At 46.0% G+C, this 1,066,885-nt stretch overlaps 429 protein-coding genes across 429 annotated transcripts; 218 read left to right on the forward strand and 211 right to left on the reverse strand.

The window, feature by feature from the left end:
- Nucleotides 1–9,477: 9,477 nt before the first annotated feature.
- FSST1_007710 (uncharacterized protein) lies at nt 9,478–10,179 on the forward strand (the record flags this gene model as incomplete). The annotated part of the gene is made up of 1 exon (XM_083224520.1): nt 9,478–10,179. One exon carries the CDS (start codon nt 9,478–9,480, stop codon nt 10,177–10,179), a length of 702 nt encoding a protein of 233 aa, XP_083083671.1.
- Nucleotides 10,180–10,444: 265 nt separating this feature from the next.
- On the forward strand, nt 10,445–11,861 carry FSST1_007711 (amidase; the record flags this gene model as incomplete). The annotated part of the gene is made up of 3 exons (XM_083224521.1): nt 10,445–10,700; nt 10,755–11,653; nt 11,712–11,861. 3 exons carry the CDS (start codon nt 10,445–10,447, stop codon nt 11,859–11,861), a joined length of 1,305 nt encoding a protein of 434 aa, XP_083083672.1.
- Nucleotides 11,862–11,961: 100 nt separating this feature from the next.
- Nucleotides 11,962–13,618, reverse strand: FSST1_007712 (NAD-dependent succinate-semialdehyde dehydrogenase; the record flags this gene model as incomplete). The annotated part of the gene is made up of 4 exons (XM_083224522.1): nt 11,962–12,098; nt 12,159–13,412; nt 13,457–13,544; nt 13,595–13,618. The coding sequence occupies 4 exons, from the start codon at nt 13,616–13,618 to the stop codon at nt 11,962–11,964; spliced, it is 1,503 nt and encodes a 500-aa protein (XP_083083673.1).
- Nucleotides 13,619–14,048: 430 nt separating this feature from the next.
- On the forward strand, nt 14,049–15,010 carry FSST1_007713 (uncharacterized protein; the record flags this gene model as incomplete). Its single annotated transcript, XM_083224524.1, has 4 exons — nt 14,049–14,085; nt 14,140–14,384; nt 14,444–14,647; nt 14,747–15,010. 4 exons carry the CDS (start codon nt 14,049–14,051, stop codon nt 15,008–15,010), a joined length of 750 nt encoding a protein of 249 aa, XP_083083674.1.
- Nucleotides 15,011–15,661: 651 nt separating this feature from the next.
- On the reverse strand, nt 15,662–17,476 carry FSST1_007714 (general substrate transporter; the record flags this gene model as incomplete). Its single annotated transcript, XM_083224525.1, has 5 exons — nt 15,662–15,987; nt 16,041–16,428; nt 16,476–17,019; nt 17,073–17,347; nt 17,405–17,476. 5 exons carry the CDS (start codon nt 17,474–17,476, stop codon nt 15,662–15,664), a joined length of 1,605 nt encoding a protein of 534 aa, XP_083083675.1.
- A 591-nt stretch (nt 17,477–18,067) lies between these two features.
- Nucleotides 18,068–19,248, forward strand: FSST1_007715 (uncharacterized protein; the record flags this gene model as incomplete). The annotated part of the gene is made up of 5 exons (XM_083224526.1): nt 18,068–18,356; nt 18,406–18,564; nt 18,617–18,939; nt 18,999–19,068; nt 19,115–19,248. The coding sequence occupies 5 exons, from the start codon at nt 18,068–18,070 to the stop codon at nt 19,246–19,248; spliced, it is 975 nt and encodes a 324-aa protein (XP_083083676.1).
- Nucleotides 19,249–20,464: 1,216 nt separating this feature from the next.
- Nucleotides 20,465–21,886, forward strand: FSST1_007716 (uncharacterized protein; the record flags this gene model as incomplete). The annotated part of the gene is made up of 6 exons (XM_083224527.1): nt 20,465–20,645; nt 20,697–20,716; nt 20,772–20,808; nt 20,859–20,926; nt 20,983–21,455; nt 21,505–21,886. 6 exons carry the CDS (start codon nt 20,465–20,467, stop codon nt 21,884–21,886), a joined length of 1,161 nt encoding a protein of 386 aa, XP_083083677.1.
- A 220-nt stretch (nt 21,887–22,106) lies between these two features.
- On the reverse strand, nt 22,107–23,674 carry FSST1_007717 (major facilitator superfamily domain-containing protein; the record flags this gene model as incomplete). The annotated part of the gene is made up of 2 exons (XM_083224528.1): nt 22,107–23,382; nt 23,439–23,674. 2 exons carry the CDS (start codon nt 23,672–23,674, stop codon nt 22,107–22,109), a joined length of 1,512 nt encoding a protein of 503 aa, XP_083083678.1.
- A 1,524-nt stretch (nt 23,675–25,198) lies between these two features.
- On the reverse strand, nt 25,199–26,232 carry FSST1_007718 (mitochondrial carrier domain-containing protein; the record flags this gene model as incomplete). The annotated part of the gene is made up of 3 exons (XM_083224529.1): nt 25,199–25,655; nt 25,710–25,882; nt 25,936–26,232. 3 exons carry the CDS (start codon nt 26,230–26,232, stop codon nt 25,199–25,201), a joined length of 927 nt encoding a protein of 308 aa, XP_083083679.1.
- A 525-nt stretch (nt 26,233–26,757) lies between these two features.
- On the forward strand, nt 26,758–29,706 carry FSST1_007719 (transcription factor domain-containing protein; the record flags this gene model as incomplete). Its single annotated transcript, XM_083224530.1, has 5 exons — nt 26,758–26,832; nt 26,985–27,582; nt 27,647–28,168; nt 28,222–28,618; nt 28,671–29,706. 5 exons carry the CDS (start codon nt 26,758–26,760, stop codon nt 29,704–29,706), a joined length of 2,628 nt encoding a protein of 875 aa, XP_083083680.1.
- Nucleotides 29,707–30,116: 410 nt separating this feature from the next.
- Nucleotides 30,117–31,355, forward strand: FSST1_007720 (PrpF protein-domain-containing protein; the record flags this gene model as incomplete). Its single annotated transcript, XM_083224531.1, has 1 exon — nt 30,117–31,355. The coding sequence occupies one exon, from the start codon at nt 30,117–30,119 to the stop codon at nt 31,353–31,355; it is 1,239 nt and encodes a 412-aa protein (XP_083083681.1).
- Nucleotides 31,356–31,974: 619 nt separating this feature from the next.
- Nucleotides 31,975–33,651, forward strand: FSST1_007721 (uncharacterized protein; the record flags this gene model as incomplete). Its single annotated transcript, XM_083224532.1, has 6 exons — nt 31,975–32,154; nt 32,215–32,282; nt 32,333–32,517; nt 32,592–33,193; nt 33,260–33,391; nt 33,448–33,651. 6 exons carry the CDS (start codon nt 31,975–31,977, stop codon nt 33,649–33,651), a joined length of 1,371 nt encoding a protein of 456 aa, XP_083083682.1.
- Nucleotides 33,652–33,715: 64 nt separating this feature from the next.
- FSST1_007722 (uncharacterized protein) lies at nt 33,716–34,585 on the reverse strand (the record flags this gene model as incomplete). The annotated part of the gene is made up of 1 exon (XM_083224533.1): nt 33,716–34,585. One exon carries the CDS (start codon nt 34,583–34,585, stop codon nt 33,716–33,718), a length of 870 nt encoding a protein of 289 aa, XP_083083683.1.
- Nucleotides 34,586–35,462: 877 nt separating this feature from the next.
- Nucleotides 35,463–36,524, forward strand: FSST1_007723 (uncharacterized protein; the record flags this gene model as incomplete). Its single annotated transcript, XM_083224535.1, has 4 exons — nt 35,463–35,558; nt 35,640–36,125; nt 36,172–36,201; nt 36,252–36,524. The coding sequence occupies 4 exons, from the start codon at nt 35,463–35,465 to the stop codon at nt 36,522–36,524; spliced, it is 885 nt and encodes a 294-aa protein (XP_083083684.1).
- Nucleotides 36,525–36,717: 193 nt separating this feature from the next.
- Nucleotides 36,718–37,692, reverse strand: FSST1_007724 (Alpha/Beta hydrolase protein; the record flags this gene model as incomplete). Its single annotated transcript, XM_083224536.1, has 1 exon — nt 36,718–37,692. The coding sequence occupies one exon, from the start codon at nt 37,690–37,692 to the stop codon at nt 36,718–36,720; it is 975 nt and encodes a 324-aa protein (XP_083083685.1).
- A 548-nt stretch (nt 37,693–38,240) lies between these two features.
- On the reverse strand, nt 38,241–40,121 carry FSST1_007725 (fungal specific transcription factor domain-containing protein; the record flags this gene model as incomplete). The annotated part of the gene is made up of 5 exons (XM_083224537.1): nt 38,241–38,487; nt 38,555–39,291; nt 39,356–39,888; nt 39,957–40,039; nt 40,105–40,121. 5 exons carry the CDS (start codon nt 40,119–40,121, stop codon nt 38,241–38,243), a joined length of 1,617 nt encoding a protein of 538 aa, XP_083083686.1.
- A 1,119-nt stretch (nt 40,122–41,240) lies between these two features.
- Nucleotides 41,241–42,439, forward strand: FSST1_007726 (NmrA/HSCARG family protein; the record flags this gene model as incomplete). The annotated part of the gene is made up of 5 exons (XM_083224538.1): nt 41,241–41,300; nt 41,367–41,849; nt 41,903–42,092; nt 42,142–42,308; nt 42,362–42,439. 5 exons carry the CDS (start codon nt 41,241–41,243, stop codon nt 42,437–42,439), a joined length of 978 nt encoding a protein of 325 aa, XP_083083687.1.
- Nucleotides 42,440–43,076: 637 nt separating this feature from the next.
- On the forward strand, nt 43,077–44,708 carry FSST1_007727 (glycoside hydrolase; the record flags this gene model as incomplete). The annotated part of the gene is made up of 1 exon (XM_083224539.1): nt 43,077–44,708. One exon carries the CDS (start codon nt 43,077–43,079, stop codon nt 44,706–44,708), a length of 1,632 nt encoding a protein of 543 aa, XP_083083688.1.
- Nucleotides 44,709–45,290: 582 nt separating this feature from the next.
- On the forward strand, nt 45,291–47,453 carry FSST1_007728 (uncharacterized protein; the record flags this gene model as incomplete). Its single annotated transcript, XM_083224540.1, has 3 exons — nt 45,291–45,450; nt 45,547–46,606; nt 46,661–47,453. The coding sequence occupies 3 exons, from the start codon at nt 45,291–45,293 to the stop codon at nt 47,451–47,453; spliced, it is 2,013 nt and encodes a 670-aa protein (XP_083083689.1).
- Nucleotides 47,454–47,728: 275 nt separating this feature from the next.
- FSST1_007729 (general substrate transporter) lies at nt 47,729–49,401 on the reverse strand (the record flags this gene model as incomplete). The annotated part of the gene is made up of 3 exons (XM_083224541.1): nt 47,729–49,031; nt 49,080–49,142; nt 49,196–49,401. The coding sequence occupies 3 exons, from the start codon at nt 49,399–49,401 to the stop codon at nt 47,729–47,731; spliced, it is 1,572 nt and encodes a 523-aa protein (XP_083083690.1).
- Nucleotides 49,402–49,889: 488 nt separating this feature from the next.
- On the forward strand, nt 49,890–51,737 carry FSST1_007730 (Zn(II)2Cys6 transcription factor; the record flags this gene model as incomplete). The annotated part of the gene is made up of 1 exon (XM_083224542.1): nt 49,890–51,737. The coding sequence occupies one exon, from the start codon at nt 49,890–49,892 to the stop codon at nt 51,735–51,737; it is 1,848 nt and encodes a 615-aa protein (XP_083083691.1).
- Nucleotides 51,738–52,189: 452 nt separating this feature from the next.
- Nucleotides 52,190–53,701, forward strand: FSST1_007731 (glycoside hydrolase superfamily; the record flags this gene model as incomplete). Its single annotated transcript, XM_083224543.1, has 1 exon — nt 52,190–53,701. One exon carries the CDS (start codon nt 52,190–52,192, stop codon nt 53,699–53,701), a length of 1,512 nt encoding a protein of 503 aa, XP_083083692.1.
- Nucleotides 53,702–53,827: 126 nt separating this feature from the next.
- On the reverse strand, nt 53,828–54,723 carry FSST1_007732 (pyrroline-5-carboxylate reductase dimerization-domain-containing protein; the record flags this gene model as incomplete). Its single annotated transcript, XM_083224544.1, has 2 exons — nt 53,828–54,120; nt 54,171–54,723. 2 exons carry the CDS (start codon nt 54,721–54,723, stop codon nt 53,828–53,830), a joined length of 846 nt encoding a protein of 281 aa, XP_083083693.1.
- A 1,108-nt stretch (nt 54,724–55,831) lies between these two features.
- On the reverse strand, nt 55,832–56,562 carry FSST1_007733 (uncharacterized protein; the record flags this gene model as incomplete). The annotated part of the gene is made up of 2 exons (XM_083224546.1): nt 55,832–56,164; nt 56,227–56,562. The coding sequence occupies 2 exons, from the start codon at nt 56,560–56,562 to the stop codon at nt 55,832–55,834; spliced, it is 669 nt and encodes a 222-aa protein (XP_083083694.1).
- Nucleotides 56,563–57,809: 1,247 nt separating this feature from the next.
- Nucleotides 57,810–59,210, forward strand: FSST1_007734 (ferritin-like domain-containing protein; the record flags this gene model as incomplete). The annotated part of the gene is made up of 1 exon (XM_083224547.1): nt 57,810–59,210. One exon carries the CDS (start codon nt 57,810–57,812, stop codon nt 59,208–59,210), a length of 1,401 nt encoding a protein of 466 aa, XP_083083695.1.
- Nucleotides 59,211–59,465: 255 nt separating this feature from the next.
- Nucleotides 59,466–61,425, reverse strand: FSST1_007735 (uncharacterized protein; the record flags this gene model as incomplete). Its single annotated transcript, XM_083224548.1, has 2 exons — nt 59,466–60,712; nt 60,762–61,425. The coding sequence occupies 2 exons, from the start codon at nt 61,423–61,425 to the stop codon at nt 59,466–59,468; spliced, it is 1,911 nt and encodes a 636-aa protein (XP_083083696.1).
- Nucleotides 61,426–63,831: 2,406 nt separating this feature from the next.
- On the forward strand, nt 63,832–64,659 carry FSST1_007736 (Isochorismatase-like protein; the record flags this gene model as incomplete). Its single annotated transcript, XM_083224549.1, has 3 exons — nt 63,832–63,930; nt 63,979–64,126; nt 64,175–64,659. The coding sequence occupies 3 exons, from the start codon at nt 63,832–63,834 to the stop codon at nt 64,657–64,659; spliced, it is 732 nt and encodes a 243-aa protein (XP_083083697.1).
- Nucleotides 64,660–65,293: 634 nt separating this feature from the next.
- On the forward strand, nt 65,294–66,340 carry FSST1_007737 (NAD(P)-dependent alcohol dehydrogenase; the record flags this gene model as incomplete). The annotated part of the gene is made up of 1 exon (XM_083224550.1): nt 65,294–66,340. The coding sequence occupies one exon, from the start codon at nt 65,294–65,296 to the stop codon at nt 66,338–66,340; it is 1,047 nt and encodes a 348-aa protein (XP_083083698.1).
- A 199-nt stretch (nt 66,341–66,539) lies between these two features.
- On the reverse strand, nt 66,540–67,970 carry FSST1_007738 (transcription factor domain-containing protein; the record flags this gene model as incomplete). The annotated part of the gene is made up of 1 exon (XM_083224551.1): nt 66,540–67,970. The coding sequence occupies one exon, from the start codon at nt 67,968–67,970 to the stop codon at nt 66,540–66,542; it is 1,431 nt and encodes a 476-aa protein (XP_083083699.1).
- A 1,562-nt stretch (nt 67,971–69,532) lies between these two features.
- FSST1_007739 (prokaryotic phospholipase A2-domain-containing protein) lies at nt 69,533–70,138 on the reverse strand (the record flags this gene model as incomplete). Its single annotated transcript, XM_083224552.1, has 2 exons — nt 69,533–69,746; nt 69,801–70,138. 2 exons carry the CDS (start codon nt 70,136–70,138, stop codon nt 69,533–69,535), a joined length of 552 nt encoding a protein of 183 aa, XP_083083700.1.
- A 705-nt stretch (nt 70,139–70,843) lies between these two features.
- FSST1_007740 (phosphatidylethanolamine-binding protein) lies at nt 70,844–71,619 on the reverse strand (the record flags this gene model as incomplete). Its single annotated transcript, XM_083224553.1, has 3 exons — nt 70,844–70,881; nt 70,937–71,460; nt 71,510–71,619. The coding sequence occupies 3 exons, from the start codon at nt 71,617–71,619 to the stop codon at nt 70,844–70,846; spliced, it is 672 nt and encodes a 223-aa protein (XP_083083701.1).
- A 371-nt stretch (nt 71,620–71,990) lies between these two features.
- FSST1_007741 (pectin lyase fold/virulence factor) lies at nt 71,991–73,065 on the reverse strand (the record flags this gene model as incomplete). The annotated part of the gene is made up of 4 exons (XM_083224554.1): nt 71,991–72,248; nt 72,303–72,464; nt 72,511–72,608; nt 72,663–73,065. 4 exons carry the CDS (start codon nt 73,063–73,065, stop codon nt 71,991–71,993), a joined length of 921 nt encoding a protein of 306 aa, XP_083083702.1.
- A 2,556-nt stretch (nt 73,066–75,621) lies between these two features.
- FSST1_007742 (pectin lyase fold/virulence factor) lies at nt 75,622–76,700 on the forward strand (the record flags this gene model as incomplete). The annotated part of the gene is made up of 3 exons (XM_083224555.1): nt 75,622–75,925; nt 75,975–76,219; nt 76,275–76,700. The coding sequence occupies 3 exons, from the start codon at nt 75,622–75,624 to the stop codon at nt 76,698–76,700; spliced, it is 975 nt and encodes a 324-aa protein (XP_083083703.1).
- Nucleotides 76,701–77,043: 343 nt separating this feature from the next.
- Nucleotides 77,044–77,920, reverse strand: FSST1_007743 (uncharacterized protein; the record flags this gene model as incomplete). Its single annotated transcript, XM_083224557.1, has 2 exons — nt 77,044–77,422; nt 77,478–77,920. The coding sequence occupies 2 exons, from the start codon at nt 77,918–77,920 to the stop codon at nt 77,044–77,046; spliced, it is 822 nt and encodes a 273-aa protein (XP_083083704.1).
- A 631-nt stretch (nt 77,921–78,551) lies between these two features.
- Nucleotides 78,552–80,347, forward strand: FSST1_007744 (glycoside hydrolase; the record flags this gene model as incomplete). Its single annotated transcript, XM_083224558.1, has 4 exons — nt 78,552–78,829; nt 78,877–79,058; nt 79,115–79,705; nt 79,755–80,347. 4 exons carry the CDS (start codon nt 78,552–78,554, stop codon nt 80,345–80,347), a joined length of 1,644 nt encoding a protein of 547 aa, XP_083083705.1.
- Nucleotides 80,348–81,152: 805 nt separating this feature from the next.
- FSST1_007745 (glycosyl hydrolase) lies at nt 81,153–82,424 on the forward strand (the record flags this gene model as incomplete). Its single annotated transcript, XM_083224559.1, has 1 exon — nt 81,153–82,424. One exon carries the CDS (start codon nt 81,153–81,155, stop codon nt 82,422–82,424), a length of 1,272 nt encoding a protein of 423 aa, XP_083083706.1.
- Nucleotides 82,425–83,099: 675 nt separating this feature from the next.
- FSST1_007746 (glycoside hydrolase superfamily) lies at nt 83,100–86,460 on the forward strand (the record flags this gene model as incomplete). Its single annotated transcript, XM_083224560.1, has 8 exons — nt 83,100–83,611; nt 83,659–83,905; nt 83,951–83,983; nt 84,031–84,126; nt 84,175–84,309; nt 84,361–84,429; nt 84,483–85,074; nt 85,121–86,460. The coding sequence occupies 8 exons, from the start codon at nt 83,100–83,102 to the stop codon at nt 86,458–86,460; spliced, it is 3,024 nt and encodes a 1,007-aa protein (XP_083083707.1).
- Nucleotides 86,461–87,354: 894 nt separating this feature from the next.
- On the forward strand, nt 87,355–88,659 carry FSST1_007747 (uncharacterized protein; the record flags this gene model as incomplete). Its single annotated transcript, XM_083224561.1, has 1 exon — nt 87,355–88,659. The coding sequence occupies one exon, from the start codon at nt 87,355–87,357 to the stop codon at nt 88,657–88,659; it is 1,305 nt and encodes a 434-aa protein (XP_083083708.1).
- Nucleotides 88,660–88,725: 66 nt separating this feature from the next.
- FSST1_007748 (uncharacterized protein) lies at nt 88,726–89,901 on the reverse strand (the record flags this gene model as incomplete). Its single annotated transcript, XM_083224562.1, has 1 exon — nt 88,726–89,901. The coding sequence occupies one exon, from the start codon at nt 89,899–89,901 to the stop codon at nt 88,726–88,728; it is 1,176 nt and encodes a 391-aa protein (XP_083083709.1).
- Nucleotides 89,902–91,363: 1,462 nt separating this feature from the next.
- On the forward strand, nt 91,364–92,455 carry FSST1_007749 (Alpha/Beta hydrolase protein; the record flags this gene model as incomplete). Its single annotated transcript, XM_083224563.1, has 1 exon — nt 91,364–92,455. The coding sequence occupies one exon, from the start codon at nt 91,364–91,366 to the stop codon at nt 92,453–92,455; it is 1,092 nt and encodes a 363-aa protein (XP_083083710.1).
- Nucleotides 92,456–92,838: 383 nt separating this feature from the next.
- On the forward strand, nt 92,839–93,253 carry FSST1_007750 (uncharacterized protein; the record flags this gene model as incomplete). Its single annotated transcript, XM_083224564.1, has 2 exons — nt 92,839–92,896; nt 92,958–93,253. 2 exons carry the CDS (start codon nt 92,839–92,841, stop codon nt 93,251–93,253), a joined length of 354 nt encoding a protein of 117 aa, XP_083083711.1.
- Nucleotides 93,254–93,401: 148 nt separating this feature from the next.
- FSST1_007751 (S-adenosyl-L-methionine-dependent methyltransferase) lies at nt 93,402–94,262 on the reverse strand (the record flags this gene model as incomplete). The annotated part of the gene is made up of 1 exon (XM_083224565.1): nt 93,402–94,262. The coding sequence occupies one exon, from the start codon at nt 94,260–94,262 to the stop codon at nt 93,402–93,404; it is 861 nt and encodes a 286-aa protein (XP_083083712.1).
- Nucleotides 94,263–94,846: 584 nt separating this feature from the next.
- On the reverse strand, nt 94,847–96,496 carry FSST1_007752 (FAD-binding oxidoreductase; the record flags this gene model as incomplete). Its single annotated transcript, XM_083224566.1, has 2 exons — nt 94,847–96,345; nt 96,397–96,496. The coding sequence occupies 2 exons, from the start codon at nt 96,494–96,496 to the stop codon at nt 94,847–94,849; spliced, it is 1,599 nt and encodes a 532-aa protein (XP_083083713.1).
- Nucleotides 96,497–99,431: 2,935 nt separating this feature from the next.
- On the reverse strand, nt 99,432–101,059 carry FSST1_007753 (CFEM domain-containing protein; the record flags this gene model as incomplete). Its single annotated transcript, XM_083224569.1, has 7 exons — nt 99,432–99,760; nt 99,819–99,886; nt 99,938–100,320; nt 100,375–100,442; nt 100,498–100,719; nt 100,773–100,905; nt 100,961–101,059. 7 exons carry the CDS (start codon nt 101,057–101,059, stop codon nt 99,432–99,434), a joined length of 1,302 nt encoding a protein of 433 aa, XP_083083714.1.
- Nucleotides 101,060–104,187: 3,128 nt separating this feature from the next.
- FSST1_007754 (uncharacterized protein) lies at nt 104,188–105,666 on the reverse strand (the record flags this gene model as incomplete). The annotated part of the gene is made up of 2 exons (XM_083224570.1): nt 104,188–105,314; nt 105,372–105,666. The coding sequence occupies 2 exons, from the start codon at nt 105,664–105,666 to the stop codon at nt 104,188–104,190; spliced, it is 1,422 nt and encodes a 473-aa protein (XP_083083715.1).
- Nucleotides 105,667–107,116: 1,450 nt separating this feature from the next.
- Nucleotides 107,117–108,606, reverse strand: FSST1_007755 (major facilitator superfamily domain-containing protein; the record flags this gene model as incomplete). Its single annotated transcript, XM_083224571.1, has 4 exons — nt 107,117–107,287; nt 107,337–107,778; nt 107,835–108,079; nt 108,133–108,606. The coding sequence occupies 4 exons, from the start codon at nt 108,604–108,606 to the stop codon at nt 107,117–107,119; spliced, it is 1,332 nt and encodes a 443-aa protein (XP_083083716.1).
- A 418-nt stretch (nt 108,607–109,024) lies between these two features.
- FSST1_007756 (pyridoxal phosphate-dependent transferase) lies at nt 109,025–110,443 on the forward strand (the record flags this gene model as incomplete). The annotated part of the gene is made up of 1 exon (XM_083224572.1): nt 109,025–110,443. One exon carries the CDS (start codon nt 109,025–109,027, stop codon nt 110,441–110,443), a length of 1,419 nt encoding a protein of 472 aa, XP_083083717.1.
- A 193-nt stretch (nt 110,444–110,636) lies between these two features.
- FSST1_007757 (uncharacterized protein) lies at nt 110,637–112,268 on the reverse strand (the record flags this gene model as incomplete). Its single annotated transcript, XM_083224573.1, has 4 exons — nt 110,637–111,066; nt 111,117–111,501; nt 111,564–111,748; nt 111,796–112,268. The coding sequence occupies 4 exons, from the start codon at nt 112,266–112,268 to the stop codon at nt 110,637–110,639; spliced, it is 1,473 nt and encodes a 490-aa protein (XP_083083718.1).
- An 841-nt stretch (nt 112,269–113,109) lies between these two features.
- On the reverse strand, nt 113,110–114,846 carry FSST1_007758 (glycoside hydrolase superfamily; the record flags this gene model as incomplete). The annotated part of the gene is made up of 1 exon (XM_083224574.1): nt 113,110–114,846. The coding sequence occupies one exon, from the start codon at nt 114,844–114,846 to the stop codon at nt 113,110–113,112; it is 1,737 nt and encodes a 578-aa protein (XP_083083719.1).
- A 682-nt stretch (nt 114,847–115,528) lies between these two features.
- FSST1_007759 (general substrate transporter) lies at nt 115,529–117,192 on the forward strand (the record flags this gene model as incomplete). Its single annotated transcript, XM_083224575.1, has 2 exons — nt 115,529–116,522; nt 116,573–117,192. 2 exons carry the CDS (start codon nt 115,529–115,531, stop codon nt 117,190–117,192), a joined length of 1,614 nt encoding a protein of 537 aa, XP_083083720.1.
- A 467-nt stretch (nt 117,193–117,659) lies between these two features.
- Nucleotides 117,660–119,207, forward strand: FSST1_007760 (Zn(II)2Cys6 transcription factor; the record flags this gene model as incomplete). The annotated part of the gene is made up of 1 exon (XM_083224576.1): nt 117,660–119,207. The coding sequence occupies one exon, from the start codon at nt 117,660–117,662 to the stop codon at nt 119,205–119,207; it is 1,548 nt and encodes a 515-aa protein (XP_083083721.1).
- A 1,248-nt stretch (nt 119,208–120,455) lies between these two features.
- FSST1_007761 (amidohydrolase) lies at nt 120,456–121,961 on the forward strand (the record flags this gene model as incomplete). Its single annotated transcript, XM_083224577.1, has 1 exon — nt 120,456–121,961. One exon carries the CDS (start codon nt 120,456–120,458, stop codon nt 121,959–121,961), a length of 1,506 nt encoding a protein of 501 aa, XP_083083722.1.
- Nucleotides 121,962–122,462: 501 nt separating this feature from the next.
- On the reverse strand, nt 122,463–123,112 carry FSST1_007762 (uncharacterized protein; the record flags this gene model as incomplete). Its single annotated transcript, XM_083224578.1, has 4 exons — nt 122,463–122,634; nt 122,687–122,699; nt 122,756–122,840; nt 122,918–123,112. The coding sequence occupies 4 exons, from the start codon at nt 123,110–123,112 to the stop codon at nt 122,463–122,465; spliced, it is 465 nt and encodes a 154-aa protein (XP_083083723.1).
- A 1,501-nt stretch (nt 123,113–124,613) lies between these two features.
- FSST1_007763 (uncharacterized protein) lies at nt 124,614–125,543 on the reverse strand (the record flags this gene model as incomplete). Its single annotated transcript, XM_083224580.1, has 1 exon — nt 124,614–125,543. The coding sequence occupies one exon, from the start codon at nt 125,541–125,543 to the stop codon at nt 124,614–124,616; it is 930 nt and encodes a 309-aa protein (XP_083083724.1).
- Nucleotides 125,544–126,311: 768 nt separating this feature from the next.
- Nucleotides 126,312–127,241, forward strand: FSST1_007764 (uncharacterized protein; the record flags this gene model as incomplete). The annotated part of the gene is made up of 1 exon (XM_083224581.1): nt 126,312–127,241. The coding sequence occupies one exon, from the start codon at nt 126,312–126,314 to the stop codon at nt 127,239–127,241; it is 930 nt and encodes a 309-aa protein (XP_083083725.1).
- A 1,639-nt stretch (nt 127,242–128,880) lies between these two features.
- FSST1_007765 (uncharacterized protein) lies at nt 128,881–132,238 on the reverse strand (the record flags this gene model as incomplete). The annotated part of the gene is made up of 4 exons (XM_083224582.1): nt 128,881–130,049; nt 130,100–131,406; nt 131,453–131,886; nt 131,933–132,238. 4 exons carry the CDS (start codon nt 132,236–132,238, stop codon nt 128,881–128,883), a joined length of 3,216 nt encoding a protein of 1,071 aa, XP_083083726.1.
- Nucleotides 132,239–133,463: 1,225 nt separating this feature from the next.
- On the reverse strand, nt 133,464–135,065 carry FSST1_007766 (WSC domain-containing protein; the record flags this gene model as incomplete). Its single annotated transcript, XM_083224583.1, has 1 exon — nt 133,464–135,065. The coding sequence occupies one exon, from the start codon at nt 135,063–135,065 to the stop codon at nt 133,464–133,466; it is 1,602 nt and encodes a 533-aa protein (XP_083083727.1).
- A 680-nt stretch (nt 135,066–135,745) lies between these two features.
- FSST1_007767 (glutathione S-transferase family protein) lies at nt 135,746–138,755 on the reverse strand (the record flags this gene model as incomplete). Its single annotated transcript, XM_083224584.1, has 2 exons — nt 135,746–137,677; nt 137,961–138,755. 2 exons carry the CDS (start codon nt 138,753–138,755, stop codon nt 135,746–135,748), a joined length of 2,727 nt encoding a protein of 908 aa, XP_083083728.1.
- A 648-nt stretch (nt 138,756–139,403) lies between these two features.
- On the forward strand, nt 139,404–141,287 carry FSST1_007768 (PLC-like phosphodiesterase; the record flags this gene model as incomplete). Its single annotated transcript, XM_083224585.1, has 1 exon — nt 139,404–141,287. The coding sequence occupies one exon, from the start codon at nt 139,404–139,406 to the stop codon at nt 141,285–141,287; it is 1,884 nt and encodes a 627-aa protein (XP_083083729.1).
- A 1,655-nt stretch (nt 141,288–142,942) lies between these two features.
- FSST1_007769 (ABC-2 type transporter-domain-containing protein) lies at nt 142,943–147,633 on the forward strand (the record flags this gene model as incomplete). The annotated part of the gene is made up of 6 exons (XM_083224586.1): nt 142,943–143,647; nt 143,711–144,444; nt 144,499–145,128; nt 145,176–145,882; nt 145,932–146,833; nt 146,881–147,633. 6 exons carry the CDS (start codon nt 142,943–142,945, stop codon nt 147,631–147,633), a joined length of 4,431 nt encoding a protein of 1,476 aa, XP_083083730.1.
- Nucleotides 147,634–148,060: 427 nt separating this feature from the next.
- On the forward strand, nt 148,061–149,092 carry FSST1_007770 (C2H2 type zinc-finger-domain-containing protein; the record flags this gene model as incomplete). The annotated part of the gene is made up of 2 exons (XM_083224587.1): nt 148,061–148,149; nt 148,201–149,092. 2 exons carry the CDS (start codon nt 148,061–148,063, stop codon nt 149,090–149,092), a joined length of 981 nt encoding a protein of 326 aa, XP_083083731.1.
- A 578-nt stretch (nt 149,093–149,670) lies between these two features.
- FSST1_007771 (shikimate dehydrogenase family protein) lies at nt 149,671–150,588 on the forward strand (the record flags this gene model as incomplete). The annotated part of the gene is made up of 1 exon (XM_083224588.1): nt 149,671–150,588. The coding sequence occupies one exon, from the start codon at nt 149,671–149,673 to the stop codon at nt 150,586–150,588; it is 918 nt and encodes a 305-aa protein (XP_083083732.1).
- A 100-nt stretch (nt 150,589–150,688) lies between these two features.
- On the reverse strand, nt 150,689–151,711 carry FSST1_007772 (xylose isomerase-like protein; the record flags this gene model as incomplete). The annotated part of the gene is made up of 1 exon (XM_083224589.1): nt 150,689–151,711. The coding sequence occupies one exon, from the start codon at nt 151,709–151,711 to the stop codon at nt 150,689–150,691; it is 1,023 nt and encodes a 340-aa protein (XP_083083733.1).
- A 416-nt stretch (nt 151,712–152,127) lies between these two features.
- FSST1_007773 (uncharacterized protein) lies at nt 152,128–154,513 on the reverse strand (the record flags this gene model as incomplete). The annotated part of the gene is made up of 2 exons (XM_083224591.1): nt 152,128–152,218; nt 152,268–154,513. The coding sequence occupies 2 exons, from the start codon at nt 154,511–154,513 to the stop codon at nt 152,128–152,130; spliced, it is 2,337 nt and encodes a 778-aa protein (XP_083083734.1).
- Nucleotides 154,514–154,897: 384 nt separating this feature from the next.
- On the forward strand, nt 154,898–157,492 carry FSST1_007774 (type I 3-dehydroquinase-domain-containing protein; the record flags this gene model as incomplete). Its single annotated transcript, XM_083224592.1, has 2 exons — nt 154,898–157,237; nt 157,292–157,492. The coding sequence occupies 2 exons, from the start codon at nt 154,898–154,900 to the stop codon at nt 157,490–157,492; spliced, it is 2,541 nt and encodes an 846-aa protein (XP_083083735.1).
- Nucleotides 157,493–157,859: 367 nt separating this feature from the next.
- FSST1_007775 (shikimate dehydrogenase family protein) lies at nt 157,860–158,813 on the forward strand (the record flags this gene model as incomplete). The annotated part of the gene is made up of 1 exon (XM_083224593.1): nt 157,860–158,813. One exon carries the CDS (start codon nt 157,860–157,862, stop codon nt 158,811–158,813), a length of 954 nt encoding a protein of 317 aa, XP_083083736.1.
- A 1,046-nt stretch (nt 158,814–159,859) lies between these two features.
- Nucleotides 159,860–160,777, forward strand: FSST1_007776 (shikimate dehydrogenase family protein; the record flags this gene model as incomplete). The annotated part of the gene is made up of 1 exon (XM_083224594.1): nt 159,860–160,777. The coding sequence occupies one exon, from the start codon at nt 159,860–159,862 to the stop codon at nt 160,775–160,777; it is 918 nt and encodes a 305-aa protein (XP_083083737.1).
- A 569-nt stretch (nt 160,778–161,346) lies between these two features.
- FSST1_007777 (sugar porter family MFS transporter) lies at nt 161,347–163,077 on the forward strand (the record flags this gene model as incomplete). Its single annotated transcript, XM_083224595.1, has 3 exons — nt 161,347–161,755; nt 161,819–162,674; nt 162,726–163,077. The coding sequence occupies 3 exons, from the start codon at nt 161,347–161,349 to the stop codon at nt 163,075–163,077; spliced, it is 1,617 nt and encodes a 538-aa protein (XP_083083738.1).
- Nucleotides 163,078–163,704: 627 nt separating this feature from the next.
- On the forward strand, nt 163,705–165,666 carry FSST1_007778 (lysophospholipase catalytic domain-containing protein; the record flags this gene model as incomplete). Its single annotated transcript, XM_083224596.1, has 1 exon — nt 163,705–165,666. One exon carries the CDS (start codon nt 163,705–163,707, stop codon nt 165,664–165,666), a length of 1,962 nt encoding a protein of 653 aa, XP_083083739.1.
- A 2,937-nt stretch (nt 165,667–168,603) lies between these two features.
- Nucleotides 168,604–170,409, reverse strand: FSST1_007779 (FAD-binding oxidoreductase; the record flags this gene model as incomplete). The annotated part of the gene is made up of 3 exons (XM_083224597.1): nt 168,604–168,672; nt 168,726–170,203; nt 170,262–170,409. The coding sequence occupies 3 exons, from the start codon at nt 170,407–170,409 to the stop codon at nt 168,604–168,606; spliced, it is 1,695 nt and encodes a 564-aa protein (XP_083083740.1).
- Nucleotides 170,410–170,887: 478 nt separating this feature from the next.
- On the reverse strand, nt 170,888–173,258 carry FSST1_007780 (uncharacterized protein; the record flags this gene model as incomplete). The annotated part of the gene is made up of 6 exons (XM_083224598.1): nt 170,888–171,470; nt 171,517–171,666; nt 171,716–171,899; nt 171,947–172,100; nt 172,144–172,996; nt 173,047–173,258. 6 exons carry the CDS (start codon nt 173,256–173,258, stop codon nt 170,888–170,890), a joined length of 2,136 nt encoding a protein of 711 aa, XP_083083741.1.
- Nucleotides 173,259–173,674: 416 nt separating this feature from the next.
- FSST1_007781 (major facilitator superfamily domain-containing protein) lies at nt 173,675–175,267 on the forward strand (the record flags this gene model as incomplete). Its single annotated transcript, XM_083224599.1, has 4 exons — nt 173,675–174,137; nt 174,191–174,341; nt 174,392–175,047; nt 175,095–175,267. The coding sequence occupies 4 exons, from the start codon at nt 173,675–173,677 to the stop codon at nt 175,265–175,267; spliced, it is 1,443 nt and encodes a 480-aa protein (XP_083083742.1).
- A 584-nt stretch (nt 175,268–175,851) lies between these two features.
- Nucleotides 175,852–176,624, reverse strand: FSST1_007782 (uncharacterized protein; the record flags this gene model as incomplete). Its single annotated transcript, XM_083224600.1, has 3 exons — nt 175,852–176,049; nt 176,174–176,397; nt 176,453–176,624. 3 exons carry the CDS (start codon nt 176,622–176,624, stop codon nt 175,852–175,854), a joined length of 594 nt encoding a protein of 197 aa, XP_083083743.1.
- A 4,582-nt stretch (nt 176,625–181,206) lies between these two features.
- Nucleotides 181,207–183,751, reverse strand: FSST1_007783 (peroxidase/catalase; the record flags this gene model as incomplete). The annotated part of the gene is made up of 5 exons (XM_083224602.1): nt 181,207–182,467; nt 182,519–182,654; nt 182,709–183,140; nt 183,188–183,415; nt 183,466–183,751. The coding sequence occupies 5 exons, from the start codon at nt 183,749–183,751 to the stop codon at nt 181,207–181,209; spliced, it is 2,343 nt and encodes a 780-aa protein (XP_083083744.1).
- Nucleotides 183,752–186,991: 3,240 nt separating this feature from the next.
- Nucleotides 186,992–188,403, reverse strand: FSST1_007784 (TLC domain-containing protein; the record flags this gene model as incomplete). Its single annotated transcript, XM_083224603.1, has 3 exons — nt 186,992–187,876; nt 187,931–188,238; nt 188,307–188,403. 3 exons carry the CDS (start codon nt 188,401–188,403, stop codon nt 186,992–186,994), a joined length of 1,290 nt encoding a protein of 429 aa, XP_083083745.1.
- Nucleotides 188,404–188,934: 531 nt separating this feature from the next.
- Nucleotides 188,935–190,115, reverse strand: FSST1_007785 (chaperonin 10-like protein; the record flags this gene model as incomplete). The annotated part of the gene is made up of 4 exons (XM_083224604.1): nt 188,935–189,408; nt 189,460–189,643; nt 189,692–189,791; nt 189,845–190,115. 4 exons carry the CDS (start codon nt 190,113–190,115, stop codon nt 188,935–188,937), a joined length of 1,029 nt encoding a protein of 342 aa, XP_083083746.1.
- A 34-nt stretch (nt 190,116–190,149) lies between these two features.
- On the reverse strand, nt 190,150–190,890 carry FSST1_007786 (uncharacterized protein; the record flags this gene model as incomplete). The annotated part of the gene is made up of 2 exons (XM_083224605.1): nt 190,150–190,257; nt 190,399–190,890. The coding sequence occupies 2 exons, from the start codon at nt 190,888–190,890 to the stop codon at nt 190,150–190,152; spliced, it is 600 nt and encodes a 199-aa protein (XP_083083747.1).
- A 796-nt stretch (nt 190,891–191,686) lies between these two features.
- On the forward strand, nt 191,687–192,433 carry FSST1_007787 (SDR family oxidoreductase; the record flags this gene model as incomplete). The annotated part of the gene is made up of 1 exon (XM_083224606.1): nt 191,687–192,433. The coding sequence occupies one exon, from the start codon at nt 191,687–191,689 to the stop codon at nt 192,431–192,433; it is 747 nt and encodes a 248-aa protein (XP_083083748.1).
- A 1,997-nt stretch (nt 192,434–194,430) lies between these two features.
- FSST1_007788 (CHAT domain-containing protein) lies at nt 194,431–197,922 on the forward strand (the record flags this gene model as incomplete). Its single annotated transcript, XM_083224607.1, has 1 exon — nt 194,431–197,922. The coding sequence occupies one exon, from the start codon at nt 194,431–194,433 to the stop codon at nt 197,920–197,922; it is 3,492 nt and encodes a 1,163-aa protein (XP_083083749.1).
- Nucleotides 197,923–198,969: 1,047 nt separating this feature from the next.
- Nucleotides 198,970–200,396, reverse strand: FSST1_007789 (major facilitator superfamily domain-containing protein; the record flags this gene model as incomplete). Its single annotated transcript, XM_083224608.1, has 2 exons — nt 198,970–200,130; nt 200,184–200,396. 2 exons carry the CDS (start codon nt 200,394–200,396, stop codon nt 198,970–198,972), a joined length of 1,374 nt encoding a protein of 457 aa, XP_083083750.1.
- Nucleotides 200,397–203,171: 2,775 nt separating this feature from the next.
- Nucleotides 203,172–204,799, forward strand: FSST1_007790 (uncharacterized protein; the record flags this gene model as incomplete). Its single annotated transcript, XM_083224609.1, has 3 exons — nt 203,172–203,442; nt 203,491–203,940; nt 204,000–204,799. The coding sequence occupies 3 exons, from the start codon at nt 203,172–203,174 to the stop codon at nt 204,797–204,799; spliced, it is 1,521 nt and encodes a 506-aa protein (XP_083083751.1).
- A 321-nt stretch (nt 204,800–205,120) lies between these two features.
- Nucleotides 205,121–206,362, forward strand: FSST1_007791 (iron-containing alcohol dehydrogenase; the record flags this gene model as incomplete). Its single annotated transcript, XM_083224610.1, has 1 exon — nt 205,121–206,362. The coding sequence occupies one exon, from the start codon at nt 205,121–205,123 to the stop codon at nt 206,360–206,362; it is 1,242 nt and encodes a 413-aa protein (XP_083083752.1).
- A 1,573-nt stretch (nt 206,363–207,935) lies between these two features.
- On the forward strand, nt 207,936–209,782 carry FSST1_007792 (uncharacterized protein; the record flags this gene model as incomplete). Its single annotated transcript, XM_083224611.1, has 5 exons — nt 207,936–208,139; nt 208,193–208,278; nt 208,327–208,356; nt 208,402–209,237; nt 209,286–209,782. The coding sequence occupies 5 exons, from the start codon at nt 207,936–207,938 to the stop codon at nt 209,780–209,782; spliced, it is 1,653 nt and encodes a 550-aa protein (XP_083083753.1).
- A 337-nt stretch (nt 209,783–210,119) lies between these two features.
- Nucleotides 210,120–212,179, forward strand: FSST1_007793 (Zn(II)2Cys6 transcription factor domain-containing protein; the record flags this gene model as incomplete). The annotated part of the gene is made up of 6 exons (XM_083224613.1): nt 210,120–210,260; nt 210,313–210,777; nt 210,852–211,596; nt 211,647–211,758; nt 211,814–212,030; nt 212,081–212,179. The coding sequence occupies 6 exons, from the start codon at nt 210,120–210,122 to the stop codon at nt 212,177–212,179; spliced, it is 1,779 nt and encodes a 592-aa protein (XP_083083754.1).
- A 262-nt stretch (nt 212,180–212,441) lies between these two features.
- Nucleotides 212,442–214,236, reverse strand: FSST1_007794 (cytochrome P450; the record flags this gene model as incomplete). The annotated part of the gene is made up of 2 exons (XM_083224614.1): nt 212,442–213,161; nt 213,208–214,236. 2 exons carry the CDS (start codon nt 214,234–214,236, stop codon nt 212,442–212,444), a joined length of 1,749 nt encoding a protein of 582 aa, XP_083083755.1.
- Nucleotides 214,237–216,217: 1,981 nt separating this feature from the next.
- Nucleotides 216,218–218,749, forward strand: FSST1_007795 (beta-glucosidase; the record flags this gene model as incomplete). The annotated part of the gene is made up of 6 exons (XM_083224615.1): nt 216,218–216,308; nt 216,374–216,685; nt 216,736–216,893; nt 216,941–217,335; nt 217,383–217,785; nt 217,835–218,749. 6 exons carry the CDS (start codon nt 216,218–216,220, stop codon nt 218,747–218,749), a joined length of 2,274 nt encoding a protein of 757 aa, XP_083083756.1.
- Nucleotides 218,750–218,808: 59 nt separating this feature from the next.
- Nucleotides 218,809–220,569, reverse strand: FSST1_007796 (Zn(II)2Cys6 transcription factor domain-containing protein; the record flags this gene model as incomplete). Its single annotated transcript, XM_083224616.1, has 4 exons — nt 218,809–219,198; nt 219,243–219,564; nt 219,613–220,444; nt 220,518–220,569. 4 exons carry the CDS (start codon nt 220,567–220,569, stop codon nt 218,809–218,811), a joined length of 1,596 nt encoding a protein of 531 aa, XP_083083757.1.
- An 894-nt stretch (nt 220,570–221,463) lies between these two features.
- On the forward strand, nt 221,464–222,861 carry FSST1_007797 (M20 family metallopeptidase; the record flags this gene model as incomplete). Its single annotated transcript, XM_083224617.1, has 4 exons — nt 221,464–221,550; nt 221,605–222,386; nt 222,435–222,565; nt 222,614–222,861. 4 exons carry the CDS (start codon nt 221,464–221,466, stop codon nt 222,859–222,861), a joined length of 1,248 nt encoding a protein of 415 aa, XP_083083758.1.
- Nucleotides 222,862–223,611: 750 nt separating this feature from the next.
- FSST1_007798 (major facilitator superfamily domain-containing protein) lies at nt 223,612–225,414 on the forward strand (the record flags this gene model as incomplete). The annotated part of the gene is made up of 7 exons (XM_083224618.1): nt 223,612–223,769; nt 223,821–223,914; nt 223,960–224,343; nt 224,392–224,655; nt 224,702–224,868; nt 224,920–225,154; nt 225,214–225,414. The coding sequence occupies 7 exons, from the start codon at nt 223,612–223,614 to the stop codon at nt 225,412–225,414; spliced, it is 1,503 nt and encodes a 500-aa protein (XP_083083759.1).
- Nucleotides 225,415–225,588: 174 nt separating this feature from the next.
- Nucleotides 225,589–226,176, reverse strand: FSST1_007799 (uncharacterized protein; the record flags this gene model as incomplete). Its single annotated transcript, XM_083224619.1, has 1 exon — nt 225,589–226,176. The coding sequence occupies one exon, from the start codon at nt 226,174–226,176 to the stop codon at nt 225,589–225,591; it is 588 nt and encodes a 195-aa protein (XP_083083760.1).
- A 1,553-nt stretch (nt 226,177–227,729) lies between these two features.
- On the forward strand, nt 227,730–229,312 carry FSST1_007800 (alcohol acetyltransferase-domain-containing protein; the record flags this gene model as incomplete). The annotated part of the gene is made up of 2 exons (XM_083224620.1): nt 227,730–227,794; nt 227,857–229,312. The coding sequence occupies 2 exons, from the start codon at nt 227,730–227,732 to the stop codon at nt 229,310–229,312; spliced, it is 1,521 nt and encodes a 506-aa protein (XP_083083761.1).
- Nucleotides 229,313–231,317: 2,005 nt separating this feature from the next.
- Nucleotides 231,318–232,151, reverse strand: FSST1_007801 (BTB/POZ domain-containing protein; the record flags this gene model as incomplete). Its single annotated transcript, XM_083224621.1, has 3 exons — nt 231,318–231,887; nt 231,937–232,063; nt 232,117–232,151. The coding sequence occupies 3 exons, from the start codon at nt 232,149–232,151 to the stop codon at nt 231,318–231,320; spliced, it is 732 nt and encodes a 243-aa protein (XP_083083762.1).
- A 650-nt stretch (nt 232,152–232,801) lies between these two features.
- FSST1_007802 (uncharacterized protein) lies at nt 232,802–233,260 on the forward strand (the record flags this gene model as incomplete). The annotated part of the gene is made up of 1 exon (XM_083224622.1): nt 232,802–233,260. One exon carries the CDS (start codon nt 232,802–232,804, stop codon nt 233,258–233,260), a length of 459 nt encoding a protein of 152 aa, XP_083083763.1.
- Nucleotides 233,261–233,705: 445 nt separating this feature from the next.
- Nucleotides 233,706–235,172, forward strand: FSST1_007803 (uncharacterized protein; the record flags this gene model as incomplete). Its single annotated transcript, XM_083224624.1, has 1 exon — nt 233,706–235,172. The coding sequence occupies one exon, from the start codon at nt 233,706–233,708 to the stop codon at nt 235,170–235,172; it is 1,467 nt and encodes a 488-aa protein (XP_083083764.1).
- Nucleotides 235,173–235,512: 340 nt separating this feature from the next.
- On the forward strand, nt 235,513–237,457 carry FSST1_007804 (cytochrome P450; the record flags this gene model as incomplete). Its single annotated transcript, XM_083224625.1, has 4 exons — nt 235,513–235,585; nt 235,660–235,852; nt 235,904–236,674; nt 236,725–237,457. The coding sequence occupies 4 exons, from the start codon at nt 235,513–235,515 to the stop codon at nt 237,455–237,457; spliced, it is 1,770 nt and encodes a 589-aa protein (XP_083083765.1).
- Nucleotides 237,458–238,480: 1,023 nt separating this feature from the next.
- Nucleotides 238,481–238,978, forward strand: FSST1_007805 (zinc-binding domain-containing protein; the record flags this gene model as incomplete). The annotated part of the gene is made up of 1 exon (XM_083224626.1): nt 238,481–238,978. The coding sequence occupies one exon, from the start codon at nt 238,481–238,483 to the stop codon at nt 238,976–238,978; it is 498 nt and encodes a 165-aa protein (XP_083083766.1).
- A 124-nt stretch (nt 238,979–239,102) lies between these two features.
- Nucleotides 239,103–240,003, forward strand: FSST1_007806 (ADP-ribosylation factor 1-like protein; the record flags this gene model as incomplete). The annotated part of the gene is made up of 4 exons (XM_083224627.1): nt 239,297–239,432; nt 239,484–239,728; nt 239,781–239,852; nt 239,911–240,003. 4 exons carry the CDS (start codon nt 239,297–239,299, stop codon nt 240,001–240,003), a joined length of 546 nt encoding a protein of 181 aa, XP_083083767.1.
- Nucleotides 240,004–240,218: 215 nt separating this feature from the next.
- Nucleotides 240,219–240,658, forward strand: FSST1_007807 (transmembrane proteins 14C-domain-containing protein; the record flags this gene model as incomplete). The annotated part of the gene is made up of 3 exons (XM_083224628.1): nt 240,219–240,255; nt 240,317–240,409; nt 240,462–240,658. 3 exons carry the CDS (start codon nt 240,219–240,221, stop codon nt 240,656–240,658), a joined length of 327 nt encoding a protein of 108 aa, XP_083083768.1.
- A 1,384-nt stretch (nt 240,659–242,042) lies between these two features.
- On the forward strand, nt 242,043–243,383 carry FSST1_007808 (secretory lipase-domain-containing protein; the record flags this gene model as incomplete). Its single annotated transcript, XM_083224629.1, has 1 exon — nt 242,043–243,383. One exon carries the CDS (start codon nt 242,043–242,045, stop codon nt 243,381–243,383), a length of 1,341 nt encoding a protein of 446 aa, XP_083083769.1.
- Nucleotides 243,384–243,735: 352 nt separating this feature from the next.
- On the reverse strand, nt 243,736–244,593 carry FSST1_007809 (sulfotransferase family protein; the record flags this gene model as incomplete). The annotated part of the gene is made up of 1 exon (XM_083224630.1): nt 243,736–244,593. The coding sequence occupies one exon, from the start codon at nt 244,591–244,593 to the stop codon at nt 243,736–243,738; it is 858 nt and encodes a 285-aa protein (XP_083083770.1).
- Nucleotides 244,594–245,044: 451 nt separating this feature from the next.
- Nucleotides 245,045–246,571, reverse strand: FSST1_007810 (MFS transporter; the record flags this gene model as incomplete). The annotated part of the gene is made up of 2 exons (XM_083224631.1): nt 245,045–245,949; nt 246,004–246,571. 2 exons carry the CDS (start codon nt 246,569–246,571, stop codon nt 245,045–245,047), a joined length of 1,473 nt encoding a protein of 490 aa, XP_083083771.1.
- A 539-nt stretch (nt 246,572–247,110) lies between these two features.
- FSST1_007811 (NAD(P)/FAD-dependent oxidoreductase) lies at nt 247,111–248,454 on the reverse strand (the record flags this gene model as incomplete). Its single annotated transcript, XM_083224632.1, has 2 exons — nt 247,111–248,187; nt 248,242–248,454. 2 exons carry the CDS (start codon nt 248,452–248,454, stop codon nt 247,111–247,113), a joined length of 1,290 nt encoding a protein of 429 aa, XP_083083772.1.
- Nucleotides 248,455–250,776: 2,322 nt separating this feature from the next.
- Nucleotides 250,777–252,838, forward strand: FSST1_007812 (amino acid permease-domain-containing protein; the record flags this gene model as incomplete). Its single annotated transcript, XM_083224633.1, has 6 exons — nt 250,777–251,044; nt 251,144–251,383; nt 251,432–251,603; nt 251,654–252,249; nt 252,297–252,549; nt 252,604–252,838. The coding sequence occupies 6 exons, from the start codon at nt 250,777–250,779 to the stop codon at nt 252,836–252,838; spliced, it is 1,764 nt and encodes a 587-aa protein (XP_083083773.1).
- Nucleotides 252,839–254,001: 1,163 nt separating this feature from the next.
- FSST1_007813 (uncharacterized protein) lies at nt 254,002–254,568 on the forward strand (the record flags this gene model as incomplete). Its single annotated transcript, XM_083224635.1, has 1 exon — nt 254,002–254,568. The coding sequence occupies one exon, from the start codon at nt 254,002–254,004 to the stop codon at nt 254,566–254,568; it is 567 nt and encodes a 188-aa protein (XP_083083774.1).
- A 252-nt stretch (nt 254,569–254,820) lies between these two features.
- On the reverse strand, nt 254,821–256,427 carry FSST1_007814 (chromate transporter-domain-containing protein; the record flags this gene model as incomplete). The annotated part of the gene is made up of 4 exons (XM_083224636.1): nt 254,821–255,970; nt 256,028–256,149; nt 256,198–256,245; nt 256,305–256,427. The coding sequence occupies 4 exons, from the start codon at nt 256,425–256,427 to the stop codon at nt 254,821–254,823; spliced, it is 1,443 nt and encodes a 480-aa protein (XP_083083775.1).
- A 791-nt stretch (nt 256,428–257,218) lies between these two features.
- Nucleotides 257,219–258,771, reverse strand: FSST1_007815 (glycoside hydrolase superfamily; the record flags this gene model as incomplete). Its single annotated transcript, XM_083224637.1, has 4 exons — nt 257,219–257,727; nt 257,780–258,284; nt 258,351–258,460; nt 258,513–258,771. 4 exons carry the CDS (start codon nt 258,769–258,771, stop codon nt 257,219–257,221), a joined length of 1,383 nt encoding a protein of 460 aa, XP_083083776.1.
- A 2,708-nt stretch (nt 258,772–261,479) lies between these two features.
- On the forward strand, nt 261,480–262,046 carry FSST1_007816 (uncharacterized protein; the record flags this gene model as incomplete). Its single annotated transcript, XM_083224638.1, has 1 exon — nt 261,480–262,046. The coding sequence occupies one exon, from the start codon at nt 261,480–261,482 to the stop codon at nt 262,044–262,046; it is 567 nt and encodes a 188-aa protein (XP_083083777.1).
- A 215-nt stretch (nt 262,047–262,261) lies between these two features.
- Nucleotides 262,262–263,110, reverse strand: FSST1_007817 (SDR family NAD(P)-dependent oxidoreductase; the record flags this gene model as incomplete). Its single annotated transcript, XM_083224639.1, has 1 exon — nt 262,262–263,110. The coding sequence occupies one exon, from the start codon at nt 263,108–263,110 to the stop codon at nt 262,262–262,264; it is 849 nt and encodes a 282-aa protein (XP_083083778.1).
- Nucleotides 263,111–263,901: 791 nt separating this feature from the next.
- On the forward strand, nt 263,902–266,892 carry FSST1_007818 (uncharacterized protein; the record flags this gene model as incomplete). Its single annotated transcript, XM_083224640.1, has 1 exon — nt 263,902–266,892. The coding sequence occupies one exon, from the start codon at nt 263,902–263,904 to the stop codon at nt 266,890–266,892; it is 2,991 nt and encodes a 996-aa protein (XP_083083779.1).
- A 1,625-nt stretch (nt 266,893–268,517) lies between these two features.
- FSST1_007819 (uncharacterized protein) lies at nt 268,518–269,603 on the forward strand (the record flags this gene model as incomplete). The annotated part of the gene is made up of 2 exons (XM_083224641.1): nt 268,518–269,254; nt 269,309–269,603. 2 exons carry the CDS (start codon nt 268,518–268,520, stop codon nt 269,601–269,603), a joined length of 1,032 nt encoding a protein of 343 aa, XP_083083780.1.
- A 464-nt stretch (nt 269,604–270,067) lies between these two features.
- Nucleotides 270,068–271,364, forward strand: FSST1_007820 (class I SAM-dependent methyltransferase; the record flags this gene model as incomplete). Its single annotated transcript, XM_083224642.1, has 7 exons — nt 270,068–270,232; nt 270,283–270,305; nt 270,352–270,426; nt 270,471–270,556; nt 270,603–270,804; nt 270,860–271,100; nt 271,161–271,364. The coding sequence occupies 7 exons, from the start codon at nt 270,068–270,070 to the stop codon at nt 271,362–271,364; spliced, it is 996 nt and encodes a 331-aa protein (XP_083083781.1).
- Nucleotides 271,365–272,047: 683 nt separating this feature from the next.
- Nucleotides 272,048–273,596, forward strand: FSST1_007821 (S-adenosyl-L-methionine-dependent methyltransferase; the record flags this gene model as incomplete). The annotated part of the gene is made up of 10 exons (XM_083224643.1): nt 272,048–272,161; nt 272,237–272,280; nt 272,333–272,470; nt 272,517–272,583; nt 272,635–272,662; nt 272,710–272,722; nt 272,769–272,834; nt 272,884–273,250; nt 273,301–273,385; nt 273,436–273,596. The coding sequence occupies 10 exons, from the start codon at nt 272,048–272,050 to the stop codon at nt 273,594–273,596; spliced, it is 1,083 nt and encodes a 360-aa protein (XP_083083782.1).
- A 942-nt stretch (nt 273,597–274,538) lies between these two features.
- Nucleotides 274,539–276,506, forward strand: FSST1_007822 (uncharacterized protein; the record flags this gene model as incomplete). The annotated part of the gene is made up of 1 exon (XM_083224644.1): nt 274,539–276,506. The coding sequence occupies one exon, from the start codon at nt 274,539–274,541 to the stop codon at nt 276,504–276,506; it is 1,968 nt and encodes a 655-aa protein (XP_083083783.1).
- Nucleotides 276,507–277,410: 904 nt separating this feature from the next.
- FSST1_007823 (ankyrin repeat-containing domain protein) lies at nt 277,411–278,838 on the forward strand (the record flags this gene model as incomplete). Its single annotated transcript, XM_083224646.1, has 1 exon — nt 277,411–278,838. The coding sequence occupies one exon, from the start codon at nt 277,411–277,413 to the stop codon at nt 278,836–278,838; it is 1,428 nt and encodes a 475-aa protein (XP_083083784.1).
- A 132-nt stretch (nt 278,839–278,970) lies between these two features.
- FSST1_007824 (FAD dependent oxidoreductase-domain-containing protein) lies at nt 278,971–280,665 on the reverse strand (the record flags this gene model as incomplete). Its single annotated transcript, XM_083224647.1, has 1 exon — nt 278,971–280,665. One exon carries the CDS (start codon nt 280,663–280,665, stop codon nt 278,971–278,973), a length of 1,695 nt encoding a protein of 564 aa, XP_083083785.1.
- Nucleotides 280,666–281,084: 419 nt separating this feature from the next.
- Nucleotides 281,085–283,122, forward strand: FSST1_007825 (Zn(II)2Cys6 transcription factor; the record flags this gene model as incomplete). Its single annotated transcript, XM_083224648.1, has 6 exons — nt 281,085–281,293; nt 281,351–281,915; nt 281,963–282,401; nt 282,453–282,680; nt 282,730–282,918; nt 282,968–283,122. 6 exons carry the CDS (start codon nt 281,085–281,087, stop codon nt 283,120–283,122), a joined length of 1,785 nt encoding a protein of 594 aa, XP_083083786.1.
- Nucleotides 283,123–283,799: 677 nt separating this feature from the next.
- Nucleotides 283,800–285,840, forward strand: FSST1_007826 (sugar porter family MFS transporter; the record flags this gene model as incomplete). Its single annotated transcript, XM_083224649.1, has 10 exons — nt 283,800–283,901; nt 283,954–284,030; nt 284,079–284,303; nt 284,356–284,866; nt 284,915–284,944; nt 284,998–285,051; nt 285,102–285,230; nt 285,276–285,393; nt 285,438–285,646; nt 285,697–285,840. The coding sequence occupies 10 exons, from the start codon at nt 283,800–283,802 to the stop codon at nt 285,838–285,840; spliced, it is 1,599 nt and encodes a 532-aa protein (XP_083083787.1).
- A 931-nt stretch (nt 285,841–286,771) lies between these two features.
- FSST1_007827 (uncharacterized protein) lies at nt 286,772–288,307 on the reverse strand (the record flags this gene model as incomplete). Its single annotated transcript, XM_083224650.1, has 1 exon — nt 286,772–288,307. One exon carries the CDS (start codon nt 288,305–288,307, stop codon nt 286,772–286,774), a length of 1,536 nt encoding a protein of 511 aa, XP_083083788.1.
- Nucleotides 288,308–291,325: 3,018 nt separating this feature from the next.
- On the reverse strand, nt 291,326–291,749 carry FSST1_007828 (bulb-type lectin domain-containing protein; the record flags this gene model as incomplete). The annotated part of the gene is made up of 2 exons (XM_083224651.1): nt 291,326–291,497; nt 291,550–291,749. The coding sequence occupies 2 exons, from the start codon at nt 291,747–291,749 to the stop codon at nt 291,326–291,328; spliced, it is 372 nt and encodes a 123-aa protein (XP_083083789.1).
- Nucleotides 291,750–292,722: 973 nt separating this feature from the next.
- FSST1_007829 (concanavalin A-like lectin/glucanase domain-containing protein) lies at nt 292,723–295,056 on the reverse strand (the record flags this gene model as incomplete). Its single annotated transcript, XM_083224652.1, has 1 exon — nt 292,723–295,056. The coding sequence occupies one exon, from the start codon at nt 295,054–295,056 to the stop codon at nt 292,723–292,725; it is 2,334 nt and encodes a 777-aa protein (XP_083083790.1).
- A 689-nt stretch (nt 295,057–295,745) lies between these two features.
- FSST1_007830 (HAD family hydrolase) lies at nt 295,746–296,441 on the reverse strand (the record flags this gene model as incomplete). Its single annotated transcript, XM_083224653.1, has 1 exon — nt 295,746–296,441. One exon carries the CDS (start codon nt 296,439–296,441, stop codon nt 295,746–295,748), a length of 696 nt encoding a protein of 231 aa, XP_083083791.1.
- A 499-nt stretch (nt 296,442–296,940) lies between these two features.
- Nucleotides 296,941–299,355, reverse strand: FSST1_007831 (uncharacterized protein; the record flags this gene model as incomplete). Its single annotated transcript, XM_083224654.1, has 4 exons — nt 296,941–297,191; nt 297,242–297,508; nt 297,560–298,783; nt 298,830–299,355. The coding sequence occupies 4 exons, from the start codon at nt 299,353–299,355 to the stop codon at nt 296,941–296,943; spliced, it is 2,268 nt and encodes a 755-aa protein (XP_083083792.1).
- Nucleotides 299,356–300,662: 1,307 nt separating this feature from the next.
- Nucleotides 300,663–301,940, forward strand: FSST1_007832 (uncharacterized protein; the record flags this gene model as incomplete). Its single annotated transcript, XM_083224655.1, has 1 exon — nt 300,663–301,940. One exon carries the CDS (start codon nt 300,663–300,665, stop codon nt 301,938–301,940), a length of 1,278 nt encoding a protein of 425 aa, XP_083083793.1.
- A 265-nt stretch (nt 301,941–302,205) lies between these two features.
- On the reverse strand, nt 302,206–303,586 carry FSST1_007833 (uncharacterized protein; the record flags this gene model as incomplete). Its single annotated transcript, XM_083224657.1, has 5 exons — nt 302,206–302,552; nt 302,599–302,729; nt 302,782–303,241; nt 303,315–303,351; nt 303,446–303,586. 5 exons carry the CDS (start codon nt 303,584–303,586, stop codon nt 302,206–302,208), a joined length of 1,116 nt encoding a protein of 371 aa, XP_083083794.1.
- Nucleotides 303,587–305,585: 1,999 nt separating this feature from the next.
- Nucleotides 305,586–306,608, forward strand: FSST1_007834 (uncharacterized protein; the record flags this gene model as incomplete). The annotated part of the gene is made up of 2 exons (XM_083224658.1): nt 305,586–305,639; nt 305,691–306,608. The coding sequence occupies 2 exons, from the start codon at nt 305,586–305,588 to the stop codon at nt 306,606–306,608; spliced, it is 972 nt and encodes a 323-aa protein (XP_083083795.1).
- A 753-nt stretch (nt 306,609–307,361) lies between these two features.
- FSST1_007835 (class I SAM-dependent methyltransferase) lies at nt 307,362–308,667 on the forward strand (the record flags this gene model as incomplete). The annotated part of the gene is made up of 8 exons (XM_083224659.1): nt 307,362–307,387; nt 307,490–307,548; nt 307,595–307,636; nt 307,684–307,838; nt 307,887–307,924; nt 307,970–308,107; nt 308,160–308,579; nt 308,631–308,667. The coding sequence occupies 8 exons, from the start codon at nt 307,362–307,364 to the stop codon at nt 308,665–308,667; spliced, it is 915 nt and encodes a 304-aa protein (XP_083083796.1).
- Nucleotides 308,668–313,073: 4,406 nt separating this feature from the next.
- FSST1_007836 (uncharacterized protein) lies at nt 313,074–314,200 on the forward strand (the record flags this gene model as incomplete). Its single annotated transcript, XM_083224660.1, has 4 exons — nt 313,074–313,155; nt 313,204–313,445; nt 313,495–313,742; nt 313,795–314,200. The coding sequence occupies 4 exons, from the start codon at nt 313,074–313,076 to the stop codon at nt 314,198–314,200; spliced, it is 978 nt and encodes a 325-aa protein (XP_083083797.1).
- A 142-nt stretch (nt 314,201–314,342) lies between these two features.
- FSST1_007837 (uncharacterized protein) lies at nt 314,343–315,350 on the reverse strand (the record flags this gene model as incomplete). The annotated part of the gene is made up of 1 exon (XM_083224661.1): nt 314,343–315,350. The coding sequence occupies one exon, from the start codon at nt 315,348–315,350 to the stop codon at nt 314,343–314,345; it is 1,008 nt and encodes a 335-aa protein (XP_083083798.1).
- Nucleotides 315,351–316,135: 785 nt separating this feature from the next.
- Nucleotides 316,136–317,224, reverse strand: FSST1_007838 (uncharacterized protein; the record flags this gene model as incomplete). Its single annotated transcript, XM_083224662.1, has 1 exon — nt 316,136–317,224. One exon carries the CDS (start codon nt 317,222–317,224, stop codon nt 316,136–316,138), a length of 1,089 nt encoding a protein of 362 aa, XP_083083799.1.
- Nucleotides 317,225–318,831: 1,607 nt separating this feature from the next.
- On the forward strand, nt 318,832–320,286 carry FSST1_007839 (SMP-30/gluconolactonase/LRE family protein; the record flags this gene model as incomplete). Its single annotated transcript, XM_083224663.1, has 6 exons — nt 318,832–318,975; nt 319,024–319,375; nt 319,435–319,542; nt 319,592–319,801; nt 319,850–320,026; nt 320,075–320,286. The coding sequence occupies 6 exons, from the start codon at nt 318,832–318,834 to the stop codon at nt 320,284–320,286; spliced, it is 1,203 nt and encodes a 400-aa protein (XP_083083800.1).
- Nucleotides 320,287–320,535: 249 nt separating this feature from the next.
- Nucleotides 320,536–321,410, reverse strand: FSST1_007840 (uncharacterized protein; the record flags this gene model as incomplete). Its single annotated transcript, XM_083224664.1, has 3 exons — nt 320,536–321,100; nt 321,267–321,342; nt 321,386–321,410. 3 exons carry the CDS (start codon nt 321,408–321,410, stop codon nt 320,536–320,538), a joined length of 666 nt encoding a protein of 221 aa, XP_083083801.1.
- Nucleotides 321,411–322,308: 898 nt separating this feature from the next.
- Nucleotides 322,309–323,970, forward strand: FSST1_007841 (major facilitator superfamily domain-containing protein; the record flags this gene model as incomplete). Its single annotated transcript, XM_083223865.1, has 2 exons — nt 322,309–322,465; nt 322,514–323,970. The coding sequence occupies 2 exons, from the start codon at nt 322,309–322,311 to the stop codon at nt 323,968–323,970; spliced, it is 1,614 nt and encodes a 537-aa protein (XP_083083802.1).
- Nucleotides 323,971–324,112: 142 nt separating this feature from the next.
- On the reverse strand, nt 324,113–325,612 carry FSST1_007842 (alpha-L-arabinofuranosidase B, catalytic-domain-containing protein; the record flags this gene model as incomplete). The annotated part of the gene is made up of 1 exon (XM_083224665.1): nt 324,113–325,612. One exon carries the CDS (start codon nt 325,610–325,612, stop codon nt 324,113–324,115), a length of 1,500 nt encoding a protein of 499 aa, XP_083083803.1.
- Nucleotides 325,613–326,775: 1,163 nt separating this feature from the next.
- FSST1_007843 (Alpha/Beta hydrolase protein) lies at nt 326,776–328,060 on the reverse strand (the record flags this gene model as incomplete). The annotated part of the gene is made up of 2 exons (XM_083224667.1): nt 326,776–327,775; nt 327,831–328,060. 2 exons carry the CDS (start codon nt 328,058–328,060, stop codon nt 326,776–326,778), a joined length of 1,230 nt encoding a protein of 409 aa, XP_083083804.1.
- A 354-nt stretch (nt 328,061–328,414) lies between these two features.
- FSST1_007844 (uncharacterized protein) lies at nt 328,415–329,130 on the reverse strand (the record flags this gene model as incomplete). Its single annotated transcript, XM_083224668.1, has 3 exons — nt 328,415–328,691; nt 328,745–328,865; nt 328,920–329,130. 3 exons carry the CDS (start codon nt 329,128–329,130, stop codon nt 328,415–328,417), a joined length of 609 nt encoding a protein of 202 aa, XP_083083805.1.
- Nucleotides 329,131–329,846: 716 nt separating this feature from the next.
- FSST1_007845 (uncharacterized protein) lies at nt 329,847–330,984 on the reverse strand (the record flags this gene model as incomplete). The annotated part of the gene is made up of 3 exons (XM_083224669.1): nt 329,847–330,447; nt 330,504–330,782; nt 330,833–330,984. 3 exons carry the CDS (start codon nt 330,982–330,984, stop codon nt 329,847–329,849), a joined length of 1,032 nt encoding a protein of 343 aa, XP_083083806.1.
- Nucleotides 330,985–331,999: 1,015 nt separating this feature from the next.
- On the reverse strand, nt 332,000–332,410 carry FSST1_007846 (uncharacterized protein; the record flags this gene model as incomplete). The annotated part of the gene is made up of 1 exon (XM_083224670.1): nt 332,000–332,410. One exon carries the CDS (start codon nt 332,408–332,410, stop codon nt 332,000–332,002), a length of 411 nt encoding a protein of 136 aa, XP_083083807.1.
- Nucleotides 332,411–335,510: 3,100 nt separating this feature from the next.
- Nucleotides 335,511–337,476, forward strand: FSST1_007847 (uncharacterized protein; the record flags this gene model as incomplete). The annotated part of the gene is made up of 4 exons (XM_083224671.1): nt 335,511–336,043; nt 336,092–336,301; nt 336,349–336,377; nt 336,440–337,476. The coding sequence occupies 4 exons, from the start codon at nt 335,511–335,513 to the stop codon at nt 337,474–337,476; spliced, it is 1,809 nt and encodes a 602-aa protein (XP_083083808.1).
- A 213-nt stretch (nt 337,477–337,689) lies between these two features.
- On the forward strand, nt 337,690–338,679 carry FSST1_007848 (uncharacterized protein; the record flags this gene model as incomplete). The annotated part of the gene is made up of 1 exon (XM_083224672.1): nt 337,690–338,679. The coding sequence occupies one exon, from the start codon at nt 337,690–337,692 to the stop codon at nt 338,677–338,679; it is 990 nt and encodes a 329-aa protein (XP_083083809.1).
- Nucleotides 338,680–339,010: 331 nt separating this feature from the next.
- On the forward strand, nt 339,011–340,019 carry FSST1_007849 (BTB/POZ domain-containing protein; the record flags this gene model as incomplete). Its single annotated transcript, XM_083224673.1, has 3 exons — nt 339,011–339,066; nt 339,117–339,243; nt 339,297–340,019. The coding sequence occupies 3 exons, from the start codon at nt 339,011–339,013 to the stop codon at nt 340,017–340,019; spliced, it is 906 nt and encodes a 301-aa protein (XP_083083810.1).
- Nucleotides 340,020–340,512: 493 nt separating this feature from the next.
- FSST1_007850 (uncharacterized protein) lies at nt 340,513–341,402 on the reverse strand (the record flags this gene model as incomplete). Its single annotated transcript, XM_083224674.1, has 2 exons — nt 340,513–341,269; nt 341,317–341,402. The coding sequence occupies 2 exons, from the start codon at nt 341,400–341,402 to the stop codon at nt 340,513–340,515; spliced, it is 843 nt and encodes a 280-aa protein (XP_083083811.1).
- Nucleotides 341,403–342,294: 892 nt separating this feature from the next.
- Nucleotides 342,295–344,974, forward strand: FSST1_007851 (uncharacterized protein; the record flags this gene model as incomplete). The annotated part of the gene is made up of 4 exons (XM_083224675.1): nt 342,295–343,974; nt 344,023–344,529; nt 344,577–344,719; nt 344,770–344,974. The coding sequence occupies 4 exons, from the start codon at nt 342,295–342,297 to the stop codon at nt 344,972–344,974; spliced, it is 2,535 nt and encodes an 844-aa protein (XP_083083812.1).
- Nucleotides 344,975–345,717: 743 nt separating this feature from the next.
- Nucleotides 345,718–346,173, forward strand: FSST1_007852 (uncharacterized protein; the record flags this gene model as incomplete). Its single annotated transcript, XM_083224676.1, has 1 exon — nt 345,718–346,173. One exon carries the CDS (start codon nt 345,718–345,720, stop codon nt 346,171–346,173), a length of 456 nt encoding a protein of 151 aa, XP_083083813.1.
- A 1,611-nt stretch (nt 346,174–347,784) lies between these two features.
- FSST1_007853 (PAP2 superfamily-domain-containing protein) lies at nt 347,785–349,145 on the reverse strand (the record flags this gene model as incomplete). Its single annotated transcript, XM_083224679.1, has 3 exons — nt 347,785–348,352; nt 348,413–348,984; nt 349,071–349,145. The coding sequence occupies 3 exons, from the start codon at nt 349,143–349,145 to the stop codon at nt 347,785–347,787; spliced, it is 1,215 nt and encodes a 404-aa protein (XP_083083814.1).
- A 1,079-nt stretch (nt 349,146–350,224) lies between these two features.
- Nucleotides 350,225–351,366, forward strand: FSST1_007854 (nucleotide-diphospho-sugar transferase; the record flags this gene model as incomplete). The annotated part of the gene is made up of 2 exons (XM_083224680.1): nt 350,225–350,620; nt 350,671–351,366. The coding sequence occupies 2 exons, from the start codon at nt 350,225–350,227 to the stop codon at nt 351,364–351,366; spliced, it is 1,092 nt and encodes a 363-aa protein (XP_083083815.1).
- Nucleotides 351,367–352,447: 1,081 nt separating this feature from the next.
- On the reverse strand, nt 352,448–353,305 carry FSST1_007855 (glutathione S-transferase; the record flags this gene model as incomplete). The annotated part of the gene is made up of 5 exons (XM_083224681.1): nt 352,448–352,531; nt 352,591–352,782; nt 352,832–352,942; nt 352,994–353,147; nt 353,235–353,305. 5 exons carry the CDS (start codon nt 353,303–353,305, stop codon nt 352,448–352,450), a joined length of 612 nt encoding a protein of 203 aa, XP_083083816.1.
- Nucleotides 353,306–353,714: 409 nt separating this feature from the next.
- Nucleotides 353,715–354,924, reverse strand: FSST1_007856 (tyrosinase family protein; the record flags this gene model as incomplete). The annotated part of the gene is made up of 4 exons (XM_083224682.1): nt 353,715–353,974; nt 354,027–354,558; nt 354,615–354,777; nt 354,827–354,924. The coding sequence occupies 4 exons, from the start codon at nt 354,922–354,924 to the stop codon at nt 353,715–353,717; spliced, it is 1,053 nt and encodes a 350-aa protein (XP_083083817.1).
- Nucleotides 354,925–355,777: 853 nt separating this feature from the next.
- FSST1_007857 (uncharacterized protein) lies at nt 355,778–357,054 on the reverse strand (the record flags this gene model as incomplete). The annotated part of the gene is made up of 2 exons (XM_083224683.1): nt 355,778–356,791; nt 356,851–357,054. 2 exons carry the CDS (start codon nt 357,052–357,054, stop codon nt 355,778–355,780), a joined length of 1,218 nt encoding a protein of 405 aa, XP_083083818.1.
- Nucleotides 357,055–359,100: 2,046 nt separating this feature from the next.
- FSST1_007858 (amino acid permease-domain-containing protein) lies at nt 359,101–361,144 on the reverse strand (the record flags this gene model as incomplete). Its single annotated transcript, XM_083224684.1, has 4 exons — nt 359,101–360,163; nt 360,226–360,435; nt 360,491–360,698; nt 360,748–361,144. 4 exons carry the CDS (start codon nt 361,142–361,144, stop codon nt 359,101–359,103), a joined length of 1,878 nt encoding a protein of 625 aa, XP_083083819.1.
- A 1,097-nt stretch (nt 361,145–362,241) lies between these two features.
- FSST1_007859 (peroxisomal biogenesis factor 11) lies at nt 362,242–362,983 on the reverse strand (the record flags this gene model as incomplete). Its single annotated transcript, XM_083224685.1, has 2 exons — nt 362,242–362,413; nt 362,475–362,983. 2 exons carry the CDS (start codon nt 362,981–362,983, stop codon nt 362,242–362,244), a joined length of 681 nt encoding a protein of 226 aa, XP_083083820.1.
- A 1,566-nt stretch (nt 362,984–364,549) lies between these two features.
- Nucleotides 364,550–365,605, forward strand: FSST1_007860 (uncharacterized protein; the record flags this gene model as incomplete). Its single annotated transcript, XM_083224686.1, has 3 exons — nt 364,550–364,717; nt 364,769–365,125; nt 365,174–365,605. The coding sequence occupies 3 exons, from the start codon at nt 364,550–364,552 to the stop codon at nt 365,603–365,605; spliced, it is 957 nt and encodes a 318-aa protein (XP_083083821.1).
- A 594-nt stretch (nt 365,606–366,199) lies between these two features.
- FSST1_007861 (cytochrome P450) lies at nt 366,200–367,874 on the forward strand (the record flags this gene model as incomplete). Its single annotated transcript, XM_083224687.1, has 3 exons — nt 366,200–366,441; nt 366,491–366,922; nt 366,971–367,874. The coding sequence occupies 3 exons, from the start codon at nt 366,200–366,202 to the stop codon at nt 367,872–367,874; spliced, it is 1,578 nt and encodes a 525-aa protein (XP_083083822.1).
- Nucleotides 367,875–368,236: 362 nt separating this feature from the next.
- On the reverse strand, nt 368,237–369,432 carry FSST1_007862 (glycoside hydrolase superfamily; the record flags this gene model as incomplete). Its single annotated transcript, XM_083224688.1, has 2 exons — nt 368,237–369,037; nt 369,085–369,432. The coding sequence occupies 2 exons, from the start codon at nt 369,430–369,432 to the stop codon at nt 368,237–368,239; spliced, it is 1,149 nt and encodes a 382-aa protein (XP_083083823.1).
- Nucleotides 369,433–370,133: 701 nt separating this feature from the next.
- Nucleotides 370,134–370,943, reverse strand: FSST1_007863 (uncharacterized protein; the record flags this gene model as incomplete). The annotated part of the gene is made up of 3 exons (XM_083224690.1): nt 370,134–370,639; nt 370,694–370,759; nt 370,817–370,943. The coding sequence occupies 3 exons, from the start codon at nt 370,941–370,943 to the stop codon at nt 370,134–370,136; spliced, it is 699 nt and encodes a 232-aa protein (XP_083083824.1).
- Nucleotides 370,944–372,486: 1,543 nt separating this feature from the next.
- Nucleotides 372,487–373,320, forward strand: FSST1_007864 (uncharacterized protein; the record flags this gene model as incomplete). The annotated part of the gene is made up of 2 exons (XM_083224691.1): nt 372,487–372,598; nt 372,656–373,320. The coding sequence occupies 2 exons, from the start codon at nt 372,487–372,489 to the stop codon at nt 373,318–373,320; spliced, it is 777 nt and encodes a 258-aa protein (XP_083083825.1).
- Nucleotides 373,321–373,793: 473 nt separating this feature from the next.
- On the reverse strand, nt 373,794–374,399 carry FSST1_007865 (uncharacterized protein; the record flags this gene model as incomplete). Its single annotated transcript, XM_083224692.1, has 1 exon — nt 373,794–374,399. The coding sequence occupies one exon, from the start codon at nt 374,397–374,399 to the stop codon at nt 373,794–373,796; it is 606 nt and encodes a 201-aa protein (XP_083083826.1).
- A 626-nt stretch (nt 374,400–375,025) lies between these two features.
- Nucleotides 375,026–375,961, reverse strand: FSST1_007866 (SDR family oxidoreductase; the record flags this gene model as incomplete). Its single annotated transcript, XM_083224693.1, has 3 exons — nt 375,026–375,405; nt 375,451–375,632; nt 375,678–375,961. 3 exons carry the CDS (start codon nt 375,959–375,961, stop codon nt 375,026–375,028), a joined length of 846 nt encoding a protein of 281 aa, XP_083083827.1.
- Nucleotides 375,962–376,327: 366 nt separating this feature from the next.
- Nucleotides 376,328–377,142, reverse strand: FSST1_007867 (uncharacterized protein; the record flags this gene model as incomplete). Its single annotated transcript, XM_083224694.1, has 2 exons — nt 376,328–377,052; nt 377,109–377,142. The coding sequence occupies 2 exons, from the start codon at nt 377,140–377,142 to the stop codon at nt 376,328–376,330; spliced, it is 759 nt and encodes a 252-aa protein (XP_083083828.1).
- A 1,429-nt stretch (nt 377,143–378,571) lies between these two features.
- Nucleotides 378,572–379,252, forward strand: FSST1_007868 (uncharacterized protein; the record flags this gene model as incomplete). Its single annotated transcript, XM_083224695.1, has 1 exon — nt 378,572–379,252. The coding sequence occupies one exon, from the start codon at nt 378,572–378,574 to the stop codon at nt 379,250–379,252; it is 681 nt and encodes a 226-aa protein (XP_083083829.1).
- Nucleotides 379,253–383,299: 4,047 nt separating this feature from the next.
- On the forward strand, nt 383,300–384,140 carry FSST1_007869 (concanavalin A-like lectin/glucanase domain-containing protein; the record flags this gene model as incomplete). The annotated part of the gene is made up of 2 exons (XM_083224696.1): nt 383,300–383,699; nt 383,749–384,140. 2 exons carry the CDS (start codon nt 383,300–383,302, stop codon nt 384,138–384,140), a joined length of 792 nt encoding a protein of 263 aa, XP_083083830.1.
- A 268-nt stretch (nt 384,141–384,408) lies between these two features.
- On the reverse strand, nt 384,409–385,788 carry FSST1_007870 (S-adenosyl-L-methionine-dependent methyltransferase; the record flags this gene model as incomplete). Its single annotated transcript, XM_083224697.1, has 9 exons — nt 384,409–384,442; nt 384,494–384,832; nt 384,884–385,183; nt 385,230–385,270; nt 385,326–385,392; nt 385,442–385,483; nt 385,531–385,626; nt 385,677–385,723; nt 385,768–385,788. The coding sequence occupies 9 exons, from the start codon at nt 385,786–385,788 to the stop codon at nt 384,409–384,411; spliced, it is 987 nt and encodes a 328-aa protein (XP_083083831.1).
- A 752-nt stretch (nt 385,789–386,540) lies between these two features.
- FSST1_007871 (Zn(II)2Cys6 transcription factor) lies at nt 386,541–388,515 on the reverse strand (the record flags this gene model as incomplete). Its single annotated transcript, XM_083224698.1, has 3 exons — nt 386,541–388,067; nt 388,114–388,141; nt 388,202–388,515. The coding sequence occupies 3 exons, from the start codon at nt 388,513–388,515 to the stop codon at nt 386,541–386,543; spliced, it is 1,869 nt and encodes a 622-aa protein (XP_083083832.1).
- A 400-nt stretch (nt 388,516–388,915) lies between these two features.
- Nucleotides 388,916–390,204, forward strand: FSST1_007872 (Alpha/Beta hydrolase protein; the record flags this gene model as incomplete). Its single annotated transcript, XM_083224699.1, has 2 exons — nt 388,916–389,217; nt 389,274–390,204. The coding sequence occupies 2 exons, from the start codon at nt 388,916–388,918 to the stop codon at nt 390,202–390,204; spliced, it is 1,233 nt and encodes a 410-aa protein (XP_083083833.1).
- Nucleotides 390,205–390,788: 584 nt separating this feature from the next.
- Nucleotides 390,789–393,182, reverse strand: FSST1_007873 (Zn(II)2Cys6 transcription factor; the record flags this gene model as incomplete). The annotated part of the gene is made up of 7 exons (XM_083224701.1): nt 390,789–390,857; nt 390,912–391,009; nt 391,055–392,318; nt 392,368–392,399; nt 392,450–392,682; nt 392,727–393,077; nt 393,127–393,182. The coding sequence occupies 7 exons, from the start codon at nt 393,180–393,182 to the stop codon at nt 390,789–390,791; spliced, it is 2,103 nt and encodes a 700-aa protein (XP_083083834.1).
- A 446-nt stretch (nt 393,183–393,628) lies between these two features.
- Nucleotides 393,629–395,269, reverse strand: FSST1_007874 (FAD-binding oxidoreductase; the record flags this gene model as incomplete). The annotated part of the gene is made up of 4 exons (XM_083224702.1): nt 393,629–394,261; nt 394,309–394,700; nt 394,747–394,963; nt 395,009–395,269. The coding sequence occupies 4 exons, from the start codon at nt 395,267–395,269 to the stop codon at nt 393,629–393,631; spliced, it is 1,503 nt and encodes a 500-aa protein (XP_083083835.1).
- A 533-nt stretch (nt 395,270–395,802) lies between these two features.
- Nucleotides 395,803–396,516, reverse strand: FSST1_007875 (AhpC/TSA antioxidant enzyme-domain-containing protein; the record flags this gene model as incomplete). Its single annotated transcript, XM_083224703.1, has 2 exons — nt 395,803–396,261; nt 396,307–396,516. The coding sequence occupies 2 exons, from the start codon at nt 396,514–396,516 to the stop codon at nt 395,803–395,805; spliced, it is 669 nt and encodes a 222-aa protein (XP_083083836.1).
- An 881-nt stretch (nt 396,517–397,397) lies between these two features.
- Nucleotides 397,398–399,044, forward strand: FSST1_007876 (aquaporin-like protein; the record flags this gene model as incomplete). Its single annotated transcript, XM_083224704.1, has 1 exon — nt 397,398–399,044. One exon carries the CDS (start codon nt 397,398–397,400, stop codon nt 399,042–399,044), a length of 1,647 nt encoding a protein of 548 aa, XP_083083837.1.
- A 655-nt stretch (nt 399,045–399,699) lies between these two features.
- On the reverse strand, nt 399,700–400,345 carry FSST1_007877 (P-loop containing nucleoside triphosphate hydrolase protein; the record flags this gene model as incomplete). Its single annotated transcript, XM_083224705.1, has 2 exons — nt 399,700–400,140; nt 400,193–400,345. 2 exons carry the CDS (start codon nt 400,343–400,345, stop codon nt 399,700–399,702), a joined length of 594 nt encoding a protein of 197 aa, XP_083083838.1.
- Nucleotides 400,346–403,780: 3,435 nt separating this feature from the next.
- Nucleotides 403,781–405,339, forward strand: FSST1_007878 (transmembrane amino acid transporter protein-domain-containing protein; the record flags this gene model as incomplete). Its single annotated transcript, XM_083224706.1, has 4 exons — nt 403,781–403,906; nt 403,962–404,415; nt 404,465–404,856; nt 404,911–405,339. The coding sequence occupies 4 exons, from the start codon at nt 403,781–403,783 to the stop codon at nt 405,337–405,339; spliced, it is 1,401 nt and encodes a 466-aa protein (XP_083083839.1).
- A 172-nt stretch (nt 405,340–405,511) lies between these two features.
- FSST1_007879 (dihydroorotate dehydrogenase) lies at nt 405,512–406,522 on the reverse strand (the record flags this gene model as incomplete). Its single annotated transcript, XM_083224707.1, has 1 exon — nt 405,512–406,522. The coding sequence occupies one exon, from the start codon at nt 406,520–406,522 to the stop codon at nt 405,512–405,514; it is 1,011 nt and encodes a 336-aa protein (XP_083083840.1).
- Nucleotides 406,523–408,790: 2,268 nt separating this feature from the next.
- On the forward strand, nt 408,791–410,168 carry FSST1_007880 (FAD-dependent oxidoreductase; the record flags this gene model as incomplete). The annotated part of the gene is made up of 2 exons (XM_083224708.1): nt 408,791–409,086; nt 409,136–410,168. 2 exons carry the CDS (start codon nt 408,791–408,793, stop codon nt 410,166–410,168), a joined length of 1,329 nt encoding a protein of 442 aa, XP_083083841.1.
- Nucleotides 410,169–410,779: 611 nt separating this feature from the next.
- On the forward strand, nt 410,780–411,685 carry FSST1_007881 (uncharacterized protein; the record flags this gene model as incomplete). The annotated part of the gene is made up of 1 exon (XM_083224709.1): nt 410,780–411,685. The coding sequence occupies one exon, from the start codon at nt 410,780–410,782 to the stop codon at nt 411,683–411,685; it is 906 nt and encodes a 301-aa protein (XP_083083842.1).
- Nucleotides 411,686–411,799: 114 nt separating this feature from the next.
- FSST1_007882 (uncharacterized protein) lies at nt 411,800–412,021 on the forward strand (the record flags this gene model as incomplete). The annotated part of the gene is made up of 1 exon (XM_083224710.1): nt 411,800–412,021. The coding sequence occupies one exon, from the start codon at nt 411,800–411,802 to the stop codon at nt 412,019–412,021; it is 222 nt and encodes a 73-aa protein (XP_083083843.1).
- Nucleotides 412,022–412,218: 197 nt separating this feature from the next.
- FSST1_007883 (uncharacterized protein) lies at nt 412,219–413,652 on the forward strand (the record flags this gene model as incomplete). The annotated part of the gene is made up of 1 exon (XM_083224712.1): nt 412,219–413,652. One exon carries the CDS (start codon nt 412,219–412,221, stop codon nt 413,650–413,652), a length of 1,434 nt encoding a protein of 477 aa, XP_083083844.1.
- A 477-nt stretch (nt 413,653–414,129) lies between these two features.
- FSST1_007884 (major facilitator superfamily domain-containing protein) lies at nt 414,130–415,701 on the reverse strand (the record flags this gene model as incomplete). Its single annotated transcript, XM_083224713.1, has 1 exon — nt 414,130–415,701. The coding sequence occupies one exon, from the start codon at nt 415,699–415,701 to the stop codon at nt 414,130–414,132; it is 1,572 nt and encodes a 523-aa protein (XP_083083845.1).
- A 909-nt stretch (nt 415,702–416,610) lies between these two features.
- Nucleotides 416,611–418,143, forward strand: FSST1_007885 (prolyl hydroxylase family protein; the record flags this gene model as incomplete). The annotated part of the gene is made up of 2 exons (XM_083224714.1): nt 416,611–417,725; nt 417,777–418,143. The coding sequence occupies 2 exons, from the start codon at nt 416,611–416,613 to the stop codon at nt 418,141–418,143; spliced, it is 1,482 nt and encodes a 493-aa protein (XP_083083846.1).
- A 131-nt stretch (nt 418,144–418,274) lies between these two features.
- Nucleotides 418,275–419,463, reverse strand: FSST1_007886 (S-adenosyl-L-methionine-dependent methyltransferase; the record flags this gene model as incomplete). The annotated part of the gene is made up of 3 exons (XM_083224715.1): nt 418,275–418,902; nt 418,953–419,326; nt 419,383–419,463. 3 exons carry the CDS (start codon nt 419,461–419,463, stop codon nt 418,275–418,277), a joined length of 1,083 nt encoding a protein of 360 aa, XP_083083847.1.
- A 2,253-nt stretch (nt 419,464–421,716) lies between these two features.
- FSST1_007887 (Alpha/Beta hydrolase protein) lies at nt 421,717–423,297 on the forward strand (the record flags this gene model as incomplete). The annotated part of the gene is made up of 3 exons (XM_083224716.1): nt 421,717–422,307; nt 422,354–423,172; nt 423,223–423,297. 3 exons carry the CDS (start codon nt 421,717–421,719, stop codon nt 423,295–423,297), a joined length of 1,485 nt encoding a protein of 494 aa, XP_083083848.1.
- Nucleotides 423,298–423,892: 595 nt separating this feature from the next.
- Nucleotides 423,893–424,689, reverse strand: FSST1_007888 (uncharacterized protein; the record flags this gene model as incomplete). The annotated part of the gene is made up of 3 exons (XM_083224717.1): nt 423,893–424,337; nt 424,390–424,555; nt 424,602–424,689. The coding sequence occupies 3 exons, from the start codon at nt 424,687–424,689 to the stop codon at nt 423,893–423,895; spliced, it is 699 nt and encodes a 232-aa protein (XP_083083849.1).
- A 2,466-nt stretch (nt 424,690–427,155) lies between these two features.
- FSST1_007889 (HAD-like domain-containing protein) lies at nt 427,156–427,920 on the reverse strand (the record flags this gene model as incomplete). The annotated part of the gene is made up of 1 exon (XM_083224718.1): nt 427,156–427,920. The coding sequence occupies one exon, from the start codon at nt 427,918–427,920 to the stop codon at nt 427,156–427,158; it is 765 nt and encodes a 254-aa protein (XP_083083850.1).
- A 666-nt stretch (nt 427,921–428,586) lies between these two features.
- FSST1_007890 (uncharacterized protein) lies at nt 428,587–430,038 on the forward strand (the record flags this gene model as incomplete). Its single annotated transcript, XM_083224719.1, has 1 exon — nt 428,587–430,038. The coding sequence occupies one exon, from the start codon at nt 428,587–428,589 to the stop codon at nt 430,036–430,038; it is 1,452 nt and encodes a 483-aa protein (XP_083083851.1).
- Nucleotides 430,039–430,875: 837 nt separating this feature from the next.
- FSST1_007891 (uncharacterized protein) lies at nt 430,876–431,203 on the reverse strand (the record flags this gene model as incomplete). Its single annotated transcript, XM_083224720.1, has 2 exons — nt 430,876–430,885; nt 430,938–431,203. 2 exons carry the CDS (start codon nt 431,201–431,203, stop codon nt 430,876–430,878), a joined length of 276 nt encoding a protein of 91 aa, XP_083083852.1.
- A 357-nt stretch (nt 431,204–431,560) lies between these two features.
- On the forward strand, nt 431,561–432,959 carry FSST1_007892 (uncharacterized protein; the record flags this gene model as incomplete). The annotated part of the gene is made up of 2 exons (XM_083224721.1): nt 431,561–432,272; nt 432,322–432,959. 2 exons carry the CDS (start codon nt 431,561–431,563, stop codon nt 432,957–432,959), a joined length of 1,350 nt encoding a protein of 449 aa, XP_083083853.1.
- A 36-nt stretch (nt 432,960–432,995) lies between these two features.
- On the reverse strand, nt 432,996–433,490 carry FSST1_007893 (putative quinol monooxygenase; the record flags this gene model as incomplete). The annotated part of the gene is made up of 3 exons (XM_083224723.1): nt 432,996–433,152; nt 433,207–433,316; nt 433,380–433,490. 3 exons carry the CDS (start codon nt 433,488–433,490, stop codon nt 432,996–432,998), a joined length of 378 nt encoding a protein of 125 aa, XP_083083854.1.
- A 528-nt stretch (nt 433,491–434,018) lies between these two features.
- Nucleotides 434,019–436,476, reverse strand: FSST1_007894 (uncharacterized protein; the record flags this gene model as incomplete). The annotated part of the gene is made up of 5 exons (XM_083224724.1): nt 434,019–434,670; nt 434,720–435,013; nt 435,066–435,379; nt 435,433–436,197; nt 436,282–436,476. The coding sequence occupies 5 exons, from the start codon at nt 436,474–436,476 to the stop codon at nt 434,019–434,021; spliced, it is 2,220 nt and encodes a 739-aa protein (XP_083083855.1).
- An 864-nt stretch (nt 436,477–437,340) lies between these two features.
- Nucleotides 437,341–437,871, reverse strand: FSST1_007895 (uncharacterized protein; the record flags this gene model as incomplete). The annotated part of the gene is made up of 1 exon (XM_083224725.1): nt 437,341–437,871. One exon carries the CDS (start codon nt 437,869–437,871, stop codon nt 437,341–437,343), a length of 531 nt encoding a protein of 176 aa, XP_083083856.1.
- Nucleotides 437,872–438,676: 805 nt separating this feature from the next.
- Nucleotides 438,677–440,044, reverse strand: FSST1_007896 (Metallo-dependent phosphatase-like protein; the record flags this gene model as incomplete). Its single annotated transcript, XM_083224726.1, has 2 exons — nt 438,677–439,830; nt 439,885–440,044. The coding sequence occupies 2 exons, from the start codon at nt 440,042–440,044 to the stop codon at nt 438,677–438,679; spliced, it is 1,314 nt and encodes a 437-aa protein (XP_083083857.1).
- A 1,239-nt stretch (nt 440,045–441,283) lies between these two features.
- Nucleotides 441,284–442,927, reverse strand: FSST1_007897 (amine oxidase; the record flags this gene model as incomplete). The annotated part of the gene is made up of 2 exons (XM_083224727.1): nt 441,284–441,599; nt 441,651–442,927. The coding sequence occupies 2 exons, from the start codon at nt 442,925–442,927 to the stop codon at nt 441,284–441,286; spliced, it is 1,593 nt and encodes a 530-aa protein (XP_083083858.1).
- Nucleotides 442,928–444,299: 1,372 nt separating this feature from the next.
- Nucleotides 444,300–444,854, reverse strand: FSST1_007898 (uncharacterized protein; the record flags this gene model as incomplete). The annotated part of the gene is made up of 4 exons (XM_083224728.1): nt 444,300–444,332; nt 444,383–444,427; nt 444,478–444,560; nt 444,617–444,854. 4 exons carry the CDS (start codon nt 444,852–444,854, stop codon nt 444,300–444,302), a joined length of 399 nt encoding a protein of 132 aa, XP_083083859.1.
- Nucleotides 444,855–445,157: 303 nt separating this feature from the next.
- FSST1_007899 (RTA1 like protein-domain-containing protein) lies at nt 445,158–446,087 on the reverse strand (the record flags this gene model as incomplete). The annotated part of the gene is made up of 2 exons (XM_083224729.1): nt 445,158–445,852; nt 445,901–446,087. 2 exons carry the CDS (start codon nt 446,085–446,087, stop codon nt 445,158–445,160), a joined length of 882 nt encoding a protein of 293 aa, XP_083083860.1.
- A 1,103-nt stretch (nt 446,088–447,190) lies between these two features.
- Nucleotides 447,191–448,626, reverse strand: FSST1_007900 (uncharacterized protein; the record flags this gene model as incomplete). Its single annotated transcript, XM_083224730.1, has 2 exons — nt 447,191–448,498; nt 448,552–448,626. The coding sequence occupies 2 exons, from the start codon at nt 448,624–448,626 to the stop codon at nt 447,191–447,193; spliced, it is 1,383 nt and encodes a 460-aa protein (XP_083083861.1).
- A 1,121-nt stretch (nt 448,627–449,747) lies between these two features.
- FSST1_007901 (uncharacterized protein) lies at nt 449,748–450,146 on the forward strand (the record flags this gene model as incomplete). The annotated part of the gene is made up of 1 exon (XM_083224731.1): nt 449,748–450,146. One exon carries the CDS (start codon nt 449,748–449,750, stop codon nt 450,144–450,146), a length of 399 nt encoding a protein of 132 aa, XP_083083862.1.
- Nucleotides 450,147–450,695: 549 nt separating this feature from the next.
- Nucleotides 450,696–450,935, forward strand: FSST1_007902 (uncharacterized protein; the record flags this gene model as incomplete). The annotated part of the gene is made up of 1 exon (XM_083224732.1): nt 450,696–450,935. One exon carries the CDS (start codon nt 450,696–450,698, stop codon nt 450,933–450,935), a length of 240 nt encoding a protein of 79 aa, XP_083083863.1.
- Nucleotides 450,936–451,425: 490 nt separating this feature from the next.
- On the forward strand, nt 451,426–453,204 carry FSST1_007903 (acyltransferase 3; the record flags this gene model as incomplete). Its single annotated transcript, XM_083224734.1, has 1 exon — nt 451,426–453,204. One exon carries the CDS (start codon nt 451,426–451,428, stop codon nt 453,202–453,204), a length of 1,779 nt encoding a protein of 592 aa, XP_083083864.1.
- Nucleotides 453,205–453,566: 362 nt separating this feature from the next.
- Nucleotides 453,567–454,630, forward strand: FSST1_007904 (NADP-dependent oxidoreductase domain-containing protein; the record flags this gene model as incomplete). Its single annotated transcript, XM_083224735.1, has 5 exons — nt 453,567–453,605; nt 453,651–454,088; nt 454,137–454,357; nt 454,407–454,553; nt 454,609–454,630. The coding sequence occupies 5 exons, from the start codon at nt 453,567–453,569 to the stop codon at nt 454,628–454,630; spliced, it is 867 nt and encodes a 288-aa protein (XP_083083865.1).
- Nucleotides 454,631–454,712: 82 nt separating this feature from the next.
- FSST1_007905 (major facilitator superfamily domain-containing protein) lies at nt 454,713–456,126 on the reverse strand (the record flags this gene model as incomplete). The annotated part of the gene is made up of 2 exons (XM_083224736.1): nt 454,713–456,004; nt 456,054–456,126. The coding sequence occupies 2 exons, from the start codon at nt 456,124–456,126 to the stop codon at nt 454,713–454,715; spliced, it is 1,365 nt and encodes a 454-aa protein (XP_083083866.1).
- Nucleotides 456,127–456,533: 407 nt separating this feature from the next.
- Nucleotides 456,534–457,091, reverse strand: FSST1_007906 (uncharacterized protein; the record flags this gene model as incomplete). Its single annotated transcript, XM_083224737.1, has 1 exon — nt 456,534–457,091. The coding sequence occupies one exon, from the start codon at nt 457,089–457,091 to the stop codon at nt 456,534–456,536; it is 558 nt and encodes a 185-aa protein (XP_083083867.1).
- Nucleotides 457,092–459,324: 2,233 nt separating this feature from the next.
- FSST1_007907 (transmembrane amino acid transporter protein-domain-containing protein) lies at nt 459,325–461,114 on the forward strand (the record flags this gene model as incomplete). The annotated part of the gene is made up of 3 exons (XM_083224738.1): nt 459,325–459,349; nt 459,597–460,999; nt 461,058–461,114. The coding sequence occupies 3 exons, from the start codon at nt 459,325–459,327 to the stop codon at nt 461,112–461,114; spliced, it is 1,485 nt and encodes a 494-aa protein (XP_083083868.1).
- A 634-nt stretch (nt 461,115–461,748) lies between these two features.
- FSST1_007908 (uncharacterized protein) lies at nt 461,749–462,064 on the reverse strand (the record flags this gene model as incomplete). The annotated part of the gene is made up of 2 exons (XM_083224739.1): nt 461,749–461,921; nt 461,983–462,064. The coding sequence occupies 2 exons, from the start codon at nt 462,062–462,064 to the stop codon at nt 461,749–461,751; spliced, it is 255 nt and encodes an 84-aa protein (XP_083083869.1).
- Nucleotides 462,065–463,096: 1,032 nt separating this feature from the next.
- Nucleotides 463,097–464,152, forward strand: FSST1_007909 (uncharacterized protein; the record flags this gene model as incomplete). The annotated part of the gene is made up of 1 exon (XM_083224740.1): nt 463,097–464,152. The coding sequence occupies one exon, from the start codon at nt 463,097–463,099 to the stop codon at nt 464,150–464,152; it is 1,056 nt and encodes a 351-aa protein (XP_083083870.1).
- A 231-nt stretch (nt 464,153–464,383) lies between these two features.
- FSST1_007910 (uncharacterized protein) lies at nt 464,384–465,802 on the forward strand (the record flags this gene model as incomplete). Its single annotated transcript, XM_083224741.1, has 1 exon — nt 464,384–465,802. The coding sequence occupies one exon, from the start codon at nt 464,384–464,386 to the stop codon at nt 465,800–465,802; it is 1,419 nt and encodes a 472-aa protein (XP_083083871.1).
- Nucleotides 465,803–466,136: 334 nt separating this feature from the next.
- On the reverse strand, nt 466,137–468,049 carry FSST1_007911 (major facilitator superfamily domain-containing protein; the record flags this gene model as incomplete). Its single annotated transcript, XM_083224742.1, has 3 exons — nt 466,137–466,446; nt 466,502–467,741; nt 467,794–468,049. The coding sequence occupies 3 exons, from the start codon at nt 468,047–468,049 to the stop codon at nt 466,137–466,139; spliced, it is 1,806 nt and encodes a 601-aa protein (XP_083083872.1).
- A 1,130-nt stretch (nt 468,050–469,179) lies between these two features.
- On the forward strand, nt 469,180–470,308 carry FSST1_007912 (SET domain-containing protein; the record flags this gene model as incomplete). The annotated part of the gene is made up of 2 exons (XM_083224743.1): nt 469,180–470,022; nt 470,075–470,308. 2 exons carry the CDS (start codon nt 469,180–469,182, stop codon nt 470,306–470,308), a joined length of 1,077 nt encoding a protein of 358 aa, XP_083083873.1.
- Nucleotides 470,309–470,475: 167 nt separating this feature from the next.
- FSST1_007913 (chaperonin 10-like protein) lies at nt 470,476–471,615 on the reverse strand (the record flags this gene model as incomplete). Its single annotated transcript, XM_083224745.1, has 1 exon — nt 470,476–471,615. The coding sequence occupies one exon, from the start codon at nt 471,613–471,615 to the stop codon at nt 470,476–470,478; it is 1,140 nt and encodes a 379-aa protein (XP_083083874.1).
- Nucleotides 471,616–472,359: 744 nt separating this feature from the next.
- FSST1_007914 (pectin lyase fold/virulence factor) lies at nt 472,360–474,095 on the reverse strand (the record flags this gene model as incomplete). The annotated part of the gene is made up of 2 exons (XM_083224746.1): nt 472,360–472,408; nt 472,498–474,095. The coding sequence occupies 2 exons, from the start codon at nt 474,093–474,095 to the stop codon at nt 472,360–472,362; spliced, it is 1,647 nt and encodes a 548-aa protein (XP_083083875.1).
- A 761-nt stretch (nt 474,096–474,856) lies between these two features.
- FSST1_007915 (BRcat and Rcat domain-containing protein) lies at nt 474,857–476,189 on the forward strand (the record flags this gene model as incomplete). Its single annotated transcript, XM_083224747.1, has 4 exons — nt 474,857–475,658; nt 475,731–475,850; nt 476,025–476,110; nt 476,166–476,189. The coding sequence occupies 4 exons, from the start codon at nt 474,857–474,859 to the stop codon at nt 476,187–476,189; spliced, it is 1,032 nt and encodes a 343-aa protein (XP_083083876.1).
- A 1,587-nt stretch (nt 476,190–477,776) lies between these two features.
- FSST1_007916 (TNT domain-containing protein) lies at nt 477,777–478,591 on the forward strand (the record flags this gene model as incomplete). Its single annotated transcript, XM_083224748.1, has 2 exons — nt 477,777–478,215; nt 478,266–478,591. The coding sequence occupies 2 exons, from the start codon at nt 477,777–477,779 to the stop codon at nt 478,589–478,591; spliced, it is 765 nt and encodes a 254-aa protein (XP_083083877.1).
- Nucleotides 478,592–478,716: 125 nt separating this feature from the next.
- On the reverse strand, nt 478,717–484,984 carry FSST1_007917 (uncharacterized protein; the record flags this gene model as incomplete). The annotated part of the gene is made up of 2 exons (XM_083224749.1): nt 478,717–484,503; nt 484,562–484,984. 2 exons carry the CDS (start codon nt 484,982–484,984, stop codon nt 478,717–478,719), a joined length of 6,210 nt encoding a protein of 2,069 aa, XP_083083878.1.
- A 1,344-nt stretch (nt 484,985–486,328) lies between these two features.
- On the reverse strand, nt 486,329–487,201 carry FSST1_007918 (ClpP/crotonase-like domain-containing protein; the record flags this gene model as incomplete). Its single annotated transcript, XM_083224750.1, has 1 exon — nt 486,329–487,201. One exon carries the CDS (start codon nt 487,199–487,201, stop codon nt 486,329–486,331), a length of 873 nt encoding a protein of 290 aa, XP_083083879.1.
- A 2,422-nt stretch (nt 487,202–489,623) lies between these two features.
- Nucleotides 489,624–490,910, forward strand: FSST1_007919 (acyl-CoA N-acyltransferase; the record flags this gene model as incomplete). Its single annotated transcript, XM_083224751.1, has 1 exon — nt 489,624–490,910. One exon carries the CDS (start codon nt 489,624–489,626, stop codon nt 490,908–490,910), a length of 1,287 nt encoding a protein of 428 aa, XP_083083880.1.
- A 2,043-nt stretch (nt 490,911–492,953) lies between these two features.
- On the forward strand, nt 492,954–494,900 carry FSST1_007920 (major facilitator superfamily domain-containing protein; the record flags this gene model as incomplete). The annotated part of the gene is made up of 4 exons (XM_083224752.1): nt 492,954–493,192; nt 493,249–493,519; nt 493,572–493,917; nt 493,969–494,900. 4 exons carry the CDS (start codon nt 492,954–492,956, stop codon nt 494,898–494,900), a joined length of 1,788 nt encoding a protein of 595 aa, XP_083083881.1.
- A 429-nt stretch (nt 494,901–495,329) lies between these two features.
- FSST1_007921 (Alpha/Beta hydrolase protein) lies at nt 495,330–496,387 on the reverse strand (the record flags this gene model as incomplete). Its single annotated transcript, XM_083224753.1, has 2 exons — nt 495,330–496,083; nt 496,140–496,387. The coding sequence occupies 2 exons, from the start codon at nt 496,385–496,387 to the stop codon at nt 495,330–495,332; spliced, it is 1,002 nt and encodes a 333-aa protein (XP_083083882.1).
- Nucleotides 496,388–497,628: 1,241 nt separating this feature from the next.
- FSST1_007922 (uncharacterized protein) lies at nt 497,629–500,058 on the reverse strand (the record flags this gene model as incomplete). Its single annotated transcript, XM_083224754.1, has 1 exon — nt 497,629–500,058. The coding sequence occupies one exon, from the start codon at nt 500,056–500,058 to the stop codon at nt 497,629–497,631; it is 2,430 nt and encodes an 809-aa protein (XP_083083883.1).
- Nucleotides 500,059–501,463: 1,405 nt separating this feature from the next.
- FSST1_007923 (cytochrome P450) lies at nt 501,464–503,276 on the reverse strand (the record flags this gene model as incomplete). The annotated part of the gene is made up of 5 exons (XM_083224756.1): nt 501,464–501,838; nt 501,939–502,025; nt 502,092–502,327; nt 502,376–503,009; nt 503,058–503,276. 5 exons carry the CDS (start codon nt 503,274–503,276, stop codon nt 501,464–501,466), a joined length of 1,551 nt encoding a protein of 516 aa, XP_083083884.1.
- A 734-nt stretch (nt 503,277–504,010) lies between these two features.
- On the forward strand, nt 504,011–504,472 carry FSST1_007924 (uncharacterized protein; the record flags this gene model as incomplete). Its single annotated transcript, XM_083224757.1, has 3 exons — nt 504,011–504,185; nt 504,252–504,277; nt 504,332–504,472. 3 exons carry the CDS (start codon nt 504,011–504,013, stop codon nt 504,470–504,472), a joined length of 342 nt encoding a protein of 113 aa, XP_083083885.1.
- Nucleotides 504,473–504,566: 94 nt separating this feature from the next.
- Nucleotides 504,567–505,976, reverse strand: FSST1_007925 (uncharacterized protein; the record flags this gene model as incomplete). The annotated part of the gene is made up of 1 exon (XM_083224758.1): nt 504,567–505,976. One exon carries the CDS (start codon nt 505,974–505,976, stop codon nt 504,567–504,569), a length of 1,410 nt encoding a protein of 469 aa, XP_083083886.1.
- A 595-nt stretch (nt 505,977–506,571) lies between these two features.
- Nucleotides 506,572–508,865, reverse strand: FSST1_007926 (GMC family oxidoreductase; the record flags this gene model as incomplete). The annotated part of the gene is made up of 8 exons (XM_083224759.1): nt 506,572–506,598; nt 506,649–507,400; nt 507,449–507,662; nt 507,713–507,957; nt 508,110–508,236; nt 508,289–508,550; nt 508,602–508,635; nt 508,694–508,865. The coding sequence occupies 8 exons, from the start codon at nt 508,863–508,865 to the stop codon at nt 506,572–506,574; spliced, it is 1,833 nt and encodes a 610-aa protein (XP_083083887.1).
- A 964-nt stretch (nt 508,866–509,829) lies between these two features.
- Nucleotides 509,830–511,278, reverse strand: FSST1_007927 (uncharacterized protein; the record flags this gene model as incomplete). Its single annotated transcript, XM_083224760.1, has 2 exons — nt 509,830–511,187; nt 511,242–511,278. The coding sequence occupies 2 exons, from the start codon at nt 511,276–511,278 to the stop codon at nt 509,830–509,832; spliced, it is 1,395 nt and encodes a 464-aa protein (XP_083083888.1).
- A 746-nt stretch (nt 511,279–512,024) lies between these two features.
- Nucleotides 512,025–513,098, forward strand: FSST1_007928 (Alpha/Beta hydrolase protein; the record flags this gene model as incomplete). Its single annotated transcript, XM_083224761.1, has 1 exon — nt 512,025–513,098. One exon carries the CDS (start codon nt 512,025–512,027, stop codon nt 513,096–513,098), a length of 1,074 nt encoding a protein of 357 aa, XP_083083889.1.
- Nucleotides 513,099–513,535: 437 nt separating this feature from the next.
- On the reverse strand, nt 513,536–515,287 carry FSST1_007929 (uncharacterized protein; the record flags this gene model as incomplete). Its single annotated transcript, XM_083224762.1, has 1 exon — nt 513,536–515,287. One exon carries the CDS (start codon nt 515,285–515,287, stop codon nt 513,536–513,538), a length of 1,752 nt encoding a protein of 583 aa, XP_083083890.1.
- A 1,055-nt stretch (nt 515,288–516,342) lies between these two features.
- Nucleotides 516,343–520,280, reverse strand: FSST1_007930 (uncharacterized protein; the record flags this gene model as incomplete). The annotated part of the gene is made up of 5 exons (XM_083224763.1): nt 516,343–518,978; nt 519,153–519,375; nt 519,431–519,853; nt 519,904–519,956; nt 520,007–520,280. 5 exons carry the CDS (start codon nt 520,278–520,280, stop codon nt 516,343–516,345), a joined length of 3,609 nt encoding a protein of 1,202 aa, XP_083083891.1.
- Nucleotides 520,281–522,312: 2,032 nt separating this feature from the next.
- Nucleotides 522,313–529,123, forward strand: FSST1_007931 (uncharacterized protein; the record flags this gene model as incomplete). The annotated part of the gene is made up of 22 exons (XM_083224764.1): nt 522,313–522,760; nt 522,811–523,196; nt 523,257–524,032; nt 524,087–524,291; nt 524,339–524,374; nt 524,446–524,514; nt 524,567–524,631; nt 524,682–524,841; nt 524,890–525,233; nt 525,330–525,469; nt 525,524–525,627; nt 525,675–525,756; nt 525,806–525,996; nt 526,049–526,156; nt 526,210–526,248; nt 526,302–526,477; nt 526,527–526,878; nt 527,054–527,366; nt 527,423–527,515; nt 527,563–528,092; nt 528,143–528,606; nt 528,655–529,123. 22 exons carry the CDS (start codon nt 522,313–522,315, stop codon nt 529,121–529,123), a joined length of 5,550 nt encoding a protein of 1,849 aa, XP_083083892.1.
- Nucleotides 529,124–529,364: 241 nt separating this feature from the next.
- FSST1_007932 (class I glutamine amidotransferase-like protein) lies at nt 529,365–530,047 on the forward strand (the record flags this gene model as incomplete). Its single annotated transcript, XM_083224765.1, has 2 exons — nt 529,365–529,784; nt 529,835–530,047. The coding sequence occupies 2 exons, from the start codon at nt 529,365–529,367 to the stop codon at nt 530,045–530,047; spliced, it is 633 nt and encodes a 210-aa protein (XP_083083893.1).
- Nucleotides 530,048–530,346: 299 nt separating this feature from the next.
- Nucleotides 530,347–532,354, reverse strand: FSST1_007933 (major facilitator superfamily domain-containing protein; the record flags this gene model as incomplete). The annotated part of the gene is made up of 7 exons (XM_083224767.1): nt 530,347–530,621; nt 530,699–531,083; nt 531,135–531,509; nt 531,558–531,756; nt 531,812–531,941; nt 532,000–532,056; nt 532,108–532,354. 7 exons carry the CDS (start codon nt 532,352–532,354, stop codon nt 530,347–530,349), a joined length of 1,668 nt encoding a protein of 555 aa, XP_083083894.1.
- A 734-nt stretch (nt 532,355–533,088) lies between these two features.
- On the reverse strand, nt 533,089–534,183 carry FSST1_007934 (uncharacterized protein; the record flags this gene model as incomplete). Its single annotated transcript, XM_083224768.1, has 2 exons — nt 533,089–533,224; nt 533,279–534,183. 2 exons carry the CDS (start codon nt 534,181–534,183, stop codon nt 533,089–533,091), a joined length of 1,041 nt encoding a protein of 346 aa, XP_083083895.1.
- An 894-nt stretch (nt 534,184–535,077) lies between these two features.
- FSST1_007935 (Alpha/Beta hydrolase protein) lies at nt 535,078–536,960 on the forward strand (the record flags this gene model as incomplete). Its single annotated transcript, XM_083224769.1, has 3 exons — nt 535,078–535,785; nt 535,856–536,116; nt 536,169–536,960. 3 exons carry the CDS (start codon nt 535,078–535,080, stop codon nt 536,958–536,960), a joined length of 1,761 nt encoding a protein of 586 aa, XP_083083896.1.
- Nucleotides 536,961–537,348: 388 nt separating this feature from the next.
- On the reverse strand, nt 537,349–538,643 carry FSST1_007936 (FAD-dependent oxidoreductase; the record flags this gene model as incomplete). The annotated part of the gene is made up of 2 exons (XM_083224770.1): nt 537,349–538,524; nt 538,581–538,643. 2 exons carry the CDS (start codon nt 538,641–538,643, stop codon nt 537,349–537,351), a joined length of 1,239 nt encoding a protein of 412 aa, XP_083083897.1.
- Nucleotides 538,644–539,410: 767 nt separating this feature from the next.
- FSST1_007937 (uncharacterized protein) lies at nt 539,411–540,507 on the reverse strand (the record flags this gene model as incomplete). Its single annotated transcript, XM_083224771.1, has 2 exons — nt 539,411–540,239; nt 540,290–540,507. 2 exons carry the CDS (start codon nt 540,505–540,507, stop codon nt 539,411–539,413), a joined length of 1,047 nt encoding a protein of 348 aa, XP_083083898.1.
- A 1,052-nt stretch (nt 540,508–541,559) lies between these two features.
- FSST1_007938 (transcription factor domain-containing protein) lies at nt 541,560–543,831 on the reverse strand (the record flags this gene model as incomplete). Its single annotated transcript, XM_083224772.1, has 4 exons — nt 541,560–542,189; nt 542,243–542,727; nt 542,780–543,284; nt 543,337–543,831. The coding sequence occupies 4 exons, from the start codon at nt 543,829–543,831 to the stop codon at nt 541,560–541,562; spliced, it is 2,115 nt and encodes a 704-aa protein (XP_083083899.1).
- A 910-nt stretch (nt 543,832–544,741) lies between these two features.
- FSST1_007939 (major facilitator superfamily domain-containing protein) lies at nt 544,742–546,427 on the forward strand (the record flags this gene model as incomplete). Its single annotated transcript, XM_083224773.1, has 2 exons — nt 544,742–545,366; nt 545,421–546,427. 2 exons carry the CDS (start codon nt 544,742–544,744, stop codon nt 546,425–546,427), a joined length of 1,632 nt encoding a protein of 543 aa, XP_083083900.1.
- Nucleotides 546,428–548,243: 1,816 nt separating this feature from the next.
- On the forward strand, nt 548,244–550,061 carry FSST1_007940 (major facilitator superfamily domain-containing protein; the record flags this gene model as incomplete). The annotated part of the gene is made up of 1 exon (XM_083224774.1): nt 548,244–550,061. The coding sequence occupies one exon, from the start codon at nt 548,244–548,246 to the stop codon at nt 550,059–550,061; it is 1,818 nt and encodes a 605-aa protein (XP_083083901.1).
- Nucleotides 550,062–550,944: 883 nt separating this feature from the next.
- FSST1_007941 (uncharacterized protein) lies at nt 550,945–552,835 on the reverse strand (the record flags this gene model as incomplete). Its single annotated transcript, XM_083224775.1, has 6 exons — nt 550,945–551,067; nt 551,125–551,185; nt 551,238–551,322; nt 551,394–552,443; nt 552,499–552,673; nt 552,740–552,835. 6 exons carry the CDS (start codon nt 552,833–552,835, stop codon nt 550,945–550,947), a joined length of 1,590 nt encoding a protein of 529 aa, XP_083083902.1.
- Nucleotides 552,836–553,348: 513 nt separating this feature from the next.
- FSST1_007942 (Zn(II)2Cys6 transcription factor domain-containing protein) lies at nt 553,349–555,077 on the forward strand (the record flags this gene model as incomplete). The annotated part of the gene is made up of 2 exons (XM_083224776.1): nt 553,349–553,449; nt 553,517–555,077. 2 exons carry the CDS (start codon nt 553,349–553,351, stop codon nt 555,075–555,077), a joined length of 1,662 nt encoding a protein of 553 aa, XP_083083903.1.
- A 982-nt stretch (nt 555,078–556,059) lies between these two features.
- FSST1_007943 (uncharacterized protein) lies at nt 556,060–556,506 on the reverse strand (the record flags this gene model as incomplete). Its single annotated transcript, XM_083224778.1, has 1 exon — nt 556,060–556,506. The coding sequence occupies one exon, from the start codon at nt 556,504–556,506 to the stop codon at nt 556,060–556,062; it is 447 nt and encodes a 148-aa protein (XP_083083904.1).
- Nucleotides 556,507–557,276: 770 nt separating this feature from the next.
- FSST1_007944 (S-adenosyl-L-methionine-dependent methyltransferase) lies at nt 557,277–558,423 on the forward strand (the record flags this gene model as incomplete). Its single annotated transcript, XM_083224779.1, has 3 exons — nt 557,277–558,138; nt 558,190–558,346; nt 558,393–558,423. The coding sequence occupies 3 exons, from the start codon at nt 557,277–557,279 to the stop codon at nt 558,421–558,423; spliced, it is 1,050 nt and encodes a 349-aa protein (XP_083083905.1).
- Nucleotides 558,424–558,937: 514 nt separating this feature from the next.
- On the forward strand, nt 558,938–559,855 carry FSST1_007945 (uncharacterized protein; the record flags this gene model as incomplete). Its single annotated transcript, XM_083224780.1, has 1 exon — nt 558,938–559,855. The coding sequence occupies one exon, from the start codon at nt 558,938–558,940 to the stop codon at nt 559,853–559,855; it is 918 nt and encodes a 305-aa protein (XP_083083906.1).
- Nucleotides 559,856–560,513: 658 nt separating this feature from the next.
- On the forward strand, nt 560,514–560,873 carry FSST1_007946 (uncharacterized protein; the record flags this gene model as incomplete). Its single annotated transcript, XM_083224781.1, has 1 exon — nt 560,514–560,873. One exon carries the CDS (start codon nt 560,514–560,516, stop codon nt 560,871–560,873), a length of 360 nt encoding a protein of 119 aa, XP_083083907.1.
- A 746-nt stretch (nt 560,874–561,619) lies between these two features.
- Nucleotides 561,620–562,048, reverse strand: FSST1_007947 (uncharacterized protein; the record flags this gene model as incomplete). Its single annotated transcript, XM_083224782.1, has 1 exon — nt 561,620–562,048. The coding sequence occupies one exon, from the start codon at nt 562,046–562,048 to the stop codon at nt 561,620–561,622; it is 429 nt and encodes a 142-aa protein (XP_083083908.1).
- Nucleotides 562,049–562,464: 416 nt separating this feature from the next.
- Nucleotides 562,465–563,900, reverse strand: FSST1_007948 (F-box protein; the record flags this gene model as incomplete). The annotated part of the gene is made up of 2 exons (XM_083224783.1): nt 562,465–563,093; nt 563,177–563,900. 2 exons carry the CDS (start codon nt 563,898–563,900, stop codon nt 562,465–562,467), a joined length of 1,353 nt encoding a protein of 450 aa, XP_083083909.1.
- A 636-nt stretch (nt 563,901–564,536) lies between these two features.
- FSST1_007949 (DUF427 domain-containing protein) lies at nt 564,537–565,390 on the forward strand (the record flags this gene model as incomplete). Its single annotated transcript, XM_083224784.1, has 2 exons — nt 564,537–564,915; nt 564,966–565,390. 2 exons carry the CDS (start codon nt 564,537–564,539, stop codon nt 565,388–565,390), a joined length of 804 nt encoding a protein of 267 aa, XP_083083910.1.
- Nucleotides 565,391–568,103: 2,713 nt separating this feature from the next.
- FSST1_007950 (major facilitator superfamily domain-containing protein) lies at nt 568,104–569,975 on the forward strand (the record flags this gene model as incomplete). Its single annotated transcript, XM_083224785.1, has 3 exons — nt 568,104–568,176; nt 568,289–568,651; nt 568,708–569,975. 3 exons carry the CDS (start codon nt 568,104–568,106, stop codon nt 569,973–569,975), a joined length of 1,704 nt encoding a protein of 567 aa, XP_083083911.1.
- A 1,539-nt stretch (nt 569,976–571,514) lies between these two features.
- FSST1_007951 (uncharacterized protein) lies at nt 571,515–571,838 on the forward strand (the record flags this gene model as incomplete). The annotated part of the gene is made up of 1 exon (XM_083224786.1): nt 571,515–571,838. One exon carries the CDS (start codon nt 571,515–571,517, stop codon nt 571,836–571,838), a length of 324 nt encoding a protein of 107 aa, XP_083083912.1.
- Nucleotides 571,839–572,612: 774 nt separating this feature from the next.
- FSST1_007952 (glycosyl hydrolase family 76-domain-containing protein) lies at nt 572,613–574,075 on the reverse strand (the record flags this gene model as incomplete). The annotated part of the gene is made up of 3 exons (XM_083224787.1): nt 572,613–573,149; nt 573,203–573,447; nt 573,499–574,075. 3 exons carry the CDS (start codon nt 574,073–574,075, stop codon nt 572,613–572,615), a joined length of 1,359 nt encoding a protein of 452 aa, XP_083083913.1.
- Nucleotides 574,076–574,950: 875 nt separating this feature from the next.
- Nucleotides 574,951–576,052, reverse strand: FSST1_007953 (pectate lyase; the record flags this gene model as incomplete). Its single annotated transcript, XM_083224790.1, has 2 exons — nt 574,951–575,717; nt 575,773–576,052. 2 exons carry the CDS (start codon nt 576,050–576,052, stop codon nt 574,951–574,953), a joined length of 1,047 nt encoding a protein of 348 aa, XP_083083914.1.
- A 1,310-nt stretch (nt 576,053–577,362) lies between these two features.
- On the reverse strand, nt 577,363–578,938 carry FSST1_007954 (uncharacterized protein; the record flags this gene model as incomplete). Its single annotated transcript, XM_083224791.1, has 2 exons — nt 577,363–578,579; nt 578,638–578,938. 2 exons carry the CDS (start codon nt 578,936–578,938, stop codon nt 577,363–577,365), a joined length of 1,518 nt encoding a protein of 505 aa, XP_083083915.1.
- A 2,327-nt stretch (nt 578,939–581,265) lies between these two features.
- Nucleotides 581,266–583,024, forward strand: FSST1_007955 (general substrate transporter; the record flags this gene model as incomplete). The annotated part of the gene is made up of 4 exons (XM_083224792.1): nt 581,266–581,802; nt 581,854–582,255; nt 582,306–582,614; nt 582,668–583,024. The coding sequence occupies 4 exons, from the start codon at nt 581,266–581,268 to the stop codon at nt 583,022–583,024; spliced, it is 1,605 nt and encodes a 534-aa protein (XP_083083916.1).
- A 249-nt stretch (nt 583,025–583,273) lies between these two features.
- On the reverse strand, nt 583,274–584,730 carry FSST1_007956 (NADH:flavin oxidoreductase/NADH oxidase family protein; the record flags this gene model as incomplete). The annotated part of the gene is made up of 3 exons (XM_083224793.1): nt 583,274–583,463; nt 583,516–584,085; nt 584,138–584,730. The coding sequence occupies 3 exons, from the start codon at nt 584,728–584,730 to the stop codon at nt 583,274–583,276; spliced, it is 1,353 nt and encodes a 450-aa protein (XP_083083917.1).
- Nucleotides 584,731–585,808: 1,078 nt separating this feature from the next.
- Nucleotides 585,809–587,414, forward strand: FSST1_007957 (FMN-dependent dehydrogenase; the record flags this gene model as incomplete). The annotated part of the gene is made up of 5 exons (XM_083224794.1): nt 585,809–585,874; nt 585,922–585,955; nt 586,009–586,046; nt 586,096–586,368; nt 586,425–587,414. The coding sequence occupies 5 exons, from the start codon at nt 585,809–585,811 to the stop codon at nt 587,412–587,414; spliced, it is 1,401 nt and encodes a 466-aa protein (XP_083083918.1).
- A 201-nt stretch (nt 587,415–587,615) lies between these two features.
- Nucleotides 587,616–589,075, reverse strand: FSST1_007958 (uncharacterized protein; the record flags this gene model as incomplete). Its single annotated transcript, XM_083224795.1, has 3 exons — nt 587,616–588,614; nt 588,666–588,784; nt 588,835–589,075. The coding sequence occupies 3 exons, from the start codon at nt 589,073–589,075 to the stop codon at nt 587,616–587,618; spliced, it is 1,359 nt and encodes a 452-aa protein (XP_083083919.1).
- Nucleotides 589,076–590,588: 1,513 nt separating this feature from the next.
- On the forward strand, nt 590,589–592,148 carry FSST1_007959 (CFEM domain-containing protein; the record flags this gene model as incomplete). Its single annotated transcript, XM_083224796.1, has 6 exons — nt 590,589–590,690; nt 590,744–590,879; nt 590,929–591,110; nt 591,162–591,652; nt 591,704–591,771; nt 591,823–592,148. The coding sequence occupies 6 exons, from the start codon at nt 590,589–590,591 to the stop codon at nt 592,146–592,148; spliced, it is 1,305 nt and encodes a 434-aa protein (XP_083083920.1).
- Nucleotides 592,149–594,424: 2,276 nt separating this feature from the next.
- Nucleotides 594,425–595,759, forward strand: FSST1_007960 (uncharacterized protein; the record flags this gene model as incomplete). The annotated part of the gene is made up of 1 exon (XM_083224797.1): nt 594,425–595,759. The coding sequence occupies one exon, from the start codon at nt 594,425–594,427 to the stop codon at nt 595,757–595,759; it is 1,335 nt and encodes a 444-aa protein (XP_083083921.1).
- A 1,181-nt stretch (nt 595,760–596,940) lies between these two features.
- On the forward strand, nt 596,941–598,048 carry FSST1_007961 (UbiA family prenyltransferase; the record flags this gene model as incomplete). Its single annotated transcript, XM_083224798.1, has 2 exons — nt 596,941–597,046; nt 597,102–598,048. 2 exons carry the CDS (start codon nt 596,941–596,943, stop codon nt 598,046–598,048), a joined length of 1,053 nt encoding a protein of 350 aa, XP_083083922.1.
- A 2,221-nt stretch (nt 598,049–600,269) lies between these two features.
- Nucleotides 600,270–602,340, forward strand: FSST1_007962 (glycoside hydrolase superfamily; the record flags this gene model as incomplete). The annotated part of the gene is made up of 7 exons (XM_083224799.1): nt 600,270–600,623; nt 600,674–600,803; nt 600,856–601,009; nt 601,067–601,330; nt 601,389–601,730; nt 601,784–601,880; nt 601,930–602,340. 7 exons carry the CDS (start codon nt 600,270–600,272, stop codon nt 602,338–602,340), a joined length of 1,752 nt encoding a protein of 583 aa, XP_083083923.1.
- Nucleotides 602,341–602,456: 116 nt separating this feature from the next.
- FSST1_007963 (Zn(II)2Cys6 transcription factor) lies at nt 602,457–604,108 on the reverse strand (the record flags this gene model as incomplete). Its single annotated transcript, XM_083224801.1, has 3 exons — nt 602,457–602,741; nt 602,795–603,230; nt 603,288–604,108. The coding sequence occupies 3 exons, from the start codon at nt 604,106–604,108 to the stop codon at nt 602,457–602,459; spliced, it is 1,542 nt and encodes a 513-aa protein (XP_083083924.1).
- A 1,072-nt stretch (nt 604,109–605,180) lies between these two features.
- FSST1_007964 (uncharacterized protein) lies at nt 605,181–605,907 on the forward strand (the record flags this gene model as incomplete). The annotated part of the gene is made up of 2 exons (XM_083224802.1): nt 605,181–605,490; nt 605,537–605,907. 2 exons carry the CDS (start codon nt 605,181–605,183, stop codon nt 605,905–605,907), a joined length of 681 nt encoding a protein of 226 aa, XP_083083925.1.
- Nucleotides 605,908–608,601: 2,694 nt separating this feature from the next.
- On the forward strand, nt 608,602–610,260 carry FSST1_007965 (cytochrome P450; the record flags this gene model as incomplete). Its single annotated transcript, XM_083224803.1, has 2 exons — nt 608,602–609,119; nt 609,180–610,260. The coding sequence occupies 2 exons, from the start codon at nt 608,602–608,604 to the stop codon at nt 610,258–610,260; spliced, it is 1,599 nt and encodes a 532-aa protein (XP_083083926.1).
- Nucleotides 610,261–611,268: 1,008 nt separating this feature from the next.
- Nucleotides 611,269–613,014, reverse strand: FSST1_007966 (uncharacterized protein; the record flags this gene model as incomplete). Its single annotated transcript, XM_083224804.1, has 4 exons — nt 611,269–612,005; nt 612,057–612,399; nt 612,457–612,558; nt 612,619–613,014. The coding sequence occupies 4 exons, from the start codon at nt 613,012–613,014 to the stop codon at nt 611,269–611,271; spliced, it is 1,578 nt and encodes a 525-aa protein (XP_083083927.1).
- Nucleotides 613,015–614,364: 1,350 nt separating this feature from the next.
- FSST1_007967 (uncharacterized protein) lies at nt 614,365–614,754 on the reverse strand (the record flags this gene model as incomplete). The annotated part of the gene is made up of 1 exon (XM_083224805.1): nt 614,365–614,754. The coding sequence occupies one exon, from the start codon at nt 614,752–614,754 to the stop codon at nt 614,365–614,367; it is 390 nt and encodes a 129-aa protein (XP_083083928.1).
- Nucleotides 614,755–616,477: 1,723 nt separating this feature from the next.
- Nucleotides 616,478–618,292, reverse strand: FSST1_007968 (general substrate transporter; the record flags this gene model as incomplete). Its single annotated transcript, XM_083224806.1, has 6 exons — nt 616,478–616,597; nt 616,659–616,928; nt 616,981–617,249; nt 617,302–617,683; nt 617,739–618,092; nt 618,152–618,292. The coding sequence occupies 6 exons, from the start codon at nt 618,290–618,292 to the stop codon at nt 616,478–616,480; spliced, it is 1,536 nt and encodes a 511-aa protein (XP_083083929.1).
- A 966-nt stretch (nt 618,293–619,258) lies between these two features.
- FSST1_007969 (uncharacterized protein) lies at nt 619,259–620,737 on the forward strand (the record flags this gene model as incomplete). The annotated part of the gene is made up of 3 exons (XM_083224807.1): nt 619,259–619,729; nt 619,779–620,428; nt 620,482–620,737. The coding sequence occupies 3 exons, from the start codon at nt 619,259–619,261 to the stop codon at nt 620,735–620,737; spliced, it is 1,377 nt and encodes a 458-aa protein (XP_083083930.1).
- Nucleotides 620,738–623,831: 3,094 nt separating this feature from the next.
- On the forward strand, nt 623,832–624,563 carry FSST1_007970 (glycoside hydrolase; the record flags this gene model as incomplete). Its single annotated transcript, XM_083224808.1, has 1 exon — nt 623,832–624,563. One exon carries the CDS (start codon nt 623,832–623,834, stop codon nt 624,561–624,563), a length of 732 nt encoding a protein of 243 aa, XP_083083931.1.
- A 589-nt stretch (nt 624,564–625,152) lies between these two features.
- FSST1_007971 (Ctr copper transporter family-domain-containing protein) lies at nt 625,153–625,724 on the reverse strand (the record flags this gene model as incomplete). The annotated part of the gene is made up of 2 exons (XM_083224809.1): nt 625,153–625,264; nt 625,330–625,724. 2 exons carry the CDS (start codon nt 625,722–625,724, stop codon nt 625,153–625,155), a joined length of 507 nt encoding a protein of 168 aa, XP_083083932.1.
- A 611-nt stretch (nt 625,725–626,335) lies between these two features.
- Nucleotides 626,336–628,447, forward strand: FSST1_007972 (ferric reductase like transmembrane component-domain-containing protein; the record flags this gene model as incomplete). Its single annotated transcript, XM_083224810.1, has 6 exons — nt 626,336–626,451; nt 626,515–626,777; nt 626,828–626,939; nt 626,988–627,248; nt 627,300–627,401; nt 627,460–628,447. 6 exons carry the CDS (start codon nt 626,336–626,338, stop codon nt 628,445–628,447), a joined length of 1,842 nt encoding a protein of 613 aa, XP_083083933.1.
- Nucleotides 628,448–629,068: 621 nt separating this feature from the next.
- On the forward strand, nt 629,069–629,488 carry FSST1_007973 (bulb-type lectin domain-containing protein; the record flags this gene model as incomplete). The annotated part of the gene is made up of 2 exons (XM_083224811.1): nt 629,069–629,274; nt 629,338–629,488. 2 exons carry the CDS (start codon nt 629,069–629,071, stop codon nt 629,486–629,488), a joined length of 357 nt encoding a protein of 118 aa, XP_083083934.1.
- Nucleotides 629,489–629,806: 318 nt separating this feature from the next.
- Nucleotides 629,807–630,052, reverse strand: FSST1_007974 (uncharacterized protein; the record flags this gene model as incomplete). The annotated part of the gene is made up of 1 exon (XM_083224812.1): nt 629,807–630,052. One exon carries the CDS (start codon nt 630,050–630,052, stop codon nt 629,807–629,809), a length of 246 nt encoding a protein of 81 aa, XP_083083935.1.
- Nucleotides 630,053–630,853: 801 nt separating this feature from the next.
- On the reverse strand, nt 630,854–632,273 carry FSST1_007975 (uncharacterized protein; the record flags this gene model as incomplete). The annotated part of the gene is made up of 5 exons (XM_083224813.1): nt 630,854–631,250; nt 631,308–631,448; nt 631,505–631,622; nt 631,679–632,048; nt 632,127–632,273. The coding sequence occupies 5 exons, from the start codon at nt 632,271–632,273 to the stop codon at nt 630,854–630,856; spliced, it is 1,173 nt and encodes a 390-aa protein (XP_083083936.1).
- A 2,377-nt stretch (nt 632,274–634,650) lies between these two features.
- On the forward strand, nt 634,651–636,533 carry FSST1_007976 (Alpha/Beta hydrolase protein; the record flags this gene model as incomplete). The annotated part of the gene is made up of 2 exons (XM_083224814.1): nt 634,651–635,202; nt 635,259–636,533. The coding sequence occupies 2 exons, from the start codon at nt 634,651–634,653 to the stop codon at nt 636,531–636,533; spliced, it is 1,827 nt and encodes a 608-aa protein (XP_083083937.1).
- A 665-nt stretch (nt 636,534–637,198) lies between these two features.
- On the reverse strand, nt 637,199–638,907 carry FSST1_007977 (cytochrome P450; the record flags this gene model as incomplete). The annotated part of the gene is made up of 3 exons (XM_083224815.1): nt 637,199–637,234; nt 637,287–638,535; nt 638,588–638,907. 3 exons carry the CDS (start codon nt 638,905–638,907, stop codon nt 637,199–637,201), a joined length of 1,605 nt encoding a protein of 534 aa, XP_083083938.1.
- A 946-nt stretch (nt 638,908–639,853) lies between these two features.
- FSST1_007978 (uncharacterized protein) lies at nt 639,854–640,980 on the reverse strand (the record flags this gene model as incomplete). The annotated part of the gene is made up of 3 exons (XM_083224816.1): nt 639,854–640,511; nt 640,564–640,688; nt 640,741–640,980. 3 exons carry the CDS (start codon nt 640,978–640,980, stop codon nt 639,854–639,856), a joined length of 1,023 nt encoding a protein of 340 aa, XP_083083939.1.
- A 1,612-nt stretch (nt 640,981–642,592) lies between these two features.
- On the reverse strand, nt 642,593–644,280 carry FSST1_007979 (Zn(II)2Cys6 transcription factor domain-containing protein; the record flags this gene model as incomplete). Its single annotated transcript, XM_083224817.1, has 4 exons — nt 642,593–643,351; nt 643,404–643,538; nt 643,594–644,142; nt 644,221–644,280. The coding sequence occupies 4 exons, from the start codon at nt 644,278–644,280 to the stop codon at nt 642,593–642,595; spliced, it is 1,503 nt and encodes a 500-aa protein (XP_083083940.1).
- Nucleotides 644,281–645,816: 1,536 nt separating this feature from the next.
- On the forward strand, nt 645,817–647,383 carry FSST1_007980 (uncharacterized protein; the record flags this gene model as incomplete). The annotated part of the gene is made up of 7 exons (XM_083224818.1): nt 645,817–645,851; nt 645,901–645,933; nt 646,000–646,041; nt 646,093–646,428; nt 646,480–646,707; nt 646,753–646,789; nt 646,841–647,383. The coding sequence occupies 7 exons, from the start codon at nt 645,817–645,819 to the stop codon at nt 647,381–647,383; spliced, it is 1,254 nt and encodes a 417-aa protein (XP_083083941.1).
- An 18,890-nt stretch (nt 647,384–666,273) lies between these two features.
- Nucleotides 666,274–666,701, forward strand: FSST1_007981 (uncharacterized protein; the record flags this gene model as incomplete). The annotated part of the gene is made up of 2 exons (XM_083224819.1): nt 666,274–666,400; nt 666,466–666,701. 2 exons carry the CDS (start codon nt 666,274–666,276, stop codon nt 666,699–666,701), a joined length of 363 nt encoding a protein of 120 aa, XP_083083942.1.
- A 1,204-nt stretch (nt 666,702–667,905) lies between these two features.
- FSST1_007982 (uncharacterized protein) lies at nt 667,906–669,810 on the forward strand (the record flags this gene model as incomplete). Its single annotated transcript, XM_083224820.1, has 4 exons — nt 667,906–667,993; nt 668,052–668,752; nt 668,795–669,172; nt 669,217–669,810. 4 exons carry the CDS (start codon nt 667,906–667,908, stop codon nt 669,808–669,810), a joined length of 1,761 nt encoding a protein of 586 aa, XP_083083943.1.
- Nucleotides 669,811–670,921: 1,111 nt separating this feature from the next.
- Nucleotides 670,922–671,910, forward strand: FSST1_007983 (aquaporin-like protein; the record flags this gene model as incomplete). Its single annotated transcript, XM_083224822.1, has 3 exons — nt 670,922–671,293; nt 671,347–671,650; nt 671,708–671,910. 3 exons carry the CDS (start codon nt 670,922–670,924, stop codon nt 671,908–671,910), a joined length of 879 nt encoding a protein of 292 aa, XP_083083944.1.
- A 501-nt stretch (nt 671,911–672,411) lies between these two features.
- Nucleotides 672,412–674,356, reverse strand: FSST1_007984 (glycosyltransferase domain-containing protein; the record flags this gene model as incomplete). Its single annotated transcript, XM_083224823.1, has 2 exons — nt 672,412–674,094; nt 674,144–674,356. 2 exons carry the CDS (start codon nt 674,354–674,356, stop codon nt 672,412–672,414), a joined length of 1,896 nt encoding a protein of 631 aa, XP_083083945.1.
- A 1,503-nt stretch (nt 674,357–675,859) lies between these two features.
- FSST1_007985 (SRR1 family protein) lies at nt 675,860–676,755 on the reverse strand (the record flags this gene model as incomplete). Its single annotated transcript, XM_083224824.1, has 2 exons — nt 675,860–676,662; nt 676,716–676,755. The coding sequence occupies 2 exons, from the start codon at nt 676,753–676,755 to the stop codon at nt 675,860–675,862; spliced, it is 843 nt and encodes a 280-aa protein (XP_083083946.1).
- Nucleotides 676,756–677,844: 1,089 nt separating this feature from the next.
- Nucleotides 677,845–683,249, reverse strand: FSST1_007986 (uncharacterized protein; the record flags this gene model as incomplete). Its single annotated transcript, XM_083224825.1, has 5 exons — nt 677,845–679,270; nt 679,328–682,674; nt 682,724–682,789; nt 682,838–683,063; nt 683,110–683,249. 5 exons carry the CDS (start codon nt 683,247–683,249, stop codon nt 677,845–677,847), a joined length of 5,205 nt encoding a protein of 1,734 aa, XP_083083947.1.
- An 857-nt stretch (nt 683,250–684,106) lies between these two features.
- FSST1_007987 (uncharacterized protein) lies at nt 684,107–685,096 on the forward strand (the record flags this gene model as incomplete). The annotated part of the gene is made up of 1 exon (XM_083224826.1): nt 684,107–685,096. One exon carries the CDS (start codon nt 684,107–684,109, stop codon nt 685,094–685,096), a length of 990 nt encoding a protein of 329 aa, XP_083083948.1.
- Nucleotides 685,097–685,922: 826 nt separating this feature from the next.
- Nucleotides 685,923–687,512, reverse strand: FSST1_007988 (autophagy-related protein 22-like protein; the record flags this gene model as incomplete). The annotated part of the gene is made up of 1 exon (XM_083224827.1): nt 685,923–687,512. The coding sequence occupies one exon, from the start codon at nt 687,510–687,512 to the stop codon at nt 685,923–685,925; it is 1,590 nt and encodes a 529-aa protein (XP_083083949.1).
- Nucleotides 687,513–688,169: 657 nt separating this feature from the next.
- Nucleotides 688,170–688,944, reverse strand: FSST1_007989 (TNT domain-containing protein; the record flags this gene model as incomplete). The annotated part of the gene is made up of 3 exons (XM_083224828.1): nt 688,170–688,459; nt 688,512–688,602; nt 688,651–688,944. 3 exons carry the CDS (start codon nt 688,942–688,944, stop codon nt 688,170–688,172), a joined length of 675 nt encoding a protein of 224 aa, XP_083083950.1.
- Nucleotides 688,945–690,202: 1,258 nt separating this feature from the next.
- On the reverse strand, nt 690,203–691,642 carry FSST1_007990 (M14 family metallopeptidase; the record flags this gene model as incomplete). The annotated part of the gene is made up of 4 exons (XM_083224829.1): nt 690,203–690,813; nt 690,869–690,983; nt 691,040–691,302; nt 691,351–691,642. The coding sequence occupies 4 exons, from the start codon at nt 691,640–691,642 to the stop codon at nt 690,203–690,205; spliced, it is 1,281 nt and encodes a 426-aa protein (XP_083083951.1).
- Nucleotides 691,643–692,287: 645 nt separating this feature from the next.
- Nucleotides 692,288–693,251, reverse strand: FSST1_007991 (Alpha/Beta hydrolase protein; the record flags this gene model as incomplete). Its single annotated transcript, XM_083224830.1, has 2 exons — nt 692,288–693,080; nt 693,124–693,251. 2 exons carry the CDS (start codon nt 693,249–693,251, stop codon nt 692,288–692,290), a joined length of 921 nt encoding a protein of 306 aa, XP_083083952.1.
- A 1,198-nt stretch (nt 693,252–694,449) lies between these two features.
- On the forward strand, nt 694,450–695,349 carry FSST1_007992 (class I SAM-dependent methyltransferase; the record flags this gene model as incomplete). Its single annotated transcript, XM_083224831.1, has 2 exons — nt 694,450–694,764; nt 694,816–695,349. The coding sequence occupies 2 exons, from the start codon at nt 694,450–694,452 to the stop codon at nt 695,347–695,349; spliced, it is 849 nt and encodes a 282-aa protein (XP_083083953.1).
- Nucleotides 695,350–696,875: 1,526 nt separating this feature from the next.
- Nucleotides 696,876–698,568, forward strand: FSST1_007993 (major facilitator superfamily domain-containing protein; the record flags this gene model as incomplete). The annotated part of the gene is made up of 5 exons (XM_083224833.1): nt 696,876–697,043; nt 697,093–697,381; nt 697,434–697,568; nt 697,616–697,842; nt 697,891–698,568. 5 exons carry the CDS (start codon nt 696,876–696,878, stop codon nt 698,566–698,568), a joined length of 1,497 nt encoding a protein of 498 aa, XP_083083954.1.
- Nucleotides 698,569–699,184: 616 nt separating this feature from the next.
- Nucleotides 699,185–704,164, reverse strand: FSST1_007994 (uncharacterized protein; the record flags this gene model as incomplete). Its single annotated transcript, XM_083224834.1, has 2 exons — nt 699,185–703,921; nt 703,988–704,164. The coding sequence occupies 2 exons, from the start codon at nt 704,162–704,164 to the stop codon at nt 699,185–699,187; spliced, it is 4,914 nt and encodes a 1,637-aa protein (XP_083083955.1).
- Nucleotides 704,165–706,090: 1,926 nt separating this feature from the next.
- Nucleotides 706,091–708,340, reverse strand: FSST1_007995 (HET domain-containing protein; the record flags this gene model as incomplete). The annotated part of the gene is made up of 3 exons (XM_083224835.1): nt 706,091–707,796; nt 707,844–708,037; nt 708,105–708,340. 3 exons carry the CDS (start codon nt 708,338–708,340, stop codon nt 706,091–706,093), a joined length of 2,136 nt encoding a protein of 711 aa, XP_083083956.1.
- A 172-nt stretch (nt 708,341–708,512) lies between these two features.
- On the reverse strand, nt 708,513–710,642 carry FSST1_007996 (uncharacterized protein; the record flags this gene model as incomplete). The annotated part of the gene is made up of 1 exon (XM_083224836.1): nt 708,513–710,642. The coding sequence occupies one exon, from the start codon at nt 710,640–710,642 to the stop codon at nt 708,513–708,515; it is 2,130 nt and encodes a 709-aa protein (XP_083083957.1).
- A 1,368-nt stretch (nt 710,643–712,010) lies between these two features.
- On the reverse strand, nt 712,011–713,123 carry FSST1_007997 (Intradiol ring-cleavage dioxygenase; the record flags this gene model as incomplete). The annotated part of the gene is made up of 5 exons (XM_083224837.1): nt 712,011–712,190; nt 712,241–712,321; nt 712,380–712,492; nt 712,541–712,779; nt 712,831–713,123. The coding sequence occupies 5 exons, from the start codon at nt 713,121–713,123 to the stop codon at nt 712,011–712,013; spliced, it is 906 nt and encodes a 301-aa protein (XP_083083958.1).
- A 717-nt stretch (nt 713,124–713,840) lies between these two features.
- Nucleotides 713,841–715,706, reverse strand: FSST1_007998 (CoA-transferase family III domain-containing protein; the record flags this gene model as incomplete). The annotated part of the gene is made up of 4 exons (XM_083224838.1): nt 713,841–714,365; nt 714,416–714,916; nt 714,972–715,270; nt 715,334–715,706. The coding sequence occupies 4 exons, from the start codon at nt 715,704–715,706 to the stop codon at nt 713,841–713,843; spliced, it is 1,698 nt and encodes a 565-aa protein (XP_083083959.1).
- A 445-nt stretch (nt 715,707–716,151) lies between these two features.
- FSST1_007999 (alpha/beta fold hydrolase) lies at nt 716,152–717,139 on the forward strand (the record flags this gene model as incomplete). Its single annotated transcript, XM_083224839.1, has 4 exons — nt 716,152–716,338; nt 716,392–716,649; nt 716,708–716,954; nt 717,016–717,139. The coding sequence occupies 4 exons, from the start codon at nt 716,152–716,154 to the stop codon at nt 717,137–717,139; spliced, it is 816 nt and encodes a 271-aa protein (XP_083083960.1).
- A 368-nt stretch (nt 717,140–717,507) lies between these two features.
- FSST1_008000 (uncharacterized protein) lies at nt 717,508–719,649 on the forward strand (the record flags this gene model as incomplete). Its single annotated transcript, XM_083224840.1, has 1 exon — nt 717,508–719,649. The coding sequence occupies one exon, from the start codon at nt 717,508–717,510 to the stop codon at nt 719,647–719,649; it is 2,142 nt and encodes a 713-aa protein (XP_083083961.1).
- Nucleotides 719,650–720,073: 424 nt separating this feature from the next.
- FSST1_008001 (peptidase family S66) lies at nt 720,074–721,153 on the forward strand (the record flags this gene model as incomplete). Its single annotated transcript, XM_083224841.1, has 1 exon — nt 720,074–721,153. The coding sequence occupies one exon, from the start codon at nt 720,074–720,076 to the stop codon at nt 721,151–721,153; it is 1,080 nt and encodes a 359-aa protein (XP_083083962.1).
- A 3,431-nt stretch (nt 721,154–724,584) lies between these two features.
- Nucleotides 724,585–726,677, forward strand: FSST1_008002 (Zn(II)2Cys6 transcription factor domain-containing protein; the record flags this gene model as incomplete). The annotated part of the gene is made up of 4 exons (XM_083224842.1): nt 724,585–724,766; nt 724,823–725,533; nt 725,588–725,871; nt 725,929–726,677. The coding sequence occupies 4 exons, from the start codon at nt 724,585–724,587 to the stop codon at nt 726,675–726,677; spliced, it is 1,926 nt and encodes a 641-aa protein (XP_083083963.1).
- A 213-nt stretch (nt 726,678–726,890) lies between these two features.
- Nucleotides 726,891–727,478, reverse strand: FSST1_008003 (uncharacterized protein; the record flags this gene model as incomplete). The annotated part of the gene is made up of 1 exon (XM_083224844.1): nt 726,891–727,478. The coding sequence occupies one exon, from the start codon at nt 727,476–727,478 to the stop codon at nt 726,891–726,893; it is 588 nt and encodes a 195-aa protein (XP_083083964.1).
- Nucleotides 727,479–728,835: 1,357 nt separating this feature from the next.
- FSST1_008004 (SDR family NAD(P)-dependent oxidoreductase) lies at nt 728,836–729,848 on the forward strand (the record flags this gene model as incomplete). Its single annotated transcript, XM_083224845.1, has 3 exons — nt 728,836–728,878; nt 728,929–729,621; nt 729,676–729,848. 3 exons carry the CDS (start codon nt 728,836–728,838, stop codon nt 729,846–729,848), a joined length of 909 nt encoding a protein of 302 aa, XP_083083965.1.
- A 432-nt stretch (nt 729,849–730,280) lies between these two features.
- Nucleotides 730,281–731,612, reverse strand: FSST1_008005 (SNG1 family protein; the record flags this gene model as incomplete). The annotated part of the gene is made up of 1 exon (XM_083224846.1): nt 730,281–731,612. The coding sequence occupies one exon, from the start codon at nt 731,610–731,612 to the stop codon at nt 730,281–730,283; it is 1,332 nt and encodes a 443-aa protein (XP_083083966.1).
- Nucleotides 731,613–733,821: 2,209 nt separating this feature from the next.
- FSST1_008006 (uncharacterized protein) lies at nt 733,822–734,150 on the forward strand (the record flags this gene model as incomplete). The annotated part of the gene is made up of 2 exons (XM_083224847.1): nt 733,822–734,024; nt 734,084–734,150. 2 exons carry the CDS (start codon nt 733,822–733,824, stop codon nt 734,148–734,150), a joined length of 270 nt encoding a protein of 89 aa, XP_083083967.1.
- A 244-nt stretch (nt 734,151–734,394) lies between these two features.
- FSST1_008007 (Alpha/beta hydrolase fold-1) lies at nt 734,395–735,209 on the reverse strand (the record flags this gene model as incomplete). Its single annotated transcript, XM_083224848.1, has 2 exons — nt 734,395–734,742; nt 734,796–735,209. The coding sequence occupies 2 exons, from the start codon at nt 735,207–735,209 to the stop codon at nt 734,395–734,397; spliced, it is 762 nt and encodes a 253-aa protein (XP_083083968.1).
- A 673-nt stretch (nt 735,210–735,882) lies between these two features.
- Nucleotides 735,883–737,257, forward strand: FSST1_008008 (uncharacterized protein; the record flags this gene model as incomplete). The annotated part of the gene is made up of 3 exons (XM_083224849.1): nt 735,883–736,545; nt 736,594–736,800; nt 736,844–737,257. The coding sequence occupies 3 exons, from the start codon at nt 735,883–735,885 to the stop codon at nt 737,255–737,257; spliced, it is 1,284 nt and encodes a 427-aa protein (XP_083083969.1).
- A 413-nt stretch (nt 737,258–737,670) lies between these two features.
- FSST1_008009 (uncharacterized protein) lies at nt 737,671–738,926 on the reverse strand (the record flags this gene model as incomplete). The annotated part of the gene is made up of 4 exons (XM_083224850.1): nt 737,671–737,976; nt 738,026–738,576; nt 738,639–738,856; nt 738,910–738,926. The coding sequence occupies 4 exons, from the start codon at nt 738,924–738,926 to the stop codon at nt 737,671–737,673; spliced, it is 1,092 nt and encodes a 363-aa protein (XP_083083970.1).
- Nucleotides 738,927–739,742: 816 nt separating this feature from the next.
- Nucleotides 739,743–741,105, forward strand: FSST1_008010 (Gfo/Idh/MocA family protein; the record flags this gene model as incomplete). The annotated part of the gene is made up of 2 exons (XM_083224851.1): nt 739,743–740,238; nt 740,294–741,105. 2 exons carry the CDS (start codon nt 739,743–739,745, stop codon nt 741,103–741,105), a joined length of 1,308 nt encoding a protein of 435 aa, XP_083083971.1.
- Nucleotides 741,106–741,175: 70 nt separating this feature from the next.
- Nucleotides 741,176–742,141, reverse strand: FSST1_008011 (uncharacterized protein; the record flags this gene model as incomplete). The annotated part of the gene is made up of 1 exon (XM_083223867.1): nt 741,176–742,141. One exon carries the CDS (start codon nt 742,139–742,141, stop codon nt 741,176–741,178), a length of 966 nt encoding a protein of 321 aa, XP_083083972.1.
- Nucleotides 742,142–743,005: 864 nt separating this feature from the next.
- Nucleotides 743,006–743,623, forward strand: FSST1_008012 (uncharacterized protein; the record flags this gene model as incomplete). Its single annotated transcript, XM_083224852.1, has 1 exon — nt 743,006–743,623. The coding sequence occupies one exon, from the start codon at nt 743,006–743,008 to the stop codon at nt 743,621–743,623; it is 618 nt and encodes a 205-aa protein (XP_083083973.1).
- Nucleotides 743,624–743,762: 139 nt separating this feature from the next.
- FSST1_008013 (GPR1/FUN34/yaaH family-domain-containing protein) lies at nt 743,763–744,658 on the reverse strand (the record flags this gene model as incomplete). The annotated part of the gene is made up of 5 exons (XM_083224854.1): nt 743,763–744,018; nt 744,069–744,114; nt 744,169–744,279; nt 744,331–744,526; nt 744,581–744,658. The coding sequence occupies 5 exons, from the start codon at nt 744,656–744,658 to the stop codon at nt 743,763–743,765; spliced, it is 687 nt and encodes a 228-aa protein (XP_083083974.1).
- Nucleotides 744,659–745,871: 1,213 nt separating this feature from the next.
- Nucleotides 745,872–746,153, forward strand: FSST1_008014 (uncharacterized protein; the record flags this gene model as incomplete). Its single annotated transcript, XM_083224855.1, has 1 exon — nt 745,872–746,153. One exon carries the CDS (start codon nt 745,872–745,874, stop codon nt 746,151–746,153), a length of 282 nt encoding a protein of 93 aa, XP_083083975.1.
- Nucleotides 746,154–746,306: 153 nt separating this feature from the next.
- On the reverse strand, nt 746,307–747,362 carry FSST1_008015 (uncharacterized protein; the record flags this gene model as incomplete). Its single annotated transcript, XM_083224856.1, has 1 exon — nt 746,307–747,362. The coding sequence occupies one exon, from the start codon at nt 747,360–747,362 to the stop codon at nt 746,307–746,309; it is 1,056 nt and encodes a 351-aa protein (XP_083083976.1).
- Nucleotides 747,363–747,915: 553 nt separating this feature from the next.
- FSST1_008016 (ADP-ribosylation/Crystallin J1) lies at nt 747,916–748,926 on the forward strand (the record flags this gene model as incomplete). The annotated part of the gene is made up of 1 exon (XM_083224857.1): nt 747,916–748,926. One exon carries the CDS (start codon nt 747,916–747,918, stop codon nt 748,924–748,926), a length of 1,011 nt encoding a protein of 336 aa, XP_083083977.1.
- Nucleotides 748,927–749,368: 442 nt separating this feature from the next.
- On the forward strand, nt 749,369–751,757 carry FSST1_008017 (transcription factor domain-containing protein; the record flags this gene model as incomplete). The annotated part of the gene is made up of 5 exons (XM_083224858.1): nt 749,369–749,496; nt 749,549–750,298; nt 750,349–750,783; nt 750,836–751,241; nt 751,290–751,757. 5 exons carry the CDS (start codon nt 749,369–749,371, stop codon nt 751,755–751,757), a joined length of 2,187 nt encoding a protein of 728 aa, XP_083083978.1.
- Nucleotides 751,758–752,159: 402 nt separating this feature from the next.
- Nucleotides 752,160–753,077, forward strand: FSST1_008018 (uncharacterized protein; the record flags this gene model as incomplete). The annotated part of the gene is made up of 3 exons (XM_083224859.1): nt 752,160–752,464; nt 752,515–752,883; nt 752,936–753,077. 3 exons carry the CDS (start codon nt 752,160–752,162, stop codon nt 753,075–753,077), a joined length of 816 nt encoding a protein of 271 aa, XP_083083979.1.
- An 860-nt stretch (nt 753,078–753,937) lies between these two features.
- FSST1_008019 (dihydrodipicolinate synthase family protein) lies at nt 753,938–754,975 on the forward strand (the record flags this gene model as incomplete). Its single annotated transcript, XM_083224860.1, has 1 exon — nt 753,938–754,975. One exon carries the CDS (start codon nt 753,938–753,940, stop codon nt 754,973–754,975), a length of 1,038 nt encoding a protein of 345 aa, XP_083083980.1.
- A 503-nt stretch (nt 754,976–755,478) lies between these two features.
- Nucleotides 755,479–757,185, reverse strand: FSST1_008020 (major facilitator superfamily domain-containing protein; the record flags this gene model as incomplete). The annotated part of the gene is made up of 4 exons (XM_083224861.1): nt 755,479–756,092; nt 756,142–756,578; nt 756,629–756,806; nt 756,858–757,185. 4 exons carry the CDS (start codon nt 757,183–757,185, stop codon nt 755,479–755,481), a joined length of 1,557 nt encoding a protein of 518 aa, XP_083083981.1.
- A 688-nt stretch (nt 757,186–757,873) lies between these two features.
- On the forward strand, nt 757,874–759,145 carry FSST1_008021 (enolase C-terminal domain-like protein; the record flags this gene model as incomplete). Its single annotated transcript, XM_083224862.1, has 1 exon — nt 757,874–759,145. The coding sequence occupies one exon, from the start codon at nt 757,874–757,876 to the stop codon at nt 759,143–759,145; it is 1,272 nt and encodes a 423-aa protein (XP_083083982.1).
- Nucleotides 759,146–760,351: 1,206 nt separating this feature from the next.
- Nucleotides 760,352–760,900, forward strand: FSST1_008022 (uncharacterized protein; the record flags this gene model as incomplete). Its single annotated transcript, XM_083224863.1, has 1 exon — nt 760,352–760,900. One exon carries the CDS (start codon nt 760,352–760,354, stop codon nt 760,898–760,900), a length of 549 nt encoding a protein of 182 aa, XP_083083983.1.
- A 1,522-nt stretch (nt 760,901–762,422) lies between these two features.
- On the forward strand, nt 762,423–763,748 carry FSST1_008023 (voltage-dependent anion channel-domain-containing protein; the record flags this gene model as incomplete). Its single annotated transcript, XM_083224865.1, has 1 exon — nt 762,423–763,748. The coding sequence occupies one exon, from the start codon at nt 762,423–762,425 to the stop codon at nt 763,746–763,748; it is 1,326 nt and encodes a 441-aa protein (XP_083083984.1).
- A 703-nt stretch (nt 763,749–764,451) lies between these two features.
- Nucleotides 764,452–765,566, forward strand: FSST1_008024 (kinase-like domain-containing protein; the record flags this gene model as incomplete). The annotated part of the gene is made up of 2 exons (XM_083224866.1): nt 764,452–764,947; nt 764,995–765,566. The coding sequence occupies 2 exons, from the start codon at nt 764,452–764,454 to the stop codon at nt 765,564–765,566; spliced, it is 1,068 nt and encodes a 355-aa protein (XP_083083985.1).
- Nucleotides 765,567–766,258: 692 nt separating this feature from the next.
- Nucleotides 766,259–766,687, forward strand: FSST1_008025 (uncharacterized protein; the record flags this gene model as incomplete). Its single annotated transcript, XM_083224867.1, has 2 exons — nt 766,259–766,459; nt 766,508–766,687. The coding sequence occupies 2 exons, from the start codon at nt 766,259–766,261 to the stop codon at nt 766,685–766,687; spliced, it is 381 nt and encodes a 126-aa protein (XP_083083986.1).
- Nucleotides 766,688–766,901: 214 nt separating this feature from the next.
- Nucleotides 766,902–768,554, reverse strand: FSST1_008026 (uncharacterized protein; the record flags this gene model as incomplete). The annotated part of the gene is made up of 1 exon (XM_083224868.1): nt 766,902–768,554. One exon carries the CDS (start codon nt 768,552–768,554, stop codon nt 766,902–766,904), a length of 1,653 nt encoding a protein of 550 aa, XP_083083987.1.
- A 954-nt stretch (nt 768,555–769,508) lies between these two features.
- FSST1_008027 (uncharacterized protein) lies at nt 769,509–770,544 on the forward strand (the record flags this gene model as incomplete). Its single annotated transcript, XM_083224869.1, has 3 exons — nt 769,509–769,612; nt 769,677–769,839; nt 769,930–770,544. 3 exons carry the CDS (start codon nt 769,509–769,511, stop codon nt 770,542–770,544), a joined length of 882 nt encoding a protein of 293 aa, XP_083083988.1.
- A 725-nt stretch (nt 770,545–771,269) lies between these two features.
- On the reverse strand, nt 771,270–771,800 carry FSST1_008028 (uncharacterized protein; the record flags this gene model as incomplete). Its single annotated transcript, XM_083224870.1, has 1 exon — nt 771,270–771,800. One exon carries the CDS (start codon nt 771,798–771,800, stop codon nt 771,270–771,272), a length of 531 nt encoding a protein of 176 aa, XP_083083989.1.
- A 6,504-nt stretch (nt 771,801–778,304) lies between these two features.
- FSST1_008029 (uncharacterized protein) lies at nt 778,305–779,566 on the forward strand (the record flags this gene model as incomplete). The annotated part of the gene is made up of 4 exons (XM_083224871.1): nt 778,305–778,564; nt 778,632–778,654; nt 778,712–779,117; nt 779,167–779,566. 4 exons carry the CDS (start codon nt 778,305–778,307, stop codon nt 779,564–779,566), a joined length of 1,089 nt encoding a protein of 362 aa, XP_083083990.1.
- A 1,426-nt stretch (nt 779,567–780,992) lies between these two features.
- Nucleotides 780,993–783,010, forward strand: FSST1_008030 (GMC oxidoreductase-domain-containing protein; the record flags this gene model as incomplete). Its single annotated transcript, XM_083224872.1, has 4 exons — nt 780,993–781,053; nt 781,125–781,468; nt 781,527–782,347; nt 782,401–783,010. 4 exons carry the CDS (start codon nt 780,993–780,995, stop codon nt 783,008–783,010), a joined length of 1,836 nt encoding a protein of 611 aa, XP_083083991.1.
- A 1,285-nt stretch (nt 783,011–784,295) lies between these two features.
- Nucleotides 784,296–785,751, forward strand: FSST1_008031 (S-adenosyl-L-methionine-dependent methyltransferase; the record flags this gene model as incomplete). The annotated part of the gene is made up of 9 exons (XM_083224873.1): nt 784,296–784,364; nt 784,415–784,452; nt 784,511–784,564; nt 784,627–784,633; nt 784,681–784,725; nt 784,785–784,942; nt 785,000–785,056; nt 785,109–785,463; nt 785,521–785,751. The coding sequence occupies 9 exons, from the start codon at nt 784,296–784,298 to the stop codon at nt 785,749–785,751; spliced, it is 1,014 nt and encodes a 337-aa protein (XP_083083992.1).
- A 982-nt stretch (nt 785,752–786,733) lies between these two features.
- On the forward strand, nt 786,734–787,630 carry FSST1_008032 (uncharacterized protein; the record flags this gene model as incomplete). Its single annotated transcript, XM_083224874.1, has 3 exons — nt 786,734–786,840; nt 786,882–786,951; nt 787,013–787,630. 3 exons carry the CDS (start codon nt 786,734–786,736, stop codon nt 787,628–787,630), a joined length of 795 nt encoding a protein of 264 aa, XP_083083993.1.
- A 142-nt stretch (nt 787,631–787,772) lies between these two features.
- On the reverse strand, nt 787,773–790,007 carry FSST1_008033 (uncharacterized protein; the record flags this gene model as incomplete). Its single annotated transcript, XM_083224876.1, has 1 exon — nt 787,773–790,007. The coding sequence occupies one exon, from the start codon at nt 790,005–790,007 to the stop codon at nt 787,773–787,775; it is 2,235 nt and encodes a 744-aa protein (XP_083083994.1).
- Nucleotides 790,008–795,373: 5,366 nt separating this feature from the next.
- Nucleotides 795,374–796,348, forward strand: FSST1_008034 (glycosyl hydrolase family 61-domain-containing protein; the record flags this gene model as incomplete). Its single annotated transcript, XM_083224877.1, has 1 exon — nt 795,374–796,348. The coding sequence occupies one exon, from the start codon at nt 795,374–795,376 to the stop codon at nt 796,346–796,348; it is 975 nt and encodes a 324-aa protein (XP_083083995.1).
- A 667-nt stretch (nt 796,349–797,015) lies between these two features.
- Nucleotides 797,016–798,431, forward strand: FSST1_008035 (SMI1/KNR4 family protein; the record flags this gene model as incomplete). The annotated part of the gene is made up of 1 exon (XM_083224878.1): nt 797,016–798,431. The coding sequence occupies one exon, from the start codon at nt 797,016–797,018 to the stop codon at nt 798,429–798,431; it is 1,416 nt and encodes a 471-aa protein (XP_083083996.1).
- Nucleotides 798,432–798,738: 307 nt separating this feature from the next.
- On the reverse strand, nt 798,739–799,546 carry FSST1_008036 (uncharacterized protein; the record flags this gene model as incomplete). The annotated part of the gene is made up of 2 exons (XM_083224879.1): nt 798,739–799,190; nt 799,246–799,546. The coding sequence occupies 2 exons, from the start codon at nt 799,544–799,546 to the stop codon at nt 798,739–798,741; spliced, it is 753 nt and encodes a 250-aa protein (XP_083083997.1).
- Nucleotides 799,547–801,391: 1,845 nt separating this feature from the next.
- On the forward strand, nt 801,392–804,010 carry FSST1_008037 (glycoside hydrolase superfamily; the record flags this gene model as incomplete). Its single annotated transcript, XM_083224880.1, has 2 exons — nt 801,392–802,343; nt 802,431–804,010. 2 exons carry the CDS (start codon nt 801,392–801,394, stop codon nt 804,008–804,010), a joined length of 2,532 nt encoding a protein of 843 aa, XP_083083998.1.
- Nucleotides 804,011–804,502: 492 nt separating this feature from the next.
- Nucleotides 804,503–806,086, reverse strand: FSST1_008038 (1, 4-beta cellobiohydrolase; the record flags this gene model as incomplete). Its single annotated transcript, XM_083224881.1, has 5 exons — nt 804,503–804,581; nt 804,636–805,245; nt 805,297–805,544; nt 805,595–805,939; nt 805,992–806,086. 5 exons carry the CDS (start codon nt 806,084–806,086, stop codon nt 804,503–804,505), a joined length of 1,377 nt encoding a protein of 458 aa, XP_083083999.1.
- A 1,656-nt stretch (nt 806,087–807,742) lies between these two features.
- On the reverse strand, nt 807,743–808,993 carry FSST1_008039 (uncharacterized protein; the record flags this gene model as incomplete). The annotated part of the gene is made up of 4 exons (XM_083224882.1): nt 807,743–808,107; nt 808,167–808,228; nt 808,284–808,401; nt 808,453–808,993. The coding sequence occupies 4 exons, from the start codon at nt 808,991–808,993 to the stop codon at nt 807,743–807,745; spliced, it is 1,086 nt and encodes a 361-aa protein (XP_083084000.1).
- Nucleotides 808,994–810,056: 1,063 nt separating this feature from the next.
- FSST1_008040 (GMC family oxidoreductase) lies at nt 810,057–811,940 on the forward strand (the record flags this gene model as incomplete). The annotated part of the gene is made up of 2 exons (XM_083224883.1): nt 810,057–810,134; nt 810,222–811,940. 2 exons carry the CDS (start codon nt 810,057–810,059, stop codon nt 811,938–811,940), a joined length of 1,797 nt encoding a protein of 598 aa, XP_083084001.1.
- Nucleotides 811,941–812,490: 550 nt separating this feature from the next.
- On the forward strand, nt 812,491–813,114 carry FSST1_008041 (flavo protein-like protein; the record flags this gene model as incomplete). Its single annotated transcript, XM_083224884.1, has 1 exon — nt 812,491–813,114. One exon carries the CDS (start codon nt 812,491–812,493, stop codon nt 813,112–813,114), a length of 624 nt encoding a protein of 207 aa, XP_083084002.1.
- A 617-nt stretch (nt 813,115–813,731) lies between these two features.
- FSST1_008042 (uncharacterized protein) lies at nt 813,732–814,971 on the forward strand (the record flags this gene model as incomplete). The annotated part of the gene is made up of 6 exons (XM_083224885.1): nt 813,732–813,764; nt 813,818–814,063; nt 814,116–814,318; nt 814,370–814,458; nt 814,517–814,687; nt 814,745–814,971. 6 exons carry the CDS (start codon nt 813,732–813,734, stop codon nt 814,969–814,971), a joined length of 969 nt encoding a protein of 322 aa, XP_083084003.1.
- Nucleotides 814,972–820,819: 5,848 nt separating this feature from the next.
- Nucleotides 820,820–821,559, reverse strand: FSST1_008043 (glycosyl hydrolases family 11-domain-containing protein; the record flags this gene model as incomplete). Its single annotated transcript, XM_083224887.1, has 2 exons — nt 820,820–821,225; nt 821,279–821,559. 2 exons carry the CDS (start codon nt 821,557–821,559, stop codon nt 820,820–820,822), a joined length of 687 nt encoding a protein of 228 aa, XP_083084004.1.
- A 1,998-nt stretch (nt 821,560–823,557) lies between these two features.
- On the reverse strand, nt 823,558–825,101 carry FSST1_008044 (L-Aspartase-like protein; the record flags this gene model as incomplete). Its single annotated transcript, XM_083224888.1, has 3 exons — nt 823,558–824,187; nt 824,243–824,751; nt 824,804–825,101. 3 exons carry the CDS (start codon nt 825,099–825,101, stop codon nt 823,558–823,560), a joined length of 1,437 nt encoding a protein of 478 aa, XP_083084005.1.
- A 599-nt stretch (nt 825,102–825,700) lies between these two features.
- Nucleotides 825,701–827,457, forward strand: FSST1_008045 (major facilitator superfamily domain-containing protein; the record flags this gene model as incomplete). The annotated part of the gene is made up of 6 exons (XM_083224889.1): nt 825,701–825,898; nt 825,952–826,105; nt 826,161–826,312; nt 826,369–826,544; nt 826,605–826,844; nt 826,899–827,457. 6 exons carry the CDS (start codon nt 825,701–825,703, stop codon nt 827,455–827,457), a joined length of 1,479 nt encoding a protein of 492 aa, XP_083084006.1.
- A 194-nt stretch (nt 827,458–827,651) lies between these two features.
- Nucleotides 827,652–830,131, forward strand: FSST1_008046 (transcription factor domain-containing protein; the record flags this gene model as incomplete). Its single annotated transcript, XM_083224890.1, has 6 exons — nt 827,652–827,809; nt 827,868–827,882; nt 827,978–828,011; nt 828,059–828,132; nt 828,184–829,158; nt 829,213–830,131. The coding sequence occupies 6 exons, from the start codon at nt 827,652–827,654 to the stop codon at nt 830,129–830,131; spliced, it is 2,175 nt and encodes a 724-aa protein (XP_083084007.1).
- Nucleotides 830,132–832,549: 2,418 nt separating this feature from the next.
- FSST1_008047 (uncharacterized protein) lies at nt 832,550–834,111 on the reverse strand (the record flags this gene model as incomplete). The annotated part of the gene is made up of 2 exons (XM_083224891.1): nt 832,550–833,458; nt 833,521–834,111. The coding sequence occupies 2 exons, from the start codon at nt 834,109–834,111 to the stop codon at nt 832,550–832,552; spliced, it is 1,500 nt and encodes a 499-aa protein (XP_083084008.1).
- A 928-nt stretch (nt 834,112–835,039) lies between these two features.
- FSST1_008048 (SGNH/GDSL hydrolase family protein) lies at nt 835,040–836,007 on the forward strand (the record flags this gene model as incomplete). Its single annotated transcript, XM_083224892.1, has 3 exons — nt 835,040–835,137; nt 835,186–835,628; nt 835,679–836,007. 3 exons carry the CDS (start codon nt 835,040–835,042, stop codon nt 836,005–836,007), a joined length of 870 nt encoding a protein of 289 aa, XP_083084009.1.
- Nucleotides 836,008–836,361: 354 nt separating this feature from the next.
- Nucleotides 836,362–837,288, reverse strand: FSST1_008049 (uncharacterized protein; the record flags this gene model as incomplete). The annotated part of the gene is made up of 1 exon (XM_083224893.1): nt 836,362–837,288. One exon carries the CDS (start codon nt 837,286–837,288, stop codon nt 836,362–836,364), a length of 927 nt encoding a protein of 308 aa, XP_083084010.1.
- Nucleotides 837,289–838,178: 890 nt separating this feature from the next.
- FSST1_008050 (chaperonin 10-like protein) lies at nt 838,179–839,207 on the forward strand (the record flags this gene model as incomplete). Its single annotated transcript, XM_083224894.1, has 1 exon — nt 838,179–839,207. The coding sequence occupies one exon, from the start codon at nt 838,179–838,181 to the stop codon at nt 839,205–839,207; it is 1,029 nt and encodes a 342-aa protein (XP_083084011.1).
- Nucleotides 839,208–839,578: 371 nt separating this feature from the next.
- Nucleotides 839,579–841,177, forward strand: FSST1_008051 (glycosyl hydrolase; the record flags this gene model as incomplete). Its single annotated transcript, XM_083224895.1, has 1 exon — nt 839,579–841,177. One exon carries the CDS (start codon nt 839,579–839,581, stop codon nt 841,175–841,177), a length of 1,599 nt encoding a protein of 532 aa, XP_083084012.1.
- Nucleotides 841,178–842,999: 1,822 nt separating this feature from the next.
- FSST1_008052 (uncharacterized protein) lies at nt 843,000–843,497 on the reverse strand (the record flags this gene model as incomplete). Its single annotated transcript, XM_083224896.1, has 4 exons — nt 843,000–843,038; nt 843,094–843,108; nt 843,162–843,276; nt 843,373–843,497. The coding sequence occupies 4 exons, from the start codon at nt 843,495–843,497 to the stop codon at nt 843,000–843,002; spliced, it is 294 nt and encodes a 97-aa protein (XP_083084013.1).
- Nucleotides 843,498–844,183: 686 nt separating this feature from the next.
- Nucleotides 844,184–845,890, reverse strand: FSST1_008053 (general substrate transporter; the record flags this gene model as incomplete). The annotated part of the gene is made up of 3 exons (XM_083224899.1): nt 844,184–844,844; nt 844,901–845,766; nt 845,831–845,890. 3 exons carry the CDS (start codon nt 845,888–845,890, stop codon nt 844,184–844,186), a joined length of 1,587 nt encoding a protein of 528 aa, XP_083084014.1.
- A 767-nt stretch (nt 845,891–846,657) lies between these two features.
- FSST1_008054 (beta-glucosidase) lies at nt 846,658–849,268 on the forward strand (the record flags this gene model as incomplete). The annotated part of the gene is made up of 3 exons (XM_083224900.1): nt 846,658–846,714; nt 846,762–846,833; nt 846,881–849,268. 3 exons carry the CDS (start codon nt 846,658–846,660, stop codon nt 849,266–849,268), a joined length of 2,517 nt encoding a protein of 838 aa, XP_083084015.1.
- A 1,468-nt stretch (nt 849,269–850,736) lies between these two features.
- FSST1_008055 (fungal specific transcription factor domain-containing protein) lies at nt 850,737–852,782 on the forward strand (the record flags this gene model as incomplete). The annotated part of the gene is made up of 3 exons (XM_083224901.1): nt 850,737–851,602; nt 851,654–852,049; nt 852,113–852,782. The coding sequence occupies 3 exons, from the start codon at nt 850,737–850,739 to the stop codon at nt 852,780–852,782; spliced, it is 1,932 nt and encodes a 643-aa protein (XP_083084016.1).
- Nucleotides 852,783–852,849: 67 nt separating this feature from the next.
- Nucleotides 852,850–853,835, reverse strand: FSST1_008056 (fumarylacetoacetate hydrolase family protein; the record flags this gene model as incomplete). Its single annotated transcript, XM_083224902.1, has 3 exons — nt 852,850–853,326; nt 853,378–853,514; nt 853,571–853,835. 3 exons carry the CDS (start codon nt 853,833–853,835, stop codon nt 852,850–852,852), a joined length of 879 nt encoding a protein of 292 aa, XP_083084017.1.
- Nucleotides 853,836–854,245: 410 nt separating this feature from the next.
- On the forward strand, nt 854,246–855,325 carry FSST1_008057 (RmlC-like cupin domain-containing protein; the record flags this gene model as incomplete). Its single annotated transcript, XM_083224903.1, has 3 exons — nt 854,246–854,504; nt 854,555–854,867; nt 854,920–855,325. 3 exons carry the CDS (start codon nt 854,246–854,248, stop codon nt 855,323–855,325), a joined length of 978 nt encoding a protein of 325 aa, XP_083084018.1.
- Nucleotides 855,326–856,492: 1,167 nt separating this feature from the next.
- On the forward strand, nt 856,493–859,909 carry FSST1_008058 (uncharacterized protein; the record flags this gene model as incomplete). The annotated part of the gene is made up of 1 exon (XM_083224904.1): nt 856,493–859,909. One exon carries the CDS (start codon nt 856,493–856,495, stop codon nt 859,907–859,909), a length of 3,417 nt encoding a protein of 1,138 aa, XP_083084019.1.
- A 188-nt stretch (nt 859,910–860,097) lies between these two features.
- FSST1_008059 (uncharacterized protein) lies at nt 860,098–860,693 on the reverse strand (the record flags this gene model as incomplete). Its single annotated transcript, XM_083224905.1, has 2 exons — nt 860,098–860,142; nt 860,322–860,693. The coding sequence occupies 2 exons, from the start codon at nt 860,691–860,693 to the stop codon at nt 860,098–860,100; spliced, it is 417 nt and encodes a 138-aa protein (XP_083084020.1).
- An 875-nt stretch (nt 860,694–861,568) lies between these two features.
- FSST1_008060 (uncharacterized protein) lies at nt 861,569–863,041 on the reverse strand (the record flags this gene model as incomplete). Its single annotated transcript, XM_083224906.1, has 2 exons — nt 861,569–862,264; nt 862,319–863,041. 2 exons carry the CDS (start codon nt 863,039–863,041, stop codon nt 861,569–861,571), a joined length of 1,419 nt encoding a protein of 472 aa, XP_083084021.1.
- A 228-nt stretch (nt 863,042–863,269) lies between these two features.
- Nucleotides 863,270–865,979, reverse strand: FSST1_008061 (uncharacterized protein; the record flags this gene model as incomplete). Its single annotated transcript, XM_083224907.1, has 2 exons — nt 863,270–865,618; nt 865,671–865,979. The coding sequence occupies 2 exons, from the start codon at nt 865,977–865,979 to the stop codon at nt 863,270–863,272; spliced, it is 2,658 nt and encodes an 885-aa protein (XP_083084022.1).
- Nucleotides 865,980–867,143: 1,164 nt separating this feature from the next.
- FSST1_008062 (Alpha/Beta hydrolase protein) lies at nt 867,144–868,811 on the forward strand (the record flags this gene model as incomplete). The annotated part of the gene is made up of 2 exons (XM_083224908.1): nt 867,144–867,368; nt 867,423–868,811. The coding sequence occupies 2 exons, from the start codon at nt 867,144–867,146 to the stop codon at nt 868,809–868,811; spliced, it is 1,614 nt and encodes a 537-aa protein (XP_083084023.1).
- A 1,676-nt stretch (nt 868,812–870,487) lies between these two features.
- Nucleotides 870,488–870,828, forward strand: FSST1_008063 (uncharacterized protein; the record flags this gene model as incomplete). Its single annotated transcript, XM_083224910.1, has 2 exons — nt 870,488–870,598; nt 870,652–870,828. The coding sequence occupies 2 exons, from the start codon at nt 870,488–870,490 to the stop codon at nt 870,826–870,828; spliced, it is 288 nt and encodes a 95-aa protein (XP_083084024.1).
- A 1,491-nt stretch (nt 870,829–872,319) lies between these two features.
- FSST1_008064 (sialidase family protein) lies at nt 872,320–873,492 on the reverse strand (the record flags this gene model as incomplete). The annotated part of the gene is made up of 1 exon (XM_083224911.1): nt 872,320–873,492. The coding sequence occupies one exon, from the start codon at nt 873,490–873,492 to the stop codon at nt 872,320–872,322; it is 1,173 nt and encodes a 390-aa protein (XP_083084025.1).
- A 4,956-nt stretch (nt 873,493–878,448) lies between these two features.
- On the forward strand, nt 878,449–880,006 carry FSST1_008065 (regulator of G protein signaling domain-containing protein; the record flags this gene model as incomplete). Its single annotated transcript, XM_083224912.1, has 3 exons — nt 878,449–878,523; nt 878,598–879,878; nt 879,938–880,006. The coding sequence occupies 3 exons, from the start codon at nt 878,449–878,451 to the stop codon at nt 880,004–880,006; spliced, it is 1,425 nt and encodes a 474-aa protein (XP_083084026.1).
- A 641-nt stretch (nt 880,007–880,647) lies between these two features.
- Nucleotides 880,648–880,863, reverse strand: FSST1_008066 (uncharacterized protein; the record flags this gene model as incomplete). Its single annotated transcript, XM_083224913.1, has 1 exon — nt 880,648–880,863. One exon carries the CDS (start codon nt 880,861–880,863, stop codon nt 880,648–880,650), a length of 216 nt encoding a protein of 71 aa, XP_083084027.1.
- A 967-nt stretch (nt 880,864–881,830) lies between these two features.
- On the reverse strand, nt 881,831–882,462 carry FSST1_008067 (ADP-ribosylation factor family-domain-containing protein; the record flags this gene model as incomplete). The annotated part of the gene is made up of 3 exons (XM_083224914.1): nt 881,831–881,929; nt 882,073–882,147; nt 882,196–882,462. The coding sequence occupies 3 exons, from the start codon at nt 882,460–882,462 to the stop codon at nt 881,831–881,833; spliced, it is 441 nt and encodes a 146-aa protein (XP_083084028.1).
- Nucleotides 882,463–883,145: 683 nt separating this feature from the next.
- Nucleotides 883,146–885,023, forward strand: FSST1_008068 (uncharacterized protein; the record flags this gene model as incomplete). Its single annotated transcript, XM_083224915.1, has 1 exon — nt 883,146–885,023. The coding sequence occupies one exon, from the start codon at nt 883,146–883,148 to the stop codon at nt 885,021–885,023; it is 1,878 nt and encodes a 625-aa protein (XP_083084029.1).
- A 592-nt stretch (nt 885,024–885,615) lies between these two features.
- On the reverse strand, nt 885,616–887,334 carry FSST1_008069 (FAD-binding oxidoreductase; the record flags this gene model as incomplete). The annotated part of the gene is made up of 1 exon (XM_083224916.1): nt 885,616–887,334. One exon carries the CDS (start codon nt 887,332–887,334, stop codon nt 885,616–885,618), a length of 1,719 nt encoding a protein of 572 aa, XP_083084030.1.
- A 1,868-nt stretch (nt 887,335–889,202) lies between these two features.
- On the forward strand, nt 889,203–890,474 carry FSST1_008070 (uncharacterized protein; the record flags this gene model as incomplete). Its single annotated transcript, XM_083224917.1, has 1 exon — nt 889,203–890,474. The coding sequence occupies one exon, from the start codon at nt 889,203–889,205 to the stop codon at nt 890,472–890,474; it is 1,272 nt and encodes a 423-aa protein (XP_083084031.1).
- A 597-nt stretch (nt 890,475–891,071) lies between these two features.
- FSST1_008071 (uncharacterized protein) lies at nt 891,072–891,444 on the forward strand (the record flags this gene model as incomplete). The annotated part of the gene is made up of 2 exons (XM_083224918.1): nt 891,072–891,310; nt 891,357–891,444. The coding sequence occupies 2 exons, from the start codon at nt 891,072–891,074 to the stop codon at nt 891,442–891,444; spliced, it is 327 nt and encodes a 108-aa protein (XP_083084032.1).
- Nucleotides 891,445–892,680: 1,236 nt separating this feature from the next.
- On the forward strand, nt 892,681–894,086 carry FSST1_008072 (glycoside hydrolase superfamily; the record flags this gene model as incomplete). Its single annotated transcript, XM_083224919.1, has 4 exons — nt 892,681–892,802; nt 892,854–892,952; nt 893,002–893,051; nt 893,104–894,086. The coding sequence occupies 4 exons, from the start codon at nt 892,681–892,683 to the stop codon at nt 894,084–894,086; spliced, it is 1,254 nt and encodes a 417-aa protein (XP_083084033.1).
- A 440-nt stretch (nt 894,087–894,526) lies between these two features.
- On the reverse strand, nt 894,527–895,970 carry FSST1_008073 (uncharacterized protein; the record flags this gene model as incomplete). The annotated part of the gene is made up of 3 exons (XM_083224921.1): nt 894,527–895,104; nt 895,157–895,600; nt 895,655–895,970. 3 exons carry the CDS (start codon nt 895,968–895,970, stop codon nt 894,527–894,529), a joined length of 1,338 nt encoding a protein of 445 aa, XP_083084034.1.
- An 831-nt stretch (nt 895,971–896,801) lies between these two features.
- On the reverse strand, nt 896,802–898,588 carry FSST1_008074 (acyl--CoA ligase; the record flags this gene model as incomplete). Its single annotated transcript, XM_083224922.1, has 2 exons — nt 896,802–896,885; nt 896,945–898,588. The coding sequence occupies 2 exons, from the start codon at nt 898,586–898,588 to the stop codon at nt 896,802–896,804; spliced, it is 1,728 nt and encodes a 575-aa protein (XP_083084035.1).
- Nucleotides 898,589–899,730: 1,142 nt separating this feature from the next.
- FSST1_008075 (uncharacterized protein) lies at nt 899,731–900,451 on the reverse strand (the record flags this gene model as incomplete). The annotated part of the gene is made up of 3 exons (XM_083223868.1): nt 899,731–900,101; nt 900,153–900,220; nt 900,270–900,451. 3 exons carry the CDS (start codon nt 900,449–900,451, stop codon nt 899,731–899,733), a joined length of 621 nt encoding a protein of 206 aa, XP_083084036.1.
- A 541-nt stretch (nt 900,452–900,992) lies between these two features.
- On the forward strand, nt 900,993–902,048 carry FSST1_008076 (uncharacterized protein; the record flags this gene model as incomplete). The annotated part of the gene is made up of 1 exon (XM_083224923.1): nt 900,993–902,048. One exon carries the CDS (start codon nt 900,993–900,995, stop codon nt 902,046–902,048), a length of 1,056 nt encoding a protein of 351 aa, XP_083084037.1.
- A 1,146-nt stretch (nt 902,049–903,194) lies between these two features.
- Nucleotides 903,195–903,607, forward strand: FSST1_008077 (uncharacterized protein; the record flags this gene model as incomplete). The annotated part of the gene is made up of 2 exons (XM_083224924.1): nt 903,195–903,447; nt 903,498–903,607. The coding sequence occupies 2 exons, from the start codon at nt 903,195–903,197 to the stop codon at nt 903,605–903,607; spliced, it is 363 nt and encodes a 120-aa protein (XP_083084038.1).
- A 181-nt stretch (nt 903,608–903,788) lies between these two features.
- FSST1_008078 (uncharacterized protein) lies at nt 903,789–904,593 on the reverse strand (the record flags this gene model as incomplete). The annotated part of the gene is made up of 2 exons (XM_083224925.1): nt 903,789–904,255; nt 904,311–904,593. The coding sequence occupies 2 exons, from the start codon at nt 904,591–904,593 to the stop codon at nt 903,789–903,791; spliced, it is 750 nt and encodes a 249-aa protein (XP_083084039.1).
- A 1,640-nt stretch (nt 904,594–906,233) lies between these two features.
- On the reverse strand, nt 906,234–906,764 carry FSST1_008079 (uncharacterized protein; the record flags this gene model as incomplete). Its single annotated transcript, XM_083224926.1, has 1 exon — nt 906,234–906,764. The coding sequence occupies one exon, from the start codon at nt 906,762–906,764 to the stop codon at nt 906,234–906,236; it is 531 nt and encodes a 176-aa protein (XP_083084040.1).
- Nucleotides 906,765–907,413: 649 nt separating this feature from the next.
- FSST1_008080 (Alpha/Beta hydrolase protein) lies at nt 907,414–909,021 on the reverse strand (the record flags this gene model as incomplete). The annotated part of the gene is made up of 1 exon (XM_083224927.1): nt 907,414–909,021. One exon carries the CDS (start codon nt 909,019–909,021, stop codon nt 907,414–907,416), a length of 1,608 nt encoding a protein of 535 aa, XP_083084041.1.
- Nucleotides 909,022–909,851: 830 nt separating this feature from the next.
- FSST1_008081 (fatty acid desaturase) lies at nt 909,852–911,297 on the reverse strand (the record flags this gene model as incomplete). Its single annotated transcript, XM_083224928.1, has 3 exons — nt 909,852–910,169; nt 910,226–911,049; nt 911,120–911,297. 3 exons carry the CDS (start codon nt 911,295–911,297, stop codon nt 909,852–909,854), a joined length of 1,320 nt encoding a protein of 439 aa, XP_083084042.1.
- A 1,099-nt stretch (nt 911,298–912,396) lies between these two features.
- Nucleotides 912,397–912,993, reverse strand: FSST1_008082 (uncharacterized protein; the record flags this gene model as incomplete). The annotated part of the gene is made up of 1 exon (XM_083224929.1): nt 912,397–912,993. The coding sequence occupies one exon, from the start codon at nt 912,991–912,993 to the stop codon at nt 912,397–912,399; it is 597 nt and encodes a 198-aa protein (XP_083084043.1).
- Nucleotides 912,994–914,995: 2,002 nt separating this feature from the next.
- FSST1_008083 (2'-5' RNA ligase family protein) lies at nt 914,996–915,670 on the reverse strand (the record flags this gene model as incomplete). Its single annotated transcript, XM_083224931.1, has 1 exon — nt 914,996–915,670. The coding sequence occupies one exon, from the start codon at nt 915,668–915,670 to the stop codon at nt 914,996–914,998; it is 675 nt and encodes a 224-aa protein (XP_083084044.1).
- Nucleotides 915,671–916,508: 838 nt separating this feature from the next.
- On the forward strand, nt 916,509–917,483 carry FSST1_008084 (SDR family oxidoreductase; the record flags this gene model as incomplete). The annotated part of the gene is made up of 2 exons (XM_083224932.1): nt 916,509–916,795; nt 916,850–917,483. 2 exons carry the CDS (start codon nt 916,509–916,511, stop codon nt 917,481–917,483), a joined length of 921 nt encoding a protein of 306 aa, XP_083084045.1.
- Nucleotides 917,484–917,584: 101 nt separating this feature from the next.
- FSST1_008085 (uncharacterized protein) lies at nt 917,585–919,371 on the reverse strand (the record flags this gene model as incomplete). The annotated part of the gene is made up of 5 exons (XM_083224933.1): nt 917,585–918,081; nt 918,135–918,657; nt 918,707–919,165; nt 919,235–919,252; nt 919,315–919,371. 5 exons carry the CDS (start codon nt 919,369–919,371, stop codon nt 917,585–917,587), a joined length of 1,554 nt encoding a protein of 517 aa, XP_083084046.1.
- A 3,580-nt stretch (nt 919,372–922,951) lies between these two features.
- Nucleotides 922,952–924,649, forward strand: FSST1_008086 (FAD dependent oxidoreductase-domain-containing protein; the record flags this gene model as incomplete). The annotated part of the gene is made up of 1 exon (XM_083224934.1): nt 922,952–924,649. The coding sequence occupies one exon, from the start codon at nt 922,952–922,954 to the stop codon at nt 924,647–924,649; it is 1,698 nt and encodes a 565-aa protein (XP_083084047.1).
- A 2,670-nt stretch (nt 924,650–927,319) lies between these two features.
- FSST1_008087 (uncharacterized protein) lies at nt 927,320–927,755 on the forward strand (the record flags this gene model as incomplete). Its single annotated transcript, XM_083224935.1, has 2 exons — nt 927,320–927,663; nt 927,728–927,755. 2 exons carry the CDS (start codon nt 927,320–927,322, stop codon nt 927,753–927,755), a joined length of 372 nt encoding a protein of 123 aa, XP_083084048.1.
- Nucleotides 927,756–928,174: 419 nt separating this feature from the next.
- On the reverse strand, nt 928,175–930,283 carry FSST1_008088 (HET domain-containing protein; the record flags this gene model as incomplete). Its single annotated transcript, XM_083224936.1, has 3 exons — nt 928,175–929,436; nt 929,488–929,919; nt 929,965–930,283. 3 exons carry the CDS (start codon nt 930,281–930,283, stop codon nt 928,175–928,177), a joined length of 2,013 nt encoding a protein of 670 aa, XP_083084049.1.
- A 1,905-nt stretch (nt 930,284–932,188) lies between these two features.
- FSST1_008089 (Alpha/Beta hydrolase protein) lies at nt 932,189–933,969 on the forward strand (the record flags this gene model as incomplete). Its single annotated transcript, XM_083224937.1, has 4 exons — nt 932,189–932,568; nt 932,619–932,660; nt 932,708–933,776; nt 933,832–933,969. 4 exons carry the CDS (start codon nt 932,189–932,191, stop codon nt 933,967–933,969), a joined length of 1,629 nt encoding a protein of 542 aa, XP_083084050.1.
- Nucleotides 933,970–934,488: 519 nt separating this feature from the next.
- FSST1_008090 (WSC domain-containing protein) lies at nt 934,489–935,202 on the reverse strand (the record flags this gene model as incomplete). The annotated part of the gene is made up of 1 exon (XM_083224938.1): nt 934,489–935,202. The coding sequence occupies one exon, from the start codon at nt 935,200–935,202 to the stop codon at nt 934,489–934,491; it is 714 nt and encodes a 237-aa protein (XP_083084051.1).
- Nucleotides 935,203–936,600: 1,398 nt separating this feature from the next.
- FSST1_008091 (CFEM domain-containing protein) lies at nt 936,601–937,544 on the forward strand (the record flags this gene model as incomplete). The annotated part of the gene is made up of 4 exons (XM_083224939.1): nt 936,601–936,714; nt 936,765–936,897; nt 936,949–937,142; nt 937,191–937,544. 4 exons carry the CDS (start codon nt 936,601–936,603, stop codon nt 937,542–937,544), a joined length of 795 nt encoding a protein of 264 aa, XP_083084052.1.
- A 526-nt stretch (nt 937,545–938,070) lies between these two features.
- On the reverse strand, nt 938,071–939,338 carry FSST1_008092 (uncharacterized protein; the record flags this gene model as incomplete). The annotated part of the gene is made up of 7 exons (XM_083224940.1): nt 938,071–938,227; nt 938,284–938,464; nt 938,519–938,584; nt 938,643–938,767; nt 938,814–938,856; nt 938,913–939,116; nt 939,173–939,338. The coding sequence occupies 7 exons, from the start codon at nt 939,336–939,338 to the stop codon at nt 938,071–938,073; spliced, it is 942 nt and encodes a 313-aa protein (XP_083084053.1).
- A 1,558-nt stretch (nt 939,339–940,896) lies between these two features.
- On the forward strand, nt 940,897–942,865 carry FSST1_008093 (MDR family MFS transporter; the record flags this gene model as incomplete). The annotated part of the gene is made up of 6 exons (XM_083224941.1): nt 940,897–940,919; nt 940,972–941,195; nt 941,243–941,293; nt 941,348–941,725; nt 941,776–942,049; nt 942,100–942,865. The coding sequence occupies 6 exons, from the start codon at nt 940,897–940,899 to the stop codon at nt 942,863–942,865; spliced, it is 1,716 nt and encodes a 571-aa protein (XP_083084054.1).
- Nucleotides 942,866–943,398: 533 nt separating this feature from the next.
- Nucleotides 943,399–946,224, forward strand: FSST1_008094 (beta-glucosidase; the record flags this gene model as incomplete). Its single annotated transcript, XM_083224942.1, has 4 exons — nt 943,399–943,631; nt 943,720–944,153; nt 944,202–944,290; nt 944,341–946,224. 4 exons carry the CDS (start codon nt 943,399–943,401, stop codon nt 946,222–946,224), a joined length of 2,640 nt encoding a protein of 879 aa, XP_083084055.1.
- A 2,380-nt stretch (nt 946,225–948,604) lies between these two features.
- On the forward strand, nt 948,605–950,644 carry FSST1_008095 (galactose oxidase family protein; the record flags this gene model as incomplete). Its single annotated transcript, XM_083224943.1, has 1 exon — nt 948,605–950,644. The coding sequence occupies one exon, from the start codon at nt 948,605–948,607 to the stop codon at nt 950,642–950,644; it is 2,040 nt and encodes a 679-aa protein (XP_083084056.1).
- Nucleotides 950,645–951,656: 1,012 nt separating this feature from the next.
- On the reverse strand, nt 951,657–952,935 carry FSST1_008096 (S-adenosyl-L-methionine-dependent methyltransferase; the record flags this gene model as incomplete). Its single annotated transcript, XM_083224944.1, has 2 exons — nt 951,657–951,982; nt 952,050–952,935. 2 exons carry the CDS (start codon nt 952,933–952,935, stop codon nt 951,657–951,659), a joined length of 1,212 nt encoding a protein of 403 aa, XP_083084057.1.
- Nucleotides 952,936–953,467: 532 nt separating this feature from the next.
- Nucleotides 953,468–954,956, forward strand: FSST1_008097 (S-adenosyl-L-methionine-dependent methyltransferase; the record flags this gene model as incomplete). The annotated part of the gene is made up of 9 exons (XM_083224945.1): nt 953,468–953,515; nt 953,579–953,605; nt 953,676–953,781; nt 953,831–953,971; nt 954,022–954,065; nt 954,130–954,167; nt 954,219–954,359; nt 954,415–954,834; nt 954,902–954,956. 9 exons carry the CDS (start codon nt 953,468–953,470, stop codon nt 954,954–954,956), a joined length of 1,020 nt encoding a protein of 339 aa, XP_083084058.1.
- A 1,061-nt stretch (nt 954,957–956,017) lies between these two features.
- FSST1_008098 (major facilitator superfamily domain-containing protein) lies at nt 956,018–957,759 on the forward strand (the record flags this gene model as incomplete). Its single annotated transcript, XM_083224946.1, has 7 exons — nt 956,018–956,068; nt 956,125–956,539; nt 956,590–956,981; nt 957,034–957,105; nt 957,155–957,252; nt 957,305–957,389; nt 957,436–957,759. 7 exons carry the CDS (start codon nt 956,018–956,020, stop codon nt 957,757–957,759), a joined length of 1,437 nt encoding a protein of 478 aa, XP_083084059.1.
- Nucleotides 957,760–961,020: 3,261 nt separating this feature from the next.
- FSST1_008099 (Zn(II)2Cys6 transcription factor domain-containing protein) lies at nt 961,021–961,653 on the forward strand (the record flags this gene model as incomplete). Its single annotated transcript, XM_083224947.1, has 2 exons — nt 961,021–961,242; nt 961,297–961,653. The coding sequence occupies 2 exons, from the start codon at nt 961,021–961,023 to the stop codon at nt 961,651–961,653; spliced, it is 579 nt and encodes a 192-aa protein (XP_083084060.1).
- A 767-nt stretch (nt 961,654–962,420) lies between these two features.
- Nucleotides 962,421–963,209, reverse strand: FSST1_008100 (uncharacterized protein; the record flags this gene model as incomplete). The annotated part of the gene is made up of 2 exons (XM_083224948.1): nt 962,421–963,026; nt 963,087–963,209. 2 exons carry the CDS (start codon nt 963,207–963,209, stop codon nt 962,421–962,423), a joined length of 729 nt encoding a protein of 242 aa, XP_083084061.1.
- Nucleotides 963,210–964,237: 1,028 nt separating this feature from the next.
- Nucleotides 964,238–964,753, reverse strand: FSST1_008101 (acyl-CoA N-acyltransferase; the record flags this gene model as incomplete). Its single annotated transcript, XM_083224949.1, has 1 exon — nt 964,238–964,753. One exon carries the CDS (start codon nt 964,751–964,753, stop codon nt 964,238–964,240), a length of 516 nt encoding a protein of 171 aa, XP_083084062.1.
- Nucleotides 964,754–965,170: 417 nt separating this feature from the next.
- Nucleotides 965,171–966,638, reverse strand: FSST1_008102 (lipid-binding SYLF domain-containing protein; the record flags this gene model as incomplete). Its single annotated transcript, XM_083224950.1, has 2 exons — nt 965,171–966,372; nt 966,434–966,638. 2 exons carry the CDS (start codon nt 966,636–966,638, stop codon nt 965,171–965,173), a joined length of 1,407 nt encoding a protein of 468 aa, XP_083084063.1.
- An 836-nt stretch (nt 966,639–967,474) lies between these two features.
- On the forward strand, nt 967,475–968,635 carry FSST1_008103 (peptidase family S58-domain-containing protein; the record flags this gene model as incomplete). Its single annotated transcript, XM_083224952.1, has 1 exon — nt 967,475–968,635. One exon carries the CDS (start codon nt 967,475–967,477, stop codon nt 968,633–968,635), a length of 1,161 nt encoding a protein of 386 aa, XP_083084064.1.
- Nucleotides 968,636–969,182: 547 nt separating this feature from the next.
- Nucleotides 969,183–970,662, reverse strand: FSST1_008104 (uncharacterized protein; the record flags this gene model as incomplete). The annotated part of the gene is made up of 6 exons (XM_083224953.1): nt 969,183–969,613; nt 969,669–969,839; nt 969,891–969,985; nt 970,039–970,241; nt 970,310–970,555; nt 970,615–970,662. 6 exons carry the CDS (start codon nt 970,660–970,662, stop codon nt 969,183–969,185), a joined length of 1,194 nt encoding a protein of 397 aa, XP_083084065.1.
- Nucleotides 970,663–971,753: 1,091 nt separating this feature from the next.
- On the reverse strand, nt 971,754–973,188 carry FSST1_008105 (uncharacterized protein; the record flags this gene model as incomplete). The annotated part of the gene is made up of 8 exons (XM_083224954.1): nt 971,754–971,919; nt 971,967–972,244; nt 972,300–972,403; nt 972,461–972,533; nt 972,593–972,709; nt 972,757–972,875; nt 972,917–973,098; nt 973,148–973,188. 8 exons carry the CDS (start codon nt 973,186–973,188, stop codon nt 971,754–971,756), a joined length of 1,080 nt encoding a protein of 359 aa, XP_083084066.1.
- A 306-nt stretch (nt 973,189–973,494) lies between these two features.
- FSST1_008106 (uncharacterized protein) lies at nt 973,495–975,870 on the forward strand (the record flags this gene model as incomplete). Its single annotated transcript, XM_083224955.1, has 8 exons — nt 973,495–973,566; nt 973,627–973,650; nt 973,717–973,838; nt 973,892–974,331; nt 974,379–974,668; nt 974,717–975,115; nt 975,166–975,410; nt 975,465–975,870. The coding sequence occupies 8 exons, from the start codon at nt 973,495–973,497 to the stop codon at nt 975,868–975,870; spliced, it is 1,998 nt and encodes a 665-aa protein (XP_083084067.1).
- Nucleotides 975,871–976,365: 495 nt separating this feature from the next.
- Nucleotides 976,366–977,892, forward strand: FSST1_008107 (arrestin family protein; the record flags this gene model as incomplete). Its single annotated transcript, XM_083224956.1, has 4 exons — nt 976,366–976,397; nt 976,455–976,598; nt 976,671–977,403; nt 977,452–977,892. The coding sequence occupies 4 exons, from the start codon at nt 976,366–976,368 to the stop codon at nt 977,890–977,892; spliced, it is 1,350 nt and encodes a 449-aa protein (XP_083084068.1).
- A 1,839-nt stretch (nt 977,893–979,731) lies between these two features.
- FSST1_008108 (uncharacterized protein) lies at nt 979,732–980,766 on the reverse strand (the record flags this gene model as incomplete). Its single annotated transcript, XM_083224957.1, has 1 exon — nt 979,732–980,766. The coding sequence occupies one exon, from the start codon at nt 980,764–980,766 to the stop codon at nt 979,732–979,734; it is 1,035 nt and encodes a 344-aa protein (XP_083084069.1).
- An 807-nt stretch (nt 980,767–981,573) lies between these two features.
- Nucleotides 981,574–983,059, reverse strand: FSST1_008109 (WD40-repeat-containing domain protein; the record flags this gene model as incomplete). Its single annotated transcript, XM_083224958.1, has 2 exons — nt 981,574–981,928; nt 981,978–983,059. 2 exons carry the CDS (start codon nt 983,057–983,059, stop codon nt 981,574–981,576), a joined length of 1,437 nt encoding a protein of 478 aa, XP_083084070.1.
- Nucleotides 983,060–984,242: 1,183 nt separating this feature from the next.
- On the forward strand, nt 984,243–985,637 carry FSST1_008110 (uncharacterized protein; the record flags this gene model as incomplete). The annotated part of the gene is made up of 2 exons (XM_083224959.1): nt 984,243–984,448; nt 984,500–985,637. The coding sequence occupies 2 exons, from the start codon at nt 984,243–984,245 to the stop codon at nt 985,635–985,637; spliced, it is 1,344 nt and encodes a 447-aa protein (XP_083084071.1).
- Nucleotides 985,638–986,687: 1,050 nt separating this feature from the next.
- FSST1_008111 (CVNH domain-containing protein) lies at nt 986,688–987,908 on the forward strand (the record flags this gene model as incomplete). Its single annotated transcript, XM_083224960.1, has 1 exon — nt 986,688–987,908. One exon carries the CDS (start codon nt 986,688–986,690, stop codon nt 987,906–987,908), a length of 1,221 nt encoding a protein of 406 aa, XP_083084072.1.
- Nucleotides 987,909–989,082: 1,174 nt separating this feature from the next.
- On the forward strand, nt 989,083–991,116 carry FSST1_008112 (transient receptor potential ion channel family protein; the record flags this gene model as incomplete). The annotated part of the gene is made up of 1 exon (XM_083224961.1): nt 989,083–991,116. One exon carries the CDS (start codon nt 989,083–989,085, stop codon nt 991,114–991,116), a length of 2,034 nt encoding a protein of 677 aa, XP_083084073.1.
- A 432-nt stretch (nt 991,117–991,548) lies between these two features.
- Nucleotides 991,549–993,588, reverse strand: FSST1_008113 (uncharacterized protein; the record flags this gene model as incomplete). The annotated part of the gene is made up of 1 exon (XM_083224963.1): nt 991,549–993,588. The coding sequence occupies one exon, from the start codon at nt 993,586–993,588 to the stop codon at nt 991,549–991,551; it is 2,040 nt and encodes a 679-aa protein (XP_083084074.1).
- Nucleotides 993,589–994,462: 874 nt separating this feature from the next.
- On the forward strand, nt 994,463–996,996 carry FSST1_008114 (transcription factor domain-containing protein; the record flags this gene model as incomplete). The annotated part of the gene is made up of 2 exons (XM_083224964.1): nt 994,463–995,011; nt 995,065–996,996. 2 exons carry the CDS (start codon nt 994,463–994,465, stop codon nt 996,994–996,996), a joined length of 2,481 nt encoding a protein of 826 aa, XP_083084075.1.
- A 693-nt stretch (nt 996,997–997,689) lies between these two features.
- Nucleotides 997,690–999,213, reverse strand: FSST1_008115 (uncharacterized protein; the record flags this gene model as incomplete). The annotated part of the gene is made up of 1 exon (XM_083224965.1): nt 997,690–999,213. One exon carries the CDS (start codon nt 999,211–999,213, stop codon nt 997,690–997,692), a length of 1,524 nt encoding a protein of 507 aa, XP_083084076.1.
- A 3,647-nt stretch (nt 999,214–1,002,860) lies between these two features.
- On the reverse strand, nt 1,002,861–1,003,625 carry FSST1_008116 (uncharacterized protein; the record flags this gene model as incomplete). The annotated part of the gene is made up of 1 exon (XM_083224966.1): nt 1,002,861–1,003,625. One exon carries the CDS (start codon nt 1,003,623–1,003,625, stop codon nt 1,002,861–1,002,863), a length of 765 nt encoding a protein of 254 aa, XP_083084077.1.
- A 264-nt stretch (nt 1,003,626–1,003,889) lies between these two features.
- Nucleotides 1,003,890–1,005,644, reverse strand: FSST1_008117 (cytochrome P450; the record flags this gene model as incomplete). The annotated part of the gene is made up of 3 exons (XM_083224967.1): nt 1,003,890–1,004,575; nt 1,004,626–1,005,459; nt 1,005,512–1,005,644. 3 exons carry the CDS (start codon nt 1,005,642–1,005,644, stop codon nt 1,003,890–1,003,892), a joined length of 1,653 nt encoding a protein of 550 aa, XP_083084078.1.
- Nucleotides 1,005,645–1,006,478: 834 nt separating this feature from the next.
- FSST1_008118 (uncharacterized protein) lies at nt 1,006,479–1,007,899 on the forward strand (the record flags this gene model as incomplete). Its single annotated transcript, XM_083224968.1, has 2 exons — nt 1,006,479–1,006,554; nt 1,006,617–1,007,899. The coding sequence occupies 2 exons, from the start codon at nt 1,006,479–1,006,481 to the stop codon at nt 1,007,897–1,007,899; spliced, it is 1,359 nt and encodes a 452-aa protein (XP_083084079.1).
- Nucleotides 1,007,900–1,008,865: 966 nt separating this feature from the next.
- On the forward strand, nt 1,008,866–1,009,723 carry FSST1_008119 (uncharacterized protein; the record flags this gene model as incomplete). The annotated part of the gene is made up of 1 exon (XM_083224969.1): nt 1,008,866–1,009,723. The coding sequence occupies one exon, from the start codon at nt 1,008,866–1,008,868 to the stop codon at nt 1,009,721–1,009,723; it is 858 nt and encodes a 285-aa protein (XP_083084080.1).
- A 525-nt stretch (nt 1,009,724–1,010,248) lies between these two features.
- FSST1_008120 (uncharacterized protein) lies at nt 1,010,249–1,012,098 on the reverse strand (the record flags this gene model as incomplete). Its single annotated transcript, XM_083224970.1, has 5 exons — nt 1,010,249–1,010,578; nt 1,010,632–1,010,952; nt 1,011,009–1,011,407; nt 1,011,463–1,011,730; nt 1,011,782–1,012,098. 5 exons carry the CDS (start codon nt 1,012,096–1,012,098, stop codon nt 1,010,249–1,010,251), a joined length of 1,635 nt encoding a protein of 544 aa, XP_083084081.1.
- A 2,152-nt stretch (nt 1,012,099–1,014,250) lies between these two features.
- Nucleotides 1,014,251–1,015,199, forward strand: FSST1_008121 (chitin deacetylase; the record flags this gene model as incomplete). The annotated part of the gene is made up of 3 exons (XM_083224971.1): nt 1,014,251–1,014,555; nt 1,014,621–1,014,985; nt 1,015,033–1,015,199. 3 exons carry the CDS (start codon nt 1,014,251–1,014,253, stop codon nt 1,015,197–1,015,199), a joined length of 837 nt encoding a protein of 278 aa, XP_083084082.1.
- A 787-nt stretch (nt 1,015,200–1,015,986) lies between these two features.
- On the reverse strand, nt 1,015,987–1,017,162 carry FSST1_008122 (uncharacterized protein; the record flags this gene model as incomplete). The annotated part of the gene is made up of 2 exons (XM_083224972.1): nt 1,015,987–1,016,914; nt 1,016,969–1,017,162. 2 exons carry the CDS (start codon nt 1,017,160–1,017,162, stop codon nt 1,015,987–1,015,989), a joined length of 1,122 nt encoding a protein of 373 aa, XP_083084083.1.
- An 824-nt stretch (nt 1,017,163–1,017,986) lies between these two features.
- Nucleotides 1,017,987–1,019,811, forward strand: FSST1_008123 (cytochrome P450; the record flags this gene model as incomplete). Its single annotated transcript, XM_083224974.1, has 2 exons — nt 1,017,987–1,019,000; nt 1,019,062–1,019,811. 2 exons carry the CDS (start codon nt 1,017,987–1,017,989, stop codon nt 1,019,809–1,019,811), a joined length of 1,764 nt encoding a protein of 587 aa, XP_083084084.1.
- Nucleotides 1,019,812–1,020,550: 739 nt separating this feature from the next.
- FSST1_008124 (uncharacterized protein) lies at nt 1,020,551–1,022,472 on the forward strand (the record flags this gene model as incomplete). The annotated part of the gene is made up of 3 exons (XM_083224975.1): nt 1,020,551–1,021,166; nt 1,021,222–1,021,932; nt 1,021,982–1,022,472. 3 exons carry the CDS (start codon nt 1,020,551–1,020,553, stop codon nt 1,022,470–1,022,472), a joined length of 1,818 nt encoding a protein of 605 aa, XP_083084085.1.
- A 554-nt stretch (nt 1,022,473–1,023,026) lies between these two features.
- Nucleotides 1,023,027–1,024,751, forward strand: FSST1_008125 (cytochrome P450; the record flags this gene model as incomplete). The annotated part of the gene is made up of 5 exons (XM_083224976.1): nt 1,023,027–1,023,074; nt 1,023,125–1,023,916; nt 1,023,971–1,024,288; nt 1,024,368–1,024,534; nt 1,024,598–1,024,751. The coding sequence occupies 5 exons, from the start codon at nt 1,023,027–1,023,029 to the stop codon at nt 1,024,749–1,024,751; spliced, it is 1,479 nt and encodes a 492-aa protein (XP_083084086.1).
- Nucleotides 1,024,752–1,026,575: 1,824 nt separating this feature from the next.
- On the reverse strand, nt 1,026,576–1,027,915 carry FSST1_008126 (fungal specific transcription factor domain-containing protein; the record flags this gene model as incomplete). The annotated part of the gene is made up of 2 exons (XM_083224977.1): nt 1,026,576–1,027,460; nt 1,027,538–1,027,915. 2 exons carry the CDS (start codon nt 1,027,913–1,027,915, stop codon nt 1,026,576–1,026,578), a joined length of 1,263 nt encoding a protein of 420 aa, XP_083084087.1.
- A 650-nt stretch (nt 1,027,916–1,028,565) lies between these two features.
- On the reverse strand, nt 1,028,566–1,029,777 carry FSST1_008127 (uncharacterized protein; the record flags this gene model as incomplete). The annotated part of the gene is made up of 2 exons (XM_083224978.1): nt 1,028,566–1,029,248; nt 1,029,309–1,029,777. The coding sequence occupies 2 exons, from the start codon at nt 1,029,775–1,029,777 to the stop codon at nt 1,028,566–1,028,568; spliced, it is 1,152 nt and encodes a 383-aa protein (XP_083084088.1).
- Nucleotides 1,029,778–1,032,646: 2,869 nt separating this feature from the next.
- Nucleotides 1,032,647–1,033,333, reverse strand: FSST1_008128 (uncharacterized protein; the record flags this gene model as incomplete). The annotated part of the gene is made up of 1 exon (XM_083224979.1): nt 1,032,647–1,033,333. The coding sequence occupies one exon, from the start codon at nt 1,033,331–1,033,333 to the stop codon at nt 1,032,647–1,032,649; it is 687 nt and encodes a 228-aa protein (XP_083084089.1).
- A 1,114-nt stretch (nt 1,033,334–1,034,447) lies between these two features.
- FSST1_008129 (cytochrome P450) lies at nt 1,034,448–1,036,188 on the forward strand (the record flags this gene model as incomplete). The annotated part of the gene is made up of 4 exons (XM_083224980.1): nt 1,034,448–1,034,691; nt 1,034,750–1,035,714; nt 1,035,765–1,035,931; nt 1,036,002–1,036,188. 4 exons carry the CDS (start codon nt 1,034,448–1,034,450, stop codon nt 1,036,186–1,036,188), a joined length of 1,563 nt encoding a protein of 520 aa, XP_083084090.1.
- An 870-nt stretch (nt 1,036,189–1,037,058) lies between these two features.
- FSST1_008130 (uncharacterized protein) lies at nt 1,037,059–1,038,838 on the reverse strand (the record flags this gene model as incomplete). The annotated part of the gene is made up of 5 exons (XM_083224981.1): nt 1,037,059–1,037,191; nt 1,037,239–1,037,363; nt 1,037,421–1,037,454; nt 1,037,515–1,037,993; nt 1,038,050–1,038,838. The coding sequence occupies 5 exons, from the start codon at nt 1,038,836–1,038,838 to the stop codon at nt 1,037,059–1,037,061; spliced, it is 1,560 nt and encodes a 519-aa protein (XP_083084091.1).
- An 862-nt stretch (nt 1,038,839–1,039,700) lies between these two features.
- On the reverse strand, nt 1,039,701–1,041,082 carry FSST1_008131 (wax synthase family protein; the record flags this gene model as incomplete). The annotated part of the gene is made up of 2 exons (XM_083224982.1): nt 1,039,701–1,040,226; nt 1,040,277–1,041,082. 2 exons carry the CDS (start codon nt 1,041,080–1,041,082, stop codon nt 1,039,701–1,039,703), a joined length of 1,332 nt encoding a protein of 443 aa, XP_083084092.1.
- A 691-nt stretch (nt 1,041,083–1,041,773) lies between these two features.
- Nucleotides 1,041,774–1,043,117, forward strand: FSST1_008132 (uncharacterized protein; the record flags this gene model as incomplete). The annotated part of the gene is made up of 1 exon (XM_083224983.1): nt 1,041,774–1,043,117. The coding sequence occupies one exon, from the start codon at nt 1,041,774–1,041,776 to the stop codon at nt 1,043,115–1,043,117; it is 1,344 nt and encodes a 447-aa protein (XP_083084093.1).
- Nucleotides 1,043,118–1,045,072: 1,955 nt separating this feature from the next.
- FSST1_008133 (tyrosinase family protein) lies at nt 1,045,073–1,046,193 on the forward strand (the record flags this gene model as incomplete). The annotated part of the gene is made up of 3 exons (XM_083224985.1): nt 1,045,073–1,045,805; nt 1,045,855–1,045,952; nt 1,046,011–1,046,193. The coding sequence occupies 3 exons, from the start codon at nt 1,045,073–1,045,075 to the stop codon at nt 1,046,191–1,046,193; spliced, it is 1,014 nt and encodes a 337-aa protein (XP_083084094.1).
- Nucleotides 1,046,194–1,046,505: 312 nt separating this feature from the next.
- On the reverse strand, nt 1,046,506–1,047,279 carry FSST1_008134 (SGNH hydrolase-type esterase domain-containing protein; the record flags this gene model as incomplete). The annotated part of the gene is made up of 2 exons (XM_083224986.1): nt 1,046,506–1,046,859; nt 1,046,905–1,047,279. 2 exons carry the CDS (start codon nt 1,047,277–1,047,279, stop codon nt 1,046,506–1,046,508), a joined length of 729 nt encoding a protein of 242 aa, XP_083084095.1.
- A 1,445-nt stretch (nt 1,047,280–1,048,724) lies between these two features.
- Nucleotides 1,048,725–1,049,686, forward strand: FSST1_008135 (glycoside hydrolase superfamily; the record flags this gene model as incomplete). Its single annotated transcript, XM_083224987.1, has 2 exons — nt 1,048,725–1,048,938; nt 1,048,995–1,049,686. 2 exons carry the CDS (start codon nt 1,048,725–1,048,727, stop codon nt 1,049,684–1,049,686), a joined length of 906 nt encoding a protein of 301 aa, XP_083084096.1.
- A 175-nt stretch (nt 1,049,687–1,049,861) lies between these two features.
- FSST1_008136 (uncharacterized protein) lies at nt 1,049,862–1,053,022 on the reverse strand (the record flags this gene model as incomplete). The annotated part of the gene is made up of 6 exons (XM_083224988.1): nt 1,049,862–1,051,511; nt 1,051,565–1,051,630; nt 1,051,678–1,051,832; nt 1,051,880–1,052,273; nt 1,052,325–1,052,535; nt 1,052,586–1,053,022. 6 exons carry the CDS (start codon nt 1,053,020–1,053,022, stop codon nt 1,049,862–1,049,864), a joined length of 2,913 nt encoding a protein of 970 aa, XP_083084097.1.
- A 202-nt stretch (nt 1,053,023–1,053,224) lies between these two features.
- Nucleotides 1,053,225–1,054,773, reverse strand: FSST1_008137 (HAD-like domain-containing protein; the record flags this gene model as incomplete). The annotated part of the gene is made up of 3 exons (XM_083224989.1): nt 1,053,225–1,053,749; nt 1,053,797–1,053,998; nt 1,054,052–1,054,773. 3 exons carry the CDS (start codon nt 1,054,771–1,054,773, stop codon nt 1,053,225–1,053,227), a joined length of 1,449 nt encoding a protein of 482 aa, XP_083084098.1.
- A 1,342-nt stretch (nt 1,054,774–1,056,115) lies between these two features.
- Nucleotides 1,056,116–1,057,183, forward strand: FSST1_008138 (uncharacterized protein; the record flags this gene model as incomplete). Its single annotated transcript, XM_083224990.1, has 1 exon — nt 1,056,116–1,057,183. One exon carries the CDS (start codon nt 1,056,116–1,056,118, stop codon nt 1,057,181–1,057,183), a length of 1,068 nt encoding a protein of 355 aa, XP_083084099.1.
- Between the last annotated feature and the right edge of the window lie 9,702 nt (nt 1,057,184–1,066,885).

Consider the following 1,066,885-nt stretch of genomic DNA (forward strand, 5'->3'; position numbering starts at 1 on the left):
ATACCTAGTTAAAGGATAATTAAGGAAATTAAAGACCTTTAAATATAATCTTATATAAAGATTAATAGTTAATTATAATAGCTTAATAAATATATATTAAACTAGGATAAAAACTTAATTTTAAGAGATAAATATAATTATAAATAGTTTTTTACTTATAATCTTTGCTTTTTTAAATTTATAGTTATTTATTAATATATAAGTTAATAGTAGCTATAATTACTATAAAGCTATAAATAAATAATTAATATAATACTTTAAATTAAACTTAATTAGACTTATATACCCTTATAAAGTTAAAATAGCTATAGAAATATAATTATAAGGTTACTTAATGTAAATAATAATATTATAAATTATATATATTATATAAATTATAATAGACTTAAATAGCTAGTAATTCTCTATAGCTTTTTATATTATTTTAAATCTATCCTAGAAAATAATATTAAGATTCCTATAGTTAATATATTATAATATTATAATTTATATTAAAAAGTATAAAATTATAATTAATATTATAAATAATATAGTAATTTAAAGTATTAAAATAAAAATAATATTAAAACTAATTATATTTATTATAAGGTTTATTTTTATAGTATTTATAAAATAATAAATAAAAGGTATATAATAATTAAAAACCCTTATTATTATTAGCCTTAATAAAATAATTAAAATCCTTTATCTTATAATGCCTATAGAATATATACTAAGGCCTTACTTAAAGAAAGATTAAACCTAATTACTCCTAGAATTATTAAACTATAAGGATTTATTTAATCTTAAAAAAATATTTACTTTATTATTATCTTAAGGTATATAAAATTACTATATTTAACTTAAGCCTAGATTAAATAGGAAGCCTTTAAATCTATTATAAAGACTATTATATAATATATTAAGAGACTATTTACTTAAATTCTATAAATAAGTTATAGACCTTATAAATAAAAAATAAATTAAGGCTAGCTTATTATTAGCTATAATATTTATTCTATTAATAAAGAAACTAAAGGAAAGATAATAATTTTATATAAACTATAGAGTATTTAATAAGATTATATAATAAAACTAATACCCTTTATCCCTTATTAAAGAAATACTATAATTATTATTAAAAGTAAAATAGCTTATAAAGCTAGATATTTATATAGTATTCTATAAAATATAAATTACCCTAGGCTAAAAATACCTTATAATATTTTAAATATACTTTAGGCTTTTTAAATAATTAATAATTTTATTTAATTTAATAAGTGCCTTAGCTATATTCTAGAGATATATTAATAATACCTTAAGTTTATCCCTATATATTTTTATTATAGTATATCTTAATAATATCTTTATTTATAATAAAGGGTTATAAAAAGACTATATATAGAAAGTTTATAAAATACTAAAATACTTATAATAAATAAAGCTTAATTTAAATCTATAGAAATATAATTTTATAATAAATATAATTAAATACCTGGGATATATTATTTAAATAGGAATTAAGATTTAATTTAACTTAAAAAAGGTTATTACTATTTAAGATTAAAAGCCCTTAATATATTTATAAGGATTATAAAGTTTCCTAGGATTTATTAATTTTTATTATAACTTTATTAATAATTTTATTATTATTATAGCGCTATTAAATTACTTAATAAAAAAGAATATAAAGTTTAAATAAATAAAGGCTACTTAAGATATATTTTAATAGCTTAAGAAAGTATTTATTATAAGCTTTATCTTAATATAATAAAGGCTAGATAAGGATATAATTATAAAAGTAAATTATTTTAATATAGCCTTAAGTAAATATTTATCCTAGAAGAATAGCTAAAGAATCTTATATTTAATAGCCTACTATTTAATAATACTTAATTTAATATAATATAATTATATAATCTATAATAAAGAATTATTAGTTATTATTTTATATTTAATAGCCTAATTTATAAAGCTCTATAAACTTTATTATCCTTTTATAATTTATATAAATTATAAGAACTTTAAATACTTTATAAAAGCTTATAAAATCTTAAAATAATAAATATATTAAGTTAACTTATTATTTTAATTTAACTTTTACCTTTAATATTAATTAAGGAAACTAGCTTTTAAACTTAATATACTTTCTTAAAAAGATTAAAACTATTTAAATATAGTATTATATAAAAGCTAAGTCTTATAACTAATTAATATCTTAATAATTATAATTAATTTACTAAGAATTAATAAAAAAAGAATACCTATATAGGATAGGCTAGCTATAAATAGAGATAATATTAATATTACTTAGGCAAGGCTATTATAAAGATTTATAATCTTTATTAATATATACTTATAATCTCTATAGAATTAAGGAGTAATAATATTATATATATATAAGGCTTAACTATAAGCTATTAAAAATAAAAAATAGAAGTTTTTAAAGACTATAGAAATAGCTAAATAAATCTAAGACTATTTTATTAACCTATAAGAAATACTTTTATATTAAGGATAAATATAGCTACCTTTATATAAGCAACTTATAATAATAATTATTTATAATATTTATAATAGCCTTATTATAAAATACCTAGGAAAAAATATAACTTTTAAGATAATTACTTATAATTACTATTAAGATAATATATTATAAGCTATTAAGTAATTCTATAAGAACTATTACTATATTAAAGTATATAAAAATAAATAAAAATAATAAGGCCTATTATATCTATTACTTATTACTAATAAATACTTTATATAAATCTTAATTAACTTTATAATAAAATTACTAGGCTAAATAGAGGCTAATTTAATATATTATATAATTATAATAAATAAATTATTAAAATATATTTAATTAAAAGTATTATTAAATATCTTAGTAAAAGCTTATACTATATAATTTAAATACTACTAGTAAAGATTTTATAGCTTCTTAAAATAAATTATAATTAATAGAGAATTAAATTAATTAAGTAAGTTTTAAAGAGAACTCTATTAATTAATAGGAATAAAGTAGCTCCTATTTACTTCCTATTACCTTTAAACTAATAATAAAACTAAATAAATTAATTAAGAAATCTAAGCTATTTTATATATAATAATATCCTTTAAATAGTTTAATTAGCTAAAATATCTTCTAGTAATATAATAAGCCTTAAATAATAAACTATCTATAGTAATAAGCTATAGCTTAAATAGACTACTATATAGATTTAACTTTAATACTATATAGTAAGCTAAATAACTCTAACTATTAGCTATAAACCTTAAAGAATAAGCTGCCTTTTTTATTACTTAACTCTATAAAGGGTTAAAGATAATATAGGCTATTATTATATACTATTAATAATAAATATAAAACTCTTATAATTAATATTAATATTTAATTAAAAGATTTTAAATTAAAAACTAAGTTTAGCTTAATTTATATAATATTAAAATAAATTAATTAAATAAGAAACTTAATTAAATAATAGCTAAATATAATATAATTAAAGTCTTAAATAAACTTAATATTTACTTTAATATTTTACTAAGGATTTATTTAAACTTTTATATTAATTTAGTAAAATAAATAGCCTTAAATCCCTTATCCTTATAAATATAAGTAAATATAAGATTATTACTATAGTTAATTCTCTAAGAAAAGGAATTAAAACTTTAAAAAGAATATAAGGTTAAAGCTATCTTAATAGCTAAGAATATATTAAGATAAGAATAATACTATAATATATTAATTAAATAAAAAGGCTATATTAAACTATAATAATAGCTATTAAAAAATATATTAAATATATAAATATTAAATAAATATAAAGTAAAATATAAGAATATATTTTATTTAAATAGCTTTAAATAGGCTAAAATATTACTTAAAATAATAAAAGACTATAATAATATACTAGCTATAATAATAATATAAATAATAAAAATTAAAAATAAACTATATAAAACTAGGAATAAAATAACCTAGGTATAATTTAAATATAATATAGACTTAATTAATATAGTAATAGCTAAACCTAAGTTACTTCAAAGGATATAATAATAAATATTATTAATTAAAAACTAGTTATTATTATAAGAGAAGTAAAAATAATTAAATTTATTTAATTTAATAAGTTTATTATATTAATAATAATAAAAATAAAATTAATAGTAAAACCTATAAAAAGTATAAATAACTTTAATAAAAATAATAATATTAATAATAAAAGTAAAAGTAATTTAAGTATTTTAATTATATTACTTATAAATAAAAGTATAGCTTATTTAGGCTAAGGCCTAGAAATTAGCCTAGGTTTATTATTAAAAAGTAATAATATTACTATAGGTAAAAGAGATAATTAAACTAAAGTTAAAGGGCAATAGAATAATAGCTTAAAAGCTAGAGATAAATAAGGTTAAATTAGACCTAGGGATTTAATAGGTATTAGAAAAAGAGTAAATAGGCTAAGCAGAGGTCTAATTAATATAAATAATAATAAATAAATCTTTAAATTAGTTAATATAATAATAAAATTCCTTAATAACCTAAAAGCACTTTTTCTTTATATTAAAGATAATAATATATATATTATTCTTAGTAAAAGACTATAAATAGTATAATTAGGCTTATAAAGTAAGATTAAAAGTATAAAGTAAATCCTTTTAGGAATATATCCCTTTTACCTTTAAGTATTACTTATAGATATAACTATTGTTTAATAAATAAGGTTTAAAGATCCTAGATTTATATAATTTAATAATATATTAAATGCAGAATATAATAAAGGCTATAAAGACTTAAAACTCTTTATTATTACTATCTCTATTAATAATATATATATTAATAGTATAATGCCTAATAAGGCTATCCTTTGTATTATTAAAGGAAATAAAGGGATTATTAAAAGGACTAATAGTAATAGCTATAGTAATAATAAGATTTAAGATAAATTAATAAAGGTTTATATTAATATAATATAAATACCTTACTTAAAGTAATACTAAAGGGTATAAAAGGGAAATATATTATAGGCTTAGGCTATACTTATACCTTTGTTTAATAAGAAATCTAAGTAGCTTATTTTATCTCTATAAAAAGAGAAAAGAGGGGTAATTATCTAGAAATCCCTTTTTCTCTTTAAGCTAAATAATATTATCTATTAATGCCTATAAGTAGCCGCTTAAGTCTAGTTTATTATAATTAGCTATAAAGAGGGTTTTATTTTTATAGTTTAATTAAATAAGTAAAAGTATAATACTTTATTTTTTAAGTATTTAAAGATATTAATTAAGTATACTATATAATATATTAGCTAATATATTAATATAAAGCTCTATAATATAATATAAGTAAATATTAATTAATATATATATTTTAATACTTTAAGCCTTTAATTTATTATAAGTATTAATTAATTATATATAATTAAGGCTAAGTATTATTTATTTAGTTTAGTAATTTTATAATATATTTTATTATTTAATTATATTTTATAGTAAAAAGCTTTAAAAGGCTTTATAAATCTTATTTTAATTAAAAAAAATATTATTTTAATATATATAAATATAAAGATATATATAATTAAATATTTAAAGCCTAGTATTAAATAGGGTATTATTTTTAAAGAATTTATATAATTTAGCTAATTATATTACTTTTTACTTAGTAATTTAATATTATAAGATATTAAGTTTTTATTATATTTATTATACACCTATAAGTATATTTATAAAGCCTTCTTTTTATAGTTAATATAAAATATTTTTATTTTAAAGAATAGTATTAAAGTAAAGTTCTTTTATTTAAATATATAAAGCTTTTATATTTTCTATATATACTTAATTAATACTTAATAATAATTAATTTAATTACTAAGTCTTCAGGTATTAATATAATATTACTTAAGATATAGAGATATTAAATTCTATAGAAATATATATTAAAAGCTTATTTATAGCTATTTAATTAATATCTCTTTATTATTTAATTTAAATATAAAATATTATTAAATCTTTAAAAAGGTAATTAATATTATTTATTATAAAGGCTAATAAAGGCTTATAAGGTATTATAGAGGTTTATAAAGAATAAAAAAAGAAAATTTTAAAGTATATATAGCTATTTAAGGGATTTTGTTAATACTATAAGGTTATATAATATCTTTATAATTTATTTCCTTAAAAATAAAATAAAATAAAATAAATATTTCTATTAGGCTATATATAATATACTATAATATTATATATATTACTATAGATATTATTATATATTAAAAATATATATATTAATCTTATTATAAATTATAAAATTATAGTTTAAAGTCCTTTAAAAGAGATTATATAAAGTAATTTTATTACTTATATTTTTACTTTTTACTTTTTTTATCTTTAAAGTTCTTTTTTAATTTATTAATAGCTTTTTTAAAGAATTAAGTAATTATAAGGTATAAAGTATAATTAAAGGCTTTAATTAGCTTTATAATAATATCCTCTATAGAATTATTTAATTTTAAAGAGATTAAAATAATATTATTACTATTATTATTAGATTTAATATTATATTTATACTTATTTTTCTTAGGTATAAATTTTATATAATAGTTAATATTAAAATTAAGTAAATAGTAAATAATATATACTATTAAAGAAAAAATATAATAAGCTTAAATAGTTTTAATTATAATTTAAATATCTATTAAGCTTAAGTAAATAAATAAAGCAGTTTATAATTATATTATTTCTAGCTTTATATTTCTTATAGCTTTTTAAATTATTATAAAGGGTTTTATATAAATAATAAAGTAAAGTATTAATATTTTATTAAGAAAATTAAATAATATAGAATTCTATATTACTTTATTTATACTTATTAAAGTGAAATTTATTAAGCTTAATAGTATACTATAGAAATTAATATAATATAATAAATATATAAATTATATAATATATATTAAATTTTTATCTTTTTAAATAGCTTTAATATCTTTATAAAAGTAAGCCTTTAAAGTATAATAAAAACCTTAAATTATAAGGTTTAAATGTAAATAGGGTTATAAGGCCTTAAAGTTAAATATAATAATAAGAATATTAAATATTACCTTAAGGAAATATATAAAATAATCCTATAAGTTTTCCTATAAAGCCTTTTTTATAGCTATAGAGTTTAAATTTTTTTTATAAACTAATATATAAGGCTTTACTTTAAGTATTTTATTAAGGCTATACTTTTTATTAAAATAATACTTTTCATCTTTAAGTTATTACTTATTTAAAAATATAGATTTTTATAAAGCTATTTTCTTTATATTCTCCCTTACCTTATAAACTATATTATAGTATTTCTAGAGAGTAATAAGTTTATTATTAAATATATATTTTTTAAATTTCTTATTTTAAGCTTTCTTAATTAAATTAGCTTTCTTTATAGCCTTTTTAATTTTTTTATAGCCTCTTTAGCTTTCTTTATAGCCTTTTTAATTTCTTTTATAATAGCCTCTTTAGCTTCCTTTATAATAGCCTCTTTAGCTTTTTTTATAATAGCCTTTTTAGCTTTTTTTATAAGTTTTTTAATTTTCTTTATAGCTTTAGCTTTTATTATAGCTATAATTTATATCTTTAAGACTTTTAATTATTTTATAAAGAAATAAGATAGCTTAAATAGTAAATATCTAATAATTTAATAATATTATAAGGCTATAAGGCTATACTTTTAAATAAGCTTTTAATAAAACTCTATATTAAAATAAAGCTATATAAAATAATAAGATAATAATAAATACTTTCTTTTTCCTTATATAATAAAACTACTAGTAAAGAAAAGCAAGAATAATAATAAAAAAGTAAATTATTTTACCTTTAATATTTAATATATTAAGCTAACCTAAATTATAGTTATAATATTAATATTATATTACTATATTATTTAACCCTATAACTATAGCCTTATAGATAGGCAATATATAAATTAATTTTACTATATATATAATAAGATTATTAAAGCATTATATATTAGCCTAGCCTTATTTTAAGATCTATATAATCTTATAATAATAGAGCTAAGATATATCTTTATAGGCTAAATACCTTTAATTAAAGATTGTATAGTATTAGCTATATTTAGCTATAAGGTCTTATAATTTCTTAGTATTTTTATCCCTTAAAGGGATTTATAGTAAATTTAATAAAAAAGGTAATAGCTTTATATATTATATTATAAAATTAGGGAAAAAAATACCTTTATAATAAAAAAGACTATATTCTATAATATAACAAGTTAATATAAGCTATAGTTAATAAAACTAAGAGTACTTATTTAAACTATTAAAGATAAGTATAAGTATTCTAAGTAATAACTTTTCTATATATCTAGCTATAGTAGCTTAAATAAGAAACTCTATTTAAATTAAAGTATACTAGAGGAAGAAATTTATATATATAGTTAAGAGTTTAATATAAAGTTAAAATACTAAAGTAAAATAAATTTACTTAATATTATAATTAATTAAACTAAGTTATATAATTAAATCTCTTACTATATTATATAATTATTTTAATCTTTATATAATTATACTATTAATAATTTTAATAAAGATTATAGCTATAATAATAATATCTTTAGCTTTATTTATAATAATCTCTTTAGCCTTCTTTATAGCTATATTATTAGTAATTTTTTTCTTTTTAATAATAATAATAGCTATTATATAGTCTTTTTACTATATAATAGTCTTTTTTTTATTAATATAATAAATATATAAAGGTATATATATATTTATATAAATAAAATTAATATAATAAATATTATTAATATTAAGAAAATAAAAAGGTAATAAATATATATATAAGAGGATAAAAAATATATAAAAATAAAGTATTTAATTATATAAAAGTAATAAAAATAATATAAAATTAATTAGAAATATATAAAAAAAGTAAAATAGGTTTATATAAAGTAAAAAAAGCCTATATAAAGCCTATAGCTAAAGTATAAAGTTTAATAAAAAAAAGTATTTATAAAAAGAAAAAAATAATATTAAATAAAAGATTTAAGCTATATAATTTTAAATAAATTAATATTAAGCTATTTAAGGCTATTATAAATATATAAATATAATAAAAAAAGAGGAATTTTTACTTTATAAAGTATATTAATTTTAAAGATAAAAAATAAAGCTAAAGCTATAATATAAGGATATTATTAATATATTAATATATAACCTTTTTAACCTTTACTTTTTCTATATAATTTACTTATATAATTAATTAAATTAATATATAGAAAATTAAAAAATTAGAAATATAATTAATAAAGCCTTATAGGAGAGGTTAGCCTACTATAAATTAACTTTTAAAACAGTAAGCCTTATTGTCTTCTGTACTCTCCGCGAATTCCCTGGGGTGGCGCGTATTAATGAACGCGACTTCAACGCCGAATCAGAATACGAATACGGGTCTCGGGTTGGTTTCTGGAGACTGTTCAAGCTCTTCAACAAAAACAATATGAAGTTCACGCTTTATGCCGTCGTGCAAGCGCTTGAGAAACAACCTGAAGTAGCTGCCCGTTGTGTGCAAGAAGGCCATGATGTAGCGTCGCATGGCTACCGATGGGTGGATCATCATGGCTGGTTTCATGACAAGGAGAAAGAGTACATAAGAAAAGCACTGAAAAGCTTGAAGAGTCTCACAGGGTACGCACCAAAAGGCTGGTATTATGGTCGTCCATCACCTCGCAGCCGAACTCTTGTTCCACAAGTCTACCAAGAAATGGGCGAAGAACTAATATGGGTGAGCGACACATACGCCGACGATGTACCGTACTGGATCGATCTTCCCAGTGAGCATAACGAACCAAACTCAAGGGGATGTCTCATGATTCCATATAGTTACGACTGTAATGACTTCAAGTTTCACACTGTCACTGGTTTCAACGACCCAGACGGCTTCTACACTCACTTGAAGAATGCCTTTGATGTGCTCTACGATGAGGGAGAAGACAGAGAACCCAAGATGATGACTGTCGGTTTGCATTGTCGCATCATTGGAAGGCCTGGGCGGTTCAAGGCCTTGAAAGACTTTGTAGATTACATAGCACAGAAGGATGGAGTTTGGGTGGCTACGAGAACAGAGATCGCTGAGGTATTCAAGGCCCAGTTCCCTTATAAAAGGGGTCAACTGGTGGAAGGTGAAGATAGCGAAACCTAGTATTCTTCAATTCATCTGTGGTATTCTGGATTCAACACGTTGAGAGTTGGTGATCTGTATGCCTGCCAAGAGATGGTGTTGAAGAGAGCCTAGCGCTGCCGGCTCATCTCAGGTGACGACTGTGGAGAAGCAATTATGTCAGCCTCACCACAACAGTTCAAAAGACGCAGATCTTCGAATAGGACAGATTGCTGATCATCTAAATAACAAATCGTGCCGTTCTTACACAGATTCGTTACTTAATCACTCACGCCAGTTGTACACGATGCTGAACGAAGCATACAAACTCACGGCGACGGAAGTCATCGCCAAATTCCGGGACGACCAACTGACAGTGGAACAATATGCGGAGTCACTACTGGCACGCATCAAAGAACGCGATCCGATTGTCAGGGGATGGGTTTATCTAAATCCGGATCAAGTGCTCTATCAAGCTAGAAAACTCGATGAAATACCCAAGGAGAACCGAGGGCCACTTCATGGAGTCGCTGTGGCAGTGAAGGACGTCATCTACACGAAAGGTGAGTCGGCAAGTAATGCAGCAGTCTGAATGTCACCCAATGTTGACAAAATAGATATGCCTACTCAGTTCAACTCTCCCATTTACGAGGGTGACGCCCCCCAGGTGGATGCAGCCAGTGTTATCATCCTGCGTAAAGCTGGTGCTCTGATCTTTGGCAAAACTACCACGACAGAGTTTGCAGCTACCACCGAGGGACCAGCTACGACAAACCCGCACGACAGCTCTCGAACGCCTGGAGGCTCATCATCGGGATCAGGTGCAGTGGTTGGGGACTTTCAAGTGCCCATTGCCCTTGGCACACAGACCGGAGGAAGCACTATCCGCCCGGCATCTTTCAACGGCATCTACGGTTTCAAGCCAACTTGGAACTCCATATCAAGGGAAGGCCAAAAGATGTTTTCGATCATCAACGATACTCTAGGGCTCTATGCCCGCAGTGTGGCTGACTTGAACCTGCTGGCCGATGTCTTCGCTTTGGAAGATGACCAGCCTCCCAACCCAGACGTTTTGCTTCAAGGGCTTAGGATAGGTATCTGCAAGACAATGGTATGGCCCAAGGCAGGCTATGGTCTGGTGGATGCGATGATCAAAGCTATTGAGCTCCTTCGTTCGAACGGCGCTACAGTAACTGAAATCGAGTTCCCAGATCATCTTCAAGATTTGCCTGACTGGTACTCCACCATCTTCAATTCTGACGGAAGAACGGCATTTCTACCCGAATACAGACTGGATAAGAGCCGTATCGCCGATCAGATTGTCGGCCACGTTGAGAATCGCAAGAAAATCTCTAGAGCTGCGCAGCTCAAGGCTTTTGATGCCATTGCGGCGGCGAGACCTGTGGTAGATGAAATGCTCAGTCAATACGATGCTGTCTTGACACCTAGTGTACCAGATGAAGCGCCGGAAGGTTTAGAGTCTACTGGTAGCGCAGAATTCTGCCAGATATGGACGGTGAGTATTGCCCTGGTTCGAGTTTGTGTGAGTAAACGAAACTGATGCGACACTGTAGGTCCTGCACAATCCAGTCATTAACGTTCCCGGATTTCGTGGTTACAATGGATTGCCGATTGGATTATCACTAGTTGCACCTAGATATCATGACAGGAAGCTTCTTGCGGTGAGCCAAGTTGTGGGGAGATTATTCGAGCCTTCTATTTGATGCGCCCTTATCCGAGACACATGGAACCTGCCTTTAATGACTTGGAAGTTTCTCCAATATTGCAATCTATTTGTCGTTCCGCGCAGTATGTATGGTCTCTCTAAACCAAGCCATCGACCGTGATGGTGCCCGTCTTGTGTATCATGTACTCATTTACAGCCACATCCTTTCCAGCCTCCTTACCGTAGCCAGACATTTTAATGCCCCCAAAAGGCGACTCAGCTGCAGAAGAGTTTCCTATTTAATCGGTTAGCAAATATACAAAGCCTATCCTAAGAAGTATGAAAAACATCTTACCGGTATTAAGTGCAATCATGCCAGCTTCAAGATTCTCAAAGAGTCTCCAAATGCGATCGGCATTCTTGGTGAAAGCATAGCTGGCCAAACCCATCGGCGTATCATTAGCAACCCGGACGGCTTCCTCTTCTGTATCGAACTTATAGAATGCAGCGATGGGCGCAAAGCACTCTTCGCAAGAAATGAGAGTATCATGAGTCATGTCTGCCAAGATGGTTGGTTCAAAAAAGTACCCTTCTTCGCCGCCCTTGGGAGAAAGACGATTCCCACCCGTCACGATGCGGGCACCTTTTGAAACGGCGTCTTTGATGAGGCGTTCAGCCCGGTCCAGGCTATCGGCCTTTGTTACTGGTCCGAGAGTGGTTCCTTCAGAAGCACCATGGCCGACGACATACTTTGCTGTTTCTTCCACAAAGCGTTGCAGAAACTTGTCGTACACGGCTGATTGGACAAGGAAGCGGTTTACTGTAACACAAGCTTGACCAGCATGACGCCACTTGAGGCCCACGATTTCACGTAGGGCTGCTTCTATGTCGGCGTCGTCGAAGATCAGACAGGGACAGTTGCCTCCAAGCTCAAGCACCACTTTCTTCAGACCCAAACTGCAGAGATTCGCAACCAAAGTCCCGACACGTGTTGATCCAGTGAAAGTGACCTTTTTTACAAGGTCATGCTTGCAAAGCGTCTCGCTAAGTGACGGTGTATTATCCAAGCTAGTAGGCAAAATGTTTAAAACACCATCTGGAAATCCAGCCTCGGTAGCTAACTTTGCCAGGGCCATAGCAGTCACTGGTGTTTCTGGCGACGGCTTCACCACCATAGTACACCCCGCCGCCAACGCTGCTCCAGCCTTTCGCAAAACCATTGCAACAGGGAAATTCCAAGGAACAAGGGCCACAGCGACACCAAGTGGTTGTTTGATAGTCAAAACCCGTCTATTAGGTGCAGATGGAGCGAAGCATGTTCCCTGGATACGCTCTGCTTCACCAGCAAACCAGGCAGTGAAGGTTAAAGAATAGTCCATCTCTCCGATAGCTTCAGCATACGGTTTGCCTGTTTCATAGACAAGCAGTGTGGCTAAATCAGCCTTGTGCTCGCGGATAAGGGCGTCCCATTTCAAAAGCCACTGTGCGCGTGCTCTTGGGGATGTCTTCTTGAAAGTTTGAAAGGCATCGTACGCGACCTGCACGGCGTGGTCTACGTCGTCTGCCGAGTTGTTTGTTACTTTCGCCCACGGCTTGTTCGTTCCGGGATCTGGGATTGTTAGCGTGGTAAAAGTATAGGCAGAGAGAGATTACCAAGGACGTCAAAGGTTGCGCCTGAATGTGCGCTTTTTGTTTGACCTGCGATGTAGGAGTCCGTAATCAACAGATCAGGGCGACTAAGCTAATTGACTTGTGAGCGCTGGTACCCTTTAGCAATGATAGGCCATGTACCTTGAAAGGTAGTTCGTACGCCATTTTGCCTGTTCGTATAGTTTCTTCCTGTATTCTAGGTCTGCACGTATCGAGTTAACATAAACAATGCGCTCCAGCTGGAAGTTGATAATAGACCAGAATAGGATTCCAATAGAATTCAATAGTTTAGTAAAATGTCGTCTTTTCCGCCACGGCCTTGTCTATATGATATCCACGTAAGATGTTGTTTAGTAATGGTCATTGAGAGTTTCCCCGCTTGCTGATCACCAACCAAATGTGTCGTGCCGGCTCATAGCTGCAGCCATCCGAGTTCAAGCCACCTTCCACAGACAGACAAGATCTGCATCTATATGAGGGTGAAGCAACCAACATATCTCAGCATTGTGAACACCCATCAACAAGGTCGATACTGAGTCGGCTATAATTATCACAGAACATCAATTATCATCCTACAATATTCCATTCAGCAATAATGGGACGCTTAGACGGAAAAGTCGCGATTGTTACAGGTCAGTCTCCACGCCTCATCGTGTTCCCCATACTGTAGCTGACACAAACTAAAGGCGCTGCGTCTGGCTTTGGCCGAGGTATCGCAGAGCATTTCGCTGAAGAGGGGGCCAAAGTGCTCATCTGCGACATCAATCAAGAAGCCGGCAACAAGGTCGCTACAACGTCCGAGTCCTTTACGTTCCAGACCATGAACGTCACAAAAGCAGAAGATTGGCAGAGTGCAGTTGAGAAGGCAGTCCAGCTCTGGGGACACATTGATATCTTGGTCAATAATGCAGGAACCAGTTATGAGAACAAGGTAAACTTCATGCGACATACGAATGATGAGAGGCTACTGATTAACGTTGCGGTTTGTAGAGCACCAATCTAGTCACCGAGGACGAGTTTGATAAGGTCATGAGCGTCAACGTTAAGAGTGTCTTTCTCGGAAGCAACGCCTTCACGACGCAGGTCAAAAAGCAAGGCACAAAGGGTTCCATGATCAACATTGCCTCTGTGGGTGCGCATCGCCCAAGACCCGGACTGGTGTGGTACAACGCCTCCAAGGGAGCCATCACAAACGTAAGTCAACTCTACGTGGCCACGAGGTGGTATGCAGTGGAAGCACGATGAATCCTTCTGTCCCCATGGAAGAGACAAGAGACAACTGACAATCGAAAGGCAACAATGGGTCTCGCTGCAGAATACGGCCCAGATGGCATACGTGTCAATTCAATTTGTCCTCTCGCCACAATGACAGGTCTTCTTCCAAAATTTATTGGCAAAGAAATCACCCCAGAGGTGCAGAAGGCTCTGGGCAACGTACCACTTGGCCGTATGGGAGAGATCCGAGATGTTACCAAAGCTGCGGTATTTCTTGCGAGTGAGGAATCTTCATTCATTACTGGCGTAAACCTGGATGTTGATGGAGGCCGTGCAATTTGAGATATCAGGCGAAACCCTTGTATGTTATGCATGTTGGTCGCACTTGTATGACATACAACATGGAAGTCCACAGGTAGCCCCTCATTAATAGCAAAAAAACAATGCAATGCCAAGTTCTGTATCAACAAGGGTCTCTTCGTCGCGGGGATTGGAAACAAGGGCCGGAAGATCCCGCACCTATAAGAATTAAAAAAAGGACTCAGACCCTGGCAAGCGGAATGTTCTCCCCTATGCAGTTTGTCGATCCAACGAACGTGGATTGGACTCGTGACACAACGTGTTGGTCGACATGTGAAACTATGCAGGGTTGATCCTCTACCGTAAACAGCCTGTCACAAATCACAGAGTTGGTTGTTGTCTCTGCGCCTTCGGTGGGATGAGAAAAGAAGCCAAAAGATCTTGTTTGCAGACCCAGTGGTGGGGAAAGGGTTGCCAACACCGTTTGGATCGCGATGAGATGAGTACGATGAGATCCGGGTGTGGTAGGTGTTCTAGTCTAATTAAGAATGGAATGCTCACATGCTCACGAGAATCGGTCAGATTATAGCAACAAAGACGTTGTGGATTTCTACTGTTAACTAAATATCTCACCATGAGATTTATTATGACCCTTTGAACATCATCATAGTCGACTGCGGCTGTGTGCACTATCTACCTCTCAGAGGAAACATTCTGACTACTATTGCTAGAAGGGACATCATTTACGCCAGTCGCTGGACCCTTGTCTCTGGCATGGGCTTCTGAGATCAATTTCCTGTCAATGGCAGCTCGCTCTTCATCCGTGGCATCGTTTATATGCACAGCAACTTCATCTCCGAATTGTTTGCCAATCTCTTCAAGAGATAATCGCGCTGTCTCGGGCCAGAAGAAGTAGATGGCTGGGATGAAGAGAACACTCCAGCAAATGACGAGAAGAAAGTACTTCCATCCCACGGCGTTGAAACCAATAGGGGCGGATTGGAGAAGAATGATGGTGGCTAGTTGGGTCAGTTTGGTTATATATATAGACAGAGATGCTGTTGATACTTACCAGCGAATTGCCCAAACAGTGACCAACCGATACCGATAGACCTGATCTCGGTAGGGAAGATCTCTGAGACATAGAGATACATGGTTGTGTTGCAAAATGTTCCTTGGAAAGCAAGGTACAAAAACATGAACAAGACGCCCATAGCATTACCTGCTTTGTTGTCCGTACCAGCATACAACGAGATCATGGCACAATATACAGAAGTGGTAATGACGATGCCCACAAAACCAGTCATGTACATCTTACGACGAGAATTGACCTTATCATGGAGCCAAGCACCACCAGGGTTGTAGATGAGTCCAGCGGTGGTTAACCACAAGGCAGAGAGTAGTAGAGGCATGTAGCCCGTCTGCCCCAAGCTGGTATACAGGATGACAGCGTAGTTGTTCTTGCAACGGTGAGTAAAGGCACTTCCAGGAACAAATGGGCTCTTACAATGATGAGAGGACCTCCAAACTCGGCACCCCATTGCGTCATGAATCCAATGATCATGCGAGTGCGATAACTCTTCTTCTTCAGCACGGCTTTCCAAGGGTTCCCGCCATAAGCCTCCAGCTTTTTAGCATCAAGCTCAAGCTGCTTGTCAATCTGGTAAAACTCCTCTTTCGCAATCAGATCTTCAGGGTCATTGGGCGACTTGCGAAGACGCACGAGCACAGACCATGCTTCGTCGCGATGGCCCTTTGACATGAGCCATCGGGGCGAGCGCGGGATCCATGGAGAACCGGCAAGAAGCACAACTGGTGGGAGGATTTGGAACGCCAATGGGAAGCGCCATCCAAACTCGAGATTGGAAGAGAAGTAGACAGCGAAACCGATCCAGGAGGATAGCATGTAACCGAAGACAAGAAAGATCGCATGATGGCCTACAAGCCAGCCTCGGGCTAGAGGGCTGGACATCTCGGAGAGGTACATGGGCGTTACGGTAGCCATGAGACCGACGCACATTCCCATGATCCATCTACCAGCCTGGAACATACTTCACACATGTTAGCCTTGAGTGTATCACTCGGAGCCTAGGAAAGAGCTTACGCAAGATTCTGAGCGGCGCATTGAAGTACACCACCGAGAATACCCAATACACAACCAAATTGAATACTCCTCAAACGCCCGTAGTAGTCGCAAGCCCACATGAGTATCAGGCAAGCGACGGCGCCACCAGCAGAGAAGAGGCCATTGGCGGTTGCAATCGCTGGTGTGGTAATAGTATCGTAGCCCGGTTCGCCATTTTGAGGGAGATTGAAGAATTGATACCAGCCCGGTTGTCCGATCGTGCTTCCTATGATTGAGGCGGCATATCCATAAGTCTAAGCGCAAAATTAGCAACCCGTCTTGAGGAGCAATAATGGAGAGGGTCAACGCACGGTACCGCCAATGGCAACAAAAGTGATGACAAGCTTGTTGTACAAGCTCGTCTGATTCCCTGTCTGTGGCATTGTAACCCAGCGACAATACTTGACGGCAATTTCGATCAAACACGAGAATCAGGGAAAAAAGCAAAGAGAAGAGAGAAAATACAGATCAAGAATTAATCAGAAACCAAAGTTCTGATCGGCAATTTTACTTTTTGTCAAAGAGGGTCGTCTTGGGTCTTTTTGACGGTACAACCTACTGTACTCCCAACCAGAAACTCGGTTGCCGATCACCGGAAGCTTGCTCTACCTGCCGAGAGTCAGATCAGTTCTTGTACTGCAGGGATATGTACACAAGTGATAGGCGCTGTGGGTTTCCTATTGTAACTGTAAAGAGGTCCACCTGGATTGCACGCAGTGGCAGGGTATCAACAACATGCATTCCACACAACAAACTTTTAACGAGCGGTGGGTATATCAAGGATCTTGCGAAAACTCGAACCATTTTGACTCTTTTTGGACTGGGCTCCGGCACGGCAAGCGGCTCGTTGACGCAAGTAGACGGGGATCACGATTGCTGTGCGTATAAACAAGGGCCAGATCAAGTGCAACATCTTACTGTTCCTGCATCTCCTAGCTGAACTCATTAATATTTTTATACTCATTTCCAGCACAATGGATCCTTCTATTATGGAACGAAGCTGGGAAAAACTTCCCGACCCCAAACGTGTCTGGATTGGAGAACCAGGTAGTCGAGAAGAAGGTCTGGGCCGTCTTGTACTCCTTACGCCCGAGCGTGTCGCAAGTGCAGCACAGAGCCAGATCAAGACAGGCATACGAGTTAACTTGGGTTGGGATCTGAATAAGCTTGAGTATGCTTGTTTTAACCGACAGCCATGTGAACTTAAGATGGTGCCTTTGCTGGACGGTGTGGCATTTGATGATATCTACGTTATGAACCCACGTCAGTACTCTCAGATTTGTTGAGATACTTTGTGCTAATGGCTTTGAAGAGCAAAGCAGCCAATGGGATGGTCTGCGACACTTCTCCATGCCTTGCGAGAAGGGTAGTATGGAGCGTGTGTTTTATGGCGGGACTACTAAAGAAGAGATTCTGGACCGTTCCAACGACAGAATTGGTATTCATCATTGGGCTCAAGAAGGAATTACAGGTCAGTTCTCAATTTCGGACTCAGCTGCTTCAACGAGATATTCACGAACCAGGCCGAGGCGTTCTAATCGACTATGCAACATGGGCCGAGAAAAGAGGAATCAAATACACAACATTCTCTCAACACACCATCAAGCTTGCCGAGATCTTGGAAATTGCCAAGGAATGCAATATCATTTTCCAGCGTGGCGATATTCTTCTCGTTCGCATTGGCGTCATCAAAGAATGGGAGCATGAAATGGACGTAGCAGCTAAGCAGGCCTACGCTGCCAGCACAAGTCCAAAGCACGCAGGCGTCGAAGGAACAATGGACGTACTCAAGTGGGTATGGAATACAGGGTTTGCGGCTGTGGCTGGCGATGCGATTAGTTGGGAGGTAAGTCGCTACCGTCTGGACATGCTTGGCTTTGGATGATTAATGGTTCTTGGCTACAGGTATATCCGCCTCCCGAGGGGACAATCTTGATGCACGAGTATATGCTAGCTGGATGGGGGATGCCGATTGGTAGGTTCTCTAATGCCTGTTGATATCGCTTTCACTAACTCTAAAGGCGAATTGTTTGATCTTGAGAGATTGGCTGAGACGTGCAAACAGCTGAACCGTTGGACGTTTTTCATGGTTTCATCGCCGTTTAACATGAAGGGTGGTATTTCTTCTCCACCAAATGCACAGGCTATCTTTTAGTCTAGCCGAGGGTCCACGGCTCCCAATTAGCTTATCCGTCGCCAACAGTCAGATTTATAAGGCCATAATTGCTTTTTGTCACTCCTCGTTTGCATCTTACCTGAAACTAATGACCTTGGCTGAGATAACAATAGCTCAGTCATATCTGACAATACAAGCGACCCTCCATGCCAAGATCATATCATCAACTTTCTTTCCTCGTCTCTTTCCTCGAGGCTCCGCAATTGAGACGTCAACGGGCCGCTTCCGAAGCCGCGGTGGGGATTATGTGTCGATCATTGACGAGTCTGGGCGTCATGTAACCTCGAGCCAACCAACAGGACATTTTTCTGCTTTTTTGTTTTCTCTTTACGTGCTTGAGTACCGTGGCTGGGAAATAGGATTCAGCATTTAATCTCGGTAGTTTCTACCTTCTACATATGTATGGTGAGCATGAAGATCTTTATGCAAGAATCTTTTACATGTTAGGGTATGTACACCATATCTTCAGTGTATTGACGGACATTAGAGCCATGTAGGCTATCCGACCGCAAAGTGATATACGTTTGATGTGCATGTCGGCTACAACAGGCCTAGAAGCCGTTATTCCAAGCGTCTTAGCATGAAACTTTGACATGTCATCAAATATGCGAATGCTCATCCAACAAGGTCCAGTCTTTTCTGCCGCGTCCCATGCCATCCTTCAGCCCACACAAACTCGCTTAGCCAATCGAATCCTACAACCCCAAATTCCTGATGTCAGTATTCAAAGAAATGCGACAAGAGGAATCTTCAACTCATAATCGATATTTTGTGTGCACGTGAATAGACTAATGCAGCCCACTCAGGGGCAAATATCTTGCCTCGAAGCCGAGACTGTTCTGTGACTCGCCCAAATCCTTGTAGAATCGGAACGCAGTCACCCGGTTGTCTGTCATCTTTCATTACAGATTGTCTGTAGCATCTTCCCACTATGACATACATTACCCAAATATCCCAGCTTAATAATCTTGTAACAGCCCGCTGATGTCCGTTCATCGAGCAGACTTGCCACTTCAGTATTAGCTTCTTGCCCCTGGAGCAGATCAGGGGATGCTTTGTTGATATACTTTATATCACTCCTCTCAGTTAAAACGATTGTCGTAGAATACTTTAAAAGAGAACTCTAGTCCGCCGAAGTATCGCTTAGAACTTTTCCGAGTGTTTGGACACAACGATACCCGTCTTGAGAGCCAACATGGTCAAACCAGGCATGGAGCCCCCACCGGGGAAAGAGTCAAACTTTGAAAACCCTGATCGTGAAATGTATTACATATGCATTGTGTCGAATGCGATTGCCATGTCGGTTTGCTCCATTTTCATGTTTCTTCGGCTGTGGGCCCGTTACAGGCTCTCCATGAGACTTCGGATAGATGACAGTATGATCAAAACCATTCTTCTCATTTAAAGCATGCTAACCTGAGATACAGTTGCTTGTATCATCGGATATGTAGGTCATCTCTCTACAGCGTCCATGCTACTTATCCACTAACATGTCTGTCAAGATTGGGTTCATGGGGTATTGTGTGATATGCTTATTGAGTGAGTACATCGTACCACGCCCTGAATAGAGCAAGGCTAACAGCATGTAGTGTTGAGATATGGAGGAGGTTTACATCAATGGGATGTTCCTGAGCATCTTGTACCCAAGTACAGCCAGGTAGGTTGACTGAACTCAGGTTCAATGCGAGATGATATATGCTAACTCTACCTCAGACAGTCTATGCCACCATGGTCAACTATGGTCCAACGGTCTTCGCTATCAAAGCTGCCATCCTGCTCTTCCTAGCCAGTGTTTTTGCCCCATACAAAACCTATGTAAAATGGATATACGCCTTCCTAATCGTCATGGGTATTTACTATGTCGTCATGCTATTTCTCAAAATGTTCATCTGTCGCCCCATACCCATGTTCTGGGGAGCCACAACCGATGGTGAATGCTTCAATCAACGCGTTCTCATTCTGGTGGACAATATCATCAGTCTTCTCAGCGACATTGTGGTGCTTCTTTTACCCTGTCCTCTTACCAAGAAGCTCCAAGTAGGGCTGATGGCTAAACTCAAGATCGTCGCTATCTTTGGGGTTGGTGGTATCGCTTGCATTTTTAGTCTGGTTAGGCTTGTCTTCATCATCCAGAATGGGGAAAGTCAGGATCAGACCTACGTCTTTCTCCAAATCAATCTCACGGGGTGAGTCACTAGCACTTCTCCAAGTCATTTCGCAGCTAACCAGAACTAGAATCGCCGAGTGTGGCATCGGCCTTGTCTGTGCTTGCTTCCCATTTATGCCAATGCTTTGGAAGTCAATTCTCCACAAAGACAAACCTGGCTACTCATCTAACTATTCTCGGTCGCAGTTTGAGATGATGAGCGGATCAAACAAGAGGTCGCGGAGCGCAACAAACAATGCAGAGAGTGCTCACTATAAGGAGACCATGGGCAGTGATGAGAACATCCTCATACCCAACGGCAAATCGTATGTCACTACTAAAATCAGAGCTGGAGATGATGGCACTGTAGGCAGTAGTGTTGGCGATGAGAACGGGGGGCATGGGGCAAATCTTGATGACTCTCACATTTTACGGACGGTGGAGGTTGTTCGACAGTACGAAGAGCGTTGATAATTTCTACTTGTTGCATCTTGATATCCTAATCGAGACAATTCCATACACTCATTCTCTTCAGGATGGGATATCAGTTGATCAAAACATAATTTCATTACTCGTAAATATGATACGTAACAATACTGAAGTGTCTACTCAAAGCTTCACACATTCTAGATGTCGCCATATTAAACCCTTCCCGACCATAATCGCCCACGAGTCTTGCTTGATACAAGACTTAGTACTTGTAACGCCAGCCGCGCTCGACACCAGAGTTCTCGGTCCATCCCTCTTGCTCGTCGAGCTTCTTGTTGAGCTTGATCGCCCTCCATCGGACGAGGAAAACAGAAAGAACAGTCAGGGCGCATCCAAGAAGGAGGAGACCACCAGCCATGCGGTAGAAAGGCTCCTGGCTTGTAGGGTAGAAGTATGGGCTGAACCAATGGCTAACCTGGCTGATACAGTTGGCGATGGCGATGAGGGCGGCCTTCTTCGCACGGGGAGCAGGCACGACAGTGGTTTCCCAAGAGAGCTGCAAGTTGAGACCGTTGTAGGTACCGCAGACAAGGAGGATGATACCGATGTAGCGAGCGGCGACGTTGATGGTACCGATGAGGATACCGCAACCGGCAGCGGAGAGGATGATAGGAATGACAATGTGGTAAGTAGACTCCATGAAGTGGCCACAAGACCAAGCGATAAGACAGGCAGCAATGTAGGCAAGGGCGTAAGGAGGAGCTTGGATGAGATAGGTGGTCATTTTATTGAAGCCAAAGGTCTTCATGATGGAAGGGAGGAAATCCTTGAAGCTCTGAGCAGTGACGAGAGCGAAGTGCATGAGGCAGAAGTACCAGGTGAAGGGATCGCGAACAGCTTCCTTGACACCATCCCAGGTACCACCAACCTTCTCATCGATACCACCGTTGGAGACGAGGATACGATATTGAGCCATCTCGCGCTCCTGCTCGGTAAGAAACTTGGTGTCGTTGGGCCAAGAAGGGAGAACGAAGAAGGCGACAATAGCAATGAGAACGGAGACGATACCCTCAATGAGGAAGAACCATTGCCAAGCGTGCATGCCAGCAACGCCGTCCATATTTTCTAGGACAGCAGCAGCTAGAAAGCCAGAGATGATGTTGGAGATTGTGTTACCAGCGTGCCAGATAGCCATTCGAAAGGGGCTCTCCTCTTTTGTGTACCAAGAAGAAGTCATGAGAGTCAGACCGGGGAAGAAAGGAGCTTCCATCAAACCGATAAAGAAACGAACGAGACAGAATCCGACACCATTGGTCATAGCGGGCATGCAGATGGTTCCCGCACTCCACATGAGCATGACAGTGGGGAGGAAGACCTTGGGGTTCGTCTTGGCCATGATGAGGTTACCGGGGAGCTGGCCGATGAGATAGCCGACGTAGAATGTAGAGATACCAGTGTTCCAGATTGTATCGGTCATGTTGAGATCTTCCTGAAGACCGGCGAGACGAGCGTTGGAAACGTTGATTCGGTCGAGGTAGCTGAGTAAAGTTTGTTAGCCATTGAGTTTCATAGGGCCTAGTACGTATTGACTTACTTCATGAGGAACATGAGAGTGACACAAGGCATCATGTGCCAATCAACCTTTCTGAGAACGCTCTTGTTCAGAGCGGTCATCTGAGTCTCGGACAGATCCCTCAGAAGAGGGAATCGAGCCTGGATCTCAATAGGAGGAATGTTACCGCGAGTATGCTCGGCCACCTCGACCTCAGCAAGCTCGAGCTTTTCGTCGCGGACGTCATGGTCGCTGTTGGTGTTTGTGGCAGCAGTCATAGTGGCGACTTGCGTTAAGCAACCAATTAGAGAGAAGAGTTGTAAAGATAAGAGTGTATGTAGAGACCAGGAAGATGCTGCTTGAGTGTCTGGAGAGTGAGATCTGCTGTTTCAAATTCTGGGGTAGAAGGATGCTCAGCTTATATACACGGCTTGGCGCAAACTTGGAGAGTAGAGTCTTTCCTTGGCTGAACATTTCCGAGAAGAAGCAAAGGAAAAATTCCGTCAGAGCGTCCAGGTTCTCGCCCTTCCTCCCACCCATCGTTAAGGTTCGAACTAGCTTGGTTAAGCTTAACTGCCAAGACACGGAGAACCCAGCTTTCGAAGGCCTCGAATCGTGCGGTTAGACTGTCTTTGCGGGGAAGACCTCTCAAAGCTGGGGAGACTAGACCAAACTATTGTCACCTTTGCATCGTGGGGATTCCCGCGGGACTAGAATGCCAAGGCCTTCCCGGTTTTTGAGGGGCATTTATCTCACTTTTGGGGAGGATAAACGAAAGATGTGGTAAGCGATGTCGTACGGGAAGCGCGGGAGGTGAAGATTAAGCTTAAACAGGGAATTGGAGTCAAATGTTTTGCTGTATCTGGTATCTGAAGGTAACTCTGCAATACCAAGATGAATGCCAAGGGCAAGAGAAGAACAAAGCTTTTGCCAATGCTGAGAGAATGCCGATCAATTCATGGCATCGACGATATTGTGGGGGAAGGTATTGGCATAGAAGCTTAATTACAAGGTTATATCCCTATTTTACCGTTTTTTATGGGTAACGCCGATCGTAAACGCACTGTAACCACGCGTGAAGTAAACTCCATTTTGAATGCAGGGTAATTTGACACTAAATTAGACAACGCACATTTAATTTTGAAGCTTAATTACAAGGAGATCCCGACATATAAGTCATATCAGGATCAAAGAAGTACTTTGAGACGTTTTTTAGTTTTTTATCATTATTATTGTTATTGTTATGCCTTTTACTTTTCAACGATGACTAAACCGCGACGTCACGAGCTTAATGTCAACTCAAGCAACAAATCCCCTGTTTCAAAATTGATTATCAAAAGTATAATTATCGAGTAGATTTTTTGGTGTTATAAATTGTTCAATCTGAAAAAGTCGATACTATCATAAATACTACTAAGACAATTCATTTTACTAAGTATTAAAAAAGATGGCATCTTAGGCTTAGGATACAAAAATAAACAACCTAAACTCATGGCCTAAACAGCATAAAATAACCTACTAATTTTGTCTCCTATCCCTCAAGCAGCCAACTTTTCTTATGCCCTGGAGTTGCTGAAGGTCCACCAATAAGTTGCACGTCATATACCTAATTGATCATGTAAAGATACCAATTATACGGCGAATTTTCGATATATGCGTAAATTCATTCTATCCAATATAAACAAACTAATGCAATGCCATTTTTGGGAAATGAAACTAACACCTGGAACACCCTAAAATGCTGTGATATCATCCAATGCTACCCTTTGTTTTCCCTCCCTCATCATATACGTTTGTATCATTTATTTGCCACCCATCAAGAGTGCAGCGATGTTCTCATAAGCTGTGAAAACAATACCACCGCTCAGAATCAATCTCCCCAATCGCATGGTGCTTCCACTCCAGAAAGCCCTCACGCCTCCATCGCGGATCACAGCCTGGAAGGCCTCGCCCATAGAGACACCTTTGGCAGATTGAGATCTTGTCTTGATGGTGTCAAAAGGTTGTGTCGCGTAAACAGTGATGACACCAGCCACGGCGCCAATTCCGAAAGTGATGAAAGGATTCTTGGCATCAGGGCCAACAAACTCCTTGAGGATGTTGTAAGAACCCATTCGCACACCAGATGTGGCAGATTGCTTGAGGGTTGTGGAGGTGAGACCACGGTAGATCTCGCGGATACCTCGCTCAGCAGCGATTGTGCGAAGAGCATGGAAACCACCATTGAGACGCTTGGCTCCTGATCGCGCATCATCAATTCTGAAATTTATTAGTATTTGTTTCGCCACGGACAGTATCACGAGGGCTTCTTACAGGGCAGTCTTGATACGCTCAGTAGGTGTAACAACAGTTACACTCTCGACAGCACCGGCAATCATACCACCGAGAATGTTCTTTCCTGGGGTGAGCTTTCCATTTGAGTCGGCCAATTGAGCCTTGACTGTGTCAAAAGTCAAGAAACGAACACCAGCCTTGGCAGCAGTTCCCTGTTCAACAGATTAGACATAATTGGACAGCAGGTAGATATTGCGATACATACAGCAATCAATGAAGAGCATCCGGTGTAGATGGCGCGAACTCCATCAGAACGAATAGTGGTTCCAATGACAGCAAAAGGTGATGCAGCTGTCTTGACACCAGGTTGCTTTGCGCCTAATTGAGCGACAGTCTTTGCCCACTCAAAGGGGTATGTAATGGTGGCTTCAATACCACCAGCGACAGCACCAGCAGCTAGAGAGATACCGGGTGTGATCTTCTTCTTTTGTTGGGGCGTAACCTTGGGTTCAGTCAATTGTTTGGGCGATTGCTGAGCAATGGGTTGTTGTACGGTGTCCATCTTGGCTGTCTCTTGTTTTGTTGGTGGATGAATTCCTGTGAGGCTGAAATGAAGGTGGTGAGGGGAATATACAATGTACAATAATAGATCCTGGCCAAAAAAAGATTACGGTCACAGGAAAAAAACGGGAACTAATAAAAAATAGGCGGGGGAATAGACGAGGTAAATAAGCCGGTTATTCAATGAAGCGCCTCGTTCATGCAACGCCCGAGTGTAGTTTGAGCCTCAAAAGATAACGAAAGCAAGATCCACTAATTTGCTATTAGTTGAATTAATTACTGGTTTCATCCCATGGGGAAGGGAATGAACGGAAGCTTACAGACGGGTAGTGAAGAAGTTGTAGCAGTAACGAAATAGTTGGAGAGAGAGGATTGTCTCGCGCTTAACCGTAAACAGAGCCGCGGATCAATAGTGGAACCGATGAAATGGGCGAAAAATAGGTCTTCCCGTCTCTTCCCGTGGCTGCTTTCTTCCCTCTTTTCTTCCCTCTTCCCACCAAGCAAAGGACCCAAGATCAACCAGACTATGCCAGACCCTCAGCCTTCTACCCGCATCCGTAGGCGTGCAACTGAAGCATGCACCTTTTGTCGCAAAAGAAAGGTATATGACTAATCATTCATTACCCCATCTTTCCCTTTCAATTCTCCTCTTCTTCCCCATGCCTGTCAAGGCCACACCTATCTATATCATCCCCTCACATGCACAATGTCCCATGATGAATCTTCCCGCGGGACTAACTCAACCAACCATAGATCAAATGCAACGGCCAACGCCCGTCATGCATCAATTGTCAGACATACGAAAAAGACTGCGTCTATGAACCTGTTCCCGACGCCAATAAAGCGGAAGGACGGCAGAGACATCAGCGTCTTAAGACCAAAAACCGTAGTGTCAGTGTCAAGGCTCGGACTGTGTCTCCATGTGCCAGCGCTAGCGGGTTAGTCCGGCAGTTCAACGAGGTGGCAGCACCAGCGTCAGCCTCGTCCGTGACAGGTGAAAGTGAAGCAGCCGCAGTGCCAGATGAATGTAGTAGTCAGCAAGCAAGAAGAAAGAGCCATGATGGTACCCGCGGTAAGGGTAGTAGCAGTAGTGGTGGCACAAAGCCTGCAACTGCTCCTCGACAACAATCCTGGAATGAACCTGCCCCAGACTCTTCCTCACGACCCATGGATCCAGGTGTTGCCCGTCTTCTTGTCCTAGCCAATGGCGAATCGAGTTATCATGGCCGTACCAGCGCGCTGTTTGAAGATAATGCTCAAGACCAAGAGCGGCCTGTAGAGCAGGAGAGCAATCCGCGAATGCCGGACCACTGGGTAGAACGTGGTCTTATCGCAGAGGCGGCCAAGCAACGTGGGTACCTCCCTTTATACTCGAGATAGTTAAGAGATAAACTAACGTGCGATAATTGACTCAGGCCAATTGGAGGACATTCACTACAGCAAGGGCCAGCTCGACTTTGACGGCGTCGATCCTGACTTGGGAATGCATCTCCTCTCGCTCCACTGGAACCGACAACACCACTCGTTCTTGATTACCTATCGGCCAGCCTTTATGCGGGACATGGCCAGTGGTGGACCCTACTTTTCCAAGCTTTTACTCAACGCCATCTACTTTGGTTCATCAAAGTTCAGCCCGCGCCTCGAGGTTCGTAAGGACAGAAACGATGTGCGCACCGCGGGATGGAGGTATCGCGAGAGGGTGCGTGAGCTGTTGGGCGGTTCGCTCGACAGGAGCGATATCACTACTATCCAGGCGCTGCTTGTTATGACCAATTCGTTGTTTGCACTTGGTGATGAGAGAAGTGCTGCGTGGTTGTATGCTGGACTCGCGTTTCGCATGCTGATCGATCTCGGCCTTCATGTCGACTTGACAAATTCGCATATCTTTTCAGATGAAGACCTCGAAATTCGTCGTCGAGTATTTTGGGGGGCTTTCGGTATGTCGTCTCCATTCTCCTCCATTGAGCCCATCAATGCTAACTCATCACAGTGGTCGACAAGATCCAAAGTCTGTACCAAGGGCGTCCTGTCACTCTCAAAGAAGCAGACGCCATGGTCCCCATTAAGTTCGTCGACACATACTCGGAGCTAGAATTCTGGCAACCCTTTGCGTACTCGACATCCAAGAACGAGTACTCAGGTTCACCGGCCTACAGCATCTCGACCTTCACTGCCTTGTGCAAGTTGTCCATCGTAATGAGCGACATCATGAGCTGCATCTACACTGTGCGGACAACAGATCAGAACCCAGGTGAGCTTTCCACCATGCTGGACAAGCTGCAGCGCAAGCTACGTGAATGGCAAGATGGGCTGCCTGATCATCTCAAGCCTGAAGCAGCGAGCCAGCCTGGCGCTGAAGTGCCCCCGCCTCATGTCTTGAGTCTTCAGTAAGTTTACTTCCCACGGCTGATGTTTGACCATGTCTGACTGATTATCTAGTGCCATGTATTATGTCCTTGTAATACTTCTTCATCGACCCTTTGTTGCCGATGGTCATTTGTACAACACTTTCCGTTCTATCTCGGTTGATTCGGTTATGAAATGCTCCGCCGCGGCATCCAGCATATGCACTCTTCTACGCGCCTATCACCGCGCCTTTTCAGTTCGCCGCGCACCGTACCTCATCTCTTACGCGACATATGTGGCTGCTACAATCCACTGTCGTATCGCCGCGAAAAACGGAAAGGGCTCCACAGCCTATGCCAATCTCATGACATGTCTGGCTGTCTTTAAAGAAAACCAAGAGACCAATTCGGCGGTACAAAAGGCTGCGGTTATTATCCACAGGCTTATGAGCAAGTATGGTGTTGTGGTAGAAGACATTCCAGATGACGCATTAGATGCTGAACCAGTCACACGAACGCGGGATCAACAGCCACAGCAACAACAACAGCGTATCTCCAACCAACCCAACAATAACTATGAAGGTCTACCGAATAACGCCAATCCTCGGAACAACAACAGTACACCTTCCAGTCAGGAAATGCACACTGTCGAATTAAGTCCCAACAGTGCTGTGCCTTCACCCGGATCAGACTGGATCAACATCGACGGTATCATCCAGAGCTTCCTCCGAGACAATCAACAAAGCGACTTCAATAACGAACCAACCGCATACGGAGCGAACTCGAACCAAGTTGGACCGTATCCGCACTCCCATGCCCAATTCCAGCATCAACAGCAGCAGCAACCTCCAAAAATGGCGCAGCAGGCTGATGGGGAGCATTATCTCCACCAGCAACAACATCAACCTGTCTATTTCCCCGCAAATAACTTTCCCACGGGAATGAATCCTGGCCTAATGACTCCAAATGTGTCGGTCCCGGCAACAGCTGCCGAGATGGAGAATGGGAATTCATGGCAACAACAACAGCAGACATATTGGCCATCCAATCAAGATGCTGCCTTTTTGGAAGACCCGATTTTCGGATTCAACGGCTCCAATTCTGGAGAGTTTCAATACATGGGTCGATAAACTAACCGCTTTTCATCCGTTCCCGTCTTTCTGCTCTTCCCGCGGGACTGCGACTCCGTAACAACAGTGTAGCATCAGCAAAATAACGGGAACTTGGCACCGGATTTCTTCCACGGCATTGCATGGCATATCCACAGATTCTCGTCCCTTCCCGGGGAATGACACTCCGGGAGTAAGAACCATGTAATTCATCCACTGCCAATGCCCGTTGACAATACCAAGCCCGAGAAATGGCGAATTTGTTCCCCGAAGCAAGATTTATTTAAGTCTTGTTTTCTTTCAGTCATTCGTATCTTTCTCGATTGATGTATATGGTGTTTATTTGTTTTACTTATATAATTATACATCAACACTCAACAACACTATACTGTAACTACTTGGATACCCAACTACACTATACTACAATCACGATGGCTATCCAGGTTCAACCCCAGGTTGAGGAGCCCTGTCCCACTCGACATGCCCTCTCATGCGTGCTCATGCGCGCAGGTACATCAAAGGGTCTCTTCATCCACCGCAAAGACCTTCCCGAGAAGGAATCTGAGTGGGCTCCACACCTGATCTCAGCTCTTGGATCAAGAAACAACGACGTCAAGCAGGTCGACGGTGTTGGCGGTGGTTCATCAACGACTTCGAAGGTTGCTGTAATTGCTCTTTCAGAACGCGAGGATGCTGATGTCGACTTTACCTTTGTCCAAGTCGCTGTCGGCAAAGAGTCCGTCGACTTTTCCGGCAACTGTGGAAACATGAGCTCCGGTGTTGGCCCCTTTGCTGTTCAAGAGCGTCTTGTTACTCCTCAGCCAGGACAAACAAAGGTTGATGTCAGAATCTTCAACACAAACACCAGCCGAATCATTGTCGAGGCTGTCGAGTTAGATCGAAATGGCGACTTTAAGGAGGATGGTGACTTCTTCATTCCCGGTGTTAAGACCTCCGGTAGTGAAGTCAAGTGCGCTTTCGTCGATCCCGCTGGTAGCATGGTCGGCTGCTTGTTCCCTACAGGCAAGAAGCAAGACTGGCTCGAGGTTGACCCCTCAGCTCTGTTGCCCAATATCGCACCCTTCAAGATTCGCGCCACATTGATTGACGCTGCCAACCCCTTCGTCATGGTCAACGCTGCATCTGTTTCTGAGCTTCTCAAGTCCGATGATTCCCCCGAGACAAAGCATGCTCTCGTTGAGACCATCCGATGCCAAGCTGCCGTGGCAATGGGACTTGCGACAAGTACAAAGGCCGCTGGTCTAACACGCGGTACTCCTAAGATCGCTATCCTCTCTCCACCAAAGCGATCCCCCGACGGCAAGACCCCCGATATCTTCGTCCTGTCTTACTCCATGGGTCTTCCCCACCCCAGTTTCCAACTCACAGGCGCCGTCTGCCTTGGCTCAGCAGTGAGCATCCAGGGTACCATCGCCGCAGAGCTATCAGCCATGGTTGAAGGACCCCCTACACCTGAGCGAACACCATCGCCCGTGTCGCAAGAGGACCAGCGAGAGAATATGTTAAACAAGAGACAAGTACTGATTGAGCACGGCAAGGGAACTATCCCCGTGCTTGTGGAGAAGAAGGGCAATGACGAGATTGCCAGCTGTGCTGTTTCGCGAACAGCCAGAAGGCTGTTTGAGGGTCGTGTCATTTACTATCTGTAGATATTTGTTGTTTGTTTTAGACTAGCACAGCACATCATTGTTACGGCGTTATGATATCACATGAATTGGTTCAATCTCTTATATCCGTATTATTTCTCGTTTATATGGCATATGCTCTCTTCTGTGTGACCTCAAAACATGATGTTTGATTGATGTACTGCAATGTGGGGGAGAAGAAACTGACTGGCATCAATCGCCCATTGACAGGGTGGTATCCAACGTCCCAATAAATAAACAAGCAATTAGCAAACCGCTTTTGGTAATGATTGTTGTTTCTTTATACATGAAAATGGAGTCTTATTGCGCTGCGCCTTTCCAGCCGCAAGACCCGATATGCAACCACTGCATAAATTGTATCAGCTGCTGTAGTAAACCACCAATCAATCCACTAATCGTTAGTCCCCCCACGTTAGTAGGTGCTTAAAAACACGGCTGTGTTGGCACGGCATGCGGATTTATTGTAAAATGACTCAGCCTTTGCTTTCCTCAAGGTTGTAAAATACTTGCTTTCGCTCACTCTCATTAAACCCTTTTTTTTCTCTCTCCCTCTTCGCAACGGGCCTTCACGAATCGCAACCATCATCGTCATAGGAACCTTTCAACGCTATCTGCATTTGTAATGTCGTTCCAACTAGAACAGCTTTATCGCAGAGAGATGCACCCAGTGAATGAGGTAAAAATACAAAATGGTATCTTTACTACCGAAAACACTGCCGCTCAGATATGGGACATGAATGTATTAGGCTTCCAAGACGAAGTATATGATGATGCCACTCTCAAACCCCGACTTGCTACCCTGGTGGGTAATTCGCCTAGTTGGTCTGCAAACTGTGTCTAAATATCTGGAATCTTCATGTAGGAAACTTTCTGGGACATACCTGAGAAGACAAAGGAATCGGGGTTTGAATGCCGCAAATTCGTTCTTGTGTAAGGAATTTTATACCGAGTTGCATCTCCGCTTATTGACATCTAGGTAGAACTACCTTTGGAGACCCTACCACTGCTCGGCGCGCTTTACAACTTCGCAGGACTAGCCTGAACCGCATTGTTGATGTAGCCAAGTTCAATAGATCTCAATCAGACAGGCTCTTCACTACCTGGCTACCATTCATCTCAACCTACGTTCAGTACGATGAGGATGATATAACCCCTACGCATCTAAGTAAGCATATCAAACCCAAGGCTTCCCAAAGAATGCGCAATGTCCTAGTGAATGACCCATTGATCCCTTGATAGATATCATCTTTCGATGTCCAAAGAACAGCAATTCGCTCATTTGCTCCATGAGGATACACCTTGCATCTCTAAACTGCTTTGTGTTCATGAGCGCAACCCAACCGAGTGATGCCACAGATATTCGGTCACGATGTATAGCTAATATTGACCTGTTGAGGGTCCATCCTCTTCACTTTCTATCAATTGTCTACGAGAATCGATACGAGCGATGGACTACATGGATTGCCAAGATTTGGAACCAAGTCGCCTTAATAGAGACAGTGACAAACATGACGCACCCAGATTGGAGAGCAGGTTCCATTCAGTCGCATGAAGTAAAGTTAATGTCGACTGTCGAGAGTTTTCTCCATCAACTCCATGCGACTAATCTTGAGCTATGTCACAGCAGCACGGTCTTAGCATATGCATTCAGATTCGGAGATAGTTGCTTGGAGATCATTAATGAGACAGATGGCCTACGGAAAGGTCTTGTAATGACTTCCCCATCCCCGCGTCGAAGATCGGAACTGAATAGCAGTTTCAAAGCCATTTTGGAGCGGTTGACTCCTTTGTCAGATCGCGTATCTGAACTGAAGCAAAGGCTTTCCAGTCAGATCGCTGCGGTAAGAAACCTCCCTGGAGCCGATTTTGTCGAGAGCTTCTGAGCTGATATTATTGATTATCTGCAGTCGTCGAGTTTAATAGCCCAGAAAGACAGTAGAGTTAATTTAGCTATTGCTGGACTGCAGGCCAATGATAGCAGAACGCTGAAAGGTATTGCGATATTGACATTGCTATTTTTGCCTTCAACCTTAGTCGCTGTAAGTAATGATTCTTGACCTTTTGTTCCAAAGTTTCACATTCTAATAAATGCCAGACTTTATGGACCACAAACCTCTTTGAGTTCCAAGGAGACAACAACTGGAAAGTTTATATCACTATAACGGCTGTCCTCACGTTTCTTGTTATCACCTGCTCATGGCTCTACACTCGTATCTTTCGACGACGAGACAATGTCCGTTGGGCACGCTTTGCGGCACATGATCTTGGCTTTAATTCGAACAGTAGGCCTCATATATAGAACAGGGGTAAATTGAAGTAGATCTATAGTAGATAAATGTGACAAGCTTTGTACCAATGTTTACTCAGTGGTCGGTTATGGCCCGTTTCCAAGTGCTGTCAATCGCCTCCCAGTATTTCCCTGGACTCTTTCTCATGTGATCCACATGGCCACTTTCGAAAATCTGACTCTCGGTTTTATACCCGAGCCTTTTTCCATTGGCAATGTGCTCTTCTATATGCTCTGCCGGGATCAGAATATCTTCTTTCCCATATAGGAACAACCTTGTACTGTCCTTAGTCTCCCACTTTTCATCAAAGAACAGTCTTTCACAAAATTTGGGAGATGATTCTCGACCGGCTATGAAGTCGAATAGATGTATGAGTATGAAGAAACCAATACAGAAAGATTGCGTGATAACGAAAGGCCAGGGGAGTTTGGCTGCTGGGCCCATGGCCATGGCATTCGACCATCGTTTGAGGTTGGACCAGTTGGGCTTGGTCTGCCCAGGAGCCGAGTCGTAGACTGTCAATACATGGGGCATCGGCGCATTGTGAAGCTCTTTGTACGCATTCAATGTAGATGAATAGTTCCCAACGCCTGAGTTCGACAAACAATGGAGTAGAATCAAGTCAGATGAATTGGCTCTCTCTTTTTGGAACAGCTCGTTGACGACAGGCATCATGTCTTGTGTTCTTTTGGAAACATGATCAAAAAAGCCTTGGCTGATTGGTGAGAGGATGGCAATTTGCTTTGCATTCGGGTAGAGTTTACGATATCCGTCCGTGAATTTGGCGACGTGTTTTGGAGGTGCATCACCCCAACCGTACACGACAACCGTATGGGGATGTCCTGGGGTTGGTTGCTTTCTTCCGAGATCTTCACCATCGCGGATGAAAACTCGTTTTGATAGGGAGGAGAAACCTGGGAAGCTAGGTTGCTTGGTCTTACTCATGATGGTTTAAAATGACAGAAGCTGGATCTTGGAAAGACATAAAAGGACGGAGACAGCTAAACCGCGTCGACGGCAGCAGCATTGCTCGCTCTTAAGAACCCAGGTCTGAATAAGCTTATCTAGCTACCCCGCTCCAAGGACGTGATACCCTGGCGATAGGACCTGTTTCCTCACTGTTGGCATCTCTGTCTTATGTCAGATATTGGCCCGAGCCTCCTGATTGCTTGGAGCCTGCGGCGAAGTTGCCATGCTCGCCTAACTGACCATTTGAAGTAAGAAGTGTGTTAATATCACACTTAGCTTTTGTTAGGAACCGACTGGCATTGCGTGTCAACGACGGAGATTCCAAGCATAAACCAGATGCGACCGATAAAGATCGGCGATGCACTTGGACAATGGGTCAGCATACTGGACGATCCATCGGTGTTCGTAATACATAATACGCCGACGGAAAATTGAATTGGTCAGAGTAATCAAGTGGAATAGCTCCTAGTCCCATCGCGAAATTCCTTCGCTCTTTCGGTCTTTCAATGTTTATAGTCCGACGTCACTCGATCTCGTGGAGGCGACTCCGACTCCCCACATCCGTACAGGCCTCGATTTCCCGCTGAGTAATAATTCCCGAAACTCAAAGTGACAGAACAAAAGAAGGATTGGTAGATCGAAAAGCCACGATTGGTTTGAAATCATTGCAAATGTATTGAAAATGAAAAACAGAGGATCTTTTGGATCTAAGGTTAATTATGTCATGGGAATGGGTCGTTGAACATAAAAAGGGAACAAATCCCCGTGCAAGTATTTCGTTCCATATCCTATCATTAACACACCTTCAACTGGTAAAATCTGCCTGTCATCATCAATCAAGACAACTTTCATCATGGCTACATCTAAAGACTTGTCTCTTTGTGTGACTTGCGGAACGCAGTTTGACATCCCTTTTGACGAAAGACCACCAACATGCCGCATGTGTAATGTGTGTATTCCTACTCTCCTATGATCTATGTAGACTTGAAATATAATAGCACAAATGGCAACGTTGGCTGATACAAAACAGGAGCCCCGGCAATTTGTCCCACCATCAGGGCAATCTTGGACCACCCTTGAAAAGCTCCAAACCAACCACAGAAACGAGTTCAAACAGGACGAGCACGACGGTCGCATCTGGTCAATCTTCTCGAAGCCTCAAATTGCTATTGGCCAACGTGCCGTTTTCATCCAGACCGAACATGGTAATGTTCTTTGGGACTGCATCAGCCTTCTGGATGAAGAGACTATCCAGTTCATCAAGTCTCATGGTGGCCTCAAGGCTATTGCAATTTCTCATCCTCACTTCTACAGCTCTCATCTGGAATGGGCTAAGGAGTTTGATTGTCCTGTATATCTTGCTGCTGAGGACCAGGAGTGGCTGAACCGTGAGGATACTGAGCATCGAAGAGTGTTCTTTGATGGTGACACTCAGAATATCCTTCCTGGCGTAACTATGGTCAAGCTTGGGGGACATTTCCCTGGAAGTTCGATCCTGCATTGGAACAACAATATTGTGAGTACCCTCAAAGATCTACAGGCCAAATCACTGACCGGATTAGTTCACTGGGGATACTATCGGTATTTCACTAGTAAGTAAACCTTTTATAAGCATTAAAAATCAAGTATTAACTACTCGCAGTCCGGTCTCAACCGCGCCCACCACAATGAGAATCACCAGGTCTTCTTCTTTCATTACGCATTCCCAAATTTCATCCCGTTGGGTCCTACTGCCATGCGTCTTATGTGGAAGAGACTTCGTCCTTGGGATTTTACAGCGGTGTACTCCTTATTCTTTACCACTACGGTGCATGAGTCAAATGTGAAGGAGATCATCTTGGATAGTATGAAACGCCAGGCTATGCATCAAGAGAACGATACACATCCTCTTATGCAGGAGCAACTGGAGGCGTGACGAATAGGTCTTGACAGGAGAGAAAGCCGAATCAGAGATTTTTGACAGTGCTTTTGTTCATAGTTTAGTGTAATGTACAATATGTTTTTGCTCCTCGATAGTCAACATAGCGTTTGATGAGACTGTCAATTAACCAGAGTTCAATATTACTATATATGTAACCGAATGACCATTGATATCAAATTGTTATCCACTACTTCTCTTCAATCTTTCCAATATCTGCGTGCTGTCCAATAGCCTTCTTTGCATTCTCCCAAGAATCATCGCCAGGGTACAGCTGGCTTCGGAAAAATGCCCAACTGACCCTCTGAACAGTGGCAAGCCTCTCAGCACTCTCATCCTGGCACTCCAACGCATCCCAGCCGCTCACACCACCGAAACCATGCTTCCCACCCTTGATCTCAAAGGAGGCTTTGGGGCTGGGTGACCCTGTGTATGGGTCGGCGTGCCAGTCTGCGCCACGAGATGTCAAGTGAGGGCTCACATCTGAGTCGCCCCATGCTACAAGGCACGGTTTCTTCATGCTGGAGAAATCGATGTTGTAGAATGGCATCATGGTAGAACCAGCTTCGGACATATCGGTTGTTCCGTTGCCAAGGGCGCCCATGATGAAACCAGCTTTGATGCGAGAATCCGCGAGATTCATCTTTTCGCCGTCACGAGGGTCGGTGTTGACAGCACCAAGAAGGATGTTGGCTGTCAAAGAGCCAAGGGAGTGACCAGCAACAACGATATTCTCTCTATCAAGACGGCCCTTGATGAAAGACACAGTTTCTTCGATAGTGTCAATACTGTCAAGAATACGATGCATATCCTTCACTCGCTCATCCATAAAAAGCTCCCTGATGTTCTCACCGGAGAGTTGATAGCCTAGCTGTCTGGAGCTCAGGTGGGTTGGCTGGATTACCACAAAACCGTGGCTAGCCCACCAATCGACGACGGGTCCGTACCCTTTGAGCGAGGAGAGGTAGTTGCTTGGGCCATGGCCGTGAGAGAGGAGGATGATGGGTAGATTAGAACATGTGGCGGGAGCCGTGATCTTAATATCGAGAGGAACTCTGCGGTCTTGAGCTGGGAGAGTAACAGGCGTGAAGGACACGATAGGGGAAGGGGAGTTGACGGGGATATCAGCTGCGCCGCCAATGAAGGGAGTGTTGGGAAATTCCATGGTAAAGATATGGTGGTGTTGATTAGAGTCGAAGTAGTCTTGATTCAGAAGCTTGATATCTCAATTGAGCTAGTTGTAGAGTGCAGGAACAGATGATGATGTGAGGTATTCATATTGTTTTTTGATGGGAAACCACTCAAACTTATATTGCAAGAGACAATTACAGAAGTTCCAACCAAATCGAATTGATGCTATGCACAAAGTAAGCCATTCAACTCAATATGATCAACACGATCCTTTGAAATGCTGACAGTGCATATTTAACCAATTAAAGTTAGATTGTGATGGAGAGTCTGGCTCTTGATTGGCTTCTTTACATGGTTGCATCCCGGACAATTGTACTTGTCCGCTGCGAGGGACTTAACACGGACTTCCTGACGGATATAGTTTGAGATTTCTCAGCTCAACAGTAATTATCATTATCAGGTTTCGGATATAGCTAAACACCGTAAAAACATCCTGAATGCTATCGGAGTTTAGTTTGAGGCCCTCAACAGTCTGTATTGTTTGTCTTCTCAATCTGATGTTGGTGGTACTTGTTCTCAAGATCACAGTGGGTACCCCTCTTTCTGACCTGCAGCAACCATCAATCTGCTCATCTCTGCTACAAGGTCTTCAATAAACGCCAAGTGAGAAACCTCTGCCACGGTCAGTCTCCGAATAGGAATCTGTCGAATCACTCTTGTGAAATCTTGTAGAAGTGACAAGTTGCTGTAAACCGAATTTGTTTGGGTATTGACAACTGCGATGGAAAATACTGTAAAGATGGCTGTCATGGGATAGAAAAGGATTATCCTTGATCATGGTCAGCATTTAGAGAATAACAGAGTGTGAAGTGCTAAATAATTGAAGATGAACTTACCAAAAGCATTCGTGAGCTACAACTGGCAAAGCCTTCTCCAGGTACGTCAAGATTGACTTGGAAGCATCAACCAATAATTGCAAGTTCGCCTCGTGGCCGTCTCCGATCAGACCAGAGGCAGGACTGAATATCCTGCATCGAGCTTTGTGAATTGAGATGACACAGTGATGATACGAGAGACGAAGCATTATCGCCTGTGTATTTGTGTGCGCATCCACAGGAGTCTTGTCCAAGAAGGATAGCGTCGGCCGATGATCAAGAGGTAAAGTAAGGCGCCAAACCTCCAATTCCTCATCCAAATACCGAATGCGTCTCAGAATCTCAGCTTCGGGCTGCCTTAGCGCGCTCATCGAATAGAGATCGTCGTGTATTCGAGACTTTATGATGGACAACCGGATATCCCACGGGTACAGCGGTACAGTTGTAGGATTGTATGGAGAAAATTCGCCAAGGCTGAGGATGTTGGAGTTTTGCTTCTCGGCATAATTTGGGGGGGGAGATAGGTCGCAATGGGCATCATTGATGGCAGGTGGCTGGGCGATCCTGTGGCATAGATCTTTGTCCATGCAATAGCAGACCCAGAAAAGGTCGCGTTTGTGATGGCTGGTGTTTCCTTTGTCGTATGGTTCTGTCATTGAAGGTGCGATGTGAGCGCCGAGCTTAAAGATCATCCTGGCTGCGATTGAGAGCAAGAATGACGCTGATTGAAGATCTCCGACGAAGTATTTATATATAGTCTTCTCCGAGGTTAGTATGACAGTCGTCTTCATATTGTTCAGGGTTGTTTATGAATTTGCTCACCAGCATCGTCAAAGCTTCGAAACCATCTATCGTCATCTCTCGTAATATCACCGGCAACGACGCTTCAATGTCCCTCACATAGTCTCTTGGAACAAGCGCGCCAGCCTCTGCAACATCGGGACCGAAGATATCGCTAGTCAACAGCATGGCCCGCACGCAAGCTCTAGCACTAGTTATACCACCGTATCTGACTGCGGTGTTGAAAGTATCTTTGTATGCAAGAGGTAATGTCGTGGAGACGAAACGATGGAGACTAAAGGTTGGAAAGACAAGGAACTGTGCAGATGAAGTAAATTCGATAGCAAAGTCCTTTATTCCATTGAAGGTCACAGGGTGCAAGTTGTCTGAAGATGAAGATCGAGGACTACAAGGCGAGGTCTGTTGATAACTTGGGAGGAATCTGTTCGTAAGGGTCGATCCAGTAGCAAGCTGAATCCAGTTTTGGCCAACGTCGCTGAAGAATGGTAGACCATTCAAGAGTTGAAGGCCTTCTAGATAGGAATGATGACATGGTGCATCGGAAGAGTCTGGGGCTACAAGGAAATGGGCGTGAGTTCAAGAACTGGTCTCGTTACAACGTAGGAGCAGTATTGGAACTTACAATCTGAATTGGAATCGCCCAACGCTTCTTTATAACGTCCCGGTCCAGACACCTGAGTACTTGGCGGTGAAACATTCGAAGATCTATCAATTCGGTTACTCCTCAACGATCAACAATGGGCAAAATTCACTCCAATACTGCCACCAACGACCTGCAAAGCTGCATTGTAAATGGCTGCTTGAGATAATGTCTTCCGCAGGCAGGATTCATGACGAAATTATTTACCTTGACGCAGAATCTCTTGCCTTGGCCGCTTGTTCGTAAGAGCAAGACAAATTGTGATGCTTGCAGTAGTCGCATCGAGGTACAGCTCTATCACAATGGATCTAACAGATTTAAATAAGTCATGCACATATAAAAACACCAAATTCATATGATAAAAACGTCCCAAGATGAAGAATGGGCACTTTGTTTCCAGGAAATGATGATGGCGTTGGACGGTAACTTTACCTTCTTCTTGCGGCAAGAGTCACATGATTTCGGCTTTCGACCTCTCACAGATTCCGGCATTATTGCTGTATAGGTATGTATGATCCGTAGAAACTTGTATAGCGGCTGTTTTTGCGGGTTCGTTGCAGGATTCAGCTGAAGCCTAGCATATTTTTCTCTGAATTTTCCGCTTATTAATACAAGTTGGTCGGGGTCGAGTTAGTATTTATCGTGACGTAGGTGGAAGCGCAGCAGTTGAACGTAGACTGTTCTCAATTTAAGCTTAGCTAAGAAGATTGCGTGCGGTAACAATTCATTTTCGGAGAATTGAATGGTATTCGGAAGTTTTCTTTGCCTGCCCGGTTGTGATCTAGTCTTCGCTCTACGGTACTTTAGAAAGACCGGGCTATCAGGATGCCCAAAATGTTACCCTGCAGAAGCATGATAGACGAAATTAGTAGGTCACTTTATGCTTCTTAGACCATACTCCCTAGTCTATTTATTTCTATACCCTAAAGCACAAAGGTCAACTTTTCTGCTACCCACTAGCGGGTTTCGGTACTTGTGGATCTTAGAGGATACGTGTATATACGAGCAAAGTGGTGATCTATATACCCGCTGAATCAGCGGCAAATGTTTCTATTATGACATGTAGATATACATACATGATAGGAACGAATCTGCGATCTTTAACAAGGCCCACAGAATGAGGAATCGTAGATTGAGCAAGATTTTATTGTTATATAAATATTCAACAAAGCGTCTTCATTTGTCATTTATCATCAATCACCTTTTTCATACTTCAAAATATCCATCCAAACTCTACAACCTTCATCGCACTGCCGAAATTCCACAATGGCTCAAGAAACTACACAGAAAAAGAGGGTTGTTATCATTGGTGCAACCGGTCTACAGGTAAGCCCTTCGACTCATATTCACTTATACTCGATCACGAAACTAAATCACTGTCTTTCATGACAGGGAGGTTCTGTCGCAAGACTCCTTGCCCAATCTCCAGATCGTTACATCGTTCGTGGCTTGACTCGTAACACCTCTTCTCCAAAGGCTCAAGAGCTCTCCAAACTTGGCATCGAAGTCCAACAGGCTGATGTCGATGACCCAAAAAGTCTCCAGGACGCCTTTCACGATGCTCATGTTATCTTCGCCATGACAGACTTTTGGCAGCACATGTCTGGTGCTAGAGAAGAAGCCCAGGGCAAAGCTATCATGGACATTGCTGCTGAACTACCGCACCTTGAACAGCTCATTTGGGCAGATCTTCCCGATGCTAACAAGATCTCGGAAGGATTTTATCCACATGTCTATCACTGGCAGAGCAAAGCTGCTGTCTCCAAGTACATTCGTGAGGAGAAGCCTGAGTTGTGGAAGAAGACTACTTCTGTGCTTTTCCCCAACTACTTCGAGAACTGTCTTACTCAGCCAGGCACTTATCTTCCTGTCAAGGTACGCAAGATTTCTGAAGTATACGGAGCGAAATTTCTAATCAAGCTAAATAGCAAACGGATGGAACCTATTTGAGGTCTTTTGTCTTGCCCGAGACTACTCATCTCCCCAATGTTGCCATCTCCGACACGGGAAAGTTGGTACAGTACATTCTCGACCATCCCAACAAATGTCTCGAAAAGACCATCGCCTTTTACTCCGAAGCAATTTCGGAAGGAGAAAAGATTCGTTCTATGGCTAAAGGTAGGTAACACAGAGATTGTTGAAGCAATTATTGACTGACGATTTGCAGCATATAATATCGACATTCGTTACAACGAGATGTCCTCGGATGAATTTCAAGGCATCCTCAAGAAACACATGGACGATGTGACTGCCTTAGACTTTACCGAGCAGCTACTTATATTCCGAGAGTTTGGAATGATTTATGAAAGGCCCGAGTTTGTCCAAGCCAACCAGGTAAAAGTTTTCCAGAGTTTATGAGTTAACCAATTCTAATATGTCTATGACAGCTACCCGGACTCAAATTGACGACCTGGAAGGAGTTCATGGAAGCGAACGACTTGCATTCTTACATGACTAGTGTTTAAGTATCTTAGTACTTAGAGAGGTTCTATATCTACTCTGTACACTGCGATGGGATAAATAGAGATAGAATACAGACCAAACCATAGTCTGTTTTGCCTTCAAACATACCATCTCCGGCCATTCCGTTTATTGAAGTCTGCCATTGAACTAACGCCAATATTTGCATTGATCCAACCAATTGTTGTGGTCCCTAGTTTCTTCTTCTTAGAACATTCGTAACAAGCTTCCGACGTACCGAAATACCGAAATTGCAGGCGTTTTAGTCAAAGCTTGATTGGTTTCTCAACTACCGACGTTGCAAGATCTACACAATTTCTGAGCAGAGCACTGACCTTTTGTAATATCTCCTGTCGATCTAGCTAGCTCTTGGACATTTCTGTGCATAAACTCATCAAACTTTACCTTCATCGTTTACACCCCGCGGAAACTTAATTCTTGATTAACCGTACCATACAGAGTACTCTGTACGTTCAAATGTAAAATGACAGGGAATTTTGCTGTCTAAGTCATTCATGTGTCTTATAAAATTGTTGTTTAGATCCGCCGTTCACAGCGATACATATATCATAATGCGCATTCCATCTGCTTTGAGTAGTCTTGGTCATTATTTATTTTATCGCTCCATTCATCGTAGCCACCATGCTGTTGACTTCTTTCTTTTATAGCCTCGCGCTACCAGTCTTTGTATCAGCCTCTCAGAAAAAATTAAAGTCTGACAGAAACCTTCGTTACCCGGAACAACGTGGGCGCGATTATGACTACACCGGCTTTGAGCCAGATCAGAATAAGCGCGCAGATGAGATTGTTGACATGTTCCGCTTTGCATGGAACGGCTACTATACACATGCCTTCCCTCATGACTCTCTGCGACCCAAGTACAGCAACTACACAGACGACCGCAATGGATGGGGCGTCACAGCTGTTGACGGTCTTGACACTGCCATCCTGATGGAGCAGACTGATATCGTTGACACAATTCTCGATTTTATCCCCACTATCAATTTTACCAAGACAAATACCCCGAAGCCTAGTTCTGTCAGTCTTTTCGAGACTAATATCCGCTACCTTGGTGGTTTGCTGAGCGCATACGATTTGCTCAAGGGACCGTTCCGCCATCTCAAGATCGAAGAGAGGAAGATTGATACGCTGCTTGCGCAAGCCACGACACTAGCCGACAGTCTCAAGTTTGCCTTTGACACGCCTACTGGCATTCCGATGAATGACGTTTTTATTGAGAATAGAACTTCCAGCGATGACAGTTTGACGGAAGATGGAATGCGAACCACAAGCTTGGCTGTTATGGGTTCCCTTGTTCTCGAATGGCAGCATCTCTCAGATCTGACTGGAGACCCCCAATATGGAGAACTTGCCAATCGCGCTGAAGAGTACTGGCTTTCACCATCCTCAGAAGTGTGGCCTGGGCTCACAGGTGGAAACTTCAGCATTGAGACGGGAGAAATTCTAGACAACTACGGAGGATGGACATCAGGCAATGACTCAGCTTATGAGTATCTTATCAAGATGTTCGTCTATGATCCCGAGCGCTTCGGTCACTACGGTGAGCGATTTACTAAAGCCGCTGACTCAACCATCAAACATTTGATCTCGCATCCATCCTCGCGACCAGACTTGACCATGGTGACGACATTTGCAGGCAAAGAGCAGGTCAAATACACAGAATTCCTCGCTTGCTTCATCGGAGGTTCATTCATTTTGGGAAGCTCAGCCATGGATCGCCCTGACTGGCTAGACTACGGCCTCTCTTTCAGCGAATATTGCGCTAACGGCTACCGATACACCGCATCAGGCATTGGCCCGACACTGTACAATTGGGATACAGATCTCCTGTCGCAGCCTGAAAATAACAACCAAACAGAGTTGTATTCACGCTCAGGCTTTTTTATTCCCGATGGTATCTTCTCAGGCGGCCAAGCCCCAGAGGCGGTGGAGAGCTGGTATTATGCCTACCAGCATACCAAGTCTCAGTACTGGCGCGACGTGGCCTGGGCGTACACTTTAGCCCAGAACAGGACCATGCGTGTCGGTGATGGATTTGCGAGCGTGAATAACGTGCTCTCTCCGTCTGGCGACGGACCTCGAGGGGGCATCATGGCTAGCTTCATGCTTGCTGAGACACTCAAGTACCAATGGTTGATCCAGACAGAAAGCAAGGGCGAATGGCATGTTTTGGGTGGAGATGACGGAATTAATCTGTTTGTTTACAATACTGAGGCTCATCCGCTAAAGGTTGCTGCCAGGAGGCCTGTTTAACCTTGTATTTAGAGATTCAGTCTATTGATTACGTGGCTTGCTCTAAGCTTCTTTAGGGCACCACCCAGCCCCCCCTCAGCGTCGGCAGAAGAGATTTCCGGGTATGATCAAGCCCATTTCTGTTCAATGTCAAACATAATTTTAAAACAATAGAAATGTCTAATTGCGGCGATTGACCTCAGCCCCGATCCCTGGCGAACTGTGGTGAAAGAATGCCTTGCGGACGGAGAAACATGCTGGATGGCGTCGTTTCCTCGCTAAAACTCTCCCAAATCCGTCTGGTTTGCTCGAACTAAGCTTTACCAGAAGCTCCATAAGGCTGATATGCATCAGAATGTATTGGGTAAGGGGAATGGTTATTTTTCAGCTCCGACCACTAGTGCTGGGTCGTGGCTGAATGGCTGAATGTCTGCGCATGAAAATATCCACCAAAGAAGGCCTAGATGCAAAGAGACAAACAGCTAGTTGCGATGTATAAGAGGGAAGAGCAATGTCAGTATTATTATCTTGTGTAGTATACATCCAACTCACCTTGCTCATTATTCATTACCTTTACAAACAACCTTTTCTCTGCTTGTCACTATGCGTTTATTGAAAGGCCTTGTCATAGGTCTCCTGGTTGAGAGAGGTCTAGGCCAAACCGATGCGCCTTCGGCGGGTGACGATGCTGTAGCTACTATAGCAGATCCTCCTACCGAAACAGGCGGAGCAGATGTCCCAGTTCCTGAGCCATCAGGCGGAGGTAAGTTAGTATACTCATCACTATATTTGGGTTTGAAGAAGCCGACCCTATCTTTTGTTCTGTATAATAAAAGCGCTTGCTAACATTTGTCGACAGGCGGTGGAGATGGCGGTGGAGACGAAGAACCAACATCCGATCCCATTCCTGATCCAGAGCCAGAGCCAGAGCCCTCTTCCGGTGACGACGCCCGAGCCCCTGCCGACGAATCCGCTCCGGTCGAGCCCCCTACAGAGCCTTCAGAACCTTCCGATGATGAACAGCCCAGCGCCACCAACGACCCTGAGCCTACAGATTCCGGTGCCGATGCCGATCCTTCTCCCACAGATGCAGAGCCTACAGATGTTGATGTCGAACCATCTCCCACAGACGGCCCAGAACCTACAGATACAAACGGTGAGGAACCTATCGCAACCAATAGTGAACCCGATATCGTTCCAAGTGATGCTCTGAACCCTGCGCCGGAAGAGGCTAAACCCGGACCAACAGAAACTGGCCAAGATGACCCAGTATCTACTCCTGAGGCCTCTGATCCACCACCGGCTCTTTTGCCTACCGTGACACCTGTTGATTCAGTGACTGAAACTGCAGATGAGCCTACAGCTGACTCAGGATCAGAAGATCAACCATCAAATACCAGAGCTGAACTTATAGGACCAACCTTGACTGGAGGCGATGACGAACCAACTGCTACCGACGCAGAGCCCACAAGCGCTGCTTCAGATGTTTCAGACAACGACGAAGATAGAAATTCAGGTACGGACAGTCCAATAGCTTCGCCCACTACACCTTTGGAAACGGAAGGCGATCAAAACCAACCTGAGACCCCCTCTGAGACTGGCATCGACTCCCCTACCGAGACCGATGGTGATGAACCATCGGCGGATAGCGATAGTCCCAAGACGACAGACCTTCTAGATGAGCCCCAAAAGACCCAGGATACAGACTCTGACCCAGATACCATCTCAACAGGATCCGATAATAAACCCCCCAAGGCGTCTGCCCCTGCTGCCACTGGTAAAGATGGTTTCACCACGGTTACCGGTGCCAAACCTGCCCCAACAGGAGAGGCATATGAGGTTCCCGTTGATTTGGAAGAAGACACCAAGCTTGGTGACTATGCCGAGTTCAAGGAAGCTTCCAATGGCGAACAGGCCGTGTAAGTATTCTCATCTATAGCTCTCGACACACATCTTATACTGACCCCATTTAGACTACTCAAGCCCCCACCAAACGGCAAAGCAAACTGCGAGATCGCACCCACCAGCGGTGAGGTTGATAAGATCCCTGCCGGAGAATACATCCGCGTTCTTCTTTCCGTCAAGGTAGACAGAATCGGCTCTGTTAACTCCAAGGATGGCAAGACTGGATCTCGTCTCAAGATGTTGGTCGATGAGAACACGGTCTACGACAAGGAGCTTATTTCCAAGGGTGATGGTGATGATTCACAGGACATCGAAAGTGATCCCTTCGAGTCTGCCAAAAACCAGAAGATCCGCATGATTCAAGAGTGTGGAGAGGAGCCAGTTGAGCTCACGATTGAGGATGCGAATATTAGGGTTGCTAGGGCTGACAAGAGTGGTGGAGGTGGAGGCGGAGGAGGAGGAGGAGGAAAGGATGATGGTGGTAGTGGCTCCGGGTCTGGGTCCGGTGACAAAGATGGGGATGGTGATTCTGGTAGTGGTGGAGACTCAAGTGATGATAGTGGAAGCGGCAGCGGCAGCGGCAGTGGTAGTGATTCTGGAGGTGGTTCAGGCGGAGGGGACAAGGGCAGTGGCGGTGGCGGTGGAAATGGTGGAAGTGATTCTGACTCTGGGTCAGGCTCTGGTTCTGGTTCTGGTTCCGGTTCAGGCTCAGATTCTGGATCTGGGTCTGGGACTGGGGACGCAGCATCGCCATCGGCGACCACTGTCGGCGAGGGTCAGACCAACATCGCTGGAAAGACTCAAACCGTACGTGAGCTACTGATGTATGCTCTACCACTGCTCGCAGCTTTCCTGGGGTAAGCCCCCGGAATTACTGGGCTTGGAAAGGGAAGAGCGATGCCTATTCTTAGTTTATACCAGTACCTCGTTATGCGGACATATGTACTTGGTTAGATGATAGAATCACAATTAATCGGGGTTGAAATCTTATTCGGTCATTTAACTTCCCGGTAATTTCGCTGCGACAATAATTACTATGTGCTCTATAGATCCGCTATTTAAATACACAACACAACTTTACAAAACCAACTTTAAATGCCACGGTCTGTTTCCTCCAACAAGCATAGTAACTAGCCTTACATCTTATACTCTCCCATCTTTCGAGGGCTGACCTTGTTGTGGAACATGTGGTCGATCTCGTCATATCGTCGGCCCTTAAGCTCAGGAACATAGACCCAACTCCAGATAAAGCCAATGAGACCAAGTCCACCAAAGATGAAGCCAACCTTGCCCTTTAGATTACCCTCGTCAGGGTTGACCATGTAAGGGATGGCAAAGTTCATAGCGACGCCCATAACAGACTGGGTAGCGGTAGCTAGCGCCATGGTCTTGGCCTTCAAAGCCAAGGAGGCTGTCTCACCCAGGACAGCAAAAGCCATAGCTCCGACGGTGGCAAAGTAGACGTATGCGTAGATGACAGTACAGGCAGCCTGAACCCATTTGGCAGCAGCGGTTGGGACCACGTCCATGATACCAATGAGGAACAAGAGAACTGTGAGGCCGCCCATTCCAGAGAGGAAGATCTTGCGACGACCGAAAGAGTTGACGACGAACCAACTGCAGATGTTTCCAAGGACACCACATGCTGTGACTCCAACACCGAGATCAAAACTGCGAGAATCCTCAAGGCCAGCCAGTTGGAAGAAGTATGTCGAGTAGCCCAGGACGAAGATGATGCCCACAAAGTGTTGACAGACGAAAACACCCATACTAGTCGTGGTTCGAACAAGGTTGGTTCCCTTGAAGCATTGTGCCCATGATGGTGCTTCGGCTGACATGGCTTGTTCCTCAGCAATTGTGTCCTGGATAGTGGCAAGCTTGGCGTCAACATCGACCGATGAGCCGTAGAGTGAGATGATGGACTTTCTGGCCTCGTCAATCTTCCCCTTTCGAACCAGATACCATGGTGTTTCAGGAGCAAAAGGCAGACCAGCAGCCAAAAAGACAATGAAGATACCCTGAGTGGCAAAGGCACCTCGCCAAGCCCAATGGTCAGTCCTCTCGCCGAAGGCCTTGATCACACCGTTGGAAACCAATTGACCAATGGCGATACCAAGGTTAACGCCTGCTGTCGCGATACCACGGAGCACAACAGGCGAGATCTCGGATGTTGCGAGTGGTGCAAGAGTAAGGAAGAAGCCCAGTGCAAAACCAAGGATCAGCTTGGACATGAGGAAGGAAACGTTGTTGTGTGACATGCACTCTCCGATGGTACCGCCAGTACCTAACAAAAGAGCCATGGCAAGGGAATTCTTTCGACCGACTTTGTCGCAAATCCAGGAGCAGATGAAACCGCCGAAGAAGCCTCCGACGGAGCTGATGGTGTTGAAGGCTGTTTGCCAATCGGCAGGAAGGATGGCTTCGCCGTCCTCGATATATCTAAGACTGTGTTAGGCGGGTATATGAATCGATCGAGGGTGGGCATACCCGAAGTCACGTCGGAAGGAGGCGACCGAGATCATTGCGCCATTGATCTGGGCATCGAAACCCCTATACAAAAACTGTCAGTGATATGATTTGCAAAGACAATCGATTGTTCTTACCATCCTATAGCAGCAATTGACCAGTAGAAACACCAGAGTATCACTTTGGGATGCTGCTTGAAACATTGCTTGAGAGTGAGATCATGCTCAGCTTGGCGATCCGTGTTGACAGCGTGGGACTTCTCATCGACATATTCTGTTCCTGAGGCTTTGGCCTGGAGTTCGAGGTCTGATTTGATAGCAGACTGCTTATTTAAAGCCTCCATGGTGAATTAATACCACGATGTAAGTGATGAAGAATGGACTGCGGTTGTTGGTGTTTTGAAACATGGGATAGAGGGCCAGCTGCCGTACCTTATATACAACGACCCATGCCACTTCCCGATGTTGGTATTATCGCATCGGATGTACCATGGCCAACAGCACAGAATGGTGTGACAAGGAAGCTTCACCCACTGTCATGCGAAGAAAAAAACGATCCAACCCAATACTCACTACTAGTTCGGTCTAGACCAGTCTGGGGTTTGTGGGGAGATCGTCTGTCGGCCAACCTGGGGATCGCGGGGATAGACTTATTCCTCATTTGGCAGATACGAGCGACATTCCCCGATGAAATCTCCACTCCAGGTTTCTCAAAGTGGTGTCACGACTCGAGTTGTAAAAGGAGCGACATTCCCCGAGCTGAGAACCTCCACTCCACGTCCTTCACCTCCACCTCAACCTGTCCTTCGGTAACAAACGACGGTACGATAAAATGACTCCGCAAGCATCAGCCGATCAACTCCAAGACCAGGAACCGGAACGTCGCCCAGGCAAGAGACCAGCACCACGCGGAACCGCCTTCTACCCGCGAAAACGAGCCAATACGGCCTGTCAAGTGTGTCGGAGCAGAAAGACTAAATGCGACAATCTCAAACCGACATGCTCATACTGTCTCAGCGTCGGGGCGAACTGCATCCAGTCCCCAGTCGATCTGTCGGCATTTGACCCCGCAAGTCTCAAGATTCTAGAGCGATTGGATGAGTTGGAAAAGATACTTCGCGATACGCGAGACAATGCCTCCCATTCGGAATCAGCTGTCAGTGTTATACACGCAAATGGCCATGTTCAGGAATTGCCTACTGTTGAAGAGTCTCCCGTGGATGAACTAGACCCTTCGCCCATAGGCGATTTGCCCTTGAGGAGTATCCTGCCAGAGAAAATGGAAAGCCTTCTCCTCTGGTCCGTTCTCTCACGAGACATGTCGGCCCATGCAACCCTTCAGAACGATGCCCCCCAACCATCACCGTCCTATTCACCCGGTTGCAACTCGCTAGCGGATATAGCGGATTTAGATACCCAGGGTGTGAAAGCGCTCTTGGATAACTTCTTTGCGCACGTACACTGCAAGAACCCCATCTTGGAAGAAGCATCTGCAAGGAGGGTTGTCCTCAATGTCGTTATTGAGGGGATTGATTGGTCACCAGGGTCATGTTTAACATTGATCATTTGCGCTTTGGGGAAGATAGCTACATCCCTCGACGCCACTTCCCATCTGCGGCCTGACTCAACGCAGTATCTCGAGGCTCAAGCGTTGTTCCAAGCAGCGCAGAAGAGAATCGGAACCCTTATGGCTCGATCCGATATCATTTCCGCGCAATGTTTCTTTCTGTCTGGAGTCTATCTCATGAGCACTTTCAGGCCATTCGAAGCCTGGCGATATTTCTCACAGGCACTAGCAACGTGTCAAACACTGCCCTTTCTGCAGAAAGCACAATTCTTAAGCGCCTCTGACGGGCCAGAGTTTTCAAGACCAGAATTGGGTGAAACACAACAAGAAGCTGTGTACTGGTCTGCTTGGAAGTCTGAGATGGAATTGAGAGGAGAATTGTCTCTTCCCGATTATAGCATGCCTTATTCTTCGAGCGTGCTATATCCACCTTTCTTCCCTACACCTCCACATCCTCTGGAGTCAACCAAGACTACAGCTTCCAGCAGACAACATACAGCCTGGTTGTTTTATCTATCCGAGATATCTCTTAGGCGGCTCTCCAATCGTACATGCAAGGACATCCTCGAGTTACATCGCGCATCAGCCTCGAATGTGGAGTTTCTGGAGCAACTCGCACTTATTGTACCATCTTACGAGGCTCAAGCAAATGAATGGTCTGATAGTCTCCCACCAGAGCTCTCAATCACAACGAGCCCCGAAGAAGACAACGTATGTCGATTTGTCCTCCGCGGCCATCTGGTAAACTTCCTCGAACGACTCTACTGGCCCTTTGTGATGGCCCATCTCGCCGCTCTAGATGGAGGTATCACGACACCCATACCAGGCCTTCACCTTGTCACCAAGGGTTTGGAGTATCACGTGTTGAACGTCGATGTCAACCAAGCTGGCTTCCTACATCGTCATCACGGAACATGGTTCATGATCCGAGCCCTCGTCCGATCCGCGACGGTATTGCTTGCAGCTCGGCTATTAGGTTCGGCAATGCCGAACGGTTGGCGAGAAGCGTGTGAGAGAATTATGCAAGTTTTGAGAGCATGGGAGGATGATGTAACAGGGTTGTCACACCATCGGATATTCTTGGAGGAAGTGTTGCATAAACTCGGCGATTAACGTGGTAAATTAGTTGTATTGGGCCCGGGTATAACCAGTCTGTTGTGTACGGGATAGCAGAAAGCTTAATTTCTGTTTAGGCGCGAACAAATAAATTAGTTTTAATCAAAGCTGAATAGCTAATATCCTTTTGTTTCTAATCGCATCATTGCCATACCACATGCGTGTTTTGCTCGCTTTCCCCGTGTTTTGGCGAGTCATGCAGAATATCCACCGTAGTTGCGGAGATCCTCGCCCTCCATGATATGAGATGGTGTGGAGATTTGAGCCGTCGGGGAGTATCGCTCGTAAGAAACCACCTGATACACTCCACTTAGAGGATGAACAAAGTATTTAGGTGAAAGGAGATGCGTTCTCTGGTACTAGCAAACATCTCACAGTCTTCATTCTTCTTCCTAACAAGCTTCCTGCTTATCCATTTCACTTCTTCATCGCACCAATAATCCTTTGCCATGGTCGCAGCAGCTGACAACTCCAGCTCTTACGAGGGCGTTTCAAATGGCCTCCCTCAGAGAGCAACATGCAAGATGCTGCACACAGAGGGTAGCAAGATTGTTGACTCCTCAGGAAACCAAGTCATCCTAAAGGGCGCAGCCATTGGTGGTATGCTCAACATGGAGAACTTTATCACTGGCTATTCCGGCCACGAATTCCAACACAGAGAGCAAATGGCCGAGGTTCTAGGCGAAGAGAAGGCCAACTTTTTCTTTGACAGACTCTGTCACCACTTCTTCACAGACTCTGATGCTGCCTACTTTGCATCACTAGGGCTTAACTGCATCCGCATCCCATTCAACTACCGTCACTTCATCAATAATATGGATCCTGACAACCTCAAGCAATCCGGTTTCGATTGGCTTGATCGATGTGTAGAGATTTGTGCTAAGCAGAACCTTTACGCCGTCTTGGATCTACACGCTGTTCCCGGAGGTCAGAACCAAGATTGGCACAGTGACTCCGGCCTTTCCCGAGCAGCATTCTGGGACTTCAAGGACCACCAAGACCGGGCTATCCAATTGTGGAAGGCCTTGGCGACTCACTACAAGGGCAACCCTGTCATCGCTGGTTACAACCTCCTCAACGAACCTGCTGACGAGTCCAAAACTCCTTCAGGTCATTACGGCGACAGATTGATCAAGTGGTACGAGAGAGCCGAGAAGGAAGTCCGAGCTATTGACCCCGACCACATGGTATTTGTCGATGGAAACACATACGCTATGGACTTCCGAGCTTTCCCAGAGAAGCCACTTCCCAACGCTGTCTATGCCTGCCACGACTACAGTTTCCTCGGCTTCCCCATTGGCGAGCAATACGAAGGCACAGAGGAGCAAAACTCCAAGTTGCGCAGCAGTTTTGAGCGCAAGGTTGAATTCATGAGAGAGAAGAACGTCCCTATCTGGAACGGCGAATTTGGACCAGTCTATCAGAATGAGCATAAGGAGGGCCAAGAAGGTGTCAAGACCAACAACAAACGTTTCAACCTACTACAAGAGCAGCTTGCGATTTACAGAGAGACAGACGTCAACTGGTCGATCTGGCTGTACAAGGATATCGGCTACCAAGGCATGGTCTATGTTGATCCTGAATCACCTTACATGCGTCTTATTGCTCCTTTCGTCGCCAAGAAGCAACGTCTCGGCCTCGACTTTTGGGGTGTAGTCAACAAGGACGGCGTCAAGCACCTATACGAGCCCTTCATCCAAGGACACAAGGACGAAGTGCTGGAGAAGTATAGAGATACCAAGTACCCCAAGGTCTGGACATTTGAGCGACAGTTTGAGCGTGCCATCAGGGAGTGCTTGATGAGCGAGTATGTTGGATGGGAGCTTGCAGAGCTATTCAGGGATAAGAGCAAGGATGAGTTGGAGGAGCTTGCCAGCAGCTTTTCATTTGAGAATTGCATTAAGCGAGATAGGCTGGTCGGTATCCTAAGTTACGACTCAAAGTTGTCATCGGGGAAGTAATAGTGGAACTACATAACTCATAGCATCTCATTTTAACAAATTGGCGATAGGCACATTCCAATGTAGGATGTATTAGATTGCTTTTTTTTTATTCGTCATGTCCTTGCGACGCATCTATGTCATAACTTAGTTCTTTCCGAGCTCTTGGGCACGGTCAGCGGCAGCCTTGACAGCCTTGTTGACAATCTCCTTCAATCCCGAGTTCTCGAAGCTGACAAGTGCAGCATGGGTAGTGCCGTTAGGGCTGGTAACGTTCTTTCGTAATTGAGCAGGCTCATCGGATGACTCGACGAGCATCTTTCCAGCGCCAAGACAAGTTTGAGTGGCGAGACGAGTGGCTTGCTCCTGGGAAAGTCCCAGGCTGACGCCGCTGGAGATGAGGTGCTCGACGAAAGCGAAGAAGTAAGCAGGACCAGAACCTGATTGATGAATTAGCCTGTGTTGTAATTTATGATGATGATAAACTTACCAGAGATACCGGTGACAACGTCGAGAAGCTCCTCCTTGTCAACCCACTCAGTAGCCTTGCTGACACTGCCCAGGAGAGCAGAGGTCAACTCCTTCTCAGCACCAGTAACATCCTCAGCAGCATACAGGCCTGAAGCACCCTCTCCGACTAGGGCAGGTGTGTTGGGCATGACACGGACGATATGAGGGGCCTTTGCACTGTCGCCCTTGAACCATTGTGCAATGCTAGCAAGAGTGATACCAGCAGCGATGGAGATAACAACAGGCAGGCTATCGCGTCCAGACCAAGCTGAGCTGAGCTCCTCGCAAACACCCTTGGCTACCTGAGGCTTGACAGCGAGGATGACAACATCAGCGTCAGCAGCGGCCTCCTTGTTGTCGGCGGTGGTGCGGACGCCGAGTTCGGCCATCTTGTTGCGGTTGACGTCCCAGGGTTCAGAGACATAAATGTTTTGCTTGTCGGTGTTCTTGGCGAGGAGACCACCAATGATGGCGGCGGCCATATTGCCACCACCGAGGAAGGTGATCTTTGCGTCTTGTAGTGAGGGAGTCATTTTGAATGTGGGTGATGTTGTGAGTGAGAGTTGCGATGAGACAGTGGTTTTTAACTTGGTGTGACTGATAAGTTATAACATAAAAGTTTGGAGATGAGGATGCGTAACCCCGCATCGGATTAACCCTGCAATACCCTTTTTAGTTCTACTTGAGCCATGAGCGATAACGGCATGGCTTGTGATCTTTGTGACTACTGTCTGATAATGACTACCAGCATACATGCAGATTGTCTTTGTTTCGTTTCATTTTACGATGTAATGAGGGAACAGTTTTCTACATGAGAAAGCTCACGCAACTCATCATTTAAATGATATCGATGTCTCATTTTACACATCATGAGTGACATGCTTATGTAGTAACTCGACCATAACAAATCTAATTCTGCAGACTGCCATAATCACAGTTCTGCCTTTCTCATCAGCCGGTTTCGACGTTGTATGCGATATTTTCCAGCATCTTTTCTTTTCTTTGACAAATGGAAATAGCCTTCGGTTAGAGTCGGCGTTCAATTATCTGCAGATAAGATAAACGATATCATGGGTGATAAGATAAATGATAAGATAGAAGATGTAATTTTACTTGCTCAAAGTTCCACGCGGAATAAGTGCAACATCAAATTGGGCTTTACTCGATGTATGATATACATTGCTAAATGTCAAGTATAACCAGTTTTCATTTTCCCCAAAGAACTGATAGATAAATGGATGGCCATTTGATGAATAGCGTTCGGTCATTGGCGTTTGTTTATCTTTTTAACAAACAACACAGCGTGATAAAGAATCAATTCCCAATGTCCTTAGGCAGGACATTAATACAAGAAAATAGAAGTTAGGGCTTATAGTTATTCTAGCAAATAGCCCGGAACGGGAAATGTATAGAAAGCGATACCGCAGATGACATGAAAGGACTATACCAAGCAATAGAATTCAGAAAGTCCGAGTTGTAGGGTAAGACATCTTATCGCCAATGATGTCACTGATAAGAGGCTTGCATAATAATGCAACTGTCAATCTGAATTATATAGTTTACATTCAATCGAATTATGAAACCGTGCATATACATATACTGTCATTGCTCCTTGCACAATTCACAACACTATCCCTGTACTTACAGCTCCCTCTTATCAGGGAATTTACGGAACATATCCATGAGCTTATCGATAGGGGCGGCCATGAGTCCCATCACTGTCTCAAAAGGTGGGTTCTCACCAGCACTGGGATGACTTCGCGTAGGGACAAACTGCTTTGTCCTGGAGAATTGATTCGCCAGAGACTCAGTTTCCTGCGCGTGAGATTTGAGGGCTTCTTCGAGAGCGGGGAGGTCGCGGTTCTCTTCCTCATCGATATGCTTCTCCAACAAACTCCAGATTACTTTGATCTTGGGTAAGTACTCTGAGTCTGTGGAACTGAGATTCTGGAACACTTTGAGATGCTCCTTGACCTTTTCCCTAATGTGTTAGCTGTTCTGAACTGGGATGTGAAAGAGTGTTAGGGTCTGTATACCTCGTGATGTTCCTGACGATCTTCATCGGCCAAGCGCTTTCCCTTTGTCCCCATGTACTTTTCCATGGCAGGATATACAACAAGTTCCTCTCCAATTGAATGTCTGGCCAGCTCCCAAACAAATTGATTGCCGAATTTTTGCTGATGATCGTGGTCACGCGAATTGACTACCTCGTCGTAGTAATCCTTCAGCTCGCGGTGATCTTTGACAATAGCGTCGGAAATAGCGGACATGGCTGCGACTTGCAAACGAATAGGACTTTGCTGGAGACGAAACGTTCGAGGTTTGATAGCTGCTCGAAGTTGAGGCGTAATGATTGCACGAATGGAAGACATTTTCTATTCAGTATAAAATGTTGCTTAATTATTCAGGGAGATATGGATGTGTTTGATGCATTTATGAACTTTGAGACCTTGGTCTACGAATGCTGTCTACACAACTATGAATCTATCATGACGACGAAATGATAGCCAAGCCTCAGTATTCACGACCTGTTGTATACAACTTTTGACGTACAACAGCGTAAGAAGTGACAGACTTCACTAATGATGCTGCTCACGATGCATGTGCGATTGACCAGTCACAAATCATCAATTATACTGCATTGTAATTCCGGGCATCTGATTCGTCTTGTTTCTGAGTTTGTCTCGCCCCGGGACCTAAGCTCCGGTACGGACAGGCCCGGTGTTGATGATAGGTCAGAGCCTGTCAAACAGTTGTCGATGCGAAAGGGTGACACACAAATTACCCCGACATTCTTCGCCCTCGTATATGCAGATCGACAAAGAAGAACAGTGTAAAGTGTAAATGAAATCGGAGATCGGCATCGGAAACTAGGCAATCGGGATAAACTTGACTCGTCAACCGTTTCTACCTGTCTACGTTGTAATTGGTGTTTCTGATGACAGCGGGTGAAAGACTCCGGTGAAAGTCAATCAAGAATGAGCAAATATGAACCAGCATTATCATTACAGGGGGTGTTTTCTCTCTTCTGTCTCTTGCAGGGAATGTCCTACTTGTCGGTGCTCAGAGATCATGTTTCCCGGTCTTTAATGCTCAACTGCCGTCCGACCTAAAGAATTGGACAAAAATTACGCCATGATCAAGTCATAAGTACGACAACGACGGTCCTTGCCGTTCGGATCAAACCGTCACAAGTGGACTAGTTCAAGCCTCTTCTCTCCATTCCCCATCGGCGATACCACATTGCAATTTTTTATTCCCTGCGAAACAATCAAGTCATAATGTCATTGACTTTGGAATCAATTGAGTTTCAGTGAAGTATCTGAGATTATTGTCTTGACTTTTGCAGTTGTTGACGGCATCATTACGACCTCTACTACGTGTTAATCACTCTTTTTGTATGACGCGACATGATTTATAATATTCTTTAGTACGCATCATAGTGGATCTTGTCAATGCAGGCACTGTAGGTTGTAAGTCCGATCAGATCTGTCTCATCCAGTTATCCAACAAGCATGTCTTCGAAAGGAAATAAAATGCTCGTGTTGGTCCTGCATGATATTGTTTTTTTGTGTGCAGTAGACAGGCATTCTTCAAGATCTATCACATCTTACAAGCCATGTCGACAAAATCCTTCTTGCGAAGCGTAGCTCTGCTCGCTATCGCAGGCACTTCCCACGCTGCTCCCTTTGTCTCAGAGGCACAGACAACTGTCTCTTCATCTGGTGTCGCAGCACCCATTAGGCCTTACAGCGATGTGACTTCTCACGGTCCATACACCGGAACACCAACTACCACAGGTGCTTTGTCGACTACCATTTTAGCATCCGCTGTTCCTGAGAGACCACCTCCTCCGGGATCTTACGACTACCCTGCTGATGGCAAGCTTCACGCTCCTCAACCTGCTCCCTACACTCCCGATGGCGGTGTTGGCACCAATGGTTCTGCGCCCGTGTACCGTGTCCAGAGCGACTTTGACTACCAGTCTCTTGCACTTGCGCTGTACCAGGAGTGGATCGAGCTTGATCTCTTCCGCTGGGGTCTAGCTACTTTCTCCAAGGAGGAGTGGGAATCCTACGGCATCGGAGCTGAGGATCGATTCTTAATTGAGTACATGGCTGAGCAGGAGATTGGCCATGCTACTGTCATCAGCAACATGCTTGGCCCCGAGGCCCCCAAGCAGTGTACCTACAACTACCCCGTTTCTAACGTCCCCGAGTTCATCGACTTCAACCAGAAGCTCACCCGCTGGGGTGAGTCTGGTGTCTATGGATTTTTGCCCCATCTCAACTCTGGTCCTGCGGCACAGCTGCTGCTTCAGAGTATCACTATCGAGGCGCGTCAGCAGTTGATTTTCCGACAGTTCGGCGGCAACTTCCCCATGCCCGAGTGGCACACACCTGGCATTCCCCAAAGCTGGGCTTGGACTCTTCTTGCTCCTTACATCTCTAGCTGCCCTGCCGATCAGACCCGTCTTGTTTGGCAGAACTTCCCATCTCTGAACATCCTCAACCAGCCCAATCCTGCTCGTATCAACGGCTCCAACGTCTGGAACGAGACTACTGGTGGTTACGCCAACACTCTGTCGACTGCCGACGTCAAGGACGATGAACTCTGCGTCAACGCTACAGACAAGACTCTTGATTGTCCCGCCGCCATCACCAACAACCGTAGTATTCCTCTCTCTTACCCTGGTCGCCAGGTTTTCCTGAACTGGGACGCCCCAGGCCAAGCTGTTGGTCCCAACAACAGCTACATCACCTCGACCAATGTCAAGGCTCCCAAGTTTGCCGCTTGGGTGTCCCAGCTCAACGTGACCTACTCTCCCCTGCAGAACGTCAGTCTCGAGGATAGAACTGCGTATACCATCCAACCCAACGTTTCTACGTGGCAGGGTGACCCTGCTATTAACAGCACCATGTTCCTCGCTCTAACCGATACTGATCTTTATGTTACGCCTTACAACCTCACTATGATCAACCCCCATGTTGCTGCTCTCGCTGTCTACCAGGCTGGCTAAATATGATGAAAGGAATACTTCATGGCGATCCAGCACTTTGTAACCAATCAGGTGCTTGAGCTTTGTCTAATGATGCATATGGCGTAACACTTAATTATATAATTCTATTCTATGTATCTATATCACGAGTTAATGATATTTGCAATCACACATTGGGCACTATTTTCCCACCAACTTGCATTTTAATGTACTGATTCATTCTGATACTACTTGTTTAGGCTTAGAAAACTAAAAACAATGTCGTGCTGTAGAAACTCAAATATCATCATAAGTATACAATCCTGCTTCCAATCCCTTAATCTGCAAAGCCAACAGCTTGGAGTAATACCGACACATAGCCAAGTTGCCACCATGGAACCAGAATCCAGGAAGTCCACTCTTCTGCCAGATAGTTCTCATCTCACCCTCCTCGTTGAAACCCCAAACATCGTTGACCTTATCGGCAACAGCATCGCCAAACATGGTCCTTGACTGCGTTCGCATATTTTGATATCCCGTGGCGAATACAATCTCATCAGCCTCGAGCTCAGTGCCATCAGCAAATCTAAGACCGCGGGGAAGAACAGTCTCGATTTCTTGTCCGTGCTTCACCTTGATCTTGCCATCGGCGATGAGCTGCGATGCGCCGACATCGATGTAGTAACCTCCTCCGCGCTGGAAGTACTTCATCAAGAGTCCTGCACCGTCTGGGCCGCGGTCAACCTTGAAGCCGGCGCGGTCGAGGCCGTCCAGGATGTCTTTGTCACATTCGGCTTGCTTCTTGGTGGTTTCAACAGCAAGTGCTTTGAAGACTGGGATGGGGAGTCCGTGAATCAGGAGATCGGCATCGTCGACGGGAGGACCATCTTCGCTGTAGACACCCTTGAGGCCAATGTCCGTGATTGCCTTTGAAGAAACAACGTGGGTGGTGGATCGTTGGACCATTGTTACGTCGTAGCCCTTCTCGAGGAAATCCTGAGCAATGTCGTGTCCTGAGTTGCAAGAGCCCACAACGATGGCCTTCTTACCCTGACTGTTCTCCTTTGCACCAGAAAACTCGGAGGAATGGCAAAGACGATCGCCCTTGAAGTCGGAGATGCCGTTCATATCAGGCATGTTCTTCTTTCCAGAGTGGCCAGTAGCCTGGATGATATGGCGAGGGTGAAACGTTCGCTTCTCAGTGGTACCATCATCCTTCTTCCTCTCAACAGTGACAGTCCAAGTCTTGGAAGCCTCATCCCACTTGGTGTCGATGAGAGATGTCTTCATCCAGATGTTGAGTTCAAGAAGGGTAGCATATGCCTCAAAGAACTGAGCCAATTTGTCCTTTGGCGTGAAGATAGGCCATTGAGGTGGGAATTGAAGGTAAGGCATATGGTCATACCAGACCGGGTCGTGAAGAACGAGTTGGTGATATCTCTTTCGCCAATTGTCACCTACACGGTCGTTCTGATCGATTGCTAAGGCTTCTACGCCTAGCATCTTAAGTCGGGCAGCAGCTGTGAGACCAGCCTGGCCAGCACCTGGCATTGTTAGTAAGAAAAATCGACTGCTTGAATGATAATAGCTTACCAACGATCAGGACAGCTGGGTCATCTTTGGTAAACTCGGAAGTTTCAGCTCTTCGCTGAGCCCAGTTCTTTCGGCCAGGCATACCGCCATGCTCAACGCCACGAGGTCGATGGCCGTTGACAGTTTCTTCATGACCTTTGAGATCATTGATGCGTGTGTAGAATGTAAAAATCTTCCACTGGCCATTGACTTCTACCAATCGCGCAAGACCCAATCCTGTACCTAAAACAGTATCGAGAGTGAAGAAGAATTGAACACCTTGTACTTCACCCTTGCCATCGATGGGGATGGATTGGGGCTTTCGCACTGCGGAGTTGGTATCGAGACCGATTTCGGCCAAGCGAAAACCATTCTTGGATTGAGAAGATTGCTTCAAAAATGATAAAATATTGTCTGGTCCTTGGACTGTTCTAAAGGACCAAGTGAGCGCAAGATGATCTCGCCAGAAACCGTCCTCGGTGAAGAGTTGCGATAGAGCGGGGTAGTCTTTGCTCTGTAGGGCCTTGTTGAACGCGTTGACTACACCGGTGGCAATTTGTTGCGGGTCGGAACTTGTGGGCTTTGGTGAGGCAGAGGGGAATTTGGCTGGGATGATGTTGGTTGAGCCTGGGACTGCCCACGCCCGAGAAGCACGAGGAATGGATTGAGGAATGATATCGCCCATGATGAAGTCTGTGAGTAGAAGAAGATGTTGATGAAGAAGGATAGAGTTTATTGATTGAACTGAGGGGAAGACCTGTCCTTAAGTATTGAGTTGGCTGTGCATGCAGTGGGTTGTGAAACATAACCTATCAATGATGTAGAGTGTAGAACCCTTGGCCTCAACCCTTTCGGCACTTTTACCAGTTATCCTCACAGAAGTGGCATATGTCAGTCATCCTATTGGACTCTTCAATGAGGCTGTTGAACCGTTTCGTCAACTTGCTTTGACCTTTCCCCACGTTTCGAAGTAAATCTGGTACTAAATTGGGTCTCTCAAGGATCCTCCCCGCTTACGCTAGCTGTAACCATCACTAACGCAAACCACCCCGCACTTGAACAGTGAGTTGGTTGACAGACTGCGGTTCCGAAGGGACCTGCTTTGCGGAGACGGGTCCGGATGGCTATTGCGGAGGCGGTTGCGAACGTGGAGGACTAGAGAGACATCAATGGTATTTATTTCGGAGAAAGTGATCATTTGGAGATACTGACTATTTGATCAGAGGTGAGCATTGTAGTTTGGGCATATTTTTCTCTCATTATTCCAGTGCCCGACTCACGGCGTGCAAATCCCGCTTGCGTGAGATTCCGAGACCAGACTCATCATTTTGGTTGACTTGCATGTCTTCTATCCATGCCTTAATAAGTCGCAACCTCACCGAAAACCTTCCATAAGTATTGATGAGGTTAATATGAGGCTCTGCATATCCTGAACATCGTCATGTAAGCAAGTTGCCGACCTTTGAACCAATGGACAAAGATGACTTGTAATCTCAAGCTGACAACCGCTTGGCAATTCCCCAACCACGGCCCGCCGCGATATATTTCCGTTGTGAAAATCTGACATGTAAAGATGCGATAAAAATTGTTAGAAGCTGGAATTGACCTCTGATAGCGAATATCGTGCCGAAACAGGAAAGAAAGAAAAACTCTTTATCATTATTGCCGTGTTCGCGAAGCAATCTTCACCTTACTGCGACATTTGGAATGATCCGAAAGATAGACTTCGATCCGTAAAAACTATGAACCAAAGTAAGAAAAAGCTTTGGGAGTAGATAGAGGTTTTTTAATCGCTTGTCTATATTAGGGGAGTTATAAAATTTGGTATTGACTGACAGTGAAGCATAGTATATATATAACTCAGAGACCTGTGAACTCTCAGTATTTCAACACCCCCAACATCGTTCTTTGCATGGCTTCTAAGGAGATGAAATGTCTAGCTTGCTAGGTAATCGATAAATCTCTAGCAATACTAACAAATCTTTGTCGAAAAGGATGTTGCCTTGGTTTGGCGGAATGCCCTATCCGTGTCTTGCTCATGCGATTTTGAGCACCACAAATGATGTTGAAGGAAAACAACAAGTATAGAAAAATCTCGCGTTTTGTAGCTTGGAGGCTTGCACAGAAGAAAGAGATGTATGAGTGTTAGAAGGTCCCCAGAGTCAAAGCGGTCCAAGGCACGCAGGAAATTGACAGGGCCACACAACCAATTGTCAACCTTCGGTCAGCCTGACTTTTTGTCTTTGTTTCCCATTTGTTCTGACCTCATGCAGTATTACACTATCTCGATGGTTACAATTTCACATGTAACTCCACCAATCAATATTATGCAAGCATGCATAAGTAAATACGATATTCGGGCAATTTGTTCCGCTAATCACTACCGGTACTCTGGTGAGGCAGGGTCCTTTAGATGCATCACAAATAATGTCTCCTTGTCGACCCGCCATGACAAACAATCAAGATCCACTCTGATCTCAGGGTCCAAATCGGCATAACAGGAACCTAAGCTATTACTCCGATGCAACTAATCGTTGGTAAATATTATAAAGGAACGCCTTCCCTTCATGTTGTATTCGGAATGGATCTAATTGCTGAGAAAGCTATTAACTACAGCTTACTAACCCTTGTGCAGAGTGGGGAGAAGGGTTCAAGAGGGTATAGACTTGATGACAAACCGTTCTAAACAGCTTACAAGCGTATGACAATACACCCACTTGCAAGCGGGTCGCATATTATGCATATTCGTATATTTTACTGTGGCTGCGGGACTGTTGCAAGTGGCTTTATGCAATGGCATATCAGATCCCCAGAGTGTTTGGCCAATATGCATCGTTAAAGGTTCGGCCGCTGAGTCGGATTTCGAGCCCGACTGTGCATGGAACCCTCGGCACAGTCAGTGGAATCAATGGAAATTGGGACCAGGGACGTGGCCGTGGGAAAAATGCAGAGTCGGAGGCTTGCATGGAAGGAATTTGAGTATATATAGCTGTGTTCCTGCCCAGATCTAAAAAGTTCTCGACAGGTTCGAATAACCATCTCAGCAGATTCAGTACTTCCAGAAAGCCTATTACTCTCAAAAATAGACAAGATGAAGTTCACTTCCATCATCACCGCAGGCCTTCTCTCTGCTTCTGCCCTTGCAAAGCAAGCCGCTTACAAGTATGAGCGCCTTGACAAGGACGATGCTGTAAGTAGCCTCTGAATATGATTATCTACAGTATGCTGATATGCGCAGCTTCTCCTCGTTGTCGATATCCAGGAGGGTCTTTACCAATTGACCCGCGATTGGGATCCTACTTTGTACCACCATCAGTCTATGGCCCATGCTGCCATTGGAAAGGCTTTCGAAATGCCTGTCATTCTCACCACTTCCGCTGACCAGGGTAAGTCTTCAAAATGTTGGAGAGGCTACAGTTACTAATGACCTCTAGGTCCTAACGGCCCCCTCATGCGTGAGATCCGCCAGATGTACCCCAAGGCTCCCCTCGTCCAACGTCAAGGCCAAGTCAACGCTTGGGACAGTGAAGAGTTCCGAGATGCTGTCAAGGCCACCAACAAGTCTCAAATCATCCTTGCAGGTATCACCACTGATGTGTGTACTACCTTCCTCGCTCTGTCTCTTCGCGACGCAGGCTACTCCGTCTGGGCCAACATCGAGGCTTCCGGTACCACAACTCCTCTCATCCGCGATGTTTCCAACGATCGCATGCGCGACGCTGGTGTCCAGGTTGTCAGCCTGTTCTCCATCATCTGCGAGTTGATGCGAGACTGGAGAAACACTCCTGGTTCCAAGGAGATCTACCCTTGGCTTGGACAGTACTTCCCTATTGCTGGCTACATGGCACGCGGACATGCTGCAGCTATCTCCAATGGTACTATCCAGCCTGGTGAGGAGGGTTACACTTCTTACCCTTAAGCCTTTAAAGCATTATTATGATAAAGGCTGTTGGAAAAACAATAGCGGCAGATCACTTTTGAAATGCCGTGTGCAGCACAGGTAGACAGAAAGTTGTCGATTGTGCAGGCGGAGTGCCCGCTCGAACATGACCTGGGCAACTCTCAAATTACATAGACTTTACTTGTTTCTTCGTCATTAATTGGCTCCTATTTTACAATATTTTGAATAAACATCGGATTGAGTTCATTTAAGACCCATATGGTGAGAAGTGTAAACCTTGATGCAAAAAACTGTTAGGCCTGGACATCATCTAATAAACTTAAATCGACCACAAAGACCAGTCGGATTGCAAAATGTGGAGGCAGTAAGCTCCAGTGGCACTAACTTGATGAATGTGTAATACGACCAAGATGCAATGTGAAGGGCTCAAGCCCGACTGGCCATATTCAGCCACCGTCGACTTGGATTGGTTCATCAGAGCTCAGCTCATCCCAGCCAAGACTACATCACTCCATGATCTGATCAAACACGTTATCGCCTGTTAATGTTATTTTATAAGGGAATGTCACCCCAGAATACTTTGCCAATACTTTGCAGTCCCTTTTCGTGATAACTAGTGCTTTCGGAAAGAAACTGACAAATGTCCGGCAACATGGCGTCAAATACTAAAATCCCACGTACAATGCGGGCCGTTCAATGGCGCACTATCAAAAATGGCATTGAAACAAACCTGAAGTTCATCGCCCATGCCAAATTGCCTAAAGGCTCTGACACTCTGCCGAAGGGCCACTCGCTAGTCAAAGTCGCCTACGCATCCGTCAACCATCTGGATTACAAAGTTGCTGAGATGCCACTCGCAAGCATGATCTTTACCAAACCCGTCACACCAGGTCTCGACTACTCTGGAACAATTGTGTCTACTGCACTAGGAGATTTCGCGATTGGTCAACGTGTCTTTGGGAGAACCGAGTTGCCGACAGGTGGGACTTTGGCGGAATATGTTGTGGTTGGGGAGCAGGGTTTGGCGGCATTGCCAAATGGTATGTCTTTGAGGGATGCGGCATGTGTCGGAATTTGCGGAACTACCAATGTTCAATACCTCGCATCCTTGATCAAGTCGGGAGACAAGGTATTCATCAACGGCGGCAGTGGTGGTGTCGGTATGTTTGCGATTCAAGTTGCAAAAGCATTGGGGTGCTCGCAAATCACAACTACTTGTTCAGCCTCGAATGCCGAGTTCTGTCGCGCTCTTGGGGCTAATGAGACCATCGATTACAAGTCTGAAGGTATTTTAGAGATACTGAAGGATAGGGAGGATCAGTTTGATCTGATCTACGATACAATCTTCAGCAACCCTAATCTGTACTGGCAGTCGCACCATTACCTCAAACCGCAAGGATCGTACATCTGCGTTGGCTTTCCACCCACCTTTCAGTACTTCAAGACTCTGATCAGTATCAAATTGCTACCTAGATGGTTTGGTGGCGGACAGAGAACGTTCAAGTTTCAGTCAGTCGTGGCAAATCGACAGGACTTTGAACAGATGGCTGAATGGATCAGAGAAGGGAATGTGAAGGTGGTTGTCGAGGAGGAATTCGACTTGGAGAATGCAAGTAGGGCTTACGCGAAGTTGAAAGAGGGTAAGACTAGAGGGAAGTTGGTGGTTCGTGTTGGCGGAGAACCTGTTGGAGAGCAGTAAACCATTGAAGATCGTGTTATTATTGTGGAGGAATATTTAGGATTAATGAGTAATTACATAGTCTGAGAACTATGATTCAAGTGACCTTTAACTAGAAAGAAGTACATCTCATTCCCCGTTACCATACTGACGCCCAATGTAAAATAAAAGTCCAAACTCCATCCAGTTCATTAACAATATGCATACACGCAACCAAATCTCATAGCACAAGTGCCTGGTCATTCAAGTTCACAAACATCTCATTCCAAGTCATCTCCTCATTAGGCGCTCGCTTCCAAATATCTTCCAACACGGCGATGACCGCATGAACGGACGCAAACCGAATCTCGTCATATATAAACCCTGCCAAGGCACGAATAGATTTTTGTTCTTTAGGGCATTGTGAGTGTGCGCCTGCTATACAGATTGGCAGAACCGCGCAGTTGAGGATCTTGGATGGTTTCCGGATGTTGAAAATACAGTCGAGACAAGATTGCGTGTGTTGTTGCACGAGAGGATGGTTCGCTGGAAGACCACAGACAGCGCGGTAAAGGTAGATTAGTGCTGCATGCTGAAAGATGCGCACCAGGCTATATGCTTGGGCTGACTCTTTATCGCACTGAATGGGTGGTTGTTCGATGGGCGGTTGATCGACGGGCGAAGCGCGTGGGGATGATACATCCTCCACGGCGAGAGGAGCATAGGTCGGTCGAAGAGCGGCCTCAAAAACACGAATCCTTTCGATGGAAAATTCTTCAGCCATGCGTGTCGTTGACTGGATATAGAAAGCCATGCTTGAGACTTCTTGGAACACTGTTGATAGCGAACAGTATCCCTGCGTGTCTCGTCCCCACCAGACTGGTCCTCTATCAACCACTTCCCAGATTGTTGGTGGAAAAGATGGTGACTGGCCTGTTAATATCGCTCTCGTAAGATCTGTACTCGCAAATTCGGATAGCATCATGTGGAGAGGATCCTGGCCTGTTCCTAACACCGCCGTCATACCACCCAACTGGTTAATGATAGCTAGCACTCCATCTCGATGACTTGATGTTGATGACGATGTTTGGGCACACTCGAGGAACCCGTCGTGAAAATAAAGTAGTAGTACTGCAAACAGCAAGGTCTGCAAGGATCCGGCTGACTTGGAACAACACCCGTCAACTTCTGCCCTCAGTGCAGCTAAACACTCAGCCCTCTTGACGTTCAGTATGCTCTTGCTGTTTCTGCCATCTTGCAACCACCGATGGGAGTCTGCGAGAACGCACGTCGCGAGAAGTACAACACGATGTTGGAGTGCAACCATAGTTGGTGGGGCACATGGTTTTGTCGACGTTGTGAGTAAGGGCCAGAATCGACCGTGGAAGTAATCCAGGGAACGCTTTTCATAGACAGCGAGTGACGCGACAAGCTGCTCATCTGCTGTAGAGATCTGATAGATGGACGGCACCGTGACAGCCGGTCGAGTGCTCCAGCGGATAAGGCGCTGGTTGTAGTCGCACGTTGCACCAACTTTGGCGCAACGTGAGCAGGTTGGCTTAGCGAGGTCGCACTTGATACGGCGCTTTTTGCAGGGCCAGCATGATCCTTCCACGACGCGGACGCGCGCTTTGGGTGCCTTTGAAGTTGCGAGTTGCGTTTCGGATCCCATTGCTGATGTTGAACTAATCCAAAGTGTGGAAAAGGGGATAACAGAACTGAGTTTGGACAGGGTAAAAACTCGTCGTGATCTGTCTTGGCTTTGTCGCGTTTTGTTATCTTAGCTGCATCCTAGGGGCGATCATAGCCCGGATGTATGTAAGGCACAGCAGAATAAGGTAGGGCAAAAGTGACAGGATCCACTGAAAAGCAGAGCCCCCTTTTATTCCAAAAGTAAGACCCAAGTGAGTGAGTGATAAGGCGACAAAAGGGTTCGTTTTCTTACCAGTCACAATCTGTTGACTGCCGTGTGTTACGCGGGGAAGCGACACATAAATTCAACAAGGTCCAGGCCCAGCCAAATGGCTCCTCCGCAATTTACGCCCCGCTCAAGAATGGGCAATCTAATTGCCATCTTGGGTATAGATCCACGATACCATGACTCGTCATGACTGGCTGAGAGTCTGTCTCAAGCGGAGATTCCGGGTATAATTCCCGGAGGAATGACCGGCTTTAGACCGGTCGAGTTATTGGTCGGAAACTCAAGCCACTCATCATGGTCGACTCGACCAGCAAATTTAGACTGAGACTGAAAGACAATATGTATCATAGGATGCAGGGTTTCCCCGTATTCTGAATGATCTTGTGGCATCATGGTCCGCGAGTCAACAAACACGGAACTCAAGGGAATTGAGCTATGTCTCAGTTGAGATCTCGATCTCTGGATAGGTATGTGTATTTGTAATCCGGTCGGCTAGTCAGGTGACGGTTTCAGGAAAACATTAACCTTAATGCTAATTGTCATGGAAATCGTTCGGTACCTAGTTAGAGTGACATCTGAAATCTCATTCCAATCAATTTAATCAGGCTTGATGGTATTTCAGCTCTGGTGACTGAAAACTACTATCTAGATGTATGGTTACAATTCAAGTGAATTCCCATCTTGTAATCCTCCCATGGACGCTTTTTCTGGGCAAATTGTAGCATAATGATCATGCTGATCTGAGTTTATTGTGAAAGAATCCTTGAAGGTTGTAATAACTATTGTTGCAAATCTCCGTCTTTCATTACTGATACATCGACATTTAAACTCATGAAATAAGGTAACGACCGTCGATGCCACTAGCAACACCCCGCGACTGTAGCCTTAAATGGCTACCGACTCTAAAACAGCCTCGCATTTTTGCTAAAGCAGCTCTTGACCGAATTCATCATTTCAATAGAGATCTACACGTACTAGAAAATAATTCATGAATCGACATAGGGTAGTTAGTTCCCAACACAATGCTTTATCATCCTAGTTAACTCATTGGATTTACCAGCAAAATGGATCCATATCAGTATTGCCCCGTGTCTGGAGTCGTGTAAAATGACTTGGGCTGTATTATTCAAAAACAGTTGTATTTAACTGCGTAAACTAGGAGGTGCGTAGATATCACTTTAGGGTCTATCGATCTAGACCAACGACAACAAAAACGCAAACACAGCTTGTCTCCGGCCATTTAAGATTTATCATAACTCATGTATCGTAAGGATTTATGTACAATGAACCCAAAGAATGTTTTTTAAACCATTCTAGTCAAGACGAGGAAGATCACCCTTCTCCTGAGCCTCTTCAACAAGCTTGTTGTAAACTTCCACCTTTTCTTCGTACTCCTTTACAAGGGCCTCATCTCTCTTGCCAGGAGTAGCGTCGTCTCCGCCAAAAGCTCTAACCGCGGCGTAGTAGACATCAGCAAGTCCTCTGCAGACACCGGAAACACTGGAGGATTGACATTGGAAGTACAAACTATTAAGGTCGTTAGAAATCTATGGGTTGATTAAGGATTTTCAGGTTACTTACTCGGTCTTGAAGTTGCTGTCGATGCGGGCCTTGGCGCTCACAGTGAAGCGGCTCTGGGCGCGGTAGTTGTGGTAGCCAAAGTCGTGACGGTTGCAAGCAGGGATGAAAGGGAAACCGAAAGGGTTATCAGGCGAGGAAGTGCAACCGTCAGAGGTCCAGTCGACAGTGGGAGGATTACGGGCGTTGCGACGAGCGGTGAATTGTGGGAGTGTGACGCTGAAGAGGAGCTGATCTGTCACAGTGTTCAAGCTCTGGCGCTTTGAAACAGATGCATCTTCGCCTGTGGGTAGGGCGATAACGGCTGGGAGGAGTGAAAGAATGGTGGCGCTAAACTTCATCTTGAAGATAATAGAATTGGTAGATGATGAAGGAAAGGGCCAAAACTATTTACTGCTGTTGCGGGGTTGAGCAGAAAGGTTTAGTTTGAACAGCTGGAGAAAGTGCTTTGTTGAAGAAGTTCCTTCCGTGACGTTATGAAGAACTATTTATATGTATTTTGGACACTTGCTACAGAAGCTAATCTGCAACTGTAGCATCAATGCATTACTACCTACTCTGTATAGTCTACAACGGCGGATTGTTGCCAGCCATGGTGCCAAGGCTATAATTCGAATTGACTACCTGCCTAATGGAGTAATGATCTCTACTGGCAGGACTATTTCCAAGGTCACGCACCGGTCTTGAGTCAAATGATTTGCTAGACATCGCCAAGTCGCGGCAGTACCTTAATTCTCAGTTGCCGACCTGCTTGTTTAAGCTCACAAGAATACATGGATGTCATCTTGTTCGTGGTGCCCATCGTGAACATTATTGGGTAGCTTAGAGGCTTGGTCGATGCGGGGTTGATCAAATTGCCGCTCCATTTCTGAAATAGGAATATTGTCCGATGAGCGAGTGGAAATGGACAAATGACATGTTGTAACGCGAAGCACTTGTTATGTCTTGGCTGAGAATCAAGGAATCGGCACGAAATATACAATTTAGCTTCCAATTCCATGTTCGTACATAGTGACTAGTAGCAGACATGTGAACATGACTGTAAACTACTGCTCTTCGTTTTCTGCATATATAAAATTCGCAGCTGTATACTATGGTTAGCCTGGCGCATTTGAACCTTTGTACGTAAGAAAACCTACCAACAGGAGCAAGACCATTTCGTTGCGCCCATTCACGGACTCCATGTCCGGCATCCTCGGAACCCCAATGCTTCCTCTCTTTCGGTTTGGTCAGATGGAGTTTCTCAGTCGTTCCGTTGGCTGCAGCGAATGCGAGGAAAACATAACGGTGCTTTCCTGTTTTTGGTGGCGGAGCGGGAGCCTTGTACTTGACGAGGTCTTTCAGATGATGTTTAGATGTTGTTGATGAAGAGATAGAAGTTACCGTTGCAATCCAGTGGCAGAACTCGGACCATTTAGGGTCGTCTCTGGATGGCGCGTCCGGGTCAGTGAGAACAACCACATATGTCGCGTGCTTCTTCAAGATTGCTTCAAGAGAATCATCTGAATCGATCCTGTCGAGATGAACCTTTGGGGCCTTTATGAGGTGTTTTGGTTTGAGGGTATTGCCAAGATCAGCTGAGTCGCGTTTCCATGATGCGCTGAGCCCAAGAGCGGGAGGGAAATCGTCGATAACCGTCGGAATAATCTCAGCTTCTACGAGTCTAGAAATGTCAGTCAATATTATCTGTAAGAGGTCCTTGATTGTTGTACTTCTCGCGAATTTGATTCAGGCCATCCCCATTGGATCCAAGCATATGCTGCTCTTCGCAAATGACGCTGCCAACCTGTGCGGCAAGTAGCAATGAAAGTCCCCAGAGCATGTTGGAAAGAGTTTCAATGTTCGATTATATTGTTAGAAACAATTTGTTCAATAATGCCTTGGACTCAATTGATATGATGATGAAAGAGTTTCGCCTTGACATTCCCCGCAGTCAACCATGTTTGTTATATCTTGCCTTTGAAACGCTTCATGATGTCACAAATACCTGCCACTGACGTGAGTGGAAAGTGCGACCCTAAAAGTCGACAACAGCTTCTGGAACCATTATGAATGCTTTAATATAAAATCCATTTATCGTCAAAATATGTACAGTTGAATTATTTATATATATAAACACTATCGTAATTGGGTAACTTCAACCCCTCAACACCCAATACTTGTCGTCATTAATTCATTAAACCAGTGTCAAATTTAGTTGAAACCCTCGGGCCAAAACTCCTCAAGCCACTCATAGGGGTCCTCAGGCTCATACGCCAACTTGACCTCGCCCTTGTACTTGGTGATGTTATCCCTCGTCTCATTGTACAAGGCGTACTTCTCATCTGGTCCGTTTCCAACGTAGTAAGGAACAGTTTGCACGTTGTTGCCGATCTCCTTGTCACATATGCTTGTGACGTTGTCAATCTGAGCGTTCTTCAGACGGAACTCATCACCAAAGTTGGGGTTGATCTGGGACGAGGTCAGCACGAGTCATATGGAAAGTCGGGTATATAGTTAACTCACGATTCCCATTCGAAGACCATCTCTGGCAACGACGTTCTGGATGGTGGCGTTGCGCTTGGCTTGGTTGAGGCAGTTGCCGCAGGACTGATAGAATGTCCCGAAGCCCTCAGCGTAGAAGCCGGTGATGTTGTACTTGCCGCCTAGAGAGTTGTCTTGGAAGATCTAAACATATTAGTATTATTCTTTCCAAGATGCAGCAAAGACATACCTTGTCCGTGGCACTTCGGGCTCCACCACCGATGACTCTCAATTGCGTGTTGAGACCCTTGGATGTTAGGGCATCCTCGCAAACATCCTCCCACCAAACTAACAAAATTAGCACAATCCTCAGATCAAGATATTAACCAGAACGGGATATACCATTCTCGACCCAAGCATCTCCCAACGCATGGATACCCTCAGCCTGATGTTTTCCAATGATGACATTTCGGATAGTCGCGCCGGGCATCAAGTTGAAAACGGTATCGGCATCCGTACCCTCTGCCTGTTCGTTGCAACTTCCCTCTGGACGCTCATATCGCTTCATCTTGCCGTCAAAGACCTCGCCGGGCAAGATGTACTTGGCATTCTTGAAAACAACTGTCTCTTTGGCAACGGGAAACTTGGTGATGGGGAAAGGGAATCTTGGTGGTGGTCTTTGACTGAGATCACCTTGTGTAGCGTCTGTGTCGCCCTGCTTGCCATCACCAGTCTTGGATTGGCGGGTGTCGATGGCAGCACCGTGGGCGAGGGGTAGAAGTGATAGGAGGAGTGATGCCTTCATATTGGATGCCTGAGGGTAGTTTTCGTTGAGAGGATGAGGTTGAGAAGATGTCGTGATTCTTGAATGAGGGAGTATTGGAGGATGGATGTTCCTTTTATATATTTATCTCTTCTCTGTGGTTATCCATCACTTCCCCCCATTATGTGTGATCCTAGGCACATATCACCAAGAACCCTACCATCTATGCATGGACGAGCGATATAGGCTCTACTAAATTTCGTAACTAAATTGCTCGTAAATGCTTGCGGATTTAGTGTTGCGTTCCCATTAATCCCCGTATCAGATGCACTAAGTCATTAGTGACATATCGGAGGAATCCTCTCCATGAATCATGTTCGAGGGAAATGTACTCGGTTCCTTCTCCAATGCTTGGCATCTCGTTTGTTTGACAAAGAATCTGGGGTTGGTTATGTTGACTCTCTTCTAGGAGTTGAACAATTGAACATTTTGTGGGGGAAGTTGAAAAGGCGGGGTGCATGGGATTCTGAAAATACAGAAGATTGATTCGTGGAATCGTGATTATCCGCTGCTCAGAGTGTCTTCCATCAATCAGCTCTCATATATACGACAAGGGTATGCTTCCCCAGACCAGGCGGATTGACCAAATTGAAATAAGCTCACCGATTAACTCATTAACGTAGCCGGCATAAACCCATACGCTCATGTGAGTCTAGAATATCGTTATTGACTACCCCGAGGTGCTGTTGCATCAGACGTTTGTGGGGTTCGTTTATCCGTTGACGGGGGGTTATTTGGGGGCGTTGCATCACCCCCAAACCTTGACAAAGAACTCATCCTGCACTGCACTTGTGCGTCCCAAAAGGTATCTTTGTAGGCCTCCGCTCCGGTGTTGAGCGAGTCAGATCAATATGCATCGTACGTTGTTTGGTGAAAACAACAATGGAGACTGGGACACAGCTGCAATTTCATCTTGCTGGGAAGGTATAAGACATATCGAAAATCACATATAGCCAGGCGTCAAGATCCACGATGTCTTCCATTTTCTGCACGATCCGATAGATTGGATGCCCAATTAGAAATATCTATCATGCATGAACTAGATATAATGGAGACGATACTTCATCTCATGGCGATCATTACACGCCTTTCCACGTGTCGTTGAAGCATCGAGAGAACGTCGAGGGTGTGTAATCAAAATCACTGCCAGCCTAAGTCCGGCAATGGAATCCCAAACCACTTTCAACGTTCTCAATCAAAATTACACTGGGTTCAACGTCGCTGTGCCATGTATGTAGAGTTTATTGCCGACGGCTGTGATCGAGGAGATCATGCTGGAGCTATAGCATGACTGCCATCCATTAATGAATTTCTTACATCATAACCGGGGTAATGCTTGTGATGTGCAACTAGTGTCGTGTTTGTTCTCAACTTTATCTTCTTGTTATTCTTAAATATTAGTGGTATTTCCCTAAGTATCTCTAAAACAAGCATGCGTATAAGGATGAATGTGTCACTCACAAAATCGGAAAGTCCTTCGTACTTGACGGGCATTCAACTGGGATATCTTGGTTTCTACCTCTTATCTGAAGTTGCTTAAGTAAATTCCCAGCAAAGGGCAACTTCATAAACATGAATTGAAAACTCTGAAAACCAGGGCAGATTCGGGTGCAACCCCCAAACGTTCTAATATGGTTATATGAAGGACTATCCACCCTGCCTAGATCACATCTCATATCCGTGTTTGAGCTGAAACTGTTTAGTATTGGACAGAAGGAAGATGGGATGACGCGCCCCCCACTGTCTTCCCCAGACTTTGGGGTTTGCCGCTTCACTGTCACAGTATGGAATAGGTCGAGATCTATTTTCATAGCTATACACTGGGGCATGACCAGTTTGGAAGAGAATTGAGAAACCCGTCGTTTGGAATAACGCTTTAAGCTTCACATATAGATAATTTTGAAGTATTCGACACAAGGACTACTGTTCGGCATTTACTGAGTTCTCGAGGTTCGGTTTTGGAAATCACAGGCTCTAGCCACACCATTTATTACCCCAGAATGAACCCTTGTGTCTGTCCACACGAGCTGATGCCGAAGTCCCTGTAGTATGACAGAAGATCGTCATTACCCCAGAAATCATCCACCAACCATCGCAGATTCTTTCCTCAAACTCCACCAATAACTGGTCACAATACTATAGTTTTGGTATGAAGGGTAGCATTCACTTTGAACCTTCAATTTTGTTGTTTCACAAATGTAGCGTTGTAGATAGAATAACACGTTAATGTTGCAATAGAATATTGTGACGATCCAAGGGCATGGCCTGAAAGGGGAATTTAGACAACATCTCCTGGGTCCGTGGCTCGATCTGGAAGCGCTGCTTTACCGTAAAGAATGTCGACATCCGAGTTCATGCGATTCAGATTTCTATAAGAAGTCGCCAAGTTTCGTGATATCTTGGCTTGGATATCCAGCAGATTAAGGATCTCAGCTCTCGATCATCATATACACAAGCTCACCGAACTGAACTTGACAAACCAGATTCTTACTCCTGACAACACTCTGAACTTCGCACGCCAGCCAGCATCACATCATCATGAAGCTGACCTCTGTTTTCACGGCCGTCTTTGCCACCTTGGCAGTCGGTTCACCTCTCGAGACTCGCGATGCGCACATCAAGCGCCAGGCCGCTGAGGCCTGCAGCGTTGGGTACTGTACTCAAAACGGAGGAACTACTGGTGGTGTCAAGGGTCAAACTGTCACGGTGACCACTCTCGCCGCTCTCCAGGAAGCCGCCGCGCGAACTGGACCTCTCACCATCATTGTGTCTGGCAAGTTTACTGGCAGTGATCGCGTACGTCCTGCGTCTGACAAGACTATCATCGGTGCGGCCGGCAGCTGTAAGTGCTTCATAACCAGATAAAATATGCTTAAACTGACTCGCTCCAGCTCTTACGGGCATTGGATTCTACGTTCGTCGCCAGAAGAACGTTATTCTCCGAAACCTCAAGATTTCCAAAGTTGATGCTTCCAACGGCGATGCTATCGGTATCGATGAGTCGACCAATGTCTGGGTTGACCACTGTGACCTGTCCGGTGATTTGAGCGCTGGCAAGGATGACCTTGACGGTCTTCTTGACATCTCACACGGTGCTGATTGGGTCACCGTATCCAACACTTACTTCCACGACCACGTAGGTTCATATTCAAGCCTAAATGTGACAGATTTGCTAATGAAACTCCTGACAGTGGAAGGGCTCGCTCATCGGCCATTCTGATAACAATGCTTCCGAGGATAAGGGCAAGCTCCGCATCACCTACGCCAACAACTACTGGAAGAACGTTAGTAGCCGTCAGCCTCTGATCCGCTTCGCTACTGTTCACATCGTCAACAACTACTGGGACCAGATTCTCCTCTCTGGTGTTAACACTCGCATGGGTGCTCAAGTCCTGGTTCAGAGCTCTGCCTTCGCCAACTCTGTCGAGCGAGCCATCTTCTTCGCTGATTCCAAGGAGACTGGCTATGCTGTTGTTGACGATGTTGATTTTGGTAGCTCAGTCAACTCTGCTCCCAAGGGTACACTTACTGCTGCTTCTTTGCCCTACAAGGTTACTCTTCTTGGGTCTAAGAAGGTTGCTTCTGTTATTCCCGGCACTGCTGGCCAGAAGCTGTAAACAAAGGTGCTGTTTAGTGACGGCAGTTGCACGAATCCTATATGGTTTACTTGGATACGACATCCGGCATGATGCAGTATTGAGCTTGTCCAACATAGCATATAGTGATTAATCAAGAGATTCCGGATTTTCTCCATGTATCAAGTGCGCCACGCATAACATGACTGTAAATGTATTAATTCAACATGAGTATTTACACCAGTATCTCCTCTGGTTAAGGTTGCTAAAGTAGTAGTCAGATTCGTGAGCCGTCTCACATTACATACAAAGGCTGTCAATCTGAGACTTAAAACATCGGTGATTAAAGAAGTGAAGTATATATGTGCACCGTGATTTCATTGACTTAATCAGTCAGAACTGGAGGGGGCGCCGGACCAACGTCGTAGAGAGAAACATCATCGATACCAAGAAACAAGGTAACCGCATCGGGACCATCGCAACGAAGTCGGAAAGAGAACCTGATATCCTCATCAAATGGCTTGAAAGTCGTCTCAAAAGGTTTGTACTGGTTGAGCGCCGTGTAGTTAGGTGTCCAGTCTTCAATTAATCTTTCGTTTTGCAGTGCTTCAATGACACAGTTGGTTCTGCCTAATACTGGCTCGGGGTCGTCGAAAACTGCAGCAGAGAAGGAGAGGCGGTAGAGGCGTTCTGTTTCGAGGTCGTTGATGGTCTGGTTGAGGGTGTTTCCTCCGACACCTTGGGCGTTCACGAGCTTGAAAGTACTGCGCTAGGTTAAGTGGATGCCTTTGCACGATGTGGGCAAGAAGATGAACTTACCCGTACTTATCGCCTGAGTTAGCCTTCCCAGGTTCACTTTCGATACCTCCAGTTCTGGAATCCCAGTCTGCATTGTTCTTGTCCTCAAAATCGCCGTTCTTGATGAAGTTGGTGGGCTCGGGAATCTCAGTGATGGTAGTGGTGAAGTCCTCGATGGATGTTGCACCGGTCGTCGCAGAGTATTCGGTGGTGTAGTCAGAGGCGAAGGAGGTGGTCTCAGACCAAGTAGCAGTTTCTGTGATGGTAGTCTCGAGAACGCTGGTGACATCACTGGTGACAGTAGAATGGGAGTCGGTCTCGGTGGTGGTCCCAGTCGTGAGTGCCTCAGAATCAACGGTGGTAGTCGCAGAGAGCACTGAAGTAGGGTTTTCGGGCTTGCATGGCGCAGCAATGGCCATAGGGAACAGGACAGCACCGATGGTGCAGAAAGAAACGAAACGCATCCTGAATATCAACGAGAGTAATGGACGTAGCGTCTGTAGTAAGAGAGTGTATGAACGACAACGTTGGAAGGAAGAAAAGAAGAAAGACTTAGTATTTAGGAACAGACTACTTTTTAAGCTATTACAACTAGATAGCCCAATCCGCTGTCAATGCCGTGAAATCGTTTACAGTGGAGTGTAAAGAGGCACAGCTGTTGGCCAAGTCAATATTGAAGATAATTAAAGATTGAACGTACCTTGCAGCTAAAACGATAGCCCAAGACCTAGCCTGGATTCGTTCTAGACATCTAGATTGATTTTTGCTTAGCGCATGATCTAGGCTTACGAGTGGTGCATTTCAGGGCGTTTTTCAGCTCGAGTCAATAGTTTATGGCAAAGTCCAGGGGAACTTGGGCCGCTAAAGGTCAAGCGAGCGGTGCACTAACCTTGAAAGACAAGAGCTATCAATCGTGGCTTGATATGGATCAACGCAATAAACCCTAAAAAGTAATTATCAGCTTCGAGAAAATACTCAGGGGGAACTGATTTTTTTTTGTAAAGAACCTGTAAAGCTTCTCCTATTCTCTCCTGAAGAGACATTGTCTGAGTTCAAATTTCAATCATCTCTAACGTGGAGTACAAGTACGAGGGAATGAAGGCAAGAAACAAACAAACCTTGCAAAGAGTTGTTCTCTGGCTTGGAGCTTTGTTCATATTATGGCACGCGATGTCGTTCCTCTTCTCAGGCAGATCGCCAGAACCTAACCAGTCAAAGCTCGAGGAGTCCGCAAACTTGGTCAAGACACCTGGAGATACACAACGAGCCGCAGCAATTATCGACGCTTTTCGCTTCTCGTGGGACAAATACGAAGAGTATGCAGCGCCTCATGATACGCTGTTGCCAGTCAGCAAGACTTATGAGGATGATCGGTGCGTTTTATATTGCAATTGAAAAGGTGGTAAACTGACCCTTTTAGAAATGGATGGGGCGCAACAGCTGTGGATGGTCTAAGCACAGCCATCCTCATGGAAGAGGCTATCATTGTGAATAAGATCCTGGAACAGATCGCAGCGACTGATTTTACTGCTACTGCGGTGCCTAACCAGCCCATCTCGCTGTTTGAAACTACAATTCGCTACCTTGGAGGGTTATTGTCAGGTAAGATCTTCTTGACCTGACTTTCCAGTCTCATTTACTCATGCAGAGTCCACTAGCATACGATCTGCTCTTGAGCTCCCACAAACATCTTGTGAAAAATTCTCATCACATAAAAACACTATTGGAAGTAGCTGTGACTCTTGCAGACAGACTCAGTATTGCCTTTGACACACCCAGTGGTATTCCCGATGATGAAGTCATCTTCAACCCGACACCTCGCCGGTATGGCAACACGGACAACTCCATCACCGCATTCGGCACGCTCGTTCTTGAATGGACTCGACTAAGTGACCTCACGGGTAACAAAACATATGCTGCTATTGCCCAAAGAGCTCAAGATCATTTGATTCACCCCAAGACCAACGAACCTTCTACACTTCCTGGTCTCATCGGCACGTACGTCAGACTCAAAGATGGTTGGTTTGGTGACTATCAGGCTGGCTGGGGCGGCGGCTCTGATAGCTATTATGAGTATCTCATTAAGATGTACGCGTATGATCCTGTTCAGTTCGAGGAGTATGGTGATAGCTGGATCCAGGCCGCTGAGTCGTCAATGAAGTATTTGGCTTCTTCACCTTCCACACGTCCCGATTTGACTTTTCTGGGAGAAATGCGCGGAAGCATTCTTATTCCTATGTCGAGTCACTGTAAGTTCCCAACTGAAGATAACTCTTGAACATGGGCTAACAGCAACAGTGGCCAGTGTTTGCGGTGGTTCTTTGATCCTAGGCGGCCTCCTTCTCCAGAATCAAACCTTTGTTGACTTTGGTCTGAAACTATCTGAGTCGTACTTTGAAACCTACCGTCAAACTCCCGCTGGCATAGCCCCCGAAACCTTTCGCTGGATGGACAACGGCAATAACCCTTTAGTCCAAGATAACGCCAATCGCTCGCCTCCCCGAAAATGGCAATCCTTCTACGAGAAGAGCGGCTTTTTCCACACCAATCCAGAGTATATCCTCCGTCCTGAGACCATAGAAAGCTTGTACTATGCCTATCGAGCTACTGGAGACAAGAGATGGCAGGACATGGCGTGGGAGGCCTTTGAGTCGCTGAATAAGATGAGCAAGGTCGAGGGTGGATACACAGGATTGAGAAGTGTGATGAAGAGTGCAGAAGATAAGACCAGGGGTTTCGTGGATAAGATGGAGAGCTTTTGGCTGGCAGAGACGTTGAAGTATTTGTACTTGATGTTTGCTGAAGACTCGGAAATCCAGGTGAGAAGCGACGGCAAGATGCGGTGGGTGTTAAACACAGAGGCACATCCACTCTTAGTAAGGGGTCGATAGTATCTGTCAATCGCTTTGTAATATATTCAAGGATATCTAAAGCAATTCGACGACACTAATGCCACTATCAGAAACTCTCTCTCGCTGTTGTGTATATCGCAAATAATCCATAGGGTAGGTATATTTAACGACACTATCCTGTAGGCAATACGGTCAGGCGATATTTAGCTCACATGCTTCTTCCGTGAATAACTCTATCAGTAAGGGCTCATTTTATTATGAGTACCATTCCACGCGGAATTTGCTTTGTAGAATAACCCCAACTCCCGAGGTTCATAGATCTACCAAACTGTAACGTAACAATACCTTACAGAGAAAGTAATGATCAACATGCGCACATGACTCTAAATATCCATCCACCCCAAATTAGGCACGGAACGAGACATTTAGAAACCCAAGATCCAATATTGTGTAATTCATCCTTTTTTATTTTTGCGCACGAATAAGCATTCAGGAATTATGCGGAGAAGATCAAGGTTTAAGATCGACAGGGGGCGGGTGCATTTCCCAGAGTAGATACAAGATGACGATCCGGGGTATTAACTGCCGAATGACGTCGCGTGCAAAAGGGAATAACCTTGTTAAAAAGGTTTGCCAAGAGGTTATTCTAGAGTAAAGCAGGAATGGTCAAAGTTGCGGAATGGATATATGAATACGAAGATGGTGGGACTGGAGGTTAGTCAAGCTTATGTTAACTAGTGGGATTAGTATAAGAAGCTTCCATTTCTGCAATCTTGTCTGAAGCGAACAATCACGGGTATTAAGTCTATAGGGATATCCTCTCAGGATATATCGCCTTTTCATCATGCTTCCGCACTTCAAATCTCTGTCCCTGGCCTTTCTTTCACTGGCTACAGGTGTCAGCTCCCAACCTCAAGTCCACGAAGCTTTGTCAGCTCTCTCCCTCCGCAACGCTGATAATATCCGCAGCCACTTGCACCTCCCTTCGACTTCAAACGGCCACTCCATCACTTGGCGAAGCAGTGATCCAAACATCATCAACGGAGATGGTCTAGTTAAACGTCAACCGAGTGACACTGACGTTCTCCTTGTCGCATCCATTGAGTTGGACGGTGAGATCCACGAGCGTGAATTTAACGCCTCTGTTCGTCAGGCACCCACTGTTGAGCCTTTGGAAGCATATGCATTTTCGTATTTCACAGGCAACTCCCTTGAAGGCGAAAAGATCTACTTTGCCGCCAGTAAGGGCAACAATGCACTGGATTGGCAGGAACTCAACGGCGGGAAGCCTGTTTTGAGTTCAACAAAGGGCACCAAGGGCTTGCGAGACCCCTTCGTCATTCGCTCTGTCGAAGGCGACACCTTCTTCCTCATCGCCACCGACCTTTCTATCGGTAGCGGTACATCCTGGGGCGACGCTGTCCGAAAGGGCAGTCTTTACCTTGAGATCTGGGAGTCGAATGATCTCATCAACTGGTCTGAACAACGACATGTCAAGGTGTCCCCTGACAATGCCGGAAACACCTGGGCTCCTGAAGCCTTCTGGGACGACGAGAAAAACTCATATGTTGTGTTCTGGGCGTCATCCCTGTACAACACGGCCGATCACTCTGACAACTCTTACCATCGCATGATGTATTCTCTCACTCGAGATTTCGTCACTTTCTCTGAGCCTGAGATCTGGCAGGATAGCAAGACATCGCGCATTGACACTACTGTCCTCAATTCAGGCAATTCCTTCTACCGCTTTACCAAAGACGAAGGATCTGTCAGTGGCTGCACCGATATCATCCAAGAAAAGTCATCGACTCTGCTCGCCGACGTTGACGGATGGACTGTTCAAGCGACCTGTATCGGCAAGAACGCTGGATTGCAAGCTGTTGAGGGACCTACGGCTTTCAAATCTAATGCTGATGATGCACACGGTGAGAAGTTCTACCTGTTTGTGGATGAGTATGGTGGTCGAGGTTATGTGCCTCTCGAGACAGCAGATTTGGATAAGCCTGCCTGGAAGGTTTCGGCCAACTATAAACTCCCTACTAGCCCCCGACATGGAACTGTCATTCCTGTTACCAAGGCAGAGCACGAGAAGCTTATGAGTGCTTATGGTGCATAGATACCCATGTCTGTACAGATCCATCTTCAGTTGAATTGATAGTTTAAACACTTATTTATGCAATCTAAAATATCAATATGGATGTTTTATTGAATATTAGAGTTGTTGAGAGGCTTGGACTTGCATTTACTTGCATTTGATAGTAAAGTACAGAAATCAACTAGTACTGTGCCTCATTGTGAATAGACAAGAAGAATATTCCCTTGTCTTTTTATTATAATCAATACATAATGCCTGCATGAGCATCGTATGCAGGCCATGATTTTCCTCCAACCCCATTGCTCCTCTTTGCTTATTGAGACATGCGATCTATCATCCCACCTCATCTCAACCCCTCACTTCGTCATGATCTGCATGTTGTGATAATAGCAGCTCCAATCAAAACTTGGCAATTCTTCCGCACAAACCCCTCATCATGCAACTCTTTTATATACTGGATAAATTGAGCACAGAAAAACTCTTTTTACTTGAATGCTTGGAAGTTCAAGGATTCATGACGCCATGGGGAGAACGGACTTGAATTTCACCACCAATGCGAGGTGCACCTAGCGGCAAATCCGGGTTACGAGCCGGTGCAGGCGTCTTGAACTTAACTGAGATTCATATATAATACATATCGCTACCGTATAAATTCACGACTGATACGCCATCTGCTATGAGCGTTGAAATATACAGATGAAGCTGTCCAATCTCTTCCTTACGGCCCTTGCGGCCGGTAGCTGCCATGCTACCAACATCATGCCCCGTGGTGGGCGGCCGTCCTCCATCATCAACAATGCTCACAAGAGAGAACTTTTGCAAGACATTATCACCTTTGACGAACACTCCCTTTTCATTAATGGTGAGCGTGTGACTATGTTCTCTGCAGAAATCCACCCTTTCCGTCTACCTGTGCCATCGCTGTATCTCGATCTATTCCATAAAGTCAAAGCAATGGGCTTCAACATGGTCTCTTTCTACGTCGACTGGGCTCTTCTGGAAGGCAAACCGGGCGAGTTCCGATCCGAGGGGGCGTTGGATCTACAACCCTTCATAGACGCTGCCCAGGAAGCAGGTATCTACCTTCTTGCTAGACCAGGGCCATATATCAATGCTGAAGTATCTGGCGGTGGATTTCCGGGCTGGTTGCAGAGAGTCAAGGGGTTCTTGAGGACCAATGCTACTGACTATCTCGCTTCAACTGATAAGTATGCTATACCGTTCCCTTGGTGGATATGTATCTAATGTGTGTCAGCTATGTTGCAAAGGTGGGAGCAATCGTCGCAAAGGCCCAAATCACCAACGGTGGGCCCGTGATCCTTTATCAGCCAGAGAACGAGTATAGTGCCGCTCAAGGAACACCTTTTCCAAACCACGACTACTTGGAGTATGTCAACGACCAGGTCCGCAAGGCTGGTATTGTTGTGCCTCTTATCAACAACGATGCGTGGCAAGGTGGTACCGGTGCTCCCGGAACTGGACCTGGAGCTGTTGACATATATGTATGTGATCTAGAAACACACAGTCAGCGTTGCTAATGTTAATAGGGACATGATGGATACCCTGTCGGGTTTGATTGCGTAGGTTCATTGCGAGTAAAGGTTAGAATCGTTACTCACTCTTTTAGACGAATCCTTACAAGTGGCCCAAGGATGGCTTACCAACGACTTGGCATGCCGAACATCTGGACAAGAGCCCCAACACTCCGTACTCGATCATTGAGGTATGTCTTTATACTTGTTGTCGAGTTATTTCTTCTGACTCTCTGTAGTTCCAAGGCGGAGCTTTTGATCCTCCCGGAGGTACCGGGTTTGACAAATGCTATGAACTTACCAACCACGAGTTTGCTCGTATCTTCTATAAGAACAACCTTGCTGCAGGTGTGACAATCTTCAACATTTACATGGTACGTTCACCTCCTACCTCGTAAGATTTAACAACATCGCTCACGGCTCAGACATGGGGAGGCACCAACTGGGGAAACCTTGGCCACTCTGATGGATACACCTCATACGATTACGGAGCGGTAAGTTCTCACACTCCAAAATCCTGTGTGAGAGGCCCCTAACATCTTGTCAGGCTATCAAAGAGGACAGAACAATCACCCGCGAGAAATATTCAGAGATCAAACTCCAAGGCCAGTTCCTCGCAGTTTCACCAAACTATGCCGTAGCGACAGCAAGCAACTTCACGACGACGAAGTACACCAACAACGATAAGGTAGCTGTTACAGCACTGACTACGAAGAAAGACGATGCCTTCTACGTTGTGCGACACGCAGATTATCGAACAACAACCACCGAATCGTACAAGCTCAAAGTAAAAACCTCTGCGGGACAATTGACAATTCCTCAACTCGGTGGATTGCTTTCATTGCATGGCAGAGATTCGAAGATCCATGTCGTGGATTACCCTGTTGGGAAGTACAAAGTTGTGTATTCCACTGCCGAAGTCTTCACATGGAAAGACCTTGGTGACAAGACTGTTCTTGTGATTTATGGTGGACCTAAAGAGTTGCATGAAGTTGCTGTCAAGAGTGACTCCAAACTCAATGTCGTCGAGGGTGATGGTATCAAGACGGAGAGAAAAAAGGGAGCGACTGTCTTTCAGTTCACGACCAGCTCTAAGCGTCGGGTTGTTCAGATCGGATCTCTCCACGTCTACGTTTTGGGTAAGTCCTTTCTGATCAAATTATCTTTCAAGACTAATGTCGCCAGACCGCAATGCTGCGTATAACTACTGGGTTCCTACACTACCAGAAAAGGGTGACCGCGCTGCGTTTGGATCTTCTGTCATGAACCCAAAGGCAGTTATTCTCAATGGTGCTTACTTGATTCGTTCTGTTGCCATCAAAGGATCGAAACTTTCCGTACAAGCTGACTTTAACGCCACTTCACCGTTGGAAATCATTGGTGCGCCAAAAGGAACTTCGCGACTTGTCATCAACGGCAAAGACACACCATTCAAGAGGTCCAAGCTTGGGAACTGGCTCGTAAACCCAGCTGTCCAACTTCCTGATGTCAAGATAACTGATCTGAAGTCTCTGGATTGGAAATACGTGGATTCGCTTCCCGAGGTGAAGAAAGATTATGATGACGCCAAGTGGCCCGATGCTGATCTAAAGAAAACCTTCAACTCTAAATGGCCGCTTAACAACTCTGTTTCTCTCTACGGAGGTGACTACGGCTTCCATTCTGGCGCGATCCTGTTTCGGGGGCATTTTACTGCTGATGGGGCGGAGTCCAAGTTCAAAGTCTGGACTTTTGGAGGTCTTTCATACGGAAGTTCAGTATGGTTAGATGACAAGTTTCTTGGTTCAGTTGTCGGTACCGGACCTGGCAATAATGACACGTCAACTTATTCCCTTCCCAAAACGCAAAAGGGCAAGAAACATGTTGTCACTGTTATCGTGGATAATATGGGATTGAACGGCAATTGGGTGCCTGGTTTGGACGAAGGGAAACAGCCGCGAGGTATCATTGACTGGTCTCTGGAATCTAGCTCTGGTAAGGAGACTAAGATTTCCAAGTGGAAGATCACGGGCAATCTTGGCGGAGAGAACTACATCGACAAATTCCGCGGTCCGCGCAACGAGGGAGGTTTCTTTTTCGAGCGCCAAGGATATCACTTGCCGTCCCCTCCTCTCAGCAACTTCAAGTCTGGCTCACCCTTCAAGGGTATATCAAAGCCAGGTGTGGCGTTTTACACCGCTAACCTGAAATTGAACCTCCCATGCGACAAATTCGACATCCCGCTATCCTTCGAATTCAAGAACAACACTGTAAGCACCGGCTCTTACCGTGTGCTTCTTTACGTCAACGGCTTTCAATACGGTAGATACGTGAGTCACGTAGGCCCACAGTCAGTATTTCCCGTTCCAGAAGGTGTTTTCAATTATCAAGGCGACAATTGGATCGGCCTTGGTCTTTGGGCGTTAGACAAGGGCGCCAATGTTGAGGGGTTGAGCTTAAAGGCTGGCGTTCCTGTGCAGACTGGTCGAGAACCTGTCAAGTATGTCAAGGGGCCCAAGTACGATCATCGTCGTGGGGCGTACTAGTCAACATGACATTACTGAGCCGAGAAAAAGGTGAAGATATTCACTCTTGGCGTGCCGGGGTTGTTGATTGGTTGAGTCGTACTTGAACGCGGGTTGATGACTGTCTATATTTAGCCTGTAACAAAGTTTTAGGACAACAGACGCCACTTTTTGACTCTGGCCTATAGCATTGCCCGTCCTGAATGGCAATATTACATTGTTTTACGACAGAAAGTGAGTAATATGCTGAGTTGGTGTAGGCTTAACAAGTTTTGGCCAAGGCTTGCGTGGCCCTTCGGCTGCGAGGTGCCGTGTTCTCCACTGTGCCAAGCAGCAGATCTTGTCTTAGCAGGTTCGTTGTTATCAAGAGTTGTGTCTTTTGTTCAGCGAATTTTCTGTAGTTTTTTTCCGTTAAAATCTCGTTTGTCTTGAGGCATTCTGAGTGACTGAATGTGTTTCTATCAATGGTTGACATATCTGCACGTCATTTTGATAGAAGACAGGGTGCTGCGCCTCGCGGGATCTGGGTACGCCAAGGTCCGGTTGCAACGGCCCCGGTTGTGGAGATAGTCTCGGAACGACCGAGCAAATGCCACCGCTCCTCTACGTCTCGCTGCCAAGATATTCCCCTTTTTCATCTATTTCTCATTTTATCACAAGCTTTCATCTTTTACGATGGAATCTTGGCAGTGACTATATACTCCAATCAGCATAATCGCGTGACTTGTGATTGTTGTCATCTTTCTTGGCAGTCTGATAGATAAAGCTAACCAGCCCTACTTCAAGGCACTGGTTCCGCATTTCCTTCGCCGTTTGAATCCCCAAGTTCTATTCGTTCTTTATCAGATGTAAGGATACCGGGCTACTCCTGCAAGTTGGCGATTCTACCAAGTCTTCCCAGCGGTAATCCACACCATGAAGGACCTCACAGCGACCCCGTCTGCGACGACAGAACCTCAATCCTCTGAGAATGTCCTCTCTATTCCCGGTCCTTCAACTGTTACCCTTTCGAAATCTCGACCTAGCTGGAGCTGCATTGATGACAACCGCTTACGGAACAACCTCTTCGCCGCCGTCGGTTTTCTCGAGCTCGCAAACGCAGGCGATTTCGCCGCCAACGTATGGAACGACGTACCTGTACCCATCTACGCCATTGTCTTCATGGCCATCGGAGGAACTTCAGCATTCGTCTTATCAATATGTGCTTTCTTTGACTCGAGGAAAGCCTGGAGGAACGTCAAGTTTCTGAAACAACAAAAGAAACTTCTAAAAGCCGAAGAGGCGTCCTTGAGTCGGGATGTTTTCATCGAGATCACAACACGCGAATTGAGAATAGAAGTTATCAACCGTTGGCTCATGGATCTGCTTATGGGCGGAGGCGCTATGCTGATCAGTACCGGCACATTCATGGCCATCGGCGGAGCTAATCCCAAAGTTTGGCTTGCCAGTAACATCCTTTCCGGTTATCTTGGAAACGCGCCTATCGCTCTCTTCGGTTTGTTGAGTGCTATCTGGGCTGTCATGGTGGTATCCAAGATGACGTCCCACCGTGCCGCCGCACGAAAAGAACTCCAGGGCTCAACGACGCTGCGCGTTCTCAAGGAGAGATGTTTCAACGTACAAGTATTCTTCATACTTAATGGAGCCTCCAATGTTCTCGGTGGCGTCGGCTCCATGTTGACGGCTGAGAGGTGGTGGGGATATGTCATCCTTATTCCTGTTATTATATCCTCCATCTTCTGCAACATTTGGTGGCGACACCGCGTTGGCTACGATCGCCCATACATCTCAACACTTCCTACCACTAATCTCGAAATAATTACTGAGACTATCGAGGCAACGTCACAACTACGACACGGTATCCAAGATGGCGCAGGCGTCAACCTTGAGCATATCTTCGGTGATTCTGTCACCCTTCAGGAAGTTTTGGAACTTTTTGTCAAGCACGATTTATTTGAGCAATTTTCTCTTCGTCTGATTACGAACAAGCATGTCAGACACCTTTTTATCGATGCTGAAGTCACTAGCGTACAAGTCAGCGTTGATGGTATCTTGACTGTAGCAGAGGAATACCACACTACAATTATGGGTATTGCGATGACATTTATGAAGAAGCATGGTCCTAGGCACCTGCTGCATCGCGAACGGTTTTTGTTAGAAGTCCTGGGGACTTATCTGGTGGAACACAAGAAGAAGGAGGAGGTGACAGCTGAGAAATAAATTAAGAAGCACCTTAATCAAATAATATCAATTCATTTACACAACAATTTAAAAAGAATATGCCGTCTAGCCGAAAACGAACTCCGTGTAATTCTTTGCCATTTGCGCGACGCCATGTTCAAGTGTCCATCCTTTGAAAACGCAAATCGCTCGATACATCTCCTCGAGCTCATTATCCATCCTTTCGCCTGCTGTATGAAGGTCACTCTCCACCAAGATTCGATTGTCTGGTACCGCCTTTACAGCATCTTGCGTCTTTTCCGTCGCCCCATCTGTGCTCAGATTATTCGCCTTTGAAAACGAGAAGAATATCTTTGCGGGGATCGATGGCTTAAGATACTGCTTCACCGCGTCGCCTTTGCCACTGAATGAGTGGAGACAGATACGCGGAGGATATGGCTTTGGGACTTCTTCTTCGTTATTGGCTGTTTGGGTGCTTTCCTTCCTTTCTTTATCCCTTGCACGACGGCCTTTTATTTCATGTCCTTTCCAGCTCTCTGTCAAGGCGTCGTACAAAAGTCCATGTACTTGAACACCGTGGACACTGACAGCTCTTCCAAACTCACCAGCAAGCTTGAGATGTGCCATAAACACAACCTTCTGGTGTGGAATCTGTATACGGTGCTGGCTGAGTGGTCGTCTCTCGCGTCCCCCTTCCGTACGTTCGGCATCTCGGGGCGGTCTTGAATCGGGCCACTGCATTGGCAATCTGAAGGGCTTGTCGAGACCAATTTCACCAACCATGGCAACTGGATCTTGTATAAGCCGAGCTCTGGTTTCAGCGATGAACTTTGAGAGAGCGATTGGCACTGGCTGATCGTGCCACCAGGCCGGGTCTTCTGGGGCTGGTGTAAGTACCGCCTTGTAATGTCGCGCTTTGGCGGCCTCGACATCATCGGACGGTACATAAGTGGGATTCTCAAGCGAGTCGTCAAAAAGCTCATGCGAAAACCACGGATGCCTCCCGTATCCTGCGACAACAGTAGTTTTATCTTGCGAGAAACATTCGGGGCCTTTCGCACCGTGCTGTTCGACGATGGTTTCAATGAATGGTTGATCCTGTGTTCTGGTTGCCATAATTGCTACCGCTCTAGATTTCATTGTTGGTAGGCTGGAAACAGAGTAAACTCGTTCGCCAATGTGATTGTGGGCATCGAAAACTCCCAGATGCCAAGGAAATAGTTCTGAAGTGTTGAGCAGCGGGTTCATCCCCGCGCTCTCTCGATGATCGTGCATACACATAGTTGCGGTATTGGTGTAGTTCTTTATAATATGCACTTTGTTGGCTCACGGTTGGAGGAGGGAGGTACGGTTTGATAAAGGAACTAGATATGAGTCATCTTGGGACTGGTAGAGGCTGGCCTCAGGGTATTAGAAAACTTGATTGCTGGAAGCATAGGAGACGAAATTAGTAGGTCAACTTACGCCCCTTAGACTATAGTTTTTAGACTACTTATTTTTATACCCTAAGACTTAGGCTACCCACTAGGCTAAGTCATGCATGTCAGCAAGGAATGGGGGATTCGGGATAGTGGATCAGGCTTACATCAAACAGCTGCTGGTACATTTAATCCGGGGCTTCTTCGACATCAATTGCGAAACGTCAGGATCTAAGGCTACAGTAGCACTGGCAAGGAAGCGTCCTATTCCTGTCACAATTCAGAACTGATTTATAAAAATAATCAACAGAGAGATGCTTGACAGGTGTTTCCATGTCGTCGAATGATTACGGAAGTCATGTTCTTTTCGATGAGTCCTCCCATAACAGGACAGACCTTGGACGCGATACGTCAATCTTCCTTCGAGAATCCAATCAAGGATTAAGTTGGGTAGATGGCTATAGTAATGCGCAATGTGCTGCTAACAAAATTTAACTCGGAAACCGGGGAGTCGCTAATCTTATTCGTCAAAAGTTTGCAGCCCTATATTATTATTTAGCAATAAAAGAAAAATGTTTCGAATAGAATATACTGATAGTTTCGAGTATCGGGAGTTAATATATTAAAAGAGGTAGGATGTTCACTCATCTCTTCAAAGTGTGGAGCGTCTGGGATATGTTCAGGCCCAGATCTTAGTGTCAGAGTCAATTGGCGGTTGGATATCCTTATGGTCCATGGTGATGCTTGAGGCCAGTAGTTCGTCAGAAAATTACGGCAACAAATGACAGCCAAGGACAATACACACATATTGACCCGAGTACTCAAGTTATCATGTAAACATGTATCCGTAGCCAATGTTGCAATATCGAATCTTTGCCAGCACTTGATAGCTGAGAACCAGGAGACGGAAAGTGTAATCGTCATATGTTTAACCATAGATCTAAGCCTACTTGTCTTCGCCGCTGAACTGCCTTGGCTGGTTTTACCTACTCGGTGTCGCAATTCACTGATAGCCCTACGGACTTCAAGATGACAAGGCCCACTCTTTGCTGATGTTCTCATCACTTGCATGCTCGTGATTGGCTTGCTCGATTTCCGAAAACGACGCCACGCCGCACTCGCTTAACTATGCGCATTATGTATGTGAGCAGATTGCATACACCAATCGCAAGATACTAGGCACCACGATATAGAGAGGTTCAGTCTCGGAGACATCTGTACTCAAAATCTGTATATAAACCAACTTCATTTCTTCTCGAAATGGATATCTCAAACTATCAATCACTCATCACTCAAAACACTTACTTCGCCTCCTAGAAATCATCATGAAGTCCTCAATTGCCACTCTCCTCTCCTTTTTCCTCTTAAACCCATTGGTTGATGCCGCAAAAGAAAAGAATCCCTGGCCCGAACCAGAACATGGCTTCTTTAACATAGCCAACTTCACCTTTGATACAGGCGAGGTTCTTGACGACCTCGAGATCCACTACCAGACTCTTGGCAAGCTCAAAGTCAACAAAGATGGTTCCAACAATGCTGTGGTTCTCCTTCATTCTACTACTTTATCCGGCGAGCAGTTTCTCAGCGAAGACTTTGGCGCTGTGCTGTCCAACAAGGGTCAACTGCTCGACGCCAATGATTACTTCATCATCATGCGTGATGCTATTGGACATGGAAATTCGAGTAAACCTAGCAACACTGGCTTACGCGCTTCGTTTCCCAAGTACCAATATCCTGATATCATCCGCGCCGACCATCTCCTACTGACTGATCATTTTCAACTGAACCGAACGCGCTTGACGCTTGGTGTTTCCATGGGTGGAATGCATATTTGGATGATGGGAGCTGAATATCCTGGGTTTTCAGATGCTTTGATGCCCATTTCCTCGTCCCCTGTCGAAGTCGCCGGACACAATCGTCTGTTCAGAAAGTTCATCACTGAACTCATCACTCTTGACCCAGCATGGAAAGGTGGCGACTATAAAGAACAGCCTGTTGCTGGCCTTGGCGGTTCACTTATGATCCAATTGACCATGCTCTCGTCTCCCTCTTATTGGCAGCGTGGCTTCCCCACACGCAAAGCCATGGATGAGTACGTGGACCAAGGTATCATCCCTCGCTTGGGAGAGTTCGATGCCAACGATCAGCTTTACGCTTGGAATTCGTCCCAGACATACAATCCCAAGGCTGGACTCAAGAAGATCAAGGTTCCTTTGACGGCTGTCAATACTGCTGATGACTGGATGAACCCTGTCGAGTTGGGCTTTCTCGAGGATGGTGTTGTCAACGACATGACACCTGGGTATGGCCGAGCCATTGTTCTACCTGCTAGCAAGAAGACAACTGGCCATGATAGTTATATCAAGGCGGAGCTTTGGAAAGACGAGCTTGAGAAGCTACTCGCCAGGTCAAGCTGATGGGGTTCCCGGCCATGATGCCACACGCTTCGGTTGGTTGCACCACACAGCAGCATGACAAGACAAGACATACACAGCCAGTCCATAACTGGATTAAATTCATTTACCTTTTTATCATTCAGATAGTTTTGCAATTAGACAACTTTCATCGCGACCGTGATAAGTGGATTCCTCAATATCGATGCGTCAGTGACGGGTATTTTTGACGTCACTACCAAGCCTTTAACTATAGCACCGACAACGAAACTCATGACATCATGCAAGGGCCTGGATGGATTTATAGATATAAATAATTCCCCTACATCATCTCAGAAGCCAGGTCCGTTCTCTCTCTATACTCAATCCGATAACATATTTTTACACTTCAAAACACATAATCCATCATGTCCGGTGCTAAACAAGGCGGAGACCTCTTTGATATGGCCAAGGATGGCACATCCAGTATGACACTTCCAATCCCATGCCCTCCTACCTTCCAAGCCTTTTTCTAACAGATGTTTAGTTCCTGGTGACGCAGGCAAGATGAACACAATCAAGTCTGTTCCTAACCCTGCGCAGCGAGATGGCGAGGCCGCGGGCGGTCTTGGCGCAACTTCGCTGGCCAACGCAGCAGACAACGCTCTAAACGAGCATGAGGGCCGAGAATCAGGCACTGGCGAGGTCATCAGCGCTACAGGACATGATATTCCCAACTCAGTCACTGGAAAGCCCGGTGGTCGTGGCGGTACCCAGGGTAAGGAGGAGGTTCGCGCTGATACTGGTGGCTTCACCAAAGACCGATCAGCGGACAAGTTTTAATGATGTAACGAGCTCGACTGTAACGACTGTATAATCTATATCATAATGAAAGGACAGAGTGGCTGAGAATGTATTTATCTTGTGACAAAAATGCGTTGTTCGGATTAGTCGCTGCATCGACCACACTGATAGTACAACTATTCGTCCGTTACTTCCTCGCAATCACAATATTAGCCTTGAACATAATTTTATTCTTCCCATTCTCGAGTTTTTCGAATCCCTCACTCCTCTTGAGTGCCTCAGCGACTGTATCAACTGCAACATCCCAATTCTCCTCATCTGACTCCAACCAACCCGCACTAGACGTTCCTCCAATGAAACTCCAAAGCATAGTCGAGAAGTGCTGCAGGTCACCAATGGTGATAAACACATCAATCTTTTCCAGCTTTACCCTTTCAGTTTGGAAACCGCCATTGACAACGATACTTCGTAAAAAGTCTTCGCTTTCCCACTTCTCAAGACCTTGACGAGGAAGCGGTGTTCCAGCTGGCCGTGTCTTTTCGCAGGCGGAGACAATGGCGGGCAGAGTTGGTACGTATGCCCACGAGTTGACGATTGCGACTCCATTTGGCTTGAGAGTACGATGCATCTCTTTCATTGCGTCGATACCATCATTCGGTAGAACAAACAATAACGCGTTGCCAATGGCATGAGTGAAGCTTTCGTCCCCAAATGTAAGGGCAGTAGCGTCTGCCTTGACAGCTTCAGCTGGCCAGTTATTCTCGGAAATCTGCTCACGATAGAGGTTGAGCACGTTGTCGTCAATATCGCTTCCAGTTATCTTTGTGCTGACGGCATTAGATGCAGCTACAACAGCGGCAGTCGCTGCGCCCAGACCGCAACCGACGTCATGGACGATAGCCTCTGAGGATGAGGAGAAATTGATGAACGAGATGGATGCACTGGCAAGTCGCTCCATGCCATCACCTACGAGCTCGCCATAGAGCTCTGGGGTGGGCTTTAAAGCCTGCTTGGGAGCGTATGGGTTATCCGACTCTGGAGCGTTCATGTTGAGATATTAGGTGGTGAATTTATGTTTTGTTTGTATCCGTTGTTATTTATCACGAACCTGTGGTCTCAGTCAAAGTCTTATACCAGATTTGTCTCCGAAATGTGTCCGCAAGGATTATGTGATGGTCGAATGAGGTCTGAATATAAGCACCAGTCTGAGTAAGCTGCCAGAGAGGCAAAGCCTCATTTGTCTAGATCAAGTTGCGTGTAAGCCGAGGCTTATCTTCGTTGCATCTCATCCCATGTAATCTCATTCAAGCAATCTGATATCATTTGCGAATAATAATTATACTGTGGGTTAGGGAACGCCTATGTGTTTCCACCTCATGTTGAGCATGTGAGTGATGGTAGCGGTAAGGAGTTCCCGGTGACTTAACTTGGGACGAAACACAGTCAGCAACTGAAAGAAGTTAAACATAAAGCCTATCACTGTCACAATTTTATGAGAATAGGTTCACTGTTGTATAATACGGCATTTATTCGTATCAAGTTCACTGATTAATATCCGGACACTAAACGTCGTTTGTAAAAAGTCTGAGCAAAGGAGCATGCATGCTCAACTACAATCGACACCCGTTGTGCTCAGCATCTCGCAAGTACAACGACTGGTCCGCCTTGGATATGCCAAGCTGCTCCCGCGATATTAAACACGCTATCCTCCCACCAAACCTCCTGTTGGGGCTCAGTCTTGTCTAAAACTTCCTTACTGGATGAGGTCGTGAGGGTGCCATGACTAACTGGCCTGATAGACTGCTGGTGATTGAAAAAGTTGTCAGGGTCCCATTCTGCCTTGACCCTTTGTAGACGAGGGTAGTTCTCTCCATAATACGCTTCCTGCCAGTTCTGGACTGTGGCGTCGATGTAGTTTACATATGCAGCCTTTTGTTCAATTGCAAATGGTGACAGCTTGGCTTGGCACCTGGTCATAAAGTTCATGACGTCTTGACGCTTTATCTTGTCTGTCCACTGTGCCTTGAAGGTAGCGACGTAGTGACCATCGCGCCAGTAAAATGCTGTATCTTCGGCATGAATCTCCTCCGTCTTGGCACCAATGTGGCTCCACGAAAAGTGGCATTTCGGCTGGTTGGACTTGTTCTCTTCTGTGATGCCGACGACACTGGTGGCTTCTTTTACAAGGCCCGCAACGGTAGAGGTGAGCTTCGGGGTGATGGCTCCTTCAGCAAATATGAATGATGCATGGTGGTGATAGACCTTGCTTTCAGCATCCCAGCCCTCAGATTGCTCGACACAATCGGTCCAAGACATCTCTTGAAGGGTGTTTTCAATGGGCCTGTGATCAAGGATTGGCTTGAGGGCTTCCTGTGCCTTCTCCATACAGCCGTTGTAGATGACTGTCATCCCACCAGTGAGCTGCTTGTTCGGTCCGTGCGACCAAAAAGCGTCGATTGTCAACTCAGAAGGCCACTTGTTGGAGTTGAAAGTCTGCATGGCCTCATTGAAAGACTCCTGCTGCTGTGGAAGATTCCATGTGAGCTGACCAGAAACGACCGTGCCGACTTGGTCTCTCAACTTGTGCAACTTGGACTTCATCGAGACTGTGACACCAAGGTTTCCACCGCCTCCACCACAAAGAGCCCAGAAGAGATCGCGTTTCTTTTGATCTTTATCGTCTCTTGACACCGTGACTACGTCGCCACTAGCAGTGACGACTGTCATCTCGAGCAAATTGTCACACCCGAGCCCATAGCTACGCGAGAAAGGGCTGATACCCCCACCCAGCGTGAAGCCGCTCACGCCAATAGAGGCACACTGTCCACCTATGACAATGTCGCGCTTATCCTGCAAGTGCTTGTTGTAAACATCGTCCCAGAGAAGTCCACCTTGCATATCAATGGTCATATTCTCGGAGTCAACATGACATCCCTTCATCTGACTCGTGTCAAGGACGATTCCACCTTCGTTGAGACAATATCCCATGAAGGAATGGCCACCACTCTTGGCAGTGAGCTTGATCTCATTTTGCTTGGCGAATGTGACGGTAGATCTGACATCTTCAACAGACCTAACTTGGACAACGACAGCTGGATTGGTGTAGCGGTAGTTCAAGTTGCCAACGAAGACTGTGCAAACCTGTCAGTAGATTACGCGGAAGTGAAGTTGGGTACCCTTACTAGCTTTCGTATATGCTTCTGTTCCCGGCAGGAGGACTTGTCCTTCGGGCAGGATGTCTGCCAGGCAGCTCCAAGTACGCTCGCTTACAAGACCTGGCATGATGTGATGGGTGAGATAATGTGACAAAATGTATGGTGATTTTGAGTACAATGACAGTAGTAACTGGGCTTGATAATATGAGGGATGAGATTGAAAGACCGACCTTTTTATACTGATTTCGAAGCCACTGATTACATCTGTCTTTGCCCATCAAAGACAAACGTCAAAGCTGAAATACCTATCCAAAGACATTCCGTCCAATGAAGGGGGTTTTCCCTGTGGGCGGCCAGATGGTGTTAAGTCCAACTATGGTTATCTTGCACGACGCCATATGCAGCCACTGCAGATCTATGAACTATCTCCTTCGTGCCGTGTCTGAGACAGAGCTGAAAAGACAACAAAAGATAAGAGATCCGGTATCGTCACTGGTGGATTTCGGTCGATCTTGGACAATTGACTTTCATCGTCAGCGCTTTGGTATTGATCTGCTGAATTTCTGTAGGAAAACAGGTTTTATCAAAGAAACTTTTGAGTTGACTTGCTCTTTTGGTGTCTCAGCCATCTTTACCCCGCCTTCGCGAAGTTGACGCGTCTCACCAGAAATGAAGTCATAATGGTCAGCGCAACTACTCTCGTGAGCCGAGCATCGTGGGACATAATATGCAGCACGTTGTATGCGAACTCTCGGGCTTAGGGTTTTACAAATATCCCATTCTCTCAACGCGCCAAATTCTGTTGTAATTACGCACTTCCTACCCAAAGATTCACGTGTGGAAAATACATCAATCAGACATGCATTGACTACCTGAAAACAATCATCGATAGAGCTACAAACTGGTTTAAACAGTACGATACTCTGAAAAATTAGCTCAGATCAGTTGCTTGGATTTGTTTACTGTATGCATGCTTGTGTGGTACATCTGCAGTCAGATCTTGAATGTTAATCATGGACGTCTGATGTCACATGACCAAAGATTACTTATCGTATTGCCCGGCATGTAGATAAGTTGATAACCCATGTTACTCATACCCCTTCTTGGTAGCAATCTAGAGGTGATGAGTCTAGTGGAAATGTACAGTGCAATAGTGGACTACGTGGCTTGTGTTCGTTCCCTGGCAATGCAACCACAACATACCCTATACTTGTTACAATTTTGTTGAGAATGCATTACCCAAAGTTGTGTTTAGTCGGTGGTTTTCTGAATCCAGGCGAAGTAGTTGCATAGGTCGTTTATACACGGCTCCAGTTGGAAGTTTAATCTAATAATGCTATCAAGTAGTTATTGTCTTGATATTTAGAGGTATGCCTGGGTTAACCACCAAGTTTATTGGTCTCACAATACGCACAACATATCATAATGTTTCGCCGTGGAAGAATAAAAAAAAAGAACCAGTCTACCCATTTTCAATAAGTCTAAACACCATCATATGCCAAGGATGGGATCACTGGCACACATGCTTCTATCGTACAATAATAATCGACCCCAGGGTAACGTTATGCACCCTTCTTGGTGAACAATAAACTTAAATGGCTTGAGAGGAAATGCCGAAGTAGCTCGGCAATGAAATTACTAGAGTAGCATGGTGCGTGGTATCCGGTGGAGAAAGTAGCAGCCCACAAGCGTCGGGTGAAAATGTTATATATGGTGATGTTTAAACATTATCTATTCCCTAATAAGAATTGCTAGAAATAACTTATGCCTAGAGGTAAACAGTAACATGAGAGAGTTTATAGTAATTGCTTTTATTTAGTCGGGATTACTTTTGGATGTATTTAGCTGTTCAGCTTGCCTTCGGCAATGTTCTTTTAACTGTTTCTACTACGTATACGAATCTTACATTGGGGACTTATGTTTGTGAAGATCATTTACTGGGGTAGGGACCGCGTGGCCCATATAAACTCCGATCCGCACCCACCTAGCTGAGTGTCGGCGGCCGTATTACCCCTGTTGGTTGATATGGAGGGATCGAGTCAGTCAAGCTGCCAATATCTGCTATAGTGCCACGGCATCTGTCATAATAGTAACTCGTATCACTGAAACTGAAGAACCATCGTGCTTAGGCTTGACTGTTGCCGGATAACTAATTCCTGTCATTGTAAGATCTCAGCAACGACTAGGTATGCTCTTATATCCGTATACCCGTTTCTCATCCAGGCAAACCAGCAGTTCCATGTTGTTTCGCTGGATTGAGTTTACAGAGCTTGCTTGATTTCATGCGTTCCTTGCGATATGCGAGATCGTTTAAAAACATTGCATGTCACTAATAACCCATAGAGGTAAATATGCCCACGTCTAAAACAATTGGTTAAAAGTTCGTTAACTTTGAACAGGTATACAGGGAAGCTAGTGTAAATCTTTAATGTTTTTTATTCCCGAATTACGACGAAATTCTGCCCAGCGTAAGAGGCGATTAGTAACGATTCTGCTATGCGAATTCATCTCTCAAACCGAATGTAGTCTGTTCTGGCCAATGGCCCATCTGTTCTTCAAACTCTGTGGATGGAATCCCAAGCATGCGTGACGCTAGGTTGGACCTTTTGTGATTCTCGTGACGTCAAGACTTAAATTCTGGCCGAGTGGCTACGCTAGGTACTATAGACCTACGGCCAATTTAAAATCACTTGGGTCCTCTATGCAAATCTTAGACGCCACTGTGTTGCAGGTACCCATGATTATGTTTAAGTGCATTCAATAGCCTACTGTTTTAACTGCACGTAGTGTGACCTTGATGAAATCCAAGGGGAGATTGCCGCTCAAGGGACATCCCAACCTTGCCGCGGCATTGTTTGTGCCTAACTGAAAGAGGAAAGAATTTACATAGGAAAGGATGGCCATGCAAGCCACAAGCTAGCCTGATATGTTTTTACACGAGACCTTCAAAATTGTTCAACATGTACTTGAGTAGGATCTTAACAAACAGAGTGTTCGATAGAACTGGAGCATCGCTAACGTAGGAAAGGAAAAGGAAAAGTCTATTCTATATGGGTATCTCTCTATGCTACATTATGGTTGGGACTTTCATTAAAAAATCGTGTCATCTCAACAAGCTCAGCTGTGCTGGATGACGCATCTGGTTGAAGTTCTGGACGCGAACTCCCCTTATATATGGCGTGCTCGGTCTGGTGAGAACTAATATGCGGCGATACCCCGTGTTTTCTCGACGAGCTCCCACTCTTGTTGTGGTATGATGGTCTGGAATCGTTCCTGCTGTTGAGTCTTGGGAATGCCTTCACTAGCAGGAGCCGTAGATCGGGCATGCAGGCACACCAGATTCCGACATTAATCTCGATTACTGACCAATAACAGGTGTCGAAAAAGTCCCCTTGAATATTTTTAGTACCTATTATAGCTAGGGTCATGCATGCAAAGGGCGAACTTACATGTGGGGTTGGTGGATTTGCCAAAAGCAACGAGAAATTGCAGACGGATGATGCTGACGACACTGACACTGAGTAATAGTTAGTGGCAAAGCTTGTTCTACGAATGCATTATCACTTACAAAGTACCGACAACGAACATCATTGTGACGGCCAGTTTCCTCTGCCACTTCATCTGGAGTCGCAGGAGCTGGAACACTGGGATTGCGAGCACCCAAAAGTCCATGGCGATGGAGACAGCTGCAATTGACCAAGCCAATGGATTGATGCCAATACAGTGTCCTTCATGAAGTTTATCCCACCCATTCCAAAAGAAACTGATTGGTTGACATTGCGCGATTGCCAGTACGAGAAACACGACCATGCTGAGAGCGGCGACTCCAATTGTCGTCCATAGAATTACTTGTACCGATCGGACGGGGAAGATTCGGAGGAAGAAGAGTAGGACGCAGATTTTGGTCAGGAAGACGTCGGCCGCGTAGAAGGTTTGACCGATGTAGACATACTAGAAACTGTTAACAAATAGACAACAAACTAAGGAACGAGGGAAGCAACTAACACGAAGAAATTCGCTGATGGTGTATGGGGTATTCGTCCAAGCATCCCTTCCAAAGCCATTGCCAGATACTGTTATTGTTGGTAAGTATCTGTGTTATATCTGAATAAGTGATTAAGTACTTACGACCGTGGACACAATTGACAGTGTTGCCGATGCAGGTGATCAAACAAACGATGATCACCCAATCATCTGCCCGTAATAGTCTCTCGAACTTCAACTTCTGGTAAATCCGTGCAACGACGATAATTATGGTGACTACACCCATGGCGATACCTAATATATCGAACTGTTGATGTCGGTCGCGTATGGGATAGTCGCAGGCCACTGAGGTAACGTTGAGCGTATCTACATCTTAGTTAGCGTATAGTGGGCAGTAGGACAGCTTCGGCCAAACTCACAGAGAGCCTCCCGGGGCAGGCATTTGCTCTGAACGCAACTTGCTGCGACGGTCTGCAGCTGGGGATCGGCACAGAGACATTCGACATCGATTCCGCATGTTGAGTTTGCTGCCAGGTCCAGCAGACAGCTCCCCTGATTCCAATGTTAGCTATACCTGCCTATCACCAAGCCACCAAATATTCCTTACCGCACACTCAGGGATCTGGGCTAGAAAAGAAGCGACATCGATACTCAGCCCCCGGCCGACAAGACATGCCCATGCGACCAACAGCCACGACAAATGCATTATTGTCAGATGGCGATTGACATGTTGACAGGGCTTGGGTCGGGGAAGATGAGTTTAAAATATGACAGATCGTGACATGTTATTTATCTGCTCGATCGAGTTGTTAGGCGGGTCCGGCCACATAATTGTATCCCGATTTCCCCTTGGTAAGCTCCTGTAATCATCCACGTCTCGAACCGCGAACGGTCCCCTGCCCCCGCTGAAGATCATGCAACTTTGCAAGCCTCCGAGGTACTACCCAATCAAGCCGATAGATCACCCATTAGTTTCGGTCTAGCCGCAAGATCGGCACATGGGCTCAAGTTTGGGTTGAGGGTTCTTTAGTGAGTCTGCTGACTTGCTGTTGAGCGAGGCCCGATAGTTGCAAAAACACAGCATTCCAAATGTCCCAACTGCCGAAGGTTGACCAGTGAAAGCACTCACAGCATCTTCTTAGTACCAATCTGGAGTACCATGTGGAGATCTGTCATAGCGCACTCTGTTAGCTTGAAGAATTGAGTCATGACCAGAACGACTCCACTGACTTCACCCTCTGGACTGGGACTGACAGATAAATAGACAGAAACGCCAAGTTGTCATTAAAATCGGTAGACCCAGTCAGTTGGGACCGTCAAGGAGAAAAAAGAAGAAGAAGAAAAAGCAAAAAGACCCGACTCGTGAGCCGAAAAGCGGCTCTAGTTCCCGTTACCTCATTCCAGTGAGTCTAGATTCGACTAGAACCAGTCATGACGTCTACGCGGTAGCATAGACGTTCGGGATATATTATGTCACTACAATAACAGAGTTTTCTTCCCTGAGAATTTCCCGAATCTGATCCCTGGTGCTGTTTGAGGATCCTGTGCTTGAAACATGTTTGTCCTGAGCAATGCCACTTGTACATGTTGAAAGAACAACTGTTGATCCGTGCAGAGCTGAAAACACTTGAACCAAGAGCTTGTCTTTTTTCAGTCGCACTGCCGATAATGTTTCACATTACTATCTATTCTAGATTGCAAACACAATGCCGGCCCCATGTTTCAATGGATCCTTGTAGGCCTACTGCGGCTAACAGGGGATGATAAACGCATCGGTTGCAAATCCATAATTCCAGGCACCTTCAATAGTCCTATGTAGACATGACTAGATACTACCAACTCTGTCGGATATTTGACAGAACTGGCCAAGTTATAACCGAGTTGCCGCGAACAGACCACGCGTTTGGCGGGTAGATAATTCACGATATATCCAGGTGACCCTGTGGTCGATCAAGTATAAACACTATCAATCGCCCAAGTGGACATTAATTTACTATTTCGTCTCAACAAAGCGGGAACGTTTCCCAGAGTAGTTGATGGGCCGTTTTTGGACCTATCTATCTGCCAGATCACCGCTCTTCTGTTGTTACTAAGAGCTACTAGTCTTTGTTTCCTGTTCCGCAGGTGGCCGTGCTTCGAAACGACGAACCTTTTTGCCCGAGGACACTTTACTAAGACTTATCTAGCGGAGAAAACGCCATCTTAGTATCTCGGGGAATAATTTAGTAACAGCACGAATGGCTGGCACAGGAGACTTTGCTCCTGCAATGATGTGTTGTCGGTTCTATCTACAGAATAGTCAGCTACATAAAATTTCTTCCTATCATAGAAACCAGCTATTTCCAGGGTAGCAGTATTGATCTTAAGCCGTGTACTGCCAGCTCATGACTGCCAATTGAGGGCAACTACTTGTACGCCAGCCCGCCAGAATGTGACGGGATCGTAGTTGGATGAATCGAAGCGCTTACCAAGCGGCGTAAACGTGTCGTGCTCTTGGATGCCTTGACCTTTTTTAAATTAATCTCGTGTGAAAGTCAATTGGGGACTCAGTCTGCATGCAAGTTTAATTTTAATGGTGTTGTTCTACACCAAAATCTGAACTTTATGATATGCTTTTTCAACACTCTGGATTTGTTAGCGTTTTCGGATTTATTCACCCTAGGTACCACTTGCTTTACGAATTTACCACCAAAATCAGCTGCCCCACCATTTGAGGGGCATCTATGTTCAGTATTGTGAATTAACTTGGTTACTCAAGCATTGCAAAATCTTACCTTGGCTGCCTTCGCAATTCACTAATGGCCTAGCATTGATAAAACATTAGCTTAGTTCTTATTACAATATTCAGCTTGCGAATTATTTACTATCAGCTTGTTCTAAGTCCCAGTAACCAGCAATTGACTTCCCATGCCTCTCATTTAACATTTGCAGTCTGCTCAGCATATCAACTCCATCATCAACGATTAATATAATCACCACCTATCTCACTTGACATTTCCAACTCGCTCAGTGAGACTGCGATGTTAATACTCTGCGGACGTTCACCCAACTTGCATATTATTTCCACACCAAGAGATCAAAGAACATACTACCTATAGAATTTCGCAGACAATATCTAAATTAGTATGCAGAGTCTAGAAAGCAAGAACAACCTACTATAAAGACCTTACAGTATATATTTCGCAATTAAGGAGGATATACAAGACAATACGAGACACTTGTCAGCAAATGCGGCACCCTGATTGGTGGAGCAGGGTCACGTGCTCGACCCTGACGAAGGACCTGCGGGTTCGAACCCCGTTACACCTAGAATAGCATTTAGGGTATTTTATCTTAGTATCTCAAGTCTTATCAGCACCACCACTGCCACGAGCATTTCAGAGTACCTTCGCCGGCTTATTCTTTTCGCATCAGCTTTTGACAACGTCAACCTCTACCATTCACACCAGCCAGTGTGTTCTTGTAGTGGTAATCATATCTTATTTCATTGCATACAACTGCTGGCACTCGCCTCTCGTCATATCAGCATCAAACAGATCACTCCAGATGCTGCCGCTCATCTGTGGGAGACTGTAGAGCCCTTGGTGACACGTTCTAGTGGACATTGATCCTCAACTGGCTGCTGAGATGAATGAGGTACTCCAGAGACGCAGGACAGCATACACAGCGCAGACTTCAGAAATCTTGACAAGCAAACACGGTATTGACCTAGATACCTAACTAAGGATGATACCTTCTCATTCAAAGGGGACCTTGAAGTATCGACAACCAAGATACAAGAAGATCGAGACAAGAGAGAACCAAGATTCGCAATACTTATGACCCAAGGAAAGGTCACTTCTCAGATGGCTGTTTACCTCCGGCCGACCCAGCCTTGTCTGAGTTGGACCCTTTACCTTTACTCTTGTCTGATGATGTGGTACCAGTGGTAGTTGATTGACCCGTCTTTGAAAAGACGCTTGCTGCCCCTTCTGACCGATCCCCCATACTGCTGAGTGACCTGGGCGCTATAGGCAGCCCCATATCGAAATCCCGAGCGACCTCCTCTGCGTATTCTTCGTCCCTGGGCTGCAAGGAACCGTCGCCCTGATTCATACCAGTCATGAAATGAGCAAGCCCAACACCACCGCAAAGAGCCGTGTATAGTATACAAGCCCAGTGAACCTTGGCCGCAGACTTGAACTTTGGCGCTTCTTCTCTTGTTCTTAGCAGTTGGACACGATCGCCTGATCTCGGTGTCGTAATAGTTTTAGAAAAGCGATCTGGTGGGGGATATCCTTTGGCAATAAAAGCATTAAACTCTGTTGCAATAGCGTTCATGTCTGCCACATTGATTTCTTGGTTGAACCGTGCTGTCAACTGAGGTATCCAGTAGAACCGCAAAACCACATAAACGTTTTCGTCACTGTGATCATCATCGCGATCATCATCGCGATCATCATCGTGTGTGGTGGGTTTCTGAATCTCCTCAATCGCCTCAAACTTGAATGCACAGAAACCATGGACGAGATATTCATAAAGCTCTGGATCAACGAGCATCATGTTCCATGCTTTATGACTTTTACCAAGTTCGGTCGCGCTAATGATATCATCCAGAATGTCGACGTCAGCTACGTCCAGGCATGATCCCTCCAGGTTGCCTGTGGCATCGTTGTGGTCCTTGGTATCGTTCCAGGTGCGCGGGATAAACCAGAAGACTACAGGGTCACGGTTCCCTGTTACTGCACAGACGTTCTTATCGCGATTCCGACACTTGTCGCTCTCCTCCTCAGGGTAAGAGAGGTCTTGGAGATCTGGTTCGGTCTCGAATCGTATTTCGTAGTACATTGATAGCTTGATTGTCTCCCAGTCTGCTTGTTTGATGAGTTCATCAGTAAGCTCTGGCTGCTTGAGCGGCGCTTGATACAGGGCGTGCCGCCAGGAGTAACTTTCGAGATTATCCGGGTTAAGGTGGAGCATGTCTGTATCCGTGGTTAGCTAATAGTTCCCGACACCAGTTAAGGTTCAGATGCTCTTACAATGCTTGCAAAACGGGGAGGCATTCAGCAATCGGTCTTTCAGGTCTGGAGGTGTCCAATTCTCTGTTAACAGTAGACCGTCGTCGGGGTTGAACTCTTTCATATCGACAACCAAAATCAGAGCCACCTGTTCAACGCGCATGATGAACTCGGGATAAAAGGTCTGCATTTCAGTCGAAAGCTCGGTCGTAACAGTTAATCGGGGGCCGAGCTCATGCTCAGTCAGACTAGGGAGTGGATGGGGAATGTCTGAGTCCTTGGGGCGGAGCGACAGGGGCTGCTCGGAAGACGCCATCTTGCCGTGAGTAGAAACAAAAGAGATATGAGATGCCCGGTTTGAGAAGATGCCAAAAGTAGAATGGGGTGTGTTGTTGGGGTTGCTCAGTGCTCTTGTGTGGACTTGGGATTTAAATGAAAATTTAGGAGTGGCGGGAAGAAATGCGCCTTTGAGAGTATGATGAAAGGGTTTGCATGTGGTAAAGTTATTCTGGTGAAGCACCCTAAATCTGGGTTGCCAACAAGAGTGAACAAAAGGCTGATTCGGTTGAGTGAAAACAAGAACAAAGTTTGATGCGACGTGGTTTGGCTTAAACACTGTTCAGCGTTGCCTCAGCCTCTGGTTACACAAATTGTCAGCAAGAACTCGGTCCGGTGTGTTGGTCTGATGAACAAGGAAAGAAGAATGAAACGACATCACATTTGCCCATTGTGTTATTACCTATGGAAAACTGTACTAACGCATAATCGGGTTTGTCACCATCATAAAGTTGCATTGCATCTTGATTGACTCATCTTTTATGCTTTTAGTGGCTAATTCAAAAGTGCACTTGGAAGGGCCTGTTATCTCACAAAACCAGTTTCGTCATCCATTCGGTGACATGTGGTAAAGTTACTTGGATATATTACTGTAAGCGACATGTTGGCAACTAACAAGAGTGAACGAAAGTTTTGAATGGGTGAAACATAAACAGAGTTCTATCTGACGTGATTTTGCTCAAGTAGGCACCTCAGATCCCGATTCACGATTACACAAATCTGTAGGTCAAACGTCGGCTCGGTTTGTTTACCTGATAATCGAGGAGAGAAGAACAGAGAAGAACAGAACTAACTTGAAAACAGTGTACAAGCATAATCCGTCTTGTCATCGCAAAGTGATTGTTGCCCCACACGGCAGAAGCAATCAAAATGCAATCTTCAGTGCGATCGGGCATGGTGATCACATTCGGTGAGATGAGAGTCGAGATCAGCCGGAGCAACAGCTTTACCTTTCTACATCTTCATCCTTCAACACCTATAACACGCATCACCTTCTCCGATTAACTTCAAAACAACACGCGACCAACACCGCAACATTACCTGAAACATCTTCAGATTCAAAGACCTATTTCTCTTTGTATACATTTAAATTATGCGCGCTTTTTTTTACCTCTTTCTAACATTCGAAGTCTTCTCCCATACCCCCCATTTTGAGTCACCTAAGATCACACAGCATCTTCCAGTGAAGCCTAAGGTCTTCTCGCTAGGTAGATTGCTGGTCAGTATGCTCATAGGTCTTCCAGTTAAAATCATGAGCTTCTGGGCTACTGGGTAGCAGAAACGTTATCCTAAGTCTTAGGGTATAGAAATAAGTAGCCTAAGAAGTATAGCCTAAGTAGCATAAAGTAACCTACTGATTTCGTCTCTTATGCTTCCAGCTGCCACCTTTTCTAGTTTTCTAATACTCTGGCTAGTTCATGCTCAATCAATTATACACAGACGAGCAGTCGCTTGGAAATACTCAGACGGATAAGAATGATGAACAACAGCCCTACCATAGACATGCAGCCAGCATAATAGGCAGCCGGCCTAAAGGTTGAGACATCCTCATTACCATCGCTTCCCGCTAGTGAATAGATACCTGAGGCTATCGGAGTACCCTATTAAAATCAGCATGGAGTTATATGAGCTTGGAAGTTCTGTACTTACGAAGAAGAAGCCACAAAACCAAGTAGTCCAAACAATAGGCAGGATACCAAGCGTATTCTCAGGACCCATTGTCGCACCCAGCATTGGTGGTACAAGACTAAAGAAGGCGCCACATCCAATGCCGTTAAAGATCAGGAAAACGGAGAAGATACCAACGCTCGATGCGAGAGGCCAGACGACCAATGAGCTGAGGCCGATGCAAAGCAGACAGACAATCAGACTGTTAAGTGGACCAAGGAGATGGTCGGCTGTGTAGCCACCCAAGACTCTCCCAACAGTCGAAGCAAGGTTCCAGGCTGCAAGTATGACGATGGCTATCTGGTTGGAGTAGCCCATTGATCGCGAAAAGATTGGGATGAAGTATGGTGGGATGAACAGTGGAAAGCACGACAACGCTGTGCCACCGATGATAAGAAGGAACCGAGGTTCTTTGAAGCGATACCTACGCAAGATGTGAGTTGAAAGACAGATGAACAAGGATTATGCCTAGTAACTAACCATTGTAACTTCAATCCCGCGTTCACGGATCCAATTGGTTGCTGGATGAAATAAGATGCTGGTATACAAACCCCCCAAAGCATGAAGGCAAGAATACGGAATGTCCATGCAACATCCACTTGCTTCACAAGAAGATTGGTTGCTATGCTCATGATAGCGGCACCAAGACTTCCTCCTCCGAACACGATGCCCATGGCAAGGCCTCGGTGTCTCTTGAACCATCTCAGAGGGGCGGTTGAGCACGCCTGAGAATGTGTGAGATGGGGTTCAAAAGCGTTATAGATTGCTTGGAACTTACAAAGATAGATAGACCTCCGCCGATCCCGAATATCACACCATGGAAGACAAACAGAGCTCCGATATGCTTCGTTGTCCAGCTAGCAAGGAACTCGCCCAATCCCATCAACAGCCCGCCCGCAAAGGCTGTCTTTTGGTATCCAAGCTTACGGACTGCCATCCCAGAGAGGATGCTGAGTGAAATCATGAACGAGGTTGCTAATGATCCGACGAATGTCAAGGTTGTAAGACTAGTTCCAGTCACTTCGACAAGTCTCACTTGCATGATGCCCCAGGAATAGATAACCCCTAGGTAAACAAATAGAGAGCAAGCCGCTGCTGCCACAGCGATCCATCCTTTTGGGTCATCAAACTCAAAGGGAGGCGGTGTTGTAGCGCCGGCGGCTTGTGAGTGGTCGGTTTCGCTACCCTTTTCATTGTCCGACGAGGTTGAAGATTCGGGCCATATGTTAACTGAACTTGTGGCTTGAGTCATCATGATATTACATCAATCTGAATGATTGTGAGAGTAGGGCCAGTTTCCCAAGAAAGGAAGTCTTGCTAGAAAACCTCTAGAAGGAGCCAGGTTAAATATACGATCGCGCATCGGTCATCGGATTAGAATAATTCAGTAAAGCCGGCGCCCGTGACATAACAATCCCAGCTCAGTGGATCATAAAGCACAATGCTGTTTGTCATGGAAATGTTGCAACTGAGCGATGGCCCGGTATTAGTCGGCTGGTCGGTGTTCGGCTGAAAATTCATCATTCCCGAGTTCCGACGAGTTCCATCGGATTTCGGTTTTGGGCTCTTATAAGAACGTCGAGGCTTCAACCTGATATTAAGCAAGACAAGACACTACACATCAGATTGCTATTATCTCTACAATTTCATATTACTCTTTTATTCCAATCATGGCACCTTCAACAATTGGGGACTTCGCTGATGTCCCCTGCAACCAACTCTCCACACCAATCAAGCCTATCCATCGTGAAGGCGCTTTAATGCATAGATCCCTCGTGCAGCATCCTTACATGGTTGAGTCTGCGCAAGGAATCGAACTAAAGTTGTCCAGCGGCCAAACCATCATCGACGGCTGTGGCGGTGCAGCGGTCGCGCTCATCGGACATGGATGTGAGGAAGTCATCCAAGCCATTACCGACCAAGCCCGCAAAGTCAGCTACGTTCATACACAATCTTATACCACTGCACCTGCAGAAGAACTTGCCGATGTTCTTTTGCAAGGCAACCCGTACGGCCTGGAAAAGGCATTCTTCGTCGGCAGTGGCAGCGAAGCTGTCGAGTCAGCACTGAAGCTTGCTCGTCAATACCATTACGAAAAGGGTGATCTGGACAAAGTACATATCATCTCTAGACGACAATGCTATCACGGAAACACAATGGCTACCATGTCTATCTCTACAAACCTTGCTCGCCGGGCCCCCTACCATGGATTCCTTTATCCCAATATCTCTCATGTCTCGCCTGCCTTTGCCTATCATTACAAGGACAGCTCCGAGAGTGAGGATCAATTTACTGCTAGATTACTGGTCGAACTTGAAGAAGAGTTCCTACGTGTAGGACCTCGAAGGGTCGCTGCATTTATCGCCGAGACAGTAGTTGGGGCAACATCTGGATGTGTGGCTGCGCCTGCTGGCTACTTCAAAGGTGTCAGAGCGCTATGCGACAAGTACGATATCGTCCTGATTCTTGACGAGATCATGTGCGGTATTGGCCGTACAGGCACTTTCTTTGCTTTCGAGCAAGAAGGGGTGGTGCCCGATATCATGACGGTCGCCAAAGGTCTCGGGGGCGGTTACGCTGCCATTGCCGGCGTTCTCATCCATAAACGAGTGGTTGACGTTTTGAGACAAGGTTCAGCCGCTTTCAATCACGGACACACCTACCAAGCACATCCAATCTCTTGTGCCGCTGCATTGGCCGTGCAAAAGATTATCCGACGCGATAACCTTGTTGGGCGGTGTGTCAAGATGGGATTGGTCCTTGAAAGAATGCTAAGAGAAGATCTCAGCGGGTGTAGGTCAGTTGGAGATATCAGAGGTCGGGGCTTATTCTGGGGAGTTGAGTTTGTGAAGGATCAAAAATCGAAGCAACCATTTGAACCTACAGCCAAGTTTGGCTTGTTGGTACAACAACTGGCCTTCGAGAAGGGTGTTGCTCTGTACCCAGGTGGTGCAACTATCGATGGAGTCAACGGAGACCACATTCTGCTTGCGCCTCCATTTACAGTAACCGAGGATCAGCTGCAGGTCATCTCTCGGACGTTGAAACAAGCAGTGGAGGCAGCAGAAAGAACGGTGTTCTTTGACTAATATCCAGACACAAGAAAGACTTGGATCAACTGTCAAATAGTTTTATAAATTATAAATCAATACAACCTTTTAGGAATTGCGATATGAGAGAACTATAGTTGCATCACATTCCTTCCTGTATCTGTATAAACAATTATTAACTAGATTCAGAATAGGTGACTGCCAAATTCATTCCCTTATTTGGCGGACTGTCTCAGATTGTATAACGAAAGAATGTCGCGTTGTCACCCTTCTCGCGCTCAGCATGCTTCTCTGCCTCAGTATACAAGCTAGGGTCTTTGTGCACCGCATCCCGACGAGCATTCTCGCGACGCAATTGAATGGTCATCCAGATAGACAAGATCAGTGACATAATCTGGAGGCCTAAGAGAGTGCCAAAGCCTGGGAAATATCTTGGAGCATCCTTTGCCAGGAACAGATAGGCCGCAATCACACCACCAATGTTACCGCAGCTCACGTTCATTGCGATACCGACACCCCGCTTGAGGGATCCCCCAATATTGTTGCTGTTCCAGGCAATCCCCTGGGGAACACACGGGAATGCGCCTGAGGCGAGGAGAAAGCAGCCGAAGTACCTAACACCCGCCTTCTCAACAGCCATGAGAAGAACTAGCCCAATTGCACTGGTGGGTGGTCAGCAATCATCAACAAGGGAACCTGTAAGAATACTCACGACATGGAGATGAAGGTGATCATAAAGATCCCTCTCTGCTGCACTTTATCAGCCCACCACCCAGCTGCAACACAAACAACACAGGCCACCAGATAAGGAGGAGTGCTCATGAGCTGCGCGGTCGTACTGGAATAGCCCAGATCGCGGATGATGGTAGGAAGAAACAGGGAGTATGCGTAGACTGCAGTAAACGTGCCAGCTGCGATAAACATATGCACCCAAATCTTCAAGTCACGAAAAGCATCCCGCGCGTATCTCATCTCGAACTCTTCTGCCAATCCAGACCGATCGAGCATCAGACGCTCTTGAATGTGCTTTCGCTCTTGTTCGGTTATAAATTTCGCTCGTTCGGGGTAATCAGACATGAGCTTGAATGATGCGAGCGCTGAAAAGATGTTGGTTAATATTTTTTGTAATATAGGTCCATTAGCTTTGGTGGATACTTACCGACTACGACAGTAAGAAGACCTTCAATGATAAAGATCCATTGCCAACCAGCCAGTCCTGCCTTGCCGCGTAGCTCCATGATGCCACGAGCGAGAAAACCGCCAAATACACCTGCGGCAGTAGCGGCGGAAAAGAATATGGCCATGCGAAAACCGCATTCGTGGCGACGATACCACATGGTGATACTGCGAATGTAAGCCAGCTGTAGGGTCAGGAGATCAGGATGACATACTAGTAGGCAATTCCAGGAAACAGGCCACCCTCGGTGAGACCAAGGAAGCCTCGTGCAACCATTAGACCAGCATAGTTGTGGACGATGCCCATTAATACGCAACAGATGCCCCAACTTAACATCATCGAAGGAATCCAGATCCAGGGTCTGAACCTCTTCATGGCCATGTTTGAAGGGATTTCTGCCACGATGTAGAAGGGGAAGAAGATGACAAGTGCATGATTGTACATAAGGCCTGACATGCCGAGGTCCAGCTCTAGGGTATCAAGACGAGCATTACCAATATTGGTTCGATCAAGGAAGGATAGTAGGTAGAGGAGAGAGACGAACGGAATAATGGCCCAATCAATCTTGCGTATAAGCCTATTTGTATCTGCTTCACTCCAAGCTGCACTTTCGACAGACTGGAGCTTGTCGACATGTTCAGACATGTTGACACTTGCCTTGTCATTGTCCTTGATGGCTTCATTCATGATGGTTATAGGAAAAAGAGTTAGGAGATGGACAAATGCAATGGGCAATTAGTGAAAAGCCGTCAGACCGTCGGCACAAGGATTCAGTTGCTAAATTGACTTTGGGAGTCTGTTACATTCTACTTATAGTGCATATGGTCACAGCTTTACACGTGGCCATGGTCGTTATACCTAACCAAAGTGCCCAGATCTACAAGGAAGTGACCCTGTTTTCATAACTAGCTGACTAGTAGTCTGGGGAAGTCTGGGGAAACAAGGATTTTGATTCGATGTCAAATTCAATTACCATGTTAACAGTTAAGCTTAACTAGACTTGTATGTTCCCCGCCAATCAAGACCTAAAGGGAGTCCTTTGACCACGGCCCGAACCCGGCCCGAGGCCCGAGTACATAACCGTGTCTAATATTGGTATAGCGATTCATGGCTACAGAGTCATGGCGGCAATGCCAAGAACAGGTATCTTACTTGTGTTGGCTTACGGCGTTTTCATTGCTTGGTTATCCTTTCTTCTTACAGTCAATAGAAAGAAGTGCCGCCAGCGGTATTCCGAGTGCTGAATCCGATTCGGATTTGGTACTACATTCATGGGTGTTATATCTACAAGAATAAACTGAGGTCAACTTATATCTTATATTATCTCGATAATATATTATTATCTGTCTAGTAACAGCAAGTAACGACATTTGTAGTTGAAGGTTCACCAACGTTCGGAGTCGTTTTATGTCATCATCGCAATTTCTTTTACTGTCGTGATCTCATAGTTGAATGCAATGTCATGACAATTTTGTGCCCCACGACAGTTCTTGGGCTCCAATACACTCGCTTTTGTCTTTTTAAATCATCACCATCCTGCAAATACTGCGCCTTCGTAAGCCTTGAGAATCACGCCTTCCTTACTGAACTCGTCTGAGTTCTTCCCAAGTAGCCTCTTTCCCCAAGGTCCATTCTTCAACACGACCTTCTGTTCCTTGTTCGAGAAGTTGAGGAGAACAAGAGCTACTTTCCCATCAAACCCAGTCATGGTATATGCAAAAATATCTTCGCTATTCTCGTACTCAGGCAGGTTGGTGAATCGTCCGTAGACAAAGACGTCTTTCTCCTTTTGGCGAAGCTGTAGGACCTGCCTCCAGAAAGCCAGCACACTGTCGTCGTCATTCTCCTGGTTGGCAACATTCCACTCCTTAAAGTCGTCATTCACGCGCATCCATGGCTTGTCGCCCTCAGAGAAGCCAGCGTTCTTGTCGGCAGTCCACTGCATAGGTAGTCTGCCATTATCGCGTGCCTTGAGTCTCATCTCCCTCATGACATCAGACATATCAGCGCCTGGGCCTCTTTTCTCCAACTGGCTCTTGTAATAATTTAGTCCTTCAACATCGATATAATCCTCGATCTTCCAAGACTCTGGAGCGTTGGCCATACCAATTTCTTGGCCTTGTAGAAGGAATAATGTTCCACTCAGGGTACCAAGATAGATGGCCAACATCTTGGCTGCCTCCTTACGATACTGGGGAAGATCTGATCCATATCGTGACAGAGAGCGACCTGAATCGTGGTTGTCCATGTAGACGGTGTTCCAGCCATCGAACTTGGGCATAGCTCCTTGCCAACGACTAGTGATTGCCTTGAGCTTCGATAAACGAAAGTCATCTCTTTCGTACTTGTGGTTAGCACCGAAATCCATGTCGACGATGTCTCCCGTGAACAGCATGTTCAGCTCATGTCGGTCCTTTGCCACATAACTGGCCACGCTCGCCTCATCTTTCGTGAAGCCAAGCTCTCCAACAGTCATGCAGTCATACTTGTCAATGACCTCCTCCCGCATTTCCTGGATATACTCGTGCATGCGGGGTCCACTGGCAAAGTACTTGTCTCCGGGTTGGAATTCTGAACCAGGCCGTGTGATGGGTGCGTCCGGGAGGTCAGGGTGCTTGGACATGAGGTTCATCGAGTCGATGCGAAAGCCATCAGCGCCCTTATCGAGCCAGAACTTCATGTCGGCATATGTTGCTTGACGCATATCGTCGTTGGCCCAGTTCAGGTCAGGCTGTTCAGGTAGAAAGAGCGACAAGTAGTATTGGCCCGTGGGCTCGTCAAACGTCCAAGCACTGCCGCCAAAGATGGATGACCAGTTGTTTGGTGGTTTGCGGTTTCCATCTGAATCAAACTTGGGATCACGCCAGAAATACCAATCTCTCTTAGGGGATGCTCTTGATGAACGTGATTCTCGAAACCATTGGTGCTCATGGCTGGTGTGATTGACCACGAGATCGAGTAGTAACTTGATACCTCGCTCATGGCATCCCTTGATGAGAACTTCAACATCTCGAAGTGATCCATAAGGGCTATGGATGTCGCGGTAGTCTGAAACGTCGTAGCCCATATCATGTTGAGGACTCTTGAAGATGGGGGATAGCCATATGGCAGTTGCTCCGACTGAGCGGATGTAATCAAGCTTTGAGATGATGCCAGGCAGGTCACCAAGCCCATCAGCATTCGAGTCGAGGAAGCTTGCTGGGTAGATCTGGTAGACAACGGCTTCCTTCCACCATTGTCGGTCCGGAGGGTTGTGATCTGACATGATGATTTGTGTGATAATGGGATGATATGGGATGAATAATGCTGGTCATAATGAAAGTATGATTCTATGTTTCTTATACCCTTCCCCGGTCCGACAAATGTGCTTATGGCCGTTGCAGATGCGGGGAATGGACTTGTCGGCCGATATTGTGATGGACGATCCAACCCATGTTATGTAATCCCGGGCGAATATTGGGTACGGAGCTCGGCCGGCTGAACTTGGAAGGGTGAATTATGATTCGTCAATGAACAACCATGGACATCACCCCAGAGGCGATCAATATCGGTCCGACAATGGCATCCAGTTTGTCTGTTCTGGGTCGATTCTTCAGGGATCTGTCAACCAGTAGAAATTCAGCCATCCAATCCTTGGCCCCATTCTGTTTTCTCTTCCATCTGACTCTAGAGTCTAGGGTGATGATGATCGTGACATGCTCAACTTTTAGAACATGGCAGAACAGACTGTCAGGTCCGACAAAGGGGTCAACTTTTCTACTGAGATCCCCATGGGGCTTTTCTTAGTACCAAAATCGATGACTAGTTTCTGGGGAAAGATACTCAATACTGTGTTTCTCCAATTGATATAAATCTCAACATGAATCCCTTCAAAATTATTTTCCCAAGCTTCATCTCCAACATCGTTTCAACTTCGCCACATTCATCATCATATCCTCTTTTACGAAATGGCAACCAAGATTGAGGCTCTGGCTACTGTCTCTGACCATGTCGAAAAGGCAGCAGTCATAGATCCAGTTGGAGTTCAGAAAGCTATTGATGCCCAAGACCTCACCCCCAAGCAACAATACCAACGTCTCTGGACAAACTTGAAGAAGGACAAACGCTATGTCTTTTGGTCCCTCTACATCATGTCCCTTGTCTTCGGATGGGGCTATGATCAAGGTCTCTCAGGTGTAGCGATCGCCTTTCCAGAGTTTCGCAAAGTCTATGGTGAATACTATGAAGTCGGCGACCAATACGTTATCCCAGCGCTCTGGCAATCTCTCTGGAACGCAGCTAGCACTATTGGCCAGGTCTTTGGAGCTTTCCTTGCGGGACAATTCGCAGACTATGTCGGTCGAAAAGCTGTCCTTTGGACTGCTGTCGTTTTGTCCCTGGCTGCCTCTTTCGCCCTCGTCTTTGCACCTAGCCTGCCCATTCTTTTCGTGTCTAAGCTCTTGCTCGGTCTCTCGGTTGGCCTTTCAACTGTCACTCCCCCCCTCTACGTCACAGAGAACGCACCAGCTGCTCTCCGAAGCTCTCTCAGCTCTCTCACAAACGTCGTCATTGTGCTGGGATTCTTCCTCTCGTCCATCACTGGTTGGGGATCCTCAAAGATTCAGGGCGAGTGGAGCTTCAGACTTGCCTTTGTGATGACATTCCTTGTGCCGACACTGTTTGCTATCGGCCTCCCCTTCCTACCCGAATCCCCTATCTGGTACGTCAAGAAGGGTCGAGACGACGACGCCCGAAAGGCCATTGTTAAGCTGTATGGTGATTCAATCGATGCGGATGAGAGACTCAACTTCATCAAGTCAGAATTGGAAGTTGCCGCTGGCGAGGCCTCGATGGCGAAGCAGACAAGCTGGAGGGCCATTTTCTCCAAGGAGCATCGAACCAGAACTCTGGTTGCAGTTATGGGGTTACAATCACAAAACTTCTCTGGCGGTTACTTTGCAAGTAAGATATAGTATCCATATAAGCACCAAATCAGACACTAACACCAACAGACACATACCAAACCTACTACTTCGAGCTCATCGGTCAAGCCGATCCCTTCGGCCTCACTGCGATTTCTTCGACACTACAATTCCTCTCGAACTGCTTTGCCGTCACCGTTTCCGATGTCCTTCCTCGACGAAAGTCTCTAGTTGGAGGCGGTACACTTCTATGCTGTTGGTCCATTATCATCGCTGGAGCCTCGCTTGCTAGTACATCCAACCGCGCTGCTAATACTGCTCTCCTTACGTTCATGATCACATGGTCTATGCTGTACACCGCCACTGTCGGTTGCTTTGGCTGGGCTGTCGCTCAGGAGACTGCTTCTCAGGCCACCCGTCCCAAGACGATTGCTTTCAGTCTAGTGTGTCAGCAACTGACAGCCCTTATGCTTTCCTCTGTGTTTCCATACTTTATCAATCCTGATCAGCTGAATTGGGGTGGAAAGGTCATGTTTTTGTTCGTTGGAGCTGAAGTTTTCATTCTCGCTGCTTTGTTTTGGTTCCAACCTGAGACCAAGAACAGGACATATCATGATATTGATTGCTTGTATGCTGGTGGTGTTCCTCCTAGGAAGTTCTCCGAATTTGTGGTCAACGACGGCGCCGTCGTTCAAAGGCCGAAGGCTTAAGAGTGGAATTGAGCCCCGATCTCTAGGTCGAGGCAAGTGGGAACGGGGGATGTTAGTATACGAAGAACAACAAAATTGCTTTGCATGTTTTTAGCAATCGATTAGCATTAGGAGTGGAATGAAGAAATTGCATGACTATAATGAAACAACATTTCCTTCTCATGTCCCGTGAACGATGGAGTGGATCAGTGGCGTTATATCTGCAGCACTAACACGTTTCCACCTATAGTGGGTAGCAGAAAAAAAGGCCTCCTGAACCTTGGGGTATGAAAATAAATAGTCTAAGAACCATGGTCTAAGAAGCATAAAGTGACCTACTAATTTCATCTCTTTTGCTCCCAGCAGTCGGTTTTTCTGATACCCTGGGGGCGCCCATAACTCAATTTCTCTTCTCCGCATTATATAAAGGCAATTCCCCACAAACTTCAAACCTTGTTTGACCAATTTTAATCCTGTTTCATTCAATCATGTCCACTTCCTCAATTCCCAGTCCATCTCAAAAGCCTTTCAAGGTCCGACAAGCTTGCGATCCTTGTCATCGACGGAAAATACGATGCGATGGCTGTAATCCGTGTCTCAATTGTCGAACTTCTGAGTTAGGCTGTACGTACCTGGCTGTGCACAAGAAGACCGGACCTCAAGGGCCGCGAAAAGGTCGAAGGGCCAAAAGACCTGGAGAGTCGATTCTACAAGTTTCAAGTCCTCTTCCAGTTCCAGTCGAAAACAATGAATTGGTATTGGTACCAGTAGAGAGTCCTACCCTGGCACCAGATACTGAAGACTTCTCTCCATCACCACAAATCACTGAAGCGGTTGTCAAATGGTCTTTGGATGCCTACTTCAAGCACAAATACCCGCTCACGCCTATTCTAGACCGCCAGCAACTCGAAGAAAGTACGATTTCACCTGAGAAGTACAGTCTGATATCAGCCTGCTGTGCTATAATTGCATTATCCCCGGAGATTTTACCGCCATCGCATACACAGGATGATATCACCCTTCCATCTGCCGACTTTCTGATATCAGAAACTCTTCGCTCAAGGGCACATTGCAAAGCTGTAGAGCATCCATCACTAAGTCATGTCCAAACTTCATTCTTTCTATATGCCGCCTTCTTCTCTATGGACAAGGATAATTCGGCATGGTACTACCTGCAAGAGGCTATTACCATGTTACAGACACTGCGGCTACACGAAGAAGTCACCTATGATGAGTTTATTGACCCGATTCTTTCCATTTATGCTCGGCGCACATTCTGGGTTTTGTTCATCACCGAGAGAGCATATGGACTACAAAGAAATCGTCCTATCCGGTTACAAGAAACCCTGGAACTCCCAGCCATTGATTCTTTATCACAAGATGCAGAAATACTTCTTGGTTTCCACGACCTGATCTCTTTATTTCGTCCCTTCGATTCGGACTTCATTGCGAACTGGAACCAGATGACACCTTCGACATCAGCTGATTCTACCCGCCTGTCGCATCTTCAGTGCCTTCTAAAGTACTCACTACCAAATTTATCAAATCACTCCCAGGTTCAACAAGCAGATCTTCTCATCTCGCGCCAGTGGCTGAAAACAGTTGTGTGGAAACTTTGTGCTTCAAAACAGGTGTTATCTACCGATAGCAGCGACAATGTCATGTCGATCCATTACCCCGCCAGTGTTGCGCGTGATATTGTTCTCATATCACAGCTGGTGCCGACCCAAGCTTTCGAGGCCAATGGTATCGGAATTCTTGAGAAGGTATTCGATGTGGGATGTTCCCTGGCAGACCTTATGTTACTGGTGCCGCTGGACTTCCAAGCGTCGGCTATGGACGTTGGTGCAATTGACACTCTAGTGGAGATGGTGAGAATAGTAGGGTCGAGATTCGGGGGGACTTATCGACATTTGAACATACTTGTCGACAAGGCCAGCGGCTGTTTCCTACGGAACATAGATAGAAGCTTGCCCTTGCCATCAGGCGACGATGATGGGGAGGGCCAGACTACCAGGTCTACCACATCTCTTTGAAGATGCATGAATTTGACGTAAATGACCTACAACATCGAACACCTTGGCATGTTGATTGTTTGACCAATATCATGATGGAGGTAATAAATCAGTAGGATCCAACTTTCATAATTGATGTGGTTTAAAGCATGGTAGTGTGAAGCCGATATATACTTTAAACTCAAGTTCACTGGCATCGAAATAAGCGCCCTTGTAGCTCAGTGGTAGAGCGTTGCACTTGTAATGCAAAGGTCCATTGTTCAATCCAGTGCGGGGGCAGCGCAACTTGTTCTTTTTGCATTTTCCAGGCGGGGAGGATCCCGCATAGAGATCCTAACTTTTTTTCTTTTCAAGCGGGACTACTAGTCTAACTTTAAGAAAATTTGTAGGTTTACAAGAGCATTAAACAATTGTTGCCTGCGTTGACCAAGCACCTCTCTTCTATCTCGCTATTAACATGGCCTAAATGGTCGATGATAAATCTACCCTAAAGCCCAAACCAAAGAGGAGTAAGATTCTCCATTGCCTTCCAGAGCAAGACCTTAAGGACCGAAAACTTCACCTCGGTATGAAATGTCAGAAGCCGAGAGTCAGCCCACCGTAAAAAATAGCTTGGTAGGCTAATTTGCTGATGGTAATTACACGGAGTGTTATCCATAAATCTTTTTCTAAATATTGCCTAGACTTACAGCTTTCTTGCTCCTTACGTATGATAGATTCCCAGGGGCCACTCCTATCTCTGATCGTCATCTAAAATCACAGTGTCCACTGCATACATGTTATATCTTATAAAACACTATGGCTGAATAGGAGTAAGAAGTCGGTGTAATATATTGTGAGCTGGAAATACGGCAGTCTAGAGCTACTAACCCACCTTTTCTGTATATCCGGTCGTCAAACCGTACATCCGTACTTCCGGCACATCTTGTGCGTCATCATTTGCATGAACAACCAAGACAACGTAGCAACGAACCACTGTGACCTCCTCTCTGGCTATGAGCTTGTGGGGTTAAGGGCTCATCGAATCATAAAATCGGGTAGTGATACCCATACTTACTTGCCGATTGGTTTATCGGTACTTTCTAGAAACCGCCAAGAACGCTTATAGAGACAAATTATCTAAAGTCCTTGTAAAGTCCTTTCGATTATATAGTATATCCGGAGTTCCGTGATCACGATCTCATCTGCCATGACCTATATAAAGACGTAGTCAAGAGTGTTTTCACTGGCATCAGGCTCGACCACAATACTCATCATACCGGGGAAACAATGAGACATACCTCTGCAATCTTTGCTATTGGAGCTTTGGCAAGCCAGGTTCAAGCTGCCACTACCAGGCTCTTGTCTGGTGCAACAATCATTGGCTGGGATGACTCCAACAGCGAGCCCAAAATCATTCGTGATGGCCACATTTTGATCGGCGGTGATCGAATCAAGACTGTCAGCACATCCAAGCCCTCAAACCTACCAGACGACACAGAGAGAATCGATGTTACTGGCCAGATTATCACACCCGGTTTTATCGATACCCACCGTCATGGCTGGCAGACTGCCTTCAAGACGATAGGCTCAAATACTACACTGGCAGAGTACTTCGGTCGCTATGGCGAGTTTGCAGCTGCCCCCCACTTCACATCTGATGATGTCTACTGGGGCCAGCTAGCTGGACTGCTTGAGGCATTGAACGCCGGTGTCACTACTTCACTTGATCACGCACACCACACCTGGTCCAACAAGACTGCTTACGCTGGCCTCAACGCCTCCATCGCTAGTGGTGCTCGAGTGTTTTGGTCTTATGCCTTCCACGATGTCCCAGCACTGAACTATACTGTGCGCGATCAGATCCCCAACTTTGTCGAGATCGCTGAGAGCGATATTTTCAATGACAGCAACGTTGAGCTTGGAATTTCGTACGATTCTTTTGGACCCAATCCTCCTGACGTAGCAAAGGAGGTGGCCGACCTGGCCAAGGACTATAACGTCTCTGTTGTCACGACACACGCCCTTGCTGGGCCATTCGGCGTCAACAATCTCCCTGAAGATGTCCATGCTCTCGGCCTTCTCAACACTTCCATTCCCGTTGTCTTTTCTCATGGCAGTTTCATGACAGCAACGGGTGCCAACCTCCTCCGCCAGACAGACCAATACTTGTCTATCACACCTGAGTCCGAGATGCACTATGGCCACACTCACCCACACTCATACTACATCCAAGACCAAGCTGCCCTCGGAGTCGATACCCACTTTACCTTCTCCACCGACATTCTCACACAAGCGAGAATATGGCTGCAAAGTGCACGCTACTACTTCTTCGACAAGGTGCTTGACAACTTGGAAGTTCCTAACAAGAACCCTATGAGCGTTAGTCAAGCCTTTTACCTCGCCACTCGTGCTGGAGGTATGGCTTTGCGACGCCCTGATCTCGGTATCATTGAGGAGGGAGCCAAGGCTGATCTTATCGTTTGGAACGCGGCAGACTCACCCGCTCTTCTGGGCTGGGTTGACCCCGTGGCAGCTGTTATGCTTCACGCCAGTGTCGCTGATGTCCTGCATGTCATGGTTGATGGAGAGTTTGTGAAGAAGGATGGAAAGTTAACTGCATCCAACTATAAGGAGACAAAGAAGAGCTTCTTGAAGAGCGCAGCCAGAATCCAGAAGATCTACAAGGAGTTCGACTATCCTGAGCTTGAAGGGGAGTTTAACGGAGGGGATTTCTATTATGCTTCTCCAAGAATCGTCAGTACCGAGACTGGCCTTGTTGAAGAGAGTAACTAGGGGAGATTAAATCACATTAGAGAGTGGTGAAAATGAATTTCACCCCACTTGTATTAGCAATAACTGTATATAGGCATGTGTAAGAATCTTTCACTTTAATGCATAAAAAGATAAAACTTAATAATAGGTAAAAAAAAAGAGGGAAGAGAAACTCAAGTACAATAGGTCGTGTGAAGTAAGTTCGATAATATAACCTGTGTTATTAATTAGCCTTGAATACCTATTAAATTACTTGAGCCGATGTTTTACCTCATGCTGCTGGAATAGTGTCCTCAGCTGACAGCCCAGCATCATCATCATCGAAATGTAATACCTAACATCCTATAACAATCGATTGTTTTCACTATTAATATGTGAGAGTGATGATTGAATGAATTGATTGAAGATCTAAGTTGAAGGACTGCAGACAAGAGAAGATGTATGCAGATCAGGTGATGTTCCCACGTGACACCCTTCACGCCCAACCTCCACCATAATAGTCCGATATTCGCTGTTCGCAACCTACTTTGCGCAAATTGTAGCAGTGACGGTGGTAGGGCTTGGACATCCAAATACTTTCTTCATTGATTTCGTACTGTAGCAACCAGCCTGTCCAGCACGGCAGTCAAACTGCTTGCAACCCGAACCAGGGCTGAGGATGTTGTGCTTGTTGGCAAAAGGGTTTCCCCATTCACTGAATAGTTAGTAAAATGTTAGGTGAAAGGAACACGAGCATCTATACTTACGTGCTAAACTCATCTAGACAATACAGTTAGTAAGAGCCTTGGTCAGGGTGCGAGCTGTGATGGACTTACAGTAGACATAGTTGGGCTTAGAGGTCGAAGAGTAACCGAAAAAGAGGGGCTTAGTGAGAGTCCTGCTGGTGGCAATCTTGACAGTCTATACCGTGCCGTGTACACTGGTGTTAGTCATGGTCACCTTTCTAAGTGAGAAATGCACGCAGGGAAGTTACTAACCGAGCCTGATGCACGCATGTTCTCGGCGAACTTCTGCCCTGGCTTGAGGGCAGTCAGAGCGCCTGGAGCCGCGCCATTATAAGGGAAAGATTGAACATAGATCGTGGTGGGACAGTTGTTGATGACAACAGCCTGGTTGGCAGCAGCAGCGCTGCTGACAAGAGCAGTAAAGGTAGCGAGGATGCTGAACTTCATGTTGATAGATGAAAGGTGTGTGATGATTGCGAGTAGAGAAAATTAAAGATAGTCTTGTTGGTTTTTGTTGACATACGGAACATGGCCACTGTTTTATATGCGGCTGGATAGGCGCATGTGGTCAAGACAGCATTCATTGATCGATACGAGCCCCTCCTCATCCGTGGCGTCGAACTAACACGTACACGAGCAATTAACTCTTCGTATTTTGAAATGGATCAGCGAGCTGTCAGGATTATCGGATGATGGCTCACAAAGTGCCTAGTACTAATCCCGATGCGTCAATGGAGTCCACGTGCCGCTATGCATCGTGCCTTGGAGTAGGCAAAAATAACCTTCCCGCCCCGTGCCGAAATACCGGCTAGCCATGAGGACTTCCCAATCCGGGTGTAAATAACATTTCCATTTGGATTGGAATGCCATCAGACATGTTGAACTGCCAAACGACCACTTCGGCCATCCAATTTCGGCTCATATCTACCTTGCATTACACACAGGTAACTACCGCTTATAGCTTCCCGGTGCTTTTACATTGTATAGAATTGTATTAGTGCTTATCCAGATGGGAGCGCTGATATCATGAATACATGCCAAGACATTGAGCTGAGCTTTGCATTCCATTGACAATTAACTTTTGCCAAGCTGTTTAGTCGTTGTAGCTATACCATAGACTTTGTAGATCAATTCACATTCCCGCTATATTTAGAATCCGTCAATTCGTCTCGAAAAATCTATGATGAATTGCAAGTATAGATAGGCGAACTACTGTTACCCTATATCTACTGTTAAGCGTGCGGCTCCTTTCGGAGTGTCAGCTGCTACAAAGGAAATAGATAGGAACTAAATTTCACCTCCCCTGTGAACAATGAAGGTATACGGTTACGACAATGCATGTTGACATATCGTGTATAACGAACACAGTACGGTGTTAATTCAACAGTCGAGCGACTAAAAGCAATTACTCATGTGATAGTCAGCCACCATTCAGCCTTAGGGTGTCTAGGCCTAATAACGGAACACAACGTGGATATTTGCTCAAGCATTAGCTTTATGCCACCAATTTCCCCTGCATTTAGAATAATCGTCTGGCTTGATTAGACTGGAATCGGACCCGCCGACTAGCAGATATACACGAACAATGCTCTTCACATTCCGTGAACCAACAGTATATTCCCTCCATTATTGTCGTTAACTCGGTTATGGAAATCGTTTGCGTCGCAATCCGCAGTAAATCAAATCTACATTAACCTGGGGTAACTATATGTTTATGTTCTCTTGGCGGATCATGACCGAAGGATGTTTGTTACCGTGCATTAGTTTCAAGTTCAAAACAGAAGTGTATCACTCATACGTTGTCAAGAATCGGTCGGAAGTGTCTTCGCGTACACAGTTAGGAACCGGGGAAGAGAAAACCGTTCTTTGCATGGTACCAATACTTCAGAATGGAAACTATAACTGTATATTGAGACTCAGTTTACTGCCTAACGTATTTGCCCACGGCTTATAGATCTGCCTCATCCTCATTGGCAATTGTGGCAGCGCCTCCACCTTCAGCCTCAGCAACAATCTTTGTCCGCAAGACCTTTCCAGCGGGGTCGGTGTAGATGTTACAATAGGCGCTGAGGCCGTGATAAGGAGAGTATGTGTACTGCAGCTCATACTCGACTCCTTCATCCACGGTGATAGTTCTGTTGTGTCCGGTGAACTTCATTTCCTTGGTGTAGTAACCGATTTCTTTGCGGTTCTTCTCACGACCCTGGTTGTCGAGGTAGATGTTGTAAAGGAAACCGTCCTGTGTCAGAACGCGGTTTGTGTGTGCTGAACCGGAAAAATCGTTCATGGAATAGAGGATGTTGTTCTCGAGACGGATGGTAAGATCTCTCTTTTCTACAGCTTCGGGATCTTCCCCAGAGCTGTCGTCTCCGCTGCCTCCACTTCCACCGCCGATGACATCGCCGACATCACCAACGACGTCCTTGACGGTATCGCCTAGAGTAGCGATGATGGGGTTCAGGTCAATGCTCTCAAGCACATCGTCGACCATACGAAGAATGTTACCCAGGCGAGCCTCGAGTTCGACCTTTGCAGTGACGTTGTAGATACCAAGCTTTACTCGGTCAATGCCGAGATCAACACCGGCGTTGAAGTTGAGCAAGTTGAGAACTTTTGCGTCGAGGTTGATTTTGGCTGTAATATTCTTTACTTCCACTGAGATCTCGCCAACAGAGACATTAGCGTTGAGGTAGACGTCGGGTTCCTCGTTCAGAGGGGCTATGCCACTATTCGTGTTCGAGCTTTCATAGATTGCTGACTCGTCGTCACCGCGACGATTCAGTTTGTATCCGTAGTAGCCATCACCTTTGGCCTTTGCAACAGCAAAACCTGCAAATGAAGCAAGGGCCAGGGCACCGAATGCTGTGTGATGTCTCATCTTGAACTTTGTTTACGGTGTTTTACTCAATGAAAGGAGTGTAGGGTCGAAGGAAAAGAGCGAAATTGAAGATGAAGATGAGATGTCTGTACGGAGGGCACACTGGCTAGAATAGAGAAAAGAAAACCCCAGTTCCAGCTTGAAAGTATTAACTCACCTTGCTTGCCATGGGATGTGATGTTGGCTGATTTAGTACAGGCGAGTACCACCCTATCGCCCGGAAAAGAACTTGAAACGGTAGTAATGCCCGGTTACTAAGATCCGGACGCGATTCACCTCAGCCCAGTTTCATGCTACTCCATGTTTAATGCAGGGGAAGACACGATTGTGGACCTTTGCTGGCGTATCAGAGATGGTAGAAGGGTTGCATTTCTAACAAGCCCTTGTTCCTACGTCAATGCATTAGCGAAAATCTCGATCTTCTTCTCCCATTTAACCATCAGTAATTTGTTTACAATAAGAATCCGGTTTTTTTCGTCTCGTCTAACTCAATGTAACAATATTTCCGGCAATATAGCCCAGCCAGAATAAGCTCATAAAGCCGACAGACAACTCTACGCGGAGATTACTATAGTTCCAAGGAAATAGCGCCAAGGTCCCACTTATGCCTTACGGTTAAACTGATCAAAGACCCAGGGTTGACTGAAAGCAAAAGCAAGAGCAGAGTCTTGAGTCCCCAAACAAATTTCGTGGTTACTGTCGCTATCCCGTTGAACCTCCCCTAACACCATCGTTCGTTGTTTTACAGTCAATCAATCAATCGTCAACATGCGCGTTTCTCTTCTTCAGCCTTTAGTACTGGCTCAGCTATTTAGCTTCGGCCTTGCACAAGCACAAACACCTGATTCTACAGAGCCAGCAACAACCGCCGAGAGCATCTCAATCGCTCCAACTTCGTCGCCAGTTGGCGATGATAACGCCGGTGGCTCAACCGAGACAGGATCCGGTGGAGGAGGAGGATCATCAACAAGATACAACTCATCACAAGGTCCTCCAGATGTTCATCTCAAGGTTCCCGAGCTCTCTGTTGGCCGCATTGAGCTCGATGTCGACAATCTGCACGCAGATATCAACCTCAATGCAGACATTGCCAAGCTCGTTCAGCTCAATGCAGGTATCCAAATCGGCATTGAAAAGGTCAATATTACCATTGTCGACGTTGAGGCAGAGCTTGAGCTCGTTGTCAGACTGGGCCACCTGGTTGAGATTGTCAACCGAACTCTTGCCTCACTCGACCTCAACCCAGCCCTCATCAACCTCCTGGACTCAGTCGGTGATATTGTTGAAGGTGTTATTGGTGTAGTGGACGGTCTCCTCGGATCTATCACTCAAGGCGATACAAAGCTTAATTTCATTATTGACAACCTTGGCAACATTGTTCAGCAGGTCACCAAGGCTGGTGGCGATGCTGTCAGCTCCATCATCGGCGACTACAAGCAAAACATGACCTTCACAGGCGAGGAGAAAACACTATCAAATGGACTCGTTCAGAAGACGTACGAGTACTCGGAACTGAGCGCTTTGGTCAACATAGTCTTTAATAAGGCTGGTCAAATTGTGCAAGCCATGGTAGTCAAGGGCGGTGGCTCAGGCGGCGGTGGTGGTTCTCAGCCCAGTGGCACCGGTACTGCATCGCAAACAGCGTCAGCTACTGGAACATCTGCTGCCGGAGAAGCGACGACCGCTTCTGCCACCTAGGATCCATATATGTAAAGCAGGAAATTATATCACGTATAGAACTAAGTGTTCTTACCACCAATTCATGATAACTTCATTCTTATCATCTCGCCTAGTGAGACGTGTCAATTGAGTAAGGTCAGCGAGGAATTATCTATAGTCAATGCTGCGTGCATAAGAGATTGGCGACATTAGAAGTTCAAGCTGGCCAGGTTTCGGTGCCGCGTTCGCAATGAATTGTCCATAAATTTAAACCAGCCCCAGGTAACAATCGATCGAGAACTCACAAAGATACATTTTGGTGTCTCCAACATCGTCCCACATCTGCCACTGTTTGAAGCTGAAGATTGTGACGTATGTATTCGTTGTTTCGCACCATTAGTTATTGAATATTGACATGAAGGTAAATGGCATTATAGGTGAGGTTTGGCAACTATAAATCTTTCGAATATCTGGGGTTGATTATCACTGCCCGCCCACCGTGCTGTGAATAGCATACTCTCTTTAGGTTTAGGCCCAACTTGGTATACCTAGAATCCCTATCTTGTAATCGTTGGCGAGCTCACTTTTATTTGTCCAGCAATACTCCCATGGTTATCAAACAGTGACTATAATAAAGCTAACAAAATGTCGATACGGAGGGAGGTTTCTACTCATAGATAGGTGGTCCAGTGTGACACTAATCGAAACCATCACCAGTGCAATGAAGACAGATAATACAAGACTTGCCCCAACACGGAGACCAAGTTCTAAAACAATTTTGCCCTATATATGCACATCTTGTTATAGTCTCAGCTTTTCAAAACTTGCGCTATTACCGGTCCACATGATGCGAAGTGGTAAATCGAGCTGGAGGCTGGAGGCTGGACTAACATTTAGTCTAGAAACTAAGAAAAAGGGAGACCTAGGTATACCGAACCTATCTATCTTTAGCCGGCCCTCGGGATATCAGAAACATTGACCGCTGGAAGCACAAGAGACGAAACTAGTAGGTCACTTTATGCCCCTTAGGCTATGGTCTTAGACTACTTATTTTTATCTCCTAAGACGTAGGAGGCCATTTTCTCTTCTATCCAGTAGCCGGCCTGGGTCTCCGTGGACCGTTTACCAATAAAACACCTAGTATCGGGACTAGCTACGGTTCATACTGAGTCTCGTTGAATGTTAACCATAGCCACCCTACAGAGTGCCGTACTCGATATTCCCCGTTATGAGAAAGTCCGTTGCTCTAGTGTCATGGGTATTATCTTAACGTGTTTTACGTTTTGCTCTGTTGGCTTTGCGAAATTATACCCCCTCCTTTAACGATTTAACCGCCGTATTCAAAGTTGAAAAGTGAGAATCCATCAGAAGAAAACAAATAGACGGGTTTTTAGGGCAGCGTCTAGATTAGCTGCAATATCTAGCTCTAGACATCCAGTGACTGGATTACTCCGAAAAAACATGTTATAAAATCCAGATTTTGGTTTAGAACAACCCCATTAAATTCAACTTATGGACATTGTCTCACAATCCAGACCTCGATGATGCATAAAGCTAAATATCAATGGAATAGGGCATGCAGTCATTTCACATCATGCCAGTCTCAGAAACAAGACTCAGTAGTATAAGAATAGTATTACTATAAAGCTGAGGTCGTTGCATCATATCTTTGCCTTATTCACGAGGACTTATCATATGTCCCTCCCAAGATGCCTGGTGTGCTTGCGAATGAAGTACCATTGTACTTTCCTTGCTCGTCTCGACCAAGGAGGAAGCTCTCTGGGGGTCCGAGGTAAGACTGTCGCACACCACCAAGGTCGACCACAATCTTTTGAATCAAGATGTTGGGCAACAATGCCCAAATACGAAGAGTATAGGCTCCCTCCTTGGGAACCTCGAATGACGACGTAGTGTAGTTACCATATAGACCCCAAACAGCGTTTCCAACAGCGTAACCCCATCCATCGGGCATATTGGTACCCATGTTGGGGCCGATCGGTCGGACAAGAGTTGGATCAGGCTGCTCCTCGTTGGATGGGTATAGTACAATGGCATACTCGAGCGGATTTCGATCTCCAAGGTAGTTGGCACCGGGAGACATGTAAATGGTGACGTTGGCCGCAGAATGGTTGGTGTAGAGGTACATATTGTACTCCAACGCAGGTCCCTCGCCGACATCCAATTTCTCAGTATCAAGAGGATACAAGCCAACACCAGCGAGAGTTCGACCGTAGTTTTTGATAGTGTGATAATCGAGCGATGAGTTATCAGAGTCTCCCTCAAGAATCTTTTGGTAGTGTGAGGCTTCGATCGAAACATGTCCATCCGATTCGACAAAACCCTCTTCAAAGCTGTCAGGTAGCTCTCGGTTGATGACCGTCGCCATAATCTTGGGATCCTGACCGCTGTATCTCTCAAACCCCTGGCAGTCACTAGTAACGTTGATGAAAACCTCGGTTGTGTTGGGCGCCTTGGGAGCCTTATCCCAGTCGATTGTGACATATACGCGGCTGTCAGTACCGTTGTTACCACCGACTGTACCGTTGTACTGTGAAAGCTGAACATAGTCTTCCCATGGTGCTGCAAACCAGTTACATGACTTGGGACCTCGGTGGAAGACGTCTATGTATCGAGATTGAGCTCCGAAAGGCTCAAGCGGAGGAAGTCCGAGAACATTGGAGGACAAGGAGTGCCATCGACTGTCACCCATGATGGTGGCATTTGAACCCTCAACGCCAACACCATATTCACCACCGAGTGATGGCCAGACGTCTTGAACGAATCGAAGATCTGGGAGTGTGTTTCTCATGGGCTGTTGCCAGTAACCATCATAGCCCAAGTGGGTTTCTGTGTACAGTTAGATGTGATAGGTCACGATATTGAAGATAACCACTTACGATCCAAGATATGTGCCCACTTGCCATCAAGAACCTCGTTCCATCTCTGTGTCAGGTTGGAATCCTTGTACATGAGATCTAGAGACTCCCAGATGACATCGTTGGCTGAGTTTCGCTTCTGCCCAGCGTAAAGCTGGTTCTTGGCGCCGTAGATTTGGATCTTGTTGACTATCTCGCCACCAAGAACTGGGTGAAGGAGCATCTCGAAAAAGGCAGGCTGGTATTGAGAGTCAAGCTTGTCATAGACAGCCTGGGTATCCTTCCTCAGAGTCGCCCACTGCTCCAGAATAGCTTCAGCTTCATGGTAGTTGATGACCGAGTAGACCCAGGGCTCCAGCAACTCGAATTTGCGACGAGCAGCATACATGCCGTAGCGTGTCATGATACCTGTGATGGCTTCAACATGCTCACTTCCGAACTCTCGCGCGACCCATGCTTCAACCCACTTGGTGGTACCGTCAGCCTCCCATCGCTCAGTGTCGTAAGCGAGATCCATGAAATGGCTGATGGGAATCTCCTTTGGCTTGAGATCACCAACGTTGACGATCCAGATGCGGCGGGCGTTCCTGTGGTAGGCTAGAGTCATTTGCTCAGTGGTCTTCTCGAGTTGAATTGTGTTGATCCATTTGTAATTTCGTGGATCACCAACATAGTCAAAGTGATAGTAGACACCAGCACCGCCAGAACGCTCAGTCTCGTTTGCGAGAGGCAATCGTCGAATGTTTCCCCAGTTATCATCTGCCCACAGGAGGGTGATGTCATCCGGAACCTCGAGGCCGCGCTCCTGGTAGCCCTGGACCTCCTTGTATAAACACCACAAAGAGGGAACATCAGTGAGGTTGTCGACCTTCAGACCCTTTCGAAGAATTTCGCGCTGGTTGTCAACAAGTGTCTCGAGCATGTCAACGATACCATCAACTCCCAGATTGCCTTCAATGGCTGTGTCACCGGTTCCTCTCATTGCCATAGTCCACAGGCTGTTTCGAGCATAGGGCTTGGCTCTCTCGACACCATAGCGGAAGTACTCATCAATGGTCTCGTTGTTGGTGTGGTACTGCCATTCACCCTCATAGAATGTGCGAAATTCGTTCTGTGCTCGCATCATAGGCTCGGTGTGAGATCCACCAAGAACAATTTCGTAGGCATCAAGCAGTGGCTGGTTAAGCGGGTCATCAATGTAGACCATGCTACCCCAGACGGTTGGCCAGAGGTAGTTGGCTCGTAGACGAAGCAGTAACTCCGAAACAAGAGCGTAAAACTCATGGTTATAGGGAGCAGCATTGTTCCAAGTTGGCTTCCAGCGAGATCTATAAGAGTTAGCGCGTGTTTTGTAAAACATGACTCCGAACTTACCCAACCCAGCTAGATAGTCCTGGCTGCTCGTCGTTGAGGAAGATACCTCGATACTTGACTGAAGGTGACTTTTGAACCTTTGGCTTGGTTGTAATATAGATCTCGTCCCGTTTGCGAACAGGGACGTCGGCCCACCAGTACCATGGACTGACACCAATCTGTTCGCTGACATCGTAGATACCGTATATGGTTCCTCTGGGATCGCTTCCCGCAATAACCAGTGCCTGGGCTGTACCGTTGACAGGGTTCTTGACCAATTGGCTCACAAAAGACTCCCATTTGCCTTCAATCTTAGTGACATCGATCAGGCCATCGTCGATAAGAGAGTCAATAAGCTTGGAATGACCAATTGTACCAACAATGATGGCCGTGTTGGCTTCATCTGGGTCTGAGTATTCAGGACCAGAAAAGCTCTGCCCCTCGAGAGTACGGTACTGCAGATTGTTAGTCTTGTGCAGTCATGTGACAGAAAGTACTTACATATGTGTTGTTTTTTACATCTACGGGGTCAAAGGTGTACTTGGCCGCAGAAGCATCTTTCTTGCCATTGCTTAGCGTGAAGTTTGTGCCAGTGACACGTCCAAAGTCAACGGCAAGGTCTCCAGCAGCACGAATGACTCCCCAGTATTCGTCCTCGGATACACGAATTTGACCTTTACCTGCATCACCACCAACGATCTGGAAGGCATCGTCTGAGCTGTTGAAAGAGACAATAGCCTGCTGGCCTAGACCTGACACCACTGGCACCAGGCCCAGTAACGTTAGCGATACTCGTGAGAGCTTCATCGCCTAAAAAGAAAAGAGGTCCTGGGTGAGGGACTTGAAGCAATTGGCCATAGCTATAGGAGGTCTCTACCAGCTATAGTTTTCTTATATACAACTGCCGGATAAATACAACAAGCGTCTTTCGAGGAATTTAGTTTAGGCATTATGGCATGGTTGATTTAAGTGGAAATTGTCCTTGAATAAGTTGGGGTATGATCATCACAGTGTTGCATTAGCCCCACTGAGCCGGGTTCCTTATTAGCCACGAGACCGGTTGTTTTCAAGCTTGAGTGATTAATCCGGGGCATTGACCAACCGGAAGCTCTGTCAGTATTTACCCACGATGATCAGGCCAGGCGGTAGATGACGGTCAACATCCAGTTTATTCGTCTCGACCACTACTACGGACGAGTCCCCGCTCCTGGGCAAAGGTGCTTGATTCGTGGAACTGCAATAATGTGCCATGGCGATGCTGTGGCCGAGGGAAAATCGTTTGTCAGTCATGGTGTTGTACCAACCATGCCAAATAGAGTACCCGTCTGAGTTTATCCACTCACAAGCTTTTACTTGGCTAAGAGGGGAATTGATTTGTGGTTATAGAGGCACGAGAAACATTGACTGCTAGAAGTATATAAGACGAAATTAGTAGGGTACTTTATGCTCCTTAGACTACGGTTCTTAGACTAGTTATTTTTGTATCCTAAGACTTACGAGGCTGATTCTTCTGCTACACACTAGATCGTTGACTTATAACCTCGCATCAATGCTGAACTTGACGGAAGTCGCATTCTTTAATTGGAACCTTACCTTTGTTTGTGACAAAATTTGGATTAGATTTACAGCGACATCGTTGACTATCTGTATGTACCTTAACTAATATTAACACTTTCAGGTGTCTAGTTGTCAATCTAATTGCATGTGGACAAAGTCCCCAATCAATCTGCACGAGACATTAGCTACATCAATTAGAAGTCAGTAAAAAAAAAGCGAGTGAACGATGATAGTAAGATGAACTTTGAAGTGTATTAAATAATCTCTATCCCCTAATAATCCGCCACTGAAGAAAGAACAAGCAACTCTAGTCCGGCAAATATGGCCCTGATACTAAAGAACTGAAGAATGTACGTGAATGCTAATACTGGACAAGAGTCCTAGAATAGGAACCCAAACGATCAATGCTAAGAACAGTTATGCTCCAAAATGCAATGCCAAGGTACCATGAAACTCTAACACAAGAAGGAAGATTCTACAGGACGAAAGCGAAACCAGCGATGGCAGCGGCCAAGCCGGCGAAGGACTTGGCAGCACCAGCGGTGACAACAGGAACCTCAGGCTTTCCGGTCTCAGGGTGCTCAGTCTCGGGCTGCTCAGTCTTAGGAGCCTCAGGCTGCTTGGCAGGAGGAGCAGGATGCTCAGGTTCCTTAGCAGGAGGAGCAGGGTGCTCGGGCTGCTTAGCGGGAGGAGCAGGGTGCTCAGGCTCGACAGGCTTGCCAGGCTTGGGGGCCTCAGGCTTGACGGGGTGCTCGGGCTTGACGGGGTGCTCAGGAGCAATAGGGTGCTCGGGCTTGACGGGGTGCTCGGGCTTGACGGGGTGCTCAGGCTTGACGGGGTGCTCAGGCTTGACGGGGTGCTCAGGCTTGACGGGGTGCTCAGGCTTGACGGGGTGTTCAGGCTTGACGGGGTGCTCAGGCTTGACAGGGTGCTCAGGCTTGACGGGGTGCTCAGGCTTAGGCTCAGGGACAACAACAACAGGAGGCTTGCCAGGGGTGATAGGCTTAGGAGGGTAGACGGGCTTGGGAGAGCTGACAGGAGGGTAAACGGGCTCGCACTCTCCGTGAGAGCACTTCTCGTAGCTGTAGCAGTCGTCCTTGCACTGGTCGAAGTAGTAGCGATCCTCCTCAACGTCACAGACAAACTTGCGGGCGTGGTCAACAGAATAGTCAATCTTGCAGCTGGATCCGTGGCAGGTGATCTTCTGGTTACACTCCTCGTTCTTGTAGTCAGAGTAGTAGCAGCTTCCGTTCTTGCAGATCTTGAGCTTGTTCCATGTGTCATCGTAACATTCGCGAGGCGCACAAAGGTCGTCCTCACAAACTACCTGCCACTTGGTGCAGGTAGGGCAGTGGACTTGAGGAGCACAGTAGTTGCCGTAGCAGATAATGATGACACTGGTAGGGATGACAGGCAGAACAGTTGTAACGGTCTTGGTAGCAACCTCGCCACTCTCGGTGAAGGTAACTGTAGCGGTGGTGGTGGAAGCAGGCAGAGTCTCAGTGATGAAGTCGGTGTTGACAACGGTCTCGGTCTCACCGGGGTTGACACCGATGGCGATGTAGATGGAGAGGAGAATGTCGATGTCAATGCTCTGGCGGCGCATAATTCGAGAGTTGGAGGTGCGGCCACCACAGTTGACTGAGTCATCGCCTGGGCAGATAATGTCACACTGATCGCTGCTGACAGCGGTGGCTGACGCAAAGTCAAACTCGCTACTGCAGTAACAGCTCTCATCGTTCAAACCGAAGTAGTTGGAGCCAGCACATGCCTCAGCACATTCGTCGGCATCGTTATCCTCGCTGGAGTAGGCCAGAGAGAATCCGGGGAAACCATTGTCAGAGAAGCAGCCAAGGAAGTTGAAGCCATCTGGGTTTCCGATGCCTCCAGCAGCAGTGCTGGTGGAAGCAGCGGTGGTCTCAGTGCCAGTGGTCTCGGTACCAATGGTAACGGTACCAGAAGTGGCAGTCTCAGTCTCGAAACCTGCAGTGGTGGTGTTGGCGAAGCGAGTGGTTGTGAATCCCTGAGCGGCGACCACATTGCCCATGGCCAGGGCGAGGATATCGGTGTAACGCATCTTGAAAATTGCAGTAGAACGAATGCTTGAATTAACGATTGTATTAAACTCTTAAGAGAGTAGAGGAGTGAGTGAATGAAGAGTGTGAGAGTTGTTTGATGATGAGAATAATTTGAATTGGGGGGAACCAAGTCCTCCTTATATGCGATTCGATCACTCACCTTTTGGTATGGGATCCAAGTTTGCCCCTATCGTTCATTTGCGACAATTCCAAACATCTCACTGAATTAGACAGTTTGTTACAGTTCGTGATGTTCGGAAGGTCAAGACTATGACAATTGAGACATGAAGTTCCAGCGAGGCAAACCAAGAATGTAGATGCTGACTCGACTTGTCTCACCCCACAGTTAACAAGGGGTGGCCCCTGAGTCTACCCGAATTTTCCAACGTCTGGGAGATTGATCTGCTTTTCATCTTCTAATGTGAGATTAATCCGAATTCCAAGCATTTCGAGACTGGAAGAATGCTAGCTTTGTTCACCGAGTCTCGGCATTCTGGAGTAATTTGTATTCGAGACAACGCAAATGACAATACCTTAGTCTTCGATTTATTTTTAAATTACGAAGTAATTACATACCAGAAAAAGAGTCAATTTGAATGTAAACAATCTGTTTGTAAACATGCTGCATCGAATCGTTTCCGCCGAGACGCAAAGTCTCATACCTGCGATGGAAAATCCCTCATGAAGAGTCGGTCCGGCGTACTTGAACAGGCGTAGTCGAAATGACTTCCTCGTCATGATCAAAATATTCGCCTGACACAGTACATGGAAAATCCTCAGTGGTCCCCTTCCAATCTCCTGAACCTTGAATCTCATACAGCAGTCTCATTTGCTGCAATGTACCATCTCTCTCCCATCTCCTTGCTCTCAATACCCCTCGACCTAACCACGTCTGTATCCAGGCCATTAGGAATTCAAGAATGAAGGAGAGCACTATGATATACAACCCAATACCGAATAGCAAGCCGAGACCTAGAATGGAAAAGTTTAGAGTTCCCTGAGTCTCCTTTGTTCTCTGATTGTAACACATATTCTTGTAGGCAATATGCCATGCAGTGTTCGTCGATGAGTTATCCCACGGCTTTGTCAGGTTGATTAGCGTAGGCGCTGAAGAGCCAGCTGCATATTCCATCATATGGTACTGTAGATTTGCAAGCGTGTCGTCGAACAGAGCGCCCATCTCTATCTCCCACTGGTTCGATGGCAGTTGTTGGCCAGTGATACCGGCCACTTTTTCCTGGGCACGAAGAAAGCTTTGGGTCCGGGTCCAGATTGTGTGGTAAAATGGACTCGATTCACCTAGCACATGCTTGAGTAGTTGTGCAGTGACAATTTGTGCGACATTTAATGCCATAGAGTCTTCCATGGCACTCTCGACAAGGCGATGGCGATTCAGTAACGGGGTGCACTTCTCGTTGTTGGGATTGCATATCTGATGTTGGTCGACACAAGCAATTGGGCTCACCCAGCGATAAGGAAGGTAGCCAGTCACCCCCTGGGCACTTGTTCTAATCGAAGCAGCGAATACCGGGTCATCGTTGGGTCTTAGATAAATGACTGAGTTAGGTGCGATGAACATTATTGTCAAGTCTGTACTGGGTACTAAAAGATCGTCTATGGGCTGCCAGACCCTGTTGTCAGGGTAGAAGTATGTCCAAGTCGAGTACCCAACATTGATATTCCGTCCAAATGTGTTGTATGTGTATGTGTGATTAATGTCGCCGTTCATGTTTTTACCATAAAAGTATCTGATCAACACGTTGTCTGGCCAGCCCAGCGATTCCGCTTCTGAACCATTTACGTATTGGGTAAAGTTGCCAGTATCTAGAGGAGAGCAAGTTGTCTGCCTCTTGTATTTCAGCCTGTTCTTCTGGGGGTTGTTGAGTCCCAAATCGTGGTGCGTGTCAATCATGCCACTCTCCATTTTGAAAGCAGACACATCGAGGCAGACCCTTCCCCCAAATGGGCACTCAGTTGATGAATTGGCCCAATCCAACCTTCTTGTAGGTAGAGTATCGCAAATTGGAGAAGACGTATTGCCGTAACATTCCTTGGAATAGAGGGCAGCTCTCTGATTGTCAAGCGTTGCCTTTTGATACACGTCGTCAGGCATCTGGAAGCCGCAGTTCGGACTTTGTAAAAGCCGATAAACAGAAGCTGAGTCTGATATCTGAGAGGAGAAGACAGCGAGAATGGCGAAGCCCGCAGAGTAGATAATACAAAACAATGCCAACGGGAGTGTCCTAGCGAAGGCAGACCCAGCAATTCCGCGCCAGTGCCACGCTTGTTGGAGAAACAACCATGCAGCTGCTGGCGCGGATTTGATGTTGCGAAGAATGACTTGCCGCTGATAATAAAGTCCATCATGCTTTCCGCCAGCGGCAGAGAACTGGTGAGTGGTAAAAGCAACAATGAGCCAGAGCCTAATTGCAACGACTGTCACGAAGGCTGCGATGAAGGCGAGGAGAAGGCTGGCGTCCCTCGATGATAGGGTGAGAGTTGCGCCTAGAACTTTACCTCGTGACCAGTCGGTCCAAGCACCTGTATAAATCTCGAAAGACATGGTTGAATTGCTGTGCTTATCTTGATATAAGAAATCAAAATTGCATACCTACTGAGTTGTCTACAGAGCCCTGCAAGGGGTATAAATAAGTTGAGAAGAGGTGGTCTAGAAGACAAAGGGAACCTGTCTTGTAGGCCATTTGAGCCCTGTGAGCCTCGCGTCGAATTAAGCATTAACAATACAATTCCCTTACATAAAAGACACGACTGAATGCAATGTGATTGGATTGGCGTCAGAAGCTGAAAGAGGTGTACGCCATGTTCTGTAACTATCGGTCTTGGCATATTGTTGGTGGTTGTGCATACACTAGCTATTCTACATCTGCGAATACTTTCAGTGCATCATGCAGTTTACCAAAAACGCCTTGATGACAAGTCACAACTTGCTTCCAGTCCTCCTCCGGAAAAGTGATACTCATCATGCGCAACCAAGCGCCAACGATCATATCGGCGTAACTGACTTGTTGCCCAAGAAGGAAGGGTCCGTTGGTGTCCCTTGAAAAAAGCACTGCCAGATCGCCTAACATCTTCTCGAGAGACTCTAGTAACTTGGCTCGCGCTTCATCACTGAGCACGAAGTCGTCCCACCCTGAAACTCCAGCACGTCTCACAAACTCAGCCTTGCTCTCCTCTTCCGTAGCGGGTTCAAATGGCATGCCCTGGACACCAAGCTGAAGGTGGGCAGTGAATGCTGCGTCAATGTTCATGTTGAACTTTGCATAGTCAGGGAATTCTTTATCGTTGCATTCTGACAAAGGTATGAGAATGTAAGGATGCTCAAAGTCGAAGTCGAGCTTTTGAGGCGGGAACAGATCACCCCCGCCCGAGTATGTTTTATTGAGGTATAGCGCAATGTCGAACGAGTCCCCCACCAAAGCACCAGTGGTAGAGTCTTGGATGATGGGCAAAGTATGAAAGTCTTTACCGTCGGCGAATTGACGACCTGCTGGCACGTTGAGGCTGGTGCGCGTTTTCGCTACGTCCGGGAGAGCCACCCATATCGTTGAGTACGGAGCGCCCTTGAAGTTGAGTGCAAACCTAGCTTTCCAAGGGTTTGGGGCATATGCGTTCTTCTCCACGGGAGAGCGAGGTGTAATGTCATAGAACGTGATCTTGTTTGACTCCATGGTGGATTGAGAATGTCAAAAATGGATGATGAGGAGAAAGGATGTTTTCTTGAGGCGCAGTCTGTAGACTAATGTGTGCATGTCTTGGAACCACGGAAAAGTTTTAGACTATCGGCAGACAGGCAAAATAAGTTGGTCACTTTTTCCAACGGTCAACCAGTGTCTGGTCTGTTTATTTTCTGCTTCCCCTCTAGTGTTCAGAGATTTAGATACGTGGCCAATTGGGGAAGCAGGTTTGAGTTAGTGGGGATTTTAGGTAGTTGGTGACAGTAATGTGTACTCCGAAATGATATTTGAATTGTCAACAGATATTGAAAGCCTCTAATAATCTCAAAATGAGAACAAATCATGCATTCATTAGACTGAAAAGCCAAGATGGAAACAACATGCCGTTTGCCAAGGGCTCTACTAAAGACTATTAGATCCACAGTCATGATTGAACAGCTTTCATTCGTCTTCCCGTATTAACATCTCTGACCCGCAACGCAGGGTCCATGAGATGGCCATGACTCTATCTAAATGGCAGGCTATTGATTCTGATTATATATCTTGGCGCATAGCATGAAATTCAAGTTTTCAGTTCAACACTTTCCTTCTCCGACTCTTCTTTCTTTTCCTCAACATCTCAAACACAATCATCTTTTCAAAATGGCAACTGAATTCCCATTGAGTCGTTATAGAGCTGGTGGCGGCCACCCAAGTGGTCAACGCAATGGCATCGAAGAGATTCTTGAGGAATCATTCCTGACTTACTTTACTCAGATATTCAACAGATACGCTGGAGCTGATGGAAAATGGCGTCGTGACCAGATCGGCCTTTTCATGCATCACGTTCAGGCTGAAAACCCCAATGGTCTGGCTGCCTACCTTGCCGACCAGGAAGAACTAAATCTGCATGAACTGATCAAATATCTCACATCACCATGTGGTAACATCTTAGAGATGGCGGCCACTCAAGACTTCTCCTGGCCATTGAACAACTACTTCATCAGCTCAAGCCACAACACTTACCTGACCGGCAACCAGCTTTCCAGCGACTCGAGCGCCGAAGCATACAAGGATGCATTGTTGCGAGGCTGTAGGTGCATTGAGATTGATGTTTGGGACGGTGAGGAGAAGTGGAAACCCGGATTTGAAGATGACGATGAGAATCAAGACGGAATCAGTACCGAGCACAAAAAGATTGGTTTCAGGGAGAAAGCATTCATCAAGTTTGGCCGATGGGCAATGAACAAGTTCGATCCCGTCGACCCCGATGGTAAAACCTTTGATGACAGACTTGGAGATTGTATCCATGCAGAGCCGCGAGTTCTTCACGGGTTTACCATGACCAAACAGGTTTCCTTCCGCGATGTCTGCGAAACTGTCCGAGAGTATGCATTCACTACCTCTGAACTGCCACTCATTGTCAGCCTGGAAGTGCATTGCAGTCCCCTACAGCAAAACAAAATGGTGGACATCATGAAGGAAACGTGGGACGACTATCTTCTCGAGGAACCCGAATGCGATCCCGAGCACTTACCTTCGCCTCATGAACTAAGAAACAAGATCCTCATCAAGGTCAAGTACGTCCCTGAGGACAAGGCTGAGAGTGAGGCCTCAGATGACGGGAGTATGCTCGAAGTTGTCACAGAAGGAAACGAGAAGAAGACCAAAAAGGTCAAGGCACCCAAGATCACAACACGTTTAAGCCGTTTGGGTATTCATACACGTGGAATCAGCTTCAAGTCGCTCGATGAACCGGAGGCTGCGATGCCAAACCACATATTTTCACTCTCTGAGGACGCAGCATTCGCAATCCAGCGAAGGCTACCCAAGGCCCTGTTCTCGCACAACAGACGATACCTCATGCGCACCTACCCACATGGTATGCGCTTCGATTCATCCAATTACGATCCAGTCGCATTTTGGCGGGCAGGCGTACAAGTAGTTGCGCTCAATTGGCAGTCCTGGGATCTGGGCATGATACTTAACGAGGGCATGTTCATGGGCTCGGACGGCTATGTCCTGAAGCCACGAGGATACTGTCATGACGGCCTTTCAAACGACGATGATGTCTCAATCCCGAGCAAGACGTTGGAGAGGCTAGCCATCACAGTGGTAGCGGCTCAGAACCTGCCACTCTTGAAGAGCACCGATGATCCCGCCAAATTCATTCCTTATGTCAAAATCGGTTTCCACACGGAATCTAATGCCTTCTCAGCTATGACTGAGGAAGACCAGAGTCCGGAAAAGACGAAGCAAGTTGGCTACAGTGGACAGACATGTAAGAGCAAGGGAACGAGCCCGAATTTCAACGAAGAAACAATCGAGTTTCTCAACGTTGATGGTGTAGTGACTGAGCTATCCTTCCTCTCGTTTCGAGTCATGAATGATGTTCCTGGTCCAGACGTTATGGCTGCATGGGCATGTGTGCGTCTGGATCGACTGAGGCTTGGGTATCGGTTCCTTAGGCTACTGGATAAGGATGGCATGCCGAGCAAAGGAATTCTCTTGGTGAAGGTTACATTGAGGGAAGCTTCTACAAGCTAGAACCAGCTACTGGTTTGTCACTAATATACATTGTTATCTGTAATACTGCCAGTCTATAAACATACCCTCTCACCAATGTCGTGTTCATCACTAATATACATTGTTATCTGTAATACTGCCAGTCTATAAACATACCCTCTCACCAATGTCGTGTTCATAGCTTTCTTTGCACTATTTGGTTTAATATCTGAATTATACTATGCAAAACAAACATGACACCGAATCTTAATAAAACCTTCCAAGCATTTGTATAAATATTACACCCAATATTATTATCAGGAGTTTTTAAGCAGGGTGACTTTTGAAGGGACGCAGTGCAAACAGTTCTAATGGCAAATTGCTCCCTAGGATTCCTTACTAAGTATGGACAATTAGTCTAGACACGGCATAGACGACGCAGGCAACCAGATGGTATGTGTGGGAATTATCCGGGTGATAAGTCAATAACAAATTATTAGAAGACAAAAAAAAACCTAGCCGAGAAATTCCGGGTAGGGCATCGCCGATCAATGGTCAGTTTACAGAAATTTAGCGACATTTTATTCCCGTTGCCGGCTACTTCGTAGTCGAGCCAATAGAATCGTAGTGTGTCACGGCCTAGCATTCCTCATCTCATGTATCATGATTCAAATCCAGAGATGTTACCCTACAGCTAACCCAAGGAAGCCTGACGAAGCACTGATTTCAGCGATGCGAAGCCACAGTCTGATAACACCTTTTCATTTTGTCATCAAGAAGGTAAAGCATATTCTCCAAGACCATTGATCAATTTTGAGACGCCTCTGCTGTTGTTGTTGTGCGGTTTAACGTCTAGAGCTTAATTCACTTTGAGTGACGGTTGGAGATCGACACTAACGGGAACAAAAAAATTTAATTCACGATCAGATTGTTGGTGTGGGTCGACTTTGACACATCTCAAACTCAGGATACCTTAAATGACACTGTCTGATTGGAATATCTTGCCGTTGTGAGTTTATCCAAAACACTGTCAGGGAGACTCTATCAGGGAGCTCAAACATAGCATCTGATACAGGATCGCAATCATTTCTGACGATCAGCTGCAAGCATGCATTGTACCCTGTCAATATCTTTCACATGCTGTTTTCTGATCCGAATGAATACGACAAAGACGAAAGATACCATGATGTGACTTTTCAACGGATCCGCGAATAGTGCCCGGCTCGCTCGGTTCTTCCCACGCTTCCGACAAGCCGTTTTCGCACTAACTAAGCCCACTGAAACTAGTGTTAAATTTGAGTAATGATGCCCTCGCAGCCACAGTAGGTAGAACCAACACCCGACAAAAACGTCAGAGTCTCCCCAGCCGAGCAAAGCATGTGAGCAAACCCAACATCCGATCCAGAAATGTACCAATGGCAGCCCCCGGGGGATTGAACCCGTCTGCATCACAAGTTTTAAACCTTGGGTCTCGGGTTAGCTGGTAGGCTTGTGAAGATGTTGTTATCATTCCTGCTGACAGGCTTAAAGTCAAACTGCTTTCAGCTGAAAATGAGTTTACTTAAATTGCTTGGCAACCAACACGCTCCCATGCCATAATAATAATAATAACACCCATCGCACCAGAGATTGTCAATTGTACTCGTTGCATCCTGGTATCAAAATATTTTCAATCAATTGCTATACACTCCATCAGTATGGCTTCTCAACAGTCCACGGAAAGCCTGCCAGACTCAGGCCACGAAAATGGATCAACATCTAATCACTCGAGCCATGATCCCCAATACTCCACTGGTAGCACCTACGGCCGGCCCTCAAACATCTCGCGAGCCAATACAATCATCATGGATGAGCAAGATCGTCTTGAACTTCACAGGCTTGCTACCGGAATTTCACAACAACGCAGACAAAGCACATCCAGTTTCACACCGACGGAGCCAGACATCGAAGAACGAGACCCTGCACTGGACCCGACAAACAAAGCTTTTGACCTCTCAAAATGGTTGCCATCCTTTATGCACCGATTGCAAGAAGCCGGCGTAGGACCAAAGAGTGCAGGCGTTGCTTTCAAAGACCTCAGTGTTTCCGGCACTGGAGCGGCTTTGCAGCTACAAAAGACTCTCAGTGATGTGTTACTGGGACCGTTGCGTATTGTACAGTACCTCAAGTCGGGCAAGAAGGAGCCAAAAACGATACTTCACCGATTTGATGGCCTTCTCCAGGGAGGTGAGACTCTTATCGTCCTCGGTCGCCCAGGTTCCGGATGCTCGACACTACTCAAGACCATGACCGGAGAGCTTGAAGGCCTCAGCATCGGTCAGCAGTCCATCATTACCTACAATGGCATCTCCCAAAAAGACATGATAAAAGAATTCAAGGGCGAAACAGAGTACAACCAAGAGGTAAGAGACTAGGACATATCCGATCATGTCAATCGAAGCTTTACTGACACATCTCCTTGATAGGTTGACAAGCATTTCCCATATCTGACCGTCGGCCAAACGCTCGAATTCGCAGCGGCATGTCGCATGCCCTCGAACTCCAAGACAGTTATTGGGTTGACTCGCAATGAAGCTTGCAAGAGTGCCACTAAGATTGTCATGGCGGTTTGTGGCCTGACTCACACATACAATACAATGGTCGGCAACGATTTCATTCGTGGTGTCTCGGGAGGAGAACGCAAACGTGTCAGTATCGCCGAAATGATGCTGGCGCAATCTCCCATGGCTGCTTGGGATAACAGCACTCGTGGTTTGGACTCGGCTACTGCCTTGAAGTTTGCCGCATCCATTCGTTTGGCGTCCGATTACACCGGATCTGCCAACGCGCTGGCCATCTATCAAGCCAGTCAAGCCATTTACGACCTGTTCGACAAGGCCGTGGTCCTCTACGAGGGTCGACAAATTTATTTCGGCCCAGCGAACAAGGCAAAGACCTATTTCGAGAAGATGGGCTGGCAATGCCCTCAACGCCAGACCGTGGGTGACTTTCTGACCTCTGCCACCAATCCTCAAGAGAGACAGCCCCGACCAGGAATGGAGAAGATTGTTCCCCGTACTGCGGAAGAGTTCGAGAGGTATTGGCACAATTCACCAGAGTACAAGACACTGCGAGAAGAGATTGAACAGTATCAGGGCAAGTATCAAGTCAATGACCGGTCCGCGGCCATGGCTCCGATGCGAGAGCGCAAGAACCTCATGTAAGTGCCACCCAGATGACATCCACGACAAGCATGCTGACGATATGTGTCCAGTCAAGAGAAGCGCGTCCCACGCAAGTCGCCATATATCATCAACCTCTCAACACAAATTCGCCTGACCACCAAACGAGCTTACCAGCGAATCTGGAACGATATCGCCGCAACCGCCACACACACTATAACGCAGATGATCATGGCCCTTATTATAGGTTCCGTATACTATGGCACAAACGATGATACTGACAGCTTCTACTCCAAGGGAGCAGTGCTCTTTATGGGTATTCTGATCAACGGCTTTGCAGCCATTTCCGAAATCAACAATCTGTACTCGCAACGCCCTATCGTTGAGAAACATGCATCTTACGCCTTCTACCATCCTGCAACTGAAGCCATCTCTGGTATCGTGGCTGATATACCTATCAAGTTTGTTACCGCAACTGTCTTCAATATCATCCTCTACTTCCTCTCGGGACTCCGTCGAGAACCTGGCCCCTTCTTCCTCTACTTCCTCATCTCGTTCATCTCCACATTTGTCATGTCAGCCATCTTCCGTACCTTGGCAGCTATCACCAAGACGGTTTCGCAAGCCATGACGCTGGCAGGCATCATGATTCTGGCTCTTGTGATTTACACAGGTTTCATGATTCATGTACCACAAATGGTTGATTGGTTTGGCTGGATCAGGTAAGCACACAAGCAGTCTCTTTACTATTGTTATTAACATTTGTTAGATGGATTAACCCCATTTACTACGCCTTCGAGATCCTGGTATCTAACGAGTTCCATGGCCGAGACTTTGAGTGCTCATCTTTCATCCCTGCATATCCTCAACTGATCGGTGATTCATGGATCTGTTCAACAGTTGGAGCTGTGGCCGGCCAACGGACAGTAAGTGGTGATAGCTTCATCGAGACGAACTACGAATACTATTACTCTCATGTCTGGCGCAACTTTGGTATCCTGCTGGCGTTCCTTGTCTTCTTCATGGCACTGTACTTTACAGCCACTGAGATAAACTCAAAGACATCCAGCAAGGCTGAAGTACTCGTCTTCCAGCGTGGCCACGTTCCCGCCCACCTGCAATCTGGAGCGGATCGAAGTGCCATGAACGAGGAGCTTGCTGTGCCTGAGAAGAATGCGCAAGGAACTGACACCACTACCGCTCTTGAGCCTCAAACCGATGTTTTCACTTGGAAGGATGTCGTGTATGACATTGATATCAAGGGAGAGCCACGTCGACTTTTGGATCATGTCACTGGCTGGGTCAAGCCTGGTACTCTTACAGCTCTGATGGGTGTCAGTGGCGCTGGAAAGACGACCCTTCTCGACGTTCTGGCTCAAAGAACTAGTATGGGTGTTATTACAGGAGACATGTTTGTCAATGGTAAGCCACTGGACGCAAGTTTCCAAAGGAAAACAGGTTACGTTCAACAACAAGGTCAGTCTTACATCCATCTTTTACCTAGTTCATCGTTAACATCAAACAGATCTTCATCTTGAGACATCCACTGTTCGCGAAAGTTTGCGATTCAGCGCTATGCTCCGCCAGCCAAGCACTGTTAGCACTAAGGAGAAGCAAGAGTGGGTTGAGAAAGTCATCGACATGCTCAACATGAGGGACTTCGCCAGCGCCGTTGTGGGTGTCCCTGGTGAAGGCCTTAATGTTGAACAGCGCAAGCTTCTCACGATTGGAGTCGAGCTCGCTGCTAAGCCAAAGCTTCTTCTTTTCCTCGACGAGCCAACAAGTGGTTTGGACTCCCAGAGTTCTTGGGCCATCGTTGCCTTCCTTCGCAAGTTGACAGACGCGGGGCAGGCTATTCTTTGTACTGTCCATCAACCCAGTGCTATCTTGTTCCAAGAGTTTGATCGACTCCTCTTCCTTGCACAAGGAGGCAGAACTGTCTATTTTGGCGATGTTGGCAGAAACTCACGTACTCTTCTGGACTACTTTGAGAGACAGGGAGCCCGAATCTGTGGCGATGATGAAAACCCAGCTGAATGGATGCTTGAGATAGTCAACAACGCTAAAAGCTCCAAAGGAGAAGACTGGCATACTGCTTGGAAGGCAAGCCAAGAGCGAGTAGACGTTGAGGCTGAAATCGACAGGATCCATTCAGCCATGTCATCAAAGGCAGTCGCGAACGATGCCGCCAGTCAATCGGAATTCGCAATGCCTTTTATGGCTCAGCTCCGCGAAGTCACCATCAGAGTCTTCCAACAATACTGGAGAATGCCAAACTACATCATGGCAAAGATGGTCCTCTGCACAGTCTCCGGTCTCTTTATCGGCTTCTCGTTCTTTAACGCCAACTCCACGTTTGCCGGCATGCAGAATATCTTGTTCTCTGTCTTTATGATTGTCACTGTCTTCACTGCTGTGGTTCAACAAGTAAGTCTCAGACAAGCATTGTTATATGCCTTACTAATATTGTGTAGATCCACCCTCATTTCATCACTCAGCGTGAGCTATACGAAGTCCGAGAGCGCCCCAGCAAGGCATACTCTTGGAAGGCCTTTATGATCGCCAACGTTGTTGTTGAGGTTCCTTACCAGATTGTCACTGGTATTCTCATGTTTGGCGCATTTTACTACCCTGTTATTGGTATACAAGGGTCGGCCCGTCAAGGTCTCGTACTCTTGTTCATGATCCAGCTCATGCTGTACGCAAGCTCGTTTGCGCAGATGACAATTGCGGCGCTTCCCAACGCACTTACCGCGGCTTCTATCGGCACGCTCTTGGTTCTCATGAGTTTGACTTTCTGTGGTATTCTTCAACCTCCTTCGTCTCTTCCTGGCTTCTGGATGTTCATGTATCGTGTCAGTCCCTTCACGTACTGGCTCGGTGGTATTGCGGCCACCGTATTGGCTGGTCGTCCCATTGAGTGTTCGGAAGACGAGACGGCAACGTTTAACCCACCTTCTGGTCAGACATGTGGTGAGTACATGGAGGCATACTTGACACAGGCACCAGGAAAGCTACAGAATCCTGGCGCTACGCAGGATTGCCAGTACTGCTCGCTTGTTAATGCGGATCAGTTCTTGGCTGGAAGCAAGATCTACTGGGGTGAGAGATGGCGTAATTATGGTCTTGTTTGGGCGTACATCGCATTCAACATCTTTATTGCTGTTTTGTCTTATTATGCTTTCCGGGTTAAGAAGTGGAATTTGGGAAAGAAGAAGAAGGCTTGATGCATGGGTATCAGTTAATCGTGTAGTTGGTATAATTTAAACTAATGTCATCTCTTATTCTGTCGTCGTCGAAGCCAATTGATATGATATCACCTGACTTATAAGAATAATGACTATCAGCAATGTTGATGCAAAATGCCTGACTATGGGATGTGCATGGTAGTTTGCCACTGATTACTCACTGATTGATCCCCGCCCGCATGCATGATAATGATGAATACAGCTTCCTTCCCAATCAGACCAAACCCCCGCCCGGCAAATGAGTCACGCAGTTTCCTTGCAATCTCCAGGTACCTAGATAGTTGTGGAAGCTTCAATACGTCAGCCAGATAAGGCCTGAAAAGTGCATATAAGTCTAAACCCCCTTTCAAAGCGAGACCTTCTATTATCATCCACATTTTCTTTGAACAATACTGAACGAATAACTATGACATCCACAAAACCGACCTGTTCACTCTGCGATGTGTCGTTTGACAATAGTTCAGAGCACAGACTACACGCGAAAAGTGAATCGCAGTAAGTGTCTATTCTACCATCATTGTCGACGGAATACTAATTCTACCCAAGTATAGCAGCTTTGAGACAGCGCGCGGTCGCTTCAGGATTGATCGACGAAACAATTGACGACGACGACACCTACACCAGCCAGACACAGGTCACGGACGGTTCACATGAACAACCATCAGGTAGCGATACTGAAACGTCAGATGAAGTCCCCGACGATGAACTACTAGAGTTCGAGCCCGAAAAATGCGTTATCTGCACCCAAAATAACGAAAGCTTCGATGACAACATCCAGCACATGAAGACGGCACACAGTCTTCGGATCCCGTATGAGGATCACTTGAGTGTGGACTTGGAGACATTAATCTGGTACCTCCACTTCGTCATCAATACCTACCGCGAGTGCATCTATTGTGGAACGAGAAGCCGTACCGTTCAAGGCATCCAGCAACATATGGTGGGTAAAGGCCATTGCAGAATCGAAATGTCAGACGAGATGTTGGAATTCTACGATCTCGAGGGACTGAAGAAATACGAAACGGAAAACGGCGTTGCCATCGACGGCGAGACCCTTAGACTGTCATCTGGAAAACTACTATCGCATCGTACAGCCCCAGCACCTAAGCAACCGCATCGACAAAAGACCGAGGACGATGCACAGAACGAAGATAGCCAAGCTACTCTACCCGAAAATGTGTCGTCGGATGCTCTCACAACAAAGGATAGGAAGGATGCAGCCTTGGCGTCTCAACTTGCCAGACTAAGCGTCAGAGACCAGCAAAGCTTGATACATCTGGCATCTTCAGAACAGCGTAGCTTCTTGCTACAGAGAAAGAAGGAGATGGACACGGCGCGACGGTCAGAAAGAAAGATGCGACTCAAGACAGAGAGGGTCAATAACAAGACCATGATGAAGACCTTCCAGAATGATGTCCCAGGTCCAAAGAATGGCTGAAGGACTTTCGACGCAGAAAGAGCCCAGTGTAACATTTTCGTAGCTGCAACTAAGCCCGATCAGATGATGAAAGCATTGAAAGACGCAAAAGGGTTATGCGCAAATTATCGCTATGCAAAAACAAGCCTGATGCTTATTAGACAGTAGCAAGGGTGGATGTCAATCAGACATGCCTATACCCTTCTAGCTCAATAAATGTTCATTGTTGACAAACTGTATAACGCGTTGAGGGATTGGCTAATCTCTTCCATGGTATTGCCGCTGTGATGGATGTATTACCTGTAGTTGTCACTTATTATGTTGACTTGACACTCAATTTACCAGTTGTCGTGACTGCTTCCAGTGTATGGGTGCGATGGCTCAGGCAGTTCAGGCGCTCCAGGCGGGTCCGTCGCTAAAAAATGAGGGGGAATAGTGTTTGACCACTAAATTGCGGGGTTGTCTCCAGTTAGTGGTGAGGCCGGCAGAAGAATTGCCCGCGTAGAAAGTGAGATAAACACATGATATGGCACAGACTACCAACTCTTTGTACAGAAACTTGAACAACTAATCGAAATAACTCATATTATCCATAAAAAATGGCCGCCGAAAACCAAGAAAGTCGCACCCTACACCTTGTAGGCATTGGTGTTGGCCATTCCATCGCTCCGCCCATGCACAACCACATCGCACAGTCTCTTGGCCTTCCATGGACCTTTTACGCCACTGAGTGTGCCACTCTCGATGATCTGATGGAACTCTCGAGAAAGGATACTACGGCGGGTCTGGTTGTCACAATGCCCTATAAGAACACCATCCTCCCTCGTCTTGACGTCTTAGATGACCTTTCCACCACCATTGGTGCTTGCAATAACGTCTATCGTGATTGGGAAGATCCTAAGACACTGCATGGAACCAATACAGACTGGCGCGGAATCAAAGGTTGCTTACTTGAGAAGGGAGATCAGGCTGGTGTACCTGTTCTGAACAAGCCAGCTCTGATAGTTGGTGCAGGAGGTGCGAGTCGAGCTGCTGTCTATGCGTTGAACTCTTACTTCAAATCATCGGTTATCTATGTGCTGAACCGCGATGTCCAGGAAGTGGAAGATCTTGTGAAAGATTCACAGAAGCTTTCGCCCATCCCCAAAATCGTTCATGTCAAAGAGGGCGATGCTCAAAATCTTGAGACTCCATACTACGTCGTTGGCACGGTTCCTGATCTCGAACCCAAGACTCCCGAAGAACTCGCTGTCAAGGCCTCTCTCGAGGAGTTCCTTTCCCGTCCGGAAAAGGGCGTCCTACTTGATATGTGCTTCAAGCCCAGACGTACCAGAATGATCAAGCTCGCAGAGGAAAAAGGATGGCCAACTGTTGAAGGAACTCACGTTATCGGGTATCAGATTGAGGAACAGTGGAGGCTTTGGGCCGGGCCTGAGAAGGCTAAGAAACTTGATAAGGAAGGAGCATGGAAGGTTCTCATGGCGGGAGCAGAGAGTAGTGCTGGCATTAATTTCTAGTCTTTGAAGTACCCACCAAGCCAAGGTTTCTATCATCCTCGATACTATATTGTGCTCTATATATCCTTGAACACTTCTTTAACTCTGTATAGTAAGTCTTTCAGTTCAATTGGAGTCGCTCAACAAGCTTGTTCCAAGACTTGATGCCTCTCTCGGCATGCTTCTGTGGCACATCTTTCCCTTCCTCGGACATTGTTCTTGAGAAGAGCTCCATAGAGACATATCCCTTGTATTTCATATCGTGAATCAATACCTTGGCAATCTTCTCTACAGGAAGATAAGCACCACGGTCTTCCTCGTACATAAAGGCTCGGGCATTCCGAGACCAATTCATCCTTGCAGGGTTTCCATCCACGTGGAATGGGTGGCCCTTGACCAGAGGCGACTCCATTCTCTCCGCATCAACAACCTGGATGTAGAACACCTTGTCCAAATTGTCATCTCGAACAAGTCTTTTGAGAGACTCTTCCATGTCTTGGTCCGCATTAGGTGTCATGCCTGTTGGTGAGGCAGGGTCACCCCAAACACGCCCAGCAATATTGAAGGTGTCGAGACACAGGCCAAAGTTGGACCTGTTGACCTTCTGGGCTACTTCCCATGACTTCTCCCAGGTGTCAACATGCGTACTCCAGCACAAAGCTTCATATGCGAAACGGATTGGAGGGTCTTGGTTGAGTCCCAGATCGGCCAGCTCCACCAAATCGCCGACAATGGCATCCATGTCCCCGGTAAGTTGATCAGCCGGGAGGAAGTTGGCTGGGATTTGGATCGTGTTGGTCCCCAGACGTGCAGCAATTTTGAACCAGAATTTAATCTTTTCGATCAGTCGGGCGTGTTGCTCACGATCCAACAGGCCCTCGTAAAATAGGAAGGGCTGGAGACCAATGACTGTGAGATTCAACTCGCCCAGTAGCTGTCGAATACTGGATGCTGCCGACAGTATCTGATCGTTACTTGGAGACTCAACATTGTGTAGTCTCTTTGCCTCATATTCGAGATCTTCGTAAAAGACTTCGATACCTTGGAATCCTTGGGTTGAAGCCTGCTTTGCTTTCTCAGCAAACTCATGTACCCATGCTCGACCAAGTGAAACTGATAAGATAGCGGGACGGTATGTAGCCATTTTTGTTAGATGTTGGAATGATGTTAATTCTTAATACTTGAGCTTTGACAACTTTTCGTAACGGCCGGTATTGTGTTATTGGAGAGGTGATATCATGACGAGGGCGGCTGAATGCTGTTCCGGCAAAATTGGGCCTCGGATATGTCTGTCTAGTTAAGTATCAGCTACTAATTTTGATCCGCCATCTCGCCTTATAATACATGTTTTAGAGACTTCTGGTCCAGGCCCACATTAAGTTCACTTTCGTCAACATACCGGAACTCTGATAATCATTTTACCCAATTCCTCCGTTTATGAGAAGTTCATTCTTCAACGCTTATCTATATAACCAATGTCTCCTTATGATCGAAAGTGGTAACATTTTTCGCCGTCATAGTAGTACAACATGCAGCACTGTCATCTGCTATGCCTATTTCTCAAAACTCCATATCAAAAATATTCTCTATGCTTTTCGATGGGTTATCAAGTAGACCGAGGTGTTGCATGAATTCAGGAGGGTTGGCCAACCTGTATAATAGTCAATATTTGTTACTTGTGTATCAATGGGGAAGCGTACCAGTCGGTTGAATCCAATGTGGCAAGGCTATCAAACAGGCCGTCGTCCTCCAAATCTTCCCCCAAAGAAGATCTTGATGCATCAAAAGTCGCGTTGTCTTCTAGGCCCAAGGTCTGGGGTAGAATAGTCGTCGACGTATCATCCTGGACCATTGAGGAATGTATTAGTTCTATCTGTGTACCAAGGGTCAAGGTCGTAGCCGACATATCGGAGATTGTATCGGTTCGCGGTTCTATAGAGCCATTTGTAAATGTAGGGTGCATTCGCTTTGGAACATAAGTTGGTGCTTGATCCATTGAACCCACGTCCGTATGGGGCTCTTTATTAAAGACGGTCTGCAATGAGCCCATAGATGCGGCAATGTTCTGCTGGAGAAGATCAAAATCATCCTGGGCGTCAGTGCCGGCATACTGTTGTTGGTGACGAGCGATCGTCTTTTGCAAGAGATCTAAACAACTTTGGATCACGGGAGATACAGAACAACGTCCCATGGAGTGAGTTCGGGTCTTTATTAGGTCCACGAATGATGCAGTACTCCTCCAGTAACCATCGGGACGCCACGAGTTTGTACCATGTAAGGCAAGACGTTCTGCTGCTGCAATCTCGAGTGTCGCAATAGAGGCCATCCAAAGGCAAAGTTTTTGAGGAGGTATATCAGCAGTGTTTGTAGTGTCGTCAACGAGATTTTGCTGACACGCAAGCATCATTTCGTGTAGAGCTTTATCTGATACAGGTCGCTTTTCTGCATGTATCAAGTCATTCAACTGAGCCATGACCTGGAGTAATCTGTTGAAGGTGCTTATCACATATCCAGGCACATGGCGGGTTGAGACCTGCTGACTTGCAATGGCTTTCGTGTCTACCAGAATCCTAGGTTGCCATGGTTCCCATTCTTCTATGCCGTCAGTCGTAAGAAGGGTTTTGGGCGAGATATCCGAGGATTGTAAATATGTTGCAGTGCCAAGTTGCGATGCAATAATGGTTTCCAGTGCTAGACAGCCCAAAACTGTCCTTTTAACGTCATCGCCCTGTAGCAACTCTTCTGTTGTTGAGTTCCGCGATATAAATCCGAGTGAAGTTGCTGTATACAATGCACAACCGATAGTGATCCAAGCATCAATCCAGTTCTTGCGATCCATCTCAAGCAAGGATAGTATGAGGAAAGCTTTAACATGGCCCAGATCGTAAGCGGTGGGGTCGGCAAACAAGGAAGACTGAGCCAACGTTTGCGGCGATTCGACTCCATGGCTATGGTCGAATGACGATTTCGATGTCTTTTCTATTGTACTGGCTTGATGGGAGGCGTATATGAGCACAGCATGCAAGCAGGCCAATTCTCCGGGAGAAGGTGTGGTGGCAGATTTTGATGAGATGTTTGCTATTGTGTACGCTGTACGTAGAAGCTCGTGTTTCTGAGAAATGGGTAACCAGCTATGCGTGGTTTCAAAGTAGACGTCCATGAGGTATGGCCAGTTCGTGGGGAGTTGAGGTATGGGTGAAAGAGATGGCCCAGGAATGTTTTGTTTGGGGGTAGTGGATGTTTGTAACACTGTCTCTGCAGAATGGTGGGAGGTATGAGCCGAGACGACACTCGTAGGAGGTGAGTCAAAGAGTACCACTCCTTGTGGTGTGGTATCCGTGTTCATTGGCGTCAAGAGGGCGTTTGCATCATCATCTTTCGATGACTGAGACAGTACAAAAGCTTCGACTACTTTTGTATCGAAGAACCGAGTTGAGTCAGTGCCATCTTCATCAGTCTCGAGACCCTCTTGCGCCAGGAGCTTTCCTGCGTGTTTGGCCAAACTGCATTTACGCCATGTTTCAAGTAAGAAATCGACAGATATATCAGAGTCCTGAACTTTCAGCAAGGCTGGTCGGAATGAGATATGTCCTGTCTCTCCTTGGAGTAGCCCGCATATCCAAGCTTCGCTACCCTCGATTGTAGTGATAATTAATCCTAGCAAGACTTCGATGGCCCTGACGTAACCAGGGCGAAGCCCGCGTTTCTTTGATGGACCATAGCTGCAAACACGATCATTCTCGGCGCAAGATCTACAAGACGGTTTTTGACCACCGCAGCGGTCCTTACGTCTGCGACATTCATTGCAGGCCCTTGTGACACGATGTCTGTTCCGTCCATTCGATCCTTCGTCAGACTCATCAACCTCTGCCCTTGCTCGCTTTGGACCTCTCGGGAGTGTCTTCGATGGGATCTCGGTATCCAGTTGACTTTTTGTTGTTGACATGTTGTGCCTAGGACCAATTGATGACTTTGCTGTGCTGTTCTGTCTTACGCCATAAGACTGATCTTTCTGCTGGGTCGTCCATGGATCACTGTACCAGGGTCAACTGTCATATCCAATCAAACTATCGACCTTAAGACCAACCACATGAGGCAAAGCGATGCGGGGTACGAAGGCTCCATGTTTACAAGCGTGATATCGCCGGCAAAGACTTCTGCCGCCTGTCTTCGATTGGTTCAGACTAGTTGCCAGGATCTTTAGCCACCATTACAGCGGAAGGGCTACTAAATTACGACAAAGCTGGGCTACAACACGCTAGGGTCCTTTTCTAGGACTTCCATGATACTGTAACCAGTTTTACTACTTGAATCTATTGGCATACTCAAGATGACTACAACGCCACGGTTAGATAATGAAACTACTCGTTCGACCATATCACCTTATACTCCCTCTACACAGGCTGGTACACCAAGAGTTCTTTCAGAGTACTCAAACGCGCCTACTCCCAAAACACCAAAGTCTAGAACGTACAGCCCAGACACAGCACGGCGAATAACAGAGTATGCGCCTGATGCATCAATCGCACTCATTGGTATGCGCGGGAGTGGCCTCTCCACGTTGGCCGTGTTAGCTTCAAGTACCTTGGGCTTTCGAGTTCTGGATGCCGACCAATATTTCTACAAAGTCACTGGCCTCTCGAGAGCAGCTTACAAATCTGCCAATGGTATCTCTCAGTATCGACAGGAGGAACTGCAACTGATGAGATCCATGCTCTTCGAAAATCTGACTGGAGCTATCATTGTCTGCGGGCCTGGTGCTGTGGAAGGGAAGGGAAAAGAATGGCTTGCGGAGTTCGCCAAAGAACATCTTATTATCTACGTCTTACGCGACGCCGATGATATCCAAAGGCACTTACGCGTGTTTGATCTAGACACAATCCGAGATCTCATTCGTCGAGCCACGCCAGCTTACAGAAGGCTATCAAGCTTTGAGTACTACAACATTTCTGACACATCAATACGCAAATCCACCTCGCCTTCACGTGGGGACCTATCTCCTTCGGCCCTCGCTCTCAAAAATGTCGAGAAAGACTTCATCAACCTAATACATGGGATAGTTAAGCGAGATGATTCTTATGGAAAATACAAAGCTCGACATAGCCTTTCATCTCTACCTTTAGTTTCACGAAGCTTCACTTATGCGTTATCGATACCACTCACAACACTTACTACCTTGATGTCGGAGCTCAGGGACTTTGACATTGAGGCCGACGCAGTTGAACTTACCATACCAATGTCAACTGTATGCAAGGACGGACATGAACTCGACGACACGACAGCAGATCATATTAGCAGGCAAGTGTCTGTCATCAGGAAAAATATCTGTCTTCCTATCATCTACCAGGTGAGCTCCTACGACAGACATCAAGTCAGCACAGATGAATATTTCCGTCTACTAAACCATGGGCTGAGACTTGGACCTGAATATCTCTGCGTGAATCTCGAATTCGACACAGCCAAGATCCAAGCCCTGGTATCTTCAAAAGGCCAGACAAAGATTATTGGTCACTACTCTGCATCCGACGATGGAGATGATGGATGGGATTCACCGAAACAGTGGGATATGGTTCAGCGGGCCCAAACCCTTGGCTGCGATATCCTTCGTGTATGCAAGAAGGCGACATGTTTGGCGGATAATTTCTCAGTACAACACTTTGTCCACCGTGTAAAGTCCTCCCAGCAATACACAATTCCGATCATTGCTTACAACACTGGCCTTCTTGGACGCATGTCCTGTTACACAAATTCAATCCTAAGTCCAGTCACTCATCCACATGTCCGCAAGTTAGCACCCGGATGCCCGTCAAGTTCTCTCCTGACTGTCCAAGAGGCTCAAAGAGCAGCCTTTGCATCATTTTTACTCGACGACCAGTTCTTCGGTATATATGGAAACAACACCTCACAGAGTCTATCACCGGCTATGCACGAAGCTGCCTTCAATTTACTAGGCATGCCCCACCATTACAACATCTATACAAAAGACTCAATGGACGAACTTTTTGAGATGGTCAAGGACGTCAAGTTTGGGGGAGCCAGTATTACTGCCCCTTTTAAAACTGCAGTGATTCCAAAAATGGACTTTCTCAGTGAGGAAGCCAAAGCCATTGGAGCTGTCAACACCATGATATGCCTAAAATCCCCAACGGTGGGTTCATTACTCGACAGAAACACAGCCGGGCCAACTGTAGCGCTCTTCGGTGAAAACACTGATTGGATCGGTATACATACCTGTGTCCAGCGTAATCTGTCTCCTATCAATGCTGTTAGACGGCGAACAACGGGCCTGATAGTGGGTGCTGGCGGAATGGCTCGAGCAGCCGCCTACGCCTTTATACGCCTGGGAATCAAAAACATCGTTGTTCATAACCGTACACGGTCAAAAGCCGAAGAGCTCATCGCGCAATTCAAGAGTCAAAGAAATAATACTAACCTGCAAAATAAGACTAATCCGTCGGCCTCTCAAAGGAATAGTGAGAGTCCAGATCGTATGACAGAGCCAGTGTTTAAGATACTTGATTCAAAAAATGATACATGGCCAGAGGAATTTAGTTTACCGACCATTATTGTGTCCTGTATCGCTACCAAAGACATCGACGGGAAATGTTCCGTGGACACGAGTCTTCCTGAAGACTGGCTGTCGAGCCCAACTGGTGGCGTTGTAGTCGAGGTAAGTACCATACCGATATGATATTATGGAGTTAAATCTCACAAATAAACGCAGCTTTCATACACGGCACTTGAAACTCCATTATTACAGCAAACTAAGCATTTTGCTGACAGGGGGTGGATCACAGTAGCTGGTCTCGAGGTTCTACCAGAGCAGGGAATGATGCAATTCGAGCTTTTTACAACTCGAAGAGCGCCAGCTAATATTATGAGGCAAGAGGTCTTCGAAGCATATAATAGAAGAGTGGGAAGGTGACCCAATATTGAGCGAGGAATATAATAATTACATGTTTAGTACCTGACGCGATAACTATAAATAGAAAAAGTGTGTAGCTATTGTACTTGTGTTCTTATCATCAGATACATACATTCCTTATTTCTAGAAGCACGAGAATGAGGTAAATGCCTAAAGATCCACATATTTGAGATGTTCGCCCTGCCCGGGAAAGATCTTTGCCACCCAGATCACTATCTATCCTTCATGTTTTAATCGATTTAGACATTCTTAATATCCTCACCGTGAATCTTCCATCATCAGGCAGAGACAGATTATCACAATCATACCCCAAGTTCCAGTCAAATATTTTTCTACTACTCTACTTCCAATCAACTATCTACTCGTCATGGTTGCGAACAACAACTCTCCGCAGGGTCAACGACACGAAGGCTGTCAAATTTCCACGACCAAGGTCATGAGCGATAAGTCAACCAACTTGCCACAAATTGTGGACAGAAAGCAGTTTTTCATCTTTGGTCACAATATTTCTCATTCCCTATCACCAACCCTGCACAATGCTGGTTTCCGGGAACTTGGCTTTCCGCATCACTACCAGATTCACGAGAGTGAAAATGTCGATCAAACAGTGGAACAAATCATTAATCGCCCAGATTTCGGCGGTGCATCGGTCACATTCCCTCACAAATTACAAATTGGCAAGCTCTTGGATTCTGTCTCCGAACAAGGACAGAACATCGGTGCTATAAACACTGTTGTTGTGAAAGAGGCAGATGGGCGACGGGTCCTTCATGGCGATAATACGGACTGGATTGGCATCAGGGGGTGTATCCTAAAGTCTGGAAGTCGGGACTTTACATCATCGTCGGCACTAGTGCTTGGAGCTGGAGGTGCTGCTAGAGCGGCTTGCTACGCTATCCAAACACTTAGGTTTCGCGAACTCATCGTCGTCAACAGGACCTTATCCAAGGCCGAAGAGTTAGCATCAAGGTTCTCGGAACTAAAAACACGTGTCTTCACTTCATTGGAGGAAGCCGAGGAAGCTGAGGATGACGAAATTGGCCTCATCGTGGCGTGTATACCTGCTGATGATTTGGGAGAAGACAAGATTCCTGTTGGCTTATTCTCAAAACCCGGACGAGGAGTGTTAGTGGAGATGGCGTACAGGCCCCAAGTAACAGGAATGATGACAGTAGCTCAACTACACTCACAGTGGGATGTGTATAGGGGTGTTGACATCCTCGAAGAGCAGGCGTATGCACAATTCGAACTGTGGACAGGAAAACAGGCTCCGGTAGAGGTAATGCGGAGTGCTATGCAGGCAAGGGTAGCAGGTGCTTAGAAGTACAAGACGCCGTTGATATGTTAGACAATTGCCGCTTACTTCCACTGTTTTCTCTATCAGAGCAAATCCATGGCCTGACTTTACTTCATCGTGTTAAATACAGGGTTGATAATACTGATGAATTATTTACAAATCACTGTTAAGAATTCCATGTAGAGAAGTCACCTATAGCAACTAAACTATGACTAAGATGGCTGAGTATAATCTCACAGTACTTATCTAATCCTGTACTAGAGTTTTGGATCTCGGCCGTAAAGAGACCCTCTATCACCATCGATTACTCGGCTGTCGTCCAGTTGAGAGTCTGGTCTGATGTACAGATCTTGGCAAGCTTATCATATGCTTACTACAGGTTTTTGCCTTGCTCCATACAGCCATCAGCCGAGCGGTAGAAGCTTTACCCGCCCGATATCAGGTCTAGTGGCAGGAGGGTGGCTTTTAATCTACTAAAGCATCACACGTGTTAGATGGAGTGACATCGGTTTCATGAACTAAGAAAAAGCAGTTTTCCGGACCTCCGCATCCTTACTGCTGGGTCGGGAACCGGTTCCAACGGGATAGCTGTCCCGAAAGTTTGGTCGAATGTGAGTATTGACTGTGACAAAACTTTGAGGACTGAGGGTGCAACCGTAGAAGAGATCATTTATGCGGACGTCTTCCTTTTTATACCATGATCAGGTTACATAACATACACATATGGACAACATCGCTACTGCACCCGGATTCACAAATGACCCTGCATGAAATCTCAATAGTAAAGAAGAACCATGCATCGATGGCATACAAATACCGGACTGTCTTGAGATTCTAGCGGTCTGCTACCCCGCGGCGAATCCACTTCTAGTCAAGTGTGACCAGGGAAGAATTATCAACAGCGCCCAATCGAGAGAAGGGTATGGATCCAGAAAAGACGCTATTGTCGTAAAGACTAGCCCTAAGAACCCAAAGTACTTTTAACTCCTCCGGTACCCAAAGAATTACTCTCAGTAACGACAAACAAAGTATCACATACGCGTGTCGTGCATAGCCTATACATTCCCATCATGGACGAAAGCGATCTTCAGCAGCCTCGCTGTACCTACCTATTCGGCTACCCATTACAACATTCATTGGCACCTCTTCTCCACTCAACCATCTTCGAAAGCCTCAAGGTGCCATGGACGTACGAGCTGGTCGAATCTGTCGACAAGGGTGATTTTATACCCAGACTCAAGGCCAGCAACTGTATAGGAGCTGCCGTCACTATGCCACACAAGGTTGCTTGGATCAACGAGTGCGACGAAGTAACAGACGAAGGTCGGGCAATAGGCGCCATCAACACTGTCTACATCCGTAATGATGAAGTTACGGGTGAAAGAAAGTATATCGGTACCAACACAGACTGCGTCGGATGTCGCGAGTCCTTCCTACAAAATTGTCCTGGAATCACTGAAAGGAGCAAGGGAAAGCCGGCACTGGTTATCGGTGGCGGAGGTGCCTGCAGGAGCGCTGTCTACGCTTTGCACAAGTGGCTGGGCGCCAGCGAGATATATCTTGTGAACCGTCTGAAGGAAGAGGCGGACGCAGTGATAGAATCATTTTCAGCGCTGGAAGACGGCCCAAAGATGACCTATATCTCCTCTCTGGAGCAGGCAAAGGATCTAAAGACGCCGGCTCTTTTTGTTGGCACAATCCCCGACTTTCCTCCTAGCACGGAAGGCGAGATTTTGGCTCGAGACATTGTTGTTGAGTTCGTTCAGAGGGAGGAAAAGGGTGTCTTACTCGAGATGTGCTATCATCCCAGGATAGTCACGAGCTTGTACCGTCTTGCTGAAGATAACGGATGGAAGGTGATTCCTGGAACAGAGGCCATGATCTACCAGGGTATCGCGCAGGAGGTTCTCTGGATGCAGAAACCATTGAGTGATATGCCCCTTGAAGCTGCCAAAGCGGCGATAGCAAAGGCTCTCGGGTCACAATAAATAGTAGCTTAACAAGCAGTATCTAGATAAGAATTAGGTTCCGGATTCCCAGTCCCTGCATGTAATGTCAAGACTTAATCATGTGCCCATAGACAATATGCATTATTTGTGCGACCTCTCTAAGACCTTAAGTCGCTGCCACATCCATTACAGAGGGAGAACGAAGCGATAATACTGATGTGATGCTTCTGGTCATCCAACAAATTATTCCACATTACCTCTTTCGGGTAATGTACCAGGGTGAGTGCATGCGCCAGATCTAGGGGTCTGCCTTATCGGGAAGAGTCCGTCCTATCTGACCCTTGAACAACACCCTTGGTATTGCAGCTTGGCGAATTGGAGGCGGCAATTGTCTTTTCCGCCCATCACCTGGTCGAGATAATGCTCAGATTACCTGGGGTAAGGATCCGGGGTAACAAATCTGGGGTAGTGCCCCTTTCTCCGCATTGCTTAATTGAGGCCGATCCCAGAAATGCATATCTACCATCATAACCGCCTCTCTTCCTGTGCCTCATATTTCCATCTTCACCCTGCAACCACACATTCCTCCTGCCATTAGCAACGTCAAAATGGTTAAGAACATATTTGCCAGGCCAAAGGATGACTCGGCCAACCCAGCGCCTCCAGAAGTTTACAACTGGAGGATCTACGCTCTCGCCGCTTCTGCAGCACTAGGATCTTCTATGTTTGGCTATGATTCAGCTTTCATCGGAGGTACTCTGTCACTCCCATCTTTCCAAGAACGCTTCAATCTTGCCTCTGAGACTGGCACTGCATTGGCATCACTGAAGGCAAATATTGTCAGCACGTTCCAGGGCGGTTGCTTCTTTGGTGTGTTGCTCTGTTATTACATGACCGAGAAGTTTGGCCGTCGCTGGGTTCTTATCCTATGTGGTATCGTCTTCAACCTCGGTGCTATCATCCAACTTGTTGCTGATGGCAAACTGTCCTTCATCTATGCTGGTCGGGTCCTTACTGGTATGTCTTCCCTTTAGAATCCCAATAATGATTGAGGCAACAGCTAACCTCTGTCTAACACAGGCCTCGCTGTCGGTGCATCGTCCATGATCATTCCTGTCTACATTTCCGAATCCGGTCCACCTGCCATTCGAGGACGTCTTATCGGCATATTCGAGATCTTCTTACAGTTCTCGCAGATCATAGGCTTCTGGGTTAATTACGGTGTCAGCATCCACATTTCTCCTACATCTGATGCACAATGGCATATACCATTTGGACTGCAGCTTGCTCCTGGAACATTGCTTGTTATCTGCATGTTCTTCCAGCCCGAGTCCCCTCGTTGGCTGCTGAACGCTGGGCGAACCGACCAGGCTCGCAAGGTCCTACTGCGCCTTCGACAACTACCCGCCGACCACGCTTACCTCAACTGGGAGATTGACACTGTTCTGAACCAGATAGAAGAAGACAGGGCTATGGGGGCTGATAAAAGCTTCTTTGCCAAACTACGTGAGGTGGTGGGGCCTACCAACAGACCTCGTCTCCTCCTCGGTATCGCTCTCATGTTCATCCAGAATATGTCAGGTATCAATGCGCTCAATTATTATTCTCCCTCGATTTTCAAGTCTATCGGTTTTACTGGAACAAGCGTTGGACTCCTCGCAACTGGTATTTTTGGCATTGTCAAGGCGAGCGCCACAGGACTTTACATGATCTGGGGTGTTGACGCTCTTGGTCGTCGCCAGTCATTGATGATTGGGTCAGCCGGGGCAGCGATCGCTCTCTTCTATCTAGGGATCTATTCTAAGCTTTCTGGATCTTTTGATGCTGGAATGGTCCCTGCAGAAAAGACCCCTGGCGCTTACGTGGCTATTGTCATGATTTATATCTTTGCTGTCTTTTATGCAATTTCATGGAATGGAATACCTTGGATCTTTTGGTACGTCTGCCTGTTTTATATCCATGGAGGCCTCGTTACTAATGTCCCCAGTGCTGAAATCTTCCCCATGGCTATTCGTTCAATCTGTTTAGTCTTTACAACATGTGCCCAGTGGCTTGGTCAATTCATCATTGTGTACTCTACTCCTTACATGATGGCGGACATCACGTACGGGACATTTCTTCTATTCGCATGTTCTGTCGTATTTGGTCTGTTCTTTGCCTTCTTCCTCATTCCAGAGACAAAAGGTATCTCTCTCGAGGACATGGATATACTATTCAGTCGCAAGGGTATGCCCCGTACATGGCGTCGTCAAACAAATGATGTTATTGCGGAACGACGGGCTGCAGAGGAAGTTTATGGCAAGCAGGGTGAGAGTGTTGTGCACGAGGAGAAGGCGTAACGTTGACTTGACACATTCCTCAGGTAATTTCGGCAGCAAACCTTAATAAGACCGCGGCTGTGTTTTTTCTTCACCACTGGATCCAGTGGATGGTAGCCGGTATTTCCGGTGTCACAACAATTGTCAGGCCAACGACAGCCACTCATTACATGTTCCACTGATTGCTGTCCAACATGATTCGTTTCACCGTATCCGTTTGACTATTACGCTACGTCATTTGCCAATGCGGATGGGGCTTAGCTGATTGCCGATCGATCCGAGATTCGACGGCTCATCCGCCGAGGGATCCAAAAAAAGATTAGGTATTTACTGCCACAGTAGATCGGGATTGGTTCAGATGCTTTCTACTGCAATCTGACCTGAGCCAGCCTGGCAGACGCGTCACGCTAGCCATTCACTTTAGGTCTCTATGTGACGTTTAACATGTGCTCAGGCCTCCTGTATGGAGTAACATCAGGGGATCTACCGCTTAATTCTCCTGTCACCCACTTCGTATTTCTTACAACGTCCATCAGCCCCGAGGCTGTGCAGATTTTTTATACCTACTTGAATAGCTATATCCCCAGACATTTTATCTACAATATTTGAGACATTCATATTAGACATTGGCTTGTCACAACAAGCAACATGCTTGGCTCTCTCGTCCTTACACTATGGCTTACCAGCTCGGCCATTGCTGCCCCGGATGACGCGGGTTTGGTCGCAGCACCAGTAGTTGGCAAATCCCTCAGTATCCGGGCTCTTCCAGACTCTCCAAGCGGTGGCTATGCGCCAAAAGTGGTTGACTGCCCCTCGACGCGCCCGAAGATCCGACTTGCCGATGGACTTTCAGACCAGGAAGAAGCCTGGGTTCGTCGCCGAAGAAACAACACGATAGATCCAATGAAGGACTTGTTATCCCGAGTGAACATCTCAGGTTTCGATGCCGAAAAGTGGATCGAGAAGAACAAAAACAATGCGACTGCGCTACCTAACATCGCCATCGCAGCTTCTGGTGGTGGATACCGAGCCCTCATGAACGGAGCAGGCTTCATCTCTGCTGCTGACTCACGCAACAACGAATCCGGTCCCATCAGTGGTCTTTTACAATCTTCTACTTATTTGGCTGGTCTGTCAGGAGGTGGTTGGCTTGTTGGATCCATCTTTGCCAACAACTTCACCACAATCCCCGAACTACAAAAGGGTGACAAGGGTTCAGATATCTGGGCTTTTGACCGTTCAATTTTCAAGGGACCCGAAAAGTCAGGCTTCAACATTTTGAACACGGCTAAATACTGGGATGACATAAAAGACGCCGTTGACGACAAGGCCGATGGGTGGAATACTACACTCACTGACTGGTGGGGTCGTGCTCTGTCTTACCAGCTGATCGATGCCTCTCAGGGTGGTCCTGCGTATACTTTCTCCTCCATCGCTGATACTTCCAACTTCAAAGACGCAGATACTCCATTTCCTATCCTCGTTGCTGATGGCCGTGCTCCTGGTCAGCGTATCGTTTCTCTCAACGCAACTGTGTACGAGTTCAACCCGTTCGAGTTCGGAACATGGGATCCCACTAGTTACGGGTTTGCTCCTGTGGAGTACATTGGCTCTAACTTTACGAATGGAACTATCGTAAAGGGCGGCGAATGTGTACGTGGCTTTGATCAGTTCGGCTTTGTTATGGGCACATCCTCCTCGTTGTTCAACCAGTTCCTGCTCAACAACATCACCAAGATTGGAGAAGAAAATGACATTCCTTCACTTGTCGTCAAGGCTATCCAGGGAGTCCTGGTAGCTTTGGATACCAATGATGAGGACATTGCGGATTATTCTCCCAATCCATTCTATCAGTGGAACGTGACAGGAAAAAGCTACAATGCCAAGGACCATCAATTAACTCTTGTCGATGGAGGAGAGGATCTGCAGAATATCCCACTCCATCCCTTGATCCAGCCTGTTCGTGGTGTCGACATCATCTTTGCCATCGATTCTTCAGCGGACACGGACAACAGTTGGCCCAATGGTACCGCTCTTCGTGCGACATACGATCGTGTCGATTCCAGCTTAGGAAACGGAACTCAATTTCCCTCTATTCCATCAGCTGAGACTTTCATTAATGAGAAGTTGAATCAACGCCCAACACTCTTTGGTTGTGATGCAGACAATTTCACGCTTTCAGACGGCAAAGCTCCCCCTCCTCTTGTCTTTTACATTCCCAACGCGCCCTACACATTCTTGAGCAATGTCTCTACCTTCGATCTCTCATACAGCATCCCTGAGCGTGACAGTATCATTCTCAATGCTCTGAACGGTGCCACTCAGGGCAATGGTACTATTGATAAGGAATGGCCCACATGTGTCGTGTGTGCCATCATGAGCCGAAGTTGGTGGAAGGCCAATGAGACTGTTCCCAAGGAGTGCGGCACATGTTTTGACAGATACTGCTGGGACGGAAAGTTGAATAACACAGCTATTAAGACTTACGAGCCTGGATTTATAATTGCTAACGAGACTGCGGCGGCGGAAGACAATGCAGCTGTTGCCGGTTTCACACCGAGTTGGTATATGTCTGTGTTTGTTGGAGCGGCTTTATTCTTGGCTATCTAGTAATCGGCAGGTAGTTTCTGGGTTTGGATATATCTACATCATGCCAATGATGTAATTAATCATATTTATTTCACTATTGAAGCCCAAATCCATGCCATCATTATCTAGCAGTTCATCTGCATCTAATGTATCTTTAACGTACCAGTCTAGCCCCTGTAGCAGAAAATTGGCCCCTTAAGTCTTGGAGTACATCAACAAGTGGTCTGAGAACTCTGATCTAAGGAGCATAAGCTGACCTACTGATTTCATCTCTTATGCTTCCAGCGGTCAATTCGTCTGATAACCTAAGACCCCATGTACCACAGCCTTTTACTGACTAGCAGGCAATGTTACCAGGTTCATGGAACTTAGCAGTTTTGTAAGTTGAGGCACGTCAGCAGGGATATCATCCCAAGACAGCAACCTATTCGCTTTTGCAGTAATCATGTTTGCGTAAACATCGGCAACCTTTTTGCTATCCCAAACTCCCTCTCTTCTGCCAAGAGAGCGTAGAAGCCGCACGCCTTCCCACTGTATTCTCTCATCCTGGCACGATATAATAACGTAGGCTATGGGTGGTATTAGATTCGCCTGGAAGTTGAATATGTGGCCTGTCTGGCTCTTTGAAAGATCCATGATTGACTCGGCCTTATTCAAGATCTCCATACAATCTGATGTCGCAAGATTACCCTTGATGGATTTCAGCTTGAACCTAGCACGCCATGTTGTCTCTTCAAGTTCGAGGACTTTTTGACGGGACATCTCGGACACCGAGGCTTTCGTAGGGTCGAAATTGAGGTTGGATGGGCTATAACGTGCGCTCCAATACCGGAAGAATGATGCGGTATCTAACCCACACTGAGATTTCCTGCAGGCTGAGGCGTCCATGCCACAGGAATAGCCCAAACTTGAGCACATGTGACACTCGTTATACACGTCTGTTTCATGCATCGTTTCCATTTGTGTTCGCCACGATGCTGCGGCCTGTACTGAGAAGAATGGGGCCCCCGGTTCCTGTAGGTATATTGGGTCTTGTCGGTGAAGCCATTTCTGCAATTCGGAAACAAGCTTTGACGACTGACTATCTCCCATGAAGAAAAAGAGATCAGAAGTAAGACCACAAATCGCAGGGCCCATATCTTCCATGAATTTCTCTAAATCGTCTTCACCGCTTTTCAGTCTGATTCCAACGCCATTGTTGGAGGTGTGATGATGATTCAAAAGGGAAAATGCAGCCTCGAGGTGCCTAGTCACGTTCATGTAGCGACCATACAAACTCTCGATGCAGATAAATATGAAACAACATGTCAAGATCTCCTGTAGATTCCTTGCTGGCAATTCCATATACTTCTGCATAATATGAATAGCGTTGTTGTACTGTTTAATTGATGCCACTTCATAAGATTGTGCAAGAGACTGGGTCAAAGAGTCGGTTTGGGTCTGAAGTTTAAAGGCTTTGTGTGCGCCACCCAACGCGCCTATCGCGACTCTGATAGATTCGAATTCATGGCTGAGTGGTAAGACGTAGGTCTGCCAGATACTCGTTGCATTCAGGGAACTTTTCAGCTCTGGAACTGTGCATATTCGGAAATGGTGACAGAGATCCAGCTCTATCGATGAGCCAAACGTTGCTGATGACAGTCCTGCCGGGACGAGCAGTCTTGAGGAAACTGTGGTTCGGTGGACAACAGTGTCTTGATTTCGTTTCTTCCTAGGCTTGTAACGTTTTGGCGCTTCGTAGCCATCACATGTCCGCTTGTCCTTCAGACACCGAAGACACTCTGGTTTTGTCTCATCACACTTCAAGTGGCGGATTCTGGATAATAGTTTAGGTTATCGCTAGTTTTATTATTTGAAGGGTTACAAACTTGCTGTGTTCGTTAGCCTCGGACGTGTGACGTGATGAAGTCATCTTACCAAGTAGTACAGCCAGATCTGACCTTGGGACCGCGCGCTCTCTTCCACTTTGATGACTCGGCCTCTTCTGTCATGCTTGCCACCGTGGTATGTCGTAATGATATAGCTAGGGGCAGAAAGTGTAATATGTTAGGTTCTTAATATAGGTCTTCTTCAAGAGACGCAGGGTCCTTTGTCAGGCAGCAGATGTCATGATTTAGATTGTCTGGAGGACAGAATGGTAATATCGTGGATACAAGTGTATAAGAAAAAAAGTCCCATGCTTGAATGGGCGGAACAAAGGTTGGTTTCAAGGTGGGGTTTGGAAACTCGTAGCTCAAGCCTCATTTCTTGGCATATTATGTAACCACGATTTTCGGAATTGGGCAGACAACAACAAGTAACTACTAGTGTGCTCGAAATGATTCCTCGACAGTTATAATATTGCTAAATAAATACTGGAACTACAACATCACTTAGGTTGTCGTGGTTAATTATTCCTTCATACAGCAACGGATTATACCGTTTCCGTTGTCACACGCCGGTCTAACATTCTTCCGCCTGATATCAAGTCTCGTGATCCCTTATCGCGGTTCCGCAGATAGTCTCGAAACATTCGTCGCCAGAAACATAAGCGACAAAATTAGTAGCTTAGCTTGGACCATTTAGATCAGACTTTTTAGGCTGCTTACTCTTATATCCTAAGATTTAGGAGGTCAGCTTTTCTGTCACCCACTAAGCACTACCCTATAACGAGAATGATAATAACAGAGTGTAAAAAGGGAGATTACTGGCAGCATTGGAAATTAACTAGACAGATTGATTTGACATTTTCTTGTTGGACATTTAATAAACTGTTTCGTGATAATACTCAGGATGTTAACGCTTCCCCCCTTTTTATTAGGACATTACAATTTGGCAATGTTCTGACGATTTGCTCGTCAATTCTGAGCGTTACCAATTTTACTGTCACTCTGTTCACTATAATCCTTGTAAAAACTATTTGGGAAATCTACCTCTGGCCCAAAAACGATGCGTCAATAAGAATAATTATGTTATTCATCATGCAGCTTGCATGCGAATCACCTTGTCGCAGTTTAATATGCACATTGGGTCAAACGCATTCTTCATCTACGATCCAAACGTTAGTCACATGACGTCAGTAATAAAGGGGGAAAACTTACCGAACGCATCATATCCACAGTTTCTTTGCCCAGTTCCTTTTCCAGGTAATCTCGCTTAACAAGCCCGACGCCATGCTCACCCGTAGCTGTCCCCTTCATCTCTATCGCCTTGTCAACCATTCGGTGAACGATATCTTCAGCCACTTGTCGCTTGTCTTCAGGAAATAATAGCAGTGTGTGAAAGTTGCCATCACCAACATGCCCGACGATGGACCCGAGCAACCCCGACTTCTCAATGTCGTCCTTAGCAAAGTCGATAATGTCTGGGAGTCTACTCATCGGAACTGCCACATCGGTCGTCCAGACCTTATCTGTTGGCGATTTTCTCATTGCAAGCATACTCCACAACGCGTTCTTCCTCGCTGACCACAACTCGTTTCGCTCTGTTTCGTCTGACGCGAAGGTATATGCTGTGCTGCGATTCTTTTTTGTGATAACTCCAACCTTTTTGGCGAGATGTTGGACGATGAAGTCATCGCTGCCGGTAAACTTGAAGAACAGAGTTGGCTCTTCTTTCCATTTAATGCTGGTCAAAGCAGATTCGTTGATGCTTTTCATCTGAACATCGTCCAGGATTTCAACAGCAGCGACATGAATCCCTGCAGATAAAACATCTCGCACTGCAGACGCGGCATCGCGTAGCGATGGAAATGTGCATACGGCCACCGCTTCACAAGGAGGTTTGACTGCGAGCTTGAGCGTCGCCTCAGTAACCAGACCTAATGTTCCCTCGCTTCCGATAAATGTCCTTGTCAAATCGTAGCCTGCACTTGACTTTCTTGCTCTTTGGCGAGTTTTGATGATCGTACCGTCGGCGAGGACCACGGTTAATGATAAGACCCAGTCCTTCATAGTACCATACGCCGCGGCGTTAGTACCAGAACAACCTGTTCCGACCATCCCTCCGATCATGGCACCTGGGCCTGGATCTGGTGGGAAGAAGAGTCCATGCGTTGCAAGCTCTTCGTTCAAGTCCATCCAGCCAATACCTGGCTGCACAACACAATCTAAATCATCCTTGTTGAGCTCCACGATGCTACTCATTCGACCAAAGTCAACACAAATCCCCTGAAAATGGGGAATGTATTGGCCTTCGATTGAAGTGCCACCAGAGTAAGGTGTCACAGGCAGCCGGCGTCGGGAGCAAATCTTCATCAACTCTGAGACTTGCTCAGTTGTTTCTGGATAGACAATGACATTTGAACAAATAGCTTGTTCTTCAGTCCAAGCATAAGACTGGTAGTCTGATCCGGAATGGGTGATGAGGTCTGCTTGGTCTGTGGATACGTTTTCAGCACCTAGCAACGCTGCAAACTCTTCAGTTGCAGCTCTAATGTTAGCTGCCGTGATGTCGTGTTGTATCTTGGGCATGCTGGCGAGTGGCTGTGTAGACAATGTCCGTGTTTTCTCTGACCAGTCAATGGTGGTAGATGCGCAAGCAGCAGCACCAATTACTGCAAGTCCGGCGATGTACGCCCCTGTTGCAGATAAGTAAGCAACTTGATAAACATTCAAGAAAAAATGTTATACGCCTACCCGTTCGGTTACCTGAACCATTTCTATATGATGGAACTGGTGAAGCTGACGTATCTGACCGTGATCTGAACTGGTGATATGGTAGGCGTGTTGCTGCAGATGAACGTCCTGCCCTTGCGCTACGTAAGGCTTTTAATGCAACAGACATGATCAGTGGTAAAGAAGATATCTGACAAAACTGAGTAGTAGCCTAGAGCAAAGGAGAATGGATATATATGGGCAGATATGTCTTGCGTCTGTTTCTCATTGTATCACGATTCACTTTTTGTATATCTGAATCCCATAGTTGATGAAGTTTATGTGGAGCTGATTACATCGGCTATGGTGTCTACGAATTTCCTCTTACGGCGATAAACTATGAGCCTTCGGCTATGGACGACGGCCTGGACGGGCTTGGCATTAGAAAATTACCAAGTAACTATTTAGTTACTGGTCATATCTACCCCGCGTTATGGTGTGAGCATCAAACATTTGCCCCGGACAATCAAGAAAACCGAGGCTCTAAAACCGCAGTTCGATTATGGTTCTCTACAGGAAGTCACATCAAACGCTAAACCATGTTTATACGATTGATTGTTGATTGAGGTCCTATGACTACAATGCCTTAGCCGTATGTGTCTGGCATGTCATCCCTCATAGACAGGCTCAGAACCAACATTGGCTATTCCTAGATCGGCCAGGAAGTACATGGCTTGATACTGAGTCGAGTCTGGCTGTGGAAAGTCTATGGCATCTCCAGAAACTGTGTTAGGAAAGACTCCGTTGGCCAAATAAGTTGGCCAGAAACCTCCCCCGTCCACGCTGGCATCATTGGAGTCTTGTCCAAGCATGAATGTGGCGTCTTCAAGAGTCAGGTCGGACGTGACGAATGTGGGCTGACCCGCCTGTGATATCGTGCCTGTCAGCATATTGGCTGGCTCCTGGTTGTCAAGATGCCTTGTCGATTCTTCTGGCACTTGCATATCAGTTGTATTCCCATTTCTGCGAGGGCTGCCTGCTTGTCCTTTATCATGACCTCCTCCTGTCTCAGATCGATTCAAGATATCCATGAAGAAATTCCTAATCCAACGTGCAAGATTATAGACTTGTTCGAATTGCTTGAGAGCAAGTAGGCCGCGGCGAATCTTGACAAACATTTGGTCACTTCTGGGTGCCGTGCTACTTCCGTCCACCGCAAGAGCCATCATGGCTGAGAACAGAGCGGATACACTACGAATGAGTTAGCAATAGAATACCAAGATTTAAGCAGACTTACTAAATCATGGGGAAATGTTCTGGAGTCCAGTATAATAAGGAGTTCTCCACTAGGTTGAATACTTGTGTTGCGGCGTCAACGACGAGTTTTGTCTCTCTAGATTTGCTGCACTGTCTTTGTAGCCTCTGATAGAGGTTTATGGCGTAGTAACTGGAAGGTGGATTAAGTAGGATGCCATTCGAAAAGACGGAATACCTACTGGTAACAGACTTGAAGCGTTAAGCTTAAATGATGATTCCCGTTGGAGAAGTTTAGTGCTGGACACTCATCGAACCATGATTGTAAGGTAGCCTGAATGTCCTGAATGGCCTCTTGGCAAACTGCCAAGTCCTTACTTAGAGGAAGCCGTGATGGTGAGCAATGGGCGAAGTACATTTGGGCCACTATAAAGTCAGCAAGATGTTAACACTGGAGGTACGGGGCAGCTTGCCTGCTTTGTTCAGTTTGACCTGCGCGACGATGTACTGAGCTGTCTCCGCGCTCTCATCGGCCAGATCTTCCACAACAAGTTCTTCAACGTCGTAATCCATGTCGTTGATCACCATGGGTGTGCCAGTTGATATCGCGATTTGACGGTCACGAACCTGCTTGGTCAGCTGAAGCTACTTGTCCTGGTTAAGGACTTACATATAGACACCACCATATTCGCTTCCATCGAGATCGTTGCTCAGGACATAATTGGCTGTTGCTTGTACTTCTATGATAGCCTGTGCACTGCGCAGATCGAATAGCAGCAGCAATCCACCAGTGGCAGTCTCGGTAGGCTGTAGGATTTCCGAACCAGTAGTGCAAGAGGTAGGACGCCAGTATCATGTCGAGTCTCGTAGAGTCTCTATCCATGTCAAAGGAAGTACTCGCATTGGTAAACAAATCATGGTTGGCATCCAAGCGAGTGCTATGCCCCATACGATGCAGAACCTCTAGATCGCAGTGCAAGGACGCAACAAAAAGAATGCTTCTTAATAGTGTTCCAGATACGCTCCCTTCATGTATAGATGTAAAGAACAACCTCTTGCTGAGAATCGGGCAAAAAGTATGAAACCGATCAAAGTAAGCTTTAATCAGAACGTCGACTATATCTGGCCGTGGAAGATCAGACAAGCCAGGCCTGTCTTGAGGCTGTGATAAGTTACTGGAGACCTCATTCGTTTTCGTCGCGAAGGTGACATCTTGGACTGTCTCATTGCAGTCACCGATTGGTCGATGAACACTGTTATGGCCGGGAGTATAACCTCTCATAACGTAGGACGCATACCAGCTTTCACCAACAACACTCGGCTGTATGGTCAGCTGTGACGATGGGCTTACAGCTTGGGCTGAGGAAGATGCCCTTTCAGATCCACTTCTTGCTTCCTGCCCACGTCTCTGAGGTAGAGAGGGCATACTGCTATCCATCGCGTTGTCGACGGTGATATCAGCTGAACGTCGAAGTGATTCAGAACCGGATGGAGGCTCCAATGTGTAGCGTCCATCAGGCCCTCTACCAAGCCAATGTCAGATCAATGCTATTGCGGGTTGGTAGTAACGTACCTTTTACGTTTAGACTGTATGAGGGCGCACTGGTCGTGATTGTTGCTTTTTTTGCAGGCAGAGCAGGGGACGCCAATGATGGACCCATCACATTTCGTCCTTCGTTTATTGCAACGTTGACATGCGGTACTTCTTTTCCTGCCAGAGTTGGGTGCCCGGTTCGTGCCTGTAATCATGACCCTTGGCTGCAGGCGTATGCGTGACAGCTCCATTGTGTGTAACAGTGAGGTCCGATTGTACTGACTCTGGCAAGATCTGGGGTATTACCGGCCGCCGTAAAGTCTCGACATCCAACCCTTACTAGACTGGGAATAGCAACCAGCCAACCCCGCATTCTTTCACCGGAACAGTGCATGGCGGCCAAGTTCCTATTTGTCCATTTTGGTGGAGATGTCTCAAGCAATATTGTCGTCCATCGGCTATGGTCCATAGCCGATGGCCAGTCCCGATATCGCGTTCATCTTCGCAGAGTGCAGAGTGTAGTAACCTTTGTTACCCCGGATTTTCGAATCATGCAACCTCGATTACTTTAGTAGAAGTTGGCAATATATAAGAATTCCCCGAATTCTTTGCTAGAATTGTCTATTTGACATCAGCACTATCTACATCATCTACATTCACATCCACCATGACCCACGAACATGACATCGACATGTTGAAGGAAGACAGCCAGCAGATAGAACGAGCAGACTCCAAAGACAACGCCGAAGCCACACAAGATGCCAAGTTTGAGAAGAGAGTTCTTCGGAAGATCGATTTTCGACTCTTACCAATCTTAGGATGCCTTTACACCATCGCTCTTGTTGATCGATCCAACGTTGCAGTCGCCCGCATCTCAGGAATGGACGAGGACCTCGGTCTTGCACAAGGCAACCGTGTTTCTATCGCCCTGATGGTATTCTTCATCGGTTACATTATCTTCGAAATTCCCAGTAATGCTTTCATTCATAAACTTGGTGCTGCCAATTGGCTTGCGTTTCTTGCTGTAGCTTGGGGCTTGGTGTCTTTGGGCATTGGTTTTCTACACAATTGGATCGGTCTTGCTATTCTCAGGGCGCTACTTGGAGTCTTTGAGGCCGGATTCTTCCCAGGTAAGTCGTCTGTCGTTAAGAGCAATCATGCCTGTCTAAATTATAACATCTAGGCTGCGTGTATCTGGTCTCTTCTTGGTACAAGCGTTACGAGGTGCAGAAACGTATGGCCGTTTTCTTCCTCACAGCCTCCGCATTGTCGGCATTCGCCAACATCCTTGCATATGGTCTGATTCAAATATCCAAACATCATCATTACAAAGGGTCAGTACACACAGGTTTGATTTGAGAGGGCCTGCAGCTAATTAGTATAGATGGCGCTGGATTTTCATCGTCGAAGGTACCATCACAGTCATCGCTGGTATCGGCTCGTGGTTTATCATCGTCGATTTTCCCGACTCGGACAGAAACACATTCCTTACGGCTGAGGAACGCACATTCGTCAAGGCCCGCTTGGCCGAGGACCGTGGCCCCGAGGAACACGAGAAGGTAACGATGAAGATTCTGGCAACAACTGCCGCTGATTGGAAGCCATGGGCGTACTCTCTTATGTACATGGCTGGTGCTGTCGGAGTATACGCCTTCCTGTTTTTCCTTCCCATCATCCTTCGGGGCGGTCTTGGGTATTCTCTCGAGCTTTCATTTATCCTTAGCACGCCTCCAGCCCTCTTTGCCGTTGTAGAGGCCATGACTATCTCATGGCTTGCTGATAAGTTCCAATTGCGTGGACCTTTCGTTATCTTTCAAGGTCTTGTTGGCATTATTGGACTTTGTATGACTGGATTCCTCAGCTCTCCCACACCCAGATATATTGGTACTTTCCTCGGAGTTGCTGGTGCGAATGGTCTCGTTGTGACAACATTGGCATGGCAGGCTAACAATATTGTTGGTGATGCACGACGTGCGGTATCAACTGGTATCCTGATTAGTGTCAGTGGTGTTGGTGGCATCTACTCGAGCATGGTTTTTCGTAAGTTCTATCCAAGCTTATCCCTTCCATGATTCTAACAGAATCAGGTCAACAAGATGCACCCAACTACCTCCCGGGAATTATCGCCGTCATGGCAATTAATGTTGCAGCCGTTCTCGTTGCTGCTTTGACTATGCTTGTCCTCCGCCGCAATAACAAGCAGGCTGATGAAGGCAAGTACCTGTGCGAGGGTCGGGAAGGGTTTAGATATACTTTGTGAGACGGCCTAAGTTGGGACAGGATTTCAACTGTAGCATCTATATCTAGGTATATCAGTATGTCTCAAACGAACCTGGATGGCTCGAAAGAAGAAGACAGCAATAAACTGATGTCATGTAAATTGTTTTCAGGGTCGACATAATAGCATATATACACCATCAGAAAAACATCAGGGATAGAAGGCTCGGCAATGTTTGGTTGTGGTTTGTTGAGATGGTAAAAACTGATTGAAGATTTGGTGTAGTAAAGTTCTACAAAGAAATTGCTGTTTCGGCCGCTCCTATCTTGAACTCATCTGCCAGCACTGATCGAAAAAAAAATCAGAAGCCACGCTTACAATTATAGGCTTGTCTAACGCCTGTACTTCTTGTTTGTGAAAAAATAATAATTTCGCAACGCTTCCTGGAAATTTTATGCTTAGGTACTATGAGCTCTTGCGAAATTTTCATTACCATTCTCATGATAACACTTGGTATATTCTTGCATTAATCCGTATTTTCGCCATCCACTCTAGTCCTCAGATCTTCCTTAGTTCTCATTCCCATACTAACTACATATTCATTCCATCAGCCTTATCTTAATTTCTCATTCTTCATCCGCATCTGAGTCTGGCACCTCCAACCAAAATGGGTACTTGAATACCATTGACAACTCCAAAGCTTCATCACTTGGCTTGAGAGGCAATTCCAGATCATGACCAACAAGTTCAGAGCTCTTAACAGTATGTTCAAGTCGTTGCTTCTTGGTAGATGTCGGCGGCGACAAACAATCAGCTGCCTTTGTCTTTTTCCGAGTTTATTGATGGGGCTGAGGACGGTAGGGTTGGTTTTTTAGGTTTCGCCAAGGATGCTTCATAATTCTAAAGCACTGTTAGTAGAGACATGAAGTAGACAGGCAAGCGACTTACGGTATGTGGCTTATTGCGCAGGTGAGCCCCAAGGTTCTGGTTGGATTTGTAGTCTTGACCGAAACAAGACAGGCCGACGACACGACAGGCTGAAGACGGGCCATCAAACTCCCAGTCGATTTGGGAGTGAGGCAAATGCGAATACAGGTGCTCAGTTAGACGTCTCATGGACATCCTTCTAATCTCTGGCATCCGCGCAACTTGCTCTTCCACGAGATCGGTCCCTAAGACAGAAGTTAGCATTGGTAACTAGCAGACATGCGAAGTGATTGGACTGACAGCTGCGATTGTCCTCCTCGATTGAAGTGGCCGCTCCCTCGGTGGTCTCTAGCTCCTCCTCAAGTTCAGGAGGTTCGGGCATATTTTCGGGCCAAATGATCTCCGTAGTCTCATCAATAGGGAATAGGGACTGTTCGGTCGCAGGCGCCATCGGTTCCGAAATGTAAGCCATTATTGCGAATTGCTGGACTCCCTTGGACGGCAGGTGAGCGATGGATTACTGAGGTCGGGGTGGCTTCGGTGGCCCGTGCGGCTGATATGGCGGACGGTGGACGGCGGACAAATTGGGAAGGAGCGATGATGGCACTGCAGATCGAGAAACACCGTAATGAAAGGTGCAAAAAGAATCTTCACTATCTTCTTGGTTATAGTAAAGAAAGAAGTTGTAGTTGTAAGAAAAGAAAATTATTATTGTTATAAGATGAGTTAGTGTTGTATTGGTTGTCTGTGGCTGTCTGTGATTCACTGCACGCAAATGCACCATTCTCCATATCTCATTAATTCATACACCTCTCTCACTCCTCTGAACACTCCTCTCATTTCTTCATACACCTTGGCTTCTCCTGTAAACACCAAAGAGGTTTAATGGTCCCCCTCCCCTTCGCAAGTCAAGATGTCGCATCTCCTCCTACCGACGTTCCCTCCGCTTCCCCAAGGCTCAGAGACGCCAAAAGCTGTGGTATTGCGACGCGACTATGCGTATGATGGCTTTGCTTCATCTGTCCATCAGAATTTGCAGAATCGTTTCCCAAATGCCATGAAGCAATATGGGAAGCTACACCTTTATAGGAGCGAAGAAGAAGAAGAGCTAAGTATAAGAGGTGTTGTGACGTTTCTGGTGTCATCGAGAAGCCACTTTATGAAATTTAGGCTATAAATCTTGGGCTATTTATTTTTATCCTAAAACTTAGTCAACTCTTATGGTAGGTAGACCTGACAGAAGGGACGGTGCACTTTTATTTCAAAGCAAGGATACCTTATTTTCAAGATCATGGATGATCATCATCTCCACTGGAATGCTTGGCCTCGAGCTCTAGATGTTAGACGTTTCCAAAACTTCGAGCTTGCTTCTTGTTTCGCAATTCCCGCAGAGTGAGTTGATGAGCATTCAGGGGAATGGCGAAGCCTCCCAATGACGTCTCTCAAAAAGCAGGTCAGAACTATGGAATGTCTTCCCGACAGCTGGAGAAACGTGGTCTCGACTGTTCAGCTTCTTGAAGGGATAACGTGGATAGAGCCTCTGAACGGATTTGGGACGCTATCGCTTGGTACAAAGGAAGTGAGCGAGCTCAATATTGACCACATGCAACAAACGTGTCGTTGGGTCCCAGGAAAGCGAAAGGTCTTCAGCGTTCTCCAGTACTAGCCTCTTGAGATGTGAACGTCAAGTTAATGTCGGAGCAATTTGGAAACGGTTTAACAATCGTTGGATGCGATCCACCTGACGTCAGAGACAAGTTCTGGTCTGCTTCGGGTTCAGACCTTCAATGGCAAGCCATGAACCAGGACATGAACGATATCCAATGCGATTTTTGCAAGTACTCCCTTTCTACCAAGAAGATTTTCTGCACGAGAGATCCAAATCGCAATGATACCTCGGTATGCACACGCTGTTCAGAAATGAATCGACCCTGCACATATACCCCGAGAAGCGTATCACTAGAGCTTTGGGGAGACGAACCACCGTATCTAAGACAAGCTTCCGGCACGCTTTCGCAGTATCCGACTGGGCCGCACCGCAAGCTCGCCTTTCACAATACAATGTCTCCGAAACAAATCAAAACGCCAGTTCGCATTCCAGCGCCGTTCGCTCTGCAGCCACTTGAGATCCTAGACTTGGCGGAAGAAACCGATCTCTTAACAGTTGATAATCAGACTGATGATGAAAATGGACAAGATGAGTGAATGTAGGTGATCATGAAGATGGAGATGACGACAAAGACGATTGATAACAGTTTGCAGTAAGGTTATGTTGAGCTGTGGAGAGAAGATGAACGAAAGGATATGATTGCTAAACACATTTGTTAGTATGGGCTAGCTTCGTGATCAGTTGCTAAACAGGAGCAAGGGAGATAGAAAATAAAATACAATTGCTAAACATATTTATTTACACGGGTAAGCTTTTTAATTAATAGGTAAAAGGAGTGAGGAAGATGAAAAATAAGGTGTAATTGCGAAAGGCATTAGCTATGTATGGATCGGCTCTATGGTTAATGGCTAAAGGGAGTGAGGAGGATGAAAAACAAGGTGTAGTTGCGAAAGGCATTAGTTAGTATGGGTTAACTGTCTGATTAGAGAGTAAGGAAGATGAAAAACAAGATGCAATTGCGAAAAATAGTGGTGTATTAGCTTTATAAGTAGTAAGGATTAATGGCAGCAGCGCAAGTTGCGAAAACAGCTTTGTAGGCTTGTGCTGTCAAGATGTGGAGACTCCGTTACCCACCACGCGTCTACCTTAGAGCGGTTAAACCTCGGCAAGCTCAGTCTGTATAACATCAGTAAATCACATTCACCTCAACTCACTGTGACCAACAGGGTAGAAGCGCGTCCACATGACATTGTCGTTTCTTCAACAAGTAGAGCAGCGCTTCTCTATGACATCGTCATCTCAGCAAAGGTGAGATTATATGGAATCTATTAAACACAAGCAATTATAGTTGCGAAATACAGGCTAACATAGATGGTAGGTAGTACTCAAAGCTAACTGTGAAAACTACAGATTATTATAATCTTTCCAAAAAGTACTGCTGCTAGCGTCGGGATATCAGACAACATCTTGACAGCTCGTGGGAGTGTCAAACAACAGCTTGCAAGCTCATAGGAGTATTGGACAACAGTTTGCAAGCTCTCAAGACTTGGAGATATGGCCACTTGGAAGAACTGCTAAAGATCATAGAGCAAGATTCTATTCAAAGACAGTGCAACATGGGGCATTAACTTGATGGGGAATTGTGTCTCTTAGAATTTGCTGCATGATGGTACATGAGAAATGACTGCAGGATTTCAATGTAGATTTCGCAATCTTCTCAATTGGAGCCTGAAACTACGTCGCCGCGCAAGTGCTGGATAATGGCATAAGCAATAATTCCGAAATATCAGTGTGTGGGCCTCGCAACTTCAAAAAATGCATCAGTTAACTTCTTAGCTGCAGCCACAGAGATGGAGCGGGCTATGTGGCAGCGCGTGCACTCTGCAATGTTTCAATTGGCACTGATTCTTTTGCTAACTATTCGCAAAACCCTATATGCACTTACAATATGACAAGGTGGGTAACTGGCTGAGAGAGATTGAATGCACTTTTGGGCTGGTAAGAGAAACGGGTACTAAAGGGCAACAGTGGAGTATTCGCAAAACGCTATATGCACTTCCAAGGTGTCAAGGTGGAAATTTAACTAAAGTAGACTGAATGCACTTTTGGCCTGGTAAGAGAAACTGGTACCTGAAGGACAGTAGTGGAGTATTCGCAAGCTGCTATGTTCACTTCCAAACCCTAGTTGATAACATCACGAATCTCTCACGATAGAAGCAGCGTTATTTGGTCAATTGACTAGATAATCCGCACCGAGCCTTTGGCTTCGGGCTTCTTCGTCTAGCCTTCTTCCAGCTAGCTATGACTTAAAGGCCCCGATCGCCGTTGTGACATGCCTTTCCAACTGGTCGAACCAGTTGTCGTACGAGATCGTCACGTCAAAGAGTCACGCCGTGGAAGAAACCTTGTCTTGAGAGAACCTTAGATTTGATCATTGTTGAAAATTTGATCTGCGCGGACAGATTAACCTTTGTTGAAAACCTAGAGGAAATTGAGAAGGCCTGGGCAAAAGCTTAAGGATCATAAAAAAATAATGTTCACTTCCAATATGCCAAGGTGGGTAACTGGCTGACAGAGGATAAATGCACTTTTGGCCTGGTAGGAGAAACTGGTACTTAAATGATAGTGGTATAGTATTCGCAATATCCATTTAGTGAAAAACAATGTAAGCGAGATATTGAATTTTAACCCGGTAAGCCTCCTTTACTTTCTAATCGTAAAACTGCGAAATTGCAAAATATATTAAACAGATAAGATGAGAAAATAAAAAAGTGAACAGTGAAAATAGCAGTGGCAAGGAAGAAAATTTATCTTAGTTTATTGCAAAAATTTTAAGTGTATCTGAATAGTGATTTAATCTCAGTGATTTCTATGTACTGAATGATATGCAAATCGTAATATCTTACTGTTACTTAAAGCAAGTTAAAGCAAGCGATATAAATATATATGATTAGTGAAGGATAATTATACAGTATTGCGAAGAATGAGCGTGGTAAGTTCTGTTTGCAAATTCACATAAGTGTGCCCCTCTAGTGGGTAGCAGAAACGTTAGCCCCCTAAGTCTTAGGTCATAAAAATAAATAGCCTAAGGACTATAGTCTTAAGGAGCATAAACAGACCCGCTAATTGCGTCTCTTATGCTTCCAGCGGGTAGTTTTCCTGACACTATGAGGCCCTAAGAATTCAAAACTCTTCTCCGCCAAGTGTAGTCCATCCGAAGCACGTTGTCATCTTATTCAACGAGTTCGAATATGCGAAACTGATAGATAGCCTTTGCATGCTAAACACGTAAGTTTAGGACGTGAATGTTTTTAATGTGTTCTATTGTACGGAAATAGTATAAACAAAAATAAACGCTAAGCGCAATATGTAAAAAGAAGAGGGAAAAGATTTAAGTCTAGAACAGAAAAGGGGCAAGTGCCTTCCCAACCATTAACGCACATCTCTACTTGCTCTCCTTCTTGACCTTGACGTCGAAGCGATCGAGGTTCATGACCTTGGTCCAGGCAGCAACAAAGTCCTTGGCAAACTTCTCCTTGGCATCAGCGCTGCCGTAGACTTCAGAAATAGCACGGAGCTCAGCGTGAGATCCAAAGACGAGATCAGCACGCGTGGCAGTCCACTTGGTGGACTTGGTAGCAAGGTCAGTGGCAGTCCAGAGCTCGCCGCGCTGGTCCTTCTTGGACCACTTGAAAGCAGGGGACAGCAGGTTGACGAAGAAATCGTTGGTCAATTGACCCTTCTTCTCAGTCAAGACACCGTTGGATGAACCGTCAAAGTTGGCGTTGAGAGCGCGGAGACCACCGACAAGGACAGTCATTTCGGGAGGGGTAAGATTGAGGAGAGCGGCCTTGTCAACGAGAATCTCCTCTGCCCGAGCACGAGCAGTTCCGTGTCCGTAGTTGCGGAAGCCATCGGCGAGAGGCTCAAGGTAGTTGAACTGAGTGATATCGGTCTGCTCCTGAGTAGCATCGACACGGCCGGGGGTAAAGGGAACCTCGATGTCCTTGAAACCGGCGTCCTTGGCAGCCTTTTCAACAGCGGCAACACCACCGAGAACAATCAGATCAGCAAGAGAAACCTGCTTAGACTCGGACTTGCCGTTGAACTCCTTCTGGACGCTCTTGAGGGCGGACAGGACCTGCTTCAGCTGCTTGGGGTTGTTGCTGGCCCAGCTGACCTGAGGCTCAAGAGCAATGCGAGCACCGTTGGCACCACCACGCTTGTCGGTTCCACGGAAGGTAGAAGCAGAAGCCCAGGCAGTAGAAACCAGCTTGGAGATATCCAGACCCTCGGCCTCGAGAATAGCAGCCTTGAGGCTAGAAACATCCTCGTCGGTGATAACATCTCCCTTTCGCTCAGGGAGGGGATCTTGCCAGATGAACTTCTCCTTAGGGACATCAGGTCCAAGGTATCGAGAGGTGGGTCCGAGATCACGGTGAAGAAGCTTGAACCATGCCTTTGCGAAAGCCTCGTTCATCTCCTCGGGGTTCTTGAGCCAGCGCTTGCAGATCTTGAGGTAAGATTCGTCGTTGATGAGGGCGAGATCAGAGGTGAGCATAGTAGCGCGGCGGAACTTGGTGCTGTCGAATGGGTCAGGGTAGTCGACTGTACCGTTGACTGCTTCCCACTGGTGGGCGCCTGCTGGGGACTCGACGAGGGTCCATTTGTTCCCGAGGAGACTCTCGAGGAAGTGGTTGCTCCACCTGGTATTCGTTAGTGAGAGTGGAGAGGAAGTAGTAGGTGGTGAGACTCACTTGGTAGGGGTCTTGGACCAGATAACTTCTAGACCACTGGTCTGCTGGTTGGGGCCGTTGCCCTCACCAACGCTGTTGTGCCATCCGAGACCCATCTCTCCAAGGTCAGCAGCCTCGGGCTCAGGACCAATGTTTTCTGCGCAACAGTTAGTTAATACCCAGTCTATCTTTGAAGATCATGGTCACTTACTTCCAGGGACAGCACCGTGGGTCTTTCCAAGGGTGTGTCCACCGATGATTAGCGCAGCAGTCTCCTCATCATCCATACCCATACGGCTGAAGGCCTCACGAATGTCCAGGGCCGAAGCCTTGGGGTCAGAGCTGCCATCAGGACCTTCAGGGTTGACGTAGATCAAGCCAAAGTGAGTGGCACCAAGAGGCTTCTCGAGCTTGTTGGCGCGCTCATAGATGTCAGTGCTACCGTTGTAGCGGACATCGTTACCCTTGGGGACGAAAGTGGTCTCGGCACCCCAGTAGATGGACTCGTCGGCTTGCCAGGTATCGGGACGGCCACCGGCGAAACCAAGAGTTGTGAAGTTTGAGCTCTCGAGGGCGATGTTGCCAGCGAGGAGCATAAGATCGGCCCAAGAGATCTTGTTGCCGTACTTCTGCTTGATAGGCCCTGAGTTTGTTAGAATGCGAGTTCTCAGAGGTAGTAGTAATACATACAGATTAGACGACGGGCTTTGTCAAGGTTCTGGTTATCAGGCCAGCTGTTGAGAGGAGCGAATCGCTGTTGACCCATTCCACCACCACCGCGACCGTCCATGGCACGGTAAGTACCAGCGCTGTGCCAGGCCATACGGATGAAGAGACCACCGTAGTGACCAAAGTCAGCAGGCCACCAGTCCTGAGAATCGGTAAGAAGCTTGTGGATGTCCTTCTTAAGAGCCTCGACTGAAGGTTGTTAGCAACTTGATCATTAAATTGGTAGTACGGATACTCACAATCCAAAGACTGGAACGCTTCGGTGTAGTCAAACTCCTCGCCTAGTGGGTTGATCTGGGGCGAGAATTGTCGAAGAACATCGAGTCGTAGCTGGCAAGGCCAGAAGTCCTTGGTTCTTGAACCGCCACCAGCTTGGTTACTGGCAACGCGGCATCGTCCAAAGTCTTCAGAGATTTCTCTTGGGGGCAACAAGTTCTGTTGGGTATCACGCTTGGCGGCGAAAGGGCAGTCGCCAGCTACAAGTGGCACAAGGCCAGCAGCCAGCAAGAGAGATTTGGCATGCATAACGAATAGGTCTCTTGTCTTGTCAGATCTGTATGTGTGGCGATACTGACAGAGCGAGTAGATGAATGGGTAAGTAGACCTGTGTTGTGTGACGAATTTAAGGTGGATTTATGTTTAGTTTTGTAGGCGGCGGGAGTGAAACTAGGCCGTTTAGATCTACAGGGGCTGCAACGACCGAGCCGGTACTGTTAGTGGAATATGGCATCCTGCAACAAGTCAAATGCTGGGATAAGCCATTACGATCAAGAAAGGTACAAGACAAGTCCCTCACTTTCATGCGGGTAGCTATTTGCGATGGGGCAAAGCCAAAAGCAAGGAGGCTGTTTACAAGGAAATGACAGGGTCAAGGTTAAGGTTGGTGGTGGGCTGTAGCACGTGTGCAAAGCCAGAAAGTGCATCCTTCTCTTCTAAGCAACAACATCAACGTCATGCTGGGGCCTCTGCAGTGTTAGGCTACGAAGCCGGGCTCCCCTTGTGGTGTTTCTTACTCCAAACAGATGGTGATAGGCGGTGACAATACCTTGTCTAGTTGTCTCTTCCGTAGGTGTGGAGACGGAGAAATCAAGTGCTGATTCTGATGGGACCCTGATAAGCTGTACCAAGCCCAAGTCCAAGCCTTCTTTCTCCAAGCCTGCAGTTAGTACCCCAACTGCCGACAGGGATTTAGGTATGCTTACAGAAGGTCAAATCAGTGGCTTGGTATTACGGCTTCTGCATTACTATTCGTTTACGTGAGATGTCAGGCAAAGAAGGTGGTAATTTTTAGCTCGATATAAACTTTCGGCCAGGGAATCATTCGATTTGAGACTAATTAAGCTTTATTCAAGGGATCTTCATTTAACAAAGTTTGTAACGGTCGCGTTCTTTGTCGGTTTCTAGACTGGCTCAATAATTTGGGAATCATTCAGTGGACTGCAACGCCAAGTGTGTCTCGTCCATCCCACTAATGTCCCCGAAACCCCCACCGCTTGTGCCTGTTGGTGGTCCAATCGGGCTTTAGTGAAACAGATTAATCAATGTAATGCCGTGGCGGCGGCCCGGAGGAAATGGCCCTAAGCAAGGCCAAGTGCCGTGTCACTTTTCCGAGTTGATGTGCATCAATCGGTTGGTTTGATCGAGTTCATCATCAATGGACAGTCATTTTGTACAAGTTGGGAAGACACTGTAAAACTGAGACAATGGCAATTGTTACGGTGGCCTCGAATGCTGTGTCACTCCGTATCAAAACGCGGCGCACGTAGCAACCTGTACTCTGCTGTGGATGGATCTTAGCGTCTTTAGGGCTTGAGCATTATCTGACCGCAGTCAATGTCTTGGGTACAGCAGATTAAATGCACAAAAGCCAAGAACAACCTGTGCGAATCAGATCTCAAGTATTGGATGCTGACGTTGACAGCAAGCAACCTCGTGACAAGGGTAAGATGCTGTCTCTGGTCTTGGCTCGTAGCTGAGCTTATTATTGTAAGCACAAAAATTGCACTTCGGGGTCAGATGCATGCATGGCCCATTACGCGACCTTGTCCGATCCATCAATTCTCACTCAGTCAACTGGGGCTCATCCTTCTCAACAAACAAGAAAACAAATATCTGATAACCCCAGGACAAAATGCATGTTCCTTCGCTGAGCTTTGTTTCTAATAATAGCCATGAAAAATACCGACTTCTGCACGCGCATTCTTGGCTCTGCGAGGAATGTCCTCTATCACAATCACACAAAAATGGTCTGATTTGCTCCTCTCTGTTGGCTACTTGGTGAAAGCCAAGCATCAAAGCGCTCAATCAAAACGATTCCATCACCTCGGTTATCCTGCAGCGCTAGAACGGCAACTCTATCGACGATGTCACCGCATAAGGCCCCCAACTATTGCCTTTCCTGTCAAGGGTGGCAACAATCATCCGGTCTTGTCTGTCTATCCCTGCGACGAGGATCTTATCGCTCAACGGTATTGCTCGACTAAAACAGAAGCTCTCTAACTCTTCAAGATTGCCCCTCTGCAGGTTCATGGCGCAGTTGATGGCTTCGCAAGAGCCGTGGATACCCTGCATGAGTAACCCATCACTTTTCAAGCCACACACAAACACATTTTCTCTCAATCACCGTCTTGTGATTCGCGCGCGTTCGCTCAGTGTCACACAACAACTCTATTATTAGTTTTATTTTACCATACTCGGCTCTGGTGCGATGTACCTGCATTTGTTAGCAAGCCACTTTATAGGTAGGTGTTACAGTCCATTGTTCAAGAACAATGCGAGCATGCGGCATAGCACAGCAAACCTAATCCCCAAAGGACTAATAGAACTTCCCGAATCATCGGCCTACAGTCTTCTTCCTTCCTAGACTCGTCTGGACAAAATTCTGATTTGGAATCAATGCACTGATGATCGTTTATTGCGTGCGGGGTAGGGTAATGAATATCATGCGAAGATTGACAAGAGCGCGCAGGGATGAGGCCTTCGCTTCGGGTCTTCGCCACTCTTCACCTTGGAAGACCTCTTGGCGCTAGGCTTCATCTAGCTAGATAGCTAACGAGGAGAGCTTCGTGGTTAGATCTTTTGTGAGAGAGGAAGCATCGGCAATGTGGGATAGTCTTGTTTCTGGGTACGATATAGTTTTGACTAAAGTATCATCGGTGTTGAATGGGATGATGGAATGATGGCCAAGAGCAGTCAAAACTCTAATGATTTCCAATCATTAGAAATCCAGCAACGAACAGGAGATACCTTACCGTTGCCAATACTCATCAGTTACTGGTATAGCATGGGCAGTACATGCTTTGAGACCGGATTCAATATGTCAAGAAATCCGAGATTATCGATGAATCTATGCCAAGCCAAAGGTTCCAGACATTTCGTTGTCTAGTGGGTAGTAATAGAAAAGAATCCCTCAAAGCTATAGGGTACGAAGATAAATAAGTTAATATCATAACCTAATAAACAGCATAAAGTGGCCTGCTAATTTCGCCCCTTATGCCTCCAGTGTCCAACTCTTATGATTCCCTGAGGGTTGTTGATATCAATGTGGTTATAATCTTGGCAACTGCTCGGTATTGAACGTGCCGTCTTGACAGCCGATAAAAAGACTTGCATATTCATCAGTTAAATCTGAAACAAACACGCAGGAAATGACATCGGTCATGATACTTGTTGTGGAAAGCCAGTTCTTGTAGCCATTAAACATTACGTACTCTAATATAGGACTATTGAAACAGAAGGCATATCTGACCCGCGTTGCAACCATCTTCAACGTGATATCCTCTGCTCGCAGCCGATTCGACCTAAATAGTTTTTCTTTTCCTGCCCAATCGTCAAACCACTTGTTGTCTGGAAAACACACGATGTACCTCTTCCACTGGATGAAAGACGCAATGGACAATCAAGCTTCTCCGTATCAACCACAACTTGTATAGGTGCCATAATCTCTTGTTCCTCGACCTCTCCTTCATCGTCGCTGCGCGTATCCTCTGCATTTCCACCGCGGAGAACTCTGACAACCAGCTTGATAATCATAACAAGCCAGAAAATCATCAAACCCTCCAAGAATAATAGACCGCTAAGGAAGAGTGACTTAATGGTGTAGTCGAAGCAGATCCGCCCAGAGTCGTATATCAGAGGCTCAAACATGTAAAAGTATCCTTGTGGCACAAGCGCAGGACCAACAATAGTTTTTCCTGAGCCAATGTAACACGTTGAACCTGAAATGGCCAAGCTATGAGCGTAGACAGACCAGCAAACCATAACAAAGGCAACGTGCCGGCAAAGCACCCAGCTGAAAACAAACACACCAAACATGATATCGCACAAGGTTTGAAGTCCCATGTACTTTAGGCACTTGGCCACTGAGAAAATCAGATCGTTGAGATCCATCAATATCAACACCACATTGCCAACCCGGGTGAGGCCGTAACGGTACGAGCTGTACACCAGAGCGATGGTGACAATGTGGTGAGAGATCATCTGCCAGTAATCCTTGCGACGTTTCTCAATGTTAACGACGATTATCTGTTGCAGCCAGAAAGCGAGCTGAGCTAGCATATAAGATTTCATAAGGCCCGAGACCTCGCGATTTGGCCAATTCGTCCACATAGCCTTGAGATCCAGCCAATATGGAGATGTGGCGTAAATGTACTAGGGATGGGATATTAGCAGAAACCGGGTAGATGGAGGTATAAACAAACATACAGTGCCCACAGACCAACATGTGGAATAGTAGATAAATAACCACGCCTGCTCTTTAAACCTCATTGACTTGTCTTTACCCAAACCCCATGCTGAGGCAATCGGCCCCAGAACGAAGCGCATCGTCCCATCGCGAAGACCAGTTAGGAGAACGATGAGGACTACCACCAAATAATTGTCGCCAAAACCGACGCCATACTCCCCCGTTTCGGGGTTCAAATAAGACAGCGACGTGAATTTTTCCGTAAAAGTACGCGTGACGGCGTTACATTGGGCAAGCAGTAACGGGGCGAGCACAGTGAGGCATATGCCTACCAAAGTCAGTATTGTGGGAACATATGTCGGTGAGGGTAATGACGATGGAAATAATTTTACTTACCCATTTGATTATCGATAAGCCATTTCTTCAGTGAGAAGTGGTCTGGTCGCTTGTGTTGATATCCGTGATGTCTTGATGAGTGAAGTTTGGTAGCCATGATGAGTATCAGCAATACAGAACATGGAACCCAAGATATTCTGCAGATCGACTGTTATATAAGCCCGAGAATAAAATGGATCTACGTCGGAGATTTAAAACAAATCTCTCCTTTTTTATGAAGGAAATAAGATCACCATCAGGTTATTGTGGGATGATCTCGCTTGGCGTTCCGCGGGAACCCGCGGCGTCAATCTAATTTGCGAAGGAAAAGAAAGGGTTGACCACAAAATAAATGCGAAAAAGTATAATGATTGGTATTGAAACCGAAAAATAAACGTGTTCGTGTTCGGGGATCAGTTTAGCATGTCAATCGGTCGATGTTAGTGGTTAGATGAAGTGAGCTTATCTCGTTATGAGATCAGGGCATTCAAACTGCATCACGCTAGGAGCATAAGGGACGAAATTAGTGAGTCAGTTTATACTACTTAGGCTATATTTCTTAGGCAATTTATTTTTATACCCTAAGACTGGGGAGGATGTTTCCCTCACCCGCCACTGTGGACTGATCCCAATTCACCAACAGCGTAAACTAGAATACGATTACGTTCTTACCGCTGTTTTTGCCTGTCAAGTATTCTTGCCTCATTTTCTCAGCATCTTCAATCTTCCACTCCTTGATCTCGACCTGGACATCATGCTTCACAACCAGCTCCAAGAGCTCTTCCAACACAGGGCGATCTGCGAGGAGAGATCCTACCAGCTTTATATCTCGGAAAATAATATTTTGATAAGATAGCGTTATGCCCTTTTCGGGCTGGCCTAGAAGGACCATCGTGCCGTGTTTGCGCGTGAGTTGGGCGGCGAGATCGAATGCTGCGGGCGCGTCTGTCGCAATGACTGTCGCGTCAAGACCTGGATAATCGCTTTTAACGACGTCTGTGATTTTCTTCATGGAAGATTCGGGAGGGTCAGACGCAAGAACGCAAACATCGGGCTTGAGGGCGTAGGATGAGACGAGATCTAAGGTGTCTTTCTTGGCGTCGATAGCCGCGACTTGATAACCCTGCATGTATGTACATTAGACATTGTTTCATCGGAAAGAGGCTGCACGTACCATTGCTTTTGCTAATTGGGTTCCGATATGCCCTAGACCACCAATACCGACTATGCCAATCGAACCTCCAGCTGGAACCTTGGCGTTCTTGATTCCTCCGTATATGGTTGCACCTGCGCACATCATGCAGGCCGCGGTCGGAAATTCGAGTGCATCAGGTAGCTTGACTGCAAAACGAGCATCGCTGGGAACAGTTAGCAGGTTCCGGAAGGCCAAGATAGAGCATACTCACGCTACCATGTACTCTGCCCAAGCTCCATCCGCAGTGATTCCCTTCATGAGAGGAGCGTCGCAGTATATGGGCTTTCCAGCCTTGCAGTCGGGGCACTTTCCTGTATTATTTATCAGAACAGCTGGCAATACTCCTCCAGTAACCAATACTTACCGCAACAGCTGTCAAAGTTGAGACATCCTACACGATCATCTTCCGCAAAACCTTGAACTTCAGAACCAACTTCCACAACAACGCCGGTTGGTTCGTGGGATCCAATAAATGGTAGCTTTGAGTTGAATTCCCCTCCGAGAGCCATGCAATCAGTGTGACAAAACCCGCCCGCCTTGATTTGAACCAAAAGTTGGTGAGGTTTGGGTTTGGGCTTGTCTACTTCTGACACAGAGTAGGGTGCGTTGTACTCTTTGATCTGGATCGCCTTCATCATGAAATTTGTTCAGTTAGACGTGTGTGTTGGATTATTGGATACGACAAGAGCGAGACTTGAGGGATGATTTGTGATGTTCTGATGAGTGCACAACGTCATAGAAGATGCTGAATAATGAGACTTCAGATACTCCACTTGCCTAACTGATGTTAGCAGCGTGTCAGAAGTTTTGGTTTCTTGAGGCATAAGAGACGAAAATTCTTAGTTAATTTATGTTCTGTAAGTTATACTTAGGCTATATTTATGCCCTAAACCTCGGATACTTCTTTCGGAAACTAACCAGACCAGCAGACATTTTTCCCGATTTCATGTTGGTATACCCTGAAGCGATTTCTGAGAGTTGGCTGCTGAGGTTGGCATTCCCTGAATGCTGGACGGGCGGAGCGACACTGTTCGCAGCGGCAATATCCACAGAACCGCTGGGATAATCAGGGTTGCTGATTATCAACTTCTTGTTGGTACGCTTGAACTGGTCATCCTTGGTCAGGTTGACCTTGAATCCTTTGCCGTCTGAAGTCTGAAAGCCATGAACGGAGCGACGCAAACACATTGTTGCTTCGGGGAATGTGTTGGTAAAATTTGTCCACTGCTCGGGAAGCTTGGCCTCATCCCTGTTTGGAAGACCCATGAGCGCGCCAGCCAGCAGTCCAACGGTAGGGCCAAAGGCTGCGCTGCCCTTGCTATTCGCTTCCTTGCATGTCGTCAGAAAGGCGCGGTACATGCCATCGTGGGCCGTGAAGTTGTTGTTGTAGGTAGATTTCTTGGGAGCCATCTAAACGACAGTGTTAGATACAAGACCCTGATGCTGACTCCGTCATCCTAGGCACAGGTCTTCTTCTTCCTTTGCCTCTTCCTTCTAGGCCTCTTGCTTGGTCTTGGTCTTTTGCATTTTTCGATAGAGGGAATTGAATTTATACCCTCCGGAGGCCCTGCCTGGGGCTGCTTAATGCGTTGCCTATGGCTCCGGACTGTAGGTTACAACACCTTCAATTAAAGGTCAATTTGAAGGAAATGGTAGAAAGAAAGTGCACACAAGTAAACTACGTATTTGAAGGAATAACTCTTAATGTCTGAATTGATATGAGATGTTGTTGCTGTACTAGTAAGAACTGGACCTATTATCACTTTATTCAAGTGCGTGGATCGTATGGCAATGTTTTGTCAATACCGGCCAAAACAACTAATGAGGTCGTATAGAACTAGATAAGTCACTTCCACCAAGAGGTTCTAATCTCTAGCAAAGTCATAGTACGAGATCCGCCCCCATCATGTTTGACCGGTAAGGGTGCCAAGGAACCCTGCTCCTGTAGGTCCCTGTATGCAACTTGCGTCTCCTAATTGTTGGTTCACTTACTTACACCCGCCAAGGCTGAGAAGACGGATGATCAATAATCCATTCCACGCAGCGCTTCATTGGCCGCGTGTTAACCATGGTAAATCACGCTGGTCGTCACTTATAAGACGCAGCCCTTCTTTTCGTGCGTCAGTACGAATCTTGCTTTCTTAAATAACTTGCCCCTTTTGAAAGCACTGCCCTTTTCATTTACCCCTGCCTTGCTTAGATTGTCATGACGTCCAACAACACAAACACCGTCTATGTCGTTACCGGAGGTAACAGAGGCATAGGCCTTGGACTTGTCAGAGCTCTTGTCGCTCGTGCCCATTCCACTGTCTTTGCGACTGTCCGCAATGACAAGTCGCAGTCATCTCTTGAAGCAGCTCTTCAAGACGCCCCAAGAGGGGATGGCAGTACTATCTCCATCGTCCAGTTGGATTTTTCCAATGCCCTCTCTCCTGAGTACATCAGGGGTGCCTTTGACGTTGATCACGTCGACGTACTGATCAATAACGCTGCCTTCAGCCCCCCAAGTCACCCAGTACTTGAGATACCCACCAGTGATCTTCGATCGTCTTTTGAGATCAACACTATCGGTCCCCTTACCGTCACTCAGGGCCTTTGGCCATACTTGCAGATGTCTCCTGCCCCCAAAGTTGTCAATGTGTCTTCATCAGTTGGATGTATTACCTTCCAGGAGGTTGTCGCTGGCGCATATGGGCCTAGCAAAGCCGCTTTAAACTGGCTTACACAGGCTTTGCACATACAAAATGAGGGTTTGGTTGCTTTTGCGCTTCATCCGGGCTTTGTGAGCACAGAGATGGGTGATGCGGCTGCGACGGAGTGGGGGTTCCCTTTGGCCATGCTCGAGAGTGTTGAGAGATCTGTCAAGGGCATGCTCGAGATAATTGATGGTGCTACTCGAGAGAAGACTTCGGGCAAGTTCGTCACGAACAAGGGCCAAGAGCTCCCTTGGTAAATTTGTGTCAGAGGTCCGCACCCCAGTTCTATGATCCAGTGGACAAACTACACGGATTCTTGCCGGACAAGCAAGGGAATAACCTAAAATCCTATAGTTAGTCAGATGTGGCGAGTAAATAGAAGGTGTATCAGTTTATATCTTGCCGCCTTTGCTCCTAAGATAACATGTTCCGCGCGTAGAGGCTACCTGAACTACTGGATTCTACGTAAGTTGTAGATATTTGGCGTTTACTCATTCAGGGAGATTGAGGCCGAATTCATGCTGTTTGATGTTAATCAGAGCTACTTGAGTTTTTCCAAGTCAAAGTGAGAGCAAGAAATTCTTAAATCACACGTAGCATTTGCTTGCGCTACTGGCTCATGTGCCGAACTGGAGAAGTCTATTTGATGTCGCGAATCTTAAAATTAATCATCAGGGTACGCCCTTATCAGATACCACCGTATTCCCTACCCCTTCAAGGCATTGATAATTGCCACTCGGATCAAAGTTGTGAACCTTGAGTACCTAAGATACCAAATATAACCTCGTGACTCCCCGAAAAGATTCCTTTGCTTTCTGTGTTCTTCTTTGGTCGGACAGACAGATTCCACAATGTGTATTGGCGGACCACTTGAGAAGGGTAGATCTCCTAGTCGATATCCATAATAGATGTTGTTGAGAAATGGTTGTTATGTCGCCGATATTCGTCGTTATCTGCTCCGCAACATTCGTCATAACGACTCCAGGTGGATGATGGCTTTTCGTTCATTATCCATCTTCGGTTTTGGGTGCTTTTTTGGAGCGGTGACGACCCCGTTTGTGATAAGTACAGAAACGATGCACGATCAATAGGCAGGCGAGAGCCGTCAGGGCAATACCGATACGTATGCAACTGATTTCGAAAGTTTTGTTATTGAATTTGCTGAATGTGGTACCCATAGTTTCGACTTGGACCTGTTGACGTTGAGCAAAGTCCAAGAAGAAAGAAATGACGGTTGTGGGAAGACGATATGCCAAAAATGACAGGAAGTTGAGTTTCGTAGTCGTTGTCTAACTTGACTACTCTGGATGGCACGTCCTCCTTTTATAACCGCGTAGCCTTGTTACTTGTCCTCCTGCTGTGATACTTTTGTTAATTGTGTGCCTTTTTTAGAAACTTTATTATCAGAATACGTACCTTTTCGTGCTCCGTTGAAGCATAGTCGAACTCATAGACTCGTGACTGGAAATGGGCATCTGGTTGAGGGTTCGGTTGACTGGCCATCTCACAGCCATTTCTCATATCTTCATGCCCGCTTTCAGCCTGTTTGTCCATTTCCGCAACCAATAGTACCCTATAATCGCCAGGGTAACAAAAGCACAGATGAGCATGATGCATTGTGGTGTTACTTCCTTTTTCCAATACGCCATGACTGGTATTCTTCTGATCGGTGAATGTGGTAGGTGAAGGAAAGTAGGTGTTTGTGGCCGGAAATTTGATTGAAGACGTGGACACAATCGGGGGTCATTCTGCTTTATATCTTATGTGTTCCGTACTTCAGCTTTCAGTGGCTGAGGCTTCTTTCTTTCTTTCCACAGTATTTGTCTCTAGTCTACCTTATCAAAGTTGCATCATCTTTACAGTTTGGATCCATATTGTTTTGACCAATCAAGTAATCACGGTTATTGACTTTTGACGCCACTTCTTGGTCCCCTAGACACCCAAAACCAGATATCAATCACGTTGTTGACCGACTCTCATTTAAACGCGTATTTCCTGAGGGTAAACATCTCAACAGATTTAGCCCTTTCCCTCTTATTCAATCCAGCCAGTTATCTTCTTTGGTGAAGGTTATTTGTCAGCAACGTCAGCATACCCCCATGCAACGTAACGCGGCATACCTAGGTACGAAAAGCCGCATCAACCTCTTAATAACTCCATCATTACAAAACTTCCATGGGCCTACCTTTGTCCCGTCTCGTCTTGACTTGAGGAGAAATAAAGACACTAAGCCCTTGGGTCTACTATCGTGATGATGAACCAACAATCAACAAACACATCGTGCGAATTAAAGGCGCAGTCACCTGATGTCGAGACCAACCACGACGTGTTTACAGAAGCTGAATATGCTTTGGAAGAAATGGTTTCCTATTATCAAGAGTCAGATGACCCAAGTAAAATTCCAGATATAATTTATCTGGCAAGACAAACGCTTGCAATCGCTGTTACAGGCACTGAAAAGCATGCATTATGGCTGCATGCTCTTGCATGGTCTCTCTATCAAAGATACAAGCACATTGAACCTGACCAGAAATATGTCCAAGAGGCATCCTCTCTCGAACGCGAAGCTATAGATGCATCACCCGTCGGCTCCGCAGATTTTGATAAGTACTCGTACTGGCTGGGACTACAATTAGGCGATCTCTTTTTTCACACTGAAGATATGTCTGACCTGAATGAATCAATTGTCTTGACAGAGTCTTCATTGCATAAGATGCGAGATGGAACCCCTAGCAAGGCTATACAACAGTTTAATCTTGGGGTACTACTGAAAGAGAAGTATGATCGACTAGGGAGTGAACAAGACTTCATCAATGCTTCAACGCATATAGAGCAAGCACTTGCCCTTGCCTCGGATGAACACCATGACCGCGCAATGTGGTATGAGATTTTCGCCCAGCTGTACGATCTAAGACACTTAAATCTTGGAATGTTGGATGATCTACAGAAGGTAGTACAACTGCGACGCGAGTCCTTGTCTGTAATCGAGAACAGCAATGAGTCAGCCATATCACCTGCTATCAAACGAGATCAGGAGGCAGCAAAGCCAGTCAATCAGTTCACTCTGGCATTGTCTCTTGATGAGCTTTATGTTGAAAGACGAACTCTGGCGGATCTGCAGGAATCGATTTTGATGGTCAGAGAAGCAATAGCTCCCATTTCGGAGGATGACCCCGACTGGCTGATTCGCATACGATTTCTTTACCTCCGGCTACACTCGCTATATCTTGAAACGGGCATGCTCAAGGACCTTGAGGAGTGCGTCAGTCTCAATAGAAAGTTTATTGAGAAAGGCGGAGAATCTCATCCTGACTGGCCTACACAACTCAATAATATTTCAGTCAACCTAATGGCTCTCTACGAGAGAACTGGGGACCCCACTGAAGTTGACGAGTCTGTCCGGTATGGCCTAGAAAGCCTGAGAGTGATGTCAGAGGATGAACCAGGTCTCCAATTAGTGCTGAACAACCTGGCAACAGTACTCTCTGTTCGGTCTCGTATAACTGGTTCGCTGGTGGATCTCGATGATGCTATATTTTACGGGAGATCTGCCCTAGACGCAACATCGGAGGAAGACCCTGATCGGCATGTTCAACTCCATAACCTGGCTTCAGCGTTACTGAAGAAGTACAATCGGAGCTACGGGGATATCAGTCTTCTGGATGAGGCAATCACAATGTCAAGAAAAGCACTCAGTTGTGTTTCAGATGATCATCCGGACATAGAGACATATCAGAATCGGCTTGCTTCAGCTCTCAGTTGCCGATATGATGCACTGAAGTCAGCGCAAGATCTCGAAGTCAGCATACGTCTTAGCAGAAAGGTCGCTTACGCAATGACTGACAAATATACTGGACGATCAACTGCTAGGAGTACTTTCGCCATTCTACTACAGAAGCAGGTGAAAAGCGGTGGAGGCTCCCTAGATGATGTGAACGAAGCCATCGCAATCTCAAAAAAGGCTCTGGATCTCACACCTGAGGACTCTCCATCCAGAACAGAGCACTGGACTACACTAGGTGGTTTACATGTCAGCAAGTTTACCTTATCGAAACTGCATAGTGATATGGAGAAAGCAGTCAAGTACTATCGAGCAGCAGTCACACATCCTACTGGAGATCCCTTGCGTCGCGTCATTGCTGCAGCAGCTATAGTGGAGATATGTCCTGAGTTTGAGCAGTCATATGAAATAGGGCGTTCAGCCCTAGAAATGGTCCCTATGCTTGCTTCAGTGCGCTCGCTTGAAACAGCTGATAGGCAGTACTTGTTGGGTCACGCAGCAGGTCTCGCAGCCAATACAGCAGGAGCAGCTCTCAGGATCGAAAAGAAGCCTTCGGAAGCTCTTTCTATACTGGAACAGGGGCGTGGACTGCTCGCTGCATCGTTGGATGAGATACGCACGGATATCCAGGACCTCCAGAAAGGATTCCCTGAGTTGGCAGATGAGTTCGTGAGGCTTCGAAGCGAGCTTGATTCTTCCAACAACTCATTATCGAACGAGAAGGATTTGCTGAATGGACGCCGTCGTCGTGATGCGGGCAAGGCTTTCGATGACCTACTTACCAATATTCGTCTGAAACCGGGATTTGAAGATTTTCTAGGGCCTTTAACAACCGATCAGATGTTTTTCGCTGCAATCCATGGTCCTGTAGTGGTGATCAACAGCAGTTGGATGGGTATCGAAGTTATTATCATACAAGAAGAGAGACTAACATCACTAGTTTTTACGAATTTGAAGGATTACACTGCGATTTTTGACGTAGCCGAAAATGATTATGGGAGTCCTGAGACACTCGAGTTACTTTGGAACTCATTTATGGATGAAATATTGAAGGCGTTGGGCTTTATAGAAACACCGTCGGACGGACAGGAATGGCCCCATGTCTGGTGGATTCCCACTGGACACTTGAGTAGATTCCCCATACATGCTGCTGGACTTCATCTACAGAGATCTGGGGAGACGGTGATGGATCGGGTGATATCGTCCTACAGCCCATCTGTCAAGGCCTTGGTACATGGCCGTCGTCGTCATAGAGCACCCACAGGTCCAGCGAAGGCTCTTCTCGTCGCCATGGAGAAGACACAAAATCAGGCTCCCCTGCCAAAGGCCATGGAAGAAGTTGAGCTGGTCAGCAAAATTTGCGATAGTATGGGAGTGAAATGTGTGATTGCTGGTTCGGACAAGCAAAATGCATTGGATCACTTGCGAAGTAGCAAGATCTTCCATTTTGCAGGGCACGGCTACACAGATAGCACCAATCCGTCAAAGAGTCATCTGTGCTTCGGCGATGTGAACGATCCCCTGACGGTAGCAAACCTGTTGGAGTTGGACCTTCATGAAGAGTCACCGTTTCTCGCATATCTTTCGGCATGCAGCACAGGGCGTGTTCAGGATGAGCAGTTTATTGACGAAAGTATCCATCTCATCAGTGCCTGCCAATTGGCAGGATTTAGACACATTGTTGGGACATTGTGGAGGGTACAGGATGAGCATTGTGTTGACGTTGCGCGTATCACATATGAAACCATTAAAGAAGAAGGGATGACTGATGATGCGGTATGCCGAGGGCTACACAGGGCCATGAGAGTGATGAGGGATGCTTGGCTGGAGAGTATGGACGAGGATGACGGTTCAATGTCGAGAAGTGTTCGGGGAGGTGAGAGAAAAGCTAGGGATATTGTTTCTTGCGAAGACGATAGTACGGCTCCCGCTTACTGGGTGCCATATGTCCATTTTGGTGTATAAATGTTCTGTTATCATACAAAGGAGGTCATTGCAACATTGGCAGGGTGGGCTAAGGATGACAGGTTTGCTTCCAAATGCACCACGACTGAGCTACAAACCTGCATGACTCCGATACTACGTTCGTCACCAACAAATGCGGTGTGGTGAACTGTTGGGCTTCACACTGAGCTACGGCACGATAATCGCATCAGATCTGCTGATGGTATTGAAATCGTACGAGTCTTTAAATGCTACATTACAATCGATCTAGACCTCAATCTATCTGTAGTATTCGTGGGGGTATTCGGTTATCGACGTCTAGTGGTTGTTAGTACAAGGAGAATGACTCTTTTAGGTTAAGCTCAACATAACTAACGGCATCGCTTTGCCGAAGAACAACTAGATAGGACATGGGCATTTGATAATACACGTTAAGCTTTCACTAAGAATCAGCAGATTGCTTTCAATTTGGGGTTCCAGTGTCTTGGCCTCGGGATATTAAAAGATTGACCGTTATAAGCATAAGAGACGAAATCAGTTAGTCACTTTATACTCCTTAGACTATGGTTCTTAGACTACTTATGTTTATACCCTAAGACTTAGGAGGCTATTTTTTCTGCTACCCACTCACTAGCTTGAATACAAAGTGCATAATCCCAGTGGTCTTGAGATTGGGTGACGAAAGACTTGGCTGTGCACTGGGAATGGCGTTAAGGGGCGGCGGGGGTTCGGTAGTTGGCGGTCAGCACCAACACCACACGGCATTGCTTGACTGAAAGGTTTTATTAATTTGGGAATGACGAGAGAATTAGTTGAGTGAAGGTCCAAGTTGAAGAACTGCAGAGGTGAGGTGTCGTGCAGTCATGTGATCACGCACGTGATATCCTTTGCGTTCAACAACAACGACAGTTGACTCTACCAAATGCAACAGGGACAAGGAAGTAATCATGTAGAAATCATAAACATTATATTCTGTATCTCATAGTGCGTTTTTGCACCATCTATCGTGAAGTTAAAGCTCTAAAATGCTTCTAATTAAACCTGTGGTGTTTGTTCCATTTCAATCATCTAAGCCATGTCGCCAGCCTTCTTCTCGTACTGCTCAACAACTACGCCATTCTTCTCGTTATCAGTGATTTCATCGACATGAGACTCGGGAGCCTTGTCAACGAGGATCTTCATGCCACTACGGACCCAGCACACAGCGACGTAGCCGAGAACGTAGACGAGGCCAATAGTAGGGACAACATAGCTGATACGAGTGCCCTTGGCATCAGCAATGGCTCCTTGGATAGGGGGGAAGACAGCTCCGCCCGATACACCCATGACGAGGATACCAGCAGCACGTCGAGTGTGTCGGCCAAGGTTGGCGGTACCGAGGGCGAAGATGGTGGGGTACATGGGAGCCTCAAAGAAGAAGATGGCAATCAGAACACCAATGGAGGCAGCACCGGAACCAGCACTGCAGTAGGCAGTAAGGGCGATGGCGATACAAGAGTAGACGACCATGATGAACTCGGCCCGGAGGAAGACAGCCAAGCCGGTGGCAAAGAAGCGGCCAACGGTGAAGGTGATGAGAGCGTAGCTAAGCATGTTGCTGGCAGAGGCAGTAGAGACACCACCGTTCTCGTGAGCGTAGTTGATGAAGAAGGTAGCGATGGTAACCTGGGCACCAACGTAGCAGAACTGAGCACCGAAGGCGAACCACATGTTGTACTGCTTCCAGATGGAACCCTCGTTGCTGTGTCCAGCCTCATCCTCGATAACAGCCTCGGAGATCTCAGGAAGCTTGGCAAAGAAGAAGAGAACAGCAACAGCGGCACCAGCACAGGAGACAGCGAGGTAGACAAACTGGACATTGGTAAGGCTGTTCTGGTTCTCGCCAGTGAAGAAGAACTTGGAGGCGATCAAGGGACCAATGAACGAGGCAACACCGTTCCAAGACTGGCAGAACTGGAGACGAGCGTTGGCACTTGCTGGGTCACCGATGACGACTGCATAAGAGTTGGCAGAAGTCTCTAGAGTAGCCAGTCCGCAAGCGATAACCAAAGTGCAAGCGCAGAAGCCGCCGAATACTGCTCGTCCGTTGGCATTGGAGTCGGCCGACTTGGCAACGGGCCAGAACAGGATGGCACCAAGAGAGTAGAGAGAAAGACCCATCAGAATGGTTTGCTTGTAGCCTCTTCGCTTAAGGACCTCAGCAGCAATGGGAGAGAATAGCAGATAACCCTGTATGATGATTAGCATGTTGCACAAGGTGACCTCTGTGATCAGTCACTTACACCACCAAAGTACATGACCTGGAGGCCAGTGGACTCGAGACGGCTAATGCCGAGAACGGTTTGGAAATGCTTGTTGAGGACATCGAGAAGACCGTAGGAGAAACCCCAGAGAAAGAAGAGAGAGATGACGAGGGAGAGGGGGAAGATGAGGGCGCGACCCTTGAGGTAGCCGCCGGCCAATTGAGGCGCCGCAACAGGAATACCACCAGCCATTGTGATATAGAGATAAAAAGACAAAGAAGTCTAAATGATCTATCAGATTAAAGCTGATGAGATTGAATTGATTGATGAGGAGATGAGTGCTGATGAGCAAGAATTGTTTAGAGGTGTTGCAAGCACATCTTTATACAAATCTCTCCCCCCAGACTTCACACCAAAAAAAAGCCCAGATTTTATCGCCCCGACACTAAAATCAAGAGTCGAATCCACTTTCCCCAACACTCCTCATTCTAAAAATCCCCAGACTCCAGACTTGGGGTTGGAGTCGGGTCAGTGTGGAGGATGAGCAGCTACTAGCGGAGTAAACAAGCTTCTCCATAGCTCCACGACCCCAACTTGCGAAAAAAATCTTGTTGGCCAACAGTCCAGTGACACTGGCGGCGTCGCCTAACCCGGGTCCATGAATCGAGACCAGTCTGGGGAAGAACCATAAAACAAGCTACGAGTGGGGGAGGAACAAGCTCAACCAGTCGCCATCTTGGACTCAGACGCCAAGGAGACCATGTCCCCAACTTAGACTACATCAGGCAAAGGCTCTGTGGAGAGCTGTTGCAGGTCGGACCGACAATACGGCCGTTGATGGCTTCACTAAATAAGCTTAGCAGGCCAAGGCGCCGCTTTGTAGATCTTCCGGGGCCACATTCAATTCGCTGTTCAGCGACAAAACGGGTTCTCAAAGCTTTGAACTATTCGGGCCTTTACACACGGTCCAAGACACGCTATTGACCGGCATCGGCAGTATCTCCCTAGTTGAGGGCGAGAGTGAGCTACAAGGCTAGATGGGTGAGCTGTTGATTCGACGCGTTACCTCTTGCTTTGTGCTTGCATCATGCCATTGGACCATCAGGCTCCAAAGTTGCACGCCAGATGGAGGTAATTTGTGAGATGGTTGCACAGTTGATAGCCCCAACTAGTGAATCAAGCTTCAAAGCAAGTCTGTTGTTGAGCTTCTCCTCAGGGTATCAGAAATATTGACCGCTGGTAGCATAAGAGACGAAATTAGTGGCTCACTTTATGTTCCTTAGACTATGGTTCTTAGACTACTTATTTTCATACCCTAAGACTTGGGAAGCTATCTTTTCTGCTGCCTACTAACTTCTATGAGGTTTTTACTCTCTGAATGCGTGCCATATGCTGCACACGATCAAGGATAGCTCCCCTGGCTCACTTTTGGAGTACATCTTGGCACTCATCATCCTTGATAGATTGGGTACGCATCACTCACTAGACTGGCCCGAAAGCCACAGATCTGTCGCATCCGGCCCGTATATGATGCCACTGAGCCAACAATCGGGGTCAATCTTTACCCAAAACACGCGGTCATCCAAAACGCGTTAATTAATATCGCGCAATTGCCAACATAAAGGGGTCGATGATCCAGTATGACTGACAGTCCAAGGACGAAGGGAACAAATCCTTCCTTGATTCTGGCCTGGCCTGAGCTTTGTCGCAGCGAGAACTATCCTGGCTCATTGAGGGGAAGGCAATCTGGCCTTGGCAAAATGAAACAAGAGAATTGGGGAAATCCTCCGGAATGCGTCTGCACGAAATCCCATTCTCGTCAAGTTACCCGTAGTCGTGGACGTAATCTCAAATCTGGGTCTAACCCCTTTGTGGCCCGGCTACGACAATGCTTCCAGAGATTCAATTCCTTCTAGTGGCCACGTGAGGTCCGAAAATTAAACTCTTTAACGTTAGTCACAGCAAAGACTGCAGCGATAGCTTGTGTGGCCGGGCGTAACCGATTCATGAGGGTTGCAGAAATAGTGACCAAGCCGTTTTTATCATGGCTGTAGGACGGTTTGGCCCGACAAGCCACTTTAGATCCCATGCAAACTTTTGCATACGCATCGGATTTTACAACCTTGTCTTTTGACATTCGATGGTCTGTCTAGTCCTTTACACATGCGGTTACCTTGGGCGGCTTTACCTAGATCAAGATTTCAGATGTCGCCACTATCGATGCTGATGTGTTTGATGGGCACCCGAGAAACTGAAGATACAGTTGATTAATCCTGGCGTGAAAGTGAGAGAAAATAATAAAGGAAAAATCATTTTCAACTCAAGAAAATTCAATTTGGTGAATTGGTTGTTTCTGCTCTCTTCAATGAACTGTCTCCACCGGCCTGGAATCACATTAACAGTCTGAGTTTGAAGCTAATGCATACACTTTGCCTTATTGTTGCCGTGACTGCCCCAGTTTACAATGAACAGGCATGGACAAGCACATGATGTATTAACGGGACTGTTAACTGTTCCTGAACATGCTTGTCATCAAAGTCGATACGTGAGTTCAAGGTTGCGGTAGTGAAATATCTCGCCGTATAATAATATAAACTGAAGAACAAAACAATGAAAAGTATCCTCAACTATCTAATAATGATGTTGGTCTTCCTATGGTCTTGATTTTTGAATGCCACGTTAAATAAAAGAAGCAATAGGTCTAGGGTAATTTCGATATAGGATGCGCTGCAGATGACGCGATTAGATTTGGACATCGACAAATGTCCGATATCTAATCTTATCTGTGCGGGTCGGACGGTCAAACCGTCGAACCGGCCCAGCCACAGCCACATGCCGTTTTTTGTAACCGTTTCCTGAACGGTGAGATAAACGGGGTTAGTCCCCGCTTGTGGAATGACCGAACTTGTGGATGAATTTACCGAGTCCGAGCTTTGACGTAAGATATCCCGATAACACAAAGACGGGTATAAGTAGATAGCGGACATTGAGTGAACCACTTGGTAGTTTTCTTCAAAGTCAGACAAAATGAGTGACCAAATACTGCTCAAGAACAGCACTGTGCTTCAGCATGACGAGAAAGACAATGTTATTGTTCTGAGAAATACCGACATCCTGATCTCGGATGGCCACATCGCTGAAATTAGTGAGGGTATCGACAAACCTGAACATGCTTCAGTCATCGATTGTGAAAGCAAGATAGTTTCACCAGGATTCATTAATGCTCACCATCATATGTGGCAAAGTCAACTCAAGGGGTTGCTTGGGGACAGCACTATGCTAGACTATATGCTTGAAGGTACGTGACTTCATGGCCTGCTAAGAGAGGAGCCTAACAGGTTTCAAGCCAACCTTCAAAGCTTCAATTTTACCTCACGAGACATATTCTGGGGCCAGCTAGCTGGATGCCTTGAAGCTCTCGATTCTGGAACAACTTGCGTCGTCGATAATGCACACATGGCTTCTCAGCCTGAAGATGGATTAGCCGCTCTGAGTGCTACGATTGCGTCGGGTATACGGTCTATATTCTGCTATGGAGTTATGCCGCTCCGCGCCACAGAGTGGACAGAGTCTTCTTTTGAACTTGACCGTTCTCCTCAGCCCGATTGGCTACTGCCGCAGATTGATGATCTTGCTGCAAAATCGCCATTTGGAGATGACGAGCGAGTACAACTGGGCTTCTTCTTTGACTCTTATTTCCTACCCGAAGATGTCATCTTCAAGACTCTAAATCACGTTAAGAAGGCGGGAGTGAAGTTGATTGCAAGCCACTACCGACATTGGCCAATCTCGAAAGGTATGTAAGGACAATCTCCTAAAGAACTTTGAGCGTTGACCAGTTAACTTTATTGGAAGGCCAATCCAAGGTCCCAGAGCAGCTAAGCGCCTGCGGCTTGCTCGGTCCTGATATCCTTCTTACACATGGTAACGGAACGACACCTGAACAGGCATCCCTTCTCACGTCGTCAGGGACATACATTGTCTCGACTCCAGACGCCGAAATATTCATGGCCTCCGGCGCAGACCCTGTGGCCTTCAGAGCGGACCTTCCCCTGACATGTCTCGGTGCAGATTGCCACTCTTGTGGACCTGTCAACATGATGCACCAGATGCAAATGGCTCTAGCAAGCGATCGCGCAATGCAAAACACCAAGACGTTTTCTTCAGGGCACTACCCTAGAAAGCCACGAGCTAGCATACAGGAGGCCTTCAACTTGGCGACGATCAAGGCAGCTCGTGCGACAAATATGGACCAAGACATTGGGTCTATCGCTGTTGGCAAGTTGGCGGATCTGGTCATTTTCGACACGACATCTACCTCCATTGGCTGTGCAGCCGAAAACGATCCCTTGACAGCCATTGTTCGTCAAGCAGGGCCCAAAGAAGTTGAGACTGTCATCATCGGTGGTAAAGTGCGGAAGCATAATGGGGTATTGCAGGATGTACACTTGGATGAGGGTTCTCTTGAAGGTGGCTTCGAATTGAAGCAAGAGGGAGTTGATCTAAAAGATGGGTATTCATGGAGACGAGTAGCCGAGGAGTTGTCATTGAGTAGAAGGGATATTGAGGAGAGGATGGGAAAGACCAATAGGGGCTTGGCCAAGTCCAAGTTACTTGGAATGTTGGGAGGTTTAGACGATGTCCTGGTAGATTGAGCGAATGATCACTGACTCCAGAACCAGAGCCCTCTTCAATTCATAATATCGTCCTCTATTATTCTCTTGTATAAATGAATTCGTCTATCGATCAATCTCAACACAATCAGCCAAGTTATAGGAATGGCGTCCGGAAGTCGGCATAGCGTCATAGTCTAGACGTCACGAACCCACTTTGGCCCGAACCAGACAGAGGGAACGCCAATTGAGTCCTTATAAGAGAAGACTATTGTGTCTGCCTGACTTTGGGACCTCATCCGATAGATCCAGTGTTTACAGTAACCATAACCGATCCTGATTGTGCATTTGACAACTGCCAACATGACGATCCCACTCAAGCGATATCGCACACCCCAGCTCGAAGGCGGACACCGTTCAGGCTCCGACGCAATCTTCAACTCGCGCAGCAAAGACGATATTCTCACAACTCTTCAAGAATGGAAATCGAAGCGCATTCTGCTCGTTCACAGCAAAGCTCTTGCCAAGAATACGTCCATCATAAAAGACCTCAAAGAAGCACTGGGTGATAGACTCATCACCGCCAAGGAGGGTGTCGGCTCACACTCTCCATACGAAGATGTCATCGACATTGCCCATAGAATCACTGGGGAAAACATAGACTGTGTTATTTGCGTCGGCAGCGGTTCCTATTCTGACGCCTGTAAAGTCGCACGTCTAATGTCAGCGACCCTACCTCAAGGCTTCGAGGAGAAAGACATGGAGGCTCTTCTCGACCAAGAAAAAGGCGTCGCACCCCAAGATAAGATGAAGAAAGCAGAAGGAGTAAAACTCATCCTGGTACCTACAAGTTTGTCCGCCGGAGAGTGGAACCATACGGCAAGCTGCACCAACAGCGCTGGTAAGAAGCAGCATTTCTCTCTCAAAGACGGCGGTGCACCGGACTTGATCTTGATGGATCCATGGATTGCGAGGACCGCGCCCGAGAGACTGTGGTTGAGCTCTGGTATACGTGCCGTGGACCACTGCATCGAGACACTTTGCAATCCAGAGTGTGCAAAGTACCCCGATGTACAAGAGTGGTGCGAGCAAGCACTACGCGATTTATCCAAGGGCTTGGTCGAGTACAAGGAGGGTGTCAATCGTGGAGAAGAAGGCGAAGATGAGCTCGTTCATGGCATCAGTAAGTGTCAAGCAGGAAGTCGAATGGCCCTCATGGGTTTTATCATCTACAGCGTCAACATGGGTGCCAGCCACGCAATCGGTCATCAGTTGGGCAGCGTAGGAAAGGTCATGCATGGCATCACGAGCTGCATCATGCTCCCTCCTGTGCTACGCTATACCAAAGACAAAAACCCAGAAGCGCAAGCAAGGATCGTCAAGATCTTCAATGAGACACTGGAATGGGACGAGGCCGAGGCTGGAGACTGTGTTGAGCGGTTGGTCAAGATTGTTGACTTGCCGTGTAGCTTGAAGGAGGTTGGAGTTACGCGGGACGAGCAGATTGAACAGATCATTGACAAGACCATGACAGATGTTATGTTTTCGTTTGGTAAGGTTCTGACGAGAGACGAGGTCTCTCAGATAGTGTACTCGGCCAAATAGACATGCGATAGCGACGGGATGCATTATTGGCCTTGTGTGGGTGAAAACCCAGGCCGAATAGCTCCTGGATGGAGGAAGCTTTCAGCGTATTTTCTACTCTCATCTTTCGCCCACCCAGTGTATTTCGTTTCTCGTTCGATGGCGTCGAGGAAGGGTTGCGATGCGACAGTATGAACATGCCCTTTCAGAGACCGGCAAGACTAATACCAACTGCTGAATTGTATGGTACCATACCGAGGAGGGTTGTTCAATCGTCGAGATCTCCCGAATTTGTTCTGACTGAACGCACTTTCGGAAATGTTGTTTCGCAAGTTATCGGGAGGATCGCTGTTCGAGGTCGGTCGCGTGTCAGTCTGGCGTAGACTGAGAAGGAGATTCGTCAGGTATTGGGCAGTTGACTCAGAGATCGGATACTGAGCGGACTGGATGGAAGATCAGTAAATAGCAAGGGAATTGAACGAAATGCGTACAAACCTCAGTCTCGAGTCAATGTGTCAGCTACGCGCATGATCATATTGCATCTCGAAGCAACTGAGAAGGACTGATGGATCCTCCACGCTCAATTCATTCCGTATCGCGCCCTTGCTCTAAGCTGTGCGTTATACAGGTGTTGATGGTTGAATAGTAATCTCGAGCTTGATCATAGCGAGCGTAGCCCTCAGTTCTGCCTGAGCCTGTACCTTACGGCGTTGCGACAGGGAAGAAATCAGATCGCTTCTTTGTATGACCTTGTATGTCTTGGGGAATCATAGTGCCAATGTATCAGCTACGCGTGAGCCGTTGAAGAATGGAAGGATGAGTTGGCGCAGAGCTTCAGAAGCTCAAGGGATGGAACGTCGATGGCGCTACGTTTTGAGGACCTCGTTACCCATCATCGGGACCCATTGAGGCGCAAAAGTATTATATATCCTTTGGTAAAACGAGTAAATATTTCGATCGAGTGATAATCTCTCGGTCGGGGGCCATGGTTTGTCGTTGACTGTTGTCGCTGGTTTGTCTTGATCTTGCCGTTTCTTGACCTTGAAGCTGACTGAACGCGTCAGTGGTTGCGCTGTCGGGTCAGCGTATGTCCGGTCCATCATTGCGGGGTAATTTACTGGTTCGTAACAGTGGACAACTGGTACCTAAAAAAATACTCTGATATACCTACCCTGGGTTTATAGATGTCTACACGAGCAGGCTACATTGGCAGTGATGGAAACAGACAGAGATAATTGTAACTACCAGTGGCCGACTCCTTCTTGTTCCAATTTATGTCGGTCGGTTCTAACTCAACAGCTTGCGTTGACCTTTGTAGCCACCTCAGCAGACGCGTGCTGCCACATTGAACACACACAGCGTGATGCGTTTACTTGATCTATTAGCGGCAGATCCCCTAAAGACTTGATTAATTCCTTCAATTACAGCACTCGGCGCCCCTCCACCAACACGTAATTCAACCATTTAGCCATTGAACCTGTCAGCAATGCCTTCATCAAGAGTCAGACGGAATCAAGATAAATACTTGGCTTACACCCAACATGTTTCAAATCATTGATCAAACTTGTAGTCTTTTATCCTATCATACGTAGCAATGGCTTCCGAAACATTAACCCAGACCCCCATTGACACCGTGACGGTGCAATCTAATATAGATTCACCTGGTGAATCCAGGCCGATTGAAGCACTGCAAATCGAAGAACCTGGCAATGAAGAGGACAATATTGTCTTTCCCACTGGCCCAAAGCTTTGGTCAACCATGTTGTCAATGTCCATCGCCTTGTTCCTTAGTGGACTTGTAAGTCGTCGCCCTCACAAATATCGCCGACTTGACTTATCAACTGCCTACAGGATATCACGATTGTTGCAGTTGCCGTACCAAGTATAACCGATGAATTCCAGACTATAGCAGATATCGGATGGTATTCCGCTGCATAGTAAGTCCCAAGGTCTTGGATCCAACACTTGCATTAATGCTCCTACAGTGGCATGTCCCTCAGCGCCTTTGTCTTCTTGTAAGTGCACAATTCCGAGTTGCCAACATCAATTGACCGTCCCAGCTTTGGCCAAATTTACACCTTATTTTCCACCAAAGCCGTTTTTCTCATCGGCATCGCAACTTTTGAGATAGGCGCTCTAATTTGTACCCTCGCGCCCTCATCCGCAGTCTTCATTCTCGGCCGTGCAATTAGCGGCCTTGGCCGAGGAGCCATCAATGGAGGTCTATTCAAGCTTCTGAAGCAATGTTTTCCCCTCTCCAAACAAGCAATGGTCAACAGTTTGCTCAGTGGGGTTGGAAGTCTCGGCCTCATCACCGCACCTACCATTGGCGGTGTTTTAGTCGATGCTTTCTCGTGGAGAGCGTGCTTTGGTGTCAATATTCCCCTTGGTGTCTTGTGCTTGATCTTGACGTGGTACGGTGTCCATGAGTCTTCCCATCATCGAGAGAACGCACCCGTGCTCACGTTAAAGGAAAAGATTAACAAGATAGACTTTCTTGGGACGTTAATTGCTGTTCCGGCTGTCACATGTCTTCTCATGGCCTTGCAATGGGGAGGCACAAAGTTTGGCTGGGGCAGCTGGCAGATTATCTTGCCTCTTGTATTCTGCGTGCTGCTGTTTACTGCATTCGGGTACCTACAGTACCACCAAGGTGACAAGGCCCTGCTGCCCCCGAGAATTCTGAAGCAGAGGAGTATCATCGCGGGCATGTGGTTTGGAGCGTGTTGCGAGGGGGTTCTTGCGGTTACAGAATACTACATGTCCATCTACTTTCAAGGAGTGCGAGGATATACACCTACGAAAGCTGGGTTGCTTGCTCTTCCTATGGTAGGCGGCTTGTCTATCGCCTTTGTTATTTCCGGCCTTGGCACGACATGGCTTGGATACTATTACCGTGAGTTTGGTGGGTAATCTTCTGACCAGAAACTAACCAGATCCATAGCATTCATGCTGGCCACGAGTATCTTGACGCCCATCATATCAGGCCTTCTCACAACTATCGACTTTGAGGAAGAGGTAACCAAAGCAGTTATTCTTTTGTCCTTTTTAGGGCTGGCAGTCGGTCTTGGTCTCAATAGTCCAATGATAGCACTTCAAGCTGTTCTTCCCATGGAAGACGTTTCTCTTGGTGGAGCAGTTTTGACCTTTGGTGCCGGGATGGGTTCCGCATTGTGGATTTGCGCATCAGCGACATTGTTCCAAGACCGTCTTGCCAACGAGATTAAATCAACCTCACCTGATACAGATGTTGATGCACTTCAGAAGGCGGGGTTGTCAAAAATGAGGGAATCAATTGGACCAGAGAGGCTGAAAAGTGTGCTGAATGGCTACGAGAATGCTGTGATACAGACCTTGTACATTCCATTGGCTTTGGCTGTGCTTACTATTGTTGGCTCTGTGGCTATGGAGCGCAAGTCTATCAAGAAAAAGCAATCCTAGACATTGGGGGTGGAGGAATGCAACGCTGAACTGTCGTAACCGAGACATGCTCTCTTCTCTCTTTTCGCTCAAGATTCTGTCACTTTTAGGCGTCGTAATAAGCAACAAGCTAGTGGTGATTATGACGAAATTACGGCTGACATGTTGGCCAATCATGCGCCACAAAAAATACTAGAAGACGCGAGGAGTAGCGCTGCCATGATATCATATCATGCATACTTGCAGCCTGAACTCTTGCTTTAACCATCTGCAAAATTTTTATGTCTATCAAACCATTTCCTGCCATGAAATATCGATAATATTTGCGCTTTCCACTTAATTAGCCAATTGGCTAACGATGTCGACGTCATATAGGCCTATCAAACCCGCCCTTTCCAACGATGGGACCTTTCGAAAGGCACCGCAAGATCGGGCCGCGTCAAAGAGGAATGGCATAATCAAATCAGCTTGCTGGGAGTGTCGTAAGCGAAAATCAAAGGTAACAAAAGCTGACTTTGAGGTCAAGGTTGACTGGCTGACACTACATGTAGTGCAATGGACTCAAGCCTGCATGTGCAAACTGTACCAAATGGGGTGCTGAATGTATATACGACTCGGACGTTCGCGATGCAAAAGTCAGGAATCTAAAGAGTGTCAATGAGCAGCTCGAATTAGAATTGGAGGCCGCAAAGACGCTCCTGATACAAGTAGCTTCTGGGCCGGATCGAATCAGAAGTATCGTGTTGGAGCTTTTGCAGAGTGCCAAGGAACCGTTGGAGATACTAGAAGTACTAAGCAACACCGGAGGCATTGATTCTACCATGGCAAACTCACAAGTTCCTGACCAGACCAACATTCCGCATTTTTTGACAGAAGGTGTTTTACCTGATGCAGAGCCCTTCGCTGCATCCAACTCTGGGTTAGCAGATGATGGTTTCGGGTATTCTTCAACGACACAAGCACCTTCCTATCAATCGCATCTAGATACAGCCAGAAACATCCCGGTATATCCTACGGTAAGCCACTATTCCGAGAGTCATGATACAGAGTTTGGCTGGTGCTAATAACGTAATTTTATTCGCAAGTAAAGGACGATTCGCCGAGTCTCCAACCACCACAAGTTCTCCAGTCTCAGTCTCAGTCTCAGTCTCAGGCAACGATACCATTCCACAGCAAGGTAGAAGACTCGCCTGACTCAATCCAACTGGCAAACAGTTTCAGTGCGATCTCGCGTCAGACAGGGAAACAAAGTCTATTCTTCCAACCGTTGTTCAACCACGATGACTTCTTACTCACAACAGCTGATGTACCAGGACGAAGCCCTCATAATAGCCAACACGGGACAGTAGACCATATCAACGAACAGTCTCCACTGATGCATAAAGGGTCAACTCATTCAATGTCAACCGCTGTATCGGACGTGGGCAACTACATATCGTCCCAGTCGAATCTTCAAGCAAATAGCGAAGAATCTTTATCCTCATCGCTTGACATCCAACCAAACTTTCGGAATCACTTCAACAATCTGTCGCTCTCAAGCAGTATACGAGCGAATGGGTACCCTCGAAACATTCAAGACGCGCAGATACGCAACATCTTCGTCCCTGATTGGGCTGCCGCCTCGCTTAATACCATACCAGACCCAGGACATCTCGATGATGCGTTTGGAGACATTTACAGACGAGCGACCAGCCTCCTGGAAAGTGGGGAGCCAGTGAATCGCATCGCTGGCCACCATCCCAATGTTGCAGCACTTTACGACCAGCAAGAGTTTGACAGATCGTGTCTTTTGTCACAGTGGGCGGCGAGAATGGTGCATAGCGTCAAGCGTCAAGGTAGTTAGCCCATTTTGGGGTTTGGGGACGTAGTTGATTGATGTTTTTAGGATACGATTTCACATGTTTTGCGTCCATGAACGTATTCTGGTATATGATGAGATGGATGGTCGACCCTACGCCAGAGTCATATGCTGCCATGCCAGAATGGATCAGACCAACGTGGGCTACCTCCTACCTGCCTTGCTTTTGGATAACCCATATTAATGTTGGAAAGATCGAATCAGCTGTTTACACCTCACATCAGCATGGCGGACTTTGTGCTCTGGCCAGGATTCCGCGACCTCGTTGTGCAACTACCGCAGCTTCAAGAACGTATGGAATGGCTCGCGGATATGTCGTTGTTCATTAAATGTGACTGGCCTTATCCCCTCGAACAGGCGTTGCATAGAAATCCTGTCTCTGGGGATGTAGATCTTGTGGATTTAGCCAAGGTAACCATATTAATTTCTAGTCGTGAATAGAGATACTGACTATCTGACAGCAGCATGTTTGGACACTAGGATGCTGGTCTGTAGGACCTTCCTTTAGAGGATTTTTACACGATGCGGACTCATATCTCTTGGTAAGGACGGAAGCGTAACCTATATAAGTATTTGTGGGAAAATGTTTAGATATAAAGGTAATGGGATAGTAAGGTTGGAGTTTCATTAGAGGGTCTTTCTTGACCGACTGCATTTAGAAGGGCGGAAAACAACGAATCCTTCCACAAAGCAGACTTATGATGAAGACAAGGGAGGAAGTGTCAGTTATACGACAAACGGACTTGGTTGCATGTAATGGAGTGGCTGGCTGGTCTCCTTAATTCCTCTTAAGAATGATATGGCCAGTTCAATACAAGAGTTCTATCCACAACATTCAACCTTTGTCAACTTGACATAAACATTCTTCGGCGCTCTCGTTAACGCAACCATCTCCTCGTCCGTTGCCAACTCGGCCTTTACTGGCTCCAACTTGAAATCCCAGAACACAAACGTAAAGAAGGCCTTGATCTCCATGTATGCCAGTTTTTTCCCAAAGCACGCACGAGGCCCCAAGCCAAACGCTTGCTGAGGACCGTTGTTGGGATCAAAAACGGTGACTTTTTCTCCCTTCTCATTAGTCTGTGTAGTGAGCCATCTTTCTGGAACAAACTGGGAGATGTTTGATTCGTCAAAAAGTTCCATTTTGTTCACATGAGCTTGAGAAGCTTCAGATCTCTTCTTGGGATCAACAGGGATACTCGGCATCATGACGCCAGGGCCATTTCCTAGAAAGCCGATGGTCGTTCCCTTCGGGATGTGGTAACCGAGAATCTGTGTATCTGTAACGGCTTCTCTAAGAGTGATGGGAGCAACCCGTGCGTGGCGGAGTATCTCTTCGATAACAGCGTCAAGGTATGGGATGTGAGCTTTCAGAACCTCGTCCATGGTTGGAACGCGTTTCTGTTCGAGTGCTTCAGCGTAGCCTTTGCGGAATGCCTCACGGAGAGTCGACTGAACACGCTGATCTGTCGTCAAGTACTTCATTCCCCATCTTAAAACACCTGAAGTCGTCTCATGACCAGCGACGAGGTACCCAAGTAGCTTTAAAGGTTAGATTAGCCCCTAAGTATAGATATTCATGACGTACCTCGCTGAGAATCGCTTGGCTTCTGTAATCGGGTTTACGCCCCTCCTTCTCAGCAATCGCATCTTCGCGAGCCATCATGTTGTCCAAAGCACAGCGTTGTGGTTGACCCTTTTCCCTTCTCTCGATGCTCTTGGCGATCTCTCGGTCTTGTAGTTTAGCACGCATTGCATTGGCCTCTCTCATCTTTGCTGACAGGTTACGATAGATGAAGTGGCTGACAAGTGGGTAGGGCGATCTCATCGAAACGTTGAAACTTTCGATCAAAACATCGAAACAGCCAAGCTCTTCATCATAGAATGGGACATGCCCAAATTCGAAAGCGTCATCATCTCCTCCAGTCATGGTCTTACTTCTGAGCTCGTCAAGCTCTTTTCCGATCTGTCCCTGCCCAGAATCGACACCAAATGAGGCTCCCAGGATTATATCGAACGCCGCATTGTGAATATCGTGCGAGATGTCAAATGGCCGTCCTCCAGATGATTGTCTTTTGCGATCCCAAAGGGTCATCAGAGTCGAGAACTTGTGGTGAATTTGAGGAGCTGTGGCCTGTTGGAGGAAACTAGTTGACATCAGATCACGAACAAGTTCTCTGTTCCTCTTGAACTGTGGATCTGATGTTTTGAGCGTGATTTGATGATGTGGTGTCAGCCCGCCAAACTGCTGTCTTGTGATGTCCGCTCGATCAAAGTCTTTGAGTCGTCGCATGCAGATATCCGATGCTTCAAAATGATCCGCTACAAAAACCCAGGGAAGTCCAAACGGCTTCATGAAAACTTGGACCAAGGGAGATTGATGTTTTACAGCTTGCAGTGCCCACCACTCACGACGGTTCTTGGCTGCTCTGAATTCGGGGATGTCGCCCATGATGGAATTGATTGCATTTTTGTTGTATGGGATGCCCGGGATAGGCTTAGGGAGGAGGGCACGTCGTATAAGATAGAGAGTACTGACAATGGAGAGGACAAGCGTCAAGATGAAGCTCGTAGGTGCTTGTCCGTCTAGCTCGACAAGGTGAGACAGCATGGCCATTGATGATGAAGGATTGTTTATTGGCGTAAGCATGAGATTTGATGCGACGTCTGTTCTTTATACGCCGCCAAATGCTACATGGTAACTGCCGAATGCTTGTAGTACTATAGTGACTAATGTGCACTAACTGCAAGTTGAACCTTTCCACTGGCTGTGCTATTGCGGCATCAAACCACTTTAGTGCTAGCGGGATTGTCAGCGGGGATCTATTACGCCGTAGGGTCTGAAAGTGTGTGCGATGAGACTTGTCCAAATGACAATATATCTTCGCAAGACTGGAATGTGGGTAGAAGTCAAAGAGATAGCAATCAATGTTCTCGGCTCTTGTACTGCCAGTACCGATTACATCTGATATCATTTTCGTATTCTCTTGCAGGATCCAAGATGCAGCCTGTTGGAATGATCCGCGGTGCTCATGGCTTATCCCGTCTGAGGTAAGCTGACTCTGCGTTTCCGGACATCTCAGTCGCCGAGAGAGTTATCGCTTAATAATACACACAAGCATAGATTTAAATTGTTGTCATTCTGTGATCCAGATACTACTCAATCTGTTGCTGCTCATTAACTACCATCTAACACATCCAAAACTGTGATAGCTATACAGAAATATTGAAAATTGGTAGTTAGCCACGGAGGTTTATCGCGATTCGTCGGAAACAACTGCCTGTCCACTTGGGTTGACAAAGCTGGGGCCGCACCACTGTTGGTGGCTAAAAGTCTCCGAAGTTGCTCTTTACTAAGTGTCTGTAGAATCTAGCACTAGAAGAGCCTTCCCCCCGTCTTCCTCGCTCTCTTGGCGGTCCACTTGTGGTTCGTTTGGCTGATGTCCTGGATCTTTCTCTTCTTCGTGTTTTGATACCTCACCATTGTCTTGAATGGCTGCATGGCTGATAGTTTCTGCTTCCCAATCCGTAAAAGTGACGGGGTTTCCTTCTGTTATAGTACTGATAGTTTGAACTTCCGCCTCGGTTTGCGTTGATGCCTGTGTCTGTGACACTTTCTGTTTGGCCGACTCAGGTTTGCATTCTTCCAGTTGTTTCACAAGACTGGCCTTTTCTTTATTGAGCTCGACTTTCTCTTGTTTCAAGATAAAGTCCTCTCTCTTGTATCGTTTTAACTTCTTTTCAACCTTTTCTAGATCCCATGTCCGTCTTAAGGCATCAAACTTGGCAGCTTTAAGATGTTCGGCTCGCGACTCGGTTTTCCGACAAGTTTGGTAATCCAGCGATGGAGCATGTCAGCTTCTTGCTTATTGGAACCCTCACTTGCCGCTTTATTCGAGTCGTAAGAATACAACGAGTGGTTCAAAATGGCGGTGTCACAATGTTTGTTCTACATATGATGATACTATGTGATCCCAGGCTTCGCAATTGAACTATGCAGGTGAGTTGCTTCTTGGACACTCTTCTGTATTACACTTACAAGGCATTGTTTGACGATATCGGATTTGACTTGGAGGGACGTGTTGAAGTGAATCACTTACTGAAGTCAATTCTTCGACGTTTCTTCTCGGCCTTCCCTGTCATGTATGAGTCAGTCCACAAATCATGTGAATGAGCTGCGATGCCTCAGGAACTTTCCAAACTGGGATTTGACAACATGAACCAGAACAATTGCATGGAAACATCTCATCAGTCGTTTGATTGCGGGGAAGCTCGTTCGTTCCTTCAAGACTCCGGCAGCCCGGGTTGCAACTTGGAGAGGATCATCAATTGATGAGTACTACCTTGTACCATCGGAGAGCCCTCCGATTTGCCAATTTACTTGGCGGTGAGTTCAGAGACTGGGATAAAGACCTGTTGGAGTTGACGGAGCTTCCACAATCCCTGTTTGTGACGTTACGTTAGTGGATCAACGGTTAACCTTCGGCTATCTTGTTGAGCGTGAGACAAAGCACTGAAGCAAGTGCACTGATAAATAACAAGCACGTACTCAGCATCATCAATACACACGTTATGAGAGTTTGACAAAGACACTCATCATGTGGCCTTCTCAATTATTGTGTCTTGCCTTGCAAGCGACAGGAGTCTTATCGCGCCCTGCTGAGCCTACCCACCAAGAGTACCCATCGCGTAAGTCAATTAGCTTAACCCACCAAAATACCCCTGACTGCCGCCAAGCTAACCTCCAAATACAGCACAAGGCGAAGGTAGAGGCATCTGGAAGAGCGCCTACTCCAAAGCCCAAGAATTTGTCGCTCATTTGACGCTTGAAGAAAAAGTCAATGTGACGCGTGGTTTTGCTGCCGACAATGTCTGCGCTGGTAACACTGGAACGATACCGCGTTTAGGATGGCCGGGATTATGCCTCCACGATGCTGGTAATGGCGTTAGAGCAACCGACCTTGTAAATTCGTACCCATCTGCCCTGCATGTTGGTGCAAGTTGGGATAAGAACTTGACGTACCAGAGGGGCTACTATATGGGAAAGGAGTTCAAGGCCAAAGGAGGTGAGTCGTCAGCAGGAAACGACTGCTGTAGGATGCTGACAGCCTTCAAGTAAATGTCCTGCTTGGCCCCAATGTTGGACCTTTGGGAAGAACACCACTTGGTGGACGCAATTGGGAAGGTTTCTCAGTCGATCCCTACCTCACAGGAAAACTCAGTGCGGAATCCATCATCGGACACCAGGACGCTGGAGTCATCGCCAATGTCAAGGTCAGCAGGTCCCCCAATAAGAGAAACTTCAAGATTGACACCCACAGCACTTCATCGCAAACGAACAAGAGACCTATCGTCGCCCATATCACGGCATCGAGGCAGTCTCCTCCAACATTGATGACAAGACTCTTCACGAGTATTATCTCTGGCCTTTCGTCGATTCCGTCAAAGCAGGTGTTGCATCAGTCATGTGCGCGTATAACCGCGTGAATGGCACCTATGCTTGTGAGAACAGCAAGTTGATGAATGGAATTCTCAAGTCTGAACTTGAATTCGACGGGTTTGTACTGTTGGATTGGAATGCCCAGCACAACCTTGAAAGCGCAAATGCAGGACTCGACATGGTCATGCCCATGGGGGGATTCTGGGGAGAGAACTTGACCATGGCGGTCGGGAATGGTAGTGTCAAAGAGGACAGAGTTACTGATATGGCTACCAGGTTTGTATCGCTCACAATTCAGCTTACTCTTGCTGACAGTTTTCCAGGATCCTCGCTGCTTGGTATCTCGTTGGCCAAGACAACGCCTTTCCAACTCCCGGCATCGGAATGAAGAACCTCTCCCTTCCTCACGAACAGGTAGAAGCTCGAATTCCTGAATCACGACCAACGTTACTCGAAGGCGCCATCGCAGGACATGTACTTGTCAAGAATGAGAACAACGCGCTTCCTTTCAAGGAGGACCCCAAGATGATTTCTGTCTTTGGATATGATGCCACGGTTGCAGAGACCAAGAACACCGGCAAATTGTTCGAACTTGGATATGCGTCTTCGCCAGAGATGGGACAAGCTGTTCTTGGCGATGAACATCACTTCGATCAAGCTGCCAGAGGAGGAACCATTGTCTCTGGTGGAAGAGCTGCTGCCAATTCACCTCCATACATCAGCGATGTGAGTCTATCCTTTCAAAGTTTCTTAACCATTGTCTAACATGAACCAGCCCCTCAGTGCTATTCAACAAAGAGCCTCCAAAGACGGAGGTTGGGTCAACTGGGATCTCTCTTCCCCTGATCCGGATGTTAACGGCGCAAGTGACGTCTGCCTTGTCTTTATCAACGCCATGGCGACAGAAGGTTGGGATCGAGATGGTCTCCATGACGACTTCAGTGATGGTCTGATTCTCAACGTCGCATCCAAGTGCGCAAACACTATCGTAGCCATTCATGCGGCTGGTGTTCGTTTGGTCGACCAGTGGATCGAGCATCCCAATATCACGGCTACCATCATCGCTCATCTTCCGGGCCAAGATAGTGGTGAAGCACTGGTGAAACTGCTCTATGGCGAAGCCGACTTTTCGGGAAAGCTACCTTACACTATTGCGAAGAACGAGAGCGACTACACACCATACGAGCCCTGTGAGCGAGAAGGAGATAGTACTGATCCTCAGTGCGATTTTACGGAGGGTGTCTATCTTGATTACCGCTCTTTTGATGATCGGGATATCGCACCGAGATACGAGTTTGGCTTTGGCTTGAGTTACACCAAATTCGACTACTCTTCACTATCCGTCAAGGTTGGTCAGACAGCCTCTTCTGCCGCCACTGGCGATCTCTGGGAAACATATGCCACTGTTCAAGCAACGGTTTCCAACATCGGTGAGAGAAGTGGCGAAGAGGTTGCCCAACTCTACGTTGCTATACCCAACAGCCCACCCAAGCAACTCCGTGGCTTTGAAAAGGTGAGATTGGACAAGGGCGACTCCGTTGAGGTTCCATTCGAGATCACGAGACGAGATCTCAGCGTTTGGGATGTCGTCAAGCAGGACTGGGTACTGCAGTCTGGCAACTACACCATCTTTGTCGGCGGAAGCAGTCGCAATCTCCCATTGACGGAATCCTTTACCATCAATGGTTAAGTCGATAACTTTCAAGAATAGAACTAGAATAAATACACTTTTACACAACCGAGGTTCTGTTATCCCTCGTTACTTATCTGAAGTCCGCTGCATTGCTCCAGAACTAACCCCGGAACGCCAAATCGTGGCAACAAAACCCGCGCCCTTGCAAGCTGTGTAGATAACCAAGCCTGGCTACTATGCCCCTGTGCTTTCCCCAATGCTACAGAAAGTGACCACATGAAACGATAAATTTGGCGTGGATCTTCGGTTAATGCTTTGGTCGCCACAGTGAAGATATATGAGAGACAAGTTTCGGGCTTGAAAGATGTTTCATGGTATGTGTCTAGGCTTGAACATAGGATTTGAAGGGCGTGGAAGTCGAGGGCTGCAGCATAGACTGTCCACATGAGACGTTTACCACCCGAACTGGGGGTTTTCTTAGCAAGGAGTAAGATATCTACAAATTCCTATAACCGTCAGTCAAAGTCTTCGTTTTCAGGCATTACCATACATCACCGAAGTGCTCAACATGTCGCCAGAGTTTTTCCAGACTGCCTTCCTCCGATCCATCATGTGTCGTTGATCTCGCAAGCCTGAGAAGCTCCAACTTGGCTCCTTGGCACAGATGATAGAGACGTAGCGGGCGGTAGTTTTCTAGATCATCGAGAAGTTCGGATACAGGATATTGCTCACCCCACATCTTAGGAAGAGCTGATCTCACGCTAAGAAAGAGGTGTTCATGGGAAATGTACTCATGAGCATCACGGGAGAGAAAGTCGAGACAGAATTGGCCGCTGTTGGCATTCCCTGTAGCCGAATCTGCATCAAGGTACCTGGAATTTGTCAGTATGCGCGAAAGTAAGCTTTGGTCACTGACTTACAGAGTGTATAGCAGCATTGCCTGTGCTACACAAGGGAGTTTCTTCTGTCTATCTCCTTGTAGATATGGTCTTAAGAAAGACCTAATTCCTTCGAGATGCAATAAAGATGATCCAATGGTTTCTGAATCGTAAGCCTCGTACCTCAGAATAAGGAACCACATAGTGAACAGGGCGTCGACATCACAACTCTGTTCTGCTGTCTGACAGATATGATCTAGTAAAGACGACAAATCTTGCAGAGCCTGGGCATAATGAATGGTTGCAGAAGACCCTAGTCGACTTGCCCTTTCCAAAGCCCCAGCTGGGTCGATAGCGTCCTGTGCAGTGAGAAGATCCTTTGCTCTGAGCTCCATGTTTGCGACTGCAATAAAGCTTCTCATTACCCCGGGGTATTGACTCGCGATGTGCGTGTAGATATATGAGAAGTTACTCCATGGCCACAGTTTCCCATAGCTCAAGACTAATATTGAGCCAGGAATATACGCAAACGCTGCACGATCCTCGGAGCTCAAATGAAGCGAGTTGGTAAGGGCAATATGGGCTGCTGATAGAGAGGGTCGTGGTGATTCACGACTACTCCCTTGTGAGTGGAAGTCGGCTGGGCTTGCCGAGTCGGTCGGGGTCAGATTTGTATTTGGCGATTCACTCGACGCAATGAGTCTGGGACTTCCATAGCCAACAGGACTCGAAAAACTCTTAGTGGGCTGTCCCCTTGCACTCAACGATTGTCCCGGCTCAAGCCATTCACATTTGTTGGGGCTGTTCTCGCATCTTTTGCAGACTGGCCTGCTTTCGTCGCACTTGACCTTTCTGATGCGACACGTCAAGCAGCCTAGAAAGCAAAATTAGCAGTGATATCGGAAATAAGACGGACCATTGGACAACAACAATGCCACGGCACGCACCATTCTTGGACCTCGCTTTTCGCCGATCGGCGACAGGGGAGCTTGAGCTCATACCAACTACTTTGAGTCGTGGAAGTATGGGGAGGACGAGGCGCCTGACTCGATGACTGTTTCATTTGGTGGCATTGAAGAGATGGGATGGTAAGCTTCGATATTTGCTTATTTTACTTGCGGGCGTTCGAGTCTCGGCTTGCAGATTTTCTGCAGGCTTGTTTAGTAAGATTGGATAACGGAAAATCGGAGTAAGGAAAATCTTGGCTTAGGATACAGGGGAATACACACGAAGCATAGAGTTTGAGTTTAGTACGGGGATAGTTTAGCTTACTCCGTCATATCCGGGTTTTCCGTTGCGTATGGGGTTGAAAAGGAGAAGAAACGTTGGTAAGAATTTCTCTTTCTGGAACGATTGCAATATGGTCAGTTCAAAGATGGCCCAGAATGTCATCGTGGATCTCTGGTGATTTGCTTGGGATAAAGATACTCCCTTCTGAGTCGAATTTGCCGACTCATGAAATTTACAGCCCAAAACGCAACAGTTCAGTTCAGCCTCAAGCCAAGTAACCTCAGACTCCCAGCCTGTCATTGGTTCGCTCGGCTGTTTTGGCACAGACCCCCCTCTCCTTGAACCGTCTGTCCCTCGCTTCTTCCACTAGCTTGGCGAGAAGTTTTATCCAAAAGAAGTAACAAGTTAGCAGTATTTCCTTCTCTCGGAGTTTCCTGATTCTGACAGAGGATCGCACGGGATGAGCGTTTAACGAGGTAGCACCTGTGATGTAACGATAGTCCACGCATGGGGGATTGTCTTATGCGAGGTTATGAACCGTGGGGAAGAGAGCTAAAAGAAGGGAGTTATTAATGTTCATATAAGGGGAAAGCCAAGCCCGTTCTTATTCCCAAAATGAACTATCGCCGGTAATTTATTGACTACCGATTTTATCATTACAAAATGTCTCTTTCCACTCAAGAGCTTCATGAGAGAATCTCGCAATCCGTCTCACATCATGAGCACGATCTAGCTGAGATTTGTAAAAAGGTACATTACCACAATCCCTGTAGTCTTTAGACTACGTCTCTGACACCGAGACAGATCCACGAAAACCCAGAATATAATTACAAAGAGTTCAAAGCCCACGACAATATCTGCAATCTCATGCAACAACTCGGCTATAATGTGAAGCGACATGCATACGACATCCAAACCTCCTTTCAAGTAGAATGCGGCAGAGGCGGGAAGCTCATCGTCTTCAATGCTGAATATGATGCACTTCCTGGTCTCGGCCATGCTTGCGGACACAACCTCATTGCTACGAGCTCAATCGCTGCTTTCTTAGCGACAGCCGAAGTGATGCGCGAGAGCAACATTCCAGGAAGAGTGCGACTTCTCGGAACTCCTGCCGAAGAGGGCGGCGGCGGAAAGGTGCATCTTATCAAGGCTGGTGCGTACGAGGGTGTTGACGCCTGTTTGATGGCTCACCCCACGGGAAGACTTTCGCCTCCAGATTCAGATACCGTTGATGGTGTTTCTGCTGCCAAAACGAGCGCAAGAAGACAACTCAAGATATCATTTACAGGGCAAAGTGCCCATGCCGGAAGTGCGCCTTGGGATGGAAAGAATGCTCTTGACGCTGTGGTATCGTCCTACGTCAACATATCTCTCCTAAGGCAACAAATACAGCCCACAGAAAGGATACATGGCGTCATCCGAAGCGGTGGCTCGGAGCCAAATATCATCCCTGACTCGACTGATCTGGAGTATTATTTGAGAGCCGCGGGCGTCGAGCAAGTCAAGGATATTTCTAAAAAGGTCGAGGCGTGTTTTGAGGCAGGGGCTATGGCAACAGGATGCGATGTGAAGTGCACATGTGACAGGTGAGTTCTTTTGTAATTGTTACCAAGGCGGTACTAACTCCCATACAGTGATCAAGATTACATGGAACTTCGACCGAACATCTCCATGTCAACAGAATTCACCAAGCACATGAAGGCTTTTGGGAGGGACTTTATCGACGATGCGAATCAGCCACCAATGGGCGCATCAACAGATATGGGTAAGCCTACTATCAACATTACTTGACCATTATGATCTAACAGTTTAGGCAACGTATCATATTGTCTACCAGGAATCCACCCCATGTTCTCCATCGGAACTGAAGACCCCACGGTCCAACCTCACACACCTAGATTTGCTGATGCCGCAGGAACAAAGGAAGCCCTAATTAGAGCTTTGGATTGTGGAAAGGGATTGGCAGCCACAGCTTGCGAGTTGCTTCTACAGCCTGAGCTATTGGAGAAGGCAAGGGATGAGTTTAAGCAAGATGTTGAACCTATTGGATATAGACTTTGATGCTCTCGCAATGTATTCATAAATAAAAGCGTATTTCTTTACGACTCTGAACTTTGAATGTTGTCATAGGATTTGTGGCCTCTTCTACATCTACCATTCAAGAGTGCTTTTTAGCAACTGCCGTCGTCAATCTTAACCCTGGCAAATACGTTGTCACAAGTCATGACGTTGCAACTCAATTGAGCCATCGTCATCATACAAAACCAAAAGCACGCCGAGGAACAGAAATCATACTGGGCTAAACTAGATGCCGCTCCCCGCATCACGGACCACATTCCCAATGAGTCGGGTCCGGTAGACAGGCTTTACTGCAAAGCGACTCCCCGAGCCTCATCATCGGGGAACCTCCAGATTGCTTCTGATTAGCCGAGTTGACCAATCGGCGTCCCCAGCGACACAATCTATGTGTAAACAATCTTCCCTTGCCGAGCTGCCCAATCATACTATCATGATATCCGAGCTGGAGGAACGGCTCTTCCAGACGGGTAGAGATTTTATGTTTTGATCGCAATGCTTCAAGCGATATCTGGAGTGACGAGGCGTGATTAACCCCAGACTCTTCCAAGGGCGACAGATACACTATCTTTGCGGGGGTGGAGATGTCTTGATCAATTGAGGAGAGATAACAACGCCATCTGGTCTAGATCATCGACCTGGTACATGCCGTCGTCTACTTAACAGCCTTCAATCCCCAGCTTTAGGCATACAACGCCTCTTTAACCACAACTACATCCATTATATATCTACAATATGACAGCAGACAAAGCAGACAAGACCAATCTCCCCAATCAAGATCTTGATGCCAAGATGGGCGAGACTTTGAGTCTCCAGGGCTCGATACAAGTTGCCGAAGAAGGCGTCGACAATAGAGCACGAGGTCGAAAGGTATTAAGAAGAATTGACATATGGTAAGTAATCAGCTATTTTATGGGTGAAAAGAACCTAACAAGTCATTCCAGTCTTATGCCACTACTCCTTGTTTCCTATACACTACAATTTCTTGACAAGCAGTCACTGAACTTCTCTTCGATCATGGGAATAATCGACGACTTGGTTAGTGCCCTTACCAACTTTCAAGTCTTCTACTGACACTATCAGGATCTCGTCGGATCGAGATACAGCTGGTGTAGCAGTGCTTTCTACTTCGGTTACCTTGCTTTCAGCTACCCAGCCTCCTTTCTGATGGTCCGCCTGCCACTCGGAAGATATCTGGCTGGCTCGAGTCTGGCCTGGGCTATCGTGCTGTGCTGTCACGCTGCAGTCCAGAATTTCCAAGGGCTTCTCGTAGCACGCTTCTTCCTTGGTGTAGCAGAAGCTTCGATTTCACCGGGGTTTTCTCTTATCACTGGAATGTGGTATACTCGAGAAGAACAGCCTTTCAGGCATGGAATTTGGTTCTTGGGCAACGCCATTGCTACGATGATGGGTGGCCTATTGGCTTATGGGATCGCACAAATCGGAGGTCCCATAGCTGCTTGGAGAGTACGTGTATTGGCTTATCCATCTATAACATGACTAACACTCTTCCAGTGGCTCTTCATTATCTTCGGTCTCATTACTCTCGTCTGGGCCATCGTACTGGCCATCTTTCTGCCCGACACTCCCAGTACTGCGCGCTTCCTCACTGAACAGCAGCGCATTGATGCGGTCGATCGAATCCGAAGCAACCAAACTGGCATGAAGAATAATAACTTTAAGTGGGATCAGGTTCGAGAGGTCATCACAGATCCCAATGTTCTCCTCTTGATGCTGTTCCAACTTACCTTTAGCATTCCCAATGGTGCCCATACTACTGTGAGTAAACACCCTCGAGACCAAGATGATACTGACTTCTTCAAAGTTCAGCAGTCTTGTCATGGCTGGCTTTGGCTTCAGTAGACTCGAGGTGTATCTCCTCAACATGCCTATGGGTGCCATTCTTGCATTCTTTGCACTTGGATCAACATATCTCTGCAGTCGCTTTGATGGCTATAGAACTATCATCGGCGCATGTCTCAGCTTGATCAGGTAGAAAATATCGCCGATCTCTGTGTTATCATTGCCAGCTAACTGTTGTAGTCTTACTGGTTCCCTCCTTGTTCGTTACGGACCCAACCAAGGCAGCCAATTGTTTGGTCTCTGGGTCTTCGTGGCCTTCGCAGCTGGCTTTCCCATCGCACTATCTATGGTGGCTTCAAACGTCGCTGGCTTCACTAAAAAGAGTGTCGCGTCTGCTATGATGTTCATGGCTTATACAGCAGGCAACATCATTGGGCCCTTTCTCTTCTTTCCATCAGAGGCTCCAGATTACCCCGTAAGTCAATCTACCTATACTGAACTCTCTCGTGTGGAATACGACTGATATCAATATAGAGCGGCTTCCTGGCGACCACGATTTGCTTTGGCGTCTCGACGCTGACGATGCTCCTACTGCGATTCACGATCATCCGTGAGAATAAGCGACGTGATAAGCTACAACAGAATAGCATTGATCTGCAGGAGGGTAGGATGGATCATCTTGAGCTTTCGGACATTACTGACAGGAAGAATCTCAACTTCCGCTACGTGTATTAAATCGCGCAGGCGCTGTGGCGAGATATATCTGGCCACCAAGATTAGGCACAGTTGTATATAAATTGGCGATATAGTAGTTATTGTTGGGCCTTGATTCACCCTTTGAAGACAGGGTTTTCATATTTGAGATGTACAAGCTCGCTTTCGTGATACTTCATCTCGCCACTACCATGGTCATGATATTACTCCTGACGATTCGGCACTATGCTTTGAACAGACATCGTCCACTATTCCTTGTCCGATTGCCTCCTGGTAGAGGCGTGTACTTCCCTTACACCAAGGTATCAACATTCGATGGGCTTCGAGCGTCACAATTCCATACAGTTCCCACTCTTCGTCCCCGCTGCTCGACGGTGTCGATGTACTAGGGGTACCGATACTGGTAACTTCCTGTTCATTCTGTCGCACTCTCACATACCACTGAGTCCAGCTGATGACCTTTGCAGGCGCATCGGTCCTTGACACGATTCCATTAGGTACTCTCTGGAAAATGATAGGCCATCTGCAATCCCTTTCCACCCCCGGACCAAGCCTAACGATCTCATAGGCTTCGTAGGAGCGAAGGCTCTGGTTGGGGTCCGAAGCGTCGAAAAAGGTGTCATGAATGACAGTTTCATAGTTTAAGGTGGATGGCGACCATGATACCATGCCAGGGTTGTGCCGAAGGATGGGTTCATATGTCTGTATGTAGTCGAGGACAACCTGGGGTGGAATATGGCGCGGAATGGGGATTGTGACGGTAGAATGGTGCTGCGAGCGCATGCTCGCCTATATCACTAATGATACGTCAACCAAATGATCAACCAGAACCTCGGGTCTCTCTTGACGAGACCTAGAGCTGAGGCGGCCGACTGTGGAATCCTTTCGTCTGACGTACGTACCGGATCGGCTGCCGAGAGGAGAGGCCAGGGTTTATTGGTCCCAGTGCATGTGTCGCATATCCACAGTCAGTGACTTCAAAGAGGGACCAAAACACCAAAAAAGACAGACGCTTAGTAGCTTGTTGGTAAGCATCAGCTGTTGTGATAACAAAGACTGACGGGGGAATATCTCGAAAGATGTGATGTAATCGAGACAAAGGGAATTCCGTCAGATTGAGTGCCAAATGCATCAGTTTAATTTGACAGCGGCTGTGGGGTATTAAGACTGAAGACAGCCATCTCCGCGCCAATGACTCGTGGCCAGCGAAGTGGGATGGCCGACATGTCAGGATCTAACATAAAATATCCAGCCTAAGAGTAGGTCAGAACTCAACTTATTTTGTCTAACTTATTTTGTCTCTCGTACTAGTACTACCATCCCTCAAGGCCCGGGAGGAAAAGGTAAGTTCCGTCAAGGATTAAGCCAATGTTATTTTTAGTTCCTGAGCTTGATCCTTCAGGAAGGTCAATCCGAATGGCTGGTTTGGTTGGTCAATGAGCGCGAGGCGCAGTTGCTGTCAGCCTCTTATCAATTATCACAGTGAGATATGAGATGTCGGGACAAAACCTGACTCTTTATTGTCAAGCCGGAAGCGATTTGTTGAGCCAACGGTAAGATGATCTTGCGACAACTATATCTACGTATATAATATCGGCTGTTTTCGCTCTCGTATTCAACGCATCAAGCATGTCAGGCTCCTCGTTTCGTGCTGATGGCTCCCGACTAGACTGTATTGTGGACATGAAAACCCATGTTCCCATCGGTCACCATCACAAGAACCACGTGGTTCCGAAACTATAAATCATACAATAGGTACTACTCTATACTATTGTCTGTCATAACCACCAGCAGATGATCTTGGCTACGAGGTGGAATACATCATGTCGTTCAATTGTCCTCTTTAGGGTACCGGTTCAAAGCCCAGACTCACCACTTCTGCCCAAGAACTTAGCGTACGGCGCAGCGCCTTGACCCCTGTAATGGAGGTGCCAATCGCTTGAACCTGGTCATCTTTCGTTTACTCGACGCCAGGGCAGTCGAGGTTTTAGGTCGACCACTCGTAGCTAAACTTACGGAATTTTAAACAGTAAATACATGAAATTGAGATAAACACCATCCATGGGTAGGGACAACGAAACGTTTTTATTGACGATGAGGTGACTTTGATCAATAGCATAAAACTTGTACCAGCACCCTAAGAATTTTGGCTCCTAAAATTCATCACCAAACAAACAGGCATTAATTCCGCCTAAATTTGACCTGGGCAGGGATTAATCGTAAGACGGGTCAATTCCTCCATTTCGTTAAGATTGCATCTTGTGTCCTAGAGAAGAATAAATGATTGAGAGCTTGGCTCTATTCCTTACCTGAGATCAAAATAACACCTATTCAAGATGAACCGCTTTCGTAAAAACCAAACCCAAAAGAATAGCAAAGTGCTAAGGAAACTAAGCCCAATGTTCGTATCAATGACGCATGCTTGATCCAAACCTAAAACTGACGAGTCAACGCCAACTATAGCGAAGGCTTCCAAGCTGCTGGGCATTCACTACGCATCTATGTTGGATGCGTGCTAGCTTGCCGCTACCATGTAGCAGAGAGCTTCCAAGGTTCTACTGCTGAAACAAAACTTGAGCATAAACTCGAGCACGCAATTGCGTGTGCTATTGTTCAGCATCCTCTTTTTACCGTTGGTCGAATTAATGAGGCCTCAACGAAGCAATACTGGGTTCGACTGGACCATATTGACTTCAACAACCACATCACGTGGCAGACAATCTCCGAGGGAGAGGACTACAACACAGTACTTGATGCTGCTCTAGACTGGCAGGTCAATGAACGGTATACTGAATTGGAGACAAGACCCCAGTGGAGAGCAACAATTTTGAAATCAGAAAAAGGGGATTTTGTCGATGTCGTCTTTGCTTGGGATCATACAGTAGGAGATGGGAAAAGTGGGAGATTCTTTCATGACAGTCTCCTCGCTTGCCTCAACAAAGAGGCAGACGGTGATGCCATCACCTTGAAAGACAGATCTTTCAAAGTGCCAGTTACTGACTTTACGCCTCCACTGCATCATCTACTCAAGCTCCCAGTTTCGCTGAACTTCATCTTCTCTACCTTCAGCCAAGATTTAATATCGCAGTCGAAAACCGCCAAACCTGAAACCGCGGACTGGGCACCAATTACAATGGAGCCATTCAAGACTCGTCTCAAATTGACCACTCTTTCGAATGATGTTTTGAAGCCTGTACTAGACGCCTGTCGCAAACAGGAAACGACATTGACTGGGCTTTTGCATAGCCTCATCTCAGTATCAATGGCAACCCGCCTCGCGAAAGATAAAGCTCGCGCGTTTTCATGCGGGACACCTGTTTGCTTGAGACAGTTCCAACCACCAGGAATGGCAAAGGTGGACTTGAAAAAGACAGCTATCAATAGTGTAGTATATTGGCCTTATATCTTTGAGCCAGGTCTTGTTGCGACAATCAGGCAACAGGTTGACGATGCTCAAGCGAATAGTGAGCTAAACAAGAAGATCGAGGACACAGTTTGGTCTGTATCAAAGTCGATAAGAGAAGGATTGACCGCCAAGTTGAAGCTTGGCCCTAAGAATGATACAATCGGACTTGCCAAGTTTATCACTGACTGGAAGTCGTATCTCAAGGAAAATTCCAAGACACGTACGCACTCCTGGGAGGTCAGCAACCTGGGAGTCATACAAGGAGAGTTGCCAGGTGATACTGGCACTAGGGACTGCTGGAAGTTGGAGGACGCTACATTTACCCAAAGTGTATCTGTGACTGGACCGGCCTTGACTTTCAGCGTGATTTCAGTCAAAGGTAGAGGCCTCACTCTTTCATGTAGCTGGCAGATTGGAGTAGTTGATGATGGGTTGGTTGAAGGTGTTTCCAATGATCTCGAAACGTGGTTAAATGGTTTGGGTCGGGATGGTTGTATCAATTTCACCGTGTGAACTGGATAGCGGGAGAGATACGCGAGGCTAGCCTTCCCACTGTTTGTTCCATCGGGGATGGCAGTGAAAGTAGATAGACCTAATTGTTGAAGGTTGGATTGGTAATGTATATATGTAAGTGTAGGACAATCACCATTGTAGGGGACGCACCATAGATATCAGACGTCTGAAAACATGTTCCATTCCATAATGTGAATTATACGTCCGCCAGTGACAACTATCTCGATACATTTGACAATGAATTTGATGTTTCACACCAGGGCCTTCCGTATCTCTTCCATAGACAAACAAAATTATCCACTCGTGTAACACCCATCATTTGTACGAACGCCCGACCAGAAGAAGTAAGAAGAACGAGACAAGACTGAGGAATAAAGTCATTGCGAACTCCCCGGAGGTTCCAAAAAGGTTTCAGTGACGCATCTCTGCACACATCGAGTTAGTATAACCACGAGTGCAGCCGTATAGAAGCGGCAAACCTGTCTAAACGTGTTGAAATCTCTGGGCTGTCTCCAAATTGGAATATCCTTAGAGATACGGTACAAATCATTTAGTGTTGAAGTGGGAAATTATTGAAGCCTTCGAAGATGTATGAAGTTGTTAATAGCTGACGTGTAGAACCTGAGCTTTGTTGTAGTATAGATGACGTTGCACCAGTAGTGCTAATGGTATATTGGAGTCACTCCGATAGCTGAAGTGGCACATAGCTCGATGTTGTCAATGGCCAAGTGTATGCCAGTTGGAGGAGACGTTCCCAAGTCCGATCTTCATGGTATGAGGTGTGGAACTTTTCGATGTCGATAGAGGTCGATGATGAGGAGTTGATTTACGATTTGGTAAAGTAGTAAAGAAAATAGCAAGGACCGAGGAGGGAAAGAAGAAAGGTGATGGAAAAACTGATATGCAGCAGACTCGAGTATCAGGGAGATTGTTGTGGTATAGCTTCTGCAATCGGAGTTGGCCCATCTGTTCGTGTAGCTGCTTCTAAAGTCGACTCGCTTGGCATAGCTCTCTTACTCTTCGTGCAGTATAATGGAAAGCCCAAATATAACCCACAGCGTATGCAACGCCGACGGCAGTAAGGATAATCGTCCACATCATGATGAAGTTATCTGGTCTGAAGCAGAAGAAAGGTCAATGGTAGAAAGCAAGAGGGGTAAGGGGAAGTGAGGAATGAGTTGGAGAGGCGAGGAATGAATCGGTCGTTATATACATATCTGGGGATTATCAGAAACTTCTTTTATGATTCAAATACATCATAAAGTTAAGTTAATGTTGTCTTAACCTAGGTCGCTGCTCTGTCACGTATATATTGGGAAATTGAGTTATTCCAAGAGAACTTTATTAAATAACTTTCTAGACAATCTGCACAACTTGAACTTGTTATGTACAAAACCTAGAAAATTAAACAGATTTAGGCACGGTTGAAGGTTAGAATGTGCACGTATATACATTCTTTCCTCTGTAAGCTCTTGCGTTCTGGCATTGCGGTGTCGTAACTAGGATTGGTATCGGCAACTGGGATTACAGCGTGCGGCAAGCTGGGGAAATTGACTGACGGCTTGATACTTCAGTATTCAAGCTTAACTGTCGATTTTAGAGTGGCGTTTTCTTTGGTTGTGCCAAAGAAAGAAGTAGTAAACTGATTAACAGGTCTCACAGTGCTCTTATAGTTTGACAATAAGGTTACTTCAGCCTACGTTTTGTGACTTAAAGCTTGAGAGCGAGGAAAAAGTCGGTATTAGACTTTAGAAGTCGTGCACAACCACCAAGTATTGGTGTGAGAATAAGGTTGCTCTGCCTTTCTTGACACTCCTGTAAGCTTGAAAATTCGTCATTAGACTTTGGAAGCCAAAACCATCAACCAAGTACGTCCTCTGTTCTGGCAATGCATGTGTAAGAATATTTGTGTTTCCGAAGTGTTATGTATAGAAAGGGGAAGAAAGAAGACCCCATCCTTCGCAGTTCTACGTATCTATGCAAGCATGTAAAATTCCACTTTCCCCTACGGTCGTCTCAGACTTGCACCGCTTTTACCACATTTCCTACAATGGCATTCTCTTGCTTCAATAGACACCATGTCTCTTGTCCCAGTACAAGGGCAATAACCCATCAAGGGAGATTGTAGTAAAGAATACAAAAGCTCTTTCACGAATTCCGGACATTCAATGAACAACTCGTCCATCGCTTCTTGGACAAAGCCCAAGGTTGTTGGCCCTTCACCACCCAACAGGTTCCGGGCGAACGACAAGACCGGGTCTCGAAGATCTCTAGAGTTTTCGGGTGTCAAAGCGTAGACATATGGGATTGACGAGAAAAAGTCGTTGGTGCTCAGGCTACCATGCAATTCTGAGCAGTACTTCTTAGTCGATAGACTTCTGAGTCCTTCGATGTCATATTTGTCACCTAGTGAGTACATTATTGCATGTGTTGAAAGAGCGGAAGAGGTGCAGGTTGCGTCTTCGTTGTCTACGTCCATATGAACCGAGTAATCGCCTGTATAGAGATAGTCGACCATGAGCTGAACCATGTCGGGATGATCAGACATCAGGTCATATGTTCCAGACAGAGCTTCCTAAGAACTTGTTAACTAATGATCAGCCTCTTTAGCAAGGTTTTTGTACCTTGAACTGACCAGCACATGCTGCGCGAAAAACCGGAGACTGACTGCATACGATGATTTTGTGAACCTGTATGTCTCCGCCCTCACAAATGAATGTAAAGTCCGTAAATTCGCCCTTTTTACGAGCCCTGTTTCGTAAGTCAACTCTCGTTCTCACTTATAGTGAAAGTTAATCTCATACTCGACTATGCGTGCTCTTGTCTTGTGACAGTCCATGGTGGTGAGAGTGCAAAACGAAGAGACACAACTACTCCCGTTTAGAATCAAGAGAGGTCGGACAAGAGGATAAACTAAGAGGTTGCAATTTTTTCATTGTTCTTAAGTACCCATCATTGACATGGTACCTGATTCATGAATTGGACGCGTGATTCGGTTAATTGTCCGATTAGCGGTGAACTGTTAACGCCACTGGCAATAGAGTTTGAGACCATTCCGCTGGGTGACATGTCGTGTTCTATGCCGTCATCCTTTTCTGTTTCAAGTCATTTGGTAACCGACAGGCTGGTAATATGGGCGAATGTTAGCTATTCCCGCAACGACTACTTCAAAGATAGATACCAATGGAATGAAACGCTATCTAAAAAGCGACCAACCCATTTCTACATACTAACCCTGTGAAACGTATGTGGAAAAAGTCGTCTCAAAGACATGAGTGCTGTCTTTATGTTATCAAGCTTACTGTGCTTGCCCAACTCGGCCATGAAGGCGCCGAAGGATTGCAGAATCTGGAGACCTTTGTCAGCTGACGTTATGTGAGCCGAAGATGAGAGATATAAAATCAACAGAACGTCAGCATGTTTTTTCACATAGTTCAAATCCTCACTCAACTTTCCTCGCTACACAATCTCAACATCACAAGATCCAGAATGTCTTCCGTCAAAGAACTCAGAATGGCCATTGAACAAACAACAAGACAATTCTTGGGCGCTTACAAGGACTGCGGCGAAGCAAATGACCCATCCATCATCAACCGCGACGTCACTGAAGGCTGCAAACGCCAATTCCTTCCAACCGGTGTCATGGCGCTTGTCGGAGCTCCCGAAGTGATCACATTGAACAATGAGGCCTACGAAGCGGCAGTGGCTCAAGACATGAAAAAAAGCCTGGTCACAGGGACTCGAATCGCAAACCTTGTTATAGATACCGAGGCTTATAAAGCAGCAGCAACTACTGTAACGGATGTAAAATTTCACGACGGAGAGGTGGTTGCGATGGAACATTCCTGGGTGTTGGATTTCAATGAGGACGGCTCCAAGGTCAGCAACGTTGTTGAGTTTTGTGATATGGATGGAGTGCGCAGGATGGTGGAAAAGTCTTGGCTTTGAGCTGTATTAGACCACTTCCAAAAACAAAACGATCATGACATTAAACCTATTCACTAGATTATTTATAAAATAAAGAGATATGAAGTTTTTGATTCGCTATACTTATAACAATTTTGCTGTTGAGTCGTTATGCTATTCCAGAAAATACCCGTTCTAGTGGGTAGCAGAAAAGTTGAACTTGGAACTTGAGACTATGATAACAACTAGCCTATGTCTAAGTATCATAAACTTGCCGACCGATTTCGTTTCTTATGCTTCTAGCGGCCAACGTTTCCGATACCCTGATGATTTTATGTTGCGATATAAGCGACTAGCATTATTTTAGAAAGGTTTAGCTTACCACGTGATAACACACTGTTGCCTAGTTATATAATTAGCAGTTGATAAAACCTGCATTCCTCCTCCGTTATGGGACTATGCTTAGGCCGCAATTCACTACATCACCATGGCCAGTATCACAAGTATACCAAATGAGATCTTGGAATACATCTTTATTTATGTGGCTGATCATTACTACATTGACATATTCGACGTCCGCCTTGTCAACAAACGGTTCTGCGAGATTGCAACACCTCTTCGAGTCCGCCATTGGAGCGATTGTGGCTTATTCAGCATCCACGGTGCATCCCCTTCACTTACGTCGATCAGCCGATTCGCGCTAGAGCTTCTAAGGTGGCCTGAACTTCGTTTGCAAGTCAGGAGCTTGAACTTTGACTGGATCCGATGCGACGCGGGCAAAGAAACTCCTCGTCGTTTGATACGACCGGAAAACCTCGAATTGTTGGCCAAGGCAGCCAAGGAGACCTTACCGGACTTCTCTAGCTCTACAGATCTGTGTGAAAAGATTCGCCAGGGGTGGGACGATGGCATAGCTGTCCTCGTGCTGGCTTGGGCAACGAACTTGACTAGCCTTGGCTTGACAATCCCATCATATCCCCAAAGAAGAGGCGATAAGGACTATCGGCTACTTATCTTGGTTTTTGCCAAACAACTGGCTCTGCGTTTTGCCTCTTTTGATCCCAAGGCAGCTTCGTCTTGGCCTTTGGAGAAACTAGATACGTTGGCGTTTTGGTATTGGGATGTCGAGGGCGAAATACATGTGAAACATCTCTCACCCTTTCTAAATTTCCCAAATTTGAAGAGACTGAATACCTCGTGGATCGGCGACGATCAGGGGCGAGATCTCAGTTATATGGTTTTGTCCACAGAGAACAATTATTCGATGCCATTTTCAGAACGAACTTCATCACTGGAATCAATTCATATGTTGGAGCCAAAGCTGTCGAACTCAGGGATAAGGAGCTTCCTACACGTTTGCAAAAATCTCAAAGTCTTCAACCTGGAGTGTTCTGAAATAGGCACACGGAGCAGCACTATGCTTGCTAGGTCTCTTGTCGAGCACGCGTCCACCCTTGAAGAAGTAAGTCTATTTATACAAGACGACGACAACAGCCAGTGGATTCCGGATTCGGATATAGACGAATTGCCTGAATGTTACAGGGCGTTCAAAAGACTAAAACGTGCCGGCATTCCCATGCAACACTTGTTGCAGAGAGAAGACGAAGATGATCCCACGACAGCAAAGTTCAACCCTGGCCGACTTCCTGAGTCGCTTGAGCATCTCACAATTTACCACCAAGAGCTACACTCTGCACGGATACAGTTGGAATATGTGGTAGAGGAATTGTCGGGCGATATTCTGAAGAGATTTGAATTTGACCGCGACCAAGCACTGGTTTGTATGCGAACGCTACTTGAGGAGACCGGGCCAGAGCGACGATTGAAGAAGCTCAAGACTATCGATTTTTCCGATGGATTATTGGACGATGCTATGGTAGGGGATATCAGGAAAGTAAAAGACTTAGCCAGGGAGCGAGGAGTTGAGTTTATATTTGGCAAGATTCAGCGCTGAGGTTGTTTGATCCTTACAGGCCATCTCTTTGGATTAATCAAATTCATTAGATACATCAAGGTGATTTCGCTTGCGGCAAACGAGTAGTCTTGAGGCTGCTGAGACCTTGGCCTATTGATAGAGGAACAGCGACCATAATCTCGGATCACGCTTAGTGGGCAGCAGCTACTTGAGCCTTTGGGTAAAACAATACGCAGTCTAATAACTATGGTGTACATAAGAGGCATAAAATGACCTGCTAATATCGTCTTCCATACTTCTAGGCGCCAACTCTTGAGATCTTGGAGCACGCTTAGCCCTTCCTAGCATACATCCCTGACTGCCCCAAATATAGCCAATTATGTCTTCCTCTGCTTACGCTCAATCAAAATTGCCAATTCCGACATTGTCAGCTTCGTCGTCGCTTTACCTTTGTTCAACCGTCGTCGTTACACAATGAACGCCACCACATTGGTCTCGGTTGAGCGAGACTTATACTTCAATACAGCCTCATACGGCATGTACATTTTACTCTTCATTCTGCCTTTTATCGTAACCTATGTCTTCACTGTGATCGGAAATACAGGCTATCGCGATGGGACAGTAGCGAGAGAGCCACCGAAAGTTCCCTATTGGATTCCATTCGTCGGAAACACGATTGGCTTTGCTTATGATACAGAACGATTTTTATTCTCCATTTTGTAGGTTACGATCTCTTCAAAAAGCATTCTTTTATTTCTCATACATGATAGGCGCAAGTTTGGTAAAGTCCCTCTTCGAATATTCGTGGGCGCAGAGCAAATGTACTTTATTCCCCATGGACAAACAATTGTCGAACTCTTCAAGTCCTCTCGCTACCTCACTACCAAGACTTTCGGTATCATGACTGTTCGAGATGCATTCGGTCTTCCTCAGCCTGATGTCGACATCTACGCGGGCGACGATTCTGGCGTTGACGTAAAGCCTGCGCCTGGTTGGGAACATGTTGAGCAAACGAGGCGCTTTCACTTTGTGCAACATCGCCAGTTGAACACTTTTCTGTCGGGGAGTGCTCTCAACACTATGACAGGAAAGTTCTTGGAGGTTTATTCAGATCATATTGCTCAAGACACAACTTTTCGAGATCGTGAATGGGTTGAGGTCGATGATCTTTACGCCTGGTTCAAGAATCACCTTCTTCACGCCGCGGTGGTAGCCTTGTGCGGTGAGCGATTCCTCGAGCTTTCTCCGCACTTTCTCGAAGAATTCTGGTCTTTTGACTATCACCTCCCCAATCTTTTCAAAAGATTACCCCGATGGGTCGTTCCCAGGAGCTACCAAGCCAGAGACCGTCTTCTGGAATGTCTCTTCCGTTATCACCAATACGGGCAGCAAACTCTTGATTTTACAGACGAAAAGCTTCTTCAGAAGGATTGGACCCCGGAATTCGGTGCCAGGCTTATGAGTACGAGACAAGAGATGTTCAAGAATATTGGGATTTCACAAAGAGGTGGCGCTGCTCTTGACTTGGGCTTGGTGTGGGCGTGAGTACCTTTAGTCCACAGAGTGATGACGTTCTTCTAATGATATCTAGGGTCAATGCTAATGCCATTCCGGCTGCCATGTGGATGCTCCTGAGCATACTCCTCGACAAGGATCTTACTGATAGAGTCAGGGCTGAGATGGAACCTTCTTTCCATGAGAAGTCTCTGTCTTTTGATTTCGACAGACTTTACTCTGCACCCCTTCTCAACTCGATCTATCTTGAGATCCTTCGCGTTCGCGTTGCAGCACCGGTGGGCCGGTCGTCACTCATACCCAATCTCAAATTCGGAAAATGGCAGATGAAGCAAGGCGTCGGCATGCTTTCAACATCCTGGGTCGGTGGCCACGATCCTGACTTTTGGAACACTGGGAGTACACTCCCAGATGGGTCCGACGAGCACCCTGTAAACAAATTCTGGGCCGAGCGGTTCCTCAAATACGAAGACGATCCAACTAGTGGTCCAGTTCGAAGCGCCGACGTCAAGCCTTCGCCAGAAACTTCCAGGCGCACACCAGAAGATGATCGCAAAGCACGTGTCGTTACAGAGGGGACACAAGGATATTTTTATCCCTATGGTGGCGGTACAAAAATGTGCCCAGGTCGCTTCTTCGCTAAGCAACAACTCATGGCAAGTGTTGCAGTGGCCCTGCGAGCTTACGAGATCGAACTCATCGACCCTGAAGCAGCGGCCAAGATTGGACCGAATATGGATTATTTCCCGTTCGGTACAATTCCTCCGAAGGGCAAGGTCCCTGCTCGAATTAGAAGGCGACAACTATGATAGAAGTTGGGTCAGATCAAACTCCCACTCAACGTGTTCTATAGACGAAAGAAAGCCTGTCCATATGTTTCTCTACGTCTCTTTCGCAAGTTATCAAGTGGTATACATAGCTGAAATAGTATGGAGTATCACCGGATACCTTAGTTGCAGGTTTACGTACGTGGCATTGTGAGTTAGATGAGGAATATGATATTTTATTTGCTTTGTTTTAATTTGGGTATCTTGCGTGTAGAAGGGGGAATTGTGAAATGCTTCCTTTATACCAATCTTTCCCCGTAATGCCAGCAAGGTAAGAACCTCAAAACCATTTGGACAACAACGCTCCCACAGCTAAGCTTGCCTAGCCCACTGGAAATAATAAACTTAACCCCATAGCTCTCATCAGTTTGTTAAAGGCCGTTCCAGACGTCATATGATTTCTGCTGAACACTCACTGATGCTCTAGCGTCTCATAGGTTTGGGGCAACGAGGACGGATGGCTTTTATTTATAAAGTTAAGGTTGAAGATCCGGGCTGCTGAGTGGGGCATTAATCGCTGCTACACTCGCGGTCTAGAAATGGCGACGTACTGTTGGAAGAGTGAAATGCGGGAGGCCGGCCTAATACTTGTTGAGTCGACCAAGGTTGGATGTTGACAAGCATGTTGCTGCCGTGACAGCTCATGGCAAGGTACGAGTGGGGAATGGCTGATGTAGGAGGCCGACCACCACAAATGCCCTACCAATGAGCAGCATTAACTGTAAGCACAAGCATTTTGTCTAAAACCCTTCCTCGAGTCGCTCTTGTTCACAATACGTTGAACTATGAGCAAAAATGTTAGGCAGCCATGCGTCCTGGGGTTGGGTGTGCCAGTTGAGCTGTTGGCCCGTCTCCTATATGAATGTCTTGTCCATCTCACAGGTGACTTTGTGTTTTCTTTCCACATTCGCGTACCTACACAAGATATACATTCGTGCCAGATATAGGATACTACAAACCCCTCTTTTTCTCAACCAAAACAATCTTGCCTATTGTATCGCAACAATGCCCCGACCGAGAAGACGACGCCCTACATGGTCCATGTTCCCCGACCTACATGATCAAGTGGCAGACAAACTTGACGAAGTCCAAATCGACTATACCTTCAATACCAACGACGACGATCTTTCAAAAATCAAAGAATACGACACCCACATAATGGGCCGTTTCACGTGCAACAACGAAAAGTGCAGTATAAATGGCTGGTCAAGCATGAAAGTCGCCATCACCATTCGCGAATACTCTCGGGATCGGTATAACGCCCGCGTATATCACCAGCGCTGCAAACGATGCAAAAGCTTGGGTGAACCGACTCTCAACGAAGAGTCGTACGTTGACAGGGTCACGTATCGTATCAAGAAGTGGAATGGCGTCGAGATGGAAAGACCGATTTGGGGAGGAGGCGATTCCAAGGGGCCGCACGAGAGAGCTTTATGTGAGGGGTGTAAGAATGGGCATTGTCGAGAGGGGCTTACTGGTATTACTGATATTGCTTGGGCTTGAGAATGTTTTGTATAGTAGGTGATGGTCACTATAAAGCTAAATATTCTAATCTACATTAAGTTTTATAAACCATCCTACTAATTTCATCTCTGGTATTTCCTAGGACTACTAACACCTTAAGGACATGCTACTCAGCCCCTCAGGTCCCCGCTGCCGTAAGACCTAGTATCCTCAACCATGATTAAGGGTGGCGGAGTATTCTTTGCAGCGTGTACATGTTGCCTAAATAAGGGACAAGGCGTCGCAATTGCAATAACATCGAAACACAATCCTTCAAATCAACACGAAACAGTCAACCTTTTCGCATCGTATCACATCATGGGCGCTGTTATATCTCAATTGTGGACTCCTCCTCTCATCAACATTGGTGTCGTTGGACTGCCCTCGGCTGGCAAGACTGCTATAATCCACAAACTCAGTCGAGGCCAGAAACCGACACCACCACTAACGGACAGTCTGTCTTTCTCTTTTATTGGATCCACTTGATATACTAACGTCAGATTAGCTGTCAATACCACATGCTTCTTTCAAGGTTCTCAAAAGTACCTCATCTTTGACTACTCTGGAAACGAAAAACTGAGAGCAATATGGAGAAAACTTCTATTCAGATTGCAGGCAATTGTCTTTGTCATCGATAGCACAGATAGAGTGAACATGGAGGAGACTAGGGAGGCGTTGTGGCAAGTACTACGAGAGGAAATGCTTGATCCTCAGCCTGTTCTAATTCTTGCAAATAAGCAAGACAATCCTGTGAGTATAAGGAAACACTATGGCGCCCTAAAGAAGCATTGACGTTAAATAGAAAGCCATAAGTGTACTTGAACTCATTGAGTGCCTCGAGATAGAGGGGGATCTTGAGAAAACTAGAAAATGCGTTCGTGTTCTCTTCTGTCAGTTCCTAGAAGAGTTGCCAGCTGACAGGCATTTAATAGCGCATTATCGCAACGAGTTCCATTACCGGCGAGGGTTTAGTCGAGGGACTTGAGTGGATGCGACGAATTGTGCGTACAAACCCGTCGCAATGAGAAGGTTCAAGGAGAGAGGAGCATAGGAGACGAAATTAGTAGGGTATTTATTTTTGTACCCTGAGCTAAGAGGCATAACGTTATTCCGCATCATTTCCCGATTAATCAGCGGAATAGATCCACTAATTCTCGGCCTCGGTCAGCGAGGTTGAGATCTCGTCACCACCAAAAGAATCACCCCATTCCTGTCATTATTTCCAATCACCACATTCAAAATGGCTGAGCACCCTTCCTTCACTCTCGCCGCCCTCTGTAAGTGCTCACTTGACCCTCAAGATTCGCTTGTGTCCTAATTGGCCCTCCTCTGTTACAGTGGCTGCTGGTGGCACTGCGGGTTACATGCGCACGCGCTCTACTCCTTCTCTCGTGGCTGGTGTTGGACTGGGTGTTTCTTATGCCTATGCTGGTAAGTTTTGCAGTAGTCAGTTCTCGTTCTGTCATTGACATGTGTTTGACAGGATACCTTCTCAAGAACAACAAGGACTACGGTTCTGAGCTTGCGTTGGCAAACAGTGTTCTCTTGACTGGATCCGCTGTTCCCAGAATCATCAAGACTGGTGGCCGAGCACCTGTTCCTATTCTTCTCGGTGCAGTTGGTGGACTTGCCACGTATTACTATCAGAAGAAGTTCCGCGAGTTCCGATACGGTGTTTGAGCAAGCATTGTATCTTTACTTTTGACAAAAAGCATAATCTACATGGAAGGAGCCTGACTTACTATACTGTATAATAGAATGAGAACAATTCATCTCAGTTTAGCGGATTGCCAAGTACGTGTTTGACAGCTTTGTGAATCGCAGTTGAGATAGAGGTACAGGGTAATTAGTCACTGGGGTTTTAGATGCCGCAAAATGAAAGGTATGTAATGTTAAGATGAATGAAGATACGCTACAAAGGTAGAGGGAAATTAATGTACTTGCTGTATTGTTTGGAATCTCAAATATCTTGCATGGGCTTGCTGTCAATGTCGGGTCAGATCTCAGGATTGATATCGTAGTTCATTGAGAAAAATAACTCGACAACCACTAGCATGGATTCATTCTACTGATTCGTCATATTTGGTTCGGCTTATCGACGTATCACCACGTGACTTGAGTTGCCATTCAATGCGGCGTCGGAGCAACAGGTCAGTTTGATGCGATTATCCGACCAACAATTAGCCAACTACGACAAGTACCTCTCCCAAGAAGCGCGAATATCCTCCCGTCGTTGTACATGGTGCTATAATAGTTCCCGAGAGTCCGTTCGCACGTCCGTCGGCCTCGCTAATCGAACCGTTCTTCAGCCCTCGACAAGCCTCTTTCCAGTCCAGCTGACGGCCTGACGCGTCCGATCCAACGAGTCGACTACGAAACAATACAATCAGCGGCGCTTTACTTGTGAATATTGGAGTTGATAGACCTCGTGAATCTGTTCACCACCCTCTCGATATTAACTTTCCACATCTTCGCGATCCGCTGTGCCGCGTCAACCCAGTTCCCTCTCCCATTGTGTCACCACGTGTCGCAACTCAATCTTGGTATCATAAGAATATGCTCATGTGTCCAACGTGAGATTTAACCATTCTCCGCCTCCTAAAAGCTGACTGTGCATTCCTTTCCCCTCTCAACTCCGCCTACCTGTGGCATTACTTCGCCCAGACCTTAGACCCAAGACTGATCAAGGCACAGTTAAGCCCGGCCTCTCGGTCCCAGATTTCACCGTCCTTCTCCGTTCCCCTCATGCGTAAGACGAGGCTGCGGAGCTATGATTCGCTACCGACCATCTTAGCTCCAGAACTAACCCGTCATCATCCAGTTGGCAAAGGCTGAGCATGGATCCTTTCAGGATTTTCCATTAATGTAGCTGAGCCTTGGTTCAAACGGATGTGTCGGCTTATGCGCCATCAATTGTGCGCTGTCGTCATGACTTTAACTACCTGTATTAATAAAAACTCCACACTACAGTTATAACGTCGACGGTAAAGGTTAAAAAGAATTAGATCCCCGCTGTTGAATGCATGCTTTCGTAGTTCTCTTATTTATACCATTGTTACCTGAAATGGCCATTCATCGTATTCTGGCTCTTTTGAGCCTTTGGTTGGGCCTCGCTGCAGCTATCCCTTCATCCCACATCTACAAAAGAGCTGTGTCTTCTCAACCCCTGCCACCGAGTGAAGATCCGTGGTATTCTGCTCCCGACGGTTACGAAGATGAAGAACCCGGCACTGTGCTTCGTCTCCGCCCTGCACCTGGAAACCTGACCGCCATCGTCGGCAACAGCTCTGCCATCTACAACGTTCTTTACCGTACAACCGACAGCCAGTACAAACCCACTTGGGCTGTCACAACACTCTATGCTCCCAAGCTAGGAGCGAACAGCACTGCTGCTCGTGTGTTCAACCAGAGTGCTGTTATTTCGTACCAGGTACCTTACGACTCGGCTGATGTCGACGCTAGTCCCAGCTACACTGCCTATTCTTCTGGTGGCACTGACTTGTTCAATCTTGCTTTGGGTCTGGGCGTCTTTCTCAACGTGCCTGACTACGAAGGCCCCTTGGCTTCCTTCACAGCTGGTGTCATCTCTGGACACGCAACTCTTGATTCCATACGCGCCGTTCTTTCTCTAGGCCTTGGTCTCAACACTACCTCCTCTCGTGTTGCGCTTTGGGGATACTCTGGAGGCGCATTGGCCAGCGAATGGGCTTCTGAGCTTGCAGTGCAATACGCACCAGACCTGCAGGAAACTGTTGTTGGCGCTGCTATTGGCGGTATCACACCCAACATCACTGCTGTGGTGGAGAGCATCTCCGGAAAAGACGCTGCAGGCTTAGCACCTAGTGGCATTCTTGGAATCACAAGCCAGTACCCCGAAGTGCAGAAGTATGTCATCTCGAAGCTCAAGACGGAGGGGCCTCAGAACAAGACTGGTTTCCTGGCTGTAGAGAACTTCACCGTTGAGGAAGCCGGTGCTGCATACGCTGGGGTCGACATCTTTGACTTCTTTGATTACGGCATGGATTTGTTCCGCGATCCCAAGGTCTTGAAGGTCATCAACCGCGATGGCATAATGGGTTATCACGGCGTCCCTCAATGGCCCATCTTTGCCTACCAAGCTGTCCATGATGAGATCAGCCCCATTGCCAACACGGACAAGTTGATTGAGCGATACTGCGCCGTTGGAGCCAATATCTTGTACCAGCGTAACTCCGTTGGAACACACGCTCAGGAATTTCTTCTTAGCGCTGCTCCTGCTATTCAGTGGCTGGCAACTGTTCTGACAGGTCAGTACGCAAGTGTGTATAAGACTGAGGGGTGTACTATTCAGAACGTAACAAGGAATAGTACTGCGATCCCTCTAAAGAAGAGGAATGTTCCCAACGGTGTGTTTAGCTTGTGGTAGTTAGTTATAGCTCAGCCACTGATGATTTGGGGTGGATTGAGGACTTTGGATGTCTAGCTTTCTAGACGTTTATAGGATGAAGCATCGATGATCATGTAATATGCTACATAATTTAATTGACTTGAATAAGATAGAGTAGTTTTTATAATATTTTAAGAATCACGTGGTGTTACCAAGACGTAGAGAAGGACAGGGACATACCTACTAGAAGAAGGGATTCAATGCGAATACAAGAGATGTAGCGTCATGGCCAAGTTGGAGAATATTAACCTCAAGACAGTCTTAATGATATGAACTTTCCTAGTAATCCTGTTCCTTATGCTTTCAGCGGCCAAACGAAATCCTGAAGCCATCACCTCCAGTAGTAGAAAACAACACCGACCGCAGCTGCAACGATGGGTCCAATGACCTTCAGCGCATCCATCATCATCTTCCGATTATTCCTCTTCACCATTGCACTATGATCAGCGCGATCATTTACTTTCGGAAACGGCACATCTGGAACGTCCTTTCCAAGGAACTCACATAGTGGTTCCCACCCATCTCCAAGATTGTAATCCAGCCGTCTTCCACTCTCCAAGGGCACAGCCTCGCGAACTTTGCGGTAATATTCCTCGTATGCATCTCTTGCTCTGAGTTCGACAGCTTCGAGTGAGTACTCGTTGGCACCAAAGAAACCTGCATGGATTTTCATCATGGCTTGTGGTGCACGAAAGCGCAGGATGTGCCATGCAACAAAGCGTTGAAAAGCGGTGGTGTTGTAGAGAGTCTGCAACAACTCCGATTTATACGATGGCCACCAACTCTCAAACTTCCTCTGGACAACGACGACTTTGGCGTCAGGATATGCTTTGATAAGTTCCGGCACAAAGGTGGACGCGACATCGGTAGCAACGTCGTACTGACCCCAAATACTCTGCCAGTCGTCTCTGTTGAATGGGGGCCGAGGTGTTGCACATCCATCTGGTCTCTTGTAGGTATATTCTGGGAGCTCAGCTAGGTGAGGCCATGTCGCTTCAGCTGCCTGCTCGAGACTTGACCAAGGGACTGCCCAGACGTTGTCGAGAGCATGATGGGCGTTGTAGCCTAGAATACGGTATGCCTCTGTCATAGACTTGGTGGCTGTGCGGTATAGACCCGCGTGAATGATTTTGAGGCCATCGTCGCCGGTGCTGGATGGTGTGGTATTCGGTTGTTGTGTCGATGCCATTGTCTTGATTGTCGATGATGATTTTGCAGGACAGTCTGGTGAACAGATGACTTTGGGATCTGGCGGTACTTATCTATACCTGCTACGCCCTACAGCCTGACATAAGCACTGTAAGCACTATAACAAGATGATAACCCACTAATTCTGGATTGGTCGTAATTGTGAGACGGAAGTGTCAGCATAAAAATGGCGTAGTCACGTTTCACACACTCTGGGATCAAGGAAAACAACATCTGAAGTTGACAACAATAATGCTGGGTTTAGCCTTTCTATTAAGTGACATGAAAACCCACAATTATGTTCTACGGCATAACAATATGTGATTACCTTGGGCTCCGGTCTCAATAGCATAGAGTGACTTTTATCTCGTTCTCGACCGGCAGTTCATCACGTCGTGTAACTCCGGAATCATGGGAATACGAATGTCGCTGCTCCGATGCTGCCCAAAACATCAAAGACTCGAGGTCGCCCGTGCTCTCAACCTGGCACCATACTTCAACAGCATGATGGGTGCAGCTATTGCTAGAGTCAATTCGACGAAAGCCAAAGCACTATTTCCCCATCCATACCCCAGCGCAGAGTACATCTGGGGTGTAAAAAGCGGGAACAGAAAAGCTGCCAAACTGCGTGGAAACTGCTGTGCTGCGATGGCACTGGAGGTATGATCTGGATACGAATCCATAAGATATGCCTGCAACGGCATCCCCGCGAGTTGCATACCGAACATTGTGATACACATGGCCACGTCAACCCAAGCCCAGTGAACTCGGTACTCAGCGCACCATCCGTAGACAACGAACCCGATTGGTGCCACAAAAGCAAACATGAGCATCAAGGGGACTCTATGCTCTGGAACATGCTGGCCTCCTGTGCGACGTTCCATTTTGCGAAACCAATAGTCCATAAGCGGTGCACCAAGTTGTGATCCGAGAAGTTCTCCAAGGGCGCACGCGATGTAATGTAAGCCACTGATTTCGACAGACTGCCCGTAATGCTGGGCCCAGAGCTCTGCAAAGCTAGACAGTACAATGTATAGAAGGCCATAGCTAAGGGCTGAGATAGCAGCTGCGACCTGGATGATTGGATGAAATACGAGTAGGCGCAGAGGGCGACTCATAGCTTGACCAAGAATCTTTGTCAACGACATCTCCTCTTGAGTGCGCTCCGCATATGTGTAGTATGGCTCGCCAGTTTCTTTGCGTAACCTCTGAGCTCGTTGCTTTAGAATTGCCGGTGCATACGTCTCTTGGAAAGTAGTGAATGAAAGAGCGGCCATGGCTACTTGGAACAAAGAGGTTGACCAGAACATCCATCTCCATGTGACTCTGTAGGTCATGAATCCTCCAATGATGGGACCTTTTTGAAGAATCAGTGATTTGCCGCTACAAAGACAGGAGTAGTGATATTTACCGACTGCAGCACCCACTAGAGGAATAACCATGTACCAACCAAGTGACTTCCCACGCTGGTCTGGGCGCCAGATATCACCCAAAACGCCTCCTCCAAGGGCGTAGACAGCACTCGCTCCAAACCCAGCAAGGAATCTCGCACCGATCAGCAACTCTTTGGTGTTTGCAAAGCCGCATGCGACGTTCCATATAAGAAACCAGATGTTAGAGACGTGTAGGATGGTCTTGCGCCCATAAACTTCGGACAAGGGCCCGATGACAAGAGGCCCGAAGGCAGTTGCCAAGAGGTAGATACTCAATGCCATCACTGACTGTGTCGGTGTCATGTCCAGGTCCTTCGCGATGATGGACAGTGCAGGAGCCATGACTGTTGATACAAGGATGCGGTTAAACCCAGTTACTGAAAGGACATTCGTGACAGCCCATTTGCGTCGCTCTGGCCAATTCTTGGGGTTGTCGCTGTCGAGATCATTGAAGGCGACTAGATATGGGTCTGGATGAGTCGCTCTGATGACAGCGAGCTCAGTATCGAACACGGGCTCGAGAGGGTTCTGCTTTACGTCGACCATTTTGTTGCAGACTGATTGATAAGATCATCTAGAAAATAGTCAGATCTCCAGTCTGCCATACCGTATATATACTCGCAGATAACAGGCAGCAACCGGAGACCGTCGCTTCTGCGGTCAAGTAGCGCGGAGTTATCGGTCACGATATGTGGCTGCTTATCAGATCAAATCTAACTTATCAGATCGGCAAACTAGAATGGCAGGTAAATCATGCTGGGCGCGTAAGCTGACGAATGGGATGGCCCTTGTATGATGCACGAATGACTCACTGATCAATCAGGTTTAAGACGAAGGATCGGGTAAGTCAAAAGGACCCGAACTATCCGAGCCAAGACCGTATTGTACGCATGAGACAGTGAATTTCACCGCTTTGTTGTATCTCAATATACAGCGATCGAGCTTTACTAGATCGAAAGCATGATAGACTGCGAAGATTGATGTCCGGATCGGCATTGGTCGAGAGGGGAAATAATCGTAATTAATGTTATTGCACTAGCAAAGACGAGAGCTTGTAGTAAAATCCAACGCCTATTATAGCAGGCTCACAACTTGGCTCGAGGAACACTGGCGAGCTCTTGACTATCGCTACTCCTCCAAACAGCTGCTGCCTTCGGCTTGCTGCCTTTCCACTGCCACTTTCGTTGATCCTGTCTCTCATCAACAAGCAACTTATGCACAAACTGCCCGAAGATAGGCATCATCTTGAATCCGTGTCCACTATCTCCACTCAAAACTACCAGGGTACCGTTCGTATCAGGGACGTAGTCGATGATGAAGTCAGAGTCATCCGTATCCGCGAACCAGCAAAGATGCTGGTCGATCAAGGGTCGGTCTGCAAGCTGGGGAAACACCTCTCTCAGAAGTTGGCGGATATGCGTCTCGTCTTCGAGGGGCATGAACTGTGAATCAGACAATTCGGGGAAAGGAACCGAAAGACCATCTTTGGTGAAGGAGTAGTTTGTAAAAGCACCTCCCATATGGCAGAACTTGAGTTTCTTGGTCTTCATATCAGGCTCAAAGAAGAATGCCAAATCTCGCACGTTTGTGACGGGGATTCCCTTGAGGTCGGCTGCTTCTTCGTCTGTAAGTTGGATGTGTGCGACACCCCAAGCCCGACCTGTCATTTGCTTGCCGACTCGAGGAAGGAGGTTGGCAGCATCAGCACCCAGAGCGACGATAGTCGTATCAGCGGTGTGAATGCTTCCTCCACGAGTCCGAGCACCGATACACTTTGTACCCTCGCGACTTGACGCATACAGTAAAGAGTCAACTTCACCGTCATTCTTGCCCAGATGGAACTTGACACCAAGTTTAACACACTGCTCATAAACAGCTCTCGAAGCATTAGCAGAGTGGCCATAACCTGCAAGCTTGTTGTGATAGCCTTTGAAGCCCGTGAGGGGACCTGTGAATTTGGGGACGAGCTTCTTAATCTCTTGGCTGCTGCCAACACGCGTGGTTTGGCCATTGAAAGCTGGATTCTTTTGGAGAGACTGAAAGTAGCTCTCTACTGCACCCTTTGTGTTTTGAGCAGCTTTGCCGGATGTCACGTTGAGGAAACCTGTTTGGTGGTAATGAGGTGCGTAAAGAGGATCTGATTGCCATTTGCGAATGGCGTCCTGCCGGGAATGTTAACCTCAGGTCTCCACATACAGAGTGAATAGGTTACATACCAGAGCCAGCTGGGTATAAAAGTCATCGGCATACTCGGCGCGGATGACCTTGTTGAGGTCGTAAGCTGCTGAGAACCGACTCGGCACATCCACGTCCTTTTCGAGTATTGTGATGTCCTTGTAACCCTGTTGCGCAAGCTCAAAGGCCGTGGCCAAGCCGAAGCAGCCGCCACCGAGAATGAGGATCGATTGGTGTGTTTGGTCTTTAGACATGGTGCTTGAGATGGCTGGGATAGTCCAGAGGTTTCAAGACGACAGTGATGAAGATGAAGAGAAGAACAGAATAATGGAATAGAGGCGAGGCCGTGTTAAAAATACCTGCATGCTGACTCTCAGGTTGCTTTGGCTGGTTGGAGATAATAGCCACCTCGGATCCCGATCCGATATCGCGATACCAGATGATACGATGGCCATTTTCTGGTTGGACAAGATGGAAAAGGTTCATAGAGTCTCTCCATAAGGACCGCAGAATCAGTTAGCGTAGCCGATGGAAGCTTTCAGTGGCTGTGGACATGAACAACCTCCACCAATTCCGTACTGTTCCCCGCTTCGTCGGTCTCTACCCCGGATTTGGCCATGATCAGGTGGACAATTCTTGGGAAACACAAAAGCTGCAGACCCAATTAAGGCGGTGAATATTATTGAGGCCGGGCGGTCATGACAGGAGGATATACTTTGAACATGGGGCACGTGTAAAGTGAGTAATTTCGCGAAAAGAAGACCTCTTCAACAACGGTCCCGGTGCCGATAACCGGACATAGCAACTGCCGTTGCCAACGGATGCCGTCCCGAACAGTGTATGAACCGGCGCCACACATCGGACCATATGGCGATATCGTACCATTTATCTCTCTTTATAGATAAATTATTTTAATAATATATTTACTATGTAATTTATAGTAAGGACTAGATTGAACAGAGGGAATGTAAACTTCTTCTATGTAGCTCGACTATATGCTACAGGATCGTGAAACATTTAGCCGTAGCGCAGCGCAAGTGACTAAACAAATATTAGAACAAGAGCGTTTTTCATTCGCCTAGACTTCGCCACCCGTTCTACAGATAGATAATCCCAAGTCCAATGTGATGCTATGGGATCTCATGAGAAACAGATGTGATGGCACTCTTTACATGTAGCTTAATTGTCCACGATATATAAGCACCTAGTAGCAAGGGTCGGATTAGGCCGCTCATCTCTAATAACAAATAAGACGCCTCCTCTACGACCCACTGTACGACCTGATAGGCATTCAGGCCAGACATGCGACGAGGGCCACCGGTCAAATTACCCTCGAGATACCAAAACTTATCCTTGGCATGTAAATCTTGTCGCCAGCGCAAAACAAGGTGTGATGGCTCGTAACCTACCTGCGGCGCTTATGTAAAACATTGTTAAGTCCGTCAATACAGAAACAAGAGGGAAGACGTTGGTTTATATCAAGAGTCGGATCAAGGATGGGCGTCTTCTCATGCAGCCCGGTGGCAGGGTATACACGTGGTCGCCGGTATGAGTTCCCGTATCTATCAGATCTCCCCGTCCGTCTTTCCATGTATTGTAGTTATAAACCATATCAAGATCTATGTCTTGTAACTGACACCTACCCTACTCTTCGAGTTCAGCAGATTGCGCAAGCCTCTATATATAGCCCAGAAGGTCATGGGTCGGCACTACTGTCCCGGGACCCGGTTACTCATCCGTCCGCGAGACTAGTCCCAATCCAGACACATCTCAGAGATTCGTTATAACAGGAAGCAATGTCGTTATCCCATCAACCCACTTCTATCGTTTCGTAGATAGAAGAATCGCATCCCATTATTGCGTAACTGCTAGCTTCCAATCTTATTGAGTGGAACAAGGGAGGTGTTCCTTGATTGAGACAATTATGTGTCCAGAACGTGAAGAACCCATGTAATGAATATGAGTGAACTGTTCCTTCAGCTTCATTCGTTGAAAAGAGCTGTAGGGGATCTTGGGTAATAGTTCAAGGCTATTGATTCTAGTTGTTTAGCGAGCTTACACTTGCAGCTGCAGAGACCTAACCCGTTGGCAATCCAACCACATCAACTCTGGAGCAAGTCCAGAGCAGTTTATACATATCTCATTACTCGATACAACAGATATGAACTTGCTGAGACTGTTTCCCATAATGGTGTGGTAGTATCAAAATCTCGGCGTTTCATTATTCGCCACCAACCATGTTATCTCTCAAGTACAACTCCCAGCCGCATATGGATACCCAATGTGGATTAACTCTACGATACTGTTACAATGCCATAGCGGAGGCGTTTCCAAAAGAGCTACAACCGTCGGTAATAACGAGTCGAACCTTGGAAAAAGCAGAGAAAATAACTCATCTAGACTGTTGGTTGACTTATATCAAGATGAGCTAAAATGGTATCATTCATACTGTGGTCGCTACATACTTCTGATATATATCCCAGTATTCCATTACATCCCCTTCTCCCACAAAACTAGAGAGTCCCAGTCAAGCTGTCTCCCAACCAAACATCGCGTTCATAGTATTTCCCGTTCGAATGGGCTTCTCCAACATTTTCGGGAGTCAGAAGACGGCCCCCGACTTATCAGCTGATCCTGAAGCAAGCGACTCCGAACGCTCTGTCATTCACGATGGCGACCTTGCATACACACGAGTCAAAGGTGGCAATGGCTCCAAACCTTCATACCAAGAAGCCGTCGGTGCCCCTGTTGAGGCGAAATCCCCCCTCGGATACAATGTTGGATGGCTTACGGTTATCTTCCTCAATGTCAACATGATGGTTGGAACGGGTATCTTTTCTACACGTACGTACTTACCTTCTTTTTGCTGTCTTCCCCAAGGTCTTTTATCAAAGTACTTTTCTTGATGGTAATAGGGAGTCGTTCACTTACACAGCATTTTAGCCGCCAGTATCCTCAATCGTGCGGGCTCTGTTGGCCTGGCACTTATCATTTGGGTCATCGGATTTATCATGGCTGCTTCAGGTTTCAGTGTCTATCTAGAACTTGCCAGTTATTTCCCCAACCGCAGTGGCTCGGAGGTTGTCTACCTTGAACAGGCCTACCCTCGACCCAAGCATTTCTTCCCTGTTACCTTTGCTGTTCAGTCAGTCATTCTATCCTTCAGTAGCAGTAACGCCGTCGGTAAGTTCTATTTTTATCTTTTTACTTCTCATATCTGATCCATGACAGTTCTCTCAAAGTACCTTTGGCGAATGACTGGCGAGACTCCAACCGAGTGGCAGATGCGCGGTGTTGCTATAGCGGCTTATACCCTGGCTGTCATCTTTGTTATCGCTCACAACAAATATTCCTTGTGGCTGGTTAACTTTATCGGTGCTCTCAAGATACTCACCCTTATCTTGTAAGTTCCTTCACCTGTAATGTGTACTTCACATCTGACATTCTCTGTAGCATCAGTATTGCCGGTCTCGTTGTTCTTGGTGGCAACATCGACAGTATTCCCGATCCAGGCCATAACTTTAGAAATGCTTTTGAAGGTGCCACCCCTAATGGAAATGACCTTGCCAGTGCCTTGGTCAGTATAGTGTTCTCTTACGCCGGATACTATAACGCCTTCAACGTCGTCAACGAAATCCAAAACCCAATTCCCACTCTCAAACGAAACGGCACCGTCTCTCTTACAGTCGTTGCTGTTTTGTACATGCTATGCAATATTGCCTACTTTGCCGTCGTACCAAAAGAGGAATTCGCCGAAGCAAGTGAGACTGCCGCCTCTATCTTCTTCTCGAAACTCTTTGGAGGTAGTGAGGCAGCTGCTAATGTACTCAACTTCCTTGTTTTGCTGAGTGCTTTTGGCAATCTTCTCGCTGTCTTGGTTGGTTCCGCACGGATGCTTCGCGAGATTGGACGGCAGGGTGTTCTACCCTTTACCAATTTTTGGGTCTCTACTAAACCCTTTGGAACACCGCTTGGTCCTTATTTCCTCAAGTGGGTATTGACCTTTATCATGATTGTCGCACCCCCCGCTGGTGATGCATTTACATTTGGTATGGCCAACCTTATTCGTCCTTGTATCATCCCTAATACTTAGTAGTTGTCAGTTTGGGAACATACCCCGACGCCATGTTCCGGTTTGCTATGGCCGTTGGTGTTTATGTGCTTCGCCGAAGACGGACCAAGGCAGGCATTGGACGATCCGACTTCAAGGCCTGGCATCCCGCTGTTTTATTTTACACTCTTATCCAGCTTTTTGTTCTTGTCATGCCATGGTACCCTCCAAAGGGTGGCCCGTATGCTGGTGATGTCAGCTTCTGGTATGCCACATACTGTGTTGTTGGAATTGCAATGTAAGTAGTGCTTGTTCCATTATTAGCCGTCCACATATACTAACCTCAGTCCAGTGTTCTTGTGTGTGCAATTTACTATGCCTTCTGGATGTATCTATGGCCCAGGTGGAAAGGTTACAGTATTCGCACCGAAATCACCGAGGTCGATGACAACGGAGCCAACAGTCATCGTTTGGTCCGAGTTCCCAATGCCGATCTTGTCCAATGGGATGAAGAGCACGATGAGGCTGGGAACCTTCGACAGAGGCCAATCCTGGTTACCTCTTCTGAAGCCTCACTTAAAAGTTAAGCGATGCAGTTTGTGGATGGAATTCAATCTCGTTGATAAGCCTGTCGTCAAATTTGAAGCCATAGAGTCTGTCCAATTGAATTACAGTCTTTTACTTCACAAGAATAATCTTCTGGGTCTTCGTCTAGACTCTATTTGATATATTTCTGCTTAAGTTCTCAATATGGAATCACAAAGTTGAGCTAACTATGATGACAATATGATTGTTGTATATATATGCATTACATTATCTTGGCTGTTTTTTTTTTGTTTTGCTTTTCAATTCCGGAGCTGGCCGTCCATGATTATTTCAACTGGTCACTGCGTCCCAAAGATGCGGTCAAACATTGTTGTATGATGGAGGTATGTGCGTGTAATCATGCTTTACCAGACTCCAGTTATACGTTGTGGCACAAAATAAATCGTCTTAGTCAATGTAAACATACTTACATGTACATACGATTAATATTTGCGGTTAGGTAATTGCCGAAAGTGTTTAGTGATATGTCTTAGCCGGCAATAAATCCTGAACGTTCTTGCTATCTGTGGTTTTCAACGCATATGAAACACCATACAAAATCTAACTTTTCCAGCCTTAGTCTGGCGGAATGTCTTTCAGCTGTCAACTACTCCAATGTTTATCACATAGTTGACGGAATAGGAGGGCTTCCATATTCATTGTAGTGGGTTGAGTGCAAAGGGTTGACTATTTTTGAAGGACACCGTGGTCCCGGGTTGTCGGTGCACAAATAAAAATTGAACAAATAGGTACATATTTACGGATGGAAGTGGTCATAAACTGTCGGTGTGTAGCTATAAGCAATACCTTGTTGAAATCTTGCAAGGTTGTCTAAGATTTCCATAAAATATACTATGCAGATCTGCATTTCTTCTGGAGACACGTTGAGTTCTAGACTAAGCTGGGGTTCCTTGGTCCTTACACGAGCTAAGTGCTGGAGTCCCAGCCAGGCCCATCAGACCATCTCGTATTCTCTGATCAGATGGTAAGTAACAATTCGGCTACATCGGCACTTATATAAAGATCGACATGAAGACGAATACATCTAAAGACTATATCCATAAGACTTTGGGATTTTAAACATACAACTTCCACACACTTTCAACAATTAACATCAACTAAACCAACTATCTATTACTCGTCGTGTTACTACTACACTATCAATATGCATTTCGCCACCCTTTTCACCACCATTGTCGCCGCTGGCATGGCTTCTGCCGCCGAAGTGACAGAATATAACGCTGTTGCACTTCGCCAGGGCAACAAGGAAATCGACCACGCTGCCCTACAAGCTTCCAACGGTCACTTTGCCCTCAAGCTTAAGAACCAGGGCGCCGCTTGTGACCGAGGCCTCACCGAAAACAAAGTCACATTCAACATCAACAAATCTGGGGAACTCAACCTCTACATCTTTGGCAGGAACCCTCAGGTGGCCTACGTCGACCGCTCAGGCATGGGCCAGGGCGTCCTCGGTTACGCCACGTTCGGAGACAAGGGCCTCAACTTTCCCAAGAACGCCGAGACAAAGGGCTGGAAGGTTGCTAAGAACGGAGACCTCACTTTCGGCGGCAAGGGCTTCATTGCGTGCCCCAACAGCAAGAAGGCTGGCGGCTCCTACAGTATCTGGGCTGATGTTGGAAACAAGAACCCTGGTGGCAACCAGAACTGTCAGGCTATTACTGTCCGTGCTACTGAGAACAAGAACCCTGTTGCCTGTGTCTACTCTGCTTAAGTCTGTATAACGGGGTAATTCTCATGTATAGACTACTTGTCTTCCTGTATATAGAACCTTGACTTTAAGATATTATTTTATTCTCTTGTTTACAGGTATATATATTTCTAGTGATTCTATAGACAGCTAGGCGTTAAAGAGAGTGAAGTTGCTATAGTGTATATAGCTTGATAACAGCTTCCGTCATGCCAAGGGTTTTATATATAATACAGTTATATCAAAAACCGAACCCAACTATTTTCTCTATTCCCTCTAAGCAGTCACAATCCCATACCTCAAAAGTCCCATACAAGCACCGAGAAGAATTGCCAGAGGCACCGGAACCTTGAAGTACCGCGCTCCCACAAAAGAAGTCGCTGTGACAACAACCCACCATGGATCATCGGCCAGACCCTTCCCCGCTTCGAAGCCCTCATCGATATACCCAACTTGCCAGATTCTATACACAGCTGCATATATAAGTCCTACAGCGCCTGCATTTACACCTCGTAGGGCAGACTTGACCCACGGTTTGCTTCTCAGAACCTCCCAGATGCCCATCGTGCCGTGAACGAGAACCATTCCTGGAACGAAGATGCCAAGGTATGCTATCAGCGCACCCACAATGGCAGGATAACCTCCTTGAACAGCTGTAAGACCACCGAGAAATACGGCAAAGTTAAAGTTTGGTCCGGGAAAAGCTTGCGCGATGGCGAGGCCGATTAGAAAGTCGCGAGGGCTGACCCATCCTTCGGCCACCACGTATTCTCGAAGAAGTGGAATTACCACGGGACCACCGCCAAAGATAATTGTACCAGCAAGGTAGAGATTGGCAAAGAGCTTGTATAGAAGAGGAGCATGAGACAGGGTGCCTCGAAGGGAAACGATGACGACGAAAGTGATGAGAAATGCGACGATGATCGCTGCTCCAGACTTCCATGAGAAGCCAAGGCGATATTCCTGCGGAACGACGCGGGTTTCAGGTTCTCTTTCATCGACTGTGTCATTCTCGCGGAGGTTTATACCATCGTCGTTGCCAGTTCCATTCTCAGCGCCCTGGACATTCTCCGTTTCAGCAACCCTTCCTCTCCTGGCCCGGAGGTAGATATTTCTGATACCTCGTGCAGGACGGTGAAGCCACTTGTAGTCGTAAATTATTGTACCACAGCCGCCTGCAACGATCAGCGCAGGGAAATACCACAGCGCGTTGTACAACATTCCGGCCATGGCAGTCAGAGAAAGAACAAGTCTGGTTGTTTGATCCGTGATGGCTTTGTGGGAAAGCTCAACGGCTGCCAGAGCAATGATTCCAACAGTTGCGGCGTTCAAACCGGAGAGGAGAGCGTATACTGCACGAGGGAGAGTGTCGCCAATATTGGACACACCAACTGAGAGTCCAAACATGCCGAAGCAACCAGGCACACTGTTGAGGTCAATTGTTAGACTTGATGGCTTACAGTTAGTTGTTGAGTATACCTACCTCCAGATCAAAAATGCCAGGACAGCTTGCAAAAACCCACCGTGGATGAGATTAATGCAATACAACATCTTGGTGCTTCCAGGACCAGAGAGAGCTTGCGAGACGCTGAAGAGCTCTTGATACTGAACGATATTAGCAATGGCTATGTCGACTTTTCAACGAGTGCTTACTATTTGCTCGTCTATCCATTTTAACCTGTTGACGAATTTGTCATGAAACTTGTGGTCGTTAGTTCTGCTAGTTGAGTAGATGAAGAGAAGAAAATGATTTAGCTAACAATTTTAAAGTGAACAGGTGGTCCGCCAAATGAAGTGAAGCCAAGATGCCAATTGACTTTGAGAGTCTGCAGACTATCATCTGCAGCTCTGCGCATAGCGTGCTCCCACCCTCCGATTGCCATAGCGCGTACGTCTGTCCAGTATCGAGGTCTTGATGAGAAAATGAAGGATTGAGAAGAGTTGATTGACAGGAACTTCCTTTTATTAAGCATCATTTTTGACTGCGCACGCCATTTCGTCTATTCCTTTTTGGTCGCTTGGCCAAAAGGATAATTGACCAATCATGATGAGGGGATGTCAGGTACAGCACGGAATAATAGCAGTACGGTAGAACAATTACTAGCGGAGATATTATCCCTGAAGGTCAATCTGAACGGTAAAGATGATCTGTACGTAAATCGCCAAGTAGATAGTTTGGTAGCCAATGTCGAGCGAGGCACTAACCTGACACGTGCGAAACTGACAGGTACCTATGCAATCCCGACCGCGTTTCCTCACGTTTCACTATCCGCGGTGTTGGAAACCAGACAGATAAATTACAGCTTCGATGCGGCGTGACTCACCCCAACCCCTGTTGATCTGCCATGTTGTTGTATCCCGAGGCCAAGGACGATCAATGCGACGACAAAGACATGGGGAAAAGGGAAGACTCAGTGCATACCCCACAACGTGCAGCTCATGTCACCAGAACCAGTATCAAACAATTTATACAGCCTGGCTGTTAGTAGCCCTTATTATCTCATCAGTGAAATTATATCTTACACAGAGCTATTTGCATATTGCAAGACTGGACTTGAATAGATGTCTGAAAGAAAATAATTGCTGAGCTCAAACTATGTTTCGTAAGATAAGAAGTAGAATACAACACAAAAGACTGTAATCAGTACTAGTCACGTTCAAACTCGACCACCCATTAGTTTGCCGCAACGAGAACCTCAGGTTCGCCGTTAGTATAGCTGACACAAAGCTGGCCGTTACCGTCAGACTTGACAGTTCCTTGGCCTAGCACTCTGTCCCAGGTCTTGTTGTTCTTGCCAGTATTGAAGCAGTACTGTCCAGAATATCCCTTTCCTCGGTTCAGAGTCACAACGATCAGATCGCTGTCAGCACGGCTCCAGATAAGCGCGCTGTCATTGGACTTGAGGAACTTCTGGTCGTTTCCTGCGAGACCACCAACAGCGGAGCGGGCCTTTCCGAGCTTGGAGATAGTCTGGTAAAGGTCTGAGTCTGTCTTGAAGTTGCTACGCCAGAGATCCTCGCGGTTCGCGGGGTCATTGCCTCCAGCGTAACCCTGCTCGGTGCCATAGTACACAATGGGAATACCACGAGAGAGGATAACATAGGCAAGGGCGTTCTTGAGGAGGGCCTGGTCATTCTTCTGGCTCAACCATCGAGGATTATCGTGGTTGTCGATGAAGGTTCCTGTGTAACGACTTAGTTAATGTAATTGTAGCTCATCTTCATAATTACTTACCCAGGACAGTTGGGTCATCAAACTTTTGGCTGATCTCGTTGTACATATCAACCACTGCGGATGGGTCACCCTTCTGTTGGTAGAAGCGGTTCATGGGGTAGTAGATGGCGTAGTTCAATAGACCAGGCATGACCTTTGAGTACCCGGCAAGGTAATCAGGGTTTCCATCCCAGACTTCACCGATAGAGAAGACTCCAGCGGCCTTCTGGAAATCCGGCCAGAAGCCCTTTTCGACGTGCTTGACGGTGTCAATACGGATACCATCGAAGCTGTATTCGGAGACGAGCCATGAGATCCAGTCGTTGAGAACTTTCTTGACTGTTGCGCTACCAGTGTTGAGATCGGGGAGGCCGGCGATCTCACACTGCTCGATGCTGTTCTGGTTGTTGTAGTCGATTGCGCAGGAAGAGTGGTAGGAACTTTGTTGGTTCAGAGGTTCAGGTCTGTGATTTTGGATGCCTGGACCCATGTGGTTTGCTACCACGTCGGCCATGACGTACATGTTCTGGGGCGGTCAGTAAATTCCCTCAGAGATAAAGGTTGAAGTGTAGGTGGGATCATATCTCCGTACCTTGCTGTGAGCAGTGCTGACCAGACTCTTCAGATCGGCTTTGGTTCCATACTTGGCATTAACCTCGTATAGATCCTTGGCCCAATATCCGTGGTATCCGCCATCCGTGTCTGTCACAAAAATTAGACATGGTCCAAACAGATATACGACCAAGATACTTACTATCAACAACAGGAGTGATCCAGATGGCGTCGAATCCCATGCCCTTGATGTAGTCAAGCTTAGCCTCAAGACCCTTAAAGGTTCCACCGCAATAATTTCCGAGGTTGCCGCAGGCATTGCCGCCGCTATCACTACCGCTACGCGCAACACGATCTGTTAGAGCAAAGTAGATGTTTCGCGACTTCCAGGCGTTTGCGTCTGCTGCGCTGGCGAATGGGCTGATGGAAGCCACCAGGGCGGCAAGTTGAAGAAGCTTCATGGTCAACAGAAGAGATGAAGAGATGATGTGTGAATGAAAGTGTGAGATTGACGGATGATGATTTTGTGACTAGAAAACGGCGGGACAAAGCTCTTTTTATGTCGGGTTGTGATCTGTCTCTGTCCAAGACAATACTATCTGGAACGTTTCGAGTACGCTGCGAAGGATTTGATTGCAGTGTCGAGCATTGTTCAGAGGATGAGGGTGAAGGATTCAGACTAGTTCTACAACTCGGACACCCACTGATGGAAAGCCCCGATTCGCATGATCGATGCCCTGTTTTGCGGGGTCATTTTCATTGAAAGTCTGGGGCACGAGCGTACCACGTTTCAGTGGGTGATCACGAACAGGGATCAGCCAGATGACCTCAGCCCACTCAATGCTGCTCTGCTGCATCGGCCCGAAACACATCTGGTCTAGTATCACTTGTCAGCGGAGTTTCCGCACGAGCGTGTTTCCTTTTCATCTCGGTTCACGATCAGATCGTGGAGCGTACAATGCCTAGGAAATACCATGGAATTGAGACTGGAGCCATTGTTTCACTGACTCTCTGGTCCTACAACCTACCTTTTCGGGCGACGGAGGTCTTGAACAATAAAGTCTAATCCGGGACCGAACGGGCAACTCCTTACACAATCCCATAGTTAGTATGCTTAGATTTGACACTATTCGCAGGTACCCAGAATGAATAGGCAGAATGTAGTCACTTTTGAATTCGGGCCGCCCCCGCACGTGTGAGTGGACTGCTGTCGCATTTGGGACGCGATATATTGCATAGCGTTTCGATCGGTAATACAACGCCTTTGACTGTTATATGTGTAATGAAGTTTCTTTAGGTCATGCCTTCTGTCAAATTTGACAATATCCTGATGTTGTTCGGTCCTATTATCTTGACATCTGCAAGCCAAGATTAAATCTCCGTGGTGGAAGATTCTTTTAGGAAGCTGCCATCTTATTCAGTCTAGCCTTACATCGACTGCGAGGCTCGAATTGGTGTGGAAAAATGACAACCCTCGACCACGATGGCCTCATGAGTTGGCATCATCGCCGGCGAAGGGCCGAGCAATACTCTAACCAAGGTTCCAAGTCATATTAACAATCTATGAGGCCAAGTGCCGTGGAATTCCGTATAGTGTTCACGGACTTATAAGCTCTATCGGGCCATGATCGACCATTGCCGAGGCAATAGGTCAGTCAAGTCAGTCAAGGCGCCGAATATACGAGACATGTGAATTACATGATAACAACTACGTATCCAATTCAACTCCTTGACGACTGTGTGAAAATCACGATTTAACATTCACGGATTGAGATAGCAGTCATAAGTGAAGGATGTATTAGCTGCCCTATAGAAGCCCACCGACTAGCAAGGCTAAGGACAGCTGTCTAGACCAGCGTAAACTGCTAATAAGTAAACGTCTCTTCGTCGGTATGTAGCCAATCGTTTCGATACATCCCCGCATCAATACAGATCCCAATTCGCCGAAAGGTATTTGGTCTTTTATCAACTTTCTGTAGCAAGAACCTCAACGTCTCAGCTTCTCCACCAAGGGGCCACGCAGGGCTTCCATGGCCTCCTGTAGGTTTTGGTACTCTTGGAAAGTGCAGTGTATCAAATGTATAAATGTCTGGGCCATCTCCTATATCGTGGTCCAGATAGACCCTTGGCTGGAACATTTCCGGAGTAAAAAGGCTTTTCCAATCCTTAGATGTGAATCATTGAGGTGCTGGTTTTTATAAAGGGTTCTCCTGAAAGTAATGGACAAGCCCGCGGCTTCAGTGTTGATTGAAACAAAGTTAACACCTAAAGAAGTTTGGATGTTGCCCCTTCCGGCTCGGCTCGTCAATTCGAATGAGATCTCCCCAGTAGCAGCCAGCCAAGTCCAAGATGGTATATCAGGAGGATCTACTGGGGCAGGAACACAGTTCTTAGTGTTCCAGCAAAGACTGTGAAACAGCTTATCCCTATCCCAGATCCCACATATAGGTTTGCACCCATCAGCTCTCGCCAGGCTTTTAGAAATAGCGTCGAAAGCGGACAGTCTATCACTAGTTCTTGTGGAACTTCGCCGCGTGAACTCTTCAACCTGATGTTTCCATAACCAATATGCTTTCACCTCACCATCCTTGCAGGACCCAGACTCTCTAGTTCTGGCACTTCTGATTGCTCATCATCCTGCACAATGCATAGTACTCTGGTATTTAATTTCTTTCCAGACCATGTAGGAACGCAACAAACGGACAAAACACCATAGCTGAGAGAAGGTGCTTGGTTTGTATTAACATCAAAGTGGCGTGTTCCCATCCAACACTATCGGCAACAAAGAACAATGAATATAATTTTTAGCGTTCCTTCAATTCAATTGAACAATAGTCTTATTGTTTAAATGCTTAATTCATTCTGAAAATGGAGGGTGTTCTTCTTATTGATACCATGCTCAAGCACTGGTTATGTCTGACGAGCATGATACTTGTTCGTGCTTAAACACGTCGATGGAAGGTGAACATGATGCATGATAAAGATTCAAAGGCATGTTCTTAGGTAGTCCTCCACTATATATTCCTCACATCATAGCGGTAAGTTCAATAAATCCACTTCTCTTCCTATCACCAAACACTAGAGCCAGAAAGTACACGCGACCAAGTACACTACCAACATTGACGCAGCAAGCTTTCTTTCTAAGCACGCTATTCAAACTCTCGACGAAATGCCTCCTCCTATCCTCTCTTCTCCTTGGAGACAGGCGGTCTCTGCAGCAAAGACAATCGCCTCAAGTGTAAACTCTTTCATTGCTCGCGATACTAACACAATAGAGATCCAAGTCGAAGACCAAGCCGGGGCTCAACTCTTTGTGGTATTGAGCCTCATTGGGTGTGATAGGTGCCCTCTTTGGAGCTTTTGCATCTATAATCCCAACAACCATACCTGGAAGACATACGAATCTTGGAAGGGATGCGACCAAGGTAAGGCGTATCTCATTGTTTCGAGCATGTATCCAGGAATCGCTCATGCGGAAGCCAAGTACTTCAAAATCGCAAGCATCTCTCTCAGTTCTCTGAATGCAGTCAAGTACAGTGTTCTCACTGCCCATGTGCCGCATACTGCCAGAAAGGGGGACTGCAGTCAGCAGTATGTGAGGAATGTCGTCCGCAACTTGGTCAAGGCGCGCTTTCTGAAAATGCGCCAGGCCAAAGAAGTCTTTAACAAGATTGACAATTGCTTTGGTGGCGATGAGCTGCCACCTCATGTTGGCCAGAAACCCTGCGTCAACTAAGACAAAAGAGGTGTGTAAGCTTACACAGGCTTGTCTGAAACAAAGGCAGTTCCCATTGGAACCATGTCTTTCCTTTTGTAAACAAATTGAAGTGTCAACGATGGTCTGCGTCGTGCGCACTGGCACTTCTCTGGTGTCTAGCAGATCCCCTTGTAGAGAATACATGATGAGTCAATAAATAAATGTTCATACCATAGTTCTACTTCTTTGTGATATCACCCAATCTTGATACAGCCTCCACTGGCACTAATAACGGACCCTGTGATCCATCTTCCGTCATGTCCACAGAGCATTCCTACAACATCCGCGACATCATCGGGTTGTCCAAATTGAGGCATACTCTGTAAAGGGAAGAACTCGTCCTGAAATCTCTTAACCGCCTCCGGTCCACAATCCATGACAGCATCCGTCTGCGTCAAGCCAGCTGTAACAGCATTGGCCGTCGTACCGGACATGAAGGAATATCTCTCGTCCTTTCCACCAAACGCTTGGGACCAAGTTCTGCATAATGATTCGCCGGCAGATTTGCCAGCAGCGTACATGAGTTGGTCAGCCCATGGAAGACGCGATCGAATGGAAGATATGTAGATGATGCGGCTGTTGGGCTGAAAGTATTTCCTTCGCACAAGCTCTTCAACTATCGAAACTGGTGTTTGGATGTTTCCCATAAGGCTTCGTTGTATCTCATCAGTGCCCATGCTGCCTATAGTACCAGGCATTGGGTCACCGGCGGAGTTAACGAAGATGTCCACCCGACCGTTGAAGTCGTCTTTGAGTGCATCCGCAATGGTTTTTGCGCATTGATCCGAGAAGACATCGGAAATGATTCCTCTTATCTTTTGACTATCTGGTCGATCTCGTGATGATGCCTTGTAAACGCTCTGTGTAATCTCTTCGTTGAGACCAGTTGATAAAGATTTGACACTCTCATCGTTGGTACATGTTCCAAGAATAGAACATCCTCGAGATGCGAGGTTGAAAGCAATGGCGCGGCCGATGCCTCGAGATGCGCCACTAATGACAGCCACCTTTCCTGAGAGATCTAGTTCTCGAAGAGGTGACATCTTGCTTGCTGGATACGTGTTGTAGCGATTGGGAAAAGATGATTTCTGGGAAACAATGCCAAGAACTGATGTTTGGAAGAGTCCTTGGTTGGAGTATCAACTGGCAGACTTGCAGGACTACCATGCTTTTATCTCATTCTTGTACTCTGTGAAAGTCACTGTGACTCACATTTTGCTGGTAGTGTAAGGCGGGGGATTCCTGCTCCCAGCCCATGGCACGCATTACCTTTCCCTATTGGATGGACTCTACTGTTTATACAGAAGATTGTACAGCACGATGCAGATCGTCAGGGCGGGGTATCGAGGTAACGCTTAACTAGGTATACTGGGGTATGCAGGTCCCTAAGCTTTCACGTGCAAGGCACGCGATTATCGATTGCATGGGTCCTAGCTTACCGTTGTCTAAGTATTTCATTGTTCATTCCAGACCGTGAAAAGCGTTGCTTCGTACCCATGAACACAACAACTGAACATTCCAACACGTTGTCCCAGATACTCACAAGTTTTGAACAAAAGAAGAAGAGAGTGTCAATTGAATTCTCGTCGGCGGCTGATATTGCAATGTCACTATCCAGCAATAACTGGCCCCATCGTCTGCAGCTTCGGCAAGACTCAAGCACTAATGACAGGCTAGTGTCAAATTCTCTTTCATCAACCCCATATACACGTCATAGCTGAGCGAAACTAATTTCTTGCCTCGGACTCTTCGGTCATCATCAGCAAAAGGTAATTCTCTCAGAAGATCAATCATCCACGTGAGCGACGAGGTGACGATTGATCAATTGGGAACGATGGCTTCATCAAATGAGTCTTCAGAGACTCATAACGAAACACCAGGACCACCCCAGAAACATAAGCTCCCACCATGGCTGGACCACTTCAACGCACACGATCTCAAAATCTTCTTACGATGCTGGATCGCAATCTGGGCCATGATGCTTCTCATCTTCATCCATCCAGCGCTCACAAATCTCGGCCAAGCCACTTTCCTCGGAGCAATTCTGCTCTTCGCTGTCCCACCTACGAGTATCGTCTTCATCTACCTCCTTGCTGCATTGTCGCTTCTTCTAGGCATGTGTTTAGCCTGGTGCTGGGGTCTTTTGACAATGAAGGCGGCGCTTGCGGCGAGGCCGGACGCTGAAACGCAGGCTTTACTGAGGCAATTGCAGAGACGAGCAGTGCGGAGTGCAATGCGGACAGGACAGCCGGCAGCTTGGGAGGCACAGATTTTGATCCATGATGGGTTCATGCTCGATGCGAGAGTGACGGCTGTTTTCTTCTCTATGAGCTGCTTCTTTATTTACGTGTTGGCACGGTTGCGGTGCGCGAATCCGAAAACAGTCGTGCTGCAGATCTTTGGTACGATTGTCACGGACATATTCCTTCTCTTTGGTCCTTCCATCCCGACTTTCAAGGGTGACATCGCATCAGTACTGGTCAAACCTGGTGCTATTGGCATTGGAATTGGATTAGTGTGTTGCCTCTTCTTATTCCCTCACTCGACGTCCCATGTGGTGCTTAGCGGGCTCGAAAGGTTGATCCGCATGTCAAGCAAAGGAATTGTTGTAACAAGAAGGGGCCTTCAGGGTGATAGTAGTCCACTTCCTGAACTTCATGCAAGCAGAACAGGTATGATATCGGCCTTCAAAGCCGGACAGCCAGCCCTCGCATTTCTTCCTCTTGACTTTTCACGTGGATTATGGGGTACAGACGACATAAAAGGTCTACATGAACGAGTCAGGAGAGTCATGTATACTAGCTTGTATCTTATCGACTTTCAGATCGGTCGAGTTCGTGGACGGGAGAAAGAAGAGGAGCACAGAAAGGCTGAAGCTGAGGGTCATCTCGAACCAGTGGGCGAGCAGGAGAAATATCGGATCGGCCGTCGACAGAGACAGGAAACTGTGACGCTTCTCAGTGCTTTTGAAAGACCCGAGGCGGCAGAGTTACGTTCCAAGACAAGAAATACACTGTTGGAGACAACAGCTGAAGTCATGGAGATTGGGCAGCAGGCGATTAAACTTGCGGCTGATTACGTTCAGGCTGTGAATTCGTGTCGCTGGTTTAGAAAGACGTCGCCTGAACTCTTTCAAGAGTTGAACAGGAGTCTTCACGATCTTCTCGGTCGATCGAGGATAGCCAGAGAAGCATGTGTTGTCAACACGACCAAAGGTGTTCTCGAAGCCCACGCAGAGGTGTTCGACGCCAATGGCAAGCTGAGGCCCATACAAGGAACTGATAGGCCGTTCCTTCCTAGCATGGTTATCGCAATGGTTGTCGAGGAACGTATCCTCAGTTGGGCGACTTCCGTCGAAAGACTGCTGGAGTACATTCTTAACCTTTCGGAGAAGCGCACCAGTGGTCGCATATGGGTTCCGACTCGGATACAATACGCTGTCTCGTGGCTGTTTCATGGGCAGATCACCTACCCTGGCCACGATATCGCAGCAGAAGAAGATCCAGACAAACTAATGGAGGCCGATACATTTGACGAGGAAACAAAAGAAGCCAAGCGACGACTTGAGGTTGGTAGAGGTTACAAAGGATCTTCAGCAAGGCGGAATAAATTTAGCAAGATCCTCATCGCAACATACAACTGGCTCGTCAATCCAGCTGGTATGTATGCCTTGAGAATGGTAGTTGTCACAGTGGCAACAGGAATCCCAGCTGTCATCCCAAGCAGCTCGGGGTTTTTCTACCGAGAGAAGGGCATCTGGGCGGTTATCAGTGCTCAGACGGTGCTTCTCGTATATTTAGCTGACTTCACCTTCTCCCTTGTTTCACGAACAGCTGGAACTATTGTTGGAGGTCTCATCGGTATGGTGACTTGGTACATCGGTGCAGGCAGCGGCATCGGCAATCCATACGGCATGGCAGCGGCCACAGGTGTTGCAATTATTCCTCTTCTTTGGTGGCGCCTCTATCTTCCGCCGTCATTTCAATTTGCTACCATCATGGCTGGTGCAACATTCGCCCTTGTGATTGGGTTCAGCTGGGATCATGATCACATTGTGCAGTATGGTCTTCCAGGAAAAGGTTACGAAGCATTCTGGAAGCGCGTCGTTACTGTTTTGATTGGCTTTGCGGCAGCGTTCATTGTGCAGCTCTTCCCAAGCCCACCATCTGGGACGACACACGTTTGCAATACACTAGCGAATTCGGTTCGCAGCTTATCAGACCATTACGCCCTGTTGATATCACATTGGGGACGGACTGAAAAGAACAGAGCTTTGGCTTCTGTCGCCGAGAACATCTCTATTGAAGTCGCAGAAGTTCTACTGGCTTTGAGTCCATCTATCGCCCTATTGAAAGGCGAGCTAAGCTTCGGACCATTTGATCAACACGTTCTTCAGCGCACCAAGGAACAATGTCAATATATCAACCAAGCTCTAGGGGGTCTCTTGAACCTCGCATCGACATTACCAAAGGAGCTTCAAGACCGTCTCATCCGCGTTGCAGGGATCCTAGATGACCGGTCCATTGGGGACATTATGGCTGTTCTCGCTGTTATCGAACAGGCATTACGAACAGGTTCTCCTCTCCCAGAGCGTTTACCAGCACCATTAACGCGACGAGCAATGGATCTGGTAGAATCTCAGAGTGACGATGTCATTTTGACCGCGACGCTGGTACAGGATGAGGATCATAGACGTTATTGCGTGGCTGTGACGTTATATCTCAAGTTTTTGGGCAGTATTGATGATTTGCTGATTGTCTTGAAAGAGGCCTTGGGTGAGAGACACATCATATATCAGTGGGGTGATGTTAAGGACATTGCATAAGGTGGATAGGGAATGAATATCTGCAGGAATTACCATTGTTGCCTACTAACTGGTATCTAATTTGCATGAGAAGCAGGCAACTGGAGTTATGTAATTATTCGTAACTCGTTTTCAAGCACACTCTAAGTGCCTCTCAGGTCTAGGGTATTGTATAAATACCATAACCTGACTTGGAGATTTCACCTCTTATGCATGAGTTGGTCGAATTTGCCATGAATTCATTTCCAGCATCTAATTATATTTCCACTTCGATGTAGCGCGATTTGTAGTAGCTGGAGGGTTCAAACTTGTCAAGCCTCTATCTAGCATTTTTTACAAACCAGGCCCTGTCGATCTATGCTAAAAACGGCGACAACTTCTATTAAAAGAAGACAGTTTGACATCTTCCAAATCCAATCCGAAGAGCCAATAAACTTGGGCCAGATTGCTTATCTTGTGACACGCGGTCAGACAGACATCTAGAACCATTGCCAACACGGGAAAGGCCGAAAACATCGATGATCATACCTGTGACTCCTGAAGCATTCCAGCCATTTGCGCAATTTTTTCTGCCCAGCCACACAAAAACTCCGATCTTTTCTAGAACCGGGATTTGAGGAACGCGATTGTCAGGAACAGACTCCTTGCATATGGCTCTCTCTCTAACGTGTGGCGTTGTCCTAAACCTGGGACACAAAGAGAATTGGGAGTGGGCTCAACGGTTAATGGTGACAGGGAAACCATGGTGCAATCAATCGGCCTCAACTCTTTCAGTAATTTATCCAGATCTTCAGTGAAGACCAGAGTTTTAATCATTCACCTGTCACTAATTTTCTTGTTTTGACTATACTATGCCAATATTGCTAGTATACAGTGAAGGCATCGTTAATGATGACCATGACCAAGATAATGCACTATATTACCCTGTAACGAGATTCTAGGGTCCCTAGGACACATCTCTCAACCGTTCTTGGAACAATTGCAGGGTCCACGGTCATACCCGATGTGCCCAACCTTACCATTGTTGCTAAGCAATGTCTCAGACCCAGCCAGCTGGGTGAATGCAGTCTCAGCTCACAAGACACCAAGAAACAAGGCACACTTTGACACAATGTCCTTGTGAACATCGAGCTGCCAAGTCTTGAACCCTTTGACCCCTATTTCCAGCCTTCTTGATATCATCCCGTGCGTCTAGATCTCAATTCTGCCTCTCCATCATGAAACTCAGCCATCGTTATGAACGGGATGTCTCAACGACCAAGACTCGTGATCACTCTGTAACAAGGTTTTGTGATTTTTTGTATACATTATGTGACGGACAATTGAGACAGTTGCGTCTTTCCCGGGCGCTGGTGAGGCTGACTACCGTTTCTAAACTCTGTTCGTCCCAAGTGCACGGTCTGGCCTGGCCAATAGACCGCTCCACAATCCTGTCTAAGTCGAGATGCACCTTATTCCCTTGGCACGTCGGACTCAATATCAGGGTCCTTGAAAAATGTATAAAATATATCGGAAGCCTCGCCGTTAGTTGTCTCTGTCTCATCACTTCTCTTCCTCACATCACACAGAGCCTACCAGGCTTTCCTTTGTCTCTTCACTCTTTCAACAACCACCTGTTCATACGCAACGTTTTCTTAACATCCAACATGAAGCTCTTCGCTACCTTCGCTACAGTTCTCGGTCTAGCTGGTCTAGTCCAGGCTCACATGGAGATGACTTATCCTCCGCCTTACAAGAGCAAGAAGAATCCTTACGCCAACGGGGACATCGACTACAGCATGACGTCTCCCCTTTCACCCAGCGGAGCCAACTTCCCCTGCAAGGGATACAACTCTCTTTTCGGTACCGCAGCTGGTGCATCTACCGCTACCTGGACCGCTGGCAAATCTTACAGTATTGAGATCCAAGGCGGCGCAGACCACGCCGGCGGAAGTTGTCAAGCCTCACTCTCTTTCAATGGCGGACGCAACTGGGTCGCCATCCAGTCCTGGATCGGCAACTGTCCTGTTGCACCTTTATCCACGTTTAAATTCACTCTTCCTATTGATACGCCCGCAGGCAACGCTATTTTCGCATGGACGTGGTTTAATAAGATCGGTAACCGCGAAATGTACATGAACTGCGCAACTATCACCGTTAAAGCTCGCAGCGGCACCCCGAAGACACTTATGAGTAAGCGCCCTGCCATGTTCGTCGCCAACGTCGGGAACGGATGCGGCACAAGGGAGGGCGTCGACCTCATGTTTCCCAACCCTGGCCCCGACGTCTCTGTGGGCTCGAGCAACACTGGTCCGCCGGTCGGTCAGTGCCCAGCTGGTTCTGGAGTCGTTGTCCCACCTAAGCAGACTACTACTACCAAGGCCCCTACCAAGACCACCAAAGCGTATGTTTAACCCATTTCTTTGTTTAGAACTGTTTCAGACTAACACTCTTTTAGGCCTGGTGGCGTATTTATCACTATCCCTACTCCTACTACTACCAAGAAGACCACTCTGCAGTCAACAACTCGAACAACAAAGACGACAGTCATCCCTCCTGCACCAACCAAGCCTGCGCGCGGTTTGATCACTCCTGGAACCCCGTGTACACCTGAGGGGTATTGGAACTGCGTCAAAGCCGGTGACGCCTTCCAGCGATGTGCTTCTGGTGTATGGTCTGTCAGTATGGCTGTCGCACCTGGTACAAGATGTGTTCCGGGACAGAGTATGGAATTCACGATTGAATACGCATGATTATGAGTTGGTTTCTTTTTTACGTGTCAACGTTTCCTTTTTTGCGATACCTAGATCGTCTAGAGTAGAGGATGGATAATGTGGTTTGAGATCACGACGATAATGAGTTTAACAATACTTTCATTAATATACCAAAGTTTTTCACAATGATGGATAATCACATGCTTCGGACCGACACAGTTGCCATTCGGTACTCGGAATATTAACCGCCAGGGTAATGACAGACGAAATTAATCAGTCAGTTTATGCTGTCTGGACTGGACTCTTATCTCATTTAATTTGTCTGGTACCTCTTAGAGACCCACTAGAGCATGTTTGGTGGAAAATACCCGTAGCGGTCAACTGTAACCATGTCATTAATAAATCTGAGTTATTTTTGTCCGATGTGGGGGATCAAGTCAGTCCACCTTCTTTTCAACACCATCACCAAAAGCAATCTAGCTGTTGAACTACATACATCAAAGATGGCTACCGCGATACAGGACCCCATTGAGCCTATCACTGTTGATCATCATTCTGAGGATGAAAATGAGTTTGAGACATCCGATTTTGACTCGGCGACGTTGTCCTCCAGCTCAACAAGTTTGAACACGAGCATTTATCAGCATGCTTTTGAGAATGGACGACGGGTAGGTCGGGTTATATATTATGGTTTAATGACGGGCTAACCGATTTGTAGTACCATCAGTACCGTCATGGGACGTATGTTACCATCGTTCTGTTGCTAGTAACTCATCTGACTTGGCAGATATCCAATCCCAAATGACGATGCAGAGCAGAATCGAGACGATATGAAGCATGCCATGATGCTAGAACTTACTAAGTAAGCAATCAAATCCAGTATTGATTACATTCTGACGGTCTCAGTGGAAACCTTTTCTTCTCGCCGATCAAGGATAATCCTCAAAAGATCATCGACCTCGCCACTGGAACTGGTATCTGGGCTATTGATAGTAAGTCATCATCGTTTATCAATGAGAGCACAACCTGATTTAAAAGTTGCCGACAAATTCCCCAGCGCTTCAGTTGTGGGGGTTGATCTTAGCCCAATTCAACCATCCTGGGTCCCTCCAAACCTGAAGTTCCTTGTCGACGATATCGAAGATGAGTGGATGCACGGTGGCGACTTTGACTTTGTGCACATGCGCTGCATTAGTCCCTGGTTAAAAGACGAGGTCAAGGTTCTCCGTCAAGCTCATGAGTATGATTCACTTTCTTCTTAACCCTGGAGTAATTATTTATTGACATTAATGTAGCCACATGAAGCCAGGAGCTTGGATCGAAATCCAAGAACTCGACGCTCGCGCAAACTGTGACGACGATTCCCTCCCTAAAGACGCACCACTGGTAAAATTCTTTGACACGGCAGCTACAGCAGTTGCAAGCTTCGGTATGAAATTCCGTGCGGGAGAGAATCTCCGTGAGCCACTTGAAAAGGCCGGCTTTGTCAATGTGAGCTGCAAGGTTCTCAAAGTCCCGATTGGAACATGGGCAAAGGTAATCAACGACATAAATCCATGTAAAGGCCTTTGGCTAACTTTGACGATGTGAAATTAGGACAAAAAGCTTCGTCTTGTTGGGCTTTATCTGAAGACCGCAGTCAGTGACATGTTTGGAGCCATGGCTGCCAAGCCGCTACGTAAGGTCATGGAGCCAGAGGAGATTGAAATTTTCCTGATTGATGCGCGAAAGGATCTGAACAATGTGAACTATCATGCTTATGAGAATTACTATTTCTGGATGGGACAGAAGCCTGAATGAGATGTCAACTTTAGAAGAGTGCCTGGTCTTGTGAATACAGGTCAACTATTAGGCAGCTCAGAAAGGATACCAAGATTCTGAAAGATTATTATATACATATTCCAAGTGATAGTGCAACTATTGGTTATATAAAATACTGTACAAATCTATGAATTTGGGTGATTTGCAGAACATTGATTGCTCGGTCGAATGGAAGAGAAGATACCACGACATTAGATGAAATGTCACACCAAGAATCAGTGTCTGCCTCAGAAGTCACAAGGTTGATATATTAGATAAGCTAGAAGTGGTCCCCAATCTCCAGAACAACGTGGTCTGTATAAGAATAATAACCACGACCATCTAAGCCTTCGGGGATACGGACTTCTCAGTCGAGAGTCTAGGCCCATTCTCTCCACGCTATTCCTTGTTCATCGTTGACACGTTAAGCGACTGCAACTCTACCTCGTCAATCATTGGTTCGTACACTCTCCAGCCAAACCGAATTCGTTCTAATACCCCCCCACAAACACTCTTCTTTGTTGTACCGTCCCAAGCCTCTTGGTTCCCCTCATCAAAAATCCCTTCCCCAGTGTTGGTTTGAGCCCATTTTCGACTCTTGTCACCAACAAACTTGAGCTGATCCTCCCGATTACAGTTCGTGCTTACTGTGACAGACGGATTTTGTCATCCATACCAAGACAATGTCCGACCAGCCTGCGACTGTCGCTGCTCCCACGGCCCGGTCCGACCTAGCGTCGGCCGTTGAGTCGGCTCCGGCGCCGCAGCCAGAGTTAGTTCCCGCTGCTGATCCACAGGTGAGCCAAAAGCCAATATCCATTTCGTTACGACATGAAACGTACCCATGAATAGGCGCTGACAGCTGTCGCCAGGATGGTGACGAGAGTGAAACTGATTCTGCTGTTGGTGACGATGCGTGAGACATGCCGATACTCCTCTTGGCTGCATCTGCTTACTCTTGTTTAAAGCGCCAGCTCCACTGCTTCCATCACGTCGAGCATTCTTGAATACCGCACTATTCAGGGCCGAACGTTTCACAGCGATAGACACCCTACTGAGTACTTTACTCCCAACGATGAGCAACAGTCTGCCTCGATTGACATCAAGTAAGTGACTATTCTAGACAGGTGAAACCTTGCTTATGCTGGACAGCCACCAAGCTTTGACACAGCTTTTGGGCGGGAAGCTCTTCCTTGCACCTGTCAAGTCTAACGTGCAGGTATGTGCATGCATTGTTGGTCATATGACTTGACTTACTTACAGCGAGTAGAAAGTACTTGACGTCGGCACCGGAACTGGTAAGTCTTGCAGTGGATGTCAACTTAACACAGCTAATGTCTCATAGGCATCTGGGCCATGTAAGCTTTTCGCTTTCTTTATCCCGCACATACTGACCTTTCACAGCGACTTTGCAGACGAGTATCCTGAAGCTGAAGTCATTGGCTCTGATTTGTCACCAATCCAGCCTACGTAAGATGTTCCTCCTCCCTGTTGGTTGACCTTCACTTACAATTCTTAGTTGGGTCCCTCCCAATGTAAAGTTTGAGATCGACGACGCCACGCTCCGCTGGACGTGGGATGACAACACTTTTGACTTCATCCATATCCGCTACCTCTTTGGCGCCATTAAGGACTGGGCCTCTCTCTTTAAAGAGGCCTACCGCTGCTGTGCCGTAGATGGTTGGATTCAATCCGGCGAGGCTGATGTGCGAATTCGCAGCGACGACGGCACTACTGATGATATTGACTGTCTAAAGATCTGGGCAAAATTGTTTACTGAGGGAGGTAAATTGCTGGGGAACTCGTTCTTTGTTCAAGATGGAGAACTGCAGGAAAGGGGAATTCACGAGGCCGGGTTCACTGATATCAAGAGTATTGAGTACAAGGTGGGTATCAAGCTGATGGTTTCAAAATACCTTGCTGACTTGTGGTTTAGTTCCCTATCGGTGGGTGGCCGAAGGACCCTGAGTTGAGGGAAGTCGGAAACTTTGTCCGAGCCACACTCGAGAATGACCTTGAAGGTAAGATACTCTTATCCGAGATTCCAATGCATCTTCTAACAATATTTCAGGCTACACGCTCCTCCTTTGGAAGACCATCCTCCAATGGCCTGACGACGAGTACCAAGTCTTCCTCATGGAGATGCGCAAGTTCCTCCGTAACCGCAAGGTTCATCCCTACATGACTGTTCGATACGTCTATGCTCGAAAGGGAGAGGAGTCTCAGGCTTAGTCACAGCGACAGAAATGCCAAAGATATACGGATAAAATACAAACAGTGGGTGGTTCAGGTTTGACGTGGATTGAGTGCATATCGTACACATGCATCGTTGTTCATTCTTTTAGACATTGGCTATATATTAGCTCACACCGGTGGCCTTTTGTTGCATCATTTACTGGAGGTATACTATTTGATGTCATTTATTATATGACGCTCGTGTTCAAAACTCGGGATTACGGACAAATGCACGTGTTAATCCCCTAAAGAAACTATTCTCATCCAAAATGTACTCACTCACCTGAGAGACTGAGGTCCTTGGTGCCTTGATAACCAGATATAGTGACAACCTTGAATGTCAAGGAAACGTTTTGTATTGTTTTCTTTCTTCCCCTGTAGTATGTACGATAGTATGTAGATGATGCGTCACAACGCCGTCTCCCTTCGATTGGTTAGCTCGGAAAGGAAGCCTCTTAATTGGCTGTCATCGACCACTGAGTCAAATCCTTCCAGGACGTTTGCAGGTGTTTTAGAGGTAACACTAACCCTAGAAGCTGGTTCAGGACGCTGTGAGTGGCTGGGTCGGATTCTAAATTACTTGATTTGTCGCTATTATCGTTTAACGACGAGAATCGAGTTGCAAAACTACAGCAGAATTCGTAAATGGAGATAGACCATGAGATGCGATCTATGAGTCAACTGCGTTCCCTGCGCCGCTATGCTCTTATACCGTAACACTCATCGGTCTGACAGTCTTTGATCTCGATTGAAGTGGTGTCTTTGCCTTCATGATTGAGTATAGTTTCTCGTCAAGGATTAGTCAATGTGGTCAAACAGTAAGCATCAATCTATATATATGATCCCTCATCCTTCTTTGACATTTATTTCTTCAGTTCATACTACATTTGTCTCTTATTGTATAATCATCCATAACATCAAGAGTCAGATCCATCAGCAATGACTTCAAACACTCTGTTCATGTCACCCGAGGAATCAGCCCGTATACAGACAACCGTCTGTAATAGACTGAAACATCGGAAAGAACGAATGGGGCGAGCAAGAGAACACAAAGACGCCAAAGACTTGATTGAACAAGCAGTATCGACATCCTTGATGCAAGACATATCTTCTACAGCATTTGGACTTGGTGCGTCAAGGAAAACCAAGGAAACAATGCCAGCGTATGGCATTGGTGAGCCGTACCTACCTTGCATGAAGAATCTCAATGATCTTGAACCAATGCACCTAAATGACCTACGCATGGAGTCACACCACAGAGGTTTTTTTCTCTCCTTGCGCCGTGTTTCTCCAGCAGCTATCCTCGAAGCATCGTCGTGGGCCGTTGTGCAAGACAGGTCTTCTAGTGATGTCGAGCGTATTGAGTTGTCGATACACAAATCTCAATATACTCACGACATTTTGGATACAGCCTCCGAGCTTGTTGTCAAAGAGCCTTACTACACACTCAATACCCAGGGAGAGTCTATTATACAAGTGGACCATCCTTCAGATCTGATCGTCACGGAAATAAATTACAATCCTGAGTCATGGCGACAAGAACCAAACGATGCATCTTCACAGGAATGCCTTCCACCCGAAGCATATAAAGAGAAAGGCAACCATGCTCTCTTGAAGAAGAAGGATCTCTCACTCGCCCACTTCTACTACACCCAAGGATTAAAGCTACTCTCTGATAGCAAGTCAGACGAGACCCTACAAAACGATATATACAGGAACAGATCCTACGTCAACTTACAACTCCAGAGGTTTGACGAAGCAAAGTATGATGCCTTGTCTTCTATTACACACAATCAGAGGGGTACCCTTAAGAGTCTCAACGCAAAAGCCTATAATCGAGCAGGTCTAGCCGCTTACGGTCAGAGCGAATTCATACAGGCCAAGTCGTACTTTGAACAACAAGCGAGGCTCCAGCCTGATGACCAACATGTGAAACTGCATGTGAAAAGAACCGATATCAGACTTCGAGAAGCTGCAGACGGTGTCTATAACATGAGCAAAATTGTCAGCTCACTCACGAAAACTGGAGGAAGACCTGACGCTGCGTCGTTCAATGGGCCTACCGAGATCAAGCCTAGTCCTGGCGCTGGCCGTGGCCTCTTCGCTACAAGGGATATAAGTCCAAATGAAGTTATTTTGTGTGAGAAGGCTTTTTCTGTGGCCTGGAGCCACGAGCCTGAGACTTTCAGCGCTTTAGTATGCGATACTCGAAAAGACGCTGCTATTAAAGTCTTCCCAGCAGGTTTACACAAAGCTGTTGTTCAAAAGCTACTCAACAACCCTTCCCAAGTTGAAAAGATACTAGGTTTACATGGGAACTACGATGGTACTGGGCAGAAACTAATCCAAGTCGATGACGTCCCTGTCATTGATACCTTTCAAATTCACGATATTGTCCAGCACAACGCATTTGGGTTAGGGCAGCAAACAGAAGACGAAGACATCAGCAATGCAAGCACAGGTCTATGGGTCCGAGCATCGTACATCAACCACTCATGCATACCCAACGCAAAGAAAGACTTTATTGGCGATCTTATACTCTTTCGTGCTGCGAGAGGGATAGCTGCCGGCGAGGAGATCACCCATGCCTATGACGAGTCAACCAGTTGCGAAGTGAGACAGGCTGCTTTTCGCAAGACGTGGAACTTTGAGTGTCGGTGTCGGCTCTGTCTTGTACAAAAGGAAGAGAGCGATATCTTACAACGGTTGAGGAGCCAGGCTGAGGATAAAGCGAATAGTTTTGTGAAAAGCAATGACCCAGCCTGTGCAAGCAGGGTACTGGTCAGAAAGGGGAAAATGTTGCGAAAGGCATTGGAGGAGACGTATGATGAACAACGATATAGAGACTTGCCACGCCCGTCACTTGCGGCGATAGATGAGTGGCTCCATGTTTCCAGTTATAGGTAGATATTATTCAAGAGCTGGTTCGATTCAAATATGTTCCGATTCATTTCGTTATTGCAATACATGCTATGTTGGATCACCCGTTGTGTTGCAGCTGCGCCGCTACCAGACTTTCTAGGCCAATCCATGCACAGAGATACTCACCATAAGCTTTTTTCACATGCGAAATCAACTCGGAGTTACTGAAAGTTTCTCTGCGCCGTCTTACTGTCTTCATTAGCCAATGAATCAATGAAATAGGTACTGACGAGTGATGAACCATGTCGGTCATTACTTAATTGGGATTCTTGAATATCTTCTGCGGCCCTAATATGCCCATTTTGACGTTATTCGAAAGGGTTACTGTATCGGGATGGACATTATGCAGTTGTAAAAGGTACCTCGAAAGGACTGCCATAAACGTAGTGGTGGAAGGATTTGCGCAACCATTTCGATTCCAGAGAGGCTAGCGTTGATCAGCCCTCCTATGGACACTTGGCAGTGCATCTCGGAAAAGAGTCATTCGAACTACGTATTCTTAGGTCATCTAAGCCACTTATTAATTGACAGCCTATAGACTGTATCAAGTTCTGGGATGGGAGGCCTGTGGGTGCCTTTGTCTCTTCTGATATCCCCAGGTGCACTGACATTTCCTATTTCCTGTTCGTTTAAGCGCTGGGGTTGGCCGGCAGGGCTGTTAGCGCTATTTAAGCCACTAGGACTTTGTCCCTGGCTACTAATCTACGTCACCATATATGCACAGTGGTGTAGTAATACCATCGCTCGATCGTTTTTCGACCTTATATCACAACTGTTAGGCTCCCTCCTAGAAAGGCCGTGTCCCCGTGGTCTTTTATCAATCTTTCCTCATTCCTTCAAATCTATTGAAACATCTTCTCATACTTTGACTACAATTAGTGAGGAAAGCATGGGAAATCTACAGCAGGATACCAATGCCGGGCAACAGGCCACGAACGGCTTCGACGTACCTCCACCATACACATCCCCAACCAGTCCAGCACAATCCAATCGATTCTCTTTCTTCAAAACTTTAAAATCCGGCTTTCGTTCGAAACCTGATCCCCTGGTTTCAGCGTTGTGCCACGCGGCTATGCGTGGTGACGAACAACAGGTCTCGGGTCTCGTCTCACAAGGCGCCAACGTCCACGGCCGCAATGAGGATGGCAACACACCTATCAAGTGCGCCATTCTACATGACCAAGCGGGAACTAGTCACCTACTTCTTTCCATGGGAGCAACTACAAATAAGCTACCTCCTCTCTTCAAAGCTGCGGCCGTGGGAAGTTTGAATGTCTGTAAAATGCTGCTTGACTCTGGTGAGGACGTGAATGAAGCGTCTAAATCTGGTGAGCCGTGTTTTATCGAGGTTCTAAACAAGGGGAACCTGGCAGGTGTGAGGTTCCTCCTGGAGAACGGTGCCAACCCGGATGCATCTACAGTGGCCGGTGGTAGTGTTCTCGCACAGGCTGTCAAGAAGGACCAAGTTGACATTGTTTATGCATTGCTCGAGCATGGCGCAGATGTAAACAGTCACGATGTCCAAAGAAATTCGGTTCTCAACATTGCTATTCAGACCGGAAATGCGAAACTAGTGAAGCTACTTCTAGAAAAGGGAGCCCAAACCAACCCAGCCACTATCCTTTGCACGACGATCCTCGAGTACACCATCAACAAAAAGCGCTTAGATATTCTCAGACAGCTTGTGGCTGCCGGTGTTGATCTAGGACTTACAGATGCCCAAAACCAACCCGTCCTCATAAAAGTCATCAGGAACCCTTTTCTAAAGAAGGATGACAAGCTGGAAGTCCTGCGAATGCTCATGGACAACGGCGCTGACCATGACGCCACGGATATAACGTTCGGACTGCCTGCGATCTGCCATGCTGTGGAAACAGCCAGTCCAGAAGTTGTCGAAGAACTGCTCATCCGCGGTGCAGGGACCAAGGTACGCATGTTGGGAGGTCAAACTATGATAACATACTCGATTGACGTGAACCACCGCAATCACGTCAAAAGTCTCTTATCTCACGGTGTTGATATCAACGAAGTGGACGGCTTGAACAGAACGCCGCTGATGCTGGCAATTTTGAGGCTTGACTTCAACATGGCCAAGTTGTTCATGGATCATGGAGCTAACCCGATGGCGGATGTGAACGAGAGTGCGATCAAGTTTATCAAGGCTTTGAAGAGAAGAGACTTTCTCGAGATCCTTGGTCTCACGGGAGAGCCGCGAATACCGCATGCCAGGAATTCACCCGCAGGTCCTTCTACAACTGAAGTTCATGCACCTGATGTTCCACCGCCATCTTACGAGGTCGCTGCCGGGAAGGCTTGAAAATCTTTCAATGCCGTGACTGTTGGTATTGTTTCGAGGATCGGCGATCAACTCTGGTCATACAAATCTTCTTATCTTGTATTTAGATCGCTATGCTCTAATCTTATTTGATGACAATGACGTTGACCCATCTCAGTATCCAGAAACATCAGGCCATTCCGTCTCAAGACCCTCCTTGATAATCATGCCTTGGAACACTCTAAATAGCTCTTTGTTCCTCTGCACATTATGCGGTGATAAATCCTGATCGAGGCAATGTGCCGCTAATAGGCCCGCAGCCTCGCCAATGTTCCACTCCACAGGGTGTAACCTATAACATCCATTGGTGATGTGTGTCGTGCCAATATTCTTGGATGCAGCCAGAAGATTTGGTCTCTCCAGAGGGATCAAAGCTCCGAGGGGGATCTCAAATGGGCAGCATGCCACGTCGATATAGTTGTCTCCACCAGTGGATGGATGAAGATCGATGCGGTACATGCCTACTCCTACACTATCAGGGTAGTGTACTGCACCCTTGGAGCCGCGGACATCAAGGGACAAATCTTGCTCGACGACCGTTGTGACAGCTTTGATGCGGCGCGATTCCCGGACGTAGGGTGCCATGGCCAGACCGTGTTCTGTACCAGTGATGTCGCCTCTCAACCGAAGGCCAGGATAGCCTGTACCTTTACCATCTGCGCGGGGACAGTCTGTCTGTAGATAATACAGCATGCTGTAGGACAAAGACGCTGCTTCAGCAAGACGCTCTTGTAGTTCGTCTTCGGAAACATCGATGATGGGTTTCTCGAAGTAGTCAATCATGGGCCAGTTCACAAGGCAGATATCAGACTGATAAGCCCCAGGCGTAAAGTTGTCCTTGGCCGCAATACGTCGGAATGTCCAGAGATTCATGTCTCCTCCAGACTTGCGCTGATCAGAGATGACCGAAGCTGGATCATCATTAGGATTCGGCGTAAACTCTCGTTCAACGATCTCAAGGGTTCGAGGGTGAGGTGCTTTGAGGCCAAGCAGTGGCGCGCCCCAGAAGTCGGGGTGACATTTTCGCCAGTGATCGTATTTCTCCGGCTTGGGAATTGTATTGTCTTGTCCTTCGACATGATCCACGGCGAAACAGATAGAAACCGCCTGTGAGTTTTGAGGCTGTGCTTCTTCGGGTGCACTTGGTTCTCCCGTGTCCTTTCGCGATTCGAAGCCGGTAACATAGGGAGTGTTTGTCATGGGCAGCAAATCCCCAAGTTCTGTCGCGTCAATGACATATTTCGCATCGACGGTAAAAGTGTCCTGTATATCCAGCTTCCGGAATGTTATAGATTGAACGACCTGTCCCAACATATCACAAGAAACAGCCTTGACTCGCTTCTTAACAACCAGTAAGCCGCTGCCAATAAACGGCATCAGCATGGCTTCAATAACGGCCACTGCAACTCTTGGCTCATGACAAAGCTTGCTGACATGTCCAGCACCTGGGTTCAGCTGAGGTCTCCGCCTTGCATCTTCTGTCAGGGGGTAATTGTCGCGGTAATATTGTCTGACGCCATCTCTCAGAGCGCGGTACGAGCGCGTAACGCCGAATTGCTCAACCCAGGTATGTTCATCTGGTGGCACCGCTTGACTCGTCAATTGACCGCCTAGCCATTCGTATTCTTCTGTTAATAAAACGCGACGACCTCTGCGAAGAGCACCGAGAGCTGCAGCGACACCTCCTAGACCGCCGCCGACAATGAGGATGTCTGTTGAAAAAGACTTGGGGCGCGTGTGGATATGAGCTGTCTGCCAGGATGAGACAGGGTTTGAGGCTTGTGGCTGATCAAGGTCAAGGTCACCCATGATGAGTGAAATGTGAGTGTGAAAATAAAGCACTAAAGATCAATCTGTAAACTGGAAATGTTTATTTTCTGGGAAAATGTCTCTTTTGTAACATCACTCGGATCTTATGCTTATGATCAACTTCGTGTTCCCGGGACTATCTCTTTTACTGCCATCTACCATTACATTTCCACGCCCGACAATCCCCGTGAGGGGTTACACACCAATATCTCAGCACTTAATATGCACGAGGCCCAATAGCCGTCACAAGACGCCCTGGAACCAACAGTTGCCAAGACAAATTGTCTGACACGACATGCAGTCATTGCAAATCCCCCGCCCCGTCTTTGTTTCCTCGTTTTCGGGTACTTTGATCAAATCTCCCCGATCCTTGATCTCTTTGTCGCCTTTCATACCCGCAATAAAAACACAAAGAGACAATGCCAGACGTGGCAAAGACAAAGAATGGTCCAAAGCGGGCTCGTCTACCGACGTCAGACAAGAGGTACCCTCGTAAAAGAGGTTTGACGGCGTGTCATGTATGTCGCGCCAGGAAGACAAAGTGCGACAACGTGCAGCCTACGTGTGGGTTTTGTGCAGCGTTGAGCATTCCTTGTTCTTACGATAACGCTGAGAGGAATCTATCGCAGTGCGTTGCTTCCATAACTGATTTGTCCTCAGTGTCCTATTAATGCCAACTGCATAGGTTTGATCCAGCTACTTTGGAAATCCTTCGCCAATTGGGGCAGATCATCAGCACCCAAGATGAACTCACACACACAGTTCGGTCTATTGCTGCGTCCCAATCTCATGTAGCATTGGGGCCAGGTGCATCTCGAGATCAACTACACTTCGACGGTAGTCTAAACACAGATACAACAGTACAACCGCAGCATGAGCTTCACCCAACAGACTGGTTTGCAGAACGGTCAGATTCAGCTTCAACGACGCCAGCCTCATCTGCAAGTGCAGCTGCAGTTCAATGGTTCGGAATTCTAACCAATGACGCCCCAAACGAAGAAGTCCTAGAACCAGATGCGTTGCAGGGCGATCTTCTTGATACAACTCCAGATGGTCAAGTCGAAAGCGAAATCACACCATTACAGAGAGCAACAAGGGCCATTGACACACAGCCAGAGATATCCAACAGACGAACCAGTCGCAATTCGAAAATCTCAGAGGAAAGCCTATGGCAGGCTTCCGAGGGCATATCACTACTCGATCAAGAGCAGGGCCTGTTTCGGAACTTTTTGCATAGAATATGCTCATGGGTAGGTTGATTGACTCTCTGATTGGGGCCTAGTATTAACACTTCCAGCTCGACTTGTTCGATCCAGCCAGAACCTTCTCCACAAGAGTGCCACATCTCGCTGTGCGAAATGCAGGTCTTCTTAACGCCATCCTTGCATTATCAAGCTACCATCAGTCTCTCGACGAAGGCATTCCACCGAATCAACGTCCTGACCAAAATATAGCCTTGCACTATTACTACCAAACGTTACACTATGTTCAAAAGGCTATGCGGTACTCGACGTATCAGAACAGCCAGGAACTAATGGCTACGACGCTCATGGTGTCAACGTATGAAATGTTACGCGGATCACGACAAGACTGGCAGAAGCACCTCCAAGGTGTGTTTCGGATACTAAGATCAAGACAGATTGAAGTAGAAACGTCAAGTCTTGAAAGTACAACGTGGTGGGCCTGGCTACGACAAGATATTTGGGTTGCTTTTCGCGAGAAGAGGAGAACGTATAGTACGTGGGTGCCCAAAAAAGGATATGCGGAGCTAGATACTCATGAACTAGCTTCAAGAGCTGTCTGGATCATGGCGCAGGTCATTAATTTCTGTGCCGTCGACTCGTCGGTTGAGATGGAAGGTGGCATGGTGGAGAGGATAAGCTGGGCAAAGGCTCTGAAGAACATGTTGATCGAATGGCAGTCTCATTTGACAGTTGAGTTCTCGGCATTGCCTACCATGGGCCATTATGGGACCGATGTCTTCAAACCGCATCTCATACATCCACAATGCTTTGGTATGTAACGTCGTCTTCATTTGACATCTATACAACTGACTGAAGATAGGACTTGCGGTGCAGCTTCATCATTGCTCCCGAATTCTCATTGCAGCTCACGAGCCACAACTTGACGGCATACAAGGTCTGCTAAAGCTTCAAAAAGAAACGCAACAGAGTATCGATATAGTCTGTGGGATTGGCATGACTCTCAACGAAGACGCGTCAAGCATGTTGTCCTCACAATGTCTCTTCATCGGTAGGTTCGTATCGTACACATCTAGTGTTTTTACTAATTCAGGATATAGCTGGTATGTTTACGCAAGATCCTCGTCAGAAGGAGGCTGTCTTGGAGATGTTGGATTCTTGTCAGAAAAGATGCGGATGGCCCACGCCTTCACTCAGGTCGGAGCTGGAAGAGATTTGGAAGAATCCTGATGCTCTTTGGGATAGTCAAACTTGATAGAATAGCTAAAATTGGGAGATCATTGAAAGAATAGCGTATATAGCATCTCGAGTCCGCTCGTAATCTATTGAGTTCCTATGCTTCAGAACTTGGAGGTGAGACTTTCTAACCCTTGCAAGCACATAACTACGCCATTATTCGAGATACTCCCCACTCATAAATGTTCCTCGTGAGCCAATGTTTCATTCGAACCCTGGGCGTCAGCTAACCTGCATGTTGGCTGCAGCCCCCTCTGCTAAGTCCGAAAGGTTGCAGCAATACGACAGAGCACTAAAGTCATTGATCCCCAACAATAGGCATTCATGAACCCACTGAACTCCAAAAATCACCTCAGCGGCTGGCTTTTCCCCTTTTGCTATCCAACCAACACTTGTTGATCTGTAACCGACACTCCCCGAAGCAAATCACTACCTGATCAGCAAGCGATACTCCCCGATCTGTAACTCCCCCAGAATGATCTACAGAGACAAACAATCATGCCTCTATCTCAACCCCGCATTGATATCACACCTTATCCCGGGCATTAAGACAAATAAGGCTCGCACTTATGCAATCGAGCCGTGACTCCACTACTTAAATCGGGATGCTCTCGTAAGCTTTTATTTCCGTCTCTTCAATATCCTCTTCAACTGTGCATTTTTTCCTCCGCGGAGAAGAGTGTGTCAAGAGTAAAGATGACGATACATGGAATGTTCAAGCGCATCGTGCGCAACGATGCTATTCGCGTTGATCCTCCAGAGATTTACAACTGGCGAGTAATCGCTTTGACTGCTTCGGTAAGCCAATAACCTATCAGACTTTGGCATACTCATTTGCTGACAATGCAAGGCATGTTTCGCCGGAGCCCTTTTCGGTGTTGACGCTGGTATCATTGGTGGTGTTCTCGCTATGCCAGACTTTCAGCGGTTCGTCACATGTTTCAGCGGTAAACTTCCATACTGACGTCTTTCTAGAGAGTTTGGTATGAACGGTCGTTCTGATCAAGCACGCGCTGACCTTGCTGGTAATCTCGTCACTACAATGCAAGCCGGTGCCATTGGTGGAGCTCTCCTTTCAAGTCCCTTTGCAGATCGCAAGGGCCGTAAGCCCGCTCTACTTCTTGTTGCCATCACTGGTTTCATCGGTGGAATCATGCAAGCGTTTTCCTATGGTCATCTCTCTGCATTCTACATTGGCCGGTATATATCTTCTGCTTATCATGTCAGTGTGCATATTTCTGACGAGATACAGCTTCATCGAAGGTCTTGGCCTCGGCGCAGGAACAATGCTCGCACCAACTTATGTCTCTGAAAACTCACCCCGTGCCATCCGTGGTTTTCTCGTTGGTTTCTTTCAGCTCCTGCTGGTTCTCGGAGGTATGACAGCCTACTTCATTAACTATGGCTCCCTACTTCACCTACCCGGCAAAGCAACTTGGATGGTTCCTCTCGCCTGTCAATCAATCTGTCCAGCTCTTCTCTTCTTCAGCATGATATTCTGCCCGGAATCGCCACGATGGCTTGCTTCCAGGGATCAGTGGGAAAAGGCTGGCGCTGTTCTGTCCGACGTGAGGAAGTTACCTGTTGATCATCCGTATATCCAGCAGGAGTTATTGGAGCTCAAGACGCAGATTGACCAGGAGAATGCGGTCATGCAGGATACAGGGTTTTGGGCCCTTCAAAAAGAGTGCTGGACGCTACCTTGGAACAGGAAGAGGGCATTGTTGACGGTCGGTATAGTCACGCTTGGGCAGTGGACAGGTGTAAGTGTTGACAAAGGCTTTTGCTAATGAGTTGCTAACAACGTCTAGACTGGTGCTATCAACTATTACGCCCCGACTGTAAGTCTTTTATGAGGCGGTATTTCTCATCATGGATCATACTGACCATTCAGATCTTCAAAGGTCTAGGACTCTCAAGTACTACGACAGCGTTATTCGCACAAGGTGTAAGTACAGTCATCCACACCTCACAATATACATGTATTGACACCACCAGATCTACGGTGTAGTCAAGGTCGTGACATGCTTGATCTTCATCTTCTTCCTGGCTGATTCCCTTGGTCGGCGTAAATCATTTATGATTGGCGGTGCTATCCAAGCATTTTGCATGTTCTTCATCGGTTTTGTAGGTATCATTGACATGCATCTCGACTCAAGCTGACATGCCTAGTACCTCCGCTTCGGTCCTGAGCCTGGAGAAAACGACCATCCTCCTCCAGCAGGCATTGCTGCACTGGCGATGGTGTACATCTTCGCTGCAGCTTTCAACATGAGTTGGGGACCTGTTTGTGAGTACTGGACGTCGAAATAAAGTGTTTTGCTAATGGTGTAGCCTGGATCTATGTGTCCGAAATACCTACGAACCGCCTACGTGCATACAACGTCGCCCTGGCCTCCTTTACTCACTGGGTCCACAATCTGGCAGTATCAAAGTCAACCCCCGTCATGCTCCTTCATGATCCATACCGAGCATACTTTATCTTTGGATCCTTCAACTTGTTCATGGCCATTGCTGCGTATTGGATCCCTGAGACCAAGGGAGTAAGTAGTCCCTGTCCGTTGAGGTACATGCGGAGACTAATTACCCACAGATCTCGCTTGAACGTATGGACGAAGTCTTTGGTATTGCAGATTTCTCCAAAGTCGAGGATGTGGGTATCGCTGCGAGCCGTGCGAAGAGAATCGACGATGAGAATGTGGAGGATGTTCAAGCTGATAGGCTGGAGAAGTCGTGATCTACGGTACTGAGCGCAATTGGGTTATAAGCTCCAGAATACATAGGATAATCCACATGAGATCAACATGTGTTGACGTGTATCAGAGCCATTCTTGTAAACACTTTTCAATTTCCTTCCAATGCCTTGCAAATTTAATGCATGTCCACCCACGGATGTATTGTCGGCTTTTCGAGTCCTCTTCATTTCATTCTCGTATCAGTCATTAACTCATCTCCCGATAATAAATAGACCCTTTATGGTGGACCTGAAACCCGGAAAAAAGACCCCATTCGCAGTGGTTCCCTCGCGTGGACGTGGAGTCGTACAACCAAATTTGCTTGGTTAGGCCGTACAATGTAGCCGACACTGTTTGCCGTGCGATCCGTGTGTCGATCATATTATTCGAGATTAATGCAAGGTCTCGAGGGAAGTAACCCCCTGGAGAAATGTTTGTCGATACTCTCATTTTTTGGTTGCGATTCTATTTGTGTTTGGCAGTACTGTATCACCAATGAACCCAAGACTCGAACACCATCTAAAGCCACCATCAGACAATCAACGGCTACCAGTGACCTAAAATTATAGTGCTTCAATTGTAAGCATAACCCAGCCACTGGAAAGCATGCCTTGTCATATCATCCATCACAAGGCTGTCCGCTGTCGTGTGGACTGCCGCTCGTATCGATCGGCTCATACCTAAACTAACCTTTTCCGGTAGAAACCTGACAATCACGGTAAACCTGGCAGTGGCACTCAATTAATCCCATGACGTGATAATTTTAATTGATTCGTTCAATTATCTCGTGTTCGAAATATGTATCTTGAAGAAGAAAATAAGAAATGCTGATGCTGATGCTGACGCTAACGCTATTCTATCCCAACCTTCAACGCCGTCAAAATGCAATGGAATGCTTTGCCCAGATCCGTCCGTCATTATGGTTCGCTTAGGTTATGCTGAAATGCCCTGTCTAGAACCCTTGTAGCCCTCTGAAGCACCCTGACACAGGTAATGATCAGCCACCAAATCCCTTGCCCGTACATCCAACCACCCGGCAGCTGAATCTTTGATGCCAAAGCTCAACCACACCTCATCATCCAAAAATCCATGATTTGATGGTGGGAATCGTGTTTGGTTCGTATAGTATACCATGGAACCTGTCCAGACGTAGCGTCCATCTGACTCTCCATGGTATGTCAGCTTCTTGCTCACGCTGATCATTCGATACGGAGGCGCAGACTCGTATACCGCTACCCGTCGGTCGTACCACGTAAACGGCGACATGGGCGGGTCCAGGCGTCGCTGTACAATTCCCACCATGACTGTGTTCTGCTCATTGGGCTCGCATGTTCCTCTGTTGCAGAGAGTGACGCTCAGCATCGGCGAGCTCTGGTGGACGTGCCTATCGTCCAGCATCACATCGTGCATACACGTCTGTCTGCGCTGAGCGTGCCATGTAGCTCCAGCCTCGGCGTTTGGTGGGTAAGGCTCTTGGACGGCAGATAGCTGGTCTTTGGCACTGACAACGGGCTCGACGGGGTCTTCGTTTGATGTGTAGCGGTAGAGTTGGCCTGGCTCAACCATGAGAAGAAGCTCGTCGTCGCTGCTGAAGGGAGATTGAGTGGGCGCCCAATTCTTTTCGCGCTGGTATCGAGGATGTGATTCTTGGCCTTCTGGGGCTTCGCGGCGAAGACCAGTTGGTTCACTGAAGCGAATTGGTGGGAGGAGAGCTGTTGTCTCGGGTCCAAGAGCTTGTTCGAGCTCAGGCATGGCAGCGCGCACGTCAATAATGAACTGACCCTGACACATAACTTCATCGTCAACCTGATGCGTAAAGATAAGAAGCGGTTCACCAGTGCGAGTCCAAAAGAGCTTCATGTCTTCGGGGCCAACATAACGATCCATGTCGGGTTGCTTCTGGCAATGATGTTCCGGGCCACCAAAGTCATTGACCAAGAGTCTCGACCACTTGCCCGTCGTCAGCACTGGACGGCCGAGGTTGTTGTATGTAAGGTTCGCAAACGTCGCAACCTGTCGAGCGAGTTTATATCGTTTGTCCTTGATCTTTTTTGCTACGTGAGGTGCGCGCGCGATGACAAGAAAGTCGTGAGTACTGTTCCCATTGCGAGGGAGTTCAAGCAGCGTCGGGTTCATAAGTTGGTGCCCTGTCAACTTCGCATCGATCTTGTTATAAAAGCCCATGTTATTCCTCAAGCTTGTAAGAAGACGGTAATCATGATCCTGGTGTTGTTCACTCTGCTCGAGGTATGCTTCGGTATCGTCGTCTTCGTGGGAGGGTTCTTTTGTGTCTTTTGTCGGCGATTGGCTGTTTGGTTGTTGCTCGTAGAAGAAGGGTCGTTCTTGGACTGGTATAATAGATAGACCGTCTGCTAGTTTGATATGAAAGACTGTCAGGAGGATAACCAGACAAGATGCGATGGCTACAAGCGTGAGCACGCCACGCAACAAGGTACTGTGAGAACGCATGGTATCACGAGCCTTTGAGGAAGAAAAGCGAGTGTAAGAGGTCCAAGAAGTCCATACGCCAAGATGTGTCAAAAAGAGCGGCTCCGGCTCGACTTATACGAGACTGACCCAACTTAATACTGGCACTGACAGCAGGGCACAGATCTAAAATGTGAATCCACAATGGGACGGCTCTCAACTCGTTTCGTCATAGGCGCCGCCTCGTAGTCAAGCTTTCGCCAAGTGTGCAGGTCCTTGCCTCCCAAATGTGCCATCCGATCTAGCCGTAGGTACATGCAGCACTGTACTCTGTGGAGCGAGGGTAAGTGGTGATCTTGACGTTTGACTGGATGTACCGGAAACCTGAAACCGTATATCTGGGACAATCAATCACCACGTAAACAGCTTATGAGTGAATTTGCTCTGAAACATGTTTATACCAAATTACTGCTATCTTTTCGCGGCTGTACGGCATCCTTGCGCTGATCACTGAATAAAACTGACTGACTTGGTGATTGAGCGTTGTGTTCAGAGTACATAGGCGCTGAGGCTTGTCTGGAGTTAGCGCGGGCATCATGCTGCGTTAGGGGACGCCGAGCCCTGAAATAGAACATCCTCAGGGACTGTACTGCCAGGCTGCTCAGACTGCTTGCGCCCATGTAACGTGGCTGCTGTTCTGCCAGGCCATCGGAGTTTTCCATAAACAGTGGAGGTGACATTCAAGCACGCCACAGATCTCAAAGCAGAGACAAGCCTCGTCAAGAAGCAGCTGAAAAGTCTGAAAGCAATTCAAGGTTGCCAGCCACGCTCATAACTACGTAGTGTTTTCGTTTGTTCCCAAAACCTTGAATCTGCCAGAGCCATTCAACATGCCGCGCAAGCAACATGACTGAAACAAGCCAATCGGCATGTTGATCCGATTGCGAATGTCACTTCTGTACTCTGTACAGAGTACCTAGAGGGATTTCCCCTCCTTTGATGGCACAGTACTTTATTACCAGCGTCTCTCTAGACTCTCCCTCTTCCCAACTGCCGGTTTGCCGTGGTGATCATGATTTTGTTTTTCGTGTTTGACATGGCACGGGCCCTTTTTTTTCCCTTTCTCTCCTTTTCTAACGGCGGGCTTAGATGAGAACGATGTCGTCGCACAACATGGCTGGTGCGACGATCTCGACTTGATTCTTGAAACCCTCCACAGAAAAGTCATCAAAATTTACGGCACTTGATTGGCTTATTGGAGGATACATGCAATGCAATGCGCCTATTCTTCTGGCGTACACGATAGGGCCTGACACGTTGAACGAGGTTCACTGTTGGTCCGTTGCTATTAATTCTGCAATAACTCACTGGCACGCAAACGAGAAGACCACTTTTCGTAGTTCAAACCCTGTTCAATATTTGTTGTTTTTTTGTTGGCGCAACACAACGATGTTTGTCTACTAGCATGATCCATATTGACGATAGCCTCATCTGCTTCAGCTCACGGACCAGAACTAACTGGCCTGTCGATTCATGGCACATCTCACCGCTAACCTCAATCAAGCAACAAAGCGCGTGACACATTTCTTCTTTTTTTGCCTATCCACTATCTAGACATCCCCTCTGTAGGCTATTAACAGGGTTGAGAATGTGGAAAATCTCACCACCATGAACCCCATTTTAGAGGTCTGGGCTGGTCTGTCCCGGTGGGGGATTTAAAGATTTAGGGGACTTGGCTTTCGCTTAAAGTAAGCTGAAGGTTTTATTTAGAAGGGATAATTGGCAAACGCGGAATACGAGAATCGGAACGTCGGGACCCCTTACAAACGGGGTATTTATTGGTCATGGAACGTGAGATATCCATTGAACGCTTGGACTTGGTAATGGCAAAAATGGAGAGTGCCAAGAGAAGGTCTCCATGCCGAGGGAAAATAATAAAATGAAGTGAGCAACAACAGCAATGGGCAATAGATATAGTACAGAGTAGAAATACCATCGACAAAAAGAAGCGGATAACAGTGGAATTAAACCACCTGTGTTGGACGAACAGGGAATCGAACCCTGGACCACTCCCAATGACGATTCCAGAGGAGGAAAACATGCTAAGGGAGTATTATACCACTAAACCATTCGCCCGCAACGACTTGTGATTGGTTAGGAGGGCTGGTACAATCTAGGACCATGAGGGTCACATCTTGGAGTCATGGCACAGCAGTTTCAACAATCACCTACGATTCTACCACTACATAGTTAGAACAGTAATTCACTGTTCCGTGCAACTACTGCATACTTTTATCACTTCTGCAAGCTATCTAATTGTCTTGGCTAGTTGTTCATGTACGTCGAGGTTAAATATCTGTTTCGGTCCAGGGTAGCCCCATTGACATCAAGACTCAGCTACCATCTTCACATTATTAAAAGCCAGATTGGACAGTGACTTCTACATCTTTCCATTTCGTCAATAGTGTAGGACTGCACGTATATACCAGTCTAATTAGAAACGAAATTGTTTAATGTTTGCAAAGCCACTGTCTATTCCTATGTGTTGCATCTTTGATGTTAGCATCAACAGAGCATTAATATTAGTTAAACTTTAAAATGCAAGGCCTTACAATTAGAATAAAACCAAAGGCCATAACGCGTCGTCATTGGAACCTCATGTCCAAGTCCTTGCTATCCGTCGCCTCTCTTCTTATCTCACAGAGAACCGCAGGTGAATGATGTAAAAATTGCCAAAAAATAAATGCCTCGCTTGTTTGCAATCGTTTATATAGGAACAGCCCGATGCGGGGGTCGAACCCGCAACCTTGAGATCGCGTACTCGTAAGAGTCTCACGCTCTACCGATTGAGCTAACCGGGCGTGGCTCTTGATGTTGACGAGGGTGTCAAAATTAGGGTACATACAGTCAACATGACGAGACACTCAAACATACACTACTACGACATCTCATGAGATTGTCACTCAGACAGCAATGGCACAGATTTATGAATTCGATTTTGTTTCTTGTTTATTTTGTTTGCCTCAGTCAAGTCGATTAACTGTATGAGTATTCTCTATTCTACTCATCCTCCTCCTCATGCTCACGGACAGTGTTGCTAGCCCACACAGCCTCAGCGTCATCATCCTCTCCCTTATACAAGACGATGTTTCCATCATCCTGTACACGCAGGTATACACCGTCGCCGTGGTCCTCAGTGTTTGAAGCCCAGACGGCTTCATCGTCGTGGGTGCTGTGATATGTGTCAGTCTCGCAGCACTCTTGAGTCTGTTCGGGGTACTTACTATAGGACCAAGTTACCATCATCTTGCAGATGAATGCCCTTTATGTCTTCACGCCCCTCGTCTGTGTTTTGCCACACACATTCTCCATCCCAGTAGATGGACATTCTGCCGTCGTCCTCAATCTTGAACTCGGCGCTGCCGTTCTCACTTGTGAGACCGTCTCCTGGGTAGAGCCAGTTGTCGTTGTCGAGTTGTCCCATTGTGAGGAATGTTTAGTGGGTATTTGAAAGAGGGAGATGTGTTTGTGTTGTTGAGATAAGTTGGTGGACTGTTGACGAAGCAAGCGAGGTGAGAGTCCAACTCTTTATATGTTGTCAATCTGTTCAACTATAACCCCTCAATTTGCTTTCTACTGTTAACCATAGAGGCTGTGTATTGTCCTGCAGGACACTGCATATGTGCCAAGGTTCTCATGGGGAAGTGAATCAACAGTGATTAAGTGAGAGGCCTCACAGAGAAAAGCACACAACAGTAAACAACCGGTTTCAAGCTGCATGTATGTAATACTCAAGTGCATATCCCCGAGTTTCGTCACATAGGTTATTACTGTCTATCCACGGAACAGTCAGGAAACTAGCTAGCCAAGATCGGAAACGGCAAACGGCATCTTTATGTGCTCCACGATATGCAAGTCTCACTCCATAATAGGGCTGGGCACCCCAGAAAGCAATTATTATTGAGATTATACTGGACCACGTTTCTTGCATATTCAGGATCATCGACATGATGATGAGCATTTTTCAAGTCATTGGCAGTTGGCAATCTCGGCACTGACGTATAATTGGGCCAAAGAGAAATGCTTGCGCGTAAGACAACATATCCGCTGCCAAGATAGCTTGGCACGCATGAGAAGTTACGCACCTGTAAGAACACGGCTGGCGGAATACAGCTAACGTGGCTCATTTTGATCAATCTCGTTCAATTGACATCTAACAAATACTATCAATTCCAAACTACCTATTCGATGAGGCTAAGTCGAGGGTATATAACCCTGCCGGAGCGAAGTTGCACCATGCACAGATGACCACCAAAGAATACAAGACTAAAAACGGGAAGAAAAGAGCAAAAGAAGAAGAGAAAACAAAGAAATAGAAAATAGAAGCTTTATGCTATGCTTCCACCACTTGATAATCCAGAGTCAATTTTTGCGAACCATCCAAAGTCTGCGTGAATCTAATAGAGAATGAGGAATGCAACAACCGCAAAGACCATTGCCATCATCGAACCTTCCATGGAAACGCCATACCTAGGCGTGCCTTGACCAGAGACAGGAGTAGTTCCATTGACCCCCCTTGGATCAGGATACTTGCCCTTATCCTTAGCTTGAACGCCACCAAACTCGTCGGGCGCAACGGTAGGTGGTGCGACGGCATCTGGTGCAGGAAGAGGTGGGAAACCAGGAGTCTTGAATCGAGGAGGCATGTCCCGAGCCTCGTTCTTGCGATCAAGGCATCCACCACCAACCCCAGGCTGAACATCACCAAACTCAAACTCGCCAGGGGGAGAAGGCATGTCCCGAGCCTCGTGCTTGCGATCAAGACATCCGCCACCAACCCCAGGCCGAACATCACTGACCTCGCCAGGGGTAACAGTAGGTGGTGTAATAGCATCTGGTGCAGGAGCAGGAGAAGGCATGTCCCGAGCGGCATGATCAAGATACTTGCTCTTGTCTTTAGCCTGAACACCACCAAACTCATCGTGGGAAACCGTGGGTGGCGCAATAGCATCTGGTCCAGGAGCAGGTGGGTAGCCAGGAGTTTTGAAGCGATATGGCATGCGTGGTTTCGAAGATTCGTAGTCAATGTCTGATTCTATTTCCTCCTTATTTTCAGGAGAAGAAATGTGACGAGCCTTCAGCTTGTGGGGTGCAACGCCGGGTTGTTGAGATGGCCCATATCCACCACGAGTAGGATACATCGGCGATGGGTGATTCTGCCTATCAGCATCGGTCATACGTCCAGGAACAGGTGCTGGCCTATGCTCGGGCCGAGGACGAGAGGGGAATGGAGATGTTTCATAATCTGGTCCCTGATATGGTCGCTCAAGTGCTGGTCTAGAGTCGGGTCGAGGGCGAGAGGGGAATGGAGATGTTTCATAATCCGGTCCCTGATATGGTCGCTCAGGTGCTGGGGGATTGTGGTAAGTAGGTCGTTCAGGATAACCTGGATAACTGGGACTGTTGTGAGAAATTCCATACAAGTCAGTAGTACCAGGAATCTTGCGAAGACCAGGAAGTTCAGGAATGTTATAAGTCATGCCATCCGCTTCATAAACACCAGGACGAACTTCACGCAAGAAAGAAACACCAGGGATCGAATAGACACCAGGGTGGGCAACAACGTCGTAAATGGGAAGGCTTCCACCATGAGGAGAGGATGGCGGGGGAGAGTCAGAGTAATCCGGCGACGGGTGCGGCCTCGTTGACTCAGGAATCCTTGGAGGTGACTGGGGGAACTCGGGCTCAGGAATCCTTGGAGGTGACTGAGGAAACTCGGGCTCAGGAATCCTTGGAGGTGACTGAGGAAACTCGGGCTCAGGAATCCTTGGAGGTGACTGAGGAAACTTGGGCTCAGAGACATGGCCATACCCATAATCGCTGGGACTACTCTCTGTATCCTGGTACTTGGGAACACGTCCTGAGCCAGTCGACTCATAGTGAGCAACATATCTGACCTCCATGGCATTATCCAATCCGTCCAGTGTTGATTCATTTGGGTCACCAGGCCATTCTCCGCCAACAGCGACGTTCAAAATGAAATGGATCAAGTTGTGGGCGATCTTGCCCCAAACTTGTTCATCTCCGATCCTGTCACCTGTGACTTGATGGTACTGGGTACCGTCGAGATAGAAAGAGACACTCTCTTCCTTCCAGTTTCCTGGTGTTCGATCGATGACAGCGGTGTAGGTGTGGAAACCCTCACCGGCATCAGGAAGCCCGGTAGCACCGGCGATACCATTCTTCTCATTGCAGATGCCACCAGGGTTCTTGTCACAATGGATAACGCCTTGGGTCTTGGTCTCACCGTTGACGTTTTCCATGATATCGATCTCGCCACAAGTTGGCCAGATAAGAGTTCCCTTGCGATGACTGTCGCCGAGGAGCCAGAAAGCAGGCCAGATGCCTTGCTTACCGGATGCAGGAGCACTACCCAGCCGAAGAGATGCTTCAGCAATGGTGCGTGCTCCTGGAGCAGGGGTGAAAGTGTATGCACTTTCAAGACGGCCGGAAGTCCAACCCTTGGTAGCAGATGAATCCCTCCGGGGGATGATGAGGAGAGAGCCATCACCAGTGAGCTGTTGGTTCGCAGGACTGGTCGTGTACGTTTGCCAGTCGCCGTTAAGATTCTTGTACCAATCCTGCATGATCCACTTGGATGTATCAGGAAGAGAGCCAGCAGAACCCTCGAAAGAGTCCTCCCAGACGACGTCAAAACCGTCATAGGTAGGTGCGCTGGCAGTGGCTACCCAAGATAGGGCGAGGGTGGGGATGATGTTGAAAGTCCTCATTTTCAAAATTCGTAGTGAGGACGAGGGAAAAGCGAGGAGAGAAAAGTGGACGAGGAGAAAAAGAAGAGGATCTCTGCAATCGAGGGCAATCGGTGGTATATATAGTAGAAAGGTTAGTTTCCAAGAGGCTCAGAACTTACCATGAGAAGCTCGGGGCCCGGCATATCTGTGAACTGCAGATGGTTTTAGCTCGACAACTACAACTTAGATAGAACACTGTTGTATCTCATGAGACATCCCCATTAATTAGTATTCAGGGTTGCTAGGCCAAGATAAAGCCCCGCGTGTTCTGGTAAGATCCAAGCAAGCGTCTTAGATCACAAGCTTGATCGTTACAACTACCAAGTCGATCCAAGTTGCGATGCTGTGGTGAAGAATAAAATTTTGGCAGCCTTGCGTGTGACACGCGTTTCCGAGACAGTTGTTGAGATTGTAACACTTCCTAGACTGGGTGAGCTTGATTTCAGCTTCATTGTAGACCTTGAGATGTTTCAGCCTTGTTAAGCTTTGTCTTTCTGTGTAGATGGATCATATGCCGTGTTGGTTAATGTTTTAAATTCCACCCAACAAACTTAGTACAGAAGTAAATAATATTAAAAAACCTAGTCTATGTGGGCTGGGTAACAAGACCATCTTATCATCAATATAATCACAACCCACATGGTCATCGGACATACCGAAACCTTAGGTTACAAAGCATTAACAATTCCCTCGACTTCCTCCAGCCCATCGACCCTAAAGTCTGGTCCCAGTTCTTCACACTTTTCCTTATCTCCGTACCCAAATCTACACCAGACAGACTTTGCGCCAATGTTAAAGGCGAACTTCAAATCAGCTTCTGTGTCGCCCACAACCAACACTTTGGAAACGTCCAAATCTGGGGAGAAACCACGTGCTGATAGGGCTGGCTTCAGAACGTTTACAAAGCTTCCGGGGTCGGGCTTTCTTGTCGCTCCGGGGGTGTTGTCTCCGATGATCAAGTCTCTTGGGATGATGTTTTCCAGAGAGTTGCTCTTGAGAGTTGCTTCGATTGCTGTTACGCCTTTGTTGCTGACGATAGCAATAGGAATTCCTCGGTCATTGAGGTTGTTCAATAGTTCTTTTGCGCCGGCAAATGGAGAGGTGAGTCTCTGGCCATCGTCGTTGTAGATGCGTCGGTATGTAGACACCCATTCATCCTGGTCTAAGGAATCAAAAGAGGGGTGCAACGTTTTGAGAACATCAAGGAGGCCCTTTCCACCGCCAATGAGCTTCTGGGTCTCAGATTCCAACGGTGTAGATTCAGGGAGGAGAGTATCGAATGTAAGTTTGATACTGTGAAAGATGGCTTGATGAGTGTCGAAGAGGGTCCCATCAAAGTCAAAGATAACAAACTGGGCGGACATTTTATCGTCTCTCGGGTGTTTGAAATGGTTCTTTATGGTCTTGAAGTATGTAGATAGATTCTTCTCTGGCTGAACAGGTTTATGGGGGTTCAAGGATGCAGGTGTTTGGTGCAAAATTCTGCTAGCCACTCAAACCCCGCTTGTGATGCTTGGTGTGTAAGCAGGCATCGACCCATCTCTTAGTTAACGATCACAGGCCGGTAAAAGCAACACATAGAGATTACATTCATATTGTTGCGAAGGTACTTTTATATATTTTTTAGATGAGAAAACAACGTGATATCCACGGATCGGGTTTGTCGATGTTATAGAAATATGGACACTAAAGTGGAAATTAGTCATGGATGTTCATCTTTCAACGTCAACATAATAGGAGTTATCACTAGATATAACGCTCTCTCAACTATCGTAACGCAAGAATAGGACTAAACATAAAAACAATATCACTAGACAGCACAGGAAGCCTTGATAGGAACCCCAATATCGTCGAAGATCCTTCTTAGGAGCCACCACCACCACCACACCCTCCTCCGCCTCCACCACCGCCGCATCCTCCTCCTCCTCCTCCACAACCTCCTCCACCTGCACAACCTCCACCACCACCAGCACAATCTCCACCGCCATCACCTGTACCTGCACTACATGCTCCCGCAGCGACGCCTCCTCCACAGCTTCCACCCGCACAGGCCGGTGCAGCTCCATAGGCATAGATGGGAACAAACACTACAGGTGCCATGAACGGCCCGTACACTGAGTATACTTGTCAGTCAATGCTCACCCTGGATTCATAGAGTACTTACTCATATAGGAATACCCCCAATGATCATAGTACTGATCTTTCGGTGGGAGTTTACGACCCTTCTTCTCGGCACGTTTGCAAGCCTTTTGGTAGTTTTCTTCCAGGCGCTTGTTGTGCACTGCACGCATTCTGTTCTGAACCTTTTCGATTTGATTGGTTGCAAGAAGAGCTTCATCGCTGGTTCGGACGGCGTTGTGGGAAGAAATGTGTGCTGAGTTATCGGGCGGGCACATATCTGCCTTTCCCGACTCGTAGAACTTGTCTGTAACTGTAAAGCCATTAGCCATTAACCCCATGGAGTGAGAAAAGCATGACTTACTCTTCTCGCTATGAGATAACTTCAGAATCCTTCCTGCAGAAGAAACATGCGCCGCCCGCGTGGCCTCACAATACCAACAAGTACACTCCGAGTAAACCTCATCATACGTGTCCTGGTACATCTTACTCGTCCACTCGAACCCTTCATTCAGCTTGTCATCTTCAATCTTATCATCATGTCTAATAAACTTGAACGTCTTGCGTGTAGTATAGTGATAGTACGCCAAAGGGCTAAGCTGGTGTGTGTGCCATGCCAAATCAACGTCCAGAGTCGGCACAGCGACGCTCCGCGGGTTCTTGGCAATGAGTCTTATGAACCGCTTGTACTTAACACAGCAACGCTCCATAGTTTCGCGCGCCGTGGGTGAATGCAACCAATCGAGCTTACACATCTTTTCCGAGAAGATGCCCTGTCGCATGACACAGCCTGTGAGATCAAGAGCGAAGGGGCTGAAATTTTCCCAGTATCTGGACATCATCTTCCGAGTCGTACGTTTTGAAAAAGCAGGGACCGTCCTGGTTGGCTTGCCGTATATGGTCGTGAGTGCGCTTTGTTTCATGAGAGCTTCAGTCTCGACTAGCTTACGCACAGTTTCCATCGTAGGTGGGTTCTCAGGGTCAGGAGAGTCCAAAAGACCCTGGATCTGAGTGCGTAGAACATGTTGGATCATGCGGTTGGGAAACATGCGTTGGTCAAAGTTGTTTCCTGTGCGGTCCATAATCACTACTGGAACGCCACTTGGTGGCCACAGGAGTGTTCCTGGCATGGGTTTGCTCATTAAGACGAGATCATCAGCATCTTTACAGAACTTGGCCACACTCAGGGTTTCTTTGGTGATTTTTGTGTTGCACTTTGGACAGCGGGTTTCGAACTTGGCGTCGCCATAACCTGTGCCAACGAGACCTGGTCTCTCGGAGGTCTTTGGTGTTTCCTCAAGAGCACAGGTCGTCCAAGGAACTTTGAACTTTGAACCACAATTCTTGTTAGGGCAGTTGATGAGTTTGAAGTTCGAGTCTTGGACGTTTTCCCAGCCGCGGTTGGTTTGATCCAACCATGTGGCTTTGTTTTGGTCCAAAACGTTGTAGTTGAATGAACCGTCTATGGCAGCGTTGACACGAGCCCACGGCATGCCAGACTGCCAAAATTGGCGGAGACCTCTTCGTAAACAATCTTCAAGGAAGTTATGAGGGTTCAGGAGATGGGAGTGATACACCATCAACACATCTAGAAACCATTAGCTTTATCCGCAATAATGATAAACTAAACATACCAAGAGGTGGAAGAGCCTCGTGTTGCCACCAATCCGTATTCGTCCCCAAAACGAATTGCCCAAAAGAAAGGGAATCCTTGTCCTTCATCTTATCCTCGGTCAAAGACGATATACTCGTAAACAAAGAATACCACCAGTCTTGGTAGCGATCAACAGCTCTTGCAACGAAAAGACTCCATCGCTTTTCCCGCAGCTTGCTAAGAGCCTTCTTCTTATCCTCGAGGTCGAGAGTATTTCCCCCCTCAGTAGGAAGTTCTTCTACATCGCCATTCTCTCTAACCCTGATGTTTCCATCGGCACGAGAGTCCCATATGCCAAACAGGCCATCGTGGTAGCCGATGTCCTCTTTGAGGGCTTCAAAGGCGAAGAGAAGTCTGAGATGAGCGAGGCAGACGTTGGGTTCTGGATCATGAGGTGTTGGGTCAATTTTGAGGTCTGCGAAGGGGGCTTCAATGCCAAGGTCTTTGTCTGGAAAAGTTGGTGTTTTGCTGTCAGGCTGTGCCTGATATGCTGGAGGTGCATCCATTTTTCAGAATGATAATGATGGAATTCAATATTACGTTCTAGAAGATCTAGAGTTTTGTGTCTTCAAGATTTAAAAGTGTTGGCATTTGGCGCAGTTTATATCCCGGAACTGTGCCGTGAGTATTGCCTCATTTCCGCATCTATCATCAATAGTGTGTGGTACAATGAGGCAGTGCATTGGCTCGTTGAGCCACCAAGACTGATCACATGGAGTGCCGAAGATCCGTAGGCGTCAAATGAGCGTAGAATAATGAACTAACAGATTGAATGCTTATCGCTGATTAAAATCGGCTTATCTGTTAGCTGTGCAGCAAAATCGATGTTGATCACTTTAGGCTGAGTGGGACAGGACCACAGCCACCGCCCGACCACTAGAGGAATGAAGGAGCCTGATAACAATACGCTAATCCAAGCCTCCATCTGCATCTATGCAAGGATTATCTTGGTCCAACAATCGCAACATCGCACCCAAACTGGGCGACTTGATCGCAGAAGGAAGGCTGAATGATCATCGTATTATGTCATTCCCCAGAGAGGCTCTACTGGGTAGCAGAAAAAATGGCTTCCCAAGTCTTAGGGTTTAAAAATAAGTAGTCTAAGAACTATGGCCTAAGAAGCATAAGGTGTCTCATTATTTTCGTCTCTTATGCTTCCACCGGTCAATTTTCCTGATACCCTGAGGAGGCTGTCTACTGCTTCTGGAATACTTTACATGTGTAATTTCAGCCTGCGTCGAATTCACAATTAATGCCGGGGGATCTCCAGTTATATGTGTCAGCAAGATGTGGTACGATTAAATCAAGCTCAAAAGGCCAAGTACATGAGTTAATCCGTATGACTGTCATATCAGTATTGCTTTTTTTGAAAAGATCAGTCACCAATCACTGTTTTAAACTGATAATGCAGTATCATTAGCGAACACAGAACAATAATGGACCTCCGCGTCTCATATCATTTGACAAGAGCGTAGCATGATCTCATATAGATACAAGGAAGATTTGCCAAAGCTTGAAGCTACAGGTAGAAATTCGCTTAAATTGATAAGAACAGCTGATTGATAAAAAGCTATTCGGTTGATAAGATATTCCACAATTTCAATGCAACCTCTATCTTACGACGTAGTAAGCACGCGTCATGGCACAGCGGGAAATTGTCCGGTGAATTTATCTCGGCCTCGGATTTCGGTCGTTTCGCACCAGTATGTCGGTCATTCAACTTTAGCGAGTCAGTATATATATTTAATTCATCTATCTCCAGCCGTCCTTGTACCTGAGAACAAATCTACTCAACTCATCTGCTCTTTACATAATGGAACCACTCAAAGTCCTCGTTGTTGGCGGCGGCATCGCTGGCCCATCGTTTTCGTCTTGGCTTTCAAAAACAGGTGCAGATATTACCCTCATCGAGCGATCACCGCATCTCAGAACGAATGGCCAACAGCTCGATGTACGCGCTCAGGGCATACCCGTCATGAAAAAGATGGGCATCGAAGCGGCCATACGTGCCAAAACAGTTCGAGAACCGGGAACCAGGCTTATCGACACCAAAGGCCAGACAAAAGTATTGTTTCCAGTGACGGAACACGGCGGTATGAAGCAAGGCTTCACCACAGAATACGAAATCATGCGTGGTGATCTTGCGAGTATCTTGATGGGTCTTACTGAGAAGAGCAAGAACGTGAAGCATCGCTTCGGTACAACTGTCACCAGTCTGACTCAAGACGACGAGGGCGATCCCAAGGGGAAAGTTCATGTAAGTTTTGACGACGGTCAAAAAGATGACTTTGATCTTGTCGTCGCAGCAGATGGGACCGGATCAAGAACACGACGGCTCATGCTTGGCCCTGATGCCCCCGATCCTCGCCATTTCCTTGGAGGATACATCGGCTTCTTCAGCACGCTCCCACAGCCACATGACTCAAAGTGTTTCACCTTTTGCCATCTCCCGGGAGGGCGCTACCTCGGGACAAGAAAGGACAAGGAGGAAACGACTCGCGTTTACATGCAAGTATCGGGCCGAAATGAGGCTCTCGATGCAGCGCATAAGTCGGGGAATCTGACAGACCTCAAGAAAGCGTGGGCGAATATGTTTTCCGACGGCAAATGGGAGTCCGAACGGTTCATGACGGCATTGAAGACGTCTCCAGAAGCAGATGATTTATACTCAACACCTCGTGAAGAAGTCCGACTCCCAGTAGGATCTTGGTCCAAGGGGCGAGTCGTGGCTATCGGTGACGCAGCGCATGCCCAAACAGCAAACGGTTACGGGACAACATGGGCTCTCGTAGGCTCGTATATCCTCGCTGGCGAGATCGCGGCACATCAAAAGCAAGACCCAAGCACCGCAGTGGTCAAGGCTGTAAAGCGATACGAGGAAGTGTTCCGGCCGATGGCGACCTCTGGGCACGGCGGAGGGAACGAAAGTCGCGAAGCATTGTTCATGCCAAAGACACAATTTGGAATCTGGATGCTCCACTCGATAGCGCGAGCGGTATCGTATCTCCGTCTCGATGGAGGTTTTGGGCTAGGGCACGATGATAAATGGAAGGTTCCAGAGTATTCGGCCCTCCTGGAAGCCCAGAAGTGAAGGGCGCATCAGCAGAGTATTGACTGTAGTACCGCAGTTAGATATTGGATTTCAGGTTTTCGCGTCTCGGATTTTACAGCAACTCACCTCATTTGGAGATGAGTTAGATATCAGGTTTTCGCTTCTCAAATTTAAGAATGAAATTAGATCTTGACACTGACATATCATCACAAGTGCAATGCCGTGTGCAGTTTCGTTTCCACACCAAGGCGTCACTAGGAAAAACAGAACACAACATCCCTTTCACGCATCACACAGGTCATCATCACACACTAGACAAAGAGCCTCTTCCCGGTGACATTCCCGGCGACACATCAGTATCTGTCATGCTCTCCTCGCGCTGCCGCATGAATCCCTGCCTTGAGATTGAATTGCCCTCTTTTGTTGCACCTGGTAAGCTGATCGCATCATAGTCCGGATAGGAGAACGCACGTTGGCCCTCGATAACATAGTGCTCCATGTCGCGGGGGCTGCGGGATTGCCGCAGGGCGATGCTGTTTCGGTTGTTTGTGTTGCTTAGGTGGCTGAGGCCGTTTGTGGGATATGTTGTGTTGCCCGACGAAAGACCAGGGATGAATTTGCGGAAGATGGGACGAAGAAGTGCGAGACAGCCTGGCCATGTTAGCATTGAGTGGTGAGAAGCGAGATTGAGACGTACTGGTAAAGACGGCAAGATGGGTTTCCACATTGGCCCAAACCATAGCAAGCGAGAACTCAAAAGGGAATTCGCGAGAGGCAGCAGTGTATTTCTGTGCTTCGGCGATCTGAAAGACCGAGGCGACTCCGACCCTAGGCAGTGTAAGTTGCCATGTTGATACACTATCTGGATGGGGAAACATACAAGGAACCAAGACTGAAAATACCAATGACAGCAATCTTCTGTCCAAAGACCAACTTCATTCTCACGACCTCAAAGAGTGGTAGTGCAAGAATGATGAAATCCATAAGACAATGCGTCAAGTCAGTGCCGAGGTAGTACTGTCCAATATTATTGAGACACTTTCCATCGATGGACTTGTCCCAGTACGCTTGAACAGGCATGCAGTGGAAGATGGTCATGAATGTTCTCACTGTAATCCAAATTCCGCTGCACACCATGAGGATGATGATTGGCACGCGTATGGATGAGAACTGAAAGAGGCGGCGGTAGAATGTCAGGATGGACATTTTGCTAAGGAAAATAGACCACGAGTAGAGGATCTCGCTTGCGAAAAGAATCTCGTGCGACTTTACGAGAATGTAATCTACCTCGGCGTCTGGTAGGTGCCCGATCTTGCGGCCCATGTGGTAACATGTCGTCCCTTGAAGAATGATGTGTCAATTGAGTTTTGGGGGAGGAATGACGAGTAAGAAGGAAATGATTGGGTGGCTTACAGACGATGAGAAGAATTGAATAACCAAGCGCCACTAACTAAAAAACATCAAAAAGGATCAAGTAAGTATTTATTCATTTATTTAATTGAGATATGGGACGAGACGAGGTAAATGGTGGGGTTTGTGCGTACCCAAGCAGCAATGGACAAACCATCGTCATAGCCAACACCCATTTTTGTCATGCGCCTTGCCTTGATGCGCAGAACCAAAGCGAGGGCACTCGCGGGCACGGGAATGATGATGGCGGCCCAGACATTGGGTATCCGGCTCATGGTAACCGTGGAAGAGGCAACAAGTAGGTGCTACTGCTGCTGCTGCTGCTGCTGCTGCTACGACGGGGAGGCATTTGGGGCCTCCTTGATGGAGATTGAATGGCGAGAAGAATGAATGAAGTGAGACTTTGATCAAAGATGGGCAAAGCAAGAGGCAGAGAAGAGAGGAAGAGGAAAAAAGAGGGGCGAGTGGAGTGAGATTTATGTCGACGGGGGACAGAACAGGATAAGACAAGTGAACAAGATATCTGCAATCAGTGGACGGTACCAACTGACTGGCGCCAAGATTAGCAGTCAGCCATTGCCACCGTTGGCCAAACGTTGACAGCAAGAAGCCAAGCCTAGACCTGGTCTGGTCTGGCCTGACCTGTCCTGTCCTGTCCTGTCCAACTGTACCGTATCACTCAACGGGACATGACAACCCGCCCAATCAGCCTGGTGTAACCCCAAAAGCCACAGCCCAGTTCAAGTCAAATCCAATATTATGCCAACAAGCAAAGACAGAGAGGCTGCAGAGCTGAAAAGACACATGCGATAAGGGTTAGGTCACATCCATCCCTACATATTACGCCCAGCTACAGTACATATGCCCCCGGTTCAAAGGAATCCCCGCTCACAAAGTCGCGCACCCACCCATCACACCCTCTTGTTTATCTTCCCCAGACTCCAACTTTGCACCAATCCATATCAAGGCAAGCCAAGCGGGCAGTAAAGCCCAGCCCAGCCATGTTGGGGTCCAGTCCAGGAAAGAAAGAAATACTCACGCGACAAGGCCAAGCTTTTCTTTCTGTCCACTTGATACCAGCGCTGATCATTTGACCCGTTGCTATTGGACTGTAAAGATAAGAATCACAATCAATGTCCAAGCTGAAATATGCGGTTGATAGGCTTTTAAAACGGCCGGCCGCCCATTTCTTTAATCTCACAATTAATGCCACCTTCTTATTACAGCTTAGTCGCAGTTCCAGCCTGTATGCAGGATTTCCTTCTTTTTATTCTCTGGAAGGTTTTCTGTTTCTCACAAGGATTCACACCAGGTCATCCACGTCATTGCATTGATGTGAGTGGACTTGAAGAACAGGCTCTGGTCTTGGCTAGACCCCCAGAACCGGGTGGTGGATTCAACGCTTTTAGGTGGCTTTTGATCTTTTACCCCAGATTTTATTCCACCACGTGAACTATGATTGAATCCACTAAATCTACTAAATCTACCGAGTCTAGCCGTTGAATAGACATATGGAGAAACATGAAGATTGATGGGCTGGTATGTCAGGATGTGTTGGTCGGCAGGTCAAAATTGGATGGACGAGGTTATTTGGCAGCCTGCTGTGCTTATCACTGATCGACCTTGTACGATAATTCTGTAGTGGTGTGCACCTCGTTTCTGACAGGCAGGCTGTCGGCTGTGTAGACAATTGAGGGTTACATTGTTTGTTTAAAATTACTCATTTCAATTGTAATCAATTAACGAGATGATAAACATCAAACACGAGAACGAGTCGGTCACTGTCTTTTGTAGAGATAGCCCCCAAAAATACAGTGACGACAGCCTACTCCATTGTCCAACTTGGAGTATTGCTATCAATTCGTCGTGATAGGCCAGTACCATGTTGGATGTGTCTCAAATAAGCTTGTTTTCGGTGGGAGCGACAGCCTTATTATCGATCGAGATTGTATTTCCTTCTCTTTGGTGCGCAGGAACAATCGCCAAATCCAATGCTTGGCCTACAGTTCCTGTTGATGAGTGATGAACTCTGATACAAGGTACTTGATCTCGCTTATATGACCACCCATGAGAGAAGTACATTCTATCTAGACAGAACAGCACTATGATTGGTGAACAAAGGTCAGTATAGCCAATCAACTCCACAATTCCAGAACGCGACATGAGAACATGGTGACGCATGCTTCCGCGTTGACGTGATATTCTCAACTCAGTCAACTACCGGCTAAGGTACTTGCGCATACTCATTCTATTCAACCAATAAATACTGTAAAAATGGCAGAACCTCTCACCGATACAAATCCATCGGTGACGAATGCCATCAACGCGGTACAGACCCTTAATCGCCATCAACTCAAGCCCAGCTAATCCCGTGCACAGCTTACAGAGAGCATCATACGTGACAAACAACTTGAAGCAATAACTCGAGCCTCAGCCAAAGAGAATGCTCCCTCAAACCCCATTCACAAAACCACTCCCATCTCGGGAAAGAAGCGCAAGGCAGAAATGTCGCTAGATGATGAAATTGCCGAGTACAAGGCAGATCTCGACGATGTTATCTGCACAGACGATTTCGAAAACGACCCGCTTCCTAGTTGTGGTTCTATTCGCGCAAAGTTGAAAAAGCTCTTTGATGGGGGCGTCATGACCAAAGCAGAATTCTGCAGAGCCACAAGCACAAACTCGAATTCGCTTAACAACTTCCTCAAGCAAAAGGGTCCCTACGGCGGCTCTGGTAGTTGTGTCTGGCGTACTGCATACGATTGGTTCAAGCAGCGTGAAGTCATGGGTCTCAAGATGCCTGATCCCAAGAAACGTCGCATCGCAGAGGCAAAGAAGAGTGGCGCAGATGGAAAGACTTCCAAGGGAGAATCATTGGCCAAGAGTCCAACGACGGGTCTTCCCGACATAAGTGACATCCATCTCCCCCATGAGGAAGAAGACGATGTACCCATCTACGACGACTGTGACGAAATCCGCCGCAAGATCAATGCCCACTTGAGGACCACCAATGTCACTCAAGCGCAGTTTTGCCGGGACCTTTACGCCCAGTTCAAAGTACCCACGTGCAAGGGAATTCAGTCAAAGCAGTTATCTGACTTTCGTTCAACCAAGGGGTCGAATTGTGGTGCGAAGAGCTCTGTATATTACGCAGCATATGTGTATTTTGAGAAGCTGAGGATCGCGCAGGGGAAGCCCATGACCCAGCATCGTGCATTGATTATGGACTTGAATCCCGGGGGCATGCCGAGGGATGTCGATGGTAGAGCTATTGTTTGGTATCTCGGAGCTGCATAGGGGAACAGGTTTACGTGTCGAGAAGGGTTGGGCGTCATGGTTGTGTTTGTATTTGTATCCGCCGATTCTCTCCGACTTTCGTTTGGTTCTGCTGGCCGGTAACTTGAACAGTCGATGTCTTTCATTCGCAAACTTTCCTTCTGTTTTGGGTGTTGATATTTCAACTTTCCTTCATATCAAAATTAGATGCAGTTATGGATCGTCACTCCAGATGATATATTTTGCGATCCCATGTAGCAACAGTGTTTCAATTGACCTATCAATTGGATCTATTTATGTTTAGAAATGTTTCTTCTCTCCATCTGGTCATGATCTGATGTAACTACGGCCGCGGGGTAAAAACGACTACCGAGCGAATTCGTGACAAATCATTTATCTAGCCCGAGTATCCATGCTACAATTCACACACAATAGGAGAGAAAAGGTCTTCGCCTACGAACAAACGTATCATTGAGAGCGGAGCAAGGCCTGCTGGCCCCAAACATTGACGTGTCTGGGAGGGTTACAGGGCACCCTGGCTGCGCAGCATTATGATAAAGTTGAAGCACATGCCGTGCCCTCGGCAGTTGTCATTTCTTCATCGCTTTTTCCCTCAAGCTCTATTTCAAAAACAATTAACCACGTTGAACCCAAAGTTGTTGGATAACAATGTCAACTCAGAATACTCAGCCGCTCGTAGCTGATGAGACAGTGGGCCATTACTGATCCACTGTTATGCTCTGTATCTGACCCAACTGCAACCATAGATCCTCAATGACCGCGATTCCATATACACCGAGGTACAATGCTCTAAGAACCATTCGTGTTTCGTAGTCTGTTGATCTAACCTTATTAATTCTCCCCTCTTAGGAAGCCGAATCATCAACTCAAAGCATAAGCAGCAGCATTCTCCAATATCGACAGGAAAATGGAAGAACTTATCACGGCTACAAAGATGGGAGTTAGTACAAGGCTACAAACTGTATCAACCAATGCTAATAGCGTAGAATACAACGTCCCCAACGATGAGCAAGAGAATGAGAGGCTCGGTATGAGGTTCAAACGTTGATGGCGAGTTCATGGCTTATAAAAACAGACTTGCAGCATGCTCTCTTCCTTCGAACATTCGATCATAATCTTGGTTTTGCCCCACCAAATGATCCGGACGCCGATGTGAAGCACGTCCTTGATGTAGGCACCGGGACGGGAATTTGGGCCTTGGACTACGCCGATGAGCATCCGGCTGCTCAGGTTCGCCGAGTTCCCTTGCCTTGTAACTTACAATTCTAACATATACAGGTCATCGGTGTCGATCTGTCACCAATCCAACCCAGCTTGTAGGTACAGTTGACTCTTCTCTCAGAACAATCTAACGATTTTAGTGTACCCACGAATTTGCGATTTATTATTGACGACATCGAAGAGGAGTGGCAATACTCTGACCTTTTTGACTACATCCATAGCCGAATGATGAATTCCAGCGTGGCAGACTGGGCAAGCTATGCTGCTAAGATCTATGAGTGAGCTCTGTTTATGAGCGTCAACAACGCCAACGATGCTGACTCTGTATAGTAATCTAGCGCCCGGTGGCTACGCCGAACTGCATGAGATCGATATCTTTGTGGCATCGGATGATAATACGCTAACTAAAAGTCACAAACTCTATCGATGGGCCGAGCTCCTCCAAGAAGCATCTGACAAACTTGGTCGCCCATACTTCAACCCAAGCGGCCTTAAAGAGGTCCTTAAGAAGGCAGGCTTTGAGGATGTCCACGAGACCAGGTTCAAATGGCCTTCTAATCAGTGGGCGAAAGACCCCAAGCATAAAGAGCTTGGGTTGTGGAATAATGAGAATGCGAATTACTTCTTAGAGGGAGTAGCCATCGCACCGCTGACCAGAGCTCTGGGGTGGTCGAGAGAGGAAGTTACGGTCTTTATTGCACAGGCGAGGAAAGAGGTCAACGATACGAGAATTCATGCTTATTGGCCTATGTAAGTTGCATCCATTTTGGTGTTGTCTACGATGACCTAACCATTTATCAGTATCTCAGTCTACGGACGAAAGCCCAAGGCAGCTTGAGCAAGGAAACTGCAACCATTAGAGAATACGAGAATGAAACACAGCATATTCATATAGCTAGTTGATTATAAGGGATTTTCCAACATACATGCACGCATTCCGTGTTTGCCTTATCGATCGTAGTGTATGTGAACATTGAGCACAGTAATTGAACTCACAGATATGATATCGATTCTAATAAGCAACACGCAAAAGTCCATTGAGTATTATATCACTGAGCACGGGAATGCAAAGCAAAAAGGTTCAAAGGAACCGTAACAAATGCGGTCACCCGTCATCGCACCAATGCTGGTTGATAAATGGAGCCATATAGGGCAAAAAGGCAAAAAACATACAACAGCGGGGATTCGCTGGTCGTCACCGACCCAACTACTAATCCGCCGGTTAGTGGCTTGACTATGGGAGAGCGGACGGGATCCCGTATTTTCCACTACCTTTGGTCGTATGTACCAGAAGAAGTGAAATCATTGGATATAACCTCAAGTTTTTCAAAATTAATCAGGTCTAACTCTCGGATCACGAGGGCAATGTTCTCACCCTGTACTACGGATAAAAAGTCCGTATTAGATTTAGAAATCATGTAGAACCATCAAGTACTTCTCAATTTATATATTTATTTTCACGTTTTATTTAAAGACGTAGATCATTACAGGAGGGTCTGACTTAGGTGGTTTCAATTGTAATGCTATGTTGGATAGACACTTCTCTATCCTGTGTAGTTTTGTCTTTCTACCGTCAAAGCTAACGCTGTGCAAATTGTAACCTTTATAGCCCAGCTGACGATAATATATCTTGCTATATTGTCAGCTTAACGACTGGATAAAATTGCATCAATAGATAATTTACTAAGAATAGTTTGCATCTTCCCATAAATCCATTTTAACTCTTTGAGGTTCATTTATTTGATGCTTCTTATATTGATTGTCTATTTTACCGTCATGTCCATACATACCCTATGCATCAGGGCACAAGGGACTAAATTCGTAGGCCACTTTATGCTACTTAGACTACACTTCTTAGCCTATTTATTTTTGTCGCCTAAAGCGTAGAGGTCAATTCTTCTGCTACCCACTAGCCTATGCCAGCTTGGTGTTGCTCACTGAACAGCAATCAACTGCCAAGGACAAAGACATGCCGCTTGATGCGTAAAAACTCAGTCTTGGTCCGTCCTTTGTAATGTTTCCGTAGTGACAAGAGAATTCTCCAGTAACCAGCCTCATCTATGAAGAAAAGTCTTTCCTCAGTGCCATGTCGATTCATCCAATTCGTCACAAGTCGATTGCATTCTCCGGTGCTATCCACAGTGATCCAGCAACCGAAATTAGTGGACAAAAAAGAGTGGCTGGGCCCGAGATCAGAGTTTTCACAGAAGCCTCAGGCTGAAAGAAACAGACTCCCAGTGACCCACAGCAAAGCTCTATAAAACTCTGGTTTCCCGCCGGCCATTTGGACTTTTCTTCTTTTCTTCTTCATGTCGACAATACTTCAGAGAATCATTTCTATAGTATTCGACCTTCTCTTGGTTCCCTAAAAGAGCCACAGATCCCACCCTGGTTGATGAGTGTATATCCTCGACACCCTAGAGTGAATACCTTGGTCCTCTCGCTCTGTCCGCAAGGATGGCGGTAACTGTCTTGTGCAGCTGCTGTATAGAGAGTTTGTTTCCTCTTGATGATCTCGACCCCAGCCGTGGTCTGCCTTCGGGCGCATGGCTGGGGTGGGTGTTGATGGACGTCTGACAGGCGTGTTTCTTTTTTCTCTTTTTCATTGCTTTCTAGGGCTTGCCTTGGGAGTGAGGAAGACGATAGAGAGCTGCGATGAATAGAGTATCGCATCTTGATGTCCCAACACAAGTGAATGCACCCTTGACTCACTCTGAGATCTGCCATCTTACTCCGTGGCTTATTTCTATTTTTGTTCAAGGAAGAGGAATGAAGCCCAATACTCACCGCGTATACTAGCTTTAAGCTCCTGTGGATATAGCGGTCCATCATCACCGGCTACATACTTTGTTCTCGAATTGAAGTCTTGTGAAGAAGACCTTGCAAGTGAAATCCCTTCTGGTTGAAATGACCCGTTGTCAAATGTCAATCTGCATGGGGTGCCTTGTCCCTCTGCAAAGTCGTCAACAGACAGTAAAACGTGATACAGAGGATCACCTCCACTGGCACCCACTGTAAATATTGATGTCAACCCATGGAATATTAGCGAAGTGTTGTAGCGCTCGCAGGGCCTTGTGCTACGGCGTTAATTTGGCTCCAAGCCATTGTCGCAGGTAGAATATGGATGGCTAAATGGTCTATGTTCAACATATTTGCACGTTCCAGGCGGGTCTTTTCAGGTACACTGTAGGTACTGCACTTGTTCGCAACAGTGCTTGTCCGTGCGTGTAAACAGGCCACCGTGAGTAACAGTGAACGGGCAACTTGCACTTGCGCATAACTACTGCATCGCATCAATCTCTAATCCAATTAATAAAGTCATTTCCATCCACATTTAATTACACTCACATCCAACTGTCACTAACTCGACAGACACAAGAAGGTTGAACTATGCGTGGCCTGTGGCTTTGACGCGAAGGTCAATGTCCCAAGTGCAGGGACGCCCCCAAAGACATCCACAAAGAATTTCGTGGAGGATCTCGTCCAAGGGAACAATCATTGCAAGTCTTGCGCTGACCATATTCCTGGCGAGATTCCACGTTGGGCCCGATTCTAAGACTTTTATCTAGTAGGTCTAGAAGGCGTCCCAAGAAGGGTTCCTCTCATAGATAGAGCCAGTTATTAGACTGGACAGTAGATCATGTTAATTCACTAGAATTTTTGCATACTCATTTCCTACAGTCATGTTTCATCGTGGACCGGCCTGACTTCTCACTGAAATCACTCATATTGTGAGAGATCATTGATAATACCGGGATTATAGTCAATATCTTTTGATTTAGTGTAAGGCGTGGTCCTGATGGTAAATTTCGAGGTTCGATTGATACACACACAAAGACATTCTAACTGGAACAAAGAGAAAAGCAATGTTGATGGATGTCATCTACCTCGTAATGCACGGCTGAACAACTCGAATATCCTAATCGAACATTGTCTTTCTTCTTGAACACTTCTGCCGTTTCTTTACTGATTTCTGCCCGTGCGGCTACCAACTTGTTATTGCAAGAAACAAAGAAAACAGCATGAGCGCCAAAGCAGACAAGAATAGTAACATGAGGAAATACATATATATATTTCATAATAGCATCCATTATACTATGCTCTCTTCATCAACTCGCTACCATCTTCGCATACAAGAAAACGCAAACACCATGTGCACCATCCCTGACGTTACAGATACGTGTGGTTTCTGCGACTTCACAGTCGAGTACCCACTAGGACACTTCCTACCAAACGACAAAGACAGATGCAAGAACTTTCACCGAGGAGAGGATTGCGAGACCAAAGGCGTCCGAGAGGTCGAGCGTCGTAACTGGCTCTGTCACAAATGCAGCAGAGATCCCAGCAAAAACATTCTCCCACATAGGGCCTATTCAAAGAGGTAATCTATTCTTTGTAGAGGCGGACCTAGATAATGATCGACTGAGATATTTGTCAAATAAAGATGAATTATTATCGTCATTTCCCAACTCTGCGGAACCAATCATTGGCCTATACACTATATCTGTTCATGAATAGAGTTACCCATAAGCACTGCTAGTTCAAGTCCAATAGTATTTTTGACACTGAATAAACTATACTTAAGCTTATCGTCAGATGGTATCCCGCTTTGCCTGCTTCTCGGCCTTGCCCATGCATATCTCTGGTCCCTGCGGGACGATGATAGGGCTGGGCCGTGTCGATGATAGGCGCCACTCGGGACCCTGAATTATCGTTAGAATCCATCAATTGAGTTTAGTGCAACCAGTGAAACAAACGAACCGTATGAGCTAATCTAGTGCTGACTTATGCGATCCAGGTCCTCATATCAGACAAAACTGTGTAGCGATATCATCAACCTATCAAGTCAACTTTGGTGGACAAGTTCCCTCTAATGCATCGTCTAAATCGACATGAAATGCAAGGTGAGACCCGTTCCTGATAGAACAATAGTTGTGTTCAGCCCAGTCGTTACTGATGAATCTGACAGGTGGTAATTGTGTTGGCCTCTACGCCGCGAGCTAAGCACTCAGCCCTGCCCCACCACTATGGAGATGTCCGCGGACGAGTCCGTCAATGTCAGCAACTTGATCTCCGATTGGCTGTAGATGCCCCAGATTCAAGGAGTAATATTGGTATAAGATGACAGAATCACAAGAACAAGGCTCGATATCTTCAACAACATCTTTAATACCATACACTCTGCTCAGACGCCTCTAAAGACAACTCAACTATTTAATTACCTTACCAACATCTCTATACACCATGCCTTGCCATCCTGCTGAACCCGCGTTCGAGGTCCGCGATATTCCCAGTCTTCGTGGTTATATCGCAATCGTCACTGGCGGTAAGTCACTATTCCTCTTCTGACAACAAACAGAAACTGACTGTCCAGGAAACTCTGGAATCGGCTACGAAACCACTCTCCAGCTCGCCCTCAAGGGTGCCCGTGTCTACATTGCCAGTCGCTCAAGTGACCGCGTCAACAAGGCCATCTCAGAGATGCACAAGAACAGCCCCGATCTAGATCTCCACTTCCTCAAGCTAGATCTTCAAGATCTTCAAAGTATCAAGGCTACCGTTGCCGACTTTATGAGCAGAGAAAATCGCCTTGACATACTCATCAACAACGCTGGTGTAAGTTCAGTCCTATCGACGATAGTTGCAACGCTAACATGTCTTCCAGATCATGTCTAGTCCCTGGGAGTTGACCAAAGACGGACACGAGATCCAGTGGCAAACTTGCTTCCTTTCGCACCACGCCCTTACTATGTCGTTGATGCCTCTTCTCGTATCAGCCGCTCAAGTCAGCGAACGAATGGACCGCGTGAGAATCATCAACGTTGCTAGTGACATGGCCCTCAGAATGGGACCAGAGGTTATTAACTACAATGATCCCAACCTCACTGATGAGACCGGAAGGCTGACTCCATGGTATGTCGCATCCTTTCACCATTTCTACAGCCTGATTACTAACCCTCTACAGGAAGAGATATGGCCACTGCAAGGAAGCCAGCATCATCGCTGCCAAAGCTATCACAGATCGCTACCAATCCCTAGGTGTCACAGCATACTCTATCCACCCTGGACTTGTCAAGTCCAACCTTCAGTCCCATAACCCCACCATGCTGGGTGCCATGTCCCGCATGATGTTCAAGGTCGGGCCATCCTCTACCCCTCTCGAGGGAGCCATGAACTCGCTCTTCTGCGCCACGAGCCCCAAGGTCTACGAACACGCTGGTAGATACTACGTTCCAGTTCAGAAGCTTGACGACAGGGCAAACAAGTGGCTTGATGATTCTCAGGCTGTTAACAAGTTGTGGGACCTGGCTACAAGACAATGCAGGGACCACGGGTTTATTATTGAGGATTTGCCAGGTCACTATAATTAGTCTGCATATGAAGTGAGAGAGGAGATTAGACAAATTGGTGAAATTTATTAGCATAAGCGATAGTATTGAACGGGAGTTTGGGTTGAGTCTTGTTGTCGATATCCCTTGGAGGTACCTAGTTAGTCTAAAATGTTTCGACTTTCTACTCGACCCCCACGAGCTTGAGAGACTCCTCCCATAATCTGCCTTCTGCCTCTTGATTATAGATCCAAGATGCGTATCCCGGTTCAATAGATAAAGCAACATCAGAGCCTGTCTTCGATGGCGGTTCCTCATCGCAATCTGATAGATACATGCCACCTCGACCCTCGAAGTCCTTGCTCAACGCTGCGTACACCGTCGTCGCAGCTCCTTGCCCGACGTTCTTTAAGTAACGGCCCATCTCTCCTTTCAAATCGAACTGACTCATATCAATATGACGACCCAGATTAGTCATAATTGAGCCAGGGTGAACAGAGAGGCCATGAACACCTTGACTTCCGTATCGTCTTTCCAGCTCGGTAGCGAAGTAGATGTTTGCTGTCTTGGATTGGGCGTAGGCCAGCCAAGGTTCGTAAGACCCCTTCTCGAAGTTAAAGTCGTCGAAGCGAACACCTCCCAGGCGATGGGCCTTGGAAGAAAGAGCGACGACGCGTGACTGGAAAGATGGGGTGGAAGAGGCCACAAGAGCATCTTTCAGTAGTTGGAAGAACAGAAAATGGCCAAGATGGTTTGTGCCAAACTGGGTTTCGAATCCATCCTCAGTTCGCCCTTCTGGGGTTGCCATTACTCCAGCATTAAGAATGAGAACATTCAGCTTCTCATTCTTATCCAAAAAGGCTTTAGCAGCAGCTCGCACAGATTTGAAAGAGTCAAGCTGTAACTCGATGCCATATACAGGCGCTGCAGACTCCGTCTCAGGCCACGATTTGATGTCGTTGATGGCCTTCTCTAGTTTTTCCGAATCCCTGGCCGTGATGTAGACGGTAGCTCCAGTCGCGTGAAGAACTTTGGCAGTCTCGAGACCAATACCCGAGTTACCGCCAGTGATGAGTATGACCTTGTCGGTGTGCTTTCCTACCGCCTCCTCGTCTTTGACGATCTGTAACGCTGTGGGCCGGGCATCCCCGGGTCCTTGGGGGTTGGCGTGGACTGCTGCGTATCGAGACATTTTATCTTTTGAAATGATTTGGTATGGTTTGGTTTGTTGCGATATAGTTCGATGTGAAAGAGTTCCTATATTTTGAAAAGAGGAAGCGATTTATGCTTTATATTATACTAACCAGCTCAAAAGTCGGTATATGACTTCAGAAATCGTGGAGAATTACCAGATGTGTAATACTCTCCAAGCAAGGACGGACACGGCGTTAATCCTAACTCCGCACAAACTCTCCAGTATTTCACTCCTAGATTCTGCAACCCACTGAAATATAGTAATTAGCTTTCTATGAGGTTGTATTCATCATGAGTCGAGCTCCATTCTTAACTCCGAATTGGCTTAGGTCCGCGCCATCTGCATGAAGCCATGAACGTCCAAAACCCGGTACCTCGAATTCGTCATGGGCTAGAGTGCGGAGCGGAGCGGACAAAGTGGATGATGTGAGCCATTGCACTCGCGACAACATAAGCCACAAAGACACTCAAGACGCTTCGGATAGAGAAGCTGTGGTTTGCACTAATACCATGCATGATGTGCACCCCAGACATGCCACTACTTAATGCAGATAAGCCACGGTACTGAAACTATAATCTCGGCAGTCACAGAGTGGGAAGTCTACGCTGTTTCAAGCTATGCAAGGTTATTTAGGCTATTTTGATTACAGGAACAAGATCGGGCTCTACACCCTCAACTATAGTGCTGGAGTTTCATGGCTGCAAGACATCACACCATTGTTGATAATGCGCATATGTTACATAACATCAGAAGTGCCGATGACATTTATTACAGAGTGTTTTTTAAATGCCATATTTCGCAAATTGAACTTCCGAAGACGCTGACGACGCGCTACCCCTTGGCATATGCTGTCTACCCTCAGGCGACTCACCCTCCGAACTCTCCCTGTTATGTATATGATATCTCTCACTGTGAACAGTAATCTCAGTTGTCTTGATGAGATCTGTCTCATTGTTAAAGACACGATTACTATCATCACCCTTCCCAACACGAACTTCGTAATCACCCGTAATCGTTCCCTGAGCACCGGTGAAGTGCTTCCGCTTGTCACGATTAATGGTCTCCAAGCCTATCTCATCAGCATGCTGAGTAGCTCCGTGACTGGGTCCGTATGAACTCTCGTTTCGGCCTCTTGTAAGTTCGACGAGACGATTGAGTATGCTGAACTCGAGCTTAAGCTTGACGCTGTAGACAAGAGGCTTCCATGCGGTTTGGATGTCGAAGAGATTTGCAAACTCAAGTGCCAGAATAGAGACGTCAAGGAGGATGACGAGGATATTGACGATGATTAAATGGTTGAGCACTATCTTTGTCTTGGTATTGCCAATGCTTTTCTCTAGCCTTAGACGTTTTGTAGTTTCCCAGACGTAAAGACTCGAGATGATAAGCTCTTGAACAAAGAAAACGCTAAGTTGGATCTTTTCAAAGACTTCATATGGCTTCTGGAAAGGCGTTGGGTTGGAAGAACCTATGCCATAGACCAGAATGATAACGGGGAGATGCAACCAAAGGGCATTGGCGATGATCATTATCAAGACCATCTTCAACCAACGCTGGTTATGCATCACAATGTGCAAACGCGAGTACAAGACAACAGACTGTCCAGTGATCATCGTGCACCACCCGATAAGAATGAGTGTAGAGTATAGGTACTTCTGCTCCGACAGCGACAGATGCAAGATAAGGTATCCGGTGCCATTGAACGCTATGCCCCATGTCGCAACGACAAAACTCCAAAAGTATAGACCGCTGCGCTTCTTGAAGCTGCCAAAGATGTAGGCGTTGAGCTCGAGGACATTGTAGAAGGCGATGCTGATAAAGACGGCGATTATGATGGCGACAGTGCCGCTCTTGGTATTGACTTCGGCCATGTTTGAGGGTCGTGTTGCATTTTAGGGCCGGGTTATGGGAAGTGATCGACGGTACAAGGAAATGGGGTTGAAAGGAGCGACAAAATGTGAGCACAGGCTGTTAGGCCTGGTAAGTGTTTGTGACCTTATGACAAAGGACCAAGTATATGCAACGGAAAAATGCGAAAAGGAAATTCTTCGACATTGTCTGTCTTTATGTAAAGCTTTGCATACGGCACTTTCCTTTTCCCTCAACGCCTCACACCACTTCACTTCACTTCATCTTCTGGGTGGCGGTCTCACTATTGCTGTCAAGTTTCCTCTGCTACTCACGCAACGGGTAGGTAGTTGGGACCTCTTCTACCGGGTTCTTCAGTGCTGAAGAAAAGGAGGGGGCTACCTAATCAAACTTAAACTCTAATTATCCTGCATACAAAGAATCCCTGCATCAGACTCATTGTCCATACAAACTGCATTATGGTGTCATAACCGGGGGCTTGACAGCATGCAGGAATGGAATCGCTACCGAGGCTGTGGAAAGAGGTAATTCTGAATTATTACAAGATCTTCAGTTTCATGAAGGATTATCGCGAGTAGGTGGATGGATCTGCAAGATCGGATGCGTGTACCGAGTTCAACGTCTCGGCAACTTCCTTTTGTCAAACACAAACACAAACACTGCCAATGTCAGGCCAACATTCTTTCAGCTTCGGTACTCATCTGGCAGGTGCCAACAACAGCCGACGCCAGGAGCCTTTCCGCGCCGCAAGCCACAACTTCTAAAGCGTTGCTAGTTTCGCCGCGGATGCCAAGTTCAGTTCTCTCCCGTGGTCTTATTCTGTTAGGTATCTCGCTTGACTAATAAAAGTGATGCTCCTGGGATTAAAGTTAGCAATCATGCATTCATCAGAGCCCCGAGTCACCGTTGTCACTAGCCTAGAGGCGCAGCCAAGCTGCAGCATTCAGGAGTTGTCCTGGTTCCTTCGCGTTGGTTCACAAAGCTGAGGCAAGGATACCTCTCTCGCTTGCTCGTACAACATCCATACCCATCAGCTAGAACTTCTGCATTGACCTGGTTCTCGGAAGTCTTGTCTTACGATCCGCCCGATAGTCTAGAACCCTATCAATCGTAAGTTGTTCAAGGGTAGGAACTCCGGCTTGCAAAACTCTAAATCGTGCCCTTCTCCCCACAACCTTCAAGGTGCATCCTGCTGCCAAAGAGGTGATTGATTCGGGTAATCTTGTGTCCCGCTAGCTTAAGCTTAACCTTGTAGATCTTATACGGTCTGGGCACACAAACCGGTAGATCCCTGCACTCCTCACTTACTCCATCTTTAATGCCTCAACAGAAGACTTGAGCAAAGAGACGAAATAAATTCGTCAATCAACCGAGGTTTAGGCCAAGACATAGCCTGTTTATTTTCTACTGCCGAAACCTCGGAACAAGGCTTTTGGTTGATGCCCGGCTGCTTCCCCATGCCCTGCCCAGTTGTGATCCCTGACACAGCGGAGATGATCAATCGTGGATAAGGTTCTTCCAAGGCACATATTTAGTACAGCCTGACCATCCTTCTTCGTTCTGCAGCTTGGCTCCCACACCACTCAGTTTCACTTCTACCTCATTCGCCATGCCTTCCACCATTGCTGCACTTGTTGTCGGGATTTGTGGTGTTGCAGCTGCCAAACTTCCCTCCACGGCTCAGCTCATTGATCAGAAGTCTTTCAATGTTTTGAAGGATGTCCCACCACCTTCCGTGGCTAATGACACACTGGTAAGCCCTCCGTTTCTAATGTTCTAGAAAGTTGCTGATCTATCTCAGGTCTTTACATGGCCTGGAGTGACAGAGGAATCTCTCGTCGAGAAACCCTTCCATGTTTATGATGATGAATTCCTCGATGTCATTGGAAAGGATCCTTCTCTGACACTTGTTGCTACGTCAGAAAGCGACCCCATCTTTCACGAGGCTGTAGTTTGGTACCCACCTACAGATGAGGTCTTTTTCGTGCAAAATGCGGGTGCTCCTGCGGCGGGCACTGGTCTGAACAAATCTTCCATCATCCAGAAGATTTCTCTCAAAGAGGCAGAGGCCTTGCGCAAGGGAACCCTAGGCAAGGATGAAGTGAAGGTGACAGTCGTTGACACAGCTAACCCTCAAGTCATTAACCCTAATGGTATGTCTGTTTAAAAGTACTTTGGTTCGTCGAATAAATACTAATTAGATGTAATTTAGGTGGCATTTACTACAAGGGCGAAATCATCTTTGCCGGTGAAGGCCAAGGTGACGAAGTTCCCTCGGCTCTTTACCGCATGAACCCTTTGCCTCCATACAACACAAGCAGTAAGTTGCACTACTTCCCAGTAAGAGAGACTCTGCTAATCGTTATCAGCCCTCCTCAACAACTACTTTGGCCGCCAGTTCAACTCCTTGAACGACGTTGGCATCAACCCCAGGAATGGTGACTTGTACTTCACCGACACCCTTTACGGCTATCTCCAAGACTTCCGCCCTGTTCCTGGTCTGCGAAACCAGGTGTACCGATACAACTTCGACACTGGTGCTGTAACTGTTGTCGCTGATGACTTTACTCTTCCCAACGGTAAGCTTTCTTCCGGGTATGATGTTCTCTGATGCTGATTAATGTCAGGTATTGGTTTTGCTCCTGATGGAAAGCGTGTCTATGTCACCGATACTGGCATCGCCCTTGGCTTCTACGGCCGTAACCATTCCTCCCCTGCTTCTGTTTACTCTTTCGACGTGAACAAGGATGGTACCCTCGAGAACCGCAAGACCTTTGCCTACGTAGCTTCTTTCATCCCAGACGGTAAGTTTAAACTATCTCCCTTGTGTGTTCTTTGACTAATATCTCTAGGTGTGCATACTGATTCCAAGGGTCGCGTCTATGGTGGCTGTGGTGACGGTGTCCATGTTTGGAACCCCTCTGGCAAGCTCATTGGCAAGATCTACACCGGAACCACTGCTGCCAACTTCCAGTTTGCTGGAAAAGGTAGATTGATCATCACTGGCCAGACTAAATTGTTTTATGTTACTCTGGCTGCTTCGGGACCTAAGCTATACGACTAAACTTCTTTTATGGTAGCATAGGAATGGATACCTGTCCTAGCGATAGAAAATAACTATTAATTATTAATTGATCCTCGAGTAAATGGGCTGCTTAGCAGGTATTGCTTTTGTATTGTGTGAGAATAAGGTTGCTCTTGGAGCCCTATGTTTCGTGATATGCCGCCCTCACCGCATCGATTAGACTTTGAGAAGCCCCCCCATCAAATTGATCCTCGAGTTTGCAAGCTCTGTACCATACCCCCACATTGCTCATGGCAGCTCCTGTCTAGCGGTAGTTCCATCAAGCTCAACCGGAGCATACTGGGGAGGAGGCGACAGCGGTGTTCCCCCTAATTCACCTGGAGGCTTTACTTCTCTCGAATCCAACTGTGATGATTCTAACGTAGACTTCGGTGGCGCTTTTGACCCTTTCGTTCTTCGCCGGAGGTAAAACGCTGCGCCGATAAGTCCAAGGTCAACGGCGCCAACTTCGACTCCGATGCCAGCTCGCGCTCCCGTCGATAGCCCCCCTCCGGTGTACGACCCCATATTAGATTGAGAGGCTTCTGCCGACATCGGTGCCAAAGTCGCTGATTCAGTATTCGTCGCCGGTGCCGTCTCGAATTGCCTTGGTCCGGTCAGCTGGAACATGGGCGCATGCATTGTGATACTTTTGATGCTAATGTAACCCGCCTCTACACTCCATTTCGTCGGTACCTTCAATTCACTCAGAACAGCACTACCCGAGTCGCATGAGGTTACTTGTGTCCAATCCCCTTCCGAAAAGATACTCCTGTATGTTTGTGCTTGTCCATATTTGGCACATTCGTATTGGCTGTGTCAATGTCAGTTCCGATTCTACCTGGGGGCTGCCAAGTTATATTTACAATGGGATCAGACACATTCGGCAGCGTCACCGGAGGCCAGCATAGTGTATTATCACGGCTCTTGACCTCTAAGATTTAGTCTCAAGGTCGCTGTGTAGATAAAAAGAGACTTACTGTGGTGTGAAAAGCAGTATTGCACCTCTGAGTTTGCGCTGCCACGGTGCAAGTGGAGCAGTTGGCCAGATATAGCCTTTCACAATCTCTCGGATATGTCCATTAGTCTGTCAGCGAACCCAAGATTGTTCTCTTATCCGGCATTTAAAATAATTTTAACGAGAGATGTTTATGACAACTTCAACAATTTGTTTTGTTTTGAGGCGACCTGATGATTGTATGAAGAAAAAGGAAAGGAATGGGTATTTGATATCTGTTTCCTCTTAGCCCCCAATCTGTCTCATCACCGCCACCTTTTGCAAAACTGTTAAATAACAATGAACGTTCTCGGTCCCATCACATTGCATATCAATTAAGCATGAAAACAAGTTCAGAGATCTCCTGAATAGGAGATGAGCAGCATCCCAGCCATGAACACGAGTTGTTGATTGGACAAGCAGCCTCAGGTTTAGATACGACAGCTGAAAGAAAGCAATCAACCGGAAGCAATAAGCATAGAGTTACATGGGGCGGGAATATATAGTTGCCGGCCAACTGGGTAGCAGAAACAATAGCCTCCTAAGTCTTAGGGTGTAAAAATAAGTAGTCTAAGAACCATACCAAGAAGCATAAAGTGTCTTACTATTTTCGTCTCTTATGATTCCATCGCTCAATTTTTTTGATACCCTGAGGCCGGCCAACGCCCGAGGTTACAAGCATTAAAACTGTTCAACGGAATATTACAGAGCGGAGTCGGAGCAATGCTAAGCCAGATGATAGACGTTGAAGTCAATGTCCTGCTTTGATAAGCCACAGTTGAACGTATGAAGTCCATTACAGATAAACCGCTATCCCGATTGAGCATTCTACCACGATGTTCCCCACGTTCGGCTTCCTTGCACGCTTTAGGGAATAGCGTAATGTAGCCGAAAATCCGCCATTGGCTCAAGACAATAAAATGAGGTAATGAATTTGGCTTGATAGGTTCGGAAATAGCAAAAAAATCCGGTATTATGGATCTTGACGACTCGCAACATTGGACGAAGATGAAGTCACTAGAAAAATGGGCTCCATATTCTTCTTGGCTGCTTCCAACTTGGACTTGGCATCATCAAACAGAAACTCGTTTGATCTTCAGCCAAGAGATCTAGCCAAGACTATCATGATTGCAGAGCCAATGCCTATAATGGCCGATAAAGCGGCCGATGATGCCTCGCTAGGTTTGTTACACTCAGAACTGGCAACACGAACACACTGACCGACTATAGGTCAACCTACTGTTGTGCAATGGTCAGGCCCAAATGATCCCGAGAACCCATACAACTGGTCTGTCAAAAAGAAATGGTTCGCAGTAGGCCTAGGCCTCTTTGCAACGTTCATCTCAATGATGAACGGCACAATCATCACAACAGCTCACGAAGCCATCGGCGCAGACTTCAACATCAGCGATGAGAACTTTCCACATTCTTACTGGCCCGTTGCATCCTGGGGTCTAGGCGGCGCCATTTTCTCTCTGGTATTACTCCCGATCATGGAGGATTTTGGCATGAGGATCGTGTTTCTCTTGGTTTACACAGTGTTCTTGTGCTTTCTGATACCGGTTGGAGTGGCACCCAATTATGAGACGCTTATCATCACGAGGTTCTTCAGTGGTGGTTGCTGTACTATTCTCGCAAATGCCGTGGCTGGGATTATCGGGAATGTCTTTGCCACTGATAGGGCGCGGACAATACCTACTGGGCTGTATATCATGATCTATCTGAACTCGAGCAGCCTTGGACCTGTCGTGGGAGCTGCCATTTTCCAATTCCTCCCTTGGCGATGGATTGGATATATCGAACTTATATGGACAGGAGTCTTCTTTCCTATCTTTATTCTGGCTATGCCTGAAACGAGAGGATCTGCAATCCTAACTGCGAGAGCAAAGAAGCTACGCAAACAAGGACAAAACGCATACAGTCAGAAAGAACTCGACTCCAAGTCCATTATACACGACATATGGATTAGCATCCAAAGACCTTTATATATGCTCTGCACCGAAAGCGTAGTCTTCATCAGCACGATCTGGACAGCCTTCAGTCTCGGCGTCATCTATGTGTTCACCCAATCTGTCGAACAAGTCTTCAGCGAACTCTATGGATGGAACGCCGTCGAGGCAGGTTATGTACAGGCCTCTATCGTTATTGGAGAGATTCTCGGCTTCGGACTTTGTGTCTTGACGAATAATTGGTATTACGCTTCAGCGTCGCGCAACAAGGAAGAACCCGGCATGCCTATACCCGAAGCTCGACTTTACGTCGCTGTCGTTGGAGGTTTCATTGGAGTGACCGGAGGAATGTTCGTGTACGCTTGGACGAGCTTTTCATGGGTGACCTGGGTAGGACCTGCATTTGGCCTAATGCTGGTAGGGCTTGGAACCGAAGCTGTTGTCGTTAGTATCGCGAATTACTTGATCGATGCTTATAGCAACTATGCTGGAAGTGCAATTGGGGCTACTGTACTTGGAGAGAATCTTGGTGTTGCTTTTCTCCCGCTTGCTTCGAGTAGCATGTATACCAACTTGGGTTTCCATTGGGCTAGTTCCCTTCTGGGATTTATCTCGTTGGTTTTGGCAGCGGCACCAATTGCCGTTTTTATCTGGGGCAAGGAGATTAGGGCTCGAAGTCCGTTTATGAAGTCGGCTATGTCAAAACCCTTGGAGTTTGCCATGGCACCATCAGGATAGACAATGTGTTGCGCGTCGATAAGATCACAACAGAACAGCAATATTCTTCGTACTTGCAATAACGAATGTATTGATATATCTTAATCAGAATTTCCAGACAAGTATCCATTTTACAATCTTAATTTGACTAGTGACTCTCCATCTAAGCAAGACCCTTTGCAACAACAAAGCTGACATCATCCGTAAAACTCTTATCAGCATCGAAAGTGTGAACACCACCATTCGATGCAATATAACCCTTGTTGTCATAGTGTCGGAAGTATCGAGTTGGGTAACTCCAAGATCGGATCGAATTTCCCTGGCTGTTCATACCCTTCTGAGGACAAAACGTAGCGTCTTCGTTAAATGCTTTGCTCCCATCGTTCTTGTTAAGAACGAGAGCGAACGAGTAATGCCTGATATAACTTCCAGGTGTATCAACAGACTCAAACGATACACAACCACTGTTGGCAAGACCGGTTCGGACAGTCCAGCTGGCTTGCTTCTTGAGTGCGGTGGTGCTGGAGGAATCAACAACCTGTGTATTGACGTCCGAGTTGGTATGTGCGAGGTAGCGATTTGTATATCCTGACGTCGTGACCTTCAATGATACAGACGACCCTACCGAGAGGGCAGTGCCACTAGTCAGTGACGTCGTAGCATATTTGGCAGCCACGATATCAGCCTGCACAGCATTCTCAGTGGCATCGGAAGGATATCCAGAAGTCATAACGCCTTCGTAAAAGGTACCTTGAGCACCAACACTATTGTCACCTCCAATACCCAAGATGATGGCGCCTTCCTTCTTCATCGGGCTGTATCCTCCGTCGGGATATGCGCCGCTGTAGAATGTTGACAGAGAGCCAGAAGCAGCATTTCCTCCCCGGATGGACCAGGTACCAGGTTTACCCTTCACAACCGCACTGAGGAATCTGTGGCTGACGGAAGGATCTGCAGCATTATTCTTTGGGTTCTTGCCAGAAAATAGGCCATTCTCAAGATCTGCCATGATCCAGGGTCCGCTACCGGCACCGGAACCCCAGACAGTGTTGTCACCAAAGTAGATGGCTTCCATGTGACCGTTTCCTGTGTCTTTGCTGTTGGTCTCGGCATTGCCATAGTCGAAGCAGCAACCGCCATTGTAGTGTGTACCATCGAGAACAGCGTACATGCCCTCTGGCTGATCACCTGTAGCGGAACCGCTGACGTGATTGTTACGGTAGCCAGTTCCAGGGGATATGAAAACGCCATACGCTTTTTTCCCATTGAGAGTCACTGGTGCACCATCGGCACTTGCGAGATTGTCGTACCCATTTGCCTCCGGACCTTGGAATCCACCAGGTGGTGCTTGGGTCAAGTGATTACTTCGACCAGATTGGTCATAGATGATGGTGATGAGGCATGTTGTACCGCTGCAGAATGTGTCTTGTGCAGAGGCATCAGCAACGCCACCCTTTGCTAGAGGTTTGATGTCTGTAGTTGACCCATCAGATGCACGCTTGATCTGGTAGAGTCCACCATTATAGTTGGTGTACAGGGCTCGGGTGGTGCTGTGTGCAGCGATGCAGGGCGTGCCGCCGCTGTTATAGATATCACATGGCCCAGCAATGGCAAGGCGTGCTGTGGTGACGAGACCGAGAGCCAGAATGCTTTGTAGCTGCATTATGACATGAGAAGTCTGTCGGACTTGAGAACACAATATAAGTGACTTTGAGAAGTATTTGCTCTGGTACAGTGGTGTGATGGCAAGATGAGCTTTGATGGATAGGGTATGACTAGAATAAAGGGTTATTATATAGAGAATTCCGGAGTAATCAACCAACCGACCGGATCCTGATGTCGTCTCGTATCAATTCTCCGTAGGGCAGCCACCTTCCAATTGTGAAATAGGACGATCCACGTGAACCTTTTCAGAGACTACATCACAGCCCATCTTCAACAACGATGCCGAGCGATACGATTAACGAACCTCATTTGGTCGCTTCTTTCACTTCGCGGGGAACATCGATCGCGGTCCGGGGGATCGTCCGAAAAAGGATCATGGCTCGGGCCTTGATGCAACCCCACAACGGCAAGGAAGTGCCGACTCTGATGCGATCGAACCAGAGCTCAAGAGTGACCAGACGAGCTAGGCAAAACGTCAATCAACGCGTTTTCATTTGGACTATTTGGGAATGTTTCGGAACGAACTACATTGTTGCTTGTTATGAAAAGATGTCTTACTGGGTAACGACCAATACGAATGTCAGTGTTTCTAGCCGAAAGGAACCGCAGCTTTGGCTATGGGCATCCCCAAGCTTGACCTTCTATTAACCAGCAAGAACGACAACCAAAACCTGCCGGATAAAAAATGAAAAACCTGAGTAAAGTCTAAACAGCATGATGTAACTAAACGGTTTCGTCCATCATGATTCGACCGGCTGATCGTCTGATGTCATGACGATTCTAAACATTATCAGTGCAAGAGAGACGAATAGCCTGAGAATCGACAGTCTCAAATCGAATAGACGGAACCAATAATTTCGCTTATGATCTGTGTTTCTCATTATGACAACCGTACAGCTGTGTAGCTGAGTTCAAGTATCTCGAGGTTACTGCTTGTTCATACAAACACATTCACCAGCCCATTCATCCTTGCGCAATCTTTCGGAGAGCATCAACAGTTCTATCCAGTCTGTATTTCTGTAAACTTGCATATTTAAAACAATCCCGATAAACGTCAAGTTATTCTTCATCTTGTAACTCCCAGAGCTTGTGACTATATATCTCGAACTTCACATCTTTACCCCTTGATAATGCACCAATATAAGGCATCACACAGCGATATCAATCGTACTTGTCCCAAAATTCCCCAATGAAATCTTGTACATCTTTCCAGAGAGCATCAGGCTCCTCAAGTGCAGGGAAGTGTCCACCAGTTTCATGCATACGATACCATTTGATCTGCTCAGTTTGTTGGATCCACCTCTGAGGAGCGGTGACAAGGTCCTTCTTGAAACAAGAGTAGCCCAAGGGCGCTTTGATGTTCTTCCAGCCAGCCATGAGAAGCTCTGGATTCTCAAAGGCCATGCGATGGACGTAAATCGAGGTTGGGTAGCTGCGAGTGAACCAGTATAGCGCCACGTTTGTCAAGATCAAGTCTCGGTCGGGAGCTCTGTCAGACCATTGAATCATCTTGTCTCCTACCCAGGCAAGAAGTGCGACAGGGTTGGTTCCGACAAGATACCCTGCTGAAGCTGGTCTCGTGCCGTCTAGCTGGATGAAAGCAGTGCCTGTTTTGCTAAACTCAGCGAGCCGACCAAAAGCTGCTACTTCATCGGGACTATAAAGTCCTTCTTTGATACCAGCTTCAACATCCTCTCCAGCTGGAGGCATAATGTTCAGCATGTTCATGTGGACGAGCTTGCAAGCTGGGTCAATGTTGGCAATGACAGGCGCTGTCCAGCCGCCGAAGTCACCACCTTGTGCAACATAACCGGTCTTGTCAAAGCCCAAAGATTGCATCATCTTGGAAATGAGGCGCGCATTGTCGGAATGTGCGAACTCTTTGTCAAGAGGCGGTGCGTCTGAGAAGGGATATCCAATGTGGTGAGGGACGATAATGTGATAAGGCAGAGTTTCGGGGTCATAATCGCTTTGGAGCTTTTGAAGAATGGGAAGATATTCGACAATGGACCCTGGCCAGCCGTGTAGGAACAGGATAGGAACCGCAGATGGGTTTTTGGAGAACAAGGCAAAGAAGTTGATCTTGTACGATTTTGAGTCATCGTCGACGACGGTAATATTATACTGAGGTACGGAGTTCAATGTTGCCTCCCACTTTTTCCTAGAGGCTATCAGTTAGTATAAAAATCCAGTTGGATAATAAGATGGACACCTACCAGTCATAGTCTTTCTCCCAATAATTCACCAAGTCCAAAAGCTCATTTCGTGGGATTCCAAAGGAGCCATCATCGCGGCTGTTCCACACATTGGGTTCAGGTACAGGTGATAGCTTGAGAAGTGTCTTGAGTCGGTCAATCTCACTGTCGGGAATGGAAATAGTGGAGGCTGTCAGATTTGCTGACGCGGGGACAGAGTGAGGAAGGGCGCCAAAGGCAAGAGTGCTCATGATGAATAGCTCGACCTGAACGTGATAAGAGTATTGCAAATGGTAATAAAGAGTGTTAAATTGAATGGATGGGAAAAGAAGAGCTGGTGATTCCTGTTGCGAATTCCAAATCTTTGGGCGACTCTTTATAAGGGATGTTTTGCCCAATGTGCCGGCGTCATACCTAGTTAGATGCTTGGGTGTCAGATTTTCTAGAATGTTCGCGAAACCACTTTTCTTCTAGAGGATTCTATACTTAATATGAGACATTTGCCCAAGGGCGTTTGGACTGGGAAGTTCATTATGTTTGTAATTCGCCTTTAACAATATTCATACTTTAACGTCCTTCGCAAACAACGACACCAGCCAATAAAATTACAAACAAAAAACAAGAAAAACTGCTATTAACAACAATTTAAACTCTGGTCTGACTGTTCCTGCTGCAGAATCCGTCGTCGAAGCTGTTGTTGTCTCAGCAGCGGTCGTCATGGTCGAAGCATCGCCAGTAGTCGGCTCTGCAGCATCTCCAATGGGTGTCTTGAGGAGGGTCATGCTTCCATCATAAGTCCCTGGAAAATTACACGCAATAAATCGAGTTGATGATGATTTGTCGTTGTAGTCAAAGATCTTGTGCGTCAGACACGTCCCCATGCTAAGGAGTGGATGTTAGTCTGTATGTATTGCAGCTTGCTGTGAGCAACTTACCAAGACACTGTGGAACTACGGGCGAATGCAGTTGCGCCGACACAGCGAGTGAAAATGAGATCACCGCAGCCAGCCCAGATGCCGCTCAAAGCAAATTGACCGTCAACACAAGCGGCAGTATCTATCAAAATGTTAGTATTACGCACAGCCATTGCATTTCTACGACAGTTCATACAAAAGCCATCCTTTCCTTCAATCTTGCCGTATCCTATTGACCACCGGCCCTGAGGGAATGAAGTGCTGACAATTGTGTGAAAAGATGTGACGGCACGATCTTCAAGGCTGGGAGGTTCTGTTATTAGTGGGTAGGCGGCTGTTTGTGTTGGAGTCGCAGTCGCATGCGACACTTCAAGTATAAGGAACGCCAGTAATGTTTGCAGCAGCATTGTTGTTTGCACGTACGCACCGAAGGGATTGTTCTTCTAAATGGATAGGAAAACTGTCCATATTTATGCACAAGCCTTTTTCGTGGCTTGAGCCAGATCATGGTCCAAAGTCTTGGCTGGCTTGAGAGAGAAGACCTGGTTGGCCTATAATTTTCAGCTGAGGTTGGTCTAAGACGTGGCAACAGACTTTCTAGCAGAGCAATCAGGGGTAACCTAGTAACTTCTCAAGTGTTCAATATTAAACATCAACTGGGTCGAACGGTATATAAATACAACATTTAATTCTAGATGTAACGCTTTGGCATCCAACCATTTGGCTCTGCATTTTCATTGAGCGGAAGAACCTGCATCTTTCCTCCATGGGATACCTGGTGGTAGCAGAAAAAATGGCCTCCTAAGCTTTAGGGTATAAAAATAAGTAGTTTAAGAACCATAGTCTAAAGAGCATAAAGTGACCTACTAATTTCATCCCTTCTGCTTCCAGCGGTCAATTTTTCTGATACCCTGAGGGATACGTAGACTGGTATGAGTGACTGCAGGGATTGCTGCAAGGGTATCCAGTTCAAGAGTTCAGCTGCATGCGCCACCACTGTTCTGGAGCGTCCTCATCATTTTATTGCAGATCTTGTAGGCTTCACAAGTAGCTCCTTGTACAGGGATAAAGGACGATACATTAAAGTGGCGATAGAAAACACGATTATATGCTATATGCTATTCTAGAAAAGTACCATAGTGACAGATACAACAGCTATGAATGTCAAAATGGAACCGGAAACCATCTTGCCCACACTGCCATCACTCTGCCCGTATCCAATGTTTGACGGATTACTCTCGAACCCAACAGTGCGCTCCCACGAGGGCGTACTCTGATTGAGACTCAGAGCATCAGAGTGGTACTCGTCCACAACTCCAGCGAAACGGACTGAGACATAACCAATAACTTCGGGACTGCCACCCACAGGTTGGCCAGTCATATTGGGTTGTCGATATGGCTTCGCATAGAAGATAGCATCCAAAGTCAGATTGGCTGTCTTGTCGTCAAACTGCATGCTGACTTCGGGGAACTTGTAGTCGTCCCAGTCCTCTGCAAAATACGACCTAAATCTGGTCATGTGGAATCTATAGTCATTGGTCCATTCAGTGGAATTGCATGTTGGCATAGTGACGTTGCCCCAAGCCGACGCGGTTCCGGTATTTGGACCATTTAATATTGTTGTGGTTAGATTGTAGGCTTTGCTTGGAACCTGAGTGGTTGTGAAGTTGAATTCGTCGGGGAAAACTCTGTTACGTGGGCGCCAGTAACCACCTGGGGTCGGGCTGGATACAAGTCAGCACAAGAACAACCGATGTGTCGAAGATATGAAAAGACTTACTTGGCCGAATAGATGGGAATTGAGATATTGTAATTTTCACGCACAAAGTTCTGGGGCAAAGAAGACACATCGAATGGCGACGAAGTTTGTGGTATGAGTGTCAGCCAGAAGTTGACCGAATTGTTGCCACCGTTCCATGTACCACGATCAAGAACACTGAGAATAGCGTCATACTTGAAAGTGCTTGTAAAGTTTCTGAGCTCTGGGCATACTTCGTCGGAAGGGGTGAGATATTGATAAGCAAACTCAATATCAACCTCTGCAGTGGCATTGTAGTATCTATCAACGTCAGCCAAGTTTCCGACGATATCTGAGGATGTGAGACCCACGATCCGACCCAGGTATAGAATTCGCCCAGGCCTGTCACATTGCTTGGACGAAAGTTATTAGCAGGATCATACTCTTCTTTCTCCTTAGCTAGACCCAGTGCCAAAGGACAGCATAGGAGTGCATGCAGGGCTAGACGTTTGACAGCCAACATTGTATTGTTTGTGGCTTGTAAGGCTGAAGCAGCTAGTAAAAAGTTACCTGAGAAGGAAAGTGGAATGTCACTACTTTTATGTACGTTCCCAAGGCACAGCACAATTTAATCTCGCTAACGGGCCTCTAGTTCTGCCCGTTCTTACTGTTTTATCAGTGTGGGCCGGGGTTTCTAGTGCTACAATAGGGGTCTATGTCACTATTGGTCTACTGATGGCTGAAGGATCAAACTCCACCAACAGAATGGCGCCGATAACCGACTTGGCTGCTTGGCTTTCAAGGCCCGAGAGCAAATGATGTTTTGAGAAACTGTCACTTTTCGATAACAAGGGCCTTTATCGTCATTAGACTCAAGAGACAACTTGCATTGATAAAAGTTTCACCTCTTGATGTGCTGATCAGTATTCATTTGTCTCTTTGTTGCTTTTGAGACAATGTCTTGGTATATGCTGTGCCTCATTAGTAGCGCACGCTGTAATTAACCAAGTGTAGTAACTCTTGGTAAAATGAGTGCTGTAAGAGTTATTCATCGCCCCGGCTGTGGCCATCTAAACCTCTTTCAGCACCACGACGATAACACAGGCCTCGTTGCTCAAGCAGATGACACAACGGGCTATGAGTACTGAAGAATCCCGGTAACGAAATGGAACATGGAATATGTAGTTGATGTACTACTAATAGAATATTCAGAAGAAATGAATGGATTACAATCTCCAAATTTAGCATTCTTAAATATAACTTCCCCCCTGTCTGTTAAGTCAGTCTCAATACTTGCTCTTGAACTTGTAGTCCCTGTCGCTCCATATAGCCGTCAAGGTACAGCTCACCAACAAAATTAAAGTCTTCTCCCGTCTTTCTGATAACATACAAAACTCCGCTGCCATGAATAATTGAAGCACAGTCGCCCACTTGTGTATCAGAGGGACCTATGCCAATATGCCCCGTAAAAGTGACGATGAAACATCTGTTAAAGCAACATGTTCCTGTCAAGACCCTATACTCTTCAGCGCTTCCACCTAATGCAAGATGTTGTAGATGAGCCACAGCTTGTTTTTGTCGTTCCCAGCAAAGTTGGCCTTGTCGAGACGGCACAGTATGTAGGTTAATCCATCCTTGAGGTTTTGTTCCCACGTTCGTCCAGTGAGTCCGTGTTGGTCGGCGGTAGTGACCTTGATTAAACATGTAGCCAAACACTCCAAGCCGTCTGTGTCGGTTGGCTTCAAGACTGCAAACGCCAAATCCCATATCAATTCAAGTTTGGAGTCGAGGAAAGACCCGAAATCTTCTTTGGTCTGTTCGTTAGAAACCTTGCGCACAATATCTCCAACTATCGCGCCTCCGACAGTCAGGGCTGGGTCGTCTTGGTCATCAAAGAGTTTCAGTCGTTGATTAAGAGACGCATTGTATTGCTTAGGGAAGCCAAACATGATAGGCTCATCGGGATTCGTATAATGTATCCAGGAAAGACTTGTCCGAATACCGCTATTGGATACCCGGCAGTCACTCCAGTCAGTGGCCCATGATGGCAGCTACGTGAGGTCATGCAATCTCTGTTTCCTCGATAGACTACCAGCTGTACCACGCGCACGGGTCAGGATAGCAAGGGAGCCGTTGCGTTCTAACAAGAATCGAGCAAATTTCCGATACACTTCTTCAGTCTGCAGACTGTAGTCTGGACGCAGAGATTCTGGAACCTCGGCCGAATTCTCACATTCTGCCGCTATCATAAGCAGCGCATAGACTTTATCCCTTTGATTCGTGGCATGAAACTCGATTTGTGTACAAGATAGCAATGCATATAATGGCTAAATACTCTGAGATCACCGGATATTGCTAATTGTGTTGACATTGAACGAACGAGACAATGGCAAAGCTTTTAAAATCGAGTGGGCCTCACTCAAGTTTACCCAGAGCTTGGCTCTAAATACAACAATGAAGATCTAAAAAACGAGTATGATTCTTGATCCATTCATAAAGACCTTTTTTTAATTAAAGTGGTATCGTTCCTTTGCATGGCCTCGATGCAACGTCTCCAAAGACATGTGTTGCGTGGGTGGTTGATGGAGATGCGGAGTCTGGGGATGTTAACTGGCTCCAAGACACAAACATGCTGCCTCACTTTATGCCCAACTCTCGCATTCTTACATACCAATGGAATGCAAACTATGAAGTTTCTGCGTCTAGTGATAGATTTTCTGGCCATGCGAAGACGCTGCTTCAGGATCTGCACGCCAACCGATCTGATGCGGTAACGCTACTTCTTCTTTCAACAGTGCCAAATTCAGCTAACGCCAACAGGATCGAAGGAACTTCCCAATCATCTTCATTGCTTCTTGTTTCGGCGGTTTTTTATTAGCTCAGGTGTGTACAATTTCTCAGTTGCAAGGAACATTAGTTGATGTGGTGATTATTGGTTCTTTGTACTGCTGCTCATCACACTGTAGGCTCTTGTCACCGCATCTCATCCTAGTGAGCCTAGGATCTCTTATAAGGGCCATGTTACAAGCGAATCCTTACCTTGACGTTGATAGCGGGGTTCCAGGCTCACCTGTTCGGAAAGCGTTGGTCGAGAGATACTATGATGCAAGGAATGGTCTTCTATCTCTAACAGTTTCTAATAGTGCCGAAAGTATCGACAGATGTTGTCCGACTCAACCCGAAATTGACCAGCTGATTCGAGCTTACCTCCTTTCCAGTAACAGAATGCATGGTTCGTCCATACTGGAATTTATCTTCCAGTGGGGGGGACGAGATAGGCGTCTTGACCCTACTTCGATCAGGGAGATTCAGCATGGATGGTAACATTTTAACGGCAATGCGTTGCAGTCCATTGCCCGCGGCCGTTGAAAGGGGATATGCAAGCCTTGTCCAGTTCCTTCTACGCCAAGAGGGTCTAGACGTCAATCTTCGAGACGAGATAAGGGACTGTCTCCATTATGCAGAGCTGCCAGAAACGGGCGGCTTGGGATTATACAACGTTTAGTGCAAAACGCAAGAAGAAATGTCAGCCTAGGATGCAAAGAATTCGGAAAGTCCCCATTATCCTATACAGCAGAGGGAGGGTTCTTAAATGTGGTCCAGCTGCTTCTACGTCAAACGGATGTAGAGGTCAACATGCTCGACAAGGATGAGCGGTCGCCAATGTTTCATGCTGCAAAGAAAGGACATGGTGACATTGTGCAAATTCTCCTGCACACTGCTGGCAATGATCCAATCGCGGAGGATAAACATGGTTACACAGCCCTTGCCACTTAATACCATATTAGTCCATAGTATTGAACAATAGTGACATTATCCTGAGATGGATATATCTTTACATAATGGGACGGACTATAAGGCCCGCCAGTTTCCAACGGTCAATACTCTGAGCCCTGCTGATATCTTGTGGGGTCGAATGGGACAGAGATCTTCGATATCCCTGTTGTGCGACAACAGAGACGGCAAGCAACTCTATTTTAACGGGAAGCTGAGGGTCAGGCGGTCAACATCAATTTTCATGTCAACCAGAAAGCCAAAATCCAGAGTAGAAAAGGATACGGAATTATATGCATCAATTGTATGAAGTGTAGAGACTGGAGACGTGGCCCGTCCCAAGAATATCGCAATAAAATAGTCGCAACAGCTGGAGGTTAGTGAGGTGAGAATGGTTGATGTCAAAGTACTAACTAAAATGACGAACACGTGGCTATCAAATACATCATGATTATTCATCTTCCACAGGTCAAAGATGGGCGTCTGGGGGAGGCGTTTACATGACTCGCAATTGGAATTCGATGAACAACGCTGAGAGGCGGATTGAACTCCGAGGTAAAGTCAATATTTAACCGATCAACTGCTTTATTTATCAGCTGTCGTTGTCCGAGCTAAAAGCTCGGACCAGCAGAGACGGAGCCGGTGCGTAACAAGTCCGCTCCCGCTCTCGATGGCCAGAGCGGATTCGATCTAGACTGTATTTATCGGAATTAGAATTGGGATAGCAAAGAAAAAGGTAACGGAAATAGGAAATAAATACCTAACCGGAGATGAGGGAATTGATTAGAGTTTACGGGTGATACGCGGTCGACTAGAGCATGAATCATGAATGGTGCAACGTCAACTGTCAGCAATCCGTCATGCGAGTTTCCTTGTTCTCACACGTACATGGTCAGAGAGGAACACGGCTAATTTGCTGCTTTTGCCCCTGATCTAACTCGAGAAAAGACAAAAAGACAAAAAAACAAAAAAACAAGACAATAAACAATTCCCTGTCCCGCAAACGGACTTGCCGTCAAGTGCGGAACTGCAATGATTCGTCGGTAGCCTCGCTTACCCCTGTGTCCCATCACCGATCTAGTACGGCATGAGTTTAGCTGGTATGTGGCAAAGCGGCACGTGCATCAGATCAGAACAAGCCTGGGGAAAAGAAAGGGACGAAAATCTCACCCTTGATCAGGAAGTCTTAAGCTCTTCAGCTCACCTCGCCCCGTCTCACATCCCAGCCCCAGCTATCTCTCAGGTGTTGTGGAAGAGAAGAGAGGCAGAATCAACATGGCTTATCAGAGGGAATTCGAGATGCAGGCCATTCCTCCGCCATCGCCAAAGACATTACCAGCATCAGAACCTTCATCAAATAATCTCAGCCCAGACTCATCTTCTCCGAGCGCGTTGCACCGACTTCTAACAAGCTTCACGCGCGCCCCGCCGCCGAGCCGGTCTGAAGATGAGTACTCACTCAGCAGCTACAACACGTCGTACGCGACAAATGGAAGGCTTTTCAATATGAGTAAAGCCAACTACAATTCTGCCAACACCGCCCTCGCCCGTGAGCTCAAAAATCGACACTTGCAGATGATCGCCTTCGGAGGGTCTATCGGAACCGGTCTTTTTGTCGCCAGCGGCGTGGCGTTATTTCGGGGAGGACCGGCTTCGCTACTCATTGCCTTTGTGACAATGGGCACAATGCAGTTCTTTACCATGCAAGCCCTTGGAGAATTAAGTGTCGCGTTTCCGGTTGGAGGATCCTTTTCGAATTACTCAACAAGATTTCTAGATCCATCCTGGGGGTTTGCCATGGGGTGGAAGTCAGTCAATCAATCTCACTCTCATCAACATCAACTAACATTCCTCAGTTACACATTGCAATATCTCATAGTTTTACCACTTGAGATTATCGCCGGTGCATTTACGACAAATTACTGGAACCCAGACGCCAGCAAGTCAATGTTTATCATCCTTTTCTTTTTTCTCATTCTCGGCATCAATCTACTCGGCGTCAAAGGCTATGGAGAAGCCGAGTTTATCTTTTCAGCCGTCAAGATCACCGCCGTCATGGGCTTCATGTAGGTTGCCTGGTCTCTCACAAAGTCAATATCTCTGACAGCCTTAGTCTCCTCGGTATAATTATCAACATAGCAGGTGAGTCCAGCCAACCTTGCGAAGCAGCCAGACACAATTTATACTGACCTCTACTCTAAAAGGTGAGCCAGAAGGCGGCTACATTGGCTTCAGTCACTGGCATAACCCGGGCGCCTTCCACAATGGCTTCAAAGGTTTCGCAAGTGTTCTCGTTACTGCGACTTTCTCTTTTGCCGGCACAGAAATGGTCGGTCTCGCCGCCGCGGAAACAAGCAACCCGAAAAAGTCTCTCCCAGCAGCCGTAAAGCAGGTCTTTTGGCGCATATCCCTCTTCTACATCCTCTCGATCCTTCTTATCGGTCTGCTCGTCCCATATAATGAACCGCGACTGTTGGGTGCCAAATACGGATCTGATGCGGCAGCCAGTCCCTTCGTCATCGCCATCGAGATGAGCGGCTCGGATATTTTACCGGATATCATGAATGCTGTTATTCTCATTAGTTTGATATCGGTTGGAAACACGGCTGTGTATGCTTCGTCACGCACAATCGCAGCGTTGGCAGAGCAGTCGTTAGCACCCAAGATATTCGCCTATATCGACCGGACCGGACGACCTCTCATTGCGATTATTTGCTGCGGAACGGTAGGTCTGCTTGCATTCGTCGCGAATTCCGAAATCCACAACGAAATCTTCAACTGGCTTCTCGCCATCAGTGGGTTAAGTACTTTGTTCACCTGGGCATCTATATGTGTCTGCCACATCCGCTTCCGAAAAGCATGGCAACTCTCAGGCTACAAGCTATCCCAGCTAGCATTCAAATCACAAGTCGGCGTTTGGGGCTCATGGGTAGCTCTGTTTGCCTACACCACTGTATTATTACTCCAATTCTGGGTGGCCATATCACCCATCCAACCTACGGACCAAGCACCATTCACAACGCCTGAACGCATCAAGAATTTCTTCTTGCAGATTCTGACGGTGCCTGTTATTATTGTCTTTTACTTTGTACATAAAATCTGGGTGGGGACAAAAATTGTTCGAGATAAAGATATAGATATTCATACAGGTCGTAGATACCTGCAGGTATGGAATGAAGAGGAGGAACAGGCACGAAAAGCATGGCCTCTGTGGAAACGGCTTTACAATCATATGTGTTAACTTGGTTAAATAGATGTAGACTTAAAATGACATGATAATGTTTCTTCACCACCATGAATACGCGGCGTATTGGAGCGTATTGAACACTGATGGAACGCTATTCGGTAGATGACTCACGGCCGATAAGCGAGTGGGGATGATCGACAGACGTATTCGAAGGAACTGATAGGTTGATGTAAGATGTGTGATATAAAAGAACATCGCCCCGTCGTCATGTCTTTGGCACAGCTACATGAGAAGCATGTTGGCAACCCAACCTCAATATACGACCATCACAACACTGTTAAAATGGTCACCCACACATTCTGGCAATACGTTCGCCTCAAAATCATCGTCACACTCCTCCGTCTTATAAATCAAGTCGCTACAAGACCTCACTTCAAACCCTCGCCAACCTGCAACCGCAAGCTCGTGCGCATTCCATCACGCGATTTGAACCGCTTCATAGATGCATGGATCTATTATCCCCCAGATTACACCGACAGTGACAAGCGTGGCCTGGTCATCAATTGGCATGGAGGCGGATGCATGTTGCCCAACTTGGGCATGGACCATGAGTTTTGTGAGAGGATAGCTGTGGGGCGGAACATTCTTGTTCTTGACGCAGATTATCGTAAAACACCAGAAGATCCCTTCCCTGCCGCTATTGAAGACGCCGAGGATATTTTGCGATGGGTTGAGAGTCAGTCGCATCTATTTGACCTTGACCGCGTTGCTTTATCGGGCTTCAGCTCAGGCGGAAACTTGGCATTGGTAGCCTCCTCCGAACTCAGACGCGAGTTTAAGAACATCAACATTCGAGCGGTGTACTCTTTCTATCCAGGTGTAGACTTCTCCATTCCGCCCGAACAGAAGATTGTGGCAAACCCCATCCGACCATTGCCGTTTTGGTTTCAACATCTCATCACCGAAGCATATCTTCCCAGAGCTGAAGACCGCAAATCACCCAGAGCCTCACCAATGTACGCTGACACGATGTCCTTTCCTGCACATGTTGTGCTATTTGCCTGTTTTGGTGATGTATTCGCGCCAGAGATTGAAGCATTTGGGGAGAAACTGGTGCGAGGTGGCATTAATGGTAAAGTTGTCAGGGTTCAAGGGGCTCACGCGTTTGACAAAACAACTAGCCGTGACTTTTTCAATTCTGATGCGAGAGACATGGCGTACTCAAAGGTTTTGAAGAGCTTGAAGGATGTTTTGTAGAGCATGAAGGTAGTCAGGGAACGCGATAATTAGGTAAACACTCAGCAGGGGAACAGACTCTTACCTCTCGAAAGTTAATCTTCCAGGGCTGATATGGAACAGAAATCAGTTTTATTTATTACTCAATTGAGCTGTTTCGGTATATTTGCTCCGGGGGGCTTCCAGGCGACAGTTTTCTTGCAGTGCATTGTCACTGGCAGTGAAGTGACGGTGCTTGTCGTGCAGGCTGCCCTGCACCTTCCCACTTTTCTTCTCCTCCCCCCACTGGTGATCAAATGCCTTCTTCATCACAAACCATCCTTCACTCTCACTCCAGCGTCTTGCCTTTACCATGGCGCTCTCTAATTCTGTTCCTTTGACGAGTGAGCTTGGTCAGTCTCTCTCAAAGTACGTTTTTCTTCCTGAGTCTGTAACCAAGATTCTCACGGTAGTTACAGGTTGCTTGAGACAGGCGCATATTCTGATCTCACAATCACCTGTGGCACAGATGAATACGACGTTCACAAATCGATCGTCTGTACCCGATCCCCCGTCTTCGCTGCTGAGTGCGATAGCGAGTCCAAGGCACGCTTGTTTTCTCCAAGATTGTTCATAAGAAGCGCTAACCAGTGACATAGGGGGCAAGTACAGGCAAGATCGACCTGTCTGGTCATGATCCTGTAGCTGTCAAAATGATGATCCGATATTTATACCTTCAAAACTATACCCCTCCAGAGACGCCTGCTACAACCAAGGCTAAGAATCATTCCATCAAAACGCCCAAGCTGGTGTCCGACTCGGCGAAAAGACGATGTGTGGAACAAGCTAGTCCTCCAATTTTTTCTTCAAGTGCAGGCTTCGATGCATCACCAAATTCTGCCGACACTCCGGTCAGATATCAAGGTTCTGGTAGCCAGCATGGCGGTCTTGTTGGGTTCCGACACGAGCTGCAGAACTCTCCCAGACCCGTTTCCCCTGCCGCTGCAACGCCAACTCGGAATCCTTTCGCTGTAACACGAGAACCGGGTTTCGCTCTGCACGTAAAGGTCTACGCGCTGGGTGAGAAGTATGGAATCAAAGACCTCAAGGCTCTATCTCTCGACAAGTTCAAGGACGAGGCTCGGATCCACCACCACAGTGAGTCGTTCCTACTTGCTGTGGAGCATTTCTACACCTCGGCTATCAAGGAGGATTGGGGAATGCGCAGCGTCATTCTTAGTGTGCTGCAAGCGAAGGTCTATTGGCTCGAGAACGAACGGTTGCAAAATGTCATCAGGAACACTGAGTTGGGGTTAGATCTTATCATGAGGCTCACTCGGGTTCGACGTACGGAGTACAAACAAGCGGCATCCTCCTCGTGAAGCCAACGCTGTGTATTTTTCTATGGACGTTGACAAACAAACATAGTCATGTATCTATCACGACTGTAGGTCTATGGTCCCAAGGAATTTGGGCCTAGATCGTGGCAAAATGGCTTTATTCTTTGGCCAAGATGAGCCAAAATCTGAAGCAAATAGAGAGCATTATGTACTTAGTTCACTGCCCGAATCTTCTATGACGAGATTTTCAAATTATTCTCCTTTCATGATGAACATGCCAACTATCTCTCCATCTCAACAATTCTTCAAAGCCTTTTTACGAACTCGGTCCCAAATATCAGCTGTTCAGTCATCCTGCTAGGGTGCAACATTGTTACCCAAAAGTCCACCATGATAGGTTTTGAATTCCTCTTTTGTCGCCATTCTACCGTACCAACTCATGAAATTCGGTAGCGCGTTTTGGCTGCATAGAGTTAGCGTAAGCATCCACCGTATATAACACAAGAGATTCTCATTCCTGATTAAGCTAGCGGGCTCAAAACGCGCTACCGAATCTCATGAGTTGATACGGTATACCCGAAACCTTTCCTATGACTCGACCCACGCGATTGTTGGTTTCTGCTGATTGTGATGGGTGATGAGCATCATCTGGTTCAAGTTCCTTTATTTGTAAACGGAGTTCATCGGCTTTTACAAATGAGATGTAATTGCCAAATACGTTGGGATCCAGTATTAAGTTGATTTTGTGAGGTGGCGCATTTGCGTCTCCGGGGTCTCTTACCCATCCTCCTTCAATCGATGATCCGATATCTATATACCGATCACTCGTAGGAGTCTGAGTCACCTCTGGCGCGTGGGCTATCTGGGTCATATGAGGTGTCCGAGGCGTCGGTCGCAACAGTGGAGACTGTGATATCGGCCGTTCCTGATATCTATGAGACACACGAAATGCAGTGAATATAGGCGTTGTCTGAACTGAAGAACAATCGATGGAACTAGCAGTCTGCTGTGATGATCCGGATGTTACTGTTGAGAGAGAATCACTACTACCCGTGGACGATTGATCCGATGTGTGCCTACGTCGTCTTCTCCGTTCACCATGCTTCCGTGACCTTTTGTCGCTGGGAACAGTTCCAGTACGGCGCATGCTTTCTGACAGACCGACGAGTAGCGTTGCACAATCTTCGAATTCTGGAATGGAATCTTTCCCATGGTTCTTCTGCAATTGCTTGCTACGGACAGATTTCTTAACAGTCCTCTCTGTTTGTTCAAGCTGATCTCGTAGGGAATGTCTGGTTGGCGTTAGTCATCAAGAAGCCATACCCACATTCTCACTTACATCTGCACTGCCAACAATTGAGCTATCTCGCCTTCTGCTCGATCCATGAGATATGTTGTGATCTCCAGTTCTAGTATAGGACCCATGATGGAAAGTTACATGACGACCCTGTCCAACGTGGCAAAAGTCGTAGTCATTTCCATGTTCGTCCAAAGGTACCATTTCATCCCGTTCACAATCCGGAAGTTGCTTGACCTAGAATTTATCAAGCTTTTCTCTGCCTTCGCTAACTGCCACTCGAAATATTCTGTGAGTTTCCGAATTGAGACGGCGGACATTACAGCCTATTTGTGCCCTCTCCATTTGCACACACTTTGTGCCTTTTCATGCGTGTTCATTTGGACATTGAAGTGTGCCTCACAGCCTGTTTCTCAATTGACATAAGCGATGCAAGAGATTATGGGTGTGTGTGCTCGGTTTTCTCTTTCCGGTCAAAGATGAGAGCCTGATTATCACTCAGCGGCTGACACGTCGAGCTGCACCTTTATCACAGTATTGGAACCAACAACATAGCCTGATATTCAAGTACTCCGCCTCAATTTGAGTTGCCTTGATAAATTCATTCCCGAATGAGTTCTGACTGGAAGTAGGCAACCATTTTCATTGCATATACTGAGTAAGAAGAGGCTCATTGGTGAACACAATATCTTGCTTCAGACCTGGAAACGGCATGCAGAGCGACAGGGTTGCTTTGGAGAATGCAGCTAACCATCGGACAAACCGGAAACAGTGAAAACAGCTAGTGTTGACAGGTACAAAACAAAGAAGGCAATACGAATCCACGAACAAGATAAAGAAGGCAGACAACTTGTCTGAAATGATTGCCGTGAAACAAAAAGAAGAATCTCGCCATTATTCAAGCTGATAAATCAGATGACTAATCTCTCTTCGCCTCCTCGGAACATTAAAACCCCGGCAACCTTGACATCATCTCGCAACACCGAAACTCTCCTGTAAACACCATCACTGCCTCTCGTCATGGCCAAGGAAGAGCTTGGGTTGAAGATAGGCTTCTACGCCTATCCATGCGCCCTTTTCGTCACGCTTCTGGGTGTCCAATCTGCTCAGTTCTACCTCACTCGCCATGGCGATCCGAAAGCGCGTCAGAACGCGTTAGACAACGAGCTTAAGTCAAAGACTGAGAAAATCCAACGGATCTACGCGAGATTAATATGGGGTTTTCAGCTCGTTCTTTCAGGATTAATTACTGCGAGTATCGTTCTTACTACGAGGGAGGTTTTTGCGGATCAGAAGGAGATCAAGGGAAAGATTCTGTTTTCATTCAGCGCATACTTAGCATCCTTTGTCGGTGTTTTACTCTATTTCCTCGCCGGTCTCCTCCCCGATCCTGAAGGACCTTGGAATCCGAATGGCGCTCACCTTGCAGCGTGGTGTGTTGCCGCGCTTGCAGAAATCGTCATCGCAGCAGTCTTGTCCGCGGTGGAGCCTCAACTTCGTGTCTCGCCTGATTTCGTCGACACCACCAACATTCTCGGCTCGGCGAGGGTCTTTGTTCTTGCTCTCATGATCGGCTCATTTACGTTGAGAGAGTACAAATTGAAATCCCTCCAACCAAAATCTCTGCCCGAGGAACGACAGGGCTTGCTGGAGAATGGAAATGGCAACGCCGAAGGTTATGGGAGCGTTCCCCCTTCCACAGCTGAACCGAGACGTACACAAGTCTCCGGAACGGGCTGGCTGGATTATTTCGCTGGTTTCAAAGTTCTATTTCCATACCTCTGGCCCAAGGATTCGCCTCTCTACCAAGCCATCGTCCTTGTCTGTATCGTCATCCTAGTCTGCCAACGTCTCGTCAACGTCCTTGGTCCGCTCCAACTGGGAGTTCTTGTCGACAATCTTGGCGAAGGAAAACTGCCTTATAAGCAGATTCTCCTTTACGTAGTCTACCGTGCCCTACAAGGCAACCAAGGTGCTCTTGGAGCAGCGCGTTCCGTCCTTTGGATCCCAGTATCACAATCTTTATTCAGACGACTGTCATCCGCTGCATTTGAACATGTCTTGGGTCTTTCTCTGGAGTTTCATCTTAACAAGAAGGTTGGTGAGGTCACCAGTGCGCTGAGCAGAGGCGCCTCAATCAACACCTTCCTCGAGAGCTTCTGTTTCCAGGTTTTCCCTATGGTATTTGACATCTTCGTTGCCGGCGTGGTGTTCTTTTACATGTTTGATCCGTTCTACTTAATCATTGTTTTCTTCATCATGTGGTCCTACATCTTCCTTACTATCTACGTGGCCAAGTACCGTGGCAAGCAGAGGAGAGACATGGCGATGAAGACACGAGAAATGGAGGCTATCAAGACAGATGCCATTGTGGCGTATGAAACGGTTCAGCACAATTGTGCTGTCGTTCGTGAGACAGCGCGGTTTAGAGAACATGTTACTGTCTTTCAACGTGCTGAGCGACTTGTGCAGTGGTCTCTTGCAGCTCTCAACCTTACCCAGAGCTCCATCTTCACTCTGGGCACTGCCCTACTCGTTGTTGTCTCGGCATACAAGATCTCTATCGGAGAGCAGACTGTTGGCGAGTTTGTGAGTCTCATCAACTACTTTGTTCAGCTTCAGGGACCTTTGAACTTCTTCGGTACATACTATACCATGCTACAGAATAATCTTATTGAAGCAGAGCGACTTCTTGATCTGGTAAGTTTTCTCGTGGCCCGGCTTTGGAAAAATTGCTAATTTGAACAGTTCAAAGAAACCGCTGGCGTAGTCGAAAAGCCAGACGCTATCGTTCTTCCTCCCATCAAGGGCGAAGTTTCCTTCAACGACGTCAAATTCGCTTACCAGACTAAGAAGGGCGGCCTTGTCCTCGACGGCATCAACTTCACTGTTGCACCCGGCACAAAGACAGCCATCGTTGGCGAATCCGGCAGTGGAAAGTCCACCTCGCTCAAACTTCTCTTCCGCTTCTACGACGTCACAGACGGTTCTGTTACCATTGATGGCCATGATCTGAGAGATCTCAAGCTCGACAGCCTGCGCAGAAACATTGGTGTCGTGCCACAGGACACCGTGCTGTTCAACGCGACAATCATGTACAATCTGCTGTATGCGAGACCTGATGCGACAGAGGAGGATGTGTATGAGGCATGCAAGGCTGCGAACATTCACGAGAGGATCTTGAACTTCCCTGATGGGTACGAGACCAAGGTTGGAGAGCGCGGTTTGAAACTGTCTGGAGGTGAACGACAGAGGGTAAGTTCTTGCGCATCGAGGAGTCTGGATTTAGCTAACCTCGACAGATCGCTATCGCACGCGCTATTCTCAAAGATGCGCGAATCCTTCTTCTTGACGAAGCCACCGCTTCTCTAGACTCGCACACTGAGCGACAGATTCAGGATGCTCTTGAGCGCGTAACAGCCGGACGCACAACCATCACCATCGCGTAAGTTGAACACCGTTGCCATTCCCAAGCATGAACTAACAATTTCTTAGACACCGATTGTCTACAATCACAACCTCGGACCAGATCATCGTTCTTCACAAGGGCGAGATTGCAGAGCGAGGTACACATAATGAGCTCTTGGCTCGTGGGGGAAGATACCATGCTATGTGGGAGAAGCAGACGACAATTGAGAAGAAGGAGAAGGAGAAGAAGGAACTTGAAGGGGAGGCATCTGAAACTGCATCTCAAGAATGAGTATGATGGGTAATAAAAGCATGTATAGAGCATTAATAGGTTATTATAGAAGTACCGAAGTCAATTGGATCTGAGCCAAGATGTTGGTCCTCTGGACTGTGTTAGAGGCCAGCAGTAATTGTGTTGCGCGACGACCTCGAGTAGTGGGTTACAGTAGTTGGCGTATAAAAAGGACCAGCCTAAGTCTGGTACAAGTAGCATAAAGTGTCCTACTAATTTCATCTCTTGTACTCCCAGCTACCTATTACTTGATCAATTGCTGGAGTGGGTATCGTAATAAATGAATCTCAATTGAAGGCTCTTCTTTGGATAATTCGTGTTATCGTGAGTTCCACCCAACCCGTATCACCCCACCCAAGAAAAAAAAAAAGAGAGAAAAAAAATATTATCGCGAGGACCCTTAGTTACGATGGGTCAAGTGTGTCGACTGATGATAGTGAATGTTTGTCGCAAAGACGCATAAAGATGGTGTAGATTGAATTGAGTTGGAAGCTGCAATAGTGACGACATCGACGGCTGAAGTCATGACATTCCTTAAAGTGGCAGCGGCAGAGCAGCTCTTTCTGTTTGTAGAGCTCTGAGCTGCCTATGACGACACTAACAAGCCCTCCCACCACTTGAACTTGACCCCTCTATTTACTGTGCCTCTACTACTTTTTCCTCCCTCCCATCACCACTTCTTGAACTCTTCCATCACTGTCAAAGACACAAATAAACAAACAAAAACTTCACTCTCATCCAAAATGTCTGCCATCCCTACCTCCACCTCAGTCATCGAGTCCGCCGTCATTGAGGCCTCTTTCAGCGACGTCTGGCACCTCATCAAGCTCCAGGACTTCTCCAAGTTCTACTCTGCCCTCGAGTCTTCCGAATGGGTCAAGGGCTCTTCTCCCGACACCGACATCGTCAAGTGGACCTTCAAGGACGGCACCGTCCTCGAGGTTAAGCAGGAGGAGCACTCCAGCATCGACCACTACATCACCTACAGCGTCATCTCTTCCCAGCCCGCCCTGAGCTACACCTCCGTTGTCAGCACCATCCGCGCCTACCCCATCACCTCCGGCCAGCACGAGGGTCAGACCTTTGTCACCTGGAGCGGAAACTTCTCCAGCGACGCCGACGCCGGTGTTATCGCTGACGCCAAGTTCAAGCGCCGTGAGGCCCTCGCCGACCTCGCCAAGGTTGCTTCCAAGAAGTAAAAAATTGGAGTTGATGGAAAAGTATGAAATGGGTTTTTGGGAGATGGAATGATATTACCACAACGCAATACGATGCGATGGATGATGGATGGGCAGATTACGGTTGTCACATATGTAACTTATCGCCCAGCCTCTGATGAATTCACAGTCAATGTCTGATTGCGCCTACTGTCTTAAATGAATTGTGTCAGTAATTGTAGGGACCATTTAACTGATCCTAGTGCTGTGCCATTGTTCAATGCATGACAGTGGTATGATACGAACAGGGTAGAAGCACCACTGAAGAGCTGACGCGAAGCAACCTGGGCAAATCGCTACATCGCGTGCGCAATCTTTGTCACATCAAAAGGCCGTTGATTGACTGTCGCAATAGAACATCCTTAATAACTACTACCAGACCCGGAACGCACAAAACAGAAGTTTGCGCTTATCAGGGTCTACGGAAGGATCCGACTTAGTGGGGGAGCTTCAGGGTAAATGCGACGATTTTGAACCCGATCTTTTTTCATCGTCGATTGACGATCAACTGAGCGTGTACCGAGATTCTAGAATACCATAGGAACCCTGGAAAGAAGATGGATGACAATATTTATGTAAAGCTCAGCGAACGTTAGAGTTCTTGTTGGCGCGACACGATAAGCTTCTATAGCAATTCTGATAACATCTTCATCGTGGGTTGACTCTGTAAAGCCCCTGAGAATTCGCCTAAGGATTGCGATTGACGAGAAGGATCAATGTCTTGCAGCATAACAATTCTGAACAGTATCCTTGTCGTTATGATAGTGGTTGTCTTTAATACTGTCATCTTTAGACTCTATGGGAGGCCATTCGCGATGAATGGTCCCTCGGGTCGCAAACGAGGACAGGAATGCAACTCAAGACATCTGCGACAGAATTCAACAACCGTCAACAAAAGCTTATTTCTCAAAAGCTTATCCTATCTCTTCTTCTAAACCACAAACGAGCATTTCAATAACTTTTTTCACGTTGAGATGCAACCCTTTGGATGGGTGGCTTGTTCTAACTTGACCATTATTATCTAAACGCGTATTATCTCGGTCTCATTGCCGCGCGTTCGTTCATTACAGGCGTAAACGTCACCTTAATCTCAGCCCCAGTACAGTCAGCTCATCATTGCAACGCACTGCTTATTTTTCTTTTAACCTTCTCCCCTTGTCCATGAAGGATCGGTATTCCGATACGCTGGAAACTCCGTGCCTTTAAAACTCGGATCACAATCTTCCCCCGGGTCCGATGTTTTTTATGCCCACGATCCATATTTAATTCCGCGAAAGGGCGTGTGGAAGTAAAGAAGGGGGAGACTTTGCTCCACCACAATTTTACACACCCCGCTATACAAACCTAACGATGAGGTCCGAGGGCTTGTGAAAATCGATGTTTTGGACGGAGTCGCGGGTTGTGGGATCACCGATCAATGCGTGAAGTGGGGGACAATTGGATCATCATTTGTGGATTGGCATTATTCTAGATTAACATTATGGTGGTGGACTCGTTACACACTACACCGCTTGTATGCTGTTTCGTAATGTAGGTATAGAGAGCAAAATATGCATATTGATTGTGTGCATAGGACAAGACATTGACATTCGTTTACTTGCCTCCTCTGTTTCCGGTGGTTGGGAATGGCTTCTCCAGCTTGACACAATAGAGGAAGAGATCCTCCAAGGGTAGCAGTCCTAACAAGATGCGGTTGGACAACCACGCAGCCAAAACAACAAATGTAGCGGCCATAGCATCAAGCCAGTAGTGGTTCGCCGTAGCGACAATAATAGTCAGAACAAAGGCAGGGTACAAAATACTGAGAGCAACGAAAAACACCTGCCACATCTTGCTGAGGCGCTTCTCGCGGGGTGCGAGACGGCGGCGAAATAGACCAGAGTGGTACAGGAGCACAGTACCAATACAGAAAGAGTAGCCAAAGTGCAGCGATGGGAAAGCTGCCAGCTGATTAAAGAACTTGTTGGTGGCGTAGATGGACTCGGCGTCCTCGCGACGGACAGTGTCGAAGAAGCCATACTCTTCGGGCAGAAGGCGAGGTGGCATGCATGGGTAGGTGGTGAAGACGACAAAGCTGAAAAGGTTGGTCAAAGTCATCATGCGACGAGCTTCAGCAAATTGGGCATGCGTTGGTGCAGCGTAGTAGTACCATGCGAGAAAGCTACGATAAATTCCGTTAGACAAGTTCAACATCGAGACGTCATCACTAAAAAAAACATACCTGACTGTAACGGGGATATGAATAAGGGAGTAAGCGCGGTTGAGGATGGTCAGCATCGTCTGGTGATCATTTCTGAAGAATGACTGCACATCGATCTCACGCAGAGGGAACATCCAGCTGAATGGCCCCTCATGCTCAAACCACAACACCGCCTTTCCATGGTTCTCAGCCGTCTCCCAAACACCGTCGGTCGCGGCGACAAGCTCGCTCGCATTCTTGACACCGACGTAGAAGACCAAGTTGACAGCCCAGTAGAACATCTCGACAAGGAAAGGAAACTTTTGTATGAATCGTGAATGCCAGTACTTTGCGTAGCGAGATGAGTTGGGCGTGCGGATGGCGGCGCCGCAGCAGCTACGCTGTTTGGAAGGGTGGACTTCTGTCAGAGACGAGGCTGGCGAAGAGGCAGCGGCGAGGTTGGCTCGCTCCGTTTCGTCGTGGACGTCGTCTTCATCCCATGGCTCGAGTTTCGATTGACCCAACAGTCCCTGATCTTGCTTCGACGAAGGGATGATTGAGAAGTTGCGTAGGCGATTGAAGTAGCAAGATGCTACCATGACACCGACGATAAACTATTGCAGACACTTGAGGTTAGTCTTTGGTCATCGTTGGGGAGAATCGCAACTGAAGAAATCGACAGGGAATTGAATATACGTACGATTGGTTCGACGACGGCATGATAGGCAAATTGAGGTGCGCCCAAGTCTTGATCTTTCTGTTCTGTTTGAGCCATTATGTTCGTTGAAGCGGCATGTCCAGATGCAAAATAAAATAAAATAAAAAATACCAAGAGGAGGGAATGAATAGAGAAGCGCAAGGTTAAGGTTAAAGGTAAAAAGAGAGGTCAAAAGATAAAGTAAAGGTCAGGTAAAGCCAAGGTTTACTTCGGAAGACACGGAGAATAAACCTGGTAAACTTGCCCTTGCCTAGTTTGTACAGGACTTGAGCAGCTGTTCGGTCGTGGGAAAAAGATTTGCTCCGACAACCAGGCAAAGGACAAGGATAAAAGGGAACCTAAAGGGAGATGCACCAGCGATCAGGATTTACCGGTACCATCGCTCGCGTGCCGCTGTACCAAAAGCCGTTCGCGCGACAGAACAAGACTGGTAGACTGCCTAGGGGGCGGTGGGCATTGAGCCAGGGAGATGAAGAGGTGACTATGCGCCTTGCTGGAATTGGTTGGATAGGGCGCGTGCTCGCAATTTGTGCGGGCATCTTCAGTGCCGTGCAGCAGCTAATGGATTGAAATTGAAATTGTGCATGCATAGCATAGCCCCTGAGCAATGTCAGCTGTGACGTAGGATATCCATTTCCTACAATTCAATTCGGTAAAGTCGGAGCTTGGCTTTTTATCAAGAGCTAAATTAGTTCAAGGGGCGTTTCATTTCATGGATGACAGAAAAGGTGTTCCCGAATTGTATGCTCTTTAGTGACCGCCTTTTATGTCGTCCCATACTAACAGACAGTCAGTGGAGTGATTATCAGCCAATGACCCCCAAAAGTTGAAAGATTTTTAGGCGATAAAGGGTCAAAACCCCTTCTATTCAAGATGGAACTCAACCCTGGACTGTAGACTAAGCGACCCTCCGCTCTCCACTTTCCTTCATCCTCATCCTGTCAGATTAATTCGAAGCCAAGCTTTGCTCTTTTAAACCTCTCACTCCTTAATACCACCAAACAAAACAAATCCATCGCGACTTGGCACAAGGTCAACTTCAACACCGCTTGGTGGTTCCTTTTTTTGTCAATTCTGGAAAGCTTATTCCTTCTTCTTTTTGCTTATATCTTCTAATAATACAACTTCCTTTCCAAATGTCCTCCTCTCCAATCCTCGGCCCTTCGCGCGCCGACTGTCAATCCCCTTACGATGAAGAGCACATGGATTGGGCCTCTTCAGTGCCTAAAAAGTACCATCGATTGCCAAGATTTCGTCGCTCCAATGTGATTTTGGTCCTTATCGATATCTTCATCGTTTCTGTCCTCGTCAACGCCTTTTGGCCGCTCATCACTTTGCTCCGCCGCAACGAGGAACTTTTCGGCGCACGACTTACCTTTTCGCTCAACGATACTTCTTTCCCACCTACTTTACCTGAGAAACAGACGATACCGAGAATCTTCCACCAGACGAGTGCGAACGAGACGATCCCTGAAGCATGGACCGACTTGGTGCAGAGTTGCAAAACTACTTACTCCGACTATGAGTACATGGTATGTTGATTGGGATTTAGGGTCGAGGGAACAAGACTAATTTTTGACAGCACTGGACCGACGACAAAGCCCGCGACTTCATCTCCGAAGAGTACCCTTGGTTCATCGACACCTGGGATAACTTCCCATTCAACATCCAGCGCGCCGATGCCATCCGCTACTTCGTTCTTCACCACTACGGTGGTATGTATCTCGACATGGACACACTTTGCAACGCTTCCATTCCTCTCGAGCAGATCGAAGCCACCGGCGGCAAGCACCACGCTGTCTTCAAGTCTACAACTCCTACTGGCGTCTCCAACGACATGATGATCACATCAGCTCGTCACCCCGCCTTCACAAAGGCGCTCTCGCGCATCCAACTCTACAACGACATCACAAAACCCTGGAGGCACATCGTCCCTCACGTCGCAGTCATGGTCTCAGCAGGACCACTCTTCCTCACCATGGCCCTCAAGAACTACCTCCTCGAGCAGCCTTCTCTGCCCGAACAGACTGTGCAGGTCATCAACGCGACATCTCTGGAACCGTACCTTACGGATTACGAGGGTGCGTCGTGGCACCACGGTGATACCAAGGCTCTGATGTGGGTTGGCGATCGACCCTGGGTTTGGTACGCCCTTGGCGCCGTTGGACTCTGCGCAGGACTGTACCTGCTCAACATGCTTATGATGAAGTGCTGGACGAGATTCTTCGAGAAGACACCTTCGAATGATGAGTACAAGGAGAGCATTAAGCTCACGTAGACGGATTTTAATGGGTAATTATATACGACTATAATACGGTAATGCCAGCGAATTTTATTCTATGAATGCTTCAAGAAGTTATTATCCACAAGCCTGCCGTCTATGATTGTTGCGCCGAGTAGTATCTTTGCGAATGTTATCATCAGCACTGTTTAATCGTATCGCGGCATGTCGGCATGTAATCACCACCCGCGCATGGTGCATCGCCTGCGACACGTAAGTGTACACCAAATCGATGCGCCCAAACCCAGTTAACATTAGCCTCCAACGGTACTTGACTGGCCAACCACCATCATGCTGTGACTGTCCCAGCCCAGTCAATGTGGAAGTCTTCTTACACTTCTTTTGCGTACAGGCTCGACTAAGAGGTACTTGAGGGCAGTAGCAAATATGACCTCTAAACTTTAGGGTTCAAAAATAAATGACCTAAGACTATAGTCTAAACAGCATTAAGTGACCAATTAATTTTGTCTCTATGTCTCAAACGGTCAGCTTTTCTGGCACCCTAAGGGCAGTTTGGTTGACTATCAAGTAAACCGTTTGACAGACTGCGTCGCAAGTGGGCTTGAGTATACTACAGCATTTTTTAAAACAATGTCTGTTGAAAGACACGAAACTCGGATCTGAGCTACTTCATGCCAATGCCCTCTTAACTCAACCCACTGTATAGCTTCTATCTGATCCCGCAATGTTCTGTTGGCCCTTGCTCAACTGCACAACGATCCAGGGTCGAAATCGCACATCACATCTTGGCAAGGGTCCTTTTAATTCCAGTTCTTGGCATCCAAGCATGCCAAGTTCGAGCAAAGACATCCAGTCAATTTCCTCAACTCTTGTTGGATCATGAACGAGGGATGCAAATGGCTGGATCAAGGGTAGTGCTCGAGACACCAGCACCGAGGATAACAAGAGAGACATTGAGAAGTTTGTGAATGAAACGTTGACAAGAGATACTGCACTTTTGTGAAAGAGCCAGGCTGAGCAACTGGCAAAAGACGCACTTGTTATTCACATATATCTAATTTATGAACATGAATTCACTTGTCCCTCAGGACCATCTGTAGCCCATTGCAACTCCGGCTTATTCTTGCTTGATGTATTCGGCAATGTTAGGCCGGTTCTCAAATGCTTCCTTCAACTTGAGAAGGACATCTGGAATCTTGGACTAGTAGTCGAATAATATTAGTTAAAGCTCTCTGATAAATCTTGGAATAATAAACATACTGGGATAGTCTTGGTCCTGGTGTCGTTGTCAATCGACATATAGACGGCAAAGTCTGCATAACTGACTTCATCTCCAAGGAGATAAGGACCCTCACGTTCAGAATAGTACTTCTCGAGAAGATCGTAGTATTTGGGGACAGTCTTGTTCTTGTAGTCCTCTGATGCGTTGCTCAGATTAGACGCCCAACCAGACTGGATTATAGTCAGTATCCGACATAAATGATAGAAAATTTCGACGTACTCTCCACTCGATGTAGATATCTGCCATGGCATCTACCAGATACTTATCTTGGCTCGTCTGGCCGTCGTATCTGCCGAGCTCACGAGACAGGAACCTGAGGATTGGAATATGCTTTAGATCTGCGTTAGCTTGGTATACGTGAAAGAAACTTTAGAGACATACCTGGTTCAGCACAAGGCCCTTGTACTCGACAGCTGGAAGTTGCCCAGTTCGGGTGATACCCTGGCTCTTGAGCTTCTCGCTGGTCTCCTTCCATGTGTCGTCAAAGGGATATCTCTTCTCGTCGAAAGGGATGCCGGCATCCTTCAAAAACAGTCTGTTGTGGAAAGTAAGCTCAGTCAAGTCACTGATATGTGTATTGAAGCTGTCTCATAACAAAGTTCATTTCGCATGGATCACTTACTTGACGACTTCACCACGGCCGAGCTTGCCAATGGCAAGATAGTGGTAGACGACTGAGGAATCAGAAGACATTGTAACAGAAGATATATCGTGCAGGATATTGTTGAATTATTGGTGTATATGATTGTTCCTGTAACTGCAGTATCCCCAGACTTATTTATACCGCTCTCTACATGTCAACGCCCTTTGGACTACAAGTGTACAACCCCCCATTCTGAGTCAGCAACGTTGAAGTTGGTCATTACGTGAGAAATGATTCCAGGTTTTTCGGAACAACGGCTCAATTAATTACGTATTACATCCGACGGGTCAATCAATTTCCTTTTTCATTGTGTAAAAGAGCCTTCGTTGCGTTACGTTGTTGAATGATGCAAGATGTTACTCCAATGAGAAGATGGTGTGTAATTAAATACCGTAAGATATACGAAAAAGGGAACTATGTACAATTATTACAAAGCATAACAACTCATTCGCTCGTCTTTCAGTAAGTGTCCTCGTAGTCGTAGCAGAGAAGTCCCTTGCGAATATGCATGACGTCCTTGACCTTAGCCTTCAACTGACGAGTCTCGAAGATGGTAATGGAATGGTTCAGAGTGATGTTGCCAGCGATTTGGTTGGCGTAGTCAAAGTTGACGAGAGGCCCAGAGACATCTTTCTCGCGCTTCTTGATGTCGCGAACTTGCCATGACCACCAAGCGCGGTCAACGTTGGCATGGTGCACCCAGAAGAGAGGGTCAGCAGCTAACAGAGTCAGTATAAGTCATCTATATCGAGGAGTAGAGGAGTGACTTACGACTTTGCCACTTGTCAGTCATAGTACCATACAGACCACCAACTCCCCAGTGACCACCAGAGTGAAAAGTGCTCTCCGTGACACGGTCAAAGAATCCAAAGTCCTTCTGTCCCATGCCCTCCTTGATAGCATCAGGACCAGACATATCTCTAAAAGAGAGCGGCGCAAAGTCACGACGGATACAGTTAGGATTGTAAGCAGTACCGTTTCCTGGTCCAAGGTTTGACTTGAGTCCAGCAAAGGGACCCTTCTTGATGCAGCCTCCACCAGAACGATCGGGCACGTCCCAGGGAGGGTTGATAGGAAGGCCTGGCTCGGGGTTGGAAAAGTTACCTGGGACCCAACCTCCATTTCCACCAAAGCCATGCTTGTTGTCGAAGATGGGAGAGTCAAAGAAGACCGATGTGTCATTGTCTGGCCCTGCGGCATCAAGAGTCCAGTCCCAGTAGGGAACGCCACCCTTCCAGCCACATGTTTGAAGCTCTTGCTCATAGGCATGCATCAGAAGGCGATGGTAGGGGTAGAAGACGCCCTGTGATTGTTAGAGGGGTGAAACAACCGAGGAGTTGTGAGATTATCGGGACGTACCACAAAGTGAACATCGTCAGCGTTGATGATATGTGTCCCTAGAAAATCATCCCATCGATTCCTGGCACCAGGGATATCAGATGATGATGACTGAGAGGGCTTGTTCATCAGACACTTCTGCGCCTTGATATACCGATCCCTTTCACCCAAATTGAGCGAGCGCCTGTTGAAAGTCAGCCAATATTCATGAAGGGTACATCAGAGATTCATACCATTCTCTTCTGATAAGAGGCTTCTTGCATGCCTTGGAATCGACAAGAGCCACACCAGCGAGGAGGACAGCGGTCCACAAAGTCTTGATGGCAACCATGCTGTACGACCAAAGAGAGAAGGTGGACTGATCAAGGAAGGTAATGCAGAAAGACAAGTCTCAGAACTGCAGGTGATCGCTCAAGTGTTTGAGATGAGGTGATCTGCATAGGAGAAAGTAACGGAACACACTGGACGACTTCAGCCTCTTGTATGTCAAAGGATTCGCCCGTACCTGAACAGGGTATCACAAAAGAGTACTGTAATACCGAGGAGCCAAGATATGCATGATCTATTGTTCCTGTAATGTGGTACTATTTGGAGGGTAAAGCGAGTTACTGGCTAGGTCTGATGCGGTGGCTCCGTGGCTTTGGGAATGAGGAATGGGACTGCGACGTTGGACTGCGGCAAAGCACAGATGCAGGGGAAGAGTCCCTTGTTGAAGAGGATCCGGGGATTCGGCTGACTAGGCTCCCCTGCTTTGAGAAGACCGACTGGTTAATGGTAGGTTTTGAGGGAAATCGACAATGCAGATTCCTAGAAGACATCCATTACCAGGCCACACAGTCTTAGCTACAAGTGGAGAAAGGATCGTTGGCAGTTGTGAACAATGGAGGACTTGCAAGACTGGCAGCTAGACTAAGCCTTAGGGTGCAAAAGCTAAGTGACCCGAGACCAGCTCAGAGTGCCCTAAATTAACTTGCTAATTTTGTCTTTTCTGTTGTCAGAGGGCCTGTTTTCAGATTTCAGAAGGATGAGTTCCTGATCATCCGATTCTCCCAGCCGACAGGCATTCTCAACTCCACATACTTGATCCGTCAAGGATCATCCCTCGCGTATGCAAACTCCGACGTTGGTTCTGGATAAATTGAAAACGGAGAATCAGTCAATTTTAGTAAGTACAGGAGCAAATCCTACACGGCATGGCTCGGCGTATATTCCCTGTCCATGCTGCCCCTCTCGTCCCTCGACTCCCAAGACCTGGTCGTCAGAGAACCCTGCGTCGTTCTCATTGTCGCAATATCCCTCTCCTCTGTTACTTTCCCTGCTTCGAAAGCTTTTACCTCTAGCGGAATGGCATCGGCGCTTTCTCCTACTGCGAACGGGTCCTCATCTCCGCCGTAGATATCTCTGCGAGAAGTCATAGACTTGTTGGTAACGACCCTTGACTGACGCGCGCTTTGCCCGTTCATATCGCGATAATGATTGCCGTAGCCTGAGCGAGCAGCTGAAGTGCCTGATAATGTCCATCCCATGCGATGTAAAGCATTTTGCACGAGAGGTTTTAAGAAGGGAGCTGAAGAGGCGATCATGATAAGGATCTGCTCGAGGGCTGTCCACGTTGCGATTGCGTTTGTGAGGGCCCATGGATCTTTTGTCGATCCGCCGAATTCTTTTACCAGGGTGGCTTTGACGATCGAGGCGATACTTGCAAACATTCCCAGGCCCATCAGCGCACCGACCAGTATCTTCTCCTTCAACGGTCGCTTCAGCTTCCATAGGAACAACGTCGGTGCCAAAGATAGTAAAATATCTGTTGCGATGTTGATGCCGGATCCGAGATTTGACATGATAAGAATGCCAGTTATTGGAAGACAGCTGGCTCCATCGATTGTTTGCAAAACGGAAGCATCCCATGATGCCTCCAGAGGTCGGCATTGTAAGAGAATGAAGAAAGTGTTTGCAACGCCGTAGGCTACCAAGACGGACATTATAACAAAACAGAAGATGCGCCACCAAAGGAGGTTTGGCTGGATTCGAAGCATCATCATTGCGATGCTGATTTTGATGAACATCATGGCGATGCCCCATACCGGGATCGCGAGGAAGGAGTATTTCCGTGTCCATATTCGTTGCTCTTCGGTAATGAGTGTGGGTTGTGTGAACATCTGAGGAATCAAGAAACCGAAATCTACACAAGCAGCGGCCTAGAGTGATCTTAATTAGTGATCATGAGCCATGTAGCCTATGATGGTCGGCAACTTACCACTCCAATCGTCATACTATAATCTTCCCAACTAATCCTCCAAGTTGGTCTCACCCTCAACCATATCCTCGCCACGAACATGACCAACGCAATGGCGATTAGAGGTGAGGTGACACCCAGATGTACTCTCGCAAGGCTGGCGGATCGCTCTGTGATGGGGAAGTAAGGACTCCCATCGGCGGGAGGTGTTAAAGGACCTGACATGCCTGATGGATATCTCAACTACAATCGAATTCCAAGAGTCAAGGTTCAGGGAAAACACAAAGCGAAACAACAGACAAAGAAGGAAAGAATGCAACAATTATTGGCATCTCGATTTAGAAAGAGACATGTTATACATATTTGTATCTGATCCCAATTACCGGGATTTTCGGGTCTGAGACCTTTGTGTTACAGATCTCTAATTTCCATTTTATTCACTGTTGCACATGTGCTTCACATATTGTATCTGTACAGTAACTATGCGAAGTGCTGTGATGAGGCCTGCTTGTACCACAAGTGACCTGCATGCAGGCTTTCATTAGGAGGACAACGCCAAGCAACTACTGAAGTCCGTAGGATTCGCTGCAAGGGCCGAGCGGCACAGTAAGAAGAAATGTCCCGTAGGGGGGACTAGGATCTTGACTAAACAGCATAAGAGACTGCGGCTTCTCCTCAGTGGCTGGAGAAGTTCTGCACTCAGTGTTTCTTAACATCTGGATCAGGAAGTTGGCTTGACTGTTTTCTCCAAAAGCCCGAACTCATGAAACCTTTTTCATTGCTGCGAGATAGACAATAGGTTCCCCGATAAGGTGGCAACGCTAATAAGCGAAGTAAAACCATGGCTCGAGCCGAGAGTCCTTCTTTTATTCAAGCCTAAATTCTGGCGGAAGATCCGGTAAATCACCCGCAGACTGCCTGAGACGATCCGGGTGGGATTCGACTCGGAGCCGTCTCCATATTTAGAGGAGACTCCGTGAAGTGTCGGTGCTCTCTTCCTGCGTCTATACAGAAAATACCGCCATAATTGCCATAGAGGTCATTGTTTGGGCGAGAGTTCGTATTGGTGTTCAGCAGGAACCTCAACCCAGATCGTACTATGATATCGCTCTGATGATATAATATCAAGATATCAATGTTGGCCCTAGAGCTCCGAACAAGAACGGCGAATGGGTTTTGTGGCGTCCCTGCATCCATATCGATTGGATCACAGATGCTTGTTGAACTGTTTCAGCCAAGGAATCCCAAGGTTGCATTGCGGAAGCGGGAGGAAGGGAATGTCCAAGTGGGACAGATTTTGTGGTTCCTGGGAAAGACAACAAGGCTCAAGCACGGCTCAAGCACTCAATTGCTGGGTAAAAAGAGATCCAGATACTCGGTTAAAGTATTTGCTCCCGTCTTACTCGGGCTTTTAAGATTGGTCCCAGGGTGACAGAGAACATGGCTGCAGAGCTAACAAATGAGATTGATAAGTGGCTTGTTATCACTTCAAAGCAGGATCTCAGGTCGCTAATGTTTGTGCGGTAGGTAATGAGCTGGAATGGAAGGTCCTCTAGAAGGCTCAGAGATCCCTTAACAGTGGCGAGTAAAGTTTAGTACGCTGGGCTATATGATGCAGCAGGATATTGCAGTTTTGGACAACAACTCCAATCTCACCAGTAGAAACCCATACATTGCGTTTCCAGTCTTGTTCACATTTGTTTTTGCTTTTTGTTTTCAGCCAATCTCGGTGGTTCTCTTTACAGAGTTATAAACCTTGCGATCATACAAAAGGTTGTGTTAACCCCCACCACGTTTGAATCAACAGCAGAGTCCCATTAAACGTAAAAGAATCGTTTCATTGGGATGCAGACTCCGCAATGTTGCATATTGATGTTAATGCGTATGTCTTGCACGAACTTTTGAACAGACCAGGGGCCCCTTCTGATTGGGCTTGCAACGGTTTGTGCCGGGACTTCGGGGGCTCCCTGTAGAGAGGGACCTGAATCAATGGGCCATAAAGTGTCGTCTGTCTCTCTTTCTTAGTGACAATTGACCTTGTATCTTCCAACTTGGAGTCAATCTTCATGTGACAACAGAACAGCAAGCAATGCTTTGAAACCCATCCACTACAAAACCGGACTACACTCACCACATACAAAAAGCACATCACAGCAGAAGAACGAGAAAAGTAGTGATCATATCGCTTAAAATTGTGGTTTGCAGAACGCTGGCTCATGGCACTAATATAAGTGAGATGCAGAATGCTAAAGTAACAAAAAAGTCAAATATTTAGCAGAGTGAGTTATAAATCTTCTTCCACAATGGCCATGTCCCTCTCGCTTCCCTGTCTTCGTCATTCATCAAATGCACACGGTAGTACCTTCGTCCAGTCTGGATATCTATATCATCCAGTTTCACAAAGCTCGTTCGGTACCAGAGCTTATGACCCAGGTACATGACCAGAACGATGGGCACAGCCATCAATCGAAGGAACACATTCTGTACAATATCTCCTGTTGTTGCGTTCTCCTTGGTCTCGACGGGTGCAACAGCTGTCCAGACTTGACTCAGCAGGATGAGTGTGTATCCGCAGAGAGCGAACCATGATCCAATAGTACCAGATCGTGCGCGGAAGGGTAATTGCTCGAGAGTATGCGATGCATGAGCCCAGGCGTTTCGAAAACGGATATGCGTAAGGCAAATGCTTCCCCAGGTAAACAGCGTCGCTAGAGAACTGACAGACAGCAGCCAGTCAAAGATGACATCATGGGCCTTCAAATCAACAATGAAAGCTAATAATCCGACACAGGAGGCAAAGATAATGGCCACCAACGGACGACCTTGCTTATCAACGTAAGAGAAGATAGCTGGCGCCATGGACTGATCTGCAAGAGCAGCAAGCGTTCGTGAAGAACCGAAAACAGAAGAGTTGCCGACGCTAATAACAGCAATAAGAATAACCGCGTTCATAACACTTGGCAAGACTGTCGTTCCCATCGTTTCAATGGCGACGACGAAAGGTGAGGCGGCAGAGTTGGAGGAGCTGGCGTCGAGGATGCGAGGGTCGTCGTGAGGAACCAAAAGGCTGACGAGCATGAGAGAGACGATATAGAAGAGCGTAATACGCCAGAAGACCTGCTTGATGGCGCTGGGAAGGGACTTGCGAGGGTTAGCTGTCTCTGCTGCTGCTAAGCCGATAAGTTCTGTTCCGGTGAAGGAGAAGCATGATGTGACAAGCACAGAACAGAAGCCTTTGAAGCCATTGTTGAAGAAGCCTGGGTCGATCCAATATCGGCCTCCGATGTAGCTTCCTGTGGGCTCGCCTCCAATGTTAATGACGATTCCAAGAAGGCTGAACAGGTTTGTTAGTCAAATGGGTTCATAAAAAGGCAAGTAGAGGATGGGAGCACGCACATGAAGGCGACGATAGCAGTGACTTTGATGGTTGAGAAGACGAATTCCGCTTCACCATAGGCTTTGACGCCAAATAGGTTGATGACGAAAATAGCCGCGAGGAAGATCACCACAAATATGGACTTGGCGATGCCCTCATTCCAGTAAGTAATGGTAAAAGCGCCAGCGATAATCTCGAGAGGTAGAGTGAAGAGCCATTGAAGACAGTAACTGGTCTAGTCAGCACTCCACTATTCAGTATGGCTTCAATGATGTAATGGCTTACTTCCATCCCATAGCAAAGCCCCATGAGGGGTCGAGGAAACGTGTCGAAAAGGCAGAGAATGAACCAGCGATAGGAAAGATGACGGCGAGTTCGGCGAGCGATTGCATGGTGCAGTATTGTAAAGCACCAATGACCATGTATGAGATCAGAACACTACCAGGGCCACCTTCGTGAAGAGCGGTACCGGATGTAACAAAGAGACCAGTACCTTTGATCCATTAGCAAGACCCTTCCTCTGCGATAATGAGGTGACATACCAATAGCTCCACCAAAAGCAATCATTTGTAAATGCCTTCCCTTCAATTCCCTTGCCAGCGCTGACGTCGCAGTCTTTGCGTTGGCAGCTCTTATGTCAAAGTATCGGTTGTCTCCTGGTATTTGGGGTCTCTCCTCAGATTGGTACTGCTTATCCCAGCCCTTCTTCATCTTTCGTCGATCGGCCCTTCGAAAGCCATCCAGCCAGTCATTTTGCTCCTTGGATTGTTCCTCTGAACTGGGCACCGAGACAGCCCAGGCTTTGGTGGTGTTGTTGTTGGTGTCATCCTTGTATTGCGACGACGATGCGCTCATGTCGTTCATCTCGATGGCCTCGACATCGCGGGCGAGAGCGACTTCGACTTTGATGTCGGTCGTCTTCTTGATGTCATGTGACATTGTGAAGAGGTCGTTTCACGATGCGATAAAGTTTAAAGATTGGAGAAAAGAGAGAAGAGTAGACAAGAGAAAGAAAAGACAAAAAGATCGTGAGGGTCCGCCAAGGTTTAAGGCTGTGGAGTCTTGGGACTTTGAGACAATGCACGTAATTAAATGTCAACGGGGATATTGGTTGATGGTCCGTGAGTCCACATGGCAAATCGTACATAAAGCAAAAGAAAAGAGAGATGAAGCAAAAAAAGAGGGAAGAGATCGGCAGAGATTCGATGGGGAAATACGCTGATGATAACGAGACAAAACGAGGGGAATAGTTGGTAGAACGGACTCGGCCTCATCGGCTTCAATATGGGGACTGGTGCTACTTCTGGGGGTCTGGCCCGTTAGAAGCTCAGCGCCTGAAGACCAATCTAGTTCCCCTGCATGAGAGAGCTTCCTTCGCTAGACTGCTCTAGGGGTATTTCTCCTTCAGTGGCGTGCTGTTTATCTACAAGGCCAAGCCATGTCAAATTCTCTTGGCAGGAGTAGATTGGCCTGTCAAGTTTCTAGTGTGTGTGAATGCTCATGCCAGAGAAAAAGGGCTTTAAACGTATTGGGACAAACAATGAAGAGGTTGCCCAGACAAGGAAGGTCGTTGGATGTTGTCGCGTGCTGTGGTTGCGTAGATTTCAGGGGTTCGTGGTCCAGACCCTGATCAGTAATTCCACTGTATCTAATCTATCTGTAGGTGCAGTGGCGATAATCACGCATCAATTGATCCTTTTACCATGTGATTGGTTACTGATAAATGTCCAAGGATGAAATGGATTCCGTCCATATACCAGCCTGTCATATAACCATTCAAAATCACTGAGTTTGCAATTCATCGTGGAGGATAAAAGGGTAAAAAAAAGACATTACAGACCCAACCTAGATCAAACTATTGCTGCTAGCCTCCGAAGTCGGCAATAGACTTTTTTGATGGTGCCATCGCGCTGGAGCTAAGGCCTCAGTGTAGAACAAGTTCCTCTTGAGGAATGACACCCGAGTATCGCCAAGAACTCTAATTCCGCCTCATTACCATCTAATCACGGCAGATGATAATTATTTCACGAGATTAGTCATCGCTTCAGCAGAAATGGTTTGCACTGCGTGTAGACGGCAATCAAACTACTCAGCATCCCACTGGCACAAACGACACCTTCATCCCACTGAACAAGCCCTGCAGCCGCTGATGAGACGGTGATATCACACAGGCTAGAAACTAATTGGAGCTTGCTGGCTGTTTTTCGACTGCGTCGTTGTAAATCACGTCAGCTTTCATGTGGCGTAGGGAATGGAGGGCGATGCTTACAACAGAGACCGCCTATCATCTTCATCATTGGCTTTCCATGTCTTCAATTGGTACAAGCAATACACTTGCGCAACAAATCCGCAAACACCTGCGGCAAACCATACTCGAAAAGCTCTCCTTTCCAACATCTTGGCTCCCTTCCAGGGGACGAAACCGATACTGTTCAGCACTGTAGCGTTATCGCATGTCATGTATACAGCCGTTAACAGTTGACGAATCACGGTTATGTACCCCAGGAAAAGATCTTGGTGTCTACCCGTTAGGCCCCGCGCGGCAAAGCGGAACTGCTGCGTGAATTTCCCAACGCGAAGGAGCTTAGCCGTGAGCGAGAGCTGTCTCATCAGAAGCTGCCATCGCTGCACCGTGGACGGTGAAGCATTCTTTTGACTGAGGAGCCAAGCGGTAAGACGAGACGAGAATACGAGGAAGCGAATGAGGACATCGCGTTCTGTGGTTGTGAAGTGAATGTCGCTGATTTGTGAAACGATGAATGCTACATTCTTGTTCATCCTGGACGCCAAAATCCCAAGGTTGGAGGTGATAAATGTCTGTTAATTTCCCTCATCAACATGTGAGATTGATGAAGCTCCAAACAAACCAGAGACAAGGCGGTGTGTCCCACCAAAGTCGCGATAAGCGAACAGGGGTCTCTGGAGATGTCATTGAAGTCGATAAGCGGACAATGTTCATATTGAGCTGCGTTATCCGAAAAGATGCCTCGGCTTGATGATGCTATGTTTGGAGATCTGGGGAAGACTGGATATGTTATTCCCGTTTGAGGTTTGTTTGAGCCGTGATATTTCCACAATTGATATGCGTCCGCTATTCAACGGGCGCTGCCGCGGAATTGATTCCTGGTTGAGGATATTGCGATATCACCTTGGTTTTATACGTGCTTGCCCGACTGGAGTAATTGACCCGTCCGGATATGAGTTTCATAATATAGCGTGAGGCATTGACTGTCAAGGATAATCAGTATCATCGCTTGTCTTTGCGTCCGGTCTCGGACACGACAACGATGCTATTACTTCAATAGGGTATCGTTGAAACAAGCATGTCTACATTAAGGCACACGTATCCGGTCATCCTTTTTGATATAGACTTATTGAGGCTGCTCGATTTCATTTGGTCATACCTACCCTGGACCCACGCAGAACGTAAGTGCATCATGACTTGAACAAGCATATCCATGGTTGACCAGAGAGTACCTACCCACCGGATTTATTAGCGTGTCCAGTACCACCTGTAGCCCTACCGACACGAAGTTCCATCCCGTCGACCTTGACCCGGCCTGGGTCGCATTGTCGATCCAACATGTCTCCGAGGAGGGAGTTGCAATTAAGCTTATAACTTAGTCTGTTGTACCAAGTCCTTCTTCGCCCTGGTCACTCATGGCCCCCAAAATCCCAAATTATACCTTCAAGATCTGATACGTTAATGACATCAGCTGACATTCCCCTGGTGAGTCGGGTATTAATGAAGCCATTGATCCTGTCTGACATGCATCCAGCCACATTATTTTGATTGGATGGGCCCCTCTTGAAGGGCAGGACCGTTTTCAATCGAGTACGATCTGTATCGGACAACAGCCACCAAAGTTAAAGTGAACCAGGGAGCGATTTAACAACGCATTGATCATCAACTCCATGACACGGAGCTCGAACACGGATAGATTGCTTGTTTATAGGTCAGCATCGACGTCGCTGCGCCTTTGAATGTGGGACAAAAATAAAAGGGACAAGGCTGACAGCGTGATTTCCCACTCTCAACTCAACATCAAACACTTGGCAATCCATTCATTATCCAATCTTTGAACAAGATTGCCGCTCAGCGTTGCAAAGACAAGCCAATCAACCTGGTATATGCCCATAAATAATCTTGCTAAGTGGATTCTCTAGTGAGATTGCTACTGTAATTCAGCCCTACTACCCTGTTAGTCTAGCTATAGTTATTGTCCGTGTTCAATATCCACCTGTCGGTCAACTCTTTCGCTCCCCTTTCATCCATTCTACTTTTGCTCTTGCTTCAATCCATTTCGAGCTTCTCCAATCGCGATAAACCCACCTGTTTCCAAAATGTCTACCCTGGAACCCGCGACAGATCTGGACCCCAATGTCTGGTACCAGCTCTCCGAGCTCGCTGTTGATACCGCCGATAAAGATTTGAATAGCATGCTTCAGCCTACTGCTGCGGGAGGTGATCTGCGAGTATGGCCAGCAAACAAAAATTCCTACTGGCAATTTGTACGTTCCCAATCGCATTCCACCTAGTCGTCAACTGTTGACAACTTGTAGCAAAAAATAGATGACAAGCCCGGCCGATACCAATTGCGATGCTCCGACACGACAGTCAAGAAACAGCTCTCAGTATGCTACCGACCGGACGTTATAGACGAAAAGCGCCGCACAAGACCATGCTTGATGGCAACCGATGATACCGACAAGCAAAAATGGGATGTGTCGCTATGGGGCGAGGACGATACATACAGAATAACGAACGTGCAGAATGGTACCAAGTGGAATCTAGATTGTATTCCCGACGGTCCAGTGTTTATGAGCTCCAATTTCGAGGGGAAACAACCACGCCAACACTGGATATTACAGAGCGTTGGAGAGGTGAATAACGAGATGTACTCAACCACATACAGCGCGGTAAGTCGTTTGACAAATACACGAGGGGTTATCTGCTAAGGCATACAGCCACCCGAGTCGACAGGCGATAGTACCACCACAGTCGGCACAACAGCCTCCAACTCCGAAGCGACCGCCACATCCGACCCTCCAAGCAACGAAACGAGCAATAAGGATAGTAGTAGCAATAGTGACAGTAATGGGAACGATGGTTTGTCCTCTGGTGCGGTCGCTGGCATATCAGTGGCCATCACCCTTGCAGTTGTCGCCCTAGCGCTAGCAGGATTATTCTTCTGGCGGCGCAACAAGCGCAAGCATAGCCCCGTTGCATCTTCGGATCCTTCAGACGACAAGTACAACAACTCGCCTATTGTGGTGTCACCGGAAGATGGCAACCATTCTTACTATTCACCTGACAAAATGCCTGGTACGGTCGAGATGTCGCAAGACCAGAGGCCTGCCGAGCTGTCAAATGGTTATCAACGGCATGAGTTGGCATAGACGAGACGCAATGAACAACTGCACGAGGAAAACAAGGGCATGGGTATGCATACATTTTTGAAGCTGTTATCAAAAGCACATCAGCGAAGCGTAATTTCCAACACTTATACCATTTTATACCATATAGTCAATGCATTCCAGCCTACATATCTAAAATGCAGTTCATGTCAACCTAAATTTTCATCTTGTCCCCGCATATCAACTCGACCAGATGAACCCAAAGATTATACACATACACCTTGTCCGTCGACGGCACAGCATGAAGTATAAGAACTGGCCAGAAATACTATTGTATGACTACAAGAAGTATTAGTACGGAAGCTCTTTCATTTGGAACGGATAAAATGTGGCAGAAAAGCCAAATGAAATCCATTGATTTCAGAGTCTGGGACAGAGGCTGGGACAGAATCTTACTGCCACGCTAAGATTTAGATCCCTTTTGATAACACTATCTAGATGTGACAAAGGTCGTTCCTTCGTAAGCACTAGTTTTCCTTGCTTTGGGTATAAATATGTCGACCTCCACTTGATGCACACTGAAAGTTTGGATAGTTGCGGAACTGTCTAAGGACTCGCGGAACGAACACTTGAAACATGGCCGCTAATTCACTCGCTAGCCTAGATGGCATCCTCAGCTTTGTAGCTGAAGACTTCAAACAGTCACCAGGCAACTACATAACGCTACTGGCTGTACTGCTCGTCAGTATCTTGCTGCATAAACTATCAGCGCCATCCCTTGAGGCGGGCGAGCCTCCATTACTTAAACCCACATTCCCCATCATTGGGCATTTCTATGGCTTAATGAAACACCAAAACATCTACTTGAAACAACTATAGTACGTATGGACACGACTGCATCGATGGCAAGAATCTAACATGATGTAGTGACAGGTCTCACAGGCAAATCGCGACTCTACCTATCCTTGGCGGCAAACTCTACGTCATATTCGACCCAGCCATCATTCAATCTGCATACCGAAAAAAGACACTCTCGTTCGAACCTTTTGCTGCAGAGTTTGCGCAGAGAGAACTGCTATTGTCCGATCGAGTTCAAGACAAGCTCAAGAATACCAACCTTGTGCCAGAATTCTTCGCTGCTATCCATCCTGCTATGACAGGCGATCATATTCATCGAATGAATGCAAATGCATTAAACTACATCTCGAATGATATCAACAAGATTAGTGGATACGGCAAATTGGAGCATGCGAATCTCTGGCTTTGGTTGAGAGATCTTGTGACTATGGCAACCGCTGAAGCACTATATGGATCAAAGAACCCATTGAGACATGATAATAGCTTACTGGACGACGTTTGGTGGGTTGCAAAGAATATTTAGTGTCAACGTCGACTAACAACTCGCAGGACTTTCGAAGCCGGTCTCAACATACTATTGGTCAACATCCTCCCCGCCATGACGGCTCCCAAAGCTCATCAAGCTAGAGCGCGACTCCAAGCCGCGCTGGGAAAGTACTATGGCGCGAGAAGTTACGAGGATGAAGACGCATCGGAGATAGTGAGAGCAAGAGCGGGTGCGTTTTTGAGATATGGTGTTCCAAACGAGGAGGTCGGCCACATCGAACTGGCGCTTCTGCATGTGGGCACGGCCAATACCATTCCTACTCTCTACTGGTTCTTCATCAACGTCTTTAATCGACCTGAACTTGTACAACAGCTGAGGGAGGAAGTTCTTCCAGTTATACAGAAGAATGGAGAGGACAAGGCTGTTGTCGACGTGACAATCTTGGATGAGAAGTGTCCCTTACTTGTCAGTTGTTACCGAGAGGCTATTCGACTTAGCAATCAGGCCGTAGGTAACCGCCGTGTTCTCGAAGACACAACGGTCACGGACAGTAGAGGCAACTCGTACCTTCTCAAGAAAGGCGAGAATGTTCAAATGTCCGCTGCAGTCAGTCACAGCCTCGACACCTGGGGCGAAGACGTATCAGCCTACAAACCAGACCGTTTCATCGAGAATAAGGCCAACACTGAGAACGAAAAGGCGAAGCGTTCAGCTTTCATCGCCTTTGGCGGTGGGCGCAACCTCTGCCCTGGGCGAAATTTTGCGTTTGCTGAAAACCTGGGTCTGATAACTTGTCTGCTGACAGGCTTCCATGTCACATTTCCGGATGGGCCTGGATTTCCGCCTAGCGTGGATTGCAGCTTCTCACAAGCTGCTAAGAAACCTTTGAATGACGGGGAAGGGTTTGGAGTGAGAATAGAGAGGAGAGTGGGGTGGCGGGAGACCCAGTGGTCGTTCAAATCTTAAAGTTCAGGGACTGATTTAATATCGAGGTTAACTTAAATGTAAAACACAGCAATTGCCAAATAGCAACTTTAATCGACGAGTTAATTGTGTACGAGGCCTCTTGACTCGGGCGAACGACTCCACTTTCGAATGGACAAGATACGATTCGATCATGATAAATTGTACTGTTGAAAATATATACAGAAAATGGCCAAGTGCCTATGTACTGGAATAAAGGGGATAGTGTTCAAGCAAAACCGACTAATGCAACAGCCTCCAAGACGCTTTGGTGCGTCCTTTTTGCTTGACATCTCTGTTTTTGAAACTGTTCAACATTGTCGAATTCTCCAACTGTCCCACTCGTTGCTGAACACCACCTCCTCTTAGACGTAAGACTTGAGAAGGGAGTTGTAGTACTGGTATGCAGAACCACTGGGAGGCTCGAAGCTGTACATGTAGTCACCCCACCAAGGACCAGCAGACCACCAAGCAAAGCCCTTCCAGACATCAGTGTTGGCCTTCAAAAAGTCAAGCATGTTCTTGACAGCAGTTTTGCAGGTCTCGTTGGGACCACCAGCAAACTCGCCGATCATGCCGATCTTCTTGTTGTCACGGAGCCACTTGGTAGCAGCCTGGAGACGTTCAACACCGATGGATGTGGAAACACAGTTGGGAGAGGTACCAGAGCTGTCAGAGTCCAGGTACTGGTGCATCTCGTAGATGAGCTTGTTCTCGGGGTCAGTCAGAGCCTTCATGTTGTCATTAACATCGGGCCACGACCAGGCACCAGACCACTGGTTGCCCTCAACGAAGATGTACTGAGTGGCACCTGCAGCGCGGATACCGTTGATGGCGGCTTGGTTGAGGTTGAGGACAAGGGTTTGGTCCATGGTGTGGTACTCGTTGTTGGTGTCGAACATGACACGGCTGTTGCTCTTGAACTGAGTAGCAAAGTTCTTCCACCAGGTTTGGAAGTCTGAGGTGGAAGTGATGATCTTGTCAAAGTAGCGGCCGTAGTTGTGAGGGTCAAGAAGAACAGTGGCTCCCTTGCCAGTGATGTGGTTGACGATGGAGGTGAGGTTCTTCAGGTACGCCTGGTCGTAGGCGCCAGTCAAGCCGCTGGGGTTAGCACGCTCCATCTTGAGCTGCACACGGAAAGTGTTGTAGCCTTGAGAAATGAGGGTCTAGAAATATGTCAGAAGCTGCTATAGTATGAAGTACATGAACTTACGTCGACAGCAGCAGGCTCAGGGAAGATGAAGTCCTTGCCCCAAGTGCCAGGAAGGTTCTTCTCTCCGAATTCACCACCAGATTCGTTGACACCAGCCCAGAGGAACTTTCCATCGCCAGGTGTTCCAGTGGGAGTAGAGCCACCGCCGGTGGTAGTCTTGAGGGTAGTAGAGGGAGGCTCTGCAGTACCGGGCTGGCACTGACTGTACCACTGGTTGACGACAGTGCACTTGTAGCCTGAGACGCAGGATGTGGAACCAGAGAAGCCTTCACCACCGCATTGAGCCCAAGCTCCGCTTTGAGCGGCGGAAAGACCGGTGAAGAGACCGAGGGCGAGAAGGGACTTCATGATGACTGATACGGGGTTGATCTCGAGGGTGTGGTACTCAACTGAGGAGTTTGATTTAATGAGGAATGCACTGGTCTTTATATTCTTCTAACATCCTATATAGGCTTCTACCCTGGCACGCTCCCCATGTCGCGATGGACTGTCAATGATTTGGGCTACGGAATTCACAGTATAGCATCCGTCGTCCCATCATTCGATTGATCCAAGACAAGTTAATGAGTAGATGATATTATAAACAACCGAGACCCGGCCCGGAATCCGCAATAGTATCCAGAAGCCTGATACGCTATGCCTAGGGGAATAGAATTTCCAAGAACCGGAGGGCACCTCCATCTGGGAAATTTCGCTCTCAAGGCCGAGCCGTAACCGACAACGGAAGAGCAGATTCCGTAGTAATATGTAGTAGAGGGGAATTATAAAGCACATGATCAATTTAATCACGGTGTAGAAAGTAGAACCATAACTTTGCACGCCGACTAAGTGAGTCAAGGTGGATACCGGAACTTGAGGCTCCGTGAATACACATTGAGACGTACAAAGACATTGGCAACTTCGGAGAAGAGGGCCATGATTCCGTCTTGATTACTGGACTTGGTTAATTTTACAAGAGTGAATAGTCGTAGCATTAAACAAAGATTTATTAAATACTGGGTATAAAAATTTACATGGTAAACAAAAATCAAGTCTACAGACCACGTGAACTACTCAGGAAACATGGCTCCACCCTCGCCCATGCCGGCGCCATTGTAGGGATTGCACCCCCAACAATGGGGGGCAACATACATGCCCTGCCCTCCGGCTTCTTGCTGCTGCCCCAACCCAGCCAAATTTAAATTGTTCCAGGGAGTCATCTGCACCTGGTGGTTGACCATGGGTTGGACAACAGCGCCCCAGTTGTTGGCACCATGCATTGGGGGCTGAGCAACCATTCCAGGTGCAGGCTGACCAATGTACAACGGATTCTGGATGTACATGTTATTTCCTGCAGCCTCAGGATAAGCATGATGCACTTGAGGCTCTGCCTCAAGTGCAACCTGCTGCAGAAACATCCCAGCTAGGACGGGCTGATGAGCAGCAGCAGCCTGAGAGTTGGGGGCAGACTGCTCTTGCGCCATGTCCTCCAGCTGGGCCATCAGCTGAGGAGATACCTGGGCTTGGTTGCCGTTTTGAGGACGACTGGGCTTCATGACCTTGTGTTTGGCCTGCTCTGTGAAATAGTTAGCGCCAATACAAATTAGAGACATCAAGGGAAAGTACGTACGATTACCCTTGGGGCGGTTCTTGCTCCCCTTCTTTCGTCCAACACCATCAATTACTCTGACATCCTCTTTAAAACTGTTAGTCTCGATTGGGGAAAGTACAGGCAGAAAAAAGGGTTACTTACCATTGTGTGAAGGCAGACAATTTGAGGATCGATGGTTGTTAACGCAGCGTCTGCAGGCGATCTTTTGCCCGTTGGCATTCCTTCGGCAGATGGTTGTACCATTTGCGTATTTCTTTACGTTTGCCATCGTCTGTATATTGGTTTGTAGATAATGGTCAAGTTGAGTGATGGTCAAGTTGAGTGATGGTCAAGTTGAGTGATGGTCAAGTTGAGTGATGGTCAAGTTGAGTGATGGGAAGATGGGAAAGTAGGAAATATCATTTGGTTATATAGGCAGTCAAGGGGAGATGATTAACTTCAATAATCATGTACTCATGGCCTGCCTAGGCTCAGAGGAAAACTTTGTCAGGAAACTTCATGTTGATTCATGACTGCGAGCAATCAATTTCCAAAGTTACATACTAGCATACAAGCCCTTATACCAACTTTCTCTCTATATACCGTGAAGGGCCGTACCATTAAAGTTCAAGCACTTAAACGTTTACTTCTAGAGGCTCAAGTTCCCGCAACTTAAGCCTACTTTCTCCACTCTAACTAGGCTGTCCCCGAAAGTCAAGTCAAACCTTGGGAGACACCACACTATAGGCATGCTGGGACGCTTCTCTTAAGTCGCTATTTTTCAGGTTACTTATCACCTTGTTGTTGCTAGCTTATGCTTCGTCATTCCAAGTAGTTGCGTTCCAAATAAGCAAAAATGAGGTAGATGGCCAAGCCACTTGCCGTAACATTACCACCGCCTTGCACCGAAGAGTAAAATGGAAAGTGGCTGGGAACCCTTAAGATTCTACATTATAATAGATTTGTCTTGCGTGAAATCTTCCAGAACCTATTCTACTTTCACTTCCACCCAAGTAACTCTCCTAAAGCACTGACTCTGCCTAACACTTTCCTATGTGACCTGCAGAGTTCTACCAAGTTTGAAATTATTTACTCAGCCCCTAACAACAAGAAAGATACTTTAACAAGGTGGCAATCCAGCCTTCCCAATGAGTACCTCACTGCTGGTTTCGCCGAGTATGTACAGCATTCACGCGTGGAAAGCTCTTGTACGCCGAACATAAGTCTTCTACTAGTAAACGTAAACCCGAAAGACAGTTTTGAGAAGAATTGAAGTGAAGTCTATGATAAGATACCTTCTTTGAAGATGTGTGATGAGGCCTCGGGCACAATCGAGGCATGTCATGTCAGTGGTCTCCGTCGTCTATTCAGCCAATACAAACCCCTGAGTATAGAGAATTCGAAGAACAATCCTGCCAGAGATAAAACTAAGTAGGGAAGTACAGTGAGCTTGTAGTCAAAGTGTCAGAGATCTTGTTGCGGTGTACTTATTTCACCGGCAGTGGTAGGCAACCACTCGATAAACTTGCTCATCACGGGGAGATATCCACAACCATTGTTTCTTTCGGCTTCTGCAGCAACATGCACAAAGTTTCCCATCTTCAAAAACTTCGAACTTTCTATTTCTACCACTATATAATGCGAATCCTTTCTCCCTCTGTCCAGTTTCTGCAGTTCATTCTGCATCATTTTACACAACCATAGCTACCACGACACGCCTAATTATCTCTACCAACCCACACACTTATCTTCCATAAGTACAATCTAAACAATTGTGAGTTATCCTTCCTCTTCATTGCTTACAATCTAATATTGACCAATAGCTACCAACCATGTCTAATCAGGGTGACTGGACTGGTCGCATGCACGGGCAGCACAGGGTCTGCTGTGAGCGATGCTATGACAACCATAGATCCAGATCAGCGTGCAAGCTCACACACGAAGGTAAGCCAGCCAGTATTCCTCTTCCTGTCGTAGGCAACTTACTAACTCTCTTCTAAGGGTTACTGATCGTTCTCGGGAATGGTTCGGGTCGTCCCAAGGGGGCCAAGAAGGGAACAGCAGCTGTCCCCGCCCTCATCCTCCAAGGCAATACCTTCTTACCAGAGGTGCGGATGGAGTTTGAGGGAGACAGGCCCACAGACAAGATGCTGCGCCAAGAGCGAATAGCCATCCATTTCCGAGGGGTAGCACAACAGCAACAACAGCAGCAGCAACAACAGCAAGCAACGCAGTGGCAAGCACTTCAAGGCCAAGGCTTAGCCATGCAGCAGAGCAATTGGTTACCCTGCCAAAACCCAAGCATGTTCCCAAACCAGACACAGGGTTTCCAACAACCAGGGCCCGTGTCCGGGGGTATGGGTAACTCCCAGGGTTATGCCATGCCAACGTCCGCCGATGCTATGGGCTATAACATGGCCCATAGCATCGGCGTACAGAATCAACAGACGTTGGCTCCTGTTGATCAAGGTGTCCCCTTGGCCGCACTCGGGCCTACGCCCGTTCTGGCACCTACCGCTGGCACTGGTAACGATCCCGCAGTTCCCTCTCTCCCCCAGGAATTTACTGCTCAGGGCGTCGACTTTACCAACATAGACTGGTTGGGTGGCCTTGGCTTTCACGAGTCCCTCATGATGGCTTTGTTTATTTTGGCTTCGGCGAGGTAACTCAGAATGTCGCCCCATCCATCCTTCTGGGCCGAGCCCTGAATATGGCCTCTGTGTTTGTCTAGAACATGGCTCCGGGTGCCGGTTCAGAGGATCTGTATGGGATGCGCTAATGTGGGAGGTAAATGAATAGAGTCAAGCTGGTAATCTTTTGCGGTTGGATTTGTTTTTAGTTCTGTCTTTATTTAAATATACCCTGTATTACTAGCTGTTTATACCTACTTTGTATGTATATCAATTTTGAGGGATCGCAAGTTTCATATGTCGTTCACATAAAGTTGAAAAGATTTATTCTTAGTAATGCGAAATTGTTCGGGGACGCGACGTTACAATCTTGGAATGCGTTGTAGAAAAGTCAATTTCGGTGTGCAGTTTGGATTTGGGGTGTGTCTTTACTAAGTCAATTGGGTAGATGAAGAATGAACAAGAGGAATAAACTACAAAATGAGACCGTTCCCAACTTAATATCCCATCTAAGACGAGAGCAAAGAAGCAGCAATCCCAGCAACAGATATGGCTCCAGATATATGTGCAAAGTATGTCGAGGCGCCAGAAGTACTTGTAGGTGTAGTGGTTTCCTTTTCAGAACTCTCGGTGGTGGTTGCGCTGGCTTCTGGAACACCAGTATGTTTGGCGCTGAGAAGATCCATACCAGCGGTAATGACGACAGGTGCATAAGTAAGGTCGTACTCTTCCAACTCATCAGTATCGGAGATGGTGGAAGTGGGAGATCCATCATCGTTTCCGCCCAGATTGATGGTGGTACAACCCTTAGCAACGGTATGGGACATTTTGCAGTGGACAGACATCCTCCAATCATCCTCCTTGTCTTCAGATGGCATCGTGATGAAGATATCAAGGTTTCCTGTGCTGGCAGCGCCGGCTGGAATGGTTTGGCTTGCCCAGGGTCCAACTGTAAGTGTGTTGTTGTACGTGCCACACTCGTTACCGTCGGTGCCAGGGGGGCAGTTCAAGAGGTATGTAGTCGCTGTGGCGTCGGCGCCAAGGACTTCGGCGACAAGGGATTGGGTGCCATAATATGGAAGAGGCAGCGACGTGGAGAAACGAGTGGTAGTCATGTTGGATAGTGTAATGGTCTGGTAAAGAGTGATCCAGACAAGGTTGATGCCGCGAGGAGATATTAAAGAGCGAAAGCACGGGATAAATGAGTGTTTGTAGAAGAGAAACGGGGAATGGGAAGGAAATGAGAAAGGAGACAAGCCATTCTCCAGTGGGTTAGCCTTGAATCGTGGTGTTGGTCCATGGGTAGTTCAGCCAGGCACCTGCCCGTTAATGGAGGATAAGCGACAGCAGAGATTTAAAGAGTATATTTGCCTAAGTTTGGTAGACTTTTATTAAACAATATTCACCGGTCTGGTGGTCTAGTGGTATGATTCTCGCTTAGGGAAAACCCTATAGCATTGCTTGCGAGAGGTCCCGGGTTCAATCCCCGGCCAGACCCTTTCTTTTGCCATTCGTGGCTCTCCTATCCAACATCATTTTCTTTTTAGCCAGTCGAGGAAGGCATGTGTGTGACTCTAAATCTTTACTTTTCGATGATTCTTTGCGCTCAGCTGCTTCTGGATCTGCTCAGTATGAGAGGGAGGGGGGATAGATCACTAACAGAAGAACATCCTCGAGTTATCTATTATACTATCTTCCAATTATTCGGGCCTCTCTTGTAGCTTCAAGTCTATACCTCTGTCTAATAGTCAGTACTTCTCGCTATATCCTCCCATTCACTGCAGACGTCCAACGTCTCCTCACACTTTGCTTTAACTCTCCCCCAACAGTCTGAACCTAGCGGTACACGTAGAGGCACTGTCTTTCCCTCCGCAAAGCCGGTCCCCTTCACCAACTCAATCATTCGAGCGACAGCCATCTCTGGATTCCCTGGTGAAGTTGCCGACAACGTCGCCACACCACTTCGAACCGCTTCGTTGAATTGAGAGTATTCAGGCACACCTCCCGTAACATACTGCACTTTGTCAAAGACAGGGGTACGGCAGTATCCTGGTTCAACGATGAGGATTCTCAAGGTTGGTGCTACAATTGCAAGTTCTTTTGCAAGACATTCCACAGCACCTGATATGTTAGCTATGAAGGGATGTGTGGTGCAGTGGAGTTTACCTTCTAAGGCGAATTTGCTGGCGCAATAACTGGATGCGCCAGGATCAGAGTGCCACGCGGCTTGAGAACTGACATAAAACAATGTTCCAGACGTTCTCTCTTTGAAATGCGGCAGTATCGCACGAGTGATGTTTAAGGGGCCATGTAGATTGACCTGCAATGACCTTTCCAGATCCTCTTGGCTATTATTGTGTCAGTCATGTCAAACACAAGGCTTAGGGGCTAACCTCTGTTCTTCAAACGGTCCACTGAGAATAAAACCGGCGTTATTCACAACCACGTCGATTCCGTCATAGATACCCCAAGCCTCGTCAATTTTGGCCTTGATGACGTTGGGAGGTGCTGCGACATCAAGATCAAGAATTGCTGCACCAGTGCCATTCAAATGAAACAGCTTTGTCTGGGCATCTCGCCCCGTCGCTATAACATTGTCACCTGCAGCGCGAAGCTGGCGAACGAAGGACTCGCCAAAGCCACTGGAGCAGCCGGTTATGAACCACGTTAGAACCATGTTCTGATATATACAATATGGACAAGTGTCAGACAATAAGCAGGGAGGGGCTTCTGTCAGTTAAGTACAGTAAATAAGGGACCCGTTTTAAGATCTCCAGACTCTGGTGAGAGCGAGGTTGGCTTATTCTTCGACCCGCAAAACACCCAAGAACTACCTAGCTCGCCTTGGATCGACAGTAAGCAGTTGAAGGAGACTGTCAGCAATTGTGGATATTATCTAACAGTGCATGTTTAGCATGAATGCAGGCCTTTTGGGCATGGATATGAAAATGGGAGTTCTTCAACACTGATCTCTTGAGATAATGGAAATTCATTCCGTTAAGTGGCCCAAAGTAGTAGGACTGGTCCGAAAAGTGTATGCAACCTACCACGGGACGACACCATGCACTCCTACCACGTTTCCAACAGCTTCATCTTTTTCACCCCTAATAACACAAGCTACTCGTTCTCCCCCATCCCCTGGTTCAGCTGCCCCACGCTGTCTAAGAGATTCAGCGTCATGCGTAAAGTTAGTCGCGCATAGCCCTGGATCCGCACCAAAAACCAAAAAGCCCTCTGGCTTGAGTCGAGCATAATACATTGCCATGAGCATATTCAGACCAGCTTTGCTAGTTCGGTACTCAGTAGCATGCCCACTGTAGTATGGTGATTCCGAGTTGGCAGCATGAGTGATGGAACCTGTGCTTGATGTGACAAATATGAGGCGGGGAGGCATATGTTCTGCTTTTCTAAGAAGGGGAAGAAATGCTTCAGTGACGCTGAGTGCTCCTATGAGGTTGGTTTCGAGAACAGAGCGGAATGCTTCGCGGGTTGGGGGGCTGGCCATAGAGATGATACCAGCGTTGTTGACTAGAATATCCAATCGGCCCCATTCCGAAGTGATATGAAGGGCTGCAGCATCGACAGATCTATCGTCCGTCACATCAATTTGTATGCTAGAGACCGTTCCCCTGATGTATTCCAGCGACCGAAGTTCACTCGCTGCCGCTTCCCCTTTGGTTTCGTCTCGACTACCAATAATGACATGGTAGTCAACAGATGATAGAAGTAAGTTCTTGGCCGTTTCGTAGCCGACGCCCTGATTGGCGCCTATGGTTCAAACTCAATGATGTAACTCGGTGATGTTGTGGACATGCTCTACTCACCAGTGATTAGAACGAACTTCTTGTACTTGGACATTTCAAGGGGACGAGGCGTAATAGTGTACTAACATAGCTAGATAATTACGACATTACTTGTCGTAGTATAAGTAGTGCTTGCTGCATGTTCCCTGCCTTGTTGATGCTGGCGGAGTTAACGGGAAGTTGTGGTTAAAATCCGTTGGCGGAACTCAGTACTATGCTTCAACGGTGGTGTTAAACGGAGTTACGCCACGTTTCATTTAACTGCAGAGGATCTGTTATAACTAGTCTTTAGGCTAGAGTATGTAACACTCGTTGAAATTGTCTCGGTGGAATAATCCCAAGAACACCTCTTGATATTGCTTTGATGAATGACTACTGTCACAGAAGAAAAGGATATTTACAATGTCATCATCAGACAGCTGACATCTTTCGATTTGGATCACGTTATCTATCTCTGAAGTCTACAGTTAAAGCACGGTGGTTACAGGGCAAAAAAGAAAAAAAGAGAAGAAGAACAACATACAACAGCGGGGATTCGCTGGTCGTCACCGACCCAACTACTGATCCGCCCCTTATCAGCTTGTCTATGGGAGAGCGGACGGGATCCCGAGTTCTCTGATAGGTATGGTCGTATGTAACTGAAAGCTCTGCAGTTGAAGTTTATTACCTACTTACTCTTTTCAGGACAGTCGTCAGTAGATCGTAGATGACAGTAGCTAGGTAAACTAGTCGACTGGTTTGCTAATTGTTATCATCTGTAATACTAATCTAGTTTCAGTGGTATGTGGAGTTATAGGGAATGCTTTCTTGCATTCTTGGAAAATTATCTATAGATCCTGTTAAGTTTTAGCACAGGGTGGACTTTCACAAAAGGCAGGACAGGATCATCAAATTTAAGGATCACCAGATAATATTATTAGAGCTGAAACACATGCAAAGCACTAGGACTTAAGAAATCCAGTTAGTCATGGTTGGATTAATAAAAAAATGGTAATCAGATTAACAGTATCGGTAAAGTACACTCTATGCTGTTGGATAATATCTCGAAGCAGCAGTTTACCCTAGGACTGTCAGTTCTCTGAGAACTGTGGCGGCACACGACATAGAGACTACACTGACCACTTCCTCTATCCAATAGCGGGTTTAGCTCAGTTGGGAGAGCGTCAGACTGAAGTCAAACTTCAATCATTCGATATCTGAAGGTCATGTGTTCGATCCACATAAACCGCAAACAATTCTTTTTGCATATAGTTCGTTCAGCCTGATGGGGTATAAACCTTGGCGGGCTACCATCCGTTTTCTCCGTCAGTTTTAGTTACCCTGAACCATTAAAGAATGACTTAAGCCAAGACCTTGGCTGATGAAATGTGGACCAGAACTGTGAACCCCTGCATCGATAAGTTCCCCTTGTAACTAAACCTCCTGAACTTCAACCTACTCCCATCCATCATTGCATTTCTATCTTGCTTCTATCCGCATTCAACATGACCTCACACACAACGACGTCGCTTCTTCTCCCTGCCTACACAGGCAATTTTGTCGCTAATATCATTGGCGCCGATGCCACTGCCACGACTTTTGTCCTTGACTGCGACGTCAAGAAAGATAAACAAGATTGCGGCTTGACTAAAGATACTATCATCGTCGGGCCATGGGCCGATAAGACTCCTGTGCCTGGTGCGGCAACAACCGGCCTTTACAAAGAGTATATGGCAATCAAAGACGAAGATGAAGACTACACGTTTTCTGTCCAGTGTGACATGAGCAAAACATACGCCAAGACATGCACCACTATCAACATCGGCGGCAACGACAATGGAAGCCCTACTGCGACTTTCACTCGCACTGCTAGTGATACTTCTTTATACGAATACTTCGGCTACGGAAGCTTCACCTGGGTTCCTGTCACTATTACATCCGGCCAGGAGTATCTTTCAACTACTGTTTCTGGAACCGCGAAAGCTACAGAGGCAACAACGAACACCGATGACGGCGACTTGGTGACGATAACGGGCGAAGCTGACCCTTCAAAGACCGAAGAAAACGTGGTAACCATAACTGGTGAGGCCGAGCCTTCGAAAACCTCCGAGAACAGTGCACATACATTGCACGGACTAGGTCTTTTCGCCTTCTTTGGCCTGGCCACTATTGCAATCCTAGTATAAAGCATTACAGATGAAGAATCTATGTTTTTTAGTAATATCGAAAGAGCTTATGTGAAGAATTAGATCAGGCTTATCAGACCAAAACTACTCATGACAGAAGTAACGGGATTTCTCAAAGATACATAGATATTAGACTAGGAGTCATTCACCATGTCCAGAATTGCCATGAGCTCTGCCTCCAGTTCATCCGCCTTGGTAAACTGACCTTGGAGCCGATAAGTGACAATCAGGCAGCCCATGGCATTTCTAGTGTCTGAATGAGCCGTATTTAAAACCTTTTGCCTAAGCCTCACGAGCTTTACCTCTAACTGTTCTGCGCCCAGAACCCGTTCGCTTACCGTCTTTGCCTGTGTGTCCATATCCTCTGCCTCGCGAAAGCGATGTAGTGACATGTATGTTGTTGCCAAGTTAGCGATGGCTGAGATTGTCTCTGGGTGTTCTGCCCCTAGTACCCTTTCTCGAAGCGTAACCACTTCAACCTCAAGAGTGGTCCCCAATAGTCTTTTTGACGGCATCAATTTCTCGAAGAATGACTTGCTCTGCTTCTTGGAGAAGGCTGTGCTCTCGATAATAACCAGCCATGTCGGAAAAAGCGATATGGCACTTCTAGTCCATTTGGTCGTTGGGCTCGTAAAAGACGACAATTCTGGATGCACGTCGCTTTCTTGCTTGCCACTGAATTTCATCATCGCCTTTGCCTCCTCTTCACTCCTTGTAGTGCCATATCCTACTAAATAGCAGATAGCCAGCTGAAAGGCGGTTTCTTTGTAATCAGATGCTTTACGAGAGTGTAAGCCGTAATCGAGGCGATTATTCAAGCACTTAGTGATATAGGGCGAACCAGAAAATCTACTCCATACAAGGGCCTCATGGCATAGGTTATCTGTCTTGATTAGCTGCAAGAATGTCTGCTAGATCCTAAAACTTACACTAAACATATGATTACTACAGCTTGGGTATGGTACTTCTAGAGATTGGAATATGGCTACCCTTGAAGGACATGATTCAGAAACATCTCAATTTGGATCCATACCAGGTTCGGGAAAAGGTCCTGCTGGACAAAGTACCACTATTGGGACACTCAATGGGAGAAACGTATCAAAGTATTGTCGAGACATGCTTGGGAGACAGATTAGCGGCTCTTGGAGACGAAGGAACAGAACTGAGGACTTGCAGCTCTCAGCTCTCAGCTCCATTTTCAAGCTAATATTTTAAATCATCTATTAAGACTAATTAGATTGGATATCTAAAACTGTTCTAGGACTTGCGTGCCCATGATACTAGCTATGAGCCACGAATGATCATGATATCGTGCAAGTCAAGCGGCACGTCAGTGTATAGAACGTGATAAATGTCATGATCGGTACAATCTATGCTGAATCAAATGCGAGCAGTACTTTTTATCGTCGGAACGCGTGTCATTGGAATTGGTATCATGGTATTTTGCTAATTAGTTGTTGAAGTGTACTAGTCCAACAAAAAGCCATTGTTGATGCTTCACAAAATACACTCGGAGTATCTGGAGCTCGCTCCCCGGTCTGAGTCACCGGGGGAAAGATTTGGTCAGAAGAAATCTCGAAGCAAAGTAAAAATTACCTGCGGGTGGGTAGGGTCTGGGCGAATGTTCGTCATACCGGGAAAGTTTGTAAACGTTAGACCTTTAAAACCATCAGTTACTGGGTAACCCAGAGCAAAAAGTCGGGGACAGTGAACCTTATCGCCAAATTTAATTATAAAAAGAAGACCTCAGCGGCACTTGACTCTGTAAATTTCCTAAACTATTCTACTTAAGTAGGACAGAACACACCACGCTCCGAGCCCGCAATGAATCCATCAACTAGCTCTACGGCAAGTGATGACTCGAAAACGTTTACTACCTTCGCCGATCTACCACCGGAGATCAGACTACAGATATGGGGTTTGGTAGCGCCTCAAGAACGAAACGCGGTTATGAACAAAGTTGGCGTGAAATCCACTGGCTCCACCGAACTCGACTTGGGAATAAGCCTGGATGGTCTATCATTGTCGTCACATGGCATGATAGAGACATGCTCAGAGAGTCTGAAAGTGATTCATGATATACCCATCGACATTATGTTCATGCCCTTACGACGACCGGCACTTGTTAGTCTTGCATCCTTGCATAAGAGGGTAGACGCAATTGCTACATTGTGGCCGGAACCGAGACATTTGGAAGATCTCCACAAGTTCCTCATGAAGAGAAAAGTGGCGTATAACAACCACCAGATCAAGACAATCTACATTGGCATCTCGGGGGTAATATGGAATGCCAAACCTAAACTTGGTGGCACCGGTTTCAGGGTCCACAACCTTAACGATACCTCGCTCTTACCATTGCTAGCTGAAGTTACAACCTCCGGCCATGACTATGGACGTTATGATCGATTACATTCCTCCGATGAATGTTATATCGAGAACCTTGAAGCTTATTGGGAACAAAAAGAACTTCCCAGGGAATTGCGAGAGACGTGGGGAATACTTATATCAGGCAGCGAGAAAATCATGCCCGTGTTGAAGCCCGCTGTCATTTTTGCCGATGCTAGACATCGACTGCATCTCGGAAGTTGCAGTCCTTGTCAAGACCATCGGCTTATGGAAGGCCTGATCTTTGCAGGCAATTCTCTTCTTCCGCATGGGCCTGCACATTTGTTCCTTCATCCGACAAGAAAAGTGTGGGTAGGGCATTGCGACGAAACATGCCGGACGAGGAGTATGTGCCGTATAAATTATTGAGTCGACTTCGATGAATACCACTCCCTCGTCCACTACACTAGGATAAACCCTGGCTTCACAATGTACTATTGCGCTTAAAATGGGATCATGGCCGTGAGTGAATATCGCCATGGTTAGGTGAAAACGACAAAGTTGACATAAAGTAAATCTGCTCTTGAATTGCTGACAGAGAAAGATCCTGCGAGGATTCTCTACATTCAATGCTCAGTGCAATCTTGTGATTAGTCGGAAGAGATGGTGTATCGAGAAGCACGGCCCGTCTCCAAGGATCGAGGCTGAGTATGATGGATTGCTTGAGATATATGAAAGGAATCAGTTGAAGCAGGGCTTACGTACTGGAATTCACACAGATTTGGCAGCCTCTGTAGCCAAAGAATTGTAATTGTAAGGAAAAGGACGCTTGCAGTCTGTTTTAATACAAAAACCTAGGGCTCGACTTGACGGTCATTTGCTGGGCGCTATAGGCTAAAGCCGCCTGGAATGGCCCTTCACAGGTAAAGTGATGCAGGTTCAACAGGCGCAGCAGGTCGATTACTCTAGCAAGGATACTTAGATGAGACAATAAGCTACTCACAAAAGAGATGATCAATTGGACAGACTATGCAGCCATCATGCGTACCAGACTCAGTTATTGACCAAGGATCCCACAGCTTGGACCAGACTTACGATGTTTCTGAACCATGCGCCTGTCTCGTTTCAATCAGAAAGGCTACATTTCTCCCTTTCCCCATGATTTGCCATCTTGGACTCGTGAGATTCCACTTTGCGACCGCAGTTTTTCATGCTCGCAAAAAGACCAATGACATGTCTACAACAAGGAAATTAAAGACCCGCTGACGCTCCGTTTCAACCTTGATCTAGTGCTTATAAGTGATGTAAACAGGAGATGACTTGGACATTGTGCCTGCAAAGACGTGTCCAACAAAAGAGTAGACAGAAAACAACGAGGAGAGACAAGATGCCAAGAGGAAAGCCACAGAGGTTCGGCCCGTGAGAAATGAGCGGTGTCTTTGTCCGGTTTGTCTAGAGTCTAGATAGACAATGACCAATTGTCTCTGGCATGTTCCTTAAACTTAGGCCCATGGACCCCTGGAATGCTCAGCCCGAATACCCACCGCTAAGCCAGACCCGACATTAGCATCATTCCTTCAGCACGGTCTAGATGTCAATCCGTCCGCAAATCCTACAATCCTTCCAGCAAAGCAATTTACAATATATATAAACACCCAGCCCGCCAAGTCAAAATGGATACCTCAAGTTCAAGACCATCACTATCTGTACATCTATATCATCATGCATCTGACTTCTTACCTCTCCGTCGCCGTGACACTCCTGGGCCTTACAACCGCCGCACCCAAGGAGTGTTCTACTAAGCGCTCACCTGTTCCCAAGCTTGAAGGGGGTCATTACATTCTTGACCGCTCTACCAAGTTTGCCAACAAGCAGGTCTGGACGTTCAACGGCAAAACTCTCCCTGAGGGCCTTTACGCCAGCGATTATCCTGTTGGCAAGACTCACGTCTTTACATCGTCCAACGTCAAGCTTAGCAATGGCTACCTAGAGCTTACAGTGCCAGGTGGCCAAAAGGCTAAGCCTTACAAGTCCGCCGAAATTGCTACCGAGATGGAGAACATTATGTATGCGTCTGTCCGAACGACAGCCATTCTGAGCGAACCTGCAGGTGTTTGCAACGGTAAGTCCCAACAACCCAATTGAACTGGGCCCTTACTAATAATTTCCAGGAATGTTCTTCTACGAATCCGACAGCCAGGAGACCGACATTGAGTGGCTCTCGGACCCCAACTCCGAGTCTAACTACGGTGGAATCCGTCGCTTGTGGTTCACAAACCAGGACCGAGACGGTGACGGCGAGCCCAGCCACAAGGCTGTACTCCCTCCCTCCAACCCTACTACCACCGAGCATGAGTACCGAATTGACTGGACTAAGGACCTTGTCCAGTTCTACGTTGACGGCGCCAAGATGTGGTCTACCAAGAAGGATGTCCCCAACGTGCCTGGCCCCTGGATCTGGAACAACTGGTCCAACGGTGACAAGGGCTGGAGCGCTGGACCTCCCAAGCAGACCGCTGTTTTCAAGATCAAGAAGATCGAGATGTACTACAACACTGCCTAAGTCGTGTGTGGCAAAGAGTGTTTGGATTTCGTTGCATATAATTTATCGGGTTATATATTTGTATACCTAGTGAGAGTTATCTAAACTTGAGAAAAATGTAATTGAGTTTTAATATCATGCATTTGCGTTAAGTCAATGCACATGTTGAAGTAGACTGCTTTGTTTGTCAAAACATTAATCAAGAAAGTAAATCAGTTCGTTCAAACATCATCGTCGTCGTCATGAGTCGATATCTACTTTAGGCGAGCCATGCCACATCAGATTCTCTTTAAATCTCCGGTTTCTGTCCATACACACTGAACCTGCCACGCTGTTAGCATTCCTCTTGGATATAGCAGCAAAAGGAAACTTACACTTGACCTATAGTCTGTGTCTTGAGATCCATGATGGACTTTCTCATTTCAACCGCAAAAAGCTGCATCTCTTCAGGACTCCACGCGAGAATCTCACAAAGCGGCAACTTTATGAATCCATCCAGCGCTTGACTAAACGCCAACCCCACGAAAGTTCCAAGCTCTTTCTTCTTCTTATCCCTAGGCCACCGGCCGACGGGAATCTTGTGTGTTTGTTGGGTCACATTGGTGAAATTGGCTGATTTGGCGAGCTTCTCCAGCTTGTGGTCGGCAAAATCAAAGGTACGGCCTGTTTTTTCGCCCACCTTCTTGAACACATCTGCCCAGCGAGTATAGATACTATGAGTTTAGTCAGTAGTTGTTAATTAGAAGAAAGTATGGGGTGTTTACTGGGCGTCGTCAACATTGACCACGGAGTTTTGTGAATACATCTGCAGATCAGGCTCGATGTGCTGGAACCAACCACCTGGCTTGAGAAACTTGTACACTTGACCATAGAACTTGTCCCAGTCGTCAATAGTACCCTGTAAAAAGCGAATGTGGATAAAGTCAAACGACTCAGGTTCGAAAGTCCATTCCATCGTTGCATCGTCGATCTGGAATTCGACGTTTGGCGGGACAAAACTGGGTTGGCTTGGTGTGATATCTGTAGCTATCACCGTGGCAGAAGGGAATTCATCCGCCACATTACTACGGCATGTTAACTTGCTTTATTGATAGAGCTTGCTTGACTCACATGGCCCATATTCCTGTGCCCGTGCCAACATCCAGGATTTTCTATAAAATATCAGAACATGTCCTAGTTGAAATGAGTTTCACTACCGTAACTTACTTGCGGATTTTCGCCAATCGGTGGGAGGTAAAGCTTATCGTCAAGCATCAACGTCAACCAGTGGTGTCTGTGAAAATTAGTGACTATCTATTTAGACGTTACAACGGTTGACATACATAAGATCAAGTGCATCGAGTTGTTCTTCATCATTCGGCGCCCTGATTCATTAGCATTTTTTGTTTATTTTGAGTCACGAATATCTTACCAATGCTTTCCATACTTGGGGTTCGCATAAGTCCTGCCCTGAAAGTAGTGATTCTCAAAGATACTCGACGTAATCGACGCCGTAGACTCAATCTCACTAAATCCAATTAGCAAGTAGACCAGTCTCAAGGACAACTAGATATGTACCTCTCTGCACTGATGTCGGTCTCGTTATCGAGATCCAGAGCAGGATCCTGCCTTGATCAGCAACCTCTTGTACTAAAATGGACAAACTTACCGATTCAATTTGAGCCGTCATGTTTATGCATACAAACAGAAAGTATCGGGAACGAACCAGTCGCCGAGGCGGGGCTGCATGACACATTTATGTACATAGTATGCCGGCTTCCTTTTTGGTCTTGAGGAGGGGAAGTGACACGTCAGATCAAGTCTGTTGGTGGCTTGTCCATTGACACCTAGGTGCATTGACAGGTGGGGTGGCATTTTGAGTTTTGCAGGTGAAGTAGACAGGGGTCGTTCTCACGATGTAGGTACATTATTTGTTGGATATGACATGAATGGGATGGTGATAGATCTAAGCCAGTTCAACCTGCCATCTAAACATGCTATTCCTAGTCCTGTTTCTGAAACTTTCCCAAACACCAATAGGAACGTCCATCCATTTCTCCCTTCTCTCGTCCTATCTTGTCTCTTCTTTTTTTCGCGGGGTGAACTACGCTAACGCGAGGGCGGTAAAAGAGACCCTTGCTCTTCAAGGTTTATTCAGGTTTTTCAAGCCCAACACTTTATTCTTGGTCGTGATTTGTTGGAACTTGAACGACGGTTATTGACACTACATTTAAGCGAAACCTTCTCATCCTTTTCCCCTCAAATCGGGCATGTCGGTAATTGGATGGGGTTCTTCTCAAAGTCTAATAGATCTGATCAGGCGGCTTCGTCACGAAAGGGGCATGTCGGTAAAGACGTACAGATGTTCACGTTCTCGTATCGGTCGATTCTGCACTATCCTGGATCTGTTATCTGTCTGACGAGAGCTATTTTTAAACGCGTCTAAAAACGCATAAAGTTGTTCCAATAACTCCAATCAAAGTCGTCCACATTGAACTCCCATCCTTCAAGACCATTAACTGCAGCAGCTTGTACCTCGGCACTTGCATTTGCAACCCGTCGTTTGGCCCAAAGTAACTCGATACAAGACGGGATAACGTCCGCCTCAGTCAATACTTTTCTTCGTGTTTCCCAAGCTTCTAGAACCAAGTTACCCAGAGCGACGAACAATGGACTCTCAGTATTATCGATCAGCTCGTGGTGGTCAGTATACAAACCATTCACCAACTTCCACGCCAGATCAATTCTAGAACCCGAATCTCGATTGCGCAGCTCGCTCACAACGTAGATGTATGCGTCGATGTGGTAGGTAGAAGTCAAATGGGTAAATATATGAGATGAGAACCTGCTCTTGAAACCCATATCGACGTATTGGATGAATGAAACGGCTGCGTTGAAGAGAAAGTCACTTTCTTGTCGTGTAATGTACACATCTTCTCCGGACACTGATCGACCTCGTGGATGGTGCAGCATAAATCTCATGCGAGCAAGGGCTAGATTCGCCATGGTGTAGGTCAAATCATGGAACGGAACACATCTATCCAATTTCGACAGATACTTTTCCGTATATATAGCCTCTAGCTCATTGACAGCTTCGTATTCGATCTTGGTCGATGTCCTAGGTTTTGTAAAGCCGGGAGCCATACCCTCGAAAACTTTTGCCGCCCGGGGTGATGATTGGATCCAGCTTGTGACCTCGTACTTCATAAGCACGCAGGTCATCTCTGTTGGACCAGTGTATTCTGTAGTAGGCTCCAGCATGTCTGGATGCAAATCGGCGTCATTCATACTGAGAGGAGGCCGCAAGTCTCCAAAGTCGCTTTTGGAAGGTTTAATTCCCGGCGTTGAAACAGCGCGGACTCTAGAGTCGAGGCCTTTTATCTGCCACCAAAGCCTTATCCGCATCTCTTTCTCAAAGAAGGATAACCTCGTGTCGGACTCAGTTTTGTGAATACCCATCATCTGCCCTACCCTAATAGCAACTGTCATCATGGTACTTGCTACTTCAGATTCCGGGTTGGAAAAGATGAAAAGTGTCATCGCTTGCAGCACCTCCAGTGTCTTGGTTTCCATATAATCAGCCTCAGCAAGAGCTCTTAGGGTTGCAATTCGATAGTGCGTGAGTAAAGCCCCTCTGTCCTGCTTCAAGGAAGATAGACATTTCTCTGACGTTAATGAGGTGATGGAGAGGATGTAGATAGAAAACATGAGGGCCGAAAGTGACTTGTCCATGCGCGAAGGATCCCAACTAGCTTCAAGGATGCGCTTTTGCAAACTTGGGACATGGATGATCTTGATAAGCGGGTTGACAGTCTCGACAAACGTTTGCCAGAGGAAGTAAATGTGCTTTGCTTCTGGATGAAACCCGTATGTATGTTCCGATGTATTCAGCATTGACCTGAAAGGTGGTGATGGGTGAAGGAAGGGGTCTTCCTTGTGTCGCAAAGTCATCATGAGAGGGTATTTTAGCTGGTCAAGTTAGTTAAAACTATGCGACAGGGTAGAAATATCTCACTTCTGGACACAAGGTTGACCAAAGACACCTAAAGGTAACCTTCATCAGCTTCCAAAAGTTGAGTCACATAGAAACATATGTCACTTACAGTTCAGTTGGAGAAGGAGAATCAGCATCCGTTGAAGTGTCCCTTCCAAGCTTTGTTCCCAAACTAGGAGATACCCAGACATTGGTATGCTCAGTAAAATCTATACCATTCTTTCGCATCAGGTCTTCATATTTAGCCAATCTGGTCAACAATTCTTCATCGGCAGCCCTTTTGCGCGGTTTAGGCGGTGGTGGTGCTTCGTAGGAACATTGTGTTTGTGCTTTTTGACAATTGGAACAAGGATCTAGTCTATCGCATTTGACCTTGCGACGAGCACAGATTGTGCAAGCATGTTTTCGTAATTCGTTTGACATAGCCGTATTTGACTGCGAGTAAGTAATAAGCAGAAGGAGAAGAATGGCTGCTGAATAAAGGAGTCTCGGGAGGTGAGATGAAGGCTCGGGCGCTTCGGACTCTAAATAGGTCTAGTCCCGGGTTAGCATGACCGATCCAATGAGCAGAGCATATTAAGTTCGCTAAGTCGATCAGGTAGACAAAGACATCTGACGGCTTCATTGACACTGGTCCTAGGTCGATACCAAGGGGTCCCCTGTGCAAAAATGTAGTGCCGTGTTTCCCTTGGAACTAAATATGTCTCGATTTTAATGCCGTCAACGATTCTCCTCAGTTGATAATAGCATGAACTCAAAATTCCTCCGAACCGAGGCATAAGGTGATGAAGCGACTTATTTGCGGGGCTTTCAGAATGTACTTATGTATCGTCTGGGTTCCGCTCAATTCTTCATATTGCTCGCTCTTGACCGCAAAATACAGCTTTCACTTAAATTTATTTCCATCATGACAGAGGAAAACATCTCGCTGGAAGCAGCCACACGGCGGTACAAAGAGTCAATCTCGAGATTTGCTGCTATCCGATATGCAGCGGGATACTATATATTGCACTATTTCAATCTTATCGCCAATAATGTACTTGCTCTCAAAGAGAGGTTCATATCGTCCGCACATCCGCCCACAGTTGTCAAAAAATATGCTTTTCTACCAGAACTACACATAAGGTGCGTCTACGCTTGACGTCTCGTTTAGCCTCACAATGTTTACTGACTCTTTTAAGGATTTTCTATCCAAAAGGATTCAACGCACAATCTCAGAGGAAACTCCCTACCATTCTCAGTATCCATGGCGGCGGTTTCGTTATGGGCAATCCGCGCGACGATGATCTGTTCAACTATAACTTTGCAAACATGCATTCAGTTCTGGTCGTTGCACTCAACTACAGAAAAGCCCCTCGCGTTCGTTTCCCAACACCAATTTATGATTTGGAGCAGCTTATCTTCGCCGTCCTATCTGACTCTTCTCTGCCCATCGACAAGGATCGTGTTGCTCTGATGGGCTCTTCTGCCGGTGGAAACTTGGCGCTCTCCGTATCTACACTACCCAGCATGTGTGGCAGTGGAGACGGCGTCAGGCGGATCAAGACCGTGATCCCAATGTATCCTGTGGTTGATATGTCTGTAACACAAAAGTACAAAATGCAGACGAGGCAGTATAAACCATCGCTTGGGGGCTTCCGCGCGAAACCTGTTGACTTTCTTGCTAGACTTTCCCCAGTCTTTGATGCAGCTTACAAACTGGCTGGACAAGACTTGCAAGATCCTCTTCTCAGTCCCATTTACACACCCAAAGAACAACTGCCGCCAAATATATTTGTACTTGCTGATGAGCTTGACATGCTCGCCAATGAAGCCTGGAGAATGATTTGCGGTCTGTCAGGCCATCGAACCGAGGAGCAGGCTGTTGGTCGGAGTCATGTTGGCCCTCCAGGGAAGCTAATTCTTGACGATGAGAAGTTCTCATTTGAAGTGAAGAAACATGATGGAAACTACAGATGGCTGTTGATCCCAGATCAAATTCATGGGTACGACCACTACGATTCGTTGCAGTTGTTACATGGAGATAAGGAGCTGTCAAAAGATGCGGAGCTCAAGACCAGAGAAGCCCAAAAGTTGATTGGAAAGTGGCTTTTTGAGGGTCCATTTGCATGATCTTGACTACGTCTTATCAAAGTCGATCATGAGCAAGGTCAATAGATGGTGACAATGGGTAGCAGAAACGTTGGCCTCACAAGTCTCAAGGTATAGAAATAAGTAGTCTGAGAAGGTTTCTTTCAAATTGGCTTCTCCATACATCATGTACTGTTTTTATGTTTCTATTTTATCACCACCACCATGTTACTTAATTCGGAGCATTTATAGGTATATTCCACCTATCAAACCGTTGAGTTTCGGGCGCATAAATGCTTCACATTGTTGTAGACCTTCCTCGAGCAGTGAAGATCCTTGATATGCCGGTCTTCCGGTTAATCGTGTTGCTCTAGGATCATTTTTTGCTATGAATGCATTGAAGACAATATGGGCAGGTCACATTACGCGAGTAGCCATAAGAGATGAACGTTTAGATCCTATCGAATCACATTCGCTCATAACTAGGGTGGCATTTCTGTTCTCTTTGATTATTTAACGGTCAAATCTCGCTATAGCCATGGTCGTGTATTCCCATGTTTCCCCCAATCACAGTGTCCTGCATATGTATCCATAACTCGCTCATGTGACTCCAAACTTCATTCGCTTCAAGGCTCCTCGGACATTTCATAGTTCGAAAAGTCGTCAGGCATATGAACAAGAGACTCCCACATGTCCTGCAGAGTCGTTAGTATTCGTGACAATGAAAATAAAAGTCTAGACGAATTTACCCAGTCTACAGCATCTGAGCTGTTCAACATAGCCTCTATGCCCTGGAACTCGCTCGAGAACGGCATGTCATTCGAATCATTATGGCCATTCGCGTTTCCTAGACTCATCAGTTCATGTTCTTCCAGGAAAGAAATCAACGTACCGTTTCCATTTTGGATATGAGCTTTCTCGGCGCTCATCATATCAGGAAGGGATTCCTTCGCCTTATTATTGACGGATATAGCTTTCAACATCACCGTTAGCATATCATGAGCTTGTCGAGCCTCAGCAGAAACTACCTTGAGCGCTGCCCAGAAGGCTTGCGAGGTCTGAAGCGCTTGAATCATGTTCTCTCGAGTATAGCCAACAAGATCCTTGTTCTCGTACTGAGGTTGTTTGCTCAACTCAAGACAGACAACCATGGATGCAAGCGAAAAGTCATGACGCTCGAGGGATGTGAGGAACCACCTATCCTTGTATAAAAGTCCACCGACTTGGACTTCTCTCAGGATGGAAGCCTGGTGGCCCAGCACTGACATAGCTGAGTCGACACACGCCTTTCGTGAGTAATTGTACTTGGTATCCTGGTAGGCCTTAGTCATGCGGTGACGGTGCAATGTACACCTTGCCTTTTGGAAAAGAAGTTCCAGGTTGTACCGCCGAATGAGAATGTATGGCGGTACCATGATGCAATCTTCCAACTTGGCTATCTGAAAGCAAGGCGGCATAGACTTGTGCAGCTGGTGAAGTTTCTCATCAAGAGCCATGATCTCCTCGTAATTCTCAGTCTTGCCAAGAGAGACCTGGTTGAAAATGGTTCGATAGACTGTCATCATGCGGACTTTGACTCTGGTGTACAGTACAGGCGTCAATTGGGTGTCAGGTCTAGGCGGAGGAAGTCGAGTGGATTCAGGCCCAAAGTCATCGTCGGTGATATTTCGCGGCAGTTTCGTATCACACTGCGATTCCTGGATGAGTGACGGAAGACCGAGTTGGCAAGACGTCAAGATATCGAGTTGCTGAATGACACCCCACACACGGCGACGCATTTCGCCATGAAAGGGAGAGATACGCGGGTAACTGTCTGGATCACGATGGTAACCCATTCTCATAGCCAGCCGGATGACGATACCAGTGAGAATCCAGACACCGAGGTGGGCATCGCGACGGCGAACGAATTCTCCGTGGATATTGAACAGCATAGTTTCGAGTGTATATCTACCAGGCGCTGTGGAATACTTGGACAGGAGAAGACAGTCTGTGCAGCGTCTATGGAAACCTTCTGCAACTTCCATTGGGGCACCTAGACCTTCGGGAAGCTCGTCCTGCGAGCGGATATATAAGAATGTTCCGGTGGCCAGAATGCCGAACAACATGCCGATCCATTGAATGGAGACTGAGTTTGGGTCATCCCAGAAGCGTTTGTACTAGGTATGTGGTTAGTGGTATATAAATATTGAGAGGTTGCATGTGTACCTCGATTTGAAACTCCCCAGTGTGGGTGATCACTTCCTAGTATTAGCAAGTGCCGTCCTGTCTCGTCAGTCTGTTAACGTACTGATGGATGGCTCGGTGGCGTTAAAGTATCGCGACACAATCCTATCTGTGATGTGTTTGGGAGGAACATCCGCCAAAACTTCTTCCAGGCTCGGTGACAATCTTCCAGGCCCCAGAAGCATGGGTACCTGACTCTGGGCTTGTTCTGTTATGCCTAGATCAGTAGACTCGTTGGTCTCATCAAGATGCTCGCGAATGTATTCAACCTGGAGATTCTCTGTTAACCTTGTTCTCCTTGGAAGGTCAATTGCGTACCTCATGACAAATGGCAGACAGACCAATGACTGCTAGAGACATAGATTGTCTCATTCGGATTCGCCATTAACCGACCAGGCTTGACCTCCGTGCTGTCTCTACTGGAGGAAGATTGTAGAGATCCTTGATTCGTGATATACGTACTCGCAGGACTCTTGATACTGGGTGAGCCAGATGAGGAGCCCTGCTGAGAGGGAAGCTGGGAAACAATGGACCCGAGCAGTGTCTCAAGATGGCGCACTCGGTCGTTTAGGTCTGTCTGCTTGTTGTCCCTCCTCTGGGCAGCCGCGCGACTACGAGGCCATGGGGCATATTGGCAGGACACGTTTCTGGCGACGCAATTGCTGCAGGGCTCATCGCGATCGCATTTCAATCTGTCTCATTAGTGTTGTTCTTTGGAAGCAGGGTATATGGAGGACGTACTTTCGTTGACGACAAGAACTACACGAGAGTGTCGCTCGTACAGGCTGTTGCTGCATTTTTATGTATCTTGGCTGAGTAAAAGGATGGATTGAAGAGATGAGAAAGGATGAAGCTTGTTCTACAATTCTGCTTATTATTTATTAGTGGTGAGCCGGAGAATTTAAGCTTAGATTGCGTAGTCTAGTGTTAGCATTTGCCTCGGAACAAATTGATATGTGAGCTTACGTCACGTGGGATATTTGACGATTGAACTACGCTTTTAGACCATTTATCCCTCTGTCTTGTTCGGCCGAAACCTTGGCAGTTTAACTACCCATCTTGTTATCGACTATGGTCAATCTGTTCTGGTTGGCTTGTCGGAGCAACCGAAGCAACATGGGTGGAGTGCAGCAAATTACAAGGGCTCTAGGTGCATAGGGCTGACTGCTTTGCTCACCCGTAAGCGATGTTTTAGGGCTGAGTTCAGTCTGCCTGACCATCCATGACACCCATGATGTGCTGTCTAAATAATTGGTGCATAGAATCTCATTCGGTTCTCAGAATCCCACTTCTTCTTCAGTGCTTTGAGCTTGTTGACCCTCCAAGGTTCATACCCATACATACTCTCCAGCGATTCAATGCCATGCGCATAATTGACGTATGATCGTAGCTGTTCCGGCTCATCGCTTGCCTCTAAAAGGAGGCCCCTCAATTTCTCCCCATGCTCTTGAGCCAAACTGTCCAGCGTAGCGTTGGGTTTATACAAGATATATGACGTTATGAGAATCTCATCGTCACGGTGAGGAAACGCAGATTTATTTGCGTCCACTGCTTTCACGCCGTGCGTAGAGTACCCCTCAAGAAGGAAAAATGACCCCGCCAATTCGGGAACACGGTGAGATATTTCGGCAATAGAGTCAAAAACTTGGCGGACGGCTGGCGGATTGTACTTCTTGAGACCTATAGGATAGCGAAGACCGGTGAAGCCTTTTGTACAACCGACAGTGTCTTCACTCATGAGGGTAATGTGAGCGAGTTCGGGCATGGGAACTGCACCCGCGTTGACATTGATAGGCCCAATGTCATGAAGTGGCTTGGCGTATTCTCGAGCTTCATCGGCCGGACCATCTGAAATAATTGCATACCATATAATCGGCTATAGACCGTTAGTTGAGATAAACTGCTAAGACTCCGTACTCATACCTTGTCAGGATCAATCTCTGGGATATTTACAATATACATCCAGTGGATTATTTCTGGCGGCTGAGTCTTCATCATCTTGTTTGTTAACTCGAGGACTTCTTCCAGCTTGTCGCCCAAGAAGATGAGAATCTCATAGGACCAATTTGGATTCTTGACATCGTAGATACGATACTCCCACTCTGTAACAATGCCAAAGTTGTGTCCAGCTCCACGCAAGGCCCAAAAGAGATCCGGGTTTAAATCTTCGGAGGCTGTCACAGCTTCTCCGTTAGGGAGGACGACACGTGCAGAGATAACCTGATCCGATGCAAGACCAAATTGGCCCTGAAGCCATCCATGGCCTCCTCCGAGGACGGGTGCTGAGATGCCAACGCATTCGCAAATACCGGTAACTTTCCCTTGTCAGCTTGAATATAGACTGTTCCAAGGAAAACTAACCCGTTTGTTTCTTTGCAGCCCATAGCTCGCTAACAACTTTCTTAACACTGGCTCCTGCACTAATGGTTGCATGATGTCCATCTTGAGCGATCTTGATATTGTTCATGCCTCGTATGTCAACGATAAGAACATCTTTTGCCAGCTGCAACGCCTCAGTCGCCCCATGGCCACCAGATCTGGCCAAAAATGGTATCCCGTTTTGGTTTGCGTACCAGACCTATGTCAGGTCAGAATTGATCATTTTCTTTACTATCATGCATACCGCTTCTTGCACATCACTCTCCGTGAAAGCTGTCACAACTGCACGCACCTGCGGTGCGTGCCAATCTCGCCATCGACTAACGAGACCACCAAAATCGGAGTCGTGTGGAAACACTATCGACGCGTTGGACGAGAGCTTTGAAGACAAGCTTGGCCATGTTTGTGGTGTGACGAGAGACGCGAGTCCGATTCGACTGAGAATCTTTTGTGGTGAAGGCGCTTTGTTCAGCGCCCAAGCTGTGCCAGCTGCGATGAACTCCATAGCGACGACTATCGAATCTACGTCAGTAGATCCGTACTGATACAGGGTTCTGTGAGCTTTACAACAGCTTCGTAGAAGGCAGTTACAGACAATATGCCTATGAAACTGGCCGTGGGAACATTGAGACTTTAGGCTGAAAGTCTTATATAGACGTAGCTGACGTGAGATTTCAAGCGACAGCTATTGATGACAAACACGAGATGCACTTTTCAAACTTAGTTATGATTATTGGTCGCTAAGGATACTACTACGGAACTCGGCATAAGTAGAAGTATGGGGCACATCATGGCTAGGTTCCGTTTGTTCATTATTACTGAATCATCGAGGCGTGTTTCATGCAAGTATGGCAATCCTCCAACCTTCCACGTCGGCCTCCGCTATCTGTAACTAAACATTCTCTCCTGATGACATCGTTATCCCCTTGTATTGAGTGTAGCCTTCATAAACGGAAGATCGAGGTTAGACTGGATGTTCATTCATTTATAGATCGTAGCCGTGGATATCCCCATCTCTTTAACCAAAGGCATGACTATTCAGACCTTGTTCAGTCCAAGTACCTCAGTAATCTCATCAGTATCTGTGTGGCCTCTTGATTGTCTCATGCGATGGCACCAAGTCACTTTCTTATCCTCTCCTTCTCCCTCAAACAAGAACTCTCCACCCTGTAAGTTGGGTGCTCCAGACGAAAATACAGGATATCCCTGCATGAACCTCCAAATCGCAGTCTTGATGGACCAGTATACGGCCCAGGTGGTAGTCCAAGGCATATACTTATTCGGCGGTCCTTCTTTCCACGTTTTAATCATTCCCAGTGTACTGTATAACTTCTCTGAAGGGTCTGTGTAGATGGGGTACTGCCAGCCCGTGTCTAGGCGGTACATTTCAACTTGTTTGACATCGCCATGGCCCACGATTACAATAGCCGTGTCAAGCTTCTTCAGCTTTTCGGGTGTCGCATTCTCAGCAAGGAAGCTAATATAGTTCACGCACGACTAGAAAGTTAGCTGGAGACGCAAATTTTGGAACTGAATACCTACGCAACAGTAGAAGTGGCGAACAAAAACAACAAGAACTTTTCGAGGTAGGTCTGGTCTGCTATAGATGCTTCTGAAGGTGTGCTTCTTGCCCTCGCCATCATAGACTTCCATGGCGTCAGCGGCCTTCAGGGCTTCGGAAGTAGGCGGATCGTCGTTGACATATCTATTGGAAAATTCCCTGCCTTGGGAGATATCGCATGAATCACTCATGGTTGGTAGAACGGATTTGATGCTTTCGGGTCCTTTGTTGCATAAAGATGAGCAAGACAAATGCGGAGGTGATGAGACGAGGCTGATGTGACATCAGATCCGAAATAAGAAAATATGCTGACGTAATCATTAAATTCACTCTACAGGTTATTCACTTCTTCAAAGAGATTTTTGGTACATCTGATTGAGTCTTTCATTGATGTTGTAATACTAGAGCTCATTATATTCAACATGACTCTATCCTTCAACGTTCCTGATGAACCAAGGTTTGGCATTCCCTTGTAGTTTCCGAAATATCCAACAACGGAAAACTGCCAATGAGAAAAAGTAATTGAAGTTTGAAACAAGAAAATTATAGATGACCTCGGCCAAGTATCAAATGGCCCACCGCATAATTATCCACGTTACGTTCGGGGAGTTTGTTCATCTCGATACCGGTTAGATCATCCAGGAGCTAATGGCCCGAGATCTATAGCACTTTTTTCTTTCTTTTTGCCATGAGGAAGAGTCATTAAAGTTGTGGCTCAATTGGGTTTGGGCAGCAGATTAGGCGTGATATGTTGCTGAAAAAGTAGATTCGACGTACATCATATTCTCGATCTTAGGGATGATGACCCAATTTCTGGTAGGTGACAGGTTCCACTGTCAGAGATTTTGGCCGCCACTAAACCCTGGAATTGCGACTCAAGTGTCCACCGAGGGAGAGAAACCTCCGGCTTCAGATATAAATGTGGAGGTTCACAAGGCGAATTAACGTCATGGTGATAACGGTAGTTGTATACGTATTGATGATTCGAAACATATAAAACATATTGATCCCAGATTTAATAGTACGACCATGAAGAAATCTCAGTAGTCCTCTTAATCTACTTCAATTCAGCATGGCGGGACCTCAAGACCAGAACCACGACTACTTCTCAAAACCAACTGCTCCATCAACACCAGGTCAAGCTCATCTTGGCAATGTCGCAAATCGTATTCCTAGCACTATCCCGGATAGAGAATCAGGTACAGACTATGCAAAATCGACACACTCAAGACATCGTGTACTCCACGGTCTACCTTCAACATTCATGTCGCACTTGAGTCGACGGCCAGCTACCTCCTCAAGAGGTTTTTCCCGTATGCCTAGCGAGGGGACCATATCTCGTCCCGCAGCACCTCAACATTCTTCCCATTATCACCACTATGCCCCTGCTGAAGATGGATACTATCAAGAGAATCCATGGTTTGGTGAGGCGGATAAGAAGCCTATTTTCAGTCTTGGAAAACCCTTGCCTCACAAAGTTCGTCGCAAAGCTTTGAAGCCTATCAGACCAGATGGAAGGGTCGATGAGGAAATGGCCATCGAAAAGGAGGAATCTACCAATGAGCCTCATCCTGGTTATGCCTCACGAACAACTTCTGGGCACCCTTACCTAATGGAGACTCAGAGTAGCCTTCCCTCGCGAGATATACAACGCCAGCAGACTCGAACTACAGCAGCTGGTGCTGCTCATAATGATCGACGAAACGACGCAGGTCAGCCAGTCTTTGAATACGTTCCTGGTGAGGGGGCACCAACACCTGGGCACCGAGATCCTGCTTCTAGGGTGCAATCAAAGCAGGACAACGGCCATTCTCCCCCAGATTTCAAGGTCGACGGTGAGCCTTTGGGACACCAAGAGAAGCCTTGTGTGGAATCTGGCGAGGCGGACGCAAATGAGATGAGAAACTGGTGGGCAAGAATACGCGCGAAGCATCCTGAACCACTCGCTGAGTTTCTTGCTACTGCCGTGGCCATCTTTCTCGGTCTCACTGGTACTCTATCTGTGAACTTGTCAGCCAAACAGTCACAACCATACGGGACATATGAAACCTCGTGCTGGGCATGGGGCTTTGCTTGGATGTTTGGTATCTATCTCGGCGGTGGTGTCTCGGGTGCTCACATGAACCCTGCCATCTCCGTCTCGCTATCCATATTTCGTGGATTTCCTTGGAAGCAATGCGCCATCTACGTGGTCGCCCAATTCATCGCTAGTATCGTTGCCGGGGCGTTAGCTTATGCCATCTACGCCGACTCGATCAACTACGTGGACCCGGACATGACGAAAATGTCCATGACATTCTTTTCCACGCCTCGAGAATGGGTCACACTAAAGTCAGCATTCTTCAACCAAGTCGTCGGCAGTGCAATCATGATGATCGCTGTCTTCGCCCTTGGAGACGATCAAAACAACCCGCCTGGTGCTGGAATGCACGCTTTAGTCTTGGGCTTCCTTGTCACTACTCTCAAATTCACTTTGGGGTACAACATTGGATCTGCTCTGAACCCTGCTTCTGATTTTGGGCCGCGAGTTGTTGCGTATGCCGTTGGATTTCGAGGAGACAATGTATTTCAGAGTGGGTGGTGGTTTTATGGGCCATGGGCTGCGACTTTGATAGGATCGATATTGGGCTGCACTCTGTACGATGGTTTTGTTTTTGTTGGAAGTGAGAGTCCAGTCAACTTTAGACTGGACAAGAGGGTAAAAAAGTTGTTAAATTAGTTATCTACCAACCATGCATCGCTTGTTTCTGTTATAAAGTCTCTGCCTTGAATGTGATCTCCCGACATCTGTCTATCTACTATTGTAAAGCCACAGCCAACTTCAGTCAAGTAAGTTTACCATATAACTCGTTCTGCATCCTAACTCAATCACGTACGACCATACCTACCAGAAAATACGGGATCCCGTCCGCTCTCCCATAGTCAAGCTGGTAAGGGGCGGATTAGTAGTTGGGTCGGTGACGACCAGCGAATCCCCGCTGTTGTATGTTTTTGCCGACTGGCTACTGGCCTTGGCATCTTTTTGCTTAACAATACAGCTCAGTCATAGAAAGTAGATTATAACTCTAGTTTTGTCCTTCTGCCTAGTGAAAACAAACCTCGTATGGTAATCCAATAACAGTCTAGATTGACCGACTTGTAGGCCGGCGGGTTGGTACTTTCCACCTGTAGTGAATTCAGCAATTCTGGATGACAAGTTAGACCGCTGATTGTCTATTATATTGAATGGATCTAGGCTGCTCTATCTTGAATATGGACTCAAATCCGTTTCTCGGTGATTCAGTAATCTGCCTCCCTAAGGACGAGGCGCCACGCTGCAAACCGCTCACAGTACCATTCTTTTGCCACCTAACTATTGAACCAAGACTCTTTTATTACTCAGTATCCTCATCCAACAGCTCTGTAGCTCTCCCCAACGCTTCCTTCTGCACCTCCTCAACTGTCTGATCTACGCTGACAGTCAAAACATCCTTCTCATCCTTCCCCGGCCTCTCGAGAGCCTCAAACTGGCTGTGCACTAGCGCAGATCCTGCAAAATGCCCCTTCCTTGCCGCAGCACGCTGCGTGAGAACCTCCTCTGGCGCATCTAGATGCAAGAAATGCACACGCAGGTCACCTGCGTCCTCGGATCCTTGTCGAAGAAGGTCGCGGTACTGACGCTTTAGAGCTGAGCAGGTCACCACGAGATGTTCAGTGCCTGGGCCTTTGGGATGGTGAATTGCGTGTTCTCTTAGAGCTTCAAGCCATCCATATCGGTCTTCGTCGGTTAGAGGCTCACCACGACTCATCTTGTCGACGTTCGATTTGGGATGGAACTGTTTCCTAGTGGTTATTATGTTTTTCTTCAAGATTGTTTATGAGACTTACATCGTCACCTTCCACAAACTTGAGGTTGAGCTCATCTGCTAGATATCTGGCGACTGAAGATTTGCCCGATGCCGTCGGACCAGAAACGAAAAGGATCCATCGATGGCCTTTTGGCACTGGCTTAGCAGTTGGGTTCTTCAATTCTTCGGTCATTACTATTGTATACGTTTCTAAAAAGATGGTGGTAAATGGCGAAATGTTTTGCTGTCGAAAATGGTTGAGGATTTGTGTAACAGTTCTTAGCAGGTTTAGCCATTTGCACAAATGCTTGACGTCATAGTGACAACAAACTCTATAAGAATGCCACCAAAAGAATGTCATATCTGCCCCATTTTCCACGGAAATATCTCTAGATTCCTACCATTAAATGCAGCTAGAACCTGACTGTCTTCTATATATGCCAAGTGTTGATAATCTTTCCTAGTGACGAGGTTCAGGGTAGGACAACAGAAATCGATTTCCAACAACATGGTAGGGTTAAGATAAGTAGACTAAAAAAGATAGTCTAAGGAGTATAAATTGACCCAGTAAAGTCGTCTCTCATGCTTCCAGTGGTCGATTAATAGCCTGAGGATCCTCAATCAAATATTCTCCATCATGCCGAGTAGCTGATCCCGCTGCCATAAGCACGGGATACTCCCCACCGTTGTCACGTAACGGATATTCACGTTCATCAACCTTACAGTCACGATATAGTCTTCTCCATCGCTAGAATAGCTACTGGATTCATTATTTTACTGTTCAAAAGGTTGCAATCTTCATCCATTTTAAACGCCAAGGGACAAGCGTAGGTGGAGAAGATGAAATCGGCCCATTCACTTTAGCATATCTCAAAGATGGACACAAAAACTACCAACTGTGGTCTAGATTCCAATTCGCTTCGATACCTTTTCCTCGTGATTACCAATGCTGGTCTTTGCTTTCTGCTTTCCATCCCCACAGTCTGTGTGTTGGGGTGCTGCATGTCTTGGCCGTCACTGCACAGCCTCTAAGGAATAGACGAGTGGACAGTTCTGGGCAATTACGGATACTCTTTTGGACTACAATGCAGTTCTAACTAAGGACTTAGCTGTATCAGCCTTGTGGTCAGTGTGCTGTCTTACTGGTGGGTATTATGATAGGGGTCATTTTGAGCTACGGGTACATCTTTGGATTTTATCTCCGTTGGCCCGTTGAAAGAAATGCCTATCTCGATGTTGCATCACGATAGAAGAACTACGTAGCAAAGCATTCCAGAGTGAAATGAAGACGGTATCTGCCAGGGTCTCGCTAAAGCCGACGCGTAGCGAAAGTCAAGTCACAATAGCAATAACAATAGTACCAGCCAAAGAGGGGAATGTTAGATGCTGATCTTTCCACGTGTAATGGCACTCATCCCCGATGACATTGCGGGCGCCCTTGCATAGGCAGATGAATGACGCGGAGGAGCAGGAATAATAATTGTTGCCTTTTTTTCTTTGCCCGTCATTCCCGTTAACATACGGCATCTTCCCAAAGAAAGTAAGAATGAAAACCAGTCTGGCCAATGACAATACGTTCCAGACCTTCTAGAAGAATTTGCGCTGCATAACTAGCGTGTTGATTAAAAATTCTTGGAAAATTTGATGCCGCTAAGAGGTTTGCATACAGTGAGGATACGTACAGGGATGACATTATGTGTGTGGTAGTCGCGGACCCGATGTTGCAGACACGATGTGGCGCGTGCATACACCGGTAAGACCGATTGTGGTGAGTAAGTATCAGGCGATAGTATGAGTGAGTAAGATTTGGTAGTGTTGGTTTGTTCCTTTACTTCATGTCTGTTGCGTGAGTGATTATTTCCCCCTTGACTTTGTTGGGCAGGTCGTAGCGGCTGAGAGTAATAAAACCCCCGAAATTGGAGTCCCGGCACTGTAGTCTACTGTGTTGTACTTGTACCGTAGGTAGCAAGGCCAGCTAAGTCTTGCTTCGGCTTCGGGTGAGCAGATCCTTTTAGCTTCTTTGACTTTTGACTCGCCGTTTCCCCTTTTCTTATTTACAAGCTTATTCTGTACACGGTTAGTAGCTTTTGAATTGAACAAGGAAACATCTTGAGCTTCTTGTCGTCATTCGCACCGCGACATGTCACAAGCAAAGCTATGGAGACTCGCTCCATATTCCCCATGGGGGCCCTTTATCGTGATACTTTGCCAAGAAAAACAGATGGTCAACGTTATTATGTTTCTCGAGGTTTCTTTTACGTACAAAGTCTCAAGGTTCAGAGGTCCCTGGTCTGGCCTCAAGGAGGGCCGTCGAGTCTAGAAGTGCGTGCACCGATATTTCCACTCTGACCTACTCCACCAGCAAGGAAGGGACCGAGCAGACATGTGGTATGTAGAGGCATGTTCAAAGCTTTTGTGGAAAAGAATCAGGGATCGGGAGATAAACAAGCTGTGAGCTTGTCCGGTGGGTTTTACTGCATTGATTGTGCAGAGATAAACATTGTGATATCTGTTGTTGATGAGACTGATAATGATGATAATCCTTTTCGCTCTTCACTATCAATAATCCTCATAGACTCGGGCCGACCGCAGCATCGAGTGGAGACGGTGTAAAGTGCCGTTGCTGTACCATGTCTGGTCCTGTACCTCCTCCGAGCCGAGCTGCAACACGCGCGCAAATAACCCAGCCCCAGAGCGGATATGGCGTCAAGTTGGAGTAAACTGGTAATTTCTCCGCACTCTCAAAAGTTGGGGAAAAGTTACCAGATGTTACCGACTTACCAACTCTCCGGACTTTGCTTCAACATGACACGACGCCCCTTGTCTATTTTACGTACTGAAAACTCCCTTGATACCCGGGGCCCCGAGATTCTGATATCGTTGCCCCAGGAGGAATCGGTCCTGAGAATCTCTGGCAAGTTTAAACTAAGCTTTAGCATCGCCAAGAAAGTTGGAGTCGAGAGCGTCTTGAAGTTTTGGAGCGAGAATAGCCGCCAGCTGAGTTGGAGTAGATCCGCCGAGGGAACGCTTCTAGGCTCGAAGGGGGAACTGTGCCAAGCCTGATTAAGTAAAGTGTCGACAAACTCTGCAGAAAATTTTTGATTGCTTGCGGCATTCCACGGCTCATCCTCATGGTGAACTAACAAGTCGAACCACGATAAGACCCGTTTTACTATACAGACAAACATGGTCAAGGTCAAGGGGAACGCCGTCTAAGATAAGCTGTAGACTCGGCCCGCCCAGTATTCAATGCTTCTGTTTCTGAGAATGCGAGCTTTCCCCCCCACGGGGCCCTGTACCGAACCGAACTTCTCGACTCTGGGCCCTATCTCTTGCACATTGTACCCACTCCCTCATTCTCGAGGATCCATAAACGGAGATGCGAGTCAGTTTGGGGTATGGGGGCAAAGATCGTCAAACCAAACTCTTTTACGTATGTAGTATCTGTACTATCATCAAGTGGGAAAAAAAGAGACAGCAGACACAGCACTAACACTAGGCTACCCCAGATGCGAATGGGCTAGATCTCGGTGTTTACGTATATATAACCATGCCCCAGGAATGAGATTCATTACTCCAGTCTTCTTCTCCTTGTCTCTGCATCTCATCTTCAACACCTTTGCACAACATGAGCCACTACGACTCGGAAAACCAGGCCCCTGAGCCTACCAAGCACCACTCTGGCGAGGACAACACTGTTACCAACGATGCTGTCTTTGGAACCATCACCGAAGATGGCCCCAACTACCGTAACGTATGTTACCACAACACTTCCATGTCACATACATGCAGCAAACTAACATGCACAGGTTGGCTGGCTCGGAACATCAGTCCTCATGATGAAGTCTCAGATTGGTCTGGGCGTTCTGTCCATCCCTGCCTCCTTCGACGCCCTTGGTCTCATTCCCGGTATCATCTGCATGTTGGTCATCGCCGTTATTACCACCTGGTCCGATCTCGTCGTCGGCAAGTTCAAGCAACGTCACCCTGAAGTCTACGGTATCGATGATGCTGCTGGTCTCGTCTTTGGCCGCATCGGCAAGGAGTTCTACGGTATCTCCTACTCGCTCCTCACCATCTGTATCGCCGGTTCTGCTATGCTGGGTATCTCCATCGCGCTCAACAGTCTGTCCATGCACGGAACTTGCACTGCTGTCTTCGTCGCTGTTGCCATGATTGTCGCCTTCCTCACTGCTTCTATCCGAACTCTGGACCGTGTTTCTTGGCTCGCCTGGGTCGGTCTCGTTACTCTTGTCACTTCCAGTAAGTTATTCACTGTATACCATCAACAAGCACATCTAACACCGCTCAGTCTTCGTCGTCACCATTGCTGTTGGTATCCAGGACCGCCCCGATCTCGCCCCTCAGGATGGTGTCTGGAAGTCCGACTACAAGCTGTTCAACACCCCCTCCTTCGCCCGGGCCATGTCTGCTATCGCCGCATTCATCTTCGCATACTGCGGTACCCCCGTCTTCTTCCCTATCGCTGCAGAGATGCGTGAGCCCAAGCACTACAAGAAGTCTCTTATCCTGTGCCAGTCGGTTGTCACTGTTGTCTACATTGTTGTTGGCATCGTTGTCTACTACTACTGCGGTACCTATGTCGCTTCCCCCGCTCTGGGTTCTGCGGGTAAGACCATCAAGAAGGTCAGCTACGGTCTGGCTCTTCCCGGTCTGATCGTCTCTGCTACTCTCTACACTCACGTAAGTTGAATCATCGAAATTCGCCATTGATTCGTATCTAACGAACTGGTATAGGTTCCTGCCAAATACGCTTTCGTCCGCATCCTCCGTGGCTCCAAGCACCTTAGCGCCAACACATTTACCCACTGGGCTGTCTGGCTGAGCTGCACCTTCGGCATGGCCGTTGTCGCCTACGTCATTGCCAGTGGTATCCCCGTCTTCGGTGGCCTCGTCTCCCTCGTCGGCGCCCTTCTCGGAACGCTGCAGTGCATGCAGCTCTTCGCCTGCCTCTGGATCTACGACCACTGGGCTGAGGGCAAGGACAAGTCTCAACGTACTACCCGCTGGACCTTGATGGTTGGCTGGTGTGGTTTTGTTATCGTTCTCGGTACCTTCCTTATGATCGGTGGTACATACGGATCTATCAAGGAGATTATTGACTCTTACGCAGTCAGTGGTGGATCTGCCGCTTGGTCTTGCGCCGATAACTCCAACTCTACTTAAGAGCTTTTTAGAGAGGGATATGCATAGATGTCGAGATTTTAGATTTAGATTTGTATAATGCAAGCGTTGATATAGTTCAAACCTTTGAAAGCACTCCCTTATTAGTGTCAACTCGTGAAATAACATGCAACGTCGATCTCTCCTTGATCTGGAGGCGTCGGAAAGCCACCAGTCACAGCTTCGATGCAGTGACATCCCATTTTCCCTCAAGATCACCCTCGATCTTCTCAAAGACTCCTGGTCCCTGCTTCCCCAGACCCGTACCCACCGCCACAGCACATGCCCCAACAGTTCTCATCCTTCGGTAACCGTCTCCATCGCGTACCCCACCAACACCGATGATCTGTACATGACTCAACTTGGGTGCTTGATCTAGCATCTTTCGCAAAGTGGATACATTGCCAAGCGCAAGAGGATGAAGAGACGGTCCTGCCATACCACCAACGCCTGTTCCAGGTAGTTGAGGGCTCATATCAACATCCTCATTGTTTTGTAGAATTAGACAGGAACCGAGTGTGTTTGTTGCAGTGATAAAGCTGATAGACGATGCCGCCTTCTGTAGGGTTTCGATCAGAGTTGCAAACTGTCCATAGTGTGTATACGGAGGTGTTTTGATTCCTACAGGTAGCGAAGGACGACTAGGAAGTAGGGAGAGATACTTTTGGAGGGAGGGTCCATCGTAAGCTGGGGGTGGTGCACCAGGAATATTGGGGCAGCTCAAGTTCACTTCCATCGCCAAAGGAAAGGGAAGATTCTTTGCGGCAGATTCAATTCTATTGTAGCTTTCTTGGATATCCTCAGGTGATCCAGTAACACTGACAATAAACGTCTTTTGTAAGTGGGGAAGCCGCCGAGATATCTCAATCAGAAACCCAAGATATCCATCAAGTGGAATAGGACTATAGCCCAAGTTGTTCAAGCTGGACGTAGCCTCAACTTTATGATCTTTGGGTGGTATTTGATTAGATGAGTTGCCTTCACTTGGAGTCACTGAAGACGGATTGAAGAATAAGTATTGGTGCTGCTCATGTTGATGGTTGAAGCCATTGATAAGGGATGTCCGGGTCGTGATAGCACCTGTTGATGGGGATGAGACGATTGCTAAGAGGTCATCAAGGTCGGTTGCCCAAGGCGTTGCTGAGTTGAGTAATGGAGGAGAGATAATCAATTGTGGAGGAGGCATCTTGATATGCCTTTGCCACAGATTAGTGGTTGAAGAGAAATACGGTATATCTGAATGAAGACGAAAAATGAGGGGCTGGAGATTGGAGTCGCGATGATAAGAAATGTATTACTAAGCACGACTGAATCTCTGCCACTCTGGTCAACCAATATCTTATATACTCACCTTTTTGTTAAATATTTGAACGTGATGAAATATTGCATTAGAGATTTCATTCTCATAAACACCACTGACGAGCCGCGTGCGAATGCGGATACGAGTTGTGAAATATATTATGCTCCGCTCGGTATTCCCCAAGCGTAACTCTACGTGCAGGTGTAGATAGACATATCTATTTTTCCTGATTGAATGAGCTCACTCTCAGTCTTTTGCTAGAAATATCGAAACGGAATTACGCAGGTCTTGGCTCAGTACGGCTTTAACTCCTAATCCTTATGGACTGCAGATAAGCCAAGTCTTGGTCCGTAGGAGTTACTCGGCACAGCCACGCAGATTGCGCAACTTGGTACGAATCCACTAAATGAGAAAATCAGGAAAAGCCTTTCATATTTTCTACATAAGATACCTAGCCTGAGCAAGGATTTTACGATGTAGGTGAATTAGTCAATTCACTATCTCTTAAGCGTCATCCCTATATTCCTCCTTGCAACTCCGTACGAGAATGGACGACAGAACATTAGACGAACCAGCATTTTCGAGTACCAGGGTTCTTATTCTTGGAATTTCGGTAGATTTCCCAAGATTCATTCTCGGATGGACCATTCGTTGGAATTCCAAGGCGAGCTTAGTTACAGCAGACAATTTACACAGTTCTAGCGATCTGACGACTAGTATTATTACGCTCTTGGTCATTTTGACGACACAACATCTATACAAGACCGGTACAGCTTCATGGAAGCTTGAATCTTTTGAAAACATCTTGTCTTTGTTTATTGCGACATCGCGAATAGGGTTGGCTCTTCATATAGCATGTGAGAGCATGATATCCCTCAAGTTTCGAAGTCAGAGAGAAGCAGACGGCCAAATCCTCAGAAACACGCACTCTGAGACTATCTGGATAGCTATTTTAACAATATTTGTGAAGGAATGGATACATCGCAAAGGTGTGTACAACTGATCGACTCTATAGAGTAAGCTAAATGGAATGTGCAGCTCTACAGGCTGCAGAAGCGACAGATTCGGCATTACTCACTACAGTAGCTAGACACCACTGCATTGATGCTATCATAGGTATGACCACTGTTACGAGTGTGTTCATAGGCTTTTTTGTGATTGATACGGCATGGGTGAACTCTGCTGGTGGCCTGATCATGTCGTTGTTACTCCTCCAGTCAGGGATTCACGATGTTGTCGCGGCGTGCCAAGTACTGCATGACCATTTGAGCAAACGAATCAGAGATGATTGAGTGGAAATGAGGATTTGGGAATATCAGTAAATGCAATTCTTAACAAACTGACCTTGGACTCGCTTCTGTTCACCGGCATCCTTTCAGTGGATGACCCCTGAAGATGCAGGGAGGTTAGTGCATAATGGTGTCGTCATAGGGCTGGATAGTTTCCGAGTGCGAAGCAGATGTCAAATTGCGAACCAATCAAAAATTATCTCGATCTAGAGCTGTTGATGGTTGCAAAAGTCATCGGCACTAGAAGGATACTGGATCAGAGTGCGAATTCGATTGCCAAAGGTATAATCTAATCTAATCTAATCTACCTACCTCTGCACAGACATTCATTCATTCCATGGTATACCCAAATGTGTCACTGAAGCCAGTTGGCGCACTGCTGGACATTGTCGATAAACCCCTAGCTCTGATTGAAGTATTACAGTTCAGATATGGCCTAACAGCAATAGAGCAATAACCGCTAACATAAGAATAATGCGCAACCAATTATTTCTGAGTAAATCCATTGTTATCAATCTACTACCAACTAATCACAATCTCCCCTGATCATGAGATAAAGCAAAGGAATGCCTGGAACAGTTCAACGCTTGACCCAATTGGGCATCCTACTCGGATGCGAGTCCGATGACACTGACGCTATCATCGCTTGCTAGCGTTGAATGAGCGAGACAAGCCCCAGCAATACAATGCAACGCAATGAAAGCAAATGCGAGAGCGATCAAAAAAAAACCATATTCGTATCACTGGCTTCTAATGCTCTTCACTGTCAAGAAATATCTATATCAACACCCAAACTCCCACTCATATTTGCTTCCATATCTACATCCACTCTTCACCTTCACGATCCAACATCAATTCTTACAACATGCCTACCCAAAGCTTCAAAGCGATCGTCGTCGGAGGCGGCCCTGTTGGGCTTTCAGCTGCCCACGCCCTTTCACGCGCCAACATCGATTTCGTCCTCCTTGAACGCCGATCAAGTCCTGTCGTCGACGCTGGCTCCAATCTCGTGCTCAATCCTATGGGTATTCGTGCACTCGACCAGCTTGGCCTCGGAGATTCTCTTGAGAAAGTCAGCTCTACTCTTGGCCTTGTCAAGCGTCAAGATCATCAAGGCCGCGATATCGGTGATGCATACTGGTTCATCCTTTTCAACAAGCTGTAAGCCACCTCCTTCCTACCTTGCCTTGTGCTCTACTAACCTTTCCAGCTTGGGGACCTTCCCTCGTGTAGTCAGCCGCCATGACCTCACCAAGGTTCTATACGAATCGCTACCACCGTCGACAAAGGAAAAGATTCTCACCAACAAGAAGGTCTCCGACATCATCCCCAACGCCACTGGTGTCCAAGTCTCGTGCGTCGATGGGACATCATATGAAGGCTCCATTGTCATCGGAACAGACGGTGCCCACAGCTACGTCCGCGAAAAGATGCGCGATCTCGCCCTAAACGACAACTCGGACCAGGTCAACGATGAGAAGCCCTTCCTCACCAACTTCCGAGCTCTGTGGCTACGCATGCCAACTAAGTTTGCGGGTCTCAACGCTGGGGTCACTTGCGAGACTCATGGACCTGATGCTGCGACACAGCTCTTTGCTGGTGAAGATTCTGCTGTCATGGGGCTGTATGAGAAGTTGGATACGCCCACCCGGGATCGTGTGAGATACACCGAGGCTGACCAGGTTGCTCTGGTTGAGAGATGGGGACACATTCCTCTTGCACCTGGAGGCAAGCTCACCCTCAAAGATGCCTTCAACGCCCGCACACAATCCGGACTCGTCAGTCTCGAAGAAGGTGTCGTGAATCACTGGAGCTGGGGTGGTCGCGTTGTTCTTGCAGGCGACTCAGCGCACAAGTTCACGCCTAGTCTCGGCGCAGGTTGTAATAACGGGCTGATTGACGTCGTCGCACTGGTCAACCAACTCTACGCTCTTCGCCAGGAGACGCCCTCTCCCACGCAAGCGCAACTCGCCTCTGCTTTTCAAACATACCAAGATTCACGAATGGCGCCTGTAGTGGAGGCATGCCGCAGTTCGGGTAACGCAACCGCCAATGCTACCTGGCAGTCCGGTGTGTTCAAGTTCATTGACAAGTATGTCATGGGTATTGAGAAGGTGCAGAACCTTCTGATTGGAATGGGCGCACCAAAGATGGCCCAGTCGCCTAGGCTTACGTGCATTGAAGGACCTGAGAGGGTCAGTGGTGCTATCCCCTGGGCAAAGACTGAGATCAAGGTTTATTGATCTATGGTGGCATCTGCGATCATGTTAGCGATTATACCTATGAGGAGGAGCAAGGTCTTTTTTGGAATGTAAAAATAATTTTCACAGCCAGCGATGCGTGCAGGTCGAGTTCTCTGACTTGAGAGAGCAATTCTTATGTAATTAATGAACCAATTCTTACACATTCAATTCTATCGCAAATGATCATGATGATTACAGAGACACAACGTTGAAAGAATGATGCCATCAGACAGTGTTGATTACTACAATATTATCAGCTTTGTTATCGTGGTACTTGAAGAGTCTTATCTGTTAGTGCAGTAACGGGCTTCTTCTGCCCCGCAGACGTCATTGCCACAATTCAGAGCTGACAAATTGTGGGCTTCTGACAAATGAATGATGGTGGGATAAATGAAGTCGCACGGCATTGTTACGCAACAAGCCGAATACATAAATACGTGATTGTAGGCAGTCGAACACAATAAGAAGCTAGACCCATCCTACCTTTCTTTGGCTTCCAATTTCTACTCCAAGATTTATATTGCATGTCCCGATTCGTTAGATCAAGACCACTTCTCAAACCACTCTTCAACCCCGCCCAGTCTCGACCTTTCCACTTTACAGCTACCAAAATGACTACCGGAGTCTTTCACTACATCGACCCGACATCAAGCGTCGATTCTACCGGCAACAGAGTCAAGCCTTGGGCAAAGGTCGACGTCGACCAGACTTCATTCCAGCGCAAGCTTATCAAGCGCGAAGTAGTCGACATTCGCAGCGCAGCTAGTCTCAAGGCCTTCGACGTCGACCTCTCTGGCTTTGACGTGTTTAAATCTCCCGCCAAGGAAACCGAGTTCACTGATGAATCAGCCGTCAGAAACGGTTACTACAGCGAGGTCGACGCGCTTCTGAAGGAGAGGATCCCGGCTATCAAGAAAATCGTTATCTTTGATCACACCATTCGCAGGCGTGAAAAGAGCAGCCCCAGACAGCCGGTGCAACAGGTCCACGTTGATCAAACCCCCAGCGCGGCTGAAGCCCGTGTCCGACGTCACACCGACCCATCCGAAGCAGAGGAGCTTCTCAAGGGCCGCTACCAAATCATCAACGTCTGGCGACCCATCGGCCACCCTGCTACGGACTTTCCTCTTGCTGTGATTGACTACCGAAGCACCAAGCCAGAGGACATGATCAAGGTCGATCTTTTGTACCCCAACCGCAACGATAACGATGATGATGATCGTGGAAAGGAAGTTCTGCCTGACGAGGCGACTTTGAGGTCCACAGAGGGATACACCGTCAAGGGCGAGACATATTCGGTTGCCGCGAACGATGAGCACAAGCTCTACTACGCCAAGGATATGACACCTGAAGAGGTTATGCTGATCAAGTGCTTCGACTCCAAGAGTGAGGTTCATGAGGGTGGCCAGCATGGCATTGCTGGTTATACGCCCCATACCGCATTTGTGGATCCCAACACGCCGGAAGATGCTCCCGGACGACAGAGCATTGAGGTACGATGCTTGGTGTTCTACTAGAAGCACGAGTGGGCGAGCGATGAGGTGTTGGAATAGATTGTTAGCGTTATGAATAATGAAGTATTGTTACAGTGACCGAGATTATTTGATCATGTCATCCAAGCATCTGTTTCAATGTGTGTCAACAGTCATCTTAAATCTACCGTCCTTGGCTTCTGCAAGTCCTTAGACAGTGTTCTTTCCGCAACGATGGTCAATAACGGCGATGACGACCTTACTGCCACGGTAACACCTTCCAACACAACTCTGAACAAGGCCTTTGGAAAGGCTGTGAACAACATGTCGGAATCGCAAACCGGTCAAAGTCTACCAGGAATACTAGAACATGATCTCTGAAAGAAAGACGAGGTGACGAACAACAACATCAACTCACGAACATTCTTATCTATACTATTGATGGAATACTGCACACATTACTATAAAACACGCATGTTTCAATACCGACCAAAATCAGCTCAGCACCGACTTCTACACTTTTATTTGAGCAGACACAGAAATCAACTTTAAGAAATCACCAATCCAGTCTCGCAATCATGGATCCCTCTTACAATCAACCCCTTTCCGAAGACCAGATGAACATCGCGATTTATCGCGCCGACAGGAGTTTCCTCATAGACTTTCTATGTCGCGTTTCTGATGAGACTCACGATCACCACCCGAGCTCCAACTATCCGAGTAGTCCGCCCGTCATTGTCGATGTGCCTCGAACAGGAACAGACGTTGTTAAACTCATCATGTCCAGCAAGTTCGGTTGTGCCAAGCTTATAAACGGCTATTTAAAGCTTGGCTTTGAACCCAGCCATGTCATGGTCCCTTTGGAGAACCGTGATACCGATGATGGTCAACAGACTGGTTTCGTTAGATTCCTCGAAGCGCTATATGAGGGAAAATCTCTCATCCACGACCAGGCCAGAATTGTGCCCATCTTTGACTGGTTCATCCAACTTAAAGACAATATACGCCACCCCTCGGCCTCGGATCTCGCATCAATGACAAGAAGTCATATGACTGCACCTGGGCGACCCCGAATCCCAATCGACCATCTGACAGAGATGCTGAAATGGCAAACAGCAGGCCCTACTGTCCATACCCATCGGGTCAGCCTCACCTGTATGATGATCAAGAAGCTATGCGCCAAAGGTGCTGTCATCGACCTTTACCAGGATCGCTTTCTCACAAACCAACAGACTGGTAAAGTGAAGAGACCTAAAAATGCGGTTGAGATTGCCATGATGCCACAATGTCCAATGTCTTTCCTTCAAGTCTTCCTTTCCAGTCGCACACAGGAGGATCAGCGGTTCGTGGCTATAGGTCCGGTCTGGAAATCCTCTGGCGCCGACCTTCCTCGAGGGATGCATTATGCTGTGACCAACATGGAATGGATCATCACACGTATTCACCGGGACATCTTTGAAGAAACCAGACATGTCAGTGGCCACTTACGTATCGACCGCGAGTACCTGGGAAAGCTGTCTCTTCTGGATAACCTTTCCTGTACTGATGACGTGGAGTTGCGAGCATTGAGGAAACTTGTTGAAGCAGTCGAAGGAATTCTTCACGAGATTGACGAGTCAGATTCCCAGCTAGGAGAGGCATTTAAAGACCAGAGCTGGTTCAGACTCTGTCGTGCTGTCTCCGGTCTGGCCGATGAGTCCTACCGGGTGAATTCTGAGGAGTATTCCAAGTACTTCGGTAACAGACGGCATCAGTTTATCATTGATCGCTCATGGGACCCTCGATTTGAGTGGATGGAAGCCGAGCTTGACAAGCAGATCCTGAAGTCCGACTCGCACATCTCTTGGACTTCGCGTGATGAAGTGGCCAGTGTCTGGCGAAAGATGATCCTTGAGCAAGGCGGGCATCAATGGCGGGATGTCGAAGAACGTAACTTCTACGTCATGGCCTGCGAGGTTGAGCAGGTCCTTGAGGATAACGCTCGCCGTGAGAATGATACCCTGTGCTTGTAAATTTCTTTTGTTCTAGTGGAGTTATGGTGGTTTGTATGGGTCAGATGGCATGGCAGAGATGGGTTAAGGGTAGACAGAACAGAGCCAAGGAAGGCTGGAATACATCAAAATCAGGATAGGTCAGTAGTAATTATTAAAGCGATTCGGACAGTTCGTGGCCGTAGTAGCCTCTCCATCCATTTGATAAAGAGCTCACTCCAAGGCACTCGATGCGAAGTCCCGTGGGCTTGCTTCAGTTGGGCGTTTCTCTATGAATGTACAAGACTACCCCATAATGCTGTACTAAATAACTGGCATTGGGTATCGTCAAGTTCCTCAAGTATGTGTGGCCTTGTCTTGTCACCAGCCTTCCTCTGCAGTTTCTTGAATGTAACACGTTTCTTGATAATCGGTGTTTATCATTGGGTATCATTATAAGATAGACTTTCATTCATGCTAAATAAACAAATCATAAAACTAGGTTTTCCCTCCGTTACATTACTGCGGAGCCTTCTTCTGCCTCCATATGCTCTTAACAAAGTAAACAATGCTAATAGCGAATCCTAGTCCAGCAAATCCAACAGCCATGTAGAATGCCGCACGGTATCCCTTTAGCAAGTCTGCCTGGGACTCACCGCCCTTGTTGATGTTGACCTCGACCGTGGCTGCAAACCCCAGGCCAAGACTGATACTGTAGTTGACAATGGTGCTAACAAGACTTGCTGCGATACCCTGGTGCTCTCTGGAGACAGAGTTGGAAAGAATCAATGTCGCAGCAGGGAAGGACATGTCCATGCCGAATGTCATGACAATGAGGCCGAAGAAAGATTGGTACCAGTAGGATTGCTCAATGGGAGCAGTCATCATAAGAATGGTACCTGTAGTGAAGGCGCCAAGAGCAAGTAGCATGACCAACGCAGGGTGCGAAACGTGTAAAAGCCAGGCTGTCGTCAACGAGGCGCAAGCTCCGGAGATAGCCACAGGGCTCATCCAAGCACTTGTAAGGAGAGGAGAAGCTCCCCGAACTAGCTGGAAGAATTGCCATGTGTAGTAAACCCAGATGCCAAATGTGGCCCAACCACAGACAATGCAAGCCAAGATATAGGCAACATCGCTTGTCAAAGCGTCAAAGGGGATAAGAGGATGCGAGGCCACGCGTAGCTCGACGTAAAAGAAGACGGGAACCATCAGAACTCCCAGAATTAGGGTAACGATAACCCAGGGCTTGTCCCAACCATCGATAGGAGCTTGATTCCAGGCAAAGTTGAAGAGAACGAGGGCAGTAATGCCAGTCACGGCACCTGGGAGATCCAGTTGACCGATGATCTCTCCCCATGTTAGGTCGGCCGATGAAAGCTTGTGTGGTGGGTCAGGAATGATAAAGTAGGCCATAACGGCAATCAAGGCCAGGCCAAGAGCGAAAGAATAAAAGGCCCAAGGCCACCAGCTAGGATGGCCCAGGACGAAGAGTCCAGCAAACGCGGCAGAGAAAACACAACCGCCAGGGGCACAAGCGCCAAACAGGGCAAAAGCGATGGCCTTTTTAGCACCGGGGTTGTATGATGCACCCAGAATAGCAAGACCGTTTGGCATAACCAGTGCTGGTCCGATACCTTGGAAGACTCTTGCAAATATGAAGAGGACATGGTTGGAGTAGCTGGCAAGACCGCAGATCATTGACCACACGGCGAACCAAACGAATCCGATGAGGAACATGCGCTTGTAGCCAAAGATGTCTCCAAGACGACCAGCAAAGAGAATAAAAGTTCCGACTGTGAGACTGTACCCAGCAATGAGCCAGCTTAGCTCGGCTGGGTTGCTGAGGCCAAATGAGTCGCCGATGATGTGGATGAGATTTAGACAGTTTCCGAGAGCGCCTTGTGTCATGAACTGAGCCATACATATGATGGACACGAATAGAATTTCCCGTGACAGTGAGAAAGAATCTGCTATTGAGGCTGATGTCTTTACGCGGGAGATTTCCTCCTCATCGCGGCCTGTCAAGGTATTGTTATCTGAGGTATCTCTATCAGATCCAGGCATAAAGCCTTGTTCTACAGCAGTTAGCATCTTTGGCCAGGATACAAAGAGTTGTGGTGTTTCTTTACCCTTTTCAGGTTCCATGACCATAATGAAAAGCTATATCAAAAATCGATTATGTTCTGACAAGCAATGACGAAAGGGATGACAGCTAAGCTTTGTACTATATAAGAAATGGATGCGACTCGATGGATATGATATACATCCGAATATCCGTACTTCCGAGCCGAGCCAATGAGTAGAAGCTCCCTCGACTTTATGTCCACAACGGCATTTCTAAGCGAGTTTCGGGATTAGAAATCTAGATGGAGATCTGATAAAAGGGAGACTTATTAGTTCGGATGAGAATTGAACTTGTAGACTATCCGTTCTGACCGCTGTCTTGGGGCCGAGCGGGATGTAACGGGCTGTCGAGCTTATTTTCTGGTGGAACTTCACTACAAAATTGGTGAAGCTAGTAGAGAATGACTGTGCACGTCATCAATCTTGGTAAGAATTATGAATGCTTAAATTATTTGCACGAGTAATTATGGATAACGGTACTTTATTGTTGCTAGACAATTAGCTAAATAAGCAAAGGAAAGACATGTGGTGTTTATCATCCTATTGTGTTGGTGAGAGGAGTTCAACATGTCAGACCAAAAAGTAAAGTCAAACAATTAATTAACAAAGACACCATGATAGACCCTAATAATTGATCCAATTTGACGACAGCCAGAGTATTTATACAATGATCATCTCTATAAATGCGTGCTTAATTGATCTTGAACGTTTCAATTCTACAGAAGCTACCCTGTAGTGGCAAACCAGTAGATTCTGCCATATTTGACCGTTTTCGCCACTGAACATGGTCAAGTCAATTGGAATCCAACCCCACGTATATTAATTTACCATCCCCACCATCTCGACTCTTATCAGACCATCTTTAAATCGTTCAAAATGTCAAAGACAAAGTCCAAGAAGCGCAAGCAAAACGCTCAAGCGCAAGCTCAATCAGAAAACCCTCGAAAGATTGCAAAGACAACATCTCCTTTGATACCGACACCTCCTCCCGATGGCAGCACCACACCCTTCGAGCCAAAGAACCTCCACACTGTCGTTTCCGAGGAAGAACTCGACATTACTATAGACACTCTCACATCGCTCGCCCAATATCCTGGCTTGATCAAGTCAAAGCTCTGTAAGGACCTCCGAGTTGCCGTATACGACTTTCGACAAGCCTGCACGACCGGTGTCAACAATGCTGCTGGCGCGAACCTCACGGCGCAGGTCACTGCTGCTCTGGCCGATCGGAAATACACTGAAGCAAGAATTTTTCTTGCTGAGATGAAGATTCGGGGTGAACAGCCCAAGCTTGGTGCGTTGTGCCGATGGGTGCGAGATCTCGATGTCATCAGCGGCCTGTCGACTGTGCCAGACCAGCAGGGTCTCGTGAAGCGCTCTGAAAGGGAAGAGACCCTGATCAAGGTCATCGATTCCGTCTTAAGAGTCTGTGGCCACGAGGACCGAAGCCCCAATGCCGTGATACAACCATCCTCAATTGCTCTGCAGGAGATTTGGGACCTCCGGCCAGACACACCCACCGAACAGGTATACGCTACGGTTCTAGACGGCAGTCTCGTTTCTTCAGCGCCCGAGTCTCTCAAGAAGAACCTACGCATCATCGAGACAACGCCCGGTCCCGAACGCAAGCCTCCCAACCACCACGATGCCATCCTATACGCCTCTACACCCGACGCCGTCCCACTGTCCACAACGCCACCGTCAACTACCTGTACTCCACACCCTGTTGTGGCCGGCCTCAGCGTTGCTACGCATGTTCTTTATCCCGAGGAATGTAAGGCTATCATTGCTGCTGGCGAAACTGTCAACTTTGTTCCTGATGCGCCGCTGCGCGAGGACGGAGATGTTAGCATTCTGGCGCACAACTTTTACTGGGTCGTCGATGAGACGTTCCACGATACACTTTGGTCACGCATTCGACCTTTTGTACCGGCGTCTATGAATGGTCGCTTGGCCAGGGGAGTCAATCGCCGGTTCCGAGTTTATCGCTAGTGAGTTCAATGTTGACAGCTAAATATCCTTATACAACTAACACCCCACAGTGTACCAGGAGCAGAGTACCGAGCACACATCGACGGCGCATGGCCCCCGAGCGGTATAACAAAGGACGATACATACGTATATGATAACTCGCCCGCCGAGAAGAAGCAGAGCTCGCTGTTCACTTTCTTGATCTACCTGAACCAAGATTTCGAGGGCGGCGAAACTACATACTTCCTGCCAGCTGCGCGCGAGGGAGTTTTGAACGCATACCCAGTCCGTCCGATCATGGGTGGCGCTGCCATTTTCCCACATGGCGAGATCAACGCTACGCTACACGAGGGTACCGGTGTCAGAAATGGAGCCAAATATGTCATTCGAACAGAGATTGAGTACGATATTGAACCATCGGATGAGGTCAAGGTCTGAGGTACAAATAAATTGGATATTTTGAACAAAATTTTGAACAGGAACGGCTGGACCGGAGAAAAGTATTGATACGCTTTTATGTCTAATGAACAAACCATATATTTAAATATCATCATCATATCGTCATTTATCTATGCTTCAGTTGTGACCTCTCCCCCAGCAGGCTTACGTCCCCAGACAATTCGTTGGAGGTAATAAGCATGCGCCTGCTTCTTAGACTTCAACTCCTTTCGCAACTGGGCGCAGTAGAGCACAACCTGCTCTTTCGTCCAGCCCTCAAGCAGAGTAGCCATGAAAGCAATGTGTCCCTCCACATCAGATAGAATGCTCAGTGTGGTAAATCGGCCAATCTCCTTGAGGCGTTCCTCCTTGGGCCAGTCTCCCACAGGGACCTTAATGGTCTTGGACTGAATGTCTACGAAACCAGCAGCTTTCATGCCCTTCTCTTGCAGGTTATCAGGGAGAGGCGTGAAGACACGACCGAGCTTCTTGCCACCCTCGTGGAAGAACTTGCCCCACTCGGCAATGGCACTGCCAGACTTGACACTGTCGTCGTCGCTAAGACCCATGGGGTCACCCTCGTGGGATTCGACCCAACCGCCGGGCTTGGTCGCTTGAAATGCGCGCTCGTACAGGGCGTACCAGTCGGGGACGCTGCCGTAGAGGAAGCGCATGTGGATGAAGTCGACCGAGTTATGTGGGAATGTCCAGTCAAGGGTGAAGTCTTCGATCTCGAACTTGACATTCGGGGGGACCCAGCTGGAGCATGTTAGTTTAGGGAATGCTGCCGCAGTGGTGAATTATCTTGCCCTGGCTGAATGGGGGAGATATCCGTTCCGATAACTTCGGCTTCAGGAAACTCGTCGCCAAAGTCCATAGCCCAAATTCCCGTACCAGTACCGATGTCAAGCACCTTCTTGGGAGCCTCGAGAGGCGCAAAGTTGAGCTTGCCATCCATGATCAGGCAGGAAGTATGATGTATGATATCGAGAGCCTCCGAGGCCTGGTTATCGTTGGACGCCCAGTACTGAGCATCGCCTCGTTCTGCATGGTATGTTCGGCCGTTGATGGTTCGGTAGTCGAGAATGCTCGAGTTGATGGACGCAGTGGAACTGGCATTGTCGTCACCTAGCGAGGAGTCGGTGTCTGAGTTGTCGGCATCGGCATCGGCTGGGTTAGTGTTCTATGTTGAGTCAATTAAACGGAGTCTCAGCGAGGATTGGAAGTGGTGTCATTTACCTCCCAATGTGTCGGGGAAAGCATCTCTTCGGTGCCGCCAATCTGCGCAGTTGGCGCATCTTCAGCACTGGCAGTAGTCATCTCGGTATCTTGCTCAAAGTAATAATGAAGACACAAAATGAGGCGGCGAGAGAAGAGAGAGAAGAGAAACTCCTGCCGCCCCTCTTGTTTGTCTGCTTGTTGGTCCCAGCACACAACTGCGTGGTCATAGTAGCATTGAGTGCCACTCCTGGCTTCTGTCTTCAAGGGTCCATATTGACGCTAGTTTCCGGGGAACGACGGATGTCCCACTTTGCTGAAGGATTCTGGCTCGGGAGGGGGAATTCGTCCGGATATGAAGCCTCGATGGGATATAATGATGCGATTGCGGGCATGGCTACTCTGTCAGGACACAACCGAGGCTCAATTCCCCCTTCTCAATTGGACTCATCACGTGATGAACAAACTGGATCTTATCTTATCTCTGGCCTATGCCCCAAGAATGTGATACAAAGCCATGGTTTGTTCAAGCAAAATGGGAATGTCAGTACAAAGTTTGAAACGGAATTATTTATCGCCGAACAAGTAATCATAAGGACAAAGGCGTCATGGAAAACTAAATGTCACGAAGCATGAGTTATCTTTCCCCTGAGAGATGGTCATGACGATGGTTTCATCGACTGTACCTATCTTGAGAAACAATAACCTAGTTTTTCCCCTTTCAGATGCTGCAACAAGATGAATGAAACTGAGAGGACTAAATCGAGTGCTCCCTATGACGTTGAGTCAGCGCAAGTGAGTGTCCTATCTCCAATACCCAAGTTGTCCCCTGGAGCAGACTTCTAATAATTGAGACAGAAACCAAAACCAACTTCTAGACTTCTAGACTTCAAGTTGGAGTGCCGCGGTGAAATATTCCTTATCTACAAGCTGGTCATTTTTAGTTAATCTTCTCTTGTACGAAACACATTTATAGGTCCGAATGGGGTACGAAATGCGTTAGCCGGGTTGCAACATCTTGCTAACATAACAATGGATTGAAGATCAGTGGACTCGATCTATCCAAATTCACCATCAATACCGTACAGAAACTGATAGATTATCTCTATCTCGGCGAGTATGCAGCAGATCTGATCCTCTCGTACTCAGCAAAGAAACGACCAGACCTTCAAGCACACGTTGACATGTTTGCCGCTAGAGTCGATTTACAAATAAACACCCTCCATGATTATGCGGATCACAAGTACTCAACCACATTACTTACATGTCCTTTTTCTGAGTTTATCTGCTCGATCAATCCTGTCTACTCCACGTCCTGGACAGGATACCGCGCGCTGCGACTTGCAGCACTAGACTATGCTCAAATGAGAGTGGAAGATTCCGGTATTCCACCAGAGAAGACGGTGTAAGTTACCAAGATAAATTTGACATGCCCAGAGTTTGTGAAAGATTTGAAGTCGAGTTACAATGATTACCGGCTCAAAAAGGAACTTGAATAACTAGTGGTTGGTTCTATCGATCAGGTCACGGAGACTTTGCCATTGCCAAGCTTCAAGGCACCGAAATCAGGGAGGGATTCATTGTCGCATGCAATGACCGGGTGTGTTTGATACATTGTTGAGTAGAGGTTTGCTGTTTCTGTGTTTTTATACTTTTTTAATAGACAATTTCACAACTGTCAAAGGATCTCTGACTGCTCGTGAGTCCTTCGCATTAAACCAGTCTAACAAGACTGAATCAATGAAATGCATTGCTTAACAATGTTAAAAAAAAAAAGAAAAAAAGATCCAGGACCGAGCGTGGATCGAACACGCGACCTAGGGATCTGCAATCCCTCGCTCGTACCACTGAGCTATCGATCCTTGTCAAATTGGACAAGGCAGAGGCTTCAAACGAGTAATTATATAGTAATAGCATTCGAAGAGCATGCTATAGCATCTGCTAAACCTGGGACGGGTTTATTGCTACGAACTGAACGGTGTATCTTCATCCCGAGCTTACCCTTGAGTGACCGTTAGCTACATAGGAACCGCATTAAACGCTGATAACGATATGCTCTAACTAGCATTGTTGAACCTCTTATGCCCTTTGTCTCGGTTATTCATAAGCTCAAAAGTTCATTGTTTTGAGCTGCCGCATCAAGCCTAGAGCTCATCCTACACGCCATTAGAAGCGGGGTACTCTGTACAAATGCATCGCAACGCGCAAGACCTTTTGTTAATCGCTAATAGCCCTTGTAAAATCCTCGTCATCATCGATAGGCTTATCTAAATATTTACTGTCCAGCAGCCCCAGTAACATGTTTTGAGGTTCTGTAACATTCCCCAACACCCATCGCCAAGAACAACTCTAGTCATGGCTATCTTTAAAACAGCGATTTTGCTCGCTGGAGCTTCACTGAACGTGCTTGCATCTCAATTCCCTCTCAATGACGCCGACTCACCGCAAGCTTCAACTTTCCAGGTCCATCAGAGCTCCCTGTCACTAGAGCACTCAATCCGCATTAAAGAGCAGGTGGATGACTCCATATGCGACGCGCGTGTCAAGCAGTACACAGGCTGGCTTGATGTCGGAAACCAACACTTGTTCTTCTGGTACTTTGAGAGCAAGAATGCCCCGGCCACTGATCCTCTGGTCTTGTGGTTGACGGGAGGCCCTGGTGGTTCATCCATGTTGGGAATGCTCCAAGAACTCGGCCCTTGTCTCATTAACGAGCATGGCAACGGAACTGTCCATAACCCTTATGGATGGAATGCAAACGCAAACTACATTTTTGTTGACCAACCTGCTGGTGTTGGATTTTCCTACCTGGACAAAGACGAGCCGATCCCTGGCAACTCGTTTGTCGCTGCCGATAGCATGCACAAATTTATGCAGCTATTCACAACTGAAGTTTTCCCAGATCTTGCCGGCAGACCGTTCCATATTTCTGGAGAGAGTTATGGTGTAAGTGAAAGCGTTGGTGGGGTGTCGCAATAACTGACCATGACAGGGCCACTACATCCCCATATTGGGAGCTACAATTGTCGCACAGAACAATCTCTACCCCAAACGCCCCCAAGTCAACCTAGAGTCTGTACTCATTGGAAACGGTTACATCTCACCTCTCGACACCGCCTTTGGTTACTGGGAGACGCTCTGCACAACCAACCCTGGTGTCAGTGAACCTGTGTTCAACAGTACTCGCTGCGACATCATGGCTGCCAACCTTCCACGATGCTTGGATCTTGCACGTGTATGCTATGAGCATCCCGACCATGCCATCTGTGGCGCCGCGGCGGAGGTATGCTGGGAAGGCGTGATAAAGTGGTACGACGGTGAATCTGGGTCCGGCGGCAACAGAAACAGATTTGACATCAGTGTGCCGTGTGAATCTGGAGATGATCTGTGTTACAAGGAATCGGCACTCATTCAAAACTACCTCAACCTGCCGCGTGTGTTCAAAGCTTTGGGTGTCCCAAGCGCGTTGACAAACTACTCGATCTACTCCTGGGAAGTATCAGAAGCCTTTGACCTTGGCATCGACACAGGTATCAGCACTCAATCGCAGGTCCTGTACTTGCTTAACCACGATATCGACGTGCTTATGTATCAAGGAAACCTAGATCTCGCATGCAACACTGCCGGAAATCTGAGGTGGAGTAACAGTATGGAGTGGAAGGGACAGCCAGCTTACGTTGCTCAACGACCAAGGACGTGGGGTGCTTGGGGTGAGGAGATTGGTTGGTACAAGGAGGTCAAGATCCAGATGGGTACTTCTGACAAGAAGACGACCTTCTCATTTGCAACGGTCGATGGAGCTGGCCATATGGTAAGTCTTCAAGTAAAGTTTAAGATAATTGCGCTAACTGGATGTCACAGGTCCCGCAAGGTAAACCCAAGCAGGCATTGGAGCTAGTCAACCGCTGGTTAAAGAAGCGTACTTTCGCCGGCTGAGAAACGCAGAGAAACGTCGTTTCGTGGGATTCATTCTGGCATCTGTTCTCGGCCGTTAAAAACATTGGAGTAATTTAGAAAATGATACAGTCTTTATTCCCGGTGCTCTTGAATCGTTGTATTGATGTTGATGTTCCACAACTGTTGTATATTGTGGTTTCCGTGAACTTTCTACACTAATTTCCAGGACTGGTATACATATGAAGTTATTTACGAATAAACACATGTTAAACTCGACTATCTTCCATATGACCTTAGAAACTGTAATCACAGAACCTCACTCGTCGTGTGTCCTCACCGTCAAGCCAGTATGAAGAGTGCAGAAGGGTTTGAAGGATAGTGGAATGTGAGTCTGATAGAAGAATTTTTATACGGAGATGAGACTGAATGAAGTTGAAGTATGTAAAATTAAAATGAGTGTTCTGTGTATGTAAAATGCTAAGCGATGGCTGTTTTATACTGCCAAGACAAGAAGTGAACAAGAAAATGATAATGAAAGAGTGCTGCTGGCAAGTGTGCCAATGCTATACCATGTCCCAATGCCAATGCAACCGATCAAACTCCATAAGAAATAATTGAATGCCCAGGAACCTTCTTACTCCTTGCCAGGGTACTTTCCAGGGTACCACTTGCCATCATCATAGCCAGTGTTGCCGCCCTCATACTTGCCAGGGTACCAGCTACCATCATCCTCGCGCTTCTCCTTAGCACCAGGGTACTTTCCGGGATACCACTTGCCATCATCATAAGGTGTTTGAGGCTTGCCTTCATATTTGCCGGGGTACCAGCTACCATCATCCTCACGCTTCTCCTTGGCACCAGGATACTTTCCTGGGTACCACTGGCCGTCATCGTAGGGAGTTTGAGGCTTGCCTTCATATTTGCCAGGATACCATTCGCCGTTGTCGGCACGCTTCTCCTTTGCACCAGGGTACTTGCCAGGGTACCATTTACCATCATCATAGGGAGTGTGAGGCTTGCCCTCATACTTTCCGGGGGACCACTTGCCATCATCATAAGGTGTCTGAGGCTTGCCCTCGCTGAGATAGAGTCAGGATATGGCATAGAGTGAAGAGTGGTTGAGAAACTTACTACTTGCCAGGGTACCAATTACCATCATCGTAGCGCTTGGCCTTCTTGCCATACTTGCCAGGGTAGTACTGGCCATTGTCGTATCCTGTGTGGCCTCCCTCATACTTGCCGGGAGCCCACTTGCCATCATCATGGCCAGTGCTGCCGCCCTCGTATTTGCCTGGAACTGTTAGATATCTGTTGAGCAGATGAAGGGGAATGTGGCTGCATACCAGGGCTCCATGAGCCGTCGTCGTTCTTGGCAGTGGGAAGTGCCAGAGCTGTGGCAGCGAATGCCAGAAGAGTGTAGGAGTAACGCATATTGAGATGAAGATGTTGAAGAGAAAGTAAAGTAAAACCGCTAGTGGCAGCGAGATACTAGAGGCTTAAGGTGGAAGTGATTGAAGTTGTAGGTTGGGGAGTCGAAGCGATAGTTGAGATGCTGAAGCGAAAGTGTTTTGAGTTGTTGTGTTTGTAAGAGAAGATGTGAGAAGATGATGAGGATGATGAACTGAATTGGAATGAGGGAATCAACTCGAGGTTATATAGTAAATTGAATACCAGTCATTCCAATCTCGAGTGGCACAGTTGTAGTCAAACTCAACTATCCAGCGTTGTGGTGGTCGGCGCAGCATCAAACCACCAACGCCACGACTTGCTAAACTCACGACATAACGGAGCTCTCCAACTTCCAAATCAATAAGGCTGATGTGCAGCTCAACGAGCCGCATGGCCCTACGTCAATTCAAGGTTACTATTTTAGGCTGTCCCAAGCTTTATTTCGTCCCATCCTTGTCCCGAGTACAGCTGCTGCGCCTGGTTACAAACCAAGCCAAGATCAGCACTAGCTCCTGTACAAAAATGTAGCTATCCCAAATCTGACTTGACTTCCCAGGGCTGAGCTTACCTCGAGGCCTCGAACACGGCCCCTCTTCTCCGATGGTGGTTGTGTCTAACCGGACCACCGAACTCGAGCTTTACCCCGCAAGATGATGAACCCCGAAAAGTCGGCTTTGGGGCTGAGGAGCTAAGAACGTGTGGTACAGTACCAGAAAAAGGTCAGCTGTGCCACCACCTTGGCGTGGTTTCTGTGTTGGCACAAGAAGGAGTAGGAATCTTGGCCTTGATCCTTCTCGTGTAAGCTGATATGGTGGGTGTTGAAAGTGCACATGTTTTGCGGGATATTGGGAGTGACAAACTTTCGAATGACAAGCTTTCAAGCCCAGCTCAACTACTGTTGAAGCCAAAATACCAAAGTCCCATTGTCTGTCAGCTCTAAGACCCCAAACCTCTTTTTGAAGGAAGAACCCGAGAGTAGAGCTAAGGACAAGCTTAGTCCATGACCATCACTGATTCCACCACCCCATTGCCTTTAGTCAGCCCGACCGGCTGAAGTTGCTAAAACCCAGGTTGCTGAACTTTAATGGGATTTGGGGAAACACAAAGTGAGACCGACTTTAGAGATGGGGGGAAAAACGCCCAGCGCCCAAGGCTGAAAAAGGCGGAGCTGAACCTGGTGGAAGCAAACAAACTTGGGCTTAGAGTTATGAGGGTGTGGACGGCGGAGATAAACATAGGTGGTGATGAGGATACGAGTTTGGAGCTGGCACATGTCGAGGCGAATGATTATGTTCTAAGGTTGAGAGGTTCAGTCTCACTTCGAGAATAGAAACATGATCCAGATACATGTACATCTACAACAGTATCCCGATGATAGCCATGTCTCATGCAGATCCCCGATGTGTACATCATATCTACAAGGTACCTACTCTGGCAGGTTATCACTTGTTGCTCAAGGTATTCATGAGATCCTTGGGTAATCAAGTGCCGTATCATGGCACCATTAACAACGTGACAGCTGGTGCTCAGCCCTATCACCGTCAGCCCCCACAGGGACCTCAGTTCGACGTGTGATGGGCGGGCTTACTCCGATATCTAGCTTCAGATTTCCATTGGCGCAGTAACGCTACACAGAACTTGTGAGCCCACCGTTTCGTTTTTACTTTAAAGTTTCGTTGAACGTTTCGCTTCGGCGAACCCAATCTGGTGGTAACGGCCATGCGCTACTGAAGTTCCTCTATGAAGCTATACGACACTATCAAACCGAATATCCGAGAGATTTGAACCATATCTTACACCACCTATGAAATAGGTTTGAGATGGCTTGTCAGCAAAAGTAATTATGGCGACATCGCATTTTTCTCATACGGCGTAGAGTAGAGAGGTTTGCCCTTCGTATCCTAGAGGATGTAATAATGAGACGGTGCATAAGCTAGAGAAGCTTGCAAAATTTCATATCGGACTTTTTCTTCCTTTGATACGTGATAGGTTGATTTGATATCAACTGAAGTTTCTCGTCATCATGGAAAAGAGTCAGCTACGAGTCCACTAACGGTATCACGTAGTGACTTATTGACGTTGTACTTGGGTTTCTTGTATTGTTGTGTAGTCGGTAGATCGAGACTGCCATCTTTGTCCTAGGATCAAAGCGGTAAGTTATCAAGTGGAGAGTTTCTTTGGCAAAGACGAGCCCCCTTGGTATGAGCAATCTGCAAAGGAATAGAGCGCTTTTCTTATCTTCTCTATATCCTACAAGAGCTCAAGCCAAGCAGAATGTTGAATACTACAAAGCTAAAGAGGTTCACATGTTTATTATTCAGTAGGGTCTAGAATCATTCGAGAGAGATTGATGTTGCAATTAAACCGGTTCTGACGTCTCACAGTATAGTTTATCAAGCGCGAGCATTTGCTCTGGTTCTTTCAGGGAAACCAAGACATCCCAGTGCCTCAATTCAGAGGGCCCGTCTCACTCAGACACGCAACAATGCCCGCGATAGCTGCCAACGTTCCATCCGGATTCTTGACACGCACCGTGTGCAGTCCCAACTCCTTGGCCGGGTAATCGTTTCCACCAGGAAAGATAGCATCTCCGATAAACATGATGTCTTCCAGGGCAATCCTGCTCGCAGCTGAAAGCTTTTTCAAGCCATAGCCCTTGTCGACACCCTTTTGCGTGATATCAATCGAGGTTGCACCGCCCATGTTGATAGAAAGATCGGGAAGGCGCTTGTACAGATCGGTTTGGATGATCTTTCGCTTTGCAAAGTCAGGATCCCATATTTCCTTGGCTGATACGGGAGCTTGTTGGCCAAGAGCAGAAAAGGTGATTTGACTTCCTCTATCTTCGATGCGTTCGCCCCATGTCTGTTCTGGCTGGAAACCCGTAGCGTCGAGTGATGCGTTGAATGCTTGGATGATGTTCTTCCTCTGTTCCTCACTGAAGAGCTCTGCGTATTCGACCTTCCATTCTTCGCCTTTGTGAGTGTAGAGTTTTGTGCCGGTGGTAGGCATAAGCCAGAGCTTGGAGAGATCAGCGCGAGGAGGAAGTCGGCTGGCGACTTGCTTTTGGAACTGAGGCCAGTCACCGCCTGAAATGACTGCGACATGTGCGACGGTCAGAAGGTCAGCGAGAGCTTCGCCCATGGAGTCGAGGAGAGGTTGTTTGCTCTCTGCGAGAGTGCCATCTAGATCGAATGCGACAAGTTTTATCATGGCTGCTGGTAGTGAAGGTGAATAGGCAGGATTTGTTGTTGATTGTTTGAAGTTAAGTGAGGGGTTGACATTTTTGGTGATGATTGACAGGTATTATCAAGCCACATATAATTCAGCGCGCTGTCAGCACCACACAACATTGACGTATATGTAAATTCAGTAAACTAGTCTAGGTGATTTATCTTGTATGGTCATTTACTCTAATCAATGCATTGTCACAGGTATTGTGGTATATCTACCTAGGATAACATGACCACATATCATATTTCAGGTACTTGTATGGTATTAATTTCGTCTCTTTTGTTTGTTGACATAGTCGTTGCTTTTTAATTGCTTTTTAAATAAGTGGGCCTTTCTGTTTCTGACTGTCACGGTTTTTATCTTGGCTTTGTTGGTTCAGTCTCGTCTCACGCGTTGTGTCTTTCCAGCCCCTCATCTTCAACCAAAACACGCACATTTCATCCTCATCACTCCGTCTCAATCCCATCTTATTCACGCGCCTTAGCGTATCGGAAAAGTTGGCCGCTCCAGCCATAAGAGACGAAATTAGTGGGTCAGCTTATGCTACCCAGATCAGACTTGGGCTGTTTATTTTTGTTCCCCACGGTTAGACGCGTTAGATATAGCCACTACCTATCTACGACTGTCTGGCTCCATGACGCCGTCATGGTCAGCCACAAATATTCTCCAGGAGAGAAAGAAACAGATGCTATCTATCAAAGTCTCGAAACCCCCGCCCAACGTACAGCCGCACTCAAAATACAACGAGTCGTTGGACACTTTCCCTGGAACATTGCCGACTGCTCTGAGACAAGATGGGGTTCAAAACTACTCGAAAAGTTTGTTGAACTAATCAATAAGTCTTTCCCGAGCGGAAAATTGAGCGAGGAAGACGTTGACCAATTGCGGAAAGCCATTAAAGACCGATTAGAGCCAAAACCGATCGCAAAGCGCGAGTGTCTTTTAGTAGGAGATTTACAAGACGCGATGCGCGAATTGATAAGATCCAATTCTCGTAACGAGACCAGCACAGCCACAAACGGTAAAAGGAGGCGCTCCTCATCCGCTGGTCGGTCTTCTTCGGCGAAGCGGGCTCGTGCTCGTGCTCGAGAACAAGAGGAAGAAGAAGAGGAGGAGGAGGAAGAAGAAGAAGAAGAACCAGACGAAACCACACTCTCAAATTCTACACGTTCTTCCAGGAGATTAAAAGGCGAGCCTACAGATACAATGCCAGCCGAATTTAAAGGGAAGCCTCGGGGCGTATACAAGGCACGAGAATCTGCGGCACATGATGACAAGGAAGAGCAAGTGCAGCGCGAGACGATAGAAGTCTCTGTCGAATCAGACAGCGTGGAGAATAGGACTGATCGCGACGACTCAGTTTCCCTGGTCGGCTTCAATCAAACCCCAACACCAAACGCGGTCTCGACACCTCGACCATCCTCAACTGTCAGAAAAAAGGCTTTTAACACGCAGTTGTCTTTGTCCGACGAGGTAATTGGCGACCGTCTCCGAAGCTTTGGCTCTCATATCATGTCCGATGAGCAGTTAAAACACGATACAAAGTTGAAAGATCTGGCAGCCGAGCAGGAACGTTACGAAAAAAATCTTCGGAAGGCTCGCACTTCACAATCATTACTGAACGACAAAAGGACACAACTTTATGAAGCCCAAAACCAGATCAAGGAAGATGCCAAAAAGGCAGCTAAAAGACGGGAATTGGTCGCTAACGCGATGGAAAATTGCCAGGCCTTGGAAGCCGACGGGGTCCGCACAATGCAGCATTTCTGGGATCACTTCGCGATCACGCTTGATAAGGCCGAGTCCATTCTCCAACAAACCCAGGACTCTTGCGTGGGGTACAAAAGAGAAATCAACAATGTGACCAATGACCTCGAGAACGTGATGAAATTAGCCCACAGCATAGAAGCCAAGGTGAAGGAGGTTGAGAATAAGATAAAAGTTCTAAAGGATAGTTTCACTTCTAGGCAAAAGATGGAATGCGTCATTACATTTACCACCAAGGCTAGAGACCAGGATGGTCGTGCGTTTAGGGATTTTGAACTTCCTGTTACCGCTGTTATCAGTCCTTTCGATAGTGGCGTTGATCCGGAATGAGGGACATCTACATCCGGCAGGGAGATGTCTCATGGAATAAAGTGTGTTTTATCATGGTTTTGCTGGCATTTGTCGAGCGTCTCTTTCTTTTATTTCCATGCTAGCAGGTAACAGAAAATGTTGGTCTTCCAAGTCTTTGGGTATGAAATAGCTAATCTAGGAACTATATATAGTCTTTGGAGCAAAACACCTCCTTATAATTTCGTCTCATATGTTTCCAGCAGTCAATTTTTATGATACTCTGAGGCCATGATATTAGCGGACGTAAAATCATGATCAACTGATAGGCAATCACAGGCTGGGGGATTGGCAAGACATTTTGCTTACCATGCAACGGTGCAGGGAAGAAAGTTGGCTGGGTTAATGCGACAATCGGTGAAGCGTCACTATCATGAGCTCTCAAGGATGGCTAAAGCTTGCAACCGAGCAGTGATACCATCAGATCATGCAATTCCAAGCGATAGCTATAACAAAGAAAAAAGATAAAGAAAAGAAACAATGCATGCGGTATTATCTGCCTTTTGTTACAGAATAGTGCTTAATTATTCACAAGGGGGCACTGTACGGAACAGCATTGATCGTCATGTAGCCAAGACTGTATTCTATGTTCAAAGTGATGATGTTACTAAAGTGACAGCGCGAACGGGAGCAATAACTTGAACACATCATGACTTAGTCTATCTAAAGGGTGGTAGATAATTACACTTCACATATTCCAGACCCAAATTAATGAGATTATATCCACCTGGATATTGAACAATCCTGTATTATACAAACAGTGTTATCATTATATAGGTATTCCTATTGTGCGCCTTCCGTATTTATATCCATCCTTGTTTAGTTTTCCCTAACCTTGTCAGTCCGTTCTTTATTTTATGCTGTAAACTTCCAAGACTTACAAAACTGCCAATTCAAGATCGCCTTGAATCTTTGCTTTAAGTTCCAACTCAACATCGAGATCCATGTCGAGTTTCACACGAGGTGCACTGCTCTTTTGCTTCTTTTCTGTTTCTTGACCTGCTGGTTGTGAAACTTGTTGATCTTGACTGGTGAAATCATTTTTGTTTGACTTTGTCATTTGCTTTGACTCGTTTTCGCTAGAAGAATCATTTTGTTGGTCGATTGAGGATGAATGTTCATCATGGGTAGTATTGTTGGCAGCCATTTTGAATTATTTGATTGTCTAGCAACGGTTGGTGGTTTGCGCTGTTGAATTGGCTTTGACAACACTAGAGTTGGAAATGCTTGAAAATAATAATAATTGGTAGATAAATTAAAAATAAAATACAATCAAGTAACTCACGTTGAGCTGGATAATAATAGTATCGGATGTGGCGATAGCCTATGACGCAAGGCTCCATATTCTACCAAGGAATGATGGCCACGTGATTTACATATACGTCAATGTCACCGCGTCAAGAGTGTCATGTCAGCATACCATCTCCCTTGTCATCATTCTCAACAAGGATTTCGGCAGATAGAATCATCAAGAATCGTATTGACCACCGTTTACTTCATCGCCATGCCACAGCCAGCCTTGGATTACTTACCACCTGAGATCTCCCTGGCAATCAGTGATCTGCTCCCTTGGACAGACAAACAATCCTTGAGTATCGTCAACAAGAAATTACGAAACCAACTGGTCCCTCACCTTTTCCGGCACATCAAGATTGATTGCCCCTTGGCCAAAGAAAACAATCTCCAATCCGTGATTCAGTTGCATGGCGCTCACGCATTGAGTGTACGCCTATACGTAAAATTCCAACCCAATCCGCCCAATTCGAGTCTTGAAGGTACAACGGTTGATCCCGACTCCACAGAGGCATGGTACTGGGATGATTACCCACCTTCTGTCTGGGCTCGGGCCTCTGACGACGTTCCAGTCATTCAAGATGTGATTCAGTTCAAAGGGATGCCCAAATGTTCCATGCTCAGTATTCACACGAATGGAGAAGAGGACTTTGAAATTGATGGAGGTTGGGATGAGAACGACCTTGCCGATATCAGCATGTATTTCTGCACCTCGCCGGAAAGCTGGGAAACAGTCAAGGACAAGGAGACTAAATATCTATGGCGTCAAGCATGGAATTCGCTCTGGCTTGATGTGGCCAAACATGCAAAGACAGAATCTCTTGAACTGCTTCACTTCCTGCCAATCAAGGCTTCATGCTGGTTACAGCCTGAATGGGCAGCCTTTTTGGCAAGGTTGAAGAATTTGACAATACGAGCCTATGGTAAGTGATTTCAAATAACATCCAAAGATCTACAGCTAACATCGACAAGGCCAAGACAATGGAGCTGGATGGGCAACCAACACGTTGGAAGGTTTCAACTCCTTCTTCAATGAGATGCCAGATTACTTTTTCCAGCACGCAACGAGTCTACAGCACTTGTGCATAGCTGGTCACGAGGATGGACATCTCGGCGAAGGCGCTCTATGCTTTGAGCCAGATACTATGCCTCAGCTCAAGTCGCTACGACTAGAAACAATGAGTATCACTGAAAGTTTGAAGGAGTTTCTGGGTGGAAGTACCCCAAATCTTGAGTCCATGCATCTGTTTAACGTAGCGGCATGGGCTGAGGGAAACGAGCCAACTTGGGCAGAGTTTTGGAAGGTTGTCCGACAGGGCAACCCCGCCTTGAGGGAGGTGGTTTACCAATATTCGAGAAGCGTCCCGCTAACTATGGAAGAGTTCATGAATGACGATTTTGACCCTGCAGAGATGGATTCCGAAGAGGTTGCTCAAGTACGGAAGAAGGTTACCGATGACCCTACTCTTGTTATTTGGCCATATGTCACATCAAACGACAAGTACGGGGATGTTCAAGCCTGGGAAGACGCCATCTTAGAGGCTCTTGAAAAGGGCGATGATAACAGCGAGTACAAATTATTGACGGACGAGATCAAACAGAGGCAGTAGAGCACTACATCTTGACGTGGTGTCTATAGGAAATGGTCAAGGTCGATCGAATCCTCCGACCCCAGGGCCCTCCTTGGCAAGATGGTGGAATCCAAAGCTTCCTACAAAGATGCCAGAATCAAGATATTTCTTTGCCCATTCTCTCACATGTTCCGAGCTGGTATGCACTGCATAAGCATCCCGACTGACAAACCTGAATCACAAGTTTAGCATCTTGTGCAGTTCTCTAGATCAGACACCTCCTTACTTCTCCATGCAGACAAACTCGTCTTGGCCTTCAGTTTTGTAGAACCTGTATATCTTGGCACCCTCTTCTTTTAGGGTGGCTTCGGCAACTTCGGCCAAGCACGCATAGGCCTATTTGTCATTAGTAAACAAAAACAACTATCTGTCACGATGCCATGAGGACGATGATGGTACCTCATCGATTCTGTCCGGATTCACAGCGATAGTGGACACGGAAAAGAACTCTTCCGATGAACCAGAAGCCTGGCTGGGTTTTTGCAGCAATTCTTTGTTGGCAACACACATTGTGGGGAGTCTGAAACAAATTACAGGACAGATGAATAGTCAATTGCATCAATGGGAAAGAATCTGTATTTTTAACTATCGCGGGACGCGCGGGGTTTTGTGGTGGAGATACGGCAAATCCCAGCGTCAGCGTTGAATGTAAGAACTAGGATACAACGGCATGTTTGCCCCGATATAGCCATTGCTGACCGTATCTTGGTTCAATGTCCTCGTATGGGCCTAGCACTGTCATATGATTCATTTGAGACAGAAATATGCATGTCCCGTATGCCTGCATTACACCTAACGACGACAGAATGTGCTTCTTTTTATACCGCTGAAATGATCAAAGCCACCAGATTCAATGCCCAAGCGCTCCATACTATTTGTCAAGTCAGGTAAGCAACACAGGAGAGCTACACACAAATTACAAATCTGTGCAAGTCCGAGACATCGACAAGCCCAACAACCATAAACATTGCCAGTATCTAGCACGGCAACCCTTGGTCATTACTCGTGTATTGAATTAACCATTATGCAGTAATTATGCTACGTGTACTCTTCTTCTCCAGTTGCTTCGCTCAATGTCATTGATAAGTCTCGAGGATCTCCCTTCCAGACGGGTTGCTCGGCTGTCATCTCGACCTCTTTCCCACGCGGTTCATTTTGTGCAGTTAACCGTTGGAATTCTCCCGCCAGAGCCTCCATTCCGATGTCTTCCATATTTTCGCTTACTGAATCCAGGCTGATTGGATAAAGACTGCTATATGTACCGTCTTGCACCAACGCTCTTGTCGCAGCACGAACATCCTCGATCATGCTGTTGCCCGTCCAACCTGAACGCCTGAAAGTCCCATTTTGCCATCCAATAGTCATGATACCTTCTGTGATGCCGCGGAGGCCTTTGCACCACGGTGCAATAGATAGACAGCCACGGGCCGCGAGAATGAACCAGAACTGAGCATCTGATGCCTCAGGGTTGCGAAAGACATCGTTAATCAAAGTAAGGAAACCGGGCGTAATGAACATGGTCATATTTGTTGACTCAAACCGGGTACGGTAAATGTACGCAATGCGTTTCAGTTGCTGTATCGACGCTGTATGCGCAGATTTGGCGATTGAACTCTGTAGCGTGTCTTCCTCTTGGTTATTCTCTAGGAAGGGTCGCCAAATATCTATGATTGACGTGTGGTACCAGATACTATGCAAGCGTCAGCATGACACTTACGCTAGTGCCCTGGCATACTCACTGCAACACTAAAACATGATGTGGGCATGTGTCGCTCCTTTTGACGGCATCTGGCAGGGCGGCGGCCCAGTCGAGCAACAACTGGTACATCTGATGTGCGTAGGACATGGGCATACGACTGAAGCTATTGAAGCCCTTCCCGAATATCTTGTGTGTGATTAACCAGAATTTGCATATCCATGTAAAAGTGCTTCCCATGTGATCAACAAGGGGTGGTCCAGATACATCTCCTGGTATCGGTAAACATGGTGGATGCAGTATCCGATGTTTTGTTCGAAAGTTAACCGAGTGTAGGCTAAATTGTTTAGTAAAAGCCTGTAAAATTTTATTTGAACAGGTGCATTTACCTGTGCCAACCAAACGATCCCCATGCAGCATACGAAGCCGCGGATCTCAACTCCTCGTCATCGCCTACACCATCCATCTGAGCATTCTCGTCACCAAACAGCCCAAGCCGACGACCAATCTCTGCACTTGCATCAAGATAAAACAGCCCGACACGGTCTTGTCCGTGTTGGTTGTATGTCAAGGTCAAAAACATGGCAGAAGTAAGGGTTGTGACGCAGTTGAAGTCCGGGAGATCCTGCCAACGCTTCTTTGCCTCCTTGAGAAAGGCAAACGACAGCGGCTGTGACCTTGGTTCGAACTGTGAATAAGAGGCCTGCATCGTGTAAGCTGAAGTTAGAACCAAGGATACTAAAAGCAACAACTTACGCAAGACCAAGCAAGTAGAGAACTGACAAGGACAGGTGAGCAGAAGCGTCCCCCGCCTGATACAAGGTCTCTGATAAATAAATTGGCGTCAAAGAACGCGAGCATAGGGTGCTCGTTGGTTAGATAGAATGAAATCGTCTGTTCTGCCAAAGTTTCGGGGATGGGAACTGAGGTCCATTGCCATATTTGAAGACCCTCCAGTCGCTGGTCAATATATGACTGCTGGGATGAATCTCCGGCGGTGTCACTGGGCGTCGAGAAGGATTCGGAAGTTGTTGGTGTTACGGGTTGCCGTCCCGAAAAGTCCAGAGGAGAGAAAGGTGATATTGAGGTTGGTTTCGGCGTGGTTAGTAGTTTTGGATTGCGCTTGTCATCAGCCAACAGTCCGAGATCTACATCCGCAATTGTGAGGTTTTCTAGGACAGGAAACGCGTTTGAGTAGCGCGTATTAAGATCCACCTCCAGTGCAGGGCTGGCCAAAGTTCCTGCTAGACCGGTAGTCAATGGGGTCAATGGTGATGAAGCCCCTACTGTAGCTGAGTCTACAGACCGCAGGAATTCCGAAACAGAGCCTCTACTGCGTAAATCTAGCAGCATCGCAGCGAGGTTCTCCTCTGGTGTAGTCCTTAACAACTCGAGCGCCTGGAAAAGGTCTCTAGAGCCTTGTCGGAGTTCGAGCATCTTTTCCTGTGTAACCTCGGCCCGGTATATACATTTTTGCCGGCGACTCGCACATGCAGAGCATGTTGGCGTACGACCATCACACTACAAAGTCAACGAAAAAAGATGTTACCCCAGGATGATACAAAAAGAGATACGACAGTCAAGGTAGTGAGTGGCAGGGCAAACCTTTGACTTTCTGAGGCGGCAGTTGTTGCATGCGACGGCTGTCAAGGCTGCCCTAGGAAGGTCAGACATATCGAGTGGCGAATACCGATGCTGCTGAGCTTCTTCATGTCCGGCTTTGGGGGGCTTCCTAGGGAGCAGCTGCCTATTGCTCTGTTGGTGTCCTTTTGCTCGGGTCGGCTTATTTGGGTCGTTCATGGGACTAGAATTTGCCTATAGCAAATGATGATAACACAGCTGAGGTTGGGAGTGAGGCGGAGGGTGGTTACAGACTTTGCTCTTTGAGCGGACAGGGCGGGACAATGGTAAGATGCCAATCTCCAAGAGGAAATGATAGACACTTGGTCGCCGGTTCGAGTCGTGCTAGAGTTGTCCCGTTGGGGTTACCGTATGTGTGTGGAATAAATACTATGTAGGTACTGTGAAGAGTGGGCTGGATCGGATATTATTAACCTGTCTTTTTTTCCCTTTCAGATGATCTAGGGAGAGAAGAAAGATCGGAGGGAGCAAACCCCCTCATACGCAAATATTCTGGTCTGGTCTGATTGGTCCGATCACCTGAGATATGGTTATAGCCAGAAGTCCATTAGTGCATAAGATTCTACCCACTACAGCAATAGTTAATATCTTGGTGCAATTTTGTGCAACGCGTTAACATTATTCGACCTCGAGTTTCGCCCACAGTCAGTTCACGATAGCTTCGGCAATCTATACGTGTCCCTCAACCAAAGACCTTCTTGACCTGAATCATATATTAACTTTGATCTTGCATGTCCCGAGATAAGGCTATCAAGATTCTCCACTGAAACAATCCACAGAAGCAGTATGATTGGACTGTAATGGTCCCAGGTCCATAAATTGCATAACATAGTCTAGTGCTTGCACCAACCTTGTGATCCGTCATTTATGTACCGCACAAATGAACGGACCAAGACTCAGTTACAGGGATAAGTCTCTTTTGCTTGGCACCAAGTAATTCAAATGAAAAAGCTTTTTGTTCAACAAATCCAGATTGTCCCCTACAGTTGTCCAAACTAATAATAATCATTGTCTCATACGTACTTACGGGTTCTCTCGTACGAAAACCATGTTTATGTGACGGTTCTTCTCCTCCTCTGTCTTGGCCTTCTTGGCCTTGTGATTCTCGACCTGTTTTCCGACTTTTTCAAAATGTGAGTAGTCCTCGCAATCATAGAATTCTGTTGAAGAGCACTTTTGTTGTGTTCCAACAGTACGAATACCTTTGTCGCTGGAGCGTTTCTGGCTTGCAGGGGTGTTAGCATCAGAAGATACAGATGAAGCAGTATCACCGTTCTTCTGACGAGCGTAATAAAGCTCAACGATCTTGTCTTCAATCTTCTCCATTCTGTCTCTCACTGCTGCGCACTCTGCCATCAGAGTATCTAGCTGAGGGTCAGGTATCGATAAGCTGGAAGTTTTCTGCTTGCCATAGATCTGTGGGGTTGACAGAGGCATGTCCTGCATGGCAAGACCAGTGTCAAAGGTCCAATCTTGGATTGAGTCAGATCGTCTACCATGAAGGTCCCGAGGGGACTTCTGGTAGTTGATACGTTTCTGGTCAAAGGGAGACATTTTGACTGTCGATTCCGGTGTCTGTTTGGTGTGTTTGTGATGTTAGGAATAGTTGGGAGAAAGTTTGCCTGGAGTAATCCTTAGTAGAAAATGTGGTATGGGGAAGAAAACAAGTTTATATACTTTGGGACTAAATGTGAATTCGAGCAGACAAGAGCACCTATCCTTTGTTCGACATGCTAGAGTGAAGGTTGAGAAAGAATACAGCATTGTCCAAACTCATAAATGAGGTTGAGTTCCTTTGTTTCAAGGTGAGAAAACAAAAAACATCCTGCCATTGATAACAGTAACAGTGCTTTTTGATACAGTTCACTGAGTGAATGTGCAGCAAAGACTGGAAATCGCTGGGCAGTTGCTGTTACCCAAGAATCTGGTTCGTACTGCGAGCAGTCATCTTCAACAGCACTAGCTTGGGTGAGATGGCCGAGTTGGTTATGGCGCCAGGTTAAGGTTAACCTTAACACCAATTTCCTGGTGGAGCAATCCTCCTGGGTTCGAGTCCCAGTCTCATCAAAGAATTCTCTTTTTGCTTATTTCCACGGCATAACGGCTTTGCTTTCGGAGTGGCTTCTGCCTTTTTGTCGTCAGTTGCGAGGCGCTGCTGCTATCTTCATGCATGAGCTGAGTCCGACTGGGATCCGACAGTGCAACTTACCAATAACTAGTTCAGCCTGTCGATATGACTCGCTGGTTGTGCTAAAAGCCAACTTGTCAGAAACTCTGTCTCGGTTGTGAGCTGTGGTAATGGAACACACAAAGTTGGGGGGTATCAAAATGTATTCTATCAAACATTTAATCTATCGCTCTAAAGCATAATCCATGCAAGAACTCCAGCAAAGACAACAAAAGGCGAACTGAAAGTAGTTTTCAGTCCCAAATGCGCGGCCAATGATTCAGGGCGCTGTGAAGGAGACGGGTTAGAAGAGCTCGCATCGCTTAAGAATGTCTTCTGATTTGGTGTAGCCTCATACGAGTCAGTGTTGTACGTCGAGTTGAGCGAAATTCTTCCCACAACATCCTTTGACTCGAGGCGAATATGTGAATCAATTTCGTTGTTCTTGAGACCCTCTTGTGTGACAACGATTTGTCGTCCACCTCGAATCCAGTCGCCATAACCACCGTAGCCGGTATGCTGGCCGTAACAGAGATTGATACCGTTTCCTTCAAGTTCCATATCGCCAACTTTGGAATCCCACTTGTAGCACCAAGAGTTTGCATGATCATGTCCGGAAAAGAGACCAATGACACCAGGCGTCGAAACCAAAGCTTGCATCAGCGGTATGTCTTGTTCTCCATATGAGCACCCTCCTTTCTCGTCGCCGCACCATCCGTCACCTTGTTGAATAACGGTTTCATCGTTGATTCCAGGTTGGTTGTTCTTGTTGACACCAGATTCCTTCTGGAGTTGAAGTGAGGCATAAACAGGAATGTGCGTGAATGCCAACGATGGAATCTCCTTGCCATATTCCTCGACCAGATCAGCATTGGTATCGTTGAACCATTCCACCACACTCTTGTGGACCCAGTTAGGCTGGGCGCTACTTTGATAGTAAAAGCCACCGCGACTATCGAAGAACCAGAGGATAAGTTCAGGTGTGCAGTTTGAGCTGCAGTCTGATCCATAAACCGGAAGGTAGTAGTTGGTTGTTCCAGCATCGCTTCCAGGAACCATAGAATCTGTTCTTGATCCGGGCCACATTTGTTCGCGCTCCAACATTCCTGTGCCGTTGATGTTGCGATTATGATCATGGTTGCCGTATGTTGAAGCCCATGTTAGATTTCGATCAACCATGGGAGCGACGATCTGATCTATGTAGTGTGTACTGTTGTGAGAGTACGTCGATTCTCCGTTGATAAGGTCGCCGTTTAGAACGACCAGGTCTGGTGATTCGGCATCAATGACATCGGCCATGACTTGTGCAGACCTGGCGTCTTTCTCTGGTCCTATTGAGGAAGCATCTGCGTATTCGTTAGCAATGCTTTATCAAGTCGCTACCCATTCGACAAACCTACCTTCTGCAAAGTGAAGGTCCGAGAAGACGCATATTTGGAATGTGCCATCTTCGCTAAACCGTAGAGGATCCAGGTTGCTGTTGTCCACATCATCACGTTGTGCTGTAACATGTAGCCTTTGTCCAGCAAGGATGCTTGCGAGAGCAAGAGTTGGCAACATTTTTGAACAAGTATTGAAGAGGATCGTGAGAGGTACGCCAGATATCGTGGCTTCGGGACAATGGTGTAGTTAATAAAATACCCCGGCACCTACGTCAGGGGCTTGACTACAGAAGAGCACTAGAACAGGAGACATGATGAACTTATGGAATCAGTGTTCAACTAGAAGTATCGTTTGACTATGACGCGTAGAATGTATCGCCAAGCTGCTACGCTGTCAGAGGGTGGGGAGTTGTTGCACAGTCGGTTTCGGCGTCCGAATGACAAATTACGCGGTTTCTGGCTGATGATTCGTCGTTTTCCATCTACCGTGAGGCTTGGGGAACCTAAAGTCTAACCTTAGATCTTCTTGGCGCTTGGCAAGGGTGGAGGAAACTTCTTGGAGAAGAGTCGGTCCAATGAGTAGCTTCAATTAGATGGACAATGCACTGGTCTTGTGCTCTTGGCAATTTCGGAAACCTGGTCTTGTCATTTGCCCAACGGAGTTATAGAGTGACATGTCTCAAACTCCGAATGTGTTGGAGATGATCATTGTCGGATTTGTGTCGTTTATATCCGCTTCTCCAATTCTCAACTGTTAAAGTGGTTCTCTCCGGGCGGTGACCGACGATAGCTTCTGGGGTCCATAACCTAATACGAGGCTTTAATTGAACATGTTTTGTGAGAGGTTACCTACTCCAACCAACTAATGCTCAATACAGGTGTCGACTACAGGCATTTGGGGTCGATACCGGGGTATCCGGATCTGACTCGTGTCTTTTCTCCGGGATGATATCAGCAAGCTGCATATTGGAGGCCATTGCCAAGACTTTGACTTATCAATCATCCCACACAACCCGATATCACTAACCGACTAGCCGACGCTTAGACATTGCCGCGTCACTATCCATTGATAACCAATCAAAGACGTCATCATGCGAACCAACGGCAAAGAGACATGGCAAATGGACATGTACTACTCTGTACGTATTCAACAGGCGTGGTGGTTGAATGATTATCCATACATCACATGGGTGACCTCTTTGATCGTCACAAAGCTAATCTACAGTTACATAGTTGGGTGAAACGGTGGGATGCAAAGCTATTATGCAAATGTATTCACGAAGCTAGATAAGTTTGATGACAAATAATGCATTAAATAATATTATCTTGGGGCCATATCCTGGCCATTTTACAATGGGTATTGGTATCTGGTATCCCGGATCAAGGTATATACAATAAAGATTATTCCCACATCTGCTTAGATACCACCTTCCTCAACGTTGTAAGGGAACAACCATCCGTTGTCCTCGTTGTGCTCATCCTCAAAAGTTGTTCCGTGGAGAGTCTCGTATCGCGTCATGTCAAAATCATCATCGCCAGCCTTTCCGTTGATGATGTTGCTGATCTTGTGGCCGATGTAGCGTCCCTCGGTCCAAGCACCGTGAACGAAACCGAACATCTCGGCAGAGTTGGCCTCGCCAGCGAACCAGAGTCGCTCAACGTTGGCGCGCATGTTTTGGTGCTTCTCGAGGGTCATGCCAACAGGCCAGTTGCTGTAAGAACCGAATGCCCAACTACAGATTGGTTAGTATGTTACAAGATGAGATGATTTGATTTTGACTTACGACTCGGTACTCCATCGGGGGTAGGTGAAGGCTGTAGGCTTGGGGATCTTCTTCTTGGGGAACATCAGTTGGAGAACCTCGAGCATCTGCTCCATGGTCTCCTCATCAGTTTGACGTTCCACACGCCAAGCCTGCTCTCCGGTCACGGTAGCAAAGAGGATGTTGGAGCCCTCAGCAAAGCCCTTGGCGTTGAGAGACTGGAAAAGAGGGTATCGGCCACGCTCGATAGGATCGGCGTAGAGAAGGAATTGGGTCTCATCATCCCAGAAAGACTCGTTGAACTGCATGAAAATCTTGGTGTAGGTGCCCATGGCAAACTGGTCAATGGCACTCTGCTTCCATGCAGGAAGGGCAGGCTTGAACTCGACGACATCGTTTTGGAGGACACCGACAGAGAAAGTGCAGATGGCGTAGTCAGCCTCGATGCAGCCACCATCCTTGGTGGTGATCTTGACACCTTTCTTGTCATACTTGATACCCTCGACAGTGGTGCTGAGGCGCAGGCGCTTGTCGTTCTTGCGAAGGAACTCCTTGGCTTCCTCTTCGAGGATGATGTTGTAGCCACGCTGGTCGATAACGAGATTGCTAACGTCGCTGAAGTAGCCAAAGCTAGCATTGCCACCAGCAACACCATAGACGAGACCACTCTCATCGGGTGTCCAAGCAGCTTCGAAATCCCAGCCCCACCAGTCTGCGGCTTGCGCGTGCATGTCGTCCTTCTCAGGTCGCCATCCAGCTGTGCGCAGAGCACCACGGGCAGAGGTATCCTGCAAGTTGTCGATTATAATACGGCCAGCCTCAGCAGCAGCCTTCTCGTAAGCGGCATCGTATTCGTCGATCTTGTCACTCCAATCCGTCTCGCCCTCGTGATCGAAAGTCTTGTACTTGTCGTAATCGGAAAAGGTGGACTTGAGCTTGTGCTTCTTGGCAAGTAGCCAGATAGGGTTCTCGTTGGTCTCTTCAGATCCAATTCCTTCGACCCAGTTGGCGCCAAGCTCGATGATGTAGGGCTTTCCCTGGGCGTTCTTGCCGAACTCCTGCTTCCTTAGACGGCCACCGATGTAATCATTATGTTCGACGATCATGAAGTCCTTGATGCCAGAAGCTGTGAGGTTCTGAGCAGCTGCGACACCAGCAGCACCAGCTCCGAGAATGGCAACCTTGGTCCTAGCGCAAGATCCATGCTTCTCATTTTGGTGACCATCAGTGGGCAGAGCGTTTGTTGTTGCGGAAAGGACTGTAAGTACAGCAGAAAGCTGTGTGAGTGAGTGCCTCATTTTGAAGGATTCTAGACTTGGACAAGAAAACAAGTCTCAAGATCTTGAATTAAATTAAAAGAGTGACAGTTGAGGTGCTTAAAGGAGATAGAAGCAAACTGTCGCGACCTCGGGTGGCGTTTGTCTTTTGTATGCCCTTGCTAGATCATCCATCGCCGCAGATATGAGACCCCCTAATTTGGGCTTGTTAATCAAATGATCAGCTTCCAGGAGTGGTCTTAGCTACGCCGTCTCCACAAGACAAAAGCTAATTTGATTCTAGGACGACCAGTTCTCGCGATTGCCGATTGATGGGAGGGACGGGATTCAAAAGGCAGCTTCCTAGATAGGCATCCATAGCCCGTTGCAAAATTCTAGCCCATGCCTTGTCAGCGACTCAGGGAAGAAAATCCCCATGTATTGCCTAGTCCAGGTAAAGTGCAAATTAAACATTGAGTTAGCCTAGCGCCGTCTCAAAAATCCCTCAAGACCCTTGGTAGGCTTGGTTACTTAGGGAGCACAGCACTAGAACTAGGGGACTGGGGTCAACCAGGTCAGCCATAAATGACTGTCTAGACTGCTACAGTAACTGTGTGAGCACTGTTCGGCGGACAAAAGAATAAAAGTCAATCTTCGAGGCACACTGGCACACAACCAAACTACCCATACCCTTGTTCCTCTCACAGGGTCAGTTTCAAACATAGCACGACCTGTTGGTTGTGTCTTTGAACCAACGCATTAATAATTGTGGCTCATCGAGCAGTAAATGGTCCGACACGACACATTGTAATCTAACCACTGGCTAGAGCTGAGATCCTTTGAGACATTGGATCCGTATGTTGGCCTGCACCGGCCCGTAACCTGAACATGGGTAGTCATGTCCGTTCATAATTGTGTCGTCGTCTCAATTGGCGGTTGAAGATCTAGCGTACGGTGGCAACAACAATAGTGTCCTTCAGGATCCGCGAGACGAGGCATGGGGTCCATCTCGGTTAGGTCAATGGAAAATCATAGAGCAATAGCCAACAAAGACTTGAGACTATTAAAAGAACTCCAGAACAAATAAATTGGTGCGACTGCTCAGCTTAAGCCAATCCTAGGGGACGTCGGAACATTTGTCACTTTGACACTTGACGGGCATGGTTCCTGCATTGAGACAGCAGCCTCATTATGCACGTAATTCGGTAATTATCAGGCCAACCAATAACTGGATTATATGCCTTGAGATCTCGTATAACACATGTCTAGATGTATTTATTGTTTGAGATTATCGGCTTTATGTTTATATGTTACTCGATGATCCATAAGAGTAGAGATAGCATAATTGCTGTTGCCAATCCAAGTCATCATTGTCTCATTCAAGGTATACACAGTCATTTCTTATGATTCACCCTCACTTTTCGCCTTGCATCATCTTCATGAAAACCTGTAAACAGTGTCAGTAAAAGTGAATGCATTAAAAAGTGGTGTACCAACATCGGGGTTGATCTCAACACCAGCGTTTTGCATTTCAGTCGTCAACTATAATCATCATTAGCATCATCCTCTCGCCTGTTTTTCTTGTCAAATACCTCTGTAGACGCGTCTCTAAACTCCTTATCCATCATGAGCTTCATAAGATCCATCTTGCTTGGAGGCTTGGATCCATCGAGACCTGTATCAGGTAGTTAGGTATTGAACACATTCCTCAAGGATACAGGGGGGCCGTACCCTTGCCCTTGAGAACCTCTGCCATTTTTTGCATAGCCATGATAGCCGGGGGATGACGGCTCAGCTTCTCGAATGTATCGCGGATGAGAGGATCATTCATCATTGACTCAATGTCATTCATGTTAGAAGGTTGATCAGCCGAGGCAAAGCGACGAGGAGTCACATGCATCTGACGCGTAGCTACGCGCATGATGGGCATAGCCACGGGACGGGCAATACGTCGTCGTAGAGCGAACATGATGTGGAAAGTTATTGGTGTCAATTGCAGGTCGAAGGAATGTGAGATGAAGACTCAAATTTGCTGTGATGATCCATCACCAAATGACATCAGAGATTAAGCCAATAAACAGCGGGGAAATCAGCACAGTCAGCATGATATCTTATCTTATCTGCCAGACCTAACCTAGACCTCACATAAGATGTCCTCTTAATAATTAACTATTACAAACATTGCTGAGACCATGAACAAGGCAAAATGTTCTGATAAATGAGCGTATAACTATAAGTTACCCTGTTATGCAGATTCTCACAATGAGCACTATTAATCTAGACTTGTGGGGTAATCAGTAAGTCGAATATGTTCACCCTGTTTAGGCCGTTTTTCCTTGTCTACCTTTTGTTTGACCAGACGGCCTGGATGGACGACCAAGAAAAATAACATAACCAGAAACATAAGCAAAGCATCGAACAAGTATATGAAGATCTCATGAGAAATTACAAATCCATCTTGTCCCTGCAAATACTCGACTGCTCGAACGACACTTCGTACAATCATGATTCCAGTGACAGCCTCGATCGTTCTGAAGTATCGTCTCCACCGGACAAACGAAGAGTCCAAGAAAGGGCCTGTCTCGTTTCTTATTCGGATGTACAGATATGCAGATGTCGTGATGAAGATGCTCAACGCGACCAATTGCACCACCAAGCCTGAAATAAGGATGATGCGACCCTTGACAATGGCATCGGGATCTCCTGAAGCAGGTATAATGGCACCGATGAATTGACTGACGATACAACCGATGTCGATGAGAACATATAGTTTCGTTAACCAGCGAAGACTAAGGAACGAGAGGTGCTCAGACTCCAGTGCCGCAGCAACTCGTCGAAGGCTCATGTAGATTGTCGCAGCGAGGAAGGGTGTTCCGGCGAGGAGTAGGACGTTTTGTAGAATGAACGGACCAGCATCGGCAGGGTCATCGTGGGCTTGAGCTCGCCCGAAGTAACCAAAGATCTCGCCTGTTGAAGTTAGAATAGAACATGTAATGAGGATGCAGGCTCGCTTACATATACCACCGAGAACGAAGGGGATAAAGAACCAAGCTCGATATATAAAGATGAATATTAAATGAGCTGTTGTGACAAGACCGAATAGGGCAACGAAAGAGATTGCGGCAGGTTTGTTGGGTAGGTACTCAAAGAACACAATCTGAGTCCCGTTCACAACGGGTCCGAAAGGTCCGTCTTGGCTCATGTTGATACGAGATAAGTACGGCTACTCGAACTCGCAACAGAATCAGAAAAAAGAAAGTAGAATTAAAGGTTATTAATGTAAAGAAGGATATAAACAAAGAGAAGTGATAAAAATATTTTCAGGTGCTCAGAAGCAGCTATTCTATACTCTCGAAGAAGACTCTGTGGAGCATATTATTCGCATTCGAATGCGAATATTACGGCGCTAGTGTTGATGGCTTCATTACTGGCCCACCCAAGTGACGCGGTCAGTCGTAAATAGCTGGGCTAGGGTGACATTGAGGGTCATCGGAGCAGTCTCAGGATAGGAGAGTTGGTACCTGCATGGTTTTTTGTTCCTTTGTTTCGTAATAGTTTGCAAAACAAGTCCACAGGAGGGAGAGCATTACTGAGATGTAGTAATAGCTTCGTGTAACAGCGGAATCATTAACTTTGACAGTCATTCGCATTGACGATAACGGTATCACGATTAACTTGGAGCCGAGCATTGTATTATCTGAAGAAAACAGAACACGATTCATCTAATATGATTATATAGCTTGGTTATACCTTACCTCAGGCCCAACTACAGACTACACAACATAATACCCGTCTTGACCTCTCAAGATCCAGACACCAAAAATACAAAAAAGAGATGCCTCGCAAATGCTCGCAATCGAATTTATAGGAACAGCCCGATGCGGGGGTCGAACCCGCAACCTTGAGATCGCGTACTCGTAAGAGTCTCACGCTCTACCGATTGAGCTAACCGGGCGTGGCTCTGATTGGTTGAAAACTGAGGTTCAATTTGGGCAAAATGAAGATGAGAAGGAGAGGGAAGCGAGACACGATAGATGCTAAGCCAACAAACCTAACAGCACTGGAAAGACCATTCTGATCCCCAAGAATCCAGTCATTCGCCTGAAGATGTCGAGATCAACCCGATCCTCGGTTCTCAAACATCACCCTCAGACCGCATCAATGCTTTGCTACAGTTCGGCGCAAATACCCCGAAAGAGGGCGGCATCGGGGAACCGGTACAATGTCCCTGAAAGTGATGCGAGTGGCTGGCGGCACCCCCGGCATATTCCACTCTTTGCCAGCCATTCACCCCTTGGAGCCAAGTCATTGATCGTCGGCGAAACTGAACCTTTCAAGCATTGACTCCATCAACTGCCACACCTCGCGTGGATAATTCCCATTGATCCAATAATCGCCAGTTGAAGTCTTCGTAATTAGGGAATAATTCCTCGCGAGCATGTTATTTGGACTGATACATTTGATGTGGTAGTAAACAGGATGACCTGGAGAGGCTGCCCAGGCATCCTTGACTGGATCCTTATGTTCGCTTGATCGGAAACCGCTCTTGATGGCTGGGCTAAAGTCCAGTGATTCTGCTAAATCGGCCCTAACACTTGCAAAATGGATAGTAAACTGATTGACGTATCCAAACAGAGGCGGTATTCCGGAAAGATCCAATGCATCCCTCGTGAGACGGGCCTGGGCATGGATTGAAGCTTCGGTTGTCTGTTCTTGGATGCTGCTACGAACTGCCCAAGCGATCGACCCTAGCGTATCGTTGTCGCGTTTGTGGACCATTCTTGCTGGTACTATTGTCCAACATGGGAATACGGCGTTTTGGATGTATGCGCCTTTGTCATTTGGTACAGGAAATAATGAAGGCGCGCGTCCTCGGAGATCATACGCGTTTCCAATGGTGACAGAGCGGTTTGAACCTTTTGGGAAGAGAGCAGATACAACCACGATGACCAGCCAGGCGACAATACCGTCTGATTCACTCACGAATGGAGCCACATGTTCTTTCCGGACGGATGTTATAGCTTGACTGCGTAGCTCTTTGACCATTGTCTTTGGTAGGAAAAGGACTTTGCTTTCGACGGTCCGCCACCAGATTAGATCCAAAATGTAGTAAAAAGCAAAGATGTACGTTCGCCAACCTGTGATTTGTTGCTTATCTAGGGGATGTGGTCCTGTGAAAGCAGAATCGCGTCCTGCGTTGGCCATGGGATCATCCCTCGCTGAGAGCATGACCGGGATCTCGGATACACGTCCGGCAAGTGCAAGACTCCATGCATGGCCAAGATGAGCCAGGCTCATTCCATCGACAGCAATATGAGGCCAACAGATCGACACCAGAGTCGCGTCTGTGAAAGATACGATATGAAGTGTCAGTTGTGGGTGATCAGACTTGAGATAGTCGTCCAGACAGAGCGGAGTACCTGGCGGAACTCCCAAACTGTTAAACTCAGGGAGCTGTTCTTGGATAGACGGTTTCTCTAGAGTTGGTATAGGGAGCTTGGATGCTAGAGGGTGTTCATCTATGCTGATGTCGAAGGTGGTATGGTGGAACCCAAAAGCAGGCCGTTGTGAAGAAAAAGTCTCTGGGACGTGAATTTCGAGTTTTTCTTTGCTCTGATGGTCAAATTAGCAAATACTCAAAGCGATCGGTTTTAATTTGCTCTAACATTCATTCGGATACGTCCGCCAAGCTTCCTCCATCCCGGAAGAGCAAGCACTCGAGACAAAGAATCTCTGAGCATTGTTGCATCCAACGCGTCGTTCAACCTGAGCGTAGAACATTGTACATAGTTACGTAGGAGTGGCGTGTCATCGAAGTAGAAGACGGGCAGTACTGTGTCGGTAGGGTCTATTGGATAGTTCGGAGTTGACCGTGTTTGGCCAAGAACTAATCGCCTGATAGTCCGTAGCGTCATCTTTTTGACCAGCCTATTGATATTTGCGCTTCTAGGCGATGATGGAGAATCTATATTCGTCACGAACAGCGAGGAGATTTGAATATTGCGCTCACCTCAGGTGCCCGTGACCATTTAGTCCCGAACGACCGACAGCAAGTGCTTACCACATTCGACTGATAGACCAATAGCAGGAGCCGATGCGTCATATCTCACGCGAGAGGTTATAATTAGAATGTAAACCGTTGTCTATGATCAGAGACAGTTCTATGTGCCACAAAACCGTGATTCACGGGTTACGAAACTCAAAGTTGTGCGAAATATACAACAACAGAGACTCGAGGGAGATCTGAAAGTGAGCCTTCAGATCTTGTACGTAATTTGATCACATCGCCGATGTACACCTAATTTCTAGAAGTTGAGATCCATCAGACATGGATAATAATCGGGTTCTTTTGTTGAGGTTGTGGCAGTCCTTAATCAAGACAAAGAAAATTGTAACGCAGATTACGTTGTGCCCTGTTCAGCCACCCTTTGGTTCCTCTCAATGACCACCTGAACACTCCCTTTAGATAGCACAGACTACTTGGACACAATAAGGGTAGTTCTTTAAACAATGTGTCCATTCTTCCGAGTCACGTTTCTCTCTAGTTGTGGTAGGCGTAGTGAATGTGTTCCAGTATTTACGCCGACTGTTCCTTTGTTGGCTTTCATTTGTTCGTGGAGAACACCAAATATCACAGCGAGATCAGTCAAGTTCAACCGCCAACAATGGCAGAGCTTTAAAACGCAAGAGAGTAAATAAATTTTAAACGTCGAATTATAAATATGTAGCCCTTCCTTTTCCTCTCTAAATCAATTCATCTAGGCTCACCAGCAGTAAGTAAACATTCCTATCCACCGACTAACATCTACCGGACAGAAACAATTTCTTGAACGCCGCCCTTCACAAACCCCCAGAATTCATCATGAATTCCTCTCATCAGAAATTCACCTACAATGGTGAACTTGTTGACCAAGCCTACGCCATTTTAAACCGAAATGATGACAATTTGTCACCCGACCAAGCTTCTATCATCCAAGGGGCTGTTGAGACCATTTCTAACCACATGGAAGGGGTCAACTCTCTGACAAAGGTGGAGTACGTGATTATCGCTAAATACATCGCGAGGCTTCATGAGACTGAACGGTACCTTTTTACCAACGATCTAGCTAACATCATTGCGATGACACGACCCACGGACCGGTTGTCAGAAGCAGACTTCCAGCTTGTGCACTTAGCCACCGTCTTAGCGGACGTAGAGGTTGAGAAACAGATGAACAAGGAGGTCTTGTTGACTCACCGTTGCAGTGTGACTAAGGGATAGGGGTTTTCAAAATATATGCTGGATTTTGTGGATGCGCTCAGCGATAGTCGCTACAAGGTGAGCTGCGGGCCAGTTAAGGGATTAGATGGGAGCACAGGTTTGAAAGCAGCAGGACTGCTAGTAGTCGAGAATTTCCGAATACATTCCTTTGTTTGTGAACAGTAAACATGCTATCGTGTTGTCGCAGATAAACAAGTCCTTTCTCAGTGATTAATCATGGCTAGTTTGATAGCACACATCCACTAATCCCATCTCTTGCAGAGACACTGATGTGAAGACTGAGGTCATGTATGTGCAACATTCTGCTGCTTAATGAAGTGATTGATCAGCCGTTTGTGTCCCCTTCAAAGCCTGAATGGTCATATAAAGTTGTCATACCTTGAAAACCATCATAATTTGGAGTGATTCACAAACCTTAGCCATATATAAATATTTGGCTTTCCCAGAGTGTTCAAATCTGCACAAAACCTCACTCATTTACCATAGATCAAACGCAAAGACGAGTCCTGTTCTATCATATACTCTAAAACCAACAAACAATACTTGAAGATGCCCGAGACAATAAAGACCATCCGTGCCGACCACAAGAAGTGGAAGTGCAACAACAATGTTGATAACAAGCCTTGCGGCAAGATAAACTCCATCAGCACTATCTTTTGCGATTGTGGTTCGTGTCGCAAAGCCGACACTGAAGCTTTGGCGGCGGATGGATCCACCATCGGGAGAATGTACAAGTTGAACGATGACTTGTCTGAGGATTGGGAATACTTTAGTCCTCAGAAATTCTAGGCTGTTTCTGTCGATGGGAAGCGTTGTCAATGGGAGGTTTATACGGGCATTCAGTGACAGCAGGAGGCTACCTTGGCAGTTGACCTATGATGCCGAAGCTATCTCTCAACAAGCACAAAACTATATAAAATCGGGTTAAAGAATAAGATTAATACTTTTTACTTTGAACTTTTAAGTAGCTGTGATGTGAAATAACTTCCCATACATTCAACGATTTTGTCGTGATGTGGCTGCGATACCATGTGGCGCCATTATTGTGGCGTCAGCCCAAAAACGGCTAAACCCCTTGTAGATCTTGGCTTAGGTAATTTCGACAGGGATCGTATCAAGGACACTCTGTATCTACAGCCTCCCTTGAATTAATTCGTCCACCATCAACCTCGGTCGTATTCACATCTCATCGCTTCATTCGTTTCTTTACTTTGCCAGCGCGAGATTGATTGAATGAATGCTCCCAATCGCTAGATCAAGAACATCTCAGTCTGGCACCATGGGCGGCCAAGATCTACTGCCTCGCTCTGAGTACGAGGATAAGCCCTCGTCAGCGTCAGCCCCAAATTCGCGACTCAACAGGGACAAGATCAAATGCCTCGACGGCCTGCGAGGTATCGCCTGTCTCCTCGTGTTCAACTATCACTTTTTCTGGCCATGGACGCCTGTCATTATGCTCGGTTATGGCGCGTTTCCTCCACGTGCGCCCGAGCCGTACTGGGGCTGGCAATCGCTCCCCATCATCTGTCTTTTGCATCGTGGACGTGCTATGGTCGCTATTTTCTTCGCCATCTCCGGATATGTCATTTGTCGCCATATTATCCGCCTCATTCATGAGCGCAAGCTTGACTCTGCCTATCAGAAGCTTGCGTCTTCGGTCTTCAGACGCATCTTTCGCCTCTACATTCCCCCCACTATCAGCATGTTCCTGGTGGCTGTGCTAGCGCAGATTGGTGTCTTCAAGTCCGAGTTCTCCATTTACAAGGGCCCCGACTCGCACTACATCAATGCGACCATCACTCACGCCGATTTGGCTGAGAGCAACATCTGTGTTAATAGCACCGCTGTGAAGGGCGCAGCAGGCATTGCGAACTATCTTGGTATTGAAACTACCGCATACCTCCGCAACACTACCGGCTACCCGCTGGGGAACACCACTGAATGGACCGACCAGCTGCTTTGTGTTAACCACACGACACGATCTTATGGACCATCCCAGCTCTACACGTTGGAATCGGAGTACGAGGCTCAATTTCCCGCAAATGACACCAACATCACCGTCATCATCAAGCCAACAAAGCACATGTCCACCATGGAACGACTGGCGTCGCTCAGTTATTATGACGACCAAGACCTGGACTTGTCTCTCAATGCCACCAATGCTACAAACCCTCTCAACCTTACGTGGGTTCAGATGGGCGGATCATGGGAAGAGCACCCATTCATTCACCCCAACTTGACATACGCCATGAAGAATTTCACTCGATCGTACGCCGAATGGGCCAATCCGTTCAACTTTGGCCACTATCACACCCGCTACGACCCTCACACTTTCACGATCCCAATGGAATTCCGTGGTTCCATGCTCATCTACATCTTCCTTCTCGGAACAGCCTTCATGAAGGCCAAGTGGCGAGCGAGGATCGGCAGTTTCCTTTCTGTGTACAGCTTGATCATTGGAAGATGGGACATGGCCACCTTCATGGGCGGCATGCTGCTTTCGGAGCATGATATCCGACGATCATCCGATCTGCCACCTTCAGCTGCTGGAGCCAAAGGACGTGGCAGAGACTTCCAACGAACGACCAGAGGAACCGTGTTGAGATGGGCTGGTATCATCTTGGCGCTTTACTTCCTTTCATACCCCGACGCCGGCGCCGAATACACTCCTGGCTTTGCATATCTTTCAACCTGGGTGCCACGGTACTACATCCCACTTTCTGGTTGGATGTTTTACCAGGCAATGGGTGCGGTTCTTCTCGTTGCTTGCATCTTGCGCAGTCCGGTACTTGTCCACCTGCTTGAGAGTCGCTTCCCGCAGTACTTGGGTAAGGTCAGTTTCTCACTGTATCTTGTGCATGGGCCAGTGCTACACAGTCTCGGATTCTGGATCATGCCCCGGTTATTCGATAGCTTTGGAAAGATGGGCGGTTACGCGGTCGGCTGGGTTATTCTCATGGCTGTCACGTTTTATCTGACAAACCTATGGAACAACAGGGTCGATGTTTGGAGTGTAACAGTTGGAAGGAGGGTTGAGAAGATGCTTGCAGAGGACTAAGCGGTCGGTCGCTGGCGATGAAGAGAAGAAATGATGGATGATCTGAGGACTCATATTCAATCGTGTCTTTGGATGAGTTGAGATGTAGAAAAATGACTTTTTGCGATGCATTGCATTTGATGTGGAATGTACAAGCCACCGGTTTGAGGCATTATTTTTAAAAGATATGATGAAAATAGATCAAACTACCAATGTGTTGACATGTCAAAGTGAATGCTAGTCTACGTCATCCCCGCATCAGGACCCAGCGAAGTCGGACCCATCAATTCTTATCAGATGGCAAACCTGACATCATAAAACAACATCAATTTCTTCTTCTTTCTCTTGCTTCAACCTCGCAGAAATAGCAGAACAATCACAAAATGGCATCACAACCTTCACTTCTTGCCGCGACGGCCAAGGTATGATACGTCAACCAGCACAACGAACACTACTAACGCAGTCAGCTCAACAATGGCCTCATCATCCCCCGCATCCAACTCGGCCTCTACATGATGTCCACCAGAGAAGCCACAGATTCAGTTCGTCAAGGTCTTCTCACCGGTTACCGCGCCTTTGACTGCGCACAGATGTACCATAACGAGCGCCAGGCCGGCAAGGCTATCAGCGACTTTCTCGCCAGCAGCGAGAACAAGTCTGCCCTGAAGCGCGAGGATATTTGGTACACTTCCAAGCTCGCTAGCTGCGAGACATCGTACGATACCGTGCGAAGATCGGTGAAGAAGTCTGTCGAAGCTTCTGGTCTGGGATACATTGACTTGTTCCTGCTACACAGCCCTTATGGGGGCAAAGAAGCGAGACTTACCAGTTGGAAGGCTCTTGAGGATGCTGTTGATGCGGGTGAAATCCGTGCTGCTGGAGTGAGCAACTTTGGATCTGCCCATGTAAGTATTACATGTCTGATTTCAGATGACAGCTCTAACATTTTATAGATCGAAGAATTGATGGCGTCCAACCCACGAATTGCTCCTGTCATTAACCAGATCGAGGTTCATCCCTTCAACACACAAGAGGATATCCGAGCCACCTGCGCCAAGCACGACATCGCCATCGAGGCTTACGCGCCTCTTGCTCGCGCTGAGCGTATGGATCACCCTGCCATTCTCGACATAGCCAAGAAGTACTCTGTGTCCCCGGCACAGATCTTTGTCAAGTAAGATCCCCCAAAAATGACATGTTGTGACAGTACTGACTGTTTCCAGATGGGGCCTCCAGCACGATTTCATCACTTTGCCTAAGAGCACTAAGCAGAAGCGCATGATCGAGAATGCAAGCGTTGATGGATTTGAGATTTCAGAAAGCGACATGAAGACGTTGGACAGTTTGGATGAGCACTTGGTTACTGATTGGTGAGTTACCTTCCTCGGCGACTGATACGCACGCACATGGCTAACGACTACGTAGGGACCCCACCGATGCACCTTGATAGTTTTACGAATATAGAAATAACACACAACTATTGCATTTTCTATCACAGAGCTGTCCATAGCGTGCCTGAGTGGTGTCATTCATTCAGCCGCCTCGGAAGAATCTACCTGCCTCTCACTTGTGCCCACCTCTCTGATGACCAACCAAGCCGGGAAAATTGCAATAGCCCAAAGCCCAAAGTTAACGTATGTACTACCGACAGTCGCCATGATGGGCAGCGCATTGAGTCCATAGCTGAGAGCTTGCCATGCCGATTCTGTGCCTCTGAGCAGAGCCGATAGACGCACTGTTTCTTGAGAGCTGGTTGAGATCTCGCCAATGACGAAAAAGGCAAAATTGTAGTTGAGCTGGAAACCAGTGACAAGAAAGACGAAAACCCCAAATGCGGCTCCAAACCCAGGGTCAGCCCAGTCGTATAGAACCCCTTCACGATTGAACTTGGTGACGTTGACTGTCAACCATATCCACCAGCCTCCTTGTAGAGCCATGATAACGATATATGCCCATCGCGCGCGCTTCTTGAGAGAAATTTGGTTCTGGTCAAGCCACACTCCAAGTAAGTTACTTACGATGACCGCAACGATGCCGGAGATGAAAGATGCCAGAGCTCGAGCTCGCACGCTGAACCAAAGAGAGATATATGTGAAAAATACTGATTCGGAGTAAACACCTTGACCGATCCATAAGATCAGTAGCAGAAAGTCCTTTTTCAGGAATGTTCGCGTCGTTGCTTTGAATTCTTTCCAAGGGTGATCATGAATGCTCATATCAACCTTTCGACCGTCGGAGCGCTGTACTTCTGAGGGCTTGTTCAAGAGACATGCAATGAAAGGGCCTAAAGCCTGAAGGACGATGAAGATGAGGTAGACCTTGTATGAAACCTTGCCAGCCTCATTCTGATCGACGTTAAGACCCAGGTTGATCGCACCGCCCATGATCTGACTGAATCTTGTGAAGGAGAGCCAATAGGCGACCATGCGGCCTCTGTTTCGCGGTTCGGGATATCCGATGGCAATTGCCGCCTCAGCTGACCAAAATATTCCTGCAGAAACACCACAACAGGCTGCGCCGAAGATAACAAGCCACTCAACGCCATACCGATTGTTCAAGTACAAACCTGCACTGTAGGGTGCAAAACCGACAGTGCCGATGATGAGCGCGCCCTTGATGCCGATGTACTTGACGATGCCGCTTGTGAACCAACATGAGATGATCATCAAACAGAAAGTGAGTGCGTTGCCGGTGTTAACGAGGTAGGGTTTCTGAGCACCGCCTGCGCCAAGAGAGTTCATTGCGCTCCACAGACCCGGGGCTGCGAAGCTGCAGAGGCCTAGAACCGTCGCGTTGTAGATGGGTGAGCGATTCCATTTTGCTAGATGGTGTTAGTGCGGGGTTCGAGACGGGGAGACTGGCGATGTTACGCTTGAGAGAGGCTTGGCTAGGTGCTTCGGCGTCGACTGTATCAAAGGCATGCTTCTGCTCCGAGTCTGACATGATTGCAGTCAATCAGTCTCCTGTTGTGTTGAGAGTTAATGGGGAATAATGCGTATGGGAAAGTGAAAGAGATGAACGATGTTGTCTTGGAATCTGTGGAATTTCAAGATAAGCGTGCAGACGGAAGTATTGCGTGACAGGCCTTGAGATAACGTGCGCGCTCATCAACCCTCGATTGGGACTGGCGTTCATATTGGACAGAACAAGTCGCTAATCATTGATAAGATACTGCGCTCTTGTGGTACGTTTCCAGGGATCGTCATTAGATTGTACCATCGTCGTGAATCTCTGCCGTCTTCGGGTGTAACACTCCTCAGGGCATCATATGGCCCACGTTTTCCATGCTTTATCTGGAAATATACGGCTGTACAAAAATGCGCAGTGGCTTAGCGTGCAGACAACAGATGTCAAATTCCATGTACATAGAAATCGCCTAAGCAAATGTCACACCTTACGTCTTCGAGATACTTGATGACGTCTGGGACAGTGATGGCGACGTGGACAGTTTTGTACTTGGAGGACAAAACCCGAGCAGGAATCTCCCAACGTGTAGAGGGCTCACTAAACTTGAGAAAAGGGTAGAGAATATCGCTAAACCTCAGATCTGGTCGAGCCAAATATTTGTTTGCGGCGAAAACTTTGGCCTCATCCTGGAGTTGGTCCATGGAGAGCCACCGCTGAAGCTTAACGCACATGAGTGTCTTGTTCCTTCTACCGTCTACCTTAAGATCGATAGGTCGCACGAGGGCGTAGTCATGCGGGTCGGGATCATTGGCGATGGAATCGAGGATTATATACCAAAGCTCAAGGGGTAATGTTCGACCTCGTGCGCTGGAGGTGATGAGTGTTGGAGACTGGGAAACAAGACTTTCGACGTAAGCGGGTCCACGAAGGGTTTTATTAAGAATTATAATTGGTTTCCAATGGGCAAGCATTTCAGCTTCGTCGTCGTGGGCAGGCCTCATCTTGACGATGTCGTTCGGTGTGACGCAGGTATGTATTGACGTTTAGCTGTGTCGTAACAAGTCGCGAAGAAATGCTGGAAGGATGGCTAAGGGTAATGGAAGTGAAATTGAAACTTGATGGAGAGCAAAAGCTTAAATAGACTCTTGTTATCTATGTTTGGGTATAAAGTTAATACATTCGATCCTGTGTCGAGAAAGGGACACCTGCTGTGTGATTTATTAAACACTGGTACGAACTTCTAGATTTAGAAGACTTAAGCTTATAGTCTTGGTATTTTGTCAGTTGCCCGAGTCTCCTGACGAGATCTAGATCAGTCTTGCGTTGTTGCTTCTATGAGGCACCTTGAAGGAAGTTTGTATACTACGTGGTATCATCTGTGGCATGGGGTTTTCAACAGTCGTAGTAGCGCCAAAGACGAAATCAATGAATCGTTCCATTCTATCTCTCTATCTCTCTGCTTAGATTGGACTCTGAGGATGTTTGTGTTTGCATTCCAGCACTTGAGATTGTCCTAAATCACGAATAATACTTGACCCATACGTAACCAATAATGACGATAAAAGAGAAGCAAGTAAATACAACCGTTCACGACTTTCTATTCATGCTCGGTTATGATGACTATTGAGTGTTTAGACTTTGAATGCTAGAATGGAGCCGTGTAGCTACGTTGTGTGTCATTCAATAGAGTTCGATCTACGACATAATACCTATGACCGCAGAATTTAGGAACTATGTTGGAGTTGAGGTATTCACCGGACTGCAGGCTTGTAGCTCGGAGATGATGGTTGCGCAGTCAACTAACTTCACGAAGAAAGTTGCAAGTATCCACGTTAAAGCCTTTATTAGACCTATTGGCGGCTGATGACTTTACAACCACAATGTAATTAAACCCTCTAATCACATCATCTCTTTTTCCTTTTAGTGGAACGGAACCATACACAAGTTCTCATGCTTACGTGCAAGGTAACTAGTAGGAAGACCCCTACACATATACATAAGTACCCCTTGGGTTCTAGATTTTCCGAACCCATGATTCTTCAATTAACCAGACACGCAAGACATTCCCAGGGCAGCAGCACGGACTGAAATTAAGGAACAACTAGCAAAACTCGACACACGAGTAGGACAAATGAGTTTAGGTAATGCTATCTCACATTGTCACCCTTTCTCCCCCTTCAATACGGCCCGTTTAAACAAGCTTAAACAGTCTCTGCAACCAAAAGCCCCATACCAAAGACACTGATCTCTGGGGTGCAGTGCGGGTTGACCTACCAGAAGGCAAAGATTGGAGACGTTTTGAGACGAGCGAAGTCGTAAAGTTCCGGGGAAGTTGCAGGCTACGCTTCGTCGTTCTAGAAACGAAAAAAGGTCGGTCTGACAAAAAAGATGGACTAGGCACGAACTCATTATTCATAGATTAGTCAATGAAATGAGGTGAATAACCCCACAGATAAGCGATCCATGGACGGAGATTGACGTTGAATTTTTTCGTGGAGAAAAGTGATAAAAGTTTGATGAGGAAATTTTCGTATTCTGCGTATGTTGATCTATAAAAAAGAGGTTTTATTCCCTGGTCTTTTCCGCGCCACTGAATGACTAGTCTAGTAGATCGACATTCGAGATCAGCCAAGCTGGTTCTTCTCTTTTCTCCCCCCAAAAGAGGGAAAAAGTTAGTTAGCCATGACTTGTGTTTCTCTTCCCCAAAGTCAATCTTGTTGGGGCCCCGGAGTTATCTCGTTGTCCGGCAGGCTCGAGAGTCGAAAGATCACAGACCACGTTATTGAAGAGTTATTGTTAGGATATCATAACGTGATGAATATCCACAGACAGTTCGATGACGGTCCAATGGCACGTTTCATCCACGTAAAAAAGAACCGAATGCAGGGTCAGATGTCACTCTGGCCCACAACCGGCAGATATTTCCACCACCTTACGCCCTTTGGTCAAGCGTCATTCCATAGAAGGATGGGTTTTCTTAGCAGGGCTACAGGGGAACCGCCACCATCCACAGCGCGCCTCGTGAACACCCTTCGGGCCTTTTCGTCGCTAAAAAAAACAGTCTTGGAACTGAGATTATGGTCAGGAACAGACCAGTTTCTATTATGCCATTGATATCATAGGCCACCGGCCCGGTCTACGAGGCTAACTCCGTCTCCGTTGATCGGATAGTGATTACGAGTTTAAATGGAATAAAACCTGGAGTAACAAGTTTCCGTATCTAATCGTAGCATCATGACCCGGCCCCGACGCGCCGGAGGTGGAACCCGGGTACACCGAAAACCGCGCCTTGATTGTCATTCTTGCTCGCGCTTTCTCCTTGAGCCGTTTTTTCCGTTAGAAAGCTCTTCTAGCCGTTCGGGACTGTATTCCTTTTAAATACTTTCGTCTTGCCTCACTCTTTCCTTCCCGGAGTCTGTCCAATTCGATCATATACTTGACTTTTTGTCCCATCTTTTTGACTTTGGTTCCTTCACCTATATAACATCTCTTTATACTCTGACCAGTCCTTGGTCATCGCATGAGTAGCCAACCTCCCACCATTCCTAACGAACGCACATCTCTACTACACTCCGATCCAATGCCTCCCTCACCCAAGGCCAAGTCCTCCAAACCCGTCAACATGATGGACGATCGCCACGACCCAGAGACCGCCGACGATGTCGAGGTCTCTCAGCAGAAGCAGCTCGCTGCCCAGGGCAATGCCCACTTCCACCGTCTGGGCTGGAAGCGTCTTGCCATTGTCACCATCGTTGAGGCTATCGCCCTCGGTGCTCTCAGTCTGCCTTCAGCCTACCACACGCTGGGCATGTTCCCCGGTGTCTTCCTTACCATCACCCTCGGTCTCGTCTCCATCTACACCAGCTACCTCGTCGGTCAGGTCAAACTCAAGTTCCCTCACATTTCTCACTACGCCGATGCCGGACGCCTTTTGCTCGGTCGCTTTGGCTACGAACTTTTCGGTGCTGCTCTCGTTCTTGAGCTTGTCATGGTCGTCGGTTCTCACGCTCTGACTGGTAGCATCGCACTGATCGACATTAACGGTGGAAAAGTCTGCTCCATCGTCTTCTCCGCTATTTCTGCAATCATTCTGCTGATCCTCGCCATCCCCCCATCGTTCACCGAGGTCGCTATTCTTGGTTACATCGATTTCGTTTCCATTTTGGCCGCCATTGGAATTACTGTTATCGCCACTGGTATCCAGGCTAGCGACTCAACTGGCGGACTTTCTGGTGTTGAGTGGTCTGCTTGGCCCAAGGAAGACCTCAGCTTCGCCGAGGCTTTCGTCGCCGTCAGCAACATCATTTTTGCCTTCAGTTTCGCCATCGGTCAATTCTCCTTCATGGACGAGATGCACACCCCTACTGATTACATGAAGTCCATCTATGCCTCATGCTTTATCCAAATCTCCATCTACACCCTGACCGGAGCCCTTTGCTACGCTTTTATTGGACCTGCTGTTCAGTCGCCTGCTCTGTTGTCCGCTGGGCCACTTATTTCCAAGATCGCCTTTGGTGTCGCTTTGCCTGTTATCTTCATCTCCGGTTCGATCAACTCGACTGTTGCCCTCCGGTATCTTCATGGCCGTATGTTCAAAGACTCGATTCTTCGATACGTCAATACCCCCATGGGCTGGGTCAGCTGGATCACTCTTGTCACCATTTTCACTATCGTCGCCTGGGTCATTGCTGAAGCCATTCCCATCTTCTCTGACTTGCTCTCTCTTGCCTCGGCTCTCTTTGTGTCTGGTTTCTCCTTCTGGATCCCAGGTGTCATGTGGTTCGTCTTGCTTTGCGAGGGTAAGTGGTTTGAGAAGAAGAACTTACTCATGAGCTTGGGAGCCATCCTCGCATTCATCATCGGTATTGTTACCCTTGGTGCCGGTACTTATGCTACCATTAAGGATATCGTAAGTTGCCCAAATTCAAACAGCCATGTCACAGAAACAGCAACTAACATTGTCATAGATCGATATCACCAGCACGGGCTCCGCTCATGCTCCCTTCACCTGCCGATCAAACTAAGATTATGGCCTAATGTGGGATAGATGATAAAAGGCGTTGTTGCTTTCATAGATACCTTGTATACCTTAATTAACATGATATCGACTTCTACATTTTTGTCTTGCTATCCAATTCTGTGATGTGCGTACAGCTCGGAAGCTTCTTCTATATAACCCTCATTACAGAGTTTGGTTATTGCCCTGACACAGCGTATATTCTTGGTGGGAAAGTAAGTTGTTGAGAGAACCTTGATTTGATATTTTGAGTTTTCAATCTATACATTTTGTTGAAGATTAGAGTTATGGAGAGGCTTGGACTTGTTGCTAGTAAAGAAATACATAAATCAAATTCTGCGATGACCTATTCTACGTATACCTCCGATCGTTTAAAATTTGTCATTTATTGGGGCTCCGTATGCCTGGAGGGTTAGTGAGGGGCTATGATGTCCGTGTTCGTGCAATGTATGTTATATCAAGAAGCAACTGCATTATTAAATCCTATTTTGATCCTAATTATACGGTACGAAAAAGAAAATGTCCAAATTGGCAATCTTGGAGACCATAACCCTTCCGGCATATTCAATATCCACAAACATTCATCAGAAGTATCCGCAACAAAAATACCAAGCACTTACTCCCATTATATAGCACGTTTTTCAGCGAGCAGAAGGATACAGCCACTCCTGAAAACTCGACCGACGTCGGACAGGACTCGAGCCCTCACTACCAACACTGGCTCGACGATCGTTACTACTTCGTCGCACCCAAGCATTGGTCCAGTCAGAGCCAGTCGCAGGTGTAGTGGTAGTCATGACTCTTTGCTTGTAAGCTATGGGGTTAGAGGTCAGCCGCGGTTCGGAAGCAAGGCCTTGGGGGATGGCAACGCGTACAGGTAGCATCGTTTCTGTTAGGGTTTTCAAGAACGGCCTGAAGCTTGGCCTTGGCCTTTTCTGCCATTGTTTGAGGCGCCATGTCTGTTGAATAAGCTAGTATCTCTGAAATGCAAGGTACGAACTGATATCCGTTGGGTGAAGGATGTAGAAAACCTGTCGCAACGACAAGAGAGGGGAAACGGCTTTTATCACACGCCTAAACAGCAACCCCGTGATCATTCGTCATTCTCAGAAGATTGATGAACACGTTTGTCAGCTCCGCAGTTGGAGTGCAATCCAGAGTTGCCTCTTTGGGTATAAGATGAACCATCAACAACGTTGTTTCGTGCCATCAACGTCAGAAAACGCGGGGTAACTCAACATCAACCAATTGTCCTTTAAGGTACGTTGCAGTAGTTTGGTAACAGTCAGTCTCCTTCCATCCTATTCGTTTGATGGCTGATTGAAAGTTTACATGGGTTGGTAAAAGAAACAATGAGGCAAGCTGTCTTTAAGGGCCGTTGCATCCAAGATAGGGTTTCATAACATATCAAAACGATAGACGGCATCAAATAAGTTGGCTTGTTTCTCACTTGACCCAGTTTCAATGTTAAATGAAGTAGGCTCTCTCGTCAAGTCTGGAGGGACCAATGCAGCAGGCTCAGTTAGTCCCTTGTTGATCTTTGTTAGCCTCGAAACCCCCATCTTCGTCTTCTTCACTGCCAAGAGATTTGCGGTTTGTAAATGCACATATATAAAACTGAATACAGTACCGTTCAAGCCCATATACTTACCCTACATAGTTGATAATTAGGCGATTTCTGGGTTGGACCACGAGATGCCAAGCGAACCGCTTCAGCCGCGCAGCCGAGGATCCGCAACCTGGCCTTCTAGCGTCCAACAGGCAACATCTGTTGGTTGAAGGGACATGATCCTAGCCAGCATTTATTTTATGGCACAGACCTGGTGTGTTGCCTAAAACGTTCCATAATAAACTCGAAACCCACCAACAGCAGCATGTGAGTTAGATAAGGGAATCCATTGATGACGGGAAACTTAAACAGGACATTCCCGGACCCAGAAGCTCTTCCTTTGCCTTTGTTTCTGACGATATCACTCTCTTCTGGATGACATGGCGAGGCTCATTCTTGTTTACGCCTCTCTCTTTCTTTGGTTGGCTCTGGCAGATGCCCAGTATGATTACAATAACCTTTTGAAGGGTTGTTACCAAGGACCGTCTGATGACTTCACTGTTGGTGGGTTTGCCAGTACTCAGCCACAGCGCGAGAGGTGTGCCCTCGTATGTTCTCAGCGAGGCAATAGCTTTGTTGCATTTAACATCTACAATTGCTTTTGCGCCAAAGGGGAACCTGCTAGCACCAACAACGTCGACAACAGTCGCTGTAAAGCGCAAGGTCTAGATGGATGGAACGTATCTAAGCTGAGAAAGGTTAACCGCGTCGACAATGTCTTTGTTGTCTTCAAAATCGATCCCAAAAGGAAGAGCGACGACTCAAACAGTGCCCCTCAAGATGAAGCGGAATCGCCAAAATCGGGATCGACTGCTGCGCTTTCCCCTTCAGCTGGCCCAAGCAGACCTCTCGGATGTTATCCAGGCTTACCACTTGATGTTGATCTTACCAAGATCACGATCACTGAAGAAGATCGTTGTGAGTGCGCCAAGTCATGCGGCGAAGAGGGCAAAGTTGCTGTTGTCTTCAGTGGTCTCAAATGCGGCTGCACCGACAACCCGCCAAAGGCTTCCACTCGGGTTGAAGACATCCGGTGCGCCCTTCAATTTACGAACGAACTTTATCGCACCGACCTTGTCTACAGTGTATGGAGCAGCGGAGTTGGGGTCGATTTGGAAGGATACAAACCCAAGTTGAAAGGCCATCCGCATAAGCCTAGCGATATCCCTACCGATCGGTCTGAACTAATTCGTGTTTCCGGACCTGGCTGCTACAGAAACCCGCCACCGCCAAAGAACCGCAGATACAAGACTCTTCGATCAAGCTACCCTGAAGCTTGTCGTCGCTTTTGCAAGAGTCGCAACAAGAGACACATGTTTCTGCAAGAGAGAGATTGTTGGTGCTCGGATGTACCCCCGAGTGAAACCGAAGAACTCAGTGGCAATCGCTGTAACATAAAATGTTTTGCAGACCAGCTCTCCTTGTGCGGAGGCTAATTCAGCTATAGTGTTTATGATCTCGGAACGTAGATGAGACTAACCTATTCGTCAAAGGACCTAACCGGGTACTGCTTCTCTAGTCGTGCCCAGACTTCAAAGCAAGTCATGAGCATTGGCGATGGTGGAGGTTTCTTTAGAAAGTGTGTTAGCCGCTGCAAGGAGATTGGAGATCCCGTCGCGTTGATACATGAATCTAACTGTTGGTGCGCTACAACATATCCTCATAATATGTACTCTTCTAGCTTGGAATCTTGCGATATCCCATGCCAGGGAGATGACGAAAATCACTGTGGTGGAACCAAAGGCAGCACGCTTTATTACTCTCTCTACACTACGGGCGTTAAAGATATTGTTCAGAGGGACCCGCGCGGGAGGCCTTTCGATCTTCCAAAGCGACGTGAGACGACGTGGCATGGATGGAGCGAGCCGCCTCTTACTGAACACCACTCACATAGTTCACAGACCAACACAGTGATGAGCTGTGCTAGCTACTGCCGGAGGTACAAGTCAACTGTTGCTGCCGTGCGCCAGAATAGTTGCTTTTGCGCTGAGTCTTATCCCGAACGCAGTCACAGACGCTCCGACTCCATATGCAAATCTGCATGCCCTGGGTACCCATACGCCGACTGCGGCGGGCCTCAAGCCTGGACTGTTTTCAATACTGGATTAGTCAACCATGTCCCATACGACAAGCCCAGGCGTAAGGAACAGGCTGATAATGGCAATACCTTGAACACGGGCTCGAAGAAGGCGTTGCGCTTGGGCTGCTACAATACGGGATCCGACACATGGGGAGCTGTTCAGGTACACATTGGCAACGCCGGACCTGAAGTCTGCGCTACCAGGTGTAGAAATATGAAGTTTCCGGTTTCGGCATTGCAGGACAACACGTGCTCATGCGGGGACAAGATTCCCCGGAGGGACAGTAGAGTCATTGGATCCAATTGCAATCTTTCTTGCCGAGATGAAGGGTCTTGTGGCGGCGTCAATACTTGGAGCATCTTCAACTCGGGACTGCAAGCCAGCATCCAAACTGATGCAAATACAAGACTATCGCACGGCTGTTTCAAGTTCGATCGCCTTTTATCTACCCGCCTTACTCCCCAGCTTCTTCAAGTGGACATCTATGGCCCAAACCGAAGCCGCAATGGAGGTTCCTGCGCTGCCCGTTGCGCTGAAGAGGGCTATCCTGTGGCCTTGCGACACAGTTTAAAATGTTTCTGCTCCCCCGGACTCCCGCTAGAGAGGAAACGTGTAGGCGATGAGTTCTGTTCGTACCAGTGCCGCGGCGACAAACTTGAAGTGTGCGGTGGCCCCTCTTACGCGTATACCGTTTATAAGACCGATGCCTACATGCCCGATCTCCATAATGAAGAAAAGTCTAAGCCGAAGGAAGAGATCCAAAGCCCTTCTCCACACGGTAGACATCAATGTCTGTATCCCGCTTTGGAGAAAGCCAACGAGATCTTCAACGTGGTATCAGACAAGATCGCTGTTGTCGCTCAAAAGGTTCAGGCTGGGTTCTTTTGGGTGCGTGATAAGGCGCAGCATATTTTTGATGTTTGTCTCTGGAATATGATGCTCTTCTTCTCCAATATCTTGTATCGCTTGGGATTCTTATCTGCCGAGGGTGTGGTCGAACTTTAGACGGGTGTAGCTAGAACGATAGATCATAAGATACATGTGTCCAAAAACGAGATCGTAATCAATTGAATTATTCTTAATAGTCATGGCAATGTGCCTCAAAAACTTGCTTCTAAATTATTTCATGATCATGCATAAATAACCATCAACTCTGACAGCAATACCGGAAAGCTATTTGACAACCAACTCTGTTCCCAATATTCAACAAACCGATATCATCAGATAACCTTAACGATTGTATATGCAGATAAAACGTTCCATCGCCAGGCCACGGCACCTGATTCCGAAAGAGAACCACACAATTTGCATACGGTAGAGAGAATGACTGTTATTTCGTTCAGTGTCCAGTGCCGTAGTTTGACTGTGCATTCGACAAAAGCCGCTCTCGTTCATCATCTGCTTTCATCTCAACCTTCTTCTCCACAAACATCCTACCCTTAATGGCAACGAATATGGTAAGAATGATACCGACTAGGGTTCCAACGGCGCCCAGCGTTGCGTTGATAGGTGTTGGATTGTCATGAAGCGGGCCATGAGTGAGCGCGTCGAGACCAGACTGAGCAAGCTGAGTGATTCCCGAGACGCAAGTGATGGTCCCATAGATGCGTCCAAAAGTAGCGAATCCAAACACCTTGGTTGCGTAGTCACTTGTGTATGGATTAGTATGGAAACTGAAAGATAAAGACATGGGAAACTACTTACGAGATGGCTGAATAGTAAAGAGGTCGGAAGAAAACAAAGGTGATGACCGTAAAGTAACCTGCCCAAATGTTGGAAAGACAGTTGAGAACTCCAATGGCAGCGATAAACACTGTAAGAACGCCGAAAATACCGGGAACACTCAAGTGGTTCAGCAAAAGACCAATAAAAGGTGTCGATGCAACTCCTCCAACAGGCAAAGCGATGTCGAAAAAGTCATTGACGAGCTCAGCCGCCTTGTCAGAACCCAACATGTATCGGTACTGTGACCTGACACTGGCGATAAAGTAGTTCATGCGAAGCATCTGCAGGATCGTCAAGAGCAATATGAGAATGAACCAGGGCGACATCATCTGTCTGTGAGCAGGCACTCCATGTAAAACTCCCCAAACACCACTGGTTTCCTGTCTCTCTTCCTCCTCTCTGACCCTCGCTCCTCTTTCTGCTTCGTCACCGGTGATTTCTTCGATCTTCTCGATTTTGGTTATCCGTTGCTCAGCACGTGCGCTTCTAACGCGTCTCAGTTCATTCGTGTCATCGATCTCATCATCCGAAGCATGAATGTCACGATTGTGATCCTGAGCGCTTTCAATCTTCTTCTCGAGCTGAGGTAGGGTGTGGTACGAATGAGGAGGCATCCAGAGCAGTTCGGCCAGGCATATAACCACTGGGACAGAAATGTAACTAAAGAAGAATTTGTCTAGAGTAAATCTACCGCCGGTAGCTTCATAAGCCATGCGGTAGAATAGAAAGACAGCAGCAGAAGCGTCAAAAGCACCTGTAACGAGAGCAACGATCAAGCCGGAATACAGGGGGAAGGCATTGGCCAACTGGAACGAGGAAACGAACAGAAAAGTGCCGCCGAAAGCAAGCAAGATGTTGCCAGCGAGATAGCCGTGGAATCCGGGGATGGAAAAGGAAAGCCCCATCAACAAAGACCCGAGAGTCAACAGAAAACTAGAAACAAGCCAGCATACGCGACGGCCGAAGCGGTCTAGGGCAGCTCCAGCAAAGAGGGAAGAGACGTTGGCGGAGATTGACGCTGAGATGAATAGTAGGTTTAATCGCATATCCTGTGCAGCGCATGGAACCTGAAAGTCTGGTGTGTGTCCGAACTTTGTTTGGTCATTGTCGCAGAGTTCGGAATAAATGCCTTCGGAGATCAAGATAGGTTTCAGAGCGGCGAAACCGAAGACGATGCCAGCTGCGAGCCAGCAAGCTATTATGCCAGTTGCTACCTGAGCTACAGACAGTTAGAAGAGAAAATAAATGCAATTCGGCATCAATTGACTCACCATATCGCTTGGGTTCGGAGACCTTGTAAGCAGCAAGATTGGGCAGTTTCTGCGCGATCTCAATGGGAGCAAAACTCAGGCGTCGCCAGCTTGATCTGTCGGGAAAGGATTCGTACTCAAATCTATCAAGGTCGAGAATATTTGGCGTTCCGAAACCAGGAGAGATATCTGGATGTGTTGGTCCTTCATAATTGGGATTCGCCGGGCCTTCATAGTCGAATCCCTCCGGTTGTACTAAATGGTGAGCGAGAGACATTTGCGCTGGTAGAAGGATGTTAGGAGTCACGCAGCTACCCAACGGAACAACAAACGCAGATTAGAGTATAGAGGGATCACATAAAAAGTAGCATCTGGTGTTGAGACAAGGTGAATTTAATGCAAAACAAAGGGAAATACGGTCAAGGTCAGGAAGATTCGGTAATGTTCTCTTGTGAACCGTGATGAATGACGTCAAAAGGGTTTCATTGTGATTCTACAGGCTTGGGGAATAAAATGTCCCGTGGTCGTATGATGGGCCATGTTTATCTGGCTGACTATCCTAAACTTGGGAGCACAAGCGAGGGTATTCGCAGCTTGGCGTGGCATTGGAATGTTGTGGAATGTATCAACGGAAGCCTCAGGCATATTCCCGGTTGGTTTGTTGGCTGTCAGACCGTGAACGTGTTGACTGCCGAAGCTTCGCGAAACTCCCCCACCAGGATACTTGCAGGGATGTCACCACAGAGTATGTACTTAGAGGGCCAGTCAGCCTCATTATGGACAAGCGAATGGTCCCTCGTGCACGTGTTACAAGGTTCAATGTCACTGGAGGCATCTCCCTAGCTTCCCTTACGGCTCCGCTCCACTTGGTCCCTTCCATCGGTTATTGCAATGCCGATTTAACGGGGCCGGATCTATGACTATGACCTCAAGAATCCGACAGAAAATAAAGATTTTGCGATGACAGCACAAGGGTAATAAGAAAGCTTTGGCTTATCAGTAGTTCAGTTATTCACAGTCTCTTTATCAGTACAGTCCTGAACTTCCAACTCTATTCACATCTAAGTTCAAGCCTGTCCGTCTTATCTACAGTCTCTCCTGCCGTGACAATGTCAAACCTTGAACCACGGTCGTACTTGATAAAAGGATATTCAAGATGAGTTACGATGGCCACAACCCGCAAAAGGTTACGCCGAAATAATTTCCTTATCGCAGTGGCGATGGTATCGTTGTCTTAGTGGACTCAAACTTGTCTAACCGAATTCGACCATCCCGAGGGTCCAGACTCTGGATCATTGACGCTCGACAGCAATTGCCAGCAAATTTATTTTCCATTTTCGATTTAATTCACCGTATCTTTCTCTATCCTTTCTGTATTTTGACCCTACCACTCCAAAAACAACGCCAATGGAGTTCCAAAAGCCCAGTCTTCCACCAAAGGCCCCTAGGAGCAGCGCCTTGAAACCTTCAAATGTGGCCAGCACCCACGACTTGGATTTTTACGTCCATCCTCACTTGGTGCCAGACCAGGACCCTTGCAAGGGCAGACTGCTCCGAGCCACGGGTTCCATCCGAGAAGGCACCATTCTCCTGGTAGACACAGCATATGCCATCGTCCCTTCAGTGACGTCCGATGTCGAACCGCTCATCTGTAGCAATCTCTCGTGCTCTCGCCGTGTCCCGCAAAATGGCCGTGCCGTACGCTGTGAAGAAGCTTGTTTCAAAGACGTTGTTTGGTGCAATATCGCCTGCCGAGCCGCCGACAAACTCCGACATGACTTTGAGTGCGCCTGGTTAAAGAAGAATGCCGACAGCATGCGTCGCAAAGAAAGCGAGTACAATTTTGCTACTCTCTGGCATGTGGTTCGTCTGCTCGCCACGTGGAACGCTGAGTTGCACAGCGGAAATACTGTCACACAACATCGGTACCCCTGGGAAGCTCACTTTTTGCGTGGCTGGAAAGCCGTGGATATGTGTTGTGCGTACCTTGATTCGTGGCCAGAAGAACAGATAACGCACTGGAAACGACTGGTTATTGAGTATCTGAGTGATGCTGCTGTTCTGCCGTGCATGTTAACTGCCGACGAGATGCTCCTACTGCTGTGCAAGGAAGAAACCAACACATTTGGCTTGTATCCGAAAGCGACGGGTTCTCAATTCGTGAACGACAATGCTACTTCCCGTGGTGAATCGTACGGTTTCGCCCTGTATCCCAGGGCCGCACAGTTCAACCATTCATGCTTACCTAATGTGAGTTGAAATTAACCAAATAGTGCTGCATTCAGTACTGACTTCTCCTCAGGTGTCACACAAGCCCGATGGCCAAGCCAGGATGGTATACACAGCTGCGCGAGACATATCCAAGGGTGAAGAATGCATGATCGCCTACTTTGATCTCGCAACCCGGAAGAATCTGTCAAGCAGACAGAAATATGCCGAAACGCAGTTTCAATTCAAGTGCACATGTAGTCGATGCTTGGAAGAGGAGGCCGAGGAAAATATGGGTATCATGGATTCATTACCATTCGGGTTCTAAGAGAAGGGGTGGACGTTAAGAGACTGGATGATGGGATACACAAGAGAAAGGAGTCTTTGAGATTTGAGCTATGAACTATACGTATCAGTCTAAGAATGTGGGCGAAATTGGCTTAACATGGATTATCAATGATTAATAGCCCTGTCCTTGTACCCCAACGCAATATCTTACTCGGCCACATCCACTGAAGGGTAGAGAAGGACTTGCTCGCCCCAGCCAACAGCCTTTTCAGCTGCAGCCACAGCTTCTTCCCACTCATCCAGAGCATATCCACGTTCAACTATCCGATGCCCTGCTTCCTTGCCCAACTTGACAACTCCAGCCTCAATCATCTTGATTAACGAGACGAGTTCTTCTCGTGTGTACATGAATTGTGCCTTGATTGTGATGCTTCGAACCATGAGACTGGCATAATTGATCTTGATATCAAACATCAGGCCTAAGAAGACTACGCGACCAAAGGTTTTGAGCGAATTGATCGAGACGGTCAGGTGATGAGGAGCTGCTGTCGCAGCAGGGGGTGAGACATCAATGTAAGCGTCGACGCCTCGAGGTGCCAAAGCACGAATAGCTTCAGTATCATTATTTTCGTCACCGGTCAATTCGAGAGCGGTTACTCGGGGAAATTGAGAAGTTAGGGGCTCGAGCTTGGATGCGGAACGGGAGATTGCGATGACCTTGCAGCCGATTTGAGCAGCCAGCTCGACGACTGCCCCAGAGAAATGTCCAGTGGCAGGCGCAACGATGACTGTATCGCCAGCTTGGAGATCGGCATTCCTTACTCCACTGTACGCAACGGAGAGTCGTTGGATGTAATTCAAGTCGCCATAGGAATAACCCATCTCATCAACTAGAATCTTCTCGTCGAGAGGCAAGACATTCTCGGCTGGAACAATAGCAACATCTCTCCAAAAACCCTGCCAGAGATTGAATATTTTGATATCACGCTCAGGGCCTCCGCCATCGTGAAGACCAAGGAGAACTCGTGTGTTGGGATCATCTCTGGCAGTGACAAAGTTGCTCATGTAGACAAGTTGGCCTGGCTTCAAAGCTACAGCATCTGGTCCAACAGAGATGACGCGACCAACACCGCCATCGCCGGGGTTATACGGAGGTTTGAAAGAAAGAGGACTCTTTCCATGAAATCCAGCTCGCTGGTGAGGTCTGACTGGAGTGCTAAAAACGCGAACGATGACTGATCCGAGGGGCGTAGGGCTTGGGATTGGAGTCTTCTCCAAATCAAGTCTTCCGTTGAAAGAATTTAGGACAAGGGAGGTAGATTCTTCGGGAATGGCTTGGCTGCTCATGATGATGGATATGTAAGGAATAAGTATGATGTAGACTTGGATGGGGTGTTTGACTGCTTAAGTCATGGCATTGGAGCATGCGGTTGCACTCTTTATACTCTTTACTTACTTACTAATAGCTAGGTCCTTGTAAATTCTATGATGACAGAAAATGTACATCTGTGATCCTGAATATCCAATGAATTTACAACTATTCATGCCTGCATCATCGGCCGTAAGAGCGGACATACTGGTTGCCCAAAGCGGTAATTGTTTACTCCGACATGTCCGTATCTTCGAACCCCACTCTATGCAGTATATGGGCTTATCTTGAACCTTGATAGCGGAATAAACCGAGTAAGTGCTGGGGCTTTTTAAGTGGATTTCTGATCGCTTAATTTCTATAACCAGTGTTTGTGTTAGTCTATTAACTATCCTCGTTGCACGTCACAAAAAGCATCGTCGAAAATTCATCGAAGGATTCATAATCAGGCGATAGATCAGCAGAGACCTTGATCCTAGCCACATAAGCCCTCTCTCATCTAAAATGCGTCGTGCCATACGACGTTATCAAGTTCATAATTAGGACCAATGGCTTCATGCCTGGCTTCCTCCCGATTATATCCCAACGCGATGGGTCCGTTCCCCTGAATTTCCTCCGGATTTATAACATGATTCATTTCATGGACGTTGTGGGAAATACTAATCCGTTTAGGGCTCGTCACACACATGTTTGCTAACACTACTTGTAGCAGTCGAGAACTTTCAAGTGCATGTGCTGAGACGCATGGTCTTGCTGACCACAACTGTACTGCTGTCTTCAACGTATTTATAATGTAGTAACCCTCAATGGGCCTTAAGAGTATCAGCTTCAAGTATCATACCATTTAAGGTTAAACTTACGGCAAGTCGACACAGTCAAAAAACTCAAGGGGACCAAGAGTGGTCGATATCAAGAAGTCGTTCACAGACAGGCTTGAGGCAATTTGTTGATCACCATCTAGTCTTCCGCCCTCCTGCATCTCACGATCAACCTGTATATAGACTCCCACAGATCTAACAGCATTTTTACGACAGATGTCAAGGGCTGTCTGAAACTCGTAGTCACTGTAGGTCAATGAATCCAAGAACGGACGATATAAGAGTGCGATGCTCGTGGTGTATATGAGCTCGAATAAGACTCTTTGCATGACAATATGATTAGAATCGGTGAAAGCGGTGTTCTGGATCGACCTAATACGAAGAGAAGGCGGGATAGACTGGTACCAGGCGTCCAGCTGTGGTTTGATAAGCATTGCATCCTGATAGCTGCAGGTGTTGAAGCCCAAGGCATGGCAAATGATTCGACGTAAGACGGGTAAAACTTGCGACATGGATGCGCAAGGTAGGGATGGTTGGGTCTCTGTGGTTGATCTAGGCAGTACTATTGCTGAATCCTCATCAAAGTCATCATCCAGCACGTCAGTAGGATGGCCAATGGAGTACGTTTCTTCGTGAATAAGTGGAGGTAAGCCATGCTCGAGAGAGAATAGCATATCGTAATACTGGATGATGTACCACACACGGCGTCTCATTTCGGCCTCGAAAGGAGTTACCAGTTGAAGAAATTGGTTCACCTCGCAATGGTAGAATCTTTGGTGTGCAAGTCGAACGGACAAGGCATGTAATTGAGACAGATTGATATCTTGGCTTTTTGGTTGGAAGCATCGAGAATGAAGATGGAGAGTCAAAGCTTCGACTGAGAATTCCATAGCTCTGTGATACTGTCCAGAGACGAGACACCTTGCCGACATACTGGTATATGCCAATGAAGCTTGGGGGCCTGAGAATGGTGTGTTTTTTCTGGAAACAGTAGCACCAATAGCCATGATAGAGAACATTATGCTTAGCCAAAGGTGGTTGCTCGAAGCCGGGTCTTTCCAGAATTCTTCATACTGTCTCCGGAATTGATGTGTATGGATGAACGGAACTACGACGTGTTTGGCGTTGAAGTACGTTGACACTATTTTATCTGCAACTTGGCGAGAGGGTATGGCTGTCAAGATGTCTTGTAAGGAAACCACAGCCACAGTACCGAATATGATGTCTGGGGGCTGACTCGCAGGGGGGAGTTGTGCAGCTTCTCGACACGCATCGTCACTGACAGTGTTCTCTATTTGATCTATGCTGTCAAGGAGCTGTTTGGCACAATCCGTTGATTGGTCTTGGGCGGGATGGCTGAGGAGATGTTGCAACACAGTCCGCATTCGCCCAAGTTCACCCTGAACACGTGTCTTGCCATCCTCAGCCGAAGTCGACTTTGCTGGCTTTGAGAAAGATTCAAAACGGCATGATTCTTCCAAACCGCGTCTCTGGCATCCACTGCAAGGCTGCTGCCTGTCGCATTTTTGCTTACGCGCACGACAAGTGGAACATGATACAGTCGGTCTGTTCCTCTTGATACGTTGTGGGCGGGAGGCTCGGAAAGTGTTTATGTGGTGTGTGAGTTCTTGGTCTCTCATTTTGATGGTATTGACATAGAGTACGGATGACAAAGGGTTGGGATTTCAGCATAATTTAGGTTAATGGACAGGCGAAATGATGAGGGCTGGCAGTTTAGTCAGCTTCCAGGATGACCATAGACTATGCCCTTGGCATTTTTGGTGGATCGATGATTGCAGAAGGAAGAAACAGCTGCTGTACATACAGCTCGGAAGCTTCTTCTATATAAACCTCATTATAGAGTTTAGTTATTGCCCTGATACGTATATTCTTGGTGGGAAATTCAGTTATTGAGAGAACCTTATGTTAAAATAATGAGTTTTTAATCCATATGGATATTTTATTAAATATTAGAGTTATTAAGAGGCCTGGACTTGCATTTGCTAGTACAGTACAGAAACAAATAAATGCCCCTTGGCATCTTTGACGATCGGCAAGCTATCTCAGCAAGCAAGTAGCAGAAAAGTTAACCTCTAAATCTTATAAGAATAAATAGCCTAAGACTTGTGATCTAAATAGCATAAGCTGTCCTAATAATTTTATCTCTTATGTTCCCAGCAGCCATTTTCGCCAGTACCCCGATGTTGATGACATGGGTAGGTAGACTGGTTCCCGTACTAAAGGCATGTCTTTTTGTGGTAAACACATTCTCATTGGAGTATCGAGGTCACGTGTAATAACTCCGCACGTGGGAGGCCCACCAGATCAACTTATGCGATATCGCATTGTCGTCCCTAAGTTTTTTAACCATAACGAATTGTATTACACTATCCCCTTCGACATGGACGATTTATCGTTAATGCTCGCACTTGAGCTTCAGCGTCAGGATCTTGAGGTATTGGGGGAGTCATTGAAGGGGAAACAACGAGCAGGCGAAAAAACTGATTTGGATATTGCTCTTGAAGCTTATCACGATGAGCTTGAGGCAGTAGCCATCCAAGCCTTCGACCATACAATGGCTCTCAGTATCGCACGAGCTGTAAGTTCGGATGCCCCAATCATTGCAGAGGCGCAAGAGGCAGAGGAGCAAGCTGAGCGAGATCATCAATTTGCCATGAGTCTTTCAGGAGACGGACAAGTGCCGCAACACACAACTGAGAGTATAGGTAAAGTCCTGGATGATGATTTTATGGAGTATCTTGCGGCGATGAACCTAAAAGAACCCGAGGGTCAGTCCGAGTCATCAAGCTGGGCTGCGTCCCGCAAGTCCGAGGGGTCCAGAGAATGTGTTGCTTGCCGTGACCAATTTCCACCTCTTGCCCTCTCTCGATCTCCTTGCTCACATGAATACTGCCGAGAATGCCTTGTTGGCCTTGTCCGATCATCTCTTCAAGACGAATCGCTCTTCCCACCGCGGTGCTGTCGCCAGACTATACCTGTCAACACGGGCAGGTGGTTCTCGCCGGAGCTTGTCGGCCGTTACAAGGCAAAGAAGATGGAATATGAGACGACAAATCGAATATACTGCAGTGAACCTACCTGTTCAACATTTGTGCCGCCTGCGTTTATTTCAGGCGAGATCGCACAATGTCCTAGGTGCAGCCGAAAGACGTGCACTCATTGCAAAGGACAACAGCACACAGGTATTTAAGATTTCTGTACTTTACTTGCAAATGCGAGTCTAAGCCTCTCAATTAACTCCAATTTAAACACAGGTATATGCGTGGAAGATGATGCATCTATTCAGCTTCTAGAGCTTGCAGATGAGAACTCATGGCAGAGTTGCAATGCCTGCCATCGGATGGTTGAACTCAACACTGGATGTTATCACATGAGTAAGTTTTCCCACTCGAATTCTGTTGGACGTGAAGAGTATCACACGTTTTATCACGTGAAGAGCATCGCTATAAAATGATATCGCACGTGAGCATGTTACGCGGATCACGAGATTACTACATTCCGTCGGCGGTCCTTCGAAGAACTCACACCTTGCTGACATGTATATATAGCCTGCCTATGTGGAGCCCAGTTTTGCTATGTTTGCGGCGTTGAATGGAAGAACTGTGCTTGCCCGCAATGGGACGAGGGACACTTAGTACAGAGGGCTAATGATATCGTCGACCGCAACGCGGGCTACATCAACAACGAAGAACGACATCGGCGTGTGGAGCTAGAAAGATTCAACCTGATTGAAAACCACGTGTGCGCCCACGAACAATGGGCAGGCCGTCGAGGCCCTCATGAATGCGAGGAATGTAACCAGGTGCTGCCATTGTACATATATGAGTGCCAGCAGTGTCATATTATGGCTTGCAGACGCTGTCGGTACAACAGACTTTAGTCTAAAGCTTTAGAATACAAAAATAAATCGCCTAAGAAATCCGATCTAAGGAGTATAAACTGTCCCACTAATTTCGTCTCTTATATTTATAGCCCAATTGTTCTTATTCTCTGGCAACTGCCCTTATCTCCCACAGAGATCAGGGCATATCTTTAAAGTTCAACACCGTTTGATATTTTTGAAACATCAAGGCTCAAGAGTTTATTAAAAAGTGATCTTTTCCAATTTTGTATCGAAGGAGGAAGTGGAACCTAGCTACTGAGCAGGTCCTACAAAGATTTTCAAGAACCATATTAATCTATCACCTGATTATGAATTTCCCGATAAACTCATAACAGTGGTTAAAGTACCTAGTATAAGGTGATCTACTATTTTCACTTACACTTCTAACGGCCACTTTTTCGAGGACTGTGGTGGATCTTTTGTTGGGTGTCTTGGCCAAGAATCTCTCATTATCCCCAAGCCATGCAGGACGGCTACTGGGTAGCAGAAAAATAGCCTCCTAAGTCTTAGGATACAAAAATAAGGAGTCTAAGGAGTGTGGCCTAAGTAGCATAAACTGGCCTACAGATTTTGTCTCTTATTCTTCCAGCGGCCAGCTTTTCTGGTACCCTGATGGATGGGTAGAACAGTTCACGATTCAGATGACGACCATTACTCCGACGACTAGTCTAGGGAGACTATGAAGCTATTACCAAGTATGCAACTCATCATGCATGATCTACAAAAGCAATTGTGTAAACCGTGCATCACGTCCCCCCGGTAGCTTCAGTTATCGGCAAGCCACCTCACATTCCTGGCGACTAGCATCAATGATGTACCATTTGTTGCGACGAAGATCAAGAACATCCCATTATCGAGATACCAATGGCAGCAACTCCTGACTTGCAGTGTACCAGCAACTGCGCAAGCCACCGCTTTGACCTTTCAGCCAGCCACATAATCCGATCGGGCTAGTGCTGCTTCGATAGTTCTTCGGGGTAGCAGGCGCAGCAACCAGTATAATTCGACGACGTGAGACATTGGCTGGCTGGATATGCTAAACATTACAGAACTATTGATGCACCGCGGCATGATTAGTATTTCTGAGAGCTGAAGCTTTGGTGGTTGCCGCAGCTAACGACTGACCGGACGCCTAGAATGGCGGCCCTTGTCCCCGCGCGGGGAGCAAGGGCAGTTTAAGACACGGCTGAGAGATCTTCATGCTTTAGTCTGACTGTTTACGACAAAACTAGGGATAAATTTTGAGACTTAAGATGCTAGTCAAAGGTTGAAGCTGCATGTGAAAGAAGAGGGTTGGGTAAGACGAGCAAGGGTGAATTCCCCATATCCTTTGCCATACTATAAGAGAGCGACATTACTCGTAAGGTCGAGAGTAGTATCTCAAATCATTCTTCTTTGCTTCAGACCACCCTACACTATGTTGCTCAAGTCCATCTTCATCTCGTCGCTCGCGACCAGTGCTCTGGCCATATATCTGCCTGAAGACCATTACCTGGCTAGAGACAACTCGGCTGTGGCGGGGGGACCTACGTGCGACTGCTCTGGTGACAATGTGCGATATAACTCGACACTCGCAAAGGACTACATCTGTGGCGACAAGCGTCTTGGTCCTAGCCGTCTTCCAACCAAGCTTCCTTTGGGAACCTTTGTCACTGGTTACGACCGCTTTGGAGGACTGTCTCCAAATGGCTTCCTAGGGAAGTGGTATAACTCCACTGAGGGTCCTGATGGTCGCGAAGCAGGATGGATCTACCCTGAGAAGTATGGCTTTGAGCTTGATGAAGAGAAGCTTCCCATCAAGGCGAACGTCGACTTGATGCCCGGGACACTCGTTGACCGTTTCGGCTACAACACTGGTAAGTAAGCCTCGTGCTTGGAATTGACACAATCTGACAAGCATACACAGGCCGTTACATCTCCCCTGCCACTGCTCCGTTCTCCCAGAGAGCTCTCCACCCCCAGAACCTCGATAACGATGTCAACAAGCAATTTCCCAACAACTACCACGTTTACAACGTGAGCAGGATGTTCACTGTCCAGGCTGGACCTATCAGACCTTGGTTCGGCCAGCCAGGCTTTGGAGTCCAGTTCTTCCTCGGCAATGGTATCAGCGTGAAGGATTATCTCGACAACGGACACTTGGTTGAGTTGAAGCCGTCGGATCTGCTCAAGGACGGAACTGGCTGTGGCTTTGCGCGTGAAGGTGATGATTCAGTCTCGGATGAACTGTAACGTGCTGCACAGAGCTGCAAATTATCTTGACAAGACACGCATGACGTGGATCACAGTTTAAAAATAATAAAAACTCTTTGTCATACAAATAACGACTGCTGCAAACATAAACGAAGGCTATCTACTTAGACCAAAGCTTCAGGATTCTTGATGAAGCCCTCAATAACATGAGCTAGCTCGCTCAGTCGAGCCTCCCAGAACTCCCGACGTTCCTCATCAGCCTCAATTCCAATCTGTGTCCTATCATCCTCCAAAAATGACACAACACGAGGCGGTGTCGCAGGTTCGGGGTGAGGAATTGAGTAGTCTACGCGACACTTTGTACCCGCAAAGGGAATTGAGTCAAAGAACTCCTTGTTGAGGTGATTCGTGAAGGATCCGTAGAAGGGAGTCTCCGATGGCCAATCCGTGCATTCCTTGAGGACTTCCTGGAAGCTAAGCGTGGCGTGCTGACTTCCCTCGAGGGACTGGCTTCGTACTGAGTCCAAGAGGTCTGTTGCTGTCCATTTATCCTCGAACTTGACGCGCACAGGTTGGTATTGGTAGCAGGGGCCCATGATGGTGTCAATGCCAGTAACATCGACGTCGCGACCGGACACAATACCACCGAAAGTGACGTCAGACACGTTAAGGTGTTGCGATAAGACCTTGGCCCAACCTGCAGTGAGCAACATCGCGTGTGTAGTGTTGGGCGAGGCTCCAGAAATGTCCACATCTTTTGTCATGAAGGCGGTCTTCTTCTGAGCATCCGCAGGGGGGGCAATCTCAGTGTATGAGGATCCCTGGAGAGTCTTGCGCCAAAACTCGACGTTCTGAGGCTTGACGGCGGAAAGATGTTGGATGTAGGTCTCGAAAGGCTCCGAGGATGGAATCTCTAGGCCTCGGTATCGAAGCTCGAGTTGGCGGAGGAGCTCGGGCAGAGAAACACCATCATACTGAGCGTGAGAGATTCGGATGACGAAGGCATTCTCAGTCTCACCACGAAGAACAAACAGGCGGATGAAGGAAGATCCATGAGTAAGATCGGTGCTGCTGTTGACATCTGATTCAGCGAGCTGCTTGGCAGCGGCGTCAATTGAGCCCTCAGCACTTTGTTCTGTAACAGGCACCTTCAAGTCATCAAGCACGACCTGTAAAGTCTGCCCTTCACTCTGAACGAATACGGTTCGAAGAATGGCATGCTGCGAAACAAGGTACTGGAAGCTGTCAATCAGTCGGGCAGTGTCAATTGACTGATCCAAGTAGAGCATGTTGTATTGAACGGAGCTTCGTGGCGCGAAAACTGATTGCTTGACATCGCCAGCTTGAGGTCCAGTCGCGGGCAGAACGTCTTTGATCTTCCACTCTGGGTCTGCCAATTGAGGCTGGATAACCTTCACCAAGAAATCGTCGACATCCTTCGTGTCCAGCAATGAGAAGGCAGTGTACTTCTTAGTTAAATCGTCACTCTCTGTTGAGATCTCAACCAGAGAGTCAGCCATACCTCTAAGCTGCATGTTCTGGAAGATACTCGCTACAGAGAGGCGGTATCCTTCTTGTCGCAGAGCCGAGACCATGCGCATGGCCACAATTGAGTCACCACCCAGGCGGAAGAAGTTGTCATCAAGCGAGAGCTTTTCCTCTTCAATGCCAAGGAATTTGGACCACGACGCGCGAAGCACGCGCTCCTTTGTGGTCAAGACGATGGTGTCGGCGATGGTCTTTTTGAGCGACGCGAAAGACTTGCGCAGCTCGACTACCAGCGACAAAGTAATGTTCTCGGCAACATTGTCGATTGAACTGATGTTAGCAGAGTCATCAAGAGGAATGCAGATCGAGGGAATTGCGTAGGGCGGCAGAGTCTCAACCATGGCCTTGTTAAGACTGATGATGGCAGTCGCAAGCTTAACAGAAATAGCCTGCGATAAGGGCATTGAAGCATCACTGGTGTCAAGGCCAAGCTTGAGCAATTGAGCATCCTTAGTAGATGTCTCTTGAACGAACGCAACCACCACAGGTGTCTGGCTGCTGGAGCCCTTAGGGACAACAAGTCTGCTGACAGCCTTGGCGTTGCTGGGCAGAAGTCGCTTGAGCTCAAGATCTGTAGTGTTGAGGTCCACGACGCGTCCATCTACGCTGGTCATGGCATCTTTCCGACCAATAAATGCCAAGCTCATATCATCAATATACTTGACGAGATCTCCAGTACGGAACAGTTTGCCCTGTCGTCCTGGGTATCCCATCGCACCCTCCTTGAGCCACTCGGGAGCATCAATAACATTATCGCCAGCCAAACCGGCGCCCTCGAGTAGGAGCTCTCCAGTGCTTCCCAGAGGCATGAGAAGCTTTTCGTTACCAGGCTGAACGACCCAAGGGACATATTGCACAGTAGGGTACTTGTCGCCAGCGGACAAGAACCTGGAGATATCCTTGGGAGATACAGGCGCGTGCTTGTTCGTTTCCCAAATCTGTCCAAGCTCCTCCTCGCCCAAGCATGTGAGTTCGTTCAATGAGCGCGACATGTCACCGCGAAGCTGGTTGATAGCAACTTCAAACTGCGACAACACACGCTCAACTTGCACATGGCTCAAGAGCTCCGAATCAAAACTTGCCAAGAGCCGGAAACCCGTCTTTTGCATAGACACAGCCAGCATCATAGGATATGAGTTGAAGTGCAGAGCTTCGAGAGCAGCGTCACCGCCTCGGAATGATGGAAGAGCGTCATTCTCAGTCTCAATAGGATCGGGATCTTGAGGCTGGACGACGAGACCCATGGTGACCTCACAAGCAATCTGAGCGTCTTCGCTGAGTCGTCGGATGTGCTGGATACCAAGGTGCTCGTGAGCGGCGCGTTTGACGCTTTGTTCTTGAACGGCTCGGAGGAAGTCTTGTACAGTTGTTGTGCGATCAAGGCGAATACGAACTGGGACTGTAGCCAAGATAGGACCTTCAATCAACTCAGCGCCAGGGAGAGGAATGGTTCGACCCATGAAGGTCTCTCCAAACACAACATCATCGCTCATAGAGTACTGCGACGCCAGCAAAGCCCAAGCCGCGCGAATGACAGTAGCGATGGTGATGTCCGACTTGGCTGCCTTGTCAAGCTTGATGAATCGCTCAGTCAATGACGTAGGGTCGGGGATGTAAGAACGTGATGGCAGAGAGGGGAACTGGGGTCCAGTGGCACCTGCAAGCTGGGTCTTCCAGTAATCCTTTGAGGACTCGCGCGAATCTTCGGCGAGATAGCGAATGAAGTGCTTGAATTGAGCAGGTCGCGACACTTCTTCGCCCTTGTATGCAGCGCGTGCATGCTCGACAATGAGGTCTGTTGACCATCCGTCGTAGATAGCATGGTGAGCTGTCCAGACGAAGTAACGCTTGTCAAGAACCTTGTCGGTGACGATAGCAAAGCGCGAGAGAGGTGCGCCGGGCGACATGGGCTCCTTCTTGTCCTTCTCAATGAATTCCTCTAAGCTTGAGTCAACCTCATCCCACTGAAGGGCCTCGTTGACAACAACTTGCATGAAGCCATGTTGCTTAAACTCAACAATACGTGTGCGAAGGATTGGGCTCTCTTTGTAAACGACATTCCAAGCCGACTTGAGCTTGTCAATTGAGCTAGAAGCAGGAATGTCTGCAATTCGCTGCGCGACGTAATTCTCCTTTGATCGCGTGTAAAAGGCCATGTGAATCTCTTGCATGGGCGCACAAGGGTAAATGTCCTCAATTGCACTGACATCACAACCAGAGTGTTCAGCAGCCTCAGCACACAGAGCTTCACGATCCATGTCATCCTTGAGCAAAGAGAACTCGGGGATTTGCATATCAACTCCCTGACTGTTGTCGCCCTTTTGCATAGACTTGGCCATGTCGGAAAGGACCGGGTAGTTGAAGATGTCGGCGACAGAGAGCGTGTAACCCCAGTCGCGAACAATTGGAACGAGCTTCATTGCAAGGACTGAGTCACCACCTGATGTGAAGAAGTTGTGCGTGGTGCTGACTTGCTTGTTCTCAAGACCAAGCAAGCGACACCACGAGTCACGCAGGAACAGCTCAGCCTCGGACTGTGGTTCACGAATCTCAGAGCTCTCGTTCGCGGCTGCGGAGGCTTGCATGCTGGCGGAGATCTCTGCGCCGAGAGCACGCAGCGACTTGCGATCCGTCTTGCCAGACACAAGATAAGGAATCTTGGAGAGGGTAATACATTGAGTAGGAACCATGTACACTGGCAGGACCTTGGAGAGCTTGTCATTCAGTGTCTCAAGGGCCTCACGGAAACGAGGTGGGAAATCAATATGACGGGCATCTCCCTCATCCTTGGCTTCACGGTCTGCGACAAAAGCCACAAGCATTGACTCTTTGTTCTGGTTTCTTGGTGCGATGATCTCAGCGACAACTTCAGCTCCGGAGGGGAGCAGGTTCTTGATGTGGTGCTCAATTTCGCCTAGTTCCACGCGCTGTCCGCGAAGCTTGATCTGTGTATCCTTGCGACCGACAAAGATGAAGCCATTTTCGCCATCAGGATCGTATCGAACCAAGTCGCCTGACTTGTATAAACGGCCTTGTCTTCCGGGGATGCCATCTGCGCCAGCGAGGAGGAAATCCGGGTCGTGAATGAAAGCCTCCTTCGTCTTCTCGGGATCTCCAAGATAACCTTGTCCCACAATAGGACCTTCAATGAGCAATTCTCCAACTGCGCCAACTGGTACAAGCTTGTTGTGATCATCAGGATCGACAAGCCAGATGCATGCGCCAGTACCAGGACCCATGCTGACGTACGGCCTGCCTGCTGCGCTAGGGTTGACAGTGCATCCAATGGTACACTCAGCGGGACCGTAACCGATGACAATTCGGGTATGCTGGCCCCAGATGGCGATGTCTCCGGCCGAGCAAGCCTCACCACCGATACCAAGACTGTTCAATGATGGGATAATATCAGGATCCAAGATACGAGCGACCGAGGGTGTGATGTTAACCATGTTAACCTTCAAACGACGGATCGCGCCGCTCAAATCGTTCACACGGTCCATGTCTGTAGGAATACAAAGACATCCGCCGCGAATAAGCGTGCATAGAATACTGTCAATGCTGACATCAAAAGCGTACGAAGTGAAGTCAAGCGATCGCGAGATGCTTGAGTATCCGATTCCTGTGCTTCGCGCAAGAGCACTAGCAGTGTATGTTTCATGAGAGAGCATCACTCCCTTGGGAGTTCCAGTACTTCCAGAAGTAAAGATAATATACAGAAGCGACTCGGGTGGTACTTGTGGCAGTTCTCTAAGAGGATCCTCAATGGTTTTGGCGAGTGAGTCAAGTGTTTCCATATCAACAATGACATGCTTTGCCTCAGGCGCAATCTCAGGTCCATATTTCGCCTGGTCTCTTGAAGTGAGAATATGTGTCGCCTTTACTTGCTGCGCCATAACCTGTCGTCGCTGGATGGGCTGGCTCGGGTCCATGAGCACGAAAGCTGCGCCAGCTTTAACGACACCCATGACACCTACTGTCGTCCACCTAGACTTCTCAAAGCACAAGGGAACAATATCGCCGTTCTTGACACCAAGGTCAATGAGATGCTGCGCGAGCAGTGTAGACAGATTGTCCATCTCTGCATATGTCAGGTCGCCATCCCAAGAGCAAATGGCCTGAGCATCGGGGCGCAATCTGACTTGTTCGGCGATCAGAGTGTGAATGCACTCCGGCACTGGTGGGGGAAGGTCTTTGTTCCAGTTCCATATCACGGACTTGTCTAGTTTTCCTAGTGGTAGGGCGGAGGATAATGTTGCGTCGGGGTCGGTGAGGGTTGTGTTGAGGACTTCGACAAAGGCTTGGGCAAGGTGGTTTGTGAGGAACTCCGCGCCCAGAGGTTCGCGCCAGGTCGGTTGGAGGCAGAGAGCATCATCTTCTAGTGTTGCTTGAATTTGGACATTTCCCTGTGTTGCATGCCTTATTAGTCTATGTGTCCAAGTGGACAAGATGACGAGTTCTTACCCAGTTCACTGAGATATCGCCGTCTTCGGTGATTTGGTTGACCAAGTCACCTTGCGCAGGCTCGTCATTAAAGAAGAACCTGTAGCCGTCCCTTTTGTATGCTAATTCCGATGGTACATGTTGCTGTAGATATGTTCTAAGAGCTTCGAGCTCTGATGCGACAGAGTTGCTGCCATCCCATTGCAGCTTGGCTGTGTTGAGTGTGAAGGTGTGACATGTGGATGATCCTATCTCGGTCAATCCCCAAGAAAACTCGATGTGATTTCCATGGTTATGACGATACAAAAGAAGCGACCATGCTAACAGTAGTATCTCAAGCTCCTGGGTATCTTGTTCGTGGTGTTTGCGCAGAACAGGCACTTCATGACGCACACTCTTTGTTTGCGGCGCATTTGGCTTCGCAGGTAACTCAAGTTCTGTCATATTCGATCTTGTCTCTCTTTTACAAGATTTCTAGTATGTATTCTTATTTGGAAAAGTTGTTTCCGAAAATCCCAGTTGTTGGGAATATTGTGCGATGGGACGTGGGAAGACAGACAAATGTGCGTTTGCAACTTCTTTGGAGTCATCACCAGACTTCACATGAACGCCTCCACTATTTTTATTGCATCCACGGGCTCAATATGCAGGAACCTCATTACGTATCGGAACAGAGCTTTCCCTATGTCTTCATCTTCTCCATCCCGTATAAAGCGCATGTGGGGGGTATGTTCTGACCGGCGTGGACAAGGCAGGGACTGGGACCTTTGATGCCCTCGAGCAGGGTGGTTTCAAGAGTGCCATTTCATTCCAGGGTCCCCTCTATTGAAGCACTTTCGTCGCGGGCGACTTCGGAGGGTGTTATGGGTGTCCATCTTGAAGAGATTGTCACCTTCCATTTGCTGATATTCGGACGCTAATCCGTCCTTGAATCGAGGTAGAGGATGTGACGAGATGGAAATGATGGCAAAAGACCCACGCTCGATGGACCCTGGCCATGCTGCAATTGGGTTAGCGAGGCGATTGAAGAAGGCCGCCTTGGCTAAACATTTGAAGAAGCTCCATTACGGGATTTAGTGAGTGTGGATTCAAGAAACCCGAGAGTGGGTGGCTTCGGCATGGAGCTTGGGTTGATGATTGAGGTTATTTTGTTGTGTCTGGGGGTATCGCATGTTCGCATAGAACCATCTTGCAGTGTGAAACGTGGGCTCCAAGACATTTCCAGAGGCCTGGTAATGGATAATGACCTTTTTGTTTGTGAATTAAGTGCTTTAACAGCTGCAAAACGACGTTGGCAACGACCCTTCACTGGTTATCAACCATCGCTCAAATTGTCGACTTGCAGCCTCTTTGGGCCTCCACTACACTATCCATCGCAGCCCAAGGAAGGAGGGTCGCTTTTGTCCCGTTACTATACGGAGAGTAGTAATAATCGACACGCTGGCGGAGACTCGATGCGATGAATAATGGATTCCAAGGTTCTAAATGAAGTCGAGGCGAACTTTTCTAGTGGGGTGATTGATAAGTTGACTGAGTTATCTGATCCGATTGACAAGGATGATTCTAAAAAGACCCTCCACGCCAAAGAAAAGATGGCGTCACACCAAAAAAGCCATCGAGTCCGAATGACTGACTATTTTGCCTCACATGCCGACTGTACCTTTGCTTTGCCATGTTTGCAAGTACCGCTAATACTAGTTCTCATGTGGACAAAATAAGTACCAAAAGATGCGTATAATACATAAAAAAAGAAAGAAAGAAAATGCCTCAAACCGCCGTCAAACTGCATCATAGCTTGCTGTCCACCCATCTTGGGCTCCTCTTCTCCACAAAGGCCTGCACGCCCTCATGGAAATTGTGTCCTTCCGCCATGACAGAGTCCCACGTCTGACGATGCACACGTACTGCATTCTCGGCGCTCCCATGTTCCCAGCCAGCAAGGATACCAGCCCGGGACGCGATCACGCTGTCGGGACTGTTGCTGATGATTGCAGCCGCGAACTCAAGGGCTTTCTTCACTACTGGACGTTCCAGCACGTCGCAGTCCGCTGGAGCGTCTTCGGTTATAGCGTTCAGGATGCCAAACTCACGGGCTTCTGTAGTGCTAATGCTCCGTCCTGTCAGGGCCATCTCAGTCGCTCTGTGGCGGCCAATGGTCCTGGCTAGTCTCGGCAGGGAACCCGCATTAGCGACGACACCAATCTTGGCCTCCGGCAGGGCAAAGACAGCGCTTTTGGCAGCTACAATGAGGTCGAGGTTGGCAATCATCTCGAAACCGCCTCCCATAGCCAAGCCGTTAACAGCAGCGATGATGGGTTTCTTTCCGCTTCTACGCGAGAGGCCGCCAAATCCCGTCGTGGGCGGGTCCATCGGTCGCTTCTCGGGTATGCCATCTCTTTTGCGCTGGTTGATCTGGTTCCATTCCTTGAGGTCCATGCCTGCACAGAATGCACGCCCAGCACCCGTAACGATGGCGCAACGGAGGGAAGGCTCGTTGTCGTACCACTCCCAAAGGGCTTCAAGCTCATACTCTGCGTCGCTGGTCATGGAATTGAGAGCTTTGGGTCTGTTAAAGACCACAAGCATGACATGTTGTGCTGGGAATGACACAAGGCCGTAGGTTTGTGGTGGTGGCTGTTTGTTGAAGGTGTGCTGCGCCATAGTGATAGAGTCGCTGGAAGATAGCGGTATGCGTTACAGTGAGTGTCTGTCTCTGCAGCAGAGTGTTTATGTGCAATGCCAGAATGCACCCGATGATGGATCTTTTCTCACAGGGTTTATCTGATGAAGCCGAGGGATCTCAATAGCCAGGACCACCATAAGAATTTGTTCCGATCAGATAAAAAACGGCACAATGCAACCCCAGCCGGCGTTGGTGTTCTCAAAGGAACAACTCCCTAAAGATCCTTGTTCTTTGGCCTCCGACACACCCCTCCAGTACATATCGCCCCGGTCATTTTTGGCGCCAGAGCTACGGAATGAACCGTTTGAAGAATCTAATCAATCACATCTGATAACGAGGGTCATGTCTTCACATGTCACATGAATCGATGAATTTCTTTTGCGATCGTGCATGATGCTGCATAATTTAGCACCGAGATCGGCAGGTCTATAGAGATGGACTGGATCCAGCAGAATTTTCACAAGAGCTATGACGCTCGATGTGAGAGCTCGGAGATGATCAGTGGTCTGGGGGACTTGAGCTCAAGTAGACAAGAGAGAGCTACAATTGCTGCAATGATCCTACCCGATAATATCATGGCTTAGGACGAAGAAGCCCTCTGAGCAACATCTTAGAAGTGGCGAGCATATTCAGAGCTCCAGAACTGGTGACGGTCTGAGTGAAGGTCCATTTTGTGGCTTGCTTTAGACCTTGGCAGGCTTGGCTAATTCTCAGTTCCCGGTGCTAATTATCGGTAGTTAGAGGACGGAAGCCTCTGCGCACCCTCGATCGAGCCTCTTCGCCTTTCCGTCATCGATTTCAACACGCGATTGCTGTCACCCAAACAAACAAGAGCGAACCGATTGTTATCCATGCCCTGAGCACAGAATATGATACAAACGGTCGACGAACGATTCATACCAATGTTCAGGTCCAGCCATGCTGCGTGGTGAGTGCGACAGCCTTCTGGGCGTCCGGTGGGTAGGGCTGGCTTGTACTCTGTAACGCCTCAGCCAAGAACGCGCGTTAATCGCGGTCGGTCGTCGTGAGTCTCCGCTGTCGCAAGAGATTACAAGCCCCTTACGTAGTACTTGGGCGTTCATGAGAACAGCATTTACTGGATGAATGTATCGCGACCGATTCAATCAAGACCTCAAAGAGCTGGAGCCGACCTGTTGGACAACCAAAGCTACAGCATGTTTTCCACGCGCTTTGGTATGATGAGCTTCAGCACAAAACACCAGAGCTGGGCCAATTTGACGTGATAAATCCGAATCGTATAGATAAAGTCGCGTCTGTTTAGACCGCCTAGCGTTTCTCTGTAACTGATTTACATTCTTTACCTTTTACAAATGCTGGACATCAGAATTTAAACTATAACGCCTTGACTCCTTTGCGCGTTTGCTCACCACAACGCAATTCGTGACAAAGAACCCAACATCGCATTTCATATTAAAGAAGAAGTTATTACTATTAAACACAGTACTTATTGGTCTAAATTTACAACTGCGACGCGTCTCGAAAGGAAATGTCTTGTGTCAAAATAGTGCTGGAAAACTTACCCTGTACCTTGACACGTTGGGGTGACATGGCGCTTCATGCTACTCACGTCGCCCGTCATGTACTCAAGATTGAAGAAGTATATCAATCTGATCTTATCTGATTTATCGCTAGTAATGGAGGCCAATATTACGACCAACCTGTTTGAGTTTCCGTCCATACTATGGATTGTGGCGTGTATGTCATCACGACTGAACTAAGAAACATGCATAAATTCCACAACCTCGGTGACATTCGGTACATTACGAATGGGGCAACCAAGAAGTTGTTGTGTCCTGGAAATGGAGAACTGGAGAACGCAGAAAATTATACCACATACGTACTGCCTCCGAATGTGTTGTGCTCCTTCGCGTTTTCACCCTCATCAACATTTTATGAGTGGACCTTAAGCTGGAAAAATAATGGAAAATCTCGGAGCCCACAACAGCTCCTGACGGTGCCTTAATTAGCGCACACATCGCCCACTTAGCGTCCTTTTAGTGGCACCATGACTGCAGTCTTGTAGGGGGCTGGCGGGTAATCGGCACAAACAGGGCACCATCTTTGACCACCTTTGACCCACGAGAACAAGGGTCCTCTCTTATGGACCTTCAACTTACAATACAGAGACTCCCCTACGCAAGATGCCTGCTTGTCGCCATCGGCTTCTTCACTCGCGGAGGCATCGGCCAAGTTTACCGTGTTTTGTAACTCTTGGCCTTGAAATGGCTATTGATCTTATCAGATCTGATTGGACCTGATACCGAAATCGGTTCAGTGGGGTATAAATAAGTAGCAAAATAAAATCTGGAGATGCAAAGATCGCATTGTCTGTCTGATAGCAGCCAAAACAAACAAACAGTTCAGATTAATCACCCCAAAATGTCTTCACAACCCTTCCAGCAAAAGTCACCAATCAAGATTAGGCTGCCTGAGCCTTATCTCACAACATACTATCTTGAACCCGTCGCTGAGAACAAGCAGTCCTATCGTCTGCGCAAAGATGAGTCTGCAAAGGATGGCAAGCCATTCCCCAAGGCTCTTCACGGTGATAGCCTAGTCTTCTCCCAGATCCCAACTGCGGAATCTGACAAGATTCCTGATTCTGATAACCGCGAGTATGCGCGCGCGCGACGAAGTCCCGTCTGGTCGCTGAGCTGGGAGAAGGAGACACCCACACTCGCCCAGACCTGGATGTTCTTGTACACTTTCTTCTCATACACTTTCGATGTTGAGCAATTCCGTCTCCGCCTCGAGGGCTCTGGGGCTGAGGAGCTGGCCAAGGCTCTCGTCCGCTCCATGGTGGCCATCAACATGCCTCAACCTCCCAAGGGCGTTGAGCCTGCGCCCAGCACCGGCGTTGAGGTGCTTGTCTCTCGAAGCGCCTTCTGGCAGGGATGCGCCTCTCCGTTGGGTCAGCAACCCATCTGGCTTCCTACTTGGAACTCCCTGAACGTGACGCCTCATTTGGATTACGTGATGACACCTACCTCCGAGTCTACTCTTCTGCGTCACCCGCGCCGAACACCCAAGCCTGATGCCGGAAGCTGCTTCTACAGCCGCTACATCCCATCTCTTGATGAGCACTTCAACCTCATCGCTCTCGACTACGAGAATCCTGAGCACCTGCGTCTGTTCAACACATGGCAGAACGACCCCCGCGTGGCTGCAGGCTGGATGGAGACTGGTACTCTTGATGAGCACCGCACATATCTCAAGAACATCCATGAAGACCCTCACCAATTCGCCGTGCTGGGTTACTTCAACGACATCCCATTCGCCTACTTTGAGCTGTACTGGGCCAAGGAGGACAAGATGGGCCAGCACTACGCTTGTCTCGACTTTGACCGCGGTAGGCATTCACTTGTCGGTAACGACAAGTTCCGCGGACAGTACCGTGTCATGGCTTGGTGGCCCAGCGTGATGCACTATGAGTTCCTCGACGACCACCGCACTGAGAACGTTGTCGGTGAGCCTCGTCTGTCGAGCGAGGGTGTCCTCAAGTACGAGATGATCTTTGGTCTGCACCAGGACAAGTGGATGGATCTGCCTCACAAGCGATCCAACCTCGTCAAGATCTCTCGCGAGCGCTTCTTCCAGATCTGCCCCTTCAACCAGGGCAAGCCTCGTGTGGCTGGCACGACCTTTGGCTTTGAGCCCAAGCTGTAAATAATGAAGACATGTCATTAAAAGTTGGTAGATGGAGCAGTATTATAGCTTCATTAGAGTAAATAGTGTTAGCGGCCTTTTTTAAAACATAATTTGTCAATCAGAATATTGTTGGTCTGTACTCTGTACATAGTATGTATCCTCTTGGCAGTGAGTCGCAACTATGAGGCACAGCGCTGAAGCAATTCGCAAGGTATTACAACATCACACGGGAATAACTCTGCCAAGACAACGGCCAAGCGCTGATCCGATCTAGCCGATTAGCAATCCTTTTGCACGTTTGCCAAGTCTCAATTGCAGTGTCGATCTGTCGTACTTGATGGTCAAGATCAACCACAGAAAAAGGCTTCAAGGCTACATATCACATCAAGGATAGATCTACTTCGATTGCCACAAAGCGATCCGCTTATCGCACTTTGCAAAGGTCAAAGCCTTCCCTACTCTAGTGCTGGAGCAAGCTGAATGAGCTCTCGGGTTAATGGTTGGTTGTGGTAATGTTCCTCCCGCAACCGACGATGCCCAAATTTGGTCTCTCGTAACGCCGCATTGGCGTGGGGGACCTCTATACTCAATACGGCGTCTCGTCTTCATTTCTATTAGTTTTAGTCTATTTGGTGTCCCGAGAATTGGACGAGAATGCGCCGCTTGCACGTCCTTCATTTAAGCTTGTTTAGACGGAAATATTCCTCATCCCCGAGGGCTTGCAGCAACTTTAGATCTCGTACTGATCAAATGACTAGCGATACATCACTTCAGGGGTCCTTTTGCAATTGGCTGACGGTGGAGTGACTTGTTCTACTCCCACTACCCGTTGTTGGTTCGGACCCCTGGGAAAGAAACTTGACCTCTTGTGGTGGGATGTCCGTTGGCTGTCATTACAAAAAGTGAGCCCAGAATCAAGCCTCGCCATGCACTCTTGGCCACATATGGTAATGGCCAGTAGGGCTACCGACGACTGAGTAATCTGCCATATGGAGCATCTACGTAGTAAAGGAATTGTTGGTATCTTGCCAAGATGTAGAAATGAGCAGTTCTTCTGATGAGTGGAAGAATGAGTGACTCTTAGCGCGCCAAGCTCGGAACGTCGCCAGATACGATGCAGGGTTTTCTTAGCTTAGAGTGTTCCGATATGTTGGTTGAAGCTCGATAAAAGCGGCTGAACAGAATCCTTGTCAAAGGATGCTGTGGTCACGTAGCAGTTAGCAATAAAAATTGCCCCCAAAGGGTGAAGGATCAGGACATGATGAGATGAAGTGCTGGAAGCTGCAGAGTGAGACCCGCTGCAAAAGCGGAGGTTACAGTGGGCAAAACCTCAATCCATCAACCAAATTGATCCCTGACGTAGGTAGGATTGTGGTTAATTTGATCCGAAATGCATTCTGTTATACTCCCACTATCCGTCAAGAAACAGATCAACAGATGGCAACTGCGTCAACAGAGAAAAGGAAAAAAATAGAGAAAAATAGCGCAAGTCTCACGCGATCTAATCGATCAATCAGATTAGATTATGAAATTTCTTTCTCTTCTTCGTGACCCCTTGTCCATGCCTCTTTTGGTGCTTTCGTCCACGCCATCTCCACCCAAAAGTTGGGTACTCGGCGTTCGAGGCCTGAACTAACGACAGAGTGGCTGCATTCACTGGAACCCTCGCGTCCCGAGATCTCTCTAGCCAACTTGCTTTGCTTGTCCCCTCTGGCTTCGCTTCTCTGTTGGTCCAGTTCTGTTCTCTGGTTCGGTTTATTCCCTAATGTTACCGATGTCGGTGGATTCGAATGGTCAATAGTCTCTTTTGGCCACCATGAACCTGATCTTATCTGATGGAGTTTTGTATGGGTCCCAATATCCATCCATCCTGAGCTGAACGTGTTGGTTACAGTCTAGCCAGAATGCACCCTTGCTAGAGTACCTCTTTTTTTGTGTGTTATTTTCTCCGACTGTACGTATAACCATCTGCCATTCCCTCCCACGACTGAAGCTCCCTCTTTTCTCTCCTTGTCTTCCCAAGCTTAAGCTTAATTGATACCCCCAAGAGACAATATCACCATGGGAGTTCTTGACAAGGTCCAGCTCACCCTCGGGCGCAAGGGCAAGGAGGGTACTGCTGCTGAGCAGCCCGTAACTGTCACCACCTCCATCAACGAGAAGGACCAGGAGGCTGGTGTTTTCCCCGACGATGGAAGCAACAGCGATGCTGTTACCGAAAATGCGCAGCATGGTGTTCAGACTGTTGAGGCTACCACGTTGGCCTGGAGCAAGAAGGCTCTTGTTGGCGTCTTTATCTTGTACGTTCTTGGTTGTCTTGTCGCAATTGAAGACTCGTGGACTGACTTCTTTGTAGTATGTGGTTGATCTACCTTACCAACGGTTTCCAGAGCCAGATCAATTACACTCTGGTTCCTTACGCAAGCAGTGAGTGGGAGTCGCACTCCCTCATTCCTGTCATTGGTGTTGTTGCCAATTGTATGACTGCCGCTGTCTACATCCCTCTGTCCAAGATTCTTGATCTCTGGGGTCGTGCGGAGGGCTTCCTCCTTATGGTCCTCTTTGCCACTATTGGAATGATCATGATGGCTGCCAGCCAGAACCTCCCTACCTACTGCGCTGCCTATGTAAGTCACCAACTCTCACCTGCAATATTCTTCATGTACTAACCTCTTCAAGGTCTTCTGGCAGGTTGGTTGGTCCGGTCTGACCTACAGTATCGACGTTATCACGGCCGACTCTACACAGCTCAAGAACCGAGGTCTCGCGTACGCTTTCACCTCGTCTCCTTACATGATCACCGCCTTTGCCGGTCCCAAGTCCGCTGAGGCTTTCCTTCTCAACGGTGACCAGTGGCGATGGGGCTTTGGCACCTTCTCCATTGTCCTCCCCGTTGTTGCTGCGCCTCTCTACGCTCTTTTGAGGTACAACCTCCAGAAGGCCAAGAAGCAGGGTCTTCTTGCTCGTGAGTCCAGTGGCCGATCAGTCTTGGAGAGCATCAAGTGGGGTCTTATCGAGTTTGATGGTAAGTGAAAACTGTACTCAATGGTCCGGATGAATGCTAATTGTCACTCAGCTGCCGGTGCTTTCCTCTTCGCTGCAGGTCTCGTCATCTTCCTCCTCCCCTTCTCTATTGCCAGCATGGCTCCTCAAGGGTGGAAAACACCTTATATCATTGCCATGATCATCCTCGGAATCGTGCTTCTGGCCGTTTTCGGTCTCTACGAGCGCTTTGTCGCCCCCAAGCCCTTCCTCCGATTCGACATCCTCGTCGGCCGCACCGTTATCGGTGTCTGCCTCCTCGACTTCATCTACATGATTGCTTATTACTGCTGGAACAGCTACTTCACCTCGTTCCTCCAGGTTGTCAACAACCTGCCCCCTTCAGAGGCTGGATACGTCAGCAACACATTTGAGATTGTCTCTGGTGTCCTTCTCTTCATTGTTGGTTACGGTATGCACAAGACCGGTCGCTTCAAGTGGCTTCTGTGCATCGGTATCCCTCTGTACATCTTCGCCCAGGGTCTCATGATTCACTTCCGTCAGCCTGGCCAGTCTATTGGTTACCTCGTCATGTGCGAGGTATTCATCTCAATCGCTGGCGCTACCTTTATTCTGTGCATGCAGGTTGGTATCCTCGCTGCCGTCGAGCATCAGTATGTCGCTACCGCACTTGCCACTCTCAGTGTTACCGGAAACATCGGAGCTGCTGTCGGCGGTACCATCTCTGCCGCCATCTGGACCAACACCTTCGAATCGAAGCTTTCCGAGTACCTTCCCGCGTCTGCCCAAGAGAACGCTGCCCTCATCGCGGGAGACTTGGACAGCCAGTTAATGTACGAGATGGGCAGCCCTGAGCGCCTTGCCATCCAGAAAGCCTATGGATATGGCCAGGCACGCATGTTGGGTGTTGGCACCGGAATAATGTCCATCGCTCTTATTTCGCTGTTCTTGATCAAGAACTACGATCTCAGGACGATCAAGCAGACCAAGGGTACCGTGTTTTAGAAGACTCGGTCTTGGACAACCTCAAACTTAATTAATGACGAGATCACGTATGGTCTCCGAGAAGTATGCTATGTTAGTTATGCTTAGTTAAAATGATTGTGTTTAATGTCGAATGATGGTATTGGGGCTTTTACGATGTTGTTCAGTGATAAGTATGCTCTCATGTTTAGATTGCGCTGAGTGAATTTACTACTTAATAACTAGCCATAGCCTTTTCAGCCTTATTAAAGCGAATAAGATATATATAGGGACTTTCAGTTCAATTGGTAGTCTCAATTATTGCGCTGGAATGAAAGGTCGTTGTCTGTGATGTTCAATCTCAACTTCACTCGCCAAACGATCGTGCGATATGCTGTAAACACACCGGGATAGACAATTGCAATGCGATTTTAAAAATTGTACTTCGATGCTTCCATCTCTGATTATTCATTATATCTTGCCAAGAATGAAATTCATAAGGCTCTGCTGAAGACCTGTCACCGCCACACTTCCATGATCCTCACCCGCGAACTCTCGTGTCCAGATCTTCTTCACGCTCGGGCTCTTCTCCAATCGGGATGCTAATGTTTGTGCAGCTTCCCTCATTTCGTCATGCTCAGCGCAGTTTTGTCGCTTCCACCACTCTTCGTCAGTTTCTTGAGGTTCTCTGACCAGTTCTGACTTGCCAGTGCCCCATGTAAGTGCTAGCGAAAATGGAGGATCAACAGGTTTGTCGCGAGCGAGGAAAGTCTTTTCAGGTTTGCGGATCAAGAAGTCCTTGTTCCACCAAATGACGGGACTGGCAATTAAGTAACTGTTAAAGAGCTCTGGTTCAGTGAACATGGTGTTGAGAGCGAAGATGCCGCCGTAAGAGTGGCCGTACAAGGCTTTGCGACCGGTGTGTAAGTTGGCGTTGGGGAAGAGCTTGTCCTCGACATACGGCATGACATCTGTCTTCATCCAGTCGAGGAACTGCTCGGCCTCACCAAATGAGATGTCGGTACGAGGCTTTCCATGTCTGTCAAGAGGCATGTCATACTCTTCAGCGAATGGGGTCATATCTGGGCCCCGACGGAAGTCGTAGACATATTTACTGGGCGGGTACCCAATGCCTACGATGACAGTTCTTGTGCTGTTGAGATATTCCAAACGCCGAGAGACGTCAACAGCTGTGAAGAAATAGGCATTTCCATCGACCACATAACTGTATGTTATTAGATTGATGCTCAGTGTTTGTGATCCAATTGAAGCTTTACTCACACCAGGTTGACCTTTTCATCTTTGGCGGCAGCACGATCTTCGCCCCAACACAAAGGCCATGCTACTTGAACAAGGTAATCGCCCCTCTTAGTATTGGCGAGCCACTCGAGAGTATTAGGGACACGAGCGTGCCCATGACTGTGCTCAGTTGCCATAGTTCTGCGAGTATGTGAGAGGTGAATAAGACTTCGTGGTGGTGATAGTGATAACGATAATGACGGACGAGCACGAGTGAGACAACGCAGCATGAATGGGTGACGTGCAGCAACAGACAGCGAGCTAGGTAAGTTGAGACGAGTCAGAACTCAGAGAAGGATCTGATAAACAGAAGAGAAGATCTGATAAAAAAAAGGCGCATTCCTTCTGCGCACTTATGGGTCTCGGAATGGTGACAGTGGGCCAGCGGTATCGGCGGAACGTTTTGGCAGCCTAGGTCCACTGATTCCGGAGTGCTGTTGGCTGCTGATGCGACCAATTTCCACTAAATCTGGTGGGCATGGGACAATTTAGGCGGTTATGTTCGGTAAAAGGTGTCGAGATTTCACGCAGGATGGGACAGCATGTAGATGCGTGACGATTATATACACTGAACGTGGATGGATATTAATTTGCTCAATTGGAAACATCAATGATTTAGAGGCGCTGTAGAAAGCTGCTTTACTCTTGTACATGTGTCAATGTGTGAGTTGTGGAAGCCTACTACGACAGCGTATTGCCACGGTCAGAGAAATGAACCAAACATTTATACATCTCTCCAGTAACTGAAGACACCGTCAAGCCATCTTATGACTCTGGGCTTATAGCAAGACTGTGCCTGTCAATCATGGCAATGAGTCCATATTTGCAAAACTGAAGTCGTCTTTCAACAATAACACTTGGTGAGATGGCCGAGTTGGTTATGGCGCCAGGTTAAGGTTAACCTTAACACCAATTTCCTGGTGGAGCAATCCTCCTGGGTTCGAGTCCCAGTCTCATCAGACATTTTCTTTTGCATCTTGCAAGAGGCGTTTCTTTTTTGCTGATTGTCTCCATGGTATCAATTGAGTATTGCAGGGAACGATGCGACAGTCATTGCCCTGTCACGAGTGCTCAGTGACGCCTCTACAGTCCTCCATGCGCTGAAAGCTCTAAGCACTAGACGAGTGAGATTGTAAAAATAAATGAGCTACGAACCAGACCCAAGATCGCATAAACCGACTTGCTGATTTCGTCTCCCATGTTTCAATAAGCCAAGTTTTCACATCATTATTAGCATTCGCTGGGTGTTACTGGATTCCCGCAATGGCCAGTTCAATTGGTATTTCCACCTTTTCAGTACTTCAACGTTGAATCATGGAGACCGGTGATTGAATAAGTTTGTTTAAATATGTGATAATAATTGGAATCCTATCATGGAAGCCATCTAGATGGTCTATCTAAGAAGTAGTCTTGGAACTATTGTTTAAATTTTGTACAGTAACGAAATATCCATCCTCAGTGCACCGTCAGCTTAAGAGCGACGCTGCATGCGGCGACGCTGGCGCTGGCGCAGAGATCGTCGGCACTTGGTGCTGGGCTTCTTGACGGGAGTCTCAACAGGCTCGCTAGGGGTAGTAGGAGTCTCAACAGGGCTGGTACCGTTGTTGCCTCCGGTGGTGGGAGGGACAACAGGGCTTGACGAACCACTTCCGCCGTTCAAGATCTTGGAGGCAGCGTGCTCAGCAGCGACCATGATGGTAGCCTGTGTGTTGCCTGTTGGCAAATCTGGGTGAATACTTCCATCGACGACGTAGAGGTTGTCGGTGCCCCAGACCTTGGTGTCAGTGTCGACAACACTGGATCCGTCGTTCTCGGTACCCATGATGGCGGAACCAACAAAGTGGGAACCGCTAACATACTCAGCCATAAGGCTCTCGGCAGTAGCATTACCGGCGATGCTAATGGTGCTGTTGGGCTTGGAAGTCATGTCAATGAGCTTCTGCATGAAAGACTTGACGGCGGCCTTGTCAGCGGCGTCGTTCAGGTAAGGCTCGCCAATCAACTTGGTAGCACCAGAGCTTGTAACCTCGAGAGCACCGCTGGAGGTAGAGCCATGGGTGAGGTAGACCTTGAGCTTAAGAGCATCATCACCAGCAGGAGCGCAAGTGCCCTGAACGTATCGCTCAACACCGTCAGAACCCTTGACACTGTCCCAGAAGATGAATCGCTGACCAGACTGGGCAAGAAGACCGGTACCCTGAGCGTACAGATCAACGTCCTCCTGGTTAGGCGCGGTGAATGCAGTGTCGGGGAGAGCAGCCATAGGTGACTTGGTCTTGACCTTGACGGTGAAGATAGGGTGGTCCTTGAGGTTTTCGCCAACGGGAAGGTTGATCCATTGGTCCTTAGGGGGCATGGTAAGACGCTGGCTGCCGCTGGCAACAGTCTCAATCTGCTTAGCAGGACCAATACCAGAGTTGACAAGAAGGCGAGGGGTGGAGAGGGCACCAGCAGCAAGGACAACAGCACCGCCGGTCTTGACCTTGATGATCTGGCGGGTAGAAGGACCAGACTGGATCTCAACACCGGTGATCTCCTTGCCCTCACGCACAACTCGCATAACCTTGCTTTCAAGCATGAGCTTGAAGTTGGGGTTGGCCTGGGCAAGAGGGAGATAGTCACGAACAGGACCAGCACGCTGACCGTCGGTGATCATCATAGGGGGGTGAGTGAAAACGGCCTTCTTCTTTTCGGGCTGAGCGATGGCATCAACTTGGCTGAAGCCGTTTCCAGAGAAGAACTGGCTTAGGATAGTGTAGGCAGACTGGTCGACCAGTTTACCGTCCTTCGTGGGGCTTAGGGTACCGGGTGTGCGCTCCCAGAGTCTGGAAGCGGCGGCCTCAACGTCGTTGTACTTCCAGCCAGCAGGCCACTTATCATCGAAGTCAGCGGGCTGGGGACGAACAAACATCATAGCATTCACGGCCGTCGAGCCTCCAAGGATACATCCAGCCATGCTCGCGGTGTCAGTACAGTACTCAGAAGTCTCACGCGCAGAACTGAGATGATAGGCCATAGCCGGCACATCATACTGAGTGGTCGTATCATTCCAGTCCATGACAGCTTTACCACCGGTAGAGAAGAAAGAAGCCTTGCCGCGTTCGAGGAGAAGAACAGACTTCTGTGACTCGAGAAGACGCTCAGCAACGATCAGTCCAGAGGCGCCACCACCGACAACGATGTAGTCATAAGTCATGTTGGAGACGACGGTAGTGAAGTTACCGGTAGAAGGGGCTGAACCATCAGAGCCGGAGCCGGAGCCGGAACCGGGAGTAGCAGCGTCATCGGAAGCCATAGCAGCCCAGGTCTCGTAGTCGGCGGACTGAGAAGAACCAGCATCAACAGAGAATCCACCAAAGCCAGCACCGTGGTAGTTGAGAGCACCGCTAGCATCGGTAGGATCGTCGAGAGCAGTAGTGCTGAAAGCGAAGGCCATGACAGCGTTGGCGTCAGAAGCCTTGAAGGTAGTGCCGTCGGTCTTGATACATCCCTCACAGAGGAAAGTGAAGGTGAAAGAGTCAGCGCCAACCTTGACACCCTTCTCGATGGGCTTGATCTTGACGGTATCGTCATCCAAAACATCAGGGTTTGTGTATCCGGAAGCTTGACGGACGGAGGTGAGGACCTTGCCGTCGTTGGGCCAAGCAACGATGAGAAGCTTCTTGCTCATGGTAGAGCCCATACCAACGGAGGCATATCCCTCAGAGATGGGAGCAATAATTTGACCAATAAAATCGGTGCTGGGGGTCTCGGGCATAGCGATACCAAAAGAGAACTTGCTGGTCTTGTCGACGAATTGCTGGAAGGTGATTCCTGTGTCGGCATCCTTGTACTCCTCGGAAGCAGCCGAGACAGCCTGGAACATCAGCGCTGCTGATGAAAGAAGTGTTGAGAAACGCATGATTGCGGTGTTTTAGTCGAAGTATATAATCTGTGTATATCGATCTCAAAGAATGTGATTTGATAGTGGTAAAAGACTGGACGAGACGAAATGAAGATACACAGTACAAATGAACGTTGGCAACCAGTGCCTGTAAAGAACGAAAAAGGATGAAAAAAGAAAGAAAGAAAGACTGATAGACCAAGCTAGATGGAGTGCCTCAAGATCTCAAGAACATGCTAAAGAAGTGAGCTGTCGTCCGTTATATACAGATCCTACCAAACAAATGCCGTTTCCTACGGAAATTCGCTTCCGAACGCTCGGGACAGTTTTTGCAAACGTCGAAAACGGTATTGGTGGCTTAATTGCACGACATCGGCCAATATTCGCTATCATTGTGGAGGAAGACGAACCACTTCACTTACGGGATGGTAGGAAACTTGGCATCCAAGCTTAGGATACAGAAAATAAACAATCTAGGAGCCGGTCTAAAATGGTATAAAGTGAATGAATTATTTTGTCTCACCGGCAAGTGGGAGGCATGAAGTTTTCTTCAACCCTGCTACCACTCAACTAGACCCCATTGCTTCAGGTTGTTTGAGATGGGGAATCCTACTCCTTGCCATCTATTTCAGAGGTTGTCATGTTGATGGTCTTTTCTCCTATTGGCTGTGGGCCTGGTTTCAGGATGACGGTCCAGATCTCCGAACAAGGTAACAGAGCCTCTGTGGGCCTAAATCATTATGCGAAACGACGCCAGCGAGGTTCAACGAGGCTCTTCCCTGGCCTGGCCTGAAAGGATCGGCAGGATCAGGAACCGTTTCAATCTTGCGGTGCTGGGGTGCTTGCCAAATGCCGTGGTCTCGGGACTTGAATATGGCAGATCAGGAACAGAGATATCACGACTCTTAGAACGTAGTCCGAGCTAATGCACAATCCACTGAGACTCTCTAGTTGACAGTTCATTTGAGTTTAAGATTGATAGACTAAATCCATGATTGATTGTAAGCTTAAAAGGAGGAGCTGTCAAGAATTGTCTTTCTGCAACCCCTCGCGCGCTTAGACGCGTCATTCCTCTCAGCTGAGATTGGAACATGACCGGGGGGTTAAAACTAACCTACAGAGGCCATAGGGTACTAAATTAGTGAGACATTGGACGCTATTTTTACCAGTTACTAAGATTGTTTATTTTCTGTGACCTAAAGCTCAGAGTTGACCTTTCTGTCACCTCCTCGCATGGGTAAAAAATATTCATGACTCGAACCGAAACAGGGAGCGAAACGAACCCGTGCCTCATTTAAATAATACAAACAAAGCATAGCCAAGTCGGGAGAATCTCCACCTGTCAAACTTTACAATTCTTCCACAACACATCATTTCCACTGCTAATTGTTTACCCGCTGTTGCTCGATCAAATTTCCATTCCTTATCTCAATTCCTTGGTTCGCTCATCAGCAGCTGTTATCCACTCCCTCAATTTCGATTCAGATCGCGCTTTAAAGCCGACCTTGAATGGTTTTGGGTCTGTAGTCAGTGAAGTAGGCACCGCATTGCATTCAATCGAATCCATGATTGCCTCGTCCTTCTTATCTTTCGGAGGAACCATCTCGAAAGCTGTGATAAGACGGATGAATGCCGTGTAGAGCTCGCGGTTGGCCAGATGAGAACCTGCGCACATTCGTGATCCGGCTCCATAGGCATAATGTGGTGTTCCGATTTCTTTATCATCCATATATCGTTCAGGATTGAACTCAAAAGGCTTTGCGAAGCGTGCCTCATCATAGTCTGCGGCGTATGCATTCTAGAAAATAGTCAGCCTTGTGCTTCAATAAGAGACGAGACGATAAGGCAGAGCAGGGCATAAATGGCAAGGCTGCCACGCGCAAGCAGGGCTGTCTCACCATGAAGAATGTTGTTCCTGCAGGGATTGTAGCACCCTTGTACGGGATGTCCTTGATGTTGACTCGCGGCAAACAAATCGGAATAACCTATACCATGCAAAAACGGATATTAGCCAACATATTAATTATGCCGAACACCAGGTTTGATCTTACCGTCCAGAATCTCAGGATCTCCTTAACGAGGGCTGTGATATAGGGAACTTTTTCTTCCACAAGACATCGTTCCCATGCTTCGCCATTAGGGTAAACCTTGTGGATCTCTTCCAGAGCCTTGGCTTGGATCTCTTGGCCGTGTGGTGTTGCGAGATATGCTATGCCCATGATGAGGTTACCCGGGACTGTATCCAAACCTGCAGATACCATGGTAAGGCAGATGGATTTGATCTCAGCTGAACAATTGTTAGTTTTTGCTTGAATACTATAAAGAATTTTCTTGCCTTCGTTCAGTTTTGCTTCCGGGTCCTTCAAGATATTTCCAGTAATGCAAGGCTTGTCTGTTCCCTCTGCGATGCGACTTTTAAGATGGTTCAACATGTCGGTCAGATACTTGTCGCGTCTCGCTCGGAATTCTCCAGCTGATGAGTTTTGTGCGCCCCATAGTCGTAGCAAAGGCACATAGTCTTGCCAGTTGTTGCTTGTTGACCTAAAGTTGGAGATTTCTCGTTCAACATGGGTGATTTCGTGTAGCAACTCGCTGTTCACATCCCCGTTGATGCGATATCCATAGTTGAGAGTCAGAGACGTGTTGAGAGCGAACCGAGCAAAGTAAGGGGAAGGATCTAAATCTTTCGTGCCTTTCTCGCAATCATCCAAGAGTTCTTTAATACTGACAAAAGACTCGAGGTCAAGAATTGGCATGTATGACTGGGTGGCAGGGCGGTTGAGGGCAGTTGCTGCAGCCTTTCGACGGGCCTTGCACGACTCGTCCCAAGGCGAAGTGCCGATTGTGAAACCCTGAGAAGTTGAAACTACTGAATGGAACGTGTGGAACATTGGTCGCGAGATGAGCGCCGACTGGTGAGTGATCCAGAAATGCTTGACAGCGTCATAGGAATTGACATAAACGACTCGCTGAAAAGGTCAGATACCCAACTAACAGTAACAACTCTTAATACGTACCTTGTTACCGAGACGGGTTTGAAAGACAGGACCGTACTTTGCGACCCATTTTCGCGCAACTCTTGCATGATCTGTTCCCAGCTGAAATAAATTTCCAAAGAGTGGCACACCAGGAATTTCGGGGATACCCTTGATCTTGGGCTTATCTGTTGAGTTGGCAAGTCTGTACAGTAGGAGCAAGCCTACGAGGACAGCAGCGTAGAGAATCTGATCCGACATGATGAGAGCACAACGTGGGAAAAATGTCTTTGAGACTTTAACCAGCTGATGGCTGACTGGCTTTTTATAACTACATCAATTGAATGTCTTGCTCACAATTCCGCAACGTGACTTCATTCCCCCTCAAGTGCTCGGTCGGAATCTGCAAGACGATCCTCATGCTTATTACCGAGTAAGCGGGGAAGCCTGTGCCGATTCCGATGATTGCCATGAATAAGACACTTTCCATTGGTTGCTCAAGTCCCTTCTGACGTTATTGTTGTACACGTCGGATTCAACTAAAGAACAAACAATCTGACTCGTTGTGACATATTAACATCTGGATCCAATTGCCGAATTGCTGTGTGCGTATGGGGATTACACAGTAGGTATTTTGAAAGCCGGCGGCTAACACAAGAGACGAAATTACTCAGGTGGTTTATGCTGCTTAGGCAAGACTCTTAGACTAGCTATTTCTCCATGTACCCTAAAATCTATAGGTCAGCAATTTATTAACGGCGATGCTCCTGGAAATGATTCACTTCTCGTCCCCAAACATTCACTCAATGACTCAGACTGGCCGCTTCTTCCTCATCTACCTATTCAGAGTTACAATCATGGTCACGTGGCATCGCGACCTCGTGCCTTTTGTCTAGACGCTCGAGTTGGCTGAGCATCTTCTGAACATCATCTCAGCATCCCCCTAACCCTCAATTACTTCAGTGTCGTTGAAACACCTGTCGGTCCCTACGACAATGCCTGCGCACACCGCTACCATCACTATCACAGCGTCCGATGGCACTCAGGTGCCTGTGCCTATCTTCCCTGTCCCTGTCGCTGCGGATGCCCCTGGGCTTATTCCTCCCTATGAGTTCTTCGCTCAGCAACTCGCAGCCCCTGAGCCTAGATCACCACCACCAGCTGGTTTCGGTACGTTCTTCTAAGCTGCTCATAAGCTGCTTACAAGCTTTAACTAATGACTGTTACTCTGTATAGACTATCAGAATGCGCCTTTCGATGAGGTTTAGGATCACCTCTTAAAGTACACAGCCGACCAACTGGCAGAAGCAAAGCAGGAGCAGGAGAAGGAGGCCATGGCCTACTCGAAGCTACCAGATATAGTGGCCGAGTGCAAGGCTAAGAGAATGGCCAGTGAGGGGGAGGAAGAGGCTGCTGATGATGAAGCGCCTGCTATGAAGAAGACGAAGGCCAACTAAATAACAAGATTGTATCCCACGAGGTAAAATTGCAGTGGATTGTCTATCTAAATTTCACCCAGCATTAATGAGACTAAACCAGTCAGTGAATGTGCTATTTATCTTTCTCCAATCTCAACGCCTCTTGGTATGCCCGCAACTCCTGCTTCTCCTCAGCACTCAGGAGACTTACCCACGTAAACGCCTGGTCCTCGCCCCAAAGTCGAAACCGTCTCGGATTAGTCCCTTCTGCGTTAGGGTCATCTATCATTTGCATCTGCGCCATTCGCTCGTCATCCCAAATACCAAATCCCAAGTGTCTGAATGGGCGAAACAAGAGCCCTTCAGTCATTCGACGACCATGTGGAGGACACAAGATATCCGCAGCCCAACGAGAGCCCTTACTCCCAGACATCATTATTTCATCATGAGGATACAAAGGCTTGACCGAGTAAAAGGCTTTCGGCTGACGAACTACCGTATTTGGCCACTCCAAACTTGGCTTCTCATGTTTCGGTCCCGGTAATCGCAAGTGTTCCTCCTTCAAGGGCTGGAAGCCAGTATCAAAGAAAATCTCCAATCTGTTGTGCTCAGTACGTGTGCCTCCCACACAGCAACTGTCGTTAGGAGTCCCTTTCAAAAACGCGACATAAATCGCCGCTGCCCACATGGGCTCCCATGACAACTGGATGTTTGACTTTTCAAGTATCGGAACGCATGGATCCGCTTTTCCCATATACCGTATTGCCTTGACGTCGTCTGCAGGCCAGACAAGGCGGCCCTCATAAACAGCATTGCTTAGCTCATAGCGTAGCTGAAGAGTACAGAAACCGAGGATGATTCTCTGGATTTCATACCATGAAACTTCGTCTCCAGCATTGATATCATAAGGTTGGCCCCAAGGCTGGCTGCCAGGTAGATGACCCCAAAGAGGCCGTTGGGAGAGAAACGAAGGTTTCTCAGCAAGGTGATGAGGATTAGTGGACTTGATACGCTCGAGAAAGAAGCCAAAGCATTCAATCGACAATGCCAACAGTTTCCTAATAAGAAAGAGCATTCCACGTGACGAAAAGGCTCGTTTGCCCCCTAATATGTCTTGCAATCGAATCCTTCGGATACAATGTGGTGGTGTTGCTCTAACAGCGGAGATGCCTTCCAGAATCCTAGAGGGCGCGATAAGGTCAAGGATGGAAGATTTGAGACAATCTGCTGGTTGATCATCCGTCGAGAAATGCCTGACGGAAGCTATGAGACGGAGGATATGGGGAACCCAAGGCGTAGCACCTAGATCCGTTGTCATAACGTGCCTCTTCCGGCTGTCGCCATCAGTGGTAAGAGATCCGTACGGGGCGGAGAAGCTCCATGAGTCAAGTAGCCCATCTAGAATCACGGAGCCCAATGGACTAGTAAGGAACCGAGAGACTCCTGGCGAAGCTCTGACGATGTTATAAAGACTTTTGAGATCGGGAAGATCTGCTAATATTGCAGCAACAAGCTCAGTCGGTATCTCTGCAAAGATATCCATTACAATGTGTCTCTAGTTCGAGGGAATGCTTTATGAAAGGTTGATTATCGCTCGTTCGCAGATATAACGTCAGCATACGGTTTAATGTCACGCGCTTCTGATTCGTGTTATTCAACAAACATATTATAAGCCAATAGGATATTTTGTCACGCGCCGTAATGACGTCTCATATCAGATGTGACTAGATGGTGAGATGCTTCGTGGGTAGTCGAGAAGTCTACTTAGTCTTTAGGGTACAGGATTAAATAGCATAAGAAAACTGGTCTAAATAGCAAAAGCTGACCTATTAATTTCGTCCCTTTTACTTCCAACAGCCAATGTTGCTAATACTGAGGGGTATGACCACCATATAATGCTATGGAGTAAAGCAAGTAGTCTACCTGGCCCTTCGGATTTGAGCAGGTCATAGATGAGCTGGATATACGGGATGAAGCCGGCGACTTTAATTGACCTCTATACATGTATATTGACGTGTTCAAAGACTATCAAACAAGCAGGTGAAGATGAAGTATTTTCAGAAATAGAAATAAATGACAGTCTTGAGATACTATTGCCCGGCACGAGAGTAACTATTATTGGATAAAATAGAACTCGATTAGCTCTGCTTGATCAAGTCGGCAGCCTGAAGCAGTTAGTAACTTTCGTATAGAACGATACCGGAGGAACCCTTACCTTTTCGGCCATGGCGTATACAGTGGTCATGGTGTGGGTTGCGGGCAAAAGAGGCATGATACTGGCATCAACAATCCTCAGACCAGAAACGCCGTACACGCGAAGCTTCTGGTCAACTACGCCACCCTCGCTGCGGCTGCCGAGCTTGCAGGAACCAGCTGGATGGAAGAGAGTTGAAGCACCTGAACGAACAAAGTTTTCAATATCGCTATCGCTGGTCACATCGGCGCCAGGGACTATCTCCAAGGGACTAAGAGCCTTGATTGAAGGTGCACCAGAGAGCTTTCGGGTAAACTTGACGCCTTCAACAAGAAGCTGGACGTCAAGGGGGTTCTTCAAAAACTCAGGATTGGCTTCGGGAGAGTCGAAGATGTCGGAAGACTTGGCCTTGACAGATCCACGAGAGTATGGGTGCTGAAGACCTAGAATCGCAGCGCCGTCGCTCCAGATGACCTCGAGCATTGCAGAGTTTGTGTCAAGTAACTTGTCATTGAGAACCTTTTGCTGCTTCTTGTAACCCTTGATAACCTCGGAAGGAGTACCTGAGGGTAGGAACTTGGAGCCGTCCTGGCTTTTGGCCTTCTTGGAGATTGCCGAAGCAGAGCTTGTGTAGTTTGAAAGAGGCATGAAAAGCAGGAAGTCTCCGGTGGGGGAAGTGTAAGGTCCCTTTTTTTGGCTGTCATACTGAGCACGGGCTTCAGCTGCAAAGGTAGCGTTGCTGGTCAGGTTACCGGTTTGTAGAGGCGCGTTGACTATTCGCGGTTAGTTGTTTGTATTACCACGGCACACGTGTGACTCACTGGTGCTGATAACTGCGAGAAGAACGTGGTCGTGGAAGTTTTGACCAACAGCAGGAAGATCAACAACGACAGGAACATTGATCTTGGACAACAAAGCTGGGTCGCCAATTCCAGAGACCTGAAGGATTTGAGGAGTGTGGATTGAGCCAGCAGCAAGAATGACCTCCTTCTTTGCTTTGATTGTGTTCCTCTTACTATCTTTACTCTTTGCGAACTACGAATTGTTAGCATAAGAAACAACACGCACACAAAATAGCATTATACCTCAACCCCGGTAGCTGTGACAGACTTTCCGCTTTTCTTGGCGAGAACACGTGTAACCTGGTGACCTGAGAGTAGCTGGAGATTTTTGCGGCTAGAGACAGCACTGTAGTAGTCTTGCGCAGAGGAGCGCGCGACGGTTTTGGGGTTGATGTTGTGAGGGCAGAAGTATCCTCCGATGGCGTTGCCGTTCGCTTGGTCGACAGAAATGTTGATATCGAGTTCCTCTGCAGCCTGGACAAAGTTCTCTACAGAATACTATCAGTACAGGTCCGACCAAGCAATGGGATTAGTGAGTGAACGGGAATTATGGTGGGTAGTAGAGAACTTGACGTCCAAAGTCTTAGGACATGATCTCTTATGCTTCTAGTGGCCAGCTTTTCTGATAAGGGGAACTTACTCGTGGTGGGCCAGAAAAATGGCGAGTAAGTGGAGTGGATGAAGCCAGAAGATCCATGAGTAGAAGGATCAACGGTAACTCCATACTTTCTCTTGATCTCAGCTGTAGGCGGAGTGAACTTCTCATTCTGTAACAGGTAAGCCCATATCCTCAAAGCATAACCGTTAAAACGAGCATACCTTTTTGAAATAAGGCAGTAGAGATTTCCACTGCCAGTCGCTGTTGCCGAGCTCAGCCCAGCGATCGTAGTCGGACTTTGATCCTCGATCATAGACCATACGATTCAGCTTTGTCGATCCTCCGACTACTTTACCCAACGGGACTGAGATATTACGACCGTTCAAAGACTCGCTTGCAGGATACTCAAGTGCCCAGTCGTATTTAGTTCCGACTGCCCCGCCAGCAAGACCGGGGATAGTCATGAAGTCTTCATTGTTGTCGCTGCATTCATGTTAGAATAATGGAAGTCGTGATGGGGACAGTGGTTCATACAAATCACCAGCTTCAATGACGAGCACGGTCACGACTGTTTGAGACCCGAGTTAGCGGTGACCTTCATTGCCTAATCTTGATATATGCCATACCGGGATCTTCAGTCAATCTGTTTGCAACAGTGAGACCTGAAGCACCTGCTCCAACAATCACGTAATCGTACTCTGCGCGTAGCTTGGCTTCTTCAGCTCTTGGGTAGCCTGATGCAGTGGCCACCTGTAGACCGCTGAAGACAGCCAGAGTGATAGCCTGGAGGGTAGGCATAGTAAAAACGAGTGACAAGGAAAGAAGTGTAGGACTATGGTAGCAAATTACAATGCTTGAGAACTATGTGCTGAGACGTGGAGGCGCGATGTGACACTCTTGTACTTTCCGAATCGCAACGCTAGATTTGATATTATGCATCTACCCCAGATTATTGAGTAGTGTAACCAATAATTGATGATGATTCTCGTTTCCCGCGTCCAGTTGCCGACATTGACAGTCCATGCACCCCTTTCCTCATTTGTTTCAGAAGCAGGAACCATAATTGATGCGACTCAGAAGGGATCTATCGCCGCAAACCTTGTTTATAGAACGTGTTTCTGTCGTATCGGAACAGGAAAGCGTGTTACTCTGATTGGCTGTTGACAAGGTTTACGGTTTAGGCTTTCAGACCCCTGACTTTATCTTGACTGAAGACGGTTGCACAGCCGCATTGGTAACATACAAATTGAAGATACCGTAAGCAATGGTAATCATGGTGCTAAATGAGTGGGATACAATGAGGAGAAAGTGGCTTTATTGCCGAGTTTACCGAGGTGGTGATGAGGGGATTTGAGATCAGATCTTGGGTAAAGATAATGATGCATTGAACGGTTTGGTATAAACTACCATGCAGCAACGGCAATTGAACAGCTCGTTTCTCACGCTTAGATTACAAAAATAAACGTCCGAAAAGTGTGGCCTAAACAGCATAAATTGACTGACTAATTTCGTCTCTTGTGTCTGCAGCCACTTTGCTGATACGTACCATGGTCACATCGTTCTAGCTCCAACTTCCAGCAAGTTACAGTGAGTGGAACCTCATCAGAGACAGACATTGTAGACTAATGACAAATTGTTAAACATCTGCAACCCGGAAGCCATCTCAAAACAATTGCATCGCATTGCATCAAAATGACAATCTTTAGCCTTTCAGTCCTATTTCTGTTTCGGACTTTACAAAAACTACTGTTCAATGTCCCGCCTAAGAACGAAAGTATTTCTCCAGTCCATCAATCACGCTCTTAACAACTTCATCATCACCTACATCAGCTTGCCACGTGAAACCGATACCGACAGACTCCAGATTGTCAATTATGCAGATCACCAATGGGGCTCCAGGAGCGAACGCACACCGACTCAGTAGTAACTTTCCCCGACGCCAAAATGGATTGCCATGACCTTTGAGGTTTTTAGGCTCTGGGAACTGACCGAGATTAGAAACCTCGAAAGACTCGCCTCTTGGATTGCCCACAGTACTAGCCAGAAATGTTTTGATATCTGGAATGAGTTTGAAGACAGCCACATTAGCATATGGCTCTCCAGAAGGCGAAGCATTGGCGAAGTACCGCCGGGTAGCTTGTTGAACTTTCTTTGCATGTTTCCAAATAGCAGTAGTGCCGTCTGAGCTCTGGTCCAAGTCCGACCGAAGCAGCTGCACCTTGAAAGCATCGATAAAATTACCCAGAATATTGTCGACCTGCTTCGGCGGTAGATCAGAACGTAGACTGACTGGCAGGTTGCATGTCAAAGCCTCTGTTGTAGATGGAAGACTGTCATACAGTACTTTGGCTACAAGAGCCGGAAGCGCTGCTGTGACAGTTGTCTTGTTCTTTTTACACTCTTGTGCAAAGGATCGTAAGACTTCTGGTGCCAGTGAGAGTGATTTGTATCTCGTCTTGCAAGGAACGCTGACTGTACTACCTCTCCACTCGTTCAAATTGGCAGCATCAGGCACCAGTGGGTTCTCTGGGAGAGGGAGAGAATGGAGATCTTCCAGAGGCGAAGAGATGGCACTGCCGTCTGAATAAACGACTTCAACTGCCTGAATCTCTAGCGAGCTCGATGAGATATCACAGAGAGCGCTTTGGAATGCATCTTGAAAGATCTGAGAGCTTACTCCATCACACATAGAGTGGTGATACACGAAAGAGGCCACAAACCCATCCTTTGAGCGGTAGTCTTGAAGGATGATCAGTCGCCACACCGGCAGTGTGCCATATACAGTCTTGAAACTGGTGTTGTGTCGATTCTCAAGTAACGAATCAAGCTCGTTGTCAGTCTGGGAATCAGAAGACAACGGGTAAGATCGTTCGACAAAAGACACAACCTGCCTCAAGTCGATTGATGCAAGGCGACCCCAGTAAGGCTGCTCAGTATCCGGAACAACAGGGATAGCAAAGAGGATGGGGTGCTGATGGAGGACTTGTGATAGAGCCGCAAGGACTAGAGGCTCAAGATCAAGACCAGGCAAGGGCTGTGACGCTCTGTAGTGAGCCGAAAAAGCGCAATTGGTGAAGAAGTTTATGTGATGCGCAGCAGCCGCGATTTCTTCAAGTTTGCCTGTCAATGTGATCAGTGGATTTGTGAGTAGTTAACAACGAAGACGGAAGTTACCTAGAGGGCGAATCTTTGGCAGCTGGTATTCGGCCATTTTCGCTTCAGTGTCCTTAGAGTAGCTTGATGCGAATGTTCTACCACATAACAACTATACGGTCTTATATGGCTTACGGTGACATACATATCGAACGTTCAGTAAAGCAATGTTCAGCCTCAGGCTCTCGTCCTCGACGATGGATGACATGTAGTGTTTCCTCAAAAACACCATGAGGCTCATCTCACCAACACCATCTTCTGTAAAGTGCATTCTGTCATCACAGTGCCGGAGATTCAACTCACGTCAGCCAAAACATGAGTGCCGAGCGTTGGCAGAAATGGGTGTGTCTGCTTATATATGCCCTGCCATGTGCGACCACACTAAGAAAGATGGGACGCGACATCTGCATGGAAACGGGATGAACTCTCTCGTATCCAGCTTTTCTATGACTGTCGAATCGGCTTGAACCTCGCTCAGCCCTGTGACAGGTGGGGGGCTATTCTTGATGTTGGTTACACAGAGTCAGCAAAATGGCCTCAAAAGCTCTCATCGGTGACTGCGACAACTTGAACGACCTACCTATTCTGGAAATGGCGGCGATCCATTGAGATGACAGGAACTTTGTGAATCACAGACACAGCTTTGCCCATCTTACTAAGACCTCATTCTCTCTCTCAGAATATACATATGACATGTGACAGGAATATTCGATATCTTCACCTTGTTAAGGATCAAACAGATCAGAATTGTCTTGAACCTCGACAGTTTACCAGCCTTTACCTCGGAATTTCACAACCTCAACCATGAACTACCCGCATCCCTACTCGCAAGCCGCAAAGCTTGACAAGAGGATCCAAATTCCTCGGCCATGCTATGACGCTGCTCTCGCCCCGATGCTTGACTATGCTTCATTGCCTGAAGAGTTCAGCCTTGACTTGATGCGTGGTGTAGCAGCGGGTGAACAAGAATGCCCCCATGGTTCACATACCTTCAATGCAGAGAGCGTACTCAGAGATCAGCCTCATTTGACTCATGCTGAACATGTCATCGCTGGTCCTGACAGCAACGACGTCATTCTTTCTGTTTTCACACCAAAGGAAACAGCCAAGTCACCTCGCCCAGCCTTGTACCACATACATGGCGGAGGGATGGTCAGTGGCGACAGATTCACTGCCTTGACACAAGTGATCGACCTTCTAGCGGGTATCGATTGCGTTGTTGTTTCTGTCGAGCACCGCCTTGCGCCTGAGACTCGTGCACCCGGCCCAGCTGAAGACTGTTATGCTGGTCTTGTATGGGTTTCTGAAAATGCAGCGAGCTTGGGGATTGACCCTGCAGCAATCGCAGTGTTCGGCGTCTCTGGTGGCGGCGCTCTAGCTGCTGCTACATGTCTCATGGCTCGCGACAGAAAGTCCCCAGCCATACCCATCAAGGCTCAGATGCTTTACTCACCTTTGCTTGATGACCGCTGCGAAAGTCTGGCGGACCAACAATTTGAGTACGGCAATCCTGCTCCAACACCCTGGCTTCGTGCAATCTGGGATCATATTCTTGGAGATGAACGCGGATCTGAGAATGTTACTCCCTACCAAGCTCCCGCCAGGGAGACAGATCTTTCGAACCTTCCCCCAGCGTACATTGACGCGGGAGAATGCGAAGTCTTCCGAGATGTCGCTGTCGCCTACGCTACGAGCATGTGGCGTTGCGGATCTACATGCGAATTGCACATCTGGCCAGGAGCCTTTCATGGGTTCGACATGATGGACGATCCGCAGGTACCACTGATCAATATTGCCAACAAAGCAAAGGCGAATTGGTTCAAGAGGGTCTTGAAGACTGAGACCAAACCAATGCCTGTCACAATTGCCCAGGCATGATGAGTTGCAGGCAATGAAAGATGGCATGCTATTAGGCACCGAAAAGTTGGCCTCTAAGCCTTTTTAGCGTATAAAAATAAACAGCCTAAGAAGTCTTGTCTAAGTAGTGCAAACCGACCCATCAATTTCGTCTCTTATGTTCTTGGCGGCTAATTTGTCTGACCCTGAGCACATGATATGGTTACTTTGTATTATTATTCTTGAAAAGAAGAAACGCCTCTCCTTATAGAACGAGCTTTGAATGATATTGAATCATTATTACCTACGCATGCTCTGTGACTAGTAACGGTATTTGAAAGAGAGAGAGTGACGATTAATCGTAGATTAAGAGTCAACTTGTTTATAAAACCCGTTTGGGTATTCTATCAACACCCAACTATGATGCTCGTAGATGTGAAATCTCAGCGCCCCAGTACAGCAACCTTTCTGAATCTAATTCAAGCAACACGTCCCTTAGTCTGCTTAATGCCTTTAATGTTGATATTCCTCCACATAAAAGTTCCGATAAATCCAAGAGCAAACACCACCGTACCCGCGATGAACAAAAGCCTATGAGCGTCCCCGTAAGCATGCTGAATCGCCAGTCGAGTAGGCGAGCCAACTGGGAAAGAAAGTTGAGTGACAATATCCGCGGCGATGATTGGAAGATTTGGAAGATCCTCTGCTGGTAGATACTCTGCCAGCTTTCTTGGAATGACGTCTTGCCAAATTGCCGAAGAAACTGTCAAGCCAACGGCCTGTCCAATACTTCCAAACATTGATACCAGAGCGATGGCGATGGCAAAGTATTGTTGTTCACTGACAGCAGCAAGGATAGCAATCTCAGCGGTGATCATGATAGAGCCACTTCCAGCCGCAATGATCAGTTGGGCCAAGATGATATAACCAACACTCTGGTCTGGCTGGCGAAAGTAGACCATAAGGCCTGTTCCGAGCGTAACAAGAGGAAGCGCGGCGTACATGGTGGTAGCTTTGAAGTTTCCAGTGTACGATAGAAGCCATCCGATGAAGATGGCGAACAAGCAGCTGGCGACTGTGTATGCAGACACTATGTAACTTGCATTGGTAACGCTCAAATCGTTCACAACTTGAAGTATTGAGGTGAAGTATAGAGCCCAGCACCCATAGCTGAAGAACATGGTGAACGAAAGAATGCAAGCTCCAGTGACAGTACGGTCAAGAAGGAACCGCCAAGGGATGAACGAAAGCTTTGCAAAGAATCTCTCCCAGATACCGAAGATGATGAGTAGAAGGATACCGAAGACGAAGAAGCAAATGATCATGGGGGAGCCAAAGCCTTTTGCTTGCATCGTATAGAGGTTAAAAGGTAGGAGGAAGAGGGCTACTCCGGCTGAGAGGCTGAGAAGACCAATCAAATCAAACTCCCGGACGTAGTACCGAGTTGCGTTGAGGAATGAGCCCTTGGATTCTCTGTTTGGAATAAGTCCTTGCTTGTTGGCCATGTGATAGTGAAACATGAAGAGGCCGAACAGGGGAATAGTGACCACTGGTACAAGAATACTCTCCATGCCAAATGCCCATCTCCAGCCAGGACCTTCCAAGAATGCGTTGGCGATAGGACCGCCAAGCCAGGCGGTAATAATGTTGGCGGAGGCGCAAATGGACTGGATAAGCCCTCTGTTTCGGAGAGAAGTAGTGTCGGCGATGAAAACGCTGAGGCTGTAGCCAACACCGTTTATTCCAACAGTATAAAAGACTTGGGATGCAGCATAGGCCTCGACGTTATTGCAAGCGGCTGACATGATAAGTCCGATCGTAGCAAGGGTAGCGCAGAACATAAAGCCCTGAGGACGACCGAAGATGTCGAGAGTCTTTGCAATACTGAGGTTGGTAACTCCTCCTATGACGGAACTCATGACGCTGGTCGTAGGCGTAAGGGAGTGCATAGCGAAATCGGAAGTGACGAAAGGAAGTAAAGCACCACTGATTCCTCCAACCAATCCCTGTACGAAGTAAACAAGCCATATCAAGACAAAGGCGACGAGAAGGGAGGTCTTGGACCACACCAGAGTCACGGCCTCGATGTCCTGGACTCCCTGTTGGAAGTTAGCGTCAACAGCACCATCGCTGGAAGAGCCTTCGGTATCTCTGTCTGGATTATCACGATATGCCTCGTGTACCCGATGGAGCACTTTGGTGTCGGAATCAACGGGATTTGGGAGGGACATGGTGATTACTGCAATGTTGGAAGATGCATGAGCAACAGAAGGATTCAAGAAGTGAAAGACGAGTATTTTAAAGAACAGCACTCTATCCCCTTCTGAGAGGTACCTGCCTGATAGAAGAAATTGCTTGTTGGCTACACTGATCCACAGCCCCTGTGAGTAAAGGGTGTAGCATGAGATGTACCTTGGTCTTACGTTAATTCAATAAGAGTAGGCCAACCAATAAACATTTTGCTCAAATTCTCTCATCATCACAAACTGTCAACCAGGCTAACCGGGAATCCTAGATCCATTCCGTTCATCCTAGAGGCACAGTCTGGAATGCCTGTCGCCAAGGCGTTGGTTAGATAATAACTTGGTGTTGTTTTGAGGCTGAAAATTAACTTGCTCAGTGCCATGTCTTCACATGCTGCTCATGTTCGAGCACATTGTTAGTGGAGGGTTTATTTTAGAGAGTCTGTGGGTAACAAAAAGGTACCCATGGGCTCTTTTGTTTGCGAGCCGTTCCGCTCCAACAGCTAAACCAAGTATAGCTAAGTCTTGCGCTTATGCATGTACTTTACTGTATTGCTCTCCCTGTGAGCACATTATCGTTGGCTGTGATGCTACGAGTGGCGGGTATCTGACATACAGGCTGACAGGGGTGAATGATTGTGAGCGTGTTTCTCAATAGCCTCGGACTTGGCTTCCTCCTGTCGCTTCCTTCACAGTAACCAGGTCTACGAGAGAAATGTGACAGGGCTAAGTTTAGGGACGAAAGGAAGCTTTGAAGAGATTTTAGGTAAATTTATGAATACCTTTAGTAATTTTAGACGTGTTGGAAGGCAAGCTATTTTTATGTTCGTTGATCTTTCCATCCACAGGTCGCTAATTTGGGCGTGATACAGTGGTGTAGGGCATCTTACAGTGGAAGTGCACTCTAAAACATGTCATTCTACAGAGGTCACAACAATGGAGGCAAAATGCAGTAAAATCACAGTAAAGTATCTCATTTTCACACAAAACAGATAGAAACGAACTACCTCCCTCATGGCAAATAGCTTACCATGACATCCAAATCATACCTCTTTGTAATCCAACAGTGTCGCATACTTGGTAAATTCCACATCGCTCATGAGCATCTTCAACTCTTCAGGCAACGTACCCATGACCAATTCCACACCACCATCCTTTCTCATTGGAGATATCACCAAGAACCTGAACCGCCTGTGGCCACGTTCAATCTGAGGGCGCATTGCCTCGGGACTACCACCAGCAAAGAACGAGTCACCAAATGAGATGTCGCTGGTCTGGAATAGCATCATGTTAGAGATCATGGCATGCATATGCTCAAGACCCATGTTTGCTGTCGCAGGCTTGCTGTAGTCTGTCATCGAGCGTAACAGAGTAAACGTGTCATGAACCAGAGAAGGAGTGATACGAGCCGCTGCTTCTCTAATGAGACCTGCAATCTGTGCGACACTCGTGTCAGCCGAACAGAGCGTTTCGATTGCCATGCTTGGTCGGTTCATTATGAGTAAGCTGCCCATGTAGGAAGATGGCAATTGAGACGAGAAGTAGGGCCTTCCGTCAATTGGCATTTCCAAGATGGACATCTCATCGGCCTTGAATTCATTGTTGCGATGTTCTTTGGCCACTCTGTAGCGAGATCGTATAGAAGCACGCCAAAAGAATGCTTGCACAACATCGATAATTGATGTGGATCGATTCTTTGCATCGGCATCCGATGAGGCCTCTTGCTTGAGTTTGTGTATACTCTCGCCAGAAAGTAGGAAGACGGTCGTGTTTAGCGATCGTTCGTTGGGGGCAGCCGGCCATACAGGACTACCCGCGAATATAGGCGCTGGGGGCAGAACACTCTTCTTCATGCCGTTCTGTCGAGCAGCATCTCCCGCTCCGTTTTTGAGACCATTTTGGAGTCTTGTCTCTGCGATTTTCTCTGGGAACGGCAGATAACCCCATGTACCCGGGTCAACTTCATGAACGGGCTTCGCATATCCTGCTTGTTCCCAGATGATCTCCGGAAGATCATGATTGAAGCTTTCGGGGTCAAACCAATCACAAGTTGCTGTATGGTCCCCGTCAAGATATCTACAGCATTCAGCCCAGACTCTCAAAACCATCATGACACCCACAGCATCAAGACAAGTGTGGATGAAGTTGGTTGCCAGGATGCACCCGCCCTCAACGAAATTGGCTTGAGCAAATAAGATATCAGCTGGCATCGCGGGAAATGGATGGCAGTCTAGGACGAGCTCATCATTGAACAAAGACGGCGAGAACCCAGCTTCCCGCATCTTCTGGAATGACGGGAGAACCTGAGACAAGTTCTTGTAGACGAGCTGCCTGGGCTTTTCAGACTCGGTGAGTGGCTCGGGAGGAATTGTGATACGATATTCTCCCTTTTTATAGCCAAATTCGTGTTCTGAAGCCAGCATCATCTTGCCGTCAAGCTCTGGAATAATCGCAAAAGCCTTCGCCAATCCCCTCTGAAGTTTGACAAACGCCTCCTCGAAGCTGACACCCGGACGAATCGCAAAGTAAAAGTTGAGACCCATGTAGTGATTGGGATTCACAGCATCAAAAGGATTCATCTTGGACCCGAGCCGCCGCTTACGCTCAGCGATGAGGTTTCCAATATTGGCCGAACGTGTATCAAGAGGAGTGTCTGAAACTCCGTCATTGGATATTTCAGGCGCAGCAGTCTTCTTCGCTTTGTCTTGCTCTAGAATTCCTGCGAGCTGCGAGGAAAATTCTTCCAAAGTTGGATAAGCATACAGGTGCCGGGGAGCAAGTTGCTCTTCCAGACCTGTGACGGCACGAATGATTCTGATGACCCGAACGACAAGAAGAGAATCTAGACCGAGATCAAACACATCCTCGTCGGGAGAAAAGTCCTCGACTTCAGGCAAGACTGACCGCATGATCTGAAGAACAGAGTCTAGAAGAGTCTCGTCCGAAGTCATGTCAATGGTGAATTGGTCAAAATCCTCGTCCTCAACTTCCTCGTTTCTTGAGTTATAGAATCGTTCGATGAAATCGGAATAGAGTTCCAATGTCGCACGACGCTTGATAGTCCTCTTGTCTGTTCGTATGAAGGGTTTGTCGGTCTCCGCGAAAGCGATGTATTCTCTCCGAATGCGTGTCTTTTGAAAAGTAGAGTTGTTCGCCCTCTCAACCATTGCCCAGATACTATCAAAGAGCTCGTTGTTTCTCTGAGAGGGGTCCTTGAGCTCGATGAGTAAGCCAGCTTGAGACTTTCCTGACCCAATCAACAGACAACCGTCAATTGCGGGATGTGTAGCGACCAATGCTTCTGTGTCTAGAGGCGAGATCTTGTAGCCATTAGATAGGACGACAACATCATCACTTCTCCCCGTAAAAGCCCAAAGATTAGGATTGGTTGGATGCCTGACATATAAATCTTTGAGGTTGACAGATTTAAGGCTAGGAAATGTGTGAAAGATTCCTTGGAAGAGTTCCCAATGTTCATCATTCCTGTGAACCCAATGTTCAAAGATACCAGGTTGGACTTCTTTGAATTCGAATCCGGAGTAAGGATGAAAGGCGAACCAATGCCAATCTTCTCTAGGTACCCAGAGGTTGCCAATGAAAAGACCTTCGGTTGTGCCAGTCAGGTTCAGAACCCTGACCACTTTGTTGACCTTAGAAACGATGAGTGGACTAACGGGCCCTGATTAAAGAGTTAGACGAGGTATTCTAACGGGGAGCAGAAACATTGACCACCCTAAGCCTTAGGATACAAAAATAAGTAGTCTAAGAACTATAGTCTAAGGAGCCTAAAACAGCCTAATAATTTCGGCTCTTATGCTCCCGGTGGTCAATTATTCTGTGGCATTGTACTTACCACCAGAGGCGCAGATGAACTTTGAAGGCTTGAACTTGGCCAACACATCAGGGTGCTCGCCCAGCTCGTCTGCGAGTGACGGTACCATGCTCCATATATCGATCTTAGCATGGTCGGCAAGCAACTCGAGCAACCCCAGATTAGGCAAAACACCTGCAGGTCCGAGAATGCAGTGTAGACTACATAGCGCGGGTATCAAAATATCCATGAGTACACCAGCGCCCTATAAGAAGGTCACTGTTAGTCCTATGACGCTTTGAAACATTGGGGAAACTTACATGACTCATCGGGAAAGAAGAGTATATCCTATCTCCAGGATTCCAGTTGTCCATCCATGGAGCTAGTCCGCCATCACCTTCAGTGGGTGGTAGCAAACGAACAGCATCCATTGTTCCGATCAGGGCATGAGTCCAAATGATAGGTTTTGGTACACCAGTAGTTCCCGATGTGTGAAGAATACAGAATGGCTCATTCTTGGAAGCTTCAAATGTTTTGTCAAAGGGGAAGGGTTCTACAGACTCAGCATCAAGAAGCTCATCTATGCTTGGGATCTCAATAATCTTCAAATACTTCTCCTGTAGAATACCTTCCAGAAGAGGAAGCATTGGCTGCTCTTTTGGCTTGACCCAGATGCCGCAGTCAGCAGCATTGAGTACGGCCAGGGCACCAGTGACATTGTTCTTAGGTGAAAGAAACAGAGCCTGAACAGTCAGAATTATTACTTGGGATTTGAGTAGTTCTTTGTACTCACTGAACAACCAGCCTTGACGGCGCCATAAGTCAACAGAACATGACGAATATCGTCTGTTAAATGTCAGTAAGCGTCCAATTGCTAGCAGCCCTTTTAGACTTACGAGGTCCGATGTAGCCCAAAGCTTGGATCTTTGACGATAGAATCGCATCTCTATTGGAGGCACCATTCGTTGAATGGAGCTGGCTTCGAATCCACCAAGCCGTCTTATCGACAGCCTTTGTGAACTCGCGCGCAGTTATTTCCCGAAAGTTTGGTTGGTCATTAGGGAAAGAGGCAATGGAATAAATGACACGTTCTGGATCAGCCAACGCAAGACGATCAAGAATCTGAGGGATGAGTCTCCTCCCGAACTTCGTGTTACTGTTGACCGTCATTCTGAGAAAGAAGAAACGCTTCGTAGAAGGATGTTCAAAATTTTGGCGTGCATTCACTCGAGGTCCACCGTGGACTATAAGATTGACGAACGTTTTATATGGTACCTTGTCCCGGAGCTTGTGATCCACCTGACCCCTGAAACCTGCTCATTGCATCTACATATCGGGCTGGGTATCCCTTACTACCTATTTTTGAGACTAGTTCCTCAGCGTTGTCCGCCTTTTTGGCGATTGGATGAGGCTTAGACTTCACGACAGAAGGCGTTCTTTACTATCGGGGTACCAAAAGAGTTGGCCGCCAGAAGCATAAGAGACGAAATTAGTAGATCGTTTATACTACTTAGATTATAGTCCTTAGGCTATTTATTTCTGTACCCTAAGACTGAAGAGGTCAACTCTTCTACTATCCACTAGTTTACTCAACAGCAGAATTCTGGTGCGTATTCAAATATCTTCTAAGCATCCCACACACCATAATACTCTGTACAACCATAAGCCAACATTTTCTTTCGCATTCCATCACAACGGTACTGCCGGTTTTGACGTCTGCACATTTGCTGACAAGACTTGTCCTGGATGTTCATCCGGCTTCCGGTATCTCAGGTAGGGTGTGATTCGGTCAAATTCCCATCCATCCACCAAGAGCCTTGTACAACCTCAGATTATGCAGGTGATCTAAAAAGATTGGCATACGGCATATGGGCCAGGCGGTGCGGCTGATGGACCAGGGTGCTACAGTGCTGAATGAGACATCAGCCTTACTGTATGACCAAATACATAATTTGGAATGCTTTTAACTATCTTACCAATGAACAATTGCGTAACCACACAGCACCAGGAGCTGTGGAATCCTGCAAGACAAGAGAGTGAAAAGGCTTTGTGATTCACAAATCTGACCTGTTGTAACGCCCGCTTTATCAACCCCCACTACATGTAGACCGGCCTCTTGTTGGGGGGCATGTAAATATGTCGAGGGAGATAAGAGAAAATTTGGGTGCTGAGCTCAGAAGATGAGGGAAAATGCCCCTTGATTAAGCTAAGCTTATACGGCTAGAATCTACGAAATCGTTTGGTTCCCCTTTGACATGGGTTCAAACCAAACTACTCCACTATTTACAAGGTCTGGGTCTATTGGAATTACAAGAGAAACTGCCTCAATATCGCTCACATAGGACCTTCTTGTTCTGGATAAATCACATAATGCGAAGTCGGCTTGGATCGCATCCTGAAGGATGAAAATGCTTGGACTTGTGCAAAATCTAGTGTGGCAGAGGGGCTGGCCACTCAAGCCTTAGGGTACAAAAATAAGAAGTGTGGTCTAAGTAGCATAATATGACCTAACAATTCCGTCTCTTATGCATCCAGTAGGCAAGTGTCTGACACCCCGAGGGTCAACATTATTCAGGAGGCTGAGTTTGAGCATGTTGAATATGCACGCGGTGAGCAGGTTACGCAACGGTCTTGGTCCTATCTCTAAGCCGAGATGTAACAACGGGAGTCAGAGTTGGATGAAAGTAATCAGCTACTGGAAGAAGGCTCTCTTGTATCATCTGGAGTTTCTGACTCCTCGTGGCACACCCACTTCTGAGTATTTTCAGCAACTTCCTCATCTATCGACTGCTACAGGTTGATCTACAATTGTTCCATCACTTCAAGTTGTGTCATCGGTGACTACTTCAATATTCCTCAGCTAAGATTATTTCATCATTTGAGGCCTAGGCAACTCTGACAGGATCACCCCGGGCTGTAACAGAGCTGGAGACGAGGCACGTCGCTTGACAAGCCAGGCTGAGTATTTGGCATCGCCCGAATATCAAAGACTCGAATCGACTATTTTAACCGTTCTCCGACGGCTTCTCATTTACCTTCGAGAATCTCCAGACTCCACTGCGAACAAAGACACCCATTCAGTTTCCCTGACAATTCCTCACAGACAGCTGCTGTGTTACATACCTGCAGTGATCTTTACTCTTAAGCCATTGTCCCAATTTCTTTGCAGATCGTCCCGCTTTACACGCCTAATACAGAAACAATGGCTGTACCTTCGAAGCCAGTCCAAGACAGTTCTGTGGTCGAGCGTCATGACTCGTCCGAAACAGAAACTCCCCGTGCTGATGGCTTCGTCCCTGAGCAGACCGAGGTGGAGAATCATGTCTCTGCAACCTCGTCAAAGATCTTGGATATCATCTTTGATTATGCATTGAACAAGTTCAATGACAGCAAAGAGAGACTTGAGTCCGGAAGGCCCAAGTTCTTGGCTGTCATTGACAAATTCGTTGCTGCTGGCACCCGGGTTGACATGTGTCTTCCCGCTTTCCCTTTCAAATCGGCCAACAAGGCTTACAAGGTTTTTGGCATTCTGCCTGACAAGGCCGAAGAGATTTCTCTTGGTCGCCTTAACACCATGTGTGTCCGCATCGGCGAGATCTATCCGCCAGGAGCGCAATGCATTATCATCTCTGACGGCATTGTCTACAACGGTATGTGTTCTCTTCATATAATAATTTACGATAGCCCTAACATCTCCAAGATCTGTTGAGTATTTCGGACCGCGATACGTGGGCATATGGTCAGGCGTTGCGCAAGTTGGCTTCAGCCAAGGACTTCAAGCACATCGGTTTCTCCCGAATCAAGGACTTGATTGACTTTCCTATGCCACAAGACATACGTGAAATTGCTTACGTTGCAAACTGCACTAACTTCCGTAGAGAATTTCTCAATCGCTTCGGAAAAGACGATATCGATATTGACAAGGAGATCAAGGATAACCCTGATACCATGATGACATACCTGGGTTATCGTCGATTTCTTGAGTCCGATCTTAAGCACATATTTCCTGTTGGTGTTGATCGAACAGCCAAAGACTACAGGAGAGATGTCCGATTCCTTGCTAAGCAGATGCTCATTCGAGGATATGTAAGTGTCAAACCATGAGGCCTATTCTATGTATTAGTTGTCTAACATTGGGATATTTAGGCTTTTGCAGGCGCTGTCAAAAATGGCTTCCCCAACCATTTGCGACTCTCCATCCACCATTCGACAGGCGAAAATAAAATTTCTATGAGCCTCTTGGACACCAAGACAGGTTTTACAACCCCTTGGCATTGCTGTGTTGCTCGAATGGCCAACGGTGAATGGACCAGTGCTCCAATGGGAGAGTACTTAAAAAACCCCAACATGAAGGTTGTGCATGAGAATGGCCGTCCTAGCTACTTCCAAGAGACAACAAATGAGACCAGTACCGAAGAGGTCTCAGATGCCCAGCCTGTCGGGATGACTGAACCCGAAGTTCAAGATGCGCCACAAGACACCAAGTCTACAATCTTATCACCCTTCACTGGCGAGGAAGAAGAGCGCCTCACAGCTCTTGCCAAGTCTATCTCCTCCGAGTTAAAACAGCAAGATAGCAAGCCCATCAACCCATTCTCTGGCTCTGAGAATCCAGCCCTTGATCCACACTCGAGCGAGTTTAACATTGCGGCCTGGCTGCAAGCTGTCATGAGCATCACAACTCGAGACCCTGAAAAGTACCCTCGAGGTATGGCTGGTGTGGCTTACAAGGATCTCTCTGCTCATGGAGTTGGCGAGGCCACAGACTACCAAAAGACATTTGGCAACTATCCTCTCGAGCTTGTCAAGTTTGCAAAGAAGCTCATGAGTCAGGGTGAATCAGCCAAAATTCAAATCCTGAGGGACTTTGACGGTTTGATTAGGAGCGGAGAGATGCTTTTGGTCCTTGGACGACCGGGAAGGTAAAAAGTAGAGGACTAACTAATGGCTATCAAGAATGCTGATCTGTTGCCTAGTGGCTGCTCAACATTCCTAAAGACCATTTCTGGAGAGACTAGTGGTTTCAAGATTGGGGAGGAGTCCTACCTGAACTATCAAGGCATTCCAAGAGAGACTATGCACAAGGACTTCAGAGGGGAATGTATCTATCAAGCAGAAACTGATGCTCATTTCCCCCAGTTGACCGTAGGGCAAACGCTTGATTTTGCTGGTCGGGCAAGGGTATGATTGCGAGTGGTATTTGTAGATTGTCACTGATTGTTTGAAAGGCTCCTCGTACGCTGATAGACGGTATAACACGCAAGGTATTCAGTTCTATTATTTTTCTTTTAGCAATATTCCTTGTAGCAGAAGCTGACACTGTTGGCTTTCTTAGACATACGTGACGCATCTTCGTGATGTCGTGATGGCGGCTTTCGGCCTGTCTCACGCTGTAAACACAGTTGTAAGTGGACTCATTTGACTTTACAGCCCAACTCCAACTAATAGTTTTCAAGGTGGGCAATGACTTCGTTCGCGGAGTATCAGGAGGTGAGCGTAAGCGTGTTAGTATCGCTGAAGCGTAGGTTATCTCCCAAGATACTATACCCCTCATACTTACCTCTATGACAGAGCAATCGGAGGTAGTGCTTTGCAGTGCTGGGACAACAGCACTCGTGGTCTAGACAGTGCTACCGCTCTCGAATTTGTACGGACATTGCGAACTTCGGCCAAGCTCACTGGGGCAACCGCTCTTGTCAGTGTTTACCAGGCCTCGCAGTCCATATATGATGTATATATCACCTTTCCCAACGGGTATGTCTCCTACTAATCTGTATAGGTATTTGACAAGGTCACTCTACTCTACGAGGGTCGTCAAATATATTTTGGCAACATTCATGCAGCGAAGGAATTCTTCATCAACATGGGCTTCGAATGTGCCCCAAGACAGGTAACTGCTGACTTTCTAACATCTCTCACTAACCCATTGGAGCGGAGGATTCGTCCTGGGTTCCAAGGTAAGACACCTTCCAGTCCAGACGAGTTCGCTGCAGCATGGAAGCAGAGCAAGGGTCGGGCTCTACTGTTGAAGGACATCGATGAATTCAACAGAGAATATCCTATTGGGGGCCCATCTCTGGACAGCTTCAAACGCTTCCGTAAGACCATCAAGGCAACGTCTCAGTAAGTTTTAGTCCTCTCCTGATACGCACCTCTGTGATCATTGTGCCAAGACGAATAGTGGAAACCTCAAGCAATTTGTTAACCATACTGTACCAGACGTGCTAAGTCTCCCTACAACCTCTCCATCCCGCAGCAAGTCACGCTCTGCGTCCGACGAGGATTCCAATCCTTGAGATCCAATGCTACCTTGGTCATTATTGGGTCTCTCTTCAACGCAATCATGGCTCTCGTTGTTGGTAAGGTGCCCGTGAATGAAATGATATGCCATTGCTAGCTAACGACTATCATAGGTAGCATCTTCTACGACCTACCGAACACTACAGACGCACTATACAGCCGTGGAGCACTTCTCTTCTTCGGCATTCTTCTAGCAGCGTTCGCTAGTGCTCTTGAGGTCGGTTTTGCAACTGATAAAGAGAACAACCGACTAACCCTTATCAGATCATGACTTTGTATGCGCAGCGACCTATTGTAGAAAAGCATACGAAATATGCCTTCTATCATCCATTTACCGAAGCCGTTGGCGAGTACAGAGCTTTCACTTTCTGATAATAATTGCTAACTATCTCAAGCCTCTATGATCTGCGATCTGCCTAACAAAATCCTTACGTCGATCACTTTCAATCTGGTGCTTTATTTCATGACAAACTTGAGACGCACTCCTGGCCACTTCTTTGTTTTCCTACTATTCACATTCACATGCACCTTGACTATGTCAATGTACTTCCGCAGTATTGGTGCTCTGTCTCGTTCACTTCCCGAGGTAAGGAAACCCTTGGAATGCATTCGGGCAGTGAAACATCTGACACTACTAGGCTCTCGCTCCTGCATCGATTTTCTGTCTCGCTCTGGCGATCTACACTGGCTTTTCGATCCCCATCAAGGATATGGTCCCATGGTTCCGATGGCTCAACTACCTTAATGTTGGTTATAAAAAAAAAGTCTCTTAATTCAACGAGACACTAACAACTTCTAGCCCGTTGCCTACGCTTTTGAGGGACTCATGATCAACGAGGTGAGTTCTGTCTCATGGAACTACAGTTGTGCTAAGCTTACATGGGTAAACAGTTTCACGGTCGCGCTATCGAATGCTCAAGGTTCGTGCCCCAAGGTCCAGAATACGAGCGCGTCTCTTCCAACGAGCGAATTTGCGCAACAACCGGAGCTGCTGCAGGCGCCGACTTTGTTGATGGTGACGTGTACCTTGCTGTCAACTTTGGGTACTTTCACAGTCACCTGTGGAGGTAAGTTCCTGTCACGTTCATATAATACCGTGCTAATCCCTGACGTCAGAAACTTCGGCATCATGATTGCCTTGATGCTTTTCGGTTGTGCAGTTTACTTGGTGGCAACAGAGTATATATCTGCCAAGAAGTCCAAGGGTGAAGTATTGATCTTCCGCCGTGCCCACATGCCTTACCTTCAATCAAAAATGGACGAAGAAGCAGCCTCTTTCGGCAAGAGTACCTCGGACATCCTCCCCAATGACAAGTCAGCTCTCGACCCTCCTGTCGGTCTTGAGAAACAGACTTCTGTCTTTCAGTGGAGTGATGTGACTTACGATATCAAGTTGAAGAAAGAGACCCGAAGGCTACTACATGAGGTGGATGGTTGGGTTCAGCCCGGCACTTTGACTGCTCTCATGGTAAGTCGCCTCTTATTCATGGACGACTTAGTCGGTACCTGGAAGGTTGGCCTCTCAGCTGGGGTTCAAAAGAAAACTGCCTAAGGACCCTAAACTAAGTTGCATAAATTAACATACTACTTCCGTCCCTTATGTTCCTTATGTTCCTTGGATGACGAAGCTAACACAATTCTAGGGCATCACAGGTGCTGGCAAGACTACGTTACTCGATGTATTGGCTAATCGCACCAGTGTTGGCATTGTTGGTGGGGATTTTCTTGTCAATGGTCAGGCAAGGAATACTGGATTCCAACGTAAGACTGGATACGTCCAACAACAAGATCTCCACCTATCAACCACAACAGTCAGGGAAGCTTTGACATTCAGTGCTCTTCTTCGGCAGCCGCGGGCTACTTCCCGTAAGGACAAGTTACAGTATGTGGAACATGTTATCAACACTCTTGAGATGAGGTCATATGCCGATGCCATCGTCGGTGTACCTGGTGAAGGTAGATATCAGAGCAACTCGCAACAGCTAACTTTGATGCTGATGATCCGCCAACAGGCCTTAACATCGAACAGAGGAAGCGTCTGACTATTGGTGTCGAGCTCGCTGCTAAACCTGCTTTGCTGCTATTTCTGGATGAACCCACGTCAGGTATTCATTTCGGGGCTCTATGGAAGTATGGTGCTAACAGACCTCAGGTCTCGACAGCCAGACAGCTTGGTCAATTTGCCAACTCCTTCGCCGACTAGCAGACAACGGCCAGGCTATTTTGTGCACGATACACCAACCGTCCGCTCATCTCTTTCAAGTCTTTGACCGCCTTCTCTTCCTTGCAATGGGAGGCAAAACAATGTACTTCGGCGACATTGGTCCTTCTTCAAAAGCAATGACAAGCTACTTTGAGCGTAATGGGGCTCGTCCATGTGGGCCTGATGAGAACCCAGCAGAGTGGATGCTGGAGATTACCGGGTCTCTCAGTGAACAAGACTGGCCTGTCATCTGGAATGACTCCCCAGAACGCAAAGCAGTCAAAGCAGAGCTCGCGATGAAGAAGGCGGAGCTCTCTCGGCGGGCGATTACTATCACAAACCCAAGCGATGTTGATGCATTACGGCCATTCGCAGCGTCCTTCGCAACTCAGCTTCATGTTGTTCTGAAGCGGGTATTCCAGCAATATTGGCGCACTCCTTCATACCTCTATTCCAAGGTTGCGCTTTGCTTGTTCAGTGTAGGTGAGACTTGTACAGCATTTTAGAGCATTCTTTAACTTCAAGCCAGGCCCTCTTCATCGGATTTTCATTTTGGCAATTGTCCAACTCTCTTCACGGGCTACAGAATCAGATGTATGCCATTTTTATGCTGCTTGTCATTTTCGCCAATGTCTGCTCGCAGATCATGCCACATTATGATGCTCAGCGAGCACTTTACCAGTCTCGTGAAAGTCCATCCAAGACGTATTCGTGGCAGGTATTCGTACTGTCTAATTTACTCGTTGAGATTCCTTGGAACTCTCTATCGGCGCTTCTCATTTTTGTATCCTGGTACTATCCCATTGGGCTTCGCCACAATGCTTTAGAGGCAAATGAGGGTCCAGAGAGAGAGGCTCTCATGTTTTTGTTCATTCTCGCTTTCATGAATTTCGCTGGAACATTTACAAACATGGTTTTGTCTGCTGTCGGTTCCGCTGAAGCTGCTGGCAACTTGACTAACCTATTACATTCTCTATCTTTGATCTTCTGCGGGTGTGTTCATCAACTCGACCTGTACAGTCACTGGCTAACACTACTTAGAGTCCTCGTGTCGCCCGACGCTATGCCTGGGTTCTGGATCTTCATGTACAGGGTGTCACCATTCACCTACTTCTTCTCTGGCGTTCTATCCGTTGGTCTCGGCAATTCACAAATCTCTTGCTCAACAGAAGAGTATTTACGTTTCTCCCCGCCACCTTTTATGAACTGTTCGACTTATTTGGAACCTTACATTAAGGCTTTTGACGGCTACCTTACATCAGAAAGTATGGGATCAACAGCCGAGTGTGTTTTCTGCAGTGGTAACGACACCAACATTTTCCTTGAAACAGTGAGTGCAAACTACGACGACCGTTGGAGGAATTTTGGTATTTTCTGGGTGTACATCATCTTCAACATGGCGGCAGCACCTGTGTTATTTTGGATCACCAAGGTGCCGAAAGACAAGGTTAGCACGGGGAGTAAAGGAAAGGGCTCAGAGGTTAAGGATGACAATGGCAGTGCAGAATGAAAAGTTTCATCCTAGTAGATACTAGAATATGGGAAATGAGATACTCTTCTAATTATGTGAGGCTATTCAGGATAGTTATGAGCTTTTAGGTTTAGTGCTGACAAATCTTGTGAACAAATATCGCTACCCCTCACTCTGTCATGCTGTGAATCGCCAATCTCTCACTAAAATAGCCTGCCTCAAGTCTTGTCACTCTCTCTCACTAAAATATCCTACTTCACTTTTGACCAATTAACATATCATGTCTCCTCCCACGAAATACGCTGTCGCATTATTCCCCGGATTCCAAGCACTAGACGTGTTTGGACCACTCGATGTCTTGAACTTCACATCCAAGCTGCAACCTATGGAGCTGTCGCTTCTTCACACTTCGCTTGATCCTGTGTCAACATTTGTCGAGGGTGGGCCTGCTTGCATCGGACAGAGCGTTGTACCCACGCACACGTACGATACAGCACCAGACGACATAGAGATTCTGCTTGTTCCAGGCGGCTTTGGTGCTAGGAATCCAGGCAATGTAAAGAGGGTTCGGGAGTTTGTCAAGGAGAGATATCCCAAGCTCAAGTACCTCTTGACAGTCTGCACGGGAAGTGCGATTGTGGCGCAGGCAGGGATTTTGGATGGCAGAGAAGCCACCAGTAACAAAAGATCTTTTGATTGGGTGAGCAGTGTGTACCAATTCCAAGTCTCTCACTAATTAACCGATGGCAGGTATTGACTCAGGGGCCTAATGTGAAATGGGCACGAAATGCCAGGTGGGTGGTTGACGGCAACATCTGGACATCTTCTGGCATCTCAGCCGGCATTGACATGGCGTATGCATTCATCGCTGAACAATATGGACAAGAGATCGCAGATGACACGGCCAAGGGGTCTGAATATGTACGAAACACAGATCCTAATGATGATCCGTTTGCGGTTTAACGCGCAGATGGGCATCCTCTTTTCGACGCGGTGAGTTATTCAACCTAAGGGAAATGTGTCGAACTCCAAGGCTTTAGGTAATTTAGGTCACGATTTTTAGTGAATCATGAAACTCTATACTAAGGTCATGTCATTCTCTTACGCTAAGGAGGGGTGTGTAAGAAATGACTGGGCTTCTATTCAGCAATTCGATTGTATCCTTGCGTAACTCGTATATACTATCAACTAAAATCGACCATCATACCATCGTCCAATTAACGCCAGCATCGCTTCGTGCTATTACTACCCATGTACTACATTTAATCACTCTTGGCCTTGTCCACAGCCCAGCGTCCAGTGAACTGTCGAATCTTCTTTCCCCAGATAAAGATAAAGATACCAATGACACCAAATGCACCAGTCAAGCCTCCAAAGACGGCAAACGCACCATCATAGCCGTTTCTGTCAATGAAAGGAGAGATGCCGTAGGAGACGCCAAATGACATGATACCGCGCATGGCACAAATGATAACCAGAAGAGGGCCAGCACGCTGAGGATAACTATCCAGAAGATAAGTGATAGCAACGATATTAGCTCCAACGAAAGCGAAGTAATAAGTTAATAAGTATGTTAGTGATCTGTTGGATATTAATGTTGTCCATTAAACTTACCAGCGACTGCCCAGACAAAAACAAACCAATGGTAGTTCTCGGGGTGGGCGGCACCCAGACCATATAGAACAGCCGTAAAGACGCCAACGATAATTGGGAAAGCGAGAGGGATGATGCGAACCTCAGGCTCATGAATTCCGTTGCGTCGATTGGCAAACCACTTGATGAGCAAGTCGGATCCATAGCCGAAGCAAGGAAGGGCGACCAGGGAAGTGGCAATCTGGCCAGCGTTGACATAACTAGCTGAAGACTGAGGCCAGTTATAGGGAGGGCTTGTGACGATGTGACCGTAAGTGGTACCAATAGCGATGTTTACACCAAGGGTGAGTCCGTTCAACAGCAAGGCCCACATGACATTAGGGAAGAGCATGAGGCTAAAGGTTTGCTAGGCAGGGGTCAGCAGGGTCGAGACCATCATGAACTTGAGCTAGCTTACTGTGAAGATCTCCAGAACCTTATTCCACTCAGGTTCGCCGACCCAGAGTCGCAGGTCAGACCGCCAAGTTCGGGGAGCAAAGTTAACATAATCAAGCTCGGGGCGCTCTGTGCAGAGTATAACAGTGTCCTCATCATCAGAGCTACCGCTGGCTTGGTAAGATGAGCTAGGGCGGTAATACTTGGTCTCGGGGACAAAGAAAAAGGTCAAGAGCAAGCAAACGGCTGACAGAATGGCGCCAAGACCGTACCACCATCCAGGAGAGATAGCTTCGGCAATGGGGCCAGCAAAGATGACAAAGACGGCTGTAGCGATTGTCTGGATGGTTTGTTGGATCATCATGCAGCGGCCTCTCTCGTGGAGGAAAAAGATTTCCTGTTCCTGTCAGACATGTCCCGCAACCATACCAATGAATACATTTACCTGGGTGATCATGGGCACGAGAGCCTCGCTTTGTCCAGCTGATAGTCCAAGAATGACACGTCCTGCGAGATGCCATTCATAGTTTGTCGCACCGGCGCATAGGCCAGCGCTCATTATCATGATGATTGTAGCTGCGATAAGAACGATTCGTCGACCGACTGCGATACCGATGGGCATTCCAATCAAATTGCCGATACCCCTATAGATTTGTTAGTTATTTCAATACCTGTTACTGCGTCTTGGAGTGAGCTCACATAAAGAGTGTGGGATAAGTCATCAGGTGCGTGATATCGGCATAACCCTTACCAGCAGCCGCATAGTCCGGGATGTAGAAACCTAGAAGGCCTCCAAATCCCGATACCAACGCCAAACCAATTGTCGAGACTTGTTTTGTGTTAATCGTCGTTTCTAACGAGGTCGAGTTCGGAAGGATTGCACGTACAGAGCGAGATGACAACGAGGACAGTGGCCTTTTGCCACATCTTCATGTTCAGGGGGTCTTGTCAAGTCAGCACTTTAATCGTACGTCGAGCGGTTGGCAGCTTCTCACCTTGGGGGTCAGCAGTAGGGGTTGGGATGAAGATAGTCTTGCCCTCAGTGAGCTTGACTGTGCCGCTGATCTCAACCTTTGACTTGGAGACCTGGATCACGTCGAGAGAATCCCTTTCGAGATTCTCGACGTGATTGACATCTGACTTGGTGTCCATGATGATGGATTTGTTGCTGAAGGTGTCTCTGTATTGCTCTGGCTTGCTTGCTGATGGAGCTGAAGAAAAGAGTCTCCAGATGAACGCCATAACTGATGTCTTTATAGATATCTGGCACGAGCCAAGAGATAACAAAAAGGGCAAGATGGGAAAACAAGGAGATGATTATCCCTGGCTGGGTAAATGTCAATGTCTGGCCTTGGCTGGTGTATCTCCCCGCAAAACCTTGTTTTCCCCGCAGGAGGACCACATCCCGAAGTCTTGGGTAGTTTTGCGTGGATGAAGCTGGTTAGACTTATCGCGAACCGAGATCCGCCACCCCAGATTCTACCCCGGATTTTGGAGTTTTGGACCGAACCGAGTCTCGACCCTTGATGTGGCGTTTCCTACTAACGACCCCCATGCCAAGTGCCTGGGCTTACAAAGCCTATCACGCGATGTCAATTGAAAAATCACTGCCGATAAGCGTGTCCATACATGACAATGGAGACACATGCACCTCAACATGCAGCTACATGCAATTGAAGGTTATTGTGACGACGAGACAAGGCGATATAGGTTTTGTTGAGTCTTCCCCAACAGTACAAAGATGCTCTAAGGTCATTGGCTCACTCAATATGCTAGAAAAGTGAATCATCCAAGGCCTACCATCATGACACTAAAGGTCTCCGAAGTTTTGGCAGTTTTCGGTTCGGAAGCAAAGTGACTTGGAGACACATGAGTAGAAGAATTCAATTTGTATTGCAAAAATCTATGATACTGTAACAAGATCCTTGTCCGCCGTGGACTATTGTGCTTTCAAAATGACAACCAGTAACCATATTCTACTCGTCATAAGACTTGACACCCGCCAATCTCAAGATTTGATCTGTCACCTCAGGCTTCTCAAATGGCTCTGTACGGTATTTGGGGCAGATCTCGCCATTTCTCATTGGCTTCTCTTGCGCGATGCGGATGTTGCTAGAGAATAGTTAGCAAGAGAATCATGTAGTAGAAGATATATTAGTGACTTACCAGTGGGGCCAATGTGTAGTGCCAGTAAACGTATTGTAACAATAGGCCTTTGCCTTGAGGGCCTCTTCAGTGGCAAACTTCCTTGGTGTCATGCAGACATATTGGACGTGGCGGATCTGGTCGCCCTCGGGGAACTTGGCATAGTGCATGGTGCGAGAGTCCCAGAGAACAAAGTCACCGGGTTCCATGTTCACCTTGTACATCTCGCAGCCTCTCTCCTCGAACCACTTGACATCCTTCTCGCTGAAGAGGAAAAGGTCCATGTACTTGATCTCAGGTGGGGGAGCATCCTCGTGGTCAGCGGACTCTCTCTTGTGAGCAAAGAACTCGTTGAAGAGCTTAGATGAACCCTTCATCAAGACTAGACCACCATCCTTCTCGCCGTTGGGGGCGAAGTTGAGGAGACCCTGGACAGCTTGCATTCCCTTTCGTTCGGGGTTCTGGTCACAGTGGGGCCAGGGGCTCCAAGTAATGTCCTTGCGGTTGGGCAAGGAGATGTTGAGGCCATCGAAAGAGCAGAGAAGCTCCTTGGTTTCCCAGAGCTTCTCGAAGATCTCAACGACCTTGGGCTCGGTTCTAGCCTCCCAAGCCATCTTCTCATGAGTGGCACCGTAGCCGTAGTACATGCCACCCTTGAAGCTGATGGGGAGGTGATCGGCGTTCCAGGTGCTGGGGTCTTTCTCATCAAAGCCGAGCTCGAACTTCTTCAGCCACTCAATCTGCTTTTCGCAGTAGTACTGAGCTCGCTCGGGGCTAATCACGTTCTTGATGACAACGCAGCCTGTCTTGTGGAACTCGTCTCGCCAGTCGCCATAGACGACATTGGGGTCGAATTCAACCAAGTCCTTGGTCTCAAACCGAGCAGCGACTGTTTGAGTGGGCTCAACGGTGACTGTGGTAGACATATTGGGAAGATTGTGAGAAATGAATAAGAGATGTGGTGTAATAGAACAAAGTTGGAAATGTTGTGTTTGTTGATGATGAGAAACGCTAAGATGTTCTTGAGGCTGAAGCTAGTTATATCTCTGATCCGGGCCTCAGAAGTGAGAATATGGGGTAATGGGAGTCCTAATCGGCTCGGTATCAGGTATACACGGTTGAGGAGCTGGCATTCATGCATTATTTCGGTTCGGTACACTTCGGTCCGGTCCGGACTCTGTTGTATTCGGATCATATTTTGCAACACTAGTTATAGCCGCTATCAGCAACATGACAGGGCAAACCATTGGGCTTCACAACGAGCCTCAAGGGACATGATAATGGGCAACCAATCGGAGACAGTCAATTAGGAGTGACAGTTTCCACTTTGTTGTTGCATGATCAACCGAGTTGCATCCCCTGCGATCTTTTCCCCTCATTTTGATATTACCCCGTGGGGGATTTTAGTCCGAACCGACCCTAGACCCAGTTGTCTAATCTTATGAGAGACAAAATAAACTAGCCGTGTTTAGTGAGTTTGTCACGCCAATCTGTGTAATGATTTCTTGCCACCATCGGTTTAATGCCATGAGCATAGAACCGAATGCGGGAAAGCATCTCTCGTTGTCCCTGGAGCTCCCCACTCGTCTTCACGATTCTCATCACTAGGCCGAGAAGTTTAAAGAAGGTCCTCACTCTCTCTACAGAATCAGTCATTCAAGAGCATTGTCCATTCTATCTACCAAGTCAATTGTTTCAAGAAGACCATCACTTTATCCTGATCACCAAAACCTCTTTCAAAATTGTCATCTTCAAGGCGATTCGCCTTCACCTAATTTGTTATCACCTGCATCTATACACACTGCCCTAAACCAGTCAATATGCCTCCCCCTGTTCAGGTCGCCTTCAAGCCTCTCAACAAGCCCGAGGTTGGCGACAATGGCTATGTTGAGCCTACTATTGGCAAGACAGAAGTCCTAAAGAAGGGTTCTGCTCCTTTCAATGCCAGAACTCTCGACTCCGATATCCGCATCGATCACGATGTTGAGGTTGTTGTTCGCGATGGCTGCCGTCTCTACGTTGACATCTACCGTCCCACAGGCTCAGAGAAGGTACCTGTCATCATTTCTTGGTCCCCTTATGGAAAGAAGTACTCCGCTCTGGATATGATCTTCAATGTCTGTGTCTGGGCCTGCTGCTTGACAAAGGATGATGTCAGTGGTCTAGAAAAGTTTGAAGGTCTTGACCCTGCTTGGTGGGTCAACCAAGGCTATGCTATCGCCCACGTTGATGCTCGAGGAGCTGGAAACAGTGACGGTGACGCAGTTTGCATGGGTTCCCAGGAAGCAGAGGACGCACACGATGTTATCGAGGCTTTGGCAAAGCTTTCCTGGTGTAATGGCAATGTCGGCATGGCTGGCAACTCATACCTGGCCATCATGCAATGGCAAGCCGCTGCTCAAAACCCACCATCGTTGAAGGCAATTGCACCTTGGGAGGGTTCGAGCGATGTGTATCGTGAGCAGTTTGCTCGTGGGGGTTGGTTTACCATGAGTAATTTCGATCTCATTACAACGCTTGTCGTTAAAGTGAGTCAACCCCTGCTCAGATATCTGAGTCCACAGCGAGTTGACATTGGTACTGACTGATTGGGGATAGGGCCAACATGGAGTCGAGGATATCGCTGAGATGTACCGTCGTAGTCCTCAGGCTAACGCTTACTGGAATGACAAGCGTGTCGACTTCAGCAAGATTGACATCCCAGTTTTCATCACTGGCTCTGATCTCAGCCAGATCCACACGATGGGTGCTGTAAGAGGCTGGATGGAGTTGAGCAGTAAGAAAAAGTGGATCAAGTGGTGTGGACATCAGGAATGGTTTGAACTGTATGGTGTCAAGGAGAGCTACCCCGAGCTTAAGGTACGTCTTCAACTAACAATGGCTAACTGAACGTATGGCTGACTCTTCGCAGAAATACTTTGACAAGTACCTCAAGGGCATTGATAACGATTGGGAAGACACGCCTCGAGTTCGCTGGACAACACTACAGTTTGATGAAGGCAAGGTCAAGAGTGACATTGAGCTTCCCAATTTTCCAGTTCCCAACACCGACTACCGATCCTTTTATCTTGGAGACCGCAATGCTCTTCTCGATTCTACTCCTTCTTCTGGTGTTTCAACCTACAACTCCGAAGATCGGTGGTCCATTTCCAAGTTCCGTTACACATTCGACAAGCACACACGAATTATCGGTATGCCCAAGGCTGAGCTCTACATGAGCTGCGATGACCTCGACGATATGGTCGTCTTCTGCCAAGTCCGTAAGCTAGATAAGTCTGGCAAGGAACTGAGCCATCTGCAATTCCCCATCGACAAGACCCCCGTGAAAGCCATTTCAGAAATGGCAGAGAAGGATCGTTCGAGTCTCACGTTACATAACGGTGCTATGGGCATCCTACGAGCCTCTCAAAGGAAGATTGATGAGAAGAAATCGATACATCCCCAGTTTCCCTTCCACCCCCATGATGAGGTGCAGAAGATTCCCAAGGGCGACGTGGTCAAGCTTGAGATCGGTATTTGGTGCATGGGCGTCGACTACGAGAAGGGTGAGAGTCTTCAACTGGATATTCTGGGACAATATCCCGGGTTTAGCGAGACTGCTGCGTTCTCAAAGCCAAGGCCGGATAGTGAGAAGAATAAGGGCCAGCACAAGATTCACTACGGCGGTGATTACCCAAGCAGAATCATACTGCCTATTGTTTAAATTTGACATAAGTTTAGACTAGATAGTTTAGCAAATTAATGGACCGTGTAGCCATGGCATACCTTCAATCATATATCTATTATAAATTTTGTTTTGAAAGCCGTAGTGCCTTTTCCTACTCTGTAGGTTGATTTTTATAGTTCATTGTTAGCAATTGAGGTCGTCTATCGGTCTTGGTGCTTATCATATTATAATCTGTTGAGGCGATGATGAGCAAAACCCATGTTTCTACCACCTCAATACTTGGATAGCTAATAACACATATGGCACAAATCCTCATTTCGTCACTCATAAGTTGCTCTTTGGCATGTTTGGCAATGTCAATATTCTGTGTGGCATATTAAACTATACGAATTTCATTGTTATTACTATAGACTTATATGCATTATCATGGTTTAGCTGTTCCGTTCTTCTGACGCTCTTCCCAATCAACAGCACCATCATAGTCGCTGTTGTACTTCATAAACTGAGCAGGATCCAGTTTGATCTCCTTGCTCACTCCATCTGTTGCCGGTTTCGCCTGCTCTCTACTGAACTTCTGAATCAAGGTTGCCCTATCATACCTGGCAGTAAACACCCTCTTCAAAGCCTCCCCAACCTGATCTCTGGAATGAACCTCGGACAGGAATGCACTGATGGCCTCTGCATCTTCAATACTCTGCGAAGCACCTTGTCCCTGTGTGGGAAGCATAGCATGCGCCGCGTCTCCGATCAAGATAGTTCTTCCCTTGACCCAGTTTGACAAGGGGTCGATATCTCGTAGCTGCCAGAGTCCGATATCAGGCGCCGCCTTGAAGATATCATGTAGCCATGATGGGAAGTCTGAGTATGCTTCCAAGAGCTTTTCGATGCTACCGGGAGCTACCCAGCTGTCTGAGCTCTCCTCTGAGAGCTTCTCATCTGGTACCAAAGCAACAATGCCGTAAAGTTTGCTTGCTCTACCAGGGCCCATGATTATTCTTCTGTCGTGGCCCATGATCATGGTTGTCTTGGGGTCGGCGGGATCCAAGATCTTCTCGGGAAGAGATAGATCTTTGAGGTTCTCAATTGGGATGAGCATGCGATATGCTGATGTACCAGTTGGTAGAGCTTCCTTCTTCTCTCCTACCACAGCTGTTCTCACAACGCTATGGATACCATCTGCTCCAATGATGACGTCTCCATGGACTTCTTCGCCAGAGCCAAGTGTCACGACTCCTTCGTCGCAGTCGACGCTGGCTACTTGACAACCAGTTCTAATATCCACAGGCTTGCCTTGAGCAAGCTCGCTGACTGCTGCAGTAGCAAGAGAAGACTGCAAGTCTTGCCTATGGTAAAGAACACGATCTGCGCCGAATTGCCCTTTCTGGAAAGGCAGCTCTCTCACCAAGTTACCGTCAGCGTCAAAGATTCTGAAACCTTGATCAATCTGAGGCTCGGCGTTCTCAAGAAATGGATCAAGTTTCCATTTTGTGATAATCTTGCTGGCGTTGGGTTGAAGAGAGATCAGAGCGCCGACTTCACGTAGAAGACGAGAGCGCTCAAGCACTGTAATGCGTCTGTTTGGGTGTCTTAGGGCACAGGCCTGTAATTATTTAGCGTCTTTTCAGGTGCATTGTGTTAGCGTATTAGGGAACATACTGTCGCAAGTCCTGCGATTCCTCCACCAACAATAACGATGTGCAGATCAGGTAGGCTACCCATGATGAACTTGGTAATTTTGCTGAAATATTCCGGTTTTGTTTTTTTGCTATGAACATTCCCAATATGCCGTTCTGATTACATCTTATACGCGACTGCCAAAGGCTTTGCCAATGAAGCGCTAGCATCTGCCAGATCCGGGGTCAGCGAACCGAGCCCGAACCGAGATCAGCGAACCGAAGCGATCACAATGCCCCCTCAAAGTAGGGAGTACGACCCGAGGCAATTGCCGCGACAGATTGGGATTTCTGACTTCTGCATGTACATTCGCAATTGGGATGGTGTGGACTCGGTCGAATCTTGTCCGATGTTTCGGCCAACTACTGTAGATGCTCAATTTGGGATACGAGCCTTGGGGTAGTAGAGAAATTGGCCGCTGGGACAACGCGTGATTGTTCATTGACCTTAGCAAGAATAAAGATACAGTCGTAGGTCGAGTGAGATGGTATGATCTTCCTACTACTGTTTATGCCACATATGACTTTTGCTTTCCCAAGATTAATCGACGATATGTGTCAGATCCCACAATCATTCTGGGTTGTTCGCTGTTTATTTACCAAATGCTAGCGGTACCTCTCTTACTGTGTCGCGCTCTGTAGATCGCTATTTTTAGTGGCGTAATGTTACAATTACGGCATGCCAATTGTTTCTCAATCACTTCACTACCATCATATTATCTTTACGCTTGGTCCTCATTTTATGTATTTTTCTGAAACCAAAAAACAAAATGCATTGTTGTTACTTATACTATATAAATCTTCAAATGATTTTCATCGAGCCTCAGCCTTGATGTAAGGAATACCTGTCAACTTGAATGCCCGCTCATTGAGCTGGGGCTCGTGAAGAGGTCTGTCGCGGGCAACATGATCTGTCTTGCCATTTCTCTTGGCCTCATTGGATCCGATGTGGCGGGCGTTGGGCCAGTGTGTGGTACCGACTCGGCGCTCGAAAGCGTCCTTCTTGCGGATGAGATCCTCCTGTGTTGCCTCGGTCACGGGCATGAAGCAAGTGTAGATGGCAAATCGGTCCTGGGTACCCTTCACAGGCACGTTATAGTGAGGAGTTCGTGAGTCCCAGACAATCAGGTCACCGGGGTCAGCCTCGACCTTGTACCACTCACAACCGTGATCCTCAAGCCACTTCATGCCCTTGTCTGTAAATCCATACCACTCTGGGGTCCAGGCAGGAATACGGTCTTCAGTGCCACGAATGTCATCGTGAAATTGCTTGCTCAACAGGTGGCCACCCTTAGCGACGATAAGACCGCCATCGTTAGGGCCATTAGGCAACAGGTTCACGAGGCCCTGGAGGCAACGGAAGCCGGGCTTATCGGGATCCTGATCTTGGTGAGGCCAGGGCTTGTTGGCGGGCAGGTTCTCTCGGTTCGAAAAGCCGTAGTTGATGGCATCAAAGGACACAATCAGATCTTCTGTACCAAGGGCCTTCTCGAAAGCACCAACTACACCAGGCTCGGCGCGAACGTTCCAGACAAAGTCTTCATGGGCGGCACCGTAGTTCAAAAGCATACCCTTCTCGTTAATGACGGGAAGCTTGTCGGGGTGAACACTGGAGCGGTCGTTGCGATTATATCCTAGACCACTACGCATGTTAGTTGGAGACTTGCTAATTTCCAGTGCCAGTGTACTTACAAGCTCTCGAGCAGACCATACATACGGTTGGCATAGCTCAGTGCCCGCTCTCTAGGAATGGCACCTTTGATGACGGCATAGCCATCACGGACAAGGTCATCTCTCCAGTCACCGTATCGTCGGTCATTTCCGTCAATAACGATACGGTCCATCCCTTCAGGGCGGAGAGTGAGCGTAGGGTGCTCCTGTGTAATGGTGGTGGTTGCCGATGGAGCCATTGTGTCGATATGTCTGAACAGAATGAACGAGTCAGGTAGTTTGTTGTTGACTTTGAGTTCTGGAGATGAGTCGCAGTCTTCAATCCTTTATATGCATCTCGAATAGGTTTCTCGATTACTCCACTGCCTCTAACAATAACTTAAATCCGGAGTGCAGTGCTGGTTAGCAGATCACGGAGGCGTGGGAACATCCCCGAACCGAGGGCTCGACCGAACCGCTCGGTTCATTTGAACGAGGGGCGACGGATGCCACATGGCGTAACTTATTCAATATGAGACTTGACAGGGTCTCTGTTTTAGGTGCGCATGATACATTATTAGAAAGTGAGTTTAGACTCTAACGAGTTTGATCTCATGATGCGCCTTTCCGTCCCCAGTTTTGCAGGTTGATGCGCGATCCCAGTCCTGGTTTCCCTTGTTCTTGTGTGTAATTTAGTTTGAGCATAAGTAACACTACTTTAGCTTCTATTTTCCAGCACTATCTTATAACAAATGGAGCTTTATGTGGGATATTCTAAATCATGGCATAGTTACTACAGATCTGTTAGTAGAACTACTTAAGTATCAGGCTTTACAATACCGTCCTCCTTCTCGATCCTCAATTACGGTATCTTGTTGGACATCCAGCCAACATATATAGCATTGTGGAGAATTGCCAGCTGAAACATTTCAGTATGAACCAACTGCATGTTTAGGCATGATGACCAGAAACGCTCATGGCCGAGATCCTTAGATGTTACCCATCGTACGTGAATATCTTTACGGTTCGGCTCGGTGATTAAGGATGGGAAACCGACCATAATCATCACTGTTTATTTATTGTCAGTCAAGGCCCCTGTCTGATCTAAATTCCATGCAATAAAACATGTCGAGCCCGCCCTTCGACCAGCTCTCGTAACGTTCGTCAGAAGTCGCTAACTAAGCTTCGTGGATAGCTCGGCATCTGCGTATACAGCTGCAACTCCTGACGGTACAAGACGCTGTGGACTTGTTTGCAATTGGGTATCCTGTTCTAAACTCAGACTATATCCTCTGTTGATTAAACTAATATCTCAACACATGCCCTGATCACCAATAGTTGCAAAGTCACTCTCCATTACCGCCCAGAAGTGGTCCAACGGCATCGCTTGAAACGGATCCTGAAAATACTCCAACGGGTCGAACACGAACGAATCAACATTGGTATCACAGAATTGGCTTGGCGACAACATTCTTTGATCAAGACTCGCATCTTGAGAGTCCTGTTGCGACAATCTCGGTGTCTGAATAGTTGAGCTGTCACCGGACAAGACTTGGTTCACCCGCAGTGATAGTTCCAGCACGCCTTTGACGAACTCGCTATGCTGACCGACGCGTCGATAGCACTCAGCAACGTAGTCAGATCCTATTCTTACAAGCTCGCCATCTGATCGGCCCATTCGTTTATGTGGTTTCTTAAAGGTTTGCAGCGCAAGCGTCACGGCTGCCAAGAAAGTCGGAGTCGGTGTCAATAGCAAAAAGTCAGGTTGGCAGTCTGCAAACTCGGCGACTTGGGTTATAATGGTTCGAGCAGCCTCGACACATGTGACCTGACTTTGTAACAGTCGAGAGATACTCTGAATCTTGGACTCGTGCCTCTGAACCTGATTCTGAAATGAGGTTTCAGGGAATATCAGTGATGCTCGTAGAAGAGTGATTTGAGCCTGGTGGAAATGTTAGCACTCCATACAGTTTCAACGCTGACTATCTTGCTTACCTGATGGAACTGCAAAGACAAAAAGACGGCAAATGACTTCTCTTCCGAGCTCTTTGCGTTTTGGTTTGTCTTCGCGTCCTCTGTCCCTTCGTCAAGCCAGTCAATCAGTGCCTGATCTAACTGTGCAATGCCCGACAAGAACTCAAGAGCACTCTCTGCTCTCCTCTGGAAGATGTGCTCGCTGATCTTTCCGACGAGTAGAGAAAGAGACACCCATCTGATAAAACATGGATTCAATCCGCTGCTCTTATCTGGTAGTGGTTGATCGCAATCAGTGATTTCTATGGCACTAGGTCGGCCTGTCTCCAGCTGCATAGATTTCTCCAACGCATAGCATGACCACCAGACTCTAGAGTGCAGTTGACGGTCAACTTGATTTCCAGAGTCCTCGTTAGGGTTCGATATAACAATCTTTCGGTGAAAACCCAGCGAGTAGCCTATCCGGATCGCTTGGCCAAGCAGATGCCAACATTGGCCGTCTTTCCCTGTTAAAATAGGGTCAGTAAAGCGGTATGTCCTGATATGTGTAAGACTTACCTCTTGCACGCATGGCCACAGCTAGCAAAACAAGGGCTTGGACAGAGCTCATATATGGGAAGCTCAGTAAGTGGCTAACTAGAGAATAAGCACCTGTAAGATAGCCCGTGGCTGTAGGTGATATTATGCCTTCGTGGTCGTCCATACCAATACTCAGCACAGCATAAATTGCAACGATAGCAGGGGCATCCACAGAAGTTATTGCGCCTTGGAGGCCACTTTGACACGTTTGTTGTAGATCGGAAAAGCGTAAAACGTCGGATATGAACTCGGTATGATCGAGTACCGGTATTAGAGGATGCGTGCGGCTGAAGTATTTCTTTATACAGGGCTCCATGACGGACATGCTGGGTAGATCTGGCAAGTTTGGTACTAAGGGCAGCGAAAATTCCTCAGTAAAGCACATGCCCCAGCGAAAGTGTCTGCCAATGGGATCTAGTCCTCGTCGCTGGAGAAAGAGATCAATGAAGCGGGTGAGGCATTGCAGGCTACTGGAACCCATGTACTATAACAGATCAATCGATGTTGCATGGCAAACCAAGAGGATCCCAACCAACCTTTATGCGATGCGACGACTCATCGGTGTTCATAACGACATCAGGACTGTCATTTGTCTGTCCATCAGTCCCGCTCTCAGGCGAAGTCTGAACCTCTTGGTATGCGCGCTCAATCCACGACGGAACCCTCTCTTTATTGCTACTCGCCGATAAAGGTGTCGAGGCAGCATGCTGCGACCCAATAAGCGAAGCCGGGGAGCTGTGCTGGCTAACGATCGAAGCTCTGCGCTGGACGGGAGACAGCGTTGATGTGCTCTGTGAACTCTTGTGTGGCCATTTTCTTACTGCTACAGCATTGGGTCGTCGCGGGTCGAAAGTTGTGCATTCATCGCCTCGTAGAACGCAATTGCGACACTTGGGGGTTGTCGCGTCGCATCGCACTTTGCGCTTGCGACATTGAGTACACGCTAAAGAGAGACGGCCACGTTTGGATCGGGGAGGGCGCGGTGAGACGCTTTGGGATTCTTGTGATATTGATTCCATGGTGGAAGACATTGTTTGCTGAGTGTTTGAGCGACAAACAGAAGAGAGATCAGAACAGAATAGAAACGTCACTCGTCTCGGGGAGAAGATTACCGAGGGTGTCGCCAACAATTTGTATCCCCCCACACGCGTATCATAAGCAGTGTCCGGGGTAAGAGTCGCTAAACAACTCCCCCGCATTCATAGATGTCTCCGAATTGCGGAAGATCTTTACGGCTTTGATGGAGGATAAAATAAATAAACAACGATCTGGTCTGGACTTAACTCAATTGACTGGATTATTTCGTCCCTCATCCTGTCCGTAGCCCAGCTTTGCTACCCTGGGCCTGGCAGGCTTCATCTCTCGCGGGGTAACTGGTCTAAGAGATGATGGTTCCGCACACGAAAGAGATGCGGATGTTCGAGGCCCTGCATTGCTTGGTCATGTTCCAATGTCGCTGTTCCCATTGGAGATGGGGGTGCTGGAAGCTACTGAGGAGGCGTTTGTTAGCTCGTCGCTCAAATTCGGTTCGATTCGGTTCGGATGAGGATTTCCTTTCTGGTCGTCCAGACCTGGATCGAGACACGAGTAAGTTCAACCAGTACTGTGCCCCCATCACGACTCGTTAGTGAGAAACGATGGATTCCCTACCAGTTCAATATGCCACGCTGAGATGGATTACAGAGTAGAGAAAAAATACAAAAAAAATTCACTTACTTCAATTAGCTATGTAATTGAGTTCACCTAAAGAAACCCTCCCTCTGTGTCATTCGTACCAATCCATTTTAAGGGAGAACCACTGTCCGGGATCGTCAGCTCCGAACCGAAGCGAACCGAACTAACAACACAGATTCTCCAAGTGGTTCATTCAATATTCTCGTTGTCTACATAATCACGAGCGCCGTTTCGACCAAGATTTTTAACTGTTACATCCAGCGTATCATGTCGGAGCCACTACAATCACAGTCACAGCCACAGTCTTCCTCGCACCAACAAGATGGACACAACGAAAAGGATGCTGTGGGCTCCCGTCTTGAACCTGTCGAGACAGGGGCTTCATACGTTCCTCCACACATGACAACGCTTCAACGACGCCTTGTTGTCTTGTCTCTTTGTCTAACTCTTTTCCTCTGTGCATTAGATACAACCATCTTGGCTACAGCTCTTCCAACCATTGGCAATGAACTACACACGTCGGCTCGCGAATATGCCTGGATAGGCTCTTCCTACACGCTATCAACAACAGCGGTGACACCAGTATGGGCCAAGATCTCCGATATCGTTGGCCGCAAGCCGAGTATGATGAGTGCCACGGGTCTCTTCATGGCTGGAAGTCTTATTTGCGCTTTGGCAAACTCGAGTGGCATGCTCATCGGTGGTAGAGTAGTTCAGGGTCTCGGCGGTGGAGGCTGCATGGTGCTCATCACGATTCTCATTGGAGACTTGTTTCCCCTGAAGGATCGTGCCAAATACTATGGCATCACGGGACTTGTGTTTGGCATTGCTGGAGCCATTGGCCCAGTGTTGGGTGGTGTTTTCTCTCAAGCCGTTACTTGGAGATGGTGCTGTAAGTATACCCCGGCTGAGCGACTTGCCAAACGTTAGCTAACCAGCTACACAGTTTACATCAACTTACCTTTTGAAGGAGTTGCTCTGGTAGCACTCTTCTTCCTACTCAAGGTCAACATTGAGAAGGAACCTCTCGTTGACGGCTTGCGCAGCCTTGACTGGGTTGGCTTTGTTTTCATCATCGGTGGCACAATCTGCTTCCTTTATGGTCTTGAAGCTGGCTCAGGTGGACTCGCCCCCTGGAACTCTGCCTTTGTCATTTGCCTCATCGTCTTTGGAGTTGTCATCTTGGCACTCTTCATGGTATGGGAAGCCAAAGTTGCCAAGAACCCCATCATCCCTATTCGGATCTTCCAGAGCAGAACCAACGTGGCCTCTTTCGCCGTGGCAAACTTGCACTCATTCATTTTCATATCATACGACTACTTCTTGCCGCTTTACTTTCAGGTTATTCTTGGCTTCTCGCCCATCATGTCCGGAGTCACCTTGTTTCCTCTCATTCTTCCCCTGTCGATTTCGACTGGCCTTGGTGGGTTATTTGTGAGAAAGACCGGAAACTACAAGATCGTGATTCTTATTGGCGCTTCTCTCATGACTCTCGGTACAGGCCTCTTCATCAGCCTCGGTCAGCGAAAGGACTGGGTCAAGCTGGTGATTTTCCAAGTCATTGCAGGTTTGGGCTGCGGTGTTCTGTTCCAAAACCCCATGATCGCGCTCCAGACGCATGTTCGACAGAGGGATATGGCAGCGGCTATGTCTGCGTACACGTTTATGCGCGGTCTCTTTGTTTCCATTTCCATTGTGGTCGGAACAGTCTTGATTCAGCGGACTGTTCGTGGCGGCAATCTGACTCATGTATCCAGTGACGCAGAACAAGGCGAGACCGACAAGCAAGGATACATCAGTGGTTTGAGGGTCATGTGGGCATTTTACGCGGCTCTTTGTGGTCTAATGGTGGTATCCGCGGTCTTTATTATGCCCAAGCCGGTAAAGACAGAATTAAGTAGCGAGACAGGTACTGAAACTCAACAGAGTGATAAGACGGATGCCATAGCTTAGATGTCGAGTGAAAGGGCATGGATGAACATTTTACTGAATAAAATAATAATAAAGACGCGTATATGCACGGCCCAGAGAAATTTGTGACGACATGAATGAAGATGCGTTCTGGCTAGTCGCGTCGGTGATGTCTGTCTCGTTTGGTACCCTCAAAAGGTATAGCGTGGTGAGTAGCCCAAGAAGCAAAAAATGAGGTTCTGCCTGGGCTCGAACCGGGGACCTTCTCGGTGTTAACGAGATGTCATAACCAACTAGACCACAGTACCTGGGTTTTGCTTGGCATCTCTTATTCAGATTGGGGTAGATGATGATCGCCAGCCGTTGCTCAATGGGGAAAACGCCTCGATCTACGGATGGCTGGTTCGATCAAGCCAAGAGACGGCTGAATTGGCTGGGAAGGGGCTGGTATTTAGTGCCATTATTGCTGTCTCTATGACGCGATTCCATCGGCTAATCTGAATGCGGAATGTTTCAGTGTGTCGCGACGCGATGATCAACGCTTCATTTCACAGTGATCTTACCCTATAGCTTGATCAATTAATTATCACAACATCAAGAACACGGTCAATTGTTACTGTAGGGACATGTAAGGCGAATGTTATATGTACTATAGACTTGCAAGGACTCAATGATAATTTGAACTTATAAGAATATGATTTTTCAGAACTCAACACAATCAAAGAGAGCCACCTCCAAGTTCATCAATACAAGTGTTTCAAATCACGTTGCAAAAAGTATCACAGACGGAATTACTAAGCCAGTTTATGCTCTCTCAAGACATCAAAGTTTAGATACCAATTGCTTGATTATGCCCAGATAAAAGGACCGATTCATAAAGGCTTTATTGACAATCCTTCACTGTATCCGCCCAACAAGCGTAATTACAGGCGCTTCGGATGGGATGACAAGCCTCCACTATCTCGGCATGATATCTCTATTCAGTCAATCTAGAATCTTTCCCATCTAAGATACGAGAGATCTCCCATGCTGTTTAATAAGCGGATCATGCGATAACGAAAAGGAGTTTTAAATAACTTCAGCTCCGTCTCCATATCAGAAAACAACGCTATTGGATAACTTCATGACTCGCGTCCTACGCTTGCTAAGCTGAGACCGGATTTCGGCAGCGGGATGACGCAGAGTCCGTGGCAAAGAAGTTTTTTCGGACTTGATAACCAATGATACGATTTGCGCAAACTTTTCGCATACAATGTCCATGGAGTTTCCGTGGGGTTTGTCATGGCGGACTCAATCTTGCCCCCGAAAGAAACCTAAAGACGCATCTCCAAACTCTGATCTGGGATCTGATTTCTAACCCGCCATGACCGTTACTTATCCGTTGACGAGCACGTTCATCATTACTCAGTTCTCCCACAATTGCACCGGATTTTGCATTGATTACGGCCGAAAAGCCCGATCCGGACCCGACAACCCGTTAGGTTGGATCTAGAGCCGAGGCATAGATGAATAGGAGTAACCTAGAACGTTCTTAGCGTCTCGCTTGGTGATATCATTCCTTGTCGGATTTAACCAAGGGACCACACGTCCTTGCCTGTCCAGGGTATTGTCGCCGGTCGGCGGATCCGTCATGGAATTGAAGAGATTTGCCTACAATATTCGTCCGGTAGTTACGTAGTCGATTAATAAAGTCCGATCCAAGAAACCTGGTCCTTATTTAAGTCGCTTGGCTCCCGTTTCTTTTGTTGATCTGCATGCTCTTTCCAGACAACGGGTTTTTAGCTTTCTCCCCCACCCGAACCCATCGACGCTATTCGCACTCACACATACAGCGACTACTCGATACGACAACGACACGATGAGCGAAAACGATAAAATAGAAAGCCCAGCGATGGCTAAAATCCCGTATTGGCGATTGGTCGCTGACCAGGCTGGTATCACACCAGAAGTCCAGAACTACAAGTACGATGGTTCAGGTACAGAGGAGGATCCTTATAGGGTGAAATGGATCCCCAATGACCCCCGAAACCCCATGGAGTTCAGTCAAGTCAAGAAGTGGTTCATCACCATGACTGTCGCTATGACCACCCTCGCTGTCGCCCTTGTGTCGTCAGCTTACACTGGTGGTATTCGACAAATCATTATGGAGTTCAACATCAGCCAAGAAGTCGCTACTCTTGGTGTGTCCCTCTTCGTCTTGGGTTTCGCAATTGGCCCTCTTCTCTGGGCGCCTCTTAGCGAGATGTTCGGTCGCCAATACCTCTTCATTGGTACCTATGCTGCTCTTACTGCCTTCAACTCTGGCTGCGCCGGCGCCAACAACGCCACTACTCTTATTGTTCTGCGATTTTTTGCTGGTGCTTTCGGTTCATCGCCTCTTACCAACGCTGGCGGTACCATTGCCGACATGTTCCCCGCTTCCCAGCGTGGTCTCGCCATGGCCATCTTCGCTGCGGCTCCCTTCCTTGGCCCCGTCCTCGGTCCCATCATTGGAGGTTTCCTTGGTATGAATGCCGGTTGGCGATGGGTCATGGGCTTCCTCGGTGCCTTCTCTGGTACCCTCTGGATCCTTGGTACCCTGCTTGTTCCCGAGACTTATGCCCCAGTCCTTCTCCGTCGCCGTGCTGCCAAGCTCTCCGAGATGACTGGCAAGGTCTACGTCAGCCAGGTTGATCACGACCGTGGCAAGGTTACTCTCACCGAATCCTTCAAGACTGCCCTTTCACGCCCCTGGATTCTCCTCTTCCGAGAGCCCATCGTGCTTCTCCTTTCCATCTACATGGCTATCGTCTACGGAACCCTTTACATGCTCTTCGGTGCCTTCCCCATTGTGTACCAGCAGCAGCGTGGATGGAACGCCGGTGTCGGTGGCCTTGCTTTCCTTGGTATCATGATTGGTATGCTCGGAGCTATTGCGTACACTATCCCCATGAACAAGCGCTATGTCAAGATCGAGAAGGAGAACGGTGGTTTCGCCCCACCTGAAGCTCGTCTCCCCTCATGCCTCATCGGCTCCGTCTGTCTGCCCATCGGTCTTTTCTGGTTCGCTTGGACCAACGGCCCCTCTACTCACTGGCTCGTCAGCATCGCTGCTGGTGTCCCCTTCGGTTTCGGCATGGTTCTTGTCTTCCTCAGTGTCATGAACTATCTCATTGACGCCTACACCATCTTTGCCGCCTCGGTTCTGGCTGCCAACTCAGTCCTCCGATCTCTCTTCGGTGCCGCTTTCCCTCTCTTCACCAGCTACATGTACAAGGACCTTGGTATTCACTGGGCTTCGTCTGTCCCCGCCTTCCTCGCCTTGGCTTGTGTTCCCTTCCCTTTCCTGTTTTACAAGTACGGTGCTTCCATTCGCGAGAAGTGCAAGTTCGCCGCTCAGTCCGCTGCTTTCATGCGCAAGCTGCAAACCGACAGCGCCGCTGCTGCCGATGGAGAGAAGAGGGAGGATGATGTCGCTGAGGAGGAGACCTTTGATGACGATGCCTCCACAGAGGTTGATGAGCCCGCTTATGCTCCCATCACAGCAAGCAGGACACATCAATCCACACGATCCCACGCCTCAAGGGCCTCTCGTGCCTCGCGGGCTTCAATGGCTTCAATTGCTTCGCGCCGCAAGTCATATGACGGCAACCCTTACGACATTGACCGTGTCAACACAAGGCAATCATTCACATAAAATAATCATCACCTAAAAGTTATTGCAGGGTTGGAAACCCAAGAAAAATTGACGGCCGTATAGCATTTAATTACATAGACTTACTTCTTTACAATAATACCCCATTTCTCACTTTCATACTTCTGACTCAACTTTGATCCATCTTGTGAAGTTTATACGGATTATTCATTGACATGACGTACTTGATCTTGTGCCTTGAACAATTTCTTGCTTTAACGTGCAGTAATTAGAGGCTTGGCAAGGCTAGCAGCTACTGTATCAAGGTAGCATGACATTAGCGCCCAGGGCGAAGCTGACCTTTGGCTATTTCCTTGGCAGTTGGTGACGATGATGCACTGGTCTAGGTAAGCGTCCCGCCTGTAACATGCTTGAGCTGTGAACAAGTGACAAGGTCTTGTACATGACCCACTACTCAACATAATTAAGTCTCTCGCCCCAAGAACAACTTCCTGATATGTTTCTCCTGTTTACTAGAGACATGAAAACTAATTTCGAGTCGTCTGCTATCCCAAAAACCAGGTACTGTGGTCTAGTTGGTTATGACATCTCGTTAACACCGAGAAGGTCCCCGGTTCGAGCCCGGGCAGAACCTCACTTTTTGCTTGCGCCATAATGTTGCTGACGATCAACGTACTTTTGCCATCCGATGTTGAAAGAACTACCGCAAAGACAGGACATGCAGGAGTGAATCACCGAGAATGAGACTGATGGCAGAATAACTATAACAAAATTGAAAGCGAGACTGTATGCCGAGCTACACAGCATGCCTCAAGATTGAAACCTCTTGTATAAATGAAGCCTTTGCTTTGCAGGTTGCAAATGACGCATTCGATCGTCTCACCCCACCGATGCCGACTGTATAACCAGACTAGATCTACACAACTCAGTCTCTGAATGCAAAGTACTTCTGCGGGCAGGTGATATTGGCAGTCGGAACAACGCCTTGGAGATATCCCTGTATGTGTTCATAATAACAAGGAGATCCTCCCTCTCGTGTAACAGGATGCTGGAAAGGGCCGAAAAGTTAGCTGAGATCGCTTCCTAGAATATGCTTGAAACTTACGCCAACGGATTCCTGCAAAAGTACCACTGATCCTGGAAATCGAGAAGCCATCTTGTGGGCACTTGGAGAGATTAGTCAACTGATCATTGATAGGCAAGCTATGGGGGAAATACTTGACCGCAGGAGCAACGGGGTCGAGGGTATTGCTTGTGAATAGTATCGGAAAAGACATGGGCTTGTTAATCCCAGTAACTGGACCTACAAGAAGAGATTAGACTAATTGTTCGCAATAACATCACTACTAAGCGATATGGTAAAGGGAATCCTACCTTGTACCATCATGCTGTCGGGCAACTGTGGCTTGAGCGAACGGCATAGAATTGTTCGTGCCCAGATCGGGAATGTGTCCCCAATGTACTTACTGCTGGACACGGACTCTTCGATGTAGTCTTTCCATTCCTCAACAGTGACAAGCTTGTTGTTCCTGTACGAGTCCGCACATCTGATAATGACATCCACGTGATCTGTCAAGAATAGCTTGTCTGACCATCCAATTAGAGAAGACGCGTTACCGTTCTCCAGCTCAGCAAATGTATCAGCGAAGATGGGGAAGTAGGTACGCGGCTCGTAGAGGCCGTATGCTATAAGGGACTTGAGGTCCGAGTATGTGGCGAGTCCTGGTAAAGTGTTGCTGTCGATTCCACTGACCGGAATAGGGTGACTTGAGATGTTTCGGATGATTGTATCTACTCTAGACATAATGTTCTCCGGTGTAGGTCCCCAGAAGGAACACAAGTCTGGACCAGCAGAATGACATAGAATCGAAAACTGCCCAAACGCCTTGTCCGAGTCAACAAAGTTACCGCGCCAGTTGTTGTCGTAATATTGGTCAACATCCAAGATGCTCTCAAGAACCAATCTTTCAACGCGATCGGGGAACATGGATGCGAAAGTAGTACCAACGACAGAGGCGTAGCTGTTGCCAAAGCCCCAGAGCTTAGCTTCTGAAGGCTCACGGCCTGCCAGCTTCGCGTCTGCCTCGACAAAGGTGAGAATGTCTCGCGCAACCGCAGGAGTGGTGACATAGTAGCCGAACGGCGACTTGGTCTTGACTTCCTCGTTGCACAAATCGCCGTAGATTTCTGCTGAGTAGTATTGTTCCTCCAATGAGTTGGAGGATGTGTTCGTGGCCCCAGTGTAGTGTGCTCGGTTAAAGGCTGTTCGTGCTTCCTTGTTGTTTCGGAAGCAGTCAATCTTTGGGCCGCTTCTCTCCACACCGCGGGGGTCCAAGGCGACAAAATTGTACGTTTCGCCAAACATCGGTCCAAACTGGTCTTTGTATTCCTGCAAAAGGTCAATGCCGGAGCCACCTGGGCCGCCTGATGCAGGGTCAGTTGGTTGCTATGGAATCATATGGCTCTTGGGGGTTTATACCTGGAATGATCAAGAAACTTTGGGAATCTGAAGTTGCATTCTTCCCAGCGAGCTTCATGAATGCAATCGGCGTGGTGCCAATATCGGGGTTCGAGTAGTCAAGTGGAACTTTGAGTCTGGAACAGGTAAAATTGTCAAAACATGGTGTCCAGATGAGCTCAGCCAAAGGTTTGATCTATACATTCTGTCAGATTATTTGGTCACAGTGGCAGCAGCATTCATGAATATTCAAGGATCTTACTTCTCCAAAACTCTGGACCATGGTGGCATTTTCCCGACAATCCACTCTGCCTCCAAATCCTGCGAGAAGGACAAGGGCAACTGCAATTCGCTTCATGTTGATGTGTAAGATATTCCAAAGAAGTTTAAGTATGACTGTGTCTACACAAAGTTCTATTGCGGGAGGCGTTGAGACTACTTATACATTCCGAGAGACCTTTAATAATACTCATTCTTACAAGATAAATCATTGTTTAATACTACACGTAACCATCTCACTCCACTCGTACGAACGAGCAAATAAATGAGCTTTGAACAAATAACAAGCCCCTAAAGACCGAGGGTATGACCTATTAGGACCCTTGAGTTATTCTACAAATATGAAATGTAGGATTGTCAAAGACCGAGCTGGTAGGATCTTGTAGTAAGCCTTGGCATATCCACCTGTACGAACTGACCAATGAACAGACTCAATTTGAAGTACGCACTATCTTTGTTCACCTTGGCCCCCAGCCTGGTCAGCTAGACTAATTGTTCCTCTTAATGTTACCGTTGTGCTGTTCAAAACATCTTTGAGTACTATTTGCGCTGCTGAATTAGATTTGTGTACCACTCACTTCTAGCTGCAGCAATGAGCGATCCGAACAGCAAAACCGGAACTAGCAAGCAGGCCTGGAGGAAGAAACCTCGGCAATTCGCCCCAAAGTCAAGACTGGGCTGTAAAACATGCAAGTAAGTCCCAACTAGCTCATCGCCATCATTTTTATCGAACAAATTGGACTGACCAACAACAATGAAGAATAAGACGAATCAAATGTGACCAGGCTCAGCCGTCATGTTTCAAGTGTCAGTCGACGAGCCGGATCTGCGACGGCTATGGTGCGGCATCGCACCTTGTCAGTGTTGATGCGAAGACAAGCCAGTATCATCACCCAGGGCCTGCTACAACAGCAACCCGCGGCTTGGCAAACCCATGCGCCACTTCCAACATCCGACAAGCGCCACACCCACATTACCAAAGTCACCACAGCCTGATCTTGGAAAATCCGAGAGCGTTGATGCTACTGCCAGTTGATTCAGCCCAGGCAGAGGCCATGTCATTTTTCGAAGTCATCTCCGTCAAGCATCTGAACGAGTACTACCCGAGCAAGTCATGGCGCGAGACACTCATGTTCTTCACCCAAACAATCCCATCAGTAAGACATGCTGCTGTTGCACTGTCCCTGATTCACCGAAACTACTGTGATGGTTGTTCTAGACAGTCAGAGTACAAGGCCTTGTTTCATTACAACAAAGCAATACAGCTTTTTCTGGCACAAAAAAGCGGCGATGACGTCGAAGCCATGATAAACACGCTATTAGTATGCTACCTATTCACAAGCTTTGACAACCTGGCGGGCAATTATCAGCGGGCGATGGTACACCTGCAAGGAGGAGTAGAACTGTCGCGCAGTATTCCCAGTCCCATGCTAGACGGCAGCTGTGTGTCTAGTGTAAACCTGTTCTTCATGGAAGTTGTGAAGCAGCTGAGACGTCTCGATATGCAAGCCGGTGCATATCTAGTCGGCTGGAGTCCGGTAGACACGCAGGAAACTGGAGAGGAAGCTCTTTTCTTGAGCAATGCGTTTGAGTCAGTGGATCATGCCGCCAATTGCCACCAGTTATTACTTGCGCGAGCCATGAGGCTACACTGGATGGCGCAAGAAGCATCATTCATAGACGGTGTGCCATCCGTCGATTCGAAACAGCTTGTTATTGAAGAGCTAGAGACATGGCGGCATCGATTTGACGATATGCTAAGCACAATCAATCATTATAGTTCCGATATTGAGGCAAACCGCCTTGTAACGCTATTGCAACTCCAAAATACCGTACTTTGGATCCTTGTCAGTAGTCTCGGCCCGGGTAGAGAGATGGAGTACGACAAATTTCTGCCCGTATTTCGGCGATGCGTCACAATGGTAGATGAAGTCGCATTGGGGCACCCTAGCTACAAAGAATCGACAAAACCGAGATTCACGCAAGATGTAGCTATTATACCGATTCTTTATATAATCGGAGCCAAGTGCCGGGACCCTGTGGTCCGAAGAGATGTATTGAGAATCCTGCGACGACAGCCGCTCCGGGAGGCAGTCTGGGATAGTACAGCAGCAGCGAGAGCCGTGGAGAGAATAGTTGAAATCGAAGAAAGTAAAGATGGAGGGGGACTTAGAGGGACTATGGAGGAAATCGAAGTGTCGCAGAGGGTCGAGTGTGTGTCTTGGGAGCAAGTGATCAACAGCCACTCCAGGACAAGACTCGAATTGGAGTATACGCTTTGCAAACAAGAGGAAAGATATACAGAGTCTCTGGTTATTTGACAATGTGTTATAATGATTATATAAAAAAAGATTTATTTCGAGATCTGCTTCGTATAGAGATAGCGCCCCAGGCGGAGAGATTAAAGCCTAAATACTAGCAATTTCAAGTTTCCATCTCATGATACTTGATAATGCTAAGTTGGGCCAATTCATAGAACTCTCTATGTATCTGTTCTTGCACCATCAGTCTTTGTTCGGCTTCCAGTTCACACAGAACTGGGCTAGTATCGTACAAGAACAAGCGATATGTTCCCTACTTCGCTCATGTTGTTCACTCATGCTACCCAGTGTTTAACGAAGCCCAACGATGCATCTATTGAACATGGAAAGAATTAAAACTCCCAAAGCTTGCCGGTACTATTGTGAAAAGATCTCAGAAGACACTGATTGAGGCTAGAAATCTTGATTATACCGCCATCCCCGTGGGTTTTACCGGCTTCCGAGTTTACCCATCGTTGGAGGTGATAAGCCCAAGCGTATTGCAAAGAGCAGACTATGAGAAGTATGATGTCGAAATTTTATACGAAAATAATACATTCGACCTATCACAATACCGTCTTCAGTGGTGATAACATCAACTTGGACCTCTAGATGAACTGTGCAAGCTTCTACACATTCTGAAGCATGTGATAAACACGCATAACCTCATATCACGTTACTTAAAAGTCACGTAAGAGTTATTTAAAGCCGCTTATAAATAAGAAGATTTCAATTGCCCATTCTCAATCTGTCTAGGGAAAAAAAAAAGGATTCGCACTTGAAATATCAAAACTCCAGTCTCAAGTCATACCAACTCCAGCCCTAAGAGTCCAGCCCTCAATGCACCCCCTCAACCCTCATCTCCCACCTCCAGTACTGCCAATATTCAGTACCATCTTTGTCGACACACTGCAGCTTTCCGGTATTAACCATCCAGCTGTTGAGTGCACCATCCCTGTCACCACGCCGAGCTTTACAGCTCTTGCACCGCTTCAGCACACCATTAGGTTTTGCTGAAGGCAGACTTGACCTCTTCCAGTGTCTTGTTGACACTTCCAGCGAGTGAGGTCTTTACAGACTTCGCCCGCTGGCGGAGAGATCCCAGGCGTGATGTCCTTCTCTTCAGCCCATCACCGGGATGCGAAGGAGCTGGTTCTGACGGTAGGATGTTCTCAAAGTCCTGAGGACCTTGTCCTGCCACGACGCCAGCAGATCGCCTCGCCGGCTCTGACGAGAAGAACTGTGGGTTCCTCGCTCGGAAGTCTAAGTCTTCCGGCGAGTCACCACCGACTCTCGTCAACTCCCCATACTCCACTCCGGGAGCCGACTCCCAGAGCGTCCCATCTGGCGCCCGGAAGGTGTATACCTTGGTGTCAGAATCGTATCCAACACGCTCCATACCCGCAGGGAGGCGGCCCTCATCTACGTCGAATGTCGCACGGCGCGGCATTTTGGCGATGGATATACAGACGGATAGTAGAAAGTTGTTGTAGTGGCAGGAAAGTTTTCTTTCGTGCTTGCTCTCTGGAGAGAATGGTTTGAGGAGGAAAGGATTATTTTTTCTTAGTAGGAAATCTTCCCCCTTTTATACTCAGGGGTACGTACTCATAGCTCAGTTACAGACATATTTGTGCAATTTGAACACTTGAGATGTTCCTCTCGCATAGTTCTGTTCTCATAAACAAGTATAGATCTGTGGTACTGTCTCTCAGTCAATGCCTAGCGGTCGTCGGTCAATAGTTATGACATTGAACATATCAGATGTTAGTTTTTAGTTCAAGTCGAACACAACTGCGATCCAATAGTGGTACAGGATTACAAATTCAATACGATCATTAATAAAACCATTTAGTTATGTACTGAAATTTGGTCGAAAATACACCAGAACAAGAGAATATGTGAGCACATAGCTCTATATCATGTAGTGTCTGCTGGTTCTGTTTGCAATTGAATAACTAGAGAAGATATGACTAAACAAGAACCTTGAAATAACTCACGTGGCTGCATCCAATGGCCAGCCATAGATGGGAAGTTCTTGTGTCCGTATTAGACTTATTATTCCCAGAATCACCCCTCTCGACGCTCGCTTGGCATGCCTCTTTGAGAATTTCAATGCTATAAATCGCTCATTTTCTATTCGTTCGTTCGTCACTTTACTCTTGAGTTAAACAATTTATCACGTATCTAAAAGCAATAGTTCATGTCATCTGTGTATTAGTTATGGCCAGGGAAACTACACCCGCAAAGACGGCTTCACCACAGTCGTCGCCAAATGAACAAGCACCACCTGAGCCCGCGGGTCAGCTTGACGCAGATGAAAACGTCACTGACGATGATTCAGCGCTCGGTCACACAGACGAGGAAAGCTCAACTGCTTCGCTCAGCTCTACCATTTACAAGTATAGAGAAGAGAATGGACGAACATATCATGCTCATAAAGACGGCGCGTACATCGGCCCGAACGATGATCTGGAACAAGACCGATTGGATTTCCAGCACAGCCTCTGTCTTTTGACTTTTGACAACCAGCTTCATCTTGCTCCCATATACAAAGAGGGATGTATACCTGTGCGTCGTGTTCTCGACGTTGGCACGGGAACAGGAATCTGGGCAATGGACTTTGCCGATGAACACCCCATGACGGTTGTGACCGGAGTAGATTTGAGCCCAATCCAGCCATCTCTGGTGCCCCCAAACGTTCAGTTCCAGGTGGATGATATGGAGGATGAATGGACTTTTTCCGAGCCATTTGACTATATCTATTGCCGTTTCATGACTGTCTCGTTCGCTAATTGGCCAAGATTCTTTGATCAAAGCTTCAAAAACCTAACACCTGGTGGCTGGATTGAGGTTGTAGATATTCTACCCCCTACATCTGACGATGGTACCATGTCTCCAGACACAGCGCTCCATAAATGGTCGAATCTTTTACTGGAGAGCACAGAAAAGATTGGCCGGCCATTTGGTGGAATAGCCTTTTATAAATCTCAGATGGAAGAGGTTGGCTTTAAGAACGTTACACTACGTGTGTACAAATGGCCTCAAAACCGTTGGCCAAAAGACAAAAAGTATAAAGAGCTAGGTAAGGAAGTTATCATGCGAAGACAAGAACAAAGACATTGACGTGGACAAGGATCATGGACACTTGAGAATATTTCAAGCGGCCTCGAAGCAATCAGTAACGCTCTATTCACTAGAGTTCTGGGATGGTCGAAGCCCGAGTTGGATGTGTTCCTCACAGACGTGCGTAAAGACATCAAAAACACCTCAATCCACGCCTACTGGCCTGTGTAAGTTATTCATATCGCATTTCGAACTCGTCTAACAAAAATTCAGATACGTGATTTGTGGCCAAAAGATGTCTTGAACAGCTGCCAATATGTGGAAAGAACTCAAGTTGTGTACACCGAAACATTGGATAAGTCATGACATGCTTTTGTTTTAGCAATTAATTTAGCGTACGAGCATGAATTTTCTCTTGTGCTTACTTGAACCGGCGTGTTTTGATGCCGAACACCTGAATTGATTACCAATTTTCTTATGTGGCTGAACACGACAACTGAAAAAGGTACAGCTGTGTGTCGAGCCGGGACATCCGTATTGGTTGCGCTGCTTCGTCCTTGAACAAGGATAATGATAAAAATCAAGTATAATTGATCAACATCAAATGCGATGCCCATATATGTCGGGCGCCGGGGTAAAAAAGATTGCGATTACCGGAAGTCCGCAACTTACTCCGCAGGCCTAAGCCAATACATCCGGTCTAGAAGAACAAGCCTACAAGCATATATCGTAGACTGTGAATCTATAAGAGCAGGGATGGTGCTCTCATGTAACTTATCAAATCAAACAATCATTCTTACCTATAGAAAGAGAGCAGAATGCCTTCTATTGTCTTTGTCGCCGGTGCGACAGGGAGACAGGGCTCCGCAGTTGCTAGACAACTCCTTGACATCGGGTGGGCTGTACGCGCCACAGCTCGAAACATGGAGTCCCTTAACGCAACAAAACTCCAAAGAATGGGCGCTGAAGTGACTGCTGGCGACTGGGAAAACGAAGAAACTCTCAAGAAAGTCATAGACGGATGCACCCATGTCTTCTTGAACGTGGTGCCCAACCTTGCAAACTTCACCTCCGAAGTCCCTCATGCTAAGCGAATCCTCGATATGGCGAAGCACACTGGCGTCAAACACGTCGTTTACTCCAGCGGCATGGCCATAAAAGATCTTGAAAAGGGACAATACCACGATCCGAATCACCCGGTTTGTCGGGGACATGGCTGGAAACGAGACATAGAAAATCTCGTCCAAGAAGCTGGATTTGATGCCTGGACAATTCTTCGACCTGGGTTTTTCATGTGCAATCTTCTTGAACCAAAGGTCAGCATGATGTATCCTGATCTCGTACGTACAGGTATGTTGAAGACAGCTTATACACCCGAGACACGTCTCCCACAGGTGGATGTGGAAGATATTGCAAAGTTTGCCGTTGCTGCATTCCGTGAGCCAGAGCGTTTCAACAGGCAGTTTGTACCAATTGCGAGCGAAAAGCTCTCCCTTGCTGAGATCACACGACAACTAGGGGAAGCGACTGGAAGGGATTTTAGAACCACATTTTTAGCCAACGAGGAGATTGAAGAGAAGATGGCAACAGACTTTTTTGTTGCCATACAGGTCATGGCCCGAGACCTGGAGAACAAGGTCGATATTGAGGATGTTCAGAGATGGGGAATCCCTTTGACCTTGTTTGTTGAGTTTCTCGAAAGGGAGGAGTCCTGGGTTAAAAGCACATACACCTGACGGAGAGGCAGAATAGATGTTGTCGAGGTCTGCCTAGGTCATGACCATTTGGTCGGCTAGGAACATAAGTGACTAAATTACCAGGTCAGTTTATGCAACTTAGACCATACTTTTTAGGTAATTTATGGTTATTATCTAAAGCTTAAAGATCAATTCTTCTGCTCTCTCACCATACAGGGAGTCATTCCACAATCTCATGGCATGCTAGAGACATTAATTTCTGAGTGTATGAGGTCTTTTGATGGCTGGAATGAAGTAAAAGCGGGTCTCGTCTTTCACTGAGAACAGTTGTTATCATGATTTAACCAGAGATATATTACCGAGACCTCTAGAAAATAAACAACGTTATCCCAAGACACAGTTCAAATGCGTCTGTTAGTAGCGACTAACCCTTGGAATTTATGATTCGGAATTTTATTAGACCGAAGTTGAAGTCGATGGGCCCGATCTGATGTATCAATGACATCAACCATGATGATGACGATTGTATCTCGGCTTTTACAATGTCGTCATTATTTGCAGTTCAGCCTCTTCATTACCGAGCTTGCAACTACATCAAATCTTCCAGTCTTTTGTTTCAATTGATCCTTCTATCGACCCGCAACTTTACATCCTCGATCATCTTCTTTGCAGTAAATCTCCACGACCAATTGCAAAAATGACCTTCGCACGCCAATCCCTCTCGTCCTTTCGACTCCCAACTATCACATCAGCCCTGCGAAGCAAACCTACGTACGGCCCATATACCTCTCTACGTATGGAGTCAGGAAAAGTCAAGACCCCCGTCTCGTCCGATCTCAAGCACGACAAGAAAGTCACAGACCACACCGATGGCGCCATGGCTTCGCTCAAGGGCACACCTGAAAAACAAGACGCAAGCTCTTTCGAAAGCCAGAATTTGACAGAAAAGGAAAAGAAGACCAACAGTCAGAATGCGCAAGCAAACGATAGCAATGAGGGCATGTCGGGCGAGAAGACGGACAGCTTTACAAAGTCGGGAAGGTCACACAAGGTGTAGATAAACATGGAGTTTCGTGTCGAGAGGATTGAAACGACATATGTGAGATATCCAAAAACAACCAGGGATTAATAAAAAATCATTGATTTCATGATTGGACATGAAATTATTTGTAACGTTGTTCTGTCGAAACAACAGGTTGCCTCGACAGCACGTGATCTCGAACAGATTAATCCCAATTTGCACGTTTCACTAACAACTCAGCCTTTACATAAATTATCTAAAGCGTGTGTCATTTCAACAAAAATGTGCGGAATCATTCCATTCATGAAAGGCCTATATGAAGATCTCTTAGAAGCCATAGACGATCTCTTTCCGAGCCAGACCGCCGATACAGCTCCGCTCATAAACAACCGTCAATCGTTTCCGCTGTCACAACCCTACAATCAAGCGTACACATCAGCCTCTCGTCCAGTTGCAGAGGAACATTGCGAAGTCACAGAGAGACTGGAGGTCAGAACGGCTCGGGCAAGAATGCCTTCACCTCCAAGAGGACAACCGACAAGATGATTTGAGGTGAGTTTGAAGTTTGTTCTTCGTTCTCTCGATTGAACATTACTAACCATACCAGAACAAATCAATTCTCTACCGAGAGAAAACCTCATTGAAACTTGGAGGCAACCTTAAAGGATAGCAAAGAACATGATCATGAAGGCTTGCTCGATTATAATTATGAGAAGCCTGACAGAAAAGCTTTAGATAAATGATAGGTCGGAAAATTCAAATCCCAAGCATCCAACTCTCAATTACCCCTTCAAATCACATTTCATCCAAGCTTTGCTAAAATTAACTGCAAATTCCTTCGCCCTCTTTTCATCCATAGGCTCATACTCATCTTTCTGTGGCTTCTCCCAAACAATTTTCGAAATGACACCTCCTTCCCTCTCAATGACCTTCTCGTTGTTGTATGCCTCAGCTGGCACTTGTCCTATCAGTGCCACATTCTCCATGCTGCTCCAGCTTCTGCACATCCGGACTCTGATATTTCCCTCCTTGTCAGGCCCGTCGGTGCAGCACATCCATCGGTCGTCCATATCTCGAGGGGTGAATCCATATATGAGTTTGATCATCTCGTGACCAGGGACGCGGATACCCCATTCTGCGCTTAGGGGAACCTGAATTGGCTCTACACTGTCGTTGAAGCTGGCTCGCTCTGGTTTGTTGCTTGAAGTCATTGTTCTGGCTTGATGTCTGAGGAAGAGAAATGGTTTATGGTGAAATGGTATTGGTGCGACGGGCAATTTACCATGGACTGTGACTCATATTTAATATAGGAAGTTCTTTGGGCCTGTCAGCCGAGCCACCAGCCTAATTCATTGTTGCTCCGCCGCAATGGGGCTTATATTTGCAGCTTCAACATAGCCTCACCGCTGGTAGCGCTAATTATCGGACCAAAATCTGACAGGGCGGTTATAAGCTGAAATTGCAAGTTTGATACTGGCGGGTTATTATCTAATTTAGCAAATGAACGTCTTTGTAAGTTGAAACCTGTTCAAGTGATTTGGCTCGAGTCAAGGAGATATCATGAGTTACTATCGCACTTGGGAAACGCTTCTATCTACCATACATTCTCAAATCACAAACGCAACCACTAATAAAAGTGGTACACTTTGCCCATCTCGTTTGTGACATTCACGTTCCATTTTAGTCCATGTGTCTTTACTGCTTTCTTCCAAGCTGCCAGCGTCTCCTCACTTGCCTCAGGGACTTCCGGCTGGCCTACAAACTCGAGACAAGGCTCATCTTCTGATTTGGAGTTAAAGCAGATGCCAATTTGTGTACGACCATGGTGTATAATGTTCAGTTCCTCGATCTTTGGCATTCTAGTAGCGCAGGTCGCAGCAGCGATGGCGAATCTGTCCATGATACTCTGATCGTACGCGTAACCTTCCTTGCCATGCTGCCATTGAGCGATACACTCGCCTGAAGGCAAATGCTCTTTGAGTTCGAGGTGATAAAGACGTATAGTCGGCCAGATGGCATCATCTTTCGGCTGTTGGGGCAAGAGGATCGTGCTGTCCACTCTGGCCAGGAGATAGAAATCGTCCAAGCCTATTCTTTGGGTAAAGGAATAGAATGATAAACTTAGAACATCTTCTTGGGCGCTTGGGGGAACTGTGTTATTGGGACGGTCGACTGCAGATCGCGGTGGCTGACGTAGATAGCTTAGAGCAAAAGACTGAACAGACGTTGGAATGAGCTCAAGTGTCCTTGAAAACTCTGTAATATTGATGTTAGGAAGGTCCCAGACCATTCGGCTCACAGAAATAAAGTCCCCTTTTAATCTCTTGTACAGTACTCACTTGTTCTTTGACTCATCACAGCAGTAGAATCTATATTCTCTTCGTCGGTAAGCCACCATTCCACCTTTGATAGACGTGGCATCCTTGAAGCAATGCGGTTGATGGATGATGGCGAGAAGAGAATACTTTGAGAGCCAGGTTCGACTCTGAAATAGGAAACAGCTGGTATCTGGGCAATTTCCACGTCCCAGTCTTTGAATAGCTCGACATAGAAAGGTGTCACATTTCCAAACAGGACCTCTGTCCTTTCGCGAGACCGTTTGGTTTCATTCCGCAACAGACGAAGAGCGAACTTTTTGGGCGGCGTTATAAATATCTCCAAGCCAACTACTGGGGCCTCTCGAGGTGGGATTCGTGACAGGACTTCGAGGAGTTGTCTGACACTTTTGTTGAAAACTAGTTGATCATCGTAATCTTCTTCTGGAATTGTTGACGCGGTTAGATTGTGTGCGGGAAATTCGAAATCGAACCATATATATCGGATGTAGCTAAGGCGAAGCGGCGTGAGATAGTTTTCACGCTGAGCTTCATCAAGTCTCCTTGAATTTAAAATCAGATGCCGAAACGTAATAGACTCGACGATGTCCCGCCATTGTCGGGAAACCGATGCGTATGATGCGAGTGAGGTTATGGGACAGCGTTCATTTATGTGAGGGACTAAACGCGCCGCGACGATCAATTTCGACACGATATTCCGGATGATTTCAGATGGAAGAGTTTCCATTATACCCAAAGAGCTTTACAGGCACGATTAGGCTGTTATCGCGCATGTCTCTAGGTTGTGGAATTTGAGCTGGTGCTAAAGATGATCCATTTTCTGGTCAAAATGATCTTCGTTTCCCAAGCTGGACGGTCACGTGGAGTATGCTGACAACCAGACCATGTTGGCTCATCTTTCACAATGGGACGCTATAACACCTCAATGGAGAAAAGATTAAAGATTAAACTTGGAGAACAATTAAGAAATATGGTAATTGTTCAAAGCGCGTTCTCTCGTTGGTAATTATTGGCCGTCCAAGCTCCGAGTACAAGGTAAAGCCAAGCTTGACACCAAGATTCTACAGGCGCAGTCCATCGAGGCGGAACCTACCTTGGCTTTCATTTTATCAGATCATATATTTCAAAGCCAAAAGATGTTCCCCCTGGCTGGGATATCTTCCATGGAGGCGATTATAAATCAAGGGTCCAATGGGTAATCCGGTGCATATTTTGATGCGTCATTATGAGCGGGGTATGACATTTATAACGACCTCAGCTCGCCGTGAATAGCTGACAGCCGGCATAAAATTATCATACTTCCAATTTATGCAGTTGTAAATTGAACAAATTTTATTCTTGTTCCATATCGACTTGATCAACAATGAGTGCCAGATACAGTCTCACGGAACTCGCGCAGAGTCTCATCGAACACGGTCCTCGCAAAGCTCTCCAAACATCTCGCAGGATCCGGGCTATCCATAATCACATCACTGTTGTTGATACTACTAAAGCTGTCTATGTCTGGGAACACGATAACTTTCCCACAATTTACGTGCCTACGGTGGATATCAGGAACGGAAAATTGGCTGACAAGCAGAACATCTCGGTTGAGCTTAAGGAGCGAGCAGCAATCTCTCAACTCATCGTACCAGCTCATGATGTACTTGAAGAGAAGAAGGTCGATGGAGTCCTGAGATTCTTTCCAGATGTGACCCTTGGACCACTGTCCGATCTGGTACGAATCGACTTTCGTAGCATAGGTACGTGTCGTAGTGTTGCCAGCAACGATATGAGGCTGACCATTTGACAGATCAATGGCTTGAGGAAGACGAACCCATTTTTGTACACGCCAAAGACCCATTCAAGCGCGTTGATGTCCTCCGCTCTGAGCGCCCCATCGAAGTTCAAGTCGGCGGCAAAACCGTTGCCAAGACTGAATCGTCGATGCATCTCCTCGAAACAGGTCTACCAACCCGTTACTACTTACCTCTTACATCAGTCGACCAGACTGTTCTCAGAAAGAGCAACCTCAAGACCAAGTGTCCTTACAAAGGTGAGGCTGAATACTATCACGTCGTGGTGGATGGAAAGACTCATGAGAATTTGGTCTGGTACTATAATCACCCGACACATGAGAGCGGGGCCATCGCGAAACTATTGTGCTTTTATAATGAAAAGGTTGATATAATCTTGGATGGGGAATTGCAGGACCGTCCCAAGACGAAGTTTGCTTGATCGTTTCAATGCTATCTAGCATCTGCCTTTACTCTATTTTCGCGCACGTCACAATTACAATACAACTGTTCATAATAGGAATGCTCAATAGCAATAATGTTTCCAGTAGTTAATGTTTGGATAGATTGATGATCGCGTACAGTCACGCGGACAATAGCGTTGTTCAGACCACAATATCGTGTTTCTGATGCCAATATCCAGGCCAATTTATTAATGAATCACCAAGGCAACTTGCATGATATGATACAGGTACGCGGCTCAGGGAATAGAAATTGCAAGTGAAACATAACGACATGGCTTAATACAAAGCAAGCCCTTTTTGTCTCACCCGTTTCAGCTTCTATGACGATGAGACTGTTACCAGCGGGACGTTCCTGGACTACCGATGCTTATTTCCCCGTGCAGAGGGATTGGAAGAGATTGCTTGCAGGGATGACCGATACGAAGTTCGTCCTACCCACCTAAAATTCCATGTTGTGTTTTAGTGATACAAAATTTATATCATGATTCAACGAAGCCTGGTTTCTGAAATGATCTGTCGCACACCAAGCAAAAGCAATTTGTTCTGGTGAACACAGTTTTCCAGCCACATGCCAGTTTTGATCGGCGATTGTGGGAGGTGTTGCGCAGAATGGAAGTCGTCTTGATGTGCTTCCGTTAAATTGAGTTCGGGAGTTGGCTGCTTGGGCGGACCACACCGCTGGAACAATGCAGCAATCTGGACTTTGGAGATGTCATGTGTCAGTCAAAAGCCATGTGCTAAATATTATCCCTAGATCGGATTTTTAGTGCTTCATTCAGTTTCCCATGTCAATGAATCGAGACCCATCCATCTGGGGTTCTCACTGCGCGATCGGGGTACGTCGGTTACCAGGTTGCTTATCAGGCGACCATGGATGGTGCGCGTTCAAGTAGCGCATGATCATGGATGTCTCCCTGGATACCCGCTCCATCGTCAATTGTCAAACCAAGCCATGGTTGACGACCTTGTTTTTGCGGTAGTACCAGACTGAACGGTCAGTCCCCAGCCACCAAACACTAGGAGAGAAAGCCGGTGAGCAAGCGGGGAAGAGGAGAGAATCACCATCAGCTCACTTGACGAAAGCGGCAGTTTCATGCACTAATACTGTTCAACAGACAATTATTGGTCCGGATGTATTGCATTGCATAGGCGTCGATATCTGGGGTTGCAGCGCCTTATCGCGCTTGTTTAAACATGGCTGGCCGAAGAGGAGACGTTAAGGGTCCGTGCATTAGCGAAGTGAAGCATCAAAGAAAAGAGAAGAGAGAAAAGAAGACACCGTAAGACGGGCCCTGCTTCTGATTGATGCCCGCTTGCTGCAGATCAGCAAGCATGGGCCTTGATAAGGAAGCTAAAAGCCAAGCGACAGATCTGAATCCGATCTATCATCTGCTCCCAAGACCACACCACATCATACCGTTCTTTTTCACATTCTCTGAATGGCCTTTACTGTTTTCAGCCTCATCATCACTCCCAGAAGGTCGGTGTCGATTGGTTCATCATCTCCCGCTAACGTTGGGTAGTTGAACGATTTCCGTTTCGCCACACCTGAATGATGGTGGGCTCTAATTAGTGTCATCTCTTGGCAGAATAACGGTGTACGACTTGGGGAGGGGGAGAAAGATCTTGATCGATTTCGAGAACTGAGACAGGGTTAGTTGTTCGGTTTCATGGACTATTGATTCACCAATTGCAGAGTGCAAGGTTTGTTTGACAGTGACAAAGTATGTTTGCATTTATTGATGTTAGAGTTCGTTTGACAGATTGACAGCTTGAATATGGTTTGCATGCACCCTGACGACACTGGACCAAGCAAAAGTATATTTTGCCACAGAAGGCAAAATAAAGAAAAAGAGCAAACAAAGTGCACCAACCAGCTTGCCACTGATCACCAACGCTTTCTACTACATCATTGTCATACTAAACACAAGAAGCGAAGTCATCGGACATGAATTGTAAAGAGATGGAAAACTGGGGAAGCCGAGAAAAAAAAGAAAGGAAAAAAAGAAAAACTCTATGGTGGTGATTCATGTTAGTGCTGGAGAATCGGTGTCTCGAGTAATGAGCAAGGGTTAACCCGGGAATGTTGTCCGAGAGGTATTGAACCTCGGCCAACGCTCATTCCAACATCAAATGCGACAATGAAGGATGTCTTAGTCTTGGATGATAATGAGGGAATAATAATCCACTTTACCCCATGTCATGCCTCCTGGTTGCATCATGACAGGAGCTGAAGGTGACCAGGATTGATGTCTTTTTGTAGGCAGTCGCTGTAACTTGACCCCCTCTAGCCCCTCTATTGCCAAGTGATAACCGCTGCAAGAGCAGTAAAGAACAAGCGAATTTTATCCGTAGCAGGGTTCAGAGTATTCTTACGTGGGGGCAGTAGCACCGAAGTCGGTTTACGGGCCGGTCTACCACAAGCAGGAGAAGGAGACCAAAGCAGGAGCCTGATTCAGTGTGCGCCCATGGTGTGAAAAGTGAAATTCTATTAGCCTACCGACAACCTTAGTACTTGAAAGTCATATGGCCCGCCAAAAGATTTTTTCTTTTCTTCCCATCTTCCCTCCCGACCGTTGTTTCTTCTCCTCTTTTCTTTTTTTCTTTTTTATCGCGACCCAGTGGTTTCATCCATTCAATTTAACAAGTAAATCAAAAGGGAAAAGAGACAGTCGCGTCACCATTCAGATCATGAATCTCAGAGGAGTAAAGGCGGCTGACAAAGACCCAAACGCCTTTCCCACAAGGCAACTAACAATTCTCGGTACGTCATTTCCACTTGAGCTTCACCTTCACCTTCACCTTCACCTTCACCTTCACCGCATCGCATCGCATCGCGTCGCATCGCATCGCATCGCATCGCTAACAACCACCAGCAATATGTCGTTTTTCTGAACCCATCGCCTTCAATTCCATTCTGGCCTACACTTTTTTGATGGTCAAGGAATTGGGTATTGACGAAAAAGATGCTTCATTTTACGCCGGACTTCTTGTTTCGGCTTATGCCCTCGCTGAGGCCCTGACTTCTATGGGATGGGGTATTCTCTCCGATCGCATTGGTCGCAAGCCTGTTGTCTTGTTTGGACTCGTCGGTGTCGCTCTCTCCAGTCTTATCTTTGGTCTAGCCAAGTCTTACTGGGTCGCTCTTTTGGCGCGATTTGTGGGTGGTGCGCTCAACGGCAATGTCTCTGTCATGCAGACCATGGTTGCTGAGATGGTGAAATTGCCAGAGCATGAGCGTAAGTTTTCTTCCTAATTTACCTCCAATGACGACCAGACGCTAATTATGCCACAGCCAAGGCTTACGCCGTGCAGCCTTTCATCTGGACTCTGGGTGGCATCATTGGCTCTGCCATGGGAGGTTTCCTCGCCCAGCCAGCCTACTGGTACCCTCGATTTTTCTCCGAAAAAGGGCTTTTTGGGCGATACCCATTCCTGCTCCCCAACCTTGTTTCGGTCATTGTTGTCGTCATTGCCGTTATCCAGGGCATTTTCTTCCTCGAAGAGACCCTCGTCAGACCCGGTGAAGAGACCGAGAACGCCGCTCTCAACTACCAGGATATTCCAGTCGTCGACGACCTGGAGTCCATCGACGAAAGAACCCCCCTCCATGGACGCGTTCGAAACCAGTACCGAAGCTCCGCCTCCCGCAGCCGCATGCGACACATGTCTCCCTCGACCAGCCGATCGCGCCCACGCTTTGCCGAGTCTAGTTTGGGTATGGCGGTTGAGCACGACTTCATCGATCTGCGCCGATCTTCCTTTGGAACCGTTCACTCTGTCCTACTGCCCCAGGATCTCCTAACGCCGCCCAACGAGGAGCAGGAGAACGAAGGATCCGAGTCTAAAGAGAAGACGTTCAACTACACCGTTATGATGCTCATCGTCGCACTACTCATCTTCTCGTACCACCAAATGGCTGCAAGCAGCCTTCTTGCCACGTATCTGCTCGACGAACCCTCCGAAACACGCGGAACGCTTGACTTGGTTGGTGGTCTGGGTTACACTGTGCACGACGTCGGATTGTACTTGGCCGTCAATGGTGTTCTGGGCCTGCTCATCCAGGGCGTTGTCTTCCCCGTGTACGTGAGCCGCGTGGGTGTGTGGCACTCGTTCCTTAGCATGATCGTCCTCTACCCAGTATCCTACATGCTCATGCCTTTCCTTTCCGCTTTTCCCGAGCCTTTCACCTCTGCTGGAATCTACTTGTCGCTTTTGATGCAGAGCTTCTGCGGTCTTATCGTAGCTCCGGTCTGCCTGATTCTCATCAAGGACGCCACACCCTCTCCAGCTGTGCTTGGACGGGTCAACGGACTCGCCATGTCTGGTGCTTGCCTGGCACGTACTATTGCTCCCCCTCTTGTTGGAATTTTCTACGCTCTTGCAGGTTCCGTGACAGCGTGGGCCAGTTGTGCTGTTGTTGCCGTCATCGGAGCCATCCAACTACTCTGGATTCCACGAAGAACACTCAGGAGGGGCGATATTGTGGTGGATAATGCCCTTACCACAACAGCCACCAATGAGTCCCATCGTGGTCGTCGTGGCAGGAACTCACTGTCATAGACAACGACACCCTGCAACAACAGTAGCTTTTGGCAGCCTACCCGGTGGAATTATCCGGAGGTTTCCTTTCTTTACAGTATCATTAGCGTTGGAACACGCTACCAATCAACCGACAGATGTCTACACGAAGAACCGACGATGCGCTAAAAATCGACTTGCACATACCGGATGTCGACCGAACAATCACATATTATAACTACAATCCGATCCCGACATCCATCGCAAGAACGATGCTCGACTTCAATCCAAGAAGACGCAATCGGCACAATAATACCCTGCTTCGATTTCTTTATCATATCGTACACAACAGTATTCGCGAGCATATGTTCCCCTTACTCGTTTGTTCCATGACACCAATGTAGCGGTCATCTGCCACCCTCTTTTTTATCATCATCATCTAGGTCTTTTGGTCACTTTCTTGAACTTGTGCTTTCACGTTTATCATCATCTTGATTTTCAAGGCAAGGCGTAAAGTATAGGTCGAATGATTTCCGAGGTAAATGATGCTATTGAAGGCTGTCTTGCGTATGGCGATAACTACTCAAAACCTAAAACCTCGTGCTGGATTTTACTTTTCTATGTTCTAAAATCTGCCAAAGGTACTTCGAAGCGTATAGACGGACTTTCATTTCTAGTATAGCTAGCAGAATTCAAATTTTGATTAACTCATTAAACTGATACGTGACATCGACTAAGAGTGTATCGAAACAGTCCGTTCATTGTACGTTTGCATATAGATGAATATCGTGAAAAATACAGTATAGATATTGCCACATGGATTGACAGCAATGTCTCATTCTTGCGGCCCAATGTTGTACAGTTGGTTACACAAGCTTTTAACAAGAAACCCCAGGGTTTGGGTCGCTCTACCAAACTTCCAGTCCTTACACAGCATCAGGGACACAACGTTACTGGCCAAGTTTCCGGTAAAGCCACGTCACGAAGGCAAAGTTGCTGCCCAGTGTCCTCTACATGTCTTTATGGTGCCCCTCGTTATCATGAACCTGGTATACAAAGCAATACTGACATAGGAGCCAGCGAACCAAGGTCTCAGCTACCAGCCAACTATCTAGCACTTGCAGCGTGTCTAATGGCACACACCTACATCTGTGATTTTATTTGGCGTTGAAGATGATCCGATGGCGCAAAAACATGGCCTGACAGACCCCGTAGAAGGGAACGATGTGGGCTGATAACGGAAGTGACAGCCATTCGGAGGCACTTGGAGACACCCGAATATCGGAGAAAGTTCCATTGATAAGCAGCTATGTTATCTTGTGTCTTCCAACTACCGATATCAGGTCCCAGAGTCAATATAAGCCCACTTCGGACTTTGGGGTACAGGTAAAGAGGGAGAAATGCGGGGGAATTTGATGTGGGGGATTTCCTATTCGAGACCGATTCCCTTCATCCGAGCCGAAGCACCATCAGCCCGGAACAAAACCGACAAAGATATAAGGAGACACTCAAAGACTCGGATCTCTAAACTTTAAGCTCCAATCTTATCTTACTTTTCACTCAGTCCCAAACTCTATCAACATGAGCTCCTCTATCCAAACTCTTTGCCGTGGCGTTCGCGCTGCTCCCCAGACTCTCCGTCTCGGTCTCACCCAGACCCGACGATTGAGCACCACAGATCCTAGCCGAAGCGTTGCAAACGGCAGAGATACTGCTGTTCATGACCCCATCATGGACAGATTCTGGGGATCAACTCGCGTCAACATCTCCGAGTCTTCTCCCATTGTTACCGAGACTCCCAGCATGACTATGTCTAGCCGAGACCCTCCTCTGGGCACAAACGCCTTTGAGCCTTCAGCTGCACCTCGATGGTCTGGAATCAACCTCCCCTCAGGCCGTCAATAAATCTTGCGTGGCTGCTATTCACCACCACCAATAAATGCTTCGCCGCAAATCTGACGGCTAAGCAACACGACAATGGTTAGGGATTTATCCCACCAATAACGACATGAAATGAATAACCACGCCTCAACATTACATATCACACCACAAAGTTACCGGTTCTCTCCATTGCGCAGCACATTCGAGAACCTTTCTTATCAGAGTGTTACCGAGTACTGCCAGAGATGGAAGTTGGAGTAATCACAGAGGTGGAGGAGGTCCCGCTTCAAGCGTGGAGGCTTGATCCACCGCGTCTGCGTCGGGGCTCAAAAGTAGCCCCGAGTTGTGTAAGACTTCAGCCATGAATGAGATGATGTCCCACGGAAAGACGCGATCCTTTTTTTGTAAATAAGCAGGAGTTTCTGGGTTGTTAGTCATTTAACAAATATTGATTTCTTATTGCATTTATATCAGGTGACCAATTTGGTCGTAATATTTGACATGTTTTGTTCAAAAGTAGATATCGGTTCCGCTGTGTTTGTCGCGAGTATGAGATGTACAACTACGTGTCAAGTTAATAACCGAAACTTTAGTCGCGGTAGCGGTCTAGAGCGCACAAGCTTAAGAGTTGATTGATTGGCTACACTAACCGATAGGCTTTTGATCAAAGTCAGGTCCTTGGAAGTGTTGTGAAAGCACAACAATACAGTTGTTTGGGTACCACATAAACACGCTGACTTGTTCATGTAAAGTATGTTCTTATCTAAATCATCATATGATGTACAAAGGCTGTTGTTCCTATAGGTACCCTTGGAAAGCCACGATGAGCATGGAGAGAGCCAAAAGGCTACCCGAACCTGCTAGGCTGACAGCAGAGTTGCCTGAATCGGCACTCGTGGTCGCTGATGCAGCAGCATCGGAGTTGGTGGGAGCCGAGCTGGTAGTAGCCGAGCTAGTGGTATCTGAAGAATCGTCCTCTGCCTTGGCTTGTTTCTGAGTCATGGGGGCAGCAGAGTCCGCAATCAACAAGTTGGAAATGACGGCGAAGTTGGCAAGCTTCTGCTCCAGTTCATCATTGCCGTTGCTCTCAGCCTTGAGGCTCTTGGCTGATTTGACGAGGACAGGCAGAACCTTGCCAGATAAGAATGGAGCAAGTTTGGTGGTAACAGCGAGCCACCTGTGGGTAAGGGCCTTGTAAGTAAAAATATCACGGGGGCAAGTGCCTTTTGTGCATGCGACCTCCTTGAATTCGCCATTTTTGGTGAAGAAAGTGTCAAGAGTGGTCGTAACCATTTCCTCGGTAAGCCTCCTCCATGTGTCGTCCTCTTGAGAGGTCTAGAAATCTGGGTCAGTATTGAACACTTCAGTATTGAGACACATGAACCCACAGTATTGTACAAGTAGGCGAGGCCCATGGAAAGTGACGCTGCATTGACCGACCACTGAACTTTGTTGATAGTAGTGCAGTTGTCATCAACATGCGCACCATCATAAACAGCGCCAGTCTTGCAGTCAATGAGATCTCTCTCGTCGAGCCACGAGTAGGACATTGTGACATAGTCCGCTACCTCGTCGCTACCGGTCCATCGGTAGATGCGTGCTCCCAAGTTGAAGAACAACGCAGTTGACAAAGCTACGCACGTCAGTTGTTTATTCCAGATTTTGTAGGGGAACCAATGCTCACTTTGTTTATAAGTAAAACCAGTATTGGTGGGCATGATCTGCCATCGGAGACCACCGTAACAGACCTCGCTGTCATCTTCGGCGTCCCATCGTTTGCGCTGTGTATCCCAAGCATTCTTGGCGAGATTGTACCACTGGGCCTTCTTATCTGAAGGCGCAGGGAAACCATACTCAGCAGCCGTCATGGCAGCCATTGCCCAGATAGCCTGATCGTCGTTTCCTTCTTGTGCAGTCTGGTTGGCTGGCATAAAATCTTTATCCCGTCCAATCTGCCATTGAATACCTTCTGCAACAAGGTCGTTGTAGTTGTCGTCGCCGGTTAATTGCCAATAGTCAACGAGGGAGCTCATGAAAGCTCCCGACTGGTACCAATAATAGCCATCACCTAGTCCATTATCCTCTTCTAGGAGCCCTGGGATATTACCGCTCTTATTGCCACTGTAGAACTCGATAAGGTCCCCAGCCAGGGCCTTGGAAGCCTCGAGAATGCCCTTTCTGCTATCCAGATCCATAGACTGGACAGTCGCGGACTGTGCCAGGAGTAGGGCCACGCTAGCGATGTTCTTTAACGCAAACATAACGAATGAAGAGAAACGATTGTGGAGGACGGAAGTAAGCAGATCGATCGCATCTCCACTGGAGCAGGGTCTGACTTTTTATTCTCCTTAGAATACAGCACGCTAAGCAGTTGGAGCTAACAAAGGCACAGTTGTTTTAGCGAAATGAAACAAGGAGAATCCTTCAAGGCCGTGCTGGCCCAATCATGTCATTTCCACTAGCTAAGTGAAATGGGCATGCTTATGTGAGAAACTTGGCAACCTAGGCAGACATCACCATGAGTTTTATGTCACGATGAGATCCCTCATATACTCTGTACAGCAGATCAATACTGGCATGCCTCCGTCCCACAGTTACAAACGAGGCAAGGCGATACCTTGTATTATTTGAAAGGACACAACAGCGTCCGAGATTTAATGAACATGGCATGACAATTTCCCCAATGTTTCCACTAAAGTAGTTTCAGTGGAGTCTCCTGCTCAGCCCTACTATTTCATCTTCCCGGCCACTACCTATTTTCGTCTAGTACTGACATGCTGAATACTTGTTACATCATTATCGTCAACTCAAACGAACACTGCTAATATGCACGGAACAATTAAGTGGGGGCGTCAATCAGTCACACTTCTGCAAGTAAATATTGCTAGCTATCTACTATTCACAGGTTCAATGTTACGACACAAAAATAGTATATCTGTTGAATAAAAATTGATACATAAAGAATCTAAATCTTTCGTTGCAAAGACAACTTAAGTTCAAACCCACCCTTACTTTCGTCACAGAAATGTGACATCAGAACAGCCTGGGTTTAGAAACCGCCGAACTGAGGAGCACTAAATTAAGGAGGAGCATCGAACTGGGGAGGCTGAGATAGCTGCTAGCCGTTGGAATTACCCTAGTTCTCGTTGCTGGACTCTTGCTCGTCATTGTTGTCGTCCGAGTCCTGATCCTTGTCCTTGTTCTCATCGTTGTTCTGGTCATCGCCAGACTGGTCATCGCCAGACTGGTCATCGGCAGATTGGTCGTCACCAGACTGGTCATCGGCAGGTTGGTCGTCACCAGACTCGTTGTCGCCATCAGAGCCACCATCGACAGAAGACTCAACAGGATCCGCAACCTCGGAGGCGGCGGGGGTCTCGGAGTTATCAGCGGGTGTGGTAGGAGTAGCAGGAGCCTCGCTAGAGTTGCCAGATCCAGAGCCGGAGCCAGAGCTGTTACCATCACAGGTGCCAACCTCCTTGGGCTCACTTCCATCGGTAACACCCTCAAAGGTGATGCACTCCTTAGGAACATCGGTGACTTGCATACCAGAGATCTTGGCAGTATCGCCCATGTTGGGGTTGATGCCAACAAGCATCTTTCCGTTGCTAGCGGAACCACCAGAGATCTCAACATGACGAGCAGGCATGGACTTGCAGTTACCGCAGCTTCGGTAAAGCTTGCCAAAGTCGGAGACTTCAAAGTCTTTGATGATAACGGTACCGCCACCGTTGTGCTGGATCACTTTGTCCTCAGCACCCTTGGCGCCACCGCCGTTGATGGTGGTGGTCTCACCATCCTCCTGCTTCTTGATGCTGAAAGCGTCCTCACACACTGAATCCCAGAAAACATTGTTGAGAGTGCAGCCGCCGTTGCAGTGGACGCCCTCGATCTGGTTGGGACCTGGAACAGTAACAGTTAGACATGGTCTTGAAGTTAAATACACCGTTTGACTTACCGATGCGAACGTTGGAAAGAGTAGCGCCCTTCTCGAGGATGAAGACAGCGTCAGAGTCACCACCCTCCTCCTGGCCAGTGCAGGAAACACCACGGTCGAAGATAGCGTTACCACCGTCGAAAGACTCGCCGGCAGCAATGGTCATGGGAGCGTCGAGAACACTGCTACCACCAGCACCGCCTTCCTGTCGGCGAGACAGAGAGGGAGCACCAGTGATCATAGGAGCGGGAGCAGCGTAGACGCTAAGGGCCAAAGTGGCCATGATCATACTGTACTGCATTTTTGCGGTTGTTGAAGGGAATTGGTTGGAGGGTAAGAGTGAAAGTGGTATCAAACCGGTTGAAACGACTGAATATTGCAAAGAAAGGTAAAGAGTGGTCAAGCGCAGCTTGTCAAAAGAATGAAGTGAAAGACGAAGAAAGTGATTGATGATGAAGTAAATCACAATTATCTGGGCATGCCACAGTCTTATATGTTTGTCATTGTCCGGGGGTTATTCGCTGATCCAGTGACATCTTTCGCTTGCAGATCGCCCCAGAAGGCAAGTTTCTTCTTTCATCCAGGGCTTGCGTAAACTCGATCAACAGCATTGACCACAAAACCGGTCACTATGACCCATCTTGACACGATGCAAATGATACACGATCACCACTTGTTTCAGTTGTCAAAAAGACCACCTATCATATGCGAGCTGACCCCTGTAGTTTGCATGACACAAGGCGACGATCACTGGCTAATTTTTAAAATGTGATAAATTGCCCGATGCTGAAACAGGCCCCTTGCTAGGGTTTGGGCGTTAAGCTTAACAATGAAACCAGTTGCAACTGCACTGTAATTCCCGTCGGGTTGCAGTTGGTGAGCTATAGTGAAAGATATTCAAGTTGGCCGATCTAAGCCTTGGTCTATTTTAAGCCTCGTTAGAGGTTGTTTACGTAGACATCTGTTCGGACCTTTTAGCAGTAGCTCGTCAATCCACAGTGTTTCAAATAATTGGCAGCTGAATTTTCATCGTATTGTCGCCAAGATTGTTTTCCAGAAAGTCAATCTATAGCTAATCAAGCTTTTTCCAAGACCTAGTGGAGTAAAGTAAGACCAGCCATGTCGTTGGGTTATTGTGACTCGAATCGTGCCGCACTCCGTATGCCCCAGTGAAGCCAGGCTACTCAGGAGCTACTGGGTAGCAGAAAAAGATAAGTAGTCTAAGAACTATAGCCGAAGGGGCATAAAGTGACCTACTAATTTCGTCTCTTATGCTTCCAGCGGTCAATTTTTCTGACCCTGAGGAGACACTGCACGTCGATACGGTGATCGTCCAACATTTGAACCTCCAATTTCATCATGTAAACAGCCTGCATGTACCCGCCGGGACGAAGGAATGACACGACGCAACTCTATTGCAGGGTAGTTGTCAGGTTTCATCACATACTCATCCCTGTATCTAAGATACGACATCGTTCTCTAGCAAATAGAAAGAGCAGTCCAACACAGCCCTCGGGAGAACAACGGTTCAATATACAAGGACACCAAGAAAATAGTCGCATTGCGCAAGCCTCATTTTTTACTTGACCCGGTCAGTTTCCACAGTGGTCGTTAGGGCCGAGACATCCAATGGCTATCTACTTTGATGTTGGAAACTACCCAAATAGCCACACTGTAACAGACGCTGCTGAAAAAGAACGGCATCCCAAGTGAAAGTTCGCCTAGACTTAGGCCATAGACCCAGAGCGTAGCCATCAGCGGGGCACCAATAAGAGACCCTGCAGTCTTAACCAACATAACGATCGAGAAGACATGGTTCTCAATCTCAGACACATGGGTAGCATCTTCCGTGTGCTGGTGTGATATAGCAGGTGATTTGAGAAGGGAGAGAGTAAAGATAGGTAAGGCAGATCCGAGAGCGTATATGAACATTGCTGGAACGAGCATCCAGATACTGCTCGCCACGGCAATTCCCAAGGCACCAAGTACAGAGACCAACAGACAGTACATAGCGTTCCTCAGGTTTGACTTGTCCGCAGCTTCAGAGTATGCCTCGCCTGGCACGAGACACGCCGAACGCAATATTTTAGGAATGACAAGTGTCAGTAACGTGAAGTTAACGACCGCCTTTCCGGATAGAAGATATCCGGCCGCAGCAAAGGTCCATTTGTATCGTGCGGAGATATATTGAACGAGGAGTTTCGTGTCAGAACTTGCAAGAGATGTGAGCACGAAGCTGAAGAGAAGTAGGGTAAAGTTCTTTGGATGTCTGGTGACGATGTTTCTAATAGTCTCGAGGCGCTGTACCACTGAATGAAAGACCGACTGGGCATCCTCTTGGGCTTTCAAGCGTGGAGATGATAAAAGAGGTTCATGTTGTTCCTCATCGGGATCATCGACGCTTTTATTCATGTTCAGAGGTGATGGCAGCATCCGTATGGCCGGTATGGCAAACAGAAGCAATAAGATTCCCAGCCAGAACGGAAGTAACAGCGATAGTGACATGGTAGCAGAGGCCAAAGCTGGACCGAGCAGTGCCACGACATAAGAGACAGAGCTCATGTAGCCAAAGTATATGGCCCGCTGAACATGATCATCTATCAGATTCGAGACAAGTGCATATGTGAGAGAGTTGAAGACACAGTCTCCACCGAGGATGGAGAGGGCAGGGCCTGATAGTATAGCACGAGTCGGGAGCAGATGATCGAAGTTACCCACAGCGATAGTCCAGAATAACAGGAATGAGCGAGAAATGAGATTGAATCTGAGGATAGAAGAGCGCCCCCATTTCTCAGCGAGGAAACTCAGTGGAATTGTCATGATAAAATCTAGATAGAAGATGTTAGCCGCGTAAGATGTAGATACCCCAGGCAGTGATTTGGCTACCTCCAGCAACCCAAAGCGTTTCCATCACGCCTTGGATTCGGCCAAGCTCCTTTTCGATATCACGAATTTTGCACAGTGTCTCATCCAAACTACCGTCGGCTGGGAATTTGGAGGGATCATTCCGGCGATAGTAATCTACACATAGACGCTTCTCGATCAATCGATTGGATGGTAGTTGATAGAGACTCATTGAGAGATTAACAAGGAGAAAAAGTACCAGGACTGGGACTATGGGCGCGACGCGTTGACGAGGACCAGGCCTCCCCAAAGGGAGATTATGTCCAGCTGATGACTGGTCCATGTTGTGATAGCTAAACGCTCATTATTATGTACCTATTAGGTATGTCGTGTCGCGATCATAGATACTGCAATCAACGAACCGAAAACATCATTTCCGAAGATAAACCAATCTAACGCGACGAGGTATCTTATCTTATCTTATCTACAAAGGGTAGCAGAAAAGTTAGCCTCCTAAGTCTTAGGGTATAAAAATAAGTAGTCTAAAAACTATAGCCTAAGGAGAATAAAGTGACCCGCTAATTTTATCTCTTATACTTCCAGCGGCCAACTTTTCCAGTACCCTGATGTCTACTTATCATCACTGTACAGTTTTTTGTACAGTTTCAAGACTGTAGACCCATGAAATTGACAGGACTGGAACGCTTCATTGATCTGATAAAAGCTTGCCCGAGATGATGCGTGGCCCCGATAGAAACACACACCGGCCCATTACAATCAGAATCTACAGGCTAAATACACATACATCCACCGGATTTTGGCATTATCAAGTGTTCCTGAAACATACAGGTTGCTGAGGAATCTCGTCGAGACACACTAATCCGCCTGTGGAAAGATCGTCGGATTGCCATGCCTACCCTATGGCTTATAGCACCAGGCATGTCAATCACACTACAACAGAAAACCACGAATCATCTCTGTCTTTAGTAGTTACACCACGCAACAGTTTCCAATGGAGCAAACATTGAGGTGCAGCGAAGAGTTAGCGCAGGAAAACCAATGGAGCTGACTCCGATTGTGAAATCAACAGCTAATAAACCCAATTAATGATCGAAGAGAATTGGTACTTGCAGGCTTCATTGAAAACACCTTGCATCTCAGATTCAAAACGGACATTAACAAAACAATTAATCCCATTGGTACAGGAATCGAGTCGAGAAACACTATCAACCAGGACTTTAAAAACTGCACTGAGGGCAGAAGGTGTATCAAAGACAACATTTACCCAAAGAATCACTACCATGCCAGAGAATCGGTCAAGATATGATGACATTTCGCCACAGTGCAATCAAATTGAGCGCAAACTATTGTTTGTCATTAAAACTTCGGATATTGCGAGTATTTCCGGGCCTCAGGGTATTAGAAAAATTGACCGCTGGAAGCATAAGAGACGAAATTAGTAGGTCACTTTATGCCCCTTAGACTATAGTTTTTAGACTACTTATTTTTATACCCTAAGACTTAGGAGGCTATTTTTTCTGCTACCCAGTAGCCGGGATCACGAGTCATTTGGTAGTACAGCAGACCTTCCTTGTGGACAAATTCGGAGTTCAGTGGATGTTTTCCCAACGGAAGATAAGCTATGTGATCAATGACAGTTCTGGTTCAAACAACATTATGTTGTTCATATGATTATCACCCCCACGTCTGTTCCCCATGATGTTCTTATATCCCCGGATCAAGACTCTACCGCCCACAATGGGGTACGTTGGGGTTAAACTCATAAACTGTAAGTAAAGCTGACGTAGACAGGCATGGCAAACCCAATCAATGCCATGTGATTTTCGATCAGCAAAGATTTAGACGTGCCGTTATCCGTTATCCATGCAACGCTTGGAGTCTGACTTTTTAACGTGGCTCTTGCGAGCTTTTATCCCTCTGCTTCTGGAAAAGACTCATAGTCTGTGGGGTTAAATATTTTCCCGGTGGATGCATGCAGACCTGGAGGACAAAGTCACAACATGCTGATCCCCGAACTATCCGGGGTCCGGGCATTGAGCGGGAGTAGCATGGGTTGGTGGTAAACTAGCACTAAGTTATGCCCTAATTTGAGGTCTTTTGGGGAAATGCCTAGGCGCTACAGGCTCTGGCGGTAAGTAGCGGTCACTTGGCAGGGAACGCCAATGTTTGAGGCTCAATTGAGGCTCAAAGAATTCGGAGATTTTCTACTGCCACTTGATGAGCCTCCCCGACACTTGACCAACACTTTGCCGAATCTTCCAATCATTCAGGTTTTTTCAAGTCGATCATTCTAAACTTGCACTATAACTATAGCTGATTATAATAACATGCTGACGAGAATGTCCCTGCCCCGTTTAGAGTATCGCACGGGGAAAACACTCGTCCGGCCCGACTCAGATGCTCCATAGTATCCATAATACTTCCAGAAAATTCACATCCAGTGTCCCAGAGAAAGGTGGGAATTCCTGCAACGTAACGTATGGAGTAAAAAACTTTGTCAGGTTGGGGAAGACGAAATACTCCTCACTGAAGTTGGGGCCCCGGATCTTGTTCCATCCTTATTTTCTATATAACCTTGTGTCCTGTGTCGTTTTCCGTCTCGGCAGTGTTCCTGCTCGATTGGTTGCACATACAAACACATCCGTCACCATGGGCCTCCTCACTCTCATCGAAGACAGGCCTACGCCGCCCTCGGTCTACAACTGGAGGGTGTACGTGTTGGCAATCGTTGCTTCATGTGGCTCCAACATGATTGGTTATACCAGCGCCTTTATCGGAACCACCATCACCCTCGACTCGTTCAAAAAAGAGTTTGGGATCGACCAGAAGAGCACAGAGGAGCGGAACTTGATCAGTGAGAACATCGTTTCGCTCTTCATCGCCGGCGCCTTCTTTGGCGCACTTCTCACGTATCTGCTCAGCCATTGGATCGGCCGCAAGTGGTGCCTATCCATTGCATCCGCTACGTTCACTCTTGGAGCCGGTCTTCAGTGTGGTGCTAACGCAAGTACTGGGTTGGGTATCCTCTACGCTGGCCGTGTTCTTTCCGGCCTCGGAACAGGCATCGCGTCTAATATTATTCCGATTTATCTCTCTGAGCTTGCCCCTCCCGCTATCCGAGGACGTCTTGTCGGCCTTTACGAGCTTGGTTGGCAGATTGGTGGCTTGGTAGGCTTTTGGATCAATGTGAGTCAAACGGTCACTCTTCTTTGGATACAATGACTGACAGGAAAATAGTACGGGGTTCAAAAACACATGCCCGAGAGCCATCAGCAATGGATCGTTCCATTCGCCGTCCAAATCATTCCATCTGGTCTTTTGTTCCTCGGTACACTGTGGCTTCGAGAGTCACCTCGATGGTTATTCCTTCAGGACCGCAGAACACAAGCCTTGAAGAACCTCTGTTGGATCCGACAATTGACGCCAACTGACATCTATATCACCGAAGAGGTCGCAGCTGTTGACCATGCTCATGAGATCCAAAAACATACCGTCGGTCTTGGTTTGTGGAAGCCTTTCCAAGCTCTTGCCCAACGACCGAACATGATGTACCGACTCTTCCTGGGATGTATGCTGTTCTTTTGGCAGAATGGGTCTGGAATTAATGCCATCAACTATTACTCTCCCACTGTCTTTTCAGTAAGTATATCTTCTACCCTTTGAAGATCTGCAGTGCTAACCTTGTACAGAGCATTGGTGTCCAGCGTGATACCGTCAACGTAATGACTGGTATTTTCGGCGTGATCAAAGCCGTCATGACGTTCGTCTGGCTTTTGTTCCTCGTTGATCAGCTTGGCCGCCGCAAGTTGCTTTTGATCGGTGGTATTACAGGCTCAATTTGTATGTGGGTTTTGGGCACATACATCTACATCGTCGACCCTACCAAGAATCCACAAGACCACCTAACTGGCAGCGGTATCGCTGCTATCGTGTTCTTCTACCTCTGGACCGCCGTTTACACGCCCACCTGGAATGGCACGCCCTGGGTCATTAACTCTGTAAGTTTCTGTCTTGCAACGTTCATATTACTTGTGAATTAACAAAATGCCAGGAATTCTTTGATCCCAGCTTCCGGTCGCTTGCTCAAGCTTGCACAACCGCTAGCAACTGGTTCTTCAACTTCCTCGTCTCGCGTTTCACTGAGCAGATGTTTGCCACGATGGGGTACGGCGTATACATGTTCTTTGCGACACTTTCATTCTTCGCGTTCATCTTCGCCTTCTTCTTGATTCCTGAGACTAGTGGTATTCCTCTGGAACAGGTCCACCGTCTCTTCAAGCTCAAGCCAATCTGGAAGGCAGAGAAGATCCTTAAGGAGCAGCTGAAACAAGAGGAACAGCAATTCCGGCACGACGTGAAGGCAGATGTGAGCCAGACCGAGAATTTGGAGGACTCGGACAAGGTTTAAGCCACAACCTCATGTCCTCTCAAAACTGTCCAAAGCCGTGTTTAGGAATTAGAGCTTTAAGTTGCAGTTCCAACCCTAGCATTGTCTGCATTGTTAGTATAGAGAAAAGGGCAAAAATTCTACAACGATTTAATGATAGCATCATGTGCATAGAGTAGCACATGTTTACACCAATAACTTCTCTCGCAGTTTATTTTGTAATCAGGATAATCATTATTTAAGTAGTAATCACTCTATGTCTATACCGGTTTAAGCTGCCGCATATGCTGCACCGAACGGCTCTAACTTGGTGCCCTCAACATCAACGTATCCATATTTGGACTGGTCGTCGTTGTTGGCCATAGCCTCACCCCACTTCTGCATTGACTCTTCGAACACCTTCTTATGATCTTCGCGGCTCAAGTCAAGGGGCTGCTTGTCTTTTCCAACTAATCGAATCCTGCAAATATGAGCATCAGTGAACATGTGAGGAGGGAGTTAATGCAACTTACTGTGTACCAGCGGCAACATTTGTGATGCCGAAATTTTGCTCATCAAGTAGAGTGTCAATAGCCGCGTTGGCTTCACCCTTGATAAGCTTGGCGGGCAGATCAAACTCGTTCGTAGTAGGGCGAGCCAATCCAATACCATGAACAGTTTGGAGAGCTTCGACCATGGCGTGCACGGTTCTGAGACCACCAGTGACATAAGCCTTGGTCTTCTTGAGCTCAGGAATAATCTTCTCGGCAAAATCAAGGAAGAAAGCCTCTCGCTTCTTGGTACTGTCTCTTCGGTGAGAGAAGGCAAGACTCTGGTAGGTTCCTCCAGACAACTCAACAAAGTCAAAGCCATGCTCCTCGAGCTGGTGACAAAGGACCTTGCAGTCATCTGTGGAGAAACCGCCCTCTTGAAACTCGACGCTGTTGACCTTGATGGACAGGCCAAATGACTTATCAGGAACGCGGGCACGGATAGCGTCTGCGATCTCGAAGATGATACGAGCACGGTTCTCAATTGATCCGCCGTACTTATCAGTACGCTTATTGGTGGTAGGAGAAAGGAATTGTGCTAGAAGGTAACCACTGTAGCACTGTTAGTGGCTTTCATGTTTTGAAATGTAGTGATTGTACTTACTGTGCGCCGTGCAATTGCATGCCGTTGTAGCCTGCCTTGTGAAGGAACTCAGCAGCATGGGCGAAACCCTCAATTACATTCTTAAAATCCTGCTCGTCCATGGGCTTGGGCTTGGCAAAGTGCATTCCCATCACTTCGCCCTCAAGCTGTACATCGCTGGCAGAGATAGGATTCTTCTGAATGTCCTCAGCCACCTGACGTCCAGGATGACTGACCTGCGCAATGATCAAGCTTCCATGCTTCTTGCTAACAGTCGCCATTTCCTTGAATGCCTCAAATCGTTCACCAGATGCAGGGGCATCGCGAGGCACGATGGGGTTTCCAGCAGCCTCGAGGTGGTCATATTCCACCATGACATTCCCAGTCAGGATAACACCGTAGTCTCCCTCGCCCCATCGTCGGTAAACGTTGATAAGTTCTGGCATGGGAATACCTCGCTTCTCGAGAATCTTGGGATCCCATGTTGAAAGGCGTTCAGTCATGGCAGCCTTCATGAACCGGTTTTTGGCGGTCTGGCCACTAAACTCAAATTTGAGCGGCTGAGCTAATGGGCTCGCATCTGTCTGATCGGCTTGGAATCTTCGTGGTGCCATTGTAGAACGATGTACTATTAATTTGATTTACTGATCTTGCTTCAGTTCTCTAGGCTCAAGGACATCCTATACTCTTATAGACTCTCGCAATAATTATAAATCGACCCGTAGTGATGTCATGACTCGAGTAGTTTCACTACGTCTTTGCCGCTATCCCATGAGTGAAGTTACTTAAGATGCGTCATGTCCCACTTTACATTACAATTCTGGTATAGTCTGCGGCGATGATGCCTGAACCAACACACAACTACCGAGATATATTTGCAGCATAACGTTAGCAACATCTCATCGAAAAGCACTAGAAACTTTGCAGAATTGTGTCGCACTAGTTAGAAGAGCTTCGGGCGACCGGAGAGTTACCTACGTAATCATACGGCAACCATGAGACAAAAGGTACCTAGAAAATGTTGATGAGCAAATTACTTAGCGTGATTGATTTGAAATTGTTTAAGTCTATGACGTTGAAGCTTCGTCCTTCAGGAGTAAGCGAGTATGAGGTCCCGGCATTCTCGTCTATCAAAAGCCAGAAGCATCCCCATTAGTTTGTCATTTCTTCATGATCTGATATGAACTGTCATTCTGGAAGTTTGCACGTAGGAACAATTTTGCCTGGTCAACGGGTCTTTTGTAGCATCCTTCACGTGTGATTTACCGCGACGTGTTCACGACAGGGTTTATTCTAATATGAACACAAATTTCCGATAATATTCTAGAACTATAGAGTGTCTCTAGAGACCTGACACTCCGGTAGACATAGTCCTCACGGCTTACTATAACTAGTTATCCAGCTCGCTGCTATTGGCAGATAGACCCATGCTGTAGCATAACTGGCAAAGTGAATTGGATCAAATTAGTGCTTATGCCACTAATAGTAGACTTACAGACTCACCTTTTTGTCACTCTAGGCTTTTCTGTTCTACCGAGTTGCATCATGTGTCTCCACTCGCACGCAAATAAGTGGGTTACGATAAAGAACCAGTCAATTTCAGCACAAACTCATCAACACCAATATCTGTCTACTTTTTTTACTCAAGGCCTATCTTACTTGTCACTACCACCAAGAATCCTTCCAGGCAAAATGGTCCTCCACCCTTCCGATATCGCGAAACACAATAGTGCGAAATCATGTTGGCTCATCATCCATGTAAAATCGCTCATAAATCATTACGGCCTTCACTAACGACAGAACAGAACAAGGTCTATGATCTTACCGAATTTCTTCCAAGTTTGTTACATCCCTAAGAAAATTGTCTTCTATACCTAATGTTTTGATACTAGATCATCCCGGAGGTAGGAAAGTCATATTGAAGAATGCAGTAGGTTTCTTGTACACACAGAGAAATCATTAATGCTCACACACTGTAGGGCAAAGATTCCACAGGGGATTTCGATCTAATTCATTCAATTGATATCCTCGATAAATGGCTTGAACCGTCGAAACATCTTGGTGATGTTGATGCAAGTGTAGCCATAAACGAAGACACGACACCCAAAGCCGGAGATGGAAGCCAGAAAAGTCTTTACCGCAAACCCAAGCTGTCTCGCTGCATCAATATATCGGACTTTGAGAACGTAGCCCAAAACGTAATGAAGACAACGTCTTGGAACTACTATTCTACTGGATCAGACGACGAATTTGTACGTGTCAAAGCTTCCACAGCAAAGACTTACAATCAGCTTACACATGATATCAGACTCTGCAAGAAAACAACAAATCCTTTCAACAGATACGCTTTAGACCGAAAGTTATGGTCGACGTAGAACACGTTGACATCTCGACGACATTTCTTGGTTCGCGCACTTCCGCTCCAATCTACATCTCAGCCACGGCACATGCAAAGCTCGGTGATCCGGAAGGCGAAGTAACTCTGGCAAGGGCGAGTAACAAGCATGATATCATTCAAATGATACCGCTATACTCCTCTTTCCCACTAGAAGACATCACCAAAGCGAGGGAACCAGGTCGCACTCAGTGGTTCCAAGTATATGTCAAGAAAGATCGAAACGTGACAAGAAGAGCTATTGAGAACGCCGAGAAACATGGCTGTAAGGCACTTTGCATCACTGTAGACAACCCCCACCTTGGAAGCCGCGAGAGGGTCCTCCGACAACAACAGAGCGAGGTCAGCGACGAAGACGAAGACGATGAGTTTGAAGACGTGGCGGCGACAGAACTTGATCCTTCACTGATAATGAACTCGACTCTAAGCTGGGACGATATTTCGTGGTTTCGAAGCATCACTGATATGTCTATTATCCTAAAGGGAGTGCAGCGGGTTGAAGATGTTGTCAAAGCAGCAGAATACGGCATCGAAGCTGTAATTCTTTCCAATCATGGTGGACGACAGTTGGAGTATTCTGAACCCCCAATAGAGGTCCTTGCCGAGCTTATGCCTACTCTACAAGAACTGGGATTACATAATAAGATCGAGGTGTATCTAGACGGTGGAATCCGTAGGGGTTCTGATATTCTCAAAGCCTTGTGTCTGGGTGCTCGAGGGGTTGGCATTGGCCGCCCTTTCCTCTACGCTATGGCGGGATATGGACAAAAGGGCGTAGAAAAAGCAATTCGGATTTACAAAGACGAGCTGGAGCGTAACATGCGTCTTATTGGATGTACCTCACTGGATCAGCTTCATCCAGGTTTGGTCAAGATGCTGGGACAAGTTCGACAAAGACTATGAGAGGAACAAGTAGACTCTTATCATATTCATTTATTACCTTTAGATAGTTCACAATCACGTGAGGTATACAAGGTTTAAAAGGGTAGTTATGTAAAGGCCCTGAGGCTGTTGATTATAGTATGCACATTATGAAGTATTATACACAGGCGAAGTCGCTCACACCAAACCACAAGATACTAAGGCTACTAAGAATGAAGCACTTTACCAGCCGGCGCCAGCCTTCTTGAATCCAGGGTACATCTCCTTGTTGAAGTCAAGCCAGTTGGTTCCGTTGACGCTGAGATCATCATAGACAGGACAATCCATAGCGCCCATGACAGGCTCAAGAGCAGCGAAGAGGATATCAGTGACAGAGGACAAGGTGGCGAAGAGAGACGACAGGGCATTGGGGGCACCAGTCTTGATAGCGTTGAGAGCGAAGCAGACGAGGTTGTTGCCCTGGAGAAGGTTCTTGCCGTTGAGAATACCACCAGCAAGGTCGTCGATCTTGATACCGACAAAAGTGTTGACACCGTTGGTGTTGCCGCCAATGCTCAGAACCTCAGGGTGACTGTGAGTGACAATGTCGAGGGCGTTGGCGTGGATACCGTAGTCAGTGTAACGTCGGCGGTAGAAGTTCTCGGGAATACGCTCATGGCCAACAACGTAGGTCATGTTGTCCTCAGGTCCATAGACGGAGAAGAAGGACTTGAGGGCCTCCTTGTCAAGGCGACCTTCATCAGGGTACTCAGCGGAACGGTTGGCAACAAGACGGGCAGTGAAAGAATAAGGGCTGGCACGCACAAGCCAGCCACTAGCAGGGCCGAACCAAGCAAAGGGGTTGAAGCCAATGGTCTGGTGCCAGCGGTTCTTGTTGTGCTCGTAGAGAACCTCGATGCTGTAGTTGGGGTCCTCGGCATCCTTCTGGAGGTTGTACAGGTCCATGAAGTATGACATGTTCATGTTGTTGTTGTCACCAATGGGGTCGTAGAGATCACCTCGAGTAGGGCTACCATCAACCTCGAAGAGAGGATGGCAGCCACTCAAACCACGGGGAGTACCGAGAAGACCGAGTAGATTGTTGTCCATATGCTTGGACCAGCCGCCCTGAGAGACGGCAAAGAGGTTTCCGCCGAGAACGACACCAAGGGTGGTCAAGAGCGAAGCCATGTCAGGAGCCATACCCCAGACCTTGCCAACAGCGTTGACATATTGACTGAACTGAAACAGGTGTTAGAGACAGAATGTGTGGTGTTTGCAATTGCAACTTACAGTGGCAACACCGTTGCGAGGAAGGTAGTTGTGGTTGGCTAGAGTGTTGAGTCCAGGGCAAAGTCCTCGAACCTCGCCAGCCTCCCAGTCGGGAGCCTTGAACTCGTGCTGCCCGTGCACTAAGAAAGTCAGTAAACAAACAATGATGAAATATAGCCAGTCTACTTACCATCAACAAGCTGCTTCTTGGGGTCGAAGTCAATGGCTCGCTTGCCTATAGCAGGAGGAGCCTGCGAGGCGTACTTTCGGATGATCTCAGGGTCGATACCGAAATGGGGATCATGACCGTCGCGAGAGTTGAGCTTGAACGCGTTGAGAGGAATGGGGGAATCCTCGTGCAGAGTAGGGACCGCAGCAGCTTGGTTAGAAAGCAGTGCTGTGGCCACTGTGGCAAGAGTGAAGGCCTTCATATTGATAGCTTGGATAAAAACGAGTGAATGGTGTCAAAAAGAATGAATGTATAGGTCAGTATCAAGGAATGAATGCGAATGAGAAGCTGCTCATTTGTCAGTGAGCTGAAAGACAGCCAGTTGTTCTGTTTAAATAATAGAGGTTGAAAGGGGAATGCTGATCATCGCAATATCGCTGAGGCCGAGAATCCGGGTAGCTAAGGGGGGCTGGACTCCGTCATACGCTGATGCTACCGGAGCTCTGGGACAGAAGGATTCTCCTGAGTCGATCAGCCAATAGAGCGAGATGAGTTAGAATACAGAAGGTTCTGTCTGGCAAAGTCTAGGAGTAGGGGACATCAGGAATCAAGCCTTACGAAGTCGGTCTAGCTAAGAAAGCATTAACTGTTCGAAGTTGAGATCGGCATAGACCTAGGAAGCGGCACACGGTTCCGCGACTCCCTTGGTAGACGGAGTAGTCTGCCACGACACCGTTGGAACCTCACTAGTATTCCCTGGTTATCATAGCCTTGCACATGCAGAGTTTTTTTTGGTTCCTAGACAGTAAATGATCGTCGCCAATCTCTCAATACTGGTAATGCATGGGTAAATCTGGGCGAGATTCGTCTCCTTTTGAGGCTGGTCACGTACGTTTGCAAAATCAATTAGCAGGGCTGTTTGTTATTGGAAGACGCAAGCTGGCCTGTGAGTGTTCATCTGAAATGGGACTAGGAAATAATCCCGGGTACAAAACAGATCAGGGGCCTTGTTTACGCAGTACATACGAACTCCTTCATCAATCGACTCCACCCCGAGTGCTGGATTTCGTGGTATGAGCGGGGAAAACAATGTTGGAACCATGGTCGGCAGTTCATCAGGAACGTGGGTCCTGTCATCTCAAGTTCAAGGGAACTGTCAAGCTTCTTCAAAGACTAGCAGGGATTCATCCCCCCCAACCGTTGGTTCTAGCGTAGCAATCACAGGGGGCAGAAGGCAGGGATGTAATCGCTAGCACACATCCACTATTTACCAATGACAGAGGCCAAGGTCCAGGGACATGCCGCAGCTAAGAGATGCTGATCGTCGCCCGTTGGTGCTAGAATGCTACTATGCTCCCATGCCTAGGACATTAGATTGTTGGTCCCGGCGTTTCGAACACTTGTTAGTCGGATCCCTTTTTACCTTCTTAGTGGCAAGGATAACCATTTGTCATTGACCGTCGCCCTTATTGACTAGTTACGGATGGCATCCGCACATGACTTGTCTCGTTCATAGATTAATGCTTTGATGTAATGCAACATCTAACGGCTGCTAAAGGAGGTTGAGGAACTTACGATCCACCTTGATCTTGGAGCCAACAACCGGGACATTGGTACCTGATCGGTAGTTAATATTCAGGGGGTTATATGTCTAGTGTTAAGTTGAGATACCGCCTATAAAGACATGCAAGTTTTCATCTGGTCTTCTACTTCGTAAAATCTCAGCTAGCCTTGACACCTCTACGTTGGTTCTTTCAGCTCAGCCTGCGCCAATCATGCGTCTCGTTTCGTTCTCCCTTCTGGTCACGGCCTTCGCTGCTACCTTTGTCAACGCAGCCGGCTTTGCCGATCTAGCGGCACAGATACCCGCTTGCGATGTCAGTTGGCTTACGCCCATCTACCATGACCACCAAGCTAACATGCATGACAGCTGAAATGTGTTCAACAAGCACTACCAAAGTCCCCATGTTCCATGACCAACACAACATGTCTGTGCACCGATCCAACCTTTGCTGGCCTGACACAAGCTTGTGTTTTGGAGAACTGTACCGTTAAAGACTCATTGAGTAAGTTGATGTTTTGTCCCTCTGTGGAAGCTTGCACTAATGGCAACAGCTTTGATGAGAGTTCAGAGCATGGCCTGCGGTGTTCCCGTCAAGAGCCAACAGATGAAGTTCAGGATCAACGCCATTATTGCGTGTATCATCGCTGAGATCGCAGTGATTCTGAGGATTTACTCTAAAGTTACAATCCTCGGGAAATTAGGCGTTGACGACTACTTAATCATGATAGCAGCTGTAAGTGAAACACAACAAATTACAAGAGTCATCCACTAATTCATGGCGTAGTTTGCTACAGTGCCATACATATGGCTCGCTTGCAGACTTGCGGATCTAGGGTTTGGGTTGAACATTTGGGACATTACTCCATTTGATCGCTTATACGAATTACTGAAGCTTTTCTGGATAGATCAGATCATGTACAGTGTTCACTTGTACAGCACAAAGCTATCTATCCTCTTTTTTCTTCGTGGCATCTTTACGACATCAGAATTTAAAAAGTTGACATTGGTGATCGGCGTTTTCGTCGCCCTTTGTGGTGCGGCAACGATGATCACTACCGGACTTCAATGCTTGCCCGCGAGTTACAACTGGACAAGCTGGGATGCTGAGCACAAAGGTCATTGCAATGATTTGAACGTGCAGACTTATGTCTTTGGTGGTATCAACATGGCCTGCGACATCGTCATTCTACTTCTGCCATTGCCTCATTTGATGAAGCTGCAAGTCAAGCACCGTCAAAAGGCTCAGCTTTTCGTTATGTTCAGTCTGGGTATTGTGTAAGTTTGCCTGACCCTTGTGTCTCGAATTGAGCTAACCTGATTTATCAGTGTTACCGTATTCAGTATCATTCGTCTACCATTCCTTGTCTCTCTTGGCAAAACCTCAAATCCTACATGTAAGTTATCATATTTCTGACGACTACCATTGGTACTAATTATCTTTTTAGGGGAATACGTTGATGTGACAATCTGGTCTATTTGGGAAACAGAACTAGGAATGGTTTGTGCAAGTCTCCCGGCTATTCGGCACCTTTGCAAGCATTTCTGGCCCAACGCCATGTCTACAATTGCGTCAAAGATGAGCTTTTCGAGTTCCAACAAGGACTCCAACTTTGATAAGAGCGCGGGTAGCTGGACGGGCAGCCGTGGTGCGCGCTCCAAGACTGATAAAGATAATAAGTCATACTACGAGCTGGATGAGCGAAGCCTGATCGGCAAGGGTCCCGATCCTGCTGTCAATGCTAGCACCACCAATGTCAACTCAGCGGTATAGGTTATGGGTTGGAGCAATGGGTGGCAGTTTTGTTTTATTTTATTCCGGATATGGTGTATTATTATGGTATATAAAGATGGTAGCCGCTCACTGCGGGTTTGAAATACAAAAGGAATGGGTATAGCTTCTCTCATTTACCTGTCTAACAATTGTGTAATGATCGTAAAGTGTTAACTCACCATCTCCAGGACTCAAGTTGAGAATATAGACTACTACAGGGTGACGCGATTTTTTGTTCCCGTTCATTCTTCCCCTTACTATCCATACGCAGTCTAGGATCTTTGGATAACGTTTTCCATACGTAACCACTCTATGAGCACAATCTTACCAATTATTCACCCATGTAAGGTGACTGATTGGCCAGTGACATGATGTCTTGGAGCATTCTCTTCAATAAAAGAGTACGAACGGAACTCTATTTACCAACGCTTCGTCAGTGCTCGTAAGCTAAATCCCTGTTCGTAAAACAATAATCCCTGTTAATAAACAACCTCGATCAATAGTGTGGTTCTCAAGACCGACGTTACCCACAGTGATCGACATATTAAGACCTGCAACGGGCACTAACCCTAGCACCGTTGAGCGGGCCGTTACGACAACACCAACCCTATCTCAATGTCGTATGCCGTGCAAGGATTATCTTGAATCCTGCCCCAGGAACGGTTAGTCTGATCCTTCGACAGCCCCGAAAATGCACTTCGAAACTTAAAATCAGGCCATTTATTCGAGTTGAGAATACAAGGCTGAGGAATGGTTTTTAGGGGTCTCGAATAGATTGCAAAACCACACAGTTGGGTTTCTCGGGAATCTGCATGACGCATTCTATCAAAATTGTCTGTTCTGTGCTTCTTTGCAGCGTCTGTGTATCTATGCTATACCAATATTTCGCTTCGCAATTATTGTCTTCATTCTTTTGCTTCCTCCTGTAACGGAATGTAACCCTCACATTCGCCTAATCACCGTAGCAAGGAATGCTACCTCTTCACTTCCGCCAGCCAACAAGACAGGGTAGCATCACATTTACTTATTTCCCCTTCACAGTGAGCAATGTAACTCAAAATCCTACCAGTCTAGTGTGAAAATGTATGCGACTGTCGCAATGCTACTTGCTATGTCATGTTACTATAATTTCTAGTCAGATTCTTGGTCAGCAATCAAACGAATGATTTGAAGACATATCAGGCTGCATCTGTTACTCACATCGTACTTTCGAAGTGTCTGTTCTTTGTTATCAGTTGGATCAAGACCAATGACTCGGGAAACACAATATGGAGACTGATCTGCGGCTGTCAACCAACGTTTACTCCACAACTTTCATTGCAAAAAGAAATGCTCTGGCAGGAAGCTCCACTCAGCCATTGCAGGGTTTCCATCCGGCAGGTGAGTTAACCCTTGAACAACCAGGGCATGTTTCACGAGGTCTGTCAAGTATTCAACCCTGCTTTAGAACCTCATCTCAATGTTGATGCCCTGTATCTCAAGAGACGGGGCATGTTCCGATGGGATCGAGTGTCTGTAGCTTGTTAATCTTAAGATGATCCAAATATTTGGACTAAGGAGGTTCTAGAGATGTTCTCTTAGCACGGTCATAACAAGGATTCAAGACTCCATGTGGCGAGGGTTTGCTGCCCAAAGCTTCTATCAAATTTAAGTACAGTTACGATTGTCTAGAAATAATCTTTATGATGCAATCAATCGTAATATTAAATCATACGAGTTTAAGATACAGAGTCTTCGAATGGTGTTGGCACGAACGAAAGAATACCGAAGATAGACAACCGGGTTGGATGGACGTTATCGTACCCTCTGCGTCTGTACATATGAGCAAATGCCATCTGGGCATTCTGCCAAGACACTTTGTCCCAATACGAACAACTACATGAATGTTGCAGGGATCAAGGACTCCAGATATGCTCGAGATGTCGTTATCAGGAATTTTCTCTTCATAACTGTGGATTGATCTGCATTAAAGGCTGAGCTCTACGGGCTGATATGTGTTGCATTGCCCCCTGTTTGTCAAATACTGGCAGTTCAGGAGACGTCTATACCACGCATACGTCTTACGAGAAGTGGACTGACGGCTCGACCCAAATCACCGGTACTATTGGATAATCGTCCGATACTCCGAGCCGCAGTTGGTATATGACTTTGATAACGCTTCTTATTGCCTGCCCTCCAGTGGTGCTCTATTCCCTATTTCGAGAACCGTTCTTTCTGACCGCTGCGTGCGTTTTTAAAACATACTTTCATTCAAATCTGACCCCATTTTAATCGCCATGGTTTCTGCCGAGAAGCAGTCTTCTAGACGGCCTGCGTGCCTGTCGCTCACTCGCTTTGTGAGATTCATCTCTTCCGAATATCGCATACTTTTCACCGTCGTTTTCTTATCCAACCTTGTTGGTGTCATCCTATTCTTTTGGTTATGGTGGCTCAATGGCCAACCTGATCCCACGACTTGTGGGCTGGCAACCTCGATTAACCTTGCGGTTTCTATCGTCATTCGAGAAGAACACATCGTCAACGGCCTTTATCAGATATTCACTTCTATCCCAACAACCTGGCCGCTATGGATGAGAGAGCGAGCGGGTAAGATCTACCACCTCGGTGGCCTCCACAGCGGCTGCGGTGTGGCTGCAGTGTTTTGGTTCATTCTATATTCGATTGAAAAGACCAGAGATGTTCACACCGCCAAGATCCGTGATGGCGTCATGTGGGCGCATATCGTCGTGGTGTACATGCTGGACTGCCTACTCCTAGCGATGCTGGCCATGTCATACCCGACTATTCGCGCCAAGATACACAATGCCTTTGAAGCTGTTCATCGTTTCGCCGGCTGGTCTACTCTCGCCCTCTTATGGGTTATGACAATTCTAGAAGCAAAACTCAACACTCCCCCTGGCCACTCCCTTGCTGCTTCGGTATTCGGCAGTGTCAATATCTGGCTTGTCTTCATCTCAACTTGCTGCGTTGTTTCTACTTGGCTCAACTGCCGAAAGGTAGAAGTACAGTCCGAGAAGCTCTCTTCGCACGCCTTACGGATGTACTTCGACTATACGAACCCTCAGCCTGGCACAACCATCCGACTCTCATCGCGCCCCTTATTGGAATGGCACGCATTCGCAACCGTCAACAACCCCAAGGAACACGGGTTTTCGGTTGTGATTTCCAACGCTGGCGATTGGACCAAAAAGCTTGTCAATGATCCTCCTCGACATGTGTGGGTTCGACGCACACCAACCTGTGGTGTCTTGCGCATTGCCCCAATGTTCAAGAGTATCGTTCTGGTGGCTACCGGTTCGGGTATTGCACCTTGTCTTCCGGTGATCCTAGCGAAACAGACAAGGGTCACTCTATTTTGGTCAACTCGAGACCCTTTCAAGACCTATGGACCAAATATCGCTTCGATCATCGAGGAGATGGGTGATGACGCACACATTCACAACACTTCAACAATGGGAAGACCGAATACCCTTCCTACAGTCCTTGACCTGTATAAAAAGACAGAGAGTGAGGCTGTAGTGGTAATTTCAAATCCCAAGCTCACCATAGATTTGGTCTTGGATCTGCAGGCTTTGGGTGTGCCGGCATTTGGGCCGATCTGGGATTCTTAGACAATTCCCGAGTTATGCTTCATTACTATAGACCGTTGGCGTTGGATACTTAGATAGATAATGCTCAGCCTGCCTTTTTTCTCTCTTTTAGATATTTTGGGTTATGCTGGGACATATTCAACTTGGTGGCCCCTACATGTTAACAAAATAACCAAGAGATGATACCCTGGCTATTTGTTTGATTTTCGCTGAGCCTTGCATGTCCAGATCCTTATAGACACAGATGAAGGTACATTGATAGAAAAAGGAACATACCGAATACAAACTGAAACATTATAAGGTTTGTACTCACGTTGACATTCTACGCACACGAACTGCACAGATGTAGTGTATTCACACAATCGGTCAAGGCCTGTCGTAAGATAATCTAAACAGACCTTAGGGTCGTACTATAAAGATTTTTACTATGACAAGCTTTTTCAGACACCGCTAAGCAGCTGCTACATGACTCAAGGAGGGTACGAATCCTCCAATTATGTACAAACGCCATAATCTTTGCTGAGATTTCTCATCTCAAGGTCGTATTCTGGGATGCCTGCTTTGGAAGAACATCGCTATTTTAACGTAATGGAAGGTCACAATCTCCCGGATGGCACGCAAACGCTTCCGTGTTTTCCCATTCGTCATGGAAGAATCTTTCGAAGGCCTGCTTCCATTGTCTTGTCGTATTCCTAAAGTTTATAATTACAACCCTATAGCCCCTTCACCGCTTAATCCTTCGTTCCATACCCAATGGCCTGGTCCACTGTTCATTCGTTGTTTCCCCATCATGTTGATCCTCCTTGTGGTTGAAACCTTGACCCAGCAGGCTGGACCCTAGCGTTCCCAGGCTCCAGTAAACGCGGAGCCGGTAAAGGTTACATCTGCCGGCGACCCTCACCACCAACCCTTGCCTAGCTCAACGGTTCTTCAAGGACTCAAAGAACTCACTTTGACGATCGCTATTAGTCCCTGTCCTGAAACCCCGTAGCCTCGGTCAACTTGAGATATTTCAGGCTTGTACGCGTTCCTAACCAAATGTAGGGGTTTTGCGAGGACAAACTATGACGGTATCGGCTTCGAGCAGAACGAATAAGTAGTGGCATCTTGTCGCCAAACTTTTACTTGTAGATCCATCCTGGCTCTTAACTGAGATTCTTTTATCTGTTCCTACCTATACTTGTTCGTTGATCTCTCTCACAATGGCTAGCAAGTCTGTCACTATTACCAAGCGCCATAATGCGCCCTTTTCATTGCGACAGAGTTCGATGCAATGCATGGAACACAAGGAAGCGACCCAACATTCTGGTAAACACCCCTGAACCAACAACATCCACTTCCACATGTGACTGACCCAAGGTAGCATGCAATGCACAAGAGGACAAATCGAGCTTCATGCAGAGACTCGCTTACCACTGTGTAACAATATGGATGTTCACAAAGAGTGATATGCCCACTTCAACTGGTATCAATACCACGTTTGCCATCGCCGGGATCCTCGCAGGCCCTGGCGCCATCTGCAATGCAGACATTCACTGGGCGGATATGGGTAAAGGTATCCTTGTGGCACTCTATTTCACGTGGCATTTGACGCTGTGTTTCAATCTCGGAAACCAGCGCCAGCCTCAATCTGTCATTGAAGATGGCGCAAACAAACCTTGGCGACCCATTCCAGCCGGCCGTATCTCACCTGAGCTGACACACCGATGGCAACTGGTAGCGATTGCTTCACTGCTAACGCTGTGCGTTACCGTCATGGGTGGTTGGCAAGAAACATCCTTCTACCTCTTCTGCACATGGCTCTACAACGAGCGTGCTTGGGGTGACAAGAGCTGGTGGCAGCGTGCTCTGATGAACGCTTGCGGTATCAACACCAACCGTGTAGCAACCCTGCGTGTGGCAGTTATGGCGATTCAAGCCAACACGGACGCCAAGTTCGAGTTCACAAACAAGGGTCTAGGCTGGTTCCTCATTTGTGCCGCCTTGGTCTTCACCACCATTCAGGTCCAGGACTTGCGTGACCAGGAAGGTGACAAGCTGATCGACCGCCAGACTTTCCCCCTGATTCTTGGCGACGCACCGACGCGCTGGATCACAGCTGTGGCAGTCTGCATTTGGTCTGTAATCTGCCCTCTGTACTGGGGTCTTGGAGTTATTGGCTGCATGCTGCCTATGGTCACTGGGTCTCTTGTAGCGGCACACATGCTCATTCGCCGCGACCGCAAGAGTGATCAGACAAGCTTCCGGTTGGTGGCTGTTTGGTGGGTGTCTCTTTATTTCCTTCCATTGATGAGTACACGAGGGCTCTAGATTGGGACACCGTGAACAGGTCATGGTCTGGTCGTGTCCATAAAAAGACTGGGAGAGGTCAACAAGAATGGGTCTCGGGGAGTCCCGTAACCGGAACAAACGGATGTGTCATTGTTATTTGAAGCACATAACTATAGCTAGATTAGAGTAAAATCGCACGAGCGGTACATAGAATGCATGAGGAACTTATTAAGGTGTATAAAAATTGGACAAAACAAATAGATGGTAGATCTCCGCAGCTTTCCGCTAGTCTAGCATACATGTTTTAATCTTCTTCATGACTCTTCTAGCGCCATAAGCTTTATTCTTTCGAATAGGTGCTGACAATATCCGTTGATTGCAAATGGTCCACGCGAAATCAACGTTCTGTACACGTCATTAAACAGATTGATAGACGTATAGAGATGCGGTTCTCCATCTTTACGTTGGATGCACTTCCAACCCACTGGCTCTCCTCTATCGTTGTTGTATCGCATTTTGACTTGAACGAGTTTGTATCCACCAGCATAGAAGGATGCCAAGTTCTCTTGCACACAACCATCAAGTACATATACATAACCATCAGATCCATATGCATCAGCAAATATACGACGGACAAGGCCGTAATCGACTATCCACAAATACCCACGCGTTTCGACTTGTATAGCAAGATCATTGCTGGTGTTTTGAAGTGATACCGACAATTGTTTGCGTCCATGTTTCCGTTCAAATGCTACAATCCAAGACGGGTCGAATTTGAAGGCGACTCGGCGTGGTCTCAGAGATGGATGCGTCTGGATTGTGTACTGTTGTCACCGCAGGTCCTCCCACTCGACCGTTAGGAACCCATCATTCTGTATAAGGAACAGGTCTTTATTTGGGCGCATTGCGAGTACCTTAACACTGTCTGTGAAGATACTCGTTTGTTCATGCTGATTCAAAAGCCATATGACGCGTCGTGACTCTTTACAAGCGATCCATAACCCGTGGTCGGCAAGACATGTTGATGGATTCCCCTTCCGCCACCATCGCGATCGAGGGGTTCCGATGTCATTTTCTTTATCTTCGACTCTAGGTGGTGCGAGTTGAATTTTGTAAGGGTTACCGACATGAAGGCGAATGAGGTCTCCGTTGAGCGAATCTAAGCCACGGTTACAGATCTTGAGAATTTGTACACCAGGTTGATCGCGACTAATGGCGGCTTCCCAAATCATCAGTCTGACTTCCGTCGGAAGCTCAACGAATTTGTGAAAGGTATCACTCATGATTACCGAAACGAAGTTGTTCTGGTGCAAAAAAAGAGAAATACAAAGGCCCTAATGGCAGAAGTCAAAGAAAGGCGAGACTTGGAAAAGGTCAGAGCTTTCTGCAGATATTTATACTCGAGGTTCTTGTGATACCTGAAGCTTATTTGCATGCAGCCAACTCAAATTTCTGGGCGGGACATGAGTTGTTAAAGTATAATGGAGATTTTTTCCATTCCACGACTGAGTCAAATAATTTAGACAAAAATAAAAATTGAACAGTTCATGCATGCCCTTGTTTCTTTTATCACTTTCTCATGCTTCAATGGGATGAGGTGCTGTGGGGAAGTAGGGACAAAGATTGGAGAAATGGCAAAAAATCAGCTCCCCGAAACCTGGATCGAACAAGTGACCTTTCGATGACATATAACAATTACAGTCGAACGCTCTTCCAGCTGAGCTATTCGGGGAGATCTCCAAAGACGGAGGAATGGCTATTGTTGCAAACTGTTCGACCAAGCAGATTACATATAGCTAGTCTTGGTGTCACTATTGGCATGTCTCCAGGGTAATTCCTACCATCGCTATCCATTGATAGACAAATCCAATCTATTCAGATTCGCTAAGCTCGCAAAGTATATTAATCTCATTCACCAGTCATTTTTTGCATGAAGAAGAAGCTTTAATCGGTTGTCAAGCGGCGGCTTTATTTATAGGAATAACATAATTGTGCAAACTCTATCTGTCTTGATCGGTGGGTTCCGGCAAAATGTCATCTTGTTCCAAAGCCCAAGATCAATCAACGTTTCGGCAAGATTCTCGGAAGGTTTTGGGTGATGATGATTGGATACACACTCATCAATGCATCATGCATACGACGCGTGAGCGAATTCCCAATCAACGCAGGACGCTCATCTTTCTACTTCTACCTGCTGTATTAAATAGCGTTGCTTATTAAGTCCTTTCTATTCAGCATACTACGGCCGTAGTAACTCAAAATGTCTCATAACACGCAGAATACGCACAGTCCTGTCACTCCAGCTTGGTGGAAAGAGGCGTCGGTATACCAGATCTACCCTTCTTCCTTCAAAGACACTAATGGAGATGGCATCGGTGATATCCCCGGCGTGATCGAGAAACTCGATTACTTCAAGCAGCTTGGTGTCGATATTGTTTGGTTATGCCCTGTCTATCCATCGCCCCAAATCGATATGGGATATGATGTCGCCGATTACCGCGACATTGATCCTCAGTATGGAACTTTGGCTGATGTTGAACGATTAATTGAGGGGCTACACTCAAGAGGCCTGAAATTGCTGATGGATCTTGTCGTCAACCATACTTCTGATCAGGTATGGCTCCTTGACGATATCCGTTGTGACATCGCTCATGAATACAACAGCACAAGTGGTTTCAAGAGTCCAAGTCGTCCCGAGATAATCCTTACAGGGACTGGTACATTTGGAAGAAGCCTCGATATGACAAAGATGGCCAGCGACACCCACCCAACAACTGGCTCTCTTACTTTCGAGGTAGATAATGTGATGATCGCTGTCTTCTCATTCAATCACTAACCTGACACAGGCAGTGCGTGGGAATACGATTCAGCTTCCGATGAGTATTACCTTCACCTGTTCGCCAAAGAACAACCCGACCTAAACTGGGAACATGCTCCAGTGCGCGAAGCTGTACATGATATCATTCGTTTCTGGTTAGACAAGGGCGTTGACGGTTTTCGGTATGTACTCTATCTTTGGAGTGAGCTGGAGTTACCCGAAACATGCTGATAGTTCAGAATGGATGTCATCAACTTTATCAGCAAATCGGAAGGGTTACCCGATGCTCCAATCCAGGTTCCAGGAGCTGAGTACCAATTTGGTCATGATCATTACGCTTGCGGCCCTCGGCTTCATGAGTATCTTCGCGATATTGGCTCTATCCTCAAAGAGTATGATGCCTTCTCGGTCGGCGAGATGCCTGCTGTTCAAGACCCCAAAGAAGTCATCAAGAGCGTCGGAGAGAGCCGCGGCGAGCTGAACATGATCTTCAATTTTGAGATGTAAGAGGATATTGCACAACGGTCTAGTACAGGACTCAATGACTGACCAATTTTATAGTGTTGACATGGATCATGGTGACCAAGGGAAATTCTCCGCAAAGAAATGGGAAATGAAAGAACTCAAGACGATCGTCGATAAGTGGCAGACTTTTATGTACGAGAACAAGGGCTGGAACGCTCTTTATCTTGAGAACCATGATCAATCGCGCTCTATCAGTCGGTGGGTATCTGATAGGCCTGTCTATCGTGAGTTGTCGGCTAAAATGTTGTCAACATTCCTCTGCTTTCAAAGCGGAACTGTGTTTGTGTACCAAGGCGAAGAATTGGGCATGGCCAATATGCCACCAGATTGGGAAATGACCGAGCATCGAGATGTCGAAACCTTGAACCATTGGGAAGAGTAAGATCATGAGTTGTTACTATCTTGGAGTTATGGCTGACCTTTCCCCCCAGGTTAAAGCAGACAACGAGTTCTGATGCCAAGGTTCTGGAGCTTGCTCGAAAGGAGTACCAGCTCAAGGCGCGAGATCATGCGAGAACACCTGTGCAAGTTAGTAGGAAGTCTCGTGACAGATGGAGATGTACTGATGGTGACACAGTGGGACTCCTCGCCCAACGCTGGGTTTACAACTGGCACGCCTTGGATTAGAGTTAATGACGACTATCAACAGTGGAACGCGGCAGCCCAAGTCGGCACACCAGGTAGTGTATTTGAGTACTGGCGATCTGCGCTTTCGCTACGAAAAGAGCTTAAGAATGCTGTCGTCTATGGTGACTTTGAGTTGCTTGACACAGAGAACAGCGATATCTTTGCGTACACTCGATCTAACGGAAAACAAAAGATTGCCGTCGTTTGCAGTTTCCGAGATCGAGACATCGCCTGGCCCATACCTGCTTCCAGCGATTTACAGTCGGGCAAGGTTTTGCTGTCCAACTATCCGGAAGTTGATTTGTCCCCGGACGTGATCTCCATCCGCCCTTTCGAGGCTTTTGTTTGCCTGGTTGGGTAACCTGTCTGGAATAATGTCATAATCACGAGGCTATGTCTTCAAGTTGATGGTCGATAACAGTGAAGTATAACATGGACGTTCTTTTATAGCAATGAATCAGATAGTACAATGATTTCTTATTCAACTGTGTGAGTCAGTTCATCGTATAGATCCTCATCCGACACATCAGTGATCCGCAATAGCCTCCCTGGCTTGGCTTGGTCAAGAGCGCATGCCACCATCTTCTCTCGTAACAAGGTAAGAAGTGCAGGGTTTCCGGTTGTACGCAGCGAAGCAATCAAGCTGCTCAAAGCAGCCAAGATATCTCGTGGCCCAACATGCACTGAGCCAACATTCGCGAGGGTTGGGGCGCAGATGAGTACATCCGCAACCGAGTTTGCAACCTCAAATAATTTTGACATCTGGTGGAAGTCAGTATCACGAGAACTTCAATATGGATTAAGTGGATGCTTACCATTCCAGGCCCATGGGTTTCCAGAGCAAAAGATGACAGAGTGGTCAATTTCGACAGTAAGTCATGCGCTACTGATGTGGGAAATGACACGCTGAGGCTTTGATCATATGGGTCTGTGTTGGCATCGACATATGGAATCGCGGCCTTCCATAACACAACCCTCAGCCACGAGTCGGTGACTACAATATCGGCTCTCTGGACCTCATTTTGACACAACGGTAGTGGATGCCTTGCCTGCAACTGAGAACTTATGGCGCCGAGAAAGCCAGCCTGTTTCGAGCTGATGCCTGAAGGGCAGGCATCATCAAAGGTCTGAAATAGCTTGCATAAGCTACAAAAAGCCGAATCGGGGTCGGGCTCATGTTGCGATTGAAGCTGTGGGAGTGTTGGGCTAAGCTTGAATGTTGAGGGTATGTCTTGCTGCAAAGAGTGCGCTCTAGATCCGCATCAGCCATTTGGTCTTGATAGGAACGCGTCATTTGGGGGAACTGACCGGTCCGTTATAAACAGAATCCATGCAATCCGAAGATGGTATTGACTGGCCTCTGTGTCTAGATCCGTGTAGAATAAATCTTGATGTAGCCCAAGAATGTGCGCGTAGGCTATGGCTTCTCGTAGAAGCAAAGTGGACTTTGTGATCTTGCCAGCGTTGGAGTAGTATACGTGAAGAAAGAAGGAGGTGAGCAATGCGTCGACTGTTTGGTGCTTGGGATAGTCTAGCATGAGTCTTGTCTTTTCAGCCTCATATGCTGCCGAGTGGGAGGAATTACCATGCTCATCTGGTGGTAGCTGAAGTTGAGCTATTGTTGCTGAGCATATCGACGTGGCGAGCGCGTACGCGATCTTGTTGTCAACATGGTACAGACGCTGGATGAGTTTCTCATGGTCGACGATGGGCCACACAACGTATAGACAGCTATTATATGTGTTTAAATAGTAGGTCAACGATGTCAGTGGGACCTGATCATCAAGCTGAACTGGTGCAAGGCTGGAAGAGCCATTTGATCTGTCGGCACCCAGACTATTTGGGACATCGCAAGTCTCTGGATGCGCGCTCGCCTGAGTCAGCGATGACGGTTCAATCGCGGTTGCGACTTGATGGTCACTGCCAGTTATTCGCTGTCGCGTACGCTTGGTTGACTGTTGAGCCTGTTCAATTGCCTCCTTTGTGCGCTTCCGTGGACCTTTGGGACCTGATTTCTTACGCTTTCTATCATAAGAACATGATAGAGAAGCGGCTATGCATTGTTGACAAGGTGTACCTTGGTGGCATTTTATTTTTCTGATTGAACAAGGATCGCATGCGAAACCCATCGTGTTGAATGCGAACAGGGCTAAAACGACTATTCTCTTCAGTGGAAGTTCATCGTCTTAGTTGCAGCCAGACGTGGGCTTTCGCAACGATTGAAAAGACAACGAAGTCAAGAACTAAATACCGGAGAAGGCGCTGCTCAATTGTGTTGTGAATTAATGTTTTGTCTGTTATACTCTGAAGATGGACATTGAATTGAAGGCGGAGTGTGACGCCATTCCGTTAAAGGCATCATTGGAGAGAAATTGTTAGTGCATCGTCTCTGATCTACAGCCGCTAAATAGCCGATGTTTGCATTTCGTAACTAGGAATTAGCGAATACCCTCTCCCTCTCCCTCTCCCTCTCCCTCTCCTTTAACACGTCCACGATGTTCATAGGTGTATACATCAGCGTCGAATTGAGCTATGAATCGCCTTATCCCACCGGTATTGGCCCCAAGCCAGGCATTCTTCAGCCACTGTAACAAGCTGCCCACCGCCAGCCTTGCTATTAACGTCATGGACCATGACGCGCCTTTGCTTTGTTGTCACTAAACTCGAACGTTGCTATACGAAACCCATTTCGCGAACTACCCACCGAAACTGAATACCTATATACCACGTAAACATTGACTATGTTTGTTGCTCGTGGCTGCTGCGCATTTGCGACAAGCGAAGTCTTGTCTTGCCTTGCCTTGCACTGCCAGCGCCCGACACTGCTACAGCTGCAAGCAAGACAATTGCTTTTTCTTATTCTTTAGCAGAAAGTTGTTGGCTGCCACTGCTACGCCACTGCATACAGAGCAAGCATCAATGGTGCGGCTGGTTCCCGCCGGCTGCCTTTCTTTGTCCCCTCATCGCATGCATTTGTTTTGCAATCGTTGCCCCTTCTTTTCATCATAGGGCTGCTGCTTCACGGCCTGATTGCAAGACATCGGTATTCTACTTTTCTTTTCTTTTCGTTTCGTTTGCTCACAGCTCCAGACCAACGAGTGCGTCGCAGCACAACATAGCACAACACAACATTCGCCGTCCCATTGTCCGACATCTCCTCCCTTGCGCCCACCTCCTTGACGAAACTCCAGCGACTCAACCATGGCCACCAGGAGCAAAATCTCCACCATGTATTGGGAGGCCAACTGCCTGCCCCCGACTATCATTCTGCCTTCACAAATATCCGAGAAGCCCAGCTCGAGCAGCCAAACCGTATCTTTAACTGCAGACGCCCTCGATCAAATCCAGGAACAAATCAAACAACTGATGGACCTCGATAAGGCGCCCCCGGACCAGGATCAGAAACCTCACCAACAGTTCGCGAACCAGGAATGCAAAGAGCCTTTGGTATATCCAAGGTATTGGAAGCTCTGGTACAGCAACCGGGCGGAAGCACAAGTGCAATACCCCGGTAAGACAATCGAAGACTATTCTCAATTATCAGCTGACCTGTCTAGCTCCCGATGTCCTTCCGGGTCGATATCGAAATCCCCGTCGACGTCCAAATGACGCCTCTCAAACCACTGCCTCCCATACCGTCGCCGCCTCTTGCACTCGCAATACGGCAGAACCCTCGCCCTCCGAGCCGAACCCCAAGAACCAGCCTACAAAACGACCTCAAGGCTTATCACTTGCGAACCGCGTACGTGTAAAGCTTTTGGGACCCAACAAATGCGACCAGGTGCTTTACCCTCGCTACGAATCGGACACCCTGTTGCGCCAGACTGGAGATCAGCTTGACAGCGTGGATCAAGCCCACGATAAGCTCAAGAAGTCGTATGTGGAGTTTGAGCGCAACATCAGGTCTGCCAAGGATAAGGAGAAGTGATGGGCGTACCAGCGAGCATCTTCTCGACCATGTCGTCGGATTCTATGAGGAAGGGCAATGTTAGAAGGGAAGGATAGGACGGGGCTCAAGCTCTGTAGGCGCAACTATGATACCCAGATAGATCAGTTCCGTAGCACCATAACACGATCAACACTCATTGTGAAGGGCAGTTCAATGTGTTTGGTGAAGGAGATGTGAAAGCGTCTCGTGTATTCTTTGCATGATACAACCATCTGCATCAAGTCGAGATGACCAACAGCCTGTATTGAGTGATGCTCAATGTTGGCGATCATGTCCGTCGTGACCAACACAAGGTTCTTGGCTTGAAGAACATATGCGAGATCCAACTTGCATCCGGCAATTGTATTTGAGGTGTCAGAAATCACATCATGTTAACGCCACTATCTATCTGTTGATATCTCCTGTCCCAAGTTCAAAAATATGTTCAACCTGATTGACGGGATAAAATTGGGAGAGGCAGGCCCTCCACTGTAACTAAGCTTTGGGTAACTGTCCCACAGAGCCCCAACCCCGCTACGGCCGCCAAGTCTAATTACCGATACCCACTGTGAGTACCTATGGCTGTCTTTGCACATGAGTCGTAGAATGATGCTCAACTGTTGGATATGTCTGCTCGATTGGACATCAAGATTTATTCACCTTTGCTGATCCTCGACTGCTGTACCCGAATCCTACCCTGTATGTATTTTGTGACAATCGATTGAGGCTACAAAGTATGGATACTCTTGGAAACACAGTGTCAAACTTCCAACTCATTTCTCTCATGACGATCCTTATTGGAGGATGTCACTGTTGAAAGTGCAGCTCGAGCAACGTTGCAAGAGTCTCTTGACGAGACGTAAGAGTCTGATGTGTACTCTGTAATACTGGTACATACATAGTAGTATTGTCTCACAGACATGAGGAGCTATCCTAGATGATAGCAACTTCCGTTCCCCCGATTGAGTTCAACCAACAAAGAAGAGCAACTGATTCCCCGTTCATGGAATGGAGGATCCCCGACAGGGGATGTGTCAAACTATTCGTCAAACATAAGGAGCCAGGCGAGATCATGCCATGTAATGCATCGATCCTTGGTTTCCATGCGACAGACAGCAATTGAGTTTGCATGTCAACGGATTTAGTACCCAACAAGGCAGATAACGTGGGAGGACTGGGATAGAAGCTTTTCACTTGCGCATTTTGTCACATTCGCATACCGGTCCGACGCCATCTTCGCCTAAATAGAGTTTATAAGAAACTGCAACTCTTTCAGGCATCGTTTCAGTCATGCTTTCTCATTTTCGTATGTCGCTCCAAAATCGGCTTTATACGGGAAATGGTGGAGTTGTCCTGCATCCTTTAGGCCTTGAGATACTATTCTAACTAGTCTAGGTAGTTAAGAATACAACATTTGCGGTAATTCACAACTTGTTGGCTCTAAATTAAAGCAGTCCCTGGTTCGGCCAGTGAAGGATCTTCTGTTCGGGTGAATCAAGCTCCGAAAAGATCGACAACTACCGACATGGAAGACAGATCCTTACCAGGCCCCCTGTATTTACTAAAGAAAATAATGGATAAACGCGGGTAAGAATAAATGACTCGCCCGCTTATTATTTGGTCCATCCAACCTCCGCGGTTTCAACGGTCGACGGTTCAGTTCAAGTAGACTAAAGGTTGTCAAGGTGTCGCATTGAGTTAGCTGTTGCAACTGTCTCATTTCCCAATTGAAATCATTATTCCACAGTTCCTCATCTGGCATACTCTTCTTCATCTGATGGTCGCGTGGCTGCGTGGGGGAAGCATGGCAAAGTTGCTTCCTCCCCTCCTCACATCTCTTGTACCTGTTCTACGGGTTTTGTTCGCCTCACCGACTGTGCTCATGTTACTTACTATTTCGGCAAGAGATTTTGACGATCCTGTTGGCACAAATGCAGATAAACCCGGGCCGTTCCTTGTCAATAATCCTTGTGTGAAACTCTAGGATAAACTCAAAAAGGCTCGAAGCCGTTTCGTCACGATTGGTCCTCCTTAGAAAATCGAATTCCCTTATTCGCTCAAGTCCCCTCTCATAACAAGACGTTAGTTCGGCACATGCTTTTTGTACACTGTTGCGCCTCACCTTTTTGCGGGGATCTACCGAGATCTTCTTCATATGAGTATCGTCGTACAGTTTCCCATTCGCCGCAGATTTTAACCCTGATCCTCGCTAACACGGGGCTTCGTGCTCCTCGCCTAGCATGCAATGCTGCTCTGGAAGTAAGACAGATTATGAACATCGTTGCCCTTTCTCGGCAAAGCTTTGGCTCGTGTTGCGAACTAACTAGACAGTGCATGCATACTGCAGACAGGGTGCAAGCATCGGCGGCATCCTTCAGGTGCCAAATTGAGAATTCTCTTCCGTCTATATGTGCATCGTCAGACTTGCGGCACTTGACTGACTCGCATCTTGTTGGTGAGGTGCAAAGGGCCCCTTGCAAGTGACCCACGTATAGGCAGCTCTAGAGAACAACCAACAGCTGTTTCACTGTAGAAGCTTACGCAGCATAAGAAAATTGCTTGTGATGATCTTGGGAGTTTGAAGTAGATTGTCAGGAAGCCTATATATATATATATATATAGCTCTTGCCTGCACACCTCTTCTTACTCTGTGAGTTGTGATAGTATTAATCTCTGTGTTGCTGTTCCGCCATCATGGGGTTACTCCTGCTACCGGCTGTGGCTCTCGCCGCACTTTTCGTCTACTATGTACTGTTCCCCAAGAAGCAGACAGGTCTGCCTCTTCCACCTGGACCTAAGCCCCTCCCCGTGGTCGGTAACCTCTTCGACCTCCCGCCCGCTGGCACAGCAGAATACAAGCACTGGGCCAAGCACAAGGAACTCTATGGACCCATCAGCTCTCTCAACATCCTCGGCCAGCCCATGATCATCCTCAACAGCCCCGATGCTATGCACGAGCTTCTTGAGAAGAGGTCGACCAAGACCTCTTCCCGACCTAGTGCAACGTTTGGAGGCGAGCTTTGTGGTTTCAAAGTTATGCTTCCTCTTATCCCTTACGGTGACCAATTCCGATACTATCGCAAGCTGGTGCACCAGCAGATGGGTACCAAGTTGATCTGCTCTGAATTCAGAGACACTCAGGATCTCGAGTCCCTCCGTTTCCTTATCAGAACGATTGAAAGGCCCGAGGAGTTCCAGAAACATATCAAAACGTAAGTTTTATCCTAATGAAACAAACCCATCCAGCAAACGCTAATCTATATGTGTAACAGTGAAGCCACTGCCATTATCTTGCGAATCATCTACGGATACAGTATCGAGCCCCGTAAAGTCGATCCTCTTGTCAGCCTCATCGAAACCATGATGATCCATTTCTCCGAGGCCTTTGTGCCCCTCTCCTGGGCTGTGGACATCTTCCCTGGCCTCAACAACCTCCCTGACTGGTTCCCCGGTACCGGATTCAAGAAGACCGCCAGGGAGTGGCGACGCATCACCGACCAATCTCTGGACGTCCCTTACGACTTCGTCATGAAGCAAATGTCAAGCGGAACGAACCGACCTTCATATGTCTCGAAACTCATGAGCAGCTCTTTCAAGAACGAGGACGGAAGTGGAAAACCTACAAAGGAAGATATCGACGCTGTCAAAGCCACTGCTACTATCATGTACGGCGGAGGTGCTGATACTACCGTGTCCACTATCAGCAGTTTTGTTCTTGCCATGATTAAATTCCCTGAAGTTCAAAAGAAGGCGCAGGCAGAGATTGACCGTGTGACTGGAGGTGAACGACTGCCCACCTTTGACGACGAAAAGGATATGCCTTACCTGCAAGCTCTATGCAAGGAAGCTCTTCGATGGATGCCTGTTGTTCCTACTACCACCACCCACATGACTGAGGAAGAGCTTGAGTACGGAGGATACCGTATTCCCAAGGGAACCTACCTCATCCCGTCTACCTGGGCTCTTCTCCACGATCCCGAAGTTTACACTGACCCATCTGCTTTTGAGCCCGAGCGATATATCGAGCCTCGAAACGAACCTGATCCCGCTGAGTATGCCTTTGGATACGGACGAAGAATCTGCCCCGGTCGTTATTTGGCTGAAGATAGTGTCTTTATGACTTGTTCACGACTATTGGCCGTCTTTAACATGGGCAAGGCTGTTGATAAGGACGGAAAGGAGATTGACGTTATCATGGACGGTACACCTGGACTCATTAGCCACCCTGTCGATTACGCCTACAGCATCACACCTCGAAGCGCTAAGCATGTCGAGTTGGTGCGAGCTGCTGAGAGGGCGCACCCTTGGGAGGAAAGCGATGCTCCTCTTTTGCCTAAGGATTCTCTTGTTTAGAAGCATAGATCTGTTAATCAATAAGAAAAACATGAACAACACACTGACTTATGTGCCATCCTGCTCTGCCAAACCACTCTTTTTCATTACCCATTATGCAGCGAAACACTTTGCTAGGCTAGTGCTCTGAACAAACGACTGGTCTGGTATCAGACAATGGAAGACCGCGCTCCTAAAACTGAATCAGATGTTGCTTTCCTTTCTGACTTAGTAACTGTTGCATTGCACCTTCAACTACAGGTTCTGTTCATGATTAAGCTCTTCAGGCATAGACACGGTCGGGTTTAGTATCACAGTCCGTTCACTACTTGATTGAATCACGGAAACTCGAATAATACAGCGTAGTATAAGTCTGCGACGAAAGTCCAGAGATTCCGCTTCACCCTCATCCAACTCGAACAATTACAATTACATCTACACAACGTTCAGCAGCATTACGAATCGAAATAACTGCTCACCCACCGCACACACCATTAACTTCCAAACTTAGCCATGTGTCACACTGTTCATACTCAACGCAAGTGTCCTGTCTGCTCCGAGGAGGCGGGACCAACGGCTGTGAAAGAGATACAAGAATGTAATGCCGAGGACAAGACAAAGTGCCCACCGACGACAAGCAATACCGAGCATCATCTAGTCACTTGTTCAGACTGTGTACAGGAGCAGTACGACAAGGACCAAGGAGGCTACACTTGGAGTGAAACCAAATACTAATCCCTAATAACCAGCTGTATCTGCTTGGACAGCAATACATGGGTGGAAAGGGGTTTCTTCAGAGACGATGGGGATGCATAGTCATATAACATGTTCTATTCAAGGTCAGACGCCATGGTTTGGCTCAGCTAATCTTTATTTTGTCTCGATCCATTGATACAGTGACTTGAATCCTCGACATAAAGAACCATGGTTTATCTGACACATTAATCTCGCCCTGATAAGCCATTCACTTAAGTAGTGAACTTAAAGAAGACATTAAAAAAAGTGTAGCAAGTCTTCTAAGTAGCCCGATCATGCCTTAACAAACCGATACTTCACATAAGGAATCCAGCCTTTGGGTAAATCGACCTTCTGGGCAGTGAAAGTGCAGGGACTGAAGGTCGACCACGTAAAGTCTTCAGAGAAGCCTTCTTCAGTGAAAGTCTTTGTGACTTCCTTTCTGCAAGGGTACTTGAATTGAAGGTTGGTCCAACGATCATAAGGAGCAGCACCCCAAGCAACCTCCATCTTGCTGCGTCTGAGAGGAAACTTGGTCAAGTCATTGTCGAAGACGTCGATGGCGTTGATAAGCGTGGTCAGTGAACCCTGGAGCTCCTTCTTGAGGAGTGACTGGATCTGAATAAAGCCATCACGGACCTTGCGAGACGAAGCGGTCTTTGAAAGTTCCTTATTGGTTTTCCAGTTTGGAGTGAGCTGGTTGTTGACCTTCTTCAACGCCTCGCGAGATCTGGTCTCGTGCTTGGTGAGGTGGATCAGAGGTCCCAGGCTTCTCCTGATGTCATTGGCATACATGTCTAGCTCGGAGGTAATTGTACCAAAGCCATACATGATGCCACGAAGAGTGTCAAACCTCCCATCGTCAAGAAGCTCGAAGATATGGTTTGGAACGAGTAAATCGGGAGGGAGCTTGAAAAAGTCCTGAATGTTGCCGACAAAGTTGTAGTAAATGTACTTTCGCTGTTCATCTGCCTCAGTTGCGACAGCAGCGATGTTGGAAAGGGCCTTGATAGCTTGGAGAGTAGTTGCAACTGCAGTAGGTTAGTAAGACGATGTAAAATGAGGCAGGGTGGATAACTAACCATTCTTAAGGTACGTCGAAGCAGTCTTCCCAGTGCATGCGTTCTTTGCACAAATGCTTTTCTTGATCGAATCAACCTTGGTAGAAACGGTTTTGACACGTGTCTGTACAGTGGTCGCTCCATTCTTGATGGCAGAGATCCTGTTCTTGTACGGTGTCGCAAAGGTCTTTTGCCAATCCTTGAGCATGGTGGGAAGCTTGCCGCTTCTGATCTCGGTAGCACTAGAGATCCATTCCTCGAACCAGTCCATCACTTTTTCGAATGTTTCCTCGCAATCACCCGATTTGCAGGTCTCATAGTTGGTGAGGCGCTCGACCAAGTCGAAGTAGTTTGGTGTGGTAATCTATGCTTTAGTCAGTCTGTGATTTCAGGCCTAAAGAGGAAGTTCCGGTCACCGTACCTCTCCACCTTTGAGAACAGACCATCCGTCTTTGTTCGCGAGTTGGTTAGCCAGGACAGAAGCTTTGTTATTCTGGAACTTAAGGCCTTGATTTGCGAACTCCTGTTCAAGTGTTAGTCATGTCAAAGGCAACAGATTCATGAGAAAGAAACCATCACTTACCTCCTCAATGTTTAACGCGCGGGCTAAAGGGATATATTCGGCGCCTTTGAGTTTTCCATCCACCCAGACGGACCTATCGGTCTTGACGGCAGTCAAAGCATCTGGGGCTCGATGACACCAGGCAGTGTATCCGCCGATGTAGTTTGCATCACTTGGTAAGGCCTCCTCAACAAGGTCGCAGATGTTCCGGTTATTGGTCAGAATCTGGACACCGCAAGGGCTTGTGTCGAAGCATGTCGTGATGGGCTCCGAGCCAAATGGGACTTTGATGAACTCTTCGCATCCGTATACGCCTTCGGTGGATTTGCAGATGGCGTTAAGATCCTGGCCAGGTCCAGCAAGAGCTGGGGCTACAAGCGCAGAAGCTAGAAAGGGGAGAGAATGATAACAACGCATGACTGGCATCAGAAAGTCGACAGCTTTCGAAGACAAAAGCGAAACTGTCGTAGCAGGGCTCTCATTGCTGATATACCACTGAGCAAGTAGCTCGAATAAAGTCTTTCAGCTGAAAATATCAATAATGAGAGTGGTATGGCCACCTTTCAGCCCAACCAAGCCACATCTACTAATTCATTCCATATTCCGGAATCAGAGCCTTGTGATGTCCCAAACAGGGTTGTTGATTTGTTGACAGTTGCTTCTTTAAGCGAAGCTACTTTTTAACCTTAAATCTGGACGCCACGAGACCACTCCAGACTGCTAGTTTTTAACCCTTGCAGCATCGTTCTCCTTGAACTAACTAATCCAGGAAAGATACTAACGCTTCTTGTGATGATGCAGTCTGCCTTGTCAACCGGATCTGGATCTTTTCGCTTGCAATGCGGTGAGTTGAGAAAAGTAAAACGATTGTGGCCGGCTTCTGTACGTTGGACAATGAAACGGTCCTCCAAAGCAGGTTGCCGATGAGTTTCATTGCTAAGATGAATCAAAGCGACTTCCATTCATGCCTCCATTCTCCAGTAACCATGGTGACCTTTCAACCATTTCAACTTGAAGCCAACATGCATGCGCCTTGGGTAGTTTTAAATTGGGATTTGTTTTCGAGCGGCTAGGGCTGGTTAGCCAGGCGCCTTGTTCCAGTAGATTTATCTTCCGTCTACTAACGGAGATTATGCGACAGAGAAAATCAGGAAGACGCTACCATCAAATTGTGACAGGGTTAATGCAGGGGTATCAGACTGTTAGTTGTGCCATTTATGTGGCTTGTATTCAAGGAATTTCAGCTCAAAGCACTAGCGATCTTTTCTATTACTCGTCCTTATTCGTTGTGATTCGTGCAGAAAATACACAGAACATAGACAAATCCAGCCAACCCTTTGCACAAGACTGGGGGGTTTTGTCCATCGACGCATTGTACGGGGGGTACTAAGATATTCACTCTATGTTCGTCAGGGAGAAGGAAACCATGACTAACACTGCCGACAAGGTTTTCATGCGTGAAGCAAGGGCGGCATAGATGCTGCTAGCCTATTTGGCTCGTAGCTGAAATGAGACTAGAGGCGCCAAAGGCGCTTGAGTGATTGAGTGGCTGTGAAAGCTAAATTTTGAGAAAGGAATAACACAATTTAGCAAGTTAACTCCCAACTAATCCGGACAAGCATGTTTATTTCAATTGTAATGATCGAATCCTATGCATCTCCCCATTAAAGCAACAAAAAAAATGAAACTAAAGAGACCTTGAGCAAAGTGTTTGCGTATCACCCATCCCGTTGTTCAGCACAAGGGTACCCAGACTCCACCAAGATCTCAGGCGCCATTAACATTGACGTAGCACAACACCCATCCAAACTCAACAGGATTCAAAAGGCTAACATGTGCAGGTGTCTTCATGTTGAAAGCATCACTTCCGGGCTGAGTACCGAACTCATCCTTGTACATCTGACAGGTGATGTTTTGAGGATCAACTTTTTGATCGTCAGGGAGAAGGAACCCAACGCCACGTAGCTCGAGGCTGGTAAGTTGATATTCCATGTGCGTCAATTTTCCCAAGGGAACCTGGACGGATTTGTAGGCGTTTTCCACTTTGTTGATCGCGAAGACACTGGCTTTTGCGAAGTATGTGCCTGAAACAGGAGCTGCAGCTACAGTAGCTGCAAGAGTGAATATGGCAGTGCTGAAAAGGCTGGTGAAATGCATGGTATGTATAATGTTTGATAAGTCTGTATGATTGAGTGATTGAAGATGTGTTTGCGAGTGGCTTGCTTCCTCAGAAAGGAGCATCAGAGCCTTTATAAGTTCTCCTGGTTTGAACTCAGACCAGATTCAGGGAGTATTCTATTTATTTTTAGATCATCACGGCCTTCCTGTCGTATATTAAGTCGGTTCAGCAGCCACGCGGTCCATTTTTCCAACCTGGGAATTACCAACGTCACAATTATCGACGGTCAGCACTTGCTGACTCGATCCTGTTACGTTTCTATCATGCAACCAAACTATCCCAATTACGGTCACTACCTCTGGGCTGTATCAATATATGCACGTCGATCATATTCGCTTACGGTGCCACTCTTGAATCTACCAGCCAATGGTATATCCGACCCAGCTAGTGTTCTTCGTATTTAGGTCATCATCTGTCAGATCTGAGCCGCTCATCAACTAGTTTGAGTTGGGACACAGCCGAGAGCACAAGACAGAATGCCAAGATGTAAGGAACAAATGAGGTGAGACAAATTTCGAAGGATCTAGATATACGAGGCTGAGTACTCGGCATATGTATTTCTACTGCAACGTTTCGTTCACAAGACGAGCCTCGAATTTCTTTCTCATCTCTACCTCGTATTGTTGACTTACAAACACCTGCCAGCTCGTATGAAAACCCTGCTTTCTTGAAACAGTTATATTTGAATAGCCGTCGCTGCAGCTTCAATCATGAACTTGCCGGGCCTCTATAATGCCCAATCACTTCAGTTACCAAAGTTTGACGCGAGGCTTTTCCTCATCAATTTATGGTCAACTTTATCCTTCATGAAGGACAAGGGTAACCAGTATAGGAGGTATGATATACTTGGTTCATTATGAAGCTCCGATTGTCTTCTCGTAATTGCATTGAGTGGCGATGTGGCAAACTTCTGCCTTTTCTTGAGATCGGACTGAAGCTGAAATATTCAGGTAACCTTGGGAATCATGTCTATACACCTGGTGTGTGAAGCTAGCGGGTAGATATATTCCGACAGCGACTCGATTTCAACTGCAAATAAGTTTGTAGTGACAACCCGTGAATAACATGCGCCCTGATCTATTTAAAGTCTAAATTTTCGATAATCTATTTGCTCATTGTGTAAAGAGCAGGGTTTTCCTCATGCTAAATAAAGAATAACTCAGACTCGATTAATATTTCGTTACTCTTGACTCGACATGTCCGACTCCTTAGATGTTAGCTCCCAAGGAGGTAGTCCTGAGGCAGAAGAGAGATTCAACCCGAACTGTGAGTATTGCCGAGGCAGAGGAACGTACCGGATTGGGGTACCGTATCATACTTTTGAAGAATGTACGAACCGATGGGCTCACTGTACTGAGTTTGGCCATACCGCTTATTGCATTGAGGTCTCTAGACGTTATAGGGACGAACATCTGTGCCCATGTCCAGTTTGCCTTGGGACTCGATGGGTTCTCCAATGGCATACCCGTACTGAAGAGCGTGAGTGCGACTGCAGGGGATGGTACTAAGACCGAGCTGCGCGTATAGTCATAAATTATATACTTATCGATTTCTCCAGAATGATTAATCTACAAATTTAACAATATAGATGGGTGGTGCCAGTCTTCTCAGCGTCGAATTAGTGTAGCAAAAGAAGTGGATGTGAATAATATTTGCAATTTGACACCCACAATAGCATAGTTACGTTGATTTTAACTCTTTCTAGACCCTCTCTGACTCAACTACTCTTAACTCAATGCTTGACTTTCCCACATTTTCCTCGGCAACATTCCGTGGTACATGATAGGTTCGGAATTTTCTTGCTGGAAGTCTTTCGTTGAACTATGAGACGAATATTGTCAGTCACCCCATAGGCAAGACGTAATGCATGTTTACAACGTACCATGGCATCTATCTCCTCAAGTGTACGGCCCTTGAGTTCTGGTAGGAAGAAGTACACCCAAACAACACAAACCATGCATGAAGGAAACCAGATGTATCCGTATCTGGGACCCCAATTTAGTGCGCTCGGGTTAATGAAATATGGTGCCGTGAAAGTGATAAGCCAAGCTCCGAGAAACCCGGCGGCTGCCGCAAGGCCGAAGGTATAGCTTCGAAGGCGCTGTGAAGGAATTTCTCCAGCAACGAGCCATGAGTAAGGAGCGATCATACCCTATTATCGACGATCAGTATTGGGTCGTTCCTTTTAGTCCAAGATCACTTACATTATATGCCACCATATACAAGCATGAAAGTGCAACAAGTACCTTGCCAGTGACAACTTGGCCTGGGTTTCTGTCGTAAACAACCGCAAAGATGAGCTGGAAGAAGCCAGCGATAGTAAGACCGCTAAGTAAGAGGACGCGGCGTCGTCCATACCGAACAACTACAAATGCGTTGATGATGGTAGCAGTCAAGCCTGCCGTGCTGAGGACGTTGCTCATGGCAAAAGGGTCTTCTACCTTTGCCATGGCGAAGAAGTAGGCCTTGAAGGCTGTTGTAATCTGGTCAGAAGCATATGGGAGTAAGTTTAGGTCACCACTCACCGATAATAAACATGGAACCCGAGGCAGCTTGCAGAAGAACTGCGCATACTGATATCATGGTGCGTCTTCTGTCAACCGGGCTTTTGAACATGTCCAGTACTCCGACGCCACTGGCCATAGTTTTCTCTGCGTCAATGGCTTGTCGGATCTCAGCCAACTCCGCTTCCACATCTGCCCCTTTTGGCCTCAACCAACCTAGTGACTTGAGGCCATCATCGTAACGTCCTTGGAGAATGAGCCATCGTGGAGACTCGGGGATGAACCAAAGAGAAATGGATATGACGAAAGGAACAATGTAAATCATTCCAAGCGGAATAAGATATGCCGATCGATCTGGGCGCTTGGCAGTTGTCCAGTCGATGATCGTACCTACTAGAGTGCCCTTTACAACAGAAATTAGCCCACCAGGCCTACAAACGAGTGTCTTCAACACTTACAAATGTTGTGCATAAGTGAAATGCAGTCAAGAATAACCCTCTGTACTTGGCAGGGCTAGTCTCCTGAATGTAGAGCTGCGAAAAGGTCATGAAGTAACCATTTGCCAAACCGATGAGTAGTCTACCAAGATATAGCGGACCTATGTTAGTCGTAGCCATCATGATGACATTCGAAACAGCACAAAGTATACAGGCAAGCCAAAGACACATCCTGCGGCCAAGTTTCGCAGCCACGAACCCAGCAAGACTGGAGCTTATGAAAGCACCAAGTGTCATCAACGAAGAGATGAGCTGCTGTCTAGTGGTCGAGATGTTCCATCCGATTGCGGTTTCCGGGTCTTCGTAGCCGTAGACCTGAAGAGTGGAAGTCCACGTCAGCCTATCACAAATCGATTCCTCTCTTTGAGACCTACCTGGAGAAAGCCAGGCATGGCTTGGAGTCCGCCGATAAGACCAAAATCGAGGCCATACTGGAAAGGCGACAGGACGATGATTCCACAGGCGACGAAACATCGCCAATGGGCGCGAATGGTGTCTGTCTCTGCAGCAGTCATTTCTCCCAAGTGTATGTTGAGAGTTTCACAGGGGAAGTTATCAACTCGAGTTCAAGAGACCTGCATCTACCCTTGCCTTCATATCTAAATCTCAACCTCGAGAACATGATACAGAGGCTTGCACTATACTAGATTCTTCGCAATATGCAGATCCCTTACTAGAGGAGCTATAGATAGACGGGCGCTTTCACCCCTAACCGATATGCGGGGTGCGGGGTGCATAACGGAGTCTTTGTTGGGATAAACATATCCGTTAAACTTGCTGGTCGTGTTACTTGGCGAAGGCTAGAGTCCGAGTCCAGTCGACTATCGCTCAGTGCCTTGGGAGAATACGGTAACTCGTCAATCAGCCTTCTGATCACAAAGAAGAACATGGGGTTTCTTCATAACAAACAAGTCTCATGGCGGGTCTAGACTTTGTCTCAACCATCTCTTCCACACCATCTTCAACTCAATTCCGCGACATGGCTGGCCTTGTTGCATGCAGTGCCACCTTGTTATTCGCCAATAACACCTTGCCAAGAAGCGAGAAGGATCTCTGCTACAACTTCAATTGCCGACCTACTTGCCGCAATCATTTCCGTCGGTGCATTGTCGCCGACGAGGACTGACAAAGCAATTACATGACAGCCAAGACTGCGGGGGTCGTCCATTCCATGATTCACCTTGCAGAAGATCTCAAGCGCCAAGGTATTTTGCTTTCTGACAGCTGAAGATGAGACTTCAATACCGATAATGTCTCGATTTTATTACAATAGCATGACCAATTGGGCTTGTTGGCCATCGAAGGATGCTGGTTGCAAATGCAGATCTGATCCGACGTGTGCGGGGAACAGTCAGGGGATATACAGGCCTCGGCTTACCTGGCAAGGATAATGGCATCCGACTGACATTGGTCATGACTTAAGTTGTGTATGAAGTTGCTCACGCAGCTGCAGGTCTTATCAGGATATTTCCATCCAGATCATGTTAGCGAGCAAGTCAGGTATCAAAGTCATTATCGTCGGTGCTGGATTCGGCGGATTGACAGCCGCCATCGAATGCCATCGGCAAGGCCACGATGTTGAGATCTATGAGTCCTTCCCTGAGCTCAAAGTTCTCGGTGACATCATATCCTTTGGTGGGAACGCCGGTAGGATCTTTCACCGATGGTCTGATGGCGAAGTCGTAGCCAGACTGCGTCCATTGTGCATCAACATACAGGACTACGGATTCCGAATCCACAAATGGGACACTGGTGAGGTTGTCTATCACCAAAAGCGACCACCGCCGAACCCTGAGGCTCCAGTCTTGAATGGCCATAGAGGCGAGCTTCACGAGATAATCTTCAACTATGCACGCGATGAGCTTGGCATTCCCATCCATCTTGGCCAGCGAGTATCCGAGTATTTTGAGAATGAGACAAATGCAGGTATCGTTCTGAAGAGCGGAGAAAAGGTTTTTATCTCCCAGCTGCATATGTCTACTGAGCTAAAGCTTGGCTTAGATTCTTGGTGATGTCGTGATTGGCGCTGATGGTGTGAGGTCCAAAGCGAGAGAGCTCGTTCTGGGCTATGTCGATAAGCCCAAGAGCAGTGGGTACGCTATTTGGAGAGCTTGGTATGTAATCGGTCTTAGACAAAAGATATCAAGGCAGCTGATCAGGGTCTCCAGGTTCTCAAACAAAGACATGATACAAGATCCTCGAACAAAGGAGTTCTGCGAGAATGGCGATACCTTCAATGGCTGGATTGGACAAGATGTCCACTTCTTGTTCTCAACCCTCAAGGGTGGAAAGGACTGCTGCTGGGTTCTGACACATAAAGATGACCATGACATCGATGAGTCGTGGTCATTTCCCGGTAAGATCGAAGAAGTCTTGGACCTTCTCAAGGACTGGGACCCTACTTGCCGAGCAATTGTCGAGAAGACACCTTCAGTCGTGGATTGGAAGCTTGTATATCGCGACCCGTTACCCACATGGATCAGCCAGAAAGGACGTATCGCGTTACTCGGAGATGCTGCTCATCCATTCCTTCCGACGAGTGCTCAAGGTGCGACGCAAGCTATGGAGGATGGTGTGACAATCGCTGTCTGCCTCAAGCGCGCTGGCAAAGGGAACGTTCCAGGAGCGCTTAAGGCTCATCAAGATCTGAGGTTTGCAGTTGCATCATTTACCAATATGGGTACTATCCTAACACGACATTTAGATACGAGCGCGTCAGAGCGGTTCAAAAGACTGGCGAATCAACTAGAGATCTCTGGCACAAGACTGACTGGGAGAAAGCTAAAAAGGATCCTAGCAGCATTGGGTTTCCACGGGAGGATTGGATACATGGATTTGATGCCGAGCAATACGCTGAAGATAACTTCGAGACTGCTTTAGGCGATACCGCCGCTTATCAAGGCTCTGAGGGGAATGTTTTGGATCAAGAACGGCCTGCCCTGGCTAAGGTAAATAGCTAGCGACGTTTGAACGAAGTACTATCATATCAATAGTCGCGCCATTACTATGGAATAATGACGCGTAAAGAACTGTGCTTTTCTTTACGTTTAGTAGATGTCGTAATGACACGCGAGCGCTTCGTGGACAGGCGCGTCCAGAGAATGCCTATCTTAGTGCGTTGCCGGTTTGATATCCACATCAAAGGATAGGGAAATGAAGAGTTAACGGGTCTCATCCACCATTCGACTGTTGTTGGTCAATGATGCGTCGCTTGTTCTAAGCGAAATGCTTCCCAACCACCGAATTTCATCACCGCGTCACGACATGCTGCTACTGTTCTACTGCCTGTTATTCTGCCATCGGCTGTTTCTCACCGCCTAATTTTCCTCTATAAAATTCTTTTGTAGCCTGCCCAAGCTACGTTTTCTTCTTTCCTTTTCTCCTTAGCTCTCTTTGCCTTTTGGCTTAGATCAAGTGTAGTATCTGTTCTTTTCAGTTTAATCTCTGAAAGGTCTCTAAGGAGACCAACATTGATTATTCCTATTTTTGGATCTTGGGTAATTCCCTCTGTGCTTGCACATGGTTTCACCCACTGTGTCCCTAGTATTACACTGCCTCTAGGTGACGCGAACGCGCACTTGTTTGGGCTCAACCTTTTCATTGCTTACTTGGGCTTGCCTGGGCTGCGAAGAAGATGTATTTCTGCACTGTAAATGATAACATATTAATTGCAAATAAACAATAATATATGCGCACTTGTAACGAATGCACCGGTTGCTACATGAAGTAAAGTTCGTGTCGATACATTGTTGAGCTTGATTACTAGATGACCCTACGTTGTATCGCGATACGGCATGGTAGCATTCCAGTATAGCCTAAATGCCTGTCAAATAAGGAGTAGTGAGTGAGTGTCAGGGCGCAATCGCTGATATTATTAAACAATTGTCAGTGAAGTTTGCCAAAATCGTGCTTTCCCACACGTGTTGGCAAAAACACCAAGACGCCACCAATTCACTTGACGCGATGCAACCATGCCGTTGTCACAAAGTTACATTAGTTTCCGTAGTAAATTCATCCTGTTACATAGTGGATTCTCTGTCTCAGCTAGTTTCCAAGGTTGCTACACTCATCTCCCCAAGTAAATATCAACAGCCGATTCGTTCAATGACGGCAAGACATCCTCCGTTTTAATCGGATCCTGATTGGCAAAAGGACTGATCTAAGAAGTAATGGCAACTTTTCAATACCACAACACAACAGAGCCGACGTGATGGAGCTAGAAGGAAATATTCCTTTCCTATAATCGGTAAAAATATCCTGATAACCTGGAGAGACTGTGATCATCGTTTGAACGTGAGCAGCCTTCCAATGCTGACAACAAACGTGTAGGGTAAGATAGTGTTACATCCAGCGATTGATTGCTGTCAAATTTGGTGACGGAAGGAGATCTACCGATCTACCGGCCCACGTGCTCCTCTCAATTGGCCAGCCAAGCCAAAAATAGAGGGTCTGAGAATTTCTCATCTTTTAGGTAATGACAAAAGGCAAAAACATACAACAGCGGGGATTCGCTGGTCGTCACCGACCCAACTACTAATCCGCCGGTTAGTGGCTTGACTATGGGAGAGCGGACGGGATCCCGTATTTTCCACTACCTTTGGTCGTATGTGCTAATTGATACACAAAAGACGGCCTATATTAGATTCTCTGCCAAGACTGATTAGATGCAAGCCTATACGTTAGCACTTGATCGAAATGACAAGGATGATCAAAAGAACTAAAAATAAACCACAAGCCATTACATAGATTCGGCCTGGAAATAAAGACAAACTCTAATGAACTACCGACAGAGTCAGATGACTTCCTAGTAATTATAAGGTATCAACAATCTCAGTGGACTATCTTGTTTCAAATCCCCCATCTCGTCCCGTCTTTCCGACTGAGAGAAACAACAACAAGTAAAAAGAAAAACCGAGTCCCTTGGCTGCTTGTCTCGTGTTGATTAAACTTCATGCGTGGAAACATCGGGCCGCGAGACTGATAAAATTGAAACAGGGATATGGGAAAAGTTATCCCAAGTTGGCTGGAGCATCTTTTCCTTCTCCACTGCGATTGGATCATGACTCGATCACATCTGAATCCCTCATCCATGAACTCTTGATCTGTTTCCTCGATTGTCTCATGTGCATGTGGCGGTTCTGTATCTCGTGCCTCTTGTCTCACCACAACCCCAGGATAACCGCACAAGAAGCTCCGGAGGTAGGTATTGTTGAGTGCTTCTGCTATTTGACTTGCAGAAATCTGCGCCGCAAATACTGTTCATCCCAAGTTCTCGGAGTGATTCCAAAACCTGCATTGCAATTCATGCTTAACCAACGTCTCGGAAAACAAAGTTTAGAGCGGCATGCGATCCACAGCGATAGGACACTTGTATGCGGGACGTCCCTTGCGATTCAACAGATGCAAGTTAATTAATCTCTTTATTTCCACGAATGATATGCTAACTACCCGTTTTACCAAGGGACCTTGTTGAACTATGAACCTGAAGCTTTCTGTAGATGCTGTCGCCATTCTCGTTTCAGAGCGGATCTCGCCAAGGTATGACTGGCTTACATGGCGGGAAAAACGGGTTCTAATTCCGATTACCTTGGTCAGTAACTGTTCCTGAAACATGTCCACAGCGAATCGACTGCCGGCTTCTCTGTCCGATGGCCGACAATTGCCGGGTTATGGTTGGCCCATGAGTAAAACAAATTCATGCCAGTGGCCACTCGAGTTTGCTTGGCTGCTACGTAGGGAAACCCTCCTTTAATATCGCTTTTTTCGTTGCTGTCGATGACGATCATGGCTCAGTTGGGTAATCACGGACGTTACATCTCCTTTGTGCAAGTCACGGATTGATTTGGGTTCCGTCGACAAAACGGGACAATTCGTTTTGTGTATAGACTCATTTTGATGAATCGAACGATACATCGAGTGATAGGATTTAGATATATAAACCATTGATGATTCTCCTCAAGTCAATATCATCACAGCCTTTCAAACAAGTCTCTCATTGTCTTTCCAGCCATACAATCCTTGCCCAACAAGCCCTCCAGTTTCTAAACCACCAACATGCACTGCAACACTCTCTCCCTCGCCGCAGTGGCTCTTCTCGCCAGCTCGGTCAATGCTCACGGTCACGTTGCCAAGGTTATCGCTGGCGGCCAGGAGTACACTGGCGGTATTCCCCACAGTGCTCCCTCCAACGCTGTCGGCTGGGCTGCCGGAAACCAGGACAACGGCTTCGTTGAGCCCGCTGCTTTTGGCACTGCCGACATCATCTGCCACAAGAGCGCCCGACCCGTCAGCAACGCTGTCAGCGTCGCTGCTGGTGATGTCATCACCCTGAAGTGGGACACTTGGCCCGAGTCTCACCACGGCCCCGTCACCGAGTACCTCGCTCCTGTCAGCGGAGACTTTGCCAGCATCAACAAGGCAAGCCTTCGATGGACCAAGGTAGCTGAGAAGGGCTACATCTCTGGTAGCAACCCTGGCAACTGGGCATCTGACGAGCTCATTCGTGATGGTTTCGCCTGGAAGTTCACCGTGCCCCGAAACCTCAAGGCCGGTAACTACGTTCTCCGACACGAGATCATTGGCCTTCACTCTGCTGGCCAGCAGAATGGTGCCCAAGCCTACCCCCAGTGCATCAACCTCAAGGTCACTGGTAGTGGCTCTCAGGCTCTCAGCGGTGGTGGTGACTTCACCAAGTTCTACTCCGCCTCGGACCCTGGCATTCTCTTCAACCTCTACCAATCCTTCAGCTCCTACCAGATTCCTGGTCCTGCTGTCCAGAAAATCTAAAATGTTTTCACGAGGATTGAGACAAGTGGTTTCTAGTCTCCAGACTGAGTTTGGGACCAAGGAGCAGGGCAATGGGCGGCCCTTCGCTCTGATATTATTCGGCTACCGCTAGTCGGTTCAAATTTTCACACGCAGCAGAGCTGTGTGATTCATGTATCTACTCTTATATGACCGTACAAACTTATGCATACATACGCAATTCTTATATAAACAAGTTCTTCTAGAAGACCAATGACTGATGCTACTTGATGTTGATGGGCTTCCTACTGCAGTGTCACACTCCTACCTACTACAGTGTCATAATCACAGTGCAACCATCTCAAAAGCTTGTTCTCACTCCCATCGTTCGGTTACACCACTTCAACGCGATCACCTTACTTGCATAACCTAGTCTCTCTCGTCCACGCCCGTCAGTGCCCAAGGTATGCCTGTAAAACACCAAAGAACTTATATGAATTCCGTAATTGTTGCCCGCGATAGGTGATTCTTGAAGTCCATAAGCTCTTGGCGATGGATTCTATATAGGTGTTCTTCATGATTTCAGAAGAGCAACCTGGTTCTATATGTGAGACGAGTATCTCGCGCTTTGTCAATGTAGACTATAGTTTGTTGAATATCGACTACAAATAACACTTCCGAGAAATACCCCAGCTAATACCGAGAGAAAATAGCCAACATTCATTGTCATAACAGCAAGCATTCTAGGTTAACAGAACACTAGTCAACCTCTTTACTTAGTGATCCAATATTAGGCAAGAAAACTCACAACAGATAGCTGACGCCTGCAATCACGACGTCAATCGCTCCTAGCATTGCAGCTTCATTCGCTCTCCATGGGCGCTGGCCAATCTCAACGGCTGGGTGTTCCGCCAGCAGGCCTTTGGTACGCCTCTGCCTGAGACCATCCCTGATGCTGTAAAAGTTGACGTGTATAGCAAGCAGTATGCGGAATATGATGGTCAAGGCAATGAGGAAAATGCAAACACCTGCATATTGTCCCGTGGTCGTTGGGGCGAAGGACTTTGTCCAGAGTAGTGTCGTGGTAGAAGTGAAGAAAGCCATGTTCATTTGCTCCATATTCATATCTATATCCATAGTGCTTGCATTGGGAGTTGGCATGGCCATTGAACTGCCCGTCGAAGTAGTCATGTCCATTTTCATTGAGCTTGAAACGGGTTTGTATAGTAACTTGTTTGTATCAGACTTTGCAAATCGTGGAAAACCACCAAATAGTAACTTAATTATAAACAGAGGTATATACCGACCACTACTTACCTAAATTTATATCGTCGTGTTATATGGTAAGGCATAGTCTTATCGTCGCTGATAAACTTGCTCAAACTTACTCAAGTGCCGTTTATGCGATGATGGAGTGGAAACATACTCCAGGTCGAATGATGATTAATTAATACTTCGACCTATCATAGTTAATGCTTACGGAACTCGGCACAAGACCCTTGCTGGGTAGTTGTAAGACAGTTACTTACTTGGTCAAGGGGAACGTACTTACATTGCTTTGTATCTAGTCGGAAATCCAGTCGATGAATTGCCATTTCTTCCTTTCTTTTCTGTTTATAAACTTCTCTGGGTCATTATTGCCCCTTCTGGCCTTTCCAAAACTACACATATTAAACTTGAGGACGGTAGCCTGTATCACCCATCTGTGTTGTCAAGACTTTGACATATAAGCATCTCACCCAACAGTCTTTCACCGATATCTCCTCGAGCGTTTATTCTTCGATTTGTTCATCAGCGGTGATCTCTTCTCCTCTATGGAGTCAGCAGCATGGCTCACGCCCCCAATTCAGTTGACTGGGAGCCGTGCATTTACTTGTGATGGCTTCACAGAAGCGCAATGCGCCTGGTATATGAAAAGATGGCATTTCTGGTAAGCTGTGAATTTACCAGATCAATAAACCTCTCTTAAATAGTCCTATCTAACGTAAAAAAGGTACATTGCGGACCATGTCTACGCTTTGCCTACAGTAGCCTTCTTCATGAGTGGCATTGGACTCTTTACAATCGGCCACTTAGTATCCTACTACATTCTTAGCCTTGCCTGTCCGACATTCCGTGGATCTAGACCCTGGCAAATTTTAATTGCCACCATAAGATATTTTTCGTATCGTGGGTTCCATGTTACATCACTTGGATTTAACTCGGCTCCCGTTGGAGTGATGTTACTGGGACTTGCTGGAACAATTTTCTTTTTTTGTGAGTGAGTCAAACAGCCACAAAGGCGAACGATTATTAATGAGTGATAGGCATGGATCTAATCCCTCAGCCGTACTATTGGCCTTCGCTAGACTTTGGCGGCTCACCACCATTAGGAACAAGATCCGGATGGTTGGCTTTGGGATGCATGCCATTTGTATTGTTCGTCTTGCAATAACTACTATAACCTCTTTAACCATTGCTGACTAGCAATAGCGCTACTGCAACCAAAACAAACTGGATCACCTTCGTGACAGGCATCTCGCACGAGAGGCTCCAAGTGTTCCATCGATGGATAGCTTACGCATTTTTTATACTTGCGCTCTTGCACACATTCCCGTTTATTGTTTATCATATCAGATTTCACGATATGCAAATGCATTTCAAGATGAGCCTTTTGTTTTATTGGACAGGTATCGTCGCTTTGATCTTCCAAGCCTGGCTTACGTTTGCATCTCACAGTGCCATTCGGTAAGTGTATCTGGATATCTTGCCTATAACTACTAGCTTACATGGAAACAGAAAACTGTTGGGATATGAATTCTTTAAGGCAACGCACTTCTTTGCTGTTGTTGTATTCATGATCACTTTCTTTTGGCACTGTGACTATACCCTAACATCCTGGTAAAGCTGCCTTTCATGTCCACCTTTGTCAAGCACTGGCACTGATGCTTCTTTACAGGCACTACTTTATAGGTACTGTAGCGGTATATGTCCCCTGCTATGTCTATCCCTGGCTACGAACCTTGTTTGAGTATGGTGTTCAAACAAAGGCTCATGTCACAGTAGAGGACAACGGTTTCGTCCGTGTCACTATCTCTGCAAACGTCACATGGGAAATAGGACAGCACTGCTTCCTACGCTTTACTGGCTTTGGGCTTGCAGAAGCCTTGTCATCGCATCCATTTACGATTTGCTCCTTACCATCCACGTCTCCAGCTGACCAGTCGGTCCTTGTTTTTTATCTCAAGAGACACAGAGGTTTTACAGCAAAGTTGTATGAACACGCCTTACAAAACCCAGGAGCTCAGGTCTCAGTGCTGGTGGATGGCCCATATGGGGGCATAAACACACAGCCATTTCTCAACAACAACCATCTCGTTGTCATCGCAGGAGGTTCTGGAGCTGGATGGACTTTGCCTTTTATTGAACAGTATGCCGCAGTCCACACAGCCGAGGGCAATGAAGACTGCAGAGGAGATCAAACGGACAGATGCCCGTTTTCATCACTTCGTGTGATATTAGCATGCCGAGATGTCGAGAGCTGCAACTGGTATCGACAGGTTGTAAGTGAAACCTTGCTCAAGTACACAGACAAGATGGTCTCGAGATTGCATGTGCAGCTCTATCATACCGGCGGAGCCATACCTGAAACAATCATCCCATTGAATAGAAGCTCAGTTTCCAGACCGAAAGAATCGGGAATCGAAAAGGGGACCGAAATTCCGGTAGCATTCGACGAACTCAACGGTCGACCCGACTTGCCAGGAGTTTTGAAAGGGGTGGCAATTGAGATGACATCTACTGACTCGCTTGGCGTATACGTTTGCGGTCCAGACACTATGCAGAATGATGTTCGAAACACTGTTGCATCTTTAAATTTGAATATCCTCAGGAGTTCAGACTCTACGGGAGTTTACTTACATTCCGAACACTTCTCTTGGGCATAAGTGTAGGATATAAGTGTAGATAGCCTGATGGCGAAGTATGCGCCTAGGACCGAAGAGAGACGTTGCTAAAAGTATTCATTTTCAAACCATGCCCATCTCTCATCGCTGTCCATAAATGACATAAATGCTGCTGCCCAGAGTCGATAAAGCAGGCCAACCAATGGAAGGAGACGATGATTTCTCTTCTCTCAAATACACAGAGAATTTGACTCGGAGAAAGCCACTTACCACTTGATTATTGCTATACCGTGTCCAAATCGCTCGTCGGAACCCGATGAGTAGATGTGCCGACAGACTGGGGGAGTACAAACCATGTCAGAGGCCTATAAAGGAAGACTGATGATACGTGTGACTGCATTATGCACTGTACCGTAAGTCGCCAGGTCGAACATGATTGGATGTATTGGACGGTTGTGAGAGCTAGAGTGAGACAGGCAAACATCTCTGAAGGTACGACGATATACAAGGTGCTCTCTTGGTCCTTACCAAATGACACTCGAGGTCCTTTGTGTCTATAAAAGCCTTCAATCTCTCCCTCACCCCGATCAAAAAACTCTTAATTCTGCTCATCATCACTCAACACTTCCTTCTCAATCAACTACTCATCTCCAATCACACACAATGGGTTACGGCACTCTTGACAACGGCGACTGGCTCATGGTTGGTATGAGTATCTTCAGCAAAGATCGCTCCGTTGAGCTCCGTATGCAAGACGATGGCAAGCTTGCCATTTACTACAACAATCGCTGCGCTTGGCAGAGCACCGACCAGCAGGTTGGCAACGCAAAGGGTGCCGTCATGCAAGGTGACGGTAATCTCTGTATTTAGTACGTCCAATATTTCTTCGCCGAGGGTTTGTTGCAATTTTGCTGACCGCACTTCCCCTGTAGTGACAAGAATGGTAAAGCCACTTGGCATACCAACACTGCTGCCCCAAGCGGTGACAACAAGACATTCGTGGCTGTCCAGGATGGTGGAAACCTCGTTTTGTACAAGAACGGTGGCGCTACTCCAATCTGGTCGTCCAAGAGCAACAAGTAAGTCGGCTAGAAAGACTCGCAAGATGTATGCATTGTGGGAGGGTATAATATGAGTTGAGACCTGGATGAGTTCTGCTTGTTTACGGTTCCGTTCCCTTAGCACGTGTAGCCACGGATGCAACCAAATGGAGAAATCACTCATTACTGCAGCAAGTGTCAATTTATAAGCCTTCATAAATCGCGTCTTTCTGAATGCAACTTGTATAGCATAGACAGCGTTAACACCAGCATAAGGGTCTCGTTGGGTTATGTCGAGATTACCAAAAATCCAGGGTGAGATACTGCCAGTTTTATCATCGAGTCCTAGGTTAATCAGCAGCTAAATTTCGAGGCAAGCTAATGCTGCGGTTGAAGTCATGGAACCCGTTTTGGTCGTAGTGGTAGCATCCACGAGAGTCGTAACAGTAGCCATACCGACCCGAGTAGCCGCAGAATCGGGAGCAGCCGTCGATGGGGTCTCAGCGAGGCTTGCCGTAGTTGTGGTTGTTGGCCGGCAGGTGCCGGCTTTTGCTTTGAGAAGGAGGGCAGTGATGGCTACAAAGTTAAGGAGGGACATGCGAGTCATTTTGTTGTGCTGAGAAACAACTGTTGAAACAAGCGTATGTAATTGTAGATATTGTAGCATGAGTTGAATGAGTGTGAGTAGTGGGAGATTATAAGAGGCAAATCTGAGTTAAAAGCGTTTGGAAGACATGTTCTTTTTTGACTCTGCTCTCTGTGTTATTAGTAGCGATGGGTAGTGGTTTGGAAAGGGACCATTGTCAATATTCTAGTACTAGACTTATTGATTAGATCATTATGAGAAATCCAGTAGCACCGTTCTGATTAATCCCATAGGTAGTTCAGGATCTTTACGGACTGTCTTTGGCCCCGTAAGTCCTCTTGGGTTAAGGTCGCCTCAGGACACCGCAGGATTTTATTTGATGTCAAGACATTAATTGTGGCTCTCGAGTGAAGCGGTGCTATGAAAAGCGTCATTTTACGTCTACCGATTGACATTCTCGATAATTTGGTACAAAAGCTATCTGCCATTGACCTGGTGGCGCGCCTAGTGTTGTCACACTATCGATTTCAAAACTAGGTAGGCCCGTAATGCTAAAGGTAGGTTCCGGAAACAGCAAATGGTACCTGGCCAAATTCCAGTCTGGGTCTAAGACGGAACGGACCGTAATCGATGGTCGAGATCTGAGTAAATACGTCACTTAAACTACACAGGATGACTCGAGTGCCTTTGCGCGCGTGGACCTGACTACATGACTTAGTGAAATTAAATTCCACTGGGTAGGCAAATGGATGTTGTCTATTGTAAAAGGGTATCATAAATACATAGTGAAACAATACGAATGGGAGGAAAAAAGATTTTGTTTTAGAAAGAAGGTGCTCGATCATGGCTTTGATAACCACCTTTGACCTGAGCTTGCGGCAAGTTCCTCAACTCTATCGAGTTCTCGTCGCTGAAGGTGCTCAGGCGCTCGTGTTGAACCCTGACCTCCTCCGTCTTCAGAACTCCGCCAGCATTCGCGGATACCTTCAACCCGCTAATGCTTTCGTCCGAATCCTGGAGATGTTCTTGCGACTCTTGCCAACCTGACATAATAACTACGGAATTTCGGCCGTATCGCGAGTTGGGGCCATATCTTCGGGATGCTCTGAGAGTTGAAGATGGGACTGTATTTCTCGTTTCGTGATCGTTAGGGTTTGTACCGGTCTTGTTCTTGTTGTAACTTCTCGAGCTTGACTTCAGTTCGTGGTAAAGCATTCGCCTGTCTTGGGTTAGTACCAACCAATTCAAATAAAAACAACAAGGGCATGAAACATACAAAACGGGAATACAGATGGCCATGATGGAGGCGGCAGGTTCAGTCAGGGTCCAGATCGTGAGGTCGACGCGGTCGTAGGTGATATCGTCACTCTTCATGCTGACCACAAGGACAGACTTGACGATACCGGTGATACCAGCACTGAAGAAGACGTTAGCTCACAAGGATAAGTACTTTGGGAAGCCAACCAAACTTACATGGCACCCAAACTCATTGCAACAGCTACTCCAAGTCGCTCTCGTCGTCGCATAGTCATTCGCATCAAGATGGCCCAGGGGAGGAGTGCCAAGACAAAGTCGAGAACGGCCGAATAGTCTGGACCGAATTAGTCAACAGGGCAACCATCTTGTTAATTCTTCACCAAAACTCACAGGCAGCAAATAACTGGAACTGAAGTAGCGCCTTTGGGTCCCAGCAAGTACCGGGTACCGTTTTATCGAAGACTCGGGCAAGAGGAGAGCATTTGGCAAGACCAAAGATCCAGACCAAGTTCATGGAGACATTGATGGTTATGATGACGAAGATTAGGAAGTATTTCATCCATACGTTGGTGGCGATTCGGTACAAGGTGATGGCGAAGGACGTTTTGCTAGTCGTCGTTGCGATGATGCCGAAAGCAGCTCCGACGATGGTGTTGAGGTTGATCTTTTTTAAGTTTTCGTCACTGATGGTTGCCTTGTGCCGACCGAACCCCAAAGAGACCAGATACGTGTTGATGGCGACAGAGATCATTAGCGTTACCTAGAAGGCGGGACAGATCCACTGGTCAGCACCAACAGCTTCGACGTTGTTGATTAAGTAGGTAGAGCTCCAACTAACCTGAGCCGCGATGAGGAACCAGTCATCGTACCACAATCCCTTGCCTCGCCATCGCTTGCAGTAGACACGCAGAAACAATAGGATAAGACTTATAAGTGCCAACGTCCAAATGGACGCAAGCAAGCGAGTTCCTCGCTCATCCTCCATTGCGACCCTGTCACAGTGGGAGTTATCAGAGACTTTTGAGAAGAGACAAAGTAAAGAAAAGGAAAACTCAGATCATTGGGTTGAATGGAGTGCAAGAACTGTTGAAACCAACGCCGATCTGAATTCCATTACGAATCCTGGTTACAGTGGCAGATCCCTGGGTCCCGGTAGATATATATATCATGGTGCTGATCATCAATTGTGCTTCAGTGCGCCAGTCATCTGTTAGCGTCAGGTCAGGAGTAACCTTGTAATGGAGGTTCCGACACCGAGGTCCCTCAGGCCATCAACAGCAGTTGTGGTAAAGATTGGCAAAACCGCCGACAACTGGGGACTTTTGGGCTGGCGCATTGATCGCGCATCCACCCGGAGAGCCGGGCTATGGCTGCAGCTAATGACGGAACCCCTTTCTGCTTCGATGCAATCCATCATTGATTGGAAGCTAACGACTTCTAACGCCACTAGCCTTGCAAGTGTAATTAGCTCGACGCTTGTGGCTGAGGTGACTCGTATTTCACAGTGATGAGAAAGACTGTGGCCAATTGATTCAGTGAACATGCTTATTTTACAACACAAATACCCCCTTTGGCTTGGACAGCTGAGCCGGGAGATGCATGCTAGGGTCAAACGCGCCGTCGAAGGCACGGGGATTTCTACCACAAATTCAGGATCCTTCGCTCTCTGTGAAAAATGGACATGGTGAAACGACAAGATGCATAAAGATAAATCCTTGCTGATGCAGGTGCAATTCCACGTGGGGATGAAGGGTCAGAAGGATGATCATTACTGTACTCGTCTTCGTTGGTAGATAAGAGAGAAAAAAAACATGAAGATCCGGCTCCTCGGCAGGAACGCACACACGCATGAACCGTAGGCTTGGAAATTTATCTGTTGGAAACTGAGAAATTACAGAGACAAGGTTACATTGTCGTTGTCTTCAACATAACTGGTGGGGGAATCGTGTAGCCGAGTGTAACACTAAAAGGGTGATTTCGTGTTCTCCCACAAAGCCAAGAGGCAAATCATATGGAGAATGTGGACACGAAATTTAACCTTGCTTACTAGGTCCCTAATTCTCGTACGTTGGACTCTCGTTCCTTTCTCTTCTGTCCATGCAAAATCCGTTGACAGCGGCCGCGGGGTTGTATTGCACAGACAAACGGTACATAGTAGCTGATTGCAAGCCCACCAAAGTGTGACGCGAAGGAAGCTGGTGACAGACTGTTGTCCCTCTAGCTCCCTCACTAACTTACGAATAACCAAAGACGGGGAAAACCCGCGGTAACCGAGCAAATGCCCGAAGTGCCAAGCGGTGCTAAATGAAAATCTCTTGTCGACTTATCCACCAGCAGACAGCGGAGAAATATCCGCGCTCCCGGCTTCTGTCTATTATACTGGAGATGTCACTATTATAGGATTTATGCCCTTTCTATACCTTAATCACGCAACGTCCCCAAGCGAAGCCATGACATGTTGGGTTCCTATGGGTCAAATGTCGGCCGATTCTTAGTACAGTTTGAGACATCTCCTAGCGCTCACCGACTGGAGCTAAACCCAACGCAGTTGCTGTTGCGACACTTGTTGGTCCCCTTTCACTCTACTTTAATGTCCAAGGGTCCCTCCCAACGCCTTTTCCTTCCTTCCTTCCAACCATTTCGGAAATAAAGGGACCCGTGACAAGGTTTTGGGCTGTCTGTTGGACATAGCGTTGAAGGATCTGGTCTAAAGACCGCGGGCAGACGGTAAATGGATATCAACTATAGTAGTACTCTGTAGTTATAGCCAGCAAACGGAGCAACGAGATTGTAGAAAGAAAGAGATCTACAACAAATCTGTTCAGCCGTTTGAATGACTCGAACGTGCCGATTCAAGGTGGGGGAGCTGACCTGAATGGGCACACTTTGTTCGGTGCAGTCATGGAAATGTGGAAGGGATCGACAGACCTAGTCAAAGTATATTCCTCTGAGGGTGTTTTCGCTCCTGTTCTTCTCCCACTATCCCAACATGACAGGCTCACGAGCCCAGTTTTCCAGGCGGAGGTCAGGGGATGCCCTTCGGATCTAGTTATCCTTCATGGGTCACCCCAAGACAATCGGCAAATTGCAACAGGCATTCAGAGTAGCCATGTTGGCCGTCTTTGCCTTTCGCATGGGTAAAGCTCCGAGCATTATGCGACGACTGGCCCACCAGGCGTTTGCTCTTAAAGAACCGCTGAGCCGATGTGATCGACATGTCTTATTGCACATCAAGCCACTGATGCAAGTCTGTCTTCCACGAGCTACTTCTTCTCCTTCTCCTTCGAGAACCTCATTCTAGAAGCCCGGCTTTTCACCCTCCAAGACAAAAGCACCCTGTCCCTTCCACAGCACGCTACAACATGCATACAAATACGCTAAGCCTGTTCCTGGCTGCTGTCTCAGGCTTAACGCTCTCAGAGGCATCTGTTCTCCCGCTTCATCCTCGTGCAGGACCTCCTGGCCCTCCTGGCCCTCCTGTTGCTCATCCTCATCCCCCTGGTGTTGGTCCTCATGGTCATTCTGGGCCTAGAGGTCCTCCCCCCCCTGGTCCCCCTGGCCCTCCTGGTGCTCATCCTCCCCCTCCTCCTCCCGGTGTCCCTGCTGTCCAACTTCGCAACGGTACCTACCATGGCAAGCACAGCGATGAGTTCAACCATGATCTCTTCCTTGGTATGCCATATGCCCAACCTCCTGTAGGCTCTCTCCGTTTCTCCTCCCCCAAGGCTCTCGATGAAGCCTGGACTGGTCACCGAGATGCCAAGGAGTTCGGATGGATGTGCATCGGTTACGGTTCCGATACTCAGTCCCTTGGTAACCCTGTTAATGAGGACTGCTTGACGATCAACATCGTCCGTCCGTCCGGCGTTGATGCTGGAGACGAGCTTCCTGTTGGCCTTTGGGTCCACGGTGGTGTAAGTCCCGACCTTGACAAGTTTTAACTTTGAACTATTACTAACACGTATGATAGAGCTACACCAACGGTGGTTCTCGTGACCCCAGGTACAATCTCAGCTGGATTGTGGACCAGTCCGTTAAGGAGGGTAAGCCCATCATTGCTGCCTCCATCAACTACCGTGTCTCCCAATGGGGTTTCCTCTTCAGTGACGAGATGCAAAAGGAGAACGCTGGCAACCTTGCGTTCAAGGACCAACGCTTGGCCCTCAAGTGGCTCCACGACAACGTCGCTGCCTTTGGCGGAAGCCCCGACAAAGTCACAGTCTGGGGAGAGTCTGCTGGTGCTCGATCCCTCGGTATGCAACTTGTTGCTTACGATGGTCAGCATGACGATCTTTTCCGTGCCGCCATCCTCGAGTCTGGTAGCCCTGTTGCTCTTTTCGGGAATGCTGCCTCTTGGCAGGACTACTATGACGCCCTTGTCAAGAAGACTGGATGTGACTCTTCCTCCAACACCCTCGACTGCCTCCGTGAGGTCCCTTGGGAGACTCTCAACAACATCTTCAACAGCACCACTGCCCTCAGCGTCCCTACCCCTCCTCTTACTGCTGTCGTTGACGGGGACTTCATGACTGCTCAGGCTCCTGAGCTCCTCCGCTCTGGCAAATTCGCACACGTTCCCCTCCTGATGGGCAACAACTTCGATGAGGGCACTGCCTACGGTAAGAAGGGTATCAACACCACTGAGCAGTTCCAGACTTGGGTCTCTAGCCTCGGCCTTGATAAGGATGCTGTCGCCACTGCTACCGAGCTCTACCCCGACGACCCTGAGAAGGGTATTCCCGCCTCTTTCGTCGGCCGACCTCAGAACGAGTATGGTCTCCAGTGGAAGCGATCTGCCTCTTTCGCTGGTGACTTCCAGCAACACGCTGGTCGTCGTCTTTTGGCCGAAACCTTCTCTGCTGCCGACATCCCCGTCTTCACTTACCTCTGGAACGTTTACGTCAACGGCCTCCCTCCTATTATCGGAGCCACTCACTTCCAAGAGGTTGCTTTCGTTTTCAACAACGTCAAGGGTGTTGGCTATGGTGCTAACCCCTTCGAGGGCAAGCCTGAAACTTTTGTTCAGCTCGCTGACCTCATGAGCAAGATGTGGGTTGCCTTCATGCACGACATTACCCCCAACACTGTTGAGACTGCCCCTGAGCATGTCGCCTGGCCTCAGTACTCCCTCGAGGACCCTCTCAACATTGTCTTTGACGTTAACAAGACTGGACTTACCTACACTGCCGTTGACGACACACATAAGAAGGAGATTTCTTTCCTCCTTGATGATGTTTTCGCTTAAACAAAGGTCGTAAGCGCTACAGCATGTTGACCAAATATAATGTGTAATGGACTTTGTTCTGTCTTCCACCCAGAGACATATTTTTCAGATAGACTAGGGTAATCTGGCACCCTGTATTCATAAATGGACTCTGAATAACCTTTTACGATAACGCATCCAAAAACGAATGATATCGCTTCTTCAAAATGGCCATTCTATTAATATAAATAATGTACTCGGCACTTAGTAGCAATATATCCTGTCACACTCTATGATATGTTCCTTTTAGAGGGAGAGGTGGCTGCCGTGGGCACAGCTCAACAAAAACCTTTTTCATTGCCTCATTATCTACCCATATCTGTTAAAATGCAAAAAGGATATTATCCTAGAGCCTATTGAGACCTATATCTTAACAATATCATGTGGTTAAATCGTTGCCATATTAACTTATATAGCTGCTTTATGACGTATTCATTAGAAACTTTAGTTGTTTTAGAACAACGTATATAAAAGTATATTTCTTTTGCCTACACATCAAACTGTGCATATTTCTCAACTAATAGACATGTTGCCGAGTTAACTATGATCTAATTATCGAGAAAAATCGAGAATATTGACAGGGTGCCATTTTAACTATTCCTATAACTGATGTTTTTGCTGAAAATATGCACAGATACTGTAGCCCTTTATTCTCGGTGTGTAAATACCAGCTGGCATTCGTCCTAAAAGCGGAACTTGTCAGCATCGCATCGTTATTGGGATGATTGTACATACCTCTGGAAACAAAGTAGCAAACACTCTGATCTCCTCAGACTGACTAGTTGCATGGTGGACCCAATCGAGTTCCAAAGACGCCTTCCCAATCATGGCGGCCATAGTCAGAGGAACATACTTGCGAGCTAGACAATCATGAGGACCAGCTCCAAAGACAAGCCAATTTTTGGTCTTGGTCTCAGCATCACCTGTGATCCATCGCTCAGGGTCAAAGGTTTCGGGATTCGGGTACACTTGGGGATCATGAAGGGCGGGGTAGCAAGAAGGTACGATCATGGAACCTTTTGATATCGTATAGTTGGGCGTGACGGGAAATGTCTTGGTGGCCTCATAGGGCACAAAGATGACAGGAGGACGATATCGAAGGAGTTCTTTGATGACTGCATTCGTATAAGGAAGTGACTCCAACATCGATAGCTCGAAAGGCCTTTGCTTGTTTCCGCCACGGACACTGAGGTTTTCTTCTCGAAGACGATCAAGCACATCAGGCCGTTGGGCAAGGACTTGGAACAACCAAGTGGTAGCACTGCTGGAAGCATCCTGCGAAGCGAACAAGAAGGTGAACATGGTTTGTCCGATTTCCTCGTCTGTAAACTCGCGAATGAGATTTCTGGGCTTCTCGACCTCCACTTCACCAGCGGCAATACGATCGTTGTACCTCTTAGACTCCATCATATGAAGAACCCATTGATCAACAATACATTTCGGCTCAGCACCGGCGGCCATGTTTGCTTTGCAAGCAGCGGCACACGACGCGAACTCTGCCAGAACAGCATCTGCAGTGCGTTTGCCTCGCCAACATTTGGTGAAAGGTATGTAAACAGACAATGGAACGTTAACGAGCTCGAGAGCGGCAGTGACCTGATAGAAGTCTTCGGCAATCTTTTCGACAGCATCTTGCGAGATGTAGTCACCGAAGAAAGTCCTGCAAGAGAGAGCGCAGTTGATCTCTCTGAAGAGACGCATGAAAGCCATTGGCTTCCCCTTGTTGGCTTCACTTGCTACAATGAAACGTGCGAAGTACTCGTCGTATACCTTCTCCTGGACAGGGAGATAAGTACTAATAGCTTTGTTCGTGAAAAGGCCATTGAGCCCTCGGCGATACTCGGTATGGGCTTTTCCCTGGAGGAAGACCCATGCGCTTGGCCGTAGGAGGGTCTCGGCCATGGGAACGATGCATGGTTTGACGAACGTGGGGGACTTGTAGACTTTGTGTGCGATGTCTCGATCAGAAGCGAGAACAACGAACCTGACATGGTATGTTGAGTAAGAGTAGTGACAAGATGATATGTTGAACTTACTTGTGAAAGACGGATACGCAACTCAGAGGACCACTAGCCCATTGGGCAAGGTAGGCGTCGAACTTGGGGTAAAGTGCTTGAATGAATGGTCCCATGAAGGGAATCTTGAATGCTGGACCAGCGATCGAACCTTTCCGCCAAAGATACATACACTGGTCGTATGCTATAAGGACAGCCATGATGGTGACAGCTATTTGAGCCTTACTGTATCTTTCAAACCAGCTGTAGAAGAGGCCATTCTCTTTGGATATGTCAGTCGCTGTTGAGAAGGACACATTGGAGGACGCCAGGCTGGCGCCATACTCGAGTACGGAAGCCATTGTTGGCTAGGTAGCTATAACATAAAGAGGTATGATTGACACTATCATAAACTTGGGGGAGGTCAGAGTTCTTAAATACATTTTAAGTCCCAAGTTGGAAGGCCCCAGGCGACTGGCCAATTGAGCAGTCAGGACGGATCAGGTCTAAGAACAAGAATACGAAACATGCTGTCTACAGAGATAGTAACTAGTAACGGTAAGAGTCCATAATCATCTATCAAGTCACGCCAATATGCTTGCTTATTTAGGGTGAGCTATGGTGGACTGATATCTGCAACTTCGAGATGTCCGGTTATGGACTAGACTCCGATGTCTGAGGTGGGGAAGACGACTGATGAAATGTCGGGTTAGATCTGTCTTATTCGTCAATACGTCGTAATCCCAAGATATATACTCTGTACGTGAAGCGAGTACTCTATTGATGAAACTGCTGGCTGGCTCGGTCGGTCTCGCATTATGCACAATGTGGTGATTTTGAATATCGTGAACTCGGAGAAATGCCCCAAGCATAGATCAACTAATACCATTGCTTGTATCCGTAAGCTATTCAGTGTTTGATCTGATTGTTTTTTGCTGGGTTGTTCCGGAAATAGCCTGATTATGATCCTCTTTATTGCCCCAATTTACCATGTCGCTTAGGCATCCTTGACGTTTGAGCTTTAGACTGTAAAAATAAATAGTCTAAAAAGTACGGCCGAAGTAGTATAAACTGGCCTACTAATTTCGTCTCTTATTCTTCCAGCCACCTTTCCTGATACCCTTGACGGCATCTTCAACCAAACGGAGACTAATACAATATAGGTCTAGTCTCCGATTGAACACATGAATCCGAATACGCGATGCACGATTGACGAATCGACGTGTCGTGCATTTTTGAAGGGAGGAGGTTGAGGCAGATGACAACTAAAAGTGCGTATGATGTGAATTGAGGAATATTATTGTGCGTTCATGTCAAAATACCGGCCCACTGTTGACGAAATACGTCTGCCCTCTCAGTTTCCAGCCATAGTATGTTCTTCAAGTGAATGACGATATGATCCCATGTTTGTAGTCCCAAGCCATTCGAGGCAATCCTGGCTGCGTAAGTTAGCCACTGGGTTTCTGTTGGGTCTGTGGCTGAGACAATGGCGACAGAAAGAACCCAGATTTGTAGAGAGCCAAAGGGGATGCTCCCAGTCTTTCCTGCCAGAGGCTGGAGGTGGTCTTTAAGCAGCTGAACAATGTTGTTGGAAAGCTCTGTATGCGTGTAATATGTTGTGCCGTGAATGATTAGCATGTAGAGTGCCATTGCGCATCGCAGACATTCGGAATGCGGCGAAGTCCTGTATGGTGGCATGAGCAGGAGCTTATGGACGACGAAACACGTCAGATCATGAAGCTCTGTGCCCAGCAGACTTGTAGCATGTGGTTGATGAAGAATACCACGCAGACGAGTAAACACGTCCGCTATCTCGGGCTGCAGATCAAGAGCCTGCACAACCGGGTCTGGTGTCTCCAAAAACGACGATGATAAGAGCCATTGAAGCGTTGGACTGATTCCATCCCCCGTGCCATCTGCATTCTGAGTTTGGTATTGGGGAGATCCTGTGACCAGTAATGATACCCTTGGGAAATTATGTTAGCACTTTGTCAACCATGAGAAACGGTACCACGCACCAAGCTATCATCCTAGCCGTCAAAGGGCTTGCCTGTTTGACTTGATCAAGCCCCCCACGGATTCCAACAATACGTTTAGCACCATCTATATGAGCTCTGCTGGCACTGATGTTGCCTTTTCCGTGCTAAAAATGAAAGTTAGTAATGAAGAGTGGCTACTCGACTCAAATCACTCACTTCGATAGCAGCCAAGGTAACCACAGAATTCAAAGTCTCATCTTGAATTGCCAACAAGCCACTGCCGATCTTATTTCGTATCAACGATACAGAATCAGCCATGAGAAGCTCCGATACTGGGAAACCTCTTTCAGCTCGGCGTTCTTCATCCAGTGATGCCGTTTGTATCGACACGTGAAATAATGCTGGGTCTGCTAAAGCAAGCGGCCACCACGACACGATGAAAGGATTGGAAGCCATATTGAGGTCAAGAGGATAGTATTGGAAGGAGATGTTTGAGAGAACTAGAAAAAAGTCAGATATCGGCCTTTGATTTGGGTTCAGATGTTTGACATTACAATGTTGTATCAATCGCTGAACATGAACTCTAGGTAGTCTAGTTGTTGGATATGAATCGAATGGATCAAACGACGCGCTCACCGGCGTGGATAGCGCCATTGAACTGTGATGATACGCATCATAGTCGCGGTCATTTGGAGGGGATCGCCTCGTTCCAGCTTTGCCTACAGATTTGCCTCGAACCGACGGTTCCGGTATGGTCGACAACGATGAAGACAAAGGCTCATTTGCGTAAATACACGTGACTTTTCTCTTGACACATCGGGAGCACTTGGGTGTCCCAAGATCGCAACTATGCTTCGCTTTTGCACAGGCGTTGCATGATCTTCGGAGAGACGTTCGCATGGCTAGCCGAGAGGAGTTAGGTAAGCCGTTATTTGGGGTGGAGGAGGAAGTTCGCGCATGTTCGTTGACTGGAACGTGGGTAGCGTTGAGTAAGAGTGGAGTGACATGGGAAGCTGACAGTTCAAGACACGGTCTAACCCAAGTCGGCTATCAGCCCTGTCCTTTCTTCTGTTGCTGATTGATACCTGACGCTTCTGATTGCCGATCATGCTACCCTACATAGGCTCGGAATTGGATGTCACCTCGTGATTGGAATATGACGAATTTCGCAAGCATTACTGTTTTTGATGAAGAAAGTATACATACACGAACTGAAACGCCTGGGGATGGCATCGGCAATTGTGCGGCATTTGATGTGTCTAGATTCGTATCTGCAAGCCATATTGCTTTTCCTGCTCAAGTTTCAAATTAGAGTCGACTAAGTAGGTAATTATGGAGTTTACGCAGTGTAGATCAACCGTGGCCTTGACAGGTGGATATTGAAACCAACTGTAAAGTCGCAAACTAGGGCCCAAAACGTCAAGAGCGGTCTTGGATACCAAAAAGACCGGACTTCAATGCTACCCACGGTCTTGGAGACTTTTGCGATCTGTCAGAATATACTTGCAAAATCTTCTAACTCCTTGGTTTCGAGTTGATGGAGTCGCCGAACAGCAATACCGGACGAACTCCTTAAAAGAAGGAAGTTAACTGGCACGGGGAAACATTCCAAGTTTTAGCATGATTCCGCTGTGGGGGATCTGGTACCGGAACCCTCACAATGATAGACACGCCAAGACTCAATGCTTCATGGTCTTGCAGCACCTTATCTGAGCCCAATTATCTGTACCCCTAACGTTTTGTTTACTCATACATTGGTCACTAAGTCAATAGTAAGCGGACCGCAATAAAAATTTGCTACTGCCGAGATTGCAAGGCTGCAGGGTTCAATTGAGGACAAGGCAGATGACAAAATGCTATCATGGATTACCTGAAAGTCAATCATCCCACTACTTTGAACCATTTGACAATGATGGGTTAGATTGTCGGGAACCCTGAAGATCCTTATAGCGTTAATTTGATGGGGGGAGCTTCTCAAAGTCTAATCGATGCCTTATAGCGTTAATAGTACTCATACTAATCGTCTGTGCTTATCATTCTTGCCATTGTTATCTGTGCCGGACTGCCACTAAGCCATCAAATCCCTCGCTAAACCTGGGGCAAAATAAGCGAGTCTGATGCCGTACATGTCCCGAATGTCGTTCAGCCTCGTTTGCCCGTCCTCCACTTGCTCTGGGGTGCTATGGGGACTCACAATGACGACAGAGAGCGGCCAAACGAGATGATACATGATAACGCTTTGCCGTTCCGGCACCGAGAGAGGCCGCCCCTGCTTGTCGACCTCGCCCATCAAATAAGGCAGGGCACTGCAAAGCTTATGGATCATGGCCTTGATCTGCCCTACGGAGATGGCTCCGGCGGTCCGGGCCAATTGTGTCTCCTCATCACCCATCGTTTCCAGCTGCAACAGGGCGTCCGAGCACTTGGATAGTCTCGCGAAGAAGAGAATTAAGTACAAAGCAAACTGACTCCACCTGGAAGCAGTCCATCGTGAATCAAAACTGATGAGAGACTGATTGGCTGGGTTCTTGGGCCGTTTGTCCGTCGTTTCTTGTGGTCTGAGTTTCGTGGGCATGGCGTCTTTTTGGATCATGGCTAGCTCCCCTGCGATTGCCAAGGCTTGTTTGATGAGCGACACGAGCTGAGCTTGCTGCACAATTGGTGTCGATGCTGAATCGGGAGCTGTGATTTGCTTGGAGGCTCGGTAAAACTGTCCAATGCGAGTCACCACCAGGGCCAAGCGTACGACATGCCTTTTGCTATCCAGTTGTGCGTCAGGCATGTCTAGGCATTGCATGCTTTCCTTGGACACGAGGGAAGGGAGTTGCTTTGTTTTTGTCTCAGTACCCGAGCTATATCAGGGATTAATATGTACTAACCAATTGCGTGAAGATCCATGAATGAAGTGAAGACCCGTCAACCTTGGTGAGAATCCGATGGCCAACAAGATCGAAGAGCTTGGAAATACCTGCCATGTGCACGGTCTTTGTTGTTTGCCCTTGGCACTCAATATCCTGGAAGTCTCGTCAATGTCCGTAGATTATCGGGATGCAGGGCTCACCGTATTACCTCAATCATACCCATGAGCATCAACGACACCAAGGTCTCGTCTTTCAGGGGCCGTTTTGATACAGAAAGATCTCTATTGACAGTGCGTAAGGCAGCTCCATAGTGGCCCCGCGCCGCAACATACAGCGTTGAGGACTTGTAGTGCCGGGAAAGCGCCATGTGAGCTATAGCCAAAGTGGCCGGACGTATACACGATGACCGGCTCGAGTCCCTGTACATGCCCTCGAGGAATTCCATATGCCCCAAAATGACGCCTGGCGCCGGAGGCACGCAGTACTCGTGCAGGAAGAAGGCAAGGGACTCATCCTCGAATGAGGGCTGGGGTTGTCGAGCAACCACTATGCTGGTGAACCTTGTGGGAGTGAGCCCATGACTTGACCCCTTGCTCAAGACGAGGGGCTGCGCAGATTTACGACGGGCAATGGGCTCACCACGGACAAGACTATGACCAGGCTCTCCGTGAAATCGGAACGCTAGTGGGCGATCATAGCCAGGGCATGAGGCTTTGTATAGCTCACAGCGTCTGCATCCTGGACGTCTTCCATCGCACTAACAGGCATACGCGGATTAGCAGGCTGGGCATATGGAAATAGGTGCAGAACAAGAAGAAGAAAGGAAAGAAAGTACCTTGATCTTTCGCTTCCTGCAGCGGTCGCAGCCCCTGCTAAGGGTGCCGGGGAAGACCATAACCACAAATTGCAACCTTTTTTTCTGGCCACTCAGGACGGAAATAGAAAAATATTAGAGACGCGGTCTGCAATCAGTAGAGTTAGTGGAGCTTGTATGGGCTGTTGGGACTCTACGATAGGTTCGTCCCGTGTATGTGTGTGTATGTCTTGTTTGTGGAGAGAAGTTTATGGCTGGTCGTATTTTTCAGAAACCAAGACCAATCAAGCCCAGAGGAGACCTTGAAGAGGTGAGTGAGTAAGCAAATATGTCAGATTGCAAACCGAGTATTGGTGGATATTTACCTCGAGCGACATCTCTTTTCGGTATCGGTCCGTAAAACGTCAAAGCGTCTTAAGCGACGTCGCAAGCTTATCCCAAAACAGGGAATTTGATTATGGATCGAATTGTCCTGTCTTTTCTTTCTTGCCTTTATTCTCTCTTCATACGATACGAAGCGGGCTACCTAGTCTAGCCCATGGATGTGGTAGGTAGGTTGAACACTGCCACTGGTATTGGCAGACTCTCTGTTTGCTTACTCGGTTGTATGCTTCCCCATTAATCCAGATATACCTAGCATGATTACTACGTATGGCATTTCCCGTTATCGACGCCACAATATGCAGCAGGCAAATACCATGTTGGTTTTGTCTAATCATACACACACTCTCTGAGACATGCTGCATATACACCTTTCCCAAATGAGCAAAGAACAACTCTTGGGAATCCCCGGAAGTCTCACCCGGTAACTACATCTCCGTTCCCCTCCGCTAAATCATTGCAAGGCTGCATTGGACTGGGTTCAAAAAGAAAACTCTGTCTGCTTTTACCTCCTGTCATTATGTGCTTTCATTGCTACCTACGTATGCAACAGCGCGGCATTCCAGGGTCACCTGACCCACCCCGAATCCATTTTGTATCAATCTGCCTTCTAACGTGGCCGATACTACTCTACAATACCACAACTACGTAGACTAGGCTATACAATTTCCTTCTCAGGACTAAACTTGGAGACACATGTGGACTTAGATCTACTAATAATGCACAGAGTATACACCAGGTTTATATGTTTCACCTGCCTGGTTCCCCGGTCATCCTAATTCGTCTGCTTCCCTGTTCAGGGTAACGTACCCCGACAAGCCTCCAACACATTTCGAGGAATGACGGCCGGAGCTTGTGCGGCCAAGGGTTGTTCTCGGCCGGGTCTGCAAAGGATGTCCAGTATTCCAAGTGGTACCTAGTAGCTATCGCGATCCTCGCTCTACATTCGCACTACGTAGTCAGGTACTGCTTGTTTTGCGAGTCTCCAGTGGCGGGTCTAGACCCAGGGGAGGGACTCTCGAGTCATAGGGAGCAGACTAAACCCATTCTGTTGGAGTGTTCAACGTCTAAGCGCCAGTTACTTAAAGATGCATAAAACCGTCCTGTTTCCAGTCGGCTAGCTCTCCGCCCGCTCTACCCCAGTTGATTAGCTGTCGTCGTTCGGTATACGAAGCTACTCGTTCGTCAACCACTAACTTACCTTTTTCCCACATCATATCATATATGCCTTCCACCATGAGCCACCACGCTAGAAATAACAATCGAAGAAGGTAAGAAGCTAAAATTGACTTCAATTTCACCGTTATTGACAATATTCAGCCATACCAAATCTCGCACTGGCTGCTTGACATGGTGTGTTGGACTGGAACATCGATATTAGTCGATCCAAATACTAATCAGTGTTTTTTTCTGGTCCAGCAAGCGGCGCCATATCCGTTGCGACGAAAGCTACCCTCAATGGTACGTCCTATTATGCATACTAAAGACAATCACAGCTCATGAAAACCCTAGTCAAAACTGCACCAAGCACAAAGTCAAGTGCGCATTCCAAGACGCACCATCGCACGAAGAAACCCTACTCCAGACATCACCGATCGATAGTAAATTACAACCATCTTCGACCACCAAATCCCGAAGGCCTTGGTCGGCAAAAGCCAGGGCGGAAGTGAGGCAGTGGAGAAGAACAGGATCCATGCCAATCCCGGATGCACGTATACGGATAACCCTGCAGCCGACAATCTATTCCGAGGATGATCTATGCTTTGTTTACCAGGCTGCAAGCAACCAACATAGACTCACAGCAATGGGTGTTAGCAAGCTTACAATCATATCTTCCTACTTACCAAGGTATGTTGACAAGACTCATTGTAGTTCTTACTGCTGACAATCGTCGCGTAGCTTCTTTCGAATTATTACCAGCTCCCGATTAGCCATGAACGGAGTCCTTGCTCTATCCGCATACCAAGTCGCATCTGTTACCCAATGCAAACACGCCCGCCGAAAAGAGTACCAATACCAGATGCTGGCGATCCAGGATCTTAGAAAATGTCTTGCCAACTTCAGCCCCGAGCATGCAGATGGGGCACTTGTGGCTTCCCTGTCGCTATTATGGCTGTGCGAGGATATGTGGGTAAACCGTCTCTTTGATAAGTAACGTCCTGACAATCCTAGGTCGAGCCGGAGTCAAATATCAGAAGGAATTACTGCTGTGAGTTCTGGGCTCCAAAGTGAACGGAGAATTGGACTAACGAGACTCTAGATACTGCAAACCTGCCAAAGATTAGGACACAAATCAGGATTCTACCTTATGCTTGCGAAAGCCTGGCAACCAGCTTTCGACCGATGCATAACCCCGATGTCTGAATTTGAAAGATCATTGATACTACAAGACTTGATCATCGAGATGTACAAATTCAAGACTCTTTTGAGAGAGCAGGATCCTGAAGACGACACGTGGAGGAAACTACGGATGCTTATCGCCTTAGCTCAGGATTTGGCAAAGCTTGACCCTTCATCATCACCCGAGAAGCAATTTGAACGTGTCCGGCTGCTACGAGATTACCAGCTGTGGCTTCCACTTAACGATTTATTGTCGGGGAGGAACCTTACCAATACGCTAATGGTCAACGCCTACCTATACACGCTCGCTCTTTACGCTCAACGTCACACGTCACAGGTTGACATGATCGATTCAACTATTGACCTGCGAGATTTGTTGGAAACTACATTATGGCAGGTAAGCCCTATTGAATCGTATATCGAGCCATGCAATTATCTCAAGGCTCTTATAGCCTCTATGTAGTTTATAGCTTTAGGTATAAATATAGTTATATATATACTATGTTTAAATGAGATAATTATAAAGATAAATAATAATATAGGAATAAGATTACCTATATTTAAATTAATACTTTATAAGTTTTATAGATATATAATATAAAACCTAGGCTATAATACTGGGGAGAAACCCTAATAATAAAGACTTATCTATTAAACTAATAGTAATAAGGTTATTATAAGGCCTTAATTAATTTAAAATATATATTAAATAATATATATAGGGTAAAGTTAAAAAGTAAAGCTATTTTTAAATTAGTTAGATTTTAATAAGGAATTTTATATATAAGGGATTAACCTTTTAAATAATATATCCTGTTTACTATAAATCTATTAAGGCTTAATTATTAAGGAATTAATTATATTTATAATATTCTTCTACCCTATATATATATAGGCTAGAGTAGCTAAATATATATTATATTTAATATATAAAAGGCCTCTTTTTTATTATAGCTTAAGATTAAACTTACTTACCCTATAGTTATAAGTAGATTAAGTTATATAGTAATAATACTATTACTATTACTTTAATTAAACTCCTAGTTAAATCTTAAATATAGCTCCTTAAGCTATATTTTATTAATAGAGCTTAACCTACTTATAATACTTATCTATAGCTATAAAATCTATTATACTTAAAGTATTTTCTATTTACTTATATTATTAGATTTAACTTATAATACTATATAGCTTCTATTTATTAAATACTAAATATAATATTTACTTATTTACTTTTACTTTTTTTATTAAATAATATTAAATTATTTTATAATTATACTTTAAAATACCTAGATAATTAGTTTAAATACTTTTAGAATATTTATATTTATATTAACTTTATTAAAATTATTAATAGTATAATTATATAAAGATTAAAATAATTATATAATATAGTAAAAGGTTTAATTATATAACTTAGTTTAATTAACTATAGTATTAATTAAGTTTTACTTTAATATTTTAACTTTATATTAAACTCTTAACTATATATATAAATTTCTTTTTCTATAGACTTTAATTTAAATAGAGTTTTCTATTTAAGCTATTATAGCTAAATATATAAGAAAGCTATTATTTAAAATACTTATATTTATCTTTAATAATTTAAATAAATACCCTTAATTTTATTAATTATAGCTTATATTAACTTATTATATTATAGAATATAATCTCTTTTATTATAAAGGTATTCTCTTTTTTAATTTTATAATATAATATATAAAGCTATTACCTTTTCTATTAAATTTACTATAAATCCTTTTAAGGGATAAAAATACTAGAGAATTATAAGACCTTATAGTTAAATATAATTAATATTATATTATTTGTAATTAAAAGTTTTTAATTTATAGAGATATATTTTAATTTTATTATTATATAGTTATATAAATCTTAAAATAAGGCTAAGCTAATATATAATATTTTAATAATCTTATTATATATATAATAAAATTGCCTTATATATTACCTAGCTATAAAGCTATAGTTATAGAGTTAAATAATATAATAATATAGTATTAATATTATAATTATAATTTAAATTAGCTTAATATATTAAATATTAAGGGTAAAATAACTTGCTTTTTTATTATTATTCTTGCCTTTTTTTACTAGTAATTTTATTATATAAAGAAAAAGAAAATATTTACTATTATCTTATTATTTTATATAGCTTTATTTTAATATAGAGTTTTATTAAAAGCTTATTTAAAAGTATAGCCTTATAGCCTTATAATATTATTAAATTATTAGATATTTACTATTTAAGCTATCTTATTTCTTTATAAAATAATTAAAAGTCTTAAAGATATAAATTCTTAGCTATTAATATTCTTTATTATTACCTTAAATACCTAGTAATTCCTTAAAAGCTTAAATAGCTTATACTTTATTTTTTTAATATAAAAGCTTATTAGTAAAAATTAAGCCTTTAAGTACTATTTAGGCTATATATAAATATCTTTTATTAATAGTAGCCTTTTATTCTTTAGATTATTATTTATTTATATACTTATATAATACTTAAGAAAGTAATTTATTTAATTAAGATTTTAATATAGCTTTAAGCCTAAGTTCTTTATATTACTTTAATAAGCTAATAGCTTTAATTATTAACCTCTTATAAATCTTAAGTATATTTATAAGGTTATTTATAATAATACTATTAAAGGCATTTATAATAATATTATTAAAGGTATTTATAAGGATATTTTAAGAATTACTTTAAAGAATAAATAGCTTATATTAATAATTATATAATTATTAATAAAGCTATTACTATATAATTTTTAATAGTATTACTTTATATATATTATAGCTTAAGATTAAACCTACTTACCTTATAGTTATAAGTAAATTAAATTATATAGTAATAATACTATTATTATTACTTTAATTAAACTACTAGTTAAATCTTAAATATAGCTCTTTAAACTATATCTTATTAATAAAGCTTAACTTACTTATAATACTTATTTATAGCTATAGAACTTATTATATTTAAATTATTCTCTATTAACTTATATTATTAAACTTAGCCTATAATATTATATAGCTTTTATCTATTAAATATTAAATATAATATTTACCTATTTACTTTTACTTTTCCTATTAAATAGTATTAAATTATATTATAATTATACCTTAAAATACTTAAATAATTAATTTAAATACTTTTAAAATATTTATACTTATATTAAAAATATTTAAAACTATATATCTTAGCTAAGAAATAAGGCCTAAGATATAAAAAATAAGTATTAAGTATTTAAATAATCTTTAAAATAAATTACTATTAAATATAACTTTACTTAAGCCTAGCTTAAGTATATTAAATAATAATATAAAAAGGCCTTAAAGAAAAAAGATAATAATATCTTTAAGGCTTGCCTTATTAAACATTATACCCTTAATATTACTTAACCTATTATATTTAATATTTATAAACCCCTTAAAATTAATATTTCTATTAAGCTTTATATAGTAATTTCCATAGGAATAACTTCTTTACTTTTTTCTTAATTTATTAAATTAATTAATCTTATTAAATAATTATTTAACCTTAATAAATTTAAAGGTAATTAACTTAATTTATATTACTTTATTTCTTAGATATATTTAAAATTAAAAGCTAATTATAATTAATTCTTAATATACTTTACTTAAATATCTTATATAATTAGCTATCTTAAAGGATATACTTATACCTAGGTTTTATTATATATTAAAGCTAAAGAATATTAACTTTTAAAGTATTAAAATATTATTAATCTATTAAAATATACTTTTAAAGACTTAAACTATATTAATAATATTTATATTAAATTATTTTATTTCTATTAAACTTATAAAGATTTTAATATTTTCTTTATTAAGTTTTAATACTTTATATTAAAAAGAGAAATATTAAAAAAAGCCTTTTTTACTTTATTAAAGTAAACTATTTCTTAAGAGCTATATAAACTACTAATATATAACTTATTACTTAGCTATTAATATTATTTATATCTTTAAGACTTTTAATTATTTTATAAAGAAATAAAATAGCTTAAATAGTAAATATTTAATAATTTAATAATATTATAAGGCTATAAGGCTATATTTTTAAATAAGCTTTTAATAAAACTCTATATTAAAATAAAGCTATATAAAATAATAAGATAATAGTAAATACTTTCTTTTTCTTTATATAATAAAACTATTAATAAAGAAAAGTAAAAATAATAATAAAAAAGTAAATTATTTTATTTTTAATTATTTATTTAATATATTAAGCTAACCTAGATTATAGTTATAATATTAATATTATATTATTATACTATTTAACCCTATAATTATAGCCTTATAGCTAGGTAATATATAAGGTAATTTTATTATATATATAATAAGATTATTTAAGTATTATATATTAGCCTAGCCTTATTTTAAGATTTATATAACCTTATAATAATAAAGCTAAGATATATTTTTATAGGCTAAAGATCTTTAATTAAAGATAATATAATATTAGTTATATTTAACTATAAGGTCTTATAATTCCTTAGTATTTTTATCTTTTAAAGAGATTTATAATAAATTTAATAAGAAAGGTAATAGCTTTATATACTATATTATAAGATTAGAAAAGGGAATATCTTTATAATAAAAGAGATTATATTTTATAATATAATAGGTTAATATAAGCTATAGTTAATAAAACTAGGGATACTTATTTAAACTATTAAAAATAAGTATAAGTATTTTAAATAATAGCTTTTTTATATATTTAACTATAATAGCTTAAATAGAAAACTCTATTTAAGTTAAAGTTAAAGGAAGAAATTTATATATATAATTAAGAATTTAATATAAAGTTAAAATACTAAAGTAAAACTTAATATTATAGTTAATTAAATTAAGTTATATAATTAGACCTTTTACTATATTATATAATTATTTTAATCTTTATATAATTATACTATTAATAATTTTAATAAAGGGCTATTAATATTATAATTTAGCTGCCTTTTTATAAAAATTAAAAAATTAATAATATCATTTTATAATTAACTTATAACCTATAATATAAAAGATAAATATATTATAAAAAGAATACCTTTAAATACCTTAAAAAAAGTCCTTATTACCTTATAAAGAGAAAGATTTCCTTAAAAACTATTAGCTAGTTAAAGAATTTATAAACTTAAGTAATTAATACTATTATAATTATTCTAATTAATAATAAGAGAATAACTAGTATTTTTACTATAGCTTAGCTAATTATTACCTTTATAATTATTTTAAGCCTAATAATTATTTTACTAGGTTTTATTAAGCTGCTATTATATATAGCTTTCTTTATAATAGCTATTAATTCTTTCTTTAATTTCTTATTTTTAGCTAATTAAGCTTTTATAGTTTTTAAGCCTTATAGGAAAATAAAATAAGCTTATTATAAGTTAATATTAAGCTTTTACCTTTATATTTACTTTAATAAGAAAAATAAAAATATTTATTATTATTATTTATAAAATCTTAATTAAAATTAAAAGTAATTAATACTTTAACTTAATAATATTACTAGCTAATATAAATATAGCTAAAAAAGAACTTATACTTTTATATACTATAGCTAATATAAAAATAAAAGGTAAAAGATTTATAAATAAATATTAAGCTAAGTTTTAAAAGCTATTATTTTAACCTTTAAAATAACTATTTAAACTATTTATATTTAATAATAAATTAATAAAAAGTAAACTAATAACTTATTATATTTATATTAGCCTTTATATTAAAAACTATTATTAAAAGAATATAATATTTTATATTACTTAGTTAATTAACTATTTTATTATATTAAGAATACCCTAATTAAAATAATATAACTTATAAATAGGCTTTATTATTTATATATTTACTTTTAATAGTAAATATTATTAAGAGAATTATAATACCTTTACCTAGCCTATAAGAATTAAAGCCTTATAAAATATTTTAAATAAGATTCTTTATTAAATAAAATAGAAAATTCCTATAAGCTTATAATAAAAAGATATTTTATTAATATTCCTAAAAGCTATAAAGCTATATAATAAGAGGAAGTATTATTATTTCTTTATTATTACCCTAGAATAAATTAATTATATCTTATAAATTAATATCCTTTAAATTAAGCTATTAAAAGAATTACTAGAATTTTAAAATATCTTTTTATTTAAAAAAGCTAAAATACTATCTTTTTATAAGGCAAGAAATTATTATATTAAACTAAAGCCTAGGTTAAAACTACCCTTTAAATCTTTATATAATATATTTTAAAATAAGCTAATAGTCTTATATAAATAGTTAAATAAAAACCTAAGGAAAAGATTTATTAGATTAAGCTTATTCTCTATAGCTTCTTTAATCCTTTTTATTAAAAAGCTAGGAAAAAGACTATAATTCTATATAAACTGTAAGGCTTTAAATAATATTATAATTAAAGATTAATATTTACTATTAATAATTAAGAAATCTCTAAATAATCTATTTAAAATAAAATACTTTTTATATATTAATATTATATTTGCCTTTAATAATTTAAAAATTAAAAAAAGCTAAAAGTATTTAATAGCCTTTTAAACTTACTTTAGCTTATATAAATTACTAATAATACCCTTTAATATAATAAAAGCGCTAATAACCTTTTAATATTATATTAATAATATACTTTAAAAATACCTAGATATATTTTATATTATTTACTTAAATAATATTTTAATTTATAGCTAGATTTAAAAAGAATATATTAAATACTTAAAGATAATATTATAAAAGCTTTAAAAAGATAGCCTTTATATTAACCTAGTTAAATATAAATTCCTAGTTTTTAAAATAAAATTCCTTAGCCTTTTTATTAATAAAAATAAAAATAAAATAAATATAATTAAAATTAAAACTATTAAAAACTAATAGACTTTAACCTATATAATAAATATATAAGCCTTTATTAAGTTTATTAATTTCTATAAGAGATTTATTTAAGACTTTTTTAAGCTTATTACCTTAATAAAATGCTTAATATAAAAAGATATTCCCTTTATTTAAAATAAGAAATATAAAGTAAGCTTTAAAAAATTAAAAATAGCCTTTATATTAGCCTTCCTTAGTTTAAAATATAGTTTAAAATTTTAATATCTTAATATAAGTTTAGTAATAAAATTTTAAAGCAGTATATTATATAATTATATTAATTCCTATAGAGCTTTTACCTCTAGGTTAGCCTGCATTTTAACTTTCTTTATTATTAACCTTTAATTAGCCCTATTAACCCTATTAACCTTATATATAACTTCTATTACTTATAAGGCCTTTAATATAAATATCCTTATTATTTTAGCTATTTTAATAGTATTCTTTATAATCTTATTTTTAATTAACTTAATAAAATTATTAAAGACCTTATTAGCCTAGGCTACTTATAACTTAAGGTATTAATATTAGTCTTTATACTTATAATTAAATTTAACTTTCTTAAGGAAAATAGCCTTATTATTATAAATATTAAGACCTTTTATAAGCCTTTTTTTTAAAATCTCTTAAGTATTTAAGCTTTTACTTAAGCCTTATTATTATTTAGCTTAGCTTATAAGTTTAAAAATATATTATAAAAAGTAAAAAGAGCTTATAGCTAAAAGTAATTAACTTAATAAGACTATAGTTATTATTATTATATTAGGTTTCTTAAAGGTATTTAGCCTTATATTTTAGCTATTTTAAGCCTTTATTATTATTATTAAGTAAAATAATATTAATAGTATTCTTTTTATTAAAAGAATAGCTATTAAAATAATTATAAATATTATTATAAAGGCTTCTTTTTCTAAGAGGTATAATATTATATAAATCCTATAGATTAATTAACTATATAATATAGCTATAAATAAACAAGGGATTAATTAATTACCTTAGTATTTAAATAAGTAATTATTTAAAGGTATTTAATAGGTTATAGGAGAAAGAAGCTATTATATATATAAAAGCTTTTTTTATTACCTTTTTATTATAAAGTTTAAGTTATATTAATTATCTTATTAAGAAAGTTAATTATTAAGAGATATTTAAGTTTAATATATTAAATTTTTAATTTATATAGATCTTTTAGTTTTAAATTTATAAGGAAAACCTTAAAAAGACTTAGGCTTTATAGAATATAAAGTAAAAAAAAAAAACAAAAATTAATATTAGCCTTAATATTATACCCTTTAAATTAAATAAAGAATATTATCCTAGAGATAAATATATTTAACTATATATCTATTAATATATTATTATAATATAATAATAATAAAAGGCTATATTTAATAGCCTTTTTTAATAAAAAGTATATAGCTATTAAATATAATTATAAGATTTATAATAAGGAGCTTATAGTTATTATTTACTATTTTAAAGAATAAAAACCTAAGTTAAAAAGAATACCTTTATTAATAAAAGTAATTATAAATTATAAAAACCTTAAATACTTTATAATAATAAAGCTATTTAATTAATAATAAGCTTAATAGTCTAAGTTCTTATTTTAATTTAACTTTTAAATTATATATTAGCCTAGAAAATAAAGACTTAAGCTTAATACTTTAATTAAGAGATTAAAGGATTTCTTTAAAGAGAGAAATAAATATTTAATATATTAAAGCTAAATAATATTAAAGAAAGAAAATTAATAACTTTTATTATTATAAGTTTAAAGAGTTTATATTTATTATTTATTATAATAAAATTAGCTTATATTAATACTTAAAGAACTTTTATTCTCTATAGAATTATTAAGAGAAATTAATTGCCTATTAAGTAAAGGATATTAAATTAATAATAACTTATAATTAATAATATAAGCCTTAAAGATAAATATATTATAATACTTAAAGATTATATTTATAAAGTATAAGATTATTTAAGATTAGCTATTATACTAAGACTAAATTTATATTTTAAACTATAATCCCTTTAAAATAACCTTATTAAAGGCTTATTATAAATACTTTATAGCTAAATATTTAAGCTATATTTATACTTATAATTTACTTTCTTAAGATTATTATTAGCCTAGAATATTAGCTTATATTAAATAATAAGTTAAAAACTGCTATATATATTAAAAAGCTAATTTAGCCTAAGAAATAAAATAAAGTATATTAAAGCCCTTATTTATTCTTAAATAAGCCTAGTAATATATATTAATAGACTTTATTATATATTTATTACTTAATAAAGAAAATAATATTATTTTAATTATCTTTATTAAAATTATTAATAGTATAATTATATAAGGATTAAAATAATTATATAATATAATAAGAGGTCTAGTTATATAACTTAGTTTAATTAATTATAATATTAAGTTTTACTTTAGTATTTTAACTTTATATTAAACTCTTAATTATATATATAAATTTCTTTTTTTAACTTTAATTTAAATAGAGTTTTCTATTTAAGCTATTATAGCTAAATATATAAGAAAGCTATTATTTAAAATACTTATATTTATTTTTAATAGTTTAAATAAATATCCCTAGTTTTATTAACTATAGCTTATATTAACTTAATATATTATAAAATATAGTCTTTTTTATTATAAAGGTATTCTTTTTCTTAATCTTATAATATAGTATATAAAGCTATTACCTTTCTTATTAAATTTATTATAAATCTCTCTAAGAGATAAAAATACTAAGGAATTATATAACTTTATAATTAAATATAGCTAATATTATATTATCTTTAATTAAAGGTCTTTAGCTTATAGAGATATATTTTAACTTTATTATTATAAGGTTATATAAATCTTAAAATAAAGCTAGGCTAATATATTTTATTTTTTTACTTTATACTTTATAAAGCCTAAGTCTTCTTAAGGTTTTTCTTATAAATTTAAAACTAAAGGATTTATATAAATTAAAAACCTAATATATTAAACTTAAATATCTCTTAATAATTAACTTTCTTAATAAAATAATTAATATAACTTAAACTCTATAATAAAAAGGCAATAAAAGAAGCTTTTATATATATAATAGCTTTTTCCTCTTATAACCTATTAAGTACTTTTAAACTTATTTAAATATTAAGCTAGTAATTAATTAATCCCTAGTTTATTTATTAGCTGCATTATATAGCTAATTAATCTATAGGACTTATATAATATTATACTTTCTAAAAGAAAAAGCCTTTATAATAATATTTATAACTATTTTAATAGCCTTTTTTTTAATAAAAAGAATATTATTAATATTATTTTATTTAATAATAATAATAAAGGCTTAAAGTAATTAAAATATAAGGCTAAATACCTTTAAGAAACCTAATATAATAATAATAACTATAGTCTTATTAAGTTAATTACCTTTAATTATAAGCTTTTTTTACTTTTTATAATATATTTTTAAACCTATAAGCTAGGCTAAATAATAATAAGGCTTAAGTAAAAGTTTAAATATTTAAGGGATTTTAAAAAAAGGCTTATAAAAGGTCTTAATATTTATAATAATAAGGCTACTTTTTTTAAGAAAGTTAAGTTTAATTATAAATATAAATATTAATATTAATACCTTAAGTTATAAGTAGCTTAAGTTAATAAGGTCTTTAATAATCTTATTAAATTAATTAAGAATAAGATTATAAAAAATACTATTAAGATAATTAAAATAATAAGGGTATTTATATTAAAGGCCTTATAAGTAATAAAAGCTATATATAGGGTTAATAGGGTTAATAGGGCTAATTAAAAGTTAATCTAAGGGGATTATATTAAGGATAAAGAAAGTTAAAATATAGGCTAACCTAGAGGTAAAAGCTAACTCTATAGGAATTAATATAGTTATATAATATATTACCTTAAAATTTTATTATTAAACTTATATTAAAATATTAAAATTTTAAACTATATTTTAAACTGAGGTTAATACTATTTATAAGCTAATTACTTTAAATTTTATATTATTATATTGCCTTAAGCCTTTTATATTAATTACCTTTTTATTATATTAAGTAATTATAATTATCTTAGCTTAATATAAAAAGCTATATATAATTAATATAATACTTAATTTAATATATACTAAAGTATATTATATATATTTATATTAAAATATATATTTTAAATTAATTAAGGCCTAATAAATAAAATAGCTATAAAAATATTACTATTAAAGAAATCTATTTATTAACTTTGCATAAAGCTATAACTATATAAAATAATAGTAAATTTAAATTTAAAAACTTTAAAAATTAAAAAAGTAGTTTATATTAAACTATTATATAGAAGATTAATATATATATTAACTATATTATATTTAAATTAATATATAACTATATAATTTCCTCTCTTTTTAAGTAAATAAAATATATTAACTTTAATTAAGTCTATTTAATCTTATATAACTTTATTATTAGTAAAAGGCTATTTCTTATATTAAAATTAGGCTTATATTTACTTATTATAAGGTAGCTATATTTTAATATATTTCCCTAGATTAATTTAACTATTAAAATTAATTTATAAATAGCTTTAATTTTAATATATTTTAAAGTCTTTTAATTTCTTCTTTTTAAAATAAATTAGCTATTAATATATTTTAAGAATATATTTGCCTAATAATTTTAACTATAAATTATAATTATTATAAAGTATACCTTTTTTATATTTTAATAGATATAAAAAGCCCTTTAATTTATACTTTAACTTTTTTTTCTTTCTTTTTTTATTATTACTTTTATAGTTAATATATAATTTTCTACTTTAAAGGTTAATTTTTAGCTATTTTAGCTTCTTTTAGCTATATTATTACTTTATTTATTAATTAGTTTTCTTTAATATAATATTATTTTCTAGCTTTTTTTTATTTTTTAAGTTTTATAATATTATAAGTTAAATTAAGCTTAAAAATTGCATTTTAAAGCTTATTTATTAATATTAAATAGCCCTTATTATAATAATAATACTAATTAAGTTTCTTTAGATTAAAAGTTAAATATATTATTAATTTTATTTAATTTCTCTAAGTATAAGCTTTAAAACTATATTTTATATTATTAATTTTAATTTAAAGATAAAGAAAAGGTTATTAAGTAGCTTTTTCCTTATTTTAATAGTAAAAAGTAAAAAGCCTTATAAAACAGTAAGGCTAGAAAGTTAAAAAAGATTTATAAAAATTATATAAAGAAGGTATTTAAGACTAAGGAAAAGTAAAATAAGTTATAAATTTAATTTTTATTTTACTATTTTAAAGCTTATTTTTAACTTTTAAATCTTAAAGAGGCTAAATATTAATTAATACCTTACTTATATTATCTTTATTATATAATATTCTATATTAATAATAAAGTTTATTAAAAGTAATTTAATAAAGGTTATTATAAGAAGTATAAAATTAAAGAATTCTATTAACTAATATAAAAGCTTATTTAATTAATTTTATATTTCTTTTTATTAATTTTAAGCTTATTAGCTTTATTTTAGCCGATTTTATAGCTCTCTTTTTTTTTAATTATTATATAGCTTACTCTAGAGATTACTTTAAAAAGGTAAAGTTAATAAGTTATTTTTAAGCTTTATTTTATACTTTTAGACTATATTAATTAATTTAACATTTTATAAGAGTTAATTAAGTATTATATTATTATAAAGGTTATCTTTAAAGGTATTATAAATAGGGATTTTCCTTTAGCCTCTTTTAATTATTATTTAGCTTAAATAAGCTTAGTTTTTAAGTTTTATAATATAAAAATAGATTTTTAATTAATAATAATAAATTTTAGCTTTAAATAGTTTATTTTTACCTTTAAAGTAAATTTAATAGAAAATAAAATAATATTATAAAATTATATATATTTTAATATTAATTTTATAATTTTAAGCTTATAAATATATAAATAAAGCTTATTTTATTAAATTTAAAGTTCTTTAAGGATTTTTAATAATAATTTTTCTTTTAAATCTTTTTTTTATTTTTTTAAAATATATTATTTAATATTTATTAAGCTAAATTACTTATAACTTTCTCTAAGGTTATAACCTTATAAAGCTTTTATTAAACTATTAGTAATTAGCTTTATATTTTCCTTATAGCTTATAGAGATTTTATTATATTAAATTCTCTCTTTAAGCTAGTAATTATATATATCTATATATTTTAATTTAATTTTTAACTTTTAAATTAAATTCTTTAATATATTAATTATCTATTTATTATTATAAATAAGTTATAAATTAATACTTTATAACTTAATTTAAAGATTTTAAAGAAATCTTTATTAAAAAAAACCTTCTTTTATTACTTATAAAATTACTAATAGCTTTACCTTAATTATTAATATTATTACTATATCTTATTTATTTATTTACTATTTAATTAGGCTTTTAAATAGCTTTATTATAAATCTTTATAAGCTTTTATAATTAATTAAGTTATTTATAAATAAGGTATTATTATAGACTAAGAAGTTATTTTTATTTTTAAAGTATAGTCTATAGTAATAGGTTATATATAGGTAATTAAAGACTTAATTTACTATTTTAATATATATTTTACTAAGGTTATTTATAAACCTTATTAATTTTAATATTATAAAGGAAATATCTAGTTAATTAATTATATTTATATATAATATTAAATTAATTACTTCTTTATATTAATTTATACTTTATTATATTATAATTACCTTATTTAAAAAAAGCTTATCTTTAGTTATTAAAGAGGTATTTAATATTTTTATAATATAAAGTTTATATATCTTCTCTAAATATATTATTATATAACCTAGATACTTTTTAAGCTTTAATCTTAAATAATCTCTATTCCTAGGAATTATTATAGCTTACTTTCCTTAATTAACTTATATCTTTATTTAAGTAATTAAATAATTTATATTATAGCTTCTTTATTCTTTCTATTAAATATAATAATAATATTATTAATATAAAAAAAGATAAAAATATTATCCTTTTAATAATAATATAGTTTTATAAGAAAAGATTTATATTTTAAGGTTATAAATATCTTTTTAAGCTTTATTTTTTATAAAAGAAATATAATTCTAAGTTTATATAATACTTTATATAAAAATAAGATTTAATCTTTTTATTTATTACTTTTAAAGCTAGGAAAAAGCCTTATAAAGATATTACTTAGTAATTTTATATTAATAAATATATTAACTATATTATACTATAGTAATTTAAGGTTATATTTAGTAGTAATTATAAGAAATATTTTAAATAATTTCCCTATAAGTATTATAATATAGATTTCTTTAATTAATAACTTTTACTATTAATCTCTTTATATAATAAGTCTTATTTTATATTTTTAAAGATACTTATATTTATTAAATTTATAAGTAAATACCTATATATAGTCTAGGATTTATAAGTTATTTATATATAAATTATATTTTAATATTTTAAATTAAAAGCCTATTTATTTATAACTCTCTAAGTAATTGTTTTATATTATTTTAAACTTTTCTTTAAATCTATATCCTTTTAAATTACTATAAGAACTTAATACCTTTAATAAGTTCTTTTTATAGTATTTTTATTTATTAAAATTAAAGTTTAAATTACTTATTTATAAATCTTTTTTAGGCTTTAGTTTTTTATAAATAGCTTTCTTTCTTATTACTTTTATTAGAAATATCTTATTTTTCTTTATAATTAATACTATTTATATACCTATAAAAAAGGCTTAATTAAGTATTATTAAGTTATTTCTTAATACCTTTCTTTTACCTTCTTTATAGATTTATATTTTAATATATATAAAGAAGCTTAATAGTAAGCTATTTAATAGTAATAAAAAAAGCTTAAATTAAGCTTAAGTATATTTTCTTATAAATTAATCTTTTTCCTAAGTATTTTTTACTATAAGGAAATCTTTAATTTACTTATTAAGATTTAAATTATATATTTTAAGCTTATTTAAGCCTTAAATTAAATCTATAACTTAATTAAGCTACTTAATACTTAAAATTAATTCTATTCTTTATTAAATTTCTTTAAGGGTTTATTTAACTATTAATTCCTTTATCTATTCCTTATTAATATTAAATAGCTTTTCTTTATTAAAGATTTATATCTTTAAGACTTTTAATTATTTTATAAAAAAATAAGATAGCCTAAATAGTAAATATCTAATAATTTAATAATATTATAAGGCTATAAGGCTATATATTTAAATAAGCTTTTAATAAAACTCTATATTAAAATAAAGCTATATAAAATAATAAAATAATAATAAATATTTTCTTTTTTCTTATATAATAAAATTATTAATAAAGAAAAGTAAAAATAATAATAAAAAAGTAAGTTATTTTACCCTTAATATTTAATATATTAAGCTAACCTAAATTATAGTTATAATATTAATATTATATTATTATATTATTTAACCTTATAACTATAGCCTTATAGCTAGGCAATATATAAGGCAATTTTACTATATATATAATAAGATTATTAAGGTATTATATATTAGCCTAGTCTTATTTTAAGATTTATATAACTTTATAATAATAAAGCTAAAATATATCTCTATAGGCTAAAGACCTTTAATTAAAAATAATATAGTATTAGCTATATTTAACTATAAGGTCTTATAATTCCCTAGTATTTCTATCCTTTAGAGAGATTTATAATAGATTTAATAGGAAAGGCAATAGCTTTATATACTATATTATAAAATTAAAAAAGGGAATACCCTTATAATAAGAGAGATTATATTTTATAATATAATAAATTAATATAAGCTATAGTTAATAAAACTAGGGATACTTATTTAAACTATTAAAGATAAGTATAAGTATTTTAAGTAATAGCTTTCTTATATATCTAGCTATAATAGCTTAAACTATAGGAAACTTTATTTAAATTAAAGTTAAAAGAAGAAATTTATATATATAGTTAAGAGTTTAATATAAAGTTAAAATATTAAAGTAAAACTTAATATTATAATTAATTAAACTAAATTATATAATTAGACCTTTTACTATATTATATAATTATCTTAATTCTTATATAATTATACTATTAATAATTTTAATAAAGAAAGAAATTTATATATATAGTTAAGAGTTTAATATAAAGTTAAAATACTAAAGTAAAATAAAGTTACTTAATATTATAATTAATTAAACTAAGTTATATAACTAGACCTCTTATTATATTATATAATTATCTTAATTATTATATAATTATATTATTAATAATTTTAATAAAGGCTTTATTAAAGATAATATCTCTGGTAATATATATCTTATTTATAACTAGATTTTAAATTTAAAAGATATTTTAGAAATTATATTTAACTAGGTAGCTTATTTATACTTTTAGGCTTATTCTTAAGAAAAGGCATTTTTCTTTTTATTATATTAAATTTATTATAATAAATACTTTATATTTAATAATCTTTATATAGCTAATTTAAGGCTAGTTTTCTACTTATAAGGGTTATATACTTAAATAGAAGTATTTATATAATATTTTCTAGTTAAGACTTTACTTAAGTATTTAATTAAATAGGTAAATTACTATTCTTATAATTTTAAGCTATAATATTACTAAGAGGTTATTATTTATTTTTAAAAGCCTTACTTTTTCTTTTATTATCCCCTTAAGATATTTATTAAAGCTATTTTATTATTAAATATATAATATACTCTTATTAATCTATATACCCTTTTATATAAACTAGCTTTTATTTAAATTACCCTTTTAAAGCTTATTATCTATTTTAATAACTTAAATTATTAAGTTATATATTATTTAAAGTATTTATATAAAGTTCTTAAGTATTAATAGTAGATTTGTATTATATTAATTAATAAAGTAATAGTCTTAATAATAACCTATTTCTTTATAGGTTTAAATACCTAAGGATATATAATTATTTATTCTAGTTAAGAAGTTATAAAAGTTAAAGGAGAATCTTTCTCTAGGTTTTAAGCTATATTTATATAATTTATAATACTCTTAATATTTTATCTTTGCCTTTTTATATATATTATATTTAATAGTTATTAGTCTTTTTATTTTTATTTTAAAGGTATAATTAATAAGATATTTAAGGCTTTATAGCCTTAAATAACTTAGTTTATAATATTAAATAAATATAAAAGTATAATTTAGCTTTTATATAGTCTATAAGTTATATTAATAATACTTTATATAAAAAGTAACTTAATATATATTCTTAAGATTATATTTAATAATATATTAATTAAATTTCTAGCTTAATTTATATAAAGCTTACCTATTTATATATTAAATTATATTTTAATTATTTTATTAATCCTATTAATAGCTAAATTACTTTAATTTATAAAGAAATACTAAGTTAATATTTATCTTTAAATAATAAGAAATACATTTTAAAGTAATAATTTAAGGCTTTCTTTATATATTTTAAACTTTAATAATTACTATTTTAATACCTTTAATTAATAGCTATTTTAATCCTATAAAGACTTCTTTTTTTTATATTATATTCTTTAACTTAGTAAATTAATTAATTATATTAAAGATATAAATAATAGTATTAAAGTCTAAGATTATAAAATTCCTTAAAAGGTATTTACTATTTATTATAAGGAAAATAACTATTTCTTTAAAAACTATAATTAATCTTATTAATAATTATTTTAATTTTTTTATTTCCTTAATAGCTTTTTATTATAGCCTTTTAAAAAGATTTTATATTTCCTTTTTACTTTTAAGTCTTTTATTAAATAAATCTTATTATCTTTTTAATATTTAAATTCTTTTTAATATATTTCTAAGGAAAGCTACCTAATAGGATTATTTATTAAGGTTTAAGTAATTCCTTTTATATAAAATATATTTATTTTATAACTTAATAGATTATTAAGGCTTTTTTATAAAACCTTTTTATAATTATATTATAATTAATTTACTTTATTTTCTTTTTTATAAAGGCAAGGCTTAAAAAGTAAATTTAAAGCTTCTTTTTATTATATACTTTATAGTTAGCCTTTTAACTTTCTTTTTATTATTTTAAATCTCTTATTTAAATAAAGCTAAGAATATAAAAAATATATAAATTTCTACTTTAATTTTATTCTTATTTTAGCTTTATTTTACTTATAGAAAAAGCTTAAAGTAAAGGTTTAATATATATTAAAGGTCTTTAAACTATATATTTAAGTATTAAGCTTTTATTATTCCTTTAAGCTTTTTAATCCTAATAGCCTTTTCTTATATAATAATTTAATTTTCTTAGTTAATTTAAGCTTATTATAATATTTTTAGCGCTTTAAAATAGCTATTCTAGGCTTATTTATACTATATAGCTTTATTAATACTATATATAGCTTTTAAGTTTTTAAAAAAAAAGGAGATATTATTATACTCTATAGAATTATTTATAGCTAAGGAATAAGTTTCTATATAATATAAATATACCTTTTTAATTAGCTAATTAAATATATTATAAATTTTATTTATTTCTTTATTATATTAATTAAAGTTACTTTAATAGATTATTATTTTAACCTTATAGGTTTTTTTATTATCTTTTATAAGGTTATTAAAAAAAGATATAATTCTTTTTACTCTTTTACCTTATAAATTACTAGATTAAAATACTTTAATTATTAATTATATTAATTTAAGGATTTATAAGACTTTAAATTAGCTTAAATTACTTAACCTATATAAATAAAATACTCTTTTACTTAAAGTCTTTAAAATATATACTTATTTAAAAAAATCCTAATTATTTAAGCTATTAAAGAGATAATTCTTATTAGTATTATAAGATATTTTATTATATATTAATTTAATTAATTAAGCTATTAATTATTAATTAAAGGCTTATTTCTTAATAATTATAATTATTTTAAAGAAATATAACTTTAAAACTTTTAATTATTAAACTATTATATAGAAAATTAATATATATATTAACTATATTATATTTAAATTAATATATAACTATATAATTTCTCTATTTTCTAAGTAAATAAAATATATTAACCTTAATTAAGTCTATTTAATCTTATATAACTCTATTATTAGTAAAAGGCTATTCTTTATATTAAAATCAGGCTTATATTTGCCTATTACAGGGTAGCTATATTTTAACAGTTCAGGATAACATTCCTACACTCACTGAAATCTGGTTTAAAGCATTTACTGACCCGGAAATACAACGCATTTGGCCTGATACTCCCGCCGTCCGCAAATGGTAGACCGACGCCAACCACCACGATCTCCTTCATAAACCGTTTCAACACTACATTAAAGTCGTCGACCCGGAAACCCGCGACGTCACGGGTGAACCACGTATAGCCGCTTTCGCCAAGTGGGATACTTCGATGCCACAAGAGCGGGGTCGTCGATATCCGCCGTGGACTGAGGACCAACCTGACCAAATCTGCGACGAGTTCATTGCCAAGGAAGAGCGAGAGAGACTGCGAGTCATGGGCAATGAAAGACATTACTGTAAGTAGTAATGGTTGACTGCCTACGTAGCTGTCTGGGTCTCGGCCTCAGCTAATTCGCGTTAGACCTTGATACCCTCGTCACTCACCCAGACTACCAGCGGCGTGGGGCAGGTTCTTTGCTTATGAGATGGGGCTGTAATCTGGCGGATAGGGATGAGGTTGCAGCGTATGTGGATGCTAGCAAGTCGGGTTCTGCCTTATATCAACGATTTGGGTTCACGGACCAGAGCCTACCGAACTCTGGAGACGTTGCTTCAATGGCGAGACCACGAGGCGGTATCCAGGACAGGGCTCTTTGAAAAGGAATTGGATTAGTCTAGAACTCGTGTCACGCCATTACCTGAACCCTACGCCTGGTGGGCTGACCTCTGGACGACGCCACTTAGAGCTCAGCTAAATGACGGTGTAACAGGGAAGAGACGCCGTTTATGACGAGTGACAGTTGTTGAGCTAGTGGTTAGAAACAACGACGTCACAGGCCAATCAAACACGCTAATGTAATTTATTTCCTCTCTTGAAGCTGAAAGCTGAAGCACTCCTGATGAACCATGACGTGACTGTCGAAAGGGCAACTCGACATGTCAGCGTCGCTGGACTATTTTTGTAACAATCATTGAATCTCGCATGAGGCCAGTGCCTAGCAGAATACATAGAAGGAATGATTAGTCCCACGGCTGTCCACGAGGAACGATACAGATACCTGAAGACGGTTTCAGGGGACAGAGCAAAGCGGGAGATGGTCTTGAAAGGGCTAGTAAAACTTGGCCTATCCTTGATCTAGAGTCTTGGACAACAAAAGCCTGCATGTGTCTATCGTCAGTTGACCTGCACATGTTGTCAATTAGTGGTCGGCCCGAATGAAGACGATCTGAGCTTGAACTCAAAATCGTAGCCGCACGTGAACTCCAGACTCAAACAAACTTCAACAAGAAAAATCCTATTGCTTGAATCAAAAGACGAGAAAGGGTTCAAATACAATTTTGACATGTATACTCAGTGTCCGGGACAATGGTGTAGTGGTCGTCCCCCCATTGTCCTGAAGGCAAATCTGCACCAACTCCCGTGTGTTCGAACTTGCCATTATAAAATAAAAAAAAGACATAAATGTCAGAATAAAGTCTCATATAACTTGCCATATAATCTACCATATAATCTATCATATAATCTGCCATATATCTTCTGACATCTTTATTATTTTGTCATTTTAAACAACATAGTATGTTTTATTAATACTAGCACCTTGCGCTCCATTCATCTTTTTCACCGCCCTATCTAGTTCGCCCAGCATTGAACCCATTACCCATATTATTTCATTTTCATATTATTAACACCAGTATCTCAACCCCTTGTCAGAACAACGTTACTACCTAACCAATCACCCATGACATTGCTGACATCTACGCACCGGCTCTTTAATGATCCGCAACCGAGGTTACACTTCAGTCAGCAACTATCTAGTTCCCCTCCCGAGATGTATATCATGCGAATGTAATAATCTTCACCATGGTTAAAAGTTTACGGCATAATCATCTTCGCACCCAATGCGGTATCTGCTGCCAGGGCTTGTTGCCTGGTGATTTCGTCGCTCCTTGTGAGTCGTACTTGACATCGTGACCAAGGATGAACATTTGCTGATGTACCGAATACAGTGTTATGTGATGATCCTCATACTGGATCAAGAAGCTATCTGGGCCAGGCAGTATACCCGGATTATCCTCACACTAGTGTTGATCTTAACGATAGAATTTTCTGCTGGGCATCTAACTGCTACCAATGCGCCAAAACTCCCGAGGCAGTAGGACTGCATGTAATCTGTCTCGGTGTTTTCATGGAACACTGCAAAGTTGCCGATTCTATCGATAGACTATGGGCGACAGTAGGCCAAAAGAACTTGTGGAATGGCGCCCCAGGTCTTCAACTAGATCGAGAATCAGAGGTCGAGATGGATCTTGTTCGTCAGAAAGCCGAGTCCTATGGTGTCACCCTGCTGGCCCGGCTTCCCGCAGAACTCATCCACATGATATACAAATACAGCGAGGATGCGGTGTTTTGGCGCTGCATCTTAGCTCTGAGCCTGGCTCGGGAGTTATCTCAGTCGCAACGATGCATGACGATGCCGAGCTCTTCAGTTCCTTTGTGTAATGTTGTGGCATGGGCAAAGGGAGAATCGGCTGTTGTGGGCTCTTATGAACGTCCGCCTTACATACGACTCACTCTCGACTATCGAGGTATCCGCAAGATCGAACGGTTTCAAGAAAGACCGCCGTATGAACCAGCTTACTCAAACAAAGAAGCATTTATTCTTGCATGTGAAAGCGAGTTCAAGGATGTTGTTGCGATACGCGAGGTTGTGAAACCCTTATTTGGATGTTATTGGTCTAACTAGAGGTAGTTCAACGTCTTGCGGCTCCAGCTCCCTAGCCATATACGAGGTTTCCAGGTCTGGGATACTCCCAGTCCACCTCGGCTTGAAAACTGCGAGTTTTATGGCCGCGTGTCACAGTCGATGCAGCTTAAGACTATTGACTTGTGTGCTGTGAGTGGCCTCACATTCTTCTTCTCGCACAGCAAGCTTTACGCAGTTCATGCGCATACCCATAAGAGCCCACATGCAACTAGGACCTTTGAGCGTCTTTCCGATACACGACGGGCGAATGCTGTGTCAGTATACTTGCCGATTCCCAAAGGTGAAGAGATTACGGCCATTATTATCAGACTAAGAAGCTCGCTCGAAGGAGGACAATCTACAGCACAAAAACCATTCTTCTTGGTTAGTCCTCATCATCTCATTCTGGATACAATTAACAGTTATAGTTTCGAACCAAACTGGCTGGCGATATTGCCGTTGGCCCGTACCGTTCGGGGGCGCACAAAGATGTTGTCCTCGGCCAGTCCAGCCCCAAAGTGTTCGTTTATAGTTCTTCAGACGTCGGGCCAGCAACCGTATTTGGAACATACCCTCGGAGAGAACACGGCGACAGTATTTCTCCATCGTTTCCTCACCCCTGGTTCAGTAATCCACCTATCAATTATCATGCCAACATTTCCTCAGCGCCCTTGGAGAACGTAATTTGTGTGTGGGTTCGGGAGAACGAAAACCAGCATTGTCACGGGATGCTATTGGAATATTCCAACGGGGCCCAACGAGCGCTAGGGGACTACCGAGTTGGTAATTATCTTCCGGGCACGGATCGTGTGAAGAAGTATCTGAATCCATCGCGGATCTGTTATCGGGGGCCTCAAGATGGGGGTGCGGGAGCAGGACGACTCTCACATAATTTTGTTGTTAATGCGAGTGATCACCATGAACATGACCATGATACAGACGGCTGGATATGCAGCTCATTGAAAGGTGTGCTTGAATTCTGGTTTTCGAGGGAGCGATCTGTCATTCGGATACTTGAGTAGAATGGAAAAGTACACGATGTTCTGGAATTGTACTTGGCGCGGTAATCTGATTGTATATTGCTTTCTTGGCAATTCACCATGGTTGCATCTCGAAAGACAGACATGTAGTGTGACAACAAATGAGGTGGAAAAGCAATCGTGATACTCTGTTGTGCGGAGTGATAGGCGGTAGTAGTATGCGACGGCCCGAAATGATACCCGGTCAAGCTGAGGTCATAGGAGTCAATAAAGCAGCTAAGCAGCCACTTTCGTCCGCCCAGCCTTTCTTTCAGCGTATTGAAGCGTGCACATGTCAGCTCGTTCAGCACGGCACCAGTTACCGAGAACAGGCCCAATTGATCAGCAGCGCCAAGAGGTTTGCAAAATGACGATCGAGTGATACACATAGTCCGGGTCAGACGTGGTGAGCTTTACCTGAGCTTTATAGGGAATTACACGGTCGACAAACCCGGCTCGGTGCATGCATGGTCACAGCATGATTACACCTCCAACGAGCAATCGACCGATGGGCTGATTCAAACGGTTTAGTACGACTGGAGCTGTGCAACCACTTTTCCCCATTTGGAGTCGTGATCTTCATTCCCGGACGTCAGGTCCGGGCTAGCGTAACGCCAATCCAATGGATCGCTTTGACGTTTGACTTTAATTCAATAATTTGGGATCAAGATATCTGCCAAGACAAGGGGGGACTCTTCCTAATGTCATTGTGGAATTTGTTTGCGCCTCTAAAAAGTGCCCCAATTATTCACTGCAATTCTGACGTTTTCGATACGTTGCCGTCTCACAGAGGCCAGCTTGTGTGCGCGTCATACCCGCAGCCACTGAAAAGGACAATGGATTGAAAGAGTGATGTGATGAGCCGTTGCTTCGAGGGAGGGACAGGACATGACAGGACATTTATTCGACAGTCATGGTTGCGACGTCAGCCGTTGTGCATTCCTCCTCATCTTTCCCGGTTCACTCAAACTAAGGCAGCCCTCCCCTTACTTTACTTCTTGGTTTCCCTGTTTTCCACCTCCCACCAAATATCTTCTTCATCAGTTCGCTGTTTCCTTTCTGGGTACAGCGTATACGGAATTCAGCCAGTCATTTCATTCTCAAAGTTACAAGCATGGCAGACATCCACGGTATGAACGGTCACAGTGGCCACAGTGGCCACAATGGCCACGCAAAGGATCGCCGCAGCAACTCAGTGAATGGTCGAAATCGACTTTACGCCCACCAGGAAAAGCAAAGAACGTCTCACCTCAGCGACTTCGGTAAGCACATGGTAGCGGCATCTGGGGAATTTGTGGGCACATTTCTATTCTTGTATTTTGCCTATGCTGGAAACATTGTTGCCGTTCTGCAAGAGCCCATCCCAGGGCCAAATGGCACCTTGGCCAACAACACCGTCATGTATGTCGCCATGTCATACGGATTTTCTCTTTTGGTCAACGTTTGGGCTTTCTACCGAATAAGCGGTGGACTCTTTAACCCTGCCGTAAGTTTATATTTCTTGGATCAATCTGTTGAAAAGGCTAACACCGATACCAGGTCACATTTGGCCTCTGTCTCGCCAATCAACTACCATGGATGCGCGCACTATTTCTGTTTCCATCCCAGGTCATCGCTGCGATGTGTGCTGGAGGCCTGGTCAATGCCATGTTCCCTGGAAGCGCCTCTATTGCAAACACGACACTCGGTCCCAACACTTCAATTGCTCAAGGTGTCTTTCTTGAAATGTTCTTCACCGCCCAGTTGGTCTTCGTTGTCTTAATGCTTGCTGCTGAGAAGTCTCGCGACACCTTTCTGGCCCCTGTTGGCATTGGTCTGGCACTTTTCGTTGCACTTATCCCAGGTAAGCATCTCCAAAGCCCTTTGCCTCAGCAAGAAGACTAATTTATCCGTATTATAGGAGTCTTCGTGACCGGTGGATCGGCCAATCCTGTCCGATCATTTGGCTGTGCTGTCGGTTCTAGAGACTTCCCCGGCTACCATTGGATCTATTGGGTTGGACCCCTACTTGGCGCTGCGCTCGCTGCTGGTTACTTCCGGCTTGTCAAGTTGATGCACTACGAGGAAGCAAACCCAGGTCAAGATAGTCCAGTTGATGTCTGATCGGCAATACAAAAGGCTTTGTCAGATTTCTGATTGGAGTTTATGGTAATGCATAATTTGACTTGACCAAGGGGGGGATATGAAGTTGGTTGATAATTAACAACTGGTTACATGGCTGGTAATTGAGAGGAATATATGCATGGAACAGGAAGCCGGAGTTTTTTTTCGATTACCCATCAGAGAGAATTCAAGTAAACTAGAGTAGTGATACAACATGTTGGTATTCGTTGCGGGTAGTCAAGAAGTATCGGAGCTCGTGTTTTGTCGTGCTCAAGGGCAAGACAGCCACAAATGCGAGATTATCCGTTATCTACGATGTCTGTCCCAGGAAGAGTGACACGATTAGATCGCGACGAGATACGCAATGGCCCTAAAGGCATGACTATACCAGGATTACTTGGTGCAGTGTTTTAACAGTTTCCGACATGTAACATTAATTGATTATTTCTATTGCAAAACACCCATAAAGTCAAACCCAAATAACAGCCGTAAAATTAACGCTTATAGTTCCAATGGTCCCCTCTCATCCATAAATACCACATCCCACCAGTTCTGCTTTTCCTTCTTCGCCCAATTTGACGTGCAGATGGTGTCAAAGTCCGTCGTCACCATCTGTCTCTGGTTGTGCATGTATCTTCTGATCTCCTTATAAGCTTGGAGTCCCCAATACACAGCCTTACCCTCGGGAAGCTGCACCCGTCCAAGAGGCTGCTGTCTGCGCTGCTTGAGCTGAACCATGACGAGATCGCGCAGGTAAGGGAAGAACCACATGCGAGGCCACCACAAGACGCGACGACTCTTGAGGTTGTTGATATGCGCATTGTGATGGATGTTGACAGGGATAGCCGTGGTGAAGAAGTCGGCGTAGAAATTCATGTCGCCCCAGTCAAGGCCTTGTCGCTCTTCCTCGCTCAAAAGACGGGCGATAGGGTTCTTGGCGTTTCTAATTTCGTCAGGGACAGGACCAAGACGAGCAGGTTCAATCTCAAGCTCTTTGGATCGCTCAGCGATCTGAGTCTGGTTGTTGAGGTTGACAATATCACCGTCATCTTCTTCAAAGACGGTAGGAATGGAAATGGTTTGGTAGTAGTCAAGGCCGACGTGGTACTCAAACTGATCACGGACCATGATAGAGGCATTCTGGTGAAGATCGATCTGATCGCCGAGCTCACGTCTCCACGTGCGCCAGATCTCTTGCTCTGCCCAAATCTCACCAAAGAAACCCTGGTCACTGTAGAAGTGGTCTCCTTGAATAGCCTTACCAGCCACGTAACGCTCTTGTGCACGACGGAAGTATCGGCGCATGTCTCCAACAGGTCCGATAAAGGCTCCACTGTTGATGTACTTGGGACGAACATCGACCATGCGCATTTCAGGGTCCTTGTCTGTGTCGGGTCCATAAAGATCCTCACGAAGAGGGCTCTCGGGGAGGTCAGTGCAGTGGAGGTTTGTGCCAGACTTGGCTCGGGGCCAACACCTCTTTTGGGCCGACACCATGATGGTCTGCTTCATGGGCATCTCGGAGCTACCAGTCCATTCCTTCTGCAGGCGTGCATCGGCCTCGGCATTGAGGTCGTGGTAACGCTGGATCAGAACATCAGGAGGAAGCTGGAACCACGAGTCGGAACTGTCAGCCACCATGATAAGATCGTCCATACCCAGGTGATCTCTGTGGCCGGACTTGAGACGCACAGCCCAGTCAAGGTAGTCGAGAACACCTCCGATCTTGGCAAGATGGGAACCACTCTTGCCCCAGTTGATGATGACGGGCGTGGGGTATCCAAGGGCGATTGCTGTGACCATGGCTTTGCACAGGTTGACACCGGGAGCGTTGGCAGGGAGGAGGATGACAAGGCGACGGTTGGATACTGTTTTCGGCATTTTTGGAGGATGAGGCGAAACGGGAATAGCGGGGACCTCGACGGTATCGGGGACCTCAAGAACCTCAGGAACCCCAGGGACGTCGGGTGTGTCGACGTCGGGTGTGTCGACGTCGGGTGTGTCGACCTCGGGCGTGTCAAGCTCGGGCGTGTCCACCTCAGGCATGTCAGGGACAGCGTCAGCAACGGGCACTGAATCCTGGGGAACCTCCGAGACGACTTCGGAGGCAATTTGTGGGCTATGTTCTTGGCCTTCGGACATCTCAAAGACGTCGGCTGTTCCATCTGAAAGATATTGTCGACCCTGCAATTGAAAGTCAGTTGGGTCACTTCACCACCTTCAATTGACGTACCTCGAGCGCTGCAAGAGCTAGGAAAGTTGGGACCAGAAGAATAGCTGCGAGCACAAGCAAAAAACCCCGGGTTGACAATCGGAAACATCTTCTAGGCATGACCTGAGCTTTTGTCTCCGCCTTGTCCTTCACAATTGTCGTTGGCAGCTCCTGGTAGCCGGTGTTGTTAAACATCTGGCTCCACCAGCTGCCAGTTTCCTGATTGTTCGTCATGGTGGTAGAGAATGGAAGCAGATTAACCCGACAGGCAGATGGTACTCAATTGACCAGCTGAGACCCAGATCACTGCGATTTGGTGAGAAGGAGTGTTCAAAAGAATGAATGAGCTGACAGACAGGAAGACTGGAGGGGATAGCCAAGTGGTCCAGCTGCGAGGAGGATATACATATATCAGGGGATCATACGGGCGCTGAACCCCTAAAAACTGCATTAAAAAGGGATCCAAGCCACTGGAATTTTGACTCGCCCTTGCGCGGGGCATCTTGACCAGATTTGGACTTGGCAATTGGTTGCTTTTGTTGCTGTATCTCGTCTCCATACATATTGCCACAAGCTAGTGACAGTTAGAGTAACCTGATTGACATGAGGGCCAGAAGGAGAGGGAAATCGCTTTCTGTGCTGGACAGTGTTTGTTCCTGGGGCGTTCAGGGGTAGGAAAATACCAACAGACATTCCACTTGCATATTGACGCCACCTTGCATGGAGCTGAGAAGGTTACAAAATAACGTGTGCTCCGATGGATTGCGTCTCGATGCCAACCTGTCTTTTATTTTTAGTCGCAATGTCTGGAACAACGCTAATTGTCAATAGTTCAAGGCCGTTGTGGGGATATCGCCAGGGTTTGATGCGCTGGAACTGGCACATGGTGGCGCTTCAATGGTCGAGAATAACGAGACAATCAGAGTCTGTCAGTGGCTGATTGAGTCTAGGGATCCAGTGAAAATGGTCGTTAGTCGCTACGATAGCTTCAATTTCGTCTTGTCAGGGGAACATTTTACCAACAAGTCAACCTAGTAGTCAAACAGCCACGACGCCTATACGTCGATCGATCAGATATCGAGGCATTTTTCGAGAGATGATCAAAATTCTAAACAACTACTAAAATCCTCAAAGCCCCTTCCAAAGAAAACGCAAAGTCTGATGTGTTGGCACAAATGGTTGTGCTCAATATGTGTCGGCAGCGTGTTTTCGACAGGCTGGCTAATGCCACTAACAGGTTCACGTTCGGGGTTAGCTGCACTGCAGATCACTATGGATCAAATTCGATGCTTCTTTTTCCCTTTTCTTTTTCTCTCTCTACCAATTTCGCCCTACAACGAACACTGTGATGCGATGACAGATAACAAAGTCGATACAGCATGTACAGAGTACACATTGTACTTAAACCAACAATTGCTTTCTAGCTAATGTCAACCCCAATGTTCATCCCGAGCGAGCCATCGCTAGCACCTCTGGCCTTGTCGTGATCGCTACCAAGACAAGAAAAGACACGATTTTCAGCTGCCAAGGGGTTATACAAAAGCAACAACATCGGCTTTTATTGCTATGAGACATCGCTAATAAGACTTTCAGATAAGGCTAAATTGACACGCATTCATTCGCTCCCAGTTCAATGCCCTGCATTCCTGACCGCCCAGGTCATTCCGTCCCATGCAAGGAAGACGTTTTAATAGTCTCCCTTGCTGTAAGTACTGCAAGCTTTGTTCAGAGATAAAATTAAGCATATATCGGAATCGACGATTGCTCAAATTGCGATAACACCCTTGTCTTCTGTCTTGTATCCGCGTTTCGAGCATGTGTCGATTGTCTGAGGTACAATGCCAGAGGAAAGGGTCTGTCCAAGTCTGTCCAGAACCCTTCACCATTGACTGCGCGTCGGCGATAATTGCCGGCTCTTGTTGTACCTTGAATCAACCCCTCAACATCTTTTCTCTCCGAAGTTCGCTTGTCCCATTTCAATCTGAGCGCATTAAAGTCATCGCTTATCAACATGGGCACGTTGACTGGGACATCGGAAGTTTGTGATGAAGATAGCAATAATTTGTAGGTCTCAAGGGTGAGGAAAGGGCTGTAGACAAGGGTTTCTTGGTCCATCATTTGCCCGGCCTCACCCAGATCGGCAATTGATGGTGTTTTTAACACGGCGATTCCAAGGCTCTCCAGGAAAGTCTCATCAACTGCTGTGAATGTTGGGTCCTGGGCGTAGATCTGAAGAGCGTTCTTGGGAAGTGCGAGATGTGATGCAATGGCCATCAACATGACCAGCTGTTTGATGCGACGCTGTTGATCCTTAGCGTCAAGCAAACTCCCTAAACCCAGCGAAACAATCCTAGTTATGCGTGGTCGGTTCTTCGTCCGTAGCATATCTTGAATTGTCTCTGCTAGAGAAGATTGGTTGTAAAGGTCCATCGCATCTTGGTAGAGTATGGAAAGTTGTTGGATTTGTTTTCCGGACGATCCATTGCTTCTTCTTGAGCTCTGTGACTTTTTGCTGGGTGCGTGTTGGTGCTTATCCAGACCTGTATTTGTTAGTGGGTTGAGCGCTAGAATGTTCCAGTTTAGCGAGTCTTACCATCACTTTCAGTGATCTGCATCTTCTTTGAGTGTCGCATCTTGACTTGAGTGGCGTCTATATAATTGAGTTTCTTTGAGCGATGATGATGAGGTTCGCAATATAGTTTCTCGTGTCGGACTGGCGCTATTATACTTGACATCTGGGCATGATTCTCTAATATATATATCCATCATCCAGCATCCTGCTTATACCATACCATTCTTCGGTCCTATCGAGTGCTCTCGGTCTTCGGCTGTCAGCAAATGCCTTTGTAATCCGTCGTGTAACTAGTAGTTGTTCACTCAGAGTCAACCATGCAGGGTTGTTTGCATTGGGATTCTTGTTTGACAGGGCTTCATGGTTATTTCTAAGCACCCATTCTGTGCCATACAGGTTACAAATCCGTCAAGCTGACAATATCTCCTGACAGCTCCTACAATTTTGGCCAAACAAATAGATCTTAATAAATTGGCAAGAACTGCCCAGTTTTACTATTAACGTTACAACATAATACGCATGCCGTTCAATTCTGTGCAAACATGGAACCTCTTTCATTGAGACTGACTGTGTGAGAGAATACCCTGCAGAACAACCACAATTATTAATCCACACTTTCGCATCTTCATCATTTTCCCATCGTCGGCAGAGTGAGTCATGGTGAAATTCCTCCTTCCAATCTGAAATTAATTATATGACTTCTTTCCTCCATAGTACCCAAAAAGTGACTCATTCATCTGTCGCTTTATCTTTGACCGCAGTATCTGCGTGCCGTAGTCCGAAGATGCGCACCTCGGCCTTGCCAAAGCCCGAAATGGGGAAACGGCCAGTCTCTCGGGTCTGGGATCCCTGTAAACCGACCATCCTTCGGCGCTGACAAACAGTTCTCACCACCAACATCAATTTCCTGATTGAGACGCTTTCCAACTTATATCAGAACAAGCACGTGAGAGTTCAGCGGCGCAAGACAAAGTATCAGGTATTTCTCAATGAATTCAAAACTCAATACTTGTAACTACTAATGGTGCTTAAAAACAACAAATGTGAAGGGCCATCATCATGCATCGCCAACCGAAAAGCTACCATGACTTGATGTGTCAGATACATCCTATTGTCTTCAACAAATTGGCATCATTTCAAGCTTTGCATCTCAGTTAAACCGATGGTCCGACCAAGGAACTTTCATGCCCATAAACGAAGTGCGCGACGATTTCCGGCCTGGTTCTGGCCAAGGTTGTCCCGGAACACCTGGCGCGTATGGAACAAACCCAGGTTCAAGTGAAGTCTGACTTGGCGGCGTAAAGCCCTCTGGCGGCGGCGATGAAGACTGTACTTCGTGTAGCGGCGTCTGTTGCTGGCCTGGCTGATAAGCTTGGAAAGCATTCGCCAACGATCCAGGGGGAGTTGAGTGCCGCACGTTGTCTCCGGATCCAGGTTGGTATGGTCTGTACATGGGGCCAGAAATTGGCTTCCTTTTGATCGGTCCTGGTGACTGTGCTGGTGAAATTGGTCCAAGTTCCGACTGGCGTCTGAGCAGTGGATCATGAGCAAAGTCAAGGATGCCTGTGGCGGGACTGTACAAGTTCTCAACGGGCGGGAAAAATGGTTTACCTATAGGTTCTTGCGCAGTAAAACCATGAACTGGACCAACTTGTGGTTCTTCGACGACGATCTTCTCAGCATGGAAGTCAACTGCTGCAGGATTGGTTGTTACAAGCGGCGTATCTGGTGGGAGTCCTCCATACACGGAGCTTCTTCTGCTTTCCTCTTTGACTGGAGAAACCGGCGCAGGAGGATCATCGTAATCAAGCTCCTGTCCTTGACTTTGGACGCTTCGAACCACTGCAGCAACACCAGCATCACCAGATTCCATAGCAACCCTCATGGCATCCATCAATTTGGAAACATGGTCAACCACTGCCAAGGTGGTCAGGTAGTCATTTGAATGGAAGGCTTTCTGCAATGCATTGTCGCCGTCTTCGTTCACGGCCATGACATCTGCGCCGCGCTCAAGCAGGAGCTCTACTGACGCGTCTTGGCCTTTCCCAGCGGCCCACATCAGCGCCGTGTTGCCATATATGTCTTTGTGGTTGATGTCGGCTCCGGCATCCAGAATGAGCTTCAGAGAGTCATCGGAGAGATAATAGGCCGCTTCGACCAGGGGAGTCGTGTCATCGGAGCCACCTACGACGTTGACGTCGGCTTTAGCCTTGATGAGCTTCTCGAAAATGTCCTCTTCCATTTTCTTTGCTGCGCCAATGATGGGATACTTGTTACTACCTCCTCCGAGGTTGGGATCGGCTCCGTGTTCAAGTAAAACGTCGACGATTTCATCGTTGCCATACTCGACAGCTGCTTGTAGTGCTGTTCCTTCAGGCATGTTATCGTGAGTCGCTAGTTTGTTGATGTCGGCTCCGCGCTCCAAAAGGAGTTTCACCACATCCATATGGTCATGCTCGGCAGCGGTTTGAAGAGCAAAGCCATTGTCGGAGTTAATGTCAGCACCAGCATCAAGAAGCATCGTGACGATATCGATGGTACCGTCGAAGGCTGCAGCTGTCAGAGCGTCTCCATACCTATCAGTTCACCTGGTCAGCACTCTATGCATTGTCTGTATCTCCTCTGAAACTTACACTTCACCAGTTGCGTTGGCGCTGGCTCCATATCGCAGTAGAAGTTCGATCGTCCTTTTACTCTCACGATCCGTCGCTTCGTATAAAGACTCATCTAGAGACTCTGGAGAGATGCCGCCTCCAGTATACTCCCACATAGCTTCGAGGATGCGTATCTCGTCATCACCATCAGCTCCCTGTGCTGTAAAAAGGAAGGCTTTGTCACAATTCAAGCCAGGGTACTTTTCAAGGATCATTGCGACAATATCCCAGTGGCCATCTGCAGATCTTGTTGCTTCATATAGAGCTTTCTGTATATCCTCCTGGGATTGTTCGAAGTCGTTGAATAGTCGTGTGAATGCTTCTGTTCGACCCCATTCCGCGGCTGCGACAAGTGCAACTCCGAATTCTGAGAGGGGCAGTTTTTCAGAATATTCTCTTATGAGAAACTCGAAGACTGATAAGTCAGCTCTCATAGCTGCTAAAGCCAGAGGAGATTTGATGGCTTCCTCGTCATCCTCGTCATCTTCGTCCTCGCTTTCCTCATCCTCATCCTCGTCTCCATCCTCGTCTTTCTCACCGTCTTCTTTTACAGACCCAGAATCATCGTCTTCCTCTTTAGGACTCACTAGCGAGACGTCGTGGGCGACTAATAGCTTCACAGCCTCAGTGTTTCCAGACTGAATGGCCGCGCAGATTATGGCTCCAGATTCAGAGTCAATGGCATTTGGATCCGCCCCTCGTTGTAGAAGTTGCGCCATGATCTTGACATCTCCTGATTGTGCTGCCATCCCCAGAGGAGTGATAGCACGCCGCTCTTTCGCCGCGTCGATATCAGCTCCTCTGTTAAGTAGCTCCTCGACGATTTCGGACTTTCCATTATGGGCTGCGAAATGAAGCGGCTGGTTATCAAGATCATCGTACGTGTTCATATCTTCAGCGTAGCCATTATCCAACAGTGCGGAGACAAGATCCCTGAAGCCGATTGCAGCAGCAACGTGTAGTCCTGTGAGCTTAGCACGTGCAAAGTAATCAAAAACCCCCGTCATTCGATTGTACTCAGTCAGCCAGCGACGTCGAATCTTGGAACCAGCCTCCCAGAACTCCTTTTCCAAGCTAAGTGCTTCGGCGATGTCGGCCGTGGCTTGGCCAGCATGGTCGAGCCAATAGATGACCGCGTAGGCTAGAGCGATGTCTTTGAGCCGAGGTGCTTCTTCATCTTCATCTTGATATTCGTCTTCCTCTTCGTCATCGTTAGAAATTTCAGAAGTGCTGTCCGCATTGTTCTCATTTGCATCAATGGCGTCAGTTGCTTCATTGTCTTGGTTGGATTCGACCTCCTGCTGGTCAGAGACCGATTCCGCGTTACCTTCGGCTTCATCCTCGCCTTCTTGGTCAACATTTCCCTGTGGTGCACCCTCAACCTCATCAGCAAGTTCGCCAAAGGCCTCCGTGATATGACTGAACGCACGGAACCCCAGGATTCCGTGTTGCAACTTGATGTCACCTTCTGTGAGGCCCAGCAACTTGTAAGCGTTCTCCAGAAGATGGACTTTGACCACTGGAAAAGCGAAGCAGACTGTGGGCTCGCCCTCATCGTTCGTCTTAAGTACTATTAGCGGTCTGCACTTGAGGATGAGGTCATGAAGCTCCGACACTTGCTCGTTCGAAGACTGTAGACCAGCCAGAAGGCCAAGTTCTGCCTCAGTTGGGTCTCTGTACGTGAGGACCAGCACACGCAGCATCTCCTTGATCTCACCAGCTTTGGATCGATTCTTCTCAAAAACATCCTGCCATGCAGCATTAAGAAGAGAATCCAGCTCTTGCGGGACTTTTTCAAGCAGGCGGCGGACTTGAACATCGTTCTCATGCTGGGGTAGGTCCTCAAGGGAATCGCATGTGATGTCTATCCATTGCGTGTTCTGAGCTCGCTGTCCGATAACGCTGCTGGTGAAGTACATCAGGGCCTTGCTATACCTCTTGTGCTGTACCAGTTCCTTCACCTTCTTCTGTGCGTGCTTTCGAAGCTCCAACTGGACTTGGTCACCGTACTTCGCGTCTTCAAGATCTACGAGGCGGACCAGGGGTTTTCGCAGCGCGTGGTCAATGTCCCAAGACTGGCCACTGGTGAACATCCACCGTACAAGTGAACGTCTTCCGGTACCATCGTGCTCAACTTCCGAGCCTAGAAGACTCAGTAAAGTAGCGGTGGATACAGCGTCAGGAGAGATGGTCTCCAGATTGTTGATGACAAAGTACATGCGTGCCCCAAGAAATATATCATCAGAAAGAATATCCTGGAGCACCTGCCAAAGATTTTCCACAGTCAGCAAAGCTGCTTTCTCACGGCCTTTATCACGACCATTCTTGTTAAACAAAAACTTGACGTGCACCGAAGCCAGTGGTTGCTTAGAAATGATCTGATGGATCAAAGATTTCAACAGCTCCTCAGCTGTACCATACTCTGGTGCCTTGTCGCAGAAGAAATAAGCAAGGTAGACCTGTGACGATTGGCCAGGTGTCTCTTTTTCCTCCCATTCTTCAATCTGCTCGACTGCGGACAAGGCTGCACTCGTTTTACCACGACCATCACGACCACGTACCCATAGGCAATCGCATCTTTTGACAAGAGAGGTTTCCTCTGCCTCGAGGGGTTTCGAAAACCAGCCTATGAACTCAGGCTCTTTGGAGAACCAGGGTGAAGTCGTAGTATTGCGAGCGATAGCGTCTCTCTTGTTCTTGACTGATGCACCTTCCATTTCTCTTCTTGCCTTATCAATGATTGCTTGATCTACACGCCGTGTGGCGTTGTGTCGACCTTTAATGCGAAGACCTGACCCATTGATGGAACGTCTTAGAGGACCGCGAACCAGCAAGTACCGTTCGTCCTTTGAGCTCTTGAACTTGACCAAGTCCCTGTGGTTAGCAGATAGGCCAACCGCCGGTTCCATCACACCATCTAGAACGGCCGACTCTGGCGTAACAAAATTCCCTATACTTTTAGGAAGTGGGATATTAAGAGCTCGAAGAAACTCGGGCATGCCACTCAGATCTCTGATTGTTGTGGGATGTTGTTCCCAGAAGCCACATAAGTCGATTTTGGGCTCTTTGACTGCAAGCCGGATGAACTCTTTCCTCAGTTCTTTCAGAGACTCATCACTAGGTCTCATAAGCTCTAGCAGTGCGGAAGTTGTTGAAGCGCCCCCCTTGTCTGCAGCGTGTGAAACCGTTTCCTTTGCATTCTCAAGCATGCAAGCCCAAGATGCAGCTTGAGCGCCATGAAAAGGAGTTCCAAAAAATACGCAGCCAGCTATATTTTCAAACATGCCTGGGTACAGGTCTGATTTAGAGAAGGCTAAACAGACGGCCTATTGATTGTGAGAAGAGCGAAGAAGTAACTTGGAATGGGGTTCAGACCTTGGCAATGACAAGTCCGCCCATACTATGGCCAATAAATGTGATAGGCCTGAGCGAGGCGGCATTCTGTCCATCGTTAACCTCTGCAACGTATGGTTTTGTTTATAGACTTACCTCTCTCTTCGCGTGCAGACTTTCAAGTAAGGTCTGCGCCAGGTTTGAAAGAAACTGCTTCACTTTGATAGGCCCGGTCCATGATGACTCTGAATGGTAAAGAAGAATACGAGCATTTTGGAACTCGCGAGCGATGCCATCCTCATCTTTCACCCAATTAAAGCCGGTATCGCCGTGCTCGAAGCTCCTTACTGGATGGGCGCCAAGTCCCGAGACAAAGACGATACTATTTTCATGTCAATTAAAGTTATTTATCGCCAAAGGCTACTTACTCCATATCCGTCTTCTTGTCAGATGAGGGGCTGGGGTAAATCTGCTCCAGACCTTGCTCAACATTCCCATAGCCCTTTTTCGGTCTAGGAGCGGCCACCGGAGGTGGGCCACGCCTTGTTGCGGATCGGCGAATGGACATTTTCGTGGTTCTGTTTGTTTCCTTCGAGAGAATGAATGTCACAGCATTTGGTGTTTTGCTGACAGTCTAGAGGCAGAGGAACAGGAAGTCAGACTGCTGCTAGGCAATTTTTAGTATGGTGGCTGAGTGGCACCATAAGGCTGCTGGACAGGGGAGTCAGCAAACGGATCAACTTCTAAATTCAGGGTGTAAAAATAACTCGACAAATCAAACACCTCATCGTCCCGTAAGCTGACCGCGTTATTCTACCCTCTAGAGTCTGGGCTCGTTTCAAACTCAGCCCCCAAATCCTGGCTGAAATTAGGAGGTCATCTGGATACTGTACCCGTACCTGTACCCACTCACCATCTTTTCCCTCTCTCTACGAGAAGCGTCCAAGATAGGATTACAAATGGCTGTAATAGATGACAGATGACTCAGACTCTCATATATATTAGTGACTATAACGACAACTTGCTAAATGCTATTCAATTGACGGACTACAGCCAACTCTTCCTATCCTCTTCCAGTACGCTGGATGAAAGGGCTGCACGGATTGCGGGACAACCCTCTTTTCCGCGTGCAACCAAGTGATCCTTCAGCGTAGTCAAGCCAATCATGGCCTCCTTGAGCCGATTTAACCGCCCAGGATGATTGCTTAGCCAGCCTTGTGATCCCTGTTTGGTAAGGATACTTTTTAATTTCCACCTTGTCATCCGTTGCTTTTTGCTCAGGCGAGGTAAAAGTGTTGACATCAACACTTCTTGCCATCGGTAGAAAGAGGGGACGGGCTATTCCTCTCTATTTCCGTCTTTCTAAGAAACTTAAATTCCACGCCTTACTCTATCCTCACAGGTCAACCTGGACACAACATTGACATGGCTAGCCCAACTCCACCATTTACAGTCTGTATCTTGGAGAGGGACTTCCTTGGTACCGCCAATCCCTCCTCGAAAGAGGACTTTGGCAGCCTTCTGCCGGCGAGCGCTCGCTTCAACGATGACATTGTGACTCCGACGTCGGATCCCAACTTCCTAGAACGGGAATTATCCGTTTCGCGACTGACTGACGTCCAAGAATGGCTCTGGATATGCGGACGTCTGATGCCGCCTCGACAACTTCATCACCAGAAACTCATCTCTCGAAACATCATCATCAGCGAGCAGGCTGAGCTCCACATGGTTTGGTGGAGGGACCGCATCTTCCTCAAACCCATGCCAAAATACCTACTTGACCCAAACTTCTGGGCTGCCAACATCATCCACACAGCCCATCTCGATGACGCGACGCAATGCAATCTTGATGCTTCTGCTCGGGGATTTCTCTTCTCGTACACCGCACTAATCGCGTACAAGAGCGATTTCCGCATCGCTAAAGAGTATGGTTTGCTTCCGGAAGAAGTGACTTGGGAAGGCTGGAAGGCTTTTGCCGCTCAGGTTCTTGAGAATCATCGATATGATCGCGTGAATCCACGCTATTGGTACGGGGAGCTTCGATTGAGCCGACTCAACAAGATCTACGCGTTTCGAAAGGGTTTCCTACTGCGCGGCTACTCAAGAGTTGCTTCTCATACTGTTTATGGAGATCTCATCCGAGACAACTTTTCAGTGTTGGCAGGTATCCTGGCTTATGTTGTCATTGCGCTCACAGCAATGCAAGTAGGATTAGGTGTCGATGGCCTGCTGGAAGAACCAGCATTCCAGAATGCCAGCTATTTCTTGACCGTGTTTGCGTTGATCGTGCCGTTGATAGGAGCGGTTTTTATTTTCTTGATTGTTTTTGTCATGATTGTCAGTAACTGGAAGGTCACAAAAGCGTTTGAGGGCAGGCGATTAAAGAAGATGAAGGTTCAACTTTTGAGACGATAGAAATAATTCACATAAAAGGGATGAGACGTTTCATAGAATTATCTAATAGACGAAGATGACATAGAGTCTCTCGTTCAAAGCGAATGGCTGATACAATTGATATTGTCTGTGAATGAGACAAAAAAGAATTGAGACAACACAAATACCGTGGAGGGGCAAAAAGAAATGATCACGCTGGGGATCGAACCCAGAATCTTCTGATTCGTAGTCAGACGCCTTGCCATTGGGCCACGCGACCGTTGCTTTTGATGAGAGACGATCTCGTAACAGTCATTACATCGTCAGAGTTCCATTGCTTGTCCATGTACTGTCGAGTCCATCTTGATAATCGCTGACAATGATACCAGTGATGCCGTCGCTATATATCTAACTGTTGCAGGATAAGTTGACGGGCTCCCAGGTCAGTGGTGGGCGACCCATGTTTATCTGCTCTGTGTTGGCAAATGGTTTTGTCGACTTGTACGAGGAATTTCACCACAGATAAATGGTGGCTGAACGACGTAAGATAAAGAAAGGTACAGAAATTGAGGATAGTTTAAAGCATTTTCTAATATGGACTATAATAGAAGACAAAGAATTAGAACGAATTACGCGCCTCGATGTTAAATGTTGCCGATCAAGATGCTGTCGTAGGGTAACTCTTGATGTTGCAGAGTAGGACAGGTGTCTTTTGAGCCAAGTTGTCCTGGAACAGGGTAAATTTATCACCTGCTTTAGTGTCCTTCCACAGCACAACCCCACTGATAGTGCACTGATATCGTCCCAAACGAAACAGGCGTACGTTCGTATTCTTAATTTGAACTATCTAGCAACCTGACACGAATGTCTAAGCAGTTTTGCTGGTATCCGAGTCCTCGCCCATGCGGATTTTCTCTTCTACAATAAAAGCTTCTTGTTCCCTCGCACTCTTCTCCAAATCTAAAAAGGACCAGATTCCAATAGCACTAACCAGACTCAGAGCAAACAAGAAATAGAAGGGGGCGCTGTTGTTGGTGCCTCCCGGAGTCGCATCGATAATAGCACTGCTGATAAAAGGTCCGATGAAGCTGGACGATTTGCCAATGATGTTGAACAGAGAGAAGAAAAGGAATTCGTGGCCTCGAGGCGTAACAGAGCTGATCATGATTTGAGAGTAGCTGTACCATGGACAAACGAAGAGCCCGTAAAAAGCTTGGTACAACCAGATCTCCCAGACATTCTTGAATCCAAACTTGTCAGTCCAGTTTCCAATCATGCCCCATCCATCTAAAAGAATGATGAAGACCATGACGGCGTTGAACATGGCTTTGACGCTAAGGTTGAACTTCTTCTGAATCAGCCAAAAAGCACCAATTCCGACAGCTTGAGCAACAATGCCGACGATGAGAAGGTAGGTCAGAGTCAATGTTTCGTAACTGACAACCTGATTCTGTAGTGTGCCAATGACCGTCACAGTGGTGTTGAGCGAGTCTCCTAAGAGGAAATAACCAACAAGGTAGATCAAGCTCTGCTTCAAGTGCCAGATCTGAGTGAGAGCCTCCCAAAGCTGCCAAAACCCGACTGTAATAATGTTCAAGTGATCCGGAACCTTCATGCCAGGGCGCTTCTTCTCGAGGATGAACCAGGGGACCGAGAGTACGAGCCAACAAGCAGTTGCAAAGGCTATCAGCACAGAAAGCCCCCAGTTATTATTCTCTGGACTCTTGTCAACTTTGACGCCGAACATGACACCCACGATCATAGCCAAAATGACGACTTCACCAACGGATTGGATGTAAAAAGCGACGTTGCTCAGCCTACTCCTCTCCATTTCGTCCTTTCGATCCATTTCTTGTTGCGTGATGTCACCCGACTCGAATTGTAGTGCTGCTTCCTTTAGCTGAGGTGTGTTTCGCGCAAGGGAGGGGAATGCCGCTGTCCAGTATGTGAGAGTCATCTGGTACGCGATTAGGCCAACGATGTATAAGCCTGTCGCCGTCTGCCATTGACTGGGATCGTGAACTCCCAGCCAGCCAAAGCCGATTCCATAGGCCACGATTGACCAGACCACCAAAATCCACCGTCGTCCAGTGCCAAAGTCTGCATATGCTCCGATGATGAGAAAGAGAACGGCTTGCAGAGCAAAAGATATGCCATTGGCGAGTAGAACGATACTGTTGACATCTCGTTCCCGACCGGCAAAAGATAAAAGACCGGTATCTTTTGGCGCCGCCTGATCGAGCAGGTTTTGAAAAGCAGTTGGTCCAAAGTTGAAAAGAGCGAGCCCATTGGCACCGATGTAGTAGGCATACCAACTCCAGATTTCCCACTTGGAAGTCGTGGGCGTATCACCCTCTGCCAAGGCGGGCATCACAATGCCTGCGCTAACATCCTGCTTGATAGGACCATCCTGTAGATCTTTGGGGTTCGCCGACGCTGGATCCGGATTTGAGGCCATCTTGGAAAAATCGGTTGTAAAAAAAATAAGGAGAAAGTGTGATGTTGAATTAAGAGGCTCAAATTTCTCATAGGACGAGGGGTTTTATTCTTCAATGTTCCGGTACAGATGCCGTGTAACCGTTGAGTGCTTCATGATAGGTAGATCGCTGTTTTAAATGTTGCTAGCGTCTGATGGTTAACATTATCGCCCCATAGAACGGATCGCATCGCTCCATGGGGTTAGTAGTCGGACATGATTGAAGCGGCGGAGATACATGCATGGTTGTCATTTGCTGTTTAGAATTGTGTTATGGAGAAGGCGATATTTTTGTCAAAAGTTAAAAAAAATGTTCTCTTCTAGCTGGATAGTTGTGTCACATTTCTGTATAAGTTAAAATATTCTATGCTGTACGTAGTAGTTCGTATCCAGAGCCCTTTTTAGACTATTGCAAAACTCTAATTTCTAATCGATTGTCGGAACCTTGATCTCACTTCTGCAAGGATAACGTCGTCATCCATCATGGAAAAGGTAAAATGTACATACTCCAGGTAACGGTGACAAACAATATAATCCAATGTTTGTAAACTGGTATTGCTAAATTATATAACGTGAACCAAATTAAGATAATATTCCCGACAAGGTCATTTGTCAGGAACTCGCAGGTAGACTTCAGTATCATGCGCAACCATCAGACTTGTGCACAAGAGTCTTGGGATCCTCAGCCTGGACGTAGCTTTGCTCAAGCAAAAACTTGACATTGCCCAACTCTCCTGTGAAAAACTGTGCTCCGAGACCAGGTTGGCCAAACCACGGCGCAATGGGTCCTCCGATGACTGGAAGCGGCTTGATTACACGATACACGTGGTAGTTGTAAGGGAAGTCGGGTGTATCAGGGTTTGTGGCTAGATTTGATGGAGGAAGAGCTCTCTGCGAGTAGGGAGCAGCAGCTGCAGAGATGAATGATCCTGGAATGGAGTTAGAATATACAGGACGACTAGCTTGAGGTAGTTGACTCACCATATTCGCTTCCAAATCGGTCTACAAGTGTTCCGACAGGAAGAATCATGCTTCCATTGATGGCATTGCCGTCAGCATCAAGTTGGAAACCCTGCCGCTGTTAGTCAATAACTTGATAGGAAAGAAATGATTGACTTACGTTCTGTGGAGGGTACCTGTAGCTTCCCTTCTCATCGGTCCATGTCAAAAGAAACTGGGCTGGTGTTAGGCCACCAAATCGATTGTAGCTCTCGACAAAGGTGCTCAACGGCAACTTTCTGGGAAGCTTTAAAGGACCGAGTCTGGAATCACGGCAGATGTATTCCTTGGAGTTGGAACCACCATTACGTGTGCCGGTGCAGTCACAAGCCGCACGCTCTGCCAGAATTGGGTTGGGGAGAGCTGAGACTGTGGAAAGACACAACAATGAGGAGAGAATAAATGAAGGAAGCATTTTGACAATTGGAATCGTAGAGAAGGATGCGTGACAATGAATTATTGTTTACAAAGGTCACTGGTCAAGTCAAGGCTTTATATAATAAATACGTTATGTGCTCAGTACAACCAAGGGTCTAACATGTGGTTGTTGCTCTGCTGTGTCTCGATTGAGTGTGCTGGGATCTGCAGCAACCTCCACTATCTTTTAGGCGGTCAAAGCATTATTGGGCCAAGTGAGCACAGTGTTTTAGTCGCTAATGCAAGGATAATACGGGCCTAAGCAGGATGGTCAGCAAATGAGACCATGAAGTAGTTGGAGATCAGCATGGTCGGAGCAGTTGCCATGGGATTGTGATATGACAGTCATTACTTTTTCAGCTGAGAAAAAAAGGTCCCCGAAGTGCCGGCCGGGATTATTATCGCATCTCGCTCCCGCTTGTCTCAGTCCCGGGTGTGACATTGGGGCCGACATTGAGGCTTGCACACTGTACCCCTGTAATGTTGCGAGTTTAGGTCCATCACCTGGTTGTGCGAGGCATTGGGACAAGCAGTTCATGAGAGAATGAATTGTCAAGCTATTAGGTTCAAATCACATCATAAAGTAAGAGTGTTACTACAATTATAATACATCAGCACTACTGGCGATTGCATGCTGACTGAATATTGGTGGGCTCATTTTCTGTTCAGCTACGGTATGCCCGTCAGGCCTTGCAGGAGCTGAATCGTGTTTGTCGGCTGTGAGATCAACCCAGATGGCCAAGAATCTGGGTGGTTGGTTGATCTGGCTTGGCACATTTGCCCAAAACAAAGTGAGACATGACCGCCTTTACCAGCCTCCTACGTTACCCTCCGTCTTGTGCGTCGGAGCACTTTACGCTCAGCGGTTCCTGGGGTAACTCGGCTAGATACATCAGGCATTGCAGTCAACAAAAAGAAGTTCAAACAGGAACCGGCAAAAAAAGAAAATGTCTGATGAGACTGGGACTCGAACCCAGGAGGATTGCTCCACCAGGAAATTGGTGTTAAGGTTAACCTTAACCTGGCGCCATAACCAACTCGGCCATCTCACCGATTTGCTTGCTGACAAAGCACAGAGAAAACACTATATTCTCTACGGCAGCATCACTAACTTTTTTGGAGGTCTAGAGACTGATTCTATTAACTATCGATGTAAGACGCGAGTCTCGGTTCTTCTCAGCCGTAGCTTTCTCCTAGACGAATTGGAATCTCTGCAATGACCAGTTCAATGCTCACCTTCACGTCCTTTCTGTCTCTCATTCGTCCTTCTCTACAAGTCTCGTGAACAAAACCTTCATACCAGCCCAAATCTCCTCACCAGACTTGATGATGTTTTTGGGTGGAAGGACGAACCCATCGCCCCTCAATCTTCCAGGCCGAAGCTCAATGCCCCAGGCAAGTTCCGCCTCGGCAACATCATAAACCCAATCGCTACTACCACCTGAGGTTTGATAGATGGTCTGACAAGTAGGACCGTAGTTGAAGTATGTCCCTTCATAATCTTCAATTGCGGTCGCAACCTCTCCTGCCAGTTCCATTTGGTAGTTTGTGTTGGTCGCATTGTGGTCGCAGGTATAGCCATAGGGCAACAGGATGAGCTGGCTGTAGGAGTGCCAGTCAATGTAGGAGCGAATTCCCGTCTTCTGTGCAATCGCCATGGTGTGGTTTGTCAAAGCCTTGATCTCTGGAGTGTCTCCGGGCTTACGACCTCGGTATGTCTCGTTGCAAGGATCCGTGGATGAGCCACCGGGGATATCCCACTTGTAAGGCCAATTTCGGTTGATGTCAGTGCCCACGCATGTCTTGTGAGCGCCCTTCTGGCGGTTCTTACGCCACAAGCGATCAGACTTGGTGGTGTAGACAAAGCCTAGATAATAAAGTTAGATCGCTTGAATGTTTGTGCCGAAGCCATTTGAACTCACCGTCAGGATTTACAATTGGCAGGATATAAAAGTCATGGCTGTCAATGATAGATCGAGAGAGCTTGTTCTTGTCATGATAACCTTGAACGAGCTTCCATGCCAAGTACTCGACTGTCTTTGAGAAAACATTAGAAATAATCATAGCCGCAATGGGGAATTAGAGTCACTTACCATACTGCTAATCCATTCGCGAGCATGCACATTTCCGTGCCAGATAATGGCAGGGTTCTTGCCCTTTCCGGACTTTCCCCAGAGATGGATGCCCTGAATGTCTCTACCCTCTACGCTTTTGCCAGTATAGAATACTTCGGAGTTCTTGGGAAAAGAGGATTGGAGATCTTTCAAAAACTGGGTGTGCTGTTCAAAGTTGTGGTAGGACTTGAAGTAGGTTTTGTCAGGGTGGACAAGCTTGATGTGACCATGGGTACGCGCCGCTATCAATCATTAGCTTGTCATCAGTCTGGCAGTGAAGGGTGTCTAACGGCTCAGCTTCTCGAAGTTTCCTTCCTTGGCAAGTTCTTCGGCCATGTCCTCGATGAAAAGAGTGGAGTTCAAGGCAAGGCCTTCAAAGGTGTGGATGCTGGTCGGGTGGACTGCAACTTCAATTGCGTCCTTGTGCTCGCCGAGAGGAACGTGATCGATGCCGCTAAGAACGCTGGTGACATGCTCGTGGGATACATCGGAAGTGTCAACTGAATACCCCTTCCACTTGTTGTAGGTTACCTTGCTAAAGGCAAGAGGCAGCAAGGATGCGACGATGATGCTGAAGCGCATGTTGAGAGGCTATGTAGGGTTTAAAGAATGATGCGGAGGTGGTAGGTAGAGAATTGAAATCAAAGTTGAATGCAAAAAGCCTGATCTATATAGGCACTTATGGTTGGGGAGAAGGCAAGGGGAGGAAGATTCTAGGATCATAGTCCCAGTGAATCACTGACACTGCAGAATTAAGCCGATGCACGTTAGACTTCGGGCAGCCAGCCGCCCTGTCACATTTGCATTTGGGAACCCTAATTTCTCTGAACAATAGGCGCGGAAAGACTAACCTTCTTGTTGAAGAATTTAATAAAATTGAGAAGGCCTGGGCGAAAACTGATGGATCCAAGAATATGAGTCCATACAAGTGTTCAGATCCCTACCCCCTGCATATCCTATTGAACAAACGATAACGACTGAATGGTCTGTTTCTTCACGGGGAAATAGCGTGAGTCACGACAAAACAGAGGAGTAGTTCCTCTCCAGTGCTTATCCTGGACATAATTCTCAACAACAGCACTGTTCTGAGACACGTCTAAGCTATCGAAATAAAACTTTGTCATGTCAAAATCCTTCGTTGAAAGACTTAAGCGCTTCGGCATCAGTCGACTCAACTAAACCGTGACTGCTAGCCCCTTCAACCATCTCCCGTGTCATCATGGTCCCCTAAGTGCATTCACCTCTCTCCCAGGTCTTATGAACAAGCGCAGCCATCCGGTCCCAAATTCGTCTTGGTAGTTCATGACCCACGTCCTCCCATAGTACATACTCCACATCACAAGGTATGGCTTGAACAAGGGCATTACCGTGAATCTCCCCAAATGTCTGGTCTTTTCCAGCCTGTACAACCGTTGTCGGGCACTTGACCTGTTTGAGCGTATCTACTCCTGGCCAGCCGTCTTTCTCGTGTGATGCAGAGCCATGATTCGGTCCCTTGCTGAATAGTGTGCCATGCTTGTACTCCCGCTCCACGGTTCGTGTAACTAGATCCTCGACCTCCCTTCTTTCTGATTCGTCTGGCTGGGTAGTAAGAGCGTCATACATCTTCATTCCTGATTGAATAGCAGTCTCTTTCACGTTCAAAAAACCTGCAAGCATGGGTTGGAAGCCCAGGTCAAGTCCACCTTTGATGGGTAGCTCAGAACTGACACCCGGAGATGTAAACATGAGAGTGAGGCTTTTGACTTTTTGAGGTTTACGTGCAGAAACAGTATAGGCTACTGGACCTCCTTTGCTAACACCCACAAGGTGGAAGCCTTTGCCCGGATTAGTGAGGTTCAGGTGGTGGGCAAGTAGTTCCACATCCTCCGCCATATCCCCGATCGAGTATCCTGCCGGGACTGGAAACTCCTGCGACAGACCAGTGTCTCTTGGATCATAGCGTACAACAAAGTATCTCCTGCCTTCTTCGCTTGATTGTAGCTTCTCAATCAGCGGTTCGGGCCAGGACAACATGGAGCTCGCGTTACCTGGGAATTGGTTAGAAAGCAGTAAGTAGCCACCTGAGAAGAAAGGTCTTATCTTTACCTGGAATAAGAATAACGGCCGGGTCTGAAGGATCACCAAACGTCTGGTAGCATATACGTACCCGATTGGGAAGTCTGACAAAGAGCTCGGAAGAGGCGTTCATCATGGGATTCTTTTTAGCAGCCAGATACAGCAAGGCTGGTATTGCGGAGGGGCCTCTTGGCGAAAACAAAGTTGGCAAAAAAGAAACATCGAAGTAGATTTACTTTTTTACGGTGAGCAACAAGTGCAGCGGAGTTGATGTCAGCGCTAACCACTCGGAGAAAGATTCTTGCACCAATATCTCGCATGATATGATCAAAGAAACCACTATAACAATTCCATAGCTGCGAAAATATGTACGGCCTCCACTTGAGCTGTAATATTCCATGAATATTAGTCTAGGCCCTAAATATCTCCTTTTACTTTCTGCTGCAAGATGGAAATTGAGAACCAGCGAATTCTGTTAGGTCATACTGAATAACCTCACTAGTACAGAGCCAATGGTGTTAGCTACGATTGGCCGCACACATAATCGTTCTGATCAGCTATCAAGATCTTTGGACGTCTTAGATGTGAGATTTCGACACTTTATCCACCATTCTTGATCAAGCGAATTTAGACTTGTTATTGTGATGCCTCAGACTCCAGCAAGTTTGAGCCGTCGCGCTAACAAACCATCTCACACACTCTCATATCGATAGAACATGCCAGGTTCATGCCTTCCCATACCAGGTGACAGTGAATGTCCAATATGATGCGTGGTATGTTTGTTGGTGATATAGAAGGCTCATCGTCTTAGATAAACAGACCAAGCTCGGGTCAAGAGTGACCCAACAGTTCGCCGGAACAGCGATACCTTTCATCCTCACCAATAGATCCGACAGAGTCAGAACTGAGTTTATCACGTCAAGTAAGTCTCCGAGAAAAACACAGTAAGCAGGCTATACTGTATCAGTCAACAAATGAAGCAAGGGTTGGTCTATATAAGCCAAATATACTGGTTTGATGGTTTAGCTTATTCTCAAAACCTTACATCAGCTTACAGTCTGATCTCAAAAGTCTCCGAATCTCAAAAAATTGACATGAATCGCTACGTGATGCTTGTCAGCTGAAAGAAACCAAATGACCTATAGCGTTCCTTTTTATACAGAGTTGCCCCGCTTTGCTTTGCTTTGCTTTTCATCGACTTGCTTTACAGTCATTACCGCTGTCCGCCTCACTCTTGCAGGTCAACTCGAGAATTTATATAACTGGCTGCTTCCTACGAACTTGTTAGCTGCCAACCTTGTTTCATATTTGCTACCTCAATCTCATCGAAAATGTCTTCCTCCTACCAACCAAAGCAAGTGACTCAATATGAGGCATCGCACTTGGTCGAGCTGATGGGAAATGTCAGCGAGACCATCATTGACTTTTCTCTTGACCTACTTCCTCCATTTCAGTCCACTGATCTCGTCCACGACAACGCATGTGGTGCTGGAGTTGTGTCCCAGGCTATCTTGGCAAAGCTTCCACCATCTGCCGGGGGTCTGCGTATTCAGGCAACTGACATCAACCCCCAATTCGTGATGGCCTGCGAACAGATGGCAAAACTGAACAAATGGCCTTTGGAGACGCACACAATGGATGCCCGTGTGAGTTCTAACTTGGTCGTGCTCAAAGATGTTTTGCTAATTATGGCGTAGGATCTTGATTTCTCGAACAACCATTTCTCTCACTCTTTTAACAACTTCGCTTTCCACTCTATGGACGTTGCTAGTCATGGCTTGAAGGAAGTACACCGGACCCTGAGGCCTGGGGGCATTGCTATGGTATCCGTGTGGAATGAAATGCCACACATAGGCGCCCTCAAGCATGCCAACCGTCGGACACGTGGAGAGGATGCCCCTCTCCCGATGCTGCTTCAAGACATTTCCTTCAAGGAGGACCAGATGAAGAAGGCATTGAATGATGCTGGGTTTGATCCCAACAAGACAAAGATTTACCATAAGGATGCTTCTATTGTCATTCCAGACATGAGGCGATGGGCACAGTTGGCATGGAGCTACTTGGGCGTTTTGCCGTCAGGATGGCTTCAAGAAGATGGAGAAAAGTGGGAAGAGTCACTTGATGATATCGTGGAACAGCTTGCTCATAGCGATGAGATTTCCAAGAACGAAAAGGGTGAGACTATCATGCGATTTGCGGGATGTGTTGCCATCGCTACCAAGGAAGGTTGAAACGGAGGTGCATTCTGAGTATATTGATAACTGTTGCTCATGAAATACAACCTTTTTTATTTTATCGTATTACTCGTTATGACAATAGCTTGTGTTGTTATCTTGAACAGAAGTCGAAGTATACTCTTGAGAGTTGCATAAACCGGGCCAAACATCGAGTGTCACTGTGCCAATGGCTTTAAAACTCCGTATATGCTCGATTAGTCTAAGATAGAAAAACAGACCTGAGACTGCTCACTGGCTTGCTCTCAAATATATATATTGGCCAAGGCGGAACCGAGTTCGAGAAGATAAGAATGGGGATGGGTTCAAAGCCGGGTGTGTGGCTAAACTTGTAGTCTGCATAACTTTATCCAGGGTTAACCCAAGATTTGGTAGGATGATAACTAATCTGCTTGTACGCATAAATGTAATCTAGAAGGAAAAAGGTCTGTGGAGAAAAGATAAAGGCAATTCAGCTGGAAATGAAATCAGATATGGCGATCTTGACACTGATACGACAAAAAGAAAATAATCATGCCTCGACACCGGATTGAACGATGGACCTTCGCATTACGAGTGCGACGCTCTACCACTGAGCTATAGAGGCTTTTGATGACGTAGGTTATAATTTTTGTGTATATATCCCAACATCAGATTGAGTCCGAAAAACAACGTTACATCGGCTTCTTCCATGCATTTCTTCGCCCAGCAGCAAAACCTTTTGCAGGAGGTGGTCGTGTGCCCGGCATATCTCCATCAACGCGTAGTGAAGGAGACTCCGTAACCCACAGTGTGCCATCCTTAGAACCCAATTGACCCCTGGAACCGGTCGAGCAAAGACGCTTCTCCAATCGTTTGACCAAGTTACCAACCCACAAATAAACTCTCATCTTAATATCTGGGACCAAGAATACCAGCTGGTATTGAAGACCAAACACCTTACACATTCGTCGTAGCGTAGACTCTGACAGGCTACATAATTACATGGCGGCGTAATTACCGGCATTTTTGAGCCGAGCAGCAAGCCACACGGCGCCCAACTCGGTAATAAATCAACGCTTCATGGAAGGGAATCCCATGTGCATCGTTAGAGTCAATTGACGGACCCGCCGAGTAAACTCGGCACTCGGATCACTCCAACGCTGAACATTTGATACGGTACTTACCCTGTTTTCCAATGCACCTGTCTCGTGTACGTAATGATTCGCAGAGCTTGTCTTACGAGCTGCTGAAAAGGACTTGGGACAGTGGAGCTGTTGTTGGCTGCATCATCAGTATGCTGGTTCTTTTTACAAGCTTATCTTCCTCATTACCTCACAGATATGATCCTTCTGTATTTAGCTGGCAGAAATCCTGTGACACCGTGCCAGTCCCCCTCTGCTACCCGAGGCATCACTTATTCCTTCCTCAACCGTGCAACGTGACCCTGCTTTGCTCCTCCACTTTGTATAACTGTGACTCGGCTGGCACATTTCCTTCTTCCCAACACACGATATCCCGACCACCTCTCCAGCGATTGACCCAGTGTCTGTGCACATAACACGATGTTAGGCTTTGGGAAGAAACCCGACACTAACGCTTCTGATGAAGTTCACTACAACGATGAAGCACACACGTCGCAAGATGATATCCCTCAACGACCTTGGACTGAAACTGCCCTCCCCGTGTTCGCTTGTGGTGCCGGTCTTTTCTCAGACGGCTACATCAACAACGTGAGACCCAATTTCTTCATCTTGCCTTTGTGTTTCCTAACGTGATTAGGTGATCGGTTCCGTCAACACCACACTGAGAAGGCAATATGGAGATGTCTATGTCAACTCGAATGCCTTCAAATATGTGTCCGATATTGCCTTTGCAGGCACTGTTGTTGGCCAACTAGTTTTCGGTTTCCTTGCCGATCATTGGTCGCGCACCAACACGCTCATGGTGTCTACTATTATTCTTATCATCTTCACTGCCTTGGCAGCTGGATCGTACTGGCATGGGCAACCTGTTGGAATGTTTAACATGCTTACCGCCTGGCGATTCTTTGTTGGTATTGGAATCGGAGGTAGGTTCATTTGCTCTAATTGCAAACAGTAATGTGATGTTGACTGTCCCAGGTGAATACCCAGCAGGTAGCGTTGGATGCGCAGAGTCCAGCGGTCAAATGAAAAAAGGCACCAGAAACAGGTGGTTCATTCTCTTCACGAACTCGATGATTGACTTTGGCTTTGTCATTGGCGCCTTCGTCCCTTGTTAGTCCCCTGATGTCTTTCACAAAGCCCATACTAACACGGCATAGATGTCGTTGCCGCTGCAGCTCACAATGCCAACTTCGGCACTATTTGGAGAACAAGTCTTGGTATTGGAGTTGTATTCCCTCTTGTGCTATTCATCCTGCGACTGAGGCTCAAGGAACCTGAAGAATTTGCAAAGCAGTCGATGAGGCGTCAAACGCCGTACTGGTTGGTCTTGCGGTACTACTGGTTCAGACTCCTCAGTGTCAGTATGGTATGGTTCCTCTACAACGTAAGTCTACTGTAAACTCCTGTTATATCCACTGGCTGACATTTATAGTTTTCTTCATACGCCTTTGGCATATACTCTTCCTCCATTCTCTCCGGAATCTATGGCGACGATGCACCTCTTACAACCGTCTTCGGCTGGAACACTGTCGTCAACATGTTCTATCTTCCAGGTACCTTGATCGGTGCTTTTGTCAGTGACTGGATTGGCCCCCGATATACTCTCATCCTCGGTGTAACACTTCAGGCCATTGTTGGATTCATCATGGCTGGCGTTTATGATAAGATTTCGAGCCAGGTTGCTGCATTCGCAGTCGTGTTCGGCATTTTCCAAGCTCTTGGTGAGCTGGGACCGGGAAACAACATCGGTCTTCTAGCAGCAAAGACATGCGCCACTGGAGTGCGAGGCCGATATTACGGCATCGCTGCTGCAGTTGGTAAAATTGGCGCTTTTGTTGGAACATACGTGTTTCCGTACATCCAGGCTGCCGGAGGAAACAAAACACAAAGCGCCCAGTATCCCTTCTGGGTGTCATCCAGCCTTTGCATTCTTTCGGCATTGATTGTCTTTTTCTGCATCCCGCACATCGGCCAGGATACAATCACCGTTGAAGACCAAAAGTTTCGCGAATATTTACAAAGACAGGGCTGGGATACGGCTCAACTGGGCCTCGATATGACTGATATCGAAGGCAGGGTAGCCAGTGACTCCAAGACTGAGGACAAGTGAAGTGACGTTATGTGGAACTCCTGATCCGCTGTGCGTATTCCAGTACAGAGGGAGCAGTATGAGCCCTTTCAATCGGATACTGCAACATGCCAAGTTTATTCATTTCAAAACCACGGGACTGGCCTTATGTAGAACAGTGATCATGGCTAGCGGGTAGCAGGAAGAATGGTCCTTTGATTCTTAGGGTATACAACAAGCAGTCTAAGAACTTTACTCTAAGGAGCATAAAGTGACCTACTAATTCCGTCTCTTGTGTTCCAGCGATCAGTTTTTCTGATACCGTGAGCCATGGATAGGTATGATGAGAACATGACAAGTGTGATAGTGCTCATAAGAATTTGATGGCCCACTTGTTCTGACACATAAATACGTAATGTAATATAGTCATTTGAGTGATTATTTATGTTATTATGGTATGCTGTGAGTTGTATACTCCTGAAAGAGCCACTGATACTGAAAGGAATCAATACGATGTTCCACGATAAGGTCAAACTGTGTCTTGAACACAATTCCTTAACATATTGTTCCTCCTTGTCATCACAAACAAACACCACGTTGCATGGCGTATTCCAATGAGCAATGATATGTACACAACTTGGAAAGTTGCCAAGACAAATCAACGGTGGATTTCCGTCTCATTTCCTGCTTGGTTTAATTTTTGGGCATAAGGACAAAGCCTTTGCAGGTGCTGAACAAAAACGGCCTGCTCGGGCACTCCTGCTCGACAAAACGGACATTGATACATATTCATGGAGTTAAGGAAGTCGCCAGGTTGGAGATCATTGCCCCTCCTTACTCCAGTTCGTTCTATCAGCGCTTGAGCGATGTGTTGAGGTAGATAAGTATGAAGGGGGGCAGGGTGTAGAACTGGATTTGGTGGCTGGACTGGAACTTGGTATGGTGAGGCGTGAGATCTCGGTGTTGAGTTGGAGGCTTCGGTACTACTCCCGCTAGAGTATAACTGGCTAGCGGTGAGGGAGTGCCTGTGAGAATGGTTCATATGATTATTGTGTGCCTGAGTAGGTGGAGAGTGGCTTTGCTGCATTGCTGTAGCGGGAACGTAATTCCTTCGTCGAAGATGCGGTGGAGGTAAGGGCCCATTTGAAGAGTCGCCGTGGTGTTCCCGAGACCCAGGTCTACAAGGCTCTATCGGTGCTCCTGAACGCGAAGAGACAGAACGTGACGTTTGGACTCTCGTACCATGAACAGACGCTGGACGAGGGATATTTGCTCCTGTGAAATGAGGTGATACTACTGCAGGAGATGGTGGCGCCCCCGAGCCGGGTTGAGAGCTGCTTATCGTTGACTGTTCTGGCGATGGCACAGCCTGAGGTCTTAATTGGCCATAGCCCGTAGTATAGTGTCGAAGGGGTTTAGCTGTTGGTAATCGGGGAGATGCGTGCGAAGGTGGCTGATGTACATATCCACGTGCCGGAGGCACCGACTGGGACATGGCAGTTGGAATCTGTCGCGGTGAGGACATCGCTGGTTGTGCACGTTGCCAATGGGCAGCAGAGTTAGGTTGTGAAACCTCCCTAGCAGTCAACTGAGGTGACGCGCTCGCTGATGCAGGTTGTCCTTGAACGAAGGATCCCGGCCGGAGTGTACTAATAAGAGGGATGCGAGGCGAAGAAGCTGGATCCACCGGTGCTCTATGAACAGTAGGTCCAGGTTGTGGAAATCTCATTGCATACTGTCGAGGGGAAGTCGGGGCCCTACTCTCGTGCATGGCTGAGTTGGGACGAGAGATCTCCATCGGTTGCAGCTGCGGTGAAGCGCTCACTTGCGACGAAGGTGGACCCTGAGCCAGGGTACCTGGTGGGGGTAGGATCGTAGTTGTATGTGGTGAGGAAGCTGCTATGTATGGTCTGGATTGGCCGTATGCCGCAGTGTGGGACATCGGGAGTTCTCTAGTGGGTTGTTGCGGCGAAGGGTGAAGACGAAAGTCATGAGTGTTAGATACAGCCCTGGGCACCTCACCCGCTAACTCATAGGTAGATGGCAATGGCTGGGGAGGAGGTACTGTATAACCTTGAGACAAGGAGCTTGATCGGGATATGCTCGAAATAGATGGTTTTGGCGACGGTATGGCTGGCAGCACAGCATTATTACTATAAGAGACTGGGGGGGTCTTTATATCGGACTGTCGCGGTGATCGCATTGCTTCCTTGGACGCATGACTGTTTCCCGTGGTAGGAGTCTTGAAAATCGCCGAATATCCCCGTTGCCCGAGCTGAGGTGAAGAGACACCTGGAACGAGATTGCCTCCGGAAGGCGGCAAGTGAGCGTCAAAACCAGGCTGTTGAAAAGATGACTCGGATTCTTCGAGGAACCGTAAGACCTCTCGTGCTGATTGTTGCGCCGAAGATGTTAATTGTGACGCAGGAAAGGGTTTTGCCGCAGAACTAGATGGCGGGTTGGCGATAGGCGGTTGGTAAGAAGATGAGTCGACTGATCTTTCGTATCGATCAGATGTTGATATTGACTGTGAAGAGTCCACCTCAACAATAGGCGGTATATGCGGATATATGGGTGCCCCGGAACCCAGTAGAGGGACATTAGCCGACGATTGCGGAGGAGATGACGCTTGTATGCCAGAAGGCGTGGGGGTAGGCTGAGATATCTCTGCGTGTGACTCTGGTGGCGACATGGTTACCTGCTGCGACCCGTTACTTGGGTTCGCTGGAGGGTTTTCATGAGTTGCAGTGCTACGAAGTGGCATCTGCACTGGTGCGGTGTCTGCCGTTGAACAAGTTTCGCCATGAGGCTCCACTGGGCTTTGCTGTATCGCTGTTTCAGTTACACGTGATAGTTGCTCATGCTCTCGAGATAATGGGCGAGGTTCGGTTTGATCCATGCTACCAGGTGTGGAGTTTTGTAGAGGAGGCTCGTGGTTCAAACCCTCTTTAGTATGTGAATGTTGCTGGGAGATATCGCCGTTTTCCGTAAATGGTTTAGAAGACACAGAAGTCCGTTGATCCATCTCAGCATTATAGTAACGCCGGCTTGCATTGCTAGTAGCTGACAAATGGCGCATGGCAGAAGCTGGTGTACCTGTTTCCTCATAAGACGATTGTCGCATATCACTACCCTTGGACACAGGTCGCGAGTGTACAGATGCTGGTTCACCCATTTGAGCATATGGAGACGGTTGGGAATGTTCTTCGCTCGTCGGAGGAGAAGACGCAGGATGTCGTCCACCCACGCCAGCAAAAGAAGCACGTGGTCGAAGTGTGTCGCTGTTGGAGTGAAATATACGGGGCGGGCTCGTGGGAATAGTTGGTTGACGATCCTCAGACATGAGGGCATCGAAAATATCGTGTGCAAGACGATTATCGTCAGAGGAGGTCGGGCTGGGTTCGCAATATGCCGCTTGTTGTTGCATCGCGTTCTCAGCTTGCGACATGTGTAATTCGAGGCTTTCGCCTTCTTCTAACAAACTGTTGAGGTCAATGTCTTGTCCTGGCAGCTGAATCGAGGCTGATTGCTTTGCCACAGCTAGTCGTTGTACTGGGGTCGTCTCTGTCGTAGACGGAATCTCAGGAGAACCCCTTTCAGCGGTATCCTTCTCAGACGAAACACCGTCAATTATCTTTCGCATATCTTCAGTTGTCCAACGATTCTGATCATCTTGGCGTTCTGAAGTTGACTGCGTCTTATCGTTTGACTCGGCCCGACGGCTCATATCGGATTGGGCTGCTAGGTCAGGTTGCTGCGATGCAACGTCGTCCGCTGAGTCGACGATTGATTGCATATCAGTTCTAGGCGTGTCAGCAGTTGGCGCCTCCTCGATGAAGTCGTCTTGAATCTCGATGGTTATCCTTTCGGGGTTTTTTGTTGTTGAATCATCCTGACGCGACTTTATTATAAGAGTTTCCTTTTGTGCCATGTCATTTTCACTGTGCGGCACCTCCCCTGCCGTCGCCGTCACTTGTGACTCCTCTAGAGCATCCTCAGATGGGTGTATCTCCTCCTCCTGTTCAGGTTCGCCCAAGTCTCCGATCGAGCCTAGGTCCATCTCATCGTCAAATTGGATTTGCGATTCTGGTGTTTGTGTGGTCTGCTCTGATTCAGGCGCCGGAGGGTCTTCGATATCGTCATGAGCATCTATCATCTCCTGGTCGCTATCGTCCAACTGCTCAAGTAGCTCGGTGTCCTGCACAGGATCAACTGCGTCTTTCTTTGAAACTTGCTCGAGTTCCGCTGCGACTTCTGGCTCATCAATGGTATCAGGCGTAGCAATATTAGTCTCTGGTGCTGCTTGATTGTCGGTTGAGGATTCGGCCAAGGGCGAAGATCGTCCAAATTCGTAAACGTCGGAATTTTCGTCGCGGTCCGAATCTCTGCATCCGCCATCCCTGGAATCCGGTTTTTCAACCTCGGTCTCCGGTCTTTGTCTCCCCCGTTTCTTTCGCCCCTTCTGTTGTCTCAGGAAATTGATAACCTGTTCTTTTTGTTCGATATGAGCTGCCTTGTCGTCATCCCAGGGCAGGATGTTATCTATCTGGATCCATGCCTGATGACATTTGTCGGGAAACTTGAAGCCTTCGAAAAAGATAAATGGATAATATCGTTCTGAGAATTTTGATCCACCCTCCTCATAATCCTTAGCCCATGAGAGCGATTTACTTGAAGTGTCGTACTGATAACAGGCCGGCAGAGTTTTGAAAATAGCGAGCTTTTCGAGTGGTTTATGGATACCCACAGATTCCAGATTATGGGGAGGCATAAGAAGGCCACCGAACCACTGTTTTGTTTCATACCACCAGATGATGTAGACGTTGCCGGGGACCAAGTTGAGCGAGGTATCCTCGTTATCATGTTGGCTGTGTCGCTGATGGGGTCGAGTCAGCTTTCGGCTGGGATTTTGTTTTGGTGTTGGAAAGTCTGGGCGAATCCTCTTGGGGTTAGGTAATTCTGACCGATTTGAGTCATCCCTCACTCTGATACTGTCTCTGCCCAGGGCGTTAGTCCCATCTTTCAGAGCCTTCCGAGCGATGGCATTGTTCTGCTCGAGCTTCTGGTCATCACATTCTATAACTTCAATAGCGAGACGCTCTATGACGGTGTCATGGTTCGCTGTTAATATGCCGTGTTTAGCGCGCAGATGTTTCAATGCATCCTGAAGCGGGTTGTCATCAAAGCTGATGTCATGTTCATCACATCGTACGATGTAGAATTTGGCGTGTTCTGAAGTGTTTGTGGGTCTGCGCACGATGATGTGTTTCTTGACAGCCCTCTGGTTTTGGTAGACCGCGTCGTAGTGTATTGATTTTCGCGTACTCTCTAAGCGGGCCTGTTTCTGTTTCTGGCCATGACTGAGAATATCGCTACTCTTCCTCTTACGCGTCCGCTAAAGGGTAACAAAAGTCAGCAAGACTTGAATGAACAAGGTTGGGACCACGTCAGCATTTCGAACCTCAAAATGGCCTTGGGGATTGGCCTTGAAAGTTGCGCCCCCTTGCCTGTACCTGCACGGTAGTGAAATGGAATTAGGAATGGAATCCGGAATGGGCGGCAAGGATTGGGTTGACTCGTCATCCGAGTCGGCGGTGAGATCAAAAACCTCAACGCCGTCGATGGTGGTCGACTTCATGTCGCAGTGTCTTTTTGTTTTTTCAGCCCCGAGCGGCTAAAAGAGGATGAGGATCTCGAGTGTGTTAATGAGAGAATTTGCTGCGCAGTTGACATGGCGCGTGTACGCCACTTGACTTATCCCTGCACGTGGCTTTGTGGGCTTGGGCTCGGGGTTGGGCTTGGTAATCGCATTCAATTTGCCCTGTCCTGTCTCTCGGTAGGGGGAGGGGATGAGTTGAGATGAGATGAGATGAGATGAGAGCGCACTCGATGAAACCAGTTGAGAGAATACTTGGCTGGATCCGATAATGGTGTGCTGATTAACAGAAAGAAGGGTACATTGATTTATTAGGTACCCTTTTTTCCCTTTTTTTGATGACGGTGTTATCCTCGGCCGCTGGTGGATTTAGAAGGCTCCGCTCTCAAGCATTTATCTAGCTCCTACTGGGTGGGATGCGATCGAGGGAAGTCGAGGTCGAGTCGAGGCCAACAGAGACTATATGACTGACCTTAATCTCGGACTAAAGAAAATAGCAGCCGAGCTAAAAAAAAAAAACAATTAGTGACTGGATGGACTTGCGACACAATGTGATGGCCAACCAAAAAAAAAGGCATTTCAAGTCTCGCATGACTTTTTTGTTGGTCAGTGGGGGATGGATGGATGATCTTGTGAGGTAAGACAAGACGAACTGCAGGGGAATGAAAGGGAAGGGTGGGATAAAGCAAGAATGTTTACCTTATGGTCTCTTCTTCACGTGGACAGAAGGGAATGAAATAAAATAAGATTGAAAAAGAGAAAAAATACGAAATGAATAGTGTAACAAACAGTTCAAATAAAAAGAGACCAAGTCATCTATTACCACAAAAGAACAAACATTGCAACAATAAAATAAAGAGACAATAATAAGCGAAGCGACAGGATACAAGATCCTGGATAGGGTAGGTTTGGGTAGCCCAGGTAATTGGGGCGGACCTACAGAGTAGAGAGAAAGAGAAAGAGAGAGAAAGAGATCTGACGGCAGCAAACAAAAAGCAGCGGTATGGCACAGCACACAGTATGTCATGCCATCAGCAGGGGAGTCGGTAATTAATTACAAGTACGGATACCTAGAAAAGGTTAAATCTTGGGCAAGAAAGGATAAGGAAAAGTGATTGACCAAAAAAAGCAAAAGAAAAATGATTAAAATGTTGGACATGAATAATATGTAGCTGGTTTAACTAGGTAACCCCGCATGGAATTTGACTGAGACATGAGTTTTGCCGTTGTCCTCGTCTGTCTTCCCGTCTCCTTTCTTTTCTTTTTCTTTGACCTGACCTGACCTGACCTGACCAGACCAGACCAGACTTGACTTGACTTGGGTAGTACGTATCTAATACCGTAGTAAAGTTGGCTGTTGGCTTGGCTTGGCTCAGGTTTCCGATCAACAAGGCATAGACTGTAAAAAGTGGATACTTTTCCAGTCATTTTATTAGGTACCCAATTTACCTACCATGTCTCTTCTCTCTCTGTTTTGTCACTGTCGGCTTCATCAATCAGTCCTGTGGCTGCCCCCCTTCCCCTTCCCATCCACCCTAGTTCATTTTCAGCTCCCATCAAAAGTATCTATGTAAGCCCCAAAAATGTCGCCTGTAACTCTTTTTGTCAATTGGTCCACGATCGCCATTCTTACCCATGCCTGCATGTCCTCATGTCATTGTGACCTGGGTTTAGCCTGGTCCTCTCGACTAGGCTTCCTCTCCCCTGTCAACCTATGCATGATGGCCCACTTTGGTGATAACAATCTCAGCGGGTGGCGGGGGCTTATTCGACTAGATAGTCACTTCTCTTCTATTCACACGGTGGAGGGTCTACATTTCCAGCTACCTGGTCCGTTGCCCCGAATACTCCGAGTTTTATTATAGAGATAGAACAGATAATAACAGACTATATGTTTTATACTATTAATCATACTAATGTTATAGTTTCCATTCTCTCTTGTGCAAACACCTGCTCTTCGTCACGGTTTTTTACCATACCCCATCCAACCCGCTCAAAACATCCTGTTTCAGTTCCTGACCTACCCAGCACCAACCACTCCTGCTCTTTTTCTCCGCGTCTTCCGACGGAATATGAACCAAGTCTCAGCATCCAGCAATGAATCTTAGTCTCTTTAGACTCAGATTCGGATTTATATTCCCGCTTCTCTTCTAGTTTCTTCAGTGCACGTCCAAGATCTTCCCTGTGGTGCTCACAGGTCCTTCTGCATACTGACACTTCTGATCCACCCTCCGCCATCGTTGTTGAAAGTGTAGTGTCTGGGCGAAAGGATATACGTGCGGTTCCAACACGTATAATGAACCAACCATGTGAATCTTGACGCTCGACATAACCCATCCCTATTGGACCATGTAAGACAAGCTTGCTTTTTGTGACTCTCCCAAGCGGCGCATCAGGTCCGGTCTCTGAACTGGCCCCAATAACCATTGTGGCTTTCTCGTAAGGCCATTTTCCATTCCTAAAACACATGTAATCGATTTCACCCGTGATTGAAGCCCAGCTGAAGCTTGGCGCAATGTAGCACGAGCTGGCTGCACGCGCCCGTCTTGGTTCTGCTCGACGCCACAAAAGATCAAGCTCAATATTATCGGCCCATAGTCCGGCGATATACTTTGAGCCTATCTTCTTCTGCACTATAGCCGCTATAGCAGATATTGCGGGGAGTCTATCATCAGATTTCGTAAGCTTCCTCTTGGAGTAGTTTTCGACAATCTTATGCCAAAAGTTGAAGGCTTCATCACGTTGAGAAATCTGACTCAGCGGGGTACGGCCGAACTCGCGTTGATGATTCAACCTTGACCCGCACTCGCAAAATATCTGTTCTTTACAGGTCCAGACCATTTCCATAGAAGAGAGTGAAAGAAACCGTGTTGAAAGGACTTTCTCCTGCAAAGTCCAGCCTCGTTGAGTGAGAGGTTCTATCAAGGGCTGCTGATCGTTGCCAGTGTCTTGCCACAGCCAGTGGGCACCGGTCGCCTGCATAAGCCTCGCCTTAACTGAGACCTGCTCCTTGCCACGGTTGCCTGACAAAACCACTTTGAAGATTTCCCGTTTGCGGTGTGACATCTGTGGTGGCGGATGGAGCTGAGGTTTTAGGAAATGGTTTGCCACAGATGACGAAGATGCAGCGCCAATGGTGATATAGGCATTTGTGTAGGTGTCAGCCATTCTGGAGCATTCTATCTCCCAGTCTCTCCTTGAGTCCTGGATTATGCACAACGCGTCTATCCAGATGTATCTCACATCAAGCTGTCTGGTCAGCGCTATTGCATCCGCATATGCTGCAGGTAGCTTCTCAAGCGCAATACCGGACTTGACATCCTCCAAGTTCTCAGTTAGGGTCTTGATGGAAGGCTCGTTACCCCAACAATAACTTAGTGCTGTGTACTTTGCAGTTTTGATGTATTGTGTCTCGATCAGGCGCATATGAGTATCGTCACCAGTTCCGATATCCAAAACACGCGTTGGCATACTCTGGTCTTCTTGTTTACAGTGCATATGATGCTCTTGGCACAACCTCAAACAAGCGTTAATGAAAACAAGTCCTTGTCTAGATAGGTGATCATTGCAGATATCCGGCATAGGCATGATGGTATTCCATGATTGTCCTTGAGCTTTTGTATGTTAGGCACATAGTAGAAAAAGGGTCGAGACCACGTACCCTCGTCGGTGTAGAACTGAAGAAAACTTCGTGGTAGAGCAGGGTTGCTAAGCGATATTTCTGGGTTTCCCTGACTTATTGGAAGTCGTAGTTTCAGTCGGACACTCCCATTGTTATTTTGACTCAGAAAGTTGGAGTTTCCAGATGCATTGAGAGCAACAGGGGATGGCTCTGAGGGTATTAGGCTGTGGTATCTATTCCGCGCATTAGATATCTGGCCTATGGTTGTTGATGTGGACAAGTTTACTTCGGCGGACTTACTCAAGAGCTTTGATCATGACAACGCAACTTTCACAACCTCTAGACGCTGCTCGCCTGAGCTGTGCATCATTGCGACGTATTGACAGTACGAATTCGTTCTGATCAAGTTTGACGTCATCACTGGCTGGATCTATGAGAGCAGCGTTGAGGCCGAAACAGCATGAGCAAACAGCTGGTGAATATTCAGTATCCTTACCCTCTTCAAGCCTGCTAGCATGATTCTCGTGATTGTCCATGATGGCTGCATGAAGTCGCGTTTTTGCATGAGGGGATTGTTCGGCATTGTGTAGCTTACATTTAGCACGTGATACCCACTTGGCTGGTTAATGCCAAAAGTCATTCTTCTATTCTAAAATCCCTGTACCTATTTTTTGTTTGATGATTTCGCTTGCTAAATACAGATTTTGTCTAACAGTCAGGAACACTGACTGGGATATTAATGTGAACACTCGTGGCCAATCCACTCAAACTCGTCTCCTTGAACTCGTTTCTCATGCCCTTGGCTGTCAAACGCATCGCACGGATAGCATCATCCAGTCTCACACGCTGAGTACCTGTCTCGCTGCTCAGGGCCAAGTTGGCACTGGAGATGGCCTTTGTAGCGCCCAGCGCATTTCTCTCAATGCAAGGGGCTTGGACAAGACCTCCGATGGGATCGCAAGTCAGTCCGAGGTTATGCTCAATACCAATCTCGGCAGCTTGCTCGATGGTCTCGGGGCTGGCACCCATACAGGCCGCAAAAGCACCGGCAGCCATAGAGCAGGCAACGCCTACTTCAGCCATACATCCTCCTTCGGCAGCAGAGATAGTAGCACCTCGCTTGTAAAGCATACCAATGGCAGCAGCTGTGAGCAGGAATGTGGGAATATCTCGCTCAGGATCATCACTGATGAACTCGGTCGTGTACTTGAGTACGGCAGGAATGATACCCGCAGCACCGTTTGTAGGCGCAGTCACGATTCGTCCACCGTCAGCGTTGGTTTCGTTGACGGCAATGGCATAAACAGAGAGGTAATCCATGGTTGGGAACGTTGTTCGGCGCGATGGAGCGGGGGCAATAGGATGGTTCAAAGAACCGTGTATCCGTGGCGGTCCACGCTTTCGCAGACCTCCAGGCATGAACTTGTCCGGGACCGAAGCGCTCAATTTACCTGATGGCGAAGTAAGGGCGCCAGGCTGAGGAGAAGCACCATCCTCGCCAATGTTGGGGTCAGGCGATGAGAACTTGTGCTCAAGTTGAGCAGCAGATGTATCCGCAGTAGATGAAGGGTACAGTCCTCGAGTCAAACGACGATAAAGCGCTGGGGCTCGTCGATGCAACTTCAAAGACCCAGGCAGCTTTGTCCCAGGGGCCGCCTGGACACTTTCAAGGATACTGGCATCCATGACGCCCCAGATATTGAAGATCTTGCGGTAGATGTCCTCATCCGTGTAACCCAGACTCTTCTCGTTCTCATAGACTAGCTGAGCAATGGTGAGGTTGTGCTTGCGGCAGAGAGATAGCAGACTAGCGGCATCTCGGAATGCGTACCGCGGATGCGGCGATGAGCTGGTGCTCTTGGTCTCTGACTTGACGTCGGTAGAGAGTCCGGTTGGTTCAGGTGAATCTCCGAGGAGAGCTGTTGGTCCTGCATTGGCTTCGTCTAGAGCCTTGACCTCGGAGCCTGTCCTACGATCTCCAGCGGCATCGGAGCGCCGGATCTCCTTGTAGTACAAGTTTTCGGCCAGATCAGCCGGATGGGCTGCCGACTCCAAATCGGGATCCTCAAGCTGGGCGGGGTCATTTGGAGAAAGCGTTTGTTGGGGTGCTATGCTAAGAGCACCATTGACGACGAAACCACCTCCGACACTGAACATGTCGTTGGTTGCGAGGACGTAGCCCTCTTTGTCGTAGACGGTGAAACGCATACCGTTGCTGTGCTGAGGCAGCTTGCGTCCCCACTCCCAAATGAACTCCTTGTCGTAGTCAAAATCGATTTCCTTACCCTTGGATCCATCGGCTGCTAGACCGCGGCCAAGATAGATCTTCTTGCTAGCTTTGATATCATTGAAGCGAGTAGGCACGTATCCAGTATCAACGGTTTCCACATCAGCGCCTTCAAGACCCAATAGCAGAGCTGAAGGTGTCATGTGCCCTTCGCCTGTAAGGGCAAGACTTCCATAAATCGCAACACGTATTTTGTTGACTTTGGGGAGTAGATTGGCCTCAAGGAGATCATTGACAAAAATGTTGCCCGCTCGCATTGGTCCCACGGTGTGAGATGATGAAGGGCCAATGCCGATGGAGAACAGGTCAAATGTGGAGATGACAGCATGTTCATGATCAGCTTCACTGTATGAGCTTGACTCATCCTCCATCTCATCTTGTGTTCGTCGGGGCCGTGTTGTGCTGAAAGGTCGAGCTCTCAGCTTCGTTGCTAAAACAGGTGCTGACCACGCAATGGCATTGTGCCTTACAGCAGTTGCCAGGGATCGGGTCGATAAGCATTGTCTTGACGCCCGAAGCAGCGAAAGCTGCTTGAACCCAGCCCGACTCATTGCAGGTGCTGGAGAATGTAAAATTTCGTCTTTTTGTCTTGTGCTGCGGTGTGTTGGGATGTTATAGATATCAATACCATATCAGCCAAGACCAAGTGGACGAACTACGTATTGCCAACAAGGTGGCCCCTATTGGCCATATCTCTTATCAAGGAACGGAACATCATTTCCCCAGCCAATCATGCTACCCAAGTCTAAAGCCCCGGACTGAGCGCCGTCGGTGGGTCGGACGGTGATCCGGCAACCGGTCACGTGTCGGGCCAATTCGCCAATCAATCTCTTGTTCCCCAGACCGAAGTCTTCCGGTACACTTTCCCGAATCCATCACGCCTTCCAAAAACATCCAAGGTACAGTTACCTAGTTGCATCAAAACACCATTACCATTACGTTATTGCTCGGCATTTGTTGTTGTTGCTGTTTTAATTGGTAATTGCGGGTTGCATAGTCATTGAATCTTTAGTCAGAATTAAAATTGTAGGGTACCTACCCTGTTCCTAAGCACAGACAAGGCGAAAATAAGTTAATAATATTACATTGGCACAGTTATTTTCTAACAATAATTCTGATACCAGTGAGTCACTAGATAGGTCGCTGCTTGTCTCTTTTCTACAAACCAAGAGTGGATTCAATGTAAAACCTTCTAAAGCAATCTGTTATAATGGGGTTAAGTAGAATCTATTATATGAAAACAGTTAAAGATCACTCATTATATAACGTGGAGGTAAAATATTATCAAGTGAAATAGCGCAATATTAATATTTCCAATTGCTATAAGAATATCAGTTTAAATACACTAGTCTTTAAGTTCTTTCTTTAGCAAGTTTAATCTTACATAGAAGATTAATTTCTAGTATAGCTTTATAGACAGGATGCACTCTGAAAACCGCTTCAAGTTACTAAAGTATTATATTATTATAGCATTCTCCTGCATATTTCTCTGTAGTAATTACACTGGCTATTGCATAAATCCCTTACTTTAGACTCTTGCTTAAGGATGTATAAAATTAAAAGTTTTAACTAGTCTATAGCCTAATTCCTAGCATTCTATAATATGTTAAGAGGTTAAGTATATAGGGCTGAAAGTCCTAATTATCTATAGATAAAGAAGGATATAATTAATATTATATATCTCTGTGCAGTTATATTATTTATCTACTGCTTACTATTTGAATTTTTAACTCCGGATGCAATATATATAAGCACTATACTGATTTTAGCTGATTAAGGGTGTAGTGATTTAGAATTGTATAGTTAAGTCTTGTTTATTCCTACTATAATATAAGATAATATGTAAAAGATTCTTTCGAAAAACAAATGTTCAATAAATAACGCTATGACTATATAAAACACAGACTACCACCACATAACTACTCTGTAGCGAGGCTCATGTTATATTCCAACTCCCACTCTGCTTTAGGATCTCCCTTTCGAGGCACAAAAGTAACTGTTAGGTTATCCTTAACGGCAAAGACACTGTCATTGTCAAGATAACCAGAGTCAGCGTCAAAGATTTGAGTCACAACGGACTTGTAGTTCTTTGCAAGAACCTGTGGAAAGTTAGTGCCATAACTCTTAGTTCTGGATCATTTAAATTTACCATGAAGTGCAAGTGAGCAGGACGGTAGACGTGGCGGTCTAGGAGATGAAGGAGCTTGCCTGCTGGGCCATCCTCGGGAACCTTTGAAACATGATTAGCACGCGGGTATTGAAGAACATATTTTTGAGATATCACTTACAGGATAAGGAGTAGGGCGCAGACAGTAGAACGAGTAACGACCCTGGTCATCTGTGATGAACTTTCCACGCAGGTTGTGCTCAACCTGCTTATCATCTTGCTGCTCGTACAGGCCTAGAGAATATCAGCATGAGTTGATGCACTTGTAAATTGGTCACGTACCGTTGGTGGAGGCTTGCCAAACATCGACAGAGGCGTTGGGGATGGGCTTTCCAGTTGCTGCTGATGTCACGGTACCGTATAGGTAAGCTACCTTGCCATCACTGGGAGTGTCGAATGTGATGGTGGTACCATTCTCACGAATGGGTGTATCCTGGCGCCAGAATGGTCCCAGAATAGCGGTTTCAGTTCCTGATAGACCGTTCTTCGCTGCCTGACGGTGTGTGATATCGTCCACGAGACTTCAAACTGTTAGTCGTTGAATTGTAGGACAGGAGAATAGATAAAGATACCTTTCAAGACCAATGACGTCGCACATCAATTGTCCCTCATTTCTCTTATCTGTACTCATTTGACCAGCCCAGTTGATCATGTTCACTGCCTCCATCCACTCATCGCAAGTGAGTTGTGTTTCGCGGGCAAAGTCGTGCATGTGCTGGATGAACGAGGACATGACCTCCCGAAGCCTTGGGTCAGTCTTGGGGCCGAAAGAGTCAATGACTTGCTTTGTGAAGGCCTGACCAAGGCCCTCTTCTTTAGGAGCACCGCTGGCATTTCCGCCGGTTGCCTCTGCTGATGGGGACATCTTTGCTATGTTCTCCTGTGTAAATATGAGAAAAGACTAATGTGTTATGTTGCGTAATGAGGAGAAGACTGGATTGTGTGTCTATGAGTATGCAGAGAGAGCGTGGATGGTTGTGATGAAGAAATGAATTTCCTAGTCGAGGCTTTAATAAAGAGCTTCTAGTCTCGGCTTAGGAATTGGACTCGAGATAGGAGATGGTGTCAAGCGGATGACTTGACCCCGCAACTCACAGTCAGCTTACGGAACCTTCCTATGGTTCGATTCGGATATAGACAAACAAGGTGCGGCTAAGGGAACCCCTCGGCTGACCATCGTGAGCTGTTGCATTGGGTTTGCGGGGTTCATTTCTTGACCAACCAGAAACTTGATGATTGCATTTACCTCTCTCGGCAGAGAATGAGGCGGACGGTCATGGCGTCACATCCTTTCGGATACCGGGGCCATCGGATCGGATGTACCAAGTGAAGGAAGACAACGGACCCTGATGCCGATGCTGGGCTAACTAGAACTTTTAGTGGATGTTGCCGCTGTGGTCGCTAATATTTAGCGCTGTAGACCCAAATCGTTGCGGTCAAGTCCATTCTTGGGCCATGGCTGCAAAACCAGGCTGTCGTATTACAATACTTTGTAGCATAGGGATATAGATAGTATGATCTATAAAACTTGTATATTGTAACTGTGTAACTCAATACTAAATAGCTCTTGAACTGCCGAATGCTACTTCGACAGCTTATGATCCGGCTCATGACCAAAATCCCATGTTGGCTCGTCTGCGCCATTTGGACGACTTGCTCTTCTAAATCCAACATCCACACCTTCAATTTCTACCACAGGGGGCACGGCCTCTACCTCCGCACTGTAGGCGTTAGAGTACCACTTCTCGACATATTTATCGCTTGAAAAGAGCTCCGGATATGTGTCCCTCATCCTCAACAGCGCTGTTCCTGAGATCTGATCAACGCTGTGAGCATGTCGCAAAGCCAGGAAGTCTGGGCCGATTTCCTTTCTTAATTTTTCTTTTATATCCTCGGGATACTGCCCGACCTTGAAAAGCAAAAGATCGTAGTGAAGAAGTGATGCCTTTCCGTGCCATGAGCCGCCCTTGGTTGCTCGGTGGTAGAGACCTATCAATGCTGTGATAGCGCCGATGCACCCTGTTCCATAATCTGAAATGGGAAAAGGAGGAACCATGGGCTCAGACATGCCCATGAAACGACCTTGTTCCCAGGCTATTCCAGTGACCTGTAACGACGTTAGTCCTCTATGAAAAACCTTTGTTGTGAAAGACTTACACAATCAGCAATTTGCTGCCAGCCAGGACGGCCAGCCCACTCGCCCTGATAACCGAAGCAATTCTCATTCACATAGACGAAACCCTTACCGCGCTCTTTAGCGAGTTTCGCCAATGAAGTTGCTCCGTAACCAAGCTTCTCCAAAGCGCCAGGACGATACCCATCGACAACAACATCTGCTTCAGCAAGGAGACGCTCGAACTGAGCTCGTCCATCAGGTGACTTCAGATCGAGCTCTGCGGCGTGCTTGCCCATGTTTCCATCTACCTGGAAGAAGGGCACGTCACTGAGGTTGGGGCTTGTGATCTTGAGGACATCAGCGCCATACTCGCCGAGTATACGCGTTATGATAGGCCCAGCAATGATACGACAGAGCTCAAGAACTTTGATACCTGACAGGATCCTTGTAGGCTGCTCTGAGGTTTGGGTCAAGGGGCACTTGGGTGTCTCGGATTCGAGATTTTCCACTGACCATGGTGGAAGAGCCATGTTTGTTTTGCCCTGATGAGCAAGTTAGCTTTGTCGTCTTAGAAGTTGGGTTGTGGAAAGCGTTTACATGCTGGGTTTCAACAAACTCCTCATGCTTCAAAGCAGGCACTCCAGCCTGTCGATTAGCAGCATTCATGGTCTCTAGCTCTTCGACGCTAAACTTTCGAACAGCAGGTTCGATAGCATCCACTATGCTCTCATGGGACTGCAGATCTGGCCTAAAAGGCTCCAGACCTATCATCTTCAAAGTTGTTGAAGCCTCTAGGGATCCATGGATGTGATAGTACTCTCCAGGGTTCTTAGTCTCATAGAGATTTGCTGACATGCGACGATATGGGTTAGATTGAGCTTGTAGCAAGTCGGTATCTAATACTTGTCAATTTTCTTTTCTTTCCTAGCACAAGGATTCTGTCATATGTACTGACTGACCTTTGAGCTTAGCTTTGACACCAGGATCGAGCTTTCCAAGACCACCAACTTTCGCCATGTAGGCCTGACAAAGGAAAGCCGTCGTCTTCTCCAAATTGATGTTCATTTTCCTAGTCTGAGACTCGCCAGTAACTGAACCTGCCAACAAGCAAGCCATGGCACCCTCGACTGCCTTTAACGCCGCGGTCGTCTCCGTCTCTTTGAAGGGGATAGGGAAGTACGGTGCATCTCGGCTTGAGGTAAACTCAATGCTATCCCTAAGCTCCTTCACACCAGCCGGTAGAGCTGTATGGTCGAATTGATCGCATAGGTAGTCAAAGATTCGCTTACTCTCCTCGATAGAGGAGTAGCTGTTATTGCCGAGGCTACCCATATTGATGCTCTTCAACGGTGATTGGCTAAACAGAATATCTGCTTCAGATAAACTCGCGATGTGCTTGCTGAGAGGCGTTTTTATATAAGGACACACGTTTCAATTTTCAACAATGAGTTCCTGAAAACGTTGTGCACTACGATCTTGTAGTTTTTGAGCTTGAGTTTGTAATATTGAAAGAATAGTCCCGTCATAAGTGACTTTTGTCTCATAGTCTCCATAATTTTACAGAGTTAAATTCAGGTTGAGGTCGGCTGACCCCATTGCCGAGGAACTCTGACCCGACTTCCGATAGTAAAACTGGCCTTACAGTGAGTGGCAACGCTAGAACATTTTGAGGCATTTCAGTTGACATATGGAACTCAGCAAAATCCATCGTGAGCCAGGATTAAACGTTGAGATCTTCTTACTATTTCGCTGTTTTTCTCTATGATCAGAAGAAATTATGCCTTTTCTCGAAGTAAAAGGCAAGAAGCTGTTCTACGCTCGCGTAGACGCTGAGACAGAGTCAAAGAACTCTGGTCCAGTGCTGGTATTTATCCATGGTCTGGGATCATCCCATTCGTTTTATATACCTGTGATGCACGATCTTGCAGCCTCTGGATATAGCTCAGTTGCTTTGGATGTTTATGGTGAGAAGCTCTGATCACCCGTTCACCATAACATGATATTGAATAACGTTTAGGAAGTGGCCAGTCCGGATTATTACCTGGGGTAGAAGCTCCCACATTCGAAACCATAGCTAGTGATGTCAAAGAGTTACTGAAAGGGTTAAACATTCCCTCTGAAAATGTTGTTGCAGCTGGACACTCGATGGGCGGTATCATTGTCCCAATGCTGGCCTCGAAGTGTCGCCTGCGCGGAGCTGTCCTCATAGGTCCTGTGCTACCCAAACCTGCACTGGCAGATATCTTCAATGCTCGTATAGAGACAGTTAAGAAAGGTCAGTCATTTCAGTGAAGGATGAGAATGAAACGACTTACTAAAATGGCTTGTGATAGACGGAATGGAGCCAATGGCCAAAACCATCCCTTTCGCTGCGACGGGTTCAAAAGCAACATTGACTCAAAAAGCATTCATCAGAGCTCTCCTACTATCCCAGAAGCCAGATGGGTACAATGCCTTATGCCAGGCAATTGCAAAGGCGGAACTGCCTGCATATTCCAGCCTTACCTGCCCATTGTTGGTCTTGGCTGGCGAGGAGGACAAAACAAGTCCTGTGCCTGATGCACAGAAAATTACAAACGAGTAAGTTACTTTACAATTGCTTCACTGAGATTCTGGTACTAGATATTGACATTTATGATAGATGGGGATGTGATAGCTCGGCAAAGAATATACATGTTTTGCCTGGAGTAGGACATTGGCATTGCATTGAGGCACCGGAGGAGGTAGGAGCAAAGATTGAGGAATTTATCTCCAATTTGTCTTAGGGTCAGACCATTTTTACAATACAAAAAAAACATCAATATGCTATTTGATATTTATGTCTAATTTGCTATGATCATATCGTATGTATTTCTCACGTCATATTGTTGTTCCAATATGTTCAAACTTCTTACAACTGGTGCTATAGACACACTGTCTGTTCTGTACTCACCGCCTCTCAGTGGGTGGCATTCCATCGGCTATCAGCGTTCCACCCTTCGGAATGGCCAGCCTAGACCGATTTACGTCAGCGGACAGGACACCTAAAATTACCCCATCTTCCCCGTTCACGAACCAATAAAGACTGGACCATATCCGACAGTTGGCGGCCCGCGGCTTCAATCAATCAGTCTGTCAACACACGATCAATCCAATGCCTACCAGGAGGGTCCGAGATTGCGAAAGGAGACGTTGCGCCGAAGCCTGCGAAAGTTGTAAACGTCGCAAGCAAAGATGCGATGGTCGACGCCCTTGTGCTCGCTGCATCAAGCGAAATCTCGGCCATGAATGTCGGGAGTCCCCATCAGTTTCGGGTCTTGGGGCTCGACGCATTGTTGCTTCATCATTGCCTAGCCCGGACCCTGAACGATTGAGTAATATCACGGAACAGCATACTCCAGCTGGTAGTATCACTGTTGGGTCCAGGTCAGGATTGGCATCTACAGACGATACCTATGTTGACGATCAGACTTCCTCATCGCTGCAATTGCTGTCGGATACACAGCCTGAACGGCTTCCACGGATGTCACGCCTTGTGCAGGATACAAGAGGTGAATACATGTTTATTGGCGACTCTGCGACACTGTCGTTTTTACAAAATATCCGGAGAATCGTACGTCGTAGTATAGGAGACTGTGCCCTCGTCGACGATCCATTGAGGCATGGAATTGTCGAATCATCGCCTGAAACAAGGCGAGGATGGATTCTATCTAGCGCTCAGAATCCGCCTTCACAGCAAACGAAACAGGAAGTCAACTACCTCTTGAAGTGGTACATGCAGTCGACTAACTGTGTGCTACTACTATTCGACCAAGAACAACTCCAACATGACATTCTCAAGTGGATAGAGGACGGACAGAACATTTCTGATCCAGCGAGTTCTGTCTACTTTCTTGTGTTTGCCATTGGTGCGCAAACTGGACCAGAAGACAAGGATGATCAGGCCGAGAGCTTCTTCAACTACGCTCGATACTTGACAGTTGAGACATTGATAGAAGAACCAGGAATTATCACCATCCAAGCGTTGGTCCTCATCGCGATGTATCTTTTGGGTGCATCTCGTCGTAACGCAGCTTTCATGTACCTCGGCATGGGCGTACGAGCTGCGTATGCGATTGGACTACACCGTCATGATATATCGTCTCTATTCTCATCGACCGAGGGGCGGGCACGAGAGCAGCTTTGGAAAGGCATCCGGATCCTCGATTTGTTCATGAGCGCATCGCTCGGCCGACCTCCTTCGACGTCCGAGCTGCGTGACACGACAAATCCACAAAACTACTCGGCTTGTAATGATCTGTCAATGATCTTCGAATCCATTCTTACAGATGTATATGCCAAAAGAATGATCACCCCAGAAATACTGGAGCGTATCAGCAAGCATCTCCGAAGATGGACCTCACAGTGTGGTGAAGGCTTGGCTGTTGACGGAATTGCACAAGAGGAAATGATCAGTGACGAGAGTGGTGAGGATCAGCCAAACATTGGCCTTATGCACCTCAAATTGACGGGACACTGGAGCATCATGTTGCTATCGCTTCCGTTTCTACACAAGGCTGTCTCTCAACATGTTGAAGAAGCAGAGCAGTCGTCCAATGCATCTACCAAGCGTTCCTTGTCATCCAACGAGGTACTCGTCCATTCCTGTCTCCAATCAGCCGTACGGACAGTAGATCTGCTGCAGCCCCTTCTCAAAGCAGGCACCATTCCAAAGCGGTTGCCCATAGTGGGAAACTCAGCATTCGTTTCTGGTCTAGTACTCGGAGCAGCCATATTTGGCGATTTCGACAACTCGTTCCCACTCGAAAAGAGTCTCCACGCCGCGAGGAGCGTTCTCGAGCATCTAGCCCATTGCGATGCTGTAGCCAAACGCCATCTCATGATCCTAGATCATCTACAAGGAGCATGTGAGATTTACATGGACAACAGAGCCAGATTACGAATGGAACGTCAAGGCCATCTGGTCAATGGTCTCTTTGGTAGTATTCACACCATAGGAAAATCAACATTGCGAAGTTCTCAACAGCCAGAGATGAACTTCAGAATACCGCCATCTGAAGGCTTCCAAACGCAGCCTCAGACGCCTAGGCCTGGGCATGTACCAAACCAAGATATGGCGAGTGAGCAGCAAGGCTATAATATTGAAGGAGGGGAGCAATCAGAGATTGAAGTTGGGGACGTGACTGATGCTTTTCTGGGGATTTCTCCAAATATGCTTTGGTTTGACTCGTTTGATACGACAATGTCGTTATTTCCGATTGTGGATACGCAAACAATGGGCGATGATTTAACGTGAGCCGCGATACTGAGACCTGATAATGGGAGAGATGAGAGAAATTTTTAATGTGGATACTTGGTTTGACAATGCTGGAACTTTTGTTGGGGTACAATCCTTTCGGACATCCGAAGGGCGCGATAGCTTCATCGAGCTGACAAATATACTTGACCATTAATATACGAAATTAGATGAACATCATGTCGGTCAATATGTCGTGCTTAATAAACGGGCGACCATAGTTGGTATCTCATTTGTCACATAACGTTAATTGAATCGTCGGTTGAGATATTAAAACCCACATCGTCAACCCCTCATGTTTTAACATCATTGCCACCTTACCACATTCAAATCTCGAGTTTGACATTGCAAGCTTATACCTCACGAATCATTCCCTCTAGATACCATTTGAACATTTCTAATTCTACAGACCACATCACTCAATATGCCGTCACCTATCCGAGCAAAGCACTTGGTGCCAGGTGACAAGATTGCGTTCATATCACCTTCAGAACGAATCAACAGCACCCTCCCAGCTGTCGTAGACAGAGCCAGTGCCCTTCTCTCAACAAAAGGCTTTCAAGTTCAAACATTCTTCAACCAAGACAAGGGAATCCAGTCGGGTATTGAGAACCGGCTGTCCGAAATTCGCGCAGCTTTCTCAGACCCGAGTATCTCTGCCGTCATCACCACCATTGGAGGCACAACTTTCACAGAACTTCTTCCTGCTCTGATTGCCGACAAAGAACTTCATGAGGCAATCCGTGCCAACCCTAAAGTCGTGGTTGGATACTCGGATATCACAGGCTTGCATTGGTTCTTGTACGCCATGACAGGTCTACGCACATTCTATGGCCCTGGTGCTGTTCCTGAAATCGGTGAACCTAACGACATCAACGATAAAACCACACCGCTCGCTTTCTGTGTGGACAATCTGCTGCGCGCGATCTCATATCCCGAGCCGCTTGGTCAGCTTCCACGGTCACTGCACTACGCACCAAGAGGGGCACCTTTCTTCCAGGATCCAACATCGACAGAGCCTCCAGCGGTCGTCAGAGCAAGCGAATGGCAGTGGCTGAGACCAGGAAAGGCTCAGGGTAGGTTATTTGGAGGTTGTCTTACTGTCGTCGCACGCTTGGGTGGCATCTCGGCCATCGTCCCCGACTGGCGCGGCCGGATTGTTTTTCTGGAGACGGCCACAAACGAAGACGGTTCCGGTGGGAATCCTCCTCACAGAGTCCAGGCGGCATTCGCAGACTTGATCGCCCAAGGTGTGTTTGAGGAAGCGGCGGGACTGGTTGTAGGAAGACCATACGGTTATGATTCGGATGAGGACAGACAGACTTATGCTGATATCATCACGGGTCTTTTGTGCGAAGGGCGACTTGCGTCAAAGAAGTTCCCGATTCTGTTCAATATAGATATAGGGCATACAGTGCCTATGTTGACATTGCCATACGATGCCTTGGCTGAGCTTGATTCTGAGAATGGTACTTTTAGAGTACTAGAACCCGGAGTGGAGTAAGGGGAAAACACAATCATCCATGCAGGTGGCCATAATAGTAACATCATAAATTCATTATCATAAACTATGCGCGTTCAAGTATCCTTTGTGCTTCATGTACATTCATTATTCCAAGGTTTGTGGGCTTGCAGATAGTCAGCATAAGAGGCCGCTAGTAGCTTGCATATCTCATCTCGCCGAGCTCGAAGGTGGCCTATGACCCTGTTCTTTGTTTGCGCTTCCTGTTGACTCGGTTGTTTAACAGTCATGTGAGAACTCAATCATCCATCTTGAACTCTCATAAAGCGTCCCTTCCTTTAATATCAACCTCCACGACATAAATGTCGAGATTAAACGCAGATACAGCAATAGACTGCAGGTCCATGCTGCGGGTGCCCCTGCCAATATTCCATTTTCAGTTCTTGCAATGGCATCATTCTGCAGTTCTAAATAAAAAGAGACTTCCCATAGTAGGAAATGTCTCTTCTAGGTATTTGGGCTGCTAGCAAGATCATGGTGTATACTCGTGGTGATACGTGGCTCGGTCGTAGGTGATCTCTTCGTTGGCATTGAGTATGCCTGTGACGCGAAAGGGCGACATGTGTGAGCCGCGGATTCAAATCGTTGTTGCGACACGCGCATTCCATTCATGCCTTGTTTTCGTTGCCACGGCGAGCGGCCTCCCTTGAGATTCTTAGGCGAAGTGGCCACGTTGCTGGCTGAAAGTGTACTTGAAGGGAGGGCTCTCAAGAGTCGAAAGCTTTTGATCGGCTTTTGGTGGACAACTCTAATATCTGCCAGATCGTAGAATAGCCACGCCCGTAATCATAGTCAATGTGAAGAAAAAGCAGACAACTACGATCAATATGGAAGCATATCGATCCCATTCATCGCCATCGTACTTTCGAAGATCTTTGGTCCAATCAGGCATATCAATGGTCCCTCCTTGCACGAGAAAAGTCGAGACAAATATTAGAAAGACAATGAGGGCAAAGACAAATATCCAAATGTTGTAAAAGTTTCTCCCTACAGGCGAGGTCCGAAACCGTCGCATCATGTTTGGCAACAACATGATTTCTGAGGCGTAAATGATAAGCAGTTGTGGAAAGCAGAGACAAGAAGGTTAAACAACATATGGTTTTGATGCATGTTAAAAATGGCGAAATGAGTCACGAAACAAGGGCGTAGGTGGTGTTGTTGTTTTAATGGCCGGCACCGACGGATGGTACGTAGGGCTCGGGGAATATTAAAGTGCCGTGAATACCTTACTTGGTGGCCTGGGAGATCATTTGACGTGACGTGGTGGCCTGATATAAGTGCTAGATCTGCGGGGGTGCTAAGACACAACCAATCTCGAGGTTTCTTGGCCTTGGTTTCCCCAGGGAATTGTCGTCACCTTTTACTTTGTAAAGGCTGGGACATGGCTTGTGAAACATGGATCATGGACTCAGCCCGGCTGTGCTTCCAGCCTTTACCAATGAGCTGCTCGTATTCCTCCGAAGCTCCCGAAACAATCACGCCCGTTCCACGTCTTGGGGTTGAAGCATGCTGGTAAAGAGAGGAAGTAAAGACAGACAAACGTTTCCGCGGATCCCTAACTTTGGCATGGATCGTGTCTGGGGGACCGTTTTGATGTAGATCTATTAGAAGCCGAAGAAGCCTAGCTTGATCGCCAAGATAGAACCGGAGATAAACGAAACAACAGAGATAAACAGAGAGACCGTGGATTTGGCCGTTGAAGTAAATTGTGGCGTGATAAGACAAAGACATGAACTCCGACCAGCACCAATTGAATGTGTTCACTCTTGGCTATGGGTTGGTGGTTGGTTGTGTGACGTCAAGGATGGGGTTTGATACCTGGTTCCCTCAAGACATGCTGGGTAAGGTATATGGAATCAAATAATACTTGAGCTATTACATAAGCTCAAGCGAAAGCAGCTTGGCGCAGTGGAAGCGCGGTATGTCTTGTTCAAAGCTCGATTTTCATTCAACCACTAACCCCTCTCAGCCGGGCTCATAACCCGGAGGTCACTGGATCGAAACCAGTAGCTGCTATTGAAGCATCTCTTTTTTGCACTTTTTTTGTCAATAATATTTATCCACATCTAATAGTATCAAGGCAGTTCAAGCAAGTCTCCCAAGGTTAAATACTTACTTGTAAGAAATTGTCTTTATTTTACTTAGCCTTTTATTAATTTAACTCTAATAGCTTAATATAACTTACCCTATTAACTTAATAATAAAATAAAATATTCTAATAAGATATTCATATAATTGAGTTACTATTTCCCCTGTGGTATATTAGTTAGATAGAACTATAACTATAGTACTACTATGCAGTAAGTATAATAACTCTACAGTAGCCCATCGATATTAAAAAGTTTATTATCACGTTGACTAAACTCGGAGTTATAAGCGTATTACATTTGCATGAGCAGTAAAGATTTAATTCTGCCTAATATCAAGCCCGGAGGGTTAAGAGTTATCGCCAGAATAACAATACTAGATTAAAGAGGAATAATATAGTCCATCAATTTAAACTCAGGGGACATGCAGCAGGCTGTTAGAAAGGAAATGCAATTGCATTAACATTTCCTTCGTCCCATTTGACTGATGTTCCTGCCATAAATCGACGGCTATCCTGAAGTAGCGTACTTTTCTTTAACGAATTGGTTCATAGAGTTGGCTCTTATGCATTCCCTCAATCTAATCATATTCGCACTCAGCCTGGCGTACTCGAAGAACCTCGAGATTACTTACTAGTAATATTACCATCGACCAACAGCTATAGTTTCTCCCCTATTGTGTTATTAACCCTGTTTCAAGAAGAATTTGTGGCGCAGGTGCATGCAATTGACCAGTTTGAGGAGATGATTGCATTTGTCCAATTCATTCAACAGAGACATGACCGCAGATCACATTACTTGGATTCATCACTTCGTGCATTCAATGAAACCTCATCGTTACTGTGCGCCGCTTCAAATTTCCAATTTGCAAATGTTGCTATAGTTTCAGAATGCTTGTTATACATGTATTGGGAACAACTGACCTGGTCGGTCAGTTGTTGTCAAAACGCTTACAAGCCACCTTCGATGGAACAAGGATGTTACGTGATCATCCGCTCGTCAGCCGGTCATCCAGATTTGTTGGTCAGACGAAATATGCTTATTGGCCTTTCGATGCTGACAGACGTCACTCTGCAAGCCGTCTTAAGTCCGGGAGCCTCTCAGTTTCCAGCCCATAGGCGCTGGCCTTGGAAATCCATTTGTAAATAATGCAAATAAACGTCATCCTGCACATCCTTGTTTGTCAACAGCTCCGACGGAAATTCCGCGCCACCCAACACCTTCAGACTTCGAAATAGAGAGTCGCCTGCTAATAGTGGTCTATTGCAGGTAGCAACCAAATCTCATGATCACTTTGCCGTAAAATCTTTCGATACGATAGACGAAATGCCTACCGATAGCTCATCAAAGGTTGTTGGTGTAAGACGAAGAGCTTGTGTCAATTGCACGTCAGTCAAGTCGAAATGTCTTCCCCTCTCAGGTGATGAGTGCCAGCGTTGCAATCGCCTTGGCAAGCGATGCACATATTTGAATGTCGTTGAGAAGCGAAAAAGCCCCTCAAACGCCTCGTATGTTTAGATGAAGCCTCAAAAAGACCGGTCCAGATGTTAACTTGTGTCACTAGTCGTACGAGGCTGTTGGAACAGCGGTTGAATAGAGTTTTATCCATGCTCAGTGAAAGAGCCAAGGGGACGCCATTAAGCGGCTTCATTACACAGCTATCATCTGCTGATCTTGACCTTGATCTCGATATTGATATGCTGGGTGTGAACCGTATCCCTGGATCATCACTACCACGCAGCTTTGCTCCACAACAAAACCTGGATGTCATCGATCATGGATTCATCACTCTTGAGGAGGCACAGACCCTACTGGACAACTATCGCACTCGAGCTGTTCCACACTTCCCCTTTGTTCCAATCGCGCCTGATACTACTATTCAGCCTCTCAAGACAGCAAAGCCATTCCTTTTCATGTGCATTATGGCGACAATGAAAGTAGATAACTGCACCATTCAACGACAAATCGGAGAAGAAGTCAGGATGCAAGCCCATCAGAGAGTCCTGATGCAGTCTGAAAGTAGCTTGGAACTCCTCCAAGGCCTTCTAGTTTATATCGCATGGTACCAGTACTTTTTCAGCTATGAGAAGCAACAGATTGTTCAGCTCGCACAGCTTTGTGTATCACTGGTTCAAAACTTGGGACTTGACCAAAATCCAAACAACACAAGGCGTACAGTAGACCTAGGGCCAGATGAAACAGCCTCTGGCCGAAAGGCTGCTCGTTCTACGGATCAGTTACGGGCTCTCCTTGGAACATACTGCACGACCAGTTGGTAAGGCGTCTCAATAACTCAGAATCAGACCCAGGAGTAGTACTAATTGTTCAGGGTTTCTACCAAGTTCAGAACACGTTGCGCCATTCCTTACACTGGGTATATCAAGCAAAGTTGGGAGATACTTTCAGCAACAAAAGAGTACGCCAGCGATGATCTTATTGCGTATCTCGTCCGTATAAACGAACTGAGTCGACGCATATGCGACACATTTGGTTACGATGATTTGGAGAACACAGGTGTCAAGGGCGAGTTCATTAGTGCAATGGCTTTGCAAACTCTGAGTAACGAATCCACGCTGCTCAAAGCATCTATCCCGCCAGCCTTCCAAGAGAACTGTGAGTTGAGATCCCCATCTCTCCCCTTGATCAATGTTGGATGCTAACAATCCATAGTTTCGATCAAGATCGAGCTGCATCTACTTGATACGCTGATAGGCGAAGTCTCGCTGCACGATGACTTCTGGGACCATTCATCTATCGCCCGTTCATTCGCAACCAGCAATCCATCGCTCTCTGTCAGTACTAGAATGTCGATTCTGTTCAACTTGCTGCGCAGTTGCAAATCTCTGAACGACACTGTGATGGACTTTCCGGATGAAGAATTGTGGTACATTACCTTCTACACGACCGCCAAGATTTGCAGAACCCTTTCGTGTCTGTCTAATGCTAGCAAAATCTGGCCAGATATTTTCAGGGATATCGGAATTGCTCTCAGCAGCGCAAGCTTCTCGTACCCCGGCACATCTCTCTATGATGTAACTACCATAGAGAGGGCAGCAGATCTCGAGGGTGAAGCAAGACGACTGCAGACAAAGTTTAAAGATCTGTCACCATTAGTTCAAAATACCAGCGACGAGGCTGATATCATGTTTGGTTTTTCGGACATGATATGGGCCGTGTTTATAGCGTATGATGAAGTACGAGGGACGAATCACGGCCCTCTCGATTTCTCCATTGGCTGCGGTGATGGGCCATACGCGTCCGAAATGGGAAGCTCGGGAGGGTATTTGTCAAGTACAGGGTCTGGTAGTACGCACACAGATACAGTATTAGACTTGGAAGGGATTGATGACTCAACCTGGGAGGAATTGCTGGCTGGAATCACTGCTACACTAGATCGCGAGCCACAATTACAACTTTGAGCAACCACGTTGATGGTATAGACTTCATGCTACTCGAGAGTCCTGGTTACTGTATGCGATGCGCGGTAGGCAAGATTGAAAATAAATTAATTCAGATTCTAGAACAAAATCAAAACGCTAATATGCTGAAACACATCTCGCTCTCTATACCCAACGACGTCGCAAAGTATTTGCAAAAATATATACTAGAAACATTCCAACGTGAACCTAAATTTACTCGCTGGGCTGGATAGCAGAGTACGTGCAGGCGACAGGCTTCTCAACCTTGGCAGCCTTGACGGTGAAGGGGAGACAGTTCTTGTTGCCACCAGGGTTGCTGATGCTGTTGTAGACCCAGACAGACCAAGAAGTCTTCTCGAGGTTGTTGCCATTGGGGCAAGCGACGAAGCTGGCACCGTTGCAGGTGAGGAAACCGTCCTTGTCGATCTTCCAGCCCTTTCGCTGAGCGTTCTTGGGGATAGGCTGAGCACCAGTGGTGTAACCGAACTTGCCCTGGCCCATGCCAGAAAAGTCAACGTATGCCTGCTGGCGGGGGTTGCCCTTGGAGTAGAGCCAGAGCTCCTCGCCGTAGAGCTGGAAAGTGGCTTCGTTGTGCTTCTTAGTGTCGTAGCAGCTGGCGTCCTGGTTCTTGAGCTTCAGCTCGAAAGACTCCTTGGAAGCCTGGAGGTAGTTGAAGTGGATGGGAGAAGCAGATCGGAGGGCAAGACCTTGGAAGTTGACAGTCTTGGGGGTGCTGCTAGGGGCAGCAGAGACAACGCCAGCGGCGACGAGAGGAGTGATGAGAAGAGACTTGATCTGCATATTGGCGGTTGGTGGTGGTGGTGGTAGTTGGTGTTGGTTGGAGTAGTTGAGAGTATTGAGGTTGGAGTAGTTGAGTGTATTGAGGTTGGATGAGTGAGATGAGTGAGATAGATAATACATAGAACGAAGACGATGATCTTATATATGTAATTTCTTCTTCTGTTGATCTCCATCTTGCATCGTCATAACTGCCGATCGTTGCTGGCAGTTGCCCAATGCCATGGGGATTGGATCAGGGATGCCGACTGAAAGAAACAAATATGCCAGACAGGCTTGCACCAAAATTGGTGGATCTGTCACCAAATTGTGTCTTGCTTTTTCTTTCTCCCTTGGGTATGTCACCCGCCTCGCGAAGGAATACGAGCTTTCTCCACAGTCCATTGCAACTCAACGGCCCAAGTCTCCCTAAATTCTCCAGGGTGCCACATCACTAGTGGAGTGATGCATTGTTGAGAGCCTTGAGACTTCAATCGGCCGTGCCGAACTACCCAGGCAAGCCGGGTCTAGGGCCCCAAACTTAGCATAAAACTGGGTATTGCTACATTCTAGCCACTAATTTAATAGCAGCACAAGCGAAATACACAGCCCCCGTGTTCAAATCACCCAAGTGTTCTCTAAATTTAGCATCCCCTGCCTCTAGTCTAGAACTTATGCACTCTTCTAGCGTTCTATTCATCGTAAACAAGAGGTCATAGGGACCCTAGTTTTGAGTCGAGGCTGCCAAGATTTGTTGTTCCTTGTCTTTTGCATAGTACACAATTTCTATCATGTGTTGAATCAACAAGTTGCTTTGTGAACTTTATCTATTATTACTCTTATATACAGAGGGATAAAGTCAGTATGTATTAGAGTTTTGAAGTCACGTAAACCACTAAATACAATTCGGTAGATTGTAGCAAGCTATTACTTGTTGCAGCTCGAAGATATGCCTAGCTTGCTGAGATGTTGACCTTTTCGCATGTACACGATGTTTATTACTTGATCTAACCCGCACATTATTGCATTGTCTTCTTGCATTTCCATTCCCTTATGTTTGAGCTATCAATCTTCTCTCATTGTAGGGTAGGATATAGAAATTGAATCTATGTGACCATTTCTGAGTGAGACGTCAAGTTGCAGAAAGTGGCTGCATGCGATCAGCACAGCTCATTCCTTATTCGTAACCGGAAATTCCGACATTATTGAAGCTGTATATTGTTCGTCATCATCGCCAATTCTCTGCCAACAACAATTAAGTATAAAATATGTCTCTGCCCAAGTGGAAAAGGGCAAGAATTAATTAGCCCCCAAATTCATTTCTACGAAGCGAATCTCTAGTGCATATCGAACAAAAAGCCTTACAAACTTTTTTATCATCATGCCTCCTCCTAAAGGAACCCCCAACCCTCTTGAGGGCCCAGGTCAGTAACAATTCTCTGTGGAGTCAGCTCGGAAAACTAATTCGTTAAAGGCGACTATGATGTTACGTCCGTCGTTCATTCTGACACATATCCTGCCATTGACCCTACCAACTTCAACCTTAAGGGCAAAGCAATCCTGGTCACAGGAGCATCTCGAGGTTTTGGCCGTGCTATGTGCATCTCTTTTGCCCGCGCAGGAGCTTCACGTTTCATAGTTGCATCACGCTCTGACATGTCAACCACCGCCCAAGCCATCAGAACTGCGGCAAAAGAGACAGGACACCCTGAGCCCGAGGTATTAACCATCAAGACCGACGTCAGTGTTCCAGAGAGTGTCGATGCTCTGGCAACCGAGATTGATGAGAAATTCGGCTACTTGGACGTCGTCATCAACAATGCAGCATTCATGAACATATCACCTATCGCCAAGTCTGACCCTGCAGATTGGCTACAGACTCTCAGTGCCAACGTCTTCGGGCCATATCTTGTGGCGCGAGCTCTTGCTCCCCTCCTCCTCAAGTCTGAGACAAAGACTATCATCAACATTGCTAGTGTTGGCGCTCATCTTATATCACATGGCCTCAGCGCATACCAGGTCTCCAAGTTGGCCATTGTCAGGCTAACTGAGTTTATATCACTGGAATATGGAGACAAGGGGATTGTATCTTACTGTGTGCATCCTGGTAATGCTCCGTCAGAGATGTCTGGTGGTATCGAAGGGATTCCTGAGCCAATGAGACCAGGTTTGTCGTCCCCCATTGAAGTTGTGGCCATCAATTACTAATGGGTACCTCTAGCATTCGTTGATACTCCGGAGCTGACGGGGAATTCGTTGGTATTTTTGGCATCGGAGAGGCGGCCATGGTTAGCGGGGCGGTATATAAACCTGACTTGGGATCTTCCGGAACTGATGTCGAAGGAGCAGGAGATTGTCAAAGATGATAAACTCAAGGTCCGTCTTGTATTTTAGGTATGTGCAAGAAATAGATGCACGAGAATCTAGGTACTGGATAAATTGTTTGTTTTTTAAGCGTAAGCAAATGCGTGACCTGGGAATCGAAGATATCTACGCAACATCACAATCTTGACACTTTTTGATTATAATTTCTCGCCTCCACAATTTCTAGATATAATGGGAGACATTGCATTAGATGCAATGAAAATCTGAAGGGCCGTAGCAGGAATATCGAAAACATATGCCAAGATCAAGTAGATAATATAATATAAACGTCAGAGCGGAACAGTGTTATAAGAGTATAGAAACTAAGAGCAAACATTAAATAGTAGTACATTAAATTTTGGGTATAGTCTATCTTAATAACATAGTCATGAATGACATGCTGTGTATTCTATGGGATATCATAATGTGTAGAGATTGTTCATTAAATCTGTGATTCGTTCCTCATTCTTGTTTTCCTTCGCTAGATGCCTGAGTCTTGGATTGATCCATGCACCTCTTCTTAACACCGAAGAAAGACGTGACATGTCCAACAATCCACCAGGCGAAGAGAATGGGTAGACCGATATGCAGAGAGTTTCCGCATCCAGACCAGACTTGCATGAGAACAATCCATAGTGAGTGGGCAGGAAAGATATATCCAATGCGGTAAAACCCAGCAGTAAGCTCGAAGGGGAATACAACAGAGGCGACATTGACCATGAACCATGTCAGAAGGAAGAAAGGAGTGAGAGGCATTGGTACGAAACTGCCAATAACAGTCTCAAGAACCTGAAAGTTTACATCCATAAAGAGCCAAAATGTCAACCAGGTCAGAGCCCACTCTGTACCGCCGACACCCCAGTCTTCACGGAAAGCCCAGATATAGCCAGTGACGACGACTGCGTAAAGCATGGAGAATATCTTGCCATTGATGAAGCGCATGGCCCAGACATCGCGGACTCGCATGTTCTTGTGGAGACCGAACTTGTCGTAGATACCATTCATAGCAAGGACGTAGAAGAACTGTCCGAGGATAGCCATGACGATGTTGATGGTGTTGTACAGGTTTCGAGAACCTTGATTGGTTGGGCGGATGACATCGGGCGTGCTGGTGATGGGGTTGAGATAGGCTTCCACTGCGGCTGGGTCGCTGGAGTTGACACTGCGAAGAGCAGAGCGGCCTTGTTGGGTTTGGTAGTAACCACCACGAGCAGCACCAACGAGGGCTTGGAAGTTGGGGATCAGGTAGCCAGACGCGACAGTTGGGTATCTGGCAGCGTTGTAGATGTAGGTGATACTGTCTGCAGGTTTGTAATCTTGAGCAGCAGAACCACCCTCGTAGGCAGCGGCCAGACGGTCGGAAGCACCCTTGTTGATGTAAAGGGCACCCCAATAATCAGCGTGGCAAACGCCTTTTCTCACGTCTGAAGTTTGTGGATATTCATCGGAGGAATGGAACTCGACGGTAGGGAAAGACTTGTCTTGGAGCATCTTGTAGGCGTTGGTGACGGACTCTCCAACGGGCCCACCATCGTAATCGACGACTAGGATTTTTAGGGCAGACACTCGATCGTTCGTTCGATAGGATGAACCGAAAAGGTATGAGAGGTCGGCCAGGAAAACAATGAGAATAGCGACCATGATACCAGTAAGAATCTTGACAACCAAGCCTCTCTTGCCTCGCCATACTGGCGAATTGATGCCATGTCTCTCGTTATCGTCCATGGTAGGCTCGTCGTGTAACGTGGGAGCAGGGGATGACGACTGCTGGTTTTCGACGTCGTTTGGCGACATGGTTAACGCTGCTTGAATAGACAAAGTTAAATGGGAATAAGCTTGTCTTGAAATGCAGGGACCAGAAGTGTTCTTAAAGAAGAGGTTGATGGTTATCTATTGATGTGCTAAATTAATTTCGCCGAGATTTAAGGTAGCGTGCTTCAGTATAAATAAAAGACCCATCATGGTACGATTTCTAACCAGTGTAGCGGCTTTGCTGAGATGATCCTGGACATTTTTGTGTGTTCGGTCAACTTTGGGAGTCCGAAGAGCGAGCTAAAAAAGTCGATAGCGATAAAAGAAAACCCACAATGAACCCATATTACTGAGACGTTCAGGGGTGTCAAGAGGATTCGCGACGCGACAGTAGAGGCTGAAAGACCGAGATGGCGCTAATTCCGGGTAGATAAAGAGCAAACTCTGATCCCCCCTTTGTTATCAAGCGACTGATCAATGTCCCCGGAAGTTGGAGGAAGCGGACATTTGCAAACTTCCGCTGACTAAACAGTGTCTCTGTCGAATAGAATCCTCCGGTCTATTGAAAAGACCGCAGAAAAAAAGTGTGGTCGGATCAGATAAGACTAAAATACCGACCCTTCGGTGTCCGGACAACTCGTTCACCGAGATAAATATTTTATCCGTGCTTACTCTAACATGATTACATCAGATCACTGACGTCAATGAAGCACGTCTTGCTGTCATTATTCTGATTCAAGGGAGATGTTGGTCAATCTCTCATCGCTCTTCTGATCATATTCTGCTCCAAGTGCAACACCTACAGGTTTTATTGTGACACAATTCATAACGGTGAAAATATATGTGCAACCTCGTGTTTGTGTCACGTCTATGATGGCGACTTGGGCCTCAATGCAATGTTCGACGTCATGAACAATACGACAGACAATCAACACATAAAACAACTACTCGTTTCAATCAACATAAATTGTACACTTCTCACACCTATAGATACATTTTATTTACATGATTACTACAAAGCAAATCTGGCAAACAAAATAATTGTATTGTGAAACACCACCACTAAATTCTAGACCTGCAAAATACCCTATACGTACAGGCTTGAATCGCAGCGCATGTTTGAGTTCATAGTTTCTTGAAGTTCACAGATAAAAAAAAACTATAAGTCACAGCTGTCGAGTAGCCATTGCATGTGACGGGTGGTAGGGAGATGATTGTCAATGAGGGTTAGGTACTCATTTCGGACTGGCATGTGCAAACCCAAGGTGAGTACAGTTAGATGTCGATCATTATAGCTGACACTGCAATCCTGGGTACAGGGTCATTCAGAAATGTCATAGGGCTACTGCGACAGCACAAAAACTTGGATGTAGGGTCGCGCGAAACATGACATAAGCGGCTGTTGAGGCTTGGAGACATTGAGTTCAGCAGGAGGCGGCTCTCAAGGCTTGAACTTGTCGATCGCCAATGTTCGCGCTTTTGTTGACGATCACTATTAAAAATAAATTGATTGGTAACCATCGCTCATTTTGAGCTGGACTTAAAGAGGGCAGCTGTGTCTTGGTTTTTGGAACTCGGTTTGCATAACGGCATAAGTAAATACGAACAAGGCTTCAGTAACCCAATAGATCACATTAGTACGCAAATAAAGGTACCTTCTAGCGACCCAATGAGAAGATCGGTTCAAAAAGCTTTTAGACTTATTTCGCATACGACGACTAAAATAATGACAGAATTGAGTCTAAATTGAGGGTCATAGGCACCCCCAGATCTACAGTCGATCAAACGTTGCCGTATTCGTAGTAGACGCCGCTGACACGAAAGGGAAATGAATTCCTTGGATTTTCAAAGATCTACCACTGTAATTTACTTCACAGAAAAACATCACATTCCAGTCAAATCTTGCTATTGTCTCAAAACAATAAGGGACACCGCATTAGCCCAAACGTCAACGGCTGCCTCCAGGGCTGTTAGTGCAATCGCAACCAAGCCTTGATTAGCTATGGACTAGTTATTCAGACAACAGTCAGCTATTCTGAGGCTTCACTAAAGAATTTAGAGCGTCAGAATGAGTTAGATTGAGGATGAGAGGGGCATGAGAATAGCTTAGCTTCTTCAAGTTTCGACGGTATATATAAGAAACATATTTGGCCCTACTTCGTCTCAAATTATCCAGACCAACATTCGCAAAGATTGAACACCATATATTCCTCACTCCCAATAAATCTCCCCTTTACAAATCGTCGCCATTATGAAGACCTCCATGATCCTCGTCCTTCCTTTTCTTGTCCTGGCTTCCGCCGCCCCAACCAAGCTTGATGAGACACAGCCCATTGAGCCTTCCAAGGTTGACCCCAGTCTCAAGTGCGCCTTGAAGATAGCTAGGTCTATCCACGTATGCTTTCCCGACATTGTCGAGGGTGACCCTGTTGGCCTAACAGAGATCAACACATGGTGAGACAGCCTCTGTAAAAGTTCTTTACTTAAGTTTGCAACGCTAACGATATGTACAGCCTTAAGAAGCTCTCAAAGTCCAGTGGCAAGGCTCTTCGCTTGGAGACTATCCCTTGCGTCTATTGAACGTACTATAGAGGGGTGATCTTGGCTACCTAGCGTCTATTTGTCATGCTGTTTGGTGTATGATTGTCTTGAAATATGTCGGCAATGTTCTGTCGATAAAGTGAATCAGGTTGTGTAGAAAACAAAACACGTTTCATATTAGAGATTCCAAAACCTGATGTCACACTTGCTTTAAAATCATAATTTGCTGAGCTTAATTCACAATTGTTCCTTGCAAAATTGTTGTATTTCTTCCACAATGCTTCTAGGCCTTGGCAACTTTCCTCATACCCTCTTCTGCAGCATATTCTAGACCCTTGACAGTCTCATCAACTTTGGAAAGGAAGGGAGAATGCGAAGAGTTACAACGATACTGCAATGCATCCGGGCCCAACCTTTTTGCCATTTCCTCCTGTATAGGGATGGGGATTGCTTTGTCTTCAGTACAGAAGAAGTACATCATTGCAATATCATGCCAGGGCTCATTTGTGACGATGCCATCAAAGATGATTTCCGACTGATGCTTGAGGGTGTCCAAAGACTTCATGAGTGCTTCGCCACTCACATCATGGTAAAAGATCTCTTTCGGGTTTTCCGGATGCACGCGGCCCTCCTGGAAGGCGTTAAAATGACGAATATGTAATTAGAAGCTCTGATTCGACTTACCTCAGCTCTCATCCACGGCAGGAATTCACCACCGAGCATCTGTCTGATGGAGGCCCCGACAGGAGCTACAAACGCGGCCATGTATACATACATGATTACACCTCCAGGTAGCCCTTGTTCGCGACGTTGACGATATCCTAGACCCTTGACAGCGTTTGCTCCTACAATTCCACCATACGAATGGACAACGAGAACGATCTGTTCTCCGTCATCAGCCAAGCGTTCAAGGACGTTTCGAAGAGCTGCGGCATCATCGTCGAGTCCTTTAGTAGGAGGCTCAGCGCCGACTGAGGGATAGTCAACAGAGTCAGTCTTCCAGCCACGGCTGTGGAGCGCTTCTCTGAGATCATCGTAGCAACTGGCCAAGTGCCAGGCACCTGCTGCGAGAACAATTCTTGGTTTAGGGGACGACATTTGGTATGGAGTGAGCGGTTCAGAGTAATATTCTTAGAGGGGAATCTGTATCACGACTTTTATAAAACTTTCTGGAAAGTCGTTCTATCTTACCATTTTATACCCCTCACATTATACTTTCTCTTCCGGCCTCGATTTCTCTGTTGGTTGTTATCTAGCTCAATACCACCATGTTGTGGGTATCTCTACACCGTATCACCCACAATTCACACTCATATGATTAGCAATAGGACAATCCGTACTGCAAAGACCCTTGGCAGGCCCAGTATCCGAAAATCAAAAGGTACATCTCGGGATATTCTTGTGTCCCGTTGTCACGTTTTCAAAAGGCGGTGCAGGTAAAGATGTAAAGATCGAGTCAGTAGCTCTCGACTCAATTTTGCGGAGAAACGTGGAGCCCCGCAAAGATGGCTTAGCTTAGCTAATACAACCATCCATCTAGAATTAGTCTAGATTCCTCGGTGTCGGAAGACATCTTGTGGAGATCGGAAGCCGGGTTTGGCGTTACTTGGTCATTAGCCTGGTTGGAAGGCGGGCTTGTCGGATGCGTCTTCGAGCCCATCAGTCTATGACGGAAGGATGGGGTCTCTATAAGTACAAACATTGAGCAATATCATCAAAACAAACACTTGTCAAACTTGTTGACTATTACTTTCGATCACAAAGGGGCAAAATGGCTAAAACATCTAGCAATCAAAAGGCATTCGACATCGCCGTAGTTGGCGGTGGTATCGCAGGCCTCACCCTTGCCATCGCTCTCCACCGTCGCAACATCCCCGTCACCCTCTATGAGCGAGCTGATAACTTCCACGAGATTGGCGCTGGTGTCTCATTTACTCCCAATGCAGTACAGGCTATGAAGGTCTGTCATCCCGGTGTCAGCGAAGCTTTCCATAAGGTCTGCACCTGGAACGCTTGGGAGTCCAAGAAGAAGACGTGGTTCGACTTTCTCGACGGCACTACCGAAGATGGCAAAACTGCTTTCAGCATCAAGACGTCGTTGGGTCAGAATGGTGTTCACAGAGCTCATTTCCTCGACGAACTTGTCCATCTGCTACCGTCAGAAAGGGTGCAGTTCGGAAAGCAGATTGAGCAGGCTGAAGAAGACTCCGATGGCAAGATTCGCATGACCTTTTCCGATGGGTCAACAGCACACGCTGATGCACTGATTGGATGCGATGGTATTGGATCTCGCGTTCGCAAGATGATTGTGGGGGAGAACCATCCATCTGCTCGACCTCAATATTCCCACAAGTACGCTTATCGCGGTCTCATACCCATGGACAAGGCCATCGAGGCAGTCGGCGAGGAGAGAGCCCGAAATGCGTGCATGCATGTAAGTTGACGAGGCCTTTTCACTTGAACATATGCTGACGGACTTCAGATGGGACCTGATGGCCATATATTGACATTCCAAGTCAACCATGGCGAGAAGTTGAACATTGTCGCCTTCCGGACAGACCCAAACGAGTGGGATAACCCCAGCAAGATGACCAAGAGTGCTCATCGCCAAGATGCTCTTGATGACTTTAAGGGCTATAATAGCCTTGTGCGAAATCTCCTCGCACTTACAGAGGAGACACTAAGCATTGTATGTTGAGCTGAATAATCCCAAGATCGCAAGTACTGACCAGGTATATCAGTGGGCCATCTTTGACACTGGTGATAATCCCGTCCCTACATTCTACAAAGGCAGGATGGCCATCCTCGGTGACGCTGCCCACGCCTCAAGTCCTCATCATGGCGCCGGAGCAGGGTTCTGCATAGAAGACAGCGCCGTCATGGCAGAGCTATTGGCCGATGAGAGAGTGCAGAGTCGCTCTGACCTAGAGGCGGTGTTTGCAGCCTTTGACGCCTCAAGAAGGGAGAGGACACAATGGCTGGTGCAGAGTAGCCGATTCGTTGGAGATGCTTACGAGTGGCGGGCTAAGGGTGTCGGCAAGGATATTCCTGGGATCGAGAGGGAGATCAACGAGAGAATCGCGGTCATCTCGGATGTTGAGATTGCCAAGTCTTGTGAGATGGCGAGAGAGAAGTTGAGCTTGTGAGGGGCTTGGTACATGTTCTGAGGCTGACACGGGTGGACAATAATGGGACGTCGTAGTCGTAAAATGAGTTTTCTAGGTGTTCAAAATTTGTTAAAATGAACTTGAATGTGCCAGAATATATTATGATGTAGGCTGAAACGGCAGTTTGAGATGCGAGGATGAATTACAAAATGAGATGACGTGAACAGAACCATGGCATGTCTTACGGCACTGACTGCGTCCCCTCGTTCTCCAGTTGACGTTTTATCGTGTTTTTTTATCTTCCCAGATGTCCCTTTTACTTTTCCATCGCACATACCTCCTCAACGTCGTGTAGAATAGTCAATTTGATGCCTGCTTCTTCGCTAAGGGCAACGATGTTGGACCCCGACTTCTGTATCTAGAACCATTGCTCTACTAGATTTGAGACAAGATTAGTATCGCCTTTGTGTTTGGAAATATTCCACCATAGCAGGGTCCTTACCTTTCATGCCAAGTGCTCGCGCTTCGTTAATAACGGCCTGCGGGATATGCTCTTCCAAGCTCTCCATCTCAGGTTCCCAGCCAAGCATTGCCTTAACTCTGTCGGCTCCAGCGCGCGCGTTGGTTCCCAGTAGTACAGATCCGCGGGGAATTATTTGATCAATCTCGTCTGCATTAACTTGGTCTACTTCGTTGCTCGGAATGAGATTGAAGTCGTGTGCAGCTGTAGCAACTCGTTGTGAAATGTCACTGAATGACTGTCCGCTATTTGTCAGCTTAGTGCAAGCCGAGCGTTGGATCACCTACCATTTCCCCTACACCGGTAAAGAATACGCCATTCGCTCCCCAAATGTTGTCATCTTCACTACCTTCAACCGCCTTCTCAATTAATCGCAGAAAGATGCGGCTCAGGTCTTGGATGTGGATGTTACCCCATCGGCTTTCACCAGGACCAACCTGTAATCCCCGCTGACGCTTCAGTGTAGCATTAGCGAGATCCGGGATCTGCATGCTGCGTTGATTACCTGGGCCACGAGCTTGGCCGTAAATGATGGGAGGAATAACAAGGGCAGTCTTGACAGGCGAATCCTGTTCATTGACCGAGAGAATGTAGTTATCCACGGCGCGATTGGGATGTTGCTTGATGAACGACTTGATAGAATCGACGCCGGTGAGGTCATTGTAGATGACATCACTGCCAGAGCCAAAAGCCCTCGTCTTGTCAGCAATTTCACCAGCCGCGAGGACACTGGCGCCTGAGATTTGAACATAGTATGGCGACTTGGATCCTTTGGGCTTCTTCAACAGAGCTTCGTATATAGTTTGGACGCTGTTTAGATGTCCGGTAGCCGCCAGATCTTCACAGGCAACAGTTTAGTGGAGGGCATCTCACGAACCAAATGCGGGGAGTTTGACGTACGCAGCACAACGTCAGCTTCTTGGGCTTCTTTGATGATAATTTCTGTATCATCAAGGCTACCGTGAACGATTTCGACTTGGTTAAATGCCTTAGTAATGACAGACCCCTTGGACTCGTCTCGGACCAGGACTCGGACTTGATACTCAGGGTGCGACTTGAGCAGCAAGTGGAGGACATCTCCACCGATGTACCCAGAAGCGCCGGTGCTGTTAAATGCCCTTGTCAATTCTTGAAAGTCGCAGAGAGTAGATAATGAAGTGGGTAAACTGACAGGAAGATTCTGGTCATGGTCAAGTAGGCTTGCGTTAAGAATTAATTGATTCGTAGATAATCTGTCAGTTCTTTTTTACGAGGGCAGTGAGGTGTTTCGATGAGCTTTGGTTAAGATGTTGCAAAACACAAAACTTGGTGCACCGACTCCCTCGAACCAGTGAAGAAATAATATCTCTATATTCGCAATACACAACTTGGAAAGCTGACCATGTCGCACCTGTTCCGAAGGTAACCTACCGTACAAACACCCTACCGACAGTGAATTGCTCTTCTAGGACCAGTCTCACTAAGCTTACAGTGGATGCAGGCGCCAAAGTCTTACCTCAATCGCTGTAGTGTTGGCTAGGTACCAAGGTATTGCACTACAGCGGGCAACCCTCGTCTCAAAGCCAGGTAGTTAGTCTGATTGCGTCAAACCAGACCAGTGGCAGAGACGAGTCCTGCATCATTGGTTATTAGGACTGGAATTGATGATTCACTCGACATGATGAGCTTGAAGGGTCCATGTATTTCTTTCACAAATGCACCTAGAGTCTAGTCTAGCAGTCTATATCTCTGCTTAGTGTGAGCTGTCACTGGGAACAACCCCCGCAACCTAAGATCCACAATTCGGGACAAGACACCCCGAACATGATCCTCTCTGACAATGAAGCATGTCATTTTGTGGTGATACCCCAATAAATACCGCGTGGGGTTTTCTACTCTTGGGGGCATCTGTGTAATAGCTTATCTGCTGGACCGCTATATAAGCATCGTAGGTCGTTGACACTCCGCTTTCCATGTTTCAATGATGCCCTGCCATACCTAACGAAAGACATCTCAACCGTCAACATGGCTCAAGACAACGCAACAAGGAAGCGGTACGCCGTCGTTGGCACAGGAGGTCGATCAAGCTTCTTCTACTCTGCCATCGCCACCGACTATAGCAAAACATCTTGCATCGTAGCATTTTGCGACACCAACCAAACCCGCATGAATTATGCCAACTCAAAGCTCAAGTCCCTGGGGCACGGTGAGGTGCCGACGTTTCTTGCTAGCAACTTTGACCAGATGATCAAAGAGACTGAGCCTGATGAAGTCATCGTCACAACCATGGACAGGACCCATAACATATACATTGTCCGCGCTCTGGAATTAGGATGTAATGTCATCACAGAGAAGCCCATGACTGTTGATGCACCAAGATGCAAGGAAATCTTTTCTGCTGTTGAACGAACAGGCAAGCAAGTTCGCGTTACGTTTAACTATCGATATGCGCCACATAACACAAAGGTCTTTGAGCTGATCAAGTCTGGTGCTATTGGCAAGGTCACGAGCGTTCACTTCGGTGAGTAAATCTGATACGACGTAAAATAACAAGACGTGAACTAATATCAGTGCAGAATGGATGCTCAACACAAGCCATGGAGCCGACTACTTCCGCCGCTGGCATAGAGACAAGCGTAACAGCGGCGGTCTCTTGGTTCACAAGTCGACTCATCACTTCGATCTTGTCAACTTCTGGCTCCAAACACGGCCCCAAACAGTCTTTGCAACAGGTGACCTTGCTTTCTACGGTAGAGAAAACGCTGAGCAACGCGGCAAGACTGAGTTCTATACTCGCGCACACGGTAGCGAAGTCGCCAAGTCGGATCCATTCGCCCTGCATCTTGACCAGAATCCTCAGTTGAAAGCTATGTATCTTGATGCTGAGCATGAAGACAGCTACTATCGCGACCAAAGTGTCTTTGGCGATGGGATCAGCATCGAGGATACAATGAATGTGCTTGTCAAGTACCGAAACGGGGCCAGTCTCTCATACTCTCTTACAGCCTACGCGCCATGGGAAGGTTTCCGGGTCAGCTTTAATGGAACTGGTGGACGACTTGAAGTTGAGATCGTCGAGAACAGTTACGTCAACTCTGGGGGAGACCAAGCTGCCGAGGGTTCCATTGAGAGCCGAAAGATCCTACTCAGACCCTTGTTTGAGAAGCCAAGAGAGATCCAAGTCGAAGAAGGCGTTGGCGCTCATGGTGGTGGAGATACTGTTTTGCTCAATGACTTGTTCGGAACACCAGTATCTGACGAGCATATGAGAGCGGCGAGTCACATTGATGGGGCTGCATCGATACTCACGGGCATTGCGGCGAATAGGTCTATCGCTACTGGGCAGGCCATCAATGTGGACGATATCTTGATGGTCCCGGATTCTTAAAACACATTACTTGGTCGGGCTTATAAAAAGATGTGGCATTTCTATAATTTCAAGGCTTAGATAGAACTCGTCATTCCCACAGAGTATCGTCTCTGGCCGACATGACTAGCCAGTCCTTGCATAACCAGTCAACCTCTTTTGGAATGACGGGTATCTCAAACATGGACAAATCGATGAGCCCCTCGGGATCGTGAATGTTTTCATCTCGTGTGTCAAGCATGGGGGCAGTATACTTATGCTGGGCAACGACAACTCTGAGAGGTCGAGCATGCGTAGAGTCACCACCTTCTTCATTCTTCCATGCCTTCCCACCAATTGCCCGTTTGATGTTCCACTTATTCCGACGCGAAATTTGTGGCATGGTTATTACAAGATGTTCGATGGTGCGATCTCTGGCGACGTTGGACCAAAGCGATTCCTCAGCCAGGTTCATCTTGAATCCAGCTACTCGACGCAGCCTTGGCCACATTTGACCGATGTCAAACCCGTCTCTCCAGAACTCCAGTGAAGGTAGGCCGCCCAATGTCGTAAACTCTTCAAGGTTGGTGAGTGCTCGTAGACCCTGAGAGAACAAAGTATCTATGTGTGGATCGATACTGTGTTCCTGTGTAATCCAGCGGTAGGGCAGGTCAACGACGAGACGGCGTACTGAGCCACCGAGTGTGACGAGTAGATCCCTGATTGTTGCGCTCGTCTCAACAGTCTGAATTTCCTCCATGCCGAGGCCCAGATAAACTGTTGACACATGACACAGTCGCATAGTCTTGGGGAGAGTAGAGGATGATACTCCATCTTCTTCCGCGCCCAGGCACTGTAAAAACTTTCGTAAACGAGAAGCGGAGTCGAAGTATATGCAATGCTGTCGTAGAAACTGTATAGCAGGCTCATACGTAGCACGACATACTTTGGCCCAAGTGAGAAGCTGCTGCATATTGGGTTTTGAAACATCGAGGGTGCGATTGGGACGGCCTTCAGGTATATCTGCCTCAAGTATCTGAAGGGTAATCTCAAGAGGTACATGACAATTGTGTGTCATGTTGAAGGATTTGAGTGGAAAATGAGTTTATCTTTGTGGTTGCGTTGCTTAAGTCTTCTTTATTGCCATCGATTAAAGTTAAAAACGCTCATTTTAACGGTCGCCTGTCAGGCTACGAGTCAAAGAAATGGCGCGAGCTGCCGAGAGTTGATCTCCACGGTAACGAGTTCAGCTGGCCAGGCACCCAAATTAGAAAAACCACCGTTTGCTGCACGTTGGGAGTAGAAAACACAGGAGAGTGGTCAGTCTTTATGCAGGCTGTGACGCGACCACACTTTGCGTTGTTGATGTGATAATTGATGGACGGGGCATCTGAGTTTGATCAACAGTAAAGCAGTAGTTAACTACTAATCTAGCCGTAAACACAAGTCCAGTCTAGTCCAGTGACTGCCCGACTTGTTTGCAGGGGTCATCTCTAAAGTATGCCCTAAAACACAAGCACCAGTGGTAAAAGCGACGACTCAATGCGCTAAGAGTAGCCCGTAGTTGATCTGCGATTCCTTCTTAGTTACAACAATAGCCAAAGTTGTACGCAATTGGCAGTCTTTGTTTTTTCATTTACGCCCTGTATACCCGAGACTTTCAATTGGCAAGGCATTCTTCAATGACCGACCGATAAATGTATTGGCTTGGATCGTAATCTCACCAGAAGATCAGTAGTTAGCCCCCAACGGATCACCACAAGACAACCAATAGCATCTGTTCAGACGCGGATGATGCGGAGTACAATAAGCAGTGAGGTAACCATCCAGGCAGCCGTTTAGCGATGGTCGATTTATTAAAGCCTGCCCCTGCATCTTTGATGCGTAAGGATATCTCTTATCACACTCAACTATTCATCTCATTCTACCTACATCAATAATCATGACCATGCGCATCAAAGTTTCTCTCCCATCCTATCAGTCGTCGTGGTACAATGACTCTGCGCGCTACGAGTACCTCCAGAGCGATGTCTTCTGGACACTCGCTATCTTGATCCTTGTCAATTGCTGGTGGTCAGCCAAGCAAGTCGACTTCTTCGACTCAACACCTGAAGAGCAAGCCAAAATCAGCCCTCGGCCATCAGTCTTCTGGCTCAGATACCGTATTAATTCCCGTCTCCGTCAATACCTCATTTTCCTACTCGCCAGCTTGGTCCTACCCCTACACCTCCTCCACGGCTCTTGGGTTCTCAAGTCAGCTTGGCGAATTACTTTCGGCCTGGTCAATCGCACGTATCCCAGCATCAAACCACGCATGCTTGGGTTTGTCCTATATTCCCCTCTTACTGCTGTCATACTACTCGGATGGGCCATTGTCTTGGGGCTTGGTGTTATAATTGTCGGGACGCAAATTTTACTTATTCTCAATCTGTGGAGCATGACGCCGCATGATCCATCTTCGACGACACCTTCCTTGAAGGTCAAAGAGTCAACAACTGTTGGCGATGCAGATTGGCAGGAGATCAAAGGAGACGAGAATGATACAAAGAAGGACAAATAATTGGCATATAAAAGTATTTGTCATGTCAAAGGTTTTCACTGACGCTGGCTCTATTTATTGACTAGAGAAATATAATACTTTATTCTTCACCTGTTTTGGTCTACATCCAAGACGACAGACGCTTTTTCGCTCAACTTTCCTATAGCTGCTTCCTGTTCTTCCTGAAGAACCTCGAGGTATCACCACAAGGTAGCTCAAAAGGAAGCGCATCAGCACACATCGAGGCCGCACAGCTGTAATAGCCCAACAGACCCGAGATGAATCCAAAAACGCCAGCAGCCTTCATCAAAGCCTTGGCTACCTCGAGCTTTCCGTCAGCGTGAGCAAAGTTCGAAGCTGCGTCAAGAGTGAAGCAGAAGAAAATCGTCGTGAAGATGCCAAACGAAACGAGGTTACTAAAACTTATCAATGTCCAAACCGGTAGACCTGCCGATGAAATACTTACATGGGTGCTGATCCCAGCATGAAGAATAGAGTGAGGACCGCCCAGACTAGATTCTTGATTAGTTCCTGACAGGCTAATTTGATGATGGAAGGAAACAAACTAAGAACGTAGAATCCAAGAGCGTTGTGGTATTCAGGAGTTGCTCCTCCATAGGATTCAAGAACTCCAAGTGATGGGCAGAGGATGACTCCGTATCCACCATAGAATACGGCTAAAGAGTTTGGTTAGTTATGGGACGAACAAATCTGTTTAAAAAACTTACCATAGGCACTCAGTGCAGAGTAGCCAAATGTGTTGCCGCGAGCCATCTCCCATTGAGCAGATACAAACATGCATAGACCGGCAGCAAAGCACAGGTTACCAATGAAAATAGTCTGAGTCTCAACTCCGCGGAAGCCCATCATGGATAGAGATAGTGTCAACAGTGTGGTTGCAAACGTGCCCATAGCGAGAGGGGACTGCGACAAACTATGTCAGTGAAATTCTTATATGTACGGAAGAGACACACTGACAGGATTGCCGATATGCTGCCCCAGGCCCGATGGTGCAGGTGAATGACATCGGATCTCCTCAATACTTTTAGCAGCCATGGTGTCTTTTGGTATAGCAAAAGATATGTTTAAGAATATCGAGCTTATTGTATATCTCAAGATACTTATGTCTTTGGACTTGGCACATCACTCTTTTATAATTCATCCCCTCTCCACCTGCTAGCAATATTTTCATCTCTTTTTACAGTCACGTCTCAACGGTTATGTAAAAATTACCCTTCGTCTACGGCAACTGCTACACTATGCACAGTGGCGTCGAGATGCAGGAGTTAAAACTCAGACTTTATTGACTGTGGAGGAAACCGTTAGCTAATAAGTCAACACCGGCCCGGTCTAGCCCCCCGACTTCCCCCGGGTTCGTGGATCTGTTTTGGCGGGGTTGGTGTTTTCATGGGGTAATAAAGTATCACGGGTTACTTGAGAGGAATGGAAGAAAATTGAGAAGGGACGTTGCGGGGAAATGGGTCTGGTCTGAACCGTGAATATCCTGTTGTGTCTTATTTTTGTGGCATTTTGTTAGCGGCCAGAGATTGTGTCTTGAGTACTGGAGCAGCAATTGCCGGTTAAAAAAAGTCATTCGCTTCGCCTCTAGTCCTCTGGAGCAGCTTTGAGACCTTGGAGACTCGGTTCTAGTATCAAAAAGATCGGTGTACCATAGTCAAGCATAGGACAGAAGTCGACCAGGCAAAAAATGAGGTTCTGCCCGGGCTCGAACCGGGGACCTTCTCGGTGTTAACGAGATGTCATAACCAACTAGACCACAGTACCTAGGTATTTGCTTATACTTCTTTGTGCATTGCATCTTCATGTTGGTTGGCCACGGAAGCAGATCGGATTCATTCTGATGAGAATTGCCCTAGCCCAAGATGACAAGAACTCTCTCTTATCGATAACAATCACTATCATGACGTACAAGTCAAGCATTCAACCTTAGAAGGCTGTAGCCCTATTGACTTGGCTTGTAGTTCCAAAAAACAAGGCAGAATCAACATGTCACTTGGGGGCCAGAGAGTGTATTCGGCATAGCCATTGGTCAACTAGATAGCTTTTTGCGAAGCGCCATTCGCCGTTTTTGTAATCGGGTTGAGATCGACAATGACAATGTCTTGTTGCTTTCAACTTCATCCTGCACGGTGACATAGCATAATCAGATAACAAATATCATTCTTCATCTCGTCCACAACCGACCAAACATAACTTTTTATTTCCAGTCCTTAGTCTGTATCGCGTTATTCCGGGATCCAACAACACCATGGCCAACTTTCGTCCTCATCCACTGCCTTTCACAAGCAAAGACCCGCGTATGCAAGATCCCAAAGGCGAGCACGTCAACGGCGGCGATACAAACCTCAACCATTTTTCAAATACAATCTTCTCTTGTCCAGTGGTGGTAGCAACTGAGCCAGCTTACGCTCTTGCGCGACAAATAAAGAAATTAAGACAGAAGAGGGCCAACAAGAAGAAGGAGGAGGAGGAAAGGTCCACTGAAAATGATAAGAAGGAGAAATCGCATGAGACAAAGCAGCTTTACTAGCATGCAAACTCTGGAACACATGAACTGAAATTGGCTCATCAACTTGTGGGACGAACCAGATACGGAATGAAGTTTAAGCGACATGTTTTAGCCATCACTCAGAAATAATACTATTACTATGCATTTTGACGACGACATAAGTAATAAAGTTGTTCAGAAATACTTCTCATACGCCTTCGCGGAATCTAAGGTCATTTGATCAAACGAAATCCAGTTCTGGCTTGTTGCTTCGACGGCCTTGCTCCCATCGACCAAGAAGCCGCCATCAGGCGTGCTGTAGTCCTGTTTGTATCCCTTCCCGGGATCACCCTCACTAATAACATTTTGCCTGTCAGGGTACGCCTTGCGCAACAAGTCGCGGTAAGCTTGAATGTTGGCGTAGTTGCAGCTACCGCCGGCGATGTATCGTTGACAATCAGCAACTTGCTTTCTCTCAACTGAAAAAACAATAAGCCTGGCGACATCGCGTACGTCGACGTGTGTTCCGTTTCCAGGTCCCACGGTGGGCATATCCTGACCGTTCATGATGCGATAAGCAACAATGGCTGTCTCGCTGAGCTTCTCGGGGTCTTTGGGCAAGATTAATGGTGGACCAGCTACCCAGACTGGGTTGACAGCTGTCATAGTAAAGTTGACTTTATCCGCATGCTTTTTTCGGAACTCCCAGAATGCCCGTTCTGCCTTTAGTTTGCTAGCAACATAGATCTGGTGTCCTGTCGCGTCTGCTCCAGCTTTGGAGAGCGCGTCTTCGATCTGATCATTCCAATCTTCTTCCGTGTAACCCTTATCTGGATATTTGGGCGCTTGTCCTCTGACAGTCACAATGGACGACATGTAGACAAAAGACTTCAATCCAGGTTCTTTGATGCCAGACTCCAAAATACTGAGGGTGCCCTGCACGGAGGAATTGATGACGTAGTTCATGTCTCTGTTGGAAAAGTCGACCGGGGCAGCGAGATGAGAAATTGCTGTCGCGCCCTTTACCGCATCATCAAATGCCCCAGTAGTAGTGATGTCGGGAATTATAGTTGTCTTGAGGTGACCAGACGAGGCGTAGTCAGGCAATGCCGAGACAAGACTGGAGGCTGAAGATTCGCTTCGAACTGCTGCGCGGACAAGATAACCTGCAGCAAGAAAGGCTTCAACAGTGCGTGCACCGATGAACCCATTGGCTCCAGTGACGAGAACAAGACCTTTGGTCGATGACATCTTGAGTGTTGCTATCTTAGGGTGCTGCAGTAGTCAAACCTGTTGTTAGGGAGATGTTGTGACTTATTAATACCATGGGACGAATGAATTCGCCTCCGTCATATTACCATCAGGTCGGTGATAGCAATTATCTTCGTGGTGATCTGGAGATTAACGTTATCACCGAAGCGCGTTATACCTGCAGGCTTCTAGCACCAACCTAATATCTTTAGTGCAGATTCTCACTGGGAAGACACTAAACGCCTTTGAGGCACCGCACCCACGACTGCTAGCCAGGCTGCAGCTTAAGGACAGTCATAGTCCATGAAAAGAGACGGCAATGCTCAGTAGAGTGGTGGGTCACTAGCGATTGTATGTAAGAGGCGGTACCCAATTGAAACGACAGAGTTAGAGCCAACCGAAGCTCCGCCTCAAAGACAGGCAAGGCAGCAGCAGCATGGATCTACTGACATGACTGTCAGTCAGCCTTGAGCCCCACTTGTCAACAATATAAATCATCAGCGTAAGCCTAAAGCATTCGTGCTAAACAAACAACTTCACTTCAGAAACCAACATGACATCTCCCCTTGCCAATATACAGCTTTCGCCTAGAGAGTCCCGCGTCATTGGCGCTCTACTTGGCGTCCACGCAGGTGACTCACTGGGCGCGACGGTGGAATTCTCTCTTAATAAAGCCATCACCCGCAAATATCCAAATGGCCTTCGAGATATCGTTGGCGGAGGTCCATTCCACTGGCCAGCAGGGCACGCGACAGACGATACAGATATGACTCGAGGGGTGTTATTGGCTTATCATGACCGCTATTACCGTGGTATTGACCAGGATGTCGGCCGTCTGGCTGGCGATCATTTTATCGATTGGTTGCACGGCGACTGGCCTGATAGAGAAAAGGGAAGCGGCCCTGAAGACATTGGTGGAACCACTCGGATTGGATTAGACTTATATGAGACCACAAGAGATCCGGACAAAGCTGGAGGTGGACAAGGAGGCGCCGGAAATGGAAGTCTGATGCGTTGCATTCCAACTGGCCTGTTCCAAACAGAACCCAAAAGGCTGATTGAAGAGAGTCAGCGTATCAGCAAAATCACCCATGACGACACACGATGCACCATATCATGTGCAGCTTACAACACTATTGTTTCCAAGCTCATCAACCTAGTCCCTGTACAAGAAGCTATCAAGGCGGGCCTTGCCGTTGCAGAGAAGCTCGAACGCAAGCAGGGTGTTGTATACGAGGCGATAGAACTTGGAGAAGAACTGGACATTGCAAGAATGGCTCGCGAGGGGCCATCGCCTAGGCTCAGAGGACGGTGCAGTGGGTACGTGCTTGAGAGTCTATCCCTTGCTATAGCAGCTATCTTGGATCAAAGAAGTTTGGAGGACATTGTAGTCGATGTTGTGAGCATTGGACATGATACAGATACGAATGCTGCCGTCGCAGGTGGACTTTTAGGCGCGAGGGATGGAGCGGAAGCTATTCCACCACGATGGAGATCTCTTTTGCAGTTCGGCGATGAGTTCGAGATGAAGGGATTAGAATTATTGCGTCCTAAACAGACTTGAATGAAGTTTTAACGAGCCAGAAACTCTTCAAAGCATACGAAGTATTGTTAAATAAAACCAAGATTAAATTAATAGACTGTAGTCTACGTGCCATAGAGAGTAGAGGAAAGGAAGTATCGGATTGATCAGCCCACGGAACCTATTAATTGACCCCGTCATGTGTCTGCATAGTAATGAACACGTACTCAGCAACCGAAAACCAGTTATGAATCAACATGAGATGACGGACAAGGGTTGCGGAAAGTTATCCTCGGGAGAACGACAAGGGATACACGTGATGCATGTCTATTGCGGGGTTGGAGCATAAGCCATTTATCCATGTACTCCCCCAAACACTTTTCCGGTTAATCCTCCAGATAATCTCTCACTTTTCCGTTCTCATAGTCTCACAGTCAATTGATTCAGCAATTCCTCTCCCCACAATTGAAACGCCCTGCCTCCAATGACTTTGGAACGTCCGATTCTCTCGGCCCCTTCAGAAGATAGCAGCAACAATGGGCATATCTCTAAGAAGCGGAAAAAGAATGGTGAAAGAGTTAGAGTCACAAGGGCGTGTGATGGCTGCAAGAAGTAAACATAACTGCCTGGTGTAGGGAATTAACTCGTGGGCTAACCTGCGCAGGCGTAAGATCAAGTGCAATGGCATGCAACCTTGCAAATTCTGTATTCGAACAAGGGCTTCTTGTACTTTTAACTCGGCCTATGCAAGAGGACGTCTCCCGGTGATTCCATCTGCAGATGAGGACGCAGTCGAGACGATAGCTGTCGCGGCACAGGATACAATGGCTGGTAGCGAGCATAGCAGTCCTGCAGACCTGAGTCAGCAGTACATGGCCGGCCCGTCTCACGAGACAACGCACCAAGCTGTGGAGCTACAGGACTATGGAATGTCATCTAACGCTTTAGCACAGGACGGTACTGCTTCAAGGGCTGTAGCATCCGTGCAGCAATCCCCTGAACCATCCCAAGAGGATCTTCAAGGACATTATATCGGACCAGCCTCAGGCGTGTCTTTCCTACTTAGGGTGCAGAAAAGGTTACACCAAGCTATTTCCTTCTCCGGACCAGGAAGTATCTTTACCTTTGGCGATGCACCCCTTCGTAACCCTGACTATGATCCGAACTTTTGCATGATGCTTCCAAAAGAGGATGCTCAGCGCCTGATCGACCGGTACTTTGACTTTGCCATGCCTACGTACCGGTTCCTGCATCGACCCACCATCCAGGAGTGGTTTACCGAATTCTATGAGACGCTTGGGACCATGCGTGATCCGAACAACTCTGCTGCCAAGGTCGCCCTGTTATTCATGATTCTGGCCCATGCGAGGGTGTATATGCCCGAAGGTGACAGGCCGGGGCCTTCGGATCTAAGGTTAGTTGCCCAATCGAGGCCGTGTTCCAATGCTAACGCACGTCATATAGCGCTAGATACTATCTGGCAGCTGAACATCAGCTCTCCAAAGAAAGTGGCTCTATACGCCTAACAAGCGTACAAGCACGCCTTCTACAATGCTATTATCTGGGTACCCAGTCTCGAGTCAATCACTGTTGGAGTCAATTCGGTATCGTCACCAACCTCGCCCTTGCTATTGGTCTTAACCGAAACAAACGGCCCGGCGTCATGAGTGGGCTGAATCATATTGAAGTCGAAAGTCGCCGTCGAACCTTCTGGTGTGCTTATACGCTGGATGCATACCTCAGTGTGTCCCTTGGTAGACCACGAAACTTCCATGATGACGATATCGATACCGAGCTTCCTGCTTGTGTGGACGATAGCGATATCACAAAGGATCACATAAATCTTACTGGCTCTACCAAAGGCTACTCAGTTATGCTTGCGCCTCTCGGACATATGAAGTAAGAGATTCACCCAAGCAAAGACAAATGAAGATATTAACCCGCGCCACAGACTCGCACGCATCATTGGGCATATACTTCGAGCCCTTTACTCAGTCAAGCCTATATCCGTCAGCCGTCGGACAGAAGAAACGCAACGCATTTCTCAAGATTTGAGTGACTGGCGAGCCGAGTTCTCCCAGTTTCTCGATGCGGATTACTTTAGTACAACATTTCTTGTACCCATTGTACAGCGACAGCGTAACGTTCTTAACATGACTTACTGGCACGCTATCATCCTTATACACCGACAAGCAGTACTTAACAACTTTGCAAAGATCTCGCGTCAGAATAGAAGACAGAGTGTTAGTGACGCTTCGACGCAAGAGAGCGTTCAAAAGTGTCTACAAGCTGCTATGAACACGGTCGGTCTTATCGACGAGATGACAGAACATGGGCAAATGTTCCGCGCATTCTGGGTAAGTAATACATGATTTTGTAGTCATATACAAGCTAAATGGATTCAGGTCACGGCATATTTTGCATTTACTGCGGCCATGGTGATGTATATATACGTGATCCAAAAATGGGCATCGCCACCTGAGACGTACATAGAGTACTTCACAGCGGCTACACGATGTCAGTCTCACATGACAATCATGGTTGAGAAGGGATCTTTATCTGAGCGATACTGCTTTCTATTAGAAGAGCTACGCGTTGAAGCACTACGTCAAATGAACAAAATGCACTCATCAACAACTGCCTTTGGAACCATGGATGGCCATTCGCAAGAGGGCGGCTTTCAGTCCAACCTTCTCACGATGGATACCCCGAGTGACAAGACATCTTATACTGATTTAATGGGGGAGAATGGGGTTGACTATAATGGCATGTCTGGTGTTGACTTTTCAGGATGGGGTCAGTTTGCGTCCATGGTCTCATCAGGATTGGGCAATCTTGATGCATTCCTCGATGATGAGGTGTTTAGGATATGATTCTCTTCTGACCATATGAGAGCTTCTGATCTAATGATAATTTTTGCTATGAAACTGTTGTATCTGAATTCCCCTACATGATACATGGTTAGCCTCGGTTGTAGTCCACGGCTTATTCTCCAGTTTGCGGATATCACCTTTTCCTTTTCCAGCCACCGGAACTAAAGCCGAGTCTCGGTGTCGGAAAAGCTGACCCGAGGATCCCTGTCCTATCACGAATCCGCTCTAGGTAACAGATGTCTGTGGTTGGAGCGGAAAGAGGGACATGCATGAGTTCCACGTCTGTCTTCACACTTCCCAACAGTCAATTAGAGTAGGTATTTATCTTCATCCAACCAGACATTTAGAGAGCCACGACACTTTCACGTATACCCTTTCAACAAAATCATATCCCCTCCAAACATGGCATCCGCAGTTTCTAAGCGCCTTGAAGGCAAGACTGTTCTCATCACCGGAGCTTCATCCGGCATTGGAAAGTCTACAGCTTTTGAATTCGCTCGAACAAGCCCAAAGAACTTGAAGCTGGTTCTTACAGCTCGCCGAATCGATAGTCTTCGACAAATCGCTGAAGATATCGTCAAGGAAGTCGGTGATGGCGTCAAGGTGCATCCGGCGCAACTGGATGTCAGCAAGCCCGATGAAGTGCGCTCTTTCTTGAGCAAGCTTCCTGCTGAGTTTAGCGAGATCGACGTCTTGGTGAACAACGCGTAAGTAATCAATGGTTATCCAGGAACGATTGCGCTGACAAGAACTGCAGCGGTCTTGTTAAGGGTGTCGACAAGGCACCCGAGATCAAGGAAGAGGATGTCAACGTTATGTTTGCTACCAACGTCACTGGCTTGATCAACATGACACAAGCTGTCCTGCCCAGTATGCTCAAGCGCAACAACGGCGAGGGAGCTGGTGACATCATCAACATTGGTTCCATCGCCGGCCGTGAGCCATATCCTGGCGGCAGCATTTACTGTGCTACCAAGGCCGCAATCCACTCCTTCACGGAGAGCTTGCGCAAGGAGCTTATTTCAAAGCGTGTTCGTATTATCAGGATTGATCCTGGTCAGGTAGAGACCGAGTTCTCTGTCGTGAGATTCTATGGCGATAAGTCAAAGGCAGATGCCGTATACGCGTAAGTGATAATGGATCCCTGTCTAGAGAATGGAGATACTAACTGAATGTAGTGGATGTGAGCCTTTGACACCAGATGATATTGCTGAGGCGATTGTCTTTGCTGCTGGTAGAAGGGAAAACGTTGTTATTGCGGATACCTTGATATTCCCCAACCACCAGGCCGCGGCAACTGTTATGCACAGAAAGTCGTAGATTTGTGACTATAGTAGAATAGTGAAATAGACGAAATATGACAAACCTTGAAGTGCGGTTGATCACAATACATTCGCAGATTTGTGCTATTTACAATATTTAACTAATCTGACATCTTGCCTGTGTTTTCTCAGCTAATATGACATTGAATCAATTTTGTTCGGATCAGAAATGGAGTCAACATGAACTATCCATTCGCCAATTGATGACCTTGCCTTTGGCATGGGTGCCGTACTATGGTAGTCATCGAAGTGGCAAACCCAATGATAGCATTCCACTAGTTGAAGAGGCACACTAGCTCATAGAAGCAGGCTGTCACAATTAGTGCCGGGATAGGCATTCCGCATCCCCAATTCTTAGAAGATTGCTGCTCATTTGGTCACTGCATATTATCTAATCGACAGACCAAGGCCTGGTCAAATCTCCGCAACCCACGGTCATCAGCCAGCGAGATAGCCAGTGTTATGCGGGGGATCGGCAATGTTTATGCTGACTTAGCGGAAAAGGTATTTACCCTAACCCCTCTCCTACTTTTCCGTCGCATACGCTAATTATCCCCCACAACTCGCTGGAAACGGCTGCATGGAGGTGCGCTCCACGGAAGCTTATCCAGTACGTGATCAAGTTTCAACGGGCATCATCCGCTAAAACTTGCATGGCATGCATACCCGAGCAACAAATAGGAACAAAATGCTCCTGCTGACCTTGATCCGAAGGTGGAGAGACTGGCGCGGCTCTCAGTAGTACCGGAGCATAGACATAAGGTAGATTGCCATTTCTCAGCGCTTTTAAGTAGCTGGACCCCTGTGTTTAGTGCATTCTAAGAATTATAGACTTTTTCAGCATCATCTTTCATCAGTATGTCCTCACCAAGAGCACCACCAAGCGGCGTATGGGCGCCTGCTATCACATTCTTCGATCATGACACCGATACCCTAGACACCGATTCTCAAGCGGCCTATTACTCATATCTGTCCAAGACGGGTCTGGCAGGCCTTGTTGTTCTCGGCACAAACGCCGAAACCTTCTTATTGACGCGTGAAGAACGCAAGGAGTTGTTGCAAACAGCTCGTAGAGCCTGCGGACCTGACTTCCCCATCATGGCTGGTGTCGGCGGACACTCAACGAAGCAAGTCCTCGAGTTCATCGGCGATGCAGCTGACGCTGGAGCCAACTATGTTCTGCTTCTACCTCCTGCTTATTTTGGCAAGCAAACGACACCGGAAGTTGTTAATAACTTCTTTGATGATGTAGCCGCAAAGAGCCAGCTTCCCATCGTCATCTACAACTTCCCTGTCGTTTGCAATGGTATCGACTTGGACTCCGCCACCATTGCTGCCTTGGCCAAAAAGCACAACAACATTGTCGGCGTCAAACTCACATGCGGAGCTGTGGCCAAGATCACGCGTCTTGCAGCTGAGCTTCCAGAGGAACGTTTCTCTATCTACGGCGGCCAGTCTGACTTCTTGATCGGAGGTCTCGCAGCTGGGTCTCATGGTACCATTGCCGGCTTCGCCAATGTAGTCCCCAAGACGATAGTGCACATCTACAATCTCTATCAACAGGGCAAATTTCAAGAAGCTATGGCTTTGCATAAGAAGGCTGCACTCGCCGAGCAACCGTGTAAGGCGGGTATCGCATCAGTGAAGTACGCTGCAACACTTAGCACGGCAAAGGCTGCCGGGATCAAGGGTGCCGGAGACAAGCTCAAGCCAAGGAGGCCTTATGTGGAACCCACTGATGCGGCCAAGAAGAGTATCGAAGCTCAAATTGCTGAGATGTTGAGCTTCGAAGCCACTCTGAAGCCAGCAGTAGAGACTGGGCATACCAATGGTGTAGCGAAGGAGGTAACGAATGGTGTTACGAATGGAGTACCCAACGGTATTGAGGTACATTGAATGGAGATGTTTGAATCGGATAGCACAAGATAGCAACATACGTTTATAATTTGACATCTAAAAAATACACTGGTGTGCCACCATTGCCGTTAAGAAACTGCACTGTGACCCTGTACGACCTTATAGCTGATGTTAAGGTCGAGTGATTATTTGACTACTTCGGCGGCAGGCATTCGGTGTCAAATGTGAATGGACGAGGTGTTGTGGTTTGAGTTACGTGAAAAGACTTTAATACATCATCAAATTTATGGTCAAATCAAGAGTGCTCCTGTACTTGGTTACATTAGCTAGATTGCACCGGGAACTCATCGCATAGGTTATGGCTCCCTGAAGCTACATTTGACCATATTTGCTAGCGTATCATGGGTATCAACTTCCACTATATTGTTCATAACTTCGTGAGTAACTAAATGCATGAATCTCGTCATAAACAGCACCATCCACCTCATGGCTTCGCTAAACATAGAACCCGCGTCTCCTAATAATAACTCTCCAATGTTCGTTTACAGGACGTGCACAAACAGAGGAGACCTGTCACCCATCTCAAAGAGCTCCTCTTCGCTGTACTTGGTCTTGGCCTCCTCTGCAATCTTGGCTTTGCGAGCATTGGCAACCTTGTAACTCCACTCGAGGAGAAGAGCAACCATGAGACCAGTGGCTCCGAATGCCAAACTGAGACCGAAACCGGTGTAGTACTTTGGCTTCTCCTTCTCGAGGTACATGAAACTACCGACGATACCACCAACGTTTCCGACACAGTTCATCAACGCAATACCAATAGCACGTCGAGATGAAGGGGCAATGTTGTTCGCATTCCATGAGGCTGCCGCGGCCTGGATGGGGTAAATACCAATAACGGCGAGCACGACAGCAAAGTAAGCAACACCCTTCTTGGACTCAAGTTCACCCTTAAGGGAGATGATGACTGAGTAGGCAATCGTGACGATGATCATAGGAATAGCGACGAACGGCATTCGCCAGAAGAAGCGATCGGAGACCTTGGCGAAACAGATAGCAGAAATTGCGGCAGCGACGTATGGAGGGGCAGAAGTGAGCTGAGCATTCGTGTTGCTGAATCCCATGGCCTTGGTGATGGAAGGAAGAGTGAACTTGGTACCTAGAGTAAATTAGCCACGATTCATGTCGCAAAGATATGGAGTACATACCGTAGGAGAGCGCAGACTGGCACAGGAGAAAGTATGCCTGGACATAGACACGCCAGTTGGTGAGAACCATTCTGATGTCCTTCCATCGGATGGTTGACTCCTCTTGGAAACCTCCACCCTGCTTGATGAACATAGAGAGTTCGAGGAACTTGATCTCTTCTGGAGATAGCCATCGAGAAGAAAGAGCAGGAGTGTCAATAAGGAAAAAGAAGCATGCAACACCTAGAAGGACTGTAACCATGCCCTCGAGGAGGAAGATCCATCGCCAACCCTCAAGACCGGCGACACCGTCCATCTCAGCGATGCCAGCAGCAAGCAGACCGGAGAAAGCGCCTGACAAAGCACTGGCACAGTAAAAGTATGAGATTCTGGTGGACAGATCCTTGGGCATGTACCAGTAACTGCACAGATAGATGGCACCGGGGAAAAAGCCAGCCCTGTTTCCATGTTAGCACTCTAATCCGTACATTATGTCATCCTGACTCACTCAAAGACACCAAGAAGGACTCGTGTAGCCATAAGACCGCCAAAGTTCTGTACGAGTCCGGTGCAGGTCATAACGATACCCCAGCAGACACAAAGACTACCGAGGTACACGGAGGGTCGCTTAAACTTCTTGAGCAGAATGTTACTGGGGACTTCGAGAAGGACGTAGGGCACAAAGACTGTTCATGAGTTAGTACTGAGTCATCTAATCAGCGTCTCACGAAACATACAGATTGACAAGATGGTGTTGTACTGGACACCAGTCATTCCCAAGTCTTCGACCATGCCCTCGATCTTGGCGTTACCAATATTGGCACGATCGATATGACAAATCAGGTAGAGCAGCGCAAGCATTGGAACAAGTCGAAAATCAACCTTTCGGAAGACCTTCTTTCGTTGCTCCTCTGTGTAACTGTTGTAAAAGTCGGCATCGTCGGGGTCCAAGCCAAAGACGCGGAAACCGCCGATCTCGATGGCTTCAGTGTTGTTCTCAAGGTGAGCTGGCTTTTGGTCAGCGACCTCGATGTCGCTCTTGGAGATGGAGCTTCGTTGAGCCATGGTAGCTAGCACTTGTGGTGATGACTGCAAGACAAGCTCAAACGGAGAGGATGGTGATGACGAGAGGTAAGAGCTCAAACACACAAGACAACGCTGGGTATTATACTTGATCTTCCGATCTGGAAAAGCGGTACGAGAAAAGGCCACTGGCCAGATTAGCTCGAAATGGCTACCCCCATCTTGCCGTCGTTCCCCAGACCAACAGGCTCAACCCCAGACTTGGCGTAGGAGCTAGACTACTACGAAGTGCGGGGTATAAGGTTAGAGGTCTCACTGCACGGAAAACGATCCTTGAAAGGTTATCCTTGCCTACACCAATTGCCGATCAATGGGGGTAGGCATGTACGGATAAGCATCCAATCAGGCAGTTATCCGCCATGCATCCGAGTCATACAAGGCCAGCCACTCTGAAAAATCTCAAGGATACATGTCCGAGGTTACCTTTTCCTCTTGACTCTCTGTGCAGATGGCACGGAAACAAGTCCATGCAATACTACACAACAGCAATCACGCATGACACCCATGATAGTTACATGGGATGAACCAGAAGCTACCCCGCACTCAACGTGGAGGTTGGTCAGAGAACCTGGTCTGATGTTGTCAAACTCGGGATAAATAGTCCACCACTCAAACATTCCCAACATGGTTAACAGACCAGTCACCTCAACGTTGCAAAGACACCGCAATCATGGGTCAACGCAGCATCATCAAGGATATTGTCATCACTCCCGTGGCGTTCCATGACATGCCACTGCTGAATAGTGTGGGAGTTCATGAGCCCTTTGCACTAAGAAGCATTATCGAAATCATCACAGAAGACTCGTACGGTCTCGGAGAATCTTACGGAGACTCCGCCCATCTGGATCGATTACAGAAAGCTGCTGATAAGATAAAGGGTCTCTCTGTATACAGCACAAACGTTATCTATCAAAGATGCGTTGAGTCCCTTCGCAATGATACCAACACTGGAGGTGATGGGATGGGCGGTATGGTCGTGACAGCTTCCGTCGCTGACAAAGTATTTTCGCCTTTTGAGGTTGCCTGTATCGACTTACAGGGCAAGCTAGCTGGCATATCTGTCAGCGACTTGCTGGGAGGCCGTGTCCGAGACTCTGTCCAATACTCGGCATATCTTTTCTACAAATGGGCAGGTCATCCCGGTGACGAAGATGATGAGTATGGAGCTGCGCTAGACCCAGAGGGGGTGGTGAAGCAGGCCAAGAAGATCATAGATGAGTACGGCTTCAAGGCCATCAAGCTCAAAGGCGGTGTCTTCCCCCCAGCCGACGAGGTCGCAGCGATCAAAGCGCTACATGAGGCGTTTCCCGACTTGCCGTTGAGGCTTGATCCGAACGCTGCATGGACCGTTGAGACTTCAAAGTGGGTTGCCAAGGAACTCGAAGGAATTGTTGAATACTTGGAGGATCCCGCTGGAGAAATTGAGGGCATGGCCGCTGTAGCCAAAGAAGCATCTATGCCTCTGGCTACAAACATGGCAGTCGTTGCTTTCGACCATCTACCTCCATCAATCCTACAGAATGCCGTGCAAGTCATCCTATCAGATCACCACTTCTGGGGTGGTCTTCGCAAGTCTCAAACTCTAGCATCTATCTGTGCTACTTGGGGCTTGAGGCTTTCCATGCATTCCAACAGTCACTTGGGTATTTCGCTTGCTGCGATGACCCATCTCGCCTCTGCAACTCCCAATCTCGACTACGCCTGCGACACTCACTGGCCATGGAAGCGCCGTGATGAAGATGTTGTTATTGAGGGAGCCCTGAAGTGGAAGGATGGAGGCGTGATGGTACCTTCAGGTCCTGGTCTCGGTGTTGAGTTGGACAGGGAAAGGCTCGCCAAGCTTCATCAACAATATCTGGACTGTGGATTGAAGAAACGCGATGACACGACATATATGAAACGGTTTAAGCCAGAGTTTTCGGAGAAAATCCCTCGCTGGTGAGCTACAATTCTAGATCTTGGCTTTGGAAGAGAAACTTGAAACATAAAGAATGAGAAGGATCCCAACGAGAGTCTGGCGATTGACAAAAACATCGCACGATGAGTGTTACGCGGGCGAGATATGGGGCAAACACTGTAAGTAATTAAACCAGGCTCAGTATATATATGTATCAACAGTTTGATAAGCATATGATGGTTCCTTTGTTATTGTCCTTCTTGTTTGTTGTCCCATATTTCTCAGGTTTATTGCGCCATGGCCCATATAACTATGTCCTGGGTCCGACTCCATGGTCTTGCCGTTTTCTCTGCAGGGTAATGAGGATGGTCAAAGTCGAATTAATATATCAAGTGAACAACAAGGTGGTCTAAGAGCCAGACCATGAAGCAAAAGTAACAGCATAAAGGGCTCTTCAGATGTTCGAAAGAAAAACTTTATTCTCTGAGAAAAAAGCTTCAGCTGATCAACAACGTGATTTTCGGCACTAGAACGTCGATAGAGTAAATTTTAGATGACCAGATGTTCAATAGGATGTAAAGCGTAGGCGAAGTATGGTTCTATCACGTCATTCCATTTATATTCACCCTATATACAAACTCTGATGGCTTTCTTGTACTTCTCTGTCTCAATATCACTGGGAAGATTTGCTATTGTGGTTCCGCAAAATGCACATGCTGACATTTGTTCTTTCTTTCACATTAGAATACTCGCTTTCTTCTTGGACAATTAGCCAGTGCTTCAAGCCCTCAGTCTGACCTCTGCCGCATTGTCAGAGGCATTAAACCCGTATTCTGCGTGACTTTGGATGTTCCGTTGACGCATCTTACTCATCTCGTCACAATTCGGGTGGGGCCAAGAGGACATGCCATCTCTAGCTCACAAGACTTGTCCCAATTAATGCCATTTTTCACATGAACTATTATCTTCCTACTCGATAAGGGCTATCTAAACGAAAATTACAATTTTTTCTTCTTCTTCTCTGACTTTTAGCAATTAGTATTCTCCATCGTAGCACGACAGATATCCCGGGCGACCCGGAGTCTGGAGTGTGTTTAGCTTAGAAGACCCTCACCTGCTTATGTGAGCGACAAACCTGTCTTGAGTATAAAACAGGTAACCCTTCCCCTCACATCATAGTCTAGAACTCTGGGAAACCATAACAGAATCCATCCAAGATCCATATCCGCGTGCTATTATTTAGAAACAGCCATGTCTGCCAACGAAGCGAATGTCGATATCAGAAAAAATATGGAAGAAACAGTCAATAGTTTCTTATCAGCTTACGAAGATGGAAGGGAGCAAAATGATACATCCATCATCAATCGCGACCTCACTCCAGAGTGCACTCGTCAACTACTTCCTGTCTCACTCTGCAAAGCTCTGGGTCTTCCTGAAACCGCTCTCATAACCAACGATCAGTACGAGAAGCTTTACGCCAACGATCTTTCTGTTGGAGGAGTCTACAACACTGTCTCTAAACACTTGGTTATTGATGCCGAGGCCAAAAAGGCAGCCGTCACTAGCAAGTCGGACTTTAAGTACAAGGATGGCGATGTCATCGCTGTGGAATTTTCTTGGACTTTTAACTTCAATGAAGATGGCAGCAAGATAGACAAGGTCATAGAGTTCGCAGATGGCGACGCTGTTAAGCGGATGGCGGCCAAAGCGCAGGAACTTCAAGCCAGCCGAGGGACAAATGGTGTCAATGGTGATGGCGGCAAGTTGAAACAGGACGTTGATTTCTCCGAGACTGGATGATTGGCTCTTGGCACGGTGGTGACCAAAACTTAGATATGCTCGGGAGATTCGGGAAGTCCCTTTCATTTATCATGTGAATATTGGCCGTCAAGGTTTATTACCGGGAATAACGAAACATGTTGTCATGACTCGTGTGTCTAGTTGAGCCGCCATCTTGGCAGGCGGCAGAGATTGAGCTTGTATGTGATCGACAATTGTTCATGTAATTGTCTTGGCTGAGGTTGTTCCACAAGATTTCCGTACTAAAAATACGTCTTGGACAGATATCACGTCACTACAAAAACAACCGAATGTTTCCGTAATCTGATGATGCAGAGCTACCCCTGAGCAGCAACGATGAGCATCAGTGTCTTGTTTCTTTGCCAATGACTCACATAGAGTGGGATCAATGCTTGTCTGATAAGATACCTTGTGTTTGTTGTCAAAAATAACAATTACTGGTGGATCTTTCGAAACCCACACGTCTAAAAACTCTGAAAACATGCTTATTCTCTACTATCCACGGCACTGATAAGAGATTTTTCTGGATTTGCCGTCGTCCTCAAACAGGCAGTGTTTCGCGTCCCCAAAAAAAAACAATAAAATCGTCCAACCGCGACAAAAGTATCAGATCCACTGTCGAGGCTCAGGATGAACAACACATCATATTGAATACGTACGCTCGTTCGTCTATGTCAAACAAAATCTTGATGAATGTTCTGGGATCGGCGCAACATGTTTCATTTCGCATCCGAGATAAACACCTGAAAGGTTGCGCATCGCTAAATTGTAACTGGTCACAAACCTTGGCACCGCCACCAGACACTAGTCGCGTTTGAGAGGGATCTTCCATCTAGGTATTAATGATGTTTTGACACGAGTAAATCGAGGCATAGCCGCAATCTATCCCTAGTTGAAATGAGGCTCATATCCAATGATACCCTCACGTTCTTATTGGCTGTCTCCACTGACACACACGAGCCCAAGCCTCGAAACACGAGTCAAGTAAAGTGCAGCGGAGCTTTGACAGGGTTGGCTTATTGGCTCACCGTTGATCTTCAAGGCGATCGCCAAGGGGCGTCCCGAGCTATCTCTACCATCTGCTTTGAATGCCGGGATCGTGCACAGGGTTTCATCTTGCAAAAGAACCTCGCTGGTGATAGATGCTCAGATGCCCAAAGAAACCCCTGTATATTCATCCCGGTTAGGGGACTACCGGCGCATCTCATCACTTACCCGTCACCAGTTGAGCTTGCGTGTCAGCCAAGACAAAATGAAGATCGAGTCACTGCGCCCGTTAGAGATATGCGTATGTAATTACGATAGTAAAGGTAAGGAGGTAGTGGCATTCTTATCTTTTCCTCTACTTCGAGCTGTATTTATTGCCAAGCCCTTGCTCGATGGCTCTCTCCTGAGATAACTTCATCACATTGTTTCTTATTCCTTCTTCAGCTAAAGCAAGCCGCACGATACCACTTTTCCCTATCTGTCTGTTAATCGTCTTTCTTCTTCATCCGAAACTGGCCACTCCTGTGATATCACAATGGAACACCCCTCTTGTCGAGGCGCAACGCCAGCTGATCCGAGCATGGATCGTGACAGCTACAACCTCAACAACTTGATCAGCAACCGAACATCCTTCCTCGACCCCAATGATCAAGACCCAACAACAGATGTCGAGTCTGGAACATCAACACCTTCACCCAGCATCCGAAAGCAACATGACTCTCATACCATATGTGACATCTACGACCCCAATCGACCGAAGCTCAAACTACGCCAACGCTTGAAGCATTTCACATGGGCCTCATATACCCTGCCGATGTCAACTGGAGGTCTATCACTCCTTCTATACGCCCAACCACACCAATTCACTGGTCTAAGGACCATCGGTCTTGTTATGTACATTATCAACCTGATAATCTTCACTTCAGTCAGCATCGCCATGGCCTCGCGGTTTCTGTTGCACCAAGGCACATTTGTCAAGTCTTTGACTCACCCCAGAGAAGGCTTCTTTGTGCCTACCTGTCTCCTATCTATGGCTACGCTCATTACTAGTACCGACCGTTATGCTATAGCAAAAGACAACGCCAATCTTGTCTGGGCTGTTCAGGCATCGTTCTGGGGATACTTGATCGTCGCTCTTGTTCTCGCCATAGGCCAATACAGCTACGTCTTTGCAGCCCACAGCTTCTCACTCAACACAATGATGCCTACTTGGTTGTTGCCGGTTTTCCCTATCATGCTGTCTGGTACAATCGCATCTGTCATTGCCGAAACTCAACCCAATCTCGACGCTCTGACCATCATTGGCGCAGGACTTACATGTCAGGGCCTTGGACTTAGTGTTGCCGTCATGATGTACGCACATATGATTGGACGTCTCATGCAAGCAGGACTTCCTAACAGGGAGCACAGACCTGGACTCTTTATGTGCGTAGGCCCGCCTGCTTTCACTGCTCTTGCAGTTATTGGCATGGCCAATGGTATGCCTGAGAGCTGGGATATCGTTGGGGGTGACGGAGCTGTCACTGTAGCCATCGTTAAGTTGATCGCTATCATGAGTGCCATATTTCTATGGGCCTTGAGCTTGTGGTGGTTTGGTGTCGCTGCCGTTGCTGTTATTCAAGCCCCACCAAAGTATTTCCATCTCGGATTCTACGCGATGGTTTTCCCTAACACAGGCTTCACTCTGGCTACCATCTCCATTGGCAAGGCACTTGAAAGTAGTGTCATAGGCTGGGTAGCAACTGGCATGACCATTCTTATACTATGCGTTTTCGTCTTTGTGTTTGTAAGCCATGTGAAGGCTTTCATCAATCAGGATATTATGTATCCAGGAAGGGATGAGGATGTTGAAGATCATTGAGAACTTTTTGGCCTTGGAATAGATTGGAGTTTAAAATTGTTTTAGATACCTTGGGGAATAGACCTTGTCTGCTAATAGATTTCTTCATCTTCACTTGACCTATTGCCTTGTCTTCTCGATGTAGATGCCATGACACTTTCAACTTACATGATCCACTTCACTGCTGGTGCTGTGACCTTATACCAGAACTCTTGTGCCTGATACTAACTCATAAAACTACGGCATGGTATCGCTATAAGTTTAGTGGTCCATGATTGAACAAAACTATGTGCTTACTATATGCGTGTTCCTACGTATCATCCTCCTATCGCTCACTCCACTTCTAATGCAATGTCAAAACATCACCCTTGTCAAGGGCCAAATATCTGATTGGTAAGATGACGAGCAAATTGTGCAACAACTCCATTCTTCGTTACAAAAGAGTTAGTCTGGTGAGAGTCGGATGTATCTACGTAATCAAGACTGACCCCTCTCCTTGGCTAGCCATACGGATGAATCGTAGCTATCCCAGGGAAATGGCAGTAATAGTATTTCAGCCAATAGTGTCTGTTTTCTTGTCAGAGAAGCTCCGAGTAGTTAGACAGATAAATGAATAAGCAAAAGATAATCGACCATTCATGAGTATAAGGATCCCCATTGCCATCCCCATGCTTACGGACACGTAAGAAAACTGAAAAACGTTCCTTCATCTCGATTTCTAACAATGACTGATACACAAAACGAAACCCTCCCATCACTTCCGGCAGATTTCACACCTGAGTGGTTCAGTACCAAAATTGGCCACAAGGTCAAGTCTGTCGAGAATACGCGCAATATTTGGGGTACAGCCAGCAAACTCTTCTATACTATCACATACGACGATGAGAGCAGCCAAGAAAGGCCGACAGACATCTGCGTCAAGGGCGTCTTCGATCCTAATATGATCGAAGCTCAGCCATGGACAGTCAGTTTAGCCCAGCGTGAGGCAGACTTTTTCTCAAAGGTGGCACCCAGCATCAACAACATGATCTTCCCCAAAGGTTGGTGGAGCGGAACAAGCGAAAAGCAGGGTATTGCTATTATGAATGATCTTGTCAGCGAAGGATGCACCTTCCCCGCCGAGGTTGCTGCTTATTCAGTCGAAAACGTCAAGAACGGTGTGGAACAACTAGCCGGACTCCACGCACAGTATTGGGGACAGAGCCAGGAGGATCATCCTTGTAAGTATCTAAGTTTCTACTGAAGTATCATTGTCTAATCAAAATAGGGATCTGGAACAACTACGACCCTGCCATGACCTTTATGTGCAGATCGTGGGATGAAATTGTTAGACGTCCTGGTCGTCCTCAGTTGCCAGAGTATCTGATGGATGGCAGTCGATGCAACGAGGCTTTGGATCGCTACTACGCTGAGCGCAACCCTCGCTTCCGAACTCTACTTCACGGAGACACTCACATCGGCAACATTTATTTCACTGCAGACGACCGTATTGGGTTTCTCGATTGGTCTGCCTTCCACTTTGGATCCTGCTTCCATGACGTTGTTTACCACATGACGGCTATGTTGAGCGTAGAAGATCGCAGAGCTCATGAGATGGAGATCTTGGACCATTATCTTGAGACACTGCATCGCCTTGGTGGTCCCAAATTCGACCGACATAGCGACCCTGAAGTCATGACTGAGTACCGACGATCTTTTATGACAAACGTTATCTGGCTCATTTGCCCCGATGGTCTCCAGAGCAAGGAGCGTGTTGCGACTCTGTGTGAGAGGACAGTTGCGACTTATAATGATCACAAGGTTATTGACGTGATTTTGAATGCACCAAAGCCATCTTAATAGGAAAATCGGGGAAGGACTGGCATGTCGTTGAGGCAACGGGATAATTGAAGACTTCCCTTGAGTAGCTTACTAGTTGTGGCCATGAAGAATTGCTTGATTCTAATTATGCGTGGACTTGATAGATACCCTATCACGTATTTGTCTTCCATGTGCAATGTTGTTGTTTATAACCCCTGGCTGAACAGTGAAATCCTCCTATATTTCGGCGAAGGATGAATCAAGTCTAGCGGGTGGCAGAAACGTGAGCCTCCCAAGTCTTGGGGTAACAAATAAGGAGTCTAAGAACTATGGTTTAAGGAGGATAAACTGTCCTAGTAATTTTGTCCCCTGTGCTTTTTGTGGTCGGTTTTTCTGATACCCTGAGGCAAACATAACGAATATAGAAATATGAAGTCATGCAGAAATGACGTACTCGTTTTTTTCGTTGGCATCCTACACAACCTTTATATTACGCATCGTCCATTTATTGCTCTTTAACTGTGATAAAGGTTTCTGCTATGTGCGGCGTGACCATTACGTACTCTCAGAAGGTCGAGGTAGGGATGACGCGACGACATGAGCTTCTCGCTCAAGAAGATGAATCACCAGGGGATTCATGACGTTGATGATTTCTACTATTCTTAATATAAGAACACACATACCTTTTTTCATCAAGAACAATTTCTCTCTAAATTCTCGTCACTATCAATATGCGCACCTCCCGATCAATTCTCAGTATCCTTCGAGTACAGCCATCCTTCGTCCCAAAGCAGTTCTCCACGATGTCATCCAACAGACAGATTGAGAGAGGTACAGACGAAAACGCCTCACACGCCACCGGGCCGTCCAAGGTTCCGGAGGGTCTGCAAGAGGCCGTTCCGAAGGGTGTTGAGGAAAGCCTTCCTGACTCTGTGAGTACTCACCAATAAAGAGGAAAAGCATGGCTGACAGTTTTCAAGATCCATCCAACTTCAAATGACCCTGGACAGTCAACCAAAAAATCTCATGCCAAGGGTGGCAGTAAGGAATCTGTAGTACCACAGAAGCTCCAAGAGATACTACCAGAGTCGGTTGAGAGAGCTGTGCCCAACGCCATTCACGACACTGGAGATGCACCAGTCACGGGTGACAAGAAATAGATGCATATTTAGTATGGGGCTTCATAATAGAAAGACTTTAAATACGTCTTGTATCCATAAGGAGGTGTGATGTCAGAAATCGAACTCCCATGTCAAAACTCGGAAGCCTTCGAGTCGGGCACGATCATAGTAAATGATTGAATCTCACCCAGAACAAGATATGTAGTCTACCTCGGAGACACTTCTCGTCAAAAATAATCCTACTTCTACCACGTCATTCGCCATTATTTGCAAGTCGTCTATATCGAGGCTCAAACACATACAGCCAATGCCGGTTCTTTTGCAATGAGGCCTCTGCCATTTGTTCCAAAAAGTCCCGAATCCCTTTGAAAGGGTAAAATCTGAGATCCCAAGCTGTCCAACACATTAGGACGTACTCCAAGTCCCGAAAGACATCCATGCTGCCATACGTCTCTTGGACAAGATTGTCGAGTTCACGGCGCTGAGACTCGTTTCGTCCTTGGTAAGTGGAAAAGAAGTACTCCTTGGCTGGTTGAACAATATCAGGACCTACGAGAAACAGATGGGCACTTGCTTCGTGCTGGTTGAGGTCGCCTGAGAGACATATGCACCGCAGGCTTTCTGGTGTGGGCCACGATAGCATGTTACCAGCGTGAGATTGCGGTTCATCATCGCGAAGCAGAGGAATTGCGTTCCCTTCAAGGAAATCCAAGTCGTACCAGCCGACATCTTCAGCTTTTGCCAGATAGTGAAGGGCATTCTGGCCGTTCCAGATCGCCTCAAGCCCGTTTGTCACGCTTAGGAATTCTTTATAGTCGTCAGGGAGAGGTGTCTCCAATCGTTTCTCCAATGCGGCTATATCAGTGGAGGAGCATCCTGGCCTTAAAAGGCCGTCAGTGTTCTCGGGCCTCGGCCGAGGTTGATCTGATGGACGATAAACGTCTAGATCATCGTAAGGGCAGTTCTCGAAGGTGTTGTTGCTAATCGTGTGAACCAGATTCTTCAGGGTCTGATTCATGTATCGAAGTCTCGGTCCAGTTTCCAGGCGGTTCTCGGCCATTTGAACAGCGCGAGAGATGGCTGGTCGAACCTTGGCTGGGTGGATGTTGAGCATTTCCAGCATGGGCAGAAGAGGAGTCACTATGACTTTACTCCACACCAACCGGGAACAAACAAGTTGTTCAATCATCTCGTAGGCCTCAATTCGTCCGCATATCTTGTCAAATAATTCTCTAGCTTCAGTGCCCTGGTTCAGTCGGGTGTATATGTCGAGGGCGATCATCAATCCTGCCGTGCGATAGAGCTGCACATAAGGATATGGGAATATTCCCTGACGCCACCACATGGCTATCTTGATGTACTTGACAGACATTGGACCGTTAGGACTAGCGGAGTATGAGAACTCTCCGTCTTTGCTCATCTTCTCCGCCACCACGACTTGGCCTGCAAGAGTACCATCCCAGTTTGGAAGTTCAGTTTGTAGACCGTTGTACGCCATGTCAAGGGCTTTCCTGGCTGTTTCCTCAGTGATTTCCCACTCTTCACTAAATCTCTCGAGCCAAATCTTGCGACCTTTTTCTTCTATCTCGAGGAGCTTTTCCTCGGTGCGTTGGGTTGGAGGGATCCATGAAGGCCAAGGTGAGGTTGCTTCCCAAGCAAAGTACATACACGGCTTTAGGAATGGGTAGCATGTCTTGCAATGGTCGAAAGGGTCAATTCCCCTGTTGATAAGAGTCTCGAGGAGTTTTGTAGCGCCATCAACCTCCCCGATAACGGCAAAGTTCACAGCTGTCTGCGCAATTCCTTGGATAACTTCTGCGAGGGAGCGGTAGTCGGCAATTGTTGGTTCATCGTCGACGTGACGCAGTAGGAACTCGATTCTGTTTTCGTTTGGATCAAGACTCATTTTGGCTGTAGTTTTGGAGGATCAAGATGCAAAACCTCATGGTATCATCTTTTATTCGCATGGGTAGGAAAGTCCTACGACTGTGACGTCATTAGTAAGCAGACAATATTGCCTGCCATGAAATGTTATATAGAATGAAACATGGAAGGAAATAATCGCAAGTCATGCATGTTCTTATTATTGTTCATTTAATTGGGAGTTCAACTGTTTATTAGTGGGCAGTGCAGCAGGACAACTGCTATCACCATGAAATGAAACACAATTTACTGGTGGCAATTAAACATGCTCTGTAAAGTGACCAGTTCTGTCGAATTATGGCGGTCTCTGCCCCAAGTTGACCCCCGCAGCAGTCGAGCACACAGCCTGTAGAAAGCCCTGTTTCTCCCCTATGAATAAAGAATAGCGATCCAACACTGCTACTGCAAGGGATCCATCGGATGGATATTTGCACAACCGCTCGGCTACGAGTACCAACAGCTATCAACAATAAAGACTCATCTTGTACTCGGCTTCACTTCTATATTTTCTTCTTAACTTATCCAATCGGCATAAACTGGCTCTCAGGTGGCGCTCAGCGTTATTCTTGTTATTCTAGTTATTTTTTTCGTGTCGCGTTCTGCAAACCATTTGCGCCCTAGCGTGCGCAACGTCTGCTCTTATTGAATTTCTCATTCACTCCAACAACTTTCTTTCGCCCACCAAACTCCCTTACAACCCATAACTACCTAGGTACCTATTACCTATTAAGGTTTCCTCGCAACTCCAATTCTCCCGCGGTCAGCTCGGGCACCACGCAAACCCTCGACAGCATTTGCTCCTCCTCCATCCTGTGTGTTGTACCCTACCCATTCAAGTGCCTCGAACTGACTGATCTTGATGAAATGACGGCGAGCCTCCCTCCAAAGAATTTCATTTGGTCTCCTTTAGCAACAACCCTGTGAGACCCTGGGCACAATGAGCCGTCGCAATCCATCCAGACAGGCAAGATACGAGGCAGACTACTACGCCGATCTATTACCGTTGCCGCCTCCAAGCCCTGTTTGCAAAAGTAGAATCAAGTACGCAGGTGTAAACAAAGTTGACCGTGAAAACACTTGCTGATACGCATTCTGAACTTGACAGCACTCCCAACACAAACCGCAAGCGTGCAGGAGGCAAGTTGGCTTCACAGCCGCCAGCGAAGCGACAAAGCAATGCTACCGCGTCAATCGACCCTGAGTCAGCTTCTACAATAGGTTCAGAGGTCGTGCGGGCAATGCCTCGGTCGAAGACCAATCAGGCGACGGTATGTGTTCCCGACAGAGTGCGAGGGGTTATTGGTTCCAACTCTTCATGTGTCAACGTACCCGTAGCTAATCAATAACTCTCATTATAGTCAAAATCCATTACCAATGAGCAGACTCCAGAGTCTATTGAGCGACGTATCGAAGAATACAAATCTAGTTTGCAAACCCTCAAGGCCAAACATGACACGATATTTCAAGATGGAAACCCCCGAGCCGTCAGCAGGTTGAAAGAGTTACTGGCAACTGATCGATTCAACCGTGAAACCACTATTACAAAACTGAGCAAGATCAAAGACTTGATCAGACAGGTTGCCAAAGCAATCAACAACTGTCATGACGTGGTACCAGCACAACTTCACCAAGCTCTACAAGCAAGCGTGACCGATCGCGACAGTTGTGAGGCCGAGCTACGCAAGATCGAGGAACGAGAGAAGAGGTCGACACAGCTCTTCAAAGTCGCCGTACGCAAGGATCATGAAACTGACGTCAAGCTCGAAGAAATGAGCAGGCAGATGGACAGATTGAAGTGGAATGTGTGGATGGCTGAACAAGACCTCATCAATGCCCTTTTGCAACAAAGGCTCGGTGCTCTCAGTCGTATCAAAGTGTCCAAGCTGACTTACGACCAGCGACTCCAGATGGGCAAGTTTGTTGGGCAGGTGACGACAATTGTCAATGGAGGATCAGGGAACTATGCCGCATGATTTAAGCATTACGAATTGGTTTGGGGACTTGAACAAACCTGAATTGTTCAAATGGCACAAAGGTAGAAGAGGGTTTTCAAGACTAGCTACATGATAGCAATATAGAAACCATTATTCTCATGGATAGTTTGTGCTAGAATGCACGAAACCTGGTTGCACTCGGCTCCATCGTCAATGATCCTTGTCGTTCGTTACTTTACGTCTTAATTCTTACACAGCATCGGCTGTCAGGGTTAACGGTCCATGCGAAATCCAGTCGGCGATAAAACATTGACTTCTGAAAGGTTCACAGAGACCAGAAACCTGGGCAAGGCGAACTCATAGAGTATGTCTCTCGTCCGCTCATTCTATAAACACGTGCAGTAGATTAATGGTAAACCATCAGGGGAAGATAGATGAATAATCGTCCATTCTCCTGACCTTCATGTCACATATTGTAATTTAAAACGTAATTGTAAAAGAGTAATTAATGCTATAGAATAACTGCTAAAGTGCACGCTGAAAGGAATGGCTGACACTCGCTTGCAACACCTTGCTACTGACGCCGGATCATTTGAAGAATTCTGGCTTCTCACTTGGCACATTTTTGCACAACCTGTTGTCCCTTGACGAGTCTCAGACCCTGAGTAATGATAGTAGTTTTGGAAGGTCACTCGGTGACAGACTTTCAAGCAACTCCCAGTATCACTTCCGCCATGTTGTTCGCCAGAGAGCTCATTAAGAGCTTAAGCTCCAGGGACGCCGGGAGCAGTAGGAACCTTGTTGGGGACCAAGTTTCCAGCGCGCTCGCCGACATCCTCTTCATCTCCACCGACCTGCTGTCCGATGAGGGCCGCGTCCCCGGTGGTCTGCCCGTCAACAGCATCTCCATCAGTTTCAACAAGGTCGGCTTCCCCAGTAAATCCTACGGCGTTCAAGATTGCAGCAGCACCATTGGAAATCTTGTCACCCTGTCTCTTGGTCATCTTGAACATCCTGGCCTTGGGGCCGGGAGGAGGAGGAGGGGGGCTGCCACCACCGCTGCCGCTGCCGCTCAAGCCATTGGGCTCATCGGGCTCGGTGGGATGGCCGCCGAGGAGTTCGGCGATATGATCCTCGGCGTTTTCAACGGCATAGCCAGAAGCGTTATCGGTATCGCTGATGATGGAGTCCGCAGCGCTGCCTTCTCCGCCAAGCTGGCGAGGCTGGTTGACGGGAGCCGCAAAGGTCACGCCGATAGCGGCGAGGACGATGAGAACCTTGGTAAGTTGGGTCATTTTTGCTGATTTAGTTTATTTGTTGTTTTGGTGTTTGATGAGGTTGGAGGTTGGTTTGTAGTTGTGTAGATATGATGAAGAGGCAGGGTTGTGGTTGTGTCTGTCAGGGTCTGAAGTAGAATGTGAGCTGAGTGATGTTTGTTGGGATGAAGGAGAAAACTGTTGTCCAACGAGACAGGATACTTCCTTTTATCTTTGGAATTGTCGCAGATCTTTGCTCGTCTTAGGTCATTATTCTCTTACGTAGTGACAGAGACATAACTTCTCTGTCTTCACATGTCGGATAGATTGTCCTAGCCATATTCATCACTACTATGCGTAGTTCCAAAGGCCAAATGATTTGATCACGCACTATAGATGGAGATTGAGGATCTGCATGACGTCAAAAAGGTGAACTACAATGCGGCTCAATAGTTGAGAATCACAAAGATGCATCCAGCAGACTGGCTAGGTGCGTCATATCAGGCTATGGCAGCTGAACTCCAAAGACAGACTCCATATAAGATGGCCAGCAAAAGCGTCAGTGGCGGGTATTGATATTGTTCTTTCTCCGCACAGAGCACCTCTAACGGGAACTCAGTAAGTGTATCTATTGATCAACTGTGTTTTCGGGTGTGCCTGAGCCCAACGGCCATCCTGGACCATGACGTTAAGCTTCGCAAACAATAGAGGTCTACGATGCATAGATCCTTCCCTTATCTCTGGTTCTCAAAGTTACAAATTGTCTGTTGAGCGAACAATCTTGCGGTTGTTTGACATGATTCGTGAATATTTTGATACTAAGAGTAGGACAACCTAATATAGAAACTTCCTTGAATCGAACTAGACTACCCGTTGAGGGCCACCTACGACAACGCACAGGTCCCTGAGAATCAGTGAATATCATTGACTGGTACGAAGCCGTGACTTCCGAAAGGGTCCAGCCGTTGTTACAAGTGGCTTCGGATAGAAAGCCATTTTGCAGATCACTTTCGTCACCAAAGGTTCCGAAAGCCAAAACGGGGTCCTCGATGCTTGTGATTCGGCACCGTTGGTGAAGATGCACTAAGATGCCGATGAGCCGCGGTCCCGACAATTCGGTCAATTGCGCCGAACTATAATTTTCTTAAACAACCTTTTCTGGTATCTTAGACGTAACACTTCTTCCCGGTTACCGGGTAAGTTGATGGGCATCGGTTCAGTCGGCACCAAGAAATCGGTTGTTTGTCGCAAAGGTAACTGAAAGTCAACCGCCATCGAGGTAACTCATTGCATGAGAATCAATGAGAGATGAGCCAATTTTTGTCTGATCTTCCGGCAGTTCATTGTTTCTCTAGATCGGCGACGTTGTAACGGTTATACCCCATCTCGGCTGGATCTGATATGCTTAATGAGCCTGGCAATCGGATCGATGAGAGTGACGTAGTCAGACTAGTCGTTCGCCGAATTTATGATTTGCTTAACCCAACTACACTACATGATGAGGGGTCCTATTGGAACAAATAGAGTATGCGCTCTTATTTGATTATGACATGTAGTGAACTTCTGTTTCCTCCAATGTATATGACGCATATGCTGCCATCATTAGCTCAATTTGTTCTGTCGCTGTTGATACCTGTAGAAATCAGGAAGAGAGAGACACGCAATTCTGTCTTGACCTATTCAGGGATCTACACAGAGGATCAGTAAACACAGATTACTGAACCAAATATTGAGTTTTAGGTTAAGAATGAAGCAGGCTACGTCGGATGTGTTATTTTGAAGCCGTCATGTTAAGTGACTCTCATTATTGAAATTATCTCAGAGACTAGGGATGTTCCGTTTCCCGTCAACGATTTTTCCCCGGCCCTCAAATCAGAGACAACACCCAACTCCTGGATCTCGATCATTTTTGACAAAATTTTCAGGTTTACTCAACAGTTATTTCGTTGGTTTCGCCATTCAGGACAACGCTTGATGTTTCCAAGATCGAGCTACAGGTTATGTATGGTTAACCTGAAAGGAAAATTGAGAGATAGCGGCTCCTTGATCCTCAAAATGGGTTCGTGATCTGATTGTTGTGAACAAGATTGAAAGGATTGTCTCTGAGGATGTGTTTGTAATCTTCATTCGACGCGATGTCTTTCACCTCATAATGTACTCAGACGGGACAAACATGGAAGAGCGAGATCCTTTGTGATCGTGTGCTGTAGACAACTGAAATGTAGTACGAAGTCGTCAAGTTAATCGGATGCAGTATTAACGTTGGAATCATGATCATGCCACTAGTTCTATCTCCTCCTTCTCATCCTCTCAGCATGCTCACCAAAGAACAATCTACCACAACGTCGTGTTGACTTCATCATTTATGGCTACAAAGCCGGATTGCTTTCTTTCTATTCTTGTCAGCAGTAACCTTATGCCTTTCTTATAACGGGCGTTCAGATGGTTTAATTTCCAAACTACACCAATCCTCCAAAAGGCTCTAAAGAGTCCGATGAGTCGATGTCACCTTTGCGTTCTGCCTCTGTCTAGTTCGACATGAGGTCTCTCTCCGCTTCCTAATAATTGTTATCCTCACTAACAAAAAAAAAAACAATGGTTCCAAAAGGCGTGGTCAAGACAAGTCACTCCCCTATAGACTCACAAAAGCTTTTACGATCATCACCATTTGACTACTTCACACTTCTCTATGGTTGGACAGGCTCAAAGGGAACAAGAATGGCTACTGCGTTGAGCTCTGATAACACCCAGAGAAAACAACAACTTAGGATGAAAGAGCAAAGCAGCATAGTACTTTTACACAATACAGTCTTTAGCTTCTATATTTTTCCACAGTGGCGAAATGAGATGCTTCTATCGTGTGCAAATCATACGTTACACTCCTGGGTTATCAGCCTAAGCCCAGCCCGAGACAGGCATAAGTTGTAAATCAACTATGAATATGCCCACTTTCCGATGATGCGACAGCAAGCGGATTTCCGTAACCAAGAGACTCGATTATTTTCAAGTTTACCTACCCGGCGTCTGTAGCATCAAAGTATCATAAAGGAAGAAAGGATTGAAATCCCAGTGTTGACTGAAACTTGTATTTGAAGGTGAAATGGGTCATCATACATCCTTGGTTTCGGAAAGCAATAGTCATTAAAAACAAAGCCAGCACGTTCTCCATCAACAAGGTTTACTCGCTTGCAATGGAATATTTACCCTGTCCTGCCTACGGTGACTCCATCAAGCTGCGCAAACATGCCTGCAAGCTTCACCGATATTCCGCTCAACGAAGCAGATACGCGTTGAACCTTTGTTAATTTCTTTTACATTAACAAGTAGCAGTCCTCCTATACAGTTGTATATGTCATAAAATTTGATGCTCAATGCCAAGTAACTATGTTTGTTCAAAGAGTTTATTCAAAGCCCAGCTGGTGTATTTTATTATGTACTTGGCATCGTCTCCGGTTCATAATCATGATGTTGTAGATATCCGTTCGTAAAATCATCCCCTCCACGAAATCGCTTGTTAGAATCGAAACGATTCCTTGTTTCATTGTCTCTACGTCCTCGGTCATGTCTTCCTATTCTAGCTGCTTCGTGTAGCGCTTCTGCCATTTCTCTCACGTTCGCTACTCTGTATGGATATCCAATACCAAAATCCTGGAACATCAGAAACAGTTGATTAGTTCGGCTCTGACATGTGATCCACTAAATGTGTCTCTTTGACCGTTGGTGGCTAGCCTCCGGCAAAGATGCAAAAGGTCGGTGCAAGGTAGTATCAAGCAAGGGGTTGCCGGCCTCAAGAGCGACCAACAATACGAAGTAGTTGATACTTGACTGCCCCATTCTCAGTGGCCCCGTAGCAATGCCTGGCTGAACGTTCAAAGCCAAGGCGGGATAGAGATATCGGAGTGTTCAGATCGGCCGAGAGAGATCTTCAACTGTGTTGATGATGGGTGGAAGCTTGCAGGCTGCTCCCCGAGAAGGCTGAAATTATACATACAGTATTGATTTTCGACAACCACCAACTAGTCCCAAGCGCAATTGAAGTTATTTCCAGCCCGGCACGAAATTCAATCAAACTACAACACGAGTGAAGATCAGTGGTTTTCTCCAAATGAGATTTCCATGCACATGTAGTCGGCACCACAAGCGAATGCTACATGACAGCAGAAAGCTCCATAGATATTACCTGTTACCACCTAGCAATGATTTACTTATCCATAGCGAACCACTGATCGTCAAGAATATCTCGGTTTTTCGTCGCACCAGCGAACCCGTATCAGGTTTTTCAGAAACTCTCATATTCTGGCTCAAGTCGCATTTCCAGTAGACGAGTTTCACAAACCATGAGCTAAGCGGATTAGAAAGGAAGATTAAATAGCGCATTCACCACTTTAATTGAGCTTGGTCCGCCAACATTCGTACCCAACTGATTGTTGGTAGCTCGAAATAACTACGATGTTGCATCAAAGGTGGAAGAAACGGGCTTCAAGGTCCCAGACCCTGAATAAGCTGCCAAAAAGGAGCAGGCAACTCAAGGTGATATGGGGCCCAATGTTGTCCAACTATTATGTATCACTACGGATCCTAGTCAGACTAGTGGGGTTTGGAGAAATGATCGTCGGTAGTGAGGAATGAAGAGTTAAGCATAACCCCAGTCGCCTTTTTGGGCTGAACAAAAAATGATGTGACTTATCACATTTATATACGAGAGGACAAGCTACTGGTATTTGAGGAAGTGATTGTCTCCCAAATCTCAACAACAATGCAATAATTGAGTCAGGGCCTTCGTAGAGCGCCCGTACCACTGAAACGCATTAATGAGCCAACCAGTAACCTAGTCGCAGATATTGCTGGGGAGCCGGGAAGCCGGCATGCTGGTTACATGCAAGCCAAGCAGCGAGTCAGTGCCCAAGATTGGCTTTCGGGGGATTACCATTACCCTGTCGCCTGTATCCTGATTCCTGTCTTCCCAACTCTTCTGCCCTTCAACCTCCTGAATCGACTTGACTCGTCCAACGCTATGTGGAACTAGTAAAGAGTCAGAAACACACGTGGCGAGATCCTTTATCAGTACTCTGCACGTGTAGTGGCACTAAAGACAAGAAATCTTCACCATTTAGAATCGCTTCATTTCAACCTCTCTACATCTGGCCGAGATGCCGGTAATGAAACTACCGCTGTATCTTGGCGTTGCCACGTGCGAAAGATCCATTAAAGATTGCTCTCGTGAAGGAAATATACATGTTTTGAGTCAGTGCTTCAATTAGCTTTGAATTCTGGAGACACAACACGTTTCTCTCTTGGATGTTTAGAGCAGATGGCGTAAGATGGAAGGAATTGAGTTCCGTCAGACTGCATTCGCTAGACTGCTTTGAGACAGAAATTGACTCGAACGCGAACCCGGCCTCCTGGGAGAGCGCTGATGGCGAACAATGGCAGGCCATGCAACTAGTGCAAACGCCCGCTGCAAGGTTTTTCCCCAAGCGAATGCTCCGTACGCCCGGCGCAATTAGCTACGAATCATGGAATAACTACTGCAGCTAAGATATTCCTTGTTATTACTACCTCTGACTGATGCACGGGGAAGCCTGCTAGATTCCCAGGTTTAGCTTGACCATCACAACACATTCAATTGTGGGAACAATCTCCGGCGGATAAGAAGAGAGATTGGAAGCGCGGCGAAAAGAGAGATCCCCGGAGTAGTGATCGAGTCAGATGGTACTCTGTAGACTATTCTACCACAGTCTATCAATGTCAATGTTAATGTGAAAAACTCCAAATGATCGCCCAAAGTTCCACATCCAGACCACAAAACAAAATGATTTCGGACCGCGCAACGACCGAACCATGGCAATAGATCCTCTGGACTAATTCTCAAAAAACCCTTCTAGAGTGTCTTTGTCTCATTTTACCATGCACGAAACGGCACTTAGTCCATGGAGGATTCCGTACTACGTAGATGCTAGTCGAGTCGAAACAGACTAATGACAAACTACACTGACTCGAATCCGCTCACGGGGTAGGTGGCGAACCTAGCTTTTCCTAAAGAAGCTCAGCCCCTATCTCCCACCGGGGATCTAAAAACGCCGTCCGCTAAGCCTTAGCATCGATCAAGTCTAGTTCGCCGCTCAATAGAGACGCCGTTCTCGAATTCATCAGCAAGACCATACTGTGATTTGCTCTGCTTACCTCCGGCAGTTAAGCCATCTTGAATAGTCTGTCGGTCTTAAACGCTAAAGTAGTTTTCTGGAACCAGGCTTTAGGACGTCCGAGAGCAAAAGAAAAAAAGAATGTGTGATCTGCAGAATTCCGATCTAACTTGGGGTTCCTGTTGCAGGGGGCTCTTTTCTTCCTTTCTCTCTTAATGACGACAATTGCCGGACCAATTTCACTTGATCCGACCAAACCCTGCACGCTCCTTCATTTATTATAACTTGCAGCAAGTCGGTCCTGACTGGTCTTTTGGCGTTTCCTTAGGCTCTAGCATTTCAACTATCTACGGGAAGGATCTGTCCGTCTATACAGACACACGCACACACACATCTCGCCATGGCCGGCTTCCTAGTGCCAGACCATTACGTGGTGGTAGCACCCAGCACCACCGACCAACTTGTCGCCAGTATCATTTGGGGTTTCACGATCGCTGTGGGAATCTTCTCAGGACAAAAGGCTGGAAAGCAAACATGGGAACAGTACCAACGGACAGGACGCTTCAGAGCTTATGTGTGGATGATCTGGGCTGAGTGGATCGCGTCGATGGTTATCGGAGTTTTGTCATGGTGCTTCCTTCGCGGTTATATTCCTCCTAGGTATGTTTATTCCGTGCTATGTCACGTATTCGATCACGACACAACACATTGCTGACCTGCATATTAGCTTTTGGATCTTCTTTTTTCTCCGTACGATATGCTGCCAAGACTTTCAACGAACGAGCCTCAACTAACCTGATATAATAGTTTGTCTATGGGTTGTGCAGATTCAATGTATTTGTGGTATCATCATCAACCGAATTTCCCTTCTTATGGTCGACCGAAGAGATGCCGTCAAGATCAGATGGATAACAGCAATTCTTCTTGGACTTATCAACATCAGCGTCTTTTGTATCTGGATTCCTGCCCAGCTGCAGATTTCGCAGCGTTTCCACGACATCAACTTCATCTGGGATCGTATTGAGAAGGGCATCTTCTTGATCATCGATGCTGTGCTTCACGGCTACTTTATTTATCTCATTCGCATCAAGCTGATTGCCAATGGTCTCACCAAATACCAGCCTCTGATGCGGTACAACATTGTCATGATTTTCATCTCGATGAGTTTGGATCTCATTCTTATTGGTAGCATGTCTATCGGCAATGGTTTCATGTAAGTTTGCTATTCGTCGTCCTCAAATCCCCAAGTCTAATAGGAATAGTTACGTGCAATTCCACCCTCTAGTTTACATACTCAAGCTGCACATTGAGATGAATATCTCTGCGCTTATCGTCAGAGTTGTCCGCGCCACAGGCGAACACAGCTCGTACCCTGGTGACTACGAGGAGACTGAGCTTCGTTCAAAGGTCAAGGCTCATGCGTCAAGAAAGACCGGTTCAGCCAGAGCTGGAGGTGCCATGTTCTCGACAACAGGAAGGAATCTCGAAGTCCGCATTGATGGTGGTAACGAATCCGCCGACAGCCAAGCTAAGCCTCATCAAGGTCCAGGAATCACAAAAGTGACACAGACCCACGTACAGGTAATGGACAAGCACGACGAGGATGATGCCAGCTCCCAGTCCTCGACACGGCATCTCAAGGAGCCGTACGCATACCCGTGAAACAATAGGGCTGACAGAGGAGTATTAAAGATGGAGACAGTTCATTCTAGACCCGCCTCACCAAGTTGAGGCCGTGCGGTGCGAAGCGATGCTTGCAGTATGAACTAATGATATTCATACCTCCCAACATGTCTTGGGCATTTATCCCCGTAATTTCATGTACATACAACATTAGAACTAAGAGAATCTCTCAAAAGGCCTTGACTTGAGCCTCAGCATTACCCACAGTAATGCGCATAATTAATAATTTAGCCGATTTCCAAGCTTGAACTAATGCGAGTGACGTGACATTCCTTGCTGAATTGATACGTAGTGTACCTGGCACTCGGGTTCCTCGCGTAGGTCGACACGTACAGAAGACATGGTCCCTCAGCTTTTGGGCGCAAGAATAGATGGCGTAACAACACGTCTTAAAATAGGATAAAGTGATCTACTAATTTCGTTCCTTGTACCTCATGCGGCCAACCTTTCTGATACTTTGAGGACAGGCTCCTGGTGCCTGGGTCGGAAACAATGTTGGCCGGTTACTAACGCACATTGGGTTGATCCATTGTGGTAAATGAGCTATTCAAGGATTCGACGTAGACTGGGCCTAGGGGGCATTAGCTCAAGCCATAAATAGTTAGCTGCGCGAGTACGGGCCATCATGGCTGAAGATTTCAAAGTGATTGCAGTGGCAAACTGGGAGAAGCGGCTGACTCGAACCCATTGTGAGCCCGTAGAACACAATTTGCCCGAATCGTGTCTTGTGTATCGTGCGGCGCAGCACAAGCAGACAAGGGACCAAATGTCGAACTGCCACATTGCCTTTTGACCGACTGCACCTGCATAGCGTTACAACGCAGAGATAATTTGGGCGTCACCGTTCCATCAAAGATCCTCCAGACATATGCCCACTAACCCCCAGACCGCAAGGCGCACAGCTGGTGGGGGTAGGATCTAGACCTTTATTATCCAGTTGTTGTTTAGCGTTTGCCGCGGACTACGGCTAGAGGGTCATGTTCCACAGTCACCAAGCTCCATAAAGCTAGTCAATATGGAGAAGACACTGGCCTTGCGTTACCCGACTAGCCAACTCATTGAGAGATGCCGTTCCCCAGTTCATTGCAACGTACCCCGACCTGCCCGGTGTTTGACCAATATCGCAACAAACCCGGATGAAACGTCCTACGTCAAGTAAGGATCATGAATTGTTTTTCGGGGTCTTGCTCCAACCAACAAATTCCCGCATGGATGAGTTCAAGGATGGAGGGACATGCTTATGGTTCGATGCAGCCGCTGTGCAGATAAACTTTGTGAATATATACCTTCCCCCCTCGCGCTCAAGGGTCTCTTTTTCTCAACCCTGAATCATATAACACGCCACTCACTCACTATTCTCTGTTCCCAATCCGTTTTCGTAAAGATCTTCAACACTTAGTTCACCATGGGCTTGTATACTAAGCTCGCTAGCGACATCAGCGAGGTTGATGTCATTATCGCTGGAGGTACGGCCAATACCTATCACCTTCTAGTAATTCTTCACCGGACGCCAATGCTAACTCCATTTCACTACTAGGCGGCACAGCAGCATGCGTTGTTGCCGGTCGGCTAGCAGAGGCTGACCCAAATCTGTCCATCCTGCTCATCGAAGGAGGTCAAGACAACCGTGGTGTCCAGAACATTGAGAACCCTGTCTTTTTCTTGGATCATCTACTACCAACCTCCACCACCACTTTGTTCTACAAGTCCAACAAGTCAGACAACTTGGGGGGACGCGAGTCCATTGTTCCCTGCGGTGGAACGCTGGGCGGAGGCTCGTCGATTAATTTTATGATGTACACGCGTGCTCAACGGTCAGACTTTGACTCTTGGAAGACACCTGGTTGGGCCGCAGATGAGATTTACCCCTTTCTGAACAAGGTAATTCTCAACATTCCGATCATTTGTTGAATAGAATATTTAACTAATCCCCCGCAAGCTTGAGACATACCACGGACCTGGTAACCCTGAAAATCACGGACACAGCGGTCCGGTCCATGTCTCCGACGGCACATACCGTTCAAAAGATTCAGAGAGTGACTTCATCAATGCTACTTCTGAGGTTGGCTGGCCCGAGATTAAAGATCTGCAGACACTCGACGCCAACAACGGTGTTGAGAGATGGTTGCGATATGTCTCCAAGGAAGGTCGACGACAAGATGCCGCGACAGCCTATCTGCACAGCAAGATTGGCAATGACAAATACCCCAATCTCCACGTTCTAGTAGAGTCAAAGGTCGTCCGAGTCCTTCTTGACGACGAGAAGCGAGCTGTTGGTGTTGAGTACACTCCCAACCCTGCATTCCAGGCACAAATAGGTCCTACTCAACACCCCAAGTTGACCGTCAAGGCTCGCAAGCTTGTTGTTGTCTCTTGTGGTGCTCTTGGTACTCCTCCGGTTCTTGAGAGGTCAGGCCTCGGTGACCCCAGCATTCTCAAGAAGGTTGGCGTTGATGTCAAGATTGACTTGCCTGGTGTTGGTTACGAGTACCAGGATCATCAGCTTGTCCTGTACCCTTACAAGACTGCTCTTCAGCCGCATGAGACTATTGACAGAGTCCTTCGAAACCCCCACAAACGCCAAGAGTTGATCGACTCCAAGGATCCCGTTCTTGGCTGGAACTCTATCGATATCTCCAGCAAGCTCCGTCCTACTGAAGCCGATGTAGCTGCACTTGGACCTGAGTTTCAAAAGAAGTGGGAGAAGGACTTCAAGGATGCTCCTAACCGCCCATTGATGCTTATGGGTGTTGTTTCTTGGTAAGAGCCTTTACATTACTCATTCTTGATCAGTCAAACTAACATGATACCAGCTTCCTTGGAGATCCCTCCACCGTGCCAGAAGAACAATATGTCACTGTCGGCAACTACACCGCTTACCCTTACTCCAGAGGTCACATCCACATCACAGGACCTCAGCTTGACGACCAGCTTGACTTCGACGTGGGCTTCCTCAGCGACGAGCACGATATCGACCTCAAGAAGCAAGTTTGGGCTTACAAGAAGTCCCGAGAGATTATGCGCCGTACCAAGATGTACCGCGGCGAAGTTGCAGCTGGCCACCCAACATGGCCTGAAGGATCCAAGGCTGCCTCAGCAGATCTCAACGAGGCCCTGAGTGATGTCAAGGATATTGAGTACTCTGCCGAGGACGACAAGGCTATCGAGCAGTGGATTCGAAACAACGTCGGAACTACGTGGCACTCGATGGCTACATGCAAGATGGCTCCTCGTGAGCAGAACGGTGTCGTAGACGAGCGTCTGAACGTCTGGGGTACCAAGGGTCTCAAGTTGGCAGATCTGAGTGTTGCACCAGAGAATGTTGGCGCCAACACTAACAACACTGCTATTGTCATTGGTGAAAAGGCTGCTGATATCATTATCAATGATTTGAGCCTGGGACAATCAGCCTCACGGCTATGATTAGATTCATTATTAGCATGTCTCAGTTGTGTTTTCAATAGCATTACGTCGCATCTATAATACATAATCTAAATAATAAAACAATTTACCCCAGCTAAACAACTTGATCGACTCAGATCCGCGATTGCTTTCAATCCCAACCGAATGATGTTATGCCAGATGCGCTACAGATTTGCTTTAACAGGGACAAAATGATTAATTAGTTTCTAACTTTAAATATATACATGGTCTGATAATAAGCATAAGCTGACCCCTGCAGGAAAGTGACACATATCTAATAAATATAATTATTTGGGTTGAATCTGATCTGAGACCTTGCTGAAGATTTGAACAAAAAAGGTAACATACAACAGCGGGGATTCGCTGGTCGTCACCGACCCAACTACTAATCCGCCGGTTAGTGGCTTGACTATGGGAGAGCGGACGGGATCCCGTATTTTCCACTACCTTTGGTCGTATGTACCAGATTACTTGATGCAAAGGTATATATACGTGACGATGCTTTCTGCATGACACTACATCTCTGTCCAACTACTTCACAGCCGGCTCTTTTACTGAGCTCCTGTACCAAATTTCTCGTATCGCCTGTAGAAGCATTGCTGGCTGCTGCTCCAGGGGCCATTGAGGCGTTGTCTATGTGTCGCATGTGAATATACCCAGTTTGTTATACCAGCATGAACAGGGTCGTCTAAAACAGAGCTTCCAATTGGGGTGCCGCCGAGAAGAGCGCCGCATTCTTATTTTTACCTGCATTTCAATGCCAATACCACATCAGTGAACAGTAATTGGCATTCCAGAAAGGTCAGTACTACTTGCCCATGATACAAGACATTTCACCCGTTTTACGCCTTGTTGAAGCCGTTCTTGGGCTCTTTGTTTTGTATATTCTATCATGTTTCTCTCTTTTCCCGTAGACGTGAAGTCGCATAGAGTTTCATTTATATATTATACTCTGTCGTTCATCGTCGCTAACTGAAACTTTCTAGCCGAAGGATCACGGGCAGCGGCTTACGCGGAAACTCAGTCGATCAACAAGGATTCAAACCCAAAAGACGACGGTAGTATCGGAGGCTGTCCCAATTAGATTCATGATTCCCTGCAGTTGCATCACTCGAGTGGGGTTGCCAACCAATGTCTGATCTCATTCCTCTGAACGAACAACCAACATGATGTGACATTGAAGAGTCTAACGGCCAATATTCTATAAAGAGGCGGGGCATGCCACCTGTCCTCCGAGCGTCCCTATGTAAATTGCTTTCTGCAATCAGTCATACATTTCTCCACTATGGCCTCTCAAACCGCACAAGGGCCAAGCCAGCGTCCTGAAGACGTCCCCGGGTTATTGGAAGCAGAAGTAAACATTTTGATGGACAATGAATTCTTGGTGTGCTAACTATTATCTAGGATAGTGCGGTGGACAGTGATTCCACTCTGGAGCTAATGTAGAACTCTATACTGATGGTTCTCGTACGACATGGATTGCTAACAAAGTCATTATAGAGATGGTTCATCGAGTTACCTCACGTCCCTCAAGTCCAGCATTTTCAGCTACAGGTAAGACCTCGCAGCAAGGCCTTGGCTCTCACTTATTCAAGTAGTTAATATTCTCTTTCCAGATATGAGGTTTGTCTCGTCAGATCATCAAGACCATACGCCTAACCTTGTAATAGAACGGTCGTCGATATCATGCATTTCATGAAGGCACTTATTTAGTGGTTTGTTTATCATTTTACTTCGCCTAATCTCTGTTATCCGAGTATCTGACACTATGTAGCCCAACGATGATGAAGAACAGAACCGAATGGATTTGGTTCATCACATCTACAGTCTACTCATGCACGGAAAGCTTCATACCGCGCCAATCAGTGACAACCCGCAGCGTGTCCTTGATCTGGGCACAGGCACCGGTATATGGACTATCGATTTTGCCGAGTAAGTAACGACTTCTGCTTTGCTAAAGTGTTGCCAATTTATTCATTTTGCAAATAGTGAACACCCTTCTTCTGAGGTTATTGGGACTGATCTTAGTCCTATTCAACCTGATTGGTATGTTACAATCCAGCATCTATCGAACCAAAGCTTATAATCCCTTCTGTAGGACTCCTACCAATTGTGTATTTGAAGTTGATGACTTTGAGGACCCATGGGTATATAAGAGGCCTTTCGACTATATCCACGCCCGCGAATTGGAAGGTTGCATTGCCAATGAGGAACAGTTTTTTGAGCGCGCATTCCAAAACCTCAGCAGCGGTGGATACCTAGAGATGCAAGGCCAGAGGGCATTCTTTATGTCGGATGACGAGTCAATCAAAAAAGCCGTGAATGCCGAAATCTGGGCGGTGGCCTTGCGAGAGAGCAGTATCAAGTTTGGAAAGCCGATTGACTGTGTAACGGGATGGAAGGATAAGATGATCAATGCGGGCTTCGTGGACGTGCATCAGGAGATACGCAAGGTAAGCCAATGTCCTAACAGTTGACTCAGTTAGGGGAGACTGCTGATGTTCGTCCAGATTCCTATAGGCGGCTGGCCTAAGGACCCGGTTCTGAAAGAGATTGGAAAGTGTCAAGTTATTCAGTCTTGTGCGGCTATCGATTCATATACCCCTATGCTTCTTGGGAAATTCCTTGGCTGGGGCCACGATGAAGTGCAGGTTCTCATGGCAAAGGCTAAGAAGGAGCTTCGGGACCCAGCTATTCATATCTATCTTCCCGTCTATTTCACTTGGGGCAGGAAGCCTTGATGAAAAATCGACTCGAAGTCCAAGAATGCTACGATGGGCTATCGTCTCAATATTAACAAGGCAGTGCATCTCGAGAGGCCTAGTATGTCGCTCATTTGTACCAGTTGACTTTCCATCTCTTAGATACTGGATGCCTCGTTTAGAAGTCAATACGATAGAAGAGATTTAAGCTTTATTCATTTCAGACGGCACCTATTCTTTCACCTTTGTACTCTTCAGTTTTGGCGTAAGCCATCGTTCAGGTTGCACAAACGGAGTTCGGCTTCAGGTTTTACCGACCAGCAACCAACAACAAAGAAACAGATCTTGGCTGGTTTTCTTTGTTCTTGCTTTTGTTTGCATTTTTCGCCCTCTTTCCTTTCCGCGCGTATTCATTTTATTTCATTCCATCTCCATCCTTCAACTATTTCTGGTGTCAAACACTTGTCCAGATAGTCAAAAGATATCTCATCCCTCTGATTTATCGAACACGCCCACAATATGACAGATACCGTTCCTGCTCCTTACGATACTGTGGGACTCTGTGATCAGAGAAAAAGGGTTCAAAAGGGTTTCCAACGAATCTATCGAATGATCCAGCTGTGGCCTTGGGAATGGCTGCCTCCGCACTTCAACCCGAGACCCGAAGACTGGAACATCAATTGCTCACAGAATGTGGCCCAAGTAGTGGGTCTCGTCAGTGAAGATGGTTCACTTATAACACACTTCGAGTTACGCGACTTTCTGGTTCATTTGTACGAGGAGAGTCATCGACGCCAGTATGAGACATCAGGCCTGTCATCACGCTTGGCAACGGACTGCAGGTTGGCCAAACAATGGATTTTACAGACGCAAAACGAACGAAAGGTTGCCGGGATTGTTCAGGCATCAGGAAAATCGGAACCAGTCGCTGATTACATGCGTAACGGTGAATGCCCCGACAGCGAAGCCGAGTCTGGTACTGATATCCCGAACATTCCCCAAGGCTTTGCGATCCCAAATTATGGCGATGGAGTCCATCACCAACGGTCATTCACCCACACAGAACCCGAAACTTATGCCAATCACTCTCCCGTCAACCAGATGCAAGCTCCCATGCATCAACAATCGGTTCCTCTAAAACGCACTCGACGAAGTGCTAGTGTTGACAGTGACTACGTTATCCCGCAAAAGGAAGGATGCAATTGGCATGTTATCAACGCAGATGACATGCGCCAGATTGTGAGTTTCAATGTCAGGATATATCTACGATCGAGATACTAATCTATTTTGCTCATCGCAGCAAACCTACTATCGAATTTTAGCTAGTCGCAATATCCAAGCATTAGATGAACGTATCGATAATGCTGAGAAACTCATGGTATTGTGCTCGGAAGAGCTCATTGAGCGGGAACACACCGTCAAATATCTCAATGTAAATGATAAGGAGCGAGCCCGTCACAAGGCTTTCAAGTCACTCGAAGAGGCGCAAGGACAACTTCAGGAAGCGGAATCATTTATGCGATCCATGGCTGTGAGAGTCAATCATCGGGGTGAGAAATGCCCAAAGCCATACTACGACGCCTACAGCGAGAGTATCCGGGATCTGGAAGGAGCTAGGAAGAAACACGACCACGCGGAGATGAACTTCAAAGCACTGGAGTATGACGCAGAGAATGGTCTCCAAAACTACACAGAGACGCTTGAGAGAATTGAGATCTTAAAGGCGAGCATTTCCGAGAGCAAACGAGACATTGCTAAAGAGATAAAAGAGAAAAGAGCTCTTCACGCCAAGCTTGCTGTCCTGGATATCCTAGGTTGCCACAAACTCGACCTTATCCCTACTGAGACGCTGGAAATGTTTTGTTCTTCCACAAGTGAAGTGCTCAGGTCTATCGACAGTGCCACGTCTGAGATGTGATTGTTGGAATTTCTGAGTGGTATTAGGATATCTGTTTGTTTTGTGGATGCATAGGATGACAGTACAAAGAAATTGTTTGACATTAGACATCTGAGACTCTTCCTGATATGACCACAAGAAGTTCAATTTACTACATCAAGGATCAAGTACAAACAGTGGTATCAACTCCATAATAACAAGGAAATAAAATATCCTTTCCATCCTGCGCGCTTCTTGTCTCGCTAAGCAATTCCGATATGATGACCACGCCTCCGTTATGAGACTTAGCCTTCTCGTTGCGCGTCACGAGGGCTGCTTGCTTTCCCTGAGGCTTTTCTTTAGGGATATTTTTTAAAGCCATAGCCTCATACTTTGCCACGTCGTCAAAAGCATCAGCCTCCTCTTCGTCAACTTCTCCCTCGCGTCTCCTATGGGTGGCAAAACGCAGGGGTGTTTTTGTCGGTTTGATCTTGCGAACAAAATCTCGCCGGCGCAAGGTGTATCTCTCCGACCTTGCACTCCAGAAATCTTTAGCCATCTCGCCAAGTTCACCGGCCCTTGCTGCCGCCAGCCCTGAAGGGCTGACATCAACCCGAGATTTCCAGTTGCTTGGCTTATAAGGAGCGCACGCCAGTGAATCTACGAACTCCCTGACTCTGATGTCCAGATTTGGTCCTGAGCCTGGGAGTACGTGGTCGATAAGACCGGTTTCTTTCGCTTGACGAGCCGAGATTGGTAGCATTTCTCGAAGAATGCGCTGCGCGATTTCTGGTCCGCAGCGTCCAATGTAAGATAGAGAATGGTACTCCGAACCATAAAGGCCAAGAGCTCGGTAAGCAGGGTTGAGGACAGACTCAGAGCTTGCTATCACCACATCGCAAGCTGTTGCCAAAGCCACGCCGCCCGCCGCACAGTTTCCCCTCATTGCGGCGATGGTTGTGACGTTTTTCTGCGGGAACACTTCAAGGAGCATATGCACAACATCATCTATGCGATTAATGTTCTGCCATGACTCTGTAGAAGGATCGCAACTAGCCTCAATAACGTTGAGAGCAATGCCATTGCTGAAGTGAGAGTTGCCACCCATGAGGGCGACCGCTTCAAGAGACTCAACCGAGGCGACAAACTGAAGAGCTTCGATGAGTCGTGAGCATTGAGAGGTACTCATCGCCCCGTTATAGAACTCAAAATAGACGAACGCGACACGTTTCTCGCTTGTAGAAGGTGCAAAATCAACCCAGACGTCTTGGAAGGTAGAGTGAGGGGCTTTGGACCAGCTGGTGAGTGCTTGTAGTGATGTGGAGTCATCCATGGTGCTTTGACTAACAAGGCCGAGTTCGAGCAAGCCTGTGACAGCAGGTACCTTGGGCCAAAGCATGGAATCAACCTTGCGCTTCACTCTCCTGATATGGGTGATCCAAATGCCCATGCCGTCGCATGTAGCCACACAAACTGCACCGCTTCTGGATCCGACGATCTCTCCAGGTTGGCGCTTACAGTCCACATGCCTTCCGGCCTCGACGATACCCCCGTACACGTAAAGATTGACACTTCCGAACAATTTGGTAAGACAACCAGGTTGTGAGTCGGATGATCTGATCTTTCGGGAAATGGCCTTTGCCGATTCGGCTTGGATGTCAAAGTTTCGTTCCGCTGCTCTGAGGAGCGGTCGGCAATGTGTCGGTCCGCCAAGGAAAGGCTTTTGTTGTGTGACGGACAGCGTCTTGTACGTGGGGTTTGACTCAAGATGCACAGAGATCCTGTGGACTTCGGGTGCATGTGAAAGAAGCTGTTGCTTGGTTTTCGAGACGATGCGGTCTATAGCAGAGAATGTGGCAGTGACTGCGGCTCGAGTGACGGAACCACGATAAAGTGTCGCCTTTGTCGTTTCAGGGTCGTTGATGTCGATCTCGAATTGTTCAAACGCCCAAACAGGACCGGCATCCATCTCAGCCACAGCTTGTAGAACTGTGACGCCCCAGTGGGATCGACCGGTGCCGTTCCATGACTGGGACTTGAGAAGTTCTGCAGAGTCTGATACCGTACCATCATCTCCCATCAATACCCAATCAAGGGCACTAGGGCCAGCATCACCTGGAGGTCCTGGATGAACAATGAGAGTTAGGTAGTTGTCGAAGACCTCGCTTGGGACAGGTGATGTAAGGAATGGACAGATGATGATGTCAGGTCGCACGAGGTTTGCAGCCTCGATCATGACCTTGTCAGACAGCGCGTATTCAATAGTGACGGTATGTATCTGACAGAGATGAAGGTAGAGCTGTTGAGACAGCGAGTTGTGTGCAGTGCAGAGGAAGAGAATGTTCATCTTGGGGGTGCGAGAGCCCAGTGTTGGACTTGTCGCCTGGTTGAGGACTTGGGAGAACAATTGCGAGCCCATTTTGGATCTATTGTTGCGTTTCTTGGGGCCTCAAATCCAGTGAGAGCATGCCGAGTTTAAGTAGCAACGGATTTATGGAGGGTGTGTGAATCACGGCTATTCTGATAATGACTCGCGCGCTTGACCTTTTCAGTAGGCTTTCACCACTATTTTACTCGTGCGACACTCATACACTCACCACGATCCTGATACTTTTACGAGCCGAGACCATTGGCCGACCGTAATTGACGGCAACCGTTTTTCTTGGTAGCGGTGGAGCTATTGAGACCTTTGTCGCAACTAACCTGCTTAGCCGTTATTGGCAAGCATCTAGTGAGGAATGTAGCCCACCACTTTGTTAGGTCAAAGCGCCTGAAGATCAATATGTATGTTTCTCCCTGTTGGTGCCATTCTTTATTAAGGCTGTTAGCCTGTCTTGGGTTTCGCTAGTTTGCATGCTGTCTATAGGCTATCACCCCTTGCATTCGGTGTTGGCTCCTTCACTTTGGGTCTCGAAGACGCTGTGGAGGACTGCGCCCCGAGCAGGTGATCAAAGCTATGCAGTGTCAGCGTTCTGTGTGAATCGCCAAGATAGGAGAAGGTAGTGTCCACGGTGTAGAGGTAGTGAGTGATATTCACAAATGGTTTGTTTGACCCTTGAGCCTTTATTTTAGCACCAAATTAGTCGTGATTAATTTCATGGGGGCATCACAGTGGGCTGTAGCTCAGTTGCAAGTTTTTGTGAAAATGATTATCATGGCGTCGACGAGGAGTTTGTTTGGAATACAATGATACCACTGGGCCCTTTCAGCTTCGTTCTTAGTCGAGCTGAGCTGGGCTGACCTGAGCTGACGATTGCCGATTGTTATCGGGTTGGTCGTAGGTGACAATATGGTTCGTTTGCTTGTGCACGCTTATCCAGCGTTGGTCCAGCGGGGTCAGGTTGTGTAGGGGGGCGATTGGTGAGGAACGGACAGGACGATCAGGCTTGGTCAACTCTATTATAGCCGTCAGGGAAAAAAGGACACTTAAATGCCATCTATTCGTCATTCATTATTCTTTATGCGATAATATACATCTTGATGATCTCCCTATGATAGGCGAAGGGTGATAAGATATAGCGATAAGGGATAAGGGATAAGAGATAAGAAACCACGGATAAGAGATAAGGTTTGTGATGATCAGGGGGCGATCCTCAAGAAGATTCCGTATCAGGCTCAGGCTGACGGAAGCTACCCTAAACTCCGAGATGCTTTCCATGCGTGATACAGTTGCGTACACCTAATGACATATCGACGAAAGCTGAGCTCGGTTCTATCAAGTGGCGAGTATCAAGGTTACTGAGAGATGTTGCCTTAAACTTTTGTCTGGCAGATGCTCCAGATGGACACCGTTAGAAACGTTGGTTGGCTTGCATGTGACACAATGGTGATGGTCTCTATCTCCACTCACAATACCTTTCCAAGAACAACGGGACGGGGCGGACAATCTAGACCATTGTTACTATACCATATTTGGAACCTTGAGTCCGCCTCAAATCTCGCCAACGTGATTGTCTGTTGGATGTTGGTGATTACATTTGAGCATTTGAATGCAACACCATTGCTTTGACCAACACGTACAATAGGGAGGGAGGGGTAAATAGGCGACATAAAGCGACGTGTACTTAGTGGTCACAGCACTAAAAGATCCAGAAGCATTCCGTTGCACCCTTCAGCGTTTTTCTTTACCACCAACTCAACTCGCCTGTGAAGTTAGTGCGTCCAGCTGAGACTCCAATACAGATCGGCAGGCAAACAACCAACAGTTGTCGGACTATCCGAAACCACACTGTCAAGAATAAGAGTCTGGATCATCATAATCATGATCAGAGTAGGAACAATATCAGCAGATATTCATGCACCATGTACTTTTTGGCACACCGCCATCAATGTTATTTCCACAACGGTTGGTACCTGGGCTCAAACGCCACGGTATTTGAACCACCATAGTCTGTACTTCTGCCAGCCTTGTGACGTCGCCACGGTTCTAGATGCTGATGTGGCTGCAGTCACTGATAAGATAGAGAACTTGGCTAGGTATTCTGATTGGTTTGCAAGGATAATGTTTATTGTCTACAGAAATCGCTTTTCCCACGACCGACAGTTTAATAGAACTGATCAAAAGATAAGAGTTAGAACAATTTAACCTAACACAGGCTTGACAGACAAATGACGCAGTGGTTTTTCAATTGGGGTATTGTAAGTACTGATCGTAAATACAGTGACTTGGTTATTACTCTAACTTGTACCGGGATATTACACCACCTGTTCCACATTCATTCCTAATAAGATTGCACTATCGCTGGCTGTATCGATTATCCGGCAATTAGCCTTGTATCTTTGATCCCTGCTGGCAGTTAGTACGATAATGTTTCCATTAATGGTACATTACCTACCCTAAATAAAACTAATAATAGCTTTGTATATTGCTGCTCCCTTCGAAAAGGCAACGATGGTGCTTACAACTTGGTTTTCTTTTAATTATTCAATTATTTTTTACTTGTGTTTATTATAGAGGCTCTCATTTAACGTAATACCTTTACAATGGGTTGATATTTTACAATGATCAAGTCTTGAGACAAAAGCATGTACACCGTATCTGCACGAATAGTCTTTAGCTATTTGCAATACAATTATTGTGACGGACCTAATTAATGCGGGTGTTATAATTAAAGTGCGGAATTATAGAAGGGATTAACCAAGTAAAAGTTCTTCCATTGGCGGAATTACGGTCGTTCGCTCAATCAGACGGGGCGGAACCCGCTCTTAAGAAATCTCTGAAGTCTGGATCCAATCGTTAATTTATATACCTTGCTCACGGTAGATTCCCCGGTTGCTGCTTGCCCCTTTACAGTCAATACATCCTTAATGTGTAACCGGGAGATGTTGTTAGTACAGATTTCAACCCCAGATCTGGTAATATACCCATAATTACCACGATTCTTTTGCCCTTTTCGGTTTGTCGTACTATTTCGCTTATCGACGCGAAAAATAATGGTTGAGAAAAATTTAATCAGGCAGAGATTGCGCCGACAAGGTGCCGTGATTTGTCAAAGCTTCCAAAGCTTCCAAAGCTCAACTTCCATGTTGCGAGTTGTTGTTACGTAGACCTCACCGCTTTGTCGAGAAGGACAGTGATTCAAGGACTTATCTTTCAAGCTCGCAACTGTAGTAAGATCTGGCGGTAAACTCGTAAGTTGAATGCCTGTTGTATAGCTGATATTACAGGGATGGGTGATACTAAAGCTTCAAATTGATCGATGGCTGTGTCATATCTTATCAAAGAGTGTCTTAATAACTTATCCCGTGTGCTATGATGTTCGGTATGGTTTCAGTATGTAGTGTTCTGGCTACCAGATCGCGCGTTGTTACCGTACTCTCGACTTATCACCGGCTTTTGGCATCGCTGAAAGGCATAGCATTCCTCAAGCTAAGGGCATGGAATTTCAAAGGATTGCATCTCAGAAACTTGCAGTCAATAAACACATGCGTAGCCCCTGCCAAGGCCCTGGGCCAGGTGACGGTTAAAAAGCAATGTAGGCACAGGCGCGAAGAAAGTCCCAGCACCTCAAACAGTTGCTTACTGTTGAGATACAGAGTACATGTACAATGAATGCTCGAATCACATATTGATGTCGATGATGGATGCTACATCTCTCTTGCTTATGGCGCTTAAATTTACCTCTTTGGTACTATTGAAACTACCATAGCTTCGTGTGCAGCAGGGCGGCCATGTAATTACCCACAATACTGCCCTACAGAAACAAATCGACGTGTAATTGAGGAGACAAATGTTTACTTAAGCGGCCCGTTTAACCACCCATGACAATAATCAAGGCTATATTGGATCGGTGACCGGGGCTGTGATCATATCGGTAGCTAGTTTGCGAAGATGCGTCAAGTTTTACTAAAGCGTATTAGCGAATCTGGCACCGCAAGCTTGGATCAATGACAGGTACCAGTAGCCTGATTCAGCTTTACTCACAGTCCGGATGGCATCAGTCAATGCTTAGTAAATCGCAAAATCTACCATTTTGGTATCGGCCCATTATCTAGCTGTCTCAACATGGCGGCCTCGGCATTGTGGTTCGTCCTATTGTGGGGAAATCTCCTGACTGGACACTTGAGCATTAGTTTCATGTTTTGAGGTTGTCAGTTGACATCCCGCGGGAAGAAAGTGGTCTTGGCAAATCCCTGCAAAATTGGTAGCTTCAAGAATAGCCCCGAAGAAAGTAAATAGGCCAGGGTTTTGTGAAGGGAGCAGTAACAAAAGTTCCCTTACCTGGACCACCGAGGGAAATGATAACATTGACAACCATAAGTCCTCTTGCTATGAGGAAGTAGTCATCGAGTCCAACATCTACCGAATAATAGAACAGGGTTGTAGAGCTGACAGGTTGGTAGTGGTCAGGTTGGGAGCTAAGATCACCAACTAGGGGGTTAACTCCACTAGTTACTCAGATTCACGATGTTGTTTCCAGATCCCTGTTGCCAAGAGCCGCAGACCCCTCCTGAACCGAAATTAGCGTTTCATGGTCTCGTCTTGAATTTGTCCTCGCCTTACGCCGCTGACTCGCCGCAGACTTGCCGCAAACTTGCCCACTGTAAGATTCAAGGGGTCCTCGACTGCCTCCAGTCTAACGCAGCAGCGAAGGGTCATTTTTGACATAAGAGATATCAATGATTCGCTTTTCAACTCCATTAAACTAATAATAATAGTCTAAAGAGGCAAATATCTATCAAGTTAGAATTTCATGTTTGTTTTTAAACTTGTTTAATATGGGTAAATAGGCTAAACCTAGAAACCCTGGCATACATAACCTTAGTTAGATGAAACAGCATTGTTGATTGGCGCGAATTCGAGGTTCACTGAAACAGCCTCTAATAGGCCGCCGTACTCTGTAACAGGTGGGGGACAGAGAAGAAGAACACGGTAAGATTGCTACGGCTGAAGAACAACTTCCAGGGATCTTGCGAAGACGGGAATGAATTGTTTTCTTCTGGGCGTCTATCCTGGGTAAATTGGTCGAAACAGTGCAGGGAAGTCTTCGACGAGCGGATGAATTCTGGTTCTAGTGCCCAATGCAGAAACAAACCCTGCTCAAAGAAGGACTAAAGAATGACAAGACATTTCGAGATCCGAAATCTATAAAGGCATCTCGTTTGCCGTGTCCTTCTCGACTTTTTCCTTCCTCCCCATCAACAGATCTTCATCTTCTTTCATTCACTTCAGTCTTTCTTTCGAAGAGCTAGTCTCTCGTTTCTTTCGTTCACTACAATCACCGAGCCAGTCTCCAGCAAACCAAGCAACTTTTTTACTATCCTCAACCTTTCGAATCCTTCAAAATGAAGTTCTCTACTCTCGCCCTTGCTGCCCTTTCTCAGGTCGCTTCTGCCCATTACTTCTTCGAGGTCGCCACCGTCAACGGCCAGGACTCTGCTCCTTTCCAGTACATCCGTGACTTCACCCGTGCTACCAAGTACAACCCCATCAAGTTCTCCTCCAACCCTTCCGCTGACATCCGCGACAACTCTTTCGCTGATGGAGACGACATCATCTGCAACCAGGGTGCCACCACCAACGGTGCCTCTACTGAGGTCGCCGATGTCAAGGCCGGTGATGTGATCACCTTCAAGCTCGGTGTTGGCGGTAAGATGGGTCACCCCGGACCTACTCTGGCCTACATGTCCGCCGCCGGTAGTGATGTCAAGTCCTACAAGGGTGACGGTGACTGGTTCAAGATTATGGAGGAGGGTGTCTGCAACGCCGGCGGTGACTTCACCAAGGACGCCTGGTGCAACTACGACTCTCCCTCTGCCGATGTCAAGATCCCCGAGGGTACCCCCGATGGCCAGTACCTCCTCCGTGTTGAGCACATCGGTATCCACCGATCCCACGTCAACCAGCCCGAGCACTACGTCTCCTGCATGCAGGTTGCCGTCACTGGTGGTGGCTCCGGCAAGGTCGACGCCGAGATGGTCAAGTTCCCCGGTGCCTACAAGGCCACCGACGAGTACGCCAACTTCTCCATCTACAACGGTGCCAAGGCCTTCCCCATGCCCGGCCCCAAGGTCTGGAGTGGTACCACCTCTGCCGGTGGCTCTACTGGCGGCAACGATGCCCCTGCCGAAACCCCTGCCGAGACCCCCGCTGCCGGTAACGACGCCCCCGCAGAGACCCCTGCCGCTGGCAACGGTGCTTCCACTCCCGCTCCCGATGCTGGTAACGGCCAGCAGCAGGGTGGTGAGCAGCAGCAAGGAAACCAGGGTGGTTTCCCTGGTGCCCAGAACGCTGGCACCAACTCTCCCTGCTCCGCTTAAGCCTGTGCTTTGAGGATTTGATTCGAATTTTGCTTGGTTTTGTCGATGTGTTGAGATGAATGGAGGACCAGGAAGTGGAGGGAAGAGGTTGCAGATTTTTGGTCGACTTTCTTGTATAAAAGAGTCCTGTTGATAGCATCAAGTTTACCTGCTAGATGAGGAAGGGGATGGTCTGGAACTGTGCTCGTAGTCATTTAGCTTTGCTTAATTTATCTGAAGCAATCTGAGGACAAAAATCCTGTTTCCCGCTGCACATTGTGATGTCGTGTCTCGTTTTAAACTCGTTCAGAGAGCTGTTTGTTAGCTTCTAACCCCGCGCCCGCTTTTACCTGCAGTAAAATTAACTCCTGTATTTCTTGTATTTGCTAGTCTCATTTGTATTTGGTTTCTCGTTCCGTTTATCTCCCTGACCTTTGGTGATCAACTTTGTTTTGTTCCTAGCAATCGTATGAAGCAGGACGAACACACTAGTTTCAATTGAGCTCATATTTTCATCGTATTGCAGGGAGGCAGTCGATAATCTTACGTCATTGCATAACGTCAGAGAGTAAGCACTGACGACTCGTCTCACCATGAATCACTACTTCAACCTGGTTAATATCTAGACAACTACTGCAATCATAGCTACCAGTAAAGCAGAGTCTTTCTTATTCACAGACAAGACGCAATGTCTCAGCCTCGGAAATTTGATCGTGATTCGCTCTTGACCAACCCCTCCCTCTCAGAGGTTTACCATAAGTTGGTCGACGTGGCCAGCGAGTTTGCTGTGCTGGGTGAAATTGAAACCACCAAAATTTTGGTATCGCTCCTGCTTCAAGACACCACTTCGGATTGGCAGCGCAGACAGCTTAAGAACTTTGAACCCTTCTTCGCAGCGGCCAACCTATGGCCTGATGAGATTCCTGAGAAGGATCGAACGGAGAAGTCGGCCAGCAAGACCGCTACCAAACATTCGTTAGACGATGAAGAGAATGTGAAGGAAAAAGATGACGAGAAGAAGCTCCAGGAACAGATGAAACGAGCAAATGATGAGAAAAGCTCTGTTGTAGTTGATGCACTTTGCACTGCTGCAAGACTGGCATCAAAGCACACTGAAGATTTACAAGAGATCAAGAATGATTCTGGAGTTCAAAAAGCCCTCGAACTCATCGCCAAGAATCTGCACAGAAACCGGATAATTCCATCGCTTGTGGCACATCATGAACTGTGTGGAATTCTTTCTACTGGAGAATTGGCTCAAAAAGTTCCGGTCGACAACGAGAAACTCAAAGCCGTTGGCAAGGAAGTCGTCGCAACATTCTCCGAGCGCTTTACTCAAGGCCGTAAAAAGCACGACATAGAATCAAAGCCACTGAAGGAAGTCCTTCTGGAACTGGAACGTCACACAAAAGCTAATGGCATAAGCTATTGGGATGAAATGGAAGAACCAGTTCCAGAAACGCTCTTTGTGTTGCCGCCAGCGACTGATGAGCAGATTACATCGCTTGAGAAAAAACTCGATATGACATTGCCAGATGACTACAAGGAGTTTCTCAAAATTAGCAATGGCTTCGGTGGTACTTGGAACGGCTACCATCTTGACAATCCCCTGTATGGAGTGGATGACGTCCACTGGGCTGATGAAGGCTTCGAGGTGCCTTTTGTTGAGCTCCACGACAGTATTTCAGGCGTCCTAGAACTTAGGATAAACGACAAGTCCCGGCCTGAATGGCCGAACTCCGGAACAACAGTTCAGGTTGGATCTTTGGACATTCTCAACACTCTTCTTATTACTCCAAAGAATACAAAGGCGATACTGGATTCTTATCAAGAGGCTCTAAATGACTCGAAGAATGCGGATGATGCGAAGAAGCAAACACTGAAGTGTATTGAAGCTAAATATGGCAGTTTGGAGGTGATGCAAAAGCTCGAGTGGGCAGTGATTGAGCAGCAAGACTCTGAGACGCTTCCTTCTGGGACATTCAGACAGTGCTTGGAAGACAGACTGAGGAGAGCTAAAAGCGGACCTTGTTTGGACGACATTGATAAAGAGCTAGGAGGTATTGCCTACAGCTGCAAGGCTGATGATTCTTGGACTTGCTGATGGTATTAGTCACGTTCACGAGCAGTGATGAGGCAGTGAAGGTTATTATTATGATTCAAGGTTGTTTAGTTTTAAATAGTAACTGTGTATACTCCAAGAAAAGATCCTACCCGCGGATATCGCTGCAATTTAGCCCGCAACAGAGTCCGCCGTCCATGCCCTGTTGATATGTTTCTGTTCCAACTCCACGTCCGTTTGTATGCCAAATCCATCTTTCCGCCTGCCCATGTTCCCTTTTATTTATTATGTATAATACTTGGAGTTTTCTTTTTAATGTTTAATTGGTAACGTGATCATTTGTAGCCAGCTACATGACCGCACAACCACCTGATTTGTCCACCGGGGAAGAGCTCCTCTTCTGTTTTTGTTGCCCCCCTTTAGCTTGTGTAGGTCTCGATGATCGCTGATCGTGGCTCTTGCTACTTTGTGCTGGACGCTGGTCATGAGACTTGCTAGTGGTATGTGTATGTGTCGTTGAACCCTTCCCTTGGGTTTGTGTTGGGGCTTTGCCGTAGCTATGTGTTGTTGAGGCTTTGCCAGAGGCTTTACTGGTATTATTTAACCCTTTGTCATAGCTGATGCCTGGGCGGGGAAGCTTGAGCCACCAGCATATCTCGGCCTCGATATGGTTCAGGATGACCATCAGTCTTTGTTGATATGGGGTGAATGTGAAAGATCGACCGAGACTTGACTTGGCTTTCGACAGTGGGTGTAGAAGTTGGCTGTTAATCTCATCCCGGTATACTGGTAAGTTCTTAGCTATTCATCATGTTAGCTATGTGGCTCTGGCTTGATATAATCGGCAAAGACGTACGAGCAGGATCAGTGTACTTGGCTTGGCCTTTGGCAGAGTTGAAAAGGGCTGTAAAGGTATTTGCACCCCTCACGGCGGTATCGCTCAACTTCTTCTTGTCGTTCTTGAGTTTCGTCCGGTCCTTGTGTTGTTTGGGAAGTTTAATGTCATCGATTGCGTCGACTACATCTGCGAAATAGTTGATGATGTCGATCAATACAGCTCTTCCTAACGAGTCGCTGTATCCGCTGGGGCCGTTTGGTCGACGTGGGATGCGCTCAACATGGCGGGGGAAGTGAATGTGGTCGCTGGTTCGTCCCATTGTAAATGATCATTAGAAATTGAGTAGGTATTTGCGTGATGAAAATGGAGAAAATGAGTCGACTTTTGGTTAATAGTGAGAATGTGATGAAGATGTTTCAACTTAGAAACGTTCTGTGGGACAGCCATCACCCGCTTTTATAGCCAGTTGTTTCCTGGATTACACCTGTTCATATTGACGTGGAGTGAGTCTTGTCAAAATGGTGGTTTATACATGGAGAAGCTTTGAGCAAGGGTGCCAATGAGAGAAAGGTCATATCTCAACTAGCTACAGTTACTAAGATAGTGGATCTTACAACGCGTACACCAGGTTTATTTGACCAAAATAGTGGTCTGCAGCCTGAAAAGCCAACAAATCCAAACCTGACGCGGCCAACATACCATGAAGAGAGGGTCCAATTGACAAAACAAGCGTTGTGCATGCCTAACAAGTGGATTTTGAACAAGAGAGCATGCTACCCGAAGCTAAATGCACTTGGACATGCATGCAGATGCTACTGAGCTAAGGCAATGCACCTGGTCTCTTTGTGCATCCGGGCGGTATAGAGTGCCATTTTTTCTACAAGTGCTAGGGTCTAATTATGCTTTTCAATATGGATTCACTTCGATCAACGACGATCCGGGTCGATTTTTTTGTGGTTCAAAAGACTTGACTTTGGAAGAAAGTCTGGCTGTGGACCTGGACCTTGACCGTTGTCGCGCCCAAGAGTGGAGAGAGTTTACTTGGAAGGCCTCTATTGGAGACAGGACCCAGAGTTAAGTTAGTCACTTTGATGTGCTGCTGACCAGGCATGGGTTCTAAACGAATCATAATATGTATTGATAGCCGCAATTCGCATGGAGAAAAGAAAAAAAGAGCATGTCGTGTCCTACTTAAAATTTGTAAAGTGACATTTGTTGTAACACATGCACCACAGCGACTACAGTGGATCAGGCCATGTGTCTGCCTGTCTGTATGGCTGTTGTGCATGAGTCAAAGGCCACGAACATGTCTCAAGACAGAGAACTTTCAGGGGCAAACCATGGACAACTCACCACCTGTATCATATGACTCAGTCATTTCACCTTTAGAGAGGCTTGGTGCTGTTCAATTCCTTTTTTTCCTGTACTTTTACCCTCTACTCTGCATCTTTTCCCTCTCTCATCTTGTGCGCTGTCCGTGTTGCACTCGCCAAAATTCGCTTCGTCGTGATGCGTTGTCTGTCATAGGCCGACAAAGCCGGAGAATTGCTGGCCAGTTAAACCTTGTCAGAAAAAAAATGATCAGCAAATTCATGTGCATATTCCTCGCATGTTTATACGCCCGAAGTTTTTACACAATTCCTGCATCGAGCCAGCGATTCTGGCTGCTGTCTGCCCCTCTTCATCTTTTTCCCCTTGCATGAGATCGCTGATCTTAGTCTGTGGTGGACATTTTGCCTAAACATATTAAACTTCAGATGAACAGCCTTCCAAGGGTCAAGATCAGCATCGACACCAAAAATGGGAAGTGGTCTCGGAGAGATTGCCGATGAAATGTCATTTTGCCTGGGGTGATCATCTGACTGTGACAAGTAGTTTAGACCAAGATCGGACAAAGACCAGACCCCGAGCCAGGTACCCCAAGCCAGTATCTCAATGCCGATTGATGGAGTAATGGACCATTGTCGATCTTCCCCAAAGTCATGCTCAGAGGCTAATTCAATCAGCCTGAATGGGAATTATCTCCTCCTCCGCATAATACAAGAATATTATCGTGAAATAAGCCATGATATAAGACGTGACATTACGCACTATTTCAGTCAAGGGAACTACCCATGCCGACTCTACCCCACGCTATCGCAGTCACAGTGATAGCCCGTCCACCATGAGGGTTTCAACTCTTCTCCTCGCCTTTTCCACATGCGTCCTGGCAGAGGATGGCTTGGACGGCTGGCTCCGATACGCTCCCCTGCCAGCGCACCAAGTTTCAAGCCATGCTAAATCCTTGCCCCGCAACATCCGTGTCATTGGCGGCTCAAAAAATAGCCCACTGCAAAGTGCTGCGTCTGAGCTTCAGAAGGGCTTCAGCGGTATTCTCGACATCGACTTGCAGACCGCAGACAGCAAAAAGACTTGCGACTTCGCCAAGACCATAGTCGTCACTACTGTGGATAACCTGGAAAAGGCATGCCACGATAAGCAAAAGCATCCCGAACTGGAAGAGGATGGATACTGGCTCAGCACTTCCGACAGCTCTGTCAAGATCATTGGTCAGAATGAGCGAGGCGCCCTTTACGGCGCTTTCGAGTACCTGTCAATGCTCGGCCAGGGCAACTTTAAACACGTGGAGAAAGCCTCCAACCCCAGTGCGCCAATTCGCTGGGCTAATCAGTGGGATAACCTCAATGCAAGCTCAACCCATGGTTCCATCGAGAGAGGTTACGGTGGTCCCTCCATCTTCTTTGACGGCGTTAAGAACGTTCGAAAGGATCTCTCACGCGTACCTCTCTTTGGCCGTCTTCTCGCTTCCATTGGCATTAACGCCGTAGTGATCAACAATGTCAACGCCGACGTGCGTCTCTTCAATGAGGAAAATCGTGACGGTCTCGTCGAGATTGCCGATCTTCTTCGACCCTGGGGTGTTCAAGTTGGCCTTTCGCTCAACTTCGCCTCACCTAACTTGCTCGGCGGCCTGGATACCTTTGATCCTCTTGACAAAACGGTGATCAAGTGGTGGCACGATTTGACAGACGGACTCTATGAGCGCATTCCAGATATGGCTGGCTACTTGGTCAAGGCCAATTCTGAGGGCCAACCCGGTCCCATCACCTACAACCGTGAGTCTTTTACCCATGATCCCTAGACAAGAAGGCTCCACAATGTGGAAGTTTCTTCATTTTCAACAGCCACTAACCTTTGACAAGGCACACTGGCGGATGGTGCCAACATGTTCGCCAAAGCCCTCGAGCCTCATGGAGGAATTGTCATGTTCCGAGCTTTCGTCTACGACAAGCTCGACTGGACTGACTGGAAAGCCGACCGTGCCAATGCCGCTGTTGAGTTCTTCAGCGAGCTTGATGGAAAGTTTGACGATAACGTTGTCGTGCAAATCAAGTACGGTCCCATTGACTTTCAAGTTCGAGAACCGGCCAGCCCACTGTTCGCACATCTTCGCAACACAAACAGTGCCATTGAGCTGCAGATCAGTCAGGAATACCTAGGCCAACAATGTCATCTTGTATATCTGCCTCCACTGTGGCGAACAATCCTTGACTTTGATATGCGTATCGACGGCAAGAAGTCCAACGTCCGCGACATTGTTTCCGGAAAGGTCTTTAAGCGTAAGCTGGGGGGCTACGCAGGTGTCACCAATGTTGGACTTGACAAGACTTGGCTAGGAAGTCATCTATCAATGTCCAACCTTTATGCGTTTGGTCGCATGGCTTGGAACCCTCAAGCTGACCCTAAGGAAGTTCTCGAAGACTGGACCCGCTTGACCTTTGGTTTGGACGACAAGGTTCGAAAGGCAGTCACTGAGATGTCTATGGAGTCCTGGCCAGCGTACGAGAACTATTCTGGTAACTTGGGTATCCAGACTCTGACTGATATCCTCTATGCCCATTACGGACCTAACCCTGCCTCTCAGGACAACAACGGTTGGGGTCAATGGACCAGGGCGACTCGTGATCACATCGGAATGGATCGTACAGTAAAGAACGGAACTGGGAATGCTGGCCAATATCCTGCTGAGGTGGCCGAGCGATTCGAGAACCGTGAGACCACCCCCGATGATCTGGTGTTATGGTTCCACCACGTCCCTTATGATTTCAAGCTCCACTCTGGCAAGACTGTTATCCAGCACTTCTATGATGCCCACTACAAGGGTGCCAATACAGCACAGACTTTCCCCAAGCTGTGGAAGTCACTCCAAGGAAAGGTCGACGGTGACCGGTTTAAGCATGAGCTCTTCAGGCTTAACTATCAGGCCGGCCACTCAATTGTCTGGAGAGATGCCATTAATGAGTTCTACCGTAATCTTTCGGGTATTGCAGACACCCAAAACCGAGTCCACAACCACCCTTACAGAATCGAGGCTGAGAAGATGGACCTTGATAACTACCACCCTGTCAACGTGACACCGACAGAAACAGCGTCAAAGTACGTTGCCGTATACACAAACGGAACTGGAACAGCCACAACCAAGCTGAAGTTCAAGAAAGGAACCTACAATCTCGCGGTGAACTACTACGATGTTGCAAGGGGCAAGGCTACCTGGGCGGTTTACCTTAACAAGCGACTGGTGGGCAAGTGGATTGGAGATAACGAGGAGAAGCTCGGACACTGGCCTAGCGACTTTCTCGACGGCCATTCCGCTACTCGAATGACGTTTGAGGGAGTTAAGATTAAGCCTGGTGATGAGTTGACTATCATCGGAAAGGCTGATGGTGCAGAGAAGGCCGCGTTGGATTATATTTCGCTTCTGCCTGAGGGTATCGTTGATTGAGATGCTTGAGTATTTGTACAAATTTATTGTAGTTTCTATACGTATGTTGAGTAAAGTATTGGTTTAAAAGAGAAAGAATCTTTGACATCAGAGCCGAATAGCCGAAGATCATGAAGACCTAGGATAAATCGTATAAGTTTGCAATTATGTTATATACTGATTCCGACTGAGGATACAGTAGCCTCTTACCTCGGCTATTCGAAATGTATATTCGATCAGGAAAATATCGTAATTATAACGCATTTTTCATAAAGGCATGCGTCCATCTACAAGATTCATTCTCTCATAAGCTTCAAGTCAGCACAGAAGTGATAAAGGAGATCATAAGCAAATGAGTAATTCATTTAAAATCATCAGTCAAATTTTGTAGGTAACTAAATATGTACGGAAAGAATATCGAAAGTCTAGAAATGACTAGTATCGTGTCAAATTTCTCTCCCTCCCTCGGTGAGTGTTGTTCTTGGCTTCATCACCATGGATCCTGCAGTCCGTTTATAGGAAAGAGGGGTTGGCGTTCTTGAGAAGCTGCTCGAAGTAAGCTTGGAACCAGGTTCCAGCCTCAGGAGCGGGCCTAGTTATTGAGGTTAGTATGAGGGTTGGCTGGGATTGATATGATGGAACTTACTTGACAGCGCCGTCAATACCGCAATGGTAGTCGTAGCGAGCAGCACTGGTATCAGATGTACCATCAGACTCACCACCAGGCTTGACCCAGACGAAGGCATCGACGAGGGCATCACCAGTGTTGGCAGAAGGTCGGAGACCGAATCCGGTTCCGGGAGCATTACACCAGTCACCCCAAGCCTTCTGGCCAGTGGGCTGCTTACCAGATCGACCCTGGTCGACGATGAACTTGGCACCGGGCCAGCCCTCCTGCTCCAGAAGAGGAGCCAGGGCGTGGATGTACTTCTGCTCGTCGTAGTTGGGGTTGCTCTCGGTGTAGCCGGGCTTGCTGCTGAGCTTCCAGGCGTTGTAGTTGGAGACATTAGTGACGAGACCTCGGAGGCGAGATGGTTTGCCGGCGTCCTTGTAGAGCTGACCGTAAAGCTGGGCGGCAGGAGGAAGGTTAGCAGGCCATCCGAGCCAGCCACCGTGACCAGCGTCAATGTACATGGAGACATTGGGAAGGTTGAGCTCCTTGAGAGCGTGGATGGTCAACTCCTTGTAAGCGCTGGCAGCGTTGGCGCACTTGGGAACGTTCATGTTGGTGACCATGTTAGCAAGGGAGTCAGGCTCTGGAATAGCTGTTAGTAAGAGGTATACAGAAGTCGCTCGTGTAGACTAACCAATGACGAGAATGATGCGAGTGTCAGAGTAGTTCTGGAGGATGCCCTTGATCTTGGCAATGTATGCCTTGTACTTGTTCTTGCCATCCTTGTCAAGGGAGTACTCTCCGTTGGAAGCAGCAGCAGCACAGTCACGGTCAGGGAGATCGTAGACGACGAATTGACCAGCGTAGTTGGCACCAGCCTTGTTGGCCTTGCGGATGTCGGCAAGAGAATCCTCCATGAAGGAGATGTGGTCGTAAGTGTCCCTACCGATGTTAGCAAAGTGGTGTATATTAGAAGGAAATCCCCAACTCACATCCACTGGAAGGAAGGAACATCGGCAACCTTGGCGGCAGCAGTAGCCATGGCACCGCTCAGCTTGGGGATAGCCAGAGTGCTGACTTCGGAGCGGTAGTAGTTGTTGGCCCACAGATCAACGCCAGAGAAGGGGTTGTTGGTGGCAACGGGAGGAGGCGAAGTAACAGAGCCTCCACCATTAGTGGTAGTAGCCCCGGTAGTTGTGGAGCTGACAATAGTGCTTGTGGGAGAAGGGTCAGGGGATCCAGGCTGGCACTGGGAGTAGAAGTCGTTAACCTTGACACACTTGTTTCCACTAGTGCAGCATGGAGTACCGCTCCAGTTCTGGCCACCACATTGAGACCTATGTGTATGTAAGTAATTGCCTTTCTAGAAATATGATCGTCAACACTCACCAGACTCCGTTGCTGCAAGCCTGACGCTCTTCAACCGGAGCTGCGAGAGCAGTGGCTGCAAAGGCGGCAGCCAGGAAAAGCTTATAGGCCGTCATGTTGTCGAAGTCGAAGAGTGTCTGGAGAAGCTGGACTGTTGACTGGGGATGAGGACAAGGGGAAAATAGATTGAAGTTCGAGTGAAGACATTATATACATCTTGAAAAGCTTTAGAGCCGCATCTTTAGAGATGGAGTCGTCGGAAACACGGGATCTCGAACCTTAGAGCAAAGTTCCGTGAGATCGACGTCCCCTCAGGGACAAACAAGACAACTCCGCTCCAGGGAAACCGTCTCATCTTGCTATGTCTGCGGATAAGAACAAGAACAATCCGAAAGTCCCTATGACGGAACCGCTACAAGGCACAGAATGTGGAAATTCTCGGAGCATCTGCTTTAAGCCTTGCCTCCAGCCTCTCCTCACTCTCGCCTCACTCTCCACAAAACAATGAATTCAGCCGCCGCTCCAGCGGTGCTAGCCATAATGGCTCCCGGAAACACCATCCGATCAAGTCATGTGGCCTAAAAGGATATAAAAGCGGGTAGGAGAATATTGCAACATTGGGAAAAGCCCATTTCGGAGGACAGCCTCCATGCAGTTCCTATTTGGGAAGCGCGGAGCTGGACCAACTGACTATCGGGCCACGATCCACGGAATTGTTGTCCTGATCTCCGAAATACAATTTAGACTGTAAATTGGCTTTTGAAGACCTGACAATGGGACTGTGGAAGTCTATCTAAGCGAAGTGGTCATCATGTTGTTGTGCATCGGTTCTCGGGACGTCGGATCACATTTTGTCCACATGCAACTTATACTGAGCAAGGATACCAAAACAGGATACATGTCGGCTGGAGTGACCAATGAATCAGTAAGAATGTTCATGACAATTAGCTTATTGGCTATAAGATCGTTTAGCCACTCCCAGGCAACTAAGATCGGAACCCTACCTTGTGCCATGCCAAGACGGCGGGCCTTTCCTCTATTTCTAGGCAGTTCAGTAATAATCAGAAATAAATAATAGGGTTTTATTAACACCTAAATGAAATCTCGCCACTTGCCACTATCCAGCCTGCAGCATTTTACTTTGACTTGCTGTTCTCTCATAAACAACAATACATCGATTCCCTCCTTTTTTGTGACTCATGAAGATAAATCATACGTTTGGGACTATGATCGATAAACCCCGAGAAAGACACCATGTTACAAAGTTGACACAAGTTACTAGATACATTCGACAAATGTGAAAGTTTACACACTAACGTGGCATATATGCCTATAGCCAGAGTACGCCGTCAAACTGAGGATAATAGTTCCAGCCTTCGACTCAGATTCATCACCACGACTACCAATTTTTCACAGCACTAAACTACTCTGATTCTAGAATTCGCTGGCTCAACTTCATTTTCGCAACCTTCCGTGTTGATGATCTCTTAATACCATATACCCAACCAATGGCGCCTATGCCATTGCTTTCTGGCTCACGTCGAAGCACTGCGTTTCTACTGTAGAGAAAACCCTTGACCTTAGGAGCCTATGAACCACTATCAAATTATCCCATTTAATATTCTCTGCGAGACAGATCAAAGTAAGAACCATCTCTATCTACTCTATTTTACTTTACACCAGTGGTATCTATGCACATCCTTTTTTAACATCAAGTCATAACCCCTAGTAAATACCCGAAAAAAAAGTAAATATCTTTAGCCAAACAGACCCTATTGGCCGTTTCCTCTACCATGTTCAGTGACTCCTGGAGGGTTATCATCGTCCGTATTTGCATTAGCATACCACGTGGACGGTTGTTGTTTCTTTGTTTGGTCCACTAACGAGATTTCACTGTCCTGACCATCTGGTAAACGTGTCTGTCCTGATCGGAATGGACCTGACCCAGGTATCCTCAGATTTCCTGATGTAGTCGTCGACCTGGGCCCGTTGCCGTAACCATACGAGGAGCCGACCTGGGAGTGGCTGCGGTCTTTGAAGAAATACCCGTAAATCGATCTGCCAAGTGCAAGATTGGCACCGACGATGCCGAGATACAGTTCGAGGTTGGACCATATTGCTGTGATAGCATAAACCCCTAAGACTTTGGGTCAGAATATTGGCTCCCTTGAGGTGAGAGAGGGAGTAGTAGCTTACAACTTAGATCTGATGTTACCACACCGAGGGAAGATGCTCGAGCAATGCCAAAGCCAGTTGCACTTGAACATACATTAGTTACTGTGATAAGGAACCTCTAATGGGGTATTGACTTACATAAGTCCCAAACTCATCAAGGCCCAGACAGAAAGCTTCGTCTTCATTGGTAACTTGACACTCCAGATGACGAAAACCGGCAACAAAGAACATATGAGGTCTGTAATAATCGAAAAAGCTTAACATGTGGTTAGTTCAACATTCTCCCATCGACAATGGATGTACGAACCAATGGTAGCATAGATGTAGTAAATGCGAACGCGCGGATCCCAACAATCGCCCACGCCAGTCCAATACGCGCTGATAGGCTTACATTCCGCGAGCAGGATAAGAATACAGCCAAAATTAGTTATGAACAGACCCGCCATTATTCCCCAAGCTACGTATTTGACCCTTCGCGAATTCTTGATACGTAATAAAAGTAGTAGAATGGATATTTTGAGAAGACATATGCTGGCGAAGAGGAGGATCTGGGCGAACCATCCGAGCATGTTGTTGCGCGTATAGCTCTCAGCGTCGATGTACCATCTGTGCCGTCCATTGCCGATCTCGACCTGAGCGACCTGTACGCCGAATCGTGCTATACCGAGAAGTGTGACAACCGCAATGGTGTAGTCGTCGGGGCCCATCGATCGCAGGGCTGATCTGACCCATAGCCGAACACTAGTGGTGATGATCACAAGAGCGAGGCACGTACCAGACACGCCCAGCAAGGCTGGTCCCACGTTTTCGTCTGATGGCAGCGGGTTCGGCGGTTCCACTGTGGCCATGGCTTAAAAAAAGAGATGTATGAGAAGGGGAAAAAGAAAGAGGAGAGATGGAAGATCAGCGAGATAAGATCAAACTCGATATCTTGGTAGTGTCAGGTGTATCCATGTTTAAGTAAACCAAACGCAGTAGTTCGTGTGGGGGAGATGTCACTGACATGAGACGGGCTCACCCGGATGACCCTAGCCGAAAAGGGCTTCTTCTCATTATAGGGGGCTGACCAAGATAGAATTGCATGCCATTGGTGGCGTTCTCGGCCTGTATGGTTTCATTGAAGGCGGTTCGTCAAGTTAGCCTTTTGTGTTCAGCTCCTTCTGAATGAAGTAAAGACGCCAGCAATGCCTGTGGTTATGGTGCTTCTGGAACATGTCAACAAACCATAACATAACGGTGCGATCCACTGAGGAGCTTATCAGGATTCATAACATGCGTGATCTAACGTTGGGCCGGGACTCAATTTTGGATCTTTCTATAGCTCGGGTCCAAGTGTCTCCGTTGTCAGAATATTTGATTCGTTACAGAACGCGAAGACCCTGTAGACGACCCCTGAGTCGCCGATGCACGAAGAAACCTTATTACGCTTTAGCGAGCGTTGGCAGGTTTTAAGGTTCGGTCAATCTATGGACGGACCCATATTAGTGGCCTGGTTCAGGACTCTCTACCGACCCCTGCCCATGTCAGTCTGGTAGGTTCGTAAGAACAAGATAGGTGGAAGGAAAAGAAATAACTCACGAGATCCCATATATTCCCATATATCCCACATACTGACCGGTTAGTTCATTTAGTCCAAGAGACTAACATTACAAGCCAAGCAATCTGATATGCCGAGCCCCGTGTAACTGAGGCGGTGCTCCGCCTCGGTTGTCAATGCAAGCATCAAATAATTAAACCTCTCATGTTCAATGTAACCCAGAATCGACAAGGGTGTGAAATCATTTGTCAATGAATAAATGGTTAGGTTCTTCCGTATCTCCGTTCTTTTGTCCGTGACTGTTGCGGTGCATATTCTTGGTAACCCAGTCCATCTTGAACTCTTTTCTCTGTCTTTTGCCCACATTCGTCACCATGCTTGTCAAACCCCAGTTGTGGCTTGCATTTGCTGCAACTGCAGTCGCGGCTCCGTCTCAAGATGCATATGACTATGTAAGTAGAAAGCGTCTCACTCGAGTTATTATGAAACCCCTGCCCGCTTTGTCTTGTCCACAGCCTAACTTTCCTTTCTCTGCCCAGATCGTTGTAGGAGGTGGCACTGCAGGAGTAGCCGTCGCCGCTCGTCTCAGCGAAGGCCTCCCATCCTCCAAGATTCTCCTTATCGAAGCTGGTCCCGAGGCACTCGATGAGCCAAAGATTAATATCCCCGGTCTCAAGGGTACAACCTTGGGAACAAAGTACGACTGGAATTTCACCACTGTCCCCCAGGCTGGCGCCAATGATAGAGTATGGCCTATCAACCGTGGCAAGGTCTTGGGCGGAAGTTCCGCCCTCAACCTCATGACTTACGATCGTGCTGCCGCTGCCGAATACGATAGCTGGGAAGCCCTGGGAAACCCAGGATGGAACTGGAAGACGATGATTAAGGCCATGATGAAGTCCGAGACCTTCACTGGCAAGAACACTGCTACATATGGCTCCAAGGGGGTCGGCGACAGTGGTCCTGTTAAGGCTGTCATCAACCGTGTCATCCCAAAGCACCAAGAGTCGTGGATTCCTACTCTTAACAAGCTCGGTGTCCGAAAGAACCTCGAATCCCTCGGAGGTAACCCGCTAGGTGTCATGTACCAGCCTAGCAGCATTGACCCTGCCAACTACAAGCGATCATACAGTGCTAATGCTTATGACGAAATTTGCGGCTCTAACCTCGAGATTGCTGCCGATACCACTGTGGCCAAGATCAACCTGAGTCTTCCCAAGGGCAATAAGAAAGCTGTCGCCACCGGTGTCACTCTTGCTGACGGAACCATTATAAAAGCTAGCCGCGAGGTCATCCTCTCTGCTGGATCCATCCAGAGCCCTCCTCTACTTGAGCAGTCCGGCATCGGAAGCAAGTCTGTCCTCGCAGCTGCCAGCATTAAGCAAATCATCGACCTTCCTGGGGTTGGCGAGAACCTTCAAGATCACCTTCGTATCATGAGTTCATACCAGCTCAAGCCTCAGTTCACTTCCATTGACATCTTCAAGAGCAATGCTACCTTTGCTGCATTGCAGATGGCGCTTTGGAACGCTGGTAAACGTTCTCTGTACGACTACACTGGCAGCGCCTACACATTTTCCACCTGGAAGCAGGCCCTTGGTAGCGATGCCAAGATGCTTTCTCTTGCTACGGAGGCTGTTGCAAAGGATGGTAGTAAGGTTGACAAGAAGAAGCTTGACTTCTTCAAGGACACCTCCATTCCGCAAGTCGAGGTCATCTTTTCTGATGGCTACACCGGTGTCAAGGGTTATCCTGCTGCTACATCGCCTCTCTTCGGAAAAGGCTTTGTTTCTCTCATCGCCGTCGTGATGCATCCTCTGAGCCGCGGCAGTGTCCACATCAACCCTTCGGATCCCGCTGGCAAGCCAATCATCAATCCCAACTACCTCAGCAACGCCCATGATGTCGAGGCTGTCATTCAAGCTGTAAAGTATAACCGCAAGATTGCAAACACTGAGCCCATGCGTTCTATTTGGGATGATGAGTACGAACCTGGTTTGGATGTCAAGACTGATGAGCAGCTCAAGGAGTATGCTCTTCGCACTACACTCAGCATCTTCCACCCTACAGGAACATGTGCTATGCTTCCCAAGAACGATGGCGGTGTTGTTGACGCCAAGTTGAAGGTGTATGGAACTGAGAACCTTCGCGTCGTTGATGCCAGCATCATGCCGCTCTTGATCTCAGCACACATCCAGACAGCTGTATATGGCATTGCCGAGAAGGCTGCTGAGTTCATCATCGAAGCTGCGAAGTAGATCATCACTAGAATTTATCGGACTTAATGTTTATATAGTAATAAATGATGTGCACAAACGCTACATAGAACCCTGCCTTCATATAGTCAAACGGAAGCCAATGCGGAATTAGATTGAAAGTCATCATCCCGGAACAAGCCCCCCAATATTGTTGCGCGCGCGCCCCCCGTGACCAATCAAACGTGATACCGCCGCTTACTACTTCAGCAACACAAGGCTGTCAAGCCAGAATATCCCGAACCGCGCGTGAGCCTTCAATTATACCTGAGGCTACCAAGCCAAGGCATGAGTTTTGGTGCTTTGGAACTCCAGCACGACATAAACGCGCGCTTGATAGGGTATGATTTATAAGTCGATTAGAAATCTATCCACAGCTCGAGACAGACCGTTGGGGTTTGACATGGTTACTGGGGCGTTTTTGAGCTATCTAGTAACTACAAAATAAATATTTAAAGGGATCGGTATTTGCAATAACAGCCTTTCTTCGATACAATCATCACTTCCATTGAACCCAACAGTATCTGTTCTTTCTTTTCACAATTTAAACAAGATGGCGATCACGAAGAAAATCGCTCTCATCACAGCCAGCACTAGAACCCCTAGGGTAGGCCCAAAAATTGCCAGCCTAGTTCATGAGATTATCACCGGCGATGCAGGCGCCTCTCAAAAGACTGAAATCACGCCTGTGGATGTCGCAGACTTCAACCTCCCTGTCTTTGATGAAACGATTATGCCAGCCATGGTCCCTCAAAAGGGTAATTTCACCAAACCCCATGCGATAGCCTGGAGCAGTGAGATTGCCAAGTACGATGGATACATCTTCGTCATTCCCGAATACAACCACGGTCTTGCCGGCGGTACTAAGAACGCCATTGACTACCTGTACAACGAGTGGATTGGTAAAGGTGTTGTGATTATCAGCTATGGTATCTTTGGAGGCAAAGGAGCGAATGATCAACTCAATCAGGTACTGAAGGGCATGAAACTTCAAGTGACTGAGACTAGTCCGGCTCTTGTTTTCCATGACAATGTCGGCCCGGACTTGTGGTTGGCAGGTGCGGGAGATCTTGGCGAGGACACGAGAAAGGACATTATTGCCCAGAGTCCAGAGATCCTCAAAGCCTTTGCTGAATTGAAGGATCTGATGGACAAGCAGTCACCCAAAGAGGTTTAAGGTAGAAGACCAAATAGGATATCACAGACCACCTTACATTATTTTGCCCTCCCTTCTTATTCGGAACACAGCAAGTCTCTCGTGATTCATCTTGAGCATATAGGAAAGAGACATCTGGAAATCTAGAACAGCAAAGAATAGATTCCACCAGAACGGTAGTAAGGCTGTGGCTGTTCAGGTATTTGATCCAGCAAATGCGGCACATTCCTAGAACCTACAGAACGAAAACACTGAAAGCAATCTCTTGGCATCAATATTACGATGTGGCATACCTGTCGCGTCAGCAATCAAACGAGTCTCGGGAAAGGCGGCAGAGTTTGGCGTAGTTGGTTGGCTTGCGGCTTTGGGATCTAGCACCGTTACCTTTCAAACTACACTAATTTCATCCGTGGCTTATGTAGGGCAGGAATGTAGGCGCACAGCCCGTGTCTCACTCTGGTTTGCGTGACACGTACATAGTAGATGATCACGCTTCCCCTCCCTTCCGTGATTATCCCTTCACCTTTGTTTTGTTTGCACTTCCCTTGTCAACGTCATGCAACTCGCGAGACCCTTAATCGCAGAGTGATCATATCTCCACCCGTTCTATTGCCGTTCGAAGACCTTCAGTCGCAAACATGGTGATGGATCCGCGAGGTGGAGAAGTCATTGTGCGAATCCTCCTTGCGCTTGGATAAACTGGAAACACTGACTTCCGTCGTAGGCTGTGCAATGGACTCTTCTTTCAGTTGCCCTTGGGGTCATCGTAGCTCGACTTTACTTGCGGCTAATACTACAGAGACGACGGCTTCTTGCAAGCGACTGTTTTATGTGCGCTGGATGGTGCACAACTGCCGCATCAGCATGCTTCGATATTGTTTTCTACCAGAAGGGCGCGATGCGTCAGGGTGTCACGCTGGGCTTGGTCGGATTTGAGGGAACAGCTGAAGAAGCATCGGAGTTTTATAAGGTGAGCAAGCAGCGAGTTACTCTCTGGGATTCGATCTGACAATATACACTAGCTCTACCACTTTTCAGATTATCCCTTTCATACAACATTCTACTTATCAAAAGCAGCTCTACTGTCTGTATATCTCCAAGTATTTCCCGACTTCATGGTAAAACGGCGACGATTCCTGTGGGCCGTCATTACATATGTCGCTGCGTCTTACACCACAACGATATTGTTCCTCACAGTTTCGTGTTTGCCTACATGGAGGCACTGGTTCGTACTAACACTGACAGTCCTCTGTCTATTCTACTAACTTGAGACTAGGGAGTTATCGGATAAGGGTTGCTCCATTGAGAGCATCAAAATGACATTCGAGATTGCATGGAGTTTGAATATTATGGGAGACATCCTAAGTGAGAACACTGCGCTCTCGTAGGCCATGGAAAGCTACTAACAAGACGGTAATTATAGTATTCATATTGCCATGGCTAGTTGTTCCCGAGCTCACACTGAGACCGAGGCTCAGATACAGTCTTTATGCCACCTTTGGGCTCGGTATCATCAATATCTCGTTTTCTATTGTCCGCTTCGCTTTGATTCAGAAATACGGTGCTGATTTGATCATCACAATCACTTTAGTGGGTAAGTCAAGTTATCTAACATCTCATTTTGAAAGGTGTCTGCTGAAAATGTTTCAAGAGCTATGGAGTTTCATGGATTCCTGTATCGGCTTGATAATTGCATGTCTCCCGTCTTTACGACCCTACTTCAATTGGAAGGAAAAGATCCAATATTACGGAGAAGACAGCAAGCAAAGCAAAACAGATTCACATAAACCAATAATCTCATCCGATCCAGATATAGTGGAAGAGCCGGCAAATGCACATATGAGTATACAAGTGCAACGTACGTTTTTATTGACGTGAGGTAATGAGATTGATTGATGTAAGGATAAAGAATAACTAACTATAGATAGGATATATTATCCTAAGCTTATATAATAGATAGATTAGACTATTATTATACTATCCTTTATATTTAATCTTTAACCTTAATATTCCTATTTAATCTAATAGTTATATAGCTTTATATCCTATCTCTTTTAATCTTATAGTAATCTTAGTATAGAATAAAAAACCTAAATAATTATAAAAAATACCTTTATAGGTAAAAAATATCTTAGGAAAAGCTTTCTCTATATTATCCTAGCAGTTTTTTTTATTAATCTACTTTTACTAATTTTAAATTTATATTCCTGGATTAATTATAACTCCTAGGGCTTATCTAAATACTTTAAACTTTAGTATTAATAGTCCTTTAGTTAATCTATTAGCTACTTATTTATATATTAGTATATATATAAATTTAATATCTTCTGCTTTAGTAAGTTTTTTGCAGTAATATTCTCTAATAGCTATATACTTAGTTTTTCTATAATATTATAGATTCTTTATAAGTATAATAGCTCCTTAGTTATCTCTAAAAATAATAATTAAAGTTAGATTAATATATTCCTTAGACTTAATAATTAAATCTTATAGTAGCTTTTATAATTATATTGCTTCCTTTACTATATATATTTATACTATAAGTTTAGCTTTATATATTAAGAGTATAACTGTAGTTTAATACTTTAAGTATTAGCTAATTATATTACTTCTAAGATTAAATATATATCCTATTATTAATTTTCTTATATCTAGGTCTACTCCTTAGTCTATATTATAATATTCTAATAGGTCTTTTAGTTATCCTTTAAATATTAATATATAGTCTTTAGTCCCTTTTAGGTATTAGAGTATATATTTTATTCTTATAATATATTCTTTTATTAGGTTCTTAAGGTATTAGCTAAGTAATAAGACTATATATATAATATCTAGTCTTATTCTTAATATTATATATATTAATAAGCTAATAGCTCTTATATATTATCTTTTATTATTATTTAATGCAGTATATTTTAATAGTGCTATTTAAAACTTAGTATCTGGGGATATAGGCATCTTAACTATATAATATTTTTTTATTTTAAGGTTATATAGTATCTTCTTAATATATATCTTTTAACTAAGGTATAGTCTTTATTTTGCTTAATCCTGCTTAATAGTAATTCTAAGGTAATAATAGTATAGTCTAAGATTTAATATTTAGAAGCATTTTAATAGTTATTTCTTAACTATTATAATTTTATTTATATTTAGTTTAATAATTAATAGGTTATTTATATAGATAGTAATATATATTAGGTCCTTAATAAATATTTCTATATTAGTATATATTAGTTAAAATCCTAGCTTAATTAGGTAATCTAATAATGTTTAGTATTAGATTCTTGGAGATTATTTAAGATTATAGAGTGCTTTATTTAATTTATATATTTATTTTAAATTATTATTAAATCCTTCTAGTTATTATACCTAGATATCTTTATTAATCTTTCTATATAGGAATATAGTTTTTATATTTATTTATTTAATATAGTAATCTATTGCAGTAATAATTATAAATATTGCTTTATAGCTTATTAGTTTTATAACTAATATAAATATCTTATAGTAATTAATGCCTTCCTATTGCTTAAAGCTTTATATAATAAATTATTTTTTATATCTTATAATTTATCTATCTGCTTTATACTTAATCTTAAAGACCTATTTTCCTTTTAATAGGGATATATTCTATAGGGGATATGCTAATCTCTAAGTGCTATTATTATAGATTAATATTATCTTATCTTCTATTGCTTTCTTCTATTTATCCTATTTATTACTCTTAGTAGCTTATCTATATATCTTAGGCTTAAGATTATTAGCTAAGAGAGTATATAGTATTATAAGGCTAATAAGTAAGAATCTATTATCTAGACTTAGTAATCTAGCTATTAGTCTAAATCTTAATATCTAGTATATTAATATTTATAGTATTATAAGTTCTAGATAATATTATATAGCTATATAGGGAATATTATAAATATTTACTTTTATATTATCTTGCCAGGTTAATTAAAATAGAGGAATAACTATAATTAAGTTATAGATAACTTCCTTATCCTATAGTATTAAGTAATAACTTATTAATATATTACTTTCTAATATTATATAGGAAGATATCTTATATTAAGTTATAATAGCTTAAATAGAGTTTAAACTAGTAAAACTCTATTCTAGTAGTCTTACCTATTAATCCTTAATTATATAAATATCTCTAGATAACTTAAGAAGATTTAGTTTATACCTTAGTTAAATATTTTATATAGAATTGCAGTCTTCTTTTAATTTTCTCTTCTTTATAAAAGTCTTATTAAATATAATATTATTTAAGATAAATACCTTATTATTATCTCCTAGTAAGATATAATTTTATAATCCTTAATATCCTAGGAGCCTATATAGTCTTACTTTCTCTTATATTTTCTTTTATTTTACTAAAGGTAAAAATATAAGCCTTCTGCTTTTAATTACTTAGAGGTATTAGAGATTTAGCTTTTCTCCTATTTAAGCCTCCTAGGGAGTTATATCTTTCCTAGCTATAAGATATAGATTCTTAATATAGTTTAAGGTATATAGAATAAATAGCTACTATTTTAATACTAGCCTTAATAAGATTATTAGTAAATTAAGTTTCTCTAGGATAATTTAATTCTTAGACTTTATAAGTCTATTCTATTTATATTATTCTATAGCAGTATAAAGCATTTTAATTCTTAGATTATTATAGCGATATTAAAGTAAATAAGATAAGTTCTCTTTTTCTCTATTTAACCGTAGGAATTTTAGTTATTATATAAATATTTCTTTAGAGTTAAGTAGCTTTATAAAGATATTCTTAAACTTTAACTTCTCTTTTAAAGGGAAAACCTATATTATTATAGTATAATTATTAATAAAAAGTGCCTAATATTTATATTTATTTACTCTTATAATAGGGAATAGATTAGCTATATCTTTATAGATATTTTTAAAGGATTTTATTCCTTTTTTAATAGTTTTTATATAAAGCATTTCTTTTAGTCTCTTAAGGCTATAGTTATTATATTTTAGTTTTAGTATTATAGGTTAAAGTCTTATAGATTATTATTATAGTTTCTTAATATTTCTTTCTTTAAGATATCCTAGCTAATTATATTAGATTCTTAGGTTTAAGTCTTAGATCTTAAATAAAGTAAATATTATCTTTATCTCTTATTTTTTTTTATTAATAATATATATACTATTCTTCTGGATAGCTATTATTATTATTTACTTTCCTTAAGTAATAATAGCCTTCCTATAGTTAAATATAATAGTTATTCCTTTAGTCTTAAGGGCTAATATAGATACTAAGTTTATATATATATCTAGGATTAAGAGTAATTATTGTAAGATAATTACCCTATTTACTTATATATTAATCTTATATATACTAATGCCTTATAGTATTATTCTTATATCTATAATACTGTTAATTAGGGTATTATAATAAGGTTTAAGATAGCTAAACTTTATAGACTAATAGAAGATATATAATAATATGCCACTATTAAGGATATAGATCTTCTATAGTATTTATATAGTCTTTAATAGTCTGGCAAATAGTGCAGGATTATTAAAGGCTATATATTCTATTCCTTATATAAAGATCTTATTTATTACTATTATAATAGTTTAAGGAATATTAGATAAATCCTAGTTAAAATCCTTAGTTCTTAGTTATTTATTTTTCTTATCTAGGTTAATATAGAATCTCTTTTTTAGATTTAGATATATCTTTTAATACTCTTTAATATTATATCCTATCCTATTGCAGGTTAGGTATATTAGTCTTTCTTTTATATTATCTCTAGGTTTATTTCTTATCCTTTCCCTATTATATCTTACTATTATAGCTATTTACTAGCTTTTATATTATTTTATTAATTACTCTTTTTACTTAGCTTTTATAATAGTTTTATTAAATAATACTAATTATTTAATAATAACTCTATTTATATCTTATTCTAGAAGGATATTATAGTTTTAATAAAATATAGTTAGAAAAATAAAATAGGAAAGGCTAAGTCTAATTAAGAACTTATTAATAAATTAAGGGTATTTAATTATATAGCTTTTATCTAGTTTTAATAATATTATCCTAGCTTTCTGCAGTTTATCTATAAAATGTATAATACTAGTATAGTTTTTAAGATAGAGTTTATAGTACTTTTAATCTAGTTATTAAAAATAAGTACTTTCTTTTAGATAAAAATAATTCTAGGCAAATATAATTATATTATTAACTATCTTATTATTTTTAATGCTTTTTTTAATTATATTTCTGCAGTTATAGCTTAGTCTATTTTTAATAGCTATAATTACTTTCTCTTATCTACTTTTCTAGGCTTTATCTAGAATATTTAAGGTTTCCTAGTTTAAGTTTATAGCTATAGTTTATAAAGATAGTTAAACCTTATTATAAATTAGGAGGTCTTTATACCCTGATATAGCTAGATAGTCCTTAATTTCTCTTATCTATTTAATAGATTATTCTAAAGATTCTAGTTTATTAATTTAGGTAAGATAACTAAGACTATATTCCTTAGATAATATTTTATTATTATTATTAGCAATTTATTATATCTATAGAGTCTTCTTTATTTAAACTTAATAAGCTATAGGGTATAAAGCTAGTTAAATCTATTAATATTATATCTTTTAATTCTAATTTTAATATTAAAGTTTTAATAGTAAGTCTAAATAGATTTATAGAGCTTGCAATAGATAATATATCTTTAGAGGCAAGGGAATTAGAAAGGAAAGGTAATAGTAATAATAGTAATTATATATAGGTCTTATTTATATCTAGGTTAAAAGGAGCTATCCTTACTACTTTAGCAGTAAACTATAGGAAGTTTTCTTTATATAGATATTAAAAGAAAGCTAGTTTCTTTAAAGATTATTATAAATATAAGTTATATTTATATCCCTTTATTCTCTAGTCTTATTAGCTAACTAATAATTCTTATATTAATTAAGTTAAAAGATTATCTTAGCTTTAAAAGCTATTGCTTAATTAATTAAATAAAGCTATTTTCTAGATAAGTCTATAATTAGTTATTTATAATTAACTTAGCAGTTAGCTATAAATAGTATTAATAAATTATTAATATAATAGAAGGCAAGTTATAAGACTTAAATATAAAGAATATATAATATAATAATTTATATAATCTGCTATCTAGGCTTATAACCTATTAATATAAGGTAATAAGATTAATTAATATAAGGATAAAGAATAATTAACTATAGATAGGATATATTATCCTAAGCTTATATAATAGATAGATTAGACTATTATTATACTATCCTTCATATTTAATCTTTAACCTCAATAGTTTTCAGTTGCATAATGAAAAGAATTCGGCATGAGGTGGTTAATTGGGACTTTGTAAGGAGTCTACTTTATGAATAATACTTGATAATTATGAGTAAACCATTCTTACCCTTGACGAGAACTCTTACTTGCCGTTTCAGGAGTTGCATTTTGAAAATTATTGAAATGTTACAGAAGACCAAAAGTGAATTTAGAGAAGGAAGCCGGACAAGCCGACTCTGATTGTATATTCATTGGAGATGAAGGTATGTACATTGAAATAGAGACAGGTCCTGCGTGAAGTCCAGCTACAAGTCCAGCCCAGTAACCATATAGCCTTGGTCAAAGGTCCTTCCGGAGATTCATATCGGCATTTCGAGAGGATCAGTCAATTGGTGTTGATCCTTAGCTCAAGGCTCCGGAAACAGATCATGCTCTCAAGATTTAACCAGAGACAGTCATGGTAGCCTGGCCAGAGCTCTGGTAACCCTCAACAGCAAGGATCTGGTAATCGTGGCTTCCGAGACGGAGGCCAGCTTGAGCCCAGGCGTTGAAGTGAGCGCCAGTGTTGACGGATCCGCTGGATCGCTTGTTGCGGCGGACGGACCAGTACTGCTGGAAGGTCTTGCAGTCACCCTCGATGGAAGGAGCACAGTTGCGAGTGCTGACAGCAATGTCGTAGATGGATCCATCGATATTGATCTCACCCTTCTTCTGAGCACCGGAAGAGGGGTTGTAGGTGCCGAAGTTCTCGACGATGTAGTACTCAACGAGAGGGTTGCGGGTCCAGCCGTAAACAGCGAGGTAGCTGTTACCGTTGGGGTTGTAGCTACCAGAGTACTTGATGGTGCTGGAGAAGGTTAGTAGGAGTTCTGTATGAAGGATTCCATTACGGTATCTTACCGAGCAGCACCAGGGTTCCATCCCTTGCCACCAACGTGGTTACCACGGTTGCCGTTCCAGTTCATGCTGAACTGGCCGCCGTTACCGTTAGTGTAGGTAACGGCGTTAGGGGTGTCGGTCCAGAAAGAGAAGTAGAAGCCATTGTTGACACCGGTGGTAGGGCTGGTTCGCTTTTCGAGAAGACCGGAAGGAGGCTGAGCTTCGGACTTGGTAGGGTTGGGGGCAGCGATAGCGCCAGTGACGGCCGAGACGGCGGCAAGGAGGTAAGTGAAAGAAACCATTTTGACTGTGATGAGCTTGAAGACTGTTGCTTGAAGTTGAAGGAGAAAAAGAGTTTCGATGAAGAGGATCGACGTGTTAATTTATATCTTGAGACAACGTCACTACAGGCTTGTTCTTGTTCACGATATTATGGTGGAGAATAACGATGTGCTCACTAAAGATAGAAACCTGCTCATGATCGGTTCTACGATCTCCATTTTGCCGGCGAGATTACATGAAGGCAAAGTAAGGGATCACCGATATGCGTGGTCAACTAGCTGTTAATGTTGATTAGTGGGTCGATACAATGCCGGGATAGTGCAAGCAGACATGGTACTCATCTCCGGGTTTATGAAACGTGCTAACTTGAACGCGTCGCTTTATCCGGTCTTGGTGCAACTGCGGAGGGTCAGGGCTCCGGGTCATCCCATTTTGGCCACGAATAAGTCTTGAAAGGGAACAGTTGGACCACATGGCACCAATGCAGAGTGGTTATGTTGAAGGAACCCATTTTTCGGTCCAGGGCGGGAGGTAGCATTGACTACCGAAGCATTGAACCAGGGTGGCAGGCAAGGCATTATCATTACGCAGGGGAAACTGGGGATCATGTTCATTCAGGCTAATTCTTTCTTCAATTCCCGAAGGTTCTGTTTCAGGATACTTTGTCGAGAGCCCTCCTTTAATTGTTTTGTAGGTAGGTCAGTGTGTTGAGCAGTCCAGACTTTTATCCTGCCTGCCCTGAGACTTGCTGGCTCTCAGTGCATTGACGCTGCTTGTTTTCTAGATACCTAGGTACCTAGGTAGGCAAAATTGATTGGTGCATTTAGTGACTTGATATATCCGGCTAATTTACTGACTTGAACACGCTAAAGTCGGAATGCTACTCTACCCGTAAATTTGACAACCGAATGGTTACTGAGTCTGACCGCTTTTCAGATCAATTAATTGGCCAGATGATCCGGCTAAATTGCTTCATCGAAACACGGCCAAGTCTAATGCAACTCCCGGACTTGGATCAGATGCACGTATCGCGGGGAAGGCGACAGCCTCTTAACATGATTGTAGAAGCCGGAAAAAGCAATATTGGAATAATACGAACTAACGTGCATCGGCATTTATGCTTGGCTTGACTTTCTACTTCAGGCACAATCCAAACAGCCTGGATCATTCTCCGGTAGCAACAAGGCCGTTTTACCAAGAACAGCGATACCTTCATATTGTCCAATACCAGATCAAGACAGCACATACGACCAAAGCTCGTAGAAAATACGGGATCCCGTCCGCTCTCCCATAGTCAAGCTGCGAAGCGCTGGATTAGTAGTTGGGTCGGTGACGACCAGCGAATCCCCGGTGTTGTATGTTATTTTTGCTTCTTTTTTTGTTGGGGCTATAGTGGAACGGAGGGCTGGTAATAAATAGTTGCCACAAGTCTTGTTGTGGTGGCATATATGTCTTTGCTTTTTTTCTTTCTTTCTTTCTTCCCTCCAATGACAATGCGATTTGGGAAAATAGTGACTGTAATTGCCTTGTTAAATGATGTCACAAACAGTGACCGATTACACCGACTTCTGATACCAACTCTCAGTGTGTGCGTCGTTAACATTTAGCTTTCTGGCAATAACTTGTTGGCGGAGTAATAATAGCATCATCCCTAATCTTAGTGGCACTCGGAATACTCGGCGGAATGGAAGGCGGGTATGTAATCGACACAACGTCACATAGACCATGGACCGAGCCTATTATCGTCTGATGCGTTGCACGGCTTGCTAAGATATAAAGTATATCAAGCATGGAATTGTTAATCCTGGCGTGTATCCTAGTGACATCGGGCCGATAGAAGCGATTCACATTAGTATTCAAGAATCTGTTAGGATCTTCAAGTAATATGTTTATTTGCGGTACATATAAAGACTGAACTTGACCTATTTATAGCTTTTAAGGAATCCCTGATCCTATGTGCCCAAGGTGGGGTTTTGCGCCGTATTATTTAAGTCTTGCCATAAAGTGAGGATTTCACCTTAGTGGCAGCCGTTCTCTATATTACCAACTACACCATTCGCTCCATTCATCCCATTTGTACTTGCCTTCCGCTTGAGGCTTGCAGCTTTTGATTTCAAAAGCTCGTCAACCATCAACCGGCAGCAGCCAAGATAGTTAGTTGGGTCGACTAGCAACAGAAGCTGTTCCGTGCTCAGATGTTGTGTGACCTCATCAATCTTCTGTAGTGACTCGATCAATGACAAGTCTTTCTCGACAGCAGCGACACACGCTCCATAAACAATCTCGTGGGCTTCCTGGCGACCCACAAACTCGGCCAGTTTCATCATGACGGCTTCAGCAACGATGAGTCCTCGCGTCGATTCAAGGTTGGCCTTCATAGCATTTGAGTTGACCTGCAAGCCAGATAGTGCAAAGTTTGCCTGGTGAAGCGAGCCAACTGCTGATATGAATGCGACGGGTAGTGATGCCCATTCCAGATGCCAAGGCCCCGAGGCACGTTCAAAGTCTGATACCATACCATCCAACACCAGTCCTGCCTGTGCCCGAAGTATCTTGGATTGTGCTAGTATGATCTCACTCGAAATGGGATTTCTCTTTTGAGGCATCGTTGATGATGCTCCTCGGTGAGGTACGAAGGGTTCCGCAACCTGAGAGTCATTTAGAGTCAACTTAGATTCTCGGCGCAAATTGATGGTAACTTACCTCGTTCAACTCATTAGACGACATCATAATCAGGTCCAGAGCAATCTTCCCCAAAGAACCCCCAACCAATGCCAGAAAGTTGACAACCTCAGCAATTGTGTCTCGAGCAACGTGCCAGGTAATCACAGGATCTTTGAGACCCAAAATGGTAGCTAATCTTTTGCGTACTCTGATGCCATTATCTGAATCCCCTAGAGAGGCCAATGTACCAGCAGCGCCGCCGAATTGTACCAGTAAACAGCGTTCCTTGATTTGATGCAGGCGCTCTGTATGACGTCGAAGTCCAGAAAGCCAGACACCGCATTTATAGCCGAATGTGATTGGCAGGGCGTGTTGTAAGTGTGTGCGGCCAGCCATTGGTGTGTCGCGGTATTTCAAGGACATGGATTCGAGTGTCCTGGTTATTTCATTGATAAGGCGTTCTACGATTGCGATGCCATCCTTGATCTGTAGTTGTGAAGCAAGGTCCATAATGTCTTGAGTGGTAGCACCCCAATGAATGTAGCCAGCTTGTGTGCTGTTAGCTTGCGGCGCTATTCAAGCTGTAATAAATCAGCTTACCTTGCTGGTGAGGAGTCCAAGCCGCCATTTGCTCTACAAGACCGAGAATAGGGTAGCCCACAACTTCTGTCCTCTTTGCAAGTAATGGCCAATCAACTTTTGAAACATCGGAGAGCTCACGGATGATTTTGGCAGTCCCAGTAGGAATTATCCCTTCGTCTTCCTCAGCCTGAGCTAGGGCGCATTCTGCGTTGATCAGATTCGAGACATATGATCGTTCAGAAAAACATTCCCGTATCTCGCTAGTTCCAAAGGTGTCTCTGAACAAAACGGTATCAAAAACAGTGGCAGCGGCCATAGTGGCTTGTAGGGTAAGTTGACCAAAAGAAATGGGTGGCGTTCGTGGGAAATAAAGGCCTGGACTGGATTGATGCTGAAGGACGTCGTCGTTTATGTATGCACGAGTTCAAAATGAGATTTACACTGATACAGCGTTGTTATTACTTTGCACATACTGGAACAAACCAATCACTGCTCTTAATTCGTCGTTGATGTCGGTTTTTGCTACGTAGTGGAGCACGGAATACGGTATTGAGCGGTGCGGGATAACGGGATAGCGGGATAACGAGATAGCGAAATAGCGGTATAAGCGGAGCAAATGGGCAAATGGTCAACATATGATGCATTTACACCGATTGCTCAACGGTTTTCATGTTCTTCTCCGCGTTTTCCCCAGAACTAAGGCTTCTCCATGGGGTAGTAACCAGAGTCTTTAGCCGTTAGCCCGGGGAAGCAGTAGAGTCTTGACTTGTCAACCCGGGTCAGCAGTTAGCATATAAAAATGTGAATTACCATCTTCCTTTTCTCTGGGCTTTGAACTTCAAGCTTGTTATACGCTTCTTGCTTTGTGGATATTACTATAAAGAAGCCAACTTTTTACTACTCTTCCACGCAGTCATGGCCTCACCATGCGAGCCCCGGTTGTCCACGTCCTCGAAGGATGTGAAGCCTAGCCATGGCTTTGATGCCATCCACGATGAGAAAGTGCTTGAGAAAAATGAGCCAAATAATCGATCTGGCGACTACTCAGGTGCTGCTAGCAAGACAGATCCTGCTGAAATTGCCTTGGTTCGAAAGCTGGATAGAATGATCATGGTGAGTCAGATCTTGGAACAATTGTTGTGATGCAGGATTGCTGACTAGATCAGCCTATCCTCTGGGCGATGTACTTCCTTAACTATCTCGACCGAAATGCCCTGCCCCAGGCACGACTTAATACACTCGAACGAGACTTAAACCTCAAAGGCGTCCAATATAACACTGCCATCTCGATCTTGTTTGTTGGTTATCTCTTGATGCAAAGCGCGTTATTTCATACAAAGACACTAGCAATTGGGACTAACTCCGATACCTTCAGTTCCCTCCAACATGTTCATGACACGAACCCGACCATCCATCTATCTTTCATGCTGTATGATTGGTTGGGCTGCAGTGTCAGCCTGTACTGCAACAGTTAAGAGCTACTCCGGTCTTGTTGCTTGTCGTTTCTTCTTGGGCTTTGTCGAAGCTGTGAGTAATTGTTGCACTTCATCCTTGATCTACCAAGACTGACTTTCCGAACCCAGCCTTTCTATCCAGGAGCTTTGTATTTGCTCTCGATCTATTACACTCGAAAAGAACTCGCTACTCGTATCTCGTTACTCTACACTGGTCAAGTTGTGAGCACTGGTTGCTCTGGACTCATCGCCGCAGCCACATTCTCCACACTCGACCAAGTCAAAGGAATTGCCGGGTGGCAATGGTACGAAATGTCTTCACCTGATTGACACCTTGAATCCTGATCTAATTAAGAGACATCTAGGCTTTTCATCATTGAAGGCTCCGTCACAGCTGTTGTTGCCATCTTTGGCTTCTTCCTTTTGCCTGACGACCCTTCAGAAACTCGATGGCTTACACCTGAAGAACGTGAGCTTTGCATCCTTCGAATCAGTCGCGATACCGTGGGTCAGCAGGTTCGTGGCACGACATGGGATGGACTTAAGCAAGCTTGTAAGGACCCCCGAACATGGCTTTTCTGTTTGATGCAGAACCTTCATATTAGGTCAGTACTTGTCCCATTAGGACCGCGTTCGCACTCGATCTAACTGTTATCTAGCGCTTGTTCTTTTAACAACTTCTTCCCAACCATTGTTCGCTCAATGGGCTTCAAGTCTACTACCGCCCTTCTTCTCACTGCCCCTCCTTACTTTGTGTCCGGAATTCTTGGTATCCCATTCGCGTGGTCTTCTGGCCACTTTAATGAGCGTACCTGGCATATCACTGCAGGTCTCTCTCTGGCCGTGGTAGGGTTCGTCATCTCATGCTCAACACTCAGCTCAGCAGCTCGCTATGCGGCAACGTTCCTTTACGCCACTGGTGCCTATTCCGTTGGGTCTGTTATCCTTGGCTGGGTCAGTAACACACTCTCGCAAACACCTGAGAAGAAGTCGGTGGCCTATGCACTGGTCAATGTTACGGCGAACCTGGCCTATATCTACTGCGCATACCTGTGGCCTTCGTCAGATGGTCCCGATTACCTTATGGGCTTCTCTTCTATGGTAGCTTTCGCTGTTACTAGCATCGTGTGTGCATGGGCTATGAGGGTCTGGTTGAAGAAGCTGAACCGCAGAATCCTGGATTCGTCAGAAAACGAGGGTGCTCTCTATACTTATTAGATAACTCTGCATACACAAGGAGCTTGGATCCTGGTTTGGTGCAATCTAAGAGTGGACCAAACGTAGTGAAACAAGGGGAAAATGGTGGACACGGATAAGTTTCTTCCATGTAGTTTATAAATTATAGCTTTCATTTCCACGCCTGGAATTAGAACTTTCCCACGATCAATTTTGTTGCATCTGAGAGAGTCCTTATGCCGACATCGCTTAGCGTAACCCCGCACGTGAAATTTAGTTCAATCCTTCGTCTTTCCACCTTGAGTAACCGAATCTTGTCAACCATTCCAACGGCTTCAAGTATGGAGGACGCAACCCCGAGCTCATCAACTGGCCGTGTCTCTGGTCAAGTATGGTAAGTTTTCGTCTATGGATGCCGATCTTAGTGTCATTTACGAATGCTGACTTGTTAGTGATCGTTGTCGACGGTGCGTTCTATCCTCGAAGCTCCAGCTTGCCACAGGCCGTCCTACCACTAGTGTTGTGATTTAGAATGAGGTGTTCCACACTAACTCAATATTAGAAGAAAGATCAGATGCCATGGTGAGGAGAACAATGTAAGCAAGATGCCACATCACTTGAGCATTGCTGACCCCATCTTCAGTGCTCTCCATGTCTACAAGCCAATGTAGTCTGTATAACGACGGCCAAGTTAAAGAGAAACAGGAAACGAAAAAGGTTAGTCTCTTTTGCTCTTGTGTAGACCGTTTAAGTTTTAATGCATCATAGTTTCTATGAAGCTGAGGACAGTCAGCAGCGCCGCCAGGCACCATCTGACGATCCCCAGAGTGTCTCAGCCACCGGACGGTCAGCACAAAATTCCTCAACATCACCTAGTCCGTTTGATACGATCATCTCCCGGCCTTTGTCTCTTCAGCAGACTATTACGGGCACAGCAAGACCTACTATATCAGATGCCTCAAACCAGATAAGTGCTGCGACAGAGGTTCGTCAGCCTGTTTCCCTCGACTCAGCCAATGAGCCTGTGATCGGCCATATGGGCCGCCTTGTTGTTGATGACCAAAAAGCATCCATGTTCGGTGGCTCTACCACAGGTGTCCATTTCATTAGTCAAGTTGAACAACAACTTCAGCTTCTTCATATGCACAACGATGCGCTCCCCAGTTGCGCTTATGGGCTATATTTACACAACCTCTGGGGAACCTCTATCCATACGTCCGGCTTACAAATTGCCCATTTAATCGCTCAACTTCCCTCAAATACTATAGAGATCGTGGAAATAGCTATTGACCTTTGGACACCGCTATACCCTATTATCCATAAATCTTCGACCTTGGACGCCATTGGAAAGCTGTTTGGCCCAGGTCAATCCGCAACAAATGATGTTGTTATTGTTTACCAAGCCCTTGGGCTGCTAGCTCTTGGGCTCGTTGGACAGACAGGTGATTGTTGCCAGCAACATAATCACTTTATTTGTGCTTCGGAGCGTTTCTATGTTATGTGCACGACTCTATTCGACAGCGTTCTGGCCCAATCTAGCTTACAGAGTTTGCAGGGCCTCGTTATCATACAAATATATCTTCAACTGTCTGGACGCTATTCAACTGCTTCTCAGACGTCAGGCCTAGCCATCCGACTGGCCCAATCCTTGGGACTTCATCGACATTCGGATCGATTCAAGTTTAATCCTCTTGAAACAGAGTTAAGACGAAGGGCATGGTGGTGCCAATATTCCTTGGATACGTATGTAGACAGTTTGATCCCTATTCGATCTCAATCCATTAACATCAATCTCAGGTTCTCAAGCGCTTATCACGGCATGCCCCGTCTGATCCGCGACCAGGATGTCGACACTGACCTCCCTACAAGCGTTGACCATAATCTTTTGTATCAAACTCACGTCGAGTTTCCTCTACCCGGCGAACGGTCACAAGTAGACACAGCTATCAGTCTGTTTAAACTTGCGCGTATTATTGGTCGCACTCTCGAACATTTATACACAACCACCAGGCGTCGCGGGGCAATTGCCAAGATTAAGCGTATCCAAGCCGAGCTTAGCATGTGGGAACGAGTTGTTTTTGAACCCGAGATTGATGCCGAGTTCACTACGCCGGTAACAAGCAGACCTCTGGAGTCTTTGTTCTTGAAGGTTGCCCACTGCGTTGCGACAATCCATTTGCACCGGCCCGCATTATCTTTTACGACTGCTCATTCTCAGTTTGTATCTTCTCTCAAGGCCTGTGGTCAAGCTTCTGCAACTCTTGTGCATTTGTTGAACTCCGGCCTTGGCACACTGGGAACTGATCCTACCATAAATACGATGGTGCCAGGCGACTGGCCAGAGAGCCTACTTGTGGCACTTCTGTATCCTAATGGGATACACATGCTATGGCAAGCAGGGTTGACAATTCTTTTCACGAGATGGAAAGGTTATCCTGTGGCAATTGATGAGGATGAGAACATCGTCCAGTCATGCATCGAATCGCTACGGCATTTCCACAGCCACACGGATGACGTCGGAGATCAGATTACTCAATGCGCAGATGTTCTAGATCTATTGCGCCAAAAGATCTTCTCAGACTTGCAGACAACACCTGATCTCGAACAACTTCAATGGAATATTTGGGATTGGCCAATGGCGTCGGCACTGGAACTTGCCAACACGCTTGATACAGCACCATTGGACCTGAGCTTGGATCAGCAGCGGTGGCTGTAGCCGTTAATATGCCTAAGAAGTATGCAAAAAGAAAGATTAAATTCTATATTTGTTTGAACGCTAGTCTGACTATAGCTTAGGGCATACTGGAGGAGTACGATACAGTTAGTGTGCTAACAATATACGGCGATATCTTTCCTAGACCCGTTAGTGTAGTATTTTGAGCTTTAGGACGTCACGTGCAACACTCTTCATTTCATTCCGTTGCTACTCTATTGACAGCCTGCAAATTGTATCCTTTCCTTTAATGTTCTAAATAGGCACTTATTTTCTATAAAGGCTTAGACAATTAGGCTCGAGGATGTAAATTCATTGGCCATCAAATAATTATAATTTACCTTCTACCTGGAGGGTCTAGAACTTTAAAAGTCTCTCATTCTAGGTATAAATCTTTAGGCAACTAAAAAAAGAAAGTTTAGCCATTCATGGGTGACTCCTTCCATCTGAGATTCATTTCCCTTGCCCCTGGGCTCTGCCATCTCATTCACAAGAAAAACGATTGTGACACGGGCCTGTGCTGAATGAGAGCGATTTATGTTGAAGAGTGAAAAGGATGGAAAACATGAGCCTATTGAGACCTACATTTTAACAATTTACCTTTCACTATGCTTTACTAGATAGGTGATCAGTATGTCCATGCGGTGATAAGGAATGTGTCCAAGATTTGCGTTCCGGTATATCTATAACCTTGTTCTGATTCAAAAGAGATGTTGTTTCCAAAGTTCGACTATTGTTTGTTATTCATGCAACTTTAGATGGACTCTGCGAAGTTGAGTTGCTACTCATGTGGAATCAGGTCGTGTTGAGTTCACAATCATCAATATAATTTGAATGGTTAATCGCCCGTGCAGAAAGTATCTTCAATTTAATTGACTTATAAAGACCTAGATGTGACCAGGTCCTTCCCAGTTTTCTTCCCCAAGCTGCCCTCCAAACATACTACCTGACAAGTTGCACACAAAGTTCCGCGCCTTCAACACGGGTTGCCCTGTAGTAACATCTTGATTGCAAGTACGATACGAATAGCGAGTCACGGAAAGAAACAGCGGAGATGGGTTTTCAAGAGCCCAAGATTATCGACATTCAAGAACTCAAGCATGTCCATGCATCTTTTCTGAAGCGACCAACCCGAGCCCCGCCACCTGCTTTCAGAACGAAGCCAAATGTCGCGCGCCTCAACGCTTCGGAATGGCCTGAGCTCCCCAAAATACCCGGCTTCAAGAAACCTACTACCGTTGGATCAGGGGTCACGACGGCTGACATAGAACGGCTAGCGAGGGAAACACGGCAGGAAGAAGACGCCCTGACGGAAAAAGAACTGTATCGCCAATTATTGTACCTTCCTACTCCGACTCATATTTGGGTTGCCAGACTGCGGGAAGACTTTCATAGTGGGACACTACTTTGCACTCCTCATGAAATTGGAGAGGGCCGACAGGTTGAGAGAATCCTGCACCGAAGCAACGGCGTCACCAATTTATGGTAGTGGATGGAAAAACCACAAACAATAACACGAATGTATATCAGAACTATGTGGCCATGCGTATCCTGTCCTCTTCACGCTAGTCTAATGGGTAGCAGACTTGTTTGGCGTGCCTTGAGCGGCCAGCCCTTCTGATCCAAGAGTGTCAGGATGCTAAAAGCAAAAAGAGTTGCACATATAAATAACATGGAGTTTCTGGCAACAACAAACAGATTGACAGGAAAGGATTGAAAACGAATGCAGGATTGGAATTCGTGCAAACAATGCAAATAAAAAACAGTTTGATGTGACAAGAGTGAGAAGGAATACGGAACTGGAAGACGAATTCCTAGAGAAATAGAGATATTAGAAAGAATTCGTATTTAGTGCCGTGCCATTATCACATCTACAAAGTAGTCCATATCATTGATTAAACCTTGTTGCATGTGTCTTACAGGCCTTATTAAGACGTAATAGTGGCATAACTTCACACATACGACCATACCTACCAGAAAATACGGGATCCCGTCCGCTCTCCCATAGTCAAGCTGGTAAGGGGCGGATTAGTAGTTGGGTCGGTGACGACCAGCGAATCCCCGCTGTTGTATGTTTTTGCACGAGGGCTTCTTTTTGCTCCACAAGACATATCCACCAGGGACTCCTTATTAGCCCCACGAGACAGGACAGCTGTTGTGGCTCTTCGCCTTGAGCTCAGTTGAAATAAGCAAAAGTGATGGCTGATAAGACAAGCATAAGCGGGAGGATACACAGTAGGTAAAGAAACAAATAAAATACATATTGATGGTTGAGCTATGTAGGAGTGTTGACTTCGGAATGACAACTTGAGCTACATGGCGGCTCTTGACAACGAAGCTATGCACCTAAAGACACCAGGGACCCGATGGGCTTTCCTTTTTTCAAGAATCTGGAGGCTCTCTTGTTGAAGGTTCCGCAAGTCATGGCTCTTCCTCCTGGTCATAACCGACTGGCCAGTCTGGCTGACGAACCATCGCCATTACAATGCCTGGCTTGTCACCACTGATACCAAGATGCGTTTCTAACCCCATCCGCCAGGCAGCGGGGTAATAGTTCTGGTTGTGAAACATGAACAAGGATCCAATTATATGAAGCTTGTTTGGCTTTGCACCGTCGTCACTCGCGACTTCGTGACGAACCATATCGAACCATTTGTGGTCTACAAGTTTCTGGATCACTGCTGCATTGTCGTGCGGGCGAAGAACGTTTGGTGTTGCCAGCTTCTTCAGACACTCAAGCCAGGCTTCCTGCGTCATATTGCGGCCAAGCTCGATACCGTGTCCCATGCCGTCTCGGCAAGGTTTGTAGATATATCCTGCCCTCACATCGGGGTTACTCTCTGATTCTCGGATCAAGCTTCGCAAGCCTTCGGACCCAGGGTTTATAGTCTGAGCGAGCCCGTCCGCAACAATGTCGGCTTCCTCAGCCGTCAGCACTCCACGGGTGATCATCCCAGGAAGTTCCTCTGGTATGATGCCTAAAAGTCTCTTATCGTGAACTATAAAAACGGTGCGAAGATCGTTCAAGGGTGAGAGGGCCAGTTGTCGAACCACCGGGGGATCCAAGCCGGTATATTCTTCCTGCAACATCTCTATAATCCATTGCTCTAGACGAAGGCCGGTAGACTTATCCCAAAGCGACAGCCCAGTCGGCGACGATTTGTCTTCTCTAACTTCGAGATTTTTGGGATCCACAGCTTCAACTGAGGGCCTATCTTTGCTAAGATTGACACCAGAAAGTGTCTTCGAGTCTGCGCCAGGAAAGCTGTTGTGGATAGTAAAGAGTGGCTTTTCAGGGTCGAACATTGTCATAACATGCTCATAAGATCCCTAGTTATTTGGTTATTGTCAGTACACTGGGTAATCGGAGGCAGTTATATGAGACAATTTACCTCCATGTCGCTCTGTGTCTCCAGACCTCCGGTGGCTGCACCAAGCTCGTTGAGACCATTCGTGGCTAAACTGATGCCGAGTACTCCATTTAGGGGCAACCTGCCGTTTATTTCGCAGATACGCGGCGCTACATCAGACAACCCATCAGGGGTTTGTTCAAATAGTATATCGCTACGCCAACAACCGGCATGATGGCGATAATCAGGAATTGCCCCGCTAGATACTATCCACTTGAGGAGAGACTCTTCCGATGGATCCAAAGGCATACGCTCTGGAAAACGAGCGTTTTCGTCAGTGAACCACCGATCAACAATATCGATGAAAACACGACCTAGAAGGACATGAAGCTGAGCCATTCGCGAATACAGAGTATCTGACACAGCTACAGGGTGGGGCGAGAAACGAGACTGGATGCCGAACGCCAGCTCAGTTCCTTTAGCATCGGTAAGAATATTCTTGCGCAGGATCTCGAGCTCTTTTGCACGGCGAGCGAGACTGCTACAATACGCTGGGATCAATCGTTTCTCTTCGGCACTGCGAGAGACTGAGACTTGCATAAGTCCTGGCCTTTTGGTGATCATGGCTGGCATCGTTATTTACTAACCAATGTTGTGGATGAATAAGTTACAAGGTGATGGAAGTGAGAGGTATGTTGCTCATTATAAGCTTCTTGTTATCTACGTAAGCTTATACTCGCTTGGTCATTTGGGGCTTATGTGACACAACCCATCTCTGCTATTGTAGCAGTCGATTTGGAATGATACATGCGGCGCTACTTTTCCGTTGTTGATTGGTCTATCGGGGTAAGGATAGCGGTGGTAAGATGTTGTAGGGATTTAGGTAAGAAATTAGTACATATGAAGTCTGGAGTACAGTCAGAAGCACCGCGCGTCGAGGCTCAGTAGTATGTATGTCCATGTAAGGTTAACTGTAGGGGCGATGGATGTAACCACAAGATAACGGGAAATACATTAATATGAAAATAAAGGAGGAAAGCATGACTTGATTAATAACTTTCATTATGTGACAACTCCGCCAATGCTCGTCTCGTCTAAAGATGGATCGGACCTTTCTATTTTGTCCGCATGTAATCCTTGTCTGGTCTGATGTAAGCCCTACTAAGCTACCCGTCGGTAAAAGACAAGGATGAAGGTCTCAAACAGTTGGAAGAGCTGCGAATGACCATGGTTCTCTATTGTATATTATATTGGACCTTCCCTCCGAAACAGCTCAATAATTATAGTAAGCAACACGACTTGATTTCAGTTATAACCGATCGAGAGTGATTGGTGCTGCAAAGAGGGGTTTTGATCCTTCAATTCACGACAATTGTTTCTCAATTAGTTGTCCCACCAATCGGAAAGACTTGTCCGAGATCTACGACTTCGGGTTAATTAGGTCCAGACTCAGGAGATATATAACAGGCACTTTGCAGAGGAAAGCACAATGGACTTGGCTTCCAAGATCAAACATTACGCCTGGTGATATCCAATATATTTCGAGTCTTATTGGGCAAAAATGAAGGCTACCGTGTCACGTCTAGTCCTGGCAATGTGCTGCTCCCAAGCATTCGCCGGCCCTGTAACATTGGCAAGTTCTAAGAACTTGGTAGTTTTGTAAGAGGGCCAATTACTCCCGGAAAATCTTGATCTGACACTATGCAGCGGCGACTCTTACTCGACCGTCGGATTCTGGCCAGGCGCACAGCTACCCTCAGCTGCTAATCCTATTGGCAACCCTGGACTACCTGGTCAAACGACCTCGGCCGGACTGAACTGGGTTGGCCATGTCACTTCTACCCTTAACACGTCGACTATCCTAACATACGACTTTGCCTACAGTGGAGCCACAATCGACAAGAAAATTGTCAATTCGTGGGCACAATACTCCATGTCGGACCAAGTAGTGCTGTATAAACAATACGTTGCGCCAGTAATCAGCGATGCAGATACTTTAGTGGCGATCTGGATCGGGATCAACGATGTTGGTGAAGCATTTTGGAGCAAGACTAGCGCTCCTGTCACAGAATGTGTGAACCGATACTTTGAACTTGTGCAAACTCTTGTTGACGACGGCTTTGACAAGTTTGTTTTGTTAAACATTCCTGGTACGGTATTAATGCCATCGAATTAAATCAGTGAAAGCTAACATATATAGCATACGCCGATCAATTTCCCAAGATGATAGGTCAACCTGAAGTTGACCTTGCTCGTCTCAGGGCAGACATAATCTCCTATAACAAAGCAGTACAATCCAAAGCAGCCGCATTCGCTTCCTCACACCCAGCTGTCAAACTTCAAATTTTCGACACCAAACCCTCGTTTGATCAAGTCATCGGTAACTACGCCAACTACGGAGCAAAGGATGCCACTTGTTTCGGGTCCAGTAACTGTCTTTGGGCTGATGATTATCACGCCAGTGGGGCTATTCATAAGCTTCTGGCACAGAATCTGGTCAAAGCTGTGCGAGGCACATTCACGTTTTAGTCACATTGCTGTCAATTATTATCTATTGATCTTCACTCCTCATGTTCCTGTTTATATGCTTTTGAGCCCATATACCATCGTATCCTTTCCCGATGAGAGTGTGTTAAAGAGTCCAGTAAAATCCCGGTCAAGAGACACTGCAATCAGTTCCATCCCAAAAGGAAAGCACAAAGTTCAAACTGGAAGTTCACGGTGGAATATAAAGTCAGGTCAATAATAAAGGAAAAGAAAAACATTATAATTAACCTATAGATACTGAATGTTGTCTATCCGCCCCTCACATTCTATCACCTTAACTCCATTTCTAGACGAACTAATAAAACCCCCCTTCCGAGTAATATGCATGTGTATCAATCAGCGGCTCACGAAAGCGCTGGTCTTGACCCATTGTTCCATAGTCTTGGCACCAGGGTTCAATTGTCGGACTTTGGAAAGATCAGCTCCGTATCCTTCATCTCTGAACCAGTTGACCATGATTCCAATTTCCTTCACACCCACTTTCAAAGCCTTGCCCAGGATTCCGAATGTAGTTCCTGCAGGTCCGCCGGTCGCATGCTCAAAAGCCTCGCTCAGTTGAGCAAATGTGAGCTCGTCGCCAGTTATGCTAATGGCCTTCTTGCTCCAATCCTGATCGTTGGTGAAGGCTTCTGCAGCAAAATAGCCAATATCTTCAGTGGCGACCCATTGGAGAGGCCTGTCCTTGAGAGTATCGCGGATCATGGTGAGAAAGACTTTTGTAGCGAAAACAGGCTCGAGGTTTTCCATAAATGCGGTAGGACGTAGAATGGTCCAGTTCATAGAACTCTTTCCGTTGTTTGTCGAGTCGCGTAAATGGTGCTCAATCTCGTGTTTGGTCTTGAAATGGGGAACGACTGTTGCGTCGGTCCAAGACTTTTCATCACCACCACGGTCGACACTGGAATAAACAAAATGTTTGATACCCGCCTTGATAGATTCATCGATGAGGCCCTTGCCTTGGCGGACTTCACCTTCTAGGGTAACGCCCTTGCCCATGGAAAGCTGAACAGAGTAAACACCCCAGATAGGCACAGTTCCCGCGGTTTCCTTAGCGGCCTGGAAGAGAGCAGGAATCGAGTCAAGATCACCTTCGACGAGCTTAATGTTGGAGGACTTGGCCACTAGTTTCTTTGCGGAAGCTGACTCTTTGTTGCGAGTAACTGCGAGAAGAAGAAAGTCGGAAGAACTTTTGGCAAGAAGGGCATTAATAACGGCGCCGCCTTGTTTCCCGGTGGCGCCAGTGATGAGGATTGCACGAGACATTGTTGGAGATTTGGTGATGTGTTTATAGTGTTGCTGATATCTGAGCGAGTATCTTGATTGAAGTTGTTGTTGTGAAATGTTAATGTGGTTATTGTTGTGATGTGATTGATGATGAGAGATGAGGTAGATTTGAGAATGAGATTGTGATCTTTATGTACTTAATTTCTTGTGTTTGCTAGAAAACATTAATTTTGGTTCAAAAACCTGATTATCAACCAACAACATCAATGATCCTTGAAGAGCTATACATGCGATTTCTAAAATGGACAAGTCGGATGTTCATGACTTCGCGAATATCCGTGATTGCAAATGCTGTGACAGCTCGGCAATGCGACAAAATCCGATAACAGGTCTAGATGATTAGGGGTTTTGATTGGTCAACAAAGGTCCAAGCTAGTGCTTCGGTCTTTGTCCAATGTGCGGAGAATGTGTTGCTGACAGGTGCGGACTAACACTGACTACTTATTCAACATAGTTGCTATGGTATAAAAGAATGTAGTTTTTGTTAGTATTCTGAACCACAGATCGATTGGAAATGCGACAAGCCCCGCTCGCGAAATGCCAAGACTCCGAGTAGCCAGGGATCCTCACTTTTGGATGGATTCATACCGTCACATAATCAAGTGCTCTATTAGGTAGATTCAACTTGCTGACATACAGGAACAAATCTTCCAAGCTGTGAATCCTTCCAAGATGAAGAAATACCTAGAATGGTGCGATGAAGGTGATAAAGGTCAAACAACAACGAGAACGAGTACTTAATTGTGCAAAGTCCCAACCATTTCGAATATCATCTCAGACAACATCATTCAATACATCAAGATCCAAATCAATCACAACTTTATATCTTAACCACTTTAACTCAACTTCAAATTATCTTTTAGATCATTATGCCTCATCTTGCAGCTCAAGTCCCCGCCGCCAAGGCCCCCTTGGAGGTCCGGGAGATCGAAACTCCTCAACCCGGTCCCCATGAGATCCTCGTCAGAAACCAGATCATTGCCGTCCAGCCTATTGATGCCAAAATCGCAAAGGTTGCAATGCTTCCACTCTCATACCCCACCATTCTGGGTAGCTCATTCGCCGGGATCGTTGACAAGGTCGGATCCAAAGTCACGGGCTTCCAAGTTGGTGACAAGGTGGTCGGCATGAAGACTGCAGGTGCCCAGGAAACAAAGTACAGTGCTTACCAAGAGTATTCAATCTCACCAGAGGTTACCACCACCAAGGTCTCAGACGATGAGACTCTTGACCTTGCGGTTCGTCTCGTCGGTAACCTCCCCACTCTTCCTGCTCTGTTCAACGCTACGTTGAAACTGGAGAGACCCGCGCCCGGAGAGCAACCCATATCACAGGCTAAGAAGATCCTGATCTATGGTGGAACATCCAGTATCGGCAGCATGGCTGTGCAATACCTCACTCAAGCTGGGTACGATGTTGTCACGACCTTTTCTCCAAAGCACAAGGACTTTGTGTCCAAACTTGGCGCCTCTGCGATTATCGATCATACTCAAGAATCCGAGGGACTGATCAAGGAGCTCACCACTGCTGGACCCTATGACATTGTTGTCGATACAATCTCGAGTGGTGATACGGTCAAACTCAACGCCCAAGTCGTCGCAGCTCAGGGCGGCGATTCTGTTTACGCTTTGCAGCCAGCCTTTGGTCCCGAAACTCTACCTGCTGGTGTTACCCGCAAGTTTGAGGGTTGGTCTCTGCTTTTGGGCAAGGAGGAGAATGAAGAACTGCTGAAGTGGACTTTCGATACATACTTTCCCAAGGCTCTTGAGACCAGTAGTCTGGTGTCAGTGCCTGCGAAAAAGATTCCTGGTGGACTTGGTGGATTGAATGATGCGCTGGATTTGTTGTTCTTTAAGGGTGTTAGCGGTGAGAAGGTTGTCGTGGATCTCCGCGGTTGATTTGCACTTAAACTACTGAATACAAGTTAATCTCGGCATATGATATATATAGATAATGGCAATGAATTAATCTTAGTCTTAAACATTCTGGTACCTCAAATTACTATTATTCGCATTTATCCAATCTCGGCTGAAACTATCTAGTATTGGATGGCGGCTTTGACAAAAGTGGTCTTGATTGAATTTTCCAAACTTGGAATACCCGGAGTTGTCTACCGAAGTTTCTGCTTCAGGCCCAAGGTCCGAGCCAGGAATTTCCTTATGTAGACATCGGTATTAACAGGATGGGTTTCAATATAGCCCACATATAAGTATCCCTCCAAGTTCGTTTTAAACATACGGTAGCGCTTTTGCTCGTATAAAATCCCAACATGAAGATTTCCACAATCCTCGCGGGAGTCAGTGTCTGGGCCGCTTCTTGGACTCCAGCGTCGGCTGGCCTCGTTTCTCGCGCTGATACATTCAACAATCCCCTCATCTACTCAGACTTCCCCGACAATGATGTATTCTTGGGTCCCGACAACAATTATTACTTCTCCGCTTCCAACTTCCACTACAGCCCTGGAGCGCCGATCCTACGTTCAAAGGATTTGTTGAATTGGGACCTTGTCGGGCATTCCATTCCTCGTCTCACTTTTGGCGATGGCTATGATCTTACTGGAAACCAGCGTAGCTATCGTGGTGGAACTTGGGCTTCGTCAATGCGGTACAGAAAAAGCAATGGTCTGTGGTACTGGATTGGATGTGTCAACTTCTACCACACTTGGGTATTTACTGCGTCATCACCTGAAGGACCATGGACTACCCGCGGCAATCTCGGTGATGGAAACTGTCACTATGACAACGGTATCTTGATTGACGACGATGATACTATGTATATCGTTTCGGGCTCTGGGGATGTCCGTGTCGCCCAGTTATCTCAGGATGGGTTCAGTCAAGTCAAGTCGCAAAATGTTTTTAGCAATAAAGACATTGGGAAGGAAGATATTGAGGGCAATCGTATGTACAAGATCAATGGCCTCTACTACATCCTCAACGACAGCCCGAGCGGCAGTCAGACTTGGATCTGGAAATCCAAGAGCCCATGGGGTCCGTACGAAAAGAAGCTCCTCGCCGACAAGGTTACGCCCCCCATTAATGGTGGAAACTCCCCTCATCAGGGTAGTCTTATCAAGACTCCCAAGGGTGATTGGTACTTTATGTCTTTCACTTGGGCATACCCTGCCGGACGTCTTCCAGTACTAGCACCCGTCACCTGGGGCAGTGATGGCTTTCCCATCCTCACAAAAGGTAGCAACGGAGGTTGGGGATCTTCATACCCAACTTTACCCGGAACATCAGGCGTGATAAAGAACTGGGCAAGAACTGATACATTCTCCGGTACATCTCTTGCCCCCTCTTGGGAATGGAACCACAACCCCGACACAAACTCCTTCACTGTCAACAACGGCTTAACTCTTCGCACAGCCACAGTGACCAAGGATATCTACCAAGCTCGAAACACTCTTACTCACAGGACCCACGGCAACCGCCCCGTTGGAACTGTCAAGATTGACTTCTCCAAGATGAAAGATGGAGACCGTGCAGGTCTCTCGGCTTTCCGTGATCAGAGCGCCTACATTGGAATCCATCGCACAAACGGACAATTCACTCTTACCACAAAGCATGGAATGAACATGGACGAATGGAATGGAACGACTACTAGCATGGGGGAAGTTAAGGCCACTGCTGCTGTGCCTTCGGGAAGGACCGCTGTTTGGTTCAAGATTCAAATGGATACTGATCCTGCTGGAACTGGAAACACAGTCTTCTCATTCAGTTGGGATGGGTCCAAGTACGAAACTCTTGGACCCAACTACAAGCTTTATAACGGGTGGGCTTTCTTCATTGCCTATCGATTCGGCATCTTCAACTATGCTGAGAACTCCTTGGGTGGATCAATCAAAGTGGAATCTTTCAGCGCGGCATAACTGGGAATGATTCGAAGATAGAGAAGGGTGATTGGAAGTCTCCAAATACCGTATTTAATATCTAACCGGTCATTAGTAAGTGTATATACGTCACTATAGAGCTGAATAATGAACTATGTTCCAAGAAAACTGTCTCACTTAGTTACGTAAAGAGGCTCTTGACTATCGGGACTTGCCAAGTAGGTAGCTAATCACTCCTTTGACCCTTTCTCACCATTCCCCCATCAATCTGAAGTGCTTGACATACCATCCCCTCGGCCCTGAGTCTTTCCCATGGTGCCTTGGGGTCATGAGTCGTCACTTTGATTCGGTAACCCTGTGGGCCTAGCCAGTGCACTCCATATTGGCCCCTACCATAGATATCTTCGAGTACTTCTGTCATCTTGGCAAGATGCGTTATTTGTGAAGTCTCGATAATATACGTGTAGGTAGACATGTCGATAAATTGTAGAAGTTTTAAATTAGCTGATTTCAGATACTGAATAGTGTTAGCATCTTGTATATTCCAATTAAAGGTCGGGGCGATGGTGGTATTTATAGTATATGAATAAATACAATATTCTCTGATTGTACGCATAGAAATCTCAAGCTTAGTTGACAGGGCTTTCTCATATCGCTGTAGAATTGGCTGGTGCATAGGTGGCGAGAAACAAACATTTCTTATGCGGCATTAGTAACGCCGAGTTGTTTGTTCACACGATGATTACCACATCTTGGTGTTCACTAATAGATGTTGATTTTTCCTCTGCTGTTACATTAGCATGGCCTCTTCTATCTAGTGCCGACTCTGGTAATCTGGATTTGAACATTTGAAGCGCTCGGGTCCTTCGGTTTCCAAAGCCGATGCCATTTCCAAGCATTATAATAGAATCTCTGCTTCTGGTACTCAAGAGCTCATTCTGTTGCAGATACGCAAAAACCGCTGGGATATGTCGACATCTTGTATTTGATAGATAAGCCCTCAACGCATAGCGTTTAGTTACTAATGGACATACATTTCTGGACTACGACCTTCTACTACATCGAATGGTTTTATGCGAGATGTGATTATCAGTCACTATTTGGAACAGGCACTTTGACAAACGCTTGTTCAGCATCCAGTATCTCATGCCAAGGAAAGCGAAACTTCTAATACCGATGTGTCTGAGACACAATAAACTCAATGAATCAATACCATGCTAAAGGTTCATCATACGCCACCGCAAGTTTGTGACTAGATCAATCAATCTAGAGAAGAATAAAGCATTGTCACTGAGTACCGCGGAACTTGACTTACTACGTGGACTTCGCTTCACCACACGAACTCTTGTCTTGAGAAATGGCCATCACTCCGTGATTCTACGCTATACAAACGTTTGGTGGCTAGCCCTACCTCAGGCAAAGTCATAGATATTTGCATGGAATTCTATTTGTCGTGGGCATTGGCGCGACTGGTAACAGTGCCCCTAGGTCTGATGACATACATTTCATTGACATTGCTCAGCGTACAGCGTTTACAATTCCGAGCCACAGAAAAGCAGCGGCAAATTTAATTATGCATTTCATTCATGTCTTATTCTTCTACTGAGATAATGGTAGTTTCAGCATTGTCAATTGGCATTCTTGCTCTACAGGTGCTAGAGCCGTCTTCGTCAATATAGAATACACAACCTAACGTCTTGTCCAACAGATGGACAGCTACTTGTCCCAATATGTAGAACGTAGATCAATAATAGACCCTTCCCACATCAAGGTTGAGAGCCAACGTAGCAGAAACAACTAGTCAGCTATTGGAGCGGAAAGTACTAGAAATCGATGTCTCCGTTCATTTGCCCATGAGAACTTACTCGTCGGACGATCTGCAACAGGTCCAGCAATCGCCCTGTAGTATATTTGTTAGTCTATTGTGTATTCAAAACTCATCGACGTTGTCTCACCTCCTGCTTAGAATACTAAAGTCGCGTTAGCAACATGCGCAGTCAACATATGCATAACTCTGACTTACCCAATTATCGGGACACTGAATCTCCTCGTTGGCGCACAGCAACCAGCAGATATCATAATGAACAGCATGGTACAGCGCACTCTTCATGGGAGATTGCGATAGCTTAATGGATAGACTAAGAATACCACATTAACTGGGGGTATGTAACCAATGACTGAACTATAAGGAAACAGTGAAGTGATGAAGTTGACACAAAAAGCTGTCTACTAACGTTATATCATCTCCGGATGACGCATGACTCGCTTTGGCATTCGGGCGGCTGAGCTTGCTTAGAAGGGAGGGTGCGGCGACAATGCCCTGAACAAGAACAAGAACAGTGACAGTAGAGCACTTCATGTTGTTGATAGATATAGCGGAGTGCTTGTTTGTAAGATCTCTTTGAATAGTGGATAGTGCTGTAGTTTGTTCTGTCGCAACTAGCAGCGACATCACTCTCTTTATAGGTAAAAATGCAATACGACACCATCGGCCAGTCCAGGAATATCTACAATGGTCATCGCTGGCTATCATACATCCCCTTAAGTTTAAGAACTGCACCATGTCTTCAATCAGGCCGGCAATGGTTAGTGGCAGACCGGTCGCATTGTGCAACCGCGTGGAAAGTACAGAATTGCATCAACAGTGAACCAGACAGTATCCAGAAAGGTCGCTGAGTGCTTTTGCTCCAAGATACGTCTTGCCGATCACCCACCTAAAGCTTGTAAGTCCTAAAGCATTCGCTTCTCCTGAGATATCTGGCGACTACGTGTTTCGTTTCGCAAGGTCGGCTAGCGGTGTCTGCGCTCTTGTGGGCGAAACACAGCACCGTTTTGCTTAAACCCTATTCGAGCCATTGACATGCAGCCCGGCAGGCCGCCTTGTGCCATTTCCCGTAGCAGCGACCAGGAGTGAGGGCTAGTGCTCTAAACATCTAGATCTTTGCGCTCGAGTGTGTTTGTTCTGGTTGCACACATATCGTCATTATGGTAACAAATTATTAACTATTACTACTACTTCCTGAATCGTGGTTAAACAGAAGAGTTCTAGGCAACCTCAACCAAGTCGACCTTCTTATCCTTCTTTTCTTCATTGCCGATCTGTGCACTCTCAATGTCCTTGAGCTTCCCGGCATGCATCGCACCATGGGACTCGCCTTCGAAGAGAGCTTGTATCTCCTCAAGGCTGTAACCTTTGGTCTCTGGGAATAGAAACCAGATGATCAAAATAAGACAAAACAGAATACAGCAGAAGAGGATGTAGTATTTCCAACCAATGTTCTTCATCGCAATAGGGTTGACCTGGTTTCCGACCACCAAACCGACAAATGTACTGATGTACATAATCGAAACGCCACGGCCACGGAGTGTGTACGGGAAGATCTCGACAGTGTATGCCTGAAGAAGTGGTGCCCATGCAATAGCGTAGAAGAAGAAGGTGATGAACACAAATGCAACGACGGCCTTGCCAGTAGATGCACTACGAGTGCTGTCAAAGGAAGCACTCAGACCAGTCCAAATAACGTAGGACACAAACATGCCGCATGTCGAAACCAGGAACAATGTGCGACGACCGAGTCTGTCCACCAGCATAGCACCAACGAATATTGCGGCGAGCCAGTTGGAGATCTGCAGAAGGCCATTTATGAGAGTCTGGTCTCTTACTTTGGTGATGCCGATTGTGTTGAGGACAAGTACAAGATAGTAACTACACAATGTGTTAGCTGAGTTTTATCGGATGCGGAGCCATGTTACACAACGTACCTGATGAGATTGACACCATTCCATTGAGCGAACCACCCAACAATGACCGCAATGAGAGTCCGCTTTCTGTTGGCAGGTGTGCGCAGGAGCTCGAGCCAGGAGTTTTGTGACATTGCATCGGCTTCGTGCGTTAGAGCCCCCTCAATCTCGGCCATCTCAAAGTTGACAAGTGGAGCATCCGTGTCACCACCGGCGTGGTACGTGACCAAGATCTTACGAGCCTCTTCCCTGCGACCATGGGCGACGAGCCAACGAGGAGATTCTGGGAGGAAGTAAATGCCAATTAGTTGCAGTGCCGGGAGAGCTCCCTGGAGAAGAGAGGGGATTCTCCAGCTCCATGTTGTATCGAGCTTGAACGTTCCGAATGTACACCATGCAGCGATGATGCCGCCAAGGTAGAAGGACGTGTTGTACAAAGCAGTGAGCTTGCCTCGGTGAGTAGGATAGGCAAGTTCGGTAATGAGAATCGGACTCGGCTGGGCCAAGAAACTGGTACAGAAGCCGAGAATGGCTCTGGCGGCAATGAAGGTTTCGAGATTTTGTGACACAGCTTGCATGATGGCAAATGCGACACATGTCATTGATCCTATCATCATGGCCCTCTTTCTGCCAAATCGATCGCATACATAGGTAACCAAGAAGAGTGCGATAACTTTGCCGGCGGGGTAAACGGAGTTAAGGGCGCCGAGCATGGCACCTTCGGGGTTGCCAAAGTAGCCTCTCCATTGAGGAAGAGTCTGGAGGCCGTTCATCATGGACCCATCGTAGCCGATAGCGCCGGAGGATACCAGGGGCATGAGAAGAAGAAGGTTGAGCTTGAGAAGATGGGGGACGCGCCACCACGGTCGTTGATCATCGGGAAGCACCTTGAGATGTTGTCAGCATGTACGATTCGTGTATGCGAAAGCTCCAGTAGGAGAGAGAACTGACGGCTGCAAGATCAGTGCCAACAACAGCGGCAGCCCCTTTGTTGTTTGTCGGTGAACCCATGTCGCCCTCAGTTGACAGACAGCAGTATCGAGAGTTTGCGGAAGAGTAACTGCCAGTAGATAACAGACAGTTGATGATTGATAGATGCTGGATCTTAATAACTTTAAAACATCAAGACCAAACAGGATATATCTAGTTATGATTGCATCTGGACCGGAACAGAAAAAAGGTCAATCGGATTTCCCCACACCATTGTTAAGGGAGAACCCCATGGGGAACAAGTCCATCTGTGGGCGCATGGAAGAGCTTGACAAATTGTTTAACGAGGTCTTGGCCCGACGAGTTTGGGTCAAAGATCCGACATTATGCCTGACTCTTCCGATGTCTCGGACCTTGATCTTATTGGTCACTCAACCATACTTCCGAACAATGAGGTCTCTGATTGGGTGACTGAATGCCAGTTCGTAAACTAAGTTGGCCGGGGCTCAGGAAACCTGACTCGCTGTAGACACAAGCGACAAAATTAGCAAGTCCGCTTAGGCTAAGTTAGACGCGCTGCTGACTTGCTAATTTTTGCATGTTGGATCCCCGATCATATTTCTGTTACTACAGGGTGAGCCGGATAATAGTTCACGGAAGCTGGATGACCTGGTTTAGAAGTGGATATATCTCCAGTAAACAGTTAGCAAATGAGTGATATTAATTAGAATCCCAACCTTGGTTACCCGACTACTTCACTTACCAATCACCAATTATAGGCATGTCCATCACCTTCGTAGACTAGATACAATCTCAACCCTAGTCACCTCAACATATACAACGGCATCATGTCATCAAATCTAGACATAGACACGATAATTAATTCCCTGACGCTTGAGGAGAAGGTATGTCAATTGGGAAGTTTAGTTATTACACAACTAATTTATCCCAGGTCTCTCTTCTTGCTGGCAAAAGCTTCTCTGAAACAGTTGGGATTCCACACAAGGGCGTTCCTTCAATTAAGGTCAAACAATCTTGTTCCATTCAGCTCCATTCACTAACAGCTTCAAGACCGCAGACGGACCAAATGGAATTCGTTCAGCAGCGACAGACCTGGACATCAAGTCAGCATGTTTCCCAGCAGCATGCAACCTCGCAGCCACATTTGATGTTGACCTCGCTGAGCAATTTGGCCGCGCTCTTGGTGTAGAAGCACGAGGCAAGCGCGTACACTGTATGCTGGGTCCAACAGTCTGCATGCACCGCCATCCCCTCGGCGGCCGCAACTTCGAAAGCTATAGCGAAGATCCGTTCCTGGCAGGGAAAATGTCCTCAAGAGTGATCCAGGGTCTCCAGAGTTTAGGCGTGTCGGCAACAATAAAGCACTTTGTTGCGAACGAGCAGGAAACTGCTAGGACAACCGTTGATGAGGCCATCGATGAGCGCACGTTAAGGGAGATTTATCTACGTCCTTTTGAGATTGCTGTCAAGGAAGCAAACCCTTGGGCTGTTATGACTGCTTATAATCACGTTAATGGAGTCCATTGTGATGAGCATAACTGGCTTCTTAAGGATGTCCTTCGCGGTGAGTGGGGGTGGAAAGGGCTTGTTATGAGTGATTGGGGTGGCACCAATTCAGTCGCTGCCGCTCTCAATGCTGGACTCGATCTAGAGATGCCAGGTCCTCCGCGCCTCCGAAAAGAAGATGCTGTGAAGCAGGCTCTCGAAAATGGAGAGTTATGTGAAGATACCATCAACCAACGAGCCAGGACTCTTATTGAGTGGGCGTTGAAGCTCAAGGCCCTTGAAACTGGGCCGTATGATGTTGCTCTTGGTCAAGATACAAACACTCCCGAACTACGAAGAATGATACGTGAAGCCGGTGCTCGAGGTATTGTGCTTCTGAAGAACGATCGAGACATGCTTCCTCTCACCAAAGAAAAAATGCAGAAGAAGAAAATTGCGATGATTGGATTTGCAAAGGACGCTATGGCTCATGGCGGTGGTAGCGCTTCTGTCAACGCATACCGTAAGATCACGCCTTGGCAAGGTCTTCATGACGCTCTGGGCGATGATGTCGAGTTCACTTTTGCCAAGGGCGCTCACAAGGAACGTCTACTTCCTGCCATTCAGCCAGCGGGGTCAGCCGGTAAGGTTGTCGGTCTTGACGGAAAGCCAGGATTCAGCAGACAGCTATTCAAGGAGGGTGAGGACTCTCCAGTGTCTACCATTGGTCAGCCAACCTCAGCGTATTCGCCCTTGGGATCCCAAGAGTCTCTGTGGCGACGACTGGAAATAGTCGGAGACTTTACACCATCAGAGACAGGAAAACATTACATCGCGTGCTCTGGACTAGGTCCAACCAGGGTTTACATCGACGGTGAGATCATCTATGAACAGACAGCCAACTGCACGGATCCTATGGGCTCTCTATTCCTCGCTGCACCTGAGCCTGAGTTTCGTCACACCTTTGAAGCAGGCAAGACATATCGTCTACGTATCTGTAGTGATCCTCCGACCAAGATCGGCTTGACCATTCTTGAGGGTCGAAGTGGTGTCCGTGTTGGTTTCTCTCTCGAATCAGACCACGATGCAGATCTTGTGGGCGAAGCAGCTCAAGTCGCCAAGAATGCAGATTACGCCATCGTGTTCACTGGTCACGATCCCCAGTGGGAAACTGAGGGTCGAGACCAAGATTCTTTCAATTTACCGCGCAAAGGCACTCAAGATGATCTCGTGGCAACAGTAGCGTCTGTCAATCCCAACACGATTGTCGTCAACTCAACTGGCGTTGCCATCGCTATGCCCTGGTTGGAGAATGTTCCTGCCGTAGTACAGGCTTGGTTCCCAGGTCAAGAGTGTGGATACTCAATTGCCGACGTCCTTACAGGGGCTGTCAACCCCGAAGGTCGTTTGCCCGTCAGCTTTCCCAAGAAGATTGAGGATTGTCCAGCACATGGGAACTTCCCGGGTGAATATGCCGATGGGAAACTCAAGGTAAAGTATGAGGAGGGAGTCTTTATTGGATACCGCCACTTTGACAGGATCCCGAAGGAAAAGGTCAATTTTCCCTTCGGTCATGGTCTCTCATACACCACTTTTGACTATGAGATTAGCTCTGCGTCCAGAGAAAACAGTGGCTGGTCTATCGTTGCTCAAGTTTGCAACACAGGACAACAAGCTGGAGGCACATTGGTGCAAATCTACGCTGGACGAGCTGAACAATCATCGGAACATCCCATAAAGGCTCTTGTGGCATTCCAGAAACTTAGACTGCAGCCTGGCGAGAAAAAAGAAGTTAAGCTCCGGGTCTCAGAGCGAGATTTGGCTTACTTTGATGCTGGTTGTGGGAAATGGATTATTGACGGGGGCGATTATCAATTTTCTTTGGGCTCATCGGCTGGGGACATTGTTGGTCAAGTAGTTGTCAAAGTTGAGAAGGGTGCTTTCGATCCATAGATATCTACTCTTAGACTATTTTATGTATGCGTCTCCACCTCCTAGCTTGCAGTGTAGGTCTATAGCACAACCAAGTTTCCACGACAACAGCAAAGCAATATTCATACATCTGTGGACTTCCAGAACCTTCACTTCCAAAAGACTGATTAATTGTCCCGGCTTGGCTCTAATTGCAGTATTTGCCATGGATTGTATGGTCCTCGGATCATCGAGGCTTAATCATGGCTTCCGTTTTTCTGTGTGTCGGCGGCGCGAAACTAGCGGTTTACGAGAAGGTTCGGATGTAGAACAAATGATACTGATATAATAGCCCAGAGTGATCCTCTGAATTCTCACATTTATAGAAACTCAAATTGGTGCCCTCTCTAGATTTTTCCAATGATGCAAGCCTCATACTCGGGAGAGTGTCTCTGCGGCGCCGTTCAGTTCGCGATATCGTCAGAGCCAATCGCAGTGTTGTCATGCTTCTGTAAGCACTGCAGCAAAGGCGCTGGTGGGTTTCAGCAATTGGTATGTCCTTTTCGAAACTTTATGATCACTTTGCTAATCGGCATGCAGATAGGAAAGTTTCCGATCGAACATATTCAAGTTTCCACAGCAAACAATGAGTCCATCTCGAGATACAAGCTCCACGACACATCAAGCGGAGACTGTAAAGAAAAGGCTTTCTGTCGCACATGTGGATGCACTTTATGGACTGTTCCAGCAGCTGCACAGGGTAAATTCTATCTCATCCGACTTCCACTGTTGGATGGGGGGTAAGTCTGATCCTCCGGGATGGTAAGAAGTGGAACTGACTTGACGTTCAGCCTGAGTTTGCGCCCCAAAATGGAGATATTCGTTAGGAATCGGCCAACTTGGATTGGGCCTAGCAAAGATACCGAGCAATGGGAAGAAGCACGGAAGTGAAAAGCCAAAAGGATGTTCAGGTGCGGAGAAAGAGGGGAACCTGGTCACGATGACTCTCAGAGGTGGATTCAACTAGGCGTCCCGATTGGACTGTAGTTAAATAAGGTAAACTTATAAACACGGGGTTGTCTGTTCCGAACCAATTCTTGACCCTTCCGAACTTTCTTATCTCCCTTCCGACAACGACAAGGAAGCGACAGGATGGAACCTCCGCCAAGATCAACTGATGGGCCTCCCAATCGTCAGAGTGGATCGAAACGTCTCAAAATCGATGTTGCCTGCGATCATTGCAGAGTGAAGAAAGTCAAATGTGATGGAGTGCGACCAGGTGAGATTCCATTCTCTTGTTGCCGATCATCTTGGAATTGTATTGGCTAAGGGAATCGTAGTGTGTGGTACTTGCAATAGAAAATTGGCTTTGCGCGATAACTGCAATTACACAGCCTCCTCGGTCGCTCAGAACACATGCCGCGTACCTGTGGCACATGAGAATAATAGGAACAAGACCTCACCTCACGTACAAGATACGCAACGAAATGATGTATATGCGCCAGGTATCATGGGCACTCGACCACCCAGGCATCCCTCGAATCCACCATCACAGTCGCACAATTCTTCTCCGTCTACCTCTACTCCCGGCAGCCGAAGACAAGACTCACATGGACACCACAAAGCTGGTGTTTCATTGCCGTCAACCAGCCCTTCTGCTATCGACTCCATGACGGCTGTCTTTGATGAAGGATCTAGCACTGGAGAGTTCTTTGGTAAAAGTAGCGCTGGTTCTTTTACAGCCCAGATCAAGAAAGCCATCGATGTGAGACTAGGAAGGCCTGCAACAAACTCACATGATGACCCATCATATGTTTCTCGATCAGCCGGTGGTATCAATCCTACTACCTCGGCATCATTTCCAGCGATCCCTTATGTTCTCCCCCCGCGTAGGCAAGCTGATCACCTTATGGAGCTCTACTGGTTCTATGTCGACCCATTGTATCCCTTCCTTGATAGAACGCGTTGGAGCCGAGCCTACAATGCTATCTTCGCTGGAACAGCAATGGACTTAGACGAGCGCATTTTCATGGCTACCCTCAACGTCATACTAGCCCTCTCGACACAGCTTCTTGAGTCACAGTCTCTAGATCAACGTGAGCAATCGAGTGAGGCTTTTTTCCATCGAGCACAGGAGTTACTGCCAATGAACCCCTGGGAACCTGGTTCTCTGGAACTGGTACAATGTCTCTTGGTGACGAGCCAGTATCTTCAAAGTACTTACAATCCTCATCAAACCTGGATGGTGATTGGGTCAGCTATCAGGATGGCTCAGGGCTTGGGCTTGCATTTGCCTGAGACATCCTCAAGTCGTTCAGATCTTGGAGAACGGGAGTTGTTGAGACGGATTTGGTACGGCTGTGTTCTCATGGACCGGTAGGTCAGAACAAGCTGTCTTCACTGGACGTAATTGACTGATCCAATTAGGATGGTATCTGTTACCCATGGTCGCCCTGCCATGATCTCACAACATCTCGCAAAATCTGTCCCACTCCCAACAGAATCAACCACAAGTGAGCCATGCAAAACACAGAATCCAGAATACTACAGCTTCTTCGTGAGGTCAGTTCGCCTATACGAGATAATTCACAAGACTATGATGGCATTCTATAGTCATATACAGGACAGCCGATCTAAAGAGAAAGAGACATATTCGGATCCCGAGAGCTCAGACGGTGAAGATGATGATCTTGATAGAGTTGTCCAACTCGATCGATGCATCAGCAGATGGGAATCAAAACTGCCGAATCATCTAAGATGGGACTTGCTCGAGTCAAACACAGACAAAATAGCCCAACGACAGGCGGTTATTCTACGCATGAGGTCAGTCCCCTTCCCAATCCAGCGTTAACTCAACATCGGATTGCTGACCTATCTTTTAAACAGATTCCTCCACGCACGGATCCTACTACTTAGACCGGTCTTGTCCCGGTTCTGCCTATCGCCATTCCCATCGAAAAGGCCGCAAGCTGAAGACAACTTACAAACCCGTGTCATCCAACAAAGTGCCATGTTCTGCGTTACCACGGCCCAGAATATGATCAACACACTCGTCGCACATCAGTCAATGGATAGGACGGTCGGCCTCCTCCCAGCATGGTGGTACCGAGTTTATTATGTCTACTCAGCTGCAACTGTCCTGATCGCAGCCAAATTGAGGCCCGATGTATTTTCTGCTGCGGGGATCGGACAATCTTGGGGCCAGGCCATCTCGCTCCTCAAGACACATGAACAATTTGGGCAGTCAGCAAAGAGATGCGTTACTGCTTTGCACATTCTCTCGTCTAAGATTTTACAGGCTACGTCTAGAGGTTCAGTGGGGCGTGAGGTTGTAAACAACGACGGGATACCAAACCCGGATATACAAAACGACCAGATATCTCCACATATGGTACCCGACATCGAATCAGTTGATCGTTTCCAGCAGATGGTTCAGGGATTTGAGTCCCCAGGGCCTGATTTTAACCCTCAGGACTTTGCAGATTTTGACTTCAATGTCAATGACATGTCTTGGTTGAACGATATACAAGGAGTTTGGGAGCTTCTCAATGAATAGCACGAATCAAAGAACTCTAATCATTTGCATAATGAATCGATAGCGTCTATTGTTCCTTTTCTCATTGTTACTCAAAAACCATTTTGTTTCTCACAGTACCCAACTCGGTGATGCTAACCTCAACCACATCACCATCATTCAGGTACTTTGGCTCCTTCATACCCATAGCTACACCGCAAGGCGTACCAGTAAGAATGACAGTACCAGCCTCAAGCGTAGTTCCTGAACTGATAAAACTGACAATCTCCTCCACACCGAATAGCAGGTCATTCGTGCCTTCACTCTGCCTCACCTCGCCGTTGACAGTCGTGGTCAAGTGTAGTTTCGAAGCGTTACCGACGACAGACGGAGATACGAGAAGAGGTCCAATAGGGGCAAACTTGTCAAAACCCTTGCTGAAGCACCACTGGGGAACGCCGCCTGCTTTCTTGGGGTCTCGCTGCCATGCTCGTGCTGACACGTCATTGGATACCACGTAGCCCGCTACATAGGACAGGGTGTCCTCTTTGGAGATGTTCTTGCCGGACTTGCCGATGATGATACCCTATGAATGAAGTCAGCAGCAATCCTCCGCGGGGTTAGTAATGAAACTCACAAGCTCTCCCTCGTAATCTATTGTGCCGTCCTGGGCAATTTTAGGAATAGGGACATCTTCATCGAAACCAGCAATTGAGGTTGAAGGTTTAATGAACAATGATGGATAAGGTGGCGGTGTCCGACCGCCCTCCTTGACTTGACGCAGTAGTCAGTAACCAGACTCATATCAACAGACATTCCACTACACTTACTGTGCTTGATATAGTTCAGTCCGATACATCGGATGATAGGCACATCGGACGATCGAAGTAGCTCTCGGACAGCCTTGACGTGAATTCTCTCACCCTTGATGAGTTGTGACACAGGACTTTGCCCCTTGTACTCAATAGCCCATAGGTCGTTATTGGCCAAACGCTCGGCAAAATCCTTGTCGTTCTGAATTTCCGGATCTCCAAAGGTCTCGTTTCCGTTGTCATCGACAAAGCGGATGAGGCGATTCCAGGTGTTTGATGACATTTTTAATGATGGTAATACCAAAATTGTTGCAATTTCTATTCTCGTCGTCTGAATAAAAGACTCTCAACTCCTTCATATAGTTGGACTGGGCAACTGCAGAATGGTTAGGTGATATTACTCGAAATGTCGCGTTCCACATTCATTAATTTAGCCAGTCAACGGCAGGTCCGGTCGGAAAGCGGGGAGTCGGAGAGACCCCCGGAATGCTTGTGGAGGTCATTCTCGGTTATTCTGGGATGATCAACTGGACGGCTCTACAGCACTGTAAGCATTCTACTTACTATGAGTGGATGTACTTCTGTGGTCAACTCTTATGTATCCTCATCCGCGAACATCATTTCTCTTCCATCTACCAATTATCGTCGAAAAATACCATCAGCTCGTTCTATACTTAGTGACATTCACAGAATATGGGGAATTACACTAGCGCTGTGGCCTCTGATGGCACAACCGATGAAATGAAGCAGTATCTTAGCGAACTGCCATCCCAAAATCTGGAGCCTCTATGGTCACAAATGAGTATGATGGTACCGCCATCACCAAACCCTACAGCAAAGCCTCATATGTGGAAGTACAAAGAAGCATTACCTCATCTCGAGACCGCTGCCAAATTGGTTCCCGAGGAAAAGGCTGAGAGAAGAGTCTTGATGCTAGTGAACCCTAGTATGCGTAAGTGCGCCACCTCAATCGCGGAGGTCCATGTTACTGACAAAGTCTAGAATCACCATACACTACAGACACCATATACGGCGGTCTCCAAATTGTAAACCCCGGTGAGACTGCACCAGCACACAGGCATCTTGCCTTTGCAGCTCGATTCATCATTGATGGCGAGGGCTTCACAGCAGTTGAAGGCAAGAAGATGCCTCTTGTTCGTGGTGATGTTGTGATCACGCCCATTTGGCACTGGCACGACCACGGAAACGAGAGTGACAAGCCAGTCATTTGGCTGGATATGCTAAATCTGCCTTTGTTCCGATTTGCTCCAGTTCACTTTGCACAAGGTTACTCCGACCCGCGATATCCCAGCGAGTAAGTAATATCCCATAGTACCATGGAAAGCAGTATTGTTAATGTCCGCTAGACATTGTGACCCTTGCGAATTTCGTTTTCCCTGGGGTCCAGTGGAGCAAGAACTCAACTCCAGTAAGGAGGCATACTCTATTTATCACTATAAACTGTCGGATGGAAAACCATTGTCGACTTTCCTCGGCGTGCAAGCCGAGAGATTGGGACCTGGTGCAACGGTTGAATCACAGGAAAGCCAGTCTTATCTATACCATTGTTATGAAGGAAATGGTCGCACAGAGCTCGTGACTCCGACAGGAGAGACCATGTCCTTTCAGTGGCAGTCTCGCGACACCTTCGCAGTCCCTTCATGGTGCAAGGTAAAGCATGTGAATGAGTCAACAACGGAACAAGCATATTTGATCGGATGCCACGATGGGCCATTTTTAGAATGTCTCGGCATTCAACGAAGGAAGGAATGAACCTGTTTGAACACTTGAGTAGCTGAATATCTACGGTGCGGTTTTTAATGTATTAGAAAGTATTTTCTCTTTAGCCAGATTCAACTAGGAGCATCCAAACACGTCGTCATCATTCCAATCTTGCAATCTCAAGATAATTTAATGGGGGTGCTACCCTGCAGCATCAACACAGTCGGTCGATTTTTCAGATTAGGCAGTTTGGCAAGATAAGCATGCGTTGCTTGGTAAAGACTTCTTTGTTTAGACTCTTCGCGTAAGTGACACTGAAGTTCGCTTGTGGTGAAGGAGTTGCGGCTTATGTTGAATTCGTGTAGCCAGTATCCCTTACTTGTCCAGATATGTCGCCAACTCGCGAGTTGACAAGTGGCTAATAATAAAATAAAATATGCTTATGCATAGTTATGTCTTGCACTAGTAAAACAGGGCCTGGATACCTGACGCGTCATCGTGTTCATTTCGCGACAGGTGTCTTTGTTTACGCGTTGGTGGAATGAGATGGTTGCAAGAGTTATCCATGGTCAGGGAGTCAGCTGCATAACTCCATGCATATCCTAGTCCAGAATAATGCAGCTTTTTATAACAACAAGAGTCACGCCCGGTTAGCTCAATCGGTAGAGCGTGAGACTCTTACGAGTACGCGATCTCAAGGTTGCGGGTTCGACCCCCGCATCGGGCTGTTCCTATAAAGTACGATTGCAAACAAGCGAGGCACTTCTTTTTTTGCTGTTTTTCCGTGGCTCTGTTTGCAAGGATGTCTGAACATGTTTGCAAGGGAGGCTCACGCTTTGCCCCAGAGTGGCCTTCTCCTCCGGACCAAAGAGTAACACCAACATTTTTGCTATACACGTCGTTAGCTAAAGCCAATTGACATGAGGCCGTCTCGCCAAACACTACATTTTCCGTTGCCTGTCGTCGTTTTCTACCATGTTTGCAACAAGATTCGCTTCTTTCACTGTCGGAAACCACGCCGGCGGGAATAAATTGACATTTGCCGTTACACGAAGGAGGCCCATCAATCCAATTAATGCTGAGGGTGCTGATATGACAATCATAGTTTAGAGCGACTCTGGCAGTGCTGGCAGTATATATACATCAGATCTCACTTGTTCTCTTCACATCTCTCAGACTTTGTACACTTCTTTTTCTAAAACCCGTGAATCTTCCAGCATGGCAACTCTTGATGCCCTACGTATCGCCCTTTGGCAACAAATCCCTTCCCAGGCGTCTACCCAGGTGTTGTCTGATGACCAATACCAGGAGGGCTTCGATCTCTTCTTGCATCATAACGGGTGGAATAACTACCGTAACTTCGTCATTCCCAAACTCTCACAGCTTCTTCATTCCCACTTGCAATCTCAGAAAGATGTTTCGGTGCTCGAAATCGGTCCAGGCCCCACGAGTGTTCTCGGATACCTACCCATCCAGATCAGACAGCAGATCACAAGCTACAATGCCTATGAACCAAATCATGTGTTTGCCGGGCAGCTCAAAGACTGGTTGTATCCGACAAAGGACTCTTCGCCCTTTCCTTCTTTGTGTACCTCATCTATTCACATAGAACCCTTCACGCAAGATACAGTTGTCCATGAGAAGCATCATATCATCCTCTTTTGCCACAGTCTGTACGGTATGTCATCGAAGGATCAGGTAATCAAGCACGCTTTGGACATGCTGTACGAGAAGGGACAAGCGGGTATACTTGTCGTTTGTCATCGCGACTCGCTGCGTTGTCTCGATGATCTCGTTTGTCAGAGGTCAGCTATATTCCCAGATGGAACACTACGCATCCAGGATAGCGACACTACTATCAACCGTTTCGCTTCTTTTGTGGCTGAACGCTCAATTCAAGGCGACAAACTTAACGATTATGTTCACACGCAATGGAGAAACACATGCCGAAGCTTGGCTCGTCACGAAGAAAACCATCCAGATTCTCTGACTTTCGCATCTCCCGAAGTCATCATGACCTTTATTCGGCATTCCACCACGCTCTCAGAGTTAACGACGCTAGTCCCACTGGCCCCCAAAGACTACAAAGTCAAGAACAAAGAAGCTCATTCCTATGCACCGGCGGCCGTGGTTAGACCGACAGAGGTTGGCCATGTCCAGAAGTGCATTACCTGGGCTTTGAAGCATCAATTCAGCTTGACTATCGTTGGCGGTGGCCACAGTGGTCATTGTCGTTGGCCTAATGTTGTCTCAGTAGATATGCGCGCCTTCAATCAAGTGCACATCGTCCAGAATACAGGCGAATCCATCTATGAACATCCTTTGGTGGTAGCTGGGTCTGGATGTAAAGCAGGCGATATCATCCGGGCCACCCAGCTTGAAGGTCTAACTGTTCCTTTGGGAGCCCGTCCTAGTGTCGGAGCTGGACTGTGGCTCCAGGGGGGCATTGGTCACCAAGCCAGGCCTTATGGCCTGACCTGCGATGCTATTGTTGGCGCCGTACTTGTCAGCCTTGAGTCCGGCCAGGTTTTCTGTGTTGGACAGGTACCATGTGACTACCAGCCGATTGGAGCCGTCAGACCTAACAATGAAGATGATATGCTTTGGTCCCTGAAAGGTGCCGGCAACAATTTTGCGATTATTGTCAGCGTCACCTTCAAAGCCTACCCTGCCCGTTCATTCTCAGTCAAAGATTGGTCTATCCCCCTCGAGGATGAGGAACATGCAAAGGATATTCTTCAGAAGTTTGCCGGCACACTTGCCCGTCCTCTCAATCTGGAATCATCAGCAGATGGCTATCTGTATTACGTTGACAAACAGTTGATTCTTGGAGTCACTCTCTTCCAAAGCAGGGAGATCGCGACAGATGGGAGCCCTTTTCCGGCGACCCCTGAATCATTTATCAAGGCGATTGGAGAGAGCGATCGAACACAGACTGTTGATGCTGTCGGATTGTTTGACACTGAGATGTACATGTCGTTGATGCATGGCGGGCATGGTGGCGGGAAGACTTCTTCATTCAAGCGATGTGTTTTCCTGAAGAACATCGAAGAAACTGAACTCACCAACATTCTTCTTACTGCAATTAGCAGTCGCCCATCATCCTTGTGTTATTTCCATCTCCTACATGGAGGACGGCAAGTCCGATGTGTTGCTAGCGACGCTTCCGCCTTTGGCTGCCGAGACTGGGATTTTGCCTGTGTAGTGACTGGCGTTTGGCCCAGGGACGAGGATCATACACCGACTGCACGTGCAATAACTCGCTGGGTATATGATGTGGTTGAAGCCCTTCTTCCAGTGAGTCAAGGAGTCTACGGCGCCGACCTTGGGCCAGATCCTCGAGATGCCATCCTCGCGACTAAAGCTTTTGGTCCGAATCTTCGAAAGTTGATAAAGCTGAAACAAGCCCTTGACCCCCGCCACGTACTCGCTTACGCATGTCAACTTTCGCAAGACATGTTGTCACAGAAGATGGTTGTTCTTGTATCTGGAGAACATGGTGCTGGAAAGGACTACTGCGCCAATATCTGGGCCACCACGATCAAGGAGCATGGCTATAGCACCTCTGTCGCCAGCATAAGCGATGTGACGAAGCGAGAATACGCCTCGCATACAGGTGCCGACCTGAAGCGTTTGCTCGAGGACCGTGCATACAAAGAGCAGCATCGTGAGGCATTGACGGCATTCTTCGAGCAACAGGTCAAACAACGGCCTCGTCTGGCAGAAGAGCACTTTGCCGAGGTTGTGAGATGTGTCGATGTGGATGTTCTGTTCATTACTGGCATGAGAGACGAGGCACCCGTGACAAATCTGTGGCACCTTGTTCCAGACTTCAGATTGCTGGACGTCCGTGTCAAGGCTAGCCACCAGACTCAGTTTCTTCGTCGACAGCATTTCACAAATGGCAATCATGTTAACCATGGCAACTCAAACGGCACAAAGACGATGAGATATGACTCAGACTATCAAACAAGCTTCGTATTTGACAATGAAATGGCAAGCAATGACCAGGTCAAGGTATTCGCCAAACACAACCTACTTCCTTTCTTGGATGACGATCTTCGGCGGCTTGCTGGGTTGGTTCGTTCGGTGCCCGACTTTCCCCAACCAGGTATTGAGTTCCGGAATGTTCTCGAAATCTGTCAACAGAAAGGCGGGCACAGGCTTTGCACGTCTTTGTTAAAGAAGCATCTTGCTGTTGATTGGCGCAAAGTTGACGCTATAGTGAGCTGTGAGGCTGGAGGGTACATCTTTGCTGTACCGCTGGCATCAGATGTAAACGTTCGTCTGATCCCGGCTCGCAAAGCTGGGAAACTTCCGCCACCAACCGTTTCTGTCCTTAAGAGCGCCTCTCACGTCTCGTCTCATGTAAATGGAACAAAAGAGGAAAATATTGAGATGAGCGCCAACGACCTTCGAAAAGGTGCCCGGGTAGTGATAATTGATGATGTGCTGGCGACTGGAAGCACGCTGATGTCGATGCTCAAGCTACTGGTCAAAACTGGTGTTGATGTAGAGGATATCAGTGTCATGGCCGTTGCTGAGTTTCCGATCCACTGCGGACGTCAAAAGCTAAGGCAGGGCGGCTTTGGGAGAGTGAACATTCAGAGTTTGTTGGTTTTTGATGGCAAATGAACAGGACCATCGTTCAAGTTCAAAACCAGGGCGGCTGAACTCACGCACTCACGGGTCGAGGTATAACAATTTGTACATATTGAAATCTTAGATAAGCTACATATTTAGTCACCATTGTGCATCTTCCATCGACTTCGTTGAGATGAACAACCACTTAGCCCATTTGAGAAGACAAAAACATGATGTCTCTAGATAGTAGGTTCCAGCAACTCCGCTCGTGACCGAGATGCCGTCTGAATATCGCGTAGCCTATATATCGCTCTTGGATGGTTTTCTTGATCCAGGAAGCACAGCTGTGCTTAGCCCGAATGTTCCTATGCGCGGGATCTAGGATGAAATCTTGAAGAGAGGCTGCCACTCCCCAAATAGTCATGACGCGTCTCCATGTGGCATCGTCTTTGTCATTGCCTACATCTATAGTGGTCTTGATGTAGTCTAGCGCAAATCCACAAAGAAACCAGTCGGGAACGCTTGGTAAGTCCAAGTACATATCCACCCAGTCTTCCCAGATCTCTGCCGTCTTTTCCGCTGTGAAACCAAGGACGTAGATTGTGGCCTCCGAGACGGTCCGGTCTGGAATAGTAATAAATGCGTCAGCATTGGTCTCGAAACAATGACCATTATCACAGCTGTAGAACCCTAGGGCCGACACTTGTTGAACGAGCCGTTTGTGGAGCTGCCTATTGCCATACTCATCGACAGCGGAAGCAAGGCCCAGCCAAACTAGTATAGCTTCGTCGGTAGCTGATAGGACGGGTCTGCCGGAGAAGGGAGAAAGAACCATTTTATAGTTGCCGTTGAAAGGTGAAGTCGTGGATAGCAGTAAGTAGGTCGCTGATGGGACGCGATGTTGGAAGAGAGTAAGAAGAATTCGCATAACCAAGAGTTCAGAGACTCTTTATATAATGAATTTTCCTCCGCAAACTTTAACACTTTGCAAAGTAATATGGTGAAGGTTTTTGTGGATCAACAAACTCAGGGTGCCCATAAATGTGCGCTGAAATACGCTGTGTCTAAAGTTAAAGCGCGTGAGGATTAGAAAGCACCTGAGACATCGACCTAACATAAATCACAGTAACTAAGATGGGATCTCCGATAACATAGTCCTCCATTTCATTGATTTTCGTACACAATAGCTGTAAGGTCTTCCATATCCATGCATGAGCTGCACGTCTATAGTTGATGATATTGAAGATGGGAATGAGATTTGTCACCTGATGCGATTCTTCAAACTTAATGTGTGACTGGGTTATCATCAAGATGAAATCATGTTTGACTGTATGTATCAGAGTTTGAAATAATAAAAGTATATTTGACGGACGGCATTGGACCTTGAATCAAAGACTATTATTGTGCGGACACTACCTTCTAAAAGTAAGAACGACACAGGTATCGCAATAATGGAATAGAATCCCACTTTTACACGGTAAAGCTGGATCAAGAAGATGATGAACCTACAGAATGTCTCTTTTCTATTTATATTTACGTATAAAATATTGTTGCTGTTGGCACTTACCGACAAGTCATTGATCTTGATTTGCAAATATGACCGGATAATCTCCCTGAAGTAATGGACGTCTCCCGTCGCCGCGAACCCTCATATAAACAAGAAACAAAAAAAGAAGCACAGAAGATATACGTGGTAATTGTCAAGCTTCGTTAGTCCTTCCTCTTCTCAATCTTGGGCAGACCAACCCAAATACCTAGTAGAACTACCAGGATGGCAAGAATTATAGGTTGCAGAACCTGAACACCCTTGGCCTGCGCAATAGCGCCGACCGCGAAAGGCAGAATAGCTGCACCACTTCCTCCGAATGCAGCAGCAAATCCAATGGCACTTACGTGAAGATGTCGGGGCAGAAGCATCGTGACAGCCACGATTACGCAAGGAAACATAGGTCCTAAGAAAAACCCCTGCAGAGCAACAGCCACGGCTGATACGTGGAATTGGGGGACGAGCCAGAAGATGAGCTGCAGAGCCATAGTGATGGGAATGAAGATGAGGAGCGACAGCTTGACACCTATCTTTGGGATAACCATGCCTAGAATCATGCGTCCCATTGTGATGCCCAGCCAGAAGCCGACGGCTGTCATTCCTGCGTCAAAAGGGTCGGCGTTACGAACACGCAACATGAACTGTACGACCCAGCCACCCAAGGCGACCTCTACACCAACGTAGCCGAGGAGAAACAGAGCACAGAGCCAAACGACACGAGCGTGGGGTCTGACAAAAAGGGCAGACCGGGTACTTTGATTGCGGGTGCCCGTTGCATTAATAGTCTCTCGATACTTCTGAGCTGTCTTGGGCCAGAATGAGTATGTGAGGGTAGCAGTTTCGAGGACGGCCATGCCAAGCTGTAAAGGATCGATTAATATGTTTGACAAATCTTAGCGTTGAGAGTAACTTACAAGCACATAGTAAAAGTCATACCAGCCAAGGTTGGCTTGGGTAATCATGCTGGTCGCAATCAGAGGGCTTACAGTACCTCCAAGACCGTAGCTCGCGTGCATAAAACCCAATAGCTCGTTGGATCTAGCAAGGTTGCCTATATAAGAATTCCAAGCTGCAAGGCCAATCCCATTACCCAAACCAGCCAGGACATATGCCAAGACCAGGACAGGATAGGGTGGGTGCTGAGAGAGGATCAAGTATGTCAAGACGTGACATCCACCGCACATAAAGGCAATCCATCGGTGACCGATTCTCATGTGAAGATAATTGTTGGTCGCGGCAGAAACGATGAATCCAACGAACGGAGAGAGGAAAATGAGCGAGACAACGAGGTATGAAAGCTCGTAATATGTCTCCAGGTAAGGAATCAGAGCACCATAGGCTGCATCGTTGGCGCCAGAGACGAAAAGACTAAAGAAAACAGCAGCGACCCGAAAGGCATTACCAATTGGCTCGTTCCACTTCTCGACAACAACAGCAGCCCTTGATGGAATTGCTTCATCGTCCGTAGCATTGACTTGCTGATCTTGACCTTGATCTTGATCATCGTGGGATCCTCCTAGGCGTCGGCCAGCCGAAGACAAAACCGGATTAGGTTGTTTCGGCGCTGCATTAATTCCACGAGTGAAATCGAGACTCTGCAGCTCTACAGCTTGAGCGGGATAAGAAGAAGACGGCATTGTTGAATGAGATGGTGCCTGCAATAGAAGGAACTTTAATGGATTGGAGAGTGAAAAATTAGCTCAATTGCTCGTTGCATGAAAATTCCTTCTGACTCATCCTGTTTGTAGATAGAGAGGGTGGGGGATCGGCGCTAACTACTTATCTACCTACCTAATTAGGATCAAGAAGTGGCGAACAGGGGATCTACATCACTAAAATGCTTCAATAAATACATTATATCTACTCTACCAAGTAGTGCCGTTTAACTGAACCAAAGACGGCGTCTCTCTGGTAAAATTACCAGGTTGCTCCGTAAAACTGTGGCCTCCATCCATTGCAACTGGCACGTCATGTCCAGGTGTCATCAAGTTGAGGCACCACATGAGCAGAAAAAGGAACACAATGCGAATCTTGGGCTCTGTAATATCCGAGCAGCCTGGAATCATCTCTATCCAATTGGGCAAAAGTCTGGATATGGCAGTCTTTTCGCTCTCCGCGCTTTCATGCATTAGTAGATTGGCAATGTAGGTAGTCGACTCAGCTACCGCATGACTGATCCATAGGAAAATGGGCACAATTATGACCAAGGTTCTCCATCGGTCTCCCAAAAGTGTACCATCGCCAAAAAGACCATCCACGATGAGGATTCCTTGCGTGTCAGCTGCGAGGAGTAGGTGGAATTGAAGGGCATATGCTTCTAAAGAGCAGCGACCCAGCCAGGCCATAGCTCTAGAGTAATAATTCCTCGCGGCCCATGGAATATTCCGCACAGCAATGAAAGACAAGATCGGAATAGCAGAGACGTAAGGATGCCACTTCATGTATGAGCCTTCGGTGAAGCCCGAGGTGAATGACAGATAATGCAAGATTGAGAACAGACCTCCAAGAGCAAGACACACACGAAGACCCAAACGAACGAAAACATCTGCGTTCTTCATCTCGCGGTTGATGATAGCAGCCAGCATTCCGACGTACACGATGAAAATGTTTAATGTGACGCTGTGCTGCCATTCCTCAGCACTCCACTGTGTCTTGAAGATGGCCTGCAGGATGTAAAATGCCCAAACTGTGAATGGCGTGGCAAGGAACATGACTGAGACAAGAATGCAGGAGAAACATATCTTTACCAGCAAGAACTGCAAATCGGCATTATGTCTCCTGTAAAATGCCATGGTTGCGTATACGACTAGGAACCAGAAAGACAGGAGCGGTGACAAGTAGTAAAACACATAGTCTGTGTCCATGAAGTAAGTGAGTAAGCATGGTAGGATATTGAGTCGAAGAAGAGTGGCTGCAACGTGGTTGAAGGAGAAGTCTTTCTCCTTCATGAAGTTGAGGGTATGGCTATAACCAGTTTGAAAGATATAAGCGCCCACGCAAAGACAAGTAATGATGTGAATCGGACCCCCATGGGCTCCGGTCCAGTGGAATATGAGGATGAAAAGCTGCATCCATCCCTTCCATTCATCAATCTGGTCTGTCGACAGAAATGGCTCGTCCGCATCCGGCTTTGTCAAAGACACATCCAGAGAAGAGTCTGAACGCCGAATGGTAAAGATCAGAATGGCGACGCACGGTAAACCCAGAGCGATAAAGTCTCCCAACTGCCAAAGCTTACTTCCCTTGGCCATCATTTGTGTGCGATCTGCGTAGTAGCACATAAGTAGAGCCAAAACGAGACATCCTATTCGTATGTTGAACAGACTCCAGTGGGGTTCATCCTGCGGTCGGTCGGTGAAAAGGTCCAAGAGTTCACAGAAGATACAAATGGTCAAGTAAACCATGCCCAGCCCAACTAAAGCTATCTGTGTGAAGGACTTGATACCATAATCGGTACAGCAAGTACGTGAGTATGGGTAAGACCTCATCCTGTCCAGCTTCGCGTTGCACCGCATGTTGAAAAGGATATTAGCCCGCAACTGGGCGACGTGGAACTTGACATGAAAACCTGAGCGTAAGGGATCGCGCCAGATTTTATCCTGGCCCACGACCATACCTGGAACCGACCACACAAGAGGGATGCTCAGGTTACCTTCGTTGTCATGGAACCACTGCTGCATCTCAGCAACCTCGTCCGCCCTTCGGCCTCTATCTATCTTCTGATAAGGGTTGTCGCCTAGATATCGCGGTCCGGCTGGCGGGGCGTACAGAATCAGATTGCCGATGCCGTCATAAGGATCCATTGGGGCTGTGAAGGGGTCATGATCTGGGGTGTTTTCGCCAATGAACTTGTTGAGACTGACGACGTGATTTCTAAAGAGTTCATAGCGTGTATCCCAGGGATCAACCTTGTTCTTTCCCTGCGGATCAGTCTTGTTGCGCGTGGTGACAACGTGAGGTTGACTGAACCAAGCACCCGCCGCGATATATATTAGAGCGGGGCCTTCTTGTTCCTCAATGGTGGGAATGTAGTTCCTCTCGTACGCGTATTTCTCGATGTTCTGCACGAATAGTTCCTGGCCTGGAACATCATGGGCGGAGATCCACACGTTAGTAAGGCGTTCGATCTTCAGTCCGTGGTAGGTCAGATTGAATGATTTCATTTTCGGTAATCCCTTTACCAAGTCATCCTTCTTGAAATGCTTGCTATCAAGCTATGGTTACGTCAGTACCAATCGTGAGTGAGTAGCTATCACAAGAACTTACCATGTGGCCCATGGCACGTGCAACATGTTTTGATGTCGAGTCTCCTGAGACGACTATCCTCCTACCTTCCATACATCTTCGAATGTCTTCTGACTCGTATGGATTCAAAATGCATCCGTCAGGCTGCCACTGTAAAAAGGGGTCGCGATTTCCTTCTTCATCTCGTACAGGGTCTATCCATCGACCTGTGTTCTGAGCAGCACGGCATCTGTAGGGGTCATTCCCTGGATAATTTGTCTTGAGAGTAACAGCCGCCAGGAAAAGCGTTGCGAGGACTGTGGACAGAATTCTTGTCCAGTATCGATTCATCGTGAAGAACTCGATGGCAGGATGATAATAGTTAGTCACCGAGGGGTGATATATTGACAAGAAAAGATCACAGTGAGGAGGCTTTCGTATTTTCACAACGAATTGTACTTATCTCTGTTATCCGTGGCTAGTCCAGCTCATTCACAGCGCGCAGGTCAAAAGGGTTTCTGGTGGAATGGAGTTGGTCGTAAGGGAGGATTTAATATCTCCCTTGATGCCACGTATTGTCTATGGGGCACACGCTACGGTGAAGGACATTCTTTATTAGCTTGATGACCATCGCAAGATCTGATTTCCGAGACAATGTTCTCCCTGCAGTAGAGGCTTGTCACATCTGAGACAACTGATAGGCAAGCCGCTCGTAATCTATTCAAGCTTCTAGTGGTCCTGGAAGCTGGAGATGTGATCTCAAATTAAGAAGAAACAGCGACTAATGTTGAATTCAACACGCGGTGGATGTTCCAGCCTTGCCTATACTGTTGAACGGCATTCATTGTTGACTAGGCGCCATCCATTCCTGCAGATGCTTACTTGACTGTGACTCGACGACATTTCCATCGCTAGTTAAAGAGTAGCTGTGACAAGAATGAGATTGTATGAAGTCCAATTGACTGCATGGCAAGAATATTGTTCTTAGAACAATTCTAAGGAAGAACTGGGGAAATAAATAGTGCCACTAGGACCCATCCTAGGCAAGGCTCGTCTTCATCAATAGCCTGTCAGTTTCGGCGAACATTCTGAACCATTCTGAACCGTTTGTTTACCAGCCGGAAAACATGATAGGCTAGTCCAATATGAGCATGCTGATCATGCATAAGCGGAATGATATCCAGTCCAGGCTAAATCATTTGTCGGTGCTGGGTAAACCATGGTAGTATTCCAACAGCTTCATCCTTGTTAGTTTCCCCATCCCCCACACAATGCACCACTTTATTTCCCCGGACTTTGAAGGCTTGACCCAATGGAGCAATCAAAACGTCGACTCGTGATCTCTGGCAATGTAAAAATGAAAATATGGACAAGCAAACCTGGAATAAAAGGCCGGTGAAGCGCCGAGAACGGCATCAACTTTTGAGAGCCGAAAACTGTTTATATCGTATTTTTTTGTCATCGACTTCTCTCGTGTTTCAATAAGAGTGTCACTATACATTAATTGACTTTGCCATGCAGTCGATATCTCGCCTATTGCTGCTTGGCGCACTGGCTCTGCCCTCTGTCGCTGTAGACTCCACTGTTGATCTCGGATACAGCAAGTACAAGGGTAACGATCTTGGGAATGGCGTCTCGGAATGGCTTGGTGTGCGTTACGCTGCTGCGCCAGTCAAAGATCTGAGATGGACGCTGCCTCAAGATCCCAGCCACGTAAGAGCAGTACAGGATGCTGCCAAGGTACAACGTCTCCCTGAAATTAAATTGGAGGATATCGGCTGACATTAACAACAGCGCAAGCCTGTTTGCATCGGGACGAGCACTGACCCAAAGGCCATCGGTGATACCGATGCTGAAGATTGCCTTTTTCTCAACATCTGGGCCCCGACACACGCCTCAAGCAAAGACAAGCTTCCGGTTTACTTCTATATCCAAGGTGGCGGCTTCAACAACAATGCCAATCCCAACGTCAACGGAACAGGCCTCGTCAAAGCTGGTGATTTAGATGTGATTGTCGTCAGTATCCATTATCGCGTTGGCGTATATGGATTTCTTAACGATGGTGCCGACATCAAGCCTAACCTTGGTCTTCATGACCAGCGAAAGGCCCTCAAATGGGTCCAAAAGTATATCGCCAAGTTCGGAGGGAACCCAGACCACGTGGTCATCGGAGGCGACTCTGCTGGTGCTGCAAGCGTCAGCCTTCATTTGAGTGCGTATGGTGGTAAAGATGAAGGGCTCTTCCATGGCGCTGCAGCAGAATCCATCTCCTTTGGCACACTTTTGACTCCCAAGGAGTCAGCCTACCAATACGAAAATCTGGCTATTCGTCTTGGTTGTGCCGGCTCCAAGAAGGATGTTCTACGGTGCATTCGCTCAAAGTCACCCCAAGACATACAGAAAGTGAACAAGGCTATCCCATTTCAAGGGAGCTCTAAAGGTCCCCTTTACATGTGGACCGTTTCACTCGACAACGACTTAATCCCTGACTTGACATATAAGCTATTCGAGCAAGGAAAGTTCATCAAGGTCCCTCTCATCACAGGCGATGATACCAACGGTGGAACTCCATTTCCGCCACGGGATGCCGCTAGTCTCGCCGACAGTGACGAGTTCCTTAAAGCCCAGTTTCCCTTTTTGACATTGGAGCAGCTTGGAAAGATCAATGACCTCTACCCCAACAAGAACAACACCTGCCCCAATGCCGGATGTTATTGGCGACAGGCTAGCACTGCATATGGAGACATGCGATACATGTGCCCTGGTATCTACATCTCCAATGCCCTAACGAAGTACGGTGTTTCTCAATCTTGGAACTATCGATATAATGTCGAGGACCCTGATGAAATGGCGCAAGGTCTTGGTGTCCCCCACGTGGCTGAATTGAATGCCATCTTCGGACCTGGACTGGGTAACAATAATCCTCCAGCAAGTTACTTTCCAGGTGAAAAGAACGGGCCTGTTATCCCAGTTGTTCAGGGCTACTGGTCAAGTTTTATCCGATCTTTGGACCCCAACAAGTATCGTCATGAGGGGTCTGTCAAGTGGGAGACATGGACAGAGAAGGGAAAGGAGCGCATTCTGTTTGAGACTGGCGGTAGCACGAGGATGGAGAAGATAAGTAAAGAATTGCAGAAACAGTGCAAATATCTTTCTTCTATCGGCGCAGATATTCGTCAATGAGTAGTGGACTTGATTTTAGAAACAGCTGGAAAATTAATACAGAGAACAATTTACAATTATATTATTAGATCACTGAGCGTAGATCTGTCTCCATATCTCAACCATATGGTTGAACTTGTGTACTCGTGTCATTGTATGCGTTATCTAAAGTTGAGTACAAAGGTCTTCTAGGTTTTATAATAATCATTTCCCACGTCAAAATAAAAAGTGATTCACGGCCACTATACCTGGATCTTTGGAAGCTGTATGCTTTGCCAAACGAGACACACTCCGGCCATCAGGCAGTCTTGATACCATGACAGAGGGGCAGATATAGAGCTATTTAGATAACACACATCCAATGACGATATCCCGGACCAATAGGAAGTTGCTTCGGCTGAGAGTCTCTTCCTATATGTATGCAGTCATAACATTACTGTCTCCAAACCTCGGGTCTTATTGTCATTGTAGTATACATCATTCGCCCCTGTAGGTTAAGTCTGTTTGTATCTATCAAGTCCCTTAATTTAAAACCCCCATAGATACACCCCAAAAGAATGTTTTGCTTTGTGTTGTTTGTAATCTGTAGAGTTTTGCTTCGACGATCAACACACATTTGACTGAGGATCGTTCAAACAATTTATTTATTTTATACTAATACACCTTCGACTAAAACAGGTCGATGTACTTGAGCACTCGAAATATGAGTGGTGGGGAAAATGTGAGAAGCCATCCTGGTGTTTTTTAGAACATGGAACGCTTGTTACATTTTCCAAAGTCTTGAATAATCACCGACTTCAAGATACTATTCAGGTTAGACGGAAAATTTACAGAGGAGAGAACTAGACGAGGATGTATCATGTATAGATCACAATAGGGGAAATGCTTGTCCATCATCCTAGCGAGCGGCCAAGTGCTAATCACGTTCCAGCAATGCCATGGATGGAGGAAGGGGCACTTTCACGGTGAAAAAAGACAAGAGGTTTTGTTCACATGTACGATATTCGCTTTCACATGATTTTATCTTGGCGATCATCATCTGATCGGTTTGTCTTACCAAAACCCCGCTCCGTACAAGTATTTACTTGACCATATGAATATACAATGCTATCACAGTAGGTGAGGTGCTCGAAGACTTTCCTATATCGGACGTCTACATATCGGCAAGGATATCTACTAGTTTTGCCAAGTTCCTTGCCGCTAATGTAACGGCACACTACCACCTTCCGCTACCCCAGGAAATGTTTGTGGGGAACCCTGCTCTCGATTGATATAATTGTGACATGCTCTCAATAACAACTTCACGTGTGATGCAATTCAAAGTGATACGAAGTTACAAGCCTCGGCCGCTCGGGGTTCCCCTCGCCGGCCGGTCGCTGATTCTGGGCTCGACCTTAATCGTGAGACGATCTACAAGTCGTTATGCCACAAGAGGAAACACCATCCGTCTCGAGTGGCTGGAATACAGGACATGCAACGGAAAGGATCTTCCTAGACTTCATTGATCTTGATTGAGCGCCGCAGAAGTATGGACAGTGGTATTCACATGCTCTACACTGGCAAATTAAGGAGGGCAGGGAAACGCGACGGGAGTCGGGCTTCGTCTATAAATACCATGGCGTGGTCCCTTGAAGTTCGATAGAAACAACTCAACGATTCAACACAAACCTTTATACTGTACCAGCCTATCATTAAACATGCAATTCACTACCTCTTTCATCGTCGCCGCTTTCCTCGGCACTGCCTTCGCCATGCCACAGGCCGCGCCAACTGACTGTCCCGAGACGTCAGCCATTCCCACTTGCGGTGTAAGTGACACAACCATTACTCAAATGCATCATGGACTAATGGACTTCTGAAGGCTCCCTGTATCACCTCTGCTGCTTCTGCTGCCGGGTGTAGCGACATTGCCTGCCAGTGTGCTAGCTCTGAAGTGATTCAGGCTTCGGCTCTTGGATGTGTCGTCGGCAACTGTGGCATTCCATTGGCGCTATCCGTGCAAGCTGCCGCCGCTGCTGTCTGCACTGCTTGTGCTTAGATGTGGCATGTCATCTAGGGTATATAAATGGTAGCACATGCCTGAATACAAGCCATCTTAGTTACGCAAATTTAGTTAACCTTGAAGGGACATCTTTCTGTCGTAAGCTCGTAAGACAATGATTAATAATGTGGGCCAGATTCGCTTCGTCATGTAACCGTATATAAAATCTTTCTCTAAAATGTGACGCGAGTGAGGAAGGCCAATTCGCTTGTTGAGATAACGTTCACCCGTAGACGTCACCTCTGTAGAACATGTTACTAACATGCGTCACCAAAGCGAGACCTCGATCGGACCGTTCTATATCGTGCTACTATGGTATAAAGCCCAGTCCCGAAGTGGCACATGATCGGTTTTAGCCGACAGAAGAACCGACATCGTGCTTCACTAAGTCAAAGAACGGCACATGCTATTACGAAGTAAGATGTGCGGGAAGGTTTATATCAATCCATCATACGGTATCTGATTTCCAAGGACAGTCTTGACACCCATGAAACCTTTTCTTGTAAACAAATAAATACCACTATCCTTCCCCTGCGGTTTAATCAGAAGTAGTTCTTAGCTGCCCTTCATAACATCCATACAATTGGGGATCTATCAAAATGCAGGCCAAATCATTATTCATGTCGTCTGTCACTGTCGTCAGCAATACATTGGCGGCAACAATGACAAGCCCCCCTGATTGTACCCAGCTTTCTTCCATCCCACCTTGCGGCGTCAGTAGATTTACAAAACTGAACATCGGACTCATGCTAACGCTAGATAAGATCCCATGTCTCACTTCAGCAGCCTCTGCGGTCGGTTGTACAAACCTCGCTGACATACCCTGCCATTGCAAAAGCGCTGGAAATATCGAGATAGCAGCTATCTCGTGCTTGGCAGTCAATTGTAAAGAAAGCGACATCTCCAATCTGCGGGTAGCTACATCTGAGATATGCTCTTCTTGTGTTTAGTTGGTAGATCACATAGCGGGTCACTTGATAATAAAATTATTGCACTCAACTAATAAAAGACTGAGATTGTCGAATACTATGAGACACTCACTGTACTCGGAGTAACTTTTTAGATAGAAACCTTGGCATGTGCTGGTCTAATATGTGCTTTTGTTAGAGTTAGGGGATCTGCCAGTTAAAGGAATGGTCTACGTACCGTACACAAGTATGGACAACAGTCAACTCAGTGTAAGCATGTAGACCAAAACCGCTTCTAAGGCTAAGATTGATGAATAGCCATGGCTGCCCTCTTTTATTTATTGAAGTGGAACCTGAATCGGCATTTTTCATTACAAAATGTGATTGAGGGCGTACTGCAGCATCTCCTCTTATCCCATATGCACCAAGGCGAAAGAATCTGCAGTCCATGTTATGTTTGAGAGCTACAGAATTGGGGACCTGGCGATCATATCATTTGTTCAATATTTGTTCATATGTTTCATTCAGAGGTAGAAAGTAATGGTATCTATTAGTAGTCCGATTGTTCTATCTACACAACCTACAATCCAGTCTTCTTCAGGTCAATGACACTCAGGCTGACTTGGTTGGTAGAGCTTGGAGGCAACCATCCACCACCAATGATAAGGAGGAAGTTATCGTTCTCCTTGAAAGTCATAAGACTTCGAGTGTACGCATTGGGTTGAGGTGTAGCGAACTCAACCCAAGAGTTCTCAGCACCCAGGTTCTTGTTGACAAAGATCTGGCTCTGGCTTCCGGCGCTGACAATAATGCTTCCATTGGCACCACCAACTGAGCTCCACACAACGGTAGGTGAGCTGACAGGACGAGTGCCCTTGTTGGAAACGAGAGCAATGTCCTTGGCAGCAGCAAAGTTGAGGGGATCGGCGCTCAGGCGGTAGTGGACACGGCAGCCGTCGGTACCGCACGTCTCGTAGACAAAGATGTACTGACCATTAGGTAGGAGAGTAATTCCAGGCATACCAGGGCGGGCGTTGTAGTTGCTGTCAGCAACGTCGTTAACAAGAGTAGACCAGCTGACGAGGTCTGTGGTGGTTTGGTGAGATAGTTTCTGGCCATGCTTGGGGTCACGCTGGTCGGCGTAGTAACACACAAGCTTCTCCTTGTAAACCATCATGTGAGGCTCCCAGACAGGGGTGAGGCCATTGTTAGGTCGAGCCTCTCCTCCAGAAGCGATGGAGCTGGTAAAGGTCCAGGTCTTTCCGCCATTGGTGCTAGCATAAACATCGATCTTGGTTTTGCTCAAGTCGGTAGGGATACTGTTTCCAGTGGCTAGGATAGTACCCTTGGGCCACTTTCCAATAGCCCGAGGTAGCTCATAGAGATCAGGCTGGTATCGCAATCCCCAGTTGTTAACAGTGTCTTGAACCTTTCCGATCTGGGTCCACTTTACACCGCCATCAGTGGATCGGTAGATGGGAAAGTAAACCAGAGGTGGCTCAGGTGAATAGTTCTCCCAGGTGGAGAGAAGAGAGCCATCGGAGAGCTGGATGGCACGAGCGTAGAGTACACGGGGGTCGGTCCATCCGGCATTAGAGGGAGGAGAGAATATGACGTTGTTGGAGAAGGTTGAAGTAGGAACGGCACGCTTGACTTGAGAAGGGGGTTCCTGAAGGCCAGAGTTGGCGGTGGGAGCAGCCAGAACGGTAGAGAGGCCCAAAAGTCCTCCCCAGAGAAGGGATTGGAAACGCATGATTGCTACGAGATGCAGATGACAGGCACAATATTAGCTGGCTCAACTTGACGATCTCTGCGTCTTTTATAGTAACTATATTTATTATTGTAGCCTCGGTACTATTTGTCCAAGAAACCAACTCGTGATGCTATCAGACAGGTTCGGAATATCTACCGACGTCCTCATAGATGCTTAATTGTAGCGTCGGCATATGAATGGTGCGGCAGGAGTTTTCATGGTGTCATGACCTCTCTCTTTCAGGAAGACAAGCCCGTTGCCTGGCCTTTCACCCCTGAATCCTTGCTTTGTTTGCGGGGTCCCCGCGTAAAGGTCTTGTGCGGGGGAAAATAGAAGACTTGATAAATTTTCTTGATTGGGTAGCCGGAGAGAGTTTCCCCATATGGAGGTTAGGCCATGATCTGGGTTCAGGGGATGTACGAGCTGGTAGAAGATCTATTTCCTGTTTGTGATGTAGCTTAAAGTATGCGAATGTCTTGGACTCATGCAAGTGAAAGCCTCTCGCCTGAATTGACAGTTGCGATTGGATGACCACAGTCCTTTGTTATTGTAGTTGGAGAAAGAAGCACGCGCGCCAATCACAGGTTTCTTGTCACTGTCTCAACCAGAATAAACGTTAAAAATAGTGGTTTACCATCGTCGCCATGTGATGTTGTCCCCTAGCAAGAATATACTTGGAATACTGGTATCGCTTTCCCAGTTCTTGCTTATTTCATCTTAGCTTATGACTGTAGGGTGGAGGAGAATTTGTAATAACTACCGCTCGTGATAGATAGGTTACTTATGACGAAGGCCACGCTCTTTCGAAGGTGAAAAAAGAAAGATGGACAGGCTTGTCAACCAGAGGCGCAGTGCAAAAAGAGCGGATAACAGTGGAATCAAACCACCTAATTTGGACGAACAGGGAATCGAACCCTGGACCACTCCCAATGACGATTCCAGAGGAAACATGCTAAGGGAGTATTATACCACTAAACCATTCGCCCGCAGCGAGTTATTAATAGATAAAACCTTGATCCTTTTCTAGCTACTATATTAGCAGAACGTTAATTACTTGTCTATTATCTCTATCTTTACAAATAATAGTATTAATAAATTATAAGATTAATCTTAAAAGATCTATATATATAAAGATACAATATTTTAAATTTCTAAAAAGGATAGGAAGAGTATTCTCTGCTTTGAGGTTAATATCTATAATAGTAATTGCAGGAGTTAATCCTTAATACTTTATAACCTACTGAATTTACTAACAGATACTTATAATAGATGCGCAATTTCCTTTCTGCGTCTTTGAAAAGTCTCTTAAATAAGGCAAATACATACCTCAAGAATATTCTCAGATTATTTCTATTTATTCCTTGTATATGATTAACTTTGTTGTTGTTCTCGATGCTGTTTTCACGAACTATCGTCAAGCCATAGGGTAAGCCATCTCCCTGTTTTATGCATGCACCAGCCAGTTAGCCAACTGATCTCTTCACGATAGATCGTTCTTCTATCAGGAATCATTCTAGACTGATCTTTTACACAAATCAGTTCACAAATGCTACTAACTCGCAAAATATCAAGGTAAACAATCCTAGTCATTGACAGAACTTATCTACCGGCACTTCCGTGTGTTGGCAAAACACCTATTTTGCCTGGTCTGTATTTTATAAAATGCCCACGACGATGACTCCTCCCTCCTCTATGACTAGCGTAGCTGAGCGCGGCGTCTCGCCCCCAGCGCAATTGACACCATAAAGTCTAACAATGGAAGTCTGGGGTTGTCCTGAGATCACACTTACATAGCCCCTGTGGCCTATGGAACAACCTAAAGACTAATTCTTAATTGAATGATCATCGTTGGAAAAGCCACGCGGAAAGGCCGCCCCTCGACTCAAGCTTGAGTTCTTGGGAGTGGGATATCTGAGCCGCTGGTGCATCCACACGAGTGGCCTCTGCAATATAGCTTTGCCGGATAGTGGATTATAACCGCCATTCCACCTATCTGCCACGTGCCTCACAAACTAGCTCATCGAACTATCTTGTTAGAGGATAATCAATTTGCTTGGATTGGCTCTTTGCTGTCGTGGAGAACTTCTCAAAGTGATGGAGACCCGATCGAGTGGAAGAGATTTGTGATAAGACATTATGTTCAGAACGAACCGAGTCAGAGGTTATGGGGCCACTGGCTTGACCGCTAACTCAATCATTACTCTTGAGCAGTGCTAGGGTAATAGTGGACCAATCCTACATGTTATTCCTTCTGTATTATTATTTATCTCATGGGAATTGCCGTTGTGGTGATGTATAACATTCAGTATCAAGCTGCGTTTACCGAGGTAATCACGTAACTCCAACAAGCCCGCGAACCCGTCGACGTTTCTTAGCAAGGGCTGACCCCTGAAGGAGAAGATAGACAACAAAATGCTACGGTCTAGTATCCGTACCCATGTGCCAATCCCTAGTCAACAAGCAGATGAAGCCCGCAAAAAGGAGACTAAGCACATAGAACGGGTCCTTTTAGTACAATCCCTCAGTCATGGCCTCGAGCACGAAAACGTGTCGGCCACGTGGAATTTCAGAACTAAGAAGAATGGCTGGGCCTAGAGGTTTCGGAAGAGCGGAACATGGGGCTGGAAGAGTTCACGAGTCAGTTACGAGAAGCCGGTTTGGGTACGGCTGGTTTCGTTGCCGGTTTTCCCTGTATTGATGGTCTTCTTTTTTATTCTTCATAGAAACGGATACGAAGCGTTACGTTACACAATAATCAGTCGACTTCGGGATTTGTTTTTAGTACCGACTCGCGGAGCCGCGATAGTGAAGCCCTTGTAATATGTCTATGAACTGATAGACCCACAGGTAACGCGAGATTGCGTTTCCTTTTGGAGAACAACTGGAAATCAGGAATTCACATTCTTTCAGCGCTTACATCGTTGAAAACAATAGCAAGAGAATTTATGGAACTGGATATAGTATTGAGTTTAATGTAGTCGCTGTTCAACACCAATGGTAGTCTGGTCAGATATCCTGGATATGGCTCATTCAATTGAATGATCATCATAAAGCTAAAACGCATGTCCCAGGGTTCCACGTGGGATGATTCTTCTGCTCAAACTATCGGCTTCATTTCAGCCTGAGCACAGATCAAAATACGAACATTTGGTAACGGGATCAGCATCTCATCTCCCACGCGAGAGTGACGTCGGGCTTTTGTCAAGCATAATACAGAGTATCTCAAGTCATGCTATTTTAGCAGGCGACGGACGATTTTAGCTTGCGACCGGTGCAAAAATAGTACCACAAAGTCCCTGCGGAAACCCGTATCCAAGGGTCAGTAGCGCCAACACGACCCAATTGATGAACATCTGGGGCGGGTAGCGAAGGATCGCCACGTTGAAGCAGATGAAATTTGATCAATTGAGACTAAAAGTTAGTATTGGAGGAGAGGAGAACAGATGTAAGCGAAGTAGATGGTGCGGCCTAGGGCGATACATAGGTAAGTGCTGGTTGGAACTAGCCAAGTGTTTACAGTGGGCTCGGTAAAAACTCAGTAAACAAAGGGTGGTTGGGGTTGAGAAGAAAAGATGACATGTAACGGTACTAGAAGACAATTAGCGATACATGACAAGTGAAACAGAAAAAAATCAACACTTCGACGGTTAACGTTCCACCTCGGTAATCCAAAACACAGTACGGAACGTGAGCATGCATGATAATCTACAAGTCGGGTCAAGGGAAGATCTCGGTGATCTCCGCGAGTAAAGGCAGATGGACGGACAGATTGACGAATAAACATGGAGTGGAAACCCTGACATTTAATTTGCGTTATCTTGTTCCAGCGTGGTGTAGCGCAGCTTTGAGCCTCAAGCCACACGCTTTTTGGCTGAGTTAGGTTCTAATTCTTTACTCCGTATGGATGGGAAGAGGTTTTTATGGCCAAGGATGTGCTAATACAGGTAGTGTCTCAGCCGGCGGCTCCTACATAATTAGCGCCACAACGCTAATAACAATAACCCGTGGAAATTCGGCATCGTGGAGTTCCTCCGTCAGCGGAACCGCAAGTGGTAAATTGCAGAGATGAAAAGTGGGTGAGCGGAAGCAGACAACATGCTGATCTGCAGTCCCTCGATCAATCGCCAACAATGCCATGTCCAACTTCTTTTCACATCCTGTATCTGTACAACAGCGCCATACAAAACATTCGGTTGTTGTGTACCTGGGTAAGCCAAGGGCATGTGTTTGCTTTTCTTGGGCAGAGCTGATAAAGCCCAACCTCAGGATGCACAGCTTTTGTTCTGGAAAACATTTGCCACAATGCTGGAGGTTTTCAAGGACAAGGGCCTTAGTTTTAGGCGGCAGCAAAACGGTAATTGGCTGAGATTTATGACCCGAGGCTCCAGCATAATAATGCTAAACTAGAGATGACCTAGACGTAAACCTTGTTGCTTCAATGGGGTCAGAGAGTCCGTAGAAAGGGGAAGCCGGTTCACAATGGTTCCCGGTGGGAATAAACAAATGTTATGCACACCATGGGCTGAACCATCAGGGCAGAGCCAGTAGCCAGGTTCCTTCTCCTTCCCTGCTTATGCTATTTGTCAGTGCGGACGGATCAATGGACAAGGGCATAGTATCGTGACATCCTCCCGGGCCAATTTACCATGTCGCAACACGTGGATATCGCCGAGCTAATCTTTATCAAGATCTAGTCAGTCGCGTGGTCTTGCGGCTTGCCATGTGGTTCTCCGCTTTTGCCATCTCGAAGAGGTAGTGAAGGACGTTCGCACGAGTAATGTATGGCCCCTTTCCCATCTATATTATCTCCCGGCTCCGCACCCTACAATTAGGTTGTGTCTACTGACTAACTTGACTGTGCTGTGTGGCAATCTGCTTTTTTTCCTTAATTCGAAAGTAATGCTCGATACAACAGGTTTTTCATTGGATAGGCGGGCTTCTATGCACAAATCCAACATGTCGAAAGGAACCATCACACAATCGTCGTCACGTTTGCTTTGCGCCAACAATGACGACCGACCACAGTCCAAGGTTGGTGATCCCTTGTCCGGGTTATAACCGGACGAGTTCTACTCATCCCGACCAAACTCGCTGACACTTCGTAGGACCTCCAGGACTTGTTCTCAGCCCTCCTCGCCAGTCTATCACCTCTCGTCCCTCACCGTGTCCGCTTCGTCAAGATCGAGCACACCTTCCTGGCAGAAGATGCTATCCACAACCTCGGTAATCTCAAACTGACTCAGTCAAATCGAATGCCCGATCCCAACAACCCCTTGGGTACCGTCGTATCCACTTCCACCACAACCTTTTCTATGAATCAGACCACAGCCCGAAACTTGTGCCAACAATTCGTCGATGCCCGCTACATCGAGGCCGGAGATGGAAAGCCTGATCAGTTGTTCAAGCTGGGAGGAGTGTGGAGGCCGACATCAAAGGGTATCACTATCTTTGACTGGTTCTGCCAATCCAATGGACTGTACCAGGAGCAGATGGGCGAACTGCACTGTCTTATCACTGGACCACTCTTATACCTGGAGCGTGATACCAAGACCGATACTTGCCACGTCGATCGGGCAACGACTGAAGTTGTTTTCTGTCGAATGATTGGCGTTGACGGTCGGGGAAAGAAGGGTCAACTATCAGAAGGCGCTGTAGGCATCAGAATGCAGCCCGAACGCAAGATAAACGGCCGCACATACCAAGATACATTCACCGGCTCATCGGTAGCGGAGTGGCTACGAGACAACACAACATGTGTCGATCTACGAGAAGCCGTCAACATGGCAACCCACTTTGTCCACTACAACCTCATCGAATCAGTAAACGCCGATTTGGCGTACATGAACCAGTTCGCCGCCTGCAAGCTCTTCCAACCCACACCTGTCGCCATTTACCAACTCTCTGAGCGTGGTCAGGACCTCGTCGAAACCAGCTCATCCAGTCGCGGCTCATCACAAGGCAAGACCGACTCCTCATCAGCAAAGGGTGCTATCAATGAGAGCAACCGACACAAGCTCGAGAAGATCCTGCTTGACCCCACACTGCGTCTACTGTTCCGCGAGAACCTCCGCGAGACATACTGTGAGGAGGGTCTTGCCTTTTACGAGCAAGTCGACGTGATTATCCGTGATGCCAAGGCTATGCTTGAGAACGACAAGAAGGAAGCCGAGATGAACGAGCTACTATCAACAGCTCACGTCATCTTCAACACCTTCCTCGCCCCCGGTTCACCACGAGAAGTCAACGTGAACCACAAGATCCGGTCAAGCCTTATGCAGCGCATGACACAGGCGCAAGCCCTCGATGCGACAGTGGCAGACACCTTGAAGGAGGTGATATCTTTACTCGAGACCGCCCATGATGCGGTCTTTAAGCTAATGGCTACCGTGAGTTCTTCCAATTCTAATAATGTATTGAAATGATCTTGGACTAACCTTATAACTAGGATTCTGTACCCAAGTTTCTCAACAACCCCGCAGCTGAAAGCCGACTGGTGCAGGCCGGTGTGCGATAATGCGATAATACATATCACGATGTATTGGAGAAGTTTCCTAGTATTTTGTCAAGCAAGCGAGCATGGCATGTTGTGTTGTGAATAACAGTGCAGCGCAACATGCCACCCACATTACATTATCTTAATGTTTTCAATATTTTCTTTTGTCTTAAAAGTGGTGGATGCTTGGAATAGAAAGCAGTATAAGTATAGATTAGACGGGACAGTTGGATCATAGACCGTCTGGTTACCCAAGACAATGGGTAACAAACAAGCGAGGAGACACTCGTGAGCACGAGTCTTGGAGACTTTCCAGTGGATGATAAACAATTACAACTTAGGAAATGGCTCTGATGCCACTAATAAAAATGCAAAAACTCTTTTAAATCTTGGCTTCATTTAATCACACCACGCATCTGGAATACATGAAAGAGACAACTACTGATTTGAAAGACACCGTTCTTTTACTAATTAGTGAACAGTAGTTTGGCCCACCTCCGAGTCCTCGCGGGCTTGCTGTTCCTCATATGGCCAGTAGTCACCGACACCCTCATCCCAAAGATCTTGACGTCGATAGTCCCCGCAACAATGCATTCATACCCGTCCCAATTCATCTGTCTACAGTTGACTGGAATGCCTTTTGAGTGGCTATTTTCATACCACTAGGCATTTTGTTCTGCGAGATCGGCAATGTACGTATCGCGCCAGTAGTATTTATATTCTAGCCTAGGCAGATCAAACGCCCAGTCCGAAGCTCCCCCCTCACCATTTTCAAGACGTATGTCATCGATTGACACCTTGACCAAAGCCCCGTTGCCAAAGTCTGTGCCACAGAATACCGAGACAACGAGAGGAGACACAGCAACCCAAGAGTACATGGGTCCTGTAACACGCTTATAGCGCAATTGTTCGTAAAGTAGCTGGTGCGGACCTTGGACCCTTTTGACGAATATGGGATATACCATAACCATGTCTCTCAACGTAATGGAGATGTAACAAGGGTATTTTTCTGAAACGTATTTGAGGTCGACAAAGCGGTAATGGAATGTGACAAAATAGACCTGATGAGCTTTGAGGCTTTTAAGATGTACAGAGTAGACCTCGGGTGGTTCTATTCCATCCTTAATTGTGAATAGGCTATAGTTGTGTCAGCAAGATCGATGTGTAGGCTCTTATCACTCTGCACCTACAGTGAGTTCTTTCCTTTACGAGAAAGGGAGACGTTTCTTACGACTTGGACGCCTTTCCCGACTATCTTCCAAGGTTTTCACATATTTAGCTCGAAGCCTGGGTTGGGGATGAATACCTTAGGACCCCTTAGTGTGCCATTCTGTTCCATTTCGAGCTTCTCTGGCGATGGGGGCCCCCATTTCGGTTTCCACTCCCTATCTATCGGCCAGCCTATGAACGTCCAATACCTGATGTTTTTGAGAACGTCGTCAAGAAATTCTGAAGAGACAACTGCTGTCAACAGTACGCAAGCCACGTGGAAGGGTCTCATGGCGGTAGCGGCCAATGGCGAGAATTCTAAAGGGTTGTTGATGAGCTGGGGAAGAATCTGTCTCAAACCGGCTTCTGTTACCTGGAATGACAGTTGCCGGCCGAACGTCTGTTGAAGGGTCAATGATCCGAATCAACTTTGGCAATGGTGAAACATGCGCAGATGAGAATAGTGCGGGGCGTGGACAGGTGATATTAAACGATGAAAGGGACAGAAAAGACTGGGGGTTGGGGCGATAATTGAACCGTATCATAATAGGTTGAAAGAGAGTGCACTGCTGGACAAATGCTGACCTTAAGAAACGCCAACAATAAAGTCTTTCGTACATGGCTAGCGAGTCAGTTTCACTGGCTAGTTTGTTGCACAAACTCCCGGTCAGTTCCATTTTCCAATGTTTCGATGATTTCGTCTTGAATTGAAGCTTTAACCCTTTCAATACCCCGCTTGTCATGCTTCGTTTGACTTGGAATCATTTCGCTTAGCCGTTTAAAAACTTCCGGTAAACCGTTTCATGTGAGTGTGTTGGTGCCAAAAACTGCCTTTGTTGATGTTAACTAACAGAAATGCTGGTTTTATAATAACTCACATGTGTCCGAGTGCGGAATGCAGATAATTCTTGATCAAAGAAGAAAGTTGCCATCTTTTGTACAGCCTCAACGTCCTATAAATCTGTTGGCAAAATTGGAATACTTGGAGATGACAGAAATACTTTTGGATCTTGTTTATTGGCTAGTATGAGAAGGGGTGCATCCCTTGGCATGCCACCTCCATGATTGACTTTGGCCACCAACTCCTCTCTTGACTCTAGGTATGTATCACAATCATCCGTGTCGACGACCCAAACAACCACATCTGCTTGGTTAAAGAATGCTCTTTCCATTGTGTGGAATCCACTAGGCCGGCTTGCGCCAATATCCATGACGTGAAAGGTAACGTTGCCATATCTGTAAATGCCGATATGACAAACAGTGAACATGGTAAAAGTCGTTACATTCTTTACATTTAATGCGAGATGGCTTTCGAGTAGAGTTGACTTTCCAGTGTTGTGGAGACCAGCGATTAAGATTCGATGATAACTCGGGAGATTACTGAATAGACTTGTAGGAGGCGTTGGTTCATTGTCAGATTTGAGAATACCGATTGCAACGAGGGCGTCTCTCAGCTCAGGAAGAAGCCAGGCATTGGAGTTTACTTTCACTCAAACAGTTGATGAATAGCCACAAAATGACACAGGGTATCAGAGAGTAACAGTTGGATGCCTGATAATGATTATGCAGGCAGATAATGTTGATAGTGACCTTTTTGTTTTTGTCCAGCGTTTGCTTACGGTTAAATGTTTGAGAGACAAGACTCCATCATGAGGAAGGGATATTACGCCATGATAATTAGTCCCTCCAATTTAACCAACATTAGTTAATAAATTATTCATTACTATCTGTAGCCTGTATGACAGTTGATGAGTCCATATGAGTCACCGGCGTGCTATACTCTGCCCTTTCACAGAGTAACGCGGGGTGACTGAACATGACGCAATGATGACTAAGCATTTAATTGACAACTAAGCCACTGCTAACCAGAAAATAAATCTCCTCCACACTTGACAAGCTCTAGACCTGTGATCATCACATCCCCTGCCTCATCTCATCCAACCATTCAATCATGTTCAAGCGCAAGCCCGAAATTAGAAACCTTGCGCCTTTGCGCTCGTCAGATCGACGAAAGCTCGCCGATCAAATTATCCGCGACTACCAAGTTCCTCTCCCAGAACAGTCTGACGAGCCTTCATCATCAACCACACTGTCATCGGTGCGCAACTCACTGCTGCCAGATTCAACCTCATCCGCTCGCTTCATCACACCAACAGAGCAAGGAACTGTCTATATCGGAGCCCACCAAGATCAAGATGAACGCGTTCTTTGGTTCCAGACGGGAAAGAACCCGCGCTTGATACCGACTGTCTACACTCTGTGGCGCAACCCTAATCTCATCCCGCTTCTTCACACGCCCGACTTTGTCGTCGAAGAGAAGCTCAAGCAGGGTGCCGATTTAATGGTTCCTGGTTTGGTGAAAGCTAGAGGCTCCACCTGGGACAAGCGAGCCACCACAGGCGCTGTTGTGGCTGTCGCAGGTCTCCAGAATGATACCGTGCCTATTTGGGTTGGAGCCTGTCAAATCGATGTGCAAAATCTTCCCGACGACTTACGGGGACAGAAGGGCGTTGCTGTCAAGGCCCTCCACTGGGCTGGTGACGAATGTTGGAGCTGGAAGTCTCTCGGCAGTGGAGGTATTGATCCACCTCCAAACCTGGAAGGTTGGACTGGTCTGGGTGCAGAGCTCGCATCACAACTTGCCAAGGTATCACTGGGAGATGAAAACCAACCAGCAGAACCATCATCTAGCACCCAACCTGAGGAACCGCACCCCACGACAGACAATGCAGACGATGCAAACGTTGCCGACGAAGAACGAGAACCAACGACACGAGAGGTTGACAACGCATTTCACCAGGCCTTCCTCTTTGCCGCCTACAAAGCGAAACAGTCTGGTAGCCCACCTCACTATGGCCTGAATTTTCCACTTCAACCATCTTTTATCATCGCCAGCATGATCCAGCCCAACCTCCGATCTCAAAGTCGACATTACAATATCAAGAAGACATCCTGGAAGAATGCGAAAAAGTTCATCAAGGAACTACACAAGCAGAAGATCGTGCTGGCAAAGGACAGAAATGGAGGTGAGACGGTCATTCTTGACATTGACTTCGATGATGCCCAGATCAATGGTTTCCGACCCTATCGACTGCCGACACCCAAAGCCCCGGCTGCCGAAGCTGGTTCTTCCACTGAGGATGCGGGTCAGTCATCGACTAGCAGCGCATCTTCCGGGCAGAAGATCAATATCCAGTTTGTTTATCGCCCATCCTCCAAGCTCGTACCGACCCTCCTCCCCTCAAAGACCGACTTCTACAGCGCCCAAGAGATTTCAGCAGCTCTGAAGTCGTACATCGACGATCATCCCGAACTGGGAGGTCAGGGCAACTCTAGCGTCAAGCTAGATCCTTTCATCGCCAACGACATTCTGGGCAACCGACCGACCGACGACGATCGCAGCTGGCTTGCAGCAGGACGAATCACCCGAAGTGCACTCCAAAAGCGAGTCCTCGAAGACACTCACCTATGTCAGCCATTCCATATTATCTCACAAGGACACCCCTCACCTGACCAAAAGCCCAAGGCTGGATCACCGCCTCGCATCCTCATCACGATGGAGAAGCGAACCGGTACAAAGGTTGTTACCAAGATTTCCAATCTTGAACCTTTCTTTATCGACCCTCAAGTCCTGGCGCCTGAACTTCAGAAGAAGTGTGCAGGGTCGGCGAGCGTAGGTCAAGTCGCTGGTGCGAAACCTGGATTGATGGAGGTTGTTGTTCAAGGTGATCAACGGAAGATTCTCACAAACGACATCCTGGCCAAGAAGGGAATCGACATGAAGTGGGTGGACATTGTGGACAAGACAAAGCCAAAGAAGAAATCGTAGTAGAGGTCAGCGTTGGGAAAGAAGTGAAAGTAATTGGTACACAGGCTCAGGTAGACTTGCAGATGCAGAACATAGCAACAACGTAACCAAGAAAGCAATAAAAACGTCACGTAATTGACACAGCAGCACCTTGGTGATCATTTGCGAAAATGGGATCAAAATATGCAAAAACATGAGGCACACCCGATTCGAACGGATAACCTTCAGGAATCACCTGCGGATTTCAAAGCGAACCTTGAAATGTTGCTGGAATCTGACGCGCTACCGTTGCGCCAGCGCCCCATTAATTAACATAACCTGTGTTGATCAAGGTATATATACACGACAATTACAACAAAGAAAATGCAACGCGGCTACTATCAATTCCTTCGTTATCAAGGCACATGTTTTGAGGGGAAAGCAAACACAGCATTTTAATATAGATGGCTAGCTACAATTGATATAGATTTAACTGACACACAAAAACACATGAGTTTCCAGGCCCTTCTCACAGTACCTATTTTCATCGCTTGGAAAATGTAACAAAGGAAATTTAGTTGGATTACCTGGTGTAGAGAAGCTCATTCAAGCCTGAGGTAAGCTGACATGGGTATTACAATTTGGCGCCGTCCTTTACCGCAGCGACAGCAAAAGGGTTCGCGGTAAACGTCCCATTAGGATCAGCCCTTGCCCTTGTCTTGCCCAGCCTCTTGTACTTGTCCGCATCCTCATAGTATGCCTGCCAGATCTCAGGCTTGCTCATATTCCAGTCACCCCATGAGCCCCAAAGCACACGCCTATCCTTCTTGCTAAAGGGACTGTTGGGTCCGATCATGACGGAGTCGTTCTTAGCCTGCCAGTTGATCGCATATTGTCTGTATTGATCGCCAGGGTCGTGGAAACAGTCGAGGGTCTGCACGACGGTCGAGTCTCTCCAACTGTACGAGGTACCATTGTCTTTGTTGACGAAAAAGCGCGAGTTTTGACCTCCGAAACATTGAATCTGCACAGAGAGCTTACAATGATCGTAGACGTCTCCTTCCTTATCAGACTTGTCGTCTCCGAGCTTCTGCTGGGGATTAAATATGAGATCCAAACGCTTGACAGTGGCATCGACCCATCCATCCTTCTGGAGTGTCTGCGACTTGGTGGCGTATGTTCGCTTGACATAGGGAAGATCAAATTCTCTTGCCTTTGGGAAGATCCACTTTCCAGTCATGCTGGACATGCTCTCGTCGAATTCCTCGATACGAAGAGTGTGGTTTTTCCAGTCCTTCTGGAAGTCACGGAACTGCTGAAACCACTTGTCCACGGTGGCATCGTATTTATCAGTCTTGTTGGTGGGGCACCACTGGGCATAAAGAACGATAACAGCCGGAAAGCTACCGTTCAGAAGGTTGAGCACCTCTTGGCTAAGGGCGTTCTTGATCTTGTTTTGGACCTTTTGCCAGATAGTGTCATCTTGCATCGAAGGGAACAGCATAGTGATTGGAAACTCTGTGCTGAGAACACTGCAGCATAGATCATAACCACGAGGTGCTGTGCCATCGTCGGACATCTTGGCAATGGTACCAAGAAGACGAGAAAGGACCTTGGGCTCACAGAGCCATAAACCCTTCAAACCGTGGGGGCCCTTGAAGTTGTTGGGCCCGGCAACAGTGCCCATGTAGCTTGCACCACGGAGCACCTCAATAGTGTAATGGGTGATGATGCCGAAGTTACCAGGACTTCCTCCTAGTATAGCGTAAAATAGCTCGGAATCACTCTTGTTGGTGACTTCTTGAATGGAGCCATTGTGATCAATCATGCGGATGCTGACAATATAGTCTCCGAAGAGACCAAAGCTACGTCCGAGTTGACCATAGCCTCCTGTCTGGCCATGCCCACCAGTGCATACATAGGCGCATTGCCCATGTGGGACGAACAAGTCGTTGTGTCGAAGGTAGGCATTGAAATCTTGCAACCTGTTACTCACACCGATGTACACCAAAGATCTGTCCTTGGGAATTCCACTGGCGTCAATAACCATCATGTCCTTGTACGTGTTGGAGAGGTCAATCTGGATGTTCTTGCCGCCAGTGGATGAAGCACCACTGTACTGATGACCGCCGCTTCTCACGGCAACAGCGACTTTGTTATCCTTTGCCCATTTCACAGCCTTGATGACATCTGCGTCTTCCTTTGGCTGGACGATGAGAGCTGGGTTCATGTCGTGGTCTACCTGGTGAGATGATGAGGCATATTGCTGATTGAAGTACTCGTAGTCGTGCTTTCCAATGGCTGGGCCATCGCGGGAGTATTGCATCCCAGTGAAGTCTTGAATTTTGAACATGATGCTTTAGTGAAAGGTTTACTGAATAAATGATGATGCTTAGAACCTATGTGGATTATCTAGACTGCTTTATATACTCCGAACCCCACCCAAGAAAGAAACGCCCGAGCCTGTGCAACACAGCGTGAGCTGACGAACACGAGCAGCAATTTCATGTGTGCTGTCCTACATGAGAGGTGGCCCGACATTCCTAGAGCATTGAGACACGCATTGTGGCTGCCCTACAGAGTAATAGTTGCAACTCTGGACACTGAAGTCGACAATCCAGTCACCTCGTGAAGGCTGGTTTCACCAATGATACGACAGTTCAGAAACAAATACATGGTCCTAGAGCGAAGCCATTGAAGGAAGAGACTGGAACCCGACATTCTGAAAGTGAGGACTGTGATTCAAACTGACCAATACTTTCACCGTAGCGCAGACCCAACTGTCGGCCATCTCTTTCAGCCAGCCACTAATTCTCACCACCATCAAAATGTTTCAACTACTTTCACCCCCGCCCCCGCCTCGTTTCGGACAAGCTTTGAGCAGCCGTCCTCTGAACGACGAATTCCAGACTTTTTGCGGGGTTCAGGCATGCCGTAAGACTATCCATATCCGGTATTAAGACGCAAACCATGCGATCAATCTATCTACCTGAGGCTGAGTAAATATATTCCTATTGGTGCCATGATCAGGAAAGTGGGATTGTGATCGCCATTTTGGTGACAGATACGCTCACATGATTGGATTCATGGCGTCTTAAGCAATGCAGTCAGTGTTTGCGGCTGAAGGACATGAGAGAAACTGTATTCACGAAAGGTATGGGTCGAAGTGGTGGATAACGTGAGACATAAGAAATGAAATTAAAGCCTTCCAAGTGCAGCTCGTGAGGCTTGACTGACATGGCATAGTGAGTGACATGCCCCAGTAGTCGCTGAAACATGATCCGTTACAAGGATAACAGAGAGGCTTTCGCTATTTTCTATATATAGGGATAACGGGTATCTACGTCTTAGCATCGTTCTAAGATGTACAATATAACTAAGTTAGCAGTACCGATGAGCTTTAAAATAGGTTAAAATAACGCGCCTCTTGTTAAGTTCTTGCACGAAGTCTAATGTTGTTTTGGGGACACGTATTGAAGTTCGGCCAGCGGCTTTTGCAAACGGTGCGGCTAACCGGCAAGAATGTGCCGTTGGTGGAGGCTGATTGCAAGGGAGAGCAAACTGCAAACATGACCCAAAGCTGACAACATTTGAACGTCCACCAAGCCACTAGAAACCCCGTATTACTCTCAAAACGAAGATTTCATTAGCTTCAGCCACAGAGTCCTACTTCTTTCTGCGGAACATTCACTTGCATTTGTTGGGGGTTAGTGCTGCCGTAACTACCGGTCTAGACCAAGCCGCCAGATCAGCGTTACTGGATACGAAATTCACAATTCCTATTGTGAAAGCCACTTTGACTTTTCGCCATGTTAGTGAGAGTTAATCCCTAGCTTTGTGATTATCGGATTGGTGGTCTAGGTTCGGCCCGGATTGTTATCCTGAATACTGGAATGAAGGGTCAGCAATAATAAGAAATCAGCAGGGTGAGATACATGTGATCGGGACTTTGTTAAGAGAATCTACGCTTCACTGCTGGAATGAACTCGTGTTACTGTAGCTCTTGTATTAGTGGTCTGTCAGCATGATCAAGAGCCAGCTTATTGGCTTTGACGCCGTTGAGCGACGGAGGTAAGACACGGTGAGTAATCAAGCCTCATTTCGAGAGATCCTGATATATCGATTATATATAACAAGAAGAATCTGGCCTTATCTACATGAGAATGATATTCTCAATCAACCATTTCTTCATCAGAGACTACTAAAACCCATCCTTTCATCATGACGCTCCCAACCGCCCCCGTCGTCCCAATGAATCTAGGCGATGACTTCAAGTTCGGTCCAACTGTGCTTGACCCTGTTCAACCAGAGGACAATGACGATCTCGTACAGGTCAATGGTTTCCCCAGCGTCCAGACCACTGGCGGCAATGCCGCTCTGTCGCAGCTGGGTATCCTATCACAGTTCCGTGGCACCTACAGTGGTTTTGGTTTCAACACTATCTTCAGACCCAACGGCACAACGACTCCTACTCCTCTTCCCAATCTGCCTCCTACCGAAGATCCAACTGACAATATCCTGCAACTCAACCTCACCAGTGAAGCCATGGCGTTCAGTAAGGGGCTTACCGATGTGCCCAATCGCGGTTTGGACACACAGGCTGACCTAATGCTGAATGGCGTGCCATACACTCAGACAATTACCGATATCACTGAGATCGTGGCACCGCCCAAGAAGCAGCCTGTCATTCATTTCGAACCTGGATTGTGGATGCATGTACCTGCTAGTCAAGAAATGCCTGTCCTTCCAGCTTCGCTCTCACGTATGGCGTCCATTCCCCACGGAACATCCATCAATGTGCAATCCTTCCAACCCCCTACCACAACAAAGAGTGCGCCAAACATCCCATCAGTCGATATAACACCTCTCATCGCCGGAAGCACCAAGCCTGTGGGTTTCAGGAGCCAAAGTGCTACCGACAATAATTCCCATCGTCTTCCCCAAGACCTCACGACTTTCATTGAGGCTGGCACCATCACACAGGATATTCTGACTGATCCCAACACTGTGCTCCGTAACGCCAACAAAGGCAAGACAATCGTTGAGAGTACTGCATTTGCGGTGTCTTCTACTCCTGAGAACCCTGATCTTGGCGGAGGAACTAGCAACATCGGCTTTCTCATCGGTGCTGACGGTGGTGTAAACACTGCAACTGTCCAGGCCAGGAGCGGCAATGCAAATGCCGTCAAGGTCACAGCCCAGTACTGGCTCTCTAAGATCCGGGCCAAGATTGATCTACCTGTGGTGGACACCAAGGTTGATAAGAAGACGGTTGTCTCCCCAGCCTCATCCGGTCCCAGAGATGCTGTGCCCAAGTTCCTGGTCGACATGAATGTCCCGACTGCCAAAACTGTCAATATTGAGTACACTCAGATTCAGTATTCTCAGACTGTCTTTTTGGACTTCAACGGTCTTACCTGGCCGCATGTCACCGTTGGAACTCTCGCTCCTGTGGCTGGTCATCGACTCTCACATGTTATAGTCTCTAACTAGATGCCACTCTTATGAGATTTGACAGTAACCTTTGCCTGGCTGTCGTTGATATCTTTCCGATCGTTTTCGTCTTAGATGACAGTATTATTCTCATATGTCCATAGCAATCGATTTATTCAAACCTAGCATCTTTCTAGCTCCATCAACAACTAGACAAAGAGTATACTATTACCATCTCAATGCATAGACACAGTTGTATACCAGGATGCAGCTTCCATTATTTCAAGGGTGTGTATACGTGCAATTCATAGTAGTGTTGTGTCTCCTGGCAATAGCTTATAATTTATATAAACATGTCTTCCCCGCCATTCAAACCTGTAATATATACTTTTACCCCATTGCATATCGTATCTAGTAAAGTTCATGTATCACTTTGACATAAACTCCGACGTTTCCGTTCGAAACCAATTTGTCCGAAAGTATACTGTCCGAGCTGCTCAGTAGGACTGGAACAGGATTTTTCAGAATGATCAAGACTCTTCCCAGGTAGCACCAGCACCTCTCATCCCTGAAGGTCGCAATCTCCATCCTACACCAGTCCCTCGAAAGCCATCTGTGCCTCGTAATCATGGGTCCTCTAAGACTAGAGTCATCAAGATGGGAATCATAGACGCTGGCGCGGCAGGTTGGTTCATCGACATGGTTCTGGACTATCTCAACGTCGAATTGCGCAAAGAGTCTGTCCCGTTGGCTTTCGAGTATGATATCCATGAAGCTGCGGAGCCGGACAGGGTTGGAGGTCGACTCTTTACATACAACTTTGGTGGTCGTCGTAATACCAACGATTACTATGATGTCGGCGCCGTGAGGTTTCCTGATAACCCTGTCATGAGGCGGTAGATGAACGCCGATCTCTTGGTCAAGGTTGCTGACATCCTTTAGCACCTTTGATCTGTTTGCCAAACTCGATATGGAGAAGACCGATCTTAAGACCAACTCTAGCTATCAAAAGCATAAAAGAAGAAATTAGTGAGTCAACTTATCAAACTTTATGGTCAGATCCTATCGACATTATTTTTGTACCCTCATGGTTGGGTGTTGTATTCCTGACTCTTAGACTGTCAAGGTGAGACATGCGCCACCTGGACAAATGTCTCGGTTGGTTGATGCGCTGGCTAGCCACCTTCCTAAACAAGACATTGTTGTAGCTTCGAATGGACTTTTATGTAGCATCGAGCCTCCAAGAGTGATTATATGGTCACAAGAGCATCTTTTGTCCATGTAGATCATTGTCCTGGCTTTCTTCCGCAATAGCTTCTTGGTAGTCATCGGTAGTTGTACTACGCCAATGGGAAATGGCGAGGAAATAATTACATGTGTACCAGGACATTCCCTGCATTGATAGATATGTTTTGCTGTTGTTTTGAGGTATCGGTAATACATAGAAGGTTAAATAATATCTCCAGCAAACCTCTAACTCCCTACAGTCATTCGCTATCTGGCAAGCAGAGCTATCGGGTGCCGCCATCACGCCCCTTCCAATACGACCTTACTCTGTAACGATCATGTCAACACTCCCAACTCCACGCAAAAGCATGCTTTTGGGTTGATCATTAAGATCGGGTATCAAATGATTTACTTTACCTTATCTACACTTATCTAGATGCAACTCTACACTATCTCAACTTCCACCAGACTTGTTTTCGCATGAAAGAAGAAAGCCAATGCGACAATGTACATCAAGTGGCAGGATCACCGGGTTTTTATTATCTCAGATATTGATGTTATATAGGGCTAGCCTTGTTATTTTGTCCGAGCGCTATCGTCCTGTTGTGGGATGCTAGCCGTGATCGGCGTGGGAAATGAAACAATTTTGCAACGTTACAAGCACACAGCGTCCAGTTTGCCTTTTTCTTCTTTACGCTGTTGACCCTCGGAGCTAATCCTGATCTTGATCTGCTTTTGTCGCATTCCACGACAGTCACTTGAGCGGTAATACTGACCACTACGATGACCATTTCTCAAGTCGACACTTGCATCATCTTCGCAAACCCTGCTGAGAACGGCCGATGACTCGACAGTGTGATGAATATGCTATCATCACGATTAATGCTAAACGAACAATTATTCGACTGGGTTCCTATGTATAAAATGAAGGTTCAAGTCGACTGTAAATCCTATAGTCACAACAAACATTACCAGCTTCTTACATTCAACTTACAACTTCTATAAATCTTTATCGTCTTTACTCATCAACACATTCACAATGGTTGCCCGTGAAGACATCCCTTCCAAGGTTCCCGACCTTGTCGTTACAGAACTCAACGGCGAGGATGAATTTTCCGAGCAAGCCACTGGCTATGTGAATGCAGTGTACTTTGTCAATTGGTAGGTCACATCAAACTAACTTCACGAACATTTCCCGCTGACAATACATAGGGGGATCTACGGACGAAACTACCAGCCCATGAACCTGCCTGCTTCTCAGCTCACCCACGTGCTCTATGCTTTCCTCAATGTGAGAGCCGACGGAACAGTGTAAGTATCCACCTTCACGTGATGTGGTACATCTACTCATACTTTTTAGTTATACTGGCGACTCGTATGCTGACCTCGAGAAACACTACACTGGTGATTGTAAGTCGTTTCGTTCAAATTACACCCTTCAATACTAACCATCGTTCTTCAGCCTGGGAGGAGCCCGGAACCAATGCCTATGGATGCGTCAAACAACTCTTCCTTCTGAAGAAGGCCAACCGCAAGCTAAAAGTCATGCTCTCTATCGGTGGCTGGACATGGTCAACCAACTTCCCAGCAGCTGCCAGTACCGCCGCCACCAGAGCTACTTTCGCCCAAAGCGCTGTAACTCTTATGAAGGACTGGGGCTTTGACGGTATCGATGTCGACTGGGAGTATCCCGCCAACGATACTGAGGCCAATAACATGGTCCTTCTCCTCCAGGCGGTACGGAATGAGCTCGACGCTTACTCGAGGCAATATGCTTCTGGATACCACTTCCAGCTGTCTATTGCCGCACCTGCTGGTCCTGAGAACTACGGAAAGCTCAAGATGAAGGATCTGGGTACCGTGCTTGATCACATCAATCTGATGGCATACGATTATGCTGGGGCTTGGAGCGCGTTCTCTGGTCATCAAGCTAACAAATATGCCAATGCCAAGATCCCTAATGCGACACCTTTCAACACTGACCAAGCCGTCAATGCTTATGTTGGTGGGGGTGTACCTTCTGGAAAGATGGTTCTTGGCATGCCCATCTACGGTCGCGCGTTCCAGAACACTGGAGGTCTCGGCCAAGGATATTCTGGCGTCGGATCCGGCAGCTGGGAGAATGGCATATGGGACTATAAGGCCCTCCCCAAGCCTGGAGCCAGCCTTGTTTACGATCGCGATGCTCAAGCCTCGTACAGCTACGATGCCGCTACCAAGGAGCTCATCTCATTTGACACGCCTGGTATGGTAGAGAACAAGGTTCTCTATGTCAAGAACAAGTCTCTCGGAGGAAGCATGTTTTGGGAAGCGTCCGCCGATAAGACAGGAGCTGATTCTCTCCTTGGCACCAGCTCCAAGAAGCTTGGATCTCTGGACAGCACCAACAACTGTCTCACGTACTCCAACTCTCGATATGCGAACATCGCCAAGGGACTCAACTAGGGGGACAGTGAGACCGTCCATGGTAGGACGCGCGCAGGAGGAACAGCTATTCGATGCTTCATTGTACTATAGGTAGATTTGTTTATGTACCCTCGTTAGACCATTATACAATCACTCGCTTAATATCTGCATCGTACTAAAGCCATCACCGTGATAAACTCAGGAGTGGTGAAGGAGAGAAAGCTTTCGCGTGATCTTACTGTAGAGAATTTAATTCAAGACTACCTAATATATATAGTGTAATAAAAAGGAGGATATAGGTGGTACATGTACAAAAAGACATACAACAGCGGGGATTCGCTGGTCGTCACCGACCCAACTACTAATCCGCCCCTTACCAGCTTGACTATGGGAGAGCGGACGGGATCCCGTATTTTCTGGTAGGTATGGTCGTATGTACAAGACTGACAATTATTTTCATACTATATCGTGAGGCTCTGTCAAGGTAGCTCAGCGACACCTTCACTCTCACTGTTCTCGTTCTTCTTCCATCCAGGAATCAGCTCATTATCTGCTTCACCTTCATCATCACTTAAGTCCCTGTTCTTCCTTACCCTTCTCGCCGCTCGGCGTCCTACCACAGGGAGCTTCTCGAGGCCTAGATCTTTTGCTGATTGTGGTAACAGCTTTGGATCTAGCAGTTCAGCTTGGACTAACACACTTGCTTGGTCCCAGTAAACATGCTCGTGGTGCAGTCTTCCTCCTTTGACCGATACTATGCTGACCATAAGTATTTCTATCTTCTTGTTTGTAGGTGCGACTCCGGGTAGCATCCATGGCACTTGTTCGGTATGCTTGAATTGGACGTGCATCTCATCAACCACACGATCCACTCCGATAGTACGCGAAAGTAATGTGATTTTGAGTGATGGCGGTGTGGTGAAGGTTTCGGAGTAAAAACGCTTCAGCTCTTTGGCACCCGTTGCGCCTGTCAAGGTCGGCATGTATGTTACATGAGGCGTCTTGTGCGTTGTGTATGTTGAGATGGCTTGGTTCAAGTTCTTGGAGAAGAATTTGCCTGTTGATTTCTGTCAGTTTCATTATTTTTAGCCAACACTCGCATCACTTACTCTGCAAGTTATTTTCCAAAACGACCTCCAGGTCAGGGTTAATACCAAAAACCTTTCTCGCAGCTGCCAGACTCCGACTCCAAGCCAGGTCCGCCGCTACCCCATCAAACTCATCAAGATCATGCTCAGCGAATCCAGGTTCAGCCTCGTATGTATAGCTAGGATAGGCAAGGTCAAGCTTTCCTCCAGTACCAAGACCACTGCTAATCTTTGTACGTCGCACGCGTTTCTTGCCCTGAATGCCTACCATTTGAGACTGCTTGATAACGCCTACTTCCTCACCGGCTGCGAGATGCACAAGAGCACTTATGCTGTTGGGAAACTTGCCATTGGTGTCGGGGATGCGGGTTGGGTAGTAGGCAATGAGAAGACCCAGCTTGAATTCCGGGTTGTTATCTAGAATGTGGAAGTGTTCCAGGCATACTGCTGCTGCATCGTCGTAGGCTATTTTCTCTCAGTATTTCCCTGGTACGTTTCCAACACACGATCTTGACTCACCAACAATTCCAAACTTCTCACAAGGAGCCATGTTCTCCCTGCTCAGCGACTTGATCTTTTTCAAGTAGCCATCTCCGCAGCTCTCCATAGAGATGTACTCGACGTTGAAACCCTCATCCCGCCACTCTTTCAGAGTAATTTCGTCAAAGTCGTCATTTTCTCCGGTTATGTAAAGCTTGGGTGGGTTTCGCGGGAAATCTCCTGAGAGGAAAGTACCATCTCGATAATTGGATCTGTTGTCTGAGAGAATCTGGACGTTTCGTCCCTCTGCCTCTGGGACAGCAGATTTGATGAGATTTGGGATGTTGATATTCATGGTGATGATATTATTGAACATTTGAATCTGCTTGAACTATCTTGGAGGAAGCTGACGACTTCATATATTGTCATCCACTTCCCACTTCCAAGTTTCAGATCATGAGCTGAACCTGATTGAACGTGATGATGATGTCAGAATAGCATGCATCATGGCTGACTCAGCTATTTTTACCCTCCTATTCGCTGTCTGAGATACCCTGTAGCATTTCAAAGTTGGGCAGGTTTCTGCATAAATTGAGGTGACAAAACTATAAATAACTTGTATGGATAATTCCTGGCCTTTCGTGGGTAGTCTAGAGAGGATGAGGATCTTGAGGATTTCTATTGCTGTCTTAAAATAGGGCTTATTCCAACACGTACAATCTGCACTGTATCAGTATGTTTTCACAATACCCTTCTAAAACTTCAAAACATGTCGATCATAACAACAACAGCAACAATTAAACCACGGTTAACAGGTTTACAAACGGGAGCTGATTCTATCAAACAATAAATCACCGTTCTAAGTTCATGACACCAGTACGCGTCTGTCGACATTGTTGCTTATACACGGTGTTGTCACGTGAAACCGCGACACACTCATCAGATACGTGTCCACCTTGCGCGTTCCGATTGACGCATTTACATCCTCACACGTGTACGAGACAATGCTAGAATCTATAATGACAAAATTCTGTACCCAACTCATTGTTGAGCTTCAAGTATTCATCTGTACAAAACGGTGCGCTAGAACTAGAACTAGATCTACAACAGAAACAACCGCAAACCCGCAATACAAACATGTGACTGAACATGACAAAAGATCTACCCACTGACAAGGTAAAGCTGACTAGAGGCGTGCAGAAGGTGGCTTGTTGGCATCCATCTCCCCCTTCGCCTTGTCCCGCAGCGCGCGTCTAAGGATCTTTCCGGACTAAAAAAACAGTAATGATTAGTACATAAGAACACAAAATTCTGAAGGGTGTAACTCACTGGGTTCTTTGGGATGATATCCACAAACGAAGCGCCACCCTTGAGGCGCTTATACCTTGCCACTCTAGCCTCCATCCAGTCTATCACTTGCTTCTCAGTAAGCTGGGATCCGGGAACCTTGACGATATAAGCACGAGGAGCCTCATCTCCTTCGAATGGAACACCGATAACTGCGGCGTCTGCGATCTCAGGGTGATCCAAGAGTACTGCCTCCAATTCTGCGGGTGCAACCTGGTTGCCCTTGACCTTGATGAGTTCCTTGATGCGATCAACGATATGGAAGATGCCTCCTGGTTTGAATGCATCAACATATGCGATGTCGCCTGTCTTCAACCACCTTACGCCATTTTCGTCTACATCAATAGTAGATTCTGTGGCACTGGGGTTCTTCCAATATCCCTTCATCAATGTTGGTCCCGTGACCCAAAGCTCACCACGCTCATTTGGCTTCAGAACTTGTGTCTTTCCGTCCAACTCCATGATCTTGGCCGAGCAGTTCGGTGCCAGCTCTCCCACCTTGTCAGGGTCTGTAGTTGACCGAGGATCCCATGTCATGCAAGTGCATGTCACCTCGGTCATCCCCCATCCTTGCTTGACGGTGACATCGCCCGATGGCCATAACTTCTCAACACCATGAATGACTTCGTGACTCAGTGGTGCAGCACCAGAGCTGACACGGTTGATACTGCTGAGATCGTACTTCTTAACAAGCGGATGCTTGGATAGATATACTAGAATAGGAGGGACACATAACAGGCTCGTCACGCGAAAGCGTTGAATGTGCTGCAGCATTTTCTCAAAGTCGAAGCTGGGCATGATGTAGGCAGGAATGCTGACCTTGGGGTAGATAGAAATGTAATAGGTCTGCGCGTACGCATGGTACATAGGAAGAAAGGCCAAGCCCTTTGAGTTCTTTCGGTGTTCAGGATCCGGCTCCAAGTCTGACATCATGACAACACCAGCACCGTTGGCAACATACGAGAAATGCGTAATCTCGACACCTTTGGGAACCCCAGTCGTGCCGCTGCTATAGTTCAAACAACAGGTCGTGTTCTCCGGATCTTGCGGCTCGATCCATTGCCAAGATTTTGCTTGTTCGTGGTTATCTGCCAATAACTCTGTCCACAGGCGAAGACCATCCTTTCGAGCAGCCGGAAGAGCAGAGTTGGGCCCAACAGGTGGGAGAACAGAGGGGTCAAGGACAAGGATATTCTTCTTGCTCAATCCAACCTCCTCAGCCGCCTCCAGAGCAGTAGGCAGCTGACCTGCATGAACAAACATGTGGGTAGCCTCTGAGTTCTTAAGCTGGTAGGCAAGCTCTCGTGGCGTGAAGGAAGGATTTGCCCCAGTGAAGACACCGCCGGCCATAAGAATGCCGAGGAATACGCTTGGGAAGTAGACATTATTTGCAGAAAATACAAGGACTCTGCTTTGTTGTTGAAGGCCGTTCTTGATGAGGCCGAGTGCAACTTGTTTCGACAGTAATCGGAATTGAGACTTGGTGAGGAAGTGTGTATCTGGACGGTCTGCGTCAATTAGGATGGACTTGTCGCCATCTTCGATTGGTCCATTGCTTGAGCCGAATACCCACTGCTGGAGAGAGCATTTTGGGGTTGGCGCGGACCATCGTGAATGAAGAGCCATGTTGGTGAGAGATAGGGTGGTCAAAGTCACAGAATCACGCCTCAAGAACAGAACATGCAAAGAAGAGAAACCCCGATACTGCACCAGGTATTTAACCCCATCCTTACCGCTTCAACCTGCTGGCGCGTATCCCCATCTTCCCCAGCTGAAAAAGCAAATCCGGGGTAAAACAGCTCTGGAGCTCAACTCAGACGTGTGGGGTATCTACTCATCCTTGCTGCTTTGGGAGTACACCAACCCCGCGTTACGGAAATTCGGCCTCGGCTTTAGCTTGGACTGTGTGTTGGGTCCAATCGTTTTTCTGTTGAGCTGTCGAGATGCCGAGGCACGATTTGCTTTCCTAATTCCGTATCAAGCTACAAAGGTCAAATGGCGAGGACCTACTAAAGTACCGAATTCCATAAAGAGCTTCGTTATTCGCATACAACCAATTGCGAATCTCACATAAAGGTCGAATCGTTTCTCCTAAAGCTACTTGATTATGCGACCTCAATTTCATCTTATGAGGATAGCACATCTCTTTGTAAATTATCATGGTAGAATACAGTGATGTCATCGAATTTCACTTCCACACACAGTCTACGTTGTTGTATATGAGTTCCTATAAATTGAATCAACCAAGTTTATAGGTTACTGATGATATTGACGTCAATCCTCCCCAACTATATCTGATGTCACTGTCCCTAAACTCTTTTCATTAAGGTGCTGACTACCCGTAAAGTTACTGCTTAACTTTAGAGGCTCATCTCAACGTAGCATTCTTGGCTTGACTGCTGATCCTTATTCGGCCTCCGAAACTCTCCCTGCATCAAAACAGCTAGAGTACATACGCGATGAAACTGCTACGTTATTTGTACCACTCCAGCCTATGCTTCCTGGGCAACCCATCTTTGTACTGCATAGCACTATATGAGTATCCCAGCAGTTCATCTAATCGGAATGTAAAAAAAAACATGCTCGCCTGCTAATATGATACCTCCTGTACTGCTGAGCTAGGTGGAACACACACACTGAACATGTCCGCCAGATGACCTGTATGTCACTTTTCAATTGACCGATTGATGCGAGTATTAACATCTGGCATGACATGATATACCAACCAACAGAGGTGAACTAGGCCACCGCGCACAGCCAAAATTCCCTTAGGTCATACGGTATACAAGGTCATTGCGAGATTCGTGGGATTGAGGCGTCGTCGGCATCTTCATCATCTGCATCTCTAGATGAACCCGCACATAAATATTCTTACTGGACGAGCCATCGTCAAGTTGCTCCCACTCTCTTTCTGCCTGGCTCCTATAAGCGTGACTTCGTCGTATAGCTAGCGCGGAATTCGCAGCAATGACAGCTCTGCTTTCACCCGCAAAAGGTGTGCTATGAGATGGAGCGCTGCCCTTCGAGCTGTCGAAATAGAAGTGGTTGCTGACGAGCTTGCGAAGCGATGGTAGTGAACCGGCCACAATTCCGATGCCCGACTCGACGACTGACCATATGGCAATGTTTGTGACATTATCTATCCACTCTCAGATTCAATTTCAGCAGATGATAGTTGGCATATACTCACAAAGGTAATTCGTTGGTACAGTGTAGTATCTCACATAAGGAAATCGAATTATAGTGCAAAGTGAAGCCCTTATGAAGGTCAGAAATCGGCCATAATCATCATAGCATCAAGACTTACAAAGCGGCCAGTCCAAGTATGATGCTAACCGAAACTTTCGTCGCCTTCTTCATGTTGGACTTGTATAGCATAAAAATTGGTAGCAGGGCGCAAATCCAATCGGTGATAACTGCACTGGCAGATACAACATAGCCGACAAGAATTGTCTTGGAAGGGCATGAAGCTATATATGCCTCAGACATGCCGGTAGATAAGAGGCTGCAGACGATGAATAACGTAAGCGTAGCTGCTCCGGTCGATATCACGGTGAAGACAAGAGTCCCCAGGCGATGATACAATGGGATCTGGCTATGGCGATTCGGAGAAGAGTAAAACAGATGGAGGGTTTTAGGGGAATTAATGAAAAGCTGTAGACGACCCGTCCGATCCATAACCACTAAATCAAAGATTAGTTGTTCAAAGGAAGAAATAGAAGATCTTGTCAGGAGCAAATTAGAGGCGACACAATTAGTAAGACAGTTGAAGTGTTATTGAATCGTTCAACTAGGATAATATTCATGTCAGCCTCTTCGGCCATGGGCTTGTCGCGTTAAAATTCCATGATCCTACATAAATCGTGGTTTTACATACCAGCCCTATCAGGCTAAGGGGCTTATTAGCTTCGCACGAGCTAGCACAGTCATATCGATGCCGTCATGACCTCCTCACCTCCTAAAACGCAAGGTCAATAGTTTTCCTGTCTTTGCATTATCCCCGTCTTATTAAAATCGCAACGGAGACATAATGGCACAATCACAACAAGATGCCGTTGCGGAACAATTATGCGATACCAATCGACCCCTTCGGCCGATTTTGACATCTCTCAATGGTGATAATAGCTGGTTGATGTCGTTCCCGAGACCAAAAGCAGAACAGGTTGCAACTAGGAAGGCATTCTATCATGTTGCTTTCGAGCCTTGGCTCAGAGGGCCTGCAGATGTTATCAGCCCATGGCTGGTTCACATCAAGATAGCCAATGATCCCGAGATTCCAACTTTCGAAAGCCTAGAAAATGCGATTCGGGAGATTGAACAGGCTGCTGCTGTACGCTTGCCATCTATGGAAGAGGGACACGACGCTCAACAATGTACAGCAAACCCTTTGGATGCTATCCTGCTTGGTTTCTATTATTCCGACCATTTGCACCCACCGACTCTAAAATTGTTTCCTCCAGATATTCCTGTCATTGCAACACGTCCAGGAGCTGAAATTATCGATACTTGGAACCACTTCAAAACAGTTCGAGTGATCAGCGATTTGGACCCCTCAGCAACATCATGGCAGACCCCAGACCTCCATCCAGGAGAGCCATTACCCAAATGGCTCACACCGATATTCTTACCTGGAAGTAGCATTCTGAACTTTGTCTTCACTATCATCTGGACACATACTGTTGATGGCCGAGAAGTCCACGAGGCCATCTTGGACTCTCCTCACGGCATCCACCTGGAGGAAGAGATACTCAACACATTCCTCAACTCGGAGCCCAAGACGAGGAAGTTGGCCATGCTCCATGGCCTTAAGGAAAGTCACACCGGTGGTAGAAAGACTACATTCGGAGCACAAGGCGGACTCGGACTTTATCGAAAGGTTGGGGGCGTTGACCATTGGGTGGTTAGCCACTCTGCTGAGATGTCATATAGTGGGTTGATCATGAGGGTTCTGTGGACAGTTGACACCCATAGGTCGATTGAGTGGGCACTTGAGGAGGAAAGAAAGGATGATCCTGAGTCTGTCAAATTTAAAAGACCCAATGTGATGACGGTGTCTAATGGTGGGTCGAAAGTGTTGACGTGTTGATGAGACAGTCGTTCGAGAGTAGGAAGAGTGAAAACTCCGGGGGCAGTGCTGCTTTCATGATTTCCCTTTCATATCACTCTGTCTCATGAGGTAGCTGGCTCATGCTTCATATGATTTCCAATGGCACATGCAAAACCTTCTTCTTTCTCGTCGCAACATAGAGAATACTTTCTAGCCTCGTGCATATCGTGAATTCATGTCAAGACTGTGTGGCTATTACTAGAATGGCCCTGGCTCACTATCATGGGGTCAGATGGACACTATAAATTAGTGCCGCTGCTGCTGTGCCGATTGTATCCACATAGAAACATCAAACTTTAAATAAAACGACCAAAGATCTCTCTCTTATTTCTTTGTCAGCTTTTCGAGCCTACACATCAACAAGATGTGTGTTTGTTCGGGTCATCGGCAAGGAAGATGGTTGACAATGAGATACCACGGGGCTGAATATTCATGCCTTGCTAAATTTAGCTGGTGAGGCTACCATTGTGGCCCGGCGCATCCGGACACGTCACGACAAGTGGATGTTTAGGTATGCAACAATGCAGCTTCCAAACGATACCTATGCCAAAGGTACATATCCTTTATACAATCTTTGCACAATACCTAGGTGCACAAGTTCTCGGGCAACGTTGTTCCTCAAATGGCATAACACAGTCCAATCGAGGCAGTGCTACAGGAAGCGCTGTGTTGTATTCGCAACGACGATGATGCTCCTCTTCTGATCCCTCACAAAACAGCATTTATTAACCATTCTTTAATCGACGGTTCGATTACAGCACATCATATTATGTTTGGGTAGTGTCTTAGATATGTTCTGGCAAGATACGAGCTGTACAGTGGCATGACGCTAGCGCTGACGACAGAGCTCGTATCGTTGGGCGATCTGAGTTGATCTGGTTTTGGGGCTTTCGAAAGGAGTCCGAAGTTCAATACAGCCCCATGGGTGACGTATTGTGTATGGCCTCATGCTGTTACGTTACTGAGCATAATCACTGGCAGTGGAAGCATTGATGCGGGAAGAATTGTATATATAGTCGCTAATGATCCTCTACTTGTTCACCACTATTTGACCAACAATCACAACATTCTGAATATAACGGAACATAGGATTTAATCTTCACTTAACAAACCACCATCATAAAAATGCATTTCGCTGTTGCTTTCACTACCCTTGCAGCCCTGGCCATGGGAGTCGCTGCCGACCCTCATTCCAAGCCTCCGCCAAACGCTAATGTCATTGCCGCTCGCATATGGGGCGACAGCGACTGTGGCGCCAAGAACAATGACCACAACCTCGGGGAATTGACTCTCCGCGGCAGCGACGACGGCAAATGTAGCAAGTTCTCCGATGAGATCAAGTCTGTTAAGCAGTACGACCACGATTATAACTGCAAATGTGAGTAGATGGGACTATTCTATAATCACGATGAAGCTAACTCTCCATAGTGGTTCTCTATCATGACAAAAACTGCAAGCGTGGAAAGAAGAACATTAACGACGGTCAATGCCGTGAAACATTGAGGCACTTTGGCAGCTACAAGGTGGAATGCAAGTGAGGGTATTACGAGCGTCATTTCTTACGATGAAATGAGCAATGCATAGGTTGGAACACAATGTGATTTGCAGTTAAACGCCGAGGATACACCATCGAATTAATAATTATCACTAAACTTCTCTAATGTCTAGGCTTATGCCGGGTCCTATCGAGGGGTATGTCTATTGCTGCACTTCGGTCACTTAAGCGGAGACACCCTGGGTACCCTGGCTGAGGTAGCCGGTGAGGCTACCAACAACGCCAGAGACGGGCTTGATGACGGGGCCGAGGGGAGTACCGGAAAGGGTGCTCAGAACGTTGTTGAGAATCTCGAGAACACCGGGAACGATGTCACCGACAAGGTCGGTGACAAGGGTGAGGAGAGTGCCAACGAGACGGAAGAGGAGTTGGAGGACGCTGCCGAGGATGTTGTCGATACCGAGGACGTTCAGGATGTCCTTAGCGACACTGACGAGCTCGTGAACAAGCTTGATGACAAGGCCGAGGATGACCTTGACGTCAGGGACGTTGACATCGATGCTGACAACATTCTTGAGCTGGTCGACAACGGTGGTGAGGAGGTCGTTGATGATGGCAACGTTCTGGTGGACGTGGGTGATGGCAGCAGCCTTGCTAAGAGTGCCGGTCTTGACCTTGGAGATGGTCGCCTCTGTGAATGTGTTAGTCGTCTAAGTCTTTGAATCATGTTGCCATAGGACACATACTGATGGTGGAAACCTGAACGGTAACCTCGTCGACGGCGACGGTAAGAACCTTGACAACGCCGCCGGTGTTGGTGACCTTGGTGGAGGTGATCTTCTTGGTGACGGTCTTGCTGACAGTGGAGGTGACAACCTCGGGGACGGCAGCAGGGACGGCGGGAACAGCGGGAACCTGTCGAGCGTGGACTACAGCACCGGCACCGGCGGCCTTGGCCTGGACCTGGACGGCAGGAGCAGCCATGGCGGAAGAGGCCAGAGCGACGAAAGAGAAGAGGCTGAACTTCATCGTGAAGGTATTGAAGATTAAACAAGTAAAAGAGTGACTTGGTGAGTTGTGTATTAGATTAATGAGAGACTGGATTAAAGCGAGAGTTGGATGACCGATGAGTGAGTGAGTATTGTACAAAGTGAGACAAGTTCCCAGCCTTATATATCTTCTGGATGTATTCCCAATACCACCCCAATCCACCCTCAAAAGGAGGTCTGCGGATGATTATGCGCAATAGCCGAAAATTAGATCTTCGCACGCTAATACAATGAAGTCATTCACAAGGAGAGACTGGACAAAAAGACGAGAAGGGTTATGTGGGTATGTAGAACAATTCGTTGAATGGAAACATTGAACAAATGAAACGCGCTCCAACTGCCGGAAGACGATCACAATTAAACAAATGCACTGAAATCCACCAGAGGTCCGTAAAGGCTGATTGGATTTAGGTCAGTGCGGAACATGTTAGCTACTAAACCCCATGCCACTACAAGGTACCATTGGTTGGGACCCGGGATACTGGGCTAGTTGAGTCAGGGTACTGTGAATGACTTCTTTTTGCTCAGACTTTTAAATCTTTTGTTCTGTCTTTTGGTTGGCGCTTCTGAATAATAACTGTACTAATTCACGTTGAGGTCAGACTCTCATTAATACTAAAGTATACTAACAGAACTCTGGCAATCAAATTGTTTATGCTGACACTTTAATGAGAGCTCAAGATAACAAAACTTGCTAGGAGGGATTCTAGTAGCATTGATGCAACGGTGCCCCACTATCATCCTGTCTTCCCAGTGACACCGTCTTTTAGAGGGCACATTTCAGCGCCCATGACGATGAAGATCGCTGTCAATAGACGTCAGACAAGACAAAGATCGTCAGGTACAGAAAGGTCAAGATGACCAAGTTACAGATTCGATCTTCCTACAAGACTCCTGCATTTCCCCTTGAGAAACAATGTACCCCCTGTCTGGAAACATGGAATGGATCCAATTTCAAACCTGGGCTCGCCAAAGTAATAGTACCAACTCCAGTTCTTTGTCACTTCTCAAAGGAGACACGAGTTGAAGAATATGACATGTCGATACGGACTGGCGGGTACGACATGACCTCCGACAAACGGGATGAAAACCTGATCTCTTCCCAGCAAAAATTGTATCGAAATTGTCGGTTGTTCGAATGTAATCTTGGAAGTGCGGCGATGCCTTGATTGGCTGCAAGGAGGAACCATGATACCAAGCTGTCGGTGATGATTGACCTTTGAGATCGTCGTTGCTCCCTTTGGCCGAATGTCGTGACAATAATTTGGTCGAGTCAGTACCACTTGGTCTTGCCTGTACCTTGCTCGGATCTACCACAAAGTGGCAAAACAACTTCAGATTGTAGTGGAGTTTTGCTATACTGAAGCGTACGTCGCCTACGATGTCGACATTGCTATCTTGGATGAGCCAATTTGTGTCTGCAGATCCGGTGTCAACTTACATTTATGTACAAATGAAACCAACGATAGACAACTGCATCGCTTGGTGACTACATTCAGATAACCATGGAGACATATTGAAGCAATATCGAATATCTTGCAATTCATAGTTATGTACTCATATTGTAGAAATATTGTCATGGAAACTAAACTCATATCACATCCCATTCACCCATTACCTTTACATTCCATCGCGTATCATGGCATTAACAAGCTGCACATGTCGATTGGCGTTGGTCTCGCTCCACTCGTTGTCATAGTTGAGTCCATAAGGCCAAATATGTCCACCACCACAGTTGATAACCGCCGCATTGCCATCCCAAGACCTCAACAGCCTTGTCGCAGTGGCCCAATCGTTCGCCGCGCACTTGCGGTCAAAAGCAGCAGTCTGACCAATGCCGACGGTGTGTGAGATCTCGTGCAGAGCTGTGCGCTCGTTCATGTAAGATCGGTTGGCGCCGAAGCGAAGACTTCCGTTGTAGTTGGCGTCGGCAGTGGGAACACCTGTGTTATACGAGACGCGAATATTCTTTGTCGCGGTTCCCAGGCGGTTATAGCGGTCTGCGGCGAGACGCATGGCATTTTCAATGCGTCCATAAGCATCACGCTGATCGGCGGTTGGGTTGGCAGCTTTCTCAAGGGTCCAGGTGATGGCAGCGTCTGTAGTAGAAACGCAAGCCACCAAAGCAGTGAAGACAGTAGAGAATCGCATAGTGACCAGCTTGTTCGGTGGATGAGTAGTCTTGGAAATGTATGTAATCTTTTACGTCCAAACATTGATCTAAAGTTGGCGATTCGAGGTTCATATACCTATTTCCCAAGTAATATATATCATACAGCCCATATAGAAACACAATTATTTCCGCCTATCATGTCAACTTTGAACCACTTAGACGTTTCATCGGTCGGCTCATGGCCACATTCCTAAAACATCACGGAGTGTTTCCTTGTAGGGTAGCCGTTTAGACTTAAAAGTAATGCCTCCGATTGGTTACGATACCGTCTTTGCATAAAGTCCGACATCCCAATCGCCAATCCTTGCCACAGGGTCTTGCCATCTTTAAGCGATCGAATCCAAGTCTCTGCTACCATTGCATACATAAAAGAACTTGCCTTTTTTGGGTATAATACTTGATGGGATAATTCCTTGGCAATTGCTAAGCAATACACCGACAGTGATCATCGGTCTTCTTGAGCGATAAGAAAGAGCTGGGCTAGAAGAGCTAGTCACAACGGCAATAAGAATGACCTCGCAGAATCCGGGAATCAGATTACAACTTGATACAGCTATCTGGGCGAATTTCCTACCTATACGCGTGAAATAGCAACAACTTGTATTCCCGTATGCTCTTACGCACGCACTATATAGCAAATCCATTCTCAACGCACTCGTCCACCAATGTCTTCGCGCCCACGACTTGCTCAACCTTGTTGTCTGCGGCCAATTTAACAAGCTTCGATTTGTTAAGCTGCGACACTGCCCTAGGCCATCCATCATTCTCTAATCCGTGCGTAGGATCACTAGCAAATTTGAGATAAAGGTCCTGCATTCTTTCACTTACCATGCGTTCAAACTTGGTAAAAGGTCCTTCTTTCTCATATGTGCCAAATACCAAAGGCAATTCTGCCGTGTGGTATGCGCCCAACCATGGTAAAGGCGAAATGTTGGTGAAATTCCCCGCGTAGAGATATTGGTAGGTCGTAGCACCTGCCTCAGCCCTGAGACGGGTCTCTTTGAGGGTGGTACATTGTAAATTGAGTCCGAATCCATCAGAAAGGGGTTTGAGCTGGTCTGGAAGTACAGTCGCAGTTTCAAAACCGGGGAATTTGTATGGAACAACTGCAGCTCCCTCGTTTGTGTTGGTCCCAATCAGGACAGGAATGTCAGTTGGGTACTTGAATGAGTTTCTCGAGAGTCTTTCAGTGTAGTTGGAAAAGACCGTGATATTGTCAGCGATTACAGAGATGCTCAACCCGTCATCGGCGGCCCCTCCTTGGCCAACCTCTGCTTGGAGATACTCCTTGAAATTGCGCTCGGGTACTTGCCGCATACACTCGAGTTCCTCCTTCGGAGACAATTTACCACAGCCTAGAGACTTTGCAGCAACGGAAAAGGCGGTATGATTCCTCGAGTCACCGACCACTCGTTCAATGGCCAACGCGTTGCCAGAGTCCGCGATGACCCCCTTGATGATAGGATCTTGGGCCCAGGCAAACAGGTATCCGTCAACCGCATAAGCTCCAGCGCTTTCGCCCCAGAGAGTGATACGGTCAGGGTCGCCTCCGAAGCGAGCGATATTATTGCGGACCCATTCGACGGCGAGACGCTGATCAAGCAGGCCAAGGTTGAGATTGTTGCCTTCGCGTGCCAGACCTCCAGCGTTGGGGAAACCTAGAAGGTTGAGGCGATATTGTGCCTGCACGACTATGTGCTTCTGGGTACGCTGCACCCAGTTCTGAGCAAGTTGGTAGGGAACGTTGGTGCCACCAACAGAATAACCCCCTCCGTGGATCCAAACGATGACAGGTAGAGCCTGGGACTTTTTATCGTCCTTGATCCGAATAGATTTTTCAGGAGCGAAGAGCGAGAGTTTAAGACAGTCTTCAGTCGTGTTTGCGTATTCTCCACGTTGGAAAGTGCCTGCTGTTATAGGCCCATCACCGATAGTTCCACGGAGTAAAGCAGGCATATATTGAATACATCCTGCTGGGAGCTTCGTTGCATGGATAATACCGCCTCCATGATTCCTCTTCGCTACTGGTGACGCAAATCTGAGATTTCCACTGGGTGTTTCTGCGTAGGGAATTTCAAGGAAGGGCGCGACATTTGGTTGATGTCTGTCAAAGTATGGTGCAAAGACTCCAGAGCTTGTCTTTATCGCTAGTGAGGTGGTGTCTGCGCCCTTGGCCGGTGGGCTCGCTTCTGATAACAATGGCAGTACTGTGAGAAGAAGGTAGTTCAGATACATTCTGATGAGTCCTTCGTTATTGATGTAGTCTTTGGAAGTTATGATCGAATGTAACAAATGTAAGGACAAGTACCATCTTCTTATATATACCGTTTCCGCGGCTTGTCCCGATCCTTTCACTGCGGATCAACCGCCGTGAATAAGATTAATAGTATGCAAATCATTAATCGAGTTTTAATTCCGTTATATCCATTCAAGCGCAAGCCATTTTGCTGTTGCTAGGCCTGACTCTGTCTTTACCGTGACAGTTCAAGCTTATGTCCGAGGTCATGATGTGGGAAACGTCAGAAACTCGAAACAGACAATCCAGTTACAAGACTGGAAAGCTAGTGAGTTTTCATGATTATAAATCATAGATTGGTAAGAATAACTGAACGCACAAAATGTTTCTGTTAAGTCCATGTTTTGTGCTTCGGACAATTCCTATTTTCCAAAGTCCGGGTGTATGTAAGCTGACCACACTTGGAGTAATTGAGCAGTCCCGAATACAGTGACATTTGAGAATCGCCTAAGAATAAAGAAACTGCCGTGATTGACGTTTAGGATTGTCGAGTCAAAATGTGTAAGACAAAGGTTGACGTTGGTTCAAGAACCGCGAAAATATTCTTCGGTCCTGCACCTCGAACATGGACATTCGTTTCTGCGCAGCCATTGTGGGAACGTTATCATTATCATGCGTTTGATTGGATGAGATGATATCTTCTAAGCGCAAAAAGAGACAGAAACCATCGTAACAACTCCTTGTATGCATTTTCTACTCAGACGACCGTCTCTCAGCTCGGTCCCAAATGTGCAGCCTCCTTTTGTTGTCCCTGTAATCCCGTGCCTGCCTACTGCCTCTTAAACTTCTTTTGAATCTCCTCCTCGGTGAAACGTCGCGTGGTTCGCTTCAACATGGCAGCTCGTTCATCCATGGTCAGCCCGATCTGCTCACCAATGGGCACCAGACGCTTGGCAAGCGTCTTGTAATCCTTCATCATTAGTCTAACAGTGATCATGAAGTAGTCGATATCGTGGAAGACCAAAGCGTGCTCCTCGGCATAGGTGTGCTTCGACTTTTGGAAGTGTACGGGATGATCGCGCCAGTGACGACGAGGGTTGAGATGGTGAGAAGTGTGGTAGCCGTCGTTATAGCATTGGCGGTTGCTCTGTGAATAGTCAGCATCGATCCTCGTATGAGATTGGCGAGTGGGTTAAAACGTACCATGACATCAATCACTGTAATGCTTGAACGGTAATCCGAGTCCGGCTCATGCTCATCCACAAAGGCGTGTTGACCCCAGTTACCCATCATCATGCCCAGTCTCATAAGACCCAATGGCATGAGAAATACACAAATTGTAGCGTTTCGGTTCAGACAAAACATGGTGACGAGGAAAGCATAGTTTGAAAGCTCCCAGAATGCGGCCTTGAATCCAGTCATGGTCTTTCCATTTCGGATAAAGTAGAGTGGAAGCTCAAACCAGACAAAAAAGAGGAACTTGCCGATGTAGTGCAGCAAGTGAAGAATACTGTCTCGCTGGTATCGGATCGTTGATGAAAGATCATTGGGTCCGTTGCCCTCGACGTGGTGATGCTTGACGTGGTGGTAAAAGTAAGAGTTCCAAGTATGACCCATGAGAGGATCAGTGATATAAGGGAACAAGTTGTCGAACAAAGCGAAACGCTTGTTGAGAACACCTCGCATGTGGATGTGCTGGTGCATCAACAGTGTGTAAGAGCCCATGTATGTGAACTGCATGATGAAGTGAAGAATTCCATGGATCCACGAGAAATTACGAAAGAGCTGGATAGCACTGGGTACCGATGTAGAGAAGTAGAGGAGAAGATGCGTAAGCATGATGACATCTGTATCGACGCGAACAATAGATTTCGCAATGCGGACATATGGCCGCAGGACCAGCTTCTCGAGGAAAAGCGGCAACTTGATCTGATCAAAGTCCCAAGTACTTGTTACACTCTCCTCAAAGTGGGCATCCTTGGGGTCATTCATGGATTGAAGATGGCGCAACAAATCCTCGTCGCGGGCTACTGCTTGTTAGTTGATGATACACTATTTTTTACGTCGCACATGAGATGAGACAGTATACTGACGCACCTTTGGGGGTTTTGCCATTGGCTACTCTTTGGCGTAGAGCTGGGGGTTGGTCATGTTGGTCTGAGATGTCGGCATTGGCCTTGGGTTTCTGGTACTCGTTGATGTCTTGGCGCAAGCCCTCGAGGATCAGCGCATCGGCTTTTGTGAGCTGCGGGTGGAAGACGAGATGTTCCGCCATGGTTCTCAATGTGTCCTTATCAACAGGATGGACAAGAGTTTTGCAAGCCCGAACGATGGAGAGAAGGGGGAAAAGAGGGGGTGGTAAGGTGGAGGGACACCTTGACGGACCGGAATACTATCAGCCAAATTCAGGGTCCAGGTACAACTGTAGATGTTGGATCAAGATGGAGTAGAGCAGAGCAGAGCAGAGGAGGACCCTGAGCGGAAATCGTGAGGAGCGACCGGGAAAAAAAAGACAGCTAACTTTACCCCTTAGTTTCCACTGGAGAAAAGTGCTTACAGGCCAATGAAACCTTTCCAACAGGCGAATCAGTGGGGGGGTGGCATGTTGTGTTGTCCACCGCTTTTAGCAATCTCGGAAATAAACACACAAAATGCTGTACACATTACCCGGTACCATGGACAGAGTGCAAGGCCAACAATTATTTACACTCGATGATTACCCTGTGAGTCTACGTAACGATTGCACTGACAGTGAATCTGACCAAAAGGCCTCGGACGACATCGTATGATTCATGCTTTACATCACAGCTACGCCAGGCTTGGACCAGCAAAAAGCAACGTAAGCAAATGTACAAAGACGTAGTGTAGAACATATTATGTGCTGTTGAAGCTGCGTCAACTCAATTATGTCGCAGCTGAATCTATAAAGTCGCGTCTTGGGCCATGATTGATCGCCTGTTGCAATTTGGCACATTCCCAGACTGCGAGTCATATTAACCTTGAGCTCGGACGCCTTTTTACTCAATTCCAGAACATATTCAGAGGGATAGCAATTGCCAGCATCATTTATTATGACATCACAACTCCTTGGTGGCGAGCCAAACATGTTCTACAGTTGTAGTTCTTCCGCGCCCGACATGCAAAGTGATGACGATCTTGTTTCAGGTAAATAAAAATTAATCATGATGGCGCAATTGATCGGAATTGAAGGAGAAAAGAAATGTGCAATGTTTGTTTCATTAATTCTATATCGTGGTGCTTCATGTCGTGTCGTAGGCCTGCCCCCTCTCTAGGTGTTTCCCATCAACAATGTCCCTAAAATTATATACAGAGAAGTGAAAATTCGTGACAAATACGTGCAAGCGACAGGTAAACTAGCAGCTGTACTCAATGTACAGGCCGTTCTTGCTGTTCTGCTCAAGGTAGACTTTTGTGTTTCCGTCGGGGTTTCGGAGAGCTGCCTTGAGGTAGATGGAGCTCTTGCAGTCGATTGCGCCGATGATGTGGCCTTGGGCAGGGAGATCGTCCCAGTTGGTAAAGTCGGCAGCACCGGCTGTCTCGTCGGCCGTGTCAAACTCCTTGGCCGTCTCGTATGTGACCGACTTGGTGTCGGGGAAGCCAGACAGCTGCTTGACCTCGGTCAAAGCATCGCCACCCTTGACGATAAAGATGCGCTCGGGTCGCTCACCCTGGGCCCAGCCGATGCTGCAGTCCTTGGCGTCTGCGGGGACGTCGTTGAAGACGAGAAGCTGTTCGACTTGAGAAGCGTTGTTGTAGGTCTCGACGTGGAAGCCAGACGTCTTCTTGGCGACGTTGGGAGCGCTGGGGAAGACGTTGTATAGAGCTGAGGGCTGGAGGCGGGCTTTTCCAGTCGAGGAGCACTCGCTGGCGCGGGGTAGGATAGTGGGTGCAGCGCTGGAGATGACCAAGAGGGAGGCCAGAGCAGCAAAGGTGTTTGTGAGGGAAGGCATTTTGATAGTAGAGTATTAGAAGTAATAAGGTTAAAGTGGCTAACAAGGTTGGATAAACTTGGAAGTAAGAGGCGGGCTACCAAGTATACATATTTATTCACAAAAGAGACCCCAGCCTGCCCAGCCTCTCCAAGATGATGATCAACTGTGCAGGCAGAGACTGTCAATCAGGTCGCCCAGTAAACCTTGCCAGACCGTGGGGATTCGTGCTGATCTGTGCTTCCTATTCGAATCTTGGCATCGCACAGCCCAAGGATCCAAAAGTTAAAAACAGCGAATCGTGTGTCTCTAAAAGTCAGTGGCTGATCTGCGCGTGCAGTTTGATGTTTATGCGTTCAGCAGCACGGCAGCAGTATTGAGAGACAACGCACACAGTGACCCAAAATAAGACCGTAAATAAACATTAATTGAGGCGGTCGGCTACTTAGGCTGCGTCATGCATGGCACGAAGGACTATTTGTCTGGGTCTGTTATTCTCGCTGTCAGCATAACACCATGGGCATAGCCTTGTACCACCACCTCACCGGTCCTCAATTTCTTGAGAGTTTTTGGTGGAGCTGAAAGTTTATTGCTGTCGGTGAAACATGGCAAAGACCTCGACACAAACGATGATGATGTACAGAGTACCTGGAAACAGGATCAATGCAGATCAGTGTTTGGATTGCCAGGGTCACCATGCGCAACACAAGGGGTAGAGCTGGCAGAGGAATGCTCACTCCGGCTAGCCAACGAGTAGTACCTTGGTGGATGGGTATCCATATACCAACATAGCGACGCACCCACCATCGAACTTCGCTACAGTGGTTGCCCAACAACCATCATCTTCCGTAGTATAGTGGTCAGTATGCAAGCTTGTCACGCTTGAGACCCGGGTTCAATTCCCGGCGGGAGAGTTCCAGCCACCTGTGAATACAGGTAATTCCTTTTTATCTTTATATCTTTTTGCATCACCATGTCTGAGGTGAGCTGAGATGCAATGAGTCGTAGGATTGAGTGTGGGTGAATAATGTTTTCTCAATTAACTTTTAACTTTTGGGCTATCTTGCGCTAACAGATAAGCTTGCTTAAATCTAACTATTGCTTGTTATCTGCTAGTGTCAGTTAGTTGGGTACTCCTCTTAAACTTACCCTATTGTGAACATTTATTTGTAGCTTTTAATCTTTGATATTGATTGATATAGCTCTTGAGATGCTATATACGATCCGTTCCATAGATGAAAATGCTAATATCTTTTCATTTGGACTCTCTACCTCCTCTATTATTTCTGCACTCGCCTAGTTTCCCTTTGTCTTCATAATAAGCTTTGCTATTACAGGTGCAGAAATTCCCACACATTCCAGTTTATCTGCAGGGGTTAACATAATCTCACCAGCGACACACTTAGCGTCCTCCTATTCTCTTCTTCTCTATATACTTGACGCTCCCAATCTCTTGTTCAATTGTCCAAGGCAACTCTGTCTGTATTGTGAGACGAGTTCTTGTCAAAGTCTCGAGCTTGGAGTTTAGTATATAATGAGTACAATATAACCCTCTGATATGACAACGTGGCCGAGTGGTTAAGGCGATGCCCTGCTATCTCTCCAGAGACATCATAGGCATTGTGTTCGCACGCGTAGGTTCGAATCCTGCCGTTGTCGACTCTTTTTTTTTATGTCTCTCGTTCCAGTTACTCATTTGTGTCACTTGACACTGATTCTTTTTTTCCTCCATTCGCCCCCAGCATTTCCCATTGGTCTTGCTCAATCTCAAAGTCAGCTGGGTAAGTAAGTTATCTCTATTTCCTACGTCATTTATTTAATCCCCTTTTTAGCTCGCGTATCTAGATCGCGACAACATCACTATCTAATAGGTATGGGTTCATGTTCAACGCAACACTGTAGTCGCTTCCTGTTGTATAGAGTATTGCAGTATAATTGCAGTCTATACGTGTGTAACTTGCGCACCTCTTATTCTATATGTAGCCTCAAATATACCTTTCTCAGCAACAAACACAATCACAGTCTATCCAGAAAATTCAAACAGCTCATCCTCCTTCCACCAGCCTCTATCGTATAGCCAAAGACTCAATCCCTCCACAGTTCCATTGCTGTTCGCATGTCCCTCTTTCAAATAAGCCAAACACTTATGCACCTCCTCTTTATCATCCTGCTTGTTCATGATGGTGTAGTGACCTCTCCACTTCTCCCGCCTGTCCTGATCACTGAGAAAAGTCTCCCATTTATCTCTGAGCTCGCTCCGTATCCCAAATGCTCTGTTCTGGAATCCGTCCGCGTTGGAGACGTTGATGCCGACTCCCTTGCCCATCTCGAAGACTCCCTTGGCACCAACTGCGATGTCGAACTTTTCCGTACGCTCTGCGATAGCTGCAATGTCTTGCTTCAACTCAGCTAGCCTGGAACCTGGAAGAGCATGGAAAAGTGTGATGTGGGCATCCACTTTGAGGATGTGCGATGGAAACCACTGTCGTCGTAGTGCCGTCATGGCTTGGTGGTGGTGCTTATCCGTGAAGAGCGTGAGGATGTAGAGTGGTTCATCTTCTCTTGACGACTTTGGAATATGAGCTTCACGGCGCTGATATTGAAGATCACTCGATTGGTGCATTTCTGCACTATTCGTCTGTGATAGAGGACTTCGCTGTGCAAGTGGATGCGTTGAAGGAACTGTCGTTACTGTCATTTTGAACTGTCTGAGAGATGCGAAGACGCGGAAACTTTTGAAAGATATCATATCTCTTGTATCCGGACAGAGTCTTCTATGTAGCAGAAATTACCCATGAAAAACCAAGGCAGGAATTTGGCTGAAGTTGTTGACGTCAATGACTGCCAACGATTAGCGCGTCATCAGGCTGCGATTGGAAAGGTACGAAATTTTCTGCAACATGAATACTTTTGTCAGTATCTCGTTGTTTTTATTAAACATACGCTCGGCCAGTAGTATAAGCTATAAAAGGCCATCGCATGGAACTCCCACCATGGTGGCGGTATTGTAGAATGCAAAGAGACCTTCCTGGTTATTGGGTCTAATGGTAAAGCACACGACATCATATGAAGGACAAGTCAAATACCTACTAGCGAGACCAAGTGTTTTAGCGTTAGATAATTGGCTTTCTCAGTTCTGTACCTGGAACTGACTTAGAAGTCTAGGTCCTGTCTGGCCTGTGTTGACTGTTCGTATTAGATCAAAAGCTGAATCCGAGATTCATCCACCAATAAGCCGCTGATTGTTTATGCATGTCAGATCATAGAGCTGATGGATAAGATCTGACACCTGAATAAAGCTAGCTTTGCGCTGTTTTCACGGTACTTAATGTATCGAAGCGGGTCTAAAACAACTACAGTTGCATCTCACATGCACAAAGGGTCGGATTTGAGATAAGTCCGTCTGAAATAGGACGGACTTTAGATGTAAGGGCCTTTTGCACAAACGTTGTCATCTGATATAAGATGTGCCATATCTTGCAACTCTCCAAATCACTACTCAACCTTTCGCAGACATCTTTGACAACATCTTCAACATGCCTCAATTTATCTGGCTAGTAACAGCGACTACTTCAGGCCTTGGTGCCGCTGTCGTGCAGAATATCACCAAGAGAGGTGACCGAGTCATTGCGACAGGTCGTGGAGTAACTGAGCGCCTCAAACATCTTCAATCAGACGACGTCTTCCTCCTAGATCTTGACGTCACAGCACCTCGCGCTGAGATCGCCGACCAGATAAAGAAAGCTTGGAACGTGTGGGGACGTATTGATGTTCTATTGAACAATGCTGGCATCTCTGCACCCAAGAGTGTTGAGGAAGCTGAGTAAGTCATTAGATTATCTTGAAAAGTTGTACGCGCTGACTCGATTGATGGTAGCGACGACTTTGTTCGCAATATCTTCGACGTCAATCTTTTTGGGACACTACACGTCACCCAAGCAATTCTTCCCTATTTCAGAGGACAAAAGAGTGGCACCATTGCCTTTATTGGTGCTGGTGTTGGTTGGGGACCTCTGCCCTTCTTGTCCCATTACGCAGCTTCAAAAGCTGCTCTTGGCGCCTTTGTCGAAGGCTTAGCCAAAGAAGTGAGACGTTTCAATGTTCGTTGTATCATCTTCGAACCAGGTGGCTTCCCATCTCAGCTTGGCCAACCGAAAGAAGGATCCGTTGAAGGGTTTGGAAAGTACAAGCCGGCCATCGATGCTTACAATCCCGGTTTTGAGGAGATGATGGATGTCTTTGCCAACGATATTGCTCCCAAAGTTCCAGGGGATATCAGCAAGCTGTCAGAGCGTATTGTGGACTGTGTCAAAGTCGAAGGGATAAGTGCTGGGAGAGATGAGCCTGTAAGGGTCATCTTGGGAAGTGACGCATTACGGCTGATAGAGCAGAAGTGCAAAGAGCAACTAGAACTTGCCAGCAGCTGGGAGGATGTCAGTCTAAGTACGGACCGGGATGGGCATGATCATGTGGCAAGTAAAGGTATGCTGCGTTATTCGTCTTTTCTTTAAACATTCTATAATTGAGGTATTTGCATACCAGAACTGACATTCCCTCTCCATTTTGTTCATTCCTTGCCATATGCCCCAGTCCATTACCCCCATACACAGTGCTATGCAGACTTTGACATCATACTCGCCGTAATTAAGTAATACCCTTCGAGTGCATCCATAAATGAAATCTTCGAGTTCTGCATAACGGAAGGCCCCTGTTCATCGGGCCGCAAGCATTCGGATAGAACAGTCGCATTTCCAATCCCCATTTCGATCCCTATCCACTTCAAAACATTTGCCAGATACTGTCTAGTCGATGCATCCACTATGGTGCATCTGCCAATACTATACAAATGATGGAATAGTAAAAGGCCACCACTCAACTGATTGATTTGCAAATCAGCTATTCCTTCGTTGACATTCTTGATATACTCCTCAACATTGCGACAGAGATGGTATGGGATGGAGGCCTTGAGACCAGCAACCAGGCTCTCCACTATGTCGACATAGTGCGGTATAAATTCGTGTTGCCCAAGTGCCTTGGAGACATGGTATAACTGATCTAGCCAGACAATGTACATTGAGCGCCACGAGTTCCAAGCCGTCCCAACAAACACTAAAGAGTAAGTATCATATCCAAATAATAGAGAGACATACAGTTGAGCTTACAGTCGAAGTATTTCTCCACGGGGCCAGCGCATATCCACGGAACTTCCCTTGCTGCCGGCGAGTCTTTCAAAACATGGCCAACAAGCTCTGGGCGCCATGCTGGTGGCTGGCTATCAGCCCAAAGTGCAATCTCGTCGCGGAATACTATCAGAGCTTGATAAAGACCCAGAAGTGCGCTTCTGGACGGAGCAGTGTTGGCTAGTAGTTTCTCAGAACGTGCTGTGAGAGGAGCTAATTGAACCATTATTTGGTCCAGGGAACGCTGGGGGTTATCGTTAAGTGGAGGGCATAAAATACCAGCTCCTTGTGTATGAGCCTGAGAGATTTCCACATCAGTCAAGAACGTGCCTTCTGGGCGGTTCCGACTCAAAACCGCCCCTTTGCTGATGAGCCAAGTTCCAGGAAGGTGGACGCCGATATGAGATGTTGATGGTGATGAGGAGATGCCTCTTTGAAGGATGGAGCCAAGACCTTGTACATGGACGAGGTGCCGTGTAGGCGAGGCTATGTTGCATGCCATGAGCTGGTTATAAGTTAATAACGAGTCACGTGTAGTCTCATCGTATACTGACCTCATAAATTCCCAATAGAACAGCAGTAAAGAACTGTTCTGGTGATAGGCTCTCTGACGATAATGATAGAGATGCCACGTAGTCCCCGAGAAGCTGGCCATACTGTTTATGGACCATACTGAAGAGAGATTGCCTCCGGTGGCGATTGGCCAGTGATGCAAGAACGACAACCTTGGCGGCAGACATGAGAGTAGACTTGGGGGCAGAAGCAGCAAACGTATCGTGCATCCCATCTAGAAAACCCCGTGAATGGTTTCGGTCAAGAGATCGAACTACCAACCCATCTAGAAAGAGATCAACGGCAGTTGCCTCAAGCATATAATCAGCATTTGGTAACCATCTCTCTAACGTTGGAGTTACGAGTTTGCTGTTTCTAGGTGAGTAATGGCGGAACAACAGTGAAGAGTCATCTTTGTAACCAGGACATTGATGCCGGGACTTGATACAACGAAGACAAGCCTTCAAAGCACGCAGCTAGTGTCAGCATTCGGGGACTTGAATCTAGCGCTAGAAATTTACGGTTCTTACTGGGCGAGTCTCATCGCACTGCAATAGGATCGCATTAGTAAGTGTACAAGGTAAATAAATACAATGGGTAACTATCACACCTTCTTGCGACGCTTTTTGCAAGTATCGCACGCTCTAGAGACGCCAAAGTTGACCATTACGAGGGGAATGACAATTTGCGCCTTTGTTTGTACAACGTTCGAAGTGAAGAATCGCCTGGACTTGTAATATATGACAAAGCAGAATTTACAACCGATTGACTGCTTGGACAACACGTGATTGGCAACATTATGGCCATGGCAACTTGCTTTTTATTTGTAGTAGCATTTCTAAAACTGGTATTTAAAATTAATTGAGAGAAAAAAAAAATACAAGGAAATCAATGATTACTTGGACATATTGACAGAATGAATCCCAGACTGACATGTGTTTGTTTAGAACCTTGAGGATAAACAGGAAGGACTTGGTAGCTCGTTCTGATAGGGCTCACGTGTATAGTATACTATAGAAACGAGTGTAATATCTCAACGGGCGAATGGTTTAGTGGTATAATACTCCCTTAGCATAATTCACCCGAATCATCTGGGAGTGGTCCAGGGTTCGATTCCCTGTTCGTCCATTACAGGCGGTTAAATTCCGCTGTTATACCTTGCCTATCTTTTGCACTTTCACACTCTTTTTCCCCCCTCTCTATCTTAATTTACTAAACGGCTTTAATGGGACTGAGTTAATGCTTTTTTGCTTCACAAGACTGCAATAGATAGAGGGAGTCAGTTAGCATTTGTTAGATTTTACCAGCGCTTTTGGAGATAGTCCCGAAGACCTTCTGAGAGTCTTATACGGTGGATTGTCTTTAGTATCCATGAGGGCAAACGAGAATCGTGTGTATGCTGGCTTGTCCTTGCAATCATCCAAGGCTCTTGGGGTCTAGTTTTAGACTCAACCACTTTGATGTCCATAGAGGTAGGACGTTAGATCTAAGTTAACATCGGTCACGGAATGAGCTCCTGTTAGTAACCTTTGCCTCCACATTAACAGCAACCCAAAGTGCAATGCGGGTTTCCATATACACGGGACTGTGCCAACGAGGGACTGTCGGGCTATGTTCTGAGACACTCTTACAACCATGATTTATAATTCGTAATTGGGCACCATAGCCTACCAACCTCGGGAGAAATTACATGACTTACAAGCTATGGAGGATGGTCTTCCATGAATTGCTTATTTTCCCTATTAGGTGATTAAGTCTTGGCTATCCTCCTGGATCTGGAACTGACCGAATGGTTAATGATGGCTATGCAATGTACAACTAGCCCTTGGCATTGCTGACCTGACAAGCCCCTGCTTTATCTCTTGATGCATGTAGATAAAGTTGCAGATAATATGTACAATGGCATATGACCGATGTACCTAGACACGTGCAGGTAAAAAGCCACAGCCGCTTGGACCGTGAATCTGCAATTAAGAGTGGTGGGGATCTTTAAGCTTATGATGCCAAGAAAATATCTCGTAAACTGGCCCTTGGCTTTCCTTTCCCAGCCTGAAATTGTAAACCTTCTTGAGCTTAGCCGCTATATATGATGATTGACCGAGTCTCCGATGATCCTCGGCCGGGTCAGGGTCTCGATTGCTGTGCCTTGAGGGTACACAAACCGCAACTCGTCCAATTTAAGTGCTCTGGAAAGGCTAACCCAATAAGGAATGGAAGGCTGCATACTCTTAAATAGGCTGGTATTGTAAGATGTGATGGCTGTTGCGATTGGTAATGCACAATGCATGAGGTTGTGACACGTCAGAGCCTTGGAGCTATATGATTTAGGGCATTTGATAAGGCCAATGAAGAGTACTTCACATTAGAAACGTGATATGCAGGGCTAACAAAACCACGACGCGCGATGAGACGATCCTTTACACTTTTGGCCAGGAGCTCAAGGTAAGCCAGCAAATTGCCTCGGCCGTGGTCAGGGCATCGATGGCGATCTGTGACGGAGTGAGCAAAATAGCTGAAAGCCAAGGTTTAAATAAACTATTGGCATTGGAGCTGAAAATGATCGGCCGAATGGGCTAATGAGAACGAGGGAAAATGGCGATCTATGTCTTGCTTCATTTCTTAAGCTTAAATCGCTAAGGAATGGGGACAGTTGCTCTAGAACAGCCTCGGCTAAACCGAGCGTTGTATGGATGGTATGATGACTGGAGAATTGTAGCACCAACTGAACAAACCATTGACAGTAACAAATGCGCTATTGGGTGCTAGACAGCTCCAATTGGCTGAGCCAAGTAATGGTCAGCCGGATTGGCAGCTGGAATTGGACTTGGACTTTGCTTCAATTCAGGACTTTAGGTAGTCTTCAACGGCGACAGCGGAAGCATGGGGTGTAAGATGACCAAAGCGCGAGGCGAGGCCTCAAGAAGGAATAAATCCTGGATGATGTTCTTCTACTCGGTAGCTTGCCAAGACACAACGTTGGAAGCGAAGTGATCCACAGAGAGAGTGGATAAAGGTGTTGGATATCATGACTTTTAAAGGATGAAGTCTCTGCTTAAAACTCATCTTGTTTTTAAATAGAATTAAAACTGAAGACTGTAAGAGATAGGGGAAAAAAGCAAATGAGGGTACCTTTTTTTACGAGGTGGCATTGTTCCTGTCCTGGATAAGGAATGCGTTCTTGAACGAATCGAGTTTAGGCCAAGATCTGAGAGAAATACAGGGGTAAATTTGCATCAATTTAGCGCGCACCAGTTGAAATTCCGGGTCCCGTGGATGCCCCTCTGATCCATTTCTTACTGTATTGTACAGATATCCAGGGCCGAGATCTTTAACGACGTTTCCATTGTCACCCCCCATCGTCTTTGGTCTTGCCTTTCCCTACTAGCAAGCACAGATCACCTCTCACTTCTTACCCCTGACAGACCCTATAAGTCGGTCCTTTCCTATCTTAGTTAAGGGTCCAGACTCTTTGAAACCCACACGCACAATGAGCAGTGGTAGCTCATCTATTCAGGCCTTGATACGAAGACTTCGAGGTAGCCAATTTACCAGGACAGACCTCGATTTAGAAGCTCAAACACACAGACCCTCGTCCATCTGGGTACACCCTTTCAAGCTTCTTGGTCACTGTAAGTAAAGATCCGCCTTCTTTTTTCCCTACGTTTTTGTCTGTGTCCCGATAGTGTTGTCAATAGTTCGTGGTGCTTGACGTAAAGGGAATGAAGGATGTGGTGATGCTTGCACAACCTTGCATAGCCATCCATTATTCCTTGTGAGAGAAACAATGCCATGAATATCTGACTCCCAAGTCGCGGCATGTCACTTCAATATGGTATAGCTGCCTTTTCCTCCTGGTCCGGCACAGCACCACGTTCAGAAATGCAGCCCTCCTTTGCCCAGCGTTCTAGAACTACCCCAGCATAACACCCCTTCCGCTCCAAATTACAATATTTCCTATCTCTTAAAATACGAGGTCCTCGCGACCAAAACGCACAAGCAGTCCTTTCTACACACACCATTTGGCATTCAAACCTACTCCACTACCCGGCGCGAGCTTCCGCAAGCCATGTCTCTGTAGCCGCCCCTCCACAAAGCCATTGTTCTCTCTATCTCGAACTTTGCTCGTCCGTGGGTTCTTTCAAGGGCCAGCCTGCAAGCCACCCATTTACTTTAATACCTTATTTATCTACCGCCCTCCCCATTGCCCTCCGCTAGAGTAGCAAAACCATCTTCCTCCGTTAATAATCATGGCAGCTCTCTTCCGGAACCGCCTCTTCCTCCTAATCGGCACCATTTGGATGGCGTCGTATCTCATGCTAAATGCTACCGCCGCACCGCATGAGAGAGCAGATGTACCTGGAAAGTACGATGTGGTCATCTACGGAAACACAGTCGCCGCGATTGCAGCAGCCGTGCAAACAAAACGCATGAAGAAGACAGTGGCGATTGTCTTCCCCGGCAGCACGCTGGGCGGCCTCACAACATCAGGCCTTGGCTGGACAGACTCCAAGAACGGGAACTCCATTGGTGGTATTGCGAGAGAATTTTATGGAAAGGTTTACTCCCATTACCAACAGAGCAGCTCCTGGAACCAAGAGACACGATCGAGCTACTTGGGCCGAAGAATCGGCGCTCAGCCTGGCCCTGCTATCGATGAGAGCAAGAAAGTTCAGTGGACCTTTGAGCCAAAGGTGGCTGAGTATATTCTCGAGAAGTGGATGAAAGATGGCAAGATTCCCATTTTCCGCAACCGAGCTATTGACAGGTCAGCGGGAAGTGTGGTCAAGAAGAATGGACAGATTTCTTCTTTCAAGACACTGAACGGAGATGTCTTCCAGGGCAAGATGTTCATCGATGCTAGCTATGAAGGTGACCTCATGGAAGCAGCTGGCATCTCCTGGCGAACAGGTCGCGAGAGCACCGGTGACTACAGTGAATCAGTTGCTGGCTTTCGCCTCGGTGCCCTCGAGCAACTCTCCAAGGTTGACCCCTACAAGAAGAAGGGCGATCCAAGCAGCGGTCTTATTGAAGGTGTCGGGCGAGTGATCAAAAACGCTGCCGCCCTTCAAGGCCAAGGCGATGATTTCCGTCTTCAGTCATACAACTTCCGTATGAGTCTTACCAAGCAAACCAGTAACAGAATCCCGTTCACCAAGCCTGCCGACTACCGCGAAGCTCAATATGAGTTGCTCCTGCGGTACTTTGAGTCAGGCTACACAGGAACTCCTTTCACCAGCCAACTCATGCCCAATATCAAGACCGATTCCAATGCTCAGAGCCACGTCAGCACTGATCTTATCGGCGAGAGCTTTGAAGACAACGGTAACTACGCTACGTGGTCTTATCAGAGACGTCGACAGGTTTATGAGCAACACAAGTCTTATACTCAAGGTTTCTTTTGGACAATGGCCAACCACCCGCGCATCCCTCAAGGCCTGCGCTCCCGTATCGGCGAATGGGGGTATGCCAAGGACGAATGGATCAATAACAACAACTGGCCCTACGAGATCTACATTCGAGAAGGTCGTCGTATGAACGGTGGCTATACCATGCGCCAAAGCGACATCCAGTCCCCCCCTGCACGCCCCAACAACAGCGTCGGCAAAGGCGCCTACTCCCTCGACGTGCACCAAGTTGAGCGTGTCGTTGTCGATGGAAAGCTGCGCGACGAGGGTAAAGTGCACATCGCTACGCCTGGCCCCTTCAATATTCCCTACCAGACTATCTGCCCCAAGTCGGAGGATGCATCAAACTTCCTCAACCCTGTTACCATGAGTGCAACTCATATTGCTTACTCTGCTATTCGTATGGAGCCTACATACATGGTTCTTGGCCAGAGTGCTGCCACTGCGGCATGTCTTGCCATTGACCAGGGTGTCAGTGTTCAGAACGTGGATCTTCCCACATTGATCGCTAGACTCAAGGCGGATAAGCAGGTGCTATAGGGTCTTTTGTTTTGCAAAGTTTATGATACCACAATTATTTAATTAATTTATTTGAAGTTTTCTCGTAATCGGTGCTTCTCGCAACTTGTAATTTGATGCTCACTCGCTGCTTCTGATTTGTTGAACGCCACTCCCTGTATCGTCATATTTAAACTACGCCACTGACGATGATGTAGCTTGTTACTCGCCTAAGTCCCGTGAAACTAGTCGGCGTCAATTACCGAACACCTGTAAGTGAGAGCGTAAGTGGAGGGGTAAGTCGGTGTGGCTTGAAGATCGAAATTAGCAATTGACATTGGTGAGTGGCAAGTTGAAAATTGAAATTAATATCGGTCAAATCTACTGTATTAGAAAGGCGCAAAATCGTGGCTGATGACTGGGTATGAGTCGATTGTGCATAATCTATGCAGAGATCAAGAATCTGGTTCAGTGAATTTTAAACACCAGTTACAAGAATAATAGTTTTGGGAAGTGGGTAAATCAGGCACGACATAGGCGCTGGACCCTTTGTCTTTGGAAACCTTTTAACTTCAGCACGAGGGTAATAAAGTACGAATAGCAGCCTGCTTTTTTACGTAGCATAGAAGCGAAGATTCGAGTTCTAATCAACCTCTGTGCTCACTGGCTCCCGATCGAAAGCGTAGACCAGACAATGTTTGGAACGGCGAGAACAGACAACTAGCTTCCTTTCGATCAGTCAAGCTCGCCCCGATGTCCATACCTGACAGCCCAACAGTGATCAGCATGACTCGGTTCCCCTAGATGTAATTCCAATCATCCACATCAGTTTAAAAATTATGAATTCTGCTAATGAATACTATTATAGACTAAATCGGCAATTGTACTAAAACTACGGATAGTTCTCGATCTATCATTAACAAACGAGATATGCATCAGGGTACTACTAATACCCATTTTTACGATAAATGTACCTAATATTTCTGTTATCAATCTTTTCTATTACTCGGTCCTTGCAATCGATCTTGACTTGTTATGTGTCATGCCTTTCAAGGCTTGAAACAGTGTCTGCTTTTGAAGATATCGGATTTCTGTACTCAAATGGAACTGCTGACTCATATCGTACTCATACAAACTCACAGTTGTATTTAGGCTTTTATAGGGTCGTACTGAAAAAAAGGCCTCTGGTGTATAGTTGCATGAGGCTCGTGCATGTCCTTTTATTATGGTATAGGTTCTCATCAGGATGCAATACACTGCGGCCTATGTTAACCAACATACTGCCTAGAAGTTAACGAGTAGCCTCGACATGAAGACACATTGGTAAGTGTTATTTTATATCTTAATAGCCTACAAAAGCGGCGACCTCGCCAAAATAAACAACGCTGAAGGTATTCCTTAATAAAAAACTACTTTCCATATCTATTCCTTCAATCAAGCATTCGACGTATCTCGAGGATGTAAGTTTCTACCGCTGAAACATTGGTTTTATTTTTATGACGAAACTTCTGCCTGGATCTGTTCATCCTCGCCCCTCAGAGATACCGAGGTTGTCTACTTGGAACTTATGTACATGCTATATTACATTGCCACACCGAAGGATGGAGTGGAGAGAAGTTACATTCTCGGATACCGGAGACCTAATTGACAAGTATGGAGATGGACTGTCACATGCCCAGGCCTACAAATACATGTGGGCTCCGGTCACAGGGGCCGCCAGTTAGGTTGAGTAGAACACAGGGTGTTGGTGGATCGTGACGATAGGTATGGGTAAGATGGAAAAAACTCGCCATGGCAGGTACATGAATACAGTTATCTAAATTAAAACCATTCCTTTTATCGCTTGCGAGGGTTTGGCGCGTATATGCATGTTACTGTTGCGTGAAACTGATCTAGACCAGCCTCAGCAGCTCGACCCTCAAATTCCTGGGAGCATTTAACAACGAAGGAGTTGAAAACAGATGCAGTAATTGCCCCGTGCCGCCTAAAGACTTATAGGTCTTTTTACTGGGTAAAATACGGAATAGAGTCAATACAATGAAGGGCGGGCCGCTGCGGTATCTGCAGGCAAGCCTCGTAAATGCAAGCCCTTGTGGGTTTATGGAGTTCGGCTAGGGTTATGATATGACATGGCTCTTCTTCATGAATTATCATATTTCACCGCATGAATGTAGGTAGGCGCATAAGGCGATGTGTTATACAAGTAGCTCTAGATAATAACTATGTATTGGCGTCAGTATCACAGTTCTATGTTGATATTATAACTTACGTGAAATATAATACAGACAGTCCGGTGGTGTAGTTTTCTGCATTTGGACATGGAGTCCCTGAAGGATGAGGTCCACAACTCATGGGCAGAGATCCTTCCCATGCTCTCAAGATCCACCAACCATATTCAAACGTGTCGTTTTAGGAATGTGCCATTCAGAGCCTCAATTTAGGCAGTTAGCAAGAGGCCCATAGGAGATCTATGATTCGATATAAAGCGCAAGTCAACTAAGAAGGATTGCAATCCTAGTAGTTAAACGGACTACCTCGACCGTTTTGTAGATGGCAGTGATGGGAGCATAACCGAGGCTTGGAGAGTTCTATTCCAGACTCTAGGTATAAATACAGACCTTATGCCTTTGTAAACTTTCATCTTTGGCATCACAGCATCACCAACTCTTATTCCACATTCTAACACCACGACAACTCAACACCTACCTCAAGATGCACTTCACCTCCGCTTTAGCCTCTCTCGTCCTCCTAGCAGGCTCTGCCTCCGCTGCTTGCCACGGAAGTGGCATCAACTGGCCCGGTGCCTACCACGTTATGCTCAGCGAGGCTGAGAACGAGTGCCGTAGGGGTGCTTTCACCGGCTTCTTCCAGCCTGGACAGACGAAGTATAAGTGTGTCCAGTACGGTAATGGCGTCAAGCTAGAATTTTCCATTCGAAATGGCAATACTCAAAGCGGCTTCGACCTAGGCGACGATGACTGTGTCAAAGAGTTCCGAAAGGATATTTATGACTGCTCCCGCGGAGGTTACCACACAAGCTCCGGTTGGGAGTTCAGGTTAGTTTCTATTTCTACTAGCTTCAAAATTGATTGAGAAGGCTGACTGACGATATTTTTGTAGTGCTGACCCTAACGAGGGCCGTTGTTAAGAAATGATGGTATAAGTACATCTCAGTATAGAAGAATGAATGATTCAATTTTCTATAAAATGGATCCTTATACGCAAGTCGAAGGATAGAGAAGGAGCGGCGGATATAGGAGGACTGGCAAATAGTACTTAATTCACTTGTGAAGTTAACAGTGAAGCACCGTATTGTGTACCTATGGGGCCACTATGCATCTACAATATGTCAATAAGAAGAAGTGCAAGGACGAGAAGATACACCAGAGTTTACTAAATATATTGCCAGCCAAATGCTTATCTTTTAGCCGTTCAAAAATTCGCTCTAACTATATCGGGAGTGCAGGTTCTCATTCTTAGTCATGATACTCGAGTCCAGACTGAAACTCAGCCACTTAATACAAACTATGTTTGGAACGATAACAGGAAACGGCAGCATAGAGAATCCTAGACCAGTCTTATACGACTCGTCTTGGCCCGCATTATGGTTTGTGACCCATGACTAAGTAGTCCCAGGCGCCTCAAGCTTATATACTGACCTTCCTGCTCCTTCACAGGCGAAAGAACCAACCAAAATTGGTTATATCTGTAGCGAGGTATGGACGATATTGTTTGGTTAGGCAGCTCGGGATATCGTCCCCCGCCCAAGTGAAGACAAAAGACCGTTGCCTTCAAGGCAGTCAGACTAGTGACCTCGTCTTTTCGTGATCTTCGAACGCTGGTAAATATCCCCTGACTTGTAGTGACCTGACCATCTGGTAGCAAAACCGTGTCAGGGTGAAACATGCCGGACTTCTTTCGTCTGTTTTTAAGGACATTCTCCACTCCCCAAGTATATTCCTTCTCGTTGATTTCGTAGTGGCTGATGCTAAGAACGTCAGTGCTGGACACGTCGGCCAGACATACTGGCGCCTCAACAACAATGGATGAATTCCCTTTGGGTTGCATAAAGTTATTACGGCTAGTTGAGGCACAGTCTCCATGAATAAACTTGACGGCAGAAAGTTTGTCGCTGTTCACGCATGTCTCGAGAGCAAAGTGAACCTGACCAGTGATCGATGCCCAAGACCAACTTGGCATCTCACTCCGCGTCTTGGACATCGGTGGAAATTTGTTCTCAACGCCCCAAGATGGCCACCACGCCATGTCAGAGAACAGCCACTGTTCCCAAACACCTGCAAGATACCGGCCAGGAACCAGTGTGCTAAAATGCGAAGCAACGCTGCTGATAGCAGGAAGCCTATCGCTTTCGTACGTAAGCTCTCGTTTAGAGTAATCTGTTACGAGGGCTTTCCAATAATATTCCAGATCATCACCTGCTCTTGCGTATCGATATGCCAGACCGACGGAGCACTCAAGCTTGGCACCATTCTCAAACGCTTGCTGCGATCGACATTCCCAGATGATTTCAGTTTTGGAGAAATGGGCGATGCGGGTTGACAAGACATTCTCTTGCCATGTCCACGCTCTTGTGGAGAGTGGGGAGTTTGCGACCAGGGGAATTCCAGCGTAGTCGGGAATTCGTCGCACTATTACCTGTGATGTAGTTCCATCGGAGTTGGTGAAATCCAAGTTTGACACTCGCTCTTGAGGAATCTCTTCTCTTGGCACGAGAAAATTCTCCGATACTTGGTTCGCCAACGAAGCAGCTATCGTCAGGATGGCATTTTTATAATATTCCCCCATCTTTGGTGCCTCGGCCTCCCAATCTTGTCTCAAAGTTAGAGGTGAAGGTCATTCCATGAAAACATGTAACCCACCTTGCTTATTTCCTTGGATGATACAAAGAGCATCAATCCAGAGATATGGAACATTTAGCTGACGTGTCAGGGATACGGCGTCTCGAAGTAGACCAGGCAATGATGAAAGCTCTATCCCGCTCATCATGGAATCGATGTTGCTGTCTGTGGTCCGTAAGGTCTCCTCAGGTGGTCCCCATCGGTAAGATAGCGCACAGTAGTTTCCAGACTGGTCAGCCGTATTACAAAGTATTACCTTATCCTCACGGACATCCAAGACTCTTTTAGGCAATGGATTGCCCACTGCCTGGTTGCATGCAGCATGACTGTCGTCGGACGCATCCAGACACTCATTCATACGATCTCGCAGGAACTTGAGGCTGGGCCCAGATCCGAGGTGACCAAGACTTTCTCCTGGCCCACCAAGGCCAGGCCATGATGAAATAGTGGCCCCTATAAGATCAGCGCTGCTTTCTTACACTCTGGATTAGAGGGCACCTTGAGGCTTGTAAAGTAAGTGCCACGATGCAAAATGGTCATTCAGCGTGTCTTTAAACTTGAGAATTACTGGTTTGTTCCAAGTACAGTCGACAATGATTCCGGTGCAATCAACGCTAATATTATAGCGATTATAGATGGTATGGAGCAGTTTGCAGTGCGCACATCCGACGTATGGCTTTTGTATCTTCGAGAGTGGGATCTCAATACGAGTAGCCGATTCCGAGATTTCTGGAGCTAAGTTCTTGCAATTAGGGCAAATGTCATTCGAAGGAGCAGAAGAAAATCTCGGAAGGAGAGATAGAAGCTTTGGTGCCATGGAAACTTATTAGATAACGAGCAGTTGAGAGCAATGTATGTGACAAGTAAGACCGTTGATCATGTCTGTCCATATTGCGGGGTCTACTGAGCTGCTGATGCTTTGTGGATTAATATTAATCCTTCGACTTTCATATCTCTAACCATCATAAAGGTCGAAATCTTACACACCTAGGCAGCCCATGACTGCAGAGTGATCCAATTATTGAGGTGAAGAAATTTTGCCATAGTTTACGTACGAAATCAGGTAGTCTTTCTTCTTGATCAGCGCCGCAACAGCAAACTAAACGACTTTCTACAACCACATCAGATAAATGCCTCAACCCGTCCAACTACCAGACTCAAACACGCCAAGTCGGCCGACTGTTCACGGAGTAAACACTCGTCCAAAGCTTCAATGCGATCACTGGCACTCGGAACTGGATATCATTGCCATTCGGCATAAATGTTGCATGGAATATTACGCCTGCATAAGTTGCCATGACGAGCTGGCAGGGCATGTTTCAAAGACCTGGCCCAAGTCGGAGCGTCAAGAGCTAGCAGTTTTGTGCGGTAACTGTTCTCGGGAACTCTCTATCACTGAGTATCTGGGGAGTAACAATCGGTGTCCGGGTTGTAGTGCTGGGTTCAATCCTGGGTGCAGCAGGCACTATACACTGTATTTCGATATGTAAATTCACACTAGATCTTTAAAGGTGTACCAAGAATGAATCTGTATGTCTCAGCAAAGTCCTAAAAGATCTATGGATGTATGACAGACCCAAGCCAGACTGAGTGTGTATGACAGGGAACTCGTGATATCAGGCTCAAAGATACAGGAGAGTTACTGAGTGGCCCTCCAGGACTTGTCATGAGTCCAAGTCACATCCATCGATTGTGAACCATCGATTGTGAACCATTGATTGTGAGTGAACCAGTATAATTGTTTGATTGGAAACCCAGCGCTTGAACAATGCAGTTGGTCTGGCCTGACTTAGTAACCGCGAATCATTGAGATAGGTTATTGAGACGGACAAGAGACTGGTTATCACAATTCATTAGTCAGCGGGTTTAGCTCAGTTGGGAGAGCGTCAGACTGAAGTCAACTTCAATCATTCGATATCTGAAGGTCATGTGTTCGATCCACATAAACCGCAACCTCATCTTTTTGCTCTTGCAACAAGATTCAGCTTGACTGAGTGCCGTGTCTTCTTTTTTCTAGTACGTACTTACTACAGAAAGTGCACATACATACCTCTTTCCCGGGCACCTTGCACCCATGCAATTAGTGGGGTCATACTCTGTACGTATTAGTTACCTCGATGCGGAACGTGGTGGCCCGATATCGAGTTGGGCAGACAGCCAAGGTTGCTGTCCACTAACGAGCGCTAATCTCACAGCGGGCCAACAGCATACTCTTACTCTCTGAGAATGGTGTCATGAAGGATCCTGTATTCTCCCTTGATTAAAATTAGCGTAATTGTTGAAAATCTCAGGTACGGTTGCTGTCGTCATACGGCACAGCAAAGTCTCCCGTTAGATCCCGTCTGCGGCTCAAGCAAGAAGCCGAGGAGTGACGATGTTTTGTTGTAAAAGACCGGCAGAGGCTTCCATGGGGGATAGAATGCTGAGATGCTCTAGTATCAATTGATATGTACTATGTATATAACGTCCCGAGAACGATCGATTTCATGGTGACAATGACTCGAGAAAGATATCCACTGCTCTATAACTCTACCTCAAGTGGTACAAGGCTGACTGACGCTGAGTGAGAAAACATGCCTCTTTGACCATCTCCCGAAACTACATGCCCCCGCTGGGATCAACATCCCTCCTTCACCACCCCCACATGACTTTTATCTGACCGTCCGACGGCCCGCTCCGGTTTTCGTTACCAGAAGCATAAAACATCACCGGGTACTGCAACATGCTGCCGTTCAGACAGACCATCATTCTTGGATTTTCCGTCGCCAATATGAAGATGATCTATGATCGTTTGGCGCCGCTCCTTCTTGGCACGTCACAGCTTCTGTTTTCCCGCGTTTCGCTGGCCCAGGATGCTTCAACCCTGAAATGGGCTCCTTGCGACTTGGATCTTCCTGAGGAGTTGCTCAAACCTGGTGATTGCGCGACCATTGAGGTCCCTTTCGACTATACCAACCCAAGCTCTGAAAAGACGGTTGAGCTTCAACTACTCCGGTATAACGCTACCAAAGAACCTTTCAAGGGCAGTGTGTTCTGGAACCCAGGTGGTCCTGGAATCTCGGGTCTCGAGACGCTTGCGTATCTCGGACAAGACTTTCGCGAGTGAGTCTGCATCTTATTTGTATTAACTACTGAAGCTAATACATTCCTAGCATCCTCGGTGGCCATCACAACATCATCTCATTCGACCCTCGGTAAGCAAGACAGACCACTACACGAGCTAGCTTCCAACACGTTGAAGTGGCACAGGCAGAACCATCCCATTTGCGTGTGATGTCAACACCACAACCACCACAAAGTCTCGCAGGAGCATCGATGCTATGCCTCAGGCTGATCTCTGGGAATACGTCAAGAATGAAGCCTGGGAGTCCATTCAGAAAGTCGCCGAGGCCTGCTACGAGACCCAGCAAGAGAATGGCCGCTTCCTCAGCACTGCTTTCACCGCAAGAGACATGATGAAGATCGTCGATGCTCTCGGAGAGGACGGCAAATTAAGATTCTGGGGCATTTCTTACGGCACTATCCTCGGACAAGTCGCTGCGTCCTTATTCCCTGATCGCATTGAGCGCCTTCTGCTTGACTCCAACTCTCTAGCAGATGCATACTTTACCTCAACCGGTATTGGAGGTCCCAAAGACGCCGAGAAGTCCTTGGTGCACCTCTTCACCGAATGTGTTGAGCTTGATACTGAAGTTTGCCGTCTGGCCAACTATTCTGGAAGCAAAACCACAGTTGAAGACTTGCGCGACGCGACGGTTGATCTCTTCCAGAAGCTGAAAGGCATGACTGACCTTCCAGAGGGTCTGTCATCCGCCGATTATCCTTACGCTGGCAACTCTATTTTGAAGGCGCTGAAAAATGCCATCATGAATCTTCTTTCCAGCCCTTTCAACTACTCAACTGTGGCGGAGCTTCTCTCATATGCATTTGAAGGGGACTACAAGAAGGCCCTGAGCTTGTACAAAGAGGACACATCGGAGTGGAACCTGGGTAAGAATTCTTTCCAGGGAATCGCATGCTCTGAGACTTCCCTCCGAGTCAAGACACCGGAGGACCTTTACTCCCTGTACCAGGCGCATCTTGCAGAGAGTAGCTTTGGCGATGCCATCGCGTCTGACTACATGGCATGCGGTGCTTGGAAATTTGATGCCGCAGAAGGCGTTGATACCAACAGTCTCCGTAACATTAAAACGAGCTTCCCGGTTCTCGTTGTCAACAATGCATATGATCCTATCACTTCTCTCAGTCATGCATACCAGGTATCCTCCCGGTTCAGAGACAGCCGTGTGTTGGTGAATGAGGGCGTTGGTGTAAGTTTTTCCTATTGACTCTTTCTGAAAGAGATGAGCTAACTTCGTTCCACAGCATGGTGTCACTTCGCATTCATCCGATTGTCTTCTCAAGGCCATCTCATCCTACTTTATTGATGGCACTCTTCCCGAAGTTGGCGCGACTTGTAAGCCGAAGGAGGGAGCGTTTGAGTATGCTCTGTCTCGTTCATAAAGGACAGAGGTATATACTATTACTGCTTGGACATGGATCTACTGGACAGTATATAGTTAATGAAGCAATTTCGGTTTATTTGACAATGTGTCCTACCATCCTTGCATAGGTACCAGTTGAAAAGCAAGCGCTCGATGCCCTAAATATTTTGGGGGGTCAAGAAGGTTAGCGAGGAGATCCACTGAAGAGGCCTGGAAAGTCGATTTCTCCAGGGCGCCTAGCTCACTGTGACCTGCCCGCCCGCCCAGACAACAATGGATGGATCAGAAGAACAATTTGACAAGGGCGTTCTAGAAACCGACTCTTTGCCTATTTGTATGTTAATTGTTAAACCCGTGGACAAATCATTGCATAGTATTTCCCTACCCTATCTATAAAACTTGTACATCGTAAATACAAAACGTCCCAGAATAAATGCGACCATCATCAGGTAAGATCCCACAATTCGATACCCAAGTTCTCTCTTTATCATCATGACGCTGTTTCGAAGAATGAAACCTCTATATATCGAGCTACGTCTCAAAGTAGACGTGTAATCATTCTGACAATATTGCCAATAGGGTTGGAGAGCCGCGGCGAGGCGTTTTCTGGAACAGACGAGGCAGAAGCGCTGGGGGTCGCGGCAGCAGTATTTTCACTTACCACGGGCGCGACCTGTGAAGTCTCTTCAGCACGAACTGTGGGTGTGCTGATCTCTGAAGTTTCGGTCTCTGAGGTAACGTCGGTGGTAGTGTCGGGGACCCTGGTTGAAACCGAGGTTGTTTTTACATCCTGGGTTGTTGTACCAGAACCAGTAGTGGACGAGTCGTCGTTCTTGCCTTCATCTGTATCGTACACTGGGTTCAAATCAATGCCTGTGTTGTACACGCTGTAGGCATCCGGGTTCATGCCACCGCAGGCTTCTCGAGGATATCCTGGGCAGCCAAGGTTGCATTGATCATCATCCACCAGCGATGGTTTAGCCGGATAGGTCTCCGAACAGTAGCACTTGGTTGCATGAAGGACAGCAACACTCTTCTTCTCTTTCTGGCAGTAGCTAAAGCACTGGCCAGTTGACATGAAAGTTCTATCCTGGACGACACCCGCCTCTGATGGGAGAGTGCTGAAGCATCCTTGCGACGTCGCCTGGTTGAGCACGGCATTTCTGGCAGGCGGCTGTATGGTAGATTTGCCACTGACTTGAACGATGCTCACTGCGAGAAAGGCAAGGAGTCCAAATTTGGTAACTGCCATGATGAAAGTTGTTGTAAAATTTCAGTTTACGGATGATGGTAAGTCAAGGCACCAGTGCTAGTTTTATAAATCTTTGATCCTTCAGCCTAGAAGCGGGGGCAATTAAATTAATCTCTATAGTGCCAATCACAAAGGGCCCGCTGCCGATGGATTGTCTGTCTGAAACGAAGGATTTGGGCTGATGACTCTGCCAAGAATGGCTGAAGCAACGAGAGAAAGTAGGAAGCATGGCGGATTTGACATGTCAAAAAGAAAACAAGGAGGACAACAACGTATAAGAGGTTGGAGAAAAAAACAAGACTAATTTCCTAATATTCCCGCTCGGAAAGTCCCTAAACAAAACAAACACGCTTGTCTGATCACGAAGCTGACCTAGAACCTGCTCCCTGGTTTCGGTACTGCAGGGTAAATGTGTTTATTCCTCTACGGATTTCAAGGAGTCTAACAATACAACCCACTCACACTTGATCGTCTTTCGACACCACCCGGAGCAGGAAGTATTGGCAGGGTAGTAGTAGAGCACCTAAAGCCTGTGGCCTTTGTGAATGTCGAATGCCAGATGGCTTGAAAAAGAGGTAAAAGATTATTATAGGATTTCTATCAATAGGTACCTGAGATTATTTAGTAGACTCAACCCCTATCTACCTCATTGGCTGGCGGGTTTAGCTCAGTTGGGAGAGCGTCAGACTGAAGTAAAACTTCAATCATACGATATCTGAAGGTCATGTGTTCGATCCACATAAACCGCAAAACCTTTTCTTTTTCCTCTTCTATTCGTTTACCACCACGGTCAATCTGTGATTGTCTTTTTTTCTTTTTTTCATCTTTCCGACTACCTACTATGTATGCATGGCACTCACTCATCTATATGAGAAGCATTGGATGTAATATATATCCAAGACTGGCAGTTAGAATGTGTGTTAAGAAGATACATGCTGTCGTTTTTATTAATAAAGTCTTTTCAGGAATTTAAAAAGAACATTTTATATCCACCATTGACAAAGTAACTCCCAGTTACTCTATGGCAAATAGTATGCAATATCCCTCCCTATCAGAGAAATTGCAAAGTCTAGTAGATAGAGTTGCAGATGCTCCAGTAAATGGAAACCTATCGTCATATCGTGCCTAAGCCAGGCAGGACGTCTGCAATGTATTAAATTTTAACTTGGATTATGCTTCAAGTTGAAAGTATCGACTCTACTGCCAAATGAGAATTCACCGATAATTAAATTCAAAATATGAAATCCCATAAACCATGCCAGAATTAGACTTTTGGCTGGACTATAAGAGTCTGTCAATGGTCCATGTCTCCTTGGAAAAGATCTTCCCCAGAACATCAACTGTATCGATCACTCCTCTTCTCTTCTCTACAACCAACCACAAACAAACACGTTCAAGATGAAAACCTCCGCTACCATGGCTCTTGCCGCCACTGCCACTGTCACTGCCACCGGCGGTACTGGCTTTTCAGGTGGTGACGGTAATGCCCTCGAATGGGTTCCTGAATGCGGTGTAAGTTTCCATTAAAGACAAAAGAAATTTTACTAACTCACACGGCGCAGATCACCTGTGTTGATTACGCTGTCAAAACGCAGGGATGTGATCCCAATCTTCAGGAATGCTACTGTGGTTGGGGTTTCTTTACCCCCTGGAAGGATTGCGTCTTGAAGACGTGCGCAAGGGAAGACTTGCCAAGTATGTGAATTCGTCGACATATGATAAGTGCAGCTTGTTGATGTGCTATAGATGGCTATATCTGGGGTATCACTCGCTGTGACCCCAAGAGTTCTATGTACGTCGCTGATGGGGTCTACGATTCGGATTTGAAGGCCCTGAACGGAACGGTGCTCCCCTCTCTTCCCGCAACTCCCCCTGCCTGGTCTGCCTCGCCCACCTTCATTTCCGACTCTGACTGGGCCTTGGAGACCCCTAGGAGTATCGTAAGTTGATGTGCTCCTACTTCACCCGCAACCTCTAACGAGTAATAGAAGAGCAGCGTCCACTCCCCAGCTACCGCCGCCGAGCCTGTCGCCGAGTCCACTGTAGTCGCCGAACCTGTCGCCGAGTCCACTGCCGTCGCCGTCGCTGAGCCTGTAGCCGTCGCTGAGCCTGTAGCCGTCGCCGAGCCCACTACTGTCGTTGTGACCGTCTCTGATGAGTTCAAGAAGAGAAGCATTCCCACAGCAGGCGCTGCCGAGTCCAACACCAAGGCCTCCGCTACTAGCACCACAGCTACGTCGACCAAGCCTGCTACTGTTACTGACTCCGGCTCTGGAGTGACCAAGGCTGCCATGGCCTCTGTTGGCTTGGCCTCTGTAGCGGTCATGTTCCTCCTCATGTAAAAGGAGTGTCGGGCTATCTGGTTTGGAAATGTCTGGAACCTATGGTCAGGGTATGCCATCGAGGGCACACGGGAGAATAATTTTCTTGGTAGAAGATCTTCAAATAATGCTAGAATAGATTGCACACCCTCCCAATAATAACACCAGTTTTAGCAAGATGAATGCCAGATGCGTGCCACTACGAGACATATGGATACGTGTTGTGCAAACCTCCCACTTCTGTTCGCATGCCACAGAATAATCCACAGAGTTCAGCTCCCTAACAAGTATCTAACCCTGCCATGGCTTCTAAGCATGGGAAGAAGTGTTGTGCCTCCTGTTGAGTAAGTAATTGAGAGCCAAGTCATAGCTTAAGAATCTTCGCGCAAAAGATGCATCTCTCTGTTGGATAGTGGGATCTCTTTCCCTTTTCATTGTTACTTGGACGAATTATGGTTCTAGCTTATCTCTATCATTACAGGCGAGAAGCAATAGTCCTCGAGGCCCGAATGGACAAAGGAAGAACATAATTTCAAGATGAGACAATTTAGAGCGGCTTGTCGTATTGACCCTCGCAGGTGTCGAGAACCTTGCCAGTTAACGGCGCGCTACCGTCCTTCTCTTTCGCTTTGTTATCCTGTCTCCTCAGTTTCGCACTCGGTGGACTTTCACAACCTGCTGCAGGTCCCATACAAACAACCTCGCTATTGATGATTAGTAACTGTTATCTAGAAGACAGCTAACTTGTGAAGTGACCTACTAATCTTTATCCACCCGATCACATGTACCGTCGAGTGACAAGGTCTCGTCCAAAAAGGTAGACACAGCAGCAAATTGGTGAGAAAGGATGTTCCAATTGGATTGGAAAGAAGCCATTCTTCCGGGTAAGAACTTCTCGATCGTGGCAAGTACACCCATCTGGGCAAAAGCTTCGCGATATGCTGGAATTCGTCATTTAGCAATGCATTCATGACGCTTTATACGGATGAACCCACAAAGTTTGGCATAATCATCGCTGACAAAGTCATCCTTGTTGAACTCGTTGATAAATAAATCTGTGTCTAAAAAGGGGAGTCAGTTATCTACCATCTTGCAATGAATACAGTCTGCGATACACACCTGAGAACATCTTGCCATACTTCTTGTGACCAAGGTAGTAATCGACGCCATGGACAGCCTCGTGAACCCAGTCCTGAAGCCTTTCGGTAGTATTGCCGTAGTATATCACATCTCCCCGAGGATAGCTGGGAGGTCAGAAATAAACACCACATTACTCGAATCTGTACTTACGTCGTGCAAGCGCCGATCATCGTGTTTTTCAACATCGGAGCCGCTAAACGAGATATCAATACATACTGTCAGACGTAGTGCAGAAAACAAACAACTGACCGAATTGAATTCGAATGTAGTTTCGTAAGCCGATAGGGAGGCGACCAAAGTTGTCGGCCATGTCTTTTACAGGATTCGGCGATTTGTGATGCTGACAGATGACCCAAGGCTGGGGACAGTCCTCATAAAGAACATCGTAGACCTCCATGTCATAGGCATTCAGACCTTCCTGTTCAGCCAGGACTTTGCATTGCTTAGGCAGCTCTGTTCATGATGTCAATCACAGTTCATAAGACGTTTACCCATAGAGATATGCATACTTCCCCATGGCCACTTGGTGAGAGTGTGCGGTGTCTGTGGAAGAGCTTCGAACAGGTCGTCGTCGACGTGGTTGAAGTCCACACAGGGGCACAGAACGGGCTTGTCAAGTTTGCCAAGTACAGGACTTGCGATAGCAAGGATGCTTGCGAGTTTGATGAAGCGCATGGTGGATGAATTTGCTGTTGGTTGACGGGAACTTGATGTGTCAGTTTACAAGTGAAAGGCGGAGATTGTGTGTTCTTAAGTATCCATAACGGTTTAGAGTTCATTGGGAGGCCCCCAAAATTCTGTCATCATGCTTGGTTTGGGCTGAAGGCTGGTGTACTGATTTGAGATGCTGTTCAAGCCATCTCTGGTGTTCTTGTTACGTTGCCCCATCTCATTCGACGTGGCGATAACTAAACGAGTTTATAACCTACTTTAATAAAGTGAATGCTGCTGCTGTACGCCGAGGTCGATCAAGAGCAAATAGATTTCTATGTATTTAAAATGATTCAAGTAAACGCATGCGTGGTTGTTTTGCGAAATAATGTAGTCTGTCGCCTTTGCAAATTTCTCGATGCCATATTGATACAGTATCTTCTCAAGTCAAACAGCTAACACAGAATCAAAATAACGCAGTATCTCATGCTTGCATGAAGCACCGAAACTCAGTGGAGCGAGTCCATCTCCGAGTACGCCCGACTTTGTCTGACCTGTAAGGCAGTTCGAGAAGCCGTTGCCAACCCTTTCCGCCTCGGTCGATCAGCGACAAAGGTTAACTCGATGGCTGGTAGCTCAAAATGGCCACATTGCGTTTTGTTATCATCACCCAAGCCAATAGCAGGGAATCAATGGCATTGCCACGGCCGAGAACTTTCAGAATCCAGCAGAGTGTTGGGGCTGGAACCAGCCATTCAGTATGGTCAATCGGAAATTTCGCATCGAATGCTATGGATTGTTGAGGACAACGCCGTTTATAATGCCGCCAATTTTCAACGTTATCATTCGCTGACAAATTCATGCTCTGATTACTTGCGTTGACCAATCTCTTGTACAGTTGGGCAGTGAACTGTCCCTGCCGCCAGAGTGTTTGACTGATCAACAATTATACATGTTTCGCATACCCATAGATCTTACAGGATAAGCCATGGATGGTTAAATGTAGTTGATCACATTACTGATTCTATCACCGAAAAGCAGTCTTTTTCCCTTCCGAATGGGTCGTGATGGTGAGACATTGAATCTGCCGTAAGACTTTTGTCTGACAGCACGTGCTCGTAGTCAGACTTAGGATAATTCATAGAACTGTAACATTTATAAGTAATTAAAAGTCGATGTGAATCGGCCACAGCATAGCACCTCAATTTCAGCATTACGATCTGTGCAGGTTGAGGATCATCGTGACCAACATGCCCAGAAGTTGCAAAACTCGAATACACTTCACTGTATGTAGTGTTTAACATATCGTATTTCCAATTATCTGATTTATTATAAGGACACTAGTGCGAGTGCGAGTGTGAGTGTGCCGCCAAGCAGAATAGCCTAAAAGCTCGATGCAAGCCTCATGAGGTTGGTATTACATGGTGTGCAGTCTTCGCCAACAGAGCTTCACATGGCGCACTATGTCAAGAACGAACCATCTAGAGTTACTTAAGATGCCCCAGAAACTCGAAGATTGTGCCAGTAGTTGAAGCAATCAGATATCAGACCTTCCTGACCTACAGTCGTCAAAGACACTACCATGAATTTAGAGCAAGAGCCAATGTTAGTGATTATCATTAGAGGCGAAGAGATGGTGATATTAATGAGTCTTCAGGTGGAACAAGGCAGTCTCGCCGACAATGAAACTCGATGGAAACAGCATCCCAGCGGAGAAACCGAAACTGGTATCTGCGCGTGAGTCTGCCGCTCATGAAGATACAGTCGACACTCAGATACAACAAGAATATGATGGATATCTTCATGGTCTGTCACTGGTTCTCATGACCCTCTCATTGATGGTCGGTGTATTGATGATTTCCTTGGACAACAGCATCATTGGTAGGCCTCGAGTTCCAAATACTACACCTTCAGCTTACCAGTCAAAGCAACTGCAATCCCAAACATAACAAGCAAGTTCGACAGTCTTGGTGATGTCGGTTAGTAAGCATTTATCACCAACAAAGTACCATTTCTGACCTCACTCTCCCCAGCCTGGTACGCATCAGCTTACCTTCTGACCCAACTTTCTGCCCAGCCGACGTTTGGCAAGATATACACCTACTGGAATTTGAAATGGGTTTATTTAGCATCGTCGGTAATATTTGAGGCAGGTTCTATACTCTGCGCCACGGCGCCGAGTTCAACAGTGTTCATCATCGGCAGGGCCATAGCTGGACTTGGTGCTGCAGGCGTGTTTTGTGGTGCCATGATCATTATATCCAGGATTGTTGAGATGAGAAAGCGTCCGTTGCTTTTGTCAATCGTGTCAAGTATGTATGGTATATCTTCGGTCATCGGTCCCTCACTCGGTGGTGTTTTCACCCATTCCAAGCAGCTGACTTGGAGATTTTGTTTTTGGATAAATCTACGTGAGTGAACTCCTATCATCCTTACGAAATGGTGTCTAATTTTCTATAAGCACTGGGTGCTTTGATGGCTGCCATCATCATCTTGTACTACCCGTTGTCTCTTGGTGAAGCGCCAGACAAGGATAAGCCCTTGAAAGAAAAGGTCCTCGGCCTAGGACTCAAGAGCGCTGTCCTTCTTGCAGGAACTCTTGTTTGCTTATTTCTAGCACTACAGAATGGTGGTTCTGTTTATCCATGGTCTGATTCGCGTGTCTGGGGATGCTTCCTAGGATTTAGTCTGCTTCTTACTCTTTTTACGTATATCCAAATACGACAAGGTGAAGCGTAAGCCACCCAGAGCAGGGCTGATTCCAACAATGGCTGACAATTAATAGAGCTTTGATCAAACCTCGTATTGTTTCTCAACGATCAGTCCTTCTCGGATGCATGTTCTCTGCCCTCTACCAAGGCGCAATGACTACGCAGACGTACCATTTGCCCTTCTACTTCCAAGCAGTCAAAGGTGTGGACCCTCAGATGTCAGGTATAAACATCCTCCCGCATGGAGTGACGACTACTGTTGCGACTCTTATAATCGGCTCCGTTATCACATGGCTTGGGTACTATATTCCTTTCATGTGGATGGGCTCGGCTATCTTCACCACTGGTGCAGGACTGCTATGCACTATTGATCAGAGCACACCATTGTCCCAATGGTTTGGCTTTGAGGTCCTTGCAGGTGCGGGGTTTGGTATAGCTATTCAGATTCCCATTTTTGCTGTTCAGGTGGTTTTGAGTACTGCAGACATTCCTCTAGGGACAGTTTTGGTCATTATATCTCAAGCGCTTGGGGGATCTGTGGGGCTCTCTATTTCTCAGAATGTGTTCCAGAATTCGCTTCGTCAAAGGCTGAAAGAAATCAGCGAGATTGACGTTGAAGCTGTCACTGCTGCAGGTGGCATTGACTTGGAACATATTGTCTCAGGCGAAAGGCTTTCCTACGCAAGGGATGCTTTCCGGTATGGTGTGTCTAACGCGTTCGTTGTGTCGACGTCGCTCGCTGGTGTCGCATTCTTGGCGAGCATCGGAATGGAAAGACGGAAGATAAAGTCTAAGAAAGAGAGGGGAATTGAAGCAGAATTGAGAACTCGAGAGATTTAACCGAGCGGTTATATCAGCCCACGAATATAGCATGTCATAGATAAGAGTCAATCCAACGTTGTAATGGCGGTTAAGAACATGCATTCCCTGTGATTGTTTCTATTCAATTTCATAATATCGCGCCGGCATTATAATTATGAGCCAATTGGGCTTTGTCCTACTCAGCTGAACCTCTTGGGGGAGATCATCAGATGCGAAGATCATCATCTCCGCATTTGTCCCAGGTTGCACTGGACGGACCAGTATACCCTCTTCGGCAGTCTCAGGCCCAAACGATCGAAGCCTGCACGCCGAAAAAGGCAACGATTGGTAAAAAGCAAGATTCGGCCCTGGAAATCAACGCACTAGATGCAGCGCCAGCGCGCATGACCACTTTAACGTTCGGCGATAGTCACGAATTGAATAGGAGACTACTTTCGGTTAAACTTGAACACGTGAAATCGTAGACAGAACATTTGGGGTGTATATCAATGCAGCCTTCCTTTCTCTGGTCAGTATTTGTGCTATAGGCCAAGTCATCATTCACTGCGAAAATGACTATAGTCAAAGTAGCTGCTATCACTCTGGTTAACTTTGCCATCCTGGGCTCAGGCGCACTAGCAAAGGGCTCAGATGGCTTCATCGCTGCACCATATTACCCAGCACCTTATGGTGGATGGGTAGAAGATTGGGCAGACAGTTATGCCAAAGCTAAGAAGCTCGTTGATTCTATGACGTTGGCTGAGAAGACCAACATCACATCTGGTACAGGAATCTTTATGGGTATGTCAGAAAAGAACCGATAAGAGACAAGCTACTAACGCGACATAGGGTACGGAACCTTGTCCTTCTCTCAGGCCTTGCTGACAACATAGTCCCTGCAATGGTAATTCCGGATCTGCTGATCGTGTTGGTTTCCCTCAGCTGTGTCTGAACGATGCAGCCAATGGTGTACGGCAAGCTGACAACGTCACCGTGTTCCCTGATGGAATCACTGCTGGGGCGACCTTTGATAAGAAGCTGATTTACGAGCGCGGCGTAGCGATCGGAAAGGAAGCGCGCGGGAAGGGTGTGAATATTTGGCTTGGTCCCTCCGTTGGTCCTATCGGCCGAAAGCCCAAGGGCGGACGTAACTGGGAGGGTTTTGGCTCTGACCCAGCTATCCAAGCCATTGGTGCTCGAGAGACCATCAAAGGTGTTCAGGAACAGGGCGTTATCTCGACTATCAAGCATCTCATCGGGAACGAGCAGGAAATGTACAGAAGACAGACCACCGATGTTGTATCTCCAGCATATTCTGCAAATATCGGTAAGCTATCACTCACCTCATCATCAACCATTGTCTAATTATACCCAGACGATCGAACTATGCATGAGCTCTACCTTTGGCCTTTTGCCGAAGCTGTTCGAACGGGTGTAGGAGCAACAATGACTGCTTACAATCGAGTAAGTTATAACTATTTATCAGTACCCAAGCAATGACTCATTATGATTAGGTTAACGGCACGATGTCCAGTGAACATTCATATCTCATTAATGCATTACTCAAAGACGAGCTTGGATTTCAAGGCTTCGTCATGACTGACTGGCTTTCTCAAATCACTGGCGTCGCATCGGCCATTGCGGGTATGGATATGAGCATGCCCGGTGACCCAGTCATCCCGCTTCTTGGTAGATCACTATGGATGTACGAAATGACCCGCGCCACACTCAACGGATCAGTCCCCATGGAAAGACTTAACGATATGGCCACTCGTATCGTCGCGACTTGGTACAAGTTTGGACAAGACCAAGACTTTCCCAAATTAAGCTTCGACACCAACACATATGATGCTGTAGGCCCTCTGTACCCTGGAGCGTGGCCCAACTCACCGACGGGAGTCGTCAATAAATTCGTCCAGGTGCAAGATGATCACGACGTGATTGCCCGACAAGTCGCACAGGAAGCCATCACTATGCTCAAGAACGATAACAACCTTCTGCCACTCAGCAAAAAAATCCCTCTAAAGGTTTTTGGTACAGGTGCCCAGACCAATCCCGATGGTGCTAATGCTTGTGCCGATCGAAACTGCAACAAAGGCACGTTGGGTCAAGGCTGGGGATCTGGGACTGTCGACTACATGTACTTGGACGATCCCATCGGCGCCATCAAGAAAGAGGCTAATGATGTCGCATTCTACAACACCGATAAATTCCCTTCTGTCCCGAGTGCGACTGACGATGACGTTGCAATTGTTTTCGTGACTTCGGATGCGGGCGAGAACACATACACGGTCGAAGGTAACCATGGCGATCGGGACGCTGATAAATTGAACGTGTGGCATGGCGGAGACGCTCTCATCAAAGCTGCGGCTGGGAAATACAAGAATGTTGTTGTGGTGATACATACTGTCGGACCTGTCCTGCTTGAACAGTGGCATGACTTGCCCTCGGTCAAAGCAATTCTCGTTGCCCATCTTCCTGGACAAGAAGCTGGCAAGTCTCTAACGAATATTCTGTTTGGTGATGCATCTCCCTGTGGACATCTACCATACAGCATCACCAAGAAGGAGGATGACATGCCCGAGAGTGTTGTGAAACTTATTGACTCTGGCTTCACCGATCCACCACCAGATACCTATTCTGAAGGTTTATACATTGACTATCGTTGGCTCAACAAAGAGAAGATTCGACCTCGCTACGCTTTTGGTCACGGTCTCAGCTACACCAACTTCACGTACTCGAACGCGACCATCAAGAAAATCACTACACTAACCCAATACCCTCCCAAAAGGTCAGCGAAAGGTGACGTCCTGGAATATTCCCAGGATATTCCCGATTACAAAGAGGCCATCATGCCAAGCAACTTCAAGACAGTTTGGCGCTACCTTTATTCTTGGCTTTCAGAGTCTGATGCAAAGAAGGCCGTTGAAGCAGCTGGAAAATCCAAATACCCTTACCCAGATGGTTACTCGACTAAGCAGAAGACGGCTATTCCACGTGCAGGTGGCGCGCAAGGCGGAAATCCAGCGCTCTGGGACGAAGCTTATACCATCTCAGTACGAGTCACTAACTCAGGCGCTAAATTCGCTGGAAAAGCTTCTGTTCAGGCCTACGTCCAATTTCCGGAGAGTGCCGGATACGAGACTCCCGTCATCCAACTTCGTGATTTTGAGAAGACGGGGATCATCGAGCCAGGAGAGAGTGAGACTGTGCAATTGACTTTGACAAGGAAAGACCTGAGTGTTTGGGATGTTGAGGCGCAAGATTGGCTCGTGCCTAAACCGGATGGAGAGTATCGGGTCTGGTTGGGAGGTGCGAGCGATGCCCTGGACGTTGTCTGCTATACCGATGATCTGAGTTGCGACGACGATGTTGAGGGACCTGTATCATACGATTGATCTTGTTTCCCATTCATTTACGGATAGATCTTCAATTTAACATGAGCTGAACGCCACTGCAGCAAGTCAGGCTAGCTGTGTTTGAAACCCAGAACGCCATTGACGATCTTCATTCATGACGGGCTGTGATGCGTATGCAGATGCTGTACGGCTTAACCAATCACGACAACATTTAACGCTGACAGGAGAACTAGAAATATGCAATTCCCCTGAGTTGTGCATGCAGCTTTTTACCACACCCCTTTTCACGGCACAGCTGCTATTGTAGTGCATTCTTATTACCTTGTCGGCCTGACGTAGAAACCGCGTAAGTTTTGATTTGGTTAGGTCAGGTCAAAGTTAGACATGAAGTAAATGATGGACCAGGTGGAATTGTGACGGGCTCAGGGGTACACCCTGTCTTGTCATGACTAATTGTGCAATCAGGAGCATTTTGAAACGTAAACCGCAGGTGAGATCCGCAAAATATGATTCTTACAAAAAAAGAAAAGGAAAAGAAAGCTATTTTAGTGGATTCCGCCTGTTCCTTGAGACAAGAGATAATTACAGGTGCATTAATTACCGCGCGGGGGAATGACTTTTCAACACGGTCTATCGAAGACACTAACAATTAACTAATCGGAAGATCGGGAACTCATCAGACAAAAATCACATGGGTTGGTACTCTGTATCTTCAGTAGGAGTTGACTAACCCCTGTGACCAGAACGCCACTTGGGCCCCCTGGCAGCCTGGTTATCGTAAATCATCCGTAGCGCGACTTTTGAGTTGGAACGGTCGCACAAGGTCGAAATTGATGGCGTTGTGGTCTTTTCGGAACTTGACGAAATGAGGCACAGGACTGCTCTCCTTATTGGGGATAAATATTGGTCTTGGTACTGTAGGTAAAGTGGTATTCTCGCTTTCGTTTCCTTGTACGGCACAGGCTCACCGGTATGTCGGTTAAAGGGAAACGACAGTCGTTCCATCTCACTCTCCTTCTCTGTTCTAGACGTACCTGGCTGCCTGGGTAGGTTATCTTCCAGACAGCCCTCGTGATAATCCAGGCTAGTCTAGCGAATCAACGGTCCCTCTAACTCAAGTCGGTCTGGGCCGATCAAGAGGACCAGGGGTAATTTCAGTGGAGTCAGCGCCAAGTTGATCTCTGTCGGGCGAGAACCTTCAGTGAACGTGCAAGTATTTCCTTGGCCAGTCTTGTTACCCAAAAAAAGCACACGTTGCGCCACGAGCAGGGTATATACGAAGGGACTTGCATTTTGATCTGCAGTAACTGCAGCCTCAATTCGATACAATAACGAGAAAAGTGTCAGCAAGATGGAAAAAGGAAAGCGTCGCTGATGCTGCAAATCCTTCGGATAGTTAGTTACACACTTGGACAGTAGAAGCAGTTCGTCTTGGATCATTCAAACCAAACCAGTCAGCATCTCAATTGCAACGCTGCACATGAGCAGCACTTTTGTGCTGTCTCACGTCATCGTGTCCCATGCTCGTCATTCATACAATAGATGGTTAGATAGCACCTAGACTACAGTGCACAGAGTAGACAGACAATTTGCTAAACGCATCCATGTCGAGGTCATCAGAGACCGGCCGAGGCACTAGCGGAACACCTTTATCCCCTCTGTTGTTCCTCTCTCCCGAGACCAGTACTGATGCTCTTGCCATTGTCTTGGTGGTTGCGTCCCCAAAAAATAAATCGCAGCGATTGGCCTTCTCATTTCAGCTGACAGGGGTTCTCTGAAGTCTCTAGCCCACAGACTAGTCCAGATCATTGGCTACAAGGGGCTAATATGACACTTTCGCTCACAACCGACCCATCATCCATAATAATACCTACATATAATATCTGTAATGCAAATGCAGTCTCTTGGAAACGTGGTGCACAGCCCTCATGCACGCACTAGATTGTCTGTAGCCCTGGACGCCTCAACTGAACGGGCCTTACCTTGCGGGCCTGACTGACTTGATTTGTTGCTTGGCTCGTGTGCTGTCATGCTGTCCAAAGCCTTTTCGTCCATCTTGAGTAACGCCCGGTCAATGAGGGAGGGGGGTGAGCATGCGAGATGTATTTTGCAGCGTGCATACGTATGTATTGTACTTTGTATTATACCGTAATAGTGCATTAAATCAATGTACTCAGTTAGGCGTCCCTCTCTGAAAAACAAAGCGCGAAAAAGTCAAAACAACATTGAGAATAAAGAGATAAATATGTTTTACGCGCCGCTTTTACTGTTTCCTTGGCTCCTCCTCCACTGCTCATTCACTCTTCTCACTCTCTCTTTTTATTCCTTCTTTCCCCCTCAGCCTTGTTTCTTCCAAGTTGCCACTCTTGGTTAGAACGTTTTAGGCTTGATCACTTTCGTTTTCCCTCTCTCCTTCGCCATGAAATCTTTCTACACCTTGGCCTTGTGCCTCGGTGCCCTCTTTGATGGCACCACTGCTATTCCACCCGAGGAGCAAGGGCAAATGCCTGGCAAGTTCGCCGCTGCTCCTCCTGTAGGATCCAACCCCATTGATCGTAAGGGATGGACTGTTCGATGCTCCAGCCAAGCACCGAACTACCCCTGTGCCAATGCCATTGATGGCAGCAAGGACACCTTCTGGCAGACTCCCTATGGCACTACCAACACGCCGCCACCCCACTCAATCGTTATTGATATGAAGCAGACTCAATACGTGAGTGGCCTGCAAATCACACCTCGCCAGGATGGCAACACTCGTAACTGGATTGGTCGTCATGAAGTCTACCTCAGCTCTGATGGTTCCAACTGGGGTTCTCCCGTTGCTTTCGGAACATACTGGGGAGACAAATACCCTGTCATCACAAATTTTGAGACTAAGCCTGCTCGATACCTTCGATTTGTCGCTCTTTCTAACGTAAACAACGACTTTCCTTGGATTTCCATCGCCGACTTTGTTGTCTACAATGCTCTCAAGTACAACCCTCCCAAGAACGGTGTTGGCAAGTGGGGGCCTACTCTTGACTTTCCTGTCATTCCTGTTGCTGGTGCCGTCGAGCCTGTATCCGGAAAGGTTGTCATCTGGTCTGCTTACCGTTACGATGCTTTCCAGGGTACTAACCCTCGTGGTGGTTTCACTCTCACCTCTATCTGGGACCCCAAGACCAACGTCATCTCTAACCGCAATGTCACCAACAACAAGCACGACATGTTCTGTCCCGGTATCTCCATGGACGGAGAGGGACAAATTGTTGTGACTGGCGGTAACGATGCTAAGAAAACAACCATCCTTAACCCTAACGGCGAGTGGGTTCCTGGCCCTGATATGCAGATTGCTCGTGGTTATCAGTCATCTGCCACCACTTCCGATGGACGTGTGTTCACTATCGGTGGTTCATGGAGTGGTCCTCGTGGCGGCAAGAACGGCGAGATTTACGACCCCAAGGCCAGAACTTGGACATCCCTTCCCAAGTGTCTTGTTGGCCCTATGCTTACCAAAGATAAGGAGGGTGTCTACAAGGCCGACAACCACGCTTGGCTCTTTGGTTGGAAGAAGGGAAGTGTCTTCCAGGCTGGCCCTAGCACAGCCATGAACTGGTACTACACCACCCGAGGCACTCAGGGTGACACCAAGGCTGCCGGAACCCGACGCAAGAATGGTAGAGTCGACCCTGACTCAATGAACGGTAACTGTGTCATGTATGATGCCGTCGATGGCAAGATTCTTACCTATGGAGGCGCCACTAGCTACCAGCAAGCTCCCGCTACTGCTAACGCCCATGTCCTCGCTATTGCTGAGCCAGGATCTGTTGCTCAGACATACCTCGTTGGAAAGAATGGCGCTGGTAACTTCGCTCGTGTCTTCCACACTTCTGTTGTTCTCCCCGATGGCAATGTCTTCATCACTGGTGGACAATCATACTCCAACCCTTTCACTGATACCAACGCTCAGTTCACACCTGAGATGTACATTCCCACAACCCACGAGTTCAAGAATCAGCAACCTAACACCATTCCCCGAACCTACCACAGTATGTCTCTGCTGTTGCCAGACGCTACTGTGTTCAACGGCGGTGGTGGCCTCTGTGGCGGCTGCACTAGCAACCACTTTGACGCTCAAATCTTCACTCCCCAGTACCTTCTTGATGGCAATGGCAACCTTGCTACCCGCCCCAAGATCACGGCTGTTTCAGCTACCACCGCCAAAGTCGGCAGCACTATCACTGTCACTGCTAACAGTGCCATTAAGAGTGCCTCGCTAATTCGTTACGGTACTGCTACGCATACCGTCAACACTGATCAACGACGTATTCCCTTGGCGCTGACTGGGGCTGGTACAAACAAGTACTCTTTCAAGATCCCGAACGACTCTGGTATCGCGCTACCAGGATACTGGATGCTTTTCGTACTCAACAACGCTGGAGTGCCCAGCGTTGCCAGCACGATCAAGGTGACAGTTTGATCCTTGAAATAATTTTGAGACTTAATTTTTGTTTTGCGAAGCTATATAATAAGGGTACATTTCGAGACACGATCATAAGAATATGATCTTCTATGTATATATTCACACATCCTTCAATTGGATACATCCATCGACATTAAGTCCTACTAGAATCTCTTTAAATACAGCGGATACTTGATCTCCAATATCTTACCGACAGACAGCTAAGTATAAATACGTCCATTGTCGTCTTAAACTGGTATCCCGAAATGCAATTGCCGACAAACCTTATTTATTGCATGAACGGTCCCTTGAAGTAACATCAACTTCGTGTCAAAGCGCTTATCCTTGCAATAATTATCATCAAAATCAAAGTGAACTGCCGTATTCTAGACTCTCATGTGATGCTAGGATATTCCCAATACTTTATCCAAGAATAGAATCTTCTGACTTTTTGAAGATTATGCGCTAATAACCATTGACTTGAATCCGAGAACCGGGAACCAGGTTGACCCTCCTCCTTATTTAGAGTTTGGGCTCACATGGATGATGGCTGTAACAAAGCGCAGGTGACATTATCACACCCATATCTGTGAGGCGTGGTAACACAGCGTCTCTGACTCTTGAACTATACACTAATACGAAAAGGTGTTAGACAAAAGTACAGGCTACGAATTTATGATGAGGCGTGTGATTGAAGCTCGGGTGATTATGCTGTATCACGATAAGGTTGTTCTGATACCAGGATGGAATTAAGACATTAGATCATAAAATATCCCAATTGAAGCCACATGATAATTAAAAGTGCCGATTAACACGATATCGCATTTGACATGAAATATTAATATGCGAGGGTGCAGGGTAGTCGTTGTATCTTATAGTACGTACTACCAAACAGCGCATTTCCATTAGCATTTGCGCAAGGTTACGCAATTTAAGGATATTGTAAGATCGAACAATTGATACCAGCAGACAGAAACCCTCATGTCCACATCGCACTACCTTCTGTTACTCCCTGTCACATAGTTCACCTCTACCCTGTTCTCTTGAGTCTTGCCTCCAGCATGGCTGTACATCCGTAAGCAGAAGGATAAATTTTGACAAGTTCGAGACCGGCCGCCTCAAAAATCTCCTCGAACTCGGATCTCTTCTTCTCCTGGCCCGACATGCAAAGAAGAGCAAAGTCAAGCCAATAGAGATCAGCATTCTTCTGTTCCTTTACTGTGTCAGGGATCAACTGGTCGCATATGATAAGACGAGAGTCAGGGCCCATGGCTGATGCGGTATTCTTAACAAATTCGATGCATACTGGGGCATAGAAATCATGTAGAAAACGGCGCATGAAGTATATACGGGCATCTATAGTTTTCAAGTAGGAAAGTTAGCGATGATACCCGAATCGAAGCTTCTTAGCGGGAGCACGTACTTTTGACAGGCTGGGGTGTAAATGCATCATAAGTCATCAGCTCAAAGTCTGGATATTCCTTTGGGTCCATGGTATCAATGACACCGGGGAGGTCTTGTAGAATATACTTGGCATCAAAGGCATCGCCGATATCCTTGCGAATGGCAATGCACGATTGTCCACGACCCGCACCGATATCGACCAAGAATGGCCGATCGGGATCCTGTTCAGCTTCCTCTTTCAGAGAAGCGAACGGGAACATGCCAACAACAGGCATCAACTCGTCAACAGCCACCATATTGGCATTCCAAAGTTCGCGCCGCTCGGGGTCAGGGTCCACATCTAGCAGTTCATAGTAGGATTTACCGAGGTGCTCTTTTCCCACTGAGTAGACGGCAGGGGACTTGACCAAGTTGAAGACGTCTTCTGGCTTGTGCGATTTACAGTAGTCGGCCAGGTGTATGAATGCACGACCAAACTCCATAACAATAAGAAAGAAAGATCCCAAGCCTCTCGGATTCAGAATTCGTGATAGGTCGTTATGAGAGTAAGTATCAGGCGCGGTTTCGGTAAAAACGCCATGATTGATGGCGACCCGATAAACTCTCTTGATCACTGTCGTGGCCACATTCGTGATTCGTCCCAACTCTTGTGCGGTGATAGAACTGCCATCCTCGGGCATGGCGTGGTAAGCGCGAATTCCAATTATGGTATGAAGGGCACCACCGAAGCTGACTTGCTCCATCAGATGTGTCATTCGGTCCATAGGAGACTGGATGGCTAAGCGAACAGCCTCTGTCTGGTCGAGAACACTTTGGTGAGTTATGGGATCATCTTCGTATGCTTCGAGTTGTGCAACAAGCTTTCTGGCCTCCTGGAGTGCCTTTTCAGCTCTTGGATGAACCATGTTGAGTTGGATCTGCTACACAAAGGAAGTGTTACGATGTGGCTTGACGGTATCTGTGTCTTATAATTTGCGCAAATTTACGGAGATAACCTTTGTTTTCCGCATATCATTGATATCATTCCTACGTACTAATATTTACTTAACAGAACCAACAGGCGGGGCAAAGAGAAAGCCAAGCCCTGCTTAGCATCATATCAGTCGACCACAGTGGTGATATGAGTTGTATCCTTACTACACAGGTTTAGCCGGTGGATATACACTGAGCCGAGGTTGTCAAACCCTGGAAAAATGTCTGAACCCTGCAGATCAGACCCAATGAAAGTGTCACTCTCGTAATAGATGGAAGTGTTAATGTGGCACAGTTCAATGTTCAAACAGATGGAGTTGTTGCTCCGACGAAGTAACTTGTTATTTCATTATCAGCTAGAATCGCAGTGGCGAGGATTGAGCCAGTTCTTCTGTATTGGGTGCCCTCATACCCTTTTCCTTGCTGTCATTAGACACGGATGATCAGGGCAAAGCGATTTCGACCATGTCTTCCCCTCGCGACAACCAAGAAGAGGTAATTCTGCCTGACAATGTAAGCCAACAACCTAGACTGTCTGAAGGTATCTTGAATCAACCAACTCACTTGCTTTTTTAGGCCGTGCAGCCTGTAGCGGATGATGAGGTTAGTGGGCCTTTTCGATGCAGCTCAAACTACTGTACCCACCGACTAACCAATATGCGTTGGGTCGTAGACCTACGATAATGATAGCGAACGGTCCTCGCTGACGTCTCTCACATCGTCAATACTCCAGGGTAGAGTTGAGGGAGGAAGGACATATGCCGTCTATGGTAAAGAAGGTGAGCTATGTTGGAGCAGCCACTGATACTTTGCTGATGCTATTGATAGAGTATGGACTCCCGATGGACGAGGCGGAGCTTGATCGCATCGACATGTGCCATGCAAAGTACTGCGCTTTGATTGGGAAAAATCGCTATTTATCTCCTATAGACAAACCTCAACGAATCCTCGATCTTGGCTGCGGCACAGGTTCGTATTCCCTCAACGGAAGGATCGCCATGTTGACATCTCAACGCTAGGTATATGGTCCATCGAGATGGCAGAGGAGTTCACATCTGCCGAGGTGAGCTATCCAAGGGAGATTCGCGCTTGAATACGTTCTCACTCGAGTTACTTGTGGCATATAGGTTATCGGCACTGACGTTGCCCCAACGCAACCTGGCTGGTGAGTGACTGATATTGCAGGCCCATTATGTGTGAAGCTAATTTGCTTCAGGGTACCACCAAACTGCCACTTCGAGGTTGATGATATCGAGAGAACATGGACATGGCGAGAAGATAGTTTCGACTTCATCTTCTCCCGAGATCTCCTGCTCGCAATCCGAAATTGGCCAGCCTTGATTGACCAAACTTACACGTGAGTGTAGTTTCGTTGTTCCCAGAGTATATTGTAGTAGCTGATTGCCGACAAGACATCTGCAACCCGGAGGATGGGTGGAGTTTCAAGCCATTGTTGGTCTTCTCGGGTGCGATGATGACTCAATCCCTGAAGACAGCTACTTGCGCAAATTCTCCAACATGATGGAACAAGGTTCTTCCAAGTTCGGGGCTAGCCTCACAGACCCTATGAAATGGAAAGGTTGGTTTGAAGAGCGCGGGTATACCAACGTCACAGAACGGGTCTTCAAGCTTCCGTTCAACCCATGGCCCAAGGATCCGCGCATGAAGCTCCTAGGAGCATGGGAGATGGAGAATCTCCTGCAAGGACTTGAGGCGATGGTGACCAGAATGTTCCAAAAGGGACTTGGTTGGACGGATGCTGAGGTCACTGTCTTTTTGGCATTTTTGAGGAAGGAGATTAAGAATCCTCGCATGCATGGGTATTGGCCTTAGTAAGTTGTCCTATGATTTTGCATTCGGCGTCAGTAGAGGTGATGTTAAGACTAACTGACCTCTTAGTTATGTCGTTTATGCCCAGAAGCCGAAGGAGGAAAAAGCACAGGCTGCCGAATGACTTCCATGAGAAGATATCTGACAGTGAATATTAAGATTTAGTTAGGTAAATTTGGACCAAGTAGCAAAAGTTCTCATATCAATCTCCAACCGATGAAGTCGACTTACAGAGTATCTCACAGTAAACTAAGCCCATGATCCACTCATGTTATCGTACCCTGACCTCGATTGTAGCACTCCACTCAGGGCAAATCTCCACTGAGGATCCGTGACTCATTCTCATGGAACCGCACAAATCGATTTGGCTGTATAGACCTAATTACCACGGTGTTTCCCATCCAAGAAAGCAACTTGGCGCAGTGGAAGCGCGGTATGTTTATCTCAAGCGTCCATAGCACAATTCTTTACTAACGCACACATAGCCGGGCTCATAACCCGGAGGTCGCTCGATCGAAACGAGTAGTTGCTAGAATCCTTCTTTTTTTGATCTCTTGTTTATTTTTTGTGCATCGTTTACTATCCGCTGATTTCTTTGAGTGGGTGTTATATCCCCTGGTCGCTGTTGATGTTGGTATTGAGGTCGTGATTGTAGGCTGTTACCACCTCGACATCGAACTTGTGGCCTACAGAGTATATGTTGGGAATTTAGGGGACTTGGCGTTGGGGAATTAGCAAAGGTTACAGTACTCCATACCGCTAAAAGGCCCGTAATTGATCTCCCCGAGAAAACATTAGCCACTCAATTTCTACACAACTTGCTGATAAACCATTCAACGACTTGCCATTCTTTAGATATTATCTAGATTAGTCTACTCACCGCTCAGACCTTTATGTTTAGAAAGCTCGGCATCGGAGACCGGCACCGAGAACTCTAAACCCCGCATGAAAGAATGTAGATCGTTATATGAATCTGGTCAAGCCGTGGGTGCAGCAAATGCGGGGACACTTTACTTCCCGTTGTACCGCGAGATGAGAGAGCGAATCCTTTGAACTCGCTTAATTGTCTCTTTGTTGGTTCCCCTCCCTTGTCATCTTTTACTTTTTACAGGCAACAGTTTTCTCGATATTCTCACTCAGGGGGGTTATCCTTCTTCCTCAAACTCTTCGTCTGTGAGCGTCAAGATGGCTGCACGAACAGACTTTGATGCCAACCCTGAAATGGCAGACGAAAAGGTGACACTACCCCAAACTTCTCACTCTCCAAAGAACCCCAATTGACTCTCTTCAAGCAAAACTCCGATTCTCGGCTTGAAAGCACTACGGCAGTCGACCCAGCTCTTGAAAAGCTTCTCGTACGCAAGCAGGATGCCCGTATCATTCCTTTAGCAGCAGGCATCTACCTGCTCTGTTACTTGGATCGCTCTAATATTGGCAACGCCAAAGTTCTCAATCATACCACGGGTCATGATCTTCTCTCCGAGACAAACATGTCTAATTATGACTACACAATTGCACTCATGATCTTTCTCATCGCATATGCACTATTCGAAGTGCCGTCTAATTACTTCCTCAAAAAGATGAAACCCAGTAGATGGATCGCTTTTCTCATGTTTTCTTGGGGAACTATTACCATCTGCCTTGGCGCTGCTCATAGTTTTGCTGTGGTGACTGTTTTACGCTTTCTGTTGGGAGTCTTTGAAGCTGGTGAGTCTTGAAGCGCTATTCGGAAGTCCTCTTTCATCTAACCCACCCAGGACTTTTCCCGGGACTCGTCTACTATCTCACTTTTTGGTACAAGCCCGAGGAACGATCAGTCCGAGTTGCAACCATATTGGCATCAGCTACCCTGGCTGGAGCGTTTGGCGGTGCTATTGCATACGGCGTCGGGCACATGAACCAAGTGCACGGTCTTTCCGGTTGGCGATGGCTGTTCATCCTTGAAGGCATTCCTTCTGTTCTTTCATCATTCCTGGTCTGGTTCTGTCTTCCTGATTTCCCCGAGTCGGCAAGCTGGCTCTCTGCCGAGGAGAAAGATGTTGCTGCTTATCGACTCGCCGAGCAAGGGTCGCACGGTGAAAGCAAGTCTATGACATGGGAGGATGCAAAGTCAACCATCTTGGAATGGAGACTGTGGTGCCATTATTTGGTACGTGTTACAATATTTGGCTGTCAAACAACTCTTCACTAATACTAAACAGATCTACTTTGGCATTTCAGCCCCCTTTTCGAGTTTGTCGCTTTTTACACCTTCGATTACTGCTGGTCTTGGAGTATGTATACTTCTTATAGTTAGTTGTGATCCCTATTAACCATCTCTAGTTTGCAGATCTCCGAGCTCAGTTGATGACTGTGCCTCCCTACGCAGCGGCTTATGTTGTAACACTACTTGTTTCGTGGTCTGCGGACAAGTACAATGCGTAAGTGCTGAAGCCGTGCAACAGGTGATTATCAATACTAACATATCCTCAGCCGTGCACTTCATTCTGCATTGTTTTCTTTGATTGGCGCCGTGGGATTTATCGCTTCCGCAACGCTCCCTGCTGATTCTTACAGCGTGAGTCTTCTAATTTTGACCTCAAACATTTGCTGACCATCTCCAGCCCCGTTACGGTTGTCTTATTGTCGCAGCCTGCGGTTCGTTTGCCTGCATTCCGCCCCTTCTGGGCTGGCTGTCGTCCAACTTGCACTCAACAGCTGCCATTGGTCTGGCTATCGCACTGAACATTTCTATGGGTGCTCCTGGACAGATCGTCGGCGTCTGGATCTACAAGGCTGACGAGGCTGCCAAGGGTTATCCCACTGGTCACTGGACTAATGCTGGTCTGCTTCTTTTCGTGACCGTTGGCTGCATTGTTATGCACTGTTACTACGTCTGGAGAAACAGGTGTGCAGCTGGTACTGATCAGCCTCGATTCAAGTACTGATCTCTGGACCTGGAATGGTTCACCGCGGTTCGTCTATGCATTAGACACGTGTAGCGTCTTCTTCTACTTTCTCTCATGATGTAACGTTGAGAATTAATGACAGAGGTTCATATACAAGTTTTGAGCCTCAATGGTCCATTGAACTGATGATGTATTATGACCGAATACATATATGATAAATCTTTTTAATAAATATACAAACTTGAAGTATACCTAAGCAAGCATCAATCTCGCCTGTAGATACGAAGCGGTCAAGCTAGAAGCGGTATCGCACGAACTCCAGCTGCATCTATCGCCACAAATTATCTCATCATGCAGGTTTGGTCCAAGCTTGTTTAGGGTTGCAGAAGACTAGCCAGTGTCTTTTGCAATCTGTTGATAGAGATGTGACACTTCCAAATGCTTGCAACTTGTCGGCGAACGACATAGAACTTGTATACTCCTTCCTAATTCGCCCATCAGGATCTTACGAGTTCTCACGGTTCTACCAACAATCTCCATAACAACACCTTCAAGGGTAGTGAAAATCCTTTCATACCCAAGTCCACCCTCAGTCATAGGAATTCTTGCTTATGCGTCGAAAGCAATTAGGTGGTTATATATAGAGACTATTGCTGGCTGAGGCTTCTTGATATCTCCTATGAGTTTGACAGGAATCTTCCGAGGGCTGGAAACTGATAAGGAAGTAAAATATACCATTCAACCACGACCGACAGCAGGAGTATCATCACCGGCGGCACCAAGACAGCTTTGGATCGGTGGATAGACAATAGTTTGACCGCGATGTAAAGATCTCCAAACATGATAGGAGGTCCCGGGTCATTGACGATGAATGGCTTTCCGGCTTGTTGGCAATCCCTAGTTGTAAGTACAGCCTCGTGGTGTAAGTGTGTAATAGCTACGTTTGCGCAATGAACGAAGTTCTAAACGATATAGGGCAACCAGCTATAGTGATCTTAGAATTATTCTAAGTCAAAAAGGTTATAAAATGCCATACGTCGGGTGAACGCTCAGGGAAAGTAGACCACAAACGGGATTATCTGTCGGATATCCATATATCCCATTCGCAGGACGAATGCAGCCGGTGCGGAAAGACGCATCGTTGTCTACACAGACTAGTCTCTTTGAATCCGCCTTGGAAGCCTAATAGTTCCCAAAGTAATCTTCGTGTCGCCGTAGGGGCTTATAGAAATCCTAAACATCCAGCAGTTGCCAGTGGTTCCTTGCCTTCTACAAGCACCATCTGCTGATATCTAAAAACGAAAGAAGATACGTAAGCTCTATTATTTCGTTAGTATTTATTCCTCTGCCTCTCACAGCTTGCCATGCTTTTATATGCTGACGTTTACGGCACAAGGTTGTGGCAAATAATTACCAAGTTTCAGAACGTTATACTTTGCCCCCTATATATTGCTCTCTCCGGATTCGAGAATAAGATGTCGCGTTGTTAAAGAATTGGAACCGCTGTCTGATATCGTAACAAGGCCGATCAAAGAGTGGCTTTACTTATCCGAATGCTACCTAAAACTGTGACACCTCTATATTACGATGGCCACACGTTTGAAACGCATTGTCCAAGCACGATCTGGAGTACCACTGCTTCTACCGATTCCTACAGCAAGATGAAGTACTGTGGATAGTGCAGTGCAATATGCGAACTTCAATATCCGAATCCAACTACCTTTCTCTCATATTTATCTATCAAGGTTTCTGTTATCGGTCATTCGAAATACTCCAAGACTCTCGTCCCGAACATTACAGACTTATGCGCACGACAGGCCCTGTACGTCCAGAAAACACTCCCTATGCTGGCATGAGTATAGTTTTGTCGTTGTTGATTTAGAACAAAATCAACAACGGATGAACAGCATTGGGCTCTGTTTGAGTTTTGACCCAGTCTTTCGTCGGCACATTTGCCACATTATGATTGAAGATCTCACTTAAAGCAGGGATGGGAACTGGAGACATATGGGCCATGGTCAATTCCATGGCACCGCGTCGCATCAGACATACAACGGCTCGTATTGAGCACCGAGCGCGCAACTGGGAATGTCACTGTTTCCATAATTTATATTAAGGCCGCAAAGCAGTCTCTAAGATGTTGATTTTCTTTTAATCGTTCTGCGGCTCATTTTGCAACCATTGAGTCAATGAAGCGTCCATTACTGATACCAAGATGACAAGATTTTGAATATGGGATACCTGCCTTATTTGGAAGTGAAAGACGGCCAGTTAAGTGGATCGGAGTATGTGGACAGTTCTCATATTTTCGATTGTAACCAAAACATCGATCTGCTCATCCTTGATGAGGAGCCCGCTTGTGTTACAATCTACAGACAGCGTGGTTGTTGACGAAGAGTCAAGTTTCCAACTCACCCGGTCGCTTTTAACAAACTCAAAAAGAACTGTCTTGTTGATAAGATTTTGAAGTAAAGGAGGAGTTATTATACGTCGCGTCTCGAATCAATACAGAGCCTGGCACAGCGATGAAGTCTGTAAAATGAGCCTTGTCGTTTGGAGCAAATCGACCGAGACGGATAATTTCAATAAAGTGCACACGTCAGAGAAGTATTCCCGAGTGACGACATCAGAAATTTGATTCGTTAACAGTACCGGGGAGACGACACTGCGTGGCTTGGTAAAAAAGGGAGCGGAAGACAGCGGGTTTCGAGGACATTGTACTTTGACGAATGACAGTCGACGGGGGTCCAGGTTTGGCTAAGTTGATTGGGTGGAATGTCATTACTGTATGTCGCCAAGCCGAGACATGATGGTGACATGCTCTTGATAGAGTTGAGTCAAAGGTTTGAGTGATGAATAGATTGGTTTGACATTCTGATTGATGTTGATTCAAGATGATAAATGTAACTTTTAGATGGAAATGGGCTCCGTATATCATTGAAGTAAAGAGTCGTTCATTTGGTTGAGAGAATAACACGGTATTACGCCGCGTTGGAGATACATCCCAACAACTGACGTATGTTTCTGTCCACCTGTCAATCGGATCCCTGAGCATGACGTCACACTGACAGATTTCCTTGGAAGTTTGTTTGTATCCAGTTCATTCACCGGCAGGACTCCGACAAGAATGATTGGCTATGTTCCGGCAAGTTGTTATTACGGCTGAGCTTGATATAGACGCTTGTTGCCGCGCCGCTGCAGTGCGAGCAATTTTACCTGATTACTCACGAACGATTCTCTGACAATGCCGCTTCCAAATCACATGGCTTGCTGAGACGAAACGGGTTCTCTGGTTTGGCTATGGAACCACAAGGGTCTAGGAAACTGGTTCCCATATTGCCCGCCCAACAAACTCCAGACCCAAACAGACAAGATGGTGGCGCGAATTCAGAGTCATCTAGCACAGGCCAAGGCCAAGCTCAATCTGAAGCTCAAGCTCAAGGTGGCCAAGGCCAGAGGACGAGGGCCAAAAGGAATCTAGTCGCTGTGGCCTGCGAGGGATGCCGGCGGAAGAAGGCCAAGGTATGTTTCAGACATCTTGACTCAAATTATCAGCTGTACTGAAAGCTTTGGAAGTGCGATGGTAAAAGACCGACCTGTGGCCGATGCTCCTCCAAGTTGGAGAGCTGCTTGTACGAGACCCCACCAGTCCCCTTCGCCGTCAAGAAAAAGTGCGACACTTTAATGCTCGAAAACCAACAATACCGAGAGCTATTCAGCGCCATCCACGAAAGACCAGATTGCGAGGCCCAAGAGATCTTCAATCGTATTAGAATATCAAATGAACCCCTCAGTGTTCTCGAAGCTATAAAACAAGCCGAGGTACTCCTGCCAGATCCTGTCAGCAGCCACAGTGACGGGACACCGCAGGGAAGCGCCCCGAGCCTGTATCACGCGAGTTCTAGTCGGACTCAAGATAGTGACCGTTCGTGAGGGAAACCTGTCAACCTAAAGTCAATCGGGAATACGGAATAACTCGACATATTCGCTGTGTTTGATAGGGCCAGGGCTGGTGATAACCTGGAAGCGGGAGACGTCTCAAATGCGATTAAACTCTCCTTACTGGGTAAATGATATTCCTACAATGTGCATTCTGAGTACTGACTCTTTAGCTAGAATTCAGAAGATGCCGTACATTGTCACACGACTTAACAACAAATTAACGCAATAACCTAGCAGGAGTATTTCGGTAAGGGTAGAAGTGTCACAACACGACGAAAGCAGACGTGTACCTAAAGCCTCGGAGGCTTTTTTCCAATGATGACGATACGACCTTGCAGCGGTGAATTTGGATATGATATGAAGAAGTAGAGGTTTCAGACGGTATTAGATGTGCCCGCTATGCCAACTCCACGATAACAAAAGGACGTACGGACTGGTGTTTAATGCAATCTCAAGGATGAAACAGCAATCAAGTGCCTCACATGGTAGAAGAAAACGGGATCTTGGAATCACTACAGAATGCCAAACGCGAAAGGCTGACGGAAATGATCGATACAAGTTTGTGCAATTATCATTGAATCACTAGACATTTTGAATAATGACGAGGGTGCACTGGTGCAGCAAAACAGTATTGGGTTATGGACATTGTATAATGAAATATTCATATTCTCATTTCCGTTCCGACATGCCTATTGTTTCGTCTATGTATTCATACCTCATTATATCCTCCTATATCATGTACTCAACATGCAAAAGAATTAGTATCGGCCACTATATCCACCCTGTCCTCCGTATCCCTGGCCACCATAACCCTGTTGGCCACCATAGTTCTGCTGACCACCATAGGAACCACCGTGATGGCTGGAGCCTCCATGGCTGGATTGGTTATCATACTGCGACTTGCCGTAGGCGAGATCCTCATCCCTACGTCGACGGCGGTCGTCACTTCGGCGTCGGTCATCACCAGAGTCAGAGTCACTGCTGCTGGTTGAGTCGCCGGTGTAGGCTCGAGGACGTCCGTCTCGGTGATGCTTCTTGTTCTTCTCCTTCTTGTGCTTCTTGAACTTGTGCTCGATGAAGTTTGCACCGATGGCTCCAGCAGCGGCACTGGCAAGACTGCCTAGAAGACCACTTCCAGCGCTGTGGGCAGCCCATCCAGCGGCACCACCTCCTGCGAGTGTAGCACCCAGTCCTCGCTCGCCATCAGGTCCTCCTGGTCCGCCAGGTCCGCCAGGTCCACCTGGGCCGTCGGGGTAGGCGTTGGATCCGCCGTATTGGCCACCTTGCTGGTGGCCGTATGACTGTTCACGGTTGTCGTAGTTGGGTTGTTGAGAGCCGTAGTTGGAGCCCTGCGAGTACTGTTGCTAAAGAAGGAATGTCAGTCATTTTTCTTCAAGACCCGAGTATTTATTGATGGCACCAACCTGCTGAGGATAACCGCCCTGTTGTTGGCCATAACCTTGTTGTTGGCCGTAGCCTTGCTGCTGCTGCTGGTTATAGCCACCACCACTGCCTCCGCCGCCACTGTAGTAGTCTTGAGCTGACATGGTTGTATATGTGTAGATTGTTGTTGTGGAAATGAGGTAAGATTCTGAGAGTATCGGTAGTGATTGACAGCTTCAGACTATTGAGGGGTCAAGGTCCTCTTAAATAGCATCTGTCGTCATTAAGCTGTTCAGCCTTGGCCCGGTAAGCTGTTCTTGGCTGATGTGATCAGACTCTGGGCAAAGGTGGCGCAGTTGACAGTTCCCTGCCAGCCCTACCTATTCCAATATGTTTGCGGCGCGGGTTTCGGCATTCCCGGGACTTGGCGACCGGATGCAACGGCAAAAGTCGACAAAACCGCGGAGCTCAGCCACGGAATTTGCAATCGGACTCGCCGGATATCATGACGGTCATCTCTTTGGTGATCTTTTGTGGCTGGTGACCAGCTTGGCATTACGGGATGACGCGCGGCTTCTTGTCATTTTCTCATGTTTGGGGATCTGAGGCCAAGAAACTAGTCACAAGGACCCATATACCCGTTTAGTGGCTGGCTGGCGAAGACATTTACCGGAATCGTTACATATCATTTCGATAATCTTTTTTTTCGTTGATCATCGTGGGGAAGGATTATGCAGGGCCCGGCAGTTCTAACGCCATCCCTTTAACAGGTAGCTCCTAACAAGGTTTATGGGATAGTTCTAACACTCAGTCAACTCCATCGTATGTCTCATTTGAGAACGACTGTATCCCAATTGGTAGTAAGTAGTTTCATGCAAAGAGCATTCTCACCACCACATGGTGAAATTGATGGTTCAGCTCATACAACAGTGCCACAATAGTCAAGTCTTTTTATATTAGATCATGTGCCAACTGCAAGCTTTAACATATCGGGACATTCTAAATATATCCCAACAATTATCCGAGCCTTCTCGGGTTCTGAAAGAAGTCTTGGGTCATGTGATGCTCGGGTAGCTATTAATACAGTCAGTCAGCTTTGTTCCACCAGGGTCACTTGACTACTTGCTCAAACGTAGTGGGAGTAATACCTTCTAATACGGAGGTGACTTCAATACTAGTCCCCTTCAGTTCATCACTTTTTGAGCAGGCGACTCATATGTGTCGTTTGCCAAACAGGATCCTCATCCACCTTCATAATTGAAAACCCATTTTGTTCCCAAAATCCAATGGCGTTGGGCAAGAAAGGATGTGTATGCAGATAGAGCTGCTTGACACCAGCGTGTTGAGCCGTGTCAACGAGTCGAGCAAACAACTTGGAAGCTATTCCTGCACGGCGCCATTCTGGTTTGACGTATAGTCTGACAACCTCAACTACATTATCTGCTTCAAGGTTGAGGAAAGGAAACCGACCATCGTAGGGCACGTAGCCAATGGTGGCAACCAGTTGTCCCTCCGATCGAGCTGTCAGGAAAGATCCAAGTAGATGATCAAAGTGATTCTTTCTGAAGTTGTCGAGTTCCTTTTGAGCCATTTGGTCGCTGGATGCTTGGTCGAGAAAAGGAAACATCTCGGCTCGGGCTTTGGTGATATAGCCGACAAGCTCGGGAATCTCGCCTGGTGACGGGGTGCAGATAGTAATTTCCTCCATGTCTTCTAGGATGACCGTTCCGGTTATGTATATTCTACTAAGCAGGGCTTTGCGTAGGTCAAGAAAGTGAAGTGCGAAGAAGATCGTGTCAAGTAGGCAAAAAACTTCACCATATCGTTTCTCTCGGAAATTACAAACAAATAAATGCCTCAATATGACCCCGCAGTGAAACCTTGCGATAAGCGTACATGTTGTAAACAAAGTCTCACCTTTTCGTGGTAATCCATGTTAGCCTTGAAAGCCTCATTGTATTATGCATAGAAAGGCATATCTTGGGAAGCTGCAGCTACAGCATGGCTGGTACAGACTTGTTCACAGATTGGGCCAGAACCAGATCCACCCAGCAAAACTGAAGAAAGAAAAGAATATGTCGACGGAAAATAAGAGAGTGATATATACTTGAAAAATGAGCTTGGATTATGTAACAGGATTTCTAGCAGGAAGAGGAGGCGGTCCAGAAGGTGGCGTCGTGAAGCTATCAAACAGGACATAAGGAGACTGCGACGTCCCATTATATGGCGATCCATACTCATCTTCCAATCTGACATCCTCGTAAATGCTCTTTTCTTCATCAAGCCTCTCATGAGAAATAGTACTTCTGCTCTTGGGAGAAGTGCCAGTGATTGGTGTGATCAAGACAGGCTCGGTCTGAGTACTGGCCTCAGATGTCGTATAGGTTCGGCTATGCGTTGATCCATAGCTGTCACGGTTACTTCCGTTGCCTGTTTCTATGCTCCTGCGATAAAACCTGCTGTACGTAGGACTGGTCGGGCTGGGATGGTACTCAAATACTTGGCTAGAAGGTCTTGAGTGAGTCGCGGCGTCGCGTATCTCAAGGCCCTCTTTCTCGAGGGCGCGAACTCCGAAGGGATCAGGATCTTCAGGGTAAGGGACGCCGAATACCTTGCCTTCCCCTGGGGCATCAACTTCAACATCTCCAGGTGCAGGTTGCCCTTCAAGCTCATCCATAAGCTCCTGGTTGACATCGGTCCGACCTTCGGCTACCTTCAACGTCTCCATCAACATCTTAACCTCCGGAGGAGGTCGGACCTTTCCAGCTAGAATGTCAGCCACTCCGATGCCCTCCTGTCCATAGAAGCGTGCATTCTCATCCGTTCGTTCTATAATGACTGTTCCGTCGACTTGAACGCCAGCATAGAAACCTCTTGATTTCAAGTAAGTGAAGACAGGTCTGTTTGCTTGTTTCCATTTGCCGTCGTTCTCGAGAACTCCTCCGGCTCCGACAGGTCCAGCGACTGCACTGATCTCTCCTCCAAGTGTAGCTCTGATCTTGGTGAATGCTTCTAGAGCTTTGCGATTGTTGATCACAACAACACAGTCGTAGATGTCCACACCCACCAGGAATCCCAAGCCGGCTGTGTGTAGCAGAATGCCTGACGGGGGAGACCAGGAGCCATTCTCTTCGTTTCTAGCTACCAGGACTCCAGATCCACCGGCTCCAGATACCCAGAGACCAGTTCGCATAGTGGTGAAGATTGCAAGACCGACGGCGTTTTGTATCACCTTTTTGGGGATCTTCTTCAGTACCCGCTGCTTTTGCTTTGGTCCAGCTTGTTCGGCATCAGCCGGCTTTTCCTCTTCAGTATAGAAGCCATCCTCTATCGTCAGGTCAGTACGGTGTGGCGCGACAGAGATTATTACTTCCGTATGTTGACTTACTGCAAAACGATCTCAAGATTCTGGCTGCTTTATCACTTTCTTTATCCAACGTTGTAGGCCAGAAAGCTTCGCTACCAATGCGGTTGGATAGCCTGTTGATGGGTGCTCCTAGCTTGTCGGCCCAGCCCCAGACTTTGTCGAAGCCTTTTTTGCTCTGCGTCTTGGTTACGTCCCAAGTAGGCAGTCGGGCCTTGACTTTCTGCATCTTCAAAGTATGTGTGGCTGCTAGCAGAATATTGAAATGTAGGTGAATCTCTGACTGTGGGAAATGTCAAGGTTTTGATTAGACTGTAGATTCGCTGTCATTTATTTGTGTCTGATGTGGCAGACGTCATCCCGTTTCCTCAACCTCCAGCGCCAAAGCTTCCCGTCACTTCCGGTACTTACCACGAATGATTGCCAGCTCGAGAAAAGTGACATAACGGCGGATGATCCGGGCTGACAAATTCGACCTACATGCGGACTCTACCGAACTAGAAAATTAAATAAAAGGCATAATAGTAAGGGTGAAACCTACGTATGTAGGTATGGTGTACTTAATCCTAATGGTCTCAATTGGCAGATGAAACTCGGTCGCGCTGTTTCTCATGGAGACAGGTTTCTGAGCTGTGTGATAACCTCACTCATCACCCTCTTCTATACAGTATGTACTGACAGTTTCCTGATAATGTTTGTTTTCATTGTCCAGAGACTCTAAAAAGGAAGGCGAAAAAAATGGTTCCCAGCATCACTTTCCAATGTGTATCTACCCCTGGGAGATAAGCCGACAAGGAACAGTGACGACAGAATCTCACGCATACCCGAAAAGGCTTTCCCGAAATGCGGGGAACTAATGAGATTAAATGCGAAAGCCGAAGATAAAAACGTATTCATTCAGCGTATTATTGGTCTGACTACTTTCCACCATCAGCATTACTCCTGAGTTACTCTTTGCTCAGGCCGTCGACTCTGCACAGAGTCAAAAGCACTTTATTCAGCCTACTCTCAAACGTCAAGAAATACATCTATCATTGAGCCTTACACAATACATCAGTCATAAAAATGGGGCGTGAAGTGGGACATAAGAAAAGGCTTCGTGTCCGGGAGCTTCTACCAGAGTTGTTCTTGGGCAGATGGCAACCAGGCCGTCTGAACTCCATCACAGACGTCCCAGGCGTTCTTGTACACGTCGAATCCATACAGCCTGATCAGGACGTAAACACCGGTGTTACTACAATCCTTCCCAGGAGAGACTGGCACAAATACGCCTGTCATGCTGCCATTTTCAAATTTAATGGTGCCGGAGAAATGACTGGGTCTCATTGGATTGACGAAACAGGCACTTTAACTTCCCCCATTATATTGACGACAAACTCATCCATCGGAGAAGCTTTCAGGGGCGTGTATGATTATGTTTTACGTCACCATGCAACTCCTGACGGTGATATGAGTCTCTTCGCCTTTCCCGTCATCACAGAGACATATGACGGCTACCTGAACAAGCAAAGTCGCTTTGCGGTCACGCCTGAACATGTCGTACGGGGAATTCTCAACGCGTCGTCAGATGCTGTGCCTGAGGGTTCAACTGGTGGTGGTACGGGAATGATATGCCACAGGTTCAAGGGTGGCACGGGATCAAGCAGCCGAATCGTACCAGGACTCGACCAAGAAGGTAACAATAAGGATTATGCAGTTGGTGTGCTTGTTCAGGCGAACTATGGGCAAAAGGACGACCTGCGCATCGGTGGTGTTCCTGTTGGGCGGATCTTGTCATCAACAGAAGGCCTTGTCTCTACTTCGACTGCATCTGGAGTGCAGGGGCCACTCGCTGACGGCAGTATCATCATTGTTGTCGCAACAGATGCCCCTCTTCTTCCAGTTCAGCTTCAGCGACTAGCCAAGCGTGCGACTGTCGGGCTTTCACGGGTTGGTGGCTATGGTAGTAATGGTTCAGGCGACATTTTTATGGCTTTCTCCACCGCTGCCAAGATTCCCATGCAGCAGTTTGAAGGCGGTTTAGATCCTTACAAGCCGTCTTCGGTTGGTGTTGAAACAGTTGAGAATGAGTCAATCAACGGTATATTTGAGGCGGTGGCTGATGCGACTGAAGAAGCGATATACAATGTCCTTTGCATGGCCGAGACCATGACAGGGTATAAGGGACGTACTGTGGAAGCACTGGATCTGGACAAGGTCAAAGAGATAGTCATCAAGCGGATTTAATGGGTTTTTAGCTCTGTGGCCGTGCAGTTAGAAACGAGAATATTCTCTATCGCATACCATAAAACATTGAAGCTTGTCCTGTGACGGATTTGAGGCGGTCATTCTACAGTAGACTCAAATGATGAGACTAGGCATATCAAAAGCATCCAGAAGAAACATTAAATTCGGTGGCTTGTGCTGTGTTCCAAAAACAGAATGTTAGGCCACTATTGTCACCATTCAGGCATGGCTGAGATTGGTGAACCTCGAGGCGCACCGCAAATGATGGCCCAGACACAATGTTCACAAGGTCGTAGTACCAGCAAAATTATGTTGCAATACGCACATACATGATGAACACGAACTTGATACTCAGTTACGTCGCGTTGATGGAGATGCACAATTGTTTGATCACAAGAGGGACTTGCAAGAGGCGACTTTGGCATGAGGACTTGCCATCCTCGAAGGATGAAAGTACAATGTGAGATTGATTGATATCTGGTGGAGATCCTATTCTATGAAAACGCGACGCTATTGGTGATGTACATATGTATGATAAAAGGAAAGCTTAAGGAACCGACCAGTACGATTGCGCCTGGTCTCTATTGAGAGCCTCAACATTGATGTTCTCCAACTCTAGATCACTGTCCTCTCCTTCATAATCCTTCCACGCAGGCCCAGGCGGCTTACGCTCAGGTCTACGCTCAGGCTTAGGCTCAGGCTTAGGCTCAAGCATCTTGATAGGACTCATTTGACCCTTGTCGCTGTACATCGAAGCCCTGTTCGAGCGTGATGGACCAACACTGTTGTTGACGCCGAGGTATGTGGAACCTTCAACCTCTTCAAGCTCTCGGTGCTCCATAGCACGAGAAGAGCGAGCGGTCTTAGCTTCTTCGAATGTGTAGGTATCGGGTGTTCTGGTACGGCCAAGAAGGATTCTGAGGGCAGGGAGGCAGGCGGTGATGAGGGCAATGTTGACGTCGAGAGCGCTCCAGAATTCTGTTCAAGACAAAACAGTTAGTTGAGTTGAAACATTCTATACGAGGGTACTTACCAATAGTGCTGAACGATCGGAACTCGGTACCATCGCCGAGCTCAACATTCAGGAAGCGGATGAGAGAGAGGCCAATGTCAACCACACCAACTAAAGACACAAAGTACAGGCAAATTTTTGATCTCTTTGTCAAATCAAGATCATGAACAACCATGAATGGAAGAATGAGAACTGGAATTTAATGTTAGCAATCTATTGGTAAGATAAATGACTTGGACATACCGACAAGACTGCCTAAAAATGCCAATGCCCATGAGACTTGGAAGACGACTCCTTGCCATCTCCAATCGCACGCAGTGATAGGTCGGCTAATAACCCTGGGTAACGTTAGTAAATTCCATGTCGCGAGACATTATGATGGGGGGCATACCAGTGTCGCTCGAGTGGCATACAAGAGAAAAGCTGCATACACAAAGTCACGAAATAAGCCAAAATGCAGTAATAAACGGTAGCCCAGAGTGCTCTGCGACGTCGTCCCATAAACGGAGGGAAGATCTGGAAATACAAAGCTAACAATATCGCCTTGCAAAGGTAAACGGTCGCGTAAAAAGGAATCTCACTAGCCCAAGACAGCTGTGGATTTTGAGTCAGTACCAATCCATGCAGCGTCGTGGACACGGCATAGTTTTGGAGGGTCTCACCTTGTAAATGTATTCGACAAGCTCTTCGCCAGGGTTATAGTTTTCGAATCCGACACTCATCCTTGGTCTAAGAACATCGCGCTGCCAAAATACAACATCGAATGAGGCGCAAGTGATGGCTCCGCATAGCGCCAATATCATTAAATAGTCGCTGAGAACAAGCCTTCCTTTTTGAACCCTCAGTCTGTGATAGATCCTGAAACCAATGATAGCGGTTGCGAATGCGATGAGACTGAATGACACTCCCTACTTCACGTGTTAGCCATCGCGCAACATAGGAACGAATCGGGAGACTGCGAACGTACTATCACAGTTTGCCCACGAGGCGGTGGAAAGGCCTTGGTTAGAGTCATGGTCAATAATGAGCGTGTACGATAACTGCCACTGAGAAGTGAGAGACAAGGTGAGACAGATATCTTATTGCAAGCAACGAAACGGACGAGGGCATGTCTTATTGCTTCATTCCACAAAGCCACTAAGTAAGATGCGGCAACTGTCCGGGATCGTTGGACTGGGACTGGAATGCCATGGCGTCCAGTTTGTGGAAGCTCGACCCTGGCTCTAGTCTGACTTTTGGTTAGCTCCTGTCAGAATGCAAATCGAACTGGCTCTTTTACAAATTGTTAGCCAGGACGAGGCTTCTTATTTGGGTTTTGCTAGACGACATTCGCATTCCTAAGCAAAGAGTTCTGTGAGTGTTTGTCACCATTCTCCCGCTTTGGGAGAGATAAGGTTTGACAATAGAGTGTCAAAGATCGTCCCTGGCCTGATAACTCGCCTGGACCTGAACCTTTACTTCTTGTCGTTACCTGATAAGTCCGTGGCGATCTAGTCCTTTCACCTGCATGATGCAGGAACCCGATCCAAGGTCGAGAACACGGGCCAAGTGATTATGCACGTATTCGCCCAACGGCCATAATAATTTGATAGGCCTATTCGGTTCTCCATGACTAAAACGGTATCTGCCGTGTTGAAGCCTGGGCAACCATTGGAAAACCCTGCTCTATTGGTACGAGGGCTTCCAAGGCGCCGCCATATCCAATGTTGATTGGGTCGTCCCACTTGCATCCGGCCAAGGCAATAAGCTACTTGATACCCGCTGATTGCCCGATTGACAGTTTGTGGTGACGTATCCTTCTACATACCACATTACTTGTGATCTGCGGGGGATCTTTTCCTAATGCTAGCCATCTGTAAAGCGGGGGGGCGTCAGGGGAGATTATTTCTACGTCAATTTACTCCCCACAGCAAGGCAAGTGGCGGCTCCAGAAGACGTTATTGACCGGTGATCTTAATGGCATTGTTCACTCAAAGGGACGAAAGCAGATTGAAACGTGGTTTCTCTAGCCCTGTTCTTTCTAGAATAAGTTTTAACTAGCAAATGGTGTATTCATGTCTATTCAGCAGACACATGTGATGTTATCTCTGGCACCTGGTGATCGCGCTACTTAGATTGATCCGCAACAAGACTGTCGAAAAGAGACATTTTGACAGTATCCAGCTCCTGAACATCCTTGATCTCGTCGTCAATCTGATTCAAAAACATTTCCTCTGAGTCCCACTTAGGCTTCCATCCCAACTCAAGCACATTTGATGGGACAAGCTGACCGCTGAGTATCGTCAGTGAAAGGCCAACAAGGCTCCGGATGTCACTAACCTGTGTGTGGCCATAGCTCTAATGTAAGCTCTTGGAAACCCAAGACTATCAGCGGCCGTTTGGTAGTCAGACCAAATCTTGGCCTTTGGTTCCGTCACAAGACCACGGGAATGAAGTCCTTCAGCAACCTTATCCATCATATTCCACCAATGTGCCTTGTGGGCAATGGCAAAAAAGTAGCGATCGTGACCGACTTGGATGGGCTCTTGCTTCACGATCTTGCTGACGAGTCGCACGTAGATGTCGGTAAGATCGGTGATGTGTACAGTTCCAAAGTGCTAAATAAGAGTTAGATTCCATTCGATAATGTCAGTGTACTTGAAGGTTTCTCACTCCATCTTTGTCAAATTTGTGAACAGTCTTGAGCTTGATGCTTGTACGGATCATGGCTGGGTTGTTCACTGAGAGCTTTCTGCACGCTCCAGTCCCGCGCCCATCTGGTGCCAAATCAGCTTATTGGCCTTTGACAAAAACTATGGCAGACAGATACTCACATGTCATAGGAACGGCGACATTGAAAGTCTCGACGCCTTGTTTCTTACCCTCTTCGGCGAGGAGACTGTTGGCCTATTCTCTTGTCAGCAATTGTTTGAGTTCTTCCAGTATGATATGATTCGAAGACTAACCGCTCGCACAGGGTTGTCAAATCCGATTTCCCTTTCCTTATCCAAGATAGAATCGCTGTCTTTGACTTCGCCGTAAGGCCACCCACCTTCCTCAGTGAACATGGTGGCAACGGATGACTTTCTCGGTGTTATTTAGGTTCATTGGATGGGTCAATCTAACTTACATGAACCAGATATGTCCTGGATCCGCTGTTTTGGCGTCTTTTTCCGAGAGCACTGATTAAGTTGGATGTCATAGCTGGGCTCATAGCACTGGCAGTGTGCACAACGATATCGACTGCATCTGTTCAGTTTCCGAACCAAAAATATGGTCGAGCGGCTTACTCTTCTTTTGAGCGATGGCATCCTCAATGGCCGATTTATCGTTGAGGTCAACCAAAATAGCCTTCACTCCGATCTTGGAGATCTGGTCGACCTGTTCTTGGCTTCGCACAGCCGCGAACAAGGCTACACTCCTCAGAGTCTCGTCATTTCGTGACAGGATATCTGCTACAATGGAGCCTCCTCTGCATATATGTTAATTTTGAGACGTAATATTCTCCTTAGCTCACGTACATGTAGCCAGCAGCTCCGGTGATGAGAATGTTTTGAGACATGGTTTTGAGAGTAAAAAGGATGAAAGTTGAACTTGTTGGTAATTGTGATGTTTGTTTTAATGTTCAACTGTCCTTCAAACGACAAGACTCGCTACTTATAATGATTCCAGATCTTTGAATTCATTGTCTGGAGAATGAATGTTCTTGTAATTGACAACTAGTAAGCAGCTATCTGATTGGCTCGGTTGCCATCATCGGTGCAAATGCGCGGGATTCCGCGCATTTCCGGAGGGTTTGTCATCTCCTTGGTCTCCTCTCAGCACAAGTGATTGACTGTATGATGACAAACTTCGGCCCATCAACACCATGGCGTCCAATATGGAAATCCGCGCATCTCCGAATAACGAGCCCATTCGACCATCAATAAGTCGTCGCTCAGTACGTACAGTGAACCAAGAGTCTCGATAGTCATGGAGTCTTAACTAATCCGCTTATCAGTGCGATCAATGCCGAGCGAGAAAAGTAACTGATTACCTCGTAACGACCAAAATATTAATAACTCATATTGACATTTCCTCTTCCCATTAGATCGGTTGCGATAGGGGAACTCCGTGCTCCAATTGCTCCACTGCTCGTATCGACTGCACTCACAGCAAGATCGCGACCAGGACATCGGCCGCTCGTCAAAGAGTTTCGGTTTCAGAACAATAGTGACTATCTCCATGTCTTCCTGTGGTATCCCCGATTAATACTTATTAAATAGCGAACAAAAGATTGATGATATTTCTCGCGACGTCAATGACATCAAGTCGCTGTTGGCAAGCCTTGATTTTGGCAAGACCACATCATCACGTTCATCAACACAGACACAGCATCAAACCACACCGAGGCCAGAGAATCGGGGAGCAGCGGAAGAGCCTTTGAAGAATCGAGACGTATCTCAAAGTTCTCCACATCCTCATTGGGACCATTCATCACATGTCATCAATTTTATTAAATCCGTCGTTCAGCGAGGCACCTCGGGTTATACAAGTCCAGAGTGGAGAGATACCGTCTCTTCGCTCGAGGGTCTCGTCAATGTCTTGGACGATTCTCATCCAGCACTGAGTCTTCCTTCCCAGGAGCATATAAGTAGCAGTCGGGCAGAAACTGTCCCAGCACCTCCCTTGGAAGCTATTCTGGAGATTCTACGCTGGGCGAAGGGTACGTAGCCGTTAGTATTTGCTAGTTATATACTAACCATCTCACAGCTCATGCCACAGACTTTCGAATCTCTTGGGTCTGTAGGTTTCTCCCCTTGATCACCTATCAAGAAATATGTACCAAAGTGTATTTTGGCGTTGGCGAACCCACATGTGCGGAAGTGATTATTGCCAATAGCTTTCTTGCATATGTCTTTGCCGAGTATGCCGTCATTTACGGAGACTCAAAGCAAAGGGAATATTGCCAATTTCACCGATCGAGTCTTAGCAGTGCTCTTCTAAGGCTCCCACTACTGTTACCAGCCTCCATGGAACTCGTCGCTGCGATGACTCTCGGGGTAAGCCGCTATCGTACATTATTGCAGAGCGAAGCTGATACATAAAAGTCGTTACACATGGTTGAAGAGGGCAGAGTGTCACATGCCTGGACTTTAATCTCAAACGCGATGACTCTGTGTCAGACATTGGGTTACCATCGACTTGATGGATACTCAGGCGGTGATAAAGAGATACAGACGCAGCTGTTTTGGGCTGTGTATAGCTACGAAAACGGCCTATCTTTACGGTTGGGTCGTTACTCTGGCATCAGAGATTCTGACATTACCTTGATCATTGAGCCGTGCCATCACAGAGCTATACGATTTGGACGGATACAGGGGAGAATTTACAGTCATTTGTATAGCCCAGAAGCCCTTGCTTCCACGGATGATGTACGTGGAGAGGCTGCCGGTATCCTCGCACAAGAAATTCAGTCGATCATAGACGAGACTCAGGCGGACATTTCGGTAAGAATAGCTCTGGTCGCAATTAGAACTGTCTAATGGAAATCTTCTAGGCAGCGTTGTGTCGAAGCTCAATGGTTAAGGAGGATCCTGCAAGGGTCATTTACTTGCATTGTGACCTAGTCTGCCAGTCCTCCATGATGTCCATGGTTCTCAGAGCGATACCTGCTTCACGAAATACAGACCCTATTGACAGCTGTGTCACTGTGGCGCGTAATACCTTGGACTTGCACGGGCAATGCATGAAGCTTGTTGATGGATGCAGAGATCCTCTGTTGATGAAGAGATATATCAGCTGGTCAGTCAAGGTGGAGGGTATCGTAAACTTACATGAACTAACCGTCTTCTAAAGGGCCGTTCTTCATACACCTTTTTTCCCTTTCAGCATTGTTTTTGAGCATGCTGTGCGTCACTCGATTACACATGATCTTGACCGTCTTGATCGATTCGCTGCGTCATTCAAGTCTGACAATATCAGTGGTGAGGCAACGACCCACCCACATCGTCTATACGAGCTCCTTAGTCAGGCTGCTCGTCTCTCTGTTCAGTTGCGTTCAACACCACGACACGATGACTCGATGTTACCAACTTCGAGTGACTCTGCGATGGCCGAGCCTGGTGTCGCAGATACCCTGAACGATACGAGCGTTGATGATATGATGCTCCCCAGTGGACAAGATGCAACGTTTAATGTCGGTGACTGGTTCTACAGTAATCAGCAGTTTTTGCGGCTACTTCATGAGGACATAGCATATTGAAGGAGCTCCAATATTACTTTCAAGTTCAGAAAAGATTGTTCTTGTAGTTAAATATCGTTGTGCTGACATGAGCGAAATTACATGTCGGTTAATCACATGCAAATGTGATCGGTGATGAGGCTGGCAAAACCATGTCATGCTTATTCACGAGACCATTCCCGATTCATGTGCCATGCCGAATGCCGGCCATTCCGAAATTCCAACCATGGTGTACTATTTTGACATCAGATCATCACTAGGGCCGGTAAATCTTTCGACCCATGCATGAGCCGAGGTCCTGAGCTGTACTCCTTCCAGACCTTGCCAGCAGAATCTGCATTAAAGAGCCACATGTCCTTATCATAGATAGTCATGTCGTGTCATGGCTTCTTGTGAAATCTTTAATCGTAGACAATCCCTGTTTAATCTTGTCCGTAACACTGACATTCGTGGAATCATGTTTTCAGTAATTAAAGTCCCCATACCCGACACTGCACTCATTCTTTCAATAGCGCGATGGCAACATCATTTGCTCTGTTCGATATAAGGTTCTGTTTCGTGACCTACGTTTCGCATTGGACTTGAGTTACTGACGTACTCGATAGACTGGAACAGGACGTGCTTGTTTTCTACGGAAATCAATACGAATCTTCCGATCAAATTCTACGAGGGGTTGTAGTTCTTTGCCTGCGGTCTCCTCTCAAGATTGAAGAGATCAGAGTACGTCTAGATGGGAACGTCCGCCACGGGTAAGTTCACAAAGATGTGAAAGTCATATCTTCCTGGGCGGCAACGTAGTTCTGTGCTGACAGGGCGGCAAGGTGGTTAGCAGATCCTGGCGTGGCTCATAATACCAACATCTTCAAGCACAAATGGCCCCCACTGGTAGGAGCCAGTGGTAAAAGTCTTACCTTACCTGCTGGTAATTACGAATGGCCGTTTGAACTTTTGATGCCAGGCGACACCTCAGAGAGCCTCGATGGTCTCCCAGATGCGTCTATCACTTATGCCCTCAGAGCCACTATCAACAGGGGAAAGCTCGTCCGACACACGTCCTGTTGCAAGAAACTAAGGATCATTCGTACCTTGGCCCCGACTGCCCTCGAGTTTATGCACAATGCGAGTGTTGAACAGACTTGGGTCAACAAGATAGACTATTTGGTATCTTTACCAAGTAAAGCTGTCGCATTCGGTAGCTCTGTGGTTTTGGAAATACGGATTACTCCTCTGGTCAAAGGCATCGAACTGGGGCGAATCGGGGTCAAGTTGTTGGAGTTTCACGAATTCAGTATGCACAGCAGGCACTACATCTATACGCGAGAACACAAGAGCCAGCGCGAGATTTCTCACTGGGATTTTGAAGTTTCCAGAGAACATCACTGGCAAGACATCATTGAAGAAACGAACCAAGAAGGTTGGGTCATCAAACAAACATTAAGTTTACCTAAAGCTATTACCGAATGTTCCCAGGATATAGATGCGCAAGGAATCAAGATTTGGCACAAACTCAAGATTCACATTCCCATTCGTAACCAGGATGGGCATATTTCACACGTAAGTCTCTTTCACACACGAATCCTGACAGAAACGTTGACTCTTAAGCTTGACATGGGAATCCCTATAAGCATATGCATGTCACCATTCGTTTCTCTCGATGAGCAGGGCAATGTGGAAGGCCGTTCCACTAGCATACTGGCCCAAACAGACTCGACGGTTGGTCCACCTTTGTATGGAGAGCATGTTCTTGATCAGCTTTGTGGTACACTTCAAGATTGGCAGACACCTGGACACAGTCTGCAACCAGTGTCCCCAGAAGCGGATGTCGCTCAAACCACGGCCAGACTTTCTTCCAATAGTGCTAGGAATGAGGAGCACAGCCAAACAAACTCATCATCACGAAGTTCATCCGATGTTACTACCACCGATTCAGACGAGTTTCCAGAGCTAAGTAGGTTACCAACATATCGTACAGCTCTTGGGGCTCCTTTACGGTGGCACAATCAACCTCCTGGCTACCAGGCTACGAACGAGAGGGAGGGTTAATGTTCCATTTCACTTACTTGGAATACAAAGAATAAACTAGTTTAATTTTTTTGTTTCCTGTTTATAAGAAAAGATTGGATTCAAGCAGACTCTATAGAAGCTGATGCAGTTGTATTTCGTTTGCTTTCAAGCATTTATATATTGCCAAGTGTCGAACCACAGACCAGGCTTCCACTTCCAGTCTATCCCCCCATATTAACTAAATTGTTCCTCTCGCAAGGACGATTCACATGCTCCGAAAAACGACAAAGATTGCGAGTAGCGCAATAGTGTTCTGAACTTTCAACCAATAAGAACTCGCCTCGATGGCTCAGTGGTAGAGCGTGTCACTAGTAATGACAAGGTCCACGGTTCGATCCCGTGTCGAGGCAAGATATCTAGGAACAATAACTTATGCTCTTTTATTTTTGCAGTCCATGGGTCCAGTTAAAAAACACTCACAATTATGCATGCTCCGGAACTGGTGAGTCCTACTTATTGTTTTCTTTTAATTGTTTCTATTATCAGCTATGCTATAGTTTCTTTAAGTCTTGAATACTTGGCTCGAGTTGCTTATAGACAGTAACAGCTACTGCAACGATAGACTTCTTCGCGGCGCCAAGAGCAAAAAAGGCAGCTTCCATAGTAATATTGGAAGTAAAACATCAGTCTCGGGCAGTAGTCCTGCCACATGGGATGATGCAGACTTTCAGCTCCAGTAGTTTTACCGCAATCAATACAGTTGAAGACAGAAACAAGCATTTGACACATTGTGTCTAAATCGTCAAGGTTTCCAGTCTTTCAAGGGGGCAGTTTTTTTATAGCAGAAGAAGAGTGTCGTTTATGTTGATTGTATATCGCAGTTGAATTCTAGGGTTGTTGGAGAAAAAATTGGGATTCGGGGATGAGTTGGGATAATTTATAGGAAGTCATCCTTTTGATTGTGAATCTCTATCCATTCTAATGCTCTGACTTTCTGTCCTCCTTCAGCTGTGAGGTGTCTATGCTCTCGTGGTTATCCAGTGTTTATATATTTCATATTTCAATGCCTTGCTGACAATGTGTTCGTACTTTGAGGTTGTAAAGTGTACTTCCATCGCGGCATCAGTGGTGTTATTCAGAGCTTGGGTCATTGTCCGACCGCTTGCTGCTGGTAGCTGTCCATTGTCGCATTTTGGTGCTACTCAGTGTAACACCCCAGCGACAGTTTGGCCCTGATTCTGTTCCTGTTCTGTATATCTTTATCACATTTACTACCCAGTAGCATCCTCTCAATTTGAGAAATATGCGTAAGTTCATTCGTGATTGACATGTTGACTGGTTTGACGGCGCTCAACAAATGACACTTCTGGTAGCCACAGGATATTCCTTACGCCAGCCTTGGCTGTTTTGTTTGGTCGTCATCCAAACACACACGAGACACCCAGCCATTTGATATGACGCTATTGCTGTAATGAGACAAGAGTGACCTGAAAGTCGCGTCGCGATGACCGTGTACGGCCGTGTACGCGACGAAAGGGCTAAACCTAATTCGTCACTATGAGTCGGACTAATATTGCCCCGACTTTAGGCTCATGGAGAAGTATGTGAATCCTGCATGCACTGTTTGGTGTGATGGTAAACTGAGATTTTTTAAGAAAATAGCAATGTTTTGTCACACAACCTCGGATCGCTTAAAATAAAAGCACTATTTCCAATGGAACCAATTTTCCGATAACCTTTATATACATGGAATCTCTACTGTGCATATAATGTCTCTTGCTCAAGCTTAATTATATTTCACATGCGGCCATTGTAGGGTAGGGAAAGCAACACGTTCTGGAACAAGGTAATCTAACAACAGACTAAAAACATGTCCCCTCAGAGAGCAGCATTAGGGTCCACACGAACAAAACAGGAGCCAACTCCAGGAATTTTACCCCAAGTCTCATGAGGTTCCCTAATGTTCTCCAAGTCCCAAGTCTTCTTAATTGGCACCTGGAATTTGCCATCAACGAGCATAGACATGACTGAATGCAAATCCTCCATGTATGTTGAACGGTCGCGGTCGATATAGTAGAATGAAGTGCTCCTTCTGGTAACGAGACACCCATTTTTGGCCAATAGCTTAACCTGCGATGAGAACTGCGACCGTGGTTTGGCGTCGTCGCCCTGAATAATGTTCATGTTTCCGCCAAACCCAACGAGTCGGCTGGGTTCATTCCTAATGAGAATGTCCCAGGAGTCATTGTAGTTCTCAAAGCCTATTGGGTCGTAGACGACGTGTGCACCACCGCGCTGCTTCATTTCAGCCTTCCAATTCTTATCCGCGTAGGTAAATGGTGTCACTCCAAGCTCTCGCAGCGACGCGTGGTTGCGCTCTGACGCTGTGCCATAAACTTCAGCGCCCTCAAGTAAGCACATGGTCATGGTGGCATAACCAACAGCCCCACTGATGGAGTGGATGAAGACGCGTTGACCCTTCCTGACCAGATCAGTGGCGCGATGAACCAGACCATAAGCAGTGTTCCAGTCGAGAATGACACCGAGGGCTTGACGCATATCGACATGATCAGGAATAGAGATCAAGTACTTTTCAGCGACGTTGATCTTTTGGGCTTCGGCATCGTACATGGTGAGAGCCCCGACGAGTTGGCCGGGGTAGAATTTGGACGATTTGGGGCCATTGGCGCTGACACGACCAACGAAGCAGTAGCCAGGTGTTAATGGTGCGTCTCTTTGCATGGGGTATGTGCCAATCCGCATCTGGATGTCGGCGCCGGAAAAGCCAGAGTAAATGACATCGCATTGGACTTCGTGCTTGGCAGGAGGAGATATTTGAGCTGTGACGACGCTTACGTTGGAAGGGCCGCCAAAGGCAGAGTAGACGACTTTGCGAATGGTATGAGTGGTCATCTTGTTGACTGCTTGGGGTGAATGCGTGTATGTGTATGTGTGTGTATGTTTGAGTATGGCAAGCAAGAAATGTAGTTCAAATGGATGTATTTGTGAGCTATTACTTTAATGATGATAATGATTCTCGTTTTAAAGTGACATCGATCTCATTTATTTATATCGAATATGTTTTCAACTGAATGATGCCTTTGTCTCTCATCTTTCTCATCCCCATCCTCATCGTCAACTCGAATGCTCGCTCTTTTCTCGTGCGCAGTTAAGCCAATCAACATGCCGATAGTGTACTCCACTGTCTCGCCCTTCGCTCCTCGTCGCGCGACGAAGACTGCAATCTGCCCCATAAATGCGCGTAAAACGAGTGGCCTACACTACACCCATGTCTGCTTACTGTACATACCTAGTCTAGATATTGCCAACGGAGAGCCATGACTCGGATTAGCTGTCTCTGCTTGACTCTCTGACTCGTAAACTCCAACTTGGTCATCTCATCGAGCTTTAACGAAAGAAATTTCCAATTTGATGATAGTGAGAAGATTCCCATTTACCAACTTTGACTTGAAAGTCCGCGACAAGAGCAGTGCTGTCGCTTGAACTACATCAAAGATAAGCGTCAAAGAAAGAGCTGTTGAGTAGCTAGCACAGTTCAGATAGTGAGTTGAACTTTGAAAGGCCATAGAGAGAGCAGAGACGGGTTTTATAATCGGAAAAGCTGTAGAAAACATTCGCGGCGTAGAAAACGTCGAGAAAGACAAGGACAACTAGCAACAATCCAAGATGATACTGTCATTTTCTTTAAGAAGCAGTGTCCTAAAGAGTCAGTGACACGCCCCAGACGCGAACACCATCAAAATCAAGACTGGCCAGTCGCAGTACGCCCTTTGAACGATCCTCCCATACCACCATGCCGTATCCCCTTTTACTTGTAATCTTGCCTTTGTCATCTCTCCATTCATGCGTTTCTGGTCCGTCATCTGTACCACCCCTAGGGAACCTCCACTTGACCTCCTGTTGGATATCATAAAGCTCAATACTTCCATCACCATAGGTCCAAACTGCAAGTTTGTTTCCATTATCAATAAACTGCACTTCCCCCACTCCCAGAAAGCGCGTCATCATTTTGCGATATTCTTCTTCCCTTGTACAGGCATCTGTTGACAGAACTCTTTTCTGTAGCAGCTTCTTCTCCATCACATCGAGTAAAAGTAACTCACCCAATCTCTCCCCCCCCAACGGCAAGCCACTGGCTGTTTGGATGCCAACTGATAGTTCGTCTCCAGCCGCCACCATGTTGTCCTTCGTACATCCAGTGAAGCTCACCCGAGGGCAGGGAGAAGACTCTCACGTTACCTTTTCCGTCCGTTGCCATGAAATAGTTCATATTCGGAGAAAATTCGCCTGTCCAGTTCTGGGTTTCAGTCATGAAGCAGTACTTCTGGTTGCCTGTGAGAGCGTCCCAGATACGAATAGAGCAGTCCCACGAGATAGAAGCGAAGAGTGTTTCATCAGAGCTCCACCCCATCCACATGATTGCGTCGGTATGACCTTCAAGAGTGAATTCCTTCTCAAAAGTGTCAGTGGAAACGATATGGATATGCCAGGGAACATTCGAGTTTGCTCGAGGTGATTTTCCAGGCAGGTAAACCATCCATTTGCCGGATGGGCTGAAAATTCTAGACTGGAAGTGCTCTTGTAGTCGGCCATCGATTGTGGCATGACGCACCGCCGTGCTCTTGGCAGCGACACGATCGACAACGGGCTGGAAGCCAGTCTTTAGGTCTTGGATTTTGTCTTGGTCCAGGTTGATTCCCATCTTAGTCAGACCTTCAGCCGCGGCTGCTGCTGCAGCGTGAATAGCATCCCCATACGAATCATCTGCATGGGGGCGTTTTCTGCATTCTTCCTCTATGTTCCAGAAGATGATCATGGGCGGAGATAAAAGCTCTTTGTCGTGTATTTCCTCGGTTTCACCCGATACCAGTACGTTAGAATCGTCCGGTCTGAAAGCGACGGCATTGACCTGCGAGGTATGTCCTTTGAGGACGATAACAGTCTCCCAAGTTCCAGTGTCGAGAACATGAATGTTGTCCTTGACCCCCAGAGCTAGTCTCTTACCATCAATACTGATACAGCCAAGATGTGCCGTCCCATTAAAGGTAATCTTTTGAACTTCTTTTCCCCACTGCAAGTGGCCATTATCAGCGTATGGGTAAGGCTGATCGGTGGAGGTAACAAAGTCTTTTGTTATACCATAGCGCCAATCTGCGTCGAATTCGTTGCTACTATACGATGGCATTCTGGTTTGACGTGCAATATATATGTATTTGTGTTTTTGTTTATTTGAAACTTTGCATTACTGAACGACAAAACTGACATGATTATATGCAACTCCGCGCAGTTGCTGCCTGGCGTCACATGATCCAAACTTGTACTCCAAATTCTTATTCTAAAACGAGAAGGAAGAATTATAAAGAAGAAAATATATAAATAAATAATATGTATCTCTACCACATTTAATCAACGGAAACACTTTATTCTTAAAGAAGTGGCCCACTTCAACTAAGACGTTTTAATACCGGGCTGTCCACAGCACAAGCCAGGAATAGAAAGATGGTAATAGAAAGAAAGTCAAAAAGATAACACAAAATAGTAGCGTCTTTACGTATAAGGTCAGAAGAGCAAAAAAGAGGTTCTGGCAAAACATACAACAGCGGGGATTCGCTGGTCGTCACCGACCCAACTACTAATCCGCCCCTTACCAGCTTGACTATGGGAGAGCGGACGGGATCCCGTATTTTCTGGTAGGTATGGTCGTATGTGCTTGGATAAGTCTTTTCGTTAGTATAAATTGGCTGCATTACTATCAGTGACAACAAGCGACATGTCTTCTCTGTAGATGATAACAGGCGGCGGGGCGGGGCTTGATCTTCAACCTTTCAGGTTGGGACCTCAGGATGTGAAGAAGAGCGAAAAGTGTCAATACACTCCTTTGAAGTCGAGTTATTGGTGCCATCTTTCGTGCAATGCCCCATATAGAGTAGCAGTCTGCTATCGCCAACTGTTAGTCAGCCACACAAACCTGACTCGTCTGCGATGCATCGTGTCTGTTGATTGACACACGTGTACTGAGCTCGTCGATTTTAGCTCTCGGGTCAATCTATATTAGACTACCGCCTATCATCAACTTCATAAAGATTGTCACATTTAGTATTCGCACTTAAAGTTCGTGGTTCATCTTGTCGTTTGGATTGGTTAATGAATAGCCTCAAGGTGGAGCCACGTGCGTTTTAGAATCGTTGTAATACGGCCGACAAGGAACTAACGTTTGTTGAGGCCCAGGCTAGAACTCTCTCCGCATGATCAAACCGGCACTTGAAAATCATTTTCGCATTTCCTTCGTATCTTTTATACCCGGGAATGTGCCTTAGTTTCTTACGTCCTTGTGGTCCGCATCTTCTTGCGCTTGAATATAACAGACAATGCATATCGCCGGCTACTTGTGTAGCCCAACACACAAGGATGATGTTGAATATCGACCACTTCGCCCAAGAGGCTCTTCAGACGAAAATGACGCACCATCACACGCTGCTTGCGCCATCAGTAGCAGCAAATCCCGGGCCTGGCGACTCTGTACGAGATGGGCCAAACCATTGGTTGCGGTTGGTACCGCAACGCTTCTTGTCCTGTCAGTAGTCAAGCCGTCAGGCTATCAAGTGAAAGGCTGACCCTGTCACAGAACCTCTTTCTTCTTATTCACATTCTTTGTCGAGCGATACGCCATATACAACTTCGAGGTTTCGGGCTTTGCCTTTGCAGATCCCGCTGAGCATTACGGCGACGCATCAGAAAGTGCTAGGCGATGGGTCGAGGATCTATCACCTCGGGTCACGCCTGTTATGGTGCATTCTCACAACGACTACTTGAGACCGAGGCCTCTGTTCTCAGCTCTGTCTGTTGGTTGTGCTAGCGTAGAGGCAGACATCTGGTTGAGCAGCAACGGCAGAGATCTACTGGTCGGCCATCACTGGTGGAATCTTAGACCAGAGAAAACACTCCAATCGCTATATATTACTCCTCTACTACAAATCTTGGATGCACTCAACTCGCCACACCATGCCGACAACCATACGGAAACGGAAACGGATAGTACCGCTGGTGTCTTTGTAACAGAGCCAAAAAAGACGCTGATCTTGTTTATTGATGTCAAAGACGACGCTGCAAAGACATGGCCAATATTGTTGAAGCATCTGGAGCCTCTACGAGAAAGAGGCTATCTGTCATATCATCAAAAGCTCTCTTCAACATCAACAAACCAATCATTTCATTCCGGGCCACTGACTGTTGTGGGAACGGGAAATATTGTCAAGCGGCGAGACGTCAACATCGGTGCAGACTTGGGTAAATATCAGAAATACCATGATGTATTTCTTGATGCATCCCTGGACCTGCTTTCCAATCCTGGGTTTTGTCAGAGAATGGACAGCCAATGCGAGCTGCAAGAAAACGAGTTTTACACGGCTTCAGTGTCTATCTGGAGAGCTCTTGGGATTGTCATCCCATACGTCAGCCAGGCGCAAAGAAGTATACTCAAAAATCAGATCAAACTTGCGAAAGATCTCAAACTGAAGTCAAGGTACTGGGAGTTGCCAGTATGGCCAACGTCACAGAGGAATTATTTCTGGAGGACACTTGCGCACGAAGGCGTTGACTTGCTAAATGCCGATGATATAGTCAGCGCTGCTACAAAACGCTGGCATTCTGACTATACAATAGAAGGTGCGTGGATACTTGGCATAGCTTCGTGCCTCTCCAGCTTTCTATTCACCGTGATCTGGTTTGGTAGGAGAATGATGAGAAGAGCCATGTCTGTTTAGAATCATGATACCTGCTACAATAGATACCCATTCAAAGTTCATTGTCACTCCAATCACAAGTCTTAATTACGAGACAACCATCAGCAAAAGGTAGGCAAATGAGTCGTCAATCAGTCAAATGCACTGACGGCCTTGTTGTTTTGTTGATACCGCATATTTGTGTGATGCGATATCCCTGCAGTCTATCGAACGATCAGCGTTTGGATATTCTCAACTGCTGGCTCCCAGCGACCACACTTGATGAAAAGGAAGGATGTATTTTTCCCATGTGGCTGGTGAGAGGTTTCGCCATTGTCAGAGGACACTGGGGAATGATTCTCATATGAGACGGTGAAGCACAATTTGGCGGTGATGGTGTCACACGGCGTCGCAATGGTGTCTGATGTTGATACTAACTAAACAGCTAGCTGCACTTGTGAAGAAGCTATCCGGCTGCGACAGCTATTATCAATCTGAACTCCACCAAGAACCGACCTAAAAGCTGCGGTGTACGCGTCTCGGCGGGTTGCCGAACTAACCGCACTAAATCTTGGCACCAAGGCCACCAGAGAGTCAGCGCCAACGACAACAAGTAAGCGCTGTAGGTATTTGTTGTAGCGGTTACATGCAGAACCATTCGCAGCCTATAACGGCCGTGTCGTTCAGTCATTCGATATGAGGACATCTAAGTGATTGTGAGTTGTAACATTCGCAATCGTCATCAATGAAGGGTCTGTTCCAAAAATAACAGGGATCCCTGCATACTTGCAACAGGTAGTGGCAAGTCCAAACGCCAAGACAGTAGCAACCACCAAGCAAAGGGCCAAGTGCTGCTCAAAGCTTCGCAAGCAAATACGTGGCATCACTCAATAACATGAGGCTGTGCGCATGGTAATCCACTCTACACAACGTTGACGTCTCCGATTGGACTTGTCTCGTATGTCACTGGAGACATCAATTGTGGCTGACTTCGCCCTCACCGCGGCAATTGTGCATATAAATCGGTTGAGGCCCAACTCATCATTCATGATCTTTTAATCCTTACTCCAAACACTTCCAACAAAAAACAAAATGACTCGCTACGGCCACAACACCGAGTTCCAGCAGCAAGCTCCCTTCCCCCAGGGCGGTGACGACCGCCGTCATGAGCAGGGCGGGTACCAGCAGCAAGGCGGATACCAGCAAAACAACAACCAGCAGTATGATCAACAGCAAGGTGGCTATCAACAAGGTGGTCACCAACAAGGAGGATACCAGCAAGGTCAGGGAGAGGCACAGTCTTATTACGCCCAGTCCCAGCAGAGCCAGCGACAACAATACCCACCATCTGGGCCTGGACAATATCAGCAGGGTCCTCCTCACGGCTCCGGCCCTCGTGACCAGTTTAACGAAAGCGATGGCCAAGATGGTGAGCGTGGCTTCATGGGAGCTGTAGCTGGTGGTGCAGCCGGTGCTTTTGGTGGCCACAAGATCGGCGGAGCTGCCGGACACAACAAGTCAGGCACTATCATCGGTGCTCTGGCAGGAGCATTCAGTGGTCATAAGCTGCAGGACGCCGCCGAAGACTGGAAGGACGATAGAGACGAGAAGAAGGAGGAAGAAAAGAGAAAGGAAGAGGACGAGAAGAGAAGAAAAGAGGAAAGGAAGCGAAGGGAGGAGGAGGAAAAGAACAGACGTGATGACGATCGTCACAGTTCTCACCACCGTCGTCGAAGCTCCTCCCGTCGCCGAAGCTCCTCCCGTCGCCGAAGCCGCAGCTCTTCTCGCGGCTCCAACCGACGCCGTGATGGACACTATGCCGGCAACTTTACTGCCTCGTCGCGAGATATCAGACTCGATGCCCATGGCGAGTATGTCCTTCACGCTTCCTGCAAGCGTGAGAATGGCGACTACCAGCACACATCCATCTCCCTCAACAAGCTACTGGAGAACGACAGGGGAAGCTTCCGATGGTCGGCTGGAGGCCATCACGGTGGTTCTTCCCAGATCACGGTCCAGCAGGGAGACACTCTCCGAGGCATTGCTGCCCGATTCAACACTTCATTCGACGAGATTGCTCGACAGAACAATATTAGCAATCCTGACCTGATTTACCCAGGACAGACTCTCCAGGTCCCTGGTGGTGGCAGCCAAGGTGGCGGTGGATTCGGAAACTCGGTGCGAAATGTGCGCCTTGTTGATGGAGGCCAAAGGCTAGAGGGCGAGCTGTCTCGTGATGGCGATTGGGTTCTGAGCTCCATCATCCTTGATGAGCGGATCAAGAACTTCAACGGTACATTGGAGCTGGTTTAGATATGTGTTAAATAGTAACAACGAGTTTGATGCCTAAAATATATTTTCGTACAAAGTCACTTTAGTCCGTTGATTCCTGTTGTAACACACGGTAGATGGTTATGGTGATAATTGATAGTTTTTAAGCTTGGCCCTGTCGAGGAATAATTGTTGCTGTCAGAACCACCCTCAACATGCTTCCCTTGACCTGAAAGAAACTTTCAATGTGGGTTATACATTTATCTTAATGAATCATTCAAGTCACAGGTCTAGTTATTATTGTTTATTCTAATGCCGGGGAGAAAGACTGTATAACCGGTAGCATCGGTTGTCTTACCGTTAAACTCAGGACATTTTCTTTGGATACAGGGTAGTCGGCGTTTCCGGATAACCCCGCTGATAAGGATAAGATCACGAGGTGATAATGGCGCCATGACGCCATGCGAAGAACTGAATGCAAGGGTGGGAGAGAGAGACATGGCAAGGGGTCAGAGGTTGGTAACATTTAGCCGGTTCAGGGAACTCACTTATGAACCCGACAAGTTCTGTTTTACAACATAAATAGGTTGAATTTGTGTTAGAGTTTAGTCAGTCGCAATCAAAGCTTGTAAAAATATAGAGTAAGGTGACCATGGACAGTACGTACCTGTTCTGCAATCTCGTATCCCAGACTCTGGAAGCAAGCCTTGTACAATGACTAACTCCTTTTGATGATTTGATTGGCTTGGTCCCACTTCTGATGCTTGTGCTTCGCCTCTTTGCTGTAGCTTTGAGCTTATCCTCCAATTTCCCGCCTTCCAGGTTCTTGAGAGTTTTTCTCCATATCAACCTGCACAAGACACAAACACTCGACTTTGTTAAGCTTAACGCTCATCAGTCGATCTCTTCCAACGTTGATACGTCGTCCATCACTCTCGTTTTATTGTTCTGGACTTGACTGCAAGACATTTGTCTGAGTTGATTGATCTCTACCGCGTCAGCCGAAAGCATCCATTCATCGCGTTCACCTCTAGCTCCACCCTTGTCTTGTTTCCATCCCTCATTTCACTTGCTCGTCAACAATGGTCGCCTGTTAACTCTATCGCACCTCATCCATTATCTTGGCACAACCTCATAATAGAAGCGAAACTGTCTGTCTTGAAAGTGAATCCTCCCTTCAGCTGTAGCCAATTCAATCCATCTCGGCATCGCAGCCATGAAGCTATTCACAGCATCCCTCATCTTCTTCTCATGGCTTGCTCAGCTATCCTCTTTCGCTACAGCCGACAGGATTCTCGAGTCCAAGTCCCTCAACAGCTGTCAACAGGGCTCTTTGTTGACTGCTAGTCTTTTCCATGTTGTAGTCACGCCAAACAACTCCATCGCCACCATCAACGTCAACGCTGTTGCCTCGGTTCAGGGCAAGGTTCGCTTCGACGTCGCCCTTAATGTCTATGGATACCAATTCATCCGTCAGGTCGTCGACCCTTGCTCCAGTGACCTTGAGCTTCCCAGTCTTTGCCCTATGACACCGGGTGATATCGACATCAAGTTCAACGTCCCACTTGGTGATGCATTGGACCAAATCCCCAATATCGCATACGGCATTCCTGACTTGGATGCTACCGTGCGCGCATATGTCAACATGACATCCACCGGAGAGAGCGTCGCATGTGTTGAGGCAGACTTTTCCACCGGAAAGACAGTTGAGCAACTATCAGTCAAATGGGTCACTGCCATCATCATCGGAATAGGACTCATATCCTCAGCTCTGATCTCGCTGGCGGGCTATGGCAATGCATCCTCTCACCTTGCTGCCAACACCCTCGCTCTATTCACATACTTCCAAGCCCAAGCTATTATAGGACTTACAGGAATCACCATGCCTCCCGTCGTTGATGCGTGGACTCAGAACTTCCAATGGTCCATGGGCATCATCCGCCTTGGTTGGATGCAAGATATCTTCACCTGGTATCAGCGCGCCACAGGCGGCACACCCGCTCGCATCTTCGATCATCTTGCCACTTCTTCCGTTCAAGTCGCCAAGCGATCTATCGAGTATATCCCTGGTGCTGCAGCTCTGGTTCGTCGTGGCTTTGCCATGTCCAAACGGTCCAACATTGAGCTTGAGAACGGCTCTTTCCTGGTTTACGGCATCCAGCGTGTGGCTTTCCGGTCCCGGATTGAGACAACGAATCTTTTCCTCACTGCGCTCACCTTCTTTATCGTCTTCATCGTCTTTGCTTGTATCCTTGTTCTCATCGCCAAGGTCATTCTCGACCTGTGCGCAAAACAAGCTTGGATCAAGCATGAGCGCTTCCTTGAGTTCCGAACAGAGTGGCGCACGCTCCTCAAAGGCATTCTTCTTCGACTTACCCTCATGGGCTTTGCTCCCATCGCTATCCTTTCTCTCTGGGAATTCACTCAAGTTGACTCAGCTGCCTTGGTAGTCCTGGCCGTCTTCTTCTTCCTTGCCGTCACGATCACCCTCGCATTGGCAGCATTCAAGATTGTCACCTTTGCCAGACATAGCAACCCAGTCATCACTCTGTACTCGGACTCACGCATTTTGAACAAGTGGGGTTTCTTGTATATTCCCTACCGAGCCACTGCCTACTACTTTGTTGTGCCCCAGCTCGCCTATATTCTTGTCAAGAGCATGTTTATCGCTCTGAGCCAGAAAAGCGGCGTAGTTCAAGCGGTTGCCCTCATTATCATCGAGGTGGCTGCGTTGATCGCGACAAGCGTCATGCGCCCCTTCATGGATAAGAGCGTGAACTCGTTCAACATTGCCATCTTCGTACTCAACTTCCTCAACGCCATTTGCCTATTTATTTTTACCAATGTTTTGGGTATGCCTAGAATGGGCGCCTCAGTCACCGGGCTTGTCCTATTTGTTGTTAATGCCGCATTCTCTCTGATCCTTCTCCTTATGATCATCATATCGAGTGCGTTGGTGTTTTGGAGGAAGAATCCGGATGCACGATACCAGTTCATGGCTGATGATCGAGCATCCTTTATGAAGTCCAAGTCGTCCACGCAGCTTGACACAATGACGCAGCTGGAAGCCCTGGCTGCCACAGCCCGTGGGGACCCAACTGGTCATTCTCGTCCGGTTTCGAAGTCATCATCTGAACTTGCAGCTCAGATCTACTCACCCGGCCCACCACAGCAAGCTGCGAGCTCCTCAGTTTCCTCAAGAAGCCCCCACAAAGATTCGCAAGTCGACATCAGGACAGCAGAACACTAAGATATATGCCAATTATTATTGGATAGACAAACTGCATGAGAAAATTCTGTTTCGTGTTATATAATTTATTACCTGCCGTAGCTGAATGGCGAGCGATGGCAACATGCTGCCAACACCTAGCAATAGGAGAACAGCTCGCGTTGAATGATTTATGATAATTTAATTCTTCGTTTCATTCGCAACATACAGCGTCAAAAATCCTTTGCACCAGGTCTCCTCAACCGAGACAATAGTGGCTGAATACAGTAGGTGAGAGGTCTTCTCCTACTCACTGTGGAATAATGTGCTTGTTATTGTGTGATAATTACGGTCTATAGAGAAGTCTATGAAAAATTGCTGGATAGTCGTGTGTGATACATCCCCTTGGAATTTCCAATATTATTAATTAATCCTCCCCTGAGTTGTCTGTCCTGATATTGTCGACTTGGAGGCTTATCTAATCCACTCTGGCCTTATTCCCAAATCATTGTCTTGAAAACACATGGCTCTTCTCCTGTCTCGCTTTGCTTTTCTGGCTCTCCAGAATGCTTCATCATCATCGCTGTCAGTAGTGTCTGCTTCAAGAATAGCTCGCGTGTCCAGCCTCGCGTTTCGGTTGTGATTCCAGTCACTACTAGTAGAGACCCTTGCGGAAGCTTGTGTGTCTCTCTCTGCGTGTACTGGGTGCGCCGTTTTGGATACGGGCCTGTAGCGACTCGGCATACCAACGGTGTTGCGTTCGGATGGTGCAACTGAGGCGGCATATCCCCCATCACGTTGGTGAACAGATTTGGCATAGTTTGAGCGAGCATATGTTGACCTCGCATAATTCGAAGACGCATAATTAGACGGTGCGTAATTGGAAGGGGCATAGTTTGAAGGGGCACGGCTCGGTATCCCACTGGGAGCCCCCATGTTCATTACTGACTGCTGCGACGAAAAGTTGTCCCATGGCTGGCCACTTCTTTTCTGACTGATGGTTGCCATACTTCGGAAAAATTCAGTCTGGGCTTGTATAAAGTTGAACATCTGATGATTGGCAGGAGCAGGAGGAAGATGTGGAACTGCAACTGGCGTCTGTGGTCGAGAATATGGCATTGGCGGTTGCGCCATTGGCATGCCATATGCGCTCGGAATTGGAGGGGGCTGACGCGACGATGATGCCCAGTTGAAAGCATTGTTGGTATCGGGGAGCGGCTGGAAGCCATGGCTCGGGGCAGCTCGACGCATAGCTTTCGCACGTTCCTCATTTGCTATCACACCGACAAGACCACCAGGAATGGGTTGCTGGTTACTCATGGGCCAGGAAGGGTTTACGTTTCCAGCAAAAGGATCGCGCGGTAATTTGCTGGCAAAAGCTGGCATTGGGGACCGTGGCTGCTGTCGTCTGGTCTCTGTAGCTGGTTGGAGTTGCACACCATATTCTGACCTCCCATCTGCGGTATGCATGGGAGCTTCTCTCCCCTCTGATCGCTGCTTCATTTGGAGTAAAGCTAGCGGCACGTCATCTTCATCTTCATTATCATCGCCGTATTGCGTAGAAACTTCATCTCTATGACCCCGGACCGTCGCCTTGAAGGAAAAAGTGGAAGATATTCGTGAATGAGGACGCATAGGCGGAAGCTCATGCCCTTTTGTTGTCTTCATCTTCTGCTGTCGATAGCTGTCAAGATGTACCTGTTGCCTCTTACGCTGTGTCATCTGCGTTTTAGCAAGGTCTACTTCATCAACCATGTCATAGTCGATCTTATCTTCTTCGTTTTCGCCCTCGTAGAAGAGTCTTTCCGTCTCCTCAAGAGCTTTACGCCTCCGAAAGCTTTCGAACTCAGCAGAGGTCATGACTTTGCCTGGGGAGCGACGGTTTGATAGTCGAGCTGGTGGTGGCGGCGGAGGTAATTCTGCTTCCGAAGTTTCGGGCACAGCGTCTAGGGGCGCTACGTACAAGGCAGCCAGTTCTTCCAAGTCTTCATCGATACGGTGTATCTGTCTTGGGTGTGAGACAGTACTCGACGAGGAAGGGAAGAGCGGCTCCGCGTCTGCGGAGTCCGGTGTATTGAGGCTATCGTCATTGATGAAGGGCCATCTTGGTGTATTGTCCGCCGTCCTTGGAATAACAAGCTGTTCAAACTCTTTTTCATCATCATGAGGCAGAGTGGTGCTAATGTCTTGACTGTTCCATGACCGTGCGTACTCTTCAATGATGCCTGCATTCGACGAGAAGCGCATCGCGGAGCGGTTGTTGCGCTTGGAGGGTGCAGGCTGACGGGACTCGTTCGAAGAAAACGCTGTAGTGTCGCGTGGTTCCAGAAACATGCCGGATTTGACGAAAGGCTGAAATTTGGCGAAATCAAAATCTAGGGGACTGGTCCTATGGAGAGTGGACGCTGTGACGTCCATACTACGGCCCTGGCCATAGTTGTTGGGTCGTGGAGATGTCACCGATGGGTAATCATCGTGAGAGAAATAGCTGTGTGCTGTCGTCGTCAGAGACATGAAAGGCAGATAGAGCACAAGCAACTTGAAGTTCGATTGAAGCGAGTCAAGAGATAATCACTGGAGAGGTCTTGAGGATAGAATGTAATGGAGTGAACGAAATCCGGCATTCGACTTGTCATCTAGCAAGACATCCCTTGGAAAAGCATCCCTTCTCCGAAAGGGGGCCATGTCTTGAACATCTTGCTTGAGTTGTCTCATTGTGGAATCGTGGCGATCTCAGGAATGTATTTGGGTTGTACACGGGACAATAATTGAAGGAAAATACTATTAATAGTAGTGAATAAAGCCTGTTCCTTGACTTTGTTTCTTCATTGAGATTCATAATGCTTGGGAGAGTCTGAGATGTGGGGGCCGACTAAAATGAGATAGTGCTTATTTCCAGGGCCAGATAGCTAATCGGAGTACTAACAGAGAGTATCGTAAGGACGACTTACAGTATCAAAGGACAACTTGTTGATGCGAATTCCATCTACAGGCTGGCTACAAATACTGCAGAAGTAAACCTGGGAAACTTATGCTGATAGAATAATAGATAAATGATGTCAAAGGTTAATTGGTATTTGCATAAATTGAAGGAGATGCTGCAATCCGTTCGCCCAAGATAGTTAGCAAGTCTCTGTTGATAGTGCACGCTAACTTGGTTCAGGCTCGCAAATGTCGTATCGGCCAGTATAACCGCGAATCATCTACTGATCTACGATGCCTAATAAATTTATGCTTACTTGTGAAGAAAGGAACGTGAATGTCCCAAGCCACCGGACACGGGAGACTGAATCCCGTCATATCCTTCCCCCCCTTTCCAATCCAATAATTACCTTTAGTTAGACAACCGTTTGCAGATTATTAGCCCATCCCTTCCTTTAACCCGCAAATGGCGTCGCCACCCTCAGCTCCAGCTCAAGCCCCTCTTCTCGCGTCAGAGTCGGCCTCTGGGCCCGAAAAAAGCGCGAGGCCTGCACCAACTGCCAAGCTCCGCAGTTGTGTCGTCTGTCGCACTCGTAAAGTTCGATGCGATAAGCTGTCCCCATGCTCGAATTGTCAGAGAGCTAACATTCCCTGCGTTGTTCCCTCCAATGACCGTCCGCCAAGATGGGCTCGTCGCCTTGAGCGCTTTGCAAGCGATGGTCCAGGACAGGTTGACAAGACGGAGGGTCATCAGGCATTGGATAGACTGCATACACTTGAGAACCTGGTGAAAGAGTTAAGGAGCCAACTAGAGCTGGCTAATGCCACCAGCAGTAGGGGTGCTTCTTCTGAGGCCGTATCACCCCCCGACGACACGAGAGCTGCGGCCAGCCCCTCGTCAACCTCAGCGTCGACAACGTCAGACGTGCAGAAGTATTTCGGCCGAATGGTTCTTAAAGATGCCAACCAAAGACGTTACATCTCCAGTGGGTTTTGGTCCCGCATAAGTGATGAGGTCAGTCAGGTACAAGCTCTTCTTCTTAGCTTCTGCTCATTAATCTTGCCTAGCTTGAGGGACTCAAGATGGACACTCGTAAAATGGGAGATGATGAAGCATCTTCCGATGAACCAGACTTCCAAAGCTCCACTCCTTCGACTCAAGAACTCATTCGAGAACCCGTGGAACGACATGCCTTCCTATTCCAAAATGACTTGTCGCTATCACCACCTGAAAGTCAGGACTTCAACCCACTACCCTCACAGATCCCCTTCTTGTTGGACATTTTCGAAGAAAATATAAACATCATCATATATATTGTTCATATGCCGACCATTAGAAAGATGGTTCGTTTATCTCGTGGGTCAACTCCCACAATAGATCTCAAGAACCAAGCGTTACTTTTCTCCATTTACTATGCCGCAATAACATCGATGGAGGACGAGGAGGTAATGACCAACTTTAGTGCTTCTAAAGCCGAGCTCAATCTCAAGTTTCGTCGTGGTCTAGAACAAGCTCTTGCAAAAGCAGACTTCCTCAACGATCCCGATATTGTCCACGTTCAGACTTTGGCCATCTTCCTTTCCCTTGCTCGGCGGTACGATAGTCCCGTATACGTCTGGATGATGACAGGACTCATGATACGAATGGCCCACGCTATTGGCCTTCATCGCGACGGGTCCCGGTTTGCGCATTTATCACCCTATGAAGTGGAACAAAGGCGCCGTATCTGGTGGATGGTTATTGTTATCGAAATTCGTGCGTCCGAGGACCAAGGGACCGAATTCACTATCAACAAAGATAGCTTTGACACTAAGATGCCCCTAAACATCAATGATTCGGATCTTAGCCCTGATACGAGACATGTTCCCGTGGAGCGCGAAGGCGCCACGGACATGTCCCTTGCCATAGCTATGTGTGAGCTAGCACATGTATCTATGCAGTTGATGCCCTCGAGCCTTCAATCAAGTGGTCCAAATCTTGATGAACAGGCCCAGCTATTAGACCAATACCGCAAGAAGCTGGAGAACGGTTATTTCCGGTACTCAATTGAGCCTGATGATATCATCAACTGGGTTGGAATTGTAGTTACGCGATTGGTCCTGTCCAAACTGACTCTCTTGGTGCACCTCCCCTCGCTATTCAGTTCACCTAGCGATCATTTCTCAGTTGAAGTCAGAGACAGGCTACTCATCGCCGCTATTGAGATAGCTGAGCATAACCATTCCCTCAACGCTGAAGCAAGATGTCGCCAGTGGCGATGGATCTACCAGACATACACACATTGGTATGCCATAGTCTGGCTGCTTATCGAGATATCACGGCGACAATGGTCATCTACAGTTGAGCGTGCATGGGTTGCTCTCCACAGTGAATGGCTAATTCCTCCTCACAATAACATGGCTAAAAATGTACGTGTGTGGATTCCACTACGCAAGCTAATGGCCAAGGCGAGGAGTCACCGAGATGCGCAGCTTGAGCTGATACGCAAAAACCCATTGTTAATCGACAAGTTGGAAATTGTTGACAGTTCTCTACCTGCCCCAACCGACCCAGAATCAACCCCAAACGAACAACGCAAAGCCTCCTTTCTTGGGCACTGGCACACACTTGTTGGGAAGGCAACAAAGGAATTCCCCAAGGACTCAACTAGTTACAGGGCCACCTCACATCACAGATCCAGTGATATGGTCAACGCAGTTGTGGGACACGGCCTGGGAGGCTCGTTTGAGGCTTTCCTCTCAAACCCCGACCATGAATCAGTCGCACCCGATGGTACGCAGCCGCTTCTACAGACAACTTCATATCATCAAAGTTGGAGTGATGATCAACCAGTTGGTACAGGCATCGGATCATGGCTTTGGCCTAACCCAAACACAAGCACCGAAGATCTCACTAGCATAGACGTCAACATGGATATTGACACAGACATCGATTGGAATACATGGCTGCAATCTGCTTCTGGTATGGAGATGAATACAGGAAATTTAACGGCTTTGTGATAGATCAGTTGACGAGAAGAGGATATCTTGTATTAGAACTTGTTGTTTTGCTAATGAGTCAAGCCACAAAACTATGCCTGCCGGGTGAATACAGCAGAGGGCAGACGCGTTATAGTATTGCGAGTCTTGATCTTCTCATGAAAACGAATACGTGAGGGAGGAAGGAAACCAACCATTTCCAGAGAGTATAACTTAACAACTCAGTAGTACACATCAATGAGTGAAGGCTTGTCATAGGTGAATAGTCTCATGGGATATTGCAATGTCGCAAAACTGCGATTGAGAGAAGTCCAAACCATTGGTACAATTAGATGAAAAGAAACTAGAGTGATGTCCTGAATTAATATAGACTTACGTCGTTTCTAAAGCAAATGTGAATCAGGTTAAGTAATCAACAAATGTAATAGTATTGAAGAGATAACTGCGTGTGCCTTTCATTTTCGACAAACTAAGAACTACAAATCAAGTAATTTAACGAGAGTATAAGAAGTGAAATCATTCAGTCCTAGCCATCCGTTGTATCAAGTTACAATCGCCCACCATGAAATAAAGAGCGCTCCCTGTCGGGATATGCAAGGGATAAGAAGAATGAGTGAAAGCTTGCGTAGAAGCCCTGCTGTCCAGATCTACACTATCAAAGTGCATGGCACGTGCCTCGAATAGCTCAACATATATTGAGCAAACGTAGCCCTCTTAGTAGGGGGGCTTATAGTTGTCTTTGGGTGGCTTGTAGTTGTCCTTGGGAGGAGGTTTATGCTCAGTAGGAGGCTTGTAGCTGTCCTTTGGGGGAGGCCTGTGTTCAACAGGAGGCTTGTGCTCAGTAGGAGGCTTGTAGCTGTCCTTTGGGGGAGGCCTGTGTTCAACAGGAGGCTTGTAGCTGTCCTTTGGGGGAGGCTTGTGTTCAACAGGAGGCTTGTGCTCAGTAGGAGGCTTGTAGCTGTCCTTTGGGGGAGGCCTGTGTTCAACAGGAGGCTTGTAGCTGTCCTTTGGGGGAGGCTTGTGCTCAGTAGGAGGCTTGTAGCTGTCCTTTGGGGGAGGCCTGTGTTCAACAGGAGGCTTGTAGCTGTCCTTTGGGGGAGGCTTGTGTTCAACAGGAGGCTTGTGCTCAGTAGGAGGCTTGTAGCTGTCCTTTGGGGGAGGCCTGTGTTCAACAGGAGGCTTGTAGCTGTCCTTTGGGGGAGGCTTGTGTTCAACAGGAGGCTTGTGCTCAGTAGGAGGCTTGTAGCTGTCCTTTGGGGGAGGCCTGTGTTCAACAGGAGGCTTGTAGCTGTCCTTTGGGGGAGGCTTGTGTTCAACAGGAGGCTTGTGCTCAGTAGGAGGCTTGTAGCTGTCCTTTGGGGGAGGCTTGTGTTCAACAGGAGGCTTGTAGCTGTCCTTGGGAGGAGGCTTGTGCTCAGTAGGAGGTTTGTGGTGATCCTTAGGAGGGGGTTTATACTCGTCCTTGGGAGGAGGCCTGTGTTCAACAGGAGGCTTGTGCTCAGTAGGAGGCTTGTGGTGATCCTTGGGAGGCTTGTGGTAGTCCTTAGGAGGAGGTTTATACTCGTCCTTGGGAGGAGGCTTGTGCTCAGTGGGAGGCTTGTGATGATCCTTGGGAGGCTTGTGGTAGTCCTTAGGAGGAGGTTTATACTCGTCCTTGGGAGGAGGCCTGTGCTCAGTAGGAGGCTTGTGGTGATCCTTGGGAGGAGGCTTGTGCTCAGTGGGAGGCTTGTGGTGACCCTTGGGAGGCTTGTAGTCGTGGTCCTTGTCACGGCCCGGCTTGTTCTCCCATGGCTTTGGCTGAGTAGGCGGCTTATAATGATCCTTGGGAGGCCTATGGTAGTCCTTAGGCGGAGGCTTATGCTCAGTGGGCGGCTTGTGGTGACCCTTGGGAGGCTTGTAGTCGTGGTCCTTGTCATGGCCTGGCTTGTGCTCCCATGGCTTTGGCTGAGTAGGCGGCTTATAATGATCCTTGGGAGGCCTATGGTAGTCCTTGGGCGGAGGCTTGTGCTGAGCAGGAGGCTTGTAGTCGTGGTCCTTGTCGCGACCCGGCTTATGCTCCCATGGGTTGTGAGGCTTCGGCTGACCATAATCATGCTTGCCTCCACGACCCTTATGGTCGTAGTCAGGCTTGCAGCCATAGCCATAGTCGCGGTGATCAACTTCTCTGCCAGGTTCAGCTGCCGGGGCAGCAGCGATGCCTGAGGTCAAAGCCAAAAGTGCAATAGCAGAGAGCTTCATCTTTGCAGAATATCAGCGCAGCTAGTGCTGTGTTGAAAAGAAACGGTTGAAAGAAAAGTATTGGATCTCTTGAGCGAGTGAAGAGACTAGAAGAGAAGAGTGATTGTGAGAATGGAAGGCGGATGAGGAGTGAAGAAGAAGTGATTTTAGCGAGAGAACAGGCCCATTTTATATCCTTCTTCGATGCTACTCAAACCGTAAACATGAAGTAAGGTAACGAAACTTGAGTAGGGGAGATCGAGATGCTAACTTGCAGTGTTGTGTGGTCATTTCTCCGTACTGACTTTGGCTTTGGCAGAAGATGTTGTCGGCTTGCCTCTAGGCAATGCAGGAAACTTACACTCCCACATCATGATGCGTTGATCTGAAAATAATCAACCGAATGGAACAGATCTAATTTCTGCAGGCCTTCCACCCCATCTAGGTTCACCCTGGCTAGGCAGGGAGGGTATGGCAGAGTGTCGTGAAATCGGGACGAGATCGAAACTGTTAGTCGTAATCAGTCAAAATCGTCACTTTCTAGCATCGTGTTGTCATAGTTGTATCGTTGTTGGTGGCTTGCTTACCATGAGCAGCGTGTATTCTTGCATAGTCCATGGCGCTATTGAATGTGATGATTGTGTATGCAGATTGCAGGTGGAAAAACAAGCTTTACTTTCTATCGAAGTGCCCCTGAGGCTGAAGTTGAAAATGCAATGTTTTGTCCTCGCAGGGCACCAACAACTCCACTTTGGGGAAGCACAATTGATCGATTGGTTCGGCATGGTGTCTCGGGCATAAGTAATGTCCGTGACCCGCGAGTATGGTCATGGATCACAGCAGGATCGAACCGGCGAATCACTGTACGATGTGAAGATGCTTACGTATCTGAACACGAGAAAGATTACTTATGCGCTTTGCTGGTCCAGTAAACAGTTAGTTGTCCCATTGTTGCGGACATTACTTGAGAAATTAGTGACTTTCCCTCGGACACCTGAGTCAAGTTGTGCAGGCCTCTAAAACTGCTAGGGCCAACCACTGTCGTAGTCATAGATTGAAAAAGACGTAACGAGCTCTGCATGGGACTACTAGGATCTAGTTCAGACGTTACACACAGCTTCAAGCTCAGGAATGCGGTTATCAAGCCATATCGGGCCTCAACGTTGAGGAAAATGCAACGGTCAACACCAAGACTAACCAAAGACTACCTCTCCTCTCCTCATCTTGATCGTTGAGGAAGCTAGACAGGGAAAAAGCGTGAACTAACGGATATGGCTATTATTAGCGTAGAATTAAAGTTCAAACTTGTCACTCCTATCCGTTGATGAACTGACTGCCGCTTCTTTACAATTGAGTTAAGCAGTATTTTCAAGAGGCCATCTCGATCAGGGTTAACCTTGATTACCTTTCTTGACCTATCCAGCTTTGTGACCCCATCGGGACATACACAATCTGTTTTGGAGTCTTTTTTAGTAGCTGATTTGGAGTGGCTGGTATATGAGCACGTAATCATGCAGACGCCTCTTGAAGACGTGAAACGTGATGAATGCAATGTCACGAATCTTGCTGCCGCGCATTGCGTGTACATGATTTGGAGATAATCGCGATTGGTGCCCGCTCAATACCCTTGTTATTATTCATACCTTTATGCATAATTCAAGCATCAGATTGCATTCTATCTAATCCAATTTCTGCAAAAGTGGACTGCTTTTTGAATCCTCACGCCACGTCTAGCATTGGTAACGCTTGCTGGACCAATTGCCCAATCAGGCAATAATACAAAACAAGTAGAAACAAAAGCGTGTTGCCATTTATTCTTTTCCGACTCTTCATCTCCGCATACACAGTAATTAAGCCTTTGCTAATGATCATTGGTGTGGTTAGCACGTCACATTAGTTAGCACAACATTCAATAGTCTTGCTTAGAGTATTTTTAGCTTTGTTCGGAGACTTTCTCCTCCAACAAAGCTCACCTAAAATGGCAACAGCAGTAGGCTGCCTAACACGTGATATGTGAAACAGGTCGACTTTCGTATTTGAATACCTGCATTAGTATGATGACTGGATATGGTCAACGTTAACGGTGGACATTTGTATGAGGCAAATCACGCAACGCCAGCATCATTCTTCTGCATGGTTATTGACTGCTCAGCCGCACGTTGTGCAAGCCCAACGCATAAAGTCGTGATCCGGGGAGGAGACGTCAATCCACCCATCTCTCAGCATTTCCCGATTGAGATACGATGCCAGCCTTGCATTTATTGGGCTTGAAGAGTTCCCGGCCGATATGTAAGCGCACCTCGACAAATGTTGGATAAAAATTAACACAACCTTAGATCCACAGCTGGCCGTGTCATCGCTCTACCATCAACATATCGTCAGGGTTTATATTTACTCGTCCTAGTGGCCAATGTGGTTGGCATTACTGTCCGTAAGGACACCCACTACCGTATGTAACACCAAGTCTATGGACTCTCTCATCGGCGCTAGATATACGCGATTCGATATCGCTTCGGAAGTCATCTCTGGGCCAGAAGCACCAGGCAACCCATTCCCATTAACCCGAACTCGCTATCCTGCAGTGATATCCATAGAGTCGACCATTCAAACTGACGACTTTACAAAAAGCTTTGTTTTGCATCTGAAATTGCGGGGATTGAGTCAAAAGGTAACAGCCACTGACCGAACTGTGATCAGGTCCATTGAAATGCCATGTAAGTTATCACTACGCGGAATAGCTACTGATATCTAGGACGACGATGGCTCTATTGAATTTTGTGAGGATAATTCGATGTCCACCGTTTCAATACGTCTTGATCATCTACTGGTCTCGACCTTTGACTAGATCATTGTGGTATGCCACTTCTCCATGTACATCGTTCCGATGGTTCACAGACTGGCCTGGATATTGTTCACTCGGTGCACCCCTCCGCTGTATACCCTGCTCATAAGCGAAACCGGCATACAGTAAAGGTGGCGGTGTTCTTTAGACTCTAGACTCAAATCTGGACGGCGCTGGATACTTGTTGTTAATAGTGCATCGACGCGGTCACTGAAAGGTTATCTCTTTTCATGGTTGCAGAGTACTTCCATGTTCGTGTGTCTCAATGTTAATCAACATAGTTTCAGAAACGCAGTACTTGAGGCCATGAGTGAATCACCCAAAACAGGGTGGATATTGAACTGTAGACTAGCAAGTACCAAAGCATAGTCGGTCTTGGGTAATCTCGTTGAGCTTACACAACATCCTACGGAACGTATTGCCACGGCAGACATGTTGGCGCATTCATCAATCAAAATCGCACTCCAAAATCAGTGGTGCAATTTTTATCTTGAACAAAGTCAGGGATACTTGTAGCATCTGCCCTTAAATTCATATATCTGTTTCAACCTGTGATAGATGTTACAAACATACTCAATCCACGGTGTGTCATATCAATATCGAAGCCTTGAGTGGTATCTTTTAGGTGATAAAACAGATACCTAAAGGGAACGGACAGCGTACTCAGTTACTGGTCATAGGTGATGATTATCAGGTCCTTCTGAGGCACAGGAGGAGCACCTGATATGTAAAAGAAGTAATTACCTCGACATGAAAAATTTGCAACAGACGTTGATGACGTCAATGACTTGAAAGGATCTTGAGGAACAAGGAACAGCTTCTGACTTTATTTCTTTCGACCGCTTATTGGGATATCCATCCACTCAAGTAACTCGCAGCTGATAGTGCCATGGAACCTTTTGTACCCGTTCCCGTTGAAGACAATGTATCCCATCCCAGACTGCAGCTCGTCAGGCAATGAGTCTTGCATGCTGTCTGCGCTCGGTTGGACAGTGTTCCCAGGTAACACAAGAACAGATCCTTTCCAAAAGAACCAAAATTTGGGTTGTCGAAAGGTGTTTTTCTCAAACTTTTTGAACCTCGACTGCTCGTTGGCTTCTTGGGTAGAAATCTCAGAACCATGGCTCTCAGTTGCAGCTTCACAAGGCTGGGAGAGGTCGGCGTTGTTGGGAGTTGCTTCGCCTTCAATTTCATTATCATGGCTGTCGTGTTCCATATCAAGGTCTTCTCCGGGGCCTGAGTCTTCTTCCTCGGATGCGTTCTCGGCATCTAGGATTTCTTGCAGCTTTTTTCGACTCCCGGACATGAATACCTCGGCATCTAAAACGCCCGGTAAATGAAGAGTTCCGACAAGTCCTTGCTCATCAGAGATGAAACTTTGAACAGTAAGTCTCGGTCCAGATTGTCGTTTCGGCTTCTTCCTCTTTGCGGGCGATCGATGCTCCAGAGCTATGTTTTCAGCCTTTGCGCATTGGACTTCATAAATGCCAAAGATGTTTGAGATATCAGCGGTTTGTGATTTAGGTTTACGTGAGCCTCTGTTGTGAACATGTCGAGATGATGAGAACTCGGCTTCCCAGGAGGAATCCATCGGTGGAGCGCAACCTTGGGGATTGAATAGTCATGTGAAAGTACGGAGTCTTGTCATGACGAAGTCGTCAGGTTAGTAGTATAGGTGCCAGATCCGTTTATTCGTCAAGAAGCTAATACCATTATGGAATAGGCTAAAACATACCACAGTCAACATTTACTGGGCAAGATAAAGCCTAAATAGTAAATGAATGTGCGAGGTTGACGGATAATATACATAATACGCTTCATTATCTAATCTGTATTTTATTCCCAAGTGCTGAGACTACTCCGACTTCGGCGGCCACTTCAATCTCTTCTCGGCATGAACATACAAATTGTTAGGTCGAATCAACTGAAAGTAAGGGTCATACTCAATCGGTCCATCCTGCGCCAAGCTGAACTTGTATCGGTAGACAAGCTTAGGTAAGAAAACCTTGATCTCCTGCAACGCAAAATTGAATCCGACGCACATTCTTGGCCCCGTTGCGAATGGAATATATGAGCCAGGGGGTCTATTCTTGACCTGTTCTGTGTCCCAACGATCGGGGTCGAAACGTCCAGGATTCTCCCATACATCTTTGTTGTTGTGCATGTGATGAAGGGCTGAGATGACTACTGCACCCTTCGGGAGACGATACCCGCCTGGGAGGATCATATCAACCTTTGCGGTGCGACCGGGCTGGAATGATGGATTATGGAGACGTTGAGTTTCCTTGATAAATTTGTCGAGGAATGCTAGTTTACTCGTTGTGTCGGCGGTGACTTGAGTATCTTCGTCCCAGTCGTTGTCAATGAGCTCTTGAAGGAGACGATCTTGGTTGCCTGGGTACTTGACCAGACTATAAATCAACCAAGATAGTAAGGATGATGTGGTTGTAAAGCCGGCCGCGGTAGCAACGAGAAGAGCTGGTGCAAACTGTGAAGGTGGAAGTTTATTGCCCTTGTTATCCGTGGCACGGAGGAAGTAGTCTGTCCATGGTTAGCATATAACGAAGCACGAAGCTCTCTTTGTGACTTACCGACAACGTTGTCCGCCTTGAGAGCTGCATCTTGAAGCTCTAGGTCTTCCTGGCCTTTGGAGGCTCTGGCGATCGACTCATCCATCATCTCCATAATCCTGGCCATCGTCTGACGGACCTTCTTCGGATCACCAAACGGCATTTGGGCGTACCAAGCACCCATAGAAGAGACACGCTTATTCAACTCCAGATTCTCGGCGATCTTGAGAACCATTTCGTGTAACGGCGAGTCGACCTGCTCAAAATGAGCAAAATCCATGCCCAAGACGAGTTTGCCGACAGCTTGAGAGCCAAGCTTAAGCATGTACTGGTATACATTCCATGCTTCACCTTTGTGGTCTAGGCCGTCAAAGACCTTAAATGACGATTCAACTGTGCGCTGCATAGTGGGTGCATAATGCCTTACAGCCTTTGGCCCCAGCGCAGGTGGTAGGAACTTATGGGCAAGCCGCCATTGTTCGGTATTTGTATCAGCCAAGAAAACTCCTGCTTCTTGGTTCTTGATAGGATGTAAAGGATGACCAGGAACAATGTCCTTGGTGAAGTAGTGGTCTTCAGAAAGGAAAATATTCGAGAGCTCAGCGCTGTTGGTTTGGTATAGACGGTTTCCCATGCTGCTTGTGGTAAAGAGCGGTCCGTACTTCTCGAACAGTCGTTGATGATTACCAAGGTGGTCAGGATAAATTTCGAGATAATTGCCGAAGTACGGGATACCCGCTGGCCCAGGCACGTCTCTCACGGCGTTGCCATTGATGCAAATGGCTATGGGCTCGTCTACCTCGAGGACTTCAGAGACGACGTTGAGTTTTCGGTTATCGTGGACGAAGCCAACACCTGTATCATAGGTCAGTGATAAATTCCAAGTCCAAGTCAACTCGGTGCTTACTGTTAGGTTTTACAATGGCAAAATGGGAGGCAACAATGCTCTGTAGCTCCTCAAAATCTGTAGCTGGCGGTAGTTCAATCTCTCGGGCGGTTGTTGCAACCTCACCCAACAGGTAGAATTGTTTCGTTGACATCATGAATATTTGGAAAGAAACAAATTACTCAAACACTAATTGCAACTCTAGAATTAACTCAACAAACCAAGAGTCCGACATTAATTATAAAGAAAATCTGGAAGCTGGGATAAATACTGCAGCATGACAAATAGGAGCTTTGCCTTGACGTCTTGCTTGAAACGCCCCATGCAACCCATGATACGAAAACAGCGTGGAGAATAAAAGGCTCGTGGACATCATGGTAAAGAATGACGTTTTCGGTGGTATAAATTTTACCGTTACATCTGTCAATCTCTTCTGTTTCCGCCTTTCCAGATTTCTGGGTCTTGTGAATAAACCACATGCCATTGGCCAACGCCAGTATCACCATTGGCATGAGCCCTTGATTCTCGGCACTTGCGGCAACTGTGCGGAATTAGTAGCAATGCCAGAGGGAGGCAAAGACCACTCTTGGATCTGAGACTGCGGAATTGCCTTGTTTATGGGCCACGTAACCCATCGGGATCGAGTCCGAAGCGGAGACCGGCCTCGGTTTGGGTAGGACCCATAACGGGGCTCGCGCTTCGGCTTCAGGAGTGGATCACTACGGAGCTGTATCTCGGCCCGCTGTGTGCATGGTAATGATCCCTGAACTCATTCTTTTGATGAAAGGCCTATCGGCATCTATCAGCAAGACTGGAACATGGACAATGACAGTGATCTATTCTTTCCACTGAGCTGTTAAAGTGAATCACACACCAGAAACACTCAATACATAATTTGGAACCCAATTTGTTCTGTTTATTTCTTGGTATCACTTAACAATTCACCTTGCCTCTTCAGTGACCGTTTATCCTGCATACGTCAACTACCATGGAGGAATATACTGTCAAACAAGTGGCTGAGCACAATAGACCCGACGATGCGTGGTTAACAATACACGGCCACGGTAAGTCAAAGTCGATCTCTCTTCTCTCCCCCAAGGTGAGATATACAGCTAATCCCTATCAGTTTACGATGTCACTAGATATATAAGAGATCATCCCGGTGGCGCAGATGTCTTGGTTGAAGCAGCTGGCATTGATGCCAGCGAAGACTTTGATAATGCTGGACACTCAGAAGATGCGTTTGAGATCATGGAAGATCTCTGTATTGGCAAGATCAAGGGTTTTGAGAAGAAGAAGCCGAAGCTGAAGCCACTCGCTCCCATTACCACACCTAAGACCGGAGCTGACGGATCTTCCTCTCTGTCATCGTTGGCAAACTTTACTTTTGTTCTTGTGGCGGGCATCGGTGCATACTATTTCGGTCGTCGTCACCAACTCAGTGTGCCAAACTGGATGCTTGCTTCTTTGAGAAATGACTCGACTGGCTCAAGCTTCATCAAAGGCATAATTGTCGGAGGTGGATCTCTTGCGATTACGAACGCGGTACTCGCTCAACGTTTCACCTCGTTAGCTATGAAGAGCAAACCTTTTACAAGCTATCCTGCGCACATGAAAGTGCCAAAGCGAACTCAGCAAGACACTCTCCTACAGCGAGGACTGTTGGACCCCGTTACCTACTCTCCTCTTCCTCTGGTCAACAAAACCCAAATCGCACCAAATGTTCTTCGCTTGACCTTTAGTCTACCGACAAAAAGCACGGTGCTCGGCCTGCCTATTGGGCAGCACGTCACAATCAAGGCTGACATACGGGGAGAAATTGTTGCTCGCTCATATACGCCTGTCTCAAACAACTCCGACCTTGGCATCCTTGAGCTGGTCATCAAAGTGTACCCGGACGGAAAACTGACCAACAATTATCTTGCCCATCTTGAGGTTGGAGATGAGGTTCTTTTCCGAGGTCCCAAGGGAGCAATGAAGTATCAACCAAACATTTGTAAGAAAATCGGGTTGATCGCTGGTGGCACGGGTATCACACCCATGTTTCAAGTTATCCGTGCCGTTTGTGAGCATGACCGTGACACCACGGAGATTTCCTTGATCTACGCCAACAGGACAGGGCAGGATATCCTTCTACGGGAGGAACTAGACAAATTCGCCAGACGTTACCCGAAGAACTTCAAAGTTTATTACATACTAGATGAACCCCCCAGCGACTGGGAGTATGGCTCGGGTTATGTAACCCAGGAGTTGATGAAGGAGAAGATGCCTGCTCCTAGCATGGATTCTAAGGTCTTCTTGTGCGGTCCCCCAGGAATGGTAAACGCATCTAAGAAAGCCCTTGTTGGCTTGGGTTATGAGCAGCCTGGGGCTTCGGCGAAGATGTCGGATCAGATCTTTGTATTTTAAACTAGTTAACCATTTCGATAATGCCGAGGGAATTCAGTGATAAAAAGCAATCATTGTGTTCAATACCGTTTACAGTATAAGACCAACTCGTTGCATTGTTTGATGCTGTTTTTATATCATAGAGTATAACTGTATTGCTCTCAATATCTACTTTAATCAATTGTCTACATACGAGACAGGTTCGGGGTTGTTAGCCTTGATGCAGTTCAGTGCAAGGTCTGTGGAGTATGATGACATCAAAACAATGTGAGCTTTTTAGAATATGATGACAATTCTCAACATGCTGAATAAGTGTGAAGATTTTCGTATACAGTTGATCATACTGGTCAACAGCATGCACGAGTGGATGGAACCGCCTGGTCAAGATTTTCATGTGGGCAACATGCTGTTTTTCGAAGATTCTAAAGCCAATGCAACCCACTTTTCCCACTGCCGAGGTGTGGAGTTTTGAGGATCGATCCAGCCCTTTTGCGGATCCGATTCATGCAAATCGTGGATCATGGACACATGCAAGGCAAGGTTCACAAGTCGGGATTGAAATAAGGCGAAGCCCGATATTCGTCATAACGCGGACAGTAAATATGCCGACATAGTTGAAGACTTCGCGTGGCAAAGCTTGTCGCAACAAATGTTCTTACGTGTATGCATCCACGAGCTGGTCCTAGCTGTCGGAGTGTCGGGACTCTGAGCTGAGTTGAGCCTCATTCTTTACTTCCGCAGGCTTCCGCGTTGCTCTGATGTAGCTTCCACATTGCTGTGCCGAATCGACGGTCGTTCAGATCGAGCGCGATCGGATAAATCCCGACAGCAATGCTTCGATGGAATCACGTATAAGACAAGACACCTTTGACAAACCCCACAACGAGTTTCTACTTCTTATCGATTCAGATACTCATAGTCGAATAACCACGCTTTGACACGACAAATCGAACTCGCCCAACTACCTATTATTTATAAACCACAACCATGAACCCATTTACTCTACCCTCAACTGACGGCCGAATTGTTGCTGTACTTGGTGGAGGAGTCCTCGGACGCCGCATTGCCTGCGGTTGGGCTGCAAGCGGATATGATGTTGTCATTCGTGATCCAAGCCCTGAACAGAGGACAGCAGCTGTGGAATACTGCAACACCAACATGTCAGTTTACTCAGACTCCACAATCCGTGGCTCTGTACAAGCTGTTGAAGGCCTGCCCGAGGCTGTTGCAAAAGCCTGGCTTGTCATTGAAGCTGTGCCCGAGAAGCTTCCCATCAAGATTGAGACATTTGCCGATCTAGAACGACTCACAACGGAGGACACAATCCTTTGCAGCAATTCCTCCTCATACAAGTCTAGAGAAATGGTTGGAGATCTCCGACCTGACACGAAGCGACGTGTCCTAAATATGCACTACTATATACCTCCTGACTACCGTGTTGTCGAACTCATGACAGACGGGGAGACAGATGAGAGTATCTTCCCGTTTTTGTATGAGAAACTTGAGGAGATCAAGTTCCATCCTTACGTGGCGCGCAAAGAGTCGACTGGTTTCATCTATAACCGTCTTTGGGCTGCTATCAAGAGAGAAGTTTTGAACATTCTTGCCGAGGGGGTCTCTACTCCTGAGGAGATCGAACGCCTCTGGAAGGAGATGTGGTATGCCAAAGAGATGGGTCCCGTGGCTATGATGGATACAGTTGGTCTCGATACTGTGTCTTTCATCGAGCAGCACTATATCGCAGAGCGAGGCTTGCCTAACACCCCTGTCGAATTTCTTCAAAAATACATCGATGAGGGCAAGCTTGGTGCAAAGTCGGACAAGGGCGGGCTGCTGCCGCGCTAGGCCAGGTTGTCAATGAGTGAACGACAGAGACAGTGAACACGGTAGAAATTACATTGTCTCGCTTGAGGATTGCACGAGGCCATTGACATTGGGACCAGAATGAGCTGTACCGGGACCATGTGCATTTGGTGGCATTGCAACTGATTAGGGTTGGCGTGAGAAGTAAACAGGCTGGGTTTTGATAGTTTGTTTGCATTAAAAATACATCTTAATATCACTACAGTCATTATTTGTACGTGAAACAGAGATCCAAATTTGTGACGATATTAATTCCGACTTAGATCATCAAGACATGTAAAACAATTCAAGGGTTCTTGAAATGTTGAATTGCTCAAATTGCGTCGAAGCAAGAGATTGCTTGTCCTACCAGTGGTGTTGTTAGTGTCGCCCTCGCATTGTAATGCTCACTTGACTTATAAAAATCAGCTTCGACCTTTCGGAGCGTTGCCGTTACATTCCACGGACGGCGTTGTAGGTATTACACGTGATTGACTCGCTACCGGTGAACTATAATTCACATGTGAGTCAAAGCGATATCTCCAGGTCCAATGTCAAGGCTGGTACGCCTTGGAAACCACTAGGCATAGTATAGGTGAAGTTCCATAACTCGAAATCTCTCAAAGTCTGGGAGCTTCCACCAAATGCACCACCGAAACTCAACTGAAAATCGGGATCGGTATTACCAGAGACATTAACTCGCAGGTTTGGCAGATCGTCCCAGCCCTTAATCGTAGGTTTTCCTATGAATGTTCCGACAAGCAAAGTGAAGACCGAGCTGGAATTTCCCCGTGGGTATGAGAGACGGAGTTTACCTGGACTGACTTTGACATCTAGAGCTGTCTCACTCGGGTACAGCTTTTCGCCAGATTAGTACTGTGTTTCTTGGTAGACTATGTCTGGTAACTTACGGAAATGAAGGAGACCTCTTTTCCTGTCTCCCATTGAACGACGGCAGGGTTGTAGGCTTCCTGACTTTGAGCAGGCCCACCAAGAGAGATCTGTCGGTAGGACTGTGCGCCAATTGTGAGATCCTTCGATACCCAAGTGGAAATATTTCGAGGAACAGTGTCGAACGGAGGGTAGAAGGTACTAGCAGTGAAGTTGTGTTCTCCCTTGAAACTTGTAAGATCCGTAAGAACTTGTTTCGGGATCAGTTTCTGATGACTTTTGGCCAATGCGGCAAAGAGAGGTGCCCATGCATAGTCAGCCATATGTGACATAACTTGTGGCTATAATACTCTGCATTAGCTTCTGGGGCAATCACATCGACGCTGTGGTATCTGACCTTTTGAATGAGAGAGGAATTTTCTTTTCCGATGAAAGCCCAAAACCAGAGAGCCATCAAACTGAGATAGCGGTTCATATCGTATCCATATGAGCGATCCCACGGTCCAGCCATGTTTTTCATGCTAGGATGCCAGAGATTCCCAACTGCCTCCCAGGTGTGCTTGATCATGCCGGGTCCATTCTTCGTCATGATTGAATCTTTGGGTAAATACTTGCTCCACAATGTGAGTCCGTACAAAGAGACACCAGTGTATGTGCCTGAGTTGAACTCGGATAGAGTGTTGGCACGATTGAAAAGGTCAATGATGTCTTGAGCATACCTCTCACCGCTCCTTGTCATGTTGAACTCTCTGAGACGTCGGCCAGTCCAACCCGACATGAAAGCTCGCATAATGGCCTGTGATTAATGGTTAATACCTGTACAAGTCTCGGTGTCAAATGACATGACCTACTGGATTGCTATAGGATGGGTATAAGTTATCCTTCTTGGGGTCGAGATTACCAAAGCGATATTCATCACCCTTCGTCGCATTATGAAGGGATTCGAGCATTAACTCCTGTGTTGGCTTGCTGATGAGCTTAGGGAACTCCTCTAGAGCCATGATGAAAGTGGTTCCAATAAACCCTCTCCAATTGGGATCCCATGTATTGTATATATCGGCAGGGTAGGTGTTTGATCCTACCAAAGGCTCTTCTGGTGCCTTTTGATATGTGCCGTACCTTGATCTCTGTGAGCTATTAATATCTTCTCAGGGTGTATGAAGGTCTCACCATTCGTCAGCAGGATCTTTATACTGCCCACTTATAATACCTCGAATGATCTTCTCGGCTTCAGAAATATCATGTCCCTTATTTCGAGCCAACAGTCCAAAGGCATACCATGCCGAACTTCGTGTCTCGTGTCGAAGAGCCGCTGCAGCACTAAAGTCGTACAAGTAACTAGCTCTGCTATCGTAATATGTATCCAGCCAGTCCATACTTTCGGTGAAAAGTTCTTTGGCATTGTCTGATAGCGAATCAATATATGGGGAAACGGCCAAGCTGTTGCGGACGCCAAAGGCCGCAAGGACCAAGGCAAATTTGCGCATCGCGACTGTTGCAGTGTAAAGGATTTTCGGTCTGGGAAGGTGAAAGAATGGTCGGATCCAAGAAGACAGAGAATGAAACCCAATGAAGATGCTTAAATATTAGGTTAAGAATTGCGAGGTTTTCTACCTGCTAAAATCATCAATCGGCAAGTTCTCCGTCTCTCCAGGTTTCTTATCAAGCTTAAGAGGGGGGATGTGACGATCAACGGACATGTAACCCAAACGGTGCATTTCTCACGATGCTACGTAGCATGGCTAACTCCGTCATCGGATACAGACCTTGTAAATATTGACAGGACCAGTAAAGATTGAGTTGAGTATCGTAGAAGTTAATCAGGAAAGGTTGCATATACCGTCTCGTTATCCTTCTAGTTGTATATTGAGAAGATCATCATAAACTTCGCAGCCAAGTGTATTATTTAAAAAAACGATTCCTCAATCTAAAAAGAACGATTCATACTAAAGGCTCATTATGAACGCGATATCTTCACATTTTCTGTTCTTCATGCACTCAATTAATGGTGTCCAAAGCATGCGTGAGGGAATTATTATTCGGGTTCATTTAGGTAACTCAGCTCAACTGAAGCATGGCGCTAACTGAAGCCAGTCAAAAATAGCGTTTATGGGCGGTAGAATTTCCATCAAGTCAAATATGTTCAAACCAACAGACCGATGAATCCCATTGTTAGATAACAAAGATTACATTGGGCGTCGCTAAAAGTCTGTTGGTTGATCAACAAATCAACCCGCTTTGTTAAGCGCGCAGTGCTTAGATACCAGTTGTTGATTTGCTCTGTGTAGTATATAAAATCACGTAGCATCTTCTGTACCAATTTCCCATTCCTTCTTCCACTACTTTGAACACAAATTACGATTCCCTAGACTGTCGACTGTTTGGAGCAGATGGACAGACCAAGCGACTCTTGGTCTGACCTTGCCAGCCTGGATCAAGATTTAGAAAAATACAAGGCGAGAGAATGGCAAAACTTCTGTATAGGAATACAATTACCTGGGAGCAAGAAGTACATGGTACTATGCCCCTCTTTTAAACAAATCTCAATATTGTTCATATGAAAGACTACTTAAGTAATTCATTCATGTGCAAAATGTCAAGTCGTGCACAGATTAACCAGGGCTTCCATCTCAGATGATGTGGCTTGGACAAATGATTGGTCGATGAAAGTGTCTAACAAGAAGACCTACGCGCCTAGCGGATTTACATACGCTACACGGCCCACAGTGATAGAGAACTTGTACTTTAAGTTAATCAACCCCTGCCTCTGATCGATCACGTTAAAAGCGAAGTGTTGAACAGTAGTTTGACACATAATTGTTTCCCAAAGTATCTCAAACGAATTTCAACAGGGATTCAACACAACACTTAGGAGTACCAAGTCTAGCGTCCTTGTGATTAATTCCTTACATGATTTTCTGAGTGGTGGCTGATTGAGGGATGATAAAAAATGAGGCAACGTAGGGTAAGCCAAGTCAGAAAAATTGCATGCCTGAACATAGAACTTTCCAGGTTCTCGTCGTGGAATACCCGAATGTGTAAGAACTGGGCCATGATGTTTAAAGTCTAGGGTTTAGATGATATCATGATGGTGGTAGACAAGTCGGGTCGGTCCGAATTAGTTCACTTGTCGAGTCTTGACGCATGAACACACTGTCTACCCAAAATTGAAAATACGGGATCTTAGTCTCGTAGATCAAGGGCCGATCTGATCGAATGCAAGGCGGCTTTTGCCAAGAAGCGGAAAGGACGCGTCAAGACAATGATCGGCTTATCATTTGGTTTTGACTCAGACATCCCGGAACTATTGGCAGACCACGAAAATGATTCCGGAATGTTATTGGATACTCGCGCCAAGCCACAACAGCCATCATTTGCAAGAAACTTCCGCAACTCTCCTGTCGCTCTGGAAACCCAAGAACCTTATCAATAATGGCTTCTCACCATTTCTCCTTGCATATACGATGACGAAGATATTTTTGTTATTATACCAAATCCGATTTTGATGATGGATAAGAATAGGTATATTAAGCAAATAAAGAACGACATACTCCTCCTCTGCAACAACTACCTTTGTCAATTGCTCTCTACTTTGTTCTACTGACTGAGACGCTGTTCTTTACTAATTTCAACTTCATAATGCGTGGTTTAATTATTCTTGCTTCCCTGGGCCATCTGGCCACAACTCTGGCAATCCCAACATACCCCAAGAAGAGAGCCCTGTCAGCTGGCTTTGCCATCTACAGCTGTACCACGCCCGGAACAGTCGCGCTCACTTTCGATGACGGCCCTTTCGTGTACACAGAGTCTGTACTCGATCAGCTTGCTGCAGTCGGATTCCAGGCTACCTTCTTCCTGAATGGGTATAACCTGGGGAACATTGAGGATTACCAATCCACGGTTGACAGGATGATCAATGAAGGGCACCAGGTTGCTTCACACACGTAAGTACAAATAAATACCAGCACAGCAAAATATGCAATGCCAAGACTCTAACACATATACTCAGCTATGGCCACCCTGATCTCGCAGGCTTGAATGACTATGATGTCGAGCAACAGATGGCATTGTTGAGTAACGAGTTCACTCAAATGATAGGTAAGGACCCCGTCTACATGCGTCCCCCGTACTTTAGCTTCAGCGACCGAACACTCCAAGTCCTTGGTCAGCTGGGGTATAAAGTAGTGATTGCTGATATCGACACCGACGATTGGCGCTATTCGTCTTTTGGCGGTGCCGAACCTTCTTTAGACTCGTATAACGCTGGCCTAAGCCATGGAGGCTCGATTGTTCTCATGCATGATGTCCATCAGAACACCGTGGAGAACATACTCCCCCTTATAATCCAAGCGACGCGAAGAAGCGGAAAAAGAGGTAATATGGCAGATAAAAGTTGAAAAACACGGCTAACATTCATCCAGCGGTCACAGTTGGAGAGTGTCTTGGAGACCCTGAGCCAAACTGGTATCGGGTCTCGGGAGGATCCGGGAAAGGGTCTGAAACAACGGAGTGGAACAGCACAGAAAGTCACGACAGTGTTGTGGTAATTCACACACCTGCACCTGAGAGATTGGAAATGGTTTTTTAAGACGTCGTTGGCGTCCTCACTTCAATATGTGTTACGACAAAACAAGTACCCAACTTCATTAATGTTAATTTTCTGATTGTAACTGCATACTTGAGCACGACACCGTTGTGATATCTGTGTTTATTATGACAATAGATCATATATTCTATAAACCGAAAAACGTCGAACTCATGAAGAAATACGTTCAGATGCGCTAGTAATGATGAAGAGAGACTTACTTAAGTAGTAATACAACGACAGAGCTGACAGATAGTTATTGTTTCCGTATTACTACGGAAGACACAGTGTTATGAAGACATAATCATAATAGATAGTAGCGAACAGTAGCCAGTTACGCCGTTAGGTTGGTCTCTACAATACATTCTCTTGATATTGTTAGCCCATTTTGCAATATGAACCTCGCACCACAAAGCTGAACACCCAACCTGGACAACTTGACCATAATTGAATCCAAGGCCAACTACATTTGAGTTGACATTGTATCAAGTAGCACTTCACCATGAACCTCATTAGGATACTAGTTGGCTTGTTCGAGTAACCATGTACATCATTTATTTAACGTGTCACTAAAACCGTACAAGGTAGATGTCAAGGGCAATCAATACTAAATAGGCTTCGATGATCATACATTGTATATTCATTCTACCGTCTATGTAATGCAGTGTTTCTACAATAACAATTGAGCCTATAACAGCAATACATACATGATAACTACATGTTGGTTGGGATGTAATTACATAGTGACATTTCATGTGACATAAGATCCACCCTCTTACTGTTATGCCTTTCAAATTTCCTCACGCGCTTCGTTCTTGCTCTCGGGGGAGATCATCAAATCCACCTCTTCAGTGATGTCCTGAAAGACAAACCTGCTGCTCTCACCAGCAACTGTAATGTTGGCACCGTCAATAGGGAGCGCAACCACGTAAATACGATCGGTCATCTGTCGGGCAGAAGTTGTCAAGGCATTCTCGAGACGACTGGGCAGGAATCCCAAGAATTCAACCTCGTTGAACTGCTTAGTCTTGTCCTGATAAACTGACACGCCACCGAAGGGGTAATCCGGTGTCTTGTTTTCGGCAACCAAAAGGATTGTGTCGTTGTATCTTTCTGGGAAATGCAGAACGTTGGCAGTCTTGAACTCGTGGTAAGGAGTCTGCTTGATAACAACGGGAGTGCCGACCTTGTCACGGACGTCGAAGCGGATGAGCTGGCCAATGATGTTGTCAGGAACAATCATAGCATCTCCTACATGAGCAATACCGGTGAAGCCGTACAGCCGGGGTGGTCCGAGGGGCTCGGCAACGTAGAAAGTCGAGATTTCCTTGTCTGGAGTCACCCGCAGAATGTTCGATGAGTAGGTTCCAAGGACATATGTGTTACCATCAGGCCCAAGACTGGCATCCGCGTAGCCGGCATAGAGGCCGTTGTTGAGACGCAGCTGGCTGGTAACCTCCTTTGTCTTCAAGTCAATGCTCATCAAGTGGTCGGGTCCCGACACGTTGAAGCCATCACTGTAAAAGGCGTCTCCATTATCAATAACGACTTCAAGAGTCTCGGCATGATAGGCGTCAGGTCTCAGGATAATTCCGCTAGCATGCAGCGGGTTAGGGCTGGCTGAATTGCCAGGGTGGCTGAGACCTGGAAAATGAATGGTGTCAAGAACAACAGACTTGTAAGGGTCCCAAGTACTGACTGTGGCGTTGTACAGGTTACTTAAAGTAGGGAATTAGCAGGAAACATCTTCTATACAGTGGAAGATCAAATACCTAACGTAGGCAACGCAACGCTTTTTGTCCCATGCGAACATCTCGGGATAGCCCATATATATGTCATAGTTGAGATCTCCCTTAGGCAAGGGTGGGCATTGTGCGGCAGAGCCGAGATGTCCGTTTTCTGCGAACCATGTTGAGGCAGCTTCGCCAATAGAACCAAGGTGGTTCAGAATAACTTGTGGCAACATCGTGTATACTGTTCAATGATGAAGAAATATGCTTGTTTATTCTTTTTGGAAAGAGGATACATAGATATTTAAGAGATGAAAATATTGCTAGATGAACGGTTTATCGTTCTGCAGAAAACGGAACGCTGTCTTTTCGCAAGAAAGTCCGGTACACGTTGGTAACTTGGTAGGCCGTGTCAAAGTTGTTTTCCACCGCCTCATCCGATCCGTCAAAGACAGACTTTGGAATGGCACGTCCCTTGTTCCCATTGACGAAATGGAGACTGATCAACCATCTTGCAAACAACATCATTGGCCAGGTCAGGGATCCAGGCCTCCCGAATTGGGTTTGGGTTAGGCCTACCACAAAGTGGATATAAACCAGGGCCCTGGATCGCGCCAGGAGGCCTTGGGCCAGACGCTTTTCACTGCACTCATAGTGGTCTAACCTCGACTGGGCATTAGGTACGCAGTCATCATACTGTGTATCAACAAGCCTTAGGCCGCCCTTATGGACAACAGGAAAGCTAACGACGCTGGGGTAGTCGTTAAGGGATTGCGTTTGAATTGAAAGTAAGGCAGAAGTCCATCGAGGTATTCATCCATACGTTGAGCCTCTTCCTCGTGCGGAAGTTGCACGACCAATCAAGGGCTTTCTGATTCGGTAGTTTCTGAGATAAGTGATCCATCTTAAGTTTGCTTGTAATATGTTAAATCCTTAGCCATCCCGTTGCACAACATTTGGAGATTCCCTCTCTTGTCGTGCTGCTATTCAATAACTTAATCATACTCTTTTGTTCTATGGCATCCATATCTTCAATCTCATACTGAACGAAGCAGTCACCATGTTTCTATCTCTCTGTTTAGTAATGCTTGCTCTGTACTTGCTGTACAAGTGGGCACTTCCAAAGCCAATATCGGATATTCCTCACAACCCGCTTGCTTTGCAGAGTCTTTTCGGCGACATTCCAGCTATGATTCAGGGTACAAAGGCCAATAATCAAACGCATATGGACTGGATCATCCAACAAATGAAGAATCTCGAATCGCCAATCATCCAATTGTTTCTCAGCCCCTTAAACCGTCCTACCGTTATCCTTGCAGATTTTCGTGAGACGCAGGATATTATGCTGCGACGTAAGGATTTTGATCGATCCACCAACATCCGAGGTCTTCTGGAAGACGTGATACCCGACCATCACATATACGAGCAAACGAATGCGGTCTTTCGAACGCACCGAAAACTCGTCCAAGATGTCATGTTACCGTCCTTTATCCAGAAGGTTGCAGGGCCCGCATTCCACGCTAACATCATGAGACTTGTGCGAGTATGGGAACTGAAAGCTAAAATTGCTGATGGATCTCCGTTCCTTGCAACCCAGGATATCCAGGGTGCCGTATTGGATGCTGTGTACAGCTTTGCATTTGGAGAATACTACAAGTCCAGTACCACGCTTCCCAAGATCGAGATATTGGAAAAGTGGAACATCGAGCATACCAGTCGACATATCAGCAAAAGCGTTAAACCCTTCGACTTTCCTGACGTTGCCTTCGATGATCTTATCAATGCAACAATTGATCTAGCCAAGGCCCCGCAAGGTCTGCAAGGCTCACCGATAGCCAAGATTCAGGCAAAGGTGACGATGAACATGCCATACTTCAGGAGGGTCCGAAAGATCCGAGACGATTTTCTGCGTGGTAGTCTTCGATCTGCAGTTTCCAAACTTCCAAAGGAGGGTAGTAAGTCCGATAGCCCGTCCGTTACTTCTGCGGTGGAGCAGATGGTACTACGTGAGACAGCACTGGCTCAAGCTGAAAATCGGAGTCCCAATTATTTATCAACCATGATGCAAGGCGAGGTAAGCACGATTAAGAAGAGAAAACTGTATCGACAGAAACTGATTCATTTCGTCATCTCAGTTGTTCGGGCTGATCCTCGGAGGTTTTGACACGACAAGTACTACCACTCTTTGGGGCTTGAAGTTCCTCACGGACAACGCCGGTGTCCAGAAGCGTCTTCGACAGGTTTTGCAGTCATCTTTCCCTAAGGCAAAAGATGAGAAGCGTAGCCCCACCTTCCAAGAGCTTGCGGTTGCCCGAATTCCCTACCTTGAAGCTGTTATTGAAGAGACTCTTCGATGCGCAGGAGCAACGCCTGCACTTCAACGCTTGGCCAAGGTCGACACCCAGATCCTAGGATACCACATACCCAAGGGAACTGATGTCCTTTTTCTTACACATGGACCCAGTGTTTGGACTCCCGGTTTTGAGATCGACGAGAGCAGAAGAAGCCAAACTTGCCAGGCTGCGGGTGAGAAGAAGGACCAAAGTTGGGATAACGATGACATCTCAGCATTCAGACCTGAAAGGTGGCTTGGACAGAAGGCGTCGCCAGCTAACGATGTGAGGGAGAATGATGTGACTGAGAACGCGGAATTTGATGGATTGGCTGGTCCAACATTGGCCTTTGGCTTGGGGACGCGTGGTTGTTTTGGTAGAAGATTAGGCTATCAACAGCTAAAAACGTCCATTGCTATCTTGATATGGAACTTTGAGCTATTGCCTTGTCCTAAGGAACTCTCTAGCTACCGTACCATCGAAGGTCTGACTAGCATGCCAGAACATTCTTACATCAGGCTGGCAAGGGTCGATTTGACAACACCAGAGTAGACTTATATATCATTTGAACTGGTTTATCCAGGCAGTTTGCTTTTGACCACAAGGCGCGCAGCTTTCTTGACACATTTTCCGTTACACGTAACAACAATTGAGCATGAGAATTCAGGTTGGATATATCAACATCTAACTCCTAATTGACCACGGAACACTTGTTTTTTCTGTTAAGGCTGTCTCAAATGTTCACTTGTCTTTGTTCATCCATACCTCGGCCACTCAGCATATGTTAAAGTCCGCCCCCTGCTTACTGTAACAATGAGTGAAAGGATCCAGTCCTAACCAAGGATAGTTAGCCGATGAACCATGCCCAGTTTGTATATGTTCTAGGCTCTACATAAGGCCTTCCGCCTGGCCTTGCAGGGCTCTCGCTTCCCATTTATCCAATCATGGCCGGAAAACCCCGACAGACTAGACTAGATAGCTCCTTTATCGTACCTCGAATGTAGTCCCGAGCTTTCCGTGTCGGTTCGGCCCTCAAGCAATTGACTACCAAGATGCAACCACGAGCAGTGACAGTCGATGTTGAGCGTATTGACCTTTACGAGATGTAGGGTGACAGTAGAACTTAAACGTCCAAACAAGGTTATCTATATCCAATATATATATATAGGAAGGATCGGAGTCTATGGTGTTTTCCCCTCTCTCCGACCACCAGAACTGTTTAGTACAGCATACAAATTTGAGTGCAGTTCATTTTCAAGATCAAGTCATCCATTAGGTCAATCTTAATAAGATGGCTGTCACAATTCCAGAAGAAGGGCTCACCCTTGACTCTCAGTCAGACGACAGGCTGCGAGCGAAAGCTCTCGCCACTTCAGCCGCGGAGCTACCAGACGGATATTATCGCTCAACTCGCGTTGTGGCGACCTTTTCAGCCTTCTCCCTCAACGTCGTCGCTACGTACTTTCTTCTACTGGCGTCATCCTCCGCTCTTCCCCATATACTCCAGGATGTTGGCCCAAGCGAAAATTCAAGTCTCTTCTCAACTCTATGGACGACTGGCCAAGCTGTCAGTATCCTGATGATGGGTCGTCTTACCGACAGATTTGGGCGACGGCCATTTGTTATTATTACTCATGTTCTGGGAATTATCGGCGCTATCGTTGGATGTACAGCTACCAACTTCAACGCTCTATTGGCTGCTATGACAATGCTAGGTGTCGCCGCTGGTCCAGCAGGTTCATCTCCTCTCATCATTGGCGAGTTGATGAGTAACAAAACCAAGTTCTTGGGTGTCCTTCTTGTGTCTATTCCCAATATTGTTTCCACTATGGGCCCCTACTTTGGTCAGCGTCTCAGTATACAAGGCAGTTGGCGTTGGATTTTCTACATATATATCATCATAAGTTGTAAGTGGTTTGTTTCTTGTGACAAATCCATGGTAATGGCGTTAACATCTTTCAGCGATTGCGACCGCACTCATTGTTATCTGGTATCACCCTCCATCATTTACGCAACTTCACGGCAAAGACGCCAGCAAGCGGGCGGAACTAGCAAAGGTAGACTGGTTAGGCATCATACTTCTTACTGCAGGAACATCACTCTTTCTCCTTGGTGTTTCCTGGGGTGGCCAACCGAACAACCCGTGGAACTCTGCCAGGGTCATCGGACTCATAGCATCCGGCGCTGGCACTCTCATTGCATTTGGCTTATACGAGGTTTATGGCAACCCCGAACGACCCATGGTACCGCCCAAGCTCTTCAAAGATGTCCGTGGCTTTGTCTGTATTCTTCTCATCAGTTCCATCATGGGCGCAATGCATCTTTCACTCGTTATTATTTACCCTCAACAAGTCGTTAACATCTTCGGTTCCACCTTGAAGGGCTGGGAAGAGACTGCATGGATGACAGCAACTGCCACTTTTGGAACATGGGCGGGAGTTGTGACTCTGGGCAGCTTTTTCCATGTTATCAAGCACATCCGTTTGCAGATACTCGTCGGAACTATATGGCTCACTGCTTTCCTAGGAGCCATGTCTTCTATCAACCGAGATAACAAAAGCTCCGCCATTGCTTTCTCGTTTCTTGCCGGCTTTATAGTCGCTTGGGCTCAGGATGTCACCATGATGCTTGTCCAGTTCATTACGACGGATGAGAATCTAGGCGTCGCTTTCTGTATGTTTTCCTGCATCTACTGGTGATATCTTACTAAGACCTTGAACAGCTGTTGTCGCTGCTGCTCGACCTTTTTGCGGTTCCATTTTCACCGCCGCATTCATTGCCGTCTACACCAACCGCTATCCGCGAGAACTAACCACCCATCTTAGTTCAGCACTGAGTGGTACGGGATATCCACAGGGCTCTTTCTCCAGTCTTCTTGAGGCTGCCAAGTCGGGGCAAATGCAAGCTGTCAACGCTCTTCCCGGGATGACGACCAATATTTCCGAGCTAGTCAGCAGAGCAATGGCAGACAGTTACGCAGCTGCATATGCTAATGTCTACTATTTCGCCGTGGCGCTAGGGGTCATTCCAATCATAGCAAGTATTTGCATGAGGGACCTCGACTCTTACCTAACCGACCACGTTCCGCATCAACTTTATGATAGAAAGAACGCAGCTAAAGACATACTCGAGGGTGATTCCGAATCACAGCCCTCTCCAACTATACTATCAATTGCTGGAAAGAATGAAAGGTATTGTACATCTGTTGCTTGATGCTATAGGAGGAAGGGAAATGCTAACAGATACCACAGCTAATGGCTCCCTATATCTCATAGTCGTCCAGCATGCAACTTGTACAGTAGTGATACTCAAGCTTGCCCTGGCTATCTAGACACTATGCCAATAAATATGTATCACCCAAAAGTTGCACAGAACTGCAGCTTTTCAATTGAATAGTGCGATTTGGAAATTAGGTGTCGATGTTGTTGGGAAAAGCTGGAGCAGGGGTTAACGGGTAGTGCGGATGGGAATACTGCGGGCGAAGGATACGGTTCCATGGGGTTGGTGTTGTTACGGTGAGCATGGAGGGCCTAGTTTGGGACTGCATGATGTTTTCCACAGCAAGCCCAGTAGGCCAGCCACGGATGAAAGTTTAGGTTTTCAGGGATCATATCAGAGCCTCAAGGCCTAATTGATAGAAAATTAGCAGATAGTACCACTAGTACGATAGTGTGTAAACCTATAAACTGACCAACACTTTACTTAATACCAAGATTCGAATCATCTCAATCATCTTTCTGCCTACGCTTTTCGAACCTTCAGACATCATGTTTCAATTCTCCCTGTGGTCGTTGTTGGCCTTTTCAGGTGGCATAGTATGTTCTCATTACAAGAGTCTGGACACTTCTAACATTAGGCCTTATAGTGGCTTGCATATCTTGTAATGTTGCTCGTGTACAACCTGTTTTTCCACCCCCTGCGCAAGTTCCCTGGACCCTGGCTCAATAGCGTTACACAAATTCCCCATACACTCCTCATGCTCTGTGGACTGCCTCACAAGAGGCATCTTGCGCTTCATATGAAGTATGGTCCAGTTGTACGAATAGGGCCAAACATGCTCTCATTCAATCACCCAGATGCCATGAAGGATGTTCGTGGTCATCGCAAATCAGGTGAAGCTGAACATGGTAAGGATCCAATCTCAGTACAATCCAATGGAGACAACATCGTTGGTAGCGATCGTGAGAACCATACTCGCTTCCGCCGTGCTCTCGCATATGGCTTTTCTGCTCAGGCCATGCTTGAACAAGAGCCTACCTTTAAAGCATATGTCAATCAGCTATTTCAACGTCTCCATGAGCAATCATGCAATGGTACAAAAACAGTTGACATTTCGAAATGGTATACTTTTACGACATTTGACATGATCGGTGACTTGGCGTTTGGAGAGTCCTTCAGCTGCCTTGACAACTCTACTTACCACCCATGGGTATCTCTGGCCTTTGAGAGTCTTAAGAGTCTTGCTTTCTTAGCTGAGATAGGCCGATATCCCAGAATTGCCCCCTACGCTGGTCTTTTGGTTCCTCGAGGTCTTCTCACCAAGTTTGCAGAGAACAAAGAGCTTGCCAGCATGAAGGTGCGCAAGCGACTTGATACTGAAACAGACAGACCAGATTTCGTGGGCAAGATTACACAAGGGCTGAAATCCAAAGGAACAGTAGGTCCTTCTTATACTTCTTAGTACTTTTATTGGTCTAACTGTTTCTTCCAGAGTATGGAGTTCAACGAGCTCGCATCCAACGCCTCGGTTTTGATCGTGGCTGGTTCTGAGACAACCGCTACCCTGCTTTCTGCCGCAGTATACTTTCTCTGTGCCAACTCACATACACTGGACCTCTTGACTGAAGAGGTCCGATCTACTTACACACGAGCGGATGATATTGACCTTGTGTCCACGCAGGGACTGAGGTACATGCAGGCAGTTCTGGATGAGGCCCTGCGCATGTACCCGCCTGTAGCAGGTGGAGGTTCGCCACGAAAGATAGCCAAAGGTGGCAGTTTTGTTGCCGGATACTTTGTTCCGGAGGACGTAAGTGGGATAACAAGTCCTTGAGCATTGCAAACGTTTAGGAAAACAGATGCTGACATTATTGGTCTTTATCCGACAGACCTTGGTTGAGAACGACATGTGGGCAACGCACTACGACCCAAAGTATTTCAACCAACCACACGACTTCATTCCTGAGCGATGGCTAGGGGACAAGCGTTTCAAAAATGACCGTCTTGATGCTGTCAAGCCTTTCTCAATCGGCCCGCGAAATTGTATTGGTATGAAGTAAGTTCCCAGCTATCTCAACAATGCCCCTCCTCAGAGACAGAGACCTAACATACGTACTAGTCTTGCGTACGCAGAGATGCGCATGATGCTGGCAAGAACAGTTTGGGAGTTTGACATTCGTCTTTCCGAAAGCAGCCAGAATTGGTACAAAGAAAGCAGAGTCTATCTCGCATGGAACAAACCTCCCCTGAACGTGTACCTCGTCCCCAGGTGATATTGGCTATTTCCCTTATCAAGGAGGAAAGGACTTGTCAAACTCAAAACCAGAGGTACAATGTAGAGGTGGATTTTTGTATTCCTTGGTGGGGGCATGGGGGGCATACCTGGATGGCCTAAACTCTATTGTACTTGTTGTCTCTTCTCACGTTAGAATGCATATGATCTGATTTGAGGATCAGGCCTCTTGTCTTGGGTGGACACCTATGTAATAATGAAACGCGTACAAACATTTAGCGGGTAGGCCTGGAGAGTCGGTGTCTTATTAACATTCACGGATGCTACCTACTGCAGTGGAGAAAAATACGGCTCAGGAGTGCCTCAGAAACGCTGCGTAATACACTCGTAAGCCCTGTACACGCATAGGTATGTCCTTGCAAGGTGGAGGAGGAGACTGTGTTATTAGGCCCACCCAGACAGGGCGAGATAGAATGTCACGGTTCATGCAAAAACAGCATTCGATACAAGTATATTCATGAATGTTAAAGCATACAGATTAGCTATTGAGCTGCTTGAATCGGAGTATCAGGCTATTTAGTCGCAAAAGCGATGTATTGTCATTAATTTTCGCTTTCTGCGCTCTTGCCGCGGGCTAGCAAATGCCCTGTATTAATGCAGGGGCCTGATTCATGGTCTCTCACACACCGACGGCAGATGTTAGGCCTCTGCCGACCTGACGAAAGTTTAAAAACGAATGCCCATCAGTGTAACCTATCATTGGTTCAGCAAGGGTTGTTGAAGCCGACAATGCTGCAGAAGAGACAATACCCGCTGTGAAGCTCACTAAATGCTGAGCCGCAAAGTCAGTGGCAGTGCAGGCCGTTGGCGCTTGTGAATTCAGGCCTTCTACTGACGTTTCAGTTGCACACCAATTCAACATCATTTAGGCCTCTCTCCAGAGAACGAACAACGTTGATTCCTCAGTCCGTAGTGCATAGATAGAAGAAGAATTCAGATATTAACTGTTGGTCAGAGCCGATAGGAATCAGCTCAACAATTTATTCTCATCAACACGAACACGACATCAAATCACACCACATCGCATTACACTCAAAGACTCATCCCAAAACTTTCAAGATGCTCGCAGCCGCTAAATTGATCGACTCGACGGAAATGGACCCTGATGTTTCATGGCTCGAGGTTTTCGCATACTCGGGAGTCAGCGCTGCCTTATGCGCAACCATTTGGGTCGCGGCAAAAGCATGTTGAAGATCCAATGTCAGCTTTCCAACAGACGCAGACCAATACCTCAACCCAAGCCAATTGAAGAGAATGCCTGTCATTAATTTCGGCATTTTTCTGCTTCGGGTCCACGAACAAATCATACTCCAGACGGGTTTCGTTCCGAACCATCTTTACAAGGAACTGCGATATCTTTTCCTACTCAAAATCAACACTCCTTCATTATGATCAACATCGTGTGTCGCGCGGACCGAACCAGTCAAATCATGTCAAGAATATGGAGGAACACAGCACCGATTGACAACCATGATTCCAGACTACTTTCGGTACAATTGATTGGATGTATATACTTAGATTAAGTGCGGCTTATACTCGAAAGATTATACTGAAAGTCTATAATTTAAGTTATATGTGAATAGTTGTTCGCTCTTCCCTCTCATCGAAATCATATCTTGCTCCATGACAAACCCGGTTTATAACGCCAAAAGGAATCCAACCATAAGAACTGACTAGTCAGACTTCCCTGAATGTATCATCGGCAAGTGAACACCGAACTTCATGAATCAGGTAGCGTATACAAAATAAAGACTCAAGATAGTCTCTGTGTTGGTAGCACGAGTGTCTGGGGATGATACCAACCCTAGAGTAGGAGCACTGGAAGCCCGTGGTGATCCATTAGATCCTCCCACCGGATTGGAGACTCTCTGTCTATCTCACGTCTGTTCCAAGCGTCTTCCAAAACCTCAAGAGTTCCATCATACTTTTTCAAGGAGGTGAATGTCCCGTCATAAGATCTCAGAGTAGTTTTGAAAAAGTCCTTATGACTTTCTGAGGCCATACAACCTGTGACAGTCAAAGGCCAAGTAACAGACGCGACAGCTTGCAGATCTGGGAGTCTCCCCAACAATAGGATCGTTGCACTCACACTATCCTGGACCTCTGAAAGGTTGGGATTGAGTCCTGAAACTACTGTATGCAGGTATGTCATAATGGAGGCGGCGTAAATATGGGTGATGAGGTCCGGCAGCGTCTCGTTTGCCGGCAGCTTTTGTAGCTCGTCTGTCAACATGTCCTCTATCATCATTGCACGCCTAGCGAGTGTCTTTAGGCTCAAACGGTTGTGCTCTTGCTCCTGGTGCTTCCACCGGTCCAGCTTACCCACTTCGAGTATACTCAGCATGGCCCAGTTCTTGCACCCTAGCACCTCATCCATCTGTATGAGGCCTGGCTGGTCTAAGAGGTGAACATAATCTTCGAACGGTGCTGATGGACCAACCGATATGCATGATAAGATACCGGTTGTCGCCAGGGAGTTTGACAAGAATCTCAAAGCACCAAGATATTCGAAGCTCAAGGAATTTTGATCTTCAGTTGAGCCGAAATCCGGATCGTCCAACTCACACCAGATTGAAGTGGCTGGAGGGCCTGATTGCAAAGCTGTGGACCAACCCTCGACCAACACAGGAATGAGTGTGTTGGCTGCAAGGAGGTGAACGCGCCAATCTCCCCTACTTAAGTGCGAAGACTGTCCCAATGCGTTAGTCTCCAAAAATAATTATAGATCGGGTATTGAACATTGTGAGCGTTGTGGATTCGTCTTACCTCAAACCCGATGAGCTGGATCATGCAAGCAAGGGCAATGACGGTCCCCTTTAGCCTTGTGATACCAAAAGTCTTGTCGAGTCCACCCAACAGCTTCTGAGACTCTTGGAGCGCAAGAATGTAGTAGTAGGTCTTTTCTCTCTTCCATACTACCGCCTGTTCAGCTCTGCAAGGGCTTGAAAGGGATTCTTTATAAAGGAGGGCAAGGCACAATGTTGCATAGTAAGTAGGCCGAGCAGAGGTTAGTATAGTCAACAGCCACTCTCTCTTGCCCAGACAATTGTTGTTTGGGGTAATACATTGTAGAGAAAACACGACGTCCAGGTAGTACATCAACAGGCTCGTCTCTCTAACCTGCCTCGGCTTTGGGAAATCCATTATGACTAACTGCAATGATAATTTGACGATTGTTGGTTGGCATATAGTTGAGGATGAGTAAGGAACGCAAAGGAATAGTGCGTGGAGATGTTAGGCGATGTTACAATATAATGCAAGGATAGAGTTCAACATGTGTGTCGTGTTTCCGATAGTGGTCAAGCGGGCGTGAAACTTTACCTCGTGTGGTTTCTGTACGCCTTGTGCAGAAAATGCCATATGGTGAAAATATACCAGGATCAGGGCCGGCCATATAGAGCAAACGCAAGCGCTTTGAAGATCAATTAATGGTTGGAATTTGTTAGCCCCGAGGAAAACAAAACTTCCCACATCCGAACAGGTGGAAGATTCCCGCAGCGCACTACAGGCCGTGGCGCCTACTCTACAGCAGGCCGGGCCGGGGTATGGATAGCCCTGTCGCACCGACATCGTAACAGGTAACTATGACTTGGCCATGCAAAGACCTGCAGGCAAGCGGGATAACAGAACAGGCTGGAGTTACAGACATCAGTTTCAGCTGCCTATTCAGTAGGAATTATCCTTGTTCAACTGTAAATGCTAATAAAAACACAACCAAGCTATTTGTAATCATGATAAACGACCAGTATTCTCCTAGCGAGTACCCGCAAAACATACTTCCATCTCACCGTCGGTCATTCCACTAGCTCAATTGAGCTCAGAAGAGGCTTCTGAATCTCCTTCAGATCCTTCACATCCTTCAAATCCTTCACATCCTTGGTCCGAATGTTTGCCAATTGCGCAATAGGTGGATAAGCCCACTCCGAAGGCGAAACGGCTCCGACATTAGCAGCCTGCTCATAGAACTTGCAAAACTTCTCAGCGTCCTCGGTCTTTTGTCCTTTGACCTTTTCGTAGATCTCATTAAGGCGGTACCTGTGATCGCACAAGTGCCACGTGACATAGCCGTGCATGAAGCACTCAATCGTGTCCATCACCTGGGGGTCCTTCTCAGAGAAGACAGCTACCATCTGCTTGGACGAGTGTAGAGTGTCCTGGGTGAGCTTCTCTAAAGCTTCATGGAGAGTGATCTCATCAGAGACGACGTAGTTCTTGACGAGACTGATCTGGTCACGCTCATCATCGAACTCCTTGTAGAATGACATAAGATCATTTACCCAGACCATCCAGTTCTCCATCTGAGCAATGGCTGATGTGATTTCAAGGAATAGACCTCGCTCGTCAAACTGCTCCTTGGGCCACAAAGACGCCCCGACGCAGTGGCCCAAGCCATTCATGCGTCGAAGAAACTGAGGATAATCATGAGATCCTGGAAATCCTCCAAAGTTGTACTGCTCGATCCAGCATCCCTCAAAAACTGCAATTCCATCACTGTTAGCTTATTGGGGTGGTGAAATAATAGAGCCAGGGTACTTACAGTCAAGAGTGCTGCGGATAAGGTTCAATGAGCAGAAGGGACCAAAATGTCGAAGGACATTGGGAAAGTGCTCATTGACAAGCGCCCACCAGGGGTGTGCCTGTTCTCGTCCAGCCTGAAGATCGTTGAAATAGTTCATCATGGCCGGATACGGATCATCGCTGCTGTCATCCAAAACAAGTGTGTACGTGTAATGAATTGATAGATCCGCCATACACTCTTTGGAGACCTTTGCCCAACTGTATACCACCATGCCAACAATGGTTTGGAGGGAAGCCTGTAGTCGCTTAGGGTCTACCTTGAGCAGCTGCTGTTGTCGTGGCTGAGCAAAGTGATGAGCAGCCTTGTTGTAAGCATAGTGCAAATTCTCGATGCGCTCTTCCCGGGTATAATTGCTATCTCGGTATCGAATGTACTCGAGAAGGCGCACAGAAGTGTTGAGAAAATACTCAGTGGGAAAGTTCTCCATGATGATAATGGTATAATAATTGGTAACGATTCTTGGTGAGTTTTCAAGTCAAATCGCTATTATTGTTCTATTGCAAAGTGCTGTTGCTATCAACTATATATCAGCATATGGTAAATGTCAACCATCCACAATCTTTAGTTGTGCTTGTGTTGTTAGGCCTAATGATTAACTTGACGTTAATGCAAATAGCCTTCCCAGTAAATTCGTAGTGATAGAGACCGTGACGTACACTGGAGGTCTTCCATCCCCTGCAACACGACGAGCTTGAGATAGCATTCGGCTCCCGGGACGAATCTTTAGTCCGATTTTATCTTTAGCTCGGCTCCCGGGACGAATCTTTAGTCCGATTTTATCTTTAGCTCGGCACATGTAGTAAAGAGCTACGCAAGCGATAGGTACAGCATCCCGGTGCCAAGGGACGAGGAGTAGGCCTAAAGCTAGGGATGAATCCTGAGGCTAAATGTTTGAGTTCGGCTGTTGTCCGTGACAAAGTTCGGACTAGTGAGACGGCAGTTTGTTGACGGAGACGAAAGCCTCACTTGTCTAGGCAGCGGCGGTGTTTTATTCTTCCCTGCACAAAGCTTACCTAGTCGACAGGCCTTAAGAGCAACCATTCTATCAATTCCTGGAAAACCACCAGCCGTTACAGACCACACTTGTCCAAGACAGTTAGATCCCGGATGCACAATACAACTGGGCTCTTTGGATAGAGTTTAAGAGACCTAGCCCTGTATGGTTAGCAAGAGGCTCTGAATTGCGTAGTGGTTAGTGCGATCTGTGACCCCTTCCGATGTTTTGAAATCTACCCTAAGATCTTCGTTATCTGTGCCTGAAAGCTGCGTATGTACCTAGCAATGTATTGTATACTTTCCATGACTATAGTACAACTTGTCCACTCTGCTATTGGTTAAATCTGTCCCCACGTTCGAAGGACTTGGCTTAACGGGTGCTAAACAGTGCTTATCTTCCGATGTGAAGCAGTACGGAGTCTTAGACCCCATCCTTCAATGAACATTGTCTTAGTTCTATGACATTGAGTGTATTTCTTAGATATTCTAGAAGGTTCTTCCGCTTTGACAAGTGGTTTTCTAATCTAAGTCATCAATGGTGTTCACACCATGGGAAATAGTGTCAAGCGGTATGCATGTCACCGTCGAGGCTGTCACATTTAAAGAAAGAATGTGGCGCTCTTGTTTATCAAAGTTTAATCACAGCTAATGGCGATCTTGCATACAATCACTGTCAGAAGGCTGGCACGACTTGTAGGTGCCGTAAGCCTGGCAAGTCCCATCGCACTAGCAAATTTACGACAGGGGAAGCACAATTGAGATCATCATTCGTAGTATAACCTGAGGAAGCCGCGATATTACCAGGCTGGAGGCTAAGCGATCTCTTGCCACTAGGCGTTTCAAAATGCCGACTACTACCTTCCTAGACTAGGTTCTGGAAGATAAAATATCCACTATCAGAACTCAGACTGTTTATGTAGAAAACCCGTGGATATGCGAGCAATACGGAAGAGGCCACAACCATGATATCAGGGACGTAAGTTTTACTGCCGTGCTGTGCGCTCTACAGCCCACAGATCTTTCCAGTTGGTGCAAAGTTTCTCTTGGGCTTCGACGGCATACTTCATCACTAATTCAGATTAATTTCCCCTTGTCGGCATAATTTTGCCAGTAGAACACAGTCTTAGACTTGTTTGTATGTATGAGTGCAAGAAACCAGCCAATCAATAAGACCTGGATGTCAGAATAACCACGTGGTCTGGGAACAGAGACATGTGAAGGATACTTTGTAGACCAAAGACATCACCGTTTCAGTGAACAAGGTTCAACACCCATGAACCCTGCCCCTGTCTCTTCCGTTGTCACAATCCGCATCTCGGCTAGGAACATCCGATGTCTCATTCATCAAGGGACCTGTCAAGTCTGAATTTGACAATCAACTAGATACGCTTTAGCCACTCACGAATGAATAGCTAAAATCAACAACTCATGAATCAAGATGTGCGATTTGGATTCGTCACGCAAAGCTTCGTAAAATTTCGCGACAAATGATAGCTGCAACGAAACGAAATTTACCTCACCAGCCTGTTACGACTGACTCGTTCCCTGCAGGCCCCATACGCCTTGGCAACAAAAGGACTCGATTCCAACGCGTCATTGATTGCAGCAGAAGCCTACCCTACATAGTACTGTTTGCCCAAAACAATGACTCTCCACAGTTGTCGCAACCCCCAATTGCTTAGCTTATCACTCCTCAAACAGGAAGGATCACAATTTACCGGCACGATAATCATCCACGGTAACTCGGCATGATAAGTCGGCACATTTGTTTATTACATACATACGAGAGGCGTACCCGCAGAACCGTTGAACCGAGTATAAGATATGAACCGAACATCAAGCTCTGTGTGTGGCATGGGTAGCCAAGCGCGGATAGAATATAATATTATCATCTGCCAGATGAGGCCGACTGAGAGAATTAAACCAGCGGCCGCAAATGCCTTGAAGGATCCAGATCGTTGTGGGAATTACGGGGCCAAAGCAACATTGACCATGCTGATCTCGCTTAAACATGGCGACGCGTAGAGAGAGGGAGATAAAGGTCCTATACTCTGTACGTCGAAGACGGTTGAGGCGCATAGTCTCATTAATTGAGCAATAAAACCAGGGCTGGATCCAATCAGCGACAAGGTCTCGGATATGATATGGGGTATATTGTGAGCCTTTCTAAAAACAGCATGGATCTACTCTAACTCGTCATTATTTACGGATACAAAGCTCAAAGTATAAAGCAATTTTATGGAGATAGCGACTTTCGCAAACGTAGCCTTTTATCAGCAACTAGTTACACCGATCCCTCGTCAACACTTGTGTATCCGTCTGTAGTGGTCCCGCATGTTATCCACGCGGCTGAAGACCCTTAGACATTGTTGTCCTTCCTGGTCGTGCCAAGGGCACCGCACTGTTGGTTTGTGTTTGGACTCATGGCGAGCACGGTCCTTCCGGGTCGCGAAGCCTTTGGTGCCCACTTCCTGTAAGTCTTGAGTTGATTGAGAACACTCTGGGTAGCGACAGAAGAAGCGCTTGAAATGTTGACGATAATGCCGCCGAAAGTCTCGTCCGCTTTCGAATATTGTGGTTGACTTGCAGCTGGGAAACGGACATTTGCTTGGCCGTGTGAAGCTGGGGAGGGCGATAAGCTGGCTGGGCACTGCGTCCAACAAACCCGAGGATGTGGTGATATAATGCTCGACGGCTGGGTTCACGAAGTCAACCTCGAAGCAAAAAGGTGGTTCTTCAGGGAACAATGTCTTGGTTGAATCCACCGTTGGTAGACAGTATGTGGGGAAGTTGTCGAAATCATAGTTTTCTGATAGAAGATCCATCTCGAAAGTTGGTGATTCATAGTCGTTTAGATCTGGCACTGAGACTGGGCCTGGGATTGGGAGTGAGACAAAGTCCTTGGCATGATCGGGAGACGCAACACGATCAAAGAGGGGCAAGGCGCTCCAAGATTCGTAGTGAGATTCGGACTCCATGTAAATCATATTGAAGAGATAATCAGAAAACACTTTCAATGTATTGGGGAGTAGAAGAATGGCCTGATGAGATGGTCGTTGAAAGTTTCTTATTCAGAGGAAGTTTTATCAAGAGTGAAAGCTTCTAACAGCCTCAAAATATTGTCCGAGAAGTACCGACAATTACAGTTTACTACTGCGGTTCAAAAGGTAGTGTTATCCGAGACGCGTCGGTATATATTTACAGTTTGCTGCGGCAGTTAAAGGTTTAGTATGCGGACCACTGATGCTAGTTAGTGACATGCAGATACTGAAAAGAGTAGTTGCGAGCTGTTAGGATTCCAAAGGAAGCGTTCTACAACGTTCAATGATAATCCTTTAAGTATGTGGCCAGTGTAACCACAGGGAACAGCCTTGGCTGTTTGCATAATAGCTGAGGCTGTACTCGGTACTTCGTACAAGACCATGTATGTACATAGATTATCCATGCATGGGTCAGGGCGGAAAATATATTTTGAGACAAAAACCTGGTCTACCTCAAAAGCTTAATAAGGCTTCCGTGCATTAGAATCGTACCACCCTGTACGTATGTCTGCAAGTGATCGACGGCAACTAAGCCGCGGGAGAAAGGGTTCGGATCCGCAATCGTAGGCAACTCGATTGGCCCTAGAAATTGCAATGGTAGTTATGTGCCCCGTTTCAAAAGTCACCCGGTTGTATCGGCATATCTCTTTGCGCATTCTATTGCTTTTGTCAGGCCAGCCAGGCCTTTCAAACCCCATGTTTTCATTGTTGAGTTGATTGGTGTATTTCCGACTTTGTAAGTAAAGGGACATTCTGACAAAGCTTATCTGGCGTAGCGGTTCTGAGGACGGCATCAGAGTTGTGAAGCTCTTACGGCCGCAACGGATGCAAAGCATCATCGAGATGTACGAGACTAGGTACCTAATGCTTCATTTTTCGTCACCGGATTGAAGATAGAGTCCGTGAAGCGGGGGTGAAAGATCAAAGCAACCAACTATCCGTGGCTTGTATTCAAGAACAGCACTATATAGTACTCCTCATCACCACAGGTTTCCTCAACTTCTATCATCACAAACATTAGTTTCACTTAGAAGTCTATTCAAGACTTCAACTTGGAAAGATGATTGACCTTGACAAAATCAAGACGTCAGTCGACATTCCCATCAGCCATGTTGCTGGAATTGTCGCAGCGTCGACCGTCATCTACTTCCTATCTTCTTGTTTCTACAACCTTTACTTGCATCCACTGAGAAAGATCCCGGGACCAAAGCTGGCTGCTATTGGACCCTACCTTGAGTTTTACCACGAAGTTATCCGGGATGGTCAATATCTTTGGGAGATCGCCAAGATGCACGATAAATATGGTAAGATATGCACAGATGCACCTTGTGGGATAAAATAACTGACTATCTTATTCTCAAGGCCCCATCGTCCGGGTCAACGCTCATGAAGTTCACATCAGGGATTCATCCTATTACTCTACCATTTATACTGCCGGTGCTAGAAAGACCAACAAGGATCCAGCGACTGTTGGTGCCTTTGACGTTCCGACTGCCACTGCGGCTACCGTTGATCATGACCAACATCGTGCTCGCCGAGGCTACCTGAACCCTTATTTCTCGAAGAGAACAATCACCAATCTCGAGCCTTTCATCCATGAGCGTGTTACCAAGCTTTTGTCTCGATTTCAGGAACATCTGGACAACAACCAGATCCTCAGTCTCGATGGTGCCTTTTGCGCTCTGACGGCCGATGTCATTACTTCTCGGTTCTATGGCAAACATTACAACTATCTCGATCTTCCCGACTTTCATTTCGTGGTTCGCGACGGTTTCTTGGGTCTTACCAAGGTGTACCATCTTGCACGCTTTCTCCCTTTCCTGGTCACCATTCTGAAGCGCCTTCCTTACTCTTGTCTCCGCATGATCGCACCGTCCGTGTCCGATCTTCTCCAGATGCGAAACGAGATCCAGGATCGCGGTGCTGGGGAGTTCCTATCCAACAAGACTACCGAGGCCAAGTCATCTATCCTTTTCGGTGCACTCGCTGATACCCATATCCCTCTCGCTGAACGCACTGTTGAGCGAATGCTCGATGAAGGTACCGTTATCCTGTTTGCAGGTACTGAGACTACCTCCAGGACACTGGCTATTACCCTTTTCTATCTCTTGACTCACCCAGAGTGTCTGAAGAAACTTCGAGAGGAGCTGAGCAATCTGCCAAAGGTTGAAGATGACAAGTTTACATTGGCTACTCTCGAGAATCTCCCATACTTGAATGGTGTCGTTCACGAGGGATTCCGTCTCGCTTTCGGTCCAATCTCTCGCTCGGGACGTGTCGCTACTCAGGAGAACTTGAAGTACAAGGATCATATCATCCCCGCTGGAGTAAGTGATTTACTTATCGCTTTATGTCTATGTATTAACAATCATCACAGACTCCCATTTCTCAATCCACTTACTTCATGCACACCGACCCCAAAATCTTCCCTGAGCCCTCCAAGTTCAGGCCTGAACGATGGATCGAAGCCGCAGAGAAACAGATTCCACTCAAGAAGTATATCACCAACTTTTCTCAGGGATCAAGACAGTGCATCGGTTACACGTAAGTTAATTTCCCTTACCATCTATTTGGACTCGCCGAATGAGGAGAATCACTACTAACATTTTGACAGAATGGCCTTTTCTGAGATGTATCTTGCTCTTTCTCGCATTGCTCGGGGGTACGAAGTTGAGCTTTATGACACCACTAAGGCCGACATTGACATGACTCACGCTCGCATTGTTGGCTATCCCAAGGCAATTCCAGGCAAGACCGAGCATGTCGGTGAAATTCGAGTCAAGGTTCTCAAAGCTTTGTAAACTACAATCGGGGCTGTCTTACTGTCTTGCTGGATATCTCACTGCATCAACGGTTGTTCTCTTCATCCAGTTTATTTCGGTATGCGAGGATGAAAGTTCATAATAGTAGCATTAAATATGAAATCAATTGTACTTTATCTAAAATTGCATTGATCTTGATACATCTCATCCGACCATGTCTTCTTATTGAGCGTGAAAGAGAATACCGTGCACTTGTGTCCATTCCGTGTCAATTGTATTTCGGGCGTCACAAACACTCTTGTCACGGTAACGATGGATTCCTGAGTTGAATTCAAAATGCCCATCACACCAATCAACTACAAGTTCTGTTCATCTTATGGTTTCAATTGACCAATTACTCATTCCATCTTCCATACTCGGGGATATATGTTTCTCGCTCACACTTTCTCAGGCTTTTTTGTATTGACAACGAATCCAGCGTGGAGAGCATTGTGCAGACAACCTGATACAACATGAGGCTAGTCGATGGCTTATTGATGAGTTACTGATCGAGATGTGTGTATCAACCTTAAGCTTGAGAAGTATAGGTATATTGAGACGGCATGTTCTTTATCCAAAGACATAAGTAAAATATAAAGAATTTATTTGAGAGAAGAAATCCAGTTATAGCTTATCCGAGACCCAACATAAGGTCATATAGGTCACCGTTTGGGAGCTATCATGCTTCAATGGTGGAAAGAGAAATCTTGATCAAATTTGCAAATGAATCTTATTGCACTATAGTCACTGCTCCATCTATAGCTCGCATTCAACATCACCAGACATAATGTACAGCTAAATAAATATCTGCCCAGGTAACACTGTTCCTCGAGCGACAAGTAGTTTCATGTACCATCCAAATACAACCGCTTATAGTTTGAAAGCCAGCATGAATTCGACAATACTCTGCAAATACTTCTGTACCTCAGCTTCGGTATAGTTTGCATCATTATAGATGATGTTGAGGGTGGAAGCATCCCTCCAACTGTCCAGTCGGATTGCCCTATTTCCTTGTTAGTTTTCTCTTTGTTGTACCTTTACTTGACTTACAGATAAGGCAAAGACTGATTGACAACAAAGTCTACGCTCTCAACCGACATGACGTTCTCGCCAGTTGAATTTCGCTTGATTTCACGCGCAATGAAGCGTTCGTTAATGCCGTCGCTGATGAACAACTGTTGAACGACTGTTAGCATTTCATAACTATAGGGTCAAAAGTTAGGAATACATACTGGGTTCGCTTCCCCTTCGAACGGAACTGGTTTACTGCGGCGGTTATATGTCAGTGAATGGTGAATTCAACGTGAGATAACTGGTTCCACTTACGCGTGCAGATACCTCGCCTCGAAGTTATGAACTCTAAGGCCAAGGGCTTGCAGGAATGGGCTCTCAAGCCATTGGCTGTAAGATTTCTTGATGTCCCTGCAAGCACTTTCCAGAGCTCTGACTTGCAGCTCTTTCTCATCATTGTGGCTGACTGCAATAGACTTCAAGTTCTCAACCCGAACAACGGCAGCAGTCTGGCACATAGCGTAATAGTTTTTGGCTATTTCCTCACGCAACCACCTGCGGCCATCTACTGACGTTGGTGATATGAAGAACTCATCGTCTGAAAGATCAGTAGGCTTGAGATGATCCAACAGAGCAAGGATAATTGCGGCTTGAGTCAGATGACTGATAGTGAATCCAGGGCCAAGCCGAGACTTGATGGCTTTGATAATGGCAATGGAATCTTCAGCACTGAGTTTGTGAATGACACAGCGAGGCAAAGCGAGTCCTGGTTGAAATTTCAGACCTCGGCTTTTCTGTCGTGAGAAGGTTAGTGTGAATTGGCAGACAGAAAGCCAGATATTCAACTCACGTAATTGGCTACAAGAGTACTTGTATACTCTGTGCACTTGTCATCGAACTCGCTCCCGAGAGTATTTACGTCCAGTTTCAGAGAGTCGACGACTTCGGGGCTGAGGTTCTTGATCTCTTGGCCCCATTGAATCTTTTGCGTTTCAAAGCCGGCACTGCAGTCGACATAATTGCCCACGAGACGAAAGAGGTCTCCGATAAATTTTCGACAACCGATTCCGTCCCAGAACAAATGATTGCTGTGGAACAGAATGTCAACGGCCGCGCCTTGAGGAATTGGTGTAGAGTCTGAAGGGACATCTGAAAGCAGGAAGAGCTCAATCGGCTTGGACGGTGTGTTATCGTTGGCCGCCGCTCTTCCCTCCTCCATTTCGCTCCAAAGATCGAGAGCACTCTTTGCGGTGGGCCGTACATGAACGCAGTCCTTAGCCCAAGCACGAGCAGATTCGTTGCTCTCTGGTGATTCGTAGGTGATGATGGCTGGTACTTCATTGTCCCAGGATACCGTGCAAGCACATTCAGGGTGCTCGAAACGTGCGTCCAACAAAGCCAGCTCAAACATGTCTTTGAGATTCCGCAACGTCAGAGATATTGAGGCTGGTGCAACATTTCGAAGAGACGTAGCTATGTAGAGGTCGTACAAAGCTCTTCTGTTCATGTCTTCCAGCCCCACAATCGCTTCAGCGCCCACAGACCGGCGTTGGACCTGGCGACCATCAGATCCAATCGGCTGCCATCTGTATAGCTCTGGTACCAAGGGCGGTAAGGCGGAGGAAGAAGAGTCGCTCATTTTGGTGGTTTTCGAATAGAACAAGTTGTTTTCTTTTCTTTTCTTTTCTTTTTTTGGTATAAACAACAAAGTAGGTTGGGGATTCTATCTGAATAGACAGAAAAAGATACTTCAAAGGTAGTTAAGATATTAAATACAGGCTTTGTTTAGGTCGCAAATCGAGTCAACGTTGCTAGAATCCTTGACTCTCGAACGCTGGAATGTACGGATACACTTACAGGGGATTGAGGCACTGGCAGCCTAGGTTAGCTTACAATGCGGGCAGTGTCAGGCCTTACACAGCCCCCACTGACACGCCTTAACTTCTCTCTTTAGAGCCACTGACGCGTTCCAAAAAATTCGATTGTTAGCCTCCATAGGTGGCCTAACAAAATATCCTTGCACCTGTTACCTACCTCTCTACAAATGGATGTGTCCAAGTTTCTAGCCTAAAGCTCGATTAAGTGACACACGTTTCTACTATTCAATACTTTACAGACTTGAAATTTAAGTAATCAAGCATAAAGGGCAATATGGATTGTCAATGCAGACTATAGTCCTTTGAATTGCGCATAACCGTGATGCATTGTGAGAAGCCAGGCGTGTATCTCAGGAGTATCAAGAGGTCTATTAGGAAAATAAACACAGCATGACGTTTGTGACCAAACCGATATATAACACATAGAGGATCGAGGAAATGACTACACTCAAAGCCGGAAATGCATCTTTCACACGCTAGAATAGTCATTGTTTTAGTTCGATCGCATCTAATATCAAGCAGGCCTTATGGAGACAAATGATCGTTCGCATTACTTGAGATATCTATGTAGAGTATTTCTTCTTAGATGCAAATTCAGGCTCGCTCTACCCCCCGGCAAGATGGTTACACCTCAATGCCAACTGCAAACCTCAAGATCAAGCCACTGGCAAGCAGCACTTTCAGGGCTGTGCCCATACCAATTGTGTCCACAACGCTGAACGGCACCATCCATGTATCATCTGGCGGTAGCCGACTGTTGTGGTATAGATACCAAGACGATGTCATGATGAACCAAAATGATACCCAGATGTAGCCTACAAGCTTGTGCCACACAGGGACTCCGTCACCTCCATCTAGCTTCTTTGCACCGGTGATGCGGCGGCATAGAGCTTGGACCGTGTCCTCGATAATGATGCCGACAATGAAGGAGCCGAAGAAAGCTAATGCAGGTAGCATTGGCTTTGGCTTTGTAGGCGGCCCCCAACAAAACGTATCAATAGCCATGTGAACAACAGCTGATCCTACGAAGACGACTGAGATGTTCAAGTAGCGCTCGACTACAGATGGCCGTGGAAGCCGCAGAAAGTCTCGACATATAAAATTACTGATTGATGTGAGAGCCCAGCGACAGTACTGGTGCCAGAATGTGCTAGTCATATGTCAGAAGGAGTGGATTGCGATGGGAGTATTGAAACTTACCTCCAAAAGCCTCGAATAGTGTATGCATCCCAAATGCTACCAAACAGCGGCGGCCATTCTTGAGGTGACGTAAAGCCAAAGAGGACCGAGACAAGCGATAAGAGACGGTACGGTAAATCGATGGATACTCTACCGGGTATCACCCATGCAATGATCCCAACGAAACAACGGCCCACCCATTGCTCAGTAGTGGCGTCAAGATACATATATTCTGTTCCTGGACCAAAAAGCCTCTCTGTGTCCCCCTTTGGCGTGCTCAGCGATGAGGTGTAAATGATATCTAGAAGAAGACATTGCCATGCAAGGATAAGTGCCTGACGAAATACGAACCGGGTGGCAGTTGGTTCACGTCTTTTTTCATGCTGGTAAAACTGGGGGAAGCCGGAAAGATGCTTTGCTTGCCATGGCGTTCCAATACCTCGCACGTTGAATATGAGACAAACAACTCGGTAAACCTTGTACACCGCATTATCGGAGGCTCGGAATATATTTTTCTTTGCCAAATCATTGGCATCCAGCCTTGCAAGAACCAAGAAGTTGCAACATTGTAGTATAAACAATGCTGTAAGCGCCAGAGTCAAGCTGCGATGACCAGAACTGCCGCTAAGTTGACGTGACTCGCGAAATAGTTGTTTCCCTACTGTAAGGACAATAGCAGGGGAGGAATACCGCACCAGGGAAGCAGGTCCAGTTTTGGGGGTTGAAATGATGATCAGCGCGGCATAGGTGCAAACAGCAAGTAAAGTTGAAAGGTAATGTAAAATGTCGAAAGTGGGAAAGCCTTCCAACTTCAATGAGATATCCATTGTAGCGTCGCTGATGCTAGAGGCGGTCCTATCTCTATTGGTGTTTTGGGCTCAAGCTGTTATGAAGGCCATGAAAATGAACCTCTTGATATACAAAGACAACAGGTCCTGGCAAGAGAAAAGGAAGAGCAAAACCAAGACATAGTAATAGGCTTTACTTTCTCAGGCCTCGCTGGTGGGCCTAGTTCAAAGTTAGATCTCAAAACCAACCAGTTATAGTGTACATACAGGAGGGCCTGATAAAAGTGCCAGGGCCTGACAAGGGGGTCAGCGTTCCAACTGTTCAAACGTGGAACTCTGACTGCACTTATAGGCTAGAGCCCAGAACTCAAAGCGAAATTTCTGTTGTCTGTCTATTAGACAAAGTCAGCTTTATTCTACGTAATATAGTACTGTACAAGTCTACCTGAAGGTCTTCAGCCCTTTCTCATTAAACTCATTTCTAGTTCCAAGACTTAGCGACGATTAGGAGCCCCCTGTATGTATTAAGTAGATGTAATCCATGGCTCACAATGACTCATCTTACTCCAGTTGATTGGCGATGGGCGGGCGTACGTGCCCGGATCTTCAGGCCCTGGCTTACCCATAACAACCCCAGAGTTTAAATAGAATGCATTGCTAAATAAGATAATCCGTCACATTTCTCACTTCGACCCATTGACAGCTCAAGTCATCCATTTATTTCTTCAGTATGGCTCTCAACCGTTTAGTGTTTTCTCTGAGCTTGTGGCTCGGCTTTGTTGGCGCCACTCAAGCTGCGTTGTCAGAACCAGTTCCGCCTAGCGAGGATCCATGGTATACTGCACCGCCTGGATTTGAGAACGCCGAGCCTGGAACAGTTTTGAGAGTACGACCTGCCCCTGGAAACTTGACCAGCATCACCACCAATAGCTCTGCTTCCTACAACATCCTCTATCGCACAACCGACAGTCATTTCAAGCCTACATGGGCCGTCACCACTCTTTTAGTCCCCGAGTTGGGTCACGATAGTCTTGCGCAGCAAAAGTACCAGCAAAGCGCCCTCCTGTCATTCCACGTTCCCTATGACTCTGCCGATGTCGATGCCAGCCCTAGTTACACCATGTACAGCGCGAGCAATGATTCCTCTGCTTCCTATATGGCTGCTCTAGGTTCGGGTCTCTTCGTCTCTGTTCCAGATTATGAGGGTCCCTTGGCTTCTTTTACGGCTGGTATCATGTCTGGACATGCCATTTTGGACTCGATTCGAGCTGTTATGTCAGTTGGTCTGGGCCTGAACGTCACTAATTCGCCCCGTGTGGCCCTTTGGGGCTATTCTGGTGGTGCATTTGCCACCGAATGGGCATCAGAACTTGCAGTACAGTATGCACCCGATCTGACAGCAGGACCCGTTGTTGGTGCCGCGATGGGAGCTCCATTGGCCAATATCAGTACCTTCATGCACTCTGTCAACGGCCAAGCTACGGCCGGCCTGATACCAAACACCTTGTTAGGTCTTACGAGCCAATATCCTGATGTCCGCAAGTACCTTGTATCCAAACTCAATGATGATAGCCATTACAACAAGACTGGCTTTCTAGCTGCTGAGGGCTTTACTATTACCGAATCTGGCGCGGCCTTCGCTGACCACGATATCAACAAGTACTTCCAGAATGGTACTGACATTCTCAACGACCCGAAGATCCTAGCTCTTATCAATCAGGAAGGTATCATGGGATATCACGGCGTTCCCCAATGGCCGCTGTTCATCTACCAAGCTATCCCCGATGAGGTCACATCCATATCAGGTACCGATGCTGTAGTCAAGAGATATTGTGGCGTGGGAGCAAACATTCTCTACGAAAGAAACACTGTCGGCTCGCACTTCGAGGAAACCACCAACAGTAATGGGGCGGCTGTTCAGTGGCTTGAGGACGTCTTCTCCAGTCAGCATGACACCAACAGATCACCAGGTTGTGTTATCAAGGACGTGACGAGAAACGGCACCTCAAGTGACCTGAAGAGGCGCAAGGATGTTCAAAAGAGTGTACTTGACCTCTGGTCACCGGCCTGGTAATTCGTTTCTTGTATATATAGTCTAAACCTTTAGCCGTCTTGTAATACTCACAATTAAACTTTCCGTGATCTCTGGTATCTATGAAACTTGATCTATCCCCAGTGCTATAACATATGGAAGATTCAACTCGATATTTCGATCACCAGCCGGTGAGTAACAATTGTGAAGTGGTTTCAGTCATGATTTCTTCTAGCAGACAGTGAATAGCCGTAGTCCAACAACTTTCAAAAAGGCAGTTGTGATAGGCCCTTAGAAACTCCTCTATTTTTATCAGAACCCAAGGGGAATATAAAGCCATGTTTTTGGAATATGATATATACATGCTCAGAGAACGCGACTTTATCGTGACTTGCAGAGCCATTAAGCAGTCCATCCGAGTTACAGGACTTGGTAAATGTTTAAACAGCGTGCTCTTCAAGTATTGCTTACTTCTTGCTAACCAATAGCCCATATTCATCTTGCTTCATGCATACACACATTTCCGGTATCGGTAACACAACACAGGAACGATGCAATGTAATTACAGCCTTGAAATTCAGTTATTGAGAGAACCTTATTTTGAAATGATGAGTTTTAATCCCTATGGATATTTTATTGAATATTGGAGTTATTGAGAGGCTTGGACTTGCATTTGCTTGCATTTGCTAGTAGAATACAGAAATTAATAAGTAATTACAGCCTTGGCAAATGAGTTTTCGTCGTTATCCTATATCTATTGGATTATATTTACTATGACATCCTTCGCAGTGTGAAGTCTAAGCCAAAAGATCGAGCAGTTGAGTCTATTGTTTCTTCCCCGCCCCCCAAAAACTCCGATATAGTCTTCAACATCAACAACGTACTACTCTGGAGTATGTACAACCCAAAAGGCTTAGGTTTTATTCCTCTTTGCAGGTACTCCTGTAAGTTCTTGCAACTCGTGCTTGTCACATCGAATCGGTCACACTCGACCTGATGACAATAACTCTGCTTCTGTCAAACTACGGCGATCCGGTCTAAGACGAAACAAGCGGTTGATTTCATCGAACAAAAGGCGGAAGACAAGTTTCCAGCCAAACAGATGTCAGAAGGATAGCCCCAGTCACTTCGTCCCGCTCACAACACATATTCTCTTAGGTAACAACCGATTTTGATCCGGAAAGGCTTGTACGTGGCATCAACAGAGCAGCTATAGAGTAGAAGCATTCTTCGATCTGCAATTGTCCTGTTGAGGTTGAGGAGAGTCGGCGGTGATCCACACTTTAGCTTAACATCACACATAGTCGACCGGCTTCCGAGATCCTCATTACGACCTTGAACAAGGCTCCAAAGCGACAGAGGGCGAGATTAGGCGAGTTACAGAAGATAACCCAGAGACGGCATTGACGTTAACTAACGGCTATACGAAGACTAACCCCACGTCAATGATGTCGCAGTTCATGATCCTTGGCCCGTGAGCCCCTGGCTAGTCTCGATGTAGTCTAACATCCGGCTGGGCGTCTCAAAAAATCACTGCGCACCCCAGTCTTTCCAGCTATTAAAAGAATGGTTGTAGGGATATTACAGCGCCGTTGAAAGAAGCTAAGAGTTTTATCGTCCTTGAACTTCTAGAATAAGGAGACAACCGGTTTGGCAGGCATACCCAAGCTCGTATTTGTAGACTTGACAGTAGAGAAGCCGGCATGAATCCACTAAAGAGCCGTTAGTGTGAATCTGAATGGACAATTCTTCGTCCCATATCCCGGTGGAATTACTCTAACCTGGAACTTTAACCTCCGAAAATGTAAAAATAAGGAGATTGATCCATGCTACCCATCGTCGAAGAAAGATCAACCGCATTGTACATAAGATAGCCGTTGTTGCACTCTTCTAAATCACTTCTACTCAGCTCTCGCCACCTGTCGCTATCAGATCTAGTATTCTGTCACTCGTTAAGACATTACTATTCTACATTCGTTATATACACACTCGTTAAAATGCTCCCTCAGTCTCTCCTCACACTGGCTTTGGCCGCCACATCCCTCGCCAGCCCTCTCGCTCGCGCCAACAGCGCATGCAAAGATCCCGTCGTCCGCAAAGAATGGCGCGAGCTAACCAGCGCTGAGAAGGCCGAATACCTTCGCGCCGCCGTCTGCATCCGCAACCTCCCCAAGGAGAAGTACAGTCACATCAACGCCGTCACATCCCGCATGGACGACCTTGTGTACACTCACTTCTCCCTCAACACCGAGATTCACTTTGTCGCCAACTTCCTCCCTTGGCATCGCTGGTTTGTTCAGCTCCATGAGGATCTGCTCAAGAACGAATGTGATTACAAGGGTGTTCAGCCGTACTGGGACTGGAGCATCGACGCTGATAAGAGCGATATGAAGAACTCGCCTCTGTTTGATGCGAAGACAGGTTTCGGTGGTGATGGCCAGCGCACTGACAGCAACGTCCCTGGCTTTGAGCGCTGTGTCGTCGATGGACCTTTCGCCAACACCAACCTAACTCTGGCTATGGGGTGGCCTGACATGAATACTCCCGGCGATCGTCTGCACTGCTTCACTCGCGAGTTCAATGGCGGATTGGGCAAGGACAAGAACGGTGATCAGATCCTCGGTGATATGCAGGTTTCCGCCTACAACTCCAAGGTCATGAACACCATCTACGGTTTCGACACTTACAAGGACATGTCCGAGATGCTTGAGGGACTGCCCCACGCTCAGAGTAAGTACAATTCCCTTCGATTTATCTTCTCATGCTGACAAATTACTAGTCCATAGTGTTATCTTTGGTGATATGGGCCCTGCCACCTCTCCCAACGAGCCTCTCTTTTTCCTCCACCACGCCAATGTTGACCGTGCTTGGGCCAAGGTATGATTTCCTTTCTTCTATTTGATTTGGATTTTCACGTTTACTGACAACATTACAGTGGCAAGGACGTAATGATACCCGCCTATCAGACTACACCGGCTTCCGAGTCTCCCAAACAACTATTCCTGCCACGATCACTGACACCATGCCTGTTATGGAGCTTGCTGAGAATGAGCCTGTGGTGAAGGATTACATGGATACTCTATCAGGTCCTCTTTGCTACACCTACTCGAAAATGTAATCGGGGATAGTGAGACAGCTGAGATAACATGGGGGACAATAGACAAATTCAAAATATCAAATATTCCATTACCTAGCGGGCTTTCGGTACAGTGACTGTCTTACAGCTCGCGACTGCATATCAGTTTCTCATTTTGAGGAACCCTGAATTATGCAACTTCCCTTCTCAGGCTACCGAACCCCGGTCTTGGGTTTTTGCGCACCTCTTCTACTAACAACACATCTTAAGCATATCGAGTTCAAGAGCCAATTTGTAAAAAACGTGTATTACCGTTTTTGCCTTTGGCCATATACAACTTAACAGTATACATGACTATTTCTGCCCGGTTGTAAAGACTCCATCTCTGATGAGTTGGCTCAGCTTCTCGTTGGTCTTGATGTATCGAGCCAGATCACGTCTCTTCTGAACCAACATATCAGCCACCATCCTGCCAAACACAATCTTTCCCGAAAGATTGAGGTGTGTCCGATCTCCTTCAATCTCGTTGTATTTATCCGCGTTCTCCTGGCCAATCGCATTGACATACTTGGTACTTGCCGTGTTGAGGTCTAAATACTTGACTCCAGCCTGGTTCGCCACGGCAATGGCAGCATCTCGCTCTTTGCTAAGATTCTCTACCACTTTTCCGTCTTTGAAAGTGCGGCGGGTGAGTGATGTGATGATAATCTACAATGTTAGTCATGATGTCGGAATATCGAAGTTCGAACTTACCGCAGTACCACCCGCAGTCTTGACCTCACCGATCATTGTGGAAAGGTTGTCCGAGTATTGCTCCAGAGTGAGGGTCTTTTGGTCATTATGACCGAATTGGATCGTCACGATAGACTCATGTTTAGCCTTTTGAGCCTTGACATTATCGAGTGCGGCATCCCAAAGGCCTTGGTCTCTGAAAGAAACGGTGGTGGCACCATTTTTTGCTAGGTTGATTCCACCTCCAGGTTTCTTGGTTCCATTGAGCAATGCATCACCCCAGCCTCCTCCCGTAGCAACAGTTGAGTCTCCCGTAAGGATGAAGAATGGTGATTTTGCAGCCTGAACACCTCCGAAGATGCTCAGGACAACAGAAGCAGCGGTTAAGAATCTCATGCTGAGTCAAGATAATTCAGATATGCTTTTGGACAAATATGATTCTAGTTACTGGAACTATGATCTACTTGTATAGATTCAATTATGTACCCCAATGTTTGCCTATGAGGAAAGTCATTTGCCTTTTGATGGTCGAGGAAGAGGAATATTTCCACCAATAATCGTCTTGCATTAACTTTGGGGGCATCGATATCAAGGTTTACAGGGGCTACATTCAGTTCCAGGATCCAAAATCTCTAACCTTATACTGCTTCATGCGGAGAATCACTGTCCGTCAAACTTGGAAAGGTAGGTGACTGGGGAAGCTGGACCTCGGCTTCCACGTTCGGTCCTGAATAGCCCGAGTTTTCACACTTAGCCTCGTCACCAGTTACAGGCACAACTAATTCAATACGTTTAAAACAATTAGTGAGATTTTTTTCATGTTAAGGAACAATTGAGTAGTTTATACACTGTGCAGACTGAATTGGAAACTGAATTGAAGACTGAATTTCCAGAAAGACAGACCCTCCTTATCTGATATACTTATCGATAGGCATATCTAATCTAATCTGTCTACGTAGTTTTGAATTGTGCTATCTAATCTTATCTTATCGTGGCAAGCCCACTCTCACTTTGTGTTTAATACACAGTTAAGTTATTACGGTAATGAACAGAAAGCTAAAGTTAACTATACTCTTGAACTGTAAACATATCCCCATTACTCTAAATTAGGATTGAAATAATACTTAACTATTTTATCTTCCTGCTTTAGTAATGAGCTTTCATATATTTACGTCTATTCACGTTGAAGGTGTAATTGATGAATTTGATGAGTGCAATAGGGTAGGTCGAGGTAGGCTGTGGAGAATCGTAAAACCTGGCAAGGATGGAAATCGGAGGACCCGAGACTTCCGACCAATAATCGGACAGCATCGCGTGGACGATCGATTACCAAGGAAGATCACCTTAGCCCGGTTCCGTTATTAATATGGGACGTGGTCAGTGGTCAGTGGTTGACCAGCCCATCTTGACTGTAGCAAGACAGCACAAAGCAGATATCAAGTCAGGCTACTGAAACCATGATGACGCATCTCGAATTACTTCAAATACCAAAGATGGATTAAGCATGAAAACCAATCTGCTTTAATTGCCCGTAGATTGATCCCATTCTCGTGAAGCCGACCTTCCGCGTAAGACGGTGCTTTCTAGCGCCATTCTATGACCAGGCCAAGCATAAAAATAGCATCGCACAGGCCAAAATGGTCTAGAACAACTCACGCGCCAGGGTAAATACGAGCCCAAAGGGGCAAAAAGCATCAAGAAAAAAGGGGCATAATTTCCATCATCCCATAATAAAACCAACTTTCCATCCCATCTTTCTTGTCTTTTTGTCCTCTTGGCTCTTTAACTGTCGCTCGCTTATCAATCAGTTATCTTTCTTTATCTACTATCTTTAATTCATTATGAAGTTCTTCAGCACTCTTAGCACCCTTGCGGTGGCCCTCATGATGAGTGGCGAGGCTCTGGCCGGTACATACAAGGGTTTCAGCATTGGCGCCAACAGGGCTGATGGTGCCTGTAAGTGGGAGGCCGACTGGAAGAAGGATTTCCAGGCCATCAAGAGCTGGAACAAGGGTTTCAACGCTGTTCGTCTGTACTCTGCCTCTGACTGCAACAGTAAGTGTTTCGCTTTTTGATCAACAACAAGCTCTTCTTACTTACATTGTACTTAGCACTTGTCAAGGCTGTCCCCGCTGCCAAGGCCACTGGCATGAAGATCCTTGTTGGCGTCTGGTCCACCGATGATGCTCACTTCGGCCGCGACAAGGCCGCTCTCCTCAAGGCTATCAAGCAGCACGGCACCGGCTGGATCGCCGCCATCAGTGTCGGATCCGAGGACCTCTACCGTGAAGACATCACCCCCCAGAAGCTCGCACAGCAGATCTACGACGTCCGAGGCATGGTCCACCAATACAACAAGAACCTCAAGGTCGGACACACCGACACCTGGACCGCTTGGGTTGACGGCCGCAACGACGTCGTCACCAAGGCCTGCGATATCGCCATTACAAACGGTTTCCCCTACTGGCAGGGTGTTCCCATCAAGGATGCTCTCCGTCTCAAGACCTTCCAGAACTCCTTCTGGAACGTCCAGAAGCACGTCAAGGCTGTCAACTCCAAGGCTGCTGTCTGGGTTGGCGAGACCGGCTGGCCTACCAAGGGACCCAACTACCAGAAGGCTGCTGCCACGACCGCCAGTCTCCAGCAGTTCTACAACAATGTCGGTTGCTGGCTCTGGCAGCAGAAGGAGGCCAGTGGTTTCTGGTTCACTGCTTTCGATACACCTGCGCACAGCACCGAGGTTGAGAAGTACTTCGGTATTGCCAACCAGGACCGCAAGCTCAAGTTCAGCCTTACTTGCTAAGCGTTGTAGCGGGTTTTCGATGTATAAATTTAATTAACTATGTATTGTTAGCGCTTGTCAACTCGATAGTATTTACATTCATTGCATAAAAAGTCTTTCTTAGATCCAATATATAATATCATGGACTGATCACATCAATAATTATCCCGTCTCTGTATGCAAGGTTGTTCATTTCCTACGCCCTAGTGCTTCCAGGAGGACCCAAGTAACTCTCTTGCACTCCGCCAAAGTTGACAACAACCTTTTCCAGCAAGATGTTCGCGTGACTTAATCGGAGCTTGAGATTATGTACGCCAGTCTTTAATATTCCCACGTCATGCCGCCGTACCCATACATTGTCCGACGCAGCAAAGAACCACCCGTCGGCCGACGCCCATCCCTTATCTGCGGCGTTCTTCTCGCTCTCGGGAGTCCTCCGCTGCAAAGTGTACGTCTGACTCTGACCTTCATCGATCTGTACGTCGTAGGTCAGGATATCCTCGGATGACAAGTCGAGAGTTGTGCCAAAGTAAAGGACCAGTTCAGTCTCGACAGTTTCGCTAAATGTGAAGAGCGGATATCCTAGGTAAGGAATCGCGCCTTCAGTCCTTGTTCCGGGAGCGAGAGTAACACTTCCGGTCTCGAGTCTGCCTGTATCAGGAAGGATTAGATATGGCTTGTCTATGTTGCAATCGGTCGCTGGTATTGAGATATAGCAGTCTTGTTCCACAAAGCCATGGAATGAATCTGCGACTTGTCGACCGTCGATGGGTAGATGAACTTGCTCAAAGTCTCCTTCACGCGACCGAACATCGATAAGAACATCCTCTTGGAAATCTTCAGGTACTTGCGACCAATCAATAGAAATCTGAACTCGCACATCATCTTGGCCAGGAAGCAACGCTCCCTCAGTCTGTGACAGAAGGATCCAGGGATACGGAGCCGAAGTTGACCAGTTGATAGTCGGCACTCCGCGAGTAAAAACATCAAACCACCTGAAATCAGGTCCATATCGACTCATGGGACCCAGAGTCAGACCAGGAACAAGATCTCGCCTGCTTGGATGTGTTCGCTCTGACTCCTCGTTGATACGTCCGACTCGCACGCCTTCGTGACCTTCAACCGCGACTCCCATCTGTCCGACAATGGGGTTCGAGTTCTGGCGTCGCTGGACGAACGATAGCCCGCTGATCATGTCTCGTGATGGTGCATGCCAAGTATCTTCATATCCGTAATGTGGTTGCATCAGGATATGATTCCACTTCCCATAAAGCAAGCTATGGAATTGTTCCGACAGGTCAAAATCGGCGTCGAAGAGATCCAAGACCTCTTGGGCAACCTTGTTGGCGGAGTTGCGTCTCTGACGAGCGAAGAGCTTGTTGCGCGCTTGGTTGACACGCAACGCAGTGTAAATGTACGAAGCCTTGGTCGGATGAAGAATGAGCTGGAAGGATGCAGCCTTTTGTTCTTCAGAAACCCGATCGTGCAACGTCTCCGCACGGTCAAGAAGAACCTTCCACCGATTGAAGATAGAATCAGCTTCCTTGTAGTGCAGGATTGAAAACGTTTCTGGTTCGATATGTTCGTGTTTTCTTAACGATAGTAGCCGGTCGTGTTGATGCCAAACCGAACCGATCTCGTCTGCGAGATCAGCTCCAAACTCGCGCTCGGCTGCACGACGGAAGAAGTCGGGAAGAGTGTTGTGCTTAATGCTTTTGATATCCCATGCCAAAGCAAGAGCAAAAGAAATAGGGAGTTCCTGAGGTTTGAGGTCGCCTACATTGAACACCCAGATCTGTCTGGCGTTGTGGTGATATGCTTGCTGAAGCTGATGCCATACTTTGCCCTTTATACCTTGTCAGTAACAAATTTGACATGAAGAGATAGATATACACCCACGAGAGAGTTTGTATTGATCCACTTGTAACTGCGAGGATCTCCAACGTATTGTAGATGGTAGTAAACCTGGCCTATGTCAGCTAAGACCGCTTTCTACTCGAGTGCCGACTTACACCTGCTCCACCTTTCCTCTTGGATTCCTCAGTTGTCGGAAGACGACGGATTGTACCAAAATTGTCATCCTGAAACAGAAGCGTGACATCTTCTGGAACATTTAGACGCCCGGTTTCAAACATGGACTGTACTTCCTTGTATATAGCAAACAGCTCTACCAAAAAGTTAGCAACAGCGTAGACTTTGGATAACAATACGAACGAGGCACGGCGTCTTCACTTCCATAGACCTTCTTAATAACCCCCCTCTGGGCCTCAATAGCATCCTGAACTACAGAAGCAGGATCTTCTGCCAACATCTTTTTGTCATATTCTCCTCTGATCCCCAGAGTAAAGTACGAATCACAGTCTTTGGCCCTGCTCGCTCCATGCTCGAAGAACTCGGTGATCTTCTGCTTGTTGGTCAACCAGTTCCAACTTCCATCTGGGTTATCTGCAAACCACTCATTTGACAAGCGTTGCATAGGTTCGTGATGCGATGTCGATATTACGATTCCATATTCGTCTGCGAGCTTTTGGTTTAGGGGGTCATCAGTGAAGAAAGATGCTCCTGGATTGGGATAACCTGGCCACATCGCTGGCCACAAGAAGTTGGCCTATAACGTCAGTATCACATTGTACAATAGAAAACAGTGATAAGAACAGACCTTGAGTCTGAGAAGGAGTTCAAACACGGTTGCGTAGAATTTAGAATTGTATCCTCCAAACGTTTCCCTGGCCCAGCCGGTCAAGGCCGGGGCTTCATCGTTGAGGAAAATGCCTCGGTGACGAACAGACGGCTCGCCATGAACAGTTTGTTTTTCGATAGCATAGATTCCGGTATGATGTTTCGGTGGCACATCAGCCCACCAATACCATCTGCCCCGGGTTAGCCATCATCCATCTCGATCGTGTACCGAAGGGCTTACGGAGAGACGCCAATCTGTTCGGAGAGAGTGTAAATACCAAATATAGCACCTCGCTTATCGCTTCCGGCAATGATCAGAGCTTTCTCGCATATTCCAAACTGCTCATTGAGGATACCTGTGGTGAAGGATTCCCATTTGCCATCGATTGCGTTTGCGTCCAATTTGCTATTCTCTACCAGCCTCTTGATAATCGGACTTGAGCCGATACTGCCGACAAAGATAGCCGTCTTTGTATTGATCTGTACATAATCTTCCTCTGACTTTAACAGAAGCACAGGACTGTAATGACCTTTCGTTACACGACCAAAGTCTTCTGCCAGGTTCTTTGCGGCGCGGATGATGCCTGGGAAGTCTGATTGGTCAACCACGATTGTTGCACCAACGAGGGGGATTGATCCAGCTGAGGGCTCGAAATCGACGATCTTTTCTTCAAACATGATGAACTCGCACAAAGAAGATGTGTAATGTCTCCTTGTTTCTTATAACATTAATCGCGCAGGTTGCATTTAGAGACAACTCTTTCACCCCTCAATTTAGCTCGGCTCGAAAACAACCGAGAGTTCCACTTGTGAAGCTGATTCAATTCATGATTGTCGGAGAGAACGCCGAACAACACTACTACAGAAGACTTGGCCGACTCTACGGGATAACAGTCTCTTTAGAAAACAAACCCACCCGCTGAATCGCGTTCAGAGCCATGGCTGTCAAAACTCCCCGACTTCCAATGTGATGCGGCTCAGCACCATACTCCCATGGCCATGCCAACTCCCACCCGCCGTCAACTTGCTGCCCATCAAGCACGATCTTCAAATCTCTCACATTACAAAAGCCAAGAGATTGCGCACTCAACGATCTCATGACAGCACCAAAAATATTGTCATCACACCCCATACGTTCGCGAACACACTCAACGAGCAACTCTCTCATACGCTGAAGCTGTGAGTCCGAAGGACGCCTCTCGCAGAGGTCAGAAAGTATATAGAGGAACCAATCAGGGTTCTTGTAGTAGTGACTTCCGTGGAGGTAGGCTCGGGTTTCGAGTAGACGGCAGACAAAATCATCAACGGCGGGAAGCTCCTCACCCCAGTCGTTGATGACGAAGAAGCGGAAAACGCTGACGCAGATGCAGTGGCAAAATTGAGGACGGCTTTTGCTAAGCCAACACTGGCGAAAGATTAGAACCAGTGCATGATTTTCTATAAGAGACTTACGAGAGGGAGACCGTCCGAGTTCAAGTTTGAGAGTATCTCATCTCTGGCCTCGAGCTTCGCAGCCGTTGGAACATCGTCCAAGATGGCTATTGCCAGAGATGTAGTGTCAGAGTCATCGGGGTGGACTGTGTTCGTCAGTACTGACGATTCATGCTGGAAATAGTTCCAAGCGTCCCCCTTGCTCTCTGGCACGATCAGATCCCTAAGTTGATCAGTAAACTGCCTATTATTAAGTGACATGTTTGACAGACTTACCGGACTCCCGTGTTTTGAAGAATGATCAGTTGAGAGTAATTATCCAGCAGCACATGACCGGCGCTCATTGGGTAGAAGAGACTCTTTACCTCGTCTTCAAGAAATGCCTTTGCGCGTGAAACAGGATCCCCAACCAGGTTGTGAAGATCCCTAACGAGAGTATCAGTATCACTGAACAAGATGCCCTTGAAACCAAGGGCCTGAGCAGCAACAACATTCTCAGCCTTGTCATCGACAAAGATACAAAAAGATGCAGGGGTCTTGATAATCTTCAAGCATTCTTCGTAAGCGGCCATGTCTGGCTTCCTCTGGCGAATAGTTGCAGAGGCGATGAACTCGTCAATGATACCCCAACTTTGGATTTGATCTCCGAGTGCGTCGGACTCAGATGCAGGGATGTTAGACAAACAGAAAACCTTGGTCTTGGGATGCATCTGTCTGAGTTCCTTGATGGAGGAGATCAAAGCTGTGTTTACCTGCAGGCCCTCCTTCCTCATTTGTCCCAATGCTTCGGTCCAAGTTTCAATGTCAATGCCGAATTCTTGGCATATGTTCTTGTAGCACTCATCGCCCGTGATACGGCCTGCTTCGTAGTCATGCCAGTAGGATGTGTCAAGGGCAGCCTTGATTTGGCTTGCGGCGAGACCGACATTGTTCCTTGTTGTGTACTTGGCAAGAACACCACCCAAGTCAAAGATCAAAGTTGTGTATTCTTGATGCATAATTACAGGTACGCCGCACGATTCGATCTTGGATAAAATGTTAATGATGCTGCTCAATATGTATGAATGGGATACTGTAGCATACCGACGGCAAATGTTACCAAAAAAATTATATGACTAGAATGCACGATTGAGCTTCAATCACTTGTGATGTAAAAGGCAGCTTGATTCCTCAACTGTATGGGTGGTTTTCGAGTTCAACGTTCTAGAAGAAAAGAAGAAAATTAAGATGAAGAAACCTGAATATGATAGGATGTGCAGTGCCAGATGAAAGGTAGTCTGTCAAAGCTGTAGGTGACATGTATTAAGTTGAGTCTTATCCAGGTCTATATATGTATGGCACCTTCACGAATCTGAGACTGTTCATGATGGCTCAATTATTTTCGTTCAACAACCTGAGAATCTAGGAATCCTTTGTTTGTTCCGAAACAATAATCTTACTTCAGCTCCGATTCCTACTCATGTTTTCAACCCGGCATTGCCGTGCGAAGTTTATGGTCCTAATGGCCCAATCACCACTCGAAGATCACTTAAACTACCGACGAACTAAAGTAGTACGGTAGAAGAGGGCTAAAGTGAATAGAAGTAAGATTGATCCGACCATGCCGTGACTGGTCATGGTAGTACAAACAGCCACAAGCAATCGACGGCAATTGCCATCCATAGACCGAACTATACCCACAATATTATCTCTATTGTTCTTGGCCGTAGTAGCTCTATGATAGCCGTCAAAACAATGCAAACAGAAGAGCAACTGGCAAAAGTCCCGTAATCTACATGACATCGATGGCGAATATCAGACCGCATTGTTCTTGATGTATGGAGTCTCCCTGCCCCGCTACTTCGGGTTAATGTGCAGCGAGATTGGAACATCAAGCCTAGTAATGAGTTTATGCTTAATCCCACATATCGGATGGATCGTCAACTTGACCCTGGCACAAGGCAAGCCCGACACCAAAAAGAAGCTTACAAATGTCCCACGCTATCCAAATTACCGGTAGATGATAGGTGGGGTTACTGATTTTTACTTACCCCAGATATGCATACGACACATTTGCCGGAGGTTTGACTTCCGATCGCCCCGTATAGGCATGGCGGTATCGACGATGCAACTACAAGCAATCACATTACCCCAAGATGCCAAGATACAGCATCCTTGCAAGGGAAATCTCTACTTGTTTCTGTTGGCGGCTTAACAATTGTCCATTGGTCAAGCGCACGAATAGCATCGACTTGGCCGACGCGACAGGGTCGTTGAGGATATTTAAGTAGAGTCGATATAGTTCCGCGAATGTTGCTCAGTTTGAGACCTTTCAGCCTCATTCCATACAGAGTCTTCAACATGTTTCGTCTCTCTTCGATTCTCACAGCAGGCCTTGCCCTGATCAGTTCCGTCAGCGCTGCCTGTGGCGACGGATCACCGCAGGGTGTGGTCTCGGGCTCAGGCTCCTCCTTCACCGCCACTGTCAACGGCGCAAATGTCTACTCTGGCTCCGACTACCGTCTCGCCATCCAAACCGCGCTCGACCGCATTGGCACCAACCAACGTGTCACGGTCCGCGCATCGGGCAGCATAGGCGCAAACACCATTGTCGTCACTAGTGGGAAGACGTTCGAGGTCTGCGGTACCATGAACGTCGCCTCCAAGTCTGGTCGTGGTGCCATCGAGGCTATCAACCAGAACGACGTCAAGATCCCTTACCTCAAGATGACGGGCAACCCTTACTTTGGCCTGCGTTTCTCTGGTACCCGTAACTTGGCTCTCGGTGATATCACGATGAACCTCAGCGGTGGTCTTGGAATCCGATTCGACCGCGATGCAAACTGGAACTATGATGTCAGCATGGGTAACATTGTTGTAACCGGAGCTGGTAGCCATGCTGTTGAGACGTTCAAGATCGACGGTCTTACCATTACTTCCGTTAAAGCCCGAGACGTCGGTGAATCAGGACTACTTATCCAGGAATCACGAAATGTTCGTGTTGGCTACGTCGAAGGCAACAACGTCGGTGCAGGCACAGGTTATGCAACTCTTCGCTTCGCCAACGAGAATGGCAAGCTCAATAATGTCTACACCACCACAAACGTTTTCGTCGATAAAGTCTACTCTCGAGGTGGTGGACGTGGAATCTTTTGTGTGTCCATGTCTGGCGCCGCCGAGATCAAGACAATCGATCTTGCAAGCAACGGAAACAATGCCATTCTCATCGAAAACTGTTACAACCTGGCTATCCGAGATGGTGTCATCAACGGAGGTGGAGAGGTTCGCGTTTCTGCCCGCAGCGAGTTCCCCAACACTAGCGGTATCTATGTCAAGGCTCAGGTGAACAACAACAGTGTCCGGGAATCTCCCTGTGCTGATAATATGTTCTGGGGCATCACCGGAAATGCTAAGATGAACGTTTGCTAAGCGTCGAGTCTAACTCTATCCCAAGGTGATTTTGACTACCAGGCACATTCATTTGGGGTTGGAAGAAGGAGTTGCTTTTATATAGTTGAAAGAATGTTATTTAAATGCAGTTCTCGGGGTCAATTATCATAAGAGTATCGTCATCGTTGTGGTTTTCCATTGTGTACCATAGGTCTAAATTGAACCGATGTGCCATTATAATATGCTAATATTAATATATCTATGCCACGAGCCATGAGCCACGAGCTATGAGCCATGAGCAAATAACCCTTTAAGGCCCTGATCAATTTAAAATATATATTAAATAATATATATAGGGTAAAGCTAAAAAGTAAAGCTATTCTTAAATTAGCTAGATTTTAATAAAGAATCTTATATATAAGGGATTAACCTTTTAAATAATATATCCTTTTTACTATAAACCTATTAAGGCTTAATTACTAAGGAATTAATTATATTTATAGTATTTTTCTGCCTTATATATATATAAGCTAAAGTAGCTAAATATATATTATATTTAATATATAAAAGGCCTTTTTTTATATAACTAGGGTTATTATTAAAGGTTTTATAATACTTTTTAATTAATAGCTAATTAAAAGTAAATTTAAAGTAAAAGATAATAAAGTAGATTATATATATAAAAAAGACTATAATAATAAAGATAGTAATAAAATAAAAAAAAATAACTTTAAAAAGTAAAACTTTACTTAGAATTTACTTTTCTTATATTTACTTTAAAAATATAATAATAGCTTTTTTTTTAATTAAAAACTTTATTTTTTTTAATTTTTAATATTAAAGTTATTATAAATTATAGTAATTATATTAAAGTAATAATATATATTTAAAAGCTTCTTTAAGGCTATAAGAGGAAATTCTATAATATATTTTATATAAATTAAAATATCTTTTATTAATTAATAAAATAAATTAAAGAGAATATAAAGATAATAAATATATAATACTAAAGCCTTATTTATAAGCTAATAATATTCCTTTTTATTATTAGTTAAGGCTATTTATAATAAATAGCAGTATATTAATTTAAGATTATATAAAATATAATCTCTTTAATTATATAATTAGCGCTTAATATATATCTTTTTCTCTATAATACCTTTATTACCTAGCTATTAGTAAATTATATATACCTTAAGCTACTTATTAAGCTTAAATTATATTATTTCTTTAGCTATATTAAAGCTATTAATAATATATATAAATTAGCTTATATACTTAAAAAGTAATAAAAGAAATAATATAATTAAAAGTCTTTAATTACTTAGAATATATTATATATTATATATCTTAATAGCTTTTTCTTATATATTCTTATTAGCTATAAAGGCTTAATTAATAATACTTTACTAATATAATATATATATTTAAGAAGCTTTTTATTATTATTATAAAGATTCTATATTAATAATATAGGCTTTAATACTTATAATAGCCTTTTAATGCCTTTTACTAGGATTTAATATTACCTTAAAGACTAGAAATTAATAAAAAATAGCCTAAAGAATAAAAAAAAGCTATATAATCTTTACTACTTATACTTATAAGTAATTATAAAGTTAACCTTTAGCTATATAAAGTAGAAGTTTAAGATTATATATTTCTTATTATTTAAATATAGTATTTATTTATAGATTTAAATTATATATATTTATATAAATCTATAGAATTTCTTAAAGTTATTAAAAAAGAAGCTAAAGCTAAAGAAATTAAAAAAAAAACCTATAGAAAGTAATTAAATAGGTAAGAGATAATCTATATAGCAGAGACTTAAAGGCTTTATATAGTAAAATTATAATAAAGTAATAATAAGAATATAAAGAATATATAAAAAAGAAGTTATAGATTTTTAATAAGTATTTTAATAGATTATTTATAAGGTAAAAAAAGCTATTATTAGCAGCTATTTTCACTAGATAGGGCATAGAAAAGAGGATTAAAAGAGCCTTGTTTTTTCTATAAAAGGAGGGGAATTAGCTTACTGTTTTAAGTAATAGAGTAGCTAAATTATATAATATAAGCTTAGCTAATTAGGGCTATATAAATATTAATATATCCCCTATTTAAATGCTAATATTATAGGCATTTAAATAAATAATAAAGCTTTAAAATACTTTAAAATATACTTAATAGAGTATTTAGCTAGCTATAATATAAATAAAATAGGTGCCTATTAAGTAATAATAGAGTAAATAACCCTATAATTATAAAATGCAGTATTATAGTATAGCTATAAGTATATGCCTTTTATATAAAAAATTCCTCCTTTTTTCTTTTTTTTTAATTATATTTTTATAATAATAAGCCTACTATAATGCCTTATACTGCTTAATAAAGTATATACTTAATATTTATAATACTAATATATTATAGGCTAGAATTTAATTATCTGCTTATACCTTTAGTATTCTTATTGCCTATTGCCTTATAAGTTAAAGCTCTTTAAGCTTATAATATCTTATAATAGTTAACTCTTAAATAGCTTAATAAGAAGCAGAGGAATACTATATATATAACTACTATATATACTGTATAAGCAGTATATTAGCAGCTAGTATAGCTTATTAATGCCTTTACTACTGCTGCCTATAAGCTTTAATACTATAATCTAAGCTTAGTTTATATAATCTAATGCTTTAAATAGCCTTTATTCCTTACCTACTATGCCCTTTAAGGTATTAGCCCCTTATTAACTTTATTAGTAAGTAGTTTTCTATACCTTATTTAAGGTATTTCTATAGTCTTCTTGCAGAGATTAAAGAAGACTTACTTTATTATTATGCTATTTTTAGCAATTCCTAGTATTATATACTATATTTTTTAAGTAACTATAGTTATAAGGCTATATAAGTATACTTTATTTTCTTTAATTAAGCTTCTTATTAACTTAAATTATACTCTTAGGCCTTTTTAGCTTAGTCTTTTAATCTATTAGCTAGCTAATATAGCTAATAAGGTAAGGGGTAATATCCTTACCCTAGATAAGCTTAATAAGCTTAATAATATAAATAAAGCTTCTTTTCTCTTTTTCTTTATTTAATTAAGCTTACCTTATTAATATATAAGCTAATTTAATAATATAAGAGGAGAAAAAGTTTAAGAAGAGTATTAAAAGGCTTTTGCCTTTATTTAAAGAGGGGTTTACCTCTTTATATTACTTTAATATAGTAAAGCAGGCCTCTATTACTTTAGGCCCTTTAGGCTATAAAGTTTTCTCTTTTTCTGCTAAGGCTATTGCCTTTACTATTTAAATATAAGTTTAATACTATACTCCTTAAGTATTATATATAAGCTAATATTATAAATAGCCTTACTAATAATATTGCCTTTAATACTTCTTTTTATACTATTATAGCTAAGGTTATAGCTTTATTATAACCTTAGCTATAGCTATAAATGCCTATTAGGTATATTAGTTTTCCTTTTTTTATATATTTTAGTATTTAATTTTTATATATATATTATATTAAGGTATCTAGGCTATCCCTTCCCCTTGGTATAAGGGAAATAAATAAATATATCTTCTTATATACTTTAGCGCTTCTTACCTTTTATTTCCCTGCTTTATAATAACCTATAATATATTTAAAAGCTCTTTAAAGTACTTAAACTATTATTATAATAATACTTTTATAAGCCTATTTACTAATATATTAGCTATTAGTAAATATATAACTTTAAATAACTTTTTTAAATACTTCTGCCTTAACTATATACTCTAAATATTAATATAATAAAGCCTTATAATTATTTAAGAGCTCTAATTAATTATAAGTTTAATAGTTTACTAGTTATTATACTTAATATTATAAGGTAACTCTAGATTAAAGTATAAATTTTAGAAAAGGCACTTTATTCTTATTATTTCCTTTGCTATATACTTTAAAGCAAGTAGCTTAGCTTTAGTAGTTAAAGTTATTACTATTAATTGCCTTAATGCCTTCTAATAAATTACTCCTTTAAATAAGCTTATAAAATAGCCTTATAATAACTTCTATATATTTATATTATTAGTAAATAAAGTATTACTTATAATAATAAGAGCTTATAGCTTATTATATTTATTATAGATTAGGCTATTAAATCTTATAAGGTAAAGATAATAGATTACTTAGAGAGCAGCTCTTTTATAATAAGCGCTTAAATTAGTAAGGAATTATAATAGTAAGCTAGCTGTAAAGGCAGTATTAAGTTATAATATAACTGCTATATAGAGCAGGGATTTAATAATTTCTTAATATTTCTTTATTTTATTAGGTAGCGCTTAGTCTTTATAAAGTAAAAGCTTTACCTATAAGATTAAGGTTAAAAGGAAGCTATTTTAAGTATTTTAGCTAAATTTAATTACTATTTTTTTAATATATAAATTATAATATAGAGAAATAGTATAATTTAGCTAATCTCTAATAATCTTAATATTAAGAAACTACTTAGCTTTTAAGTTATATATAAGTTTAAACCTTTTACTTCCTTTTAAGTATTTAATAAGCTTTAAAGCAGTATTTAGGTTACTTTTATAATAGAAGATTAGGATATTATTAATAAAGAAAATTAGGTATATTTTCCTCTTTAGGTTATAAAAGAGGTAAGGTTTTTCTATATTTTATTTAAGTTTAAATTTATATAATTTAGCAGTAAATATATTAAACTAGAGCTTAGGTAAGTCTCTAAGCCTATAGAGAGCTTAATTAATCTTAAGGATAAAATTATACTCTTTAAATCCTAGGGAAAAGCAGTAAAATATATAAAAACTACTTTATTACCTCTATATATTTATAAATATATTCTTAATATTTAATTACTTAATTTTAAGATTAAATTAAATAGCTAAAGCTATTATTAGGTAAAAAGAGTATATTATAAGTATTACTATATATATACTTTTAAGTATTATATCTTAGAAGTTTCTATATACTATAATCTATACTTTATAGTGTAATAAAAACCTATTTTAATTATATTTATATATAAGTATTTACTTTATTAGTAAGGGCTTGGTTATAGCTTTTTCCTACTTAACCTTCCTTTAAGTCTTCTTTTTAAGGAGCTTTATAATCTCTATATATATTATTTACTTAAATAATATAGTAAATTAGTGCTTCTTAAGCTATTTCTATATCTTTAATGCAGATAGAAGGCTATCTTAATAATATTTCTAGTTATCCTTAGGAATAGCTATTATTATAATCCCTGCTTAAAGATTATCTTTTTTCCTATTAGCTATATAAAGAATTATAGTAAATACTATTTTAAGCTTATTAAGATCTTTATATACTTCTTTTAGCTAATTAGGTATAAAGAAAGTATTAAATAAGTCTCTATAAAGCTTATATAATTATTAATTAAAGGTAATACTATACCTTTATTCCTTAGCTTCTTAAACCTATATATTCTAATATATTAATTCTTAAGCTAGAGTATAATTTGCCTTATTTTTTAATCCCCTTAGCTAACCTTATAGTTAGGCTAAAGGCTACTCTAGGTAATTATAATTTCCTTCTAGATTAAATATAATCTGCACTTTAGAAGGCTTAGTTAAATTATCTAGAGCTTATACTATTATTAATAGTAATAACTTTTCTATTATTATCTGCAGGCTATATTTAATACTTAATAAAGACTTAGCTTTAGCTTTATTTACTCCCTAAGTATTTCTATTTAAATCTCCTGCTTTTTTATAAGTAAGTAAAATATTACTTACTTATAATAATAAGCCTACTATATTAACTCCTTTATTTACTTACTTACCCTTAAGGAAATTATTATTTATCCTAGCTTATAATATATTTATTAATATTAAATACTACTTTAAAGAGTTAACTTCTTTAATATTTTTATTCTTATAAGTATTACTTATATCCCTATACTATATATTAGGCTTTAGGGTCTATTAAGGTATTTAAAGTCCTATTAGTATTTAATTTATTATATATATAGGTAGGTAGTTTATACTTAATTTAATAGTAATTATACTCTCTTTAAGCGGCTACTTATATAGATTATATACTTCTATCCCTGAGTTTAAGCCTATTAACTATTCTTAAATTAGCTAATTATATATATCTAAGAGGATATTATATTTTAATACTATAATTAACTTAATCTAATCTTTTAATTCTATTAATAGAAGCTTTATTATACTTAGTTTATTAGGTTAATAGAAGGTTATTTTATTAAATATTATATTCTTTAATATAATTACCTTTTTAAGCTAAAATACTTAAATTTAGTATATATTGCATATTATATAGTCTATAAGATACCTAATATATACTTTAAGGCTTATCTTAAATACTTTCTTTTACTTATTAGCTTCTCTTTCCTTCTTTAATAAATAGGCCCTATAACTATATATATAAATGCCTATTTAATTAAGGCAGAGGTTAGTTATATACTCTCTTATTAATAATAAAGTATAGTTTTTAAATTAAAACTCTAAAGCTTCTAGCAGGGATATATTATTATTAGCTTACTAAAGGCTTTAATTAAGCAAGTAAACTATTACTGCAGTATTCTTAGGCTATAGCTTTAGTAAAAGCCCTGCTTTATTTAGTATAGTATTTAATTTTATTATTATAATCTTATTAGCTATTTTAATTACTTTATTTAGCTTATAAGTATATAATAAAGAATATTTAAGAATTATCCTTTTAAGGTATATTTAAGCTTAAAATGCTATATTCCCTAATATATAAATTATAGCTATTTTATTATTATAGTAAATAATATAAATAATAAGGCTAAATTATTATTTAATTTACTTATTATAGAATTAGAGTGCCTTAAGAATAAAAGCTATACTCTTATCTAGAAAAGGCAAAGTATATAAATAACTGCTATATTTATCTTTAATTATTAGTAGCTATTAACTTCTATTATAGCCTTTTTTATAGTCCTAAAGATCTTAAAAGATATACTAAAATAGTTTAAGTAAGTATTATTTAAAGGGTTTTTTACTAATTATCTAGGTTATCTTTACTTAGGTATAGATTTTACAGTTAATATCCTTTATCCTATTAATTTAAATACTATAAGTATTATTTATAAGCTTCTCTAAAATATCTTTATTAAAATAACCTACTCTTAGGTACTAAAATAAGCTTAAGCTAATATATAGTTATACTTAATCTTATATATACTAGGTATAATTATATTATTAAATATATATAATAGTAAAGAATATTAGTAATTATATAATTAGAATATTATTATAGAGTATTATTTAGCTATTATTAAGATAAGAGTAAATAGGTTTATATTAAAGGAATACTAGATTAAAGTAATAATTAAGATTAGTAATAATAATACTATTTTCTAGTATATTAAAGCATAATATATAGTTAAATCCTATATATTAAAGCTTCTTCTTCTATAATAATACCTCTAATATAATATTTATATAAAATCTATTAATAACCTAAATATTTTTAAGAATAATACTCTTAATATACTTCCTATTAGTATTATTAAGCGCTTTAGTAATTACCTTTTAGCTATAATTAATAATTAGGAATAATAATATTCCTACTTAAACTATTTTACCTTTATTAAAAGGTATAAAAGTATAAGTAATAAGCTTATTAACTAAGTTAATAAGATATATAAAGCTATAAATATTAAAAATAATACTCTTTAAGAGAGGTCTTTAGCTATAGCTATTTAAGTAAATAGAGAAGTTATACTCTTTAAAGAGATTTAAATTAAAAGTAATAAAATATTAAGGTATCTTATTCTAATTAATACTGCTTATAAAGCTAGATTAGCCTAAGTTATTACTTAGGCCAGGGATTATTATCCTTTTCCTTATAAGCTTTACTTTAAGGTTATAATACCTAGTTAATATTACCTTTTAAATCTTAAAAGCTTTTTCCTTAGTTATTCCTCTAGGGAGCCTTATTTTTTTATAAGAAAGTGCCTTTTTTAAGATATTATAATCCTCTATATACTAAGGATAATTTTATAAGTAAAGGCATTTTATTTAAGATTAAAGCTTTCTACCCTTATTCTCTTTAAGGTTAAGTATATTATTAAATATAATAAATATAGTATTATATATAGTACTTAAATCTTACTTAATAATAATATTAAGCTTATTTATATACTAATTAATTAACTTAATATTAATTTTATTTTTATTAGAATTAATAGTATAAAGTATTTATTATATTTAGCTAGATATAATTTAAGCTTAAATTACTATAAGGAAGTTAAAAGCAGCTTAATTTCCTTAGACTTTAAAAGCTTTATATTATATAGTATAATAATAAACTATATACTATTTATTAAGCTATTTATTAGGATTAATATATATACTCTTTACCTCTTTTATATATATATTATATACTTTATAAGTATAAATAATAATACTTATAGCTTAAGGGGTAAAATGCTTCTTAAGTCCCTTTATAATATAATGCAGGGTATAACCCTTAGGGTACTTTTCTTTTACTTTTTTAAGTATAATATTAAGTACTTCTTTATTAACTATTAATTATAAAAAGGCATAGATCTTTTTATCTTTAGTCTTTTAAGTAGAATACTTATTCTATTTAAGTATATTAGTCTTTTAAAGTATAATATATTTATAATTAACTTTATTAGAAGTAAGCTTAAAGAATTCTAGATTATTCTTAAGAAAATCTATATTATCTAGATAGGCAATATAAAGCTCTATAATATTAATAGCCTTTATTATATACTTAATAAAGTATTTATCCTTATAATTAGCAATTAAAATAGCCTTAGGGGGCTTTATTTAATTAGCTTCTTTATTAGGGAGGCTTAGGTTAATATATACCTAGGTATTAGTAGCGCTAAATTTAATTTAAATATATTAAAGCTAATATTACTACTAAATACCCTTTTTAAGGTATAGTATTTCCTTAAGCTTAGAATTAAGGGTAATAAATTAGGTAGCTATAGTTAAAAATAGCAATATAAGGGAAAATTGCGCTTTATTAAGGGAAAGAGTGCTAAAAAGGATAAATTTAATACTTAAGATAAGCTAAAAATAATAATTTATAATTAAATTAAAGGTTAAGGCAATATAAGTTTCTAGAATTACTTTTATCTAGGCTTATAATTATTATTAGCAGCTATTTTTACTAGATAAGGCATAGAAAAGAGGATTAAAAAAGCCTTATTTTTTCTATAAAAGGAGGGAAATTAGCTTACTATTTTAGGTAATAGAGCAGCTAAATTATATAATATAAGCTCAGCTAATTAGGGCTATGCAAATGTTAATAAAAGCCTAGGCTAAATTTAAAGGTATTAAGATTTATTATTACCCTTAAGGTTAAAGGAAATAATAAAAGGGAAAAAAAGCTTAAAGTAAAGCTATAATTAAAGCTATTAAATATAGTAAAATTATAATATTAATATATTAAAGCTATAATAAAATACTATATTTATAAAGCTATTATAAAAATTTAATATTATTATTATTAAACCTAGCTAATATAGCTATTCTAATTAACTTAGTATACTTATATTCTAGTAGTAATTAATAAGTTTAATATAGGCTTAAGTTAAATAATTCTAATAGCTATTAAAAGCTAAGTAGTTTTTAATATAATAATTTAATATTAATAATATATAGAATTAAAATATTAAATATTATTAAGGGTAAAAAAGTTATTATTTAATAGGTTAAACTATTAGCTTTATTTATTATATACTTAT

This window comes from Fusarium sambucinum, chromosome II, assembly GCF_050947815.1.
Source record: "Fusarium sambucinum isolate potato_lamoka chromosome II, whole genome shotgun sequence".
Lineage (NCBI taxonomy): Eukaryota > Fungi > Ascomycota > Sordariomycetes > Hypocreales > Nectriaceae > Fusarium > Fusarium sambucinum.